This window comes from Panthera leo, chromosome A3, assembly GCF_018350215.1.
Source record: "Panthera leo isolate Ple1 chromosome A3, P.leo_Ple1_pat1.1, whole genome shotgun sequence".
In the NCBI taxonomy this organism is placed as follows: Eukaryota; Metazoa; Chordata; class Mammalia; order Carnivora; family Felidae; genus Panthera; species Panthera leo.
The window spans coordinates 88,201,223-89,172,702 of record NC_056681.1 but is presented as its reverse complement, the minus strand read 5'-3'; the positions used below and the strand labels follow the sequence as shown (position 1 = coordinate 89,172,702).

Here is a 971,480-nt window from a genome sequence, read left to right as displayed (position 1 = left end):
ACAGCACCCCCAGCACAGGCCAGGCAGTGTTTATCCAACAGAGCCCTCACTCTTGTGGAGTACTTGGTCTAACAACATCCCCAGCCATTTCTCTTTTACCTTTCATTCTCCTCCCTCCTCTTTAGCTTAGTTTGCCTTTGGGTCTCCCTGTCCCACAAAAAGCCTTCCGTCCTCTAGTTTCTGCTAACTTTTCTTCACCACCAAACTTTTTGAGTAAGTTTTAGTCTCTCTGCATCTGCCTCAGTTCCCTTCGACTCAATAAGCCTTTGCAACCTGGCTTCCACCCCCATCCCATTAGGGAAATGGCTTGCAAAGCTCCCAAACTTTTACCACGGTGTTGTGACAATAGCAACATATGCTTACGGAGGCAATAAGAATCCTAACAACCTTAAGGAGTTTTTGTGATGTTGAACGAGTTATAATCCCCACCCAATGGGCTTACATCAGTGTTCCTAGCACATAGTAAGCACTTGATAAACGTTAGCTGTTAATTTTATACAGCTTTGCTGTCTAATACGGAAGCCATGTGGCCGTCGGGTGCTTAAAATGTGGATGGTCCAAATTGAAATATTCTGTAAATGTAAAATACATACCAGGTTTGGAAGGCTGAGTGTTTTGAAAAATCTAAGATATCATTAATATTTTCTGTGTTGGTTTCATGTTATAATGATAACACTGACACACTGGGGTTAAAGAAAATATATTATTATTTTATCTGTTTCTTTTTACTTTTTAAATGTAGTTACTAGGATGTTTAAAATTACATTTGTGGCTCCCATTATATTTCTATTGGACAGAGTTGTTATAGTAGATATAGGTAATCCAAAGGAGGGAGGGAGGGTAAATGGGTGTGCAGAAAGGGAAAACAGAGATCTTATAATTATCATATCCTACCACCTAGAAAAAACCATCATGAAATTCTTGCAGTATATTCTTCCATATTTCTCTATATATTGCCTTCCTTTAAAAGGTGGGGAATGGGGGTGGGAGAAACATACGCAGTTTTGTAACTTGCTTCTTTATAACCAACTACAATCCTCTTTGTACCCATTAAATATTCCCCCATTGTTTGTGCTGTTGACAAATTTTCAGGATTTTAAACAAAATAGTGACCAACAGCCTCATAGCTCTATCTTATTGCATCTCTAGGAGTATTCCTTTTCTATATAAATTTCTAGAAGTATAATTTCCAGATATGCGGTATTAACTCTTCTGATCCATATTGCCAATTTAGCCTCTGGTAATGTACCCATTTGTTCCCCCATGTGCAGAGTTTAAGGGTTTCCCTTCATTCTCTGAAATGATCATCAGGGTTCCTTATTTCCAAATTCCTGTCTTTTTTAGTTGTAATTGGCTGTGGGCTTTTCAGCATTTGACTTTTGGAAACTCTCTCATCTCTTCATTTTCCTAACAAGGTACGTGTCTGGATCTGCTGTCTCTGATCTGTTCGTCCATGGGCTCCCCTTTCTTTTCCTAACTGTGGGTGTTCACTAGGCACCATTGTCTCTTCCTTCCTTCCTTCCTTCCTTCCTTCCTTCCTTCCTTCCTTCCTTCATCTATCTATCTATCTATCTATCTATCTATCTATCTATCTAATCATCCATCATCTATCTTTATTCTACCTTTACTCCCACTGTTGCAACCAATACCTTGGTGCAATCCCTTTACGGATTTGTAACACCAACTCTTTATTTTTTCCCAGATCAAATTGCTAATTTTCAGTGCTTGTGAGGTAACCTTCCTGGGGGTCCTTAGACATTCACTGTACCCCAAAACTGAGCTCAACATCCTCCACACCAAATCTGTCTCTCCCTGGCTCAGCCTCTTCTAATAACAGACCTCCAGAACACCTAATCTCAGTAGCTAGGAGGCATCTGTGAAATCTTCTTCTCTGCCACCACCCTGTACATCCACTCAGTATTTGCATCCATTCCTTTCTTCCCATTCCCCCTGCTACCGTTCTACTTCAGGCTTTTGGTACCTTTCTCTGGTGATTCTCTTACAATAACTATTTGTGGTCTCTCCTCTCTGCAATTCATCTGACTCAAGGCTGCCAGATTTCTAGGACACAACTCCATGTAAAAATGTTTTCACACAACTGTGGGACCCACGGAAGTCTCTTTATCTCTGTGACTCAGTTTTTCATCTGTAATCTGGAGATAATAATAGTACCTGGAGAGTTGTTGAGAGAACTAAAATGAGGCAGTTCGTGTATACCGCTTAGCGCATAGGCTAAGAACCCAATAAGCACTAACTGTTAGTGTCACCATTTCTAATAAAGTTCAAGCTTTTATCTTGGCATTCAAGGCCCTCCATGAGCACATGCCTACCATTCTAACCTCCTGGCCTCTGCTCACCCATGGGTAGCCCCAACTGTAGCAATATTGCCACCGCTGTGCATCCAGGGACTCCTCGCTCTCTGTGCCTCTTGTGCATGCCCTACACATTTCCCCCTCCAAACCTTGCTCAAAAACATTACAGCATGTGTCAGTCCAACCTCTGAGAGTTAGGAAATTGGCAAAAGTGCCTGAAGTAAGGGGCGCCTGGGTGGCTCAGTCGCTTAAGCGCCTGACTCTTGATTTCGGCTCGGGTCATGACCTCACAGTTCGTGGGTTTGAAGCCCATGTTGGGCTCTGCACTGACAGTACGGAGTCTGCTTGGGAGTCTCTCTCTCCCTCTCTGTCTGCCTGTCCCCCACTCATGTTCTCTCTCTCTCTTAAATAAATAAACATTAAAAAAGTACATGAAGTCAACTATATAGGGTGCTAACTTTGTGAGAATTTCATTTATTTTCTTTGCTGCTGTGTTCCCAACACCAGCACATTTGCCTGGCGATAGGTGCTCATCAAAGATTTGTTGACTGACATATGAATTCGAAAAACATAATTTAAGATTAAATTTATTCTGCAACAGTACAATGATGTAAAATTTCATCACAACAGAGCACAAAAAAGAACCAGTTCATGCCCTGTGAGGTTTTGCCATGAAAGGGGAGTTAGATCTAGGCCTCACCTTGGAAGATTTCTCCTGCAGAGCCTCTGATTAATGGGAAAGGAAACCCAGACACTTTGAAGTTGAAAGCTGTCCAGTAATTGGCTAACGTCTTGAGTGGGGAGAACTATAAATGAAAACCTTCCACTGTCTCTCTATATGGTAAGATGTGTGAACTGGAGCAAATATCTCTTTCCTCTGGATCAATGGATGCCTTGTTCTTGCAAAGATGAACCAAAGACTTAATTCTTAAATGGAGCAATTAAGGAGCCCATGGCTCAGTGTCTTGGTGTTTTGCATAACAATATAAATATCTTCTCTATAATGAGATGTTATCTTTGCAGATTACTATTAATTCAAGGAAATGTTTCTTTTCAACATATGGGTCTAGGCTGCTCTGTCCCTGAAAATTCAGGCTCTTTCTTGACAGTGTGGATGTGTTCTTATTCAAATAGTTCTCCATAGAAGTGGAAAACGAAGTGGGGGGGGGGCCTCTATCCTCACTTCCCACTGGTCAAAGGGTCTTGACCAGAATTGCCAAAGCCACCCTGAGCTATTTATTCTGCTGAATGCCCACTTACTCCTGTCAGATGGTTATGTAGTAGCGGATTGTCCTAGTGGGGCTCCAGGCAAGGCCTGGAAGTTCTGGAATGGACATGATGACTCAACAGGCATCTTGCAAGGCAGCAAAAGGGGCTAGACTGGAGGCACTTAGAGAGCAGGTGAGAGTTGGGCTGGAGCTGGGAGACAGTCCCCCTTCCCCCAAACCAGGGAGGCTGGACTCTGAGAGGAGGAAGCTAGATCCTGCTATTACACGGATGGGGCTACCAACCAGCAAATAACTGAGTCATGCAATGAAAACTAAGCTCAATGACAGAACACTTTGGCAGGCCCATCCCGACTTGACTTGGTGTTCTGCCAGTATGCTCACCTTCCCACTTCCCTAATTGTCCATTCACACAAGTTTGTTCATATCTGGATCTGCACAGCTTTGCAATGTTGTACATACATTTCTTCCTTTTCTTCGGTTGTTCAATCATGTGGCCGGGTCATTGGTGGATTCTTTCTTTGTAAGTTCAATCATTCAATATGATGTCATATTTGTTTCTAATAATATGGTAGACTAGATGTCCAGAGACCCAGTACAGAATGCCTAAGAATCCTTTTATCATACTTTGATTTTGTATTATAAACATTTCCAAGCATACTTAAAAGCACACAAAATAGTATGATGAACACCCATATGCCCTGTAACCCAGATTTTATAATTATTAACATTTTTCCATTTTGCTTTATCTCTTTCCTTCAGAAGTTGTTTTTTTGTTTTTGTTTTGTGGTTTGTTTTTTGTTTTTTATTTTATTTTATTTTTTTAAGAGAGAGTGTGAGGGAGTGGGGCAGAGGGGGGAAGAGAGAGAGAATCCCAAGCAGGCTCCATGCTCAGTGTAGAGCCCGATGCAGGATTTAGTCCTACAACCCTGGGATCATAACCTGAGCTGAAATCAAGAGTCAGACGCTCAGCTGACTGAGCCACCCAGACACCCTGTCCTTCTAAAGCATTTTAAAGTAAACTACAGCCATCCTAATATTTTACCTCTAAATATCTCACTATGAATCTCTATGGAGAATTCCTTTTTAAAAAAAGGACTTTTTACTATGTGAAGTTTCAAACATGCTTTGTAGAGAATGGTATAATGAATCTCCACATGTTTATCACTCAACTTCAATTATCAATCTTTTGCCAGTCTGAAAAACATCTGTTTGAATGATGGCAGAGCTGGCACAAAAATAAGGAAAAATCCTCAAATGCCCAGAAATTATAGAAAGCTTGAATTGAGCCAAGGAAGTGGATTCTGAAGCTGGAGTCTGTGTTGGAACAAACCCCGATTCAGTGGTGGCACAGGGCTTGGGTTCTAAAGGGCCACAAGTGAGAGGGCCAGGGCACAAAGTTTGAGACAGGAAGTCAGATCAGAGACCCCTGAAAAGTGACATCTTTACTGAGTGAATGAGAAAAAACTCCACCCCCACAAAGGGAGGTGGTGGACACACATGCCTGGCTTAGCTTTGGCTCTGTGTGGAAAGGAAAAAAAAGAAAACATATTTTCTTAAGAGTTCCTAACCATAGCCTCACTTTACTTGGATTTAGGGCCAGAAATTTTAGGAGGCCCTAAAAGATTCCAAGCTGAGAATTTAGTATCCACTGGCAGAGGCAAATAAGTATATTTATCCTCCTTTTTTAGAGGAATGTACTTGAAAGCCAAACTTCAAATACTCCCCCAGACGAAGTTCCAAGGAAGATGAACTCACAATCAAAAATCACAAAATACACGGGGATATAAACTACCGTGAGAATTAGAAGAAACTACAAACTGCAGAATCAGACCTGCAGAGACAGCATATATTAGGATTATCAGGCGTAGACTATGAAATACTTATGTTTAGTGTGTTTTAAAACTAAAAAACAGTATTAAAAAGAAACTAAAAAGTACCTAGCATGGGTGTGGAAAATGGTACAACTTTGGAAAATTATTTGGCACTTTTAAATAAAGTTAAAATATACCCATGCAGCCATTCTACTCCTGGGTATACACCTAAGAGAAATGAGCGCGTATGTTCACACAAAGACTGTATTCATAATCACCAAACCTTGAAAGCCACCCAGGTGCCCCTAAAAAAGAATGGAATTTTGCAATATGTTACAAAATGGATGGACCTTGAGGACATTGTGCTAAACAAACCAATCCCCAAAAGACAAATGCTGTATGATTCCACTTATGTGATGTCCTTAGAATAGTCAAAATCCTAAAGACAGAAAACAGAATGGTGGTTGCCAGGGGCTGTGGGGAAGGAGGGAATGGGGACTTACTGGTTAGTGGATATAGAGTTTTAGCTTTGCAAAAAGAAAAGAATTCTAGAGACGGATGGATAATGGTGATGGTTGCTTGACAATACAAATGTACTTAATCCCACTGAAATGTACATTTGAAACCCATCAAAAGGCATCTGGGTGGCTCAGTCAGTTAAGCCTCTAACTCTTGATTTTGGCTTAGGTCATGATTTCACAGTTGGTGAGATCAAGCCCAGTGACTGGCTCTGCACTGATAGTGCAGGGCCTGCTTGGGATTCTCTTTCTCCCTCTGTCTCTCTCTCTGTCCCTCCAACCCACCCCATCTTTCTCTCTCTCAAAAATAAGTAAAGGGGCACCTGGGTGGCTCAGTCGGTTAAGCATCCGACTTCGGCTCAGGTCATGATCTCATGGCCTGTGAGTTCAAGCCCCATGTCAGGCTCTCTGTGCTGACAGCTCAGAGCCTGGAGGCTGCTTTGGATTCTGTGTCTCCCTCTCTCTCTGCCCCTCCCCGCCCATGCTCTGGCGCGCGCCCGCGCGCTCACGCTCGCGTTCTCTCTCTCTCTCTCTCAAAAATAAATAAACATTAAAAGGAGCTTATATTAAAACCTAAAAAAAAAAAGTACACAAATACTTAAAAAATCATTAAGATGGTAAATTTTCTGTTACGTGTATTTTACCACAATAAAAAATAAGTTGAAAAGCAAAGACATATATACATAAATAAATAAACAAAACACTGACGAAAGCAAGTAGTGTGTGTCTCTTAAAATCTATTTGGCAAAATAAAAACAGCAACACCTCCTCTCCCAAATATAAACGTTGACTGTTTATAAAAACACTAAATAAAACACCAAATAAAACACTAAGCTTCCTGTATAATTTGTAGGACTAAATATTGAACAATAGTAGCACATAGATAGGGCAGACTGGTGACCAAGTTAAAGCACATTTGGATTACATAATTTTCTGAAGGAAGGCAAAGATAGTGATTCACTTTAGAGTTTGGAAATTAAGTAGGCCTGGTAAGATGTCTAGGGTCACCACCAAAGGAATAGAAACAGAGTATCACTTCAAAGTTAGTAAAAGAGGAAAAAATAGAATTTTTAAAAATCTAGGATGAAAGGTGATTGAGTAACAATAAAACAGTTTCTTAATAAAAACTGTGGTCAGTGGACAGGTTTTCAGCCCGTGGTATGTAGGCTCTAACGGCAGTGCATCACTAGGCAGAAAGAGCCCTGCTTCGGGACATTAATCTGGTTAGAAAGTAGCTGAGAAAACATGGAAAGTGTCATAACAAGAAGTGTTAGAGAATCTGTCATTGGCATTCTCCTCCTGGAGATGGAACACAATCACTGAGCAATTCTAAATAAATACTTAAGCCACAGGAATTTAAAAACTGATGTCAAAACAAAAGTTTGAGTTTCTGTTTTTCGCAAAAATTTCTGAGAGTGTCCATCAATTATGATGCCAATAGTATTGTGAGGAGTAATCAAGTATTTCACCATCAAGAGTTAATCAGGGTTGATAGGTTGATACAGAGAGTAACACATTTCAAAGCCAAGATTCGGTACATGGTTTGAAATTTATGAAGGAAAGCAATAGGCCTTGTTGATCCAAAACTATCCTCAAAGTACGAAAACTTCAAGGGAATTAAAATATTCTTTTAAAATCTTTACAATCGGATTGTTGATGGATGGAACAGAGCATGATAAAAGATATTCTGTTGCCCATTCTGCTTGTTCCACTAACAAAAAATTCAGGAATGAAAGATCAATTAAAATGTGGAAAAAAAATTACTGGAAAATTTCAGAAAACCAGAAAAAGTGGGAAATGCATTTGTATTGGTGTAGTTTTGTCATAAATATCTACTTTTCAGTGTCATTGTCTTTTGTAAACTATTGCCTGATTACCCGAATCCTGAGGAGGAAGGTAGAATTATCCGAAGTTGAAAACGTTTTATTTCTGGAAAAACTGTGTCTACCAAGGGTATAGGGAATCTCATTTGTGAGTGAGGGTAAATATTTTGAGTTGGAAATCAAAGAGAAATACAAAGAGAACTTACAACTAACTTAAATTGGTTTCTACAAATAATGCAAACTTTCCGTGAACGTTGGGCAAGTTCCTCAACTTTCGGTGCCAGTTTCCTTTTCTGAAAAATGGGACTAAATCATAGAACCTGCCGTCTAGTCAGTTGAGAGGACTCAACGAGTATATGAACGTAAAGCGCTTTGAATTGTGCCTGGAACATAGTAATCATTTAGAATTATTAATAAAATAATAAAGATGGACATTGTTCTCATAAACTACTCATGAGGTACAATAAGGCAACTTATGGTGTGAGGATGCCAACTTCTTAGTCTGTACGAGGTTCCTGCAGAAAATGTCCCAAACCGTCTTCATTAAGCAGACATTCATGGGCACCGTGGGTATAGTTAAGATCACTGGGAAGCTCCTACACTGAATTATTATGAAAGCTGTTTTGAATAAAATTGCATTGCTATGTCTACACAGGAGCTTGACGTAAGTGAAAGATGTAATGTTGTTGCTACAACGTTTACAGAGGATGAGCCAAGAGCTTTATACACACATTGTCATGCACGTCTTGGGGATTTAATGGTGTTGGGATTGTCGGGATATGAAAGAGTTCTGCAGTGATCTTAGTCTGTCAATTCTTTGTATGACACTATTCATGCATCTCTGGAAAGCTGGCAAATTTTCAAAACATTTGTAAACGGAGTGAAGTCATAACCTACAGGAAGCTCCAAGGTTGTTGGAAACACATTGGCTTGTTTGTTGTGATCGAGAGACTTCTGCAGATTGTTCAAACGTGAGGAGTTGTTTCAAGCTATTCTTGAAATGTGCCGGTGGCTGGTCCAGTGAGGTCTTGGCTGACTTTGGTTTCCAAATTTGAATTCACCTTTTGTTTACAGATTTTAATAAATTTTAATTTTTTTAGTGTTTATTTTTGAGAGAGAGAGAGAGAGACAGAGAGACAGAGCGTGGCAGGGTGGGGGAGGGGGACAGAGAGAGAGGGAGATGCAGAATCTGGAGCAGCCTCAGGCTCCGAGCCGTCAGCACAGATCCTGACACGGGGCTCGAACTCAAACCTGCGATATTGTGACCTGAGCTGAAGTCAGACGCTTAACCTACTAAGCCACCCAGTCGCCCCAAGTTTACAAATTTTGGCTAATTTTAAACAATGGGCCAAGCATTTTTTTTCCCCTAAAGAGCTTCTAATTGAAGCTACAGATGTTTTTCTCTTTGCCATCAAAGTTAGAAGCAAAATTTCATGGCTTATCATCTGAGAGAACCGGTAAGTATTTCAAAGCCATTTGGGACAGAACAGAGAAATGATGCCAAAAAGTAAACCCCAAAGGTTTCAAAGTAGAAAAAAAATTGTTTGGAGGGGGAAAAAAAGTTCATGGTAACTCAGATAGTATATTTCCCCTACTACGTCAGATAAACAATTTATAATAAATGTTTCTCTCCAATAAATTGCAGCCATATTACTAAATTTGTGTTTTCAAAAGCCAATAATAGCAGAATGAAACAAGTTTCAGAAACACTGTTTTGCGGAACAGTACATTCAATGAAGAAACAGCTAAACATGTACAGGAACTTTCGGTGCACTTGCCTGCTGGGCCTGCGTGGCCATCCTACTGACCATAGCTGATAGGACTGAGGTGGTCACCATGAGTTTGCTGATGACCTTGATTTGGGCTGGGCTCAAACAATGAGATTCTCTCTCAGGCATTTGAACTAAGTGACCCAGAGAGAAACGACACTTGGCAGTGGACAGAGGGGCAGAGAGCATAGCAAAGCAGGGAGGTGGCAACAATGCCTGGAACCCCGAGCCATCCTGGCGTCCACCCAAAGGTCTATCGTACTTAGAGTGAGGAGCACAGCCGGTATCATGTCTGTCTCCCCCTGAGCAGCTCTTAAGTCCTTGAGAGCAGTCATTATGTTCCTTGTTTCACGTTTCCCAACAGGGCATGGTCACCGAGTTCCTTGCGAAATGGGTTAATTAGGATAAAAGGACAGTTAGGAAATCCGGCCAGATGAAGGATGTAATGAGTGTGGAAGGTAGTGCAAGAGAAGACCGTCAGCCTCTTACCGGACCCTCAGAAGGTGGCCAGAGTGTAGTTGGTATCAGCTGCTGGGGAGAGGCCTGGAGGAAGACCATGAGAAAGCCCTGAGAAGTCTCGGGAGCTTGATGTTGAGGACAGGGCCTGATAATGTAGACACCCATCCTCAGGAGGGCAGCTCATGTGAGCCCCAAATCCACAGCCAGAGCGCCTCAAAGACATCTGTCATCTGGCCTCATTCAGTCCTCTCTAATATACCCAGTTAGTTTGTGTCCCCGTCCCACACACCGTGCCCATTCTCCCCCTGGTGTTCTTGCTTACGAGACTTGCGCCACCTAGCATGACTTCTTCCTCCCCACCAGTGCCAACCCTGCACAACCTTCAAGGCTTGTTCCGGTCTCCCTTCTTCCAGGCAGTCCTCCCCATCTTCCTTCCCCTAAAGATGGCCCTTTGGAGTCTTTGGACCACCACTTGCATTCATGCATTGCATTCTTGCATTCATGCACCACTTGCAGAACCCTTGCATTCATGTAACTCGGGAAAGGCATGGAGCAGGAGCCTAGGACTCTCTGGGACTACGGCACGAAAAGAACAAGGCAGCCACTGCCCTGGGTTCCCGCACCAGAAATTCAGGCCCCCCTCACTTCCTTTTTGCCTCATTCCATGGCCCCAAAGAGAAAGGAGAGTCAGAAGGGGTTCCCTTCACCCACTCCTTGTCTGGTTTCCCAGTACTCCTCTGACGCTCAGGGAGCCTCTGGTTTCAGCTGTCCTCTCTCCCGCCTCCGCAAAGGCACAGAGACGCTTCTCCCACAAAGCCGCGCACCCACTCACCCCCACCTCATCGAGGGAGACCCCCGTCTCTGCCCCTCGCTGCAGCAGCATCCTGGCCCACCAGCCCAGCACCTGGTAGCCAACTCTCCTTTAATGAGCACATTAGTGCTCAGGGGTAGTGAGCCCAGGATTCTCCGTAAGCCCCTCGTTATCCTAATGAGCCGCCTGGCAGCGCTTCTGGAGATCCTCTTCTTTCTCCAGAGATCAGACTTTGTCCCCTCCGTCGCACCAGTGGATTTGCTTTGCCCTTCCCACCCTGATGTCACCTGCAGCTCAGGCCTCAGTCTTGCTGCTCCCATTCCCTGTTTCCTGGGAGCCTGGCTCCAGGCCCTGACCTGATGTCCTCAGTGCCCACACTGTGATTGGCAGTTCAGACGTGAATAACAAAAAAGGCCGGAGCCTCATGCTAAGCCAGGCTTTCTCTTGCTGCGCTGGAAGCCCCATCTCACTTCCTTCAGTGCAATTTGCTTTACTTCCAGAAGGCTTCCCTGACTACTCTAAATCTAAATCACCTGGCTCTGCCAATTCTCTCCAGAGAAGTCTGAAGCTGACAAATGATTCTATAACATGTGTTCACCTTTTGAATCTCTAGAAGACCTTTATAAATATACAGAATGGCGTGATTATACGGCGTATTTTCCAATATTCAACAGATATTTACCGAGCACTTACTAGGCGTCAAGAATCGTACTTGGTGCTGAGGACAAAGCAGTGAGCGAGACAAACATGGTTGCCCCTGTCATGGAGCTTAGCATGGGGCATATTGGGTGGAGCAGGACAAGCAAGCAGACATCGATGCTATAGTGTGAACGGTGTTGTGTGGGTGGCAGGAGGTGTTTTGGGAGCCCATGGCAGGAGCACAGTATCAAAGATGCCAACCTTCTCTTGTTCTACGCAAACCCCCATCTTAGGAAACTCTGGCCCAAACAGACATATTTTGTACTGTGTGAACCTTCTGCCCAGTGCCCCACCACTCCACGGTTTATCAGATCAAGGATGGAAATGCAATGCACGGGGGCCAGTCCACGTCCTGGCCGGTGACCTAGAAAGGGGCTCACCCTCAGAAATGTAAATAAGAGAGGCAGAGGGAAGTTGCAATTAAACGTGGGCCTAGGCCCTGGGCACAGGGTGCGTGCACGCTGAAGTCACAAGGGTACAAAGAAGTGTGCCGGGAGACAGAGGAAGGGAGCTGACCAGCAGAGACATGTGGTGGGCCCTTGAGGGGAAGGCTGGGGGCTCCCTTTCCCACTCACCAGGTACCTCGACAGTGACCCAAACAAAGGAGACCCAATGAGGCCCTGGAGCCAGGCTTGAGCAAGGAATGGGACAGGCCGAGAGAGGCTGCCAGGGATGTGAGGATAAGGAAGATTTAGCTACCCAGGAAAGGAGAAGGAGGTGTTTCCTGCAGGTAAGGACATTTGTCATGGTGTGAGATCTCCAGGGGACATAGGCCATATAACTGCACTCACTACAGCATGAGTAAGACAGTAGAAATTTAATAGGAATTTTAAATTTAATTTTATTTTTAACTTTTTTCATTTTATTTATTTTAGAGAGAGAGAGAAAGTGCACAAGCAGGGGAGAGGGGCAGAGGGAGAGACAATCCCAAGCAGGCTCCGCTCTCAGCGAGGAGCCCCATGCAGAGCTTGATTCCATGACTCTGGGATCATGACCTGAGCCGAACGAAATCAAGAGTGGGACACTCGGGGCGCCTGGGTGGCTCAGTCGGTTAAGCGTCCGACTTCAGCTCAGGTCACGATCTCGCGGTCCGTGAGTTCGAGCCCCGCGTCAGGCTCTGGGCTGATGGCTCAGAGCCTGGAGCCTGCTTCCGATTCTGTGTCTCCCTCTCTCTCTGCCCCTCCCCCGTTCATGCTCTGTCTCTCTCTGTCTCAAAAATAAATAAAACGTTAAAAAAATTAAAAAAAAAAAAAAAAAAAAGAGTGGGACACTCAACCGACTGACTACCCAGGTACCCCCAAATTTAATAGAAATTTAAAAGAGTAGAACGACATTTGCTTGGAGCAGACTAAATACATCTATCCTTCCTTCCTTGCTTCCTTCCTTCCTTCCTTCCATCCTTCCTTCCTTCTCTGTCTTTCTTATTACCAAGGTAATGTGCATTTACTAGGGAACAATTTCAAAAGACAGAAAGGGAAAAAGAGCAAAAAAAAAAAAAAACCCTTCTCAAAATCATACTACTCAGATATCATTGTTTAAAAATCATACTGTTATTAATAATAGCTAATATTTGTTGAGCTCTTTCTAGTCACAACACACTGTTCTAAGACTTTCCGTGCATAATTTGATCCTCTCGACCCTGTGAGATGGGTACTCTTTTTTACTTGACCTAGCAGATGAGGAAACTGAGACACAGTTTAAGCAGGTGGCAGAATTGCAACTTGAATCCAGGTAGGTGATAACTCAAGCAATAACCAGTGTCAAAATTTATGTGTATAATATTTATGGTCTTTTTAAGAAGATCATAAAGTAACATGGACTCCTTTTTTCTTCTTTCTACAAATAGATTTTGGGAAAATTTCAAGTAACACATAGTCATAGTTTATACACTTAAAATTGTTCAAGTAATACATTTGTACTAGAGAAAGTAAAAAGTACAAATGATTTTAAAGAGAAACACAAAAATCATTTGTAATCCTACCACCCAAAAGACCAGTGTTTACATTTAGGAGTCTATCCTCCATTCCTGGAGTGAATTTAGGATTAGGAACATAGCTACAGCTCTTAAATCGGGCAACATCATCCAGGGAGTGTTTTAATGAGCTGGGAAACCATACGAGCATTCGGCAGTTGGGTGCACACTGGAGGATGTGAGTTACGTTTGAAACCTTGAAGAACGCTTCTGTCTGATGAGAGCAAGTATGTTCCAGATGGTTGCGTTTAACGTTGCACAGAGTCTTTATAAACACCCTGGTTGCAGCGGAATGAGAATGGGGCCAGGGGTCAACAGAGCTGGCCTGTCCTCCTGAGTTGCATGGGTTGGGGGTCATTTCCTGTCTAGCCTCAGTTTCCTCATCTGTACAATGAGCTGCTACAATTCTAGGAAAGAGTGATTGCCAGCCGAGCCTCTCTTCTGGGTCATGTGCTGCATTTTAGACGATTCCTGACATAGTTCCCACCCAGCTCTGGCACGAAAGACGGGAGGGCTGGTATTATGAAAGGGGCTGGGGTCAGGGAACACCAAAGGCTTAGGGACGCCCCGACAAGGGTGTGAGCTCTATTTTCCTGGAGGGCTGGGCCAGCCAAGCCGATTAGGGGCCCGGAGCAGCTGTGGGCCGAGGGAGGCCGGGAGGCCGCTGGGAGTGAGGGGATTCAAACAGCTCTTTCCCACCCTCTCCCCCAGCAGCCTGCTCTGTGTAAAACTCCCAGACTCCAATCAAACCCCTTCTCTTTTCTCCTTTCATTCACCTGCCCATCTTCTCTCCTCTTCTCTCCTTTTCTATCCAAACTCATAATTAATCGCTCAAGGCAAAAGTAATGAATGTTAATTGGCCATCTGTAGGAAGACTAATTAAAATCTACCACGCTGGGGTTTCAAACATACCTATAGCAACGGAGTGAATCGGGAATGAGGCGAGGAGGGACTGAGGTAACAGCTGAAAGACTGCAAAACACCACTGGGCTTAGGTGTGAGGGAGCGAAGCCAGCGCAGGGGAGGGGCGCGAAGCCAGCGAGGGAGGGAGAGGGAGAGAGACTTGCAGATTCACCCCTACCACTTGGGGACCTGGCCTCTTGTGGCTCTTCTGTTTTGTATTTAACAAGCACATTTACACATTTTCTTCTCACTGGACGTGGCTTAAGGGGTGGCTGGAGTTTGTCAACACACAATTGTTGTCCCTCAGCCACAGGCCCGAACACACCCTTTTATCCAGGACCGCCTACACCATGTCAGAATCACCCCCAGATACGCGCACGCATCCCTGTGCCAGTGAAATCTCGCTCTCGAGAGGTAAGGTAACGCCCTTACCACTCGCGTGTGTACCCATGCGCACCCACGGATAAACTGAGAGCAACCCAGGGACACAATGTGTGGTTACCCACAACCAGACATAATCACATGTATGCGCACCATGGTGCGCATACATGCTTTCGACATACAAACCCACCGTTTATTCAGCTATAAATGGGGACGTGCGCTCACGGTAGTTTACAGGTACATTCACATTCATCCCATTCATCACATTCGTCATAGGTATGTGCATTCAGTCACACACACAAACCCACATTGGCATGTACACACTGTTATCTGGCAATTTTTACATCAAAACACTTACATAAAGGTACACACACAATTATGCAAACCCCCCTCCATGCATAAGCAAAGCCAAATGCTCCAGCACCTGTATGACTAATATTAACACCAAGGTGACAAACAGTCACACGCACACGTGGCTGGGGCCCAGAGCAGGCCCATGTGTGGTTCATATACATCCATATATGTGCACACAGACTCTGGCCCCAGGAGAGAACACACTCCCCATAATGGCCTCTTGCCTTCCTGAAAAAACAGGGTTGGAGCCACACATACAAGAGTTTAGACCTCATCTCTTCTCTCAGAACCCCCTGCTTGAGCGACATGAACACCCACAGCCTACCTAGAACTTCTGTCCAACCTTTGGGCAGAAAGGATGGTGGATCTGAGGAAAGAGGGGACTATGGGCCCGGGGGTCAGGGTGGGCTTAGATGGGGCAGGTCAACCGTACGTCTGCTAGTCTGTGGGATGAGTGGCAGGGCTGTGTACTCTCTATATATTCAAAGTGTCAGTTCTGTGTGGCTGAGAAGGCCCCCCTGACTGGGCATGGCACTGTGGTAGGCCCAGGGGCTACGCCCTCCGGCCATGGGCCCTGTTTTCTCAGACTCAGAGTAAAAAGGCTGCCCTCCCTTCTGGATCGTTTCTGGGGCCTCTTCCTCAGTGCTGTAAAATGCCTTTGTGATAAGCTTGGATTAAAGCAGGGCAGAGTGCAAATACAAAAAAGAACTTCCTGGCTCATAAGGAGTGGGGGACAAAAACCTGGAAAGTGTCCCCAGAGAGAAAGAGCACATGGTTCTACCCAAAGATCATCACAAGAAACGGTTAAGTATCCCTGTGTCCCTGGGCTTTGTGCCAACACTCTCTGCTCCTGGAGGCTCCGGGTCAGAGGTTCTCAGGCCGGAGTCAGTGCTCAAGGCGCATCCTTGGGTCTGGCACGGAAAGCAGCTGGGAAAAGAGCAGGCCAGAGGAGGGCAATGTCCTCGGTGTCCCCAGAGGAACCCGTGTGCTGGGTATATCCCTGGAAGTCAGGAATCAGCCAACAGAAGGAATTCCTGGTTAAAACAAGCAGGCTGAAAAGAATCCCTGAAGTCCCAGGAGTGACTGGTGCACATGAAGCCAGGCGCTCATCTCTGCCCCTCTAGGATCCAGAGGGCTCGGCTACTTGACATGCCCACTTGACAAATGAGGAGACCCAGCTTCTTCGATGTCCCAGGACCTCATGGCTGGGAGTGGCCAAGGCCGGCCACAGAAGCCAAGTCCAGTGGGCTATCTCCTAAAGCTGGGCAGCCCCTGGGCCTCTGCCTGTGCAGGATGGGAAGGAAGCACAGCCTGCTTCCTAGGGTATGGACCTTCTGGAGAGCCTCTTGGGGATCTCCCTCTGCCAGGCTAAGGGCTTAGAATTCTGTGGGAGAAACAGGCACGCACATGCTCGCTCTCTCTCTCTCTCTCTCTCTCCCGCTCTCTCTCTCTCTCTCTCTCTCTCACACACACACACACACACACATGCACACACACCCCTGTGACAGCTTCTACATTTGGAGCTGACAGATGTGCAAGGTAACAGCTCGGCACTGCCTGTGCAGCTGAGGCCCCAGCGTTGAATGTGGGATTATTTCCAGTAAGGCTCAGGGTGGCTTCGTGAGCACACGCCCGAGCGTGTGTGAGTGCGTGTATGCGTGTGTGTGAGTGTGTGACTTCTCTCAAACTCTCTCCCTCCATCTGAATCTGCCTTTACTATATTTTCAAATCTTTCTGTCTGTCTTCCTCCCTGTGTTGTTCCCTCTTGCTCTTGCTGTCCTGCTCACCCTACCTCAGTCTCGCTGTGCCTTGTGTCTGTTTTTGTGTCTTGGCCTGGATGCTCCAGTGAGGAGAGGAGACTTGCCTCCTCTCAACGTCTTCACTTTGCTTCCTGTCCTACCCAGGCTGGCCACAAGGATGGACTCTTAAAGCCCATTTTGTCCCAGATGATGTCCCTGCATTGTGCACAGGGCTCCTGCCCAGGGGAACGGGGTGGGCAGATCTGGGGCTATCCTGGGCCCAAGAAAACGGCCTCTCAACTTTGGTCTTCAGGCATGGCCTTCTTTTCCTCATGAGCCAGCTCATCCTGACACTCATCATTTATATGCAAATTAATATTTTAACCACTAATAGTGCAGACCCCTTTTGCCTCCCAAAATACTGCAAAATTTTCTCCCTTTCTGTATTCCCACCCCCCATCACAGACTGAACCTAGCCATGGCTCTGTGCTAACCCTAAATCTGGACTCACAGTGACCCTGACCCTGGCCATATCCTTAATTCTGACTTCAGACTAGCCCCCACCCTAACCCTGACTCTGTCCCCTAAACTTCCCTTTTCTGAGCAGCTGCCTTCTTTGATCTCTGCCAAATACCACCTGGGTTTGCAAGGTTTACAGCTCGCTTTTTAAATTAATGAATCAATTATTTTTCACAGCTCACTCTCCAATGTTTTAGTGCATGTGGGGACGCACCTAGATCCAGTGAATTGGAATCTGGGGTGAAGGAAGGGTAATGGGAAAGTGATTTTTTTAATATATTTTTTTAAGTTTATTTATCTTGAGAGAGAGCGTGCACATGCCAACGGGAGGGGGCAGAAAGACAGGGAGAGAGAGAATCCCAAGCAGGGTCTGTGCTGTCAGACTCAAACTCATGAACTGTGAGATCATGACCTGAGAGCCAAAATCAAGAGTCAGATGCTTAACTGACTGAGCCACCCAGGCACCCAGAAAGTGATTTTTTTTTTTTAACTGCCCAGGTGATTCTGACACAGGCCAGTCCCACCCACTTCCATAATATACACTTTGGGCTTTCCTTTAGGGGTTCCAGGGAGGAATTCAAGGTGGGTTTGAACCCCCATGTAGGGATACCTGGGCTGACGGGAGTTTGTCTGCAGAGACCTAACTCCCAGGCACCATCATCACACCTGAGCTACTTCAAATGCTTCACTATACACCTGGCAGCGAGCCACTCCAGCATTCACTGGCTCACTTGCTCGCTCTCTTTACTCATTCGTTCATTCATTCATTCATTCCTCTCTCAACAGGGCTTCAGTGGGTTAGGTCTGAGTAAGGTCTGTGGAATATATACAGCCTTTTGAGCCTTGGGCCTTGGATCCCTGGGGTCAAGCTGGGGTTTAGAAGGGCAGGGTGGGGACAGGAAAGCCTCTGAAGAAATGGGACCAAGACCTGAACCAGAGTATGGGCCAGATAGACTCCTGCAGCTCCAAGAGGAGGCACCAGGTCTGGGAATGGGAGCCAGGGTCCTCTCTTCCCTTGCCCCTGGGTGGGGGATGGGGGACATGGGCCAGTGGGCTAAGAGACCACTAGGCAGCTTCCAGGTTAATTAGCTGAGGACTTGCGCTGAGCCTCTGGGGTCACCTGGGGGGTGGGCCTGAGAAGTGGATCCCCTCAAAGAAAAAAAGGAACTTCTTTCTCCCTCCCTTTCTCCCCCCTCCTTTCCCCCAACCTCTGCCTGAAAATAAAAGTCCAGAACTCTCCCAGTTCACAGTAAGTGCCCTTAGGGCTGAGGGAGAGTACATGATGGATGAAATGGGAGACAAAAGGCAAGGTAAGGGAGTCTTGCTGGGAAGTAACAAAAATTCCAGGGTGAGAGTGAGGAGGTGGGCTATACATTAGAAGTCTGAGGGAACATCCAGCCCTCAAGCCTGCCTCTCAGCCTGTAGGCAGAAAAGCTCAGGGCTAGGGTAGAGGAGCAAGGATGACTCCTGGGCCACCCTTGAACCCTCCCCCAGGCGGCCCCAGAGGCTCAGAGTGCACCCTCAGCTACCTTCCTTGCCCACTGCCTAGTGGCCGCTCCTTTAAACACCAGAGGAGAGACGCTGTGGGAGCTGGAGAGGTGTCACCCCGTGACGTGTCCACTCCAGGGGCTGGAAGTGCTCTTCACCCACCTCTCTGTCACCACACAGGACCTCGATGGTGACAGAGCAAGCTGGGCACCCCGGGACACAGGGCCATGTACACGAGTGAGAATTACTGCAAACGCATGTTGGCATAAGAGGCCACGTTCGTGGGGAGATACTGTGGGTGAAGGAGGCCATACGCAGTATCCCAGGGCCATCTCCCTGAAGTGAGACGTGGGCAGATGTTAGGATGGAGCATGTCCCCAGGGAGTAGTTCTGAGTGGGGAGGGAGGGAGCAGCCAGGTCCTTCCAGGCTTGGCTGACAATGGACTCAGGCACCCGTTTGCACTGTATTCAGGGGATGAAGAACATGAATTGGGGGCTGGGGAGGATGCTCCTGAACAGCCTAGTCCCAGCTGGTCACATTCATGGACAGAGGTGCTGGATGTCCTTTGGGTGGGCCTGGAATATTCCCCTCCCCTGCCCCTCACAGGCCAGCTGCTGGCCTCCAGCTCAGGGTATTAAACACAAAACCAAAATCTGCCCAGCTCGTTCACACCAGAGACAAAGGGAAATCTTGTTTGGTTTTTGGCTAATCTGAGGCCCTGCTCAACCCTGCAGCTGGACTCTGGGCATGTGCAGACATGTATTGTGTGTGTGCTTGCATGTGCTCGTGCGTGTGGTGGCCAACGCCAGGCCATGCACTCTGGGAACACAGATGGCTGCCCCCTCCCTCCGAGGCTGGTAAGACAGTCTCCCTCCCCCAGCAGTGGGAGAACTGGGGAGGCTGAGTCCGGGTCAAGGAGCAAGGTCTGGGAAATCCCTGTAGTCAGAGCCCGTGAGGACTCAAGGAGGACTTAGGCCTGCCAGGGAGAGTGACCCCAGCTCCCTGGGGAGCCCTGAGAGTTCTCAATCCTAGAGTGCAGGGAGAAAGAGAGATGGGGGTTGTTTCCAAGGCTCTTAAATCCCTGGGCTCAAAGAGGACAAGTATCAGGCATGGGAGAGCCTCGCCACCTCGTGGGGACATGTGGTACTCCTCACTAAGTCCTGGCCAACCAGCCTGGTGGGAAGAGAGGGAAACAATCCCGATGGGGCAACTACACTAGGGTTGTGCTGGCGCTGACGGGTCTCACAGCCCCACAGGGGCAAGGGGCCAGGTGAGGAGATCACCCAACCCTCACCAGACAGAAGGGGCAGCTCAGGCTGGCCTGGCCCCACCTGCAGGAAGGAATCTTAGAGCTCATCTGTTCTAAGGAAAGAGAAGCTCAGAGGGAGGAGGGCCCTGTGCAGGACCCCACATCTCTGTTACAGTGGGAAGTGAGACCAAGGGTTCCTGACTTCAAGTGTCATGCATTTTCCCATAGGTCTGGTGAGTCCAGAACAAGTGGTCCAGACTGAAGTCCAGCCCCAGTGAGGTCCAAAACAGTGAGTTCTTGCTGTAGGTCAGCAAGGGGGACGGCATGTGGGCTCCAAGTGGGGCTCCAGATTGATCCGGACCTTGAGATTAAAAGGCAATACATACTATCCAAATCTATGGGTACCTACTGTGATGCTAGCACTGTGATGACCATTTACAAACATTAGGTCATTCAGTGCTCACAATGACCCTTTGAGGGAGGTACCATTTTTCAGATTAGGAAACCAAAACACCAGGGAAACAATTTGTCCTGGATTACCAGCTGGTAAAAGGCAAAACAGGGATATGAATGCAGTGCTTTTGACTCCAGTGAAGGCAAATGTTCTGCTGGGCAGAGAAAGAGCATGAGTCACTAGATCCCTCCTAGGGAAACTAGCAGGGCATTGTCAGCTCCAGCCCAGAGCCTGGGCTCCGGAGATGAGCTACTCAGGGTTCTCTTGGAGGAACTGCCTCAGTGCGCCCTCTGCTGTGCATGAAAAGGAACAAAGAGAGCTCCCTCCTACACCATCAAGTCGCAGGGCTGAGTCCTGGAGTTGGCTGGCAGGGACCATGGGCTCTCCTCCTAAATATGGGCCAGGGGCGAGGGGCTGGTTGGCTGGCTCTAGACTGCCACCACTGTGGAGCTCCCAGCTGCACATCCTATATCCACCGACTGGCAGAAGGATGGGTTTGGTCACACACCTAATTTCTTAGGGCTTCCCTCTCTTCAAATATTGCCCACCTCCTCCAAAGGCATGTTGGTCCCAAGCCCACCCCACTGAAGATTGGGACCATGGGCCAGATGGACTCTACCAGGAGGAGCCATGACAGCACCCTGAGGAGATGGGATCCATTCAGAAAACTGTCATGTAGGCAAAGGGTAGAATTGGGAATCCAAGAGGGCCAGGGAAGCTGGGAGTCAGGCCCTGAACCCTAAATACTCTTTGAATAGGTCCAAGATGAGGAAAGGGTAGTAAAGACTGGGTCGATATAGGTAAAAGCATGATGGAGGAACAGGCATCTGGGCATGTCCATCTCTGAACCGAGCTTGCCATTGGGTAGTGCTCAGTGACAAGAGGCAGACACTCCCAAGACAATGCCCCTGGATATAAGGGCAACTCCCCAAGTTTGGGTTAATTGCTCTAGGGAACACCCCTGAGCCCAGCAAACCAGGAGTCAGTCATGGGCCCTGTGTCAGAGAAGGCAGGCATTAATAAAGGACAATCCACATTTTATCTGTATCTGCTTTTTACACATACATAAACTCTCAGAAGCCTCTTCCCTCCATCTGGGGGACAGATGGCAGGTTCTGGAGGGAGGAGGCATGAGAATGAAGACATGAAGTTCAACACAAGGTCCTGCTACCATGAGCACAGAGCATCCTTGTGTGCCAAACTTGCACCGTCCTCCCTCCCCTGCAGGCTGGGAATCTAACATGGACCCTCCTATTTGACATTAGCTCAGCCATGGACTGGCCATGAGACCCAACTCTTTCTCTTCAAGGCTTCGGCTTCTTGTGCTGCTTTTCCCACCCCTAAAATTCTATTCCTGGGGAGAGAGAACACCAGTAACCCTAACTTCTCTCCCCCAAGCTTCCCCTAACTCAGGGCAGTCAACACACTCCTGAGAACTAGGACTCAGGCCACCCAAGGCCCTCATGCTGGCTGGTTCTGGGGGCAGGACAGTAGACATGAGTGCTTATCTGGGTAAGGCAGGATTGGCAGTACCACTGTGGCAGGGTGTGGGGGAGGCATAGGGCTCCTGGGTGTGCCTGAAAGAGGGGGAAGAAAGCCCCAGGGAGCCAAGGGCATTGGCTTATTTATCGTAGAAGTCAACGTGGGCTCCAGACTTGAATGTGTCCTTTTGCAGCAAGCTTAGCAGTTTCTGGGCTGACACCGTACAATCCACAAGCTCCCCTTTTGTCTTCAGCTCCTGCAGCCTTTTTCGCAAGTCTGGGTCCATCGAGGTCTCCCGGGCCAACTGCTGCATGTCTGTGTCCAGCGGACCTAGGGCATGAAGTGCAGGAGCTGAGGTGACATGGCTGAGGCAGGGGCCCCTGCTGTGTGTATGGAGAGTGGTGGAGTCAGGTCTGGCCACAGGCAATACCTCATCCTGGCTGACAAGGGTGGTTAGTGTCACCAAAGGGGGTCACCAAAAGGGTCAGGGTCATTCTGTCACTATTGAGTTCCAGACTCACAAATTCCAATGCCCAGTGAACATGGTATCTCCAGACCACTATGTCTACCAGCAAGCTTATCACCTCCTGTCCAACCAGCACCTCCTCCTGCCTTTTTCATTTCTATTAATGAAGTACTCTTCTCTCAAGCTCAAAACCTCCATCCCTGTCTCCTCCCTCCCCACTCTGTTCCCACAGCCAACAAGTCAGCAAACAGGACCGATCTGCCCCTATATACGCTGATAATCAGGCCCTTTATACTCCCCTGGTTCTCTCCCTGTTCCAACTCCTCTGTAGCCCTCTGCTAAATGCCCTGTGAGACAGGTAGCATCTTCCCTGTTTCACATAAGGAAATGTGGTACAGGCCTGAAATTCAAACCCTAATTGTTCTCAAACTCTAGTCTCTCAGACTTTCTGCCCACCCCCCCTGCCCCCTCCACCCAGTCCAGGCGACTCCCAACTCCCAACTCTACTCCCTATTCTGGCTAGCTCTCACCTCTCACTTGCTGGGAGTCTGTATTTCCCTTAAGGAGTGATGGTTAATGATTCAGGGACAATATACTCTGTGGATTCTTTCTTGGAGGGGATGGACTAGGCCCTTTGCCCACCCCTGAGGGGAACCACCCAGCCAGTTCTGGGTGACAGGGATGGTGGTAATGCCCCTCCTACCTGGGGCATAGCTCAGCACCCTTACACTAGGCTCCTCTGTGGCTAGGACCTGGAACATCATGTCTCGGGCTGCCTTCCCGGCACAGTATAGTCCCCAGCCCTTAAAGGGCTGCAGAGCACAGATGGACGAGATGTTAACCACAGTCCTGATGAGGCCAGGACTGTCTGGAAAGGCCTTCAAGATGCTGGAAGTCAGGCAGAGCATGGAGGTCAAGTTCAGAGCCCAGTAGTTGTTCACTTCAGCTGGGTCGGCCAGGTCCACAAGGCCTTTGGACACGTCCCCGAGAGTGCCTGAAAACCAGACCATAGGAATCACTCTGTGCAGATGGGTCTTTCTCTTTCCTCAGCCTTCTCCAAGTTCCTCCAGACACCCCCCTCCCATCCAAACCTAGAGGAATCTCCCTAGTGCTTCTGAAGACTTCTCCCTCTTTCCGGCTCTGCAGACACACCTGGGGTTGTTCACTCATCCCAAGCTGGAAACTGAAAGGGTGCATGCCCGGCTCTGGGCCTGGAGGTAGAACTCAGGCGGCCATTTGGAAAAACTGGTAATTTACTTCTGCTGGAAGACCTCATGCCCTGACTCAGGCCTCCGCCAGAGGGCGCGGAACAAGGAAAAGATCAGGAATGTTCTACAGGCATTTTGGAAAATTTGCCCTGAAACGGGAAGGGGTGGGGAGGGTAAGCCTGAACCGCACCGATGGTACCGAGTCTTCCTCCATACCTTGCTGAAACAACCAGGATTTTTAGACATCTTATCTGATTCCTAACAGTCACCTTTAAAGTTCCCTGCGGTTCGGGAAAGTGAGAAGGAGCGAGAAGAGGCAGGGGCATTAAGCACTATTGCTAGGGCTCCCCTGGGGAGCCCGCCCCTGCCGGCGGGCGTCTTACCCGCATTGTTGATGAGCAGCACCCGTTGCAACCCCTCGGGCCTGGGAAGCTCGCGCACGGCGCCGAGCAGCTGCTGCAAACTGTCTCTGACGCCCAGGTCGGCGGACACCCGCACCACGCGCAGGCCCGGCCGCTCGGCAGCCAGCTCGGCCTCCAGCTGCCGCAGGGCCTCGTCGTTGCGGGCGCTCAGGACCATCAGAGAGCCGGGCGACAACAGCCGGGCCAGGAGCGGGGCCAAGGCGCGGCCGAAGCCACGGGAGGCCCCGGTCACCACGCACACGGCTCGTCCCAGGCCGCCCTCCTTGCCACCGACACCCTCCATGACTCCGAACTGCGACAGCTCTCGCCAGACCCGAGACTGGCGGGGGGCGGGGCGGGGCGGGGCGGCCGCGGTAGGAGTAGGCGGAGGTCCGGCCGCAGGGGGGCGGGAACCGAAGGCTTCGGCTGCGATTGCTGGGCAACACTTTCCTTGGCCGCCTGCGCGGTCCCAGGGTGTGGGAAGAGGTCAAAACGAAAGGGCCGGGAAGCCCGGCCCCCGCGGGGAATCCTAGTCCAGTTCTGGGCGTGGCATCATTCTCCCACCACCACCTAGTTCCCACCCCCTCACTGCCTCGCGTTCATTTCCCCTCAGGGACGCATCCGCCTTCCAAGTTCACGTCGCGCCTTTTTGCGCAAGGGACTTCCTCCAGGCCAGGCCATCCTGCTCTGGGCCAGCAGAAGCCGAGTGAAGTGCATGCCAGTTTGGACTCTGGGAACTCACCGCTCTCGGGTTAACGGAACCTACCTCTGGGGGCACCACAGTGCTTCTCGGAGTATTGTAAAAACCTCTTCTCCCTTCCTAGACTCAACAACTCTGTGCACCAGCCAGTTTCCCGTCCTCTGAGATGTCTGACTCCTCCTGGTCTTACAGGTCTGTTACACCGATTTCTGCACCCACTCATGTTTCACTTTTCCTAATAGTCAATTGCACCTACTCCCAGCTTCGGAGAGAGGACAGCACTTACCTCCATTTTGACTTCAAACTTTCTAACTGATTAAATTTTTTTCTAGCTTATCTTTTAACTCAGACAAAAGACCTAAAACCTATTCCCCTCAGGCAATAGGGACTGCCCAGCTGCCAGCCACACCCCATGTGATTGACCTCAAGACAATGATTGGTTTGAAGGTCACAGCCTATCTGCATGCACCCACAGACCTTTGTCCCACGTTTTCCTTATATAAGTCTTGAAGTATTTTTGGTACTTTGGAGACAGTCCTCGAGGGGTTAGTCTGCTGTCTTCCCAAGTGTTGGCCTCACTGAAATAAATTTATTTCTGGTTTGACCACCACCCGTTTCTCTGCCTTTGGATTTTGTCAGCAGCAAATGGCCAAACCTGGTTTGGGACCCCTGCAGCCAGGTGCTCTTGCACCCCTGTGCCTCAGCTACACTTCAAGTTTACACAATCACCTAAATGTGTACTTCGAGACCCATACTTCAGAATACCCGCTTTCTGATTTTTTTCAAGGAGAGAGGGAAGATGAGAAGGTTGGGAGACAGCTACAAATCTCCTTAACAAGACTTGAGAGTTTGGCAAGAGTGGTAAGCAACCTCTGATAATTCAGCCCAAGCCTTCACAGGGCTGTTCTCTCTCTGATGATAGACAGCAAGGCTCCTGGAAAAACAAATTTTGCTTCCTTGTGTTGTGTGGGCTATATCATGCCAACACTAAAACAATTTGGGGGGAAGGTTTCTACTGGTCACCATGGGTGCCTTTACGACAACCTTTTTGTAAAACATGCAGTTCAGGGGCACCTGGGTGGCTCAGTCCATTAAGTGTCTGACTCTTGATTTCAGCTCCTGATCTCATGGCTCCTGAGATCCAGCCCTGAGTTGGGCTCTGTGCTGGCAGCTCGGGGATTCTCTCTCTCTCTCCCTCACTCTCTGTCCCAACCCCATCCCTCAAAATGAGTAAATAGACCTGAAAAAATTTTTTTAAAAATGTGCAGTTCAGGGGCTCCTGGGTGGCTCAATCGGTTGAGCGTCTGACTTCAGCTCAAGTCATGATCTCATGGTTTGTGGGTTCAAGCTCCAGGTCAGGCTCTATGCTGACAGCTCAGAGCATGGAGCCTGCCTTGGATTCTGTGTCTCCCTCTTTCTCTGCCCTTCCCCACGCTCGTGCTCTGTCTCTCAAAAATAAATAAAACATTTAAAAAAAGTGCAGTTCAAACTGTATGTCACTATGGAACATACTCTAACAACAAATGAAACTTCAAAGAAACCTTAAACATCATTTAGTATATTTCTTGTTAAAATGCACAGTATTATTTTGAAACTGATGTAAATTAGGACCAAAAAAAGTAACTATGCTAATGTTGTTAGGAGCCAAGATTTCCAGTGTTAAAGAGACCAGGTATAAATTGAAGGAAGTTAAGGGAAAATCTGTAAACTTCAATTTGAATTAGAATCCAGAAAATTGTAGAATCTATTGCAATTACTTTTACTCTTATACAATAACACTAAAACCATGTTTTTCTCTTCTGGGTATGTTGGTTCTCCAGTACCTATGATTAACCTTTTTAAGAGTTCTTCCTGCAGTAATGGCAGAGATTAGAGTATGCTCTGTGAAAAGTAATAAAAGGAAATCTCCTTTAGAGTGCAGTTGGGAAGCCCTCAAGGTGAGCTCTCCTGCCCTATGACTTGTCAATTACAGACCCAGGGGAAGAGGAGGACCTTGCACATGGCCACGCCTATCCCAGCAAGAAGGAAGGCCTTTCTCCTCCCCTGGCAACAGCCCAGCCAATGAGAGACTGCAACAATGCAGCCAATGAAAAGCCACTATACTTTGAACTCCCAGTTTTCACCAATGGACTTTCTGTTTATAACAGCCGAGCTTCCCCTTTCCTCTATAAAGGAACGTTCCTCGTTGAAGGGAGTTACCTATAGTTTCTTGGGAGAGTGTGTGCTGTGGCTTGCGATTCTCTGCTATCCCCCAATAAATCCATTTTTGCTGTTAAAATAGCTGGTAGTTTTGTTTTGTAAGGTTAACTTACTTGGTGATCAGAAGTGGGATGCGAAGAAGACCCCCAGCAACTCGGAGGCTGGTGAACAAACCCGACAGCACGCACAGAGCCAATTGGGCTCACTGCTTTCTCGCTGACCCTGGAGTTTGCGGTAAGTTTCCTCCTGGATTTGGGGCTCTGCGCTTTGTTTTTGCACTCTCCAGGCTTTATTAGGATCTGTTTTATGCCCTTGTTGTTTGTTTTGTTTTTACTTTGAAAGTGCTCCTTTGGCCTTTGGTCGGACTTCTTTTGGGGACTGGATTGTTCCTATTGGAACTGTGACGGTCTTTACTCTGATTCCTTCTGGAACCAAGCTGCTACTGATGAAACTGTGCTGTTTAGGAGTTTTTCCCTTTGCACCAGAGAAAAACCTAGTAATGGGATTGCAGTCATCAAAATGCTCTGAGAGTGCTGCTCCCTTCCTTGCCCTTAGTGGGACTCTGACTGGTTTTGTGTTTAAAAACTATGGTCCTTCTGCATGCACATTTATAAACTAAGTGGATTGACTTAACCAAAAGTAATTTAGAGCACCGGTGCCTGGGTGGCTCAGTCGGTTAAGCGCTGAGCCTGCTTGGGATTCTCTGTCCCTCTCTCTATGCCCCTCCCCTGCTTTCTCTCAAAGATAAATAAACTAAAAAAGAAAAAAAAAAAAAAACAAACAAAACACCACCAATGGCCATTATGGGGAACTTTTGATCTCTCCGAACTTAATTTACTCAAAGTTTTAGAAAGCTATGGGTACTTAATAGAAAAAAACAAAAACAAAACAAAACTGGGATGCCTGTTTTAAATGGTACTGATAGACAGTTTGTTAGACATGTATTGGAGGCAAGGATGGTGATAAATAGGGTACACATTAGAAGCCTGGGGACACAACATCCTGACTTTGTGGCTCCCAAGACCCTTCAACATCCTGGCCTTGTGGCCACCAAGACACCAAATAACAGATCAAGAGCCACAGGTGCAGAACATGCCCTCTCCTCTTCAGCCTCTGCCCCAGAGTAACCTATAGTGTCATTGTCATGTATTTACATTGTGATTTTAACCCTGCCCCTGTGGGAGGAGATGGACAGGACAGTTCCAGCAAGAACCTTGTAGGGCCCAAAACTCGTCCTCCTAATTGGCAGGAGGAGTCCCTTAGATGGTTGGAAACGACCTCAGTTAGAGACTGACCTAGCTATGACCCATAACCTATGCAAACATAAAAAGAAAAGACACCCCTAATCCTGGTGCAGTTGCTACCTCTGGGTCTGTTCACTGCCCCTTCTTGACAGTGTTCTGTCCTTAGTAAACTACTTTGTGCTTGCTACCTTCCTTCAGGCTGTCGCTGAGTGTGGATCCTCAAATAAATCTTTCGTGGGGAATACAAGCATTGAGGCCTCCATTCACACAATGCAGACTCTCCCATGGGTAATAATACCTTGAGACTTCCAGATATTTTCAGACCTAGCCTCTTCTAAACCTAGCTGCTTCCAGAAGGACCTGTTTGGTAACAGTCCACAGGGACGGAGTGGTTTACCTGGACTGGGAGAGAGCCTGGAAAATTCTTTTCTCAGGAAGATGATTATCTGCCTCCTCCCACTCCCCACCCCCCCTGCTCCGCCAATCTTATTTCAAGCAATATTTCAGCAGTTTGTGAATAATATTTAAATGGGCAATACCACCCATAGAATTCCTTTAGTAATAGCACAGTGGTCCTGGGTGGCTCAGTCAGTTAAGTCTCTGACTTCGTCTCAGGTCGTGATCTCACAGTTTGTGAGTTCAAGCCCCATAATGGGCTCTGTGCTGACAGCTTAGAGCCTGGAACCTGCTTCAGATTCTGTGTATCCCTCTCTCTCTACCCCTCCTGCACTAGCATTCTGTCTCTGTCTCTCTCTCTCGAAAATAAAAACATTAAAAAAATTTTTTTTTTAAATAGTGCAACGGTTCCCAAATTTGTTTGCACATTGGTCACCAGGGAACTACAAAAACACTGATGCCTGTGTCTCATAGGCCTGGACTTAGGAATTTTTTAATAAAATTTTTGTTCAGTTTACTTAAACTAAAAAAAAAAAAAAAAAAAAAAAAAAAAAGAAAACAATTCACCCATTTCTCCCACCCTCCGTCTCTTATAATCACCATCTGTTCTCTGTATCTACACGTTTGTTTTTGTTTCTAGTTTTTGTTTTTGTTTTTTTAGATTTCACATGTAAGAGAGATCATACTGTATTTATTTTCTGTCTGACTTACTTCACTTAGCATAATGTCCTTGAGGTCCATCCATGTTGTTTCACATGGCAAGATTTCATTCTTTTTTAATGGTTGAATATTTATCCATTCATTCATCTGTGGATGTTTAGGTTGTTACCATATCTTGGCTATTGTAAATAATGTTGCAGTGAACAGGGGGGTACATGTATCTTTTCAAGTTAGTGTTTTTGTTTTCTTTAGATAAATACCCAGAAATCGAATTGTTGGACCATATGGTGGTTCTATTTTTAATTTTTTTAGGAACCCCTGTACTGTTTTCCATAGTGCCTACACCAGTTTACATTCCCATTAACAGTGCACAGGGTTTTCTTTTTTCCACATCCTCTTCTTATTAACACTTGTTATTTCTTGTCTTTTGAGTTTAGCAATTCTAACGGGTGTGAGATGATAACTCATTGTGGTTTTGATTTGCATTTCCCTGATGATTAATGATACAGAGCATCTTTTCTTGTACCTGTTGGCCATCTATATGTCTTCTTTAGAAAAATGTCTATTCAGATTCCCTGCCCATTTTTTAATCAGATTGTTTTGTTGTTGTTTTGTTTTTTGGGTGTTTTTTGCTGTTGGGTTATGAGTGCTTCAGATATTTTGGATATTCACCACTTATCAGATAAATGATTTGCAACTATTTTCTCTCATTCAGTAGGTTGAGTTTTCATTTTGTGGATGATATCCTTTGCTGTGTAGAAACTTTCAGTTTGATGTAGTCCTATCTATTTTATTTTTTGTTTTTCATTTGCTTTTTAAAGTTTTTATTTTAATTCTAGTTAGTTAACATACAGTGTCATATTAGTTTCGGTGTACAATATAGTGATTCAACACTTTCATACATCACCAGGTGCTCGTCACAAGTGCACTCCATGATCCCCATCACCTATTTCAGCCAGCCCCCCACTCCCCTCCTCTCTGGTAACCATCAGTTTGTCTTCTATAATTTATTTATTTATTTATTTATTTATTTATTTATTTATTTATTTTAATAGGCAAGGTCTAATTTCTTTTTTTTTTTTTTAATGTTTATTTATTTTTGAGACAGAGAGAGACATAGTATGAACGGGGGGGGGGGGGGGGAGGCAGAGAGAGGGAGACACAGAATCCGAAGCAGGCTGCAGGCTCTGAGCTGTCAGCACAGAGCCCGATGCGGGGCTTGAACTCAGGACTGCGAGATCATGACCTGAGCAGAAGTCGGCCGCTCAACTGACTGAGCCACCCAGGCGCCCCTTGTCTTCTATAATTTAGAGTCTGTTTCTTGATTTGTCTCTCTCTCTCTCTTTTCTTCTCTTTGCTCATTTGTTTTGTTTCTTAAATTTCACATATGAGTGAAATCATATGTTATTTGTCTTTCTCTGACTTATTTGGCTTAGCATGATACTCTCTAGCTCCATCCATGTTCTTGCAAATGGAAAGATTCATTCCGTTGTGTATATATACCACATCTTCTTTATCCATTCATCAATCAATGGACATTTGGGCTGCTTTCATATTTTGGCTATTGTGATAATGCTGTTATAAACGTAGGGGTGCATATATCCCTTTGAATTAGTGTTTTTGTATCCTTTGGGTAAATACCCAGTAGTGAGATTCCTGGATCACCGGGTAATTCAATTTTTTACTTTTTGAGGAACTTCTGTGCCATTTTCCACAGTGGCTGCACGAGTTTGCATCCCTATGAACAGTGAACGGCATCCTTTTTCTTCACATCCTCAACAACACCTGTTGTTTCTTGTGTTGTTGAATTTAGCCATTCTTACTGGTGTGAGCTGATAGCTCATTGTGGTTTTGATTTGCATCTCCCTCATGATGAATGATGTTGAGCATCTTTTCATGTGTCTGTTGGCCATCTATATGTCCTCTTTAGAGAAATATCTGTTCACGTCTTCTGTCCAGTTTTTAATTGGATTATTTGTTTTTTGGGTGTTGAGTTTTAGAAGTTCTTTGTAGATTTTGGACGCTAATCCTTTATCAGATATGTCATTTGCAAGTATCTTCTCCCATTCTGTAGGCTGCCTTTTAGTTTTGTTGATTGTTTCCTTTGCTGTGTAGAAGCTTTTTAGTTTGATGTAATCCTAGTAGTTTATTTTTGCTTTTGTTTTCCCCTTGCCTCAGGAGACATCTAGAAAAAAGTTGCTATGGCCTTTGTCAAAGAGGTTACTACCTGTGTTCTCTTCTAGGATTTTTATGGTTCCAAGTCTCATATTAGGTCTTTCACCCATTCTGAATTTTTTCGCTGTATGGTGTAAGAAAGTGGTCCACTTTTATTCTTTTGCACATTGCTGTCCAGTTTTCCTAACATCATTTGTTGAAGAGACTGTCTTTTTCACATTGGATATTCTTTCCTGCTTTGTTGAAGATTAATTGACCATATAGTTGTGGGTATAATCCTACTTGGATTGGTTGGTTTGTTTGTTTGTTTTTGCTTTTGAAAGAGGGACCTGGTTAAATACACTGTGGTACATCTAAATCAATGTATAATATGCAGCCATAAAAGTGAATGAAAATGTCTGTGCACACTGATGTGAAAAATTGAATGAAAAAGGCAAGGTGAAGAACAGGAAAAGAGTATATACTGTGTTACTTTTTTCACAGTAAAAAGGGGGAATAAAATATATGTACTTAGGTTATACATATTAAGTACTGTAATCCCTGATTAATTATAAAACTAGTTAACTACAGAGGATGGTGAGGGGAAGATAATCTACACATAGTGTACCTTTTGGTAGCATTTTACATTTTTAAAGCCATGTCAATGTATTATCTATTAAAAAATAAATAAAATAGGCTCTTAAAGGAATACGTAAATGTACCAGGACAAATAGAGAAAGATTATATCAGAATTTTAATCTTTATCGACTTGCTTGGCATTTTAACCTTCATAACATTAAACGAACTAATATTTAAGAATTATATTTAATTTTTGCTATTTAATTTTATTTATATTTGAGTCTTTCAGCAAAAAGTCCCCTTTGGGAATTCTTCACATCTTGCAAGGATGACATGCAAGGAGAACATCAAGTTCGCCACCCTAAAATTTCACAAACGAAATCTCTAAATTTACGTAAAGAACATCCATGCTGAAACAACTTTGACCCCTATGTAACAAAGAGTATAGACTATGAATAAAACAAGAAAGTTTCAGAGAAATATGAGACCTCCTAAACTCATTCTGTTGTTACTAATCAAATTGCAAAACAACAGTCTTTATAAAAATATTTCAAGAATATAGTTCCTTCTACTTTTGAGACAAAAAATTTAAAGAGAAAGCTTGACAAAATTACTGCTATAGACTGCCAACTATTTTTAGTGGTAGAAGATGAGGGATTTTTTGACATTTGATGAAGATATAAATTTCCTTCTATAAAATATGTTACTAGAAACAGTTTTTATAATTAAAGTCTGCTGTGTATATAAAGGTTAATGATATTATTAAATGTGCTACTTCTGTATGCTGTACCTCAGACACTTGAATATGCACAAGCAAGCATATTTGTTTTAAAAATAAGAGCATCGTGCATTAAAAAAAGGGGGAGGGTTGCCTGGGTGGCTCAATTGATTAAGCGTCTGACTTCGGCTCAGGTCATTATGATTTCACAATCTGTGAGTTCAAGCCCTGCATCAGTCTCGGTGCTAACAGCTCAGAGGCTGGAGCCTACTTTAGATTCTGTGTCTCCCTCTCTCTGCTCCTCCACCACTCATTCTCTCTTTCTCTGTCTCTCTCTCTCTCTCTTTCTCTCTCTCTCTTTCAATCTCAAAAATAAATAAACATTAAAAAATAAGCAATCTCTATCAAAATAACACAAGCATTCTTCACGGAGCTAGAACAAACAATCCTAAAATTTGTATGGAACCAGAAAAGACCCTGAATAGCCAAAGCTATCTTGAAAAAGAAAACCAAAGCTGGAGGCATCACAATCCCAGACTTCAAGCAGTATTATGAAGCTGTAATCATCAAGACAGTATGGTACTGGCACAAAAACAGACACTCAGATCAATGGAACAGAATAGAGAACCCAGAAATGGACCCACGAACGTATGGCCAACTAATCTTTGACAAAGCAGGAAAGAATATCCAATGGAATAAAGACAGTCTCTTCAGCAAATGGTGCTGGGAAAACTGGACAGCGACATGCAGCAAAATGAACCTGGACCACTTTCTTATACCATACACGAAAACAAACTCAAAATGCATGAAAGTCCTAAATGTAAATGCCATCAAAATCCTCGAGGAGAAAGCAGGCAAAAACCTCTTTGACCTCGGCTGCAGCAACTTCTTACTCAACGTGTCTCTGGAGGCAAGAGAAACAAAAGCAAAAATGAACTATTGGGGGGTGCCTGGGTGGCTTAGTAGGTTAAGCGTCCCATTTTGGCTCAGGTCAAGATCTCACGGTTTGTGGGTTCGAGCCCCATGTCGGGCTCTGTGCTGACACTTAGAGCCTTGAACCTGCTTCAGATTCTGTGTCTTCCTCTCTCTCTACCCCTGCCCTGCTTGCACTCTGTCTCTCTCTCAAAAATAAATAAACATTAAAAAAAAAGAACTATTGGGACCTCATCAAAATAAAAAGCTTCTGCACGGCAAAGGAAACAATCAGCAAAGCTAAAAGGCAACTGACAAAATGGGAGAAGATATTTGCAAATGACATATCAGATAAAGGGTTAGTATCCAAAACCCATAAAGAACTTATCAAATTCAACACCCAAAACACAAATAATCCAGTGAAGACATGGGCAAAATACATGAATAGACACTTCTCCAAAGAAGACATCCAGATGGCCAACCGACACATGAAAAAATGCTCAACATCACTCATCATCAGGGAAATACAAATCAAAACCACAATGAGACAACCACCTCAGCTCTGTCAGAATGGCTAACATTAACAACTCGGGCAACTATAGATGTTGGTGAGGATGCAGAGAGAGGATCTCTTTTGCACTGCTGGTGGGAATGCAAACTGGTGCAGCCACTCTGGAAAGCAGTACAGAGGTTCCTCAAAAAATTAAAAATAGAACTACCCTTCAACTCAGCAACTACACTACTAGGTATCTCTCCAAGGGATACAGGTGTACTGTTTCAAAGGGACACATGCACCCCAATGTTTATAGCAGCACTACTGACAATAGCCAAGTATGGAAGGAACCCAAATGTCCATCGACAGATGAATGGATGAAGAAGAAGTGGTATATATATATATATATACAATGGAGTATTACTCGACAATCAAAAAGAATGAAATCTTGCCATTTGCAATTAAGTGGATGGAACTAGAGGGTATTATGCTAAGCAAAATTAGTCAGAGAAAGACAAATATCATATGACTTCACTCGTATGAGGAATTTAAGATACAAAACAGATGAATATAAGGAAAGGGAAGCAAAAATAATATAAAAACAGGGAGGGGGACAAAATGTAAGAAACAAGTATACAGAACAGAGGATTGCTGGAGGGGTTGTGGGAGGGAGGGATGGGCTATAAATGGGTAAGGGGCATTAAGGAGTCTAATCCTGAAATCATTGTCGCACTATAGGCTAACTAACTTGAATGTAAATTAAAAAATAATTAAAAACAAATAATTAAAATATGAAAAAATAAATATTGAAAAAATTAAAAAAAAAAAAGAGCATCGAGGATAGTTGGCAATAAACAGAGTAGACCTTTTGCATATTCCAACCAAAGTAAACTATGTGATATACAAGATACTTTGGAATTGCTTTATCCTGTACTTCCACAAGATGTTCAAACAAGGTAAAATAGCAGATTTTAACATTAAGGAAGCTGTTCGACCAAAAGAAAGCCTTGACATTTTACTTTTTAGATAACAATAGCAGCAAAGCAGGACTTTCTAACAACTCATAGTAGTTTGAAGATAAAGGAGTTTATTTGCTGGAAACTTCTCAAGAGGAGTGCCTGACTGGCTCAGTTGGTAGAGCATACAACTCTTGATCTTGGGGTTGTGAGTTCAAGCCCCATGTTGCTTAAAAATAAAATATTAAAAAAAAAAATAAAAGAGACTGCTGAATTAGTAATCAACTGAGTCGTCATGTCCATAGGTGATACTTGCTGTTGGAGTGCAAATTTATAGATAAAAAAGTGCAGGGAGGAGGCTAGAATAATAAACGATGTGATGATGGATTAACATTGCAGTCATCAGTATGAACTCATTTAGCTAAATATAGATCCAATGGGATAAAGAGACAAATGTGTATATATATATATATATATATATATATATATATATATTTTTTTTTTTTTTTTTTTTTTTTTTTTTTTTAGTTTAAAGAGTGAGCCTGTGGGGGAGGGGGGCAGAGGGAGGGAGAGAGAGAATCTTTTTTTTTTTTTTAATTCAAGTTATTTAACCCAGTGATTCATTACTGCATAGTGCTCATCCCAACAAGTACCTTCCTTAATGACCATCACACATTAGCACATCTCCCACCCACCTCCCCTCCAGCAACCCTCTGTCTGTTCTCTGTATTTAAGAGTCTCTTATGGTTTGCCTCTCTTTCTGTTTTTGTCTTATTTTTCCTTCCCTTACCCTATGTTCATCTGTTTTGTTTCTTAAATTCCACATATGAGTGAAATCATATGATGTTTGTCTTTCTCTGACTCACTTATTTTGCTTAGCATAATACACTCTAGTTACATCCATGTTGTTGCAAATGGCAAGATTTCATTCTTTTTGACCACTGAGTAATATTCATTCCATTGTGTATACATACGACGTCATCTTTATCCATTCATCAGTCGGTGGACATTTGGGCTCTTTCCATAATTTGGCTATTGTTGATAGTGCTGCTATAAGTATTGGGGTGCATGTGCCCCTTTGAATCAGCATTTTTGTATCCTTTGGATGAAAACCTAGTAGTGCAATTGCTGAGTTGAAGGGTAGTTCTATTTTTACTTTTTTGAGGAACCTCCGTACTGTTTTCCAGAATAGCTGTACCAGTTTGCGTTCCCACCGACAATGTGAAAGTGTTCCCTTTTTTTCTGCATCCTTGCCATCATCTGTTGTTTCCTGAGTTGTTCATTTTAGCCATTCTGACAGGTGTGAGGTGGTATCTTGTGGTTTTGATTTGAATTTCTCTGGTTGATGAGTGATGTTGTGCATCTTTTCATGTCTGTTAGCCATCTGGATGTCTTCGGAAAAGTGTCTATTCATGTTTTCTGCTCATTTCTTCACTGGATTATTTTTTGGGTGTTGAGTTTGGTAAGTTCTTTATAGATTTTGAATACTAACCCTTTATCCAGTTGTCATTTGCAAATATCTTCTGCCATCCCATCGGTTGCCTTTTAGTTTTGTTGATTGTTTCTTTTGCTATATAGAAGCTTTTTTATCTTGATGAGATCCCAACAGTTCATTTTTGCTTTTTTGTTTCCCTTGCCTCCAGAAACATGTCTAGTAAGAAGTTGCTGCAGCTGAGGTCAAAGAGGTTGCTTCCTGTGTTCTCCTCTAGGAATTTGATGGTTTCCTGCTTCACATTTAGGTCTTTCATCCATTTTGAATTTACTTTTGTGTGTGGTGTAAGAAAGTGGTCCAGTTTCATTCTTCTACATGTCGCTGTCCAGTTTTCCCAGCACCATTTGCTGAAGTGATGGTCTTTTTTCCACTGGATCTTCTTTCCTGTTTTGTCGAAGATAGGTGGCCATACATTTGTGCATCCATCTCTGGGTTCTCTATTCTGTTCCATCAATTTATGTGTCTGTCTGTTTTTGTGCCATTATCCTATTGTCTTGATGATTACAGCTATGTACTACAGCTTGAAGTCTGGGATTGTGATGCCTCCAGCTTTGGTTTTCTTTTTCAACATTACTTTGGCTATTTGGGGTCTTTTGTGGTTCCATACATTTTTTAGAATTGTTTGTTCTAGGTCTGTAAAGAATGCTGGTGTTATTTTGATAGGGATTGCATTGAATGTGTAGATTTCTTTGGATATTATAGACATTTTAACAATATTTGTTCTTCCAGTCCGTGCTTTTCCATTTCTTTGTGTCTTTAATTTCTTTCATAAGCTTTCTTTAGTTTTCAGCAAACAATCCTTTACCTCTTTGATTAGGTTTATTCCTAGGTATCTTATGGTTTTTGGTGCAATTGTAAATGGGATCAATTCCTTGATTTCTCTTTCTGCTGCTTATTATTGGTGTATAGAAATGCAGCTGTTTTCTGTATGTTGATTTTATATCCTCTGACTTTGCTAAATTCATGTATCAGTTCTAGAAGTTTTTTGGTGGAGTCATTCATGTTTTCCAGCAGAGCATCATGTCGTCTGTTAAGAGTGAAAGTTTGACTTCTTCCTTGCCAATTTGGATGTCTTTTATTTCTTTGTTGTTTGATTGTGGAGGCTAGGACTTCTAGCACTATGTTGAACAGCAATGGTAAGAGTGGACATCCCTGTTTTATATGTGACCTTAGGGGGAAAGCTCTCAGTTTTTCCCTATTGAGGATGATATTAGCTGTGGGTCTTTCATATATGGCCTTTATGATGTTGAGGTGTGTTGCAGACTTTGAGTCTGGAGTTCTCTCTTGTCCAGCAAGAGAGTGGATGCGGAATTGAATACAAGAGAGGCTAATGTCTAGGAGGAGACAAGACCCCTGAACAGGGGTTTTGTCTCCGTATTTATTGAGCTCTCAAGGTTTAAAAAAATTTTTTTTTGCTTATTTATTTTTGAGAGAGAGAGAGAGAGAGAATGAGCAGAGGAGGGGCAGAGAAAGAGGGAGACACAGAATCTGACGCAGGTTCCAGGCTCTGAGCTGTCAGCACAGAGCCCGATGTGGGGCTCGAACTCACAGACTGCAAGATCATGACCTGAACCGAAGTCGGACACTTAACTGCCTGAGCCACCCAGGTGCCCCTCTCAAGGTTTTACATATGTGGTGAACGTGCAGAAGACAACAATAAGATAGTGACCATTAATTTGTGTAAGAAGCAAAGGGTTTGGTGGGCAAGTGGCATTAGAAGTTGAGATTAAAGAACAATGATATATTGGAGCCAGATGTGGGAAGGACAGTGTTTCTCTGTGGGTGATACAGCCAAGTAGCTGTTATCTCCAAAGTTTAAGATTGCTGGAGCATGCTGCCTTAAAGTTAACAAGGCACTTTTCATTAACTAACCTTGGGCACTTTCGCCCCATAGTGGCTTTCCACCTCCAACTGTCCTGGGACACTTTCATCCTGTGGAGGCATCTTCCCACCCTAAGCCTTGTTTTACTTAGTGACTAACTAACCTTGGGCGCTTTCACCTGATGGTGGCTTTCCGCCTCTATGTTTTGTCTTACTTAATGACTGGCCTTGAGAGCTTTCATCCTGTGGCAGCTTTCCGCCCTAAGCCTTGTTAACCCATTGGTGTAAGCATACAGAATTCTTAAACTTATTTCCCACAGAGGTGTGTTCCTTTTATACCTACTTTCTTGAGGGTTTTTATCAAGAAATGTTGCTGCATTTTGTCAAATGCTTTTTCTGCATCTATTGAGGGGATCATGTGGTTCTTATCCTTTTACTGATGTGGTGTATCACATTGATTGATTTGCAAATATTGAACCAGCCCTGCAGCCCAGGAATAAATCCCAGTTGATCATAGTGAATAATTATTTTAATATATTGTGAATTCAGTTTGCTAGTATCTTGTTGAGAATTTTTGCATCCAGCTTCATCAGGGATATTGGCCTGTAATTCTCCTCCTTAGTGGGGTTTTTGGTTTTGGAATGAAGGTAATGCCGGCTTCATAGAATGAGTTTGGAAGCTTTCCTCCCATTTCTATTTTTTGGAACAGTTTGAGAAGAATAAGTATTAACTCTTCCTTAAATGTCTGATAGAATTCCCCTGGGAAGCTCTCTGGCCCAGGACTCTTGTTTTTGGGGAGATTTTGATAACTGATTCAATTTCTTTGCTGGTTTTGGGTCTGTTCAGATTTTCTGTTTCTTCCTGTTTCAATTTTGGTTGTGCATGAGTTTCTAGGAATTTGTCAACTTCTTCCAGATTGCCCAGTTTGTTGGCATATAATTTTTCATGGTATTCTATTTTAATTGTATTTCTATGGTGTTGGTTGTGATCACTCACTCTTCCTTCATTTGTGATTTTACCTATTTGGGTCTTCTCTCTTTTCTTTTTGATAAGTCTGGCTAGGGGGTTATCAATTTTGTTTATTCTTCCAAAGAGCCAGCATTTTTGTTTTAATCTGTTCTACTGTGGGTTTTTTGTTTGTTTGTATATTTCTTTCTTCTGCTCTTATCTTTATTATTTCCCTTCTTCTGCTGGCTTGAGGCTTTATTTGCTGGTTCTATTCTAGCTCCTTTAGGTGTAGGGTTAGGTTGTGTATTTGGGACCTTTCTTGATTCTTGAGATAGGCCTGCATTACAGTGTATTTTCCTCTTAGGACTGTCTTTGCTGCATCCCAAAGGGTTTGGACTGTTGTGTTTTTATTTTCATTTGCTTCCATGTGTTTTTTTTATTTCTTCTTTAATTTCATGGTTAACCCATTCATTCCTTACTAGGATGTTCTTTAGCCTCCATGTATTTGAGGGCTTTCCAAAGTTTTTCTTGTGGTTGATTTCAAGTTTCATAGTGTTGTAATCTGAAAATATGCATGGTATGAGCTTGATCTTTTTGTATCCGTTGAAGGCTGATTTGTGACCCAATATGTGATCTATTCTGGAGAATGGTCCATGTGTACTTGAGAAGAATGTGTATTCTGCTGCTTTAGGACATAATGTTCTGAATATATCTGTTAAGTCCTTCTGGTCCAGTGTGTCATTCAAAGCCATTGTTTCCATGGGGTGTCTGGGTGGCTCAGTCAGTTAGGCATCAGACTGCAGCTCAGGTCGTGATCTCATGGCTCGTGGGTTTGAGCCCCACATTGGGCTCTATGCTGACAGCTTAGAGCTTGGAGCCTGCTTCCGATTCTGTGTCTCCCTCTCTCTCTGTCCCTCCCCTGCTCACACTCTGTCTCTCTAAAAAATGAATAAACATTAAAAAATTAAAAACAACGACAGCAACAAAAACCCAAAGCCATCATTTCCTTGTTGATTTTCTGCTTAGATGATCTGTCCATTGTTGTAAGTAGGGTATTAAAGTCCCCTACTATTATGGTATTATTATCAATTAGTTTCTTTATGTTTATTATTAATTGGTTTATATATTTGGGTACTTCTAAATTGGGGGCATAAATATTTATATCGTTAGATCTTGATGGATAGACCCCTTAATTGTGAGATGATGCTTTTCTTCATCCCATGTTAGTCTTTATTTATTTATTTTTTTAATGTTTATTTATTTAGAGAGAGAGAGCATGTGTGTGAGTGGGGGTGGGGCAGAGAGAGCGAGAATCCCAAGCAGGCTCCATGCCATCAGCACAGAGCCTGACGCAGGGCTTGAACTCACGAACTGTGAGATCATGACCTGAGACAAAACTAAGAGTTGGACGCTTAACTGACTGAGCCACCTAGGAGTCCTAGGCTTTGTTTTCAAATCCAGTTTGTCTGATATAAGCGTGGCTATTCCGGCTTTATTTGCCAATGGCAACCCATTGGCATGATAGATGGTTCTCCATCCCCTCACTTTCAATCTGCAGGTGTCTTTAGGTCTAAAATGAATCTCTTGTAGGCAGCATATAGATGGATCTTATTTTTTTATCCATTCTGATACCTTGTGTCTTTTTCAGAGTGATTTTTGAAAGATATGAATTTAGTGCCATTGTGTTACCTGTAGAGTTGGTGTTTCTGGTGATGTTCTCTGGTCCTTTCTAGTCTGTTGCTTTGGTCTTTTTTTTTTTTTTTTCCTCCACTCAGTGTCCCCCTTAAAATTTCTTTCAGGGCGAGTTTAGTGATCACTAACTCCTTTCGTTCTTGTTTGTCTGGGAAACTCTTTATCTCTCCTATTCTGAATGACAGCCCTGCTGGATAAAGATTGCTTGGCTGCATATTTTGCCCATTCAGCACAGTGAATATTTCCTGCCACTCCTTTCTGGCCTGCTAGGTTTCAGTGGACAGGTCTGCTGCTAACCTTATGTGTCTACCCTTGTAGGTTATGGATCTTTTGTCCCTAGCTCCTTTCAGAATTCTCTCTTTATCTTTGTATTTTCCAAGCTTCCCTATGATATGTCATGGTGTTGACCTGTTTTTTCATTTCTCGGGAGTTCTCTGTGCCTCTTGGGCTTGAATGCCTGTTTCCTGCCCCAGATTAAGGAAGTTCTCAGCTATAATTTGTTCAAATAAATCTTCTGCCCCTTTTTCCAGCTCTTCTTTTGGGACTCCTATGTTATGGATATTGTTTTGCTTTATGGAATCACTAAGTTCTCTAATTTCCCCCTTGTGATCTAATAATTTCCTTTTCCTCTTTTTTTCGGTTCCATTATTTTCCATAATTTTATCTTCTGTATCACCTAGTCTCTCCTCTGCTTCTTCAATCCTTATTGTGACTGTGTCCACTCAGTTTTGCCTCTCAGTTACAGTATTTTTTATTTCAGTCTGATTAGTTTTTAGGTCTTTGATCTCTGCAGTAAGGGTTTCTCTGGTGTCCTCTATGCTTTTTTCAAGCCCGGGTAGTAGTCTTATGACTGTTATTCTAAATTCTTGTTCAGATATGTTGCTTATGTCTGTTTTGAGCAAGTCCCTGGCTGTGATTTCCTCTTGACCTTTCTTTTAGGGACAGTTCCTTCATCTTGTCATTTTGGCTAAGTTTCTGTCTTTTGTGTGTTTAAAAAATTTTTTTTTACGTTTATGAATTTTTGAGAGACAGAAAGAAACAGAGTGTGAGTGGGATAGGGGCAGAGAGAGAGGGAGACACAGAACCTAAAGCAGGCTCCAGGCTCTGAGCTGTGAGCACAGAGCCCCATGCAGGTCTTGAACTCCCGAGCCATGAGATCGTGACCTGAGCCGAAGTCAGATGCTTAACTGACTGAGCCACCCAGGCATCCTCCTTTTGTGTGTTTTAAATGCTTGTTATGTTTCCTGAACCTGAGATTAGTGCTGTATTTAAAAGGGGTCATACACTGTCCAGGGCCTGGCACTTCAGAAAGTGTTTTTGGTGTATGCTGTGTGCACTCTGCTGTTGCATCTTGGCTGCTCTTTGTTGCTAGTTAGTCCTCTGCAGAGCTCCTCCTTGCTTCCAGTGGGGAGTGTTTGGACCTTTAACTAGGTGTGCTTTGATTTGTTTGTTGAAATAAGCCTGGAAAAAATGGGCAGTGGGGGAAAGCCTGATCCCCCAAAAAAGAGGAAAAGGAACAACAACAAAAAACAGAGAATCAAAAAATTGTAAGTCTGATTCCAAAGAAAAAGAAAGGGAAAAAAAAAAAAGAAGAAAGGAAAAGGATAAAAAAAATCTGATCCAAAAAAAAAGAGAAAAGGAAATTAAAAAAAAAAAAAGAAACTATGAGCCTGATTCCAAAAGAAAAAAAAAGAAGAAAGAAAAAAAGAAAAAAAAAGCAGGTCTGCCCCTATTTTCACCAGAACTGCAGGTGACGTTTTGAAGCACTTGATTTTCAGTACACTTGGTGCATGTGGGGTGCTGTCTGTCCTGGAGGAGAGGCTCCCTGTGTTGGCTCAGAGTCAGTCTTACCCCAGTAAATAAGCATTTTCCAGGTACACAGGGGTGGGGTTTGGTGTAAGCGGGTCCTGCCTCCATTGGGGCCGCTGTGTTGCTCTCTGAAGTCCCCCTGTGTTGGTGTCGGCGGGGCGGGGGGGGAATGGCACCACTCCAATCTCCCAACTCTGGACTGGGGATCTCACACCCTTTGCTGTTCAGGAAGCCCTCACAGAATATCGAGGGTAGTCAGTCCACAGTGTACCACAACTCTCACGCGTTTTTTTCTTTGGCACGTGGCTGGTATTCAAAACCCAAAGTCTTAAAGGACCGGGCAGGGAAAGAGAGAGAATCTTAAGCAGGCTCCACATTCAGCACAAAGCCCAATGCGGGGCTCGATCCTATGACCCTGGGATCATGACCTGAGCTGAAATCAAGAGTCAGACACTCAACCAACTGAGCCACACAGGAGCCCCAAGAGGCAAATAATCATACACAGTGTGTACATACAGATATATTTCCAAGCTCTGCCCTCTGAGAGGGTCAAGAAGCAAACACCCCAGTAGCAATGAGCATACGCAGTGCCCAGATCTTGGTTTCTCATACCATTCTCTAATAAAAGAGCCAGGGCTTCTTGGAAAAATGGCTGATTCTAAAATCAGGTGTGAGAAATAGCCTGGAGCGTCCTGTAGTGCCTGAAAGTTAAAAAAAAAAAAAGTACTTAAAAAATGAAAATACCTAAAATGATAGGAATATGTCAGAAAGACATGGGAGGCAACTGAAGGTGATCCCAGCAGCCAAAGCAGGACAAATTGAGCAATAAAACCAAATAGTATTGGATTATAACCTATAGTATAAAGTCATTATCCATGAGTCCACATGCTATAAATAAATAAAAGAATAAATGGAGAATAGACAAATCTCCCACACAGATTCCAGATAATTTATGTAGATACCTGAAAGGAGTGTTTATGCTCCATTGTATGCTTTACCTCAAGTTGGGGGAGCATAACTCCCCACTGCTTATGTGTGGACTGTGCATAGCGAATTCTTTCAAATTGTATCATATGTAAAGGCGTAAGAAAGTGGAGAAACATGACAAAAACTACCTCAGCCTGGAAATCAAGATCAACATCAACAGTGATGAATCATGTTGATATCATGTACCCTTGATGTGATGTGATAGGAATGTCAGTTTACTCTGTGGTCTTCCTCTCCAAAACCCATAATCCCATTATAATCATGAGAAATCACAATGGAATACTCCTCAGCAATGAAAATCAGGAACACAGTGCTAATCCATGCTACAGCATAGGTGAACTTCATGAAAGTAGCCAGACACAAATAACTATGTTTTGTATGATTTTGTTTGTATAAAATTTCTAGAAAGACCAAAATAATAGAGCAAATCAATTAGGCATAGGCATGAGGGAACTATTTAGGGGTGATAGAAGTGTTCTAAAATGATCATCGTGTTTATGCTCTTAAATTTAAGTTTCTGATCTATTTTAAATTAATTTGTGTATGGTATGAGGTAACAGTCCAACTTGTTTTGTTTTTGCCTGTGGATATCCTATTTTCTTAAAAATACTTTGCTGAGCAAATTGGCCTTTTCCTTATTGTCAAAAATTTATTGACCAGGGATGTGAAGATTTATTTCTGGGCTTTTGATTTTATTTCATTGGTCTATATGTCTATCCTAATGCCAGTACTACACTGTTTTAGTGACTGTAGCTTTGTAGTAAGTTTTTGAAATTGGGAATTGTGAGTCCTTTAACTTTGTTCTTTTTTTCTCCAAGATTGTTTTGACTATTCAGGGCCCTTTGAAATTTCATGTGAATTTTAGGATGAGCTTTAACATTTTTGGAAAAAAAAAAAAAGACCAAAAAATTGCCATTGGGATTTTGATAGGGATTGCATTGAATTTGTATATTTCCAATCCATGAACATGGGATATTTTTACATTTACTTAGGTCTTCTTGAATTTCTTTTAGCAATGTTTTATAGTTTTTAGTATATTAGCCTTGTGACTCCTTAGATGACTTTATTCCTGAACATTTTTTCCTTTTTGATGATATTTTATTTTATTATTTTAAAGTTTATTTATTTTTGAGAGAGACAGAGACAACATGCGTGGGAGAGGGGCAGAGAGAGAGGGAGACACAGAATCCCAAGCAGGCTCTGCACTGCCATCACAGAGCCCAATGTGGGGCCCAAACTCATGAATCTTGAGATCATGACCTGAGCAGAAACCAAAAGCCCCAGGCACACCATTTTTGATGATATTTTAAATGGAACTGTTTTCTTAATTTTCTTTTTGGACTGTTCATTGCTAGTAAATTGAAATGCAACTGGTTTTTATGTGTTGATTTTGTATCCTGCAACTTTGCTGAAGTCAGTTATTAGTTATAACATTTGTGGGTGACTGTGTGTGTGTGTGTGTGTGTGTGTGTGTGTGTGGAGAGAGAGAGAAAGGATGTTTCGTATCCACAAATAGACAATACCTATTTTTTAATGACCTAAAGAACACTTATAAAAATTCATCATGCACATAATGATCTGTATAAATCTCCAAAATTCTCTTAACATAATGTAACAAAATGAAACATAAAGCAATAAAATAATTTTCTAAAAAACCACAGGAAATTCTTAAACCACATTTTTATTTTTTTTATTTTTTTATTTTTTTTATTTTTTTTATTTTTTTTATTTTTTAATATATGAAATTTACTGTCAAATTGGTTTCCATACAACACCCAGTGCTCATCCCAAAAGGTGCCCTCCTCAATACCCATCACCCACCCTGCCCTCCCTCCCACCCCCCATCAACCCTCAGTTTGTTCTCAGTTTTTAACAGTCTCTTACGCTTTGGCTCTCTCCCACTCTAACCTCTTTTTTTTTTTTTTTTTTCCTTCCCCTCCCCCATGGGTTTCTGTTATGTTTCTCAGGATCCACATAAGAGTGAAACCATATGGTATCTGTCTTTCTCTGTATGGCTTATTTCACTTAGCATCACACTCTCCAGTTCCATCCATGTTGCTACAAAAGGCCATATTTCATTTTTTCTCATTGCCACGTAGTATTCCATTGTGTATATAAACCACAATTTCTTTATCCATTCATCAGTTGATGGACATTTAGGCTCTTTCCATAATTTGGCTATTGTTGAGAGTGCCGCTATAAACATTGGGGTACAGGTGCCCCTATGCATCAGTACTCCTGTATCCCTTGGATAAATTCCTAGCAGTGCTATTGCTGGGTCATAGGGTAGGTCTATTTTTAATTTTCTGAGGAACCTCCACACTGCTTTCCAGAGCGGCTGCACCAATTTGCATTCCCACCAACAGTGCAAGAGGGTTCCTGTTTCTCCACATCCTCTCCAGCATCTATAGTCTCCTGATTTCTTCATTTTGGCCACTCTGACTGGCGTGAGGTGGTTTAAACCACATTTTTAAATAGCTCAGTTCAAAGAAGAAATATAAATGCATGCATGAAATAATACCAGTGAGAACATGACTTTAGACACCAATTGAACTCTGCTCAGGAGAAAATTTATATCACTAAATGTTTTTTATAGAAAGCAAAAAAGACAAAAATGAACCAAGTGTTCACCTTATATATGTTAGGGATCTTTGCAAAAACCAGAAATTAATTCAGACAAAATAAAACAGAAAAAAAAATTTTTTTTATTCAATTCACAGCCCTGATAGAGAAATCTGAAAAACTGGTCCAAAGAGGATAGAAGCCCCAGGTGGCTCTCGGGTTGCTTTCCGAACCAGGTAACAGAAAGAAATGAGTCAGCTACAGGATGAATCAGCTACAGCTGTTTTGAGTCTTATCATTTTGCTTAAGATTTAGTTGCCATGGAGAGAGTATAAAATTAGCCTAGGTCAGGTTTCGTGTCTGTTTTTTAATCTAGAAAAGTGTAGAACCACCATATTCACTGATGGCTTCACCAAACCCATAGCCCATAAGGAAGGGTTAGTTCCACAGGAAAAACTGGGGTAGTTTATCAGAAGGGATGATGGATACAGAGTGGTGAAAACAAGCTGTCCATTACATACCTTTAGAAGCTAGATTTTTGCGAGGCTGTTGACCATAGCATTTATCTATAGTACCAAAAATTATGAGTGCTCAATATTAACTGAATGGTTAAATAAAACATAGCACATTTAAGATGGCCTATGATGCAGCCATTACAAATTTGTTTTGGATCAATATTTAAAGATTGAGAAATTTGCTACAGAAATACTGAATATAAACTGTGTAGAGCCTGTGACTTAAATTTATTTTTTTTTTTATTAAAAAAATTTTTTTAATGTTTATTTATTTTTGAGACAGGGAGAGACAGAGCATGAACAGGGGAGGGTCAGAGAGAGGGAGATACAGAATCTGAAGCAGGCTCCAGGCTTTGAGCTGTCAGCACAGAGTCCGGTGCGGGGCTAGAACTCACAGACCGCGAGATCATGACCTGAGCCGAAGTCGGCCGCTTAACCGACTGAGCTACCCAGGTGCCCCTAAATTTAGTTTAAAAAGTTTTATTTGGGGGGCCTGGGTGGCTCAGTCGGTTAAGCGTCCGACTTCAGCTCAGGTCACGATCTCGCGGTCCGTGAGTTCGAGCCCCGCGTCGGGCTCTGGGCTGATGGCTCAGAGCCTGGAGCCTGCTTCTGATTCTGTGTCTCCCTCTCTCTCTGCCCCTCCCCCGTTCATGCTCTGTCTCTCTCTGTCTCAAAAATAAATAAAACATTAAAAAAATTTTTTTTTAAAATAAAAAGTTTTATTTATGCATATAACCAACACCTGAAAAGAATGCGTAAAGATGTGATGTGTATGTATGTATACCTACATCCTAGTATCTGAATTTGTAATATGACCTTATTTGGAAAGGAGATTTTTGTGGATGTAAAAGTAATTAAATTAATGATCTTGTGATGAGATCATCCTGGATTATCCTCATAGGTCCTACATCCAACAACCGGTGTCCTTATAAGAGGCAGAAGAGAAGATGCAAACTATAGAGAAGGCCGTGGCCATGTGAAAACAGAGATAAAAGAAGCCACAAGCCAAGGAATGTCTAAAGCCATCAGAAGCTGCAAGGGGTAAGAAATGAATCTCTCCTAGAGCCTTTGAAGGGAATATAGCCCTCCCGACACCTTAATTTCAGACTTTTTCTCACCATAACTACGAGGAAATAAATCTCTTGTTTTAAGCCATCCAGTTTGTGGTAATTTGTTACAGCGGCCCTAGGAAACTAGTAATCTCTGTACGCTTAGATAGATGGAAAGATAGAAAGAATATATAAAATTTATTTTCCCAAAATGTCTATATTTTTCCACAACAAAGAGTATTGTTTTAAAATGTGACTGTAGAGGTACCTGGGTGGCTCAGTCGGTTAAGCTTCCGACTCTGATTCAGGTCACGATCTCATAGTCAGTGGGTTCCAGCCCCGTATCAGGCTCTGTGCTGACATAAAAAAAGAAAGAAAGAAAAAAAAAAGCATTGGAATGTGAACATAAAGAAGGCTAGTACATTTAATGTCAGACAAAACAAAATTTAAGCAAAAAAGTTAAATGTGCCTATATTCTCACCGGCAATTCTGCAGGAGAATGCTGGTCACCGTGATTCAGGGAACCCCCTCCAGCTGTGTCTCCTGTTGGCTACTCTGAATGCCTGGCTCACGTGGGGTCTTTCCACTTCCTTCAGGCACAGGTGTCCCCTTCTCCTCCAATCTGAAAGTTTGCTTTATTTCACTTTTATAAAAGACCCACATCAGCACCGACTTTTGCTAGTGGAAGGAAATCTGAAGCGGATTTTCGCCTTTAGGAACTGGTCATTGTTGTTTTGCTTTATGCCATTTCCGTTTAGGAAAGGGATTATAGGAGCATTCTACTTTCAGAAAACAGGGAATCTATTCCCGTCTCCCACCTCCTTCCCTTTGCTTTGGTGTCCTGGTTCAGAAGGTGTCAGGAGGGTGGTTTGGGATTGGGTCTCTCTCCCTCCTCTGCCCTGTCTGACCACAGCATTCAGCGTGCTGGGTCCCCCACGTGTCAGGGAAGGGGGCATGAGACATTTACAGAGAGGGGTTATTACCGCCTTTCAAGTGCTCATAACCCATGTGGAGGGATAATGAGTAAAACCTGACAGAAACCCACCTGCACCATCCTGTGAATTTCACTGTCTTCCTGGTGACTATTTTCTATTCTCTAAGGGCTGAGGTGGGAATTAAAGTTATTATTTCTTGTTGGTAGGGTGGGGATAGAGGGACGGCAGGGCAGTGAAAACACAGCCTAACTTGTTTTTGGAAACCGCAGAGCAGAAGCTGTTGTCTTGGTGTTCTAGTTGCCCAGTATCCCCAGATTACCCAACAAAGCAGGCGCCATCTAACCAGGCGGATTCTGGAAAGAGTAGCTCATTGGGGAGTTACCACAGCGTGGAGGATCACCAGCAACAGCACCAGGACCCTAGGCAGGGGTAACGCCCGGGCTGTCCAACCACCACCAGGTGGCACCAAAGCGCAGCCGAGACCTGGAGATTCGCGTCCTGCCGCCTCAGATAGGAGAAGTTGGGGATGCCGGAGAATCAGATGCTGCGTGGGTGTCTTGAGAAGGGCCACGGTCCTTTGTCCCCTCCCTTGCCCCCAGGGTCAGAGCTCCCCTGAAAGGATATCCCTCCCCTAGTTAGGGATGTGAGGTCCCAAAGTGGAGATTCTCTGGGAGGACAGGCAGGCACCTGGGGAGGTGTCAAGATAGTATCGGGACCAGAGGACCTGAGGACCTGAGTATGGGAGGTTTCACAAACGTGGCTGGGAGGGGACCGGCAGAGTGGAAGTGGCCATGAGGTCTCGGCCAGTAGGGCGTGTGCCCAAACCGGGAAGTGAGGGAGACAGGCCACAAATCTATGTTCTGCATAGCCGTGGCAGGTGACAGGCCTGGGAGGAGAAGACCATCTATCTCAAGGGATGTCACAGCGGGCAGGAAATGGCCTCAAAACATTCGGATGACCTTCCTGGAAGGCAACAAGGGTTCCCCTTACTTAGATGTGGGAAGGAGAAATCCCTAATTGATGGAAAATCCTGAAAAAACAGGAATGCCAGAGTTTGCCTGGAAGTGGCTAATATTTGTGGGTGGTTGGTGGGTTTTATTTTTTTAATGGCCGTTAGGAATAATAGGCCTCAAAAAAGAGGACAAGTTTTGTAACAGAAAAATAAAGTTACATTTTGTTTTACCAAAGCTAGATCATGGCTTGTGAAATGCACATCAGCTACAAATATTCATAGAAATTGCACATAAGAAACCTTAATAAATTCCATAAAGCAGAAATTATACTTAACTATATTCTGTAGCCACATTGTAACCAATAAATATTTAACACACACACACACACACACACACACACACACACACACAGAAAACCCAGCCACTTGGAAATCATAAGAGGGGGAAAAATGATTCTAAACAGCACTAGAGTCATACAGAAATGAAAATTACAATACCAGAATCTTTAGAAAAAGAATAAGCAAGAAAACACAACATATCAACACTAAGGTATATGGACAAAGCTTTGTTTTCAGATATAAACTCATAGCTTTAAATGCTTCTGTTAGCCAAGACAAAGAGAATTTAATCAACTGAATACGTCACTTAGAATTTTAGAAAAGCAACAGATTCTTAAGAAAGGAGTAAAGAAATAACTGTGGAGGTAAATTAATTAGAAAAAAGAAGAGAAAAAAAGTTCTTTTTTAAAAACTAATAGACAAATGCAAAATGTACATCTTTTACTTACTTGTTCTTCGGAAAGTACTTAGCCATCTGTCGGAGCAGAGGGCCCTTCCCTCCTTCCAGTTTGACCACTGTGCCCCTCTAAGGAGAGTCACAATACACCATCCCTCATAGGTCAGAGCCCACTCCCATAAGATCTGACACAACCTTCAAAATCTTGAAGTTCCTACACCTGCATAACTGGGACAAGATTGGGATGTTCTTGAGGATGACAGCAGGTTGGTATGAGTCATTGACCAGTTGGAAAGGGCTTACACTTATGTGTGTTTGTGTGTGTGTGTGTGTGTGCAAGTGTAAGGGTGTACATGGTGTGTGGGTGTGTACAAGTATGATGTACAAGTGTGGGTGTGTGCGCACAAGTGTGGTATGTACATGTGTGGGGTATGGGTATACAGGTGCAGGAGCATGTTTTCTTTTATTTAAGAAAAAAATTTTTTTTTAATTTAAAAAAAATTTTTTTTAAATGTTTTTATTTATTTTTGAGACAGGGAGAGACAGAGCATGAACAGGGGAGGGTCAGAGAGAGGGAGACACAGAATCGGAAGCAGGCTCCAGGCTCTGAGCTGTCAGCACAGAGCCCGACGCGGGGCTCGAACTCACGGACCGTGAGATCATGACCTGAGCCAGAGTCGGACGTTTAACCAACTGAGCCACCCAGGTGCCCCAAGAAAATTTTTTTAAATGTTTACTTAATTTTGAGAGAGACAGAGTGTGAGCAGGGGAGGGGCAGAAAGAGAGGGAGAATCTGAAGCAAGCTCGAGGCTCTGAGCTGTCAGCACAGAGCCCGATGTGGGGCCTGAAGTCACGAACGGCGAGATCAAGACCTGGGCGAAAGTTGGATGTTTAACTGACTGAGCGACCCAGGCACCCCGGTTGCTTTCTCTCAATCCTAGAATTATTCTGAATTGTTGAAACCAGATGGTCTCCAAGCATCCAATCCCAACACAGAAGTCCATTTTTTATGTGTTCTACAACCACTGGTGGGCATGTATTATGAAACAAGGATTTCAGTGGGTTCAAATTATGTACCCAAAACCAAAAAAGGAACTACCGGAAAGGAACTATTTTGATTTTCTTGTCCACCTATATCAATCATCTGTAATAACAGCACCATATACCAGGGACTCAGTGCCAAACAATCATTATCTCAGTTAACATTTCATTGTGTAGGAAGTGCTATTATTATTCCCAACAGATAGGGCTCACACAGGGTTAAAGTGATTTGCCCTGCATCACACAGCTATTCTAATGCTGATCCTCAGTGAGGTTTGGATGGCTCCCAAGATGCTACTTTTATCATTATTCTATAAAAAGTATTGTAAGTATTTTTATCAGTATTTTGAAAGTATTTTAAGGTTTTTTTTTCTCTGATGCTTTGAAAATTATTTTTTCTCCATTCTTGTTGTATGCATTTAAAAAATAATATGTATGTCTGCCTTGGTCTTTTTCAGCCCTAGATATGACCCCAACCAGGATTCCCAGTGTAACCAGAGCATGGGACACCATGTTGTGGTATGACCTCTGTGAGATGGCCACAGAATCTGAAGGTTTTTCACTTGCATAAAGTCCAGACCCCTTCTTGCCCTGTAAGAATCTGCCCAGGTGGGAAGACCTCCTTGTTCTCATAACCCTTTGGTCTCTAGTCTGGCTTCAGAATCTACTCTTCATCATTCTGCTGTCCTGCTTCTCACAAATGAGCAAATATGGCACCGACTTGCATTAAAACACCGCTGTTGCTGGTACATAGTGAATTTTCTGTACTTGAGTCCTATTCAAGATACAACACATAAAACAACTACCTTATGGTGTTAAAGAAATTTAGTTATTTTGAGGGGGCACCTGGATGACTCAGTTGGTTAAGCATCCAACTCTTGAGTTAGGCTCAGGTCATGATCTCCTGGTTGTGAGATCAAGCCCCATATTGGGCTTCTCACAGGGCATGGAGCCTGCTTAAGCTTCTCTCTCTCTCTCTCTCTCTCTCTCTCTCTTTCTCTTTCTCTGTGTGTGTATGTTTCTCTCTCCCTCTCCTGTTGTCCCTCCCCTGCTCTCTCTCTCTCAAGAAAGAAGGAAAGAAAGAAAGAAAGAAAGAATGAAAGAAAGAAATTTGGTTATTTTTTCACAAAGTGGTTTTTTTGGGGGAGGGCACAAGAGAGCAACGGGCAGAGAGAGGAGAGGGGGAGGGAGAGAAGTGGGGCTCACCCAAAGCAGGACTTGAACTCAGGAACTATGAGATCATGACCTGAGCCAAAGCCAGATGCTTAACCAACTGAGTCATCCAGGCACCCAGTGTTTGTTTTAATTTGTTAATACTGTAAGGTGTTCCTGATTTGCCACTTCATCAGTTTTCCCCCCAAATTTTGTCATCTAATCGTGTTTTTTTTAAGGTAGTCTTTTTCTTTTTTAATGTTTGTTTAATTTTGAGAGAGAGAGCACAAGCAGGGGAGGGACGGGGTGGGGGGGCAGGATTTGAAGCGGGCTCCATGCTGACAGCAGCGAGCCAGATATGGGGCTTGAACTCATGAACCATGAGATCGTGACCTGAGTGGAAGTTAGACGCTTAACTGACTGAGCCACCCAGGTGCCCCTTGGCATCTAATCTTAAGTGAAATCCGTGGCCTCCCTACACCTTACAAAATCTGAGCATTGGGAAAGCATCCCAAGCGGGCGAAGACTAAAATTCCTAAAACTGCCTTGGCGTCACTAAGGTTTGGTAGACCTGGCTCTATCTGCCTGCAATTATCATTGGTTTCTCTGAGCTCTGGCATAAGTTTGCAGTGGTTTTTGCCTTTCCTCTTTGTTCTGTGTTTTATGGGTGCTTTCCTGGGAAGTTGAGAGAAGCTGTGTTGAGGACGGTTAGCCAGAACAGCCTTTGAAAACACCGTTGGGCTGAATCTCTGACAGTCCCGTGGAACAGCCAGATGCTGAATTTGAAGGTTCCTGGAGTGGCGCTGGGGCCAGTGGAAACCTCGCTTCTCCTTCCGTCCCTCGCCTCCAGGCTCCCTTCTCCCTTCTTCGGGAAGGCAAGTGAAGCCTGGCTAGATACAAGTGTCTGTGGCCCTGGAAAAGACTCTCCTGATGGCCCCAGGAGGATAAAAGCCAGAAGGATTATCTAGACTCAGTCAAAAAAAATTCTGCCCTCTTCTCTGAGTTCAGTCATGGCTGAGGGTGAGTCTCCTTGTGGCTCTTCCTCCTCCATGATGCTCTTATTGACCAGGGCTCCTCGGGGTCTGTGCTCCTGACCATGGTGTGTCACCACAGCTGGGTGAAGCCCCCACCTCACAAATGTCTTTGTTGTCACTGCAGCTACTCTCTCATGAGGTCTCAGACAGACATTTGGGAGCATTGGCCCTTGCAGTGTGAGTGAGGCAGAGAGGGTGTGACCTGCCTCAGCACCCGGAGACCCCACTCTGAAGGCTGGGGGCCACCACTGTGGCAGCTTCTCCCACCACCATCATCTCCCCATTGCCAGGTGTCCCAGCCCCTGACAAGCCTTTAGGGTTTTCTTCCTCTGTATTTCGCAGTTGAGGGAAATGACACCAAAGAGTTGCATTCATTTAACAGACCCCTTATGTCTGAAGGAGGAAGAGGAATAGGAATGAAGAGATGGGGATTTGGAGGGAGGAGGACGCAGGCCAAGGAGCTAGGGTGAAGGGCAGCATAGGTGGCTGCAGTTTGGGTAGTGATGGGGCAGTGGCACAAGGTAAGGGAAGGAGTTGAGGGTCTTTATCATGATGGCAATGTAGAGCCATTCAAGGGTTTGAAAGATTAGTGACATAATGTGATTTGTATTCTAAAAAAAATCTGTACAATGACTTGGAACAGGACAAGCACATCAGGAGGATATGGCTCTGATCTGAGTGAGGCAATGGTAGCATGGGTGTGGAGAGAAGATCTATTGAGAATCTGGGAGCAAGGAATGAAAGATGAGTTTACGACTCAAGGGTAAGGTCACACTCACCCTTCCATGCCCATGCGTGCCTACATTCACACTTGTACTTCACCTTCCCCTGTCACTTGGTGCTTTGCAGAATGCATGGATACCAGCAGATGCCCACATCCCTGCAGTTCTTTCTCTGTCAGTATCCTTGGAGGGGAAGTTTTCTCTGTCAGTCATCTTAGAAGGAGAACTTGGACACGGTGGCTTTGGATTAGGAGGTAAACATCGGACAGGAGATCTGAGAAGAGTGAAATCCCAAGGCGCAGGTCATAGGAGCTCAACAAATCTGTGACTTCATCTCACCAGGCCCTCCCTGAGAAACTCTGGAGAAAGGGTAGCCAGCCACTCCTCTGTAGACCTAACTCCCTGGGTCCTGGTCCCTGGAGAAGCTGCACCAGAGTGCCATGGTGACAGCGGTCACATGAGAGATGTAGGCCCCCACCTCTGCACCCCGAGGACTCCCTGTACCACAGGTGGAAGGAGGTTTGGGAGCAGGACCCCTGGGCTTTCATGCAGGGCCTCTTAATTGTCTTGGGGACAGACACAGCTGAGGGATGGTGTTTCTGATTTCAGCCCTCCACAAAGGGCTCGTCTAGCCCAGCCTAGGGGGGGAATCTTAGGGGGAGCGGGTACAAGACCAAAGGGGAGGAAACACCAGAAGCCACAGAGGAAGGAGCAGGTGCTGAGAGAGAGAAATGCTGCTGGCCTCCAGGCAACAATCAAAATTAAGGAAATGCTCAAATAAATGACAGGATGGGGGCATCTGGAAAGAACACAGGAACCAACCTGGGGGAGCCCTCAGTGGCCAAAGCTGGAACAATCTGAGCAATACAATAAATAATGTAGTGTTGGGTTGTTACCCAAAACATAAAAATTGATGTTTGAATAAGTAAGTAAATGGGGAGAGGGGATCCTCCTTTCCCAAAAATTTCATTTATCTTATGTAGATATTCCTCCTGGGGGGTGGAGCTTCTTTGTTCCCTTTCCACACATGAGAATGAACTTAACTTAGTGACTGAACTCCAAAGAACAGAGTTTGGAAAGGCAAAAATAGTAATACTAGGGACACCTGGGTGGCTCAGTCGGCTAAGTGTCTGACTTGGGCTCAGGTCATGATCTCACAGCTCTCTGCTTTCAGTGTGGAACCTGCTTCAGTTCCGTTTATCTCCCTCTCTTTCCGTCCTTCCCCAGCTCATGCTTTCTCTCTGTCTCAAAAACAAAAAATACAAAAAATAGTAATATTACCATGGAGAAACTGTGTACCTTAGCCATGTGATCAAGGTAAACATCACCAGTGATGTGTAGATTTACGTGCCACCTGCTATGACACAAAGAGAAGCCACTTCACCTCTGTGGTATTCTTTCCAGAGGCTCAGAGCTCTAGTCTAGTCATGAGAAAAATGTCAGTCAAACTGAAATTGAGTGGTATCCTATGAAATACCTGACCAGTATTGCTCAAGGTATTCACATAAGGAAAGCCTGAAAAACTGTCACAGACTGGGGAAGACTCAGGGACAGGATGACTAAATGCAGTGTGATTCCCTGGATTGGATCCTGGAGGAGAAAGAGGACATTAACAGAAAAATCCAGTGAAATCCAGAGTTTATTTAGCAGAAATGTCCCAATATTTGTCTCTCAGTTTTGACAATGTATCATATATTGACCTACATAAAAAGGTAAACTGAGGTGAGCTCAAATTACGAGAAACTGGGTTTATTCGGAACGAGTGGAGGAATTGCCTTTCAGGAAATGCATGCTATAGCAAGCTACAGGTGTGTCTTCTGAGAGTTTGGGCAGACTGACTTATGGGTGAGGGGTGCAAAGAGAAGGCAGTCCAGCCAGAGTCCAAGCAGTAAGTTCGTTGGCTTGAGGATGGGGAGATGATCTTTGTGGATGTTCATTGGTCAGGACATAAGTCTCAGTCTTCTGTAAATTGGGCATTTACGGGAAAACAGTCTTTCAGTTCCTAAGTTCCATTCTTCTTCTTTTTTTTTTTAAATTTTTAAGGTTTATTCATTTTTCAGAGACAGAGAGACAGAGCATGAGTGGGGGAGGGGCAGAGAGAGAAGGAGACACAGAATCTGAAACAGGCTCCTGGCTCTGAGCTGTCAGCACAGAGCCTGATGGAGGGCCCGAACTCACAGAAGGCTTGATCATGACCTGAGTGGAAGTTGGACGCTCAACCGACTGAGCCACCCATGCGCCCCCCAAGTTCCATTCTTCTGAGGGTGCACACATGAGATTCGCCAATTCATATCCTCCAGTTCCATTTTAGATTGGAACCCTTTCACACATGTAATGTAACATGATAACATCAGGGGAGACCGAGACTGGGTGAGGGGTGTACAGGAGCTCTCTATACTATTTTCACAATTTTTCTCAAAATCTAAAATTATTCCAAATAACAAGCTTATTAAAAATATGTATCTAGGAGATTATTGATTCAATACCAGGCAAACTTTCTCATTCGTTCTTATGGCAGCATCGTGTTTCACTGTATGGATTTATCACTTAGGTGTATCTCATTTTACTGCACTTCCCTTTCTTGTGCTTCACAGATACTGTTTTTCTACAAATTAAAGGTTTGTGGCAACCCTCTGTTGAGCAAGTATATCGACACCATTTTTCCAACAGTAATTGTCCACTTCATGTCTCTATGTCACATTTTGGTAATTCTCATGATAGTTCAAACTTTTTCATTGTTACATTTGTTATATGGTATGCGGTCAGAGATTACAACTCACTGAAAGCTCAGATAATGGTTTGCATTTTTTAGCCAATAAAGTATTTTTAAAATTTTTGTTTATTTTTTTAGAGAGAGAGAGAGAGAGACAAAGTGTGAGTGGGGGAGGAGCAGAGAGAGAGGGTGACACAGAGTCTGAAGTAGACTCCAGGCTCCTAGCTGACAGCCCAGAGCTGGATGCAGGGCTCAAAATCACAAACCACGAGACCATGACCTGAGCTGAAGTCAGACGTTCAACCGACTGAGCCACCCAGGCACCCCAGCAATAAAGTATTTTTATTTATTTATTTATTTATTTATTTATTTATTTATTTATTTATTTAATATGAAATTTATTGTCAAATTGGTTTCCATACAACACCCACTGCTCATTCCAACAGGTGCCCTCCTCAATACCCATCACCCACCCTCCCCTCCCTCCCACCCCCCATCAACCCTCAGTTCTCAGTTTTTAAGAGTCTCTTATGCTTTGGCTCTCTCCCACTCTAACCTCTTTTTTTTTTTTTTTCCTTCCCCTCCCCCATGGTCTTCTGTTAGGTTTCTCAGGATCCACATAAGAGTGAAAACATATGGTATTTGTCTTTCTCTGTATGACTTATTTCACTTACATAACACTCTCCAGTTCCATCCACATTGCTACAAAAGGCCATATTTCATTCTTTCTCATTGCCACATAGTATTCCGTTGTGTATATAAACCACAATTTCTTTATCCATTCATCAGTTGATGGACATTTAGGCTCTTTCCATAATTTGGCTATTGTTGAAAGCACTGCTATAAACATTGGGTACAAGTGCCCCTATGCATCAGCACTCCTGTATCCCTTGGGTAAATTCCCAGTAGTGCTCTTGCTGGGTCATAGAGTAGATCTATTTTTAATTTTTTGAGGGACCTCCACACTGTTTTCCAGAGCGGCTGCACCACTTTGCATTCCTACCAAGAGTGCAAGAGGGTTCCCGTTTCTCCACATCCTCTCCAGGATCTATAGTCTCCTGATTTGTTCATTTTAGCCACTCTGACTGGTGTGAGGTGATATCTCAGTGTGGTTTTGATTTGTATTTCCCTGATGAGGAGCAATGTTGAGCATCTTTTCATGTACCTGTTGGCCATCTGGATGTCTTCTTTAGAGAAGTGTCTATTCATGTTTTCTGCCCATTTCTTCACTGGATTATTTGTTCTTTTGGTGTGGAGTTTGATGAGTTCTTTATAGATTTTGGATACTAGCCCTTTGTCCAATATGCCATTTGCAAATATCTTTTCCCATTCTGTTGGTTGCCCTTTAGTTTTGTTGATTGTTTCCTTTGCAGTGCAGAAGCTTTTTATCTTGATGAGGTCCCAATCATTCATTTTTGCTTTTAATTCCCTTGCCTTTGGAGATGTGTCAAGTAAGAAATTGCTGCGGCTGAGGTCAGAGAGGTTTTTTCCTGCTTTCTCCTCTAGGGTTTTGATGGTTTCCTGTCATGAATGGTATAAGACAGTGGTAGCAATAAAGTATTTTTAAATTAAGATATAAACCTTGTTCTTTTTGACACGATTCTGTTGCACACTAATAGACTACAGTGTAAGTGAGACAACTTTTATGTGTACTGGGAAACAAAAAAAAATTCATTTGACTTGCTTTATTGCAATATTTGCTTTATTGCGGTGGTCTGGAACTGAACCTACAATATCTCCAAGGTATGCCTTTAATTTATTAACCATTTCTCTACTGATGGACATTTCCAGTCTTTTTGCTATTACAAACAGTGGTACATGGATGGTACCATTTACACATATGTGGGAATATCTGTAGAATAAACTTCTACTAGTGCATCTGTTGGATTACAAAATACTGGCACTTATTTTGATCAATAGTGCCAAATTGCCTTCCCTAGAGGTTGAACTAATTTATACTTATACCAGCGATGTAGGAAATGACTCTTTCCCCATTACCCTTCCAATTTTGGTTCTAATCAAACCAGTTATAGAGCCAATGCACCCCTCCTTGGGTTTGATTAAATTGTCAGCTCGCAGAACTAAGGAAACCAGTTTGCTTCTTAGGTTACCAGTTTATACAAAGGGTATCAAAGGTGCAAATGAACAGCCAGATAAAGAGGTATATCAGGGTTTGTCCAGGAGGGATCTGAACCCAGGAGCTTACATCCCTGTGTGTTTCAGGGTGCACCACCCTCCTGGCACAGGTTGCATTCTGGTTCACTAACCTGGAAGCTCTCCAGACCCCAAAGTTCAGGGATTTTTTTGGAGCCTCATTATGTAGGTGTGGCTGATTAAATCATTGACCGATGGTAATTGAACTCAATCTCTAGCCCCTCTTCTCTCCCTAAAGGTTGAGGGTGGAGTTTAAATTTACAAAGCAGTTTGGTTTCCCTGGCAACCAGCTTCCTTCCTTAGGTTGCCTAAGGGCTTTTCAATAGTAACCTTATTAACATAAACTGTGTGGTTGAAAGAGCTTGTTATGAATAACAAGACACCCATTTCACCTTTCCCACTCAGGTACTGAGGACAAAAGACCAAATATTATAACAAAAGATGATCCCATTGCTCTAATCCCTTAGGAAATTCCAAGGGTTTTGGGAGCTCTGAGCCAGGAACCATGGGTGAAGACAAAAATATATACTTATTATAAATTACAATATCATAGGTTTATAATAGTATGTGGTAGGCAGAATAGTGGCCCCCAAGGAATTCTGTGTTCTGATTCCTAGAATCTATGAACGTGTTACCTTACATGACAAAAGGGACTTTACAGATGTTAAGGATCTTGCATTGGCAGTTTGTCCAGAATGTTCTGGTGGGCCAGATGTGGCCCAATGTGAGGTGACTTACAAGGGCCTTGATAAGTGAAAGAGGGATGCAGGAAAGTCTGGGTCAGAGAAGGAGTTGTAATGACAAAAGCAGAGGTCAGAGTGACAGGATTGGTGGTTTTGAAAGGAATGCAATTAGCAGATAGAAGCTGTGAAAGGGGAGGAAATGGATTCTCCCCTAGATCCTTGAGAAGGAACACAGTCCAGCTGACGCGTTGATTTTATCCCAGTGAGACCCATTTCAGACTTCTAACCTACAGAACTATAAGAGGGATACATTTGTGTTGTTTCAGGGCACTGTGTTTGCGGAAATTTGTGACAGGAGCAATAGGGAACCAATACATGGTAGTGGTGGTGTAATTTTTATATTTTAGAAAGATGGCTCCATCACCTCTCCACCGCTTCAGAACACTTTCGTCTCTACCCTACTTCCTGTTGCAATGGGTGAATATCCCAGCCTCTGTCAACAGCCAGTGGTAACTCCCCAAAAGACCATCAGTTAAGTTCGTTTATCTCGTTAAGCTTGGTTTGTTAGACTCACTGCAATAAGGGAGAATTCCACTTGCTGGAATCTTGGTGGTGTCTCCAAATAGAGACACGAGGACAGGATATATATAGTTTTAGGGCCAGGGCTGGGTGATTTTAAGGTGGGTCTTGAAAGGAGGAGAGCTGGTTAGGATCGAGCACGTGTATAACCATTTTGGAATGGTGGGCATGAGGTGAAGTCATTAGGTGAAGGTCTGAAGGAGTCTTGATGAACAAGTCATTTTAGTGGGGTCACAGCCTCATCTCCCAGGAACGGATATCTCCCGGAGCCACCAGCTAAGTTATTGTTACTGGATTTCAGTATTGTTTAATACAAGGACAGGACAGTATGCCCTGTCCCTGTATTGTTAAATACACGAACTGGGACTTAGGCCGGCATCAACTCTCACCAGAAACTCCACTAGTGGTCTGGACCTCATTCCTTCTCTTTACTCAAGGACTTTGTCCTACAACTTTGTCTCTCTCTTTAGCATGGTCATTTCTCTCTCTGCTAGATCATTCCATCTTGAGAACTAAACTAAACTAAAAATCTCCCCCCAGGCCCCTTTGACATCTGTCCCATCTGTTTCCCCTTATAGAAAAACTTCTTGAGAGAGTTGTCCGTGGTCATTGTGATCACCTCTTTACCTTCTGTTCCAGCCACTCTCTCTCCTCTGCCCCATACAACCCCACCACATTAGCCTTCCTTAGGCTCCTAGAACATTTCAAACATGTTTCTGGGGTGCCCGGGTGGCTCAGTCAGTTAAGCATCCAACTCTTGATTTTGGCTCGGGTTATGATCTCACGATTTCGTGAAACTGAGTCCGTGTTGGGCTCTGCACTGACAGCTGACAGGGTGGAGCCTGCTTGGGATTCATTCTCATTCTCTCTCTCTCTCTCTCTCTCTCTCTGCCCCTCTCCTGCTTGCACTGGCCTCCCTCTCAAAATAAATAAATAAACTTTAAAATAATCACCACCACCACAACAAACTGTGTTTCTGCCTGAGGGCTTTGCACTATCTGTACCCTTTGTCTGACCGGCTTCCCCCTCACCCACCATCTTCACCTGGCTGGCTGCTTGTCAGTCAGAGCTCGGGTTAAATGTCATTTCCTCAGAGACACCTTCTCTGACCATCAATCTACACATTATGTGTGCAGGCGCTATTAGGCCACTCTGCTTTAAAAAAAAATTTTATGTATTTTTATGGTGGCAAGATATATACATAACAACATTTACCATCTCAATAATCTTAAGTGTATAATTCAGTGGCATTAAGTACGTTCACATGGTTGGATAACCATCGCCACCAACCATCTCCAGAACTTCTTCATCTTCCCAAATTTAGACTGCATATCCATGAAACAACAACTCTCACCCCCCTCTGCACCTCCAGCCCCTGCCAACCATGATTTAATTTTGGACTCTATGAATTGGCCTCTTTTAGGTACCTCATGAAAGTGGAATCACACGATATTTGTCATTTTGTATCTAGCTTATTTTAGTTAGCATGACGTCTTCAAGGTTCAACCATGTTGTGGCAGGTGTCAGCATTCCATTCCTGGGGCCCCTGGCTGGCTCAGTCGGTGGAGCATGTGACTCTTGATCTTGGGGTTGTAGATTCGAGCCCCCTGTTGGGGATAGAGATTACTTAAAAATAAAATCTTAAAAAAATTCCATTCCTTTTTAAGGTTGACTCATATTCATGTGTATATATATATATATATATGTATATATATATATACATACATATATATATAACATATTATATGTATACATACACAGAAAAGAATGGACACTTGGGTAGTGTCCATCGTTTGGCTATTGTGAATAATGCTATTGTGAATATTAGGGTACAAGCATCTATTCGAGTCCCTGGTTCCAGTTCTTTTGGATATATACCCAGAAGTGGAATTGCCAGATCATATGGTAATTCTGTGCTTAACTATTTGAGGAACTGCCATGCTTGTTTCTACAGTAGTGACACCATTTTATATTCACACCAATACTCATAAATGTTCCAATTTCTCCACATCCACACCAACCTTCGTTATTTCCTCTTTTTTTTTTTAAATAAATAATCTTCCTAATGGGTGTGAAGTGGTATATCACTCCATTTTAATTCGATAAATAGCCCCTGTAAGTAGCTGAGATTTTACACACGCATGTGACACACACACACACACACACACACACACACACACACACATATTTTATTCTTCCCCACCTATGCTGTAAGCTCTGTAAGAACAAGTATTTTTGTCTCTCTCGTTTACCACTGTGTCTCTAGCATCTGAGAGTACTTCGCAAGCAATAACAACAGTAATGACAAGAGCCACAACAAATGCCAGAGCCAACATTGACGCAGCACTTACTATGTGCCAGGCACTGTTTTATGACAATATAATCATGCTGTAAGAGAGGTGTTCTTATCATCCTGATTTACAGGGAGTTGAGGCACAGGGTATTTTCCCCAGGTTACACAGTTAGGGTCACTGTAGTTGCTCAAAAAAAGATTTTGGGATGGAAGTGCAAAGGGAATGAATGATGGGGAAGGAGGATTTTAGGGAAATGAGTTGGTGAACTATTGCAGGAGTCCTGGCAGAAGATGTTAAACCTTGCCTTCTGATGGTAGCGGTGGTACTAGACAAAGGGTGGGGGAATCCAAGTCACCGCGGATGTAGAACCATTGATAAGACTGTGGTGTAAATGTGTATTCAGGAACGTCTCTAGTGTGCACAGGATGAGCTTGTCTAAGACGGGCACATGGGTTGTGAGAGGGAGGTTAAGACAGACTTGTGGAGATGAAGGAAAAACTAACCCCAGACACCCCTGATCACACCATACACATTTGGACTTGGTTTTTTTCAGCGTAGCACTTGATTGTATTCTGTCTTTGTGAAGTTGCCTGTTTGCTGTAGAGAATAAGGTCTTGAGCTTTTACACGGGCTCTTACTCTGCTGATTTCCTTCTCTCATTCCAAGGAGGCAGTTTGGCTTTGGATACCATGGTCTCAGAGCCATCTACATGGCAAGACACAAATGAAAGTAGTCAGAGGAAAGTCTGAGTTCCTCAGTGGCTTCATCCTAGGCTATCGGGAGAGGGAGCATGCTAGTGTCTGATGGGAGAAGGCTAAAGTGGAGAGGGTAGAAGGGAGGGCAGAGTTTTTCAAGATTAGCGAAGTGACTTAGGGGTTCCCAAGCATGTGGCCTGTCCCCTTGGGGTGCCCCGTGGGGGTAGTGAGACAGGACAAAAGGATGGCCATCTAGTGTACCCCAGACACCAGGGTTACTAACCCCACAAGGCTTACTTAGGGGAAGGGTGGTTTGGAGACTGTAGAGCAACTTCATAGGACCCCCGGGGCGGGGACAATGAACATGTCAGTTGAGGAGCCCCTCTGAATGTTCTGTTCCAGACAATACCCTGGGCCTCTGTACAAGCCTGAATTGAGACTGAATTTCCGCCAACCAGAGAGTTGAGGCAGATTCAGTTTGATTGAAGGGGATTATAGTAATGCACCAATTCTTGCGTGCCCAGTTTATAAAGCAAAATTTCGACCTGCTTTGTGTGTAATAGTTGGCTTCTCTAGATGAGACGAGACACTCTCCAAATGCAGGGATCACTTTTTATCATTCATTTGGTCAATAAAGATTTGTTAAGGACCTACTGTATGCCAGGCACTGATCTAGATACTAGGTATACATTAAGCAGATCAGACATGGTCCTGCAGCCTTGGATTTACAGCAGGGGAGGAATGAATGAATGAATGAATGAATGAATAAACAAATAAATAAAAACAAGTATATAATTAGAAGTGGGGATGAGTGCTATGAAGCAAAGGAATGGGGTCTTCATCTTGGCAGCCGAGATTCTAACTTGGGAGCTAGCCCCTAAGCCAGTGCTGTTACCGCAGAGGAACTCAGTGCACTAACTCAGCCCCCACCCGCAGCTCCGCTACAGAAGCAACACCTTGACCAAGCCCCGAGGTCCCTGGCTTGATTGCTGCTTCTTTAGTGGCCAGACCTGTCAGATCTTTTCAATGTGGACTTTCAATACTTCAAACACCATGCTCAAGTTGTCAGGCTCATCAGTGCCATTGTTTGTTACTGGCTCTGAGGAGGTGACTAACCTAAGACCTACTAACTCCCCACTCATCCTGCGGATGGCAACAGATATGTAAATTGTGAAGCCTGAATGGTCCAGATTTGGGTGTGTTTGAGGGGCCTGAGATGGCTGGTGCAGCTGGAGGGCGCAAACACAGGAAGAGCGGTGCAGGATGGAGCTGGGTGGCGGGGGTGGGGAGTCAGGAGGAAGGTGCACAGGACCATGGGTTAAGTTTGGGTTTTGTTCTAAGTGCAGTGGGAACGGTGTGAGGATTTGAAGCTGAGGAATAGCTGTCTCATTTGTGTTTTCTTTTTTTTTATTCTTCTTTATTTTTTATTTTTTTTAATATGAATTTATTGTCAACTTGGTTTCCATACACCACCTCATTTGTGTTTTCAACCATATCCCATCATGCCAGGTATTTGGGTTAATGACTATTTGGTTGGTTGATGATTACTTGCCAAAATGAATTAAACTAGGGGTTGGTGGGTGGAGGGGAGAAGCCCTCTGTGGAGATGGCTTCCTTATGGCTAACAAAGACTGACAAGTTAAAAACCCAAAAGTTCAGGGTTGGAAGGCCTTACAAGTTTCCAACTACTTAAAAAAATTTTTTTTAATGTTTCTTTTTGAGAGAGAGACAGAGAGAGCATGAGCGGGGAGGGGCAGAGAGAGAGGGAGACACAGAATCCGAAGCAGGCTCCAGGCTCTGTGCTGTCAGCACAGAGCTGGATGCGGGGCCTGAACTCATGAACTGTGAGATCATGACCTGAGCCAAAGCTGGACGCTTAACCCACTGAGCCACCCAGGCGCCCCTCCAACTGCTTTAAAGTAGAGCAGCCCCGTGACAGTCGGGTCCTGGAAAAGTTGACAAGTTGTCCTAATTTACTCTTGCTTTGCTTCTCCCTTCTCCAGTCTGACAAGATCATTGGGGAAGTTTTTTTTTTTTTTTTTTTTTTTAATTCCCTGTGTTTCCTGTGTTATGTTGGTGTGTCAGAGATTCCAGGCAGTGTATGTGTAGAGCAAAGTAGTGAGTGAAGCTTACCATTTTCAGGGACAGGCAGATTAGGGTGAGAGGAAGAAAAGCTGCTCACACATGAAATGAGACCTTTGGGCAAAGGAAAAGACCCCCCAAAATCATGATGACAGAAGTTGTCTCAGGCAGGAGCATGTGGACGAGGTCGCAGTTCCTTACTAAGCCCTATGGAAACATGGGTGATGTCAGTATGATTGTGACCTCAAGGGTCTGGCAGAGCAGGAGGGTGACATCACTGCCCAGGGGACCCAGTGAGCTCAGACTCCAGGGAGGCCTCCTCACAGCCCCTAAAGAGGCGGGAGCAGCAAACATGATGATGAAGAGAGCCCTAGGGGCTGAGCTGCTTTCATCGGCTGTTCAATTATTGTTCTTTTCCTTCACCCTCCTGCCGGCATAGAATTGTACCTCAGGACTGTGCAGAGAGACAGAAAGAAGGAGCACTGAGGCTCTGTACCCAAGACATGGTAGGTCGTGTGGGGTGAGCTATCAGCTGGGGCAAGCCCCTGTCCCCAAGGAGCTCATGGTACAGGTGGACAGACAGACTTGAAAACCAGTAAAACAGGGGCGCCTGGGTGACTCAGTCGGTTGGGCGTCCAACTTCGGCTCAGGTCATGATCTCTCGGTCTGTGAGTTCGAGCCCTGCGTCGGGCTCTGTGCTGACAGCTCAGAGCCTGGAGCCTGTTTCAGATTCTGTGTCTCCCTCTCTCACTGACCTTCCCCTGTTCATGCTCTGTCTCTCTCTGTCTCAAAAATGAATAAACGTTAAAAAAAAAAAAAATAAAAAAAATAAACCAGTAAAAACAGTAGAAAAAGTGTATGAGCTTTGAGGTTAGGCCTGACTCCTAACCTCAGTCTGTCACTTAGTTATTTACCATCTGACCTGGGTACGTTATTTAACCACACTGGGCCTCCGTTTCTCATCATTAAAATGGAGATGGCAGGGGCGCCTGGGTGACTCAGTCGGTTGGGCGTCCAACTTCGGCTCAGGTCATGATCTCACGGTTCGTGAGTTTGAGCCCCGTCTCGGGCTCTGTGCTGACAGCATAGAGCTTGGGCCTACTTCGAATTCTGTGTCTCCCTCTGTCTCTGCTCCTGCCCCGCTCATGCTCTGTCTCTCTTTCTCCTTCAAAAAGAAATAAAAAAACATTAAAATGGAGACGGCAATTTTTGTCTCATAGCAGGATGACTGTGAGGAGTGAATGAGAGAAATCATATCATGTTCCTAGAACCTAGCAAGTGTTTTTTTTTTTTTTTAAAGTTTATTTAGTTATTTTGAGAGAGAGAGGCAGAGAGAGGGAGACAGAATTCCAAGCAGGCTCTGTGCTGTCAGCTCAGAGCCCAGTGTGGGGCTCGAACCCACAACCTGTGAGATCATGACCTGAGCTGAGATCAAGAGCCAGATGCTTAACCAACTGAGCCACCCAGGCCCCCCCCCGGAATCTGGCAGGTATTTAATAAATGGTAGCTGTTAGTATTGCCACTGCTTCAGATCACACAGTATGACAGAAACAATGTGGGGTCATGTATTCATACAGTTGACTCGGGAACAACATGAGTTTGAACTGTGCAGGTCCACTTATATGCGGATGTTTTTCAGTACATTTATTAGAAACGGTTTGCTGATTTGTGACAATCTGAAAAAAAACTCTCAGACAAACCGTGTAACGGTTGATTTGCATTTCCCTGAAGGTAGCTCTGTGAAGAGGTCTTCAAGGTGATTTGGAGGGGGGCTGAGAAATTATACGATTCATTATACTGATGTGGATGCAGATGCAGAGAGACTTTGAGTGATTTGAGTAAGGTCACTCATAAACTCGTGGCAGTGGAGGGTATGGGTGAGATGGCATGGCCAAGTGGTCAGGAAATGGGTCTTGGAATCAGGTGCACTTAAGTATGAATACCAGTTTCAGCATTTACTAGCTGTGAGACTTGAGGTATTACCTAATCTCTCAGCTTTCTCATCTGTAAATTGGGATACATGATATCTACTGCAAAGGATTACTGTAAGAATTTAATGATGTATGTGAAGTGATTACTTTGTGTGTTGAGACTGGTGCACAGAAAGTGCTGAATACATTTTTAACTACCAGTGCTGGAACTGAATTAAAGGCCCCCCGAGTCTTAGTTGAGTGCTTTTCTGGTCATTCCATGCTGACCTGACATTCTCTCTATTTAGCAGGCATTCAGATTAGGCAGCCTGTCTTCACTGGAGCTTTTGTACACCCCTCACTCCAGACACCCTTGCTGGTAACAGATCTCTGGATTCAGTGGGGCCTCAAAAAAGCTGCTGACAGTAGCAGAAGCTAGTTTAATCACTACTATACCTATCCGGTCTGCATACCAGTCTTCTTCCTGTGATGGACAAAAAGTTTTTTGCTGAGCGAGATGCTAAAATGCTGAAGGGACCGTCTGTCATGTATTTTAAGGGATCTTTAGAAATATGAAAGGCTCCATACTTTCCCTGCCCCTCCTACATCTGTCTGGGGTTGTTTAAGCATGAGTAATTAAATAAAATGAGGACAGCCAGAGATTATCTAGAAACAGACAGGTTTGGCAACTTGCTCATTTCTTGGCAAACACCAGGACTTGTAACTCATTCTCCTCACTATTTGTTTATTTTTAAAATGTGTTTTCAGTTAATAACTACCATTTTTACTGAAAAAAAGCAATATATGCACAAAGGAAAGAATTCCAAGAGTGCATACATAATTAAAAATGATCTTTCTCTTACTTCAGCCCCCTTCCTTCCGATCCCTCTCCTGGCTACCACTACTGTTAACAGTTTCTTGGGTATCTTTTCAGGGATATTCTATGTCATATTTCATGTATATATGTAAGCATATATATAAATATTTATTCTTCTCAAAAAATAGAAAACATATTCTCTATACTGTTTCATGCTTTGCTTTTTCCCGACATGCTTTGCTCAACCCGACAATTTGGAGATAGTTTCGTATCTATACAGAATACAGAGTGTTTTCTTTTTCTCTCTAATGATTGCATCATAAATAATTCATGGCATATGGCTGGAGCAGAAATGATTTATTTTTATTTATTTATTATTTTTATTTATTTTTTATGTCATATAATAGTTAAGTTTTCTTTATGTTTTAATAAGTTATTTAAATTCAACTTAGTTAACATGCAGTGTAGTATTGGTTTCAGTAGAAATGATTCATGACCTGCATATAACACCCAGTGCTCATCCCAACAAGTGGCTTCCATAATGCCCATCACCAATTTAACCCATCCCCTCAACCACCTCCCCTCCAGCAACCCTCAGTTTGTTCTCTGTATTTAAGAGGCTCTTATGGTTTACTTCCCTCTCTGTTTTATCTTATTTTACCTTCCCTTCCCCTATGTTCATGTGTTTTGTTTCTTAAATTCCACATAGGAGTGAAATCATATGATACTTGTCCTTCTCTAATACACTTAGCTTAGCATAATGCACTCTAGCTCCATCCACATCGTTGCAAATGGCAAGACTTCATTCTTTTTGATTGCCAAGTAATATTCCATTGTGTGTATGTGTGTGTATCTTCTTTATCCTTCATCAGTCAATGGACATTTGAGCTCTTTCCATAATTTGGCTATTGTTGAAAGCACTGCTATAAACATTGGGTGCATGTGTGGAGCAGAAATGATTTGGCCTCAACTTCCAGTTTGGTTCTTGCATGCCTTTTTTTTGTTGCTGATGGCAAACAATTCTCCCAGTCACTTTGCTCCGAACTGTGGAGTGATACCCAAGGTCCTCCATCCCCATATCTAGTAAATCATGACAGTTCTACTTTTTTCCATTTATTCTCTTTCATTCTCATTGCCACCTCCCTGGATTAGGCCTTAAAATTCTTACAGCATTCAGCTATCTCCAAATTTTCTTTTCTTTTTTTAAATTTTATTTTTTATTTTTTAAAATTTATATCCAAATTTGTTAGCATATAGTGCAACAATGATTTCAGGAGTAGATTCCTTAGTGGCCCTTACCCGTTTAGCCCATCCCCCCTCCCACAACCCTTCCAGCAATCCTGTGTTTGTTCTCCATATATGAGTCTTTTCTGTTTTGTCCCCCTCCCTGTTTTTATATTATTTTTGTTTCCCTTCCCTTGTGTTCATCTGTTTTGTTTCTTAAAGTCCTCATATGAGTGAAGTCATATGATTTTTGTCTTTCTCTGACTAATTTCACTTAGCATAATACCCTCCAGTTCTATCCACGTAGTTGCACATGGCAAGATTTCATTTTTTTTTTGATTGCAGAGTAATACTCCATTGTATATATGTGCCACATCATCTTTATCCATTCATCTATCGGTGGACATTTGGGCTCTTTCCATATTTTGGCTGTTGTTAATAGTGCTGCTATAAACATTGGGGTGCAAGTGTCCCTTCGAAACAGCACACCTGTATCCCTTGGATAAATGCCTAGTAGTGTAATTGCTGGGTCGTAGGGTAGTTCTATTTTTATTTTTTTGAGGAACCTCCATACTGTTTTCCAGAGGGGCTGCACCAGCTTGCATTCCCATTTTTTTTAATTTTATTTTTTATTTTTTAAAATTTATCTTTTTTTAAGTTTATTTGATTTGAGAGAGCAAGAAAGAGAAAGAGAGAGAAGGGGAGGGGGAGAGAATCCCAAGCAGGCTCTGTGCTGTCAGCTCAGAGCCTAACACCAGGCTGGATCCCACCAGCCATGAGATCATGACCTGAGCCCAAATCAGGAGTCCGGCACTTAACTGACTGAGTCGCCCAGGTGCCCCTCCAAGTTTTGTCTCTGCTCATGTTGCACAATTGCTCTTGATCACATTTCCTAACGTCAAGGTTCTGATCGTGTCACTCTTCTTTAAAACCTTGGGTGGATTCTCATTCATTGTCTTACATAAAAACTGAAGCAGTGATCAATAAATATGATTTTAAAATTCTAACCTGGGTGATTTATTGAATGCAAATCCCTGGATCAGGATGTTCAGAGGGTTTACACCTTTAGTCTGTATTAAAAAAAAAAAAAAAGTTTACAAGTGTTCCAGATGCAATTGGTTGTTTGACCAAGTGTAACCATCAGAGTAAGGTACACAATTTCTCAGCCCAGTATTTCTCTTCAGGGTGCATTTGCAACCCCATCTTTTACTACTGCTTCTCTACACGCCAGTGCATATGAAGTTTTTCTTGGCTTTCTGGGCACTCCTAACACCTTCTAGTCACAACTTTTAAACTACCAGACCCAACCTTTCTATGAATCCTTCATAGCCAGAAGTAGCCCTGAACTCGATTTACACGAGTAAGCTTAACTGGCTTACAGCCACATTCTATCTTATCTTAGTTTGGGGATTCTCCAACCCCCCTCCCACCCCCTTTTAAAGCTTGTAAGATCGCTGCCTGCGGAAACCCATTTTGTCTTTTATTATTTGAGTGTCTAGAGCCTTGTGCACTTTGTAGCAAGGGCCTTAAAGAAGAAGCTGTAGAATCAGTGTCATTTCCTAACTTGATCACCATTGCACATGCGGTATCTTTAACTGTTCCTGGCTTATAGTGGAGCTTTCAACACGTATTTGTGGATTCAAAGAATAAATGAGCGGGGCTCAGGCGATCGTTGCCTAGTGAACTACAAGTCCCAGCGGGCATTGCGTGGGACGTCGGCGGACGCGGTGATGCAAGGGGGCGTGCCGAGCCCGAGGGAGGGGTCGTCCTGCGGGTAGCCGGAGGCCGGGGAGGTTCTGGAGCCTAGGGTGAGAGAGGGAACGAAAGGTGAGCGGGGCTGAAGGAGGGGACGCACTGCCTGGCGCCCCCAATCTATGGAGAGGGGTAAGATGGCGGAGGCGGAGAGCCTGGAGACAGCGGCAGAGCACGAGCGGATCCTGCGAGAGATCGAGAGCACCGACACGGCCTGCATCGGGCCCACCCTCAGGTACCCCCCGGGGACCGGGGCCACCGACGGGCGGGTTCGGGCTGGACGGGGGCCAGGCTCCTTCGGGGCTGTGTGCCTGGCCGGCCGCCCGCAGGGCCAGCGCCAGCCTCCCGTTTCGGGGATCCCGGCGAGCGACCTCCACCCTGGGCAAGGCGGGTCTCCCTCCACAGCCCGGACATGGGGTCCCTACTCGACCGCCGACGCCCACAGCCCAGTTACTCCGGAGGCTCCTCTTGCCTTCCTCCAGGCTGGGGCAGCCTTGGTTCTGCCTCCGAGGCCGGCCCTGAGCTGGGCGACTAGAGCGCGCCCGGCAGATGGTGGCTTTTAGCAGATCTTCCCCCTGGGGACATCACCCTTCCTCTCCGACTCAGACCCCATCCTGTCCTAGACCTAAGTCCTGCTCTACGGACAAAACAAATTCAGTCACAGTCTGATGATGGGAAATTACACTCTTGGCTCCATAAAATCACAACCACTTCTCAGAAATGAGTTTCTGAAAATCTTAGGCCTGGAAGGAAGTTTCCCTCAACCCGCGCCCCTCTCTGGGTAGCGGGTACTTGTTGAACCCTGTTAGTAAGACGACCTGTTCCAAAGGTGCAGCCTCAAGGTAGTCTCATCGCTGAGAAAAAGTTGTCACCCCTTCTGCCCACCCCCCCCATACCATTACTTTGCCCTCTCACCCCCATTCTATTTGTAAATGTCAAAACAAACTCCACCTACCTCAGCTTAGTGTATTTAACAAAACTTGGGTACCACTTACTATGTACAGTGCAAGAAATTGTATTCAGCAATTTACAAGTGAAACTTTTTCAAACTGCAGAACAATCCTATTAGGTACTGTTATTATCCTCATTTTACAGGTGAGGCACAGAAAGGTTAAGTGACTTGCTCATGGTCACAGAGAAAATAAAGTAGGGGAGTAGTGATTCCTACTCAGGCTCTCTGGATCCAGGGTCTGCATTCTTAACCTTTTTTGTTATGTCTCAATTGGTGATTATTGTATACTATACTTCCTGTTAATTATTCACCAGATCCAATTTCCAACCACTTTTCCCTTTCCCCTCAGTTTACTAGTGCCCTGGAACTTACTCATTTTCATCCTTCCTGTTGTACCTCCTGATCTTCATGCAGTCAGTAGACAGATAATTCTACCCACCTTGCACAGTCTTGGGGCACTACTTCTCCCTTCAAAGGAGTTATTACTCACTGCTTGTTGTTTTTTTGTTTTGTTTTGTTTTGTTTTCATAGGGAGAGTTGTCTCATGAAAGAGTGTTTGAAGGAGGGGCAGGCTGGAGAGTCTACTCCTTATCTCCACCTGCACATCTTTCTTCTCCAGGGCACAATGGTAGCCTACTTCTCTCTGTGCCATCTCTGGTCATGACCATCTTTAGTAGTTTGCCTTTGTCCTTCATTGCATTGGGATCATGACCATCATACTGCTTTCTTTTCCCATTTTCTTGAGCTCTTAAGGGTGAATGATCCTTATTTCATTATCTTTACTTTTATAAAAACTGCAGACTGCTTATCAGTATTCTAAGTGTGTTACTATCGATTATTAATATTTGGTTTTTATAACACAAAATGTTACTGGAGTTACTGAGGATGCTGTTTCAGTATTTAACTAAGATATTTGGCTACTGAGCCAAGCAAAGTTCCCACTGGAGCATCTGGGATTGCTAGAGTTTTAAAGAAGGGTTCTTTATCAGAACACCATTAATATTGTCTTGAGTTGGTTGTGGTTTTCAATTGCTGTCCTTGGTTTATATGATAAGTGACTTTAATTTAGTGTTGTCAGTATAGTTTGTTGTGATTTATTGTGTTAATTCTCCACTGAATCATATGCATATTTGTTCAGCCAAATTTTGGCCTGTAACTTTCTAGTGTATTGATTCAGGATATATGCATTAGGATTAAAATACATTACCTTTTCTCCCTAAAATTCACTTTATTATTATTACTGAATTATTTTTCCACTGGAAAGTGGGGTTTTGTGGGGGTAGGTGGATGAAGGGATCTTTTGCCCAAAGGGGACATGGTTTAAAAAAAAAAAAGGGTTTGAGGGGCTCCTGGATGGCTCAGTTGGTTGGGCATCCGACTCCGGCTTAAGTCATGATCTCGTGGTTGGTGGGTTCGAGCCCCGGATCAGGCTCTGTACTGATGGCTCAGAGCCTAGAGACTGCTTCAGAGTCTGTGTCTCCTTCTTTCTCTGCTCCCCCCCTGCTCACGCTCTTTCTCTCTTTCTCTCAAAAATAAATAAAACATTAAAAAAAAAAGGGGGGGGGTTTGAGAGTTAAGGCACTAGCCTACCAGTTTTAGTTGCTTTTCCGGACTCCCTGGATCATTAGTAGGGGCTCTTCATTTTTGGCCTCATCCTGTCTTTGGCAGATAACCCTAAATCTTACTATCATCCGCAAACATTCAATCACTTGACATTCTGTAAATCAAGTACTAATACCCACTGTCTTTGTCTTTAGTCTACATTGTTCCTGTCCATATTCATAGAGGATGATCTCATTTTTTCCCCTTATCCCATTTACAGGCAGCAGCATGCACAGACTTGATGTTTCAGAGCCCATGCCTTACCCTGGATGCACCTCCATCATTATTACCTCCTTTCCTTTTCCATCGCAGTCATTAAATATATTTAAGGCAGTAGGCTCTCTTCCTGAACTCTACCCTCAACTGTTAATCTCATATGCCTCTTCCCCTCATCGTAGTCCTTTCTATTTCTTACATCTTTTGAAGTAGTATTTCTAAAGCACCAGATTCTTAGCTGTTCCTGAATTAGGTTTTGTAACTGAAGAGGAACTAAGGAACAGACAATAACAGTGAATTGGTAGCAGATATAAGATAATAAGGTATAAGATTATAGCCATCCCTACAGTTCCTGCTCTTCACAAAAATCCATTTAGCTACATTGCTTAACCAGACTCTTTCCTTTGCCAACTATTACTTGTGCATCATGACTTACTTTCTTTCCCTTCTGTGATACCAAATTATTCTTCCAATCCTACTCCTTTTGGTTTGCGAAGCCAGAGTAGCTTGACTTTTTCATTTTATATTTATCCTTATTTTAATCTTGAACAGTGAATGCAATGGTAGTCAGTTTCCATATACCATAAGGGAGAGTGCCTCTCCTTTTTCATTGTATTCTGAAAGGCCCAAGCATATCTGCACATATAGAGGCTGTTGCCCAGCAAATTCTTTTGGGAAAGCAGCCATCTCTTTCTTCTCTGTCTTTATCTTAAAAATTATTTCGTTAGCTGCAAGTCCTAATTTGCAGATGAGGAAAGAGGCCCATAAGATATTAGGGCCTGTCTTGCTTTTAAAATGATATTGATTCCTGCTCTGTACTGCTAATACTAAAATATTGATCAGAAATCACTCAAGAACAGTAGCTCCACATTTTCATATTTCAAATCCCATCTCTATATTTCTAGTCTTCTTTCATATCACTTCATATAATATCACTTTCATATAACATTCAGGAGAAGTCATTTTCTAATTTTGCTCTTTGGATACCAGCAATTAACATTCAGTCTTTTTTTTTTTTTTTTTTTTAAAGTAGGCTTCATGGCCAGCGACCCTGAGATCAAGACTAGAGCTCAGATCAAGTTGATGCTTAACTGACTGAGCCACTCAGGGCCCCAACATTCAGTCTTAACTGCTATTTAAGATTTTGTTTTTAAGCTTTTAAATTTAGCAGTGAAATATACTGCCTGTAAAAATACAGCTCTATGGAGATATAATTAATATTCCAAACAGTTCACCCATTTAAAATATACATTTCACTGGTTTTAGCATATTCACAGAACTGTATAAACATTACCACAATTTAGTTTTAGAACATTTTCATCACTTTTTTTCTTTCTTTTTCTTTTTTTTTTTTTTTTTTTGGTGACATAGCAAGTTTTCAGGGCACATCCATGTGGTAGCTTGTATTGGTACTTCATTTCTGTTTATTGCTGAGTAGTATTCAGCAATACTGAATTGTATTATATGGATATACCACATTTTATTTATTCAGTTGATTGTCATTTAGGTTTCCTTTGGGGGCTGTTAGAACAATGCTTCTATGAAGCGTACTAATTTTTGTGTGGACATATGTTTTTATTTCTCTTGGGCATATACCTAGGAGTAGAATTTCTGGGTCATATGATGCTCCATGTTTAACATTTTGAGGAACTGCCAAGCTGTTTTCCAAAATGACAGCACCATTTTACATTCCCACCAGCAATTCATGAGGGTTCCAGTTTCTCCACATTCTTGTCGGCACTTGTTATGATTTTTTTTTTTTTTTTTTTTTTTTAATGCTAGGATCCTAGTGGGTTTGAAGCTGCAATTCACTGTAGTTTTGATTTGCATTTCCCTAATGGCTAATCTTTTCATGTGCTTATTAGTCATTTGTTTGTATCTTCTTTGGAGAAAAGTCTATTCAGATCCTTTACTCATACTCAGTTTTTAATTGGTTTGTCTTTCTATTGTTGAATTGTAGGAGTTCTTTTATATTCTAGATATAAATAAATCTCTTACCAGATACATGATTTGCAAATATTTTCTTACATTCTGTGAGTTGTCTTTTCATTTTCTTGATGGTATCATTTGCTGCACAGAAGTTAAATTTTTATGTAGTCCAGGGGCGCATGGGTAGCTTAGTTGGTTAAGCATCTGACTCTTGATTTTGGCTCAGGTCATGATCTCACGGTTTGGGGTTTGAGCCCTGCGTCAGACTCCATGCTGATAGTGTGGTGCCTGCTTGAGATTCTTTCTCTTTCCCTCTTTTTCTGCCCCTCTCTCCCTCACGCTCTCTCTCTGAAAATAAATAAATAAGCTTAAAAAATTACTTTGTAGTCCAGTGTATCTATTTTTTATTTTTTTCTTGTGCTTTCCTTCTAGACTGTTGCTTTATATACTTTGTTAGAAATCTATACTATTGGTCTAGGAACAATTTTTTTTTTTTTTTTAATCTTGCTTATTTAACTAAGTTGTAAATTCGGTTCTTACAGGAAACAAATTGGGTGATGTTTTCAAAAACTGTTTCGCTTAAAGTCATTTGATAATTAAATATGGGGACCTGTTTTCCTCATTTGCTACCTCTGTGCCTTTGGCCACATGGCTTTGTTTTCCATTGTCTGCCCTCCCCCATTATCTAAGTTGTACAAAAGCCAGCTAATCATAATCTTTGGTTCACGATGTGTTATCATTATTGGCACATGCGTGGACCTCTGTAAGCAGTTAATTATTTTTATAAGCAACTGACCACCCAAGTGGGCACATTTTTCTCTTCTGTTAAAATGGAGATGATACCATGTACATTGCAGGGACAGTATTAAAAAAAAATGAGATAAAGCATTTTTCACGGTACCTGCCATGTAGTAGTCACTCACATAATATGAGTCATCTTCTGCCTGTTACCTTTGAGTTTGCTTTGTGGCCTTAAGTCTATTTTGGGAGTTATGTTAGTTTAGTGGCTGCTGGTCTTTTTTTTTTTTTTTTTGCTTGCACTCACCTATTTGAGGGATATAATATTCATCAATAATCAATCAGACCTATCAAAATAATTATTTTGGGATGGAGTGGAGAATGGAGGAAAAGACAGGAAACAAAGTTATAGGAGCCCCTCAGGTGATTCTGATATACTCCCTCCTTGACAATGAGGAGAAAGAAATTATCTCTCATTGCTGATTGCTTATTTTTTAATAATAGCTCCCTTTTAAAAGTAATATTTTTATATTTCAATTATAAATGTAATGTGATTTTTATTTCTTATTTTTTAAAAATGTAATATGATTTTTTTTTTCCAAAGTTTATTTTTGACAGGGAGAGAGAGACAGAGCATGAGTGGGGGAGGGCAGAGAGAGGGAGACAGAATCCGAGGCGGGCTCCAGGCTCTGAGCTGTCAGCACAGAGCCCCATGCGGGTCTTGAACCCACAGACCGCGAGATCACGGCCTGAGCCGAAGTCAGACGCTCAACCGACTGAGCCACCCAGGCGCCCCAAAATGTAATATGATTTTTAAAAATAAGAAACAGACAGTAAAAACTTACTCCTACCACCCTGTCTAAACTCTTAGATTTGCATATTTCTTTTTGGCTTTTTCCATATATATTTTATTACATTAGGTATTAGAAGAGTACCATCATGTTTTATCTTGGTTTTCCAGTTAATAGGTTATATACAGTTTTGTGCATGGTTATACATTATATAGCTATATTGTTTTAGTGGCTTTATTCATGAATTTACTCATTCAACAAATATTAATTGAGCAACATTTAAGCACTGGATGTTCTTACCACCTCTGGGGTACAGCAGAGAACAAATCCAATGAGTTCCTGCCCTTATGGACCTTACATTCTAGTGGAGCACTCACAAGAATAAACAAACAAACAGATGCATAAAGTAATGCTATTTAGTGATTAGTGTTTCACATGATGGGGTATTGTTTTCAATTAGGTGTTTAGAAAAGGTTACTGTGGCAAAGCTTTGAACAGAATGAAGGAGCAAGCCATGTGGCTCTCCAGGAGAAGTCTTTTCCAGATGGAGGGCACAGTTGCGTGAAAGCTCTCAGGAGAAGCGTAATGGGGGGAGGTGATGGTAGGAGGTTAGTCAGGGTCCAGATCATGTAGACTAAGAGGTATAGGAGAGTTTTGAGCGGCAGAGTGACATGCTCTGAATTAGGTTAAACAAGGAACATTCTGGATGCTGTGTGGAGATGGAGTAAGAGAGGAAACAGAAATCAGTCAAGGGGTATTTGCAGTAATAACAGGCAGGAGGTGGCTGTGGCATGCAATAAGGTGTTGGGGAGAAGGTGATGAAAAGTAGGTGGATTTAAAATATATCTTGAAAGTAGAGCCAAAATGTTGGATTAATTTTGGGTGTTAAAGAAGAGAAGAATTAAGGATGATTCCAAGGCTCTTGCTTAAGTAACTGGGTGAATGGTGGTTGCCATTTATTGATACAGGGACTAGAAGGAGAGGAACTTTATTTTTCTTCATAGCACTTAAACTACTGCCTGACACATAGGCTTCTCCACTAGAATTTGTTTTCCAGGAGGGGAGAGATTTTCTTTCTTTTGTTTGCTGCTGTATCCTGGGAATCTAAAAGGGTGCCTGGCATATAGTTGGTGCTCAATAAATATTTATTGAAAGAATAGGATACAAGAATTGTACCACAAACTGTTAATTATCTGGGGCTGATGAACTGGTTTGTGGATTAACTGTCTTAAAAAACGTGTCTAGCCTTTTGAGAGAAAACAAAACTGCTGAAAATCTGGAAAACTTCAATTTATGAGATGTATTTATTTTTTGGAAGTACATATAATTAAAATTTTTAAAAATGTTACTTATTTTTGAGAGAGAGAGATTAGGATTAGAATTATACATATGGGAGAAAGGGGATGGGTGGCATTAAATAAATTTCATTACCATACGGAATAGGAGAATGAGTTTTTGTGGTTTCATAAAGAGAAGTTAGGTTTTATTTTAATAATGTCATTGAATCGTTAAGCAAATTAGAAAAATGAAAAACTAAAAAAGCCCTCTTGTAGCTGATAAGACAATAGTGATTTGGTTCAGTTAGCAATGGACTCTGTGTCTGATTTTATTTGGGCTAAATAAACAAAAATTTTCATTGAAGTTCTTCCAGGGGAAGGTTATTCTGATGTGTTATCTGATTAATTAGATTCAAACTACACAACAGTAATCAGAGAGAGAATATAAATGGGAGGATAGTCTTTGTCAGCCATTCCTTTGTTGAATACCAAGAGTTTATTAGTTGTCAGATCTCATATATAATGCTGATGGAACTGATCTCCTGGAGATACAACTTTGGAGATAAAATACAAATAGATGAATTATCCTTATTTGTCCGGGCTTGAAATATTTTATTCAAAAAATGGAAAGAAAAGGATAAGAATCATGGACCTAATAAATATATCTTTTCTCCCATTCCCTCTGTTTCCTTATTTTACTAGTTTGTTGTTTATCCTTTTCATGTTTGTTTTTTTTTGAGAGAGAGAGAGAGAGAGAGAGAGAGAGAGAGACAGTGAGACTGTATCTGAAGCAGGCTCTAGGCTCTGAGCCTAAGTCAAACGTCAAGCGACTGAGCCACCTAGGCGCCCCACTTTCATTGTGTTTTTAATGCAAAACTAAGCATTTATAATTTTATTTTTCCCCCTTTTATGCAATAAGTAGTGTGCTATATATACAGTTCTGCAGCTTGTTTTTTTACTCTTCAGATGGTGTATCCATACCCATATGCAGAGATTTTCCTGATTTTTTTTTGTTACAGCTACATAGTATTCCATCATGTGAATATACTGTGGTTTATTCAGCCAGTCTCCTATTTCTGTTTAGTTGGGTTATTTCTAGTCTTTTGCTAGGCAAAATAATGCAGCAATCATTAACCTTGAACATTGGTCATTTCTTACTGTACTTTTCATACTTTATCTGTAGGGTAAATTCCCAGAAGAATGATCGTTGGGTAGACTGATGAGTATGTATGTAATTTGGTAGGTATTATACCTTTTAGAGGTTGGATCATTTTGTTCTCCCTCTAGCATTCTATGATATTACTCATTTCTCCATAGTTTTTTCAACAAAGTGTGCATTCGACTTGATTTTTCGCCAGTGTAATAAATGATAAATGGTATTTCTGTGTAGTTATCATTTGTAGTTTATTGTGAGGCTGAACATCTCTTCATATGTTTAAAAGGCTTTTTGTATATCTTTGTGTGTGTGTGTGTGTGTGTGTGTATGTGTGTATTGTCTGTCTCCTTTGCTTATTTTTCTATAAAGTTGGCATTTTTCTTTGACTTAAGAGCATCAGTAAAGAACCTTTCATTGTTATGCTTTGCTTAAATACAGCAGGAGTATACAAAATGCAATGAGTTTTGGTTACTAAAAGAAACCATTGTTTTTTAAGGAGTGAAAGCTTCAAACTTGCCTTTTCATTATTTTAAGTCATAAAGGTATATGAATAAGCAGACATTTTGAAAGAGTAAAAAAAATCTTCTATCAGGAGACTGATAATTTGAAATCAGAAGATTTTGGGGGAAATGCAGTAACATTATTAGATAAGGCCGCTTTATATACAAATAAAATTCTTAGCAAATCAGAAGTTGTCAATGTTTTAATAAATTATTTACCTTAAAGTATGATGCATCTCTTCACATGTTTACATAATTTCCAGCATCAACACAACTAGTGTATGAATTTATTGCAAAAAGTAATTGATAAGGGCAATTATTTAGTATGGTTTTGGAAGCAGTTTAGAAATTTAGATGACATCTATGACATAGTTTTAATTTGGAACATAATATATATGAATATTAATTAGGTCATTGAAGGAAGCAAAGATTTTCTGATTCTTTATGTCATTGAAGTTGGTAATTTGTAGCATTTGCCAATGATACAGCAATTGTTTTAATCATGTGCCTTAGCGAAGCTTTCTGATGAAGGCAACTTGAATAAATAAAATCAGTGACTGGCTGATCTATGAAATGTGTGAATCGGGATTGAGATGCTGAGCAATGATGACAATGTAAATTTGCTTGGAGGAAATAGCAGAAAAGGCAGGGGTGGGATGGAAAGACTTAGTAAAAATAAAAACTGAGTTCATGCAGAGCTGAGCTTAAACACTTGAGACCTGAGGTGATTAATAGGTTATTTCTTAGAGATTCGTGCTATGGCTGTGGGAAAGAAGAGTAAAGGCATTTTTGTGATGCAGTAGTATTTGCTGAAATATTTGGAAAACAAATATGACAGTTTGCTTGAAGTCTGACCATATTGCATGGACTTTGTTCCAGTCTTCAAGTGAAGGAGAATTCAGTGACAACATTAATGAAATATTTTAATACTTTGACTATTAAAAAAAAAAGATTTGTGGTGTGTATCTATAAATTTATATTATATTTTACATTTCTAGATGTCTGCAGAATGGTAAATGCTTTCCCTTAAATTGTAGGTAACTTAATACTATTTCTGTCACATCTGACTAGTCATCTTTTATTCTGGTTAATTGACAATCGACTATTCTTTATCTCTCCTTTTTTCTGATTCTCTCCTTGTTCTAGAAAGGAATTAGACAGTTTCTAAAAATGTACGTGATTTACAAAGTACATATAATAGATGTGGTGAGGAAATTGGGGTAAGACAAAAACAAGGTAGGAAGAAGATTATGAAGTCAAGAGTGAGAGCAATTAAAAGATTCCTATTTGGGGGCGCCTGGGTGGCTCAGTCGGTTAAGCATCCGACTTTGGCTCAGGACATGATCTCATAGTCCATGAGTTTGAGCCCCGCATCAGGCTCTGTGCTGACAGCTCAGAGCCTGGAGCCTGCTTCAGATTCTGTGTCTCCCTCTGTCTCTGCCCCTCCCCTGCTCATGCTGTCTCTTTCTGTCTCTGAAAAATAAATAAACATTAAAAAAAAAAAAAAGATTCCTATTTGAAGGCCTATACATTTTGTAAAGGAGGTAGGCCATCAGTTTGGCTCTGGGCTTTCCAGCAACTAGTGCAAAAAAGAGACATGCACTGTTATTTGAGTTATGGTGTTGTAAAATTAAAAAGTAGTTACTTAAGGAGAAGCACAGCTATTCTTGGTTCTGAGTAAGACCAGAGAACTGTTTCTCCCATATGTCCTCACAAAGAAGGCCCTGTATAATGTAACTTTAATATCCATATAGTAAATGCAGCAATATGTGACAGGCTGTTTCTTATATTGTCCTTTAGTGAAAGCATATGGCATAACCAAAATACAATTTAGTAAAGGCAGATCTGCAGGGAGCCAAAAGAATTCAGTTCTCTGCTGGTCTTGGCTTAATAAAGGCACAGAGTTTTAATACCTATAGTGGAAGTTGAAAGTACATTATCCAGCCCCCCACTTTTATTTTTTGATCATTGATCACTTTCAGAAAGTTATGAGCTCTATCTCCCTTTCCTTAGTAAGATGCATATGTATCCAGTCTCCATGATTTCTGATATGGAAGAGTATATGCATTGCATGTATGTTGGTTAATTCTTCATAAATACTATTTTTAATAGTCAAGTTTTTTGATAATTAAAGAGTATCAGTAAGTACAAAGTTATATATTTTTTTTTGCCCATTTTTCTGAATAATCACTTGCCTATATTAAGTACAGAGCTATATATGCTTTAGAAGTAAATGAACAAGGGGTGCCTGGGTGGCTCAGTCGGTTAAGGATCTGACTCTTGATCTCAGCTCAGGTCTTGAACTCAGGGTTGTGAGTTCAAGCCCTACATTGGGCTCCGTGCTGGGCATGAGGCCTACTTAAAACAAACAAACAAACAAACAAACAAACAAACCAACCAACAAATAAATAAATGTAAATAAAGCAGCTGGAGGTTGGATCAGTACCTTTTTATAAAAGTTGAAGAGGCTGACGTAAGCCCCCTTATTCCTACAGAAGAAATAGAGTGAGAGTATCCTATGATAGGGCTAAGATTCTTCCTTAGAAATAATTTAGGATGTTTTCTAGCACTGAAATAAATGGTGTTAAATCCACAATGATTTTTTAAATGCTACTTTTAAAAAAATTAATGATTTTAATTAAAAAAATTTTTTTAATGTTTATTTATTTTTGAGAGACAGAGTGTGAGTGGGTGAGGGGCATAGAGAGAGGAAGACACAGAATTTGAAGCAGGCTCCAGGCTCTGAGCTGTCAGCACATAGCCTGACATGGGGCTTGAATTCACGAGCCTTGAGTTCATGACCTGAGCTGAAGTCAGACAGTTAACTGACTGAGCCACCCAGATGCCCCTTAAGTTTATTTATTTTGAGAGAGAGAGAGGGAGAGCGTGCGCATGCACGCACAGATGAGAGCGGAGGAAGGGCAGAGAGAGAGGGAGAGAGAGACAATCCCAAGCAGCCTCTGCACTGTCAGTGTGGAGCCTGATGCAGGGCGCAATCCCACGACTCTGGGATCATGACTAAGCTGAAATCGAGAGTCGGACACTTAACTGACTGAGCCACCCAGGCGCCCTAAGTCCATGATGATTTTATTTAGAACAATCTTAAATTTGATGTTAAAAAATAACCAACCTGCCTTGGCTATTTAAAAAATTACCAGTGAATAAAGTAACCATAGATGTTTGCCTTAAGCTATATAATTTGGAATATACTGTCTGGAAAATGTATGCATTATTAAGGAGGCTATTTACCTAGAATGTATGGAACCTACCATTCTAGATTTATAAATTAAAAAAAATTGAGACATGTAACTCCAAGAGCACAATGATTGATAAAAAAGACATTTAAGCATGTAGTATGTATTTGTATAACTGTAATTTAGAACTTTAAAACATGCATTACCCAGCGAAATATCCAAGTTAATAAGAATTCTCACAGTGCAACCAGCTAGATTACCTTAATGTGATTTTTGATGATACATGTGGCTTCAAACTCTGTTAAAATACCTGCCTGCTGTTCACAGTCTTGAAGATAATCACGTTAACATATACCTTGCACTGTAGTGAAATTACCTTCAGTCACTACTGTGGTTTGATAATCAGATTGATCCATAGATAAAAACAAAAGTAAAGTAAAAACAATGACAATAATGAAAAATTTTTTTAGAGCAGTTCTATCATTTTTTGAGTATTTAGATGCTTCCAGTGTTTAGTATGCTAGATAAACGTTCTGTTGTATGTTAGATAAATGATCAAGACCATTTGCCAAAAATGATGATTTGGATTAAACTACAGGCTCTTTTGCTATATTTGTTTTTGATTAAAAAGCTGCGGAGTAGCACAGGCTTTTAATGTGATTGTGCTTTTATATACTGGAACATGACAAACTCTGTGATGAAAGCACATCTTTTGGCACCATGATGTTGTCTAGTGGGGCACTGACATCTTGTGTGCGCAAGCCAGGTGTCTTTGCTTCCATTGTTCTCAATCTCTGTTTTCGAAACTTGCTTCCTTATGTTTTTCTCTTTGCTAATTGTACTTTTGTTTCTTTCCTCATATTTGTGCTTGCTTTTTTGTTTTTGTACCGCCCTTCTATTTCCTGTAATTTAGAACTTTGAAAACACACATTATTCAGCGCAACATCTAAGCAGGCAAGAATCGTCACAGTGCAACTAACTTTCATTTACTGGAATAGCTCTAGTGCCAATAAACAATAGAACTCTAAAGGGATTGATATGAAATGTGATCTTATCAAGCAAAATGAATAAATAAAAACAGCAGATACTGAGCTTGACTGAATCTATGTTATGAAACACTTTTAGTATGGAGTTTGATTTTGGGAAGGACATAACATATTAAAACAAAAAAAAAAAAAAGGAAAGAAAGAAATAGGGAGCTAGCTAAGCAATTTGTTTTTGATGAGGTAAAAGAATTTCTTGACATGTGAAAGGAAGAAGGGTACAATGAAGGTCTTTTGGCATTAGAGTAGCAAAAGTAAGAGGAAAATGAAATGAGAAGAACTCTTGAAATCTAAAGAAAAATAGGTTATTAGAAGCATTTTATTTTATTTATTTTTAGTGTTTATTTATATTTGAGAGAGAGAGAGAGAGCCAGAGCCAGAGTGTGAGTGGGGGTGGGTCAGAGAGAGACAGGGAGACACAGAATCCCAAGCAGGCTCCAGACTGTGAGTGCAGAGCCCAACATGGGGCTTGAACTGAAGAACTACAAGATAATGACCTGAGCCAAAGTCGGATGCTTAACTGACTGAGCCACCCAGGTGCCCCTATTAGAAGCATTTTAAATGGTAGATGTGGATGTGACTATATACATTATTAGCTTTTTAAAAAATTAAACTTTTTATTTTGAGATAATGTAGATTCACATGTAGTCATTAGAAATAATACACAGATCCCTTGTACCTTTACCCAGTTTCCTGCAGTGGTAACATCTGGCAAAACTGTAGTACACTAACTATATCATGACCAAGATGTTGATATTGTGTCTTCAAGGTCAAGTTTTAGAATACTTCCATCACTATAGAGCCCTCATATTGCCTTTTTTACAGACACAACCACTTTCTGTCTCCATCCCCTCTTTAGCCCCGGACAATCACTAATCTGTCCTCCATTTTTATAATTTTGTCATTTCAAGAATGCTATATAAATGAAATCATATAGTATATAACTTTTTGGAACTGGTGCTTCTCACTCAGCATTAATTCCCTGGAGATTCATCCAAGCTGGTGTATCTGTAGTGTGTTCTTTTTTATTGCTGAGGGGTATTCCATAGTATAGCTGTCCCACAGTTTGTTTAGTCATTCACCCAGTGAAGAAGATCTGGGTGGTTTCTAGTTTTTGACTATTAAAAGTAAAGCTGTTACAAACAATTGTGTAAAGGTTTTTTGTGTGCACATAGGTTTTCATTTCTCTTGGGTATATACCTAGCTCTGGAATTGCTGGAGCATGTGGTCACTCTATGTTTAACTTTTTGAAGAACTGTGAAACTTGATTTTCCAAAGTGCCTGCACCATTTTACATTCCCACTAGCAGTGTGTGAGGATTTGAGTGTCTTTAGATCCTAGCTTGCATTTGGTATTGTCACTGCTTTATTTTAGCTATTCTGATAATGTGTATAGTAATATCTCATTGTGCTTTTAATTTGCATTTCCCTAATTGCTAATTATGTTGAACACCTTTTCATATGCCTGTTTGCCATGTGTATATCCACTTTGTTGAACTGCCTCTTCATTTCTTTCGCCCGTCTTTGAATTAGGTATTTTTTTTAATTTTTAATTTTTTTATTATTTACAAAACTTTTAAGTGTTTATTCATTGTTGAGAGACAGAGGGAGACAGCGTGAGTGGGGGAGGGGCAGAGAGACAGGGAGACACAGAATCTGAAGCAGACTCCAGGTTCTGAGCTGTCAGCACAGAGCCTGACGGGGGGCCCGAACTCACAGAAGGCTTGATCATGACCTGAACCGAAAGTTGGACGTTTAACCGCCTGAGCCACCCAGGCGCCCCTAGGTATTTGTTTTAATGTTGAGTTTTGAGAATTCTTGAGATACTAGTCTTTTGTTGGATATGTGGTTTGTAGGCAGTTTATTCCACTCTGTAGCTTGTCTTATCACCCTCTTAATAGGGTCTGTTGCAGATCAGAAGTTTTTAATTTTGATGAAGTCTAATTTATACATTTTTCCTTGTATGGATCATGCTTTTGGTGTCAATTATAACCACTCTTTGCATAGCCCTAGATCTGTTTGTTTTTTTCCCCTAAAAGTTTAATAGTTTTACTAAAATGTACAGTCTGTGATCCATTTTGAGTTAATTTTTGTAATTTTGTAATTTTTTGTATAAGGAGTGAGATTTACCTCAAAGATTTTGTTTTTATTTTTGCCTATGGATGTCCAGTTGCTCTAGTATCATTTATTGAAAGGGTAGAACTATTTGTTGAAAAGGCTGTTTTTTCCCCTACCAGGCTGCTTTTGCACCTTTGTCAAAAATTTCTCAGGTATATTGGTATGGGTCTTTTTCTAGGTTCTCTTTTTTTGTGTTGATCTTTGTGTCCGTCCCTCTGCCAATATCACAGTCTTGATTACTGTCTTGATATTGGATAGACTGATTCCTCCCACCTTAATCTTCTTGATTTTCAAAAGTTTTAGCTAATTTAGTTCCTTTGTTTTTCCCTGTGAAATTTAGAGTAATCTTGTCTATATCTACAAAAATATCTTGCTGAGATTTTGATAGGAATTGCATTAAACTTGTATGTCCCTTTATAGAGAATTGACATCTTTACATCACGAGTCTTCCACAAGCATGGAAATGTCTCTCAATGTATTTAGCTTTCTTTTGACTTCTTCACATCAGCTTTATGTAGTGATTAACATTCAAAATGAATATATGTTTTGTTAGATTTACACCTAAGTATTTTTTTTAAGTGATTGTAAATGGTATTATCTTTAAAATGTTGGTCGGTGTGTTCATTGCTAGTATATAGACATCGAATTATTTTTTATATGTTTATCTTGTATCTTTGTGACTTTGCTAAACTCACTTACTAGTGTAGGAGTTTTTTTGTAGATTCCTGGAGTTTTCTATGTAGATAGTAGTGTCATCTGCAAATAGGGACAGTTTTAGTTGTTCTTTTTTCAATCTGTGTATACCTTCTCTTTCATTTTCTTTCACTGGCTAGAACTTCTAGAACTGTGCTGTATCAGATTGGCGAAAGTGGACATCTTTGCCTTTTTCCTGATGTTAGAGAGAAAGCATTCAAGTTTTCCCTCACTGACTATAACATTTTAAGGTTTTTGCCGATGCTTTTTTATCAAGCTGAGAAAGTTCCCTTCTATTCCTATTTTCTGAGAATTTTATCATGAGTGTTCAATTTTGTCCAGTGCTTTCACTGCATTCATTATATGTTCATGTGATTTTTATTCTTTACCTTAGTGGATTATATTGACTAATTTTTGAATATTGAATGAGCCTGCCTCCCTGAAATAAACTTAGTCATTGTGTATATTTCTTTTTATATACTGCTGAATTCTGTTTGTTGGTACAGATCTTCCTTTACTTATGATGGGGTTAAATCCTGATAAACCCATCATAATTTGAAAATATCTTAAGTTGAAAATGCATTTAATACACCTGACCTACCTAACATCATAGCTTCGGCTAGCCTACCTTAAACATGCTCAGAAAACTTTAGCCTACAGTTGGGCAATATCAGTTAACACACAATTTGTTTTATAATAAAGTGTTGAATATCTCATGTAGCTTTTTGAATATTGTACTGAATATGAGAAACAATGGTTGTGTGGGTGCAGAGTGGTTGTAAGTGTATTGGTTTTTTATCAGTGTGACTGGATGGCTGACCGAGAACTGTAGCTCACTGCTTCTGCCTGGCATCCGTGGATGAGTACCGTACTGCACATCACTGGCCTGGGAAAAGATCAAAATTCAAAATCTAAAGTATGGTTTCTACTGAATGCGTATTGTTTGGCACCATTGTAAATTTGAAAAATTGTAATTCAAACCATAGTAAATTGGGAACTGTCTGTATTTCTTCGGGATTTTTGTGTTTATGAAGGCTATCGGTTTGTCGGTCTATCTGTCTATCTATCTATCTCTTCTGGTTTTGATGATAGGGTAATACTAGCTTCATAAAATTAATTGGGAAGTGTTTCTCCCTCCTCTTCTATTTTCTGGGAGAGACTTTAGAATTGGTGTTAATTCTGCTTTAAACATTTTGTAGAATTCTCCAGTGAAACCATCGAGGCCTGGAGACTTCTATTTCGGGATATTTTTAATTAAAAATTCATTTTTCTTCATAGTTCTAGGGCTGTATAAATTACTATTTTGTATTGAGTGAATTGTGATAGTGTGTCATTTTCTAGGAATTGTTTATTTTGTCTGAGTTGTTAAATTTATGTTAAAAGAGTTCTCTCTATTATTATTTATTTCTAACATTTTAATTTTATTTTTTGAGAGACAGAGACAGAACGCTAGTTGGGGAGGGGCAGAGAGAGAGGGATGCACAGAATCTGAAGCAGGCTCTAGACTCTGAGCTGTCAGCACAGAACCTGATGTGGGGCTTGAACCCATGAACTGTGGATCATTACCTGAGCTGAAGTCAGATGCTTAACTGACTGAGCCACCCAGGCACTCCAAAAGGGTTCTCTTTTATTATCCTTTTGATGCTGTAAGGCCTGTAGCAATGTCTCTGGTTTCTTTCCTCATACTGGTAATTTGTATCTCTTTTTTCTTCTTTGTTACATATTTGTCAATTTTATTTATCTTTTCAAAGAACCAGATTTTTTTCATTGATTTTTTTTTCTATTTTTCTGTTTTTAACTTTATTGATATCTACCTTTGTTTTTATTATTTCTTTCCTGGTGCTTGTCTTTTTTTTTTTTTTTTTTAATGTTTATGTGTTTATTTTTGAAAGGGAGAGAACACGAAGGGAGAGGGACACAGAATCCAAAGCAGGCTCCATGCTGTCAGCACAGAGCCCGATGCGGGGCTTGAACTCACCAACCCTGATGTCATGATTCTAGCTGAAATCAAGAGTCAGATGCTTAATTGACTGAGCCATGCAGGCGCCCATCCTTCCTGCTGCTTGTCTTATATTTATTTTTGTTCTTTAGGTTCTTGAGGCATAGGAGCTGTGAATTTCCCTCTCAGCATTACCTGTGTCCTGTAAATTTTGATATATTGTATTTTCATTTTCATTCAGGTTAGCATATTTTTCTTTTTTTTTTTAAGTTTATTTTTTGAGAGAGTGGGCGAGGGGCAGAGAAAGAGGAGAGAGTGAATCCCAGGCAGGCTCTACACTATCAGCATGTAGCCCGATGTGGGTCTCGAACACATGAACCCTGAGATCATGACATGAGATGAAGTTGGACACTAAACCAACTGAGCTACGCAGGTGCCCCAGTTTAGTGTGTTTTTCAATTACTCTTTAGACTTCCTGTTTGACCTATGAATTATTTAGAAGCGTGTTGTTTTCTTTCTAAGGGTTTGAACATTTCTTGTTATCTCATTATTGATTTCTAGGTTGATTCCATTTTGGATGGAGAACATGCTATGTTTGATTTCAGTTCTTTTGAATTTGTTGAGTTTGTTTTATGGCCCACAGTATGGTTTTTCTTGGTATATATTCTGTGTATACTTTAAGAGAATGTGCATTCTGCTGCTGTTAGAGTGTTTTACAAATGTTGATTAGATCCCATTGGTTGGTGGTGTTGTTATGTTGTATATCTTTGGTGATCATCTGTTTCTGTCAGTTGTTGAGAGTGATGTTGAAGTCTCTAAGTATAATTGTGGAATTGTCTATTTCTCCTTTGAAATATGTCATTTTTTCCCTCACATATTTAGCAGTTCTGTTGTATGGCACATACACATTTAGGATTGCTATATCTTCTTAGTGGATTGAGCATTTCATTATATAATGGTCTTCCCTTCCCTGATAATTTTCTTTGCTATGAAGTCTACTTTATCTAATGATAATTTAGTTAAAATTAATGTTTGTTTTTATTTAAATCAGAGTCTTTTTAAAGAAAAATTTTTTAAGTTTTTATTTATTTTCGAGAGAGAGAGAGAGCGCGTGCGCGCATGCTCATGCGCGGCAAGGGGGGGGGGCAGGGGGGGAGAGAGAGAGAGAGAGAGAGAGAGAGAGACACACAGAAACTGAAGCAGGCTCTAGGCTCTGAGCTGTCAGCACAGAGCCTGACGTGGTGCTTGAATCCATGAACCGTGAGATCATGACCTGAGCTGAAAATAGATGCTTAACTTGACTGAGCCACCCAGGTGCCCCAATATTTGGATGATATATTATTTTCCGTCCTTTAACTTTTAACCTGCTTCTATCATTATATTTGAAGTGAATTTCTTATTGATAGTGTATAGTTGTGTTATGTTTTTTAATTCACTCTATCAGTCTCTGTCTGGCATATTTGGAACATTTACATTTTATGTATTACTGATATGGTAAGGCTTTAATGTTTTGTTGTTTTCTGTTTATTCTCTCCTTTTTTGTTTCTGTTTTTCATGTCTTCCTTTGAGTTACTTGAATATTTTTATAGAATTCCATTTTGATTTATCAGTAGTGTTTTTGAGTGTACCTTTTTGTAGTTTTGTAGTTTTTTTTTGGTGGCTTCTCTAGGTGATGACATTATTGATTCGTAACTTATCACAATTTACTAGTGACATTGTGTTACTAGTTTAAGTGAAGTATAGAAATCTTACCTCCCTTTTATGTCCCTTTGTCTTTCTTTATTTATACTTCTCTTAAACATTTCCTCTGTAAACATTTAGACCCATCAGTTTTTAAATTTGCTTCAAGCAGGAAACCTAATTTAGAAAACTTAACAGAAGTAAAGCCTATTGTTTTTACTCATATTTTTGTTTACTGTTTCATATTTTCTTTACTGATGTTCCAAGATTTTTTTTTTTTTTTTTAAATCATTTCCTTTCTGTTTAGAGCATTTCCTATAGACATTCTTTTGCAGTAGGCCTGCTGGCAACAAATTCTCTTTACATGAGAATGGCTTAGCTTTCCTTCACAAGAGAATGTCTTGATTTCCCCTTTAGAATATCCTGAAGGATATATCTGCTGGGTGTAGGTTACTAGTTTGACAGTTCTTTTATTTCAGCAAGTGTTGTGTGTTTTTTCTGGCCTCCATGGTTTCTGATGAGAATGTGCTATCATTTAAGTTGTGTTTTCTCTATAGGAAAGGTATCATTTTTCTATGGCTAATTACAATATTTTTTCTTGATCTTCAGTTTTCAGGAGTTTAATTATGATGTGTTTAAACTGGCATGGGTTTCTTTGGGTTTATTCTGTTTGGGATTCACTGACCTTCTTGAGTCTGTTGGTTTATGTCCCTTGCCAATTTGGACTGTTCAGTCATTATTTCTTCAAGTACTTTATTGCCCCACTTTCTTTCTATTCTCCTTCTGGGACTCTGGTGACACAGATGTTAGATCTTTTGTTACAGTCCAACAGCCCCTGAGGTTCTGTTCATTTCTTTCAGTCCCCCCCCCCCCCCCCCCCCCCCCCCCGCATGTTGTTCAGATAATATAATTTCTACTGTTCTGTGTTTTGGTTCACTGATTCTTTCCTCTGTTCCATCCACTCTGCTCTTGAGCCCATCCACTGAGTTGGTTTTTTCTTTTTCTTTTTTATTTATGTTGTATTTTTCAGTTCTAAACTCCCCATTTGGTATTATTATTATTATTATTATTATTTTTTTTTTTTTGCTGAGGCTCTCAATCTTTGTGTTTTAAGTGTGTTCCTAATTGTTTTTTGAAACATTTTTATCATGACTGCTTTAAAATTTTTGTCAGATAATTATAACATCACTGTCAGCTCGGTTGGCATCTACTGACTGCCCTTTTTCATTAGTTTGACAACTTCCTGGTTCTTGGTATAAAGAATGATTTTTCATTGAAACCTGTACATTTTCATATTATGTTATGAGATTCAGGCTCTCATTTAAAAAATTTTTTTTTTAATGTTTATTTATTTTTGAGACAGAGAGAGATAGAGCATGAACGGGGGAGGGTCAGAGACAGAGGGAGACACAGAATCAGAAGCAGGCTCCAGGCTCTGAGCCATCAGCCCAGAGCCCGACGCGGGGCTTGAACTCACGGACCGTGAGATCGTGACCTGAGCTGAAGTTGGACGCCTAACCAACTGAGCCACCCAGGCTCTCCTTCAGGCTCTCATTTAAACCTACTCTTTCATCTGGCTTTCTTTGATACTACCCTGGCATGAGAATGTGTGGGTTACTGCTTCACTACTGCTAGGTGGGGGTGGATGTCCATGTTTCCCACTTGGCCTCTGTTGACACCTGAGAGGTGCTGCTAATAACTTGCAGATGGGAGTTCTGGCTCCATACATGGTCTGTGCTGACACCATGGTGTGGGAGAGAGGGTTGTAAACATTTGGTGGTGAAGAAAGCCCCAGCTCCTTTCTTGGCCTTCTCTGACACCCTGACTGGAGTGTTGAGTGCTTTCTTAATCACCTTGCAAAGGTGCAAGCCTAGACTGCCTCTCTGCCTGTGTTGGTGTGAGTGTGGCCATAGTTCTTTTCTGTGGTGTTTGTCTGGAATAGAGCAGTGACTGTGAACATTTTCTGTCTTTGTAGGCTACCCCTTTTGGCTAGAGAGAGCAGGCTTTAGTTGAGACTTTTTTGTTTGTTTGTTTGCACTTGTTTGTGTTTCTGGATTGCTGCTCTCTTTAGTTTGAAGTCTGGGTTATGAGGCCAAAAAGAAAACGTAGGAAATTTACCCTTGTGTTGTTCCTTTGGTCCTGAAGTTCCAAGCCAATCTGCCTTTTTCTTTCCATCTCTCAGATTTTTTAAAAAATGCATTATTTGTTCTTTTCTTTTCTTTTCTTTTCTTTTCTCTTATTTCATTTTATTTTAGAGAGAGCGTGTGAGCAGGGGAGAGGGGCAGAGGGAGAGAGAGAGAATCTTAGGTAGACTCCACATTTAGCGTGGATCGATGTGGAGCTTGATCCCATGACCCTGGGATCATGACCTGAGTCCAAATCAAGAGTTGGAGGCTCAACTGAGTAAACCACCCTGGCACCCCCATCTTTCAAATTAAAAAAAAATTTTTTTAATGTTTATTTTTTTTTAATTTTTTTTTAAATTTATTTTTTTTAACGTTTATTTATTTTGAGACAGAGAGAGACAGAGCATGAACGGGGGAGGGGCAGAGAGAGAGGGAGACACAGAATCGGAAGCAGGCTCCAGGCTCTGAGCCATCAGCCCAGAGCCTGACGCGGGGCTCGAACTCACGGACTCACAGACCGTGAGATCGTGACCTGAGCTGAAGTCGGACGCTTAACCGACTGAGCCACCCAGGCGCCCTAATGTTTATTTTTGAGAGAGAGAGAGAGAGAGAGAGAGAGAGCAAGCTGGAGAGGGGCAGAGAGAGAGGGAGACAGAGAATCTGAAGCAGGCTCCAGGCTCTGAGCTGTCAGCACAGAGCCTGATGCAGGGCTCTAACTCACGAACTGTGAGATCACCACCTGAGCCAAAGTTGGATGCTTAACCGACTGAGCCACCCAGGCGCCCCTTAAATGTTTGTTTTATATATAATATTTGGAGTTTTTACTTATGCTTAGTAGGAGGAGTAGGAAAAACTACATTTGCTCCATCTTCTAGGAAGTGGAATTCCATTGTGTGTTTATAAATTTTATTTTATTTTTTAATTTTTAAAGTTTATTTATTTATTTTGAGAGAGAAAGAAAATGCCTGAGAATGTGCAGGAGGGGCGGGGGGGGGGGGGGTGGACAGAGAATCCCAAGTAGGCCTTGCAGTGCCAACACAGAGCCTGATGAGGGGCTCGAACTACAACCTTGAGATCATGACCTGAGCTGAAATCAAGAGTAGGACACTTAACCAACGGAGCCACCCATGTGCCCCTTGTCTTTTTAAATTTTCAAATTACTTTTCTTTTTATAAGTATCGTGTATATTTATTAGTAAAAATAAAGTCAAGCAGTGTAGAAGAGTGAAGATGTAAAGATGACATAAATACACCAGGAAAAAAATCTGTTTCTGGGAAATAACCATCATTAACTTTAGGTGATCATCATTCCAGATCAACATCATTTCACACAAACATACAAACAGGAGGGGGAATATAAGAAAATAATTTTCATAAAAAGTGGTTATATTATGTTATTTCTAATAAAAAGTATTAAATGTAATCTTAATTGAAGAAGAAACTTATGCAGTTACTGAATTTCAGGTAAATGCTTTTTTTTTCATCACAAATGATGTTCATTTTTAAACATCTTTTCAATGTAAGGTAAAAAGGCAGTTTCTGTATTTGTAATGAAAAAACTCACATTCTAGGGGCACATATCGGCTCAGGTTGTGATCTCGCAGTTTGTGGGATTGAGCCCCGTGTGGGGCTCTGTGCTGACAGTGTGGAGCCTGCTTGGGATTCTCTCTCCCCTTCTCTCTCTGCCCCTCCCCTGCTCGTGCATGCTCTTTCTCTCTCTCTCTCTCAAATAAATAAATAGACGTTTCATAAAAACCCTCACCTTTGGGGCGCCTGGGTGGCTCACCTGGTTAAGCATTTGATTTTGGCTCAGGTCACGATCCTGGGGTGGTGGGATTGAGGCTCATGTCCAGCTCCACGATGAACATGAAGCCTTCTTGAGATTCTTTCTCTCCTTCTGCCCCTCTCTCCTGCTTGTGTGTTCTCTCTCTAAAATTAAACCAAACAAAACAAAGTAACACAACTCATGTTCAATTTTAGGCAATGTAAATTGATTTCCCACTGTGGAAGCAAAGGAAAATTAGATATAATTCACATACCATATAATCCACCCACTTAAAGTGTACAATTCTATGGCTTTTAGTATATTCTCAGGCTACATCATTTCTCCAGAGCAAGTTCCTCTGTTACCTTGCCTAGGGTTAAGTATTTGGCTGCTGGAATGAATATCCATTCGTGGGTGCATGTGTAAGGGTTTGACTATTATGTATTTAATCTTCAACTAATCTGTTTTCAGTGCTTCCATTATTCTTGGCATTCTGAATCCTAACCTTCTCCGTGGTTATGGCTGGTCCTTGGACTCCTTTTGGATTTCATTCCTTTGGCAAATACTCTAGGCACTTTTCTGTACTACTCTATTTCATCCTTACTGCTGTTATCAGCTTTCATCTTCCAGAAATTTGTTCCTATTTCTTGTTAGCTGTAGGCTCTTTTATGTTCTTCTTGGAGTAATGCAGTTTATTATGCCTTTTCCTTTTATGGGGTCTCAAGAGGGAGGAAGATAAATGTACATGGTTGTCTCATTACATTGTAATGGAAGTCTGGAAGCCAGACTGCCTTGTTTACACTGTAGGGTGAAGCCAGTATACATGAAATAGTTGATATTCAATAGATTTTTTTTTAAGTGAAGGAAAAGTAAAGATTTTTCCGTAGCTACTAACTGCACTGTCCCATCTCCCACGCCCCATTTTTTCAATACTATTCATACAGTGGGAAGTCTTATGTGACTCTAACTTTCTCCTCATTTTCTTCTCACATATTTTTTTCTTGGTCTCTCTCCCCTCTGCTTTTTTTTTTACCCGGCCAGTCATTTCTCACCTGGACTGCCGCAGTTTTCTCTATCCATGACCCTTCTTAGCAGCAGTCTTGTAGACTTATTCATATATGTGTCCCAGTTTGCATTTTTTTCTTTCATATTTTGTAAAAAGTATGTTGATTTACATGATTTGTCTTTAAACTTTATTATTTTCTATTTTATGTGAAATTATTTTATGTCATACTTGTTAATCTGTGACAATCCCTAACAGATTCATTTAGCATTTCCTTTTGTTAAGTAAGTAATCTTTATGTACCAGGTACTTTATTTTTAAACTGTAATGGCTTTTAAATATTTCACAGTTTTTTTTTGTTTATTGTAAAAAAAAAAACAAACAATTTCAAAGTATATGAGTAAAATTCCCTCTCTTCCCTGTTTCAAATTTACCTCTTCAAAGCATTATTAGTAGTTTGTTGTGTAATTTTCTAGGCTTTTTTCCTGTGCTTATATAAGTATGTTTATATATGTACTCACATACAGTTTTATGGTTTTCTTTTTAAATGGGTATTACCGTATACATATATATACACACATAAATATATATAAACAGTCTTATATATATAATACATATACACAGTCTTATAGTTTTCTTCTTAAATATATTACATGGGTATTACAGTATATATTTTGATACGCATGTGTTTTTTTCCTACTTAACAATATATAAGTAGTCATATCTTTATAAGTGGAAACTTCTAGCTCTACTTCATTCTTTGTAATGACTGCAGAGTATTCTGTTATATGGAATTACATGCTCCTCTGTTGACAGACATTTAGATGGTCTCCTTTTCCCTACCAACACTGTTCTTACAAACAATTCTGTATTCTGATAAATATTTTTTTACATAATGATTGATACTGGTATTTCTGTAGGGTAGATACTTAAATGTGGGATTCCTGAGAATCTTTGTAAATTTAACATTTCGATAAGTAGAGGGCCGCCAGGGTGTTTCAGTCGGTTGAATGTCCGACTCCTTGTTTAGACTCAGGTCATGATCTCATGGTTTGTGAGTTCGAGCCCAGCGTTGGGCTCTGTGCTGACAGTGTGGAGCTTGCTTGGGATTCTCTGTCTCCCTCTCTCTCTGTCCATCCCCTACTCATCCTCTCTTTCTCTTTCTCACAATAAATAAACATTAAAAAACCAAACAAACTTGGTGGGGGGAACCAATTAATTCCCATCCCATTCTTTTTTCTCTCCAAGTTAGTTTCCTGTGGAAAATTTAAAGCACGAAAGTGGAGAAAATAGCATAATAAACCCCTATGTTCCCATCTTACAGTCTCTTTTTTTTTTTTTTTGAGAGAGAGAGCACAAAAGGGGGAGGAGCAGAAAGAGGTGGGGAGAGAGAGAATCCCAAGCAGGCTCCCCACTGTCAGTGCAGAGCGCAACGTGGGGCTTGAACTCACGAACTGTGAAATCATGACCTGAGCCGAAATCAAGAGTTGGATGCTTAACCAACTGAGCCACCTGGGCGCCCCCCTTCTTACAGTCTTAGCGGTTATCAACACATAACAAATCTTATTTCATCTAATTCTCTTACTGCCTACCCATTTCTCCCCTTGCCTACCTTGGCTAATTTTGAAGGAAGTACTAAATATCATATCATTTCATCCATAAACACTTCAGTATTACCCATATTACTTCTGGAAAATTTTGCTTTGACTTATGGATTTTTGCTTCATACATAGGCTCCCAGGAACTTAGTGAGTGAATCAAGCACTGTCTGTAGTTGGTTTGGAATTATTCATTTTGGCAATAATTAGGTAGTAAGAACAGTTTTCTAAGGTCACACCTAAAACCGTGTAATCAGCACATAGGTTATATAGCTTCTCTTTCCATTCTGTGTGGGGATGGTGGGAGGGAGGGAAAGAGGAGGGGAAGAAGGGCATACATTCACTCAACCAAAATAGTTATCAAATCCTCAGAGTGTAAGGGTGAAAGAACAACAACAAAAATTCTTGTTTGTCTCACTGAAAATGATCATCTGATTTTTCGGAAGACTGCCTACAGTTCCCAACTGCTATGCCAAATTTAAAGAATAGGCTATAAGTATCAGGAAAGGGCTTTTTTTTTCTTTCTTTTTTTTAGGTTATAAAATGTTTACCCAGAGTCTTAAGCTGAATAATGGTCAATAAAAGCCTCATGCAATTGATACTTTTTCTAATGATTTATTATTTTTTTTAATGTTTATTTTTGAGAGAGAGAGAGAGAGAGAGAGAGAGGGAGGGGATTAGGGGAGGGAGACACAGAACCTGAAGCAGGCTTCAGACTCTGAGCTGTCAGCACAGAGCCTGATGTGGGGTTTGAACTCAGGAACTGTGAGATCATGACCTGAGCTGAAGTCGGATCCTTAACCGACTGAGTCACCCAGGCGCCCCTCTAATGATTTCTTATGATCAATGTTAAAATAGCTATGCCTTAAGTTTGCCAGGTCCTTATATAATGCTGACTGGAGAAGCCCAAGACAGCATTTATTGAGGATGCTGACCTATAATTGTAATGGATTATTTAATAAGGTACTAAGTTTTTTATTGAGGACGAGCAAAATGTTGTCCTTTAAGATAATGACTCAGGCTCTTCTCCAATCAGAAAACACCATTCATGTGGAGTATGTAAATTGGCAAAGTGGTTTTTGAATAGCTCTGGAGGAAAAAATCTTTCTAAGGGCTTTATTAACTTGAACTTTTAAGTCAGTTGTATAGTATGGAAACCTGTGACCAGAACTTAGAAAGTGACCTCTTTTCAATATACAAAGTTCTGGGAGTATATAAAGCTGGGAAAACAGTCTCCCAAAGGTATACCAGCTTTAAACTGTCATTGTCTCAATTATCAACTTTGGACAGCATGGCCCAGAATTTGCCCTTGTTAACCAGACTTACTAAAAAAAAGTCAGAAGCTTATAATAAATTAATTCTAAACACACACACACACACACACACACACACACACACACACACAGACACACCCAAAAACTCAGGTGTCCTTTTTGGGTTTTATTTCCCATGTCACTAAACAAAGTTGGTCATGAGTTTTATTTTTGGATCCCGGCAGTCTTTGACAAACTAGGAGGACAAACAAGTCCCATGTAACTTAGAATCAGTTCTAAATTACAATAGTTCATTGATAGGAGAAGCAGAGAGAAATTTCTCAAGTTACTTGAAGCAGAGTTGTAAAGGTTTCATTTCACAACAAGAAGTTACTAGAAAGACTTTGAAATTCCTCGATCCTCCTACTTGTTTCCCTGTTTACTAGTGTACTAGAGCCAATCATACGTGGAGATTGCCTCTAGAATAGCTCTTTTCTTCTTCGTCATCATCGTCATCGTCTTCATCTTCGCCTTCATTTTCTTCTTTTTAGAACAGCTCTTTTAGGAGGTAAATGAAGGAGAAATGATTATCTGTTCCAGAAGCGAAGAGGGGCTGCAAATCTAGGTTGCTGTATACCTGAGCAGATTTATTTCTGGTGCTCCCATTTTGCACCATTAGGTTCTGTTCATCAAAAACAAATTAAAAAAAAAATTTTTTTTTAACATTTATTCATTTTTGAAAGGCAGAGGGACACAGAGCGTGAACGGGGGAGGGGCAGAAAGAGAGGGAGACACAGAAATAGAAGCAGGCTCCAGGCTCTGAGCTATCAGCACAGAGGCTGACGCGGGGCTTGAACTCACCGACCGTGAGATCATGATCTGAGCTGAAGTTGGCCACTTAACTGACTGAGCCACCCAGGTGCCCCTCAAATACAAATTTTTAAAGAATTTTTCATTCAGATCAGTATGTTGTCAGTAAAATGATTATTTGCTAGTAATCAAACCACTCATTTCTCCATGGCTCTAGGATGGGCTGCACCAGACCCCTGTGTAGTGTTCTTGTCCATAGAGGTACAACACACAAAATAGACAGCCAAACCTTTTGAAAACAAGTAAATAAAGATTAAACTGACTTGGAAGCAAATGAAGAGAATGAGTCCAGCAAAATTCTCAAACTAGTTTTGGAGGCAAATGAAGAGAATGAGTCCAGAAAAATTCTCAAACTAGTTTTGTTTTCCTATATACTAGAATTGGTAGTCAAAGCAGCTTCATCCTGTTGATGGAAAGCCAGGGGTCAGAGAACAACCTGCTATTCTTTATCTACTTGAAGTTGGAACCCCAGAGCTAGATAGAGCTTTATCATTAACTACTCGGAAAGAGTAGGTTATAAGTTATGTACGTAGCTGGGAGGTTCCGGTCAGCCTAACCTCTATGAATTTGTATAGTCTGATGTCTTTTTAAAGACTTCTAATTCACTATGGAGGTTCAGGTATGGTCTAAATTAGGTTTTAATTCTTAAGAATGGTTGCTTTGTACAGTTGTGCCGGTTGTATAGTGCATAGCTGGGCTACATTTAAGGTGGTGCCAGTTACAGCATAGATAGGGTAGATTTACATATTTATTAGGGACGGTTTTCCAGTAGATGGCAGGTAGGTATCTTATAGAAGGGACAGATGCAATATGGACAAGTGTAGACCCTACAAGACTGTAAATAAGAACTCTTTTTAAAGTTGTATGTATAGATGCAATGATTTTAAGTCCACTATCCATATATTTACCCCATTTCCTCTATGTATTATTTCTCTCACATTTTCCTTACTTTAATAGTGACAGGTTTTTTTCTTTTTATCGAGAAATGAGCTCTTGAGTGGATTTGCTTTGAAAGTGTTTTAGATTTTTATTTTTGGTGTGTTAGTTCACAATTTAGCAACTCTGAGGCCTTAGTATGGATGTTCCTACCAAGTTGAGATGACCTAATACTTGGACCCAGTTAATAGCTCCATTGTATGTTGAATAAACCTCACATCTTTGCCAGAGTTTTGGGTATTACTCAGTTGTGATTCTATCAGTATGTGGTCAGCTGGGATTCCAAGTTCGTTTGTTATTTCTCAGAGTTTCCAGAAGGTTGCCCTGAGTAGCACCGGGCTTTTGATAGTATTCACCATGTGGTGCTTTTGTTTCTAAAGTTGGGTTTGGGAGTCTTGTTATTTGTTCTTTTTGCATCAAGATTAGTCACAGTTGCTGTTTTACTTCTGACATTTCAAATAGTTTTTGAGGTCTGTATCCTCAAAGATTATCAGCAAGCAAACTCTCCTGGTAGGGACATCACCTACATTTGTTTGGATTTATGTGGCACACAATACCAAAAAGAGTTGAAATTAGCCTGTGAGGTCACTAGGTTTTAAGTTCATCTAAAACAGTGGTTCTCAACCTGGAACGTGGATCAGAGTCACCTGGATGACTTAATACAGACTCGGGTAGGTCTAAGTTTCTGATTCAGTAGGTCTGGAGTGGGGCCTGAGAATTTGCATTTCTAACTAATTTCAGTTGACATTGATACTGCTGGTTTGGGTACCACACTTTGAGAACCACTGCCCTAAGATAAACTTGCCTTACTCTTCTCTAAATTTATAGGTTCAGGTCTTTGAGAAAACTGTCAGAGTCTTAGAATTCTTTTTTTCCTAAGATGAGAAGGTATTATTTTTCCTGACTTTGAAAATAATATATGTATAGGGTAAAAAATTCAAAACATAAAGCAAAGCTTAAAGATAAAAGTAAACGTTACTTAAAATCCCATTGTCAATACGGTAAGCCAGTTTTGGTGAACTTCATTCCAGATGTTTTGATAATGCATTTACATAAATTTATAATCTCATCCCAAACGATTTCGTTTATACTTGATATTTTGTAATTATACTTGTAATTTTGTAATAATTTGTACTTCTAAAATTCAACAATATACAACAGACATATATATCAAATTAGTATTCTGTTATATTGCACAATTTATTCAGCCAATGATAATGGTAAATATTTAGATGGTTTCCAATTTTCTAGCAGTCACAAGCTCTTATACTATATCTTTTGTACATATGTCTAATCATTTTATTGTGAATTCCAAGAAATGGTATTGCTAGGTCAAAGGAGACGTACATTTAAAATTTTGATAAATAGGGGCGCCTGGGTGGCTCAGTCGGTTAAGCGTCTGACTTTGGCTCAAGTCATGATCTCGCGGTTCGTGAGTTCAAGCCCTGCGTCAGGCTCTGTGCTGATGGCTCACAGCCTGGAGCCTGTTTCAGATTCTGTGTCTCCCTCTCTCTCTGACCCTCCCCCGTTCATACTCTGTCTCTCTCTGTCTCAAAAATAAATAAACGTTAAAAAAAAATAAAAAATAAATAAAATTTTGATAAATATTGCCAGATTGCCTCCAGAAAGGGAATGTTAAGTAACACTTCCACTAACAGTGCCAAAACTTTGTCTGTAAACTGAAGTGATTTTTAAGATAGCAAATTTCTTTTGTCTTCTTATGTTAGAAATGTTAGAAAATGTTTTATCTAAGATGGACACATCAAAATTCTGTTAGTTCTGGGATAGAAACTTGTTAGCTCTATCTCCTCAAATTTCATCATGGTTCTGATAAGATTGTTTAGATTGGTAAGCCTCAAAACACTTTCTCAGACACATCTTTATATTCATGATGCCGAAAGGACTTCAAAAGACAACTCTGTCATTTGTCTTTCATTTAAGCTTTGTGGAAAGTGTCTGAAAAGGGCCTATCACAGGATAGAAACAGTCAACATGGTGCTTTAGGATTTAGGAATCATCTGGTGACCAGTGAAGCAACTACAAATATCCTGAAACTTTAGGGTGTAAAAGGAAACCTTTAAAATAAGAGTCAAACAATCTTTTCAGTCATGTAAATTTTTTGTTTGTTTTTTGCTAGTTGTCTGTTTTTTTTTTGACAATGTATTTATATCAGTAAACAGAACACTCATCCTCTTAAAGTGTATTTATTTATAAATTATAAATGCAAGTACTAAAATATTATATTATCAAACACACACAGGAAAATAGAAATTTAAAAGGGTAAGAGTAGGATATTGATAGTAAAGATGCTAATTTTCTTTCTGTACCTCAGAAACTGCCATTCTTGCAAGGTTTCTTTCTTTTTTTTTTTTAATATTTTTTTAACGTTTATTTATTATTGAGAGACAGAGAGACAGAGCATGAGCAGGGGAGGGGCAGAGAGAGGAGGCACAGAATTTGAACAGACTTCAGGCTCCGAGCTGTTAGTACAGAGCCCGACGCAGAGCTCGAACTCAGAAACCACGAGATCATGACTGAGCCGAAGTTGGACGCTCTACCGACTGAGCCACCCAGGCAACCCTCAAGTTTTATTTCTTAAGCATCATCTTCTATAGAGGCATATACCTGAACTGAACTTTTATACTGTGTGTAGTGTAGACGCAGTATATCCCAAACACCGTTTTGATAGTTTGTTCCTGAGCCTTATAATGTACGTTATGTGTATCAGCTTTGGAAAAACTAAAGTTCGTTGTAATCACCATAGTGGAGAATAAGAAGGAAGAAGGTATTATTCGTTCCTTTAGGTGGTTGGTAAAATTGTACATAATGTCATTGATAGAGCATGTGTTACTTTGACTTTAGATTCAGTTCTGTTTGGAACCATACTGCAGGGGCACCTGCAAAGCTTAAAGATAAAAGTAAACAGTACTTAAAATCCCATTGTCAATACAGTAAACCAGTTTTGGTGAACTTCATTTCAGATGTTTTTATATGCATTTATATAAATTTATAATCTCATCCAAAATGGTTTCATTTATACCTGATATTTTGTAACCTACTTCTAAAATTCAGCAATATACAATAGACACAGATATATATCAAATTAGTATTCCATTATATAGATTGCGGTTAAGTGTCTGACTTTGGCTTGGGTCATGATCTCATGGTTCATGAGTTTGAGCCCCGTATTGGGCTTTCTGTTGTCAGTACACAGCCTGCTTCAGATCCTCCTCTCTCTCTGCCCCTCTCTCTCTGCTCCCACCCTCTCTCTCAAAAATAAATAAACATTAAAAAAAAAAAAGGTATAGTGGAAATCATTTTGTCTCATTTGTCTTTATTACCTAAATTTTAGTAGTGGTTAAGAGCCCAATCCCAGACTCTGGGGTTAGACTACTTGGTTTCAGTTTCTGGCTCTGTTACCTATTCACTGTGTGATCTTTGGTGAGTTACTTTCCCTTTCTGTGCCTTACTTGCCTCATCTGCAGAATGGGGCTCATAAGAGCATCCATCTTATGGGGTTCTTGTGAGAAATGATCTATGTTGTAGTCAATGCTTTTACTAAATGTTTGCTATTATTAGTACTGTTCATTATTATGAAGTTAATGTCAAAGTAATATAAAAAGGAAATTTTAATTAAATTAGAACTTAACAAGTGTAAAATTCTCTTATACATCTACCAACAGATACTTTGATATTTTATGACAAGCAGAATGGCATATCTTTCTGGAGTCCTACTGCTTGGGTTTGAATACTGGCTTTATAGTCACCTTGGTCAAGTCAACTTAGATTTGCCTTGGGTTACTCATCATTTAAATGAGTGATAATAACAGTACATATCCCATTAAATTGTTATGAAAATTAAATGGATTATTACATGTATAGTGCTTAGAAAAATGCCTGGGTGTTATGAGTGATCAATAAAAACTGTTTATTCTTTACTGATACTCAAAAATAAAATTCTAAATTTTACTTTTCAAATACATTTCATAAATTTTTTTCATGTTCTTATTTGGCTATATTAATAATTTTTTAAATTTAAGTTTATTTATTTATTTATTTTAAATCTTTATTTATTTTTGAGAGAGAGACACACACAGAGTGTGACTGGGGGAGGAACAGAGAGAGGGAGACACAGAATCCAAAGCAGGCTTCAGGCTCTTAGCTGTCAACACAGAGCCCAATGCGGGGCTCGAACTCACAAACCATGAGATCATGACCTAAGCCAAAGTCGGACGCTTAACCGACTGAGCCACCCAGGTGCCCCTAATGCCCTAAGTTTATTTATTTTTGACACAGAGTGTGAGCATGAGCTGGGGAGGTGCAGAGAGAGGGAGACACAGAATCTGAAGCAGGCTCCAGGCTCCAAGCTGTCAGCACAGAGCCTGATGCGGGGCTCGAACTCACAAACCGTGAGATCATGACGTTGTCCGAAGTCGGACGCTTAACCGACTGAGCCACCCAGGCGTCCCAATATATTAATAATTTTTTAACGTCTATGTAATGTTCTATTGTGTTGAGATACTGTAAACCCTAAATTATAATTATCTCACTTCTCTGTTAGAAATAAGATGTTTTAGGGGCACCTGGGTGGCTCAGTGGGTTAAGCGTCCGACTTCAGCCCAGGTCATGATCTCATGGTTTGTGAGTTCAAGCCCGCATCAGGCTCTGTGCTGACAGCTCGGAGCCTGGAGCCTGCTTCAGATTTTGTGTCTCCCTCTCTCTCTGCTCCTCCTTGCTCATGCTCTGTCTCTCTCTCCTTCAAAAATAAATAAAAACATTAAAAAAAAAAGATGTTTTGTTTGTCCTTTTTTTTTTGTCCCATTTCTTCAAAAAGAAAAGTTTATTCTTTTTGTAAACATTTCAAAAATGCAATTTCTTTTGCATACATTTTGAAATTAAAATACAATTTTAAACTTTAATTTAGAGCACATTTTAAACAATATTTAACTTTAGGCCAAATGACCACATAAATTATACCTGGCAATAAATCTATCGCTATTATTATCTCATACAGCTGTCAGCTTTTTCTTTTTCTTGTTTACCCAGTTGCTTTTGTGTTACTGTGCTGTTCGTGAACTTTGTAAGTACACGTACATGCTATAGACTCGTCATCTACATGTTTTCATGAGGATCATCATGAATCCTTATGATCATGTTGCTTTGGCCTGTGTTCTCTATTTTTTGTGGCCCAGCATTTGAAACTTAAAAATATATGTGATGGGAACTATTTTATTTGGTTACTATTTGCTGAAATACTGGGATTTGTTGTGGTTTATGGGAACCCTTGAGACCAAATATGTTAAAATGGCAAAGTGAGAAAATCTAAACTCTGCGATCATTGTATATATACTTCTTTAAATGTTAGAACCTGTTTTGGTAGATCATAAATGTGTAGTATTTAGCAGATTGGGGCTCCAGGTAGTGCATTTTGATTAGTGGTTATAAATATCTAGTATGTCACTATTTTAAGTCAACATGTTACAGGTCTTTAAAAAAAATGTATTCAATTTTTTATAATTTTTCAATTTGAATTTGGGTAAGGTTAATATAAGTTTGTGATAAAGCTGAAGAATTGTAAAAATCAGATGTAATTATTTTTCTTTCCTCCATAGAGTTACAAAAAATAGATTTTCACCTTTTGTGTTTATCTCATAACAAGTAAATGTTTGAGATAGAAAATGGCTAAATTTACTTTTACTGTCTCTAGAGATGTTCTTTTTCATTTAATTGTTTGGTTTATAAACATTTCTTAAATATCTACTCTGTGAATTACTGTATTAGTCCCAAGGGAATATAAAGGTAAAATTGGGAGAATATAGTTCATTGAGAATTTCTTTGGCAATATACTCAGATGCTTAAATTGAAAAACCATGCCTGTTTGACTAATTTCTCCATAATATCAGATGTTTTATGGGAAGTGAAATTAGTTGTATCATTCTTTTTTGTGAGTAGTTTTTTTCTCTTAGGGGTGGGGGTAGGGATGAAACAAAATTCTCCATATACTGATATAATTAAACAATTTTTTTTTTTAATGTTTATTTTTGAGAGAGAGAGAGAGAGAGAGGAGGGGCAGAGAGGGAGAGAGGTACGGAATCTGAGGCAGTCTCCAAGCTCTGAGCTGTCCACATAGAGCCTGACGCAAGGCTTGAACTCATGAACGGTGAGATCATGACCTGAGCCAAAGTCGGACGCTCACCGACTGAGCCACCCAGGCACCCTTCCATATACTGATATAATTATTGAAGCTGTATGATAGGTACACAGTAGGAGATTCAGTTTCTCTAGAACTTAAATGAAATACTATTTTGGCAGATATTTTGATCCAGTTTAGTATTTCTAGAAAACATACAGGTCTAATTTGTGGTAATTTCTTTCTTTTTGATTTAGCATTTGATTCAGTTTGTGTTTCAATAAAATTAATATTTAGTCTAGATTCACTGCATACCAAAGTGGGAAAATCAATTACTAAGAACCAATGTAGAAATAATGTATTACTTATAATTAAGCATGTTTTCCTTAAAAAATTTTTTTTTTCAATGTTTATTTATTTTTGAGAGAAAGAGACAGAGTGTGAGTGGCAAAGGGGCAGAGAGAGAGGGAGACACAGAATCCAAAGTAGGCTCCAGGCTCCGAGCTGGCAGCACAGAGCCTGACATGGGGCTCGAACTCACGAGCCATGAGATCATGACCTGAGCTGAAGTCAGGAATTTGACTGAGCTACCAAGGCGCCCCACATGTTTTCTTTTTAAGACACAGAATATATTAAGATTTTTCTGCTGTTTTCTAGGTAACCAGTTTTCCATTGTGGAAAATTTTAAACATGCACAAAAGTAGAGAGACTAGTATAATAAATCCCCACCAAGTCTTTACCATCTATTTAGCTAATAAAAGAAGGGTGAAGAGGGTCTGGCTTAATTTTGCTAGACTGCAAATGTTCAGGGAGGATTTAATGCAGGCCATCAACTTGATGACCTTATTGATTCATACATAAGTGGTAGGAGGACTGTCTAGAGACATTTTAAAACTTAATAAAGGCAAAGGTGGACTGTAGTATCCTTGAAGCTCATTTCAAACTCTGCATTTCATATAAGAGTGTAAATGGAGGCCCAGAGAGGTGAAGTGAATTGCTTGAGATTATAAAATTTAATGGGAGAGTTTGGATTTAAGCTAGATTCTCTAACCCAAATGTGGTGGCTTTTCTCCTTTGTTGGTAAAGTATATTGTTTTGGCTGTACTTTGTATGGCTTTGAGTTTATGATAATTTTTCCTATGATGCTGTATTGGACTGATTCCCTGAGAGAGTCCTTAAATTGTTGTTTTTTTTACTTAGTCTCTTCCCTCTGATCCACCTTCAGCTTAGTTGCTCCTCCTCTTAGAAAAGATCCAGATACTAGGGGCACCTGGGGGTGGCTCATTTAGTTGAGTGTCCGACTCTTGATTTTGGCTCAGGTCATGATCCCAGGGTCCTGGGATTGAGCCCTGCATTGGGCTCCGTGCTGAGCATGGAACCTACTTACCAGTCTCTCTCTCCCTCTGCCCCTCTCCCCCACTTGCATTCTCTGTCTCTCTCTTTAAAAAAAAAAAAAAAAAAAAAAAAAAAGCAAGAAACAAAGAAAGAGAAAAAAAAAATCCAAATTCTAGGCCATTTCATCCTTATCCTGCTTTTGTATTCTTCTATATAGAGGCTTCTTAGCTTTTTGTTAGCTTCCCGCCCCCCCCCCCCCCCCCCCCCAATATTGGACTGAAAAGTAGAAATTCTTCTTTATGTCTAGCTAGAGTATCTTCCATTTCTGAGGAGTCACTGAAAAAAGGGACATTTTTTGTCAGGACCAGGCAGAGGTATAACAAGAAACAGAGACGTAATTTATAAATAGCTCTTCCCTTGTCCCTTCAGAACACCACCCTTGCTGAGTAAGAGTACCGGACTAATGCTCCTTGGGTAGTGTCAGAAAGGATGATCCAAAAAAAAAGATGGAGAGGTCAGTGGTGCCATTGGCCTCAGGCATCATGATCCCAGTTTTGGGATTTCTGGGGGGAGCTATTCCTTTGACTCTCACTTCACTCCTCCTGTTCCTTCTATCTAAAGTCTCCTCGGGGCGCCTGGGTAGCTTGGTTGGTTAAGCGTCCGACTTCAGCTCAGGTCATGATCTCACAGTCCGTGAGTTCGAGCCCCGCGTCGGGCTCTGTGCTGACAGCTCAGAGCCTGGAGCCTGTTTCGGATTCTGTGTCTTCCTCTCTCTCTGCCCCTCCCCTGTTCATGCTCTGTCTCTCTCTGTCTCAAAAATAAATAAAAACGTTAAAAAAAAAATTAAAAAAAATAAAGATAAAAAATAATAAAAAAAAAATAAAAAAAAATAAAGTCTCTTCCCTCCATTAGAAGTCTTCCCAGAAATTTAATTTATCTACTCTGTACCTCCCCTCTTGAGAAGTATGGTAGCCTGAGGTGTATTTGCATAGAATTAATTATACTCTTTGGTAAGTTTACTTTGCAAAATAACCTTATTCCCTCTTGGCAAATTATTTCCTCTTTTATGGGTGCTCTCCTCTTGTGGTCTAAGTGAAATTGCTTCTGGTTGCAAATTGAGTTAGTTGTCTCCTGTGTCAGTAGAGACCAGTGAGGATGCCTGGGAGATCGCTTCCTTCAAATCTTTTTTTTTTTTTTTTTTTTAATTTATTTATTTGGAGAACCTGGGTGGCTCAGTTGGTTGAGTGTCTGACTTTGGCTCAGGTCATGATCTCACGGTTCAGGAGTTCGAGCCCCACATGGGCTCGCTGCTGTCAGTGCAGAACCTGCTTTGGATCCTCTGTCCCCCTCTCTCTGTTCCTCCCCTGCTCATGCGCTCTCTCTCTCAAAAATAAACAAAAAACATAAAAAAAAAAAGACTTAAAGTTTATTTATTTTCAGAGAGAGAGAGAGAGAGAGAGAGAGAGACAGCCTGTGCAAGTGAGGGCAGAGAGAGAGGGAGACAGAGAATCCCAAACAGGCTCTGCACTGTCAGCACAGAGCCCGATGTGGAGCTCAAGCTCATGAACTCTGAGATCATGACCTGAGCCGAAATCAAGAGTCTGATGCTTAACCGACTGAGGGATGCATGAACCTCTGTCCTTTCCCACTTTCAAAACTCTTGTGATTGCATTGGGTCCATCTAGATAATCCAGATTAATCACCCTATCTCACAGCTGAGTAGCAACTTTAATTCCACCTTTAATTAAAGTACAGCTTTAATTGCACTTTGCCATATAACCTGATATATTAATAAATTCTGGGGATTAGCACATGGGCATCTTTGGTCGGGTCATTGTTCTGCCTACCACAGGAAAGGGTAGTTTTTATGCCATTCCACTGTTTAAAAACTTGGTTAGCTTATTGCTTACAAAAAGGGATTCTTATTTTTGGGGGTAGGGGAGTGGGACCAGAATCCAAATGCAATGAAATGTATGATTTCTTTCACCACAATAAAGGTCACACAGAAATTCTGTAGTAGTTTTGGGAGGGCCTCTTCTTCTCCTTCTCCTTCTCTTTTTTCTTTTCCTCCTTCTTCTTCTTCCTCCTTTTTTTTTTTTTTTTTTTTTAAATTTTATTTAAGTAGTGTCTATACCCAGTATGGGGCTCGAACACACAACCCTGAGATCAAGAGTCTTCTGCTTCCCCAACTGAGCCAGCCAGGTGCCCCTTGGCAGGGCTTCTTAAGGCCTATCTTTTAAGGCCTTTCAGTCTAGGCCTAGCTTAGCCTCTAGCTCTCCTCTTTCCCTGGCCCCGTCTCCCAACCCCAGTAATCTGGTTTTCTAGCTGAATGTTTCTCCAATCTGGCTTTACCTCAGAAACATCTGTGAGATGGTATAAAATTATGTAATTAAGACTGCCCCTTTCCAACCAGGATTGAGAACCTCTGATGTAGCCACACTGAACTGTTACTCCTAGAGATTTTCATCTCTCTCCTCCTCCCCTCACCTCCACTGTGTAAATTTCTTCAAGGTCCATGTGAGATGGCATCTCTTCTGTGATGTTTTCCTGACTCAATTCCTATTAGAACTTCTTTGTTACTTCTTTTCTACTTATATCTCACACTGTTTATGTTTCTTTTATAGCAATTAGTTTATAATATTTAGTTGTCCACATTTGTTTCCTGAACAGGTTATGAATTCCTTATTTCTAGCACCTACTGCAGTAAATGAGTCATGGTAGGTACTCAGTGTTCCTTTTGGTCATTTATCAAATAGCAGTTACTGAAGTTATTCATATACTTATGATTAGACCATAAACTGTCAGCACTTTCTCTAGGGAGTAAACAAAGGAAGTAGAAATTTATAAAGTGGTAGGAATGCATTAAAGTGTTTTTGATTATTAGTGGAGTTTATATGAATAAACTTTCTTTTCTGGTTTGTTGCTCCACATCTCCCTAAAATGTCTGGGTGATAGTCATCAAATTTCAAGATTATCTTTATGATTATATTTAGGACATTGACTTTGGAGAGCTCTGGAGGGACGGTCACTTCCAAACTAGTTAGTTATCTATCATTCCAGAGCAGTTGATACTGAGTTAGGTTAGGTGGTCCATGTGACTGCAAGTTTGGAGAGTCATGTCATATATAAGATGCCATAGACAGAGCAACAGTGGTTTCAAATATGGGCTCCAAATCAAAAGTCAAATGGCAGGTTATCTGTGTTTGATCAAGATTGAGCTGCTTCTAACAAGGACAGCTCTCTGTAGCATGTGATTTGATATGGCTACTGAGTTTACTGAGGAACAACATGGCAGTGGTTTGTGGGAGGACAGTTAGTTGCTCATGATTTGAGTTCACCTCTCATCCCTAATACCGAGGAAGTCTTTACCAGTGGACACCTCCCTTTTGGAATGGGGTTTCAGGCAGCTCTTGCTGGCTCCAGTGGAGGGATCGAGCCCGAGTTTTAGTTTCCCCAGCACCTTCTTCACTTCTATTTTATCAATATGTCTTATGTACTGTCTATATAAGTAGACAATATGCCCATGTGATGTTTGTAATTATAGGTACAGATTATTCTGGCATCTTCTTATATACCTTATTCTTTCTAGTTCAAAGTTTAGCTTCTCAGTGCTAAAAGAAGCTCATCTTCCAGTTGAATTATCTTCTTTTAATAGTTTTTTTTCTTAAGCTCTACCTAGCAGCTTCTTCTTATATCTCATTTTCCTGTTTGCAAAGATTGTCTTTTCAACCATTTTCCACCTGACAGCCATACCCACTCTCTAAGGCTTATGTCATTTGTCATCTCTTTTTTCTTGACTCCTACAGGTGGCTAAGTAATTCATTTTCTTCACTTCTGAAGAACATTGTTCATACCTCTATTATAGAACTTATCACATTGTTCTTACTTGTCAATTTTCCTTCCCCTCAAGACTAAACATTTTGCCTTCCTGTGAGTTTTGTATTTAGAACCAGTGCTTTGTAGTAATAATTTGGGATGGGCAAAGGTCGGTCTTTATTTGCAAAAAATTACTGTATTATAAATGCAACCTGTTTTTAGGCAGATTGGTTTTAGGAAAGAGTCTATATCGAGGTCACGGGGCTGAATTCTTTAGATACTATATGCCTCTTAACCATTTGGAAAGTTTTTGTGTACCTTTTGTGTAGGTCTGTGTCTGTCTGACCTAGATCACTGCCCTAAAGAAATTCTTGTGCATTTACATTAGGTTACATATAAAGGAAATGGTCACAGTAACTGATATTCATAATAGCTAAAACATGGACACAATTCAGATGTCCAAAAATAATAGAATTGATAAATAAATCATTGTATGTTCATATGGTAGAATATTATACAATAATGAAAATGGATGTTAACTATACTGGAATTAAAAAACTGAATAAAAAAATGTATTAACCATAGGTAAGATAGAACAACATGGATTCATCTTTTGTTCATATACTATTGAAAGAAACAGGGCAGGTAAGAATACAGTTCTATATTTCCTTTGTATAATATTCAAGAATAGTGAAAACTAAGCAGTATTGTTTATAGATGCATACATACATTGTAAAATATAAAGAAGAGCAAGGAAATGTTATCATAAACTCAGGTTCATGGTGACCTCTGGGGGAAGGAATGAGGTAGTGATTGGGGAGGGATGCTATGTAGGGCAAAAGTAATAATGATTGTGGTAACCAAGTGATTTGGGGCCAATTATCTAACCTCTTACCTTCACTGTCTTTGGCTATCAACTCAAATAATCACCTTATAAAAGTGGTAAGGATTAAATGAAATAAACTATATAAAGCAGTTAGCTCAGTGTAGCTCAGTGTTTGGCTAATAGTAGACAGTAAAAACTAAATGATAATGTTTTCTTATTATATTGTGTCTCTCACTGATTTGAAGTAGATGCTGTTGGCTTTTGGCAGGGAGGATAAAATTCAAAAGAACTGGATAAAATTCAAATAAGAAAATATAGAAATAATGATAAAGACAAGGAAGCTGTATTTGGATGCTATCACTACTTTGTGTATATACCTTGCTAATTGGGCATACTAGTTTGTTTAATCTTCAAAATGACCCTGAGACCAGATTCAATTATAAAAGAGTTAACCCATGTGTCATCATTACCATCTTACAATAGGTCAGTTAATTTTTTTCAGTGTTCTATAGCTAATAAATGGTAGAGCTGAGATTTGAATCAAGATTTTTTTTCATTGTGCTGTTACTAATGACTAAATATGACTTGAAAGTTACCATAAAATAGCATTGCACATGTAAATACTCTTAGAAGTATTTAGTCAAGTTACACCCTGGGAAAGTTCTACTGAAGACCATTAGCTTATATTCATTTCCAGGGAGGGACTCCCATTTTCCATGGCTATGCAATGGAAGCTAATTGGTTAAACTAATTTAGTTTATTCCAGGCCCCAGGATTTAAAAAAAAATATTTTTTTAACGTTTTATTTATTTTTGAGGGGGGGGGGAAGGGGCAGAGAGAGAGAGAGAGAGAGAGAGAGAGAGAGTGGGGGAGGGGCAGAGAGAGAGGGAGACACAGAATCTGAAGCAGGCTCCAGGCTCTGAGCTGTCAGCACAGAGCCTGACATGGGGCTTGAACCCACAAACAGTGAGATCATGACCTGAGCCAAAGTCAGGCGCTTAAGACTGAGCCACCCAGGCACCCCTAGGCCTCCCAGATTAATTCTAATTTTATAGGGTCTAATCTGAAAGGCTGAAGCTGGGATTTGGGAAATCATTTGGAATCTAAATTTCAGTGAATTTAAGATTGCAAGCAAAAATTTACAGGGTTGTTTGTTGTAATACATTGCATGTTGATTTATTGTGTGCTTACTGCCTTTGACGTTTACTGTGAAGCTTGGTTAGATTTACAGTATACTCCATACTCCAAGGCTTAAAAAGGTGACTTCATGAAGGATTGCTTATCCACTAGGTGTTGAAGATATATATATATATATATATATATCCTTTGGGTATTGGCTCCTTCCCAGCTGTATTTGGTCTCTCATCATTATTATTTAATAAACATTTATGTAGCCCTTGGTTTTAAGTTTATTTTTAATAGGCCTATTTTCGGTTCAGAAAGTACGGTTAGTGCTGCTTTCAGTTTAAGCATAAGATAAAATTAAATGGCTTTTAAATATCACCCAGAGAGGTTGTAGTGGTATCGAGATGTATATTCTCAGCTCCAGATTGCTTGTTAGTGCTAATAGTAATCCTCTAGTCTAATTTGCTAGACGCTTATTTTTTCTACTGAGCAATTTTGGATTAAAATGGACTGCTTTTGTCTTGCCTCCTACATCACTTAAGAAAGGAGCTATGAACAGTTTGTTCACTATATTTAGCTTTAAAATTTTAGGAAGCCAGAGTAAGCTGAAAGCGTAGCTTTTTGTGGGACTGCTTTAGGTCCCAGAAACTATGTGAGTGACCTTTTAATAAGCTAATCACTGAGCCTTTGAAAAGGCCCCGTTTTTACATTATTATTATTTTTAAAATTTACTTTATATTATTATATATATTTTAAATGTCCACTTATTTATTTTGAGAGAGAGTGAGCACACATGAACAGGGGAAGGACAGAGAGAGAGGGAGAGAGAATCCCAAGTACGCTCTGTGCTGTCATCACAGAGCCTGACACGGAGCTCAGTCTCACAAACTGTGAGATCATGACCTAAGCCAGAATCAAGAGTTGGATGCTTAACTGATTGAACCAATCAGGTACCCCATATTATTTTATTTTATTTTATTTTATTTTATTTTATTTTATTTTATTTGTTCTCAGTATTTAATTTTGAGAGAGAGAGAGAGAGAGAGGGAGAGTGACTGACCGTGAATGGGGGAGGGACAGAGACAGAGGGAGACACAGATTCAGAGGCAGGCTCCAGGGTCTGAGTTGTCAGCACAGAGCCTGGCACGGGGCTCGAACTCATGAACCACGAGATCATGACGTGAGCTGAAGTTGGACGTTTAACCAAGTGAGCCACCCAGGCACCCCTATTTTATATCCTATATAATTATTTTCATTTTTTATTTTATTTTATACTATTATGTTTATTATTATATATTATGCTTATAAATTATAAGTATTTATTTTATATTACATTTTTACATTATTGTTACATTATTACATATTAAAGAGCATATTGTACGTTAGGCCCCCCTACAGTTGAAGTACTGATGGGATACTAAATATACAGTTCTTTTCTTATTTCTATTTCGGTAGGGAAAAAAAACCCTCTTTTTTGCTACTTAGATTGTAGGAACTTGTTGCCTAAACTCCTTTAACTCCATTTTGTTTTTCTTAGATTTATTTGATTGTGCTCAATATTTGCCTTCTTGGGTTTAAAATTTAAAAAAACTATCTCAGTAAAGGTTTCTAATGCTCCCTTGGAATGGAGCTGTTATTCATTGAGAATACACTCATCGGGAATACACTCAACAGACCAATCCATTTCAGTTGACCATGTTAGACAGCAAGGAGATTATGGCTATAATTTATGGCTAATGCCTTTTCCAAATTAGCCCGGTGCCATTCCTCTGAGCGTGGCAGCCCTAAGGGAGTCTGTGAACATCTAGGTAGTTTGGTGTAAGACCTGGTAAAATTTATAAAGAGAGGACAAAATCAGACTTTGCTTTCTATTAATTAGGTGGTGTAAACAGTAATTATTTTTACTGGCCTCTAGGAATGTTAGTATGTGAGTGTGTCAAGTTCTGTCACCCAATCCTTTGCTGACCCAACTTTTTATTAAGCAAAATTCCGGATTTACAGAAAAAGGGAAAGAAGAACCACCTAGGGTCAATAATTAATTATATACATTTGCCATATTTACTTTATATACATTTTCCCATTTAAGTATCAAATTGGCTTTTTAATATTTTTTTAAAATTTATTTTTGAGACAGAGAGAGACAGAGCATGAGCAGGGGAGGGGCAGAGAGAGAGGGAGACACAGAATCCGAAGCAGGCTCCAGGCTCTGAGCTGTCAGCACAGCTCAGAACTCACAGACTGTGAGGTCATGACCTGAGCTGAAGTCGGATGGTTAACCGACTGAGCCACCCAGGCACCCCACAAATTGGCTTTTTATTATATAGTTGAAAGAAAATTAGGTTTGGTGTCATCAGTTAGTACTGATTTTCACATTTTGACTTCTGAGTCATAAAATGAAGCTGTTTGCTTTCTGATATTAATGTTAGTTAATCATACAAACATTAAACATGCAGTCACACCCACCTTTTAGGAACTTGGGAGGCATAGCTAAAATGAAGAATTAGGACACTGATATTAATTCCTATTTAGCTCAGAAGACGCTGAGTTGTTGTCAAGAACCGCAGTGGCTCCAAGTTGTTCCCCAACAAGCTAATCACACACCCATGCTAGTCTCTCTTCTAAACTTTTCCATCCTATATTATCTGGCAGTGGGGATGATGTAGGAAGAAAAAGGTTGGAAAGAAACTAGCGTTTATTAAATTTTCTTTTAACATTTATTTTTGAGAGAGACACAGCGCAAGCAGGGGAGGGGAAGAGAGAGAGTCAGCCCAGAGCCTGATGCTGGGCTTGAACTCACAAAGTGTGATATCATGACCTGAGCTGAAATTGGACACTTAACCGACTGAGCCACCCAGGCGCCCCAAGAAACTAGCATTTATTGATGGGAACTAGATGAATTACATGTTATATACTACTACTACTAATAATGTTATAGGGGCGCCAGAGTGGCTCAGTTGGTTAAGCATGCGACTCTTGATTTCAACTCAGGTCATGATCTCATGGTTCATGGGATCGAGCCCCTCATCAGGCTCTGTGCTGACAGGTGAAGCCTGCTTTGGATCTTCTGTCCACCTTTCTGCCCCTTCCCCCCCACCCCTCTTTTTCTCTCTCAAAAATAAATAAATGTTAAAAAAATTCTAAAAAACCCAAGTCTGTTATTTTCAGGTCACTGTGAGGACAGTACATTGGGTGCATTTGAATTAGAGATCTCAGGTGAAAAATGGTTCTTTTAACAATTTATGGTTGGGTAAACTAAGTCTCACATGATTGGCAATCTGGGTGCGACTTGTCAATACTGCTTCTTAGAGGAGAGTTGATAAAGCACTTAGTTCCTTTGGAATTTCAGGGGGCTTGATAGTGCTAAGTGATAGTTAGGTTTTGTGCTTTTGCTCATCCTGGTAAAGAAACAGTGGAAAATTACAAGGTAAACCAGTCTAAACACAGCTGAATTTCACCACATCAGCATTCTCAGGAGGGATTGGTGCCAAACATGGCACCACACCCAGAATCAGTCAGGCACAGGCCATAAAAGAGCCTAAATAAGGAATTCAGTGGAGAGGTTGTGACTCATCTCAGGATCCTGGAGAAAAAGCTGATACGAAGATCTAAGGAGGAAACTAAGCAATGAATGGGGTCATCATTTCCTCAGGATTCTGCCAGTAGTAACACTGGGAATATGGGGGATTTTTTTATATTCTTGAAGGATACATGCTGTTAAGAATCTTCTAGAACATTCCCAGTTGAAATGTTGACGCATGGTAGTTTGCTAGGCACATGCACTGGTTAAATGACTAGAATTCACTTTCAACCCAGTACCTATATTTGTACCAGGTATTATTTTTGATAATATGAGCAGTTAAGATTTACTGAATACCTACTTTGTGCCAGGCCCTATTCTAAGGAGTTTTATGCATATTAACTCATTTTATATTCACAGCAACCTTATGAGGTAGATGAGGAAACAAGCACAGAGAGGTTGAATAATGCTGAGGTCATGGTTAGGCAAAGGAACTAGAACTTGAAACTAGGGAGTCTGAATCTAGTGTCTCCACTCTTGACTGCTATGTTGTATCAAAACCATTATGCTATATTAGGAAAATACTGTAAGGTTGGTATTATCTGATCCCTTTTATAATTTTTTTTTTTTTTTTTTTTTTTAAGTAGGCTTCACACCCAGTGTAGAGCCCATTGTGGGGCTTGAATTTACGACCCTGAGATTGAGACCTGAGCTGAGATTAAAGAGTTGGATGCTTGGGATGCCTTTGTGGCTCAGTCAGTTAAGTGTCCAGCTTTTGATCTCAGCTCAGGTCTTGATCTCAGGTGGTGAGTTTAAGCCCCACATGTGCTTCACGCTGGGCCTGAAGCCTACTTAAAGAAAAAAGAAAAATAGAGTCCGACACTTAACTGATTGAGCCACCCAGGCACCCCTATAAACTATTTTTTTAACATCGTGCTTCAACATGAAACAGGTGAATATCAAGTATCAGAAAACTCTTTTAGTTACGTCTCCTTTCTCTAGCTCAGATGACTTGATGGGTCTTCTTTTTATTTTTATTTATTTTTATTTATTTTTTTCCCAATGGAATAAGATCTTTATTTATTTTATTATTTTTTTTCTGCTAGAAATAAAGGTGGTGTTTTATTTTATTTTATTTTTTTTTAATATATGAAATTTATTGTCAAATTGGTTTCCATACAACACCCATTGCTCATCCCAAAAGGTGCCCTCCTCAATACCTGATGGGTCTTCTTTTTAGTCTTTTGAATTTGTAGTGCCGTGTGACAGAAATTAGACCGGTACTGTCTTTCTGGGTCTTAACTAGAACCTTTTTGAAGTTTGTGTTAGAATTAAAAGTAAATTATAATCTCTAACTTTCCTTAAAACTATCTCTTACAGAGAATGTGAAAAAAGAGAAACCTGAAGATTGAGGCATATAGGCTTTTTAAAGATCTTCTGAGATGAATTCACACTGGTTGAAAGTCTCACTTTCTAATAATATGCAATATATTTTAGGTTGTCAGATAGTTTTGATTTAGAGGTCTTTGTGAGGTTTCTTTCTGGACCAAATTCCTTCTCTAGTCTCTATAGCTGTTTTCTCTAGCATTTTAATAAAGACTTAACTCAGTGTTGGTGTTGTCCTTACTTCCACCTGTCATTGGCCTAATTCAGGCCCTTATGTTTTGCTTGGACGATAGTTTCCTTAATGGTGTCTCCATTTCATTCTTTTCGATTTTTTCAACAACTCTATATTCAACAAGGTCTACTGTGTGTGAGATGCTGTGCTCTGCACTAAGGGTGTCAACAGTAAACAAGACAGACATGGTGTTGCCCTAGCAAAGTGTATAGTCAGCATGTCTGTCCATTTCCCACACCACTGCCATAAACTTTTTATGAAATCCACATCACGTCTTTGCCTGCTGTAGACTCTTCATAGTCAAGTTATAGCATACCTTACCCATTCAAGGGAAGCCATCTTCGATTTCCAATGAAGCCATCTTCGATTTCTTCTTAGCAGCAGAAGCAATTTTTTTAATACTGGTTTCCCTAATACTTTATAAAATCTTCATCAGAGTATTCATTATATTGTATTATAGTTGATTGTATTAGTCTCCTCTGATTGTGAGTTTCTTGAAATTAGGGATAATATTTTATTCATGATTATTTTATCTTCAGTCTAATACAGGGTCTGGGATGTAAGTGCTCCATAAATGATTGAATTATGGTATAATCTTAGTACTTGCTGTCATATCATGTATGTATATTTTGTTTCCCCAACTACCAGGTCTTATAATTTCCTTTGTATTCCTTCTGACATGCAGGCTGGTGCAAAGGAGATAATATATCTTTATTTTATTTTTTAGTTTATTATATTTAATGTTTATTTATTTTTGAAAGAGAGAGATAGTCAGAACAAGAGCAGGGGAGGGGTAGAGAGAGAGGGAGACGAATCCGAAGCAGGCTCCAGGCTCTGAGCTGTCAGCACGGAGCCTGACACGGGGCTCAAACTCACGAACTGTAAGATCATGACCTGAGCTGAAGTCAGATGCTCAACTGACTGAGCCATCCAGGCACCCCCCATAATATATCTTTAGATAAATATTTACTGATTATTATTGTTTTTTCAGTATCTTCTGCATGCTAGCTCTTTTGTTTAGAAAAGCATTTCTTGGTCTCTGGTTTTGCAAAATGTCTGTATTTAAAAAAACCAGTATTTTCTTTAAAGGGCCTTATTTAATTTCATGCCTATCCTAAGCAATTATTTATCTTATTGATATGGTGATTGATAAGATGGATCTTGCTTCTGTTTGGCTGCTAGAATACTTAGAGCCAAATTTGTGGCTTACCTTCAAAAAAGGTGATTTCTTGATATGCAGCTTATGTAGCCTCTTCACTTTGTAGTGATTGCTCTTCTATACTTATTTAATGTTTCATCATTTGTATCTTTATATGCCGCTCTGTTAAAATTTTTTTAAATGTTTTTATTTATTTTTGAGAGAGAGTCGTGGGGGGGAGGGACAGAGAGAGAGGGAAACACAGAATCTGAAGCAGTCTCCAGGCTCTGAGCTGTCAGCACAGAGCCCAGTGCAGGGCTTGAACTTGGGAACCACCAGATCATGATCTGAGCTGAAGTCGGACACTTAACCAACTGAACCACCCAGGCTCCCCTTTATATGCTACTTTAAATCCTTAAACTAACAAATGACTGAGAAACCAGCAGTACTTTCACTGAACACCTTCTTAAGGCACAGTACTAAGTTCTGTGGGATACACAGAGATAAATAATACAAAATATCTGTCCCAAGATGATTGAATTTGTAGTGTAGAAAACACTAACTTAGACAAGAGGGCTTTGGGAGCTGATGAGAGACATGGGCTTTGGAGACTCAGAGAACACTTCTGTAGAAGGTGACTTTATCTATACCTACCTACCTACCTCTCTAGAGAACATGGGAGAGGGGTAGAGAGAGAGAATCCTTAATAGGCTCTGCATTGTCAGCCCAGAGCCCGATGCGGAGCTCTAACTCATGGATCATGAGATCATGATCTGAGCTGAAATCGAGAGTATCTCAGGCGCCCCTGAGGAAGGTGACATTTGAACTGAATCTTGAGAGACAGCTAGGATGTGGATTTGTAGAGAAAGGAAGGATTGGGCATTCTAGTAGTTGGAAACAGTAAATGACCAACAAAATATACTTTGTGATATTCATTAGGATTACCCATTCAATATTTCTCTCTCTCCTCCCAGGCACTTGTCATGATTACTTGTCCTTGCCCCTTTGAAGTTAGGTATGTCCATGTGAATTGCTTTGACCAATGATATGTGAGCTAAAGAGGCATGAGTCATTTCAAAGTAGAAGTTTTAAAGAGTCCATGCATTCACTATACTTTTTTTCCTCTGCCACAGTGACCTGCGGTGATCTGATTGGCATGTGGGCCAAAGATGATCTGTTGCCTGTATTTGTAAATAAAGTTTTATTGGAACATAGCCTAGTCATTTCTTTCTTTTTTGGAAAGATTTTATTTTATTTTTATTAAAGACATATTTTTCTAATGTTTATTTATTAGTGAGAGACAGAGAGACAGAGCATGAGCACGGGAGGGGCAGAGACAGGAGGAGATACAGAATCCGAAGCAGGCTCCAGGCTCTGAGCTGTCAGCACAGAGCCTGATGTAGGGCTCGAACTCACAGACTGCAAGATCATAACCTGAGCCGAAGTCGGACGCCCAACCGACTGAGCCACCCAGGCACCCCTGAAAGATTTTATTTTTTAAAGTAATCTCTTTACCCAGCGTGGGGCTTGAACTCACAACCCCAAGTTCAAGAGTCACATGCTCTTCCAACTGAGCCAGCCAAGTGCCCCTGCCATAGTCATTTCTTTATGTATTGTTTGTTGCTGCTCTCGCACTATAACGGTTAAGTTGAATAGTCGTGACAGAAACCATATGTCCCACAAAGCTGAGAATATTTTCTATCTGGCCATTTACAAAAAACTCTTGCCGACAAGTGCTCCAGATGTTGGCTGCTTCTTAGCATCAGGACATTGTAGAGTACAGCCTCCTTTCGACCCACAGTAGATATACACCGTCAGCAAGAAATAAAATTTTGTTGTTGTAAGCCACTATATTTTGGGGTTGTTTGTTACGGTAGCATAATCCTGTCCATCCTGACAGTCAGGCTGTTTATAGGAAAAGAAGTTTTTTCTTGGAGAGGAAGAAACCTGTTGAAGAGGAGTGGTTTGAAGAAAATATGGATAGGAATGGTCATGTAATATTGTGAAAGTAGTAGACTGTTAGGCTCAGGTGTTTAGATTTTATTTAGAATTCTCAGTATAGAATCAGGATTTGGGATTTTTTTCCAAGGGACAGAAGAAGAGTATGGCAGGAACTTAATGATAAAAAGATTAACCTGCTGAATAGTTATAGAGGGATCGGGAGCAGTGGTTGAGTCAGGAATTTGATCTCTATAAAATAAAGCAAAAGTCCCTGAAAATCTGACAGGAATTTCACTTGAGGTTTTGTGTGTTCTTTTTAAAGTTTTTAAATGTTTTTATTTATTTTTGAGACAGAGAGAGACAGAGCATGAGCAGGGGAGGGGCAGAGAGACAGGGAGACACAGAATTCAAAGCAGGCTTCAGGCTCTGAGCTGTCAGCACAGAGCCTGATGCGGGGCTCGAACTCAGGGACTGTGAAATCATGACCTGAGCTGAAGTCGGACGCTCAACCGACTGAGCCACCCAGGCGCCCCGTGTTTTTTTTTTTTTTTTTTTTTTTTAATTGAAAAAGTTGCAGTGACTTAGATTCTTATCCTGTTTAAAGCTTAGTAGCAACCTCAGATTTTTGGCAATTTGAGCAGTTACACAGGTGAGGAAAATCATTGTCAAGGGAGTTGTGATAGCTGAGGGCCAGTTTCTTCCTTCTTTCCTTCTTTCTTTGATTTCCTCTTTAAAAAAAGTTTTTTTTTTTATTTTAAAGTTTATATATTTATTTTAAGAGAGACAGAGACAGCACAAGTTGGGGAGGGGCAGAGAGAGAGGGAGACACAAAAATCTGAAGCAGGCTCCAGGCTCCCAGCTGTTAGCAAAGAGCCTGATGCGGGGCTCGAACCCACGAACCATGAGATTGTGACCTCAGCTGAAACCAAGAGTTGGACGCTTAAAGACTGAGCCACCTAGGTACTCCTCATTTCCTCTTTTTTAAATGAAGCAAATAACGTCAATTATTCAGTGAAATTTGGTGTCAGATGGCTTAAGGTAGTTTAAAGCGAAAAACAGTCAGAATTAGGCTTAACTCCATCCCATTGCTTAATCTGGTATATATATGTGGAAGGAAAGTTTTGTCAGTTTGCCAACTAAGAGTATACAGCTGCTCCTTAAGGTTAAAATATAGTATTTTAGCATACGGAATCCTTCAGTTTTCCTAAAGCAGCTTCATCATACATATGCTGTACTGAAGATATACAGAAGGAAAAAACATAGAATAACAACAACAAAAAATGCTACAGAAAATCCCTGTATAATCAGGTTATTTTGTAATGTGGTGGAAGAACTATGTTCTTTCAATCCTGCTTTGCTCTAGTGAAATAAATGATTTTTTTACTTGTTTTGATTATACTGGAGTAGGGGCATTTGGGAATTTAGGAAATTCAGTATATTGCCGGCATGTTTTTGTTGTTTATTAAGCTATTATTCTTTTTCTCTTAGAGTTTATATTCTAATAATACAACATGTTACATATAGACCACTTAAAAATAAATAGTTTAAAAATATTTTCTGCTTTTCTTCTGATTATGAAAATAATACGTGTTTACATTGATTGGGACTCTGGTTGTAAGTGACAGAAACTCAGCGTGAATTAACTTCGGCAAAACCATGAGCAAGCATTTGAAGACAAGGTGAAGCTGGGGTCAGGTTTAAGACTGTGACACGGGGCTCTTGTGCTGACCTGTTGGCAACGTGTTTTACATTATTAACAGCTTTTTTTCTAGGTAGTTGAAATACACACACATGTATATGTAAATATGCAATAAGATTTTTTGTGTATATGTAACATGTATATTTATAACATTATATAATGTTACGTATATTTTATGTAGGGACAGCAAACTATAATATGTACATTATATATTTGTGTATATACACACATACATGCACACATTTTTTATGGGGAGAAAGAAATAGATGAGTGTGGGATTCTGTGTCAGTGTACTTACACCTTTAATTACAGCTCTGTGACTTGGCAAACATCTGTGGCTTAGTTTCTTTGTATGTAAAATGAAGGTAATACTGTTACACTGTATCATGGGATGGTTTCAGGTTAATTAAGGTAATACATAAAAAGTGTTTAGGATAATGTAATAAACATCATTATTTTTATTTTAAAGATCTTATTTTTTTTTAAGTAATCTCTACACCCAACATGGGGCTCCAATTTACAATCCTGAGATCAAGAGTTACGTGCTGTACTGGCTGAGCCAGCCAGGCACCCCTGAATATTTTTATTATAAATACTGTATTATACTATTTATGGACATATATACTGTATGTATTTATATTTCATTAATATCTGTACAGGTGTCATGGATTTTGTATCCTGCTTTTTTCACTAACTTGTTTTTTGTAATGTTTTGAACTTCAACAGTTTCTAGAAACCTCACAAACTTAAACTTTGGAGTTTTTTGGTGATCTTCACTTTCTTCTGAAACATGGCATTTTGGGAAAAACATTGAGTATGATAGCTGTTAACTCAAAGGTGTGATGTGTTCTGAAGGAACATGAGATGACTAAAGGCAAATCTTAGTCATGGTTTACAGTTCTTGGCCTGAATGTTTTGGTTAGTACACTTAGTATATCCCTTTCCTGAACTGAAAAGATGACTAGCATAAACAGGCTAAAGATTAACCAGAGACTCACTATCAATATAAAAAAATGATAGTTTTTTCATTTTTAGTATGTTGATTCCTATTAAGGCACTAAAAGGTTGATTCTGTTTCTACCGTAGACAGTACATTATTGTAGAAAGAATGTCTGCAGACTAGTGTTTGGATACTAGTTTTCTGAACCTGTAAAATAGAGACGACAATGCTACCACTATTATGCTGTTTATCTAAAAATTATCACATCATCTTGATGGATTGGCCATTTTACCATTATGTAATGTCTTCTTTCTTTTGCAACTGTTTTTATCTTCGGGTTTATTTTGTCTAAATTTAACTCTTTTGGTTTGTCCTGTGAATCTTTTGGTTACTCTTTGCGTGGAATATCTTTTTCTATCCATTAGTTTTCAACCTATTTGTGTCTTTGGATCTAAGATGAGTCTCTTTCTTTTTAAAAAAATGTTTACTTATTTATTTTAAGAAAGAGAGAGTATGTGTGCAAGTGGGGGAGGGGCAGAGAGAGAGAGAGGGAGAGAGAGAGAGAGAGAGAGAGAGAGAGAGAGAGAGAGAATCCAAAGCAGGCTCTGCTATTAGCACAGAACCTGATGCAGGGCTCGATCCCACCAACTGTGTAATCAGAGCCTGAGCTGAAATCAAGAGTCGGATGATTAACCAACTGAGACACCCTGGTGTCCCTAAAATGAGTCTCTTAAAGACAGTATATACTTGGATCATGTTTATTCTGTTTTGTTTGTTTTTGTTTCATTTTAAATCCATTTCATCAATCTCTGCCATTTAATTTAAAAGACAAATCTGTTTTCATTTATTGTAATTATTGATATGGAAGGATTTACTTTTGCCATTTTCCTGTTTGTTTTATATATCTTATATTTTTTCTGTTCCTAAATTTCTCCATTATGTATTTTTTATATTTATATCTATTTAAATAAATAAATGTATATTAATATTATATTATCATATTTATATTTTATATATTTATATTATTATATTGTATTTATATAAATATTTCTATAAAATAAATATTTATTATATTAGGTATTTTCTAGTTTTAATACTTTGGTTTCATTCTCTTTTCTTTTACTATATATTTTACGCTTATTTTCTTAGTGGTTGTCCTTGGGGATTACAATTAACATCTTAATTTATGGCATTCTACCAATTTGAATTCAACAGTATACAAAAACTTTGCTCCTACAGAATTCCCTCTTGTCTTTCTGTTGTCATAAATTATATCTTTATACATTGTGTGCCCACCAGAACAGATTAGAGTTATTGTTTTGTACAGTTGTTTAAAAAAGTGTTTATTTATTTATTCTGAGGGGGTGAGGGGCAGAAAGAGAAGGAGAGAGAAAATCCCAAGCAGGCTCCGTGCTGTCAGTGCAAAGCCCGAACTGTGAGATTATGACCTCAGCCAAAATCAAGAGTTGGACACTCAACTGACTGAGCCATCCTGGTGCCCCTGTACAGTTGTTTTTAAATCAGATAGGAAAAATGAGGAGTTATAGGCCAAGAGTACATTAATACTGACTATTATATTTACCTGTGTAGTTAACCTTTATTGATGTTATTTCCTCATGTGGATTTGAGTTACTGTGTTTTCATTTCAGCCTGAAGAATTCTCTTTAGTTTTCTTATAAGGCAATTTATTAATGATGGACTCTTTCCAGTTTTTATTTAGGCAAGAATGTCTTAATTTCTCCTCAATTTTGAAGGATAGTTTTGCCAGATAATTAATTCTTGGTTAACAGTTTTGTCTCTTAGCGCTTTAATATGTCATCTCATTACCTTCTGGACTCCATGGTTTCTGATGAAAAATCAGCTGCTAATCTTACTGAGACTTCTCGGTACATGACAAATCATTTTTCTTGCTACTTTCAAGATTCTGTCTTTTAAAGTTTTATTATAATGTGCGTTAGTATGGATCTCTTTTAAGTTTTCCATACTTGGAGTTTGTTGATCTTCTTAGATGCGTATATTCATGTCTTTCATCAAGTTTTGGAAATTTGTGTCCATTATTTCTTTCAAATATTTTTTCCGTTCCTTTTTCTCTCTCTGCCTAGGACTTTCATAATGTGTATGTTGGTACACGTTTTTCATTTTTCTTTTTTCTTTCTGCTCCTCAGAATGTTTTTGCTTTCTGTTCCTCAGACTGGATAATTTCAATTGATCTGTCACCAAGTTAGTTGATTATTTCTTTGTTTACTTAAATCTCCTAGTAAACCCATCTCATAAATTTTTTATTTCAGTTATTGCATCTTTCAACTCCAGAATTCCCATTTTATTTTATTTTTTGTAATTTTTATCTCTTTATTGACATTCTTTATTTGGTGAGACATTATTCTCATAGTTTCCTTTAAGTCTTGTCTTTCCTTTAAGTCTTTTTACTGTTTCCTTTTTTTTTTCCCATGTATGGTCCATACTTTATTATTTCCTTGCATGCCTCATAATTTTTTTGTTGAAAACCAGACATTTTGAATATCATAACCCTTTCCAGGGTTTGTTGTTGCTGCTTGTTGTAGTTGTTTGTTTGTTTAGTGAATTTTCTGAACTAATTTTGTTGTCTGTATTATTTGTTGGGTGTGGCCATGGAAGCATATGTTCCTTTAACTTAGTGGTAAGCTAATCATTTGATGGAGATTTTTTCAAACCCTGGGATTCAGCTGTTTTTTTCTTGATTAATCATTCCCTTGGTTTCAGCAAGCTTTTGATTAGTATCAAGAGTTCTGAGAGAATTGATTTTGACCATTCTTGCCAATTTATTCATTATTTTTATGGACTTTTGGATGGACTTTTGGTTTCCCACCCTGACATTTTTGCCTCTGACTTTTGAGGAATCACATTAATTTCTTCACTCAGTAAATATTTATTGAGTCCCTGCTATGTTCCAGACACTGCTGGACATACTTACATGCAGCATTCAGAATACTGAGCTTCCTGGGAAGGCCTGAAGGCAAGAGGGGTTGGAAGCTAACATTCACTGGTGCTGGTGAACACTATTGTATAGTATTTGATTTTTGTTTTTATTCACAATTCCTAATGATCAGAGGAGTTGAGCATCTTTTATGTATATTGACCAGTTTTACTTTTTCTGCTATCAGTTGGAAACTCATAAACTTTGTCCATTTTATTTTCTGTTGGGTTGTTTGCTTTTATTTACTGATATTGTAGGACTCTTTATATATCATGTATGTTAAGCTTTTGTTACATGTTTTATAAATACATTTTCTCATTTTGTTTTTTGACCTAATTTATGTTGCAAGTGTTTTTTTAATTTTTTGTTTTTAATTCATTTTTTTATTAAAAAATGTTTTTAAATGTTTATTTATTTTTGAGAGACAGAGAGAAACAGAGTGTGAGTGGGAGAGGAGCAGAGAGGGAGACCCAGAATCTGAAGCAGGCTCCAAGCTCAGAGCTGTCAGCATAGAACCTGACGTGGGGCTTGAACTCACAGACTGCAAGATCATGACCTGAGCTGAAGTCGGACACGTGACTTTTTTTTTTTTTTTTAAGTAATCTCACACCCAATGTGGGGCTTGAACTCACAACCCTGAGATAAAGAGTTGTATGCTCCTCTGATTGAGCCAGCTAGGTGCCCCTATATTGCAAGTTTTTATAGAGAACTTTAACATATTATTGTAGTAAAATCTACCAGTCTTTTCCTTTGTGGCTTCTGAGTTTTATGTTAAATTATAAAAACAATATTCAGATTTTCTTTAGGTATACTGATTTTTTAATTGATATTTCTGTTGAGATCATTGTAGGTTCACATACAGTTGTAAGACATAACAGAGATATCCTAGGTACTCTTTATCCAATTTCCTGCCAGTAGTAACATTCTGTAAAATAGTAGTACAACATTAAAATTAAGATACTGATGTGATACAGTCTGCCAGTGTTAGTCATATTTCTATGTCTAACTTGTAGTCATCTATGTATGTGTATTTAGTTTTGTACAATTTTATTTCATGTAAGTTGGTGTATTTCCCAACACAATCAATATACTGAACAGTTTCATCACCATAAGGATCCCTTGCATTACCCTTTTATTATCATTTTCACCTCCCTGCTGCCCCACCTCATAACTACTAACTACTGATCTCTCTCCATTTTTGAAATTTTGTAATTTCAAAATTGTTGTATAAATGGGATCATACAGTATGTATTAGTTACCTTTTGGGATTAGACTTTTCTTTTCACTCAGGGTAATTCTCTGGAGATTCATCCAAGTAGTTCTGTGTATTAATAACTTAATCTTTTGTGTTGCTGAATAGTATTCCATGATACGAATGTAGCACAATTTAACCACTTGTTGGAAGTCATCTAGCCTGTTTCCAGTTTCTTAGCTGTGGTATAATATGAAATCTATATTAGGTCTTTTTCTCTGGTTCCTGGCTCACAGCTCCTAAAACTCTTGGCATTGCTTGAGTGATAGGAGCATCTTTTGTTATTCCTAACATATATCCCTTTCAGCCATACCTCAGCTTATGCTAACGAAGTGACTCTTGGGGGACGCTTAGGTGGCTTTAGAATGGGGTCTAGTCAGCAGAAAGACCTCTTTGATTAGAGGGTTAGAACTTTTAGCCCCGTACCCCAGCCTCTGGGGAGGAGAAAGAGGCTGGAGATGGAATCCAGTCACCGATGACCACTGATTTAATCAATCATAAAATTCCCTAAAGAATGGGATTTGGAAAGATTCTAAGGTGATGAACACATCAAAGAGCTTGGGAAGGTGATGTGCCTGGAGAGAGCATGGAAGCTACCCATACCCCTTTTTCCCATGTCAGCTTTATAGATCTCTTCCATTGGCTCTTCCTGATTTGTATCCTTTATAATAAACCAGTAGTGGTAAGTGCTTTCCTGAGTTCTGTGAGTTGTTCTTGTGACTTATTGAACCTGACCTGGAAGAGGGGCATAGGAACCCCTGAATTTGTAGTTGATCAAACATAATCTGAGTGGCTTGGGTACCCTGTTTGTGGCTGGTGTCTGAAGTGGGGGCATTCTTCTGGAACTAAGCCCTTAACTTGTGGGGTCTGACATTAACTCCAGTAGTAAGTGTCAGAATTGGTGTCAGAGAATCAGACAATTGGTGTTGGTAAAGACGGCACATATTTGATATCAAGAAGAGAAAGAACCTTTCACTTATTATTATGGATAAAGCTGCTATGAACGTTTGCATACAAATTTTTGTATTTTTTGGTCAACATAGGTGGTCATTTTTCTGGAATAAACACCCAGGAGTGCGGTTGTTGAATTTTATGATAAGCGTATGTTTAGTTTTTTAAGAAACTGCCAAACTATTTTTCTGAATGGCTGTACTGTTCTGTGCCTTCCCACCAATAATGCATGAGAGATCCAGTTTCTCTGCATCCTCACCAGCATTTTGGTGTTGTCGCCTCTTTTTATTTCAGCAATTCTGATGTACAGTGGTACTGTAATATTGTTTACTGTGATTAAAGTCCATTTTTTAGTTTACTTATTTTTAAGTTTATTTATTTTTGAGAGAGAGAGAGAGAGAGAGTACGTGTGAATGGGGGACAGGCAGATAGAGAGGAAGAGAGCGAGAATCAGAGAGCCCAATGCAGGACTTGATCTCACAAACCCAATCTCATGAACCCATGAGATCATAACCTGAGGCAAAATCAAGAATCGGGTGCTTAACTGACTGAGCCTCCCAGGTGCCCCAAGTCCATCTTTATTGCTGTGTTGTATAGAATGACCGATTTATTATTTGCACTATTTGTGTGGGATTTACTATTGTTCCAAGTTTATGTTTTCGTAGATGTGGCCTGTTGCCCTTCTAAAGGTTGACAGTACTTAGAAACTTATGAGACTGGATGGTGATACTGATTAGCGTGAGTTTTTGAGGGTGTATAATGAAATATGTCAACATTTGAAAGACTTAACAAAACCAAGTGAACCAGTATTTTCAGATGACCAACGCCCTATGATACAAAATCATATGGGTACAAGATTCATTCATTCAAAGTGTAAGACAAATGGATTTTATTCTGAAACTCATAAAGTTTTGAGGTTGTAACATAAATTTGTATATATGTATATATATAAAAATACATGGAAAAGCTTTAAAAATACATTGTCGTTTTTTCCAACTGCATGTGTATGAGGGTTTTCCTCCTATCCTTCAGACAAAACTCTGCACTGCAGTAGATTGAATGTAGGAGTGGTTATGGAATCCAGATGTATTCTGTTAAGCCAGCCATTAAAGAGATTTGCATGACTGTAAAACAAGCTGTTCTATTTTTTGTTTTAGAATGTATAACTATTTTTCATAAAATATATTCTTTAACATTTTTTAAAAAATGTATTTCTGAGAGACAGAGACAAAGCATGAGCAGTGGATGGGCAGATAGAGGGAGACACAGAATCTGAAGCAGGCTTCAGGCTCTGAGCTGTCAGACACAGAGCCCGATGAGGGGCTTGAACCCACGAACCATGAGATCTGACGTTTAACCAACTGAGCCACCCAGGCGCCCCAACATAAAATATATTCTTTAACATGTTTAATGGGTTGTTAATTTTAAATGAATTAATTTTTTACTTTCTCAGTTTTAATTTCTAATGATAATATGTATGTATATTCATATGTTCATATGAATTCATATGAAAAGTTCTTTAGAGTCCTCAATTGTTAATAATGTAAAGGGCTTCTGTATCTAAAAAGTCTGAGAACTGCTAGTTTAGATGAAAGGAGATTGAAGAGGCACGACAACTGAAGGGAATAGATGATCCTGGATGGGATACCCTCCAGAAAGAAATGAAAATGCTCTAACGAATATTATTGGGACGGTTGACAAAATTGGGATGTGGACTATGACTTAGCTTATAATTGTATCAATGTAAATTTCTTGAATTTGCTAACTGTGCTGTCATTAGGTAAGAGAAGAAATACACACTGCGGTTTTAAGGGCTCAGTGTATGAACATATGCTCAAATGGTTTAGGAAAATAAAAATGTATATATACATACAAGGAATGATAAAACAAATGTGGCAAACTTACACATTGGTGAATTCTGCGTAAAGGCTATTACAGGAGTTCTCAGTATTACTCATGCAGTGTGAAATTATTTAAAAATTAAAACTAAAAAATAATGAAGGAATATAATGAAGTTTTAGAAGCAGATTTTACAGGTTAATCGGTAAGTCTTTTATTGTGTTAGTGAATGAAATGTTTCCAGCAGTTGGTACTCTAGCTATGTAAGTACTTTGCCAGTTTCACCACTTTTCCGGGGACACTCCTTGTGCTCTGCTGCCCCCTAGTGACTTTTATGTTCATCAGCAATTTACTCTGCAAGTACCACCACTTGGAAATTTAGAGCACTGTAGTCCTTCAACAATAACTTAGTATTAAGTAAAAGAGGTGTTTTGGGGGGGGGGGCATGGAGGAAGTTACTACTGTAAGCCATATCTCATAGTGTCTTTTTTCTTTGAATTAAAAAAAAATTGTATTTTTGATCTTGTGGTTCCTTTGTATTGAATTTGTAGTTCAAAAATCCAAAGGCCCTGAAAACATTTGTTGTCCAAGCTTGTCTAAATTCATCCGGCAACAAAACCTGACAAGCATTGACCTGAAGTAGTGATAGCCTTTTTTTTTTTTTTTGAAAATTTTTTTTAACGTTTATTTATTATCGAAAGACAGAGAGTCAGAGCGTGAGCAGGGGAGGGGCAGAGGGAGAGGGAGACACAGAATCTGAAGCAGGCTCCAGGCTCTGAGCTGTCAGCACAGAGCCTGATGTGGGCTCGAACTCGCAAACCGTGAGATCATGACCTGAGCTGAAGTTGGACGCTTAATTAACTGACTGAGCCACCCAGGCGCCCCAGTGATAGTCTTTATATTTACTGTTGTATAAATATTCCTACATTTTGCTGCAGAAATACTAATGTGATAGATGAGGGGAATGCTTCTTAAGACCTCACTGGGGATGTTATGAAATGTACGAAATATGCACCCTACTTTTTAAAATCTGGAAAATTCTGAATTCTGAAACATTTCTGTTTCAGGGATTTTTAGGTTAGGGATTGGAGATGTGTACCTGATTTGCTTAGCTTTGACTCCCAGTTATTAGGTATGAAGCAGTCTACTAGCTTATGCTGCTTTCTATTTTTTCTTTTCTCTTTTTAGTTGTGTAATTTTTACATACTATATTTATATACTATGTTTTGTGACTTTTAACCTGATCTTGTTTTTTGTCTTAGAGTTGCAGTTAAATATGCTCTGCCCTGTTATGGAAAGACTAGAGCCCTGCCAGTCTTCCTGGTTGAAGTTTCTCCTGTCGTTTAGTTTGGTTGGAGTTCTTCCTCTAGTAGTTGCTTTAAGAAGGACTTAGGTGAACACATTTTTCAGTTAACTGTATATTCAGAATGGCTGCTGTGTAGACTTTATACCGAAAAGAGAGCTTCTTTGAACTTAAAAATCTTGGATTTTCTTTTCATGATAGTTGACTTTTTCTTTTCCTGTTCATTGGCTCTTCTTTTAATCTTTAGGAATTACTCTAAGGATTACAATATGCATCTTTGACTCATAGATGGTAGTATAAATTATTACTTGTGTCACTTCCATGACAGTGCTAGGATCATTGAACACTTGATTTTCATTTATCCTCTCCTACCTCTTAAGCTATTGCTGTCATGAATTTTAATTTTGCATGTCATTTAGTGCCCATAAGACATTATCCTTATTATTTTTTAGAGTCAGCATTCATTACTGTTTACCCTTTTGGGTTAATTTTCATTTCCTCCACCATTCTGTGCTTCTTTCTGAGATTGTTTTTGCATGACGAACTCTCTGCAGCATTTGTTTGTTTGTTTGTTTATTATTTATTCATTTATTTAAATGTTTATTCATTAAAATTTTTTTAATGTTTATCTTTTTTTGAGAGAGAGAGAGAGAGAGAGAGAGAGAGCGCGCGCACAAGCAGGGGAGGGGTAGAGAAAGAGGGAGTCAGATTCGAAGCAGGCTCCAGGCTCTGAGCTGTCAGCGCAGAGCCCGATGCGGGGCTCGAATTCATGAAACACAAAATCATGACCTGAACCAAAGTTGGATGCCCAACCAACTGACCATTCCTGTTTATTCATTTTTGAGAGAGAGAGAGAGAGAGAGAGAGAGCGAGCATGAGCACGGGAGGGCAGAGAGAGAGGGGGCAGAGGATGACAGCAGCGAACCTGCTGCGGGGAACTGTGAGATTATGACCTGAGCTGAAGTTGGACGCCCAGCCAGCTGAGTCACCCAGGCGCCCCTGCAGCATTTCTTTTATTTTTATTTTTTTATTTTATTTTTATTTTTTCAACTTTTTTAAATTTATTTTTGGGACAGAGAGAGACAGAGCATGAACGGGGGAGGGGCAGAGAGAGAGAGGGAGACACAGAATCAGAAACAGCTTCCAGGCTCCGAGCCATCAGCCCAGAGCCTGACGCGGGGCTCGAACTCACGGACCGCGAGATCGTGACCTGGCTGAAGTCGGACGCTTAACCGACTGCGCCACCCAGGCGCCCCATTTTTAATGCAAGTCTACTACTGACCTGTTCTCTTAACCATTTGCAACTATACAGATTATTGGCATTAAGTATATTCACATTGTTGTACAGCCATGGCCATCATCCATCTCCAGAACCTTCTTAATGTTCCCAAACTGTACCTATTAAACAGTGACTCCCCATTCTCCCCTTTCCCCTGCCCCTGGCAGCTACCATTCTACTTTCTGTGTCTCTGAATCTGACTATTCTAGGTACTTTCATGTAAGTGGAATCATACAGTATTTGTTCTTTTATGACTGGTGTCTTTCACTTACTGTAACGTCTTCAGGGTTCATTCATGTTGTAATATGTGCCAGAATTTCCTTCCTTTTTAAGGCTGAATAATATTTTATCTTAGGTGTACCTCCTTTTGTTTATCCATTCATCTGTCAGCGAACACTTGGGTTGCTTCTTCCTTTTGGCTTTTGTGAATAATGCTACTATGAACATAGATGTAGAAATATTTCTTTGAGTCCCTGCTTTCAGTTGTTTTGGGTGTATACCTACAGGTGGAATTGCTGGATCACATGGTAACTTTATTTTTAATTTTTTGAGGAACTGCCAAGGTATCATTCAGTTGTTGTTTGACATATCTTTTCTGTTTAATGTTACTGTTGTTCCTTTAATATTTTCTCCTTTCTTTTCGGTTTTCTGTAGTTTTACTCTGATGTATTTAGGTATAGTTTTCTTTGTATTCACCCTGCTTGGGGTTTGCTGGGCTTGAAACTGTGGATTGATGTCTTTTATTAGTTTTGGCTAAGAAATAGTTGACCATGGTGTCTTTAGACGTTTCTGCCCTGTTATGGAAAGACTAAACCCCTTTCATGGGAGTCACAAATTCAAGATGATTTTCGTAATACCACTAACTTCTTCTACTCACATTTCTGCAGGAGAATATATAGTATAGTATCCTAGAGACTACGTGATATATGAAAACATCACTGTTTCAAAGGCTAATGTGATACATGCTTATGTTTTCTTATGCTTAAATTCTTTTGTTAGTTTAATTTTTAATGTGACAAATGTTGATAAATATAACCATATATACAGAAGCACTTGGGGACCTTAGTATTTTTTAAAAGCATGAAGATATCTTAAGGTGAAAAAGTTTGAGAACTGCTGGGGTGGGCCTTTGGACTGTGTGCCGTATGCTTCGTATTTCGAATAGTCTTCTATATTTTACATCTTTTTGTTTTCCTTTTCATGCTTCAGTCTAGACATTTTCTATTGATTTATCATCACTAATCCTCTCTTGCTGATAAACCATCTATGCAGTTCTTAACTTTAAAAATCATATTTTTTGCTTCTGATTTTTTCCCCTCCATTTTAAAATAATATAGATTTAAAAAATTTTTTAAAAAATATTTATTTATTTTTGAGACAGAGAAAGACAGAGCATGAACGGGGGAGGGTCAGAGAGAGGGAGACACAGAGTCTGAAGCAGGCTCCAGGCTCCGAGCTGTCAGCACAGAGCCCGACGCAGGGCTCAAACTCACGGACTGTGAGATCATGACCTGAGCCGAAGTCGGATGCTTAACCAACTGAGCCACCCAGGCTCAGCCCAGCCACCCAGCCCCTAAAATAATATAGATTTTAAGGCTCTGGTGAAATTTTCTGTCTCTCATCAATATTGTTAATCTTTCCTCCCTTTTTTTCTTGTCTTACTAATCATAACCGTTTTAAAGTCCTTTCATGATAATGTCAACGTCTGGATCATCTATGGATCTTGACCTTCAGTCATGTGATCCTCTCCTTTAGCCTGCCTGGTAATTTTGGCCTAATGGGGATAAAAATTGTGGAGGTTCTGGATGACCTATCTTCTCTAAGAAGAGGTTAACCCCTCCACCCTCTTTTTTGTAAGGCAGATAGAGTGGCAGTGATCTTTGTCCCGTCAGAGCTTGCTAGATTCAGGGTTCAGCGCTGGCGAGGCTGTGGCTGTCGGTGGTGCACTACTGCCTTATGGTATCCTATCACAAAGATGTGTAGCCTTGGAGTGATGATTAGGGCCCCTTCTTTCAGGTGGACACTGAATTCTAATCTTTATTTCCTCTATATCTCAAAACTTCTTAACACCCTGTTCTGCATCTCAGAGGCGTTTTGCTTGTCTTCTTAGCCTCTTGTCCATTGTAGCTTAAGAATCCAGCAAGTTGTGTTGAGGGAAGGAGAGAGCAGTATTCTGTTTCCTTCCCATTTTTCCTCTCCAGGATCTTTACTTCTTAAGTCTCTAATTTATGTCACTTCAGCTCCACAAAACTGTCAAAAACTGATTTCTCTTCCTCTTAGTCATGGCCTTCTGCTCAGTTTCTTTACTGGAAACTTAGCTTTACTTGTGCACAGATTTAGCAAATGCCTCGAGGGGAAAAAGTGACTAAAGAATGTTGGCTCAGCTCTTCTCATTTTTCCCCTGGCCTCCAGCATCTTGTTCCTTTAATTTCTGATTGCCTTAGTGGTACAAGTATATGGAGAAGAGAGGGAGAGAAGTGATATGGAATGAGGTAAGTCTGATCTAATTATAGCAGGACATAGATGATATATGAAACTGATAAAAAGAAAGCAGCAATATTATCATATTTCTTACAGATATGGGCTTACCTCCAGAAATTAAAACCAGAAACATTTAAAAACAGTTTAAAGTGATTTTTTTTTTCTGGAAAATTAGAATAGAAATCCAAGAAGCTTAAAGATCTTCAAGCAGGATAAACGTAAGCAACAAAATTACACCAAGGCACTTCACAAAGGAATGACAACAATAGCTCAAAAGATGGGAAGGAGGAAAATGGAGGTATACTCAATTAGTTAAAAAGAAAGCAGGGAAAGGAAACCATTCACATTAATATCATTACATATTTGATTAAATTTGAACCTATTATCTTGCTATTTAGTTTTCATTTGCCCCATTTTTTGGGTCCCTTTTTCCTTACTTTCTTTAACTGAGTGAGATTAACTTAATATTTAGCATTCTGGTGTATTCCATTGTAGGCTTTTTAGATATACCTTTTTTTTAAGTTATTGCTGTAAGGATTGTGATATGCATCTTTAAATTATCACAGTTGCTGTGGCCTCAATGTTTTGTGTCCCTTCAAAACTTGTATGTTAATATCGTAACCCCCAAAGTGAGCCTTTGGAAGGTAGTTAGGACAGGAAGGTGGAGCCCTCATGAATGGGATTTGTACCCTTATAAGAAGAAACATGAGAGCTTGTTCTTTCTCTCTGCTGTTTGCAGTGTGAGGATACAATGAGAAGATGGCTGTCTGGTAAACCAGGAAGCGAGCCCTTACTCAACACTGGATTTGCCAGTGTTTTGATCTTGGGCTTCTTAGTTTGCTGAACTGTGAGAAATAAATGTTTGTTGTTTAAGCCATCCAGTCTATGATAATTTATTATAGTAGCCTAAACTGATTAAGACAGCAGTCTATCTTCAAATGATATCATCCCTATTCTTGTGTAACATAAGAGCCTGGGTGGTTCAGTCGGTTAAGTGTCTGACTCTTGATTTCACCTCAGGTCATGATCTTGCAGTTTGTGAGTTCGAGCCCCACATCGGGGTTCTGTGCTGATGGCATGGAGCCTGCTTGGGATTCTCTCTTTCCTTTCTCTCTCTGCACCTACCATGCTCACACTCTCTCTCAAAACTTAAAAAAAAAAAAAAAAAAAAAAGATCCTTTCAACAGTATATTTTCATTTCCCCCAATGACCTTAAGTTATTGCTAACATATTTTTATGTCTATATATGTTACAAATTCTACAATTTGTAGCTAATTATTTTTGGTTTAACATTGTTATAGTTTAAGGAAGTTTAAATAATAAAAACTTTTATGTTTACTATTTCCTGTGCTCTTTATTCCTTTGTGTAGATCCCTATTTTGACCTGATTTCACTTCCTTTCTGCCTAAATAACTTCCTCTAATGTTTCTTGTAGTGCAGGTTTGATGGTAACAAATTCTCTAAGATTTTGTTTGAAAAAAAAAATCTTTATTTGTCCTTAGCTTTTGAAGAATGTGTTTGCTGCATAGAGAATTCAAGGTCTACAATTTGTCCTTTGGTACTTTAAGGATATCTTTCCATTGTCTTCTTGCTTATATAATTTGGATGACAAGTCTGTAGTCATTTTATTTTATTTCTTTGCATCTATTGTGTCCTGTTTTCCTCCTCTGCTTTTAAAGCTCCCCTAGCCCCCTTATTCCTGGTCTTCTGCAAATTCAAGAAACTTTTTCTAACTAATCCAATTCCACACCAAACAGTATTTTACATTACTATAATGCAAAGTATACAGAGTTAAAGTATACAGATTTAAGTGTATAGATTTAAACATTATATTAATTTCTGTACAGGTTTATAATTGCCTTTCATTGTCTTCCATTCTGTCTTTCCTTACTAATTACAGTATTAGCTCCCTCAAAGGTAAACATTCTTGTCTTTTTCCTTTTAGTAAATGCTCAGTAAATATTTGTTAAATGAGCCCATGCCGGAAAAATGTCTAACCCACCTAGAATGGCAAGTTTTCTTAAATTTCTGAGAAAACAGTTTCTATTTAGCCTGCTGTGGTCATTTTATTTTATTATTTAATTTCATTTAATAGTCAGATTTCTCCTGCCTTTTAAGACTTTATTTTTTGTAGTTTAGTGTATTGTGAACATTTTAAATAATTGCCCCCATTTTTCCTCATGAAGTAAATAATCAAGTTACTCTGTAGACTGGAGAACTGGGATGTGATATGAATAGTGATATTCATAGCTTTGGGAGAGTGACCTAAACACAACTCTTTGTTAGTAAGTAGCCTTTGTTTATTTAGTGATGTTTGGATCATTATTTTGTTGACTTCAGAGTTAACTTGTGTAGGGTAGCAGATTTTTAAAGAAATTATAGGACGCAGACCAGATTGATTGACAATAGATGATACATAACCGATAATAGATGCATGGTGAAAATATGCACTAGACCTCAGGGAGATGTCTAACAAATTTTAATTATAGGGTCATTTCTGATAGGAAGGCAGTTTACTTTCCCCACAGTTCCACATTATAATTCCTAATTCCTTGTATTGAACCAATCATGTAGTTTTAATATTCTCTCTTTTCAGAAACCTGTCTCTTAACATGTTAAGCTAGTCTTTATTTTATCATTTGAGTTGTGGTATCATTCGTTCTGTTAAATTTTATTTTTAGGGCCATTTTTCCAAATAAATCTATACAGATCAAGGTTGTTTTAGATTTTGTTTTTTTTTTTCTTTTGGAGTATTAAAAACAAAATCATTTAAGTATCATTTATGATAGTTGAACATATATTTGATTTCATGGTCTAGGTGTAAAGTAAAATCATTGACCAGAGCGGACAGGACACTAAGATGACTCAGTGTAGAGTTAATGACAGGTGAGATCTTAATCAAAGACCATGACCATCACTCAACTAACACTGTTTTGGAAAACAAAGGGCCATATGGCAAGGCTACTTGTGATATGCCAGGGCATTGTTTTGAGAGTATGAACCAGATCATTGATTCTGGATGCTAACATTTGAAAATGATTTCTTGGTGGAGAATATGTAACTTTGGAATTAAGTATTCTCTTAGAATTTCTTTTCAAGGGAAGACACATATGAGAGAAAGGGTAAACAAAATATTTTGTTTATAATTTGCTGTAAAGATGATTTATTACAGTTTAATATTAAACAGCTCAGAAGGCCTAAAATTTATCTCACTTGGTGTTCTAGTTGGTGTTTCTCTCTGACACATGGTGTGAATCAACTGTCCTTCCAACTTGAAAGAGCAGAGAGCTCTCTGACGCAACTCCTTTGTTCTGGGGAATTGTTTCCACTGTGCCTTCAAAAGGGAGGGACATTAAAAGCTTTGGCTCATGACAGTTCTCTCCAAGTTGGACACAGTGGGGGGCTGAATGTTAGTTAAAGGAAGTGGGGTTGGAGACTTCTTCTATAACCTGGACTTATTATTTTTTTTTTTTAAAGACTGAACATTAACTTTTTCAAGCTTTCTATTTGACTTTATGAGATTGATGGTCTCTTCTTTCCCCTTAAAATGGAACCAGAAAATCACACAGTTTTATATGTTGGTGTTTTCCAGGGTTCTCTTGTCTTAGATTGTAGCGTTGCTTAGGTTTTTGCCTTCTCCATAGTAGAGTTTTCTTTTGTGAAAATACTCATGTGCCTACATGACAAAGGGAAACATGGAAATGGAAAGTTGAATGACAAAATTACTGTCTCAAAAGATCTCAGTAGACTGGAAAAATAGATTGTAATTGTGATAGGTAGTAAGTTAGAGATTGGGATATCAACTGAGTGAGTATAGCAGTATATAAAAGCAAATTAAAAGATTTTATGTGAGTTTAAGCTCAATATATGGCATGATATGACGGCCAAAACTGTTAAAGCATTATTGTAAGACTGTTTTAATAGAAGCTGAGTAAAAAAGTTAAAGGAGATGTGTCTTTTTTTCCCCTCTAGCTTGACCATGCTTGATTTTAAAATTGCTAATATTTATAGCATGCGTTCTGTGTGTCAGTCATTGTTTTGATGGTTTACGGATATTATGCCGTTTAATCTTCACACAATAACTGTATGAATTGGTTGCTATTATTATCTGCATATTACAGATGTGGAAACTTAAGTATAGGGAAGTTTAATAATTTGCCCAAGGTCACATAGTTAATAAGTAGCAGAACCAAACTTGAATCCAGGAAGCCTGGCTTTGAAGTCTGTGCTCTTGACCACTGTCCTATACTGCCTGTTTTATTATACTTTAAGAAGAATGTTGACTACTGGAACGTGTCCAGAGGGTAAAAACCTGAATTGAAAGGCTGTTTATATGTGGAATAGTTGAATAATTTGAGATTGTTTAGTCTGGAGAAAGGAAGCGGGGGAGCAAGGACTTGTTCTCAGTGGTCCTTTGAGGGCAAAAATAAGATAGATGGTGAAAATTATAGGAAGGCATATTTTATTTTTGTATAAGAACTTTGCAACAGCCATTGAAATGGGATCAGTTGCTTCATAATGAGCTTTCTTTTACTACAGATGTTTCCACAAAAGCTGGACAAGTATGTGATAGAGATACCTAGAAAAAATTGAACTAGTGTCCGTGAGTTTGGGTCGGATCATGTCTGAAGTTCCTTTTTTCTGTACATTTTTTTATATTAAAGAAAAATCTTTAAAATGAGTTAGGCTGTAATATTCTTAAACAAATGCTTCTTTGAAACACACACACACACACACACACACACACACACACACACACACACGCAGTATTGATTCCTAATGGAAGCATGGCACTTATGGTGGAGAGGAAGGGTGTGTCCTGATGTATTTTTGTCTAAAACATGAAGGTTTTTTTGTAAATAGCGTGGTGATATTAGTAGGGAGTTCTTTGTATGTCCTGTTAGTGGAATAGGAAACAACAGAAGATGGCCTACTTTTCCAATTTACAAACCAAATTACTTAGTAGTAGAACAAGGTTCCATAATAACCATTGAGGTTCCTCTGTTCCCCTCCCATTTGAAAGCCCATGAAAGAACATTAATTGGTGCACTTCATAGTTGCAATGAAAGGGCCCTAGGAAACTGTCAACATCAGTTTTCAAATTGAGAATTTCAGGGTATCATATATATTTATGTTTTAAATACATTTTGAGATTATGATCAATAAGAAGAGAAGGTTCGAATGTAGAAAAGATAGTGAATTAAAAAAATTCTTACCAGTGGGTGATTCCTTCTTGGGTTTGTAGGAGATAGATTGTGAGAAGAAATTCTCATTCTATTTTTTACATTTATTCGATTTTTAGATAATTAATAAACATTAGACTCCAAGTAACCCTGACGTGGTTGTTTTTGTGTGGTTTTTATTTCAGTTAACATTTTATTGAGCATTTATCTATTGTGAACCAGCTACTATTTTAGACTTTTAAAAATGCATTTCCTTTTTTTAATGATAGAAACAATACATGTTTACTTAAAGAAAATGTAAAGTTACAGAAAAGTAGCAAGAAAAAAGTCACAATTGCATTATCCAAACATTTGTATTATTTTGGTGTATTTTTCCACTACCTCCCTCTTGCCCTCATCCTATGTCTCATCTCCTCTTTGTACCCCTTCATCCTTTTCCTTTCATCTTACCCTTTATGTCATTGTAGCAACCTGGGAAAGGTAAATGTTTCTGTGTACTGACAGTGTCAGAAAGGTCGCTTCATGTGTGAAATGATAGTGATTACTCCAGTAGGATTATTTTTGAGCAATAAGTAAGGTAGTGTATATAAAATGTTCAACAGAGACCTTGGTATATATATTTTTTTATTTATTTCTTTTTAGTTCGTTTTTTAAGGTTATTTATTTTCAGAGAGAGAGAGGGAGGGAGAGAATCCCAAGCAGGCTCCATGCTGTCAGCGTAGAGCCTGACGTAGGTCTCGATCCCACAAATCATGAGATCATGACCCGAGCCAAAATCAAGAGTTGGATGCTTAACTGACGAGCCACCCAGGCACCCTGGTATATATATATTTTTAAAAAGCTTACTTTTACTATTATAATTTTGAGCTGGATTTACTCTTTAATGTTGTGGGTGATATTGGCATAGTAAAATTTTCTAGATTCAATTGCTGGGTGGTCAAATGACTGGCCTGTAATTTTCTGTGCTTTTCTTAGGAGTTGGTACTGTAGGTAACTTCCCCCTTCTGTTCTTGAGCCATCATTACAAACTCAGATGTGTACCTCAGACATTTTTCAGAACCACGATCAGGTGTAAATCGACTTAGCTGTCCCCCATGATGCGTGGTGGGATTTATCTGCATACTCGTATGATAATTGTTTAATAGAACACTTAATCCAGGTTGAAATGATGAAAAATTGCTAAATAACAGGACATTTAACATCGCTCTTTGTTCAGCTCTTCATGACTGTACATTACAGTGTCTAGTCTTTGTATGAGACTGATGGTTATCATTATGATACAGAGTTCTTGACTACTTTTATGTTCTCCCAAATACAAATCTTTAACAGACTGTACCCCCCTCTCCCCCTTATAAAAAAGGACTTTGCCAACAAATTTTTTTCTCTCCTTTGAGAGTTAACTTGGTAATTTCGAGCATATAACCATGATGTTTGGGAGTTATCTAACTGTTTCCATTGTTGTAGCCTGATTGTCCATGGTTTAATCATCAGTAGTTAAGAAGGAAAGCAAAAAATGGCTCCAGGCTGCACAGTACCATAAAAAATTTCCACCTGGAAGCAATTTTTTCTAAAAGCCCTTAGGGACTGCTGTCACCCTCCCCCCCTTCTGTTGGCAAAAAAAGGGCCAGAAACACCAGTTCCCTTCAGAGTCAGGTCTTGTTGCTGTTTAATCATCTTTCTCCTAGCTTCCAGAGAAGGTTAGAGGAGAGCTGGGGAAATAACAAATTATTCCCAGACACTTCTCTTCTACAATAGATTTCCTTGAACTTTCTAAGTTCCTTTTTTCTTCCCCCGATTCCTTCTTTTTCTATTTTGCATTTTAGCTGAAGTACAAACTATTTGTGCCGCTAGAACTTGAACTTACTTTTTTTTTAAGTAAAAATGTTTATTATTAACTCTAGGCTTGTCTTTGGAGAAAGTTTAAATGTTGAAACATATTTCAGGCACTGCTTTAGACCCTTTGTCACTCTATAATGCCTTCTCTGTGGGATACAGGCGTTGTTCCAGGAGTAAACCCTCAAGGAACGCAAGGTCCTATAGGGAAGATAGACATATAAATAAACCATCATGGTGTAGAGTGCTCAGTGTAGTACTCTCTCAAAAATATGAACAAATAAACATTTCGGAACAGAAAAGTATTGATTCAGCTTTCCATCAGTAAATGTTATTAGTGGCGGTGCCCATTCATTTCTAGAATAATACTAAGCATTTGTTGAAGAACTTTAAGGCAAAGCAAGATGATAGTACTTCTCAAACCACACATGGTTTCATAGGTTCAAGGCCAGTTTAAATTTACAGTGTCAAAATAAGGGCGTAAATGGGGTGTTAAATGAGGATGCTGTGGCTATTAAGGAGTACTTCTTATCCTGTATCAATTGATTATCAATGATAGGGCTAGGTGCTTCAACAGATTTTGTTTCTTCATTAAAAAAACAAAACAAAACATTTTTTAATGTTTGTTTATTTTTGGGAGGGGGAGGGGCAGAGAGAGAGAGGTAGACACAGAGGCTCCAGGCTCTGAGCTGTCAGCACAGAGCCCGAAACGGGGCTCGAACTCACGGGCTGTGAGATCATGATCTGAGTCAAAGTCAGATGCTTAACCGACTGAGCCACCCAGGTGCCCCATTTCTTCATTTTTATAAATATTTATTTATTTATTTATTTATTTATTTATTTATTATTTATTTGATTTATTTTTACAATTTATATCCAAGTTAGTGAGCATATAGTGCAATAATGATTTCAGGAGTAGATTCCTCAATGCCCCTTACCCATTTAACCCATCCCCCCTCCCACAACCCCTCCAGCAACCCTCTGTTGGTTCTCCATATTTAAGAATCTCTTATGTTTTGTCCTCCTCCCTGTTTTTATATTAGTTTTTGCTTTCCTTCCCTTCTGGTCATCTGTTTTGTATCTTAAAGTCCTCATATGATGAAGACAATATAAATAGATTTTTAAATGTATTCCTTAATAAACTGGATTATTACATCCTGCAATGGATTTTTATTATAGAAGAAGTTGACTTCTTGTGGGAAAAGATGCCTAATGTCGGCATATCAGTAAGTAGGAGAAAAGTAAAACCTTCAGTATGAATCTTCAAAGAATGAACTCACAATTCTGTTTGGTGTAAATGCCTCCTGACGGTGCAGGCTTAAATTTTCTCTGGTTTTATGAAAAGTTAGTTAGGTTCTACCTCGTTGGGAAGGAGGGAATCTTCTATGCCAGGTTATGGTAGTTGTAGTAAGGAAGGAGGTTTTATAGAAGTGAGTTTTGAGCTGAAGCTTGAAGGATGAGTAGGAGTTTGCCAGGTAAAGTGATGATAAGATTCTGGGCAGAGCGACTGCCGAGTACACTCAAGGAACTTCGAGTGGAGTTGTAGAGAGAATGTGGAGAGTGTTCAGAGATAAGTCTCCACCTGGAGAGGGCTTATATATTATGTTACAGACTTGGACTTGATTTTGAGGCAGGTCTTAATTCTAAAAGGGAGTGAGTGTGTTTCATGATCACATGTCATTTAAAGAAGATTACTGCGAAAGAAGTATCAAAGATTGTTAGGGAAACAAGGAGGGAGGTCAAACGGTTGTTAAGAGAGATAATGAGGACATGAGCCGGGGCAGTAGCAGTGGGGGATAGGGAGGAAGAAAAGCATGGAAGTGATATTATGGAATCAGAATTAGTCTTGGTGATTGAGTAGTTGGAAGGAGGCGTGAGGTGGGGTGAGGAGTCCAGGTGAACTTACGGATTTCTAGTTTGGGTGGGTGGTGGTATCTTCAATTAGAGATGGTGACTGTAGGAGGGAATTGGAGGTTTGGGTGCAAGCTAATGATTTCAACTTTTGACGCGTGCAGTTTAAGATGTTTTTGAGGATGAATGGTGGTTGGATATTCGGGTTTACAGGATTTGACAGAGGTATGCCCTGGTGTTATTGCTTTGGGAGTCAAAGGTGTTTAATAGTGAAAACTGAAGTATTTATGATATCTCTGAGTGAGTTTGTGTGAGAGTGAGAGGAGATGAAGCCCAAGCAGGTGTTGAGGTCCAGAAGGAAGAAGAATTAGTGGAGACTGAAAAGGGAAATGTCATGGAAGCCCTGAGAGTAGATCTTTAAGAGAGAGGGAGGGGCATGTGGTGGCCCAGTCAGTAGAGCATGTGACTGTTGATCTCAGGATTGTAGGTTTGAGCCCTTTGTTGGGTGTAGAGATTACTTAAAAATAAAATCTTCAAAAAAAAAAAAAAATAAGGGAGAGGGAATGGTTAGCGGTGGCACATACAAAAGAGGAGTCAAGTAAATGATGAACTGAAGAATGAATATTTTATTTGACAGGCTTTTTTTTTTTTTGATTTTAGCAAGAATCGGTTCATTAGGGTGATGTGGGTAAGAAAGAAGTTACACTGGGTCGAAGAGCAAGTCCAGTTTGAGGAAATGGAGGCAGTGGGTATAGATTGCTCTTTTAAGAATCTTAGCTATGAGAGGAGAAAGAGTAAGAGAAAGGATGCCAGAAGGCAAATTATCAGAACAGAAATTTTAATTTAACAGTATTTGTTTAAAAAAGAGTAAAAAGGGGGCTATGTTGTTGTTGTTGTTTTTAAGTAGGCTCCATGCCCAGCGCAGAGCCCAGTGTGGGGCTTGAACTCATGGCCTTGAAATCAAGATCTGAACTGAGACTGAAAGTCCAATGCCTAACCAGCTGAGCCACTCAGGTGCCATGGGGCTATGTTGGTTTAAGAGGGGGGAATGTTTTAGAGAAAGAAGTCCATAGGGATGAAACATTTGAAAGTACAGAAATAAAAAGAAGTATTGATGGGGCATTCCTGGAGTGGAGGAGAAATGAGAGTTTTTAGAACAGAATTAGTCTTAGATTGAGGTGTGATATCTATTCCATTGAGATAGGAAGGTACACGTTTAAGGGTAGATAGAGATATAGATTATCCTTAACAGTGTGGCTGTCACGGTAGCAGTTACGGCGGTCTCTGTTTCCTTGCTTTCATTAGTTTATTTTCCAATAGGCTGTTGTTGATTTGACAGATGTTTTGTGACAATTTCCCCTTCTCCACTTTGCCGTGCTATTTAACCAATACCAGGTTTTTAGTAAGCTCTTTAGCTAGGTGCTAGTTAACATTTCTCCACCCTGTTTTTATCTCTCTGAAAATACCATCAAAAAAGCCATCATGTGTGGGGTCCCCTTTCTGCCTTGAAGGAGATCTCCATCACAACATTCTTTTGGTGGCATAGACTATTTTGGTGAAGCCAGTTGTATACCTTGGTATCTGTAGGGTAGAAGAAGATTTAAATGTGTTTGATCTCCTGTGGCAGTGCAAGGACATTTGGGTATAGTCTTCAGTTTAGACTTCCTTAACTAGTATGTGCTTCCCCTGTCCTTGATGATAATATACAGTGATCTACTTTCACCTTTATATACTCTGAGCATCCACATTACCATAGTAAAGGTCTGAATTAAAGTGATAGATGAACTGAAGAAGAGGAAGGAACTTTAAACTCCACTTGACCTTCTGCAGTTTCTCTTTCAACATCATGCTCAAATCTGTTTTTCCACTTTATTTTTAACTTTTGGAATAAACAAAAATACTAATGATGCTTTTATGGAGCTTAATGAGAAGAAAATGTTTCAAGACTAAAAACCATGACACAAGTTAAAAAAAAATATATGAAAAAGAAAAGACCAGAATAAATTCTGGATTTTTTTCTTGGATTAATCAAAACAAAAAGAAAAATGTTCAGTCTTTGTGTCTTGAAGTTCTCCTTGGTTCTGAAAACATTTCAACAGCTAAACTTTGTTTGATGTGATATTATTCAACTGTCTTTGAGATAATCAGAAACCCACATCTTACAGTCAACTAATCTTTGGCAAAGCAGGAAACGATATCCAATGGAAAAAAGATGGTCTCTTCAACAAATGGTATTGGGAAGACTGGACAGCAATATGCAGAAGAATGAAACTGGGCCACTTTCTTACACCATACACAAAAATAAGTTCAAAATGGATGAAAGACCTAAATGTGAGACAGGAAACAATCAAAATCCTGGGAGAACACAGGCAGCAACTTCTTTGACCTCAGCCATAGCAACTTCTTACTAGACACATCTCCAGAAGCAAGGGGAACAAAGCAAAAATGAACTATTGAGACTTCATCAGGATAAAAACCTTCTGCATAGTGAAGGAAATAACAAAGCTAGAAGACAACCTTCGAAATGGGAGAAGATATTTGCAAATGGCATATCTGTTGAAGGGTTAGTTAGTATCCAAAATCTATAAAGAACTTATCAAACTCAACACTCCAAAATAAACAATTCAGTTTAGAAATGGGCAGAAGACATGAACAGACATTTCTCCAAAGAAGATATCCAGATGGCTAATAGACACATGAAAAGATGCTCAACATTGCTCATCATCAGGGAAATACAAATCAAAACCATGATGAGACACCACCTTACTCACCTGTCAAAATGGCTAAAATTAAAAACATAGGAAAAAACACATGTTGGTGAGGATGTGGAGAAAGGGGAACCCTCCTACATTTTTGATGGGAGTGCAAATTGGTGTAGCCACTGTGGGAGACAGTATGGAGGTTCCTCAAGAAGTTAAAAATAGAACTAGCCTATGACCCAGCAATTGCACTTCTAGGTATTTATCCAAAGGATACAAAAATACTGATTCAGAGGGGCACATGCACCTGATGTGTATTGCAGGATTCTCAACAATAGCCAAATTATGGGAAGAGCCCAAATGTCCATTGACTGATAAATGGATAAAGAAGATGTGGTGTGTACACACACACACACACACACTCTGAAATATTACTCAGCCATCAAAAAGAATGAAATCTTACCATTTGCAATAACATGGATGGAGCTAGAGTGTATTATGCCAAGCAAAGTAAGTTAATGAGGGAAAGACAAATACCATATGATTTCATTCATATGTGGAATTTAAGAAACAACAGATGAACATAGGGGAACGGGGAAAAAAAGAGAGAGAAGCAAACCATAGGAAACTTTATTTTTATTTATATTTTTCAAGGTTTATTTATTTATTTTTGATGGGGGCAGAGAGAGAGATTGAAAGAGAAAGAGAGAGAGAGAGAGAGAGAGAGAGAGAGAGAGAGAGAGAGAGAGAGAGAGAATCCCAAGCAGGCTCTCCACTGTCAGTGCGAAGCCTGGGGGGGCCCTGAACCCACAAACTGCGAGATCATGCCCTGAGCCGAAATCAAGAGTCGGACGCTTAAGTGAGCCACCCAGGTGCCCCCAAACTTTTTTTTTAGAGAGAACATGAGCAGGGGAGGGGGAGAAAGGGAAAGAGAGAATCTTAAGCAGGCTCCATGCTCAGTGTGGAGCCCAACACAGGTCTCAATTCCATGACCCTGGGATCGTGACCTGAGCTGAAATCAAGAGTCAGATGCTCAATCGACTGAGCCACCAAGGCACCCCAAGAGACTCTTAAATATATAGACCAAACTGAGGGGTGATGGAGGGAGGTGGGCTGGGGAATGGCTAAATGGGTGGTGGGTACTAAGGAGGGCACTTGTAATGAGTACTGGATGTTATGTGTAGGTGATGAATCATTCTGCACGTGAAACCAATTTTACCATTTATGTTAACTAACTAGAATTTAAATAAAAACTTGAAATAATAATAAAAAAAGAAACCTACATCTTAGTCTCCTACCATTCCTTCCATTTCTCCATCTTTAGCATACATGGAGGCTCTCCTCCGGGCCAGGCTTGGTGCTAGAAGCTGGAGATAAAATGGGCAAGACACAATCTCTGCCCACAGGAAATTAATGTTCTAGTAAGAACTAGTAAGAGAAATTGACAAGTGAATGGGCAGTCAGAATATAGTTTAATAAATTCTGTGATGGCATTCATAACAAAGGAGGAACACAGAGTCTCTGGAACTAGAGAAAGTTTCCTAGAAAAATTAAGGTGCAAGCTGAGATTTGAGGAGTGAATGGGAGTTAACTCTTAACTGGAAGAAAATGGGGAAAGCAGTCTAGCAGTCCTGGGAACCGGATTCCTTAGCATTGTGTAGACTTTGATTCACTGTTGGCTTTTTCTTTGATTTACCTACTACCTTTTGAAGACTGAACAATGTTGTGCATTTAGGATACTTTCCTTTGCAAGTAATAGAATATTGAGGGAAAGTGGAAATAAGCAATTTCCTAAAAATTGGAAATTGCCCTTAAAATAGGAAATTTATTAACTCATGTACTCTGAAGTTGGGAAATAGGACTGTTTCAGCATTGGTTCATCATCAAGGACCCAGGTGTTTTTCATGCTTTCCCCCTTGCCATCCTCAGATTGTTGGGGCTGTCTCCTCTCACCTTGGGATGTTTGCTGCATCCCCACACATTGTATTGGACAGTGTCTGAAGTAGGAAAAGCAGTTTCTTTTCCTGTATCCTTCAGGAAAGAAAACGTCTTCTTGGATCTTCACTTTGAGACTTTTCTTTATTTCTCATTGGTGCGAGTTGTGTCACCTATTAACTGGTCGCTGACATGGGGAATGGAATAACCATGATTGGTTGACGGATTAGTTTGTACTTACCTCTTGGAGTAGGATGGGAAGGTGAAACACCAGAACAAATTGGGGCTCTTCCAACAGGAAGAAGAATGGAATAGCTTTTGTGTAGGCACAACTAATAGGCAACGGACTCATCCTGAAGTAGAAGTGTAAGAGAGAGAGAGAGAGAGAGAGAGAGAGCGCGTGCGCATGCATGTGTGTCTTTTTTTTTTTTTTTAATGTTGATCCATTTTTGAGAGGGAGAGACAGTGCAAGCGGAGGAGGGGCAGCAGAAGGGGGAGACACAGAATCCGAAGCAGGCTCTGGGCTCTGAGCTGTCAGCACAGAGCCTGTCGCCGGGTTTGAACCCACTAACCGCTAGATCATGACCTGAGCTGAAGTCGGTCGCTTAACTGGCCAAACCACCCACGCGCCCTGTGTCTTTGTTTTTAAACCCCTGAAGCATTGTGTCCAGCATGAGCTTTTCCTAATTGTGTTTTCTTTGGGAGTCAGTTCCAGATGTATCAGTAACAAGCAATGCAATTTTCATTATGGCATTTTTACTTTCCTTAGCCTCAGTTTCCTCCATTGTACAATAATAGCTTTGTATTCCGTCTCTAAGACCTCTTTCAACTCTGAAATTTTAGGGGTTCATGGAACCATTTTACTTTCTTTGCTGGACAGACCAATGTACTACAGAGGACACTTCCTAGCTGTGTGAATTTGGCAAGTTGCTTCATCTCCTTGGGTTCAGGTTCTTCATTTATAAAATGGGAATTATGTCTAATTTATAAGGAGCAAAGGATTTAAATGAGATAACATATGCTCATAACATTATTTTCCTCTTTGGACAAACAGATTAGAGCTGATACAGGCTGTAGCAAATGATATAATCCTGTAATGATTTGCTACAGAGGAATGATAAGTATTTGTTGAATAGAATTCCTGAAGTGCCATTTTAGCAGTTAAAATCTGTCTCTTAAAATGCCCATGAAATCTAGGTGGGATGTTTGAAAGTATGCATCAGATATAGCCACTAGGATAAAACATGTTACTCTTTGCAAAAACCTATGTGTGTGTGCACGTGTGTTTGTGTGTATGTGTTTATGTGGTTGTTTTTTGTGTATTGGGTACTTTTTTTGGTGAAATTAGACTCTACAAGGCAGCATTTATGTGGTTGACTCAAAATTTAGGCTATAAAAACTTGTCAATTCCTAAGCATTTCTTGTTTCTCTTTTACTAGGTACTAGAATATTCTTTGGCTTATGACAAATAATGCAGTGGTGCAGTTTGTTTATTTCATAGTCTTATTTAACTGTGGCACACCTGTGGCACCGATACGTTAAAAGCATATAGCTTTCCTGTAAATCCTGCTTTATATTAGAAATGGAAATTTAAATATTACAGTGCTTTATATAAAGCATCATTTAATAACTAGTTATAAGTCATTGGCCAGGAGGTATTATAGAATACAGGTTTTAGATTTTTAAGCAGTCTCTCTTACTTGGACACAACAAGTCAAAAGTTTCAAGGAATATTAGAAATGGGTCATCACTAGATGGCAGTCTTTCTCTAGTTTAAGTCATTTATTTGGGGTTGGGGGGGTGGGGAAGCTACTCTTTGTTCAAGTGCACTGTTGACTGCAAATATTAGGTTAACTTTCGTAGGTCTATAATCTTTCTAGAATATAAGACTTGTTTATTTTTGCTTTTAACATTTTATATCTGATAGATAATGTTGGTTAGTACTGAGTAAGGCTCAGATACACTTGAAATGCTGGTAGAAATTGAACTGTTAAGTAGTGATCTATAATTGCCTTTTCCTGTGCTGGGCAATTTGAAGCAAAACCTTTAAATCAGTGATTTTTAACCTCTTTGTTAACCAGATGGAAGCTATGGATCAATTTCCCCCCAAATTACATATATGTGCTTCTCCCTATACACACATAAAATCTGGAAAATGTGGATTTCTTGAAACATACCCATTGAACACAAGTTTATTAAATATAGTTCAACACCCCTGTTTTAAATATGTGGGTTTTATGTTTATTCTAACTTTTTAAACTCTCAAGATACTCAAGGGATCCACTGTAAACCTTTGATGTTATTCAACATTATTATAATTAAAGAGAATAGTAGAATCATAAAGGCTGTAAAATAGGAGAAATAGGTAGGGGCTAAGTGATAAGGATGTAGAAAATTCATTGAATTGTTTTGAACCTGTTAACACTATTCTGGAAAATGTATGATCTTTACATTTTATTGACTTAACTTGAAAGTGGAAGTTAATTGTAGAAAGTAGGCTGATACTTCAGAGAATTTGTAATTGATTGCCTTCTATTTCCTAAATGAGAAAGCTGAGGGTCAGAGAAATTAACTGAGTTGGCTGCTTAGTTGCATTGCTAAAACCAAGACTACACAGTCAGGCAACGAAAATCTACCTTTCTTTCTTTGATTTATATTATTTTATAGGAAGTTCAGGGAACTAGGGAGGCATTATTGACATGTTATGAATTTCTTAATTTGGGGATTTTCTTCTCCTTGAGTTGTCTTTTGTGATATTAATATAGATACTGGAAAGGAAAAAAAGAAGAGATTGTACATAGTAGAAGGAAGTAGATGTGCTACTTAACAGTATTACTAGGTCAAGCTATAACTGAATTTGAAACCAAAGAGTTGTCTAATATTGAATACTTTCTGCTCATGTCATTTAGACTGATACATTTTTACTGGTTATTGCTTTTCTATGAGTGGCAAGGAATATTAGTATCTTCACATGGTAACCTTTCTTTTCTTTCCCTTTGGAAGGAGAAATTTATGTTTATTTGAAGTTAGTTGAAATGTCAATGGTAGATTATGTCTTGTGTTCATATTTCAAATAGCTCCTTCAGGCAAGTGGTTATTCTATATTGTGTCTTTTTTTTAATGTTTATTTATTTTTGAAGGAGAGAGAGACAGAGTGTGAGTGGGGGAGGGGCAGAGAGAGAGGGAGACACAGAATCCAAAACAGGCTGTCAGCACCGAGCCTGATACGGGGCTCGAACTCACAGACTGCGAGATCATGAACTGAGCCAAAGTTGGACGCTCAGCCAACTGAGCCACCCAGGTGCCCCTCTATATTGTGTCTTAATTGTCAGCATGGGGATTGTTTATAATTTATTTGAAGATCTCTCCTCTTTATTTCAAAAGAAGGAGAATGAATATAGATTGCTCTGGGTTTTCTGCAGTAAGTGTTTAGAATTTTTAGTGGAAGCCAAACTTGTATATGTATTATCTGTAGTTACTGCTGAGTTTTGGGCAATGGAACTGATCTGCTGAGGAGAGTATGCAAGATGAGGGTCATGATCTGGCACCCACAAATGATTCTAGAATGTGAAAATGTTGGTAATGAACACATGTGTATTTGTTAAACAAATGTCAGATGTTGAAGAGGTTTTAGAGATAGTATTACTCATTCATTTAGTCAACAATGAATGAATGTTTACTCATTGCCTACCACCTATTTGGCACTGTTTGTAGAGGTACAGTGGTGAATATGGCAGACAAAGTTCTTGCCCTGGAGCTTATAATCTAATTGGGATGGGTTTGGGGGGAGAGATAGACAACAAACCATGGATGATGAGAATGAGAGAGTTGTTTGAAGATTCAGAGAATGAGCATTACTAACATGAGAACAGCAAAAACAAAATTCTTCAGGGAAGAAAAGCCTTAAAAACAACAAAAAAGGCCATTGTAGCTAGAACATAGGGGATGGAGGGAAGCTAGGGGTGGGAACTAGAGAGGAATGAGGTTGGAGAGATAATCAGAGTCTAGATTGTGTAGGATCTTACAGGTTGTGGTAAGGATTTAAGATTTTTATTCCTTTGGTAAAGAGAAGCCATTTTCTTTTTTCTTTTCTACAATTAACTTCCACTTTCAAGTTAAATCAATAAAATGTAAAGATCATACATTTTCCAGACTAGTGTTAACAGGTTCAAAACAATTTAATGAATTTTCCAAATTTTTATTTCTTTGGTAAAGCAGAAGGATAACATATGAATTACTGCTTTATAAAGATCATTTTAACTGCTGTGTGGAGGGTGTCTGAATACAAGCAGGCAGATGGGGAGATGGGGAGATGGAGACTTTTGGGAGGCTATTAGTAGTGTGCCAATGATATAGATTTGGACTAGAATTTTAGTGGAAATAATGGGATGCAGTCCACTATTAAGATGTTTTGGAGGTTGGATTGTTAGGACTTCTTGATCAATTGGATAGGGTGCGTGATAGAAAGAGGTGGATTGGGAGTAATTCCTGCGTTTGGATTTTGGATTTGGGTAACTGGAGAGTGCTATTAGTTGTGGTGAGGTGGGTGAATGGTGGGAAGATTTGGGGGAGGAACAGGTTGGAGAGTGGAGATAGTTTGGTGATGGATGATTTTTAAATTTGAGATGGTTTTTAAAAGTCCAGTTGTGATTGTTAAATGGTAGCCGGGTATTTGAGTCTAGTGCTCAGTGCAGTGGTCTGAATTACAGGTGTGGATTAGGAAGTCATTATTATGTACAGGGTATTTTAAAGCCATGGCATGGGATGACATTGCTTGGTAAAAGAGCATAGGTAGAAAAGATAAGTTGTTTTAGAATATTTAGAAAAAGAATAGAGAGGAGGAGTCCATAAAGGAGATTGAGAAGGCATGTTAGTGAAAGGATAAAAAAACCACACTATTGTGGTATCATGGAATTCTAGAGAAAAGATTGTTTCAAGAAGGGTGAGTGTATCACGTTACAGCAAATGCTGCTATTAAGTGGAGCATGATGAATGCTGACTATTGGGAGGTGAGGAAGGGGAAAGGAGTTTTACTGGAAGGGGAGCAGAGAAATAAAAGATGGAGAGAAGTGTATAGGTAAGGACAGTTTCTTAAGGTCCTGTTTATATACCCATGAGAATGGTTTAGTAGAGTGGGGAAATGTATGGTGTAAGGGATGGATAAAAGGAAATAATTAAAGGTATAAAGTTCTTGATCAACAAAGATTGACAGATAAGAGCTGGAAACAGTTTTTCCTTTGTCACGGGAAAGTGGACAGAGTAAGAGGTAAGAAGGTTCGTTCATTTTAGTGGGAAAAAGAGAAATATTTCTCTCTTTTTCCTGTGAAGTGTGTGGTCAAGTCAGCAGCTGAGAGTGAGGGGGTGGACATTTGAAGAGAGGGGAAAGTAAGTTTCTTAAACATAGTTATTTTGGAGAATACAAAGTGATGTTGTGGTGGTGATGGTGGTAGGGGGGAATAGTTTTAGGAGTATTATCTGGCAGCATGTATTGAGTGCCCGGTTTAGATTTGGGATTATATTGCTAACCTGAGTACCCAGCTCAGCTGTGTTTTTCTCCGGCGGCATCAGCTTCTTGGGTATAGTCGTGGAGTAATTGAATATTTGGCTTTACTCAAAATTGAGTTTTTCTAGGTAAGTTTCAGAAAGAAAGGTGCAAAGGAATTGCAATTCAGTTCTTTCACTTTATGATGATAATTCTGTGATGAATACTGTCACATTTAAATATTTTTCAATGAATAGGAAGCAGAATTTCTATTTTCCTTAAAAAACTGCTCATCTAGAATTGGGTCAATATTAATATAATTGGATTACTCTGTGGTTAATGTACCTTCAGTATGAAATTTCCACATAAATTTGCTTCTGGGTTTATAATTCTCTTTCTGTTTCTTAGAAGTAAATCTGGTGTAATCTTCATACAATTTTTTTTTTTAAAGGTCTGTCTATGATGGTGAAGAACATGGACGATTCATGGAGAAGCTTGAAACTCGCATCCGTAATCATGACCGAGAAATTGAGAAAATGTGCAACTTTCATTACCAGGGCTTTGTGGACTCTATAACTGAACTGTTGAAAGTGAGAGGAGAAGCCCAGAAACTCAAAGTAAGGAGACTCTAAGAGAGACTAACTTTCTGTCCTGTGCTGGGGTTTTGATTAGCGCTAAAGGAGTAGGGAGTACATTACAGGGTCCATGTTTGTAGTCAAGATACCAAGAAAAGGAATTTGTACTGAAATGTAGATAATTGGGACTATTTTAGCTAATAAGAATACAGTTAATACAGAATAATAATACAGAATAAAGTTAAACTTTATTTTGGATAACCATATGTGGGTGAGAACCAGCAACAGAATCAGTAACTGTTTCTTTCAAATAGAAACCCAGTTGACTCTTCGTGTTATCCATCTACTTCCTTGCTAGGTAAAAGCATCACTGTAGGATGAGAGGCTTGTAGAGCGTGGCTGCAGAAGTCTTTGCAGCATGGCAACCAAGGTCACAGGGAAAAAAAAGTCAGTGGTAGCTGTGGTGTATCTTTTACCAAAGTGTGGGAGTTCATTCTTGATATGACAGATTCAAATATAGGAAGGAGATCAGCCATATTGGTCAGGTCCCTTATCTTGGATAAATGATTTTGCTTATTGATCTTAAATCTAACCACTTCACTAAACTCTTCCATTATTTCTAATAATCTGTGTGTGGATTTCTTTTGAATTTTCTGTGTAACACTCATATGCTCTGTAAGTAATAACAGCTTTATTTCATTCTTTCCAGTCCTTATGTTTCTAATTTCCCTTCCTCCTTCCTTCCTTCCTTCCTTCCTTCCTCTCTTTTCTTTCTCTTTTTCTTTTTTCTCTTTTCTTTTTTCTTTTCTTTCTTTCTTTTCCTTCCTCCCTTTTCTTTCTTTCTTTCTTTCTTTCTTTCTTTCTTTCTTTCTTTCTTTCTTTCTTTCTCTTTCTTTCTTTCTTTCTTTCTTTCTTTCTTTCTTTCTTTTTCTTTCTCTTCTTTCCTCCCCTCCCCTCCCCTCTCAACTCCTCCCTTCTCTTTCCTTCCTTCTTTCCTCTTGCCTTCTTCCTTTCCTTCCTTCCTTCCCTTCCCCTTCCCTTTCCCTCTCCTTTTCTTCCCCTCCCCTCTCCTTTTTCTCTTCTCCCCTGTTCTTCCTCTCCCCTCCCCTTCCTTCCCTCATTCCCTTCTTCTTTTTCTTCTTCTTCTTCTCCTCTTCCTCCTCCTCTTTCCCTTATTGGAATTTGGATTAAGATCCCAAAAAGATGAACTTGATAGTGAGTGTGAAATTCCTATAAAGCAATACATTGGTAAGAAAAGCAAAGAAGCAACTTTATTGAGGGGAAAAATGGGCTATTTAAAGCTACAGTGATTTATCAGCTAATTTGACTGTAAAACCTAACCTGCTTGAAGCTGTCAAACTTTTAAATGTTTCATTTAATGTAAAATTTTGTATTTTTCTGCAGGATTATTAATGTGTTTGATGGTGGGATCTTGTCCTACTACCCATTGGGTAGAGGTTTTATGTAATGTACAATATGTACCATATTATCTTTATAAAAATCTCCAAATTTCTGGAGTCCAAAACACAGTGGGTCCCAAAGTTTCAAGTAAGAGCTTATGGAGCTGTACAACAGCTATCCAACCTTCTTAAGAAGTGTATTATTTCCAACACAATTAAATCTCTTTTGTATCCTTCTCAGTTGCTCTCTTTACTCTCCCCTCCAAAAGTAACAGCTCTTCTGTTTTGTTTTTTGTTGTTGTTGTTACTGTGCTTAATGCGTAACTATTTTAGTTCAAATTAAGTTTGATCTGTTTTTCATTCAATATATCAACATTAATTTCAGATGAACAAAACAGTTAAATAGAAAAGACAAAACCATGAAGAAACTAGTAGAAAGTACAGATGAATATTTATGTGATTTGGGGACTGAGGAGTACATTTCTAAACAAAATTCGTAGAGCCAGAAAGAAAATATTTGATAGAAATGGCAACATTAAAGTGAAAGAATCTTTTCTACAAATAAGTTAAAAATATAAATAATAAATAAAAGCTATTTAAAAATACATTTGCCAAAAAAAGAAAAAAATACATTTGCTAAGTGATTAATATCCTTAACATAGAAAAAGTCTTTATAAGTTAAAAGGAAAAATATGAACAGTCTAATAAACTGAGAAATAGACATTAATATATGGTTCATATAAGAAATATAAAGGAACTCTACAATTTAGAAAATTAAAGGAATGCTGACTTAAACAATAAAATGTCACCTAATTAAATGAAAAGATGAAAAAAAGTGCTATTTAAGAGTAGAGATATGATACCAGTCAAACAGGGAATGCCTGGTTGGAGTATAGATTGTTACGCTCTTCAAGGAGAGCAATTTTATTTATGAATACTTAAAACTCCACGTAGTTTTTTTTTGTTTGTTTTGTTTTTGTTTTTGTTTTTTTTAAGATAGAGAGTGTGAGTGGGAGAGGGGCAGAGAGGGAGAGAGAAAGAGAGAGAGAGAATATCCCAAGCAGGCTTGTACCATCAGCACAGAGCCTGATGCAGGGCTAGAACTCAGTAACTGTGAGATCATGACCTGAGCCTAAATCAAGAGTCAGACACTTAACTGACTGAGCTACCCAGGAACCCCAAACTCCACATAGTTTTAAAGACTTATTCTAAGGCTATAGGTGTATGTATAAGGATGTTCATATGATTTCTTTTTCATGTGTAAAACTTAATTTAATTTAATGTTTTTAATGTTTATTTTTGAGAGAGGGAGACAGAGTGTGAAAGGGGAGGGCTGGGGAGCAGATAAAGAGGGAGACACAGCATCCAAAGGAGGCTCCAGGCTCTGAGCTGTCAGCACAGAGCCTGTCGCGGTGTTTGAATCCATGAATCACAGGATCATGACCTGAGCCGGAGTTGGACTCTTAACCGACTGAGCCACCTACACCCCCTAAATTTAATTTAACTTAATTATTTTTCCCCTGCCCTGCCCTCTAATGTGTAAAACTTAAAGTCATTAAATGTCCTTAAAGTCATTTAGTAGAAGATTAGTAAAATAAATCTTGGTACGTTCATTTAAAAGAATAATAAACTACAGTGTATTTTAGAAAAATATCGTACATAAGAAGGTATTACAAACGTTTACTTAATGTAGTAAGCAATTAAAAAGTATGAACAATTTGACTATATTTGTCTTTTTTAAAGAATTTTTTTAAGTTTATTTATTTATTTTGAGAGAAAGAGAACGAAAATGCACTGGGGAGGGGCAGAGACAAAGGGAGACAGAGAATCCCAAGTAGGCTCCATGCTGTCAGCTCAGAGCCTGATGTGGGGACTCAAACTCACAAACCACGAGATCATGACCTTAGGAAGTTGGACATTTAACCAACTGAGCCACCTTGGCGCCCCAATTTGATTACATTTAAAATAAAAAGTTACAATGAAGTTTTGAAAACTGAAATGGACAATCGAGGCTTCAGATGAACAGAAATATCTGCAATGTCTAAAAACAAAGATATGAGGCTCTTGCCAGGAGCCGTGTGTGCTATTTGTCCTCACTCAGCCATCCCAACTTTCCATTCTCACCTCAGGCTGTTCTTTTCTGTGTTTCTTGTATGTGTATATTCCAAACTTCTCCTCTGCTCTCCGGGCCCCTTGTCTGTGAGGGACAGCATAAAGCTCTGCCTCTGGTCACTGAAGTAGCTATGGGGCAGAATACTTTCCTTGGCAGGACCACTGAATATTGCCCATAATGTTCACCAATTGCTGGTGTCACTGGCCACTTGGTACTCATCTTCCCTTCCTCTTTCTTCCTCCAAATTGTTCCAGGTTGCAAATTCCTTCAGATTACTCAAGATGCCCCTGAGAGAAAGCATGACTGCCAGCTCAGGGTGTTTGACTGCTTCAGGCTCCACTCATTTCCTCTGAAACCTGAGGCTATTAAAGTCTAGCGGCACACCCGGGAGGTTTTGCTCTCGGAGGGATCCATTCAACCTGGCTTAAGAACCTATGAAAATTTGAGATTCTTGAACTCTAGAAAAAATGTTTAGAAAATGGACAAGGTTAAATGTTAACTATTGTCAGTATTATTTTAACATAACAATGAAGAGAAACTACACTTTCTAGAATACCCACTATTTCTTTTGATTCATAGTATATATATTATCTCTCTCTATGTTTATGTTTTCTACATGGAGTAGCATCCTGGATCATCGGGATACTTTCTTCTCTCTCTCTCTCTTTTTTTTTAAATAGACTCCATGCCCAGCATGGAGCCCAACGCAGGGCTCAAACTCAAGACCCTGAGATCAAGAGTTGGACGCCTAACTGACTGAGCCACCCAGGCACCCCGTTTCCTTTCATTTTTATGTTATAATAGTATTGAAATAGTAATTATTTTATTAGAAGCGTTGGTTAGGCTCCTCTGAATGTGTTTAAAATTTTTTTTCTAATGCTTTTATTTTATTTTTGAGAGAGAGACAGAGTGTGAGTTGGGGGAGAGGCAGAGAGAGAAGGAGATACAGAATCTGAAGCAGGCTCCAGGCTCTGAGCTGTCAGCAGAGAGCCTGATGTGGGGGCTGAAACTCATGGAGTATGAGATCATGCCCTGAGCTGAAGTCGGACACCCAACCGACTGAGCCACCCAGGCACCCCACCTCTGAATGTGTTTTAGAACTATCATTTGCATGAGATCAGTTTAGGGTGCCATAATCAGTATTGTTAATAAAAATTGAAATGAAATAGAACAGAACAGAATAGAAAATAATAGCATGTATTACATGGAATTTTGCTTCAGGCATGCATGTGTGCGTGCGTGCGTGTGTGTGTGTGTGTGTGTGCGTGTTTGCGTGTATTCCTTAAACTTGTGTACGGGTTGCAGTGTAAAATGTTCTTGCAAAGAGTTTGAGGTTAAAAAAAGTTTTAGAAGTTGTGTCTTTATAAGGTAAATAGAGACCATGATTTTGAATTTAGGAGATTCATGGAAGGTGGAATTTCATGAGATATCTAGGATTAAAAAACAAATTACTCTTGAATAACTACTGTGAAGGGGGGTGGATAGCAGTACAATTCAAGGCATCCCACCCCATTTTTATTCACATAGCTTGAAAGCTTTTTCTTATATTAAGCTGATATTGTTCCTATGTTCTAGTAACATCCATTTATTAGTTTGAGTAATAAGCACTATTTTTAGGGCAGCATCTTTCTTCTGATCGCCCTTCAGATACTTTAGCACCTTTATTGTGATAGCTTTTCAGATATTTGTTGGATAGCTGTTATTTAGGTATAGTGTATAGTGTCCAGGTATAGTATATAGTATCTCTCAATGAATATTTTACCCATTTTTGGGCTAAAATACCCTTTATTTTTCATGTGTGTAGCTTTGAGTTCTTCTCCAAACATACTCCCAATCTAACCGTGTTTCAGTTGTCAGTGGCCTTGCTAAAACATGGCATCTTAATGTAATTCTTATCATGTGGTCTTAGAGTCTTACCATCTTACTGATTCCAGACGAAGGATCAGCAAACTGTGTCTTGCAGGCCAAATCCAGCTTGTCTCCTATTTTTGTAAATAAAGTTTTATTGGAATGTAGCGATGCCCATTCATCTACGTTTTGTTTATGGCTGCATTTTTGCTATAGTGGCTGAGAGGAATAGTTACAACAGAGATTATCTACCTAGCCCTTTGCAAAAATAGCTTCTTGACCCCCGTAATTTAGACAATTTAGAAGCATTTAGAAGCATTTTAGAAGCATTTAGACAATGCTTCTATTAGTGTTGTCTTAGCTCTGCATTTGGGACAGCTACATTCTTAATTCTTAATTCATGTTGAGCTAATAGTCCAGTAAAACCAAGTGTTTCACATGTGGTACTATTAAATAGTAAAGAGGGAGTTTGAGGGTTTCTTCTTTTTCTGTTACTTCATAAAGACTTTCTGGAGAAGGTTGGGTTTTATTTTGTCTGTGAAAAAAGGAGGTGCTTGTGGTAATCTGCTCTGAGAATGATACTCCAGGTGTAGTATATAGTGTAGGGAAAAGTTTTCACATGTGTGTTCCTGAAAAACTAATTTCTTAAGATGATCCTCTGTAAAAGGGTGTTATGTTAAATAAATGTGGAAAACATTCTGTATGATATCCCCCTTATTGGGCATTCATGGTACATGCAGAATATTAAAGGTTTCAAGAAGTCCTAAATAAAGTAACCTGTTTAGTGGAATTTCCCACTGAATTTTAGTGGGATATTTGGTGTGTGTGTATGTATAGGTGTGTGTGTATCTATCTGTGCACTGTGTGCACCTCTGGGTGCATGTGAAGAGTGCCTATTAACATTTCTTGGTGTTCTAAGGGACATAATAGGAAACACTCAGCTAAGGGAATGTCTTAAAAGTGTAAGGAGTGGCCGTTATTGGTGGAAGGGGGGTAGAAAGCCTCCATTAAAGAAAGCTTTAGAAGTTAATATTGCTCATGTTTGTTGTTGTTGCTTAGAGAGAGAGAGAGAGAGAGAGAAGGGCAGAGGGAGAGGGAGAGAGAGAATCTCAAGCAGGCTCCATGCTGGGCATGGAGCTTGATCTCATGACCATGAGATCATGACCTGAGCCAAAATCAAGAATTGGCTGCTCAACTGACTGAGCCACCCAGGTGCCCCTGCTCATGTTTTGATAATATCCGACATGGTGAGGAAGTTACTATTCTGTATACTTAATTTTTTTTATATCAGTCGAATCTCCAAAAGTGGATGTCAAAAAACGTGGTGCCGGTTCCTTTAAATTATGAACTCTAGATAAATTTTAAGGTCTGTTTACATAGTTTTGACTATCTGATGGATTGATTAATTTTGAAAAAAATGGGAATACGGAGGTGTTAGGAACTATTTTGAATTAATGATCCAAAAGAAGCCTCTGGGTGGCTCAGTCGGTTAAGTGTTCAACTTCAGATCTGCCCATGGTCTTGCAGTTCACGAGTTCAAGCCCCACGTCAGGCTTTGTGCTGACAGCACAGAGCCTAGAGCCTGCTTCAGAGTCTGTGTCTCCTTCTCTTTCTGCCTCTCCCCCAGTCGTGTTCTGTCTCTCTCTCTCTCTGTCAAAAATAACAGCACAGTTAAAAAATTTTCAAAAAGAATTAAGATAAAATGTTTTCTAAAATTAGGATAATAGGGGCATCTGGGTGGCTCAGTTGGTTAAGCGTTCAATTCGTGATTTCGGCTCAGGTCATGAGCTTATGGTTTGTGAGACTGAGCCCCGTGTTGGGCTCTGCACTGACAGCACAGAGCCTGCTTGAGATTTTCTCTCTCCCTCTCTCTCTCTGCCCCTCCCCTGCTTGTGCTCTCTCTCTTTCTCAAAATAAATGAACTTAAAAGAAAAAAAAGAATAAAAAAAATAAAATTAGGATAATAAACGGAAAATTTGACCTGAGTTAAAAGTTCAGTTTACACCCAAGTTTTCCAGGAATACATTGGTGAAGTGAGGAATATCTATGGGAAAATTTGTTCTTTGTACATATAGTAGAGATGCTAAGGTTCTCTGGGTAATTTTTTCTATTTTCTGTTTTCTCTCTTTTCTTTCCAAAACTCAGGTGTGATCTTTGGTTGTTATAGTGTCTTAGTTTGGAATATTCTAAGCTGAACATGTCAGCCAGTAAATTTGTTTTCTTTGATTTTTAAAAATACCATGCAGTAGAAAACATTGAGTAGAAAAGTTGATAGAATTTAGACCCAAGAGAATGCCATCAAACCAAAACGTGTTGGGATCCTGAAAGTATCTGAATAACTGTTTTTAGTCTTTTCATTTAAAATGTTGATCTTGGGGTGCCTGGGTGGCTCAGTCGGTTGAGCGTCCGACTTCGGCTCAAGTCATGACCTCATGGTCCGTGAGTTCGAGCCCCATGTCGGGCTCTGTGCTGTCAGCTCAGAGCCTGGAGCCTGCTTCAGATTCTGTGTCTCCCTCTCTCTCTGCCCCTCCCCCACTCATACTCTGTCTATCAAAAAATGAGTAAACATTAAAAAATTTAAAAAAAAATGTTGATCTTACCCAACAATTGTCTAAATGCTTGTTTTTTTATGAGTTTAAATTGTCTTCTCTCCACAGAATCAAGTGACGGATACTAATAGAAAACTGCAACATGAGGGAAAGGAAGTAAGGCCGGTTTACCTTTTGAACAAATCTTTGTTTCCTGTCATTCTCTTGTGATGACTGCATTCTTGATGGCTTAGAAGACCAAGAGCAGTGTGTTGGAGGAACTTGGACGTTATCATTGCTTCTCCTAATGTTTTTCTGAATTAAATGAATATAGCCGCTAGAAAGTGTAATGAGAAAGGATGTAGCTTTTCTAGTATATGTGCTGCCAAAGTGAGCACAAGGATGTAGCTTTTCGTAGCTGTGGTTTTAAATCACTTGAGTGGCCACTGCTGTTCTCTCTGTCTGGAATGCTTTTTCCCCAATATTCTACTTCAGACTTTGCTCAGATGTTCCCTTCTTAATGATGCCTTTTATTTGAAATTGCAGACTCGCTCTCACTCCTGCATTCTTTTTAGTTTTACTTTTCGTGCTTTATTTTTCTCCACTGCACCTATCGTGCTCTACTATTACATATTTTTAGTGGTATGTTTGTTTTCTGTCTGTCTCCTTCCATTAGAAATTAAGCTCCGTGAAGTCGGGAATTTTTGTTTGTTTTATTCATTGCCATATTCCCTCTGCCTGCCTAAACAGTGACTGGCACAAGGTGGGTGCTCCATAAATACTTGTTAAAAAGTGAATCAGTGATTCCATTAATTGATATAATGCCATTTAAGCCATCACAGTTTACAAGATTATTTTACATCCTTTTTCTCACTTGATTCCCATGACAGGCCTATGATAAATCAGGACAGGTATTATCGCCATTTTATTGGTGAGGAAACTAAAACAGATGATTTGCTAAAATTTGCATAGCAATTATTTTCTGACTTGCAGACCATCACTGTTCTTTGTGTCATGTACTTTTATTACTGACTAGTACTTACTTAGTTTTAATAATTTTTAAGACTAGCTTTTGATTGTTTTATCAATGACTTAATCAGGGCTGTTCTCTCTCTCTCTCTCTCTCTCTCTCTCTCTCTCTCTCTCTCTCTTTTTTTGTATGGTATTACCTAAGCAGATAATGTTTTTTAGGTGTAGGTTCGGGATGAGTACCACAAAAAGCCATGTAGATTACTGTTTTTTGAAAGTTTGTCTCACATATTTAAAATTACACAGAGAATGCAGTTTCTTCTAGTTGTAGTGTGGTATGACTTCAAATGGGAAGGAAAAGTGAGTTACTCTTCCCTAAACTGGAACTCTTGGAAAAGCCATAACCTCTAAGCATGTGGTTTATTTGTTAAAATAGAGATTTAGTTGAAGATTATGTTTAAAACCCAACTGAAGCAATATAGGGAGGACTGTTTCCCTCAAGGAGCCTCGCACTGATGAGAGAAACATAGGATCTTCTCAGAAGATTTGATGAAACCAAGCATAATGAAGGGTCTGAGTAAGGCTTGGAGAAAATCTGCAAGTTTTTTCTTTTCTTCTGGATAGCCCCTGGATTTTAGGATTCCACTTTAGCTGGCCTTTTCCAGTATAGTATGTATCTTGGGGAGAAAATGGGAAACCACGCAGGAATGTTTTACTAGTTGAGAAAGGCAGTTTCTTAGTTCACTTGGCAGGTCTTTCTATGAAACTGTCTGGGATTTTCTGATGAATTGAACACAGGGTGGAAAAATGTGACTGAAAGCTTTTTATTTACAGCTACTGGCATAATTCAGTTTTTTTTCCTCTTGCCAAGCTGGTAATAGCAATGGAAGAGCTGAAGCAGTGTCGACTACAACAGAGAAATATTTCAGCCACTGTTGATAAATTAATGCTGTGTCTTCCAGGTGAGGAGCTGGAAATGGACTAGGATTCTTGATGTAATTCCTTTAGCTTTAATAAGTTTTTCACTTGCTCTGAATAATACTTATATGCTCTTTTCCCCCTTTTCTTTCAAGTCCTAGAGATGTATAGCAAACTGAGGGACCAGATGAAAACTAAAAGGTAAGATTTTTTTATTGAATATTTTTTATTATCTAAAATTTCTGTTAATTAGGATAGTTTTAAGGTCCATATTTAGCCTAACCTTTCAAGAAATAATTAAGTCCGTATAACATCCTCTCTAGCCTTTTGTATATCTGTTGATTCATCCTGAGACTTACTTACATACACTGCTGGTATGCTGATGTATTTTGCCATATATCATGTTTAATAAGAAAAACACTACTCATAGTTTGGTTTTTAGAAGACCTGGTCTTTCAGGGGTAAAACGTAACTTTTAGTGGTAGTTTATTGGAGAAACATGCTTTGGTTTAGTATTGTAGTAGAAAAATGATTACTGGTTCTGGTGCAGGGGTGACTTAGGGTTCTTCACTGAAACAGAATCAGTAGAGAGAGAGAGAGAGAAAGAGGGAGGAAGTCTATGTGTAGAGTGAGGGAGGGAGGGAGGTATTGACTGATTGATTTTAGGGAGCTGGTTCACATGATTATGGAGGCTGTTGTTTTCTTCTGGTTTTACTCCAAAGGAATGTCTATAGTGACTCTTCCACTCTTCTTCCCAAGCTAGAGTAAGCATCCCCACCCTCCCTACTGTGGAGTGTGCTGCAGTATGAGGGGGTCTGTGAAGCTGTCTGATAAACAGGACACATCTTTCTGGAATGTTGATTTTTACCTAGGTTTCAAGGGAAAAAGTATAGAATTAAAATGTGATATTGAAATAACAATAGAAATATTGTTAATAAAACCATTAAATCCTCAAGAATTTTAAAGCCTAAAAAGCATGAAGCATCAAAGTGTTTTGAATTTCTTAGACACCCATCTTTTTCTCAGGAGGATGTGTTCACATATGAGAATGTAGGTAAGATAATAGGAGAAGTTCTGTTCAGTGAGATATGAAAGTAGTGTTATTTTTCTGATAACCTCTTAGTAACGTTCTAAAATTACAGAAGATTACAGAGAATAAAAAAAAAAAAACACTGTGTGCCAGCTTCTCTGAATTAACAGATATTAATAATTTTCCAGTTTTGATTTATATATATATAAATACACATAGACGAATATAGACATATCTGGACAGAGAGAGGTAAAGATAGACATTTTTTACAATTACAGATAAGATTTATGTCCCTTTCCTTAACCCTATTCCTTTCACTACTCCCCTGAGGAAACCAGTATCATAAATTTGGTGTCTTTCTAGTCCATGTTTTTAACGTCTACAAATCATATATTGTATTATTTTGTGTTTTTAAAAACATGTACATGAATGGTTCTCAGTCAGTTTTTTTTGAGATTCATTCATTCATTCATTCATTCATTCAACAAAAATGAATGGAGTACTTACTATATGCTAGGCATTGTTCTTGGGGATACAGCTCTGAAGAAAACAGACAAAAATATCTGCTGTTATGGGGCTTCCACACTAATGGAGAATTTATTTATGTATATAGATCTAGTTCACTTACTTTAATCCTTCATAATAGTCCATTATGTAAATAATTCACATTTCCCCTCTCATTTCCAGTAGTTGTTATAAGTGCTGTGCACCAATACTTCCAGCTCAGTCTTCTTCTGGCGCCATAGTAGGATTATGTTTCCTGGGCTCCATTGGGCTGTGTGACTGATAAGATGTGAGCAGAAGTGGTGAATGTTACTTTTGGGCTTAGCAGTTACTTTCTAGCACAAGGCCCTTCCAGAGGTCTGTTTTCCTTTGGGTGTGACCAATGGTAACTTTCAAGATGTTGGTTGAATCCCTTAGTAACTGCAGTGAACAGAACTTCTCTGCCAACCTGGCATGGGTGTATAGTATGAGTAAGTTATAAATCTTTGCTTTAAGACACTGAGATTTTTGGGATTGTTGTTGCTACAAGATAGCTGTCCTCACATACTGTGAAGGACATTTGATGTGTCTCCAGTTGTTTGCTATGCAGACGGTGGTTCAATAAATATTCTTGTTTGTGTCTCTTTGTTCACACATTCAGGGTTTCTTGAGAACTATGTTCTTCACATGTTGCTATATATACAAATCACATGGGGATTTGTTAAATGTAGATTCTTAATTCAGTAGGTCTGAGGCCATTCTGGAGATTAGGCATCTTCTACCAAGCTCCCAGGTAGTACCAGTTCTGCTGGTATATGGTTTATACCTAGAAAGAGATCGGCTGGATCAAAAAAAGGATTTTCATGTATTTGTTCTTACTAGGTATTATTCTCCAAAGTGATTTATCAATTTAGACTCCCACTGTCATTTTTTTGGGGAGGTCTGTTACTCCACCTTTAGGTAACATCTGTATTGTGAGACTTTGTGGTTTTTGCCAGTCTGATGATTATGAAATGATAGACCATTATTCTGCGTTTTCATTTTTTTGATTACTAGTGAGATTGGTTTTTGGACATTTGGATTTTCTTTCATTATTTTGCCCATTTTTCTCTCAGGTTTGTTCTTGTTGTTTTTTCATTTATTAGAATTCATTAATATGCTTTGGATACCTTTTCCTCTTATTAGGAATATCCTGCAAATATTTTCTTTCAATGCATGGCTTGTCTAATAACTTTGTAAAGTTAGTGCTTTTTGTTGTTATAGTAGTTGTAAATTTTGTTATTATCATTTATTTTGTGGTCTTTAAAAAATTTTATTTTTAAACATTCTCAAGTACAGTATAAATTAACTGTGTTTTTTCTTGAATCAGTTTTAAGTTGCTAATGTGACACCCTCCCCAAATACTTTAGTGTGATTTCCGAGCAATAAAGACACTCTTCTGTGCAGCCACAGTGCAACAGAGAATAGAAATTAACATTGATATTTTAGTAGCATCTAATCCTCATACCCAATTCAGATTTTGGTAATTATCTCAGTCATGTTCTTTACAGCAAAAGAATCCAGTTTAAAACGTGTGTTGCATTTAATGGTCATGTCTCTTTATTCTTCAGCCTGGAACTGTCCTCAGTCTTTCCTTGACTTCCATGACTTTGCCACTTTTGAATATTACAGGCCAATTTTTATGTAGAATGCTCCTCAGTTTGGAGTTGTCTGATGCTTTCTCATGGTTAGATTCACGTTTTATGTCTTTGGCTGGAATATCACAAAGTGGGTGCTGCGTTCTCATTGCATCTTACAGGTGGCACATAAATTTTATTTGTCCTATCAGTGATGATGTCCACTTTGATTACTTGATTAAGATGGTGTCTTTCAGACATTTGCATTGTAAAGTTGCTCTTTTTTACATTTGCAATTAAAAATTTTGTGGGGAGGTATTTTATAGTTATATAAATTAATCATTTGTCATCAGATTTTCACTTTAATTTTTTTTATGTCAGTATGGACTCACAGTTTCTTATTTTATTTGATGAGTCATGATTTATTAGTATGATTTGTTTTGTTCAAATTATCCTGAATGGCACCAGTGGTGCTTCTGTGTCTGGCTTCTATGTCCTTTTAATATGTCCTCTTAATTTTTTGAGGACTTTGTTACGAAGGAGGTATTTTTCAGGTTCGTCTTATGCCTGTTGCAGCCCTGGAGTCAGTCAACTCTCCGAGTAACTATGGTTCTTTTGGTAGAGAATGTTATGTAGAAGCCAGGATATATGTGCTTGGTGTACTCATTAGTGAGTAACCTGGTTTTCATTGCTCTTAATACATTTACTTACTGAATCATTTCCTTGTATGAAACTAATCACGTATCATCGCTGTCACTGCAACTCTTTACCTTCTCAACACTGCACACTGAGTTGCCCTCCTCTGTGGTATCCTCTGTACTCCACTTGGGCTGTAATACTGTAAGTCCTGGCTGAATGCCCTTGTCATCTCTCCTGGGCTCTGACACTCCATGCCAGGCTGCCTTCGTATATGGACATCCTCCGCACTCCACTAGGTCCCTTGCACACCATGCTGGTCCATCTCAAAATTGTTCAGGATATTCCCTTATAATTTTAACATGTGTGGGCTCTGTAGTAATGCTTTCTCTTTCGTTACTTAGTTGATAATTTGTGTCTTTTCTCTCTCGGTCTCTTTGATTCTTCTAGCTACAAGTTTATCTGTTGCACTAATGTTTTTTCTGAAAAGCATCTTTAGGTTTTACTGTTATTTACTGATTTCTGCTATTATTTTTAGTATTTTCTTTCTCCTACTTACTTGAGGTTTAATTCCCTCTTTTCTAGCTTTATAAGGTAGATTTTGGTTATTTTCTAATGTAGCCATTTAAAGCTGTACATTTTTCTCTTAGCAGTGCATTAACTGCTCTTACCTGTTTTATGATGATGTGTTTTTTTCCCCCTTTTATCTCAAATGTTTTAATTCCTTTGTGATTTTAGAAATTTAATCTCATTATTTAGAAATGAATTGGTTAATTTCCAAGTAGTAGATTTTTCAGGTTTAAAAAAATTGATTTGTAATTTTAGTTCACTGTGTTCATGAATGTAAGATGTATGATTTCAACTTTTTAAATGTTTGGTGAAACTTGTTTTAATGGCCCAGCATATGGTCTGTTTTGGTGAAAATTTCATGTATACCTCAAAATTACGTATATTCTGTTGTTGAATAGGGCATTCTTTAACCGTTATTTAGATACCCTTGATTAACAGTGTTGTTCAGGTTTTCTACATCCTAGTGATTTTGTATTTGTCAATTGCTGACAGTAATGTTGAGATTGTCTGTTATGATTGTGGATTTGCAAATTTCTTTTTTCTGTTCTTTCAGTTCTTGCTGTTGTATTTTGAAGCTTTCTTGTTGGGTGCATATACATTTAGCATTGTTATATCTTCGTTATATCTTCTTGATGAGATGACCAGTTTATTATTATGAAGGTTCCTCTTTATCCCTGGTAATATTCTTTTTTTTTTTTTTTTTTTTTTAAATATATGTTGGGGTGCCTGGGTGGCTCTGTCAGGTGAGCGGGCAACTCTTGATTTTGGCTCAGGTCATGATCCCAGAGTTGTGGGATTGAGCCGTGCAGCGGGGCCTGTGCTGAGTGTGGAGCCTGCTTGAGATTCTTTCTCTCTCCGACTCATGCTCGCTCTCTCTCTCTCTCTCTCTCTCTCAAATAAATAAAACAAAACAAAAAAAAAAATGTTGTTTCGTATTAACATAGCCACTACTGCTTTTTGTTTAGTCTTTACATGGTCTATTTTTTAATATCCTTTTTATTTAAAATATTTTAACAGCTTTTTTTGAGATATAGTTTCTACATTATTAATTCATCCATTTAAAATGTATAATTCAGTGGTTTTTATTGTATTCACAGAGTTGTGCAGCTATCACTACAATCAATTTTAGAATGCTTTTATTCTTTTCAAAAGAAACTCTGAGTCCCTTAGTTGTTACTACCCTCCCCCCAACCCCGAACACACACACAAAACTTGCCAGCTACTGGGAACTACTAATTTACTTTCTGTCTCTATAGATTTGCCTATTCTGGACATTTACTATAAATGGAATTCTACAATATGTGGTTCTTTGTGATTGGCTTCTTTCGTTTAACATAATATTGTCAAAACTCATCCATGTTATGCCATATTTCAGTATTTCGTTTCTTCTTATTGCTGAATAATATTCCATTGTATAGATATACCACATTTTATTTATCCATTCATCAGTTGATGAACATTTGGGTTGTTTCTACTTTTTGGCTTTTATGAATAATACTGCTATGAATTTTTGTTTCAAGTTTTTGTGTGGACATATGTTTTCATTTCTCTTGGCTGTATACCTAGGAATGGCTTTGCTGGATCCTGTGGTAACTGTATGTTTAACCATTTGAGGAACTGTCAGACTGTTTTCCAAATCAGTTATGCCATTTTGCCTTCCACTAGCAGCATATGAAGATTTCAATTTCTGCAAATTCAGTATATTGCTATTTATTATTGTCTGTCTTTTTGATTATGGCCATCTTGGTGAGTGTGACATAATATCTTATTGTTACCCTTTGTTTTTGAAAAATTTTTTTGAAGGGCATAGAATTCTAGGTGTAAAGATTCATTAGTTAAGATGGCATTTCTTTGTCTTCTTGTTTATGTGGTTTCTGAAGGAAAGGTATGTGAGCAGTCTTATCTTTGTCACTCTGTACTTAATGTGTCTTTCCTTAAGCTGTTTTAAAACTTTTATCTGTGTCATTTTTTTCTTAGCAATTTGATTTTGATTCACTTTGGTGTCCATATGTGTGTATGCATGCATTTATGTGAATTTATCCTCCTTGTGGTTTGTCTAGCTTTTTGGATTGTAGGTTTATAATTTTCTTAAAATCTGGAAAATGTTCAGATACTGTTTTTCCAAACATTTTTTTCTGTCCTTTTCCCATCCTCATTCTAGGACTTCAGTTACATCTATGTTAGACAACTTTGAATAATCCCGTAGATGACTTGAAGATCTATCTTTTCCCCAGTCTTTTTTCTCTCTTTGCCTCATATGCGACAGATTTTATTGCTGTGTTCAAGTGCACTGATCTCTCTCTTTTGTATTGTCTAATCTTCTTTTAATCCTATCCAGTGATATTTTCATTTCAGATAATATGTGTTTCATCTTTAGGAGTTCCATTTTTTTTTTTTTTTATGTTTAATTTCTCATTTTTGTGTCTTTCATTAATTACATGTATATGGCTCTGATATCTCTTTTCATGTACTTCTTTGCTAGTTCTGTCACTTCTGGCATTTTGGATCTCTTTCTGCAGACTGATTTTGTTTTTCCTAGTTGTAGATCAATTTGTTGGTTCTTACCATATCTAATAATTTTTGATTGGATAACGAACATTATATTATGTTGCTGAGTGTCTGGAGTTTTGAGAGCCTTTTTTTCCCTTAGAGAGTGTTGCTCTTTGTTTTGGCAAATAGTTGAGTTGTTTGCAGATCTATTTGATCTCCTCAAACCCATTTTTAAAGTTTATTTTTTTATTTTTGAGAGCGAAAGAGAAAGAGTGCGTGAGCGTGCACATGGACAGGGGAGGGGCAGGGAGAGAGGGAGGGAGAGAATCCCAAGCAGACTCTGCGCCAGGAGTGTGGAACCTGATGCGGGGCTTGAACCCATGAACTGTGAGATCATGACCTGAGAGGAAACCAAGAGTCTGATGCTTAAGCCACTGAGCCACCCAGGCATGCCCCCTCTGTCCCCTCTTTTTAATCTTTGGAGCTGCACCTTCGTTTCACGGGTAGTTCAGAGCAGTATTCATGTACTCTGAATAACTCAGGAATTCCTAGGGATTCTACACCAAGGTTCCCCAGCATTGTCTGAGCTCTTTGAAGTGTTTATCATACATCTTCCTGGTGTCTTTCTGTCTCTCCCTCCCTCCCTCCCTCCCCTCTTTCCCTTCCCTGCCTACCTTTCCTTCCTTCCCTTGTTTTTGCCTGTCTGTGTGGAATCCCACTTTTTCTATGACTGACTTAGTACTCGGCAAAGACTTAAGGGAACCCCTGTGTTGATTCTGTAGATTCTGCAGTCTTTTTTTTCTGCATTGCTCCCTCTCCCTCTTTTTGTTTGGATTTCTGCTGTACAACCTAAAGTTGTGTCAGCTTTTCTGAACTTCTGTCTCTGACTCTAACTCTGCTAAGCTGCTGGGCTCTGTTTAGGTTTTCTTTGTGTCCATGATGTAGAAATCACATTCAGGTAGATAATCTGCATAATTATTAAACTTACCTTTTTTGTCTCCCTTTTATCAGACGCCACTGAATGTCCACTATCTGAAAACAGATTTTATATGTTAGCCAGTATTCTGCTTTTTAAGACTGGGAGTTCGTGACTGTTCCTTGTTACTCCTTCATGGCTGGAAGCCTAGTTGTTGTTTTTGTTTTTGTTTTTGTTTTAAGCTGTAAATACTGATAATACTTCTAGGTTTTATGCTTCCTAAGGAAAGATATCTGACCATCTTTCTACTTGTTAATACGGTGAAAGGATTAAATATTTGTTAATGGTGCTTTTTGATTAGGAAAGGCACTAATATTTCCTGTGGTGAGAGCTTTCATTTCATATTCTTATCATACTCTGAATTTATAAAAATTTCTCATGGATAGTTGTGATCTGCTTTAAAAGATCACTTATTAGAATTTTAAAAATCATTATTGTGAAAGAGTTCTGTACCATGGCAAGAAAGGACCAAAATTTAATTTGCCTAGAATTAACATTCCTCTTCTCACAATAGCATTCAACTATGTCTAAATTATTCTGACCTTAGTTATCCAATTTACCGGATTATTTAAATGTCTTTCCCTTCCTTCTTCTTTTATATTACCTGCTTCTGTTTCATTTACTTTCTTTCTGCTCACATTTCTGTTAGGGAGCCTAATGAGGGGGAGACAGGGAAAACTAGCACACATGCAAATGAAACTTAGGAATTTGACTTTTGATTCCTTTTTAATAATGTTTAGAGGTTGTCAAAAGTAATGTCAAAATCTGGTTTTAGATTTCCATGGCAGCTGGCAATAGAAATTTTTTCTTTTGGTGTCTGCTATACAGGTGTTTAATTGGCTATCATTCTTTAACCTGTCACAGATATTGAAATACACTAGAAATTTGAATAATTTATTGGACTGTTATATTTGGAGCATGAATATGCTAGGGAAAGGACGATGGGGAAATAAGGTGACATTCTTTGTTGCCAGGAATCACTGGGTTTTGTACTAATTAGCCTTGAAAAACGTGGAGTTATTTGACAGACCAGATGTTTTCAGCACGCAGCCATGTGTCTCATCAGTGAATGTGCCTGTGTCCGCAGGCAACACTGTTAGATTTTTCTCATTCTATAAACAATGTTCCAAAATATAACTAAACCCCAAAGTGTGTTTATCTTTTTGGCTTAATTTCTGGCTTTCTATCCTTTCTAAGGTTTCTCTCTAGAGGAATTGCATTTTATTGCACATAGCTCTTCATACCTAATTGTAGTATAAACACCATTCTGTTTACGCTAAGCCATGTGAATTTTACTGTTTTTGAGTCTGTAAAATTGTAATAAATAAAAGCAACCATTTCACATTAACTCTATTTGTACTTTTATTTCTAAATGTAGGGGAAATAAATCTTTCTACCCTCTATTTATTTGTACTAAGATTTTGATTTTTGGAACATATGAGGGAAAAACAATAAAAAAATCAGTAAAACCAGTCTCTAGTCCTTAGTGTTTATGGTACTAAGTACATTGGAGTGAGAAGAACTTAAGTATCTACCATGAAATTCATTCTTAAAATCTGAAACAGAGCTATCAGTTCTTTTATTTATAAGATCAGAACTGAGTTTTTCCTATACTAAATATATCATGGGAAGTATGGAAATTAGGAAATGAAAAACATGAGGAAAATTGTCACCCATAATGTTGCTATCCAAAGGAAAAAAAATCATGGCTTAACATTTTCGTGTATATCTTTCTAGACATTTTCTGTGTACTTATGTATGTGTGTATGAGTGTAGTTAGTGATACATAGCTCATACATGCACATATATTCATAATTATACATGTATACATGTTTATAATTTTGTAAACATTATGATTATACCTGTAAGTTTTATTTTTGACATAACTTTTACTCAACAATACTGTAAACATTTTGCTTTTAGTCTTTGACTACATTGATATATAATGATGTGTTTAACCAACTCATTGTTATTAGACACCTAGATTAGCTTTTTATTGGCTAATATAAATGGCTACAATTCAAGAGGCTTATATATTTTTGTAAACCTAATATTTCTTTTTGGAAATGCAACTGGTTAGAATGCTTGTCATGGTAAAATTCTTCCCTGAAAACTTGTTTCATTAATACAAATTTGTTTACCAGCAGGTAGTAAATTCTCATTTATTGAAACCTCTGATAATAATACCCATATCTTTTGAGAAATCTTTGGGAGTTTGAATGACAAAACTATGTTTTTGATTTGTATTTTTTTACATATCTGTTCAATTCTACACCCCCCCCCCCCCCCCCCCCCGCCAATATATTGGCCTTTTCAATGTTTGTGACTTTTCTTTGCTCATTGCTTTTTGTTCATTGCTTTTAAAAAAAACCTTAAGTTTTTCTGTTGTCAATAATCTTTACCAAGTTTTTGTTTCTTCGTTATTCTTATTTTTTTTAATGTATGACTTATTTTGATTTTACTTTGTCAACCTTATTAATTTTAGTTTTATTTGTTCTCTTATGCTTATGGAAGCTTTCCTACCTATCAGATAAATATTACTTTCTTTACTATTGCATTACCAGCAATATTTACTTCTACCTAACCAGCAATATTTCTTTTCTTAAAATCTATTGTATCTGATATAAATATAGCCACTACAGCACTTTTATGATTACTTTTCCCATGGTATATTTTATTCCATCTTTTACTTTAATAACCTACTTTTATCTCTGAATCTAAACTGTGTTTCTTGTAGAGGACATATAGTTGGATCATTCTTTTTAAATCCTGTCTGACAATTTGCCTTTTTTTTTTTAAGTTTATTTATTTATTACTTAAGAGAGACAGAGATAGCATGAGTTGGGAAGGGGCAGAGAGAGAAAGGGAGAGAGAGGGAATCCCAAGCAAGCTCCACTCTGCCAGCACGGAGAGCTCCGACACGGAGCTCAAATCCATGAAACCCCAAGATCATGACCTGAGCCGAAACCGAGTTGGATGCTCAGCTGACTGAGCCACCCAGGCGCCTCCTGTCTGACAATGTACCTTTTGACTGAAGTGTTTATTAGTCCATTTAGATTTAATGTAGTTATTGATGCGGTTGAGTTTTACTTTTTGTTTTCAGTTTTTCGTGTCTTTTTGTTCTTACCCTTTTCTCTCTTTTTCTTGTATGAAATATTTTATAGTATACTATTTTAATTCCTCTGTTGATTTTTTAATGATACATTTTTTGCGTTATTTTCTTAGAGGTTGCTCTGTGGATTATAATCTGTATCTTCATGTATCATAGCCTACTTTGACTTTAGGTCAATGCTGATGTAGTTTTGGTAGAATATATAGTAGTGGTTTCGCTTCAACTTAGCTCCATTTCTTTCCTCTTTTTGTGTGCTATTATTGTCATATATATATTACATCTCTATATTTTATAAACCCAATGATACAGTATTATAATCATTGCTTTTAAATTTTTTCTCTTAATGAAATTAAAATGAGAAAAGAAAAAATATTTAGTCTTTTGTATTTCACATATATTTACTATTTCCTATGCTCTTCATTTATTTCTGTGAATTAAAGTTAATTTCTGTTGCCATTTCTTTTATGGCTTCCATTAGTATTTTTTCTAAGGCAGATCAAGGAATTCTCTGTCTTTATTTTGGAATGTATTTCATTTTTATTGTTAAAAGATAGTCATCAACTAAGGATTAGTCCAAGGTTTTCACTCAAACAAACTTACGCCAATAAGGTTTTTACCCTTTGTCAGTGGATTTGTGTGTAAGCAACAGAATACATCAAAATTTCAGGCAGTTTTCAAATCAGCCTGAGCTTTTAGTTTTTGCCAGGCTTTCTACGTGTGTGCCTGCTGCCTCCTTGTCAGCCAGGGTTGTGTGGAGTGCTTAGGCTCTTTTGGGTGTCTTTCTGCATGTGTGCACAGCCTCAATCAGCTAGGATATACTAAGAGCTATCAGGCCCTTTCATGGGTCTCTTATTTACATACGTATGTTAAATTTCTGGTTAGTCCTCCAATCTGCCCTTTATCCCAACCCAGACCAACTTCAGGCCAGGAGAGCTGGATCCATCCTTCCTTCCTTCCTTCCTTCCTTCCTTCCTTCCTTCCTTCCTTCCTCCCTCCTTCCTTCCTCCCTTCCTCCCTTCCTCCCTTCCTCCCTTCCTCCCTCCCTCCCTCCTTCCTTCCTTCCTTCCTTCCTTCCTTCCTTCCTTCTTTCCTTCCTTCCTTCTTTCCTTCCTTCCATTTATCCATCCATCCATCTGGAGTTTGCTACTTTTCCTAATAATGCCACTCCTTATAAAGGCAGGGAAGCTGCTGGTTTTTATGACAAACCAATATAACCAATGGGAGGGAGGGGGAATGGGGAGTGGGTGGAGTTGGAGGGTTGATGGAGGAAGCCCCAGGAGAGAGCACCACCAAGTTCCATTGTTCAACAGTTTTCATGAAAAAACACTTTTCAGTTTGTTCTTCTTTGGTCGATTTCCAGAGCCCTGAAAAGATTTGATGATATTTGTTTTTTTGGGTAGAAGATTTTCTGAGTTCTTCCCTGTGCCATAGTTGGAAGTTTAAACTTAAGTACTTTATTTTATAGGATGATTGTTTTGGCATTGATATGATCATCTTGTGTTTTCATTTATTTTTTGTATAATTTCATTGGTAGATTTTCTAAGTTTTCTATTTTCTTGGGGTAAAATCTTTTTTGATTGGAATTTACTGAGTCCTTTAGTGCATATATTAATTTTTAATAATTTGACACTTTCCCATTGATGTTTTTATTGAAACTTAATACTGTATTTGTCTTAATGTGCAGTCAAAACTAATTGAGGCCAGAAATTTTACCTGAGGAATATATCTGTGGCCCTAAAGAAGACTGAGTTGAGCTAAAGGTGATACAATTCCTTTTATAGGCATTATCCTGCACTGAAAACTCTGGAACATCTAGAGCATACCTATCTGCCTCAAGTAAGCCACTATCGATTCTGCAAGGTGATGGTGGACAACATCCCCAAGCTTCGAGAAGAAATTAAGGATGTTTCTATGTCTGATCTCAAAGACTTTTTGGAGAGTATCCGCAAACATTCAGACAAAATCGGAGAGACTGCCATGAAGCAAGTAGGTCTTGCGTTTATGATAGGTTGGCCAATGACTTTGCTAGTGTTCAGTTAAATACAGGTTTCTCTTTGTAAGTGTCTTAACTATTTCTTGTCATTTTAGGGAAGTCCTTCCTCTTTATGGGGACATATGATTAAAAATGTGTTTTATTTTTTTAACAGAGCAGTGAATTATTTGCTAGTTTATTGTTTTGCTCTGTGGATGTTCAGTAAATATGGATTGATTGTGATGGTTTATATTGGGACTTTGAAGAGGTCTTTCTGTTTTTTGAATATTTTCCTTCACTTTGGATATGATTTGAAGCCCTAAGATTTTTAAAAGGTCTCTTTCTCGGTAATGAGCTAAATTGTGCTGCAGGTATCTTTGGTTGATTACTTACTATGTAAACAAGGTATTATGTTGTTTATAAATATTTCTGTAATTGTTATTTCTGATATCAGTGGGTATCAATGAAACAAGGCCTTTTGGGAAATGCTGTGAATTATGATCACAGAAAGAGATTTCTTTATAGCTTATAAATTCACAAACATATTAGAATTTTCAGGTTTTTTCTTTCTTTTTTTATTTTTTTTTATTGCAGTATCTTCATCTCCAAGTCATGAAAGGCACCAAGAAACATCTTTTCTTTTGTCATTTCTCTTTTCTTTTCTTTTCTTTTGTCATTGTGAATAAAAGAGCAGTGATGATTTTCAGTGTTACTTGCTCTTCTGAAATTTAAATCACATGGATTTTATTGAAATATCTCAGTATACCTTATGACATAGCTTACAACGATAAACAGAAGATTCGATTGTTTATGGAAAGTGTTGTTTGGTTCTACAAACAACTATGTTCTTGAATAAGTCATATAGAGTTCTTATCATTCTGGGAGGAAAGAGGGAGCAGGTTATATTTTTGATCTCAACAAGTCTTGGTAATTTTTCAGATGTCTGATTTTGCAAAAGAGGTTTGCCTGTTGGAAATTCCTTTCCTAAGGCAACGCTGATATTCTTTACCCTTTCTTTTAATTTTTTCAATGCTACACTTTCTAATGTGAAAAGTTTAAAACTAGTTGATGATGATAAGCCTGATGGGAATAATACATCATGTCATTTTTTTAGTGGTGAAGAAACAAAATTAAGCATTGAAAATATATCTGTGTTGCTGGGTGTATTTTTTGAGTACGGGAATGAAGGTATTCTGCAAGACAAGTCTCTGTTGTGTTTGACAGATTTTTTTCTAAACTTTCAAAATATAGGAGAGTATAGTACAAAGTCTCTGTGGAAGCATTCTTTAAAAAAATATTTTTTTAGGGGCGCCTGGGTGGCTCAGTCGGTTGAGGGTCCGACTTCAGCTCAGGCCACGATCTCATGGTCCCTGAGTTCGAGCCCCGCGTCGGGCTCTGGGCTGATGGCTCAGAGCCTGGAGCCTGCTTCCGATTCTGTGTCTCCCTCTCTCTCTGCCCCTCCCCCATTCATGCTCTCTCTCTGTCTCAAAAATAAATAAACATTAAAAAAAAAATATTTTTTTAATGCTTATTTATTTTTGAGACAGAGACACACAGAGTGCGAGCAGCGGAGGGGCTGAGAGAGAGGGAGACACAGAATCTGAAGCAGGCTCCGGGCTCTGAGCTGTCAGCATAGAACCTGATGTAGGGCTCAAACTCATGAACTGTGAGATCATGACCTGAGCTGAAGTCAGACACTTAACTGACTGAGCCACCCAGGCACCCCAGAAGCATTCTTTTTTAAACTTGCCTTTTCTTTTAGCCCTCTGCTTGAGAAATTAATTAACTTCAATTCCTTTTTGGTGAAAGACACAATGTTATTATTTCATTTAATATAGATTATCTTGTCTCACCTCTTAATTATCTAAAGAAATTAAGGCCCAGGGCAGGGAAGTGTCTTGCTAAAGTTCAGACAGCTTGTAAAGGTCAGATCCTGTAGTAGAATTTAGGTTACACTGAGGCAAAATTTGTCTACTGTGGCACTCAGTCTGTGTAAACTATTAGCTATTTGGTATATCTGTGCCATATAAAGAAATGGTGAAGAAAACTGTTGTAGATTCAGGACTTTTAATTAACTGATGACCCTTCATACTTCCTATAAAATTTATATCAAATATAGCTCTTACTGCATGCATGGCTATCCTATGCTATGTTAGTTAAGATCTTTGAATAAAAATATCTTAACACATTTTAAAATCTGTAGTACCTAAAAAGTAAGGAAAGTAGGAAAGAGAGAAATTACCACATACTTTGTACATAGTAGTTGTTCAATAAATATTTATTTGAATTTGTGGATGTTGGAAAAGAGGGAAAGGATGTGGTTTATTTTTCATTTATGTCAAGCCCAAAATGGTGTTTCTGACTTGTGATGGTTTTCTTCGCATTGGTTATTTGGGGCATCTTTTCATCATGTGGCTCTGCTATTTTTAATGTGGCTTTGAAGATTGGTACAGAAGGGCCAGGGAATTTTGCACGTAGGATAATTTTTAAGGGCTAGTCATGGATGCAACATATTATTACTTCTACTCACATGTCATTGGCCAGAACCTAATTACTTGGCTTTACCGACCTGCAAAGGAGGCTGAGAAAATATACTCTCACTCTATCATTAAGAGGAGAAAGATACGTGTTTGGTGAATAATAGCTAGTTTCTGACACAGGGTCATCAAATAACTCTTCAGTCTTCCTCTTGTCCATAGAATACACTTAACCCTTCCCAAGGAGGGTATTCTAGTATCCCATCTAGTTAGTACATCCATTTCAAAGTCTAGTATATTTCAGGGATGCTCACAACTCTTCATCAGATCCAGATATGTCTCCAGATCCAGATGGGCTGCTGACCAGGAAATCAGATGACAAGCTGTCTACACCTGTGTTCTCTCCCACCTCCAATGAAGAGGCTAGAATAGAATAACTACAACAAAAACTTACATATAGAAAAGGGAATAATGGGAGACACACAGTATTCCCTGCTTCTTACGCAAATCATGTAATCTTTTTGGGCCATCATTGGGAAATCTTTCTCGCTTGGTAATAGTGGATCTTTTTTGCTTAGACATTAACACTCTGAGAGGAATTCCTTTGCCTGTTCTTCTGGGCTCCTAGTTGCACTCTGTTTTTTCTTTGTTTTTTTCTTTTTCAAAAAGAAGCAAGTGCTGTGGAATATACCTTTCTTAGACCATCTCTCTGTCTCATTCTCTCTTCTTTCTCTCTCTATTTCTAGATATATCCACATTAATATCTGTGGATATATTTATGCATATACCCCCTATATAGTTATAGGTATAAGTGTGTGTGTGTGTGTGTGTGTGTGTGTGTGTGTTTATCTTTGACTGCCTGCTTTCTGCTTCTTCAGGTGTAGGGGCCCAAAGGGTTGTTTTAAGGCTCTAAACAGTTAAAAGTTTATTTAGTCCAGATTTGTGGACATTATAGTTACCTCAAAACTTAGTAAGCCTCTGATCTGTTTCTTTCCTATAGGTTCTCTGTGGACACCAGACCCGGTGCTCTTTTCTAACTATAATTTTGAGGAATGATTTTTTTCTTTGCCCCTATTGGGAAGGTAGTGGAGTTGGGGGAGCATAGGCTTTGCCTTATGCCTTTCTTGCTTTAATGTCCCTACTTTGAGGCTATATGAAATAATGAGTAAGAGAACCATACCTGAATCTGATTTTGCTTTGGAATTGGGTCACTTTGTTCAACTCGAAGTATTCTTTGGATGTTATTACTCAGCCCTTTACCATTCTTTTTCTGTTGGGATTCTATATGTGTTCAGCTTTCTAACTCTCTGAGGCCCAAGTGTCTGGACTTCTTCTGTTTCCTATAATTTTATTTGCAAACCAGCAGACTCTTTTTGTGCTCATCTCTTTTATGTAATACCTTGCTAAAAGCAGAAAGTAAATGCCGATGTATGTTATAACTCTGACTCTCCGTTGACTTATCAGGCTGCAGGCCTAATAGGCATGTGGTGTGCCTTCTCATTTATTTTAGGTTCCAGTTTTACTGGTTGTTTTGCCACAGTATTACAGGGTTCTCCAGTCTTTCAACTTGTTAAAGAGATATTTTTGCTGCCTGTTGCCTGACCTCTAAATCAATGCCATTTATTTTAGTTTTGTTGTTGTTGTCGTTGTTAAGGCAAAACCATTCTTTCAATACTAGTTTCTGTTTTCCTTAAAAAATTCTGCTTGTTGTAATAGCTAAGCTCTGAAATCTCACCGTAGAAGTTTCATTTTTTGCTCACTGGAAGTCTGAAGTGGATCCTCCTCGTAGCGTAGCTCTTCTTCAGGTGACCATCAAGGGATCCAGGACTTTTCTTAACTTGTGGCTCTATCACTTCAACACATGTCTTCTAACATTGTTTCAGAAGGAAAAAGAGTAAATAAGGCCTGGGGGATTTTTATGGACCAGGCTTATAAGTGATACAAATCGCGCTGCCAATATTACATTGGCTATAGCTTGCACGCTGCACGTGAGGCTTGGAAATCTAGTCTGTCTGTGTGACCAGGCGGAACAAGAAATAGGTTTGGTGAATAGCTAGCTAGCCTCTGATACAATCTGCTACCATATAGGTTTGAAAAAAAACCGTATCTTCCATTCTCTTGCCTTTTTTCTTTGCTATTTCATCTCTTTGACCTTCCCCCTGCTTTGCATATGTTTGCCTTCCGATTTACTAATTCAGTTTTTAGTAAATTCATTTTCATCATTGTCAATGATGCTATTTAGGACTTTGTCATCATTATTATTTTCAGTTTAGCAACCACAGGTTTGGCTATAGAAATTTGTTCTTTTCCTTTAAAAATTTTTTTTCTAAGTAGGTTTCTTTGGAACCATATGACAAAATAGGTTTGAAAGTCTTACTTAATACTGGTTACTGGTTTGAGCTCTTCTAGAAATTAGGCAGATGATTGTGCTTTTTCATGGTCGACATCTCCCTTTGCCTTCTACCCACCATATCCTGAGTTGCTGCATTGATCTCTGGGTGGACTCTGTCCTTGGTACTGTGAAATGATGGAGGCAGCTGGTAGATTGGTTTCTTTTCGGGATATACCAGCAAAAGCAAAGTACCTGAAGGCTCCACCCTGATTAAACTTTAATGACCAAATTAGGCTCCAAACTTTTATCTGTTATTATAATCTCAAACTGTTGTCCAATTTTATCAAAAGATACGTTGCAAAAAATACTTTTTGAGGCTGATCTGAAGGATATGTGGTTTATCCATTCCTCTGTATTCAAAGTGTTATATTGTCTCTAGATAAAGCTTTATCATTAGGAAGCTTTTGCTTTGATTGCATGTGGTAGGCAGAATTCCAAGATGGCCCCTAGATTCCTGCTCCCTTGGTACATGCGTCCTGTAAAATCCTCCTCCTTGATTATGTGGCCTGATCTAACCAGGCAAACTCCTTTAAAAGAGGGAGTGGAGATCAGATATAGAAGTTAGAGAGATTTAAAGCTGCAGCAGATGTGCTACTGTTGGTCTTGAAGAAGTAAATTGCTGTGTTTTGGAGGGGCCAGGTGGCATGGAACTGTAGGCAGCTTGAGGTGCTGAGAGCTATTGCTAACAGCTGGCAAGGAAATGGGGTCCAGAATCCTACAACCACACGGAACTGAATTCTGCCTATAATATAAATCAGTTTAGAAGAGGACCCTGAGTTCCAGATGAGACCATAGCTCTGACTGACGCCATGATTTCAGCCTGGTGAGATCCTGAGCAGAAGACCCAGCAAATGCTGAACTTCTAACCCATGGAGACTGAGATAACTGTGTGGTTTTAAGCTGCTAAGTTTATAGGAATTTATTACAGGAGTCGAAAATTAATATACTCCATTATTTTGGTCTTGAGTAGAATTACTTTTTTACTAACCTGTACATTTTTATTTTGCTTTGGAGCTAGGAAAGAGTGGTATAATCTAGTTTAAAATGGTGTCTAGCTAAAAGTCTCTGAGTTTTTCATCTGTCTTCCCACGTACCTAAAAAGCTGCAGAAAAGTAAGAAAATGTGAAAGTATGACAATTAGAAGTTCAACAATTTAGTAGAATCTGAGGAGGAATTTAAAAATTGTCCATTCTGCTATTTATTACCTTGTTGAATTTTAAGTTAAGTAGTCATGTTTTATTTTCAAAAAATCTTCAATATTCATTCATTTCCTATATATATATATATATATATATATATATATATACACATTTCATATATATATATATGTATATACACATTTCATATATATATATATATATACACATTTCATATATATATATATATATATATATATATATATATATATATATTTAACATGGTATTGGATTGATAGCATTTAGTGGACCCACCTGTGGCTTCTGCCATGGGAAATAGAGCCATCTGTAAAGTATGTAGAAAAACCCTACCTTTTATCCTGTCTTATTTTTTAAGTTGATTTTCTTCCTGTACGCTTCCAAAATACTCTACATATCTTATTTTAGAACTTCATTTTGGCTTGAAGTGATTTTATAAAAAATGTCTAAAGGCTTCTTTTTTGTTAATTGTCTGCTGTTTTCTAGTTTTCCTCTTGAAATTGATTTCTGTAATTCACTTGTTATGGAACTGATTTGTACAGGAGGGAAGTTCTGTATTTCTTATTTTGATTAGTTTGCCTTAGGCCTTGTGAGGCGAAGTAACATTTGTAATATAAACATTCTTGGCTAGGTTGATTTCTATGTGAAGCTGTTTAACAAAGGGAGGGATTTATTTACTTTTAAAATTCTAACTTGGCTTTGCCAAATTATATGGGTTGTATAACTGCTGCTTAGAAGAGGAACTGGTTGCCCATAAAAGAAATTGAAGGCTCCTAAGCAGTCTTCCTTTAGTAACTGGTTTTAAAGAAACTGCTCCTTGGGTGAGGTTAGTTGTCTCCATGGTTCTTTCAACCCTTGACTTTCTTTGGTTAAGTCTCGACTAGAGCAAAATGTGCTCTTTTATTTATTGTGTAGAACATCCTTTGACTTAGATCTGGCTCCATACTATGAACTGAGCTAACACAGGCCGTGTGATGACTGCCAAGGAAAAGCAGTAGTGCCCTTGAAACCTATTTTGTGCTGGATTCTATGCAAAACTCCAACAGCATGTGACTTTTAGAGTCAGAGAATCTGGTGCTCAGTTGGTCTGGTATTCTTGGATTCACTTCATATTCTCTTTTCTTCTTGATTTCAGTATTTATATATTTGTACTGGTTTTTACTCCTTGGTCTTCAATGGTGTGGATGGCCTGGGGGTGGGGTAGGGGAATATGAGAGCTGTTTTATAGGGATTATTGAAATAAGCAGCAATCCGAATGGCAACCAGAGTATGGTAGATAGTCTGATAGCAGGGATTGAGTTTACTATTAGGTAATATGATAGTTAACGGAATAGACTTTGGAGTTTGGGTTAGACTCCTAGACTTGCCATTTGGTAGCTATATTACAATGAGTAGGTTGCTAAGCATCCCTGTCAGTCTGCACAATTCTATAAAGTTGGAATTTTTAATTCTCTTTTAAAGATGTGAAAAATTTTGGGAAATCAGGTATCTTAGCTCAGTCCCAGGGATATAATAAATGCTAAATTAAAAAAAAAAAAAAAGAGAACTATTCTAGGTGAATAGTGACTACGAATAGACTCTTAACAGTTTGGAGGTGAAGATAATTAGAGGTTAAACTTGATGTGTTGAAATACTTTTTTTTCCTTCCTAAAATTAAATTTCCAGTGGCAGTTTTTGGCCTTGAATTAGATCTTGTTTTTAGACAGCTTTTTTCTCCTTGCCTTAAAAAAATTTATTTGTTATATATACTTCTGAAACATTTTGAACCTGATTTCAGTTAAAAATCATGTATATATTAGACGACTATGACGTATAGAAGATCAATATCCTTGTACTGGTGTTGAGTTGGGATGAGAGAGGAAAGATTATTTTTTAAATCTGATTTGAAGACAGTATCACAGTTTGGTTTTGAACTTTCTGTTTTAACAGAAAAAGGGAAACTATGGCATATATATATGTGTGCATCTATAATAAACATAATATTTATTTGCTTTGACCAAGCAAAGCATATCAGCTTATTAGGAGAAATTTTTCTTTTATTAAACTTAAGAGAAAATTACCATATGGATTCTCAGTACAGGTTATGGTTTTGTGGTGTGCTCATCCTAAAATAAAACAGTGCTTAGAGAATCTAGAGGAGGAACAGTTATTATGATACTTATATCATTGCTCACAAATATATATACCTATAGATTGTGTGTGTGTGTGTGTGTGTGTGTGTGTGTATACGCACACACACACATTTCACTAATTTTAAGATTAATTTTTTTTTGAGAATATTTCTTTTACTGAACCTTGGCTTTTGAGCAATAATAAAACATAGTATCATAAAAATAAACTAACAAGTAGAACGGAATACAAGTATAGAAATTGACCCAAATATAAGAATTTCATGAGTGACAAAGGTGGTCTCATGCAAGAAGCATAAACACACACCAATGAGCATCACACTATACAGGTGTAAAGTAAGTATTCCCTCAGTAAACCTTATAGGCAGAAAAGTCAGCACAGTGCGTGGGAACATCATTCTACTGTCATTTTCTGGAGGGGGCTGATGGGTTCAGCTTTGCTGTACAAACAGCAGGATGTGCCTCAGGAGAGGGACCCTGCCCTAGATCAGTTATAGGGAAGCTGGGAGGAAGCAGAAGACAGTCAATACATATTAGGTGGATCCTTGCTGGTCAGAGAAATGTCTTGGTAAGGAGAATTGTCATATCAATGCCACTTATATCAGTTAAAGAGACCTAGTATTCTTCAGAAGAGCTAAGTCAGTTTTACTGAACTAGCTTGTTGCTAAGCTAGGAGAATGGTGAAGGTGGAGAGCCACAAGGGCCCTCCAAGGTGACATCTCATAGCAGTGGGGAACTCCATTAATGTGATTGCTGCTTTACTTATCTGTCTTCCCAACGAGTCTGTGGTCTGTATAAGGACAGAGGTACGGTTTTATTTTTATAGCCCCAGTACCTTACTAGCATAGTACTTAGAGATTGTAGATAGTTAATAAATAGTTAATCAATTAATGTCTATTGTGTTATTTAATTAAATTTAATATACCTACACCTTAACATTTTTCAGGAAAAGACATATTTAAAAACAATGTTCTAAGGTATATGTTCTTAGTCTCCAATTACATTCTTAAGTACGTGAAAATATCTGTAATTGCTTTTTGAATGGGTTTTGACCTTTTCTGTAAGTACTATGGAGGTACTAAGAGGTTATCAAATTGACTTCTTGTTAAAAATGGTGAATTCAACATATACACTTATATTTTCTACCTCTTCAAACTTGTAAAAACAATAGCCAAGGTTTTTTTTTTTGTTTTTGTTTTGTTTTGTTTTTACAGCATGAGCTCTCAAACGTAAAGAATATAGGAGGGTTAGATGATAGCAACATAATTTGGAAGCTGGAATGTAGGAAAGTGTGTTGTGTGTGATAATTGTCCTAGCATATCCAAGAAAATTCAGTCCTAAGCCAGTAGTAGAAAAAGCTTGGGACAATCCAATTTTTAGCGTTTTGCAGAACCCCCATGTCTAAGAAATTGCTAGCATTAGGTTCCTTTGGGAAAAGAGGGGTAAACTGATGTTCAGACAGAGGGATTGGTTGACTATTTCAAAAGCAGTTAGACAACCTGATTCCTTCCCCAGCTTTTTCCACCAGGTGACTGCCCTATCCCAGCTCTAGCAGAAGACCAGAGGACATAGACACAAGCTGGGGGTATAAAAATAGTGAAAGTTTGTATACTGAGTATTGAGATTCAACTTGCATTTTATAGCCCTCTTCTCTGATTTGGTCTCTAGGGCTCTAATAGCCAGGTTTATACCCTTCAGGTATGAGATTGGAAAGTACTGTGAATAATATGATTAGTGCCAAAGAACTGTCCTAAAGGTATGTCCACTCGGTAGTCCCCATCCAAATCATTTTGAAATCCACAGTTGACTAGACTCATGCACATGCATAGACGTTAGCTTTTAGTTTCCCAACTTGAAATATGAGCAGATCACTAAGGATCAGCAGACATTTGAGAAAATCCTCTAACATAACAGTTAGAGGTCAGAACAAGCACATATAAAGAAGCAACTTGGAGAAGATACTATGCAAGAACAGGAAAACGTAAAAGGCAAAACAATCAATAGAGCTAGAAGGATAAGAGAAAAAATTTTATATGTAAAAGCAAGATCAGAAAGCTACACAAAAGGAGAAATTCAGAGAACAAAAAGAATGTTCAATTAAAAATATGATAGCAAAAAAAAAAAAAAAACGAAAGGAGGGTTGTGAAAATAAAGTGGAAGAAATCCCCCAAAGAGAAGAGTAAAGGGAAAAAGAGATGGAACATGGGAAATAGAAAAGATCTAAGAATATTAGGGGGTCAGTCTAGGATATCTGGCATTTGAGTACTAGGTGTTCTAGAAAAAGAAAGCAGAGAAAATGAAGGGAAGGAATTCATGGAAATAATAATGGGAAAATTTCCCAAAATTCTAAGACATGAACTTCAGATTAAAAGACCAATCAAATGCCTAACAAAAGGGATCAAAATAGTCTTAGATCCAGGCATGTTGTGTGATATCAGAGGTCAGAGGTCAAATAGAAAATCCTAAATGTTTCTAGAGATAAAAAACAAGATTCAGTGTCAGAATGATTTTGGTTTATAGCAATACTGGAACGTAGACTGAAACAGAGCAATATCTTTAAAGTTCTAAGGGAAAATGATTACCCATCCATATTTCCCTATCTAGCTACAATATCAAGCAAGTGTAAGGATAGGATAAAGATGTTTGCAGTAATGAAAGTCCTCAAAAATTTGCTTCCTATGACCACTCCTCCCCGCCCCCCCAAAAAAGGAAAGATATGGATGTTGAGGGCATAGATAACCCAAGAGAGGAGAGGGACAAATGGAGTTTCTAAGATGATGATTAAAAGGGAGGGAGTTGGGGAGTGGGGAAGCAGGCAGAAAGTACAACCAGCACAGTCTGGAGTGTTTTAGAAAGTTTAAAAGAGGTATTCTGAGAAGGTGAAAGTGGCAGAATATTGGATGTATTTGTACACACCGAGAGGAAATTCAGATAGTTGGGGAGAATTTGGGAATAAAGTAATGCTAAGTACTTAAAGAACTTAAGCAAACTTAAAAATAAGAAAACTTAACTCCAGAAAACCAAAATTGTGTAAGAAAGGAAAAGTGATCATAGTATCTGACATGGCTTGGCCGTGGATTGCATTTATATAATTTATCTAATGAATCTATTAGATTCATTAGATAAATTATAATTTATCTAATCTAATAGATTCATTAGATATATTGAATCTAATATAATCTAATAGATTCATTAGATAAATTAACTTTTAGCACTTATAACTATATAAATATAGTGATCTATATCTATAGTTATCTATATCTATAAATTATATAAATTAGAGGATTTGTCCTCTGTTTTGGAGGAGTAGGTGAATGGACACTGCAGGCAGATATGTGGTGGTGGTGTGTTATGTATGTGAAAGAGACCTAAATCCTCATCTTCCATGATGGAATGTCAATAGATAATGCTTAAAACTAACTAACACATAGCGAAAGGTAGAAGCAGCTGAAGGGTTCATTGACAGATGAATGGATAAACAAAATGTGGTACATACATATAATGGAACATTATTCAGTCTTAAAAAACAAGAGAATTTTGACACATGCTACAACATGGATGAACCTTGAAGACATTATGCTAAGTGAAATAAGCCAGGCTCAAAAGGACAAATAACGTGTGGTTCCACTTTTTTTTTTTTTAAGTAGGCTTCCCGTGCAGTGTGGAGCCCAATGTAGGGCTTGCACTCATGACCCTGAGATCAAGACCTGAGCTGAGATCAAGAGTTGGACGCTTAATGGACTGAACCACTCAGGGGCCCCTGTATGATTCCACTTTTATGAGGTTCCTGAAGTAGTCAAATTTATAAAGACAAATAATAGAATGATGGTTTCCAGGGGCTGAGGTAGAGGAGATGATGGATTAGTGTTGAATGGCTACACAGTTTCAGTTGGGGAAGATGAAGAAGTTCTGAAGATGGATGGTGGTGATGGTTGTACACTAGGAAGGTACCTAATGTCACAGGACTTTACACTTAAAAATGGTTAACATATGAACTGCAAGCTGTATTACAAAGCTGTGATCATCAAGACAATATGGTACTGGCACCAAAACAGACACTCAGATCAATGGAACAGAATAGAGAACCCAGAAATGAACCCACAAACATATGGCCAACTAATCTTTGACAAAGCAGGAAATATCCAATGGAATAAAGACAGTCTTTTCAGCAAATGGTGCTGGGAAAACTGGACAGTGATATGCAGCAAAATGAACCTGGACCATTTTCTGACACCTTACACAAAAATAAACTCAAAACGGATGAAAGACAGGAAGCCATCAAAATCCTCAAGGAGAAAGCAGGCAAAAACCTCTTTGACCTTGGCCACAGCAACTTCTTACTCAACACGTCTCCAGAGGCAAGGGAAATAAAAGCAAAAATGAACTATTGGGACCTCATCAAAATAAAAAGCTTCTACACAGTGAAGGAAACAGTCAGCAAAACTAAAAGGCAACTGATGGAATGGGAGAAGATATTTGCAAATGACATATCAGATAAAGGGTTAGTATCCAAAATCTATAAAGAACTTCTCAAACTCAACCCCCAAAAAACAAATAATCCAGTGAAGAAAATGGGCAAAAGACATGAATAGACACTTCTTCAAAGAAGACATCCAGATGGCCAACCGACACATGAAAAAATGCTCAACATCAGTCATCATCAGGGAAATACAAATCAAAACCACGATGAGACAACCACCTCACCCCTGTCAGAATGGCTAACATTAACAACTCAGGCAATGACAGATGTTGGTGAAGATGCAGAGAAAGAGGATCTCTTTTGCACTTCTGGTAGGAATGCAAACTGGTGCGGCCAGTTTGGAAAACTGGAAAACTGTATGGGGGTTCCTCAAAAAATTAAAAATAGAACTACCCTACGACCTAGAAATTGCACTACTAGGTATTTATCCAAGGAATACAGGTATGTTGTTTCGAAGGGACATATGCACCCCAATGTTTATAGCAGCACTATCAACAATAGCCAACGTATGGAAAGAGCCCAAATGTCCATCGATGGATGAATGGATAAAGAAGATGTGGTATATATATACAATGGAGTATTACTCGACGATCAGAAAGAACGAAATCTTGCCATTTGCAACTATGTGGATAGAACTAGAGGGTATTATGTAAGCAAAATTAGTCAGAGAAAGACAAATATCATATGATTTCACTCATATGAGGACTTTAAGGTACAAAACAGATGAACATAAGGGAAGGGAAACAAAAATAATATAAAAACAGGGAGGGTGACAAAACATAAGAGACTCTTAAATATGAAGAACAAACAGAGGGTTGCTGGAGGGGTTATGGGAGGGGGGATGGGCCAAATGGGTAAGGGGCACTAAGGAATCTACTCCTGAAATAATTGTGTCACTATATGCTAACTAACTTGGATGTAAATTAAAAAACTAAACTAAAAAAAAAAAAAAGTGACAGGTGGGAGATCAAATAAAAATAAAAATGGTTAATATGGAAAATTGTATGTTATGTAAATTTTACCACAATTTAAACAATCAGAAAAAAAACAGGCTGTAGCACACACAAGCATGCTATATAAAGGTAAAGAGGGTAAAGTAAATAAACATCAAAAGAGTCGTTGAGTCTGGGGAGCAGATTTAGGGGGAAAGAGGAAAGGAGGAAACTTGCTTTTCATAACAAACCCTATAGAATGATTTGACTGTGTACAACTTAATTATGTATAGCCTTGTGTGTATAACTTAGATATTGAACAAAAAAAAGAAATATGAATCATCAGATTTGGAATACATGTAGACAGGATTTGTTGGTGGACTGGATATGAGGTGGGAAAGTTTCAACTTTCAGGGTAGAGAGAAAGAGTTCCCCTTATTTAAGGGATTACTTATCTTTATGATTATTGATTTTCTTTTCTGCTTTATGTGGGGTAATTGAGGAGTCTTTGTTTTTCAGGTTTCTTGTTAGCTGTGGCAAGATGGGATCATAATTATGTGTTAGATGTAAGTTAAATTAAGGTCCATTTGGTTCTGTTATATTGTGTGCCTTACTAAAGAAGAGAGCAGATTAAATAATATAATGGGCAACAAAGCAAATTTTTTTTAAATTTTTTTTTTTAATGTTTATTTATTTTTGAGACAGAGAGAGACAGAGCATGAACAGGGGAGGGTCAGAGAGAGACGGAGACACAGAATCTGAAGCAGGCTCCAGGCTCTGAGCTTTCAGCGCAGAGCCCGACGTGGGGCTCGAACTCATGGACGTGAGATCATGACCTGAGCCGAAGTCAGACGCTTAACCGACTGAGCCACCCAGGCGCCCCGCAAATGTTTTTTTATAAATATAAAAATCTTGAAGGTGATGATAAAGGTTGAAAATTTGTGATAATCAGAATGATCTCTTTCCCTTGCCTTGAATTCTTAAGATAAATATTTATCCCTGTTGAGAAGAGAATGTGTGTTCTTCAACACTTTCTTTTGGTTGAAAAATATCACACTCCCCGCCCCTGCCACTACTGCAGGCCCACAAACTCATTTCGTTTGTCCTTGGGCATGTGTTCTGATGAGTGAGTGGTGCCTGTGTAGCCTCAGGAGAAGATGAGGAAGAGTGAATTAGAAGAACAGTGAAGGAAAATAGTGCTGATAGGCTGGCCTTCATATAATTAATTGGCTTGGCCTCAGAATCTTGTGGGAGAGAGCCACTGGCCTCATTATTACTTCATTGGGAAACTAAACTTTCTGTTGAATTTAAAATAAAGGAACATGACCCACACTGTGAAGTTTTTCTTGGGTGGTTTGTACAATAACTGAACTTCATCCTATTGTAACACTCCTGGGATTTCCTACTCCCCCAAATATCATGAATAAATGTACCACACTAATGTGGAAGTGCAGTTCAGTTCATTGAACTAACTTTTGGCTTGAACCTGAGATCAGTACTGTAGATCTGTGTTATGGGGTAGAAATGAATTGAAATTATTAACAAGTAAGATGCTATCTGGTTATGTTTTATAATGTAATTTACCTTCTGACATATGCGAGAATATAAAAGAGGTTATTTACAATGTAAATACAATATATAAATATACAGCCTAATTGCTATTCGACATTACTACAGAGGAGCCTGAGACCAACCACCTTATTATCAGATAAAGTTTAGATTTGGTCAGGGACAGCCTCTGTTTGCCTTTCTAAGAGATGACTGGAAGCAAGATGTATTTCTCTTCTCATCATTGGAATGGACTATTAAAGCTTATGTTTAAAGGTAGTGATCTCACATTACAGGTCTGAATGAGCTAGTATTCTTGTGCTATATCTGTTTATGAAGTTACTATCTTACTTTGCTTGTGTATGAATGGTGTTTTTTCAAGTCAGATATAAAAACACCATGATTGAAATCTAGAATAATGGGGTGCCTGCGTGGCTCAGTCGGTTAAGTGTCTCTTAGTGTCAACTCAGATTGTGATCTCATGGTTTGTGATATAGTTCTTGGGTTCAAGCTCCATATTGGGCTCTTCTCTGACAGCGTGGCTGGAGCCTGCTTTGGATTCTCTCTCCCTCTCTCTGTGCCCCTCCCTTGCTCTCTCTTGCATGCACTCTCTTGCTCTCAGAATAAATAAACTTAAAAAAAAAAAGAAATACAGAATAAATACTTAAAATATAGAATAAATATTTAACCTTACCTGGTTAGGTGCCCTGTCTCCTTTTTTTCTGTTCTTTTCTCCCTTCTCCTTCCTCACTTCCCTTTCTTTTTCCTCTCTAGTTCTAGAAATCCTGCTTGCAGGACCTGACTATTTAGGTTCTTCCTGTGCAGGCCTACATGCTGACAACCCCAACAGAGAATCTTTTATGTTTTAAAAATCATCCATGATATAAGATTTAAAATCATACACACACACACACACACACATATATATTTAGCTGTGTAGATGATGTTTCTAGGTCTAAAGAAGAATTCCAAGTATAATGTTTTTAGAGTGTTTAAATTCAAGGATAAGGACTAATTAGTTCTGGTTATTCCCAGATCGCAGATTTTCCTGATATTCTGCTATATCTTCACTACTAATTCTGATTAGATTAGATACATTCTAATATCTGATGCCAATACAGTGAAAAGTATACAAAGCAAACAAGGACAGCAAAGATATGTTTTAAAATGGTTGTAGGGCACCTGGGTGGCTCAGTCGGTTGAGTGTCCGACTTCGGCTCAGGTCACGATCTCATGGTCGGTGAGTTCGAGCCCCGCGTCGGGCTCTGGGCTGATGGCTCAGAGCCTGGAGCCTGCTTCCGATTCTGTGTCTCCCTCTCTCTCTGCTTTGTCTCCCCTGTTCATGCTTTGTCTCTCTCTGTCTCAAAAATAAATAAACGTTAAAAAAAAATAAATAAATAAAATGGTTGTAAATCTTGGGACGCCTGGGTGGCCCAGTTGGTTGAGCATCTGACTTCGATTCAGGTCATGATTTCACGGCTTGTGGGTGAAAGCCCCTGTGTTGGGCTCTGCACTGACAGCTCAGAGCCTGGAGCCTGCTTTGGATTCTACGTCTCCCTCTCTCTCTGCACCTCCCCCACTCGCCCTCTGTGTGTCTCTCTCTCAAAAATAAATAAACGTTAAAAAATTTTTTCAAAAAATGGTTGTAAATCTTGGCCATTTTTTACTTAAATGTGAATAAATTCTTGGACCCTGCTGGCAGATAGTAATTTATTCTATCTTAATTCCATGTTAAACTTGGTGAGTACTTTCTCACATTTAGTTTTTCTCCACCCTATGTTTAGATCTGTTTAATATAATTCTATAAAATAGATTTCATAGAGCATGATAGATATATTTTGTCATTTCATTTATCTTTCCTTAATACTTTCATTGGACTAGCAGGGATCATTATACCTAAGAAAATAGGTTTCTTATGTAAGTGACTATAGAAATCACTGTAACATTATATAAATAGAAGAATTATGCATTATAAAATATAATGCAGGGAATTAACACCAACCAAAGCTACTCTTACTTTAAAAAGATTGCATTTGAGGGGTGCCTGGGTGGCTCAGTTGGTTAAGCAGCCGACTTCAGCTCAGGTCATGATCTCACTCTTTTGTGGGTTCAAGCCCTGCATCAGGCTCTGTGCTGACAGCTCAGAGCCTGGAGCCTGCTTGGGATTCTGTGTCTCCCTCTCTCTCTCTGCCATTCCCCTGCTCATGCTCTCTCTCTCTCTCTCTCTCAAAAATAAATGAAACATTAAAAAAATGTAAAAAAATATTGTGTTTGGTTACAGTGGTTATAAAAACACTTTGAGATAGTGGTCTGAGAATGTAGACCCTTTAGTAGATTTAGGTTTAGGAGAAAGGAGACGGCTTCCATTGCTGACACTCTCAAGGACAATAGGCATTTACTTTTATGAATTTGACTAGCACTATTGAAGACCAGGAGAGGTGATGCCCTTATCTTCGTCATGCAGTTTTACCGATAATACGGCCTACAGAATATCAATCAACCATCTTTATAATAGTTTTTAGAGAAAGTAAGCTCATATCTATTCCTGATCAAGTCTTTCTTGTAGAAAAACTTTTGTAGTATCTTCAGTATTAAAGGCATAGGTTGGAGTTGGAAAAGCTGGGTTAAAACTTGGATCTGTCACTTGCAACATGACTGAGCAAAAAGTCTTAGATTCTTCTTTTATTAATAAGGGTCAAGTAAGATGATGTATATAAAGTACTTAGCACTGTTTCCAACACCTAGCACGTTCTTAATAAACATGGCATTTTGGGATATTTGTGTTTTGAGAGCTATGTAATTTTATCAGATAATTGAAGTCTTCACTTGGGTGTAGCTTGGGTATTGATAGCCTGATACCAACTGGGTCTCCACCTCTCCATCTTCTCATTCAATGATTGCAACACCTTTTTTTCTATGTGTGTTTTTACTTTTTTATTTTATTCTTATTTTTAAAAAAATGTTTATTTATTTTGAGACAGAAAGAAAGAAAGAGAAAGAGAGAATCCCAAGCAGGCTCCATGCTATCAGTGCAGAGCCCAAAGCAGGGGGGCTGGTTTCCATGAACTGTGAGATCATGATGTGAGCTGAAATCAAGAGTTGGACGCTTTACTGATTGAGCCACCCACTCATTGCGCTTCCATGAGTGTCTTTAAACAAACTGATCTGGGAGAGCATGAGCCACTACTTTTGGAGGGGAAATTTTCTTTTAACCTTAAGAGGTTTTCCTTATTATTTTCAGGCTTCAGTATTAATAAATGCAGGGTTTTATTTGCTTTTGTTTTTTACTATATTTGTAATGATCACTTTAATGTCATTGAGAAACCAAATGCTACTCTGTTTAAATAAGCGATTCAGGCCACTAAAATTAGTGAGGCTTAAATGGATCTTTATTTTGTTGTTGGCAGTTGTCTTAGATTTTCTACAGTCTCCTCAAATAACTTCACTATGCATCTGATGATTATATTTCTTAGTTACGAGATTGACCTGTACACTGAGCTCAAAATATTTTATCTCCTTCTGTGTTGATATTCTTGGTATGAATAGGTCAGTTTACTGGTGCACTATACTTTCTTTTCAGTATCCCTAGATACTGTGCAGAGCACTGTGCAGAGTGCAGTGGAGCCAAGTCTGAGGTTTGGATCTAGAGCCTTTCCTAAATCCCCATGGTGTGCCCTTTGACCTGGCCCTGGAGAAACCCAGTTGAGAATTCCTGGGATTGTTGTGTTCTCAGCAAATGCTTTATTCTTGTCCTCTGCCAGATGTTTTCTTTACTGAGCACAAAAACTCCATCAAAATAATGCTAAGGGAACTGATATGTGAGGGAAAAAAAAGAAAGGAAGAAAAAGAAATATTCAAACAGCCAGTCCAGATGAATAGACCTAAGGATGTTCTAGAACAAGAGGAATCTAGCTTAGTTATATAATCTTACATCCTTCTAGATCTCCCTAAAACTCCAAAAAGTTTTAGCAGGTATGCTAAAGTAGTTCAAAAAGTTTTAAAATGTATATACAGTAATTTTTTGTGTGTACATGAATTTTTAAAACATGCATAGATTCATGTAACTCCATCACAGACAGGGTACAGAACATTTCTATCACCTCCAGATTCTCCTGGGCTGCCCCTTTGTAGTTAAACCTTCTCTACCTGTAACCTCTGGCCATTGATCATGAAATGTATCAAAAGTGTAAGATAGGAAGCACATTGAACAAGTAATGAGGACTATCAGAAACTATAATTAATTATTGCTGTGCTCCTCACTGACCGGAAATGTGGCATTTCACTTATTGCCTTTTGTTTCAGATCTCAGTAGCGTAATAAACCTCAAACCAAAACAGAGAAAAGTTAATTTTCTCAATTAAATAGTGACAGATGTTCACCTAAGTTATTGCTTTTTCTAGGCAAGTGTAATTGTAAGCATTAGAGGCTCTGTGACCTTCGAACCTGATTTTATAGGGATGGCTTCTTTCTGTCTTCATTGGAAGGTGAATAGATAAACAACAGCACCAAGATGGCCAGGGAAAGTAACACCTGGATGGACTAGGAAGTATGAGAAGTGGTCAGATCATTAGAGTTGAATTTTTCACTCCTAGACTCTTTGTTCTTTGTGAGACACTAGTGAACAACACAATGAGCAAGAGTTTAACCCTGTGAGTTGAAAATTTTCCATTGGCTACCTTTTGTTTTGAAAGCTTGCAAAAAAAAAAAAAAAAAAAAAAAAGTTGTTGACAAATCCAGGCTACTTTACCTTCCTGACATACTTTTCTAATTGCACATCTATAGCAAATTTAGAACAGCTTTCAATTATTAGTTGCGTGTGTGCATGTGGAGGAGAAAATTCTCTGCAGATTAGGACATTTGTCTGGCAGGGTGGCGGGGGAAAGAAAAGACTTTGCCAGGTTGTGGTGCCTCCTTGCACGTGTGTGTGTTTGCTTAAAACTCAGAAGTCAGCCAACATTTGAGGCCTCTGAGTGTGGTTAGCCATTAAAAGAGAACAGTGATAATGGATGTTTATATAAATTTGTAAGTATTTAGAAATTTCTAAAAATTGAAAAAATATTGTTTTAGAAATCAGAGTAGCCTTCCAGGGGAGATGATTTGCACTGTTTACCAATGAGATGTTAATGAGATTGGGAGAGAAGCAGGGAATTTAAGAGCCTTTCTTTCTACAGCCTTGCACTGCCAGTGCCGAAGGCGTGTTCTGTCCTGAGCACACCACCTTGGGGAGAGTGGGCTGTAAACCACAGGGGGCCACCTGCAGAATACTAGGCAATAAAAGGGATCTGAGGCCGGTGTTTGGAGGAGGGGGGACCTGGACCTATGGCAGAGTTCCGGAAGTGGAACTAAGAGGAGAGTCATTTACTGGCATTTTTCGAGGGCGTATGTCTGATCTGGTTTCATCTTTTTGTCCCCAAAGAACCTAGCACACTGCTTTGTACGTACCAGGCATTAGGCAAATTCTTCTTATATCATACCTACATATACTTTTCTTTCCCGTTGGCAGAGCACTTTTGCAATTAAGGACAGGGAATTTACATGGATATTATAATAAAAGTTTTAATATTTTCCTGCTCTTCTTAGGCTATTACTTTCGTGACAACACCTATGAGTATTCTATTCAGCATTGATATCTCAAGGTACAATTTCTCTTTGAAATCCTAGGTGAAGTGTTTTTGCTTAGATACCATTTTATCTGGACTCTCCTCCAGTGAGTCTTTTTCTCTTCTATATACCAGTGAAATTTTTTTTATTGTAGTAAAATATGCTTAACATAAAATTTACCTTTTTCATCATTTTAAAATGTACAGTTTAAATACTAAATACATCACACTGTCGTGCAATTGTCACCACCATCCATCTCCAGAACTTTTTCATCTTTCAAAAATGAAACCCTGTAACCAGTGAATTTTAAGCTTGTAATTTGTGCTCCAGTACTGATTGAGCAAATACAGTCTTTAAAAAAAATTTGTTTGAAATGTTTATTTATTTATTTTGAGAGAAAGAGATCGGGGAAGGGGCAGAGAGAGGGAGGGAGAGAGAGAATCCCAGGCAGGCTCCACACTCAGTGTGGAGCCCGATGCAAGACTCGACCTCATGGCCATGAATGAGATCATGACCTGAGCCGAAATCAAGAGTCTGATGCTTAAACCTACTGAGCCATCCAGGCGCCCTGCAAATACTCTTTCGTATATATGTTGAGGAACTCATGATTGCTTTATAGAGAAGAAAAAAAGGCAAAGAACAAAACTGGAAATCACACAACAGCCTTTTAAAAAGGTTGTAATTCTCAAATTTTATAGATAGGTTTTTCTGTTCTTCAGTTTCCTTAAAGAATTTGTTCAGAAGCAACAATTGGGAGTAGCCCTTTCTCTCTTAAAGTCTTTCCAGTCTGCGCGTGTGTATATTTCCATGGTCTTTGAATCTCACAAGATAAATAAAAATATATCTACCTTAAGTTTTATGCTTAGTGCCGTTACTGGATAGCTTGAACCATGGTGGTCTTAATCTACTTTTGAGGGCTATACTGTCCTTGAATATGGTAATTTTATCCTGGTGTCAGACAATTTAAGGATAAGGAAAGGAGCTGCTTCTTCTTTTTTTTTTTTTTCAGTACTATCATCTTATTTTTTTATTTAGGTTGAAGTCTGTTATTAATTTGTACCTTTCTTTTATTTCTAAACAAACCATTTAAGAAAACAAGCAAATGCCAAAAAATAGTATAGCCTACTTCTCAACAGAATTACTTTAGCTCATCTTAGTCAGCTAAACATGTGGTCTTCCTGCTGCCCTGATGAAGAGGCCATGGCCTAACTGGGCGTGTGTTCTATTTGCCTTTTTTGGGAGGTCTTTAAGCAGAGTTGGTCTTTTAACATTGGAGAAGAGAGATATCAATAGTGATAGTTCATACATATTTTAGGGACATAAACTGTTTGAGAAACTAATGAAAGTCATGAATGCTGTTTTTAGAAAAATTGTCATGCGAATACGAATTTTTAAATAAAATTTCAAGGGATTTAGGCACTCTCTGACATGTATTCAATTATATATCCCTTGTGGGAGCCATCTGTATTATTAAGGTACAGTATCAGTGTCAGATTCAGTAATACATTCAACAATGCTTCTTTTCTAGTTTAATTATGATTTGTGAAGATTACATAGTGTAAAGGGTTGACTAGAGTTTTGGCTGTCCCAGAATTTAATTTTATATCATTAGTAAAAATGGATGCCATATTCACTAACACATTGACAAGTAGGTTCAAGGTATTGGTAAACTTTTCTGAGTAGCCCGGTTTACATAAGATAGCTGTCAGAGAATAAGTTGACCTATATTGTATCTTGCAGCGTAAGATGGATAAGATTTTATTTCCAGATTGTGGTTTGGCTATGACTTCTCATGTGCTTTTGTCTCTCTCTCTGTACTCTCTCTTTTTTTCCCCCATCCTTATTTCTCTTGTGCAGGTAGTACAGAAGAAATAGAGAAGGGCAAAATAACAATGAAAAAATGTTCTAGTTTTGACTTGAAATAGCTAGAGACAGCATAAGATAGTAAACTTAAAATTGGTATTCATTTATTTTTTATTATTTATTTTTTTTATTTGAGAGAGAGAGAGCGTGCCTGTGTACGCCGGAGGGTCAGAGGGAGAGAGAGAATCTTAAGTAGACTCCACACTGAATGCTCAGTCCAGTGTGGGACTCGATCCCATGACACTGGGATCATGACCTGAGCTGAAATTAAGAGTCAGACACTCACATGACTGAGCCACCCAGGTGCCCCGAAATTGGTATTCATCTAAATATTTGGTATGACACAAAAAGGTGAAGACTTCATCTTTTTCTTCACAGAGTCGATAACTCTTTTCTTTGTGGGTGACCTTGCCTTTTAACCAACATCACAGAGAAACTGAAGACTGTCAGGCAAAAACTCCCTTGGCTTTCAGCACTCTTTTTCCTGAACTATCTGTGTGTCCATCATTCTTTATTGCTTCAGCTCCAGTCTCAGAAAACAGGCTGTGCCTCTTGTTTAAGGCTATTTCTTCCATTTCTACTCAGTCTCCTTTCTTTGTTTTGTCTTTGTTCTGTCTTTTGTTCTGTTATTCCCTCTTCTCCTCTTGTTTTCAGGCTTTCGTTTTCAGTGACTGTTTCCACTTTGCACTTGACGTGCTCAAGTCTCCCTTTCATTGGCCATATCACCATAGATCCTCTTCCCATCACCAAACCATCCAGTGCTTTTCATCCACATTTCCTCTGTCATTGAATGATGTCACTGTGCATCCAAGATAGAAATCTGCCATGCTAGGAAACTTGGAACTTGTGTTGTGATCTCAATGTAGTGAATAGTATAACAAATAAAATATTGTGGGATGGGGAGGAGTGTAGGTACTGTAAGGTATAGGCATTGTATTAGTAAAAACAAAATATTAGAAGTATGGAGATCCTTACTTCCTGGGATATTTGGAATTTGTAATGTCTGGAAATAGAGGTGGACTAGGTAGTCTGATGAGGCTGTTAATGTCAACTTTACTAAATGAACTAGTGTACTGCAGCTCACTAGAGATTGTCAAAAAATTTTGGCACCTTTGCTTCAAAAGAAACTGAACTTGGGGTGCCTGGGTGGCTCAGTGGGTTAAGCATCCAACTTCAGCTCAGGTCATGATCTCGTGGCTGGTGGGTTCATGTCCTGTGTGTCGGGCTCTGTGCTGACAACTCAGAGCCTGGAGCCTGCTTCGGATTCTGTGTCTTCCTCTCTCTCGACCCCTCCCCCGCTTGCGTTCTCTCTCTCTCTCTCTCTCTCTCTCTCTCTCTTTCTCTCTAAGATAAATAAACATTAAAAAAATTAAAATAAAAATGAAAATGAACTTTTATACCTATATCTGTCTATTTGTATTTATAAATTATGTATGTGTATTTTTTTCGTTAACTCAGTGGTTCTAAACTTTTGGGATTATGGACTGCATTTAGAAAGCCATTTTTGTGTATAAATCTTCCAATATGTTTATATTATTTATTTAAAATGATAGACATATGTACTACTCTCACTAGCTACTATCTTAGAGCAGGAGATATATTTGGGGAAAGGTCCATTGTTAATAATGCATTTATATCTTATTTTCGAACAGTCTTCTAGATAATTTCAATTTGGGGGGGCTTTTTTTCTTTCAGATATACTTTGATCATCCTTATATTTACCACACGATGTATTTGACACAGGGCTTTTAACAGGCATATCAATTATCTATTGCAGTTTAACAAACCACCCAAAACTTAATGGCATTAAAACAATGCTGCCATGATTTCTTATGTTTCCATGGGTCAGCATTTGAGGCTAGGCATAGCTAGAGAGTTTGTCTGCTGGCCTCACCTGGCATCACTCATGTGGCTGGCAGTTGGTGCCAGCTGTTGTCTCAGTTCTCTGCATGGACTCTTATCCTCTAGTAGGCTGAACTGTGCTTCCTTATAGCATGGTGGTCTTAGGGTTTACACAGAGAGAGAGCTGAAGCTGCTAGGCCTCTTAGGACCCAGACTCCAGAGTTTGACAATGTTTGTCGCATTCTTTTACCAGAGAAAGTCACAGAGCCAGTCCAGATTCAAGAAGGTGGAAATGGTCTCCATCTCTTGATAGGAGAAGCAACAGGGCCATATTGCTAAGGGGCATGCTCACAAGGAGGCATGATTCATTGGAGACCAATACTGTAATGGTCTTACCATAGTAGGATGAAGACACGTATTAATTAACCCTGCTATTTTCTTGTCATTTGCATGTACGGCATTATTTTTTTTTTTAAGTTTATTTATTTATTTTGAGAGAGAAAGAGCATGCATACAGGAAGGGCAGGGAGAGAGAGAGAAACTCTCCTTAACTGCCAGCATGGAGACCCATGCTGGGCTGGGACTCATAAACCATGGGATTGTGACCTGGGCTGAAATCAAGAGTTGGACACTTAACTGTCTCAGCCATCTAGGCACCACTGTACTAGCATTATTATTATTGTTATTATTATTATTATTATTATTATTTTAAAACTACAGTTTCTTTCCAGGAATATGTTAAGACCATTTGTCCATTTTCTACAAGTTTAACAAAAACTAGAGATAGAATCTAATTTTAATTAAGCACATGTAATCCACAACATATCACAAAAAACTGAAAGAGAATCAACAAATGAGAGCATTACTATCAACCACTCTGCATTGTCTTTCTTCACTGCAGTGTGTTCTGAATTCCATATATGATATGTGACCGTCTGACGTATAGAGAGTGAGGATGTCGGTGTCATTTCTTAAATCAAATGCTAGTGAAGCTTAGTTATTTTCCTGTTTGTTTGTTTGTTTGTTTTTAAAGATGAAAAGAAGTGTAAGTACTGATGGATTGTGATGCATAGCCTTGGGGGTAGACCTCCTCTACTTTGGAGACCATTGTGTGGAACAGTTATGCGCCACACATCTGTGGCACTGGTAGGCCCATTAGTGTCAACGCTGACAGAAGTCAGTGATTCAGCGTGGCGCTCTTATCCCTATACTAGCTAAGCCTTAGAGTCCTTCTCAAGTGACCTCGGCCAGCCTTCACAAATAGATCATAGATGGCACAGGAGATAAAATGTGTTTGTTATTCTGGTTTTAAGACATTAAGTGTACTTGTGGAAGAGGTAGAAGGTTCATATATTTCACAGTTGGCATTTTTGGAAAGATCTCATCAGTGGTGTGTGTGTGGGTATTTAGGGTTTGTATGAGGGAGCTGTAGGGAGTTGGGGAGATTATGGCCTTCCATCTCGGCTTTAGTAGTTTTTTTAAATCATCAATGACAACTTTCTTTTGGTTTACATATTCAAAGGAAAACTTAATATTTTCATATGGTTTTAACTTGTTTTTAGGTGGGAGATGAAAACAAGTGTTTTTTTTTTATTTTAATTTTTTTAGAGAGAGAGGGCACAAGTTGAGCGAGGGGCAGAGAGAGGGAGAGAGAGAGACAGACAGACAGAAGCGGGGCTCACCTGAAGTGGGACACAAGCTCACCCGATGTGGGACTCGAACTTACAAACCATGAAATCATGACCTGAGCTGAAGTCACATGCTTAATGACTGAGCCACTCAGGTGCCCGGAAAACAGGTGTTTCTTTGCAGTGTATAAGGTTTGTTGTAATCCTCTTGTCTACAAAAGTCAGTTCATGATTGCAGTTTCCTGATGTATATGTGTTTACTTATATGAGCCCTTTCTTTAGTTTTTGATATATGCTTGTCTTGTTGTACTGTTGGAACATTGGGCTTTTACTAAGGGGTTTACTACTTGAAAAGCCTTGGTAAAATTCTGGTGTGCTCACTACTACTACTCCTCTGATAGCTGTGTTCTTCTGTGCCCTGAAGAATGCTTCTTCCATGCAGCCAGCAGGATTAGCACATAGCCGAGCCGAACCCCAAAGCATTCAGCCTTTTTTCCTGCTCTGACCCTATAACCTCTCCTTTGGTTGGCAGTGTGCTGGTGTTGACAGTTCTCCTGGTTCAGCCAAAGGTGAAAGATAATTGCTTGTGGAGTAGCGGCTGGGATTGTATGTGTTTTTGTAGCGAGCACCCCCACCCCCATCCTCAGGCAAAGCTTTGGATCTGGTGCACATTTCAAAGCATGTGTTAAACTTTATGTGATGCTGATTAAAATGGAGGGCTCCGGGGTGAATTGGCAGAGCCCCACAACTGCATCTGCCAAATGACATACAGAGAAATGTCTTGCTACAAATGGAAGGGCTGAATTCTATCTCAGCAATATGCAAGCCTGCAAAAGGAAAGGTGACTCTGGGCATCTGTACGTACACAGCCTGTGGAGCATCCAGGATTCTTTAGCAACTCCTTTGTTCCTCTGGCATTTTAACGGGAAAGAAAGCCTGTTCATTTTCCTTTTTCTTTAAACAACAACAACAGCAAAACCCATATGGAAATAATAGTTTGCATCCCACTGTCCTTCAGTGTGCCATTCCCGCTGAACATTTATTAAAAACCTAACTTGGACTGAAGACACAGAGGTGGAAGACTTATCTACCTTCTGAAGCTAGATTTATGGGTCATTGGGATGAGATCTGTGAAGCTCATTCTTGATGGAAATGTGCTTTTACAAAGCGGATACGTTTGTATCCTGAGCTTTTTAGGTTCAAGGTTTCTTGATTTCTAGATTTCTCTCTAAAAAGATGTATTTTTATCATAAGCATAGATCACCTCTTCCTCAAAGACAGCATAGACCACATTAGTATCTCAGGTCACATTTCCTTAGACATCTTGCCCTGCTTTTACGATAGGGTTAGGATAGATCATCCGTCAGTTCTCTAAAGGAATTTAGACATTTTTAAAGGCAATGTAAGGACTGTAGAGAAGTAGGAAGTATAAGCGGTTCGCATGTTATGGCAGGGGGAAGCAGGAGAAAGGTTGAAGAAGTTGGTGGAAAGAGGAGGGTGAGTAGAGAAAGATGAGCTAGCTTTTTAATCATGGGTAAACCAGAGGGAACAGATAAAAGTAATTACAAAATGTACAGTGGATATGAAATATTAATAAAAAGCGGCCACTATTATATTGATTTATGGATTTAAATAACCTCACCATACATTGATGTATTTCATCACGCTCATTCCATGTTGAAGAGAATGAAGAATTGTTTGATCTTTTACAGTATTCTTTTGTTTTTCAAAATGGCCCAAAGGGCGGCTTTGGGGACTCACTACAGGACTTTGTTATTACCTAGATTATACTTCCCCACTTGAGGTGGGGAAGGCATAGAAACTTCACAGGCAAAGAAAAGCACGATGTACAGCAGATCCTGGATTGGGAAAAACAAATACATTTTACTGTTCAGAACTTGCTTTTATTAACTCTATGTTTAAAAAAAAAAAAAAAAAAAAGCAAACTTTAGACATATGGATATATTCAGTTTTCCAGGTGAGACCATCAGATCTGTTCTGCTTTCAAGTGTTCTCTATGACTTTATCATATTTCTTTGTTAAGTCAGATTTCTTCCTCTCCTCCCCCTACTTCTCCATCTTTACCCTTTTGAAATGAGGGTGGAGAATGTGCAGGGAACAGAAAGAGAAAATGCTGCCTGTTTGCCTACCATTTGGGAGTTTTTATTAAATTTCGCGGAGTTCCTTCCTTGCCCTCTGGTATTAAAGCTCCAGTGTTCCAGTCATGAAGATTCTTATTTCTAAAGAGTATTTTTGACTATAAATTTCTGTTAAGAGTGGTTTGGGATGAGAGGTTGATCATCTGTTTTTCTTTCTTCTAGAGTCCTGGTTGGGTCAAAATAGGATTTGCCCTGAGGATATTAGTATTGACTTCATGCAAAAGAAGTTTGAAACCTAAGATTCCACTTAGTTTCCTCTCCTGGGCTTTTGTAGAATAGATTGCACAGAGAGGAAAATGCAAATGGAAGGTTGTCAGCCCCTGAATCTTAGTGAATGCCACTTACTTCCCAGGACCATCTTAGAGTTTCAAATGGGTCATTTACTGAATGGAAGCTTCACCTTATGCAAAGCAATCTTAATTGGTAAAGAATACTGTGACAAAAGAAGAGGATGATTCTCCCCCCTTCTTTGTGTAGTGAAAGTTGTAAAAGAGAGGGAAGAATAATAGAAAAGGACTTTGGAAGTGGGCAGTGATCATGTCGCATTCTCCCTATATAACACTTCGCCTTACTAATTTATTTAGTGTGTGAAAGATTATCCTTGTTGAGTAATATCTCAACATTTGAATACAGGTGTTTAAAAATGTCAAGATTAATGTCTTGATGTTTTATACTTCATTTATTATTTCAGTCAGCAAATGCCTGTTGAGTGTATTAAACCTAAGTCAGTATAGTATATGTCAGTGCTATTTGCTATGGAGAGAAATCAAGCAAGGGGTGGGGAGTTTTAGGTGTTTATTTGAGGTTGGGTAAGGTGTCTAATCCTTGGGTGTTCTATGGCTAGATACTTACAAATTAATTATATTTTCAAGGTTTGTTGTCTTCTCACATCAGCTGAGTCTCATCATTTTGTTAGACCTTAGGGTATCTTTGGGTGGCAGCGCTTCATGCTTCTGCCTCCTCAGTAGCCCAGATTCTGACTATAAACAACTATTTATTAGGTAAATGGGCATAGAATTTTGTATCTGTCCCTGTTTTTTTTTTTAAAGGTTTTGTTTATTTTTGAGAGAGAGAGAGAGAGAGAGAGAGAGCGAGCAAGCACAAGCTGGAGAGGGGCAGAGAGAGAAGGGGACAGAGGATCCGAGGCAGGCTCTGCGCTGACAGCCTGACGTGGGGTGCGAACTCACAAACTGTGAGATCGTGACCTGAGCCGAAGTCAGATGCTTAAACCTCTGAGCCACCCAGGCGCCCCTTGTCCCCATTTTTTATAGTAGTTCTAGTGCAGAGCCAAGTACAATAGCAGATCCCCAGATAATAGTGTCTGATTTTTTCTTTTAAAGAAACATTTGAAACTTCAAGATTAAAGAAGGTTTTATGCATTATAAATTTATATATTAAATCAAAAACAGATTTGGATGCTTTTCCTGTTTTTGTTGCAGTCGACAGCTTTGATGAGCTAACTTTAGCCAACCTGTCAGCCAGGTTGGTAGCACATTTGTGTTCTACTATTTCAGGGCTGGAAGGGTTCAGATTCTTCAGTCTTTTAGTTGACACTTGTAATTTTACTTATTTTACTCTATAATAGGGTTTTTGAGATGGATTTGTTGAACCCCTTGAAGTGTTTTCACATTTTGTCCCTGTGTATATGTGTGTGCACTTTGTCTTGGCTCACGGCTTTCATGGCCTCTCATGGTAGTTTCTGTGTCAGTCTGGGTTCAGTCAGGGGAGCAGAACCCCTAGCAGAGTGCTTACCCACTTCCCATAGTAGCGTTTGGCCACTCTCTTCAGCAGGGCTGTCGTCTTGGTGTCTGATGCTGGAGTTTGAAGTTGAATCGGAAGGTAGTCAGGAAGGGAAAGTGGATCTAGAATCAGGGAGAGCAAAGATGAGCCGGAACCCAGGAGGATGGACTGAAGCTTTTGGTACTTGCTGCCTCTGATGGTGATGATGTGAGTAAGCTGCAGGAGAAACTGGCACCCTGCATCTTGGAGCTGAATACACGCCTGGCCCAGGAGCAGCTGAAGGAGGTTCCAGGGGAAACTGGAATAACTGCAGGGCCGGCCACCGCCCCATGCCAACAAGCTTCACTAGAAGATACGTGCCACAAGTGTGAGCTGCAAAACAGCTGATGCTTCCTTGCCACTCTCTAAATCTTGCACGGGAATGTCTTTTCTGCCTCCCCTAACTGTGCGGGGATGATGGGATGGTGGGAAATGTAGTTTGACCTAGGCAAGCTGACACATTACAACTATGTGTCTATGATTCCAGGATGATTAAGAACCATTACTCCATAGCAGGGGTTGGAACTGTAACCTGTGGGTAGACCACCTGTTTTTGTAAGTAATGTTTAACTGGAACACAGCCATACTAGTTTGTTTTCCTTTTGTCTACTTCTGTGCTGCGAAGGCAAAGTTCACTAGTTGTAATAGGCACTCTATGGCCTACAAAGCCTGAACGATTTACTGTTTGGCCCTTTTAGAGCAAGTTTACTGACCCTTAATCTGCAGGAGCTAAGAGAGTCTTTGGATCCCCAAAGATTCCTATCTAGAAACACTTTTCAGAAGCTCTAGAACATTGTGTTTATCCTTAGGAAGCCTTGCTAGTTTATGTTTTCTTCAAGCATTCCTGTTAAATTTTTGTTTTTCTTTTCCTATGTATTTTATTAAAAAGTTTTTTGTAATGTTTATTTTTGAGAGAGAAAGAGAGAGTGCGTGCACGCGCATGAGTTGGGAAGGGCAGAGTGAAAGAGAGACACAGAATCCGAAGCAGGATCCAGGGTCTGAGCTGTTAGCATATAGCCTGACATGGGGCTCGAACCCATGAACTGTGAGATTGTGAGCCATCCAGGCTTTTCCTATATATTTTAAAGTTTTCTGAAATATTAACCTAAAATAGAGTAAAAGTTATTTATAATATGTTATAGATTGACCTTTTTAGAACTCCATAAATTTCATTGCCCATTTAGCTTGGCTTTTCCTATAAGCTTTATAGCTAAGTATGTTGTGGGTTAATTTTTTTCTTTTAAATTTGGTTCCTCAGTTTATTGTTTTGTTTTTTTTTAAAGTTTATTTATTTATTTTGAGAGAGGGAGGGACAGAGCGAGAGAGGGAAAGAATCCCAAGCAGGTTCCGCACTGTCAGTACAGAGCCCGATGCTGGGCTCTAACCCACGAACTGTGAGATTATGACCTGAGCCGAAATCAAGGGTCAGATGCTCAAACGACTGAGCCACCCAGGCACCCCCCCTCAGTTTATTGTTAAACTTTAAAGTGGATGTATTAGTTTCCTAGGGCTGCTGTACATAGTACCACAAATAAGGTAGCTTAAAAAAACAACGGACATTCATTCTTTTGTGGTCCTGGAGGCTAGAAGTCTGAAATCAAGGTGTAGGCAGGATTGATAGCTTCTGGGGGCCCAGAGAGAATCTATTTCACGCCTTTCTCCTAGCTTCTGGTAGTTGCCAACAGTCCTTGGTGTTCCTGGCCTGTGGCAGCATAACTCCAATTTCTGCCTCCTTCATCACATGATATTCTCCCTGTGTATCTGTGTCCCCTCTCCTTTTCTTATAAGGACACCAGTCATATTGGATTAAAGCTCACACTGGTGATCTCATCCTAAGTTGATAATGTCTGCAAAGACACGATTTCCAAATAAGATTACATTTACAGTTCTGGAAGTCAGAACTTTCAGGTATCTTTTTCTGATTATGGGGGGGACACAATTTAACTCACTACAGTAGAATTTAAATTTAAGTTGACTGAGTGCCTGGCATGCCCTTCTTATCAACTTTCTCTACATTGTCATACCACAAGGAAAATGAGAAATGAGCTCTAAATGCCCCAGAAATCTTTAACATAAAAAAAATCTGTACTTTATAAAAAACGAATTAAAACTAAGTAGGTAAAATAGTCTCTATATTCAGAAACTCAGACTAATACTGTATGCACAGAGTTGCCAGCCTGATTAGGAAGACTGATCTGTGGCTGGTTATTAGTGTTTGTCAACAGGTTGTGCCTAACTGCAGTCAACAAGTCAATAGTAGTGACATTTTTTTTTTTTTAATGTGACCATTAAGTACAAGGAATTATATTAGATACTGCTAAAGGATTCAAAAGAAAAAATTCCTTGAGAACATTTTCAGGAAAGGTGAATTGACATGTTGTCATCTGATACTATAACTATTGAAGCAACTTGGGGATAAAGGAATAATTAGGTTAGTTTAATTTAGAAAATAAGACTGTCCTCTTTATTTCTTGTTCCATGGAAATGAGATAATTGGAATATGCCTACCCATGGGGATATGAAGAAAACCATCAGTCACTTGTTAATTATAATGTTGCTCTCCTTGGTTATCCTGTACTCAGGTGGTGCTTAAATGATGAAATGATGACTGATTACATGAAGCATCTGTTTAGAGGTTTTGGAGTTATTGTTGACATTTTTTGTGAAGTAGGTCAGTGTTTTTTCCTCTCTACCTTATAGGCTAGAAAAGTAAGTGCTGTGAGAAAAAACAACTTCTTTGGGCAGGCTGGGCATGGAAACTTGATGATAAACTTGTTGAAACTGAAGGTTTAATTCCGGGACTTACTACCTCTGCTCTTCTGCTGTGAAGAATTCAAACTCATGTAGCAGAATGTCTTGGTAGAGTCAAGGCTGGAATGAAGTTCAGTAGTACTCCAGTGGATGTGTCTTACAGATGTTTTGGGCAGTCTCCTTAATTGTCCCAGGAATCTCAGGGACACTTAAGCAGCACCTAGCCGTGTCCTTCATTTGTCTGCTACATCATGGACACAGGGGAAAGAAGGTAAACCCTGTGCACATTTATAAATACCTAAAAGCTGAGGTGAGGCGATCTGATTGCAAGGGCAGGCAGTGGAACCTCTAGGGGAAATTAACATGCAAGTGAGGATCCTTTGCTACAGGACCAGAGTACTAGGAAGGAACATTGATCCATCCATTCTCACCTGGTCTTTTCCTCTAACCTCACTCGAGTGCCAAGCAATTGAATGCTTTAGGATAGGAAACTTTAACATGGTATTAAGATCATTAGGAATTCCAATCCTTCTACTGTGGAGTACCCACCTTTAAACAGAGTAGGTATTAAAAAAGCAGGCATTTCTCTAAAGAAGAGAAAAACTCATACAAAATGGACTGTAAGTGAGACTACGATGAATGGAAAATGAAGTCCAGTCATTTTGATAAATGAAGTTTTTGCGCCAATGTGTTTGGAGACATTGACTAGCCTAACTGGGTATTCAGACTGATGGGCCTAGGGGACATTCAGGATGCATTTACCTTTCAGAGATTGAATGTCACAGCCAGGTATAACTTTTAGTTTTGGTAACTTAATCATGAAATAAAGCAATGCACCTTTCTGGCCAGCTGCTCTGGACTAAAATTCTTAGAGCTGGGAATTGGCATAATTAATATGAATGTGAATGTGAGCAGGCAGTGTATTTTGAAAGATGAAAATGGGAACCATGAGTTTAGCTTTTTTTTTTTTTTTTTACCTCAATTTATGTTTGGACCTAATGCATCACTTCAATGCTTTGGAGTCATTTTCTCATTGGTGAAATAGGGGGTGGTTAGAGTTTATCTCCAATAGAGAGTGATGAGGTTAGTGCCATTAACCAAAATGATGTACAGCTTTGGCTAGTAAAAGATAGGAAAGCAAAGGATTCAAGAGTGAACCTATGAAACTGTTTTCTTACATTGGGTAGGATAGTGATAAATGAGCTCAGTTATCATGATGGACATTAGTAGATGCTGTTGGTACTCTGTTTATATCCCTTCAGCTCTTATCATTTCAGTGTATGCTGACCAAACCTCCAGTTGCCAGCATCTGCATTTTTTTGCCTAAGGGCTTTCTTTGGATGCCAGGAATGGGGAATTAATGCCGCTTTCTGCCCATCCTCCTGTCCTAGTGGCTCTCAATCAATAACTGATGGAAGCAGGTTAGTAAATATCAGCTCCTTTGCCCATCAGGTGGGTGGGTGGTGGAGAATACTTCTGAGGTAAGCGTTCTATACTATTTCCGAGATCCCGCATGGAATTTTTAGTTGGCCTAACTTACTTGATAACTTGCTTGATGCTCCTTAATGACTTCATTCTTTTTATTGTTTCACTTCCTCATGTCCCTACAAGTCCTTCTTGGGGTCCTCTCCCACATAAATTCCTTAGACTCACATCCTTTTCTCAGGTTCTCCTTCTAGGGGAACTGAAAATAAGAAAGTAGTCAATAGCAATGAAAAGTCTGGGTGGCTCAGTTGGTTGAACATCTCTGACTCTTGATTTCGGCTCAGGTCATGATCCCAGTGTCATGGGATTGAGCTCCACGTGGGCATGGAGGCTGTTTAAGATTCTTCCTCCTTCTCTCTCTTTCTTTCTCTCTCTCTCTCTCCCTCCCCCTCCCTCACTCCCTCTGCCCCTCTCCTCTGCTTATGCTGTCTCTAAGATGAAAGAAAGAAAAAAAGAAAGAGAAAGAAAAGTCTGGACTCTATTTCTATACATACTCAGCAATAAATGTGAGTTTTTAGTGGATCCAAGATGAAGCACACATACATAGCCACTTAACTCCAGCTTCTGTTAAACTTATTCCCCATCCCCTTCTCTCACCTGTAGGATGATTTGGATGGATGATTTCCTTGGGGAGAAATGTCCTTTGTCAGTATCTTTTGGTGATTTTTTTTTTTTTTTCTGGGATGATCAAATTACTTACTCCAAGTAGGAACTTCTGGAATCCTTCTTGCCTGTCCTCATTTTAAGGAGTCTAAGTGGGAAAAAGAGATTGGTGATCTCATTGGTACACTCTCATTACTTAATTCCTCATTTTCAGGATGATTCTTATCTTCTCACTAGTGACACTTCTCCTCAAGTTGAGACCTTCTGTTTTATGTTTTCTGTAAAATAAATTCATAGCCTTTTGCTGTGGTGAGGGAAGGATAGTGCTTATTAGAAAGGAGAATCCGAGGTCTGATTGTTTTGTAAGCAGACTCTCAGCTAAGCCCTTCAGTCTGCGTTTTCTACCTTCCCTTCCAGTTGCCTCGTTCTGCCAGTGTGATGCAGGTGAGGCTGCTACTTGGCTTTTCCTACTCCTTGCTTTGTCTGGTTACCAACTGGGCCCTCTGCTTTCCCGTTTCCATCATTTTGTTGCTATTGGTTCTTTTGTAGTCTTTAATTTTGTGGGTTTATGCCTTTTTTAAAAAGGCCGTTTGGTTTTTATTTAAGTGGAGCTTTAAGGAGGGAGTTCAGCTCAGTGCACATGCTCAGTCTGCCATCTTTAACTTGAAATCATGTGAGTTAGTTTTCACCAAAGAAAACATAATAATAAAAGAAGCTTGGCTATCGTGTTCTGACTTCCCATCTCTCTTCCCTGGTCTAACTGGCATTTAACCTAATTTTCCCGCCTTCCCGTTTCCACCTGGCATTTGTCTACTCACATTGTTCCGTGGCGCAGCATTATCATCAGAACAGAATCTAAATGTCCCAGTTGGTCATTTGAATCTTGCTAGTTTGGCTCAAACCTACTTTTCCAGTGTCATCTCCAAAGCAGTCTTCTCCAAGACCCTTGTCAGATTAGTCTACCCAGTCATCCAGACACACCCTGTATGGTCTTTTTTTTCACATAAAAAAAAAAAAAAAAAAAAAAAATGGCGGCTGTACAGCCAGAGGTATTGAATAAAATGGTAGGTTGTGCATAGTGTCCTAATAAGTTAACAATTTATGTATTTTTGAGCATCTGCAAAAAAACATTTCAAACAATTATTTCTTTTCAGAGTATTCATAAAATACTGTTGAGTAAGAGAAACATAAAAGTGAAAGTTGAACTTAATAGTCAAAGAAGATCTTAACGATTTTAGTGTGCATGGGTATGTATTCTCAATTTGTGTCAGATATTTGTGCTGAATGTCATCATGTGGGAGTATAAGTACTATTTATGTGTCTTGTGCAGGACCTCTTCTTTTATATTGTGAAGAAATAAGAACATAGCTTATTTATTATTGCTTATTTGAGAAGTTCGAAGTCTTTGAACATAAATAATTAAGGAAGTTTGGTTAATTTTATTGATGGGTAAATAAAGAATTCACATTCTTGCCTATGGTGACACCAAAGTTTCAAAGCAGAACACTAATCCTTCATTTCTGAAGCCTGGACTTTTCCAGATACTACTCCTTGACAAAAAAATCTGTGTCTTCTATATAACTTGTTTTGCTTTAAGGAAATATGTATTGAAAATAGTAATTTTTCTCTAAGAGATTATCTTTCACCTACCACCCACAGCATTGACTGGTTTATTCTATCTTAAACTGTATTAACTCAGTGAATTTTGTGTATGGCATCTTTGTTAAATTACAGAATTCTGTGGGTGGTTTTCTATCATGACTCTTTTGCCTCTTAAACTTAGAAGGAGTGCACCTACCTACGGAAATGCACTTTCCAAAACCCCAGACTTCATGTGTGATGGAACTTAAAAGAAAAACCCTTGGCTGAGCTTGAATGCTGAGAACCAGCTAAGTGGTTTTCTCTGTCTGGAGAAAATTGGAAAAAGGGAATTATTAAGCCCAGCAAATGTAGTTGTTGATGGAAATGCTGACAGACTGGTTCTGCTTGGTGCCACTGTTGTGAAAAGTCAATCAATATTAAATATATTATAAGAGCTGCTGCTTATGTACAAGTTGTGTCTGGTAGACCTTGTCACAGATAAATAAACCCCTTCAAAAAATGTTAAGTGATTTCCATAAAAAACATTTATTTTGTTCTCCTTCTTAAGCCAAATTCTTGTTGTTTATGGCTTCCTGTGCCCAACAGTTCCTGATTTTCTGAAAAAGCAAAACATGTCCTGTGTGGATTAAGCTGCTGAAATGCCTTTCAGGCATTGTTTATGAGTCTGCGCTCTTTATTTTCAGAGAGAAAGCGAATACTTTAATGTCTTCCATATTCCATAAATCTGTCCCATGCTACGATTCAAAGCTGTGTGTGTTTTTGTTAGAAGGTACTTCTGGTTGTACTTAGGGAAGAAAAGCTGCCTAAGAATGTTAGTGAGTATTTGGGTGGTGGTGGCAGACTCCCCTAAAGGGGATTTGTCCTGGTTGAAAATGCTGTTGGTGTTTTAGCTCAAGAAAGTAGTCACCAAAGGTGCTGTTTGTTATAGTTAGGAGTAGTCTAGTTGCTCTTTCGATCGCTTTGTACCAGTGAGTTTCCTGTTTGGCTCATCCTTTGGGACCAGTTTTCCCTCCAGGCAAGCTTGTTGATTTACCACTTCTGACTCCCCTGCTAAGTAGCACACCGAGTGTGCCTGCCTAGTGGTCTCAGTAGAGGGAGATTGGACTTTGCTTGACACAAAATGAGGTTGTCTATCTCTGGAGACTGAGCAAAAAATAACTTCAGTTGGAGATCAGAGATTACTTTTTTTCTATTTGATGTTTTATTTTGAAAAATTGCACACATTACAGAAAAGTTAACACCAGTGTTTACCCACCACCTAGATTCTACAGTTAACATTCTATGATACTCGCTTTATTGTATTTCTCTCCATCTGTCATCCATCAACCCATCACATCCTTTTTATGCTTTTCAAAGTAAGTTTGAAACATCAGTACACTTCATCTCTAAATACTTTAGCATGCATGACATTAGTTAGAGTTTAATATTGGATTATTTTTTCTTTTGAGGTAAAGTTCAAATATGATGATATGTACAAATCCAAGTGAGTTTTTATCAAATGTATACACCTGTTTGACTTAAACACATGTCAAGATGTAGAACACTACCGTCACCGCAGAAATTCTGTCTTGCTCCTTTCCACTCAGTCTGGTACCTTCCCTCCCCAGAGGCAACCATTTTTTTCTACTGTAAATTAGTTTTGCCTGTTATAGAACTTCATATAAATTGAATCATATGGTAAGGCTTCTTTTACTCAGCACAGTGATTTTGGGATGCATCTATGTTGTTACATGTTTCAGTAGCTCATTCCTTTTCATTGCTGAATTTTGTTCTCTTACATGAATTGAACAGAGTTTGTTTATTCATTCTTCTATTGATGGACACTTGAGACATTTCACTTTTCATCTACTATGAGTAAAACCACTGTAAACATCCTTGTATAAGTCTTTTTATGGACGTCTGTTTCATTTCTCTTAGGTAAATATACCTGGAGTAGAATTCAGGGTCAGAATTTTTTGAAATACTGCCCAACCTTTTTGTAAAGTGGTCATACCATTTGATATTCCTGCTATTAATATATGAAAGTTGCAATTGCTCTACCTCCTTGCCAACATTAGTTGTTCTCAGTCTTTTTAATTTTAGTCATTTTGGTGGGTATGTAATGGTGTCTCATTATGGTCAACGTTAATTTTTGGCTTAGTGTGGGAAATGAAGAGTAAGAGATGGAAGGGACATCAAAACAAGTACTAGTAGCCCAGATAGTGAATTTTCTGTCTTGTTGGATGTAGATGAAGTGAGTGAAGAAAACACAAAGAAAAATAAGACAGAGAGGTGGAGTGAGAAGACAAGTGATGAGGGGGCTATGCCCTGAGGGATTTCAGGGCTGAAGTCACATCAGATATTTGGCAAGGAGAAGAATAGTAGTTGGCATAGAGAGTTAAATTTAGTTGACTTTTTTCCAGCATGAAAACATTTTTATTATTGTGGTATCTATGGGAGGCATTAATAGTCATTATTTAAACATTTCATGTACTATATAAAGGTGTATATAAATAGGCATGTGAGCATTATTTAAAGATCCCAAAGCTCACAGATAATCTTTTGATGAAAAGATTTTAGATTTTTATCTGTGGATAAATGAAAGTCATTTGTGTATATATGCATGTGAGCATTACATATTTGCAAAAATGGTCTTGAGCCATACATATAAACCATAGCCTTTTCGTTCATATCAAAGACATAGTTAATGTCCCAGAGTATAAATATACCAAATCATTTTTAGTAGTGTATTATATAAATAACATATTTTAGCCATTCCTCTATCTCTGGATATTAGGTTGTTTGTAATATTTTTTGAGTCCTTTTTGTGTGTAAAGCTCTATGCTAGGCACTGGGGTCATTCAAAGATGAAAAAGATGGAGTTCTGCCTTGTAGGAACTCATAATCCAGTGAAACTGAATCAGATGCTGAAAGCTTTCAAAGTTAAGTATTTTTCTTTGCAGAATGTGCAGACCGTGTGGTGGTTTGTGCAAAAACTGTCGGACTTCTAGGACTCTTTTGCTGGTCCCTCCTTTGTCAGTATACCCGGGCAGAGAGATTTGCCAAATTTTGATAGAGTTTGGTATTCTAAGAAGTATGGTAAACTAGTTGCACTTGGGAATAGAAACCTGTTCCTGCGGTTTTCAGATTCCACAGAACCCTAGAACTGCATGAGAACCTTATGGGGGCTTCATTGGAAGAATCATTTTCATAGGGCTATGTCTCTTCCAGTGTTTACAATGGGATTCGAAGATCTACTTTATAAAACAATGCCATGGAATAGATTCATAGTCTTTCTATTTCATATGCAATCAAGATAGAATTCTTCCTTATAGTTTCCCCCTTAGTTACATTTAGAAAATCAGAGGCAAATCATTTCATATATTAATAGATGGTTACTTTTTCACCAATGACTTGAATCTTTTTAGATTATCAAATGAGTGAATGGTTGGTGTTCTCCTGTGCTTTCTCCTCATCTCTTATGGTTACCCAGTGGTTTGTTTGCATTCTAGCTCCTCGTCTCTCCGTTTCAGAGTTACTGTAGAACATCCTCTAGAATTACTTCCAAGAAGCTTCTTAATGAGTTTTCTTACTTACCGACAGGATAGTAAATGAGGTGGAGAATATAATATAAAGAGGAACACAATAAAATATGTCTGGGAGTTTGTACACTTTTTATCTTACTACTGTCTGAATTTTATCTGACTTAAATTGTGATCTTCAACCCTGGGGATCTTGTTTCTTGGATGGAATAAATAATAAGTCAGTCTATCCATTTGTGGAAAGAGCTGAAGGTTGGAGCCATTGTGTTTCTTACCCAGCTGGGAAGGATACTGTTTTCAAGTGTTATTTCCATTGTGTTTAATACGGCTCAGGGGCCTGTTTCCAGCACCTTTTTTATTTGGCCATGTGTTTTGCCCAGCTCATGGTGTGAAAGGGAACTCTGGTCAGGACTTTAGCTACAGGAATTAACCAGGCACTGTGACTAGCAAGATTAAAAGCCTTCTCAGACAGATTGCATTAGTTCTTTTTTTCAGCTGCTCTGGTTAGAAATAACTTTATGAACTGAAATTAGGCCGTTCTATTTCATGGGTAGTGGAGAAAAGGACTAGAAGAGTTTTTATTTTATATGGAATGTATGGCTGCTCTGGCAGCGAACATATTTTCAGTTATTAATATTGTGTTTAACAACTTAATGCCACAATATTGTCGTGACTGGTGTCTGTTAGGAAATCCATGAACATGTGTTCAGGGGAATCCCCTTTCTTACCAAACTGTAGTGCCATCTATTTTTTCTAAACTCTGGAGGCATGGAGCTAGTTTTTCATGATTGAAACTTGCATGGCAGACATCTTACACACTTAGTTAGATCTATAGATTTGACTTATGCATAACCCCTCTGCCTTTGACAAATGCTTTTATTTGCTACTGAATAGATTATTCTATGTGTACACATGTATTGGAACTTCTTGTCAAGAGATTCTTGTTGAGATTCATTCACTCAACAGTACTTGAAAGCCTATGTTACGTCAGGTTTTGTCCTTGGAATTCAAAGAATTATAAGATCTAGTACTTGCCTTTAAGAGGCTCAGAACCTAATAAGCACTATAGCCTAATCAGTAATTACAGTATGATCCTGTGGTAGAAGGGTGCATATAGGGTTTTATGTGCTCAAAGAGGCATCTACATCATACTAAAATAAGTTTTGAGGGTGAATATGAGTTGGCTAGATGAATGAGGGTGAAACCCTGTTCTAGGCAGAGAGAATATTCTGTTTTGGGGGTTGAAGGTTTGTATTCAGAGAACTACTGTAGTTCATTGAGGCCTGAGTGAAGGAATATTTCTAGAAATGCATTGACAGATGAGAACAAAGAGGAATGCTAAAAGCAAATCATGATGGATTTTATATAGTAAATTAAAGGAATTGGAATTTTAATTCTTATAGCTAATATTAAGGTGTTAAGGAAGGCATTGACTTTTCAGAGTTGTATATGTAAAAAACCCCCTTGATCGGGGCACCTAGTTGGTTCAGTAGGTAGAGCATGTGACTCTTGATCTAGGAATTGTGAGTTCAAGTCCACGTTGGGCATGGAGACTACTAAAAAAATGAAATAAAAAATAACCCCCCACTGACAGCAAACAGACTATGTTAAAGGATGACCAGCCTGGAAACAGGGTGCTGACACAGCAAATCGATAAACTCAAAGCTAAAGATGAAAAACCATGGCTTTTTTCACTGTTCATTTCTCTCCTTTTTTCTCTGTAATGGCTTGGTCTAAGACTGTTGGGATGAAAGGGAGAGGGAATAGGGATGGTATTTGGAAAGGATCAACAGTAATGACTAAGATTTGAGTGCTTATTTGTCAGCTACTGGTCTAATAAACTCTTTACATGAATTATCATTTTTTTTTCTTTATAACATCTTGTACTGTATTATTCCTATTTCACAAATGAGGAGACAGAGGCAGAGAGACATCACAGAACTTACTTGCCCAAGGCCAAATGGCTAATTAGTGCCAGAGCCAGGGTTTGAACCTAGGCAGCCATGCTGCAGAGCACATGATCAAAAAAATTTTTTGAAGTCATTTCAGATTTAAGAAAAAGCTGCAGAAGTGGTACAAACCAGTCCATATACATACACTTTATCCAGATTGCCCAGGTGTTAACATTGTACCATATTGGCTTCATCCTTCTCTCTGTACATCTAATTGCTTATACCTATTAATTTTTTCAATTGATTTTAGGGTTAGCTGCAGATATAATGCCCCCTTTAAAAAAATGCATTCTCTTATATAATCACATTATCAAACTCAGGAAATTAATGTTCATATTATCCAATTTATAAACCTTGTTCATATTTTCTAAAAAAAAAAAAAAAAAATTGTTCTGGTCCAGGATCCAATCCCAGATCACTGTTTGGATTTTGTGCTCTTAATTTCCATTCTGTGCAGGCTTCCTGTGGGCTGGTCCTATGGCAGGCTACCAGAATCATTGTCTTCACCTAAACATTGGTTATATTTTATTTTATTTTTTTGAAATCTGTTGCTATGTCTGTCAGTTTCAATGATTTAATAATTTCAAAGTTTCTTTTTTCTCTCTTTTTCAGGAATTTTTATCCAATTATAAATGTACACTTTTTTCTGTTACTTCCTCCCAATTCATTTTATAATACCATCAGTGGAGTCCCAGAAAATCACCAGTTTTTAATATTAGAAAAGTGTTACCCTTTCTCCCAAACTTCTTTCTTCTCTCATTGAAAATACACTTCCAAAAACATAATCTGGTCAGATTTCAACTAAGAGACCCACATTTCCTTTGTTTACCTTAAAGGAATTTTTTAAAATGTTTATTTATTTTTGAGAGAGAAAGAGAGAGGCAGAGAGAAAGGGAGACACAGAATCTGAAGCAGGCTCCAGGTTCTGAGCTGTCAGCATAGAGCCCGATGGACAAGGGGCTTGAACTCAGGAAACTGGAGATCATGACCTGCGGCGAAGTTGGATGCTTAACTGACTGAGCTACCCAGGGGCCCCAAGGAATTTTTTTTTTAAACTGGAGTTCTTAATTGTGGCCCATGATCTCTATATAGGTCCAAGAGGTCCATTAACCCTCTGAAATTAAATGCAATATGATGTGTATTTACATACATTTCTGGAGGGAGAGTCCATACCTTTCGTTAGGGTTTCAAGATTGATAGCACAGAATAATTTTAGGAATTACGCTGTTAGTTTGTTAACTTCTAGAGGAGAGAGAATGTATCTTGAAACATTTTTTTGTGTGCCTTCGGAAATCCTGGTAGGCAATAAAACAGTAAGTCCAAGCAAATTTTAATCAAATGCACTTATTGAAAATTTCCATTGCACACCAATCTGTTGTAGGCACATGTTAAGTATACCCATGTTCCTAATTTAAATAGACTCCTATCGTGTATGTTTTAGCTATTAGTCTGCTTCAGTTCCTTAATAAGTACCCCTTTCTCCTCCCCACTGCCATCTCCTTCAGGGAACCAATGCCAGTCCAACCACGCTGTTTCACTACTGGGCAGTGAAATCAGATCATACCCAGTGGTAGCAGCACATATAGCCATTGAAACAGAAATTGGTAGTCATGTTACAAATGTTCAGCAAGCCACACATTTCATGACCAGCTTTGCAAAAAAAGTTGAAAGTGTGAACAGCTGTTGGTGCATTGCATTTGCATTTCTGAAATTTCAAGTGAAGATAAAACATTAGCAGCTGTGATAGATTCCTGCATTTGACCTAGTGCCTTAGGGTATGCAATACATTGATGTTGTCAGGCTGTCAGGGTCCTGGTGAGAACTGTCGGGAGTGGAAGAATCTGAGATGAAAATAAGTTTGTTATTCTTGTAGGTTTTGTTCTTTTTTTTTTTTTTTTTTTTTTAAATCTAGATAGTTTCTACTGGAATCCATTAATTCCCGTAGTCACTAGAAGAGCTTTTGATATAGGAATTCCAGTGGTTGATTGTGCTCAGACTATGCATGCTTTAAAAAATATTAAAGTGGTTATCTCTGTCATGGATTGCCCATCTTTTTATTTTGTCTATTCTGAATTGTATGCCTTTATGAGATTTTAATTCTGCCTTTGAATGTGTTTGGGTTTCCTCCTCTGTCTTCACTTAAGGCACTGTTGAACTCTTTTATGAAATCCAAATGCTTGAGGGCAGAATTAAACTTTGTTGATGAAATTATTTTAAGCCCACTTCTCATAATGTTTATTAATAAATTATATTTTCTCTCTCCTCTAGGAGTTAAGAAGTAAACTGTCAAGGAATATCTCTGTTTGACTTTTGGGCCCACTGAAGCTCAGCTATAATGCTTTGGAGAGGGTCCAGATAAAAGTATTAAATAGGATTAAAAGTGTGAAATGTAGACTTGGAGGTGTTGAGTGCCTGAAGCTGTAGAAGAAAGCACTGGGGAGGGGCTGGAAAGGATCAGACTGTGGCATTTTGAGCAACTATTTCTTTTAAGTTTGAAGGTACTTAGTTATTCTTTATTACTGTGCACTCACTTCCCCCACACTATCCAACCGCAGGAAGGAAGGTGTAGGATTTATGTCTGACAGCTGAGAATCAGGATAGAGATTAGGGTTTGAATAGATTCTGAAACACTGAAAAATATTCCAAGAGTTAGCTGATAGATTTTTGATCTGCTGATCTTAATAAGAAAGGTAAATTAATGTTTTGTCTGGAATGCTTTTATTTTGGAAGACCCTTGAAGACCTTTTAGTCCAAGGTTCTATATATTTCAACATTCTGGTATTAAGCCTTAGTGGAACTTATTATAAGAGTAATAAGTCATTTGAGCTTTTTTGTTCACGGCTTAGTGAGGTGCGGAGTATCACTGTGCTGTGTCATAAGGTGGGTTAACCCAGAACTTCTTGTTTTTGGGGTTGTTTTTGTTTTTTGTATCACTTCCTTCCTTGTTTGAGAACCAAAATAGTTATGAGTCAGTTGTGGTATCTTCTTTAATTGCCCAGGGGGCAAGAAGATATTGTGGTCTGAGTCATTTCTCAAGAATACAATTGACATCTGATTAGATAGGCACTAATTTTTCTTGCCTTCTTTTAGTTACGGGTATTGCCTCAATTTTGGAAATAGCGTTTGGTGGTTCCCCCTCCACTCTCAACTGCTAGACCCGTTAATCTTATTGAAGACTTTGGATTTTATATGCAGTCTGTGCAGGTAGCCAGATGCCATATGCTGTTAATTTCTGATTCCATGAAGGCCAGATCATACAGCTGGAAATGATTGAAAGGAAAAGCATGTTCTTTTGTTTAACAAGACAAAGCCTATTGTGTACTCTGCTTCTGATGCTTAAAAGATGTATTTTTTTTTCTTACTGCATAGTATGTAGGGCTAAAAGTTTTGAACTCTTCACTTCAGAAATTACTTTTCCAGACAAAAGAGCAAAACAATGTTTGTTTAAATTGTTCTCTGGAACATGACTGATAGTGTTTACAACATTTCTATGACATTTTGATCCAGTGGGGAGTACTTGGAGAGGTATTTAAAGTGCTTTTCACTAAATCAGATGCTCTGTAGTGTTTGAACCTTTTAAAAAAATCATTTGAAAGGTTGAGTTGAGAGACAGAAAATGGCCAGGGCATTCTCTAAAGACTAAGAATGACTTATCGTAAGTGAACCTGACTTTTTTCTCCCTCAAAAATTGAAAAACTACTTTCTAACCAAAATAAGATGCATACACATTGGTTCAGAGCTTTGTCTATTCATGTCAGCTCTTTCATAAGGGCTGTTCTCCAGAGTCTACCTTCTATTCAATGAAGGTAGTCATTGAGGGGCTGTGTATGTGTATTTTATTTGTGCATGTTCTTTTTTTTTTTTTAAATTCTGTGGAGGAAGCTATGGCTTGATTTGGGTACAGTGGACACATTAATAGAGCATAGAGGAAAACACCATATAATAGAGTAATCATCGAAGAATTTGTGTTTTGTGTATTGTTTTTCTAATCCTGATGTTAGGCATGTGAATTTAAGGCATTTAGCTGCATGAAACTGCCTGAGGGAATCTTATGAGCCATAAAGATTCCTCAATATAAGTATTCAAGTAATTGGTCCAGTTTGCAGGGTCAGTTACTTGCAGAGAATCCCATCTTTTAATGGTAGATTTTTAAAGGAGATTCTGTTTAATGACATCAGACTAATAGAATATTTTAAATGTTATCTTTAAACTGAGAGATCTTGTTCACCTTTTATGTCTGTTTTGAAAATAAGCTATGGAAAAGTTGCATTATAGAATTCCAGATATGAAAGTCAGTACAAAGTTAAAAGAACCAGTTAGTGATATGCCCTGATCACGTAGCATGTATCAATGCCTCTCCTCTCCTCTAGATTGTACTCTGTTGGGTGCAGAGCTTTATAATGGTGGAGCAAGATAATTTTAGTTGTGCTTGTGTTGAGTGGTATGTAAAATACATGTCATCCTGATTTTGTAGAATGGATATGCAACTGAGGTTGATGTTAACCTAAAGATAGGAAAACAGTATATTTAAGAAGCATTCACGCATCATTATTAAACAAATTTATGTTGTGCGCTGAGCAACTTAACACTATTAATTGATACGCTCTCTTCTCTAGGCCTTTGTAAGCTAAAATAGCTAAACATTGTTTATTGTTTTCCAGTCAGTTGCTCCACCTTTTAAAAGTATATGAATTGGGGCACCTGATTAGCTCAATCAGTTGAACATATGACTCTTGATTTTGGCTCAGATCATGCTCCCAGGGTCATGGGATTGAGCTTCAGGCTCCGCACTGAGTATGGAGCCTGGTTAAGATTCTCTCTCTCTGTCCCTTTGCCCCTCTCCGCACCTTGCGTGATCTCTTTTTCTCTAAAGTAAAAAAAAAAGTAAAATAAAAAAATAAAGGGTATATGAATCATTATATTGGATAGATATAAGTAGTTGAAATAGATGTATCTTGTATTATGTGTACAAAAGTGTGAAAAGTAAGTGAAGAATATTGAAAGTTGAGATAGCACTGGTTCCAAGACCATTAATTAAAAAAATACTTGGTATGAGAGATGGAACTCTGGATTTGAAAGAATACTGAAAACTAGGGAGCTTGGTCATCTGTAAAAGATGGGACTTTCTTTAAAAATTTTTTTAAAATGTTTGTTTATTTTTGACAGAGAGAGAGAGAGAGAGACAGAGCATGAGTGGGGGAGGGGCAGGGAGAAAGGGAGACACAGAATCCAATACAGGCTCCAGGCTCTGAGCTGCCAGCACAGAGCCCAACGCGGAGCTCGAACTCACAGACTGTGAGATCATGACCTGAGCTGGAGTTGGACGCTCAACCAACTGAGCCACCCAGGCACCCCGAGATGGGACTTTCTTAATCATACAGTGAGACCTGAAAGAAATCTCAGAAGGGTGATGTCATTGAAGGGAGGTTGAGAGTATGGTTGATTGGCAGGGGCAAAAAGGATCAAACTGAGGACATAGGGAAGTGGGATATCTAGGGCTTCCCAGTATATGTCACCAAAATAAAGAAATCATAGATTCATACAATTAAAATGTTAAAGGAAATATTTAAAGTCATATAATCTAACCTTTCTGCCAATGCAAAATCCTTCTTCAGTAGTACCTGTAACTGAAGGGAGGTTTTAAATGTTAAAAAAACCCTTTTGGTCTCAGTCAGTAAATATTTATTGAGTTCCTACTATGCATCAGACAGTGTACTATTAACGCTGTGGATACAGGTGTGAAGGAAATAGTCTTTCTGCTCATGGGTTTTACTGTCTAGTTGGGGGTTGATGGTAGAGAAAGAATAATCTTAAGAGATTTAAAAACTAAATACATACTTACAGTTGTGGTAAGAATTCTTTTCTTTCCAGTGACAGAAACCCAAGTCTAATTACCTTCTCCAAAAAAGGAGGGAATTTACTGGTGCTCATAAATGAAAGTTCCAAGAATGGATTCACAGACGCATCTAATGTGCTAATTATTCTGCTTTTCTTTGTGATGATTTCAGTCTTTTTTTTTAAATGTTTATTTATTTTTGAGAGAGAGGGAGAGAGAGAGAGAGAGAGAGAGAGAGAGAGAGAGAGAGAGAGAGGCAGAGAGAGAGGGAGACACAGAATCTGAAGCAGGCTCCAGGCTCCAAGCTGTCAGACGTGATGCGGGGCTCAAACCCATGAACTGTGAGATCATGACCTGAATCAAAGCCGGATGCTTAACTGACTGAGCCACCCAGGCGCCCCTGTGATGATTTCATTCTAAAGGAGACTTTTTCTACAGGGTGGCAAAAATGGCCACTAGCGACTCTAGGCTTACATAATATTAAACATTAACCATATATTTCTCCAGATAACATCAACAAAAGCTCAGGAAATGATTCAATTTGGGTCATAGGCTCAACCCTGAACTAAGACCAGAAGAATGAGATACTTTGGCTAACCCGGCTTGTATGGTCATTCCCAAGGCAGAGCATGTTATTGACAGTCACTGTCATTCATTCCGTAGATACCAATACCCTGCACTCCAGACCAGTTGAATGTGAATCACTGAGGATGAGGCTCGAGTATTGGTATATTTTAAAAGCTTCCCAAGTGATTCCAGTATATATCCAGACTTGATGAATATTGATGTAGGCCTTGGGAGTTAGTGTAGAGACTTATTTTTGAGTGAAAGGGAAGCCATTGGAGCATTTTGAATAGATCAAAAGAGTAGATCACTTTTTTGACCCTATGGATACATTACTTCTTATTGTTGTGTGAAATATGGACCAGAAGGGTGAAAGTGGAGTAAGAAGATCAGGTAGGAGGCAATTTTAGTGATAGAGGTATGAGAGGACTGAGTATAGCTTAGACCAGACTGTAGTGGTGGTGATGTTGACAAGGATTATACACTGAAGTTCATAAATGTTGAGTATAGAACCAATAGGTGGATTAGTCAGTTGTAGGATAGGAGAGATCAAGAATGTCTCTGAAGGCTTTTGGTTCAAATAGCTCAAAGAATTGAATTGCTTTTCACCAAGATGGAGAAGAATGTGGGTGGAGTAGGTTTTGGTGAGGGAGAAGGGGCTACGAGAGGGAATCAAGCCAAGAAACAGACTTTTAACTATAGAGAACAAACTGATGGTTGCCAGAGGGGAGGTGGGTGGGGATGGGTTAAATAAGTGATGGAGATTAAGGTGGTCACTTGTGATGAGCACAGGCTGTTGTATGTAAGTGAAGAATCCCCAAGTTCTACACCTGAAACTAGTATTACATCGTATGTTAGCTAATTGAAATTTAAATACAAACTTGAAAAAAATAAACATATATGTAGAAGCATAAAAAAAGAAATACATAATTATTTTATATATGGAATTTTTGTGTTTATTCACGGAGAGATCTATAAACAACATGTTATACAAATCTTGAGCAGTTCTTTTACAAACATGCCCAAGATTCATAATATTTTACAAAAACAAAATACAACAGACATAAACATATTAAGAATAGCATTCAGTAACCAAGTAGGGGAAACAGAAGAGAGAGGTGTTCTCAGTTCTTCCATAGAGAGGAAAGTTTTCAGTATGACCAGAAAATAAAGATTGTTGGGCAAGTAGTAGGATCTTATTACAGAGGGCCTTGAGTGCCATTTTCCTGTCAACTCTAATAAATGCTTATGGACAGCAGAAGGGCAAGACCAGGTTTGTGTTTTAGAAAGGCTTACCGGTAAGCAGTGTGATGACCAGATTAAACCAAAAGAGATCTGACTGAGAGACTATTGCAGAATTTCAGGGGAAAGATGAAATACTTTAATGTAGTGGTGCAACCCAGTCTGACCCAACACTGCCATTTTATAAGGAATGTTTTGTAATGCCCCCCTTATAGTCCTGAAATAAAATTCATGGATAATATAATCTATGTATATATAAAATTCAGAAGCTAATATAATACCCTAATTGTAGTAACAAGGAGAAGTAAAATAAATTTATAATAAAATATTATCATGACATAAAACTTATAAGATGTTGACTTCTATAGTATTGTTATTACAACCCATTCAGGTGTGCATGAGTGAATCAGAAGCAGACACTGTTTAAGACCAGTGCTGTATAACATAATGCCTGTAAATGTGGGCCCAGAAAATAGAACTGAGCCTATATCTTTTTAAAAAGTTTGTTAAGCAGCTTTCCCCAGTGGGGGTTCTACCAGACATCTCCTGATTTGGTCTCTTCTGACACTCCAACCTTGAGGAAACAATGAGTAATTGGGAACTGAGTATACAGTGGGGGGTAGAAGGTATTATTGTGGTAGATACTGGCCATTCCTCTGTGAGGAAGTCTTTGCTTCAGGGTTAGGAGTCTTATTTTATCCCTGCAATCTGAAGCTGCTTCTTTTTCTTGGGTCTGTAGATGCACATATGCCCCCCCTACCGCCCACCTCCCCTTCAGCAGCCCTTAGTTTGTTCTCTATTAAAAGTCTGTTTCTTGGTTTGCCTCTCCCCCCCAACCCCCGCCATGTTCATTTGTTTTGTTTCTTAAATTCCACATACGAGTGAAATCATATGATATTTGTCCTTCTCTGACTGACTTATTTCACTTAGCATAATACCCTCCAGTTCTATTCAGGTCATTGCAAATGGCAAGATTTCCTTCTTTTTTTTATGGCTGAATAATATTCCATTGTGTGATATATATACATATATCACATCTTTATCCATTCATCAGTTGATGGGCAAAATAGAAATCACAACTACAATGAGATATCACCTCATACCAGTAAGAATGGCTAAAATTAACAACATGGGAACAACAGGAGTTGGGGAGAGACAGGAACCCTCTTACACTGTTGGTGGGAATGCAAACTGGTACAGCCACTCTGGAAAACAGTATAGAGGTTCCTCAAAAAGTTAAAAATAGCAGTACCCTACCATTCAGCAATTGCACTACTAGATATTTACCCAAAGGATACAAAAATGCTGACTTGAAGGGATACATTCACCATGATGTTTATAGCAAAATTATCAATAATAGCCAAATAGTTATGTATTCTATTTAAAAATACTTGAAGACATAATGGAATATATCAAAGGTATAATGAAAGAGTCAGGAATTTGTTAACTTTCTATATTAGAGATGTAATACAGACTCATACCAGCATGTTGTATTTGCAATTTAAATACCATAAGCAGCATTACCATTGGTGCTTGATTTTCTGAGTTAGAGAACAGCTCTTTGTAAAGTTCTGAACAAACCGCAGAATGCAATTTCCCCTCAATTAACATAGTCATTGCATTTCTGAAAGTTCAGTGTATATTAACGCTGTGCAGACAGAAGCTTTAAGTTATGGGTTCAGAGGTTTTTGGATTACGTGAATGTGCACTGGCGTATCAGATGGTTGAGAGTGATGTGGGACATTTCTTCCTTTTGTAGGACTATCCCACACATGGCAGGATTTCTAATATCCCTAGCATTGCCCACTAACTGCCTGTAGTGCCTCACTACCTACCAGTTAATGTGATAACCAGACCTCCACAATTTCTTAATTATCTCCTTTCTGACACAGAGTACAGATCCCTAGTTTAAGGCATAATAGCACATTGATCTCTTTGTTTTTGGTGCTTCTTCTTTTAAAGAATTTTGAGGAGAAACCTATGGTGGATTATAGTGTCATGTTGGAACTTTTTATGAATCATCAGGAAATGATACTGTTTGGTGTCTCTGTAATTGGATAGGTGTACATTCAAACAGTTTGTGGTCCTAGCCATAGTATCTTTATCTTTGTGTTAATTTCATATATATATATATATATATATATATATATATATATACACACACACACACACACATATACACATATATATATATACACACATATATATATATATATATTTTTTGCTCTGAAGCATATAAATGCAATTTGATGAAAATAGTACCCGCTTCCTTATAAATCAGACTCACTTCTTTGACTTTGTTTTTCCCTTCTATTTTATAAAAAATTTATAAAAAGGCTACTGGTCTTTATTAGCTTAGATCACAGTTATGTTTTGGGTGAGGGAAGCTTGTAGTGAACCTCTCACTTGTTTCTTGGGAATTGTGAAAATTTCTTGGTCGCTTGTAGTGGCTGCTGCATTGTTCCTGGTGACTAATGTTCCCAAGATTTATAGCTACTTTTCCAGATTTGAATAATGAGTGTTTTATTTGTCTTTTTAAAAAAATTAACAGATTTTTTAAAGAGCAGTTTCAAGTTTACTAAATTGAGAGGAAACTACAGAGAATTTCCATATACCACTTCATTCTATCTTTACATTAGTGTGGTTCATTTTTTATAATTGATGAGCCAAAATTGATATCTTATTATTAATATTACTAATAGTTTACATTACATAGGCTCACTCTTTGTGTTATATATTCTATGGATTTTATAAGAATATAAATAGCAAATATATATGATAATAAATATGTAGTGACATGTGTCTATTATTCAGTATCATACAGAATAGTTCACTGCTCTAACAATCTCTTGTGCTCCACATGTCCATTCCTCCTCCACTCCCTTGTCTGCTCCCTGGCAACCACTGGTCTTTTTACTATCTCCATAATTTTGCTTTTTCCATTATGTCAGATACTTGGAATCATGTTGCTTTAAATTTCCCTGTACACACTGCTTTTTCTTCATCACATAATTTTTGATAAGTTGTACTTTCATTTAGTACCAAATATCCTTAGGGCTCCAGGGTGGCTCAGTGGTATGAGCATTGCACTCTTGATCTCGGCTCAGGTCATGATCTCTCGGTGGTGGGGTTGACCTCCGCATAGGAATTCTCTCTCTTCCTCTCTCTCTAGCCCCCCCCCGGGCTCATACACATGCCTGCATGCTCATCTGTACACTTTCTCTCTCTCTCTCAAAATAAGTAAATAAACATTAAACCCCCTCCCAACCAAAATATCTTTACGTTTCTCTTGAGTCTTCTTTGATCCATGTGTTACTTAGGGGTGTGTGTGTGTGTGTGTGTGTGTGTGTGTGTTATTCTCAAAGCATTTTGGGATTAGTAGCTATATTTATGCTATTCATTTCTAAAATTCCCTTGTGCTCTTCCCTTATAGTCCTGTCCTTATCCCTAACCCCTGACAACCACTGATATATTCTCCATCACTATAGTTTTATCTCTTTGAGAATGTCACATAGATGGTATAAATGGTGTACATATGTACACTTTTGAGACTGGTGTATTTCATTCAGCATAATGTCTTTGATATTCATCCAAATCATTGTATTAGTAATTCATTCCTATTTTTTGTTGAGTATTAGTCTGTTGTATGGATGTATCACAAGTTGTTTATCCAACCAACTGTCAAAGGAACTTGGGTTGTTTCAGTTTTTAATAGAGCTACTATAAACAGTTGTGTACAGGATTTTGTGTGAACCTAAGTTTTCTTTTATGTAGGATAAATATAATGGAGTGAGATTGCTGGATTATAAGGTAGGTATATGTTTAACATTTAAGGAAGTGACTAGACTGTTCTCAGCATGCTCCACTAGCCGTGTTTGCGAGTTCCAGTTGCTCTATATCCTTACCAGCACTTGGTAGTTTTTTCCCTCTGGGTCTTTGATGTGTAGTGATGTTATCATGGTTTGAATTGATCTGTCTACACTGACTAATGATCTTGAGCATCTTTTTGTGCCATCCAGGTGTTCTTATTGGTGAAGTGTCTGCTCGAATATTTTGCCCATTTTTAAATTGGGCTTTTTGTTTTCTTATTTTGAATTTTGGGAGTTTTTTATATAGTCTGGATACAAGTTGTCTATCAGATATGTGATTTGCAGATACCTTTTCCTAGTCTGTAGCTTGTTAAAATTTTTTTATATGGTATCTTTTACACAGCAAAAGCATTTAATATGGATGAAGCGCAGTATATCAGATTATTAAAAAATGGATCATGGTTTTGGTGTCATGTCTGAGGACTTCATTGTCATGTCTAAGAATTCTTTGTTTCTCGGACATGTGGATGTCTAGTTGTTTGAACACCATATGATGAAAAGACTGTCTTTTCTCATTGAATAATTTTTGTACCTTTGTCAAAGGTCAAATGGCCATGTTTGTGTTGAGTCTGTTTCTGTTATTTCTGTTCTTTTGGTGTATGTGTCTATCCTTTCACCAATCGTATACTGTTTTGGTTACTGTCGCATTAAAGTAAGTCTTAAAAGTATGTAGTATGTTTCTTCCCACTTTATTCTTCTTTTTCCAAATTAAAAAAAAATATTCTTGTTCCATTGCTTTTCCATATAAATTTTAGAACCAGCTTGTCTATATCTACAAAAAATTGTGCTGGGATTTTACTTATAATTTCATTGAATCTATGATTCAATTTGGGGAGAATTGACATCTTTATTAGGCTTAGTCTTCTAATCCACAGATACGGTATGTCTCTCCATTCATTTAGGTGTCCTTTGATATCTTTCATTAGCATTTTGTAATTTTCATCCTATATGTCCTGTGTATGTATGTTAGATTTCTACCAATTATTTCATATTTCGTTTGCTATTGTAAATGATACTAAATTTTTTTAGTTTTCAATTGTTATTGATAGTTTATAGAAGTACAGTTGATATTTGTATGTTGACTTTATATCTTGCAAGCTTGCCAAACTCAACTTCTCTACCGTAGGAGGATTTTTTTATAAAAAAGATTCTTTGGTATTTTTTTAGGTAGATAATCACATTGTGGGTGAATAGTGACAATTTTATTTTTTTTTCTTTCTAATCTGTATGCCTTTACTTTTTCATTCTTGTCTTATTGCATTGACCAGGTACTTTTCAGTTCCCTAGCTTTTTTTTTTTTTTTTTTTTTTTCCAAATCTTCTGACTAGAAAACTGGGGCATTTGTTACTTTGCTTTGCTTTAGACTTCTCTATCTGCCCCCTGGTCCTGAGCCACAGAGTGAGTGAAAAGATAGAAAGAAAAAAGCATGCTGTTTGGCCCCACCCTGTTCGGACCACAGCTCCACTATATGGAGGGAAAGGTTCCTGCTTTCCCTTAGAGTTTTAGCTCCTGTGGACTCCCATTAGTGACCAGTGCCACTATTGCTTAGAGATTGCTTATAGGCTGTGGTGGGATGGAGAAGAAAAAGAGAAGAAACTTGGGATATTCCTGTTCTCACTGAGCATTAGGTAGTACCTTTTCTGTTCCTTGGGCTAAAACTGAGGGATGGTCCTGAAGCTTCAAGGCCCACTTCCGGGTTTCTGGTACATTGAGTCCAAGCTTGGAGATAACAGAAGTTTAAAAAAAAAAAAAAAAAGAAAAAAGATAATTGGTTAATTTACTGTTAGCTTGGTGGTACTTCAAATCCTGGTCTTCTTCCCTAGTCAGCCTGCGACTATTTACTTTTCAAAGTCCTTAAAATAGCTGCTCTCTGCCTTCTGCCCAGATTTTATAGCTATATTCAGTGGGAGTCATAGGTTTGAGTATGCTTACTCAGTTTTACTTGAAACTGGACTCCATCAATGGAATTTTATGGAGATTGAGCTGAACCATCTCTCTTATGCATAGTCTAAGTAATCAAGAGTGAATGAGCTCATGATGTTGCCATATTTATAATTGAAAATATTTTGTGATACAGCACTTAACAGGCAAGTGCGCTAATGAAGACAAAGTTGTTGTTAGGGGGCACTGAATCAAGATAGTGTTTGTGCACTACTCCTGAAGGAAATTCCAAGGTACCATAGGTTAGTTCTTTGTGCCATTAGAAAGAGCTTCATGTCTATAATATAAGGTCATTACAGTTGACCTTGAAAACAGGGGTTTGGACTCATGAGTCCACTTATAAATGGATTTTTTGATAGATACAGTGCAGTAAGTATATATATTTTTTTGTATTTTCTTTAACTTATGATTTTCTTAATAACGTTTTCTTTTCTCTAGTTTCCTTTCTTGGAAGAATACAGTGTATAATACGTAAAACATACAAAATGTGTTAACTGTTTATGTTATTGGTAAGGCTTCTGGCCAACAGTAGGCTATTGTAGTTAAGTTTTGGGGGATTCAAGTTATATGTGGAGTTTTGACTATAGGGGATCGGCTCCCCCTCATCCTTGCATATTTAAAGGCTCAACTGTAACTTATTATAGGCTTTATTTCTTTCAACTTTTTGGTTAGGTGAATCATAGTTTTAAGACTTAGGGTAGAGCTGCCTATCTGCAAATGGAGTTTTAATAGCCAACTCTTCACTCCTCACTAATAAAAGTTTACTAAAGCAGAGAGTGAGATAGAGTAGTAAAGGAGAATATTGTATCACTTTATGATTTGATTCCTTATTTTGGGTTTTGTCCAGATTGATCTATATGGGATAGATCTTTTGCTGTTTTCAGATTGCTTGACTCTTTTGTTAGCTAAGGCCTTTAAGAGCTTAACATTACAAATACCTTGGGTTCATTGGCATATGCAGAACAAATGTGAATCAAACACAAAATGATTCTTTCAAGAATTTTATTTATTGATGTGGTAGCGAAATACTACACTGTTTACAATAGAGACCTAAGTGGGATTTGGGGTATGCTGAGAAGTTGACAGTTTGTGGGTCCTGAAGAAAATGCCGTCTTTTGTGGGATAAAAGAAGAAAAGATGTGTTCTTGAAATGATTATTTATAAATTATTTTAAATCTTGTTCTGCTTCCAGCTCAGGAGGCATTTGCCAGCATTGTGGTCACTGCAATAGTAAAATTTTGGATGAAAACAAAACAAAACAAAACAAAACAAAACAAAACAAAACAAAAACCTCACAGGAGTCTGTTAGCATTTGACTAACAAGATAAAGAACACTTAAGTAGGCTTGAGGAAATAAAATATGGATGTGCAGACAATTCTGTCACTTTCTTTCTCAGGACTAAATAAGAAGAATTGTAGGAATTCCGTGTAACATGAAGCACGGGTAGGTGGGAAGGATTTTGCTTGTTATAATACAGTTGGTAAAAGATCAGCAGTCACTTGAAGGATAGAGATCCTGTGGAGAGATTTGCTTTTGTGTGATTTTTATCTTCTTCAGTTGAGAGGATAATATCTCATTTTAGATCGTTTTTAGGAATTTGGGCTGTGGCCAAAAGATTGCATTATTTTCATATTGTATATATTCCAATTTGTGTATTAATTTATTATATGCTTCTACCTACTTCCTAAGATAATTTGAGGTACTCCTGGGAAAAGAGAGAGACCTACAAATAGTGGAGTTAAATGAGCAGTAATATCATAATGAAAATGATAGTGGATAGGATGCATAACTAAAAGGAAGAGGAAATAATTATACCAGGAAATTGATCTACTGAAAGTTACTACATTTCTGTTTGTAACCTTACCCTGAATTTTCTATCACCCAAGGTTAAAAAAAGACAACATGGGTAATTTTCATCTTTGTGTGATTAAAAGAAGTGTGATTTACCCCCCCTGGCAGTTTCCAAGAGAATGTAGAGTTTTGTTTTGTTTGTTAAATTAAAGATAACTCCTGATTTTTGGGGTGGGGTGGTACAACAGTAACCACGGCTAAAAACAAAGTATATTTGCAAAAGAAGAAAAAAAAAAAAGAAAATTACTATCTCTATAAAGATATATACACTTATTAGAACATGTTTTTGCATTTCTCAGTCTGTTTTTCTCTCTTTCTTGTCAGTCAGACTTGTAACAATCAAATGGCCAGTCACTTAGGAAAAGCAAGCAAAAGCCCTTTGTTGGCTCCAGTACCACAATGTCAGGAATATGAAAGGGGCAGAATTCCATGATGGGGAAAAGGCAGTGGAGGGAGGGAGCATTGCTGTTGAAACTTCATGCTCTTCCCCAGTCCATTATAATATTTGAAAAAAAAAATGGGGTTCAGCCATGAAACTAACAATAATTACAAATTATTTTAACAGACAGATATCTGTGGTTCACTTGTTGCCATTAAGTGGTATTTGGCCTAAATTATTGAACTTTTATTGGTTTTAGATTTTTAAGTTAATTCTGTATTTTTTAAAAAAATACTTATTTTGAGAAAGAGCGAGAGAGCTTGAGAGAGCGCATGTGTGCTAGCAGGGCAGGGGCAAAGAGAGAGAAGGAGAGAAAGAGAGGGAGAGAGGAAGAGAGAGCATTCCAAGCAGACTTCACTCTCAGCATTGAGCCCGATGCAGGTCTTGATCTCAGGAACTGTGAGGTCATGGCCTGAGCCGAAATTGAGTCAGATGTTTAATTGACTGAGCCACTCAGGTGCCCTGATTTTGTCTTTTTTTTAAACTAGTTTTTTCCCCCACTATTTTATAAATTACTTTTGATTTCTTCCATCTCTGTTGTTTCTCTTTGACTGTCTCAGAATACATTGATCCTTTAAAGGACCAATGTCTATATTGGTTCCTTGAGGATGTTTTTGTGTGACCTTCAGTATAGTTATAGAGAAAGTTAGAACTGAAGAGCAGGACTGGATAGTTAACCTATTCTTTGGACTTTATTTTCCAATGTCTATTGCCTTATTTCAATTATCCATATAATTTTTCAAATTTCAAAAGTAGTGTTTGCTTAGTGCAGGACATCTGGGAAATAAATAACATGAAAATTGTGTTTTATAATTAGTGCTTAGAGGTGACCACTGATAATATTTTGGTGAATGTTCTTATGATTCTAGTTTTTAAAATCTAGTACTGTAGTGAATTGTGAACAATTTTTATGTGGGAATATATTCTTCAATAATGATAATAGCTAATATTAAACGGGTACTTTATTTTTCTTTTATGTAAAAACCTAAGGTAGCCTCTCCAAGACTGATTCACTGACTATTCCACAAAATCATGAGAGACCCAGACTTTTTCTAACTTGTTGCTTTGCCATCTGTCAGTACTACCCAGGTCCAAGATGACTGAGTTCTATTTGTCCTATCCATATTTCAGCCAGGAGAATTTGGAGACAGAAAAAAAGAAGACCTAATATTGAAGAGTCATGGTTAAATAGTTAATAAAATAGATATTGATGATGTATTGTTAATTAAAAAAACCAAGTAACAGGTTATAAGATAACATGTATATATGTTTGTATATGTATATATGCAAATATGTTTGTACATATATACATATACCCACATACACGTTAAAAATGTCCGGAAGGACATATAACAAAATGGTAGTAGTCATCTCTGGACAGTTTTATGGGTTTTTTTAAATTGTTTGAAAATAGTTCTGTGATAAACATCCTGAAACAAAGATTTTTAGTTTCACCAGTACTGAATGAGTTTGGCTTTTTATTTATAGCTGGCAGATTGATTGATTGATTGATTATTTTGATAGAGATATAGAGAGCAAGCAGGAGGGGCAGAAAGAGAGGGATATCGAATACCAAGTAGGCTCTGCACTGTCAATGCAGAGCTTGATGTGGGTCTTGAACTTAAGAACTGTGAGATTATGACCTGAGCCGAAATCAAGAGTTGATCGCTTAACTGACTGAGCCATGCAGGCACCCCCTTGTTTTTTTAAAAATAAACATTTTCTAGTATAAAAAGCAAAAATTGATATCTTGCTGTTTTGATTTGCAATTAAAAAATTTTATTTCTTCTTTGGTGAATTGCCCTTTTTTTGGTCCTTTGCATTTATGTGTAGGAATTTTAGTTTTATGTATTCATATCTAATGAGGTTTTCCTTTGTTTTCTGTTATGAAGTGTTTGTCCATTTCAAGAGTAAGTAGTTTTTAAAAAAACTTTTTAAATGTATATTTATTTTTGAGAGAGAGAGAGAGCGAGAGAGAGGGAGAGAGAGAGAATGAGTAGGGGAGGGATAGAGAGGGAGACACAGAATCTGAAGCAGGCTCCAGGCTCTGAGCTGTCAGCACAGTGCCCGGTGCAGGGCTCTAACCCATGAACTGTGAGATCCTGACCTGAGCTGAAGTTGGACGCTTAACCGACAGCTACCCAGGCGCCCCTCCTTTATTTTCTTATAGTATAGTTGTTTAGTATGAGATAGAAACCTGGCGTTTCATATTTTCACCAAAGGTTATTTATTTATCCCATTTGTTAAATAATTAATCTTCTCCTCACCAATTTGAAATGCTACCTTTACAAACTTAAGCGGTTTTTGGATTTTTCCATTCTATTCATTTTCTTCTATTGCATACTACTATTTCAGCTATCATCACTTTATATTATACTCTGATCTTTAGCTTCTCTTTCACTATTCTTTAGCTGAAAATGATTTGAGATGTTTTCATTTATTTATTCCATCATTTCTAACATTTCCTTTGAAAATATAGTTATATTTCATAAGAATTTGTTAAATTTTGGAAAAAAAATTACATTATATTTCTAACTTTTGGATGAATAGACATATTTATAATAGAGGCATCACGGCTATGAGCATGGTGTGTATATTCATTTATTCTGGTCTTCTTTATGTCTACTAAGTTTCATAGACCAAGATATGCTCAGAAAATATGTACGTTTAAACTGGGAGCCTTTCCAAAATCTCTCATCTCAGGGAAGGTTAACTAGTTTAATATTGCCAAATTAGAAAGGCACTTTCTACACATAAATGGAATTTTAAATTTTGGTCATCTTGCTTTCAACAATTATTTGAATCTGTTGTTTTGTTAAATATCTCAGTGCTCATTTCTAGGCACTGGACACTGGAGTTTCTCCATGTTTTGGTTTTTCTTTGATTCATTTTGTGTTTGACGTGCATCTTTGAATACTTTTTTCGCTAAGTTTACATGCATTGGAATTTACATGGATGAAAATCTTGTGGAACTATCGTATAACTAAATAATTTTCTCCCCTCATTTTTTCTCCCACAAATAACCATTTTTTGGAATATAGAATTCTTGTGTCATGTGCTTTCCCCCTCAGAATTATTTTCCTCCATTGTCTTCTGACATTTATGGTAGAAGTCTGATGTCTGCTTGATTTTTCTGTTTAGTTTATCTTTAAAAAAATCTACAAGTTTGGGGAATTAAAAAATATTGATCATTTTGAATAAGTTAGTATACAGTTATTTATAATGCATGCTTGTAGTTTTTTTTAATTGACCTTCATATTCCCCAGCTATTGAGGTGAGTGATCATAGTTACAATTGTTTCTACATAAACTTCGCTGCTCCTAACAGACATTTGTGTGGAGTGGTTACTCAGATCTTTTACTTAATTGTTTGAATCATTCAGTAATTCTGGACACTGAGTATGTGGCCCATGTTAGTAAGAAAATCATATTTGTTCTCCTAAGGAAAATTGTTGGCAGAAGTATGGTTAACAATTGTAGAGTAGGATTTAGATTTAGACTTGGTTCTACATGGGCTAACAATTTTGAAAAGACAAGTATATGTGAATGAAAAGAATGAATTAATTCTATATTACTATTTATATATGGCATTATTTGTTTTCACTCAGTATCCTTGTGTCTTTCTTGGAACGTATTTAAGACAGTTCGTGTAGAGTAAAACCCAAGAAAACATGTTCAGCCTCTTTTCTGCTTAATTAACCTATAAAATCATACAGCCTGCTAACTTGCTGAGATATTTTTGTAGCTGGAGCATTTGTGGCAGTCTTGATGTGTGGGTGATAACAGCTGTTGGGCATTATATTTGGGGGCTTTGAATTTAAGATAACTCGGCTAGAAAGTTGTGTGGTCAAGAAATGCAAAAAAAAAAAAAAAAAAAAAAGAAGAAGAAGAAGAAGAGAGAACGAGAGAAAAAGAAATTACTTACCTGCAATGTCCAGTATGTAAGCAATTCATATATTCAGAAAATATGAAAAGGCACTTTGTTTAATTTACATCTCTAGAGAAGCCAAAAATAACAAGACAAAACCAGAGTTAAACTCTATATGTCAGTTTTAAAATCTAGTGTCCCCCTCAACCCAAGTGACTGTTATTAATTTCCTTCGAGTTTTTCTTAGTTAACCCAGGTAATCATAAATGCGAAAGAAATAGGAGACTTACCTCAGGATTCAATATATACACCTTTTGGGGATAAGATAAGACTTCCTAGAAGACAGTTGTTAAAGACTTCTATGTAGGTTGAAAGCTGGAAGAAAATCTAATGTCTAAAAGTATGTTTTTAAAAAATTAAATGCAGGATGTTACGCAATGGTATGTTATCAAAGATTTATTGTAAACCAGTGTACTTTCACTAGCCCTATAGCCCTTTGATATTATTAATACTTAGTATCTTTAGATACTTTAGATTTAGATTCTTTTCTAGCTATGCTACAGTCATTACTTGTGGAAGCTTGGTATATCCCATTGAGGCATATATATGGGAATGTTTATATTCGATAAAGCCTCTGCTAAATGTTACTCGTAAATGTTAGGTATTAAATCTATAACTTTGTCCAGTCAGTTGATATTATTCCTTCTTTAGAGTATATTTCTGTATTCAGGGTTAGTGGTAAAACTAGATGATTTTTTGTTTGTTTTTTATCTTTTTGGTGAGCTAATTTTTTTTTTTTTTAAGTTTTAATTTTAACTACAGTTAGCATACAGTGTTATATTACTTTCGGGTATACAGTGTAGTGGTTCATTACTTCTGTACATCAGCTGGTCCTTATCACGATAAAAAAGCTAGATGATTTTTCAAAGTCTCTTTCAACTCAGTATCAATTGAAAGATATTGCTCTAATATATTGCTTTCTAGAAAAAGGCATAATGATTATAAAAGTATTTTTTTCTTTTTTCTGTGCAATTATAGATATGAAATATTTTATAATTATATATGAGGTATGCATAATATATGTGCATGTGTATACATATGTATATATATATAAATTTATATCTATTATATAGATAAGGTGTGTGTGTGTGTGTGTGTGTGTGTGTGTGTGTGTGTGTGTATGGGGGGGGTGTGTATGGCTTATTTTCATGGAATTTTATTTTGCTCCAACAGGTAAGCAATAGACACTGTAATTAGATCATTTTTAGCAACAAAGAAGAAAATCTCTGTCATTTGGTCATTGCTGATAGTTGCAAAGTTTCACTTGATTAATCACAAAAAATGATAGGAAGAATATTTTTTCTTTAGAATCGTTTACTCTGTTATTGGCTAAGAAAAGCAACATTATTTTGGTGAGTGATACGAATTATTTTTGAAGTCACTATGACATATTTTTAAGTTTATTTATATTTTGAAAGAGAGAGAAAGAGAAAGAGGGAGTGTATAGGGGAGGGGCAGAGAGAGAGTGAGAGAGAGAGAGAATTCCAAGGAAGCTCTGAACTTTTAGCACAGAGGCCAACATGGGCTCATTCCCATGAACCATAAGATCATGAACTGAGTCAAAATTAAGAGTTAGACGCTTAACTGACTGAGCCACCCAGGAGCCCCACTATGACAGATTTTTGATGTGGTTTGTACTATGGCAGTAAAATCTGTTGAAAAGTAGTGTTTCTGTGTCTTCTCAGCTCAAAAGTTAATCAGCTTTTCCTATTCATAAAGTGGTTATCACATTTAATTTCCCTTTATTTTCTGACTTTAATATTTTGCAGAACAGGCTTTACCAAAGAGTTGGTAATAGTTCTGTGGTTGTTGGGTAGTTTTGTTACTGACCTGAATAAATGTAAAGAAGATATCACATTGAAGAAGTCAGGAGATCATCACAGGATGATAGGATTTGGATTTAATATAAAGTCAGAGGAAACTAGAAAGACATGTAGATGCAAACTTAGTAAGAGTAGAGAGAAAGAATGTGTTAAGCTAGGTATAAGCTATAAGGGAGATGGAGATTCAGTGGTTTATTAAAATATGATTTCATTATAACTAGGGCTTATGGAATACAAATTTTTAATATTATGAAATAAGACAGTGTACTCTACCATTATCACTGTTCAACATTTTGTTGTTAAAGTTTTTTTTGAGAGACATGTGCATATGTACACATGTGAGTGGGGGAGGGAGGGAGAGAGAGAGAGAGAGAGAGAGAGAGAGCGAGCGTGAATCCCAAGCAGGCTCCCACTTTCATGGTGGAACCCAACTCAGGGCTTGATCCCATGACCTGTCAGATCATGACCTGAGCTGAAATTAAGAGCTGGCCATTTGACTGACTGAGCCACCCAGGTGCCCCACTGTTCAATACTTGATAGAACTTCAATCATTGCAATGAAAGAAGAATATGAAATGAATTGTGCAAAAAATAAAGAGGAGAAGAATTATTTATTTTAACTTGCAATACAATGCCATTTATTGGATAAACCCAAGAAAATCACTTGGAAAATGATTTGAACTAATGAGAGATTAGCAACTAGTCAATATATATAAAAGTCAGTGCTTTACCATATGTAAGAAATTATAAGTAGAAAAAATGGGAAAAAAAACATACTATATACAAAAGCATTGACAACAACTACACATACTCAAATATATGTATACTTCCTAGGAAAAAATAAGACAATTAAAGAACTTAATGAAACTAACAAGGAAGATGTAGGATCTGTGTGAAAAAACGAGCAATCAACATTATTAAGGGACATGAAGTAAGACTTTAATAAATGAAGAGACTATATTGATGAATGGGAAATCATAAATTTAACATAGTTCTAATGAAGGTCACAATGAAATGAAATTCTTTTGGGTAAAATGAAAAAGTGATTCCAGAATTCACTTGGTGGAGTAGCTATAATCATAGTACCATGAATAATGGTGTGTGGCTTTTGTGGTATGTATTATTGATTTGCTGCTAACATATGAAAATATATAAAGTTACAGCATACAGTAATGATAGAACAATAGACTGGAATAGAAAGTACATAAACAAACCCTAGTACACTTAAGAAACTGATATATGATAGAGGCAGCATTTTAAATTACTAGTAAGAAGACTAAAGGGTTCACTGTGGCACATAAACAGTACAGGTGGATTAAAGAATTAATGTGAGAAATCATCAAAGTACTGGACAATATGATTGACTATTATTCTTGAAGTGAAGGAGGATTTCTAAACATGATTATTGGAAGAAGTATAATGGTGTCTGGAAAAAATTTGGCAGATTTCATTACAAATTTAAAAACCTATGTCTTATTATCAAAAGTGAAAGGTCAGTTGCAGACTGGGAGAGAATATTTCATCTGATAAAGGACCTGTATCCACAATATACAAAGAATTTTTATAGCTCAACAATAAGTTAAACAGCCCAATTATTAAAAATAGATCTACCTTATGACCCAGCAATAGCACTGCTAGGAATTTACCCAAGGGATACAGGAGTACTGATGCATAGGGGCACTTGTACCCCAATGTTTATAGCAACACTTTCAACAATAGGCAAATTATGGAAAGAGCCTAAATGTCCATCAACTGATGAATGGATAAAGAAATTGTGGTTTATATACACAACGGAATACTATGTGGCAATGAGAAAGAATGAAATATGGCCTTTTGTAGCAACTTGTATGGAACTGGAGAGTGTATGCTAAGTGAAATAAGTCAGGCAGAGAAAGACAGATACCATATGTTTTCACTCTTATGTGGATCCTGAGAAACTTACCAGAAGACCATGGGGGAGGGGAAGCAAAAAAAAAGGTTAGAGAGGGAGTGAGCCAAAACATAAGAGACTCTTAAAAACTGAGAACAAACTGAGGGTTGATGGGGGGGTGGGAGGGAAGGGAGGGTGGGTGATGGGTATTGAGGAGGGCACCTGTTGGGATGACACTGGGTGTTGTATGGAAACCAATTTGACAATAAGTTTCATATTTAAAAAAATAAAAAATTGGCAAAAGCGCTGAACACTTTGTCAGAGAAGATACTAACATTTGAAAATTAGCATATGAAAAGATGGCTGTGTGTCATATGTCAGTTGGGAATTGCAAAAGACAATGAGATACCACACTACACACCTGGTAGAATGGCTAAAAATTTAAAAAAAAAAATTTTTTTTAAACATTTATTTATTTCTGAGACAGAGACAGAGCATGAATGCGGGAGGGTCAGAGAGAGAGAGGGAGACACAGAATCTGAAACAGGCTCCAGGCTCTGCACTGTCAGCACAGAGCCCGACGCGGGGCTCGAACTCACGGACGTGAGATCATGACCTGAGCCGAAATCGGACGCTTAACCGACTGAGCCACCCAGGTGCCCCAGAATGGCTAAAATTTAAAACACTGACAGTACCAAATGCCATTGATGATATGAAGCAACAGGAACTTTCATTCATTGCTGGTGGGAATACAAAATGGTCCAGCCACTTTGGAAGCCAGTTTGGCAGTTTCTTAAAAAGCTAAATACACTCTTACCGTATGGTCCAACAGTCATGCTTCGAGGTTTTTACCCAAAATATGGGTTTGCACACAAAAACCCGCACCTGAATGTTTATAGCAACTTTATTCATCATTGACAAAATTTGGAAACAACCAAGATGTCCTTCAGTAGGTGAATGTATAAACTGTGTTTTTTCCCCCCAGACAACGGGATACTGTTCAGCACCAAAAAAAAAAAAAAAAATTGGTAAGCCATGAAAAGACATGGAAGAACCTTAAATACATATTGCTAAGGGAATGAAGCCAGTCTGAAAAGACTACATACATGTGGTATGATTCCAACTATATGACATTCTGGAAAAGGCAAAACTATGGAAGAACAGTAAAAAGATCAGTGCTAGTGTGGGGGGTGATAAGTAGGTAGAGCATAGGGGATTTTTAGAAGAATGAACTATTCTGTATGATACTATGATATATGACATTATACATTTGTCAAAACCCACAGAACTGTAGTATTAACTGTATTAGTTAAAAATAATTTGTCATTATTGGTTCATCAGTTGTAACACATGTACCACACCAATGCAAAATGTTAGTTTAAAAAAATCATGTCTGAAAAAATCCAGACAGGCAAAACAACTTGAAAGCATTTGTATTCTGGAACATAAATAAATAGTTAACATGTTTAGTTTTAGAGAACTGTAAAGACAAGAGCCCCATAAAAAATGGGCAAAAAGTATGAACAGATTGCTTACAAAAGAAGGCAACTTCCATAAAATATACTTTAAAACTCTAATATGATGTCATTTGTCACCTATGAAACTGGCAGGGATTTTCAAAAAGTGGTAATATACTGTGACCAAGAATGTAGAGAGACAGCGATTCTCACATACTTCTGATTGGAGCAAGTATTAGTCAGTGAGAGAAAATTTGAGAACACACATTAAAAGCTTTTACCTAGAATTTCAAGGTTGAGGAATTAGCCCACTTAAAATCAAGGATGTGTCCAATGATCTAGATATAAGGATATATACTGCACTATGTCAGTAAAAATTGGAAACTACCTAAATGTGCACCATTAAATAAATTATTTCATGTTTAAACAGTGGGAGAATGTGCTGAATGGTGTTCTAGAACTGAGGCACATTCAGGTTTGAATGTTACTAGGTTGAAGGTTACTTGGTTACTAGGACCCTATTTTCAGAAATTCTGATTTGCCAGGTCTGAGGTGCCATGAAGTTGCTCTTGATCAGCACCTGGTGATGTTGACGTTGCTCGTCTGGGGACTGACCATATTTTGAGAACCACTTTTTTAGATAAATATTTAGGGAAAGAATGAAGATTATAAAACTGTTTATAATATGATTCTACTTTATAAGTGAGATGAATAAAATGGATTTGAAAAAAAAAGTCGAAATAGTATTACACCAACATGTTTACTGTGGTTATTTTGTATAATGGAAATGTGGGTGATTTAAATGCTTTTTGTTAATCTGTGTTTTTAAAAACTTTCCATAATGAAAAGAATTTTAAATGAAGGAACAAATTGAAACAACTTAAAAAACCAAATGATAAGGTAGAGAAGTCTTAATTCTTTTCAGGTTTGGTTGTGAGAACTAAAAATCTCAAGTATACATGATTCCTTTCTAGAACCCCTATTACCTTTCACATGCAATCAGTTATAAAGATCAATTTTACTTTCTAAATATTTCTTTATCTTTCCTCAGCTTGCCATTCCTTCTGCCATTCCTTCAACCTAGTCTGTTATAATTTCATTGTTGAGTTCCTGGAATAGACTCTTTGTCTTGTTCCCTTACCTCCAGTCTTGTTCCTTTCCAATCCATCCTTTACACAGCAGCCAGAGTAATCTTTGTAAAAATCAAATTTGAAGCATTAAGCACTTAATGTGTCTTTAGCTGTCAGGATAAAATCCAGACTCTTTCCTCTCTTGCTTGCCTTTTATAATTCGCCCCTTCTACTTTACAGAGATTCTAAGCTCCTTTTGTCTTAGTTCTTGTAAAATACATTTTAGTTTCCCCATTCAGGTCTGAACACTTTTTCCCCCCACTGTTGGTGGGACTTACCCTGCTATTTCACCCCTGGCCTGGCTAACTCCTGGTGACTTCCACATAATATTGTTTCCTCTGGGGAAGTTTTTCCAAGATTCTTCTTCCCTCTACTACTCTAATTCTGTGTTAAGTACCCTTCCTGTGTATTTCCATGGCATTCTTTACTTTTCTTAACATCGGACCTTCCACATTGCTTTTTATTTGCCTCTTTCCTTGTCTATATTAACCCATTTGACTACATCCTCATAGGGATCAGTACCTAGTATAGCGTGGGAGCTTCAGAAATAATTGTTGATGACTGAGTGAATGAATGGATGAAAAATGAAACATGAAGATGAGATGTAGAGATGTACTGATGGATGGGTCCTAAGTATAATTCATGTAATGTGTTCTGATTAGACGGGAATTCTCTTTACTCTCTGTTCTACCAGAAGACAAACTTAGAAAAGATTTGGAAGAGAATTACCCTGATGATTAAAGAGCTAGAAAATAGAACCAGTGAGGCAAAATTAAAGGAATTGAGAGGATTATAAGTAGCCTGAAAATTAGGATGATCTAATAACTATCTTTAAGTATATGCATGCACAGTTAATTTTCTAAGAATATCAATCAGCTGTCCACCATTTAAAGAGGAAAAATAATTTGGTTGATTCTATAGCAGAATTTAAATTCAATATCTGGGGGGAAATTTTAACAACTGCCAAGAAATTCTGGAATTACTTATTGTATGAAACCATGGGAAGGGCCAATTTTTTTTTGTTTTAATTTGCAAAAAAATCTTATAAGTAAGAAATATTGTAAAGAAATGATGTTAATTTTGTTAGTGGATAAAATACAGGTAATTGTAGTGCCTCAGATACTAAGGGGATTTGAAACTAAATTTTCTCTTCTGAAAGCGCTGTTTAGAATTGAATATTGTTGATAAGTGAATAGTTTTCTGACTAATCTCTAGGTAGCCTCACCAGTTTCCTCTCAAGATTTAAGAAACTGTAGCCTTAATTTATGGAGAAAATACTGTCAAAATCTGAGATGTTAATAATCAATATACAGAGAGCTATTTTGGGGGTAACATGAGCCTAGTAATGTTGACTTGAATGAATGATGTGTATCCTATATAATCAGCAGAATGTAAGGTTTAGCTTTCTCTGCAGCTGCAGGAGACATATTTAATTAATACTGAAGCAATTATCTTGACAAGTAAATCAAACTCAATTAGATCTCAATTAGAACACTAACATTTTCTCAAATATTGTATGGTTGCCAGATGGTTACACTTTTTTTTTTAACTCACTGTCTTGCACACCCCCGTACCCCCTCCCCCCGCTTGTTTTTTTAAAGATTGACTTTCCAACTGCTGTGTTTATTAGGTATAATCACTCAGTTTTGTTTTCTTATTTTGGGGAGGAAATTTGAAATTTAATATGATGTATATCAGAATTCTGTTACCTGGCAATGTATGGTTTTGTTTTATAGAAATTTGGAAAAGTAACATATGGTGACTCATTTATAAAATGCATAAATTACAAAGTAGAAATTGTGGATCATTTAGAAGAGACTTTTAGAAGTTATTTAATTCATATCCTTGCCAGAGGCAGACCATATTATACCTGGATCTATATATTATTGTGTCATACTTATATTTTGTTTTCAAGTAGAATGAAAGCATTGATTTTTTTTTTTAGGCTTAATAAGTGTAGGTATTCCAATTATAAACTTTAATGCTCACTAAATAAATTGTTGTAACATCTTCTAATCAGTTAGTTATACTTAGAATAATTGTGTCTTCAGAGGTTTTCCTTTCAAGTGCCTTTTCAAAGGTCAATTAAATTTATATCCGTTTAGGTCCAGCTACTTCATTTTGGTATTAAATTTAATTTCCTACATCTTATTTGGTTGTTCACTCACAGATGAAGGTAGAGGATAGTGTAATAATGCCAGTGTTGCATCATGGATTAGGATTGAAGGTGGGGTGCCTGGGTGGCTCAGTGGGTTATGTATTTGGCTTTTAATTTCAGCTCAGTTCATGATCCCAGGGTTGTGAGATTGAGCCCTGTATGGTGGGGTTCAGTGTAGAGCCTGCTTAGGATTCTCTCTCTCTCTCTCTCTCTCTCTCTCTCTCTCTCTCAGCCCCTCTCCTCCTCCTCCTCTCTCTCTCAAATTAAAAAGACAAAGAACTGAAGGCTTTGTGGGTCAGACTACTTGAATTTTGAATTCCTGTTCTACACTTTCTAATAGGCTTTGGGTGAGGAATTTAACTTTTGTAATTTACAGTTTAAGGTAATAAACCTAACTCAAATGGTAGTTGAAGGTTTAAAGCAGATTAAGTATTAGATAGCCCTTAGTCTAATTCCTCGTACACAGTAGCATTCAGTAAAAATTGGCAGTTGTTTTTGTCGTTATTCATTTGCTTAGTCATTCACTGATTTTATTCAATTCACTTTTTCAGTGAATACTTGGATAATACTTATCTTTAGATGACCATTATTCTTAAAGTTAAGGATTCAGAATTTTATTGCTTAGCATATGTATAGCATTTTCAGGAGAGATGAAATAGTCTCCTAGATTATTTTCTTGTTCCCATTTTTTTGTCAGTTTTCTCTCCAGTCCCAAATACTCTGCATCCGGTGCTGGCAAACATTTTGTATAAAGGTCAAGAGAGTAAATACAGAGAGTAGATATTTTAGGCATTGGGGCTACATACAGTGTCTGTCATATGTTCTTTTTACAAAATGTTTTATTTTGAAATAATTATAGATTCACATTAAGTTGCAAAGATAATAGAGAGGTCTGATATACCCTTTATACACTTTCCCGAGTGGTTACGACTTACATAATTATAGTACAATATTAAGACCAGGAAATTGAAGTGTGTGTGTTTGTGTGTTTCTATGTTATTTTATCACATATGTAGATTTCTGTAACTACCACCTCAATCTGCAGTCAAGGTACGCAACTATTCCATTAAGTACAAAGAATTCCTTCATGCTACCCATTCATAGTCACACCCACCTCCTCCTCTCACTCATCTTACCCATCCCCAGCCCCTGGAAACCATTAATCTGTTTCTGTTTATTTATTTATTTTGAGAATGTTATGTGAATAGAATCATCCAGTGTATGACTTTTTGGGATTAGTTTTTTTTCAGTCCTTGAGATACATTGCTTCATGTTATGAATGTGCTACAGTTTGATTTTTGTGTGTAGTTTTCAAGGAGTCGATCCATTTCATCTATGTTGTCAAATTTATATGAAACTTATATGTGTGGAGTTATTTGTAATGTTCCCTTATTAGTCTTTTCATGTTAGCACAGTTTGTGGTGATATCCCCTGGTTCATTCCTGACTTAATGTCTTTTTTTTTTTTTTTTTTCATTTTATTCTTAGAAGTCTGTTGATTGATATTTTCATCAAAGAAGCACCTTTTTATTTCATTGTTTTTTTTTTTCTCTGTTATTTTCCTGTTCTCAAGTTAATTGATTTTCGCTTTTATCCTTATTATTTCCTTTCTTCTGCTTTTTTGGGTTTATTTTGTTCTTCTTTTTGTTTCTTGAGGTGGGATTTTAGATTATCGATCTGAGATTTTTTCCCTCTTTCCTGATGTGTACAGTTAGTGCTATGAATTTCTCTACTGCTTTAGCTGTGTCCCACACATTTTGATGTACTTTATTTACATTTTCATTCAGGTCAGTGTATTTTTAAATTCCTTTGATACTTTCTCTTGATTCATGTGTTGTTTAGAAGTGTTTTGCTTAGTTTCTAAGTATGCGGGAGATACATTGTTTTCAGAGCTCACACTATATAATTTCAGTTCTTTTAAATTTGTTGACATGTGTTTTATAGCTCAGAATATGGTCTGTCTTAGTTCTGTGGATACTTGAAAGGAATGGATATTTTGCTGTTAATGAGGAATGTTCTGTAAATGTGCTCTTGTTGGTTGATGGCATGGTTGAGCTCTTCTATATCCTTGCTGATTTCCTGTTCACTTGTTCTACCAGTTGTTGAGATAAGGGTGTGGAATCTCCAGCTATAACTGTGAATTTGTCTGTCTCTTTTCCATTCTATCACATGGACATCATGCAGAGGTTCCCCGTTACGGCCTGATAGGCATTAAAGGTCTGGCTCCCTACTCTCCCTTTTCTGACAGCATCTCTTAAAGCGGGGAGGAATTAGAGCACATCATTGTAATCTGGAGGGGGTATAAATATCGACTCCTCATTAGGCCTTTGATGAGGTGGTGGTGGATGGGGCTGCAGTCTTTTTCTGTGGTGTGTGGCTGGAGCAGAGTCAAAGCTTTCTGACTTGGTAGACTGCCCCTTTCCTGGTCCTTTGGCTAGATACAGGGAAATTTTTGGTCCTTTTTTGGTCCGTTTTCGTTGACTTTTCCATGTTGCTGGCTTCCCTAGTATCCAGTGTGGTATATATGAGTCAAATAAATCTCAGGGAACTCACCTTATGTTGTTTGTTGGGTCCCAAGGTCCCTAGATGATTTGCTGCCTTTTCTCCTACTCTCAGAATGTTTATGTAATGTCTAGGGTTCTTAGCTGTATTTAGGAAGAGTAGGAAAAAAATACATCTATTTTTCTGGACGTTAAAGTTTGCTTTTTGTTTTGTTTTTTTATTGGTTTATTTTTCTAAAACTTTTTTTTAGAGCTGTTTTAGTTTACAGCAAAATTGAGAGCAAAGTACATCCCCCACACATACATAGCCACCCCCATTATCAGCATTCCCCATGAGAGTGGTACCTTTGGTACAACTGATGAATGTATATTAACACATCATAATCACCTAACGTCCATAGTTTACAGTGTGGTTCATTCTTGGTGGTGTATAGTTTGTGGGTTTGGGCAAATGTATAATGACATGTATCTACCGTTACAATGTATCATACAGAGTATTTTCGTTGTCCTAGAAATCCTCTGTTCTCTGTTTATTTACCCTCACCCCCACAACCCTTGGCAACCACTGATCTTTTTATTATCTCCATAGTTTACCTTTTCCAGAATGTCCTGAGGCTGTAGTCGTAGTAAAGTATGTAGTCTTTTCCGATTAGCTGCTTTAACTTAGTAATGTGCATTTAAGGTTCCTTCATGTTTTTTCATGGCTCAATAGCTCATTTCTTTTTAGTGCTGAATAATATTCCATTATCTAGAAGTACCACAGTTTACCTACTGAAGGACATCCTGGTTGCTTTCAAATCTTGGCAAATGACGAATAAAGCTGCTGTAAACACTTATATGCAGGTTTTTGTGCGGACATAAATTTTCAGCTCCATTGAGTAGATACCAAGGAGCACAGTTCTGGATTGTATGGTAAAATTATGTTTCGTTTATAAGAAAAGGCCAAACTGTCTTGCAAAGTGGCTGTGCCATCTTGTATTCCCATTGGTAATGAATGAATGTTCCTGTTGCTTTACATCCTTGTAAGTATTTGGTGTTGTCAGTGTTTGGGATTTTGGCCGTCCTGATAGGTGTGTAGTGGTATCTTGTTTTGTAGCGGGGTTTTTTTTTTTTGTTTGTTTTGTTTTTGTTTTTGTACAGTCCTTACAAATGTTAAAAACCATTCTTAGCTCAGGGACTGTGCCAAAACAGGCTGTGGAGTAGATATGGGTATATCTATAGTAGATATATCCTGTATATTTATAGTAGATATATACTATCTATAGTATAGTCTACTATAGTAGACTGTAGTTTTCCAATGTGATAGCTGCCTTCATCTTTTTAATCTCATCTTGAGTCCCTTGGTTGCTCAGTGTGCTACAGCCACTGGCTTTTTTTTTTTTTTTTTAAAACCATCCAACTCTTTTCTGTCTTTGGAACTTCACACATGCACTTTCTTTCATCTGTATCATTCTTCTCTCTATTGTCTCCCTAGATATGCTGTTTATCCTTCAGGTTTCAGCTTATGTATTATATCTTTTCAAAGGGAACCTCCTTGGCCCTTAGCAGTCTAAGTGAGATTCTCAATGCTGCTTCATAGCACTGTCAACTTTCCTTTAATCATACTTTTAACAATGTTATTCTAAATTGATAAGTGTGATATTGGTTTAAAGTTTATTTTTATTCTCACAAAAATGACAAGTTCTTTAATGGAACAAATTCTGTTTTATTTACTAGCTTCCAAAGCCCTAGAACAACATTTCAGTGTTTAACACAGTAGTTGACATTTTGGCAGTTTTATTAAGGGGAAGTTGAAACTTTAATTTGAATGAGTTCCAAGAGATTGTCTTAGGAGTTTTAACTATGTTTGCTAATTAAATATTAACATAAATCTTTAAGATGGATATTGTTCCTCCTTTTTATAGGTGAGGATGCTGAAGGTCTAAGGGCTAAAGTAATTTGTTTAAGGTTGGAGGGATAGAAAGGACCAGACTCAGGTGACAGTCTGAATCTAAACTCACTTTGTTTTAATTATACCAGTGGTTCTCACTGAGGCCCCAGAATCTTGTTGACAGTAGGGGATTGGGAAGTGATATTAAAGTAACAACAACAACCACAACATCAACACAAACACAAACACTATATGATCCTGCCTAGTTCCTTCCCCAGTTCAGGGGCGTGAAGATGAAGACCGGCAGACAGGAATATGCTCCTATGTTTAGAATCCCTGCACCTCCACCTGCTGGCAGATAGAGTACTTTTTGTTAAGGGCCTTAATATTTGGTGTAAGAGGCAAATTTTGTGTTTGGCCATTTGCTATTGAGCTAATAAACTACTAAGGCAAGCTAAATACATGGTGTAATATAAAATACAAAGAAGATATATCAATGGATATACTCAGGAGGGTACAGTTTATTCCAGCTGGACAGTTCAAAGAAGTTAGCTCATATCTCATTCTCATCATTGTGAAACCAATGTGTAAATTAAGAAGTTGGTATATGGGACTTAATTCTTGGGGGACAGTTATTGTAGTTTCTTATCAGATGTAATATTGGGTACTTAGAAGTTGAGGGTAAACTAAGTAGAATGTATGAGATTACCATTATTTAATTTTTGCTTATTTTTCTATAGAATTTTTCTCTTCATGGTGATACCTTGAAAAACATTCTTAATTGTTCTGTCTGTGCAATTGTGTATCTTATTTTATACATTTACTTATAAATATTTTCATGTTATATATTCTGTGTAAATTTCTCTTTTTAATTAATCTGTTCTTCTAGAGAGTCATTATTCTATGTTAATCAATTATTTTTACTAAATAATGGATATTTAGATTATTTCCAGGTTTAAAAAAATATTAAAACACCAACTATGTCCTCATAGTCTTGTCCATATTAAGACAATTTAAGATAGAGTCTCTGAGAAAAGGAATTATTGAGTTAAAGGGTATAAATATGTTTAAGGCTCTTGCTACATATTAAAAAATTGTTTTTCAAATTAATTTTTCACATTTTCCTGATACTTTCGGAGAATTTCTGTTTCATTGTACTCTTGCCAGTAGATCCTATTATTATTTTCTTCAGTCTCTTAAAATTTAATAGGCACTGTTTTACTTTACATTTCTCTAATCACTGGTGATACTAAAAACTTTTAACATGTGTTTATCCACTATTTACATTTTTCTTCTGTGAATTGTGTGCTCATTTCCCTTGTTCATTCTTGTATTCTATTGGGAGGTAATGCCTAGCTTTTTTCTTTCTTGCTTTCTTGCTGTCTTGCTTTCTTGCTTTCTTATTATCAATTTGTATCCACTCCCATAAAGTATATCTTCTGATCTTTTTTGTTTGTGATTTATTGTTGTGTTTTGTTTGGATATTTATATTTGATCTCGGTTTTTTGTTTGTTTTTATTCTTATTTTTGTTTTTAATGGCTTGAGTGTTTTTTCCCCCATAATTTAACTCTTTAATCAATCTGGAATTCATTTTGGCCTATGGTGTGTTATAAAAATCTATATTGCTTTCCAAGTTGGCATCAACATGTATTGGCCTATCTGTGTATTCTGTTATGAATTTGACTCCTGTACATACTCTTGTGCTTGTACGTTATCTTTTACAGATTTGATGTCGTACTTAAACATTATGATTGGATGTAGTGATGGAATAGAATAGTCGGGGTCCTATATAGTAGTGATGTGGGATTATGGATAATTTATCTTTGACTCATTTAAGTTACATTGTTTTACACACACACACACACACACACACACGTATATACATTTATAAATACACACAAGTACAATTCTTTGCTCTAGAACTATGAAGAAGTATTAACTATGCCATGTTGCCTGTTCACACTATGATATGTTTTCCTTTGTAAGTAAAAGTTAATTTTTGCAGGATGTTCTGATTAGTGATGGTAATGCAAAGTCATGATGAATGTGCTATTATGTAGTTTGCTATGTTAGAACATCACTTTGGGATTATTTAGTTTGGTGATTTGATACAGTGCCAGTGATTCTCCATTAGGGTTGACTACTGTAATGTTATTATTCATATTGCTACTTCCTCCTGAGATTTGCACTGGAGCATTAGAATTTTTTTTTCCAGGGCAAAATGCAGTTAATATTCTTCAGGATTGCTATTTCTCCTGTTGTAATTATTTAATTAGCTAGCTTGGGAGTTCTTTTCTCTTATTTAGCTTGAAAAATAATCCTATATTTCCTAACTTCTGGTAGCATTATTGCTTTCAAAAATATTAAAAGGTTTTTTTTTTTCTGTTTGGAAAAATCTATACACATTTATTGTACAATATAGAAAGGTATGTAGAAGTTTGATCTCAGAATCAGATTCCAGAGGTCACAGTGGAAGGATTGGTGGAAGAGGTCATGAATATGGATAGGACTAGGTTACATTTGGACAGATGTTGCCTATTCAGTTAACTCCAGGAATTAAGGTGGTATGTAAATGAGCATAGTAAAGACTATGCAGGTCTAAGGGGATTAGCTACTATTCAACTTTAGCTGATTATTTTTATATTTTTCATTATTTCCATTATTATCACACCTTAATTTTTTCCCTTAAGAGGTGTTGGCAACCTGGATTTTGGTATGAATTCTCCTAATTTCTTAATATTGGCAGGTCACACATTTGTGATTGCTTACTTAGGAGATCTAAAGAGTATGTGGGGATGAGTCTGGAAGGTGATGGATGATTAAAGAACGTTAGGCCCCAATCACTGATGGGAGGTATGATAGAATTAGTCCCTGAAGCTTATGAAAGGATGGTGAGTAAACAGATCTCTTGCTCTGGTTCTTGATATTTCTTTTCTGCATTTATTGTCTATTTGAGGCTTGGCGTGATGTAACGATGACCATGACTAATGATGTCTCCAAAGGCTTGCAACCTTTTGAGTATTAAAGAGAAGTAAAGAAGAAAGTATAATAAAGTACAGTGAATGTTATAATAGAGGAAGTACAGGGTTATTTTGAATCCTAGGAGAAGGTTATCTAACTCAGATTTGGGTGATTAAGGGAGGCGTCCCGTAAAAGTGGTATATCAGCTGAGTTTGAAGATGGGGTGGTAGTTGGGTTGTGTTGTGGGTAGAGAACAAAGTTTGCAAAGGTCTGAAGGCTAGAGAGTATGGTACATTTAGGAATTGGAAAATAATTTACTTCTTATAACTGTTTCTTATTTTTAACACTGTTTTATATCATTGACATCTTAGTCAGTTTATATGTGGTGAAGGATGATGAATTGAGTAAAAAAGATGAATAAATAGATAACTGATCGAACATAAAGTGCAGTGATAAATGAATCTGTGAGAAGAGACGATTGCTGCCCTTGTGGTCTTGTGTAGTAGGGTCCTTTGTGTTGAGTCTTGGCTTTTTTATCAGAATAAAGATTTTAAGGGCATATGCCTATTATTTCTGATTACTAGCTGGTGAATAGAATGAATGAATCAAGATTCCGAAGGGTCTCTACAGGGTAATGAATTGGCTTTATCCAATACAATTTTATCTTGAGTATATTGCACTGCTCTTAAATCTAAAATAATTGCTAGGTACAAAATGGGAAAAGTTTATAAACAGTGGTGTGTGTGTGTGTGTGTGTGTGTGTGTGTGTGTGTGTGTAGAAAGGCACTGCAATGTGGTCACTCTGAAAAACCAAGGATGTATGAATTTAGTTTAGTACTGGATGAAGGAGTTGATCATTCCATTCCTGTTTGGAACACACCTGGAATGCTATTTTCAGCTTTTGGAGCCACGGTTTAATAGGCTATAAGTGAAGCAGAACATCTTCAGTGGAAAGGAAATAGAGTAGCTGTCCAACAAAACATGACTGCTATGACGAGAGTTGAAGGACTAAAATATGTTTTTAATCTGGAAAACAGAGAACTTCTGGGGCTGTTGATATGGTTTTATATTTTAAGAGGGTTAACATGGAAAATTGGTTAGAATTGTAATGTTTTAGCCCGAGAGTAGCATTTTATCAGGTGGGTAGAAGAAGCTTTGGGATTGGGTAAAGATTAGGGTGCAGGAAGAAGAAAACAAAGGGATGGGGAGCAACATTCCATATTCTACATGTGACTTCATATGTATTACATCATATAATCCTATAGCATCTAATACAGTAAATATTATTTTAATAATAATTTAATTTTCTATAAAAACATGATTTTAAAAGTAGTAATATCTAAAAAAATTTGCTAATTCCATGTTTGCTTGAAACCACATTTAAAAGCTAATCCAAGGGGTGCCTGGGTGGCTCAGTTGGCTAAGTGCCTGACTTTGGCTGAGGTCATGATCGCATGGTGAGTTTGAGTCCTGCCTTGGACTCTGTGCTGACAGCTAGGAGTCTGGAGCCTGCTTTGGATTCTGTGTCTCCCTCTTTCTCTGCCACTCCCCCGCTCATGCTCTGTCTCTCTCAAAAATAAATAAGCATCAAAAAGAAATTAAAAAAAATTTTTTTTAACGTTTATTTATTTTTGAGACAGAGAGAGACAGAGCATGAACGGGGGAGGGGCAGAGAGAGAGGGAGACACAGAATCGGAAGCAGGCTCCAGGCTCCGAGCCATCAGCCCAGAGCCCGACGCGGGGCTCGAACTCACGGACCGCGAGATTGTGACCTGAGTTGAAGTCGGACGCTTAACCGACTGAGCCACCCAGGTGCCCCCCGAAAAAAATTTTTTTAAGCTAATCTGATTATCTACTTTAAATGGCTCTGCATCCTGCATGTACAAAACTAGCAAAGACTAACAAATGCATCTGCAAGAATTCATATATCATAAAAATATCACAACAAAAAATGAGAAAAAAGGAACCTCAACCTTCTATATACTACTTTGTGTTTCTTGTAAGTGGATTTTCCAACCATGTTGATTTCTGAATACAGGACCTAAAACATCAAGGATATACTATATCATCTTCTCTCCAGAGAGAGAGTGAGAGGGAAAGAGAAAGAGAGATTGCATGAGAAAGACAGGCTTATGCCAGGTCTCTGCAGAGTACTTGCTTCTAAGGTAGCCAAATTATGGATGACAGTTGGTTAACATAAGCAAAACCAATACTTCATTAATTCATGTAAGAGCTTTTATTAGTAATTTTGATTATTTTCCTTGAATATAAAAATATGTTATTTTCTACTTGAAGCTAACTCCAAAAAACTTTTCTGCTCAGGAACGATTTCTGTGGAGGGAACGCTGGTTGCATGAGAAAGAGTGTACAGCATAGTTTGTTGAATTACAAAGGTTCTGCTCTGTGAGCAGCAAGTTATTATACAATTGGGCAGGAATCTCTGATGTGGCACCAGTAAAGGGAGCACTGCTGAAATGGAGAGTGTTTTTAATATGTACATTTGCAGGGTCTTAGACTCAATTAGAGAAGGAATTTGGTTTGCAGTTTGCCCTGACTTTCAGTAACCTGAGAAGCAGAGATGAAGAAAGGAACAATTTGCATGTAGAACAGCATTCAGACAGCTAAAGAAAAACAGTAAGACACTGATTTTCCATTTTGCTTACTAAAAGCCTGTGCGTGAATTCTGCTTTCATTCCCTGTCTTCATGATAGCTCAGAGGGCAGTCTTTCCTGACTTAACTTACTCAGATATTCATTTGAACCTGCTCTCCTTAAATCTTCAACTAGTCTGCCCTCTGCAAAGGAATTCTCAGTCAGTCTTAGGAAATAGAAATTAAAGTTGCTTCTGAATACTAATATCTATCCAATATGACATAGATCAGATTAATCTTTTTTTTTTTTTTTTTAATTTTAGAGAGAGGGCGCACACATGCACATAGCATGAGGGGGATAAGAGGGGAGGGAGAGGAGCAGAGAGAGAGAGAGAGAAAGAGAGAGAGTAAATCCCAGGCAGTCTCCACGCCCAGCATGGAGCCCAATGCTGGGCAAGATCCCATGACCCTGGGATCATGACCCAAGCCGAATTCAAGAGTCGAACACTCAACCGACTGAGCCATCCATGTGCCCTGATTAGAGTAATCTTAATTAAGATCATGCCCAGTAGGGATCAAACTTTAGCCCACAGCATAAGATTAGTACACCTTAGATTACTAATAAGCATATTTAAAAATAATATAAAAACCAAAAGGGATTTTCTCTCCCTTATGTAGATTATGGGATACTGGGGAGGGAAAATGCTTCCCTCCCTCATACTCAACAATATTTAGTAGTATATATAAAGTATTGTGCCAGTTAGTTGCCAAAAATTTATCTAAAAAGTCATGATGTTGTCTTTAATATTGTTATAATCTACATGAGAAGACAAAACTATTATACATAGAAACTACAGTGGTTATATAAACAGCAAATATTATAGGCATTGTATAGTAAAGGTTATCAGAACAGGGAGAGATCATTGTTGGTAGGATGGTCAAGGCCAGCTAAATAAGAGAATTCAGAGTCTCGCAGTTTGAAAGGATCTCGAAATCATCTTGTCATAACCCATTTAGGGATTGACTAGTCGACAGTCAGTTACCTCTAAAAATTGCACATTTAACATTTTTGGATGAGACTAAATCATAAAATATTTATTAATTTAGACTTGGGAGCTTTTTTTGCTAGCTATTTATTGCCTTAAGAGGAACTCTAAATACTATTAGGAATCCTTGGTATTCTTCTTTTGATAACCATTTAGTGTGTATTCTCTTCTTGATAGCTCCAGCTGGATGAATGCTGAAGGAACCATTCATTTTTATTGTTGAATGTGAGTTGTCTACAAGAATAAATATAGGATAGTTTTTTATTTCATCATTTCTTATTCAAGTAAAAAAAATGTGTGTTTTGGAGTTTTTTTATTATTTTTTCTGGATTCAATGAGGTATTCTGGGAGATGGGAAAGTGTAACTTTAAATTCCTTTGATTTATGCAGTTGTCCTGAAAAAGGAAAGGAAAAGCTACTGTTAAATTCTGACGGAGGGTGAATTCAGAAGGGAGGGACAGATGAGTAGAAATTTTGAAGGATAGCCAGAACATATAAGTTTAGTCTCTTTGAAACCACGGAAAAGTTATAGTTTTGTAAAAGCCACAGTAAATTCAGTTGAAAACCATTGTTTAGTGTAAATGATGACCAAATGTGAATTGGAGGGAAGTTCCTGAAGTTAGATTTGTAACGGACCTACTGTGGTGGCCTTGTAGCAGTGGAAGGAGAATAGAAATATCCTCAGATATTTATACAATTCTGTAAAAGACCAACAATCCCCTGAGAATGCATGACATTTGGGATCTTGAAGAATAGTGCAGGAATTTGGAGGTAATTGGTATGGCCTGGAGCCTTTCTTGGCGTATGCTAGCAAATTTTGGAAAAAAAGTTCTCTTTCCAGATGTGTTACATGGGAGAATTTCTCATGAGTTGCTGGAATGAGGACAATAAGGAAAACTAGAAACTGATGTATCCTTACCATCATTATGGACAGGCAAGAGGGCCAGTTCTTCAGAGACTGGCAGTAAATTGTGTGAGAGAGAACTGAAAGCAGGGATCCTAGCAGAGCTGTCTTGAGGGCTCTAGATGTGTGTTTGACTATATAATTACAGACAAATATGAAAAGACTGTTTCAGTCGCACTTGGAATTTTATAATTGAACAAATATTACGCAGTATCAAAAGTCTTTTTTATGTCTCTTTAAAAAAATTTTTTTTTAACGTTGATTTACTTTTTTTTTTTTTTTTTTTTTTTTAAATTTTTTTTTTTTTTTTTTTTTTCAACGTTTATTTTTATTTTTGGGACAGAGAGAGACAGAGCATGAACGGGGGAGGGACAGAGAGAGAGGGAGACACAGAATCGGAAACAGGCTCCAGGCTCTGAGCCATCAGCCCAGAGCCTGACGCGGGGCTCGAACTCACGGACCGTGAGATCGTGACCTGGCTGAAGTCGGACGCTTAACCGACTGCGCCACCCAGGCGCCCCAACGTTGATTTACTTTTGAGAGAGAGAGAGAGAGAGAGAGAGAGAGAGACAGAGTGTGAGCGGGCAAGGGGCAGAGAGAGAGGGAGACACAGAATCAGAAGCAGGCTCCAGGCTCTGAGCTGTCAACGGGGCTCAAACTCGTGAACCACGAGATCACGACCTGAGCCAAAATCAAATGCCAAACCAACTGAGCCACCCAGGTGCCCCTATGTCTCTTTTTATATAAAATAAAAAAAATGTATGTTCTTGAGCATGGAAAAAGGTATGGAAAGACAGACCACCAGGCTGTTACCATTGATTAGTAGAGGACGGGTATAGACTGGTTCATTCCGTGTGGACTCTGCAGCCAGACAGTCTGTTTCACTTACAATATGTGTGACTTTGGGGAGCTCCCTAACCTCTTTGTGTCCATTGTTTCTTTCATAGAGTTGATAGGAAAATTAAATGAGGTAGTATGTGTAAAGTACATAGAAGGGTGCCTGGCAAATGGCAGGTACTATATAAATGCCTTTTAGAATAAAATACAGTAAAATAAGATCCTCTAATCTTGAACTAGTGGAGAAAATTTAGGGAGTTACTCTTTAAATCTTCCTTCTTCATTTCTACTGAGGGCTAAAAACAGCATATAGATTAAACTTCTCTATTAGCATTATACTTGGTTATTGACTATAGAAGTGTAACTGGAAAGTAGTTCCTTATATATTCGGAAATAGAACAATGAAATCTGAGCAATATTCCAATCAAAAATTACAATCATTCACAGTTCATTTAGTCCTGTGTAGTTAGTTAATTCTTGTTCTGCTTCATCTTGGGTTACTGGTCTCATGAACTCATCTGCTTTCAACTGGTATTCTAGAAATCCTCACTTTACTAGTTTTGCCTCAAAGTGATGTATCAGAATCCTATGCCCAAAAGGACCTGCCGAAGTCCTTATCCAAAGTTGGGTTCCAAGATTTGTTTTTGTAGATGAAGCATTCTAGCCTGTAGCTGATTGCACGTACTTTCAGGGAAACATCAGAAAAATATATGTAAATGACAAAAGATTTAAATTTGCTGTGTTTGATTTACTTTAAAAGTGGAAGATCTGGGGCGCCTGGTTGGCTCAGTCGGTTAAGCATCCAACTTTGGCTCAGGTCATGATCTCACGGTTCATGGGTTTGAGCCCCACATCAGGCTCTCTGTGCTGTCAGCTGGAGCCTGGAGCCTGCTTCAGATTCTGTGTCTCCCTCTCTCTTTGTCCCTCTCCTGCTTGTGCTCTGTCTCTCTCCCTCTCCAAAATAAACATTAAAAACAATTTTAAAAGTGGAAGATCTAAGGAGAGTTTATTATAATAATATAAGTGAAATTTGGTTGTTTCTGTGGCATGGAAAATATAAAATTCAATTAAAATTTTTTAAATAAATATTAAATAAATAAATAAATATTTAGTCTAAAAACATAGATTAACCTTATTTCCAAAGAAGAGTAGATATTACTTCTAATTCATAAAAATGGACACCATCTTTACTGATAAAAATATCATCAGCTATAACACAATAATCCTGGCATATCACAAAATATATCAAGTATATCAAGTAAAGAGATTCTATATGTCTGGAGTAGGTTCTAAACATCTGTATATGAATAAAACTTAGTGGATAAGTGATGTGGATCCCTAGTTGAAAACCACTGTTCTGGAAGATTTAACTTAAGTAAAGTTGTGGTTAACACTTTAAACACTAACAAATTATGATGACACTCTACTATTATCTAATATCAGGCAAAGCAGCACCAAGACTCTGGTGTCCATATCATTGACAGTGAGGATATTACAGTTTTCTAGGATCTTCTCATGCAGCAAACGATTTCTGAAACACCACATTTTACAAATTTAATCTAGGGAAGGCTAAGCATCTCTTCCGATTTGCTAACTCAGTAATAGTAACCTATCAACTAAACTTAAATATTTCTAGCACTTCTCTTTTTACACGGTGAAAGAACAAGTCCTTTGTGATTGTCCAGGGTCTCTCTCAGAAATCTCAAGGACAGTTTGATGTGCAAAAGATATCATTTAGGATTCAATTTTAGGAAGGCAAAATATTGAAGATTGTTAAGAGATTTGAATATGTGGTTGAGATGGGTTCATGGTTATAGGGAAATAATACTTGGTTATCTTTTTTTTTTAATGTTTATTTTGTTTATTTTTGATATGTAGAGAGAAGGTAGGAGAGGCAGAGAGAGGGAGACAGAGAGTCTGAAGCAGGCTCCCACCCTATCAGCACAGAGCCCAATGCGAGGCTTGAACTCCTGAACCATGAGGTCATGACCCGAGCTGAAGTCGGATGCTTAACCGACTGAGCCACCCAGGCACCCAATACTTGGTTATCTATTTAACCAAAGCAACAATAAGGATTTTAAATGCAAATATGGGGGACAACATGATTCTAAAGAAACCTCTTTCCTAGTGAGAGATTTTTTTTTTTAATAATCAAGGAGATAATAAAGTCAACATAAATCATGGAAGGTTTTTTGATTAAGACACAGAATCCTTACTATCTGGGAAGATAAGAGGGTACAAGAGGGTAAAGAATAATATTTTACAACCTCTTATTAAAAGCAGGCCAATATCCCCCCCAAATTTGCCATTAAAAAAAGTTTTAATGCTTATTTATTTTTGAGACATAGAGTGTGAGCAGGGGAGGGGCAGAGAGAGAGAGACACACAGAATCTGAAGCAGGCTCCAGGCTCTGAGCTGTCAGCACAAAGCCTGATGTGGGGCTTAAACCCACGAACCATGAGATCATGACCTGAGCTGAAGTCGGACGCTGAACTGACTAAGCCACCTGGGTGACCCGAAAAATTTGCAATTTTTAACAGAGAATATAAATTATACTTTTGTATCAATATAATATCTGTTACTAAAGTTCTTTATGAAAATCTTATAAATAAGCCCGTCAAACCTTAGTTAGCTTTGACCACGACAAATACAATTTTTTTTCAAAACTTTGCCTAACATTTTTTATCCATACATATTTCAAAGTGGCAAAACTGAATTCATTCATTAACAGATTTAAGTGTATGTAGCTTCTCTGTAGCATATTAAAATAAGCAAAAAGTGTACAAATTTAAGTTATGTTTAGTAATTAGTTATTTCCGTATACCATCTTACTTAGAAATGGTCCAGGTATCTAATGACTGCCCACTAACTAACTAAATTTAGTATTGGTGCAAGATTTTAAGTTACCTAAAGATGTTGGAAACTGTCTTTAAACATTTTTTTTTTAATGTTTATGTATTTTTGAGAGACAGAGCATGCATGAGACGGGAAATGGCAGAGAGAGAGAGAGAGATAGAGATAGAGAGAGAGAGAGAGACAGGGGATTCAAAATGGGCTTCATTCTGCAGAAAGCCCGATGTAGGGCTCAAACTCCCGGAATTGAGAGATCATGACCTGAGTGGAAATCGGACGCTTAACTGACTGAGCCACCCAAGCACCCCTGGAAGTTGTCTTGAAGCTGACATAATTATTGTTGAAATAAAATGTGTCAGAATAAGTTTTCAATTTGGATAAATACAGATTTACATTTTTCACAATTTTAAACATTAAGTAGATACAGCACTAGTTTATTTGATCAGTAAGGTAAAAGTTTAGGAAGAACATAGTAGAATTAAAAAATCTCTGCATATGTTATACTTAATAATGGTATTAGAGAATAAATAGCTGTTTTTAATAAACCAAAATAAATAGTCTTATTTGCCAAAGATTTACTAATATTGTGTGAACTTGAATTTATGGAATATTTTGGAGTTCCCATAAGAATACCTTTTTTTTTTTTTCACACTGAAAGCATTAGATATTTAATTTCCTTAATTGCTAGGAGTTCAAGGACTGTTCTCTTTGTAGAAGTGCTTGTTTATCTCTGAGCCAATCAGAATAGAGCTACTTTAAGAGATTTATAATCTAATTTGGTTTTACCATCTGGAGATAGGCAAATATACAGTCACACAATGAGAAGTACATTTCTATATTACAGACATGTAAACACAGACACTTAAAGAGAGGAGGCTGGTTTAATGATGTACCTGAACAACTTATATTCAGAAGTTTTGAAGAGTTGGATGGCAAGCCTAGAATTTTATGATAACAGCATTTGAACTGGAGTTGGTGTCCTGTGATGCTTTGTTACCATTCTTTCTACCCTACCCTACCTGGAAGGAATTCTGTTCAGTGAGTTCTGGAACAGGACTTAAGTCAGTGGTTTCCAAATCTTTTGATAGTACATCCCTGATAGTAAAAAATATATAAATTTATTGATTTAGGTATTAACATATATAATATAGTAATATGTTAATATATAATTATATATTTACTATACTATAATGTAAATATTATAATATAATAAATATTTATTTAGAAATGAGTGCTACTATACTAATACTGTGACATTATAAAACATGCACACAAAGTAGAAGTTAAAAAATTATCGGGGCGTCTGGGTGGCTCAGTCGGTTAAGCGTCCGACTTCAGCTCAGGTCACGATCTCGCGGTCCATGAGTTCGAGCCCCGCGTCGGGCTCTGGGCTGATTGCTCAGAGTCTGGAGCCTGCTTCCGATTCTGTGTCTCCCTCTCTCTCTGCCCCTCCCCTGTTCATGCTCTGTCTCTCTGTCTCAAAAATAAATAAACTTAAAAAAAAAATTATCATATAATGAAATGAATTTTTAAAATAATTTTCATTTACTAACTGGAAAGAATTTCTTATAATTCTCATTAAGTCACTTTTTATTAGTATTTTTAAGGGAAAGCAATGGTAGAGAAAGGTGAACATTCTTTACTTTGGAAAATCTTGGTTTAACATTTTGTAATATAGCAAAGATCATTTAATAGGTTTTCCTTCTGATACTTGGTTTTTATGATTTTCATAGCTGAAAAAGATAACCTCACAAATATATGCAGATGCAAATGGGAAAAGTGTGTGACTGGTTGTGCTTTTAAAATAATGACTTCCATTTTTCCACCTACCAGTTATGCAGATTGTTGTTGTTTTATTCATCCTGTATCTTTTGTGCCTAGGTAAGTGCCCTGGCACACAGAATAATATTTGTTGAATGATTGTTGTTTTTTCAAACCTAGTAAAATCCTAATTCTTAGGTTGGCTCTGTCCTCCTGCCTTCTCCCCCCCTTCCCTATTTGGAAAGAGCTTCCTGTGGATTCATTTTTTGCATAATCAGGTATGCTTTTAAGTACTAATATGGATTGCTTACATTTTTTTATTGTAAGGAGAATACATGCTCATTTTAGAAAATATAGAAAATAACATGTAATTTCATCACATGGAATTTTGCAACCCACAGATAGCTTTGGCAATGTATATGTTTTCAATATTTATTTATCTTGAGAGGGCGAGAGAGTGTGTGTGCAGAGGAGAGACAGAGAGAGGGAGAGAGAATCCCAAGCAGGCTCCTTGCTGTCAGTGCAGAGCCTGATTGTGGGGCTTGAACTCATGAATTGTGAGATCATGACCCAAACAAAATCAGGAGTCGGATGCTTAACTGACCGAGCCACCCAGGTGCCCCCAATATTGTTTTTTTTTAACAATAATTTTTAAATAAATATGGGTCGTACAATGTGTATACTGTTTTGTATGTAGGTTTTTATCTTTAAAATATGTTAGAAGTATTTCTTCACTTGACTAAATATTTTTTTGAAACCATTTTTAAGTGACTGTGTCATCATTATCTATGTGCCACAGTTTATTGAGCCATTTCTCTACTACTGGATATTTAAATTATCACCAATGCAAATATTAGGGCCAAATGGCAGCTCTTTCAAAGATCTTGTATATATTGCCTTGTTGTAAAAAACAGAATCTTAATCTCACTCTAAAGCTATGATTTTGATTTAAAATATCTCTGATGGCTCTAATTAAGATGGACTAAATAAAATCACTTTTTAAACCTTGAGACTATCTGCTTTTACCTTATTTTTATTAAAGTTTTTAAAGTTTATTTTTGAGAGAGAGAGAGAGAGAGAGAGAGAGAGCGAGCATTGAGTTGGGGAGGGGCAGAGAGAGGGGGACAGAAGATCCTAAGTGGGCTCCATGCTGACAGCAACGAGAATGATGTGGGACTCGAACTCACAAACTGTGAGATCATGACCTGAGCCAAAGTCTGACCCTTAACCAACTGAACCACCCATGGGTCCTTGATTTTACTTTATTATATTCTATTGAATTTATTCATAACCCAGAAATAAATCATGGGTTTTGAGAGAGCCAGTGAATTACAAACTTTGAAAAAATGGCAGTTACCTCCTGTTGAAATTTTATTTACCTTTTTCTGATTCGAACACTAATAAAGAAGATATATATGAAAATGTAGTGTTGTGCCTCCTTTCTGGACTGTATCCAAATATTTAAGCAGGTCATATTTAAATAGCAAATTATCGGGCACCTGAGTGGCTCAGCTAAGGTAAGTGTCTGACTCTTGATTTCAGCTCAGTTCAAGATCCCAGGGTTTCAGTTTGTGGGATTAAAGCCCTGCAGAGGGCTCTGTGCTGACACAGTCGGCTCAGGATTCTCTCTTTCCTTCTCTCTCTCCCCCCTACTTGTGCTCTCTCTCTCTTTCTCAAAATAAATAAACATTTAAATAGCAAATTATTATCACTATTTACATTCCTATAATATGAGATAATAAGGTTAGAGCTTTTTCTAAAATTTTTGTTTTTCACTTATGAGCTAAAGGCAAATGAAAGGTAATTTAGCACATTAAACTCAACTCAAAGAACCTTGGTTACCCTGAATAATGCTTGCTTTTTTATATTAATAAACATTTATTAAATATTGACAGATAATGTAGTCTTTAATGATCTCTAACTTAGACCTCCTTGGACTTTTGGCTTTTTAGAAAATTTTAAAATCACTCTGATTTTCTTTGGTTAACAAAGGGCTTTCACACTTGCTTTATTTCTTTTATCCCTTAAAAAATTTATGTGGTTAATATTTATGTGATATGTGATCTAATATTTATTAGTTTTTTAAACAACTAAGATATAATATATGCAGATGAAAACTATTACAAGCCACTATTTAGTTCCTTTAACTGCTCTATACACAATCTCATTTAACTTTTACAGTAACCTTGTGAGGTTGGTATCAACTCATTTTTGTAAAGGTAAAAACTGATGCAGTGAAAGTTAAATTACTTAATCTAAGTCACATACCTAGTAAGTGGTACAGCTAGAATTCAGACCCATGTTTAACTGATTTCCTGTACTTCTTTTATTATGTACTAAGTTCTCCAAATATCTAGTATTTATTACTATTTAAAAACCTGTATTGTTTGCTGATATTTCTTCTCTGTGATTCTTGTTATTTGGACACTTATGGAGACATAAGGAGAAGACACATAAGGAAAAGATTGAGGCTACCTGCTTTCCAGGGATATTACTGCTTTAATAGTTAAACAGGCACTGCTTTATCCGATTATGAGTGTTTCTTATGTTTTCTCAGTGTGGAGTCTCTGCTTCTGTCAATCTTTAGTGCTTTTGGAGTGTGCCTAAAATATGTGATGTTTTGTTTTCTAGCCACATTAGTTATATTTCTTAAATTTAGGGTTATTTTGCTTTACTAAATCTAAGTCTTTATACTGTTAATGAAACTTTACTCATTCAAGTTTGGACTTATTTCTGAGATTTCCATTGACTGCAGAATAGTTACAAGTTACAGAGACCTGCCATCAAGGCTTTCCCCAGCCTACTGCAGCCTATCATCTCATTTTTATAAAGGTAAAATGAGCCTATCACTCTAATCTCGCCCTCTGCTCCTTTACTCAAATATTCTCTTCCTACCAAGGTTGTCCTGTGAGCATATCAGGACCTTAGTTTACCTATATTTTTCCTTGTACTTACAACCCAGCACTACATTTAAATCCCAGATCAACTGCCACCTTCTTTGTATAGGTTTTTGGTATCTTCAGTTAGCTTTCTTTACAAGCTTTATTTTGAGGGGTGCCTGGGTGGCTCAGTTGGTTAAGCATCCGACTTTGGCTCAGGTCATGATCTCACAGTTTGCGGGTTTGAGCCCCACATTGGTTTCTGTGCTGACAGTTCTGAAGCCTGGAGCCTGCTTCGGATTCTGTGTCTCCCTCTCTCCACCCCTCCCCTGCTCATGTTCTGTCTCTCTCAAAAATAAATATTGAAAAAAATTTTTTAAGCTTTATTTTGAAATAATTATAGAATTAACAGAAAATTGTAAAGATAGTTTAAAGAGTCCTGTGCACCCTTCATCCCAGTTTTCCCCAGCGGCCATATCTTACACAATTATGGTAAAATATCAAAACAAGGAAATTGACATTGATACAGTGTATTTGTGTGTGTATGTGTTATTTTAGTATTTGTGTAGTAGATTTCTATTAAGTATTGTTACAGTCAATATATAGAATTATTCCATCACTGCAAAGATCTGTTGGTATCACAGTTTACCAATTAAAGTGTAGAAATCTTACCTCTGTTGTCTCTTTACCCTCTTCTGTTGATAATATAATTGTCTTAATTTTTCCTATGTATATTGAAATCTATGCCACACAATATTATACTTTTGCTTTAATCATATAATTTAGAAACCTCAGGAGGAGTAAGAAAGCCTATTGTATTGGCTCATACTTTTTTTCCTCTTTTTATTATTTCTTATTCCTTGCTGATGTTCTAAGATTCATTCATTTGTCATTTCCTTTCTATTTGGAGAGCGTCTTTTAGCCATTCTTTAGGGTAGGTCTGTGGGTGACAAATTCTTTTAGTTTTCCTTCATCTTGGATGTCTTGAGACATTCTAATGAGGATATCTAAGATATGTTTTATTTCCCCTTTAGTCCTGAAGGATAATTTTGTTGGATATAAAATTTGGGGTTGACAGTTCTTTTCTTCTAACACTTGAAAGATATTGTATCATTTCCTTTGGTTTTCCATTGTCTCTGATGAAATAGCTACTATCACTTGAATTTATTCCCCCCTATAAGTAAGATACCATTTTCCTCTGGGTGCTTTGAACACTGTTTTCATTGTCTTTAGTTTTCAGAAGTTTAATTATGATGTGTTTTGGTGTAGATTTCTTTGGGTTTATCTTGTTTGGAGTTGACTCAGCTTTTTGAATCTGACTTCCTATTGGGCCTTCTCTGACACTCCCGTGGTCTCACTGCTACTTTATGGGGGTTGGAAGCCAGGATCCCCACATGATCTCCACTGACACCCTATTGAGGGGCCTTATTAGCTGCCTGATGAGGGTGGAAATCTGGGCTTCCCACCCAGCCTTTTCTGATGGGGTAGGGGTGGGGTTTACATTTTTTCCATATGATGTTTGGCTGGAGTGGGATGGTTACTATCTAAAAGTTTGCTGTACTGCTAGGTTGCCCCTTTCCAGTCTTTTGGCTGGAGAGAAGGTGCTTTTCTTTGACCTTGTCTGCTTTTGTTGGCTGTACCTGGGGGTTAGTCTTATACCTACTCTGGGATATAAAAAACCAAAAAGGAAAAACAAAACAAAACAAAACAAAACAAAACAACCCATCAGGCAACTCATCACCTGATGTTCCTTGGTTTCTGAGGTCCCTCTCCTCCCTTAGTGGGCTAGTGTGGTGCCCTGTCCATATCTCCATCACTGCACTTAGTCTGCAGTGCAGTGATTTGTTTTTGTTGGTCTTGCCCACCCAGTTGGGATCTTTGAGGGTAGAAACCATGTGACATTGATATTTATATAGAGCATTAATAAAATGCCTGACACACAGTGGATGTTTGTAGGATTGAGCTAATTGTTATATATTCATCTTTTTATTTCTAATATTAACCAATGTATGTAATATACTTGTTGCTGTCTAAATACATGTTAAATGAATTCATTTGTTAGTATGAAGCTGTGCAGTGTTTTTCATTGCATAATGAACAAAAGGACGTGGGAAAGTTCATTGCTAAACAGCCTATCTTTGAAATATTTTATTTATTCATCTAAATATCTGGAATCAGTAATTAGAAGGTAAGTAAAATGCTTTTTATAAAGCATTTCACTGGAAGCATGGTATGTTGGATGTGATGGTTCACATCTTGCTTCTGCTTTGCTGAGTGATACTGGACCAGTAAGTTGTATACACATACACATAACTTTGAATTTTGGTTTTCTCACCTGAAAATACTGGCAGTTAATGCTGATAGTCTCTATGGGCCATTGTGAATACATTGGAAATCACTGGGCTATCATCAGTACTTTTATAAATGTTTACCTTTTGTCCTGATCCATTCTTGATATATTTTCCCAAACTCTGCTTTTTCTTATTTTTATTAAAAAATTTTTTTGTAATCTTTATTCATTTTTGAGAGACAGAGAGAGACAGAGCACAAGCAGGGGTGGGGCAGAGAGAGAGGGAGACACAGAATCCAAAGCAGGCTCCAGGCTCTGACCTGTCAGCACAGAGCCTGACACGGAGCTTGAACTCATGAACTGTGAGATCATGACCTGAACTGAAATTGAACGCCCAACTGACTGAGCCACCCAAGTACCCCTAAACTGCTTTTCTTCTTCTTTTTTTTAATATGAAATTTATTGTTCAGTTGGTTTCCATACAACACCCAGTGCTCATCCCAATAGGTGCCCTCCTCAATACCCCTCACCCACCCTCCCCTCCCTCCCACCCCCCATCAACCCTCAGTTTGTTCTCAATTTTTAAGAGTCTCATGTTTTGTCTCCCTCCCTTTCTAACCTTTTTTCCCCCCTTCCCCTCCCCCATGGTCTTCTGTTAAGTTTCTCAGGATCCACATAGGAGCTGCTTTTTCTTATGGTGACTGGTTCATGTTACTGGGTTTATTTACGGTCTCTCGGGAATCACTTAGCCTAGGTTTTTTGGTGATTCTTTCTGTTTTGTAAGTAGGCTAATTCTTGCCTCTGACCTTGTATTGGTTTTTGGTTTTTGGATTTGAGGGGTGTGTGTGTGTGTGACTTTTCTCCCTCTGGCTTTGATGATGTCAGGACTTCTTATTCTTGTAGTCTTAATAGCACCCTTGCCATCATAATAGTCCTGCCAGATTGTGCTTTCTCACTCTTTAAATCTGGTAAAAAATGTGTACTTCGTTGTTGCATCCCCTGTATTTTTGAATGCTTGGTGTGTAAAACCCTGAAAAAAAATCCTTACACATTTGTTACACAGCTGTAATCTACTAGTGTTATAAGTGCTTTGCACTGACTGTTTAATCTCTGTCACATCTTTATGATTTCCATTGGGTAGGATGAAAAAATGAGAGGATTAGCTTTGCACTCCCCAAATTTCTCAGTAAGAAGGAAGAAAATGTGCTTAACTTTCCATTCTGTGCTTACTTTGTATTCTTTGCAAGTGACATTATCTAAGAGTGAATTTTTTACCATAGTAGTTCTAACTGTTTTTGTTGACTGTCATTTCCATTTTTATTTATACTAAAATACATATGAATCAGTTTATAATAGAGATTATGGGTAGATTCAAGCAGCTTGTTCTAGCTCTAGCACATGAAGAAGAATGTTGTGGCTGTATTTGGTTCTAGTTTTGCTCCCAACTGGTCTATGACTTTAGTGAAGTCATTTAAACTTCGTGAATGTATTTTTCCAACCATCATCTGAGATGGTTACCTCCTAGAATAAATGGAAATTAGGAGAATGACTAGCAGGATCCACAATTCTGTGAATACTTGCTAAATACTTGGTAAGAAGTTAACTGACTTTTTAGATCTTTGATGGTAGATTCTAGTTATAAACCTTTAGGCTCAGTCTTCTCCTACAGTTGACTTTGTATTCTATTTGCATTTTAACCTTATTCTTTACACTTACCTGCTTTTCCTTTAGCTTCATCTCAGCCCCACTCTTCTTCTCATGACACCAAAATGATTGCTTCTGTGATTTTATCCCCTTCCACAATTGTGAGAGTATAAAAATCCAAGGGATAGAGAGAAAGAAGACAGGATAGCAACCTCTGCCTCACCTTTTATCTTTTGAGAATACTTTAGCTGACTTAAGCCTACCTGTTTGTTGACCTTTGTGGGTCTTGCATGGACATGATCAGTCTGTAGGCAGCTAATTATCAATTCACACAATATGATTTTTGGGATCATATGTTTTTTTGTTTATCATAAACAGAAGTAAAAGTTGAGAACATAGTTTTCTAAGTCCAATTTCAGTTGTCGGTGTTTGGAATAGTTTGTTACCCACATCTTTGCTTTTGATGGTGCTCTTAGCCTGAGAACACTGTGACCATTTCAGTATTCCACTGTTTTTTAAAGTTTCCCAAAGGCTACATTATTGGGGACTTTCCTTATGTGAAACATAAAAGTGTTGTTGTTGTTGTTTAAATTGCGACCACATTTTTTTATTAAAATCTGTTGCAATTCCAGTGAACACTAAGGCAGAGATTTTTCCGAACATTTGCCTTGAGCTGTTGTTTCTATTTTTAATTTTATGGAAACTAACTTTTTTTCTGATTATAAAAATAATATATGTTCATTCTAGAGAACTTAGAAAATGCTAAGAGGTACAATGAAGAAATATATATCATTAGTGATGTATCATCTAGGAAGAAGTTGTTAACATTTTAATACATATTATTTTTTAAGGATATACAAGCACATATATTTATTTATTAACAACATTGGCATCATATTTATAAATGGATTATTGGACATAGTTTAGTATTTATATTTTTCATTTGTTATTAAATACTTAATGCAGTCAAATATATAATGTATGTAAATTATAAAGCATGAAAATAAGATAAACATCTTTGTACTGCTTTCCAGGTTAAGGTAGATGTCATCAACAACTTTGAAACCCTTTGAGTTGCTCTGCTTCATTATATTCCTATTTCCTCCTTCATCAGAGATAACCAGTAATGCTACATTTTGTATACATCATTTACTTCTGTTTTTTGTAGTTCTGTGTGTAACCACAGATAATATATTACTTAGTTTTCCTTGTTATTTGGTTTTGATAAAAAAGGTAATAGGGGCTCCTGGGTGGCTCAGTCGGTTAAGCGTCTGACTTCGGCTCAGGTCATGATCTCGCAGTTCGTGAGTTCTAGCCCCGCGTCGGGCTCTGTGCTGATGGCTCAGAGCCTGGAGCCTGTTTCAGATTCTGTGTCTCCCTCTCTCTCTGACCCTCCCCCGTTCATGCTCTCTCTCTGTCTCAAAAATAAATAAACATTAAAAAAAAATTAAAAAAAAAAAAGGTAACAGATCTTGGGTTTGCATTTTACACTGAACACTATGTTACTACAAATCATCCATTTCTTGGCGGCTCTTTTATTTTCATTGCTCTAGAAAAGTAGTAGGATGTACTTCACCATTCAACTAAAGGTGGGTACTGGAAGATGGCAAGTTTGGTGACCTTGAAAGTAGTATAGTATGGTTTGGTATGTAAGATTATATATATAATGGTTATGCATGTGCATATTATATTGTACATATTATCACTGTTTTACTTAAATTGAAGCTGTGTTATATTAGGTGTTTGATTCTAATTATAAGATTGTTTTTATCTCTAGTAATGCTTTTGCTTGATATTTCGTGTAATATTTAAAAAAATTATACTGGCTTTTCTTGTTGTCAGTAGTATTTTCATGGTGCAATATTTATTTTTACTTTTTTTGAAAATAAGTTTTTAGATTTGTCTCTTTAAATAGCATATCCTTTATCAGCATTTACTAATGGGCATTCAATCTACATTTCATCTGCTACTGATGGTATTTGAAATTTCATCTATCTTCTGAACTTGAGTTTTTAAAAATTATTCCACCCCCTATCTCTCAAACTCCCTTTCCTCTTTTGAGAGTTAAATACACTTTCTGTTCTTTGTGTAGTTAGCCTAGAAACACCCTTAACTTAGACAAGTCTGAAGTTAATCAAAAACCTTTTCTCTCCACCTGGATAGGGACCTTACATTATCTAAATTCCATTCATCTCCCACCTGATCTGTGATATCATTATTTTATACTTCATTAAAAAAATTTTTTTTTAAATGTTTATTCAGTTGAGAGAGACAGAGCACTAGCGGGGGAGGGGCAGAGAGAGGGTGACACAGAATCCAAAGCAGGCTACAGGCTCTGAGCTGCCAGCACAGACCCAACTTGGGGCTTGAACCCACCAACCATGAGATCATGACCTGAGCCACAGTCAGCCTCTCAACTGACTGAGCTACCCAGACACCCCAATACTTCATTCTCTTTTTAGTTGTACCAGACATTATTATTATATACAATCAATGCTAGTTTATATTTGCCACATTTTAGCTCTTTATTCTTTCTTTCCCTTGATCTCAGACCTTCCATTTGAGATTACTTCCCTTCTGCCTGAAGTATGTCCTTTATAATTTCCATTGATAGAAGTCTGTCTTTAACATTTTCAGTTTTTCCCCTTATTTAGTTTGAAAATTTTTTTTATTTCACCCTTATTCTTAAAAGTAGGTATGTAATTCTGGGGTTGCAGTTCTTTTCTTCAGTACATTACATATTATTTCACTGTCTTCTAGCTTCTATTTTTGATGCTTTTAAGTTAGCTGTCAGTCTGGGTGCCATTTTGAATTTAATTTATCCCTTCTCCCACCATGTGATTTTAAAATTTTCTCCAAGTCTTTAGTTTTCAGCAGCTTCATTGCGATTATATTTGTAAGTAGATTTTTTTTTTACAAATTTATACTATTGGTTTGTTGTATATCTTAAATCTATGGATTGGTGTCTTTAATCAATTCCAGAAAATTCTCAGTTATTCGTTCTTTAAATATTGCCTTTGCCTCAATCTCTCTGCATTCTCTTTATGGAACTTTAAACATATATTAGATTCATTTCATACTAAACTGCTTGTTATTTTCTGCTCTATATTTTTCACCCATTTCTCTCTGGCTTCATTCTGTATAATTTCTGATCTATTTTCCACTTAACATTCTTATTTCTGCTGTGTTCCATCTATCAATGGTATTCATAAAATTTTGAGTTTCAGTTTTTTTCTTTTCTAGTTTCCATTGTTTCCCTAAATCTGGAATCTCTACTCTCTCTCTCTCTCTCTCTCTCTCTCTCTCTCTCTCTCCCTCTCCCTCTCTGTCCATCTCTGGCTCTCTCTGTCACTTGTTTCTTATTTCTGGGAGGTATTTTCAATAATTTTATTTTTTCAAACAGTGTAAGAAGAGTTGTAATATCTGTGCTTGTTCATTATAAGACCTGAGGTCTTTATGGGTGTTTTCCTTTTTGTCCACACTCATGGATCTTGATTTTCTTTTGTGCCTGCCTTTCTTTGACTCTGACTTGGCTAGTGTCCCTTGAGGCCTGGGATGAAAGTTCCTTTCTCCCAAGATATTTTGTTTATTTCTGTCAGGTACCTTAGAACACTGCTAATAAGGGACTGTCTTAAACCAAACTCATGTGGTCCATCCAGGCCTGGGTTCCAAAGTCTTGTGAGCCTGAGACTTAACTTCTGCCCTCCTCACTCTTTCAGGTTTCCAAAATGAACCCAAGTTTGAAGTTTCTGGAATTGTAACTGGCAAATGCCCTCAGTTCACCTTTAGCTTTGGTGCTGTAAGTGTTCTTACTTCTTTGGGTGTAGGTTTTCTCCAGGAATTTGTCTCCATGGTTTCACAGTAGCTTATTAGCATTTCAGTGCTTTTGACTTGACTTGATGTTTTTAATATTTTATCTAACATTTTTGTTTGTTTTAAGCAGAAATGTTGGTTTGAGTAACCTAGCTCTCCATTATTAGAATTTCTGTTGTGATTTGATGTTGTTAGTGCTGACTCAGTTTCTTTGGAACTTTATTTATGGGTTCTGTAGTCTTTCTGAGAAAAGTTGTAGTGGCTTCAGTCAGGTAGTTGTAGGGTGGGGGACACTGATCACGAGTCCAGTTTTAACTAAATTTTCAACTTGGTATTTTTTGAGTCCCAGACCCATATGCAGGCTGTTCAGTGGCCACAAATGCTCAGGGTAACTCGCCTTCTTACCCCTGTCCCCTGCCCTGCTCCCCTCTTTATGAAGAGTCATTGTGGAAGCAGGCTTGTGTCTATGCCATGTGATTTTGTGGGATATGTATTTCTCTAGTTCAGTTTTTATTATGTGTCTAGCCCTTTGTTGTTACTGCTTTTTTACTGCGTCTCTACTTTGATTCCTTGCCCTGCATGAGCCAGAGGCTTTATTTCTTGTCCCCCTTGTGTATTCATTAAAAATTAAGTTGTAGGCCAAGTATTGGCAAACCTTTTCTGTAAAGGGCCAGATAGAAAATGTTTTAGATTTTGCAGGTCATACAGTGTTCTTTGCAACTACTCAGCTCTGCTGTTGTGATATGAAAGCAGTTGTAGATAGTTCTTAAATGACGAGCATGGCTGTTCAAAAAAACTTTATTGACACTACAATTTGAATTTCACATAATTCCATTTGTTAAGGTTTTTCTTTTTTCTTTTCAAGCACTAAAATTTTAAAAAATGTTCTTGCTTATGACTATAAGCTGGATTTGGCTTGTGGACCAAGTTTTTCCGACTCATGTTTTAGGTTATTAAGATATCTTTCCTCCTTGCTGCTGTCATTCTTGGCCCTTTTAGAATTTTTCTCACTTCCATGCAAGCTTAAGCTTAATATTCATTTTAATACAAGATTGAAAGAATATTTTTTGTTTTATCTAGGATTTTTAGGTGTTTTGCAATGTTAGGATTTCAGAATATAATATATATATATCTCCAGACTCATATTTACTTCATCATTTCATATTAAGTAATATATAGTAAAATATGAAAGAAATGACAGAACATTTCCTTTTTCAGATTTTATGATCCTTCCTGATCCATATTATATTCTTTGTTTTTACATAACTGTAAGAGTTTATGCATGCTGTTTTGTTCTATATTCTTATTTAACGTTCCTTGGATTTTTATGCATCCCTGCAATCTCCCTATTTATTACTTAATAAATAAGTAATATTCTTTGTTTTACTATTATAATTCTAGGTTACTTTAGTTTTTTCTTCAGCACTTAAACATGTCATTCCATTGTTTTCTGCTTCCATTGTTTCTGATAAGAGAGATCCATTGTATTCTAATTGTTCTTTGTCTGAATGTCATGCATATCATTTTTCTAGCTGTTCTCAATATTTTTCTTTACTGTTGAGTTGTACAGTTTACAGGTGAGGGTTTGTGGGGTACTTGTATATCAGTTTTTAGCCTTGGAGTTTACTGAGCTTCTTGGTCTCTGGTTTGAAATCTTTCATTAGTTTGGGGGAATTCTGATTCATATCTCTTAAATTTTTCCGCCCTATATTGTGTCTCTTTTCCTTCTAAGAATCCAGTTATACATCTGTCGTACTGTGAGAAATGGACTCATTAATCTCTGATCCTTTTTCTGTACTTTCATAGTTTGATTTCATTAATGGTTTCCTCTGGTTTATTCAGTCTGCTTCTAAGAACATCGAATAAATCCTCATTTCAGATACTGTATTTTTCAGTACTAGAATTTCTGATTATTTTTTGAATTTTTATTTCTCTGCTGAAATTGTCTACATGTTCTCTCTCATTTCTTCCAGTTTTATAAATTCTTTACATATTTATAGTAAGTATTTTAAAATTTTTGTCTGCTAATTTGGACAACTAGGTCATCTATGGGTCTACTTCTATTGCTGTTAAGTTCTCCTGATTCTGAGTTACATTGTTCTGCTTCTTTCCATGTCTCAATTTTTGATTCCTTTGCTCTTCCAACAGAGTTTTGAGAACTAAGCACTTAAGGCTGTAGATTTCCCTTTGTTTTCCAATACCCTTTCTGTCTTCCCATGTGTTGCTTAGTTGGTTATGGACCTGTGAGCAGAGGTGGACTATGAGGGGGTGATCAGAAAGTAGGAATAACTAGGTTTGTGTTTGGACATCTCTAGATTTCAGTCTCCCATACCAGCCCAAGGGTTGGTATTAAATATTTGACTGGTTTCTCCTTGTTCCAGCATTTTTTTTTTTAAATCTATGGTAGGATTATTCCTTTCTCACCTGTGACCCAGACTTGACAGCTGTCTCCAGTGAAGATAATGGATGTCATTTTCTGTTAACATCGAGAAGGGCTTGTTTCCTTCTGGTACTTTGTTCATTTAGATTTTTGTTCCATTCATACCTCATGTATAATAAGAAATATATTTACTTTTTGATATATATTTTCATTGTTGTTATTGGTGTGGTGAGAGCAATGGTCTACTGTGATTTTCTACAGCATAATTAGAACCAGGTATCCTTTTTCTTTGAATTTAGGGTTTTTAAAATTTAAAGTTTAGTTTTTAAAAATTTCTTTCAGCTTTTACATTCATTGCTGAAATATTAGCGTGGAGGGAAAGTAGGTTGAAATCTCATGGCTACTGTGTGTGTATGGGTAGGCAATAAAAGAAATGATAAAGAATCTTTGTTTCAGTAATGCTTGTGTGCATATATGACTATTTTGGAGCAGAGGGATGGGGTTGGATATAGGAAGAATACTTAGGCTACTGATGACCATTAACATTAAGACATACATAGGTCTTTTAGTTAGTTTAATAAACTACTCACTGATTTCTAAGATCAGGGATTTTTCACCCCTCACAAGAAAGACTTTCTGGAATTTAATTATCTTTAGTATCTGGAAGTCTTGCTAAACTTTATTGTTTGTCCCTTAATCTCTCCTTTTTATACCTACATCCTTTTAATATCTTCTTTGTGATGGTACTGAGTACCTTATTAAGTTCTCAAGGGGTTTTAAAGTTCCTTAAAGCTTTGAATCTTTATGTACTGAATATTAATACTCCATTCTGAGACTCGTAAAGCTAAGAGTTCAGGGTAGAATTGTTAGAATCTTGTATGTTGTTTTCTGTTTTCATTTATTTAGCACTGTGCATTCTGGTCTAAACAGCATTGTTTAGTTCATTTAAACTTATTTTTGAAGATGACCTTTCATATTTGCTGAATTTATATGGAATGACCATTCCTTCAAACATTCCATTCATTGTGACTCATTTCCTTAATGTCTTTTTTTTTTTCCACTTTAAATTGGGATCATGTGCTGGCTTTTTGTTTTTTTTAACATATGTATCCCTCTTTTCTTTACAATGGGCACTTTTTCAGCCTTACTGAGGTATAATTGATAAATAAAACTATAAACCATTTAAGTGTACAGTGTGATGATTTGATATACGTATACTTTGCGAAATGATTTCCCCCATCGAGTTAATGAACACATCTGTCACTTCACAGATTTACCCTTTTTTTTGTTGTTGGGAACATTTAAATTCTGTTTTTTGCTTAAAAGCAAATATCAATTATACAATACACTGTATATAATCACCCTGTTATACATTAGATCCTCAAACTTTATCTTATAAATGAAAGTTTGTACCTTTTTAACAACCTCTCCCTATTTCCCTCATCCCTACCCAGCATCCTCTGGCAGCTACTTTTCTACTCTGTTTCTTGAGTTTGACTTTCTTTGTTTTTAGATTATGCATATAAGTAATACTAACACGTGGGCATTTAACTGACTTAATGTGTTTCCCAACATCTTAGAAAAGTTATTTATATAAAAAGTTTTCTGAACTTAGAAGAAGATTTATCATGTTGTTAATTGTCCAGTTACCATGTAAACCTCATTAAAAAGGGGGACTGATTTTTCCTATTTATAGATCAGGAAGTGTCTAACTGTCTGGATGCTAGAGTGTAACATATTTTTCCAAACATTGACCCAAAGATTTGGGTTGAGCATTTATACAGTATTTGTAAAAATGTTACTTCTTGAGAAGGAGAGAGTTTGTGAAACTTAGCTGTTTTTAAAAAATTGGGTACATACAGTTATATCTTCAATAAGTTATGAGAGGCAAGATTGTCCTAATTATTTGGGGAAAGAGCTTGAGATTTAGAGTTAGGTTTAGTTCAAATCTAACCATATCTGGGAAATAGCTTTTTAAAAAAATATTACAGTCTCTGTTCACTGTCTTTCCTTAATGCTGTTTTAAGAATGGCAATATTTTTTAAATGCCCATGAAAAAATGATTTCACTGAAATAAATTTCTTGTTTGTTGTGTTATATGCATTAGCCATGAGGGTGTTTTTGTTAAGTTTGATACTTAGAATATGTGTTAGATTAAATATTGGTAACATTAGGTTAGAAAGATTGTGAATGGACTGTATTTTATATTTCTGGGAAGTACTTAATCTTCTAAAACTTCTATTATAGAATCCTCATTAATATATGGTTTCTTATGGAAAGGGGATGGATAGAAAGTTTTGCTAATATGGAATAGTTTTTTAATGTTTACTTCACAGGCCTGTCCAGTAGTGTGTGTGTTTATTTATTTATGGCATATGTATATAGTAGTAGATAAATAGATCCTTTTATCTTTATAGGAAATTGAATTTAAATAAGCTTGATAAATGATCTCATTGGACCTGAGAAAGATTTTGCTTAAAGAGTTGGAAGCATGTAGAATATTTTGTCTGAAGTTTATTTGGTTGAAAATGAAAGCAATTTCTATTGACCTATCTAGAAAATAAAATTTTATTAGTGCATATTAACAATCTTTTGGAGAACTCTTTCTTTAGTTCTCTTTCTGATTCATTCCACTGATGGCCTGCAGAGGGCATTACATGTATGGTAAATACAGATAGCTTTGTGTTTTCAGTTTTCATCTAAAGTCCTTGTACGTGGTGAATAGGTTCTGAGTTATTATTCACATGATATATCATAAATATGAGGATTATTATCTTTAGTGATATTGGGTTGAGGGAAAAGATAGTTACAAAACTATAAAATTAATTCAATTATAGTGAATTTTTTGTTACAATAATATTTTATTTTACTGTGGTTTCATTTTTTCTGAGGACTAAATGAAGGAACTAGGCTTAAAGGGATTTTGAAGACATATAAATAAAGCTTCCTAAGAATTGTTTGCCTGGGATGCATTAGTTTATGAATCAGGCTTTAATGTATGTGTGCTAGTCTGATCTTACATGAAATGCCATGGAAGTGATCCTTGCCATTGAACAACAACAACAAAAAGAATAAAGGTTTCTTCTTAACTGCAGGCATTTGGGGACCTTAAAATGCAAAGAAAGCAGCTTAGTTCTTTTTATCTTTGAGACAAGTTAACATGATATAGTGAGAACTGTAGTAAAAACTTACAAAAGGCTTTTCCTTTGGGCTAAGAGGACAGTTATATAATCAAGACAAGAATGGGAAAAACTGGACTGGGCCTTGCGAAACCCTCAGTGATGTCTCTTTACAGTATAAACTGATGGACATGCCTTTTCATGCAGGGTTTTAGTGTTCCTGTCCCTAAGTTAGAGATTCTTAATTGTCACCTTTATAGGCACTGTTTTACCTTCAGATTTTATGAGCTGCTTAAGTGAATGAGAGGTGCTTGTATTTTTGTGCACACACCATTGAATTCAAGTACATCGGGCTTTCACTGTTTTTTGGGGGGTTGTTTAGTTGTGAGTAGTCAGGAAATTGAGTAAATGAATGAGAAATAACTCTGAAGAATTAATTTGTATAAAATTTGAAAACTGTATTGATGAGAAAGCCTTTTTTTGTTTTGTTTTTTTGGCCAGGAATGTTTTATTTTAGTTTAGTTTAGTTTTTTTAAAGTTTATCTATTTATTTTGAGAGAGAGAAAGAGAGAGAGCGCCAGAGCACCAGCAGGTGAGGGGCAGAGAGGAGAGACAGAATCCCAAGCAGGTTCCATCCCATCAGCTCATAGCCTGATGCAGGGCTTGAACTCATGAACTGTGAGATCATTACCGAGCCAAGATCAAGAGTTGGACGCTTAACCCATTGAGCCACCCAGGCACCCCTGGCCAGGAATGTTTTAATGCTGTCTCCCCCTTTTTTGGTATCATATAGACCAGACTTGGAAGTAAATAATTCAAATATAATCGGTGGTATGATATGATCAGTAAGAGAGTGTAATTATCATGCACATGAGAATATACTTGCAGTGATTGAGGGTATCACCACTGTTGTTATTTTGGCCTTCACATCTTGGTTCTACCGCTCTCTGAGGTTTGTGACCTGTGGTCACTTAAAGCCACCCCTCTAAACTTTAGGTGCCTCTTGCCTAGAGTGGGAATAACAAAAGTAACTACTTTATAGTTGTTTGTGATTTAAATAAAATAATTCAGATTATGTGCTTAGGATGGTGCTTGGTGCATAAAGAGCACACAAAAACATTTTTATTGTTATTACAGGATTCCTTTTTGTAATTGTTTTTTAGACTCAAAAAATTATATGGTTTTCCTCATTTGAAGGGTAAAGGAAAAATTTTAAAAATATTTTTGAAGGACCTGAAACCAGATTTTGTTCCAAACACATTTTTTTTTTTTTTCCTATTTGGTTTAAGACTGTGAATAACACTAACTCTCAGGAGGAAATCTCCATGCATCTGTGAGATTTATTTCAATAACACTTACTTTGGGTTTGTATTCTTCTTCCTTAGGTGGTTAGAGCCACTAAATCATTTGGGGACGCCAGAAGATCAGTGTGACAGAAACTTCCATCAGCATCAAGTGACCAGGGACTAATAAATCTAAGATTTTTTGTTCCCCCTGGCATAGTTCATGATTATTCAGAAACTACTTTGCTGGAACATATAAATGAAAAAACATTCTAACAGTTCGAGATCTAGTCTTGATATTAAGAAAACAACAACAACAACAACAACAACAAAAACAAACTCCAGGACCATAAAGGAAGAATGTGGTGGGTGGGGGAAGTCCTTGAAAAGTTGTTAACTTGGGTAAGGGAAATACCAGTATCTCTGTGGTCTTTCAGGAACAAAAAACATTTTTTTTTGCAGAGGGCTAGTGTTTGAGCCGAGATACAAAGTGACCTTCATGGCTGGCTGGCTCAACCTCAAGTTTTCCTAGGGAGAGTCCGTCAGCATTGCTCCAGGGCTTGACAGTGGGGAGCAAGGAAATGATGGTTGAAGCAAGGAATGACTGTGATTTCTCACCAGCAGATAGGTACACATTACTTGCTGAAATGATTCAGCAGTTTAAAGTAGAGAGCCGTGAGACTCGGCGAGTTACACATAGGGAACAGAAGACCCAGGAGGGGCAGCTAGCTCCCTTGGAATACTTCTGGGATTGCTCTGTTCCCTTCTGCTTTGAATCACAGGCTGAGGTGTGCTTGCGCTTGTAGGCTTTTTTCTTCTTTTTCTCCTCACTCCTAACCCTGCCCCCAAGGTTCCTTGATTGTTTATAATAGAGTGTTCTAGACAGCAGCAGGTAAAAATTTTCAGGGGGTGGGGGTGGTGGGCCAGGGAAGGATAGGAGGGGAAGGAAGGTGTTTCATCTATCTCATCAGTGTTTGAGGTACTACCATTTTTTTAAAAAATGACATTATTCTGTTCCACCCTCACTCCCTGGAAAAAAACAGGCCTCTTGTCTGGATCTTTTCGTTTTAATGATTTCCATGAAAAGGCTTTTACCCAGGCTCTGACATGACTGTCAGAACACACATTTAAATGCGAGACTGCTTAAAAGGCTATTGATATTCCCTGGTGGAAAAGAAAGTGCTTTAAAAAAATCCATCTGTCTGTACACAAGTTAACCCTGACTATTTTCTTTCTTCCTCCTTCTCTTCCTCCTCCTCTTCTTTTTTTTTTCCTGGTGGAAGACTCAGGTTAAAGCCAGATCTTTGGTCTCACAAAAATTTGTGTGTCACCATCTTCCAGAAGCTGTCATTTTCATACAGTGATGGCTCTGATTAATTTAATCCAGATCCAAGGATATTGAGTGAGGAGGAAGAATGCTTAATTTTGATGTGAGGCTGCTGTTCAGTCTCAGACTGCTTCTTTTGAATCTGGGGCTCATTTCTGTTTGTATGTCTTGGATATGTTAGCAAAAGTCAATGGTCTGTGTAGGAATTACGTATGGTATTTATAATCGAAGACACATTTGGCATGAAGTTACTAAGTGTTAGGAATTAAAGTTTGTATCAGTTGCTGTACTATAGAAGCAGTCTGTTACGGCAAATGGGTTCTGAAATAACAACCAGGTATTTGATAAGATTTTAATTAATTGTAGGGCATGTGAGTTGTCAGCATGGTTGGTCTGCTCTCATGTTGCTGAGAGAATATTCTCTTAACTGTTAGCCACTATATTCGTTGTTGTTCTCATTCTCACATGAAGTGTGATGGTTTTACTGAACAAGCAAGAGATAGAGGCAGTAAAATCCATTAACAGGAAAAAAAAAATTGCTGCTATTGAGAATTCATTCCTGGGAAAAGTAATATGATTATCCACATTTTATCCATTGTAATCATGCTACCTGAACTCACCTAAGCATTCAGGGCTACCTAATTATCTCATAAGTCCTGGTTTCTATTCTCAACTCTTCTCATGTTGCTCAATCCCACAACTTTACTTCTATTCTACATTTGAGCAGATGATTTTTTACCTAGAAAAGAAGGTCATTAGGTAGAAATCTAGGCCATTAGGATAATTTTCTCAAATTTCTTTTTTTCTATTTCAAATTTCCCCTAGGTCATCATCCTCCTTTGCCTATTTCAGAGAAAAAAAAAGGACCTGGCGCCCTTAATATAAGCTTTTTTTGATGCTGTTTCTTCCTAATTTCTTTAAAATGTTTCAAGTAATCTCTTCTTTTACTTACACGTTCAGTCCCTTGTTTGGTTTTCTTCTGCCCACAAACTTGGTCTTGTACTTTATAATAATAAATAATACTAATACTAATACTAATAGACTAAAAAAGAAAAAAGTATTCTTTTAGTCATACTCCCCTCTCGAATGGAACTTTAGCTTTATAGTTCTTTTTAATGCTGTAGCAGTCATACTTTTGAAGTTTTTCAGTTCAGTTCAGTATTTACTGAGGCCTTCTATGTGCCCAGCACAAAAATCAACCAGTTCACAGCCTCTGTCTTCTAAGAGTTTATGTGTATTTCAGTCTAGTAAAGAAGATTAGATCTAGTTATAATATTAAATGATAAATGCTCTTTTTTTTAGAGTTTATTTATTTTGAGAGAGAGAGGGAGAGAGAACAAATAGAGGAGGGTCAGAGAGAGAAGGGGAGAGAGGATATGAAGTGGGCTCTGTGCTGACAGCAGAGAGCTTGATGCAGGGCTTGAACCCATGAACCGTGAGATCATGACCTGAGCCAAAGTTGGACGCTTAACCGACTGAGCCACCCAGGTACCTCATGATAGATGCTCCAATAGAGATATGTACTCAGTGCTGTGGGAGTTACCCTGACATTCACAGTATGCCTTCAATTTGTCTTTTGATTCTTCATCTCTTTTTGAATGTCTGATGAGTCTCCTAATGGAGGATAAAGAAATTCATGCTTTTATATTCCTTTTCTTTTCATCTCTTTTATTTTTATCTTTTGTTGGGAGGGGTGAGATCTAGTTATAATTATAAATGAGTTCTTTTTGTATAAAATGAAGGTTTTTATATGTCATAATTTTTATGTAATATCAGGCTTCTGCTAATTATAGAAGGTTCATGTTGTCTTATCAATATGTGGTAAGTTATTTAGCGCTAATTAAACTTTAAAATAATTGGTGTTCTTCCATTCATTGCCAACTTTCCCAATCATGGATAATTTATTTTGAATCAAGCTTAGCTGCATTTCTAACTCCCGAGTTTTCAAGAAGGTTCATAAGATGCAGTTTTATTTAGGGATTTTTTAAATATATGAATATGTCTCCCTAATATTTGTTATTTATTTATTTATTTATTTATTTATTTATTTATTTTAACGTTTATTTATTTTTGAGACAAGGAGAGACAGAGCATGAACTGGGGAGGGTCAGAGAGAGGGAGACACAGAATCTGAAACAGGCTCCAGGCTCTGAGCTGTCAGCACAGAGCCTGACGTGGGGCTTGAACTCACGAACTGCGAGATCATGACCTGAGCCGAAGTCTGCCGCCCAACCGACTGAGCCACCCAGGTGCCCCGTATTATTTGTTACTTTAGAAGTTCTTCTTGGCTTTTTCCTAAATTAATAGGCTGGTTTTTTTTTTTTTTAAGGAAAGTTTTAGGTTAAAGAAAAATTGAGCAGACAGTTCCCATATGCCTTTTTTCTTCCTAGCAATTTTCCTTATATTATCTTGCATTAGTGGATTATATTTGTTAGAACTGATGAACCAATACTGATATTAGTTTTAAAAATTGAGATATAATAGGGGCTCCTGGGTGGCTCAGTCGGTTGAGCGTCCAACTTCGCCTCAGGTCACGATCTCACAGTTGACGAGTTCAAGCCCCGTGTCGAGCTCTGTGCTGACTGCCCAGAGCCTGGAGCCTGCTTCCGATTCTGTGTCTCCCTCTCTCTCTGCCTCTCCCCCGCTCATGCTCTGTCTCTCTCTCAAAAGTAAAGATAAACATTATAAAAATTTTAAAAAATTGAGATATAATTGCCATATAACATCGTATAAATTTGTGCTGTACATTTAAGCTGTGTTGATTGATATACTTACATGTAGCAGTATGATTACCACCATAACATCTGTATCATGTTACGTAATTATCATTTCTTTTTTATGGTGAGAACATTTAAGATGTAGTCTCCCAGCAGCTGTGAAGTTTATAATACAGTATTTGGGGCCCTAATCACTATGCTGTGCTCGAGCACTTCTTTCTCGACTGGTGGCAAATTTGTGCTCTTAAACAACATCTCCACAATTATTCCACTGCCCAGCCCCTGCTAACCACCATTCTACCCTCTGTTTTTATGAATTTGGGTTTTTTTAGATTCCACATATGGCATATCATACTGTATTTGTCTTTCTCTGCCCAACTTAACTTGCTTAGCATAATGCCCTCAAAGTCCATCCATGTTGTCACAAGTGGGAGGATTTATGAAAGGAAATGAAAACAGGATATCAAAAAGATATTTGCACTGTTATGGTTATTGCAGCATTATTTACAGTAGCCAAGATAGGAAAACAACCTAAGTGTCTGTCAGTGAATGACTACATAAAGAAGATATGGGAGTTGTGTGTGTGTATTAGTAGCTTTATATCTGTATGTGTAGAATGAAATATTATTCAGCTATGAGAAAGAAGGAAACCCTGCTATTTGTGACAACATATTATTATTCTTGTCATTTTGTGACAACATAATATATCGTTAACCAAAGTTAATAATTTACACTAGGGTTTATTCTTTATGTTGTAAAGTTCTGTAACTTTTGAGAAATGCATGATGTCATGTATTCATCATTGAAGTATCATGCAGAATAATCTCACCAGGCTGAAAATCCCCTGTTCTTCACAACTGTTTACGCCTTCCCCCACCCTCAAATCTCTGACAGCCAGTGATCTTTTTATTTCCTCATTAGTCTTGCTTTTTTCAAAATGTCATGTGGTTAGAATCATACAGTGTGTAGCCTTTCAGATTGGGGTTTTTTCACTTAGCAGTGTGTATTTAAGGTTCCTCTCTTTTTTATGGCATGGTAGCTCATTTTTCTTAATTTTAGAACAATATTCCATTGTATGTGTGTATGTAACACAGTATGTTCTCCATTCTGCTATCTCGGTTGCTTCCAGCTTTTGGGAATTCAGAATATAACTGCTATAATACATTTGTGTGCACATAGATTTTAAACTCATTTGGGTAAATACCTAGGAATGCACATGATGGTTCATGTGGTAAGGCTATATTTAGTTTTGTAGGAAACCACCAAACTGTCTTCCCAAGTAGCTGTGCCATTTTGCATTCCCACCATCAATAAATGAGAGTTCCTGTTGCTCCACATCCTCACCAGCATTTGGGATTGGCAGTTGTTTTATTTGTTTTTAATTTTAGCCATAATAGATCTATACTGGTATTTAGTTGTTGTTTTAATTAGCAGCTCTCTAATAAGAGATGGTGTTGAGCATCTTTTCATATGCTCATTTGCCACCTGTACATCTCCTTTGGGGAGGTGTCTATTCAGAATTTTTGCTAATTTTTAAATTGGGTTTTGTTTTTTATGTTTGTTATTTTCTCAAGTATATTTTGGATACCAATTCTTTTATCAGATAGGTGTTCTGCAAAGATTTTACCACAGTCTGTGGGCTGTCTTTTTATTTTCCTAATAGTGTCTTTCACAGAACAGATGTTTTTTAATTTCAGTGAATGAACTTCAACTTAAAAATTTTTCTTTCATGGATCATACATTTGGTATGGTTGCCTAAGTGTCTTCACCAAACCCAGAGTCACCTAGGTGTTCTCTAATGTTCTCCTCTGGTAGTTTACATTTTTGCATTCTACATTTAGGTCTATGATCCATTTTTAATTACTTTTTTTTTTTGTGAGTGGTATTAACATCTATGTCTAGCTTTATTTATTGTATGTGATGTCCAGTTCTAGCACCATTCATTGAAATGACTATCTTTTTTCCACCGAACTGCATTTGTTTTATTGTCAAAGATCGGCTGACTATATTGGTGTGAGTCTGTTTATGTACTCTGTGTTCTGTTCCCATTGATCTATTTGTTCTTTTGACAATACCACACTGTCTTAATGACTGTAGCTTTATACTAAGTCATGAAGTTGGATGCTATTAGTTCTCTGATACTTTTTGCCATCAGTATTATGTTGACTATTCTGTGTCTTTTGTTTTTCCATATAAACTTTAGAATTAGCTTATCAGTATCTACAAAGTAACTTGCTGGGATTTTATTGGTATTGTGTTGAATCTATAGATCAAATTGGGAAGAACTGATACCTTAATATTGAGTCTTGTTATCAATCAACATGAGATTTTTCTCCATTTATTTAGATCTTCTTTGATTTTCATTGTAAGTTTGCAGTTATCTTCCTATAGATTTTGTACATATTTTGATAGATTTATACTTATGTATTTTATTTTACTTTTTAATTTTAATTTATTATTTATTTAGAGAGCCCACAAGTGGGGGAGGGGCACTTGGGGGGGGCAGGAGGAGAGAGAGAGCAAGAGATAATCTTAAGCAGGCTCCATGCTGAGCTCCATGGAGCATGGAGCCTGACTTGCGGCTCAATCTCATGACCATGAGATCTTGACCTGAGCTGAAGTCAAGAGTGGGATGCTTAACTGACTGAGCCACCTGGGCACCCCCCTAAGTATTTCTTTTGGGTGCTAATGCAATTAGTGTTATGTTATACGTTTCTAATTCTGATTGTTCATTGCAGGAGTTTAGTGAAATATTTGACTTTTGTGTATTCACCTCCATCCTGTAATCTTTTCTGTAATCACTTACTAGTTCTAGGAGCTTTTTTTGTTGATTCTTTGGAAATTTCTATATAGATAATCATGTCGTCTTTAAACAAAGACAGTTTTATTTCTTCATTCCCAATGTATACATGTAATTTCCTCTTTTTTTGCCATATTCCTTTAGCTAGGGCTTCTGATGTGATGTTGAATTGCAGTGGTGGAGCGCACATGTTACCCTCTTCCTGATCTTAGGAGGAAAGCATGTAGTTTCGCACCATTAAGGATGATTTGCTTAAGATTTTTTTATAGGTGTTCTTCATCAAGTTTAGGAAATACATAATTAAGTAACACCCTTTTTTATTCCTGATAATTTTCTTTGTTCTGAAGTCTGCTTTGTGTGAAAAGGATGTATAGTTAAGTTCGTCTTTCTTTGGATTAGTGTTAGCATGGGGTAGCTTTCTTCATCCCTTTACTTTTTCAAATCTATCTGTGACTTCATATTTGAAATAGGTTTCTTGTGGGGAACAGATAATTGGGTCTTTTTTTTTTTTTTTTTATCAACTTTCAGTTGCTTCTAATTGTTGTATTTAGACCATTCACATTTAAAGTGATTATTGCTATAGATGGATTAATGTATATCATAATTGTAATTTTCTTATTCATTGCATTTATTTGTGTTTTATCTTCTCTTTTTCTGCCTTGTCTGGTTTCAATTGAGTGTTTTATGATTTCATTTTCTTTCCTCTCAACAACTGATTATGCTTTATTAAAGTTTTCTTATACTGGTTGCTTTAGCATTTGCAATATACTTTTATAATTAATCTAAGTCCACTTTTAAATAATGCTGTACCACCTCACAGGTAGAATAGATATAACAGAGAATTCCCAGTTCCTCCTTCTGGTCCCTTATGTCATTACTGTTATATATTTCCCTTATCCATGAACTGTTAAAACTGAATGCATTTAGTTTATTATTATTAAAATTTGTAAATTTTTTTTATTGAACTGAAATTCAGGTAACATAAAATTGACTATTTTAAAGTGAACATTTTAGTGGCATTTAGTACGTTTTTGTTGTTGATTTAAAAAAAATGTTTGAAGATAATTTGGTAATTACATAAGAGTTGTAAAAATAGTGTAGAGATTTCCCATATACCTTTACCAGTCTTCCTCTTAGTATCTTTCATAACTGTAGAACACTAACATTTACTAAAATTAAGAAATTAACTTGATACAGATCTATTAACTACTGTACTGAACTTATTTGAATTTCACCAGTTTTGCCACTAATATCCTTTCTTTGTTCCAGGATCCAATCTAGGATCCCTTGTTGCATTAAGTTTCTCTGTCTCATTATTATTATTTAATCTGTGACTGTTCCTCAGTCTTTTCTTTCTTTTATGACCTTCACATTGATCGGTTATGTCGTAGACTACCCCTCAGTTTGGGTTTGTCTGATTTTTTTTTTTTTTTTAAGATTAGATTGATGTTGTGCATTATTAGGATGAATACCAAAGAGGTAATATGTCTTCAGTGCATCATTTTGGGAGTTACATGATACTGATATTTATTACTAACTTTGATTGGTTTGTTAATAGGATGTTTGCCAAGGTTCTCCACTGTAAAGTTACTTATTTTCCCTTTGTAATTACTAAGTGTGAGTTGGCCATAAATGTCTATTCTGTTGTATTTATCTACATGTCTATCTTTATACCAATATATACCATTCTGTCTTACCATTGTAGTTTTATAAGACATTCTGAAATCAGGTTGTGTAGACTATGTACACTTATTTTTCTTCTGCAAAATTATTTTGGCTATTTTATATCCTTTGCATCTCTATAAATTTTCAAATCAGCCTGTCAGTGATTGGGAGTTTATTGCATTTATAGATCAACTTGGGGAGAAGTAACATCTTAACGATAATAAGTCTTCTCCAGGGGAATGATGTACCTCTCCATTTATTTTAGTCTTTGTTGGTTTCTCTCAGCAATACTTGCCATTTTTTACTGTACAGGTATTATACACTATTGGTTGTTCAGTTGTTTACCATTAAGTCTGATGTTATACACTTAATCCAAGTAGAAATCCTTTAATTTGAGGAGGTTTCCTTCTATTTGTAGGTTGCTGAAAGTTTTCGCTTGAAAGGGTATTACAAGTTTTCACTTTTTTTTTAAATGTTTATTTTTGAGAGAGAGAGAGACACACACAGAGTGTGAGTAGGGGAGGGGCAGAGAGAGAGAGAGAGAGAGAGAGAGAAGGAAGAGAGGGGCAGAGAGAGGGGAAGACACTGAATCTGAAATGGTCTCTAGGCTCTGAGCTGTCAGCACAGAACCTGACATGGGCTCGAACTCTGGAACGGTGAGATCATGACCTAGGCCGAAGTTGGACACTTAACCGACTAAGCCACCCAGGCGCCCCAGGTATTACAAGTTTTCAGTTGTTCTTTTGTGCATCTCTTGAGATGATCATTGGTTTTTCATTTTATATATTTTATTTATGTATAGTGAATTACATGGTTAATTTTTTATTTTTTAAGTTTATTTATTTTTGAGAGAGAGAGAGAGGGAGACAGAGGATCTGAAGCCAACTCTGCTCTGACAGCAGAGAGCCCGATGCAGGGCTTGAACCCATGAACTCTGAGATCATGACCTGAGCCAAAGTCGGATGTTTAACTGACTGAGCTACTCAGGTACCCATTTGTGGTTGGTATTTTAATGTGAACCTGTGTTGTATTGCAGTATAATAAAATGTACATATTTGATCTTCATCCTTGGTTCCTGGCAAAGACCTGCTAAAATCCTTGGAATTTTTTGAGTTATAGGAGTGAGAGGAGCATCTTTTGTTATTCATAACTAACTTCTTTCAATCATAACTGAGTTTATGCTAATGAGATTACTCTATGTGGGTCCTTGTTTAGCTCCTAGATGGATGCTGGTCACCAGGGGAGCCAACCTTGTGATTAAAGGGCTGCAACTTTTTTTCTTTTTTCTTTACATTTTTTTTTTAACATTTATTCATTTTTGAGAGACAGAGACAAGACTGTGGGTGGAGGAGGGTCAGAGAGAGAGTGAGACACAGAATCCAAAGCAAGCTCCAGGCTCCATGCTGTCAGCACAGAGCCCAATGCAGGGCTCAAACTCGCGAACCATGAGATCCTGACCTGAGCCAAAGTTGAATGCTTAACCGATTGAGCACCCAGGCCCCCCAGGAGCCCCAAGAGTTGCAACTTTCAACCCTACTCCTTTACTTTTGGGAAGGGGAAAGGAGGGAGGGACTAGATCACGTAAATCATCAGTGTCCAATGATTTAATCAACTGCGCCTATAAAAGTCTGTGAGCCATGGGATTTGGAAAGCTTCCAAGTTGGTGAACACATCAAGGTGCTGGGAAGGTGCTGTACCAGGACAAGGCATGGAATCTCTGGACACCATTTCTCCTTCTGACTCCACTCCCTTATTTTACCTTATACATCTCTTTCATTTGGCTGTTCCTGAGTTTTATCCTTTATTATAAACTGGTATTAGTAAGTAAAGCACCTTCTTGAGTTCTATGAGCCACTCTAGCAAAATTTTGAACTTCTGAAAAGGGCATAGGAACTTTTCTAATTTATAGCCACATTGGACAGAGGGGTGGGTAACTTGGCACCCAATATTTGTGGCTGGTATCTGAAGTGATGGCAAAATTTTGGGGCTGAGACCATACACCTGTGGAGTCTAACACTAACTCTGGGTAATGTCAGAATTGAATTGAATGGTAGGACACCCAGTTGGTTTGGGTGGAAAAAACCTGCACATTTGTGCATACAACAGATGTGTTGTATGTAAAAAAGATCTTAGCCCCAGATTGCATTCCTAATATGAACCCCATCTTGTCATGAAGTATTAGCAACACACATACCCACACATACATTTCTACAGTTTGGTTAGTTTAGTTTTTAGTTTGCTAAAAGTATTACATATGTTTATGTGTCTATTTTTACAAGGGATATAGGTAGTTTCCTTGTATAGTTTTTTTTTTTTTTTAAATATCAGAGTGATCCTGGTCTCTTTTTTAAAAATTATTAATTATTTTAAAATTTACATCCAAGTTAGTTAGCATATAGTGCAACAATGATTTCAGGAGTAGATTCCTTAATGCCCCTTACCCATTTAGCCCATCCCCCCCCCCCCCACACACAACCCCTCCAGCAACCCTCTGTTTGTTCTCTATATTTAAGAGTATCTTGTGTTTTGTCCCACTCCCTGTTTTTATATTATTTTTGCCTCCCTTCCCTTATGTTCCTCTGTTTTATATCTTAAAGTCCTCATATGAGTGAAGTCATATGATATTTATCTTTCTCTGACTAATGTCACTTAGCATAATACCCTCTAGCTCCATCCACGTAGTTGAAAATGGCAAGATTTCATTCTTTTTGATTGCCGAGCAATACTCCATTGTGTATTTATATACCACATCTTCTTTATCTACTCATCTGTTGGTGGACATTTGGGCTCTTTCCATACTTTGGCTATTGTTGATAGCATTGCTATAAACATTGGGGTGCACATACCCCTTTGAAACAGCACAGCTGTATCCCTTGGATAGATACCTAGTAGTACAATTGCTGGGTCATAGGGTAGTTCTATTTTTAACTTTTTGAGGAATCTCCATACTGTTTTCCACAGTGGCTGCACCAGTTTGGATACTGACCTCTTAAAATGAGTTTGGATATGTTCTTTTCTCTTCTATTTTCTGGAAGCATTGTGTGGAATAATTTTTATATATTTTAAAAATATGTATTTATTCCTTAAGTGTTTGATTGAATTTGCTAGTGAATCATCTATGCTATTCAGATTATCTATTTATTCTTGACCTTTAGTAGTTTATGTATTTCAAGGAATTTGTCTCTTTCACCTAAATTGTTGAATATGCAGATATACAGTTGTTAACAATATTCCCTAATCTTTTGAATGTATGTTGGGTCTGTAGTGATGTCCTAATTTTGAATCTTTAAAGTCCATATCTAATAATTATGAATTTTAGATCTCTGATGTATTTCCTTCACCTCCTCTTTCCCCCACTGGTTTCTGTGCATGTTGTCTTATCTCCTTTTGTGTTTGTTTACTTTGGTTGTTGCTGGGTACTGTAATTTCAAAATTGTAGAAACAGTTTAAGTCTAGAATGATGGTATTCTTCCTTGGAAAAGAATTGTGCTTGCTGTTATGAGGTACTAGTAGACAGGATTATTCTAGGGGACTTTGGGATCACTTTGATCCAATTTAATGCATACTATGAATCTCTATAAGGGCCTGTATGATTCCTGGTTTACATGTGTCACAGGGTGCAACTATTCAGAGTTCCAACCCACAACCAATGGTTCACCAAAGTCTTTCCTTCCCGATGGAACTCAACTCTTATTCTGTTTTCTAATCCTTTGGCATTGAAAAAGGTGCTATTTGGTCAGTCTGTTACCCTTTTAGTATTGGCAAATGCCCTCAAAGGAAGAATAGCTTCAAATGTTGCTATTTCTTACCCATGTCACTTCCCTTTCCTGCATTCTGGCCTAATAAGTTTCTACAATCTTGTTAGCTCTCTTGAAGCCTTTGAGCAGATGGCTTTTATATTTTATTCTGCTTTTCTTGTCTAAATTATTTAGTTCAATGTTGCCTGAAGAGAATATTCCTTTATAGTTATTTATATCCACATCTGTTTATAAAATTTTGATCAAATTGTATATGTAAATTATATCTGAACTTTTTTAACTTAACATAATATTAATAGCTACTTCTTAGTGTAAATAAATATTCTTGAAAGTCACCGTTATTAATAAATTGAATAATATTTCTTCACATTATGTTGTATAATTTTCTATTCTTTTTTCTGGTTTAATTCCATATTACTAGACATTTACATTTCTTCTTTGTATTTCCTACATAATGATATTTCTAGACTCAAAATTATTTGCAGACCCTCTACTTTACACATTTTATAAATGTAAACTTGATCATTTTTACTGAACTAGATGCCTGCTGTGATAACAAAATTGAATTTTATTATGAGGATGCATAGAAACCTTTAATATCTTGAGAAACACCTGGCTTTTAAGTTAAAACTGGAAACAGAAGCTTGTGTTAGTGTATAGTTTTACACCTAGCAATAAGAGAACACATGTCCATCTGATCTTAGGAAGATTTTATAAGTTTCAAATGGGTCTTTGGCCCTGAGCCATTTTTGCTGTCATTTTTTATTAACTTTGTTCTCTTTTTCTTCTTATAGAAAGCCTGCTTTTTATAATATTGTTTAAAAAAATATGATTCCATTCAAAAGGATATTGTAAAATGGTGTCTTAAAATCGTGTGTCTCAGTCCATTAAATAGACTCATAAAACATCATAACACAAAATATGCAGTAACTAGTCTGAACCACAGAGTTAGCCTTAACTCACTTTTAGTTCTGTTTCATAGTAAATCAGCTTGTAATGATCATCACAAGACAACAAATGAATTTTTCTTTTTGAAACGATCATCCCTAGCTTCTTTTGTGGATAAGAGTGAGGCATTTAAAATCACATTTGTAAATAGATATTCCTGATTGGAACTGAGATTAAATCTTATAGCTTAGTACTCAGTTTTTGTGTAACATTTATTATAGCCTTTTTATTTGTTTTTGTACACTAGTTCATATTTGTAATGATGGTCTTTCATAGATTGGTTAAATTGTAATTATTGGTTTATTTTTTCCTGTGGCATTTTTGAAGGAAGTAAAGACATGCTCTTTCTATTCTATAACACTCTTCTGTCTACTATGGTTCATCAAAGGTCAGTTTTGTGGGAATTTGGTTCAGTTTTTTATTATGAACTGGATAGTGGTTGTTATATTGTCTTTTATAGGTTGATTAAACTGCAATTATGTTGTTCCTATGGCACTTCTTTTTTCTTTTTCTTTTCTTTCTTTTTTTTTTTAAGTTTATTTATTTTTTTTGAGAGAGAGAGGAGGAGCAGAGGGAGAGAGAGAATCCCAAGTAGGCTCTGTATTGCCAGTGCAGAGCCCGAAGTAGGGCTCGAACTCACAAACCCTGAGATCATGACCTGAGCTGAAATCGAGTCAGATGCTTAACCAGTTGAGCCACCCAGGCACCCTCCTATGGCACTTCTCATAGGAGTGGGTAGTTAGAGATATGCTTTCCCTGTTCTGATACTCTTCTTATCCCTCTGGTGTGTTTCATGAAAAACATATCTTCTGTGTTGATAGGAAGCTAATGATAAAGCAAGAAAACATTAGATTATGGAAGGAAAAAAGAAACTGTCATTTTTCAAAAATTTATTCTGGGCCAATTATAGTGCTAGGCACTCTCACATAAAAGAGGGGAATGATTTGCTTAGAACTTTAATGCTTCTCAAGGTGAAAATTTCTCAAGGTGGTTGAAGTTAAAGCTTTGGAAATCTTAAATATTTTAATTTTTTCTTTGTTATTTTTGCTATTTCCAGAGGATGTGAATCAAGCACAACATAGTAACACATGCTTTTTATGTAAATACTCGTATTTTTAATAGATTGGGTGTTCTGATAGCTTTTCTTCAGGCGCTCTGTGTTAGAATGTGGACATAAGCTTAGTGTTTTCATAACTTTTACATTTATATTTATAAACAACAATGTTATCCATATTATCTTTCCAGATATGCTTTGTTGTCAATAGTTTATACGTTGTATGAATTTTACTAGGACCATAACCAAGTTTTTCCTTGTATGGAGATTTTCTTTGTGGGAAATTGTCTTCTATACATTTGGATTCCCCATTCTTGGTCTCATTAGCACTCTCCATAGTCAATGACTTACATCCAGTAACTTTGCTGCAGTCCTAAGATCATGCCCCAAAGTCAAGGTAATTTACAGGATAGGAAAAGCATACCCTGGCTTTCCTAGTTAAACCACACTAAAGGTACTGGTTTCTCCTGCTAAAAATTGGCTTCCTTCATCAGTCTCCCCTCTTTAGAGGGCAGTTTGGAGTATTGCCCTTCACTTTGATGTGGTCTTTAAATTTCTTCTCTCTTCATTGGACTTCTTACAGAAGCCTTTATTTGAAACAGAATGTTTAAATTCAGCTGTGGGTTTCTAACACATCATTTTTTTTTTTTCATTCACTACCATGTCAAGTAAGTTATGTTGGATCTGTTATATTATTTTTTCGGTACAAAAACATGAGGAAAAGATAGTAAGATAGACATGGGGGAGTAATTGTAGTGACTCAGTGTACATGTAGTAACTTGTTTTTAGATTTCTCTTGATTCTGCTAGGGGAAAATCAAATTTTAGGCAGTTAATATGTCTCAGTGATCACTTGGATACAAAGAAATTACACATATACATTTGATATCCTGCTCCTTTGAAAAATTTAAAACTTATTCTATTGACAAAAAATTACTTTTCTTTTTCTGGACCATATGCTTAGTGTTTTTTCAACATTCAATATACTACTGAATATTTTCCATTTTGATAACATTTAAGAAACTCAGAGCACTTTGTAACACTTTATTGAAGAAGATGGAAGAAGGAAAAGCAATTTGTTGTTTACATAGCACTAAAGTTATTATTTCCAGTCAAATTGTATGGATTTTAATTATTATAGGAATTGTAACTTTGTATCATCTGTCTAGTCAGAGTTATGGTACTTAAAAAATCAATTTTTTTTTAAATTTTCAACATCTGATGAAAATTTATTCTGTATTTTAAAACTGAGTTTATGTTGTTTCATGTGTTTAAATAATACATGCATAAATTTTAATGCTCGAATTGTCTTTAGCAATTCAAAATATTTGTTTTCAGCAAACAAACTAAAATTATACAAGGTTGTACAACTTACTAGTAGCAATTAGAACTACAAGTTTCATCTCATGATTCAGTGTCCAGTGTTTTTTCTTCTTAGCTCACACTGCTTTGTTGTTTTGTCACAGCCATTGCTTTAATTTTAACTTCCTTGGGAAGAAGTCTGTCAGGAAAAAAGTCTTTCTGACAGACAGTTCCAAACTGAGCCCAATTGGATTCTTTTTCTTATGGTAGGTATTACAGAGAGAAAGCCTAACAGTACATTTGAGAAGAATTATACTGGATTGAAATCTTCAATACAATGTTGTTATTTTCGGAAGCATTTGCCCTTTGGGATCTATTAGTAGTGATACCTGGTTGTCATCTTCCTTGTCATCGTCTTCTCCTCCCCTTTCCTCTCCGCCTCCTCCTCTGTCCCCTTGTTCTCTTCTTTTCCTCCTTCTCCTTCTCCCCCCTCCTCCTCCTCCTCCCCGTCCTCTCAAACCAATATAATCATCAGAGTTTGGAACGAATGAGGAAATACATTAATAATGTAATAATATTTGCCTTGGGTAAAGTAACTTGTTTCTGAGAGTTTGGAAAGACGGGAATCTCCTCTGCATCTGAGATTCTTGAGACCCTGGCTTTTATTAGGAATGCACTACAGAATTTAAAGGTCTGGGCAAAAGGCAAGCCTTACCTGGTTTCCTAGAAGGAAGATAATGGATAAATAAAGATCGATATATTAGAATTTTTATTTTGCTGAAAGGGTGAAATCAATAATTTATGTGATTATGGAATAATTCTTGTTGTTCAGAAATAGACCCCAAGATGCTATTGATTTTACTTTCTATTACTCCAGTTCTTTGTTGTGGCTTTCTGGTTTTGTTGTTGTTGTTGCTGTTATTTGTTTTGTTTTGTTTTGTTTTTCTCAACTGCTTTTGATTGTAAATCTTATAAATGGAATAGAAAAAAGAAGTTGTTTCTCTTTGAGTTTGTTTTGTAAAGCAGAAATGGAAGGGACCCAAAGAATAATAGCTCATTATCTAGTTTGGTGATTGATACACTATGACTGTGCTGTCCAGTAATACTTTTATTATAGATTTACTTTTGAGGTGCCATTTGGGTTCTGTTGACTGAGGGAAATGACTTAAAACCTTTGTGAATTGTTCTGCTGACCACAGAGTGTGTGTAGTTGGTGGATATATGCATACTCTCTTTCTTCCCCCTAATTTTATCAGTTGTCTTCTGAAAAAGAATATGGCTTGGATAGTAGTTTAGTAAGATGTTCTGATGTTCTTTATGTAATTTTATTGTTCATTACAATGAAAACTTAGCTAAATTAGGATATTAAATTGGGATCTTTGTTGATACTGTAGTTATAGTTGAAACTATTGGTTTGAGTGAAATATTGACTGAACTGTTTTAATTATAACTTTTTCTGGCTCTTTTTGGGTGGGATTGGGTGGTCCTTGAGTGAAGCCTTGCTTATATAGGCCTTATCTTTTCTGGGAGAGTAGGTTAAAACATAAAATATCAATAACCCTTGATTATTTTTCCTCCCAGTTTTACCTTTCCTTTGGGTATTTTGGGGTCATTTTCACCACCACCTAAAGATGACAATGATAAAAGATGTAAAACTCAAACTAATCTGTGGTAAAAAATTGTAGACAAGAGTTGATGCTATTGTCAGAAATAATAAAGATTATATTGAAATTTAGTTCATTCATGAACCAGCCCATCTTAGAACCATGCATAAATGATTCTATGCATGAATGATCTATTAATGTATTAGACATTAAGCATAAGCTACCATAATGCTCCTGTCTTTAGTAGTTGGCATTCATTTTGTATTTTAAAAGTTCTTGAAATGTGATCAACATGGCTGACATTGTCCTTCTAGATATTAGAATGTAATGTTTATAATAGTTTAAATTCTGTGAGAGCTCAGGATTAAAGGGTTGACCCTATGTAGTTGTGTGTCTTTTCTTAGCCTGTACCAACACTAAATAAATAAGCTGTAAGGTCTGAAACACAAATAATACTTATAAAGGAGACTCTTCTTGATTACTCTGTATTTAAAAAGCAACCTTTCTTCCCTTCTTTTATATTTGCTCAAAAATTGGCCATTTCTGATGCCATTCATTAATTAATTCATTCATTCCTGAGGATTTGAGTTTCCATCTGGAATCATTTCCCTTCAGCTAAAGAACTTCCTTTAGCATTTTTTATAGTGCAGATGTGCTGGTCTTAAATTCCCTTAGTTTTCTTTTATCTGAAATGTTTTTCTTTTACTTTCATTCCTGTATTAGTTTCCTAGCACTGCCATAACAAAGTACCACAAATTGAGTGGCTTAAAATAAATTTACCATGTCACAGTCCTGGAGGCTAGAAGTTCAAAATCCAAGTGTCATCTAGGCCATGCTTCCTCTGATACCACTAGGGGAGAATCCTCCTTTGCCTTTTCCTGCTGATTTGCCAGCACTCTTGGCTTTCCTTAACACTTGCAGTTGTAGCACTTCAATCTCTGGCTTCCTCATCACCTGATATTGTTTTCTATGTCTTCTGTCTCTGTCTTGTCCTCTTCTTAGGAGGACACTAGTCATATTGCCTTAAAGGCCCACCTTGATGCAGTATGACTTCATCTTCAATACATCTGCATTGACCCTATTTCAAATAAGGTCACATTATGAGATGCCAGGGTTTCGGACTTCAATATATCTGTCTAGAAGGTGCAATTCATCACGTAATTCCTGAAGGATATTTGTTACATGTAGAATTTGGGTTGATTATATTTTTTCATTTCATTTTCTTTTCTTTGACTTCCTGGCCTCTGTAGTTCTCATGAGAGATAATAGTCATTTATCATGTATTGTTTCTCTACCATATATAATGTAGAGTTTTTGCTTAAGGCTTTCAGATTTTTCTTTTGATCTCTGATTTTCAGTGTTTTGACTCTGATGTGCATAGGCATGATTTCTTTGCATTTATCTATGTTAGGATTCACTGAATTTCTTAACTCTGTTACTTTATGTTTATCAAATGTAGGACATTTTCATCTATTATTTTTTCCAATATTTTTTACAAAATATTTTATTTCTCCTCTTTTTCAGAACTCTAGTTCTACTTACATTAGACCTTTTGCAGTATTATTCCCCATGTTCCTCTGGCTCTGGTTTGGTGTTTGTTTAATTTTTCATTTCTTTCCTTTATTTTCTGCTTGGATAATTTTTTTTGATCTGTCTTCAAGTTCACTGACTTTTTCTTTTGTTATCTCTATTTGGTTTATAAGCCCATTAAATGATAAATTATTTCAGACATTGTATTTTTTAGTTCTAGAATTTCCCTTTGGCTCTTTTACATAGTTTCTATTTCTTGGCTGAGATTTACTATATTTTCTTTTTTTTTTTTAAATATTTGTTTTGATATATAGAGAGAGAGTGTGAGTGTGCATGTGTGAGCAAGTGGGGGAGGGAAAGACAGAGAGAAAGAGAGAGAATCCCAAGCAGGCTCAGTGCTGTCAGCACAGAGTCTGACAGGGGGCTCGATCCCACCAACTGTGAGATCATGACCTGAGCCAAAATCAAGAGTTGGTGGCTTAACCAACTGAGCCACCCAGGTGCCCCAAGATTCACTGTATTTTATTCATTGTGAGCATATTTTTCTTTATCTCCTTAAGTGTAGTTATAATAACTGTTTAAAAATTCATCCAGTGAATGAATTGAATGAAAATGATTAAAAGGGTATAATACATCTTTGGAACAATGAAAGTAAGGAGGTATACCCAACATTGGAGTACCTAAATATATTAAGCAAATACTAACAGATCTGAAGGGAGAAATAGACAACAGTACAATAATAGTAGGGGGACTATTTTCAACAATAGAGGGGTAACTCATTTTCAACAACAGATAGGGCAGTGGGACAGAAAATCAATAAGGAAGCATTGTACTTACACTATATCTTAGACCAAATAAATTTAACAAACATATACAAATTATTCCAACCAACAGCAGCAGAATACACATTCTTCTCAAGCATACATGGAACATTCTCCAGGATAGATTATATATTAGGTCACAAAACAAGCCTTAGCAAATGTAAGAAGATCGAAGTCATACCAAGTATGTTTTCCAACCACAAAGGTAAAAAACTAGAAGTCAATAATAGGATGAAAACTAGAATATTAATAAATGTGTGGAAATTAACAAACAGACTCCTGAACAACCAGTGGGTCAAAGAAGAAATCAAAAGGGAAATCAAAAAATATCTTTAAAGAAACAAAAATGGGAATACAACATACCAAAACTCGTGGGATGTACCAAAAGCAGTTCTTTGAGGTAAGTTTATGGCAGTTAATATAAAGATGACAAACAGCCTGACTTTACACCTTAAAGAACTAGGGGGAAAAAAGGCCAAACTAAACCTAAAGTTAAGAGAAGGAAAGAAATAACAAATATCAAAGCAGAAATAAATGAAAGACCAGAAAATCAATATAAAATATCAATGAAACTAAGACAGCTTTTTTTTTTTTTTTTTTTTTTTTAAGATGAACAAAATTGATACACCTTAAGCTAGACTCTAAGAAAACAATACAGGAGTCAACATCAGAAATGAAGGAGGGGACATTACAACTGACACCACAGAAATACTAAGGATCATAAGAAATCAGTAATTGCAAACAAATTGGATAACCTAGAAGAAACAGATAAATTTATAGGAACATACAACTTACCATGGCTGAATCGGGAAGAAATAAAAAATTTGAATAGTAATAAATGAGATTGAAGTAGTAATCAAAAACCTCCCAACAAAGAAAAGTCTAAGACCAGATGGTTTCACTGGTGAATTCCACCAAACATCTAAAGAAGAATTAATGCTAATCCTTCTTAAAGTCTTCCAAAAATTTGAAGAGGAGGGAACACTCCCAAACTCATTTTATGGGGCCAGCATTACCCAGGTAAGGGCACTAGAAGAAAAGGGAACTACAGATGAATATACATATAGATGCAAAAACTGTCAAGAAAATACTAGCAAACAAATTCATCAGCACATTAAAGGGATCATACCATGATCAAGTATGATTTGTCCCTAAGATGCATGGATGGTTCAACATATTCAAATCAATAAGGGCGATACATCACATTAATAGAATGAAAGGTAAAAATCATATGATCATCTAAATAGATGCAGAAAAAAAGCACTTGACAAAATGAAACATCATTTCATCATAAAACTCTCCACAAATCGGATATAGAAGAAATGTACCTCAGTATAATAAAGGCCACATATGACAAACCCATAGCTAACAGCATACTCAACAGTGAAGGTTGAAAACTTTCTTGCTAAGATCAAGAAGAAGACAAGGGTGCTCACTCTCAATACTTCTGTTCAATATAGTACTGGAAATCCTAGCCAGAGAAGTTAGTCAAGAAAAATAAATAACAGTCGTCCAAATTAAAAAGCAGTAAAATTGTCTCTGTTTACAGGTGATATGATCTTATATGTAGAAAATCTTTATATGTTCCACCAAAAAACTGTCAAAACTAATAAATTCAGTACAGTTTTAGGATACAATATCAATACTCCAAAATCAGTTTCATTTCTGTACACTAACCATAAACTATCTTTGAAAGAAATAAAGCAATTTTATTTATGGCAGCATCAAGCATCATAAAATACTTAGGAATGAATGTAACTATGGAGATGAAAGAGGTGAAATACCTATACTGGAAATTACAAGACATTGATGAAAGAAATTGAAGAAGACACAAATAAAGACACATCCCATGTTTACTGATTGGAGGAATTAATATTGTTAAAAAGACTTTAGTACCCAAAGTGATCTACAGATTCAGTGCAGTTCCTATCAAAAGTCCAATGACATTTTCCAAAGAAATAGTTAAAAAAAATAAAAAAAACAGTCCTAAAATTTGTATGGAACTACAAAAGACCTTGAATAGCCAAAGCTATCCTGAGAAATAACAAAGCTGGAGACATTATTCATAATAGCCCAAACATGGAAACAACCTAAGTGTCTATCAGTGGATGAATGGATAAAGAAAATGTGGTGTATATATGGTGTATATATTCTAGAGAGTATTGTTCAGCCATAAAAAGAAGGAAATCCTGTCTCTTGTGACAACATGGAATGACTTTGAGGACATTATTCTAATTTAGAAGTCAGATAGGGAAAGACCAGAACTGTATGGTGTCACTTATATGTGAAATGTAAAAAGCCAAATTTATAAAAATAGAGGATAAAATGGTGGTTTTCAGGGCCCGGGAGGTGAGTGGAATAAGAAGCTATTGGTCAAAGGGCACAAATTTCCACCCGTAAGATGAGTATGTTCTGGGGATCTAATGTACAGCATGATCACTATAATTAACAATATTATATACTTGAAAGTTGTTAGGAGAGCAGGTCATATATGTTATTGCCATGCACAAAAACGATAATTATGTGAGTGGATGGAGATGTTAGGTAACCTGTTTTAATCATTTTGCAATATATATGCGTATCAAAACAGCACATTTTCCACCTTGAACTTATGTAAATTATATATCAATAATATCTCAGGAAAGCTGGAAGAAAAAAAAGAAAGCACTAGGAAGAGTGATAACTAATATAGCAGGGTGTATGAATCCACAAGTGAAAGTATAAACAGAGGTACGCGTGGAATGGAGAAGACAGTTCAGGACATATTGGTGCCTCCAGTGAAGCTGAGACTTTGGAGGTATGAGTTAATAATAGATGATGGGGTAAGATGAGGGACTTAAAAATAGTGTGATTTGTTGAACGTTAGTGTGCAAAACAGTGAATTCCTTTTCTTTCTTCTGCCTCATGCATGGAATATTTGCACTTAGATTCTTAGATGGAAGACTAGAAGATTCTTTTCTAGAGAAATTCATAAAAGACTGCCATGAAGTGCCATTTGGATTTCACCAGTAAAGAGGTTATCTCCCTCCTAGAACTCCCTAAAGTGAAGCCTGCTGGTTGACAAGTCTTTTCATCCTTACAGATCTTTCTGTCAACTCTTGAGTGACTTATTGTTAAATATAAATGGCCCCCAAGGATTAACAGACATTTCAGGGAAAAAATATCCAACTGGGAAGAGAGAGACCCAAATTTACCAATATGAGAAAACAAGTAATAACAATAAAAATTATCAGGAGGGAGCGGATAATGCAGAAACAGAGTAATATGTTAAAAAATTAATTTGTATTCTCAAAAATTAAAACAATTTTTTCAATATAAAAGTGGTACAAAGATCATCAGGAGGTTTTATAGGAGAACTCACTGTCCATTAGGAATTCCAGGCAAAGGAAGAAAATGATCAGGGCAGTAATATGAGAAAATCCCCTTTATTCTGTGGGACTCAAATATCCAGGTTCATGGATAAATTACTTACCTAGCATAATGAACAAATGACACAATGACTAACACCAAGGTATGCCATTGTGAAATTTACAACAGATAGGGTAAAGAGGTTTGAAAAGCTTCTAGAGAGGAAATGTAATGTCTTATACAAAAGAATGAAGATCAAAATGACATTGTCTTTCTGGTTAGCAATAATGGGTACTAGAAGACAATGGAACAATGCTTTCAATAATCTGAGGAACCTTGAATTCTATACTCAGTTAGATGTTTTATCAGTTTATGTGAAGATGAGTCATTTTTTGATTGCAAGGACTCAGGAAATTTAACTCTCATATTTCATTTCTTAGGAATTACTTGAAGGTGTGCTCCAACAAAATGTGGGACTAAATTAATTGCAAGGTAGATATAGAGTTTATGAAACTATGTCTCTAACCCCAGTGAGACGTGAAAGTAAGTCCCCTCTAGAATGATATTTATGAAGCAGGGCCTATAGAACAATCAGCTCAGGTTACTTAAACCTGTAGGAAAAATAGGGTCTGGATAGGGTGCCTATTATGATAAGCTTTTTGAAGAAATAAAGATTATTATAGTTAGAATATTAGAGAATTTTAAATAGAGAATTTGAAACTCAACAACAAAAGCTATAATCAAAACAAAAACGTATAATCAAATATATATACTCATCGTATAGATACATCCTGTGAGACAGGATGCTTACGTGACATAATTATTAACACTGATTATTGCTTTAACTTAAAATACTATGCTGGGAAGATAATTGATGAAGCAGAAAGGTAAAAAGGTAAGGAGTCTAGATTTTTTAAAAATTAATTCATTTTGAGAGAGAGAGAGAGAGAGTGAGAGAGAGTGAGAGAGAGCGAGCTTGCGAGCAGGGGAAGGGCAGAGAGAGAGAGATTAAGAGAGAGAGAGAGAGAGGAAAGAGAGAGAGAGAGATTGGGGGAGAGAGAGAGAGAGAGAGAGAGAGAGAGAGAGAGAGAGAGAGAGGAGAGAATTCCAAGCAGGCTCTCAGCCCAGAGCCCGAGGTGGGGCATGAACTCACTAACTGTGAGATCACAACCTGAGCTGAAACCAAGAGCTGGATGCTTAACCAACTGTCACCCAGGCACCCCTAAGTGAGCTAAGTTTTTACTCTAAAGTATAAGGGTATTATTTAGAAATGTGGGTATAAAATATTAACTCTACAGAACAGAATTGGGGTGTAGGAAAAAGCATAAGGAGGTTCTACTTATTATCATAAAATAATATTAGTATTATTGGATTTTTTAAAAAAACAACTTATATTCATTTGGCAGACATTTAAAGTGAAATAAATTAATTGGGAAAAGATGAAGTTTTTTAAAAAATGGAGTTGGTGCAAAATAACCATTTGAATGAGTGGTTTTCTGTCTCTATGTAACATTCAAGGTAAGTTGTAGGAGGATTAAGCATATTAATGTAAAATAAATGATAAAAGTACTAGAGGAAAATAAATACTGATAAAATTGTAGAGTGGACATTAAATTTTTTTACATAGCCAAATCTAATTTATTTATTTTCAACATTTATCTTTTCATCTAGATTTTCTACTTCTAGAAATTCCCCTAATAAAATAATTAACTATACACACACACTTTTAGCTCTGGAGATAGTCTGTGCAGCATTATTAAACAGCAAAATATTGGAAGCAATATAAATCTCTTATAGTAGGTTATGTTTAAATAAATGTGTTCTTTTAGTCATTCATTCATTCATTAAAATTTATTTATTTTGAGAGAGAGAGAGAGCAGAAGAGCGAGGGTGGAGCAGAGAGAGACAAGGAGAGAGAATCCCAAGCAGGCTCTGCACTGTCAGTGCAAAGCCCGACATGGGGCTTGAACTCATGAACCGTGAGATATAGTGACCTGAGCCCAAATCAAAGTGGACGCTTAACCAACTGAGCCACCCAGGCACCCCTAAATAAATGTGTTCTTTTAAATGCAATACAATGCAAATATTGTAATAGATGGTTTTATTTGTAGAGAAGTAGATTTGTGATATATTTTTGAGCAAAAAGAAATTTAAAAGAACTTTATTTAGTATGGTTCTTTTTTTGGCCTACCAGTATACATGGTAATTGCTCATAAATAGAAAATGCAGATAAGCAAGAAGAACAGTCTTTTACATGCACAGAAATCTTTATATGTGGGGTTGTCATTCATCAAAATAACTGATATTACTGAGTGGAGACTTTGATAGATTTTTTTCCCTTTACTTTTTTGTAATTTATTTTATAATTAATTATAATTAACATATGTTTGTGTGTTGACAAAGGAAAATGATAGTGTTTAAAAAGAGCAGAGAATTCTAATTTACAAGAGAATTCTGTAATTTTACTATTGTGTCATACGAAACGTAACACCCTACATGTAGTACATCTTATTGCAGTGAATTTTGTTAATGCAAAAACATCCCCCTTGCCATTGAAATATAAAATATAGGTTTAAAAATTGTTTTTTAATGTTTATTTATTATTGAGAGTCAGAGAGAGACAGAGAGTGAGCAGGGGAGGAGCAGAGAGAGAGGGAGACACAGAATCTGAAGCAGGTTCCAGGCTCTGAGCTGTCAGTGTAGAGCCCAATGCAAGGTTTGAACTCATGAACCATGAGATCATGACCTGAGCTGAAGTTGGAGGCTTAACTGACTGAGCCACCCAGGCGCCCCATATAAAATATAGATTTAGGGGCGCCTGGGTGGCTCAGTCGGTTGGGCGGCCGACTTCGGCTCAGGTCATGATCTCGCGGTATGTGGGTTCGAGCCCCGCGTCGGGCTCTGTGCTGACTGCTCAGAGCCTGGAGCCTGTTTCAGATTCTGTGTCTCCCTCTCTCTCTGACCCTCCCCCGTTCGTGCTCTGTCTCTCTCTGTCTCAAAAATAAATAAACGTTAAAAAAAAAATTTAAAAAAATATAGATTTAAATATGAACTGGAGACTTTCAAAGGGCTAAGGATCCCAGTTATCATTTAATTAGAGAGAGTAAGAGACAGAGGAAGGGAAGAGAGAGAGAGCGGGAGCAAGACAGAGAGAGAGAGAGAGAGAGAGAGAGAGAGAGAGAGAGAGAGAGAATCTTAAGCAAGCTCCATTCCCAGCATGGAGCTTGATGCAGGGCTTGATCTCACAACTGTGAGATCATGACCTAAACTGAAATCAAGAGTAGGGTGCTTAACCGACTAAGCCACCCAGGCACCCCAGGATCCCGGTTATAATTTCAAAGGGAATGTAGTGAACACCTTCCTCAATTACAAAACAAAAAGTTCCAATGGTACCATAATCCTAGATTTCTCATCTTACTGATGGAAATTTTTGGGGATCTGATTAAGTTACATGCAAAACTGTTTATCCCTCATTTATTTATGTATTTATTTATAAAAATTTTTGGAGGGCTCCTGGGTGGCTCAGTCGGTTAAGCGTCTGACCTCTGCTGCGGTCATGATCTTGTGGTACGTGGGTTCGAGCCCCACGTGGGGCTCTGTGCTGGCAGTTCAGAGCATGGATCCCGCTTTGGATTCTGTGTCTCCCTCTCTCTGTACCTCCCCCACTCCCTCTCTGTCTCTCTGTCTCTCTCTCAACAATAAATAAAGAATAAAAAATTTTTTTAAAAAAAGAGTAAAAAATTTTTTTTAATGTTTATTTATTGTTGAGAGAGAGAGAGAAAAAGAACATGAGCAGGGGAGGGGCAGACAGCAAAGGAGACACAGAATCTGAAGCAGGCTCCTGGCTCTGAGCTGTCAGCACAGAGCTGGATTTGGGACTCGAACCGCCAGATCACAACCTGAGCCGAACTCGGACCCTTAACAGACTGAGGCACCCAGGTGCTGGTTTATCCCTCGTTAAAAGTATTATACAAAGTACACATACATGTATACATATATACACTCCTATGGACACTAATATGCAACAATAACTTTTTAAATATGATCTTTCATATGTTGCTTTTCCTTAATTTTGAATCACTATCTTGTTTTGTTTTCTGTTTGTTTCTTTGAATTGGATATTGGAGCTGGTTGCCAGAGCTAGTGCTGGTAAATGTGCAGAAACTCTGTTCTGATATTGCAGCTTTTTTGTACTTCTCTTGTTTGGTGAGATTCAAAGAGGCAACTTTAGATTTTTTATATCTTGATCTTGACAGTTATTTTCATGGTTATTATTTGGGCCTCAGACATAAAACAGAGGTCATAGTCCTACTTCACTTTATTATCGTATGGGATATTATTTTAGCTTTGGTTTCTCTGAGGGAAGCTGGGAGGTTGTATTTGAGTGGTTTATTCAAGCACATGATCTATTAGAGTAGGGGTCAGGAGGAGTGAGAAGAGAAGTTGGTGGAGTCCGTACAATGTTACATTTGTAGGGCAGTCTGGTTCTTTAATCCATGGGGCCTTCTGAGAAGCCATATGGAACTGATGGCAGTGGGAGAGACAGAATGGGGAAGCATTTATCTGTCAGCTCTTTGGTCAAGGCTGTCTCCCTTCTGGGTTAAGACTCACGGATGCTAAGTAGTTCTGATGGTGCTCAAAGCCCCAGGGCAGGAAGGAAGCTAGAGGTATGGTATAAGTGTGAGAGCTGGTTTCAGTTTCCACTGTGAGACACTGTCCAAGGCTGCCCACAACAGGTTGCTGATGCTCTACCTGGAATAAGCTGAGGCTGAGAGGATCTGAAGTGGAGCACAAGAGGTGTTTGGTACAGATATCTAGGCCTTAAAATGTAGTACGGATGCAAAATTGAGTGGCAGTGTGTAGCAATATTAGATGCCATTAATGATAATGCATCTAAATATTGCTAGCTCAGGTGCTTCCATAGCAGATGGTAAAACAAGGCTCCTATCTCATTTTCAGAAGGATGACAGGTGGAACCTAAAATTCTCAGTGTTGTTTTTGTTTTTGTTTTTGTTCTTTGTAGATAGGGATGTTACACAGAGAAGGAAAGAACTTACTCAAAGTTATAGAATTACTGAGTTTAAGAGCTTAGATTTAAAGATGTGGCTTGCTCCAAGAAGCCTATACATATACAGATACACACATACACACACACACACACACACACACACACACACACACACACACACACACCCTATAATTGAAGTTTATATAATTATGTCAGGTCTCCAAGCCTGTAAGCCTAGACCTCTCTTCTGATTCTAAAGGTCATTTGTATGTGTTTCTTTAGTCCACTAGAGGTCAGCATTGGGTTGATAAAGACTGGAGACTGCTTTATTCACAGAATTTTAACTGAGTCTTACTGCTAGGTACCATTGGAAGTGGTATTTCACAGTAAAACTTAACTTCTTAGGATAGGTGGGGTACCTCACAGACACGTTTTGACAGTTTTAAAAGTGTCAAAAGATACATTTTTAGGTTAATAGTCCAGATTAAGTAATTTGTATAGGTGTTCCCTCCCTCCACCCTTCTCTTTTTTGTTCCCTCTTTCATAGGTAGGAAAACATCCAAATCATGTCTTTTATTGAACTAGATTTCATTCTTACATATATTTCTTTTGTTGTCTATTACCTTTATATAGTAAACATTTATATAAATTTACTCCGTATATATCACTGTGTCTGGGTTTGGAGGATTCTAAGAATGGTAAGATGTGTTTCCTATCCTCAAAGAGAGAAGAGTTACATGCTCAAGGGCTGTACTGGCCTGTTTGTTTGTTTTTTTTAACCTGTCTACCTGGCACGTTTGCCAAGCTCATCTTCTCTGTCTTCTTTCAACTTATTATTTTCGTGGTTTTTATGATTTGCCACCATCTAGTCATCAAGACCAGGATCCTGGAGTTATTCTTATTTCCTTTACCTCTTCCATGTACTTCCATGTACAACGGAAATCAGTAAGTTCTGTTCCTTCTACTAGTTATCTGTCTGCTGCCTACCTTTAATTCAAGTCCTCATCATTGTTGTTTGGACTGTTACAGTGATCTATATTAGTTTTTCTGTTTCTAGTCTTTACCTTCTCCCAGTTGACCACTCTTCTGCTCCTGGAGAATTTGCCTGAATTAGAAAGCTGATGTTGTTCTTCCCTGCTTATGTTCTTTCATTGTTTCTCCATACCTACTAGTGAACCTTGAAACTGCTTTGTATGGTTTCTTTATCTCTTGGTAGTTCATTATCACTTACGCTTTTATACAAAATTACTTATTCCTTGGGTGAATAATGTTATTTCACATGCGGTGATCTTTTCTCATGCTGTTTCCTTCCTTCTGGAATGCTTATCCTTTTTACCTATCTCCCTTTGTAAAAATCATATTTATCTTTTAAAACCACAGTTTGCTACCCCTTCCTCTGTGGAGTCCATTTTTAATCCCCTCCACACATATATGACTACTTTCTCCTATGTCCAATTATTGTACCTGTGTATCTGTTTTTCTGCTTATTACACTGAATTTCAGTCACTTATTTGCCTATCTATGCTTCCTGTAACAGTATGACATGGGGTTTGTGAGTCAGGGACTCCATCTTATTCTTTGTAGACCCAGTATGTAGCACAATGCCTGGTACCAATAGATATTCAGGACCTGTTTGACTGAAAGTAGGGATGCGGAGAGGATGCTCTGGGAATTAGCACAGTGAGAGGAGGCTTCCTAAAGGAAGAAGAATTCTAGTTGGGATTCAGAGTACAGGTTGGATTCAGGTGGGGAGAGGTCATCCGCTAGAGAAATGGCATAATATTCATAGTATATTAAGTGGTAGAGTTTGATCCAAGTGGATCCAAGACTCATGTTGGAGAGTACTGGGTAAGTACATTGGAAAATTAGGTTCAGCTTCCATTATGGTGGAGTCGAAGGGAAGTTGGGATCGAATTGGGATTTGTACTTTTTGAAATTTTTCCTCCCACTTCCCCTCACACTCAATTTGTGTGATGAATAATGTGGTTTAAGAAGAGCCTGGCTGTAGTATGCAGGGGAATTCTAATGAGAAGGTGATGGGTTCCATTTTAGGCATGTTGGAAGTGAGGTGGAGAAACTCACAAGCAATATAGGCAATGTGCTACTGGAGATGTGCTGCTGGGTCATGGGAGACTGGTAAGAGAAGAGGGCTTGAGGGAGAAATCTTGTTTAATTTCTCTATATTAGGAAATCAGAGAAGAATATACATGAGGGAATCTTGAGGAAGAGGTAATTAATGTGTAAAAATTGGTCATGAAGAGAATGAACAATTAAGAAAAAGAAAATACCTCAATACTTTCTAATGTCTGCTTGTCTGCTTGGCACCTTCTCTCCCAACTCTAACATAGGAGGCAGAAATTGGTCAGCTGCTTCTTTGGCTCATGGTTATAAGGGTTGTCTTTGGAGGGACAGAATAAATGGTCCTGGTGAGATAGTTTAGCATGGTAGAAAAGAGCTCTGAAGGGCTTTTGTTGTTGTTGTTTTTTCATGGACTTAGGATCCCATTTTAATTTTAGCATATATTACATGTATTTATATACTTACATCTTTATTTACTCTTTCCCACTTCATTCCAATCCCGTAACGTATGGTTTGGATAGGTGGTAATTTTCATTTGCATTCATAATGAGTAATATCTTAGTATTTCATTGTTCTACCTGCGATTCTTTGTTTCTGACTTGGCCACTTCTGCTTAGCAGATCTGCTCTGACTGCTCTTTTATGGATTGAAGCCTTGATAATTTTGACAGGACCCCAAGTTCTGTTAAAGCCTTAGAATACAACTTGCAGTGCTTTGATTTCTAACAGAGGGTTTGCTGTCTTAATTTGCCTATTTGGCCGAAACTGCATTCCTTCAAATTGATGGGAACACCAGACACCACCTGAAAAGAACAAATCATAGAAGACCTAAAATTACTTCGATAGGATACTTTCAGATTTGTATCATTTCAAGTTTCATTTCATTTCATGACAGTACTGAAGTGTGGCTTCTCTTGATTGCTTTTGATATGCTGATAGTATTTTATTGATTATGAAGAAAAATAAATGACTTGGGATTGAATGGAATAAGACCACTTTATGAAAGCTTTTGGTTTTGTTATACTGAAGAAGATAGGCTTAAAGGACAAGTGATCACTGTAGTCCAGGGCTTGCTTTTTTAAATATGAAAACTCTAGGAAGTTCTTCCTTCCTTTGTGCCTTCCCAGAGACCTGGATCCCTTTTTGTGTGGTTTGCTTGAAAGTAGAAAAGAACTTATTACTTTTGAGAGAGATAGAAAGACTATGCTATCTAATTTAGGGGTCAAATGCTTGGACAACAGGTATGTTTTATGTACATATGTAAATTAAATGTTTTTGGATACCCTCTCTATCTCAGTTTGTTACTGAAGCCATGTATATTTTATGTAAGTCAAATAAAAATATCAGTGAGTATTATGCATAGAAACAAGCTTGTCCATTGATTCAAATCTCTGGAATGTAGATTCTTTTCATTTTCTTGGCAGAAACTAGCTCACATAGTTCAAGTTTTTCTCTGTCCTATTATAATTGCCTCATTTAACCAGTGCCTGGACTAACATCTTATACTTAATATTTATCTTGAATTTTTAAAAAGTATTTATTTATTTAGAGAGAAAACAAGCAGGGGAGAGGCAGAGAGAGAGAGAGAGAGAGAGAGAGAGAGGAGGACAGAGGATCTGAAGTGGGCTCCGCACTGATAGCAGAGAGCCCGATGTGGGGCTTGAACCCATGAAATATGAGTTCATGACCTGAGCTGAAGTCGGGCACTTAACTGACTGAGACACCCCAATGCCCCTTATCTTGAATTTCTTAATGTCATTCGGAATATTTGGAGACTTTTATTTTCTCCAGAACTAATTTCTGCCTGTCACTGTGGAAAAATGTCATATATTGATTCAGAAATGTATATTTTGAGAGGCCCTTCTTCTTCTTCTTCTTCTTCTTCTTCTTCTTCTTCTTCTTCTTCTTCTTCTTTTTGGCATTGGAATGTGAAATTTCTTTATTTTTAAAAAATTTTTTAATGTTTATTTATTTATTTATTTTTTTCCAGTTTTATTGAGGTATAAGTGACCTATAAGTTCTTAAGCTTTGTATCTTGGGATGATACCAACTATTATGAAAAAAAACTGGAAGTTCCATTATTAACTTTTGGAACATGCTCAGTTAAACCAAATTAAAGAAGTTTCCTTAAAAAGGATTTCTCTTACTTTTTATTCTGTTAATGTGCATTGTGGCTCCAAGAAGGCTCCAAGACAGCAGTGTTTCCCATTTATTTGACAACAGAACCTTTTGTGGGGGAAATATTTTGTCATGCTTTGAGGGACTGTGGGTAGAGTAGGAAGATCTCTGACCCGGAATTTGGGAAATCACACGTTGAACTTCTGATTTACCACCAACTAGCCTTGTGACCTCAAACGGATCCTTTGCCTTCTAGACTCAGTTTCCTAAGTAGTGACTAAGGTCATACAGCTCTGATACTGTGTGGATTACTACTTATGTTGTTGACTGTATCGTGACACTTTCCACCTCTTTGTATGTATTAAAACCACACCATCTGAATCTATTTTGTAAAGTTGAGTGGATTACGTTTCCTTTTTATGAAAGTTCAGAAGAAGAAACCCTTTAAAACTTTGTTTTCCACAGATAAAGGCCATGCAATCCTGAAGGATTAGTTAGTTCAAATTATTAAGATGGTTCATTCCCCTGATTACATTCTATTGGTCTCTTAATACCACAGAGATTATAACCACTGTTCTTAAAGAGTCTGCTAAGCTAAAAAGTTCTTGTCTTTCTTCCCTCAACCACAATGATTCCAGTATGGCATTTATCTCATAAGAGATACATATTTAGTCATTTGCACTAATCTCTTGGCTACTTAGGTGAAAAAGGGTAGATTGTATTTTTGTGATTATTTACTGGGTATATTTGGAAAGTCTAATGATAATATTGATTATCTTTTTTCTTTCTGGGGAAAATGAATCAAGATGGGTAACATCAGGGTTAAAAATGTATACATTGAGGGACACCTGAGTGGCTCAGTTGGTTAAGTGTCTCTTTGTTTCGACTCAGGTCATGATCTCACGGTTCATCAGTTCAAGCCCTTCATTGGGCTTTGCACTGCCAGCATGGGGTCTGCTTGGGATTCTCTCTCTCTGTCTCTCTCTGTCCCTACCCCATTTGCACTCCCTCTCTTTCTCTCTCAAAATAAATAAACTTAAAAAAAATTTTTTTTTGATGTTTTTATTTATTTTTGAGACACAGAGAGACAGAGCATGAGCAGGGGAGGGGCAGAGAGAGAGGGAAACAGAGAATCTGAAGCAGGCTCCAGGCTCTGAATTGTTGGCACAGAGCCCGACGCGGGGCTTGAACTCACGAGCTGTGAGATTGTGACCCGAGCTGAAGTCGGATGCCCAACCGACTGAGCCACCCAGGTGCCCCAATAAATAAACTTCTTAAAAAACATTTTTAAAAATATATGTTAATATGTTTGATTTTATTTCTGGGACTAAAACTATGAATTAAGACATTTTGTTGTATTTTTCTTTAAGATACCAGTTTGTTCAATATTAGAATTTCTTTGAATGCTTAATCAAATTTTGTTTCTTTTCTCTCTTTCTTTCTTTTTGTAATGTGTGCATATGTGTTTCTATCCTAGGCTCAGCAACAGAGAAACCTGGATAACATCGTCTTGCAACAACCCAGAATAGGTAGCAAGAGAAAATCTAAGAAAGATGCATACACAATTTTTGATACAGAGATAGAAAGCACTAGCCCCAAGTCTGAACAGGACTCAGGAATTCTGGATGTTGAAGATGAGGAAGATGATGAAGAGGTAACCAACATTTGAACTGGGGAAAGGGGACTAATTACTAGGTTTAAATGTAGTATATTTGAGATGTGATGAAGAATTTATCTATGTAATATAGCTTGTGTGATCTTCTGCATCACAATTATCCACAATTAAATTTAACCCACAATCAAATTATCATTTTAAATCCAGATGAGCCTCAACTTAAGGAAACTGAAGATGCACCACGATATCTTAGAATCTAATTTTTTAGATTTTGAATACAGTCATCCACCTTTTTTTTTTTTTTTTTTTTTAAGTTTCAAGGTTTTTGATTGTATACTGACTGGGCACTACATTAAGGAAAGAGTAGAGTTTATCTGACGTAGAGAAAGATCTAGATGACCTCCACTAAAACTGGAACATAGCTACTTGAGATAAAAGATATTATTTTATTTATTTATTTTTTTAATAGTTTCTTTAATTTTGAGAGAGAAAGCATAAGCACGGGAGGGGAAGGGAGAGAGGGGGACAGATGATCCAAAGCAGACTGACAGCAGAGAGCCTGATGTGGAAGCTTGAACCCACAAACCATGAGATCATGACCTGAGCCAAAGTCGGATGCTCAACTGAGTCACCCAGTGCCCCAAAAGATAGTATTTTAAACAGTGTGTGCAAATAAAGGGATCTTAGACTGAAAATATAAAGAGGCTTGAGAAAGTTGACAATACATTTCTGGAGGAAATAAATAGGAGTGCTTATAGAGAATTTGGGAATTTTGTGACTTATGTGTAACCTCTTAAATTAGTTGTGTGTCACTTTCAGGTAAAGAATAAGATTGAGTGGCTTCAGTAGTACATATATTTATGTCCTGATTTGTTGTTAGAAGTACATTCAGTGGGTTTTTAAAAATAAAACTACTGTGACGCTTGAGAAATCTTGTTAACCTGTTTTTCTAGATACCATTTGCATAAACTGGATCAGTTTCTTTTCCAACGTTTTTTTTTAATTTATTTTTGGGACAGAGAGAGACAGAGCATGAACGGGGGAGGGGCAGAGAGAGAGGGAGACACAGAATCGGAAACAGGCTCTAGGCTCCGAGCCATCAGCCCAGAGCCTGACGCGGGGCTCGAACTCACGGACCGCGAGATCGTGACCTGGCTGAAGTCGGACGCTTAACCGACTGCGCCACCCAGGCGCCCCTTTTTAACATTTTTTTTCAAAGTTTTTTTAAAAATTTATTTTTGGGACAGAAACTGGATCAGTTTCTTTGTGAATGTAGTGGTTAGGAGCATGAACTTTGGAGTCATACAGATTTTATTCAGATTCTGGATAATTTAATTCAATTTTATTTTTTAAAATTCTCATTAAAACTCATATCATTTACTTTTTAAATGTCCACTGACATGTGTGAGGACCATTTATGCCTGCACTCTGTAACCTGTTTGCCTTCAAGTGCTTGTCTGCTTTTCATTGTTTCATGTCTCCTGATGAAATTGGGTTCACTGTCTTCCCCGCCCATGTTCTTTGTTCTGTCCTCCTGCCCTTCTTATTCTTTATTTTCCTCTCCTCCCCAAAACTATACCCCCAAACTTGTCACTGTCTAATTTTGTAATCTTAGATAATTGTTTAACCTGTTGGAACTTTAGTCTTCATCTATCAAGTAAAGACAGTAGTCTCTGCCCCGTAGAATTGCACAAGTGTCTGCTCCATAAAAGGTAGTCAGCAAATGTTAGTTCCTGTCCTGTTGTTACTCTTCTTTGCCGACTTCTGTTATGTTTCACTACCTCCATATTCTTCATCGGGATATGTTTATTATGTAAATGAGGGACATTAGTAGGTAATAATGCGTGAAAGTTCCATCAAAATCCCTATTGTACGTGGATAAGAAACAGAGCGAAGAAAAGAATCAGGCGTTTGCCTATACCTGTAGAAATAAAACTGGGCAGAGAAACTTGATCCCCTGAGTGGTGGGCATTGTCTCTTCTTGCCTGGAATGACTGATAGGGTAGGATATGGGTCCATCCTGGAGAGCAGATTGTCAGGTATTAGGCCCATCACTGATGACAAGTTATAGTAGTACTACAATCAAGCATCAGAAGCAAGAAAGACCAGCTAATACCTCTTATTTACATTTTGGGTGCCTGTTAAGGAAATTATATTCTATCAGGCACTATGACCTAAGGAAATTCAAGTTAGACATAGTCTGTGCCTCTGCATAATACACGCCTCAAAGAGATGACTAGATGATAATATGAAAGAATAAAATATATGCATAGTGCTGACATATAGTGAGAACCTTATGGATGTAAGCCATTCTTTATTATAAACTCACTGAAGATCCTGGGCAAATCCTTTTTAATTTTTGTGCTCTATTTCTTTGTTTTGTCTTCTGAGGTCCAGAGAAGATAAAGAAAGTGGGACTAGTGAAATGTGTTGAGGGTTCCTCATAAATGAAATATTATAAGAATGTACTTGGAAGTTAACATTTTAAAATGGTCATGTATCCCAAATCAAACAGAATCCTGTTAGACTTGCTGATTGAGCTCTTACAACAAGAATTCAGCACTTCGCTGTCGTCTAATGGCATCCTATCTTAAAAAAAATCCTACCTTCTATTTATTTACTTCTCAGTTTGAATCTTCTTCAAGTGCACATTCTTAATCTCAAACCTCATGTAGAGAATTATTTATTTAGATGTCTCCAAACTGGTTTCTTGGCATAGTTCTTGCATGGTGTGAATAAATTCTTCAGATAAGGTCTTTCGTGACCCACTGTGACGTTCTGACCTTCATTCTTGTCATTCTTCAACAGACCTCATTGAGAGCAGCGTAAATAGTTTTTGAAATATTTTGACTTCTAAACTGTGGCATACAATCCTGTAGGGCAGTGATTCTTAATCTATTTGGGGTCATATATTCCTTTGAGAGATTGATAAAAAAGTATATGGAGTATTTTCCCAGTGAAATATGCATATATTCACTCATGAAAGGTTCTGCATGAAATTTCAGGGGATTCGTGAAACTCATGTTGCTCTTCAGGACCCCTGTTAGAATCCGTGTTATAGGTTGAGTGCTTCTTAAATTTTAATGTGCGTAGGAATCACTTTGGAGTCATATTAAAATGCAGATTTAGATTCTGCAGGTTGGGGGTGAAATCTGAGAATCTGCATTTTTCACAAGCTCCCAGGTAAGGATGATGCTTCTCTCTGCAGAGCACATTTTGAGTTGCAAAGCTATAGAGGACACTGAGGAAGCATTTTTAGTGCCTAAAGAAAACACAACCCTTGAATGTTTAGATGTCTTACTGAGTTTTCATTAAAATGTCTTAAATTTTTTCTAACAATGAATACAGTACTTAAGAGAAAGTTATATTTTGCTTTCTAAAATCTGTTGCTTACAGATTACCAGCATTATTTTTCGTGAAATTTTATGATTCTGATTTAATGTATTTAAGTCTAGGTATTATTCTCTGAAAGTCTAGGTATTTTTCTCCTTCTTGTGCTTTGAACAAAAGTGTATTTAGTGCACTTTTTTTTTTTCAACGTTTTTTATTTATTTTTGGGACAGAGAGAGACAGAGCATGAACGGAGGAGGGGCAGAGAGAGAGGGAGACACAGAATCGGAAACAGGCTCCAGGCTCCGAGCCATCAGCCAAGAGCCTGACGCGGGGCTCGAACTCACAGACCGCGAGATCGTGACCTGGCTGAAGTCGGACGCTTAACCGACTGCGCCACCCAGGCGCCCCTTAGTGCACTTTTAGTATTCTTTGAGTCAAGTGACATTTGTAGGCTATTAACTATGTCTTTAGTGTGATGATACTTAATGGGAGACCACAGAATGAGATGGGTAGAAAAACCCGAACACCTAGAAAGTGCTTTGAACTTAGGAAACAGATATTTAATTTATTGTTGAACTGAAGTATTAAGTTTGTGCCAGAGGTAGAAAAACTGAATAGCCTGGGAAATGAAGATGAAGTCACAGCAGTAAATTGTCATATTGGATGAAAGACCAGCTCACATGGAGAACCAACTGACAGAGTCAGTCTCTCTCTCTTTTTTTTTAATCAATTGTTTTAAACATTTATTTTATTTATTTTTGATAGAGCTTGAGCTGGGAGGGGCAGAGAGAGAGGGAGACAGAGAATCAGGCTCCATGCTGTCAGCACAGAGCCTGATGTGGGGCTCAAACCCACGAAGTGTGAGATCATGACGTGAGCTGAAATCCAGTTGGATGCTTAACTGACTGAGCCACCAGTGCGCCCTGAGCTGTCAGCAAAGAGCCTGATGTGGGGCTCAAACCCATGAACTGCGACATCATGACCTGAAGTCAGACGCTTAACCGACTGAGCCACCCAGGCGCCCCAGAGCTTCTGCATTCTTAAAGCATTCCCTGGTACCATACTTCTGGCACATCTCATATTCTAGTTTGTATCTCTCTTAGTTATTTTTGTTGTTAGAGAACAGTAGTCATTACTTTATCCATACAACTGTTCATGGAGTATGGGTCAGATAAATGTTTGTTGACCAAATCCATGTCAGGTTTTCTCTCTCAAGATTTTGGTGTCTGTTTTGAAATGTGAAGTTAACAGAATGGGATTGCTAATTTAAATACAAGTATCATGTAAAATATAAATAATCTCTGCTGAGATGTCTTTATGATTGTGGTACTGTACTAATTTTGAGGTAACAAGATTATTTGTTTGCTAGGGATGCCATAACAAAATACTGTAGATTGCCTGGCTTAAACAACAGAGATTTATTTTCTCACAGTTCTGGAGGCTGGAAGTCCTCAGGTCAAGGTACCATCAGGGTTGATTTCTCCTTAGGATTCTTTCCTTTGCTTGCAGACAATTACCTTCTTGCTGTGTCTTTACATGGCTTTTTCTCTGTGATTGTATGCCCCTGATGTGTCTTCCTCTTCTTATAAGGACATCAGTCCTGTTAGAGTCCCTACTTTATGACTTTACTTTACCTTAATTACCTCCTTAAGGGCCCTATTTCCAAATACAGTCACATTGGGGTTCAGGGGTTCAACATATGAACTTTGGGGTAGACACAATTCACAGAGGGATTGGAAAGAATGCAAGATTTGTATTTAAAAAATACAAGTTTTGTCAGCCTTGTGTTACTGGAGCAAATCATGTAATTTCTTGAGCATCTCTTTGTCACCTATAAAATAGTGACAGTGATTACTTAATGCTGAATTGCTTGTGAAAAAGGGTTGTTATTATGATATTTTCCCAAATTTCAAAGTGCTTATTGCAATACTTTCTATTGATAGGAAGGTAACAAAATGAGTTGTTACTTACTTATTTCTCAGTAAGTTAAATAAAGGATGCCATTAGAACTTTGGAGTTAAAATCAGAGGTCGCATATTGGCAGTCCATGGGCCAGAAATAGATTGCAAAATGGCTATTGGCTTGCACGGCACTTAAAGGTTTTTAAGTTATTTGCCAACTTTTAAGTAGCGAATTCATGTAGTAGGCTCTTTCCAAGTATAGTAGTAGTAGAATCACCGTGAGCAGCAAGATTGTCACCAGGGATATATTATTTTCACTAATCTACAATCCCTGTTGTGTCTGCACATTGGATATTGCCATTTATTATCACATTTGTGCTGTTATCAAGGGAAATACATTATTACTTATACCATGTCTGTATTTACAAATGGCAAACTGGAAGGTACACTGACGGGGCCACATGTTTGGGAAAAAAAATGATGAGAACAGAGTTCTTTGTAAAAATGAGTGATAGTTTTAGATATTTCACATACAAAGTATGCCTGTTAAAAGGATACAATATGAAAAGCTGGCCTGATTCACTTATTCCCAGTAGCTACCCACCACTGTAGACTTTGTTTTTCACTTCTGTTCTTAATGACAACTGGTCTATTAAGAATATAAGCAGTCAGATGAAGAATGAATACCCATACTTAAAATCAAATAGCAATAAAAGCAATTTAGAAAGTTGAATGAAAACTAAACATGCATCAAATATTCTGTTTTGGTTTTCTTATTCGTTTGTCTTTTAGGTCTGTCTGTTCATAAAGATATATTATGGTTCATGTTGATTTAAGATCTTTAAAATCTTTTCATTGTACTGATAGTATAAAGGTCTTGTCATTTGGGAATTATTTACCTCAATTATAAACATCTACCTGCCTTTTCAGGGCTTTTAGAATTTTTCCTTTATATGCTCATTGCTTATTCAGTCACTCCCTTCACTCTGTACTAAATTGCTCATAACTCTAATTAGGGAATATACTCCTTTTCCCCTCATCCTTGTCTAAAATACTAACTTCTACTTTTCCCTGAGGACTGGCTCAATGTGACCTCTTCTGAACACCCATCATCCATCTGTCCATCTGTCTATCTATCTATCTATCTATCTATCTATCTATCTATCATCTTTCTATTTACCTATCTATTCATACATCTATTCTTTATTTCATTTATTTTTTATTTCTAATTTTTAAAATGTTTATTTATTTTTGAGAGAGAGAGAGAAAGAGTGAGCAAGAGCCTGTGCACGCAAGTGAGGAGGGGCAGACAGAGAGGGAGACAGAGGATCTGAAACAGACTCTGCCCTGAGAGTGGAGAGCCCCAATGTGGGGCTTGAACTGATGAGCTGAGAGATCATGACCTGAGCCGAAGTCAATGCTTAACCGACTGAGCCACCCAGGTGTCCCATCATTCTTTATTTTAAATTGAGGTATAATTGATATATAACATTATATTAATTTCAGGAGTACAGCATAATGATTCAATATTTGTATGTATTGCAAAATGGTCACCACAATAGTCTAGTTAACATCCATCAGAAAACATAGTTACAGGATTTTGTTTTCTTGTGATGAGAACTTTTAGATCTCTTAGAAACTTCCAAATATACAATGCAGTATTACTAACTGTAGTTACCATGCTGTACATTACATCTCCATGACTTATTTATTTTATTACTGGAGATTTGTACCTTTTAACCCCTTTCACCTATCTCACCAACCCCCCAAACTCCACCTTTGGAGTAGCACCTTCTTTATAAAAATTTATTAGTTTTTTGAAAAATTTTAAATCTTCAGAAAAGTTACAAGAGTAGTAAAATGAACATCCATGTACCTTCACTTAAGTACTCTGCTTGTTAAAATTTGGCACTTTCTTTCTTAAAAATTTGACTTTGAAAGAATCTGTTTCATCAATCCTCCCCTTCCCCTGCCAAAGCTGAGCCATTTAATGCTTTTTCATTTATTTCAATTATTTCATGCATTGTATTTGAAATCCCGATACCACAATCTGTGGTTTCCCAGGAATGACATTCTTCTACATAACTACAATGCAATGATCACACTCAGGAATTTTAACACTGATACAACACTACCACTTAACATACAACCAATGTGTGAATTTCCCCAGGTGTCTTAATAATGTCCTTTATAGCAAATTCTTTTATCATTTTTCCTGCAGCCACATCTAGTCAAGTATCACACGTCGCATTTAATTTTTGTGTCTCTTTATTCTCTTTTAATATCTCTCTGTTTAGGTATATCTGATAATCCTCATGATTAAGTTCAGATTAATCATTTTTGACAGGAAAATCACAAAAGTAATACTAGGTCCTTTTTAGTGCATCATATCAGGAGGTACACAAGTAGTGAAGGTGGAGTCTACCAGATTTCTGTGCTGTAAAGGTACCCTTCTTCTTTTGTAATTAATAAGTGATCTGTGGAATGATACTTTAGATCCTGGGACTATCCTGTTCCCTGACAGTTTTTCTGATTTAGTGATTTAGAATTCATTGATGTTTTGTTCCTGAATCATGCAATTTATGGTGATTATAAAAGAGTGATTTTTCTATTTTTATCATTTCTTTCACATTGATTAGCTGGCATTCTTCTATAAAGAAGAACTTCCTTTTTGTCCCATTCCCTTTTTTTTTTAGTGTCAGTATTGGCACATGAATTCTTACTTCATATACAATGGGTTATATTCTGTTCCTGTCTTTCATTTGGATTCTCTAATTGTTCCAAATTTGGCCAGTGGGAGTCTTACCCATTATCTTTTGACATGTTTCCATCAATTTTTGAGCACTTCCTTTTTTTCTGGCACAGGATGTTCTTGGTTCACTCCAAGTTCTGCCCTATCCCCAGAATCAGCTAGTTTGTCAAAGAGCTTTCCCTTTTACTGGAGAATGATATATAGAACTGAGATATGGGCATTAGGTATGCTTCTTCTGTGGAGAGAGCTAAGAAATACACACACTACACAAACACATAGACAGTTTTATAAATCCTGAGTTAAAGGTGATGCTTCTAATTTCACGTGAATATCATAGGTCTTCCTCTTCTCCTATTCTATATTTGTATCTCTAAGAATTCTGGTTCCCAGAATATGAATATATTTACTCATCTGTCTACTCATATAACACAAAAAAGTTTCAGAGTTGCTATGCACATGTCACTAAAAGGAGTAAACTTAACTAGGTTCAAGATTCTTTTTGCAATTCTTTTTATCCTACAATATATCCCACTGGGGCTATAGTTCAGACAATTTTGTTCTTTTTTTTTTTTTTTTTTTGCTTTTTCTTCTATGTGGTTGTTACCAAGTTGATATATAATTAGGTTCATTTGTTTCTTTTTGTATATTTTTTAGGGTTATTCATGCTTATTACTTTAATTTTTTTGAATATGTAAAATGTAAACATGTTTCAAAAAGCAAAATTAGGGGCACTTGGGTCGCTCAGTCGGTTAAGCAACCAACTTCAGCGCAGGTCATGATCTTGCAGTTTGTGAGTTCGAGCCCCACATCAGGCTCTGCGCTGACAGCTCAGAGCCTGGGGCCTGTTTCGGATTCTGTGTCTCCTTCTCTATCTGCCCCTCCCCTGCTCATGCTCTGTCTCTCTTTCCTTCAAAAATAAATAAATGTTAAAAAAAATTTAAAAAAGAAAGCAAAATTATATAAGAAGATTTTTTTCAGTGATATCCCATTCTCCTCTTTATCCCTTCCACCCTGGTCCTATGCACTCTTCCTAAGTAATCAGTATCATGAGTATGTGTGTATGTGTGTGTTTTCACATACCCTTCTCCATACCTTATACGACATGGCTGTTAATAACGTAATACATATATATTTTTGTACCTTATTCTTCCACATGAAAATATGTACTATAAATTATTCCATATAAATTCATAGAAATGTTTCTCATTCTATTTTTACTGCTAACTAGTTCTCCATTATTTGAATGTATCAGTTTATTCAGCCAATATCCTATATGTAGGCATTTAATGATTTCCAAAATTTTCTTATTAAAATATAGTGTTTCAGCTACACAGCTATTATAATTAGTGTTAAAAAAAACCTGACCATACCAAGTACTGGCAGGGTGCCTAGCAACTGTATATATTGCTCTTAGATATTGCTGCAAAAATGCAAAATAGTTTAGTCACCTTGGAAAACACTTTGGTGTAGTAGTGTATTATACAGTTGAACACACACCATCTGACTCAGCAATTTCACTCATAGGTATTTCCCCATCTGTTCACACAGAGACTTGCACCCGAATGTTTATAGCAACTTTATTCAGACATTGCCAGAAAGTAGAAACAACCCAACTGTCCTTCAGGGGAAGGGGTAAATGACTGTGGTATATCCATAATTGGAGTTTCATTCTGAAATAAAAAGAAATGAACTACAGATACATGAAACAATACAGATGAACCGCAAATGTAGTATGCTAAATGAAAGAAGTCAGACTCAAAGGCTGCATACCGTTGGGGCTGAATAAATAATACTCCTGAAAAGGCAAAATTAGGGGCATAAACTGGGTCAGTGTTTGCCAAAGGCTGGGTGTCAGGGAATAATGGACTCCAGGGAGGCATGAGGGAATTTTGGGGGTGGTAAAACTGTTGTGTATCTAGATTGTGATAATGATTACAGGCTTATATGGTTTTGTCCAAACTTAATGGATTGTTCACTGGAAGGGTGAATTTTACCTTATATAAAAAATCTTAAAATTTAAAAAACAGTTTAAAAATCAACCCCGAAACCTGAGAGTTATTCTTCTTATAGTCAGATATATATCTTCAGGGTAAGTTCCTAGAAGGATTGTTGATTCAAGGAGTAAATTAATGCATGTGTAGTTTTGCTAGATAATATCAAATTCTGCTTCATTGAAGTCGTACCATTTTCTATACATCCCCCCTCTAGGTGTGTGTGATGTGTCTATTTCCTTACAGTTTCTTTAAGAGAGTGTTTTGTTAAGCTTTTGAATATTTACAAGTTGCATAGATGAGAAATGGTCTCTCTGTATAGTTTTAATTTGTATTCCTATGGCTACGGGTGAAATGTAGTATCTTATAAGTTTGAGAGCTGTTTGTATATTTTTTAAAAGTAAACTGCTCGTGTCCCTATTTTTCTAACGATTTTGGTTTTTTTCCCCCCTTCAGTCTTAGTGAGTTGTTTCTGTATTAGGAAAATTAATTCTTCATCTATAACATTTTTTTCTACCTACTTTGATCAGCTTAATTTTTCTTCCTCTCAAAACCTTTATATTTAATACCATATTTACGGCTAAAGGTCATTTTTTGTGTAACAGTTTAGCATTTCTTAGCCTATAGTAGACCATTGTTAAATAAAGACCAGTTGAATTTTTACTGCCTTAGTGTTCAGCTTTAAGCAGAGAATTCTTGAGAGTAGCTTTTGATTTTGGCCACAAAGTTTTTTTTGCGGCGTCTCAGTATAGGGAGAATGGTGATTTTTCTTGATTTTCTTCTGCTTAGTGAAAACACTTGAGTAAATTATGTAGTAATTTGTTTAGGGATTTCTCAGGAAGAATCCTAGTCATTCGTGAGAAGCTCTTAGTAATATGCAGTTTTTAGGCTAGGGCTCTGTTCAGGGTATTCTTACAGGTTCAAAGGTTTAGAAAATTCTTTATCCTTTTGCTAATTCGAGTCACTTAGAGTCCTAGGCCTTCGAGTTTGTTGGTGCCTCCATGGTGTTCAGTCCAGCTCTGTGGAAGATTATGTCCAAATGAATTCTACCTTTCTTTTCTCTGAAGATTTGGAAGCAGAGTAGTATAGAAAAGCACATTGGTGAAGAATGTTTGCCAGGTATTTCCTGGCTTCCAGACATAATATGGGCCGTCGAAATTGATCCTTTGAGTGCAAAGGTAGTGCTCTTTTCAGCTAATCATTTCTTGTTTTCTCCCTTCAGAAAGATGCCTGGTACATTTTAATGACTTGAGATCCAACTAATGCTCAGAAATGGGCACCAAGTCCCTGCATTCATTTACTAATCCCAACGAACTGTTTTGTGAAAAGTGGTAATCAAAAGTATTTTCAAGAAGGAGAATGACTCAGATGTTAGTGAGAAGAAACATCTCTAAATTCTTTGCAAATTTTTATCATACCCTTTTAGATGTTTTACCGACTTTGAAAGGTTTCATAAGAGAAAAATAAGTGGCCTGTGTGGTATAGTGTATGTGTGTGTGTGTATCTGCTGGGACAGCTGTGAACAACAAGGCTAGAACACTAATGCATTTCTTTTTTTCAGGTACTATCTTTATCAGCAGCATAGGTAAATATTCTTGAATGGAAGGAGGCAAGCAGTTGTGTACTCTATTCCCTTTTCTTAATGATATGCTTACCCGTTAGTAAAGCAGGTAGATCTATGATATTGTTACCTGCAGATGTTTTTCTTTCCTGCTTCCCTTCACTAGAAGTAGCTACTAACTTCCAACTCCCTTGTTGGGGGGAAAAGGTGGTATAAAAATGTTAAATAAATGTATCTGTTAAAGCTTGATGTCACTTATTTTAAAATAAAATCTCCTTTTTCTTTAAGAAATACAATCACTTTTCCTTATTCTTTAGGGAAAGAACTTAACCAGTAACCTTTCAATTTTCAATTGTCAGATCAAAGATGTATTAGAGAAGAAAAACATCATAAAAGTCAGATCCTGCTGTTTTGCAAGAACTTTTATAATCAGAAATGTTTATTCTTCTTTTCTTTATGACCATCTAATATGTCCATTTCTACTCTGAATCTTTACATCATCTTCTCCAATACATGGTCTGCAGAGTCTCATAAGACTTTTTTTCAGGGTGCCTTTCATTGATTCTAAGTCAGGGTGCCTTTCATTGATCCTATTCATGAATTTACTTTTCTTATTTTACTTTTCTTATTTTACATCCTCTGCCTCCAGACTCTTTTTTGTCACCTATATAGTGGCACTGTGTGATAGCTAATATATCGATAGGATATGATGCTATTTAACAAAATCTACAGACAATAAGTAACAAAAACTACAGCTTTGATGGAAGCTATTAATATGTATCCTACAAATGTAAGAAGCATACTGAAACAGACTAGCCATGTATATTGGTATCTGGTGATACATGACCTCTAATGGGTGTGTGAATGCATAATTGTAGCGTATAACAGTTGTCTTCATGATATCTACCCCTGAATGTTCTAGTCCAGTCACTTCTAAATTCTCTTGATAGCTTATTTATTTATGTTATTTTAATATCTTAACTTATATAATATTATAACACGTCCTGAGGCACAAATTTCTTAGTTACAGAATCTAAAATCTAACCTAGTATTTGCTTCTCTGATAATGAAGAGGTTTGAGTTGACAGAAGGCACTAATGCCCTCCATTCAGGAACTATATAGGGAATGAGGCAGCTGCTGTCCTTGGTGATGAAATTATTTCATGTGAATTCATAAGGAAAACAACTAGTTAAAAAGGCAGGATAATCTTGAGTATACTGTTTGTGGCTGCTGTTGGTATCTTCATAGATCTATTTGAACTAGAAAAATACAGACTCCAGTATCTTAATGTCTTGAGTTCCTGACTGCCAGGCAGAGGAAATGTTTAACTATTTTAATCATGTTTCTGTATCTCAGAAAGAAAGCCCTTATGAGAGGAAATGACAACGTCCTACCACAAAGTTATCTCTTATCAGTTATAGTCCCAGTCGATAATGATTTGTCAAACTTGGACATGTGTAAAATGCAAGGGCTGTGTTATTTACTTTGGAAAGGAAAAATTAGATGAAGCTGATAAAGACGGAGTCATGGCTTTTGTTAGGAGACAGAAACCATTAGGGACAGTCATTGTTAGCTTAGGAAAGTGTCCTTGGACTCCTCCCTCTGCCCCAGCTGAAATCTAAACCTGCTTGAATCATTCTTTGCACTTGAGGGGAGAGAAGGGCAAACAGGAGGGGAAGAAGAATGAAGACAACCTTGACAGAGATTTTGCATTTTAAATCGGGAGCAAAATGTGGACCTTAAAACAGACCCGTTTATGTGAGTCAGGAGAAACTGCCTTTTGTTCTCTTTCCCACTCCCATTTATTTAGTTTTGAAAGTTCATTTCTTATCCTTCCAAACGTATGGCATTCCTTCACGTACAGTGTATGTTGCCCTCTTCCTTTTGCCTTTCAGTAGATGTGATTCTTTTTCATTAGTGGAAGCAGAGAAAACACATCTAGCTCAAAGCAACATGAGTCAGTGCATGCTTTACATACCTTTCTCCTCACAGCACTCTTCTTGGTTCCTTGCAGTGTTCCTAGTGTTCTTCACAGAAGGGAGCATGGAGGAAAAATGATTTCTAAATAGTAGGCTATTTTGGGGGTGGAGGTAAAGTTTGTGAACCGAAGCCCCATTTTGCTCCTTTTCTTGTCTAGATTTGTGTACCGCTTTCAAAGCAGGCAGTCCTTGGCTGGGGAGGACTTAACCTGGATTATGGTTGCAGAGGCTAAGAAATAGCAAAGCCAATACTTCCGGGTCAGGTCACTTCAAACTGTTTGAAGCTGAGGATGATGATGTCAAGACAGCCTCACAGAAGATAGGTTTGGTTGTAAATATTTGCTGGAGCTGACAGGAAAATCTTTCTGTCCTCTCTAAATATATGTATTTTTTGGTTGGCCCAGATAAACCATTCTTTTTATCCCATTAGAAAGGGGCACCATTAGCTTACTCATCACAGATTTTTAGGGGAAACTGTCCCCTAATGTGGATGTTCATTCTATAAGGATGGGTCTGACATGTGAAGGGGCCAGGCCTCTGTCTGAGGAATGGCTTGGGAGCAGTTTCCTTTTGAATGAAACTAATGGTCCTGAGTCAAAGCAAAACAAAATAAATAAACTATGTAAAGATGAACATATGAACAAAGTTGTGATTGAAATTTATTTAAATTTCCTTAAGCTTTTTGTAAGTATATAATTTATTGTAAATAATTTTATAATCATTCATTCTAAATAAAAGTTCATTTCTTATACAGATCAAAATTATTTTACATGTGTTCTTATCCCTTTTCATATGTATGTGTAATTTTTATGTAGTTTAAATATTATTAATATAATTTTATTTTTCATCTTTTGAGCTTGTGTTTTGCTTAGTTGTAGTTTTCATTAGTAGGCTCTGTTTTTCTGGCAAGATAAATTTCCTTCACATCTTTACTTTGCAATTCAAGAGAGGAGACTATAAAGATATTTTGATGTTGTGGCCATTTAAAATAAGACTGCCTAAAATGATCATCTGTTGCCTCTTTTTGTTTTATTAAGATGAAAACGAGTGTCCTTAATTTTTACATGCTTTTTAATCTTTTTGTTTTTTTTTAAATTTTTAAATTTTTATTTATTTATTTATTTATTTAAATTTTTTTTTTTAACGTTTATTTATTTTTGAGACAGAGAGAGACAGAGCATGAACGGGGGAGGGTCAGAGAGAGGGAGACACAGAATCTGAAACAGGCTCCAGGCTCTGAGCTGTCAGCACAGAACCCGACGCGGGGCTCGAACTCACGGACCGCGAGATCATGACCTGAGCTGAAGTCGGCGGCTTAACCGACTGAGCCACCCAGGCGCCCCAATCTTTTTGTTTTTAAATACATGGTGCTTATCTGTCCATAAAATGTTTTTCTCAGTGATTTTTTAATGCTGACTTTTCTAATTGCTTTTTTTTTTTTTTTTTAATAAATCTATGCTTGGACCATGACGTAGATCTTATGATCAAACTTAGGATTCACAAGAGATTGTTTTGAGTGATTTCAGAGTATATAGCCCTGAGAGATTCTTAAACATAGAGATTTAGTGTGCTATCATGGGTGCAAAGCAAATGAACAAAATAGTCAATAAATTTGAACCAATAAATGTAGAGAGATGATGATTTTGGAGAGACAAGAAAGTATTGGGCTGCTGAGTTGTAGAATGAGTAGATTTCTTTGGAAAAGCATCTTGGTGAAGAAAGCTATGCCACCAAAGAAGAAATGATCCTGCTTGATGAAATGAGGAAACAGACTTTGTAATCACAAGTCCGCTCAACCCAATTTAGTGCCTGCTGCTTATATTCTGATGAATCCTACAATTAGCAGTGTTACAGTAAAACCTGCAGCTAGGTCTTTATTTTGATTATTTTTAATGCACTTTTGTCTGTTTTGTTTTTGCTTTATTTTGTTTTGTTCAGTATTTACTTTGTGTCCTTTTATTCTTATTTAATTCCTATAGGTCAACAATACAGGCAATAGTTTCCTTTTTCAGTTGAGAAATTGAGGCCAAAGTAAATTGTGAGTTACTCATTGTCAGGTCACATAACCAAACAGTTTTAGCACTGTGACTATCTCCAGTTCTTACCTAATGTTGTTTGTTTTACTTTGCCTTTTGATGTCTAGATTTAATCTGTCTACATTGTTCGTACTATAATTTTCTGGTATTTTGATTGCATGCTGACGTAAATATTCACTAATTCTTATGTCCTTCAGAAGTTGGCTGGCAGGCCGTTTAATTCATCCTGTGCAGCAAGTTTTGGTTTTGACCACTGAAACTTAGTCTTTTTCTTTTTTTTTTCTTTTTCTTTTTTTAATGTTTGTTTATTTTGGGGAGAGAGAGAAAGAGAGAGAGAGATTGAGGGAGAGCATGTGTGCGTGGGTAAGGGTATGGGCGGGAAAGGGGCAGAGAGAGATGGAGAGAGAATCCCAAGCAGGATCTGTGCCATCAGCACAAAGCCCGACGCGGGTCTCTAACTCACCAACCATGAGATCATGACCTGAGCCAAAATCGAGAGTCAGACGTGTAACTGACTGAGCCACTCAGGCACTCCTGAAACTTAGTCTTTTATGTAGCCTACCATGTGTCCAAGAAGATACAGTCAAGTTGTCAAAGTCATGTTACCATCTTCTCATCCCCTTTGGAGGCCCATAGCCTGAAATATATCTCTAAAAGCAGATGCAGGGCCAGTGACATCTTCTGTTACTCTTGTTTTCATCCTTCTGTTCTGTGTCTCAGCCTTGCTGCTATCTTCGGTTATTAATCTCATGGTTAAAATACCCAAACTGGGTTTATAAGAGCATGGTTTGTTTGTTTGTTTGTTTGTTTGTTTGCTTTGTGTTTTTCTCCTAGAAACTAGAGCTGACTTTTATTTTTTTTACACTTGAGTAATAAAAAAATAAATGCAGTTTAATATTCCTAATAGCTTTGTTTGAATATTTTGTGACAATTTTGTTTGTTTTGCAGGTACCTGGAGCCCAAGATTTGGTGGATTTCTCTCCTGTTTATCGATGTCTACACATATATTCTGTCCTGGTGAGTCTTTATCTAGCTCTGCCTAATAAAGAGGTATATTGAGTTCAAAACTCTTCTTTCTCATTTTTTATAGTTTTTCTGTTTATTATTAAGAGTAAGAAAAAAGAAACTATTATTTAAGGAGTATTAATTACAAAAAAGAATCCTTTCTTCTTGAATCTTTTGTTTGCCATATAATTGAGCTAAGCAAATAACATTAATTTTTATCAGTCATCAACAAATAATAAGATTATACCTAGAAATAGTCACACACTCAGATTTCTATTCTTAATTTAATGATGTAGTTATTTAAATAACAATAACCTATCTTTATATATTAAAATAATATTTGTAAAAACTGTTTATCTTTTTATTCCTGATGACACTTACTCCTATGCAAAGAGAAACCTCTCTGGGGGTGGGGAAATTATTATGGGTGTTAATGGTATTATAAGAAATAGCCCTTTCTCTATCTTGGTAGTCACCTACGTGCAGATACACAGATATAAAGGCAATCAAAAAATTAAACTAGGAAGCCAAAGTATCATTAAAGACCAATTGATGAGAGAGGTCCATTATTGGTATTTTTTAATAACAAAGTTCTATAAAGATTCTATCAGGTTGTTTTATAATATGATGGAGTAATCTTACTTAAGTCTGTTACACATTTTCTTTCTTCATATATCTAATATAGTGTCACTTAGTTGTTACTCCAGACAGTTTGGGACACTGGTCTATGGACTTCATGGCTGGAGTATTTTGGGGTGATTTCCATTAGTTTGGGAAGACTTGGTAATTTTTTCTCCTCTCCTTCATCCCCCCACTTCTTGCTAATTTCCTTTTCCCCTTCTCCCTTCTTTTCCCTCTCCACCCCTTGTCTCCACCTGTCATTCCTTGTTCTATAAAGATGGAGGACGTCATAGATTGAGTTGTCTCAAGGCACCTAAAATAAGTAATTTTTTTTTCAATCTCATGTACCAATAATTAAATAAATCATATTCATCTTAGTTTGTGACACAACACGCTATTATCGTTATTTCCTATCAGTACCCCTCTTGTATTTTTTTATCTTGTTTGTTTCCATTCATCCCCTATCCACAAGCCCACAACTCTTATCTCCAAATATACAAACTCTAATATGTTTAATGTCTGGTAATGGTTGTGTTTGTATCCTTGAAAAATATAGAGTAATTTTGTATATGTAGGTGTTTTTAGTTTACTCAAATGGTGTTATCTTATGGATCTAGTTTTTTCTTGTATTTTTTTATTCAGCCTATTTTTAATATCTAACCTTGTTATAGTCTATATATCTTACTCATTGCCTCCCACTTCCACATGATTATTAACAAATGGTTTGCATTTGCTGTGTTTTGTCTATTACTTCAGTGATCAACTCTTAAATTGCTTCTAACATTCTGCTGTAATAAGTAGGACCCCTGTATGGACTTGGGTGTAAGTTTCCAAGATTTCTATACCTAGGTTGGAATTGCTGGGTCAGAAGGTATATATATAATTTTAATTTTAATTTTTGATAACCTGATGGATATCAAATGATGTCTCTTTGTTTTAATTTGCATCTCTTTGATTACTGATAACATTGTGCTTTTTATAGACTCCCCAATCATTTAAGATCTTTTTTCTCTGAAATGCCTATTTTTGACCTTTGTTCAGTTTTGTTTTGCCTTCCTTGTTTTGTTTTTTTCTCTTTTCTAGAAAGAGAAATTTCAGAAATTCCTTTTATGTTGTACATATTGACAATGGAGGATGTTGCAAATGTCTTTTTTCCAGTTTGCCCGTAGACTTTACACTATGGCCATATTATCTTTCATTAACAGGAGTCCTTGATTTTGATATAATCAAGTCCATCAATTTAAACCTTGTAGTTTGTACTTTTTAAGTCTTTTTTAAAAAAGAAAAGCCCCTCTCTATTCCAACGTCATAGGGCATTCCCTTTATGTTAACTTTAACTTTTACCCATTACATTTTGATATTGATTCATCTTGGGTTCACTGTACTTATAGTATGAGGTGTAGGAATCCAACTTAATTTTTTTTTATTTGATGAACTCAGTTTTACCAGTCCTATCTACTACATAATCTGTATATGGCCCACTGATTCCTGGAATACCTTGGGCATATACTAAGTATCTCTCTATATATTTTGGGAAGAATTGACAACTTTCTACTGCTAATTCTTGGTATTCATGGAAGAAAAAAGTCTGCTTTTAAATTATTTAGTTAAGCTTTGTTTCTATGTTAATGGTCTTGGGCATTTTTTAAGTAGTAGCAAAATATAGTGTTTTTTTTTTTTTTTTTTTTTTTTTACAATTTTCTACCTTACTTTTTAATTAGTAATTGCTGATATTGAGGAATGCTCTCGATTTTTGTAAGTTAACTTATATCTGGCAACCTTGTTCAACTCTTTTATTAGTTATTATGGTTTGTTTTTTGGTTTTCAGATTTTCTGTGTGGTTGTTCATAATGTCTACAGATACTGACTTGCTTCTTTTCTTCCTATCCATATATCACATTGTTTTTTTTTATTGTCGTTGTATTGACCAGGATCATCATTACTTACTTTGTTGTTCAGGAAGGTGATAATAGGCATCCTTGTCTCATTTTTGATCTCTAACAGCATGTATCTAATGTTTCTCAATTAACTGATGTTTGCAATAAGTTTTTGGTAAATATTCTTTATCTAGTTATTCCTAGGCTCCTGTAAATTTTTTATAATATAAATAAATGTTGAATATTATTGGATTTTTTTCAAATATATTGATACAGTTCTGTGGTTTTTATACTTTAGCTCATGAATGTACTAATTAAGTTTCATTGATAGATTTTTGTGATCTTAAATGATTCCTGTATTCTTTAGATAAATCCAACTTAATGAGGATATATTACTGCTTTTTAAAAAAATACTCTGTGAAATTTAACTCCTTTTTTTTTTTATTTTAAATCTGTCTTGTATTTATATATGGTTTTTGTTAAGTCTCAGAATTGCAATGTCAAGTGTACTTTTCCTCTCAAATAGTGTAAAAGTATGAAAATCAATTTGTTTAGTTTAATTTTATATCTTCAGTACCAACAACAGTACTTGGCATATAGTAGGCACTCAATAAATATTAGTGGAATGAATTAAGTAAGTGGTAGCTAAAAGAATGCAGTACACTTGTTTGAGCATATGCTAGCTCAAACTTTATTACTCATTTATTCACTAAACACTTACTGAATTTTTGTCCTGCATGAAATGGATATGGAGAGCAACGATGTATAAATAAATCAAGGACTCATGCTTTTAAAAAAATTACGATCTACCAGGAGAGAAGTTATAATCTTTGAATGATTAGAATATAACAGCACTGTATCTCATCACTGTGTATCTGTTAGTTTTTTAAACTTTGTTAAGATTTTATGGTAAAGAAAATGTGACAAGTTTTCTTCAAATGAGAACTCTACTAGTGGTTAATAAGAGTACTGAAGTAATTTATTTGCACACTCACTGGCTGTGTGGTGTTAGGCAAGTTACCTAAACCATAGCTTTCTCATATATGAGCTGTGGTAATAATGATCTGCTTAGTGCACTTAAAGGTATGTTCCAATGGTGCCTCGCTCCGTCTTTGGTACATGATTGGAATTTAATACATGGCTGTTAATCTGGCAGGAGTTATGTGTCTCTGATGCTGATTATTAGGCACATTATTGGTATTTTTTAAAGTATATGATGTAAAGTATATACATGTAGATAGAGGCTCTAGTCTCTGCCATCAACAGAGTTTATCAATTATTCTAAATGTACACGTTCTTAAATATACAAAGTCGATGTCATCCTAAACTATGAGTTTAAAAATTTTTAAATAAATTCCACATGCTAATATTCTGTAGTGTTGCAATATTTGGTATTCATAAAGGTTTTATAATAATTTGATAAGACATTGTTTATATGGCAGAAACAGGCTTCTTCCCTCTTTCATAGTGTTTCCTAATTTTGAAAAAGTACAACCAGTGGTAAGAGCTCAGCTCTGTTTCTGGAATACATGTTTATTTTTTGGACATTGCTGTTCCAGAGCTAGATGGACTTTAAGCACTAAAATGTCTCTTTCGTTAAAGGAAGGGCCAGACACATATGACTTCTAGAGTTGACCCTTTTCATAGCTTTTGGGGGGCCGTAATTTGTTACTTCTCTATATTTGTTTCTCATTCTCACATCACTAATATGTATTACTATATAGTGAAGGACATCTCTTCATAATAATAATGACAAAGATATTTAAAAATGAATTGCTTAATATAAAGATTTGTAACATAAATATTTTTTTCAGATTTCCGGATGTAGTTAATATTAACATTTTGGCATATTCCACAGGCAGCACAAACTCTGTATGTTTCAAAATGAACTCATTATCTCACCCCTTCCCTAAAATCTACTGTTTTGGATTTACCATGATCTCAGGCAATAACAGCATTCTATCAGTTCCCCAGGCAGAAACCCAAACCTTTTCGTTTTTCTCAGTACCATATGTAAATCGCCATGCCTTGCAAATGTTACCTCCTAAATACAGTTTACTCTCTTTCTCATCCTCCCCTATCATAAAATGATTGTCCTAGACATCAGGATTATTGAAAACATTCTCCTAGCTGCTCTCCCTTCCTTATAGTATAAATCCCTGACTCCCTTCTCACTGTGACGATAGTGATCTGTGCATCATGCAAATCTGGGATATATGTTATCTGCTTAAGATTCTCTAATTGGTCATCTATTGAGTAAAATATAGAAGTATAGAAGAAAATATGGCATATCAAAAGACAGAAGGTTTTCCATGTCCTGTCTGCCATATTGTCTGCTGCTTACCACTTTGCTTTAATGAAACTGAAATGCTTCTAGTTCTTTGAATGTACCATGCTATTTCCTGCTTCTCATTCTTTCCTCATTCTGGTCCTTCTGCCTGAATGAGTATTCATTCCCACTTCTTTTTATTTTACGGACTCCTACTTATTTCATACTTGTGTCCTCCAGCAAATTTTCCTAATGTTTCACGTTGAGCTCAGTGGACCCCCTTCCCCTTTGCATTGTTATAGAACCCAGTACCTGTTTCTGTTAGTGCTGACTGTATTCTGTTATCTCATCCTAAATATGTGTTCTTTTTCCTCAATAGACTGTAAGCTCTTTTAGGGCAGGTACCATGTTTTATTCATCTTTTTTAGCCTTAGCACTTAGCACTTAGTATTAACAGTATATAATACTCAATAAATGTTTGTTTTTGATTTTGAGAGATAACTGCCCTCCTTTTGACCTGCAAATGAATCCAGTTTTCTAGCCTCAGGCAGTGTTATACAATATCAGGGCTGGGACTTATACGAGGGAAAACAGTTCTATTGGTGTCCAACGGAAGGATCATAACAGAAGTAACAAAAAGTTCTAATATTTTGTCATTTACAATAGTGTTTATCTGAACTTTTGGCCTGGAGGATAACAAGGCACACTTTGAATAAACATGGCAATATTTATTATTTTTAGTGAAACCGACCTTCCATTCACCCCCCTTTTATGGCTGTGCTGCTTATAAATTCCCAAAGGATTATTTGAAAAATCCTACTTATATCTGCCAGCCTTATCAGTAGGGCAGGAGTTCACGTATTGTAACAGGAGGTCAGATTTCGGTCATGGTCTTATAGATGGGGCCAAGCACCTGTAAATTCTTCCTTTGGTGACTAAAGTGAAGTACAATATCAAACAGGCAGTGAGACTTTTCTAGGAAGTGCTGAACTTTGGCAGGAAGGGCAAACTTTGGCAGGAGGAGGGGAGGGAAGAAAGTGAACAAGGGTCAGATAGTGGTTAATTGAGACTTGGTTCTTGGTATAGTAATGCAGTGGAAGTGTGCAGGGCAAATGTAGGTGTATTTTATAGAATTGCTTTAAACAATTTATATTGTTTAAATCTTCATACACAGTTTAGAGATGGGCAGGCAAGGGACAGGTATAAAACATCATTTTATAGTCATCAAGGCTGATGTTTTTGGAAGGGAGAAAGTAAACAAACTAAAAATTTTACCGGAAGAGAAATGAATAATAATTTGAGATTTTTGTACATAGTGTAGTAGTAGTTAAAAAGATGCATGGACTGTCTGTCTAATGAGGACAGAAGCCAGGCTGTCTTACAGAGTTTTTGAAAGCTCTACCAACCCAGCGATGTCTGCCATGTTTATGGACCCCAAGCCTTGAACCCAACTCAGTTTGGACAAAGATTTATATATACTGTTAGCTCCTCTGTGCCCTGGAACGTCTTTCTGACTCTTCTCCAAATTTTCTGCTCGCTCATCCTTCTATCACGGAAGGACTGTATATATGTCCCATATCAAGGAACTTGGATGTCATTAAGAGACTGGGGGGAGCAAACCTGTAAATACAACCATACTCCTGGTGTGTGGGTCTCGTTTATGATCTTATCTTCCTGTGGTTTCTTGTTTTCCAGTGATCTGCATCATCTGCTAATTAACAATTTAAAAAAAATCCTAGGTGAAAGAATGTTGCCCAGTGTATACCTTTAATTTATGTACCTTTTCGCATTTGTGTTATACTATAGTAAAAGTGCCCTTTCTAAAGATTTCTGACATCTTGGATCCAGGGATAGCGTATATAGCAATATGTGGATTTTTTAAGTAAGCAGCAACCTCTCAGTATTACATGAATCATAAGAACCTCATTTTTATTTCATTCTCTTTCAATTACTAAAGGAGACTATAAAACAGCCTGAGGTATAAGGGAATGCAGAATGTCGTTGGGCGGTGAATTCATATTACAAAGGCTCTAGCAAGTGCAGTATTTCTTTTAAACTTCCTTGGGCAAGGGGCCTCTGAGAATTTGATGAAAGCTGTGAGCCCTTTCCCCAGACAAAATGCACATATGTACAGGCGTGTGGTATTTTGCTTAGAATTTCAGAGGCTTCTTCAACTCCTGAATCTTATTAGACCTAGAAAGAATCCTTCGTGTCAAGGGAACTAGAGGCTGAGTTAGGCTTCAGACATCTACTGATTACAGACCTATGCCCCAGAATGGCTTACCCCAATTCCACTTGAGTATCCCCTTTTATAAGCCTCCTAAGGATTCTCTACCACTTGTCTTTCTCTTAGAGTTGGAAGCCTTGCCAAAATCTCAATTTAAAAGCATATTTCAAAGTGAACTTACTTCTGTGCCATAAATCTTCATTCCCTGGGCAGTCATTAGGCACGGCAAGCTGGTGACCTGTTTTTCTATTAAGAAGTTAGCCTCAGCACCTAAACTAATAGCTTTGTCCCTTGAATTCTTTTACTAAGAAGATTCAAACAGAAGTTTAAAAGTAATTATGAGGACTATAGGTAATAATTTATCTCCCTGAACATAAGTAATTTTGTTAAGTTTCAGGATATTTTACCTCTTGCTTGCTTTAATAATATTCCTTTTTGGCTATAATTCGGAGAGATAGTCAATAGCAGGGCGAGAATTTACCCACAATCTCTTTACAGTTCTTTGTGATCATTGCTAGTGCCAGGAATGGCATGGGGTAGGATGGGGTAAGCAGGAATCTTACTGGAATGTATCTCTCCCTTTCTAATCTGAGGATATCTACTTGTATGGTCTGCACTGGCACTGGAGGAAACTCCAAAATCCACGGTCCTGTGACTACTGATAACAGCAAGGAAAGTATTTGGAGAGTGGAAAAAGGAATGGATATGAGCAGTTTTAAGGGACATATTTTTTGAGATGTTAAAGGAATTAATGAAATTACTTAACGAACTGTGGTAGCAACTGGCTGTTCCATTAAAGCACTTGGGAAATACATAACATGAAGAACCTAAGACATTACTGAGATTTTCAACTAAAAAAAAAAATGATTCGTTTTGGCATTCTAAGGTTAGACTTCAAGATACTTTCAAATAGTGATAGTGGAAAGGTTGTTGTTTATATGTGTATTTATGATAGTATTGTCTTGGTTTTTATATAACACGTTGTGCAACAGTCTCATAGTACTTCACAAATTTGACTACATTAAATAAGTGACTTATTCACATGGCGAATATGAGAACACCTCACTTGGTAGAGACTGGCTTCACTCTGAATCATGCCATTAAATAGTTCTTTTGTTGGCACCTGAGGTAAGATATTATAGTTCTTACTCCTGTACCTTTATCAGAAGGCACTATTGCTACTTAATAATCAAGTAAATTTAACAGCAAGAATTGGAACACAGACTTAAGGCAGATCTGTCTGCAGGATCGGGTGTATTTTTAATGGCCAGATTCTTTTAATTGTTATTGACTTAAAAAAATAAGACTGCCTTAAAAAAATAGAAAAACTTTTCTGTTACATTTAGGTATCAGGACAGTTGATTGGCAAATAAAAAGCGGATATTCAGACATCAACCTCATGTAGTTTTCCTAGTGTTTCTCGTAGACCATTTACCTAACAGCAAATGCTGACTGGTTTTTTAATTTTCATTAAAATTGATTGTACTTTGCTATAGGCGATTTTTTGAAGACCTATCCTGATTCTACTTTAAACATTGAAACTATTGACTTGTATTTATTTTATGTAAGTGTGATAAAAATCCATTATTTAAACTCTTCCAATTTTTTACAGAGACACTTGAATGAACATTTAAATTTTTGGTTCGGGTGGAAGCAGAAGCAAGGTCATTTACAACTCCTGTGGTAGAAATGAAGACAAGTGAGAAAGGCCTATATGTAAAATTCTAGGGGCTTAGAGTTTGTAAGTTTTTATTCTCATTTGACATTTCCAAAGATGGTGTTACAGGGAGAGGGAAATATCACATTATTTCACTAGTCACATGAAACTGGAAATTGTGGATGTAGAATTCCAGCATTGCCAGAGACACATAGCTTAATGATCTAGATTCTTCTAACGTTTCTGGAGCTATATTTCTAGGGAACACCAGGCTCATCAGATGATCTGTTAAAAGGAGGAGGAGGAGGAGGGCTCCTGTTTCAGATGTCGTCAGAACTTTGTATACTGTATTTCTCTGTCTTGGGTTTTTTACAGATCACAGTAGTATATTCAAATATGTTCTAAGAAGATCTACCAAAAAAAAAAATAAATAAACATGTTAAATTTTATTTAAGCCAGTATTTCTTAATAGAGTGAAAGAGGTAAGGAGGACCAGGATACTTTCTGCTCTTGGAAGTTCATAATTTAATGGGTCTAGGGAAAAGCCACTTTGTAGGAGACTCTGAAGATACCTATTTTTGTTTGTTTTTTAATCCATCATATTTATTCGGAATATATACATTGTCTTTGGGAAATAAGAAAAGAGTATTGAACTTTTAGTAGAAAAGCCTTCCTGAGAAGAGTAATATGAAATGAGTGGGCACCATTTTCAAATCTTTGGGATAGCAATGATATTAGCAAGGAATTCTGATGTTTCTGTACTTGACATTTATTTTTTAAGAACTTGAAGTGGCCAGCATTTCAGGCTCTGGTTTTTAGACATTATTCCTCGTGACCCTTTTGGTAAGTGTTGTTTTATTTTCACTTTAAATGGACTCTCTTTCCCATCTCAGAACTATTCATTTGCTTCCCCCCTCCTAAGACAAATGCAAGTTGTACTGTTTGAGGGGCCAACTTAACACTGTTAGAACAGAGCTGGGAGCTTTCTGGTTTGCTTCCATGGTGATCTTGAGTACTTCCAAGCAATAAGAGCACAGTTGGAGTATTTTCTTTAGAGATATTTTTTTAATGTGGAAAGTTTTGCCCTGAAATATGTGGTGACTCCTAGTCCATCTCTGACACTTCGCAGATGGTCTCGTCACTCTCCTGCCATATCTCCCCGCCCCGTAGTTGCACTGACCCACCAGTGCCTGGGGAGGTTAGATAGGCATAAACACTGCATAGATCATAGAGAAAAGCTGAGGGTGAGATTCTTTGTGTGCTGCATTGATAAGGACACAGGAAAAGCCATTTATAGCGATAACTTTCCTGTAGTATGGGCTAATGGGCCCTGGTTTGTAGTCGCTGTAATCTAACTGTTTATAATTGTCATATTGCTCTTTTAACCTGGTGACCTTATTACCCCCGAGCATATCATTTGGCTTTGAATAAAAACAAGAGGCAAAAAAAGTGATTAAAAAAATTTTTTTTCTACATATGCTCACATTTATATTTTATAATGTTTGTGTTGGGAAAGATTAAACTCAAGGTGCTTTTTTTTTTTTTTTTTTAACACTAATGTCTCACTTACACAGCTTTTGATACCACAATAACATAATTATTTTTTAAGCTTTGACAAAATGAACAAGAAATAAATCATTCTCCATATCACACCCAGTAACACCCCTTCAAAACAGTTTCAATCATATAAAAACTGTGTTTCAAACGCTTTAGTTTCTCATTGTTCTCAGAATGAAGTAAACTTCTTAACTTGGTCTAAATAGTCTTCCATGTTCTATCCTGGGCTTGACTGTCTTACCTCCTTTCTGGTCACTCTCTTTCTCCTGCTCACAATCTATGCTCCAGATGTACTGACCCCATGTTCTCTCATAATGATGCCTTCGGACAGGCAGTTCTCTTTCCTGAAATAGAGTCCATATTTCCTGTCTTCCTTTTGATATTTTTTTCTATTCCATTATGCCAAATTTCTCCCATTTCTGAGATCTCTGGATTTGGCATTTATAATCTTCTCTCCCTCGTCTCATATATCCAGCCAGATCTCTTACATCTTTTTCTTCCTTTTCCTGTTTTGGTTGTGACTGCCAGGTTTTTGTTTGTTTATTTTCAGTTTTTAAATTTAAAAATTTTGGGTTCTTTTGCTTCCCTGAAATGCCTTCTTTACTGGATGCTTAGTTTAATATTTTGTCCCAATAGTTTCGGATATTATGAGGTGTGTGTGGGGGGGGGCATGAATAATTGTGGCCAGAACCTCATGATTTGAACAAGAGGACATGGAGGGGAAGGGTTTCCTTTTGTTTTATAGAGGAAATTTGGTCATTCAGACAGTTATGTAAGTTGCATATACCAAAATGATCTAACCAGAAGCAAATGCCATAATTGGAGCTATGTTTTAAATATGGCTGGTTGTAGCAGGTGTAATGAAGAGTTTGTTTTTAACCTATGAATAGAACTGATTTATTTTAAATTGTGAGAGATTTGGAAAAGCCGAGGTTGGGGCTATAGTGGATTCTCTACTTTTTCAGATTTTTATAACTCAAACCACAATCTACAGGGGAAGTAATTTAGGACCTCAACACTGGAGTAGAAACTCAGACACTTTACCTGTAGCACTCGAGATTTCCTCAGGGAATGTTGGCAGAATTCTTCTTATTTCCTTAACTGAATGTCTTTAACTAGAGCTTCTGGAAATCTCAGACTACTGTGTTTCTCTCATGACACAGAAGGAACTTAACAAACAATTGTGAAACGAATGAATGAATGTTCAGAATCCCTCCAGAAAGTACAATGTGAAATATCGATGGAGACCTATAAAAGGGCTATTATGGGGGCACCCGGGTGGCTCAGTCGGTTAAGCGTCTGACTTCGTCTCAGGTCATGATCTCACGGTCTGTGAGTTCGAGCCCCGCGTCAGGCTCTGTGCTGACAGCTCAGAGCCTGGAGCCTGTTTCAGATTCTGTGTCTCCCTCTCTCTCTGCCCCTCCCCTGTTCATGCTCTGTCTCGCTCTGTCTCAAAAATAAATAAACGTTAAAAAAAAAAAAAAAAGGGCTATTATGCCATAGTCAAAGAAGATTTTGTTGTTTTAGCTGAGGTCAATAAAGTTCATCGATCTATTATATGGGATATTGGTTTAGGTTTGGGATTTCCTTTTGCCCTGAAACAAAGCATAAGATTTATTAACATATTTTTTAGATATGAAAATGAGGTCATTTATTATATTTAATGATGATATCTGTAGCAGTGTAGGTTGTGTTTGAGTACATGTAACTCAGACCCAACTTTGACAGTTTAAACAAATACAGGGTTTGGGGGCACCTGGGTGGCTCAGTTGGCTAAGTGTCTGACTGTTGATTTCGGCTCAGGTCATGATCTCACGGGTCATGAGATAGAGCCCCACGTCGGGCTGGAGCCTGCTTGGAATTTCTCTCTCTATTTCTCTTTCTCTCTCTCTGTCCCTCTCCCACTTGTGCGCTGTCTCTCTCTCTCTCTCTCTCTCTCTCTCTCAAAATAAATAAACATTAAAAAATAAAACAAAAACAAATACAGAGTGTATTTTTTTTTTTTTTATAATATGACAAGTAGTCCAGGTGTCGGCACTTCAGTGTGGTATGGTGGCGCTACACTGTCCCCAGACACCTATGTTTTTTTTAGCGGTTCCAGTTGTCCATCTTTAGTATGTAGTTTTTGCCTTTGTACTTGCGACATGGATGCCAGAACTTTAGGCATCTTTCTTGTATCTCAGAAAGAAAGCAGGTGGGAAGGCCACAGTGCAAGGGCTGCATTCCATCTGAGTCTGTTTCTGTTGATCAGGAAAGCAGTAGCTTCAAAGAATACAATATTTTGTAAAAATGCTGAATCCTGTTGTAATTTTAAAAACAATTAAGATTAGAAACCAAGTGATTTCTAGTCAACGTGGTGTTTAAAAAAAAAATTACGGACAAACCAGATAAGCTTGAATCTATTCTAAGTCTTAAGACATGTTACTTAATATCTCACAGCCTCAATTTTTTCCATTTAAAAAATTCTCACAGTGTTTCTGTGAGAATGGAATGAAAGAATGGATGTAAAAGCACCTGGCATGTTACCTTTAAATCTTAAAGAAATATTTCGCTTTCTAGCTTGTACATAATCCTGCTCACTCCTACCCCATCCTTAAATGTTTATATTGTAAAAAGGACTCTTTAAGAATGCAGCGAGGAAGGAATAAGGGACTAGACTAATGCATGTGTAGATATAAATGCGCAGATACAGAAATACTACAATAACACCTGTGCCCTTCCTCCTACAACCCTCCGCCATTTAAGGTTACTTTTATAAAATAACGAATCTAGAAATTAAGAACTGTGAAATATCCGAGCAAGAAGGACTTTTGCCTACCCTTTCTTTTATTTATCTCTTTTCACAGAAGGGGAAACCTTGGCCTCAAGCAGTTAAATTACTCACCTAAAGTCATATAATCGGTAGGTAACCAAATTAGAACTAAAAGCTAGATATAGGGGCACCTGGGTGGCTCAGTCAGTTAAACGTCCATCTCTTGGTTTCAGCTCAGGTCATGATCTCATGGTTCATGAATTCCAGCCCTGCATCCGGCTCTGTGCTGTCAGTGCAGAGCCTGCTGGGGTAGCAGAAGAGAGAGAGAGAATCCCAAGTCTCCAACCCCCCCCCCCCCCCCCCGGCCGCTTGCTCTTGCTCTCTCTCTCTCTCTCAAAATAAATAAATAAACGTAAAAGAAAAAGAGCTACATATAAATTCTCTGCCTTGTGTTCTTTCCTCCGTCAGTTGTCATCATCATTAAAGTGGCTTATTTATTGTGCTATGTGTGGAGAGCTATTCTAAGCACGTTTATAAGCATTAAATTATTCATTATATTGTATTGCACCCTCATATGATACATAATCGGTACATTCACTTTGTACACCTTATCAGCACATGGTTTTCTTTGTTCTACTATCAGTAAGAGACTGGACCTGGTTTCTTGTCCATAATGATTGGAAGTAGGGATGGAGGTGGGAAGGCCATCTACATCTTTTTAGTCTACCTTTTCAAAACATCTTTTCTCCTTCAGCTTTGCCTTTGGTACATACTTTAACAATTCTGTGACCACGTGAGTGTAACAATTTTATGTGACTGTGTTTATCGAAAAAGTTTTGGTCTGGTTTTCTAGAACTGCCTTATAGGGAGGCCTGATTTATCATAGTCATACTTGGGAAAAGAATAGGATTTTCCTTTCTTAAACAGTAAGGTCAGTTACTTTCTATGAAAATGGTCTGTCTGCCTATTCTTTTTTTTTTCTTGTAACATAAAAAGATGCCATTGAAACTAGTATCATTGAGATAGTGAATAGTCCAGTCCAGGCCACACTTGGCTTACAACTAGTTGTGGGCTTAAATGGTCAACAGTGACTATTTGTTAAGTTTGTTTAAGCTGTTATTCAATTTTTTGGGAGGGCCTTTAGGACACTTTCTCTAGGTTTTATTTGCAATTGACTTGTTGTCTTTCTAAATTTTCCCACATTATTCAGAAATTCAGAAGAATAATTTCTTCCTCTAGATTTTTCTCCATTATTCAGAAATTCAGATGTGTAATTCCTTCCACCAAATAATGTAATAAAAGGCGGCTAGGCTTTAAAATCTTAATGGAAAACACAAAAGTGGGAAAATTTCTGAGTAAGGGTATTTTCATTGGGGAAAAAATAGGAAACCGTAAGTTGATATTAACAATAAACAGATAGGGGTTCTTGGGTGGCTCAGTTGGTTAAGTGTCCAACTTCAGTTCAGGTCATCCGATCTCACAGTTCGTGGGTTTGAGCCCCATGTCGGGCTCTGTGCTGACAGCTCAGAGCCTGGAGCCTGTTTTGGATTCAGTGTCTCCCTCTCTCTCTGCTTCTCCCCTGCTCGTGCTGTCTCTCTTTCTCTCTCTCTCTCTCTCTCTCAAAAATAAATAATAAACATTAAAAAAATTTTAAAAAGAAAAAACAATACACAGATATATGAATGAATGAATGAATGAATGAATGAACATGTAAAAATCTAAATACATCCCTATGTTAATAGGAAAGAAGGCTGTGGTCTTATTTCTTATAGTAGAATGTTGAGTGTTGACACTTATGGGTCTCTTGCATCCCTGTACGTCTTGTGAGCAGAGGCATTGTCTGTGTTTGTTCCAGATTATCTTTTCAGGGATGTTTGTGCAGCCAACAGTTTTGTAAGGTAGGGATAATGTCTCCTGCCAGAGAAAGAAGCAGGCATGTTTCCAGCTTTGGAAGATCAAGATTGTGTTTTTCTATGGAAAAAGATACTTGGGTCCCTATGCTCAGGGTTCCTTTCCTTTAAAGCAAACCGCTATATGTGCAGGTGTCTCCTGGACTTCTTCACATTGTCCTGTAGACATTGGGATTCTGGGAACTGATGCAAGCATAAGTGCTGATACCCGAGCTGCTGCTATTGATACTAGTAATAAAGTCCTTTGTCTCTGATCCAGTTTCATACCTGCCGCTAGCATTCATGAAAATGTGGCACACGCTGATTTGTTGGTGTGCAAGGTGATAAAATCTCAGACTCTTCGTGGGTTTTCATTTTGTAGTCATTACACTAAAGATTTATTCGGGCACAAATCATTCATACTTACTAACTCTAGTGAGGAAATTTTGGTAAGTGGTAGTATATTTGTGTGGTCTTAAAGTGTCTCCCTAGGATTACTTATTAATAATGAGGCAAAAATATAATTGGGCACCCTCATCATTAGGTGATCAAAATTTACACCAAAACTTGCATAAACATTGTGTGCCTCTGAGTGAGATTCCCTGAGAGTGATACCACATTACTTTATGTAGTATTCTGACCTGGAGTATATAACTTGAATCTAATTCATGAGGAAAAATTACAGACTCCAGATGAGAAGCGTTCTGTTTGAAAGGAAGGAAGGAAACAAATATATACAAATATACATATTTACAAATACATATTTTATACAAATATAAAAATATCAATCATAAAAAATAAAGAAAAGCTGAGGAACTGTTTCGAATTAAAGGAAGCTAACGAAGCATGACGGCTAAGTGCAATGCATTGTCTTAGGCCAGGATTGGCAAACATTTTCTCTGAAGGGCCTGACAGTTGTATTTTAGGCTTTGTGGACCAAAAGGTCTCTGTTACAACCACTCAAGTTTACGGATGGTTATACCTCAGCAGCATCCAGACACCATATGTAAATGAATGAATGTGGTTGTATTCCAATAAAACTTTATTTACATAATAAGCAACAGGATGGATTTGACCCCGGGGGCTGTGGTTTGCTGATCCCTGTCCTAGATTGAATCTTGAGCTTGCAAGAAAATATGCTCTAAAGCACATTTTTTGGATTCATTGACAAAACTGGAATATGGACGGTAGATTAGGAAAATGTTAAATTTTCTGAAATTGGAAACTATTCTCTTGTTAAAGAAATTATTCTTATTTTCAGAAAATGCACAATGAGCTATTTAGGAGTAAAGAGATCTGATGTATGTAACAAAGTTTCAAATGGCTAAGGAAAAAATAAATATTTAGGAAGAGAGCAAATGGTAAAGGATATGGGGCAAAGTATGGATAGTAGGTGAATCTGAGTAAATAATACGTGGGTGTTTCCTCATACTATTCGTATAGTTTTTCTGTAAATTAGAATTCTCTTGAAATAAAAGCTTAAAAGCATATATATGTCGATATATGTGAATTTATACGTATGTACCTAGCCCATAGGGAAAAATATAAAAAATTTTGTAGATCTTCTCTCTGCACTCTCTTGATAGATACCTACAAAAAAAGAGAGATTAACCAAAACGTGAATTGGAAATGAAAATCTGTGATTGATGTAACAAGGGAAGCCAGCAGACATCATCCTTGGCCTAATCTGAATGCACTTAGTTACCACGCGGCTGTAGTCCAGGGGCCAGAGGTTTTAGCGCGGTCTGAAAATGACGGTGGGAGCCACATTTTCCAGACTGCGAAACACAGGGTACCTTGTTTAGTCAGCAGAGTTTAGGTCAAATGTGGTTATGAAAAACAGATGAATTCTGGTGATCAAGTTGTACTTTGACAAATATTCCATTGTTTGAACATGCAGTAATTTCTGAAAAATGTGAAGCAGCCTGGACTGCAGAGATTGAGTTCTCTCTTCTCAACTCCCTTGCCTACTCACAAAGGTCTCGTCGTCGTGGGGAGTAGAAATAACAGGGCAGAAGAAGTATGTTAGGTCCTCCCCTCCCCCTTCTTCATCCTCTTTTTTCCCCCCTTTGCTCTACTGACAAATCAAGCCGTTCTGGGCAGGCTGTTTTGTCAGCTGGAGGTCTTGCACTACTCTGGGCTTTAGGGAGAGTTTTTGTGTTTCAGTGTTGTGGATAGTGGTGTGTTCCAGTGAATTAGATTCTTTGAGTTTATCCTGGTAATAGAAAAATGGTACTTGAGGTTTAGTGAGACATTGTTATATTCCACTGACTCCTCTGGCTGTGACCTGGGAGTCACAGTGTCTACTCCCACCGCAAGAGGCTCATCCATAGAACTCTCTTCCTAGAATTTAAGAACTATAGTAATGGCACGGCATGCCAGAGATGCTTGATACCAGGACTCCATAAAGAGTCAAATCCTCTCTAATGACTTATTTTTCCATTTATATACTTGTGTTGTCCTTTGTGGTTGTTGCTTTAGGGTTTTGTCTCACTTTGTTCATTCATCCTTTCAATAAATATTTATTGCATGCTTGTATGCAGAGGACACGGTCCATCCTTCTGCCTTTGGGTAGAATTTCTGTTCTGGATGATATAGGCGTGTGCCATTCAGTGTGATCAACAGTAGCTACATGTGGCTTTTGAGCACTGGAAACATGGAGAGTCCTAAATGAGATACGCTGTAGGTATAAAATACACACCAGATTTCAAAGGCTTCGTACAAAAAAAGGAATGTAAGATATTTTACATCACCTCCTTCTTTACTTTTCTACTGTGGTTTCTGGAAAATGTTTAAATTGGGTATGTGACTCACATTTGTGGCTTGCATTATATTTCTGTAGAACATTGCCTCTTATCAAAATATGAAATAATATGTACAAACCCTGAGTATTTTCTGTCTCTTATCATGAAGCGATTGTGGTAATTTCTAGTATTACTATGTTTAATATTTTTCTGTGAATATCAGCCATGATTATTACACTTTTTTTTTTTCCAGTTTTGATGGCGGTCAGTACATCTCAAAAATACCAATTCTTGTCCAATTGTTAAATTCTTGGTATACCATTGCTGAATAAATTTGGAACCTTGGTGAATGTCTCTGGGCAACCAGATTCATTTACAAGATGACATTTGTAAAAGTGATTAGTGTGACCCATCTTGATGGTAGTATTTTCATGGTTTTGGTACAACTTTTATATAAGCTGCCAAAATGTTAAGGACAGGCTCTCTTGCTGCTTCTGCTTCTCCTTCTTCTTCCTCTTCCTATTCTTCCTCTTCCTCTTCCTCTTCCTCTTCGTCTTCCTCTTTGTCTTCCTCTTTGTCTTCCTCTTTGTCTTCCTCTTCCTCTTCTTCCTCTTCTTAACTATTATAGCTACAAGGAGGTAAGGTCATGGTAATTGCATGCTATAATGGGTTATTAAATATGAAGGAAAAAATTCACCTCTAATCTTAAACATTTAGTCATTTATAAAATTATAGATCAGTGATGATAATATCAGTGATGACAAAATGATATAAAAACTGTTTAATACTTATTTGTGAAGGTTCCCCTTTGTTGCTGCAGTCTACAGTGCACTCTGCTCTGAGGAGATTGGACTGTGAAAAAAGTTTTGATGGCTGCCTGGCTGTGTCTTTTGGAAATGTTGGTTCTTTCATGCCCCGGGAAGGCTGCCAAGACATAAGTATTGCAGTGCCCCTACAGATGGCTTTATTTTTTAGAAGCTTGAAGCTAAATCTTCATTGTATACATTACAATGTGTATACACTCTGCAAATGATTGTGGCAGTCTTAACATCTTTTGTATCATAGTTGCATGGTTTTGATTTAGTTTGTCTTTCATTAGGTAGGTCATATTTGGTATTAGTGGCATGTATGAATTTGGGACAGTTTTTAATCTAAGTCTCAACCATGATATAGATAATTTTCAGGGCTATAGGAGCTTCTGTGACTTGAGGCCCCAGCAGGGAGCAGTGCTGATGAGGAACAAAGCTGTAGGCCACCTTCAGGGAAGGGAACAACAGACTTCCTGCTTGTAGGGCTGCTTAAGCAGGAGGTAGAAGCATGGTTTTTAGCCAAGAAGAATCTTAGGCATGTAGACAAGCCCAGCTCCATAATGGGAAATATCATCCTGTTGTCTTTCTCTTTCTTCTTTACCTCCTCCTCCTCTTCCTCCTCCTCCTCCTTTTGTTACGTAGTGTTGACTCCTTCTTCTTCTGTCGTTACTTAATGTTGACATATTTGCGTTGGGCTTGTTAGAGTAAAGACCAGTCAGTCTGAGAGTATTGTTTCTACTGTGTCTTATATATGGAGGAGAGACAAAGAAGTATGAGACCTACTATTATATTCAAGAAAAATTGATATACCTATGAGATAACTACCAATATATATGGAAGTTTCATAATTTGGCAAAGGGCATCTATGAAAAGTCCCTAGCAAAGTTCATACATCATGAGTAAACTTTAGAAAGATTCCTAACAAATTAGGAAGAACTCAAAGACAAATACTCAAAGATGTCTACCACCACCCATTGTGTTCATTATTCCTAAGGTCCTAGGCCAAGGGAAAAAAAATGAAAAGGAGGGAAGATAGAATTTCAGAATTGTACAATAAAGCCTCTATTGTAAAAATTTCGAAATTCTATTAAAAAACATTTAGGAAGTAGTAGATAAATGAAGAGAGAGACACTCTTTGAATAGGATGTCTACACATTGTAAAAGTGTCACTTTCTCCCTGACTTAATTTGTAAAATGAATGAAATTAAAATAAATCCAATAGGAAGTTTGTGGTAACCCTTTTCCGAATTTGTTCAAAAGTGCTGTAATGTAGAGGCTAGTGGCTTGCTCTGAAGACTTGAAGCCATGTTGTGATGGTGCATGCCCCACAAGAAGCTCCACTGTATTTCCACAAGAATACATGTATGAGGGTGTTAATTTTGACATTGTTTCTTGTCGAAAATAGTGGAAGCAATCTAGGTATTCATCACTGGGGGACTGATAAGTAACATTGGTGTTTACGTATGATTGATTGTAATATGTGCAACATGTGCCAAGCTATTTAAAAATTTTTTTTAACATTTATTTATTTTTGAGAGAGAGAGAGGGAGAGAGAGAGAATGAGCAGGTGGGGCAGAGAGAGAGGGAGACAGAATCTGAAGCAGGCTCCAGGCTCTGAGCTGTCAGCACAGAGTCCGACGCCAGGCTCAAACTCACAAACTCCAAGATTGTGACCTGAGCCGAAGTCGGATGCTCAACCTACTGAGCCACCCAGGCGCCCCTATGCCAACCTATTTTAAATGATGAACAACCGTTATATGTAACAATATATAAAGGTTTCAGAAATATAGTGCTGGGGGATCAAAGTAAGGAACAATACAATTGATAGCTCAATATCATTTATATAAATTAACCCATAAAATAATACTATACATACTTATTTCAAAGGCACACTTATATATATGTGCATATGTATATATGTATGTATATAAAGAAAGAAAGAAAGAAATTTCATTTGAATGACATGTCTTTTTCTATATACTAGAGTGGGTGCCTGTGTTGATAAGGGGAATGGGACTGGGAATGGGGCATAAAAGAAAAAAATAAAAATGCATAATATTACATACTTCAACAGTGTTTCTTGAACTAGGGTAGTATTATGAAATCAAGTCTTTGCAAGTGATGCCTTAATAAAATGCTCTGAACTGTTGCTACTTGAATGTCATGGTATCAGAGAAATCCCATTAGCATTTGTCAAAGAGGCTTCTGGGAATTTTCTTTAGTACCACCTCTACCCTTAAAATGTAGGTAGAATAGTCACAAAACACAGGTGGAAGGTTTTATGTATTTCTTCTTTTTCTTCTGTGCTACTTGAAAACCTGTATTTCTTTTTAAGATCATTGATATACATGGTCGGGCCACCAGCTAGTTTTCTTTATCTATTTTGGGGAACCAAAATAGAAAAGAATTTGATGTTTATGGCAAAGAGTATGTACACATCTAATATTCATAAAGTGAATTTTAGTCACCATACATTCTTTAAAATTCACTCTTTCAAAGAAAAACAGCTGTATCAAGCAACTAAATAATACTCTATTCACTTAACAAGTATTTATTGCAGATATGTTTTATCTATATGGGTAGGTGTCAAACCAATTAGCATTCTAGACTCTGAAGAGGTGCATCAGGGATTCCTTGCTTGAAAAAAAAAAAAAGAGTTCCTTACTGCAAGTCTCAGCACCTTTGTAAACATGAAAGAAAGACATTGAGATGGTTCTTGGTGTTAAAGAGGGAAAGAAATGTAAATGATATGATTAGCAAGTGTTCTGTTTTCATTTTAAGCTTTTCATCTGTGGTCAATGAGTGAAACACATTTCCTCATTAAAGCAATTTGAATCTAAGTTTCCTGAAACCACATTAGGCTGTCCACCTCCCCTGAAGTTTAGTATGACTTAGTCTTGATTTGAGGAGAGATTCAGAAGGAAACCTTCACCCGTTCTTGGAGAGGGGAGGGGGGGAAAGCTACTTTTGTCAGGTTGCTGGAAGGAGGCTCTTTGGAACTAGGCAGAAAAACCTGCCTAGGAAAAGGAGCGTGTAATAAAAATAACATGAGCTGGTATCAGACACAAATTTCTTGCTTTCAGTAAACTTGGTAACTTTGGCTTTCAGTTTGCTTACAGGGATAGGAAAATGTATTTTAAAAAGTCGTTGAGAAGAATACGTGAGATAATGAGTGTTTTTATAAAGCAGATAATTAAAATATATTATTTTATAAAGCAGATAATTAAAAATATTTGTTTCCTTGTGGCTTCTGTGAAATATTCTCTATGAAAATGGCAAGCACAGAGGACCTTGTTTAATGTCTGGTGCTATATTTATCTCCTCTTCAACAGGTCTTCAAAGTATGAAAATAGAAAAGGATCAAACTATAATCCTCATTAGAAGGAAGGAGAGTTTTGTCTTTTTTCTCCACTCAGTAGTAGGTGTAGCCTGAAGCTGTGCTGTAGTCATCATACCACATTGCTGAGTCCTTTCAAGTTTGGGGGTTTTGTGTTTCTTCCATGGCATTTTCACACACACTTCATCTTACTTGAGCCTCGAGATACCAGTCTGACATAGGCAGGTTTTGTAGTGAACATCTTATACGGACCTGGTGGTTGAGGGAATTTGAGGTTCAGTGAGATTAATTGATCTGCCTGACGGATCATAGAGCTAGTGATTGGCCAGACTAGGAGCCAAGTCTGATTTTATGAGTTGTATTTGAAAACCTCTTTTTACTTTCCTGTATTAATGTTTCTGTTGCGGAGGCAAGTGCTATAAAGTAAGTAAAGGGACTTTTTCCATGACGATACATTCTGAAAGTATCACTAAAAAGTAAACACGTTGGCATTGTTTTGCCTTAATATCTGGTCTTTGAAGTTTGAGAAGGAAGAACTGTTTATAAAATTTTTAATTAAGAAAGCAATGCTCTTGGTGGTTTCTGGAAAAAAAAGAAAGTATTTAAAAATAAGAGTCATGCCCTACCTTCTAATACTGGCAAAGACTTGGAAATCAGATATAAGGACCTGGAGAAAGACAGTCGCATAAACCACATTGGTTTTGGCTTAGAAAAATGACTGCAGTGGAGAGAGAAGATGGGCAAACTGTATTTCATAGTTTGCTCCTTAGATTGGGAATGTTGCCTTCTGGGGAACTCTAATAATGTGTTAGTGTCGTCACACCAGGTCTCTTTGGTCCTGTCAGCGTTCTGTGACTGCTATGTAAAATTTCAGCCTTGCTGAGATAGCTCTCTATAGTTCATGCTAAAGATTTATTTTTAATTAAAACTTAGCCTGCGCTCCCTCCCTGCTCTTCATTCTAGACCTGGCTTGGGAAAATCAGGAGGGGAGGGGTAGGTGCTAATAGTGCTGTTTTAAAAGGATCGCTGCCAGTGCTAAGTTAGGCAGAGCCAAACTTATTCTGGACTCGTCTTCGGGTAGATCATCCTTCCTTGGCTTGCCAAATAGCCCTTCGTAATGCCAGGTTATTGTGCAGTTTGTTCCAGCATCAGGCTTCATTTGGGCCCTCCCATTCAGAAAAGAGCAAAACTTTCCCCTCTTTCCAGGCATAGCATTATTACTCTCTTAAGGGAGACTTTCAGATACTGTCTGTTCCAAAGACCTTCTGTTAAAACTTTTCTGCTGTGCAGGGTGTCTTCTGTTGCCTGAAATCATCTCATACAATTATTGTAGAGTTGCATACTTGGCATTCAGAGGGAGGAGTCCTCAGACAGCCAGCTAGCTACCTTGTCTGTGGTCAGAAGTGGTAGATGACAGGGTCACCAAAGTAGTAGTTTTATGGTCATCTTACTGCTACCAGGTTGGTGAGTCCCCTTCCAGGGGTCAGCACTGTTACTTCTAGCCACTTCTATTCTCCCCTGTCCACTTCAGAGAGAGCACTTTTTTTCCCCCCCTTTCCTTGTGTCCTTTATTTTGGCGTCTGGTAGTTTCTATACTAATTCCACCATTTTCTGCTCTAGGCTCTTTCTGCAACTGAGCTGGTAAGATCAGTTAATGGACACTGTAATGCCTTTGATAAAAGGGAACCAAGGAAATATCGTAATTTTTTTTTCTAAATGTCATTATTCCCTATTTTAAAAAAATAGAAAAATATGAAGAAACCAAATTACAGTTCCACCATAGTTTTGGTCTGCTTCTTTGTAACATATTTGATATACTTTAATCAAAATTTAATTGTACTATGTGCATTTCTTTATGATTTAGATTTGCTCCTCTCCCCATTACATATACCATATCACAAATATCTGTTCATGTCAAATGTAGACCCAACATTATTCTTTTTATTTCCCTTGTATACATTTACTTAATCCAGTATACTTGGAATTAATCGTGTAATGACGATGATGATGGCAACTATTTATTGAGTACTCACTACATACATACTAGGCATCATATTGTATGATTTACGTACGTTGTTTTATTTAAGTCTCATAGCAACCCTGACAAGTATATATATTAATATCCTTATTTTGCAGGCAAGGCAATTGAGACTTAGAGTGTGTAAGTTGCTTAAGATCACAAAGTTAGAGGTAAGCCAGGGTTCTAACCCATGCTATTCAAATCTGAATACAAGTTCTTACATCGGTGCATATTTTAGACATTTTTTTCATCACTTATCTGATTATCACTTTAGGTAAAATTGTTAAAGTGAATTAAAGGGCATACGCATTTTAAGCTTCCTGATACCTAAACTTTGACAAAAGTCATGCCAATTTGCATTTCTTAACAGTATAGAAGTGCAATTTTACCATATTTTCAGCAATATTGGGTGCTGTCTTTTTTCTTTTGCTAATTTTGTAGGTGAAAAAACGGTACATTGTGAATTACATTTGCATTTTAAAAATCACTCTTGATTGTGGACATTTTTCTAATGTTTAGAAGCCACTCATTCCTTTTTGTGTGTGCACGGAATGTTTATATTTTATTTATTCAGATAAGTAGTTTTTTTTTCTGATGTGTATTTCTGATATTTTCTTAGTATGCTATTTGCTTTTTAATTGTTTCTTTTATTTTGATTTGTAGAAAAAAAATTTTTTAATGTTTATTTAAGTTTAGGAGAGAGAGAGCAGGGGTCTGAGAAGCAGAGGGAGGGGGAGACCAAGGATCTGAAGTGAGCTCTCTGATGACAGAAGAGAGCACAATGTGGGGCTCGAACTCACAAACTGTGAGATCATGCCTTGAGCTAAAGTTGGTCGCTTAACTGACTGAGCCACCCAGGCGCCCTTGATTTGTAGAAATTTTAAAATTTGTGAATCAATCTGTCACTGTTCCCTACGTGTGTATGTGTTTTTATAAGTTTATTTATTTCTTTTGAGAGAGAGAGAGAGAGAGAGAGAGCGCGCATGAGAAAGGGGTAGGGGCAGAGAAACAGAGGGTAAGAAAGTCCCAAGCAGGCTCCATACTGTCAGTGCAGAGCCTGATGCAGGGCTCTAACTCATGAACTGCAAGATCATGACTTGAGCTGAAACCAAGAGTCGGATGCTCAACCGACTGAGCCACCCAGACGCCCCATTCCCTTTGTGTTTTTTAAAGTATAAGTTGCGTACGTTAAAATGTGTGCAAATTTTGAGTGTGTAACTTAATGGATTTTAACACATGTATACACTTTTGTGTCACCCAGATCTGGAAATAGAACATTTCCACCTCTCAAGGAAGTTTCCTCTTACCTCTTTTTAGTTTTGGCTGCTCTTGAACTTCATACATAGGTAATCATATAACATATGCTCTTTTGTGTCTAGCTTCTTTTCCTCAACATAATGTTATTGAGATTCATGCATGTTGTTGCATGTATTGGTAGTTTATTCATTTTTATTGTGAGGTAGTTTTTCATTTTATGGATAGTGATGGACACTTGGGTTGTTTCTAGTTTGGGGCTTATAATGAATCAAGCTGCTGTGACATTCTTATACAAGTATTTTTTTAATGGACCTAGATGCTCTTTTCTCTTGAGAAATACCTAGAACTGGAATATTATAGTTATCTTTTTGTTATCAACTTCTACTTTTCCATTGGTGTTAGGTAATATATGCTGTAGGCTTCAGCACTTTGAAATTTATGGAGATTTTCCTTATGGCCCAGTATATAGTGTAATTTGGTAAATGTTCAAAGTGCACTTGAAAAGGATGTTTATTCTGCACTTGTTAGAGTATCTTTAAATGATAATTTGATTTGCCAATACTTGCTGACTTTGTTCTAACAGTATATAGAGAAAATATTCAAAATATTACAGGGGTGCCTGGGTTGCTCAGTCGGTTAAGTGTTCGACTTCGGCTCGGGTCATGATCTCACAGTTCGTGAGTTTGAGTCCCACCTCAGGTTCTGTGCTGACAGCTCAGAGCCTGGAGCCTGCTTTGGATTCTGTATCTCCCTCGCTCTCTGCCCCTCCCTCACTCATGATCTGTTTCTCTATCTCTCAAAAATAAATAAACATGAAAAAAATTAAAAAAAATAACTATATTATAAATGGAGAAGGGTAAAGACATAAAGGGAAATATGGTTTCTGTAGTTCCCTGGGACTGGTAAAATGACAATGTCAGTAGCCAATGATAAGTTATGAATATGTAATGTAATTCTTGGAGTAACCATTAAAAATGTCATACAAAGGGGGTGGCACCTAGATGGCTCAGTCGGTTGGGCATCCTGACTTCGGCTTGGTCATGATGTCATATGTGTATGTCTGTGTGTGTGTGTATATATATATATATGTATGTATACATATATATATATATGTATGTATACATACATATATATATACACACACATATACATACATATATATGTATATATACATACATATATACATATACATACATATACACACATATATGTATATATACATACATATATACATATACATATACATATACATATACATATATATACACACACAGACATACACATATATGTGTATATATATATGTGTGTGTATACACATATACACATATATGTGTCATATATATATATGACACAAAAATGAGAGACATAGGCCCTAACATATAAATAATTACATTGAATGTAAATTATCCAAATATACCAACAAAAGGCAGATATTGGCATAGTAGATTAAGAAACATGACCCAACTATCTGCTGTCTATAAGAAAATCACTTCAAATATAATGATATAGGCAAGATGAAAGTAAAAAGGATGAGCAAAAAAGGACATCATGGAAGCATTGATCAAAGAACGGTGGAATTGGCAATATTAATATTAATGAAGTAGGGGCTCCTGAGTAGCTCAGTCAGTTAAGCATCCGACTTCAGCTCAGGTCATGATCTCGCAGTTCATGAGTTTGAGCCCCATGTTGGGCTCTGTGCTAACAGCTCGGAGCCTGGAGCCTGCTTCGGATTCTGCGTTTCCCTCTCTCTGCTCCTCCCCAGCTAGCACTCCACACTCTGTCTGTCTGTCTGTCTGTCCATCTCTCTCTCTCTCTCAAAAAATAAAATAAACATTAAAAAAAAATCAATGAAGTAGACATTAGAACAAAAGAAATTACCAGAGACAAAGGTACTTTATATGATAAAAGGATTGATCCATCAAGAAGACCTATAATTCTAGATGAGTATATCCTAAACAACAGAGCCATTAAATTGTGAAGCATAAACTACTAGAACTGAGAGGAGAAACTGACAGATTCACAATGGAAGTTGGGGACTTCTAACCCCTTTCACAACTATTGAGAGAACAACTAGACTGAGAATCATCAAAGATAATAGAACTCAGCAACACCATCAACCAATAAAATGATAAATGGACATTCATAGAACACAACAGTGGCAGAATACACATTCTTTTCAAGTGTCCACAAAACATGTATTAAGTTAGACTGTATCCTGGGCCATAAAAAAAACCTCAACAAAATTTGGAATCATATACAGACTTCAGTGATATCAGACTAGAAGTCACTAACAAAAATATAACAGGAAAATCTCCAAACACTTTGAAACTAAACAATATACTTCTATATAATGCTGGGTCAAAGAAGAAGTCTCAAAGTAAATAAACATGTATATTGAGCTGAATGAAAATGAAAATTTGTGGATGCAGCTATAGCAGTGTTGAGAGGGAAATTTATAGCACTAATTTGCATACATTAGAAAAGAGGAAAAGTCTCAAACTGATAGTATAAGCTTTCTACCTTAAAAACCTAGAAAAAAACAAAGACAAAATAAACCCAAAGCAAGCAGAATAAAGGAAATAATAATAATAATAATAATAATAATAATAATAATAATAGTAATAATAGTAGTAATGAAACCTTGAAAAGAAAAAAACAATTGAGAAAATCAATGATAGTGCTGGCATTTTTTTAAAGGACTGATAAAATGGAAAAATCTCTAACAAGACTGATAAAGAAAAAAAGAAAGAAACAGATTACCAGTATCAGGAATAAAACAGGGGATATCAAGAATATATTGTTATTGATACTACAGATATTGAAAGGATAATTGAGCAACTCTACACACATAAATTTGAGAACTTATAAAACTGACCAGTTTTTTGAAAAATGCGAACTGCCACAGTTCACATAAAATGAAATCTATAATTGGAATAGCCCTGTGACTATGAAGGAAACTGAATTTGTAATTTTAAAACTTCAGTGTTAAATCTCTAGGCTCAGGCAATTTCATTGGAGAATTCATACAAATAGTTATAGAAGGATTAATACCAAGTCAACATAGTGTCTTCATTATATGGAAATAGAAGGAGCACTTTACAGTTCATTTTATGAAGCTAGTAGTACTCTGATGCCAAAACAAGACAAAGATAACACAAAAACTGGGCTGCCTGGGTGGCTCAGTCAGTTGAGCATCTGACTTTGGCTCAGGTCATGATCTCTCAGCTCATGGGTTTGAGTTCCACGCCAATGCAGAGCCTGCTTCTGACTCTCTGTCTCCTTCTTTCTCTGCCCCTCCCCAGCTTACGCACGCTCTCTCTCTCAAAAATATTTAAAAAATGGTATTAAAAAGATAATACAAAAACTAAAAATATAGACTGATGTCCCTCATAAATATAGGCATAAAATTTATTAGCAAAGTATTATTAAGCAGAATTTAGTAATATATGGGGAGAATATGTGGCCAAGTAAGATTTATTTCAGGGTATGTAAGGCTGATTTAATATTTAAAAATCAGTCAATGTAATTTACCACATTAACAGTCCAAAGAAGATCACAGAATCGTATCAATTGATGCAGAAGGAACATTTGACAAAATTCAAGCCCATTCATGCTTTATTTAAAAAAAAAAAAACAAAAAATCAGAAAAACAAAACCTTTATCAAATGGATACAAAACATATGCAAAAGCCTATAGCTAAGGCTTGGGATGCCTGGGAGGCTCAGTCAGTTGAGCATCCAATTTTCGGCTCAGGTCTGATCTCACCGTTCATGAGTTTGAGCCCCGCATTGGGCTCTGTGCTGATAGCTTAGAGCCTGGAGCCTGCTTCAGATTCTATGTCTCCCTCTCTCTCTATCCCTCTCCCATTCACACTCTGTGTCTCTCTCAAAAATAAACATTAAAGAAAAATTTTTTTTAAAAAGGCTAAACTAAAGCTTATAGCTAAATACTTAAGGGTGAAAGACTGTTTTCCCCTTAAGATCAGGAACAAAGCAAGGATGTCTGCTCTCACCATTTATATTCAACATAGAGTTAAATGTTGAGTAGACATTCTAGTCAGTGCAGTAAGACTGGGAAAGGCAATAAAGGGCATACAGATTGGAAAAGAAGAAATGTAGCTGACCCTTTTTGTAAGTAACATGATTGTTTCTGATGAAAACCCCAGAAAATCAAGGTAAAACCACATAGTACCAATAACTGAATATAGCAAGGTGGCAGGATACAAGATCTACAAAAAACAATTGCATTCCTATACATTAGAAATGAATATATAGATACCAAAATTAAAAATACAGTACTATTTATGATCATTTAAGAAAAGATATACTTACATGTAAATTTTTTTAAAGTGTGCAGGACTTGTGTGCTGAAAACTACAAAATGCTGATGGATAAAATCAACAAAGATGTAACAAATGGAAAGACATAGTATGTATATGGATTAGAAGACTCAACACCATAAAAATATCAATTTTTTTCCCCAAGTTGATACATAGATTTGGTGAAATTCCTTTCAAAATCCCAATAAGATTTTTGTTGCTATGGACAAGATTATTCTAAAATTTGGATGGAAAGACAAAGGAACTAGAACAACTAAAACAATTTTGAAAAAAATAATAAAGCAGGAGGAACCAATATACTCCCGTTTTAAGACTTATTATATGGTTACAGTAATCAAGCCTGTGCGGTATTGGCAGAAGCATAGACAGATTAGATCAGTGGGATAGAGTAGAGAATCCAGAGATAGACCCACAAAAGTATTTGAAAAAATTGCAAAAGCAATTCAACAAATGGTGCTGGAACAATTGGACATCCATAGGAAAAAAAAAGTGAGCCTTGAACTATTTCTTACATTTTATACAAAAACTAACTCAAAATGGATCATGAGTTAAAGGTGAAGTGCAAAACTAAAACTTTTAGGAAAAAAACAGGAGAAAAAGCCTTAGAATCTAGGAGTGGGCAGAGAGTTCTTAAACTATACTCCAAAAGTGCTCCCCATAGAAGAAAAAAGGTTGATAAAATTGGGCCATATGTAAATAGAGCACTTTTGCCCTGCAAAATACCCTGTTTGGAGGATGAAAAGACAAGGGACAGAGTGGGAGAAAATATCTGTAAACCACATATCCAACAAAGGAGTAGTATCTAGAAGATACAAAGGCTTTTTAAAAACTCAACAGTTTAAAACCAAACAAGCCAGTTAGAATATGGGCAAAAGACATGAAGACACAGTTCACCAAGGCAGATATACAGATGGCAAATAAACACGCGAAAAGGTGTTCAACATCAGTAGTCACTAGAGGAATTCAAATTAAAGCCACAGTGAGCGATTGCTGTATTCCTATCAGAATAGTGATGATACCAAATGGCAGTGAGGATGCTGGTGGGAATGTAAAATAGTGCAGTCCCTCTGGAAAACAGTTTGGCAGTTTCTTAAAAAATTAAACCTGTAATTATCATGTGACCCAGCAATTGCACTCCTGGGCATTTATCCCAGAGAAATGCAAATTTAGTTCAGGTATTTGCTGTACATGAATGTCAGTAGCTTTATTCGTAGCAGCCCCAAACTGGAAGCAGCCCTGATGTCCTTCAGGAGGTGAATGGTTAAACAAATGTGGTACATTTATACCTTCCCATGGAATATTACTCAGTAATATAAAGGAAAGAATTACTGGGGCGCCTGGGTGGCTCAGTCGGTTAAGCGGCCGACTTCGGCTCAGGTCATGATCTCGCGGTCCGTGAGTTCGAGCCCCGCGTCAGGCTCTGTGCTGACCGCTCAGAGCCTGGAGCCTGTTTCCGATTCTGTGTCTCCCTCTCTCTGACCCTCCCCTGTTCATGCTCTGTCTCTCCCTGTCTCAAAAATAAATTAAAAAAAAAAATAAAAAATAAATAAATTAATTAAAAAAAAAAAAAAAGGAAAGAATTACTGATAGAGGCAACAAGCTGCAGGACTCTCTATATAGAGATTTATACTGAATGCAATAAGCTGATCTCAAAAGGTTACATACTATAAAATTCCATTTATGTAACATTCTTAAAGTGACAAAATTAAAGAAATGGAGACTAGTGTTTACGAAAAGTTAAGTAGAGGGTAGGGATGGAGACAGGTGGAGAAAGGAAGCTTTGAGGTATCTTTGTAGTTTTGGAAATGTGTACCTTGACTGTGTCAATGTCACTATCCTGGTCGTGATAGAGTACTATACTTTCCTAAGATGTTTACCATTGGAGAAATTGGGTAAAAGCACATGGGATCTGTCTCTATTATTTCTTGTAACTGTGTATGAATCTATAATTCTCTAATAATAAAAAGTGTAATTTGAAAAAATGGTATTGAAGCATATTTTATTCAACTCTTAGGTTCCTTTTTTCTCTTAACCTGTTTTCTTCTTGTTATTCTTTCTTTCTTTCTTTCTTTCTTTCTTTCTTTCTTTCTTTCTTTCTTTCTCTTTTTACCAGGTATCAGCTTAATATTTGCCCACTTTGTTTATAGATATTCTGCCTGTTTTTCTGAACATCTGAAGTTCAATATGATAGATTTCTGTATTCTTAGATTTTAAATTTGTCTGTTTCTTTACAGCATCTGTTAATGGGGAGGAAAGCATAGATTTATTTATACAAAATTTCCCCAGTCTTCACTTAACTATATAAAGGGCTGTTTTTTTCTGGGTGTGTGGCAAATTTGATTTTGAAATGCAGAGAGCAGCCATGTGTCTTTAATAAAACAGCCATTACATACATTTATATATCATAAAAATAATGTGTATAGCTCTTTCAATTTATAAAGTACTTCAGCTGAGCCTCAGAATTTTTTGCTTTTCCTGGTGTTGGCTTCCTTTATGTACATGAGAAGTCACTTCAAAGCTGTACGCCTAGTTCTTTTTATGTAAAATCTTACACCATACCTTCTTTTAGGCCAGTACTTCCATCATGAGGACAATTAACAGTGTCTCATGCGTAACCACTGTGACACAATGGTACGATTTTCATTTACGGTTTTAGACACCACATTTTCTTATTAGCACTTTAGTAATCGTTCATGTGGCAGCATGACACAGATTAAGAGATTTGTCTGGAAGTTTTAAACTTCCAAATTTTGGAGTACCTTAGCAGTTTAAAAGATTGACAGGTGTGAGTTAGAAAAGACTTTCGTTAAAAATTGGCAAATGTGAAATTGGGCAGTTGAACAGTATGTTTGGAACACTACCAACTCTGGGGATTGTTCTTGGGAGAAAATGCAGACAACCTCATTACTTCACTCTAATTAAAGGAATGGCTCTCCTTGCTAGTCGTGTGTAGGTAACCAATTCTCCAAGAATTTTTCGTGTCTCATTGTTGAGTAGTTAATTTGGTTTATGTCTTTGCTCACATATTCTTAATGGCTCCTGGTATGAAGGTACTACTCAATAAAATGATGGAACTTGGGGGGATATAGTTTAAATTACAGTGTTTTGTTACAAAAAATAGTAAAATAAGTTGCATTTCAATTATTTTATATTAGAAGCTATGTCATGTATTAAAATTTACTTGCTAATTGCCTACAATTGATTAAATCATATTATAATCTACAATAAGCACATTATGGTACAGAGTGATAGCAGGTAATTTTAGTTTGGGTTTCCCTAACAAAAAGGACACTTATCTTAAAAGTGAAATCCAAATCTTTTCCTGATCAATTACCTTAATCATGGAGGAAGTCTGGGTTTTTGTTCTAACCAGGTAGGTAGGTTGTAATTTTAAGCAGTTTGGTTTGCGAAGCATGATTAAGACACCGTTCCCTTTGAGGTTTACCCTTTCGCTTCTGAGGTACAACTGTTTATCATCTTGGGTCAAAGGTTATAAAAAGTAGTCATCAATTAAAGCTTTATTGGTTGTAATTGGTAATGCTATGAAAGGAGCCAGCCAAACTGAATCTGATAATAAAAGACTCTTTGTTAAAATATTTAATAAATTAACACTCTCTCTTGGAAGGGGGAAGCTAATTACAAAGCCCAAGATTGTTAATCATAATGTTTACTTTCTTCAAAAGCACAGACTCAACTACTCCATAATCATTAGACATCAGATTTCTTTCTTTTGCTTTTTTTAAATCCAGCAGACTCTGTCATTCCCGGAGGGGATGTTCTTTTCTATGGCCCAGGCTTGGGATATGGCAGAAGGAGGAAATGCCAAGACAAACATAAGTTATAAGGGCCATCTTAAAAATAAACAGGACTCTGTTAGAACGTCAGACTGCCTTTGCTCTCTTCAAAAAGGGTCAAAAGTTTATGTAGATTTATTTTGTAGGCTAATGAATGATATCAAGAATTGGGGCATTTGGAAAGTAATGTTTTTGTTTTGTTTTGTGTAATAATAAATTATCTACCAGAGCTATTATCCTATCTCTGTACATGTGTTGTTGGTGTTTTTTTTTTTTTTTTTTTGAGGTGTTTTGACAGTTTTGTGGCTTTTGAATTTTAGACATTTCCAAAGCCCTAACGTAGGTAAATGGAACTGTGACACATACCACCTCTCCGACTCTTGAATGACCTTGCCGTGGGAACTCTCTGAATGGGCCTTTACATCTGGGAATCGAATGTTTCTAGATTTAAGCAATAGGGGGCATCTTGGGTTTGTTCTTTACACATGTTGCTGTAGTCTGATCTTTAGGGCAGTTCTAATGAAAGAAAATCCTGCTTTGGGCCTGCTGTGCAAATTAGCCATATGGCGAAGTGTAATATCCCGCTGAACGTCATTATGGGGCCCTATGAAAAGTGCTCCCCTTTTCACATGGAAGCAAATTAAAATGGCCCTTTCAGGTTTTTGGTTTTTTTTAAACTCTGAATAAACCTGTCTTCACTTGGATGCCGGGACAGTTGAAAGGGAGTTCTCCAGCTGCAGTCAGGGTGGTGAAATTACAGGCTTTGCCCAAGACCAAATGGAAATATTGCTTCCTGTAGGCAAAGCCGGAAGAACAATGGTGTGTGCTTCCATCCTTCCATTTCCCTCCCTTGTTCTTTGTGTACTTGCCCTTAGCTGCTTCTCAATCCAAGAGTGAGTTTTCTGTTATTGTGATGGATGAGAAGGGCTCAGCCCACTCTCCAGTAGACCCTGTATCAGTCTCTACGAGGAAAGGCCCACAGATGAAGAGCTGTTTACCCAAATAATGGCACAGTAAATATTTAATGAAGAAGATGGGCCTGTCCCATGTTGTCTGTTGTTTGGACATACTGCCCATATGAAATAATATCGTCCCAGCATAAGTTTTTATTTTTTTTCTGCAACACTAGACATGTAGGTCCCACTAATGTTTGGAGGCATGGGGTTCAGTAACTATATGAAATGTTCAGGGTGTCTGTGTGCGTGGTATACGTTGGCACCTTTTACGAAGAAAAAGAAATCCACGGAAAGGTCTTTCATCCCGTCTTCCCTTTCCCCCTGCTCGAGGGAAAGGATCATACAGTCGTGACTTAGTTGATTACTAGTGTACATTTGTAAACTGACAGCAGCTAAAGTTTGACTTTGAGCTTTGTTAGCAATAAATTTCACCACTCTTACAGACAAAAACAAAAAAACCTCCCTCATTTGCCCACACAGAGTGGTAGTGCTGTGTGTCTCCTATGTTTATATCCAGGCAAGTGCCTAGACACATGGGGAATTCAAAGTTATCATTTGTGTATCTATTTTTGTTTTTAAGCATTTATTGAAAGCTCATGTTAGTTCCAGCATTTGTATGATGACAATTTACAGCATGTGTTTGAAGAAAGAAAGTTGGCACAATGTTGTGCAATAAGAGTATATCATACTAAATTACGATGTTTGAGAAAAGATTTTTGCAGGCAAAATGAAAGGAATGAAAAGGGTATGTACCATATTGTCCTGTTTGTGTGTGTATGTGTACATATGTGAGTATGTGAAATACCTGTTAAGAATAGAGGAATGTTGGTAAGGGAGTACACCAAAAAGTAAACAGTAGTTATCTCCAGGTGATGGGATTATGAATGACTTTTATTTTCTCTCTTTGCCTTATCTGTATTGTCTGATTTTTCTAAAAGTCACAAGTTGTACTTTTGTAGTTAGTAATTGCAAAGAGACAATATTAAGAACACAGCTAAAAGCAAAAGATTGAAACAAAAGAAAACGAAACCAACCAAACAACCTTTTTCAGCATAGCCTGAAGAGAAGTGGGTTATTTCCTGGTTAATTCTGGTGCTAGGATTAATGATTAGACTTGAGAAATTGACAATGGCTTTGGGGACATTTGACCATTAGCACCCTTCTCCACTTTTATCATAGGATGTGATGTAATATTTAAATTAAATATGAATTTAGAAGATAAAGCACCTAGTGAATTGAAGAGGTTAATAGAACCTGGAGGATATTTCTTTGTTTTAGCATTAAGTAAAAATAGAGTATGTTCTGTGATCCTTTAGCTCTTATGTAGTTGCCCTATAAGTGAATGATGAGAAATTTATTGTGAGGAATACTTTATAATAGTATAAGCTCCTGTCTTTAGGTTAAATTTCAGATGGAATATATATACTTAACAGAAAAAATTAAGCAAAGTCTTGTTTGGCTTCTAAGCCTCTCTTAACTTCCACTAAAATTCTTTAAATGCATAAGCGTCTGAAAATTTGTAACACCATTGTTAAAGAAGACTTATAATTAACATTACATTGCCTGAATTTGAATAACATTTTCTCCAACTTTAAGGCTGATTGAATGGATTGAGAAATCTAGTTGTTGAGTGATGTGTGTTTTATTGCCATAAACAGAACAAACCTTAAAAGTCAGAAGGTACTTTATGCCTTTTCTACTCTGTGCCATCTGGCTTGAGAATACAGTACTGAATTGATGAATATATTGGTTTTCTATCCCCATTCTGTTTAGATTCTCGTTTATAAGACTGTCAGCATGTGGGGTGGGTGGGGGGGACAGTGGGACTTCTGGTGGCAGCACAGTTTATCTTGTGCTGGAGAGTACTTAATAGTGCTGTACAAGAACAGAAATAGGAAGACCCTGTATTATGGTTTTCATTCACTTAAGAAGTTCAGGGAGTTAAACACTGGGAACTGTATGGTAGGAAAATGTTTGACTGTATTTATGTGAACTTGGTAGGCCAGTTGTTTGCTAGACACTGGAATCAGTTTGTGGATTTACTTTGAAACAACTTTGGACCTGGGCACATCAACCTGCTGTGAATTGCAGCTTCCCTAAAGATATTAGATCTATAGCCAGATGATGGTGAGTGGGCCAAGGCAAACCACAAAACAAGCCTAGAAGCAAGCACTTGTCCAGAAAGAGCTCCTATTGTTCAAAACAGAGCAATTGGGAAAGTGAAACAATACAAAACAAAATATGAGATCTGCAAAAACAGCCTGAATAAAATGGGACAAGGAACACCATCGTAAAAATTCAGAGGAAACATGATTCTAAGAATGATTTTCTGCAGGAACCAAAGGAAATTTTAGAAAATTGTTTGGCATGAAGAAGGCATAACTTCTATGAAACAGAAACAAAAATCTTCAAAAGAATAAATGGAGATAGAAAAACAGCAGGATGAGATAAGTAGGAATAATTACAAAGAAATGATTACTGCAATAGCAGATAAAGCGTAACTAGAAAATGGAGCCTTGAAAGAAAATATTGATTAATATTCTATTTATACTTTTAATCATTTATTCAAGCCAATGTATATTGAGTGCCATTTATACTAGGCATTGTTCTAGGGGCTGGGAACATGACAGTAAATAAGACAAACAAGAACTTGTTCTTGTGGAGCTTGCATTTCTAATGAGAAGAGCCAGACGATAAACAAACAGCGTAATATCAGATGGAGATATGTGCTATGCAAAGAATTAAAAGCAGGTTATGTATTTGGCAAAACTTTCCATTTTAAATTGAGTAATAGAAAAGTCTTTTCTTAGTAGGTGACATTTAAATTTATATTTTAATTATTAGAAACAGCCAGATATTTCCTAATTTTTGGTATCAAAAATTAGGTGCTAGGTCCTTTTGTACTTTCATTCTACAGATATTCCTTACATTATCTTATTTTCTCCTAGGTTTAGATTACCATCTCTCTGCCAGTGATTCTTGATTCTGAAAACTATTGTCTTTAGCTTAGCCCTTTCTCCTGAGCTGCAGGCCCAAATACATCTGCTCCTGAACACTTAGCACTTGGAAGTCACTAATTGAACATGTTTGGTACAGAGGTCATTATCATCAGTTTCCTCAAATACAAACAATTCTAGTTACTCATGGTAGTTATATTTTATAAAGTCACTGTAAATACTGAGTTCATGAATACTGAACCATTGCTCCTAGAGGAAATACAGGGTTAGGTTCCTGTGAGCTTCTGGTCACAACATTTCATCAGTCAGTTCACAGCCATGTTTTTATGTGTGTTTCTCTTTAAAGATGTCTTATTTAATGTATTTTGTTGGCTTATTAACATTGAATTCATGGGCAACAGCATTATAACTCATGCCCAAACAAAGCTTATCTAAATGTGTTTTCTCTCAAAGGCACATTTTGTCTTCTTGAGCTTAGGTATACTAGACAGCACTTTGGCACTGTGTTTGGGGGTCTTTTTATTTATTTTATTTTTTTTTTAAATTTTTTTTAACGTTTATTTATTTTTGAGACAGAGAGAGACAGAGCATGAACGGGGGAGGGTCAGAGAGAGGGAGACACAGAATCGGAAACAGGCTCCAGGCTCTGAGCTGTCAGCACAGAGCCCGACGCGGGGCTCGAACTCACGGACCGTGAGATCATGACCTGAGCCCAAGTCGGCCGCTTAACCAACTGAGCCACCCAGGTGCCCCAGGGGGTCTTTTTAAATAGCAAAATCACCAGGGGCACCTGGGTGGCTCAGTCAGTTAAACATCTGACTGTTGATTTCAGCTCGGGTCGTGATCTCATGGTTTGTGAGATTGAGACTCTTCACTGACAGTGTGGAACCCTCCTGGGATCCTCTCACTCTCTCACTCTGCCCCTCTCCCACTTGTGTGCGCTCTCTCTCTCTCTCTCTCTCAAAATAAATAAATAATAAGCTTTAAATGGCAAAAATCACCAACACGAAGCACAAAAATGCAAGACATACAGATGGCCAACAGATACGTGAAAAGGTGCTCAACATCAATGATCATCAAGGAACTGCAAATCAAAACCACAATGAGGTATCACCTACATCTGTCAGAATGACTATTATCAAAAAGACAAGAAATAACAAGGGTTGGTGAGGATGTTGAGAAAGTAGAACCCTTGTTACTTGTTGGTGGGAATGTAAATTGATGTAGCCACTATGGAAAACAGTGTGGAGGTTTCTCAAAAAATTAAAAAAAGAACTACTGTATGTTCCAGCAATTTCATTTCTGGGTTTTTATCTGAAGGAAATGAAAACACTAGCTGAAAAAGATATGTGCACCCCTATGTTCATTGCAGCATAATTTACAATAGCCAAGACATGGAAACAACCTAAGTGTTCATTGGTGGATGAAGAATAAAGAAGATGTAGAATCTATATATACAAAAGAGTATTATTCAGCTATAAAAAAGAATGAAATCTTGCCATTTGCGACAACATTGTTGGACCTTGAGGGAACTGCTAAGTGAAATAGATACAGAAAGACAAATAATGTATGATCTCACTTATATGTGGCATTTAAACAGACAAAAAACCCAACTGAATGCATTGATTTGTGGTTGCCAAAAGTGGGGGATGGGGAAATTGGGTGAAGGTGGTGAAAAGGAATAAACTTTCAGTTATAAAGTAAGTAAGTCCTGGGGCGCTTGGGTGGCTCAGTCGGTTAAGCATTTGACTTCGGCTCAGTGAACTTGTGGTTTGTGAGTTTGAGTCCCATGTTGGGCTCTGTGCTGACAGATCAGAGCATGGAGCCTCTTTCAGATTCTGTGTCTCCCTTTCTCTGTCTTCCTCCCTCGCTCGGACTGTCTGTCTCTCTCTCTCAAAGATAAATAAAGATGAAAAAGAATTTAAAATAAGTAATTCCTGGGGATGTAATATACAGCGTGGTGACTGTAGCAAATAATACTTTATTGGATAATTGACATTTTCTGAGAGAGTAGAGCTTAAAAGTTCTCCTCACAAAGAAAAAACAATGCATGTGGTGATAGGTCTTAACTGGACTTGTGGTGGTGGTCATTTTGCAATATATATCAATATTGAGCCATTATGTTGTACACCTGAACATAAATATGTTTTATGTCAATTATATCTCAATTTAAAAAAATCGCAAAAATGCAAAAAATGGGGCACTGGTTGACTGTGAAGAGCATAATTGTTTGTAGTATGAGAACTGAAATAAGGAAGTAGAGTTTTGCCTTGTTTGACCTCAGCCGGGAACATGTGCGTTGGGTGCAGCTCAAATTTTTCAACACTCTGTGCTCATCTGTGAATGACTATGAAAGCAGCATGAGTATTGATTTTGAGGCTACAAGTAAATTTTGGCAAGTAGGCACATTTGCAAATACGGAATTCATGAATAAGAATTGACTATATATCCCTGCTCTTATGTTTCCTCTCTCATTAAATGACACCACCATCAGACCAGTTACCCAGGTTAGAAACCTCATGTTAGCTTTCTTTCTTTTCTATCCTTTACCACCAACAACCAATCAACCATCGGCTTGTACCTCCTAAATATAAGTCAGGTTCAGACTGATCTTTTTGTATCTGACTTTCTCTGTTTTCATTCTATTTAGTACATGACAACGTACAAATATCTGAAGTTCTTACTGTCTCTAGAGTTGAAGTGCAAATATCTTAACATAATTTACAAAGCCCTCTAACCTTATTTCTTGTCATCCCTCTCTCTTACACTGTGAGGGTACTGCCATGAAGAACTTTTTTCATTTCATGGGATGTGTAATGCCATTTTTTTCCCTTGAACCTCTGTGTCTCTATGAGGAATATTTTTTCCTTTATATTTACCTGTCTTATTCTCACTCATTTGTCAATTATGAATATAAATGGCATTTTTTTTTTCTGGGAAGCTTTCTCTGACATTCCTCCCATCCACACCACACACACACACACACACACACACAGACACACACACACACACACATCAATCTAACCCAGAGGATTCTATGGTGTTTTTTTGTTTTTTTAATTGCTAGTTTTCCACCATAGACTATAAATTCAGTGATGATGGGGACCATTCTTTATTGCATGTCAAGGACTTTATATACATTAAGTGACTTGATTTTCTGTGATGTTATATGTATTAATTAATTAATTATTACAAAGCCTTTGGGCCACTGTAATACTAATGACATAAAATGAAAACAAACTAAAGCAACTTTTTACTTGGGTACTATTTTATATCTATTTGCTCTATACCTTCACTAGCTTTTGAGTTTTTTTTTTTAATAAATATTAATGATTAGATGAGTTTGAAGCTGAAGTGGCTAACTTGATCTATTTGTGGAAAGACAGGCAGTCAGCTGGACTGGTCAGACATCTACTTCTGAAATTCCACCTGTAAGCATTGAGTTGACAAAATTGGCAGAGGAAATAGAATAATCAGAGGTGAATTTATTTAGCTGCCACCAGGGAAAATCTAATTTTTGTAAAGGGAGAAGCCAGAATTATTAGATAAATTGGTCTTTCCTTATGTTTTTATTTTATTGAATGAATATTTGAAAGGCAAAACTGTATCTAGTTAAGCATTAAGTATAGGTCTACGATAGGTTTTCATCTTGCTTATTTTCTATCATTTACAACAAATAATTAAATTATTATACAATGGTCTAATTTGAGAGAAGACTTTCCCTAAATTCTCAGCTAAGTGTACCTTGGCTCCAAAGCATGTTGAATGTGTAACGTCACGCAAGAATAATAAAGGGCCTTTAGGGCTGTTAACTTTAAAATGAAAAGCCCTTCAGTGTGTACAGAATGTAATTGACATTTAATAATACCACTATGCTGTGAAATGGTGGCAAGTGGGGAATAACTTTAACAAACCAATGCGCAGTTTCCACTTCTTCTTAAATAGAATCATTTGCTACCTCATTAACTTATGGATTTAGAAATAAGAAAGCCTTGAAATAGCTGCCTTAGTGTTTGATTTCATTTTATGGCAGGAAAAACGCAGGTGTGTATGGTTATAATCACTTTAGCATTTAAAAACTTTTGTTTTTAAGCTACACCAGGGGTCAACAAACTGTGGGCCAGATCCACCCTGCTGCTTGTTTCTTTGTGACCTGTGACTGAAAAACAGCTTTTACACTTTTAGATGGTTGGTAAAAAGTAAAAAGAATATTTCATGGCAGATGAAAATTTTATGAAATTCTTATTTCTGTTTCCACAAATAACGTTTTATTGGAATTTGGCCACACGCATTTATGTACCGTCTATGGCTGCTTTTGCATTTCAAACAGCATTTCAACTAGTCTCTTGACTAGTCGCAAGAGAGACTGTATGTCTCATCAAGCCTAAAATGTTTACTATCCTGCCCTTTAGAGGACATGTTTGCCAACCCCTGAGCTTACACTATTGAATTAGTATGATTTAACACCTTAAATCAACTTCTCCTGTTTAGGGACCTAGCAAAGAAGTCATGTCCAATCAAATTCTTCAGACTTTTGGGAAGGTAAAGGAAACTGAACTTAGGGATTGCATAGAGTTTATACTTTCTCCCATGGGCAAGGCTTTCGTCTTCATCATTGATTTCATTGTTCTTTTTCAAAACATAAGCACTAGCATAGTGGTGATTATTTATCAGATGCTGTTCTAAAAGCTTTCTGATTCATCTGGATCCTCATGACTATGATGAGGGTGACCTCTCTACAAGTGAGAACACCATAGCACATCTATGAGTGAAAGTTAAATAGCTAAATGGTGGAAGTTAAATTAGTGAAAGTTCTGCAGCTGGTTGTACAGCTAGAAAGGGGCAGACTCATGATTTGAAAGAAGTCATCTGGTTCTCAGATCAGTGCTCTTAACCACTGTGCGTGCCGTCTCTCCATTTCTACTCTTATTTATTTAGAAAAGTCTTGGATTAAGAGTAGAATTTAGTAATGGGGGGGGGGGCATGATGCTTTAAAAGCTTTGAGTTGTATTGGTTTCCTAGGCTGCTGTAACAAAGTACCACACATTGGGTAGCCTACACAATAGAAATTTATTCCGACCCAGTTTTGGAGACTAGAAGTCCAAAATCAAGTGTCAGAAGGCCGTCCTCCCTCTGAGACAGTGAGTGGGAGACTTGTCTCTCCCTAGCTTCTGCTGGTGGCCATCCATCCATCCATCCATCCATCCTTGGCTTGCAGCTGCATTGCTCCAATCTCTACCTGTGTCACCACATGATGTTCTCCCTGTGTGTCTGTGTCTTTTCTGCCCACCCCCCCCCTTTTTTTTCGTTTGTTTATTTTGAGAGAGAGAGAGCACACATGAACCAGGGAGGGGCAGGGAGAGAGAGAGAGAGAGAGACAATCCCAAGCAGGTTCTGTGCTGTAAACACTGTGACATGGGGTTTGACCTACTGTGATACCATGACCTGAGCCAAAACTAACAGTTGGATGCTTAACCCATTGAGCTACCCAGGAGCCCTTTTCTTTTAAGGACACCAGTTATATCAGATTAAGGGTCACCCTACCCTAGTACAACTGCATCTCAATTAAAAAAATTTTTTTTGATGTTTATTCATTTTTGAGAGAGAGAGAGAGAGAGAGAGAGAGACTGAATGTGAGTGGAGGAGGGGCAGAGAGAGAGGGAGACACAGAATCTGAAGCAGGATCCAGGCTCTGAGCTGTCAGCACAGAGACCGACGTGGGGCTTGAACCCATAAGCTGTGAGATCATGAACTGAGCCGAAGTCGGACACTCACCGACTCAACCGACTGAGCCACCCAGGCTTCCCTAAATGCATCTTAATTTAAATACATCTGCGGTGACCCTATTTCTAAATAAAGGCCTATTGTGACATCCCAGGAAGGACATGAATGTTGAAAGGATGCTGTTCAACCCAGTTATGGAGCTCATGAACCAGCTCTTGCTCTCTAGAGCACCTTTCATTTTAAGAAACTGTGTATCAAGAATTTCTAGGGGTTTGTTTCTTCTTTTTTGCTGTTAATCCTGTACTTGATTCTATTCTAGCTGGGAAGACTGATTTACTATTCTTTGCTCCTGCCTTTTTCCTGCCTTGCTCTGGCCCTTTGCTCATGATTCATTTGAGACTGGTTTTCATTCTGAACATTTTTCTTCTGGAATGTTCTGTGAGGTTTTTAAGGCCCATTTTCTCAACTGCTTTTAGGAGAATGTTGGTTTGTCTTCATGCTTGTGAATTTATGGTAGTTGATTCAGCAACCAGCTTTGGTGTGTTGGTGGTTGAGTTCTGGTAGTGTCCTCTTAAGAATCTTTTGTATCCATTCTTATGGGATTTGTAAATAAGGTTCAATAAATGGTAATCGTTCTTTTTATTTTTTCTATGATTATTATCACTGTTAAAATAGCAGATTTTGAGAAATGTGGGGTTGCCTCAGTTCCAAACCTGAGAGTTTCTCTTTTCCCACGAAATACTAGAATAATTGGTCAAATCGTGTCAACCCATTTCCTTTTGTTTATTTTACAGGGTGCCCGTGAAACATTTGAGAACTACTACCGAAAACAGAGGCGAAAACAGGCCCGTTTGGTGCTCCAGCCTCCATCTAACATGGTAAGATCTCCAACTTAACTTTTCTCTCTTTTTCACTTTTCTTCTCTGGCATCTTGTCATTATTTTGCATATATGCTGGGTTTTTTTGTTTTTTGTTTTTGTTTTTTTTTAAACTGTCACTCTGAGATCATTTTTTGGTGGATGTGACTTACAGTAAGAAAATAGCAACTAACATCTATTGATTGCTATGTGTCAGGCATCGTTTTAAGTACTGGATATCAATTATCTAATTTCAACCTCCTTATAACTCTATAATGTAGGGAGGGTACTATTGTTATATTTACCTTAGAGTCTTGGGAACTGAGCCCTAAGAAAAGAAGTAACTGATTTTAACTTTGTCGTAAGGTATCAAAACAGAAACAATAACTTTTTTCTTCTTTGCTTTGTTGCAGCATGAAACTTTAGATGGCTACAGGAAGTATTTTAATCAAATTGTAGGGTAGGTATATGTATGTGTGTGTATTTAAATGTATACACTTTCAATACCTAGACTCGTGAGACTTGGAAAGATAATTTTTCCTTGGGAAATTATTTTTCTTTTTTTCTTTAAAATTTTTGAGATTTATTTTTGACTTTCTGATAATTTCAAAGGAATGTCTAATTGGTTTCAGCATTATATTGTTGAAGAGTAGTTTTTAAGGATGAAGGAAGAAAACTTTTGAATTGTAATTTTATTATATTTGATGTTTTGTTTCTCCATTCTCCGTACGAGGGAACCAAATAATCAGCAAAAGTTGGCAGACTTTTTCTAAAAGGGCCAGATAGTAAAGTATTCTAGGCTTCGCAGGCCATACGGTTTCCGTCACAACTATTCAGCTCTGTTGTTGCAGTGGGAAAGTAGCTATAGACAGTATATAAATGAGTGAGCGTGGCTGTGTTCCAATAAAACAATATTTATAAAAATAGGCAGTGGGCCAGATTCGTCCCACGGGCTATATAGTTTGCCACCATCATCTAGAGTATACATACTAGGATGGAATTGCGTTTCCCAAATAAACACCATATAGACAGCTTATTCTAATTATGAAAGAATGACTTTGCAGTTAAAAGAAAGGGAAATGACTTGAATTGTTCTATGAAATTTCTTTTTATTTCAAATTGAGATTTCTTTAAATGTAATTGATAGTTTTGATTAAAATATATCATAAAAATTCCTTATTTAAAGAATTATTTTATTTAGTAGGAACATTTAGCCAAGGTAACTGAACATACATTTTAAATGTATAACTATAAAGCTACAGCAGAGTGTTAAAAAATAAGTTTGCTTTTTTTTTTTTTTTTTACCTTAAGGAGGAAGTCCACATAAAGGGAATTATTTTGGTATTTTGTATGTTGAGCTCTTAAAAAATGTGTATTGCAGCTTTCGCTGTCTGTTTCAAATTGGTTAGCTTTTTAAAAATGTCTTAATGGCCTGGTATTTTTAATATAGTGAAATTAGCTTCCCTTACCTGTAAACATTTTCTTCCCTTTTACATGGCTGACTAATATGGTTAACATTTAATAGAAATGTACCTCCGATTTCTATAAAGTGGCTGGACAAAATTCCATGTCCAAGAAATATGATTTTGTTCATGACACCAGGTAGCTTTCTTTAAGAAAAAAATGACTATTAACTTCAGATTTGATGGCAGCTCTTGTTTGCCAGACCCTGGAGATAGTCAAACTGTAATTTCTGACAGTTGTACTTTCTTTTTTCCTCGATCTTAGCTTTTTTGTGGTTGAAGATCACATTTTACATACAACCCAGGGCTTAGTAAACCGAGCCTACATTGATGAACTCTGGGAAATGGCACTTTCAAAAACCATCGCGGCACTCCGTACCCACTCGGTATGTAAGAAGCCCGTGAGAAGTTCTCACTTATTGCTGATTATCTGTATACTAGTCAATGTTGTACTGCTTTAAAATCATTTACGTATTGCGTGGAATCACCTACCCGGAGCTATCTCTTTCAAAGACATGTGGAAGTAGCCACTTCAAATTGCCACATTCTCTAACACGGAGCCCACTTTTGTGGATGCTCTATGCAGGAAGAAAAAACAAAAAACAGCTGACGTGTATTGGAATCCTTTCTCTGTGTCAGGCTTTGTTATATGTACTTTATATGTAGTTCATAAGGTAGTTATCATTATTATGTTTACCTTATAGTCTGGGAACTGACCCTCAGAGAGGTTAAGTAACCAGCCTAGTGTTATGCAGTAAGTGGTAGAGCTTGGATTCAAATCCAGACAAGTGACTATATTCTCAGCCACTACTCAGTGTTGCCTGCGATAAGGCCATTAATATTGATGTGGCGTTCACAGTTTTATTCTTATTTTTTGAAAAAAATGTTTACAACATATCAATGTTAGTAAGTACGAGTTCCCACGATTTTGATATATTTTATCAAAGCATGAATTTTTAAATATTTTTTTTAAGTTTATTTATTTATTTTGAGAAAGAGAGAACATGAGCAGGGGAAGAGCAGAGAGAGAGGGAGACAGAGGATCTGAAGTGGGCTTTGTACTGACAGCAGAGAGCCTGATGCAGGGCTCAAACCCACGAACTGTGAGATCATAACCTGAGCTGAAGTCAGATGCTTAACCAACAGAGCCACCCAGGTGCCCCTCAGAAAGTTATATTTTAATTGGGGGGGGTCCCAATAAATAAATAAGAATATCAGACCGTCATAATACAGTTAAATTACAGTTAAATACAATTGAGTACAATTGAAACAGTGATAGATTAGGACAACACGGTGCCTGCTTTTGGTTAGTTGATCAGAAGTGGCATTCTTTATGCAAAGGAGTCACTATTTATGCAAAGATCAATTAAAGAGAATTCTAGGTATAAGGAATGGTAGTACAAGGGCTTTGGGTGTACTTTTCTATCTGAACTGTTCGAGGAATGATAGTGAGGACTTAATAATAGAAGATAATTTAGCATGTAGAATATTTCAGTAAGTGGCTTTGATATCCATGTAGTGCCAGCTAGAAGCAAGATATCCGCGACCCGCCAGCTTTCTTATCTCTTCATCAGCAAGTGTTCCAGAGTAAATACCATGTGTAAAATCTGTCATTGAAGGGACTGTAGCTGTTTTTGGGAACGGAAAAATGTTCAGAGTGGGTAGAACATAGAATGTAGAAAGTTAGGCAAGTGTGGCATGAGGTATAAAGAAAGAAGTAGATAGGTGTCATATTATCTAAGACCTATCTGATGCTTAAAGCACTGGGTTGAATGGAGTGTGTGTGTTCATTGTGGGGGTAGGATAAATTGGAATGAGAAGGTCAGTTTGGCTAAATTATGGACGAAGGATGAGAATAACGTGGGAGAACAATTAGTAGGCTAGTCTAGTATTCAGGCAAGAGGTGATGATAGCTGGAACAAGGGGTAAGAGTATATATGGAGAGATGTGAATTAGTTGGAGAGATTTTTAGGAGGTAAGATTAACTGTATTTTTTGGTGGATTAGATATAAAAGGTAAGTTAAAAGCATATCAAGGTAATGCTTAGGTTTATGGTTTCTTTCCCTATGATGGTTTGAACATTTGGATATGATTACTTTGCCTTTGTGGCATCCAAGTAATAAGGTATAGGGGTTTGTTTAGTATATGTTTAGTATAGGAGTTTAGAATTTGAGGGGCATCTGGGTGGCTCAGTTGGTTAAGCGCCCCACTCTTTGATTTCAGCTCAGGTCATCATCTCATGGTTTGTGAGCCTGAGCCCCGCGTTAGGCTCTGTGCTGGCAGCCTGGAGCCTCCTTGGGATTCTCTCTGTCACTCTGTCTCTGACACCCCCCTGCTTGCTCTCTCTCTCTCTCTCTCTCTCTCTCAAAATAAATAAATAAATATGAATTTGAAATCAAAGAAGGTTATGTCATTGAATGCATTGTAAAGATTTTCTCCTTTTATTTACGGTTTCTTTTTTGGTATTTAGAAATGTTAAATGTTTGCCTGTTTATATATCTATTTTATTTTAAAATTTCCCTCATCGTTCATAAGTGGCATAGGACTTCATCTGACATTTTTACCATTTTATCTTTTTGTCATTATAAAGTTTGGCAAATTTAAAAATACTTTTTAAAAGTTTCTGCCTTTTCTGAGACTAAAAAAAAGTCTCATAACTATGTTATGGCTTGAGTTTTACACATTTTTGTATATACTACCACTTGTTATTTATTTTTATTTAAATAATGGTTATGGATTTCATTTTATTGTTTTGCAACAGTGTATCTGTTGTCCTAAGATCATTTTTTTAATGTCTTATCTTCTCCCTTAGCATGGTGTGTCGTTATATGTAAATGTTAACTTACAAAGTAATGTTTATTCTAAGAAAATATGAATATATGATTATCGATAGTAACAAATTTTGGTCATGATCCTTGGCATGATTATTATTAGCTTTCTAATATGTAAATTTAAAGATTCTTTTTCTGGGTGCTTGAGTGGCTTAGTCAGTTAAGCATCTGCTCAGGTCATGATCTCACGGTTTGTGGATTTGAGCCCTACATTGGACTCTGCACTGATAATGTGGAGCCTGCTTGGGATTCTCTGTCTCCCTCTCTCTTCCCTCTCCTCTCTCTCCCTCTCTCTCTCTCTCTCTAAAAAATAAATAAATAAGTAAATAAATAAACATTAAAAAATGAATATCTTAAAAAATATTCTTGTGTATGAAAATATAATATACAATATATATTTTAAACAAAAACAAGCTGTGTTTTTCACTTAATGTCTCATCAATCTATATTAATTTTAACATATACTTGCATAATATTCCATTGTAGGTATGTATCTTTTTTAGCTCTTATAAACATTACAGTGAATATTTTTATAAAAATATTGATTTTTTTTTATGTTTATGTATGTATTTTGAGAGACAGAGAGATAGAGAGCAAGCAGGGGAGGGGCAGAGAGAGAGGGAGACACAGAATCCCAAGCAGGCTCTGCACTGTCAGTGCAAAGCCTGATGCGGGGCTGAGACCCACAAACCATGAGATCATGACCTGAGCTGAAACTGAGTTGGACACTTAACCAACTTCTATAAAAATATTTTTATATTTCTTATATTTTTATATTTCTTATATTATATAATATATAAAATATATTATAATATATTAAAAATATAAAATATAGAATATATTTTCTTATATTTATATTTTAATAAATTCTTAGATGTGAAATTAGTGAGTTAAAGGATCTGTACATTTCTTAGCCTCTGGATACATATTGCTAATTTGCTTTGCTAAAATATTGTACCATTTAGCACCACTCTGAGTATCATCTTTTAGAATGCCAACTTTCCTATTCTGTTTACTTCACAGAAAGTTATATTTAAAAACAAAAAATCATTCCTAATCTGTCAGAAATTATATCTTAATTTAACATGTTTTTCTTTGATTAATACCGGTATTGAAAATTTTTTCAGAGATTTTCTCTCTCAAAAATAATAAACATTAAAAAAAAAAGCGGGGGGCGCCTGGGTGGCTCACTAGGTTGAATCAGTTGAGTGTCCAACTTCGGCTCAGGTCATGATCTCATAGCTCTTGGGTTTGAGCCTTGCATTAGGCTCTGTGCTGGCAACTCTGAGCCTGAAGCCTGCTTTGGATTCTGTGTCTCCCTCTCACTCTGACCCTCCCCTGCTTGCTCTCTGTCTCTCTGTCAAAAATAATAAACATTAAAAAAAATTTTTAAAACTCTCTTCAGATGTTTTTAGTTATTTATATATCTTCTTAAAAATTTCCTGTTCATATGCATTGCATTTATATTTTAATAGCTTTATAATATTTTATTATGTATTATTTCTTTAAAATATGGATGCTAACCTTTAATCTGAATGTTAATCTCTAGTCTGATATATAGGTCGCAAATTTTTTTTTTTTTTTTTAGTTTTATGTGTCTCTAACTTTGCTTTTCTTTTCCAAGGCATTATAGAAATTTAAATTTTTATGTCAATATATTGATTTTTAACTTTATAATTTGTCTTCCTTATTCGAAAGAATATTTAATTATTTGTTTACATTTGATCTTGGTATTTCTGTGGTTATTTTAAATATACGTATCACAAACAAATAAAAGTTTATTTTAATATAGAGTGTGAAGTTGGATTTTATCTTTAATTATTTTTTAAAACTACACATCACTTCCAGTAACATTACAATAACATTATCATGTTAATCTTTTACTTTATTCAGCACAGATTGCCATAATCAAATGCCATAGGCTGGTACCTTACACAACAGACATGTATTTTTTCACAGTTCTGGAGGCTGGAAGTCTGAGATCAGGATGCCAGCATGCTTCTGGTTGGGTTCTGGTGAGAACTCTTGCTGATTTGCAGATGGCTGTGTTCTCATCACGTCCTCACATGGCCTTTCCTCACATGGCATCCTACTGTCGCCCACTTCTTTTCTAAGGACACTGATCCCATCAGATCAGGACCTTTCCTCATTTAACCTTAATTATCTAAGTTTTATTTCCAGATATAGCTACACTGGGGGTTACGGCCTTAACATATGAATGTTGTGGGGACATAATTGTTCCTTAATATCCTTCTTTTCCCAACATATTTCGGAGGCTACTTTTATCATATAATAATATATTTTACAGGGGTGCCTGGGTGGCTCAGTCAGTTAAGCATTCAACTCTTGATTTCAGCTCAGGTCATGATCTCATGGTTCAGGAGATTGAATCCCGAGTCAGGCTCTGTGCTCACAGCAGGGAACCTGCTTGGGATTGTCTTCCTCTCTCTCTCTGCCCCTCCCCTGCTCCTGTTCTCTCCCTGCTCCCCCAACCCATGTCAAAATAAATAAATAAACTTAAAAAATAATAGATTTTATAAATACTAAGATCTTTTGCTAGGCTCTATGATTCCCCACCCCCCTTTCCTCTCTGTCTTGAGCGAATGTAACATTTTTTTGATTATTATATTTGACATAGTATGGTTTAATTTCGTATAGGACATGTACATTCTCTAAAATCCTCTTTTTAGGACATGCTAACTATTTATGTTCTCATTCTTCCAGATTAATTTGATAATCACTTTGTCACATCCCTTTTACCACTTACAATATCCTCCCTCCCCCAAATTGAACTATAGTGTTGTTATGCAGTGAATCTGTAAATTAAAATGGAATTATTTTTTTTCAGTATTTGGTGTTTTTCACCAGGAATATATATATTTTTCTTAATTATTTGCCTTCATGTATTTTGGAGAGGTATTTTATATGCTTTCCATAAGTCCTGTTTTTGGTGTTTTATGTTTTTTTTCAAGGTAATGTTTTTAGGAAAGTTTTTTGCCCCCAATCATATTTATTAACTAATATTACTGTATTCTAGGGAGAAGAGTCCTTGATTTTGTTTGTTTATTTTATATTTGTCCATGTCAATGATTTTACCAATTCGGTTATTTTCCTGGGAAAAGCTTTTTCTTTTAGAAAACTTAGATTCCTTGCAAGCAATTTCTTTTTTGTAAAGCAGGGGTTCTTAACTTTTTCTCTTGTGACTGATACATTTGAGATGTGACGGATCTACACCACTCAGCAGGGAACTGCCCTCTCTTCTTCATGCAGTTGTATTTGGTATCATTAAGAGGAGGACACTTTCCAAGCATACTGTTTGAAATGTGTATCTCTGGAGAACATTAATCTTAATGGAGTCTTTCTTTGTAGATATGCTGTATATTCTTTTGAATGGAAGAACAAATAGCAAAATACCTTTTTTCTTTCCAGTAGATCGGCATCAATCTGTAGAGGCAGAAAGTAGATTAGTGGTTGCTTTGGGCTGGGAGTAGCTAGGAGGATAATTTAAATGACATAGCTTTTCTTTTTGAGATGAAAAAATGTTTTAAAATTGACTGTGATTATGATTGCACATGTCTGTGAATATACAAAAACTAAAAACCATTAAAGTATATACTTCAAATAGGTGAGTTGTATGGTATAGGGATTAGATCTCAACAAGGCTATTAAAACATAGCATCTGATTAAAACATTGATTAAAACATAGCACCTCTGCATCACATACATTTACAATCATTTAATTTATTATGAGACAGAGTAGTTGATGCCACAGATGTTAATTCTATTTATAGTATTATATTACCCAGCAAAGCAAACTAGAATAAGAACAACCGAAACATCAAAACAAATCTCAAAAAGAAACACTGTATCTAACTGATTATGCTACTTGTTTATCAAAAATCTATATATCTTTCTAACTTTCTGTGTCATATTTCAAACTACTCTTTTTCTGATTCAATTATTAGTCAATACATAAATTGGAAACGTTTTGAAAGATACGATATTTCAGGTATTAATATGTGTAGTATTCTCAATGCTGATTTCAAAACATGATAGAGATCTGACCCGATCCATCTCACTTGGAATTCAAATTTAGCAATATATTAGAAAATTATATGCTAATACAACGGAGAGTTTGTATCGGGAATGGTTCCACATCAGATGATCTGCTAATATAGTTGTTCATAATATAAACAGATCATCTGATAATACCGAAAAGGTATTTTTTAAGATTCAAAATTATGGAACAATGTAATTAATTCCATGTGGCAAAAACCTCATGTTTCATAGATATTATATATAGTGAACATTTCAGTTTGTTATGGTAGGTGGACAAAGGTTGTACTGGGATAGTGTTTTTGTGTTTTTTAGTTTATTCATTTTGAGAGAGTGAGAGTGAGAGACAGAGAATCCCAACCAGTCTCCATGCTGTCAGCCCAGAGCCTGATTTTTAAAAAGTGTAGTAAGGAGGAAAAGGAAGCACACAAGCCAAAGATAAACGTTGCTTTCTTAGGAATCTCTGATTATCTGAATACAGAAATTTAATTCATAGATTAAACAGGTAAAACTATCATTTTGTGATCAAGAAGACAAAGTCAAATGTATATCCCCAAATATGGAGCAAATAAAGAGACGGAAGATATGAAAGGAAAGTTAAGAAACATGATGGATAGCTGATGCTCATTTTTTATCGTATCTAACTGAGATTTAGAAAGGAAGGATAGACACAAAGGAGAGGACTTTGATAATTAAATAATTAAAAGAAGGAAATTTCCAGATTCCCATAGTTGAAAGGCTGTATTGAGTATCAAGCAGGGTAAATGAAGGCAGACACTTCTTTCACATCAGAAATGCTGTATTTTAGTTTGAGGCCAAACGAAAGGCATTTTCAAACATGAGGATTCAGAGTTTATGCTTTACCTCTCCTGTTTTATTGGTATTGTACAAAAAATGAAAAATCCAAAATACAAGATGGGATAGGATTAAAATAAAATGTGTGCAAAAAAATGAGTAAAACTCATAGATAAATCTAAATAGCTATTTGATTATTTGTAAAGTTTAATGCTATTAAGAATCCATATGGGAGGAGAGAGACTTGATGTTTAAAAAGTTTTTTAATGGAAACTCTAGATTATTTCATATAAACAGCAGGAAGAAAGTATATAACTTATTAATAACCACTGTAAGAAAATTAAAAAGAACTAGGATCCAATGAAAAACATGAAATAAAAAAGAAGCAATCATTGTAAATGGGAAACTTAAGATGGAATAGGTTTATGGGGAACCTGGGTGGCTCAGTCAGTTAAGCGTCCGACTTAGGCTTAGGTTGTGATCTTGCGGTTCATGAGTTCAAGCCCCGCGTCGGGCTCTGTGCTGACAGGTGAGCCTGGAGCCTGCTTCGGATTTTGTGTCTCCCTCTGTCTCTATTCCTTGTCCGCTCCACTCTATTTGTCTCTCTCAAAAATAAATAAACATTAAAAATTTTTTTAAAAAAAGATGGAGTATGTTCAGATACGTCAGGAATCACAGGAAGTGTCAAAGAATTAGGAAGTTTTATAGTCTGGTTACTGAGACATACTCATACATTATGGTGAGTATGAAAAAAGTGAAAATAAGGTAAGAGGAGCAGAAATGGCAATATTCTCGAAGGCAAATAGAATTGAATTTGAAGACCATTAAATGGGAAAGAAAGGAATATTTTGTACTATTCTAGTTTTAACCCACCAAAAAGAGAATAGCCTTTTTATAGAGGACAAGCAAGCATCAATATGTATAGAACAAAAACTGTTAGTAATAAGAGAAATTGATGAACTGTACCGTTATGGGTGAATTCAGTATGCCTCTTTCAGGAATTGAGAGTTCAGACAGGAAGTAACCAAATTGTAATTAAGAGAATTTGAATATCAAAATTACTGAACTTTCACATAGTGACATATATACATCTTTGAATCGTGCCCACATAACCTACCTTCCATGTCATTTCAGTTTTCAGTTTTACTGATAAGAGATTATGTATGGACTTTATTTGTAACTTTTATTTTCCTCTTTATTTAGGTTTGTTTTCTCTTTGTATTCCTTGTGTTGTTGCTTAATTTCATTTTTTTCCTGTTTAATCAGACTTAACTAAGATTTGTCTGTTTTATTGATATTTTTAACGAGCTTTTGTTTTCATGGATCAAATTTTTCATGTCTCTATGTTATTTCTGCTTTTAATTTGATTTTTATCTCTCTTGTACTTATGATTTATTTTGGCTTTTTGAGTTAGCTTTGTGGATTGAGTGCTTAGTTTATTTTCAGTCTTGTGTATTTTCTGCTTGCATTTAAAAATATAAATTTTATTTTGAAATTGCTTTAGCCACATCGCATAGGCTTTGATATCAAGTATTACATTTTGTTCATTTAAAAATAATATGCAGTATCAATTTTGATTTCTGTTTTGACTGAAGAATTATTTAGAAGTATGTTTTCAAATTTCCAGCTGTTAAAAATATAGATCATGGCTTACTGGAGTCTCTACTCAGCTCTTTCCTGCCTAAATCTGGTGTTACGTTGAGCCAGGAAAGGGTTAGACCCTTTCTGGAGAGCCTTTACCAGGCGAATCATCAAACAATTAAATAAATTAAAAATTTAGTTTTATTTTTAATAATTACAGTGTTTTTCCTCATTGTCTTTTGTTTCCTTTAGTCTTACTGCTCTGATCCAAACCTTGTGTTAGATTTGAAGAACCTCATTGTGCTTTTTGCTGACACACTTCAGGTTTGTGATTTCTGTTTACATAAACTTTTCTAGATTAGTATTCATCAGGTGTAAATCTTTTCACTGTCTACCTAAGCTTAATAAATGCCTTTCAGTTTTTAGTTGTGTTTCTTCTTTTCCTAGAGCTAGATCTTTTAATCTTTTTATAGTATTTCATTGTTATCACTTTGACCAATTTATATTCTCATAAATAGTTCCAATCCCCCCTTTTTTTTTGCTCAGAGCAAGTCAATTAATTGAACCACTCACTACCTTAGTTTTTTTTTTAAAATATCCTTAATTCAGATATAGTGCCTGAGTGATTTTGGAGTTTTTTTGGTGTTTTTGTTTTTTTTTTTTAAGTTTATTTATTTATTTTTGTGTGAGAGAGAGGCAGTGGGAGCAGGGGACGGGCAGAGAGAGAGGGAGACACAGAATCCCAAGCAGGCTCTGCGCTGTCAGCACAGAGCCAGATGTGGGGAGATCTATCACATTTCCCTCCCTACTCCTGAAATTTGCTAAGGGTACAGGATGAGTTGCAGGGAGGACTTAGCTGACATTGTACCAGTATATATTGATTTTAATTATCATTTGTTTATTTTTTTCTGACTAGCTTAAATATTTTGGTATGTATCTTTTGATTCTTGAGATAAACACTAGACATTAAGTGGGAATGAAACATACTTGCTGTCATGCTTTCATTTAAATCTTTGACCAGAATATGATAATATCTTTCAGTGCCTGATCTCTTTCATGTTGAAAAAAAAAAATCACCTTATAAAATGAAGCTGTTTTCTTATTTTGTTTCAGGTGTATGGTTTTCCTGTGAATCAGCTTTTTGACATGCTGTTAGAAATCAGAGATCAGTATAGTGAAACTCTGCTAAAGAAGTGGGCAGGTATTTTCAGGTGAGAAATTATCTTTGTCGTGTGTGTGCACGTGCGTGTGCTAGTGTATGTACACACATGTTTATACATAAGGCTTCTCAATATTATAAGCAACAAGTATGTGTGGCTTATTTTATTATAGCTGTGATCCAGGTTATGATTCAGAATTCAAGCAAATTGAAGAGATGTCCCAAATAAAGTTCCCAAGATAACTGATCTCAGTGCATCATGTCTATTATGTGGAGACTCCCCAGATCCCATTTTGGCTTTTTTTTTTCCCCCTTGAATACCATCCAGATCATCTTGAGTCTTCTTAATATATTTGTTGGTTTCCTCTTTGAGGATCATGCCTACTATATAGCTCACTTGTAGGGTGGTAGCTATTGAACCCCTTTGAGTAATGTAGGCTTTTTTGGAACCTTTTTTGAAGACTTACTTATATGGTTCCTCAAATTCTTCCTTCTCTACATATAGAGATGAGGTGTATTACAATCCAGTGTTTGAAACATGTTATTTAAATAGTTATTATATCATGTATACACTAATAAGACAGTTATTGCCCTGTTACACCTTGCATTCACAAATATCTCCTTAGACTATTTTCTTGGCACACAACTCATGTCATATCACTTGAGTTTCTTCTTCTTTTGAACTTTTAGTCCCTTATTTAATGTGATCTTCCAGCTTATTGCAATAGCCTGTCCCCAGATAAGCTTACCCTGTTTTTAAATTTTTTTAGCTATCAGATACTACATTTTTCCTTTAATATTACTAATGGTACAATTGTATTTTAGGGGAGGATTATGTCTCTACGAACCTTGAAAATTCATAACATGATATATCCATGGTCTTAAAAGTGTCTGATCTGATCCCTTCAGTAAATTTGGTTTTGATTTTCGTAGTTTGGTCTCTGCTTTTAGAGAACCTCCAGTCTAGTTAAGGAGTCAGTTCCTCTGGATGAAGTTCATCCTTAATACAGAATAGGAGATGAAGTAAATGAACATAATTTGGGTTTATCATAGAAGTTACTTTTCTTCATCTGCCAGTTTTGAAAGTTAGAACAGAACTAATACAGGATTAAATAACATAATTAAATGTGTTTTCTTTAAAAAAAACAAAACAAATGAAACCTCTGTGCTTTTTTCTGGAGCACACACATCCTTTTGTTTTTACTACCCATTTGCCTTACAGCTTCTACATGTTGCTGTAAAATTTTGTCTCCTCTGTAAATCTCAAATACTGTGAGATCATGTTCATAATTGTGTTCCCTCTGTTTCAGAGTAGTTTTCTTTTTGTCTTCTGTCAAAGGTGTTTTTACCTGCAATGAATAGTTTCATTGTAGAGGAATAGAATAGGAACTAGAAAACATTTGTTTTGGTGGTTTGTATACACAACTGTTTGAGTTTACCTGAAAATTACTTGTAATCACTACAGTGATTAACCAGCCCACCCTTCCTTCATTTTATTTCTAGAAACATACTTGATTCTGACAACTACAGCCCTATACCAGTAACAAGTGAAGAGATGTATAAAAAGGTGGTAGGACAATTCCCATTCCAAGACATAGAGCTGGAAAAGGTGAGGAATAAAATAAAATTCTCTGTTTGATTTGGCATACTCTCAAAGCTTTCATTTTATCAGTTTCATTGAAGGCATTACCTCCAACTCAGTGCATTAGAGCTCTAGAACACCCCCAGAGAACGATTTTGGGGCTTAAAAGAACAGAAGTTCCTTTTTGAAAATCAGTATATGATTTCGGGGTCGAAGTGTTAAGGGTATTGCTGGGCATGTTCCAATTTGGTTTATACTTTGAAATACTTACTGTTATCATACTCTTAGGACATTTTCTCCCCCACACATACAGTAAAAATTACCCTGTGCTATATAATATATAATTCTATTGGTATATAATTCAACAGTGCATTGAGTCATATATGTACTGCCATAATAATGATACCAAAATAGTTCCATCATCCCCCCAAATTCCCTCATGCTGCTCCTTTTAATTTTTTTATTAGATGTTTTTTCTTAATGTTTATTTTTTGAGAGAGAGAGAGAGAGAAAGAGAAAGAGAAAGAGAAAGAAAGAGAAAGAGAAAGAGAGACTGAATGCCAGCTGGGTAGAAGCAGAAAGAGGGGAGACACAGAATCTGAAGCAGGCTCTGGGCTCTGAGTTGTCAGCACAGAGGCCCATGCAGGGCTCAAACCCATGAATCGTGAGATCATGACCTGAGCCAAAGTCAGACGCTTAACCCACTGAGCTTACCCAGTGTCTCATGCTGGTCCTTTTTAAATCAGTTTCTCCCAACCCTAACCCCCAGACTTTGGCAACCAATCTGGTTGCTGTCCATCTACTTTTGCCTTTTCCAGATTGTCATGTAAATGGAATCATACAGTAGGTAACCTTTTGAGGCTGGCTTCTTTCACTCAGCATGATGCTTTTGAGATGTGTCTAAGTTGGTATACGTAGCAATAATTCATTCCTTTTTATTGTTGGGTATTTACCAGTTTTTTTTTTATCCCTTCATGTGTGGAAAGACATTTGAATTATTATTTAGTTAAATTTATAGCTTATTTTTTTCGTGTCAGGAAACTTTTGGAAACACTTTCTTAAATTTGAGGTTGTTAAGTAGACACTTTGCAATGTGGAAGAAAATTCCTTTTGCATTTTAATTAATTTCTAAGTATCTTCAGCATATGTTAGTTTGTGACTTACTTTCACTAATTCTTTGCATTTACAGCAGCCATTTCCAAAAAAGTTTCCTTTCTCTGAATTTGTGCCAAAAGTTTACAACCAAATTAAGGAATTTATCTATGCCTGCCTGAAGTTTTCAGAAGATCTTCACCTAAGGTATGTCTGAAACAGTGGAAATGCTGCAGATACTGAGACTGGGAGTCTTATGTGCAGAAATATCCCGAAAACCTTTGGATACTCTTTTCAGCTGATTACGAAAGTCGTAATATTAGCCCTTCACAGCATAGTACTGCTATATTGATAAAATCATGGTAAAAGTGAAAGTTGGAAACTTGTGAATAATGTTTTGTTTATATTACTTAGCTTATTTTCTATTTTCATTATAAATTTGCATTTCAACATTTTTTATTAGTAAGAATTCACTGGAAAATAGTATATTAATTTTTACATTCTACTTGATGAAATTTTAAGGCCACTAGGGGAGTAGCAAATAAAATCCTTTGGAAATATCCTTCTTTCCAAATATCCTCTGGACTTGTTAAAGGTATCCGTATCTCCTTTAAATTGTTTGACTAACATGTTCTGAGCCTATTTATGTAGCAGATACATCCTGTTTACTGAGACTGCAGAAGTAAAAGACACAGTTCTTTGCCCCCAGATATTGTCAGTATCTACTGAGGATATTAGGCATGGAAATATACGATGGCGAGTGTTGAAATATGTTTAATTTACTTGCAGAACACCTAGAAGACTACTTAATTCATCTTAAAGAATTTGAGGGAGAATAATCATCATGATTGGCTTTCAAAGGAGTCTTCTCCCTTCAGTGAATGATACCACCATTCACCCAAGCCAGAAATCTAAGAATCATTCCAACTCCTTATTTTCTATTAATAACTTTTTATTAAAAACAAAGTTTTAAGCATTGGTCTAATTTTTGTAAACACTTTACAAATGTATTAAAAATGTCTGTAAAATTCAAAATAGTACTAATCTATGAGGTCCTAGAAAGTGTAATCCATTTTTCAGAGGAAGAAAGTGAGGCCGAGAGAGGTTAAATAACTTTATCAAGGTCACACAAGATTAAGTGTTTAAGCCAGGATTCAAATCTGATCAGCATCAGCCTCAACAAAACAATTACTGCAGTTTTTAGAATTCTTACACTTTGGCCTCACTGTGTTAGTATTTTACATGCATAATCTCAGATAATTGTCATAATGTTTCTTGCAGGTAAGTGTTAATTATTCCCATTTTAACAAATGGCTCATTTGTAAATGAGCCTCTGGAAATCCAGTTGGTGACAAAATTATATTGATTGGTGTTTGTTTGTTTTCAGTTCTTTTTTCTTTAAAGTTCTCTCTTCCCAGTGTGGCTGCTTTCATTCACATTGTAGTTATAATTGACTTGGGCCATTTTAATAGTCTCCTAATTGTTCTTATTTGTCTGACTTTGCTTTCCCAACCATCTCCTCATTCTCCTCATCTCCTCATTGCTTTCCCTTTCTCCTCATTCTATTCTGTATGTTCCCTAGAGTAATTTTTCTACAATCAAATCTTATCATTTAACTTTACATGCTCACCTTTCCAAGGATTCCTCATGGCCTACAGCATAAAGTTCAAACTCTAACCTGATGTACTTCTCTATCTGCCTGCTCCCTCACCCCTTGACCTAGTCTCCCTTGTAGCCTTCCTGGCTCATATCCCATGCTAATTTCCGTGTCAGTCCGTGCTTCAGTCCTAACAACCTATTTGGTATTTTCTGATCATAAGATGCTATTTTGGACTTGACTTTTCTCCTGACTCTATCTCTACTTAAAATCACTTTTTCCGTGTTTTTGCTCCTCTCTTCTACCATCCTTCAAGGCTCATTATAAGCCTTTAATGAATGGAGGCTTTCTGACCACCTCCATCCCTAATGGAGTTGATCTACTGACTCCTTTGTGCTCTTTCTGTACCTTATGAATACTGTTGATCAGAGCTGCTCATAGATTTGATTGCTCTCCTTGTATCTGTGGTGTTTCTGTAGGCTCCTTTTATCTATGCGTTAGCCTGTAGGCTCCTTTGTTTATTTGCTGGTTTATTCACCTCATGTTATAGGTAATCTGTCATTTGTCAGATTGTACTTGGTAGTGAGGACATTAAGATGCTGAAAATACAGTCCCTGTCTTCAAGGAGTGTGTAATCTGAGGAACTGAACAATTGGTGATAAGCGCTATCATGGAGAGACAGAGCATCAACATAGGAACCAAATGTTGAGACAAATTAAGGATGTTAGAAAAGGCCTCTTGAAGGGTAGAAACATTTAATGTTTTGTTCAGCACAACATCTCCTGCACCAGCTCAGTCAATTAAGAAACAACAACAACAAAAAAGAATGAGTGGATGGAGTGTATGGCATGCCAGGGAATTCTGAAAGTAAATATAACTGGAAAATAGTTTGAGTAACTTGTTTGATAATCATTCTTACTAATTAAAAAATGAAGCATGGTTTGTAGAGTTCATTTGTTCTTTTCTCTGAAAATGAGGTTGATTTCATGGAAATGAGATTATCTTTGGAAGTTATAAACCAAAAGTTGTTTACCCCTTAGGGCCCACCCTCTCTACCACTACTGCCGAATGACTTAATAACTGAGAGTGATCTCTAGGGTACTGATACGTATGTTACCATATAAAAAATATTACAAGTTCATTGCATCATGACTCTTTCTATCCTGTTTTGGAGGAAGGGCAATATGATAAAGGGATAATGTTGAGTAAATTGTTCAAAGTCTTTTTTCTTGCTTGAATATATCAAGTTTTTGCCTGAAAACTCCCTTTGTTATGTTTAACATTGACAATTAAAAATAAATATTCAGGGGTGCCTGGGTGGTGCGGTCAGTTGAGCATTCCACTCTTGATTTTGGCTCAGGTCATGATCCCTGGGTCATGGGATTGAACCCCATGTCAGGCTCAATGCTGAGCATGGAGCCTGTTTGGGATTCTCTCTTTCTCTCCCTCTGCCCCTCTACCCCACTTGCTTTCTCTCTACCTCTAAAATAATTTAAAAAAAAATTTGATTTGGGAAGATTTTACAGGTGCCTTTATTCTTTGGTTTACATTTACCTTATTTTCTAGGCTATATTTACCTTCTAACTTGGAGTGACAGAGACCACTTTGACAATCATAGCTGTCTAATATGGGATATAAGATAACATATAGGGGCACCTGGGTGGCACAGTTGGTTAAGCATCTGACTCTTGATTTCGGCTTAGGTCATGATCTCACGGTTCATGGGATTGAGCCCTGTGTTAGGCTCTGTGCTGACAGTGCAGAGCTACTTGGGATTCTCTCTCTCTTTCTCTGGCCCTCCCCCACTCATGCATGTGCATGCATGCTCTCTCTTTCTTTCTCTCTAAAAATAAATAAATAAACATTAAAAAAATAATATGTATAAAAACAATTAGTTCTCTTAAACACAAGACTCTTAAAATAAGAAAAACTGCTGTACTGACATTTTTATGAAGGCTTAAGGATAATTATTCTTTTAAGTCAAACTCTTTTTCTTATAAGAATTTTCCCTTTTACATTGGACAGAGGATGCTGAATAACACGAGAAATATTGAATTATATGAATTCTGAGGACGCAAAACTCTGAAAGAAAATTCTTTTAAAAGTAAGCAAATAAATGGCATTTCTTTGGTAAAATAATGTTCTAGCACTTGCGCTGGACTTAAAAAGTAGAATACACACACACACACACACACACACACACAGATTCTTTTAAGTTACAAAATTAGATCTACGTAAAGAATTTAGGAGATAGAGAATAGTCCAAAGAAGAAAAAATTTGAAAGACTCAAAATTTTAACACATAGTGATAACCACTCTTTATATATGGGAAATCTTTTTCTTTTAGTCGTTCTTGCATGTGAATACATGCACATGCATAGGACTTTTTTTTTTTTTTAAAGCAAATTGTGAGATACTTCTGTTTACAATATAGAAAGCTGAAAAGAGTATTGCTTCCTCCTTAACAATGAACAAAACAAACAAAACAATTAAACTACACAATGAAAACTTTTTTTGGAACCCATCAGACAGCTGAAGTTACAGGGTGACCAACTGCCCTGAAATCTAAGATGAGGCTAACCCCTCTAAGGAGAGTAGCATGATGCACAGATTCCCGTACCTGTGGCAGATCAAGAAAGAAAGTTGTAGATACTATACAAGTGAGAAGGAGGAAATCAATCAAAGCCTTAGGATTGCTAAAACCTTAGTTGGAACTGGCATGTCAGTAAGGAACCTCTAGTTGTGAGTCCGAGATCCAGAACATTCCCTCATATGTTCTTTTCCATGGACCTCTACTGGGTGCCCTTGAGAAAGATTGGGGGTTGAAGAAGAGAGCAGAAAGAACCCTCCATGATATTGCAGGTGTGTAGAAAGGGGATCAGCCACTGCTGTGAGAAAGGCATGAAGCCCCACCCCCATGGTTTGGACCCTTCACTTACACAGATCAAGAACTGCATCACTGGAGTAAGGACAGCAAACTCTGTCTCTCTGCAGGGTACAGGAAAAGACCCATTCTTTGTACAGGAAGCACTGAAGGAAAAACATCCTTTTACCCCTGGAACAAAGGCAGAAAACAGTCCTGTGCCTAGGATCATACCGATACTATTAAAGGTCTTCTAACATTGGGGGAGGGCAGAAAACTGTGGTAGACCCACTGGAGATATAAAGCAGAGTTGGCTGCCACTAAAAGGATGGCAGGGATGTTGAGCAAGCTCTGCTTCTGAGAACTGGGCACACAGGGCCTACCCAAGACTGAAGCTGGCCAGGACAACAGAGAAAGTCCATTGGTCTCCATTAATAGTTTCGCAGCAACTAAATAACAAGTGGCTGCAATCTAGCACTGATTGATGGGCAAGAATGTAGAGGAAGATCCATTCTATATCATAGGCATACAGGTATAACTGAGAGCTGTGGGTGGTACAGAAACTTTATGAAAAACCCTCTGGGGTTCCAGCACCCACACCAGTCCCATGCAATTATTAGGAGAATTTGAAATCTGTGACGCACTGAAGATAACCATGTGAACAACAAAACCCAAACCCAGCTCAACTCCTGCTTATGCAAATGGCCCAACAGGAGGAGAACGTGGTCATTTCCAAGTATAAATACTGTTACCTCAGATTCTAATGTCTTACATATGAAATCCAATCTTCAATAAAAAATGTGAGACATGCAAACAAGCAATTAAAAACAACTCTATTGTCAAGGGACAATGAAGTCAACAAACCAGACTGTGATGACCCAGATGACAGAACTTTTAAAGTTAGAGACTTTAAAATACCACATACATGACTAGATAGGGACTTTTGGTAGAGAAACAGACATTTTTAGAAAGAGTCAAATGAAAATGCTTGAAATAAGAAACTGTTTTTAAGAGATGAAGACTTCCTTTGAGAGGCTCATCAGTAGACTTGCCACAGCTGAAGTAAGAAGTCAGGGAACTTGAAGATAGGTCAATGAAAGTTTCCCAGACTGACACACAAAGAGAAAAAGAGGTGAAAGAAATAAAGTGCCCAAGATCTGTGGGGCAGTTACAAACAGTATGATTGAGGGGCCAAGAAGAAGATAAAGAGAACAGGGGGACAATATTTTAAGAGATAATAGCTAAGAGTATTCCAAAAATAATAAAAGACATCAAACCAGAGACTCCAGATTTTGAGAACCTCATTAAGATAAACAGCAAAGCAATAGCAACAAAGCAAGCAAAGAAAAATACTTAAACACATCATTTTCAAATAAGCGAACATAAAAATTAACATAATGCCTTAAAGACATTTAGAAAAAAAAAAAGATGCTATATGTAGGTGTAATGAAAAGCATTACGGGAGACTTGTCCAAAACTATGCAAGCCAGAGACAGTGGAGCCACATGCTTGAAGTAATCAGACAAGCAAATCAAGCAAGACTTCTATAGACAACAGAATACCTTTCAGAAATAAAGTGAATTTTTTTTAGCCAAACAAAAGCTGAGATAATTAATTGCCAACAGACGTGTGTAGTCTTTCTGCAGACATAAAATAAAAGGAAATTCTTTACATAGAAGGAGTATACAGGGTAGAAACTTATACACATGAAGAGATAAATGATGAAATAAAGGGCTTTGGGAATGGTTAAAACTAATTTTTTTTCCTTTGTTTTTAATAGCTCGGTTTTTTGTTTTTTTTTTTAGGTTGTACAACATGATTTTTTTAAGGCAAAGAAGTGTGGTGATTTAATATACACATACATTAAGAAACAATACAATTACTTTTAATTAACATATTTACCACTTTACGTAGTTACCATTTTTTGTGTGTTTGCTTTGTTACTCCTTCTCTCCCCCATCTGTCTCTCTCTTTCTCCCTCCTTCCCTCCCTAGTTGTTTCTCTCTATATATGTATCTGTGTGTGTGTGTGTGTGTGTGTATAATATTATAAGTCCTATGGTTTATATTAATTTTGATTACTTGGTTAACATATTGTCTGTTCTCCCTCTATAATTATCATTATCATTTTCTTTTTATAATAAGTTATGTTTGTATTTTTGTTGAAATACTTTGAGACTATGTATTCTGTTAGTTGTCAGATGTTCTTCACCTTTCTCCCTCTTACAGTCTCCATTCTTGCCTGGAGGCGCGCCTGGGTGGCTCAGTCAGCTGGGCATCTGACTTCAGCTTAGGTCACGATCTCACTGCTCCTGAGTGCAAGCCCCGCATCTGGCTCTGTGCTGACAGCTCAGTCTGGAGCCTGCTTCCAATTCTGTGTCTCCCTCTCTCTCTGCCCCTCTGCTACTCCCACTCTGTCTCTTTCTCTCAAAAATCAATGCTAAAAAATTTTTGTTTTAATAAAAAAAATGATTCCTGTCTGAATCAGTTTTTACTCTGATAATTACTGGTTTATGATTTTTAATTAATTTTTATTTTTTAATTCCTTGTATAAATATTACTTGGCATTCTATTTTAAGGGGTTCTTCCTTGCTATCTATCTTCTATCTGTCTGTTTGTCTGTCTACCTGTTTATCTATCATCTATCATCAGCTAAAACACACGGATTCTTAATTCAATTGGTTCATTCCTTTACTATCTTCGTTCCTTTTGATGCCAGACTGTCCCAGATGTAGGGAGTGTTAACCTTTCAGACTAGCTCCTATGCCTTGTTGGTGCATTCCTGTCACATTTTGGGACATTTCCTTACTTAACCATGGTATCATTGATTTCTCCAAGGGGCCCACTTCCCTTTAGTGTTGAGTGGTATCTTGAAAATAAGATCTGGGCATGTGTCTTTATTTTAAAATGTGTCATTTTGAGTCAACAAATAGGTGCTTCTTGGCTCTTGATACAATCTGTGTAATTGGAGCGTACCTTAATGAATTTAGTGATGTGGTTGAATTTAAGCCTGCATGCTGGCTATTGTTTTTCTGTTTGTCTCATTCATTTTTTGCTCATCTTTTCATGTTTTCCTTCCTTCTTCTTGACCGAATTTTTTTAGTATTGTGATTTATTTTCCTATTGGCTTTACTTCAGTATAGCTTTTTTCCCCCCAATTGTTTGTTTGTGTGGTTGCTGTGGGGACTACAGTGTACATTGTTAATTTATCACAGTTTACCCTGAATAATATATCATTTTGTATGTAATTTAAGAATCTTACCACAGCGTAAAATAGTTTATCTTCTCTTTTTTTTTTTTGATGTTGTTGCCACATATTTCACTTATACACCTGTTTTAACCCTAAAATAGTTTATTGTGTGTTTGAACATTTAATAATATTTTAAAGTTCAAGAAAAAAAAATGTATTATTTTTACCCACTACATAGTTACCATTTTCAGGCCTTCTCATTCTTTTCTACATATCAAGGTTACCCTTTGGCATCATCTTCCTTCAGCATGAAAAATTTTCTTTCAGCATTTCCTTTGGGTATATCTGCTGGTGTGGCATTTTCTTGGCTTTTAAAAATATTTCTAAAATACTTTAAAATAATTTTAAAATTATTCTAAAAGTATTTTTATCACCTGTGTTTTCAAAATATATTTTCTAAGACATGGACTTCTAGGTTGATAGTCTAAAGATGTCATACCACTGTCTGCCTCCATTGTTTTCTGAAGAGAAATAAGCCATTATTATTCTTGTTCCTCTGAACGTATTGTCTTCTTTCCATGGTTGTTTTTAAGATTTTCTTTTTATCTTTGGACTTTACAATTTGATCTAATATTCTTTTTTTTAAACCTTATTCATTATTATTTCTGAGAGAGAGAGAGACAGAGTTTAAGCAGGGGAGGGACAGAGAGAGAGGGAGACACAGAATCTGAAGCAGACTTTAGGCTCTGAGCTGTCAGCACAGAGCCCGATGCGGGGGCCGAACTCACCAACTGTGAGAGCATGACCTGAGCCAAAGTTGGACGCTTAACTGATTCAATCACCCAGGCACCCCATGACTCTGATGTTGTTAAATGACTCTGATGTTGTTAAATGTGTGTGTTAATTTTGTGTGGGAGGTACTAAAGCTCTTGGATATGTGGGTTGAAATATTTTGTCATGTTTGGAGATGATTTTGCCAGTATGTCTTTAAATATGCCTCCTTTCTCATTCTTTTTCTTCTTCTGCAACTCCTGGCTACTTGATAGATCATTCAGATTTCTTGAGTGAACTGAATGTGAGTCTCAGTTTTAATTAGTTTCAAATTACTTCTGATTTCAAATGATACTGCAGAATCTCTTTGTCCAGAAGACCAACTCTAAAATTCCAGAGCTTTTATCCAGGAGCTTATCTCTGATCTTAACAGGATTTGAGCTGGGCTGGTTTCATCATTAGTTAGTTTCTTCTCCTTTTTGGATTGAGTTTCTGTAGCCCTGGAAACAAAACCCCTTGCAGAATTTGCAAGATCTGTCTCTGTTTTCTAGCATTGTCTTCACCGTTTCTTTCTTTCTTTCTTTCCTTTTTTTTTTTTTTTTTTATAACTGCTTATTTATTTTTGGGGGGAGGGGGTGGAGATTGAGTGCAGGAGGGGCGGAGACAGAGAAGGAGAGAGAGAATCCCAAGCAGGATCCATGCTCAGTGTGAAGCCGATAGGGGCCTGGATCTCACAATTATGAGATAATGACCTGAGCCCAAATCAAGAGTGGGATGCTTAACTGACTAAGCTGCCCAGTTGCCCTGCCCTCACCTTTTTGTGTGTGTGTTTGTGTGTTTTCATTTATTTTGAGACAGAGACAGAGAGAGAGAGCACACATGTGCACAAGCAGGGGAGGGGCAGAGAGAAGTGGGGGAGAGAGAGAATCCCAAGCAGGCCCCTCACCATCAGTGCGGAGCCTTACATGGGGACCAAACCCATGAACTGTGAGACCATTACCTGAGCTGAAATCAAGAGTCAGAAGCGCAACTGACCAAGCCACTCAGGCACCCCCCTCACCATTTCTTATGGAGCAGAATTCTTTAATTTTTTTTTTTTTTAACGTTTATTTATTTTTGAGACAGAGAGAGACAGAGCATGAACGGGGGAGAGTCACAGAGAGAGGGAGACACAGAATCTGAAACAGGCTCCAGGCTCTGAGCTGTCGGCACAGAGCCTGACGTGGGGCTCGAACTCACGGACCGTGAGATCGTGACCTGAGCCGAAGTTGGACGCTTAACCGACCAAGCCACCCAGGCGCCCCTGGAGCAGAATTCTTGTAGGGGAGAATTATTGCATCAGTTCATTTATTTTTGTTTCGGGGGCTCTCCAGGATTCCAAACTGTCATAGCAGCTCATATTGTTAATGGTTTGGCTAATTTCTCTTCATCTCACCAAAGCCTTTCAGCCTCTGACTGTTTCAGTCTTGTATCCATCTGTACCCAGAGTAGCAAATGGCCTCAGGTATGAAAGTGACTGCTACCCTTTGGTCACCTTTCAAAGGCTTGTCATGGTGCGCAATCCAGGTATACATTTATGTATGTGTGCTAATTATACTTTGTGGACATTGAAGGAAAATATAGCTTTTAGATTAGACTTGACTTTTTTGTTGTGATGAAGATAGTGGTGGTCTTTCTTAATCTTCTATATCACATCCGAATGTGGAACTTATGCTAGATGTTTTTTTTTTTTTTGTAATGTTTATTTATCAGAGAGAAAGAGAGAGAGAGAGAGAGAGAACACAAGTGGGGGAGGGGTAGAGAGAGGAAGATACAGAATCTGAAGCATGCTTCAGGCTCTAACCTGTCAGTGCAGAGTCCAACGCAAGGCTTGAACTCACTAACTATGAGATCATGACCTGAGCGGAAGTCAGGTGCTGATCTGACTGAGCCACCCAGGCGCCCCAGTCTTCTTAAACCATAATAGAGATATGTAATAAGTACAGGATATCATGAGAGTGATTAATATCAGGGGCACCAGATTCTTTAGATACCTGTGTTAATAATTTTTATAGCAACGTATACTTATTTGTAGCTCATATTACAATTGACCTGGTATAATTATTAGTTTAATATATGAAAGCAGGAACCATGACTATTTTGTTCATTCACCATTTTGATCTCATTATTCTACCCACATAATGCCCAGCACCTCATATATTTGTGGAGTGAAGTATTTCAGTTCAGTAATAATTTTGGAAAGGTTAGCAGTGGGCCAGAGGGTATTGGTCAATTAAACGTATCCTTACATGGACGTTGTGAAAATATTTTGATGTATCATTCCTTCCCGATTATGTCCTTGAATTCTGTAGTCATATTTAGTTTTTATATTTTTCTGTTTTCCACATAGCCTGATAATATACCTTGCCTATATATTTAAAATTGTAAGATTTTTAATCTGACTATACTAAGCCTCTGATTTTCTTCTCTAGAAAGAGAAATGGATGAGATTAAATTTGTGACCATCATCCACAAGCAATAAATTTACAAAGAACTCACAAATCTCTATTTACAGTTATTTCTTGATGTTTATAAACTAGACTTTCTATAACATTAACCTTATCATTGAAGAAATATTTGTCTTAAAAGCATATCTTTTATAGAAAGCCATCTTGGGTTATACTTTCAGGGGCTCATGGAGGATGTATAGGTCTAGAATTTAGTTTATTGGTTACAGGGCTGTTTTTCTTTTTCAAACTTTGCATATAAATATAGATAGCTATTGAATCATTTTCTTTATGTTTAGTTTCCTTTACTGTATAGAAAATGCCATTATTGGGGTGCCTGGTGGCTCAATTGTTAGAGCATGCAACTCTTGATTTCGGGGTTGTGAGTTTACCTGAAAAAAAAAAAAAACCATTACACAATAAGGGTTTAATAATGTTCACTGGATTAAAAATGAGGGAATAAATTCAAAAAAGGAAAATGTCTTTATTCGTCATTTTTGGGATAGTAAGGATTACAAGACATTTATGCATTATTAAACTACCAGCCTAAAACACTTATTTTGGAATCAGAGCTAAACAGACATTCTATGAAAGAAGACAATACAGAGGTAACTTTTCTTAGGGGTCGTCATCAGCAGTTAGCTGTACACAATTAGCGGTAGGAAGCCAACGGAGAGACCAGGTTGGAAAATTATTAATATTAACAATCTGTGAAGGAACTTGGAAGTATGGGAGAAATAATGATTTTAGGATGAGGAATCATGCTGGGTAGCTGTTTATGTGGTCTGAGAGACAGTTTATCATAGTGTTTAAATGCTATGGGCTTTAGCGCTGGATGGCCTTGTTCAAAGCCTTTTTTTGCTGTTTACTTACTGTATGACCTTGAAGAAGTTACTTAACTTCTCTGCGCCTTCATTTCCTCATCTGTAAAGTAGAAATAATAATAAAAGTACTTTGTATCATTGGTGTGAAGTTTAAATGAATTTTATTTATTTTATATGTTTATTTATTTATTTTTGAGAGAGAGAGGGAGAGAACATGAATGGGGGAGCGGCAGAGAGAGAGAATCTCAAGCAGACTCCATGCTGTCAACACAAAGCCCGATGAGGAGCTCAGTCTCATGAACTGTGAGATCATGACCCGAGCTGAAATCAAGGGTCGGATGCTTAACCGACTGCGCCACCCAGGACCATTAAATGAATTTTAGTATATTAAAGTACTTAGAATAATTTCTGGCACAAAATAAATGTTATTCGCTGCTGCCATTATCATTAACATCATCAGAAGTACCACTGGTGGTGCCTTGTTTGTTTCAAGAGTAATCCTGCTCCCTGGTATGACTCACTCTTGATAATTCTTTTTCAGCTCAACCGAAGTCGATGACATGATTCGTAAATCTACAAACCTGTTGCTAACCAGGACTCTGAGCAACTCTCTGCAGAATGTCATTAAAAGGAAGAATATTGGACTTACTGAGGTAAAGCTGCTCTTAATGGAGACAGCCAAGGCAATATGTGAACAGATGCCCTAAGCTCTGGGGCCTGTTTGTAAGTTAATTATAACTTTCTATACGGTCCGTCATGTTCTTACTGATGGATTCCTAATGGTGAAAGTGCAAAACAAATCATTTGTTTTTTTCTTTTGTCCTCTTGGAGACATTTATTACATTTTGAAAAGTCACTTTCTTTCTCTCTCTCTCTCTCTCTCTCTCTCTCTCTCTCATTATTTTCAGTACCTAACCGGTTTTCCTTTCTGAGGTTGTTGGGATACATTTGTATTATTTGCCATCAATTATATAAAAACAAAATTGTTGGTTGGAGAATATAGTCAACATCAGGTTCCTATCCAAACGAATGACAGTTCAAATACAACATACAACATGAAACCACATGTGTGTGCATAAATCATGGATGCCAAGGATATTGGCACTTGTAGTCCTTGGTTTGTGTTAGACTCAGCTTTTGGTTTTGAGATACCTCTTGTATGTGAATGGTGAATTACTCTTTATCAGCATGTGAGTCTGGGGATCTGGGATTGAGGAAATGTGGGAGAAAGGCGATCGTCACATTTCTGTGGAAGCTTACAGAATCTCACAAAGCAAGAAGGGATATTACACACGTGTTGCGAACAGTATCTTGGCAAACTGAAGATTTGGCACGTTGGCGTGGAGTCCTAAAATTTAGAAAGATGTGAAGTTTCCTTTCTCTTGGAAACCCAGGATTGCATGGGAGAGTCGACCTGCCATTTTATGGAAATTATATTGCCAAAAGTGAGAGCTTGGAGGAATTTTTTTTCACAGGGAAAGGGAAAGGCTGTTGGCCATATGTTTTACTTGTAGAGGTGGTGTAGTTTGGAAGTCCGTTGCTCTAGGAAAAATTGACGTTTTCAGATATACACTGTCAGAGATCATGGTGAAATTCAGCAAATGGTTAATGAATCTGACTCATAGGTAAAGACAGCTGGAAGCCAGGTGAACATCTCCTTCTGATTTTGGAGTGCTAGCTTCTTTCCCTGGGTGAAGATTTTAAACTATTATAATGTGGAACTTTGGCAGTGTTTGAGTTCCGTGTATAACAAACTTTTTTTATGATTGAAAGTTACATTTGACATTATTTAGGACAGTTCCCTCATTTTGCAGAGCTTCCTTTCTGTGGCTGGGTATAGAGATATTAGGTATTATTTTTATGTCTGAGAATAGGTTAACTTCTTTTCATCGTCAGGAAGGCTGAGCAAAAGGAAAGTGGAATGAAGTGGAGTGAAAAGTAGGAAGTCCTCTTCCTTCTCTTACAGTGCACTGTTCTCCTTATGTGGATCCCAGGTAGGACAGGAAGTCTGTTATTTAGTTTTTGAACTATCTCTGTATTATAACTTTTAATACAGGTTTTCTTATGCCATCTAACAGTCTCTTAAAACATTTTAAACAGGTAACTTAGAAGGAAGATGGTGTGATAGAAACAGCTTTGGCCTCAGAAGTCTCTTGAGTTTAGTTGTGACTGTGCATGCCATTGATTTACTGTGACATCTTAAGAGAAAGACCTAACTTCTCAGTTCTTCAGTTTTCCTGACACCATTGTCCTTTGCAAGGGCCCTGCACATGTCAGGTCAGGACAGGAGAAGCAGTAGAAGCTTATCAAAAGAACTATATTTTAGTTCTTGGCACCTTTTCAGTGGATGCTAAATATTATTCCTAAGTCATTGGATCTTTCTAGGTAATAATGTACTTTCAGTATCAATATCCTTGCATATGAATGAAGGAACATCTACACACATTTATTTATTTTGGCTTTTATGGTGGTTTGTACACATACAGACAAATACATACCCAGTGATTTTTATCGCCAATAGAATAATTATATTGCTCACCTTTGGAAAGACATTATATCCTCCTTTACAGGTAGGTAACTAGCGTGAGTTCACATCTGCACGCATCATCATACTAGGTAACATTTGTCGAACAGTTTGTATTCTTCATAGTCTATTCACAAATACCATCTCGTTTAGTACAATGACATTTGAAGCTGGCTACGCATGTGTTATTATTCCTATTTTATAGAAAGCGTAATTAAAGTTCAGCGAGATTGCCTGAGGTCATATAGTTAACAAAATGATAGAAACGAGACCTAAGTCTGGGTTGTTTTTTTCCCAAACTTAATTCACTTTTACTATAATGTACTGATTTCCATACTGATTTAATTATTTCATCATAACAAAGGGGCTTTTACAAGAAGTCCATAGTACTGTGGAAATTGTTTAGGTAGAGATGATTTTGTGTCAGCGAGCACATATCCATTCAAGCAGTACAAGTATTATAAAACCACAAAACTAACTGAACCCTATTTCAGGTTGTCAGACAGTTCCTTCAGGTCTTAAGAGTTCCTGTAAGCTAATGTCTGTCTGCCTGTCTTGTTCGAATTTATGTTACTGCATTTCTTCTTTTTTCTGTCTATATGCTCTATCCTTTTATCTTTTCCTCTCCATACACTGGTTTTCTTGCTTTTGTCCTTGCTTCTTGGCTTCCCCACGTTGACTCAGGTCGACATTACCTTTTAGTTCTCGCTTACTGTAACTTGAATGCTTCGCACTCTCAGACCTTACATGACTGTCCCTGTTCAGTCAGCAGGTCTAGCTGGTTTCCTCAGGTTGCTTCTTCCAGGTCTGTGGGAAGAAAGTCAGCAGAGCAGTGGTTAAGAGTGTGCGTCCTTAAGCACACTGCCTGGGTTCCAATTCTGCCTAGGTTCTCTTCCCTTAATAAATGTGTTCTTGGGAGCGTGTAGTTCATAGGGTTGTTGTGGGGATTGAATGAACATAGGAAGCACTTAGAACAGTACCCAGTATGTAGTAAATACTCCATGTATGTTACCTGGTGTTGTTGAAAAAGAGGTCTGGGTAGGTAAACAGTGACTGTCAAGTTTAGTACGGGGTGAAGTTTTTTCAACCAAGAAAAGTTAGAAGATTACAACAAATGTCCTGTTAAGATAAATAGCTTGCTTGTTGACTTTATAATATTTATTGCATACCTACTGTGTTTAACAGGCACTGATCTAAGCTGTTTGGATAAATAAGTGAACAACAACAAGAATAACAACAACAGAGATCCTTGCCTACATTCTAGTGGCAGAAAACGTGATAAATAACAGCAAAATAAATAGTAAATCCTCTAGTATGATAGAAGGAAGTGAATTTGATGAAGACAAAGGAAGGAACCCATGTTAAGGAAATCAGGAGTCTGGTGGAGGTTCGAAGTTGGTCTTATTAAAAAGAGTAGCATCTTCTCAACATCGCTCCTCATCAGGGAAATACAAATCAAAACCACACTCAGATATCACCTCACGCCAGTCAGAGTGGCCAAAATGAACAAATCAGGAGACTATAGATGCTGGCAAGGATGTGGAGAAACAGGAACCCTCTTGCACTATTGGTGGGAATGCAAACTGGTGCAGCCGCTCTGGAAAGCAGTGTGGAGGTTCCTCAAAAAATTAAAAATAGACCTACCCTATGACCCAGCTAGGAATTTACCCAAGGGATACAGGAGTACTGATGCATAGGGGCACTTGTACCCCAATGTTTATGGCAGCACTCTCAACAATAGCCAAATTATGGAAAGAGCCTAAATGTCCATCAACTGATGAATGGATAAAGAAATTGTGGTTTATATACACAATGGAGTACTACGTGGCAATAAGAAAGAATGCAATATGGCCCTTTGTAGCAACGTGGATGGAACTGGAGAGTGTGATGCTAAGTGAAATAAGCCATACAGAGAAAGACAGATACCATATGTTTTCACTCTTATGTGGATCCTGAGAAACTTGACAGAAACCCATGGGGGAGGGGAAGGAAAAAAAAAAAGAGGTTAGAGTGGGAGAGAGCCAAAGCATAAGAGACTCTTAAAAACTGAGAACAAACTGAGGGTTGATGGGGGGTGGGAGGGAGGGGAGGGCAGGTGATGGGCATTGAAGAGAGCATCTTTTGGGATGAGCAGTGGGTGTTGTATGGCAACCAATTTGACAATAAATTTCATATATTAAAAAAAAGAGTACCATCTTGATGTTGAGTTATTGTTTTAAGGGCAAAGAGCATTTCTTGGCAGAGGTTAGAGCAAAGGTCTAAAGATATTTAAGTTCCTGGTTAGTTCAGGGAACAATAAGGAAGCTAGGAAGGCTAGAGTGGAGTGAGAAAGGGGAAGAAGAGAAGCAGGAGATCAGATTACAAAAGTGCTAGGGGGTTGTGGTAGGGCCACTGTAAAGTGTTTGGTTTTTATTTTGAGTGAAGAGGGAAGTCATCATTGCAGGAATTTGATTAGTGGTACAATGTGCCATATTTCAAAGGAATCACATTGTTGTATTGGGTATCCCCAATACTGCAGGGTGTAAACAGGGAGACTGGTTAGGAAGCTAGGACAGTAATGCAGCGAGATTTGATGGCCACATGGGTGGTAGCCATGGAGGTAGTAACAGGTGACCAGATTTGGAGTTTAGAGTCAGCATGCTTTCCTGATGATTGGATCTGAAGGAAGAGAGAAAACAAGGAAGGAGTTGAAGATAACTCCATGATGTTTTGATTTGAGCAGATAGAAGGTTGTATATACCATGCACTATGATGGCAAAAACTTTAGGTAGAGCTGGTGTTGGGGTAGAGGATATTGGGAATTTGGTTTTGGAGAAATTTAATATGTAGTGTTTATTACATATACAGTTTGTGATATTGAATAAGCGGTTGTATATATGAGTTTGGCATTTGAAAAAGAGGTTTGACCTGGAGATGAAAAATTGGGAGAATATAGATAATGTTTATAACCACTTGATTGGATAATATTACTAAAGGAATTTGTAAAGATGGAGAAGAGAAGATGAAGGACTGAACCCTTGGGCACTCCATTATTAAGGAGTCAGGAGAAAGAGAAAGTGACAGAGGAGATTGAGGAGTCACTAGAGAATTAGAGGGAAAACAAAACAAAACAAGAACAGTAACAGGAGTATGGTGTCTTGGAAGCCGAATGAAAAAAGTGTATCAAGAAGGAGGGAGTGGTCAGTTATGACAAATACTGATAATAGATCAGGGTAGATGAAAATTAAGAATTACTATGGGACTTAGCAACTTGGAGTATGTCGGTGACCTCAATAAGATAACTTTTAATAGAATGATGATAGAAGGCTCCTGATGGAGCAGGTTGAAAAGAGAATGGGTCCTGTGCAGAAGAGTTTCAAATAATGTATATAGATATTACCCCTTCGAGAAGGTGAGACTTAGCTCCCACCCCTTGCATGTAGGTTGTACTTATGACTTCATGTAAAAAGTAGGGTATGGAAGGAGGGAAAACGTTACTTTACAGTGAAGGAACCTGGCAGATACTACCTCAGTCAGGTGATCAAGGTTAAAATCATCATTGATAAGTGATATTGATAGCATGTACCTTTGATAGGATGTGATGAGAAGGCACCTGTGATCTTTCTTCCAAAACCCATGACCCCAGTCTAACTGTGAAAAAAAGATTAAACAAACCCAAACTGAAGGACATTCTACAAAATACCTGACCAGTACGTCTCAAAACTTGTAGGGTCATCAAAAACAAGTCTTAAGAAACTGTCACAGACCAGAAGAAGCTAAGGAGATATGACAGCTAAATGTAATGTGGTAACTTAGACGAGATCCTGAAAAAGATAAAACATTAGGGAGAAACTAGTGAAATCTGAATAAAGCATGTTGCTCAGTTAACAGTAATATACCAATGTTGGTTGCTTAGTTGTGGCATATATACCATAGTAATGGAAGATGTTAGCAATAGGAAGAACTGGGTGTGGCACACTTGGGAACTTTTTGAAGCTATTTTGTAAATATAAAACCATTTTAAAATAAGGTGTTGACTTGAATTACACAATTTAATGTATGAGAAGAATGAGAATGACAAGAGTGATTTTGGAGACAGCAAGGAGAAGACAACTCTTTCAGGGAATTTTATTAGAAAGGTAAGCCAATGAGGTGGTAATTGGCAGGGGAAGTGAATTAAGCAAAAGGTTTTTTTTTTAATGTTTATTTTTGAGACAGAGAGAGCACGAGTGGGCGAAGGGCAGAGAGAGAGGGAGACACAGAATCGAAAGCAGACTCCAGGCTCCAAGCTCTCAGCACAGACCCCGATGCAGGGCTTGAACCCACAAACTGTGAGGTCATGACCTAAGCTGGAGTCGGACGCTTAACTGACTGAGCCACCCAGGCGCCCCTTGTTTCATTTTTTAACAGGAGATGTAATAGCCTGTTATTTCTGATGAGAATGTTGCAATGGAAAGCAGAAAGTTGAGGATGTAGGAGAAAGGGGGAATCTTTGGAGTAATGCCCTCAAGTAGGAGAGAGGATGTAGACTGCAATGCACAAACAGAGGGATTGGCTTTAGATGGTGTAAAGTTCATCTCTGGTAACAGATGAGACTCAGTGTATGTGGACGCAGATGGTGGTGGCTGGGCATATTTTGTGGTGGAATACTCCAAATGCTCTGTTTTCTCAGTGAAAGATAGATCTTCAGCTGAAAGTAGAGATCCAGAGCAAATGTTGGGGTTGAAGCAGAGAGAAAGTACATCTGGGGGTATGGAAAAGAGATTGGTTGGTGCTGGATAATGTGGTTATTTTGTAGCATTAAGTGCCCACTCTGGCCAATGGATAGGAATTAAAGTGAGACTAGTCAGAATGGTTGTAGATTTTCTTAAGCCATATTTAACGGGAGATATGTTAAGTAAGTCCATATCAATAATAGCTTTCACGAATTTTGTATATATTACATTCAGTACTTTATCATTTATATAATATTTATATGTGATAATTTGTAATATATTGATTATTTCTTTGGTATGACATTGATGCTATTATCTCAGTTTTAAGATGATGAGAGATCTTAACTTTGCCTAAGGCCACACAACCAGTAAGTAGTTTGGAAACAAGATTTAAGACAAGTTTTGAAATACAAAATTTTCTTTTAAAAATAAGATTTGAAATAACGTTTAAAATAAGATTTCCTTTGTTCTGAACCTTGACTCTTGCACTACATTAATTTAAAAACATCAGTACCATGGAGAGGAAGGAAATAAACCACCAGTTAATATTAATCTCAGAATATCAGAGAATTAGTTACGTTTGAAAGAAAATTTTGAGATGAATCAAAACACATCTTACTTCTTCATGAAGAATGAGTTGATAGAAAGGTTTAATGTATAAATTGGATTAAATTGTATTTATTATAGATAATAGAAATAATATAACTTCACTTTATCTAAGTCTCCACTCAGATGTCATTTCCTTAAGGAGCCCTTCCTCGACCACCTATCTGAGCCCTACCATCAGTGTGCTTATTACTACTTGATATTATGCTGTATGTTTATATGAGTTTGTGGTTACTCTAATCTCCACAAGGCCAGGGGCCTTGTCTGTCGTGTGTGTAATTATGTACAGCTGTATTCTCATTCCTTGGCACAGAGGAGTTCTTAAATGATGAAGAGAAGAAAGAAAAAAGAAAGATAGGTAGGTGGGTTCCTATGGTTAAGTTAAAGAAATTAAGATTTCCTATTGGTGATACCACATTGAATATTTATATATATATTTATTTATATTATATTTATATTTATATAATATATTTATATATATTTATATAAATATATTATATAAATATATTTATATATTATATATATTATTATATATTATATACATATTATATACATAATATATATTATATATAATATAATTATATTTATATAATATAATAATATATATATTATATTATATATATAAATATATATACTTATATATATATTTATATATATTTATAATAGTGCCCCAGGAGACCCAAATAAATGACCAATGCTTTGCATTCCACCTTTTATTTATTTATTTGTTTACTTTTTTAACATTTATTTATTATTGAGAGACAGAGAGAGACAGAGCATGAGCATGGGAGGGGCAGAGAGGTGGAGACACAGAACTGGAAGCAGGATCCAAGCTCTGAGCTGTCAGCAGAGAGCCCGACATGTGGCTCGAACTCCCAAACCGCGAGATTATGACCTGAGCCGAAGTCCGACGCTTAACCGACTGAGCCACCCAGGCGCCCCTCCACCTTTCTTTTTAATATCGTTTAAATTGATGACCATGTGGCTCTATCCTGTTGTATATCTCCCACATATCACTGTTTGCCATCGCCTGTTGTTAACAGCACTGATATCGCTAATATCACTTATTTTGTAAGTAAGTCTTGTCAAATATAAGCTTTGTACTAGATTTTGAATTTGGAACCACTAGCTCCAAGTACTTCAGTATTTTAGGTATTTGCTTTGGAGATGGTAAAAAATTGGTAGTCGAACCAGCTTTTTTTATCTTTGCTGGGTGAAATGGAGAAAAAAATCCTTGAAATCTTAGGTCGAGTTTATGTTTGCGAATGAGAACCAAGGCCGCTATTTAGTTATTCATCTTCTTGCCAATCCAACAGTTGAGAAGCACTGGCAGTGTGGAGGGTGGGGTGACTTCTCATTTTCTTGCTTTGGGTCAGTCCTTGTGGAGCTTCAGTGTCCTGAATTCTCTGCTTTGGGAAACAGAGGATGTGAGAAGGTAACAGGTGACTTCCACAGTCTGCTCTGTGCTTTTCTCATCATTGTCTCTGCTACGGGAATGAGAGACAGAAATATTTTCTGCTTCTTAATGGTTTTTAACCTAAGTGACTCATGTCATTCATGTGTAAGAGGTGGTTGTTTGCTTTATAGTGTTTTCTTTCTTTTTTTCCCAGGCAATCCTCAGAGAACTCTGCTTTATATAAGCTATAACCAATACTTCATCTATTGCTAATACCATGTCCTTGAAACAATATTAAGGACAGTTTGGATTGCTACAGTGATATATTTATGGAAGAGAGTGGGAAGTGGGGGTTAAAAATATCAAAGGAGCTCAAACTCTGATGGAAGTTGATATCTGAAATTGCTTCATTTCATCCTTAAGTTCAGAATTACCCCTAAAGTATCTGGCTTCACATTTGTAAATGCCCTTGTAAAGATTTTGGTTAGCTGTCATTCAGAAGTAGAGATCATTTAGGCCTCATGAACAGACAATATTCCTTTTGAAAATGACATGGTATCTAATGTAATCGTAGAGTGTTTTAATAGTCTATTCTGTGCTAGGCAATGAAACATTTCAAAAGTGACTGACAGCCAGTTGATGTAATTCATGGTGATCTTTTGTGTTGACAGATCTTTAAAAAGTCAAGGGAAATTACTACTGTACCCAGTGAAGCCGCCTCCTTTTTTTTTTTTTTAACTGCCAATATCCTGCAAAACAGGACAATTTTCTCTTTGACTGCCACTATTTTTTATTTCGATAACATGACATGATTCCTCCTTATTATTAGGATTTCTTTTGATAGATGGAATATGTTCCCTCTAGGTAATGCTGACTTTAAAATAGAAATTCTTCAGTTCTCCAAATTAGCTCTCTTACTTTCTAACTTATACACCAAGACAACCTTGCCGGTAGCCACCCTCCCACTCAGGAAGAAGAGTGATTTAATTTAGACAATTAAAAATTTTTAAACGATTTTAGCCTTTCTCTGAGGGAGAAACGTGTTGAAAGGAAGAGGGTGATGAACTGCTTATTTTGGTAGGTTTTCTTTCCTAGAGCACTCTACGCTTAAAAGTCTAATGTTTTTGGTAATTTTGTAGGAGATCATATCTGTGTCCAAGGCTCAGAGTCTCCAAATTCAAACTGTAGAATGAAGGGAAGGGTGATGAATATGAACTTGTCTGATAGGCTGTGGGGAATAATACAGAGATTGAGTCCCAATGTTGCCCTAGCATTTCATTTGTTTGGAATTGCATCTCTGGGTCTCTGCCCTTTGTGTTCATGTTTCAAAAGTAGATATTTCCCTCCCATGTTCCAGCTGATCCTTGGGGAATAGATCCTTGAGTACCTTTTTCCTTAGTCCAATCCATTACGAAAGCATTGTCATTATGATTTGACATGGATTCTTTGAGAATGAACTGTGCTTTAGCCCTGTGCTGGTTGCTGTTGGGGAGATAAGAGTGTACTTTCTGATTATAATCCTATTAATATTTTTGTGTCATATTCCACAGTATAATACAATGGCTTCTACTGAGGTGTCATTCAACTTTTAAACATTGTTTTGAAGTACCATTTGATTGTAAAATGTATGTTACCCCCCCACCTTCATCTTCAGTTCTGATTTCCCTTTGTGTCATCTGCCCACTCTGCCCTGGCTCACTCTCTCACTGGACTAAAAGGTACACCTAAGTCCATCCGTAACCTTATACACCCAAACTTCCCCTACCGTCCACAGCCCTGCCGCCACACACAGCCTTTTTGTTAAACAAAAAGTTAAACATGTAGAAAAGAGAGACAAAAAAAGATTCTATTCCATTTTCTTTTCAAATTTCTTTTAGACTGCGAAATGTCAATACTTTTCATAGTTAGAATAAGTAATAGGTACCTCTCCTTGTTTCAGTTTAAACTTATTTTTTACAAGAGTGGAATCAAAGCATTTCGAGGTCTAGTTGGTGACAGACCCAGAAACTATTATTTTAGCCTAATGTATGGTAAATGTGCACCTCCCCCCGCCCAGGACTGCCATCTTATGCTTATGCTAAAAGGCAACATCAGAAGTCATTTCGATGAGTCCATAATTTGAAGGTAGAGGACTTGGATTTGAGTCCTAATTCCATTTAGGTTATGTGAGCTGGAGAAAATCATTTCATTCTGTTTCTGTTTAGTAAAATAGAAGCAATAATTATGCCCACTCAACTTACTTTTCCAGGTCGCTGGGAATACAGTATAAGAAAATGAATTGTGAAGTAACTTTACAAACTTTAATTCTATACAGACAGTAAGAGTCATTCTTTCTCATCCTCCTCTCAAAGTTATTTATAAATGACTTTTTATCTTACCAATACTGTCGTTCTTAAGGATCTCTCCTGTTAGAAAAGGAAAATAGTATTAACAAAAGGATACTTAATCCTCAAAGTAACTATGTGAGTTAGAAATTATTTTTGGCAGTTTACAGATAAAAAAGCAGCCATTAGAGAAGTTAAAAAACTTTCTCCAGATTATTAATTTGAAAGAAGTTAATCCACTTATTTCTCTGACTGTAACGTCCATGTTATTTCTTCTAGAAACTAATGTAGTTTGTTAATAATACTGCAGTCTATTCCAACATCTCTGTGTTCATTATGATTCATTTTGAAACTTCTTGCCATTTCAGTTATTCTTGTTCTTTCAGTGGGAGTTCATTTATTTAATTCATTTAGCAGTCATTTATTGCCAGACACTGTGCTAAACACTAGCAGTTTTTGTTCTTAGTCTAATCTCTTAAGCAGAAGATATACATTTAAAATAGAATGACAAGTGCTTTTATAGTAGGGGAAATACAAGCTGCTTTGGGAAGTCAAGGAAGGCTTCATAGAGGAAGTACAACCTAAGACCATGCTCTTACAAGCCCTTTGTAGAATATAGATGGCCGCTGCCATTATGACTTTTGTTTTTCTTCTATCACTAGATTCCTATTGAGTATTCGTTGTGGGGTGAATAGTCAAATGACTCTTACATGTGCTTGTTATTTTCTAGCTTGTCCAGATTATTATCAATACGACACACTTGGAGAAGTCCTGTAAGTACTTGGAAGAATTCATTACCAACATCACTAATGTGCTTCCAGAGACAGTCCACACCACCAAGCTCTATGGCACCACAACTTTTAAGGTGAGAAGGCTCTATAGTACGGTAAAACTGCCTCCGAGATACAGAGTCTGGACCATTCTACCCAAGATGGCTTTGTTTCTCCCAGGATGCCTAGTAACATGATTCATAATATGGTTTTGAGAATAAGTACTTATAATTTCCTTAGAAAAACAAATACCAATGCTAATTTCTGGATTTTTCGACTTAAAAATGTCTACATCTCTGTCCACTAAATCTTCCTTGTATTTTGTACTTGAAAATGACTGTTTCCTCAGTTGGCCCTTGTCTTAGTCAAGAATTCTTAAGGATGGTCTAGCTAATAGTGGTTGTGACTAAAATCAACATCAATTAATTTTATTTTAATAAGCTGTCCTTGCTTCTTTGTGTTCTGTGTCCAGATTTTTTTCACTTTTTTAGTGAGGAATTTCTGCCCCTTACTATTGTAGTTAACAATTTTATAATCATTTCACAAGGCCACAGCACTAGCTTTGATCCTGAGTTTGATCAAATGAGAAGAATGACACTCTTGTAGAGCAGAAAATAGATTGATGGAGAATTTCTGGAGAGTGAATGACTTAATTTAAAAAGGCCTTAAGAAATTCCTTTATATTGCCTTGTGACCTTTAAATAAATATTAAGCAGAAAAAATAGTCTAACACCTTAAACCCTACAATGGTAGACTCTGACATAAAAGCCAACCTGTTGTTTTGGGTTTTTGTTATTATTGTTATTATTTGATTATTTTAGTTTGGAATCAAATCTGTTTCATCCTTTTGAGGTTGGTATTAATTAGATACAAAGTTGTAGATTGAAATCATGATATATGTCCACTGGTGTCAACTTTTTCCTATCCTTTTATTCTCTTTCCCTATTTATTGGCACCTTCCCTTGAGAATAGATTTAAGACAAAAGAATCAAATTTGATTCATAACTGCTTATTATATTTTATGAGATGAAATTGTTAGTAAGATCTCTTTTTATGTTATAAGAAAAGGAATGAGAAAGAACCTGAATAGCCAAAGCAATCTTGAGAAAGAAGAACAAAGCTGGAAGCATCACATGTCCTGATTTTAAATAATATTACAAAGTTTTCGTAATCAAAATAGTATGGTATTAGCATAAACACATATGCGTAGATCAATGGAACAGAACAGACAGGCCAGAAATAAACTCATGTATATATATGGTCAAATAATTTACAACAAAGGTGTAAACACGGGAACACACAGTGAGGAAAGAATAGTCTCTTCAATAAATGGACAGCCACATGCAAAAGAGTGAAACTGGACCCCCATGTTTACACTGTATACAAAAATCAACTCAAACTAAGGATTTGAATGTAAGATCTGAAATTATAAAACTTCTAGAAGAAAACAATGGGTTAGCTTGACACTGGTCTTAGCACTGATTTTTTAAATTTAATACCAAAGCAAAGGCGACAAAAGCAAAAATAAATAAGTGGGACTACATTAATCTAAAAGGCTTCTGAGCAGCAAAGGACAGAACACAAAGGCAAAACACAAAAACACCTGATGGATTGAGAGAAGATACTTCCACATCATATAGCTGATAAGGCATTAAATATCCAAAATATGTAAATTACTCATATACCCCAATAGCAAAACCCCAAATAATCCAATTAAAAGGGGGCAGAGGAACTGAATAGACATTTTTCTAAAGAAGATATACAAATGGCTAATATGTACATGAAAAGATTACTGTTGGTGAGATACTACCTCATGCCTGTTAGTATAGCTAGCATCAAAAAGACAAGAGAGAACAAATGCCTGCAAGGAGGTAGAGAGAAGGGAACCCTTGTGTGCTGTAGTCAGGCATGTAAACCAGTATATCCCCAATGGATAAAAGTAAGGAGATTACTCAAGAAATTAAAAATAGAACTACCATGTGATTTGGCAGTCCCACTTCTGAGTATATATCCAAAGAAATAAAAATGATTATCTTGAAGAGATGTCTATACCTCCTTGTTTATTGCAGCATTCTTCACAATAGTCAAGCTATGCAAACAACCAAAGTGTTTATCATTGGATGAATGAATAGGTAAAGGAAATGTGGTACATATGTATGATAGAACATTATTCAACCAAGAAAAATAAGGAAATTCTGCCATCCATCCAACATGGATGGACCTTACGGGCATTATGCTAAATAGAATAAACCAGACAGAGAAGGACAAATGCTGCATGCTATCACTTATGTGGAATCTTAAAAACAAACAAACAAAGAAGCAAGTCAAACTCACAGAAACAGAGAGGAGAAAAGTGGTTGTCAGGGCATGGGGAGGCGGGTAGAGGAAATAGAAATTGGTAAAGAGGTATAAATTTTTAGCTGTAAGATGAAAAAGATTTGAGGATCTAATGTAAAACATGGTAACTATAGTTGATAATACTGTATTGTATAATTGAAATTTTCTAAGAGAATATAGCTTAAGTGTTCTCACCAAAAATAAATAAATAAATATTTAAGATAATGAATGTGTTAATAACTAAATGATGGGAATCCTTTCACAGTATATACACATATTAAATCATCATAATGAACATGTTAAATATAATTTTATTTTCTGAGGCACCTGGGTTGCTCAGTTGGTTAAGCATCTAACTTTGGTCATGATCTCATGGTTCACGAATTCAAGCCCTGTGTCAGGCTGTGTGCTGACAGCCAGAGCATAGAGCCTTCTTCAGATTCTGTGTCTCCCTCTGTCTCTGCCCCTCCCCCGTTCATACTCTTGTCTCTGTCTCTCTCAAAAAACATTTTTTTTTTAAATTTTCAATTATACTCCAGTAAATCTGAAAAAAAAATGAGATGTTCACAAAATATTCTTTATGTATGTATGTGACCATGGGTCATTCATTTCAAATTACCTAAAAAAAAATTCTGTTATACATTGTCTTATATTGGTATCATTACTTGCAAACTTTCAATAATGTTTCATTATATTAATGTTGAAACTCTTATAGTGAAGAAAAGATTTATCTGATAAAGAGGACCCAAAAATGAGTATGGTAAGAGCTTTAAGAACTTTAGAATCACCTTAGACAGTGTAATAAAAATTATGATTACTGTTAAATATTAGCATTATTAAGGAGGATGGGCAATACTTTCATCAAAAATATTTCCACTTAATTTACTGTGGAAGCCAAGACTTCTTGGGAAAGAAAATGTGGGAGGGACTGTAATTGAATGTTCACCAGAGAAGAGGGAGTTAGGGAGTTAGAGTGTGAGGTTCATTTATACTCGTCTCTCATATGGGGAATATGTAGAATGTACTGCTATTCTTCCCTTAATCCACCTCAATTTTCTTATTTCAAGGGCTTTTCAAATTATGGTCAGAAATCCTCCCAAAGGATGGCTTGTGTAGTTTGTTGTTGTTCCAGCATTAAAATTGCTGAGGGAAAATTAAGGGCAGACAGGAAGCCATAGGAGTTGAGTAGCCAGTTAAATACTTAGTAAAGGAGAAGTTCTGGAGACCACTAAAGGTCATGTTGACAAGTGCTTATTGGAAACACTGATTGCTTAAAACACATTGAAAGTTTATTTTTACCAGGACTGTTTCAGACCAACTAACCCAGAACTCAGTATAAACACAGCAATTATAGCAGCTACATGTTGTGTATTTTCCTAAGCTACTGTTTCCAGAAAACTTTCCCTTGCAGATGGAAACCTTTATGCTGAAAAAGGGGCAAAAATAATCAGAAGGTCTTCAAGGTATTTTCCTGCAGAATTGCCCCTTGTTCCTGCCATGTGTGGCATAATTAAGCTGGCATTCTTAGCTTTCCTTGTTCATAAGAATTTCCTTACTCTCTTACAAAATAGAATGAGGCTATTTATTAATTTACCCCACCACAAATATTGTTCGTGTACCTATTATGTGACAATCTGGTATGTTCTTGGGTAGAAAGAGAAATAATACTTAATCCTTGGATTTAGAGTTTGTAATCTACAGGGAGCACAGACACTGTAACTTCTGTAAAGAACTGTGTGAGAACTACCAGAATAATACAATAAATATATTGTCTCTTGTCAATTCTACAAGTTTTTATGAAGCATCTACTACATACCAGGCAATTTACGGGTATAAACATAATCAACAGGTCTCCTGACTTTAGAGAGTTTATATTGTGGTGGGGATGATAATGATAAACAAACAAACAAAAATCTCATTTGATCTCAGTTGATGACAAGAACTAAGAAGAAAAATAAATGACTTGATTGAAATGAGAAATGGAATCCTTTAGATTTCTGATAGATAAATATTGCACTCAGAGGGAACAGTACAGTACTAGATATTCAAGCAGGTGTGTTCAAGGAATAACAAGGAATTCAGTCTGGCAGTGATATATCTATCATTAGAGGTAGAGGTGGTAAGAAATGAGATGGTCGGGAGTTAGATGTTTTCTGGCCTTGTGGTAAGTACCTTGGGTTTTATTCTGAAATGAAATGTGAGGCCATTAGAAAGTGGGAGTGGTGGTGATAATCTGATTTATATATTAATGGGTAACACTGGTTGCCATGTGGAAAATAAATGTGTTGTAGGTTAGGAAGAGTGGAAGAAGAAAATTCAATTTGGAAGTCCTTGCAGTGGTCTAAGTAAGAGATAATGGTGTTTTTTTGGACAATAGTGGTAGGGTGAAAGTGGTAAGAAATATTTTTAAAGGTTGAGATGGCAAGTTTTACTGCTAGACTAGGGTATGGGGTTATAAGAGAGAGTGGAGTCCGGATAATTCCAAGATTTTTGAATGAAGCAAACTGTATGAATAGTGGTCGTATTCACTGAGATGGGGAACAGTGAAGAATAACAGACCAGGGGAGCGGCAGTAGAATCAAGACTTCCATTTTTGACACATTAAGCTTCAGATATCTAGTAGTCATCTGCCTAGAGATATTAAATTGACAGGGCAAAGTCAGAGCTGGGCATAAAAATTCAGAATCCTTCTGTATAAAGATGGTATTTAATGCTGTGGGGCTGGCTTTCTTCTGGGAATTGAATATAGATAGAGAAAAGGTGAGAGGATTGGGCTTCAAGGGAAATTAATACTTACAGGTCTAGAAGAATAGGATGAGGATACTTATCTTAGGTTTGAGACCTTCAAGGAAGACTTCCCAGAAAGGGCACAAGATGGAATGGGTCTTGGGACCAGCAGGAGGTATCCAGATGGACAAAAGATGAGGAGGGAATAAGGGACATTTTTAGGAGAGGGAACTTCATGTACAAAGATGAAAGAATAAATAAAATCAGACATGTTCAGTGTAGAGTAAGCACTGAGATAGAGATAGAGATAGAGATAGAGACTGAGATAGAGAAGTAGTTAAATGCCAACTTGTGAAGCACTTTGTTTTGTATTGATACATCATCTGGATTTTATCTTACTGAGGTCTTTGAGACACTTCAAGCAAGGATATGTTGCACTTTGAAAATAATCATTTTACCTTGCCTAATTAAAAAGAAGGATGGATGGATTGAAAGGAGGTGGGAGGAAGGAAGGGAAGGAGAAAAGAAAGAAGGAAGGAAGGAATAAATAAATCACAATTACTTGAAATTCACAATCAGAGGAAATTAAATACCTAGAATATTTTGTGTAACTGTGCTAATAAATTTGGGGATCTATAGGAAAACATAGAATAAAAAGTGATTCAAGGTAATAACTATGAAAGAAGTGAAAAAGTTATTAAAGACTTCTTAAATTTGGGCAAGATCCATATGATTTTGTCTGTGAATTCATTTGGGTCTTCATGAAACAGATAATTTCTATATAATTTAAACTATTCCAGATTAGTAGAGAAAAAAAGGGAAACTATCTCAATTCATTTTCACAAAGTCACCATAATAATGATTCAAAAACCAGAGAGGGGCACCTGGGTGGCTCAGTCAGTTAAGTGTCCGACTTCAACTCAGGTCATGATCTCACAGTCCGTGAGTTTGAGCCCTACGTCCGGCTCTGTGCTGACAGCTCAGAGCCTGGAGCCCGCTTCCGATTCTGTGTCTCCCTCGCTCTCTGCCCCTCCCCTGTTCATGCTCTGTCTCTCTGTGTCTCAAAAATAAATAAAAACATTTAAAAAAAATAAAATCTTAAAAAAACAAAAACAAAACCCAGAGAAACCCCAAAAATAATCTGAACAATTGAATTTCAATTTTGATGTAAAAATCATAAATAATAGACTATCAAATATCATCTAGGACATAGAAAGTAGAAATAAAAGTAACATTAAGAGTCCAAGAATGATTAGTATTAGAAAATTGTTTAAAATTATCCACTTCTTTAATAGATCAAATGAGAAAAAAATACATAAGTATTTAAAAGATACTGAAAAGGTATTTTATATAAGTCATTATCTCTTCATGCTTACATGTCCTAGTAAACCTATCTATCAGCAATTGACAAATCCAGGGGCCAGAAATTGATAGCTTGAGGAGGAGAATATCCAAATATAGTCTAACAGAATGGTACTGTCAATCAACTGGATTAAATTGACAATTGTAGAATAGTTCATCCAACAGCAGTAGAATACACATACTTCTCAAACTCATAAGAGTATTCACCAAAACAGACCATGTTCTGGCTGGTAAACACATCTTAGCAAATTTTAAAGAACAGAGATCATACAAAACTTGCTCTCAGGCCATATAGAATTCATCTATGGAAATAAGTTAATAGAAAGATAGCTTAAAAATCCCCAAATATTTGCAGATTAACCAGCAAACTTCAAAATAATACATGGGTCAAAGAAAGAGTCTCATGAGAAATTAAAAAGTAGTTCAAACGAAATGAAAATAAAATACACCTTTTCAAAATTTGTGCCATCTAAGCAGAGCTTAGAAGGAAATTTATAGTATTAAATTGTATGTGTTAGAAAATAAGAAATTTCTTAAAATAAATAATCTAAGCTTCTATCTTAAGCTAGAAAAAGAACAGCAAATTAAATCCAAAGTAATCAGAAGAAGAGAATTAAAATTAGAGCAGAAATGAATGGTTTTGATGTAGAAAATCAAAAGAGAAAAATCAATGAAACCAAAGGCTGGTTCTTAGAAAGATCAATAAAATTATAAACTTTGAGCCAGGCTAACCAAGACCAAAAGAGGGAACACTCAAATTGTTAATATCATAAATGAAAAAGGGTTAATTGCTGGAGGGATGGCAGTGGGGGGATGGGCTCAATGGGTGATGGGCCTTAAGGAGCGCATTTGTTGGAATGAGCACTGGGTGTTATATGTAAGTGATGAATCAGTAAATTCTACTCCTGAAACCAATACTACACTGTATGTTAACTAACTTGAATTTAAGTTTAAAAAAAAAAATGAAAGAGGGATTATCACTACTGATTCCATGGACATTAAAAAAATAATAGAGGAATATTATGAACAACTCTGTACCCAGAGTTTGATAACCTACTTGAAATGGATCAATTCTTTGAAAGACATAGTTTACCAAAACTCAAACAAGGAGAAATAGATCACCTGAATAACTTTATATCTATTGAAGAAATTGAATCAGTAATTAATAGCCTTCTAAAACAGGGACAGATTTGGTGTGAGCTCTAGGAATTGGTGAAATCACCCAGTGAAATTGAGAGGATTAGAGACCAGAAAAGTAAAAATAAAACCAGGAGAAAACCATTCATGAAAGCCAAAGGAGAACAGAGTTCTAGAAGAGAATGTTTGACAGAGCAAGTAAGGTCAGGCTGAAAAATGAGTATTGCATGTTGTGGGATGGAGGTCTTGGGTTACCGTGGACCAATCCATGTTGATGGATTGTTAGCATTGGAATCCTGATTGCTCTAATGCAAGTACATCCTTTTGTCCTGAAAATATTTTTCTTGGAACATTAGTCCCATATACTTCTTAGAGCCTTTTATATGCTAGTGTACATCATGAGTCTCTTAAACATGGTTTCTCAAACTTATTTGATCTAGGAGCTCTTCTGCTGTTGTGTTAGCATTTTTCAGATCTGTCGTTCCTTAGAACACATTTCAAGAAACATTGGCGTATACCAATCTTTGAAGGAGCCTGATGACAAAGACACCAGAGAGGTAGGGTAGTAGCTACTGGGAATTTTTATAGCATGAAGCTGAAACTTATAATAAGCAATGTGAGGAGACTAGGAGATCTAGAGAGGTTGGTATTACAGGAAAGGAGGTTCTTGGAGCCCTAGAAGAGATGAATGGGAATAAGACCTGAGAGTGAGTATAGTTTTGAAGAAATGTAAGAAAGTAAAAAAAGGACGCAGATAGTTGAGGGAAGTAAAGACAGATTCTCTATCTGGTGACGCAAAACAATAGCTTGTCTTGCAGACACAGAATGAAGAGACTCTACTATACTTTTGAAAAGGAAAAATTAATGGAGACTGGGATAGTCTTGATATTCCCAATTCCATTACTTAGTGGATATAAGTATGAGATGTCTCCAAGTAGAAATTTCTGATTATACTGGAAGTCTGAATGAGTTTTAAAATTCCATATTTCACAGGATGCCAGACATGCAGCTGAAGAAGAAATTTATACCAATTTAAACCAGAAGATTGACCAGTTTCTACAGCTGGCTGACTATGACTGGATGACTGGAGATTTGGGCAACAAAGCTAGTGATTACCTAGTAGACCTCATTGCCTTTCTACGAAGCACTTTTGCTGTATTCACACACCTTCCTGTAAGTGACAATTGCTCTTACTTTGCTCATCATATAGAAGAAAATTTTCTTAAAATCTGTCTTGGTGAAAGATGTCTGTTTCTGTTTTAACTAGCCAGGAGGCTCTTCAGGATATAAAAACTCACACTATAATTATTGCCCCTTGATGAGATTTAGAGATCTCTTCCATCATTTTCTCACTGAGTTTTGCAGTTTTTTTTATTTTGTTGAAAATGGTCCCTAATATCATGTGTATTTCTGTTCCTCCTAACTTCACCTGAAGTAATTAGTGCAAACACATAGTGAATGCTATGGTAGAAATAGAAGAAAAACTTAGGAGTTAGAATTTCAGGCATGTATCTTTAATCCTAGAATATCCACTTGATTTTTTTTTTTATAACCTTAAATATCTGGTGAAATTCTCCATCTTTTAATCTAATTTATCTATCATTTCTCTATTTTCTTTAGCATATTAATTAGTAATTTTAAAGTTATTTTTTATGTTTATTAATGGTAATATGTAGTTTATCTACATATGGGTAGAATTATTTTTTATCCTTTTTTTGGTTCTTGGTCATATGGTCCTGTCTCTTTCTGTTAATTTTTGGTTGATGTTAGACATTGCATTTATTTAAAACATGTAGAGGTTCCAGGTGAGGACATTTCCCACTAAAATCGGTTTATCCCTTTTTTTACTAAGTAGGTAGTATGGGCAGGTGGGTTATGGTTTGAGCCTCATCACCTACTCCCTTCATGGGCAGATCTGGGTCAAGCTTGGATTGTAGATGCAGCATACCTTTCGTTTGCCCCCGTTATTAGTATGTGGTTCTTTAGAGCTTTTAATGAGAGCCCGACACATCACTGTCTCTTCAGGACCAAGAGGACTATGGATATTTCCATTTTTCAGAGGAACCTTATCTCTTTCAGCCTCTTGCCTTTTTTAATTTTAGAATTTGGCAAATGTCTTAAGAAGGAGGATTACCCAGATCAACAATTGCCAACAGGAAAAAAGTGGTTGGAGATTGTCAGTGTCAGTTTACCACTCCCTCAAGATTTTTCAGCTCCCAACTGAAATTCTCATGAATCCTCCCACTAGTGAATCTTTTTCTGTGAAACACTGTAAGACTGGGGGAAGATCTTACTTTGCTTTTCAAAAGTTTTGCCTTAGACCGTTATTTTCCTCTGCTGTGTAGCTTTAGAATTCAGAAAATGTCTGAGGAGAAAGCTGGCCCTCAAATCTCCAATTTTGGCACTTCAGCCCCATGGAAACAACAAAAATTCAGTGATTTGTTTTCACCCCAGTAGTTACTCCCTGCCTGCACCTAACCCAAATTCTTGGTCTGTTCCTATGCCTACGTTTGGCAGATGCCTCCAGAGATGGCTGCAGAGCCTCAGCTCACCTTTAAAAGGTCTGCCCTCTTTGCAGCGTTATTCCCTTTAGTCCTCATTGCTTCATAGTCTTCTCGTGTGTCCGTTTTTTACTGCCTTTTATACTGCTCGGTGGGAGCACTGGCCTGCAGAAAACTAGGTCATTTCATCTAGCTTCATCTTGATACTGAAGCCAGGCATAAGTAGCACAAAGGAGAACACGATGAACCAATCTCACAATTATGAGTAAGAAAATAGACTGAATCAAATTTTAGCAAAGCAGTTCCAAGGTGTTTGAAGAAAGTAATTTCCCACTGCTATGTAGGACTTATTCTGGAAATGCAAGGATGGTTTGATATTTAAAAATCTGTGAATATAATTTATCACATTACTAGGTAAAAGAGACAAAGATTCATAATTGTGTATTCTAAAAAGGCATTGTACAACATCCATCCTGCACTCCTGATTACAAAATATACTTACTAAAATTCAACCAATATAATATTTCAGTGACATGCATGATAGGGAGCACCTATGTGAAATTCAGCAACCACCATGGATTTAACAGTGGAACACTAAAAACATTTATTTGCATTTATATCAGAAGTATAGTGGGGCTTCTGGGTAGCTCAGTTGGTTAAGCAACTGACTTCAGCTCAGGTCATGATCTCACAGTTCATGAGTTCCAGCCCCTCATTGGGCTTACTACTGCTTTTATTCTATCAAATACGGTTTAAAAAAAAAAGAAATAAATAATACATATTCTCATTGTTCATAGATTATTACTGTGTGGTTGGATAACCACCCCCCCCCCCCCACTGCCCCGCAAATAAATTAAAAAAATAATTAGGACCAGTAAGACTTTAGTTGGTTAGATGGTCCACTTAGAAAACAAATAAAAAAAAATGCTGTATTCATTATTGGATTACAAGATCCCTGTAAATATACTTAACAAGTTATATGTAGGACCAATGTGAAGAACATTTCACAGAGTAATTTAAGAGAGACTTTATTATGTACAAATATATGCAGTATTTTAGATGGGAATATTTCATATTGCAGAGAATTTTTCCAAAATTAATCTAATTGCAGTGATATGAATTCGGTGGTAGGGGGTCATCTTAACAAAATGATTCTAGAATTTATTTGGAGACAAAAATGGACAGTATTTGCCGGAAGATATGAACAAGTAAATTGAGTGTGGTCTTTTCCTAGAAATGTTCATTATACACTGAAAATTGAATTAAATACCCTTCTCCCATTGGAATAAACTGATAGATTAAAGAAAGAGAACATAAAATCTGTATGTAGTTCAAAGTACATGTAAGAATTTAGTATATGGGGAAGGTGGCGTTCATTAATTGCTGTTGCCACTACTGTCTGCTAATGTGGATAAAAAGATGTTAAGTCCAAACTTCACTTATCAAAATAAGTTCTAGATCCAATGCCTGTTTACATTTTTAAAAAGAAAGAAATTAGGGGAGAATCAATAAAAATATTAGCAAGTATTTATTTGTCTAAAATATTAGCAAATATTTCTGTAATCTGTGAGTCACCATCCTAAGGGTGACACCAGGGGCACCTGGGTCTGTTACGGGCTTAGTCTGTTACGCTTCCAACTCTTGATTTCGGGTCAGGTCATGATCTTACAGTTTGTGAGATGGAGCCTCGTGTCTGGCTCTGTGCTGAGCATGGAGCCTGCTTAGGATTCTCTCCCCCTGCCCCATCTGTCTCTTTCTGTCTCTCTCTCTCTCTCTGACCCTCCCCCTCCACTTGCATGTACATACTCTCTCTCTCAATAAATAAATAAAATAAAATAAAATAAGGATGACACCAAAGAGTGAAATCATTAAGGAAAAGGTTAATAATTTGGCTGCATAGAATGTTTTGTAAGAAAACAGATGAACATAAGGGAAGAGAAACAAAAATAATACAAAACAGGGAGGGAGATGAAACATAAGAGACTCTTAAATATAGAGAAAAACTGAGGGTTCCTGGAGGGGTTCCGGGTGGAGCAGATGAGCTAAATGGGCAAGGGGCATGAAGGAGGACACTTGTTGGGATGAGCACTGGTTGTTACATGTAGGGGATGAATCACTGGATTCTATTCCTAAAATCGTTAGTGGTCTATTTGATAACTAACTTGGATGTAAATGAAAAATAAAAATAAAAATAACTGTTTTGTAAGATACCTAAAAAGAATTAATAAAGAAAATAGAATGTAAACATATCAAAAAAAGTACTTAACAAGTATTCCAAAAGGTTAAAATCTGTACTATATAACAATATAACAACATTGTTTCAAATTTAGTAAGAAAATAACACACAACTTGGGAAAATTTGTAAATGTTGTATTTTAGGCAGTCAGAAAAGAAGAAAAATATAAGATAACATGAACAAAATATGCAACTCTGGTAATAAGACAAACGTATTAATGTTGTAGGATATTTTTGCCTATAAACTTGCCAAAAGTAAATAAGAAAATGATGATGTTCAATATTTATGAGAAACATTTCCAAAAATCGGTATTCTGATACATTGCTGGAAGGTGTGTAAATTGGTATATCCTTCTTGGTGGTCAGTTTTTCAATATGCCTCAAAAAACTCATAAAATTTGCTTACCTTTGACCCTGCAATCCAATCCCACTTTTAGCATTCTAACTTAATGAAATAATCGTGGGTATATTATACAATTCAGATGTGAATATGTTCAACATAGTATTTATTGTCTTTTGCATAGTGGAGTAGAGAATAAGTTAAAAGCCAGTAATAGATGTGTTAGCTCAATAAATTATTATATATTCACATAATGTGATGTCAGTCAGTCATTAAATTAATGGAGATAGATATTTATTGGTTTAAGATATGTTAATTATTTCTTGATTAGAAAAGTGGATTGCAAAATCATTTTATATAATATGATCTCACTTTTATTAATACAGATATAGACACATTAATCATTTATACTATATACAATAAAAAATCTAGAATTATGCACTCCCTGGTTTAACTATACTAATCTCTATATAGCTTTTAATTTTTTTCTTTTTGTTTATCTGTGTTTAAAAATATTTTTTCTGTCATGAAACATTTGCTACTTTTATAATTGTGGAGTGGGGGGAGGCGATTTTAGAATTATTCTCTGTTTCAAGATTATTCTCTTTGATAATTAATTTATATTAAAAAACACTTTTATTGAAGAAAGATGTTTACAAATGTGTTTCATTTTTTGAAAGGAAAATGGCTAATAGTATTTTGGCCATAATGTCTCCTCCAGCATTGTACAGGTGCTTGAATGAGAAAGATTTTGGAATGTGATGAAAAATAAAATGTAGTAGTTCAAAGTCAAAGCCATTCTAAATAGGTGTTCCCTATATTCGTCTTCCTTGCTTTTTTTCTGTTCTTAAAAAAATAAAATGACACCCTCATGAGCATGACTGTTTTACATGTCATATAACACAGTTCCTATGTATTCAGTAGTTATCATAGGTCAGCTCCATACTTACTTGAATGTCCAGGCCATTTAGAAATAGCACTGTTAATCAGACTCATGTTTGTCTAACACAAAGTACATGCTTTTTCTATCAGTAGAGTTGTGACCTTTCTTGCAGGTCTATACTGTAAATAATTCGTTGAGGAGTTTTCCTTTTATTTTGTTTATTCTGAGCTGTCATTGCTATCTAAATACTATAACCTCTCAGTGTGGATCAGGATGATCGTGCTGTTTAGAATCAAAGTGGGTGGTGACTCAGCCCTAAATCCTCATTATTACTTCTGCAAATACCATGTTTCTGTGTAGTCTAGTATAGAGATCTTCTTTCTGAAGCCACTGTTAAAAAAAAGTATTTGCATTCACCAACCATTGTATTCTCTAGAATCAAATTAGTATGGGTTCTAAAACGATCCCTTCTTCTGGGTTTACACAGAGCAGAATAGACCACCCAGCACTTGTGTTTATGTTCGCCAACGTGCTGGATAACTTCTGCATGGAACCTTGTATTTATAAACTGTATTAGCCAAACAGAACTGTGTCTGAGATTTGCTCTTGTGCACTAATAGTGGAAGATGAGAGAGGAAAGAGCTATTTCTGAGGAAAAAACAAAAACAAAATCATTTGTCTTTTAATTAATATGAATATTTCTTTTCATATTTTCAACCCCCTAACAAGAGTGGCTCTCTTCTCAAAGAGTGACTGAATAATAGGAAATATGTATATGGAAAGAACTGTAAAGAAAAAGCCAAAGACTGTATTGTTCTATTACATTTTGAAATCTCCAGGTTTCTTAGTTCTCAGGGATGTTTTGTCACTACATAAGCAACATAACCCAGAGTATAGGGCGGTGTGCAGGTTTGTGTGTGTGAGAGAAAGACAGGGAGGGAGGCAGAATGGAGAGGGAAAGAGAGTGTTTGGGTGGAAGTAGATGTCTTAGAATTTACTTCATCGAACACTGAATGGTTGGGGGCGGGTAATTGTTGAGATTTGCAACTATTTCCCTCTTGAAGTTTTGATGCCCAAGGTGGCCTACCTATTTTCATGAGGCACCCAGAAATGATTGTAATAATAACGTTTTCCACAGTTAGAATTCAAAATTGTTGCCACGTCCTTAAAGAGATGAGGTAAGTACACAAGCATGTTGGCAGGCTCCAGTTGTGTGATTTAGAATTTCAGGCACAGCTACCCAGTTTGCGTGCTCAGCATAAGAGCATACTTTTGAGAATTTGTCCTGGTTATCCTAATAATTATCTCTCAGAAATGCATGAGAGAAAGGAAATGCTGTCTCAAGTAACGGACCCAGAGGAGGGAATCCTGACTTTGTTTTCTCTGTCTGCTCTTAATGTTAATTTATATGACCCGGGTCAAGATCTCTCTTAACCCATTTTGGTTTGCCTTAGTTTCTTGGTTTCTTAGTTTTCACAGTGTTACCTCTTCTTGGCCTTTCTTCCTGGGCAGTTATTTGATGGGCCATCTTTAAGGGAAGGTCATTTTCTATATAAAGGTTCCTGACATTTTTCCTGCCTAAAGCCCTTTTAAAATGACATTTCTCTTAGTACTGCATTTAATTCTGTGAACTGCTGCCATCTCAGGACCAACCAAATGATACTGCGAGTTAGGAAACTGTCAGTGCCTCCCATTAAGTATAAAATCTCTGTGACCATCAAGACGTCCATAATATGACCTCCAAACTACCATTTTGTTCTTGTCTCTCCATTTTCTATTTGCCCAAGATACTCCTTCCAAACTGAAGTAATGCTCTTTGTCAAACACATCAAACTATTTTCCACCCTTGTTGTTGTTCATACCTTTTTGTGTACTTTAACCGTGTGTATTGAAACTGAAATCTTTCCCATACTTCAAGGCTCCTTTCAAATCCCACAGCTTCCATGAAGCCTTCTCCTGTTCTCCCAACCAGGTATGACATCTTTCTTTTTCGTTTGGAACTTATTATATGGCACTAACCTAATTCTGTCCTGGGTGGGATGTGTGTCATTGACCTATGTGCTTATTTCAGGAAAGGGGAGTGTGGTAAGTTAGAAGTACCTACTATCTTCCAGATGCTTTACGTGTGTTACATGTCATCCCAATTAATGAAGATGCAAAATGCCTTAGGCAGATGAGTATGATCCCAGTTTCAATGATGACAGTGTGAACTCAGGAAAGTTGCATACTTTGTAAGAGATACCAGAAATAGGCCGCAGTGTCAGGATTTAAACAGATGTATTTGACTTTATAACTTTTCCTCTGTACCATTGTGCCTATTAAATTGATTGCCAGCCATAGGACTGTAAACTGTGGCCACACAGAGACCTTGTTTGATTCATGTCTGTCTGTGTGTACTGTGCAGTTCCTTGCATGAAGTGGTGCACAGTAAGTTTTTGTGGAGTTTTCTTATTTTGTGTAATAAATTAAGTGAATTCCTACCTAAGGATCGAAAGCCATTTTGGGATCATGTGTATCATTAAAAGTACTCATTTAATTATTAAAAAGAAAAGTCACAAAGTGTTATTCTGAGACAAGGACCAGAAGTTTGGGTTAGAATTCTTTGTTTTTAAATTTTATTTTATAGAGGGAGAGAGAGCGTGTGCTGCAGTGGGCAGAGAAGCAGAGGTGGAGGAGGGGGGAAGAGGGAGAGAGAATGAGAATCTCAAGCAGGCTCTATGCTCAGCCCTGAGGCTGACAAAGGGCTCCATCCCATAACCCTGCGATCATGACCAGAGCTGAAATCAAGAGTTGGATGCTGAAGGGACTGAGCCACCCAGGCACCCCTCTTTGGCTTAAAATTCTAAATTGGTCTTTCTCCTTCCATATCCCCTTAAATGTACCCAAATAAAAAAAGATCATTGTGTTTCAAGTGACAGAGTCATAATTTAAACATAACTTGCATTTATGTTTCACTTTATGATATTCAAACTTCTTTTTTTTTCTTTTATATATTCTCATTATTTCATTTGGATTTTTAAACAAACTTTATGATATATAAACAGTTATTATTTTCCCCATTTGACAAATGTAAAAACTGAGGCCTAAAGTGGTCTTGCTCAGGGTCAGAAAATGAATCAATAGTGGGGCAGATCCTAGGTGTTTTTTTTTTTGTTTTTGTTTTTTTTTTCCTCTGGGTCATGCTTTCTCCACTGTATAAAACCATCTCTTCATATTTAATAATACTGTGTTTGGCTCTTTTTCTTTCTCTGCCTATCTCTGTCTCTGTCTCTGTTTCTGTGTGTGTGTGTGTGTGTGTGTGTGTGTGTGTGTGTGAGTGAATTTTGTTGCAAGGAATAAATGAGAATATATATGTGTTAAAATTATATTCTCATATATATGTTCTCATTTATTCCTTGCAAGAAATTGGCAAAAAGGTGTTATTATCTCATTTTACAGATAAGAAAAGTAAATCATGGAGAGGCTTATGTATCAAAAATTAATGATCTAAGAGCAGTGGAGCTGGGCTGTGAACTGCCTCCAAAGCCCATGTTCTCTTCTCTCTTGGCTCTGCTATTTCTAAACTCTGCAGGGGGTACACGAGGCTTCGTTTCATGGAGACATCATTTAAATGTCTATCCTCTGTGAGATTCTTATTCAGTATTTTTGTTAGTGTATAAAATTGTATTCATTATGAACAGAACAGTTCCCAGCAGGGGAGGTAAATTGTGATAATATGTACAGAAAGTGGAAACTCTGGTAATGGGAAGGATACTAGTTAAGTGGGTTGCCTGTTTCTAACCTAACCTAGTTCCCTTAGCTGACATCTCATGTGGAAGTTCTCCTGTCTAATGGTAATAATGATTCTCTAAATCAGCTCAGTCTCTGTGGTTTTCACTTGAACAAAACGTAGGCGTGGCTTGGAGATATTGTGGGTTTGGTTCCAGACCACAGCAATAAATTGAATTTTGCAATAAAGCAAGTCAAGTGAATGTTCTTGGTTTTTCCGTTCATGTAAATTATGTTTACACTATACTGTAGTCTATTAAGTATTCAGTAGCATTATGTTTAACAATCCAATATATATACCTTAGTTGAAAAATGCTTTATTGCTAAAAAATGCTAACCATCATCTCTGAGCTTTTAATGTGTTGTAGTTTTTTTTTTTTTTGTGATGGAGGGTCTTTCCTTGATGTTGATGGCTGCTGACTGATCAGGGTGATGGTCACTGAAGGTTGGGGTGGCCGTGGCAATTTTCTTGAAAATAAGACAGTGAAGGGGCACCTGGGTGGCTCAGTTGGTTAAGTATCTGACTGTGGCTCAGGTCATGATCTTACAGCTCATGAGTTCGAGCCCTGCGTTGGGCTCTGTGCTGACAGCTCAGAGCCTGGAGTCTGCTTCAGATTCTGTCTCCCTCTCTCTCAGCCCCTCCCCCACTTTCACTCTGCCTCTGTCTCTCTGTGTCTTTCTCTCAAATATAAATAAACTTTTAAAATATTACAAAAAAAAAAAAAAGACAGCAAAGTTTGTTCTATCGATCAACTTTTCTTTCCAGGAATGATTTCTCTGTAGCATGTGATGCCTTTCGATCACATTTTACTGGCAACAAAGCTTCTTTCAAGATTGGAATCAATCCTCTCCAGCCGTGCCACTGTTTGTCAACTGAGTTTATGTGGTGTTCTACTAAGTCACTTGGTATCATTCCAACCGTCCTCACAGCATCTTCACCAAGAGTAGATGCCATCTCAAGAAACCCCTTTCTTTATGCATCCATAAGAAACGATTCCTCATTGGTTCAAATTGTATCCCGAGATTGCAGCAATTCAGTCTTATCTTCAGCCTCTGCTTCTACTTCTAGTTCTCTTGCTCTTTCCACTACATCTGCAGTTATTCCCTCCACTGCCTTGAGCCTTCTATTTATAAAAAACAAAATATCTACGAAGCGAAATAGAGTGAAGTGCAATAAAATGAGGTATGCTTGTAAGGAAGTTCCAGGTGTTCTTAAGGAACCAGAGGAATCAAAGCCTTCAGGATATCTATCAAATTCTTGTTCAGATTAATTATATAGGTAGAGACAGTGTCCAAGGAATTTTTTTCTTTTTTTGTGTTTTTCCCCCCTGTGATACAACAAATGACAGATTTGCTGATAATTTCTCTGTCTACTGAGAAATCAGTATTCCCTGATTATATGCTGTTAAGATTTTGATTATTTGAGTTACATAGAGTACATAGAAATCAACCGGTTAGCTCCTTATTAGTGTGGTACTGAGGTTGTGAGTTTAGTTTGGGACTTACATCCTTCAGGAGTTTTGTATTTCTTAAGAGACATCTTTGTGTGTTGAGCTATTACTTGGCACTTTTCCTCCAGAAAACTGTTACCAACGGCCATGGCCATTCTTTGGTAGTTATCAGCTGGTAGTCCTTTGCCTCTTTAATGATATTGGTCTTTACATTGTCTCCTGCTCTTATAATTGTTAAATAAAAGATTAAGAAAGTTTAAATGCTAAGAAACATTTACTTCTAATCTTGTTTTTGGTGCTGAGATAAGGTAGAAAGTAAGGAGAATCTAGTGCTTAAAGGAGCAGAAAATGCTACAACTCTCCATATCTAATACACTGTTTAGAGTCAGACATACCAGTGAGAACATCTTGGACACTACTCTGTCTGGTCACTTTAAAAGCTCACATACCTTTATAAAATGGGAAGGAGGCAGCTCTGAGTCTTTCTCATTGTTGCTGAGGTAGTGAGAAACTTGAAATTCTCTGAGGACAAAACAATTATTTCAACATTGCTTATGAGGAGATCAAAGAATTAAAAACATCCCTAACTGTGTAATAATAGGTAAATGGCTGTATAAACGATAATACTATTGATCAAGGAACTATTATGCGTTTGTTAAAACTAATATTATGAATATCAAATAATAACATTGCACTGCAAAGTGTTTATAATGTAATATTAAATGAAAAAAGCAGAGTGAAAATTTTACAAACATGATTACAAGTATGTGAAAACTGTAAAAGCGTGTTAGTGGGAAAAATGTTCAGTGAGGAAATATGTGAATTATAAGTAATTGTGTTTGTGGTGTGGCTTCGTAATCTTATTCAAAATTGCCACTTTATAATTTCTTTGTTATTGGCATTTTTAAAATATAATTTATTGTCAAATTGGTTTCCATACAACACCCAGTGCTCATCCCAACAGGTGCTCTCCTCAGTGCCCATCACCCACTTTCCGCTCTCCCCACCCCCATCAACTCTCAGTTTGTTCTCAGTATTTAAGAGTCTCTTGTGGTTTGCCTCCTCCATTTCTGTAACTTTTTTTCCCCCTTTCCCTCCCCCATGGTCTTCTGTTAAGTTTCTCAAGATCCACATAAGAGTGAAAACATATGGTATCTGTCTTTCTCTGCCTGACTTATTTCACTTAGCATAATACTCTTCAGTTCCATCCACGTTGCTACAAATGGCCAGATTTCATTCTTTCTCATTGCCACATAGTATTCCATTGTATATATAAACCACAACTTCTTTATCCATTCGTCAGTTAATGGACATTTAGGCTCTTTCCATAATTTGGCTATTGTTGAAAGTGCTGCTGTAAACACTGGGGTACAAGTGCCCCTATGCATCAGCATTCCTGTATCCCTTGGGTATTGGCATTTTAAAACTATTTAAGCAGGGGTGCCTGGTGGCTCAGTTGGTTAAGCATCCAACTTCTGTTCTGGTCATGATCTTGTGGTTTGTGAGTTCAAGCCCCCCTCGGGCTCTCTGCTATCAGCACAGAGCCTGTTTTGGATCCTCTGTCCCCCGCTCTCTGCCCCACCCCTCCTCTTGCTCTCTCTCTCTCTCTCAAAAATAATAAGTAAACATTAAAAAAAAACCTGAAAGTATTTAAGCATTTGCTTTATTAAAACATTTTTAGATCTTTGTGGCTTTTTCCAAGTCAGACTTGCCTTTGCTCATAAATTACAATAGTGAAAGATTTCAGTCTTCTTCATTTAGCTCATTCCATTCTTCAGAGTAACATGTTTTACAGATTAAATTTAGGCAAAGGTAGGTAAATTATTGTCCAAGATCATACAAGTCAGTATATGGTAGAATAGAGATTTAGATTGAGGCCTCCCATGCTGAAGCCCAAGATCTTTTTGCTATAGTAAACAAGTTGCTTTTTTCCCTAAAATTTTGAAGACTAAAGGAGTAAGTTTGGTTTGGAATTTGTGGAGGTTCTTTCGAATTGAGGTGTCCTAGCAAAGTTCTAGGGAAGGGGACTGAGAAACATCATCAGGATTAGATCAGGAATAATAGATCACCATTGAGGGCAACTAAGGGCGTGTGATCATTATAGGAAGACCATAATGCACTTTATCTTTATGCCACTTTATTTTCAGATGTGTATTTCAAAAACACCTGTGTGTCTGTCATGCCCTCTGCTTAGAAATTTTTAATGATTTGTGCTTTTTCTAGTATAACTCTTAGTCACATTACCTATATTCCCTGTAATTCCTCTACATAAACCCTTGACTTCAGCCAAGTAGATCTGTTCACTGTTATCAAACATACTATGCTTATTTCTGGTTGTAAACTTTTGTTCATGGTTTTCTTTCTCCTTGGAAGGACTTATCATCTCACTTTCAAATCTTTCCTTCCTTTAAAATACAACTCAAAGCCTGTTTTCCCAGTGAAGTCTTTCTGGACTGTGCACCCCACCCCCCGCCCCCCAGCTGAAGTCATATCCCAAGGGCTTGACTTTCTTATAAACTTATACAGATCTTAATGGTTTCATTCTCTATTTAAAACGTAAGGTATGTTATCTTAAATTACTGCTTTTTTAAAAAAATATAGTCCCTTTATCATCTCTCAGGTTACAAGTTCTTTGAAGGAAAATGTCTTATACTTTTTAATATATCCTCCAACGCTAAGTAGGTATCCAGTGAATGTCATGATGAGATTGGATGAGTCTGATAGCAACATGGAGCAGTGACTTCCAACTCACATGACTGTTTGCTATCACATGACATCTTTTCTATTACAACTCTCTAATATAAACTTATTTTGCTTTACAATTCCATCTCTTCGAGAATGAAGTTGGGAAAACACTGCAAAGGTAATTTATCCAAGTTCCCAAGAAAGAAAATAATTGCTGCTTGGGAATATTGCAGTCAGGTCATTCTAAAGTACGTTTTTACTTCTTTGACACGATGGCAAATTTGAGCCTGCCATTGGTGCCAAGATACTGTAGCACGTTTAGTGCACATGTTGTGGGGTGAGGAGTTCACAGTTAAATGAACAGGAATCTGGTACATGCCACTGTTCTGCAATACTTTCATGGTGGTTTATAGCCACAGTTTTAATATGGCTTAGTAAGTGCTTGAACTTCTCTAAACAAATAACACACATTACTGGGAATCAGACACAGTGCATACTTGCCCCTGGGGACTCCTCCTACTTTGAATTAGCAACTACAGGCTTGTTGCTCTTGAGCTCCCTGGCTGTAGATGAGGTCCAGACCCTGATTAAGGAAAAACTACTTTCTTAAAAAGTGATTAGAGTCTCTCTCTCTCTCTCTCACAGACACACACACGCAGCCAAAAAAATGAATTTTCTACCTTGAAATGCTTCCCTGATATTTTTAAAAAGAGTTTGTGTTTACCACATACACTTGTTATTTTTATTTCATTTAGGGTAATTGGCCTTTACAGTGTTCCTGCAAATGAATGATTTACTCTCTTTAACTGTTCCAGGATGGAGACTTTCGTCAGTACTTACAGTGATTGTCACACTAAAGAAGCAAAGCCGCTTTAAGTTCTGTGTTTGTATATGTGTGTTTTGTTCTGTTTGGGTAGATTGCTATTTTTTGTTTTTATTGGAAGTTTCCTTTAATCATTGTGTATCGTGGTAATTCCTTTGGGAGATAGTGTTAGGATCAAGAAAGAGGTGACAAGGACCTGAAAATGGGAGGCCGTCTTTCAGTAGACAAATGGGTCCTAACTCTGCAGTTTCAAGAAGTCTGACATGAACCCCTTGAGTTTTCTTTAGAACTCTACTTTTGGTGCTATGTTGACCATATCTGTATTTCTGCTGTTGTAAAACAGATATGGTGACCCCTATGGCTCCTTGTTTTAGTTAAGAGTCCCCTGGAAAAATGTGTTTTTTAAAAAATAGCCCATCTTTTAGAGAAGGGAATAACTTCATTTGCTATTTGTTTTTTAAACTGAAGAATAACGAACCTAGAAGAGTGAACAAATCATATAGTTTGAAGAATGTTCACCAAGTAGGTCGTCCTGTGTTTTCAGCATGAAGATCAGGAAACAGAACATTATCAACTTCCCCATCAAATCTCTACCTTTCTTCCTGAGGGTAATCACTATCCATACGTTCAGTACCTGTAGCTTGGTTTTGCTTGGTTGGTAGAACGATGCAGCATGTACTCTTTTGTGTCATTTCTTAGGCTCAGCATTACAATCATGAGGTATATCCATTGCATGTAGAAGTAATATAGGTTACTCAATGTCATCTCAAGGGTCCTTATAAAAGGGAGGTAGGAGTGTCACAGAAAAGGAGATATAATGATGGAAACAAAGGTCAGATTGATGTAGACAGGAGCCAAGGAAGGTGGGAAGCCTCTAGAAGCTGAAAAAAAGCAAGGAACAGATTTTCACCTTAAGCTTTTATAAGGAATGTTGCCTTAGTTTTATAAGACCTATTTTGAACTCCTAACCACCAGAACTGTAAGATAATAAATCTGCGTTGTTTCAAGTCACTAAATTTAGGGCAATTTGTTACAGGAGCAATAGGAAGCTCATATAACTGTACTATAACATGTTGGTCTTCAGACTCTTTACACTATTAAAAGTTATTAAGGAATTCAAAGATCTTTTGTTTATGCTATTTATAGCTGTTAATATTTAACATATTTGAAGTTGAGACTGAGAAATTTAAAAATATTTCTTATTTTTTAATTTTTTCATGTTTAGTTTTGAGAGAGAGACAGCGTGAATGGGGTAGGGCAGAGACAGAGGGAAACACAGAATCTGAAGCAGACTCCAGGCTCTGAGCTGTCTGCACAGAGCCTGACGTAGGGCTCAAACCCACGAACTGTGAGATCATGACCTGAGCCAAAGGTGGACACTTAACCGACTGAGCCACCCAGGCGCCCCATAAAAATATTTACTTATTTTAAATAATAACAATAATATACTTTTATTTGTTAACCTGAATAATATATTTTTCAAGAAAAATGACCATATTTTCCAAAACAAAAGAAATGTAGTGAAAAGAATGGCATTATTTTATGGTTTATACAGCTTTAATGCCTGGCTTAATAGAAGAAAGTCAGATATCTCAAATCTGCTTTTGTAACAGTCTGTTGTAATCAATTGTTTTGTTTAAAGTATATGATAAAATCTGGTCTCACAGGTATGTTGCATAAAGGAGGAGTTCTTTAATGGTCTGTTCAGATTATTGTTGATATTCTTTGACATTACAGCAAAACTTGACGTGATAGTTTCATAAAGGTTAGTTGTAATGTGGAATCTGAAATCTTATCAGTGAATGTTTCATATTCTGTTACCTTAATGTTCATTGGTCTGTTTTGTGTTTTGAATAGATCTTTTACCCATGTGTGATTTTGTAGCATTATGCATATATCATTTAGAAAATGTTGGTTTACTCAGTTATGCAGATCTTCACAATGTTGGCATATTTTATTATATAATACCAGAAAAACACAATCCACATTCAGTCATATTACCACCAGTCTCATTCAAAAAGTCTTTTAAGAGGGGGCCTGGTGGTTCAGTTGGGTAAATGTCCAACTCTTGATTTCAGCTCAGGTTATGATCTCACAGTTGTGGGACTGAGCCCCACATCTGGCTCCGCACTGAGCATGAGCCTGCTTGGGATTCTCTCTCCCTCTCTCGCTGCCCCTCTCCCCCTCAAGCATTCTTTCTCTCTCTATCAAAATAAATAAATAGACATTAAAAAAAATAAAGTCTCTTAAGTATTGGGAAACTATATCATGGTGGCAGATACTAGTTTTCCAAAATTCATATTTTTGCTTCTAGGCTTGACTTGTGTCATTGGCAACTAATACTGCCAGATGTTTTCTTTAAAGTGGCGGGATCATTTCAATCATTTTTAAGAAAATGCCTACCGAAACCCCAAGTCTGAATAACCATAATTTGTCTGTCAGCTGTTCTTTCAGGTGAAAAGGGTGTTCCATGAAAAAGAGGCTAGTTCAGCTTGCACCCAAACAATTACACAAATGTTTTCCTTTAGACGGTTATCATCCTTTGCTATGCAACGTAAATGTTTTATGCATATGTCCCGATTTGTCACATAGAGCCGACCCAGGGCTTGAATCCATGGACTGCGAGATCATGACCTGAGCTGAAGTTGGACACTTGACCAACTGAGCCACCCAGGCGCCCCTGCAACATAAATGTTTTATGCATACTTCCCAATTTGTGACACAGAACATAAAAAAGTCAAACTGAAGAGTTGGGATTTAATAAAATGAATAATTTTTACTGCTTCAACAAAGACATTCTTAAATGAAACTGGCATTTTGTTTTATTGTGACTGCATGGTGTTGAAGAATACAAAGGTTACTAGTACAGTTGGGTACCATAGGGTTAATTCATGCTAAGGTACCAGTGGTTTTGCCAGTCATTGCTTTTGCAAATATCAGCACAAGTGAAATGTCATCAGTGTGAATGTCAACACAGTGAAAAAAGACAACATCTTAGTGTTGTTATGAAAGTTGTTTTGACTTTGTGGACACCTTGAGGGGTGTCCAGAATACTCTTTGGCATCTGCAGACTACACTTTGAGAACTAATCTGCTGATTATGAGTTCATTATAGGATATATGTATCACGAACAATTGTTCCCTAGAAAATGGCTTGCCTTTTCACTCTCTTAATGGTGTCTTTGGTGCGTATTGCCCTTTGAGAAGTATAAATTTATTTTGTGGTACAATTTTTCAAAATTAAACCTTTTTCCCCCCCTAAGGAATTGACATATTGGTCATGACAAGTTGGTCACATTACCATTTTTCTATTCTACTTCTCTGTGCCGCACTTCTGATTTCCAGTCCTTCTATTTTCTTCCTTAGTAGGTTGGAATTGTCCATTCTCTAGTGTTGGTGTATGTGATCTCTGCTCCTTACAAGCCTGCATTCTTTACATTCTTTAATTACATAGCTTCAATATACTTTGTTTTATGGTTCAAACATTGCAGGTAACTTGAAGCATTCATGATATTAACTGGAGGTTGGAGAGGAAAAGGGAAAGATTATAAAAGTGAATCTCAATTACACGAAGGTAGAATTTTCTAGATCACAGATATTTTTTCATGAACAGTTTTAAGTCTAGAAGATTTTTATTTCAGGACGTGAGTTATTCAATATTATCTTAAAATCATGAACCTTTAAATGTAGTAAATAACAATATAGTCTATCATGTAGTAAGCATTTAATAAATATCAGCTACAAAATTTATAGCAGATAATATTAAATCTTACATTATAGGTATTGTTATTATTAAAACTTGAAAATCCTTCTGTAATATATACAAGAGACATCAGTTATTTCATTATTAAAGGAAAAGTATTGATTTGCTGCCTTGTAGGTGGTAAAGGAAATATGAGATGTCAGTTCCCGAGGGGACATTTAATTGTTCTCTTTCTTTAGGGTTTCCCTTTCCTTTAACAGTGGCCCATAGGGATCCTTCCAGTGTTTTTTGTTTATCTCTTTACCTTCCTGGTGGAACCTGGCTCCCAAGTGTAGGGCAGGGACTGAGTCTAATGAGCATGAGCTTTATAGCATGTTGAGTTTCAATAATAATGCTTAAAACTTCAGTCCTAGTTCAGCTCTGAAGTTAGTGCAAGGCACCAGACTACTGCAAATAATATGGCTATGATTAGACCTGATGATACCTATTTTATGGTATTGAGAGAAGCTTGCTTGCTAGACCTGGCACAATTGTATTACTGATGCTAACTGTAGAAAATCATGAGGACTGCCTGGGGACAGTTGTCTGATTCAATGAATTCCTCTAATTATGTTATATAGCATTTGATCTGCTTTTGATGAACAGCTACTACTACCCAAGACTACCAAACTGTAATGTCTTTATGGATAACTTGTCTGTGACTCACCTTGATCCTGTTTTGCCATGAGTTAACAAGTAACCTCTTCCATTGTTTAAATCTTCTGCTATTTTTAATCATGTGGAAATCATGTGATTAATTTTTAATGGACCTATAACCTCTGCAATATATGGCCTTTGCCTTTCAGGGCCCTCTGGTAAATTTGCTAGTCTGTCTCTGGTGTCTCTTTGGAGATTGAGCAGATATTTGGCTTATTAAGTGCTTCTAGTCCAAAAACCTGGAAGACACTCTGAGAATGTGATCTTATCCAAATACCAGAGTTTAGCTTTTTTTTCCTCTTTCCTTCTTATCTTGTCTACATTAATAGGAATGCTGAGCACCCTGGCACAGTTTTCTGGAGACCTCATTTTTGTCTGTTTATTTATTATTTTTCTAAAGGATAGACATCCCATCATGGAAAGGAAGCAATTTATAGCTGGCTGCTGTGAGCATTGTTACTGGCTCTTACCATTAATTTGCTACCTTTTATTTAGAGTAAAATCTGGATACCCAATAGCCCTCTGTCTCTTCTTCTAGAAATGGGAAAGCCAAATGCTGGAAAACTTGGTTGCATAGAATATGGATTTGATCTGTTTTGAATGGATCTAACAAGTAGAAGTTAGAGAGAGGAAAATTAAATAGAGCATGAACTAGTTAATTTATGGTCAACATTAGAACAGAGAATAGATGATTTTTAATGGAATGTTATAAAGGTAATACACACATAGGTTAGACTGTTACAAAGGTAATACATACATAATGTTAGACCAGCACTGTGTCTCCAACCCTGACATTCCTGTGCTTCTTCCTCTGTGTGCTGGAATCACATATGAAGAATAACTTGGTGTCTAATTTGATATGATTTGATACAGTATGTGTGTAATGTTTATAGGTCATCCAGCACAGTAACTATGAAAACATATTAAAAATTATACTAATAGTTAAGATAATTTTAAATCAAGGCCTTAATTTGAGGTAATTTTCACCTTATATTTCTTAATTTGCTCTTATGTAGTTATTAAATACTTGTGTTTGACCCAATATAGTTAGTTGTAGAACTTAATTGGGAGGGACCTGTTCTAAAAGTTTATCACTCTGTCTCCAATAACTGCAGTGGGGGGAAAAAAAGATAATGCTGTAAAACAGCTTAGAAAGTGGAATTAGGAACATAAATAGCAAAGGTAAAGGATTTATTTCATTTTATTTTTTATTTTAATTTCAATATAGTTAAATCCAGTATTGTATTGGTTTCAGGTGTACAATACAGTGATGTAATGATTCTACACATTACTCAGTGCTTATGGTGATAAGTGTCCTCTTTAATCCCCTTCACCTATTTCACCCATCCCCCCACCCACCTTTCCTCTGGTATCTGCCAGTTTGTTCCCTATAGTTAAGAATCTGTGTTTTGGTTTGTCTCCTTTTTTCTTTGTTCGTTTGTTTTGTTTCTTAAATCCCACGTATGAGTGAAATCTTATGGTATTTGCCTTTCTCTGACTGACTGGCTTCATTTAGCATTAAACTCTCTAGATCCATCCACTTTGTTGCAGATGGCAAGATTTCATTCTTTTTTATGGCTGAGTAATATTACAGTGTGTGTGTGTGTGTGTGTGTGTGTGTGTGTGTGTGTACACGCCACATTTATCCATTCATCTATGGATGGACACTTGGGTTGCTTCCATAATTTGGCTGTTGTAAATAATACTGCAGTAAACAAAGGGGTGCATATATCTTTTTGAATTAGTGCTTTTTGTATTCTTTGGGTAGTACTGCAATACCCAGTAGCACAATTACTGGATTATATGGTAATTCTATTTTTAATTTTTTGAGGAACCTCCATTCTGTTTTCTGCAGTAGCTGCACCAGTTTGCATTTCTACCAATAGTGCAGGAGGGTTCCTTTTTCTCCACATCCTCGCCAACCTTCATTGTTTCTTGTATTTTTTATTTTAGCCATTCTGACAGGTGTGAGGTAGTGTCTCATTGTGGTTTTGATTTGCGTTTCCCTGATGATGAGTGATGTCGAACACCTTTTTGTGTATCTGTTGGCCATCTCTATGTCTTCTTCGGAGAAATGTCTGTTCATGTCTTCTGCCCATTTTTTAATTGGATTATTTGTTTTTTGGGGTGTTGAATTTATCTGTTCTTTACAGAGTTTGGAAACTAGCCCTTTATCAAATATGTCATTTAGAAATATCTTCTTCCATTCAGTAGGTGCCTTTTAGTTTTCTTGGTTTCCTTTGCTGTACAGAAGCTTTTTATTTTGATATAGTCTCAATAGTTTATTTTTGCTGTTGTTTCCCTTGCCTCAGCAGACATACCTAGGAAAATGTTGCTGTGGCCGATGTCAGAGAAGTTACTGCCTGTGCTCTCTTCTAGGATTTTTATAGTTTCAGGTTTCACATTTAGGTCTTTAATCCGTTTTGAGTTTATTTTTGTGTATGGCCTGAGAAAGTGGTCCAGTTTAATTCTTTTGCATGTAGCTGTCCAGTTTGCTCAACAATCACTTGTTGAAGAGACTATCTTTTTCCTATTGCATATTCTTTCCTGCTGTGTCAAAGATTAATTGATCATATAAGCATGGGTTTATTTCTGGGCTCTCTATTCTGTCCCATTCATCTTTAGTCTGTTTTTGTGCCAGTACCATACTGTTTTGGTTACTACAGCTTTGTAGTATGTCTTGAAATCAGGGATTGTGATACCTCCAATTTTGTTCTTTTTTTTTTTTTTTTTTTTTTTTTTTAAGTTTGCTTTGGGTATTCTGGATCTTTTGTGGTTCCATACAAATTTTAGGATTATTTGTTCTAGTTCTATGAAATATGCTATTGGTATTTTGAGAAGGATTGCATTAAATCTGTAGGTTCCTTTGGTAGTATGGACATTTAGTAATATTTGTTCTTCCAATCCATGAAATGGAATATCTTTCTATATGTTTGTGTTGTCTTCAATTTCTTTCATCATTGTTTTATAGTTTTCAGAGTACAGGTCTTTCACCTTGCAAAGGTAAAGGATTAGAACATAATTTCTAGCTTAGTGCTCTGGCGTAAGACTTCCAAAGTCTACATAATATGAGCTGTGGATTATTTTCCTTATAGGCTTAAATGTAAGTGAAACAATAGATTGGCAATTATGTACTTTTATTTTGCTTTCTGACACTATGGAATCTCATATGACTGTTTTTAATTTGTGAATATATAAAAGAATGCTAGTGACACTGTATCTCTCCTCAGAGTCCTTAGGCATCTTCCCAGATGGAAACTGTGACAATTATAGTGTCCTCTCCATGACTGGACAGAGTTTCTATTGAAGTGACCTGATCCATGGCGAATCTCCTGTCCAGATGTTCTAAGACAACATTGTACTCCCTATTTATAAAGAACTCTGGCTTGAAATTTGAATATATTATTGATTTAAGCAGATGCTCCAAACCAAGGGAGTTTTTTTTTAATAGCACAACATATGGTCATTTTTGCTAATTTTTATAGTTTACTTTCATGTTCTATACAGCCACTATTTTAGTTGTCTAGGTGGTATGTTTGGTTTATCATTTAGTTCATCTATTCAATGTTCCCATGATAAAATCGTTTTGTTAATTGAGAGACAATGATAATGGATATCTGGACTTTCCTCCCACCTTAGATTATTATTTCAGGTACACCTTAGGTGAGAATGCATGAAGAAAAATATCAAAAGAACCTTATTTTCCTCTATGTAAGCTGTTAGATTATCGTTAAGTTGATTTTGTAAACAGTTGCCTAATCACGTATATCAGTCACTTAAATTAATAGAGGATGGAGTGTATTCTTTTGAGATAGACTCCTATCTAGAGTTAGATAACATAACTGTTTTTCAAAAAGATGAGAATTCAAAAAATTATATAACAGTTTGGTATACTACATAATCTGGTAGAAGAGAAAAGAAAAGACAACTTTAGTTTTATGCTGAGCATGGAGAATGCAGCAAACCAGTAATGTTTTCTGCTAATAAGGCAGCCTGTGTCTTTTCATATTACCATATAGTGTCTACCCTGATGCCTAATATACTTCAGCCCACACAGGTTAGGGAAATGAATTTCAGAGGCCTTTAGTGACTTATCTAAGCTTATTACAACTACTTAATAGAAAAACAAAATAAAATAAAATAAAACCCAGATCCCTCGATTCCTTGTCCAACACTCTTTTCAGATACCATAGTACTTTCCAGATTCTTTTCTGCTGTACTATGTGTATGTATGTTTGTGTGTGTGTGTATACATACAGATAATATATATGTAGTATATGTATATATGTATATGTATGTATATATGCATATATACACATGCATGATAGATTGATTGATTGATTGACAGGTAGATAGTCTAGGTGAAAGAAAAATACAGTATGGTATATGGTAATTCCCCCTGCCAGGAAACTCAGTGTGATCTTGGAGTGGTAGCTTCAAAACCTTTTATCTCCATTTCCTCATACAAAAATAGTTTTTATGTTCAGCAGTCATTCAAATGAGTTCATTGAACCCATACTATGTGAAAAGCACTAGACAGGTATTTGAATGATGACCGGTCAGTGTAAAATATGGTCAGTGCTCTGAGAGTGATACAGATAAAGCACAGTGGATGTTCAAGCAGGAGTTCTGAGAGAGAGGAAGTTTGGAATGATTTTATGAAGAAAGTAAGAAAGAAAGGAATGATTTTATGAAGAAAGTAAGAAAGTTACTTTGAAGAATTTTTAGGAAAGATCTTTTAAGACAGAAGTAACCGTATTTAAAAAAAAAAAGGCAGTAAAGCTCGAAAGCTTGGTGGGGCAGGGGTGGGGTGTGGGAAATACTGAGTAGTGTGATATTTCCTGAGCTTAAGATATTTAAAGAAAAATAGCAGGGCAAAGTAAATCGGAAAAGGCAATAGTTGGGGCCAGACTGTGGGAATCCCAACTAGCAAGTTAAGGGAAAATGGAGAATCACTGATAGATTTTGAACAAGGAAGTGTGAATGAAAATCATAGCTTTCTTTCTGGAAAATTAATTTGATTGCAGGAGATTGGATCGGGGATGGAACAAATTATAGATAGGAAAACAAATTAGCAACCGCGGAATTTCTTCTAGTACATCTAGTTCAGATTAAAAAATGTTAGAATTGACAGAATAGAGATAAAGAGAGAATTACTAAGAGAGATATTATGGAGGTAGAATCAATATAAGCGGATAATGAATGGATGTTTGGAGCAAGGGGAGAGTTACAGATGACTGACAGCTTTGAGCCAGGAGTTGAGAGGGCGAAAATATCAACAAGATAGATAGCCTGTAAAGAAGAGATGTTTTAGGAAGGCATGATGAATTTAAATTTGAACATGACTTTGGGGTCATTTAATGTGTGCTTATTCTTAGGATTGGAGTGTTATGCATAGGACATTGTATAAAATATTTGGTATAAATGGACCTCAATGGTTCCTTTTATTGATGTGATTCTGTCTTTCGACTTTGTCCTTTCATAGAAATTTTAATGGAGAAGTTATTGTCCTGTATTTAATGAAAGCATATTTCTGATATTGAAATTTCTTAAATGTGTTAACTCAGTGCATGTAGCTTCTATATTGTATATATTGTTAGTGGTCAGTTATATAGCAAGAAATATTACTCTGTTATTATGATTCTGGGGATTTATTCTTTTTCACTACAAGAGATAGAATAGGATGTTAGCTCAGAATAACACTCAAGTCTTCATTTTTACTTTAGAAAAAAAGAAATGTCTTAAAAAATTTTTATGTTTATTTAATTTTGAGAGAGAGAGAGAGAGAGGGAGAGGGAGAACCGCAGGAGAGGGGCAGAGAGAGAGGGAGATAGAATCTGAAGCAGGCGCCAGGCTCCGAGTTGTCAGCACAGAGCCTGACACAGGGCTTGAACCCATGAACTGTGAGATCATGACCTGAGCTGAAGTCGGACGCTTAACCTACTGAGCCAACCCAGGCACTCTGAAAAAAGAAATGTCTTAAATATGGCCAAATGTAAAAACGTAAAGAATTATGTTTAAATGTTTTAATTTATGGCTTTTACAATAATCTTTATATTTCTGTATCTGCAAAATAAGCCTGCTGAAGTTGTTTCTACCAAAATAGATCTTATTTGTTTAACAAAAACTATACACTATTAGTATACACAAACTGTTCTAAGTTACTTTACAAATATTAATTATTTAAGAATCCTGTGAGATTGGTAGTATTTTGCTCATTTAACAGGTGAGGAAACTCAAGGACCGAGAACTTAATTAAGTTGCCCAGGATCACACAGCTCATAAGTGGCAGAGGTAGGGATTTTATTGTCTCTAGATCCTGAGTAAAAGCAACATCAGCCTTTTACAGAATCAGTGTGGTGGTTTTTTGACACCTGATGTTTCTCTGGACAGCATGCCGGAAAGTAAATTAAATTAGGCTTTAGGAAAAGTTTCAAAAGGAAATTCTGGTCCAGTGCCTCAGCACGTGAGTATCTTGCTTTAGACATCCATGTAGCAAGACTCTAAACTGGGTTCTGAAGTGTTAATGAAAAGAGAATGCATTAAATGTGAGTTGAAGATGATTTCTGAAAGGGTTGGGAAAAACTGTATGCACTGGGCTGTAAAAGTGCTTCTTTATAAGATTGAGAATTATAGGCCCAAGTTTCAGAATCACGGATTTTCTCTGTGATGTGTTCCTGATCAAGTGTCAACGTAACTTCATAGTCTAATGCCTTAGATAAATTGGTGGCGATGCACTTGTAATTCAATGACATTTCCTTCTCATTGTTCAATTTATTTTATTTTTATTTCCGTAACTTTAGAATAACTTGAGCTCCTAGAATTTGAGGTTCACTGCTTTCAATTTAATTAAGACTTATTTATTGAGTACCTACTATGTGCTCAATGATGCATTGTGCTGCTTGGTAAGGTTATAAGGATGAAATATCCTCTCCATGAAAGAATATAGTTTAATGATTTAGAGTATTGCTGATTTAACTGCGTGGGATGTGTTTGGAATCCAGCTGTCCTGAAGATGCCTTTTAAGAATAATTCATCACTGGAATAATAGATAGAGATTTACTCCAGATTTAATTCTTCATTCTCACTAAAGATCTAGATAAGAGCACAACCTGATCCTTCTGTTCTTAATTCAGGGTCCAGTATTGGTGGAGGCAATGTGCAGTAAAATTTAAATAAATAAACTCATCAAAATAATTGTTTAAAATTCATTATGAAGTTGTTGGTGAATTTTATTTGGAGCTATGATACCAATTCTGAAAAAGTATGTGTAGAGTGAGGTTTTCTATACTATGTAAGTATTTTCTATACTAGATATTCTATACTGCAGTACTTAAAAATGATTCTGTGGTCTTTTTAATGCTTTTAAGAAATTAAATCAGGTAGGCTGAATTATCTGATCTTTTTTGGTCTCTATAAATAAATTATAATAATTTATGATACTAATAGCATACCTTTGAGAAGATAAATTTTAGTATCCACATTTTACAATGGAGGAACTCAGGATCCTTATGGTTAAGCATCTTGTCTGTGTTCCCATAGCCATGAATTTTTTGGCCCCCAAATCTATGTCAAAGGTCCAGCTCCAAAGTTTGTTCTTTTTAATGTACAGAGTGTTACAGTTCTCACTGGCAGGATTGACAGTTCGGTTTCTTTGAATAGTTTCACCAAAATAGAGAAATTCAGGATTTTTTTTTCTGCCTTTTTATTTCCCTTTAATTAATTTTATCTGCTACTTTCAATGGAACTTGGTTGTGAAATGATATATTGAGTTATAAAGTTAAAATTTCCGTCTGGTATAACTTTTCAAGCTACTAGAGTTTTTATAGGTTCTGTTTTCCTTTATATCTTTTTTTCCTCAGACTATCATGATGAGTTTTTAAGACTTATAGGGAGAAACATGTATTCCATCCATATTCTTGGAAGCAAAGACCAATTTTAGAAATGAGCAGAAGATGCTGGCTACATCAGTAGTTTGTTTTTGCTTTCTTAGGAAACTCTGCGGGTAATAAGATGAGGAAATGTAACTTTCTCAGTTATGTTAGGTCTTTAGTTGTATGAGTGTGTGTGTGGTTTTTAAAACAGTCCTAACACATTTCTAGATAAATTTGTCCTTTGATATAGTCTTGTTGGAAAGCAATACAGTTTTCCCCAAAGCGATGTATTTTGAGCCATTTTATGGATCTTAATTGTTTTATAATTATTATTTATTATCCCAAAGAGTGTCATTCAACTTAATTATTTCTTCATCCAAGAAATATTTGTTAAATGCTTATAGAATGCAAGAAACCATACTTAAGCAATCTACCCTTTTATTCCTTAGTCTTGGCTATTAAGCAAGGATTCGCGGTCATGGCACTATCGACATTTGGGGCTGGATCATTCTTTGTTGTGGGGGCTGTGTACTGTAGGATGTTTAGCAACATCCCTGGCCTGTACCCGTTAAATGTCAGGGAACCACTCTGCCTTCTCCCTGAATTGTGAAAACCAAAATGCTTCCAGACATTGTCAAATGTCCCCTGGAAAACAAAATCATCACTGCTCCAATGTCTGAATTAAAAATCTAAAAAAATATTACTCAGGTGATGAGTAATTGCTTCCACTGAAAACGATATAGTAATGGTCATGAAAGCTGTTCTAAAAGAGAAGTTTCAAAAATATTCAGAGCGTGATTAGCACTACTGTATAGCCTCCCGTGGTTATCTAAGTTAGGAAATAACTGTTTAAAAAGTTAAACCACTCTATGCTTATATATCTTATATCATTACTTGCCCTTGGTACTTTATTCATTTCTCCTAATATGGTCTGTTTGCTTTTAATTAGACTTTTTTAATCATATCAAATAATCTTCAATTTAAAAAATGTTTCCATTAGGGGCACCTGGGTGACTCAGTCGGTTAAACCTCCATCTTCAGCTCGGGTCATGATCTCATGGTTCGTGAGTTGAAGCCCTGCATCTGGTCTCTGCTGTCAGCACAGAGCCTGCTTGAGATACTCTGTCCCCCCTTTTTCTGCCCCTCCCCCACTCATGCACGCCCTCTCTCTGAAAAATAAATTTAAAAAATTGTTTCCATTATCTTCTAACATCTTCATCTTTTTATCTGCCTTTTCCATTTTGGGAAAGTGCAAGAATAGTCTTTTGGAAACAGTTGGCTGCTCATTTGACAGACAGTGCCAGAATATTCGTAGAGGTCAAATGCAAATATCAAGATATATGACTCCCACAGTGGTTTTCAGAAAAGTTATTGGAATAGTGACCGTGTCATTGGAACCAGACAAAAGCTAACAGTAACTTTTTATTTTGTCCACTTATCTCTTAAAGGGACTAAATTAGTGAAAGTATCTTAGAATACTAAGTTCAAGGTAAAAATCAAATATAATTATTGTTAATTACAAAGGCCTATTATTTGATATCCCTAAATTTAATTTCATCAACTCTTATGTGAAATTATCTGAAATTTATGTGAAATTTTCTGGGAAAGGCGGCTAATTGAGCAGATTGCCTACCTGAAATACTTTCCAAAAATGGACAAAATGAAGCAAAAATAGAGTTGTAAGCTTCAGCCCTAAGTAAAACCATAGGAGTGACCCTAGCCCCATTCCAGTTATCAAAGACCATTTTCTTGATATTAATAACATTTGAACCAAATCAAAGTTGAGTGTCAAAGGCTGATACATAGGTCCCCAATTTCAAACAGGTTCTAGGTTCTGCAAAGTAAGTGAGAAAGTTCGGAAATATCTTATTGATAACGCTTAACTTAAAAGCACGGGGGATACAAATGGCAAATACCAAATTGGGGCTAATTTTCAGACTACAGAATAGAGGATGACAGAGGAGGTAGGGTTGAGAGAGTGGTGGCTTATACTCTTTATTTTTCTCAACCTGATTTCCTATTGTGGAAAAATCTTTCCAGTTGTGTTGTTGGTTCTGAAGTGGATAATTGCTAAAATCTAAAAGAATTACCCTCATGAATCTTAACATTAACTCAGGACACGAGAATCCTCCAGTTTGATAGAAGTGTTTGCAGACAACGTATTTGAGTTTAGGTCATCTCTGCTACATTCACTATTCTCTTTCATCCTCTCCCCACTTCCCAAAGCATCTGAAATAATGAACAGATGTTATATCCAGCCAATTTCTACACTTCCAGCTTAGATTATAAAGTGTGTTTTTAAAGCATACTTTGGTTAGAGGTAACCAAATTGTCCTTCTTAGCTAAATGATGGAGAAAGAACCTGTATATGAGGGCTACTAAAAAATAAGTGAAATAAATAGGAGCATAAAAGGCAATGGATGAATATATTTTGAAAGAAGAATTACTTCAGGAAACTGAAGAACACTTTAAGAAAAAATAATTCTCAACACTCTCATGGAGATAAAAGTGACCACAGACTGTATGATAAGAGATCAAAGACGAGTTTAAGAGATTAAGATATAGAGAAAAGAACTATAGTACTTTTATAGAACTAAAGTACAATTAAAAAAGAGTTGGCAGGGGTGGGGGGGGGCGCATGAGTAAAACTATTAAAATAATTAAAACCACATTAGATACAGGGAGATGTGGAGTGAATGATGCCACAGATTGACTTAGGCGCAATTCTTGAGAAAAATCACATAAAATGCAGTTAAGAGAGATGAAAAACTGTTAGTGGAAATTTGTTGCTACAGAAGGAAAAAACTCATCCCTGGAATAAAAGACTTTAATCTACAGATTGAAAAGAGTTTACTAAATACTAGGAAAAAGTAATGAAGACTTAGAATTCTGGTAACTTTTAAGATTAAAAAATTTCCATAAGTATTACTAGAGTAAGAAAAAAGTCACCTACAAAGTTAAACAAAATTAAGTTGGCCCCATATTTTTTTCTCAGACCCCAGATGACACTGTAATAATGTCTATAGAATGTTGAAGGAAAACAAAATAGGTTACTTAGGTTAAAAAGTATAAAATTATTTTAAAAACAAAAATTAAAAAATATTTTTTAAAAGTAAGAAATTATAGCCTCTATGAACCCTGTGTAAAAATTTGCTTAGAAAGAAGAGGAGTCAAAAGAAATCCATAAATGGTAAAATTACCATGTGGAAAGATTGGTGATGAGCAGATTAAACACAGAATAAAGCAGACTAGGGAAAAAGTATGTAATCAAATTTTCAAATAGAAAATATATCATTTAGAAATAGTAATTTGATGCTAGTTAGCTAGGATAAAAAGTTAAAGAGCCAGCAAAATGTAGTGTTCTGGCGGGGGTGGGGGGGGTGCGTGGGAGGGAATATCATATTAACATGCTAATTGCTTCATCCTTCTTAAAGGAGTTTATTTTTGAAGTATATAAATGGAAAAATAATGGCTTCAGCATACTAGTGTATTTCATCAGTTTCTTTTCACATTTTAACATCTCTGGACTTGGAATTTGTCTTGTAATCAACTGTGGCTTACTGATATAATTGGCACCATGTCTTCTTTCCTGATCATTTAAAAATAACAACGCATCTTATAATTATTGGCATTTTAAAGTGCATTAAATATAGATTTTAAACATATAAGGTCATAAAATACAAGCCATAAAGCAAAAGATTGAAAACAAAAGAAATGCTGAGAGAGGAGGCAATAGGAACTAGCAGTTGAGAGCTCAGACTGTGGCGTCAGACTGACTTGGGTTCACATGGCAATGCCAGCAAATGTGGAAGCACAGTCAACTTATTTGTGTAACAGTAACACTGACAATTAGAAAATTTTCTATTGAACAATTCTGTGATCATAGAAGTAAACACTCTAACTTCCGGAAAATTTTAGAATAATGGTAATAAAAGCAAAACATGTCATAACCTATAAGGTACAATTAAGAAGGATACCTAAGGAAAATTCATAACTTGGATGTTTCTAGTTTAAATCTATCAAGAATGAGAAAACAATTATATGCATTTTAAAAAAAAATCAGCAACTAAAGGATAGCAACAGGAACTAAATAATAATGGCAAAGCCATTAATCAATGAATTCAGTATCAGTTGAACTGATAGATTTAAGAGCTTTTTCTTTGATAATGTAAAAGTCATTAGTCTTAAGTTGGGGAAAGGAAGAAAGCCAGAAATATCCAAAATTAAAGATTTTGGAATATTAAAGGTTAAAGAATTGGGAGATGATTTAAGATACAGACAAAATTGAATGCTACAGCTTTGCACAAATCTATACTATACATTTGAAATTTTAGATGAAATATATAGTTTTCTAGGAAATTTTAAGCAGATTTTAAAGGGGTTAGAAAAATCAAAAGTTAGAATAATAGAAGAATAAAACTGTTACAAAGAGCTTATCTATCCTTACCTCTTAATTAAAATGCCTTCTAGATGGCTTCATGGATGAATTCTGCTTAACTGTTAAGGAACAAGTAATATTAATGCCATTAAAAAGGTTCTTGACATTGGAGATAGAAGGCATAATTAACAATTACATTCATGAGACAACAAAATATTGGTATGAAACCTGACATCAAAAAGTAAAAGGGGCACCTAGGTGGCTCAGTTGGTTTAGTGTCCGACTCTTGATTTCAGCTCATGTCATGATCCCAGGATCCAGCCCCCAAGTCGGGTTCTGCACTGAACATGGAACCTGCTTAAGATTCTCTCTCTCTCTCTCTCTCTCTCTCTCGCTCTCGCTCTCGCTCTCGCTCTCTTCCTCTCTCTTCCCCCTCCCTTCCCCCCCTCCCTCTGCCCCTCTCCCTCACTTGTGCACTCTCTCTCCCTCTCTCAAAATGAAATAACTCTTTAAAAAAAAGTTGAAAAAAATCAACAAGTCAATCTTGCACAATATTGATGAAAATCATCTTTAAAAATTCAGCAAACACAATAGACCAATGTATTAAAAGAACATAAACCATTGTCAAATGAAATTCATCTATGAACGCAGGGTTAGTTCAATGTAATTCTGAGATTATACTGAAATACAAAAGATTAAATTTTGAATATCTAAAAACATTTGGTGTATAATTGAACATTCCTATAGAAAATCTTTATAAACATTAATGTATAAACATTTTCTTAAAATAAACGTGTGTGTGTGTGTGTGTCTGTGTGTATGTGTTTAAAGGGTTTTCTAGCATCATTACTTAATGATTTTTCTCTGGAGGTGCTTGCTAAGGCAATTATGGAAGAGCAACAAATAATAAATACAAACAAATAAAAGGGCAACAAATAAATACATAAATAAGGTAAAATTATTACTACTTGTCAATTATATGGTCTAACATCTGGAATACCATCAAACCTAACTAAGGAACAATTGATTAGAAACAAAAAATATGTAATTTAATAATTACATTAATTTGTAGTTTTCCCATGTATAAACCAAAACCTAAAAAATGTAATGGATATAAAAATCCCACTCATAATAGCTACAAAAACATTAGAACATTTAGGAATAAACATGAAATATGTGAATACTGTATTGGGAAATTTATAAAACTCTACCAAGTATCATAAAATGACCTGTTCATATGGTAAAATGTTTGTCGATTATCCATTAATACAAAGCAGCACAATAAAAATCCCAGTGGGATTTGCATTGGATTTATTACAATTATGTACAGTTTATCTAGAAGAAAGAATGTGAGAAAAGGAATGATCAGTAAAATTCTAAAGAAAATTCTAAAGAAAATTAGGGAGAACTTTTTTTTTTTTTTAACCTAGTTTGGAAGGTTACACTCCATGGAGTAGCCAAGACTATTTGGGAATTTAATATATAGTAAGTATATATCAGATCACTGGGAACCAGGATGGATTATGGGATAAATGTAACAACAGAGTTAAGATGGGGAAAAAATAGATTCCTTTCACTGTCCTTACACAAAGATTTAAATATGTGTGTTTAAAAAGTCACAAAGGTATTAGAAGAAAATGTGGTGGAGGTTTTCTTATCATGGTACAAAACACAGGGGCCATAAAGGAATAGTCTTAAATTTGATTGTGAAAGCTCTTTATTTTTTTTATTATTAAAACTCTTAATACTTCCCTGTCAAAATCACTGTAAAGGGTCCAAAGTCTAGTAAGAACAGACAGGGCTAATTTCATAATAAATATTAAAAGCATATAGCATGCTCTTAGATATTGAGTTAAAATACTACCAATTAAAAATGTACATGGTCAAGGTAGACGAGGTACACATGTTCAAATATTCTTTAACTCTCCAATCCCATAAAATAATAGTGCAGATATATCTTTTAAGTGGAAATAACTTACTAGCAGTGAAAGGAAAGAGAGTGTAACTGGTGCCCTCTCTGTCTTCTCTGCACGGGGAGCCACTCTCAGCCACAGCCCCTCATCCTTTGAAGCGTTATGCCTGTGCAAAGTTCCTTCCATCCCCTGCTTGATGAGGAGCACCTGTCAGCTGTTGAGCCAATCATTGTCTGCAGTGGTGCCAAAACAGTAGCTGCCCCATGTACCCTGACCTCACTTATTCCTAGCTGCAGCTTCCAAACTGGTGCCATTTAAAGTGACATCCACACAGCAGCCAAGTTCTTAGGTCTGGGGTAGCCGTCATAGGGGTGGCCAGCTCTGGGGCTGGAATTGGGACTGTGTTTGGGAATTTCATCATTGGTTATGCCAGGAACCCTTCTCTGAAGCAACAGCTCTCCTCCTATGCCATTTTGGGCTATGTACTTTTGGAGACCATGGGTCTCTTTCTCCTGATGGTGGCCCTTCTTCTTCACCATGGGAAGGAGCCGTCTTCACCTCCTTTGTCTTGTCTGCCCTGTATGGTCCTTTTCTTATACCTCCCCAGACAGGCTGGGGAAAATGGTTGGCTCAGGGGGTTGACAAAGAGAAGACAAATAAATACTGTATTAATAAGGAAAAGAAAAAGAATGCCATTGGCATACAAAATAAGGGAACTTTGAAATATAAACACACGTGCGCGCGCACGCACGTCTGTGTGTGTGTGTGTGTGTGATTATTTGGGGAAAAATACCGGAGTAAACCATTCTCTAAAGGTCAAGTATGAAATCACTCTTGTTCAAGTGTACCAAGCTGAGAGCCAGCATATTGGCTCCTCATTCTTTTATTTCCCTGCTGACTCGCTTAATTCTAGGATGATTAGGATAAGAGTACTGAGCAAAATGTAAGCAGAAGGGCTCTTGGATTTCTCCAGACTCTAGCCTACATATATTGTACCCCAGGAGAGAAAGTCCATGATTCCTTCTCTGCAGTGAGGTCAGTGAATAGAATTGGCAAGATAACACGGTATGTAACTCCACGGTAGCACTTCCCAGAAGCTATCTTGAGTTATCAGCATAAGCTTAACTCTTTCACAGATAAGTTATATTCTTCATGCCTTATTTTTTTCAGTGGCATAACTCCCTCTCAAACTCTTCACCAATACCCAAGGTGTAGTTAACAAGAGTATATTTGGCCCAGTTTTTACTTATTATTCATTTCAGGTTTTTTTCTTATGGTCATGGTGTAGGGTCCTATTACCAAGGCAACCGAGAGTGGATTATGTGCTATGCATCTTTTACTAACACTTTTAACTCCTTTTTGTATGATTATTTCTGTTTCTTTAGCTACCCTCATGCATAATAAAAAGGTTTCAAATCATTCTAAGGTTCTGACTGTCTTTACTAGTAGCTATACTCTTGTCTTTTTCCAGGTCTGACTTTTTTCCTACAATGTTTGTCTTACCTCTATAGAGTTCTTCCAAATTTAGCGATGTTTTCTTAATGTCTTTCCCTTTTCCTATAATAAATATCTGTTCTGGTAATTCTTATTCAACACTACTGACACTAATAGAGAATTGACTCTGGGACAATTGTCAGTGTGACTTTTTTTTGGAAAGAAGTTCACCCATTGGCTCTCTAACCCTCTCCTACTTCTTTTCAGTGGACAACTGAGAAGTGGCTCATGTGTCTAACAAAGTGTTTGGATATCACAGCTGACTTGATAAGGCAATCTCTATGTAGATAATGCCCTTTTAAGGAGAGGTGGGAGTCACTCACAGTCTGAATATAAACTGTCAGTCCACTCTCCCCAGAAACATGTCCCATCCTGTACCACAGTCACTGGGGACATACTACTGTAGATATAACCAGCATTAATAGAAAGATAAATGGATTCCTAAATACAAAGATGAATAGACAAATCAAGCCAGTAATTGAGGAAACCAACAACATGAAGGGTAGGCACTCAATGACAAAGAGAAGAACTAACATCTGACTTAAAAGAACTTCCAAAAGTAAGTTTAATTAATATCCTTAGAGAAATTCAAAAGAATGGAAATGTAAAAATTAAAAATATGCTAAATGAATTTTTTAAAACTCAATATATTAGCTAAATAGAATAGAAACAGCTGAAGGATGCTCTAGTAAGCTTGGATAAATGAGTATTAGCAACATTGGATACTAGAAGAAAATGAGTATTGTTAAGTTTCTGAAGGGAAATCATTTTGGAATTAGACTTCTATTATGCCTGAACTGGTATTTAAAGTGGCATAGCAAAAGAAAGACATTGTAGGATGTAGAACTCAGAAACTTTCAATCATTCTGTGAAATCACTAAGGAATGTATGTTGGCAAAGTTTAACGTAAATCCAGGCAAGAACAATGAGCATAGAAACTAGTAAATTCATAGTTAAAACTAAATGATATTCATGTATATTGTAAATGACAAATCTCAGATAATGTCAACATGCAGTAGATACTAGTTTGGAGAAAAGTAAGAGAAAACATCCAAGATTTTTGTCTTATCCCACTGGAGACTCTCAGTGTTGATTATCTTTAGATAATAACTGAAATACACCTTTTAAATGTTTTAAAATTTCAGGGTAGCGACTAAAAATATTAAAACAGGGGCGCGTGGGTGGCTCAGTCATTTGAGTGACTGACCTTGGCTCAGGTCAGGATTGTGCGGTTCCTGGGTTCGAGCCCCGCATCAGGCTCTGTGCTGACAGCTGGGAGCCTGGAGCCTGCTTCGGATTCTGTGTCTCCCTGTCTTTCTGCCCCTCCTCTGCTTGCACTCTGTCTCTCTCAAAAGTGAGTAAACATTAAACAAAATTAAAATATTAAAGCAAAAACGTATAGCAGCAGAGGGAGAAACATAAACAGGAAAATTTAACTGATCCAGATTAGGAGAAGTTAAAAACAAAGTGTGATTAGAGAGAAAATATGAAATAAGATGATGGTAGTAAGTCCAAATGTGTCAAAAACGACATTAATGTAAAAATAGTAAAATTGTCTTTTAAACATAGAGACTATGAGATTTGCCTTAAATAAAAATTTGACTTTGTGTTGTTTACAAGAAATACCACTCAAATAAAACAGGATAGAAGGATATAAAAGAAATGTGTGAGCAAATATTCCAGCCAGATTTAAGAAAAAGAAAGCAATATTAACATTATGTAAAACAGAACTTAAGGCAAACAACCTCAAAATTAGATAATAAAGGTATATATCACATTGTTAAAAAAAATACACAATACACAGGAAGATTAAAAGGGAAAAACTGTATGATCATCTCTGAAATATTGAAAACAATTTAATACTTTAACATGAAATCAACAGTTTAACATTTGATGTACTTTAACAGACATTCCTAATAGAAACTGAACAAGCTAATAATGAACAGAAACTTCATTGGTTTGATAGATGCTGTTTACCAGGGATATGGAACAAACATCATGTTTAATGGTGAAACATTAGAAACATCCTATTATGCCAGAGGTAGAACAAACAAGCCCGTTGTCACCACGGTCATTCAGTATTTTTCAGGAGGTCTGAGCCAGTGCAGTAAGACAGGAAAAATAATAAGCAGTGGGACTGTTGGAAAGGATGTGAGAAAGTTGTTTGTAGACCACGTGATTGTCCATTTGAAACAAGCCAAGACAACCAATTGCAAACATATTAGAATTAGTGAGAGTTTAGTAATAGTCCCCAATACAATGTTACATATCATGTTCTTCAGCTTTGTCTTTACCTTATACTATATAACAAAATGTGATGAAAATGGATTGCATTCACAACTGTAAGAAAAATGATAAAATACGTAGAAATATATATGACAAGAAGTATGTACAACATATAAGAGGAAACACTGATATTTTATGAGGGACCTAGAAGAAAACCAAATTATTAGCAGGAAGAAAAAACAATAATCCTGGATAGAAAGATTCAGGGTGTGAAATAATCAGTTTAAAACAATAACATCTAAAATAGTGAAGTGTGGCAATAGAAAAAGATAACAATGATGTAAAATAGACCAAAATTACATTTTTAAAGTGCTTGACCACATAAAAGTTGAAATTCATATATGATGCAAGATACTCCAATTGAGAATTAAAGATAACTCTAGATAATTAAAGACAAACCAAGAGAATATTTATACATAACAAAGATTAAGATCTAGATCTTGTAAATTATTAAGAAGAAGCTCAATAGAAAAATGGGGAAAGAATATACGTGAATGTTTTACAAAAGAAGAACTAGAAATGACTGGTAAGTAAATGAAAAGATTTTCAGCCCTCATTAGTAATCAGAGAAATGAAGTTTAAAATCACAATAATATTTTTCTATCCTATGAGCATAAATGATAAAGACTGTTAAAAGACAGGAAAATCAGTTCTCTCCTACATTTTCATGATAAAAAGCCCTTTTGGAACACACCCTACCAGTATCTAGTAAAACTTAAAAGTGCACGTTCATATAGTCCACAGTTTCATCTTGTACCTATTGAAAATCAATATACATAAATATTAATTGCAACATTGTTACATAAAAAATTGAAAACAATTCAGATGCCCATGAATAGGGGGCTTATAAGGTAAATTATAGTATATAGCATAGTAAGTACTTGGAATAGTATTTAACCGTTTAAAAGAACACAGTGAGGTGGTAAGTTCCTATTTGATAAGATTGAGTTATACAACAGGAGATTTATTATGATTTCATGTTTTAAGAAGAAATATATGCACTTGCGCATGTATGAAAATGCATACAAGCCAGACTGGAAGAATGTGTTCCGTGCTGATAGGTAACCTCTGGAAGGGAGTTTGTCTGGTGAGTAAATGTGAAGAATTTTCACACTTTGCTCTATTAAATTCTTCATTATTTTGAATCTTTTATAATGACAGTGTAATTAAAAATTAGAAGAAAAATGTGCATATCGCAAAAAGAAATGCAAAGGCCAATAAGTAAGTATCCTTGTGCTCATGATTATAGAAATGCAAATGAAAGTATCAGTGAGATTTTTCATATGTCATATGAGTAATAATCGAAAATACCCAGTCTTCACAACGTTGTGACCGAAGAAAGCACTGTTTGTTAGAATATGAATTTTTGTTAGGCAGTTGACTTCATTTATTAAAATTCTGTATCTCCACCCTTTTACTTAAAATTTCATTCTCATATATTATTTTCAAGGCATCATCACAAATAGGCAACAATAGATCTGTAAGGATGTTAAGATAGCATTTTTTAAAGTGGTGATATTGAAGCAGTCAGCACTTAAATAAATATTGATACATCCAAGTAATGAAATATATAGATCAGTACAAATGCACATTAAAATTTATTTAAGATACACATTAAATTTTTCTAAAGTATGTTACAAGTAAGTTTATCTAGTGTGATCTCATTTTTCCAGAATCATTGTGTGTATGTATGTTTGTGTATCTGCAGGGTATATTGGTTAGAAAAAAAATTCCAGAGGTAAATGCAAGGTTTGAAATCCATTATCTCTTCAATGTAGGATTATTAGGGACTTTGTTTTTCTTTGTTCAGTATTTCTATAATGTTTGAGGAGGTTTTTTTTTACCACAGTGATGCATTGCTTTTGTCATCAGTGAGCCACTAATATAACAGTTGATTTATACATTCCTTAGGAATTTTCCTCTTGTTAAAATAAAAAAATTGTTCTTTTATGATTTAAGGGTTGAATATTGTATTTATGAAAGAATCTTCTCTTATTTTCGTTGACTTTTCATCCCTTTAGTTGTTATCATTAGTAACAATAATATTTAATATTTAGTAAATGTGTACTCTGTGCCAGGCCCTGTGATTTTCAAACTGCATCTATTAAAAATTTTTTTTTAGTGTTTGTTTATATTTGAGAGAGAGAGAGTGCACAAGCAGGGAGGGGCAGAGAGACAGGGAGACACAGAATCTGAAGCAGGCTCCAGGCTCTGAGCTGTCATCACAGAGCCCAACGCAGGTCTCCAACTCATGAGTTGTGAGACCATGACCTGAGCTGAAGTTGGACGCTTAACTGACTGAGCCATCCAGGTGCCCCATCAAACTGCATCTATTTTAATCCAACCAGTCCTTGGATTATTACTGTTGTTTGTCCTACAGAGCAGCAGTTCTTAAACTTTTTGGTTTGGGGAACTATTCATACTCCCCCATGTTACTGAGGACACCAAAGGACTTTTGTTTATTTGCATTACATCTATCGATATATGCTATATTAGGAATTGTCTTAGAAGTCTTTTAAGTATTTATTATTTTATTTTAAAGAGCAATAATAAATCCAATATGATAATGCGAGAAACATTTTAATGAAAAATGGCTATTTTCTAAACAAAGTACTTTTTCAGAGCAGCATTGTTTTACATTTTTGCCAATCTCTTTCTTGTCTGGTTTAATAGAAGACAGCTGAATTCTTAAATGTGCTTCCTCATTCAATCTGTTATGATAAATTATTTTAGTAGATTGTATCATTCACAGTTATTCAGTTCCCTGCCCTGTGTTAGGTTCGGCCATATGACTTGCTCTGGCTAGTGAAATGGAAGTTTTTCATATGCTACGTCTAAGAGGAAGCTTTAAGAGCCATTCTGTGCTTCTTCCAGCATTACCCTCTGCCATGTGCACTGAATGTCCCCAACGGTAGCTGCCCCATTTCCAACTTGGCTCTAGAATAAAAATGACAGTAAGCAGAGCAGCTGATCCCTAGCCAACAATAATTTGGGTGAGGAATAAGCCTTGCTTGTAAATCACTGAGATTTAGGGGTTGTTAATGTATCGTAACAGAGTGTAAGCTGACTGACACAGAAGTTGATAAGTAAATGGGATACTGCTGTAATAAACAGACGTAGAAAAACACCTAAAATAAATGACATTGACTGTGGAGCTAGGCAGAAGGTGGCTTCCATGATAGAACTTTTGGTGAAATTGTCACCTGAGGTAACTGGAAATCAGATAATATACCAGATTTAATATGTGGTATTAGGCATTAGGAGACTTTGGGAGAAAAAATGGACCAATGTTCCTTGGTTGCCACTGGCTTCATTTGTTTACAAATAGAGATAAACTCAGGAAAGAATTGGCCTGTTTATAAGCAGGGTATAAAGGGAATAGGGAGAATCTAGAAATTCCAGGAATTGAAGAGTCAACATATTTAACTCTTCCTCATTTTCAACTGATAAAATATATAACTGAAAATTATTTGGATCCACAGAAGCCCATTATATTTCAGGTGTCTACTAAAGACCACATCAGAGCTAACACTCGCACAGTTTTGTTAAAACTTCAGATTCAATGAAAGTGAGTAGGCAGTGAGGATCAAGAAAAACGAATGACTTCCCAGAGGGCAGAGTCAGCAGCCTCAGAGTACAGTGAGTGAGGAAGCAGCTACAGGAAAGCAGATTAAGAAATGATTAAGGAATGTTCTCCACCCTGGGGGCAAGCGGCTCTTACGTCTTCGGCCCAGCAGAGTTTCAGAATTCACACGGATAAGAGACGGCTGTATGTTTCCTGTCTTCCCCTTTCTGAATTGAAGGTTTATTCCAGTTGTAGTATTCCCATTCTACAATTATATGCTGGATGTTTGAGGGGCAGCTAACTTGTCATTTTAGTTTGTTGGTCTCCAGAGTAAAAGGTGCCAGATCTGGACTTTAAATAGAGTCTGTTACAGGATTATGGACTTTTTTGTGACTCTTTTGGCATGATTGGATAGGATTTTCAGGTTATCACCTCTGGGGAGTAGGGTGTGAGAAATCTAATTCTCCACCCAGTGATCTCAAGCTTGGCCGTGTGACTTGCTGTGTCCAATGAAATGTGAACAGAGGGATGGCTATCACCTCCAAGCAGAATCCCTAACAAACATTACATTGTTCTGTCGTGGCTGTCTTCCCTCTGCCAGGAAGCATGTGCTGCTTCCTCAGCCTGCCCTGGCTGACATGTAACGTGAAATAAATCTTTGTAGTTGTAAGCCACGAAGATTTGGGAATTATTTGTTACTGCAGCATAACCTAGTGTAAGTTGTCTGATAAATCAATATTGCTCAGAGTTTTTGATTTCACCTCTAGAATCCTGAAAACGCTAAGACTCCAAAATCTCCTGGGAAAAAAAAAATCGCTTTTTCTCTGCACTTTGCTAATGAAAGATACAGAGTCAAAACGATTGTTGCTGTTTGGCAGTATTGCGTATGTACCATATATAGTGTTACTGTTTTTCACATTCCGGGATCCTAATTGCTTTGTTGTAAGGTCAGCGCCAGTAGTCAGAATTTCACTTTATGCTACCTAGTGCTCCTCATTAGTGTAGTGAAGCGTGTTCTGCAACAGTTTTATTCAATTGGTTTTTACCTTGGCATGGTTAATTCTAGAAGCTGGGATCTAAACTCGTTGGTCACACTTTGGACAGTGAGCTGTACCATCTGTCTGTGATTGAATACAGTCAAAAAATACATGGAAAGTCTTCCAGACATTTCAAACTATAGTGTCAGTACATTTTCAAGAGTTTTCAAGACACTTCAGACATAGTTTTTTGTTTTAACCTGAGAAAACTTTGCTTCTTTCCCCTACTGCCTTTTTTGTTGTTGGTGGTGGTGTTTTTTTTTTTTTTTTTTTTGTTTTTTTTTTTCAACAAGCGCAGTGATTTGGGCTTTGATCACTGTATTCTTTGCAGGACCCCAGGCCCAGCATCTTTTCCTTTGTTTGTTCTTTGATTTGTAAACTTTCAGAACTCCATAGCTAAATTTAGAAGATTGGGCAAAAGCGATAGTCTGAAGACTTGTCTTCTTTAATTGAATAGAGAGCCTTAGGGCCCATTATCTTTCCTGACTTGATAATATGAGGGAGTACCGGAAACTTAAGGATCCCTCAGGGTTGCTATAGCAGTTTACTATGTTTCATAAAAGAAAGATACATAAAAACACAGCATGTTCATATCAATTCCAAAAAGATTTTCACCAGTTCAGTGACAGGAGAGTACTTATTACCAGGTTAATTCAGTCAAGGCAGTGGACATAGAGTCTTACATTAGGGGAAAAAAGAATTATCCTAAAAGTTATATTGTAATCTATTAATTGTCTTGACTGTTGATCCTCTGCGAAGCAAAGCATCTTGAATTGTGGTAAATGTGAGCAGAGCTGGGCAATTTCAGCAAACTGGTAAATTTTTATAGACTTGGAGATTGTATTCTTAGGATTTGTCTTAGGTCCGTCTAACTGACTTGAATTGAACTGTGGTACTGAAGAAGTTGGCACAAAAAATAACTAAGCAAAGCTAGTGAAGGTCATTAATTTCTAAAGTTTAACCGATTGACACTGAGCGCATCTGTTCTCTGATAGGCTGTTCTCTCAGCATATTAATATATCCCTGCACAGAGGGCCTCTGTCCATGTCATGTGGAAATGGCAGGGTTCTTTGTCTTCTTGTCTCATTAGCTAACTGGAGTCAAGCACTCAAACTTGAAAGTGATTTTTTTTTTTTTCAGTTTCAGATGAGTATTTATAAAACTTTTTTTGGACAACTAGTAGTTGGACAGTTAGATAAACTATTCATATAGTTGAGGAGCCAACAGTTATTTTTCAAAAGTTTTTGGAAAGCATTATGTAGTTGATTCATTGTGTTTTTGTTTTTTGTTTTGTTTTTTTACATTCTTTGCAATTCTGTTGTTATGGAATTAAAAAAAATAATTTGAAGAATACTCTGTGCGGACAGAGTCTTTGAGTTCTCTTAATGTCAGAGAAAGGACACCAAGAGATCTCAGAAACTGGCTCACTTATAAATTAGAGAAGACCGCGGTCTGGAACTCTCTTTAGTTTGATGAGCTGAAGCTAAAATACGAAGAATAATATGCTGTCTTTCATAGATGAATATGTTATTAATGATCTACCATGTAGAACATGCTTTTTGTTGATGTTTTCAATACAGATAGAAAACAAGGAGTGGGAGTGTTTAGTAAGTTATTCAAATCAACAGTGCCTATAAAGACTTGAGAATTTGAGTGGACTGTGAGTTCAGGTTAAATAAGTAAGACGATAGGTCTACCAAAAAGCTCAATTGGTCTAAGGTATTGTAGAAGAATATTTCTTAACAGTTTTCAAAATGTGGTCCCTGGAACACTGGTGTCAACATCATCATAGAACTTGTTGAAAAAATCCAAAATCTTGGGCCCCATCCCAGACATTACTGAATCAGAAACTCAAGCTTTTGCCCTAGCAATCTGTTTTAATAAGTCCTCCAGGGAATTCTGATGTATGCTGAAATTTAAGAATGTTACTGATCTAGAACTATATCCTCCTCTACTCAACTCTGGTCGGAGCAATCCTAGATCAATTCTTTTGCTTTTGTGTACTTTAAATTTTTAAAAAATAATTTTATTTTAAAAATACTTATTAATAATAAAAAAATAATTTATTATTTTGCTTCTGGTTATTACCTTGATCACTGTTCTCAGACTTAAGTGATGGATGAGCCCCTCTTATCTGAAAGTGTTCTTATTCTACCTCAGTTCATCTCTAGCTAGGGTTAGAACTCTGATTTAAACCTGATTTTCCTTCTGCTTTTTTTTTTTTTTTTTTTTAATGTCTATTTATTTTGAAAGAGAGAGAGAAGGTGGGGGAAGAGCAGAGAGAGGGAAAGAGAGAGAATCCCAGACAGGTTGCACGCTGTCAGCACAAAGTCTGATGTGGGGCTCAAACTCACAAACCATAAGATCATGGACTGAGCCGAAATCGAGAATCGGATGCTTAACTGACAGCCACACAGATGAGCCTTCCTTCTGCCTTTTGAAGATATTATTCCGTTATCTTCTAGCTTCTTCTTGTTGCTGTCAGCCTTATTTATTGTTCCTTTATAGGAAACTTGTCTTTTCTTTCTTACAACTTTGAAGATTTTTGTCTTTTTATATCTCTGTCTTATATTTTAGGTAATTCATCATATCTGTCTTGTAGTCAAATCTGTTGTTTATATAATACATTGAATTTTAAATTTCAGTGTGTATTTTTCTAGAGGTCCTATTTGGTTTTTTTTCCATATCTGTCTGTTCATAGTGTTCTATTATTTTGTGATTATTTAAGTTCCTTTTCTCTTGTCATTTTAAATATATCTTTTATTTTAACTTTGAAGAAGTTCTTTTATCTCAGGTCTCTGCCTATGCTTTTTCCTCATTTTGTTGATCTTTAGACTCTACCTCATGAAAAATCATTTTTTTATGTAGTTTTAAATTTTTGATTATGAGTTTATTTTTGACAAGAATTGTTTTTCCATGGGAATGTATATTTCCTATATTAATAAAAATGCCCCTGTAGAGCTCTTTTACATTTGTTTTTCCTGATGGTCTCAGGAGTTTCACTGATCCAGGATCAGTTTTTGTTCATATTTCAGCTTAGGGATTCTTTGTAGTGTGAGGATTATAAATTCTGCAGCCCACCAATATTTGGATTTTAACTTCTTGTGGAAGAATATTTTTTCCCCAACACCAAGTGGATAACTTTATATGCACTTAAAACAAAGCTTCCATGTCACTTTAATATGATTTCTTCTCCCTGAAAGGGTAGCCTTTTGAGGTCTCAGGAGTAGGCAGGTGTTACGGACTTAATATTTGTGTCCCCCTAAAATTCATATATTGAAATCTAAATCTTAGTGCCTTTATAAGAAGAGGCTAGAGAGCTAGCTTGTTTTCTTCCCACCATGGGAGGATACGGTGTGAAGTTGTCAGTCTGCAACTCAGAAGAGTTTGCAACTCAGCAAAACCCGGTCGTGCTGGCATCCTGATCTTGGGTTTCTAGTCTCCAGAACTATGAGAAATAAATTTCTAATATTTATAAGCCACCCAGCCTATTGTACTTCGTTGTAACAGCCTGAGCTAAGACAGTGGGACACTGTCTAGTTTATATCTCCATTCTTCTGTGGAAGCTGAGGTCTATCCCCATATTGATATTAAAGCCCAATATGTAGCTGCTAGGTAATTCTGGCCTCATGTCCTCCTGAGATCTGAGCAAAATTTAGTTAGGTTTTGGGTTTGTTGTTGTTGTTTTTCCTAGTACATGGATATTTCCTTTTCTTTCAAACTCGGTTTTTTAACTAAAACATGCTATGATATGGAATCCATAATTTCTATGTTTCGTGTCAGTTCAGTCTGCCATATTGCCAGAGTTAAAATTTCTTGGTCTCTTAAATTCTTCCCATTTTTTGGATAGTGCTACCTGTATGTATGTAAACAGAAAGTAGATATAAATACCTTATCCATACAATCCTTATATAATTATCACCTAAAACAGATTTACAACTTAAATATAAAAATTTATGATGAATAAAATTAAAATGAACAATATTACCTTAATAACGTCAATTTTATGGTTTTGCTAAAGCTAAGTCGCTATATACACCATGAATAGTAGTAAGTGTCAATGCAGGATTTTCAGAGTCACGTGCAATGTATGACTTTTCAGTTTTCTGCCAATTTTGTCTGGTTAACCTATTGTGAAACTTTTTTGTACTGTGTGATAACCTAGTTTGACTTTCACTTGATACAGTTGCATAAAGGTCCGTGTCTGCCCTTTGGCTCATGGCAAAAATGACCCGTTACTTGATACCAAGGTAATTGTAAATACAAATGCAAGGCCAAACACTGAAATCATATAATGGTTCTCAGTTATAAAAACAAGCATTCAGATAAAACAAACCACAATTAACTTATGTTTTTAGACAGTCACAAAAGTGTGGAAAATGTCCCATCAAGAACCATGGAACCTGTCTCTGTAAACCAGTTTGGGGAACTCTCATCTGTGACATACAGTTGTGACATGGCTGCTTGAATTAAGAAGAGTCACCTCTGGGAGGGATATCAGGAAAATGGTGGAGTGGGCAGCTCCAAACTCTCATCCCACCACAAAAACATTGACCACATGAATGCTGAGTTAAGAAAAAGGCAGTCTGATAACAGGAAATCTGTGTGGTGTTTTTACTTGCCCTTTCCCCGCTTTCCCACCAAGCAAGTTGGTTGTCTTGAAGCAGCTGCAGCCCATTTCCCGAACGTGGGTCCCTGTTTACTGACTGCAGAGGGGTCAAAGCACATCTCCTACACAAAGTATTGTGTATGTTTCTTCTAACCTGTCTAAGGGCTACCTCATGCTCAAATTATCCCAGTTTTCTCAGCAGAAACTTTGGAGAACAGAAGGCAGTAGGTTTATATATTCAAAGAGCTGAAAGAAAAGAAAGAAAACCTTATTAACCAAGAATTCTGTATTTGACAAACTGTCCTTCAAAAATGAAGTTGAAAACATATCTAGATAAACTGACATATCTAGATAAAAGCTGAAGGAGTTCATCCCCTTTAAGAACAAGAAATGCTAAAGGGGTTCCTTTAGGTTTAAATGAAAGGGCACTAGCCAGTAACTTGAAGCTGTATAAAGAAGTGAAGATTTCCAGTAAAGGTAAATACATATAAGAGTCAGTATTATTGTATTTTTGCTTTGTACCTCTACTTTGTATTACTACTTGATTTAAAATACAAATGCATAACAAGAATTACAAATCTATCTTACTGGGTGCATAGTATGTATAAGTGTGTAAAAAATGTAATTTATGACAACATAAAGGTAACCTAGATGAAAAGAGCAAAATTATAGAAACACACTTTATGTAAACCGGTTCCAGAAGAAAGAAAATTATAATAGACCTATAATAAGTAAAGAGATTGAATTAGTAATCAAAAACCTCCCAAAAAAGTCCAGGACCAGGTGGTTTCACTGGTGAATTCTACCAAACATTTAAAACGAATTAATACCAATTCTTCTTAAACTCTTCCAAAAAATATAAGAGCAGGGAACACTTCCTAACTCATTCTAGGACAGCAGCATTACCCTGATACCAAAGCCAAATAAAGACATCACTAGAAAAGAAAATTACAGGCCAGTATTCTACATCAATATATAACCACAAACCCTCAACAAATTACTAGTGAAGTGAATCCAACAATATTGAAAGTATTATGCACCCTGACCAACTGGGATCTTACCTAGGAATATAATACTCGCCCACTATCACAGAAGCAGTCAGGTAATACACTACATTAATGAGTGAAGGAAGAATACCACGTTATTGTTACAATTTTGCAGATAAATGATTAAAAAAAAAATCCAACACTCTTGTGGCAAAAACACTCAGACAACTAGGAATAGAAAGGAATGTTTTCTTTTTTCCTTTAATTTTCTTTATTTGTGTTAAAATGTTTCTAGATGTGGGACTCTTCTTGTTTATTTTATTTGACGTTCATAGAGCTTCTTGGATTTGGGGCTTAATGTCCTTCATTTGTTTTGAAAAATTCCCAGCCAGTATCTCATCAACTATTTCTTCTGTCCAGTTCTCTCTTCTTTTACTTTCTTCCTAGGACTTCAGTTACACTTTATTAGCTCTTTTACTTTGTTTCATATGTTTCTTAAAACACTTTGTTTTATACATCTAGTTTTCTTTCTTTGCCGGAGTCTGAATATTTTGTTGGACCTATCTTCTAGTGTATAAATCCTTTCTTCTGCCATGTCTTATATGTCATTAAAAACATATTTTGGGTTCTCAGCTTCAGAAATTGTGTTTTTCAGTTTAGAATTCTTATCAATTTTCTATTGATAGATCTCAGATCTCTAGTAAAATTCTCTTATTACCAATTTTATAAACATTATTTCATACGATAATTACAATATCTGAATTATCCAAGGGTTTGTTTTTGTTTTCTATTTTTTATCTTGTTTTGCCCCACCCCCTCTCATGATATATTTCTGTCTTTCGATACTTCTGATATTTTTTTTTTTTTAAGTTCTGGACCATGTATTCTCACTGCAAACTAGGCTATCCTTAAGGCTTTGTAAAGATTAGTCTGTTTCTGGTTTGCATGTAATCATAAGGTATGGTCCTGTTGGAATTTCAACCTGGATCTTGGCCTGTTTGCCAGTGCCCTTATTCCTTGGTGGATCTTGATCTCCAAACCTCTGCCTAGCCCCCACGAGACTGCTTAAATTCTACTTAGCTTTCTCACCTCTTAGCTGATTCTTCCTGATTGTTTGTGTTTCATGCCCCCTTACAGTTTAGGATCAAGTAAAGGAAACAATAGAAGGAATGTCAATCTCTGCAGTACACTTTCCTCCAACATCATCTTATTCCCTAATTTTGACTGTCTTTGTGTCTGAGGACCTGAAATAAGAGTGCTAAATCCATTATTATTTGACTCCACATCATTGAGCAGCTCCGCTTTCCTTCTCAGCCTCCGAATTCTGTGTTGGGAATAAGCAAATGCCCCAAAGGGAAGAAACATGAGAGAAATTCCACCGTTTAACTTTTCTCTTTTGTTTCCTTAAATCTTTGCATCCTTTGTTGCTCTTTGATGCCTTCAAACAGCTGTTTTTATTTTGTTTTGTTTGTGTTATTTTATCAAGTTTTACAGTGGGTCTTGGTGGGAAGATTTGTTTTACATCAGCTGCGTTGTAATTGGAAGGCTCCTAAGTCTCTTTTTATCTGTACACTACATTTTTTTAATTCTTTGCCCATTATTTGTTAAAGAAAACCACCTACTTATTTTGCAGGATGTCCCATGGTACATCCCTATGATGTCACTTAACATGGTCCTCTGAGCTCCGTATTTTCTTTAAACCGGTGGTTAAATATAGATGTAACTTTGTCAAAAATACTTTATAAATACATACGTATATTCCTAATTGTGTTAAGTTGGGAAGCTCATAGTGTCTAATTTTCTCTATTTTTTTGATGTTAAGAATTAATCCATGTGTTCAGTTTTATTTTAATTTGTAATTGGTGTCAAATGGTAAATAAATGTATGGTTTTAACGTTGTTAAGAAACTGCCAAGTGGTCTTTGATGGTAACCAGACCATTTTACGTTTCTAAAACCATAGTATGAGAGTTATGGTTACTCTAAATTCTTGTCAACATTTGGTATTGTCACTGGCATTTTTTGGTCTTTTATTTATCATTTCCCCATTACCTACCACTAGTGAGCCCCTTGAATTTGAATTTATCTGTTATTAATATATTACTGCCTCTTCATTTACATTTGCTTTTTCCTTATGTATATTTACCCATTATTTTTTTCAAATTGTTATTTAAATTCTAGTTAGTTAACATATAGTGTAATACCAGTTTCAAGAGTAGATTTAGTGATTCATCACTTACATATAATGCCCAGTGCTCATTATAGCAAGTGCGCTCCTTAATACCCATCACCCATTTAACCCACTTCCCTCCATCAACCCTCAGTTTGTTCTCTATCATTAAGAGTCTCTTATGGTTTGCTGGGGTGCCTGGGTGGCTCAGTCGGTTAAGTGTCCAACTTTGGCTCAGGTCATGATCTTGCAGTTCGTGGGTTTGAGCCCCATGTCAGGCTCTGTGCTGACATCTCAGAGCCTGGAGCCTGCTTCAGATTCTGTGTCTCCCCCTCTCTCTGCCCCTTTCCTGCTAGCACTCTGTCTCTCTTTCTCTCAAAAATAAATAAACATAAAAAAAGATTTAAAAAAAAAAGAGTCTCTTATGAGACTTATGCTTCCCTCTCTCTCTTTACCCATTATTTTATCTGTCAGTTTCATCAATTTTTTGGTCTTGCCTTTGTCTTTTAATAAGATAATTTAAACAATGTACAATTATTGTGCTATTTATTTGGTTATGAGTGTGTTGTTTTGTTCTTTCTTTCTCTTTCTAAATTTTCTTTTGTTTGTTTTGGTACATATGCCATATTTTATAGCTTTTGCACATCCCCAGAGCTTTGAAAAACATAAGTCCTTTCATTTTTTCCAAAATACACTTAAATTTGTAATTCTCCAAGTGTTAGAATTAGTGTGAAAATTTTCATATGTGACATAATATAAGCGGTTTATCACACCTTTGCGTTATCTCCCTCTTCCTCTGCTATAGTTTTAATATGTTGCAGTGTTTTAGATCAAGATTAGTATTATTATTCCAGCATTTAAAAATGTTTATTTATTTATTTTGACAGAGAGAGGGGGAGAGAGAACACACGTGCATGAATGCACAAATGGGGGAGGAGCAGAGAGAGAGGAAGAGAGAATATCCCAACCAGGCTCCACACTGTCAACATGGAGCCAGACACAGGGCTCACTCCTACAAACTGCAAGATTGTGACCTGAGCCAAAATCAAGAGTCTGGTGCTTAACTGACTGAGCCACCCTGGTGCCCCTTGATTATTCTTGATGTTTCATTTTTTTTTCTTGGCTCCCCGTTACAAACATCAGTTGACCTGAAGTTAACTTTATCTTCTGTGTTCAAACTGATCATCTTCTCTCTTATAATTTTTAGCTTTATACCAGTTGTCCAAGTTCTGGGAGAGAAGGTCTCATGTTTGTTTTCCGTATAACTTGGTTAATTTCCCTTAGTGCAAATCCTGCACTTATTCCCTCTCGTATGGAATTTAATTTAGTTACTGTGCTTTTGGTGTCCTTTTATCTTATCCATCTCTCTTTGTAATTCCTGCTGACTCTTGGATTTATCGTGTTATTTCACCTCACACTATTTTCTCCTTATTGTTTTATGCTCCTCTTTTATTGAAAATGATTTATTCCACCTTTTAGATGATGATCTCAAAGAGTTTCTTGAAAGTTTTCTTTGTATCCTCTAATACATACTTTTCTGAGGTTTGAGAATTCTAGAAGTCTTTTGGAGCCTGTATTAGTCAGGATTCTCCAGAGAAACAGAACCAATATTGTGTGTGTGTGTGTGTGTGTGTGTGTGTGTGTGTGTGTATGAAAGGTTTATTGTAGGAATTGGCCCACATGATTATGGAGTCTGAGGAGTCCTGAGATCTGCAGTTGTTAAGCTGGAGACTCAGGAAGTTTGTGTAAATTCTGGATTGAAAGCCTGCAGGCTCAAGACCCAGTAAGAGCTGTTTTTTAGTTCAAGTCTGAAGTCTGGAAAAGACTGATGTCCCAGTTCAAGGCAGTTAGGCAGGAGTTCCTTCTTCCTCACAGGAGGATATGCCTTTTTGTTCTATTCAGGCCTTCTACTGATTGGATGAGGCCCATCCACATTAGGGAGGGGATTTGCTTTACTCAGTCTATTGACTTAAATGTTAATCTCATCTGAAAATACTGTCACAAATGCACCCAGTGTAATGTTTGACCATATATCTGAGCACCCCGTGGCCCAGTCAAGTTGACACATGAAATATAATTAACACATAAAATAACCACAGATGCTATGCCCTTTTTTTTTTTTCTCGTCATTTTGTGGCATTCTTACTTGGGCCATGTGCTAGTATTTTATTCTCCTACTTGACCCCAGATGTAGTTCTTTACACATTGAATCCTTGTCAGAAAACAAGGGTAGTAGACAGCCTTTCATCCTTTTCTCTTCCCCATTTAATGGCAGTCTCATCCCTTCCCTAAACTATTTATGTATGTAATGATATGCACATCTCTCCTCTGATTTCCTGGTTCTCCTGGCTTTTAAGTTACCAGTTATTATAGCTAATCAACTTCAATGGCTTTCATACCTAAGATTGTATTTCCTTACATAATAACAGTTCCAGAAATTATAATCACACAGAGGCTCAGGAATGTCAGGGCTAAGGTATTTGTCATTTCTTAACCTTTTTCTCAAAGTTCTAAGGCAGAATTTTAGCCATCACATATTTAGATAGCAGAAAAAAGGAAGGATCGGGCAAATGGGCTTCTGAAGACATTTCTGCTTTCAAATCATTTGCCTTCTGTATCTGACAAGAGGCTGAGAAACGTCATATTCTGTTTGTGTTGCCAAGGATTATTTTGTTAATGAAGAAGGGAGCAGGGATGATGAACAGGCAACTGACATAGTCTGCACATATATTCTGTTTTGAGTGGAGGCGGTGTCTTACTGTCACCATTGTTTGCATCTCTAAAAAGTTTCTAAACTTGTGGGATACAGTGCAAATGGTCAGTTTCTAGCATGTCCTGTCACAGAGATTCTTCGGTTCTTGTTCTTCCTTCACTCAAGGGCTACGCCTCTGAGATGACATTATATTTCAACAGTTTGCCTTCAACTATAAGTTTAGGTCATCTCTTCAAGATGCACAGCTTCTACTTCGATTTAAGAAAGAAGCTAGGTGGCAGGAAGTAGTTGAGGGATGTACTAGGAATAGGGGAAGCCACATTCTAACGTAATGGCTCAGAGTAACAAGTATAGAGAGGAACAGCTGCCTAGTTCTGTATTATGTAATTCTCAGTGTCTCTGAGATCAAGGGATAGATTGTAGAAGACTTTTACAGAGTGTTTGATGTATTCTGAATGTAGAAAATGTAGGAACATTTTTCTTAATTCAGCTTCTGCCTTCTACTTTAGGATAACTTCATCTCTGTTTTTTCAGTCTTGGTTGTAGCATTATTGTGGCTTTTCATCTTTTTCTGGCTCTTTACTATTGAGAGTGTTTGTGAAAAACTATACTGAAGGGCTGTTAGCCAGGCAATCTTTATTCAGTGGGTATTTATTTTAATAGCCATTTGGTTTCATTACCTTTTAATGAGTTCTTTGATAGCGAGTTCCTTAATTAACAAGGCAGTCTTTCAGGTTTCCTCTTTTCTAATTGTTAACATATTTTGTTGCTTTCACACAGATACGCTGTGATGAAAAGTTTCCTCTTTACGGCTCCTGTAGGACCATTCAGAAGGGGAAAGATGGGGATGGGGAGAATATGCAGCATGTTTCCTTAGACATAAATGGTTTAAGAGTATTTGCTCTCCCAAACTGAGACTGAGTGAAATATTCCTATTTCATGCTCAATTTCCTACAACATGATTAACTCAGAGTGGATTTCTACGTGTATGAAAGTTGATTGAATCCAGCTCACGTTAGAGTTTGCATGTTACAGAATTTTTCTATAACCACTTTTCAGGAAATGTGGAATATTTAATTCGACCTGGGACCCAAACAAGTTTTCATTTAAAAGTTTCCTCGATCCATATGCAGTACTCCTCGCAAAGATAAGAATATTTTATAATACACTTTCTGCCACTCATTGAGGCCCTAATATGTGCCAGATACTGTATAGGTCTCTACAGTCTGTTATCCCATTTATTGCATAAATTTCTGCAAGGTCAGTGTCATTATCTTCATTATACTGATGAACAAGCTAAGTCTAACTAAGATTAGACAACTTTCCTTAAAGGACACAGAAGTGACAGGGCCAGGATTTGAACCTAATTTAGTATGAACCAAAGTCCTTGTTCTTTCTCTGTGTATCACATCCTCTCTAGTCCTGTCTTGCTTTCACTACGACTTGCCATAAAATGGACATGGTGGCTCATGCACTGTTCTCCCATAGTAAGATTAAGTACAGAGCTAATTAAATTGTTGTAAAGAAGATCTTAAATGATTTCCCTCAGAGAAAACCTAAGGGTTTAAATATTCTGAAATGAAGTATTTGTATTGGCAGAAAATAATGAACCAAAGCACCTACAGGATACGTTAGCTCAAAAAAGCAAAAAAGAAACTCAGGCTAATGAGGTGTTTGGGAGGAGAAATGCTCTTATTTAGGGTATTGACCAGTTAGGAACTGAGTAATAAGTTGTATGTGGAAGTTAAAAGCAACTGGCTGGCAGACAGTCAGGCGTCTGTACCATTGTGTTTTGTAAACTTTCTCCTATGGCTGTGGTGTGTTTTTTCCAAGCCCACTTAATTTTTTATGAGGTTTGTAAAGGTCTTGAATAAACAATTGAGATTATAGAGGTTTTCCTGGAAGCTTTGGTTAATATTTTAATACACTCTGCTTTGTCACATTATTAAATAGCTTATTGGAAAGTTTGAAAGAGAGTGTTTCTTTTTTCTTCTTCCTATTTTTCTTCCTTTTTTTTTGCGGGGGGGGGGGGTTCTGGTAGTTAAATATCAAAATTGAGTATAGTTTTTAGTTGATTCTCTCTCTTCTTTTTATTTTAACTCGATACCTCTATAGATCACCCTTGGATTAGAAATCAGCATCTGGGAGGCCTCCACTTAAAATGCACTTCAAGTGAAATTACAGTTTAGAGGGTATATCTTGAAATGAAGCCAGTGATTGTAAATGTATGTAGTAAGCGAGGACTGGAGAAGGAGAGGGGGATCGGACAGGGTCAGAAAACAGGAACTAATAGAACTTTGGAGATTACCTCATCGTGACCTTTCCCTCATTAATATTTGAATCTGATTCTTTGGCATCTTGGTTGCAGTCTGGTGAAATGTCAAGCATGGCAAGGACTGAATCCCTTCAAAGACATTTCTGTGTTAATGAGATGACTTGATGAAGTTGACCTTTAACCTGAACAGGAATTGAGGAAAGAGAAAGGAAGAGTTTTTATTTCTCATTTGAGGACTTCTTATTCTATGGAGGTTTGTGTAGTAATAATTGTTATTTGTAGAGTCCTTTATATGACCTCATTTCAAATTGGAAGCCACTTGAAAACATTTCCATGTTGTTGTTATTGGGATGTAACGAAGGTCACCCCGTAAGCCTTACCACTTTTGTGAAGCTTTCTCTGACTATTTTGGCCTCATAACCGTTTCTTCTAAAATCATATAGCACTTAGAGTTTATTCTGCTCAATTTAGCACTTAATTGCATGTTCTCCTTGATTTGCTTCAGAACGGGAAGTACACTTTCCACTTTTTGCGTGAACAGAATTTTTTGGTTAAAAAGAGGAAAATCATCTGACTCTATAAAAGGCGTAAATGGTTAGTAAAATATTATGAGCTCAAAAAATACTTACATTTTAAGCAGATATACCCAGTGTCTTTTCAGCTGTCTTCCATGCTCGGGATGAGAGGAATAAATATTATAATAATCAGAAGACATTTACTGAGTACTTACCAGTACCAGGTAGTGTGGTAAATACTCATAGGAATTGTTTCTATTTAACCATCATAACAATCCTACTTTACAGATGACAAAATTGAGGCAGAGGTTAAATTCAGTGTTCCATGGCACTGTATTTAATGTTTGTTTTCATTAAATCACATATTTAATATTTAATATTTACACTGGCAATTTTATATTTAACCCTGTTGTCGTCTATGTCAGTAGAACATACAAGTCAATGTGTATTTGCTGGTATTTTTGTTGTTTTGTAATGGGAATGTACTGACTAACTGGCTATATATACTCTTAATCCTTTATTGTGAATTTGAGTTTATATGAATATCTGAATGCATTTTCATTATAAAGCAAAACCGTTTGCCAAACTGATAATGGAAATCAAGACAAGGGCACATAAAATTATTGGCCGGGGCAAAATTCTTTAAATGGCTATTATAGTTTTTTTTCTGGTTGGTATATATTGGTAAATTAAAAAGGTTCTTTGGGTCCTGGGTATGATCTCATAGCTCAAATGAGGGAGTGAGACTTATTCTTTAGTCATAAATATTTTTATATTTATATTTTTATATCTGTATACTTATATACAAAATATAGAAACAGAGAATTGTCCAAAAAAGGAAGGGATCAATTCTTGGGATGTAAATTACAACAGGTTTTAGAGGAACAGGGTACCAAAGAAAAAAGAAACACAGAGAAAGAGCCTCCCCCCCCCAATGTCTTTATAAAATTCTCCTTCAGTCCCTGACTAATTTCTAAGTTTCATAAATTAGGGCCTACTCTGGAGCTGTAGAAGACATCAGCTGCTGGAATATTGATAGCTGAGCAAATATTCTAAAAGTGCACGGCAGAGACATTGAGGATTGGACCCACACAGAGACCTGATGAACACATGGCCTTTGTGTTTAAACATTTGCATTTCTGTTTAAACATTCAGTAAGGCCATTTGCAGGGATTAGGGAAAAGGTCCTAAGATAAAGGATGAAATTAAAATAAACCCACTGTAACTTTAAAAACAAGCATGACAGAATGAGAGAGGATACACTACCTGCCTGAACAAAACTCAAAATCTGCTGAGGAAGATAACATAATCTAACCCCTCTGTAGCATCTTATCTGCAATGTGTGGTATGTGAAACAAAGTTTCTTAACATGGTAATAAGCAGAAAAACTGACCTGCAATCAAAAGTTAAAACAGTCAATAGAAGCAGATCTTTAGATAATCCAGATGTGCTAGTAGAGATTTCAAAATAACTGATACATATGTTAAAGAAAACAGAGGAAATAATGGACAAAACACACACAAAAAGATTATTTGAACAGATATTAGGAATCAAATGTGTGGTTTTTTTAAAATTTTTTTTTTACATTTATTTATTTTTGAGAGACAGAGAGAGACAGAGCATGAGCAGGGGAGGGGCAGAGAGAGAGGGAGACACAGATTCCAAAGCAGGCTCCAGGCTCTGAGCTGTCAGCACAGAGCCTGACGTGGGGCTCAAACCCACGAACCATGAGATCATGACCTGAGCCGAAGTTGGATGCTTAACCGACTGAACCACCCAGGTGCCACTCAAATGTGTGTTTTAGAATAGCAAAATATAGGATTTGTAATGAAGAGCTCATTATGTGAGCTCTTAAAAATGGATTAAATGTGTTCAATAAGAGATTCAATGAAGCAGAAGTCAAGATAATTTAACTCAATGGTCTATAGACACCACCAAAATGTAAATGCATAGAAAAAAGAAAAAAAAATGTACTTTTAATTTAAAAAAATGAAATAAGGCATAAAAGAGAGATGGAACACAGTGGAAAGGCGTAACACATGGGGTGCCTGGGTGGCTCAGTCGGTTGAGTGTCCAACTCTGATTTCAGCTCAGGTCATGATCTCGCAGTTTTATGAGTTCCAACCCCACATCTGGCTCTGGTGGGCAACGCAGAGACTAGTTGAGATTCTCTCTCTTCTCTCTGTGCCCCTTCCCCACTCATGCTGTCTCTGTCTCTCTCAAAATAAATACATACATACACACATACATACATAAATGTATAACACTTATGTTCTTGGAGACCCGGAAGGAAAGGAGAGAATAAGGATGGAACAGAACCTTTAAGGTGTCTGCGCTCAGTAACAGATCTTCAAACTGCATGAATAAAAACTGACAGAACTGGAAGGATAAATAGATTCACAGGTACAGCTGATTATTTTAACACTCCTTCCATAACCAATAAAACAAGTAGACACAATGTCAGTAAGGGTATAGAAGACTTGAACCACAGTAAAACAACTTGACTTAATTGGCCTTCTACCACGACCAGCTGTTTTTTAGCATACATGGAACATTCACTAAGCTAGAGCATATTCTGGACCGTAAAACGTGTCTCAATAAATTTAAAAGGAGTAAAATCTAACCGACTATGTTTGCCATCTGCCACAGAAATAAATTAGAAATCATAAGACATGTTTATGTAATTACCCACTTAGACATAATATATCATTGATTTGCTAACGTGTTGAAATTGTGTATGTGTGTTTATGCAGGATGTTGGTATATAGTTTTCTGTTCTTGTATTGTCTTTGCCTTTGATTTTGCCACCAGGGTAATGTTGGTCTCATAAAATGAATTTAGAAATGTTTTCTCCCATCTCTCTTTTGCAATAGATTTTGTCTAGAATTGGCTTAATGTCTTCGATAATACTTGATAGAATTCACTGGCAAAATAATCCGAGTTTGGAGTCTCTTCATTGGAAGTTTATAAAATATAAATTTAATGTCTTTATTAGAAATAAGCTTATTTGGGGCACCTGGGTGGCTCAGTCAGTTAAACGTCTGACTCTTAATTTCAACTGAGGTCATGATCTCGTGGTTCATGAGCTTGAGCTCTGTGCTGGGCTCTGCACGCTGACAGCATGGAGCCTACTTTGAATTCTCTCACCTTGTGTCTCTGCCCCTCCCCTGCTCATGCTCACTCTCTCTCTTAAAAAAAAAAAAAGAAATTTAGTGTGTGTGTGTGTGTGTGTGTGTGTGTGTGTGTGAGTGAGAGAGAGAGAAAGAGAGAATCTCAGGAGATGTAGAGAAAGCATTTGGCAAAAATGGACACCCTGTCAAAAAAAAAACAAAACTTCTTAGCAGACCAATCTAGTCTTATTTAATCTAATAAAAGGGTATCTATGAAAACCTACAGCTAACATTTTACTTAATGGTAAAAGACTGAATGTTTGACCTCTAAGATCAGGAACAAGACAGGTATGTCTTCTCTCACCATTCCAATTCAACACGCTATTGGAGCTAGTTAATGCAAAGTGACAGGTAAAAGAAAGAAAAAGAGTGCTAATTGAAAGGGGGAGAGAATGAAACGTTTTTCTTTTTAAAAAGATAACACAATTGCTGATACAGAAAATCCTAAAGGATTTTTTATTTTATTTTTTTTTTACTTTCTTCAGCACCGTATTTTCTTTTTTAATTTAAATTCAAGTTAGTTAACATATGGTTTAGTATTGATTTCAGTAGTAGAATTTAGTGATTCATCACTTACATACAACACCCAGTGCTAATGCCAATAAGTGTCCTCCTTAATGCCCTTAATGCCCATTTAGCCCATACCCACCAACTTCCCCTCCAGCAACCCTGTTTGTTCTCTGTATTTAAGAATCTCTTATAGTTTGCCTCCTTCTCTGTTTTTCTTTCCTTTCCCTATGTTCATCTATTTTGTTTCTTAAATTACACATATGAGTGAAATCAAATGATACTTGACTTACTCTGACTGACTTATTTGTCTTAGTGTAATACACACTAGTTCCATCCACATTGTTGCAAATGGCAAGATTTGATTCTTTTTGGTCACCGAGTAATATTCCATTGTATATATAAACCACATCTTCTTTATCCCTTCATCAGTCGATGGACATTTGGGCTCTTTCCATACTTTGGCTATTGTTGATAGTGCTGCTATAAACATTGGGGTGCATGTGCCCCTTCAAATCAGCATTTTTGTATCCTTTGGATAAATACCTAGTAGTGCAATTGCTGGGTGGTAGGGTAGTTCTATTTTTAACTTTTTGAGGAACTTCTGTACTGTTTTCCAGAGTGGCTGCACCAGCTTTTTATCTTGATGAAGCTCCAATAGTTCATTTTTGCTTTTGTTTCCCTTGCCTCCTATGAGATCTTTAAAAAATGGTAGTGGAACTAAGTTTGCCATATCACAAGATACAAGGTCACTATGCAAAAAATAGGTCTGTTTCCTTGTGCTAATAAAGAGGAATTAGAATCTGAAATGAAAAATCAGTGTAGTGTACAACATCAAAAAGCAGGAAATACTCTGTAACAAACAAAATATGTGCTAAAGTTGTGCACTCAAAACATTACCAAACAAAATTAAAGAAGATCTAGTTAAATAGAAAAGTTTACTGTATTTATGGACTCAGTATTATTAAAATGTCAATTCTCCCAAAGTTACTCTTTAGCAGCTCTTCTCTACCAGACTTCTGGGTGAGAATTAAACCTCAGTGCCCTAAGGCCTCCATGATATATAATGAATTAACATTTCTTCTATGTATGTGGAATTGTAGTAGTCATACCAATCTTGAAGGAAATGAGTATCGATGTTAATAAGCTATTTTAAAAATTTATATAAAAATTCAAAAACCTAAAATAAAACTATTTTGAAAAAGAAGAATGTTAGAGAACTTTATACTGCCTAATTTCTATATTTACTATAAGGCTTTATTTAGTAAGGAAGAGAGTGAAGTATTGGCATAAAGTTTGACTGAAAGATCAATGGAACAGAATAGAGAGTCCCAAAATAGACTCCCACACATGTGGTCCCTTGGTTTTCAGCAAAGGTGCCTGTCCTGAATCACTATATTGTATACGTGTAACTAATATTACACCGTATGTTAGCTAACTGGAATTTAAATAAAAACTTTTTAAAAAAATAAATAAAAATCTATTAGCTATTCCCCACCTCCATCCACTACCAACATGGACAATAAACTTGAACAGGTACTTTTTAGAAGAGGGTATCCATTTGACCAGTACACCTATGAAAATATGTTTTAATAGAATTACTCATGAAAGAATACAAATTGAAATTACAATGGTTACCTCTATAGACTGGCACAATAGTATGAATTAAAAAGACTTACAGTACCAAGTATTGGAGAGGCTGTGGAACAACTCCCATACATTGCTCCTGAGAGTGTGAAATGGCACAATCATTCTGAAAAACTGGCAGGTTTTTTGGGGGGGGATTTGTTTTGTTTTTTTTGAGAGAGAGAGAGAGAGAGAGAGCAAACAAGTAGGGGAGAGGGGCAGAGGGAAAAAGCGAATCTTAAGCAGGCTCCACGCTCAGTTCAGAGCCCCTGAGGAGGCTTGATACCATGACCCCGGGATCATGACCTGAGCTGAAATCAAGAGTCAGACAATCAACCGATTGAGCCACCCAGGCGCCCCAAAAGTTTGGCAGTTTCTAATAAAATTAAACATACAGCTACTCTGTAATCTAACAATCTCACTCCTGAATATCTTTCCAAGGAAAATGAATTTCCACTGAAAGACTTCATTCAGAATAGCTCCCAAATAGAAACAACCCCAAATATATACTAGTAGAAAAAATTAATAAACAACTTGTGATTTATTCATACTCCTCAGCAATAAAAAAGAACAAACTATAGTTACATGCAGTCACATGGATGAATCTCAAAAACATGCTGAATTTAAAAAGCTAGGCACAAAAGAAGGCTATAGGGTTCTTTTTATATGAAGTTCAAGAACAGGCAAAACTGATCTATTGGCTATAATCTATGTGGGTTTGCTGATTTGAAAGGGCCATGAGGAGCTTTCCGGTGTATGGAAGCGTTCTCTTATCTTGATCTTGATGGCAGCTTTATTGGTTTTTATATACGTAAAGATCATCAAGCTATGTTCTTAAGATTTGCACATGTACTGTTTGTAATTATACCTCAATAAAAGCATGCATAGCAAACAGTGTTGTTGTTCTTTTTAAAGGGTTCCTATGTTTCTTGAAAGGTGACTGAGGATAAGAAAGTGAAGCGAGTGGCTAGGTCTCAGAACCAATAAATCTCTCCTCTCCTTCCATCCACATCCTGAGTAGTATATACTCCAAGTTCTGTTTGGACTATGCTTTTTTCTTTGGACTTCTTAATTGTTTCATGACAAGTAAGGTAGAGATTGTTTACCCTTATTTTTTTTTTTTTTATGTTTTTCTTATTTTTGATTACTAGGGGCTCACCATCTCATTGTAGGCTCTACTGATGGCTCAAATGACACTATATATGTTGTCCAGGATACTTTGACTACCGTCCTTGGGCTTCACTTCTTTTCTTTGTTTGTTTGTTTGTTTGTTTGTTTGTTTGTTTTAGCTGTTAGGAAATTTTTGTTTGTCTAGAATGGAGATTTGTGCATGATTTTAGTGAGTGGATATTTATACAGATTTTCTGACTTGAAGAATGTTCTTTGGGCAGGATTGTAAAGACATGAATTCAGTTGTGGGAAAATCTACTTGGAGAGGATGTGTGATTTTTTTTAAGTCTGTTTATTTATTTTGAGAGAGAGAGAGAAAGCATGAGTCGGGGGATCAGCAGAGAGAGAGAGAGAGAGAAAGAGAGAGAGAATCCCAAGCAGGCTCCACGCTGTCAGTGCAGAGCCTGACGGGGAGCTTGAGTTCAGGAACCGTGAGATCATGACCTGAGCCAAAACCAAGAGTCAGTTGCCTGACTAACTGGGCCACCCAGACACCCAGATGTGTGATTTTTTTAGATGGTTTAAGTATAATGGTGAAGTAAAAATTTGTTCATGGAATTTCTGCAGCACATGGGAAACCAAGTTCCAGGCATGGGTCCCAGATGACAAAAACTTATGCGAAGACCCAGAGTTCTATTCCTTCAAATATAACTTAATGAATGTCCACCCTAAATAAATAGGAGACCCAGTGCTCTGGAATGAATTGGTTTTATCCATAGCTATGGGCTATTGAGGAAAAAGGAACAAGGTAGCTTCCTTATTCAATAAAGGAAAGCAAGTTAGCAATCAAAAATCAAGTTCCCTGGGACAGGCAGAAATAAGACAAGGGTCCATATTAAAGGGAATGCCTACAGTAAAGGTCAGAATAGAAGGTTAAGGGAGCAGAGGCACCAGGTAAACAGAAAGGGAGCGCTTTATAGCGTGGCTTTACATTCTCTCTGCAGAGCTCTTACTTGCCTTGCTAGATCAGTTTCTGCATCTGAACTTTTCTCTGTTTCACAGTGAAATAACTCATTACATGACTTGAGAAAGAAAAATTTGACAAAACCAAAATGTAAGCAAGAGAGTGTTATTCAGGAAGCAAAAGCAAAAGAGAAAGTTGGTGTGAAAAAGACAGCTCTCTTTCACAGAACAGTTCCTGGCACTTTGCATTTGTCTTACTTTGAAACTTGCTAAGATTATCCAGAGAAAGAGAAATTTGGCTTTGGCCATTTGCAGTGACTAAGCCAAGATCCTTGGTGATCTTGGAGTCAGGGTCTGATCCCAGTAAGCTGACAGAGAGCTGTGGTTGGAGTCCATTCTCAGTACCTACTGTGAACTGAGCTTTCTTTTGATGCTTCCTTAATGGAGAAGGGAGAAAAAACCTCTCGCTCAGTATCCTGGCCTTTTAGACTTGTGTGATTTTTCTTGTCCTCTCCATTCCCTTATCAAAGTCACGGAGCAACAGAAACACATGGCAATTACCAAAGTCCCTTTACTCGGAAGCAGAATCAAATGATTATTAAGTCTTTGGTGTCTGACAGGGCTGGGTTCACATCCCAGCTTCACCACTTGCAAGATACACTCTATAGTTTAACTCCTCTGTACTCACATGTATAAATCAAGGGTTAAATACTTCATGGGGTTCTTGCAAGAATTATTTGAGAACACGTTCAAAACATTTGGACATAGTCAATGCTTAATAAATGAAGGCAGCCAGTCTGGCGATCGTAGAGATAGTGGTGGGATTGATGATGGCGATGCTTTCTCTAAGCTCCTCACCTTTATTCATTTGTGTTCTCTGACATAGAACTTAGTATCATGTAATTGAAGTACATGGTAATTGAAAGTAATGAATACTGGGGTGCCTGGGTGGCTCAGTTGGTTAAGCGTCTGACTTCAGCTCACGTCATGATCTCACCCTTCGTGGGTTCGAGCCCCACGATGGGCCCTATGCTGACAGCTCAGAGCCTGGAACCTGCTTCAAATTCTGTGTCTCCCTCTCTCTCTGCCCCTCCTCCACTCACACTGTCTCTCTCTGAAAAATAAATAAACATTAAAATTAAAAAAAGAGAAAGCAATGAATATTACACTTTCTGTATGTCTTTTAAGGAGTCTGTAAGATTTCTAAACATTAGTCTTAATTGTGTTTGTGTCTCTGTGTAAGAAACAATGGATATCTCCCTTTTTGTAAAGAGAATTAGATACCTCCAAGACATAAAGTTACGTATCAGTGTGTACCTGCTTTGCAGTTTTGATGCCATAGTTTCTTTCCTTTCAGACCATATGCTTTTCAAGAAAATGTACATGCATTATATGACAGTGCAGTATATCACTCTGTGTAAAGTATTGTGATACAAGGAAGAAAGACAGTAAGTAGAGGCGGAGGTAGAGAGGATAATTTGAATTACAGAATATGAATCTGAGTATATATTTTTTTAATTTTTTTTAATGTTTATGTATTTTTGAGACAGAGAGAGACAGAGCATGAACGGGGGAGGGTCAGAGAGAGGGAGACACAGAATCTGAAACAGGCTCCAGGCTCTGAGCTGTCAGCACAGAGCCTGACGTGGGGCTCGAACTCACGGACCGCGAGATCATGACCCCAGCCGAAGTCGGACGCTTAACCGACTGAGCCACCCAGGCGCCCCAAGTCTGAGTATATTTTTGCAGTAAGTGAGTGAGTTGATTTGGTTATCAAAGAGCTACATGGTGAAAACCAAAAAAGTATTTTCGTGGGTCTTGACTCACACCCATTGGTGGTGGTTCTCTCTACGGCCATAAGCCTGATTTTGAATTAACATTATGAACTTGTCACCAGTTTACTCCTCTCCCCTTCTTAAAACTTAAAAAAAAAAAAAATTGTAACTAGATTGAAAAATACTATGAACTAAAATGCTTTGGTAGTGGGTGGTAGTGGACTTTTAATTCATTTTGGTGATGCTTGTTGACTGTCTTGGAGTATGTAAATATTGTAGATGCATCGAGAGGCAGCATGATGTTGCCTATTGAACTAGTTCTGAGACCCTGTGACTCAAACTGCCCTGCACCCCATGTTTCCTGTGTGTTCAAAATATGGCAATTCTTAGCTCATTTTTCATCTTGTCTGGCATTCTACGTTTATTCTTGCAGGTTCTCCATACACGGACACTATGACAGCTTCATGAGATACAGCCTAGGTGTCATTAGGCTGATTTGAAAGTCTTCCTAGAGGTATCCAAAAGGCATTTTTATGGGCCATTTCATCAGTTGAGGTTTTCCTAAGTCCCAAATTCTTTCATGTTACCAGTCTAGTTATGCTTCTCCCTGGCAATCTGTTTTGGCCACTGAACGAAGCCTTTCCAATGCTATCTTCTTCAGCCTCTGGCTTAATGGGGCTTGTAACTGTTTGATTTTCACCACATCTCCATGTTCAGCTTGTCGGGTCCTTTAAATATCTTGGCCTTGATAATCATGTTGGGCTACAAGTCAAAAAGTGTGTCCCTGCTGCTACTCAGTATTTGAAGAGTTGGCTCCTGAGCTACCACTGTCTTACCTGTTTGGGCCTAGTCTATGCCTTGGATAACCCATTAACCTTGTTAACATCTGGACCAGTTTTTGCTCAGTATTTCGGTGTAAGACAGTGTAAGATTTACTACTGCTTTTTAGGTGATGGTTTAGTGGAAAGATACAGATTTAGGACTGGGTGGAAATACCAATAACTCTATGAATTTGTCTACATTTCTGAACTTCACAGAGAGCCTTAGTTTATTTATCTAAAAGAAAAAAATAATCCCAACTTCTTGCGGTAATTCTGAGAATTAAGTGAAATAGCACAAGATGCCAACTGTTTAGGCTGTAGCAAATCTTGGGCATAAAGTAATGGGCATAGAGTAATGCCCAAGAGATGACAGTTTCTTACCCTTTTTTTCTGGCTTCTGATCTGCACTGCTGTCTCTGGGCATCTGCTGTAGTCTCATCTTCCTTCCTTCCTTCACTCCATTCCCGCTCTCAATGTTGAAAACCCACAGGGCTCCTCACAGCATTGATCCGCCCCCTCTGATTGTTCACCCAGGGCCTGTAAGTGTGTTGAACTCCATGGCTCTCCTTGGTGTGGTGTCTGTTCCAGGTCTCCAGTGGGTTTAACTGAAAGCAAGCCTCTTATTGGGGATTTCATTCACAATATAACTCTTCTCTTTAGGATTCTGTGTACTGCCATTGCCTCATTCTCACTCGGTCTGTGCAGTACTCCCTAACTTAGGTATTTCCATTTGTTGTCTTAAGTCATCCAGAGTGTGGATCTTCAGAACATACAAGCAGAAGCATATAGATGAGGAACACTTCTAGTATGTATACAAAATAGGGCATTGCTTATCACCCTGTTATTTTTATGCCATAAAATAATATTGTGGTCAAATAAATAAAAATTTGGAAAACATTCAATCTCACAGAGTAATCAAAAGACATAGAATCATAAAATATCTCCTATTTAATTAGGAGAGAAAAATTTATATAGTACTCAGTGCTAGTGACTATGCAATTAGTGATACTCTCATAAATATGTGGGGACATTATAAATCAGCACATACCTTAAGCAAAGCAGTTTATAGTGAGATATTTAGGGATCTAGTTTCCACCTATGTTTTTCCTCTCATACATGCATATGCATTATGAATCACAGTACTGATACCCTAATATGGTCCAAGGAAATAATCTTAAAGGAATTATCCAAAGTATATAAAAAGGTACACAAATTTCAAAATTCATTGTGGTATTGTTTATTATATTTTATTTATTTATTTATTTATTTTTTATTTTTTTTATTTTTTATTTTTTAATATATGAAATTTACTGTCAAATTGGTTTCCATACAACACCCAGTGCTCATCCCAAAAGGTGCCCTCCTCAATACCCATCACCCACCCTGCCCTCCCTCCCCCCCTGCCCTCCCTCCCACCCCCCATCAACCCTCAGTTTGTTCTCAGTTTTTAACAGTCTCTAATGCTTTGGCTCTCTCCCACTCTAACCTCTTTTTTTTTTTTTTTTTTTTCCTTCCCCTCCCCCATGGGTTTCTGTTATGTTTCTCAGGATCCACATAAGAGTGAAACCATATGGTATCTGTCTTTCTCTGTATGGCTTATTTCACTTAGCATCACACTCTCCAGTTCCATCCATGTTGCTACAAAAGGCCATATTTCATTTTTTCTCATTGCCACGTAGTATTCCATTGTGTATATAAACCACAATTTCTTTATCCATTCATCAGTTGATGGACATTTAGGCTCTTTCCATAATTTGGCTATTGTTGAGAGTGCCGCTATAAACATTGGGGTACAGGTGCCCCTATGCATCAGTACTCCTGTATCCCTTGGATATATTCCTAGCAGTGCTATTGCTGGGTCATAAGGTAGGTCTATTTTTAATTTTCTGAGGAACCTCCACACTGCTTTCCAGAGCGGCTGCACCAATTTGCATTCCCACCAACAGTGCAAGAGGGTTCCTGTTTCTCCACATCCTCTCCAGCATCTATAGTCTCCTGATTTCTTCATTTTGGCCACTCTGACTGGCGTGAGGTGGTATCTGAGTGTGGTTTTGATTTGTATTTCCCTGATAAGGAGCGACGTTGAACATCTTTTCATGTGCCTGTTGGCCATCCGGATGTCTTCTTTAGAGAAGTGTCTATTCATGTTTTCAGCCCATTTCTTCACTGGGTTATTTGTTTTTCGGGTGTGGAGTTTGATGAGCTCTTTATAGATTTTGGATACTAGCCCTTTGTCCGATGTGTCATTTGCAAATATCTTTTCCCATTCCGTTGGTTGCCTTTTAGTTTTGTTGGTTGTTTCCTTTGCTGTGCAGAAGCTTTTTATCTTCATAAGGTCCCAGTAATTCACTTTTGCTTTTAATTCCCTTGCCTTTGGGGATGTGCCGAGTAAGAGATTGCTACGGCTGAGGTCAGAGAGGTCTTTTCCTGCTTTCTCCTCTAAGGTTTTGATGGTTTCCTGTCTCACATTCAGGTCCTTTATCCATTTTGAGTTTATTTTTGTGAATGGTGTGAGAAAGTGGTCTAGTTTCAACCTTCTGCATGTTGCTGTCCAGTTCTCCCAGCACCATTTGTTAAAGAGACTGTCTTTTTTTCCATTGGATGTTCTTTCCTGCTTTGTCAAAGATGAGTTGGCCATACGTTTGTGGGTCTAGTTCTGGGGTTTCTATTCTATTCCATTGGTCTATGTGTCTGTTTTTATGCCAATACCATGCTGTCTTGATGATGACAGCTTTGTAGTAGAGGCTAAAGTCTGGGATTGTGATGCCTCCTGCTTTGGTCTTCTTCTTCAAAATTACTTTGGCTATTCGGGGCCTTTTGTGGTTCCATATGAATTTTAGGATTGCTTGTTCTAGTTTCGAGAAGAATGCTGGTGCAATTTTGATTGGGATTGCATTGAATGTGTAGATAGCTTTGGGTAGTATTGACATTTTGACAATATTTATTCTTCCAATCCATGAGCAGGGAATGTCTTTCCATTTCTTTATATCTTCTTCAATTACCTGCATAAGCTTTCTATAGTTTTCAGCATACAGATCTTTTACATCTTTGGTTAGATTTATTCCTAGGTATTTTATGCTTCTTGGTGCAATTGTGAATGGGATCAGTTTCTTCATTTGTCTTTCTGTTGCTTCATTGTTAGTGTATAAGAATGCAACTGATTTCTGCACATTGATTTTGTATCCTGCAACTTTGCTGAATTCATGTATCAGTTCTAGCAGACTTTTGGTGGAGTCTATCGGATTTTCCATGTATAATATCATGTCATCTGCAAAAAGCGAAAGCTTGACTTCATCTTTGCCAATTTTGATGCCTTTGATTTCCTTTTGTTGTCTGATTGCTGATGCTAGAACTTCCAGCACTATATTAAACAGCAGCGGTGACAGTGGGCATCCCTGTCGTGTTCCCGATCTCAGGGAAAAAGCTCTCAGTTTTTCCCCGTTGAGGATGATGTTAGCTGTGGGCTTTTCATAAATGGCCTTTATGATCTTTAAGTATGTTCCTTCTATCCCGACTTTCTCAAGGGTTTTTATTAAGAAAGGGTGCTGGATTTTGTCAAAGGCCTTTTCTGCATCGATTGACAGGATCATATGGTTCTTCTCTTTTTTTTTGTTAATGTGATGTATCACGTTGATCGATTTGCGAATGTTGAACCAGCCCTGCATCCCAGGAATGAATCCCACTTGATCATGGTGAATAATTCTTTTTATATGCTGTTGAATTCGATTTGCTAGTATCTTATTAAGAATTTTTGCATCCATATTCATCAGGGATATTGGCCTGTAGTTCTCTTTTTTTACTGGGTCTCTGTCTGGTTTAGGAATCAAAGTAATACTGGCTTCATAGAATGAGTCTGGAAGTTTTCCTTCCCTTTCTATTTCTTGGAATAGCTTGAGAAGGATAGGTATTATCTCTGCTTTAAATGTCTGGTAGAACTCCCCTGGGAAGCCATCTGGTCCTGGACTCTTATTTGTTGGGAGATTTTTGATAACCGATTCAATTTCTTCGCTGGTTATGGGTCTGTTCAAGCTTTCTATTTCCTCCTGATTGAGTTTTGGAAGAGTGTGGGTGTTTAGAAATTTGTCCATTTCTTCCAGGTTGTCCAATTTGCTGGCATATAATTTTTCATAGTATTCCCTGATAATTGTTTGTATCTCTGAGGGATTGGTTGTAATCATTCCATTTTCATTCATGATTTTATCTATTTGGGTCATCTCCCTTTTCTTTTTGAGAAGCCTGGCTAGAGGTTTGTCAATTTTGTTTATTTTTTCAAAAAACCAACTCTTGGTTTCGTTGATCTGCTCTACAGTTTTTTTAGATTCTATATTGTTTATTTCTGCTCTGATCTTTATTATTTCTCTTCTTCTGCTGGGTTTAGGCTGCCTTTGCTGTTCTGCTTCTATTTCCTTTAGGTGTGCTGTTAGATTTTGTATTTGGGATTTTTCTTGTTTCTTGAGATAGGCCTGGATTGCAATGTATTTTCCTCTCAGGACTGCCTTCGCTGCATCCCAAAGCGTTTGGATTGTTGTATTTTCATTTTCGTTTGTTTCCATATATGTTTTAATTTCTTCTCTAATTGCCTGGTTGACCCACTCATTCGTTAGTAGGGTGTTCTTTAACCTCCATGCTTGTGGAGGTTTTCCAGACTTTTTCCTGTGGTTGATTTCAAGCTTCATAGCATTGTGGTCTGAAAGTATGCATGGTATAATTTCAATTCTTGTAAACTTATGAAGGGCTGTTTTGTGACCCAGTATATGATCTATCTTGGAGAATGTTCCATGTGCACTCGAGAAGAAAGTATATTCTGTTGCTTTGGGATGCAGAGTTCTAAATATATCTGTCAAGTCCATCTGATCCAATGTATCATTCAGGGCCCATGTGTCTTTATTGACTGTGTGTCTAGATGATCTATCCATTTCTGTAAGTGGGGTGTTAAAGTCCCCTGCAATGACCACATTCTTATCAATAAGGTTGCTTATGTTTATGAGTAATTGTTTTATATATCTGGGGGCTCGGGTATTTGGCGCATAGACATTTATAATAGTTAGCTCTTCCTGGTGGATAGACCCTGTGATTATTATATAATGCCCTTCTTCATCTCTTGTTACAGCCTTTAATTTAAAGTCTAGTTTGTCTGATATAAGTATGGCTACTCCAGCTTTCTTTTGGCTTCCAGGAGCATGATAAATAGTTCTCCATCCCCTCACTCTCAATCTAAAGGTGTCCTCAGATCTAAAATGAGTCTCTTGTAGACAGCAAATAGATGGGTCTTGTTTTTTTATCCATTCTGATACCCTATGTCTTTTAGTTGGCGCATTTAATCCATTTACATTCAGTGTTATTATAGAAAGATACGGGTTTAGAGTCATTGTGATGTCTGTATGTTTTATGCTTGTAGTGATGTCTCTGGTACTTTGTCTCACAGGATCCCCCTTAGGATCTCTTGTAGGGCTGGTTTAGTGGTGACAAATTCCTTCAGTTTTTGTTTGTTTGGGAAGACCTTTATCTCTCCTTCTATTCTAAATGACAGACTTGCTGGATAAAGGATTCTCGGCTGCATATTTTTCCTGTTTAGCACACTGTAGATATCGTGCCAAGCCTTTCTGGCCTGCCAAGTTTCAAAGGAGAGATCAGTCACGAGTCTTATAGGTCTCCCTTTATATGTGAGGGCACGTTTATCCCTTGCTGCTTTCAGAATTTTCTCTTTATCCTTGTATTTTGCCAGTTTCACTATGATATGTCGTGCAGAAGATCGATTCAAGTTACATCTGAAGGGAGTTCTCTGTGCCTCTTGGATTTCAATGCCTTTTTCCTTCCCCAGTTCAGGGAAGTTCTCAGCTATAATTTGTTCAAGTACCCCTTCAGCACCCTTCCCTCTCTCTTCCTCCTCTGGGATACCAATTATGCGTATATTATTTTTTTTTAGTGTATCACTTAGTTCTCTAATTTTCCCCTCATACTCCTGGATTTTTTTCTCTCTCTTTCTTTCAGCTTCCTCTTTCTCCATAACTTTATCTTCTAGTTCACCTATTCTCTCCTCTGCCTCTTCAAGCCGAGCCATCGTGGATTCCATTTTGTTTTGCAATTCGTTTAAAGCGTTTTTCAACTCCTCGTGACTGTTCCTTAGTCCCTCGATCTTTGTGGCAAGAGATTCTCTGCTGTCCTGTATACTGTTTTCAAGCCCAGCGATTAATTTTATGACTATTATTCTAAATTCACTTTCTGTTATATTATTTAAATCCTTTTTGATCAGTTCATTAGCTGTTGTTATTTCCTGGAGATTCTTCTGAGGGGAATTCTTCCGTTTGGTCATTTTGGAGAGTCCCTGGCGTGGTGAGGACCTGCAGTGCACTTCCCCTGTGCTGTGGTGTATAACTGGAGTTAGTGGGCGGGGCCGCAGTCCGACCCGATGTCTGCCCCCAGCCCACTGCTGGGGCCACAGTCAGACTGGTGTGTGCCTTCTCTTCCCCTCTCCTAGGGGCAGGATTCACTGTGGGGTGGCGTGTCCCGTCTGGGCTACTTGCACACTGCCAGGCTTGTGTTGCTGGGGATCTGGCGTATTAGCTGGGGTGGGTAGGCAAGGTGCACGGGGGCTGGAGGGGCAGGCTTAGCTCGCTTCTCCTTAGGTGATCCACTTCAGGAGGAGCCCTGTGGCAGCGGGAGGGAGTCAGATCCGCTGCCGGAGGTTTGGCTCCGCAGAAGCACAGAGTTGGGTGTTTGCACGGAGCGAGCAAGTTCTCTGGCAGGAACTGGTTCCCTTTGGGATTTTGGCTGGGGGATGGGCGGGGGAGATGGCGCTGGCGCCTTTGTTCCCCGCCAAGCTGAGCTCTGCCGTCCGGGGGCTCAGCAGCTCTCCCTCCCTTTGTCCTCCAGCCTTCCCGCTTTCCGAGCAGAGCTGTTAACTTATGACCTCCCAGACGCTAAGTCGCGCTTGCTGTCGGAACACAGTCTGTCCGGCCCCTCCGCTTTTGCCAGCCAGACTCGGGGGCTCTGCTTGGCCGGCGAGCCGCCCCTCCGCCCCGGCTCCCTCCCGCCAGTCCGTGGAGCGCGCACCGCCTCGCCGCCCTTCCTACCCTCTTCCGTGGGCCTCTCGTCTGCGCTTGACTCCGGAGACTCCCTTCTGCTAATCCTCTGGCGGTTTTCTGGGTTCTTTAGGCAGGTGTAGGTGGAATCTAAGTGATCGGCAGGACGCGCTGTGAGCCCCGCGTCCTCCTACGCCGCCATCTTCCGCCAAAATCCCTATTTTTTTCATTTAAAGCTTGCTACTTTTGAGGAAGGCCCTGGCCCAGTGAAACATATGAGAAAAACGTTAAAGACACTGTAGTCAGAATCTGGCATTTTTATGACTTCTTACTAGACTTACATTACTCCATGACCTACTGCATTTATAATAGAATATACATATATACGTATATATAGGTATACATATATATCTATATATATACACATATATATCACGTTAGCAGATAGGCATATATATATATATATATATATATATATATATGTATATGTATATGTATATGTATATGTATATGTAAACATCCTAGATCTCCAACAACAGAAGAGTAGACATAGGCAAGTAAATTGTGGTATACTCCTAAAATGAAATACCGTGGGATAATTAAAAGAATAAACTGCAGCCACATGTATTACATTTAAAAAATTTCACATTTATAATATTGAACCGAAAAAGCAAGTTGCAGAGAGACATATTGTATGATATGATAGAAAGTTTCAAAATACATAAAATTTTTTTATTATATACTTATACGTAACTTTATAATAGTATTTTAAAAAATTTAGCTGGTGTACCTAGCAACAATAATGGTTGCCTCTAGGGAGAGGAAAGAAAGTGATTAAGGAGGTCATACAAGGGCTGAAACTATATTTATAATGTTTAATAGATACATAAGTATTCATCATATAATTCTGTATACCTTTCTGTATGATTGAAATATTTCATAATTTCACAATAGAAGGATCCATTGACTAACTTGAGATCTCAGACTTTTTGAAACATTATCATCCTGTTTTTCAGAATAGCTGATAAATAACAAATAAAATGGATAAGTATCTGGAAAAAAGTGGATTTCTCTTCTCTGGTTTATAGCTTAGATCTGGGAGTATGATGCAAAGTGTTTGAATCCTTTAAAGAAGATAGTAAATATTAATTTTAATATCAATATTTTTAAAATTAGCTTAGGGACTCCTGGATGGCTCAGTGGGTTAAGCATCCGACTTCAGCTCAGGTCATGATCTCATGGCTCATGGGTTCGAGCCCCACATTGGCCTCTGTGCTGACAGTTCAGAGCCTAGAGCCTGCTTCAGATTCTGTGTCTCCCTCTCTCTCTGCCTTTTCCTTGCTTGCTCTGTTTCTGTCTCTCTCTCTCTCAAAAATAAATAAACATTAAAAAATTAAAATAAAATAAAATTAGCTTACAGTTTATGTTTATAAACCTCAGTGTTCACTTTTTTTTAAAGATTTTATTTTATTTTTTTGAGTAATCTCAAAACCCAACATGGGCCTTGAACTTACAGCCCCAAGATCAAAAGTCACATGCTCCACCCAACTGAGCCAGCCAGGCACCCTTTCGTGTTCATTTTTTAAGAAAACAAAATTCATCCTTTTCATTTTTTTTTTCAAGAAACCTTAATTGTTCTTTTCCTTTTTGTGTGTGTTAAATCATAAAACAGTAAACACTTTGGTTTCTAGATAAATTAGGGCATGTTGTTTACATTTGTCTTTTAAGAATTATAGTAATTTTGAATTTTTTTTTTTAACGTTTATTTACTTTTGAGACAGAGAGAGACAGAGCATGAACGGGGGAGGGGCAGAGAGAGAGGGAGACACAGAATCTGAAACAGGCTCCAGGCTCTGAGCCGTCAGCACAGAGCCCGACGCAGGGCTCGAACTCACGGACCGTGAGCTCGTGACCTGAGCCGAAGTCAGACGCTTAGCCGACTGAGCCACCCAGGCGCCCCAAGAATTACAGTAATTTTGGAAGGGGCTTTTTAAAATTTATTTCTGTGGAAAAAATCCTTCTCTGTTTAATTAAAATTTTGAATATTGTTTATCTGTTGTTTAGGTAAAAGTGCTTGGATGTTAAACATCTGGGCTTTGTGAATTTTAGTTTAATGTTACAGCTGTATAACTCAGGGTGACGAAGCTAATATTTAAGATGTTGCCACCAGGTGCTATTAATCCAAGATTATTGAATGCCGAGGCTATCACGATGGAGAAAACCTTAAAGAAATCTCTAACTGAAAAATAAGTTGTCATTTTTGTTGGAATTTCATTGTAATCCATTAACATGATTTACGCTCTTGTATTTCAGGGAAAAGTGGCCCAGACAGCATGTATGTCAGCTTGCAAGCATTTGGCCACATCCTTGATGCAGCTGTTGCTGGAAGCCGAAGTAAGACAGCTCACCTTGGGAGCATTGCAGCAGTTCAACTTGGATGTCAGAGAATGTGAACGTAAGATAGTGAACCACCCTTCACTTGTTTGTTTCACCTGTGTACTCACGTCTGTGAAAACCAAGAAGTTTAAGTCTGTGGGGTCTTTGTTCCCGATGGAGTCGACAAATACGGGAGACAACTTGAAGGATGTGTAGAAATGGCCTATCATCAAGCTGATTTGAGCACCCAGAGTGCCTAGGCCCACATGTAGGACAGAGATCTCTGGCCACAAACGAATTTGCAATCTAGAGTGGGGGATAAGGCAGACGTGCGTTTTATAGGCACCAAAGAAAACCTGATTAGTCTGAAGACTTCGGAAGAATGCAGTTCCCAGTCACTTTTTTTTATGTTATATTTTAAGGCTATTTTTACATCTTACCTGCAAACTCTTCTTACTCTAAAGAACAAATGCGTGTGCATTTGGGAATCAGAAATGCTTTCTATTGCAGGTAAAAATAGAAAATGTTAGAGTGGTTTAAAAACATAGGTTTTATTTTTCTCGAGGCAGTGAGTTGCTGTGTTGATTTAGTTGCTCAGTGATGTCATCAAGGACTCAAGTTTTATTTATTTATTTATCTATTTATCTATTTATTTATTTATTTATTTTTGAGTATAGTTGACACACAATGTTATATTCGCTTTAGGTGTATCACATAGTGATTCAGCTTCTATATACCTTATGCTGTTTTCACCACAAGTGCAGCTGCCATCTGTCTCCATACAAGGCTATTACAATATTATTGACTGTGTTCCCTATGCTGTGCCTTTTATTCCCATGACTTATTCATTCCTTAACTGGAAGCCTGCATTTCTCACTCTCCTTTACCCATTTTGCCCATCCCTCCATCCCTCCTCCCTCTGGCAACCAGCCGTTTGTTCTCTGTGTTTATAGGTCTGATTCTACTGTTTGTGTGTTTATTCATTTGTTTTGGTTTTTAGATTCCACATGTGAGTGAAATCATGTGGTATTTAGGGGACCCAGGCTCTTTTGTTCCCTCTCCTCTGCCACACTTAGAGTGTGGAATTTTCCTCCTCATGCATATTATTCCTTCTCATATATGTATTGTATTATAGTCAGGAGAGATTCACATCCCCTCAAAAAACCCCCAAAATGCCATATGACCCAGTGAGTCCACTTCTGAGTATTTACCCAAAGAAAACAAAAACACTAATTTGAAAAGATACACACAGCCCTATGTTTATTGCAGCATTATTTACAATAGTCAAAATATGGAAGCACCCTAAGTATCCATAGATAGATGTATGGATAAAGAAGATGTGGTATATATCTACAATGGAATTGTACTGAATTCAGCCATAAAAAAGAATGAAATCTTTCCATGTATGACAACACAGATAGACATAGAGAGTATTATGCTAAGAGAAAAAGACAGATACCGTATGTTCACTTAAATGTGGAATCTGAACAATAAAACAAATTAAAAAAAAAAGAAATAGACTCATAAATACAGAAAACAAACTGGTGGTTGCCAGAGGGAGGGTGGGGGATGGATAAATAGGTGATAGGGATTAAGAGGTACAAAATTCTAGTTATGAAATAGGGAAAGTCACAGAGGTGAAAATTAGAGCTTAGGGAGGATAGTCAATAATATTGTAATACCTTTGTATGGTGGCATGGTAACTACACTTGTGGTGAGCATTTTGCATTGCATGTAACTGTCAAACCACTATGTCGTGCCATCGAGACTAATATAATATTGTATGTCAGCTATAGTTCAATAAAAAAAAGAAGAGGAGATTCACGTTCAAAGACAGGAAAAAGAGCCCAGTGTCACTTATTCCTTTTATTAAGATAATTGAAACCTTTTCAGGAGACTCCTAACAGACTACTTTGTTGTATCTCATTGGTCATCATACAGTTGTACGGTCACCTCCGGCTCTAAGGGAGGCCAGAGACTGAGTATCTGGAAAAGTGATAGAGGACCATTGTAATTGGGACAGTTGGTTCATCATGAATCATCCCCTTGGAGTTGAACACGAAATTAGTTCTGGTTAGGAAGAAGAAGGAAGAAATAAAGAGCGTTCTGGTGTTCATTGTGCTGTCAGCAAGAAATGAAAATGAACAAAAATGATATGATGACTTGAAATTTTTTTTGATTCTAAGAAAATTAAAATAATGGAAAATACTAAAAATCTGCTAATACTTCTTCCCCATCTTTTTATTTTTACTGCCTGTTGGTTTCCCTCACTTGACTCTTTGTGGCTAAAAATTAAGGTTTTATTGGCTATGCTGTTTTTAATTAATTACTTATTAGAGGCTTCCAGTTTCAGTCACCACAGAGTAACAGGTTTCAAAGCTACCTTTCTGCTATCAATAACTGTAAAACTGGATAAACTGTATAAAGCAGTTTATTTCACGCATTGGATAGCAGACAGCACAAAGCTGTGATCTTTCAGAAAGGGGAAATGCACAAGGTAAACTTGACATTCACTCTTGTTTTCTATCAGAGGGTACTATCCAAACAGCAGCACAGGAAAGTAGAGCCAAAATAAAAAGCAGTGTTTTACATCGAAAAAAACAAAACAAAACAAAATAAAAAACAGAGATCGGCATATAGGGCTGGCGAGGCAGCTGGGATTTGTGGGGGCAAGATACAAGAGAGCAAGGAGTTGTTTAGAGAAGTAACTCTAGAAGTCTGCATCGGAGAGCCCTTGAGCCCTTGGTCAAAACTAAATTGCCATGTGCAGGTTAAAATTCTGTGATTGGCAGAGAACAGCCTCTGAGGATCTGTGGGCTTAATAGGAATGCTAGAGGTCCCACAGTGCTATGAGACATTGGAATTCTGATCAGTCAGAGTTGAGAGACCAGCTAATTATCTTGTACATTCAGTAAGACCCCCAAAAGTTAGACCTTAAGAGTGCTCAAGTTCTAGAGTAAGAGCCAATCTTGATCCACCCTAACAAAGCCTAATTAAAAGAGGCCTGACAAGATAAAGGTAATCTACCAATAAAATAATTGCCTGCCAAAACACAACTCATCTGTCTTTGAAGGAGGAGGAACACACAAAAAAATTCAGACTCTTAACCATATAGCATTGACAATTGCACAGCAAAAAGCTAAGATTGGACATGTAAAGAAACAGGAAAAAATGTGACCCATAAGAAGAAAAGACAGGCAATAGAAATAGACCCACTGATAACAGAAATGTTGAAAATAGCAGACAGAGCCTTTAAAAAACTGAATATAAACATATTCAATATTTTAATTTACAAAATTTTATATTTTGCAGAAAGAAAAACTTCTTTTTGCGGAATTTTTTTGGGGAAAAAGAAAAGTAGAGAAAGAAAATAAAAGTCACCATGATCTCATCATTCAGATATAAGTACAATTCCAGGGATTATATTCAGAAATGATAATATCCAGCAGCCACAGAACTTTTTCTAGAAATAGTCCACCAGATTCCATGCATCTACTTAGCCAAAATTGTTTTACATGCCTCTGTTTTAACTAATTAGTTACTTGGAGGATGAAAACATAATGATTGGCTAGACGAATCAAGATTGGTTTTTGCTATTTAGTATGAAGTCATCCATTTCTGAGTTTTGGGAAAAGAGTAGAACTTCACTCTCTATACATAGAGTAGGAGTAGACAACCAGCCAATGTCATTGGTTCAGCAACTAAGTCTGATGAATGACTGGGAAGGACTACATGACTGCATTTTGTCAGAACTAAAAGATAAAGAGGAATGGAGGTGATAAAACTAAAATATAGGAGCCTTGAGGAAGAGGAGTGATGGTCTAGGAGAAGCACAGGGGAGGAAGGAAGATGCCTATGTTATGGCCTGATTCTGAAGTACATTGTATGTCAAAGAAGGAGCACCTTCTACCTGAGGGAAGTAGAGGCAAATTGGTTTCCTTAGCAGAGAGCTAGTTTTCCATTAAGACTAAGAGGTGGAGAGATCACTTTATATACAGTATAATATTGTATTTATGAATGAAAGGGTGGAAACAGAGTTTGTTATCCATGCAAAAGCGGTTCCAGAGAGCCAGTACGGTATCTGAATAGCCATTTGATATATTGGTAATAGCCTTTCACACTTAGGAATCAGCTTGAAGCCAGCATTTCTAGGGCATGACAGTACCTCCAATAACCATATTACCACTGAAATTTTTTTTGTCCATATATTGTGGAACCACTAAGTTTCATTGATTTAAGAAGTTTTAATGTTTCATTTCTGATTGTCAGTAATTTGTCTGTCAAGAAACTTTCCACGGACATTTATTTTACTTTAAAAGAAAGAATTCTATTCTATGTCTTTTGCTATACCATCCCCCTAATTCTTTTTTTCTTTAGATGCTCAGTGGTCTATAAAAAATCTTAAAGAAATGATACATAAAATTCAAGTAACTATACAGAGGCGTATAAAAGCAGCCCCAAATGACAAGATAATTAACACTTACATCTTTCTACCCAGTGGCGTGTGCATGCGGTATTTTCTCTATTGTCTGTGAGTCCTTGGAAGAACTGTATAGGTCCTGAAAGAAATCAAACTCTGGACAAGGCAGAAAGTGAATGTACCTTGAGTGTTTGACTCTGAGGCCTGGGCTGCCATTTTCTTAGGTCCCAAGTAAAAAGAGGAATTGTATGCATTGCATGAGCCTGAGATATTCAGCTAGTGTCGTGTAGTCATTAAGAACATAGATTTCAGAGTCAGCTCAACCAAATGCATTCAAGACACCACTTATATTTAGTGTGACCGTGTGTAAACTATTTAACCTCTCACAGCCCCATTTATGAAATAGGAGTAATAATAGTAACTAATATTACAGGAATGGGGTCAGATTTAAATAAGAGAATGCATGAAAGGGTTTATTTATTTCATGGCTGGCAAAACACTGTGCATTAAGTAGTGGCTTCTCCTGTTATCATTAGCAGTAGCAGCAGCCGCAGCCGCAGCAGTTAATAAATATCCAAACTCTCAGAAGGACTTTTGCAGGTCACTCAAATCTTTGTCTATAGTGTATGAATTAGGTAGGTTTGAAGATGCCATTTTATTTGGGTTAAGAAATTCATTTTTGTTTTTGGTAGTTGTCTGTGAAACTTCTGTGGTTGTCCTGAAATGTCTGATCCAGAACCGATCATTTTCTGATTCTCAGGATGATGCTCCTGTGAGATATCAGTCAGTCAGCTCGGCTGTTTACTAGAAATAGTAACTATGCTTAGGGCACCATTATCTAATAGGAATGTTGTTACATAATTCTTCCTGACAGGCACTAAACCAAATACGTTTATTTTAATTTATTTTTTAATGTTTTATTTATTCTTGAGAGGGAGAGGGAGACAGAGCATGAGCAAGGGAGGGGCAGAGAGAGAGTGGGACAGAGAATCTGAAGCAGGCTCCAGGCTGTGAGCTGTCAGCACAGAGCCTGACGCGGGGCTCGAACTCCCAAGCGGTGAGATCATGACCTGAGCTGAAGTCGGATGCCCAACCGACTGAGCCACCCAGGCGCCCCTAAACCAAATACGTTTAAAGTGGAGGCTATTAGGAATTCAGGAGGTATGAAAAAAATATTCCTTTCCCTTTCAAAACTGGCAGTGGATATTTCTACTTTGTCTGGATTTCATCTTATACCTCCATATGTTTGTATGTCTTCTATTTGGTTTTAGATGTTGGAGCACTGGATCCTGGCAGAGAAACTGGATTTGAAATACTAGCAAGTCTTAAGAGCCTACTACTTTACCTCCTTAACCAAACTTGGGCTCTATATCATACATGCACTTCTTAGTCAGTCTGGGTCTGGATTTGGAATTTCCTAAGCTTTCTCTTTGTGCCTTCTAAATAAAGAGGTCTAGGTTCATGGCCAAGCTCAACTACTTATTTACAGCATTAATTTAGTAATGTGTTCACTTATTCAACAAATACATATGGAGCCCCTTCTTTGTGCAGAGTACCATGCTGGAGGCTGGAGATAAAATGGGAAACAGTGGATTTTAAATAGGAGAGTGACTGATTAGATTTGTATTTGTATTATTTTTTACTTTACTTTACTTTACTTTACTTTATTTCATTTTATTTTATTCTATTTTATTTTACTTTACTTCTATTCTTTTCTTTTCTTTTCTTTTCTTTTCTTTTCTTTTCTTTTCTTTTCTTTTCTTTTCTTTTCTATTCTTTTGGTTAGATTTATGTTTTTAAAAGGGACCCTGCAGTTTATCAGGAGCCTTCAAGACCAGTAATAGGTCTACGTCAGGATAAAGATGAGTCGAGAGCCTCAGCCTATTTCTGCACAATAATTCAAGCTATGGAAATGAATGGATCAACTCATTTAACCTCCCTGAGTCCATCAATAAACTAGAAATACTAATCCCTGCCCTATTTGTCTCACAGTATTGTTAGGAAGTGAAATGAGATAATATATATAAAATCATTTACAAACATCCATGGAAATTTTACATATTACGTAATCATTTCTTTACCCCTATACTTTTATGTGTGTTTTTTCCTTTTCTTTCTCACTTCCACTGTTATATGGTTTATGGTGTTAAATATTTTCAGTTTTTAGTTATCTACTCAGGTCCCTAAATTATTCAAAAGACTGGTATATTAAAAGTATGATATAATTAACCTAAATCTGGGGCACATTTGTTTGCAAAGAGATACAGCAGGAATTGAATCTTTTAAAATTTAGAAGAGTCCATTTCCCAGGATCCATCAGTCTTTTGCACAGAATAAACTGGGCCTTAGAACAAGAAGGTAAGAGAGGATGCACCTTGTCGTACTCTCAGTTCTTTGGTGGTTGAGTAAATCTGGCCTTGGTTTACTGTTTGGGGAAGGGCTCCAAAGTCTTCCACTTTGCCATTCTTACCATAATAACCCTCACCACTTTACAAGTCAGGAATCCAATGTGGATCTGCCTAAACTTGTGATTTTGGAAAACAACTTCAGAATAAATTCATGACCTCACTGAGCCTACTGTGATAGAACATAATGGCAGAACACCATTTGTCACTTACCCTCCATAAGTCCCTGCTCTAACTGAAAGATCAGATAGCTTTCTGCATCTCTCTTTGCCCGTCCTGCCACCCCCTCTCTCAGAAATAAATAAACATTAAAAAGAATTAATTTTAGTAGTTCCTAAAAAGTTTTAACATTTTAGTATCTTTGCATATATTCACTAAAATAAATGGCTTCGAGTCCCCTTGTGGTATATAGACTCAGGTGTGTTTTAGCTAAAGGTAATCAGGCAAACCTTTATAGACTTGCTTAGGATTTTGCCACTGGGGCTTCAGAACTAAAGAATCTTCATAAAGTGGTCTCTGTGAACCTTAAATGCAAGGCCCAAACAACTGCCAGTTGGGATAAATGTACTCACTTGTTTTGATTCTCTGTACTATGTGAGTCCACCTATCCTTGACTTCCAATTCCATATAGTTCATTATCTACCTTCGGTCACTCACATATGAGTCTCTCTTAGGGCATTAGGCATTCCTTTACCTATCCCTTCTCGATGTGAGGGAGAGAGAACAGAGTCCTCAGGACCCTGGTGAGAAACATAAGGAAAGCATATGTGACAGATCCACACTGTATCATTCTTCCTTTGCGGCCTTTGAAGTTTATATTATGCGAACGCAGTCCTGGCCCTTAAATAACATCTAAGCCAGTGTTAAACCCAAATCTGCATCAGCCGACCAACCAAACTGTTAAAATAACTGCTAGCTAGTACATTCAAGCAAGCCTCTCCAGCGAGATGCCCTATAGTAATTAATTTGTCAGTCAAGATTATGTTTAGTTGTCCTTGAGTAAGTAATGCAAAATGCATATCCATACAGTTTTCCCTGTTTTTGCAGAGATTCCCTAGAACACTCTTACATTTCCGTCTGGATATAATTTTTTTCTTCTTTACCTTTATTTTGCATATCACCCTTTGAGCCCGTGTTTATTTAGATCTGAGTCACAGGACAAGATTCAATAAGGAGTGGGACATAGAGCAGGCTGCTATCTTCTCTGGCAAAGAGGATGCAATGGAAAGCCTTCTGGAGAAGGGGAGGGATCAAGGTTCCCCAATTTCTTGCAGTACTCTTGCATTTACCAAAGAAATATGGTGAGATTATGAAGACAGCTGGAATATCAGTACATAACTTGAAAGATCAATTTATGCACTTCATTTTCAACTCACTCAGCTATTCAGCTGCAGATAGAGGGGTACTGCAATAGAGCCTCACGATGGCTGTTTTCTTGGATGTTTGAGCTCCACGTTCTATCAGGGATCAGAGTTTGCCCCATTTTCTTGTTTGCCCAGTGTCGTTAAAAGATTTCACATGACTCATATTATTCAATTTCTTTAACTTGATCGGTTACAGCACAGCTTTGTCCTCCAAAGCTTCACCCGCAGTGAGAACTTGTTCCCTGATGACTTAAGATAATACCTTAATTATGAACTTGGCTGCCACATTCCTCAGACTGTTGACTTCCTGGGAAACCATGGGAGGTCTCAGTGCCCTTTTCCCTGCCATAACCTGCTAACCAATTTCAAACAGTCTACTTTTTCTCCAAAGTCTTTGTTTGCCAGCTCGATCCCTAATAATCTGTCTTAATTAAGAATATGTTTATTTGCAAGAAACAGAAATCTCTTCAAACCAGTTCAAGAATAAAGGAAAGCTTATTTTAAATATATGCATTTCATAGAATCCAAGAAAAAGGTAAACAGTAAATCAGTTAAGTTAGGGATCCTATTTGCCCTGATTGTTCCTGTCTCCTTAGCACCTAGCACAGTGCCTGACATATGGTACTTGCTTAATATTTATTGAATGAATAAAAATGATTCAGTTATCAACTGCTTCCATTTCTGGAGCTCTTCGTCAGCTCTGAGGATGGGAGGGAGTATAAGTAGGAAGTCGCTCGGATGGATGGCATAGCAAGACAGCCTGGGATATAGTTGGAATCCTAAGGAATATTCTTTTAGGAGGATGTACAACTGGCAAGGCAATGATTAGCAACTTTAGTGCACATATCCTACCACCAATTTCTATGGATTATAAAGCCATCCATCCATTGTTGTTGCCATCAACAATCAATTATCAATATATAAGCTGCGTAATACATAGTGATTAAAATTGTAGGTGATAGATTGGTCTTTGAAACCTGGATCTTCATTTTAGTGGTCTGGGTATGCTTAACTCCCTTAGTTTCTTTATTTGTAAAATGAAATTACAGTTGGTGTAAATCATAGACTTGTTTTGATGATTAAGTTATTACTCATAGTAAATACTCAATAACTGTCCTCATTGTCACTGTTATCATTATCATTAGAAAGACTAGTAGGCTGGAAGTCAGGAAACTTGTATTATAACCTCACTGCTGCCACCAACTAGTTGTACGGTCTTGAAAATTCTTTAAACCTGTTTGGGCTTGAGGCTTCTCATTTATAAAATGAGAACGTTGGGCTACATGATTTCTAAATTTCTGTTTAGTTTAAAGATAACATTATTTATTGTGGGAGGAAAGATCGTGTGGATATTTTTATGTCCGTAGAGAGTTGTTGTAAGGATTAAATGAGATAATGCACATGAAATGATTTACAGATCCTATATACATGACTGTTTGTAAGCATTAGTAAGTATTACATGTTTATTAGAGCTTTCATTATTAGTTATGTACAATGCCATGGTCCCCAGGGGACTTATACTCAGAGTATATGGAAGCAGAAAGCAGGCTTTGAGTGATTTCTGTCAGGGGCTCTTATAAATTCATTGACCCTTGGAATAGATCAATAATTGTTTCCTCAAAGACACTTTCTATATAATTCTTTAAGGCAGGATTGCTTCAGAGTCTGTTTTTTACTATTTACCTTTGGATAACATTGGCTTAGGAAGAAGTCAAGCTGTATAGTCCAGACCTGAAGCACTACAGTAACCTGTGAAGATGTTAGTGTGGTGGGTCAAATCGGAATTGCAACAATGAAACATATTAGTTAAGCAGTCCTGAATTTCAGAAGACACTAAAGAGTATGAACACATCTCTTGGAGACTCGGTTATCGGGACATGAATACTGGTAGAAATAGATTTAAAGAAGCGAAGTTGGCTCTCTACAACATTAAATGAATCTTGGAAATGTTAAATCATTGTAACAAATGGCACCATTTCATAAAGGATTCTTGTGAAAAGTTTAGAATTTTCTTCCTTTCCAATTCAAATATATTTTTTATACTTTATCGAAAGGACACTTTTCAGATTGTATCTTAAGCATTTGGTACCTCTTCAAATCTTAAAAAGAGAGCCATCCTAAGAATATAAGGTTTGAGGAGTGACAAAAGGAGGAAATTTGAGCTTAGTTAAGTTTTAAATCTGATCTCTCTGGGTTATATTAAAATAACAGATGCTTCTTTTCATATGGCCTGTATAGTGCTTGAAGATGCAAATGTCCTATGGGTAGGCTATTGAAGGACATTTTGTGTGTTTCAGTATCATTAATTTCAGATCCCTTAGCTTCTATCTTGAGCCTCATCTTTATGAATTATAATTTTAAAACAAGCTTTTGCTTTCTGCTCTCTTTCATCTGAGAAACATTAAGGTAAGAAGATTAATGATAGACTTTGGGTTCATATGCAGAAAAATAAACTTGTTTTTTTATAATTTGCAGTGCTGTGCACATGTGAAAATCTAAGGGTAATTAGTCATTAATGCTTTTAATATGATGGAGACAATAACTCATTCCATGAAGCAAACTCCGTGGCTAATGAATTTTGTCTTTTGGTTGATTGACTGGTTAATGGAATCAGAAAAATATTTTCTATCGCTTCTTTACAGTAATGCTTTCATTCTCTACTGGAAGTATATAGGAATTTGAGTAGCCAGTCTTAACAGAGTGTATTTTTGTTTATTCATTTTATCATTTGTTTTCCCCTTTTCTCAGTTTCATTTTCTATTCCTATTTCTAATTCTCATTTTGATTCAGTATCTTTAGTGAAACTTACAGATTTGCAGGGGAAGATTCATTAAGTTGGCAATCGTGTATATATACATATACACACACACGCGTGCGCACACACACACACACACACACACACACAGTAATCAAGAGTTCATTCTCTACATTCTTTGTTTTCTCTGCAAGACCTAGAACACTGTAGATATTTTATACAAGGAGTCAGATTTAAAACTCAAGTATTTGGGTTGAAAATAGAGGCCATAGTCTGGAATCATTTTCTCAGGTACACAGCTCCCAATCAACGTATTGTGCAAAAGTTTCTTTGGGAACTTACGGATTATATGGCTTTGTCCCTCCCCCACTCCCAGATCCCTACCAGTTCTTCTTAATGCAGGATTGAGCTTGGGTTTTCAGATCTAAAATAATGTGGGAAGAGCACACACTGCAAATATCTTCCTTCTATCCAAAATAGGCAGTACAAAAGCCATGCTTTGTTTGCTGTTGTTTTCCCATGACTATAATGCTTGTCATGCTAGGTGCTATGCTATTATGATGTGCCTTTCTGCTATGGAGTACCCAAACAGAAGTCTTCCCTGCCATTAAAATGGCAATATCACTTCTCTTTGACTGTGGATGATGGGCCCTGTACCTTCTGAGAGGACTCTTGTCAGACATGGGTCAGTGAGTAGTGCCCACTCAGCAGTTATTCTGGCTTATGGGCTGAAGTTCCTTGAATTCCAGAAGAGAAGGAAGTCATTGTCTCTCTGAGCCCATTGCCAGACACCTGGTCATTTGATAGTAGGTGCTGCCAACCTGAGCAGCAAGGGCAGGCGACCTGCTCTTCCTCACCATGGCCTCAGATACCATACTTGTCAAGCAAATGGAGATGGATCCTTCTGCTCTAACCTTGTTATACATCACTGTCAAGCTCTGCTGTTGGCTTCCAGAGATTGGCCAACACAGACAAAGTACTTTTTCTGGTAGCAAATGTTACCTTGGGTTGTTTGTGGGGCATAACAGTGATGAGGGAATACAAAAGACCTGCCGCATGAGGGATCATAATTTTGAATTAAGGTTCTCTTTCTGTGGCAAACTCTCCCATACCCTAGGTTCTGTCTGACTGTTTGGAAAATGTGGTACTTATCCCATCTCTAAATAAGGACGGTGACTGATTCCTCTTTGAAATTGGTTTGAGTTTTCTTCCTGATTTTATTTCAAGGGATATTTTGGGGGGTGTGGGGATGGTGGCCAAGAGATTTACCTTGAACAGCTGGTAGTTTCCAAAAGGCTCTTTTCCTGCTGCATGGCTTTGGAAAGGAGAATACCAGATTTTTTTGTTGAAGTGATATTCCAAACTTAGTGCTCCGTCCCTCTTTCTCTACATTTTCCATTTTAGCTGTTTCAGATTTTAGTCCTTATTTTTTTCTCAACTTTAAGACCTTAAACTTTGGAAGTTTCAGGGACCAGAAAGATTAAGAAATGCCATTTCAAAGAAGGAAAATAATAAAATTATATTGTGGTTATTACTCTTTTCCTGTCACTTGACCCTGGTTCTGGACTTGGTAAAACAGGTTTTCTTACAGTAAAACGAGTATATCATAGCAATTTCTTACTCTCCAAAGCCTTTTTACTGTTTCTTCATTAGAAAGTTAGACAATTATTTAAAATGTTCATGAATCCCCGTGATTTGCTTCAAAACACCCAGAAGCATTTCTAGGCAGAAATGAGCCAGTAGAAATAGTAGCTCATCTTAATTATTGCAAACCCAAGACCTCACCATTAGCCCCAGACCAGCGTATGGCCATCTCTTTCTGTTCTATCAGCTAGCTCCAAAGAGCACCTCAGCTAAAAGCTATTTTATTTCTTTAGCATTGCTGCCTCCTTCCCTTAAGCCGTTTGTGCATCCCTTTTACTCACATGGGCCCAAATCTTAATGCTTGCGGTAAGCCAGAATCTGTCGAGAATATCTGATGCATTCACTGCTCCTGCTTGTCACCAAGTGTTTACACTGGGGCATTTTATACATTACATATTTTCTTTGGCCCTCACTTCATGTCTTTGGGGCTGAGGCCAGTAAACTGTTGGTTTTAATTGGGCCGTTTTATAGGGTGTAAACCAGGAAGGCATATTAAATGCCATGTTTATTTAAAAATTATTTTAATTGTTGAAAGTTGACAGACTTCTACTCAGGTGTACAAGGAGTTCCCATAACATTCTAACCCATCTACTGTCTTTAGGTGGAACACACCTTATACATCTCAAAAAATTGATGGAAGTTCTAGATTTTATAAGACATTTTAAAAGAAAAAATCCCATGTCTTTTCAATCATTACATACTCTATCTAGCATTTCAGCATTTAACAAATTCTGGTTTGAGTTAATCTATCTAGTCTACTTTTAGCATTACAAATTGTAAAAATTTACCTTCTTTCTCTCTTCCTTTAGTTTATCTATTTGTTGGGGGGATGTTTGTGTGTGTGTGTGTGTGTGTGTGTGTGTGTGTGTGAATGAGAGAGAAAGGGGGAAAGAGAGAAGTTGAGGAGACCTACTACAATTTCTCCAAAAGATCACCTTAGCATTTCCAATTTTTATATTTCTAAGATTGGAATTTAGAAAATAGGAGGAAAATATCACTGCCAACACTTTCATTTAGAAAAGCGAAAAGTTTCCGGTGAGTCAATGTACAGAATTCGTAAGTTTTGCCTATAAATTTCTGTTGATCTATATTTTACTTCTATTTTCCACCCCTTTCCTGGGAAGAGAAGCTTGTATGGTAGGGTCACTGGTGGGATAACACACACCTGAATGGGTGAATCGAGACCTGTGTCTTTGTGTTTGATCACTAAGTATCTGTGAATAATACACTAACGTCTTTTAAAATCTTTTTACCCATTTGTTATATGGGAATTGTTTGGACTAGGATATCCAATTGAACTACATGGGTAGGAGTTAGCCACTCAAGTGGGATGAGGTAGGTTTGGAAGGATATTCTAACTAGTAAGGCAGGTGTTCGTATAAATTCCGGGAGGAAATTTAAAAAGTGTGGCATATTAGAGAACTAAAACTAGTTCATTATGACTGGAGGATAAGGTGAAATGAAGTGGGGTAACCAAGAGGCAATGGTGAAAATATAATCCTTGTTAGGTGCTGGAAGACTTATTGAGAAGTATATACTTGATTATAGGTACGTAGGGAGCTCGTCATATGTTTTATGTATGAGAATGACATGGTCATTTTCTGCTTTAGGAAAATCACTGTGGCAAAACTGTGGAAAATGCAAGCCTAAATACAGAAACTTCAGTTAGGAGTAGGGTTGCCAGATAAAAAACAGGATGCTCAGTTAAATGTGAATTTCAGATAAACAATGAATAATTTTATATATATAATACTGCATGGTACATGCAAATGTCAGGTAAGAGAAGGCCTGAATAAGTGTTGCTTTAATAAGAAGGAATCCAAAGTAAATTTTAGAGAAAGTACTTTTAGGGGAAGTAGGGGTGGTAGAAACCAGATTGCAGAGAATTCAGGAATGAGTGGAAGATAAAGAAGTTGAATCCGTGCTTGTAAATAGCTCTTTCAGAAATGGAGTTTGAAAGAGAAGAAAGCAGAAGTTTATTTTATTGCATCTGAGAACTTCAGTGGAGTGGTTATTTTTATGTTGCCACTGTTCAGCCTAATGATTTGGGACGGTTTAATAGCAAGTGACACCGAACATTTTCTATAATGTAACCAACAATAAAAGAAAAATAACTCTTCCTTTATTTTCTTCGTAGGTATCAGTAAAATTTGCCTCGTCATCTTTCTCTTCTTTTTGTCATTCTGAATGAGGTACCTTTCTTCTGAATGATATGCCTTGCTGGAGAAATACCAAGGCTCCTCCATTTTTCACCAAGTCCCAGCAGTCAGCCTGTTTAAGGCCTGCCCTTCCCCTCTGAGTCACTGGAATCTTTTTGTCAGCTGTCTGCCTGTCAGTGGATGGAAACAAGGTGTAGCCTAAGCCCCTGCCCAGACAGTTAACCAGGGAAAAGAGTGAGGTTCTCTATTCTTCCCTAGAAAAGCATTTCTGAGGGCTTTTCAGCAAGGATCATTTTAAAGACAGGAGTGCTTTTAATACTTGAAATGTTCATTTATCTCCTATACCTTCTAGCACTTAAGATATTCCTTTAAAAGCACCAGTTTATCATGGAAAGAAGTGGCTCATGTGCCTTAAGAAACAACGATTTTCATTTCCTTTTCTTCCAGCCAACCTAAATTCTTTTTAAACACTAATCTCCCTCTCAGCAGTACCTAGGAGTTAAAATCCTTAATGCTTCCTCTAGAGCTCCTGAGTTGTGTCCGGAGTCCTTTCCTTGACCCTTTACCCAGTAAGTATCAGCCAAAGGGCTAGCGTGGCACTAACAAAGATTCTCTTCTCCTTTTATCTTTGTTTGTTTGTTTGCTTTAGGGGAAAAGGAGAAAAGGGAAAACACATCCTAAACTGAGTTCTCAGTGGCACAGTTTATATTCTCTAAGTAAGAGAGATCCTAAGTTTAGGTCTTGACTTCTTAGGTCTAGCCTGTGTAACCAGAATGGGAGAATGGTATTTATGTTGATATTCATTTAATGCAAACATTTAACATGGCTGTTGGATCATTGTTTTACAATAAAACATAATTTATTTATAAAATAATTTATTTTACAATAAATTTCCATTTTAGGGGAAAAAGTTCCCAGCTGATAACTAGAACAATTTCATGAAACAAAGAATCAAAGCTAGTAAATATAGAAAATGTTCATTTTCTCTGGGCAAGATATACAGAACTTTTACTTTGTCATGTCAAAAATGATCTCTAATATCAAAGACTTACTTTAATTCAATATTTTTAATTTTTTGATTCATTGAAGAAGTGGCCATGTCAAGGGGAAAAGCATATTATCTTATATCCAAATCCAGTAATGTTCCCATTAATTATGCTGGGACATGTATGGCTCTAGCCTAGATATTAAAATGGACCCAATATCCCGTTTTATGGCACTTGATCTATATTGGACTTTGTGTTCCAACAACAGTTCTCTGACATCAGTTGGGTGTCCTACAGTTCAATCCAATTCTGCAACTAAGTTATTAGTCGTAGACTAATTGCAGACTCCACAAGTTAAGGGGTCAGTCCTGTAAGACTTCCCCTCTTCAGACATCAGCTGCAAGTCTGAGGTGTCCAAGCCACTCACTCCTTTTGCTAGCTGACTACAGATTCAGAACTCCCCAAACTCCCTTGCATGAAAGAATTCACTAGGAAACTCATAGAAATCACTGAAAGTTCTATACTTCTTTTTTTTTTTTTTTTTTAAATTTTTTTTCCACGTTTTTTATTTATTTTTGGGACAGAGAGAGACAGAGCATGAACGGGGGAGTGGCAGAGAGAGAGGGAGACACAGAATCGGAAACAGGCTCCAGGCTCCGAGCCATCAGCCCAGAGCCTGACGCGGGGCTCGAACTCACGGACCGCGAGATCGTGACCTGGCTGAAGTCGGACGCTTAACCGACTGCGCCACCCAGGCGCCCGCTATACTTCTGATTACAGTTTTATTATAAAGGCTGTAACAGGAAGAGCCAGATGGAAGATATGTATAGGTTAAGGTCCTGGGGAAGAGGGGGACAAGCACAGTTTTCATCTTGTCTCTTGGTTGGAGTCTAAGCATGTCACCCTCCCAGCACATCATGAAACTAATCTGATACTGAGTTTCAGTATCCAGAGGTTTTTATATGGGCTTTCATTACATGGGCATGATTGAGTAAATAATTGGCCACACGAGTGAAATCAGCCTCCAGCCCCTTTACCCTCCCTGTAGACTGGGGGTGTGACTGAAAATCATGAGCTTGGTCTTTCTGGCTTATCCAGCTCCTCCCTTAAAACTCTCTAAGGTCCCACTGGAGCAACCTTGTTAGCATAAACCTAGGTATGGTCAAAAGAAGCTCATTGTGAATAGCAATTCCTATTGCTCAGGAACTTTCAAGGGTATTTGAAACTCTATTCTAGGAGCGGGGGCAAAGACCAGACATGTTCTTTATTGTATCATAGACATCAAGAATATATTTGATTTATTCCTGTAGCTTTAATTAAGTGAAATATTATTACCTTCATTTCACAGCAGAGACATTTAGTACTAAGAACTTATCTGATTGGCCAAAGGTCACATAAGTAAATTCTAGAAAGAACTAGAATCTCAGTTACCTTATCTAATGAGATATCTATCTTTGTGGACATCAGCTTACATTATGAGACTTAGTTTTCCTAGAAAATTGTAAGAACATCATGAAATATATATGCCAAAGAAATATTAACTACTCTCAGTTTGAAAAGAATGATATTGGTGCACTTTGCTGGCTCAGTTCGTAGAGCATTTGACTCTTGATCTCGGGGTCATGAGCTTAAGCCCCACATTGGGCATGAAGCCTACTTTTATTTTTTTATTTTTTTTTTAATATATTTTTTTTAACGTTTATTTTTTATTTTTATTTTTGAGACAGAGAGAGACAGAGCATGAACGGGGGAGGGTCAGAGAGAGAGGGAGACACAGAATCTGAAACAGGCTCCAGGCTCTAAGCGGTCAGCACAGAGCCCGACGCGGGGCTTGAACTCACAGACCGCGAGATCATGACCTGAGCCGAAGTCGGCCGCTTAACCAACTGAGCCACCCAGGCGCTCCTGTGAAGCCTACTTTTAAAAAGTTGTAAAAAAAAAAAAAAAAGAAAGAAAGAAAAGAATTATACTGATTTTTCTTAAAAAGTCTGTCTCCTTTAACTTAGGAAACTTCCCATGTGGAACGTACCTTAGTCATTTCTCTGACTTTCAGCATTTTTCATAGTGTGGTACGATATGCCTCCACCCTGTTCCAGAGTCTTGATACTTTTCCCTTTAATGAGTCAGTATTTATTTTATGTTGCACCTTAAAAAACATTTTGCAGTTATAGATCAGGATGGTTATTGTCATCACTGGCTAGGGAAACTGAGGCATAGCTCACTATGTCCCCAAATTTATATACTTATCAGCTATCATCATTTAAAAACAATTATACCCTACTGCTTTTTCCAAAAATGATTTGAGGCCACTTTCAACAGGATAAATTGAAAAAATAAATAAGTTAGGTACCAAAGCCTCCAATTTTCTGCAGTTTCACTATCTGTGGTTCCAGTTACCCAAGATCAACTGTGATCGGGAAGCAGGTGATGCTCCTTCTGATGTATCGTCAGTAGAAGACTAACACTTCATCACAATGCCTATGTAACAGGTCTCCTTTATCTTAGCACGCAGGTGTTTTATCTTCTCTCATCATCACAAGAAGGATGAGTACAGTCCAATAAATTATTTGAGAGAGAGAGACCACATTGACATTAACTTTCATTACAGTATATTGTTATAATTGTTCTATTTTATTCTTAGTTGTTGATTTCTTAGTGTGCCTAATTTATAAATTAACATAGATATGCATGTATAGGAAAAACCATGGTATGTTTGGGGTTCAGTACCCTCTGTGGCTTTAGGCATCCACTGGTGTCTTGGTACATATCTCCCTGCAGATAGATAACAGGGGACACCTGCATAAGAAAGAGAAAAATGGGTTGAAGAGAAGAAAGGTAAGCATACAAATATAAGGATTAATTGAGAGGTAGTATAAAAATGTATTGACGGGCATGATGAAAAATATACAAAGTATATATATAGCTCTCTGAAGGCAACATACATTTCTAATACAAGCTGAATCAAAGCCATTGTGTAGTATCATGGACATTTGCTTCAATCCTAATTTCATAGCCGATGTAAAAATAGAATTCATAATGCTGTGAATTTTAGGAATGCTCTTTATTGGTCATTTCAAAATCTAAGATCATTCTTGGCACATTTAATTTTAACTTAAGTTCATTACAGTCAACATCATGTAAAGCTGTGCTGTCCAACGCTATAGCTATCAGCCTCAAGTGGCCATTTGAGCATTTGAGATATAGCTAGTCAGAAATGAGAAGTGCTGTAAGTGTAAAATATATACTAAATTTTGGAAAAAAAGGCATGAATCATTTTTTTAAAAGTAGACTCCATGCCCAACGTGGGGCTGGAACTCACGACCCTGAGGTCAAGAGTCACATGCTCCTGACACCTGGGTGGCTCAGTCAGTTGAGTGTCTGACTCTTGATGTTGGCTCAGGTCATGATCCCAGGGTTGTGGGATTGAGCCCCACGTTGGGCTCCATGCTGGGCATGGAACCTGCTTAAAATATTCTCTCTGTCTCTCTCTCTCTCTCCCCCTCTTTAGACCCTCCTTTCCCACCCTCTACTCCTCCACTCCTCTCCCCACTCACGCTTGCTCTCTCTCTGTCTCTCAAAAAAAAAAAAAAAATACACACACACACACACACACACACACACACACACATATATATATTTTAATTTAAAAAGCCACATGTTTTACTGATGAGTCACCCATGTGCCCCCCAAATGAATAATTTTTAAAATATTAGTTTCATGTTGAAATTGAAATATTTTATGTATATTGAGTCAAACAAGATATGTTATTAATTTCAATATTAATTATTTTGTCTGTTTTCAGTGTGTCTACTAGAAATTCTAAAATTACACATGGGGCTCGCATTTCTATTTGGACAGTGCTTTTCTAGAAAATTGATTTTCACTGTTATGTTAAATGACCTACAGAATCCTTCTCAAAATCCTTCTGTAAAATGTCAGATAGCCGCAACTGTGTGTATATGTTCATACGGCAGGATAATCAGTGCTGAACAAACACATGGACAAAATTAAGTCCTTAAAAGCACAGTGAAAATTTCAAGGATATAAAGTCACTGCTTCTGAGCACTAGTTTTTCTCATCTCTCAGGAAGCCCACCCCTCTCATGGTGGACCCTCAGCTTTCCTAGAGATTGTACACAGAAGTACTGATTGGGAATACTGATTGGGAGAAGCTTCTTTTCACCATGATTTTAAAAGATATATTATGAAACTGGCACTTTGCAAAATTGTGAAGCATTTGGGAACTTCCGAGGAAAATTATGACTTTGCACAGATCTGTGTATTTTTAGGATTTTATGATTCCTAACTAAATGTAAAGGAATACTTAATATGCCTATAAAGGAACATGCAAAGTGAATATTTGTTTTTAGACATTTGAGGTGGGGGGGTGCCTGTTGAAATATTAGAAGGACAGACTTAGAGGGATCAGATTCTAACTAGGTCACTGACTTCACCTTTTGGGCCTTAATTTGCTCATCGGTAGAAGTCCTCAGTAGTTCCAAATGCTCCTTTCAGCTTTAGCGGCGTAAGTTATAGACTCAAGTCCGAGGTCATCTTTTGCTCTGTTTTTGCCTGTTATTTTTCTGTGGAATATTAAGGTAAAGTCCGCTGCCGTGCGGCATGACGTTGTTCTGCCACTCGTTATAGTCTTGACTTCCTCAGCCCTTCTTCCTCTGCAAAGAATCACACAATGCAAAAGTCACTCTCTTTAGTTTAGTGAATACGGCTAAGTATTCTTACCCATCATTTAAAATAGTATTTCTTCAGACAAAGATGAGCACTTTATTTCTATAAAGGCACCCAGTGCCCCTTGGACTCCATGAAATGGTGGGAACTTATATTATCTGTCTTCTAAACTTAAACAGAATTGTTTCTCTAGTTTGCTTTGCTAGATTCCGCTGAGTAATTTCATTAAGCTATTTACTGATTCTTCTTATATGTTAAATAAGATGTAGAAATCGACCTCTCTGATCTGCTAGGTTTATTCCTCATAAAACAGCTTTTCTGTCCGGGAGAATGTGTGCTGTCACTGACACCAGCCACTGAATGTGCCAGGACCCTCCTTTCCTCCCGGTGGTACAGTTAGAGGGGCAGCCAGGTGGAGATAGATTGTCTTGTTTACTGAGCAGCAGCATGGAACTTCCTTCATGCTGGTGTCCATTTTCTCACTTATGGGAGATTAATTCCTTATTAATTAAAATGCCATGTCTGTCTGTCCTAGCTCTCAATGGTCTTTCAGAGCAAAAGGAGCTTGGAGAATTGAACTTAGAAAATCAAACTTTAAAAGCACTTTGCAAATCTGTGTGTAGTCCTGGCTTGGCATTTGCAATCAGATTTCAGTGTCATCAGTTTCCATCAGATTTCTCTCACAGAACTTTGAGAATGTGTTTGAGTGAGCCTGTGCTTCCCTCTGCCCTTTTTGGGATGGGAAATGTAGTGAGTTACATATTTAAGGTATGTAAAAACAGAGCGTGATGTGCGACACGGAGTCATACCCTGGCTAAGTAAAGGTGCCTGTTTTTTATGATCACATGTCCATGCAAGCACACTTACACAAGTATGGTCAGTTTCATCTCCAAGGTGGTTTTTTTCTCCCCCCCACGCCCCACCGTTTTCCTGTCTCCTTGGTATCTGTCTCCTTTGCTTACTTCTTTATGTTCTGGCCAACCTTTCTCTGACCAGCAGAGCCCCAAGTGGATTCCCTGTGGAGTCCATCAACTCCTGTCTGTAATGAGCTTAGTGCAGCCACTGTGAAGTGATGCAAGAAGAGGCTAGCTTCCCCAGAGCCACACTTGGTAGTCTGGCACACTCCTTGTCTGTTGCTCCAGGGAGCTAGATACCAGGAAACCATTATGTTAATACAGCAACAGCAGCTCTTATTTTTTCAATCCCACAAGCACCACATGTGACCTGACATGATCTTAAGATGTAAACAAGAAGCCAACATACTTTGGGCCCCCCGGGTACTGTGTTTTCTTTCTCACCTGGCACTTTCGCCCTAGCCAAACCTCTGGTCCCTTCAGTGAGGGCTGGTGATGCTATCTTATCCATTTTCTGACCTGGAAGTTCAGTGAGAGCAGTAGTGAATGGCGGTATCTAGGGACCTCTGGTCAAAATTTTATCCACTGTCTTTTCAACTTCCTCTTATTTAACCAAATTATGGTTTTCTCCGACAATTGCTATCTTACCTATTTTCCAGAGAGGGTACTAGTTTTGCTTTTCTGAAATAAATTTTATCTTGTTGCTCATCTGCTTTTGAAAATTATTCTTGTTCCATGAACAATTTGCATAAAATAGATCTGTAATTTTGTGACTCGGTATACCCTTACAAACATGATTGTTCTCCTAGAGTCATTTCAGAAGAACTAGTTTTATTTTCTGTTTCTCACAACTTGCTTTTGATAAACTCTCAGATGTCCTATCCAGATACACAGATTATAGACTAAGACAGTCATTTTGATTTCTCAAAGCCCTTTCTAATCTGACTCTACCGTTTTATTCTAATTAGCATTCTATGGTGTTTATAAAAATGTTTTTTTTCTTCAGCCAAATGTGAATGTACCTGATAATTTTAAAGTTTATTTAAAATTTTTTTTTTCCTTCCCCCTCTAAGTGATAGTGTTAGTTAATTATAAGATCAGCCTTCAAGAAGTGTAGAAAGCATTTTGAAATTAGTGGAATCCCTTCTTTTTCTCTTTTGGTAATTTTATGTCATTATAAATAAACCTACAGGATATTTTTGAGAAATTAATATTGTTTTTAGAAATGATTGCCCAACCACATAGATTTAAATGTGTAGGAGAATATGAAAGAACGTTGAATATTTGGTAAGTAAAATACTTTTTTTGTGTGATTTTACTTCCCCGTTTATACCTTCACTTAATAATATGCCTTGTTTTCTGTAACTTTTATACCTCCTTTTTATTTTCTTAAATGAAAATATTTCCTTTGTAAACTTTGATGAGTTGGCAGTTTCCTCATTAAAAGATTTTTCACATTTGCAAATTGGGTCTTGGAGTGAAGCCCTGATACCAGCTTCAACTCTGAAGTCCCTACCATGATGGTACAAGGGCAGGAAAGAGCTGCTGGGGAGAGCCAGAGCTCTCTGGAAAATGCATCACTGGTAGGCTCTACTAATCTGAACAAATTTTTGAAGAGGAAGCTTTCCTGCCAGCCTCACTGGACCCTTGACTCAGACCCTAAGTAACACATGCTGGTCAAATGTTGGGTTTGGGTCTTTGTGAAATAGAGCAAGCACCTTATATGGTCTTGCGATGCCGTCTACACTACAGAACCCAGGCTTTGGAAACACTTGGTGTTGGAAACACTTAGAGACTGAAAACCTACAACAGATCTTGGACTCAGAGACAAGTCCAGAAAGGGTCTTGTCCATTGTGCCCCATATGTACATTGGTTCCACTCAGTCATAATTACATACTTTTACCTCTTTTGATGATTTCCAAAGAAGGAAGGTTTCCATTTGTGATGTTACAGAGACGCTTCTTGTGTGTACATCTAATGAATTTGTGTATGCATCGGCCTGTTACACAGACTGGAGCTTTTTGTAGTTTTCTTCTTCTCTTTCTGTCAAGCAACATCTGGGAATTTGGGTGTGCAGACCAATCCCGGCTGCCTGTAATGCTAAATCTTGAATAAGTCCTATCCCTTGTCACTAGAGAAAGTATTACTAAATCAGCACCACTAGGTAATTTTGGTGCACATGTGCACATGTGTTCTATTTCCTATTTTTTATTATGAAAGTGGTCTCTACTCATTTTAAAAGTTTATAAAATATAAAAAAGAAGAAAATCCTTTTGTAATCTTTCCGTCTGCAACAGCCTCAGTTAACATTATGAAATGAGTGTTTACTATGCATATTATATTTTATAGAGTTGAAATCAGACTGCTTACAAATGTTCATTTATTTAAAATATTCACACTTTCTTATGCTGTTAACATTTTTTGTATATCTGAACAATTGACTCTAAGAGAACAACCGTGTTTTTAAGCGTATATTGAATCCAAACATTGCAAGAGATCTGTTTTATGCATTTTTTGAAATTCATAAATAACACCAATAAAAATTGCTGTGGCTAACATTCTGTTAATTAGTCATCTCAGTTTCATTTAAGTGAAAGACTTAAATATTTGCCTGTAAACAAATTTGCAATGCCAGCTCACTAACTCATCACTGAATGGTAGCTGAATAAATTCTCCTGTTTTGTCCTGGGTATGTAACAGTGTTTCTTAACTTTTGTTTGGTCACCAGCCCTCTGAAAGTTCAGTGAAAGCTAGGAAGCTTCTTCCCAGAGAACTGTATATTCACACAGAAAACTAATTGTAATGATAATCAATTATGATATGCCAGGCCTTCTGCCAACTGCTCTATGTGTGTTATTTCATTTAATCCTCATGGTAGCACTATAAAGAATGCACTGTTTTCTTCATTTTTGAGAAAAAGACATTGAGGCTTTAAGGAGATTAAGTAATTTGCCTATGCCCGTAGGCCTAGTATCCGAGCTCAAATTCTGATATTTATGACCTCAAAACCCATCTCTTCAATCATTGTGCACCAAAGTTTAGGGAGCTCATACATTCCTAAAACCTGCTTATTGGTACTCATATTAATAAGGCCACGTTACCTATTGCAATCTAAAGATTTTCATTGGCAGTGAAGAGGATGTATGATTAATGAATCTCGCTGTTTTTGTAACTTATTTAATTAATATACGAGTATTTGTTGAATATCTAGTATTTTAAATACTTGTTAGGTTCAGTGATAGGGTCCTTATCCCTAAGGGGTTTACTATCTACACGAGAAGACAAGGATTATATATGTAAAACAATGAGGAAAAAATACAAACATGAAGTTGAATATACAGTAATGAGACATTTCCATAAACTATATGTGAAAACGAATCTCTTTACTCTGTCATAGTTTGAAGCAATTATCACTCTTTGATTCCCTGATTTATAAAAGGAAAAGCAAATCTAAAAGGCCACCATGTCCTCTGGGAACCTGGAAGATTCAGTGTGTCATAAAAATGAGGTCTATAAAGTGAGACTCTCGGTTTCCTGAGTGGTTTTGTCTGTGTCATCTGTCAGCCCCAGGGAGCATGCTCAACAGGGAGAGGTGAGAATATGTAGGCAGCTCTCAAGCATTTCAGCCTTGTGTCACAGGGTAATTCTATTGAGTTGGACATGTGTAGGTAAGCAGAACACCTTGACAGTTGCTATATTTTGACTCAAGAAAGGTTCCTACTGACAGAGAGGACTTCAGTATGTCAAGTGATGAAACATAGCCTTGAGTCATGCAGGAGCAGTGGGGGGAAACTAGCAACTTTGGATGAAACCATCAGGCATGGGAAGCTTATTGAAGCCGACCACTGACAATCAAGGCAGTCAAAAAGAGTGGTTGTGGCTATAATTCAAAGAACTGCTTTCTGTGGGAGCACAGTATGGGCGAGTTGTACATCTGACTTGAGCAGCTGCTGTATATACAAGGTTAGCACAGATAATGGCTGTTGTAAGATATGAAGGATGGAGTATGTCAGGCTTTCCATTAACATGGCCCTCTTCAAGTATTTGTACAGTTGTAGGATTCTATTCTTTTGAAACTTGAATCATTTGGGCTATAATATGATGGAATTAATTTGCAAATAGCATTTGAGTTTTCTTTTCCTCGCAAATAGAAACCCAGTGCTGCTAATCATCCTATCTATAGTTTATCTCCTTTCACTTACAGTAGTTATTTTTTTTGAAATATCTAAAATAATATTTTGTGTACAGTTGTAGAATATACGTGTGCTATATTTTGTTTAACGAATTTTGTTAAATTTCATTTCATGTGATGTTTCCATAATCCCTTTCAATTTTGTTTAGCATTATTTTTTTAAGTGGGGCAAGGATGTTATGAAAACCTATTCTAAGAAGCCCCAGATGGAAAATATTTTTTAAAAACAGGGATTCCCATAGTTGTTCACAAATCATCATTTAAATCTGTCCAGCTACTGGATGTTGGAAGTAATTTTCCAGGCATTTATGCAGGTATCTTGATGGATTTTATTTAATTTCAAAAAAAAGTATGATACTAAGTCTGTATAATTTCTTAAATTCGTTCCTGGAATAAAACGTAATTGAAAACATTCCTTTTCATATTTGCTTTGAGCCAATACTGGAGTTGTTTTTGAGGTAAATGGTAGATTGATGTTAAATGTCCATCACACTTTGGCTTTATAGAGAGAATTCAAGACATAGTAACTGTCCAACTCTTGAATTTTCTCATTCTCTGTGTGTGGTGTGTGTGGTGTGGGTGTGTGTGTAGGGAGCTTAAACAAGACCTTTTGATTTCATAATAAGCAGGGCTTAGGGACGATAAAACTTGACATTCTTAACTGTTACTAGTGTCTGTCCCTATAGCCCGTGCAGTTATCTTCTTGTTAACGATGTAGAAGCCAGAGTCATAAACTGAGCATGGACCCAAGGCGCTACTGTAAATTGCAAATAGCATTCATGTGGTGTCTTTGACCTAAGACTAAATTGGGGTAGAGGGAAGAGAAAAAAAAGAGTTTTTGAGAGTGGAATAGAAGTAGAAGTCAAGGACAAAGAGTACACTAGTAGGATGGATATGTGCAAATATTCCGTAAGCTTTCGCCATGAGATTTGTTTAGGTAGGCTTTTCATATCTGCAAGTACTCCTTTGCTCAGGAGCCAAGCAGTGGGTTGGGACAGCTTCTGCTTGTGTGTGTGTGTGTGTGTGTGTGTGTGTGTGTGTGTGTGTGTGTGTTGGCAATAATGCAGTCATGAGATAATACAAATAATCAGTGAGGGAATAATTAATGATGTGGCAGGGAATATTTTTTGATAAATGCTTGGGGAATGAGGTGACAGGCGTGAAATTAGAAAATTCCTTCAGCGATCTAAAATATAAATAGCTTTCGGAACTGAAAAGAGTTTCACAGCTGAAGATTTTATTGTGTTGAGAGGAAAAACTTTTTTCTCTCCCCCACTCCCTCCTCCTTTGCAAGTTGTTTGTCCATTCACAAAACAAATACTCTGAAGCCCAGCGCGGCTCATGGGAATAAATTTCAGGTCGAATTAGTACAGTTTCCTTGCTGTCAGGATGCTGGAATTAATGGTGTTTTGATGACACGAATTTTGAAGGGCAAACAAAGAAGCTGAAGGGAGAGAGACATGACTCCTTAGAAGCTTGGTCCTCCTCTCCCCCAGCCTCTCTTGTCTTCCCTGTCATCCGTCTGCCAATCTCCCTGTCCATGGTTAGTTAAAGGCGCTTTTTATCCTCTTTTCTTTCCCACAGAGTTTGCCAGATCCGGCCCGGTGCCTGGGTTCCAGGAGGACACGCTGCAGTTGGCCTTCATCGACTTGAGACAAGTAAGTCTTTGTGTTTTTGTTTTTTGTTTTTCTTTTAAGATGTGTGACTGAAGACCATCAGGTCTTAAGGAAAAGGGGAGGGGAGGGGGATTGGCGTTGGCGATTCACACTGGAGACCTAAGGGTTTTTCCCTGTGTTTGAGGCCACCTCTTTTATTTAGCTATCTGGGATCCTTAGCTATGGTGGAGTTAAAGGTTTTGTGGGTAGAAGGGAAGGCAGGAGGTGGGAGGAGGGACCCAGAGCGTAGAGGGACTCAAGTGACCCTCAAGTGATGTGACCCATTGTGCTATAGTTGGCTTCTGCAGACACAGCAGAAAGATAACTCCGCAGACCAATGCTAAGCAGGTGCACTGATGCAGAGACAGCCTGCCTGGGGACTTTTGTTTGTAGATAATGAGGGCAGCAGCATTTAAGAAAAATGAAATATTTTACATTCTGGATGGTTGGTTTGGCTTGTTGACTTTTTTCCTGCTGCCTTCAGCCTTCCCATCCCCTCCTTTGTAGAATGTGGTCAGCCAAGAGTGACTAAGTGGTGGTTTTAGAAGATGATTAGCAAAGGCCCTGACCAGTCATGCTAACCTGACAGGCAACCCTGTTAAAGTAGTGTTGATGAAAGCCAGTCGTCAGGCATACCTGAGCTTTGTGAGCCCATCAGTTAGAAAGAGTCATTCTCTAGGGCTGTTGCTTGCAGATCAAAATGGGCAGGTTGGTAGGCCTCGGTGGTTTGGGTAGAGAGGAACAGGATGGGCGGGGGCCGAAAGAGGGAGAGAGTTAACCGGGCTCTGTCATCTCTTCACTCTGAAGATGGATGGCGTTGGATAGAAAGTGTGAATGAAGTAAGAATCAATGACTGATGCTTCTCTCCTATTAAAACAATCTTTTTTTTTTTTGTCTGTTTTAAAAAGGGGGCTGGCTTTGTTTCTCCTGCCATAATGATGCAGTGCCTCTTGTTTTCAGAGCTGACATAGTTTGCATTCTGAAAACTTTTAGATGCCCAGAGTATTTCTTAAAGCTATAGGACCCCTTGTATTGGTAGTCTCCTTACCACTGTGTCTCGATTCATGCTGGAACAGCTTTTAACCCATAATGGATGGCCTGAGCTACCCCTGAATCCTTGTGGATGGGTGGTGTAATCTGTCATCTGATGACAATTCTGGAAAGCCCTGTTAAGCAGAAAACAGAAAATTGTGTCTCTATAGACCCGCCAAAGTTTGAGGATTCAAGCCGCGTCCCAGAAACGTGTGTCAACTTAATATTTGGGGGCCGAGGTGGGGGTTCTCGTACACATAAAGGCTTTCCCAGCATGGTCACAAATGGAGCTGAGTATCTCTTTCCACACTTATGACCTTCCACCTGTGGATTCAGCAACTCAACTGAGACATTCAGGTTTTAACCCCTTGGCTGATGTGAGACTGGGAGATTGGGATTTTGCCTTAGGGTTTTGTGGAGTGCTATCTGTTGGAATTTTCTCCCTTGTTTCTTCTTAGAAACTTCTGAGCCAATTGGCTTTTCTTGGAAAGCAGAAACTGAATTTCATTGGAGAGCCACATCCAAGGAAAAAATTTTTCCTTTCTCACTATTCATGAGAAGGAAGTGTGGTCATTCTCTCTAGTTTGTGGTTTTTGGTCCCTATGGAAAGCAACTGGTGTTCACAGAAAATGTTAACTAAGGGAGTAAGTTAGAAAACACAGCCAAAATAAGGTGGATCTGAGCCGGGGATGAATGCTCAAGTATTTGTGGGCTCTCAGTGAGCACTGGTGTTTATGCTTAAGTTCCTACTTGCTGTTACATTTCTGTTCTCAGACTTCCTTTTATGATATTTTAGCAGGAAAAACCAAAACTCCTAAATTTTACAAAGAAGAAGAGTATGTCTCTTCCTATTGAATCAATCACCTAATTTCTAGTTGTGTCTTTCTCTGTTAAAACAATAACTTTCCTAACCTAGACCATTTGAAAAACTTCCCCAGCTCTCAGGCTGTAGCTCTTCATTAGCAGCCCCCAGGTAGGTGGAATCATTGTGAGAAAAATTATCCCTCCCTGTTCTCTTCTGAAAATATTGATCTCTTTGCAGTCCATCTTCATTGTTCTCACAACTTGTTTAAAATGAGCATCTTTTTAAAAGGGGACTTCTGAACTATGGAGATGTTCAAACTATCAGGAGAAAACCTGGGAGTATGTTTCCAAAGGAGATATCTGGACCTCAAATGAAGCATGATTAAGTGCCTTTGAGTATGTTGTCCTTCTGCACGTTTCCTTCGGAATCCCATAATAGAATTATGGAATTTGGGGGTTGGGGCTCATTTGAAAAATCATGCAGGATAACCTTTGACTTGATACTTGAAACCATGTGTAGCACCCAGACTGTGCCTGTGTATCCTCCTTGAAGAAAACTCACCACCCCAAGACAGCAAGGACCTCCTTATGACAACCTGATTATTAGAAAGATATTTCTTTTCTTTTTTTATTTTTTTAAATTTTTTTTTTTAACGTTTTATTTATTTTTGAGACAGAGCATGAACAGGGGAGGGTCAGAGAGAGGGAGACACAGAATCTGAAACAGGCTCCAGGCTCTGAGCTGTCAGCACAGAGCCCGATGCGGGGCTCGAACTCACGGACCGAGAGATCATGACCCGAGCCGAAGTCGGCCGCTCAACCGACTGAGCCACCCAGGCACCCCTAGAAAGATATTTCTTAAGTTGGCTAAAATCTGTCTCGCTGAACTCTGACCCTCTGGTTCTTTATGTTTTTATTAATGCATCACAATTTCGGGGACAGGCTTCCTCTCCTGATTTATTGAGCATCCTCTCTGCTAGCAATTGAGTCTTTACCACATGTATAGCATTGAGACCCACTCCTCAAGGAGTCCTCACACATTCGATTTTACGGAACAGATTGGAGACTCTACTCTCTTCGGTCTATGTGTTTCTTTCACATTGTTAACAACACAGATTTTTATCATTCTAACCAGTCTAAACCTCATTAGATCCTGATTCAGTTTTCTAGCTTAGTGACTGACTTAATCATCATGTTCTTTCTGAGTCTGACGTAACAATATTAAGCAGGCATGGCAGAAGTTAAAGGAAGAAGTTAAAGTTAGGGCAAGTTCTGGGGTGTGCATCCATGCAAAGCACTACAGTTACAGTGCAGCAAGGGTGTTCTTTTACTGTCATTGACTGTATCTGTCTCACTGCTTTATGAGCATGTTCATTCTGATCGTACTTTTGTGTTGCCTTGCTTTAGAGTGTTTCAGACACTGTCAAGTGAATAATTTTAAAATAATCAAAACACAGAATATTTGATGAGATCATCTCTGCATAGAGTGTAATAGCACAGTGTCACTTAAAAGCTATAGAAATTCAATTAGGACGCAATTTAGATACGGATAGCAAAACGATTCATCGTTTCCCACCTGTCCTGTCTATTCTCAGTCTCCTACTTCTTAAGGAAAAGGGTGAAATGACATCTTGACTACACAAGCTTTCATGATATTTTATATGCGTGCAGCACTTCATAGTTAATGTACATTTACGTGCAGATCTCATTTGTCAGACTGCTAGGCTTAGAAAACCTGCTGTTAATGATAATGTGAATTAGACAGTGCAAATCAAAATCTTTGCCACTAAATGTCCCAAGTCCATAAAAGGAAGATTGCAGTATGACTTCACATTCATGTGTTCGAATATGTGTGTGAATCGCTATCAAAATCCAACTTCGGGTTAATGTTAGATCTTGGCAAGGACAACTTAAAGGGCCCACTTATTAGCTATCCTGAAGTGGCATATGCACTCCAAGTACTAGTAGCTGCCAGCCTTTAATGTTCCATCATTGGGAATTACCATACAAGGTCCATAGCAGATTCTCAGTAGTGACTGGATTCTCTACCAGTACTCTGGTTTGTGTTTTTCTTCTTTTGTTAAGCATTCAGTAGATAATACTAATGTATATTAGAATTTGAACTTCCGTTGATTTTCATTTCAGCTTATTTTGTCAAACTCTGAGTGCCTACCGTGAACAGAGCACAACCCCGGTGCTGTGGGAATACAGAAGTGAATATCATACAGTCTCTGACCTCCAGGAGCAAAGAAGTGATCAGCAAATACTTAATTTTAATATAAGTCAGTCTGTAGTGAGCATTACGTTGGAAGGATGAAGCTATTACATATGTTTCAATTATTTCGTTGTGTTTTGCTGCATAACAAAGCACCCAAAATGCCTTGTCTTAAAAGAAGAATCATTTATTTAACTCAGGTTTCTACAGATTAGCAATTAGGATAGGTTCTGGGGGCTCACTCACACCTTGAGGTCAGGTACTAGATTCACTAGGAACTGCCTGGTCTAGGGCGTCTTAGCTAGACTGACTCTTCTCTGCTCCGTGTGGTCTCTCATCCACCAGCAGCCTAACCCAGGCGTAATCACGTGGCGTATTGGTAGGTTTCAAGAGAGCGAGGGGAAATATGCAAACCCCTTAAGGTCTACACTTGGAACTGGCAAGCCATCGTTCCCACCACATCTTATGGGCTAGAGCTGGTCACAGGGCCAGCCCAAAATCAAAGAGCGGGGAAATCAACTTCAGTTTATCCTCCGGTTGGGATATAAGACCTTTATACAAACTATGCATCTATAATTGCAGAAAGAGGCCATGGAGTGGAGAGGTCTTCGGGAGCCTAAGTAGTTATAAAAAACTGCATTAAAATCGTGGAAAGTTCAACTGATAGAAACCAGGCATTGGTGAGGGAGGAAAGTGTTTTAAGCATAGAGAATAGCCAGTTTTAAGTTTTGTTTAAAAACATATATGGAGTTGTTTTAACTAGGATCTAGACTATCTTTCCTTTTTTTTAAGTCTTAGACTAATCTTTTTAAAACCCCATTTCTTACTTTCTCTTCTTCGTTTCTTACTTTTACTATTCAGCTTCCTCATGGACCTGTTTTTTTGTTTGTTTGTTTGGTTTTGTTTATGCCTTCTCCTTCTCAGCAAACACTGCTTATTGTAGGCTACCCTGAAACATTTCACATTTCTGTTACATTCACTGTGAGGGAATCGTAACTTCCCTAGATAATTAATTATTTATATTACTCATTTAATTTCTGGCTGTTCACCGTACATATTTGACCAACAGGAAAAGGTTTGAGTGGATTCTTTTCTTTAGTAGCATCACATTATTTTCTGTTCCTTGGCCCCAACTGTTGCTTACTTCCGATATACTAAGTTTTTATAGAGCTGAATGAACTAGGTTGTGACATTGCATCAGATCTCCTGAATGGAGCTTGTTGGCAACGACTCTCAAACAGCAAAGCCATCCCAAGATATCTGCGGCTTTTTTTAGATGGAGCTGGTGACATTCCCTCTAGGCCAGTTATTCCCCAATTTCTAAACCTTCTGACTAAAGTAAACACGGTGCATTTCCATTGCAGGCACTTAACTTGCCTTAACAACAACTCTAGGACCTAAGAGAAATAGTTGTATATTTCTTTGGAGACGTTGAAAGAATTCTGATGTTCGTGTTAGAGGCGTAAAAGTGAAATCAGGACCGTCCGCTCCGTCAGGTATGAAACCTGGGAACAGCTCAGAAACTAACTATGCAGAACTGCCCTTCCTGTTTCCCAGCCTGTCTTCATTCTGTTCAGTAAAGTTTTGGTTTTTGAATCAAATTGCCTACTTTTCTACTTTTTTCTGCCCCCAAGTCTAATAAACAACCACTCCCACTAAGAGGAACATCCCCCCTTTGCTCTACTGATCTAGGCTCAAGTGGAAAAATCTTAACTTTGCTTAATAACCACTTACGTGTTAGCCTCAGTAGAATACCAATTGATAGAAAAACTGAATTTGTCTGATACCGCACATAACAAGATGATATATAGTCAATAGAATTTCTTTTTTTAATGTTTCTCCCTAGCCAGTCTAAACAACCCCTAACTTTTAGGAAACTACAGAGGAGGGCTGCATCAGGGTAAGGCAGGCCCACATCTTAAAAAGGCCTCAGGTGGCAATCTTCTACATTTCATCACAACGGTTAAGCCCTATTTAACAGGAAGAAAGTCATTTCCCACATGTACTTCTTAATACTGGTTTTTAACTTGCTGGGATGTAACCTGGAGGTTTTGGTGGGGGGCGGGGGATGGCCTATAGTTTTCCTAAATGTTTACTGAGCAGTTGCCAAGGAGTCATGGTGGAGAAAATGAGAGGTGTGGGGAGAGTTGGTAGGGGGATGTTTTTGTGAAAGGATGTTCTAGGTGGAGGAAAATAGAGTGGTATGTAAATCCTCAGATCCTCTGGTAGTGAAGTATATGGGCCAGTAACGCTGGAGGTAGAACTACTCTCCCAAGTGCTCACCTGAAATATTCTGTTGACCTTCAGATTGTGTATGATCTTGAATAAATAGTGGCCTGTAAAACTGGGAGTCATCTGCACCAGGGTTCAGAAATCAAAGAGCTTGATAACTCATGGAATTGGAAGATGCCATTACTATGATTAATGTGGATGGAGGGGTCAGAAGGAATGGTTTAAGCCATTAAGCACATTATCTTAGAAAAGATCATCTGCACTACTGGTGTGGTAGCATGTATATGTGGTTAAATGTCATTTCAGAAATGAAATCCAGAGTCATCCTATCCCAAAGGCATTGGTGGTTGGAAGAAGATAAAGTAATAATATCAGACTGTCTGCACAAATCTCTTTGCTGAGACAGAGGTACTAAAAGTTCCTACAGACCCTAGTCCATGTTTTAACATAGATAAAGCAAGCAAACTTTATAGACCTCCCTAAATCAGAAGTATTCATTCATTCATTGGACACTGTCCCTAGCACTATTACAGTGACTCTACTGGTATAGTTGGGAATAAAAACTGCATCCAAGGGGTTGCCAGTTGGTCTTGATTTTGATGTTTTTTTATATTGATGCTGTATCGGTCAGTTTTAGGGACAGCCGCAGAGCTTTCTGCAAATCCCCAGGGCCAGCCCAAGTCTATTGTACACCGATACACAGGCTTTCAGAAAAGAACCTGTAGCTGTGATTTGGCAGCCCGGCATACATAAGATGGCCATCTTGAAACGCTTCAGAGGGTGGTCCTTTGGTTTTTGAAAGTAGGGTTTTCTGGTTGTTTTGACAAAATTGTTGTGCCCATGTTATTTTGACAGGCACCAGGGCGATACCTTTAACCTCAAAGGAATCTCTGACTGCAAACGATTCCCGTTCCCGAGCTGGGGAAAGCTTATGCCTTTGGTCTGGTTCTGTAAAAAACAGAGATAGGAACGTTTCTGAGAATAGACTCCACCCAGCTAGACTTATGACCTCATGTAAGCCAAGGCTAGATCAGCACACACAGGATGGGGCACAGGTAGATAAGGTCTTCAGCCACCGAGATAGATGCTGCTGCTGCCACTGAAAATCAGGTATCTTTCCTTATGTAACTGGGCTGCCATGGAAAATTTATAGAAGGAATTGCCAGTAATATGTAACACATTCTGGGATTTACCCAATGTCCTTGGTTGATTGGAGGAAAGTCTATTCTAGAACTGCTGAAACTTTGTCTCACTTCATACTAACCTCTCAACTAGGGAAGGAGATGCACTCAGAAATTCTGTCTCAGGGTTTTTTGTTTGTATGTTTGTTTGTTTGTTTTGATTTAACATAGAATCCATTTTTTTTTCCAGACCAGGATCTCATGAAATAATATCTGAGCAGGTGCAACTCTTTGGTATAGAAAATCATGTAAGATGTTATTTAAATGCTAGGGAAAAAAAAAAAAACAGACATTTTAACGGTCCAAATGACATCATAGCATGTGGGGATGGCCATTTTCTATTCATTTTAGCAATTCAGAAGTCTAATTTCTTAAAGTCTCATGGAGTTGTTTCAAGAGGTTGGGAATCAGAGAAAAGGGAGCATGTATTAGTAGTGGATGCCAGCCACATTGAGATCATGATAGTTTATAAGAGGTAGATTCCTCATTGATTTTTCACAGTGGAGAATAGTTGGGGTCCATGAAAGGAAGGTGAAAGGTCTGATGAACACCGCTTTGTATTTTTCAGGGGCTTTGCTTTTCCTCAGAGAGGAAGCTTAGCCATTTAGCACGAATGTAGGTGGGAGACACTCGGTTCTTTGCCCATTTGTACTTGGTAAAGTGGTAGCTTCTGAGCCTCTTTGAAGTCCCTCCCTCTTATAGACAGTTTGTTTGTCTGGAAATGCTGACTCGTGAATGACAGGTGCTGTGGGCCCTGTCAGGGTCCTTAAGCTGTATTAATAGCAGTTATGTGGAAAGAAGTTATGTGGAAGGAACTTTAGCTAGCTAGGAGCAGTTGTGGATAATCTTTTGGGTAGTAGGAGACAAAACACCAGACGTTGGATGTGTTTTCCCATGAACAATACATTGCGTTTGGCCTTTGACTCATGGATTGCCCCAACCCCAGGTTAACATTATCCATTGTTGCCATCAACCCATATTGGCACAGTCTCGGGTTAGATAGGAAGTCTAATCTAAAGCTCGCTCAACAGAGTTGTCTAGCACTTCCTACTTGGCAAAGCTGGGCCACTTAGGGGTTCCACCAGAGCATACAACAGCCTTTCCAGTGTATGCTAGGCATACTTTCTCCAGAAGTGTGCGTCTAGTCTGCAACTATCTTCTACCCCTTTGCTCCAATAGCATGATGGCCGCTTTTAAAGTGGGCGCCGTGCCAGTGTCACTCTGGATAGCTTTATAGCCAAGTCTGTCAGTTCAGAGGCTAGAGTTTTGTTCCATTTCAAGCTCTTGTGGGAGGAGCTAATAAGCATAGCGTAGTGAAAGCCACCTGGTAGTTTCTCCCTTTGCTCACGGACAGCGTTGGTGATCCTCTGACCGAGGTAACCTGTGAGGCATGCTGCCTGGGCTAGCGTGAAGTTCTGCACCGCTGTCTGCATCTCCCAACACGCCAAGCCTCAGGAACTTGGGAGGCTTCTCCCATATCTCAACACACAGGCTGAATATGCAAACCCACACACGTGGAATTTGTGGATTTTCTGAGATAATCACATCTTCGGGAGAAAGGTCAAGTGAGTCATTACCAATGAATTTCCCTGGAAGTAGCAGTGGTATCAAAGTCTGTCGCAGGAGTACTGGCAGCATTAAATAAAACCTGATGGATTCTGAACACACATCTCATCTTCATTAACTGCACTGCCTTAGTGTCCTACTAGAGAACACTTACGAGCCTGGAAAGGGCAAAGAGCCAGGCCTCAATCTAAGTAACTACTGCATCTATTGACAGCCGCTGGAGGGCAGCAGAGAGTGACAACAAAGGTCCAGATTTAGGGAATTGAGGCATATTTCAATTTGCCAAGGAAGAAGCCCCCTTAACTGTAAGAGAACTCACTACCTAGGAGCCACAGTTGCAAGCCTGGGCTCCTGGAGAACAAGGACCAAAAAGAGCATCTACAACCCTGATCTGAAAATTAAAACCTTCCTTCTAGGCAGGTTCCTAGGAATGCATAAAGAAATGAGATAAGACTGACTGGGAAAGGGCAACCAGACAACATCAGTAAAGTAGGAGACCAAAAGGATAGTCTAAAATGTTAAGTCTCAAGGGGGAAGCAAAGATGGAATAGGAACCAAATGAAAGAAAGCTACAGTGGAAGGCAATCCAGACTGAGCAAGTCGCAGAGGCAAAGACAGAGTCAGGAAAGACTGACTCCCTGAGATAGGTATACCTAGGAAGGAGCCTTGTGTAGGGCACATATCATGAGGCAGGGAGCTGCAAAGGGACCAATTTCAGACACAACTAAACAGCCAGATCTGTGAGATTCTCATTTTTAAAGTAGCTCCTTCTTGATTAACCAGGATCATTTCTTTCTTAGTCTTTCTTGATTTCAAGAGCAAAATGACTCATTGAGAATATGGCCAGAGAGAAGGATGATATGACTAAGGGATTCTTATGCGTGAAATGAAGTTGAACTTGGTCATGAAGCCCTTCTGGTAGCACTGGTGTGAAAGGACAGTTCACTTTCCTTGATTAGCTTCTGGTGTTCCCTTCTCACATTTTATTCTATAACATTTGCTAAGAATATCCAGTGGAAAGGAAAAACTGGCTCTGGCAAACTAGTTACATAGGCAAGATCCTAGTCAATCCGGGGACTTAAGATCTGTTCCCAGTAGGTTAGCAGAGAGCTGGTTAATCTCTTCTAAATGCTGAACACTTAGCAATTTTCCAAATCCTGTAAGTGTGGAGAGACAAAACTCTCGGTTGGCCTCTTAAACTTCTGGTGTCTCCCTTCTATGTCTCAACCCCTTAAACATTGGGAAAAGTAGGACTCTCCCATATCCACAAATTCCAGGAACCCTGTATTGGGCATTAGGACAGCGTGAAGTTTGGAATTGGACAGACCTGGGTTATTAGCTGTGACATATGGCAAATTATTTGACCTAAGATGTAGTTTCCCGCTATCTTTGATTATATGCTTACTAAATAGTAAGTAACATGATTATGTTATCTTATTTAATGCTTACTCCAGCATTTTAAGCCTTATAAATTATTATAAAGTCTTCTTTTTTTATAGCCCGGGGTCTGTTTTCAGTACGTTAGTTCATAAATATAATGAATGACTAAATAAATTATAATATACCTAAGTATCACTCATCAATAAAAAGGAACTATTTGATAATCCAATTCTAAAATTTATATAACATTCTAGAAAATGCAAACTAATCTATAGGGACAGAGAGTAGATCAGTGCTTGGGAACAAGGGGACAGGACTGATGAGAAAGAAAGACAAGGGAGCTTCTTGGGATGATAGAAATGTTCTTGGTGGTGGTGGTAGTTACATAGATGTATATATTTATCAAAACCCATGGAACTGCATGCTTAAAATAGGTTTGTTTTTATTGTATATAAATTATATCTTAATAAAATTGATTTTAAAAAGTAAGTCTAAAAAAATGTAAAATAACATTGTATCTATAAAATTCTAGAATTTATATTCTTATTTTCATTCAGTGTAGTATTTTGAGCTTCCTCCATGGTATTGAATGTATCAGTAGCTCATTTTTTAATTGATGAGTGAGATTTCTCTATATGGATTTATAATAATTTAGTTAGTCATTCACCTGTTGTATTTATTAATATTTTGTTGTTTCTAGTCTTGGAATACTATGAACACGGCTGCTATGAGCATTCATGTACAAGTGCTTATGTGGATAAATGTTTTTATTTCTCTTGGGTAGTACATGCAGTGGAATTGCTGAGTCCGTGGTAAGTGTATGTTTAACTTTATTTTTAAAAATGTCAGACTCTTCCAAAGTGATTGTGCCATATTCCACACCTACCAGCAGTGACCGAGAGCTCAGGTGTTTACATATTCTTCAACGCTTGGTGTGACGGTCTTTTGTCTGTTGGTTTATTGAGGCATAATTTACGTATAGTAAAATTAATCCTTCTTAGATATACAGCTCTGTAAATTTTTACAAACTTATGCAATTATATAACCGCCACAAAAACCAAGAATATTTCCATCCTCAGAAAATTCTTTACGCCTCTGCAATGAGTCTCCTCTTCCAATTCCCAGCTCCTGGCAATGACTGCCCTGATCTCTGACACTATAGTTTTGTCTTATAAATGGAATCATACTTTTAATTTTGGCCTCTCACACTTAGCATAATGCTTTTGAGATTCATCCATATTGTTGCATTTATTAGTAGTCCATTCATTTTTATTGCAGAATGGTATTCCATTTTAGGGATTGTTTACTCATTCATCAGTTGATGAATATTTGAATTGTTCCCAGTTGGAGCTTTCATGAATAAAGCCATTTGTGTAAAGGTTTTTGTGTGGACATATGTTTTTATTTTTCTAGAGTAAATACTTAGGAGCGAGATAATTGGTTCATAGAGAAAGTATATGTTTAACTTACAAGAAGCTATCAAGCTCTTTTCCAAAGTGCCTTTACCATTTTCCGTTTCCATCAGGAATATATGAGAGTTGCAGTTGCTCTTTACCCTGACTAGTATTTGATATTGTCGATTTTTTTTATTTGCACCATCCTATTAGGTATGTAGTAGGATCTTGGGGTGGTTTTAATGCATATTCCCATAGTGGCTATTGATGTTGAATTTCATTTTGTATACTTATTTGGCATCCATCTCTCTCCTTTTGTGAAGTGTTTGTTTGAGTCTTTTGTCCAGTTTTTAAAATAATTCTTATTATTGGGGTGCCTGGATGGCTCAGTCAGTGGAGCGTCCAACTTCGGCTCAGGTCATGATCTCATGGTTCGTGAATTTGGGCCCCGCATCAGGCTCTGTGCTGACGGCTCAGAGCCTGGAGCCTGCTTCCGATTCTGTGTCTCCCCTGTCTCTGCTCCTCCCCCACATGCACTCTGTCTCTCTCTGCCTCTCAAAAATAAAGAAAACTAATTAAAAAAAATTTTTTTAATTCTTATTATTGAGCTGTAAAAGAATTTTCTATATTCTGGTTAATGGTCCATTATCAGTTATGTGTTTGGCAGCTTTTTTCTCCCAGTCTGGCTTTTTGTTTTCTTAACAGTATCTTCTGAAAAGTTTGCATTTTTTATTTTAATAATACATAGTTAATAATGATATCATTTTTTTTTCATTGCTTATAGTCTATGTGTCCTATCTTAAGAAATGTTTACTTAACCCAAAGTTACAAAGATATCTCCTATGTTTTCTCCAAAGATTATAGTGTTAAGTTTTACATTTAGGTCTCTGATGATAATATTTTGAATTAATTTTTCAGTATAATATAAGATATGGTTATGTTTTGAATTTTTATGTAGAACCTATGGTTGTTCCAGCCCTGCTCATTCCAAAAGACTATGCTTTCACTGGTGATTTGCCCTGACACATTTAATAAAAAGTCAATTGACCATGTATGTATTGTGCTATTTCTGGACTTTATGTTCTGTGCCATTGATCTGTGTCTGTCCTTTTACTGTGTCATGATCTTACTTTTCTATTAATCTTGAAATCAGATAGTATGTTATGAACTCCATCTTTTTTTTCAAAATTCTTCTGTTTATCCTAAGTCCTTTATGTAGATATTTTAGAATCGACTTGTCAATTCCTACAAAAAGCTTGCTGGAATTTTGACTAGGATTTTGCTGGATTCTTAGATCAGTTTGAGAATGGACATTCTGGCACTATTGAATCTTCTAATCCACATATATAGTCAATCTCTCCATTTACTCATGTCTTTGGTTTCTCTCATAGGTGCTTTGTATTTTTCAGCGAACTTTGCGTGTGTTTTGTAAGATTTATCTCAAAGTATTTCATGTTCATTGTAAATGGTGTTGTTCTTTTAATGCCAGTTTTTAATTGTTCATTGCTAGTGTATTGAAACAATTGGGATTGGGATTTGTATGTTGACCTTGAATTTCAAACTTGTTAAACTCACTTATTAGATCTAGTGGTATTTTATACATTTGGGGGCATTCTCTAGGTAGACATTTATGACATCTTTGAATACAGTTTTACTTCTCCCTGTCCAAACTAGATGCCTTTTATTTCTTGCCTGATTGCACTGGGACCCCCACCACAATGTCAAATAGAAGTACTGAGAACAGATATCCTTGCCTTGTTCCTGATCTTACTGGGGAAGTATTCAGTTTTCACCATTAAATATAATGATAAGTGTAAGTTTTTAATGTCCTTCATCAGTTGAGCAAGTGTCTTTGAATTCTTAATCTGTTTAGAGTCTTTCTTATGAAGGGGTCATCAGTTTTATATTCTATCATTAGCCATTATTATTTTTGAACTTAGAAGTTATGTCTAATGTTTTGTTTTTACACTGAAGTCGTAAGATATATACTCATACTTTGAGGATTTTTTTTTATCTGAATTACTTCTAAAAGTAATTTATTTATACAAGAGTTATAAAAACATTTGTATGGCTTTTCAGTGTATTGCTGGTTCCTACAACAAAGGGTTATACCAACTTACAGAACCCTAGCAGTGTGTTCGTGCACTAGTTTGACATTAGCCTCACCAACAGTGAGTCTATAAAATGTAAATTTTAAGTGTTTTGGTTAACTTAATAGGTACTAGAGGGTACCTTATTCTTTTCTTCCACACTGTTTTCTTTTTTTGTACACATGAAAAATACTGAGTGGCTCATGAACTTCAGTGAGGGTATGACTTTACCAGCGTCCAATTTTCAGTTCTCACTGCCATGTCCTGTGGTATGTTTTTTGCAATCCAATTTGATGTATCCATCATTTAAATTTAGCTTATTACAATCTAATAAGAAAGGTGAGACTGATACTTCTAAAAAGTTAACTATCCGGAAGAAGCAGCATATGATTTAAGTGCCAAATTCAATAGCATGTAAGCATGCTATTGCATGACTTCGGAGGAGGGAGGTATGGCTGTGCCATTAGAGGTGATGATTCTTGCCTTTTCGGTTATTGTTGTTATAATAAGTCAGTAGGAGCTGATTTTCTTTCTTTTGTTTGGGGTATTTATTTTTTCTAAAAGCATTCTATGACAAAACATTTGAGATTTGCTATGCATGGTGTCTGTGAAAATTGTGGTCATCTGGAGAAATTTAATCCCATGCTAAGAATAAAAAGTATTCAAATTATTATTTCATCTCAGTGTTAACTACAGAAAAAAGAGCAAATTAGCCTTCTATTGGCTGGCAAAGTAAAGGTATAACTTCTCTATTTTCTGGACAGTGCTAAAAAATACACTCTAGAGACTTAATCTGTAGAATGAGATGTTCATCTAAGCCAAACATCAATCATAGAGAGGCCTCCCAAATTCTCCCCAGAGCTCTATGCTTTGGGCCTGGTCGAGGTGAGCAGCAGGTTTTCTATGCAATGGTATGACCTCTTTATGAGCTACTACTTGTATAGTCTGTGCTATTCAGTGATGTCAGATCACAGGAGACTTGGAGAGACTGTGAGGACAAAGTGGTTCTCGGAAGCTACTGGTACACCAAGACTATATTAAAAAGAGCTACCTCAGACCATAGTAAGTTGATGATGTCATTAAAAGTGAATACGTGTTATGATATGTATATTATGTATACATAATATGTATACGTAATATGGGATATGTAATTATTGACTTCAGGGCATATACTGCTTATCATTTGTCACCACAGCATTTGTGCATGTGGTGCAGTGTGGTGGTGGTCATGCCGGTGTGTGTGTCTGTGTGTGTGTATTTGTCCATGCGTGCTTGTCTGCTCTAAATCCAAGTATGGTTAGAGTTCCATATGATGCTGTTAATTTTACCTTCCCTTCTCACGTCTGATAGAACTCATTAAAAGAGAGAAGGTGGTTTTCCATGTGATTTCTCTGGGATACCAACGTCCCATATCTATCTTTCTATCTTTGTGGAGAAGCACTGCCCCCTTGATGAAGTGATAGTGAAAGGAGACAGTTAATTTCATTGGTGGGAGGTAGTGATAGGTTTGGGGGAAGCAGCACAGGAGTGGATATGTTCATGGTTCTTTCTGTTAAGTATGAAACTCTATTTTATTCTTCCTCCGTCTCTTGCTCTGTTTTATGTCTCTGCCATGGAGGATCTTTTATTTCTTTTCTTCGTTCTGCCACCTGCTATTTCTTTAAAACACAATTATGATCCTGTCATTTGCCTGCTTACAAAGCCTGAAAGCTCCCTGTTGCCTGAAGAACAAAGGACAGACCCTTAGCAAAGCAATTCTGATGCCTGCTTGTCTTTCTGGTCTCCTTTTCCTGTCACTCTTCCCCATGTGGAAACTCTTCCCCAGTTTCCACACCTCCCTGGTTCCAAAACTGGGTAAGCTTTAGGCCCCTTCTGCCTATCATACAGTGTGCTCTCTTGGTAGAGTGACAAACTCCTTCCCTTCCCTCACAGCTTGGCTCAAATGTCATCTCCTTTATAAATTCTTCCCAACCTCCTCAGACAGATTTAATTGTTCCCCCTTTGGGTCTCTGACATTTTGTATGTCCCTTCATTACTAATTCTCTTATAATTACTTGTTTAATCATCTCCCTTCTCCATTAGATTCTGTGTTCACCAAGGGCAGGAACCCTGTTTTATTTATCCTTGATTTCCCCCTCCCCCAGGGGGTAACATAGTCCTATTACATATAATGCTTTCGTAACTGCTTGCTGAATGCGTTGACCTAATATTGTTTGTGGCATTTCTGAAGTAAATGGAATTAGATGGAGTTTCTGAATAATATTTATCCTCAAACTCCCTTAAATAAATAGTACTCATCATTTTTCTCCCACCATGTGCTCTTAATTTTCACTTTAATCTCATTAAATGAAGTGCAGGAGTCACAGCCCTGGGGAAGGCAGGACTCGATAGGGGAAAGGATAGGCTCACTGGTAGTCTCCCGTACCTAGTGCGTGAGGTCTTCTCTAGTGAGAACCGTGAGGAAAGGCTACCTAGGAAGAGCATTGTGCAGCTAGATGCTTCGTGCCAGGAAGGAAAATAGCTCCTCACCTGATAAATTATTCTTACTGCTTCAACAGGAGATGACTTCTCAGATGAAACACTTGATCATATTCTTCCAACGCTGGTGAGCACCCGTGTCAGGTGTCAGGTGTTGCCTTTCTATTTCTATTCCCAAATGGGGGCCATTTTCTCAATGAAAATCCATCCTTGGAGTTCATCCAGAATTTCAGCCTTGTTGTATCCCTCTGAGACATATGTGGCCTACTAGTGGAGCTCCAAAATTAGGCCAGAATGTCAATTCAAACTCTGAAACCATTTCAAGATATTGAAATCTTTCTAGGATTGACATCCAGAGCAGTTTACAAGTAACTCCTGGTGAGAAAGTGAGGAAGGTTGAATGAAAGTGATTAAAGTGTTCAACATGTAACATGGCCTCATTCTTCATGCCAGAAATATGCTTATCTTCATCATGGATGATAATAAAAAACTCTTAATGTGTTGTATTTTATTATAGCTTAAAATGTTCTAATTTCAAATTTATTACAATGCTATGCTAATAAAAACAGGATTGCACTGGTATAAAAACAGGCACATAGATCAATGGAACAGAATAGAGAGCCCAGAAGTAAGCCCCTGCATATATGGCCAATTAATTTACAACAAAGGAGCCAAGAATATACAATGGGGAAAGTATCTTTAATTAATAATGTTGGGAAAGCTGGACAGCTACATGCACAAGGGTAAAACTGGACCACTGTCTTACACCATACACAAATATTAACTCAAAATGGACTAAAGACTTGAACATAAGACCTGAAACCGTAAAACACCTAGAAGAAAACATAGTTGAGTGAACTTTGACATCAGTTTTTGCAATGATTTTTTTAATTCATCACCAAAAGCAAAGGCAATTAAAACAAAAATAAACAAGTAGGAATACCTCAAGCTACAAAGCTTCTGCACAGCAGAGGAAACCTTCAACAAAGTGATAAGGCAACCTACGGAATGGGAGAAAATATTTGCAAATTATATACCCAGTAAGGGGTTAATATCCAAAATTTATAAAGAATTTATACAACTCTATAGCAATAAAATCCCCAAACCAATTTAAAAATGGGCAGAGGAAGGGTGCCTACGTGGCTCAGTTGGTTGAGTGTCCAACTCTTGATTTTGGCTCAGGTCATGATCCCAGGGTCATGGGATCAAAGCCTGCATCGGGCTCTGCACTGAGTGTGGAGCCTGCTTAAGATTCTATCTCTCTCTCTCCTTCTGCCACTCGTGCACTCTCTCTCTCTCTCTCTCTCTCTCTTTCTCTAAAATAGAAAAATAAAAAAAAATAAAAGAAAAAGTTTTTAAAAAATGGGCAAAGGATCTGGATGGACATTTTTCCAAAGAAGACATACAGATGGCCAACGGATACACAAAAAGATACTCAACATCACTAATCAGGGAAATGGAAATCAAAACCACAGTGAGATATCACCTCATACCTTTTAGAATGGCTGTTATCAAAAAGACAAGAAATACCAAGTGTTGTCAAGGATGTAGAAAAAAGGGAACCCTCATTTCCTGTTGGAATATAAATTGGTGCAGCCAGTATGGAAAGCAGTATGGAAGTTCCTCAAAAAAAAATTAAAACATAACTACCATAGGATTCAGCAATTCTACTTCTGGGTGTTTGTCCAAAGAAAACAAAAGCACTAACTCAAAAAGATATCTGCACCCCCGTGTTCACTGCAGCATTATTTACAATAACCAAGATATGGAAACAATCTAAATATCTACTGACGGATGGAATGAGTAAAGAAGAACATTTTTCAGCCATTAGAAAGAATGAAATCTTACTATTTGTAACAACATGGGTGGACCTTGAAAGCATTATGCTATGTAAAATAAGTCAGACAAAGACAAACACTGTATGATCTCCCTTATATGTGGAATCTAAAACAAGCAAATGACAATAAACCACAAGCTCATAGAAAGAGAGAACAGATTGGTGATTGCCAGAGGCTGAGGGTGGAGGGAGTGGGTGAAATGCAGGAAGAGGAGTCAAAAGGTACAAAATTCCAGTTATAAAATAAATAAATCATAGGGATGTAGTGTACGTAATAAGAAAAAAATTCTGTAACTATGTTTGGTGGTGATGTTACCTAGACTTATTGTGGTGATCATTTTGTAATATATACAAATATTTTATCATTATGTTGTACACCTGAAACTAATATAATGTACATCAATGATACCTTAATTTAAGCCTTCTAAAACTAAGTCCCTGATGTCCTCATCCCCCTCCCCTCCATGAACATCTGTTCTTTCTTCAGTCCTCCATATCTCAATGAAGAGCAATTCTGATCTTCTAGAAATAGAAACCTGGGAGTCATCCTTTACTCCTTTCTTTCTCTCATATCCCACACCCAGTCTCAGCAAGCTGTGTTTTCTCTCCCTTCAAAATATATCCAGAAACCAACCATTTATAACTATCATTTCACCCTTCTGGACTCAAGTAACAGCTATTTCTCACTGTCTTCTGGCAATAGTTTCTTCATTGTTCTCCACGATTGTGCCTTTGCTCCTCTACAGACCATTCTCAATATGGCAGCAGCATGAAACAGTTAAAGCAAAAGTCAGATCATGTCACTTCTCTGTCTAAAACCTCACAGTGGTTTCCCATTTCATTCTAAGTAAAAGCCAAAGTGCTTTCAGTGACCTACAAGGTCCTATAGAATCTTTGCTCACACATATCCCTTAACTCTCTAACCTCCTCTCGTACTGCTTTTCTTCTCACTCTGCTAGCATCTATATTCTTTCTCAAACGTGGTACACTCCCATATCAAGGCCTGTGTACCTGATATTGTCTCTTCCTAGAAGGCTCTTTTGCAGATATTTATATTGCTTACTCCTTTATCTTTCTCAGGTCTTTATTCAAGTCATCTCAAGTTCACCTTCTCATGGAGACCTTTGCTATTTAAGATTGTTGCTTTTCTCTCCCACTGCCTCTGCAACCCCACCACCCAGTCAAAAACCAGAGTAAAACTCTCTATTCCCTGCCTTATTTTTCTCTAACAAATTTATCATCTGGTATATTTTATACCTTACATATCTTGTTTAATCTGTTTTCTGTCCACTAGAAAATGATTCACGCAATCGTGGATTTTGCCTGTTTTGTGAGTGGTTTTTTGTTTAATTTTTTAAAACTTATTTATTTATTTATTTAGAGAGAGACAGAGAGAGTGAGCAGGGGGAGGGGCAGAGAGAGGGAGAGAGAATCCCAAGAAGCCTCCACACTGTCAGTGAAGAGCCTGATGTGTGGCTCGAACTCACGAACCACGAGATCATGACACAAGCCAAAACCAAGAGTCGTACCTTAACCGACTGAGTCACCCAGGCATCCCTGTTTTGTGAATGGTTTTATTTTTAGTGTTAGAGCAATTCCTAGCACATGGTAGCCTTTCATTAAAGGGAAAAAGTTTAATCTGTATATGTTTGCCTTAGTTTTAAGTACCCAGAGGTTAATAGCCTTTTAGATATGAATTGTTCTGCAGAGTAACTGATGTACCATTAAAAGTAGAGATTTCAGAGAGTTTTTGATCCGTGGCTTAAAAATTGTGTTGTACATATTGGATATAAAGTGTATACCTTTCAACAAGATAGAGAAAGGATATTTCCTAAAAATATTCTTGGGTGTAGGTATCCTTCTAACATAGATTGATGGAGACTTGCTGATAAATGTCCCTTCCTAAAAACATGTCATCCAGGATGATGATGTTGATGGTAGTGATGTTGATGGGATTAAGTATGGAGACGAAAACTGTGAGCCAGTTGGGAAAGTCTGATCACAAGTTGCAGTAAAACTTAAGGCAACCCAACTTACCAAGAAATGCAGAAGTCACTTGAAAATGGTCAAAGTAACCCAACAGCAGTTGGGGAGGAATGTTTTGGTAAACTGAAAATTGACTCCTGATTGGAAAAGTGTGTTGTGACTTTTACAGAAGATTTTTAATGTTATATATGAATGGACTCACCTCTTTTCTTCCAGGAGAGTCAGTAGGGTATGATGATATACGGAAAGTTGGGGAAATCAAGGGATACCAGGTGATATGATAATGTGATAACCTGGGATGCTGAGTTCAGTAAACAAGAAGAGAGAGGCAGGAGAAGTCTTCCCTGCAACTGTGAGAGTTTAAGTACGGTATCTTGGATTAAAAAAACAAAGATACTAAAACTGTATAATCTAAAATTAGAGTCTACAAATTCAGTAGCCCATCCTGAGAAGTGGCGGAGAAATCTGAACTAAGATATCCAGGGCTAATTAGGCACCTTTTGTTGCTTTCCTTATGCCCTTCTCCTTCATCCCCTTTCTTGGTGTGGGCATCAGGCCCACAGAAACCCAGAGAACGGAGAATGATCTGTGGAGTATAGAGCCTGCTGAAATCTCCCTCTGCTTTTACAGAGGGCAGCTGGCAACTGTGCACTATCCTTAAGTAGCAAATTGTCTGGAGAGGGATCATAGGACTTAATCTCTAAATCTGCAACTGGCTAATTGCATAGATGCTAGGGTTGGAAGGCTTAGATGGGCCAAACTGACTCCTTGAAATGTGGATTTTTTTTTTCTTTTTTAACTTCCCAGTCTGGAACAGCATAAGCTAGTTGTGGTTTTACGTTAGTCGTATCCTGTAATGTGCTGAGCGGCATAGGCTTCAGAGATTTCTTTATTGTGGCTCCTGCTTTTTATGAGTTTATGGTAATAGAACTAAAAACGTCTTGGCAAAAAGTCAGATGTGGCAGAGGTGAAGCCATTAACCTTTTTTTCCTACTTCATCTTTCCCATTTCCCCCCCCAGAATCCAGTAGTAATTATAAATATGCACATACTTCTAAAATCTCTTATGCACATACTGCATTTTGAGTTGTGTACTGTCTTAACCATCTTTTAGGTGCACGGACCTTTGGGAGAGAAGTAGAGCTCATTGCTTTTCAGGAGCCAACCCCTATTACTATTGAAGAGATCTTCTTAGGGCTCAGAGATGATAGAACAGAGTTTCCGGTAGAGCTGAGCCTAAAATTGCTTACAGTGGCAAAGATTGGCATTGTTTCACCCACATTTTTGTCCTCCTCTTGAGGCCCCAGAATAGAGTGCCTGACAGATTAGAATCCAATTTGGGGACTAATAGTAGAGCCACCTCCTGTTCACTACCCCAAGATGGAGAACGTTGAGGGGAAGTCAGAATATATGTGATGATGCCAGAAACTAGGTTATCCTGGGAAAGTCTCTTCCTTATATTTTAATTTCTCCCGTGTAAAATGAAAAAATTAGGTTAGATAATATTCATGTTCCCTTTGATGTCTTATGTTCTGTGATTGTGGATCATCTTTACTGGCTTTAGACTGGCCCTTTTTCAAGATGGTTTCTTCCTTAATTTCTTATAGGTACTTGCTTAGAATCCCTTTATTTCAGTTTTAGAAGATAACATTTATTTAATAGGAAGAGTTTTAGCTTTCCTATCACTGATGATCCTCAGTTTATAACACAGGATCTACCCAATTCCTTTAGTTAAATTAATATTTATCAATCCACATGTCTATGTCTCATAGAATTTATTTGACTCTGTTGGAAAAAAACAATATTGATGTCAGGACTCTCCCTGCTTGCTTTCTTTTCTTGAAAACCTGAGGTAAGGATCTTGCTTATCCCCGTGGAACTGCCATCTAGCTATTACAGCTTTCCACAGCTACCTTGCTTTAGGGAGTTCTAGCAATGATCTATTATTCTATTGCCTAGAGCAAGATGTTCCTGGAAAAGAAGTCTCTGAATGTTCAGCCAATTTAGCAATTCATTGGCTGAGTGTTCTGAGGTATTTCAGGATATTATGTGCAAAATTGACATTTGTGTGGTCACTGCCCAAGTAGAAGCACCATGAAAGATGACTGGATTAGGAGGATGTAAAAGACTAGGCAAAAGAGTTTTGAGAAAATTATTTCCAGGTTAAAAAGAGGAAATCAGTAAGTCATGAACAGGCAAAACTTCACATAAGCATCTTCAAGATCAGTGTCCCTTTGGAACTACCTCTTTGATTGCTTCTTCTCAGGCTCTTTTTTTCCGGGGGAAGATGGGGAGGTGAGGAGAGGTTCTTTTTTTCTATCCATTTCTTAATATCATACTTCAAGGTTCCCTCAGTTCTGTGAGTCCTCTGTTCTTCCTACTCTCCATATTCTGCCCAGCTCAGGAAAGAAAAATGTGTGTGTGTGTGTGTGAGAGAGAGAGAGAGAATAATGCCCTGCTCTCCCAGAGATGGCCACGTCTTAATCCCTGGCACCTGTGACTAATGCTACCTGTAGGACAAAAGAGACTTCACAAATAGGATGTTGAGGACTTTGAGAGGAGGAGATAATCCTGGATTATCTGGGTAAATGCAGTCTAATCTCATGAGTCCTTAAAAGCAGAAGAGGGAGGCAGAAGAGTGGATCAGAGAGATGAGATGGAAGAAAAAGTGTGAGATGAGAGATGAGATTCAAAGTGTGAGAGGGGTTTGACCTACCTCGCTGGTTTTGAAGCTAGAAGGAGGCCATGAGCCAAAGAGTATGGGTGGCCTCTAGAGGCTAGGAATGACCCTCAGCTGACAGCCAGCAAACAAATGGGGATCTCAGTCCTGTGCCCGCAAGAAACTGAATTGTCAACAACCTACATGAACACAGAAACGAATCCTCCCCTAGAGCCTCCAGAAAGGAATGCAACCCTCCCAACACCTTGATTTTAGCCGGGTGGGGGGAGACCATGGTGTACTTCTGCTTTACAGAACTGTGAGACGATAAATGTGTGTTGCTTAAGTCACTAAATTTGTGGTGATTTGTAATGGACGCAATAGAAAACTAACACAACGTACATTACGTGTTTTGTTGCCAAAGCCAAAAACTTTGCATATGCTATTCAATAATACATTGCAGTAGAGGGAAAAAAAGAGTGTGATCTGTATGTTTAGACAAAGCTGAGTTTGAATCTTGCCTCTATCATATCCTACTGAATGACTTTGAGAAAATAATCTTCTTGAACTTTTTTTTCTTCTAGAAAATAGCTATAATACCGGCTAGCTTGGAGTAGGGGGCAGAATGAGATGGCACATGTAAAGTGCCTGGCTTACTATACAATTCAATATATGATAGTGATTACTATTGTAAAAATTAAAGCCAACACTGATATATTTTAGCTGTCAAAAGAAGCACCATACTTAGCTACAACATCAAAGAAACTAGCAACAACAGAAAAAAATAGATAAATTGGACTTCCATCACAATTAAGACTTTTTTGTTTCTAAAGACACTATCACGAAAGTGAAAGACAGCGGATCCAATAGGAGGTATTACCTTGGACATAATACAAGGGACTAGTATTCAGAAGAATACTATAAATTTATGTCTCAAAAATAAAAAGACAAATTACCCAGTTTAAAAGTGGGCAACGGATTTAAATAGACATTTCCCCCAAAAGTGTATACAACATCTTCAGAAATGTGAATTAAAACCATAGCGCAATACCACTCTGCATCCACTAGGATGGCTGTAATCAATAAAATGAAAAGAGAACAAACGTTGGTGCAGATGTAGAAAAATTAAAACCTTGCACCTTGCTGGCGGAAATGTAAAGTGGTGCTGCCTCTGTGGAAAACAGTTTGGTGATTCTTCAAAAAGTTAAACAGACTATCATATGACCCAGCAATCCCGTTTCTGGTACGTACTCAAACGAATTGAAAATAGGGATTCAAACAAAAACCTGTACTTGAATAGTCAAAGAATAACACTATTTACCATAGTCAAAAGGGGAAACAACCCAGATTCCATCAACTAATGAATGGATACACAAAAGGTGCTGTATACGTACAATGGAATATTGTTTGGCCCTAAAAAGGAATGAAGTAATAATACCGGGTACAACATGGATGAACTTTGAAACGAAAGTATTCCGATGCAGTAGGCCACAGAGTCTGTAATTCCATGTATCTGAAATATCCAAAGTAAGTGAATTTATAGAGACAGAAAGCAGATTAGTGGTTGTCAGGGACAGGGGAATGAGGAGGGACTGCTTAATGGATGTGGGTTTTCCTTTGAGGTGATGAAAAAGTTCTATTACTAGATAGTAGTAGTTATTGTACAACATTGTGGAGGTACTTGGTACCATTAAATTGTACACTTTAAAATAGTTGAAATGGTAAATTAAGTTTCGCTTTTGATGATCCAGAAATGCTAAGGAGTGGTCAGTGCGTGTGTGTGCGTGGAGGAGGCGGGGTGCACACACACCTACATGTGCACATGCGGGTGCAGAACTAGGATCAAGGAGTGGAAGAATTTTGGAAGTCTTAGAATAAGTGATATTGTTAAAGATATTGGAATATACATGGGTGCAGATTTTATAGCATGTAGGGAAATGCTCCAAGAATGGGATTTAACTTGGGTACTATCATGACATAGCATCTAGCTGCTTTTATTTAGAAGGTCGGATTAGGGAGTAAACTAGGCAGGAACCAAAAATATTTGTTAGGATGTGTGTTTAGACTAATTTTCCGTAAGTCCGTTTTAGTGAGGAGTATGTAAACAGAGATTAACTGGAAGACAAAGTGTCAGAAGAAATGAGAAGTATTTATCGTTAACTTGGCACCAAATGGTGGGAACCAAATGAATCCCCGGTAGTAGCCGGATCATTCTCTCCTCCATCCAAGTTCCCTTTCCTATCTGTTTCTTCTGTGTCTCTTTCCTCCTATAGAAAATTTTGTTGTGTGGCCGTTTGCATCAGTCACAGAAATAGAGAAAAATGAAAGCAGGAAAGCTTCAGGGCAGTTTTGTGTGGCTGTAGAATGTAAACATCACCCCTTGGTCAGAGGGAGTCTTAGTCTGTTAGGGCTGCTATCAAAAAAATACCACAGACTGGATGGCTTAACCAACAAACATTTATTTCTCACAGTTCTGAAGGCTGGGAAGTTCAAGATCAAGGCACTGGAAGATTTGGTGTCTAGTGAGGGCCCACTTCCTGGCTCATTGATGGTCATCTTGCTGTGTCCTCACTTAGCGAAAGGTGTGAGAGAGCTCTCCCGAGTCTGCTTTATAAGGCCATTAATCCCATTCATTAGAGCTCCACCCTCATGACCCAATCACTCCCAACGGCTCCGCTTCCTAATACTATCACATTGAGGATCAGGATTTCAACATGTGAATCTGGGAGGGACGCAATTATTCAGTTCAGAGCATAAGGCTTTCCTTTAATTTTTCATAATTCTGCTTGAGAAGACTTATTTCCTAAGGTTTTTAATTACTCTCTTTTCCATCAGATTTACCATCTTTTAATGTTAGTAGAAGTTATTTTTTGCTTATGATAATAAAAAATTGTTTTCAGTAATTTCCTAATGCATTTATAGCCATCATCTTCATTTATAGAAAACACCTTTCTTTTCCCGCTAATAAAAAGAAGAACTAGATATAAAAATCTATCTGAAGTAGTTTAGATATTGTGAAGAACTGCCTGCCTATTACAATAGAGGAAAGTAATAATGTTGGGATATTAGGAACCTCCCTAGAAATGTACATATATGGAAACTGTCATCAACCGTGAATAAACGAGGTCTCCTCTTGGCCCAGAATACCGACCGATTGTTTTCATTTACTTAAACCCTTAAGTTCCAGCAGCCTAATGAGAGATAGGAAAAAGAAAGCAATAACAGTTACATGCCCTAAGAGCTTTATGTGAATTAACTCACTTAATCCTTCCAACACCTCTGTGAGGTAGACACTACTTTTATTCTCTTTTATAGATGTCCTCTTAGAAGCAGACTCCGTTAGCAAGGTCATTGTACTTTAACGTGTTCCTTGTTACTTACTGCTTCTGCCGCCACTCCATCACTTATTTATTGCATAGTTGTCCCTCTTCCACCTTTCTTAGGACTCTTGGCTTAGGCTCTCAGTATATCTACAGTAAACGAGTGTTGATTTTGGAAATTACTAATGCCATAAAACATGAGAAGCCAAGCCTGAGATGGTTCCAGAAGTGATCCACTATTGTAGAAAGGAGGTAGTGTTTAGGGTTGCTAGTTCTGGTTGGGCATATACAGGAGACACATGCGCATTTCCTTGAGGAAGTAAAAGGTAAAAGCAGAAGATATTTAGGTGTTGTGGTGTTTGTTGAATTTCCCTTCTTTGAGGTCTCTTCACAGGAGACTTTTTCACTTCAGAGTATTTTAAGGACTTTATGCATTCCGGTGTATAAAGCTCTCAAATGAGTCGACTATTTTAACTCAGCAGTTGTGATGAATTTCAACAATGGACTCTGGGAGTCAGGATGACTATGTCTTTATGGTGGAAGATTTTCTCCTGTAGTTTATATTCTATTTTGTAAGCATATATGTTATGTTTTATATAATGTTTTATGTTAAAACATTAAGGAGTATCTGCCAGACACAAACTTTATTGTTATTAACTTTGTATTACTCCTCTAGAGTACATGTTGATATAAATACATTGAACTTAAAAAACAAATTTTTTTTAATGTTTGTTTATTTTTGAGAGAGAGAGACAGAGAGAGAGAGAGAGAGAGAGAGAGACAAAGCATGAGCAGGGTGGGGGATTTCAGAGAGAGAGGAAGACACAGTATCTGAAGAAGGCTCCAGGCTCTGAGCTGTCAGCACAGAGCCCGACGCGGGGCTTGAACTCATGAACTGTGAGATCATGTCCTGAGCTGAAGTTGGACACTTAACTGAGCCACCCAGGCACCCCTAAATCCACTGAACTTTTAATTAAGCCCAAGGCACTGTGCCAAACTTTGGGTGGAAACATATAAAAGAACTGATCCTTATCCTTGGCATGTATTCTAATAGGAGAACAGTATATACAGCATCAGGCTCTTGAATTCCTAAGGTAAAGAATGCCTACTTACTTCTGGCCTGAAGAAAAAAACGGGAGTTGGGGGTTGCTCTTGCAGAGTTTTCTACACTTTACCAGAGAGATCAGACATTGAATGAGTAATTTTGAATAAAGTGAGCTGGGTAATGAGGGAGCTTTAACCTAGATGTTAGTGACATTTAAGAGTAGCTCAGTAAAATTTAGCTGGGGGAGGGAGTGGAAGTCCCATGGTGAATGCATGATGACTCCAAAGCAGAAGAGGGTGAGGCATGCATGGCCAGATGTTCCAGAACCATATAGACCAAGTTAGGGTTTTAGACTATATCGTAAAAGTAATGGGAAGCCATTAAAGATTTTAAGAAAAGGATATGATGAGACTTGAGTTTTTAAAAGGTCATTCTAATTGTAATGTGGAGGGATTGAAGGAGGGCTATCACAGACTTGGGAACATAAACTAAGAGGCTCCTTTGTTTATTATGAGAGATAACTTCAATATGGTCCTGATCCTAAAATGTGCACTAAAGTGAGCACCTAAAACATGAAGTGATAATAATCTCATTTATAAACACAGATGCAAATATCTTAAATAGAATTCAACTTTAATAGAATTATATTGAAATTCCTAGCTAGTAATTAGGAAATGTTAACATGTTTTCCCAGAATTGTAGAGATTGAGAGCAAATGGCAACTCACTACCAATTATAAGAGACAGAATTTTTGAACATGCAGGCTTAGATGTAACTGAACAAATTGCCAGTCTTTCTGGAGAAGAGTTTAGCAGTATACAACAAAGATCATAAAGCTAACCACTAAGTTTTTATCTAAAAATACTTTTTTATATTTATAAAATTACCCAAAGGGGCTAAAGGGGAGAAGAGGGGTTAAAACTTAAAGTATTTGTAGCTACTACTTTTGATTAAAAACAAAAACAAAACAAAAAACAGTACAAATATCTAACAGTTGAGAAGAGTTAAACTGTTTGTTGGATGTTAATCATAATGTTCTAATTAAAATCACGTATTTGTGGACCACGTTCATGCATGTAAGGAGCACAATACATACAAAAAGTACAGCAAAGTAGTGGTAAAAAATAGAAGATCAGAGGAACTCCTGGTGGGCTCCGTCAGTAGAGCGTGTGACTCTTGATCTCAGGGTCATTAGTTCAAGCCCCACGTTGGTCATGGAGCCTACTTAAAAAAAATAGAAGAGCAGAAAAATGGCTTATCCATAATGACATCATTATATACAAATGTATTCTTGAGGGTTTTTTTTTAATCTTTATTTATTTTTGAGAGAGAAACAGAGTGTGAACAGCGGAGGGGAAAGGAGAGAGGGAGACACAGAATCTGAAGCAGGCTCCAGGCTCTGAGCTGTAAGCACAGAGCCTGATGCGGAACTCGAACTCATGAACCACGAGAACGTGACCTGAGCCGAAGTCAGACACCCAACCGGCTGAGCCACCCAGACGCCCCTATAAATGTATTTTTGTAATGGCGAAGATAACAATGCAGATGTTATGAAGCACGTGTAGAGTTTGGGGAGTTATTTCAGGTGAAGTCACGTATGACTCAGTTTTATCAACTGTGTAATGAGGATATTGGATTATAAAGGTATATATTTTCATGATACATGAATTAGTTTAAATGGGTAATATATATGAATATATCTTGGGAGCTGCCTTAATCTGGATCAGCCTATTAAGGGTGAAAAGGGTTCCTCCTTTCTTTCATCTCTCCCCAGGGAGAAAAATGTGTTCAGGAGTTTTAGGACTCTGGGACCATGCTGCTTGCTCCCCCTTTTGGAACAGGAGAACAAGACAGGACGGAGGCCCTAGTCATGTGCTATCTAAACTAGAACAGAAGTTCCGAGCCCTGGAATTCTGATCCTTTTATTTCACTGGCTTCTTGGGATAGTTTGAATCAGCTAGTGTTCAGCTATTGAAAAGGCACCTATTTAATTTGGTCTATGGAAATAGTGGCACAGCTGTCCAAGGGCGTATGTACCATGGACTTTGTTACAGTGTTGTTTATAATGACCAGACTTTGGAGCAATTTGCTTAAATTTTTAATTAAATCAAAACTGAATTTGATATGTTTAATCTGATTAAGTAAATCATGATACACGCATGCCATATGGTATGCTGTGGTATGCACCCCAGATGTAATGAGGATTAAGTGAACTGGTATTTATAAAGCACCTAGAATAGTGCCTAGTACATAGTAATCACTGTGCTTTTAAAAAATGATGTATTCAAACCACAGACTATGATGAACTTGTTAAAAAATGACGATGCACATCTGCGTTTATTTACAGTTCAGTTGGTCACAACGTATTGTTGACAGAAAGTAGGTCATAACACATCATCTGTGATATTACTAAAAGAAAGGTCAGGAAGGATATATTAAAAATTATTTTTTAATTAAATTTTCTTAAGAACACAGAGCCAGAAATACAGCCTAATTTTTCTAACATCTGACTTCCCTGACAGTAAGTCAGAATTGGGTTGTGTATGACCTTGAGAGATTTCTTTAATGCTAAGGATTTTCAAGGATTTGCTCAGAGCAACTCTTGGTCCACGTGGCTGTGAAAGTCAAAGTAGATTCTTATGGGCCTTGTTTTTATTTTGATTGAGTAAGAGTGAGGTTTTCGGGCTCAAACTGATTTGGTCCCGCTTACTTGGAAATGAAGGAGCTTTGGGGTTAAAGGACAAGTGGCACTCTGCTGAACTTGCCGTGGGTGGGGGTGTTTAGATATAACTAACAGATCACAAAGTTCCTTTGAGGGAAAACTGTCAGAATCTCTTTCCAACCAGAGTCTTATCTGGGGAGATTAATTCCAGTTATCCCTTAGGAGGTTGTGAGGATTAAATAAATCAACGTATGTGTGTATATATATGATATATGATATATATATATATATATATATATATATATATAATTTATTGTCAAATTGGTTTCCATACAACACCCAGTGCTCATCCTAACAGATGCCCTCTTCAATGCCCATCACCGACTTTCCCCTCTCCCCCACCCCCCATCAACCCTCTGTCTGTTCTCAGTATTTAAGAGTCTCTTATGGTTGCCTCCCTCCCTCTCTGTAACTTTTTTTTCCCCCTTCCCCTCCCCCATGGTCTTCTGTTAAGTTTCTCAGGATCCACATATGAGTGAAAACATATGAATAAGTCAATATATTTAAAGCACTTAGAAGAGTACGTAGCTGAGGTGCCTGGGTGGCTCAATCCAGGTTAAGTGTCTGACTCTTGGTTTCAGCTCAGCTCATGATCTCCACAGTGTGGAGCCTGCTTGGGATTCTCTTCCATCCCTCTCTCTCTCTGCCCCTCCCCAACACACATTCTCTCTCTCCCTTTCTCTCTCTCTCTCTCTCTCTCTCTCTCTCTCCCCCTTTCTCTAAACAAACAAACAAACATAAAAAAAAGAACACCTAGCATATAGTAAGCACTATGTATGTTTCTTATTGTTGTTTTTGTGTTTTTGTCTGAGCCATGCAGTATTAAATGGAGCAGAATTCTAGTGAAATATCCATCACCCTGTGACTATTGCCACTCAACCAAAAGACAGGGAGAAATGACATTTTTTCCTCAGTGTTTTTGACTAATACCAAAAAATATTGGAAAGGAAGAAACACAGCTGTCTTTATTAACAGATTGTATCATCCTCAGCCTAAAAACTTCAAGTAAATTGTCAGAAAAACAATATAGGCATACATTGGAGATACTGCAAGGTCAGTTCCGGACCTCCACATAAAAGTAAATTTCTCAATAAAGCGAGTCAAATGAATTTTTTTGTTTCCCAGAACATATAAAAGTTATGTTCAGACTGTATCATAGTCTATTAAGTATGCAATAGCCTTGTCTAAAAAAAAGTATGTTAAAAGTATTTGTTAACCTTATTTAAAAAATACTTAATTGCTAAAAAAAAGTGCTAACCATCATCTGAGCATTCAATCAGTCATAACCACTGATTACAGATCACCATAACAAATATAATAATGATGAAAAAGTTTGAAATAGTGCGAGAACTACCAAGATGAGACCTAGAGACATACAGTGAGTAAATGCTTTGGAAAATGGTGCCTATAGACTTGCTTGACATCAGGGTTGCCAAAAACTTTCAATTTGTAGGAAACACAAAGTCTCTGACGTGCAAGAAAGTGAAGCACAATAAAACAAGATATGCCTATGTACTGATAAAATATGGTCAGCAAGATGGCCAGACATAAAATTAATGTACTAAAACACATAGCTTTCCTACATAACAGCAAATATCAATAGAGGAAAAAATCTCATTTATAATAAGAACAAAATCAATAGAATTCCTGGGAATAAACCTAACTAGAAATGTACAGCATCTATAGGAAAAAAGTATGAAACTTTGTGAAAGGATATAAAAGAAGTATAAATGGAGAGCTACACCATGTTCCTGGATTGGAAGATGAAGGAATTTTGGCAATATTTTCTCCTCGAAACTAATCCATGCAGTCAGTGGGATACCAGTCAAAGACCCTGTGGAACTGTTTTTATGAAAATTAATAGGCTGATTCTCAAACTTCTGTGGAAGATATAATATGTGAGAATAAAGAAGAAGATTTTTAAGAATAGCTATCGTATTAGAATCCTTACTATGTGTCGGGTAGTGGTTTAAGTACCTTACGTGTGTTTACTCATCTAATACTCCAAATAGTAAAATGTAGGAATGGGTAGTATCATCATTTTTCAGATCATGTCTACTAGAACAATACAGAGCGATTAAGTAACCTGCTCAAGGTTAGTAAATAACAAGGTTAGTAACACCCAAACTAGTAAATAACGCAGCTGGGATCTTACCATAGTCTGATTTCAGCCCCTGTTCTTAACCACTGCAGTCCTGCCTGTATACCAAGGGGATATTTTCACCACTCAATATCAAACATCATATAAAGCTATAAATTAAAAATTATGATTTTGGGGCAAGAATAAAGTAGCACACTAGGAAAAAATAGACCCATGGGAATTTTGCTTATTTATGATAAAGGGGCAATTTCAAATCAGTCAGGAAAATATTAGTAAGTTGTGCAGAGACAATTTACTATCTCTTTGGGGAAAAACTTAAATTATATCCCTGCTTTATACCATGCCCATAAATAAATTTCAAATGTATTAAAAACCTAAACATTAAAAGTATTAAAAGAAAAATAGGAGAATATTTTTATGCTCTTATAGTAGGAAAAGACTTACTAACTAAAATATAAAATCTAAGGCCATAAAATAAGATTGACAAGATTTAAGACTTTAATATGATAGAAGACAGCATAAACAAAGTTAAATCACAGTCCGAGAGAATAATGGCAGTATCTGTAATGGAATAATGATTAATATCCAGAATATATAAAAAACTCTAAGGACTCAATAAGAAAAAAAACTAACAACCAGCAGAAAAATGATCAAAGCATATCATATCAACAGATAGTTGGGAAAATAAAAACTAAAATTGCCCTTCCCCGAATAAAAAGATACTTACCTTCACTATTAAGGGAAATTAAAATAATAATGAGGTATCATTTTTCAACTATCAAATTAATAAAAAAATTTTGAATGTATAATATCTACTGTTGAAAAAAGAAGAGAAGAATCTGATACTATTTGAAGCTATCAAATGGGGTACAAATTGGTGCAGTGTGTTTGAGGACAGTTTGGCAATAACTATCATTATTTTAAATTACACCTTCCATTTTATCTCTAATAATTTTACCTCTCACATGTGTACAAGAATACAAATATAAAATATTCATTATAGGAGTGCCTGGGTGGCTCAGTTGGTTAAGTGACCGACTTCAGCTCAGGTCATGATCTCACGGTTTGTGGGTTTGGGCCCTGCGTTGGGCTCTGTGCTGACAGCTCAGAGCCTGGAGCCTGCCTCAGATTCTGTGTCTCCCTCTCTCTGCCCTTCCCCTGCTTGTGCGCTCACTCTCTCCCTCCCTCTCTATCTCTCAAAAACAAATAAACATTGGGGTGGCTGGGTGGCTCAGTCAGTTAAGCGTCCAACTTTGGCTCACATCATGATATCACGGTTTGTGAGTTAGAGCCCCATGTCAGGCTCTGTGCTGACAGCTCAGAACCTGGAGCCTGCTTTGAATACTGTGTCTCCCTCTCTCTCTGCCCCTCCCAACCTGTTCTCTCTCTCTCTCTCTCTCTCTCTCTCTCTCTCTCTCTCACAAATAGACATCAAAACAAATTTTAAAAAATTCATTATACTACTATGTGTAACAGGGAGAAAGTAGAACAAACCTAAATATCCATTGGTAGGAGAATGACTAAATTATGGGCCATTCACACTTGGTATATTACACATCCCTTAAAAAGGGGGAGGGAGGGGTGCCTGGGTGGCTCAGTCAATTAAGTGTCTGACTCTTGATTTTTGGCTCAGGTCTTGATCTCGCAGTTTGTGGGTTCGAGCCCCATGTTGAGCTCTGCACTCACAGTGTGGAGCCTGCTTGGGATCCTTTCTCTCTGTCCTCTCTCACTTGTGCTGTCTCTCTCTCAAAATAAATAAATAAACTTAAAAAAAGAAAAAAGGTGGAGACAGTATATATATACCAGCATGTAAAGATCTCCAAGACATAGGAAGTTTAAAAAGATAAGTCACCAAACAATACTTAAAGTAAAACTTCCTATCTATATGCAGATATCTATCGATATTGTGCATGTTAACAATGAGATCACCCCTCCATCTTGAAGAAGAAAGAGTTTTCAGAAGGGAGAAACTTTTATTTGATTGCCTTCTTTCACTGAGAATGTGTTTTCGTATTACTTGCATACTTCTTCAAACTACAGTTAATTTTAGAGGATAAATTTAGAGGTAAAAAATCTCTCTTAGATAATTTTGTTCATGTCTTGTCTTTGTTTCTGCAGGTTTATCCTCTGTAGAATAGCACAAAAAGAACATTCTCTTCACCTGACTGCAAACATTCTTCCTGGGGGAATTTAGTTCACAAGTAGAAACTTAGGAAAAATCAGAAAAACATTCTGTTTATAGTGAATTTTCCTTTGCTTAATTTCATCCCTTTACACCTAGTTTAAGTCTCTTGAGATGTTTACCTTTCTCTCCTCCTGCAAGTCACGTTCTTTAAATATCTAGAGAATAGTCATACGATTGTATTGTGTCTTTTCTATTTCCATATAGAAAACATTATTATAAACATATCCTCTATCATGAAACCCCCAAAACACTTTTCGGGAGCAGGCAAAATAGAGAGGAAATGAATCTAATGAATGATGATATATCTATCTGCTTCTCTTTTCTATACTATTGAAATGTATGTTATACCTATAAGAGGCCCTTAATAGATACTGCATGAATTATCTTCATCTAAATATTTAGGGGCTTCTTTAGAATTCCCTTTTTCCCCCCTCTGTGTGTGCTGTGAAAAGAACAGTGGCATTGTCATTAGAAAAGCCAGGGAAATTTGACCCTCTGGATTTTGGCAACTCAGAAAACTTTTCCACTTGAAGAATCTGAAAGACTCGTGTTTTCTTCTCTCCCAAGCATGTCAGGGTATCATTTCAGCTGGCTCAAACTTTATTACATTGGAAACTTCCTGTTTTATATTAGAAACTGCCAGGGTGGATATAATCTTATATTCAGCACTTCAGGATTACATACTAATTTCTTCAGAAGCCAATCTATTGTTTTTAATATATTATTATTTAATATCATGTAAAATTGAGACATACATGTTCAGGATTCTGTTCAAATTCTCTGTGCACCCTTAGACAAATCCATAACCACTCTTAACCTTCAGTTCTTCATCTTTAAGGGGATGTCTTCATATTTATTTTACAGACAATTACAAAGTATGATTATTATTTGAAAGCCTCCTTCTAAATATTTAACTTTCACCTCTTTTGTACAGTCTCTTTCACTATATTCTGAAAAAAACAAATATAAAAGTTTTCTTTCTCTCTTCTTAACTTATTCTATGTGCAATCATCTAACCTGTTTAAAATAAATACATTAGAAGAGATTTCAAAATGTCATCTGGTCCAATAATCAGCCTCAGGGGAGCAGAAGCTTCAAGAACTTAGGAGAGAATCAGCTTTTCTCTTCTTGAAAAATCTAGGAAAATACAAACTTCACATCTTCCTTTTTTAGTCATTCAGCATGAGACCCCTGATTTTCAGGCAGTAGTGTTCCAGCTCTTACTGTTTTATTAAACACCAACTGTGGTGATCCTTGAGCACAGAGAACAGTATCTACTCGTATGAACACTCCTAAGACTTAATGAAGAATTTTCACTTACCCATTAATCATTTGTGTTAGTTATCTGCTATTGCATAACAAATTACTTCAAAACTTGGTATAAAATGACACATATTTATGATCTTACAGTCTCTGTGGGTCAAGAATGAGTGTGGCTTAGCTGTGTTCTCTGGCTCTGGGTCTCCCACAAAGCTGCTGTCACTTCAAGAAGGATTCATTTCCTTACTTCCTCAGTGATTGTTGGAGGACCCAGTTCTTTACAGGTTGTACCCCAAGGCCTCCCTCAATTGTTCAAGAGCTACTGGCCACAGACAGACCTGTAGTTCCTTGCCTTCTGTGCCCCTCCATGGAGCGTCGCACAGCATGGTACCTTGTTTCATCAGAGCAAGCGAGTGGGAAACAGAGTATGATAGTAAGATGGAAGTCACAGTCTTCTGGAACTTCATCACGGAAGTGACATACCATCACTTTTGTCATGTTCTATTCTTTCCTTCTAGTCTGGGCTTAAGGAAGTGCTAATACTTTCCCTGCTGACATGTTCAGACACATGCTAGCAAATATCTAATTGTTTTTTATCAAAATAAATTTCTCCTACAGGCAGCTGTAGAGAGTGAGGATCTACACCAATTTGTGGTCAGCAGAATTTACACCAGGACCAGGATTCAAACTAGGGATTGATTCAGCAAATCACTGAATCAGAATCTTGAAACCAAATATTCTCCATGTGATGAACTTCTCTCTGAATGCCTCTAAGGTTGGAATAAAAGATAACTTGAGGCATATGTGTCTGAGAAGTTCTGGCTTATATGGATGATGAAACATCTTCACTGTAAACTACATGTATACATATTTGAAGCTAGACTAACTTCTTTCCTGCAGAAGTTACGGCCTATAATGATGAATAAGGCAGTGACCATTGGAACACTACTTCCACTGGAAGATGTGCATATGAAACAAGGCAGTGATCAGTTCTGGTAAGGAAGGGGCTTTGTGAAGTAACGAAGCAAGGGAATCTCTTTCTCTCTAGGTCGTACTGAAGCTTACCCACCTTAGGAAATTAGGGTGGCAGTTTGTTAGGTGGGCGAATGGTCGTCACCGTCTTTGAGGAAAGAGGCTCTATCGTCTCCTGATAACCTCCTTCCAAAGTTTTCAACCCTTTAAACCTGTTGTTTGAAGTTATCCTGGCCTTGGTTAAACCCACAAACCATTCAAAACCATTACTGCATTAATTTTCGATCACAATAGGAAAAGGACACATACCACACTGGATGTAGGCAAATAGGTATGTACAGTAAGAAAATTTCCTTCTCATCCTTTCTTCTCAAAGTTCAAATCTCCCCAGTTTTGTTAACCTCTTCCAGAGCCTGTATTCCATCTCTTAAACCTTGTGGCTTATGGCATTCTTTGAAATTTTAGTAGATTTCTTTCTATCTCCATAGTTCTAATAACATTACTTTCAAATGGTTTTTTTTATTTTTTTATTTCATTTTATTTTCTTTTTTAATTTTTATGAAATTTATTGTATTGGTTTCCATACAACACCCAGTGCTCATCCCAACAGGTGCCCTCCTCAGTGCCCATCACCCACTTTCCCTTCCCTCCCACCCCCCATCAACCCTCAGTTTATTCTCAGTTTTTAAGAGTCTCTTATGGTTTGCCTCCTTCCCTCTCTGTAACTTTTTTTCCCCCTTCTCCTCCCCCATGGTCTTCTGTTAAGTTTCTCAGGATCCACACGAGAGTGAAAACATATGGTATCTGTCTTTCTCTGTATGACTGACTTCACTTAGCATAACACTCTCCAGTTCCATCCACGTTGCTGCAAATGGCATGATTTCATTCTTTCTCATTGCCAAGTAGTATTCCATTGTATATATAAACCACATCTTCTTTATCCATTTGTCAGTTGATGGACATTTAGGCTCTTTCCATAATTTGGCTATTGTTGAAAGTGCTGCTATAAACATTGGGGTACAAGTGCCCCTATGCATCAGCACTCCTGTATCCTTTGGGTAAATTCCTAGCAGTGCTATTGCTGGGTCATAGGGTAGATCTATTTTTAATTTTTTGAGGAAACTCCACGCTGGTTTCCAGAGCGGCTGCACCAGTTTGCATTCCCACCAACAGTGCAAGAGGGTTCCCATTTCTCCACATCCTCTCCAGCATCTATAGTCTCCTGATTTGTTCATTTTAGCCACTCTGACTGGCATGAGGTGATATCTCAGTGTGGTTTTGATTTGTATTTCCCTGATGAGGAGCGACGTTGAGCATCTTTTGATGTGTCTGTTGGCCATCCAGATGTCTTCTTTAGAGAAGTGTCTATTCATGTCTTCTGCCCATTTCTTCACTGGATTATTTGTTTTTCAGGTGTGGAGTTTGGTTAGTTCTTTATAGATTTTGGATACTAGCCCTTTGTCCGATATGTCATTTGTACATATCTTTTCCCATTCCGTCGGTTGCCTTTTTTAAATGATAAATTGGAGCTCAGAGGTTTGTGAATTTGTTTTGGCTGTGCCTATAGTCGCAGTGAACACTGGTCCCACTAGATTACGCTGCATCTTTGTCTGGATTTATTAGAAGTCCCCTAGCTCTACTTTGCTGGTAACTGACTCTTTCTCTCTCCGCCTTTCTGCTTCTACCACCTGGAAGACACACATCTGCCAGTACATCTCTTACAATTGGTAAAAATGAGAGCCCTGCCCATTAGAATCATTGAAGGCTCCATCCAAATCATTATACTATGAGATGCTCACACATCTTTCAATAGTCTTCCCCAGCCAAGTTCAAGAAGTAGACAAGATTGAAGTTATTACTCTTCAATCTGTATACCAGTCTGGATTTGTCGTACTTACAAAGAGTCACAGAACCTTTAGGGTTAACGCTAAAGTGAGGTTCTGTTGATGCATTTATCAAAGCTCCATGGGACATGGAGCTTGCTTTTATATTACAGAAAAATTAGCTTTTTACTTGATAGAATGAGCGTGTCAAAAGAAATTAAGTGGATTCTCAGATTATGCTTCTTAACGAGTGTATATTTGGGTCATTCTGGTTTTCAAGTACTCATCAAAGCTCTAGTTTTACTTTTTAAAAAAACAAATTTTTTTAATGTTTATTTATTTTTGAGAGAGTCAGAGACAGAATGTGAGTGGATTAGGGGTGGAGAGAGAGGGAGACACAGAGTCCCAAACAGGCTCCAGGCTCTGAGCTGTCAGCACAGAGCCCAATGCGGGGCTCAAACTCCCGAGCTGTGAGATCATGACCTGAGCCGAAGTCGGACGCTCAACCGACTGAGCCACCCAGGCACCCCTCTAGTTTTACTTTTAAAAAATCATAATAAATAATGATTGACTATCTATTAGATTTATGCCCCAATCTCTTGTAAGAGGAATATAGATAAGAGAATAGAGGGCTGTGCTTCTCATTTCATATAGTATCATCTAATATTAGAGAAGGATTTAACTCAGTTAGGCTAGCCCCAGACCTTTTTTTCACAGCAAAAGTCTGCAAACTAAGGCCTACTGTGTATGTTTATACATAAAGTTTTACAGGGACATAACCATGCCTACTCATTTGCCTGTTGTCTATGGCTGTGTTTGCACCAAAATGTCCAACCTTAGTATTTGATACGGAGAATAAATACATGGCCTACAAAGCCTAAACATTTACTACCTGCCCCTTTAGAGAAAAAGTTTGCCACCCCCTTCTCTATAGTATTAAATGCAAGAAAGTGAAAACACTTACATACTTTGAAGAATAAAAAGTCTCTAATGTAATCCAAATGTCCATATTTTTAATCAATAGAAATGTGGGGATTTTTTTCATAAAAGGATGTGTTTGTACAAAAGGACTGGCAGATAACATTAACATTTTAAAAAACATTTTGAAGTCTGTATAGGTTTTGAGAGACATGTTTAAATACTTAAAATATTTTATTAAGATAATATTAAGATATATGAATACTTAAAAATGAAGAACTAGGGACACCTGGGTAGCTCAGTTGGTTGAGCTTCTGACTCTTGAGCTGGGCTCAGGTCATGATCTTATGGTTTGTCAGTTTAGGTCCTGTGCATGGGACTCTGGGCTGACAACATGGAGCCTGCTTGGGATTCTCTCTCTCCCTCTCTCTCTCTCTCTCTGCTCCTCCCCAACTCATGTGCAAGCATGCACACGCTCTCTGTCTCTCTCTTGCTCTCTCTCTCAAAATAATTAAATAAACATTTTGTTTAAAAATGAAGAATGAGACTAGACCACGTTCTTATACCATACACAAAAATAAACTCAAAATGGATGAAAGACCTAAATGTGAGACCGGAAACCATCAAAACCCTAGAAGAGAAAGCAGGCAATAACCTCTTTGACCTCAGCCGCAGCAATTTCTTGCTTGGCACGTCTCCAAAGGCAAGGGAATTAAAAACAAAAATGAACTATTGGGACCTCATCAAGATAAAAAGCCTCTGCCTTTCAAAGGAAATAATCAACAAAGCTAAAAGGCAAATGACGGAATGGGAAAAGATATGTGCAAATGACATATCAGATAAAGGGTTAGTATCCAAAATCTATACAGAACTTACCAAACTCAACACCCAAAAAACAAATAATCCAGTGAAGAAATGGGCAGAAGACGTGAATAGACACTTTTCCAGGGAAGACATGCAGATGGCCAACAGACACATCAAAAGATGCTCAACATCACTCCTCATCAGGGAAATACAGATCAAAACCACAATGAGATACCACCTTACACCAGTCAGAGTAGCTAAAATGAACAAGCCAGGAGACTATAGATGCTGGCGAGGATGTGGAGAAACAGGAACCCTCTTGCACTGTTGGTGGGAATGCGAACTGGTGCAGCCGCTCTGGAAACCAGTGTGGAGGTTCCTCAAAAAATTAAAAATAGAACTACCCTACGACCCAGCAATAGCACTACTAGGAATTAATCCAAAGGATATAGGAGTGCTGATTCATACAGGCATATATCCCCCAATGCTTATAGCAGCACTTTCAACAATAGTCAAATTATGGAAAGAGCCTAAATGGCCATCAATTGATGAATGGATAAAGAAGATGTGGTTTATACATAACAATGGAATACTACTTGGCAATGAGAAAGAATGAAATCATGCCATTTGCAGCAATGTGGATGGAACTGGAAGGTATTATGTAAGTGAAATAAGTCAGTCAGAGAAAGACAGATATCATATGTTTTCACTCATAGTTGGAATTTGAGAAACTTAACAGAAGACCATGGGAGAAGGGAAGGGGGAAAAATAGTTACAAACAGAGAGGGAGGGAGGCAAACCATAAGAGATTGTTAAATACAGAGAACAAACTGAGTGTTGGTGGGGGAAGGGGGGAGGGGAAAATGGGTGCTGGGCATTGAGGAGGGCACTTGTTGGGATGAGCACTGGGTGTTGTATGTAAGTAATGAATCACGGGAATCTACCCCAAAAACCAAGAGCACATCTTACACACTGTATGTTAGCCAATTTGACAATAAATTATATTTTAAAAAAATGAAAAATTGGGTATGAAATCCCTAATGTCAATCACATCAGGGGATTAAAAAATGTATAGAATACATTGATGTTCTTTTATTCTTGCCACTGGTAATTATAGAAGTCCGTATTTTAAAAATTGAATCAAGACCGTATACATTGTAAATCATTAGCAAAAACAAAACCGAAGAAAATTCCTGCATAGTTGGGGAAACAACAAAGAAAACAAAGCAGAATTACAATAATAAATGTAAATAGATTTCGTTCCTACCAAAAAGCTCAGATTGGCTTTAAAAAAAAAAATCCAGACATCAAAAAGGACTCTAGAGTGTTAAAAGATACATAAAAGACAAATGTGCAAGCAAATACAATTTAAGGGAAAGTAGAGGATATAGTATTAAAATCGGTGAGCATGGTAGGAGTTAATATACCAAATTTTAGTTGAAAAAAATTGAAGTACAACTGCATTTAATTTCACTGAACATTACTGGTAGTTGGTTAATGAGAAGCAAGATCACTCAGGCCTGTCGTTACAGAAAACATGTAAATACGTGTTCTAGCCTTAGCCTGGAGGTCCTAGCCTTTAGATGCGTGCATACATGTGTGAAAGAAGAAAATCTGGTGAAGAACAACTGAAAAAGCCCAAGTGTCTGAGGAAAGAAAGACAGACAGAAGTGATGGTTGCCTGTCTTCAACACATGCCTTCCTGATTCTGGATGCTTTGAATTAGAACCATGTTGGTCAGAATTCTAGAGCTTGAGTGATTGTATCAGCTCGTCAATGCTTTGTTTCTGTTGTAAAGAGTCAAACTGAGGAAAGGAGAGTAGAATGACTGTAATAAACGTTAACTTTGGAGAGTGAATAATAATTGTTGATTCAATTCCTAGGTTTTGTCTCCCCATACAAATCATCTTCTTTTTCTATTTGTTTTTTGTTTTAGATGTTTTTAATGTTTTATTTTGTTTTTTTTTGGGGGGGGGGAGCGGCAGAGAGAGAGGGAGACACAGAATCTGAAGCAGGCTTCACACTCTGAGCTGTCAGCACAGAGACCGATGCTGGGCGGGAACCCACGAGCCTGAGCCAAAGTTGGACGTTTAACCGACTGAGCCACCTGGGCGCCCCTCTATTTATCTGTTTGGTTTTCACCTCTGCACTCTTATCAAAGTCTGGCTCGTCCTTTATATCTATTATTTAATTTCCTGGCATCATGATCATTACTACCTTTAACACATTTGTTGGAATTCTGTTGTGCTATAGGGTTTCTTTTTGCATTGTTTATGCTGTCTCCCTTATCATGACTATTCTGCTTTCTTGTAGCATACTGGAAAGGCAAATCAGTTTTTAGTTTTTAATTTCCTTCTGGTTTCTCTATTAAATCTTTTCCAAAAATATGTTTTCCTCTTGAACCTTAAGGATGATGGTCCCTTGCAATGGTCTTAGAATATTTTACCATAGCTTTTTTCCCCCCAGTTACATATCCTAGAAGGAATATTTAGATGCATTAGGTATCTAAATATTAGACAGGAACTGTGGTGCACTTTGGTCCCATTTGCCTGGGTCTGCTGTATAGTGTCCCCAGAAACATCAAAACAGAAAGCTCATGCTCTTGCATCCGTGTTAGGAGTCAGCACAGCAGCATGTGTTATACACCCAGAGCAAGAATGTTGGTTCATAGGCTACATCACAGTATATATTTATTTCTAGGCCACAAGTTTAAATACCAGACTTTCAGTTTTAAAAAACAGACACCTGTTAACCCTGTTAGCCCCATCCCAGATCAATAGCCGGGGAGCACATTGATATGCACAATTCCTGACTGAGTATCCCACCTTCAACAATTATTCATCCAATGCAACATTAATGGTTTCCTGTTTATCACGAGCCTGTCCCCACTGTCTCTCTCTCTGACATTAACCGGTAGAATGAATGGATATTCTATTGCCCTGACATGTTCTCTTCCTGGGATCTTCTAATCTGTGCCCGCATTGTGACTCCATAATGCTTTGCATCACTCAAGCCCTCTTGCCTTCAGCCATATCATAAAAGTGTAAGTACTAGGTAGAGGCTGAGAAAAAAGGATACCCAGCTTTGTGCACCTCAGAAAGCAGCAACTGACAAACCACCTGCTGGTAAGAATGAATTTCTTGTGTATATTTTGGTGGGATTATAAAATGATACTATCACTGGAAAACAGCTTAACAGTTTCTTATGAAATTAAATATATACCTACCATGTAAACTAACAGTTACACTCCTGGGCATTTATCCTAGAGAAATGAAGACTTAGGTTTACACAAAATCCTCTACATGAACATTCATAGCAGCTTTATTTGTAGTAACCGAAATTGGAAATGCACTTCCGGTGTGCAATCCAAAGGTACTGCAAAGAATGAATGGGTATGTGTTTTGAAGATACATGCAATCTGTGACAGATCTATACGGTAGAATACTAACTACTTGATAATAAAAAGGATTCAGCTATTGATAATATACAAAAATGTGCATGGGGCGCCTGGGTGGCTCAGTCAGTTAAGCGTCCGACTTGGGCTCAGGTCATGATCTTGCGGTTTGTGATTTTGAGCCCCACTTCGGGCTCTATGCTGACAGCTCGGAGCCTGGAGCCTGCTTCGGATTCTGTGTCTCTCCATCTCTTGGCCCCTCCCCTGCTTATGCTCTGTGTCTCTCTGTCTCTCAATAATAAACGTTAAAAAAAAAAAATGTGAATGGCTCTCAAGGGCATTCTGCTGAGTGAGAAATAAAAGCCAATCTCAGATGGTTACATATTGTATGATTCCATTTATATAACATTCTCTAAGTGACAAATTATAGTGATAAAGAACAAATCAGTGGTTCCCAGAGGTTAGGGTTGGGGCTGGGGAAGGTGTGATTAGTATAAAGTAAAACAAAGGAGTTCCTTATGGTGGTGGAACAGTTCTGCATTCTGATTGCAGAGATGATTACACAGATCTACATGTGATAAAATTTTGTACATTTTATACAACACACGCGAGTACATATAAAACACATATAAACAAGAATGCATGTAAAAACTGGTAAAAATCCAAATAAGGTCTACACCTGAATTCGTAGTATTGTTACCAATGTCAGTTTCCTGGTTTTGACTGTGTACTCTGGTTACAAAAAGTATTATTGTGGGAATCTGGCTGAATGGTTTATGGAAACTCTTTGTACAATTTTTGCAACTTCTTAGGAGTCCGTTTCAAACTACTAAGTTCCAAAAAAAAAAGCAGCAACTGTGCAACTGAGGAACGGCCACCCAGTTTTTCTGACTGATAGAGGCCAGTAGTTTTCAAACCTGGGAGATCATCAGAGTAACTTAATGAGCTTTATAAAAAAACAAAAACAAAAACCATAATCACTTCTCGACAGCACCTCCCACCTCCACCTCGGCCCGTTGAACCAGGATCTCTGGAAATGAATCCAAGGAGTCTGTATTTGCAGAAAACTGTCCAATGTTGGGAAACATTGTCATAGAGCCTGGATTTTGAGCCAGGGGTGGGAGTAGGGAAGACTGTTGTGTGCGTTCTGCATGAGCCCTGGATTGTGATTCGCAATCCTTCTGCGTTCTGGCAGAAGCTTAAATGTCCGTTTTAGATTTTAGCATTGTTGAGAGTTTTTACTTTTTTTAGAGACCGTATAGCTGTTTCCATGGGGAGTTTCTTGAGGCTGTGTCATTAGCTACTAATCAGGTGGCCACTTAAACCAGAGGCAGAGCAGTAGTACTTTTATAGATGGACCGTGTCTTTGCCTTATCCTCATGTGAATGGTGACTTGCCTCCAGCTTTCCCCAGCGAGGCTTCCGAGTTCTACTTTAGTTGATCCAATTTTCACATTGATGTGGCGTCAACATAAATCACGTTTCCCCCAAGATTGGCTAGTGAGTGGAAGACAGCCAAGGCACGCCACAGTGAAGACATCAGTTAGGAAAATTACATTCAAAACCTGAAAGCAGCTGTCACTGAAGTTTTTGTTTATGAAAATTGGAAAAGTTCTCCCCTCTCAGCCCACTGACATCCCTGATTTATTGTTTCTCTGCTGAAAATTATCCAAAGATGTTTTCAGGCATCAGTTGGTGAAAGCCAAATTTATTGAAGATGGAAGAGAATGTAAAGAGCCATTATATTTGCGAATTTCTCAGTACGACATGGCCGCCTTTTCATAGCTAGAGTTGACCAGATTCTTTCTGTGTTTGTAAAAAAATCAGTTGAGGAACTAGTATGTGCCATCGTGCTAGAAGGGGCAGATGGTTTGTTATGCTGTGCTACAGAAAACTCTAGGCAATAATCAGGACACTTGAGTGTTTCCCCTCGCTCTGCTAACCGAAAATGTGTCATTGGTCAAATTGTGTAACTGCTCAGAGTCTTATTTTCCTTCTCCATAAAAGTTGGAGGTAGACCTTAGAGTAAATGAGCATTTTCAAACATTCATGAGTTGTAGAATTTAGACATGATCTAAATTTAGATCGCCTAAATTTAGATCTAGATCGCCTCCCTTTTGGAACTTAAAAGAAAAATAATATTGTCATTTGTTTCATGGCATGTGATAAAGAAGCAAATTAAAAATTCATATTTTGCATATTATTATAGACTCTAAGGTTAATTTAAATGTAATATCTGGAAATATTAATTAAATACCTGTCACCATTTCCCTTATAAAAATTATGCACAGTATTTAATTAAACCAATTATGTAAGAGAAAGCAGAATTTATTGAGTAATCCAATTATAATATTTTATTGAATTGTTTAGAGATAAAATGTAAGAAGCTCCAGTTATTAAAATACAGATCCAAAGAGCCAAATCTATTTATAAGACTTATTGTTTGATATTTTTAATTTTGAACAGTAAAGACTAATTTGTATATATAATTTTCAAGTTGTGTTTCTAAATAAAATAAGAAAAGGTATTTTATGCTAGAAAGTGCAACTATTTATCAAAAAATAAGTGTAATCCTAAATCCTAATGAATACAAAGTCAAATTGAATACAAATATATTTCCTCTTTTCATTTATTTTTTTTAAATGTTTATTTTTTTATTTTTGAGAGAGAGAGAGAGAGAGAGACAAATAGAGTGAGCAGGCAAGGGACTGAGAGGGAGGGAGACAGAATCCCCAGTAAGCTCCATGGCGTCAGCACAGAGTCCAATGTGGGGCTCAAACTCACGAACTGTGAGATCATGACCTGAGCCAAAATCAAGAGTCAGATGCTTAACTGAGTGAGTCACCACCCAGATGCCCCGCCTCTTTTTAAATATAAGTTTTTATGGAGTCTGATCAATGAATGTAATTACCAGTTTGTTTAAGGTCATCTTTGAACATATTTGCAAAATTATAATCATTTTTATGATCTTCATTTCTCTTATTTTCATTAACATTCAACATTATTTTCCATTTTTGGATTTTCTAGCTATCTATTGCTATTGATATCTAGTTTGATTTTACTGTGATCAGAGAATATATAATAAAATTATTTCTAGTCCTTTGAAATTTGTTGAGACCTGTCATCTGTCTCAGCATGTGGTCAATTTTGGTAAATATTCAAATGCCTTTAAAAAAGTGTTTTTTCTGCACTTACTGCCTGCAGTGTGCTGTAGACACTAGTCAGATCAAGTTTGTTCGTCACAATGGGTAAATCTATATCTCTACTAACTGTTTGGTTGTTATCCTAATTGTTATATCAGTAATTAGGAGGCATGTAACTGTCCAGTTATGATTGTAGATTTGCTATTTCTCTTTTTATTCCTGTATATTTTTTTTCTCTACTTATATTGAAGCATAAATTACTAGGTGTATTTAAATTTAGGAATGTTGCATCTTCTTGGTAGATTGACTCTTTGAACATTATAATAGATCCCCTTGTATCTCTAATAATGCTTCTTCCCTTAAAGTCTACTTTGTCCAGTATTATTAGTATAGCCACATCAGCTTTCTTTTTGACCAGTATTTGCATGGTACATATTTTTTCATTTTATTTTCAAGTTTTTAAGATTGTTATATTTAAGGTATTTTATCAGGACATGTAGGGTGTTTGTTAGTCTTTGTTCTAACAAATTCTGCCTTTTTTTTTTTTTTAATGTTTATTTATTTTTGAGACAGAGACAGAGCATGAACGGGGGAGGAGCAGAGAGAGAGGGAGACACAGAATCTGAAACAGGCTCCAGGCTCTGAGCTGTCAGCACAGAGCCCGACACGGGGCTCGAACTCACAGACTGTGAGATTGTGACCCGAGCTGAAGTCGGACGCTTAAACGGCTGAGCCACCCAGGCGCCCCTAACAAATTCTGCTTTTTAATGGGGGGGGGGGGGGAGTATTTAGTTAATTGGAACTTAAATTAATTACTGATATGTTGGGATTTATACATATATCATTATACTTCTTCTTTTGTATTTTTGCCCTGTCTTTGGTTTTGGGGTTTTTTTCTTTTTTTTTTTGGATTTTTTTCCTTTTTTCTTCCCTCTTAAAAATTAATTGTTTTAATTTTAACTTTTTAATATTTAACTTTTTAATCTATTAGTTTGTTTTTTAGACTGTATAACAAACATATCTTTTATTGGCTAGTATATCTTTTAGTGGTTGCCCTAAACACTGCAAGAAGTTAGGCATCCTTAACTTATTAGAGTGTAGTATAACTTAACAAGTTCCATAAAAATTCTAGAACCTTATTATTATTGCCATTGTGCATTTTAACTTCACAAATATTCTGAATCCAAAGGAACACTACGATGATTATGATGATGATATTTATTTATATGTATCTACATATTTACCCTTTTGTTTCTTTCCACATTCTTTGTAATATTTCTTTTGGTGTAGGTCTGCTGATAACAAATTACTGAGCTTTTGTTTGTTTTAAACTGTCTTTTTATTTTTTGCCTTCATTCCGGAAGGACATTTTCACTGAGTATTGAATTCTAAGTTTCAGTTACTTTTGTTTAGCATGTCAGTGTTTCAGTTCTATTGTTTTCTGATTTTCATCATTTTTCTTGGTGAAGTCAGGCGTCAGTCTTATTGCTGGTCCTTTGAAGGTTTGTCTTTGGTTTTGGCAGTTTTCTTCTACTGTGCCTTGTTGTGGGTTTTTCCTGCATGGAATTTAAAATTCCTTTTGAATCTGTGACTTGATATCATTCATTAGTTTTAAAAAATTGCAGCTATTATATCTTTCCTTTTCATTTCCTTCATTCTCTAGCTCTTCCTTTTTGGGACATGAACCCTAAATATTTGGCTCTTTTCACTATATCCCATATGTTTTATCTTTTTGTTCAGTCTAGATTATTTGCCTCAGTCTAGATATTTTGTACTTACCAGTGTTCCAATTTACTAATGCTCTCTTCAGCAGTGAGCCCACCCACTGTATTCCTTTTTTTTTTTTTAGGTTATTTTTGAGAGGTGGTGGTGGGGCATGCATGAGCAGGAAGGGGGCAGAGAGAGAAACAGAGAGGGAGAGAATCCCAAGCAGGCTCCTCATTAGGGCACAGGGCCCAACACGGGGCTCAAACTCACAAACCAAGAGACTGTGACCTGAGCCAAAACCAAGAGTTGGACACTTAATCAACTGGGCCACCCAGGTGCCCCTATGTTCTTAAGTTTAGCTATTGTATTTTACATTGCTGGAATTTGCTGGGTTTTTCCTTTTTTTTCATTTTTCAGTTGTGTGGTGAAATTCTTCATTGTGTCCTCTGTTTTATTATACACGAGTCACAGTTATTTTAAAGTTTAGTTCTGATTTTGTTCAACTGTTGGACTGTTTTCTGTTGTCTGTTTTTTTACTCCTATTCTAAGCAAGCTTGTATTTTTATTGAATCCCAGCCATTGTGCATGAAAATTTTAGCGGCCCTAGGTAATGTTCTCCCCCAGAGATTCATCTTGTCTTTTAGGTGGTATTTAGAGGGAGGCATCCTTTGAGGAATTGTGCAGACTTGTGCATGAGCTGCAGTTTGTATAAGTTTCCGTGTATGCTTTGTTTGTATCCACTGTTACCAGTATTCCTCGGTGTGTCCCAAGCAGGGGCCCAGGGTTTGTTAGTAAGCCCCCATGCTGGGAGTTGAACTCTTAATTTTTGTTTTCTCAGCACCAAGAGTCTATAGGAAACTCTGCTCTACTTCTTAGGCCCCTGCCTGTTCTGGTTTAGCATCAGCACATGCCAGTAAGCTTGCATTTCTGTCCCTTCTTTCTCCATGCAACCTTGATTATTTAAATTCTTTGTCCCTTGGTAACACCAAAGCCCGATATTTTCTCTCCAGCCCTGTGAGTTTGCCAGAAGTTCTCCTGGCTTCCTTGCCTCTCTCCTAACACCAAGAATCCGGTATGCAGAATTTTGGGTTTATCCCAAAGAACTTCTCTTTTCTCCAAGATCTTGTCTTCTCCAATCCTGGATGTCTCAGCAGCTCTCTGATGCCTTCAGGCAGCTTTTTTTTTTTTTTTTTTTTTTTTTTTAATTTTGTTTCTGGCTTTTCTAATTGTTCTTGGCAGAAGTGTTGGTCTGCTTCAAGTTACTCATCCTACCCAAAACCTGTTTATTGATTTAAAATAGAAATTCTCACTGAGGCCATCACCACCTTTAACACTTTGAAGCCTCATAGGCTCCCAACCATGTCTGGATGAGTGATCTCTAAAGATACGTTTAATTTTTAATTTCCAATGATTCTTTCAGGTTAATATCATGGGCTTTTATACTCATATGGGTGCATGGGAAATGGTCATTTGTTTTTGCTTAATTCTAACATCTGTTTTATCTCAGGACACTTCACTAGAAACAGGGTTATGAGCACGAGGAATGTGAAAAGGAGAAAAGAGTAGTGAGTTACCATAGTTGAAACATCTCTGAATTAATTTGTGAAGTAGTCAGAGGTGATACAGGCAAAGGAGAGAATCCCCAAAAAGATTATGAGGATGAAACAGGGAAAGAAAAGTACAGAAAGGAATGTATCCATCTCATAAATAAAATGCTTTGTTATAGTGCCATTTATTTAAAGTACAAAAAGGAAAAAATGGCAAAATAGAACCAGAATGATAGGAAGAGATTAATAAAGGCCAGAGGTGGTAATGACTAAGACCCTACATAGATTAAGTACTAGTACATGCTTGCTGTAAGACAGATGAAAGATGTTGGGGCGCCTGGGTGGCTTGGTCGGCTAAGCGTCCGACTTTGGCTCAGGTCATGATCTCACGGTCCGTGGGTTCGAGCCCCGCGTCGGGCTCTGTGCTGACAGCTCAGAGCCTGGAGCCTGTTTCGGATTCTGTGTCTCCCTCTCTCTCTGCTCCTCCCCTGTTCATGCTCTGTCTCTCTCTGTCTCAAAAAAATAAATAAACGTTAAAAATTTAAAAAAAAAAGACAGATGAAAGATGTATTTTTAGGAAGCATTACTTGATTCCATTAAGCAAGTTATTGTTGATGATAATGTTAGTCAGTCATCTGTTTCTAAATGACCCAATAGCTTTAGGAAAATTATCTGTACTTATTTTGCTAGTTCACCAATGTAGATCCAAAAGGGAGGAGCAAATTTAGCAGAAGTTCCTCTGTCATCATAATTTACCACATACAAAAAGCAATTCTTTAACATTTGGACCTTGATACAATTTTTGTGTGGACCAAGGTCCAAATTTTCTAAGCCACCTGATCCCTTACCGGACGTATTTTGATTCTAATCATAAAGATTGGTCAGATTATCCCTGAGGGGAATCTAAAATGTAACTATGTAAAGTTTGGCAGAGGAATAATTACCTTAAGGAACAGATCTTAACACCGGTAAATAGGTTTGTGACCGTAGGAGTCTACACTTCTGAGAATATCCAGTCTCTGTTCTAGTTCCAGTTCAACCCTGATTCAGGTATAAAAGAGGGAAAGAGAAAGAAAGTGATGGTAAAGATGTGGTGATTGAAATGAAAATCCTTTTCATGTCACAGAGCAACCATTAGTATGATTGTTCTACAAACGGAATGTGGCTCTGGTTCTGCCTTTAATCTTAGTAGGGTTCTGAATCTAGGTCAATTTGATATATCCTGAGGCTTACTTAGGAACAAACCCAGAGCCCTGAGTTCCTCCCTTACCATCCCACAACTTTAATCCCACATAGCTAAGCTGGTACCCCAGAGCCCTATGAACATTAAAATACAAACTGCCTGGGTATTCACCTTATGGCAATTGATTTACAAAGTCACAGTACATTTCTTTGGTATCTCACCTTTAACCCTCTGTGTCCTTGGGATCTCACACAGGATCCTGAATCAAATATCCACCAGAAACACTAGATAGTTTCATAATTATCTTTTTTATCTTACAAATAATCTTGTAAGATAAAGATTATTCCACTTATAGTAATGAAGAAACAGATACTCAGGGTGCTCTTGAGCAATATCTTACTGCCGTGCAGTAGCAATTGTACATTTGGGCTCCCGTGTTCTGACTTCAAGTTCATTGCTCTCTTTGGACCCCAGAGGATGTCAATGAATACTTGGTTGCTTGTTGACTGAGAAGGAACGATCCCCCTAAAATGAAAAACAGACTTCAAATGACTTCTTTGCCTCGGTTTAACACTCACCACCTCCTTTGGAATGCCAGACAAGGGAAATGATCAGTTCAATTGTTGCCGTTTATAAGTGGGGAAGTTGAGACCAAAGACGCTTTATTCAAGGCCTCAACTTCCAATTGCCATTCAACATTTCTCACTAAGGAAGTTGAGATGAATATATGTTGTCATCTTGTTTGAAGGTCAGGTGGAATGTTTCTATGATGACTCTATTCATCATGGAGTCTGATGTGATGACTGGTCTCTCACAATCCCTGTGATGACTAGGGATTTCTGGATGAATGCAGGGTAAGGGAGGAGGGCGATATCTTCCCTGCCCCCTTTAACATGACATGTTTTGCACAGAAAGTAATTTTTTCTTTCAATCTGAGGCAAGTGTAATATAACACTTACTGAACATTTAGGATGAGCTGGGTATTGTGGAAAGTGTATAATATGAACAAACCGAAGCTCCTACCTCCAAGAGATGATAATTTAATGGGGGGAAAAAGGTGTTCTAACATGTTCATATAGTTCTGAGTTAATTAAGTTTAGGGAAATGATTTGCCACTTACTAATACCTACTTTCTAATTACTACCAACATCCATGTTTTAGTAGCTTTTAAGCTGTGTTGCATGGCCGCCAGTGATTCCATTGAGCTCCCGTGGGTGTGATTCTATGCTGTGGTGGTAGAAGCTGGTCGAATGGGGGAGGCAGAAGGGCTGAGCTGATAGGTCCCTGAGTGATTTATCCCAAATCTGCCTGAACAGCTTTGATTTTCTATGTTTTATAAATTCGACTCCTTCATAAGATTATGTGGGGGGAGAAAGCCGGCTCTGCAACTAAGAAATTTAAATCACTGGATGATGCAACAATAATGAAACATTCAGTCTTTATGGTGGGCACTCGACTAAATGCTCTGTGGTCCTGCAGTAACCAGAAATTACCTCCCTCATTTGAAAATCAATATTGCAATGGACCGCGGTCACATTTTGAGAGGGAAATGGTTGTTACGCCACCCGGTTGTTTGCCAAGACAACGAACCTCTCTCTGTACAGGGAATGAGTGAACATTATAGAAATTGTCATTTCATTTTATCATTCCAAGAGTCTCAACAAGGCAGGTCAGGCTGTAAGAAAGTAGATGCAGCCCAAGCCAGGTGGTGATCCCAATTTTAGGGAAGAGTTCTCTTAAGCAACTTGAGGCAAAGTCCCATGCAACTCATGATTGTGTCAAGGGGAATAAATTGCCAAGAATGAAATACGTTAGTGAGACTTCTTTTTGGTCCCTTCAAGTTGCTTGCAACATGAACAATACAATGAGCGGTTGAGTCATGTACATAGTTTGGAAAGACTAAAAGAATTAAAACAAACAAACAAAAAACAGCTAAGCTCTGTGATGGAAAATGAGATTTTCATACAGGATGAGTGACAAGTTATGCAGAAAGCCTTCCTGAGCAAAAACTTTGGGGCCACTTGTTTGGGTTTGGTTTTTAAGTGGGAAAATGGGTCAGTTGGTCCTACAGAACATTCCCACAAAACTTGTCATTCTGGCATGTGATACAACATGGGCAACAGGGGATTAAAAAAAAAAATCACATCTGAATTGACTCCTCTCTTTGATATTACCTGGGCTCTTCCAGCCTAATTGATAAGAGAAGGAACCCTTTGCAGAAAGCATTTACCCCTCTGAGAACTTCTTTTCTGTTCCCGCTCACTGAGAAAGCAGAAGGAGATCAGCATTTTCCCCGTTGCCTTCAATGCAGCCTCAAGCTTCACCTATTATCATCACTTCAGAATGGAACACAAGACTGCTCTTGAACTAGTTTTGCTTCTGACAGTGATGCAGTCATTAAGTAAGTATCTAGAAACTCCTATAAGGCTCCACCCCAGAAGTGCAAGGCCTTCCCCCAGGAGCCAGAGTCAGCTCACTGAGATCGCCGTTGGCAGTAATCCTCTCAAAACTCCAGAAGTCAGGAGCCAGGGCTCTCCTTCCCTTTCCTATCCTCTCCCATCCCCATCCCCCATGCCCCATTTTCTTCACAGCTACTAAGTGCTCTCTCTGGAATGTTTGAAGGTGAGGATTTAGGTCTGGGCAACCTGTTAAAAATATGAATTGTTACCATGAACTCTGAGTGGCCTTTCAGCTTTGCTGACAGAAATTTACTCCATGTAGACCTCCCCCCCCAAAAAAAAAAATTAAGCAGGTAAGGTCATTTGGAGTTGAAACAAGCATGCAGTCGGTGTGTTTGAAAATGAAATTATAATTAACCTGCTGATGGCTGTGAGGTGTTACCTTGAACTCTGTGTGGCCTCTTGGCACAGCGGCTGAACTTGCTTTATTGAATACCCAGAGACCTGAACAGGTGAAATCAGGATGTGTCCGGGGCCAAGTGTACTTGTAGAAAGAAGATTATGTCTCTTTTAGTGCCGATTGTAAGAGAGTTGAGGATTAATTGAGCAGCACTAATCAGAAAATAAAAATGAGTTTTGACCATCCATGTCTACGTGAAGCATAAAATTTGTTAAAACTGCTGAGGAAAGTGACTTGCCCACTTTGTGAATCGATTCCTGAAGTGCTGAGAGGTCACCAGGCCTAATAGTGACCCAGGAAGATTATTGTAATTTGGAAATCATATATCATCTACATATTTAGGAAAACATTGTAATTACCAGCTGAGAGCTATGGAGTGTTGCTTGAACTCCAAGTGGTCTGTTGACACATGGGCTGGACAACTTTCTGGAACTATTCAGAATGAGGTAGGTAAAATCATACAGCAGTAACTTAGCATTGTTAATGACAAGGAGGGGTGATGGGGTCATTTATAGTGTAGAGTGAATGGGTCCGAGATAAAATTTAACTCTTTGTTGTCTAGGAAATATTATCTCAAAGGTAGCGTGTGGCTTACTGCCTTAGATCATCAACTGAATCAAATAATGTTGCTGCAGTTATTAAGTGTGTGCTATGTTAAGGGAATACCATAAACGATTGATTTATTGCCAGAATCAGTCATGAGCTACACCTCGTCACACTCGGTGCTTTAAATTGGCAAGAAATCCATTTCATCTCTTGTCACACTGAATAAAAAGAAGTGCATCGTTCTGTTGCCGCCATCTTTTTGTCCCCTCCCTGTAATTATGAAATATCATTCCACGGTAAAGTCACATTTTATTTTGGGATCCTCCTTATTTGGCAGAGAGCATCCATCGTTAGACTAAACAAACCATTTAGTTCACTTTGTGCCTTTGACAGGCTGGCTAGAATGAGTGCTCTTGTTGGTTTAATAAACAAAGAATAATAATCCAAAATGGGTTTATTACTGGGTGGAAATATTCCATTCATGGGATTGGAATGATCTAATTGTTCACATCTCTGTTTACTGTAAGTGTTAAATGTGTAAGTAACATTGAGGTCTTCCTATTTCAAAAGAGGTTTCAGCTAAGACCCAAATACACTCTTGGCCTTCTCAACTCCTCTTGTAGTGGCAGCCTGCATTATACACTCTTGCAATTCTTGTACCACACTTAAATGAAGAGGGAACTTCACAAGGCATGTTTATGTTAATTTAATGTCATTTCACTTGGCTGGTGATTTAAGTCCAACATCGCTAATAGACTAGAGGAATCCATGTCTCTTTGAAAGAGAATGCCTTGTATTTGTCCAGTGTGCTCATCTCAGTCAAATGCACAAACTTAGAAATTAACTAAACCCTACTACATGCATGATCATGGCGGCTCATTGTACACAGAAATTGCCTCCTGTCACTTTGGGACACCATTTAGATTTTGGTGGACTTTTATGTAACTTGGTCTATCTGCCTTAATGTGTAGGGCCTCAGATAATTTTGTCTTTTGTTTCCCCGTCAGTCTGGTAGGTGTCGTCCATTTCTTGGATGCATCATGTTTCTAGCCTGCGGCCAGAAGCATCACACTTCATTTGTGCTATATCTGCAATCTGAGATGCTCCCTCTATCTTAGCCTTGGTTTCTTAGTTCCTTCCTGCTTTCTCCATGATGCCTCCCTCACCATTACATTCCAGTCTCTGAACTCTTACGGATTTTCTACAACACTCATAATGGTGGTGGCAGCTATATGAAACAAAACTTATACAAGTACCCACATTAATGTCAGCACTTATCATAAACTTTGTCATAGTTATTTTGCACATTGTCTCAATATCTCTTCTGTTTCTGCATGGTAAGCCCCTTTCCCCCTGCAATTGCTGCCAAACTTTTTAAGCTAAAAATTTGATCATTCTTCTGCAAAAACAAAACAAAACAAAAACAAAAAAACCCAACTTTTCAGGATCTGTCCATCATCTCCAGAGAAGGAAGAAGAAAAAAACAAAAACAAAAGCCCTTGTGTATAAAGTGCCTTCTCAGGCTAGCCCATACCTGCCTTCCCAGCTGCCTCTTCTACCATCCCCTAGGTATACCCATACAAACTTTGTTGCTATTCAACAAACATGGCATAGCAAAGTTTCCTCCTTTTAGCTAGGCACTCACTCCCCTGGCAAACATTTACTCAACTTTTAAGACTCAGGTCAGACGTTTCCTCATCTGGGAAACTTTCTCTGACTTTCTCAGGCAGGAACTGGCCAGCCCTGTGTCCTTAACACCTTACACAAAACTCTATTATAGTATATCATACCGTACTATATTTATTTTCCTATATGTCTCCTCTACTAGCTGTGAACTGTTTAAGATAGAGACTGTTGTCTCACTTATTTTTATATCCTTATCTCAGTTCCTGGCACACAGCCCCTGTTCAAAAATGTTTGTTGAATGAATGAGTGAACAAATAAACTTTTTTTAAAATGGAATTAAAAGAAAGCCAAAGGATTTCCACTGAGAAGTTAGTTCATGTCTATAGATGTCCTGCTTTCATGTTGATAAATGAGCTACTTGACTAAGGGGGCTTGAGTGCATACCTTCTTTTTATGTCAGCAGAGAATCCAGTCCCTTGAAATATGTCTTGACCACGGGTACCTTGATTTGGGAACGTCTTCTAGTTTGAGTGGAAGTGATTTTGCTATTGTTGTTGACCACACCTGGATTCCAAAGTAGGTCAGATGGGTTTAAGTACAATTTGTAATTAGAAAAGTAGAGTCTTTGGTCTCATCTTTTACCTTCTTTTTAGAGCAATATCCGTTTCAGAAAATGAACACCTTTTCTTGGCATTTTGCAGTATTTTCAGCCAGGATTTTAATCAGAAGAAATTAGTATTCCCACCTGCTTTGTAATTATTCTTTAGTAGGACCCACGCAATGGCCAATTCTATCCAAAATTAGCATAAAAGAACAGTGCCACTAACATTCTATTAAGGACCAGCCATAGGGCCCCCCTGTCAGCCCCAAAGTCCTGGAGCACAAACTCTTGAAATTTGATCCTGTGTTTCTTTTTCTGTCACTGCGACTTAGTTGTTCTACTCTCTGGGGCTCTCTAAACAGGTCATAGAAGTAGCTTAGACATAAATAGTGAGGACCACCATTTTATTGGAGAGTAAAACAAGGCACACCAAGGTTACGTGGTTTGTGAAATGACATGGGGTAGGTTCAGGTACAGGTCAATGCAGTGGTGAGGAAAGCACCCAGGGATCCTTGACAGTCCCCTGGCTAAACACCCAACTCCTCCACCCTGGGCAGTTTAACTTGTACCAGTGATCCCGAGAATTTTCTGAATGAATTACCATAATTGGACTTAATTCAGGAAAGGGATGTTTCCTGTACATGCCAAACAAGCTGCATACTGGATTCTTTTGCCTAGATGACAGGGAGGAAGAAACCAAACAGGAAATACATCTTTGCAAATTAGAAAAGTTGATGAGCTAAGTTCTGCAAACATTGGGCGCCGATCCAAAGTGAACTCCTAGTGACCCCCTGGCACCTTGGCTTACCTCCCTGCACTTCACAGCCAGAAGCATACCAGGTGGATTCACTTTCTTACCTCCCTGATAAGGCAACAGGACCTTGCCACACCCAGACTCACATCCAATCTCCTTTCCTGCTTCCCCTGACCCCAGGTCTGATAAAAATCCAGGGTGATAATGCTATTGAGGTACAGGCTATAAACCGTATCAGTATGTACGTAAGTAGAGGGAGGGGAAGGGGGGAGGAAAAGACCAAAAAAAAAAAAAAGGCCGAATGGAGAGTTCAGCCTCACCTCTAGGTGACCTTGGCAGCATGTGGAGTGGAAGGGAAATTGCCAGGAACTTGCAGCCTTTTTTTGAGCATTGTTTTGACTTGGCTTTGCTACAGAGCAACTTTGGGGGACTGGGGCAAAAAATAGGTCATTGTGAACTGCAGGTGCAGTTTTGATCTTGAACTGTAATCAGTTGTGGTATATGTGCAAACCCAGAAGTATTTATCAAGATGAAAATTGAAACTTTTCCTCATAGGTACACACCCCTTTACATCGTATTAGCACCAACATCACAAGGGTTTTTTCTCCCCCCAAAAATGGAAGGATAGAGTGGAGTTCTTAACCACTCTCCCCTGCAATCCCCTTCCTCCTTCTATTCTTCCCTCCCTTCGTATCTTCCCACCTCCCTTCCTCCCTTAATCCCTCCTCTCCCGTTCTCCCATCTCTCTCTCTCTCTCCCCTCCCACACCTCCCACACACTCTCTCCTTCCTTCACCCCCTCCTTCAGTAGACCTCTCTGTTGTGAAAAACCTCATTTGACTAACCCTGACTCTCCAGGCACCCCCTCAAGAGATACCGATTAAGGAAGGCAGACTCACTTGAGGATTCAATGACAGACAAGCTATCCAAGAGGCTGGGATTTTAACTCTTACTCCCAAGCAGACGGAGCATTCACCATGATCTTCACCTACCTAATTTAAACGTGGAGAGAATGCAGACCAGAATGCAGAAAGAATATCTCCCAACAAATGAAGCGGGAGGGCTTTTAAACCCTTATTCTTGGCCTCAATCATGTCACTTAATGCCTCCCACCATCTGTTTCCTCATTTTCTGAACGTAATAAGAAACACATCAAAGCACCTGGCTGCTAAAATGATAGGCACTGTCTCTGGACCGAGAGGAAAATCAGGAGCAGTTTTGTACTTGGGGCCTGCTAGAGAACCTTGTTCAAGTTGCTGATTCCTTCCTTCCAAACTATTCCATGCACATAGAGAAGATTAAGACAGCAGAGGTTTAAATTTCAGCAAGAAACATTTAAATGAGGCTAGAACTGCCCTGCCGCCTATTTTTCTAGGGAAGGAACCATTTAGGTGAGGCTTAATACAAAGGCAAGTTAGTTTTATTCATTTTCTGATTATTGTGATTTTTGAAGATTAATAACTATAGGAAAATAGGTATCTGCGACTGATACTTTTTTGGATGAAGTTGGCTTAGTTGACTGAAACTCTTGTTGGGAAACATAAATAGTTAAGAAAAGCATTTGTATGTTTTCAGCAGCAACTTAGGATGCGTTCAGGATAGTGTGGGAAAGAAGGTGGGGAAGGGAGGGTGGGAGGGCAGGAGGCCTCCACTTGAGGGTTCTTTAGAATTTGTGATTTAATAGGTCTGAAGAGTTCTTTTTTTTTTTTTAGTCTTTTATTTTGTACCTTACTGTTTTTTGGAACAAAGATACGTATAGCATTGTCTCTCTTTTGGAGGGAAGTGAGACTTGGGGCAGACAGATATCTTAGGACAACCTGTTGGCCTTCATTTGGGATTCCTGGAGCCTCTTATTCAGGGTGGGGTCCCTGAGACCACTTCCAGGCTGCTTAGACGAAGCAGCAGCCCTCCACGGCTTCTGGTGCCCCAGAAGTTTGTCTAACCAGGGGTTTTAGCTGCCACCAGCAGGAAGCCTCACATCTCTGTGATCTCAGTATCCCAGGTTCCCAGAGGGAGCAGTGATCCAGAGTTGCTACCAGCCACACCTCTGCAATTCTAGGACCCTAAAATACCCAGGCCTCTGTTGGTCCTGCTAAGCTAGAACAGCCATTCTCAGTGATGATGGAGGTGGTTTGGGGTACATCTAGAAGGCTTCTTGTTCCCCGTCATCACCTCACATCCTGTACTTGTTCACCTCTTCATGTCCGCCCCATCTCCTATAATGAGGAGAACGTCCCATCCTCATCACATATATAGAATTAACAAAAGAATGGTCAACTTTTAAAAGCCCTCAATAAATGCTTCCTCATCCCTTTCATTTTCCTTGCCCATCTGAGTATCTCCTATGTGCTAGGCAAAAACTAAGCAGCATACTCCTACATTATCTCAAGTAATTTTCCAAAGACTATGGGAGATAAGAATTATTTCTGTTTTATAGATGAGGAAACTGGTACTCAAAGAGGGTAAGCACTTAGCCAAAGTCTCACTAAGAGGCTGAATCAGGAATTGAACTCAGGTCTGTCTGATGCCAAAGCCAGTCAATGGTGATGCTCTTCCCCCCCCCTCTCCGTTGACCTCGTCTAGAACCAGCATAGCGGAGCAGCAGACGTTCACCCAGATAGCCATGAATTCCCCACCTTAAGTTTTAGAGGAAACACTAAACAATGCGAAGTCTTTACTTATTTTAGAATTCCGAATTTCCAATAGATATATCTTTCCATACCTCAAGGTAAATATAGTCCAGAGATTGGCCCCTTTGAGACCTAATGTTTTTTGAGAAATTTAAACATAACAAACATTATATTTCTGCTATCCAGACTTGAAAATTCAACATTTTTGTCTGTTTCATCTTTTATTTTAAAATCTATAAATTGGCAAGAAGAAATATGAGAAGAAAGGAAAAAGAATTAAATGGGAATAAAAAATGCAAAACATTTGAGTATGTTTTATCCCCAGGCCTAGGCAGTCCCATTCTTTTCCTTAAAAAGAAAAAAAAAAAAAACTTTTATTGTTTTTTATTTTAATTCCAGGACAGTTAACATACAGCGTTATATTAGTTTTAGGTGTACAATATAATGATTCAGCACTTCCATACCTCACCCGGTGCTTGATCCCCTTCACCTGTTTAACCCACCCCCCTTCCACCTCCCCTCTGGTATCTATCAGTTTGTTCTCAATAGTTATGAGTCTGTTTCTTGGTTTGCCTCTCTTCATCTCTTTTTTTCCTTTGCTCATTGTTCCTTAAATTCCACATTTGAGTAAAATCATATGGTATTTGTCTTTCTCTGGCTTATTTCACTTAGCATTATACTGTCTAGCTTCATCCGTGTTGCCGCAAGTGGCAAGATGTCATTCTTTTCTATGGCTGAATAATATTTCATTTTATATATATAAATACACACTGCTTCTTCTTTATCCATTCTTCTATCAATGGGCACTTGGGCTGCTTTCCATAATTTGTCTATTGTAAATAGTGCTTCAATAAACATAGGGCTGCATCTATCCCTTTGAATTAGTGTTTTCGTATTTTGGGGGTAAATACCCAGTAGTGTGATTATTGGATTTAGGGTAGTTTTATTTTTAACTTTTTGAGTAATCTCCATACTGTTTTCCACAGTGGCTCTAGGCAGGCCTATTCTCTTTTTTTTTTTTTTTTCTTTTTTTTAATTTACATCCAAGTTAGTTAGCATATAATGCAACAATGATTTCAGGAGTAGATTCCTCAATTAGATTCCTAATTACCCATGTAGCCCATCCCCCCTCCCACAACCCCTCCAGCAACCCTCTGTTTGTTCTCCATATTTAAGAGTCTCTTAAGTTTTTGTCCCCCTCTAGGCAGGCCTATTCTTGACATGAATTTGGTTACGTATCCTTTCAAGTTTATTTTGTTTATGCTTTTAAGCCATATATGAGTACCTGTGAACAATATGGAATGTTACCTTGTGTGTCTTCTAACTTTATGTATGTAGATCATGCTATTCGTTGTTCATTTTTCTCATCCAATAGTATTTTTAAGAATTCTCTGTGCCAATAACGAGGTCTAATTTGTTCCCTTTATCTGTTGTATAGTATTCTATTAATATGTCACATTTTATAATCCTTTATCCTACTGAAGAACATTTAAATTGTTTCCATTTTTTGTTGTTATTGTACATTCTTATGCTTCTTTCATTGTGCATGCATATGACTGTTTCTTGAGACTTTTTACCTAAAAGTATACCTAAATGTAAAATGACTGGCTCATTGAGTCTTGTCTTGATGCACATAAGATTAAAAAAAAATTTTTTTTTTAATTTATTTATGTGTGAGAGAGAGAGAGAAACAGAGTGCAGGTGGGAGAGGGACAGAGAGAGAGGGAGACAGAATCCGAAGCAGGCTCCAGGCTCTGAGCTGTCAGCACAGAGCCCCACGCAGGGCTCAAACTCACGGACCGTGAGATCATGACCTGAGCCGAAGTCGGATGCTTAACTGACTGAGCCACCCAGGCGCCCCTCATGAGATTTTTATTTGTTGAGCTGATCCCAAGTGAACCCATAGGTGTATGTTTACAGTGAGAGAAGGAAAGTGTCAATATACAATATAGAAATGAGAGACTCTGGGTCCCCTGACTGTCTGTCTATAACATTGTTCCCATTCAACAGACAGAATGGCAGTCTTCAGCTCTATACTTGGGAGAGATTAACATGGTTTAGTTGATTATATACAGCATCTCCTCTTTAGTGGTACATTATCCTTTTTTATTTTTATACTGAGAGATAGGCCCATTAATTCAGTAAAAGGAAATAAAAGATCTTATGCCCAGAATTCAAACATCAGCCAGCTCTGTGGTGTTCTAAGCAAACTGCTTTCATGATCTTCCTAACATTCTGACTGTCTGTCAGAATGCTTTCTTATGATTCCTGCAGCAGAGCCTAAAAGGGAGAAATTTTGCTTTGCAGGCGTGGCTGAGAACAGCGAGACTATGCATTGTTTGGGCATTCTGCTGTATGTATAAAGTATTTATTTACTTTATTTAGTGGCTATGGCTGTGACTTTATCTTCTTCTAGCTCATTTTCCAGCGTAACAGGATAAGACCACTCCTGCCATTATGATTTACCATGCAGTAAACAATGAGGGCTTTTGGATTGCATTTTATAGAACTGCTTTATTCAGCCTTTCCTTCCAACTCCTTTGGGAAGGGATTGACAATTGATATTTCTCTTTTGGATTTCTCAGTGAATTCAGCATTCCTAGATTTGGTTTCTGTTTGTTATTTGGCTTGTAAAATCCATTGCTTTGGGGATGAGAATGGCTTGTGTCCAGCATAATAGTTTTTTGCTTACTAGTGTACCCAGTGACAGGAGGGGAAGGACAACGTGGCTTACCAGGACCTTATCTCAGTTCTTTTTATATTCCACTCTGAACATAGCAGTGCTCCCCCACTCCCAAACAAACGATTGAGTATCATTTCTGACCATGGAGCAGTCTCTTCCCAGCAGCCCATCTTCAGTCATGGAAAGTTCAGATATATCGGAATCAATGTACTGCACAGAGATGTGCAGGCCAAGTGTGGCGCCGGCGGCCATCCTGCTGTTAACCTGTTCTGGCGGTTACACAGACCTGCTCGTTCGAGGGGCCAGTTAATTTCATAGGGCAAGTTTTATTCCATCAGCAGAAGGAGAGTTTCTGGGTCTTTTATATGGGACTTTCATTCTGGAATTTCTGTGAGGATTTCACGGAATTTTCAATCTGATGTCAAAAGTAAATTAGTCCCAATTCTAAATTTTCCCCCAACTTTGGAATTTACTTTCAGAGGAAAAGCTTCAGTCTAGGTATGTTTATATTGTGTGCATCCATTTTCTCTCATATCGGCATCTCTTGTCTGCATGTTTGTCTTCTTAACGTTAGTTGCTGAGCAACTTTAAGGCAAGCCTTGTTCTTTTTGTGTGCGAATTTCACTTTTCAGTGCCTTTTTGTCTTGTTGATTTGCAGTAAGTATATATTGAATTAATTCCATATGTATTTTGAGGGCTGAATTCAGAACTTGAGGGAGGTGGGAAAGCTACAAAGAAAGCACGTAAGCCAAATCACCAACCACTATGCACCAGGATGCTATTTTACCCAATGCTCTGAAACGATTTTAACCACTGCTCCAGAGGTAATATACATCACTTCATTTTACACCTTTGCTACATGTATTGTGATTTCAAAATTCTGATTAATGGGGGTGCCTCCGTGGCTCAGTCAGTTGAGAGTCCAACTTTTGATTTCAGCTCAGATCATGATCTCGTGGTTTGTGAGACCGAGCCCCGTGTCAGGCTCTGCACTGACAGTGCTGAGTCTGCTTGGGATTCTTTCTCTCCCTCTCTCTCCTCCCCTTCCCCTGTTCTCTCTCTCTCTCTGTCTCAAAGTAAGTGAATAAACATTTTTTAAAAGTTTTTTTTTTAAAAAAGGCGAGGATAGCTTCTATGTCCCTACCTTCCCCACCCCACTGCCACCACCCAGGCCAATATTTAATAGTTTTGACTTTCTTTTTGATTTATTTGTAATCTGCCTTTAATATCAGGGGAGACTTATTGCCTAAACAAGTAAGTGTTGGGATTTGAGTTGGAAAGGGAACCTGTCTGGACCTCTTAAACAGAGACCAGAGGTTACAGGTATGCTTTGATCCTCTGATACTAGATACATTTACCCAAAAGGCTGCCTAAGAGTACATCTCATTTTTCTTTGCGGACAGTAGTGGAGATCCCAGTAAGGGAATTAACCTGGCCAAGGAGAAGGAAGTTCTTAATCCTAAGACTCGCTGTTTTCCATTCATTCCCTTTATTAGCACAAAAACTCTGTTATCTACGTTGAAGGAGCATATTTTTCCTATCCAACAGGTTATTTTCAGTGTGATACAGGGAAAGAACACTGACCTGAGAATCAGGAGATTTATTTTCTATTTCTGTCTCTACTGCTACCTGCTTGAGTAAATGTGAGCAAATAATCTAACGTTTCCTATCAACTGTAATTGGAGGCGGTGTGCAATAAAGATAAGCCCATACCTGAAGCATAGCATTTGATCTAGAGCATGGTTTAAGCAAGACACTGATAAAGTGCATTTAGAAGACAAAGTTAAGCAGGTTATCAAGAGATCACTGTTTAAAGAACTGTGAATATTTCAGCCTGGAAAAGAGAAGACTTAGGAGATTCACAATATCCAGCTTCACATTTATGAAGACCTAACTTATAGAGAACCATGAATAGATTTACTTCTCTTTTGCTAACTAGGACCCATTATTAGAAGTTAAAGGGAAGCAGATTGCCTCAGTATAAGAGAAAAACTTGTCAACAACTGGAGTTCCCCCAAGTTGGAGCTGGCTACATTTCCTATAACTAGGGGAATGCAAGCAGAAAACAGATTCCCATTTATACGGGATGTTTCTTATTGGGTAGCAAATTATACTAAATGATTCCCAAGGTCCCTTCCAAAGCTACAGGTCTATCATTTTGTACATAGACAAACCCAAACTCCTCCCAGCCTTCAGTTCTATGACCCTACAAGATCTTTAAGTTTTAATAAGCTTTTCTTAAAATCACAAGTATGAGAATAGATAAGGCATGTTGTTTTATTGCTTTCCAATCTGGCAGAGCTTCTCGGGCTCTGATATGATCACCAGTTCCCTGGAGGGGGTGCTCCAAGCATGTTCTTCCTCTGCTTGTTTTCCCTCCCTCCAAGCACATCTGCCACTTTTTTTCTCCTTCTTCTTAGTGATTTTTGTATTTCTTTGAATCTTTACAGGTGGTAGCAATTTTGGTTCATCTGACTTGATGGTATGAAATTCTAAATAGTTGGGGGTCATTTGGAGTGATTACTTTTTTCTTTGTGTTCTGGGAGCCTGGGGGAGTGTGTTTGGAGCTGCTTAGTTCATAGTCCTTGTCAACATAAACTCTTTATTCATCTTCCCATCTCTCTGAAGAACAGACAGAGGAGGTTCGGGATATCACAGATGTCACGCAGACACATACAGACTCAAACAGAATTATAGGAGTCTCTAAACTGGATAAATTTAGTAACTTTTATATTTCCAAGTCTGGTTTGGGGAAAAGAAATTCCGTAGATTATCACCAGATAGAAAATAAGACCAATTTTGGTGGACAGTGTCTCTAATTGGAAATCTGTTGAAATATGCTCTTGCATGTGGGAATATCTTCACCTTACCATCCCCCCAAGGATTAAGTTACCAAGAATTGCAGCTATTACGAGGAAATTGCCAAGATCTTCTCTGTTCTCTTATCAAATTATCTAGATGGCTGGGGGTTTTTGGTTTTGTTTTTGGGTTTTCTGTTTTTTGTTTTTTTACTTCCCCCGCTCCCCTTTCTGAAATCTGCTGGAGCCCATATTTTATATGAGATTCTTTTCTATTACACTTTCAAGGTATTTGAAATCCTGTCTAGATCACTGGCCATGGGGCAGGGAAAGGGAATCTTTGAAATTGATCTGTGTGGTGACATATTTTAAAACCATGTCTTCCAACTTCACAGAAGTTGTGCTAGTGACCCCCTGTTCATAATTGTTGCCTCGCATAATCAAAACTGGATATGACTTCTGTTATCCTATAAGCTAGTTCCTAAGCTTGAATTTTCAGAAGTAAATTGCCATTCTTTCTTAATGTTCCAATCAGCCTCATCTCAATCAGGCTCACCTTACCTGATGATATTGATGAAAGCCCAACAGTCTCCATGGGCCACAGCATTCCCCTTAGATATATACACAGAGTTTAGTTTCCCTTCATATATCTATATTTCTAGAATGTGTAATCTAAAATACTGTTTTATCATTATATATAAACTTTATTATACATAAACTTGAAGAGAGAGTTCAACTACTGACACTCTTTCAAGGCAAAGGAACCCAGAATGACATGCTGGGGGTGACAGTAGCCGGAACTAAATTACTCAGTCAAAAATGGGCTTCTTAGAGCAACCAGAACTCTCATACATTGTTGATGACAGTGTAAAATGGTACAACCACTTTGGAAAATGGCTTGGTGGTTTCTTTTTTTTTTTTTTTTTTTATATTTTTAAATGTTTTTAATTTATTTTTGAGACAGAGAGAGACAGAGCATGAGCAGGGGAGGGGCAGAGAGAGAGGGAGACACAGAATCCGAAGCAGGCTCCAGGTTCTGAGCTGCCAGCACAGAGCCTGATGCAGGGCTCGAACTCACGAGCTGTGAGATCATGACCTGAGCTGAAGTCAGACGCTTAACCGACTGAGCCACCCAGGCACACCATGGTGGTTTCTTGTGAAAGTAAACAAGTTACTAACCTTATAACCCAGCACTTTCACTCCTAGGTATTTATCCCAGATGAAAATATGTCCACAAAAAGACTTTTAAAAGAATGTTCATGGCAACTGTATTCATAATTGTAAAAAAACTGAAATTTCCAAGTGCCCATCAGTGAGAGAATGGATAAACTGTTGTATACCTATAGAATGGAATATTATTCTTTAATGCAAAGGAAACCTGCTAACACATAGAACAACATGGACGCATCTCCAAGACATCATACTGACTGAAAGAAATCTTATGCAAAAGAGAACAGATTTTATGCTGTTGTTTATGTAAAATTTAAGAATAGGTGACTATCTACTGTACAAGATTCATGGACCAAGCAAAACTAATATAAGGTAGAAAAAAATCAAAACAGTGTTTGCCTCCGAGGGTTGGGGACTGAATGATGGAAGTAATTTCTCTAATTGGGTTTAGGTTACATGAGTTTATACATTTGTCAAAACTCATCTAAAATGTATACTTCAGATTTGTGCATTTCATTATATGTAGATATTACCTCAAAAGAAAAAGTTGATCTGTAAACATATCAAATGCTAATTAATGACACACATGATGAAATGGTTTACTACTTACTTTGAAATGCATCAAAGAAAGAGTAATTGATGAATATATGTGTGATAAACAAATATAGTAAAATGTAAATTGTAAAATAAAATTTAAGAGGTGGTTATATGGGTGTTTACTGTTAAATTTTTTTAGCTTTCCTGTGTGTCTGAAATTTTTCATAAAATGTTGATGGGGAGTAGTTGGGAGGCAGTAACAGCTGCAGTGACAAGAAAGCCAAGCTTAAAATTTTCAGTGGGATAATTATTGTCTCAGTCTATATATATTAGGGCCTTCTAGTACTATTTTATTATTATTATTATTATTATTATTATTACTATTATTAAACTCATTCATTTATTCAGCAAGCATTTCTAGAGTACCTATTCTGCATCAAGCCCTAGTCTAATTGCTGGGTTGCCAGGATGAAAGAAACAAACCCTGCCCTGGAGGAGCTCACAGTCTAATGGGGTAGATAAGAGATGCTTCCATGCTGTTCACGCTCGACATTCCATAAAGAAAGACAGCGCTGTTTCCTTGTGGTCTGTGTCTTACTAGTCTGAGAATTTGAAAAGAAACAATTAAGAGAATGCTAGGCCATTTCGGTTTAAAGAACATTAAGAATCTAACCACATGGGCTTTTCGCTTTAAACTACTTAAAGACTCCAAATGTGAAATTTAGTGAGTGAGCCAACCACCTCCTGAAAATCTCAGGAAGGAAGTTCCCAGAGGGTGTCCCTTTTACAGGGCCTAACGCAGAACCGTGGGAAGAGACTCAGCTGTGTGATTGAGATATTTCTGTGCCCATTTAACTTCAACTCTTCAAAGAGTCTTCAGAGGAACTGGAGTTATAGGAATCAGAATACTGTCTGGGACCATGTGATCCCTCCCTATCAGCCTCATATCATCCTTTGACTGCATAGGTTGTGGTGACTAGCCCAGCCCTGAGAAATGGGGTGGTTTGGAGGGAACAGCAGAAATAACTCCTGCTTTGATCTTCCTCAAGATAAAGAGGCATCAGTGTTTCACTGATCTTTTTAGGTCTTCCTAATTCTGCAGAATTCACAAATCCCGTCTTCATAAGGATCTTCTGGCAACTGACAGACATGTAATTCAGGCTCCATGTGTTAACAGGCCTTGTTAACACTCTGTATTCTACTAATGGTAAACATCAGAATAATGCATTTCCTTCAGTATTGACTTCATGACCAAAGATTGATCGTGATTTTTCATTCTGCTAACATTTGGTTTACTCAGGATCAACTAATTTTAATGATCAAATTTAGACTATAATACAAACGTGATTTTTCCAACCCTGATACTACAATTAGAGATTAAATTCAGGAGGAAAGAAAAAAACAAAACAAAACTAGAGAGCCAGGAAGATAACCCCAGTTGGCTTTAAAAACAAACAAACAAAAACCACATTTAGTCAAACTGGGCCTGGTCTAAGAAGGAAGATATGTTTTATTTTATTTCTTTAAAGCTCTGTGACTTCTGAAAGATGGAAAAGATTTTGTGAATATTATTCTCAGATGTGATGGATCCATGTTGGCAAGACTGGCTCATATGCAGACACTTTGAACAATACCTGTTTAAGTTGGCCTGTGTCGTGTCACATATGTGCTTTCCCTTTGTGGGGAAAAAACACTTACACAGTCATTTCTGTTCCCAGAACATGATGAGATGGGACAGGAGGGAGTCAGCCTAGGGACAGTGACTGGTTATACAGAACAAAGAATATTAAGGGTGACTTTAGGCCCAAATTCCATGCCCCTGGAACCTGGAATAAATAGGTTCCAGATACTTGATTTTACATTCAGCCTCTCCATGTTCACAAATACACACAGTCAAGGCTATAACAAATACTTAAGTGCTGAAACTATGGGAATGGGCCTCTAATACAATATAAATTTTGGCACTAGAAGGGATTTATTTAAGAATCCTCTAACCCTTTGATTCCCAAACTTGGTTGATCCTAAATTAGCTGGGAACTCAGTGATTCTAAGTTAGCATATGGGACTGGGGTGGTGTGGTGAGGGCTGGAAATCTGTAGTTTTAAGTAAGCTTTTCATGTGATTCAACTGGTCAGCTAGTTTTGCACTATCTTCACCAGTACTTATCATCCCCACTCTCAGTCTTACAAGTGAGGCAACTCAATGCCCAGAGAAGTTGTGACTTGCCCAGAGTCACACAGCTAAAGCCAGAGCTAGAACTCCAGTCTCCCAATTTTCATTCCAGTGCCTTTTCATTTTACCTTGAAACAACAGTTGCAAAGACCATCTGTTTCATACTTTTCCTCTGAACAGAAATCACATAAATTCTTTAAACTTTAGTTACCTTAACTGCAAAAGGGTTTGGTAATATCTCAGTCACTGTATTTATTATTTTCCTATGGCTGTCATAACAAACTGCCACTAACTTGGTGGCTTAAAACAACAATTATTTCCTAACATTTTTGGAGCCCAGAATTCCAAAATCAAAATATCAGAAGGGCTGTGCTCCCTCCGAAGCCTAAAGGAGAGAATCCTTCCTTGCATCTTCTAGCTTCTGGAAGCTCCAGGGATTCCTTAGCTTGTGGCTGCATAGCTCCAATCTTTGCCTGTATATTAACATGGACTTCTTCTCTCTTCATGCTTTTGGATTTAAGGCTCACCTGTTTTATCTCAGAATGGTCTCATCGTAAGATCCTTAACTAAGTTACCGCTCCAAAGATTGTTTTGTTTTGTTTTGTTTTAAATACAGTTACATTAACAGATACTAGAGGTTAAGACCTGGACATATCTTTTTGGTGATCATCATTCAACCCACTATATTTCACCTTTTGGCCCTCAAAAATTCACATCTTTTACCTGTGCAAAACACACAGACCTTGTCCCAACATTTTCAGATATTCAGTCCATTACAGCATTTACTCTAAGTTGAAAGACTTCTCTAAGTACCATGAGCCCATAAGTCCCAAATTTAATCATCTAAATCATTTATATCAAATATGGGTAAGACTCTGGGTATGATGCATCCTAGGATAGAATTGCTCTCTTATCTATGAATCTATGAACCAAGAAAACAAGTTATCTGTTTCTAAAATACTATGGTGAGACAGGCATGGGATAGACAGTCCAAAAAGGATAAATTGAGGGAATAAAGGTGTTACCAATCCTAAGCAACTCTGAAATCCAGCAAGACAAATTCCATTAGGTTTCAAGGCCTCGGCCCAATCTATGGCTCTCCAGGCCCATGGCTCTGCTCTCCAGGGCTGTGGCATCTCTAACAGCCTCTGCTTTCTGCACCAGAGTCTATGTCTTAGAAGTCATTCTTTCTTCCCCTTCAATGGTAGCACATTTGCAACTGGGTAGCTCTGTCTGCACATTTCCTGCTTGTAGAATTATGGTCCAACAGCCTTCCTTCACTCCATCCTGTCTCCATCCCCTTCAGTTTGGCTGGCAGTGTCTCTCCTGATACAACATCCCTAAAAGAGTACACAGCGGCCCCTGTGTATATCACAGGGATCCATACCATTAAATAGGAGAGCCCTCCATAGAGCTTCCCTGGATAACCTCTGTTTCTGGCTCCTGCTGAGATGGTTCAGTAGATCAGTGAGTCTCACACTGAATCTCTTTCGCAAAAGGTTGTCCAGGCACACCCTTGGCTTTCTCTCCAAAGCACACTTTCCAAACAGTAAATTTCCTAATTTTGATATCCTTTGCAATCTGATTTGGACAAGAACCTTCCAAATCATCAGGTACTGGTTCCTTTATAGTTAACAGTTATTTGTTCCTTTTAATTTTTAATAATTTTTCTTTTTTTATTCATTGTATTTATTTATTTTTCATCATGGTAAGTGGACTCTTTAATCCCCATCACCTATTTCCCCCATTCCCACCTCCCTCTGGTAACCATCTACAGTTAAGAATCTGTTTCTTGGTTTATCTGTACATTTTAATACTTTTTCTTTATCTCTTTTCTCTTACCTTTTACCATAAACAGCAAGGAGAAATCAGGCTACACCTTCAACACTTTGTAAATCTCCTCAGCCAGATACCCAAATTCATGACTTGTAAATGAGTTCTACTTTCCACCCAACCGTAGAAGACAATTCAAACAAGTTTTCTCCCACTGTATATAACAAGGATCATCTTTGCTCCAGTTTTCAAAAACATGTTCCTTATTTTCTTCTGAAACCTCACCAAAAGCACCTGTAACGTTTGTGTTTCTACCACACACTCTTTTCATGACAATATATACATCCTCTAACACAGTAGCTTTCTATGCCATGTTCCTCCCTTCTTTCTGAGCCCTCTCCAGAATCCTCTTTAATATTAATATTTCTACCACTAGTTTCTTCAAGGCAATCTTAGCTTTTTCTATTGTTTCCCTCAAAATCTTTCCAGCCCCTGCCCATTACCCGGTTCCAGAGTCACTTCTACATTTTTAGATATTTTTTACAATGACACTTCTAGGTACAAAAATCTGTACGGGATTCCTAGGACTATTGTAACAAAATAACCATAAATTTGGTGGCTTAAATTCTCTCACTACTCTGGAGTCCAGAAATCTGAGAACAAGGTGTTAGCATTGCTGTGCTCCCACTGAAGGTTCTATGGAAGAATTCTTCTTTGCCTCTTCCAACTTCTAGCGGATCCAGACATTCTTGGCTTGTGGCTTGTATAACTCTAGTCTCTGCTTCTGTCTTTTCCTCTTCCATCTTATAGGGATATTTATCATAGGTTTTAGGGTTTAGCCAGTTAATTTTGGATGACCTCATCTTGAGGTCCTTAACTTAATAACATCTACAAAGACTCTTTTTCCAAATAAGGTCATATTCATAGGTACTGGAGGATAGGACCCTCTTTTTAAGGGTCACCATCCAACCCACTACAGTTGCCAAATGTTAGGGGAACATATTGTTTCTAAAGCTCCCTTCTAGAACAATGATCTGTGATTTTTAAGTATTTTCATTAATGAGACTATTAATAGTATTTTTAATTGCATCAGTATGCTTTATGTGTATTATTTAATTCTCACAATAACTTATAAAGCAAGTAATATTATTGCCATTGTACAGTTAGGAAACTTAGGCTCAGAGGTGTGAACTGATGGGGCACCTGGGTGGCTCAGTTGGTTAAGCGTCACACTCCTGGTTTTTGACTCAGGTCATGATCTCATGGTTTGTGGGTTCAAGCCCCACATCAGGCTCTGTGCAGACACTGCAGAGCCTACTTAGGATTCTCTCTCCATCTCTCTGCCCCTCCCCCACTCATGCACGTGCATGTGCTCTCTCTCAAAATGAATAAATACACTTAAAAAATGTGATTTTGCTTACAAAAACTTAAAAAAAAAAAAGAAGTGTGAGCTGACTTGGGCAGGGTTCCAAAGTATATCACAGAACCTAGATTTGAATCTAAATCTGTCAGATGACAAAGCTGAAGTTTTTACTCTTTATATTGCCTCCCAGTATTTTTTTCAGAATATAGCTAAGGAGCAGTATATCACTCATATGATGATTGAAGGCAGTATATATATATATATATATATATATATATATATATATATATATTCCATCAACCCTCCAACCAGCCAACACACATACACACACACACACAAAGCAAGAAGAAAGAATGTCTACATACAGGAATAATAGCAGGTGTTTTGCCCTTATTTATATAAATTGGATTAAAACTGTATACTTTCCAAAAATAGCTATAACCCTTTCTGTAGCTCCAATGCCCTTCTTCCTTTTCCTATTCCCTAATATCAGTCAGAAGTTATCAGATTGGGAAATAATACAACATATTTATGGGGTAATGGGATCAATAAAGAGAGAAAAGTTGATTCTAGAGAAAAGAGGGTTAATTACAGAAACAGAGCCCTAGAGTAGACAAAAAGGAGTAGGATTAGAGTCTAAGTGAAGGATAGTTCATTCACTGTAACAGAAGAAGTAGAAGTTATGGGTACAGATGCAAGGGTGCAGATAGATTTCATGGTGATAAAGTAGTGTAAACAAGAATAGTTATCTAATGTTGGTGTTGATCAGGTATGAAGTTATTTAAACTTTACATTTGCTAAATGTTCAATGAAAAGTCTCTTAAATTTTATTTCAGCTACGTCTATGCTATACATGATTATGCTTAGTGGATTAAGTTACAAAAGAGTAGAACTGAGGAAATGCTAAATCAAATGTTGTTACACCCCGTGACCAATGTATTTGTGCATTTCTCTGTAGGAAGTATCACAATATGAGTAAGTGCATATTTGCATGAGACATAGTTGTCTCAAGTACTGTTGAAGTTAGGGTTTCAAACCTCATCCATGTCATTTTTCCTATTTAAAAAAATGAAAATTAAAATGTTATCCTCAAACTTACACATGTATTTCATTAACTAATTTCCTTTTAACCATCTTGCGAATGCATACCTTTAGTTTTCTTTTTTTTTAAATATAATTTATTGTCAAATTGGCTAACATACAATGTGTAAAGTGTGCTGTTGGTTTGGGGGTAGATTCCTGTGATTCATCACTTACATGCAACACCCAGTGCTCATCCCAACAAGTGCCCTCCTCATTGCCCAGCACCCATTTTCCCCCTCTCACCCACTCCCTTATCAACTCTCAGTTTGTTCTCTGTATTTAAGAGTCTCTTATGATTTGCCTCCCTCCTTCTCTGTTTGTAACTATTTTTTCCCCTTCCCTTCCCCCATGGCCTTCTGTTAAGTTTCTCAAGTTCCACATATGAGTGAAAACGTATGATATCTATCTTTCTCTGACTGACTTATTTCACTCAGCATAATACCCTCCAGTTCCATCCATGTTGCTGCAAATGGCATGATTTCATTCTTTCCCATTGCCAAGTAGTATTCCATTGTTATGTATAAATCACATCTTCTTTATCCATTTGTCAGTTGATGGACATTTAGGCTCTTTCCATAATTTGGCTATTGTTGAAAGCTCTACTATAAACATTGGGGTACATGTGCCCCTATGAATCAGCACCTCTGTATCCTTTGGATAAATTCCTAGTAGTGCTATTGCTGGGTTGTAGGGTAGTTCTGTTTTTAATTTTTTGAGGAACCTCCATGCTGTTTTCCAGAGTGGCTGCACCAGTTTGCATTCCACCAACAGTGCAAGAGGGTTCCCATTTCTCCACATCCTCGCCAGCATCTATAGTCTCCTGATTTATTCATTGTAGCTACTCTGACGGGCATGAGGTGGCATCTCAGTGTGGTTTTGATTTGTATTTCCCTGATGATGAGTGACATTGAGCATCTTTTGATGTGTCTGTTGGTCATCTGGATGTCTTCTCTGGAAAAGTATCTATTCATGTCTTCTGCCCATTTCTTCACTGGATTATTTGTTTTTTGGGTGTTGAGTTTGGTAAGTTCTTTATAGATGTTGGATACTAACCCTTTATTTGATATTTGCAAATATCTTCTCCCATTCCATTGGTTGCCTTTTAGTTTTGTTGAGTATTTCCTTTGCAGTGCAAAAGCTCTTTATCTTGATGAGGTCCCAACAGTTCATTTTTGCTTTTAATTTCCTTGCCTTTGGAGACATGTCAAACAAGAAATTGCTGCAGCTGAGGTCAAAGGGGTTGCTGCTGGTTTTCTCCTCTAAGGTTTTGATGGTTTCCTGTCTCACATTTAGGTCTTTCATCCATTTTGAGTTTATTTTTGTGTATGGTGTAAAAAAGTGGTCTAGTTTCATTCTTCTGCATGTTGCTGTCCAGTTCTCCCAGCACCATTTGCTAAAGAGACTGTTGTTTCCACCACCACCCCCCCGCCCCACCCCACTGGATACTCTTTCTTGTTTTGTCAAAGATGAGTTGGCCATACATTTGTGGATCCAATTCTGGGTTCTCTATTCTATTTCATTGGTCTATGTGTCTGTTTTTGTGCCAATACCATACTGTCTTGATGATTACAGCTTTGTAGTAGAGGCTAAAGTCTGCAATTGTGATGCCTCCTGCTTTGGTTTTCTTTTTCAACATTACTTTGGCTATTTGGGGTCTTTTGTGGTTCTATACAAATTTTAGGATTGTATGTTCTAGCTTTGAGAAGAATGGCAGTACAATTTTGATTGGGATTGCATTTGAATATGTAGATTGCTTTGGGTAGTATTGACATTTTTAACAATATTTATTCTTCCAATCCATGAGCATGGAATGTTTTTCCATTTCTTTGTGCCTTCTTAAATTTCCTTTATAAGTTTTCTATGGTTTTCAGCCTACAGATCTTTTACATTTTTGCATACTTTTAGTTTCAAATGAATAACAATAGGACTGGATTTGGTTCATATCTATTCCTATTCCTACACGGGAGAAATAATCCAGTTGACATTTGACAGCAGGTGTGTTGTTATTATACCCATTTTCTCCATATAAGCCATTTAAATGAATTAATTCTTTAGATTAGTAGACTCTGATAAAAAATGAATTGTTACATAAATGTAAATTCCTGTGTACAATTTGAGCCATTTTATGTGCCTAGAGAACCTATTCTAAGAGATTAGTTTATAATCTTGGAATCCAAATAGGAAAAGTTCACCAAAGAATAAGATCAGGAACACGCATGCTAAGGAATAAAGTAGACGGCAGGGGAAAAGCAACTATGGAGACACTGCCAATATCAAATAGAAAGTAAGCAAATGAAGTAATGAAGACCCATGCCTCTTTCATTAGCCTACAAAAATCTGACTTTTGCAGAGTATGCTAGTGTCGACACAGTGTTATCAGGATCAGAAAGATACTGATCAGTTTGGTTCAACAGAATAGAAACCATATAGGAAGAACACATTGTGACTTTGATTGCCATGCTTATATAAGAATTTGAATATTGTTTTTATCCCCAACATTATATAAAATGATTGACACCTGATCATGGATCTGCCTGCTATGTCACTCAGGCTTCATGTTACTTTCTAGATGAAGGAGTTTCTTGAAATAGCTCAAGAAGTAAAACATCCATTAATTCAACAAAGCATTATTGAACACCCATGTGCCAGACATTAAAGATTCAGCAGTAAATAAGGCCAAATCACTATTTTCAGGAAGTTTACATTTTAATGGACAGTTCTAAACAATATAAATCAAAATTGATTTACCTACCCTTAATATTAAACCTAAATAACTTGATAAACCTATCATATTAGGTTGAACCATATAAAACTACCAATACTCAATAAAAACAGCAATTTCATGCCGTTCAACCAGCTGTTAATTGGATGAATGACTACCTACCATACCAAAGAAGAGATACATTTTTTTCTATGTCATTGACATAGCTTTATTTATTTAAACTTATTTAACTTTATTAATTTTTTTAAAAATAGTTTTATTTCTATAAATCAGAAATAGTTATTAGAAACAAGCCTGTTGAAATTGTACAGGCTAGGTCCCCAGTCTAGTTACAAGCTGATGGAGACAGACAATAAACAAATGACCACACAAATAAATAATAATGATAAGTTTTAAGGTGAAAATAAACCATATACATTTGACTATGTGGCTGTTCATGTAAGAAATATTCATTTAGGGGGCGCCTGGGTGGCGCAGTCGGTTGAGCAGCCGACTTCAGCCAGGTCACGATCTCACGGTCCGTGAGTTCGAGCCCCGCGTCGGGCTCTGGGCTGATGGCTCAGAGCCTGGAGCCTGTTTCCGATTCTGTGTCTCCCTCTTTCTCTGTCCCTCCCCCGTTCATGCTCTGTCTCTCTCTGTCCCAAAAATAAATTAAAAAAAAAAAAAAAAAAAAAAAAGAAATATTCATTTGGAAGAAATTTTATAAATCTTTTATAAAATTAAAAATAAAAGCCCTCTCAGAGCACCTGGGTGGCTCAGTCAGTTAAGTGTCTGACTTCAGCTCAGGTCATGATCTCACAGTTCATGGGTTCCAGCCCCACATTGGGCTCTGTGCTGACAGCTTCAGAGCCTGGAGCCTGCTTCAGATTCTGTGTCTCCCTCTTTCTCTGGTCCTCCTCCATTCTCTCTCTCTCTCTCTCTCTCTCTCAAAAATAAATAAACATTAAAAAAATTATAAAATAAAATAAAATAAAAGCCCTCTATATATTTTTGTTCACCATCCAATTGTATAAGGATTCATGCAAAAAAAAAAAAAAAATCTCTCCTAGAATTCAGTGCCAAGAAAATGTTTGCCTTTTCAAATGAACTCTATTGAAACTAGAAATTTAGTGTGTTTCTCTTTTCGTTTGGTGGCCAGGAAGCCAAGAACTGTTTAGTGCTCTATTACAGTGATAAATTTGTCCAGATTCCAAGTTCATCTTTCTTTCTTTCTCTCCTATTTGGCTGGGGAGGGGGGGGGGGTGGTGTTAATCTAATCTAATATTTTTCTATTTACCTTATATCTATTTTAAATTTTACTATGTTTTTCTATTTATATATTTTCTATATGTTTCTATTATTCTATTCTAATACATTTATTACATTAATATATATTTATAATATCTTTATCATTTCTATTTTTCTTACATATTGTTTGTTTTCTTCTATTTTTTCTAATCTATTTTTTCACCTAACTTTCTTTCTAATTACCTTATTTTGTCTATGTTTTAATATTACAGGCAATTTTATGTCCTTTTTGGTAGTAGATAGGGTATAAGTAATAATTAAGTTAATAATTTAATAACACTGTTTCATTTGTTCTGCAAATATTTGTTGAAGATTTACTATGCTGGGCATAGAGAGATAGCAGTGAACGAGATAGACAGGGTCCATAGAAGGAAATTACACGTGAAAATGGACTTTTGATGTACCCAAAGAAATGAACAGTTAGAGCTGGATGTTTTGATGGAAGGCTATGGACATTTGGGAAACTGAGTCACCATTAACTTTGAATGAACCTACACTGCATATAGCACATGGTGAAATGGTGAAAATTGAGCCAAATTTAAGCTAAAATGCCTCTCCGTACAAAGAGTTTAGAGCTGAACAAATCTCGATATAATTATTATTTCTTAAGTGTCTCTAAGTGCTATTTATGATAATATGATGATTTATCAAACCTAGTTCCTGCCTCCAAAGACTATCAGTCTGGTTGCTAAAGAAGAATAGAAATCTGGGGGTGCCTGGATGGCTCAATGGTTAAGAGTCCAACTCTTGATTTTGGCTCAAGTAAATGATCTCAGAGTCATGAGATGGAGCCCTGTACTGGGCTCCACACTGAGCATGGAGCCTGCTTAAAATTATCTCTCTTCCTTCCTCTCTGCCCCCCCCTTTTAAAAAAACAATTAAGAGCAGAAGAACAGAAATCCAAGATTAAAGGAAAGAAAATATAGTACCCATACCTGGCATGGGACATGAAATTATAATAATGCAAGACTTCTAACCCATTTTTCGTTGTTATCATTGTTTTTGTGTTATCTGAGTAGTTCAGATTCTGGGAGAGGGAGTTCGGTAATGTGGAGAATTGCTTCCAAGAGGACTCGAGAATAGTCGAATAGTCCAGGACCCCTGGCAAGCATAGTCATCAACAGAATCAGATGATTAGAGAATCTTTGGTGAGAGGCTTTTCAGGGACAGCTAGTTTATCTCCCATTCTCCAGACATCTCCAGACATCTTCTACCTACACCATAAAAAGATAGATGACAGCCTTTCTCACTCCCCAAGATTCTCAAGGAAGAGATCCAGGTTCAGATTCAGAGCATCTTAATATGCCTCCCAAACTTACTCATAAGATGAATCAAAACAAATCATTAAATGACCAAAAGTATCAACTTCGAAAAAAACTACCAACTATCCTTCCTCTCTCCCCCCAGAAAGAATCTCATCTATGAGCCAATCATCATGTTCTGATAAATTTGCAAATTTCCCATGTTTGCCTTCCAAGGCAGCTGTGGAGAAGTTGCTGGGAGTTTACATGAGTAGTTACAGTCACAAACTTCAGCCTGCCAAAAAGTGTCTTAATTCCATAGCAGATCTAAGAGGGAGGACTTCTGACATCTGGTTGGAGCTGGAAAGTTCAGAGGTACACCATCAGGTCAGCATAGTAGATTATCCTTGGGAAACCCTGGAAGATGAGCTAGAGGAAGATTAGAAGCTTTTAAAAGGCACTAAAGCAAACAACAGCATCTGTGTGATAATGACAGCATCCCCAAGTGTCCTTTTTCTCTCAGGCAGTAGAGTCTGCTGGATTTTTTCCCCTACCATTTTCGGCATCCTATTGCTGTACCTTCAAAGACTTCTGGCTTCTCATAGGAGGGGTCGTAATTCCTTGTCTTGTACACCAAGCAGCATCAGCAGTCTAATTCTTGATTCTGTCTGTGTCTTGCCTTTCCGTGTCTTCTTTTCTGAGGCAGGCATAAGATTTGACCAAATAACCACCCCACACAACAGAACCTGCATGTCATTAAATAAAAAAACATTTCTCAGAACAATTCTCTTCACCTTCTTGATGATATCTTCTTCTTGTTTGCCTTACAGCAGAGTCCTACCTTCTGCATTTCTAAGTAGCAGATTTTATTACCCTCTTCGAGAAATGTGTGTTTGGTGCCACATGGGCCACTTTCCTCTGTAGGCAAATAACTGTTGTTAAATTTGGATCACACCACAGGGGACTTTACTGTGGAAACTCAAAAACCTCAACAAAACAGGTTCTTAGAAAGGTCATCTCTTTCAGCGTCCTGCCTTTATAGATTTACAACAGAAAATGATCTCAGAGAAACGTCATCAAACCTCTTAATCAGTATTCTGGATCTATTTAGCTCTGTTTCCAGGAATAGGGTAACAACTGCTTCCTAAGTTAACCTATTCCAGAATGTCAATCAGTCAGCCAGTCAGTCAACTAATTTTGAGTGCCTTCCATATGCCAGGCGCTGCAGATACAACAATGAAAGCTATAGGCGCTCCCTTCACAGAGCTTACATCCTAGAAAACAAAGCAGGCAGTATGTGATAAAGATGACACACACTGTGAAAAGCTAGTATAAAATATGGAAGCCTGATTGAGAGGGACTGAGCCAAATCTGGAGGAGTTAGGGATGGCCTTTGTGAAAAAGTGACATCTAAACTGAGACTTGATGATGAAGGGTGGCAAAGACTGGTGCATTTGAAACATGAGAGAGTGCAGTATCTTTAGAGCTTAGCGAGGTGGATAGATGATGGGGTTGTAGACAGGCTAGGCCATAGCTCTGTAGACCATATTACATTTTTAATATTGAAAATATTTTATTCAAAAAATAAGCCATTCATCAGTTTTAGGCAAGGCATTAATATAACCAGGTTTTGGGTTTGTTTGTTTTTTTAATCACTCTGACTACAGATTGGGGAAGTCGAGAATCAATGGAAGAGACCAATCTGGAGGTTTCTGCAATAGTTGAGGTGTTTTAAAAAAAAAAAAAAGGAGGAAGGAGGATACCTTGAACTGCTTATCAGAGCAAAAGAGGAAGAAAAGTGGGTGGATTAGAAAGAAGTAGAATTGCCAATACTTGACCAAAGATTGAGATGCAAGGAAGAAAGAATCGACAATATATAGTGTGTAAACCATGAGTTCTGAGAAGGCTCTGTTTTGTTAAGATGTGTTTAGTTTTTGTTGTATCCTTAGTATATAGCATATATGAGCTATTAAAATAAGTTTTTAATGAATCAATGAATACGTGATCATACATCCACATTTCTAGCTTGAGCAATTGGATTAAGAGTGGTGCTGTTTACTTAGATATGGAACAGAAAAGGAGGAAAATATTTAAGAGGAATTGGAGTTTGGTTCCTTGATTATTCATGTCTAATTATTAAAAGAGCTATGGTAGATCTAAAGCATACATACGTCACCTTTTAAAAAATTAAAATTATTTTTTAAGAGAAGTTTTAGGTTTATAGAAAAATCCATCAGAAAATGTGGAGAGTTCCCACATACCTCCTTCTCTCCCCTCCCTGCCATCACTTCCCCTATTACTTACATCTTGTGTTAGTATGGTACATTTGTGAAATTAAACAAATAATGATACATCATTATTAATTAAAGTTCATAGTTTAGAGTAGTGTTCTCTCTGTATTGTACATTTTATGGGTTTTGACAATATATAATGACATGTATGCATCATTATGTATCATACAGAATAGTTTCACTTCCTTAAAAATCCCATTTTTCCTTTCCTCCCTCCACCCAAACCCCTGGCAATCACTGATCTATTAACTGTCTCCATAGTTTTGCTTTTTCTAGAATGTCAACTAGTTGGATTCATACAGCATGTGGACTTTTCAGATTGGCTTTCTTCACTAAGCAATATGCTTTCAAGGGTGCTTCATGCCTTTTTGTAGGTTGATGGTTCACTTATGTTTATCACTGAATAGTATTCCACTGTATTGATATACCACCTTCTGTTTTCCATTCACCTACTGAAGGACCTCTAGGTTGCATCCAAGTTTTGGCAATTATGAATAAAGTTGTTACAAACATTCATGTGCAGGTTTTTGTGTGACTATAAGTTTTCATGTTATTTGAGTAAAGCCTAAGTAGCATATTTTTGGAATATGTTGAGAACATGTTTAGTTTTATAAGTGACAGTCTTCTTTTCTTTTCTTAAATTTTTATTTAAATCCTAGTTAGTTAACATACAGTGCAATATTGGTTTCAGGAGTAGAATTCAGTGATTCATCACTTACATACAATACCCAGTGCTCAGCATAACAAGTGCCCTCCTTAGTACCCATCACCCATCTAGCCCATCCCCCACCCACTTCCCTCCATCAACCCTGTTTGTTCTTTATCATTTAGAGTTTATTATGGTTTGTTTTCTTCTCTCTTTTCACCCCCCTTCCCCATGTGTTCATCTGTTTTGTTTTTTAAACTCCACATATGAATGAAGTCATATGGTATTTGTCTTTCTCTGACTGACTGATTCGCTTAGCATAATACACTCTAGCTCCACCTACGTCACTGCAAATGGCAAAATTTTATTCTTTTTGATGGCCGAGTAAGATTCCACTGTATATATGTACCACATCTTCTTTATCCATTCACCAGTTGATAGACATTTGGGCTCTTTCCATAGTTTGGCTATTGTTGATAATGCTTCTGTAAACATTGAGGTGCATGTGCCCTTTGAATCTGTATTTGTATCCTTTGGGTGAATACCTAGTAGTGTGATTGCTGGATCATAGGGTAGTTCTATATTTAACTTTTTGAGAAACCTCCACACTATTTTCCAGAGTTGCTGCACCAATTTACATTCCCACCAACAGTGCAAGAGGGTTCCCCTTTCTCTGCATCCTCATGAACACCTGTTGTTTCTTATGTCATTAATTTTAGCCATTCTGACAGGTGTGACGTGGTATCTCATTGTGGTTTTGATTTGTATTTCCCTGATGAGGAGTAATGTTGCACATCTTTTCATGTGTCTGTTAGCCATCTGCATGTCTTCTTTGGAAAAGTGTCTATTCATGTCTTCTGCCCATTCCTCACTGGGTTATTTGTTTTTTGGATGTTGAATTTGATAAGAAGATATTTGCAAATATCTTCTCTCATTCCACAGGCTGCCTTTTAGTTTTGTTGATTATTTCCTTTGCTGTGCAGAAGCTTTTTATCTTGATGAAGTCTCAGTAGTTCATTTTTGCCTTTGTTTCCCTTGCCTCCAGTGACATGTCTAGTAAGAAGTTGCTACAGCTGAGGTCAAAGAGGTTGCTGCCTGTGTTCTCCTCAAGGATTTTGATGGTTTCCTGTCTCACATTTAGGTCTTTCATCCATTTTGAGTTTATTTTTGTGGATGATGTAAGAAAGTGGTGCAGCTTTATTCTTCTGCATGTTGCTATCGAGTTTTCCCAACACCGTTTGTTGAAAAGACTGTCTTTTTTCCATTGGGTATTCTTTCTTGCTTTGTCAAAGATTAGTTGACCATGTAATTGTGGGTCCATTTCTGGGCTTTTCTATTCTTCTCCATTGATCTATGTGTCTTTTTGTTCCAGTACAATACTGTCTTGATAACTACAGCTTTGTAATATACCTTGAAGTCCTAAATTGTGATGCCTCCTCTTTGTTTTCTTTTTCAAGATTGCTTTGGCTATTCGGGGTCTTTTGTGGTTCCATACAAATTTTAGGATTGTTTGGTCTAACTCTGTGAAAAATGCTGGTGGCATTTTGATAGGGATTACATTAAATGTGTAGATTGCTTTGGGTAAACATTTTTTTTTTTTAATTTTTTTATTTATTTTTGGGACAGAGAGAGACAGAGCATGAACGGGGGAGGGACAGAGAAAGAGGGAGACACAGAATCGGAAACAGGCTCCAGGCTCTGAGCCATCAGCCCAGAGCCCGACGCGGGGCTCGAACTCACGGACTGTGAGATCGTGACCTGGCTGAAGTCGGCCGCTCAACCGACTGCGCCACCCAGGCGCCCCGCTTTGGGTAAACATTTTAACAATGTTCTTCCAGTCCATGAGCATGGAATGTTTTTTCCATTTCTTTGTGTCCTCTTCACTTTTTTTCATAAGTGTTCTATAGTTTTCAGAGTACAGTTTTTTTTAGATTTTTGGTTAGGTTTATTCCTAGGTATCTAATGGGTTTTGGTGTAATTGTAAATGGGATCGATTCCTTGATTTCTTTTCCTGCTGCTTCATTATTGATGTATAGAGATGCACCAGATTTTTGCATGTTGATTTTTTATCCTACAACTTTACTGAACTCATCTATTAATTCTAGAAATTTTTTGTTGGAGCCTTTTGGGTTTTCTACATAGTGTGTCATCTGCAAATAGTGAAAGTTTGACTTCTCCTTGCTGATTTGGATGCCTTTTATTTCTTTTTGTTGCCTGATTATTGGGGCTTCCAGTACTGTTAAGTAGTAATGGTGAGAGTGGACATCCTTGTCTTATTCCTGACCGTAGAGGAAACGCTCTGTTTCTCCCCCCAACTGATGATGGTTTTAGCTGTGGGTCTTTCTTCTATGACCTTTATGATGTTGCGGTATATTCCATCTATACCTACTTTGCTGAGTGTTTTTTTTGTCAAGAATGGATGCTGTATTTGAAACTGACAGTCTTCTAAAGTGTCTGTATGATTACATTCCCACTAACCAGGAATGAGAGTTTTTGTTGCTGCATATCCTTGCCAGCATTTGATGTTGTCAGAGTTTTGGATTTAGTAATTGCAATAGGTGTATATTGATATCTCATTCTAGTTTTAATTTGCAATTCTCTGATAATAGCACCTTTGTAAGCAAATGTGATACACAGCATTTTTTTATATGTTAATTTGCTATTTATCTTCTTTGGTCAGGTGTCTGTTCATATCTTTTGCCCATTTTTAATTAGGTTGGTTATTTTCTTATTGATGAGTTTTAATTCTTCATATATTTTCAATACAAGTCCTTTTTCAGATAAGTGTTTTGTAAATATTTTCTCACAGTCTGTGGTTTATCTTTTCATTCTCTTCACAGTGTCTTTTGCGGAGCTGAAACTTTTAATTTTAATGAGGTGCAACTTACCAATCATGTTTTTGATATTGTATCTAAAAACCCATTACAAAATCCAAGGTCACTTAGATTGTCTCCTATGTTATCTTCTAGGAGTTTTTTAATTTTTTGTTTTCCACTTAGGTCGATGATCTATTCAAATTAATTTTTATACAGGGTATATAATTTTATAGAGGGTCTGGATTAATTTCTTTGCATGTGGATGTTCACTTGTTCTGGAAACATTTGTTAAAAAGGCTATCCTTTCAGAGCACCCAGATGGCTCAGTCAGGTAAGCATCTGACTCTTGATTTCACCTCAGGTCATGATCTCACAGTTTGTGACTTTGAGCCTCACGATGGGTTCCAGGCTGACAGTGCCGAGCCTGCTTGGGATTCTCTCTCTCTCTCTCTCTCTCTCTCTCTCTCTCCCTTTCTCTCTTCCCCTCCCCTGCTCTTGCTCTCTCAAAATAAATAAAGAAACTTAAAAAAAAAAAAAAGATCTACTCTTTAAGTATAAAATACAATATTAGGCAGTGAGCTATACAGTAGATCCCAGAAGACATTCACATTATAACTGGAAACTTGTATCCATGACCAATTCTTCCCATTTCCCTCACTCCCCAGCATCTGGAAACCACAAATTTATTCTGTTTCTATGCGTTAGGCTTTTTAAGATTCTACATATGAGTAAGATCATACATTACTTGTCTTTCTTTGTCTTTCTCATTTCACTTAGCATAATGCCCTCGGGGTTCACCCATATTGTCACAAATGGTAAGATTTTCTTCTTTTTTATGGCTGAGTAATAATCTATTATATGTCTGAGAGATTAAAAATATTTTTCTTTTTGGGGCGCCTGGGGCGTTGGCTGAGCGTCCAACTTTGGCTCAGGTCATGATCTCACAGTTCGTGAATTCGAGTCCCGCGTCAGGCTCTGTGCTTACAGCTCAGAGCCTGGAGCCTACTTCGGATTCTGTGTCTCCCTCTCTCTCTGCCCCTCCCCTGCTCATGCTCTGTCTCTCCCTCTCTCTCAAAAATAGATAAAAATTAAAAAATTAAAAAAATATATTTTTCTTCTTTGTCCTTTCATCCACCAACAGACACTTGTTATTTCTGTGTCTTGGCTATAGCAAATAATGCTGCAGTGAACCGTGGAGTGCACATATCTCTTCAAGACAGTGATTTCATTTCCTTCAGATATATACCCAAAATGAAATTACTAGATTGTATGGTAGTTATATTTTTAATTTTCTAAGAAACCTCCATACTGTTTTCCCTAAAGGCTGTACCAATTTCCATGTCTATTAGCAGTATCCACCCATTTCTCCACATCTTTGCCAGCAAAGGATTATCTCTTTTGTTATCTCTTTTTGATAATAGCCATTGTAACAGGTGTGAGATGATACCTTATTGTGGTCTTGATTTACATTTCTTTGATGATTAATGATGTTGAGCATCTTTTTATATACCTGTTGGCCATTTGTACGTCGTCTGCTTTTTTTTATATATGAAATTTATTGTCAAATTGGTTTCCATACAACACCCAGTGCTCATCACAAAAGGTGCCCTCCTCAATACCCATCACCCACCTTCCCCTCCCTCCCACCCCCCATCAACCCTCAGTTTGTTCTCAGTTTTTAAGAGTCTCTTATGCTTTGGCTCCTTCCCGCTCTAACCTCTTTTTTTTTTTCTTCCCCTCCCCCATGGACTTCTGTTAAGTTTCTCAGGATCCACAGAAGAGTGAAAACATATGGTATCTGTCTTTCTCTGTATGACTTATTTTACTTAGCATAACACTCTCCACTTCCATCCACGTTGCTACAAAAGGCCATATTTCATTCTTTCTCATTGCCACGTAGTATTCCATTGTGTAGAAAGAAGATCTATTCAGGTCTCTTGCCCATTTTTTAATGATATTGTTTGTTTTTTAGCTATTGAGTTGTATAAGTGTGTTGTATATTTTGAATATTAACCCCCGTCAGATAGATGGTATGCAGATATTTTCTCCTGTTCCATAGATTGCCTTTTCATTTTATTGATTGTTTCTTGTGCTACAGTTAGATGTTGTCTCACTTGTTTATTTAGCTTTTATTGCTTGTTGGGTTTGGTCATATCCAAAACATCATTGTCAAGATCCATTTCAAGGAACTTTTTCCCTAGGTCCTTACTAGGAGTTTTAATGTTTCAGGTCTTACATTTAGTTCTAATCAATCACAAGTTATTTTTTGTATGAAATATAAAATAGGAGTCCAATTTCATTCTTCTGCATGTGAGTATCTAGTTTACCTAGTACCATTTATTGAAGAGATTTTTCCTTCCCTCATTGAGTATTCTTGGCTCACTTTGTCAAATATTAATTGACCATATGAGTATGGGATTATTTCTAAGCTCTTAATTTTGTTCCATTAGGCTATGTATCCGTTTTAATGTCAATACCTTCCTGTTTTGATTACCATAACTTTGCAGTATAGTCTGAAATCAGGAAGTAAGAAATGCCTCCAGCTTTATTCTTCTTGCTCAAGATTGCTTTGACCATTCTGGCCTTTTATGGTTTCCAACAAATTTTAGGATTTTTCCTTTTTCTGTGAATTGGAATTGGAATTTTGATAGGAATTTCATTGAATCTATAGATGGCTTTGGGTAGTATGGATGTTTTTGCAATTCTTTCAATCCAGAAATACAGGGTATCTTTCCATTTATTTATATCTTCTTCAGTTTCTTTCATCAATGTTTCATAGTTTTTAGTGTATAGGTCTTTCACTTCATTGCTTATATTTATATCTAACTATGTTATTCTTTTGGATGCTATTGTAAATAGGGTTGTTTTCTTTCTTTCTTTTTCGGATACTTTGTTGGTGGTGTATGGAAACACTATTGATTTTTTATGTTGATTTTGTATCCTGCAATTTTACTGAAGTTATTTAATTGTTCTCACAATTTTTTGGTGGACTGTAGGATTTTCTTTTTTTTTTAACAATTTTTCTTAATGTTTATTTATCTTTGAGAGAGAAAGAAAGAGAAAGAAAAAGAGAAAGAGAAAGAGAAAGAGAAAGAGAAAGAGAAAGAGAAAGAGAAAGAGAAAGAGAAAGAGAAAGAGAAAGAGAAAGAGAAAGAGAGAAAGAGAATGAACAGGGGAGGGGCAGAGAGACAGGGAGACACAGAATCTGAAGCAGGCTCCAGGCTCTGAGCTGTCAGCACAGAGCCCAACGCGGGCCTCAAACTCATGAACCTTGAGATCAACTGACTGAGCCACCCAGGCACCCCATGGACTGTAGGATTTTCTATATTTAATATCACATCAACTGAAAACTGATAATTTTACTTCTTCCTTTCCAATTTGGATTGCTTTTATTTCTTTTTCCTTCCTAACTGGTCTGGCCAAGACTTCCAGTTTTATGTTGAGTGGGAGTGATGTGAGTGGGCACCTTTGATTTGTTCCTGATCTAAGCAGGAAAATTTCATCCTTTCACTGTTGATGCAATGTGAGCCATAGGTTTGTCACATATGGCCTTTATTCTGTTGAGCTATTTTCTTTCTAGGGCAAATTTATTAAGAGTTTTTATCATGAAAAGGTGTTAAATTTTGTCATGTTTTTCTGAATCTAATGAGATGATCATAAGATTTTTATCTTTCAGTCTATTAATGTGGTTTCTCACTCATATTGATTTACCTGTGTTGAACTATCCTTGCAATCCAGGGATAAATCCTACTTGATCTTGATGTATGATGCTTTTACTATATTGCTGAATTCAATTTGCTAGTATTTTGTTTAGATTTTTTATATTTATAATCATCAAAGATGTTGGCCTGGAGTTTTCTTTCTTTTTTTTTTTTTTTTTTTTTTTTTGTAGTGTCCTTATTTGGTTTTGGTACCAGGGTAATGCTGGCCTCATCAAATGAATTTAGGAGTATACCCTCTTCTTTAATTTTTTTTGCAAGCATATGAGAAAGATTAGCATTAATTCTTCTTAAATGTTTGGTAGAATTCACCAGTGAAACCATCTGATCTTAGGCTTTCCCTTTCTAGGAGCTTTTTTTTTTTTTAATTTTTTTTTAATGTTTATGTTCTTTTTTAACAGAGAGAGAGAGACAGGATGAGAGAAGAGGAGGGGCAGAGAGAGAAAGAGGGAGACACAGAATCCAAAGCTGGCTCCAGGCTCTGAGCTGTTAGCACAGAGCCCGACATGGGGCTCGAACTCAGGAACTGTGAGGTCATGACCTGAGCCGAAGTCAGATGCTTAACTGACTGAGCTACCCAGGTGCCCCTCTAGGAGCTTTTGATTACTGATTCAGTCTTTTTAGTTGTCACTGGTCTGTTCAGATTTTTATTTCTTCATGATTCAGTCTTTTTAAAGTTTATTTATTTATTTTGAAAGGGAGAGAGCAAGCAAGCACACGTGTGCTAGCAGGGGAGGGTCAGAGAGAGAGGTAGAATGAATCCCAAGCAGGCTCCTCTCAGCATGGGAACCCAGCACAGGGCTCAATCTCACGACCACGAGATCATGACCTGAGCCAGTGTTAAGAGTCGGATCCTTAACTGACTGGAGCACCCCCTTGTATGTGACAAGTCACTCTTCTCTTGCTACTTTCAGAACTCTTTGTCCTATAGCATATGTTATGCTTTGAGTGTAGCATAACATATGAAGTTGTTGAATCACTATCAGGTACACTTGAAATTAACGTAACATTGTGTGTTAACTGTATTTCAACTAAAAAAACCAAACTCTTTGTTTTGAGTTTTGACAGTTTAATTATGTCTTATTGAAACCTTTTTCTGGTTTAACCTATTTGAGGACCTTTGGGCCTCATACATCTAGGTGTCCATTTCTTTCCCTAAGTTTGGGAGAGTTATAGCCATTGTTTCTTTAAATAGACTCTCTCTCTCTTTTTTTCTCCCCATGCTCCACTCCTGGGATTCCCATAATGCATATATTGTTTCTGTCAATGGTATTGTACAAGTCTGGTATAGCTTCGTCACTCTTTCTTATTCTTTTTTTTTTCCGCTGACTATACAATTTCAAGTGATCTGGCTTCAAATTCACTGATTCATTCTTTTGCTTGTTCTAGTAGTCTAATGATTGAATTCTTCAGTTATTGTATTCTTCAGTTCTAAGATTTCCATTTTGTTTCTTTTTATTCTTTGTATTCTTTTTATTGTTTTATTTATATTTTATTGTTTTGATTTCTTTGTTGAACTTCTTATTTTGTTTTTGTGTTATTTTTCTAATTTTGTTTGTCTATCTGCATGTTCCTACGGTTAACTGAATTTCTTTAAGATTATTCTGGATTTTTTACTAGACAGGTCATAAATTTATTTAGGGTCTATTATTGGAGCTTTATTTAATTTTTCTTTGGTGGTGTCACATGTACCTTATTCTTGGTGGTCCTTGTATCCTTGTGTTGATATCTGCACATTTGAGAAAGCAGTCTCCTCTTCTAGACTTTACTGGTTTGCTTTTGCATGGAAAGACATTTTAACCAGTCAACTCAGCATAGTATTCTGGACAGATCAATGTATAGCACCCACAAGCAGACTAGTTGTTGGGGTCTCTAACTGGGTGAGGCTCCTGCCCAGATTCTCTGATTTCAGGGAAGGGGAGCCACTGGCTGGGCTCTACAATTGAGTGGACCTGCTAGCTGTGTTCCATGTTCAGTTAGAGCCCCTATTTATGCTCGCTGTCATGTGAAGCTGTGCTCTCTGGTCAGATAGGACCAGTAGCCAGAGTCTGCAGTTACCTGTGTTTGGACAGTGAAGCATGCTGTGCTTCCTGGCAGGGCAGCACTACTAGCTGGACTCTGTGATTGGGCAGGGCTGCAGGCTGTGCTCTTCAGTCACTCCTGGTCAGGGGTCTCAGGCTGTGCCCCATATCCAAATAGTGCCACTGGCTAGATTCTATTCAGGCAGGGCCACAGGCCGGGCTTCACATTAAAGTGCTTCAGGCTATGCTCCATGTTCAGATGGAGCTGCAGGCTGGATTCCACCATTGGATAGGCCATTGGCTGTGCTCTACTGCTGGATGAGGTTGCAGGCCTCTGTCAGGCAGGGCCTCCAGCTGTACTATGGCAGCTGGGGGTGGGGGCGGGGGATGGACAATGTTCTCTACAATTAGGTGGTGTCACTGTCCAGACTCTATGGTCAGGTAGGACCTGTCGCAGGTTATTCACAGTTGGGTGGGGTCACTGGCTAGTCTCCCTGCCTGGGTATGGCTGCAGGCTGTGGTCATCAATTAGGTGTGTCTGTAAACTAGTCTTTAAGACTTCCCAGGGTCAGTGTTCTGGCTACCTGGTCAAGCAGGGCTTGAAGGTTTACTCAGCAGTTGGGCAGAGCTGCTGGCTTGGCTCTTTCCTCAAGAGGGGCTATAGGATTTGCTCTGTGACTTCCTGGGGTCTCTGGCCACGCTTCCTGGTCATGCAAGGCTAAGACTATGCTCAGAAGTTGATCAGGCTATTGACTTGCTTCCCCGTCTGGGTAGTGCTGTCAAAAGTGCTCCATAGCTGGTATGATCCATTTACTGGGGAACCAAATCAGGCAGAACTGTTGATAGAGATCCCTGGCCAGACAGGCCCACCAGAGCAGCTAGGCAAATGTGCAGTGCTACTAGGTAGAATCTGTTGAGTGCTGCCACTGCCATCAGGAACAGTTTTCCAAGATCCATCCACTAGTTGCTTAAACTCTGCCCCTTGCTTTGTCTCTAATCCCCCATGGTCCACACCCCACTTATCCTCCAAGTGATTCCTATGAGGCAAGACCCAGGTGGGCCTCCTGGGAATCATCCATCAATGTTTGGGAAAGTAGATGCCCAACTCGGACTCTCTTTTTTCCACTGAAGAAGTTGAAACCAAATGCCCAGGTGGGCCTTCTCAGTGTGGCACTGTGCTGGCCTGGGGGAGGGGCAGTACAATCAAAGTGAAACTGCTCCTCTTACTCTTCTAACACAATCCTTCCTGGTCTCTGTGTCCAAGGAGGTGCTTCAGCCTTACCTCAGATTCCATAATTTCCACAAAGGTATCTTGTCTATGGACTTGACACTTGGTTGTCTTGACTTGACTTGGTTGGACTTGACATGGGTTGCCACTTGGTCTTTATGTGATGGTGGGTGAAGTCAGGAACCACCTATTCTGCCATTTTCCTGATCTTTTATTATTCTTTTAATTTCAATGGTATCAATGATGATAGTCCTGCTTTCCTTTCTAATGTCTCCAGTCTTTTCTCCTAGCTTGGCTAGAGGTTTATCAATTTTACTGATCTTCATAAAGAACCAAATTTTCATTGATTTCCTCTGTTGACTTCCTGTCTTCAATATTATTGGGTTTTTTTCTAATTTTTATTATATATTTTTCTGCTTGTTTAGATTTAATCCGCTTATATTTTTCAAGATTTCTTTGCTGGAAGTTTTGGTTATTGATCTTGGATCTTTTTTCCCCCCTAATATATTCATTCAGTGCTATAAATTTCCCTCTGAGAACTGCTTTTACTGTATCCCATAAATTTTTAGAAGTTGTATTTTACTTTAGTTCAAAATACTTTTTCTCTCTTGAGACTTACTTGACTTGTGTGTTATTTACAAGTGTTTTGTTTAATCTTCATGTATTTGAGGAGTTTTTAAGCCATCTTTCTGTTTTTAGTGTCTAGTTTTTCATATCTAATGTGGTCTTAGAGCACTCCTTGTATGATTTCTATTCTTTTAAATTTGTTAAGATATGTTTTATGGCTCAGAATATGGTCAATATTAGTGAATATTCTGTATATACGATCTCAAGAAGATGTGTATTCTGCTCTTCTTGGATGAATTTTTCTATAAATGTCAATTAGATCCACTTAATGGTGCTATCCAGTTCAACTGTTTCCTTAGTGATTTTCTGGCTACTGGATCTGTCAATTACTGATAGTGTTGTGTTGAAGTCTCTGACTATAATAGTGAGTTTGTCTATTTCTCCTTGTGGTTTTAACAGTTTTTGCCAAACGTATTTTTATGCTATGTTGTTAGATGCATAGGTGTTAAAGAATTGTTACGTCTTTTTGAGAATTGACCCTTTTGTCATTGTATAATTACCTTCTTTATTCCTGTTAATTTTCCTTGCTCTGAAATCTGCTTTGTCTGAAATTAACGTATTTACTCTAGCTTTCTTTTGGCTAGTGTTAGCATATTATATCTTTCTCCATCCCTTTACTTTTAATTTATCTTTCTTTATATTTGAAGTGACTTTCTTGTAGACAACATATAATTGAGTCTTTTTAATTGATCCACATTGATAGTCTCTGTTGTTTTTATTGGTATTTAGGCCATTTATGTTTGAAGTAATTATTGATATAGTTGGATTAATATCTAGCACATTTATTGGTGTTTTCTAGTCATTATTTGTTTTGTAGAGTTTTTTTTGTCTTCCACTCTCTTCTGTTTATAGTTTTAATTGAACTTTTTAAAGATTCTATTTTTAGCATATCAATTATATCAATTATAGTACTTTTTCTTAGTAGTTGCCCTAGAGTTTGGAATGTAAGCTTACAAGAAATCTAAGTCCATTTTCAAATAACACTGTACTATTTCATGGGTAGTACAAGTACATCATAACATCTCAATTCTTTCCACCTGTCCTTTATAACATTGTCGTCATTCAATTCACTTACCCATAAGCTATATATACTTGCCAAATACATTCTTGCTTTGAACAAACTGATCTATTAGTTCAATTAAGAATAAGAAAATACAGGGGTGCCTGGGTGGCTCATCAGTTGAGCGTCCGACTTTGGCTCAGGTCATGACCTCACAGCTCGTGAGTTCGAGGCCTGTGTCAGGCTCTGTGCTGACAGCTCAGAGCCTGGAGCCTGCTTCGGATTCTGTGTCTCCCTCTCTCTGTGCCCCTAACCCACTCGCATTCTGTCTCTGTCTCTCTCAAAAATAAATAAACATTAAAAAAAATTTTTTTTAATTTATTCCTTTTCTAACACTTATTCTTTATTTAGAACTGATTTTTTAATGTATACATTTTCTTCCTTTCTGAAGAACTTCTTTTAAAATTTCTTGCAAAGCAGGTTTATTAGCAACAAACATCCTCACTTTTTATCTTTCTGGAAAAGTATTTTGTCTTCACTTTGGGAGGTTAATTGAACTGGGTGTAAGATTCTATGTTGGTGGGGTTTTTTTTCTTTCAACACTAAATATTTCATTCCACTCTCTTCTTGCTTGCATGATTTTTAAAGAGAAGTCTGAAATAGTTCTTCTACGTATTTATAGGTAAGTTGTTTTTTCTCCTCTGTCTTCTTTCAAGATTTTCTCTTACCTTTGATTTCATAAAATTTGAATATGATATGTGTAGGTGTAACTTTTTTGGTAATTACCCTGCTGGTGTTGTCTGTGCTTCCTGAATCCATGGTTTGATGTCTGTATTTAATTTTGGAAAATTCTCAGCCACTATTACTTCAAATATTTTCCTTTATTTCTCCTCCTTCTGATATTCCCAGTTACAGATATATTATACCTTTTGTAATTGTCTCACAGTTCTTGGATATTCAGTTCTGCCTTTTTCAATTTTTTTCTCATTGAATTTCAGTTTTGGAAGTTTCTATTGACATTTCTTCAAGCTTACTGATTCTTTCCTTAGCCATCTCCAGTCTAATGATGAGCCCATCCAAGGCATTTATGATTTCTGGTACAGTGTGTTTTTTTATTTCTACCATTTCCTTTTGATTCTTTCTTAGAGTTTTTGTATCTCTGCTTACTTTACCCATCTAGTCTTACATGTTGTCCACTTTTTCCATTAGAGCCCTTAAGGATACTAACCACAGTAGTTTTATTACTATTCTAATCATTCCAACATCCCTGTCATATATGAGTCTGGTTCTGATGCTTGTTTTGTCACTTAAAACTTTGTGTTTTGCCTGTCAGTATGCCTTGTAATTTTTTCTTGAAAGCCAGATGTAATGTATTGGGTAAAAGATACTGAGATAAATATATCTTTACTGTGAGGTTTTATGATTATCTTGATAGGAGTTAGGTTGTGTTTACCATTTGCCTTAGGTGTGTCAGAGGCTAAAATTTCCTCTGGTATCTTTGTTTTTGTGTCCCTTATTATCTTTGGATTTCCCTAAACAGTTAAGAAAAAAAAAAGGCCTGAGATATGCTGTTCGTTCAGTTGTATTCCCTTGTATCATGCAGGGGCTCTGTTGATATGTCAAAAGGTATGGGGAGAGGGCAAGTGTTGTATAGTTTTATTCTTTTGTCCTTTAGTGAGCTTTTGTCCCTGGGATATTACCTTCACAAGTACATCTCAGTCCCCACCCACTTTATTGAGATAGGAAGACTGGAGAGGGCTGGAGTCCAGTATTTTCCTTCCCCCACATGGAAGTCTGGAGCTGAGTATTTCCCTTTCCCTAGTTTGTTAGGTTCTGTTAAAACCCCAGGTAGGCTCTTGTAAAATAGTTTTTGTTGAGAGCAAGTCTTGCTAAGAATAGAATATTTTGGGGGGCGCCTGGGTGACTCAGTCGGTTGGGCGTCTGACTTCGGTTCAGGTCATGATCACTCAGTTTGTGGGTTTGAGCCCCGCGTTGGGCTCTGTGCTGACAGCTCAGAGCCTGGAGCCTGCTTCGGATTCTGTGTCTCCCTCTCTCTCTCTGCCCCTCCCCTGCTCTGTCTCTGTCTCTCTCTCCCAAAAATAAATAAACTTTTAAAAAATTTAAAAAAAAAATAAAAGAACAGAATGCTCTGGGAGTATTTCAAGATGACTGCCAAAAATAGGTACAGGATTTCTTTATAAAGTGATGAAAATGTTGTAAAAGTGATTATGGTGCTGGTTGCACAATTCTGTGAACATCCTAAAGACCATTAAGTTGTACACTTTACGTGGGTGAATTATATGGTATGTGAATTGTATCTTAGCTAAAACGTTAAGAGAAAAAAATACCAAGTTCTTCCCCGAGTCCAAAAGTGAGAGAAATTTTTGTTTCCTTCCTTCTTTGGCCTTGGCTCTCCCCTGCCTCCTCTCCACCCACACTTCAAGTCAGTAGCCTCCAAGGAGCACTCAGTTTACAGCCCCTGCTGCCACAATGTCAAATTCTGTAGAAATATGTTATACAGAGCAGAAATCAAAAAGTCATAGTATGTGAAGTTCCACACAAACTGGCAATTACACAGAGATTGAGAGGTCAGGCAGAGGGCGAGGGTAAGAAGAAGGACAAAGTTGACTCTGGAACATGTTTAAATTCTCTTTGCCATGTAGCTTGCTTTATATTGTCAGCTAGAAGCTTTACTTCATTTATAGTCAGTTTTCCAGTTTTCTGTGTGTTTTGTTCATAATCTTTGTGCTGAGTTTTTTTTCATGTTTTTATTAGGCACATCTCTTGATTCTTTGTTCTCTAGTAGTCCTTGCCCTTTTTTTCTACAAAAATATATCTGATTTGAAATTTGCCTGTGCACATTTTCAACTTCCTGATTATATTCTAAGAGAGAATAGCCTTTTTGGCCAGTGATAAAAATCATTGATCAGAAGTAAAGGAGATATTATCCCGATTACCAGGTAACCTGTCATACGGCACACATAACTTTCCTAGCTTAATCACATACCCACTTAGTGATATATTAAACTTGAAGAGTTTAACCGTTTACATTCCTACTGCCTAACATACTGTCTGACCCCTCATCTGTGCTCCATAAGTATTTATGAATGAATGAATCAACGAATGGACTACCTCAATAACTTCTGCCTAGCACTGGCAGGTGCTCTTCAATTCTCCGTGGACCACTATGCCGTTTTCTTTTCCAAGTCTACCTTCCTGTCTTGAAGTCTCAGGAAGTATTGACTCTGAGTTTACAGCCATGTCATCTTTCTCTCCAGCAAGTAGAAGAAAAGAAAAGCATTACTACTACCCTTCTATGTGTAAATACAGGACTAGTAATGTGTTGATAGTGACCAGAGGCAGCATTAACATTGCCAAAGAGCAGTGGAATCCCTGGAAATTGTGTAGGAGAAATTGATACTGCCCATAGTCCCCCTGAATTCTGAAGTTCCTCTTTGTTGGCAATTCCACTAATTATCTGTTTGCACTAGATCTAGCTAAATGACAATTAAGTCAAAAGTTGCCAAGAAAATAACCACATCTTTCAAGACTCTTCTGCTGAGTCACAGAAATCCCAGCCACTTTGCCTGTGGAATAGCATTGCTAATTGATTGAGTCATTATGGGCCAAACATGTCAAAACAATTCAGACACCAGGACAGTGCTGGCATGAAGTTTCCAGGGAATTCTGCAGAACTTATGAATATTTTAATTTATTGGTACCTATCTTGCAGGAAGACATGTTGAAAGTTACGTTATATTTGATAACTAAATATTGAGTGATTTTGAAAGTCTGAATTCAAGGCAGTACTAACAAGTCAGTGCCAAGATGTGATTAACTTCCTTTTGCCCTTAGAATAGTGTACCCGGAAGGTTATTTTCCGAGCTCAAAGTAAACCAAGATTCTAAATATTTCAAACCATTTAATCTCTTGTGTATGCAGTGGCCTAATATTACAGCCCTATTCTCCAACTGCCATGGGCCTATAAGCACAAATCAATGCCAACTATGCTGGTAAGCCAGCCGTGTTACTGAGGGGATTATGTACTTTGATTTGCCAAGAAGCTGTCTGGTCTGGTCAGGAGAAGAACATTCTCAGTCCATTTTGGTTCAACTCAAGAATCTAAGGGAAGTAAATTAACTCTTCTAGATGTCAGTTTCCATAAGATGGGGGTAGGAATCCTTTTTTCTCAGGGATGGTCAGAATGATTAACACAGCATTTGTTAGATGCTTTAAGCTCTTTTATCAACTGACATCCCTTAAACACTTTTGTACAGCTGGGTTAGCCTTGAAGAGGAGGCAAAATATACCTACAAAAAGATAAGCCACAATACAAGATGTTGTATGATAAATGCCAAATAAATGGTACCGTAGTGGGAAGAAAAGGTGATGGCAGACGTATGGAAAGGCAGCTGAAGAGACCAAGAGCCTTCACCATGCAGCAAGGAGGAGGGCAGGACTGTACCCAGAAGGAGCACAGCATATCCAAAGAGCATGCTGGGAAAGAGGGCTAGAGTAAAGGCAGTTATAAACTGAAAGCCCTGTACACCTGCTAAGTGGGATTATTCTTGTATTTCACTCAATTTCTAGCCAGCACCATTTAGAAGCTATATTTATCAATTCTGCCTGAATGTCCTCATTCATGTTGCTTTAATAAAGAAAATATGGGGTTCCACAGTCATGTGATCTTTTGAAATTCCTTGTCCCGTTGTCACTTTTTAAAGGATATCATATGTAGTAGAGTTTCTTTCCCTGATTATAAAAATAACATATGTACAGTATAGAAAACTTTAAAAATATAGAAAATTATAAATTTTAAATAATATTGATATTTACATAGATTTGTGTCTTACAGTTTTCACTTAATAGTATCTTATAAGCATCTTCTCATGTTGTTAAAAACTACATGAACATCGTTTTTCATATTCCACCATAGAGAATAGAATTTTTAACTTTTTTTCCTGTGGTTAGACATTTAGATTGTTTATGGTTTTAGCCTAGTATAGATAACACTATGATGAACATCCTGTACATATATCTTTGGTGTTTTTATTTAGTTCCTTAGGATCAATTCCCAGAAGTAGAATTACGAGCTTAAACGTTGTGAATGTTATGGCTCCTGATTTATATTAACAAATTGCCTTCTAGAGTAGTTTTACCAGTTTACTCCCATGTATATTACATAAGGGAGCCATTTTTAATCTCACTATGACCTGTCAGTTTTGAAAAACCTTTGCTTATTTGATAAGCAAAAAGTGTCTCATTGTTTTCATTTGTATTTCTTTGATTGCTCTTAAGGCTAAATATTCTTTACTGTTTAATACCCATTTATGGTTCTTTAGAACATTACATGTTTTGTAAGAGCATTACATTCTTTTTTTTTTAAGAGCATTACATTCTTATCAATTATAGGTCTTCATAGTAGAGTTATTACTTCTTTATCATGTTTACTGAACATATTTTTCCTGGTTTATTTGCCTTTTATTATTGTCATGTTTATTAGCTACTGAAGCTTTAAATTTGTATGTAGTCAAATCTGTAACTTTCCTTTGTAATTTCTCTGTTATTATTCTTCAGAAGTCCTTCCACAATCAGAAAGAAGGTTAATACCTTCATTTCTTCTTTATTATTCCATTTTTAAAATTAGATTAAAATGCATCTAGGATTTATTTTGGATAAAGATCTGAAATGAGGATTTAGTTTATTTTTGTTTCATGCAGATCATTTTCCCAGCAGTGTTGTCCATTCATTTCCCCAGGTTTGGCAACCAGATCTTACAAATTTACAGTGCCTTTAGTATTTAAAGAATCTGTGTGTGTGTGTGTGTGTGTGTGCGTGTGTGTGCGTGTGTGTGCATGTGTGTGCGCGCACGCGCGCGCGCGCGCATGGTGTGTGGTATGTTTTCATGGGAAATAGGAAGTTGGGAAAATCCTCCACCATGTTAAACCTGAACTAGATTCTATTTTCAGTGGGAACTTTTAAATCAAACATTCTCAGTGAGTTTGATTTTACCAAATCAATGTTAGCTACTTTATCTTTATCTCCAGCTATACTCAAGGATGGGAAAAGCACTTTAACCGTTTCTTTATTGACTCTTTTTTTTTTTTTTTAAACTGCTATTTTCTGACACATGCCTCTAAGGCCTGTTTCTTCACTCTTAGGAATATGTCACTTTTATTCTTGCTTTCATCTACACTGTGGGCGAAATAAATGCCCTTTTTCTAGCCATCTTTCAGCAGTACTTCAAGACCCAGATCAAATCCCAATTCTTCCAGCCAGCCTTGTTTAGTCCTCTACATTCCAGTAGGACTGATAATCTATACATAACAATTGAACACTTAAATTCATTTTATCCCATGTGTAAATCCTATTTCACCAGATACTGTAAGCTTCTTGCAGAGACTGGTTCTTCTCTTCCTTGGTACCTAGCACTAAGAATTTTTAAAATCTCATGTAAGTATGCAGGTCAGGTCATTAGCTACAATGTTAGAATGCTAAGATCCAGTGTTAGGTATTTACCACCCTCTGTGCCAGCATCTCAAGCAACTAGTATCAGGGTCTCTGTAAGACAAAGGTGAAATAAATTATTCCCATTTGACACAAGAAGGAATTGTAATACAAAAAGATAAAACGATGTGCTTTCAGTTACTGAAAGACATCAATCAGAAGTTGGATCTCCCAAACTCAGTCTTTTTGTCTTTCTACTAGTTCTTCCCTTTTTAATTTATTTATTAATTTATATTTCTCAAAGTGTGTTCAACAGAACCGTAGTGCCATACCGTATTAATAAGTATCTTGCAGTGAAAAGAGTTCCATAGTTAAAAAAAAAAAAATGGGGACATGCTGAGTTAAATGAATTCCAATGGGTTTCTTTACAATAGAACTTCTCAGAACCCTGACTACAGTACTTACCGTTAGTGAATCAAACTTACTGCCTGGAGAACTCCTTTCCCCCACGGATAATCTGTATATATACTTTGTTTATTTCTTAATGTTTATTTATTTATGAGAGAGAGCGCAAGTGGGAAAGGGGCAGAGAGAGAGGAAGGGAGACAGAGAATCCAAAGCAGGCTCTGTCAGCGCAAAGCCCGGACGTGGGGCTCAAACCCACGAACTGCGAGATCATGACTTGAGCCGAAGTCGGATGCTCAACCAACTGAGCCACCCAGGAGCCCCCTGTGCATATACTTTAGGAAATAGTCCTGTTCTATTCCTTTCCTTCTGCACTCATCCCTTTCTTTCCTGCTTTTATATTCTGTTTTTGGTTTTCTGTCTAGGGTACATTGTACAGGAAGGTGATCCTGCCTTTGTAAGATGCTCTGTCCTCCTCTCCTACCCGCTTTTCTTTCTTTTCCATTCCTATTCCCCATTAATAGCATCGCTACCCAATCAGGCACTGCAACTAAGAAATCTTCGACTTATTCTTGATTTCTCTCACTTGCTCATTCTCCTGGATTTCAGGTAAATTATCAAGTGATGTCAGCTCTGTGCCTTTCCCAAATCTCAAACCACTTTGTCACTCTGTATCTCCATTGCTTCCACCCTAGTTGAAGCTCCTCCAGTTGATCACTGTGTGCAGTGTTTCTTCAGTGCAGCATGTCCTCCGCATTTATCAACTTGGCACTTAGACACCTTTGATCATTTCCCTTTGCCTAAATGATAAATTCCAAATGTTCTTCTCATGTTCTTCTCCTGAATGCAATACATTGCAGATTTGCTGACTCCAGTCGACCAAAGCAGCCTTTATTTTCTTTTCTTTATTAAGCTTTTCATTTTAACTCCAGTAGAGTCAATATACACTGTTACATTAGTTTCACGTGTGCAATGTAGTGATTCAGCAGTTCCATACATCACCCGGTGCCCATCACAAGCGCCCCCCTTAGTACTCATCACCTATTTCACCCATCGCCCCTACCCACCTCCCCTCTGGTAACCATCAGTTTGTTTTCTGTAGTTAAAGAGTCTTTTCTTGGTTTGTCTCTCTCCCTCACTTTTTTCCTTTGCCCTTTTGTTTTGTTTCTTAAATTCCACATGTGAGTGAGATCATATGGTATTTGTCTTTCTCTGACTGATTTATTTCACTTAGCATTATACTGTCTAGCTCCATCCATGTTGTTGCAAATGGCAAGATTCCATTCTTTTTTATGGCTGAATAATATTCCTGTGTGTGTGTGTGTGTGTGTGTGTGCGCGCGCGCGCACATGTGTGTGTATCACATCTTTATCCATTCATCTATCTGGGGTGCTTCCATAATTTGGCTGTTGTAAATAATGCTACAATAAACATAGGGGTACATGCATCCCTTTGAAGTAGATTTTATATTTTGACGTGTAAACACTCAGTAATACAATTACTGGATCTTAGGGTAGTTCTATTTTTAACTTTTTGAGGAACCTCCATAGCGTTTTCTACATGGCTGCACCACTTTGCATTTCTGCCAACAGTGCACAAGTGTTCCTTTTTCTCCACATTCTCTCCAACACTTGTTGTTTCTTGTGTTTATTTTAGCCATTCTGACAGGTGTGAAGTGATATTGTGGTTTTGATTTGCATGTTCCTGGTGATGAGTGATTTGAGCATCTTTTTATTTGTCTATTGACCATCTGTATGTCTTCGTCAGATAAATATTTGTTCATCTCTTTTGCCCATTTTGATTGGATTACTTGTTTGGGGGTAGTAAGTTGTATCAGTTCTTCATATATTTTGGAAACTAACCCTTATTGGATATGTCATTGCAAATATCTTCTCTAATTCAGTAGCTTGTCTTTTAGTTTTGTTGATTGTTTCCTTTGCTGTGCAGAACCTTTTTATTTTGATGTAGTCCCAATACTTTTCTTTTGCTTTCGTTTCCCTTGCCTCAGGAGACATATATAGAAAAATGTTGCTACAGCCGATGTCAGAAAAAGTAACTGCCCGTGCTCTCTTCTAGGGTTTTTATGGTTTCAGGCCTCACATATAGGTTTTTAATCCATTTTGAGTTTATTTTTGTGTATGGTATAAGAAAATGGTCCAGTTTCATTCTTTTGTATGTAACTGTCCAGTTTTCCCAACAGTTTATTGAAGAAACTGTCATTTTCCCATTGGATATTCTTTCCTTCTTTGTTGAAGATTAATTGACCATACATTTGTGGGTTTCTTTCTGGTATTTCTATTCTGTTCCATTGATCTATATGTCTATTTTGATGCCAGTACCATACTGTTTTGATTACTACAGCTTTGTAATATGACTTGAAGTCTGGAATTGTGATACCCCAGTTCTGTTTTCTTTTTCAAGATTGCTTTGGCTAGTCAAGGTCTTTTGTGGTTCCATATAAATTTTAAGATTGTGCTAGTTCTGTGAAAAACACCATTGGTATTTTGATAGGGATCACATTAAATGTGTAGATTGCTTTGGGTAGTATAGACATTTTAACAATATCTGTTCTCCCAATCCATTAGCATGAAATGTCTTAATATTTGTTGTGTTGTCTTCAATTTCTTTCATCAGTGTTTTATAGTTTTCAGAATATAGGTCTTTCACTTCATTAGTTAAGTTTATTCCTAGATATTTTATTATTCTTGGTGCAGTTGTAAATGGGATTATTTTCTTAATTTCACTTTCTGCTGCTTCATTATTAGTGTATAAGAATGCAACAGATTTCTGTACATTGATTTTGTATCCTGTGACTTTACTGAATTAATTTTTCAGTTCAGGGAGTTTTTTGGAAGAATCTTTAGGGTTTTCTATATAGAGTACCATGTTATCTGTGAATAGTGAGAGTTTGACTTCTTCCTTACCTGTTTAGATGCCTTTTCTTTCTTTTTGTTGTGTAATCATTGTGGCAGGACTTCCAGGACTATGTTGAGTAAAAGTGGTGAGAGTGGACGTCCTTGTCTTGTTCCTGACCTTAGGGGGAAAGATCTCAATTTTCCCCCATTGACAATGTCTTTTCTGCTTTTCCTTTTCATCCAACACTTGAATTGTACTTTCCTCCTGAAGGTCTTACTCTTTTCACACCTTTTTACCCTTACAAATACTATTCCTCTACCAGCAATCCTCCTCTTGTCCTGATGAATAATAGGAGTGAGCAACAGTAGTTATGTAAGGCTGAAATGAAGGTATCTCCTCCTTAGCTTTTTGCCCCACCAAGTTGCTTTTTCTAAGTTGAGTAAAATTATAAGCTTCCTGGTGAAAGACTGTCTAGTTAGAAGAAGAAGAAGAAGAAGAAGAAGAAGAAGAAGAAGAAGAAGACGACACACAGATTAACTTATTTATAACTTTATTGCATTGATTCAAAGAATATGGTATTTTTCAGGTTTGCTATATAGCATATTTTTTTATCAGTTTTGTGTATTTTCTAGTAAATGAATGCAATATGACATATCCAGCGAATCAAACTTAATATTGGTGCTATTTAAATCTTCTGCATTTCCTAAGGTTTTATTTTAATCTGCTTTATTAATCACTGAAAGAAGAGTGATAAAATCTCCCTCTACTATTGTGGTGTATTAATTTATCCTTATAACTGTCAGTTTTTGCTTTGTATAGTTTTGTGTCTTGAGACTATGCTATTGGGTATATAGCATTTCTATATATAGAAATTTTATGGCTTGGTGAATTATCCTTTTACCAGTATATAGTGCCTTCTATTCCTAATGTTGTTTTGTCTTGGAGTCTATACTGCATCTACTTTCTTTATCCTTTTGTGTGTGTGTGTGTGTGTGTGTGTGTGTGTTTGCTCAGTTTGTCTTTTTCCATTGCTTCACTTTAAACTTTCTGTGTTCTCAAAGTTATATTTTCAATTTATCACTCATATCTCTCTTACAGTTGGATTTGCTTATTAATAAAATTCCAGAACCTTAGTCTTTTAACTAATTAGTTTAGACCATTGCTATCATATTTTTATTTCTAACATCTTATTTGTGCTATTTACCTGCCTTTGTTTCTTTTTGTTTCTAACTTTCCCCACCTTTTATTTTTTTATTTTGGCTTTAAAATATTAGTGTTACAGATATGAAAGTAAAGGATGCAGATATTTTCTAAAAGTATTTAATACGTTAAATTACTTTTTTAAAATTTTTTTAACGTTTATTTATCATTGAGAGACAGAGACAGAGCATGAGCAAAGGAGGGACAGAGAGAGGGGGAAACACAGAATCCAAAGCAGGCTCCAGGCTCTGAGTTGTCAGCACAGAACCCGACACAGGGTTCGAACTCACAAATCGCGAGATCATGACCTGAGCCGAAGCCAGACACCCAACCAACTAAGCCACCCAGGTGCCCCAACCTTAAATTACTTTTAGTCTTTGACACACATACCAAGGATTATATCTTTTTTTTGGTTTTGGTTTTGGTTTTATAGTGGTTGTCAATTCCCCTCCTTCCTATTTACCTGACCAATATATAGACAATTTGCTGTTAAAGGGGCGCGTGGGAGAGGAAAATTGGGAACAGTGTATTTCATTTGTTATGACAAATCGATTGCCTTATTCCTGCTATACCGGAAGATAGATTTGTTTTTGGTTTGTCCTTTCACTGAAGTTCAGCCCACAAAGAGTCTTGCCTTTACGCAGCAACTTCCAATTCTAACCCTGCTCCATAGACAGGTCCAAGTCATTGTCTCCAGTCCCCACGTGGGCTTGAAAATCCAAGCTTCAAACACCTCCCTGCCCTTTGGGACAACTAAGGAATTTTTCCTTTACTACCTGGTTCTGATAATGATTTTGTACCTGCCACTCTACCACCTAGGGATATGAAAATTAAAGAAAGAATAATGTAAGAACTTACCTCAATAGCTGACACATAAAGTACTCAATAAATATTAACTATTGTTGTTGTTAGGTTGCTTTTCCTAATTTTCTGCTTGTTAGACTTGCTATTGAAATTTATCAGACTTTCTTTACTTATACCTCTTTTTAATGAACATAAAGACAACATATCCTGTTTAATATTTAAAATTATAAGATAAAGCAACTTTGTGTCTAAAAGAAAATGAAAACAATGGTAATTCTCAGTTTGCTTTTATTTTATTTTTTTAAATAAATGTTTATTTGCTTTTGAGAGAGAGAACGTGAGCAGGGAAGGACAGAGAGAAAGGGGGATGGAGGACCCAAAGCAGGCTCTGCACTGACAGCAGTGATCCTGATGTGGAGCTCAAACTCATGAACTGTGAGATCATGAAGTCAGATGCTCAACCAACTGAGCCACCCAGACGCCCCCTTGGTATGCTTTTAAAACTACACATACATTCGTTTCTTTCCTCTTTTCCTCTGGGGAGATTCTGCAATACCTCCCTCCCCTACAAAACAGTGTTTGCATCCTAGTTAAGAGCCATTCATTTAGCTGGTTTATAATTTTATGTATGTTGTCTTTCCCCCTACCCCCCTGAAAACTCTGTAATATACATCTTCATATATATAACATTTTTAGTTTAGTAAGTTATTCCCTTCAGGTCAATTTCTAGGAGTGGAATCATTGTGCCAGAGGGTAGGAATAGTTTTGTGATTCTCAAAACATAAGGTAATATATCTTTCTAAACAATTTGCTGTGTTATGGTGCTATTTACAGCTCATGATTATACTGATTTTACCAAAACCTGGCAAACATCAGGAGTTCTTATTTTTAATAGATGTGCTACTTCTTAGGTATAAAATGGCAACTTCTTATTGCTTTCATGTCCCTGTCCTTGATTACTAGTGAATGTAAACTAGATGTTTATGCAGCATACGTTTCAGGAGCTTTTATTATTTTAATGCATATCGCCAGGTATTAATCTCAAAAATCCTTATTTAAGCTTTTGCACTCTGAAAAGATTTAGGAGCTTCAGCAAACTGAAAAAGGAGAGAAATTAAACCAGAAAGTGGCTGTGTTTATAAACAAGCAGTCTTGAAACATAAGACCATTGTGGTAATTGGAATGGTCTGTATCCCAGAATGTCCTGCTTAATAGATGCCAAGCTCACCAACTAGCTGGGAAAAGGCAGAGCAGTGTGTTTACCCCCAAGGTGATCAGAGGAGGCAAATCTGAATTCCTAAGCTCCACAGTCACTCTCTGCCCCAAATCCTATCATGACCCACACCATCTGAGCGCTTATGCTAAGGATTGTATTTTCCTGAAGTGTTATAAGATTGTTTAAAAAAAAAAAACAAACAGCATCTACTAGGTTTGAGAACATTTTCTCTCTTTATAAATGTATTTAATAATAAAACAGAAACACATGTTCTTTTTCCAAATACCATGTTAATTCAAAAAAGGCCTTTTCATTAGATGATATATACACAAGGGGCTAAAGATTACAAAGGCAAAAAATTAAATTGTAAAGTATACAAGGATGCTTAGGACAAAACCTTAACGGGGGTCGTAATCAGAGATGCTTCCCTTCTGCTTGCCCTGTTTGCAACCTAACATTCACGGGGAACACTGCCTAGGGAGAGCCCAAAGTGGTTTCATAACCTGTAACCACAAAGGGATGACTGAGATCTTTATCTTTTGTAAACTGCGCTCATAACTTGGTGCCTTATTCACTTTCCCAAAGTCTAAATGTGTTTGTTCCAATGATTTAAAACACGTTGAAGGAGTCTGTGTGTGTGTGTGTGTGTGTGTGTGTGTGTGTGTGTTTCCCCACTCCATTTTCTGAATAGTGGTCTATCAATGGCTATTAGCTAATGAAATCAGTTAACCCTTATAACTTTATCTGCATTTGGGGATCCTTCTACCTTCTTGCCAAATAGAGGGGGCTTGGTGACCAAGGAAAAGACAGCAATATTCTTTGGGTGGGATTGAGGGTAGGTTCAGGGCAGAACAGATGGACCTCAGACATACTATACACAGGTGCTGTCACTGCCACACGTTTTCAGTGCTGGTAACTCACATATAAAGTTTTAGTCTCTGAAGAGAAAATGAGTGCACTGTAAGCCCTCACATGAAAGCAAGTGTCTCCTCTCTTTCTCTTGGTGTCTTAGCCATCAGCCTCCCCTGACTGGTTCAGTTACTGAGGAATGTTAAATACATGAGGGGACCCCTAGTGTGAACATTTCCTCTGCCCAGTTAGAGTTCAGCATAGTCTGTGATGAGTTACTTGGAGGGTTGGGGATATGTTAAGTGAGAAACATAGCTCATTGTGCAATAATAATATTTTCCGGGAGAATTACTCATGTAGGCCAGCCAGCCGCGTTACCTGTCTTCAGTATAAGCCAGGATGAATATTAGATATTTCTTGAGAAAGATACCAGTGTCCACATAAGGACCCAACTCTGAAACACTGTCTCATGAGAAGAAAGACTATGCGCTCTCCCCGCTGATAAACAGCTTAGTCTCTAGTCCAGGGCTGTTTGTTTGTTTGTTTGTTTGTTTTTGAGATTCCATAACTAGGCTCAGTGACATTCAAATATACAGTAAAATTTTCTTATAAAAAATGATTCTGGAAATAATAAAAGTTAGAGTGAATTGGGGCGCCTGGGTGGCTCAGTTAGTAAAGAGTCTGACTCTTGATTTCAGCTCAAGTCCTGATCTCACAGTTCGTGAGATTGAGCCCTACGTCGGGCTCTGCACTGACAACATGGAGCCTGCTGGGGATTCTCTCTCTCCCTCTCTCTCTGCCCCTCCTGTGCACACATGCACACACACTCTCTCTCAAAGTAAATAAACCTAAAAAAAATAATAAGTTAAACTGAATTATGGTAAAACAAAATTATGTTTCTTGTTGCGAAAAAATGATTAAGAAGCTTCTTGAATGAATTGTCCAATGCCTTCAGCTCTACCTATAAAAATATAACTATTACATACTTGTTCTTATGACTACATAAAAATATTTCCTTTCGTACTTCAAGGTCTACTTTTCCTATAGAAAGTTTTCTGTGATAAATTCTGGACACATAGGTGGCCTTGTGAACCTTCCTCATACACAGCATTTCCCTGCTACAGTGAGTCGGTGTTCATCATGTGGTGTGTCACCGGCTTCTTTTTTTTAGATCTGATTTGGTTTTTCAGTGGCAATCATAGTATTTGCTGTATCTTACAGGGTTCATTATTCCAGTGCCTAGAATAGGCCAAGTAGTGGGGTCCAGCCAACAGAAGGATGGAGGTTGTAAATGTTTTTAAAAGTCCCCGTCTTCTCTGGCTGTTCAATTAGTGAATCTCCCAGGTTCTGTGAAGCTCTTAATGACTTATCACTGTGAGTATTCTGGATCTCTGCTCAGTCTTTCCTTCGTATCCCTTGATTTTACCCAGCTTCACCTCCCTTGCTTGACCCTCTTACCTGGCTGGTTAATCATTAGGGTTTCCCCAAACCAAGGAGAAAACAGATAAAAGAAGGCAGTGACAAAGTATTGATGGTTTTCAGGTACATCCAGTCAACTGGAATGTGTTTAAAAAAAATTTTTTTTTTAACGTTTATTTATTTGTGAGACAGAGAGAGACAGAGCATGAACGGGGGAGGGCCAGAGAGAGGGAGACACAGAATCCGAAACAGGCTCCAGGCTGTCAGCACAGAGCCCGACGCGGGGCTCGAACTCACGGACCGCGAGATCGTGACCTGAGCTGAAGTCGGACGCTTAGCCGACTGAGCCACCCAGGCACCCCTGGAATGTGTTTTTAAATATCTTCTGGGCCCAAACCCTCAGTTGTGTATAGTAACTGTTCAAAACAAAGTTCACCTCTTACCTTCAGTTATTTAAAAGTAAATTATTCTTAGAGGGTCATTCATTCATTTAATAAATATTTGCCGAGCCTCTGCTATGTACCAAGCACTTGATACACATTATTTAGGGTGGAGGAGTGAGAAAATAGATAAATAATAAGAATAATCAATAAGCTATACGGTTGTAGGTAGGTACCAAGTACTGTGGAAAGAATAAGGGAGTAAAACAAGGAAAGAGGGATGAGAGTGTGGGCACGGGCAGGGGGACAGGTTGCAGTATTAAATGAGTCAGGGAAGGCCTCACTGAGGTGAGATTGGAACAATGCCTTGAGGGAAATGACATAGTTATTCAAGCAGACATCTGAGAGAAGAGCAGCCTTCAGGTGATGGAGGGCCACGATTTATCATTTAAAATTTGTGGGGTAGATTGTTGTATCCTTCCTTTTCAAATGAAGAAACTGGATATACCAGCTGGATATCTGTTCTGGCTTAAAGAGACTTTCAGTTGAGGCAGCTTTTAGGCAGAGGCCATTGTCTTTGTTTTAACAGATTGGGACAAGTAAGACCCAGAGAGGGAAGGGGAGCTAACTTCAGTAGAGCCATGAAACTTAGCAACGTGGGGCAGGCAGGCCACAGTTTTTCAGCCGAGCTCTGTGATAGCACATCATCACACAGCCCATCTTCTTTGGGCCTTGGAGGTTTCTTGTCTTGTAAGTTGACTTCAGATATTTTCTTTGATATGATGTTAAGTTGTCACTAGTTTGCCCATGCAACATAACAAAGTTGTTATAATGCCCGTTAAACGGGTTTCAGTGAAGAGAGGGAGACCATAGCATGAAGACCCTAGATATGTCCGTGTCATTTCTTAGTGGCCATGGCTACACTATACATGCTTTGAATGCCCTGGAAATTGTTTGGGATGTTTTCTCGGAGGTCAGAGTGCCCATCTGGAAGGACTGTAGGGAGTCTGCTTGTGATTATCTCGCCTGCCCCAGGGGGCATGGGGAGGGAGCCCTCCTCCAATGTTTTCTCATTGCCTTGGCCAGATAGAGAGCAACCATCTGCTTGGGTTCAAGTAGAGGAGGGCAGGCAGAGACAGGACTTGCAAGTAGCAGGGCCAGCACCTAGGAGCAGTTTAGAAAGAGCTGGGCACATTCTCTAAACCAGCTTAATCTAGTTTATATACTTTGCAGACCCTGGAAAATAGAATAAATTCACCTCATTTCCACCCATGGGTACCTAATGCAGCCTTCACATTAAAAGCTTATTAAAACATTTATGTAACATTTGGAATCTCCAAATCCCTTGACAGTTGTTTAATTGGCTAATTAATCTCTGCAGTTTCCCTGGGAAGCAAGTTGGTACTTTCATCCCCATATTAGAGATTAGACACAAATGGGGTAAGTGCCTCACCTGACGCTGTGCCATGAGTCAGGTCCCGAGTAACTTCACAGTACGTGAACCAGTATTCAACCGTGGCTCCACCTGTAGAAATCCCTGAACTTCGCTGAGCCTTAATTTTTTTGTATATGTGTGAAACACTAGTGATCTTTGTCCTACCGATCCCAAAGAATGATTGTGACAATAAAGTGAGACAAACTGGATGTGCAATAATACTAGTTGTAACTACGCAGTAGATCGAGGCAGAAGGATTCAGCAACCTATTGAATATTTAGGGAGTGGTACTTGTTTTGGGGCCCGAGCGGAAAACGTGAGGAGAAACACCTTTGGCTGACCCTCTAGCAAAAACTAAGTCCTCTCCCTCGTTTGACTCAACTTAGAGTAGGGAAGAGAAGGAACACAAAAGTAGTAAACTAACAGTTAAAAGACTGAGTAATGCTAGGAGGAGAAAAATGAAAGAGGTAAAATTGTATATAACAATGCCATAAACTGCTGATCTTGGCATGAGAATCATTGTCTGAACTCCAGCAATATGGCGGCAGGCACAGAGAAACTGAAGATGCGAGGGCAGAGGATGCTTCCATAGCTGGATTCTGCCGTCCAAACCATTGGTGTGTGTTTCAGCTCTGGTAATGACCTTTGAAGATCATGTCCTATACTCTTCCCTCCACGCCACCACCCACTCCCTCCTGCCACTGCTACACCATGCTTTGGAAAATGAGACCAGTGAATTGGTTGTTAGGATAATGGTCACCATTATCACTGGTGAATGCCAGTGTCTCTTGTTGCCTACAGAAAGCAAGCCCCCCCACATACAAGCAACTGTAGGTGCAATTAAAATTGTTGTTAAAACATTGGTTCCTTTATTTTCATTCTCTTCGGTGTTTTTCTTCATTCTCTTTTTTTTTTTTTTTTAATTGGATATGTAAGAGTAGAATGGAAATCTAAAAACTGGAGTAAGGAGTGAGGGATAAATGCAAAAGAAGAGGTCCTGAGAATAAATAAAAACTCAGGAAGGTGAGGAACAGTGCTGGAAGACAGTGGACAAATAAATCATTACTAATCAGGTTAATTTGGTTAATTAACCTGCTTAGTAATTATTCTAGGTATGAACACATATGAGCACATACATGTAGATACACACATGGGCACACACTTATACACACATACCGTGTTCTAAGACCTTTGCTGGGTGGCCTCCTTATTCTTGGTTGAGTCCCTAGAAATTAAGGCAGGATGAAAGAATTCATGCATATACATAAATGCTAAACTGTAAAATGCCTTTATGCTTAGGATTAAAGCTCTGTAGCTATTAGAGCAGGAAGCAACCTGAAAAATTCACATTGCTGATGTGCTGAACAGTAGGTAGCCATCACAGGCCTTGCTGTACACATTTATGAGGTATTCTCTTGGTCGACAGAAGGCAAGTGATATTTGTCCTCTGACACATTGACTTGTAAACTGGCAAAATTTCCTTTTTTTTCATTGTTCCTAATACCAAACATTTTCTTTTCCCAAAGAGTCCATCAGTGATTTAGAACAAGTTGCTTAACCTCTCTAGCCTCATTCTCTTCATCTGTAAAGTGGGCTTATTATATAGTAAACCCTGCCTCATAGGGTTATTTTGAGGTAATTAAAATGATATAAAAAAGTGCTCAGCACCACATCTGGCAGACAGTACCCATATTAGCACTTACTGAATGCCTATTGTGTGCTAAGTCCTATTCAAGCCAGTTGAGGCACAAAGAAAATAAAGCATAATCAAGAAGACTTCAAGGTACTCATCTCTTCAATTCCTGGAAATTTCCAACTAAAAATGCCAGATACCAGTCCCTTAAAGCAGACCCATATGTGCCTAGGCATTCAGGCAGCCATATTCTGTCATTGTTTTATATCTTTTTTCCTGACCTGCACTCTTCTGCGTGACCCCTTGAAGGCAAGGTCCCTCTCTCCTACTTTGAACAAGGACTGCCCCCATAGTAAAAGACTGTGTCTTGCCCACTAGACCTGAAGCTTCCCCATTGGGAGACTTTTACTTCCTCTGCTGGCAGGTATTTGGTGCATGAGTTTTATGCAGTGAGTACTCTGAATGCACCAGCTCCTTTTTGTAGCTAAGGGACCATATGTAGCAGAGGTGGTCAGTGCCCTCATTCTGTACCACTGAGTCTAAGTCCAACTTGAGTGTCCATGCTGTGTCAACTTAGGAAATCCTACTGCTTGACCCTCCTCTGTGTTTGCTGTGTGTTCTTTCCTTACCTTAATTTGAGTAAAAGGGAAAGAAGAGGGAAGGATAGCAAGGTTCAAGTGCCAGAAATGCATAATGGTTTTTAATCCTCAACTTCTTCTGACCTGCAAATATTGTTATTATCCAGGGCGGGTCTCGAATGGGAAAATAAGGCATAATAGTGGGAGTCCATGGCAAGCACACAGTGTAAACCTTTAATCCACAAAACTGGCCTCTGCTGAGAGACACCTTAGCTCAGGCCACCTGTTTATCTTACCTTGATTACTACAGCGTTTTGTAATTGGTCTCCCTGCTGCCAGTCTCATTGTCTGCTGAATTATTCTCCATGTTGCTGTGAGATGGAAGTCATCTCTCCCCTCTCGAAGAAGCCATAACCATTGCTGTCCTTTATGGCAGGTACTGCTTTCTACCTTATATCTGGAATCACGCAAGCATGTTCTCTCTTGCCAGATTGGAAGAATACAAGGTTGCTGTCCTGCAGTACCTTCACCCTTCTGATTAGTAGACTTCATTCTTTTAGTCCAGTCAGTACTAGTCTATTAAATCAGTTGCCTATATTCAAATCCTGGCTCTGCTGCTTGCTGACTGACTCTTGTGGTTGTACTGTGCTCATACGAGGGCATCGGACTGGCAATATACTCTCAAAGGGCTTAAGAAAAAAATGTTTAAGTTCTTTGTACCGCACTTGCAACTGTTCTGTAAGTTTGTGATTATTTCAAAATCGACAATTTGTAATTAAATCAAAAAGGGAAACAGTAAAGCAGAACCAGTAATCTCATGAAAACAAATAAATTAACCTAATTATATATTAAATTGATGACATCACCGTGAAGAACAAATAATAATATCAAGTTATTTTTGAAAACAGTTATGTTTTCTTTCCACAAAATAATTGCAAAAAAATTTTAAATTTTACTTGCAGGTTTATTATAGGTTGGTAATATTGATGCTACACTTTGAATCAATCTTATGTATATTATAGGTAAGCAACTGTATATACTAATATCATTAGGAATAAAGATTTTTACTAAAAGAGAGAAACTAAAATAAAAGAGGATTGAGGGCTGAACAGTGCTCTGGGGAGTGTTTTTTTCCCCCACATATTTAGTGAATAATTCTATTTAATTTGTTTCTGTACTCCTATTCACATTCTATCAGAACTTAAGGAAAGATAGAGAACATTTTCCTAGTTCACTTTATAAAATTAGCCTAATTCTGAAAGTTGCATTTCCGAAAACACAAAAAAGCAAACTATACATCATTTTGAATTAGGACATAGAGTTTTAAATCTCAAACAAAATACTAGTTGAATGAATTCAACAGCATATTAAAAAAACAATCTCTTTTGACCAAACAGGACTCATCTGAGAAACACCAGGCTATCTTACATTATCAGCAGATGAAAATAGAAAAAAATCACTAAAGTAAGAAAATTAAATAAGAATACCACTGTCATCAGTATTATGATCCTATATATTCTGGTTAATGAATAAGACAAGCAGAAATAAGAAGTAAGGAAAAGAAGAAAAGTTGTTACTGATTACAAATAATTGTCTGCTAAGAAAACATATAAGAATAAATTGAACACTTACTGATATTTGATGAGAATTTATTAAACACAGGTAATTTATTAAGCACAGTTGAAATAGAAGTGAGAGACTAGAAGAAAATATGTTCAATATCTATAACTGACAGAAGATTAATATCTGGAATATATATAACCTCACACTAATCAATAATCAATAGGAAAAAGCCCATAGAAAAGTGAATGACAGATGTGAACAGGAAATTCACAAAATAAACACAAAAAGACAATAAATATATGGATTCCTTCATAGCCGAGAAAACGAAAATAATATTTCTATCAAATTAACAAAATTTTTTAAAGACAAATAATATGCAGTACTGGAACAAGTACAGAGATTGGCTTTCACATACCCTGCTACTTGGAACTTTTGTTGTTGATGTTGGTTTGTTGTTGCTAGTGGTTTATTATTGAGATATAATTTAAGTATTTACATACATCAAAATTTACTCTTTCTATTGTACAGTTCTAACAAGTACATGCAGTCATATAGCCATCATCATAACCAAGATATAGAACAGTTCCAGCATGCTGAGGAATTCCTTCATCCCTTTGTAGTCAAACCTTTCTTCACCCCCAGCCTCTGAAAGTCACTGTTCCCATAGTGCACCGTTTCCAGAATGTTATTTATATAAATGGAATCATACAATATGGAGCTTTTTCAGTTTGGCTTCTTCCACTTTGCATTTGAGATTCATCCATGTTGTAAGCATGATTTTGCTTTTGATTACTGTGTAGTATTCCCCTGTATGGATGATGCACTCTTTGTTTACTTAGCAGTTAAAAGACATCTGGGTTGTTTACAGTTTTTTGCAATTATGAATAAAGCCATTGTAAGCATTTATGTGTATAGGTTTTGCTGTGAACATGAGTTTTCATTTAGTGTTTGTAAATACCTAAGAGTGGAGTTGCTGAGTTCTATGTTAAGCCTTAATGAGAAACAGCCAAACTGTTTTCCGAAATGGATGTGCAATTCTGTTTTTAAATTTGAGCAATTCTTTGACCGCTCAGAGCCTGGAGCCTACTTCGGATTCTGTGTCTCCCTCTCTCTCTGCCCCTCCCCACTCATGCTCTGTCTCTCTCTGTCTCAGAAATGAATAAACATTAAAAAAATTTAAATTTGAGCAATTCTGATAGGTGTGTAGTGATCATAAGATCCCTGGCTTTGATTTGTATTTCCCAAATGACTGATGATCCTGAGCTTCTTTTTATGTGCCTGTTTATCGTCTATGTATCTTCTTAGGTGAAGTGTCTGTCTAAATCTCTTTGCCATTTGTAAAGTGCGGTTCTTTTTCATATTCCTGAGTTATAAAAGCTCTTTTTATATTCTGGGTTCAAGTTCGTTATCATATACATGGTTTGAAAATACTTCCTCACAGTCAGTGACGGTTTTTCATTCTCTTTTAAAGAGCAGAAGTTCTTAATTTCAATGAGGTCTAATTTTATCAATTTTTTTAATTTTATGGATTGTGCACTTTGTGATATAGCTAAAAAATCTTTGCCTAAGCCAAGATCACAAAAATTTTCTTCCATGCTTTCCTCTAGAAATTTTATAGTTTCAGGTTTCACATTTAGGTATATGATCTACTTTGAGTTAATTTTTATATATGGTGTAATGTGTAGTTTGGAATTCTTTTTTTTTTTTTTTTTTTTGTATGTGGCTGTAGTGGGCCGAGGGGTGCCCCCCCACAAAGATATGTCCATGCCCTAATCTGCAGAACCTATACATATTACTTTATGAGGCAAAAAATGTGATTAAGAATCTTGAGATGAAGCATGTACTGTATTATTCAGGTGGGCCCTAAATGCAATCCCATGTTTCCTTATAAGAAAGAGGTGGAGGGATTTTTTAAACACACTGAAGAAGAGACAATGTGACCACAGCAGCAGAGACTGGAGTGATGTGCCCACAAGCCAGTGAATACCTGGTGCCATGAGAAGCTTGAAGAGGCAAGGAATAGTTTCTCCCCTAGAGCCTTCAGAGGGAATCCAGCCCTGCAATCACCTTTATTTTTATCTTCTGGTCTATAGAACCGAGAGAGAATATATTTCCATTGTTTTAAGCCAGCCAGTTTATGTTACTTTGTTACGGTAGTCACAAGACACTAATATAATGGCTATCCAGTTATCCTAGCACCCATTTGTTGAGAAAGCTGTCTTTTCTCTATTGAATTTCTCTCTCACCTTCGTCAAAAAACCATGATCATACATGTGTGTTATGTCTATTTCTGGACTCTCTTTCTGATTCATTGATCTATATGACTGTAATTTCACTAACACTACTTTGTCATGATTATTGTAGCTTTTGACATAAGTTTTGAAAATAAGTAGTGTGAATTCTTCAACTTTGCTCCTCTTTTAAAATTTTTTAGTTTTTCTGGTTTCCTTGATTTTCCATATAAACTTTAGAATCAGATCTTCAATTTATACTGAAAATATTCTGCTAGTGCTTTAATTGGGATTGTGTTTAATCTATAAATCAGTTTGGGAAACTTTGACATCTTATCAACTTAGAGTTCTCCAATCCATGAACATAGTATATCTTTCCATTTGTTCAGGTTGTTTTTTATTTCTTTCATCATTTTGTAGTTTTCATCATACAAATCTGGCACCTATGTATTTCACGAGTTTTGGTGGTGCTGTAGGTGGTGCATTTTTTTTTTTATCTACTTCAATTTCCAATTGTTTATTGCTAGTATATAGCATTAGCATAGGTTGTTTTTCATATACTGGCCCTGTATCCTATAATCTTTCTAAAATCACTTATTAGTACTAGTGGCTTTTTTGGACATTTGAGGTAGACCTTCTATATAGGCAATTTTACCATATGTGAATAGTGCTGTTTCTCTCTTTCCAATCTGTGAGCATTTTTTTTTTTTCTGGCCTTATTGCACTGCCTGAAATCTTCACTACAATATTGAAGAGCATAAGAGTAATAATCTTCCTTGTTTTAGGTATTCATTTGGTGCTTCATGTCAGAGTGTCCCTCCTCCAGAAGTTTACTGTTGACACTGGTTATTTGTTGTTTGCTAGCTTGGTGATGAGAAGTGGAGATATTCACATTTTCTACTCTCAGTGATCCTGTCCCTCCCTCAGCAGTAAGGGATCTTTAATGATATGGACCCAATCATTTTTCTGTTTCTCCCTCATAGATACACTGTTGGGTTGTTTTTTTTTTTTTTTTTCTGTACCCTTTCCCCAGCTTCACTAGATTTTCCCCTGTGCCCTGAGTGCTGCGCTTTTTTTGTGTGTGTAATGGAGAAAGGGTAAAAACATCTGGGGCAGGGCTTTGTTCGTTTTCTAAAGTAGCAACTATACATCTCCTCAGTCCTCCACCATGAAGGAAGCCTTTTCTCATCTCTTGTTCTTCTCCCAGTCTCTCTTGAACAGTGAAGTCTGTGAGAAAGAGTCTCCTAATGGGTACAAATTCTTCTTTTGTGTATTGCTCCCAAAAGTTCAATATTCTCATGCTGGTCCACACTCAGCCTTTAGCAATTTGTTAACATTTTAACTGACCGCTTGCCTGGTACCCAGCATCTGCCCCAGGTAAGCAAGCACTCATGTCTCATGTGTGCTTGAAAATATTTGTCTGTCTTTGAGTTTTAGGCTAGTTGGTTTTGCAACCTCAGCTGTCTGATAAGTTCATGAGCTGTTCCTTCCTGCAAAGCTTTTAGGCTGCTTTGATTTCCTTGGTGTGTGTGTGTGTGTGTAGGATAATGGTTTCTTTCCTGGAAGTTAAGTTTAGGTAATAAGCATTGTGTTAGGTAGGAGAGTGAGACATGTTGGAGAGGTCATGTGAGGCAGATGCTTCTGCTTTGGCCTTCCTTCTTGGTTACCAGGTGACAGTAGGGTGGTAAATCAAAGAGACATGTTGGAACTTGTGCCTAGCCCAGGGCAGTCCTGGAATGAAGTCAGATTTTTTTCTCCCTAACATCTTACCTCCGAGGACACACGTAAAACAATAAGACTTATTAATTTAAATGTCCATCCCTTTTTTCTGTGGCTAGCCTGCTCAGAGAGGTGTTCTTTAGTAGCAAGTAGGAAGAAGATGAGATTACTTGGCCCTCTCTTACTATTCAGCAAGAAGAGCCATATGATGGCCTTATGAGTAGCTCTTGCTCCCCATGGGCAGTGTAAGCCAGAGTTTTATGATTAATGAGATGGGGCATTCACTAGTGCTTTTGAAAGATGGATCATCGTGAAAAGGCCCAACCCTGTTTGCTGCATTTCCTCCCTAAAAGCAGTCTTGACAGAAGCTATGCGAGTCACCCTGTCTCCCATTAACAATGACCTCAACTGTTTGCTTTAAAGAGTTCACAACCCCAAAGCAAAAGTTTCCCATACAAAAGCATAGCATCAACTAAACCTTTTGAGGGAGCTTCTCCTGAGCCCTCAGCCTGTACTTCTGTTTGTTAAATCAAACTACCTACCTTTATGGCATCCCATCAATGGCATTGGTATGGTCTTAAAGGAAGAAGCCTGCAAGTGGCCACCTCTCCACAAACCTGATGCGTTCTAACTGCAGATCACCAAAGAGGGGAAAGTATGACTAGCAGGAAGGAAATAGAAGACATGATTCCATGGAAGTGGGGTTGAATGGCTAGGGAACCATAGCCAGAATCAGACGCTGAAAAGGGGCTTGAGTGACCACAGCAGTGTGTGGTAACAGTCAGCAGGGAGGATACTTTTCAGCACATCCTGTGCCCCAGACACCAGTGATAAATCTTAGCAATACCAAATGATGATTTGAACAGAAATGACTTTCGTTGTCCACAGAAGTAAGGGACTCTAGGGAGGTAGTGGGCAAAAGAGCATCACTGAAGCCCCTTCTTGAGCGCAAATGAAGACTGTCTTGTTACCAGCCTACAGAGAAACACCAGTTTCCTCTTGAAGGCTTCCTATTGCCAAGTCCCATCCAGAAGTGCTAACAAGACTCACTATAGAGACTCTAAGAGAATTCATTCCTCCTCTTCCCCGTGTTCAGTGGATTGTTAAAACCAGAAAGGTGGGTTTAAGGCCTCAAACTGTCTTTGCCTGAGTTCTCAAAACAAGTGACTGTCTAACCTGTTCCCAGAATGGAGATTTCCACCTGTTTTGATGATCTTTTGCTATATTAACAAGCTACCCCCAAGTTCAGTGCCTTTCATCAAGACCCATTTTATTTGTTCACAATTCTGTAGGTCAGGAATTTGACCAGGGCTCAGCTGGGCAGTTCTTCTGCTTTACATGCTCTCAGCTGGCATCTTTCATGAGGTTGAGATTGGACGGCGGCTGGGGTGGGGGGGTGGGGGGTGGGGGGTGGGGGCAGAGTACCAGCATGGCTTCACTTACACATGTGGTACCTTGGCAGGGTTGGCTAAGAGGCTTGGACCTGTCTGCTTCTCCATTTGGCTTCTTTACATGGCAGCTGGATTCCAGGAATGAGTATTCCCAGTGGTGAAGCAGAAGCTGTGATCTCTTAAGGCCCAGCCTCGGAAAGTGCACACCACCACTTGTCATACTGTTTTGATGAAAACTAGTCCTGGAGCTAACGAAGATTTGAAGGGAGGGGGAAGAGACCCCACCTCTTGATGGGACAGTAGAAAGGTTCTTCACAAATGAGCACAAAGGATGGGAGATACTGTTGCAGCCATCTTTTGAAACACAATCTCCTCCACCACCTAGGGCTCCCCTTCCAGTGCCTCACATCCTGCTCCACTATGAGCTGTGTTATATTTAGCCCAAGCATTATGCACTGCAGTTAGCACTCGTGCTTTTTTTTGTTGTTCATTTTATTGTGGAGATGGAGAATATGGGAGTTCTGACCCCCAATACCTCCCTGAAAGGCTGATTGTCCAATGGGCTTGAACTTTGCCTCTCTTAAGTAAGACAGAATTTGTGAGGAAAAACCTGGAAGGAGACAAGATGCAAATTCTTGGTTCATCTCCCCCATTATTATCTAAGTCAAATGTGTTTTTATTATTATTAAGTTGAAGATGCTTTATTATCCTCACGGGGATTTTCATTTCCACTAATATGCTTGATACTTGACATTTAATTTTTTTTTATTACTCTGCTTTTTTATCCCGTCTCAGTTTCAGCCACTCCAAGTCTTCTTTTATAGGGCTATTATTTTCTAGGGCTGTTCTATTCCTGTGTGTGTTGGAAACTTGGGTTTATCTCTATGATATGTTAGTAATTAAAGCAAATCTCTACAGCAAGCCATAAAACAGCTTGCCCTGCCCCAAGAAACTGGGACTGTCTAGAGGACTGAGAGCTGAACCAGGCAGATACAAAAAGCTGTGTTGGTGGCTGAAAGCCACTATTACACCCTTGGAAGCACTGTTTTTGCTCCCCACCTCTAGATATGCTTCAGGTCCCCTGAGGACAAAGATGTCACCCTTCTACAAAGAGAGGCACCATCCTAAGCCAGACAGCCACCTTTGGGACAGCACTCCTTTTGACACAGCATTCTTGAGCCAAAGGGAGAAGTGCCCTCAGCATATTCCATATTCCAAAGCAGTGGAGCCTCTTTTTTTTTTTTTTTTTTTTTCCACCTCAACACACCTAAGGGATTCCACACACTCCTATCAGTGTAGAGGCTCATTAGGGCAGTGAAGGCTCTGTGGTTTGGGAAAAGTCCACCACTGAGAATCACTCGGATAAAACTTTAAACAGCTTAAGGTGACACAGGGTGGCAGAGAAAGCCAAATCAAAGGAACAAGTAAACCAGACCGATATATAACGTCCTGAATCCCTTACACAGCCTCTGGGGTTAACAAAACAAAACATACTTTTATCCAAAATCACGCCGGCTTCATAATAAGCCCAGACAATGCTGACCACATACTAAATTCACAGTGAGCAGTAGGGAGTTGTGTGATTAAAAATCATTCATAAGTCTGCCCATCGCCTTCTAGTAACCTCACCATTCATGGTGCCTCATTAAAGTCTCCAATAAACCTAGCCTGTGGTGGGTGTGGTGTAATGTTCCATCTTAAGCAGGGACAAAGCTTTTGTTTCTGTTATGGCTTTGCACTCTTTGGGGCACGTGGTAGGCATTCATTGTAGGCTTTCATTAATGAGCAGGTGAGAATGCATGTGGGAAAATAACTGTGCCAGCCTCAGTCCTAACCTTGCACCAGACTTCTCTGAAAGCTGGCCTTTCCTTGATAGTACAGCTCCAACAGAAGAGGAGGTCTCCTTTGTCCACCCCAGCTTCTCACGGGAGAACAAGGCCCATTTAAAAATTAAATTTTGAGCTAGAAAAGAGCCCTGAGAAATTAATTAGCCCCCAAACTTCCATTTTATAGATGGGGAAATTGAGTCCAGAAGTATGACTTTTTCCAGCATCACCTGTCAGTGCATCTGTAACTGAATCTCTGCCAGTGGGGCAAGTAAACTGGTCCACTGAGGCATGAGTCTTAGAGGTTGCAGGTGCCCAGGTATTGGGAGGACTAAAGGCATTGCAGGTGGAGAGAGGAGCATAAAACTGCTAACCCTTTCCTGCATGGCCCTAGCAGGAGAAAGCTTTGCCGCCCTGAGAGGGTGAGAGGTGGCAGGGGTTGCCTTCTACCATTTGGCTCAGCTTATGGTTCTCTGTCCTAATCGGCACCCTCAAATCAGTGCTAAGTGGATGCTTTGAGGAGACGCATTTGTAAATAAGTGTTGCTCTCTTGGATCCCGCGCGTAATATTTCAAGGCCAAATGCCCTTTCCCAGCCACAGGGGATGTGTGCACGTTATGTTGAGGAAACAGGCCTCACTGCTGCAGACCTGTAGCAGCACCTTGCTGCTCCCCACCAACCACCAAAACCCCCCAGTCTCATTAGAAGTACAAACCAAGCTCCCATGGGCACTGTCCCCAGGGAAGGAGCACACACCGATTTGTTAGATGAGGCATGACCCCCTCTGGGATGGCTGCCAGAAAACTGCACAACTTTATGGAAATTGTAACGACTCAGGGGCCCTTTGGGGAAGGTACACGTCCTGGAAAACACCTAGTCCCTTAGCTTTAAAATAGATGGCAGGTCAGGAGAGGAGAGAATTCATTCTATAAATATTTATTGGGTGTTGTGTCCGTGTCAGGCACTATTCTAGGAAATGGGTCTACAGTGTGAACAAAATATTATCCAGTGCTCACTCTTGTAAACCTCCTGTAGCAATCCATACCTTACTGCATATCGATATGCTCATTTTATTTAGCATTGATGGAAAGATAACATGTCATCAGTAAAAATGACAGCAGATCTATTGACTTAAATACATTAGCCTGGATCCCCAACTAAATTGTAGACTCCTTGAAGGTAGAGGTAGTATCTGTTCCTTTCTTTGTAGTCCTGATAGTGTTTCACATGATGGCAAATGCAGAGAAAATACTCAATAAAGGGTGTTTAATTAGATGCCTAAAAAATAAAATCTGGAGACAAAGTAGAGAGAATTAAGGAAGAGACAGATAGCAAGCAAAGATTTAGGACCTAAAACAACAGCACACCCTAGAGATGGCAGCTACAGATACTCATCAAAAGAAAGCCTTACAATTTACAGTAGGTTTTTTTTTCAATTTATGCCTGCGTAATCTGTGCACAGCAGCCTCGTTAGTTGTATCGTAACTGAATACAAAGAGCAACAATATAAAAATGTCATCACTGAAGACCAAAATTAAACTCCATGTATTTTAAGGAAGAGGGACTGCCTTGATTACAGGCATTGGTAATTAGGTAAGAGCATTATTCTAATGCCCACAATTGTATTTTCAGTGCATCCTTCTTGATTTTAACATTCAAGGCAAAGGTTATAGAGACACTCTCTAATGGAGACGTAGCCCTTACTTCAGCAAATGCTGCAATGATCAGAAATGGAACTAGAGCCTAGTTTTTTAAACAAGCCACTAGTTCTTTTCTGCCGTGAACATGTGTCTGCATAGGGTCTTTGGCTGAAACACATTTAACTTCCAGTAGAGTGCAATAGTCACACTTTCTATTAGGAGGGGAGGGTGCTAAAATGGAGAATTTGGGGAAAGTTCTGAACACACCAGGCCCAGCTTTGATTTCTTTAAGAAAGAAGGTTTTTTAGGGGATTGGGGAACAGCAGGAGAGAAACAGCCAAGGAACTTGTACTTGTAAATTTCTAGTTGGTGCTCACCATTGAAGTGAGAAACAAGGGGTCAACTAAAATAGTTCAAGATACTTCAGGTAACAAGATTGTATCTTTAACTCCTTGCCTATGGTTCATTTGACACAAAAGTTACCAGAGAGTAAAGAGAAATAGCTGTGGTTGCAAGGTTAAAATCCAGAGAGAAGAAGCTTGTGAATGAATGCTTGGATAGTGACAATGGAAGAGAAGAGAAGAGAAAGTATGAACTTTCCATCTGGGGGTGGTGAAGTGAAGGCTGCAGGCTCCCTGGGCTTATTTCGTTCTGAGGTGCAGGGTCTTAGGATCTAGAAAGGGGTTAAGGTGGGAACTGGTATCCCTTTGGTTATTTTGTAACCTAATCATTAGTCAATTGTTCCAGTTGGAAAATACAAGATTTCATAGCCAGTAAGTTAGGTGGTATTTGTACCACAAAATGAGAATATATTTGAAAACATTTTGTAAATTGTAAAGCGCCATCTAAATACAAGTTATCACTCTCCTTCCAAAGGGTTCCAGGTATTTTCAACATGTTCCCCTGATTTTTATTACATTTATATGATTTAAGAAGAGAGCAAGAAACATGGCATTTTATGGTGGAAAGGGATCATCGAGATCATAAACGTAAAGATTTTTGCTCAGTGAGATAGCCCCACTAGTATTTCTGGAAAATGTTCATCTCTGCTCTGTTCAGGTATTTCCATTCAAAAACAGTCCGATACCTGCTAATGGGAGAATAAATTGATATTCATTTCTGGAGAGCAGTTTACCAATGAATGGTGAAAGCTGTGACCTGGAATTCTGCCTCCAGGAATTTCCCTTCAGCCATCATCAGCATCATCATGGCTAACATTTGTCGTGCATTTACTGTGTGAAAGGCACTGTTCTATGGGCTTTGAATGAATTAACTCATTCAATCCACACAGCAACCCTATGTACTATTATTATCCCCATTATATAGATAATGAAACAAAATAGTAGAGAAGTTAGAAAACTTGCCCTAGGTCACAAAGTTAGTAAGTGGAAGAGCTAGGAATGTAACTTCATCTGTCTAGATCCAGAGTCAACACTTTGAGCCACTGTACTATATTGCATTGTTTCCCAAGGAAACAAGTGAAGAAATGCCCAAAGAGCATTTCGTCAAGGCATCTGGTAATATTGGAAAGTATTGGGAGTGACAGGAGCCAAAATATCTACCCGTAAGGGATTCGTTCATCTTAGTATGATGGCATATAGCCACTAAAAGTAGACACTGTTGAGTCTTTTAAAATGATTGGGTTTATCTATAGGTGTTTACATGTAAAAGATGTCTGGGCTGTATTAGTGGAGAAGAACCAGTTTTTGCAAAGATGTCCAATATGCTGTATTTTTGGTGAAAAGAAAAAAGTCTCGAAGGCTAGATACCAAATCATTGACAATTATTATCTCTAGGAGATGAGATTATAGATGATAGTTTGCCCATTATGCTTTTTTGAGTTAAGGAAGTTTTTCCTGATTTTTTTTTCCAAAAACATATATAGTTTTTATGAAGAAATTACACAATAATGCTGCATCATTTTGAAAAAACAGTATACACAAAAGAAGTAGAGGTCATTCTACTCTCACACAGATATTCCTTACACCCTTTACTCCAGCACATTCCTCAGCTCTCTTCTTTAGAAAATGTTTCCTCGTTTTGTACACTGAGAGCTTGTGTCGGCTTCTGGGGGCTTAGTCACAAGGGTGTTGCAATCCTACTGTGTGTGCCTCTCAATGGATTAAGCATTGTGAATTTCATACCTCAAAGAATTGAACTTTCCATTCGGGGATATATAAACATAAAACACTTAGGTTGCTCTCTATGTCAACATCTGGCTTACTGACATAGTCAGCTATTCAGTTGTGAGGGACAAACAGTTGCAAGAATAGAAAAACATGTGCTACAGTGCTTCCTGTGCACCATAAACAGTGAGTACAAATGGAATTCGGAGAAAGGGTAAATCTCAGAAGCCCATAGTGGTATTCAGGGTCTCCTAGAGAGGATGAGGGCTAATGCAAGACCTTGAAGGATGGTAGGAAAAGGAGGAGGATGTTCCATTCATCCTGACCCACATGAGCTTTTATAGATTTCCTTAATTCTGTGGTTCTAATATTCTACTCTCATATTTGAAGATCACTGAATCAGGTAGGCCTAGATTCAAATTCTGACTTCCTGCTTGTTAGAAGTGTGCTTCTGAACAGTTGGCTTGGCTGCTGTGTGCCTCAGTTTCCTTACCTGTAAAGTGGGCACAATAGTATGTTCCTTTTAGAACATTAAATGAGACGATGCCAATAAAGCATTTAATATTGTGTCTGGCTGACTTTCAGCTCTCAACAGATGTAACTTATTATGCTCCTCCCCACCACCTCTGCCCTAAATTTCCACCCCACAGTCTAATCTCATATTTTCTAGCTTTTGGCACAGATTTGCCTTTCTTCCTCTTGTGTATGCCTTCCTGGTTCCTAGCCGCCCTGTTGAGTCTGTCTCACTGCTCGTGGCTGCTACCTATGTGTTAGGTGGTTATTTGCCTGCCTTCGGACTGTCAGCTTCAGTACGGCCCCTGTTTGCTCTCAGCTTTCCCCCTGAATGTCACATCCCAGCCCCATATGTTCAGCCTCCTGGACTCACTACCAAACACAGAATGTGCTCTGGGAGGCAGGAGCCCATTCTCTCTCTTCTCTAAGTCCTGATCAGAGTTTTGAACACAGGTTCAAAACTGGGACCAGAGGCTGACTTCAGAACTCCCTTGTCAGACTTAAATATCCCCAATACTGTCCTGGCTCCCTGGCCTTTTCACTTCCCGGCTCAGTTCTGTGTGTCAGAGGCAATGCCTGAGTAGTCCCAAAGGCCGTTTTCTGATTCCTGGCTGATTCTTACAAGCAGCGAGAGATCTTGCCGAGAGCAGAAGCGGAGCTAAGCCATCAGCTGCTTTCCTCGTTTGATGGACCCTGCCTGCACTTGGCTGCTTTTATGGACAAGGCCTTGCCAACTGTAGAAACAATGAGCCTCTTTAGGACCCCTGTCACTGCCATAGGGTAACCAGAGACAGAACGAGTCCTTTCCAAAGGTGACTTTGCTGGCCAGGGCCTATCACCTCAGTCTGGGCTTCCTGACCACTTTTTACAAATCTTTTGGATCAAACAGAGCACTCCGTGGCCTTTTCTGGTCATAGAGGTCTCATTGTTTAAGGGTCAGCACAGGGCTTTTGCAGGCGTATCTTGGCTTTGGGATCCTAGAGGGTTTAGCAAACGTTACTTCAGCGGAACATCCATTTTTTTCTCATACTTTTGGCATAAAACAGTGAATCATAGAAAGAAATATTCTTAGGTCATCTGGTCAGTCTCCTGGGTACAGCTACAGGGTGTTTCCTTAGAATATGGGCTAGTCTCTGTCCAGTCTCCATTTCAATATCCCAGATGTTAGGGTGTCCTCATCTCTCAGAGCAGCTCAGAGAACAAAACGAACTGTTTTCCTGCAGCCTTCCCCTGCCTGCCGCCCTATCAGCCTGCCGCACACCGTGGAGCCACCCCAGGGGAGGGCACCTCTCTCACACAGGCAGAAGTATCACTTCAAGGATACCCTTCCAAGACAAGCCAGGAACGAGGGCAGAACAGGTTCGTGCTTCGCCTGCAAACTTCGAAATTGCCTGGAGATGGGCCCGGGAGCATCTCAGCCGCTCTGTTGAGTTTGGGGCTTTCGAGGTCTTCTGGAGCCTTAATTTCTCTCCCATGGCCAAATCTCTTTGCCCTTCTTTCTGGGACACCTATGCAATGTTTTCTTTTTTGTTCAGAGCTGTGAAAAGGAACTGTTTGTTTGACTACGAGTTTCCCCTTTTTGAGCTCCCCCCACCCTAAACTCATTGCTCTCTTCCTCTCCCAAAGAAGAAAGAGGAAAGCAAGCCACAATAATACTTCTGTAAATTTATGGCCACTCTGTAATGTTTAATCACAGCTACGTGACTGGGGGCTTCAGAGCAGGCGTACAAGTTCAACGCAAGGTGAATCTTGTCTGAGATAATCTGAAAGTTCATTCAGAGGTGAGGGCAGCAGCCTCTTGCAGACGAGTGAGGTTAACAGGAGGTCACCTGCTTTTTTTTTTTTTTTTTTCCCTTCTGGTCTTCTCCCCTTTAATGTGTAAACAAAGGGAAAATGTAACTTCCAATGAACTTGGCATATGTTGTACTCACGCTAATCTTGGCCTGGCCAACTGTAAACAGTCCAATATCCTGTGGCTGAGCCTTTCCACCCATTCTCTGCCTTTTGGAGAGCATGAAGAAACACCAACAGAAAGCAGAGACCAGTACCTTGTGGAGGCAGCCCTGGCACCCAGGGAGCTGCAGGGAACCCAGGGGAGGCCCGAAGGAAGACCTCAGGCAAAGGCGCTTGCTCCGATGCACTCGGGGCCCCAGGATACGGCCTCCTGTGACACTTTCTCACGAGCATCAGTCAGCCCACATTTACTGATGAGCTTCTGTTGTGCTCCACCCACAGTGCTAAACACTAAGGGAGGAAACACGGACGAGCCCTTAAGGTGCTCACGGGCTGAAAGGTGGGAATACCTTTGATCTGGCCATGGAGGTAAGAGGACGAAGGAGAGGGACTCTGTTGGCATCCAGAGAAAGCTAAAGACCGCTTTGGGACGGAACTCTGTCACAAGTTCCCCTCAGTTGTAGGGCTGTGCTTTGGTGCACACCCCATTTACAGAGATGCTTCCAGGCCACAGAATCCCAGAAACTTACAGAGGCAGCGTGTATGGGCAGTACCGGGAACCATAGCCTGAAGATCAACAGGTTATAGATGAGCAGTGGCCACGTGATGATTTTGACCAACTCTGACTTGCCATAAACCCACTTCCTTGGCAGTCCATAGCCTCTGGGCCAGTACAGATTCTGTCTCTAGTTCCTCTGGGAACATAACCTGTGCTGTACCTCAGCATCCCTCTTGGGAATGTGGGATATACTTAGCATTCCAGTATCCAGAGCAAGAATGATTGCTTAGTGAATTTTCTGTGGCAAGTGTTGAATCTCAAACCAGCTGCTAGCACCCCTTACTCATTTGAGGAGTATTTAGAGAAAGTGGGCTTTACCCCTGTCAACCCAACACAGGTCCATTTTAGTAGTGTGGGGTGGTAAAGAAAGTCTGGGGGTATTGGCAGCCAGGAAGACACAGCCTTCAGCTGTGAAATTGCCTTTATGCTGTGCTTGGTACCACTCTGGGACCAGGAAATGGAAGCCTCTGTAACTGTACTCAATACTAAGCATCTCATAGTTAACATTGGACCAGACCTGTGCTAGGTAGAAGCAGAGAAAACGATAGATCCTGCCCTGAAGGAGCTTACAATCTCCCTGAGGAGGCAAGACAAAAGGAACGGTTAGGGGCTTAAGATAAGCTATGATGCCACCAAATGAGAGACTGTGCCTGGCATGATCTGAGAAGGCTTCTTCTTAAGGGTCTCTTTAGAAAGGGAAGGGTCTGGATGGGACAAAGAGAAAAGGGGAGGTATTCCAAATCAGAGAACAGCATGAGTGCAGTTGTGAAGGCAGAAATAAGTGAGTTGGTTTGTCACTTCCTCTTCCTCCTCCTCCTCCTCCTCCTCCTCCTCCTCTTCCTCATCGCTGTCATCATCATCATCATCATCATCATCGTCATCACCACCACTAATGGTTCCTGAGCATTTACTTCATGCCAGGCACTATGCTGAGCACTTTCCCAGGGTAGGTATTATTATTTCCACTTTGAAGAGAAGTTGGTATCCTGCCCAGTGGCACAGAAGTAAGACAATAGAAATCCTGAACTCACTACAGCTCCCGGGCAAAACAGCTTGGAGCTGCCTCAATACCACCTATTTCTGTAACTGAAGATTTCCTAACTCACCTTCTACCCCAAGCCCAGTGTTGTTCAATGTTTGCCTTTGAGATCCACAGAGGGGACAGGGGAATGTATTGGGAATATTTAGCTGTCAAAGATAAAGCCTTCAAGTCAGGAATGGGGCTGGTCACCAGATGGAGAGGACTAGTCAAAGGGTGAGAAGACGATGGTGATTTGCCAGTACACCGTGATATCTACTTTGGGGCGATTTTCTTGTAGACATGGGAGAGACCTCAGGTAAAAGAATAAATTGTTTTTCCCACAGCTCGGCCATGGTATTTAAACTGTGGGTGGTCCCCCGCAAAAAAAAAACCACAGCTGATAATCTGGCCCTTGTTAAGGTCCTTGAAGGAACTCTGCTCCGGGGAACAAGCCACATGGACAAATGCTAAGCTGGAGTATGTCCATGTGTCCCGGCTCACAGAGAATATGGACACGATAGCTCTGGGGTCAGGACATGGGAGCTGTAGCTTGGAGGAGAGCCAGAGGCTCCAGTCGACAACATTGAAGCAAAAGGCAGACAAGTTTTATTGCTTTAAAGTTCATGAAGGGTAATGTTTAGTTGCTTTTTAAAAATCTCTTTGAATAATAATGATACCCTGTGGTAATAGTGTTATTAACTATAATAACAATGTGAAATTTTCAAGTGCTTTCACTTACTATATCTTTTTTCGTACTCTTATATAATAAATTGGAGCAGATTTTTAGCAAATTCACCTGAGAAACTGAGTCAGAAAACTACACCGATTTGAGATCTCATGACAAGCCTTACTCTAACCCAGAGATAATAAAAACAAGGGCCTAGTGTGGGTTAAAGGCTCCCATGCCACCGCAGACGAAAGACCTTATTGCTGTGGCCAGATGAGAAATCAGAAGACTCAGCTTGTCTGTGCTGAATAAGAAGAAAAATCTTTCCATCCCAGGACCCCTGAGAAATGATACCAAGCTCCCAAAAGGAGGCTCCTTTCTTCTCATTTCTCCTTCCCACCCAACTCAAACACTAGCTAACAGGCACTTAGATGCTTCTTGTAAAATTTCAGAGGCCGTCTCTTCAAGTTCAAGGAAATAGGGGACATAGCTATGGAAGCGGAGCTGGCACTTCTCTGCCACCCCAGGTCAGCCCCAAATACCCTGGGAAATCCTGCAGAGACTCCCTGACCCATTCCCAAAGGCTCGGAAATGGGGATAGAACTTTCTGACCTTCCTATTCAGACAAGAAATATTTTGTGTTTATCTTAATTCTGGTCAGAGTGGGCTTAATGACCTCAGCTTTACTGTGGTTCTTTCTTTATTCCTGTACGTGTTCTTTCCCAAGAAGGGATAGATTTCCTTTGCTTATCTTGTTGAGAATCTTGGCCTGGACTGGTCATCTGAGTTCTCTCTGTACCGCTTGCTGTGGTATCAAATTCAGGGGTAATTTAAGTGGGCCCAGGAAGTGGCCTGACATTTTTACATCATTTCAGATACGTATGGTGGTAAAGATTGAGTGATACCCTTTCCCACTGTGCTTGCCCAGTGCGCTGCAAGCAAACTGCCCCAAAGACTCCCTTGTCTTTGGACAAGGACATACAACCGTACAAATTCCCATCAGCGACTGAGTTGACAAAATACATGGTAGTATATCTAAGAATGCTGTTTGGCAGTTAAAGCCAACGAACTAGGCTTCCATGGATCAACACCGACAGATCTTGAAAACGTAATACTGAATGAAAAAAAGCAACTTGCAAACATTGTGTACAATATTGTATATGTAAACTAAAAGACAAAACCTTTCCATATGTTGTTTCTCCACCAACAGCATAGGGGAACCTGGGTGGCTCAGTCAGTTGAGCATCTGTCTCTTGATTTCAGCTCAGGTCATAATCTCACAGTTCATGGGTTCAAGCCCCATATTGGACTCTGCACTGACTGTGCTTGGGATTCTCTCTTTTCCTCTCTCTCTGCCCCTCCCTTGCTGGTACATGCTCTTGATCTCTCTCTCTCTCTCTCTCTCAAAATAAATAAATAAACATTAAAAAAAAAACCACGTAGGGGATACATAACAAAATCAGGCAGGCAAAAGGAAGGGAGGAAGGGAAGGGGGCTTTCACCTCATTTTATTCCTTTAAAACAAAAGGAGGATTGAAAGTAAATTAGACAAATCAGTAACGTCTGTTCACCAGAGGTAAAATAACTTTTATATGCTTTTTTACTTTTTTTTTTTTTAATAAAAAAATCTCTTTTTCCTTCTCCTTTGTCTCTTTTTGCATCTGACCTGTATTCTGGTCTCAGGAACTTTGGTTCGCCCCCAGCTAATTAAATCACTGCCTGTAGTAGAAAGAGAAGTGAACCACAAGTCACAAGCTTCTGTTCTAACCCCAGCCCCATTCATGGTAGCCTCACACATTACCATGAATCTTTCTGGACCTCAGTTTCCTCCTCTGTAAGATGAAGGAATGGTGGTGCTATTTACTTCCTAATAAAGAATTCTCTAGGTTGAGAATCTTAGAACCGGAAGGGATATTAATGTCACAGGTCGTCGGCAAAAGTTATTCTGAGAGGAGCCCTACTCGGTAAGACTGGCTGCTGGTGACAGACCCAGGGCTACAATGCTGTCTTCTGTCTTCTGTTCTGGAAATCTGAAAACCCCTCAGAAGCCAAAGGAGTACATTTAAAGCTAGCAAAGGAAAGCAGAATGAAGAAAGGTATGTTTACCAACCCAAAGACACATACATAAATATATGGGGTCCAGAGTGTTTTTAAAGATGCCAGGCAGAATTCAAGCAAAACTGTTCCTCCCTCAAACAAGAATTCTGAGAAGTAATATGGTGACAGTTTCTGACATGAGGACAATTTTAGAAGGAGATTCTGATAAAGGCAGGGTATTTGTGGTGATGGAGGTGAGGGGAATGGAGGTGAGGAGAGAGGCCCCAAGGAGTTAGATAATGTTAAGGTTTCACTCTTTCTGTGAGCCTTAACTGACTTTGGTCACATTGAACCTGCCACGGGCCCCTGGCCAGCCTTCCTCTCTGTCTACAAAATTCACAGTGAGCAAAGACAAAGGAAAAAGCAGGACACATCTCTTCACCTCCTCCAGAGCTTAAGCAAAAGGCGGGTGTGAGAACCCAGAGACATACTGATCCATGCTTTTCTGGGGAACGAGAACAGTCATGGGGAGCCCCTGCCCAATTCATTCATTTGTATTGCTTGCCTGATCCCTGGAGGAAACGGATTTTGAAAACTCTGCCCTGCAATCACTGCTCAGTCTTCCCTGTCCCTCTGCAACACTCAGTCAACCTCCTGTCCTTCAGTTGGACCTTAGTCCACGTCCTCATTACCTCAGATCTTCCTACCTGAAAATTTTCTCCTCAAGTCTGTTGATCTAATAAATTGTGACCGAAATGTTACCACTCTCCGTGGTATATAAATTTTTTTTTAAGTCCTTAGACTGGCAGTCAGTACTCTCTGTAGTCCAGCTCCATTACTACCTCTTCAGTCTTCCCACTGCTGCTCTTTATACGGCACCTCTGCTCGTCCACGTTGTATACCAATGGGCCATCGAGAGGGGCCCAGAAGGGAGTAAAGGGAAGAGCCCAGTCTTAGGAATCACACTAAGATTCCTGGGTCCAAGTCCTGACTCTATCACGTTCTGAATACGTTCCTTTCCATCCATTCTTTTAACCTTTGGTGGGGGTGAGGGGGGAGGAGCCTTCATTTCTTCGTCTGTGAAACGAGATACTACCTCATAGGCTGTTGATTTGCCTGAGGATTCAATGAAATAGGTGAGTAAGATGCCTAGCCCAGTGTATGTCACATAGTAAGTGTTCAAGAAATATCCAATTTCTTCTTCCTTTAAACATGTCTTAGCTACTCCTATTTGTGCACCTTGGCGTCCACTGGTGTCTTTGTTCGAAATTCCCTTTTCTCTTTTCTCTGTTTAAATCATGCCCATCTTTCCTTGCTGTGAACATGTAACATTTACTTAATACAGTCTTCTGGAGGCAGAAGAACCCTTTTGAAATTTGGAGTTTCTAGAGAGGAAACAAACAGAAAGGATCCCTTGGTGGCTGAGAGTCACTTATCTAATACTTCTTTCATTGATCTATTAATTGATCTAGTTGTGTAATTTGGCAATGGAACCTGAGTAGTAATTTTATTCAGTCTCCTGTCCCTCCAACCCAGAGCAAAATAGATTTTAAAGGCATATGTGGCTGAGCTAAGGTCTTCAGCAGTTAGCTCTCTAGGCTGAGCCTTATGTCCAAACCCAAGCACCTTTCCCAGGCCATTGAGATTCTTGCTTATTCTAAATTTATCCAGGGTCTAAAGACATTCCCTGTTAGATGTATTTTTTATGCCCACCATAAAGTTCCTAAGTGGTCATTTGTAATGACTCCTATAAGGCAAGAAGTAATTTTTTACAACTAGTGTTTCTTAATTTATCCATTTATAAACGAGAACCCAGACCATTTTCATTATGAATTTTGGATAGTCGATAATCTTTCCTGCAGGTGATCTAACCAGCATTTGCAAACTTTTTTGATTGGCCACCACTGTTGTCACTCCTTATATTTTTTGTATATAACAGTTTATTAACAAATTGTGATTGGATGCTGAATAGCTACAAAAGGATAGTCCCACACATATTCCGCACCCCCCCGCAACCGCACTACAGTTTAAGAGATAGCACATTATCATTACCTTTAAAAGTTGGCTTGTGTCTTTGCCCATGTGAGTCTACACACACATTGCTGTCATTAATATTTCAAGGCACAATATGTGCTTAAGCTGAGTAAAGTTCATTGTTCACAATAGTGGATACAAATCATATTCTAGATAGCCTTTTTAATCATTTCAAATTTGGACAGCTGCTTTATGAAACCTGACTAGCTCATCATTGTGTTTACTTTATCACATGGATGAGAAAGGGCTTGCACATGATACAGAGACTTGTGAGCTTTGTCATTTCCTGGATGTTTGCTTATACTTACATTGTTAATACTATCTTAAATCCATAGTATCCTTGCAAGGGGCGGGGGTTTAAACCACTTACTCATTTTGGCCAGAGGGGAAGCATATTTACTTAAAAACCCAACAGTATGGTCCCTAATCCACTTACCTAAGAACCTTGAATGAATCACGGTGTGCTGAAGGAGAATGAACACTGGCCCATGGCTCCTACCTCCTTCTCTCACATCTGCGGCACTAACCTCCATCCAAAACCCACACCTGCCTGCCTTCCCCATACCAACAAGGGGTCACCCTTGGGTGACACCCACGGATGTCAGCCCACGGAAGAGGCTTTCCATCCTCCCCTTGAACATGTACGTACAGTATGGCTATTCTCACCCAGCAGGAAAATAGGTTTTCCCTCTGCCCCTGCAGCAGGATAGATGCTGTCATCAATGAGAAATAGCCTCACAGTCTCTGACAAAGGAATACTTGGTGTTGGCATTTTTGTTTGGGAGTCTCCCCGCCCCAGGCACCAGCTGATGACAATGGGAAAGCCTGAAGCCTCCCTGTCTTTCTTTTTCTCTTTACCAAGGTAGTCTCAGAGGTGAAAAGTTTAGATAGCAAACCTATAAACCCACATTTATGAGGCAAATAAATATTTCTCAGAGTGACGTTCTGTTTCAGGGGAAGCTGCTGACGTGCAGTTGGTCTCTGATAAAGAGCTTAATGAAGCCTCCATCCGCCTGGCGGCTGGGCCGGAGGCAGGGCAGGGAGCTGCGCGGCCACCACTTGCCCCTTCTCCTGCCTGCACTCAACCAGGGAAAAAAGAGCAGGAGGTCAGCCCTTCCTTTCTGGAAAACCCAGGAGCCAGCCTATTGAGTGGCCGTTGCTGCAAAAGTCAAGTATAAACCAGGTTCCTGTAACCTCTAGAGATCCAGAGAAACTTGCCACCTCTGTCCACCCCAGTTCCACAGCCTGTGGAAAATCCCATGGCCTTCCTCAGATTCCTGTGAATCCCTAGACAGATACCTCCAGTCTTCTTTCCCAGGCTCCCATTTCCACAGTGCCGATGTACAGCTTTCTAGGTGCGAAATTCAGCCTCTTTGAGTTCACCAAAAAATAAATAACTAATTCACCCAAGCAATTGAGAGCAGAGTAGATTTGTCTAAAGATTAGAATTGAGCCGCATGGATTGTTAGGGGAGATTTATACCCCACAGTACACAGCAAACAGCTTTAGAATAGTCACTTATCAGACATCCCAGCTCATCAGAGACCTTTGGGGCCATTATACCAATAGGGATTTCCTTCTTAACCCTTGACACACATAATAGTTAAGTCTCCTCTCTTTAGATTAGCTCACTGCCTCTCAAGAACCAAAGTAACAGATTTCTTCCCTCTTCTCTACCACATGTCTTGGCACCTTGGAGATCTTACAAAGCAAGATACAGACATGTTTCTCTGCCCTAAAAGAATTCTGATGCCAGATGTTAAGATAATGAAGTTTTTGCCACCTTTTTACAATCAGAAGGATCTCCATGATCCTTCTGTCTTTAATTTAGTAGATATTACACATCTCACATCTGAGAGAATTTCAGAGCACACTGCCCTCCCTGGCCTGGATGGATCTAAAGGCTACTTTTTCTGTAAAAGACCGGATAGAGAATATTTTAAGTTTTTCAGGCCATGTGGTCTGTCACAACTATTTAACTCAGCTATTAAAGCACTAAGCAGTCATAGATGTTAGCTAGTGCACAAGGCTGTGTTCCAATAAAACTTTATTTACATAAACAAATGGTGACTGTAGTTTTCCATCCCTTGATCTAGAAGAAAGCATATAGCAGCTTTGATGAAAACGAGGAGAGAAGCCTCTAGGCTAAACTTCAATCTCCTTAGTTTAGCATATGAGGTCATTTATCACTTGCTCATTTGTCCTACTTGTCCTAAGGTGATCCCCACCTACCTGGCTCAGGCATAGATGCTCTTCTTCTGAACTTTCTTTGCACTCTGTTAGAGTAGCTGTGAGCATGCTCACATCATTCTGTATCTATTACTTACCGGAGTGAGTTCCTTGAGACTCGAGATAACTTCTTCACCCTTTCAGAAGAATGCCTAATACATTGTTGATACTCAGTTTATGTTTGTTAAAATAATTCCTGCTTTCTACTGCATTTGCTCAGATTTTAGTGTCATGAAGTGCTCCTGAGGATACATGGAAGGCAGGCAGACACTCTCTGAATGAGTGTGGCCCAGCCCCAGGAATAGGGAGTTGTGGGAGATCTTGGGCAGTGAACACAAACGGGTCAGTAGTCAATTCCGTGCTCTTTAGTGGACGTTTCACAGTCATTCTCTTGATCTGCCCTCAGCTGTTGACAGCAGGTGTTATGATTCCGTATTGGAAGGAGAAAACAGATTTATTGGTTTAACTGGGGTCACATCGTCAGTCAGGGAACCCTCCCCCACCCCACCTGAGGCTCTTTTGTGCTGTGCTAACCTTCCTCCTAAAAGGCACCTGTGCATCAGTGATTACGAAAAATACTTTATAATGATGCAACTGGTTTCATCCTGTCCAAGGCAGGGAGTAGACAAAAGAAACTTGGCCTGGTTTAGTGTCCTGTATGTTACAATTCTCTTGACTAAGCGTACTGTACTTTATGTAGCAGCCATGTTCTGAAGAGGTAGCATATTTAGAATTTTGTCAGTTAGATTATATGTTAAATTTCCCAGAGGAGCATGTTATTTGGAGTCATTTGGTAGTCTCTCCTCTCATGAAGAATTCTTCCGGAATATATGTAAAGTGCAAATTCAGGGTTTTGTACATCGAGTTTACTTCAAGGACACACCTGCTTTGGGAGCACAGCTCTCTAGAAGCCTCAGTGCGCCTGTTTGAGAGAAAACATGTAGAGTAAAGCACCCCCAGGGGAAAGAGGTGTGGCTCTTGTCAGTGTGTCTTTGTATCTGTGTCTGTGTGTACCTTAGCTCCTATGATCCTTTACTCCCATGGAATCTTTGTAGATATTCTAGGAAGAGGAGGCTCTCTCTAATGTGAGGTAGAGCCCATGCCGCCCACTAGGAGGGACCCAGATGTCACCTTGGAGCCAAACATCTACTGAGTTCCCATTCAGTACTCACAGGTATCTTCCTCTGGAACCTTAGAACCACATACCCGCAGCTGGGTTCCCACTCACCTGTCATAGGCATCATCTCTCCTGTTTGATATTTCCTTCTTCCTCACTCAACCGCCCTTCCAAGTGCTGGTCAGGAGAACCTTAGGGTTGGTCCATTTGGAATGTTGGTTGTGAAAAACACACATCATAAGTCTGTTCCACCATCTAGCCAATATCGTTCCCATAAAATGTTAATTCACCTGTTTTAATTCCATGTAACATGTCTTTGCTGACCATCTGCTGTTGATCTAACCATATGCTCGTCCACACTGTGGAGTACTGAGAAGGAGAAAACATGATCACCATCCTTAGCAAGCTCCCCATCTACATGGGAGATGAGGCTCAGATCACAGAATTAGCAACAAAGGCAAAAGTATATAAAACACTTTTCTTCAAGAGTAGGCATGATATGAATTGGTTTGGTTGACAAGCACCAGTCCAGTAGTGAGAACAAGTAGGGCATTCTTCACCAGCCTCTTCTTTCTTTACATTCTGAGTTCTTTGGGTAATCCTTTCTGCCTATGAGAACACATAGGCACCATCAGAATTGTTTGCTTAAATATTAATCTATAATTCTTACTTGAAGATTTCCTTTTACCCCTTTACCACGTACAACTCATCCATTCGAATTACTTGTACATTCTCTGCTGGAGAACCATGTATGCTCGTATGTGCTAACCAAGAAAGTACTACTCTCTCTTAATCTCATTCCAAAAGTCTTTTGTGGAAGTTAGCATTTGTTCTGCTATTATAATGCTATCTGTTCTCTGTTGAGTTAACTTACTCTGTGGCCTTAGACTAGTTTTCACTTTGAATCATTTGGATTGTTCTAGACTTTCTCAGCTACCAGTGCAAAAAAGAAAGTGTTCAGAAGTTTGACGTAGCCTCGGGCAAGTACCCAACCCAGAGCCTGGATCAAAGAGGATTTTAAAAAATAAACAGCTGTGGCATCTTGGGGAGTATAAGCCATCAAGGCATCTCTACCACTTGTCTACTTCATGATTTTCAGCAACTTGCCTCTCCTTTCTGGGTCCCTGAGTCCTATTAAACATGAGAGTGTTCTGAAATAACTAAGAAATACAGTAGAGACAGCTTTAGAACTGCTAAAGCCTTAGTTAAAAGTCACATTGAGGGACACCTGGATGGCTCAGTCGGTTAAGCGTCCGACTTTGGCTCAGGTCATGATCTCACAGTTTGTGGGTTCGAGCCTCACATCGGGCTCTGTGCTGACAGCTCAGAGCCTGGAGCCTGCTTCGGATCCTGTGTTTCCCTCTCTCTCTGCCCCTCCCCGGCTCGCACTCTCTCTCTCTCTCAAAAATAAATAAACATTAAAAAAAAAAATTTTTTTTTTTAAAGTCACATTGAAAAAAATAATAGAAGCCATACAGGAAGCAAAAAAAAAAAAAGAGTATACCATGATTCAAATATCTTTCCTTGTCCTGTCCTTTCCCACTTATGTATAATTTGTGTATAATAACCAGTAATGATATAATTTACAATTTTTGTTCATCTATGTAGCTTATAAAATGTCACATCAACTACTACACTACTTTAGTTGTTCTCTTCTGATAAATACCATGAACAAATAACTGTGTTTGCAGTCAAAGCATCATTAACGATTGGTCGAGTTTGCTTTTGATCTAAGTAGCCCTAACATTTATTGGTATGTCCTACTCTGTAAATATCAAACGCTCTCCTGTGCCACCAGTTTAATGATAAAGTAGCCCCAAAACATAATGTCTGGCCTGTCCCTTGAAAAATGACTTACCTGGTTTACAAAAACAGCATTTGTGTGACTAAATCAAGAATATGATCATTAATGAGGAATTATCATCTAGGGAAGGAGTTCTAGGACATAACATTAAGTGAAAAAAGGAGAGCACAAAAGAGTATCCATGGTATGTTACCCTTCAAGTGAGAAAGAAAAGGCTATAAGAAAATGCTTATGTATATTCTCATTTGTACAAAAGTAATACAAGAAGGATAAACCAGAAACGAAATTGGTTGCATGCAATGCGTAGATAGGAAAGATGCAGAAAGAAGTGGAGAGACTAGAACAGACTAGAACAGGTTAGTTGGGATGAGGAGGGAGCGATACTTCTGAGGATAATTTTTATATAGCTCTGACTCATTCCCCCAAATAAATAAATAATAAAAATCAACCAGAATGTGGGAGGAATCCAAAGTGGAACACAATGGTGAAAAATAAGTCTAACTGAGTTATGAAAGAGTAATATAACCACACTGAAGTTGGGGGTGGGAAGAAAAGAACTAAGCCAAGTAATTTAAAAGCCAGTATTTTGAATGGAAATTATAAGCCTGAAGACAAAAAGAACTATATACAAATACTACACTCTAGTTAGTAAATTTGTTTCTCACAGGGGTATGGGTCAGCAATTCTGAAATACTTTATACTAGAATTGAACAAATAAATAAAATGTAGATAACTAGAACCAGGCTTCTCACTGTCAGAGAAAGAAGTGATAAGGAAAGAGGGAAGGCTAGCACCAACCCCATGGTGTTGAACTGCAACCAGAGACATCAGATAGGAACTCGTGATTTTAGTATATATACATAAATAGATACAGAAATATAGATATGTTTGTATGTGCAAGTTAGTAAACACATATATTTCTTAGCTCTGTCCATTGTGATGACCGAGAAGCAGTAACACCCCATAGAAATGAGCAGGCTAATTGCCCAGATTGTGGTTTCTAAACACCATTCTCCAGTAAAAGGAACCGTAGCTTCTTGGAAAAGTGACATTTCAGAGCAGGGGCAGGGAAGGTACAAGATGAGCTTGGAACAAACATCTTAGTGCCAGAAAGTAAGCAAGTGTTCAAAAAAGAGTAGGGCTGGTTGAAAATACACTGGAGAGCCATTCTGAAGGAGTTCCTAATGACCAAAGCTGGAATAATTTGAACAACAAAGTAAATAATGATCATATTTGATTATAACCCATGAAATAAAATAAATATTCATGAAGTAGTACTAATATAAATAATTGGACAAATAAATAAATGGAGGAGAAGGGACAGTACTTTTCCTCACAGAAGAATTCCAATTAATAACTTACATAAGGAGTGAGAGAAATAGCCAACCACCACAGTAAATATTGTTGCAGGCAAGATCCATCAATGGATATTAAAGTTGGTGGACAAAAGTTTGAGGGAAAACAGGATATTGCATAGTCTTTGTATTAATTACAAAGGTAAAAATAGTAACTTTACGGTGGAGAAAGTCATCAGCCATCGCCTTAACTAAGTGATCGAGCAAGGTTAATATCGCAAATAATGAGATGTGGCCATCATGTACACCTGATATTGATGCAATGAAAAGGGTACATTATCACTTCTGTTGTATTTATGCAAAACAAAAAAAAATGCATAATCTTGACCCAGAGTGTCTTAACCTCAACACTAATGACATTTTGCGTTGTGTAATTCTTTATTGTGGGGGCTGTCCTGAGCATAGTAGGTTTTTTAACAGCATCCCTGGCTTCTATCCTCTAGAAGCAGCATCACCACCACCACCACCCCCCACCCCACCAACACCACCCCCAGATTACACCCCCTTATTACAACCAAAAATGTCGCCAAACATTACCAGATGTCCCCTGGGAGGTAAGATTCCCCTCTGGCTGAGAACTATTGCCTTAGTCTAACCATAAGAAAATATTGGGCAGACCCAAATTGAGGGATGTTCTATAAAACAAATGACCAAAGAAACTATTCGTAAGTATCAAGATCTTTAAAGATAAGAATGAGGAACTGTAACAGATTGGAAGAGAGAAAGGAGACATGGAAAGTAAATTCAGTGTGGGATTCTGGAGTGGATCATAAAGAGGACATTAGTGGAAAATCTGCTTAAAGTAGAATAAAGTCATAGTTTAGTTAATAGTATTGTACGAATGCTAATTTCTTGTTCTGATCATTATATTATGGCAATGTAATTAATATGTGAACATTGGAGAAGGTGGGTGAATGGTACAGAGGAACTGTCTATACTGTTTTTGCAACTTTTACATAAGCCTAACATTATCTAAAAATAATTTTTTTAATATGCCACTGATGTTAGTAAAATGCAGACAGATTTCCACATTGAACTCTATGACATGGATATAAGCGTAACTGGTATTTAATATTGCTGAGATGATTCCCATCACCTCTAAGGCATTGTGTGTGTGTGCGTGTGTGTGTGTGTGCGTGGTTTGCACCACAATTTATATTTGCTATTTAAATTTTGTTATAAGTGAAAATTTTGTAAAATGTTCAGTTGTTAGTTCAAAAAGGAGGAATAGTCAGTATGTCATTTTATAGCATTTCACTCATTTGGCTTGGATTACAGTTATTCATGCTTTTCTTTTATTCTCCTACATGAGGGTAAACCATTTATTTTAATGACACTTGAAAGGCCCAGCCCTGTTCTTTGCACATAGAGGATGCTTTAAAAACATTTGCTGAATCCAGGGGGTTTACCTCTTCATTAAGAAAATCTGAGATAAGCTCATATGTTCTATTATTATTGTTTCAAATCTTATGAGTAACTATTAGAACAGGTTACTTCATTTGAACTTTTTAAACTTTAGAAGGTTAATAAGTTTTATACAACATTTAAGAAACATAGAGGCTCCTGGCTAGCTCGGTCGGTAGAGCATGCAACTCTTGATCCCGGGTTTGTACATTTAAGCCCAATGCTGGATGTAGAGATTACTTAAAAATAAAATCTTTAAAACATAAGAGTGCCTGGGTGGCTCAGTTGGTTAAGCATCCAACTTTGGCTCAGGTCATGATCTCACAATTCATGAGTTCAAACCCTGCGTCAAGCCCTATGCTGACAGCTCAGAGCCTGAGCCTTCTTCAGATTCTGTGTCTCCCTCTCTATCTGCCCCTCCCCTTCCCCCACTCACATTCTCTCTCTCTTTCTCTCAAAAGTAAATAAAACTTAAAAAAATTCCTTCTAAAAAATCTTTTAAAAATAGAAATTAAGAAAAAAGAAAAAAAAAAAAACAAGTCTTAAGAAACATAAATAGAATGAACACAGTGCAGGCCCAAATTGTGGTTGTATAAATTCTATCAGAAGTCATCCCATACAGAATCAGGAATTTTAACAATGTTCTGATGCAGAAGTAAGAACTCATCAAAAGCCAACTACAGGAAAACCCACTAACTAAGGAAGATACCTGGTTATGAGAAAAATGAACTATCCTTGTGGTTGTGTTAGCAAGTTTTCCAGCCCATCCAGGTTTGCTAGGCCTCCCCAGCCAAAGCAGACCCTTGGCTATGGACCCTCTTGACCAGCCCCAGACACAGAAGCCATGCATAAAAAAACACCGGTCTTGAGGTGCCTGAGTGACTCAGTCGGTTGAGCACCAACTTTAGCTCAAGTCATGATCTCACTGTTTGTGAGTTCGAGCCCTGCGTCGGGCTCTGTGCTGACAGCTCGGAGCCTAGAGCCTGCTTCGGATTCTGTGTCTCCCTCTCTTTCTGCTCCTTCCCCACTCGTGCTCTGTCTCTCTCTGTCTCTCAAAAATAAAACATTTAAAAAAAATTTTTTAAAAAGAAAACACTGATCTTCCTTCATAATAAGACTGATACCTGACTGAAACTTTTGTTATAAGTACTTCCTTGTACACATAGACCACTTCATTCTGTTCCAGGCACACAGGCATCACTGAACTCTTGGCTGAAGTCACAAACTAAACCCTAGTATGGATAAAATGCTGGAGGTACAGAAGACATCACAGTACTCAAGATACAGGTTTAGGTAGTACCCAGATGCACCATTAAACACTAAATCATGTTGTAAGGAAACACTAAATCATGTCCCCTTTTAGTTTTTGTGATGACAAACAGAACATCTCATTGTGACACTAATATTTGAGTCATCTTCTCTTTATGGCAAGAATGGTTTCCCATTTATGATAGTGATGTAAAATGTTCTTTTACATTTTTCTTATGATAAAACAGGAATCAATACAAAGAAAAAATGGTAAGTAAATAATAACATGTAGCATGCGGCTATGATAAGAATTGCAAGGTAATGTTCAAACTATAAAGACTGTGGAACACTGATCTTCAGTTCAGTCTTCCACCTCTGACCCTCCTCTTTCTTCTTCTCCATCCACCATCTACTTACAAATATCAAGAAATAAGAGTTCTTAGAATGCATTTTTAATATGCTACTTCCTGTGAAAGAGAGAAGGAAAAATTAGAAAGCGTCCGTGCCTCTGCCTATCTTTACAAATAGAGGCGTAGGGAGGACAGGCCCAAAAACAATGGAGTTGGTTACCAGTGAGGCATGGGAAAAATTGGGGTAAAAGAAATACAGCAAGGGAAGGAACAATACTTCTCCGAGTTAGCTTTTTTGTAGTTTTGACTTTTGGAAGCATGTTAATGTCCTACATATTTAAAAATTAAATTAACAAGGATGGGAGAAAGGAGCCTAGAACTAAAAGCAAGTGGAAACAAAAGAACCCGGTTGCATTTAGATGAATACCATAACTAGACCCAAGGGAAAATGAAGAACTAACCCAAGTGGCTTAGGAACACAGTGTTTGTTTGATTGTACACCCAGTCTTGAGTTGGGATGGCAAATTGCAATTTTTTTGGTAGTGGTATGTACAAATAATTCTGAACCTATTTTAGATATACGATAGGATGGAGCAAATTCACAAAAGAGATGATGTTCTTGAGAGCCAAGATTCTTATTGTGGAAGAAAGCATGCACAAGTACGGAATAGAGGAAGGCGAGAAAGGACTCTGAGAGAATGATTTGAATTGGAGGTATTAGTGTAAACTCGTGATTTCTACAGTATATATGTGTACATGCTTATAGAAGCACACATGTATATGTGTGTGCACACATATGTATGTATATGTATATTTACGTGCAAGTATTTCCCAGCTCTGCTGAAAGGGTTTAACTGCCCACAGATTGCCCCCCAGCAGCAATGAACAAAGCTGCTACAGTAGCAGTAGGCATACTTAGCACTCAAATCTTGGTCTCTATAACATTCCCACTAAAAGAAACCAGGGCCTCTCAGAGAAATGGCTGATGGCTGGGGCACAGTAGATATAAGACAAGCCTGCAACAAACACCTTATTATGCCAGAAGGTAAGGAAGTATCACAGGGACACAGGCGCTAGCTCAAAGTGCTCCCACTTGCCAAATCTGGGACAGTTTGAGCACTGAAATAATTAATTAGGTATAGTGATGAATATAAGCCATTGAAAAAATGGGAACTCATGAATCCATGCCATAAATAAATGCGTAAGTTAGTGAGGGAGAAATGCTGAGTGACAACTGATAAATGTGGAGGGAAGCGTGGAGTTGGAATGCCATCGTTTTGCAACCATCATAGTAAAGCTGAATCAGACAAGAATCTTCAATGGATGCTAAATCTGAGGGGAAATTTTAATCAGGAGCTGTATATCTGCATGATCTTAGATTGTCTCCTCCATTGCTGACTAGTTGGCAAAGGAAAACATAATACCTAGGCAGGGAGAAATCAGACAGCATCTTGATAGGGTGATCAAAATTGATATCACCAATGAGAGACAGATGAACAGTGTATACCTCAAGGTGTGATCCCCTGAGGAGTAGTACACAGCATCACTTCGGTTGTATTCTGGCCAAAAATTCATGTCTTAAATCTTATTATAAGAAAGCACCAGAAAAAACCAAGTAGGGATTTGTTTTTGAGAGAGAAAGAGAGACAGAGAGAGAGACAGACAGAGCGCACATGCACGTGCCAGTGGGGGAGGGGTAGACACAGAATCCGAAGAAGGCTCCAGGCTCTGAGATGTCAGCACAGAGCCCAACGCTGAGCTCAAACCCATGAACCGCGAGATCGTGACCTGAGCCAAAGTCAGATGCTTAACCGACTGAGCCACCCAGGTGCCCCTCTTGATCTCTTATTCTAACACTTCATGGGATCCAGCCAAACTGTGCCCCATGCAGCTAACTTGGTTAAGTACTCCCCACACTCCCCAGTCTCCAGCTCTCCCAGAGGAGGCCATAAGACTGGGCACCAGCCCCCTGAAGGACTGTGGAAAGCAACACAGACCCAGAGTGTGATCAACAGCTCATACTGGTTGACCTTAATAGAGTTGTGTAGCTTTCATGCCCAGAGTGGGATAAATTAAGTAGCTTGTCATCCCAGAGCTTTTAGGCTCAGTACTGGCATTGAAAGACTTTGGCAGTAGGATACAAATAGAAAACTGTAGAGCTAAATCATGAACCACCCTCCCCACCCCATTGGTGATTTGCCCAGGCATCATCAGCCAGAAAGACATGGCATTCTGTGCCATAAATCAGAAAATACTGATAGCGTTAATTCCATCACAGAAATTAAGAATTCATTAATAGAGAAGGTAGTTTTGTTAAATGCACATATGTATACACATCTGAAAATACCAAAAATACTTTTAAGAAATCAGGTTTTCAAATGTTTCCAGTTCAACTTGTTATTCATTCACTTTTTTTTATTAGTTTATTGTATTAGTTCCCTAGGGTGCAAACAATAACAGGCTCCCCAAGGTCTTTTACATTTTTCCGAGAAGAAATTTTAATTAAGAGAATGCTGTCTTTTTTCATAATTTTTTTTCCTGGTATTTAGGGGAAAAACACAATTATATTTGTAAAACACAGTACTGGGAGGACTAGAACGAGTGTCTATTGCACTCCTAGGAGCAGGTAAAGAGGAACTATCTTGCATGGTGTTTGGGTACTATAGGACAGAAATACCACAGTTAGAGTAGGAAGTCAGGGAAAATTCTCTTCTAAAGCAGAGCTCTGTGAGGCCTTGGGGCAGTGAAAGGAAGTGGTAGAAGCCCTTTTACTTGCCAACTAAAATAGGCCTGACCTGAAAGAGGTCTGAGAGGGCCCTTTGGGGACAGGCCAGCCTAGAGTGACTGACTTGTCTGCTCATCTCTGTCCCCGTCTCCTCTCCTCTTTAGTATCCCTTTCTTGGCTAAGGGTGTAGGGGCTTTCCTCGGTTTTAGGCTTGGGACTTCAGCCAATTCCTGTTCTGCCTAAGGAAGTTTATAACAACTATTCTAAAAGAATGGACGGGAGAGGAGGCCTGGCCAAGCAGGGCAAGGCCCACAAGTGCCTGTTTGCCCAGTTGCACAGTGAAGACAGACAGGGGAGGAAGGTGTGCCTAGAGCCCAGGCCCTGGCATTGGATTTGACTCTAGGCCTCTCTTGTCTTTGTTCTGCACAGAGAGACAGCCATCCACTTGTCTCCATCGTCAGTTACCTCTCAGAAAGGGAGACCCAGGAACATGTCTTGAGTTCAAAGGCCTTTACATGAATCCCATTGCTAGAGACTGCTTAGAAGGCCCTCCTGCTGTGCAGCAGTGTGAGAACAGGACTTTGCCCCCTCTAGAAGCTTAGAGAGGGGAGGCAACAGTTTCCCTTTCATCACTCCTACCTTAGAAATGCAATGATTTCTTTTTTGGCTTTACCCAGTTACAGCTTTTAAATATTTGTTAGGGTGATAACCTGAGGCTAAATCTGGCTGGGAAGGAAAGCCTTTGACAAAATTCATTTAAGTTTCTCTAAGTCAGAATCTCTCCCAGACTCAGAACTCCATTTACCCTCAGAGTGCTTTCATTATCTTCTTCTAGGCATCCAGTTGTTGGCACTCATGACTCTTGGTGCTCCGCTTGAACCCTCCTGATCCCAGTGCCAGATTCTGTGCCCTCAATCTTGGGCTAAGCCCACTTTTCAGTCGTGACCTATCATGGCTCTGGGTTCCATCTATTCGGTCAGTATCCACGTAGGTGCGACATGGATTGCTCCCATAATGCTACAGGATCCATTTATACCTTGGTCCAGTGTTTCCGTGTTGTCTCTGTGCCCTGTTTACACACTATAGGTATGTGTATATGTCTGTGTCTGTAAAGGAAAAACTCAGTGTTTTGCTCCCTATGTAGGGAAAAACTCAGTTTTTTCCTACTGTGTTTCTCCTCTGAGTCTCCTTTACCACTTACACAAAACACTTCATTTCTGACACTTCTGGTCACCAAATGCTTGGACGTTTTTCTCCACGTCAAGCAAGTCCCTGCAACACCAGCTGGGTGCCCTACAATTTTACTCAATTCTGACACTGTCTACCCACAGACAGCATCAGATCCCACAAGTTAAAGGCTCAGTTCCCCCAAGACCCTCCCCGCAATTCAGACAGCAACCACCTGGTCGTCAACCTGGGCTTCTGACTGACTGTTGTAGACGGCAGCTTCCCTTGACCCCCTCCTTAGGTTGAATTTGCTGGAGTGGCTCCCAGAACTTACTAGATCACAGGTATCTTAGAAAAGGCTATAACTTAGGAACATTCAGGTGGAAGAGGTGTGCTATGCTATAGTGTAGGTATAGGGAAAAGGGTGTGAAGGAACTTCCATGGTCTCTCCAGGCGTACCACTCTCTCCAAATCTCCACATGTTCACCACCTGGAAGCTCTCCAAACCCTGTACTTTTGGGATTTTATGGAAACCTCATCACATAGACATGATAGCTCATTAACTCTGTTTTCAGCCTTTCTCCCTTCTCAAGAGAATGAGTGGTGGGGCTGAAAATTCCAAGCTTCTAATCATTGTTTGATCTTTCCAGTAGTGACCAGCCCTTATTCAGGAAGCCCCCCAGGGTCACCTCATTAGAACAAAAGACACTCCTATCACCTAGGACATTACATGGGTTTCAAGAGATCTGTGTTAAGAACAGAGGTCAAAGGCCAATATCAGGACAAGAGATGCCCGTAGTGTTCTTATCATTTAGGAAATTACAAGGGTTTTAGGAGCTCTATACCAGTAACCAGGGCCAGAGACCAATATGTATTTTCTGTTATCTCACAGTATCAGCTGAGTAAGTTGGGCAAAGTCAGTTCAGGAAGTCATGCAACTGGTTCTTGAACTCATACCTTTTTAACCTCAAAGCTTATACAGTTACATATGTGGCCCTCTAAGCAGTCTCTCTAGCAGTAAGATTCATGTGGAATGCCACTTGACACATGGAAAGCATTTGTTAAGTATTTATTAAATTAATGAACGGTTATTATGATAGTCTTGTGGTGGTGTGTGTTTGTTTGTTTGTTTGTTTTGCTAAGTTTATTTATTTCGAAAGAGAGAGAGGAGAGGGAGTACCCGAGTGGGTGAGGGGCACAGAGAGAGGGAGAGAGAGAATCCCAAGCAGATTCCACACTGTCAGCAGAAATCCCATTGCAGGGCTCAGTTTCACAAACCATGAGATCATGACCTGAGCTGAAATCGAGAGCCAGATGCTTAACCGACTGAGCCACCCGGGCGCCCCTACAGTCTTGTGTTTTGATTCAGTCTCAGCCTGCCTCTGAGAGCTAAGTGCTGGCATGTAGTCTTAGCAACATTACAGCACTTATAGTAGAGGTGACTCTGCCTTCCAATGATTACTCATTTATTTTCCTAGTTGCATTACAGTCTTTAGCCATGCTTTCTCTTATTACATTTTTATTTTTATTTTCCAGATCTACTGTTAGCTGGTAGTGAAGGATAGTAGGGGTTTCTGAGATCCTGGTTGGTCTTTTCTGATTAATCCCTGGGGTGGGTTTGAATATTTTACAGCTTTTGGATCTCTTCATCCAGTGGGATTGGTCAACCTACCTTGCTGACTATGGTCAGCCCAACTGCAAGTACCTCCGGGTAAACCCAGTGACAGCACTGACCCTGCTTGAGAAGTGAGTACCTAGTCCAGCGGTCTCTGCTGGGAAGTGGGGGTTGGTATCGGGGATAATTTTCTCTTTGCCAGTACCTTCAAAAGACAGCAGAGAGGTCCTGTTCTTGAAGTTGCCATAAGTGCTACCAGCAGTCTCCATCATTGGATTTGGCAGGCTGGCCTTCTTGTAGCCTCTTAATTCCTGAACCCCCAATAAGCTAGGCCAAGTATGGGTCACGTGGACTCTGGCAGTACTTTGGAGCTTAAAGGGGCAACATCTCTTTAACTAGAGATGGAAAGAGAAGAAAGAACCATGCCTTAAGCTTGGTCAGAGGCCACCTGGTGAATAGAATGAGACCGGCCCCAATCGTCTGGGGATGATGGGCAGAACAGCCCCATCGAAGAAACCCGATCCGGTTTCTAGCAGAGAAGTTCTTGGAATTACTGAAACCTTCACCAGCAACCCCTCCCACTCCCTGCCAGAGTCGAGCCTTACTGTGCTGACTGTCTCAAGAAAGCTGTGTTGGAGAAGGTGTCTCCTTCTTGCTCTGGGCAGTCACTGGCCAACAGAGGCGCTACCACTGAGATTGGGTCAGCCGTCTCCAGAACATCCCATGGCTAACCAGTGTATCAACCAGATGCCGGGATCTGCTGTGCAGCCTAGTTCTGGCTTTTGCTAACCTAGTTGAGAGCTGGCAGGCCAGAGACCAAGATCCAAGGAAAGGGGAAGCTTTTTCCTGTCATCACAGTTGTTAACTCCTAGCTTCCTCGAAGCTTCTTGGAAGAGTACCCTGCATCTAAGTAGTACAGCAAGTACCTATGTGGCCGTATGTGAACTTGGATACATGGACCAGCATCTAGGCGGTCAGAATGGAGCCTTAAGCAGAAGAAAAGGTTAAGGTGTATTCTCCCTACTACGCAGTGTGGTGGGAGAGAAGGGGAGGAGTTGGAAAGTAAGCAAGAGCAGGATGTAGAGGGATGTGTTTGCAGCCAAGAAACTAAGAGCCCAGAGTGCAGCTTTCTCCAGGCCAAGATAGACTGATGTTTCCATTTTAACTTTGTTTCCCATGATTCTCTCTCCCAATGACCTTCCTCCCTAGGATATCTAGAGAGTAAGTATATTATTCACTTGGGCCTTTTCCATCACTTTGAGGCAAGTCCTTCTGGTTTCCTCATTGACACTAATGACTACACTAAAATCCCTACCCTGTGAGTTGTCCCCACCCTGACACACTAATCTACTAAACTAGCCTGGTGCCAATTGGCTGGCTGCCTCCTCGATCCTTGGTCCTCAGAGTGACCCTTGGCATACCAATTCTTATGGGGCTGGAGGTCACAGCAGGGATTTTCCCCCACTGGCGCCAGGTAAAGGGCTGTTCCCACTCAGCTTCCTGGCCCACTCAATACTCTTGCTAGTGCAGGGCTTGAAACTCAGCCCTGACAGAAGCGAGCTCCTCGGCAGTCTTCCCCGCCTCCTGGTGGTTGAAGCCCATGGCGTTAAGATCTGGAGCCTATGCCTCCCGTGGAAAATTTTTTATTAGAGGCAAGGCCTAATCCCAGCTGAATTGGGGACATGTTGGCTTTTCAGTTGGCGTTTAGATGTCATATTCACTATGTGTCCAAATGGCTGTGGGATTCCCTTCCAGTTCCTTCTCTCAGTAGTCCTTTACTTGTCTGCTCCTGAGAATTCCTAGATCTAAGAGGTATTGCCTCATCCACTTTCTGTGGATCAATTATAGGCTAAAATCATCAGCCTGTCTGTAGCATTCTGGAGGCCTAACAGGAACAAAGCCTCGTGCTTAGCCCTAGGAGTCAGCAGGGTTTAAAAGCTTCCTTCCAAACCCAGTAGGGCCATAGGCCACGCCGATCACTAAAATCCCTATTTCCCAGCCTCATAGGAACCAGTCCCTTTCCCTGACCCTTTCCTGCTTTCTGCACAGCCAGATATACCACCAGAGCTTGACAGTCTCCGCTTTTTAACCTGGCGCTTCTTGGCAGGGTGAGATATGAAAAGAACCAAAGACCTGCTGAGGACATTCAGGAAAGAGAAGAGGCTCCTGTGTCATTGAGAGGTGGCCATAGCCAAAGTAGATCAGGATCCCGAGGAGGGTTCCCCTTTGGCTTTGGAGCATTCCAGGGCACAAACCAGCATGCCACCATCAGCCTTCAGGGCACCTGAGTTTATCTTTTGAGTAATCCCAACTCCAGGCCTTAAGGGCCAAGAACTCCAAGACTCTGAGGCTCAGGGGTCTTCTTCCTCCCTTCCTCCTACCTTATTGCAAGAGCTTCCTATGGGAGCTGAAAGCCAACTCTGGTTCCCCATCTCTGGGCGGCTTGGAGGAGTCCTGAAATTAATGATCACATAGGATGTTAAATATCCCATACATATAGGGAGCGTTTTTTTCTTCCTCCTTTTTTTCTTTTTTGTTTTGTGTTGTTTTTACTTAGATTTATAGCATATTCCCTGGGATATATAATCTAAAGCCAGGTCAGTTCCATAAATGTAATGGTATAATTAATGTGTAAGGGACCAAATACAGTAATCATCATAGCCTTGAGACCCGCGTGCTTTCTTTTCAACCAACCTCCATCACCTCTGCTTCTTCCTCACCTCCAAGCACAGACCTGCCCATGTGGGTGGGTGTATCTTATACTCAGTGTTCTGAGTTCGCTTGAGTAGTTCCAGCCTTAAGGCCCTTAAGCTTAGATCTGTGAGAGAAGTCTCCATTCATTTGTGGCCGTCGGTGTCAGCCAGAACCACACAGCTTTGGTGCTCGTCACGACCTCCTGACCTCATTTATATGCCCTTGTGGGATCTCTGGCCTTTTAACTCACTGGCCCCAAAGCTGCCCCTCTGCACAAGAGCCACCCCACAGGAAAAGATGGGCCAGGATTGGCGATGGGCCAAAGGCCCTTGGACGTATACCTGGGGGTTGATTACTAGGGTTGCCAAGGTTCCTTCCCCCCACTTCTTCTGACCTGTGTCCCTGCAGCCCAGGGAGCTGTGAAGTCAGAGAGCTGCTGTATCTCCGGGGGGGTGGTCATGAAGACCCAGGAGAAATTGGTCTGGGCAGTGTTCTTAATTCTCTAACACCAGAACTAGGGGTGGGCTGGAGGCCCAGTGTGCAGAGACTGAGGCCAGAGTTAACAGTCAGATGTCAGAGGTTGTGGACTCTCTGCAGGGAATAGCAGATTCCCACATTCTATCACAATGGCTTATTCAGACCTGGGCATTTCTGTGAAACCACAGCTTGGCCTTGACTTTATCCATGCTTTCCTGTTAGGTCTCTCCGTCTGACCACAACTGTTGCCCAGAGCTGCCCATGGTTTGTACTCTAAGACTATGCCACCTCTGGAGCTTTAACAGGACCCAGGAATAGAAAGCCCTGCAAAGACCAAAGGTCTGAGGATATAGACAGACATTGAGTCCTCAGGGGCTTCTCTTCCCTAAAGTTCCGGTTCATCAAGTGAAAGGATGGCCCACCTGCTCTCCTCAGCACCACACACTCAGCCACCTCACTGCCTCTGGGTCCTTAGTCTGAGACAAAAGAAAAAAGATCATTGAAGCCCTTAGTGTTGTTAGGGATGGGATAGAGTAAACAGCCTGTGAAGTTTAGAAACACATGGTGGCTTTTCGTTATTCATATCCTCTTGGAATTACTAGTTGAGAGTATGTTTTTGCCCTATCTTTCAAATACCAGCTTTAAGGTCCCAGCAAGATTTCATAAGCTCATGAGATGGTAAGTGGATCCTAGATATCCTGTAAGAGCCTGTTGAGCACCAGGGCTTTAGCATGCCCCAGAGACCTGTAACAGGTGCGCAGCTGGAGATGGAAGGGAAGGAAATAGGTAGCGCGGGTATGGATGATCAGGGGGTTGGCTCTCCCATAGCTGGCTTTTGACTTTTGATTCCAAAGGTGACCGAAGTTGGGAGGGCTATGGACAGCTTCCTGAATAAGTAGGTAAGTATGGGCCTGACAGTGAAAACATTCTACACTCTCTCAACTCTGGGTGGAGGGTAAGATACACTGTGCGATCCTGCCTCCTGCCAGTTCTTTCTACCATTGTCTCCTCAAACACTTTGCTCTCTTTCTTTCCTTCTGTGTTTAGGATGAAGGACACTAGCCGCAAGAACAACATGTTTGCACAGTTTCGGAAAAATGAGCGAGACAAGCAGAAATTGATTGACACTGTGGCCAAGCAGCTCCGGGGACTCATCAGCAGCCACCATTCGTGAAGGCTGGCCTCAGGCCCACAGAGGCTGCTCACTATAGCCCCATAGCCTGGGACCCAGCCCTGGCTGGCCCTGCATTTGTGCATTCTTCTTCAAAGAGAGCAAATGTATTTTTTTAATAACCTATGTACAGTATTCGCATAACCTTTCCCTATAGAAAAAGAGGCACAAGATAAAGCAAGTATGTGAGATGTTGCTAGGCTGGGGCTCAGGAGAAGTTACACTATACTGTCTGTATCATCCTAGAGATGGTGATATCACTAATCCCAGTATGATGAACCACCTTTCATCCATGGCTCTCGAGCCTAGGTCTGGGGCTCAGGAACGACACTAACAAAATGGGTACTTGGCACTGGGAGGTAAGGTGAGTAGGCGAAAAGGTAATAAAGTATATCCTGTTTACTCCCGGGTGCCCCATTCACCACATAGGTGAGGTTGATTCTTCATGATGCAAGGAGAGGACCAGGAAGACGTTACTGTTTAGTGTATGGAAACCAGCACACTGTGTTGGAGGTTCGTATCTCCTCCGTCCACCAACTTTCCCTGGCTGGGAAACAAGCATGGCATGTGGCCAGATGACAGCTTCACTCCAGTTCCCCAAGGATGGCAGTGTCTTTAGCCCATATCTGACCCAGTCTTTTATTGCTGATTTCTCTAGGGCAAGACAGAGTTGAGTATACAGTGGTACTAATTGGACCCCATGACTAACTGCAGGTTACTCCACACCAAAAGGAGTTGTATTGGCTCTTGAAAACCAGTGTGAATGGAATCAGAGCCTCGGTCCTTTCCCCATTCTTCTCATTTTCTTCTTTCAGGGTCAGGGAACTTGGTTCAGAACATAGATCAACAAGATCTATGTTTGAGACCTATGTTTGAAGGTCTCAAACATAGATCTTCACAGAGACTTGGCCTCCTTCAGTAGTCGGATAAGTAGACTTATCCATTGAGATAAGTCGGATTCCAGAAGCCTGAAAATGGCCCTTACTCTACCCTTAGGTAAAACCTGAAGATTACCTGGGAGTGTTCCTTGTGTTGTAAAACCAGCTCCCTGGCCACCATCTTTCAAAGAAATATTATCAGCTCTGCACACTGGGGGCAGCCGTAGCTGGACAGGATGCCTCTAGGGATGGAGACGTCACCATGAAGTAGACAGGGCCAAGTATGGCTAGTAGTTTGTTACCTCTGGCCCAGATGTTCCTTACTAAGTCATATCCTAGATCTGAAGCTCTTCTTACTCAAGCCTAAGCCTTCCATCCTCTCCTGAGATCCCCCGAACCATCTTTTGGCCTCATCTGAGAAAGATTGTCTGTAATCCTACCCCACAAATTCTGGAGTTTGCAAAGCGAGCCTGGACTAGCTAGCTTGGAAGCTGTGTCCGCTGTCCCAGACGGGCTTCTGACACAAGGGCTTTGCTGTGAGGTCAGTCAGAGGAACCTGGACTTGAAGACTCTTCAGGAAGATGCTACTGTGGCTACTGGCAAGAATATAATTATGCATCACCAGACAATGACAAATAAGCCACACAGGCCTTTCCAGCTTGGATTAGTGGGTGGAGAGACGCATCAAGCAAAATTCTTCACTACCTTTGTCAGCTACTGAGTTGCTTCTGGGGAGGGCAGTGCTTCCTTTTTCATTCCCCACCCCAGCCCCCCAGCCCCCCATATCCCATCACAACTTGAAAACCAAGGGGAAGAGATTATGCCCACAGACATGCAGGCTTCCTCAAAGCTGGAGAGACGAGTCTGCGTGTAAGCTCTGGAGAATCTTTCTGAAGCTCACCTTGAGACCTAGGTGGTTAGCCTAGGGTCTTAGGATGAGGGTCCAGGTGAATGCTGCCACCCAGAACTTCAAAAGGCAAGGGATGGCAGGGGGCCATGGGAATGAGACCCAAGATGCCATCTCCCAAGCCCTGGACTTGACTGAAAAGGAGCAAGAAATGATTACACGAATCTAAAGTCCTGTTGCTTAAGAAGGGCTCCAAATATACGCCTTTTATTAGTCCCCAGTTTGCAGCAAGATTCCTTCAGCTTTGTGCACTGAGACTTGGATGTGGAATGGAGAGAACCTTAAGCAGGTCATACTTTTTGTCTTTTTTGAGTCATCATTGCTGGTCCGGTCTCAAACATGTACCCTGGAAAGACTGCTGTAGAGGAAAGGCGAACAAGGTGGAGGAATGGGGGTTCCTCTGCACCTTGTACACAGAAGTCCCTTTAAAGAAAACACTTACTCAAGCTCAAGACTTATTAGGGAGGACCCTTTGGTAGATCTCATCTTCCCTCTCAGTCTGCCTTTAGTCTTCTCTAACGAAACCAACATGCCGCTACTGAGTTGTCTGTAGAGATACCCTCTTGGGGGGGCAAGAGAAGGTCAAAAAACAGGGACCCGCAGCGTCCAAGTTGTTTGAATTGGTGAAGTAGGAATTTTCAGTTTTGCCTATAGGCCTCTAGCTGGACCAGCCCTTGAGAGGACTCACGCATATGTGCCCATGCCCATCAGATTCCTAAGATCTGGCCTCAAGTGCCCAGAGATAGATAGGTAGGTGCCCCAGTGGGCCTCAGTAAGGGCGGCAAGAACACAGGTGGCTAGAAGCCTCCCGGCCTTCTAGTTAATATGACTCTTGACCAAGTTCTTGGAAAAACCTGGTCCATGCTTCTAGAGGGATGTTCTTGTTTGGGACCCTAGTAGGTTTCAGAAGTAGTACAGGTGGCTTGTATAGTTTCAACATTCATAGGAAATCTCTTTGAGTGAACTGTAAATGAAGCTGTTGGCGGGGGAAGGGGGAGAACAGGACCCAGAGATTGGAACCAGCAGAGTCCCTGTTGACAGAAGAAATGTCCAACGGCCAGGGAGTGCTCCCCAGTGTTTCCATTGCATACCAGGCCTAACAGCCTCTCAGGCCTCAAAGCCAGCCTAGCTTCACTGCACACTTGTCAAGCGCTTGCTCAGCAAGCCCCAGACCCAGAGCCCTTTATCCCCAAGATTGGCAGTGGCCATGACCTTCCTCATAAAGCCTCTCGACACTCCCTGGGGCCTGCTAACAGAAATCCCCCCCTACCTTGGCCTCCTTTCTCCCAGGACTCTCCTGGCTGCTTCAACTGCCTCTTTTTTTCTCTTCGCCTGCATCCGCAATTACTTTTCACCAATGTGTTGGAAATGGCCTTTTTATTTTGCACAAATAGTTGTACATTTATGGAGGAAATTTAGGAGAGTCCATTTTTAACTCTAAAGGGAATTTTTTTCTTTAAAACTCACTAGTAAAGCTACTGATGCAGATGGGCCTCGTGGTTAGTGGGAACCTCCCGTGTGGAAAGAGCATGTTTATTCCTCCTGTACATTTTCCTCTCTTAACTGCTATTAAACAAGAGAGCCTATGTACCTGTTTCAAAAGCCACGGTGTTGTCTCATGGTTTTTTTTGTTCTTCCGCCCCTTTCGCACAGTGCAGCTATGGTTGGTGATCTGGATGACAGCCAATGCACCCCCTCAACTGGACTGAGGACCAGAGCAGGCAATAGCCTGCTGGGGGGAGAAAGCCTGCCTGCCAGACAAGGGCAAGGAGCCTTTGAAACATCCCGAACTACTGAGTTAGATCTTCCTGTCTATGTAGTTAACGCTGGCATCATCACCATCAAGACGAGTAACTTTTGAAATGCCTGATTTACGTGGAGCACCAGGCTAGGCAACTTGAGGCCTGATGGGTTGAACACCAGCCCGGCAACAGAAAGGCTCCCAGTCAGAACGGGAAGATGGAGGACTATCCAGAACAAAGCCAGGCTGGGAGAAGGGGTGAAATGAGCCGATTTTAGAGCTCAGTGTGGGAGAGGGGCAGGCACCACGGCCTGCTATAGGAATGGGTCTGGTCAGGGAAGAGAGCAGAGAGAAAGCAGCACGTTAAGTAGCTGGGCCTTGAAGGACTCAAATTCAAATTGTATTAAGCTGTAGGAGTATCTTAGGCACAGACCACATTAGAGTAAAAAGTTGGCCTGAGCCTATGCATATGCTGGGAGGTTCCTCACGGAAGCATGGGGAATAAGGCCAGAAATGGTGTAACAGCACCGGTCTGCCTGCCCCCTCAGAAGCCATGAGAATAGGATGGGAAAAATTCCTTCAGTAACAAGTCTGACTACTGTAGCCAGGTTTCAGTCCCTGCTGTGCCACTTACTAGCCAGCTGGCCTTGACCAGTTACCTCCCTCAATCTCATAATCCTCATCAGTGAAACAGAAAAGTAGTCCTAATTTACAGTGTGGTTGTCAAGTGTGAAGGAGTCATGGATGGTCAGGATGCTTCGCCAGTTCCTAGCCATAGCACGTGCACTGTTTAAGGCCTTCCCCTCCTTCCTCTCCAATTCCACAACATTCCTCATGGCTGAGCACTGGACAGAAGTGTCCAGAGCTTCTCTGCCTCCTGGCTTCTCCTCTCCAAGCCCAGCGCAGGGTGGATGGTAATGAGGCCTCCGGAGCTCCTGTACACAAAATGGGTGCAAGCCCTTCAAATCAGCCAACTGTGACTCAGGGTACAGCCAGTTCTTCAGCTAGAATCTGCCCCCTCACCACCACTTAGAACATTCTCCGCTCTCTCTTTGGTGCCAGAGTTTACACTTGGTACTAGAATTCAGGAGTTCTTAACCAGGGGTTCGTGAACCCGTGGAATATGTGTATGTGTGTGAGTGTACACGTATGTGCACATGTGTGGGTACCAGCTTGCGTTCACCCATTTTTTTCTGGATAGAAAGTGCGTGGCTCTCATCACTGTCAAAGAAAGATTCGGGACTAAAATACTGAATGATAACCAAATCTCCTGAGGGAAAGCCAGACGCCCTGAGCCTCCTCTCCCTGCCTCATAGAATTCTGGAAGATTTTTCAAGACCTTCAGTTCTGCCTCCTACCTTTTCCAGGAGCCCCCATGTGAACCTCAGGTCATACCTAAAAACCGGTACAGCCACTCCTGGCTTTTTCTACACAGCCAGGTTATGGTAACTGAGGCTGGCCTGAGGACCTTGCACTTCTGAGAATACGGAGCCTCCCAGCTGGTTGGGGAGAGTCCAGTGTAGATACATGGACCCTCAAAGCCAAACTGAACCTGACTCACCTCAGAACGTTTCCTATAGCTTCCGAGCACTGACTGATGCATGGTTCCACCGCCCCAGGCCTTATCCAGAGAGGGAGTAGCCCTGGTGGGGTGTCCAGGGTGGGGTGCGAGGTGGGGACCCTGGGACAGATGTGAAGCAGGCACCAGCATGCCCCTTTTCTCACAGCTAGGCTTATCTGCGGACCAGGCAGGTGAGGATGGGGAACAGCTAGCGGGAGATAAGGGGAGGGAGAGAAAGTGCCAGACCCTTTCCCCAGAGGCCTCAGTTTTGAATTTAATGGGCAGTGTGTGCCGGGAATGAGAGAGCCTCACAGCCCAGGGGACCAGAAGACAAAAGCTCTTGAGGAAGTGCAAGGAGGAGGAGGAGAGGAGTGGGGGCCTGGGCATTGTGTGGGAGAGCCACCCCTCTATCTGTTTCAATCACTGCTGGGGTTAGGGTTACCCTGCACTTGGGGCCCCAGCTGCTTTGTGGGGTCTGTGACATCAGCCGTTGTGATGGTAATGGAGGGGCCTCTCTCACGGGGGGGCTCCCCTTCACCAGCCAGCCCACATCAACTCCCAGAGAGGATTGAAGCTCCTGTTCCCTCAGGGTGGGGGCAGGATGTGGGCCCAGAACTAGACCCAAGAGAACAGGCCCCCTCCCAGTCTGAACCCACTGCTTAGTGTTATCTTCCAGGCCCAAGCTATGACCTTCCTCTCTCCAAAGCTCCAGAAAAGGAATGGAATCTGAACATTGAGACGCTTTTCTGGCCCTAAACAATCCTTCCATTCTCTAGGCTCAATGATGGGTCTATTTCCTCCTGTAAATGGGTCTCGTAATCTTCAACTTTTACCTTTGCTTCTAAGGGTAATTAATTAGATCTCCCTCTTGTTCTCCCTACACACTCCCCTCTCTGTTACAAGGCTCAGGTTAAGCCGGGTGGATGGCTTTTCTTTCTTTCTATTCCATGGAGTGCTCATTTTTAAAGCTGATGGAGTAAGTCCTTGCCCTCTCCAGTGAACCTCTTCTCCAGAGAAGGCTGCTAGGAAACACCACTTCCTCGGGCCCAGGAAAGCGGCCTCTGCCCAGCTCAAGGCTTTTCAGGTAGCCAGTTCCGAGCAACCATTTCACTCTTTCTTCCCAGATATGTCTCCAAGGTTTTAGGGAAGGGGCTTTCGGGCTGTCAATCTCAGGAGCAAAGTGAAGGATTAAGTGATGATCTGGACCTTGGAGGTGAAGGGAGGCAAAGATGGGCACGGGAGAAGGAAGATCAAAAATTCAGATTCCTTTTTTTCCGATGTCTGAGGGGAAACAGGCCTCAGGTGCAGGGCAGCATGAAGGCATCAGGTGGGGAGGAGTGAGCATAGACCCCCATTTGAGCAGCAGGAGGAGAGGCTGCTATGGGGAGGCAGGTCATGGGGGCAGGAAGTTGAGCCCTAGGGACACCGATGATTTCTAGGAACCGGGAGCTTGTCTGATGCTCCTCGACAATGAGCTCTTCGGAGGCAGAAATGACTTGGCATGCCTGTCTGAATCCTCTGTGGCACCTTGCCCAGCAAATGGCACCTGGGCACTCCTGACCAAATGAGTCACACCCGCAGTGGGGACAGTTACTACCGAGGGGGGTGCGGCTGGGAAAGCAGCACTCCCTGCTGGGAGGAATATCTTGTGGCCCACACTGGTTTGGAAGGGGATTGAGAATAAAAAGCAAAGTAGCTTTTGGTCAGTTTTGTTATGGTTTTAAAATTCTCTACAGCCATGTACTACCCCACTCTTGGTATGCTGTGGAGTAAGGAACAGGTTGAAAACAGACCGCGTCAGGTGAGAAACCAAAATGGCAGTTTAATTCCTGACAGGCAGGGTGTGCTCCTGGTGGTGGTGGTGGTGGTGGTGGTGAAGGAGTGTGTCCGTGCATGTGTGGATGTGGATGTGGGTGTCTAAATACTGAGCCCTAATTCCATTTCCCACATAGAATCACTGTTAACAGTATGGTGATGTTCTTTCAGATCATCTGAATATGTAGATACTTTTTTCACCAAAAAAATTGAATCCTGGTATTTTATATTGCGGGCTTCTTTCCCACTTAACGTATCTTAAACATCTTTCATGGCAATATAATGGGATTTCTTCCTTTCTGAAGCCCATGAATACTTCCATTGCATGGATGTACCTGGGGTTTATTTAATTCTGAGTTGGTGAATATCTGGCATGTTTCCAGTGTTTCACTATTGTGAGTAATATCGCAAGACTCTTGTATACATCCTTGCCTTCTTGCATAGTATAAAATTTCAGGAGTGGAATTGATTGGTTAAAGGTCGTTAGTATTACAAATCTTAATAGAAATTGTGTGTTACTCTTGAAAATCCCCAATTTACACTCCCTCCAATAGGAGAATGTGGCAGTGACCCAGCTTTCCTCCCCCCACCCCCCCCAACCCCCCACACCAAATGGCTGACTGGCTGACCAGTTGTCCCACAGAATCTCTGATTAATTTGTCAATATCATCTTTATCATATATTAAATTCCCATTTATTCTTGGGCCTATTTCTGGACTTTATTTACTGTTCCATGATCATTTCTATTTCTGAGCCATTACCATATTGTTTTAATTACCATATCTTTTTAGTCTGTTTTAATACCTACTAATCCCTTCCTACGTCATGCTTTTCTCTTTCAGATTGTTCCAGAATATTTGGATAATTATTCTTCCAGGGTAATTTTATAATTCTCTTTTTCAAGTTTTAAAAGTTCTATTGTGATTTTGATTGGAATTGCATTGAATTTATAGAATAATTTGCAGGTAAATAGCATCTGTATAACATTGTCGATGCATTTGTGAAAAATATCTGTCCGTTTACTCATCACATCTAGATTTCTCTAACAGTTTTAACATTTTCTGCGTTTGGAATCTTCACATTTCTTATTTAGTACAACCACGGATGTTTAGTGTTTTCATTACTGTCGTAAGTGAGATCTCTCCTTCCATATTCTACATTTTCTGGTTTGTTTTACTTAAAGAAGTAAGGTGTAAACATCTATCAGATTGGCAAAGTCCTGCAGTCTGATATTAACCAATGTTGATGAGGAGAGGGAGAAATGGTGGTGGAAAGAGATATTCTTAATACAACTACTTTCTAAAGCAGTTTTGTGCTGCAGATTCAAATCCCTTATCTGCAATTCAGAAATCAAAAAACAAAACAAAACAAAAAACCCCTGAAAACTGGAAGTTCTTTCTTAACATATTTGGTGGTAAAACCTAACTTGATGGGAGGCTATTTATGGTCTTTATCACACTTAATGTGGATATTTTTACTTTTCAGCACAGAAAAAGTAATATATTTGCTTATGGAATACTTCTCCCAAGCCCTGCTAGGGTCTGATACATGGCACATGTACCATACTGCCCTTCTAAGATCCAAACAGTTCTTATTATGAACCACATTTGGCTCCAACAGTTTTGAACAAGGTATTATGGGTGTGTGTCTGGTAAAGCTAAAGATGTGCATATCCTAAGACTCAGAAACTCTGCTTCTGAGAACATTCCCTAGAGAAACCTAGCCATCAGAAGACATGTTTAAGACTGTACCTTCTAGTATTGTTTATAATGATGAAAGATTAGAAATAACCGAAATGTGGGATGCCTGGGTGGCTCAGTTGATTGAGCATCTGACTTCAGCTCAGGTCATGATCTCGCGGTTTGTGAGTTTGAGCCCTATTTCCGGTTCTGCTGTCAGCACAGAGCCTGCTTAGGATCCTTTGTCCCCCTTCTCTCTGCCCCTCTCCGCTTGCTTCCTGTCTCTCAAAATACATAAACATAAAAAAAGAAATAAATAAGTAAAAGAAATAACCTAGATATCCACCAATGGGAGAATAGATCCATTGTGATATATTCATCTAATAGAGACCGTATAGCAATTAAAATGAACTACAACTACATTCGCCAACACTAACAAACTTTTTTAATTTTCTTTTTTTTTTTAATTTTTTTTTAACATTTATTTATTTTTGAGACAAAGAGAGACAGAGCATGAACAGGGGAGGGGCAGAGAGAGAGGGAGACACAGAATCAGAAACAGGCTGCAGGTTCTGAGCGGTCAGCACAGAGCCCGATGCGGGGCTCAAACTCACGGACCATGAGATCATGACCTGAGCTGAAGTCGGACGCTTAACCGACCAAGCCACCCAAGCGCCCCTAATTTTCTTGAATAAAAATGCAAGTGGCAGAATGGTAACAGCATGATAGAACTTCAAGTTTGAAAACATGCATGAGAATGACAGACACCAAATTCAGTGTGGTAGCCATCTCTGCAGAGGGGGGGGGGGGGGGGGGGGGAGATGAGGTTCCCCCAGGATACACAGTAGCCTTTTGATTCATCTATAAAGTCTAATCTCTTTTTTTTAATGTTTATTTATCTGTGAGAGAACACAGCGGGGGAGGGGCAGTGAGAGGGGGACAGAAGATCCTAAGCGGGCTCTGCTCTGACAGCAGCAAGCCGGATGTGGGTCTCGAACTCACTAACTGCGAGATCATGACCTGAGCTAAAGTCAGACACTCAACCGAGCCACCCAGGTGCGCCAAAGTCTAATCTCTTTTTCTCAATCTGAAATGAATATCTCAAAATGTTGAGATGTTTTTACAAATACATAGATTTGTACTCTACATAATATTCCCAATCCTAAGAATTCTGGATGGTGAAGCATAAGCATACAGGACTAGAGCAGCCGAAGAGCAGAGACCCAGGCATTTTTTGTCTTTCTATTCTGTCGTGCTTAGCATGCTGAGCATTTCACAGGCACAGGACAGCTGCGTCACCTGCAGGCATTACATCCACCTTCAGGCGGGAGGAAAGGAACAGGAGGAAGAAGGAAAGGCAAAGAGATAAAGGCCTGTGTGGGCCAAATCTGTTCTGTTCCTTCCTTAGGAGACCATGATTTCTTTCCACCTTTCTGTAGATTTGGAGTTGCTTCCCTAAAATTATGTAAAATGTTCTCAAAATTATTTGAACTTGAATTACTATTTTAAATGATCTCCTTACATTACAACCTCTTACATCTTATTGGGCAGAACTGAACCATATGACCACCCCCAAAAACTATCACAGCCAAAGGGAGGAAAATGATCACATTTGGTTTAGATCAACTATGGTTTATTCCCTGTAAGCTCCATGAAAACAGTGTTTTGTTCACAGTTTTATCCTAAGAGAGTTTCTCTTGCATAAAATATGCTTATTAAATTGTATGGAAAGAACCAACGGTACGTATGAATGAGAAGATAAATGGAGCTGGGTTAGGGGCAGGAGACAAGGGATCTGAGCCAATCCGAGTCCTGTCAGCTGTGAATCAGAGGGAAATGAATGTTGTCAGGGTAGTGGGTCTGTCACAATATCCTTGACCCACTGAGCCACGCGATGCAAACTATGTATTTGTTTGTTACAGATGAACAAATATTTTCTCCTAGTCTTTCCCTTAATTTTTTAAATAAGCTTTTTATTTTGAAATAATGTTAGGTTTATGGAGAAGTTGCAAATTGATCCAGAGTTCTACAGCCCTCACCCAGTTTCCTCTGCTGTTAACATCTTATATCACCACATACATTTGTGAAAATGTTAAAAACCAACACTGGTACATTAGTATGAACTAAACTCAGATTTCAGTGGGATATCACCAGCTTTTCTGTTCTGGGATTCAATCTAGGATACCATGGTGCACTTAGTTGCTACAGCTCCTTAGTTTCCTTTGGTCTTTGACAGTTTTTCTGTCTTTCTTTACTTTTCATGACCTTAACAGTTTTGAGAAGTCTTGGTTAGGCATTTTACGGAATGTCCTCCAATTTGCGTTTATCTGATATTTTTCTCTTGAATAGACAGGGATTCTAGGTTTTTTGAAAGAATGCCACAGAGGTGAAACATCCTCATTATATATCAGAAGTTACATGACATCACTAGTGACGTGAACTTTGAATACTTGGGTGTAACAGCATCTGCCAGGTTTCTCCACTGTAAAGTGACTCTTTATCCCTTTCCCTACTCTAGTAGAAGCAAGTCACTGGGGCGCCCGGGTGGCTCTGTCAGTTAAGCGTCAGACTCTGGATTAGGTCATGATCTCATGGTTCGAGTTCGAGCCCCGCGTCAGGCTCTGTGCTGACAGCTCAGAGCCTGGAGCCTGCTTCGGATTCTGTGTCTCCCTCTCTCTCTGCCCTTCCACTGCTCGCGCTCTGTCTGCCTCTCAAAAATGAATAAAACCATTTAAAAAAAAAGAAGCAAGTCACTAATTGCAGCCCACTGAGATGTGACAGGGAGGGGCGGGGGTTAAGATTTACTTCCTAGAAAATGTATCTACATAAATTATTTGGAATTCTTGTATAGGAAAGCTTTGGCTCCTCAATTTACTTAAATCATTTATTTATCTCGGTATGGACTCATGCACATGTTTTTGCACCTATTTTAAGCTATTTTCTCATTTTTTAAATGCTTTTCTTTCTTTCTTTCTTTCTTTCTTTCTTTCTTTCTTTCTTTTTTTTTCTTTCTTTCCTTCCTTCTTTCTTTCCTTCTTTCTTTCTTTCTTTCTTCTTTCTTTCTTTCTTTCTTTCTTTCTTTCTTTCTTTCTTCTATCTCTCTTTCTTTCTTTCTTTTTGAGAGAGAGAGCATGCAAGCAGAGGAGGTAGACAGAGAGGGAGACAGAGGATCTGGAGTGGGCTCTGTGCTGGCTCAGCACAGACAGAACTCAGGAACATGAGGTCATGACCTGAGCCGAAGTCTGACGCTTAACTGACTGAGCCACCCAGGTGCCTCTGAACTCTTAGTTTTTTATCCCACTCTCAAATCTGTATGTCTATCCTTGGGACTTCTGTATTTATTTTTACTTTGGGTTATAATTCAACACCATGTTATCTATTTCTTTGCTCAGTTTTGGCCATTGTAATGCTCTTTCAGGTTGGTTCCTGTCTACCTTTGAAAAACCTCCATCGTCTCATTTGAACATTTCCTTGATTTATGAAACTACAAGATGCTCCAGGCTTATCTTGTACTTTTCCTGTTCCAGTTCTAGAATTAACTAATTCTTCATGGAGCTCTAGCTCCTTTTATGGTAAAATGATATTTAGAAACCAAGATCTGGGTGCTTAGTGTGCTCATTGCTACTAGGGTGTTGTTTATGGGCTCTCAGCAGACAGAGCTAGATACTTTATTATATAATAACCCGTGTACACACACATATCTATATTTGTTTCTGTATCTATACATCTCTCTGTGTGTGTATGGTGTGTGTGTTTGTGTGTATAATATATGATGTATGTACTATATATATATATATATATATATATATATATATATACATATACATATATAAGTTTATACAGATGTTTCAAACTCTAATCCAGTACCACAGGGACAATTCTAACCTTTCCTTCTCTCCAATGATAAGAACCTGGCTCCCACCATCTACCAGCCATTTACATATTCATTCAGGCCCACTATACAGTTTCAGAATTGCTAACCCATAACTTCCCATTCACCTATTGTTAATTGGTTGTACTAGCTTTGATCGTACAGAATTTTGAAATGTAATGCAGTTGAATTGTCAGTCCTTTCCTTTAAGCATCTGAGTTTTGTTTCTTGGTTAGAAAGGCTTTCCCAGCCATCATCAACCCCCAGATTATAAAAATATTTTAGTTTTGTTTTACATTTAGGTATTTAATCTATCTGGATTTTATTTGAGGATTATATGAGATGCAGCTTTAAACTTTTTTTCTCTCAAATGGCCATCTGAATGTCCTAAACACCTATTATTAGTAGTCAGTCCTTTCCTCACTGATTTGCAATGCATGAGTCTCTTTCTAGACTCCATATCCTACTTGTGTATTTGTCTGTTTCTGTGCTAATAGGAGACTATTTTAATTTTTGATATCTTAAAATATGTTCTGATATCTAGTATGGAAAGTCTCCCATCGTTGATCGTTTTCAAAAATGTCTTGGCTATTCTTGTATGTTTATTATCACAGATGAGCTTTAGAATTAATTTGTGAAATTTCATTTATAAAATCCCATGGGATTTTGATTGTGATTACATTGAGTTTATCCAATTTTGGAGAAACTGACATCCCAACATGGTAAGTCTCTATTTAGGTCTTCTTTTATTTCTTTCATAAAGTTTTATGCTTTCTTCCCAGAAATCTTACATTATTCATGAATTCACAGTATTCACATTATTCATGTAAATTCACATGAATATTCACATTATTCATTATATATTTTAAATTATATTTTCAAATTTATAAATGCTAACATATAAGAAAGCTGTTGATTATATATATGTTTGTCATGTATCTGAGCAAGTTATTACATGCTTTTTATAGATCTAATAGGTTTTTAGTTGATTCCCTGAGATATTGTATTGTAGGCAGTCCTAATAGCTGTAATAATGACAATGTCCTATTCCTTTCTAAATCAAAAAGCTATTTATTGGCGGGGGGATGAAATAGGTAAATCACTAAGCAAACCTAATCAAGGAAAAAGAATGTAAGAAATTATAAATACTTTCCTGATTCCTGGACAAAATTAAGAATCAGAAAATGGAAATAACCACAGACTTGAGGGAATTTTAAAAGCAGTTTTAAAAAATAACTGAAATATAAGTAAATTATATGGAAATAAATCCATAAACTTAAGGATGGCTGATGGTTCCAGAAAAGTATATATTGCTAAAGTTGACCCAGAAAGGAAGAGAAAGCCCCAAAATTTTAATTATTGTGAAAGAAATCAAGGAAGTTGTTCAAGAGCTATCTCATATTTATATTTATATTTATATTTATATTTATATTTATATATTTATATTTATATTTATATTTATATTTATATTTATACTATTACTGGTTTATTTTTTGATTCAAGTAACACAGTGTTACATTAGTTTCAGGTGTACAATATAGTGATTCAACACTTCTATACATGTCTCCATGCTCTTCACAATAAGGGTACTCTTAATCTCCTTTATCTGTTTTACCCATCCTTCCCATATCCCTTCTGTCAGCCACCAGTTCGTTCTCTGTATTTGTCTTTTTGTCTCTTTTTTCTTTGTTTGTTCATTGGTTTTGCTTAGATTCATACTTTTGATTTTTCCCTTGCATTTCTGACTTTTTAAAAAAATTTAATTAGCTAAGACAGTCACACAGTGTGGAATAACAGAGGTCATGGTTAGGATTGGTCCCTTTCCTTGCTTGAATTGAAATGCTTCTATGTTTAGTTGTGAACCATGAGGTTAAAGTTTCTTCTATTCTTAGCTTATTGCAAGCTTTTATAAGAAATTAGTGTTGAATTTTATTAAATGCTTTTGTTCCAGCATAGACTAAAGTGATCAGTCTTTCCTTTATCTATTAATATAGCAAGTTCTAATGTTGAAATATCTTTTGATTCATTGAGTCCAACCCCACCTGGTTATGATGTCTTATTATTTTGATGAACTTCTGAATTTTATTTAGTAGCATTTGATTAGGATTTTTGTATAAATATAAGTAAGACTTGTCTGTGCCAACACTACTTTTGTACTGCCTTCAAAAGGTTCTGTGTTGGTACACAGAAAGAATTTTTTTGAGAAATCTTATCTTTATTCTCTGCTCTGGTGTATCAAGGGTTATCTGTTCTTTGACATAACTTATAAAATTATCTTCATCTGGGGCAGGGGTAGGTACCTAGATTGCTCGTCATTGATAGTTTGCGGTTCCTATAAGTCATCAGGTGAGTGTAGGTGAGAGAGAAACAGTAAGGGTGGGAAGTAACTTGAGAAAATAAGTTATAACCACAGATCATCTCTAAACAAACTCTTCCCATCCTGAAGATTTCCCTACTCTGAGGAAGATGGCAGTGGGGATGGAGATGAGGGGTGGATTCAAGAATCAACACGGAAGGTAAATCAATTGACTTTTGGTTAACTAACATCCAGGGACATGGGAGATGTCAAGCTAATGACATCTAGTTTACTAGAAAAACTGACAGAGTTGCCAGAAATACAGTTGCTAGTTTCCAGGGGAGGGTAGGTTTGAAAGAAGGCGAAGAATTCTGTTTTAGACACTTGAAGAAGGTATCTTTTAGAAGCTTGATGAAGGAAAGAGATTAGGCACAGTGTGCCGCCAAATGGTAAATGTAACCTCACAACTGGCCCATCTCCAGTCTACAGATCAGTGACTAGAGGCCCAGAAAGTCTGAGTTCTTCAGTCTTTTGATTCTAACAGTCATGTTTATTTATTTATGTATTTATGTATTTAGAGCACGGGAGGGGCAGAGGAAGAGGAAGAGAGAGAATCCCAAGCAAGCTTCATGCCCAGTGTGGAGTCCGACCGTGGGCTTGACATGGGGCTTGATCTTACAACTGTGAGATCATGACCTGAGCCGTAATCAAAAGTCAGGCACTTAACTGACTGAGCCACCCAGGCGCCCCAGTCATGCTCTTTAATTGCATCCTTTATGAGGTGTCAGCCTAGAGTTCAGTGGCATTAAGGGAAAGGCTTTTCAAGCTAAGAGAGATATTGGTTTGGTTCTGGGCGGAAGGGAAGAAACATTTAGAAATGGCCAGAATAAAGTTGCTTGCGATGGAAGGGAGTGAGGTCTTGGAATACATGAGGGGATTCATTCAGAAAAACACTTACTGCGAATGTAGATACGGGGGCTATGAAGAGGAAGAATGCCCAGTTTCTGTACCTGATGTCATTTTAATCCATCAATAAAATTCCTGATGTCCCAGTTCACACCAATACAACCCACCTCACTCTTTGTCTCTCCTCCTACCTCCTCCTCCCCCACAGTTCCAAGAGGTAGGGACCATATCTGCCTTAATAAGAAAGAGAGGAAGGATTACAAGGATACAATCAGTGCTCAGATGGGATGTACAGAATGTTCTGGAGCACCAGGGAAGGGTTGACAAACTAGAAAACTCCACAAAGAATATGATATTTGAATTGGGTTTTAAAAGATAAGTGGGAGTTTACCAGCCAATGAAAGGAAAATATGTGAAGCAGAAGGACATTGAAGGGAATATAGAAAAGGAAGGATATTCAAAGTAGTGGTAACTGGCATATGTAAAGACTTAGATCACTTCGCATCTATTAGACTGGCAGAGTTAGGAAGTGGAGTAAGGCCAGGGCTGTTGACGATGAGGGCAACCAGGCGTCTTTGCGAACTGCCAACGAGCGTGGACTAGTGCAGTCTCTCTCGAGTCCCACAGCGCAACTTAGCGCGAGCATGCACACCCTCCAGGACCTCGCAAGCTCATTCTTGGTCAAACACCCAGACGAAATGGCATCCAGTGAACAACGTTTGTGGTAATAAAGCTTTGGAGGAAGTCTAGGTGTCTGTTACTAGAGTAAAATGCAGTAAATATGGTAAATACGTATTTTACACATGCATTGCCACAGTCAGAAGTCACAAGATAGAAATAACGCAACATAAATCGACCTCAAAAGTCGCATTCACTTTTTTAAAAATCCCAAACCAGACTTATAGTGCAAGATCGTTTACGTCAGTTAAAATTACATACTTACACAAGATAGCATTATTTTCAAAGATAACGGATACTTCGCCAAGGGTATATACCAACACAGGGGAGTGTGAGTCTGGGGGTGAAATGGGGGATCCAAAGTAGGGCTGGGGGGAGGAAATAGGAGTGAAGCCTGTACTGACGGAAAAACCCAAGAACTGAAGCGTACGACTTGTTTCCTGCCCGTGAGGTCCAAATAAAGGACCTGGAAGCATGAATGCCTATGGAATGGCAGGGGCTGGCTGAGTGGAGGGAGCCCAGGGCTGAGGCTGGGAGGAGGCTGGAGTCAGAGAGGCAGCCTGGGCCCCATCATGAGGGCAACAGGGAGCTGCTGACAGCTTTCAAGCAAGGAGAAACATTCTGTTTCAAAGGTTCCCTTCTGGTGACCTAGAAGGTAAGGAAGGACTGGAGATGGTGTAGTGTTCAGGAGACTACTTTAAAATGACAGGAGAAAGACCCAGATCACAGGTTATGTGTGTAGGTGGTGGTCTGGAGTAAGGGCTGTATCTAGGGCCATTGGAGGATGCCACAATAGACCACCTCTTGTTTTCACGGGGGCAGTCATGGGCTTTGCTCATTTCAGTACCTCTCTGGAAGTGTGTGAAGGTTGCCAGCCGCATAGAGGCCGGTGACGGGTCTCTCCTCTCCCAGTCGCGTTCCCGCGTCCATCCCTGCCTCCCTGGGCACAGAGAATAGGAGACTCAAGTGCCAATTCCAGCTCTTCCCTCAGGTTCCAGAAGTGACCTTGGACAGGTCACACTTCCTCTCTGGGCCTCACTTCCTCTCTCTTCCCTTTCCAGCTTGCACTTTCTTTGGCTTCATCTCATTCCTCTAGCAATAGCCCTCAACAGGGAAATCTTGCCCCCGCCCAAAATCCCCCCCCCCATGTCTCTAAAGTCCTGACATCCTCCTTAATCTTCCAGCTCCACTGCCCCACCCTGGTGAGGAGGAGCAACAAATTGGTATCGTAATGGCCCTGCTGATTGCATTATGGGTGTCTAATGCAATATGCCCTCATGAGGACCATCCATCAGAGCGGGGCCCCTCCCCAAGTCCCTGCCACCCCAGTCACATTAGTCAGGCAGCCCATTCATCACTACCACACACCTCCATGGACACTGGCCTAGACGGATGAGGGGCCAAATCAGATTTATGGGGAGGAATCGTGGAAAAAATCAGCCCCATCCATCTCCCAGACACTGAGGAGGGAGCCCTGTGTCCCCATTCCCTCCAAGGCTCCTTAGGGAAACGGGTGCTAATGGAGAAGCCAGCCAAGTTGCTTTTGTTTTCCTGAAGGTCCATTCCTGAGCCCCTGTGTTGCCTAGCACAGCCCTACAACTAGCTTCTCTAGGGGTTCATAATTTTTGGAGCAAAGCCCCTGCCAGACTGGGACACAGTGCCCAGAGTCGGCTACCACTTCTGAGAACGCAGGGAATTCATTTGACCAGATCCCTGGGTCGGGCCCGCTGCTGTGAGTGGAGCATGGGAAGGAGCAGGCACCAAGCCCAGTTCAGCAGTGGGACCTAGGGCAGCCTGCTTGGGAAAGGTGATTTCACCCCCGCCTTCCATCTGGATGACACTTTGCCCAGGGCTCATTTTAGCTCTGTTGGCCAGACGGGGCAAGTCTCCTCCTGTGCATGGAATATACTTGGAGAAGATTGAGAATGAGATGGAATGAGAAGGGGAAAAGCTACCTTTCAGGTCCTTTCAGGATGTATGAGAACTGAAGCCTGTATGATCTGGGGGACCCTCTTTAAGAAAATAATGCAAAAGAATGAATTGCTGGGGCCATTCTTAGGTTTTCAGAAGGAGCCTGTACAAGTGAGAGACCCCAAAGCTCCAGCTTCCCCAGCCTTACCTTGAATCTTCCCCTGCTATGAGCCCACCACTGTGTCAAATATTTACACGGATTACTTTTTTTTATAAGCCTCACAACTGCCAACTTCCCAGGAAGGCAAGAACTTATTCTCCCCATTTGTATAAAAAAAATTGAGGCTCAGTGAAGCGACTTGGCCAAGACTTTACAGCTATGGATGGTAGAACCGACCCCCTGGCTTGCTCTCGGCCCACCGCCTCTTGGCCTGAGTTGTGTCGGCTGGTCGTGTGGTGGGCACAGAGGGGCCCCTGACTCAAACGTCTGCTTTCCAGACAACTCTCTGTGGATGCAGTGTCCTCTCCTCTAGCTGTTGCTCTGTACCCAAGTGCTGCAGCTGCTTTAGGGGCTCTGGGAGGGACCAGTCAGCCACAGGACGAGGAGGGTGGAAGTTCTTGCAGCACGGAGCTCTGGATCAGTGATGGGTCCCCTGTCTTACAGTAGTTAATCTTGCTTCCCCCAAACTGACCATGGCCCCATCTGAGCTGGGTCCTGGGGGGGGAGAGAGCTCAGCAGCTGAGCAGAGCTGGGAGCCCATATCTGCTTAGGCAGAGGGCCATGCAAGATCCTTTTTTGTTTTTTCCTCAACTGTTTATTTTTGAGAGAAGGGGAGAGAGCAAGTAGGGGAGGGGCAGAGAGAGAGTGGGACAGAGGATCTGAAGCAGGCTCTGTGCTGACAGCAGAGAGCCTGATGCCGGGCTTGAACTCACAGACCGTGAGATTGTGACCTGAGCCAAAGCCAGATGCTCTACCGGCTGAGCCCCCCAGGCGCCCCCACGCAGGATCCTTTTAATGTGACTGCAGCCGCCTGTGAGAAGCCTGCCCACCCCTACTCCCACCCTCATCCCCAGCAGGCCTTCCTCACTCTGCCCAGGCTCTTGTGAGGCGTCTCTCACACTGCAGGCCAAGCCAGTCACTGCTCATCCGGGCACAAAGCTGCTGAGAATAGCGGGCGGTTGTCCTCCTGCCAGGCCTGAGGCTGCGAGGCCATACCGTTCAGCCCCCGTCCCGGCGTGCGGAGAATGGGAAGCAGGTGGGGCACGTGTGGTGTGAAGGAAAGACACACGAATGTCCTTGAGCGTGTGTGAGTGCAATAAGAGCATCTTATTGAGAATCAGAATGTGAGCATCCCACCCGGTAGAGGAAGCATTAGACACCCTTCCCTGTTCACTTGCTTCTCCATGGGATGGCTGGGTCTGGTCTCTTCCCCACCGTTGCCTCTTGCCCCTGATGGCAGCGCCCCCTCCCCTCGGAGGGCATGCCCCCTCCCCCACCCCTTCCCTCACCTGTCTTCCACCCTTCTCTTCTGCCTTCCACCAGGCCCTGGCCCCTCCGGGCCAAGTCGCCACCCCTGCTTGCTCCTCTGGCACCTGAGCTCTCCTGCAGTGGAGAAGAGAGTGTGCGGAGCGATCGCACCCCTCTCTGTTATTGGTCTGCTGCTCTTCCCATGCTTTCCCCACCCCCCACTCCCACACGGGGTTTGTGTAGAAGCACTACCTATTGGGTGTAGTCCTTCTTCTGAGCTCACTGGGTGCTGTCATCCCCACTCCTCCAGAGGTCCCCTTCCTGTCTCAACCCCGAGCACACGGCAGATGGCTATGAAGTCTGGTTGTGTTCTCCAGGAAGCCATGGCCTGGGGACAGCATAGTGCAATGGGGGGTCTCTACCTGACGAAAGACAAGCAGCTTGCACGGAGTCTCAGCCTGGGGACAGACAAGACCATACTCACTTAGGAGGTGCCCCTAAAATGGTTATGTCACTATGTAATGTGGCAAAATGCCTCAGTGAAATAGATGGTTCTATATACAATTATAAGTTACAAAAATTAACTCCTAAAAAGGCAGCTGGATAAAAAGTCCTACTAATGGGTGTCCCTAGGTCAGGAAGCTCTGTGCGCATGTGCATGCGTGTGTGCAGGTGTGCGCGGGTGTGGATGTGTGTCCCTAGATTGAGTAGGGCTGAAATTGCTAAGGGGCGTTTCTCGATAACCCTGAGATTTCAGGTGCTGAAGGGAAACAAGGTTATCAGTCTCAAGTGAAGTTAACGAGGACGTGCGTCATGAGCACAGAAAAGAAGTCCCTCGTTCCCAGATTCCTTTTCCTCCACTTGTACCTGGTGTTCCCTGGGACTCTCTCCTAGGCCTGCTCCCCTTTCTTTGTAGCCTTCTCTATCCCCACGTCTTCCAGTGGCATCTGAATATAGACGATGTTCAAATCTCTCTCCAGTCCAGATCTCTCCTCTGTGCCCCAGAATTCCATATCCAACAGCCCACCAGACAGCGCCATTTGAATAATGCTTCATCACCTGGAAACTTCCAGGGCAAAACCAAACTCATCTTGTGCCCCAAGCTTCACCCTTCTTCGGAGATCCTTAGCTTAGTAGAGAAGATCACCATCACCTGAAATCCTAAGCCCCTCTCCCTCATCCCTCCACCCCTGGTCACTTGCCAGATCTGTCCACTTTTTGATTGAAACTCTAAATATTTCTAAAGTCTGCCCACGTTTCTCTATCCTCGCTACTAGTGAGGTTTAGTCCTCAGTGTGCTGGCTAACAGCTCAGACTAATCCAAATTCCCAGGGTTTGAATTCCAGGAGTGATTAAGTCTAACTCCCCAAAATACAGCAACGTTCACTTGGGCAAGTTTTTGAACTGCTTGGTACCTCAGATTCCTCCTCTGTAAAGTGGGGGATAATACTATCCACTTCCTGGGGTCACTGTGAGGATTCAATGAAGTAATATATCCGAAGCACTTAAAAAAGTGCCAGGCACATAGGAAATGTTTAACCAAGTGTTACCTATTACTACCGTGCTATTGTTATCACAATCGTTAGAACTATTACTATGCCCTGAGTTATCCCCAGCCTCCTGATAGGTCTCCCTGGCCCCGCTCTCATTCCCTTCTAACCCAGTCGCCCCCCTGGAGAAGCGCCGAGGCTCACACGGGGCAAGTAGAGTGCTCTGTGAATAAGCGGCAGAGCAGATTTGGTGCCTGTAGGTCTAATGGACTCCAGAACCCTTGTTTTTAGCTACTAAGCCCCTCTGCCTATTCGCCAGCACAAAGAACGAATGGATCTGGAAAGCAGGATTGCGAGGAAGGAATGAAACCAGTGGGGGGGAAACTAAGGCAGAGATTTTCCATATGGGCGGCCATCTAGTTTCAGGAGGCTGGACGCCAGGGCCTGGTGCTGAGGCTTGACTGGAAGAGGAAGCAGAGAGTTTTGGGGGGGACGCTGATGGACAGAGTGTGTCAGAGGGCCAAAGTCCTCCCAGGAACTTCCTGGTACCTCCCGAGTGGTCAGGCCCGGGCACGGGGACGAAGTGAGAGCCTGGAGGGACCGCAGGCATGGGCTAGAACAGCCTTGGCCATCAGAACAGTTAGACCAGGGCCATCTCTTCTCTTCGGCCACCATATCAGCGTCTGGGGAGGAAACTAAGGAAAGCTGCAGCACCCGAGACCCCAGTTACCACGGAGCTGGGGTGGGATGGCGCGGGTATAAGCATGAGGAGAGAGTGGGGGGTGCTCAGTGGGACAAACCACACAGCCTCCCCACTCTGCCTCTCCGTCTCCTTCTGGCAGAGAGTCAGCAGGAGCCATGGCTCGTGCAAGAGGACGTGCTTTGGGGTGGAGGGCTCTGCCAGCGAGGTTCTCGGATTAGCTCTCTCTCTCTGAGCTCTCCGGACAAGGTGGCTGGTCAGTCAGCCTCCCTGCCTGCTGTCTGACTCCTGAACAAAAGCCAGCCGGGAATGGGAAGGCAGGGTAGGGGGTGGGCTCGTTTCGGGCACTGTCCCCAAGCTCTGGATGAGGGCGTATTTTCTGTCAGGCGTGTTGTTCTGCGTCCAAGGCTGGTGCCTTGGGTTGCTGCCCTTTGCCCCCAAAGAATGGAAACAAGTGTTCCAGTGCCCCCGTGTGCCCTGCTTTGGGCCTGAGGCTGCCTCCACAGTCCATCCTCCATCGAGCCATCCTCAGTGTTCAGGTGCAGGACAGCACTTTGGCGAGGAAAAGCGCGTCCGTCCCTCTCCTAACCAGACCCCTAAAGAGAAGCTGGCTGCACAGGCTGAGCCGGGGGTGGGGTGGGGTGGGGTGGGCTACAAAGGGCACTGCCCCTCTCTGAGCAGCGAAGGTTTCCCTGGCAGGGGGGCTGGGAGGAGAGTCCTGGAGGGAGGAAGCTGCGCTCCAGCTTGTCTGACTCAGCCCATGTGAAAATGAACAGTGTTCCTTTTAAAAATCAACAATCTTGCAATTTCTGGGATCCGTGGGATTTGTGCAGCTGAGGTTGAGGGTGGGGGGGAGCAGTTTTTAACACCAAACCACATGAAGGCAAATTCACTGAGAGCCACCCAACCACATCCCCTGCCTTTCATATCGGTGTTCTACCTTCCACAAAAGCTCTGGGTTCTCTGTCATGCTTTCTTTTCTCTTCCTGGATCCCAATTGTCAAGCCTTCAAGAAAATGCACTTCAGTCCTTTGTCACTGAGTGTAATTTGATAAACTGAGCAGAAACACACTGCTCTCCCCATCCTTTCAAAAACTGTTACTGCCAGAGAAAGAGGCTGAGGGAAAGAGATCTGAGGTCTTTGAATGGACGTTTAAGCACGAGCGCACGCACACACACACACACACACACACACACACACAGTCTCATACACATACCAGGACATAGAGTTGCCTGGGATGGGAGGGGAGGTTGAATCCCAGAGACTGTGCGTGGGGGCCTGGCCCTGGGGTCCTGGGGCGGATGCCCTCCCAGCTCCCAGCGACTCCCCTAGTTGCAGGCCTGGTTGCAACCGCCCAGTGGGCGGTGCCAGGGCAGGTCCCAGGCTATAAAGGGCTCTTGGCTCCCAGGGCCAGAGGGAACGCCATCGCTGCGGCAGTGTCCCTGCCAGCCACAGCCAGCTTGGGGCACTGCCGGTGTCCCATCGCCACCAGGCAGGCTACACTTTTCCAGGCAGTGCCGATTTGGACACAGCTATCAGCTGCGTTCCTCGTACCTACCCCGTTCTCTCCATCGGCAAGTCCCTTTTTGGGTTGCTTTCTTCTGGGTTGGGTGTGGGGCGGAAGGAAAAGGACTGGGTATGGGGGCTCTAACAGGGGAGGATGGGGGTATTTCCATTTCTTTTTAAAATTCCTTCTGGGGCACGTCTCTGAAGCTGAGATTTCTGGGATGAGGCTCGTTCCTTATTCAGGGAAAGGAGAAAGCAGCAAACTTCTTTCCCAAGGGCTTCCCCTTCCCAGGGCGGCAAGAGGGTGGGTGAGGGGCGCTCTCCTAGCCGGTGGTCTCTGGGAGGTTGGGAGTAAGGAGCCAGGCTGTGCCTGCATCGGACACTGGCAGGTAGAGACCCGTGGACGGGGGTCGTTATCTGTAAAACAAATCTAAAATTAAAAAATAAAATAAAAAATCTAGACAGCCAATGACGACGGGATACCTGGGGGTGGGATGGGAGCAATCACACTAAAGGACAAAGAAGAAGAGAGAAACCCTTAAGAAATAAGTAACTGGAGTCCAGAATCAGCTCGGCTCCCACAGCATCACGAATAGCAGGATGGCGCCTCCAAAGAGGTGGCTGGGCCGGGTGGGACTCCGGCAGGTGGTGGTGGTTTGGAAGGGGTCTGTTAGTGTTCTAAACAACAGCCTCAGAGCCTCTGAAACCGAGAGGAAGGGGGACGGACGAGGATTCTCTTCCCCGGGGTCTCTAGAAAGGCAGCATTCATGGCACCGAGGTGATTTTCAAGCAGAGCTGGGTTGACTCCCCACCCCTAACCAGCCTGGACAGGAGGGTTCTCCGCTCCCGCCCCCCTTCAAAATAGCCGGGCCACAGTCTGGGAGAGTCCTCTAAACTGTCCTTGAGGACTGGGCACTGGAGGGGCACTGCCGGCCTTGCCGGAAGGAGGGCGTAGAGTGGGAGAAGGTGGACAAACAGGCCTCGGGGATGAGTATCTGGGGCCGCAAGTTGGGATCCAGGGCCAAAAGGGCACCGCTGGAGTAGCTGTTTCTGCTGCAATTCTGGAGAGGCAGTGGAGGAACATATCTGAGCTGGAGCCGGTGTCCCAGGGGTGGGACCTCTCCTACGCAGAAAACAGAAGGTTGCTGCCCCGCTGGACTTGAGGTTTCTCAGGAAAGGGGCCTTGCCACAGGCAGCCATGTACTAAGAGGTCTTAGGATGAAATGAGGACCAGCCTGAGGCCCGGAGAGGGGGATGGGAGTGGAAAGCTGATTTCCCAGGACTCCTGGATGCCAGTAAGACAGGATGGGGCAAAGAGCAGACAGAACTCCCTGAGGTGAAATTCTGAGCTTTATCCCTCCGGCTATACTACCGTGGTCCGAGTGGGAGACCTAGAAGACTTTGCATAAACTCTGTAGACCCCTGAATACCAGCTCTGCTTCCTGTCCATCGCCCCCTGGTCTCTGCTCTCTGGTCACTGTTAGCTTTTGGCTCTGGTTGGAGGAAGCAGAGGTAGTTTTAGGGAAAAGAAGGTAATTAAGTGTAAGTTTCTAAAAATTCAGGCCCAAACTATGCAAAATTGAATGTAAAATTGACAACTCCCTCTTTTGTCAGCTTGAACGGTCAGAATGGACATTAAAACAAAGGGGCAGCTGCCCTGAGGACAGGATCTCAAGTCTCACGGGGCTGTGTGCTTCCTTGGGGGAGGACTGAGTAGGAAAGCACAATGGGGATTGCGGTGGGGGGGGAGGCACTCTGGGCCTCAGTTTTCTTATCGGTACGAAAAGTAATATGTATATCTAATATCTAAAATCAGCTTTATCTCATGGGGCTATATGGAGGTGAAATAAAAGAGCAGAAGAGATTTGTGGACTCTTATGGACTGCACACATATAAAAGGGATTTGAAAGGTACAATGCCTCCATTCCTTTGGGCACAGAAAGTCCTGGACATTCCTGGGGAGCTCTGTGCTCTGATGAGGAGCAGGCCTTGGGGCAGACTTTCCCCTGTGAATGGGTGGTTTCTGAGCCCAGGAAGAAGGTGTAGAGGTTGCGTCTTGCCCATTGTCTGCATATTCCAAGAGTGCCTGCAGCCTGCCCTCCATATTCTCCCTGCCCCTTCTGCCAAGCATTGCAAAGTTCATCCATGCAGAACTCTATCTGAACCAGCATCGCCATGACTGATCCCCAGTCTTTTCTGACTGATTTCCAGGTGCCTGAAGGCCTACGGGGATATGAGACACAAGCTGTGAGCCAAAGTTTCAGAGCACTGCAGGCAATAGCTGGAGCCCTGGATGTGCCCTGGGGAGAGGATTGTAGATGGGGGTCAGGGAGAGAGTCTGCAGGAGTTCTTGCGAACTCCTCCAACCAGCTTGGAGGGAGAAGGATGCTTTTGGGGAAAGGGCAGATCATATGCAGGCCAGAATGAGAAAAATATTCTGTCTGATAGCCCACTTTTGCTCCCTGAGCCTCATGGGTTGAGCTGTGACCCACCTTTGGGGCAGTCCACAAGGGGCCAGCCACATTCCTTTGGCCAAAGGAGGGGTTGGGTGATGTTTGAGAGGACAGGGGTTCAGTCTGGGGCCAGGGGCAGGGTGAATCTGTGACCAGGATTAAGGGTCAATTTGGAATTAGGCTCAGGGGCTTGTTTTAGGTCAGGATGATGGGTCAGACTGAGGTCTGGGGCCAGGGTCAGAAGTCCATCCGAGGTGGATGAAGGAATGTCCTCTGATGGAATCTGACTGCCAAAGATGGTGGCTGACCCTTCTCTGTCCTGGCCACTCCCAGCAAGCCTACTGCACAGACCTAGCATTCCTACTTCTCCAGCATCTCTGGCACGCCTTAGAAAATCACACCACCGTGGCTTTTCTTCTCTTTTGTCCTAAGTGCTTGTTGGGATTGCAGCAAGGATGGTTCCAATTAGGAAATCCAGCAACTATTGTTGTGGGGCCGTGCTGTCCCTGTGGACATTCCCCTCGACCCCACTTGGTGCCTGAGCAGAAAGGACTCGGAATGACTTCCCCAGGCCCCCTCCTGACTCCCGCTCTGCTGCTGAATGGGAGGAGAGGATGAAAATGCACAAAAGCCATCTCCAGGAGTATGGGCAGGGAAGGGGAAGACAATGGCTTCTGGGGCTGTGATCCCAGCAAAGCCGACACCTTTGTGGACTCTTGAAGTTGGTGGCTGGGAGGTGGGTGTTGTGTGAATTTGTCGACGATGATTCTCTGAGTGTGTGTGCCTTCCTACATATGTGTGTGCGCTCACCATTTGCTTGTGCATCTCTTTGTATCTCGGTAAGACTATGTGTCCACCGTTTCACAGATGTGTATGTGTGTGTGTGTGTGTGTGTGTGTGTGTCCATCTTTCAGAGACAGATGCCTCTGCGGGTGGGTTCCCCAAGGTCATCTTGCCCATTTTACCACCTTGAGTCCAGTGCTGTGTCTGGGGGTCAGGCTACATTGTTAGCGGTGTCCAAAATAGTGGGGTCTCAACAATTCCCCAAGCCCCATTCTCGCTGAACTTCAGCCCCACATGGGGAGTTAGGTGGGGCTGGCCTCACCACTCCTGGGTGCCCAGTCCAGTTGACTGTCCTGTGAAATCTTCCTATCGCGAGGGCGTGCCCCAGCTCTGTATTTCTGGGGCTACAGTGGTCCCGACAGGAGCTTTGTGAATATCTGGGCCCCAAGACGTCTGAGGTGGAAGCCTGAGGGCACTAGGGTGGGAGAGGAGCCCTCTGGGAGCCTACACGCAGGCTCTTCAAGGCTGATCTTTCACTAGGAAGGGAGATTGAGGGCCAGAGGAACAGGAATTGCTTCCCCTTGAATCTGTAGTACCATAACTGTCCACCAGGTGGGGTTCCAAGGCAGAGAGTGAGAATCGAGATGCCAGAGCTCTAGAAGCCAGAGATTAGCTTTCAAATCTCCGCCGCCACTTCAACCTCCGAAGCGCTCTTACAGGGAGGGACAGCACATATGCTCGCACCTTAGACGCTCACACACATTTTCTTCAAGTGAACTCTAAAATAGAACACGTATTGGGTGCAGGGGAGGTGTTAAGAGGGGAGTCTAGTTTCGTTTACACACACGCCACCCTAAACTGAAGGTGGGATATCAAGACTTCTGCTCTGGGAGTGCGAGAGTGAACGGCAGAGACGAGGGGGCTGTGGGGGGAAAGGACCTACGGGAGAGGGCGAGCCAGGCACTAGCTAGATGATGCCGGGCTTGGCACGCGTAGCTCCATGTATCACAGACACGCAGGAGGAGAGGCCAGATGACAGACGGATGCACAGACACACATATAGCTCCACAGAGAACACACGAACCCGCAGACACACCACCCAGCTCCACAGATGTCGAGCCGACCCAAGGACACACAGGCGCACACACAGGTGCGGCCCCGGGCCACACGCACACCTCGCGCAGGCACGCGCGCCGGGCCCTCTGCGGCCGGCTCTGAGAAGGTGGCCGCGCTCACCCAGCTTGTTTATTTACTCATTTGTATCAATGAACGTTTGTACCCGACTCCTCCCGCCTCCGGTGCCGGGTGCCGGGGCTGCCGCATTTGTCCTCGGCTCGGGACACTCACCCGGATCGGCACCCGGGGGGTTCCTCCGACGCTGCGGGGGGCGGAGGGCACTATAAAGTTAGGGGGTCCGAGAGGAAGGGCTGCGTCGTGAGCAGCCCAGGACGCGGTCGGGGAAAGGGGAACATTGGCGTCTTGTGGGATGAGAGACATATGCGGGTGGTGGTGCGGGCGGGGGGGGGGTGTGTGGGGAGAGACCTCTGCATCGGAGGTTTGGGATGCCCGGATGGGAGATGGGGGACCCCGGCTAAGGAGAATTGGGAGGAGAAATGTTGGCGGGGGCATTGAAGGGTCCCGGGAGATAGGAGCCGGCGGGATTCCGCGGGATTGGAGCTTGGGACCCCGATCACAGGTTCAGGGGTTTTCAGCGGCCCTCCATCGAGGGGCAGTCCGGCAGAGACCTCAGCCACTGGGGCGACAGCCCACACGGGACTGCCCGGGGCGGGAGGAGGGGGCCAGGGACCGGGAGGGAGGAAAAGAGGGAGGGAAGTAGCTTAGCAGCCAAGCGGGCACGAAGCGAGCGCGCACCGTGTGTGTGTGTGTGTGTGTGTGTGTGTGTGTGTGTGTGTGTCTCCTCTCGTCCGTCTGTAGGTGCCGGGCTCAGCGAGACGCCGGCGAGAAGGAAGAGGAGGCGAGAGGTGAACTGAGTTTGATCCTGCGGCGGCTACAAGTGGGTCCCGGGCGGGCGGCGGGCGGCGGGCGGCCGGGGCGGGGCGGGAGGCCGGCGGGCGCTCACACGCTCCGGCCGCCGGCCTTTCACCACGCCTCCGGCTTTGTGAGCGCAGGGGGGGGGGGAGTGTGGGGGGTGGAGTGGGGTGGGGGTAGGGTGGGGGTGGGGTGGGGGGGCGGGCTGGCGGAGCGCCCACGGCGCAGCCTCCCGCCTCTATATAAACACACGCATCGCCTCGCTTTGGACTCAAATTCACATTGAGAGAAGCTTTTAAAACCACCAGCCCTGAAATCCTGCCTCCTGCTTTTCCCCCTCTTTCATTCCTTTTGCCTTCCTTTCTTTTTTCCCCCTTTCTTCCCCCAGCAGCAACTCCAGAGCCGAGAGACTGCGTCCCGGGACGGATTGCCTTTTCTTAATTGATACAATAGCCCAGCTCGGGTTTTCACCTCCTCCCCCAACCCCACCCCGCCTCACCCCGCCCGCCGCCGCCGCCGCCGCCGCCGCCGCCCCAGCGCCCGCCCGGGGCTCTGTCGTCGGCCGCGTCCCGTCCCGGCCGCGGCCCGCCGGCTCAGCACCCGCGCTCCGGCTGCCGCGCCCGCCGCGCCGCCTCGCCAGCCGCGCCCGCCTCGGGGGTGCGCGGCGGCGGCTCTGCGGCTCGGGCGCGCCGCCGGGGGCAGCCCGCGGACGCTGGGCTCGGGCCTCTCGACTCGCCTCAGCCGGGGAGTCTTCCCCTTCGCCCCCAAAGTTTCTGGGTTCGTTGGAATTTTTGGATTCAGAGTTTTTTCCCTTTTTTTTTTTTCCACCTAGGAATTTGAGGGGAAAACTTTTGACAAATCGATCGCACTTTCTCTCCGCTAGCTCTTACGAGAGAGGCTCCCGCTGGACAAAGTTTTCCAAAGTTTTCCGAGTGTGATGGTTGCGGGGAGAGCTAATCCACCAGCTTGATTCACGGCTTCATCTCACCACCCTCGAGCAGTCCCCAAGCCCGCTATAAGGGAACAAACAAACAAACAAACAAACAAAGTTACACTCTGAGTCTCCTCGAGTCTCCTCTCTCTCTTCTTGTAGGCAATTTTTTTCCTCCCTCTCTCCGCTCCCCTCGCAGCCTCCACTCCCCTTCCCGCGGCCCCTTCCTCCTTCTCTGTTTCGGCTGGAGGTACCAGGACCCCCGGCCGCAGCCTCCCCTCCCCCGCCGTTCGTGTCCCTTCTCATCCGGCCTTCCCCTCCCCCGCCGCGGCCGGCACAGCCAATCCCCCGAGCGGCCGCCAACATGCTCTTTGAGGGCTTGGAGCTGGTGTCGGCGCTGGCCACCCTCGCCGCGTGCCTGGTGTCGGTGACGCTGCTGCTGGCCGTGTCGCAGCAGCTGTGGCAGCTGCGCTGGGCTGCCACCCGCGACAAGAGCTGCAAGCTGCCCATCCCCAAGGGCTCCATGGGCTTCCCGCTCATCGGAGAGACCGGCCACTGGCTGCTACAGGTAAGGGCGCACTCGCTCGGATGCTCTCCGGGGTCCGCTAGCGGCGAGCGCCGGGAGGAGGGAGCCTCGGGCTGGCCAGGGGGCGCCCGGAGCTTGAAGGCACGGGTCCCCGCCCCGCCCCTTCCCTCCTCTTTGCGGGTGCCGTCCGGGCTTCTCCTGCCCGCCTGCGGCGTGGTTTGGAGCCCACCGGCGCCCGGTGCGCAAATTCTGGGAGTTGACACGAGAGGTCCCAGGACCCCAGAGGGCTCCCAAGATTGACTTTCCCCCGTCGCTGGCGACCCAGCAGGGGTCTAGTGGGCTCCCCGCGCGGTGCGGGCCAGAGGGGGCGTCAGGTCGTGAGCCGCTTTCGTCTCCCCTTCGCGTTCCAGGCCCCGGTTGCCGTCGGCTTCCGGGGCTTTGGCGGTGTCCTTCGGACCCGAAAACTGAGCCGGGGAGACGAAGGAGCCAATGGCACCCAGAAGTGCCCCTTTAAGACCCCCGGCTGTGTTCCCGCCGCGTCGTCGGCTGCGCTAGGTACAACTGCCTTGGTCCAAGGTCGGAGAGAGCGTGTGTATTTTGTGGTGGGGAGGGAAGGAGGTACCCCAAAGAAGATGAAAAGCCTGAGACTCGAGGGTTCTTGGCTTTTAAGGAAAAGGGTCTATTTGCTTATTGGGTGGGGACACTGTAGCAAGGGAGAGAAACCTGGGATTGGTGTGTGAGATCCATAGAGTGTGTGCATGTTTGTTGCCAGACGCCTCACGACCGCACGCTGCTGGTGATAATGGGGGTGGGCGCGTCGGGAACCAGACTCAGGTAAGGTAATGGGGAGATTAACCTGGAATTAACCTCGTCAAGTGCTGGACAAATGCGTTTGCAAGTGGATACACACAGAATTTTTTCTTTTGGGGGTGGGGGACGCCTCTGGTTAACCGCGGGAAGTGTGTCGTGTTCGCGTGTGCACCGGTGTTTGTCCGGAGGATGCTGATGGCGGTTAAGAGAAGGACGAATGTCCTGAAGACAACCCGGGCAAGGGAGAGGTGGGGCGGGAGGCGAACGCAGAGACCTGTGGGTTTAGAAGTGCGAAAGCAAGGCTTGAAACTAACAGACGCGTGCAATCCGCGCGCGCACCACACTTACACCCTGCCGGCCCCGCCCCGCGCCAAGTGACAGCGGAGCGGGGGCGAGGAGGGTGACGCGCGTTTCCTCTGCGGTGTGGTCTTCCCAACTCCCAGAATCGGCCCATCTCTTTTGGGGTTGTTCAGGCAGTGGGGAGGGGTTCGCTTTCACCAATAGGGCTACCCTCCGCAGAGAAATCCCCAGAGCCTCTCCCTTGCCGCCACACTTAAAGAGTTAACTGCGGCGGTGGTCTAGGCTTTTGGCCGAGAATTTAGGAAATAAAATACCTCATACGGGCATCAGCTCCTGTCTTGTTAGAGCCAATCTGCGGAATGCATGGTCTGTCCCCACCTCCTTTTCCTGACCTTTCTCTGCCATCCAATGTCCCCCTGACCTTTTCTCTGAATCCCACAAGGGCCCCTTGGGGCTCCGTGTCCAACCCGCACAGAAGATGGGAAAAGGGAAGCAGGCCTACACCTCCCCTTCCATCAGCCTGTAGGGCCCTAGACTCCGCCGTGGGAGCGACATGGGGGATGCCTGTAGGAGACCGCTGAAGGGGTTAATGGGAGCCCTCTGAATCCCAGCTTTATTTTTTTGGAGTCATTTATCAGATTTTACGGGGAGACCTCCAAGGGCTCTCCGTTTCCACCGTGCGCCATCTAAACAGAGCCTAGGGCTAAAAATACAACATTTTTGTATAAATTGGACTCGCGGCCCGAGCGGCCGCCCCTATGAAAGTCCTCTTTGTGAAGACCGTGGAAACGGCGGACAAATAACTCTTTATTAATGCCACAAAAAACGCACTTTAATTATAGTTAGGCAGATCAGAGGCGGGAGGGGGGCGGCGGGAGAGAGGCGGCGGCGACCTCGGAAAATTCACAACCCAACTTTTGTGTCGAAAGAAAAGAAAAACAGAGGAAAAGAAGGAGAGGAGAGACGGAGAGTCAGACGGAGCGAGCGAGACGGGTATAGCAGACGGAGGGAGGGAATCCCGCTCCTCAACCCCCCTTGGTCGCACCTCCATCCTCGCCTAGAATTCTCTTAAAGGGATAGACGCCGTCTAGAACCGCGGCAGGGTCGGAGAGCTCTCTCCTCCCCCACAACCTGGGAGTGGGGTGGCGTCCCCCCGCGACCCAGCCCCCCTCCTGGAGGCGCGGGCGCTCTGGGCTCTCTCCCTGTCGCGCGCCCGGGCCGGGGCCGGAGGCGCATGTGGAAAAGTGATTAGGGATCCGGGTTCTGCAGAGTCACTTTTCGGCTGTGCTGGGGTGTGTACACATCTAGTTGGAGAATACTTTTCCGTAGAAGAAAGGAAAGTGAGGAGAGAGACCAACCTAGGAAAAGGGGACCGCCGAGGTGTCCCTTCGGGGGTGCGTGACTCGGTAGGTCTGGAGTCCGCATCCGCACTTCGTTGGCGGCCGAGAGCTACGGCCGGACAGGTGGCGCCCCTCCCCTTCCCACCCGGTGCCGCCCCGGCGGGATAAGGGTTAACGTAGGGTGGGGTGGCGAGTGCCTACGTCAAAGGTGAGCGGGACGCCCCTGCCCCCGCCCCTCGGAGGTCCCCTCGGTTTCCGGTACCCGCGCGGGGGCCCGCTCAGCCAGCTCCTGTGAGAGCCCGGCCGGGGCCGGGGCTGGGGCCTAGGCGTCCTGGGCTCGCGCCGCCGCAGCCGCCGCCGGGGATCCGGTTACCTGCGACAGCCGCCCCGCCCTGCCCCGCCCCGCGGGGAGCGCCTTCCTCGGAGCTCGCGTTCCAAACTCCTGGGCGGCGACGAAAATCCTTCTCAGTTATTCCCAGGGCACATTGCATTAGGAAAATCGCGGCTCTCGGCCCGTGACCCTACCTTGCAGATCCCTCAGAGGGCCGCCGGGTCCCTTCGCGGCCCACCCCTGAGAACGGAGGAAACCCCAACCCCCTTCTGTAGTGACTGCCTCCGGGCACCGACCGCTCACCGCTATAAATAATCTTTGGCCTGCGGCCACCCCGCGGGGTCTCGCCAGCCCGTGGCCGAGAGCCTGGAAATATTTATTCCGAGAGGCTCCGGAGCGTGGGGCGGGGGAGCGAGGGGGAGGGGGGCGAAGGCTCTAGCTTTGGGTCCCGCGGTCCGGGATACCTTTTTCCTCCCGCAAGTCATTACTAAACACCCTCCCGAGGGGTGCCCCGGGCCTCCCGCCTCCTTGCATTATTTATTATCCTCTAGGCCCTACTTCCCAGTTCTTGTGCATGCTATGAAAAATAAAACCTTCGTGCGTGTTTGTGTGTGTGTGGGGGGGGGGGGGGGGGGAGCAGGGGACTGGTGGCCTGAACGGGGTCCTCCGCCCCTCCCCCGCGAGCCCTTCAGGCTGGGCCTCCGGGACATCTCATCTGGAGATGTACGCTCTGAGAGAGGTTTTTTTTCCGTGGCTCCCGCAGGGTTCCGGCTTCCAGTCCTCAAGGAGGGAGAAGTATGGCAACGTGTTCAAGACGCACTTGCTGGGGCGGCCGCTGATCCGTGTGACGGGCGCAGAAAACGTGCGCAAGATCCTCATGGGCGAGCACCACCTCGTGAGCACTGAGTGGCCACGCAGCACGCGCATGCTGCTGGGCCCAAACACAGTGGCCAACTCCATCGGCGACATCCACCGCAACAAGCGCAAGGTAAGCGCTCTGGGTTAAGAACCCCGCAACCCTGCTCCGAGCCTCTTCTCTGTACCAGCCTCGGGTGTAAGGAGTTCGCAGAGCCCGGGAGACGCCCCCACTCGAATCTGAGACCCCATTTGTACACCATGCCAGAGGACCCCGCAGTTCCGTGCCTCGAAGTCTGCGGTCTAGGTTCCAGAGCTGGCAGGCCTCCTCTGGGTCTGCCCGTTTGTTGGCTAGCTGTGCCCTTCCCACTACCAGGCCCAGCGGGGGGCTGGCTGTTCGGGGTGAGGGAAGTGGTTTAGAGGGAGCTTGAACGTGCAGGGACTAGGGCGTCCAACGCCTGTCCTCGCGGTGCCCCACAAAATTGAAAAGAGAAAAGGGCAGATGGTGGCCCATGCTCCCAAGGCCTGGAAACGGATCTTTGTAAAACCAAACCTAGCCTTTCTGCCACCGGTTGCTGGATTAAGGTAGACGCGGCAGGCGCTGGGAGCCGAGCACCCTGTGCGAGACGGTCGCGGAGCCTCGCCCGGGAGGGGTGAGATGAAATCTGGGCCACTGCTGCGAGAACCAGTCTGGATGGCGGAGGAAGGGCGAGGGGTGGGCGAGGGGTGGGAGAGCGGCGGCGGCGCTGCAGGGGATCAAAGTGCACCTACCCCCTCCCATAAAGAGGAAGAGAAAGTGGGTGTTTATCCTGTGGATTTCCCGAGCGCCTGCAAGAGGCGCGGAGGAGGCGAGCCAGCGCGCACGGAGCGAGCCTCCCCGCCCCCTCACAGGGCTGCGCCGCCGCCGCCGCGGCTCAGAGCGCGGGCGGCACGTGCTGTTTGAACTGCAGTAACCCGAAAGCTGAGCCGCCGGCGGGCGGGGCGGCGGCCCGCGGGCTTAAAGCCGCCAGTGAGGGGGCGCTGCACGACCTCCCCTCCCTCGGTGTTTTCCATTAGGTCAGAGGACTCATCCAGGTTTGAAACCTGAAGGGAAGAGAGGCAGCCTCTGATCTTCCCGGAGGAGTGGCAGAGTCTGGGAGGGGGGCGGGTAACGGTGAGCAGCCCTCTCGGCCAGAAGTCCATGTGAAGTGGTCTTTGTGAACGTAGGAATTAATCTTGTAGTATTTGGTGTCTTCTGCACTGCTTGCGACGAGTAGTTCTCCATAGCAGACAAGCAGACAAAAGGCGGCAAAATCTGATGGAAGAGACAACTCCCCCCACCCCCCCACCCCACCCCCGCCCCGCCATAAAGCACGTACTGGAAGGGGCTCCTGAAGTAGTCTTCCCCATCTGCCTCACTAGAGCAGGAAGCAGCTAACAATTCCAGGGGGCAGATGAGGAGTGGTTGGGAGGGGGCTATAGGCTCAGGCATGGGGGGCTTATAAAATGTGCTGGCCATTATTTTTTTCCTAGTCTTTATGACTCCACCCAAAGCCTGTTCCAAAGAGTGAGGAGACAGCCTGAGATTCAGAAACCCAGCTCCGGGGAATACGTCTGCTTCCTCATTTTATTTTTATAGAGGCTTTGACAAGAAAAGTTATCATCCCCTTCTCACAGAAGGGGACACAGAGGCTTGGAGAGTTTGAGGGACTTGAACCAGGTCAGGAAGCAAAGAAAGGGCAGGACAGGGCATGCAACACAGGCATCCGTGAGATGAGTTGTTTCTGGGCCACCAAGCAGAGCCCTACTTAGTCCTGCCCACCTGGGCTTGCCAGAAACTGGTGGTTGGGGGTGGGGAAGAAGGAGAAGGCTGGATCAGGACCAGAGTGTGAGACCCTGGGGGTGCAGAGGGCTTGCTGTTGCCTTGTGGTTCCACCCACCCGGTGCCCAACTTGGCTGTGGGCCTCCAGGTAGGGAGGGCCCCCCTGGAAAGCCCCCAGGTTTGGCCCACATTGTCCATTTGGGAGGAGGGAAGGAGAAGGCATAATGAATGCTGCCAGAGGAATGCACAGGGAAGGAAGGGGGAGGGAAGGATAGGGATGGAGCAGGGGTGGGGCCTGACACTGAGAGCCACATGGATGGTCTCCCTCTTTGGGGTACCCTATTCTCTAGTTCCTTGGGGATAGGAGGTGGCCAGAAAGCAGCTCATCCTGACAGAGGCTTGAGAACCCAGGGCAGGGCGCTCCCAGTGTGTGTACTACTTGATGCTTGCTATGTGGCATTTATATGGGTCCTATGGTAAATGGGTGGGCGAAAGGGTCTCTCCCCCCCCCCCCAATCTCTCTAATTCAATTTTCCATAAACTTAGGTTTGCTCAACCAAATTGAAGGCTTTGGACTAGGTAGACACAGAAGTAGGAATCTCGGTCTTTGCCTCAAGAAGTAGAATCTAGCTGGAGGGACGAGAAGAGAATGAATATTCAGGGGCATATTGTTGGTCCTGGAGAAAATGGCTAGTCTGCAGGACCCCAGTGCCCAGTGGACCCAGCCTGGGCAAGGTCGGGGGTGTGCCACGCACGATGACTTATCCAGTCCACTCTGTAGTCAGGGACCTGGCTGGTGAGCAGGCCGCTGGGCCGGGCCCAGGCCTGGTTAGGATGTCCTCACAGGAAGTACAGCCCAGGTGTGCTGGGGCCCCGGCTGGCTGGCGGGGAACTAGGAGCGTCACTGTTTCCATTGGGGCTGGTGGCCCACCCCTTCTCTGGGAGGTCCGACCAGATGTGCTGGGAAGGGGCTCCTTATAGCCATCGCTGCACTCCAGGTGTTTGCCCTGCTGTCCTGGTGGTCTAGGGCCAAGATGGGCGGGGTTGTTAGGGAGAAAGTCCGGAAAGTCTTGCCCAGTCTAACAAAATCCTCTCTTGGAGAGCCAGGCCTGTGTCCCTATAGCCACTACCTCAGACTCTGTCCCTTCTCTTTTGTAACTTCCCTTCCCCCAGGGATCTGGGGTGTCTCTGATAATGGGGGAGGGATGTCATCCTTCTTTGTGTGCAGAGGCTGGGGTAATTACCCTGGAAGGGTGGATGGAGTGTGGTAGGGGAGATTGGGGGAAGAATTGTCAGACACACAGAGGGGGAGTTGGGGGTGATTACAGAAGCTCCAGTGCACAGCCCCACACACCAGAATCAGGCATTTCCTCTTTTCCTTTGGAGATAGGGCTGAGCCTTTCGGCACCAGAGGGCCAGCAGTTTCAGGGCGCCTCAGACAGTAGTAGCCCTCCCCAAACTTGGAGAGGATCCCAGAGAATGCACTTAATCCTGGATTTCTGGGTCCTGGAGATGGCAGGCATGGCTTTCCCTTCATCTCAGACTCCTGGCTACGGGGACTTCCGTACCCAAGGCTGAGGTGGGGGAGCAGCTCCCCAGGCTTTGGAGGTAAGGATTAAGAAGCCCTGCCTCCCCGCACACCATCCCTCAATGACCTGACCTTTGGGCCCTGTCTTGGGTAGGAGTGGAGGTCAGGCTCAGGATCACTGCACCCCTCTCAGAGACCCGGTGCACCCTGCAGTCTGTGTTGGGGTAGAGAGTCCAGGAAGTGCTTCAGCAGGAGGGCAGAGCCAGGAGGGTTTGGGGGTCTTTGGGGAAGCCAGCCCAGACCTGCTCTAGATGGCCTTTGGACCAGTGCACAGCCTCTGGCCGCAAAGTCTCCCCAGGCTCAGCTCTGGGCAGAAGTTCCCACCTGTACTGGATAGGAGGGTGGGTGGCGCGGCCAGGCAGCCCCGCTACTGAGAGCTCTGCCCCAGCCCCTTGGCAGAGGCACACAGCCTTTGTTCTGCCAGCCCCAGAAGTCCTTCACTCAAAAGTTACTGTAGCAGTAACCGGTGGGTGCAGGGGCTGCCGAGGGTGAGGGCGCGGGTGGCAGGAGCGGATCTCTCTGAAGGTCAACGGGGGAGGGAGCCCGTGGCCAGCCAGCCGCCAGGGTGCCTGGGAGTGGGTGCCTCCCTCCAATTGCCCTGTGCCAGGCAGTGGGCGGGTGGGCTGGCTGGGTGTAGGGTTCACCCTCTCCCCTTTCCCTCCTTTCTCTGTCCTCCCAGGGCAGGGAGGGGTCCAAGGCTATGATGCTGGGGTGTCTGCTCACTTTCCAGCCTTGGGAGACAATTCTGGCCTTGACAGGGAGGGGAGGCTTGGCTGGGGTCTGCTCTGGCCCTGAGCCCCCTGTGCCAGCCATTGTCTCTGTTCAGGATGGCCCAGGCTGAAAGACTGGGGTTAAGAGCGTGCCTCCAGGGGAAGAGAAATGCTGAGAGCAGGAATATAGTAACCAGAACAGCTGGCCTTTTCCTTAGAATAAACTTGGCCATAAAGAAGCGGCCCCTTAGGGCTCCTTAGATAAATTCAGAGCTCCCAGGATTGGTAAGGGGGTGGCTCATGGGGTTTGGAGTGGTGGGAGATGGGGTTCCCTGCCGTTGGTGAGTGTGGCCAGTCATGGTCTGGACTGTGACATTGGGAGAACCCTTCCCTCCTTGGGCCTCAGCTTTCTGAGGGGGTTTTGCTATGGCTGGAAGAAGGATGAGTGTCTCGGCAAACCTAAACCTTCAGATTCTGTGGCTTAGGTATCTGCCAAGGGCTGCTCTCCCTCCCCCACCATGTGCTTTTGTCCTGGGGACAGAATCAGAGCTAGAGTCAACTGGGGGACAGACCCTCTGTTCCCATAGGTGCTGGGAACCCAGAAGCATGCCCAGGCTGGGGGGTCTGGGCTGGCCCCTCCCAACCAGAGGGGCTGAGATGGGATTGGCTCAGGAGGCCGCCAAGGTGAAGTCCAGGCCCAGTGGAAATGCCAGGCATCTGGGAAGATGACGTCCTCTCTTGTCCTCCCCCTTACTTGAGTTTAAAGTACACACCTTGGCGTCACCCCTGTGCTGTGCGGACAGCTGCCTCGGAGGCTGCCTGCCCTCTGTTATTCTTTCCACTCCGCAGGCTGTGGCTCCGGTGGCTTGGCTTGGCGGGGTGGCCTGCCCAGGCCCCCACCCTCCTGGGCAGCCGCTTCCATTCCTCCCAGTCTGAGTCACTGGCCCAAGGAGTAGGTTCGCTCTCTGACTCTTCCCGCTCCTGAGGCTGCCTGTCCAGAGGCTGTCTGTCCGTCTGTGCATTCATGGCCACCAGCTGAGAAGGGGGAGGCTATCTGGCTGAGCGGGTCAGCAAGCAGGGCTCTGGGGCTCCAGTGTGCCACTCCTCTCCCAGGGGCTCTGTGTGAGAGGCAGGAGGGGGAAGCATGTATAGAAACAATTATGGAGGATTTGAACCTTGACAAGCCCCCTGGTGTCCCACCCCCACCCCCTCCCGTTCAGGGGAGAGAGCGAGAACAAGGATGTAGACCCTTGAGCCAGTTGCTTTGCTGGAGAAACTGATGGGGGTGATGGAGGGTTTCCAGGCACGCCCTCCAAGGCGAGAGCCCATCCTGCGCCGCGTCTGTGCCGGGGAGTTCTCAGGTCTCCCGTGACACTCTGCTTTCTCTGTCCCGGCACCAACCCTGGTGGGAAGTCCATACCTGCTGCTCCCTCTGCAGGGCTTTGCCTGGGCCACAGCTGGTTCCCGATGACCTTTGTCCAACATTCTTGGCTCACTTTTGGGAATTCCTAGGGAAGCCCCAGAGGGAAACAAAGCAGCTGTGGCTCCTGTTACAACTGTGGTCAGGGCAGTCGGTTCTGGGGGCTGGGAACCCTTCCTCTCTTCACACCGCGCAGCTCCGCTGGGCGCCTTCCCGTGTGCCCGAGTCCTGACCCCGCCCGCCCGACGTGGCCCAGGCCTCCCTGTGCCCTGGCCAGCACCTCCGCCTCCTCCTGGCCTTTGTGGTGGGTGGTGGTTTCTGGGCTGCCTCGGCTGTGGGAAGTGCCCTCGTTGTTAATCCTGGGCACCAACCCAGAGATGAGGCCCGGGAGGTTTCCTGGTGCCTGGGAGGCCCTGATGTCTGTGGAGCTGGAGCCGCTGGGCTGGAAGCAGGGGCATGGACTGGATGACCTCTGAGCAAAGTCCTTTGGGCTCAGAACGCCTGCAATCTCCCTTTGCTTCGCTTCTCGGTTGGCCATTTTCTCCGCCTCGGGGGGCTCTGAGAGGAATCATGGGTGAGATGGCTAGGTGGAAAGGGACCCAAGAACATCCAGTTAAACTCCTCATGAAACCAGTGGGGAAACTAAGCCCTAGAGAGGACAGTGAGCTGTTGGCTCTCACTGATGAGTCAGGGTCAAGAAAAGAACCCTGGACCTGGCTGTAATTCCCTTTTCAGAAGCCCCAGCCCAGAGGCTTGCAGGTGCAGGGTGGCAGAGGGTATCCTGGGGATCATTCCCAGCTCCCCATAAGGACCCCTGTCTTCCTAGAGGTGACGTGTGGACCTCTTACCCTTGGAGTCCATCTGCTTAGTCCCAAATCCCCCTTGGTCCTCCTGCCCTCTTTGGACCCCAAGGTTTGAGAAGGAGCAGTTCATCTGGCCATCACTAGAGGGCGCAGGGAATGTAACCTTTGGGGCAGGGCAGGGCAGGGCAGGGTTCCTCAATGGGTCACATCTGGCCACTCCTTAAAGTGCAGTGGGGGTCCTCAGAGCGCCTCCTTTGGTAACCCTGGGATGGCCCCTCCTGGGCCACTGTAGCCTGCTTGGAGTGCGTGCATGGGGGCCTGGTAGGCCCTTACCAGGTGACTCATGCAGTGCCAGATTCTGGACTCTTTCAAGGGGACGACATCTACTTTGGGACACATAGATACTGGCATTTATGTGCTCTGTACATGGAAAGGAACCACAGAGCTCACGTCTTTCAACCTCACCATTTTATAGATGAGGAAACTGAGGCTGGGGGGCGTGATTAGGCCATGGTCACACAGTAAGTTGGTAAGTTAAAACTCAGGTCTCTGGATGCCCAGTCTGCCTTTGCAGAGTCACCACCCCACTGCAAATTAGAGCGTAGCTGGCTTTGACACTGACCAGTCTAGGTCTGCATGGCCTCTGTCCTGTTACCCACCGCCACATGCCCACCTTTGGGCTCAGGTCTCCTGGTGCTGGGAGCCTGGCCAGCCCTTGCCCCGATCCCCTCCATGACAGTACTCAGTTCGCCCTGGACTGGCTGGTCCTAGGCCAGGTGTGGCCTCCCTCTCCCTGCCTGCCCCCACCTCCAGTCTCCTCACTGAGGCCTGGTAGCCACAGAGTATCTTTCTGCCTCCCTGATGGGCATTTTGCTGTTTTGTAAGGGCCCTTAGTTGGCCAGCACTGGGCTTTGGGGACTGGGCCCCATTCCCACCCCATAAGAGCCAAACTTGGAATCCTAAGGACACGGGGTGTGTGTGTGTTGGGGGGGGGGTACTGAGGCAGAAAGCACACTGCCTTTATCCATAGCCCTCTGAAGAGAGTAGCAGCTGAAGTCTCCCTTGTATATTCCTGGGACCCCCACAACTGAGCAAGGTGTGAGTGACCCATTCAGGCCTGGGCTGCCCTTGGCCACTTCCCATCATCCTTTTACATTTCAGCTGTCCCTTAATAGCAAGAGCAGCCCCGAACAGTGCTGGCTTCTCTGCCCCTCACTGGCCTCCTTCCCTCCCTCCGTCTGCCCACCGGGAATTTCGGAATGAAAGTGCTATTGTGAATGCCTGGCTGGGCCACTGAAGGGCCAGCACTGTTATTTCTGCAAACCAGCCCTCCCATTAGCCATGCAGGGCTGAGGCCAGGAAAATGTTACCTTTTCCTCCTCGAGCTGACTGCAGGGGAAATTCTCACATTTACAGTTTGTGCGGTGGTTGTGTTTGGGGGACAGGAGGGGAGGGTGAGCGCGTGTGTGTGGTTTGCGTGGGTCAGGGTAGGGGGGCTAGAGGAATATTTGTCTCCTTCTCCTGTGCCGTCCCTCCCCTCTCTGCCTTCCCCAGTGACCTTTCCCTCGCTGTTGGTGGGGGTACCCCCTTCTGCTCTGGACTCTTGGAGGGGGTAGAGGATGTTGGTTATGAGTGGGACACACAAGGGATCAGTAAATAAACTAACGTTGTCCCCTCTCCTGTACACCGTGGTCACCAGTGTGAAAACTGTGCTGGGGCATTTGGGTAAGGAGAGGGCAGAGGGTGTTACTGAGGAAGCAGGAGGATGGAAAGCAGAGAAGGTGGAAATAGGGACTCACTGGCTACTTAAAATGGACCAGGAAGATGCAGGGCATTAAAAGAGCTTCTGTTTGGCTTTGTGATCTTTTGGGTTGGAAAATCTTGCCCCCATTCCCCTGCCTCCAGGCCTGGCCACATTGAAGACATTTTTGTGGCACAGCTATTAACAGATGGCCTGGGATCTGCACCCAGTAGGTGTTTCCCAGGGAATAAGAGCAATTTGGTCTCAGGAAGTCCTGCCTGTGGTCTAACCTCAGACTCTCTTGTCCTCCCATCAGTGGAGAAGAAGAGCCACCTAGTGCTTTCCATCTCTTCCTCGGCCAGTCCTCGCACCTGTGTCCCACTCCTCCTGGGCGCTTCTGCCCCTGTGGCCTGGGAGTTTGGGAATGGGTTCCTGTCGCGGAGGGGCCAGCTCCTCTGCAGCCCTGCCCAGCACCCCGTTGCGTGCTCCCCAAAGCTGATACAGCCACATCGCCTGCAGACCTGCTGGCGGCTGGACTGCCCAGTCCGCCGGGCTTTGCCACTGTTTGGAGCGCATGCTTTTCTGGGCGTCAGGAAAGGAGAGGACAGCTCACATCTCCATGTGATGACATGGAAGGTCCTGACTTTGAATAAAAGTGCCCACGAATGGTGTTTTAAGCCTGTCCTTCCCCTGGTTCTGCCTCAAGGCACAGGCAGCAGGAGGGGCTTTGGAGGTAGGCGAGCCAGCAGGTGTTTGTGTCTAGAGCTGGAAAGCGGAGCTTGATTGGAGTGGGGACCCAGAGTCTCTGTGGCCACTGTCCTGGCTGCATGCTTCAGTGGGGCCCCCTGGGAGCCGAGAGGGCCGGCACGAGCACCTCTTGCCACTGTCTCCTGCCCTCCAGGTCTTCTCCAAGATCTTCAGTCATGAGGCCCTGCAGAACTACCTGCCTAAGATCCGGCTGGTGATCCAGGACACGCTTCGCGCCTGGAGCAGCTGTCCTGAGGCCATCAACGTGTACCAGGAGGCGCAGAAGCTCACCTTCCGCATGGCCATCCGTGTGCTGCTGGGCTTCAGCATCCCCGAAGAGGACCTTGGCCACCTCTTTGAAGTCTACCAGCAGTTTGTTGAGAACGTCTTCTCCCTGCCAGTCGACTTGCCTTTTAGCGGCTACCGACGGGTGAGCACCCAGGGCCTGGGAGGAGAGGAGATGGGGCATCCATGAGCCCACTTGGAGTGAGATGGTGGCCGACCACTAAGACGCTCACCGGTCACACAGACAGAGGGGAGGTGTCAGCAGAAGGGTGAGGGTTGGAGCCTTCACCTGCTGGTCTCTGCAGCTTAGGTGGGAAGTTCTCAGAGGAGTCCTTTCCCCGTGGCCCTCCCGGCCGTGGGAAGGGGCCTTTCCTCTTTGGTGACCAGGTGGCCTCCTTCTCCCCTCAGGGCATTCAGGCACGGCAGATCCTGCAGAAGGGCCTAGAAAAGGCGATCCGGGAGAAGCTGCAGTGCACCCAGGGCAAGGACTACTCGGACGCACTGGACATCCTCATTGAAAGCAGCAAGGAGCATGGGAAGGAGATGACCATGCAGGAGCTGAAGGTGGGGGCGGCCTCCCCAGTGGTCAGCGCGAGCACCCCATGCTCTGTTTCTACCCCTTCTGCTCCCGGCCCACAGGGACTGTCCCTGACCAGCTGTGGTGGCCATCACTACATGGGGCTGGGGCATTTGACCAGAAAAGAGACCGTGTCCCCGTCTGCTTAGTGTGCACGGTCTGATGGGGATAGACGAGAAGCGTCCGCAGTGGGTGGTACCACCCCCCACCACAGCTTCTGTGCACCCACACTCTCCATCCCACCCACAATGCCATCCACCATTTAGGAAAAGGTACTGAAAATTGGCCCCTAGAAACCCCGCGCACATTTGGTGTCGGTGGCTTCGTTGACCCCCTCGACCCCTTGACCCCCTCTACCTCCCAGTATTCACCATTTCAGTGCATCATGGTCCCCAGAAGGGAAGCCACTTGCGTGAGGGCAGCCTCAGTCCTTGGGGAGGAACAGGGAGATTTGGACCTGACTTGGGTCTCCTCCCATCCTACCAGCCTTTTCAAACTGGTGGCACTCAATACCGTCTCCCAGCCTGTCTGGTACTCGCTAAGCCCAGTCAGGCTGCCAACACCAAGACTGTCCACACTGGCCTCCAAGAAGGGCTTCCTGCCCGCCCCTTTTTATGGTGGGTGTACCACGTGAGGAGGGATTCATCAACTCATCCTGGTCTCGACTCTGCCACCCGCATGCCTGCCAGGTGCCCACAGAGACTTCCTGCAGACTCCGCCTTCCGCCATCCCCACTGTCTGTGCTCACCCTTAGTCTGGCTCCTGCTTTCCCCCTGGCGAGCCATTAGGAGCTCCAGTGACCTTCCCGTTTGACAAGAAGTGTTGTGCCTTGTAGGTGGTGCCACGGCGAGTCAGAAACCCAGGTCCCTTCCCTCTCCTCTCTAGGCCTTCACTTGTAAAATACAGGGTTCAGGATGAGGTGACCCGCTGAGACCTTTCCCTGGGGTACCCAGTGCCCAGGTGTCTTGCTCCCCTGAGAACTCTGGTGGGGTCTGAGGCTTCTGGGGGCCACCTCCGCTCAGCCCAGCACACGTCCCCGTGGGTGTGGTCCCAGGTCACCTCCCCAACCCCGTCAGAACTCCTGACCTCCTACTAGATGTCCTGGGGATGGAGGAAGGGGCTGCGGCTGCCAGCTGGAAAGCCACAGTGTAGACCCACCCTGCTCACCACGCCGGGCCTGGCTCCTTGAGATTTGTCCTTTTTCTTCTGTGAGCTCACTGCGCTGATTAGGCCTGCTGGGGCTGGCTCTGGAATCCAGCAGTGAGGGAGAAGCAGCCCTGCCCCAAGGGACTTCCAGGCTCGTGCCTCTGCCCTGGACTGTAGCAGCTAATTCTCCTGCCCAGCCGGGGGACTGGCCCTGTGACCTGTGTCTGTTGTGGCCCGGATGCCGCAGCAACGTGAGGCTCAGAGGCAGGCCCAGCTAGACGAGCCTGGGGCACGGGGGATGCCGGTGGAGCGGGGCTGCCCCCGCGCTGGATCATCGACGATGCCTCTCTCCTTGCCGCTGCAGGACGGGACCCTGGAGCTGATCTTCGCAGCCTACGCCACCACTGCCAGTGCCAGCACCTCGCTCATCATGCAGCTGCTGAAGCACCCAGCCGTGCTGGAGAAGCTGCGAGAGGAGCTGCGGGCCCAGGGCATCCTGCACAGTGGCGGCTGCCCTTGTGAGGGCACACTGCGCCTCGACACCCTCAGCGGGCTACACTATCTGGACTGTGTCATCAAGGAGGTTATGCGCCTTTTCACACCCATTTCTGGTGGCTACCGTACCGTGCTGCAGACCTTCGAGCTTGATGTGAGGCTGGGCCCTGCGGGGCTGGGGCTTTGGGCATCCTTGGGAACATTGCCTTGGGGGTGGGGGCTGGCTGCTGGGAAAGAACAGCCTTTTTGTCAGGGTACTTCAGTACCCAGATGCTGGGTCAGATGAAGCTAACCCGGGTATCATAATGGAAGTTGCATGTGGACATCTGTAAACAAGAGACAGGACTAACATGCTGAGGGGGGAGCTGTGGGGGGAGAGGGTGCCACAGTGGGGGGCCTCTAGAAACATCTGGACCTGTGAGGCTGGCAGGCAGAAAGTCATCTGCCCTCTCTCAGACCTCCTCCGGCTTTCACCACCATACCTCACCCCTCCCCCCGTCTTGCCTCCAGGGTTTTCAGATTCCCAAAGGCTGGAGTGTCATGTACAGCATCCGGGATACCCACGACACGGCACCTGTGTTCAAAGACGTGAACGTATTCGATCCAGACCGCTTTGGTCAGGCACGGAGTGAAGACAAGGATGGCCGCTTCCATTACCTCCCGTTCGGCGGCGGTGTCCGCACCTGCCTGGGCAAGCATCTGGCCAAGCTGTTCCTGAAGGTGCTGGCGGTGGAGCTGGCTAGCACGAGCCGCTTTGAGCTGGCCACCCGGACCTTCCCCCGCATCACCTTGGTCCCTGTCCTGCACCCCGTGGATGGCCTCAGTGTCAAGTTTTTTGGCCTGGACTCTAACCAGAACAAGATCTTGCCAGAGACGGAGGCCATGCTGAGCGCCACAGTCTAAACGCGCCTGGCCCATACCCCCACCTCAGCCCAGCCAGGCGGGGTGGGGTGGGGTGGTGGTGGTGGTGGGAGGCACCAGAAGGGTCGAAACCTGTGTGTGGGAGGGGGCGGGAACGTGGGGAAGGGGGAGCGGCCCCCCATACCTTACCCTCCCCTGTTTCCTCTCCCTGGCAAACCCTACCCAAAGCCAGAAGGGCCCCGTCCTTCCAGGGGAAAGGCTCTTCTCCTGGCTCCTACTTCTCTCCAGTCCCTCCAGTTCCCACCAGCTTAGCTTCTGGGAAGGGGCATGGCGGGGCACTCTGCATGCCCATTACAGTGTTAAAAGTCAGTGGCTTGGCTGTCGCATTTGCTTGTCATGTTCTGAACTGGTCCCACCTCTCCCATTTCTTTTGGGCCCCTTTAGTCTGAGGACGGGTGGTTGAGGGGGAGGGAGGAAAAGAGGTGCCCCGTTTGGGGCTCTCTTCAGCGCCCCCTCCCTTCCTGCTTTGACTCAGACTGGTAGAGTGCCCCTCCTGGTGTGGCTGCCCCGGAATAGCATACTGGGTAAGAGAACACGAGTCACCCTTGGTAGAGTGGGGGGCTGCAAGCAGCCTGCAGGAGCCCCACCCTGTTGCCAGTTTGGACATTTGAAATTACCTATTGCTGCTACTTTTTCTCTCTCTGACCTTGGGGCAAAGGAGCCCCAGGCCCTGTCCTCCCAGCACCCTCCCTGGTGGCCCTGGGCATGCGCACTGACATCCTCACCTTCCTGCCAGGCAGCCTTGAGCCCATCCTACTTCCCTGTTACACACATGCCCAAGGCCTTTGGCTCATGGGCTGCCCGCTGCCCCTCACCCCGGACCCTCCCCACTCCCCCCATATTTATTCACTTATACAACCGAATCTTGGCGTTCCTGGGGACTGGAACAAGCATCTCTTCTGTCCCCAGCCACCTTCGCAGCTGTCCAGGGCAGGGCTTCTGCGAATGATGCGGTCCTCCCACCCACGGGCTCCAGACCTTCTGTGGGTTCAACCTCAGAGCCTCACTCTCCGGGTGAAGTCCAGTGCCTCCGCCTTTGCCCCCTGGCGGTGGTGGGGAAATGGCCCTCTGCCTCCCTCCCTGCTCTGTCAAAAACCCTGTTCACATGGGGATTTGGAGGCTGCCACAAGCTCTTGCTTGGCCACTGTTCACCCCGGTGCCCCCCACTCCTCCTAGTGAGCATGGGGAAGTATACGGGTTCTTTCTTCTGACAGGGAGCGAGGGCCCCTGTTGTCCGTCCCTTGACCCTCACCCTTGGCCCTTTGCCCTTGGAAAGATGTCCTTGAAGTCCCACCCACCTCTATGCCACTGTCTACTTAGCCCAGCTCAGAGGTGTGGGGACAAGACGAAAGCAAGGGGAGGTGAGCGAAGAAGGCGGCCCGTTCGCTGTGCTGACTCAGGTCCTCTGCTGTGGTCTGGAGGCAGCTGCAGGGGGGGGGGTGCTGCAGAGCTGAGGAGGAGGGTACGTGAGATTTGTCAGAAGTGATTTGGCTGAAAACTGGCCAGTCAGGGGATGACTGGGGGACAGAGGAGTGGTTCCTGCCACTGGCATTTTGAGTGTTGGAAATTTGGGATGCCTCCTGGGATGGTTTTGGGGGTCTCTGGTGAGTCTCTAAGTGATTTTGTCTGTTTTCAGATTTTTCTTGGCTTTCTGTGTTTCTCTATTGGATTTTGATGTTATATAAAATCGACGAATCATCTTTACAAGAAAATCAAAAACACACAGAAGAGACAGAAGAGTGCAGGATACCATTCCCTCCAGTTCCCTCTCTGTAGCAGTGGCTACTGTGGCCGCTGAGTGGCCCCCTCATGGTGCTTGCAGACCCCCACCCGCCCCGACTCACATCCCTGTGTGGTAGGCTTTAGGGCAACGGGTTCATGCCTGGTGGACCGCTCTATAACCCCTGTTCTCAAGTGTTTCATTTGGTTCCTACATTTTCGCTACTAAAAAACAGTGCAGAACAGGGGCATCATTGGCAAAGAGACATTTTTAAAATATTAGCAAAATCTCTCAATCCACCCCCCCCCCCCCACACACACATTCTGAAAAACAGGCAAACATGTGTCAAGACTCATCAACGCTTGCAAAATACCTGCATGGTGCACCAGAATTTCATACCCATAAAAAAGCCCAGTGTCTGCAAGGTTCCTGGTCCATTAAGCTGACCCAGCTTGTCCTGAACCAGTCGCTTTTGACTGAACATCTAGGAAGGCAGTAAGTGCTACTTCAGACAGGAAGCCCACCAGGCCTGGCCCTGGTAAGGGGGTGGGGGGTCTGGAGGGCTCTGGGAGGCATCAGTGGCCTTCTTTTGGGGTGACCAGCCTGGGAGGGGCAGAGGGGAAGTCGGAGGGGGTCCCCGTGAGGAGGAAGGAAGGATTATTTACCCCGCTGGGTCTCAAAGGCAACAAGAAGGGAACCGAAAGAAGCTCTTGACTGGCTGACAGGAGGGTCCCAGTGTCGAAATTGAGCCGTCTCTCCTCTCTCTGTCCATCCGTGTCCGTGTGTTTCTTGTATAGGCTCTATAGAGGTAGCGCTAGATGGGTGATGTTTCCTCACTCACCATTCCTAACTATTGTAACTTGACATTAAAAAGACAAAACCCCACAACCCTCTTCCTGCCACGGGCTTGCAGATTGAAGCACTTTCGATGTTGGGCGCTGGCGTTTGTGTTCTGGGTACCATCCTGACCCTGCCCGGATCACTATAATATTATTTTATACACAAAACTTTTTTTTTCATAAATGTTATAATTTTGTGTCTGTCTTTATAAACTATTATAAGTACTATTTTTGTTATAATTCAAAATAGATATTTAGTATAAAGTTTTTGCTGTTAAATATTTGTTATTTAGTAAAATATGAATTTTTTTCTCTATTGTAAACATGGTTCAAAATATTAATATGTTTTTATCACAGTTGTTTTAATATTGAAAAAGCACTTGTGTGTTTTGTTTTGATATGAAACTGGTGCCGTGTGAGTGTTTTTGCTGTCATGTGGTTTTAATCTGTATATAATATTCCATGTTGCATATTAAAAAAAAATGAATGTTGTGCATTTTGTGATTTTGGAAATACTCAACCTGGCTCTTTTATAGGCTTCCATAATAAACCGTGGGGACTCACCCTTGTTTGGCTGTCTGGTCTCTGCATTCTCAGCATTGCTGTAAGGGTCCTCCCGGCCACCCACATGCCCTTCCCCTATGCCCACCTGCCAGGCAGGAAATTCTTCCCCACAACCAAGCTCACCATTCCTTGTGCATAGGCGCAGAGAGGTCCGTGCCAGTGCCCTGGGAGTAGTGGGTTCCCCTGGGTGGGGAGACGTGTAAATGTACGGCCACTGGTCCCCATACATTGGGGGATGGGGCAGCTGGGAGTTGTCTCCGCTGGCCGACTGTGGCCATGACCAGCTCGGCCGGGAGTCTCATTGCTGGACGAGGCAACCCAGAGCCGAGGCCCCATCCTCAGCGTCCGTCTTGAACAAGGACACTGATGTCCATGGCCACACGGCAAATCGGGGAGCAGAGTTCAGTTCTCCTGACTTCCAACCTCGTGCCCTAGAGCACTTCTCAAAGCCTATTTCATGGGTGTTGTAGGAGCAAACGGGTTCCCTGATTAAATACGTTTGGGGCAAGGGCCAAAAAGGGTTGGGCAGATTCCTCCCTGCAGGACCTCCCGGGCCCTTGAACCTGAGGGCGGGCGTGCTAAGCGACTGCGTGGGTCACAGGGCTCCCCAAGCCCGTTTGACGACGGAAACCGTGTCCCCTTTCACGTTCCTCACACTCAGATAAAAGGCGCTCTGCAACCTGACTTGCAGAGGGCAAAGGTGAGGCCAGCAAAGGGCGAGACGTCCAGTGCTGGGACAAGGAACTCTGAGGGTGGTTTTCAGGACTGAGGGGCTGGGGTGGGGAGAGAGGGCCTGGTACTGTCACAGGCAGGGCCTCATAGTACCCAGGCCGGTCCCATCCTCTGCCTTGCCCAGTCCCCTCCCCACAGCCTGGGGAGGGAATTCCCGCCCCCCGCCCCCCCACACCCCCAAAAAGCTAGCCTGAAAAAGGCGCGCTTTTTTTGTGGCTGCAGCGTTTTTTCTTTGTTTGTTTTGACACCGTTAGGTCCAACCTCAGTTCAGAGTCCCCAGATCCAGAGAGGGCTGCAGGGCCTCTCCCCACCTGGCCACCTGGACCCAGAGCCTGGCCACCCAGAAGAGAACCACCAACATCTTCTGAACAATGCCACCAGGGCAGGACACTCAGCCAGCCTTGTCCACCGCATCCTCGGCCCTGTGCCATCTTTCTGCTTCACCGGCCCCTCCCCACCGCCCTTAGGTCTGCTCTCCCTGAGCCCTAACCTCCACCTGGGGAGGGGGACAGCAAGGGGGACTCTCTTGTTTTCCATAAGATAAACCAGAGTCTTAGAGTGGCGGGGACTTTCTTATGGCTACACAGAAGCAAAGGATGGTCCTTGAACCAGAACTGGGCCACCTGCCCCACCCAGCATGTGCCCCTGTGGGACTCCCTCACCCGGAGGCCTCCAGGGTCAGTGAGAAGCAGCAGTGAACACCCCCCAGCTTCCACCAGGAACCATGCCAGCAGAAGGTAGTAGTTTTTCAAAGTGTGAATTCCAGTCTCCTGGCGGAATGTCCCGTGTGGCAGCAGAGGTGAAGGCAGCATGGTCCCTGGGCTGCCCTCAGTCTGACCGCCCTGCCACGGGGTGGGAAGGCCCAGCCAGGCGGCAGCCTGGCCTGTCATCACCCAGTCTGTCTGTGCCTCTCCAACGTGGGCCCAGCGGGTCACCAATGTCTCCCACACGGCCGCCTGCCCCGGGAATCTCCTGGCCTGGAAGGAGAACAAGGCTGTTGTGGACAGGCAAACATGGCCACTGTTTGTTCAGGGATTGGGGCGCCAGTTTGGAGGGAACTCACAGACCGCACATTCTGCCACCTCCCAGCATTTTTCCAAAACAGCCTGGTCTTGGCTGGGCCCCGCTGACCAGGGTGGCCGGGGACTGGGAGCCAGGAACAGGGCAGCGAGAGCAGAGCCTTGGGGCCAGCCGGGTGAGGTAAGCAGGTGAGGGCAGAGACCGCGCTCCGTCAGAGCCAGCCTGTGCAGCTTTGACGTGCCTTGGAGGAGAAGAGAGAGAGAGGGAGAATGACTCTGTGTGTCCGTGGTGGGGCCTAAAGGAGAAACAAAGCTGACTTGTCTGAGTCTTCGGGCCGAGCCAGCCAGGCTCTGCTCCTCGTAGACACTCCGGAGCACTGAGCAAGGCATAGCAGCTCTGATGACGAAACAGCAGACTGGAACTTGGGTTCAGCTCCTCATCTCTTACCTGACTTCCCTTTCTCCAGAAGCGATTGGTCTGCCCCCTGTTGCCCCCTAGGGACCCTGGCCTCCCTGAAGATACTTACTCTAGCCCTTTTGGCCTTTGCCCCTCTGGGTAATGAGAATGCCTCCCCTCTACCCAGCAAGCTCTGGTGCTCTGACTCCAGCTCCCTTCAACTGAACCTCCTTCTGCACAGCAGACCAATGATGGGTGAGCCCACAAAGACTTGCATGGGACTGTGGTGCTGCGACACCCCTGCAGGGAGCTGGGTCCATCTTGGAGATCGTCTGAGGTACAGAGAGGGTTTCTTGGCTGGTAGTAGCCTCGTGGCCGGGCTCCTGGCTCACCTGAGGGGATCAGTCTCCCTGGGAGAGTATATAGGTAGTTTGGGAGACAGATGTGCCTGGGCGGTGCCCATCTGCTTGGCTATAGGCCGCTTTCTTCCTGCCTCATCTGCACCACAGAGGCCCTTCTTGCCTTGCCTGGTGTAGACTTGACCTTTTGGTAAGGGCTTCTTTTCCACGGCTTCTTCTTCTGGGGCTCAGGCTTCGATCTCTCTGAGCGAAATGTTGTCGAGCATATTGTGATCAGTGCCCACTGAAGGTGTGCAGCAAGAAAACCTCACCCTGAGCCTGTAACTGCAGTGGTCAGTCACATAGCAGCCCTCAGCAAGGACTCTGGCCCAATTTTTGACTTGTGCTCATTCCTTGGGAAGGAGGGTGGTCATTTCTGACGGGTTGCCCTGGGATGGGGGTGGGGAAGATGGCGCCCAACCCAATCCATCACCACCGCCAATCCCAACTACACTTCAAGACCACCAGGTCCTACCCAAAGGCACATACATCCCAAGCAAAACTCTATGAGGCCGAATTCCAGTTCCATAATAAAAATTGGGATATCCTCTGGAGTTGGTAGCCAACAAGAAAATCATTCTCAAGTCTTAACCTGCCTACGCTGTTTCCCCCCTGTGTGGAGGTGGGAAGACCCATCAACCCTCTCTGTGAGGGGCGTCACCTGGTGACACCTCCCAAGGTGTTCACATCGACAGATGCTGAACTTGCAGTGTAGACCCAAGACACAACCTATACACTTTCGCCTGTCATGAGCCAGATGCCTCTTCTTTATTAAGTTCATAATGCAAGTCTTGATTAAGTTCCACAACTTATGAATAACTCCATATGCCAGTTAGGGTAGGGGTTAGTTTTAAAATGCACATGGGGTGCCTGGGTGGCTCAGTCGGTTAAGCGTCCGGCTTCGGCTCAGGTCATGATCTCGCGGTCCGTGAGTTCAAGCCCCGTGTCGGGCTCTGTGCTGACAGCTCAGAGCCTGGAGCCTGCTTTGGATTCTGTGTCTCCTTCTCTCTCTGACCCTCCCCTGTTCATGCTCTGTCTCTCTCTGTCTCAAAAAAAAAAAACATTAACATTTTTTAAATGCACTGAAAATTTCTAAGGACAAATACAGACTCCATGCTGCACTTGACTATCACCCACCTCTTCCTCTGATCTCCCCCGCACCATGTCCCTTTCATTTCCCTAACGCAACTCCCACTGTGAGCTATCTCCTCTGGGGGAGGTGGGTGTAGGGAGGCCCGCTGTGATTCTCAGAGTTGACACTGTGCACATTAGCCTGTGCATGGGGAGTGTGGGCCTGAGGTCTGGTCCATTCTCTATCCTCTGCCTGTGACAGATGCAGGTCCATCAACTTCCCCTCTTGGGGCTTCTGTTCTCCCACCTGTAAATGAAGAACTGGAAGCTGGGATTCCTTCCAGCTCTCATGTTAGATGAGTTCAGGTTCTTTCTATTGCAAATAGCTTCGGCACAAAGAGGGATTTATTGAGAAAACACCGGATTGGGTCATGGACTCCAAGGAAGACCTGAACCCCAAGTCATCGGAAGAGCAAAGCATGACCGTCCAGGAGATGCCAGCAATGGGGAGTTGTGGAATTGCCCTCTTGTTTCAGTTTCTTAGAAGACAGAGTCTAATTGGTCCAGCTTGTATCCCCGCTCTGGGCCAACGATCTATGTTCAGGGAGCCAGGGTCACGCAGCACAGGCGAGGCAGCTGAGAAGTGGGGTGGGCCAGAGAGGCAGATAATGCCTCAAGAGTTCACTCCAGATATCATTGTATTTCTAAAACTCAATCTAAATGGTTTTGTAATGAACAGAGTGCTAAGGGAAGGTTTAACCAGAGAAGGCAAAGCAGAAAAATTGATGCAGGATGGAGTAACTCAGGGAAGGCTTCCTAGAGGAAGAAGTTCCATTTTTCCATGCGGTAGATGGACTGTCTGGAAGGGCACCAGCCCTGGTGCTCAAGTACTCAAGTGCCAGGTCAGGGCCTGATATCTAACCAGGAGGCCCCTCATTCTCTTGTTGCAGACATGGCCTTGGTGTCTGATGAGACCTCAAGCCCAGTTCTCCTACTGAGCAAAGAACTGAGTGTATCTCTGCCTTAGTTTTTTAATCCACAAAGCAGCAGGATCGTATTAGTATTGCACATGGGCTTAGGTGAGACGCCAAGCAGACCCTCATCGGAGAGGCGCTAACTCCAGATGGAGGTCTCAAGGAGCTGGCAGAGTGTTGGCCCTTCCCTCCTGGGGTCCACCTGGTCACTGTGCCTGGGTCTACAGTCTGCCCCTGGCCCTCGGTGAGAAGAGCGTGGGAACGCACGAGAGCTGGTGAGACAGTGAAGCAACAGGAATTCTCACACACGGTGAGGGGAGCATAAATTGGTGAACCGCTCTGGAAAATGGGTTGGCAGGAGTTCCTCGAGCTGACTGGCTACTTCATCCTGGGATTACTCTCGAGCTTCTCTGAACGTGGGCCTTGAAGACAGATGTCAGAGTCTGACAGTTTCCATGGGTCAGGAGCCTAGGCATCACTTAGCTGAGTTCTGTACCCAGGCTCTCAGGAGGCTGCATTTTCATCTGGAGCTTGGGTCTCTCTCCCCAGCTCACTGTTGGCAGAATTCAGATCCTCAAAGCTGTAGAACTGAGGCCCTCAGATCCTAAAAGCCACCTGCTTTTCTTGCCACATGACCCTCTGACCACATGGCAGCTTGCTTGTTCAAGGCCAACAGGGCGGCATCTCTGGCTTCTGTCCCTGACCTCTAGACCTCTGATTAGGTCAGGCCCACCCAGGATCATCTTTTGATTAATTGAAGGTCAGTGGATCCGGAGAACCTTAATTACATTTGCAAAAATCCTTTCACCTTTGCATGTAACATAGCCTAACCGCCAGGGTGAAACAGCATTGCGTTCACACAGGGAAGGGACCACGCGCAGTGGATATAGCAGGGGCAGGAAGCTTGGAGTCATTTTGGAGCTCTGCCTGTACAATCACGAAGCAACACAGATCAACAAACTGCAGCGCACAAACGGGATGGACCCGTCTCCCAAATAAAAAGTTGATCGAGCGAAGTCAGACATCAAACTAGAGGTACATCTATATCTGTATGTTTCAAAATGGCAAATCAAGGCTATTGCTAGGGATGCATATGTACATGCAAAACTATAATGACGAGCAAGACGGTGATTACAAGGACCAGTCGGTCCCCTCCAGGCCAGAGTATTCTCTTTCGACCTCAATGACACAGGTAGTAGTTATGCTAGTATCTGGTTTACAAAACATTTTCGGTACTACACATCGATGTATTTGTATGCACTACTTCCGTAGACCCCTTGTATTTCATGCGTGCAAAACTTAAACACAAAAGTGAACGTGAGATTTGTCTTAAGCAAGAGATGCAAGGGGGTGAGGAGCCTCGCATGGGACCACGTCCTTCTGAGGACATCTACACCGCCAGGAGGTGCCAGATGCTGCGGGGGGGGGGGGGGGGGGGGGGGGGGGGGGGGGGGGGGAGGAAGGCAGCGTGTGGGAAACCCCAGCTGTAGGGGGGCGTGTGGGGGAGCTGTGCACCCCACAGGCCTCCCCTGACTCTGCCAGGAGAGCTGTCTCCCTCTCCAGGCCCTGGCGAGGCTAGAGACTGAAGCCACATGAGAACTCCTTCTGCCTTGCACAAACTGACGGCACTGCTCCCGAATGGACAGTGACGCTTGAGCCCCGAGCCCCGAGCCTGACACCAGACTGCATTTGTGCAACAGGTTTCCAACCTGAGATCCGTAGAAGGCTGTGGGGGTCTTGATACCCCCTAGTGTTGTATTTACAATGTTTGTGTGGTATGCCTTCTTGGAGGTGAGGGTTCACAGCTTCCAGAGCTTTCCAAAGGGGTCCAGGGATGTACAGAGAGATTGGGAATCGGTGCTGTGCATTTGGGTCAGCAATAGAACAAGAAGGACTAGTCTTTATGCATCTTTGTCTGGGTCCCAGGCCCCACTTACCCCTTTTTACAGATGAGGAAACTGAAGCCCAGAGTGCTAAGTAACGTATCCAGGTTCTCACAGCTAGAAGTTGGAATCCTCAAACAGATGCTGTTTCTTGGGGTTTTCTCCTGGCAAGAGGAGGGGCGGGGAGGGCCCCTGTGTGCAGCTTGCAGTAATCCTGCGTCTCTCCGGGCTCAGCACACAGACAGCGGAGAGACGCCTGCCCGGTGAGCCTGGGGCACTGGTGCCCAGTCTGTCAGGCGTGGCCTCCTCCATTCCCTGCTGTCAGGTGGCAGAGAAGGAGCTGAACAAAAGGACAAGCAGTCCCTTCCTGGGGCTCTGACATAGCCAGAGGAGGAACAACTCCATGCAGCCCCTTCTCTGGCTTTTGGGTGGCCCTGAGGCTGGGGGTGACCCTGGGGGGCTCCCTGGCAGTGGCAGGCTGGCATCTGCACCTGGGAGGCTGGGTGGAGGGACGTGAACCTAAGAAGAGTCAGGGCATGTGTGGGCTCAAACTAGAGAAGTGAGCATAAGGTGTGTCCTGAGGGGCTAAACCAGCAGCATTAATACAGGGTGGGGGAAGCCGATGAGGCACGCATGCTTAAGAAAACGACCTGGGGGTCAGGGCTGGCCCCACACTGGTGGTGAGCAGCACCTAGGGAACTGGTTGTGGGGTGGGGCCCATGACAGGGTGTGGAAGGGTTGAGGGCCCGGAAGTTATCTTTGCTCAGCCCTCAGCATCAACCCTCCCCTCCCCGGAGTGGCCTGTCCTTTGAAGGCCAGACTGATGTCTTCCCTGGAGTTGGGGGACCACTGGGAAGGGGGTCCCTTTCCCTGTCCATCAGCCTTCACCCATATGTTTGGCCTCTCAGGCTGAGGAGGGAAGTGAGGGGTAGGAGCAAGATGAAGCTGGACGGGGAGCACCCCACAGGGCTGGGCCTAGCGGGGCGCCTAACACAGGCTTTCTGGGGAAGCTGGGAGCATAGTCTGCCCTCGGTGCCGCCCTTTCCCGGCACTTTCACTGTCTCCTGTCTGTCAGTCCCCTGTCTGTCAGTCAGCAGGCTGAGTCAGAGATGCCCCGGGGTTGGGGGCCGCCTGCCAAAGGCCTGACTCACTAAGAATGGCTGACTGGTTTCCCCAGTCTCCGTCCCTCCCTGTCACAACACGCTGAGGTGCTGAGGGGGTGGGGGCTGGGGAAGCACACGGGCATCTCTCTCCTGAGCGGCCCCTCCCATAGCAAGGGGCACAGGGGCTTCTGTCCGGGACAGGCTGATCCCTGGGACTGGGGCCCCAAACTGCCTGGAAGCCTCTCTGATGTGGGCCTCTTTCTGCTCCCGAGCCTCACACGAATCATGCATGTGCTCAGGACCCACGCGGTGTCTGGATGAGTGAATTCCATCCTCATTGCTGGCTGAAAATGACACTCTAGCTCTCCCCAGCCCACACAGGACCATGTAGACCCCTGGCTTCCTCAGTTCCGCGAGACTGGAAATGCTGTGCTACTTTTTGGGCCATGGTTCAAAAACATTTAGTCCCATCGTTAGTTCCGATTTCACATTTTCTTTTATTCTATATTTTGTATTTTATTTTTAAAGTTTATTTCTGTTGAGAGAGTGCATGAGCAGGGGAAGGGAAGAGAGAGGGGGAGAGAGAGAGAGAGAGAATCCCAAGCAGGCCCTGCTCGGTCAGCGCTGTCAGCCAGGAGCCCAGTGCAGGGCTTGATCCCACCAACCATGAGATCACCGCCTGAGCTGAAGTCAAGAGTCAGATGCTTAACCGACTGAGCCACCCAGGCACCCCATTTCACATTTTATTTGAATGAGAACTAATTCACACACTTTCAAGCTAAGGAGTGAGCTTTTGAGTCAACGTGCTATGGAGGAACTGTTCAGAGAAATCTGCATTCCCAAGATGGTCTCGGGGCCCGCCGAGTCCCTGGAGCCGAGCTCGAGCGCCATCCAGCCCAGGGCGTGGGAGACACCGCAGCCTGGGTCTGTGCCTCTGCTTCTGGGCTACAAAGTGGCTGGTCTAGGGCCTCAGGCCTCAGGACGTCGGAGCCATAGGTGAGGCATGGTGGACTGCCGTGGGGGAGGCACGGAGGTCCTGTTGGCACATGGTATCACGGTAAGATGTTTGCTTACAGGCAACAGGAAGCACGACCCACTGGCTCTCGGAGCTGCCCAAATCAGAAGGGGCTCTGGCTTTAGGTCCCTTTGTTCCCGGGGTTCCCCCAGGTGCTCTCTCCAACTTTATCTCTTGGTCCCTCGTTGTCTGTGTCTGGCTCCATTCTGAGTGAGTCAGAGGCAGGTTGGCCAAGGGCCGTCCCAGTCCCTGCAATCCTAGGGGAAAGAGAACTCTCCCTCGCGGTTCATACGACAATCCCAAGGAAGTCTCTGGCTGTGGGCAGGGACCTGAGTGCATGATGGCCAGTGAGGTCATATGCCTGCCCCCGCGGGGTGACGGTGGGTTGTGTGACAGTAGACTCTACCGAGAGCACCTGGAGTGAGACAGGAGCTTCCCCAAATGACCAGGAAGTGGGTGAGAATGTGTACCTCCTCCAGCCCCCACCTGGAATGCGTAGCCTGCTGTATTTGTGGGTATTTGCAGCTCTGACCCTTTCCGGCTGTTGTAAGGCTAATGGCTCAGGGAGATAACAGACCTGCGGGAACTTAGGTGGGAAGCTGTCTCAATAACAGAGAGGATTTCAATCCAATCTGGGGCAGCGAACTCCCACGGGGGAAGCGTCTTTTCCCCTTGTGTCCAGCAAACAAAGACACTGACCAGGTCACCCACACTTGCCGGGCCTTCTGGGGCAGTTGAATATGGGGAACTTCCAGACATGGGGCCAGCAGGGGTGTCTGGGTCCTTGAAGCCCACCTCATCTGGGGGCTGCACTCAGGGATCCGTCAGGGCCAGGCATGGCATCTGGGAGAAGGACCAAGGGCTGTGGGGCTCCTTGGTTAGGTCAGGATAGCCCCTGTCCATCCCCACTGGATGGTGTAGCTCTTCACCCCCTCCCTTCCTACCAGAACTGGTAACCCTGAGCACTGGGCTGAGGCTAGTTTTAGGGGGCCCTGCAGGAGGCCAACTCCCTCTCTGGGAGGCCAGGCAGCAGGGAATCTGTTTTGAACAAGTTAACTCTTTTTTTTTTTTTTTTTAAATTTATTTTTGAGAGACAGACAGAGAAAGAGAACGCGCACAAGCAGGGGAGGGGCAGAGAGAGAGAGAGGGAGACACAGAATCTGAAGGAAGCTCCAGGCCCTGAGTTGTCAGCACAGAGCCCCATGTGGGGCTCAAACTCATGAACTGTGAGACGATGACCTGAGCCGAAGTCAGAGGCTTAACTGACTGAGCCACGCAGGCCCCCCTGAACAAGTTAACTCTTACCTCCCTTGGCTCAGCCACAAACCACCAGCTCCTGTGTCTTCTAAATACCAGTTGATATGGGTCAGGGGGCACAGAGCTGCGGGTGTGTACCCCAGCTGGGTCCAACCCAGCACAGCCGCTGGAGGCCTGTTGTGAGGACATCCCTAAGCTTCTCTACAGACTGAACATTTGGCACTGGAGAGGGTCTGATGGTGACCCTTACTCCTGCATCCAGCAAGAGAGCTTCACGCCTGAGGAGTGGGCACAGCACACGTTACAGACAGCTGACCTGCTTCACAAACTCCTCTCTCCTGCAGCTCCACACATTGCCCCATCCCCTGCTGGAGACGGCACGCAGCCTGCCCATGTTCTTCCCCATCTGAACTCCCGAGTCTTGCCTCTCCCCAGCTCGTCCTTGGTTCTAGGTGAGACTTCTAGGCCTGTGCCCAAAACAGACCGGGAGAACCTTCTCAGCCTTCTCTGAATCCACAAGACATTTGGCTCCAGGGGACATTCTCTTCTCCTACCCCCTCGGTGGGTGACTTCTCTCAGTGCCTGTGTATAGCGACCTCTGTGCAGAGGAACTTGGCCTCCCCTAGTACTGCCTTCTGGTGCCATGTGGCCCCGTTTTCTCAAGGAGAGTACAGTCTCTTTAGTGACCCTTGTCACTAAAGTTACCTTGTCACTCATCAGTGACCCTCACACTCTGTACATGTTTCACAAGTAGGAATCTAGGGACCATGACATTAAAATGGATGTGAGCTGCATTTGATCCAAACTTTTCACTTAACAGGTGAAGGAAGCATCTGAGGTCCAGGAAGGAAAACCAACTGGGCTGTAACCGGCCGGCTTGGTAAGGCTCGAAGCATTTGGAGACCTGGCTGTTTGGCTCTCGGGCCAGCATCTGCCCAGCTGCCCATGCTGCCCTAAATACTGAGTGAGTGAATGAGTCCCCTACTCAGAAACCAGCCCCTCGAAGGATCTAGAAAAAATTCTCAGACCTTCTTATACATGTCAGAACAGATCTTGTACCTTTTAAGAAATGATCAGTTAACAAGCTCACTGTATCATTCAGGAGTCTTTCAGTTGCAAGTGACAGAATTCCCACTCAAACTAGCTCGTGCCCAAGAAGGAATTTATTGCCCCGTGTTTAAGGCAGTCCAGGTTGGAGCTGAGCATGGGTCCACGAGTTGTCGATCTGGGGCCGGTCTGGCCAACAGAGGGGTTTCTTGACACTGAGGATCCTGGGGAAGAGGTGAGTCTCCAGGTAGGGGTTGGGGCCACTGCCTTTGAGGCTGTAAGGGAGTGGAGGAGGGGAGCGCATATCTAGGCTAGAAGGACCCTCCATTGGAAAGACCTGAGTCATGAAGTAGAACTAGAATCTTTTCTTTCTGGTTTGTCACATTGTAAAGTATTTCTTACATATCGGAGAGCATGTAAGTATGTGCACAGGTTTAAAGGATAATAATAAAGCAAATACCCTGGAACCACCCCTGAGGATGAGAAAACAAAGTCAGCCAGATCTGGCACCAACCCAGTGACACTTGCCTCAATTGCACCTTCCTTTCTTCCCATCCTCCTCCATTTTGACTATTCTGGTTCCCGCCTTGAAATGTAGCCCTTAGAAAAATAATATTTCACGTTGCCTGCCATTTTGTAAATGGAATCATTCTTCTTTCGCCTGCTACACATTATGAATTTTGAGATTCCACAAAATTATGTTGATGTGTGGAGTTGTGGTTCGTTCTCTCACTACTATATAATATCTCATTATATGTAATAAACATACCTTGATTTATCTATCTCTCCTGCAGCGAACGAATGTGTGATTGTTTCCAGGTTTTTTTCTACCATAAGCGGGGCTGCTATGAATGTTCTTTCGTCGTGATGAATCCATTTCAGAGCTCTTTAGAAGTCAGTCATAGGATACATGAGTGTGAAGGTTCAACTTCATCACACGATGCCAGACTGTTTCCCAAAGGTTGCTCTTCCTGTGTGGCTCTTCATTCCTTATCTTGCCCTAATGTTTCAGTTGAGAATGCAGCCCAACTCTGTGGTCTGGAGAGCTAATGTGACGGAAATGGTTGGTTTTCATGGCAGAAAAGGGGGCATTTGGTTCTTGAATGCCCTGTAGTGTGAAGTCACCAAGTCAGCAGTCACTGGGAGACTCGATGTAGGAGCTGGGGAGACTTTTCTACAAGAAGATCAACACTGTGGCCTCATGGCTGGCAGAGATGGAGAAAAGGAAGACTGGTGAGCTTGCTGGCTGTAATCATTGGGAGCGGAGAGAAGTCCCTGCTACCACTAGCATTCAGATACACCCATACAGAAAACCCTTGCACACGGGGAGGAAACACTTGGAATCAGACGTACCAAGCCGTAGAAAACTCTGTGCTCATCATGAACGAATAGACCTCTGCACAGGGAGAGTAAAGTTATAGCACAGGTCAGCCTTTCTCTCGTTCCGCCCCTAGGGATGAAAGAGTTGAACAGAGACCCACATGCTCTCTGGAAGAACCTGTCTTGAATCTCAATACAGTAAAGCCTTGGTTTGTGAGCATAATTCATCTCGGAAACATGCTTGTGACCCAAAGCACTTGTGTGTCAAAGCAAATTTCCCATAAGAAATAATAGAAACTCAGATGATTTGTTCCACAACCCCAAAATATTCATATAAAATGATTACAAAGCTGTAATACAATACAAAATAGTAACATACAAAATATAAAGAAAAATAAACAAATTAACCTGCACTTAACCTTTGAAAACCTTCGTGGCTGGTGTGAGGGAGACGAAAGAGAGGAGGGTTATTGTGTAGGATGACTTTCACTATCACTAATGGAATCGCTGATGTCTATGGGCTCAATGGAATCTTTTTCTGCCTGGGGGCCAATGTATATGCTCACACGGATGTTGACTACAGTACAGTATTAATAAATTCTTGTCATATACTGTATTTAATGTAACTGGCAATAAAGCCGCTGAGGAAAGGTCTATATCTGCAGGCAGACTGACCTAGAATGAAGCGAAGCATTCCTAAGCTTACTCTTGTATGGAAAAGCAAAGGACTGTCCCTAGGTGCTTTGAAGTGACAAAAAATACACTAGTGCCAGCTGTGGGCCCCTCCCAACGTTCTGAAAAATCACTGATTCCTGCCAAACACCACGGCCTGAGACTGAGCATGTGAGCATGGGAGACGATCACTCACAACCCCACAGTGAGAGAGAGAGAGAGAGAGAGAGAGAGAGAACTACTGGCTCAGTTGTGATCATGTGACGTCTGGCGTCATGTACCACTCATATTGCAAGACATCGCTCGTTTATCAAGTTAAAATTTATTAGAAATGTTTGTTCGTCTTGTGGAACACTCACAGAACAACTTATCCACCATCCCAGGTTTTACTGTACTAGGTAAACAGAGGGAAAAGTAACATTTATTGGAATGGGCAAATAGTTCAAAAGAAAGGGACTGTACCAGTTTTCTCTTGCCGCCTAGCAAGTTGCCCCAAAACTTCGTGGCCTAAGACAATAATAAGCACTTACAATCGCTCACAATTTGTGTGGCTCGGGAATTTAGTAGGAGATGAATGGTAGGGTGAGACTCTCACAAGGCTGCTGTCATCTGAAAGCTTGATAGGTTGGGACCATCTGTTTCCAAGGTGGTTCACTCACGCAGCTGGAAAGTTGGCACTGGCTGTTGGCAGGACCCCTTATTTCTTCCCCAGGTGGACCCTTCCATACAGCTGCTTGAACATCCTTGGGACATAATGCTGGACTTCCCCAGAGTGAGAGATCCCAGAGCACAAGGAGAAAGCCATGGTGCCTTTTATAATCTAGCCTCAAAAGTCATATGCCATCACGTCTGCACAGTTGTGCAGTTGTGAGGCTGCATTGGTCTCACAGGTTGTCTCTGGCTCACTGTGGGAGAACCCAGAAGGGCAGGGGTAGCAAGAGGTGGGGTTTCTGGGGGGACATTTTGGAGGCTAGCTACCCAAGGACAGCTACCCCAAGGAAACTGAACAGATGCTCCACTGTGGAACAGAGTTACTGCGAGAAACAGCCCAATGTGGGGTTTGAACTCACGACCCTGAGATCAAGAGTCATATAATCTACCAACTGAGACAGCCAGGTGCCCTCAGAGTTACTGCAAGAAACAAGAGAAAATAAAACAAAAGAAAATGAAATACTGTATCTTTCTTTGTAGTTTCTACAAGTTTAATTGCATCTACAAGAAAAGATTCATCTCAGTTACAAAAATTCCTTTAAATGAAAAATCACGATTACGAAATTTAAAAAGTATAAACCATGAATAGCATGAAACCAAACAGTATTAGAAAACCAGCTTGAAAATTTCTACTAGATATGTACTAGAAAAACACTAAAGAGAAGAGAGCAAACGTAAGGGACATAGAGAATCCAGGTGACACAACCTTTGTTTACGAGGAGGATGAAGACAACCAAAATGGAGAAAAAAAAGATGCATTTATATGGGGCGCCTGGATGGCTCAGTCAGTTAAGCGTCCAACTTTGGCTCAGGTCACGATCTCTTGGTTTGTGAGTTTGAGCCCTGTGTCAGGCTCTGTGCTGACAGCTCAGAGCCTGGAGCCTCCTTCAGATTCTGTGTCTCCCCCTCTCTCTGCTCCTCCCCTGCTAATGTTCTGTCTCTCTCTGTCTCTCAATAATAAATAGACGTTAGAATTTTTTTTAAAAAAATGCATTTATTAATTCATTTGTTATTCATTCAATATATATTTATTGAGCCTATTACGAGCCAACCACTAGTGGGGATTTTATATAATCACTTAAAGTTTCTAGTTAAGACAGAGAAATGCTGCATGATCTCACTTATAGGTAGAATCTTAAGAACAAACTCATAGAAAAAGAGGTCAGATTTATGGTTACCAGAGGTGGGGGTGGGAGAGGGGGGATTGGATGAAGGCAGTAAAAAAGTATAAGCATCCAGTTATAAATAAGTGCTGGGGACGTAACGTGCAACATGGTGATTATAGTTAGCACTGCTGTATGTTATACTGAAAAGTTGCAAAGAGAGTAGATCTTAAAAGTTCTCATCACAAGGAAAACAACCTTTTTTCTCTCTCTCTTTCTATCTGTTCTTGTAACGATAGGAGGTGACGGGTGTTAACGAAACTTACTGTGGTAACCATTTCACACAATATCCAGATCAAGTCATTACGCTGCACACTTTAAACTTAAACAGTGCTGCATGTCAATTACATTTCGATCGAACGAAACAAAAAAAATTCAAAAGGAAAATTTCTAGTTAAAGATTTTGTTAGTTATTTTCTGTAATCTACTACTTCTATAATCAAAGAAATAATAGAAGTAAAATTTCTCTGATGCTAAGAAAGATGTGAGCCTTCAGGTTTAAGGGGCAAAATTAAAATAAAGGGACCCATGCATACCTTTATCTTTATAAAATCTCAAGTTCCAAGGATAAAATAAAAATACTTTCAGTATATAGGTAGGGTAGAAACACAAAGAGAAAAAAACGGACTTGTCCCAAACTTTACTCATGTTTATGTAACTCTAAATTCTAGAAGAGAGCAAAACAATTTCTGTAGAATTTTCAGCAGCAGTGTTTGCAAAGAATTCTGTACTTAGCTAAGATGTCATTCACATATGGGTCAAAAGAAAGGTATTCTTAGACATGTAAGGACTCACGTAATCTGCCTGAAAAACAATGCCCCAAAAGGTCCAGCAATCAACTGAGAAATGAGTCAAAATAAAGAACCCCAAAATGGAAGGAGTGGCATAAAAGAAACAACCATGAGTAATTAAGCCAGTAAAGAATAATGTCTACATCATTGTTTGGAACATGGTTATGTTCCATGGTTATGTTTTGGAACATGGTTAATTCTTTAAGGAGAAAAGAAATGTAAGTTCTGAATATGTAACTATTCCTAACAAAAATTTAAGATGAGGGGAAGGCCAAGAAGGAAATGAAAGTGCCCTAAATTTCTCATGTAACTAGAGTGAAGTATATACCAATTATGGAAATTGGTAGTCTTTTTGCTTTAAATATTTTGTTTTATTCTATAGGTACATAACTTTCAAATTATCACAGAAAAGGAAGTCAAGAAAAATTGATCAACTAAACAAAATTCAGAAAGAGAAAACAGCAAGGAAACACGAAACAAAGCAGAAAATATTATAAGAACAATGCCAAACATACAAGTTTCATTCAAATATGAGCGTATGAAATTCTACTGTTAATAGATGAAAACTTTTACATTGTATAAGCATAATCAAAGTATATTTTGTTTATCAGAAACATACTGTGTTAGAGAAGAGTGAAAAATAAATGAATGGGAAATTCTTTTTTTAAAATGTCTATTTATTTTGGGAGAGAGAGCACGCACGCACGTGCACGTGTGAGTTGGGGCGGGGGGGGCGGTGGGTGGTGGAGAAAAGAGTGAGGCAGAGAGAATCCCAAGCACAGAGCCTGATGCAGAGCTCAGTCTCATAAACCGTGCAATCATAACCTGAGCTGAAATCAAGAGTCAGACGCTTAACCAACCGAGCCACCCAGGGGCCCTGTGAATGGGAAATTATAATCCTCAGGAAATGCAAACAGAAAGGAAGCAGAAGGAGCAGTATCAGAAGTATACGAAGTGGAATTTAAGGGAAAATGCAATTAAGAGTGTTATTTTATATTGATCAAGATGCCGATCCACAATAAAGATACATCATAAACTTTTATGAACCAAATAACATCTCATTAAAAAACAGAAAACAACAACTATTCGAGACAAAAGAAGAAATTCACAAATCCATGGTATTAGTGAAGATTTCAAACATATGAATCTCTCTCTTGGACAAATCAAGGATTCTTAAAAAAGTTATAGAGAAGTGGAGACTCCTGAGGTTTCACCTGAACAGGGCAGAACCACCTGCTGAGACCCTGTTCCCTTCGAAGTCTGCTGGGGAAGAAAGGAGCACGAACACGTCATCCTCAGCCCAGCCTAAGATTTTGTTTTGGGATTAAATCACACTCTCACCTCCAGGCCTTTGCACCAACTTTTTCCTTAGCCTGGAACAATCTGGCTTCTGCCCTCACCCATATTTACTTGACCCATCCTCACTGCATTTTCTGGAAAGCTCAAAAGTCACCTCCTCAAAGAGGCCTTCCTTGCCTCTTCCTGAGGAGATTTTCCCTGCTAGCTGGTCTCCCTCCCCCTGCCTCATCTGGGCCATCAGTATTCCCTCATCCTGCTTTATTCATTTTTTAAATTTATTTGTTTGCATATCATTCTCACTACTTGATGTTACTATATAAGCATTCAGTTTGTTCATCTTTGTATCCTCACTACTAACACTCTGTTTGGCACACAATAGTATTGGCTCAAGAGTATGTATAATGGGAGGCGCCTGCGTGGCTCAGTCGGTTAAGCGTCCAACTTCTGCTCAGATCATGATCTCTTGGTCCATGGGTTCAAGCCCCACGTTGGGCTCCATGCCGACAGCACGGAGCCTGGAGCCTGCTTCAGATTCTGTGTCTCCCTCTTTCTCTTTGTCCCTCTCCTGCTCGTGCTCTGTCTCTCTCTCTCTTCAGAACAAACATTAAAAAAAAAAAAAAAGAAGAAGAAAAAGTATAATGCATACATGAATGAAATTTTAAATATAAGCGTTTTTAAATTTTTTTTTTAACGTTTATTCATTTTTGAGACAGAGAGAGACAGAGCATGAACGGGGGAGGGTCAGAGAGAGGGAGACACAGAATCTGAAACAGGCTCCAGGCTCTGAGCTGTCAGCACAGAGCCCGACGCGGGGCTCGAACTCACGGACCGCGAGCTCATGACCTGAGCTGAAGTCGGCCGCTTAACCGACTGAGCCACCCAGGCGGCCCAATATAAGCGTTTTTAAACTTCAGCAAGTTCTTTGTGTTGTTGTAAATCTGTGGTTCTGGATTGGGAGTGGTTTGGGCCCCGTGGGAAAGTCTGATAATGTCTAGACACATTTTTGGTTGTCACAACCTGGTGGAGGGTTCACTGCTGGCAGCTGGCGGGTAGAAGAAGCTGGCGTGGTGTCAAATATCCTGCAGCGTGCAAGACAGTCCCCACAGCAGAGACGACCTGTCCCCAAGTAATAGTGCTGAGGAAACTCTGCCGAAGAGCCATTGCTGCCTTCTTTGTTTAGGAAGATGCTTTCTTAGGGTTTTAAAACAAGAAATATACAAGAAGATGTTAGAAGTCAGTTTTCAGTGGTTGTGAGGTGACCCTCGGGTAGGGAGGGAGGGGTCGGTGGAGCATAGAGGAGTGACAGAGCAGTGAAGTTACTCTGTGGCTCCTGTAGCGGTGGATATGTGTGGTTCTATGTTTGTCAGTGCCCGTAGAGCAAACACCACCCAGAGGGAACCCTGAGGTAAACTTGAACAGATGGTGGGGAACACTGATAACGGGGGAGGCTGTGCATGTGTGGGGGCAGGGGACAGAGGAGGAATCTTTGTACCTTCCGCCCAACTTTATGGTGAACCCCAAATTCTCTGCAAAATAAAGTCTACTAAAAAAACCCAAAAAGCAGAGTTTCACCAAGTCACGTAGATGTTCTAGCTCTTTGACGCTCAAAACGGTCCTTGGTTCAGATGCATCGGCATTACTTATGAGTTTGTTAGAAACGTGGACTCTCAGGGCTCCTGGGTGGCTCAGTCGGTTAAGCGTCCAACTCTTGATTTCGGCTCAGGTCATGATCTCGCAGCTGGAGAGATAAAGCCCTCACATCAGCACAGAGCCTGCTTGAGATTCTCTCTCTCCCTCTCTCTTTCTGTCCCTTCCTGCACTCTCTCTTTCTCTCTCAAAATAAATAAACGTCAAAAAAAAAAAAAAAAAAAAAAAAAAAGAGAGAGAGAGAAATATAGACTCTTGACCCCGTGCCAGGCCTGGTGAGTGGGAAAATGCAGCTTTATGATACCACAGGCAGTTCATAATCACATTTAAGTTTGAGAAGTCCTGGGCTACGACACGGGTTCTCAGCGTTGGTTGCTCACTAGAATCATCCAGAAATGTTTAAAAATCCCAATGCCCATGCCACACCCCAGGCCAATAAATGAGAACCTGGGGACTGGGGCCCACTTATTACCCTTTTTAAAACACCTCAAGTGACTTCAGTGTGCGCCCAGGTTGTGAACCACTGTTTGAGGCCATGTGTGGAAGTCGCAAAAGGCTTAGTAAACTAGTTCTGTGACTCTTGGGCCCTTTATCCAGATCAAGGGCATAAACCACTGTGAGAGGGCCAGGCTGTGGGCAGAGAGAGGACTTGAGAGGGAGGGTCCCTTTGGAGAATGTATGCGTGAGCCTTGGTCTCCCCTTTACCTCATGGCCACTGAGCAGGCCCCTGAGCAAACTTGGTCTGCGTGGCCCGCACTGAGGGATGTGGTGGACTGGGGTCCCATGCCTGCCTGAGAAGAGGCTGTGGTTGCCAGGTGAGGTAGCAGGGCAGAGGGAGACTGGTTGCTTTTTTCTACCAAAAAAGGCCTGGCCTCGGGGCACCTGTTTCTCATGGGCCAGAGAATGAGAATTCATCAACTGGCCTAGAGCTGTGAAAAAATTTTGCTCAACCTATTGGGATGAGCATTGGTGTTGTATGGAAACCAATTTGACAATAAATTATATTTAATATAAAAAAATAAAATAAAACCCAAATACCCAGACACTCAGGTCTGTCAATTTTTTTTTTTTTTTTTTTTTTTTTCTCAAGAGGATCCTGCCAGAGACCGGGAAATTGGGAAGGGGCCATGGCAGAAAATACGTCACTCCATTTACAGCAAGGACAGCCACATGTTCCCTGTGTGGCTTCTGAAGGTTCCATGAAAATGCACCCTAAGACAGTCATCTTTAAATCACGGAGCATAAAGCCATCTTATCGCAGTACCTGTCAGCTGAGAACCCACCTTGTACTTACTTCTTTTCTCTCTCCCTAGAGGGGCAGATGCCACAGCTATTGACTGGTGGAGGTAGAGAAGTGCCAGGCAATGACAGAAAAAGACTCATGCCGGGTGCCCCCCACCTACTCCTCCCTATAGACCCCCCCTCCTCAGGGTAGGTGGCTGCCCATGTCTAGGTAGGAGAGAAAATCAAAATCAGGTTTGAGGATTTTATTACCACACAGGCTTGAATGCTTTCTTTCTTTCTTTCTTTTTTTTATACCATTTTTTTTTAACGTTTATTTATTTTTGAGACAGAGACAGAGCATGAACGGGGAAGGGGCAGAGAGAGAGGGAGACACAGAATCGGAAGCAGGCTCCAGGCTCCGAGCCGTCAGCCCAGAGCCTGATGCGGGGCTCCAACTCATGGACCGTGAGATCGTGACCTGAACTGAAGTCGGACGCTTAACCGACTGAGCCACCCAGGTGCCCCTCTTTCTTTTTTTTTTTTTAAGTTTATTTATTTTGAGAGAGAGAGAGAGAGAGAGAGCGCATGGGAGGGGCAGAGAGAGAGAAAGAGAGAGAGAATCCCAAGCAAGTTCTGTGCTGTCAGCAAGGAGCCTGACTCAGGGCTCGATCCCATGAACTGTGAGATCATGATCTGAAAATGAGAGAGAGAAAAAACACTGTTCCAATTTCAGCCTAAGGGTTGGGGACTGAATAATGTCTCTCGCTGAACAAAGTTTGAAGGGACAACAAGGGAGACAGAGGTAAAGAGCCTCTGAGGCCATCCTGTGAGCCAGCGCCAGCATGCGGCTGCAGAAGGAAGGCCCAGAGCTCAGTCTGGAAAGGGATCTTCAGCAAAGGGACTAGACCTTTCTGTGTAACCTAGTCCTGGAGAAGACAGAGGAGGGGCCATGGAGGAGGGACAGAAAGAGAGAGAGGTGGGGAGGGGACTTGGAGTGCTGGGAAAGGGCAAGTGGCTGGCCCCAGAAAGGCGTGGATGAGGGGACGACTGGGGGCGCGTGGGCCACAGTTTGGAACAGGCTGGGATGTGCGGCTCTGAGACTGATGAGAGTTCCTCCATACTGGCCACACACGCGCACGTTTTGATTTCTGGAACTGTTTTCCTGCACTTTGTCTTTTTCAAAGCAAACGGAGCCAACAATAACTAGGTTTTCTTCTCTCTGAGTTTGTGTCAGGACCAAATGACTCCCCCCTCCTCTCCCAGCTCTAATGCCACACCTGGGAGAGGAGGGCCAGTGAAGAGCAGAACAGCAGTTCTGGCTGGTTCAGATGCCACCGTGAGGCGCTACTTGGCCCCTTTGCCTTTTCCTGTTTAATAAGCAGGGAAACAACGCTCCTGAGGGGTCCCCGTGCCCCCTTCCACTGCCTGCCACAGGTGTCCCAAGGGAGAACTTCCATGCCACCCTCGGGTCCTGCCTCAGGATGGACAGGAGGATGGGATGGGGTGGTCTTTCCACTCCCTTCTCTGCCTTTGCCATCTGTGGGCCCCAACCTCAGTCTCTTTTCCTCCCTCTGGTGTTGAGAAAGCTGGATTTGACCGGCCATGGGGACAGTTTAAAGTCAGGCTGCCTTCCATCCTTCCAGCTTGCTCAAGGGTCACCTCAGAGAATTCTAGAGAGGATAGAAATGCGTTTCAATCACTGCTGAGAATCGTTTTAAAAATTATTCTTATGCCAGGTCACAAAGACATTATCAATAGCCTCTAAATGTACAAACTGTACAGGTCACATTCTCTGACCAGAATTCAAGAAAACTAGAAATTAAAAACCAAAGGATAAGCAAAGAATAACAACACGGAGCCACTGGGGAAATTAAAAATCACTTTTCGAAGTCATTCTTGGGTCTGAGAAGGACTGCAAACTTCAATAACAGGCTGCACGGAACAGAATGCTAATGATAACAACACAGAAAAATAAATGAGCCAGGCATTTATTTTCGGATGCCAGAAACAAACCACCATCATCACCACCAACATAACCCAAGGAAACAAGGAGAAGCTAATAATGAAAAACCCCAGAAATTAATGGATTAGAAAATAGGAAATGTAAATTGATAAATACAGCCAGAGTCTGGCTCTTTAAACAGACTAATGACTTCAAGAAACCATTGGCAAGCTTAATCAACAACAACAACAAAAAAAAAAAAAAAAAAAAAAGGAAATATGAGGGTACAGAAATGAGAAATGATAGGGAGTTAACGAAAAATATAAAGAAATAGGCTTTATAACTTGATGCTAAGAAACTTGAATATCTCAATGAAGCAGGTAGTTTTCTGGGAAAATACACACAACCAAATTTGACTCAAGAAGCAGTAGAAAACCTGAATTCGATTAATAATCCCAGATGAAGCTGAAAAAAAACTGTCGAAAAAAGTATTAAGCCTAGACTGTTTCAGAGGCAAATTCTTCCAGGCCTTCAGGGAACGAATCATCTCTGTGCTGTGTAAATAGGGTCAGTGCACGGAGATAGATGGGCTGCTTCCCAAGTCATTGTACTGAGCCAGCGCTGCCCCAATGACACGGAAGCCGATGAGACAGCCATGCAGAAGAGGAACTGAAACCCAATTCACCAATACATACACAAAATATTAGAAGATTGAATGCAGCCATATGTGTGAAATAACAATAGGCGATACATAGCAGGGCTGATGCCAGCAATGCAAATGTTGTTCAATATCAGGAAATCGCTTAGTGCGATTAATGACATTAATAGATCGAGGTGAAAAACCGCATTATCACTGTTTTAAGAGCTTAGGTTTGGAAGGCAGAAAGCCCGAGTACAAATCCTACCCTTTTCACATCTTTACTGTGGACTTTTAAGCATTTTCTCTACCGCCACATTGGGAAAATAATGTCTCAAGTCAAGGTCATGTGTGGACATACAAAACTCTTGGTACAGAGCTTGGCACATTGTCAAAACTCAATAGGTGAGAATTTTAGAAAAATTCCAAGATATTAGCATTCATCCCAGGTGATGTTTTTGTAAATAAAGCAAGAATTGAAGAACACTCCTTTAATATTACAAAGGTTATCTCTCTCAAACCAAAACAACATCATAATTAACTGTGAAAACATTAGTGACATCCCAATTAAGTTCAGGAACAAGATAAGGATGCCTCTATCTATCCACTATTACTTACAATGTTCCAGAAGTTCTAGCAATGAAATTAAACAAAAAGATAAAATAAGGGTCATAAATATTCCCAAGGAGGAAATATTATCATCATCGTTTTCAGGGGATATGGTTTGGTTTTTTTGTTGTTGTTGTTGTTGGTTTTGTTTTTTGTTTTTTGTTTTGTAATTTGAACATGGCAAAAAATCAATTGAAAAAGTCATGGAGCTAACAAATGAGTTTAGTAGGGTAGCAGTCACAAACTACAGAGACATAGATATAAAAACCAATATGTTTCCTACAATAATGAGCAGGTCATTAGAACACATCATGGAAATATATTCACAACAGCAACAAAATTCTTGGGAATTAACAAGAAATGGGAAAGGTTTACATATAGAAAACCTAAAGTCTTTACAGAGGAAATCAAGATGGGACAAACAAAAGGAGAGACAAACAGTCTTCTAAGAAGAATCAAAATACAAGTTTTCAGTTGTTCCAAATAATCCATACATGAACAAATTCCAATCAAAATTTCAATGAGATTTGTTTTCTTTAGGAAACCTTGACAAAATTATTGCAAATTTCTCTGGAAGACTAGAAGTGTGTAAGGGAAAATTATGAAGAAAAACAGGTGGATGAACTTGCCCTACTAGATATTAAACATAATTAAAGACTCCAACAATTAAAACAGATTCACTGGTACATAAAAACAGATGGATTCACAAGACAGACTAGGAAGGCAGGAAGGGATCCAAGTGTATGTGGGAATTTATTCTTGATTATGGAGGTATTTCATAGAGCAGTCAATAAGTAATGGCTAAGTTAGATTCCTTCCTCAAAATGCACAGAAAAGCAAATCTCAGTTTCTAATTACATACATATTTTTATTTTTGACTTTTTGTTATGAAAAGATTTCAAATTTTCAGAAAAGTTGTATGAATAATACAATAAATTTCATCATATCCTTTGTAATGATTCACCAATAACTAACATTGTACAATGGCTTATTATAGACATGTGTGTATTATCTATCTATCTTTCTATCTATCTATCTACCTACCTACCTGTCTATTGTATATGCATTCAAATCTGGCTTTTTCTGCTTTCCTAACTGTAGAAACTATAGTTTTGTTTTGTTTTGTTTCTCCTGTAACAATCGAGAGTGAGTTTCAAGCAACATGTACCCTTTTATCCTTAAACACTTGAGTGAGATTCTCTAAAGAACAAGGCCATTCTCTTCTGTAATCACAATACAATGTTCCAATTAAAATATTTAACATTGATATAATACTCTTAATCTAATGCTTAGCCCATCTTCAAATTTTGCCAGGTTTCTCACTAAATAACCTTTATAGACATTCCCCTTGGATTCAATCCATCTAGGATTCAGTGTAGGTTCATTCACCGCATTTAATTGTTATGTCTTTAGTTCCCTTTAATCTGGCATAATCCCTTAGTGTCTCTTTGTTTTTCATGTTACTGGTATTTTTTTAAATATACAGGCCAGTAGTTTCGAAGACTCTCCCTGCATTTGTGTATATCTGGTACTTCATAATTAGAATCAGGTTACGCATTTTGTAGGACACGTTGTGTCCTCAGTGCATCACTTTGGGAGGTACAGGGTGTAGGTTTTTTCCATCTTGGATGATGTCAACTTTGAGCCACCTCTTGGTTAAGTAGTGTTTAACAGATTTCTCCACTGTGAAGTTGCTCTGTGTGTGTGTACGATTAATACAAAATTTGTAGGGGGTTGGATACTTCAAGGCTATGTAAATATCTGTCACTTATTTTTACCTAAATTAATTATTACTAGGGTTGCTGTAAGATGGTAATTTTCTAACTCTACCATTCTTTCTGTGTTTATTATCTGGCAAGAGCTTTCTCCCCCTCTCTTCCTCCCTCCCCTCTTCTCTCTGCCTTCTTCCCTCTTTCTCCTTCTTTCCTGTCAGTGTGGACTCATGGATTTTATGTTATTCACTGGGCCATCATCCATTACTGTCATTATTCATTTTGATGCTCAGGTTGTTCCCATTTGGCCAGTGGGTCCTGTGCCCTTTGACCTGTTCCTATCAGTTTTTGAGTACTTCTTTGCTTTCTGGCACAATAAGATGTCCCAGGATCATTTTGTATTTTCTCTGTTGCAGACTTGGAATCAGCCATTTCTCTAAGGAATTCTGGTTTCTTTGATTGGGAGATGTGGAGGAAGAAAGATTTGGGCATAATTAAATATAAAAAAATTAAATCATGAAAGAACCATAGATGAATAGCTATATAATCTTTGGGTGAGAAAGAACTTTTAAATATAACATCAAAGACAAACCCCATAGATTTTAACTGTATACAAATTTAGGACCTTCTCTAGGAAATCATCATAAATAAAATGTTGAGAGGTCTCAAGGCTCATTCCTTGGATTTCTTCTCTCTATCCACAGTTCTTTTCTTTGTTACCTCATTCACTATTATGGCGTTAAGGACCATCTGTGTTCTGATGATTAGCAAAATTACGTACCCAGCCTGAACTTCTCTTCTGGATCCCAGACTAGTGTACTCAACTGCCCGTTCAACATCTTCACTTAGATACCCACTATGAATCCCAAACGTCTCTCTCCCTCCACAGCTTAGTCAGATCACACCATTTCTCCATCAGGATCACCCCTACCCCATCCCATTCTTTCATATATCTTGGAAAAGAAGCCCATGTCCTTACAACAGCTTCCATAGCTCAACATCATTGGTTCTTCACTCTGGCTTCACATTAGAATCATTTGGAAACTTTAAAAGAAGTAGAGATGCCTGGAACTGGGCCAATTAAATGGCAATCTCTGGGAGTGGAGGAAGGCTCCCGGGGGTCCTAAGTCATGGACAGAGTGGAGAACTCCTGCCCTACATGATCCGCCCCATTACCTCTCTGTCCTCATCTACAATCTTCTCCTTCCTTCCTTGTTTACTCCATTCCAAGTGAGCTGGCCTTTTCGCTATTCTCGAACACATCAGGCATGCTTTTGCCTCAGGGCCTTTGCACATGCTGCTTCCTCCTGACCAGAACCTCTTTCCTAAGACATCTGAATGGTTTGGCTCCCTCACTTCCTTCAAGTCTTGCTATGATGGCCCTTTCTCAGTGAGGTTTTTCTTGTTTAGAGTTACAATTCTTATCTAGCTACCAGCATTCTTTGTCTCTGTTTCTTGTTTTATATATATATATATATATTTTTTTTTTCCTGTAGCACCTCAATAATCTGACATTTTATATATGTATGTATGTATGCATGCATGCATGTATGTATGTATTGTATGTGTTACTCTTCTAGAGCAGGGGTAGGCAAACTGCAGCACGTGGGTCAAATCCAGCCCACAGCCTGTGTGTATACTAGTTAGTGCAATAAACTATAGAGGTCTGGCTGGAACACTCCCCTGCACCTCTGTTTTCTCCTCAGCTCTCAGTGTCTGCTTCCTCTGTCCCACCTCCCAGCCTCCCAGGACCCACCGGCTGTCACCTACATGCTTTTGGCAACTGCTCAGCACCCAGCGGTGGAATCTCCATCGGGGAGACAGTGACTAGGCAGGTGGCCACCCCACTAACCAGCTGCTCTAGCCTAGATGGCCAGGGTGTCCTAGAAGAACAAAGTCAGTTTTCATCAGGTGTGGCTGTCACTGGGGCAGAGAGTGAAGCTGACCATTGCCACTGCTCCCCCTCCTGCCTGCCACCCCCACCCCTTCCTGGGGATGATTGCTCCTGTTCCCAAGAATGTCTACAGTGGACAACCACCAGCACAAATTGTGCTCAGTGCTCAGAAACTGGAGTAGGGTGGAGAGGAACAAGTTTTGTCTCTTTTACATAAGTATCTACATTGAATTGGCCTGTGGTGGAAAGTATTTAGTATCCGGTCCTTTTATAGGAAAAGCTCATGGACTCCTGCTTAGGAGTATAAGCTCCATGAGGGCCTTTTTTTTTTTTTTTTTAATGCTCATTTATTTTGAGAGAGAAGATGAGAGAGAGCAGGAGCAAGCAAGCAGGGGAGGGGCAGAGAGAGAGGGAGAGAGAGAATCCCAAAAAGGTTCTCTACTATCAACATAGAACCCGATGTGAGACTCCATCTCATGAACCATGAGATCATAACTTGAGCCAAAATAAAAAGTTGGATGCTTAACTGACTGAGCCACTGAGGGCATGGTTTTTAAATCTTATTTTGTTCACTGATGATTCTTTTGTATCTTACAAGGTGTCTGGTACTCACATTATTTAGTAGATAATTATAAAGCAAACGATAAACTAGGTAAATATTTGTATCACATATAACAAAATCCTTACAATACAAAGAGCCTGCAAAGATTACTAAGAAAAACATGGACATTTTAAGAGAAAATCAGAGAAAGACAAGAAGATAAAAATTCACAAAGTAGAAATGCAATGACTGATAAACATATGAAAACTTTAATACCAATCAAACAAATCCCAAATAGAAAAAGATAAGGTTCACTTATCAGACTGGCAAAGACTAACACAATAAAAATTGTTTTTGAGGGGGACTATCTGAAATGAAGCCTTGTAAACCCCTGGTTTGTGTATTAAATTCTGGATAGTGAGATCATGGGTGATTTTCTTTTCTTTTTGTCCTGTATGAATTTTTGAATTTTCTACACTGAGAACATGTTACTTAAGTACAATTCATTTTGAAAATTCTTTCTAGAAAATGGAAAAACAGTAGGAAGGACATTCAAAGAAGAGCAAACCGCCAAAAGATTTCTTGCGCATCTTAAAGTGGGATGAGGAAACCTGAGGGTGACGGGAAATAGGGATATTGTGACCCTAGACAGAGAATATGGTGCTTTTGGTGAGGATGTGGTCTTAGAGTCATGCCTAAATTCTAGCCGTCAGCTGTCCTGGAGCAGTCTTCCATATCTTCACAGCACAATTCTCAAGAAAAACGCTGGCTGGCGTAAAACTTTCCCCAAAGATGAGTAATAAACAGAAAGGAACCATTAAGAACCCTGTTACAATAGAGAAAGGAGAAAAGAAATATAACAACTAAGGAGCTGATGAAGAACTCATACCAGAAAAGCAATTACTTCAGGAAACAGAGGAACATTTTGGAAAAATACTCTGTCCATGATCACAGAGATTAATGAGAATATGAACTCTCTAAGGGACAATGGAAGAGCTCGGCGGAGGGAGAAAAGGTTGAAGAAGAAACATTAAGACAATGTAGAGAGATAAAAAGTGAACTGATAAAGATAAAAAAAATAGAAATAGAGGGTAATCATACATGTGTTGGGAAGACAGAAACCTTATTGGTAATCAGAAAAATAGAGCAGGTTTTTTTAAGCACAGTGAGATGCGTAATAGATAAGTATGAGAAAAATCTTATAAAACATATTGGAGAGCAGATAGAAAAGAGAGGTGGTGTTCAAGACAGATTAAAGCACTCCAGCATCTATGTAATTGTTGTTTCAATAGAAGGAGACCAAATAGATGGAGTAAAAAAAAAGAAAAAAGAAAAGAAAGCTGCCCAATAAAGGGAGACCTGAATGTAAAGTTCCAAAGGACACATTATGTTCTGGAAAGAACACATCCCAGTCAAGTAATTATGAAAGCTAAGGAAAGAATCATATGGGCATCCATGCAGAAAAAGCATCGCTCGCAAGGGAGAAAACAGTATCAACTGGCCTGAGGCTCATCCCTAGTAATATTCAGTAGCCAAAGTTAGTGGAGTATTGTCTACCGAGTTCTGAGAGACGTGGAATGTAGCAAGCTCTCACTCAGGCAAAGTGTCACTCAAGTCTAAAGCCAATAGTCATTCCCAAAGATAAAAATATGCCAAGACTTGACACCCCTAAGTGTTTCTTGAGAAACTATCCAGTCATGGAATCCAATTGATCAAGAGATGAATCTGAATAAAGAACTGTGGAATGGAGAAACCGTCATATTAAAGGGTGGGTTATGAATCTTGAATAAATTTACATATGGAACCATCATGTTTATTTTACAGATACAATATTGAAAATATGAAAATTCTTGTTGTTGCAAGCCACTGAGATTTGCATAGTCCTGCAGCCTAAACTAGCACAAGCTAATTGATATACCAATATTGGCCTAATAAACCAAAGTGTATTTCAGTGAGAGACTCAGAGACCTTCTGGGAAGGAATGTGCTCTAAGATTAGAAAGCTTCTGGTTGGCCTTGGAGAGCCTAAGGGAGTCTAATATAGGGTGTTATCTATTACTTAAATATGCCCTTGGCCATGTCCCATGAACTCATCTCTTGTCCTTGGGAGAGAGCTGCAATACAAATAAAAGCAAAATATCTATTTTATTAAAACTGAGCAATTTTGTGGATAGAGCAATGAGCTTTGAGATCCTCTCCCAGAACATAACACAAAGGGGAGAGAGAGATTCTATCTCTGTCTGCTCTGGACTTGCTGATGGCTTTGCATCTTGGGGGTTCAGTGCCTACTGGGAGTACTGCATACAGGAGCCACGCTCAGGGTGAGATCAGAGCCCAGTGGGAAATGGCAAGTGGTTGTGCAGAGCCTTGTGTTAGACCGTGGATCTGGCCTGAGCAAACAATGTAGCAATGATGGTTTCAGTTGCAAGTATGGAATTATGAAATATCTAGCAATGCAGTGAGCTTCAGGTAGCTTAATCTAGGGGCCCAAGGATGTCACTCAGGACTTGATTTCTCTTCATCTCTTTTTTATTTCCGTGAGATAGGCTTCATCCTACAGCTGGCTCCCTTCGGGTTTATAAGATGGCTGCCTCCAATCCTAAACTACACCAAGCAGGTGAGCAAACAAAAGCACTGAGCACAGAACACAGTTCCTCAACTTCATTCTAATTGGGCCAGTTTGGGTCATATATCCAAACCCGTAACTGTGGAAGAGAATGACATTATGTAATTCGCTTAGACCAGCCGTTCTCAACCGGGGACAGTTTTGCCTCACGGGGGACGTCTGGCAATGTCTGAAGACATTTTATCACGGTAGGTGAGTGTGTGTGACTGGCACGTAGTGAATAAAGGCTAGAGATGCTGCTAAATATTCCACAATACACAGGACAGCTCCATTCCCCACTCCCAACAAAGAATTATCCAGCCCCAAAAGTCCATAGTGCTGAGGCTGAGAAACCCTGGCTTGAACCAGTCAGGAGCCCCCCTTACAACTGAGATGAGTCGGGACAATTCAAACTGTTTGACTAGTACACATGCAGGAAGGGTGAAGTGGATGCTAAGAAGGCAACATGATCTTCTCCACAAGTGCCCAGCAGACCACTAGGTGGCAACTGGACTTGTGTGTGAGCATAGGTGAGACACTCCTGGGGACTACCAGAAGTTCTTGCAGTGGAGATGTAAGATGTCAAATTCTTGCATGACACGGACCACAGAAGTCAGGGGTATTATCAAGAGGGGTCTCTCCTTTGTTCCTAGAAGTCAGTGAGGCTTTGGCCAGCCCAGGGTACACAGTTGTAGGATTTTGGAATAAGACCTGGAGGCTTGGGTATCATTACCTGCCTGAGTTGGGGAGGATGGTCTAGGCTGGGCAGGAGCTGGAGAGGGGGGCAGCTATCATCAAAACATAAGGGCTTCAGGCTGGGCCAGGGATGGCTATCTGCTCCCAAAGGTGATATGGATCCTTTGATCCAGCAGGGGACTGATAACATCAGATTTGCATTTCATAAAAATCACTCCTGTGTGGAGGATGGGTTGGAGCGGGGCTGGGGACAGGGTGGGGGGGAGGCAGCGGTGGGACGGCCAGTAGGAAGACCAGGTAGGAGGCTACAATGGGGCCCTGGGTGACGACTAAGAAGGGAGTGGAGAAGAGGGCGTGGGTTAGAGAGCTCCTAAGGAGGAGGCACTCAGATGATTCAGAGATGGTTTGAATGAGGAAGGTAAAGGAAAGGAAGGAATGCGAATACTTCCCACATTTCTAACCCTAACTGCTGATTGGTGGAACCACCCAAAGAGATGAACCTCAAAGGGAGGGGGTGCTGGGGCAGTGGCCTGGGGAGGAAACAATAAGGTGGGGTTTCAATCTGGACCTTAGGAGGGTCATCATCTGATTAATGGAATTGAATCAGTGAAAGGTCTACATGGAAAGGGAAAAGAAAGTTGAGGAATGCCAACATCTGGGGACATCTGGGTGTGGCGGCAGAGGGGTGGGCAGTGGCCAAGAGGAGAATCCAAGAGACAGCAACTCAGGGGAAGTAGGGCTTTCTGTATATGGGATAGTAGGAAGAAATCGAATAAGACGACGGGGAGGGGGAGGGGAGGGAAGCAGCTATTGAATTCAGCACTGGGAGGTCATGGCGACCTTGGGGAACACTTCTTGCACTGACGTCCCAGAGGTGAGATTGCCAAGCACAGGGACACAGTGGGAGATGGGGAGAGGGAAGAAGCCAGTCCAGACCCTCTGGGGAGAAGCTCGGAAGGGAATGGAGCAAAACAAGACGGTGGCAGCCTGGAGGGAAAATTGGACAGACAGGATTCAGGCATATCTGAAAGCTACTTCTATTACATTTTAAAACCAATTAATCAGGAGTTAGATGGTTACATTAACACAGGGCTTCCCCCGAGGGAAAAGAAAGTGAGTGTTAATGGAGACTTGTAAAAACTTAGTGCTTTTGGGGTGCCTGGGTGGCTCAGTTGGTTGAGCGTCCGACTCTTGATTTTGGCCCAGACGTGACATCGATCCCCACGTTGGGCTCTGAGCTGGGCCTGGAGTCTTCTTGGGATTCTCTCTCTCTCTCTCTCTCTCTCTCTGCCCCTTCTCTGCTCTCACGCTGTCTCTCTCAAAATGAATAAACTTAAAAAAAAAAAAAGAAGAAAGTTATACGAAAAAATTCAGTGCTTTTAAACCAATGTTTTTAGCTTTTGTATAGTAATCTGGCATTTTTTATGTAAAAGCAGTACATATTACTTAAAACTCAAGCCTTAATTTTGACAGCAGGACAAAATGATGATGTTTTATGTTAAATATAGTTTATAAATGTATTTTTAATTTTTTTTAATGTTTATTTATTTTTGAGAGAGAGAGAGAGAGACAGAGCGTGAGTGGGGGAGGGGCAGAGAGAGAGGGAGACACAGAATCCGACTCAGGCTCCAGGGTCCAAGCTGTCAGCACAGAGCCCGACTCGGGGCTCGAACTCACCAACCATGAGATCATGACCTGAGAGGAAGTCAGACGCTTAACCAACCGAGCCACCCAGGCGCCCCATAATTTATAGATGTATTAAATGCACATAAATTTAGTATATATTAAATTATTTTAAAATTTATTTCACTGTTTCTCTGTTGGTGAAATTATTTTATTGTGTTTATTAAGATGGTCAGAACTTTCATGCCAAGGGAAAGAGCGCCGGGGAGAAGAGGAGGGTCCAGGAGAGAATGAGATGCTCTGCTCCAAGTTCACAGTCCTCCCGGGACCGTGGAGCCCCCTCTTCAAGCCCAGGGACCCTTCTAATTTCCCGCACATTTGGAGGAAGAGGTGCCTAAGGCCAAAAGATGAGCAAGTCCTTCCAGCTGAAGCCAGTCATCTCCAAGCCCAGGGCCTCCCTCTCATGCTTCACGTGAGATCATTTTTGGGAATCTTATCACTAACTGTTTCATATTCATGTTTCAAAATGTGCAGTGGCAATACATTAAGAATTCTTGGCCTATAGTAGAGTCGTTTCCTCATATGAGGCTGAGGAGTTTGGACTTGATCTTAAAAAATGAGTGAGAAATTGGCTGCCGCGCTAACAGTGCAAGCAGGCCTCCTCCTGCTGTTCTTGGGCCGAATCTTCCCTTCCCTCGGGTGAATGATCCAGAACCAGTGCAGATGTTCAATTCCACCATTGCCCTTTTGAACTTGATTACTCAGACAATACCCAACAACTGCCCCGGGGTAATCAATGATGTGCTGATATCCTGTTGGGAGGTTGCCGTCGTGAACTGCAGGCCTGGAGACAACTGTGCATTGCACAATGCCGGCTCATCATGGAAGCTGGGAGAGGATCAGGAAACTGGGGCAAATGTCACTCTGAACTTCAAAACCGGAGAGAAGATGGATCATGGCAGAAGGTATCATGCCCAAGGAGGCTCCTTGATTGGATGGGTAAAAACGCAGTTTGCAAATCTGTAGAAAGAAGAGTGGTCACTTCTGGGAAGACTTGTGAGATTCCTTCATGTTCATTTTTGATGGTTTATGAAGTAGGAGGTGTGGGAGGGGATGTGTCCATTGCACTCAAAGTCTTTCAAGTCACCCTGGTGGTGCCAGGTGGAGACCTGGGGGCTGGGATGACCTGGCCCTTCTCTGACCCTGTTTCTTTCCGCTCCTTACAGTTGAGACCAGGTGGATGTCTAGCTACCTGGAAGGTTGATTCAGGAGTCAATCCCAACCAGGGTTTTGGAAAATGTAAGGAGTCTGGTTGGTTTGTAATTGGATAAGGCAGCACGGTTATCTCTCGTTTTTTGGCTTACCTAAAGCCCCAGATCTAGAGATTAGGGCTTGCCTTGAACCCAGTCTAACCTAAGGTCCCTCTTGTCTCTGAGCCCTTTCAGGAACTCCATTCCATCCAAGTGTTGGGCCTGTGTCTTGTCTTTACCAGTAAGCTGCCTCCCTTTTCCCAGTGAGCCCCATGCTGTGCAGTCTGGCCTGCCAGGATTGTCACAGACATCTGTGGCTTAGTCCTCTTTGGCCGCTCCCCTGGGCCTCTCCAAGGCTGGCCCGCCTGGGCAGTCTCTGCCGCCTGTCTTGCCCTCTTTACTGGCCCAACTGTACTTCCTGCCTCTGATGACCGCCGGTTTCTCCCTAGCAAATGGCTGCCCCAGAGTCATCTCTAGTTCCAGATCCCAGACCTTCCATAGCCTATAAGCCTCTAGCCCCTGTTGTCACAGGTTGGGGCCAGAGGGCTAGTCTGTGGAACTCTATGTGCCTGCCATCCCCGTCCCCTCTTCTGAGGAAAGCAGCCTTGGGCAGTTCCTTGCAAGTGAATTCTGGGCATTATGGTCTGGGACCCAGCTCCTCTCTGTCCACAAAAGGCTGGCCCAGGAATCAGTACTTGCGTCCATAGAGGCCATCTATTGGCTGGATGCAGGGGAGATGAGCTGCCCATGAACTACCCTGGTGGTAAGATTTTGCCCACAAGGGTGTTGCATATTGGATAGTGATGAGCTGGTCCAATCAGATCTTCTCTATTGGGAATTTCAAAAGTGAGGTAACTCATAAAAGTCAGGCAGTGAAAAGGAGAAACAAAGGCAGAGGAAGGAGCAGGTGGGATGCCTGGCTCCAGAGATGGGGGAGACACAACTCTGCAGCCATGTTGAGTCTTCTGGGGATCAGTCTGGTGCCTCCTCCCCCATCCCCCCACCCCCACCCCAGGCTTAGCCGAGGCAGGTTTTTCTCACTTCCACATCTCCCAAGGTTACCTTGAGCCAGGCTTTTTTCCTACTCAGCCTCTCCAGGGGTGAATGGCCACACCCAAAGGGTGCTGATTTAGGAAAAATTGAGGTCAGATGGAGGGAGGTTTCAACAGAATGTCTCGGCCTGTTTAATGATTTAGTAGCTAAGGAGATGAAGACATAGATGACAGGCTTATCACATGAGGGTGTGACCAGGATTGAGAGGGATAAAAAAAATGGGTATCAAGGTCAAAGGTCAAAGAGACCTAGTGTCAGGCTGGAGAAATGGGCCAAATCCAGTGTGATGACACTCAAAAGACAAATGGGAAATGCTCCCTCCAACCATACTGCAGCACTACTGCTCTTAAAAAATACTTGGCGTGTCTCATTGAGCACAGGAAAATAGCCCACAGGGTGAGGAAGTTGTCCCAAAGGGAAAAAGCCAAAATGTTTGAATCTTACAAGAATAAGAATATGGCCTCTAGTTCAACCTCCACCAATGGCCTGGGACAAAATGGCATGGCCCAGGAGGCTTCACGGAGCTGCTCTAGTAGTGGGTACTTATGGGACAGCTAAGGGGCCAATGGTGCCCAGGGTGTCATCCTAATTCTTCCCTCTCTCCTAATCTTTCCTTCCTTCCTAATCCATCCATCCATCCTTCCTCCCTTCCTTCCTAATCCTTCCTTCTTCCCTCCCTTCCTTCCTCCCTAACTCTCTTCCTTCTTTCCTTCCTTCCTTCCTAATCCATCCTTTCTCCCTCCCTCTTTCCCTTCCTCCCTTCCTTCTTTCCTCCTTTCCTCCCTCCATTCCTTCCCTAACTCTCTTCCTTCCTTCCTTCTTTCCTTCCTAATCCTTCCTTCCTTCCTTCCTTCCTTCCTAATCCTTCCTTCCTTCCTTCCTCCCTCACTCCCTCCCTCCTTCCCTTCCTCCCTTCCTTCCTCCCTGACTCTTTTCCTTCTTTCCTCCCTTTCTTCCTAATCCTTCCTTTCTCCCTCCCTCTTTCCCTTCTTCCCTTCTTTCCTTCCTTCCTCCTTTCCTCCCTCCATTCCTTCCCTAACTCCCTTCCTTCCTTCTTTCCTTCCTAATCCTCCCTCCCTCCCTCCCTCCCACCCTCCCTTCCTTCCTTCCTCCCCTTATCAAACACTGATTGAGAGCACCTGCAGTCTGGCACCATGGTAGGTAAGTGGCCTCACAAGGGAACAAGGAGGCCAAAGAAGTTTCACAGAGAAGTTTGTGTCCAGAGGAATGAGTAGGAGTTTAGTTTTGTGAGGCAGATTTAGGAGAGTGGGAGGTGTGGGAAGGGCATCTTTGTTTGAGAGAAGTTTGAACCGGCTGGAAGCAAGAAGAAAAGCCGTGATCACACAGTGGGAGACAGACCAAGGACTCTGGCCTTTCTCCTGAGGTCAATTACTAAAACTTTTTAAGCAGGGGCAACACAACCACGTCTGAGATTAGATAGATGACTCTGGAGGCAGGATGGCAAGTGGACTGGAGAGGAAAAAGATTAAGGGCAGGTAACCAGAATGGCAGCCTTCCTTCTTGCTGGCAGAAGCCATCCTCTGGGTAAAGGGCTGGAAATATTGGACACCTGCTTTCCCAGCCTCCTTTGCAACTAGATATGGGCATGTGACCTTAACTGGACAATGGAACTCAAGAGAATCCCCCTGGGGAAGGGGTTTCCAGGAAAATAATCCTTCCTGATAAAAAGAGAAAATTGAGGTAAATATCTTATTTGCCTTTAGACTTTGCCTTGTAGAATGTGTCGTTGGGGTCCATGGCAGTTGTCTGTTACACTTCAGGGGAGAGCCGCAAGAATGGAGGCAAGGCTGACCCTGAGCCCTAACATCACTGCTTAGCTAGTACTGGGTTTGCACGTCTCCTGGCTGCCCATCATGGAGTAGTGGCGGCTAACATTTACTGAGAGCTATGCCAAGATCTTTGCGTGTATTGAGTCTTCTTATATTAACTTCATAAGGAAATCAAAGGCCTAACACACGTGTTATTACTCTACATGCAATACATGTAGGTATTTCCTCATTTGTATGATGCACAGAGAATCAAAGTGACTTTGGCACAGAGAATGCCCAAGTCCACACACAGGTAAAGAACCAATATTCCACATCTCACTTGGTTAAGCCTCTGTTGGCTGGGCATCCTGTATCTGACAGCCGGAGGCATCCTGACTGGTGGAGGCAGCTACTGCTGTGGTCTAGGAAAGAGAGGGTCAGGCCATGAGCTGGGGCGTTGGCCCTGGAATGGGAGAGGAGAAGGGTTAGAGACACATGGGGGGCGCACTTGGTGCCCTGCTGGCTGGGAGTGCTGAGGGAGAAGAAGGGGTACAGGAAGAATTCCTGAGCATGGTGAAGCTGTGGGAGTGAGATGGAAGGAGGCTGTGGCTGCTGCCCACCCAGGGAGGCAGGAAGCAGATGCGGGTGCGTGCGTGTGCATGTGCACGCGTGTGTGTGTGTGTGTGTGTGGCCCTATGTTCTGCTTCTCTTTGCATTCGGCAAGGTCAGCTTCTGGGTAAAGAGCTGGGGGAGAGTGAGGTCATGGTCAGGGAGGGGACTGCAGAATTGAAGGTTTGGAGGTGGTGCTGTTCCTCGGGGTACTCTGTCTTCTCACCTCCTCCCTAGCTAAGCACCTTCTCTCTCTCTTCTCTCTGCCCCCTCAGTGTGGACTGCGGGGGCTTGAGGGAGCCAGCCAGCCCATGGCGCTACTGGGAGCTAGAGGCCTCTGAGAGTGCAGCTCCTGGGGATACGCAGACACTCAAAGGGCGGTTTTCTCCAGGCAGCCCTCCCAGACTGGTGGGGAGCTGGTGGGTTCCCACGGAGCTTATAGCTTACCCAGGAGCCTCGCTTCCTGGTACTTGACCCGGCTGCTACATGTCATCACTTTTCTGATCCTTGCTCTGACCTTGGCATTTCTGGGACAGGTGCATATCTGGACGTGAAGATGGCTTCCTCCCCTAAGACTATGCCCTCTTTTCAGAGGCAAGTTCTAGGTAGGCTTGGGGGACAGCGGCTGGGGAGCCCCCCAGAGGTTTGCCAGAGCCTCAGGGCAGAGACCACGTGAGGACCACGTGAAGAGGGGACAGCAGGCAGGTGAGGAGTCCTTCCAGGGCTGTGGGGGCCCTGCGTCCCACCTTCTGCTTTCACAGCCTGAGTCTTGGCTGAGCCCCATGTGCCTGCAGCTGGCCTGGCTTGGGGGATGCAAGATGAGGCCTCCCCTGAGCCCTTGTGGCTCTAGCCTCAGGCACCTCACGAGCCTCAGGCAGCCGGGGTAAGCCGCCTCCTGGGAGGGGCGTGACAGGTCACACTCCTGCCTCGCAGTCCATATCATCTCTCAAGGGGGGACACGGCCATTGGGACCACATCCCTGGTGAGCAGCAGGACCGTGGGCAGAATGAATACTACTGATGATCCAAGGTAGGCCCTGGAGCCAGACTGCTTGGGTTTCTGGGTTCAAATCCTAGCTCTGCGTGTGCCAGCAGAACAACTTATGGGTGTGTTTTTTTAACCTCTTGGAACTTCCATTTCCATCGGTAAAATGGGGCTAATAATCGGAGCTACTGTAGGACATTGCTGTACGTAGTTAAATGAGGTGATCCATGAACCCGGTGCATTGAAGTCTCCTTAATGGTCGGTGGTATTTTATCCCTGGATGTTCCTGTCGGGGGCAGCCTCTGTCTCCCGCCTGCTCGGGGCACCCTCCATCCCAGGGTGCCGGCAGCAGACAGACAGGAGACAGCGCGATCCGAGGGCGGGATGTGCGTGTGTTCTCGGGGAGCTGATCCGTGAAGCAGACCCTGGAATTCACTACACTCATCTGCCGAATCCCAAATGGAAACAAATACAAATGCTCTTTATAAACAAAGACAGCGTCTTAAAAAGAGAACAAACCAATGAGCCGGTCTGAACTGGAACCGGAGCTCTGGGTTTTGTGACTATTTTCTATCTAAACAGAAACTCCCCAGGCCCCGGACCTGACTTCCCTCCAGGCCTGGATGCCGGTGGCTGCCTGCACCTCCCTCTCCCGCAGCCCAGCCACGTGCCGGGGCCTCTCCAGCTGTGGGAAATTCTTCCAGCTTCCAGTGGCTTCTCTCACAGCGCCAACGGCCATAAGGGGAGACAATGTGGCCTGTGCCCCTTGGGGGAACTGAGGTTAGGAGCCACGTTCCCTCCAGACCTGGGACACGTGTGCAGCTTAACAGTGAGGCTGAGGGTTCCCACGCTCCAGCCCCGCTTGACCACACCATCTCAGGGCAGAGGCCATCGTGGAAGAGTAATGTTACCATGTCCTTCAGCCTCAGCTCGGGATCCTGATCTCCCTGTCTGATCTCTGCTCCATCTCCCCACCCCCCAGCCCCCACCTGCTGGCAGCACAGGGTCTCCTGGGCCCACCCCTAGCCCCTCCCCCCACTGGAAGGCCTCAAGGCCAGCCTCATACCTAGGAGGCCTGGACCACACCACCTTGGTCCCACCCTGCCTTCCTCACTGGCTGCCTCCTCACATCAGGAGGCTGCAGGAGCCTTCTCAGCAGTGATTTACTGGCCCCACAAACATTTATTGGCTGCTACTAAGGCCTAGGCACCAAGAATCGCCTGGGAAAGCCAGGGTCCCCTCTCCCGGCCTCCCCACCAGGCCGTCTCCACCCTCTGACAATGACAACCCCCTCCCGAACAGCTCTGACTGTGTGCCTGTCTCCACACCGTCCCCATTACCAAGAGGTGGAGATCAGGTTCCTTGGCAGGCCTTCAAGGCTCCTCGCAGCCTTTCTAATTTTAACTTCTCTTTCCGGCTTGCGTATATTCTGCCACCTTCCAAGTTCAGCAGGCATCCTCCTCTGACCATCGGATTTCCCTAGCACCCTCAGGGGCTAGTGGGCCTGTGCATTCACTGCTCTGGAATCGGGCCGTGGGTACTCGGGCCTCAGCTCGCACTTCTCAAATTGTGGTCTTCTCCCCCCAACTCCCGGCGTTGGACTCTCCTGGGACACTGGCTAGGAAGGCAGACTGCTGGCTCCCCAGGCCCCTTCAGCAGACCCCCTGGCAATGGGGAGTTGGTTCTTCAGCCAGCTGCCCTGGGGGTGGCTTTGGCTTTGGCCTGACTTTTGAGGAGTCCTGTGGGACTTCGGGGGTGACTGAAAGGTGGTTGGGTTATTGTCTCTCTTGTCTTCATCCCTCCCGCAAAGCCCAGTGCAAATGGAGCTCTAGGAAAACCGTGTTCCATGTGAGGCCTGACCCGCCACGGGATGGGCCTGCCTGCAGATGGCCACACTCACTTCGGCAGTGACCGTGTGGGGCCACACACAGGAGGGAACCTCAGAACACCAGTTTCCTTACTTAAAGGGAGGCAAGAAGATGGATGAGAGGTTTCTGGGACAAGGCTCCATGCTGGGGGTCCCCATTCTTACGACGTCCCCGGCCAGGTGGGTAAAGGATCTTTACCCAAACTTCATCCTGGGAGTGAAAATTGTGGACACACCTATGAATCTTTTTTTTTTTTTTTTTTCTGAGAAGGTGACAAATGTGTGGCCTTAGCAGGGAGAGGCCAGCTGCACGGCGATTCTTGGGGTATCATGGTCACGGCCGACACATCCTCCAAGCCGACCGTTAATCTGTGTGAACAGGTAAAATTGCACACCCACATCACACGCTGCATGGAGGTGCTGAAGGGGGGCTAGGCCGACAGGTGCGAGCCTAGGAGGGCAGAAGGTGGGCTGGCGTATGCCTCCTTGTCCTGCGTCCGTGCGGGCTGACACAAGTGCAACGTTGGCCTTCTGTCCTCCGGCCGGCTTCGGACGTCCAGTAGCCACAGCTCCACGGGGCCACCCCCACCGCCCGCAGCCCCTCTTCCCCATGGCCTGGCTTGCTCTAATCCTGTTGTCAGCACTCTGTCGGGGCCAGAAAGCCGTGGTTACCAGCAGCACTCAGAGCGGCAGAAAAAGAACAATGCGTGACTCAGTTCCACGCTTCTGTTGTGGGTTCTAATTTTAGGCCATTGTTCCATTCCTCTCTTTGCCTTTCCCAGAATTCTAACGGGTGGGGGCAGGCCAGCTTGCCAAGATGGAGACCAAGAAGGGGTGGGGTGCAGGCAGGGCGAGAGGTGGGACTGAGGCGCTTGCTCGGAGGACCAGGCTGGGAGTGGTGGCTTGGTCAGGCCTGGGGCTCTAAAGAAAGAGGACCCTTCTGGCAGGGGTCTCCACCGCCCTCCAGAATGGCCCGAGGGTCGGAAACCCGTGGCTCTGACCCTCGCAACCCCTCTGATTACTCAGCTATGCCATCTGAGCTTCAGGGAGGGGGATCTGGAAACCCCAGAGCTCTGAGTCACTAGGGTTCGCAGGCGAGTAAGAAGCCCCACAGACCTCAGAGAGACACAAAGCTCACGGGCTGGTGTGTGAGCACTCGTGTGCCTGCGGTTCACGGGCCCAGTGGCTGCAGCGCGGGGTGGAGAAGGGTTCCGCTGCCCCTGGCTTATCGTCACCCCATCCTGGAGGGGTTTGCAACTGCCTTACTCCACAAGTGGTCCCAGCACGAGGGTGGACACCGGGGTTGGAGCATCACTGCCAGGAATCCCTCCAGGCACTGCTTGCTTCCTGGGCTCCCGGGCACGAGCGCCGCTTACGAAGGATGGGCGCAGAGCTGTGTTTGGAGTCCAGCTGCCTAGGTCTTGGTGCTCCCATTCTTTAGAGCCTGAGTTACCCCGGAGCAGAACGTGGTGTGTGACTCATAGCTCCTTGCGGTCTGATATGTGTGCGCGTGTGTACTGTGTGTGCGAACGCATGTGCATACTAGAGCAGTAAATCCCTCTCCAAATTGTGAATAACCATGGTTCTTTCTGGAAACCAGCTTTGGGCTGGGAGGTGAACCGCCTCACCTCAACTCACCCTTTCTCCCCCTCGCTTCCTCTGAGGTGCAATCTGGTGGAAAGAGCGGTGGAAACCCGACGGCCCAGGCATCCAGCCCCACCCTTGGACTAGTTCTGTGGCCCTGGGCAGTTTCTTGTTCTCTCTGGGCCTTGGTTTTCCTGGAAGCAGGAGGCTTGTCTGTCCTTCGTTCTCTTCCTCCCTCCCTCCCTTCCTGCCTTCCTTCCTTCCTTCCCACCTTGTTTCCTTTCATCCCTCCCTCCTTCCCTCCTTTCTTCCCTCTCTTCCTCCCTCCTTCCTTCCTTGCCTCCTTCCTTCCCTCCCTCCCTCCTTCCCTGCTTCCTTCCTTCCTTCCCTGCTTCCTTCCTTCCTTCCTTCCTTCTTTCCTTCCTTCCCTCTCTCCCTCCCTCCTTCCCTCCTTCTTTCCTTCCTTCCCTCCCTCCCTCCCTCCTACATTCCTTCCTTTCTTCTTTCCTTCCCTACCTCCCTCCCTCATTCCCTCCTTCCCTCCTTCCTTGCTTCCCTCCTCCCTTCCTTTTTTCCTTCTTTCCTTCCTTCCTTCTTTCCTTCCTTCCTTCCGTCCTTCCTTCCTTCCTTCTTCTTTCCTTCCTTCCCTCCCTCCCTCATTCCCTCCTTCCCTTCTTCCTTCCTTCCTCCCTTCCTTCCCTCCTCCTTCCTTCCTTCCTTCTTCTTTCCTTCCTTCCCTTCCTCCCTCATTCCCTCCTTTCCTCCTTCCTTCCTTCCTTCCTTCCTTCCTTCCTTCCTTCCTTCTTTCCTTCCTCAGAGACCTTGGTAGGGCACTAGAGCTCTGTATGTGGCTGTCGGCCCTGGGGAGATTTCTTTGGCAAATGGAGGTGGCACCTCTCCTCCCTGGCTGACTCAGGCAAAGGGGCACAGCAGGCTGGGTGCCCACAGCCCCATGAGGGCTTGTGAGGGCTGGTGCCCCCTCCCACTTCCCTCCTGCTCTCCTTCCCAGGGGGCTCTCTTCCTCCGAGCCTCCGGCCCCTTCACCCCTCAGTCAGTGATGCTCTCTTGGCTCCCATGCTCTCCAGACTCCACCAACGGTGTGTCCTCATCCCTTTTCACTAACTTTAGTGTTCATTTTCACCCAATTCAGTGCCTCTTTTCCCTTACCTCATTCTTTCTCAAGATCAGAAACACTTACTCTGTCTCCTCCCACGCAAATTCCGTGTCCCCCTAATGTCAACACAAGCCATGTCTCCATTTGCTCCAATGCATGAAGTCTTTTTGCACTTCTCCTGGCCCTAAGTGGACTGTCCCATTTATTCATTGCTATGTACAACCTGACCCCAACTTCAGAGGTTTAAAACAGCCGCCATGTTATTACATATCACAATTTTGTGGGCATTCTGGGTGGCAGCCCGGCTTAGCCAGCCTGCATTCAGGAGGTGGGAATTAGATTTCGCTCCCAATGGGGGCACTCACAGAGACTTTCGAGCCTTCTTTCATCTACCACACCATCTCTCGAGGTCTTGAGTAGAGGCCTCTCGGATTTTGCCCTTGTCGATGTACTGATACTTTGTAACTCTCCCAGGTCCCTGACAGTCTTGGTTTTCTAAGCTAGGCTGTGCACTCTCCCCTGGGAGGGAGGGGAGGGAAGTCTTGGCCAGATGCTGCAGGCAGAAGCTATACTCAGCAGATGTTGTCCAAAAAGAGCAGGAGAGGTCCCCACTAGCTGGAACGGGGTTGCACAGAAGTCAACAATCATGCTGATGATACATATCATCCAAACACCAGGTACAAGCACGGGACCATGAAATTGCAGCTCAGAGGCCTTGTTCTAGGGAGTGGTGAAGTGGGGCTCCAAGCAGGTGAGATAACAACCACGTGTTCAGAACGGGCAGGGCACTTGCTGTCTCCAAGATGGCAGCTCTCACCCATGGACCCCTGGCTGCTGCTGGTTTAGAGTGGCACGCTGGAGTGGGACTGAAGCTTCTGATGGCATGGTGACCCTGGGGTCACCGTGCCTACATTCAGAACCCTGATCTGCCACTTGCTATTATGCAACCTGGACAAAGTTGCTGCATCACCCTGAACTTCAGGTTCCTTCTCTTTAAGACAGAACAGGAAGTGGGCACCTATCTGAGCATGGTGTTGCAAGGATTTAATAAGATAATGAAGGTTAGCAGCTGTCATTATTGCCAATATTGGCCTTAATCATTAGGTTCCGACTAGGAGGAGAGGGAAAGAAGAGGAAAAAGAAAAACTGCAGGAAAACTAATAATTGCAGAGATAAACTCCATTAATTAAAACATGAAGAGAGAATAATTTACGAGCTGTAGCACAAGTCAATTTACAATTGTCTTTGCAAATTTCAGCACCCCACTTACACATGTATTTTATTTTGACAAAGTTAAATATGTACATGACTAAAAAAGTCTAGAAGTTCTACTCCTCCCTAGTTCCGAGTCCCGCTTCCTAGAGATAGCCACTTTTAGCTTGTTCAGTGACATTAGTCTACATATTTTAAGATTTTATGCTTATGTAGCTTTTTCTGGTAGATTTAGGTATTATGTATTGGTTTCCTGCTACAAAATGTGAGATTTGGGCTACCACCCTCCCTCAAAACACGGACATACTTGCTCTCCTTCCAGGCTTGCACTAGAATTCTATCTTATTTTCTAATATCTTTTAAAAAAGGTGTTTATTCATTTTTGAGAGAGAAAGTGTGAGCAGGGGAGGGGCAGAGAGGGGGACAGAGGATGTGAAGCAGACTCTGCACTGACAGCAGTGAGCCCGATGTGGGGCTTGAACTCATGAACCATGACATCATGACCTGAGTTGACGTCAGACGCTCCACCGACTGAGCCACCCGGGCACTCCTCTGATATCTTTTTGATTGGACTAATACTGAATCTTGACATTATGGCCATAAAATCCACTCTTCATGGCTGAATCATGTAGTGTACTATGATCACATTTTCTTGTGTAACTTTTTGTTTTCCCTGAGGTTAATAACTGTCCCTTTTTGGTTGCTTAGTTTTCATACCTACCAATTATTAATCCCCTAACTCTCCAAAGGAAGTGAAAAATCCTCTCGACATGTCTAGACACATTGTCATTAACACTGATAGGCAATCAACCCCATTTTATTCTTGTCAACATCCTTCATCACATGTTGACAATCCTTGGCTGTTTGCTCATATTTAGGAATGGGGCACTATAAAATCTCCTTGGAAACTGGGTGGATGAAGCTTGTTGACTGTATGTGACAGTCTAGCACAATCTGTGTGGGCTGATTTGTTGGGGGTACCACTGACTGTCAGTGTGTGTATGCTTTTCCTCCTGGGCTAATTGGTTTAATCAGTGAGGGATCCACAGTCTTCTGCCCAGGTGGGAGTGTTACGTAAATCCTGTTGCAGAAATGTGGGAGCTAAGCTGGGGGAATGGACTGCACACCCCCCTCCCCCGAGTTCCCTATTTATAGCTATCTGTGTGCTCCCAGTGTTTCTGAATTCAGAACTTCTCTGTTTCAATATCCTTAGAGAGGGAGAACTCTCTTCTTGGGCCAGGATGGGAAAGGGCACTGGAGGTCTAATTACCCCTCAAAAGGCTTTCAACCAAACCTCTTATTTTCAGCCTCACCCACACCCTCTTTTTCGGGGTAACCGGTACTTCAAATTGTCAGATTTTCAGGGGCTGAGGCCCATATAACCTCCCTTTGGTGGTCCCCAACACTTTCTTTGGGTTTCAGCTTTCCCCAGGGTATGGCCAGTTACTGTTTTGTTATCCGCTTTCTGCCTTCCAATATTTGGTGACTGTTTATTCCTCTTCTACTCCATCTGTCTCTGCTGGTTTGTACATGAATAATTTATTTCACTTTTGTTTTCGTGGGACTTCTGAGAGAGTGGTTCAGTCTTCCATGTTTGATTGGAAGTCCTGGGGGTATCATTTAGTCACTTCATAGGAAACCTGAAGTCACAAAGGATGTGAGCCGTTCAAGGACACATAAGCAGTGAAGGGACCTGAACCCAGATCTGGCTCTAAACCTTGTGCTGTTTCTACTCTGCCACACTTGCTTGGCCCACCTTTTTGTTATCCTTCCAATGATCATTTATCAGAAGACAGTTTTGTTCAGTAGGATTTACTGAAGCTTCAAGAGAGTAATGGAGGGAGGGCTACATCACAGAGTATAACTCAATGCGGAGTACTAGGTGTTTTCATACTCAGTTATTTCCACCACTGAGAATTTATCACTGACTACGCCTTCTCCTTTGGCCCCCATGCTACTCCCCAGTCTGGTCTTCTCTCCACTCTCTTGTCCTCTCCACGTTTTGGGTTACCTCATTCTCCTTTTCTCAAGCGGCCTATGAAAACTCAAAATTTCTCTCCCAGTTTTCTGTGGAACTATAGAGATATTTCTTCTATATTCTTTTCATACCATGGAAATGACAGGAGGATGGAGGTGGGAAGGACTTGATTTTGCCTCAAAGAATCCCACTGTGTTAGGGTAAGGTGGTACATTTCTGGAAAAAAGACTCCTCAAGTATATGACTCCTCCTCCTCTCATTTAAGGGGAGTGTGTGGAAGTCTATGCTCCTTCTAATCGTTTGGGGAACGAGGCTAACAGCAGCTCTGTCAACTTGAGCACTGGCCTCCCAGTGCGTTCTAGTCCTTGGCGTCTTCGTCAGCTGGAGGAATGTGGAGACGTGAGTGAACAGGGACTGTGGGTCAGGCCTGGCAATGCTACATATCCTAGCTGCTCACTTCTCTTGTGAGACTGGACATGTGGCCTTGCCTTGGGAGGCAGAGGGCACCAGGGAGTGTGACATCAGCCTGGGCAGCTGCTTCCCAGAAAGAACTAATACTGTAGAGGAACAGGAGAAGCTATTTTGGTGGTAGCTGATCGTTTTCGTTACACCTATCCAGGTATTATAGCTTCATATAACAATGCAAATTATGGGAAAAATGGAAATTATCTTCCTAAATGGAATGCCGCCCTCTGACAGGCAAAGGATCTCAAACCATAGTTGAATTTTTGAAATGCCATTTGTTTTCTTTGTGGGATTTCTATCCATTTATCCACCTATCCACCCAACCTCCTTTATATATCCGGAATTAGGTCTTAAAACAAAGGAAAGAAGCCATCAGTCAGCCAGGAACTTACTGGAGAAGTCGGATGCTCTGTTTCTCAACGTCTCTACCCCTACACAGTTTCTCACCCTAGCCTCTGTGTATCTCCAGTTCCGAAGATTTTCTTAAGTTTTGCCTTCAGTTTGATATGAGTTTAAGAATACTGACTGTTCTTTTTCCCACTGCATATGCCCCTCAGCCCCGCACTCTTCTCCCCACCTGTATTTTGTTGGGCTCCTATAGGAGGTGTGCCTCTGGGGTTTGAGAACCACTGGGATTGAGGAAGGCGTAGCAAGTTTGTGTCTTGCATGGGAAGTAAGGGTACAGGTTACCTAGGAGACCTACAGAAAGCACAAGCTTAGAGCAGATAAGTACAAAACCAAGGACTAGCTATGAAACAACTGGGGTGACTGTGGAGTAGAATGGCAGGAGATGGAGAGGAGGCAAGAATTTCAATCCCATGAATGGTTTTGGAGGATGTGGTAGGTACCAGTGTGGAGAGAGATTGGCCAAGCCTGAGGCTACAGCTTGCATTTGGTGGGGACATCTTTGATGCCATTGTTTCAGGTGGACAAGAGAGACAGTGACCTAGCCAACTCTGAGGTGCCACAAAAATGGAAACGGAATAAGAATGGGAATAGGGGTAGGAATAGAATAGGAACAGAAGTCTCTGTATGGGTCACTTAGTCTTCACCTACTCCATCCATCCTCTTGGGCAACTGAAAGCCACCTTCAATGTAAATCTAGTAGAATAAAAGCACAAGAAAGATCAATTTTATCCAGGACTAAATAATTTTAATAGGAGCCAATATATAAACTATTGTTGACAGACCATATTATAAATCCTAATCCTGGAAAAATATATACACACTCTGTATAGGCAAACAAAATCATCAGACACACAAATAAATTAAGCAGCTCTAAACAAGGGATCCACTCAGAGAAATAGGAAAATATATATGAAAACATAAAACAAATCTATTCCATTAAATTCAGATTAAAAAAGAAATGCTCTACTTTCATATTAGCAATGAGATGAAGGAGGAATCTGAAATCAGGGCCCAGCAGTAATTGAATCTATCTCCGGGGTGTTTTGTTGTTAATCGATAATTTTTTTTTTCTCTTCTGACAAGATCCAGGTGCTTAAGACTCTGTCTCCTGTCATCCCTCACCTCTGCAATTACTTTTGGTTGGCTTCTTCCTTAGGTAGGGTGTCTATGTAGTTGTCCAATTGACAATTTACAGCCTTGGGACTTTGCTTTTGTGAAAGTTCCAGCAAAAGTCACTCTCATTGGCCTGACCTCAGTCATTGCTGTCTCAGGCATATGGCCAGGGGATTGCCATGTTTTCATTGTCCTATGTCTGTTCACCCCTGGGATCTGGGATAGAGTCGTCTCCACCCAGCCCACATGAATGGAGGATGAAGGAGAGGTGGTTCCTAAAAAAGGAAGAGATGGGTATTGGGCCAGCAAAAACAATCGTTCACTTACCCAACCTAATTATTATTTATGCAGAAGGCAACACAGAGGCATTCTTAGATCTGCCAGGATTCAGAAAGTAAGTTGCTCATTACTCCTTCTGAGAAATTGCTTGAAGAAATGTAACTGAGAAATGAATCAAAATAAGAACTCCAATATGGAAGCCGCACTATAAAAGAGATGGTGGCAAGCAATAAAACTGTAAAACTTAAGTTAATGTAGAAGTTATTGCTAGTAACATGGCTAGAAACGAATGAAATGAGGAAAACATTCTTTAGAGAGTTAACCAAAGTGAAAAGAGGTTTGTAGCGATAACCTACACCAGAAACCTCTGGTTATTCCAATGAAAATCCTTGGATCAGGTTAAGGCAGAAGGGAAATGCGTGTGAAGTAGGAACAGTAAGAGCAAACTGGAGTCCACCGGGACAAACAAGGACGGCGTGTGTCTCTCGCCGCTCTGAATAGCTCGCACCAATGGGACATGCGGGAGGACCAAACTCCTGAGAAGGAGGAGGTGATCCGGCTGAGCCGAGGGCCACTGTCCACACCAAGATCATCCGGGAGACACGCAGCATCGGTGAACTGCAATGGTGTTTGGCCCAGCACTGCGTTCCAAATCCCACGCGGACCTCTCCTGGGGCCGGCTCACCTCCCAGCTACCTAAGGAAGGGGATCCTGTGAAATGCCGTGCTTCCAGCTTAGCTAAGTGATTTCGGTAAAAACCCGTCACAAGAATTAAATAAGAGAGAGAGAGACAGCAAATGCATGCAGTAGTTAATGAGGTAATTAAGAGAAGAGTAGTAATACAAACCTAATGAAAGGAAAAGGAAGAAGTTAATGCAAAAGCAAAACTTAATAAATTAGGAAAAGATTCAATGGACTTATTAAACAAACCAAAGTGTTCGTTTGTGTAAAGACTTGTAAAATAAGACAATCTTTTTAACACTGCCAATGAAACAAAAAAGAACACATAAAATGTGATGAATGAGAAACAGCACAAAACCCTAGAAAAAGTGATTTCGAAAAAGAAGATAGCAATAAACAATTGGAGATTCAAATTAAAAAGGCTAGTTGTAAGAGCATCAAAGCATTAAAATAATCAAGGATAAATATAACAAATTATGTGAGACACATGTACACTGAAAATTATAAAGCTTTGCTGAGAAGTTGAATAGAGCTGCAATTAAAAGACAGATATGTCATGTTTGTGAACTGGAGGGCTCAATATTATTAAAATTTCAGTTGTTTCCCAGATTATCTATAAATGTAAAACAATCCAAACTAAAACCCCAGGAGGCTTTGTGGGGGGCGGTGAGGAGGGGTAGAAATGGACAAACTAATTCTAAAATTTGTATGGAAATGCAAACGATCTGGAAGAACCAAAACAATTTTGTTAAAAAGGACACAGTTAGAGGACTTAATTAAACTTTGATTTTATGACTGTAAAACTCCAGTAATCAAGACAGTGTGGTATAGTTGTGAAGATACATGTACAGATCAATGGGACATATATGGTCAGGTGATTTTCTACAAAGGTGCCAAGGTAATTAAATGGGGATTTATTTATTTTGAGAGGGCATATGGGCAAGTGGGGGAGGGGCAGACAGAAAGAAGGAGAGAGACAATCCCAAGTGGGCTCTGTCTCAAAGCCCCACACAGAGCTTGATCTCACGTTAGCCACAGCAAGATCCTGACCTGAGCCTATCATGTTAGGGGTCGAATGCTTAAACCAGCTGAGCCAGCCAGGTGCCCCAAATGGGAATTTTTAAAAAATAAAACACAGAAGTAGAACAATTACATATCCATATATAAAAAAGTGAGCCTTAATTCTTACCTCCATGCAACATAAAGAAATGAACATGAAATAGATCATAGACCTAAGTGTAAGAGCTTAAACTATAAAGTTTCTAAAAGAAAATGTGGAAGAAAATCCTTGTGATGTTGGGTGAGGCATATTTCTTAGGACACAAAAAACCCACAAAGCATTAAAGAAAAAAATATTAAATTGGACGTCATCAAAATAAAATCTTACTATTTGAAAGACACTTAAGAAATTGAAAATACATGCTACAGATTGGGATAAAGTATCTGCAACTATATTTGTCATATAAAGAACTCTTAAGGGCACCTGGGTGGCTCAGTCGGTTAAGCGTCCGACTTTGGCTCAGGTCACGATCTCACTGTCCGTGGGTTCGAGCCCCGTGTCGGGCTCTGTGCTGACTGCTCAGAGCCTGGAGCCTGTTTCAGATTCTGTGTCTCCCTCTCTCTCTGACCCTCCCCCGTTCATGCTCTGTCTCTCTCTGTCTCAAAAATAAATAAATATTAAAAAAAAAATAAAAAAAAAAATAAAGAACTCTTATATGTTAATAATGAGAAGGCAGTTGTGTAAAATGTGGACAAAACATTTGAATAAATACTTCACCAAAGAAGATATGTGAATAAACAAAAAGGCACATGAACAAATACTCAACATCCTGAGTCAACAGGGATATAGAAATTAAAATCACAATAAGATAGCACCATGCACATGTTAAAATTAAAAAGACTGATCAGATTCTGTGTCTCCCTCTCTCTCTGCCCTTCCCATGCTCATGCTCATGCTCTGTCTCTCAATAATAAATAAATGTTAAAAAAAATTAAAAAAAAAAAAAAAGAAGGGACACCTGGGTTGCTCAGTCAGTTAAGTGTCTGACTTTAGCTCAGGTCATAATCTTGCGGTTTGTAAGTTCAAGCCCTGTGTCAGGCTCTGTGCTGACAGCTCAGAGCCCGGAGCCTGCTTCGGATTCTGTGTCTCCCTCTCTCTCTGCCCCTCCCCTGTTCATGTTCTGTCTCTGTCTCTCAATAATAAACATTAAACATTTTTTTAAAAATAAAATTAAGTAAAAATAAAATAAAAAAGACTGACCACATCAAGTGTTGGCAAAGATATGGAACAGTGGCACTCTCACACATTTCTGATGGGAATGCAGAATGGTACAGCCACCTTGGACAGTCAATTTCTTATAAATTTAAACATATATTCCAACAATCTTATTCCTGTTTATCCAAGAGAAATGAACGATGTGTCCACACATAGACTTGTACACAGAGGTTTGTGTGGCAACTTTATTTGTAATAGCCCCTGAGTTAGCTCTCTGAAGCAGCTGTGAGAAGTTACCAGAAACACGGTGGCTTACAACAGCACAACTTTGCTCTCTCACAGTTCTGGAGTCCAGATGTCCAGTTTCGCCGGGATGAAATCAAAGTGTGGGCGTGGCCCTGCTTCTTCTGGAGCCTCTAGGGGAGAACCCATTTCTTGCCTCCCCCAGCTTCAGGTGGCTGCTAGCTTCCTCTGCTGGTGGCTACATCAGTGTGGCACCTTGAAACTTCTGCCTGCTCAGCCTTCACACCTCCTCTGCTGTGTGTATCAAATCTTTCTCTGCCTCCTTTTTTTTTTTAAGTTTATTTATTTTTTGAGAGAGACAGAGACAGCGTGAGTGGGGGAGGGGCAGAGAGAGAGGGAAAGAGAGAATCCCAAGCAGATTCTGCACCGTCAGCATAGAGCCCGATGTGGGGCTCGAACCCACAAAACCATGAGCCCATGACCTGAGCCAAAACCAAAAGTAGGACACTTAACCAACGGAGCCACCCAGGTGCCCCTCCTCTGCCTCCTCCTTATGAGAATACATGTGATTGCATTCAGGGCCCACCCGATAATCCAGGATAATGATTCCATTTTACAATCCTTAATTCAATCATATCTGCAAAGATGCTTCTCCCATGTGAAGTAGCATTTATAGATTCCAGGGGATTAGTCTGTGAATATCTTTTGAGGGGCCATTTTCTCAGCCTACCATAGCCTCAAACTGGAAATAATCTAAATTTGCATCAACTGATGAATGGATAAATAAATTTTAGTATATCCATATAATAGCATACTAATCAGTAACAAAAAGGGATGAGTTCCTGATACATGCATGCATGAGTCTCAGAAATATTATGCTGTGCAAAAGAAGTCAGATGGAAAACACAAATTCTTTCTGATTCTATTCCTACAAAATTCTAGGAAAGGCACAGCTACAGTGAGAAAAAGCAGAGCAGTGGTTGCCTGGGGCAGAGGTGAGGAGAGAGTGGTATTGACTATAAGGGGGCATGAGGGAACTTTCTGGCACCATGGAAATGCTCTATATTTTGGGTAGACGTTACAAGAATGCATTAATTTGTTAAAACCCATCGAGCTCAACATTTAAAATGGGAGAATTTTTTAACCGTAAATTACACTTCAGTAAAGCTTATGCTAAAAAGGAAAAGAAATATGAAAATCTAGAGGAATTCGTTGAGTTTTAGGAAAAACACAGCTAAAGTAGAGTCAAGAAGAAAAAGAAAGTCTGACAAGAGCAATAAACATGGAATGAATTGAGCAGTGTGTCAGGAACTTTGTTCCCAATCCCCATTTCCTACAAACTGTACCACAGGGACAGAAGGGACTTGCAGGCGATTTATTTCAAACCTAAGAGAATTTCTACGCAACTCAAACTGCTCCAGCAAATAGATAAAGAAGGAAAAGTTTTCAATTTACTCAGTGAGATTCACTTAATCCTAGTACAAAAGCTTTAGGAAACAACACAAAACAGAAAGCTATTGAATAATGAGCTCATGAATAAAACATCAATAACACATCAGCAAATGGGGGCACCTGGCTGGGTGGCTCAGTCCATCAAGTGTCTGACTTCAGCTCAGGTCATGATCTTGCGGTTCACGAGTTTGAGCCCCGAGTGGAGCTCTGTGCTGACATCTCAGAGCCTAGAACCTGCTTCGGATTCTCTCTGCCCCTCTCCCCGCCCCTCCTCTTCTCACACTCTGTCTTTCTCTCCAAAAATAAACATTAAAAAAAAAAAAAAAGCAAATGAAGTGCATCCCTATGTAAAAAAGGACACCCTCTGCTAGAAGTCCAGGAAGGGTAAAAATGCTACAGGAAAAGAAATGGAATCATATGTATACTACATGACTCAGATTTGGGGACATTATAATTTAACAGAACATGGAGACTGGGGGGAAGTATGTTTGTGGCAGAGAAGTGATCCTTTTCCACAGTAGAAACTGAATATTTATTTATTTATTTATTTACTTATTATTTATTTATTTATTTATTTAGAGACCGAGGGGGAGAGAGGGAGAGAGAGCACTCACAAGCAGAGAGGAGCAGAGAGAGAGAGAGAGAGAGAGAGGGAGAGAGAGAGAATCCCCAGGAGGTTCCACGCTGTCAGCTCAGAGCCTCACATGGGCCTCGATCTCACGAACAGGGAGATCATGACCTGAACTGAAATCAAGAGTTGAACGCTTGAGTGACTGAGCCCCACAGGTGCCCCAAAAGTGAATAGAGTTTTAATCTATTAATAGTTTAAACTTGGTAAATTAAGAAGGCTGAATAGAAACAAACGATTTAGGTGTACGCAGTTAAAAGTCCAGAAAAACCACCAAAGGAACAGCAAATGTCTCAGGCGGGAGGGGGGTGGTGAGGCAGGGCCTTGCTAGTTTTCATCATGAGCTTTTTTGACTTTTAAAACTGTGTTCAGGGCATTCCTCTGGTGGAAGAGATGTTTTTCTGGTATACAAGTTCGTAAAAGACGTATAGTAAGTGTGTCCATCTCAGCATTGATTACGATAGTGAAATATCACTGACTACTTGGGTAGATAATTTGAGGGTATGTCTTAGAGGGCCTTCTGGCTGGGATTGGTTTGGGGAAGGAAATGGAAAGCTTTGCCCAGTAAACTGGGCCACAGGGGGCCCAGGGGCAGGGGCTTAGCAAGGGCCCTAAGCGGGGCAGGAGGCCAGGGTCCGGGGGGGAGCAGGTACACTGGCTTGGCAGGCCAGAGCCAGGGGCAGTGTGGGATGGGGGAGGAAGGGAGATCCAGCTGAAAGAGGAAGGCGATGCTGGAGAGCAAGGGCTTTGAAGGACGATGTTCTGGTTTCTGAGGTGCAGCCCAATGTCATTCCCTCCTAGCCCTACCTACAGCTGTGTGTTTTGTGGGGTTTCTCCAGAAACATCTATGCTCTTTTCCTGTACCTTTGAGATCGAAACACAGTTCTGAGGTGGCCAGAAGCCAAGATTAGGCTCAGTGAAGCTGGGGGAGTTGGATTAAAGTAAGTCTGGGGACAGGTTTAGCGGTGAGTCTGCGGCCAGGGGTAAAGTTCAGTCTGAGGCCAGGTTTAGGGTTCAGTGTGTGATCAGGGTTAGGGTTTGTCTGCTGATGCAGGCTTGTGATTGGATCCCATTTTTTCCGTGTCAGTAAATGTGGCTTAAGTGCACGGAAGAACTAAAAATTTTGGCTGGCTATGCTCAAAGCCCTTCAGCTTTTGCCTTTCTTGGTTCCTTCTCTCGGCTTCCTGTCTCCCTCTCACCACACACACATATAGGCATCTCTCCCCGTCCTCCCTAGGCCCAGCCTCCGTAAGTCCCAATCCATTGCTAAGCCCTGTGCTCACTAGCTGGGGTTGGAGCCTTAAGCAGTTGGGGTGTCTGGCCTGCGTTGTGAGGAGAGGGCTGCATGATGGGAGGGGAGGGCTCTCCATCCCCTTGCCCACCTCTCTCCAACCGGCAGCAGGTGCTGAGATGGCTGCCTTACTCAGTGGCCAGGAATCCTGGCCCACGCGATGCCTGGGTGCTTTCGAGGCAGGTTACTGAAACTTTAATCCTGGCTTTCCTTTCATTCCTGACCCCCACAACCACCATGGTCTCTGTTCAGCCACTCCCTTTCCCTATCCCCAGAAGCCACCTGAGTCAGGCCTGGGAGAAGGACTCCCCATCCAGCCTGCAGCCTGCTGGGTGTGGGAGCTGTCCCTCGGCTAGGTCAGGGTGGGGTGGAGGTGTGACGATGGGGGCCACGGGTCAGGGCACCGTCTCCCTGTCCCACTGCCGCCCTCCTGGGTGCACGCCTCCCCGGCAGCTGGTCCTCGGCTGCCTTCCAGTTTGGCCGCCTTCCTCCTGGCCTTTCATGCTCCAACATGCAGGAGTTTCAGGAGAGGCTCTGGGGGTGCAGAGCCCAGCCTGGCACCGAGGCAGCCAGGGAGGGAGGGGCTGAGCTCCCGCTGCCCTTCTGCCTCTCTCAGCTCTTGGGGCCTCCCTCTCCCTCTCTGTCTTCTTTGCTCTCTCTGGGTCCCAGCCTCACCAGCCCCTGGCTTCTTCCTGTCTCCGCCTGAGCCTCTCCTCCTCTTGCCCTGACCCTTGTTTCTATGCATCCCTGTGGCTGTCTTGCTCCCGAGCCTTATCTCCACCTCCATCCCTGCCCCGTCTCCATGTCGTCCTGTTGCTTCTCCCTTTCTCTGTCTGCATCTGCTGCTTGCAGCTTCCATCCCCATCATCACAGATTGGAGGAACAGGTCGCATCGCCTGGCAATAGAGCCACGCAACAAATACCTGTGGCTGCTGCTGATGATAATTTGAGCGAGGGACCCTTCCCTCAACCTCCCCCCACCCAATCACTCCTGTTTAGGAAACCTCATCACTGAGTCACTTCTTGGAGCAGAGGCAATTCAAAGCCACATTCTCTGAGCTCCCAGCAGGCAGGTGCCAGCACTGTGCTGGGGGCCGGAATGTGTGAATAAGACCGGTGTCCATCCTCCAAGAGTTTACGATAGAGTGTGTCGGGGTGGGGTGGGGGAGGACGTGTGTGGTGAGAACACAAATGCTGAAAAGAGGAACAACCATGTAATATGAAAGCAACCATTCAAGGCAATAACTGGAGGCCGTAGCAGAACGTGCAGCCAAATATCCCCTGCTGTTCTGAGGACTAAGGGGTACTGGTGGGCTGAGAGAGCTTGCAAATCCCCCTGGAGTCTGTAAGGGGAGAAGCAGCTGCTGAGAGCTGGGTGGGATTTGTGGGTGATGTGAGTGCACGCGGGCAGAGGGGTGGCCGGTCCAGCTGGGGCAAGGTGAGCAGTGGTGCACAGGTGGGGGCACGCTCCGAGCCAGGGTCTCGGGAGGGTAGCCGGCTTGGATGTGGGTGTTGGTGTTTGTGCATAAATAGGAAAAGGCTGAGAGGCTGCTTGAGCCCAGATAGTGGCCTTGGACTTGACCCGCTGGGCAGTAGGGAGCGAAGGTAGCTTCTTGAGCAGGGACATGATGGGCCTCAAACTATGTGTCCGGAAGCAACCCCAGTCTGCCGTGCATACTGCTTCTTTCTGTAATACCAAGCACTAGAGGGCTTTCGCTAGGGACATTGTCCATGTCCATGAAGGCAACTGTGTCCCCATTGAGGACCGAACTCCAGGCCACAGCACCTGTCTGCAGTGGGAGGCCTGTAGTTGTGCAGGCCATCGGGCATATGCCCTGGCAGGTCAGGGAAAGGACTCGCGATGGCTGCATCACCCTCTGCTTAAACCCTCCGAGCTTCCCCTGTACCCGGGATAAGCTTAAAGCTACATGAGGTCTGCAGGCTCTGCGTGGCCCAGAGCCTGCCCCCTGCCCCCGGTGTCTCTCCACAGTGGGGTCTTTGCGGCATGCTTCAACCATCTCCCCATGCACTTTCTCTAAGCCTACTCTTCCCCATTTGGGGCTTCCCCAGGGAGGCCTGTGCTGCCCACTGCAGATTAGGTCTGGTGCTGCCCTGGGTCACATGCAGGGAGCCCCGGCTCCTCAAGAGGCACCTTGGGGTGGGGCGCTTTGCTGCTAATTGTCTCCTGTAAAACACTTGGACGCATAAAAGATGACACCGGTGAGGAATGCAGCTGCTAATCCCAGTGTCTCTTGAGTCAGAGAAGGAACTGGGGAGGGATCAGCCCCGAGAAGCTCCCGGACGGCCCCCTTCCCATCTCTGGGAGATCTGCCCCTTCAGGGTCTGCGCCCACTGGGAGGGCCCCGGGAGACTCCCTTTCCAGGAAGCAACCCTTGAGCTGTGCCCCGGTCCCAGTTCCTCCTGTTCCTCGGGACAAGATAAAGAGAGGAGCCAGTGGAGGGTCAGGAGATCAGGCGTCCAATTTCCAGAATGGCTGTGAGGTCTGGAAAAAGTCACTTCTTGTATCTGAACCAGCAGCAAGTAACTGAAGACCCACCGCAAAGCGGCTTAAACAAGAGGGTTGGTTTGCCTTCACACATAGCAAGGAGTCCCAACGTAGGGTGATCCAGGGCCGGTTGACCTGGCAGGCCAACAATCCCCTCAACCCTCAAGGAGCCTGGAGACCTCCCATCTCTCCTCTGCCTGACATAGCACTTGACATTGTCTTCCTTCGGGTGCTTAATGTTTCAGGCTAGGAAGGTGAGACCCTGTCATCAGCCTGCACGGCTGGCTCTCAGCAGACAGCCATGGGCACGCTGTGGTTGTCCTGGTCCTGTGACGTTTGGAGGTGGGCAACTGCACATGTCCGGCAATACGTGGGTGGTTTGCATCTTCCACGACCTTTGAATGTCACACCAGCCTTTCATGGGGGTGAAAAACCTGCTTTTTATTATCCAAGCCTGGGACCTAATTGCATTTTATTGAAGCGTTCTTGCCTGAGACTTACCCGGAAATTGAGGGACAATTCTCGTGGTTTAGAGCCACCCACCACTCCTGGGCAGTGTGGCTTCCTTCACAGGATCTGAGCAACCGGATCACTCTGCATTGTCACGGTGCATTTTCTGGGATGGTCCTTCTTGACCGTGTAACATACCGAAACACAATTATCTTATTAGAAATTGCTTTTCTTGTATTCCTCCTTTATGTTAGGCATGGTATTGTGTTGATTGTTTTTTCTTTGGAACTGTTATCTATGGATTTCACTTCAGGATAGAAAAGAGGGTAGGTTAAAAGATTTGCAATAAAAAAGAGGTTATTGGGTATGAAAGGGTCGTGAGCCACTGGCTTAGGCTAATAGAGTTCATCTTTGGGGTTGAAAGGGAGCATCCTCCTTGAGCAGCTGGGATGATGAACTTCAGGACAGAATTGGAGGTTCCCAGCAACAGGGGAGGAGGTAGAGTGGAGTGTCAGCTGGGAAGCCACCAATACAGCTGCTACCACATCCCATGGGGGACCTCTATTTGCTCATCTGTGAAATAGGGTTGGTTGTCTCAGCCTTGTCCCATGTGAGACAAACTCAGGGAGCTGTGAAAGCCCCCCACACCCAAAAGGTGGAGGGCGCTGCTGTGCCCTGGGGTCCTGCATGCCTTAGTTATCTTTATTGATCCCTGTTCCAACTCTCACAAGTCCCTGTCCTCACAATTTTTTAAACCCAGATTCACTAAGACCATTAATATCAAGTAGAAATGTAGTTACCAATGCATCCGCAACTCCGCTGAAGTGTGGTGTTTCTTAGCATGCTATCGGGCTGCCCCTTCCGGATACGTTGCCTGCTGACCGATCAGTGTTCAATAGAAAGAAATAGAGGAACATTCCAGGTATCCAGAAGGTGGTGATGGTGCAAATGCTCCCTGAGGTTCACCCTGCTCCAAGGACCTGTCTCCTTCCCCCGGAATTCTGCTCCTAGAACTTCAGATGCTCGCTTTAAGCTTCTTCCAGGAAGGTGTGGGTGCAGGGGCATTCCGGAGGGCTTTGGCAATGCCCTTGAGTCGGGCGGGAGTGGGGCTAGTCTTGCTCTTGCGCTTCGATCATACAGTGGTTAAGAGTGAGGCTGACTGCCTGGGTTTAAAACAGTCCCTGAGTTTAAATGCCAGAGCCACATGTTTAACCACTTTGCCTCAGTTTCCTCATTTATCAACCGGGTAATAACACAGCATTGGATTAAAACAAACAAAGTCTACAAAACCTTAGAATTGTGGCTGGCACAGTACGATTTAGCCATTAGCTGACTCTTAGTCGCTGATGCATGAGGTTTTGGGGCTAGGAGCAGCATGCTGATGGGGTACCCCCATCCTTTGCTGGGCCCAGAAGCTGTAGTCCTAGGAATCGTGACTCACAGTACTGTGGGGGAGCCGCCTCGGAACCTCTGCTTCCCTCCCAGGCCTGGGGTGGCTGGGCCCATGAAATGACCTCAGCCAGGAGGAATGAGGGGCGCGGAGTCTATAGGGCTGGGTTTCGGCCCCTGCCTACCCCTGGGGCCCTCCCAGCCCTGCTTCGTACCTGCTCGCCAGCAAGTGACCAACAGGCAGCAGGACTCCAGGGGTCACCTCAGTTACTCACTGTGACCTCTTGATCCAGACCCAGCACACGGGACCCCTCAGCAACTCACCTCTGCTGATCACCGCTTACAGGCTGATCTCCAGCCTCGGATGCGCCATTGACCCTGACCTTAGCTAAGACCTCACGCTGGCTTCTGACCGATATGTGGCTCTGAACTTTGACTAAATCCTGGGCTCAGACAGTCCCAGTTCTGGTATCTGGCTAAGCTCTGGCCCTGACTACAGACAAACTCATCTTTTAGACATGGAAGGCACTCAAGGGCTTCTGGGATGAAGTCCCTTTCTTTGTACCACTTGTCCTCCCTTCTGATCCCTGGGCTCCTAAAGGGGGTCCCTTGCCTGGCTCCCCTTGCTGGGAGTAGTCACATGGAGAAGGGGGCCTCAGCCTGGGAGGAGAAGATGCTGGCTTTGTCTCTTTAGTCGACTTCTTAATCATGGCCACTAACGAGCATCTTTCCTCCTGCCCCCTCTGACTGCAGCTCCCAGGTGGAAGGACCAATCCCCCCATTAACCCAGAGCCTCCCTAAGAGCAGTGACAGAGCTCCCCAGTTGGATCAGGTTTTTAAAGGACAGGACTGTGTTTCTTCCATCAGATTAGGGGATCCCCAAGAGTCAGAGTTGTGTCCTAGTCACCTGAGAAGTCCTCCAAGGAGGGGATAGGAGTAGCTGGGATACTGGAGTTGTACAGACTCGCATTCAAATCTGGGCTCCGTCATTCTTCAGCTGTGTGTCCTTGGGCTCAGCTTCCTCAGCTGTGAAGTGGGGCAGTGGTGTCACTTACCTGGTAGGGCTGTGAGGATTACATGAGATGCACGACAAGAAGCACTGGGTGTAGTACCTGGAGCCCATGACTGCTCTGTAGAGGTCAGAGGTCACGGATATTGTAACACCACCATGTCAGTGTTCTGCTAAGGCAGGGAGATGTGGTGAGGCTGAGACCCCCACCCCCCCCCAACCCCCCCCCACATCAGGTCTTTCTCATTGGGTAAGGATCAAATGGCAGTATCTAAGCTGGCCTCCCTGCCACCCTCACTTCTTATGGCTCCTCAGGGGCTCTGGGCCTTCAGGACCTGGTCCAGCCTCTCCACAGAGCTCCTTTCTGCTCTTCCCCCAAGAAAGAACCTCCTTTATGGCCTCGTTTCCCTACATCTACCATCCTTCCTGGGTTGCCTGACCCAGCCCACCCCCTCCAGGAAGCCTCCTGGGTTGACATCTGCCAGGGCCTGGCTCTCTAAGGCTAAGTCACAAAAGCCAGGGCTGGTCCTCCATGCTGATGGTCTTGCCATGATCCCTGGCTGCCTGGTTCTCTGGACACAGTGAGGATCCAGGGCACAGCTGCCCCCTCCCACCATGGATCCTAAGGCAGAGCTGGGGTAGGGATAGGGTGAGTCCCCTGAATCAGAGCCACTGTGCTGAGGACATCTCCATAGCACGTGTGACCCAAACAAGCACCCAAACTGCCCTCAGGAGGGTTTGGCTTCTTTTTATCTCTTTTCAACTAAGTCAATTAAGTCATTTTGAATGACTCCAGTTGGCCACTTGGGGCTTTCTCTTTAGTGAGGCCTGATTCATTAAGACAACAGGACAGGTGCCAAGGTCAGCTCTGACTTCATGAGCCAGGGACACACTTCCTGTAGGCGGGCTGGGGGTCCTGCCCACAGACCATTTCTCAGGGGAGAGAGAAGAGTAAGGCAGGCATCCTCATGTATGCCCCAGACTAACCTCTGGGGGAGAGACCAAGAAAACAAGGATATGATGCCTCATTCAGCCAAAGCAAGGTGTGAACCCAGGCTGCCCCAGAGATTGGAGCATTTACTATTTTTTTTGTTTTTTATTTTTTAATGTTTATTTTTGAGAGAGAGAGAGAGACAGAGTGTGAACTGGGGAGGGGCAGAGAGAGAGGGAGACACAAAACCGAAGCAGGCTCCAAGCTCTGAGCTGTCAGCGCAGAGCCCGACGCAGGGTTTGAACTCAAGAACCGCGAGATCATGACCTGAACGGAAGTCGGACACTTAACCAACTGAGCCACCTAGGTGCCCCTGGGGCATTTACTTTTTAATCAGCCATAAGCATTCTTCAAGGGTCTCCTAGATCCTTTGGGGAAGGATGAACATTATCTGCCTGTGTTTTATTGTAAGCTACCTCTTGTCCTCTCTGGAAGTAAGTAGAGTATACATTAAAAAGCAAGTAGTTGGGTCCACAGATGCTCAAAGACCATTAAGGGGGACTCCTGGGAACATCCTGTATCTTGCCCCTTGGTTAGGGGAAATCTCAAGCTACAGGATGTGGAAAAAGTGAATTTTCTGGGGTTCGAAGACCTGGAAACAATTTACAGCTATAGCTTCTGGTTGGGGTAAGGAGCTGTAGGACTTTGGCCCAAACTGTGGCTCTTTGTGGAAGGAAAGGGGTCTGGGTTTAGGGCTGCAAGCCTGACTTTGGCCCTAACTCCATTTTCTCTGATAGTGGGACCTGGGACAGATCCTTTTGCGCCATTAGGCCTCTGGGCATGGTGAGGGATATGATGAATATGATGTGGGGTTCAACCTTGGCTTTCACTGGGTTCCCCCAAGGCTCCCCTGAGCCAGATTTTAATGATTTCTCAGATCAAGGCTGGTTTGCACATCTGCTCCTGCTGCTCAAAGGAAACTAGGAGGGTTTGCCTAGACTCCAGGCCCAGAGAGGCGCCCTCCTCCCAGCTCCTAGAGGAGGAATCCATGTGTTCGAGGAATAGCTTCTTTCTGGCCCCAGGGAGACCCACTCAACACCTGAGGCCTGGTTCCCTCACATCCTTGCTCCTGTGTCCTCCACTGGTCCTGGTCCCTCCATGTCACAGACCCAGTATCTCAGGGTGACCCAGTGCTTACATCAGAGATGCCTGACTCCCTTGGAGCAGGTGTCTGCTTCTCAGCATGGGGAGCCTTCCTTAGGCTCTGAGCAAGAGCATCTTGCTGAGTGAGCTGAGAGGAACTTCTAGGAGCATCTCCTGACCTGGAAACAGGCTCAGTGGGCCCTGAGTCACCTGTCTCTCAATGATGCTGTGCAGATGGCATCATGGGCACAATTAACACTTACTGAGCACATGTCATGTACCTCCACCTCACTGAGGTGAACACTTATTTAATCCACACAACAGCCCCCAGAGTCAGGTACCATTATTAGCTTTAGTTTTATAAATAGGGAAACTGAGGCACATTTAGGAAATGGTGGGTTAACCAAAGTTCTCTTAACTATTATAATCTACAGACTCACTCATTAATCCATCGTCTGTCCATCCATTCATTCATTCTGGAAGTTTTTATTGAGTATGTACCGTGTGTCAGATGTTAAGGATCCATGAGTGAATGAAACAGACGAGAAGTCCTGCCCATCTGGAACCACCATTCCAGAAGGAAGAGAAAGACAATAAACAGGACACACAGTAGACACGTAAAATATATAGCACGTTAAGAGGTAATAAGTCTTACAGGGAAAGATAAGAGTAAAGTGGACTGTGGTGCTGGGGGGGTGGTGCTGCGTTGAAGTGAGATGGCCAGGGAAACCCTCATTTCAGCCAAGACCTGAAGGGGGCGAGGAGAGGGGCAGTGAGAAACTGTGTGATTCTGGATCTATTTTAAAGGTGGAGTCAAAGGTTTTGCCACTGGGTCAGACGTGGGGTGGTGGAGAACTGGAGGAGTCCAAATTTGTGGCCTGAACAACTGGAAGGATGAGTTCCCATTTACTGAACTACAGGGTGGAGAAGGTTCTTTTCTGGTTTTGGGGGATGATCAGAGTACAGTCTTGGGCGTGTTCAGTGCATCCCAGGCAGAGCTGTTGAGCCAGCAGGGTCTAGCATGCAGGGAGAGGTCCAGGCTGAGGACTCGGCTCTGGGCTCCGATCGTCCCACCGTCAGGGCAGAACAGGGGCATGGGGATTGCCGAGGAAACAGGTCCCACCACGCGGCGGGTGAGTGGCAGGCCTGGGACTCACGCCTGTGCTATTCCCCAGGACAGGGGCTCCTGCGCCCTGCATCCACAGCCTCCCAGCGACAGCCAGGGCAGGAAAGGGCTAGGGCTGGCTGGCTCCACCTTGCCCTCTAACAGAGAGGGAGCTGAGGCCCACGTGACTTGCCTGGGCTGGCAAGGACAAGAGGCAGAGCTAGAACCCAGGCCTTCCTGATGCGAGGTTCAGAGATTTGTGCATGACAAGATAGTACTGGTGGAAGCGCCCTGACAGGTCTGGAATGTGGGAGTGAGTGCAGTGGTGATTATTACTATGCCCCATTGGCTGGCCAGGGGCGCATTTCGGCAGGATTGGCAGGATCGCCCTCTCACCCAGTCAGCTCTGAGGACCGGCTCATGCTCTTCCTGCTGGGAGAGGCCCGGGCCCTGGGTGGGGGCTCCACACTCAGTCCCTGCCTCCCTGATTCATTCCAGCTCTCCTGGCGGCCTGAGTCACTTTCTTTCCAGGCGAGAGCTGCCTGTTTGGCAAATCCCTGGATCGGGGGGGGGGGGGGGGGGGGAATGGGAACTCGAGCCCAGGGTTGGTCCTGGGCATAGGTGAGGCAGGCAGCCACCCACTCCTGCCCCAGATCCCTGCCCCAGCCTGGAATTTGCTCACTTGTCTACCTGTTCAGCCAGCAATTTCTGAGTAACCATCGTCATTCAGGTGCTCAGTATTGTGCAGGATACAAACCGCTTTCAAATAGTCCTGTTTTGCAGATGAGAAGACTGAGGCTCAGAGAAAGGAAAAGATTTCAGAGTGCCAAGCTAGTTCGTTAGCAGGAGAGCCGGCATACAGATGCAGCCTGTCCGACCCCAGGAGCTCTTCCATTTATTGTCACTACTGGCCGTAAGTGTGGCTGCCATTGTCCAACTCTTGGCCCCGATTTTCTGCTCTAGGGAAGCAAGATGTGACCTTGGGGGAAATGATTCAATTCATCTTATACTTTAGGCAATGGGAGAAGGAGGAGGCAGTGGCCATGAAGGAACAACCTCACGGATGACTGTGCAGCAGGGGCAGGGCAATAGCTGTGGGAGAGGTCTCGGTGGTTGGGTGCTTAGCAGCAGCTCCATGCAAGTAATCAGAAGAAGCTTATCAGAGAAGAAGCAAGCTTGGTAGAAGGCATTCTGGGCAAGGACATAGCCAGAGGAATGGAATGAATTTGTATTCAAGGGCCAGATCATAGGGTGTGTGTATGGGGTAGGGGAGGGTCAGATTGCAGAAGTTTCTGAATGCCTGCGGAATGTTCTGGGCAGTACTGGTGAGGGGCTGAGGTGCCTCTTCCCCCAGGAAGCCTTCCTGTGCTAATTCCTCTCATTCCTCAGCCCCAGCCGGCCCTCCTTCCTCCCCGGGCATAGCCTGTACTTCAGAAGAAAAGCATGAGACTTCCTGGGTCATGCCCTCTCTCCCAGGGAGCAAGGGCATGGGGAAGCTCACAGGATGTCTACACTACATCCAATAGAGACTGGAGATGGCAGAAAGCCAGAGACTGTCCCAAGAAGGCTCCAGCTCAGAAGGAGGTTTGACCCCCAGACAGGTAGACTGTGTTTTACTGGAGGTGTATCCAGAAGTCTTCTCTCCAAATAGCTCCAGCCAAATGTTATGCTGCCCGGAATTTGAGCAGTGGAAACTCACACTTTTGGACTAAGGCACATCCCCTAATCATAGGCAGATTTCCTCGGGAGGCATATCACAGTTCCCATCACCATGAACGCCATGAGCCAACACTCTCTTCCTTGGGTGGGTGAAGCGGGTGGGATGGGGGAGCAGAGAAGAGGAGGGCAGCCTGAGAACCCCATGAGAAGGTCAGGTACCAGAGGCACCTCAGGCCACTTCACACCTGTGCTGAGGGAGGATGAGATCCATTTGGAGGCTCCACAATAACTCCACATTTCACCAACGCCCCAACGGTTAGGTCCACGCTTGTTCTCTATCAATGAAACTCTTGGTGGGTCTCGGGCTTCTTTGAATAGGGGGTGTAGGAGCTGATTTAGGAGGACTGTGAAGGGAGTGTCTGGAGGCCAGTTCCCCTCAGCAGGCAGAGCCTAATTCAGGGGAAACAAACCTGGGTACCAGTCAGGTAGCCAGTCTGTAGAGGGCCTAAAGGATTCAAGCTGGAAAATGGTGCCATCTAACTTAGGTTTCTACGTGTGACTCCATCTATAACTGACCAAATGTCAATTAGCTCCATTACCACTGAAATAGGCAGTGCCCTTGAGTAAAATTAAGAAAATTTTATGCCAACCTATCTTGTCTGTGTATTTCTGAAATAAGCATGTAGGCGTTGTACGATGCAGTTACATGATATGCCTCTCACCTGGGACCCATTCAAAGTTGCAATGAGCTGAAATCCTGCAACCAAATAATGCACGGTGCATAAAGCACTTTTATTGGGAAGGAGGGGTTTCTTTTATTACATAAGGTTTAAAGGCTTTGACATGACCCCCAAAACAGGTCCAGTTTTGAAAAAGGAGGACTGAGACCTTGAGGAATGTGGCCAGCGGATGACCAGGAACCACAATAAAAATAATGTTTAAATGTGAATTTAGGCTTAGCAACAATATGTATATAAGTTAGAGGGTGTGGCTAATAGTGGCCACTTATAAATAAGGGGAGGATTCTGAAATAAACAATTCCAAGTAAATTAAAATATATGACATTGACTGCAAGTAATTGATTTCTTATTCTGAACACAAAGAAAGAAGTATGTAATTTATATTAACTGAAAATCTGTTTCTCCATTTCCACTAAATAAAAGCTGAACACAAAACAATTTTAATGGGTTATGGGGACACTAATTATTAGCTTTCTTGGGTCGACTGGGTGCTTTTATCTTTGTTGATGAGGTTGGCTGGAGGCATATAGGCTGCTTGTGGGAAAGCCAGCAGCTGGGAATGACACAGGTCCAAATTCGTGATATAATAATACATGTGCTTCTTATTAGTGCTTTAAACAACAAGACATAGCAGAAGGTCTAATAATTATTGCAATTCCAATGTAGTGGTGAGCACCGATGATACTTCAAGGTGTCTTCCCTAACTGTAACGTGATACGAGAATATCCGATTCCTATTGGTGACAAAGTCACCGGTACTTTGGTATTCCTCTGTGGTTTGTGGTCTACATGCATGATTGAAAGAGAATTCAGTGGGGGATTAGGGAAAATAAAGGTGTATTTGTTTTTCTTCACCCAGTTCTCAAACCTTTGCATCCTATCCACAGACTCCCACGGGGTCCAGGGACCCCAGGATAAGGATCTTGGCCTCTGAAGCTGCACCTCAACCCAAGCACATGGGGCAAATGCCTGGAGAGTGACACTCTGGGGCTGACTTCCCCTCTGCCTCCTCCTTAGGGCTGGCATCTTGTCTACAGCTGTGTCCTGTCTCCCTCCAGGCTCCCCGGGTGACCATTCCTCATGGCTCCCTGCTCTGCCCCCATCTGCCTGCCCCCCATGCCCGCTCTGAGTTGGGGCCTCTGGCTGGCCTGCTGCCAGAGCCTCCTGACTGGCCCCCTGCTCCTCTCTGCTGGCCTCATGTTGGTTTTCCACATGGCAGCCAAGGGGACAGCAAGATGCAATGTTCCTCATGTCACCATCTGCTTAAAATCCTTCGGTTGCTTCCAAGCATGCTTAGGATAAGAATAAGAGGCAGACCTCGGCCCCGGGGCCCAGCTCGTGGCCCACCAAACTCATCTCCCACTGGCCCTCTGTACACACACTTGCTGCCTTTCACTTCCTGGCCCATCCATGCCCTCCACCCGGCCTCACCACTAGCTGTTCCTTCTGCTGGGGTGCCCCCGCTCAGCTACGCACCTTGAGAAGCCCTCAGCTCTTTCTCCAATGTGACTTTCTCCAGGAACCTTTCCTGCTCTCCCTGGCGCCGCCCCCCCCCCCCACACCGGCTGCTCCTCTCAGTGCTGGTTTATTATAGTGTACATTTCACCTCTCACATGGGGGACGGGTGGACGTCTTTTGATGCTACTGAGGGGGCACTGTGAACATCCTGCAACCTGGGAGGACCACGCAGCACTGAGACTACTCTGGCTTGTGCTCACTTTAGGAGACCACGGAGTGCTGGGAATGCAGGGGCCATTGGCCTGGGGTGCAGGGCAGAGGCCGGCCACCCTCCCTGTGAGCCGTAAACCATGCTCTTTTGGGCTCTCCCAGCACCATGAAACTTTGGTCTAAAGCCCCTGATGCAGTTGCAGTTTTACTCTTCTTTGATCTTGCCATCTAGACTGTAAGCTCTGAGGAGGCAATGATGTCACCAGTGCCCAGCACCTCCCGTGCACCTGGGACTCAGTGGGAATGACAGAATGTGCAAGCTCTGCCCGGAAGAGCCCTGTGTTCCCCATCCTTGTCCCTCCCGGCCTCTCCAGAGTCTACGCACTCTCAGCTGGGCTTTAGTGGATATTTCCCCACTCGCTGGCTAAGTCATCGCTTCCTCGTTTTGCAGGAGCGTTGCCAGTGACTCAGACTCGGTGTGGCTGGCCCTGCCTCGGAGGGAGCTCCCCAGAGACCGAGTAGGTGCTGGCAGACGTGTGCCGAGTTGAGTGTCAGCCAGGCTCGGAGGCGGAGGGGTGGACAAGATGACCTGATTGGAGGAGGGTGGGCCCTCAGAGGCCAGGTACCTGAGGTCAGGGTTCAGTTCAGGGTTAGGCAGCAGGGCAGAGGCTCAAGGGAAGGTGCTGGGGAGTCGGAGGAGTTCCACACCCTGTGATCTGGGCTGGGTGCTCCAGATAGGATCCTGTCACACCCCCGGCCGTCTGCTCTGCCTGCTCCTGGGGCCGGAGCAGCAGGTGGGGCTCACTTATCGCCAATGAGGCCAACGGGTGGAGCTGGCCTGGCTCTGTGGAGATGACAATCACATAGGAACTTCTCAGTGGAAAATCACCTCATCGCATAGCCCCTTCCTGGGAATGGGAGCAGAAAGGACCTGAGAGGTATTGGGCCAGAGGACCCACCAAATATTGGGGTCTTTGGAAGGCACTTGGGTTCTTCTCAACATGGAGGTGGTGGACCTCCTCTCTGCAGGACCCTCAATGGACAGTATTCAGACTGGGTCAGGGCGACTTGAAGGTTAGTCCGGAGCTGTGTAGATCTTGGCCTTTTGGACCCTTAGGAAGTAACTGCAGCCTCCTTCTAGGCCTTTGGGGTCTTCAAAATCACCTCTAATCAGACCAACTCTGTCCTGGACCAACTCTAGACATGGTCCCCTGAGGTCTTGTACCTCCAGCTTGGCTGTGAAGGTACCTTAGGCTAGGGTCAACTTGGGGGCTGAGTGCTCTGGACACCTTTTTTTTAACTTTTTTTTTTAAATTTATTTTTGAGACAGAGAGAGACAGAGCATGAACGGGGGAGGGGCAGAGAGAGAGGGGGGACACAGAATCGAAAGCAGGCTCCAGGCTCTGAGCCATCAGCCTAGAGCCCGACACGGGGCTTGAACTCACGGACCACGAGATCGTGACCTGAGCTGAAGTCGGACACTTAACCGATTGAGCCACCCAGGCGCCCCTCTGGACACCTTTTTTAATGGGGACATTGGCTACTGGCCCCTTCTGGTCAGGGCATACAGGCTGAGGAATGTCCGTATCACTTGCCAATTAATTTGTTTAACATGAAGCTCTAAGACATATGTGTCCAAACCCAGAATATACCCTGGCATGAGCTTTCCCACCCATGTCCACAAATGAAGACCTTCTCTCACATGACCACAGACCTAATTAGGCTCCCATCCATCAGTGCACAGGACCTCCATGCAGGGTAGGTGGACGTACCTCAGACATGGAACAGTCCCCACCTGCAGGCTCAGTTCCCCAGTCTTGTCTGGGCAGGCAGGCAGTCATGCAGATTTCCTTCCAACCTCTTCTAGGTGCTAAAAACCATACTTTCAGTTGAACTGTTTGTACAACTTTGTATCCCATGTCATGAAGAGTTTTTTGTAAACGTCATTTTAAATCATTACATAATCTACTGTCATATGGGCAGATCTTAATTTCTTAAACCAACCCCCTATTATTGAACATGTAAGTTATTTTCAGTTTTTCACACGACTGTATGTAAATCTTTACCCACCCAGCAGATGACTTCCTTGGGCCGAATTCCCTGGAGTCACAATACTGTCACAGGGTAAAACTCCCCTCCCTTTCCTCCCCCATTTTTTGTTGAGATAAATTAACATATAAAAAGGTAAGTCTTATTTAAAGGCCTTTGATTCATAATGCCAAATTTACTGAGATGATTGATTTATCAGCAGTTCCTTCACCAAGCCTAGATACTCTTATTTTAAAAATTATTTATGAATGTAATGTGCAAAATTATTTTTTGTCATTCTTTTGATTTGCATTTGCAGATAATTAATAACTGCAAACATTTTAAATGTCTGTCAGCAATTTATATTTTCACCTTTTTTTTCTATTTGAGTTCTCTTACCAGTTATCTATTTTGTCCTCAGCTTTTTTTTTTCCATATTGATTTCTAAGAACTCTTTCTATAGTCAGGACATTAACTCTCTCTTTGCTGGCCATATTTGTTTCAAATATTGTTTCTATGTTTCCTACTTGACTTTACATTCTGCTTTATTTATTTATTTTTTTTTTTGTCATACGGAAAACTTACATTCTAAGCAATCAAATTTGAAATTCTTTCCTTCAGAACTGCTCCATACACTTTTAAGCGAAGAATGCTCCTACCTGCTCTAGACGTTGAATATCACTGCTGTGTGTGTGTGTGTGTGTGTGTGTGTGTGTGTGTGTGTGGCTTCATTTTACAATTCAGCTCTGTAATCATCTGGGAAATAAGGAAGAGAAGACATTATCCCTGCCCTCAAGGAGCTTGCAAGAAACAGAGCAGAAGGAGTGTGGTGCCTATGTTATCACTGCTCTTATGTGTGCCAGAGATAAAATATGCAGATAGGGATTCAGTGAAAGGAAGAGGGAGCTGCATGGAGGAGATGGAAATTTAATGGAGTGCTCAAGGTTGCGCTGGGCTGGGAGAGGCTTTATTTATTTATCAAACATGTACACAGCCTCATTATGTGCCAGGCATTGTTTTAGAGCTTCATAAATATTAACTGATTCAATCCTCATAATAACTTACTGAATTATTAGCATACTATTATTACCCCATTTTATAGTTGAGGAAACCGAGGCCCAGAGAGTACAAGCAACTTACCCAAGATGGTACAAGGAAGGGCCGGGATTTGAACTCAGGAAGCCTGGTTGGGTTGCGAGGAAGCAGGGGTGCTTATGGCTAAGGGACTTGAATGTACAGAGAAAGGATTTAGTTAGACCAGCAGTTGGCAAACTTTTCCCGCGAAGGTCTAATAGTAAATATTTTAGACTTTTCTGGCCAAGAGGAAAAACTGAGGAAATCATAGACACTTAAATGACAAAAGAAAAAACAACATTTTTTATTAATGAAATTTAAAATGTAATAATGAGTACAATTAAAAAATAATACAGGTCTATAATGTAAAAAATGGAAACTTTTTGAGGGATATAATATTTTGCTTACTTGGGGTTTAAAGTTAGTGGTCCCTATCATCTAATAGCAAATGTTCACCTGCGAAAACCACTCTTGGGCACCTGGGTGGCTCAGTCGGGTAAGTGTCTGACTTTGGCTCAGGTCACGATCTCACCATTCATGAGTTCGAGCCCCACGTCGGGCTCTGCGCTGACAGCTCAGAGCCTGGAGCCTGCTTCGGATTCTGTGTCTCCCTCTCTCTCTGCTCCTCCCCTGCTCAAGCTCTGTCTCTGTCTCTCTCAAAAATAAGTAAACTAATTAATTTTAAAAAACACTACCAGTTTGTGGGGCCTTAGGGGACACAAATGATGGGTTGGATTTGGCCTGTGGTTGAATGTAGTCTGCCAGCCCCAGTTTCGACCCGGAGTGGCTGGCAGAGCTGTGCTGAGGAATGTCCACTGACCGGAGAAGAAGAGGTAGAAAGCTACTGCCGAGTTCCAGGGAGAGATGAGGCAGTCCACCTCAGGGCCAGGGCAGTGTGGGTTGAGAGGCAGGGCTGATTTGCTAGCCTTTTCCGAGGTGGGCTCCCGGGGCTAGTGATTAGGTGTGCGGAGAGGGAGAGGGTGCTGCAGACAGTGTGGGCGGCCGGCGTGAGCCGGCACCAGGAGGCCCGGTGCCACCCACCCGGTCGGCAGTGTCCTCAGCCCCGGCCTTGCCCCACCAGCTCAGGGGGAGCGCACCGGGAAGACTTGAGTAGAGGCCGTGACACTGAAGAAGGAAAGGACGTTGCTCCTGCCACAGTTTGGTGGGACCTTACTGCTGCAGGGCACCAGGAAGTCTCTGTGGCCGGAGAGAGTCCCCACGTTTCTGGTCACAGGGGCAGCAATCCCACCAGCAGATGGTTGGTTCTCTTTTGGGCTTACACACTGCCCCTTTCACAAGGTGGCAGGGCACCCAGGCCTTCCCTTTCAGGGGGAATTAAGGGACAGACTGTATGGTGGCTGGGGAGAACATTGCTGCAGTGGGGAAGGACCACACACAGGGAACGAGAGGCAGTCTGAGAAAAGGTCACCAACATGGCCAAGTCTGTACCCAGGCTGATCACGCTATTGGGAAAGGCCCTTTGATTTCTCTCCCTGATACCTCCTAGTGGAGCACGAACCTGCCCCCTCCCCTGTCCCATGTGGGGGCGGAAGGTGGCCACTTACTGTGGCCGGGCTCTGTAATTAAGTCTGTAGCAATGGGTGGGGGATCGGACAGATCTTGTCCCAAAGCTGTTCTTGCTGTCAATGGGCTTAAACGGAGGCAGGTGGCTTACGAAATGCTCCTGAGAAATCGTCCTGGGTGAGTCCAAGGTGCGACATATGCAAATGGGCCTGAGGGACTAATGCGAGACACCTCTACCGTGGGTGTGGTAGCCCTCCTGTCCACAGGTCCAGAGGGGCTGGGGAGAGCAGGGTTAGAAGGCTGAGGGCCAGGCCAGGCAGGGGTGATCTCCACTCACAGCAGTCAGCACGGGGCTGAGGGGTGTCACTCCCAACTCACAGACCTGTCCCTTAACCTGACCGCAGGGTGACCCTGTTCTAGCCTCAGACTAACCTCAATCCTGACCTCAGACACAGCTTTAACCCTGTCCCCCCAGGCTCACCTTTGAACCCTATCCATCTTACAAAGCAAGCATTCTTCATTCCAAGAGAGATCGGGCATAGCAGTGTGGGTAGTTTCATGTGGGTTCCGAGGAATCCAGCTCATCGCCTGAGTCTTAATTCCTGGAGGGTGGGCAGGGGACGGTCCTTGGAAGGCCACTGGAGTGAGAATCAGGACCAGCCTTTCACCTTGGCTCCCACTCAGCGGAATGGCTCCGGGAAACTCTCTTGACCAAAGTAAGGTTTGAGTCCTCAGAGAGATTTACTCATCTGTCCGACGGACATGTCTCCCCATACCTGCCCTTGCCATCTCTGGAGGTAGATGGGAGCGTTCGATGTGGGGGAGTGCAAGTGATTTGGAAACCAAATTGCATTGTGCTACAAACCTATAGAATTAAAATGAGAAGTGTTGCTTGCACGAACTGCCCGCCATCAATCAGCCTGTGCCCTGTGCTAACTTGTTTCTACTTCCTATTCCTTAGCATTTCCTGTGCCCTCCATTCTTTTGTCTTGTCCTATTCATTGAGAAAAGTTTCAAACATATTCACAAGTAGGGAGAATAGTTTAATGAGCCATTAATGTGGTAGCCAGGAGAACATGCTTGGAGGACCTCCTAACTGACCTGGGGACCCCGCTGCAGGGCTTGGAACCCTCGCTCTGTTGGAGGAGAGGCTGCAACGCCCTCGGGTTGGACCCCACCGGTGCTGTAGGGATACTCCCGTCCTGGGAGATGTGGGTCCTCTGCCAGTGACTTCTGCTCAAGGACCCCCCACAGCTTTGTGCAAGTGTCCTCAGACCCCATGATGACACTGAAGTCTCAGATGCCCTTACCCAACCTTCTCCTCCTTCCCCCTTCACTCAGGGTCAGACTTGCATCTGGCTCTTTCTCTATTTCCTTTCTCACAGGCATTTCCTCTAATAAAATGAAACCTTTCATCTCATTTTGCTGTCTGCCTCTTAGAGGACCTGGAGCCCCAGACCCATCTTCCACAGCTGGTCAGTTATCAATATTTCACCACATTCACATCATCTATCTTTTCTTCACCCTTTTTTTGCCCCCCTGCTGGAGTAATTTAAAGCAAATCCCGGACACCATGTGATTTCACTCTTAGGACCGTTGTTCCTCATTATTCACGGATTCTGCATTTGCAAATTCGTCGACTGCAGAAATTTACTTATAATGCCCCAATCGACCTTGGCGGCACTTTCAGGATCATTCACGGACACGCAGAGTGGTGAGAAATTTCAGCCACCAGCTCTTCTCAGCTGAGGTCAAAGAGGCCAGTGTCCCGCCTTTTTGGTTTTTTTTTGTTTTGTTTTGCTTTGTTTTCATTTTGTTGTTGTTGTCGTTGTTTCTTTCCCCCAGCTTTACTGAGATATAATAGACATATAACATTGTGTAAGTTTAAGGTGTACGAGGTGTTGATTTGATACATTTATATATTGCAAAATGATTACCGCTGTGGCGTTAGCTTAGCTAACACCTCTATCACGTGACGTAATTACTACTTCTTTTTTGTGGGGAGAACATTTGAGATCTACTCTCTTAACGAGTCTGTTCTGCCTCTTTGTTTCAGCTCTCATACCAGAGCAAGCGTCCTTTACGTGGCCTGTCTTGTGCCACTTTTGCTGCATTTCTGTGCTTTTTGTTGGTGGTTTTTCTGTTTAAAACGGGCCCCAAGGGTAATGCTAGAGTGCTGTGCAGTTCTCTTGGATTCCAGAAGGCTGTGATGTGCCTTCTGGAGGAAATACGTGTGTTAGATAAGCTTCATTCAGACCTGTATGAGTTTTTCAGTTTCATGAATCACAGCGCTATTGGCCAAATTCAAGTTAATGAATAAACAATATGTATGAAATAAGGTGTCTTTAAACAGAAACAAACATGAAACAAGGCTACGTATTGATTGGTTGATGAAAATATGACCAGTAGTTCGTAGGGACCTATCCTGTATTTCCCCTGGGAGTGATGGCTCAGTATCCAATAATTCAGTGTTATGGTGACTTTATACAAAATAACTTCCAAAAACAATGATAATCAACTGTACTTCAGTGTAGTGACTGTTCCCTTACAGGACCACAGTGTCATAATCACACCTGACAAGATTAACACTGATTTCCTTGGTATCATCTAACACAACACATTATCAAACTATTTTGACGAACTCAAAAATGTCTCTTTGTGGTTGATTTATCCAACTGGGCAGGATGCAAGCAAGAGTCAGCGTTTCATGTTTGGTTGTTATGATTCATAAGTTTCTGAATCTAGAGCATTTCTCCCCTGCCCTCTTAATTTTTTTCATGCCATTGGCGTGTTGCAGATGCCAGGTCAGTTGCTCTGTAAAATGTCCCACATTCTGTATTTTGTCTCTCTGCCTCCTCCTGGTATCATTTACTTTGTTCCTTTATACCCTATATTTTGCGGCAGTGGAATTATCTCTAGAAGATTCTATAACTGGTGAGGTCAGGATATAAAGGGTGAACAGGGAGGTGAGCATGAGGTGTGGTGTTAGCGTAACACTGGGAAGGCTGATGTTAAGGTTGAGTTGGGTCCAGGTCTGAACTCAGAGCTTCAGGGTGGTCTAGTGGTTAAGAGCAAAGACTTGGGATCCAGGATTTTTGGGTTCAGATTGTGGCTCTACCATTTATTAGCTATTGACCTTAAACAGGTTGCATAACCTCACTTGTAAAATGAGGATAACAAGAACCCTTGCCTCACAGGGTTCTTACAGGGTTTAAATGAGTTAATGTATGTAAAACACTTGGACTGGTGCCTGGCACATGGTGGCTATTTTATTATTATTGGGGTTAGAGTTGGGGTTGGATCTGGGTTAGTTTCGGGTTAAGGGTGACCCTAGATCATGATGACTGGACATTCTACCTCATGGTCAGAGGGGAACTGGGGGTGGGGAGCACCAGCATTGCCCCTCCTTTGGGATGCCCTTCCCTTGCTGCATCTCCGGAGACCAGATTGGGACTGAATGGGGTCGGGTGGGGCTGTCTTACTTTCTCTTGGAAGCCTTTTCATTCCTCAACAGTTCTGGCTCTAACCCTTCTTCCCTGCCCATATGCCAACAGGGCTGTGGAAGTTCTTTGATACAACCACAATCCTGAGTGGGTTTTAGAAGAGTGTGAAGAAATAGTCCTTGGCTTCTAAATGAGAAGGAAATTTTGCAAAGTGCAGACACCTGCCTATGTGGACGTTTGGATCAGTTGCATGGAGCTAGAATGGAAAGGGGTTGATATGACTCCAACGCGAGAGCAAGGCAAAGCATACTGTGACCACTAGGGGTGCTGGTGGATGTGGGTTTAGTATTCACGTATTCATCCGTATGCCAACCATCCATCCATCCATTCATGTGTCTAAATACTATCCATCCATCCACCCATCCAACCCGTCTGCCATCCATCCAACTGCTTAATTCATCTATTCACCCATCCATCACTGCAACAAATACTGGGAACCCACTCTGAGTCAGGCACACCATCTCTCCCCTTAAGCAGCTTGCTGTGTAGTGAAAGAGGTGCGTATTTAATTACCACACACTGTGCTGGTACAGGAATGTACAGTATGTGAAGAGAGTTCTGGAGAGGGTGGAACCATTTATGGCTGGGGCCAGGGGCTAGAAAGGGGACCTCTTCTTTCCCTCCTTGGGCTGACTCTTCTGCTCCAATGGCAACCCCTGTCTTCAGGCTGGGTCCAGTGGCAGGCTCATTTTTCAGTTTCCCGATGCTAAATCACTGGGTTCAACTTGAGAAGGGACTTGTTCGTTCCGGGAAGGAATTCTTAAGTTACTTAAATCAGTCCACCACACCTGTGCAGGCACCCTGAGGTCATAGCCATGTTCTCTGGAGATAGTCTGTCTTCTTCATAAGGACTCTCTTGGGGAAATATGGACACACGTCCATCCACTGGAGGGGCAAGACCATGGGTCCTGTACTGCTCTACTCAGTTTGGAGTTATCTCCACTCCCTCTTACTTATGGCAGTGCACATTGACCCAGAAGCCCCTCTTGTACCCCTCTACTCTGCTGCCTTCCAGCCCTACCTATCCCTTGGCCCTTAGTTAGGTCTCTTGGTCATGAATCTTAGTCCTAATGGGGAACACTTTGCCTCTAACTAATTGCAGGGTCCAAGGGTCAGAGTGCAGGAAATGTGATTCCCCAACTAAGACAAGATTCTCCAAAGTTGCTGCATGGTGGCAGCTGTCCTTGCCACCGGCCTAGGGCTCAGATGGCGCAGGCTGTGTCTGCTCCATCAGCCTAGGGCAGGGGCTGGGGCCTTGCCCTTCCCCTCTCCCCAGCTCCTGAGCAGGAACAAGCCCATGGAGCCTTGTGGGCTGGCCCATTTGTGGGGAGAACCTAGCCAGGGCCTCAGGTGGTTTCAGCACACTCTCCCTCCCTCTGTCTGTCTGACTAATGTTCCCATCTGCAAGCTCCAGGTGAGAGGCAGCAGCAGCGGCGTCTCCCGCTGCTGCTCCAACGAGCTGTTTGCGGTGTAACTGCCTGATGGTATCTCGGAGGGTGGTTTGGGTGAGCTGTCTCTTGGGAGTGTCTGCCTGTTGTTTGCCTCAGCCCCCACCCGGCCCTCACCCCAGCCCCTGCCTGAGCTCATTACATTATTCATAGAACGACAGGACTAGCACCTCTGCCCCCAGCACTGTAAGAGACACCTGCCTGGCTGATACTGATGGTGTGTGTGTGTGTGTGTGTGTGTGTGTGTGTGTGTGTGTGTGTTTCAGGAGAGAGGATCCTCTCTGTACCTCCTCTTGAACTAGAACCTAGGATTTCTCCTCTGGTAAGTTCCAAAGGAGTAGCCATGGGAATATCATTGCTGCCAGGGTGTCTCTAGAGATGGGAAGCCCCATTTCTATTTCCTGGCTCTCAAAGAATCCCAGCATCAAGCCTGGGCATCCAGCTCCCATTCCTGAATGGCCTCTAAATATCCTCCTCTGCACCAATGGGTTCCTATCTCCTTCTTCTGGGAGATTTCCTCTCTGCTCCCTCCCCTTCCTGGCCCCAAGTCTCTCCTGAGGTCGAAGAAGACTAAGAACAATGCCACCCGCAGAGCTCATTGCCCAGCCTGGCTTGACCTCCACCACCAGCTGTGTGAACCACTGCCACCAGCCTACCCCTCCCACGGCACCGTCGTTTCCTAAGCTGTAAAATGGGAATAAGAGTAGGAAGAGTCCCTTTGGGGTTAAATGAGATCACGTATGCAAAAGCTCTGGGATGCAGGTGCCCCATGTCTTAAAATCTTTCATCTTTCTGACTCTGTCCCCTCAATCCTGTACTCCCCGGGGACTGTCTCCTGGGCAGCAACCGTGTACAGAGTGCACCACAGGAAAAACAAAAACACAAGAAATAAGGGAGGGAGAAGAGCCCTGCCCTTTGTGATCCTCTGAGCTGATGGGAGAGATAGAGTCTCTGCCTCGGGAGCTCCCTGTGTGTATGCATGTGCGTGTGCGTGTGCGTGTGCATGTGTGTGTGTGTGTGTGTGTAGGGGAGAAGGAGTTGCCCCCACAGAGGAGGGGACCCCAGGTATGTGTGTGCAAGCTAGACTGAAGACTACTGGAATGTCTTTTTAGCAGGCAAGAGCAATCAACAAATTCATTAAGTTCCTGTTTACGCATCTATTGTCAAAGCTAATAATTTGATTTAACTAAGCTGATTACCTTCATTAAAAACCATTAGTTCCCATAAGCAAATGTTCCTGTGTTTGCATTTTCATAATTATGTTGACATTTCACAACTTGCATTTCAAGGGAGGCCTGTGCTCAGACTCAGCTCCGTCTACCCCAGCCCACAGGGCTTCCTTTCCCCGGCCTGGGCACGGTGCTAGGTGTTGGGGGGTAGTGTGGTGCTAGGTGTTGGGGGGCCGAGGGGAAGAAGACAGGCCTGGTCCTCCTCTGTCTGCAGCCTAGGCTTTGCTGTCTCCAGTGTCCCAGATGCCTCACTAAGTGTCTTATGCACAGAACAGCCCTCAGCACAGCCTCTCCAGGATTGACACACCCACCATTATCTGGGCAAAAGGAGGCTCCAAGCGACCCATTTCAGGGAAGGGGAAGGAACCAGTATTTGTTGAGTGCCCACAGCTGCAAGGTGCCGGCACTGTGGTTCCCTCTTTAACACATTCAGGAGTGTATGGGGATCTCCATGTTAGAGATGGTGGGACTGCTACTCAGGGAAGTTAAGTCACTCCCCCAAGTTCGCCTGGTCAGGGAGAAGGTCAGTACCGGGTTTGCACCCCAAACCTGTGCTATTTCCAACATACCATCCCTTCTTTCCCAAGAGAAGGGTAAACAGGGCCCTGAGCCAGTTGGTCCACGTGCTGGCTCTGCCTGTGTCCATCAGGGAGGAGCAGGACTGGAGTGCATCGCATGCTGACAAGGGTGGGTCTTGAGGTCACTGGCCTTCCTCGAACGGCCTGTAATTTTCCCTTGTGCTGCGGGTCCTGGCCTGGCCCTGGGAGACACCTGGGTCCTTAAGAGGCCTGTGATGTGTGCATTTGGAGGCCTGGGCAGAAGAGCGTACCATCCTCCCTCTCCTCTGTGGCCTGTGTTTCCAGAACCCCTTGAGACCCCACAGGCAGGCTATGCTTAGGGTAGCAAGAGCCCTCCTGCCTCTCTGGCTGGTGCCCCGGAGGGTTTCCCTGGACACCCATTCCCCTGAAGTAAGAGCCAGGGGTTAGATGGGGAAGCGAGGAGAGGAGACGGCAGACTCTGGGATGGCTCCAACCAAGACAGAGGAGTCTGGGCTTTGTGATAGCAAGAACCATACTTGACATTGAGCACTGGCTGTATGCCTGGGCCCTGTCCTTAGCACTTTGTCACTGACAAGCAGAAAGATGTACCTCTTGGAGCCTCAGTCTCCCCACGAATAGAATGGATAAAGGAATGCTCAAATGGGGAATTGTGCCCTGTGGTGCCACAGGGAGGTGCCTCTCCGAAGGCGTTGTGCTCAGATTTCTTGACACCATGGATGCACCCTCTCTTTCTCCTGGACTGTGATGGAAAGAAGGGATGTGTCTACCAGGGCCCTCTGGGCTGGCCACGGGGGTTGGGGGAAAGCTGAGCCTGGAAGAAGGAAGGGCCCATCACGAAGATGGCACAAGTGGCCCATAAGAGCCATGGAAGCCAACTGAGACATGGCCCATCACGGCCCACTTGCCCCTTCTTCCCTTCCCTCCCTACCCCTGCTTCCTTCTCTTCCCGGGTCTGGCTTCCTGTGGGGGCTCTCTCCCTACCTCTGTCTCTCCTCACCCATGTGGGACTTGCTTTTCTCAGGCCTCACTCCGGGGCAGCCCAGCTGTGGGTACTGCTCCCGAGGGCAACCCTGACAGCCCCAGGGTACAGGAAACCAGTCCCACCCCTGCCAGCTTTGCACAGCAGCATCCCTTCCTGGGACCCCGTGGCCCTCCTCATCCACGTTCTTTCCCTTGCCTCCCTGCGTTTTGCTGTGTCTCCTCCCCCTCCTGCATACCTACCCCCATAGACTGCCTTCCTGATTGTGAATACCTCCCACCCCTGTTCTGTACCCCCCTCTGACCCTTCACTGTCCTGAACCCCCACTGCACCTCTGTCCCTGAGGTGGGAGCAGCCTCTACACTTGTAGGAGACAGAAGCTTCTAGATTGCACATGGGAGGAAGCTGAGGGCCTGGACTGAGTAGTCAGCAGCTGCTGGTCTTGGCCATTCAGAGGAGCCAGGTGAGCCCAGCAGAGGGCACAAATGTTGCTTAGAAGTCCAAGAGACCTGTGGTACTTTCTTTGGCATGTGTTTCGAAGGTAAATCTCCCACTCCTCTTTAAGGACAGAAGTGATCTTTAAAAAAAAAAAAAAAAGTTCAAAGCTATTGTGACCCAGAAGGTGAGTTAGATGAGTTAGAGGACAATTTGGGGTAGGAAACTTGTAATGGAGATAAATGAAGATGATGTCTTCGTGTCCCTTGTCACTTTGCTCTGTGAGCATCACGATGCACAAAAGGCCTCGACAGGGGGCATCTGGGTGGTTCAGTCAGTTAAGCGTCTGACTCTTGGTTTCAGCTCAGGTCATGATCTCACGATTTGAAAGTTTGAGCCCTACAGGGGCTCTGTGCTGAAGGCATGGAGCTTGCTTGGGATTTTTCTCTTCCTCCCTCTCTTCCCTCCCCAGCTTGTTCCCTCTCTCTCTCTCTCTCTCTCTCTCTATATATATATATATATATGAATAAATAAACATAAAAACAAAACAAAAGGCCTTGACAGGCTCTGGGAAGGTAAAGGACCACAGCCTGCCCTGCTCATCCTCTAGAGCTCTGTCCAGTGGACCAGATGCCTGAAGGCTATGAAGAGTGCTCCTGGATAGGTAGGAGAAAAAATAATTCGGTTCCTCCTAGGGGAAAGAGGGATTGAGATATGGGGAACCTTCTTGAAAGATTTACCTCTGGAGCATAAATTGGGAGCCATAGGGCCAAGATGCAAGGGAGCAGGACTGGGGACCCCTGGGTTTGAGTTCCAGTTCCATCACTTCCCAACTGTGTAGCCCCGAACCTGTGACTCCACAGAGCTTGGTTTTCTCATCTTTAAAATGGGAATAATTTTCATACCAATCTCATGGTGTTTGTGAGGCTTAAGGACTAAATCTCAAAGGGCCCAATACATTTTGGCTTTAAAGAAAGCACATTTCTAAACAGTGTCCCATTTCAAAAAAACTTTTTTTCAATGTTTTATTTATGTTTTGAAACAGAGAGAGCAAGCAGGAAAGGGGCAGAGAGAGAGGGAGACACAGAATCTGAAGCAGGCTCTGGCTCTGAGCTGTCAGCACAGAACCCGACGCGGGGTGCAAACCCACAAACCGCGAGATCATGACCTGAGCCGAAGTCAGATGCTTAACTGACTGAGCCACCCAGGTGCCCCCCCAAAATATTTCTGAGTGAAGTGTGAACTGCATCCTAAGCAATTACCCAAGACTCCAACTGCCCTTTGGCGTCAGAATGTAAATGTTGGAATTCCACTTTGTCTCTGTCACTTGCCTGCTGCGTGCCCGTCTGTACGATGAGGAGGCTGTAATAGATGTTTCTAAAGTTCCTGTGGGTTTGGCATCATTGCCTCACAAATCCAGTGTCATTGCCCTTTGTCACTGGCCCGTGACAATGGGGACAGTTAAATGAGGGTTAAGGGAATGGGGAGAAGGCCTCCTCCTCCCAAGAGCCTGAATCCTGGAAAAAGATCCAGATAGGAGAATTCTAGTCCTGAGCCAGCTTCTAGAAGGAAATAGGGTCTGTGCGTGCACTGAAGCCCCAAACCCAAGTATCCAGAGGCTTCTGCAGCTCAGGTGCCATAGGGGTGAGTCACCCAGCTGGGAGTGGGGTAGGGAGGTGGGACTTGGGAAAACGTTCCCTTTGTCCTCCTTCCTTCCCCCACCTTGTGCTCCTGAGAGCAGGGCAGGGAGGCTGAGCAGGATCAAAGCTATGCACACCTCCCGAGACACGACGTTGGCATGTTTAGTCACCTGGGCCGAGCTCTGGGAGGCCGTCATGAGTGTAACAAGGACAGCATGCACACTCTCCCCCCCTCCACCTTGCGGTGGCTTTAACGAGCCCTTGGGAAGCTATGGCCCTTGAAACAGATCACGTCCGTCCACGTCGAAAAGAGAGCATTATTAATAAGTTGCCCTGGGCACCCGGTAATGATTGTGAGCGGCTGTGAGCCAGGGTACACGAGGGCACTGCAACTTGAAAGGGAACATTTCCCAAAGGGAGGCGATAGGTCTTGATAATTGTTATAATAACAGCTCAGCGGGCCTGGGTTGGTTCCTTTCATCCTGTGAGGTCATAAATGGCTTTCTCCACCGGAGAAAGGACAGGGCCTCCACCCACCACAAACACCCTCTCGCCCGCACTCACCCAGCTGGGGATTTGCCCAGCTGTTATTTCTGAGCTGGGGAAACTTCGCGATTGTTAAAACAAGGTGAGCTAATCGTGCCTGTGTGCGCCATTCTCCCAGGATGGGAGTGGAAATTCCACTTGTCAAGTAGGCTCTCGAGTCCTCTGCCAGGAAGCCTGTTCCATTATATTGGCCCAGTTTCCCCCGGTCTCTCACACAGACTCGCGGTGTGCAGTGTAGTTAACATTTGGTTTGCTGCGGGAGAGGCCCCAGATGCGTGGCTGATTCCCTTTCCTCTTCTCCTGTTCACACTGAAAAAGGTGACAGTTGGGTCATGAGGAGGGAAGAGATAACACAACTTTGACCTTCCTCTTTGTGGGGCTCAGGGGCCTCTCCTCAGGACTTTAACAGGGCCAGCAGCCAAAGGGTGGGCTGGCACCCAGAGTGCCGGCGACAGGCCTTGTGCATGTGGTCCGGAGGATGCGTTGATGAAGGCTCTTTGTCTGCTACCTGTCTGCTTTCTTTTACATTGGTCCGAGATGGCGAGATCACGAGAGCGTGGGCCAGCGTGTGCAGGTCTGGGACGGCAGTACCGTGGCACTCCCCCTCCCCCGTGAATTCTCCCACAGCGGAGGAAGCCACCTCCGGGGTCACCTGGTTTGGAAGACAGCAGGGTTCATCTCTACTTGGCTCCTGCCTCTACTGGGATTCAAAGCTGCCTCCCTACATCTAGCATTTTCCCAACCCTTGGGTCTGGCCAGGCCCCCTCCTCAGCCCTCACTGGCCTTGCTGAGCAGCCACGGCCTCCCCTATAAGCCTAGTGGAAAACACACACCCCTGGCTTCCCTGTACATTTCAGTCTCTCCAGAAGCCAAGAAGCAGACCCGTGTTCCTGCCCTTGGGGAACTCAGGGCTCTCCCCTGCAACAAGGCTGTGATGGAACCCCAGCCACACCTGCTGCTGGAGGGAAAGGAAGAGTCATTTGGACCCTGCTCATGAGATGCTTATAGGACTGAGTTAAAGGCTGGGACAGGAGAGGACAGGCTGGCCTCTCTCAGTGTTGGATTTGGAAGTCAAGTGCCAAGAGAGAGCTATTTGGGAAAGCCAGTGTTTCAGTAACGACTACTCTTCAGCTAACGTGCCCCACCCTACCTCCCTGATTCTCTTTGGATCTTTCTTTGTCCCTGCTTCTTTCTCTTGGTCTCTGTACCACTGTCTCTTTGCTTTCTGTTCAAGGGAGGCTCACAAAGGTGCCTGGATTGACAATTCTCCCACAACAACTGGATGAGTACATAGACTCAGCCTTGGCACAAAGAACATTCTTCTACCCTCTGTGGCCAGACCCCCATCTAAGACCGTATCAGCACAACGCCAGGGCAAAAGAATGGTCAGCTGACTCCCGGAGATCCATTTTCCAGACTGACACCAGCAAACCCCTATCAGCGTCGGCCGTGACCTGACCTGGAAATGCCAACTTGCCGCCATTCCCCCACATTCTGGACTATGCTGAAATGAAGCACCCTTGGCCCAGAGGTTATTATTATTATTATTATTCATCTGGGATTATCTACAATCACAAAAAAAGACAGAAAATAATTGCCTCCCAGAAGAGGGAAATCAGGGACTCCAAGACAGGAAACAACTGTGACCCAGGGTCAGTCTCAGAGGTGGCTGAGCCCAGCCAGGGGTGTCCTCTGACCTCTGCCTCTCCCACCAGGACTCTGTCTTGGCAAGTCGCGCAGGGAACAAAGGAACCAGCTTGGGTGATGGGGCAAGGGGGTGGGATAACAGGCAGAAAGGGTTATCCCAACCACTTATTCTTCTCCTAGGAACCCCCCCAGGGTCTCAGCCCCAAGTAACCCAAAGGTCAAAGGTCAGGAGAGGCTCCGGCCAGGATGAGACCCCACAGCAGAGGGAGGACTCTTTTCCCAGATGCAAGCATCCTGTCTCTGCTTCCTGGCTGGACACACCTTGCTTCTTCTCTTGCTGGGGATTGTCCTCCTGCCTGAGGAGTTTTCGCACACAATGGTTGGCAGACTTTGGCATTTATTTTCATCACCATTTTAAGGCGAATGGCATTTGTCGCATTCCTTCCTGGCTGGCTTTGATGTGGGGCGATTTCCCACTCCCTAATGACAGGTGAGGAGCCGGCCAGCTAACACCCAGCACCTCTGGGCTGCCCGGCTATCCCTGCCAGATCTGGTTCCCACAGCTGCTGCTTGTTTTCAGTATCTATTTCGGGGACCTTAATTAAGATCCTCTTTAATGATGGAGAGGAACCTCTCTGGTGATTACCTCCTCACTTTTACAGTTCTCTCAGGCTCTTTCCCTTCCCTCCTCCTCTCGGCTCCCACAGTCTCCATGCCTCACCCAGCAGACATAGACAAGGACACGGCTTTTCCGCAGGGCTTTGGGGGTTCGGGCCGCCCCCTCCCCAGACATTCCAGCGACGCTCAGGTGCCATAACAATAACATGCAAGATCGTTTTAAAGCCTGTGCCCTAAACAAGATGCAAAACTACAGTGTAGCGTGGCACCTGGCACTCAGAAGGAATGTAGTAAATGTTGGTTTTGATGAGCGAAATGAGTAAAAAGATCAGTGTTAAGGGTGAGTTTAGTACTGAACAAAATATTGATATTTGGGGTGGGACACTTCTGATATCCTGACTGGAAGCAGTGCTAGATTCTGGGCTTCTCTTCCCGAGCTAAGCATCTTCATCAGTCCAGAGATATGGAGATCTGGTCACAAGCTGGGCTGTGTTGAGGCCAAGGGTCACATGGCAGGGAGAGTACTGGTCCAGGCTGTGGAATCCCTGCTTTGTCTGCCAAAGTTCTGTCCCAGGTCTTCCCTGGCTTCACTTTTTTGTCTGCAGATTGAGGCCATCAATCCCAACCGCACAGGTAGACCATAAAGTGATGGCAAGATTCTGCGTGTAAGAACGTCTGGCAAGAGCCCTTCCGGGTTGATCCAAGTTAAAGGTAAGACTTGGCTTTTCCTTCTGGAGGAAGAGGGGACTGGAAATCCCGGGAGTCCAGGGGCTTGGGCTGCAGCATCATGGAGCCCCAGATGGGCCTCCACCTGCTCTCGGTCCTCTCCCTGGCCCGAGGTCCTGCTTGTCTTCCTCCTCGGGTCTTGCCTCATCCCGCCTCCTTCCAGGCAGCCCTCCTGCCCCCACGTTCCACTGCAACCCAACACTTAGCCCTGTCCATTCTGACCTTCTGTGGTGTCCACCTCACGTGGCCACATTGTATCCCTCCAAGGAGGTTACTACTTTCTTTTTTTCTTTTTTATTTTTTTTAACGTTTATTTATTTTTGAGACAGAGAGAGACAGAGCCTGAGCGGGGGTGGGTCAGAGAAAGAGAGGGAGACACAGAATCCGAAGCAGGCTCCAGGCTCTGAGCTGTCAGCACAGAGCCCAACGCGGGGCTCGAACTCACGGACCGCGAGATCATAACCTGAGCCGAAGTCAGAGGCTTAACCGACTGAGCCACCCAGGCTTCCCGGAGGTTGCTACTTTCTTAAAAGGAATCCTGGAATCCCAGAATGAACATTGAGGCCAGAGAGACCCAGGACTCATTCAGATCAACTCCTTTGTGGGAAATGCTGAGAACAGGCTCCCAAAGGTTGAAGGACAGGTTCAAGGCCACTCAGAGTTTCAGCAGCCAACTGGAGCTGCTGATGCCCAATTTGGTATTCTTTCCAGAAGACTTTGTGGCCAAGACTCGTACAGGGCAGCTTCGATGTATGGGAGGTGACGGGGAGATGTTGGTGTGGGCATGTGGGGGTGAGTGAGAGTCTAACACCCCAGCCCTTAGCAAGGGGTGCTTAATCATCCCCCACTCCTGAGTCCTCCAGTTTGACCCGCTCTGATCACAGAGTGGGCACTCTGCACAGAAGCTGTGAGCTTGGATCCCCATCCCTCTGAGCCTCAGTTTCCCCGTCTGTGAACTGAAGGGTTGTAGTGGGGAAACTCTTGGGTTCCCTCCAGCCGGGTCATTCCCTGGTACCATGAAGTGAAGCAAGAGATGTGGAGATCTCCACCCCCTTGCTTCACACCATCCTCACGAGTACCTGTCCACCGTGTGCACTGGCTGTCCTCCGGCAAGGCTGACCTGTCCTGACAAGATGGCTGGCTTTGGAGATGGGGTGGGTGTGGTGACTTATGGGCTAAGAGCCTGGAGATTTGAGTTCTGTTCCCTTGGTAGATATTCGCTTGTGACCTGGCTGTGGGAAAACCGTGGAATGATTCTGAGCTTGTTTCTTTTTTGTGTGTGAAATTGAGATAACAATTAGCCTCCAAACCACCCACCTCCGTGCGGTTTGGGTCAGGTGGACATTGGTTGTTCAATGTGCTCCACTTTTGTGGATTTGCAAGGGTGTTTTAATCTGTGTCAAGAAAAATTTAGGGAAGATACCCAGGAGGACCACCAACGCATTTCTTGGACCTGGTTACGGTGCCGAGAACCTAGTTCTCAGGAGCTGGGGCTCTGAGGGGCGTGGAGGGGCTGGCAGGTCTGGAGCCTGTCTTGCAATTCAGGTCTTCCTGGTGCTCTATGCCCAGGCCTTGGTTTTTATTTGCCTAGCACCTTTCTTCCCAGGAACTAAGAGGAGGCACACTTCGTTATCTCAGAGCCTTTCAACACCCAGGGGAGTCAGGGAGGTAACTGGGATCCTTATCAGGGGTGGGGCACAGGGCTGGGAAGGGGCCCCTGCATCTCTGCTCTGCCTCCCATCAGTGGTCTAGAGTTTCTGAGGCAGCTGGATTTTAGCATTTGGGCCCAGGAGACACTGGCCTGCTATCTAATTATTGCCAGAAAGAAAGACTTCAGATCAAATACTCTATCAGCAGAGTCATTATTTTAGGTAGCTGTCATTATTTTTGGTGCCAGTGAATCATCCCACACAGGTCTTCTCACAGCTACCTTGGGTCGCATTTCACAAACGGTTTATCTTGGAAGGTATAGCAGGAAGGAAACTGCTCAAAGCCAGGCACCTATGGAGACTTTATTGACACTTAAAAAAAAGTGGGGTGATGTGTGGCTGGCTCTGCTTTAAAATGTTCCCAGGCTCAAGTCACAGGCCATATATTTCATTGGGCCCACCATTATTATCTGGGAAGAATCTTGGTCCTGGTTAGACCTCTTTGATTTTCACGAGAGGATGTCCAGCTTTTCACCAGCTGGACATTTGGTGGGTCATCGGGTCTCATGGAAAACTTCATCACTTAGAAGGGGCTTTGAGCAAGGCACCAGTCATGAGAACCTAGAGTTTCCCAGAATTTGTCTGAACCTGGCCTAGAGACACTCTCCTTTGACAGCATGACTTCAGAGATCTGCAGACGACACTCTCCACCATGTGCTCTAACATCTACTGATGGACCACATTAGGCCATCAGGACTCACATAGCTGCACTGAACGTCACGTGCCTGGCCCTCAGTTAACTGCACTTCACATCAGGCAGACTCCCGTATACCTCTCTGGCAAATGTAAGAGACAGCTCGCGGTCTGCTACAAAGTCATCTCTGAGCGGGGGGGCTCACGGTCTTATCTTCTGTCCTCTTTGGGAGGGGTTAAGGAGACATTTCTTTGCTTTCTCCGGGACATCAGGAATGCTGGTGCTTCTCATAGGCAAGTGGTTTGCTTTAATCTTGAGGGTCCTGGGAGCTGTGCAGCTGATCAGGTTTCGTTTTGGCACTGACTGTTAGAAGTTTCTGAGCCAAATTTGTGGCCCACCCCCAGCAAATGGATCAAAGTTTATGGTATGTTTATTTTGTATTAGTCCCATCCTTGGCTCCATTTTATGGCTTTACCCATGCTTTTACATTTTTTCTTTCTCACCTGCTTCTAATTTATGTCATCTTGCTGAATTTGATACATCTTTATATGCTGCCTTAAATCCTTTTGTGAAACAAAGAGGTATACAAACAGACAAACAAATGCATATTCTGTCTCGTCACTGGACAACATATGACAATTTTTGGCATGGGAAATAGGGTCTGTACAGCTCCTGCTTGTCCCCAGGGCCATCATTCTTCTACAAGACCAGCCAGATAAACTGAGCAAAGCCAAGTTTCTACTCTCCAAGGGGTGGGGAGTCAAAAGCAAATAAATAACTACACAGAAAGTCAGGAGATTTCAAGAGCTGTGAGGAAGATAAAGCAGGGTAGGGGGAAGAGGGCACAGAGAGCCCAGCCAGGGACCATCTTACCGAGAGGGGTTTTTGAGCAGAGCCCAGGGAAGAGGGGGAAGTATCGGGGCATCCACGGTGAAAGAGAATTCCAAGCAGAGAGACTGGTCAGTGCAAAGCTGAGAATGTTGGAGGAGTTCATGGAGGCCAGCACGGTAGGGGAGGACTGCGTGTGGAGGAGAGCGGGAGCAGACAGGGAGCAGGGACTCCATCCCCCAGGACCTCCCCAGCCACAGTAAATACTTGATGTTCTGCTGAGATGAGAAGACTCTGTGGGTCTGGGCATGGTCACCGTGGCCATAAAGGGCAAGAACGAAGCAGGCAGATGTGGAGGGAGGCTATTGCAGTGATCCGGATGAGAACTGATGGGGGTTTGCACTACAGTAATGGCAGCAGAAGGGGTAAGAAGTGGTCAGACTCTGAATCTTTCTCCATACCCTCTCACCAAACTAGAGGTCTGTTTTGTTTGTTCTTTTTGTCTAGGTTCCGACCTTTTCTACATCGAACAGTGCAACCTGGCTGCTGTCCCCATCCTTCGCAGCTTGTCAGCTCTCCTCTGCGTGACATGGTGCTCCTGCAACCCTCATGCCTTTCGTTTCCACGACCCATCTCTTCTCCGTGTCCTCTCACCTGGCACAGAGCTCTGTCACAATCGGACCAGGCTTCTCTCACACCACCCACCCTTTTCAGCTTAGTGCTTCAGAGCACTTTGTTTTTGTCCTTCTTATTCTCAAACATTGCTACACAATTTGCAGGGCCCAGTGCAAATAAAAATGGGGGTGCCAGTTTAAAAGTTACTAAGAGATTCAAGATGGCGACAGGAGAGCATTAAACCCAAACCGCGGGGCCCTCCTGAGCACAGGGCCCTGTGTGGTCACACACCCACGAAGCTGGCCTTGCCCGTTCTGCATGCTCCCAGGACAATCTCATGCACGCTGGCAGTAACCACCACACACGCTAATGACTCTCACATGCATCTTCTTTCTTGAGCCCCAGAGCCAATTGTTGGGCCAACCTATTGACATCAACACTTTGTCACTTTGCAGGCAACTTAGAAGCAGTACGTTCAAGACCGAACTCATTATCTTTCCCCCCGAAACCTGCTTCTCCTCCTGTATTCTCTATCTTGATAAATAGCAACATAATCCTCTGAGGTGCCCAAACCAGAAAGCTCTGAGTCATCTCTGACTCTACTGCTGCCTTACCCCCATATCCAATAGGTCTCTAGGTTTGAGTGATTATAGTTGCCTATTATCTCTGCTATCCATCGGCTCCTCAGCGCTCCAGGCCCCTGCCCTAGTTCCGGTGTTCACAGCTCCTGCTCCCTCTGCTTCAGGTGTCTCCTTATGCCCGCCCCCTTGTTTCCTAGCACCATCCATCTTTCTCTACTGTGTCACCACAGTGAGGTTTCTAAAACACAAAAATCAATTGCTTCACTCCCATTTCTACAACTTCCAGAGTCTGCAGAACAAAGTTTAAACTCTGGCATTGCATGCCGGCTCTTCGTAATGTATTCTCTGCCTACTACCTGCATCTCCCAGCCCTGACCCTGGCCAATACCCTCCACACTGCAAACGGTGCCAGGGATCCAGCTATCCTTGTCCACCCCCCAACAGGCCAAGCACCTTCACACTACTTACCTGTGCACATCCTGTTCTCCCCGCCGGGTGCCAACCCTGTGGCTCCCTCTGACCACCATGCTCCTTCTGGACCTTTATGATGCAGCTCTAGGATGTCAGGTTGAGTCTTCCACCTCCCAAAGATGCACTAAAAAGACCCAATAAGGCTAAGAGTTAGAAAAAGTCCAGAGCAGAACCGACTGAGGAGGCTGTCGTGAAAATGGAAGGCATTTATAGGAATTTCTGGAAGAAATGAAGTGATAAGATCATATTAAAGGGACAGCTGATTAGTACACAGGTGAGCAGACAATACAGGTGAAGAGGATACTCCCTTGAAGTTAAAGGTGAGGGTATTCCCGACAGCACTTCAAAGGACTTGATGCTCGCAGCAACAGGGATAGCTAATGGATATGTGGTGGGATAGTCTCACTTGGCAAATTGAAAAGACATGAACTGCAAACTGGATCACTTCCCCCCAGTGAGAGTGGCAAGCTCATGTTGTGTGTGTTCCTTACCAAGTCTCAGTGTGGACTGAAGAATGAAAAGGTGTGGCAGGGCCCCAGCGAACTCTGAGCCGTACCACAAATATGGAGAACTGAAAGGAGTCTGAAGGATGGTGAAATTCCCTAAGGCCCTCAGCACCCACAGAGACAACTCCTTTCCATCTTCCTGTTGACACTGTCCTGTTGACATCAATGGCTTTGCTAGAAGACAGGAAGCCAGCAGCAGGGAGCGACGTGATGGTCTTCAGGGCTTACCCGAGCTCCTCACCCCAGCTGTTGGCCAATGCTCTCCAGACCGTGAAGTTACTACTAGGAGCAGAATGCATAGCACCTGAGCATGAGGATGGGCGCCCTCATAGCCCTGAGCCTTTTAACTGAGAACTCTGGCCTGTTGCTCTGTTCCCAGCCCACCTCTCCTGAAAGGAAGCCACCATCAGTGTGGTGGCTCAGTTCCCACCCCAGGCAAGCCCCACCCCTGGAGCCTAGCAGCTATCACAAACCTACCTTTTCTAGGGGAAATGAGGGTGATCTGGAAATCTATACCTGCCCAACTGATGTTCTCATGTGAGAGACAGAGAAAGGCATTATTTGGACCTAGAAGTCAAAATATCTGTATGCCCCTTCTGGAAGGGTAGGGTGGAGGGGCTGGAGAGAAACAAGATGAAAATGAATCAGAGAAAAATAAATCCAGGCAAAGGGAAGATTCAGGATATAAGAAATAGTTTAATCCAAATAAATGTGTTAGTAATGGGATTTAGAAATTTAATGCAAGTATCATGGAAGGATTATAAAAAGAAAAACATACCTGTAAAAATCTAGGGAATAGGAAGACATGGGAAGAAGACAATAAAAAAAAGCATATTAAAATTTTCATTTTGTTTTTTGAGATAGTGGTTATTTATTGATGTGGATATTTTATTCAGATTTATTTGTTAAAATTTAAAGATAACCAATGGTAGGATAGATATAGGATGTAGGACTTTGAAACTACTGGAGAATAAAAGGTACCAAAAACTTGTCCAGTAAAACGTAGAAAAGGGAAACCAGGAAATATCAATAAACAGAAACCAGAAGACAAAATGTAAAGGCATGAGATCAAACATAAAAGTAACAACAGTAAGCATAACTAAGTTAAACTCTCTATTAAAAAAGCATCTCAGGGGCTCCTGGGTGCCCCAGTTGGTTAAGTGTCTGACTCTTGATTTTGGCTCAGGTCATGATCTCACAGTTCATGGGATCGAGCCCCCTATTGGGCTCTGCGCTAACAGCGAATTGCCTGCCTGGGATTCTCTCTCTCCCTTTCTCTGCCCCTCTGTTGCTTGCACTCATGCGTGCACTCTCTCTCTCTCTCTCTCTCTCTCTCAAAATAAATAAACTTAAAAAAAAATCTCAGATTGGCTCTAAAAGCCAAATCCAGTATTGTGCTGTCTATAAGAGAAACACATAAACAAAATGGATACAGAATGTGAAAAATAATGATATGAACAAAGATAAATTGGGAATTGCACGTGTGTGTGAGAGAGATGGGGATGCAGGGATGAAAGAGGATTAGGAAAACAGAAGCAGGATGGCAATATTGATATGAGAATAAGTAGAATTCAAGGAAAAATTAGATTGGAAAAATGAAATAATTTATATTCATAAAAGTTATAGCCAGTGAATATATACAATATTAATGAAACTTGATGCATTGAAACCTAATTATAAAAAAGTATAAAATGCTAGAAATGCACAAACTTAAAGGAGCCCCAATCATATTGGGAGGTTCTAGCACATTTTTGTCAAAATTGGACAGACACTCAAAAGGATTCAGGTAACACAATTATAAAGTTTGATTTAATGACAGCAATATAACTTTATACCCGATATATAGAAAAACGTTTTCTTTTCAAATACATGTGAGTCATTTACAAAAATTGACCACGTAGAAATACCTAAACAAATTCTCAATAAATTTCCAAAATTGGTCGTGGTGCAATAAAAACTAGGAATAATAAATCAAACCAAAAATTTTCCTAAAAATGGAATCACTAGAAATACTTTTTAAAAATTATTTTCTACCAAAAAATTAATGGCAAAGGAAACAGAATACATCAAAATGTATGAGGTGAAGCCAAAGCTACACTCAGAGTAGAATTCATTGTTTTAATTATTTTGTTAAAAATAAATGATTGAAAGGGACCGACCGATATTGAATTCTTAAGACGTTCCCTCCATATACATATTATATCCACTTTCATATTTATAAAATTATTCATTTATATTCTTTTTCACTCTTCTTTTTTTCTTGCCAGTCTTGAAAGAGGTTTGTCTCTTTTAATAAATCTTTTCAAAGAAACTCCCCAAGAACAGTGATCATGTCTACTGTGCTCATCTTAGGATTCCCCACCTGTTATGTGCAGTACGTGGCACATGCTTGGCACACACTAAGTATTTACTGACTGGGTAGCCAACAGAGCCTTGTTTTGACTTTCTGTATCAACGCTTCTTTTTCTTTCTTATGCGTCAATTTCTTCCCCCTACTTTCTCTTGATCTGATTGTTTCTTTTCCAATTTCTGCAACACATGTCAGTCTCTGTGCTGACAGCCTGGAGCCTGCTTCAGATTCTGTGTTGCCCTCTCTCTGTCCTCCCTCCCTTGCTTGCTCTCTCTCTCTCTCTCAAAAATAAATAAACATTAAAACAATTTTAAAATTTATTTCAGAAATTCAAACCTAGTTCAATATCAGACAATTCATTAACTGATAGATTAAAGGAAAAAAATATGATCATCTCAATAGAGGCCAGAATGTCATTTGACAAAATTTAACTTCTGTCCTTCATAAAAACTCCAAGTAAGCCGGGAAAATTAGGCAAGTTTATTGACTTGATAAAAATTAGTCACTGTAAAACCACTGCAGCCATTATCCTTAATGGTGAAACACTAGCAACACCATTATCGTCAAGAACAAGACCAACATGCTAACCCTCACTGCTATTATTTATCATTGTGTTGAAGGTTCTAGCTAAAACAGTGAGATCAGAAAACCAAATAAAGAATTACATATAGTAAATAGAAAGGGACGACTTGTCATTGTTATGGCTGATGTGAGCAATTGAAATAGTGTCAGCCATCAAGTATTTGACAAGAAACAAGTTCTGGGAGGCAGCCAGATTAAATCTATATAAAAAACCAAATATCTATAGGCTCCCTAAATACCAGGAACAATCCGTTAATAAATAAAATGCAAAAACAAAGATCATTCAAAGAGCATGCTTAGCTACAAAATAGCTAGTAGCAAATTTAAGAAGTAATGTATAAGATGTATGTGAAGACATTTTATTAAAAAAAGTTTTTTTAACATTTATTTATTTTTGAAAGCTAGAGAGAGATAGAGCGGCAGCAGGGGAGGGACAGAGAAAGAGGGAGACACAGAATCCAAAGCAGGCTCCAGGCTCTGAGCCGTCAGCACAGAGCCTGACACGGGGCTTGAACCCACCAACTGTGAGATCATGACCTGAGCTGAAGTCAGATGCTCAATCGACTGAGCCACCCAGTTGCCCCCCAAATTTTTTTAAATACAGAGCAATGTTTGAATTAATGAATGGAGAGACACAACAAGTTCTTGGATAGGTAGATTTAATTGTATAAAAATATCAATTCTTCCCAAATTACTCTGTTAATTGAATGTAATTCCAATAAAAAGCCCAATGGGATTTTAACATTTGAACATTGCAAGTCAATTATAATTTTGCAAAATAAGAGTAATAAAAAGGAATTTGTTTTATGAACTATAAAAAAGGACTATATCCTGAAGATAAAAGTATGGCATACAGAATATAGTCAATAATACTGTAGTAACATTGCCTGGTGACGGATGGTAACTACACTTACGGTAGGCGTTGCATAATGTATAGAATTGTCAAATTACTCTATCGTGCACCTGAAATTAATATAACATTGCGTGTCAATTACACAAAAAAGTACTACAAAGTTACAGTAATGAAAATTATACGACAGAGGTACAAAAAGAAAAAAGAAAACTTGATTAATGGAAGAGAATAGAGAGTGTAAAAATAGATGAATATACATACATAAAAATAACTAACCTGTAGAGTACACAAAAAGGTTACGATCGTATTAACATGGGAAGGATTTTTTTAATAACTGGAATCAGAATATGTAGATATCCATTTGAAAAAAATATGGTGCCTCTAGCTCCTTAACAACACATGCAGAAATAGATTTCAGACTAATTAAGTAATTAAATGTAAAACCAATGCCATAAAAGCATTGGAGAATACCTGCATAATCTTTCCATATGAAAACACCTTTCTAATTATAACTTAAAACCTAAAAGTTATAAAGCATGGATTGTTTATAGTTATAAAAGTTGTATTGTAGTTATATTTATAAAGTTTTAAAAGTTAGATTGTATCAAATCTGATTTTATCAATGATTTCTGTCAAGTGGAAGACCTAAAAAGCCTTAAAAAGATCAATGTAAAACTGGAAATAATATCTACAATACACAAAAAATTCTATAGAATGTTGATAACTCAGAAAAATAGGCAAAGATTATGAAAAATAACTCATAGAATTCAATAAGCATAAGAAAAGATGCCCAACCTTACTAATAGTCAAAGAAATTAAAATTAAAATTTAAGTTTATCAGTTTGATGGATAGGATTTAATATAATTGTCCAGTATTTGTGTGGCTGCAAGTATAAATTGAAGCAAATCATTAAGGAGGACCAATTTTGCAGTGTCTGTCCCTTTTACTCAGTGATTTCATTCCTGGGAACTTAACCTATAAAAAATATTTACATAAGTGCCCAAAAGTTATATATAAAGATGTTTATTGCAGTAAAGTTTGCAATCATGAAAAATTGGAAGCAACCTGAAGGTTTATCAGTTAGGGACTGATTAAATTAATTACAGTAAATTCACACACCAAATTGTGCCAATGTGTACAAAGAGAGTGAGGAACTGGGAGGAAAAAACCGGCAGCCACATAGTTAATCCTATGTTTGCACATCACACTCCTAATTTTGTAGCCCCAAGGCCACGCTCCACTGGAATACCAGGAAAGAGTTTGGAGATCTAGTTTGAACGTTTTCATTTTATAGCTGAGAAACCTGATTGCTGGCAAATGCTGGCCCACCTTCTACTGGAAGCCCTAGAGTGGAAACCCTGGTTGTAAAACCTTCCTTATGTAAAGCAGGTTTGACTCTCTGAAACTATTTGTCATCAGAGAGCAGCTGAGGAGACCAGGGTAATAGATAAGAATCAAAGGAGACAGAATTCAATGTAACGAAAAAACCTTTAGGATTGACTGAAGGTGCTCTGGCTGCTGGGAAGCAGGTGTAGAAGGAATGCCATTGCTTGTGGGGTTGATTAACTGACCATCAAGGTCACTTTCAGCCTTGAGATCTCATTATTCTCTGTTTCCACTCATTGGACTCAGTTTTACCTTATGGAGAAACACAGCTTTGGACTGATCTCCCTTCCCTTAACACCCTTCAGATAATTGTAGAGGACTCTCCAGTTCACTACTAGTGTTTTCTTCCTCAAACTCAACATCTCCATCTCCACTTCCTTTGTTTTGTTTTTTTGTTTGTTTGTTTTTGTTTTTTTTTTTTTTCAAATCACTTCTCATTTATTATGACTTCTTGACTCTTCCTCCTCTGGTCCAACTTCATTTGGTCGCTTTTGTATCTTGAACTATGGAACCAAAAATTTAACTATGATTTCTAGCTGTGATCTGACTAATATAGAATATTTTTTACTTTCTTTATGTGGGACATACAGTTCTGTCTATAAAGTCCTGAGCTACTTCTTTGACTGGCATTGCACATAGCTGGATCATATTAGACTCACAGAAGAGATGCTTTAAATTATTGTGATTTATGAACTGCACAACTCTAGGGGGCTCTATTTACAACGTATTATAGATTTATATGTTTCTTATGATAATTTTCCAGAAGATGGCAGTAGAGTGTCTGAGGAAGGGGGTGCCTTTTCTAATTTATACAAAGACCTTCTATGAGCTAGCAATGACCCTGGCTCATAGTCATCAAAAACAATAGATATTTTTAATATGGGTGCATTGTCTTTATGGTGGACTCTCCAATATTCACTTCTTCCCTCCTTCCTTCCTAACAAACTCCAGTTTTGTTCAGTTCTCCACCCCTTCTCCATGTGACTCTGAGGAAGGCAATCCATTGACACTTCTACCCCCAGGGGTAAATTTGGATTACTCTAAACCAGGGTTTCTTAGCACTAATGACATAATTCTTTGTTGTGAAGGTTTGGTATACGTTGTAGGATGCTTAGCAACATTCCTGGCCTCTCTCTAATCACTAGGTACCAGTAGCATACCCCGTCTCCTCAGCTGTGATAACTAAAAACGTCTTTAGACATTGCCAAACGTCCCTTGGGAGCAAATCTGTCCCCTACCCTTCCACCACGGGTGGAACCACTAGCCTAGAATGCCTCAGAGAAGTAAAGCTTTCACACCTGAAGCTACTTTTCCTTGGTTTCTTTGTTATAGGAGATGATAAATTGCCTTAGCCATCTGGAATCAGGTATTTTTGTTACTTGCAGCCAAAAGCATTCCCCTCTAATACAGGAATTACTGCTAATTTATGTCAACACTTCCTATATTTGTATTACTGGGGTTTTATTTGTATTTTTTGTTTTTTTGTTTTTTTTTTTTTTTTTTTTTTTTTTTTTTTTTTTTTTTGTATCTAAATGAAAACCTTTACACTACCTCCATTCACTTTGTTATTGCTAGCTTTAGCCCAAGTCCTGGTCTCTCAAGAGCCTTTGGAATCCAAATTTTGTCATCCAAACTATTAGTTACCCTCTCTCAGTTTCGCATTGTTTGCAAATCTGATAAGCTTGTCATAAATACTCTTGCCTGAGTTGTTGATTTAAAATATTTTATCAACATCCTTTAGGTACAGTTGTTCAACTAGTTACAAATTCATCTTATTTGTCATCAGCCAAGTCACATTTCTTCATCTTATTTATTAAGATTTCCATAGAGGCTTTGAGAAATTGTTCACAATGGCTGACCCATAGTGGTCCCGGATCCACATTAGTCAAAGAACCAATTAGAAATAGAGTAGGTTATTTGGTGTAAGCTATTTATTGAGAACCCATGTTAGTGCATAGTGATTTGGTGTGCAGAAAGTGAATGCTTTTCAGTCCATTCTGGTGTTTTGCTGGTAAAAAGTGTCATGTTCATCAGTCTGCAATACCCACCCACCTTCCATCTTGTCGACATTGAAAAATACTCAACACTTATCAGTCTCTTTGGTGACTTGTCTCTAGCTCTCTATAAACTCTCAAACATAAGCAACAATGGTTCAGCAATCACATTTGCAATGGTATTTGGTGGTCTGAGACTTCATTCATCCAAGACATGAAATACACTTAAAGTCACCCCTTGTGTAAAAGAATTTAAATAAAGTAGCCTGTGCACTTACTCAACCAAATACCACAGATGCAAAGGAGTGTCTATTAAACTCTGATTAAGAAACCCCATAAAGAGTTATCAGGCTCCACCTGTGCATCCAAAACAAATAGCTGGGATGTTTGGCAAACTTAGGGGGAAAGAACCCTTGGAGAACACAAAGGGCATGAGAAGGACTCTGCCAAGAAAGAAAAATAGAGGAGTGACTTACACTGGTGACTTTCCCTGAGTCAGATTGAGTTCCAGTCTCCTCTTACCCCCCACCTCCCTACCCCCTTTCCCCAACTGACCCCTACAGTCTCCCATCAGAGAGACCTTGTTGATGAGGAACCACGGTGACTGCAGGGGCCAGTGAGCTGCGGGAGGGAGCATCTGCAGTAAGTACCAGCCCAGGAGAATGACTTAGCACTAGAGGAAATAACAATTTCGAGAAGAGAACCAAAGGGACCACACTCAGTGTTAAGAGAATGTCATGGTATCCATGTTCTGCTGTGGAAGGGGAAGTGTCTTCCGTGGCTCTCCTCCCTAGGTGGGGCTCTCATTCCCCTCCTGTAAGTCACAGCTCAGAGAGCTGGAGCCAGACTGATTGGGTTCAAATGGTGGCTCTCCCAGTTTTTAGTTATGGGACCTTGGGCAAACCATTTAACCTTTCTGAGTTCACTCTCCTTGTTTAAAAATGAGAAAGGGTGCTCAGTGCAGTGGTGCATGGCCAAACAGCACATAGGGTTATTAGCTACTATCACTCTTAGACCATCTGCTTTGGAAACTTCCTCCCTGCAGAGGCTGTTGAGAGAAGAGAAAGCCAAGACATTATGAGTATGAGCCTCAAACCAAAACTTCATCCTGGGGTTTATATAGTCCAGATAAGGAGGGTCAAAGCTGGAACAGAACTGTGATTTCAAAGGTTCAAGTGATTTTCTTTGTTGCTAGAGGGGGGTTCTTGGGTTCATTCTTGGGCAACAGCCCTTCTGATTAAGCAAAGCAAATGCAGTGGATTTCCAAAGAGCTAAGTTTCTCTGCATAATAATGTTAACAGTTTTCCTTGAATGATAGTGATGGAGGTAGGGAGGGGTGGACAGATTGTACCTCCTCAGAAACATACTTCCTTTAAAGAAATACCTCTTTCACAATTACTGGATTAGGCAGTCTTTCATGATATAATATTGCTTGTTCTTGGGAGATGTTTCTGTGACTCTTCAAACATTGGGTCACAGATTTTGGAGGAGACCCTGAGGGTGACAGAAAGCCTACGCAGGTCTGATCAACACTGTTGCTGGAGGAAAGAGGAAAAAGGAATTGTTTTGGCATGGCTGGGACTGTTGATAGCTCACAGATGGTATTTTTCATGACTAAGTAAGCTAGAGGTTGGGAAATGTCTTGATTGTAACTTTGGGTTTGGATGTATTTTAAGGGTGAAAGGGCAAGATTGTATGCCTGTGGGTAGGGTTGGGGTTTTCTTGAAGGAAGCTGATTTCTCATTGTCACTCATGTTTGTAAGAGGTTAGCCATAGGACTGGAAAATAAGAATTTGGAAGGTGGGCCTTAGAATTAAGTAAGAGAAAACTGGCTCCTGTCTGTGGGCCTCAGGATACGATTCAGTTGGATTTTAGATTGGGCTGTTATGCTTAAGGACACTTCTTTTGGAGTAGACCTAGGAACGGGTAGATTGGGGAAGGCAGGGAGGCCAGCCTGTACCCCAGTGAGATGGGCAAGAGTCAAGGGGAAAAGGAGTGCAGTACGGAGTCCCTGTGAAGGGGCCTGGGCCTTGGACTCAGGGAAGCCATCGCTAATGTGCAGTATAACCTTTTGTGCAGTAATCCCGTCTGCATAGCCTACCTTTGGCCAGCTTGTGTTAAGTTCCAATCAGCAGAGGAATGGCAGGAGGGTGCTATTCCCACACTTGGGGAAGAGTTGCTTCAAGGAGAGCAGGAACGTGTCTGGGGAAACTGATCCTAAGCCTACAAAGGCAACATTCAGAAGAGCAAGCAGTGTTTCAGAGCCAGAGGATGTCCCGAGGTGGGAAGAACATAGGAGGCATTTGGTGAACACACCAATATTCCCCAGGAAATCCAGACACAGCTGGAAAGGGATAGGGGCTCAGACTTGTGTGAATCAGGGATCGGGGGAAGCACGGCTTCCTAAATTGGTAGAGGCTGGGATGTCAAGGTGTGTACCTGTGTCACCTTGTGGCTGCATGGCTTTGTGCAAGTTACTCACCATTCCAGGTCTGTTTCTCCATCTGGGAAATGGGGATAATAATAGTGACTACCTCACAGGATCCTTGTGAAAATTAAATGGGCCATGGTAATAATCCAATTCATAGTAACTGTTGATGTTATCATTACTAACCCTAAGGGTGCTGGGAAAGGGGAATTAGTACATCAAGCAAAAAACATTACAACTAATTGCCAGGGGAATTCACATCAGGTGCATAGATAGAATTGCTGCTTCGAGAAGAGGAATTCCTAGCTCATCACCGACTCGGGGAGGAGAAAATAATCCTGATGTGGCAATCTGGTGAACCAATGGGCTCCCTGGAAACTCTCAGGCTGCTTCTTGCGCTGCAAACCATGCAGAACTGGAGAACTGGGTCCTACAGCAGCATCTTAAAGTCTCGAATCTCACCTTCCCTAAGCAGAGTCACGGTATCAGACATCCACTTGCAGAGGCCCAGAGAGGATCCTAAGGAGAATGTTAACCCCAAAATTCTGCCGGAAAAGGGCATTGAGAATTTAGTCCCAAGTTGCCTCGACCCGTTCCTCTCAAGCCCAACTCTGGTAGAGGCGACAGGACGAAATTTATACTGTGATTCTATTTGGGTCCCTCAGTTGAGAGTCATGACTATATCAAGAGGACTTGACACTGAGTTTCATACCAACCAGAAGCCTTTCCAGCCGTTGCCTGCCCCATCTCGCCGCTCTCAGCCAGGCTTCCTGTGGGATTCCCCTGGGCACTCTGGCTTCTGCCATATGGCCTTGCTTACTGCCCTAGAGCTTTGGTGCCTTCCCTCATGGGATTACTGCTTTCTGGAAGCTTCCCTACACTTGCGCCCCCAAATGGGCTGAATTAGGAGTGAAGCTCTCGGCACTCCATTAGTACATCACGCTTACCTCTGTCATAGCATTCATAGCACGTATAGTCACCGACTTCCTGGCCTTTTCTCCCACCGGAACGCATGTTGTTTGGGAGGAATGGGTCATGTTGTCTTCCATTGTTTGCTCCTATTTTGAGCACTGCAAGTGTGCTTTAAACATGCGCTAAATGAATTCATGGGTAGGTGAAGCGCACTCAAGTAGAGGTAAGTCAAAACAGAAAGGGTATTCATTCAGAAATCCAATCAAGCATTAATTGGGCACCTACTGTCTGTCAGACACCCCTCCAGGCACTGACTGGTGACACAGTGGCAGACGCTAGAGCCAGGCCCTGCCTCGGCGCATGTGCGTTCCAGTGTGGAGGACGGGAGGCAAAATGAACAGATGGTATGCTGTCAGTTGGCACTGTGTGTTACATAAAAAAAAAAAAAAAAAGCAAGGAAAGGTAGGGTGAGCCATAACTATTCCGCTGAGCATTTTTAAGACAAAGATTTTAAGTAAAAATATTGTAAATGTTAAATAAAATTACAAAAGGAAGAAAGACAGCTCAATTATATTTTAGAAGCAAATAATGGGGTTCATAACCACGGGTTAAATTTTTTGCATGTCTGAAATGACTTGAAAGATGGAAGATGCAAAAGAACTAATTGATTTACTCTGTTCTAAAATGACTACAACGTAATTATTTGGTCTTTTTAAAAAAACATTTTTTAATGTTTATTTTTGAAAAAGAGAGAGAATGAGCACGAGTGAGGGAAGGGCAGAGAGAGAGGGAGACAGAATCTGAAGCAGGCTCCAGGCTCTGAGCTGGAGCAGAGCCCAACGCAGGGCTCGAACCCACGAACTTATGAACTGGGAGATCATGACCTGGGCTGAAGTTGGACGCTTATCCAACTGAGCCACCCAGGCACCTCTTGGTCTTTGTCTTTTAAAGTTATTTAGTTTCTTTATGCACATACACAGGTAATTTCACATAAAGGCATGGATGTGTTGCTTTGGTTCCCCCTTTTTCTTTTCAGAATCTTTCCCCCCCTCTCATCTCCCATCCCTCTATAAAACAGCATTCCAACCCATGTTAGTGAACCGGTATGGAACATTCTATATTTTTCTCTATGCTAATGTGATAATTTCATATGTGTGCATACACACTCATACACACGAGAGTTTTTGTTTCTCTGTCATTTTTTATCAAAATATAAAGACGAGATATTATTTACCCTCTCTACATCTTGCTTCATAAGACCTCATCTAAATCCCTCTCGGGCAAAAAGTTATATTTCCCATTTTTGTAAAACAGCTGCATAATATTCCATGATATGGCCAGGCCATTTTTTCTCAGCCATTCCACTATTTATAGGCATTAATTTTATTTCCAGCTTTTTTTTGCCACGAAAACAATGCAGCAATAAATGTCCTTGAATATATGTCCTCATATATCCTAGTTCTATGAATATATATATATATGTATGTATATATATGTATATATATATATATACATACATGTAGGTGTATGGGTATATAGAGAGAGTTTAATTTTATAGGTGTTTGCAGGTTGCTTTTCAAAACAGCTATAACATTTCATATTGCCATCAACAATACATTGCAGTTTCTTTTCCTCTGCACATCCTCTAGGAATAGATGTTGTTGAATGAAGCGACATCTCATTATTATTTTAATCCGTATTTCTCTGTCTACTGGTGATTTCGCTTTTGTATTTGGGTTTTAGTGATTCAATGAATCTCATTTTAAAGTAAATTTTTTATCGAAGCATGGCATGCACACAGCAAAGTGCGCGAACTGTTAAGTGTATAACTCAATGAACAAATTCCTATAACCGACATCCAGATGGGGAAATGGAACATTACCACTTCCCCAGAAATCCCTACCAGTCACTGGCCCCTCTGCACCCGGGGGAAATCGCAATTCTACCACCACGGATTAGTTTTTCCTGCTTTTGAAATTTATACGAGAGAATCACACCTTCTGTCCTCTGGCCCAGTATTATTTTGTGAGAGTCATCAATGTTGTTGCATGAAGCAGTGTCTTTTCCTCTCTTCACTATCTAGTGAAGATTTACATTAGGTGGATATACCACCATTTATTTATTCAGTCGTTCGTGGGCATTTGGGTCATTTCGAGTTTTGACCATTAATGAACGGTGCCACCAAGAGGACCTAGGTACATGTCACTCCTGCTGAGTGTACATGCAGCAGTGGAGTTGCTGGACCACAGGGTACCTGTGTGTTCACTTTCAGTAAATACAGGCAAAGATCTACTACAGTCAAAGACCACTGCCAAAAATGATATTTACCAATTTGCACTACCCACAGCAGTGATTGAGAGTTCTAGCTGTTCTATATCCTTGCAGGTATTTTTGTCTTTAGCATTTTCGCCTCTTGGGTGTGTTTTTAATTTGCATTTCCCAGATGTTTACTGATAGAGTGCACCTTTTCATCTGTTTACTAGCATTTACATAGTCTCTCTTGTGACATACTTATTCAAGTCTTTTGCCCATTTCTTTAGTGGTTTATGAGTCTCTCACAATTTATGAGAGTTCTAGGTACATGTTTTTCCATCTTTGTAAGATATGTGTATTTTATTTTATTCTTTTAAAATTTATTTATTTATTTTGAGAGAGAGAGAGAGAGAGAGAGAGCAAGCAGGGGGAGGGGCGGAGAGACACAGAGAGAGAGAATTCCAAGCAGGCTCCATGCTGTCAGTGCAGAGCCCAGCTCTGGGCTCGAACTCATGAACCCCATGAGATCATGACCTGAGCGGAAACCAAGAGTCAGAAGTTTAACCCATTGAGCCACCCAGGCGCCCCAGATATGTGTATTTTAAATGTTCTCCCTGGGGCTCCCGGGTGGCTCAGTCAGTTGAGCGACTGACTTTGGCTCAGATCATGATCTCACAGGCTCATGAGTTTCAACCCAGCATTCAGCTCTCAACTGCTGTCAGTGCGGAGCCTGCCTCAGATCCTCTGTGTCTCCCTCTTTTTCTGCCCCTCCCTGCCCCACTCACGCTCTCTCAAAAATAAATAAGTATTAAAAATAATAAATAAATGTCTCCTCCTACTTTGTTGCTTGTCTTTTCTTTCTCCTAATGGTGTTTTTTGATGAATAGAAGCTATTTGTGTGAGTGCAGTCTACTTAAGTTTTGTCTGATTATGCTTAGTACTTTTTGTGGACTGCTTAGGAAGTCTGTCCACCTTAAGATATTGAAGACATTCTCCTGTGCTATCAACTAGAACAAGACTTCTCAACCTTTTGCATTATCACCTGTGATGGACAGATGGGTCCCATCATCCCCTGCTCCTGGTATTTATGCCCTTGTGTAATCTCCTCCCCTTCAGTGCAGAAGGGACCTGCGACTTGCTTCTCATTAATAGAACACAGCAGAGGTGACGAGCTGTCACTTCTGCCATTATGTTACCTAAGATTGTAACAGCTGTCTTGCTAGGGGGCACTCTCCTTTGTTGGTTTTGAAGAAACAAGGTTCCGTATCGTGAGCTTCCCAAAGAGGACAGCCATGTAGCAAGGAACTGAGGGTAATTCTGGATGACAGCCAGGAAGAAACTGTAGTCCCCAGCCCCAAAGCCTGCAAGAAACGGAGTGTTACCAATAACCATGTGAGCCTGGAAGTGGATCCTTCCTCAGGCAAATTTTCAGATGACCCAGCCTTAGTTGATGCTTTGATCGTAGTCTTCTTAGGGACCCAGCTAAGTTGTGCCCAGACTCCTGGACCACAAAAACTGTGATGTGATCGATGTGTTACTTTATACCACTCAGTTTGTAGTAATATTGTTTTGCATCAATTGATAACTAAAAATCATACCCCCAAAGGATATTTCCTTAATATTTTTTTCCTAATCACTACCACCTCCACTATAAAACTGTATACACTGTTTATGTCATGTGTGTATATCTCTGTTTTACACATAAAAATAACAAGATGTTTTCACCCCTCCCCCAAAAATGAATTTTCACTCCCCGGGGGCAATATTGCCTCCTTTGAGCATGCACAAAATAGCATTGGCAAATTAAAGCCTACCACCTATTTTTGCAAATAAAAATTTTATTGGGACACAACCATGCTTGTTTGTTAATAACTGTTTATGGCTGCTTTTGTGCTACACAGCAGAGTTGAGTAGTTGCCACAGAGACCATACAGCACACAAAGCATTAAATATTTACTACCTGCCCCTTTACACAAAAGTTTGCCAACCACTGCTTTAAAAGTCTTATAGTTTTACTTTTCACATTTAGATCCACAATCCACCTAGGATTTAATTTTTGCCTGTGATGTTAGGTAAAGATCAAGACTCTTTTTACTTCCGTGTGGATTTTCAACTTACCCAGCATTATTTACTGAAAAGGTTAGCTTTTCCCCATTGCACTGTGGCATCATCTTCGTCTAGATCAATGACTGTGTATGTGTGGGTCTCTCTGTGTGAGACATAGTTTGGAGACAGCAGATGTCTTTAGAATACTGAGCTTTCTAATTCTTGATGTGATACATACTTCCATTTATTTAAATATTTCAAAATTCTCTCAATGATACTTGTATTTTTCTTGTAGAGCTCTTATACATATGTTATTAGATTAAGCCCTAGGTATTTGATTTTTTGATAGCCCATAAGTAGTATCATATAATCATTTCTATTCTTTAATTGTATGCTGCTAGTATATAGAGGTACAACTGATTTGCTTATATTAATTTTATTCCCAGTGACTTTGTTAAATCCATTATTAATTATAATAATTTACCTGAACGTTGTTCTGGATTTTCTCCGAGCACAATTATGTCATCTGTGAATAATAACATTTTTATTTCTTTATTTATAGTTTTTGTACCTTTTTATTAATTTTTATTTTCTTGCCTTAACACATTGACTAAAATCTTTGATAAACATTGCATAGAAGTATAGTAGATACCTTTGTCTCATTCCTGAACTCAAAGGGAAAGGTTTCAGTATTTCGTCATTAAGTACAATGTTCGCTATAAGGATTTTGTGGATAGAATTTATCAGATTAAGCAAGTTCCTTTTACTCCTAGTTGCTAAAAGCTTTTATTTATTTATTTATTTATTTATTTAATCTATCTATTGAGAGAAAATTTATAAATTTTTTCTACATCTACGGAGATAATTCTTTGATTTTTCTTCTCAATAATAATTAATACAGTGAATTATATTGCTTGGGTTTTTGAATATTAAACTAACTTTTCACCATGCATTCTTGGAATAAACCCAACTTGGTTTTTTAAACACATCACTGGATTTACCTTGCTCACAATTCATTTATTTATTTATTTTTTTTTTTGCATCTATCTTCATAAAATAAATTGGGAATGCTTACTCTTTTTTCATTCTTTGGAACAGTTGTAGAACGCAGGCATTATTTCTTCCTTACGTGTTTGGTAAAAACGTCTGGGCTAGAACTTTCTTTGTGGGAAGGTTTCAAATTACAGATCCAACATTCAAAATATATGTCGTAGTATAGGATGGTGGTATAAGAAGATCCTGAACTCACCTCTTTCCACAGACAAACCAAATCTTCAGCTACATGTGGGTCAGTTCCCTATGAAAAACTAGTGGAACATCTCCTCCAAAACAAAGGATAAAAGGGCCACATCAAGACCAGTAAGAGAGGCAGGGCTACTGAAACTCAATAGCAAAAAAAAAAAAAAAAAAAAAAAAAAAATCTGATTTTTAAAAAACGGGCAGGGGATCTAAACAGACATTTTCCCAAAGAAGACATACAGGTGACCAGCAAGGACATGAAAAGATGCTCAACGTCACTAATGATCAGGGATATGCAAATCAAAACCACAATGAGATATCGCTTCACAACTGTTAGAATGATTGTTATCAAAAAGACAAGAAACAAGTGTTAGAGAGGATGTGGGGAGAGGGAACCCTCGTGCACTGTTGGTGGGAATGTAAATTGGTGCAGCCACTGTGGGAAACGGTATGGAGGTTCCTTAGAAAATTAAAAATAAAACTACCCCATGATCCAGCTATTCCACTTATGGACATTTATCTGAAGAAAATAAAAACACTAATTGAAAAAGATATATGCACCCCTATGTTCACTGCAGTATTATTTACAATAGGAGAGATATGGAAGCAACTCAAATATCCATCGATGGATGAATGGAAGATAGGGTGTGTGTGTGTGGGGGTATATATATATATATATACACCCACACACACACACACACACATATATATATACACATATATACACACACACATGTATATACACGCACAACAGAATATTACTCAGCAAAAAAAAGAAAAAAGAAAAGAAATCTTGTCTTGAAGGTATTATATTAAGTGAAATGAGTCAGGGAGAGAAAGACAAATACCATATTATTTCACTTATACGTGGAATCTAAATACAAACAAACAAAAGAAAATAAAGCTCACCCCAAAAGGAAACAGTGCCGCCTTTAAGCAATCACACCCCATTCCTCTCTATCCGTAGCCCCTGGCAAGCACTAATCTGGTTTTTGTCTCAAAAGATTTCTCTATTCTGGATGTTTTATATAAAAGGAATCATGCAATAAATAAATGGCTTTTTGCGTCTGGTTTTATTTACTTAGCGTAATGTTTTCTAGGTTTATCCATGTTATAGCATGTATCGATACTTCATTCCTTTTATGCCTAAATAATATAGCATTGTATGGATATACCCCATTTTGTTTATCTTTTCATCAGCTGATGATTTGGGTTATTTCTACCTTTCAGCTATTGTGAGTAGTGTGGCTATGACTCTTTGTGTAGAAGTTCTGTCTGAACACCTGTTTTCAATTCTTTTGGGTATTCACCTAGAAATGGAATCAATGGGTCATAGGATAATTCTATGTTTAACTTATCAAGGAACTGCCCAACTGTTGCACCATTTCCCTTTCCCACCAGCAACGTATGAGGATTTCAGTTTCTTCACATCCTCACCGACACTTGCCATTTTCCTTGTTTTGTTTTATTATGGCCATCCTAGTGAGTATGAAGTGGTATTCCATTGTGGTTTGATTTGCCTTTCCCTAATGATTGGTGATGTTGAGCATCTTTTCTTGTGCTTATTGGTAATTTGTGTATCTTCTTTGGAGAAATGTGTATTCATGTCTTTTGCTTTTTAAGTTGCTGTCTTTTTGTTGTTAAGTTGTAAGCGTTTTTATATATGTATATATATTCTGGATACCAGACTCTTACCAGATAGATGATTTGCAAATATTTTCTCCCATTCTGTGGATTGTCTTTTCACTTTTTTGATAGTGGACTTCGATGTACAAAAGTTTTAAATTTTGTTGCAGTCCAGTTTATCTATTTTTTTTTTGTTCCATTGTTCATGTTTTTGTTGTCGTATCTACAAAGCACAGATCATGGATGTTCATACCCATCTTCTTCTAAGAATTCTATAGTTTTAGTTCTTGCATATTTATATTTGTCCATTGCGTTAATTTTTTATATGGTATGAGGTTGATAAGTTGATTTTTTACAAAGGTGCAAAAGCACTTCAATAAATAAAGGATAGTCTTTTTCAAAAATGGTCTCGTAACAACTGGACATTCATATGCAAAAAATGAACCTCAATCTATAGCTAAGAAGAGAGAAATCCTCAAGTTAGTTTATTTTTTTTAATGTTTTTAAATTTTATTTTTGAGAGAGAGAGAGACAGAGTGTGAGTGGAGGAGGGGCAGAGAGAGAGGGAGACACGGAATCCTAAACAGGCTCCAGGCTCTGAGCTGTCAGCACAGAGCCCGATGTGGTGCTCGAACCCACGAACCATGAGATCATGAATTGAGCCGAAGTCAGACGCTTAACCGACTGAGCCACCCAGACGTTCCCCACAAGTTAGTTTAAAGAGAAACTTGGAGAGAACACCAGCATCCAGAGTGTTTGTGGTCAAATGATACAGATATGGAGAAGGGGTCATTCCCTTCATTTGTACATAGAACCCACGCAAGTTTTGTTACCCCAAGGCCTGGAAGATTAGGATACACGTCTTGGTATGGATAAGGGGAGCTGATGTTATATTACAGCAGTAACAACTTGGCTAATTTTAGGGATGAGCTAACTTCACAGTACACCCCACAAAGTTCTGGTCCAAAGCAGCTCTCTGAAAGAGAGCCCAGGAAAGTACAAATGTGGAGTCTTCGTTAAGTTATGATATCAACTCAGTAATGCCTGAGGAGTGGACACATTTCCTATTCATTTTCTTACTATCCTTGAGAAGTATAAAAATGATCCAAAGCTTCCATCATCCTTTTCTCCTGTTGCCCACCATTGGTATGTAAATAAGATAAATGGGACTCTCACTGGGGAAAGTTATTTTTTCGGAATCAAGAGAGTTCTTAGGATGATGTTGGCAATGGCGTGTGAGTCACGAATGCTGGACTTTGTGCAGTATGTACCTCAGTCTTCCAGGGCCTCTCTCTTTGACAGCAGAAGGCTGGCGTTCTTGCATTTCCTGTTACTCATAAATCCCCGGAGCTGAGGGCTCCTGGCCATTCTTCAGAGCTGAAGAATGAATTCCAGTTGTGAACAACAGTTGCTATGATGACAAGGTGTTATGGTTTATCTATAAAGCACACAAGAGGATATGAGGCAATTAAAGCCTATACATGAGCTCGCTCTTGGCCCGGTTGGGAATCCCTTTTTTGTTCACCCGTCTGCAGGAGATTGACATGAAAGGAGCCAGGGCTTTGGAGTCAGATAGACACGCCTTGGTTGGAACTCGTACCTAGTCAGGGTATTAGCTGTGTGACTGTGGGCAAGTTTCTTAAGCAAACTGAATTTCAGTCTCCTCAGGAGGGAAAATGGTGATAATGGCAGGATTATTGAGAGGATTAAGTCTGGTAACATAGGTGAAAGCACACAGTGGGTGCTTAGAAAATGTCAATCTCCATTCTCTTTCCCCATTTAAATGGGTGGCTGAAATTCTGCTCCTCAGTATCTGTAGAAGTTAGGAATCAGGCTTGGCTTAGTGTAATACACAAAACAACAGCAACTTAGATGAGAAGTTTGTGTCTTTCTCATCCAGTTTCTGGAGATAAGCAATCCAGGTGGTTCGAGGATCCTATGCTCCAATATCCCTATGGTCCTGGTGCCTCTCCACCACATCTATGCTCCAAGCAGCAGGGCGGAGGAAGGAGGAAAAGGCTCACACGCCATCCTTCAGGGAAATGACCAGGATTGCCTGCGTCAATTTTCTGCAGCTTCTACTGGCCGGCTCTTAGTCCCATGGTCACCCTAGGTATAAGAAAGCCTGGGAAATGTAGTCTTTATTGTGAGCAGCCATGTGCCCAGATGATAACTGAGAATTTTAGTACTATTGAGGAGAGGGAAATGGATATTAGAGGACCACCTGCGGCCTCTGCCCAGGGTCTGTATACTTTTCCCTTTCTCTTAGCTCAGTTGCAAATTTCAAATCTAGGGGCAGACTATATAGATAATAAATCAAATCAAATTAATCTTACACCACTATAAAACGCATAAGTTAAGTTATATTAGAAAAACATGTAAACAAGACGTCAGAAAAAGCAGAATTAAGACAAAAAGTATCACAAAAGGTCAGTTTCTATTGGCAAGAGTTAAAAGTCATAAGGATTGTTTAACAGTGAGAAGTCTTTGTGCTGGACACCTTCCATATTCCCTTCCAGATCCACTCTTCCTTCATGACCTCGGCGCTGTGGGCCCCAGGAGGGAACTGCAGGGGCCACATTGCTCCCTTGGTTTCTGCTTCCACTTGGGTTTGGCCAATGGAGAACACCAGCATAAGATGGAGGGGAGGTGGAATGGTGGGGTGGGGGGGTGCTTAGTTCCCTAGCAGCCTTCCTACAAGAGTGTCACAGATTGGCTCCATTCCTCCCCTGAGGTCATAGTTCTCAGAGGAGCCCTTTCCACATGACCCTCCCTGTTTTCAGGTTCCCATACCTGCTGTCACCCTTGCTCCTTCCATCCTAAGGAAGCCGATGGTTCCCTGCTATTCTAGCCCTACCTAAACTACCACTGTGGTTTCACTGCACCAGAACCACACCTTTTCACTTAGTCTCTTTGTTAAACTCTCCTCAAATTACCCACTTATACTGGGCCATCTGTTTCCTTTCAGAACCCTATGGATGCTTAATGCTCCAACACTATAGCATCAAAAGGCACAAAGCAAAACCTATTAGTATTGTAGAAAGAGATTTATAAAAGCAAAATTTCTTGAGACATTTTTAACCAACCACTACCCATCTAAACACTTTGAGCAGTAATGTAAAATTTGCATCCTGGCAAAAAAGAATTTGTACTATTTTGAAACGACCATCAACAACTTAGAACATTGAATAATACTTCAAATGTCTCCAGCAAATATGGCAGAAAGATAATGGTCTTAAAATGCAAAGAGCTCAGAAACAAAATTATGAAAGGTTAATAAACCCATATAAAAATTTTTAACATGGCTGGTAATCAAAATATGCAAATTAAAGCAAAAAGATGTCTATTTTTAGCCTATCAAATTAACAAACATTGAAAAAACAGTGCTTGCAAGAGTGTGATATAATACTGTTATTCACAGCTGGTGGGAGTGTGAACTGATAAAAATTTTCTAGAAAGAAATTTGTCCTCTATGTATTAAGAGCCTTAAAAGATTTATACTCTTTCAGCCAATAATTCTACTTCTAGGAATTTATTATAAAGAAATAATAAATAATGCAGATGTGTTTAAGGATGCATAGCACATATTATTTATAAGAGCAAAATGGGAATAGTCTAGATAACCAACAATAGTTGGTGGTTACATTATGATATATCTGTGGAAAAATACACAGACATTAAAACAGGGCTTCCAAAAGAATTAAACATGGCAATAATCCTCAAATAATATTAACTTATCATAGCAGGATATACAAGTGTAGAAATAGTTAGATTCTTAATTAGGTTAAAAATATACATAGAAAGATATTAACAGTGTTCACATAAGTGGTGAATTACAGATGATTTTTATCTTTCTCTGCTTTTCTGTATGTTCCAGATGTTCTACATTGAGTGTGTATTACTTTTATAACACTGTGTATTTTTAAAAGAACAGCAAACTTGTGAAAGTCTTAATCTGGTTAATAAGGAAGCCATTTTCACAAAGCTGTATAGTGCTTCAGGAGACCAAGAGACCTGATTAGGACCTCACTCAGCCACCTACCCAGTACACCATCTGAGGAAGGAGAACTCTTCTCACCCTGGAAGCTATTCTGAACTATCTTGGCATAGTTTGGATTGAGCACATTAGATGCCAGGGTTAATCCTCAGGGAAGAGTCCTCGGGTAAAGGGAAGACCGGAAAGAAGAGAGGAGAACCCTCCGGAACTACCGGTGTCACTGGCGGTGTGGCTCAAAGCAGTAAGGGCAGTTTAAGCAGTGTGGCCTGGTGGGGCCATCCGGGGGCAGTGCAAGGTGATGGAGGCAATCAGCAGTGTCTTTTAGAGCAACCAAGCCCAGCAGTGACCAGCAGCTGAACAGATTCATGGGAACATATTCAATACCACTGGTGGTGGGGAGGAGGTGTCTCTTAGGAACGCCTGAGAGGTGGGCCTGGGGCTTTTACACTAAAGGTGTTGTTCTTTTACTACTTTTATTTAAGCAGTCACTTTCTAAATTCTTTTTTATATTTGAATATCTTTTTTGTGTGCCTGTGCCATTAACACAAGTTTTAATTATTTCAGCTTTAAAATACACAAGTTTTAATTATTTTAGCTTTAAAATACATTATATTATTTTTTAATGTTTATTTAATTTGAGAGAGAGACAGAGGGCATGAGCAGGGGAGGGGCAGAGAGAGAGAGAGAGAGAGAATCCCGAGCAGGCTTCGCACCAGGAACACAGAGCCCGGTGCGGGGCTTGATCTCACCCACAGTGAGATCATGATCTGAGCTGAAATTAAGAGTTAGACCCTTAACCAACTGAGCCACCCAGGTGCCCCTTAAAATACACATTCATGCATGGTAGCACAAGTTCATTCCATATAGCAAAGTTATTCAGAGGCAAATTTGTACTCCCAAATGTTTTCATTGTTAAATAAGTAAAATCAATTAAAAATTTTGAAAGCTATTCATTCAGGAAGTTAAAAAATTAACCGTGATATCAAGTTTTCCTATGAAGTAACAGTAAGTAAGCCAGTGCCATAGTAGCACAATGGTAGACATATAGATCCATGGAACACAATACGGAGATCAGCCAACAGACCCAAACCTATATGACCAATTGATTTCCAACAAATAGGACAAGGTAATTCAATGAGTCAAAGGATTCTGTTTTCAACAAATGATGCTAGATCAAATGGAGAACTATGTGGAAAACCAGAACCCCAGCCCTTACCTCACCTCATACTAAACGTTTCTCAAGATGGATCAGGTACCTAAACGTAAAAGCTAGAACTGTAAACACTCTAGAAGAAATCATAGGAGATAATCTTTACTGGCTGGGTGAGTATTTCTGTGTTCGGACACAAAAAACACGAACCATAGAAAAAACTGAGATATTAAACGTGATTAAATGAAACGCTTCTGCTATTTAAAAAAATCCATTAAAAAAATAATAAATAAATAAATAAATCCATTAAGAAAATAAGAAGATAAGCCACAGACTGGAAAAAACATTTGTAAGACACATATCTGACAAAGTACTTTTATGTCAAGAACACATAAAGAACTCTTAGAATCTGCTGATCAGAAGAAAACCCAATAAAACCTACAAAATATTGTCTTTTTCCTTAATCTCTCATCTAGCTTCCAAATATTTGAACAGGGACCCTTATAATATATTCTCAATACAGAAAAATGTATTATTCTTACCAGTAATAGCTGGAAAGGAATAGTACTAGCAAAAGAAGAAAATTAAAGTAGTGTTTACCATCAACGAGATTGAGAGAAAGTGGTGCCATCTTTCTAAAGGGCAGTTTTGGTTTTTATAGTATACATACACTTTTTTGAAGAAATTATGTTTCCAGGATTTTTTTCCAGGTTCCAAGTGAAAGGTCATGTACATAAAGGTTTAGCCATAGAAAATTATAAAAAATTGGTTGTTGCCGGGGTGCCTGGTTGGCTCAGTCAGAGGAGAAGGTGACTCTTGCTCTCAGGGCTGTGAGTTCGGGCCCCGTGTAGGGTGTAGAGGTGACGTAAATAAATAAAACTTAAAAAAAAAAAAAGAAACTGGATATTGCCTAAGTAGCCCTACTAGGAATGAGTTAAATAAATGATGATATATGTGTACATTAGGATTATGTGAGGTCAATAAAAACATTGTAGAAACATATATGTTAATACTAAAAGATGTTTGCATCATGTTAAGTGAAAAGAGAAGTTACAAAAGGGTATGAGCAGTAGGATTTAATTTTTATAAAAAAGAAAAGCATTTATATACAGCAATGTATGAAATTAAAAAAATAATGTATGAAACGCAATAGTGTTACCTCTAGGAATTGTGGTTCTGGCTTATTTTTTTTTTCTTTATGTTTTCTTCATGCTTCTAATCTACTGGCCTGGTGACCGTATCAAAGAGTGGTCCATGTTTTTATAGATCAAAATTGCTAATCCTTATTTCCTGGAGAACGTAATCTAGGGGACCTGTCTTCTGGCTCCTCTCCCTGGCTCATCTAGCCTTCCTGACTGCCCAGCTAGCAAGAGGGAAATACATGTTTCCCTCTGTGTGTCCTCCTGTCCTTGAGGAAAGAGCCTTTTTTGGCTCTTCTCTAGAAAGAGATCTCCTGGATTTAGTGTGACCTCAATTCCAAGTGGTGCTTGACACACTAATTGTTTTCTCTACTTCTCTATCCTGCTTTGCTCACCTAATCTTTTCCTATTTTCCCTCCTTTGTACCTCATCCCTTGAACACAGGTATCTCCTTTGGTTCCCAGACCCTCAGCCTATAAATTACCAGATTTGGGCCCTGAGCCTTCCCTCTTTCATCTCTCTCATGTGGCTTATCCCTTGATGCTCAGGCTTTCTGGTCTGCGTCTGAAACTTTTACTGAGTACATTAGAGGGGCTGCTGATTCCCTCTTCCCAGCATTCCTCCCCACTTCCTCTCTTCCAGTTAGAAACAATTTTCTATTCATAGTCATGTGATGTCTTGTGGATCATAGCGTTTTGGTCAGATATTGGCATGTGATGTAAACGCTGGGTAGTGAAAGCTCCTCCCTGGGAAAGCCCTCTTCCCTCTCTGGCCAAATGCTGTAAGAAGAGTCTAGAGTAAGCCAGTGGCCATGTCCCCCATTGTGAGTGAAAGCCAGTCCGAGAGAATCAAGCTCATACACAGAGGAGAGAGATGCATGAAAGAAACAGTACAGATGGTATTTGGTCCCTTGACCCAGCTATCCTTGAAGGCATTCTTATCCTCATTATGAGTCGGGACAATGAGTTTCTGTCATTTCCAACCACGCATGTGTTCTAACGTAACCATTTCAGGCATTTCTGAGTCACTGTGACTTAACACTGCAATAGCCCTTTGCAGTTCTCTCTCAGAAAGCTGTCTTATCCATCTAAACATTCTCGAAAGTTCTGGGCTGGGAACGAAGAGACTAGGGTTCTACTTCTGGCTCTGCTAGCAAACACTGTGTGAGACTGAGTAGAGCCTTTAATTTGCCTCCGTTTCCTCATCTATAAAAGGAAGCATCAGATTAGACGGAGTCTAAAATTCCTTCTGGCACTAACATCTTATGATTTTATGATTTCGAATTCTGCACCTCCAGGCTGACCCCACCCGAGCTCTGGTCCTAAATCTGCCTGGTTAACATTTCCACTTGCGTGTCCCACCATTATCTCAAACTCAGCAGCTCAGATGCCAGTCATCAGTTCCTCCCATAGCCTAGTCCTTTTTGTTTCTGTGCGTGGGAACACTGTTCTTCTAGACACCAGGACTCAAATGTTTGGGACAATTTTTCACTGCTTACATGCTTTTATCACATATGCTCAAGTGGTCACCAATTACCATTATTTCTTTCTTGAAAAATTCTTGGAGTCATCCTGGTTTGGACTCTTATTGCCATGTGTTAAGATGTATCTACATCTACCTCAAGCTCTGTGTTTCTCACATATATCTACCTTATATCTGTTTCTGTACTTGTATCTACATCTACAACTGTTATCTATACCATATTCATACCCCCAATCCCAATCACAAGCTCCAGGCTCATATCTTCAAATACATATTGAAAATATCTGCCTGGATATCTCTCAGGCATCTCAAACTTATTATCCTCTCCTCAAAAGGCTTGCTTCTCCATCAGTGTTACACGCCTGGAGTACAACATTTACCATGTAACCTTGGACATAACCTTCACTCCACCTCTAATCCCATCAGCTCCTGGAATGGCTCTCAGACCTTCCCCTCCTCCCTCGGGCCCACCTCCTCAGACTGCCATAGCTCTGGCCTTTATTAGCTCTTCCTGAACCACTGCAACCTTCCCATTCTTTACACTGATGTTAGAGAGTTCTTTTCAGGCCACTAAACCCACCGAGCCCATCAACTGCTTGGCAACTTTCAAGGCCAGTCCTCTTCCTACCACATCAACTCCACAAACATTTTAACGTGGCCTGAAATGACGAAATTGACAAAAAGGTGTCCCAAGGAAGAATTATTCCAGAGGGTTGCATATAAAGCTCCCAAGAGACTTCTCCATGAACACAGATGCAAGACATGAGAGCAAAGATGGAGAGTGGTGGATCTAAAGAAAACCGGATTTCAGAACGCAAGTGGCAACTTAAGTATTGGTCTCAAGTTGGACCAGGTTCCTATGTGATTTTCTCCTCCCTTGTCCCTCCTGTAATGAAGATGCTTAGAGTCGAAGATTGGTCCACAGTGCTACGGTGTGATCTGCTTTCTCTCCTGGACTTAATAGTTACTTACACTGGGCTGGTGGTGTTCCCACCACTAGGTGGGCCTCCCAGATCACTGCTGCTCTGGGTTCAAGGGCCAGCATAGTCTCCATTGTGCACTTTTCTACTCCGCTGAGCAGGAGTGCTCAGGATTGCCCTTCCTTACATGACGACAGCTCTGGGATCTGAGGCTGGGCTTGCCTGGAGAAGAGAAGGTCACCCAGCAAAGTCAAGGGAGACCTGCCTCAGGGGCATGGGGCAAAGCCTCCATGGGGAACAAAGGGCTCCTTGACCTTACTTTGTCTTCTGTGCTCATATTTCCTTTATGGAATCTGGCCCCCACACCTGGGCCATTTATGTCTCTATAAATATCCACCAGCATGCCACTCTGGTACAACTCTAAACCCTCATAATTACTTTTTGTCACACAAAGCAAGAAGAATAAGGAAGAGATGGGAACACTTTTTCTGGCAGATGGTATCTGAGAACAGATGACAGAGACAAGACAGGTCAGTCAACTCCTACTGAAAGGAAAAATTTGGCTTTCTCTGCCCAAGACAGCAATCTTCATTCTTGGAAGTATAGAACAAATGTGGTTAAGAAGGAATGTGAATATAAAAATAGAAGTAAGTGGTAAGAGAGCAATTTATTGCTTTTGAAAAATATTTAATGGTAGTTTTTTTTTTTTTTTACTTTACAGAACCGTTTGAAACTGAAATGTGAAAAGTCATCCACAGTCTCACCAGCCTTTATCAATAACTGTATCTTATTCCTTCCACTCCCCCTTTATTTAACTGTGCATACATTTCCCTTCTATTTATTTTATAAATCATAATCTTAATATACACAAAAGTTTGTGTTCTGCTTTTTATAAGAACATTACAGAATAAATTATATTTATGTCTTATTGCACAGCTTTTGTAAACCTTTGTTCATTCAGCAAATTATCGAACACCTTCAGTGCCCAGGCAGGGGATGGTCATGGCAAGGAGCCTTTCCTCCCAGTGTTCACGGTGGGCTGAACATGAGAACAAGCAAGCCTGCAGGTACCTGAGCAGGAGACAAGGGCAAAGAGAGGGAAATGTAGGATCTGGAGGAGCCCGTGGGAAGGGCCCAGATGTCTGTGGGGTGGGTATCATGGAAGCTTCCTGGAGGAGGAGGTGTGTAAGCTAAGTCCTGCGGGGTAAGAGTTGGCAAGAAAAGAATGTGAGGGAAGAAAGAATGTTCTCAAGTCTGGAAGAGAGTGAGGGCACAAGGACGTGCAGAAAGTTTTATCTGGTGAGGATTTGGAGAGCTGGGCTGAGCCTGGAGGGGGGCAGGCTCCAAAAGTGGGAAGCACGTGAGGGAAGGCCTGTGTGGTGGGCAGGGTCAGCCTGCCAAAGAATCTGAATGGGATCTGGAAGGCAATGGGGAGCAGGAGATGTTTTAAGAAAGGCAGTGACAGGTTAGGACTGTATTTTGATTTTTTTTTAATGTTTATTTATTTTTGAGAGAGACAAAGAGTACAAGCAGGGGAGGGGCGGAGAGAGCTGGAGACACAGTATCTGGCCCAGAATCCGAAGCAGGCTCCAGGCTCCGAGCTGTCGGCACAGAGCCTGACGCAGGGCTCCAACACACAAGCCCTGAGATCATGACCTGAGCCGAAGTCGGGCACTTAACTGACTGAGCCCCCCAGGTGCCCCGGGACCACATTTTTAGAAAAGCTGCTTAAGCCGCGCTGTGAAGGACACGTTGAAAGGAATCAAGAGCAGCATCGGGGAGTCCCATTAGGAAACAGGGCAGTAATCCAGGTGACAGTGGATGGCTCTCTGAACAAGTCTTCCCTATTTCCAGCCCTGCTCACCTCTAGGTGTAGAGGAAACAGCCTTCCCCTGACTTGCCTCAGGGCCCACTCTGGTTGGGCTCACCTGGCCCGGTGCACTGGTTTCTCACCCTCTTCTGATCTTCCAACTCCCCCTTTAGGCCTCTGTTCTCCTTCCCTACTTTCCTCCACGACTTTGTAAAGTCTTATTCCTATAATATGTCCTGCATACTGCGTCTCTGCTTCCTGACGTAACCTTGATGGATGCAGTCCCCACGGACCCCGTCACACTGGCCTGTTGCCCTGTGAGCACTTATCCTGCCTGGAGTGACCTTGTTCCCTTGCATAGTGTTTGTACTGCATTGTTAAGCCCCCAAGAGTAGGGGCTTGTTCTGTTTTGTTACTGAGAACAGTGGCTGGCATGTGACAGTTGCTCGATCTGTTGAGTGAGTGAGGGCATGAATGAATGAATGAACATTTGGTCCAAAGCTCAGAAGCGAGTTCTGGGCTGAAGATAAAGATTCTAGCGTCACCGAAGCCATGGAAGTAGACAAGATCACCCGGCAAGCGTGGAGAGAAGAAAAAACAAGGAACGTCAGAAACAGAATTCTGAAGAGTGCCCATCACGTGCAGCTGGAGGACAGGAGCCAAGGCAGGTGCGCTGTGCTGAGAAGGGCAAGGAAAAGGAATATTTCAAGATGGAGAGATACATGCTGCTTAACAAGAGAGCGGCCTTCGGGGTACTTGGACAGAGCAGTTTTAGGAAAGTGGTGAGGACTGAAGCCACGCTACTATGGATTGAGGAGAAGGTACGGGTGAGGGGGCAAAGACACCAAGTGCGGGCACCTCCAAGATAGTTGGCTGTGAATGGCAGAAGGAGCCGGGGCAGCGGCCGGACCTGTGCAGTTTTAACATGGCAGACTCTTGAGCACCCTAAATGCCGGTGGGAGGGGCGGACAGAGAAGGAGAGATTAAATCGTAGGGGGACGGGCGTGCTTACTGCATGGGGGCGTCCCCGAGAAGGCAGGAGGAGATGCTTGTGACTCTCACTGGGGTTGGAGCTCAGAGCAGGTGGAGGCTTGGAGCAGAGAGCCTTCCCCATGTTCACGGAGGGGAGGGACCAAGATCAGCCTGGTCTGGGTGCAGGGAGCCCTTTACAACTGGGGACAGGAGATCCAAAGACCTCCATCACTGGGAGGTGGGGAATGAAGCCACTTGCTCAGAGGGCTGGGGAGTGGAGGGATAATGTTTTTGGCTTGGCCGATCTTAGTCCCTTTAGTACGCGGGATTCCTACAAACGAGAGCTCCACCTGAGGCCAGGTCGCTGCTGGTCCCTCAACTAGGCCCTGAAAGCGTTAATTCCCTTCTGGAGTCTTTGGCCAGGAGGAGTTTCCCTCTTTTCAGGAAAAGACCATTTCTTAAGCTCTTCTGAACCTCCTCCCCGCTCTTCCTCTGGGAACAGCTGAGGGGCCTGGAGCCTGCCCTTCCCTGCGCGGCTCAATCCCTGAAGAGGGCAGTATTTTCACAGGTGGGCCTTGCTCTAAGGAGCCCTATTTATAAGAAGATGCTGGCTTTTTAAACTGGGGCCAATAGAGGAATTTGCCAAGAGGGTCTTTGAAGTAATGACCTCCCCAGTTAGTGCCCTGAAACATATTTTTATATCTTGGAGGAGAGATTATGATCTGGTTGGGGGGGGGGGGGGGCGGTGCTAAGAGCTGTGGGAGGCAAGAGACCTAGAGGGTGGCAGGATCCTGGCTTGTATCCAGGAGCCCGCCAGGGGAGCAGGGGCTGCTGCTCTGGGAGGGGCCTGGGGTCTGGGGAAATCAGATTCATAGGGTTCTACGTGTCTAAGCCCAGTTCCTGGGCAAAGTAAGGCCCTTCTGGATTAGAACTGTTTATTCTCCACAAGCCCAGGCCCAGCCAGACTGTGTGAGGTCTGAGCCAACAGAAGCCATGCGGAGTGGCCCCTTCCCCTGTCTGGTAAGGATGAGCAGGGCAAAGGCAGGAGTGTAGAGGTGACTGGGGGGAGATGGGCCCAGAGGGTGGCACCCATGTGGTTCTGAGGACCTTCTGCATGATTCTCACTCTCTCTCTCACTCACTCACTCATTCATTGCTCAAATCTTTATTGAGCACCTACCACATGTCAGGCTTCTTGCTGAGATTCCATGGTGGGTTAGACAGGCCTGGTCCTGGCCCTAAGGAGCTTACATTCTGGCAGGGCACCAGACATTAAAAATAATCAGTGTGCTTTCACAGTGTAGTTACGAACTGTGAAAGAGCTAGGGAGAGAGAAAGGCAATGTGGTGGTTAGGGTCCTGGGGAAGCCACCTTAGAGCTGGGATCTGAAGCCTGGGCTGACACTGAGCAGGGTGGTGTAGGATTTGAGGTTGAAGGGGACAGCATTGGCAGAGCCCTCAGGGGCAAGTGGAAGACCTCGGGGGTGTGTGTGTGGGGGTGGGGTGGAACAGAGAGGGAGAGGGTGTGGGCGAATATGAGGCTAGGAAGGCTGGCAGGGGCCAGATCACACATGGCCTTGCTAATGGCATCGAAGGGTTCAGGTTTTATTTGGGGTGTAAATAGGAAGCTCTTGGCTACTGTGGCAGAGGTTTGGGTGCAGGGGCCCCAAGGTGACACTTCTAGTCAGAAAGTGGGAACAGAAGTCCATGCCTCTTGCCCTCAGATCCCCTTTCCATTTGACCTCCCTCTACACATGCTTTGCAGGGAATAGCTGGAGACAGGGGAAGCCTTGTTAGGGCTTGAGGGGTCTCACAGAATAAGGGGCAGAGGCAGCAGTGAGGGGATCTGTTTGGTACAGTGGCATTTGTGCAAAGGGAACATTCAAATCATGCCGAATGTGCATGGGGGTCAGCAAGTGGAAGGTCTTGAATGCCAGGCTGAGGAGGTTCAATTTCTTTGATCCTTGAAGGCTTTCGAGCAGAGGCACGACTCAGGTAAATACTGGAAATCTTGTTTGATGCTGGAATGCACAATGAGTTGGAGGGAGCGGAGATATAGGAGGTAGGGCCAGCAGTGCTGCAGCTGCCGTGGTCTAGGAGAACAGTCCCAGATGGGATTATGGGGGAGGCAGGGATGTTGGGGCAGGAGTCAAGGCTGGGGTACGGCTGGCAGAGGCCCCAGCAGAACCTGTTGAGAGATGTGCTATGCGCGTATGCCCACGTGTGCATGTGCGTGCGTGTGCATGTGAGTGCGCGTGGGTGGCGGTGGTGGTGGTGGTGACGTGATTCCAAAACCATGGCCATGAGCTTGGATCACCGTGGCCATTTGGTGCCGGGTTGGGTGTGTGGTGCAGGTAGGCCACTGTGGCCAGGCTGAGGTGGAGGTGCTGAGTGGACCCTCAGCTGGGGAAGCCAAGCGGAGTGTTGGAAAGGCAAGCCTGGAACTCAGCAGGGAGGAGGAGCTCTGGAGTTAGCTAACTTCTGGTGCGAATTAATCACCAATTAACTGATTATTCCATAAACAAAATGCCGCCTCTGTGAATTCCCAGACTTTCCAGTCAAACCCTGCAACCTCAGCTATGGAATTCTAGCCTGTCATTCCTGAGGTCAACCCCACCCTTGACTATCAGTAATGACAACATCAGTTCATCCACACTCTCCCCTCTACGCTTGGCCATGGCTGGGTTGAAACCCTCAAAGAGACTCACCTCCCAATTCCCACTTGACTTGTCTCCTGAGCTCCTCAAAGGCTTCCTTGCAAACCCAAGGAAAATTGCATGGCCCAAGGCTTTGGTGTCCTTACCAACGTTTTCACTCCTGCGGCTGGCCATCCTGGTGCTCTTGCTGGAACGCCTGCCCGTCTTTTTGCTTATCTCCGCTTTCCCGTGTGGGCAGCCAAAAGTTCTTGTAGATGGATGACTGCAAGCCTCTGCAAATCCTGCCCGTTCTCTAAGGCCCATCCCTGGTCTCAACTCCCAGAAGTTGTCCCACGATGACACCTCAGCCAGCTCCTCCTGCAAGGCTGGCAAAGTGTAGACTGTACTACAGACGCTCTGGACTGCATGTGGCCTTTGCCCGGCAAGCTGGAACTTGGTCCTTTTCCGCCTGTTTTTGCCGCTCCCTGTTCATTTCATGTGGGTAGGTTGTTCTGGTTGGGGGAGGCCGGGCTCTGCGGGAGCAATAGCTCCACTCTGAGACTTCGGTGGCTTCGCATGGTGCAAGTTGATTTTCTGATGGTGTTGCATGCCCGTCGAGGGTTGGTGGGAGGCCCTGCTCCTTTCTTGCTTGAGGACCTAGGCTGATGGAGACCTGGCATCTCGAAGCTTCACCATCTGGAATGGTGCTGTCCGATACAATTTTTGGCAATGACGGACCGTCTTGTATGTGCTGTGCGATGCAACTTCTGCTAGCCACATGTGGCTATCAAGGGTCTGAAATATGCTAGTGTGACTAAGGAACAGAATCTTGAATTTTATTTGGTTCTGACAAACTCAAATTGCCATATGCGGCTATTGCTACCACATTCGGCAGGGGAGATCTGCAACAGGAGGTCTCCATATTCACCCCCCAGGTATCAGCAGAAGAGAGTGTGTGGAGGAACTTGCCTGCCTTTCTGTGCTCAGCCAAGAAGTAATCACTGCTCAGAGCTGGTCACCAGACCCCACCTAACTGCAAGGCAGTTGGAAAGTGTGGGACAGCCACGAATACTCAGAGAGCAAGAAATCGCTTTGCCGCAGAGCTCTTCTCAAACCTTCCTGGGGCTAAGGTGCATGGGGTTTGGGGGCACAGATTCAGATTGTCTGCTTGGAGAGTGAGGGCAGGGATGGGCTGAGAGATGGTAGCTTCGAGATGCAGAGACAGGCCCAGGGAGGGCAAAGAATGTATTTACCACCTCACAGACTGGCTGGGCCTAGGGTCCTGAGGTGCCGGCTCAGAGAAGACAGAATGGGGAAGGCAGGATGGTCTAGCTCCCCTCAGAGGAACAACAGCCCTGGATGAGACACATCTAGCCTTTCATTCTGGGTCCCTGGGAAGAGAAGAGCTGAAGAGCTGCCAGAGGCCTGTTCTCAGAGCCCTTGGAAGGGAAGGGCCCCACAGGGCTTTCAGTTTTCAAATGGCTTTGGCTCATCCCACCCCCCCACCCCCCCTTGCTGAGGTGAGTCACTGAGCTGCCTGCCGAAGGATGAACTGCAGGGCAAGAACCCAGCATGAGGTCATCTGGGCCACACTTCCCGCCTGACCCCAGCCCTGAGGCCAAGTTCAGGGAGTTTCCCAAGGCCAGTGAAGAAGGGGGTCATGCCCGGACCGCTGCAGCGCTGTAGCCACTGAGAAGGGGTGGAAGCAGATGGGGTGCGGTGCCTGTAGGGTCAGGGCCCAGGGGCTGCAGAAAGGACCTCAGAAGTGACTCAGCCGAGGAAGGAAACTGAGGCACAGAGAGAGGCCCCAAGCCCACTCAGGGAGTTAGCAGCTGAACCGTGAGCAGGGCCTGGGCTCCTGCACAGGGCCCTTTACGCTCCTACAAGAAGGGGTCCCGGAGGCCAGCGCCGTCCGGACATCATCCTCACAGTCTCCAGGTTGGTGCACGCTCCAGCTGTTTTTATTTTTCCTAGAGACCCACATAACTCAGGCTCCGTCCACTTCTGATTTAAATCCTTGCTGCTGTTGGAACCCGTTTCTTTTCCTCTCACCCCCCAGGACAGATGACAAAGCTCCAGATGGCAAAGCGAGACCAGTGTGAACAAAGGAAAGGTTTTATTTGAGTCTGGAGCCTGGGAAGGGAGTCTCTGCTTCCTCCAACCAGGTCACCACAAATCTGTATCTTAAAAAGAAAAACCTAGAGGGGGAGAAATTCTTAGCTTTACAAACTTGTCTTCATTTTAGAGAAAATTTTACCATAGGATTCCATTAAGGCAAGGCGTTCCCTGGTGTATTTCCTATGGAATTTGATTCACAAAACTTCTAATTTCAACAAAATGTTATTAACAGTTACCATCTGTAAGGCACCAAAGGTTTTTAAAATATGGCATACCATCAAAGTTAGGCTCGCCTGTAGGTTCCTCAAACGCCAGGGAACCCAAAATCGGTTTGGACCATGCCAGCCTCCAGTCTGCCCAGGCCAGGAGAAGTGAACCCCAGTTTATAAAGGAAAAATTGATGTAACAGTAAAGAATGAGAGCCGAGACTTGGAAACTGTCTGCCCTCTCTACCCCACAGGGGAGGGTGTGTTTGGAACCTGGTCTGTTGGGGAGCTCCTTCAACCTCGAAGCCTCCCACCTCCCCCCACGGTGTCCAGCAGGCTTGGGGCTGTCCAGCTAGGTGATTAGCTCCCACTGTGTCAGAGGCCAGTGTATATTCCAGAAGCACACTCTCTTCCCCTCTTTCTAATGCTGTTTAGAGATGGACTCCTTACCACAGCGCAAGTTGACCTGCCCTCTGCTGGTATCTGTGGCAGATGGTATTTTCCAGAGACTTCCAAGTATCTGTAATCCACGTGTTCTAGCAAGCCACTCCTCCGTGGAGGAGGGGAGGGAAGCCTAATTTCTCTTCCCTTGTTTCTTGGTGGGCACAGATTGCTTGAACAATAGAGCACAGTAGAAGGGATGCTGTGTGACTTCTGAGGCCGGGTCGTAGAAGGTGATGCGGTTTTTGCCTTTTTCCCATAACAGGTGTGCTTATGTAAGAAATCCAGATACCTTGAGGCCGCCGTGAGGAAGCCAACTTCATGGACAGGCCACATGTAGGTGTTCTGGCCATCAGTCTTGGCCCAGGTGCCAGATGTGTGGGTAAGGAGCCTTCAGATGGTTCCAGTTTCCAGCTATCAACCCATGCCCAGCCTTCAGGTCTCCCCAGCTGAAGGGGAGCTCAGACAGCACAGAGCAGAGATAAGCCATCCCTCCCATGCCCTTTCCAGTTCCTGACTCACAATTTCTGTGAACATGGCAAATGGCTGTTTCCTGTTGTGACTTCGTGGGATCATTTGCTACGTGGCTGTAGTAACCAGAATGATGCCCTGAGGTCTTGGGCACCCGGCATTCTCCTCCATAGAGCTCACTGCAATGGTAATTAATGAACTAATTATTCAGGAAGTGCTTTCATTAATGACTGTTTTTCCCATTCAACTCTAAGTTCCAGGAAGGCAAAGGATGCAGTCGGGCCGTCACTATATTCCTGGGGAGTCAACCAGGGAGATGTTCAGTGAATATTTAATGAATGACTGATCCTAACACTGTCCTCAGATTGACCCCTAAACTTGACCTCAGAATGATCCTGGCCTTGGATTCAGACTGACTCTAGCCCTGGCCACAGACCAACCCCTAATTCTGGCATCAAAGGCCTAACCCTGGCCACAGACCGAGCATAGCTTCTAGTGCTTGTGCCTGAGCACTAAGCCCTGTTTCATACTGACCCCTAAACTTGACCTCAGAATGACCTCTGACCCTGACCTCAGGCTGAATCCTGGCCTCACCATGGCCTAGATGACCTGGACCCTGTCTACCTCTCCTGGATCATCTTTTGCGCCCCATAACCCACCCCCACGTTCCCACCACGTTGCCCGTCTTTCAGTTGCTTGAAGGAGTAAAGATCTTTTGGGCATTAGCACGTCCACCTCCTGGCTCCAGGTCAGGCATGCACTTGCCCCTGGCCAGGAATGCTCTTTGTCTACTAACTCCTACTATTTCTTTCAATCTGGCTTAAATGCTACTTCTTTAAGGAGCCGTTCCTTTCAATGAGACCTCTTTATAATTGCTGTCAGCATTTTTCCACTTTATAACTATATATATGCATATACATATATATATGTGCTTGCTGTTATCTGATGTCTTGCTCTTTCTAGAGGCCAGAAGCTCCTTCTGGGAGTAGTGACACCACGTTTGCTGTATTCACCACTCTCTACACAGTATATACAGTGCGGAGCCTGGAACCTACAAGGGGGCTAATAAATAATTGCAGAATGATCGAGTGAGCCAATGACCAGGTTTTGTGTCTTCCAGGAAGCCTTCTCTGTACCTCTCAACTGCCAGGTGGAGCTCAGGGTCTCTGGCTGGGCCCTGTGAACAGCCGGGTGGGCAGGCTCAGCCACGAACCAGGTTATTTGCGTGCCTCCGTGCTTCTGCCATCCATCAGTGTGTGGCTTCCTCCAGCCCTGAGCCCGGCCTCTCCCCTCTGCAGCCCCAGCACGCACAGGCCCGGGCAGCTCAGTAAATGCGGTTGAACTGTTGAACTGAACCAGTTCCTTCTCTCTAGCCTCCTCTCTGGCCTCAGCTCGCGGCTGATTCATGTGAGGGGCCATCAGGAGCAGTGCTTCAAACAGAGAAGAAACAAATGAAGAAGTCGAGAAGTCGGCAGTAGGAGACAGGCGGAGACATCCATCTCCTCATGCCCTCTGTCCTCATCACCATCCCCCTGAGGGTTGCAGGCAGTCAAAAGTTCAGGCTCCACGTTTTCTGGAAGAGGGAGGGAAATCTGTGTGTGGGGGATAAAAAAGTCCCCAAACTCAAATCACGCACACAGAACAACAAGCCATAAAACTGAACACCATTGGGAGAAGATGGGGTCACATGGTGGGAATCTGGATTGCAGAGGGGGGGGCAGCACTTGAGAAAACGCAGCCTCCTCAATGGGAACCAGATGGGCTACGTGCTCTTAAATAGAATCCCAGACTTGCAGCGCTGGGCGGGAGCCGGCCTGGAGTGCTCTCCCCCTGGCCCCTTCATGGGCAAGGGGACACAGAGGCAGAGGGAGGTGGTGGCAGGCCCTGGGGCTGCGACAGAGCGGCTTCTAGACCCCAGTCTCCTGGCTCCGGGTCAGTGCTCCGCTCAGCCTGCCACGCTGTCTCCCAGCCCTTTGCCAGAATCTCCAAATTAGAAGCATATCGAGAAGCAGTCCTGTCATTCCCCCTTTTTCCATTCTTTCTTCTGATTCTTTCTTTTTTGCAGTATAATTTTATAGGTGCCAGCAAGTACTCCTTGTTTCAAACCTCTCTCCCCATCCCCATCGACATCCCCGCCCCCTGCCCCATGGAGAGAACACACGGCCCACTTGTGACAGGCACAGTGCGAGGTGCTTTATTTTGCTCACATAAATGTCGCAAAGCCCTGGGGGGTAGGTGTTGGTCTATCAGCTTGGTATCCCATAGGATGGGATGTAGGACTGGAGGTGAGGCTGGGGAGATGGGGATATGATACTGTATTTTGCTTCTATTGACCATGCAGGATTTACTATCTTAGCCAGAGACCCTCATAGCCACAAAAGCATGAAATAAAGTGGACCGGTAGGGGATCAGGGGGACCTCTTGAGATACTGAAATCCAAGCAGCCTCCACTCCTCCCAGCAGTGCCCATCACCCACCCTGCAGAAACCACTGTGTGAAAACATGCAGGGGGCCATGCATTCTCTTTTCTCACTGACCTCTCCTCCCAGAAAAAAAAAAAGGCATCACTCACTGGTCTCTTTCCCGGCTCCCTTGGGAAACAGATTCTCGTGATTACTTCCCAGGGGTGCTACATGTGGCCTTGCAGACTGAGCACTGAACAGCTCTGGGAGCACCACTCACAGGAACAATGATGTGAATGACAGCCCTGGCCTTCCCCCTGAGCTTTCCTGATGGTGGGGCCTCTGGCCTTCTCGGGGCACAGTGAGGAGTTCCTGCTTGTCTGGGCCTCAGAGGTATCTGTCTCCTACCAGGAGTTGGGAGGAAATTGGGCATGCACTCACTTTGAAACCTCTCCTCTCCTGGGGGTGGTGTTTTCTAGCTGGGGTAGCATTGTCTCCAATAGCCAGTCACATACTCATCCCACCAAGGGTGGCCAGCACCTTGCAGCAGGTGTCTGAATTGTAGGTGGACAAGTTCTAAGTGAGAGTCCTGGGGAGGGTGTCCCCACAGGAAAAGCCAGTGCAGAAAGGTCAGAGGCAGAAGTGCCTGGAGTGCACGGGGGCTGATGTGGCCACAGTGAGGAGTGAGGAGTGAAGGCAGCAGGAGATTCAAGAGGAGTGAGGGTGGGAACGGGGATCAGCTTGGGAGTAGTCTGGAAGGCCATGTGCAGGAGTCAGGATTTTATTCCAAGAGTGGTAGTGATGCTCAAAGGGTCTAAGCAGAGAAGCCATGAGACTAAGTGACATTTTTTGCACTATCACTGGCTGGGGTGGATTTGAGGAAACAGAAGTGGAGCAGAGCATCACAAGATGAGACTACTTCAGGGTTCAGGTGAGTGAAGAAAGACATGGGCCGGGCAACAGCAGTTAGATGGAGAGAAGTGGATGAATCGGAGCCCATGTTGGAGAGGGACTTGCCCCGAGTGCCTGCGCGATTGGATGTGGGGGTGAGGGGCCGGGAGTGTCCTAGATTTGGGGTCTGGATAAGCAGGGTAGCTGGAAGGGCCACTCACTGGGACAGGAAGGTCGGCCTCCTTCCCTAACCTCCATCCCTGACTGCCTCAACCCGTGACTTCAGCAAGTGAGTAACATGTGCTGTGGCCTCTCCCTGCTCCCTTCCTTGCAAAGCAGATGGTGAGACAAGGAAGAAGGCCAAGCCTCCGCGGCTGTGAGTGTACTTTCCACTTTTAGCTCAGCAGTTGGGAGCCCATGGCCTTGCCATTCCTTGCCTCCCACTCCTGGTTGTCTTCGCTCTGCTCCAAACCAAATCCAGCCCCGTACTCTTCACTGAGCACCTGCTGTGACCCAGCCACGTGAAGGCCACCATGGGAGAAACAGGAGGAGCACGTGTGGTCCCACCTTTGTGACCTGAGGAGAGCTGGGGCACCAGGAAGGGTCGAAGCGGCAGGAGCATGGCAGAGAGAGTCCTAGAAGGCCGTGGGCACTTTTATGAGGTCAAACCATGGCAGTTGGAGGCAGAGTCGGTGGCTCTGATGAACTCCTGAGGCAGGGAAAAGCCAGCTCTACCTCCCACCCCACCCCCCTCACACACATGTGCGCACAAGCATGTACCCTTCCTGGAGGCCCCACCTCACGCCGCTCGTGATCTCCAACTTCAGCCTTCGATGCTCCCTCTTCCCTCATGGGGTGGAAAGGAGAAGACCGAGCGGTCACTTGTCCACTGCCCTGCTTCACCATCCCAGACTGCCCGCAGATAAGAGGCTTTCGAAGACAGCCATTGCTGACCCTCTGTTCTGAACTTCCCCACAGAGCAGGTCAACTCGTCCCTGTCTCTAGAAAGCTCCAGGGGTTCTCTAGGCGTGGACCCCAAAACAGCAGCATCATCTGAGAACTTGATGGAAATGCACACGTTTAAGCCCCACCCCAGACCTGCTGCATCAGAAGCTCTGAGGGTGGGGCCTCAGAATCTGTGTTTTCATGAGCAACTTCCCACCCCCACCCCCACCCCTGCCCTGGGGGATTCGGATGCACACTCAAGAGCCTTGGCTATCCTCGGACAAAACCTCCCCAGAAAGGGGAGATGTTTCTCTTCCGCTGCTCTCCCTAAGAGGAAACCCCAGTGGCCCCTCTACGACCAGACCCTGCCTCCCCCAAGAAGTCTCTCCCATCCATATGGACTCTAGCTCTTCAAGTTTATTGCCGCTCCCATCACCTCTGGGGCTGTGGGAGTGAAGACCAGGTGGCCGCATCTGCTGCCACGTCACCCGCCCTCCCCACTCCCAGCTTGGCTTGCCACATCCACATGGTGTCCTCAGAGGAGCCAAAGTTATCCATGGAGGACATTCTGGGCAGCAGAAGAAATGGGTTGGCTTGTGACAAGGGATGAGGGATACCCCAATTCAGTTCACTGGGTTCCCATTTCTGCCCCAAACCCTGTCCCTAGCAGTGGGGAGAAGCAACACCAAGCCATTGACATTGCAGTTGGCTCCTTTAGGTGAGAGATGAGAGGCTGGGGTGCACAGACAAAAATCTGTTGTCTGCTGGCTGCCTCCTGGGAGGGCACAGCTTTGCTGCCCCTGGGGAGCTCATACGACAATGGTCTGTTTAATCAGGGGCCCCTGTTTTCTCTAAAACTCCAGGTAATAACCATCCACTGAACAGCTCCTCCTTCAGGGAGTTCCTGCTTCACAGGGCCTTTGGCAGAGCCTGTGGGAGGAACCGAGTGGGGTGCAGAGTTACTTCCTGCCAATTAGGCCCCTCCTCACTTGTGAGCAATTGGCCAAATATCAAATTTTTTCACGTCAGTGTTTTCGTTGCCTTTTATCATTTTCTGATTTTAGTCTCCAATGAGTTGTAGAGCTACGTGTGCTTAAACGGTACACACTGGGTGGGGGTGGGGGATTTGGTGCTAGACTGGGCAGGGCCAGAAGAAGAGGGGCACGGTCCAGCCCCCTCAGATGAGCAGACAGGGGAGGCTGCGGATGTGAGCGTGCACAGGTCTAGCTGCCCACTGTCGGCAAGACCAGAGAACTGGGAGCTCCAGCCCAAGCTCCATCACCAATAGACTGTGTGGCTCTGAGGGTGTGAGTTAGCCTCTGTGGGCCTCAGCTTACTTGTCTGACGAATGGGAACAATACTAGCTCTGCCCCTCCCACCCCCTCAGGAGCATTGCAGATATCCAAGTGAGCTAGTATCTGAAAAATATGGGTGGCTTCACAAAGAAAGGCAACGTAGTCACAACAGGGTCATCTCCTCTGCCTTGAAGGTGGGGACTGTGCTTTCCCATGTTTTGTATTCCCCAAAGCACCTGGTACAAACCATGACAGGTGGTCAATCAGTACTTGTTGAATGAAGGAAATAGAAGACATGGTCCCTGTCTCCACGGGATTGCAGGTCTAGCTGGGGGCTGGTGGTGGCAGTGAGGAACACACAATGGAAGAAACGTAAGAAGAGTAGAGAGAGGCCCTTGTTAGCTCAGACACCTCTAATTTAGAATTTGTGATGCTTTCACAAGACCGGGGAGGAATTAGACCCTGCTGATGGAAACACGTGCCGAACAAACTCCTCATGGGAACAAGATAATAATTGTAGGAGCTCCCGGCCTCCAAGTGCAGGTTGTGTTCCAGATGGCAGAGGGAGTACTGGACCCTTTGGCCATACCCACTTGCATGGGAGCAGTTAGCGTGCCAATCACAAGTGAACTCTGACCTCATCTCTGAAGTAGCCAGTACCTTTCCTTGACCATGCTTTGTTAATGGCCGTTCAGGGTGACTTCATGTATTTAAGGAACATAAAATTTTATTTTGGTAAGTCTAGGCCATTACTGGCCTCCCTCTACCTCCTCCCAAACAGCCCATTTCTATTCAATTTTCAAATAGATGTAGTGACAAAGAGCATGTAACCAACCCCATGTTATGAGCTCCCTTGACAGGAGTCAGGGGGTCCTTGGGCCTGGCAGAGAACCATTGGCTGTTGAGGACCCGGGTCAGCCACTGGCCTTCCCTGGGCCACTGCTGCTTCAACAAAATGAGCAGGTGGGCCCAATTGAAGCTCAAGGTAGGTATCTCCTGCATTGGACTCTCCTGGTCCTTGACTGAAAAATGCCTCAGCCTAGAGCAATGTAAGAACAAGATGGCCCCAGCCTCTTCCTGCCTGGTGCTCTGGTCAGGGGGACACATGGCTCCACAGGCTAGAGACAGAGGTGGTCCAGGTTGTTTTGTCCATCCTTCTTGGCCTCAGATACTTGGGCTAGGCTCCTAGTGGGGACCGGCCTCAGATGGAAGAGGTATCCAGGTAAGCCCTGCCAGCTGAGATGGGAGAGAGCCCTGCAGGCATAGGAAACACATGAGCATTCGTGTGGCAGTGGGTGAGAACCCAGGTCCCTGCTGGAGAGAATGGGCAGTGGGCAGTGTGGAGATGTGGTGGAGGAACAGGGTATGAAAGTTTTTGGTCCAGGAAGAGGAGCCCAACCTTAATTGGTAAGAGTGATTGCAGGCTGTGAGTAAGGGGGGCCGTGATGGAGGCCCCGTGCACTGACCTGCGGCCACTCAAGTGAGACGGGCTGGAGCCGGCAAGGTCTTTGGGGAGGCCTGGGATAGCCTGGGAGAGAGTGGTTCTGCCCCAGGGCCACAGGGAAGAGGATAGGTAGAAGGCCGGAGCCGAAATCCCTCTAAAGGCCAGAATGCCGACTAGGGGCAGCAAGAGGGGCTCTGGGGAGACCCCTCTGCCCAGAAATACCCTAGATAGTTGAGATTCAGCAGTTCCCCTCCCTGGCTTCCTACAAAGCCCAGGGGACGATGTGAAACATGCCATCTAGTTTGAATCCTCATAGCCCTGCAACACTGGTGGTATCATCCTTATCTCCCGAGCGAGGAGACCAGGAGCAGAACTAGCAATGTCGCTGGAGGCCACATGCTGGGAAGGCTCCGAGGCACCTGTCTGACTCCAGAGGCCCTGCTCTTGCTATTGCCACCCCTGCCCCATGCCTGAAATGGCCCTCATCTCCAGGCTCAGGGCCGACATGGGGATTGGGCTCCGGGGGTGCCAAGGGTCTCGGTACAGACCCCAGCCCTAGAGGGCAGCTGGGCCTTGTTGGGGGAGGGGGCGGGTTTGGTTTCTGAGCTTCAGGGTCTGGGAGGCTGGAGAGGGCCCAGTGGCTCTCTGCCCTAAACGCAGCCACGCTTTGGTCCTCTTCACGTCCTTCCTCAGACTCGTGCCAGTGCTGCCACTCTCTGGCTGAGCTACTGGGGAATCTCCTTCACACCTCAGTCTCCGCATCCGTGAATTGGAACTGATAACAACGTGGCGTGGTTGGAGCCATTCAGTGAGATCACATATGCTAAGTGCCTTCATAAGTGGAGGCCTTAGTTCCAGGAGCACCATTATCAGCAGAGTTCTCGCCACGTCCCCTTGTCCACCGTTACACGTTGCATTCATCTTTTAAAGCCTGGTGTAAATGCCTTCTCATCCCTCTTGGCAGAATTTTCCCTGATTTCTATCCTGCTAAGAAGCTTGATAACAGCTTTATTGTGTGATTTATCATGGTCTGGCTGTAATCAGTAGAGGATATGTCTGTCCTTCCAGATAGTGAGTCCCCGAGGGCAGAAGCTGGATCATCTCATTTGTGTGCTCTTTCTTGGCTCAGGAAGGGACAGCTGGGAAAATTCTCAGGCGGTCCCCAGACCTGTGCTCCCTGGCTCTGCCCATCCTGGCTCCCTCCTCTTGACGGAGAGGCCTGTGGTCTCAACGCTCCACTTCAAGGCCTCCTCACCCCCGTCCCCAAGACATGCTTCCTCACCTCTGAGGTGGGCCACCAGTGACCCCAATTATTAGTCCTTTATTTTGCTGGCTCTGTCTCTTTGTCTGCCTGATCATGCAAGCCACTCCTTTTTTTCTAGAAATGAATTTTACCCTTTGTGTGTGTGTGTCGGTATTTTCTCAAGTTTTATCCCTGCTCTGGCCACTCTCTTTCTCTCTTCTTCATAGCAAAGTTGGGGATCTCTAATACTTCAAGGTGATTCCAATTCACCAAAGTTCTGAGAAAGGTCCCCCCAACATGGATCTGAGCTCCTTCTCCCCAGCGTTCTACACGGCCATCCTTACACCTTGTCCGCATGTACTTATGCTTTGCCGCCACCAAATAAACCTATCTAGATGGCCCGAAAGCAAGCACAATCTTATGAGCCATCAACACAAACTGAAACACAAAGTCAACACATGTTTATATCTATAGAATAGCAGAGATGATGGTGTGTTCTCCAAAATCTTTCTCTGCATCCTGGGCCTGGCATTTCCCACTAAGTTCTGGCCAATCAGATATGAGCAGAAGTGATGGAGAGCACTCCACGCCTACCCCTGAGAACAACCCCCCCACCCCACCCCCAACACACACACACAATCTCCTATTCTGGCTGGATGTGGAGAGTCCAGCAGAGAGTTCTGGAACCATGGAGTTTACAGATTTCAGGTCCCTGAATCACACTAGGAGGAGAGTCACTCCATCAGCAATGCTTGCATTGGATTGCTATAATATAGAAAAATAAACTTTTATTCTGTTAAGCTATTTCAATTTGGGGATTGTTTATTATCATAGTTACTCGACCCTGACTACTATAACCTCAAGAGTATGTAATGTGCCTAGCTTACAGATGATAGACAGATAGATAGATAGATATAGATAGATAGATAGATAGATATAGATATAAGAATATAGATATAGATAGCTAAGTAAATCAAGATGGTGGCAAATAGATTAGGGACATAGGATGAAGTCAGGGGTAAAAAGAAATCTACAAGTCTTGCAAATATTACAGAAGTCAGTAAGAGGAAGAATAATATTTCAATAGAGAAAAAGAAATAAAGGCTCTCAACAGGCAGCTTAAAATGAATTAACCTCAAGACTAATAAATATATGAAAAGATGCTCTGAAGAACTAGGAGAATGCAATTTAAAAGACAACCATGTCAAACTCCTTGGCTTGGCAAAAATTAAACATCATGATTATTATATCCAGTGTTGATCTGGAGAGGGAGAGAAAGGAACTCTGGGTTACTTGATGATAATCTCCTTGGACAATAATTTGATAATATCTAGTAAAGTTGAAGATAACCATTCCTTCACCCAGCTGTGCTATAGAAAGTCTCACACATATGCACAAATGATATAGATGAGATGTTAATTTGGCTCTGAGCTTCCTAGCTGCCAAAGCAAAGAGGGGCAGATGATTAATGCCCATATAATTCGATTCTCAATGCCCATATAATAAAAAAGGAGACCTGTGTCTCTGGCTTTCTGGCCATGAGGTCAAAGAAAATGTTTTCCTGTGGATTCCTCCTGGTAACAATGTGTATTTTAATAGGCAAGGTCTTAGGCAACATCCCCATTATAAAGAGTAAATTGTGTACAACTTAGTAAGTTTCAAAGCACTTATCCCTTTACATGAAACTTATTCTTGATTCTAGGGACGAAATGCACACTGGGGACCAAAAGGATATTTAGTAACAGTAATTACAGGAGTGTTCAAAGTTGTGTAGCCCAAGAATGACCTCTCTGGTGACAGAATAGCCTGGCTTGATTCAGGAATGAGATTTTTATTATCACTAGGAACCCTCCCCACCCACACCACGATGACAATTTCTCCAAACCAAGCTTTTGAATAGAGTTGAGTAGCAGAGAGTTCAGGTTACAATTTCAGGCAAGCAACCAGCCTGAAATTATCCTCTGCTGTTCACTTAAGACATGATCAAGAGCTTTGCTGATGGCAAAGAAAATTGCTATCCTTTCATGAAAGTTAAGGAGTCTTTACCAGAAATAGTGTCTAGGTTAATAGTTCCCCTATACTTTCTATAAAGGAAGTACAGATAAATAAAGGAAATTTATATTAAAAAATACACATAAATGCAAGCTATGGCTCGTTCCTAATCACAAAATTTTGAGAGCTTTCTTGTAGCCAAAAGGAAAATGGACAATGACCACCTCCAATATTGGAGTTCTTTGTGGAGCTTGCTGATTTTAGCTCCGAAATGTCCAGATCATGATCCAAGTATACAGCTTTGGTGGTTCATGAATAAAGCTTCCAGCCCCAGAGGAGTGAATCTTGCCTTGTCCCTTAACACATTCTTTCTGGTAGTCCTGACAAAAGCTGTATGCCTGAACCAAATGCTTCCTGTCCCAGAGAGTAAGGACCAGTCTTGAAACCAGTCCTTCATCCCATTTCAGAAAAGGACTCTGTCAAGTAGTTACTCCAACGATTCCCAGAGTGGTATGGTGGCCATCAGAGTTCTCAGGACACATCTGAGCCATACTAAAACCACACAATTGACCCCCAAATCATTCCTGCTGGGAGTCAGAGGCCAGGACAGTGGGACCCATACTGGGAAGAGGGTGGATAGTTTTCAGTTGCTGCCTCTGTTGGGTGGAATGGTGTGACACAGATCAATGCAGGGAATCACTGTCATCTCGAAGTTGAAGCTTACCAAAGAGGAAGGATGCTTTTGGGCTCTACCCGGGTGGCCTTTACCAGTTCTGTGTACCCATCCCCTGGCTTTTGTGAGGAGTTTGCACCTTTAAAATTTTTTTTTTAATTTATTTATTTTTGAGACAGAGAGAGACAGAGCATGAATGGGGGAGGGCCAGAGAGAGAGGGAGACACAGAATCTGAAATAGGCTCCAGGCTCTGAGCTGTCAGCACAGAGCTGGACGCGGGGCTCAAACTCACGGAAGGCGAGATCATGACCTGAGCCGAAGTCGGACACTCAACCAACTGAGCCACCCAGGCGCCCCAAGAGTTTGCACCTTTAAAGGCTACTCTTGGGGGTCACTGTAGGCACTTCACCCAGACTCCTGGAGATCTGGAAATGCTGAGTTTCTCTCCCCCTGGGGCAGACTGAGCCATTGCCTCGTTGGTGGAGGAATGTGGCCGTTTCCTTGCCTCCAGGGGGATAAGATCTGTGGTGTGATTTATTCTCCAGAGCTCTCTGCAGGATCAGGCAGACTGTCACACTGTGACTTAGCTTCTCCCTGTCCCTATGCTACTTGTCCCACTTCCCCCACTGGGTTCTCCTGGGAGCACTTTTTTGATGAATCACTCGCACATGAATCCCCTTCTCAGGGTCTGCTCCTGGAAGACAGTGGGTCCACTGAGGGGGCTTTCCGGGGCCTCATGAACAATGGAGGAGGAGTCTTAGGCTTGCACTGATGCCTCCCCCACTCCCTGTTCCTCTCACCGTGCTTGGGTCCAGGACAGCAGGACCCTGGGATCTTTGTTCATAGTCAGTCCTTCCTGATAGAGCCAGAGACCTCCTCCGAGATCTGTGACAAGTGGCTGGATATTTGGACTTTTGAGAAATAAGTAGCTCCTAGAGCAACTGAGATGCAATGCATCCTGGCAATAGGGCTTCCTTTGCTGCATTCCTCCGGGGCGGCCTGGTAGGCTTGCCAGGGGAGTTTTGGCTTCCCAGAGAACCTCATAAAACAAGAATTTTATAGGCAGAGTCTTTGCTGCCCAGGTCAGGGAAGTCACACAGAAATCAAGCGGCTCCCACTGGAGGTGTGTGGCTGCAAGGCAAGCACCCCTGGAGGTGACGATCTGTCACCCCGCAGGCCATAGGCTGGTCCGGACCCCTTCTGGTGTCTTCACAGCCACCTGACCAGAGTTTCCCAGCTTGCCCAGAGTTGACCTGAAGCTGCCTATGGGCAGAGGGAGGTTGAGGGTGGAAGGGCTCCCTTTCTGAACCTTCTAGAATGCCCATTTCACAGATACAGCAGTTGTTGCATCATCGAAGACACCAGCCCTTTGGCTGAACTGCAAGCCCATTTCCCGTCAACATATGCCATGGGCTGCTGTTGAGCAATAATGTGTCAGTTGGATCGGATGGCCCCCTTCAGTCACGATGACTTTCCCAGAGGTGTGGCCCATGGGGAAGCAGTCTTTGAAGGCAGCTTGCCCATGGAGGGGGCCCAGCCTGGGCCTTTTTGAGAAAGGCATCAACATTCCCAGCATCTAGGTCACTTCCATTTAGTACAGCCATCAGGGATGTGCTGGAGAGGGAAGCCCAAAAGGCTCTCTCGCTGGGACCCTGCACCCCAGGAGCATCTCCTCAGCAGAAACAAAGGACGGTAGACTGACACGGGTCTTATGGGCTTCCATCAGGTACCTGACGTTCTCCAGGGGCAGGGCGGCCAGCCTCCCGCAGGCCATCCGGTCAGCCAGTGGCCAGCAAAAGCTGAAAATACGGGGCACTTAGAAAGAGCGATGGCTTGGTAGGGATTGGGCCTGGGGCTCCACACGCGGGGCCCACCCTACATTCTAACTGGGCCCTTCCCTGCCCATCCCGAGCTGGGCCTGGTCTTCCATCTCATGTCCAGGGCCACCTTCCCTCCCACCCTGGAGAGAAAGGTGCCCGGCCTGCTCTCCAAGGGTGCAGTGCACCCAGGCTCTGAGAAGCAACCCCCAGTGCCTTCCCTGAGACCCTCCCTCGGCACTTGTTTTGTGATGTCATGTCAGTCACTCTTCAGCCTGTAAGGCTAATCCTATCCACAGAGCAACACACACAGGCAGGGGCTCCCTGCCTCCGCCTGCTGAGGTCTGGCCTCTGCTCTGTCCCCTGTCACTGAGGTCCTCAGTGTTCTCTGCTACCAGTGGTGGGGGCATCCCGGCCTTTAGGGCATAGTCCTTTCTCAGCCTTGGACACTGTGGGGGGTGTCCTTGGCCTCAGCCCGCTCTAACTCCTCACACTCTCCCTGGACAAGTGCGGCTTCCTGGTGGGGGACCATCTGTGTGCCAGAGGCTCCCATGCTCACTCCTGAACACCTGACCATCTCCACCAGACATCTCTCTGGTGAAGGCAAAGTCCCGGTCAACTCACTTGCCCTAAAGGGAACCCATCTTATCCCTGCTTTCCTCCCAAATCTGCTCTTCTCTAGCTAAACTCATCACCTTTTGTCCCCACCTGGTTCCTTCTCCCCCAGCCCTCGTCGTCATAGCAAATGGCCTCACTGGCTGGTCACACAGGAGCTCCTGCCAGAAACCTGGGAACTGCCCCCACTCCTTTGCCCTGCACGAAGTCCTGCTGATTTTTCCTACCCATTACTTGTCGGGTCTGTCTTCTCTCTCTGTGGCCAGTGCCTGGGCTCTGCTCAGACCTCAATCTCACCTTCCAGCACCCTCCCAAGTGCTTTTGCCTGATCGCCCGGAGCAGGATGGCCTGTTTCTTGAGAGAAAAAGGCAGGGCTGGGGCTGGGGCTGGGCCATGATGGGCCTAGCTCCTCACTGGGGGAGCACCTTAAGTAAGTCTAGACCTAGGTTAAGTTCCCACAGTCTCTCTGGAACAACATGAACCTTCTTCACTTGTTGGCTGTGTGTGCCCAGAAGGCTTTCAGCCACAAAGCATTAGTCCTAGGGGCATCTCGACTCTTGTGGCTGCACAAAGCTACATTCTTAGGGACTTGTCTGGTGGGTGGGGGAGGGGAACGAGGTTTCCCAACTGTAAACCTCATATGGATATGCCCTCCACACACAGAGCTCCAAGCAGCCCCTGTACTTCCCCATGGGGCGGGAAGCTCTGCTCTGCATCCCAACTCGTGGACTTCCCCCTCAGGAAGACACCCCCCACCAGATCATTGTCCTCGACCCAGCCACTTTGGATTGTCCAAATTGATGGCTTAAGAATCCTGAACTGCTCTGGGGCCCCTGGGTGGCTCAGTCAGTTAAGCGTCCGACTCTCAGTTTCAGCTCAAGTCATGATCTCACGATTCATGACTTCGAGCCCCTCATCGGGCCCTGTGCTGACACTGGAGAGCCAGCTTGGGATTCTCTCTCCCTCTCCCTCTCTGCCCCTCCCCCCTCTCACTCTCTCTGTTCTCACTCTCAAACAAATAAACTTTAAAAAAATAAATAAAAATCCTGAGCCACCCTGGCCCAAATACCAAATGTCCCACCTCCTGGGGCAAGGGCACCCCATCTCCTACACCTCCCTCCTGAAAGAAGGAAGCTGGGGCCCTGGGAGTGAAGACAGATTCTCCCTGGGCCTGGAGAGGGGCTTTCTGTGGGCTTTCCTTCAGGGAAACTGCCTTACTCCAGGAAGAGCCTCTGACTTGGTGTGGAGGCACAGGCCCTCCCTGTAAGCCTTCATTTCTCTGAGGCAAATGCCCCTACAGGCTAAAAAGTCCCTTAGTCCCATAACTGTCCTGACTGTGGAGTGAAGGGACAGTGGCCCGAGTGGTGTGTATGTGTCAAGGGGAGGGACGGACAGGCAGGGTGAGCATCCCTGGGGACCCACAGGCAGAGGGGAGCACCCTGTAGACACGTTGGTCCCCGTGGGAAGTGGGGGTGCTAGAGAGAACCCCTGTGGCCTGGCGGGCTTCAGGAACCAGGAACCGAGCATGGTGGCCTGGGGGAGGGGCGGGAGGCCGGTGGGAGAGAGGCTTTCAGACTTTCAGGGAACGTAAATTTTACCCCCGGCTACTTTCTCTGGGATTTATTTCTCGGTGAACTTGAGACTTTGCCTAATTACGTTTGGGTCTCTTTCAAAGCACATAAATTGCATCCAGTTCTGCTGCCTTCTTCTTAGGAATAAATTGTCCCTGTGCAAGGAGGGATCTGGGGGAGAGAGTGAGACTTTATTAATTCGACACAGAACTCTGTTCCCCTGCCCTCCCCTATGCCCCTCGTTGAATAATAAAATAATGAAGATTTGACTTGGACCAGGATGTGTGGATAAATATATTGGTGACATGAATGGAAATGGATTTATTACATAAACAGGAGACTTCATCAATTTAAACCTGGCCTCCTTTCAATAGGCATAAATTACATTTTCTTTTCCTACCAGTTGCTGTGTTGTTTTTTTTTTTTGTTTTTTTTGTTTTTTTTAAGAAACTGGATTTATCGGAATTGAGATTTCACTAATTTATTTCATGGAGCCTCGTGCTTCCTCTTTCTGCCCAACTCATTAAAGACTGGTCCTTCTTGAGTCTCCCCCACCTCAGTCCCACTCAGAGCTCTGTGGCCTGCCAGGAGGGAGGTTGGGGTGAGGGGTGGCTGGAGTGTGGCTTGTCTTGGGCCAGAGAGACAGATGCTCATTGCCTCTACTCCCTCTAGAACTATCTACTTCACCTTAACAAAGGCACCTCAACAGGGTGTCCAGCCCCAGAAGCACAAGAAGATCCCTTTCCAGGCCCCCAGGAGGGCCAAGGGATGGTCCAGAGCAGGGTCCGACCTCAGCGGGTCCCGGGATTTGTCAGCAGACCAATGGCAGAGAGAATCTGTGAGCTGGACTGCAGGAAGGGGTACAGGGGTGCTTGGCCACAAGTCCCAGCGGGGTGGCAGTGGGAGGGGTCCAGTGAGTGCTGGAATGTCCCATCACAGACCAATTATCATGGTACAAGAATTGCTATCCTACGAGTTCGGGGCCCAATTTATATACTCCTCTTCCTCCTCCTCCCTCCCTGTCTGCGGCTTTCTCTTAGCCAAATGGGGATTTGGGTCAGCACCTGCCGAAGTGTTTGGTTGGAGCAGGGAGGTGGCTGGAAGCTGCCTTAGCAGTGGAAGACATGGCCTTTGGACTCTGACTTTGCTTTTTCTGTATTTTTACTGGCATGGCAAGGTTACTTCCAGCCTGGGAATTCCTCTTAGGGAAACTTCGATCTGCCTCTCTTCTATCTCCGCTTAAACTTGGACAGTACTGAAAGTCTTGAATATTCTCATTCATTTAAAGTGATGTTAACACTCAGTGTGTTAACACCTCTGGGGGTGTATGTATGACAGAAATGTGGCTGCCATCTTATTTGGAGAAGCTGGAGAGGGCAACGACTCCAAGATCTGAGAGGTGACTCATGGGGGGCAATCTGGGGCACCACAAGAACCAGCCGATGAGAGATTCCTGTTCCCAGAGCCTTCCTGACACCCCTTCATGCCGCAGTGGCAAGGACACTGTCTCAGCATAACCAGCCCTCTGGGGGATTAGGGAGGAGGGGAAAGGGAGGGAAGAAACTTCCCCCCGCCAAACCCTCACTCCCATCTCCCATCCCACCCGGTTCACCAGCCCCAGGATTGGCAAGGGGGCCGGTGGCGGTTCTGCAAGCTGTCATTCACCAAGCCCGTTGTCTGGCGCAGGTGTTTCCAATAAGGAATCCTTCAGGCTTGCTTCATCCAGGAGGATGTTTACAAGAAGGTCTGATGAGAAATTGTCTCCAAATGCTGTCTTGTAAGCAAGACGTTAAGAAGGGGGGTGGGGGTTAGTGCCTTAGGCTGTAAGCAAGCAAGGCTTCTGGAATGGGGCCTGGCCAGTGCTCCCTCCACCCCCAGTCCTCTTGGCCAGGACTGGCAGGCTGGGGCCTGGGCAGGTCTGGGCCCACTGCCAAGGGTGGTGAGTGCCATGGGGGTTGGCTTCAATAAACAAAAGCAATAATGTTGGAAGAAACTCCACAATAAACAGAGATACTGGGACATCCCAATTTTGCTACCCAAACCCTAAGGCCTTTTCTCTGACCCTGTGATCTTTCTTTGGCCCCTCTTCCACCGGTTGGGGGGCACAGAACTCTGTGGTTTTATTATCATCATGGATTTTATTATCATCATGGTGAGCAATCCACACATCATTAAGGAGCATCTTCCTGGAGAAGCCCAGAGAAGGAAGGGAGATATCTTGTATCCAAGCCTTCACACACAGAATTTTCCAGTGTGATTAAACCCTCTAGGAGGAAGGTAGGGGATGCACAGCAGAGCTGGCAAACTTTTTCCATAAGGGCCAAATAGTAAATCTTTTCAACTTTGAGCTCCATACAATTTCTGCCACAACTATTCATGTCTGCCGTTGTTTTGGGAAGGCAACGACAGATGATAGGAAAATGAGAGGGCATGGCCAGATTCAATCTGCTCACAGTAGTTGGCTGACCCCTGACATATGCGATCAAATGAGTCCCAGAGAGGTGAGGAGACGAGTTGAGATCACATAGCCTGTGGGCAAGTGAGCAGGACAATCATCCAGTCTCCTGACCCTGCTGCCCAGTAGGCTGCACAGATTTGTGTGACCCAACTTAGTGTAGCTGACCAAGATCCTGGATGGTTCCCTGGAGACCTGAACTTGGCATAAGGGAATTGTACCGCATGGAAGAGGTCAGTATGCTCAAAGCTGGAGAGGAATTTGAGACTAGATGTCTAAATAATAGGAGGAATGTAGCTGGCTGTCCCAGTGTCACTAGGCAAGAGCTTCCGGTGCCTTCCCTGAGTCATGGAGATAGGACTCAAAGGACAGTGTCAAGTACCCAGGTCCAAGGGCCACTGCCTATCGGAGTCTGGAGATGATCCTTCTTTGAATACCATCCCGATGGGTCCTAGCTTGTGTGGGTTACAAGGTCTGTGGGGGTGAGGTTGTGTTAGAGAATAAGGGTGCAGTTCAGCCTGGGTGATCTCTGTGAGGTGTGGCTCAGGTGTGGGGGAGGTGGAAGGGGACAGAGTGAGGCTGGGTTGGGACTGTTTTGTGGTGGGTTGGTATGTACACAGGATTTGAAGGCCTAGAGTAGCCACAGGTTCAATGTGGCCGGGGGGAATCAGTGAACTGGGGGTTGGGACTTCCAACGGAGTGCCGTCTCTCTCTGTGGAGGAGCAGTGAAGTTCAGCAGAGGGTACACAGCTTGCAGTCAGGTTGGGATGTTTGGCTTTGGGGTCAGTATGACTTTGGATTAAAGGTAAGTGCACAGATGGGGCTTAAATGTCAGGTTTGAGGGTCAGTGTGTGTTTAGGGATCAGTTAGTCATATTGACCTTCAGTTGGAGAGGGTAGGGCATGGATGAGGTTGGGGAAGGGGATGAACAAGTGGTTTCCCAGGAAAGCCTCCCAGAGGAAGGGAGCCTCATAAGCACAGACTCCAAGGCTGAATTGGGGTCAGCTGGGGACTCGAGCCCAGAGTGGTGGGGTTCAGCAGTCAACAGGCCGGTATGCAACTCTGGGGGTGAGAAAGGGTCAGGGGAGTTGGTAGGAAGGGTGGGTATGGGGAGTTGGTGCCTTGTTTAGAGTGGAGAGTTCTGGATGTGGACTTCTCCAACCTGGCTTCTTAGAGAATGCAGGGACCAGGGGAGATTTAGGAGTCAAATTTACTTGAATATTTGAGCAAAACACTATAGCAAATGCAAAGGTTGCTCTGCCCACACCCCCTGGGTAGGTAGGCTCTGTTCCTTAAATGCCCATACGTTTTGGCTACTGCACCTGCAACTCTGCGGGAGGAAGCACCCCTGACTGTGGGTGTAGGTTGCATCTTCACCAGGAAACCCAGAAAGGCCTGGAGTCACTGCGCTCCCTCAGTGATAGCCTAACACTAAGGACAGGCAGGAAATGGTGGATAAATACCCCTGCTGCAGCTTCTCAGCAGGACCGAGTCCCTTTCCTACAGTAGTCCCTTGTTCATTAATATACCCTGTGTGGGCTTCCTTTCCTTCCCCACCTCACATTCCCGCTCCCCTGTGGCGCTTCCTGGGATCACGGCCCAAACAAATGACTCGCCCTCATATCCCGGTCTCGGATTTGCTTCTGGGGAAACTGACCTAAGAGAAACATTTTTATAATAAAGCTAACAAAGATATATTATGGGAACATGAATTCCACATGACTTCTCAAGATAAAGCAAAACCACGATGGAGAGTGCATGGCTCTGGCCACAGGGGTCTCCCCCTTACTTCACTAATAGGGGCTCCACATTTGGGAACTGGGCTAGAAACCAGAGGACAAGTCCCTAGAGGTGAGTCTCCTAGGCACAGACAGGGTGGAGCATGAATCTGGGATGGGGTCGGGGAACAAATAGAAGGTACTGGGCACTGTGCACTTGAGTTTGGCAGCTCAGCATGTGGTTGGGGTACAGTAAGTGTGCATTGGGGTTTGGGGTCCTCAGGGCTGTTCTTCCAATGGAAGAATAGGGTCCATGAGGGATTGAGGTGGCTTGCTTAGGGTTAAGTTGCACTGGGGTGGGCCCTGTCCTGGTGACTCCAGAGTGGCCCAGTTTTCGTCATTACATGGTGAGTGAGACACCTGAAGCGTGCTAAGGCTTGGGAGGGGTTGGCATGTAACTGAAGTCGGGAGTCAACAACTGATAGTCTACGCCTCCCAGGATTTCTCTGATAGGAGGGCTATGTAATTGCTTTGGGGGTACAGTGAGTCATTGGATTTGGGGATCAATATTTGAAATAATCAGGATGGGGATCGGGGGCTATGAGCACTGCTGCCATTCCAGTGGCCTTTTTTAAATGCTCTGCTCTGATGGACACATTCCTGCCCCAGGGGAAGGCACGGTGAATGGAGTGCAGGCTGGATTTCAGCCCTCGCCTGGCCCTTGTCCGGGTGCCTTTGGGCAGTGACCAGCCTGCACAGCTCCACGTAGCAGCCCTGGAGGTGGTTGGGGGTCTCTGAGCAGGGAGTTCCCGCCCACCCAGCCTCAGGAGTAGCTGCCACATCCTCCAGCCTCCTCCCCAGCCATCTCCTCCAGCTGTCCTTTTCTTCTGAGAGGAGGTGAGGCAGGTTTCTGTAGTGTGAGCCCCCGCACCCTGTGAGGCTTGGGAGCTGGCTTCCTGGAGTGAGGGTCAGGGTCAGGGTTCGAGTCCTGGCCACGTCGTATATGTGTCAGAATGAGCAATGCCTTTTTAGGTCACATATACTTTGGACTTCAACACTGCTTTATGTAGGCCGTAAAATTAATAGGTGGGAACGAGATTTATGGGCCCCACTGGGCTGTTCTTTGCTTGTTAGGTTAAACACACTGATTTCCTGGTACAAAAGTGCTTGTTAAAATAATCTCCCCCAGCATGTTCAGAGGGGACATATCTGTCTTGTTTGGGGGGTGGGGAGAAGGCTGTGGCGCCCCATCCCCAGCTCTGGGGCTGGCCCACCTGTCATGACCTCCCCCAGCCCCAGCTGTGTGTATGATGGAATGAATGATGAGGTTTCTGGGTGGGGGGTGTTCCAGGGAAGGAATGTGCCTCTGTGCAGATAAGGCCAGAGCCAGACCTGTACTCCCATCACCCCCACAAAGAGCCCGGAAGACCTGCTAGCCTTTGTTCCCGCAATATCTTGAGAAGGGAGGCTAGAAGCTTGGTGGGGCTGTGTCGGGGGAGGCATGGTGTTGTTGGGGCAGAGCGAGAGGTTGCGGATGCCTGAGCATTTTCAGGTGGCACTGTGCTTGCAGGTCACTGGGGCCCGACTCTGCGTGCCTGCCCCCAATCCTTCATCTACCACACTGTCCTGGGACATGTGCCCTCCCTGAATGACTCAACCACTCCTGGAATGGAGGTTGTCATGCCTTCTCCTGCCCTGCCGGGGTTCTCCTCTTCCCCTGAGGGTGTGTCTGGAAGGGTCACAGGTGGAGTGGGTTATACAGAGCACACAGGGAACTTCTGGAACCAGGGTGCTCACAAACCCGCTGGGCAGAACTGGGCAGTGGGTTTGGGTGGGGCTTGATTCAGTCAACGGCAGGACACATGTACAGCACAGGAGGAAAGGCCCAGGCTAAGCCAATTCAGGACTGGTGCTCGGCCCTTAGCAGGCCCATGAGACGCCTGCTGAATGACAGCGTGCAGACCCAGGCACTCCGAATCCTCTACTTCCCTGTTTAAATCGAGCTCACTTTGAGACCCTCTGAAGATCGGATTTCTCAGTCTTCTAACATTCCCCAGGGGCTGGTTCCAAGGATGGGGAGATGCTCACGGAGCTTCCCCAGCCCAAGTCCTCCTGCTTCCTCAGGCTCACCCTCCTGTCAGCCTGCTGCTCAGTCTCAGAAGCCCACTTTGATAGCCCTCTCCTGGGCTCCTGGTGCCTTTTGCGTTTGATATTTGTGGTCATTTCAGTAAAGCATACTACCCACACCATTGCCTGATTCTTGTCCCATTCAACCCTCATGAGGTCGAGGTTATACCCGCTTACCGACAGATAAGCAAAACCGAGGCCCAGAAGGCCACCCAGCAGTGAGCGGAGTAGCTGGACCTGAGTTAGGTCTGAGGACCTGGTCAGTGGGGGCCCCTTTCCCTGCTGTCTGCGAGGACCTCCCTCCATCATTCCGGGACATTAGAGCCATCAGTGGAGCAGCCGGAGCAGAGGTGCTGTCTAGACCACTTCTAGGTCTGTAGTGCCCAGCTCAGTGGGGCACCCGTGGTGGAAATTCAGCCTAGCTTGCGGACTGAGGTGTGACAGCTGTGCTGTGTGGGTCTGAATCTGGAGTTAGGCTCCTGGGTAAGAATCTTGGTTTCAGTACCTCCTGGCTCTGTAGCCTCGAACGAGCCTTCTCTTGTGTCAGACAAGGCTAATAATAATACTTACCTCATTGAGTTGTTGTGAAGGTTCAATGAGATGCTCTGTATAAAATATTCATGACAATAACTGGCACATAGTAAGAGCTCAGTAACTGGTAACGCAAGGTCCTAACCTCCTTCCATCACCTTCTTGTTCTGAAATACTGCCACCTGCTGGTAGGTTCCAGCATGGTGGTGCAGCCACCATGTGCCATTAGTGCCCGGTGCAGCTGAGCGCCCCAACTGGCACCCACCTTGATTCCTCCATTTGGACCATCCTCCTCCCCTCTACAATAAACCACTCGCCTCCTCTCTTTCCAGACTCTGCACAACAGCACCTCCTTCTGGGAGTTTCCTTGATTGTCAGCCCTGCACATCAAGGAGCACAGAGCCACATCTAGTAGCTTTTCCCCTCTGTCCTCTCATCCCCTATGTCTTTGGTTTTGTGGATTTTAGAGCCAGGCAGATGTAGATTTGAACCCTGATGCCAACATTTAGTGGCTGTGTGACATGGGGCAAATTACTGAACCTCTCTGAGCTTCATGATTGAAGAATCCCCCCAGTAAACAGTCACTACTGTCATTATTCATCTTCTGCCCTCTTGTCTCAGTCAGCTCCTGCTGTCTCCCCCCCACGTTGGCTCTCAAGAGGGCACTGCTTGCCTTCTGGTCCCCAACTGCACATATCTTCATGGCAGCTTCTGAAGAATTTTCCCTGCTAGTAATCACAGGGAAAAGAGAACAACACGCCCGTGGGGAAGGGGGTTATCTAACGGTTAAAACGCATTGTGATGGTGACACAAGAGGACCCAGGTCCCCACTGTCTTGGTTCTGTTCTTGCTTCCCATGTGTTTCATTGTAAGCCTCGCTTGGAGGGGGCCCAGCCTTCCTTGTCTCTTCTGACCACACCCCATGTTATCCCAAAGCAGCAAGCTGGAGGAGCTTGGCTTACTCCAAAGCCTCCTGGAGAGGATCTCGTGAGGATTGATCTGTAAACGTGGGGGTTGGACCATAAAGTTCTCTAAGGTCTTTTCTAGCTCGGGCGTGCTTTGCGTCTGAGTCAACCATTTTTTGATTTAATGACTTCCAAATGTCTGCTTAGGAGGGCTTGCTTTTGCACCAATGGTTGACACTGAGCACTGCCCCACGCTGACCCAAGGACACCTGCTGGACCCCGACAACGGGACTCAGTGCCCTGCTCTTGCTGGAAGGCCGGCTCTTCATTCGAATCCAATCCAAGAAGGTCCGAGGCTGAGAGACAATGCAGGTTCAGACTCTGGTGGGAGAGGCAGGCCTGGGCAACAAGGTGCACTGCGTGGTCTTCTCCTCACTCCCCTTGGAGGTGAGCACTGCACCCACTGCAACGGAGGGCCCCGCGCAGCCCCTTTGACCTGAAATACACTCTCCCACCCTGAGATCTATTCATGTCCTCCCTTTGTGTTCTCTTCTACAAGTTCATCTCAAACCCAGCCTTGCCCAGGAAGGGCAGCACGCTTTGTGCCTCTGCCCCGGGGGCTGGGTGAGTTTGCCAGGCCCTCAAAGGCAGCCTGAGAACTCGCAAAGAGGCAGAAAGCATTGGGGAAGGGCTCCAAGGGAGCCTAGGCTGGGGAGCAGACATTCAGACAGCCCGTACCGTGGTGCACAGCCTGCCCACAAGCCCGGTGGATTAGAAGGGGTATTTGGTGAGTCCACAACCAGCCCGCAGAGGCGGGGAACTTTGCTCAGACTTTGTAGACCATCCAATGGCCTCTTTCAAAACAGGATTTTGATGAGTTAAGTGTAAATGAATCAGAAACACATGGGTTGAATTTCCCTCCAAATGCAATGGGGTTTGAATACAGCTCAGGGAGGGAAGGGGGGTTCTGGGGAGGAGAGACGTGGCTTAATCAAACAGGTCTTTTCTTCTTTTAATGTTTGCCACCACTGCCTCCAGGCTCCCTGCCTTCTACTATCTCATCCATCCCACCCCCAGTGGGGGAGACCTGGGGCTTTGCTGCCCGGGCTCAACTGAGGACCCTGGGCCAGCCCTGCCGGCGTCAGACTCAGGGGGAGCTGGACGCACCCCTCCTCCCTCCGGCTGCCGTCCAGGATGCCTGGCAGAAGCGGCTGGAAGGCTTTTCTCTGGAGACAGTGATTCCCTGCTCATCCTAGACTCCTGAAGTAGTCGGTGATGTGGAGGAAGCGGGAGCCAGAGAGAGTGCAGGATGGCACCCTTGAATTTACAGGGACTAGACCCCAGTCTTAGAATGTAGTGTCTCACGAGGAGGCAACTTTTTAGACAAGATGAAGTCTTCATCTATTTAAATCACATGTATTATTTTCTTTTATTATAAACATCATACTCTTTTTCAGGAGAGCAAATTTTAAAAGCACAAAGAAGCAAAATAACAATATAAAAGCTACCTACAACTCCCACCCGGGGGTGACTTGTTAACATTTTGGTTCAGCTGCTTCCAGGCCCCTGTGTGCTTTTTAAACATTACAGATTTACAGTCATGCAGGATAGAGGCACTAAAGTGGACTAGTTGGAATTCTGAGTCTTGAATAGACTGCCTGGGCTCCAATCCCAGTCCCATCACTTGCTGCATGTTACAACACGTTTGCCAAACTTTAGAACCCACAATTGACAACAGCAAAACACAACAACAATAATAACATGGTATCTGCCAGGATTGAATGGAATAATATTCATAAAGCACTTAGAGGAGTGCCCAGTGCATAAGAGCCACTCAACAGTTGTTAGCTAGTAGTGTTTCTATTTTGTGTCCTGTCTTTCTTCGTATATATATGCCATCGAATTCCTAGGTCCTTAGTATTCTCTATCAGGATTGAATGGCCGCTTTCTTGTCATAGGTTATTCACCCAACGTTTCCTTTAAATGTATGTTACAGATAACACTGTGATAGACATTTTTCTGCATTTTAAGGGGGTTCAAGTTTGAGTTTGAGCTTTTTGGCTTAAGTTTCCTCTTGCATAAGTTGTTTTGCATGGGAGAAAATTAAACTGGAGAATATTTATGTCTATGAACTTGTGGAGATCTAGATTTCTGTTCCTATAGTTTTGCCTTTTACAGAATATAAAATGAATGGGATCATGTAGTATGTAGTGTTTTGTGTCTGGCTTCTTTCACTTTGCATAATGCATTTGAGATTCATTCGTATCATTGCATGTATCAATACTGCATTCTTTTTTATTGTTGTGCGGTATTCCATTATGTGGATATAAAAATTTTCTTAGCCATTTGTTAGTTGACAAACCTTTGGATTATTTCCAGTTTGGGCCTATGATGATTAAAGTCCTTAAAGTTTACACACCAGTCATTGGTGGACATATGTTTTCATTTTTCTTGGGTAAATTCCTAGGAATAGAATTACTGAGTCGTGGATAGATAGTAACTGTATGTTTAACTTTATAAAAAACTGTCACACTATTTTCCTAAGGGACTGACTGGACTAGTTTGCATCTCTCCACAAGCAATGTTTGAGAGTTCTGATCAATAACATTCCTCGGCGGCACTTGGTAATGTCAGTTTTTAAAATTTTAACCATTCCATGGGGATGTAGTGGTATCACATTGTGGTCTTAATTTACTTTTTCCTAATGATTAATGATTTTGAGCCTCTTCTCATGTGCTTATTTGCCACCAATATATTTTCTTGGGCTAAGTGTTTAAGTCATTTGTACATTTTTAATTGAGTTAATTGTCCTATTATTAAGTTGTAAGATTTCTTTCTTTTTTTTTTAATGTTTATTTATTTTTGAGACAGAGAGAGACAGAGCATGAACGGGGGAGGGTCAGAGAGAGGGAGACACAGAATCCGAAACAGGCTCCAGGCTCTGAGCGGTCAGCACAGAGCCCGACACGGGGCTCGAACTCACGGACCGCGAGATCATGACCTGAGCTGAAGTCGGCCGCTTAACCGACTGAGCCACCCAGGCGCCCCAAGTTGTAAGATTTCTTTACATATTTTGGATAAAAATTATTTATTCTATATATGTTTTGTAAATATTTTCTTCCAACCTGTGTCTTGTCTTTTAATTTTCTTAAATGTCTTTTGAAGAGCAGAATTTTTTATTTGATGAAATCCAAAATTTATCATTTTTTTCTTTTATGGATTGTGTTTTTAAACTCATAGTTTAACAGTTTAGTGCAACCTAAAGTCACAAAGATTTTCCCCAGAGTTTTTTTCCTAGAATTTTTATAATTCTAGAATTTACATTTAGATCTATGACAGGGTTTTGAGTAAATTGTTATATGGAATGAGATACGGATTGAAGTTAGTTTTTGTTGTTGTTTTTTGTGGTGGTTTTTGTTTGTTTGTTTGTTTAGGTTTTGTTTTGTTTTGTTTTGTTTTGCATGTGGATGTCCAACTGTTTCAGTACCATTTGTTAAAAGACTATCTTTTTTTTCTAATGAATTATCTTGGATCCTTTGTCCAAATCAGCCAACCGTATTTGTGAGGTCTATTCTGTTCCATTAATCTAAATGTCTATCTTTTTTACCAATACCACCATCTTGGTTAATGTAGCTTTATATTAAGTCTTGAAATCAGATTGTATGAGTCTTTCAACTCTTTTTTCCAAAATTCTATTCTAGTTCCTTTGTTTTTTCATATAGTTTAGGGGTGGCTTGTCAATTTCTACCAAAAATCCCACTGGGATTTTTACTGGAATCTCATTGAAACCATAAACCAATATAGGGGGTATTTTTGGGTTTTGGCAGTTTGACTAAAGTACGTTTAGATTTTGTTTCTTTTTAATATTTTTGTTCCCTGAATTTCTTGGATCTGTGATTTTTTGTCCTTTGGTAATTTTGGAAAAGTTCACAGCCACTTCAAATATTTTTTCCTCCACATTTTTTCTCTATTCTTTTAGAATGCCAATTTTGGGTCTTCTTGATTTTTAATATTATTTTTCTCTTTGTGTTTCAGTTTGGAAAATGTCTATTAGCTACCTTTAAGCTCAATGATTCTTTTCTTTTCTGGACCTGCCAAAGAGATTCTTCTCTATCTCTGATATCACATCCCCTACCTGTAGTATTTCTATTTGGCTTTTTTATAGTTTTAATATCAGTGTTGAAGCTCCCCACCTGTTTAAGCATTTGTCCACTTTTCCCAATAGATCCTTTAAAATATTAATCACAATTATTTTAAGGTTCTTATTTGCTCATTCCAATATCTGGGTCATCTCTGGGTCTAGTTCTATTGACTGCCTTATCTCTTGACAATTTTTTTGTGGCTTTTTTTTTTTTTGTGTGTGTGTTTCTTGTAATTTTTTGCTGAATGTTGCACATGGTGTGTAGAAAAATAGCAGAGATTGAGATAAATGGTACTTTTGCCCTGGGATGGGCATGATACCTTTCCTGTGAGAACAATAATTTGTGTGGGTATGTGGGTATGTGGTTGTTGAGTTGCTCTAGTCAATGTTTAAACTGGGTTTGATATTGTTGTTGCTATAGGTACCTTCACACTATGGTATCTTGCAAATTCCTCTAGTAGGTGGGCTACTACTACCTACTACAACCCTTTCTTTTGTGTTCTGCCAAAGTAAAATAGTTTGTGCGTTCCACCTCTCCTCAAATGAGCCATTCATTCACTCTTTGAAATCTAGTTCATCTGGTAGTTTTGTGACAACAGCTTTCTGATGGGTTCAGGAAAACTAATAATTTTGTAGATCATCTGACTTAAAAACAAACAAACAAACAAACATGGTTATGTGGGGGGAAGCAATGTTCCCTTGTGATTTTCTACATCCTAAGAGAAAGTAGATTTTTCTTGTCCCTTCACACCTGTCTAGATGATCATAGGGTTTTCTTCTTAGATCTAAAGATGTAGTGAATTATTTTAATGGCTTTTCTATTAAACCATGTTTACATTATTTTTTAATTTTTGTTCAATGTTTATTTGTTTTTGAGAGAGAGAGAAAAAGACAGAGTGCAAGCAGAGGAGGGACAGAGAGAGGGAGACACAGAATCTGTAGCAGGCTCCAGGCTCCAAGCTATCAGCACAGAGCCCAACATGGGGCTCACACCCATGAACCATGAGATCGTGATCTGAGCCAAAGTTGGACCCTCAACCAACTGAGCCACCCAGGCACCCCTGCTTACATTATGTTAATAATGCCATTGCCTCATGTTGTATTATTCTCTTATTGAGGGGCTAGATTTGATTTTCTAGCTCAATAGGCAGTTTTGTTTCATTACTATATTTCTCATATTTTTGTATCATGATTAATATAGATTTATAAAATCAACTGGATCTTTCATGTCTTTCTAGTCTCTGTAAAAGTTTACGTATCATGGAAATCCTCAATTCCACGAACATTTAAGTGATAAAACAGAGCCTTGCACCATTTGTTTGCAGTAGTTCTGTATCAACCTTTTGAATTTGTTCCTTAATTATTGGTCTTTTAAGGCATCATGTGTCATGAATTCCTTGTGGCGATTTGCATTTTCCCAGGACATTATTTATTTTATTGAGTTCCTTAAAGTTTGGACTTGACTGGATTTATAATCCTTGGTGTAACACGAAAAAGAAGAGGAACCTTAGGTAGAGCCTTTGGGAGCACCGATATTCAAGAGGAGGAAGAAGTGGTACCAAAGAGTGTGAGAAAGAGAGTCCCGAGAAATGGGGAGAACTAGGAGGCTGTGAGAGTCTGGAACTAAAGGAAGAGAGACTTTTCAAGCTTGAAAGTAATCAAGCTGGACTCATTTCTTTGCCACATTAGGTAACTGAAGAAACTATGAATTTACCAAGAATTTTGAAGGAAAAAATTGAGATTCAGGCAATAGGAAACATTTTTTACTTATATACATATTCAGAAAAAAATACCACACACCCATCTTCTATGGATAAAAAGCTTACTTAATAATCTAATCCAGTTGACAAGGAGGTAAAGCAAAAAAGTTAACAAATAGAGGAGTTGTGGTTTAAAAGAAACTGGTAAATATCGAGGTAATGTGGACACAGAACTAAGTAAATTGTTGTCATTATTGTTTTGAAGCTGAATGCTTTCTTAGTTACATTTAAAATTATAAAAATAATAATGATTTGACTATGATAAACCTGAGGTAAAAATATCAAGTCATTTTGGCAAAAAATTGAGAGGAAGAATTTAGGAGAAGAATGATGTAAACGTATACCAGTTCTTTATAGTTCATAAGGATATCTGAATAATACTCTTTTTAAAGATACATTTTATTGGGGTATAATTTACAATAAAATACACACATTTTAAGTGTATGGGCCAATGAGTTTTGACAAATGTATACAACCTCATAACCACCACTACAGTCAATATAGAGAACCTTTTAGTTACCCTAGAGGAGTCACTTGTGGCCCTGTCCAGTTAATTTCTGACCTCCACCCCAGCCCCCGATCTCAGAAAGCCATTAATTTTTTTTTCCTGTCTCATTAGTTTTCCTACAGTTTCATATAAACAGAATCATGTAATATATACTCTTTCATACCTGGCTTCTTTTCTTTAGGATAATATAATAAGCCTTGAAATCAAGTATTGTAAGTCCTTCAACTTTGTTCTTCTGTCAAAATCATTTTGCTATCCTAGTTCCTTTGCTTTTCCATGTAAATCTTAGAATTAACTTGTCAACTACTAAAAAGTTTACTGGAATTTTGATTTATCTTGCAGCTGTATCTATAGATTGATTTGGGCAGAATTTATATCTTAATGATCCCAAGTCTCCCAATACACGAATATGATCTTTCCCTTCATTTACTTAAATTAATTTTTTTTCTCAGCAGTGTTTATATAGTTTAATTTTTATCTCTAAATGAACCATATATTTTTCAATTTTTTAAACGCTTATTTATTTATTTTTTAATTTTTTTTTAATGTTTATTTATTTTTGAGACAGAGAGAGACAGAGCATGAATGGGGGAGGATCAGAGAGAGGGAGACACAGAATCCGAAACAGGCTTCAGGCTCTGAGCTGTCAGCACAGAGCCCGACGCGGGGCTCGAACTCACAGACCGCGAGATCATGACCTGAGCCGAAGTCGGACGCTTAACCGACTGAGCCACCCAGGTGCCCCTAAATGCTTATTTATTTTTGAAAGAGAGAGAGAGAGAGAGACAGAGAGTGAGTGGGGGAGGGGCAGAGAGGGGGACACAGAATCTGAAGCAGGCTCCAGGCTGTGAGCTGTCAGCACAGAGCCCAACATGGGGCTCGAAATCACAAACCGTGAGATCATGGCCTGAGCTGGTAGGATGTTTGACAGACTGAGACACCCAAACACGTCTACTGAGAGCATTTATCATGAATGGGTATTGGGTTTTGTCAAATGATTTTACTGCATCTAGTGATATGATCATGTGATTTTTCTTTTTCAGCCTGTTAAGATGGATTATGTTAATTGTTTTTGAATGTTGAACCAATCTTGCATACTTGGGTAAATTCCACTTGGTCATGGTGTATAATTCTTTTTATACATCGTTGGATTTGAGTTGCTAACATTTTGTTGAAGATTTTGCATCTATGTTCATGATATTGGTTTGTATTTTTCTTTCTTTTTTTAAATGTCTTTGTTCAGTTTGAGTATTAGGGTAATGCAAGCCTCATAGAATTATTTCTGAATTATTTCTCCTGCTTCTATCCTCTAAAAGAGATTGTAGAGAATTGATATCTTTGGATGTTTGATGGAATTGACCAGTGAACCCATCTGGGCCTGGGGTGCTTTCTGTTTTGAAAGATTATTCATTATCAATTCAATTTTATTAGTAGATACAGGTCTATTCAGATTGTCTACTTCTTCTCATGCAAATTTTGGCAAGCTGTGTCTGTCAAGGAATTGGTGCATTTCATCTAGGTTATCAAATTTTGGGGCATAGGGTTGTTTGCAGTATTTCTTTTCTTTCTTTCTTTCTTTCTTTTTTTTTTTAGTGTTTATTTATTTTTGAGACAGAGAGAGACAGAGCATGAGTGGGGGAGTGGCAGAGAGAGAGGGAGACACAGAATCTGAAGCAGGATCCAGGCTCTGAGCTGTCTGCACAGAACCCAACATGGGGCTGGAACTCACAAACCACAAGATTATGACCTGAGCTGAAGTGGAACGCTTAACTGAGCCACCCAAGCACCCTTCTAGAGATTTCTAATTAAACAACATTCTTTTTAAAGAGCCAATTTTTGTTTTCATTGATTTTCTCTTGTGTGTTTGTTTCCTATATCATTTATTACTGCATTTGCCTTTACTATTTTCTCTACTGACTTTAGGCTTATTTTTCTCTTCTTTTATAACTTCTTAGGTTGGTTAATTGTATTATTAATTTTGGGTCTTTCTTCTTTTCTAACATAAACAGTTAGTGATGTGAATTTACTTCTAAGTACTACTGTAGCTATATTACACAACTTTGATAAACTGTTTTCATTTTCATTTACCTCAACATACTTTCTAATTTTATGTGTTATTTCTTCTTTGATCTTTGATCTATTTATTTGATTTATTTCTTCTTTGATATTTGATCGAATATCTAATTGTTATTTAGAAATGTCTTCTTTAATTTCAGAACACTTGGCAGCTACCCAAATGTCCTTCTTTTATTGATTTTTAGTTTAACTCTTTCCAGATAACATGCTCTGTAAGATTTCAATATTTTTCCAATTCATGGAGATTTGAAAAAAAAATGGCTCAACATACAATCTGCCTGGTAATTTCCCTATACACTCTTGAAAAGAATATATATTCTGCTGTTGATGTGTGTATGTTCTCATTATAAATTTCAGTTAAGTCATGTTGCTTGATAGTGTCATTTGACTTTTCTATATACTTACTGATTTTCTGTCTACCTGTTATTTCTTTTAATTAAAGAATAATTGGGTATAATTGGCAAGTATAACTGTATGCATTTAAAATGTATAATGTGATGATTTGATATACATATACATTGTGAAATGATTACCAAGATTGAGATAATTTACACATCAATCAGCTCAAAGAGGTAACTATTTGTATATGTTGTAAGAATGCTTAAGATCTACTCTCAGCAACTTTCAAGTATACAATACCACATTATTAAATATAGTCACCACGTTGTACATTAAATCCTCAGAACTTCTCTTCTTATAACTGGAAATTCATACCCTTTGACCCATATCACCTCATTTCCCCCTTCCCCAGCCCTCAGAAACTACCATTCTATTCTATTCCTAGAAAATTCGCTTTTTTTTTTTTTTTACATTCCAATTTAAGTGATACTATACACTATTTGTCTTTCTCTGTCTGACATACTTTACTTCATATACTGGCCTTCAAGTTCATATATGTTGTCACAAATAGTAGGATTTCTCTTCTTTTTTAATGGCTGACTAATACTCCATCATGTAAGATATATATATCTACATACATACATACATATACATATCTCTCTCTATATAAAGGTTATATATAGATATATGTAACATTTCATTATCCATTCATTCATTAAAGCACATTTAGATTGTTTCAGTATCTTGGCTATTGTGAATAATGCTGCAGTGAACATGAGTGTGAAAATATCTCTTTGAGATGCTGGTATCAATTTCTCAGATAAATACCCAGAAATGGGGTTGCTGGATCAAAATGGTAGTTCTATTTTTAATTTTTTGAGGAATCATCATACCATCTTCCATAATGGCTGTACAAATTTATATTTCTACCAACAGTGGGTAAGGATTCCCTTTTCTCCACATACTCACTAATATTTGTTATCTCTTGTCTTTTTTGTAATAGCCATGCTAATTTGCATGAGGTGACATCTTATTTTGGTTCTGATTTGCATTTCCCTGATGATTAGTGACCTTGAGCACCTTTTCACCTACCTGTTGGCCATTTGTATGTCTACCATCTTCCTATTTACTTTCTATTTGTTCCATTTATTCATTTTTTTCCTCCCTTGATTCATTTTTTTGGTTGTTTTGCCTCCACTATTGATTTATTAGCTTCTTTGTTTTATTTTTAGAGATTGTTCTAGGGTTTAATCTGTCTAATCTCAGTCTACCTTCAAATGGCATTATACTGTTTTATGGATTATGTAAGTTTTCTTTAAATTATTGAACATATTCATAACAGCTACTTAATAAATAATTAAGTATTATGGTGATCATTCTTTCACCTATATCATCTGGGTCTCTTTCTATTGAGTGATTTTTTTCTTTATTGTGAGTCACATTTTTCTGCTTCTAGTCATCTCTAGAAATTTTAGATTGGATGTTGGAAAGCGTAAGTAATATATTCTTGAAAATCAGGATTTTGTTGTCTTTTTTAAAGAGCACTGCACTTTGTTGTGGTAGGCAGCAAAGTTACTAGTGATTTAGTTTGATCCATTCAAGGCCTTTTTTAAAGCACTTTCCTGGTGGGCTTTTAATCTATGATTTAGTTTTTCTATTCATGTATGGTTCTTCTTAGGATCTCAGTACACTGAATGTACTACATGTTCAATAAGAACTCTTCCAGCCCTGTTTGAGATCTTAGAATTCTTCACCTTCTGACTCACTGACACCTTCTTCTTTTCCATACTCATGGAAATTTACACACCGTCATTTTATTATTCATCAGAGAACCGAAAGGATTTCTATGAAGATTTCTCAAGTTCTTTTTCTGGATAGCTTACTCCACCTGGGGATTCTTTCCCTAAACATTTTAGCTGCCTCAGAACTCCTGAACTCTGATCTGTTTTCTCAACTCATTGAGACTACCCAGCTTGTGATTCCCTCACTGTTCTGTGGTCCAGAAGGTGCCTCTGTGCAAAAAGTCAATTCAATCATGGGGGGGTTCCTTATTTGTTTGTTTGCCTTTCCTGAGCTACGTATTGTCCAATATCTGGAAGCAGTTATTTTATGTTTTTATCTAATTTCTAGTTGTTTAAGGTAGAAAAGTAAGCCCCATCACTGTTAATCCGTCATCACTGGAAGTAGAAGGGTAAGTACTCTTTTACTTCTTGACTTGGATTATTATAGAAATATAGACTTAAATAAGTGGCAGAAATTTGTTTGGTTGATTTTCCTGATGTTTACTGCAAATATTACCAAAATACAGAAGTTATGACAAAGAAAATAATCACTGTTAATATGTTGTCATTTGTCTTTGCAACTTTGGTCTATACTTGGTGACACTAATAGATATGGGTTCATAACTCTACCTTTGTAGTGGGTGGTGAAGCCTTGGTAATTAGACAAACAAACAAAAATAAGTAGTATAAATCTCAGAATGGAATTATAGTAACAGAGTTATTACTAACTCTCCTGAGAGTTATTAATGTTATTATTATTTACAGATAATATGATTACCTACATAGAAGGCCTAAGAAGATAAACTAAAATGACAAGAAATAGAATATTTTTCAAACAGAAAATTTTTATTTGACAATATTAACTACAGTTGATTCTTGAATAACATAGGGTTTAGGGGCATCAACCCACCATGCAGTAGAAAATCCACATATAACTTTTGGTTTCCCCAAAACTTAACTACTAGTAGTCTACTATTGACCAGAAGCCTTTAATGATAACATAATCAGTCAATTAACACATATTTTGTATTTATATGTATTATATACCATATTCTTACAATAAAGTAAGCTAGAGAAAAGAAAATGTTATTAAGAATATCGTAAGGAAGAGAAAATATATTAATAGTACTGCATCCAAAAAATCCACATATAAGTGGACTAGTGCAGTTCAAACCTGTGTTATTCAAGGATCAACTGTAATTAGAAAGTATACTGGGAAAAAGATCTTTATTACAATATCAACAAACATATGCAATGTCACATACATATGTAATTAGGTTTATGAAAAATGTATGAAAAATTGCATGAAGAAAATTACAAAGCTCACTTGAAATCTTTAAATAACTAGTAAGAATATTGTGTTCTTATTTGGGAATATTTAATATTGGAAAGTTGTCCATTTCCCACATATTTAACTATAAATTACTTGTAATCTTCATCAAAATCCATATGGAATTTTTTAGAGCTAGACAGAATGATTCTAAAAATCGTTGAAAGAATAAAGTTTGATAAGATCCAGGGAATTTTTGAAAAACTCTAGTAATGAAATGGGAGTTTCCCTACCAGATATTAAAATTTATAATAAAGTTATAGTAATCACAATCGTATGGAACTAGTGCAGGAATAGACAAAACAGATCAGTGAAGCAAAAAGACAAAGCCCAGAACAAGTCCAAAAGTATTCAAGAATGTATTGCAAAATAAGAGTGGCATTTTAAGTCAGTGAGGAATGGATGGATTTCTTCAATAAATAAATTTGCATTTACTATCTAATATATTTGGGAGGCAGGGGATATATCAGGAGTTAAAGCATTATTTGTGTAGAAAAGGCTTAAATGTAAAATATGAAGCTTATTAAAAGGGTGGGAAACAGACACTCTCATATATTTTTGGTGCACAATTTGTCAGTATCTATTAAAATTAAGAGACTTCCATATACTTTGGCCACACAATGCCTTTTCTATTAATTCACCTGATAATTTGTGTAGATATACTGGTCCATGTATACAAATAAATGTCCTTGGACAAGAATAGTAATGTCAGAATTATTTATGATATTAGAACAGAACTCTTCTTGGCTCAGGATACCAAAGAGAATTGACACCTTCCTTTCTGTAGATTGATAAAGGAATTTGGTCAAAAATCTGTTCAATGATTCTTGAACTGCTCAGCCACATCAAGGATGAAAGTAAGGTCTGAGACTACAAGAGTGAGGTTTTGGGGAGAAGATTCTATAGAGAGAGCTGTTGTCTTTCTGGGTCTTCATCTCAACTTTGGGGGACCAGTGGAGAAGACTATTGTCAAGACTAGGAAGGGGAATTTCAAAAGGCTTTTCCAGAAGTGGGAGAAAGAGAAGACCGGTGTCTCCCCCAGGTGTGGGGTTGCTGAAGTGGCCTGGAGTCAGGGGCTGACTCTCCTGAGAAATCCAGAAGTCAGAAAAGGTCTGCCTTACAGCTTTGGTGTCAGAACTCTGCAGTTGAACCTATGTTGGGATCAGAGATTGTTAGGACAAGGGATATATGAGTGTTTCCAAAGTCAGATATGGGCCATGTGCCAAAGACCAGCATAAGGTGTCCCTGGGTCTGGTTCAGTAGAGCTGCCCTAAGGGCCAAAGAGAAGTTGGTAGAACAAGGCTGGTCATGACAAGAAAGGAATCATAAACAATCAGGAACAAGTCAGGAGAACTGCCTGGAAAAGCAGCTTTCTAGGGAACCTCCAACAACCACACAAAGATCCCTAAGAGAAAGAGGCAGCACGAGCCATCAGCCAGGGGCAGAGAACTCAAAATCACCCAACCAGTGATAACCACCACCTCATCCCTTTACCTTTCCTCATGAATATACCCCTTCCCCCTGCCATCTTCACTCTCATGGGAAGTGAAATCACAAGTAGCAGGGGAATGATGTAAGGAAAGAGGCAGACAGAGGTTCCTTCCCCACTCTAGTCTTCCTACAGGTAGCTGGCCGAGTTGGGGGAAAGGAGAAGAGAGGGAGAAGACCTATGTCAAGTTCAGGGATTTGGTCTATTACATGGAAATAAAGATGATAATTTTTAATTGAGGCTGTGTTTTTGACTGAAAACAAAAGCCCATGAAAATAATTAGTGATGTCAAACAAAGGTAAGAAGTGTTATTCTAAAGAAAGACTTATAAATGGATAATGGATGAAAAAAATTTTTTGATGATATCATTAGGCATCTTGTTCAACATACCAATTACAGCAGAACAACACTGCAAAAACATAAAGGCCCACCAAAAAAAAAAAAAAACCAAAACAAAAAACTAGACAAATACACTGATGCATTCGTATAGTACAATATTATACTGGCATTAAAGTAACCAGGAAGATTTTTATGCATGGATAAGGAATGATCTCCAAATAATATGCTCAGTAGGGATAGAAGCAAGGAATAGCCCACTTTATGTAGTATGCTACTCTATATGGGGATAAAAGAGCGGAGGGGTGTGTAAAGTACACACGTGGTTTATGCTTGAGTATCTCCAGATTCCTAAGAAACTGGACACACAATTTACCTCTGAAAAAGACAAGTTGGAGACTGGGGAAAGGTATGGAGGGGACATCTACTTTCTACGTGCATTTGTTACTAAAATAAATAGTAAACTTATGAAAGTACTAGGCAAAAACCAAGCTATTATTAACTTATTGAAATAAAATGTAGGGGGGGGGGGGCGCCTGGTGGCTCAGTCAGTTAAGCGTCCGACTTTGGCTCAGGTCATGATCTCACGGTTGGTGAGTTCCAGCCCTGCACCGGACTCTGTGCTGACAGCAGCCTGGAGCCTGCTCAGATTCTGTGTCTCCCTCTCTTTCTCTCTGTCCTTACCACTCATCATGCTCTCTGTCTCTTTTTCTCTTTCTCTCTCTCTCTCTCTCTCTCTCAAAAATAAATAAACATTGAAAAAATTAAAAAAAATAAAATGTAGGTAGTTTTAGTTCACACTTCCCATGGAATTACCGTTAAACAGAACTTACACAGAAAAATAGAATTTAAAGGGATTTAAATCTTTATTCTCTTGAGTAAACACCAATGGGCTATAGTAATGTGTGTGTGTGACAGAAATACATTTTAATGAACCATAAAACATTAAAAAAATTCTCTCACTTCTCCGCCATTCTCTATGTCCTCTACATGTGCCACAGCTGATAGCTACAAAAAACTCTTAAGTTCCCAATCAAAATTCATTCAGAAACTGAGAATGCATGGTTCAACTTCCACACTCCGTCTCTTCTGTGGCTATATGTTTTGTATATGTAATATACATATGTCCCCCTTTTCTTAAACCTTCTGATTTTGCAGCTTTTTGTACCAAGTTTTTAAAAATATAACAAAAAATCATGGATCTAAGCAAATAGACACAGAATATTCTTTGGAATGGAGGAGGGTGGGGAAGCTATCAAACATTTATACGTTATCACTCTGACATTTATATAATCTTGGGTGGGGCACACCTCTCTAACATAAAACTAAATATGAAGGGAAAATGACATATTTAACTACATTAAAAAACAACTTTTGGAAAAAAGCCTGGCACAGGAAAGTTTTGGTCATGTATCAAAACATTTCAAAGGTATAATTATTATAATGTGTTGTTGGTGGAGGGACTAACAAGGAGACCAATGGAACAGAACAGAGGACATAGAAACAGACTCACTCATACACAGAAAGTTGATGACAGAAAAGGCAATAATGAACTAGAGGCAAAAGGTTGAACTATTTAATAAATGAGCTGGGATAGCAGGTTATCCATATGGAAAAGAATTTAGATCTTTACCTCACACCATATACAAAATAAACTCCATGTAGATTAAAGAAGTAAATATAAAAAGCAAAAGTTTTTAACTTTTAGAAGAAAATATAGGAGACTATCTTTATGGTCTTTGTATAGGGAAAGACAGATTTAAAACTCTCTCTCTCTCTCTCTCTCTCTCTCTCTCTCTCTCACACACACACACACAGTCCAAACCTGAAAACAAAAAAAAAGATTGATAAGTGAGACTACATTAAAGTTTAAGGTATTTCTCAACTAAAACAGCACACAAGTTACTAAAGCAACCATAGACTGAGAAACAGCCTATGTTTCATATGCATGGCAACATGTATAATGCTAAAGGACTGCTACAGGTAGTTTAGAAAAATAAACAAAAGAATAGGCAAAATATATAAAGATTTATGGCATTTATGGAAGAGGGAACCCCAGAGGCCAATAAATGTGTGAAAAGACAAGCTGACTTGGACTAGGAAACTATAAAACTATAAAACAGTGAGATTTTTTTTTACCCATAATATTGACAAAAATGAAAAGTTTGGTAACACCATGAGTTGGAGCAGAGAAACAATACCCAGGAGAGAGTATAATGGTACCACTGCTTGAGAGAGCTATTTGGCACCATCTAGAGAATCTGAAATTGTGCACACCAGTGATGCAGACAATCCTCATCTTGCCACGTGCCTGGAGAGACTCTGGGACATGTACAGAGTCATGTACAATAGTATTAAATGGTCTTTATAATGAAGATTTAGAAGAATAAAAACCCTAAGTGCCCAGCAACAGGAAAATGGATAAATTGCAGCGTATTTATAAATAGAATACTATGCCTTCATTAAAATGAATGAATTATAGCTGTATATTTCAATATGAATATATTTCCAAACATGATATTGAGCTAAAGCCAATTATAGAACACCTATGATGTGATTCAATTCATGTAAATTTACAAAACATAATGTACAAAACAATATCATACATACACATACACATAGTATTGTGGACATACACATAGTATTGTTATTAAAGCATGCATGGAATTAATGATATCCCCCCAAAACTGGGATAGTGATTAGATTTGGTGAGAGAGGAAGTAGAATGCAATTATGGAGAGAAACACAAAGTACATGAGCTGTAATGTAATGTTTTGTTGCTTTAAAAAATCTGAGGCAAATTGACAAGTTGATATTTCATAAGGTCACGTGAGCAAATTATATGGATATTATATTTCCCCATGTCATAAAGTAAACTGTAAAGAATATTTGCAAAAAAATACATGATAAAAGGGGGTTAAGATTGTTTTTATCTATGGAATACTTGTAATTCAATAACAAAATTACACAATCACCCCTCTCAAAATCCAAATCTAGGTAAACTATGTAGGTAGGCAGCCTCAAAAGAAGGATGTAACCTCCTTACTAATTAAAGAAACTCATATTGAAATGTGATGCCTCTTTTTTCTTTTTCTTTTCAGATTGGTAAGGATGAAACAGGTGATCAAATCAACATTGGAGACAGGGAAGACAAGGCATGCTCCAATGAAGTGAAAAGAATTAAAATCCCTCTGTAACTATTGTTAGAACAATCCTGCATAAATCAAAGATATTTTAAGAACATGTGTCATTCGACTCACCAATATTCCATTTCCAGGAGTTTATTCTAGGTGCAGCAGGGACAGGAATCAGACTATTCTAAACAGGATTTATTGCAAATAATTTAGAATATCAAAAACTGGAGACAACTTAAATGTCCTAAATTAGAAGCTTGAGTGAATACGGGGTGCCAGCTCTTGATTTCTGCTCGGATCATGATCTCATGGTTCGTGAGATCAAGCAGCATGTCGGGCTCTGCACTGACAGCGTGGAGCCTGCTTGGGAGTCTCTTCTCTCTCTCTGCCCCTCCCCTGCTCTCTCTCTCTCTCTCTCTCTCTCAAAATAAATAAATAAGCATTTTTAAAAAAGAAGCTTGAGTGAATATATTATAATATGAAGACATAAAGCAATATAAAATTATGACATATATTTACTTTCCTGAAAATGCTTTCATTTTATAGAATGGTTAAGGTTCACATTACAAATAGTGTTTATTTTTTTTTTTAATTTTTTTTTAACGTTTATTTATTTTTGAGACAGAGAGAGACAGAGCATGAACAGGGGAGGGTCAGAGAGAGGGAGACACAGAATCTGAAACAGGCTCCAGGCTCTGAGCTGTCAGCACAGAGCCCGACGCGGGGCTCGAACTCACGGACTGCGAGATCGTGACCTGAGCGAAGTCGGCCGCTTAACCGACTGAGCCACCCAGGCGCCCCCAAGTAGTGTTTATTTTTATATTTGTAAATTCATATATGTTTTTATATATACACACATATGTGCACACATGCATATATGTTTCCACCGAAAACAGTCTAAAAAGAGAATGCATGGCACAGTAAGTCTGTCTGTTAAGTCACAGACAGTTGTATTATTTCAGAGGTGTGATTTAAAAAAATTTTTTTTCTAACATTTGGACTATGCTTATATATTACTTGTGTGTGAAAAGGAAACAAAACTAGCACAATGCAGGAAATGTGCTCTTCCTCTGAATCTTGAGGGTCAAGATTGGAGAGGAAAAGAAAATTATCATTATTTGAAGATATTACTGTTTGCCTAAGAAAACCAAAGCAAATCAATTATAAAAGTATTAGAAATCATAAGAGTGAACAGTGGCTTATTAAAAGATAGTTACCCAGGCACACCTGGGTGGCTTAGTCGGTTAAGCATCTGACTTTGGTTCAGGTCACGATCTCACGGTTTGTGAGTTTGAGTCCCGCAGAAGCCTGCTCCAGATTCTGTGTCTCCCTCTCTCGCTGCCCCTCCCCCACTTGTGCTCTGTTTCTCAAAAATAAATAAATGTAAAAAAAATTTTTTTTAAAGATAGTTACCCAGATTTCATTGGCTTTCGTAAATAACCAGCTAGGAAACATAATAAAAGATATCCTCAATAGCAACAAAAACCATAACATATGTAGGAATAAGCTTACCAAACACAGTGGTGTGTGTGAAAGCACACACACAGATGCACGCACACACACACACACACACACCCCATATTCATACGTATACATACACGTACTTCTCCACATATGTCCTCTACACATATAGCCATACCCTACACATATAGGAAGAACTTTAAATGGGATGTTAATAGATAGATAGACATATTATGTTCTTTAATGGGAAGTTTTAATATTGTAAAGATGTTTTAGAAGAACTGACATCAAAACACCTAGCACATCCCAATCAAAATCTCAGCGTGATTTTGGAAAGTGGGAAAATGATCAAATTTACCATAAAAGTATCATTAAAGAATAAGCTCATGACTATATCAAAAAGGAAGAAAAAAGAAAAGTGACCTACAGTCTCAGATGTTAGAATATACTTCCGAAATATAATAATAAAAAAGAGTGTGGCTAGCGTTCAGAACAGAATAGAAAGGTCAGAAACCAACCCAGTTAAATATCAGAATTCAGCATATATGTAACAGTTTCATTTCAACTCAGTAGGAAAATGATTCTTTTTTTTAAATTCGTTAGGGCAATTGATGAAATACCAGAGAAAAGTCCCTATCTCACAATGTATATTAAAATAAATCTCAATTATGGGGTGCTTGGGTGGCTCAACCGGTTGAGCGTTCGATTTCGGCTCAGGTCATGATCTTGTGGTTTGTGGGTTTGAGCCCTGTGTTGGGCTCTCTCTGTGCTGACAGCTCAGAGCCTGGAGCCTGATTCACAGTCTATGTCTCCCTCTCTCTCTGTCCCTTCCCTGCTCACCTTCTGTCTCTCTTTCTCGCTCAAAAATAAATAAAAACATTTAAAAATTTTAAAATAAACCCCAATTATACTACTTCATTAAGAGTAAAGTTTGAAATCACTGATAACCTGGAACAAGATCTAGGTAATATCTCGTCTCGGGATTAGAAGGCCTTTGTAAAAACACTCACAAGAGCAGAATCCACAAAAAAAGAAATAGGCATAACACTCAGGAAACCTTTAGCACAGTAACAGAACACACTATTTTCACAAGCTGGTTCCCTGGGAAGACAGCTCTGAGGTGGAGAGTGCAGGAGGTTTATCAGTAGTGTTCTTGGGAATGTCACATGTGCAGGCAGGATCGGCCAGGGGAAAGCTGAGCTGTGTTGCATCTCAGTGAAGGTTGGGTGGACCCCACAAGGAGCTCTGAAGCTGAGAGGGTCCTTCAGAGTTGTCCCAAGGTGGGGGCCTTTTCATCCTTGGATATGGGCTCCTCCAGGAGTGGGGCATTTTAGTGGCTTAAAAATACGTCCATGAATTGTCTAATATCCATCCCTCCAGGAGATGGAGCCTACTTCTCCTCCTTTTGAATGGAGCCTGGACTTAGTTGCTTCTAACAAAGAGAGCACGGCAGTCATGATGGCAAGACTAGGTCACAAAAGCCATCATGGCTTCTTTTAGGGCTTCCCTCTTGAAGGAAGGAAAGCTGCCGTGTTGTGAGAACACTCAAGCAGGCCTATGGAGGGGCCCACGTGGTGAGAAACCAAGGCCTCCCACCCCCAGCCATTCTAGTGAGACACCTTTAAAAGCCAGTCCCCCGGCCCCAGTCAGGGGACTGGGTCCAATGACTGCAGTCCTGGTCGACAGTTCGACTGCAACCTCATCAGAAACCCTAAAGTGGCTTTCAAATTCCTAATTCACAGAAACTTCAAGATAATAATTGTTGTTTTAAGCTCCCATGTTTTGGGGCAATTTATTACAGAGCATGAGTTACTGTTATACCTGTAATGTTGGGCAAGGTAGCTCTGACAGCCGACCGTTGGAGGCTCCCTGCTGCAGCATTTCCCTGCGACGGAGGATGGAGTCCTACAGTCCTAAAGAAGACACACCACAATGTCCATTCCAACCATAAAGAAAACACACCGCCAAATAACAAACCAGGTTTAAAAAGACGTGTGCAATCCAGATACCAACTCCTGGTGTTCCTAGGCATCTTGACGGTTTGGGTTTGCCAGTTTGGGGAGCAAAGGGGTAAGTGGCTTCATGGTCTGAGACAGCGATTTCATGTCAACTGGGATGCAGATTCAGACCGGGGAACCACATTCGAACCAAACATTACCCCACCGGACTTCTCAGGAGGTCTGGGGGCCATATTCTGGAATCCACTCACACCTTTCCACACCCCTCTTCTCTCACTCCCTTCTCCCCTTTTCTCCCTACATCCCAGAACTTCTCCAACTCCAAATATTTCTCCCTCTGTCATGCAGAGCACTTCAGCTCTTCTTGCCCTGCCTTATCTCATGAGCGGAAGTACCCCAATCGTTCCAGAAGCTCGGCAAAACTGAGAGCCTGCCACCAACCAGGATCCTCCAGTCTTAGAGGGCCATTGATTCCTGTTACATGTCTGACAAATGGCAGCCAAAGGGTCAATATCTTTAATACTCATATAATAGCTCCTGCTTAGACATTCATTTATTTGTTTATTTTGATTTAAGATCATTTATTGAGGCATGCAGGAAATGGAAAGGCTGAGACACAAAGTGAGGAAATAATGAGAAAACTTATTGTGTGTTATACTTACTCTTTTTAGATTTGAAAAATCTGGATGTGGGAATCAGTTACATGTGGAATCTAAAATCTAGTCTGAGTGCATTTAAACTGTAGATACAACAATAAATATTTACAAATCATTAAATTCAATCTAACCCAAGTCCTTGGAAAGTGCCAAATCCTCTCTAGAGCCAGTTACTGAGCTTGTCTTTTCTACATATTCACATATAAAATTTCTGGCTTGAACATTTATTTTGTGCCAGACATTATTCTAAACACTTTACATTGATTTTAAGCGGAGTCTGCCAAGGGCCCCTGTGGAACAAGGGTAGTCCTCGAGGTGAGGGCCAGATCCCAGGTGTCCCTCCCCCGCAGTAAGAGACCATGCACACTTATCTTCCCTTGCAGACACCCACAGAGGATGGGGCACTGAGGGCCGAGGCCTGGGGTTGGGAGCGTCAGGCCCATACCTGCCCTGTGAGGTCCTGGTCAAAAGAGTAGCCTGCTCTCCTTGAACCCTTGCTCTGCCACTTACCAGCTGCGTGACCTTGGGCAAGTCACTTCCCTCTCTGTGCCCCAGTTTCTACATTGTAAGGTGGGCTAATATCTATCTCATAGAGCTATTGTGAGGACTCACCAGGCTAATTCACTTGAAGCATTTAAAACAGTTACTGGCACCTACAGTTACATAGCATCCACCAATTGATAATTAATGTTTGAAATTCTATTGTATGCCTCACTCATTTAAAAGCTCTTTCTGAAAAAGGCACAAAGCATCATTCCTGTCCCCAGCAGTGCTTCTCCCAGGGCTCAGCGGTCAGTTGAGAAGCTGAACCATGTTTAGCACCCCCGGGCCTCTCTCTTCTGTCGTTTCCTTTTCACAAAGAAGACTCCGGTTTAATCTGAAACACCCCAGCTGTGCTTTAGCCAGAGACTGACTGGTTTCGCCTGGGGGGTTAATGGAACCTCTGTTTTGGGGGCTCCACGTCCCCTTCCAAATCCGTAGGGCCTGCTCCATGGCCGGGAGTGTGAAGAGGCTGGCTCCCTGGGCGCGGGGGTGGACACAAGTTAGGCTCAGAGGCAGCTCCCAGCGGAACTCCTGGAGCCAGCGGCCAGGCTGGACGGACTCTGAGGCAGCCTCCTCCGCCAGCAGAGTAAGGCTTTCCACACAAAACAGTTTTCCCAATGGCCTCCGGATGTCTGCGTTCCGCCTGGATCAGCGCAGGGTGACTCCCAGCTCCATCCCAGGAGCCGTTTGACCTTGGGCACGTGCACTCTGAGATGGTTTCCTCACAGCTGAGATGAGGGTAACACCTACATGCCCAAACATGACACATTATCAGTCAAAACTTGCTACACAGTGCCTGCTATCAGGTTTTGGTAAACACTGTCGGTGTCTCTTCATGGCTGCCTGGGCCGTGGCCTCCACCTCAGAGATAAAACTCCCTCCTTCTGTGCATAGTCCAAGCAGATTTCCCCCCGGTGCCGCCGACCTCACAATGTCTGGTCTTAGTTTAATATCTCTTTAATGTTCTCCTTGTAGGGCTTCCCCCCGGAGATAGCATCCAGGAACAGGACAAGCTCTTTCAACCCCTTCATGTTATAGGAAAAAGATCTGAAGCCCAGAGAGGAAAATGGCCAGCCCAAGACCACACCCAACAGAGCTGGGACCAGAGCCTAGGCGTGGGGTCTCCTAGGCCAGGGCTCCCTCTCCTGGGGGTCTTGGGCACATTCCTCATGGTCTCTCCCTCCATTCTTTATTCCTTGTTGACACTGGCTTTCAATTTACGCTGAGCTTGCACAGGAGAGGAGATTCTTGAGCATGGCCAACATGCATAAGCACAGTGAGCATGAAAAGGGCTGGGGGGCCAGTGGGGATCATTCATGAGGAGGCCAAGGCCAGCCCCTAAGCCAGGTGCCAGGGCAGGGAAATGGGCAGCAGGTGGTCTCAGATCATCACAGCAAGTCTGCAAGATGCTTTTGTGGTTAGGGGCCAGCCATCCTAGCTAGGAAAGGCTGATGCTTGGCGGGAGGGTGGGGGGAGTGTTTTGGTAAGGGTGGTCTGGGGTTGTGGAACACTTACCCGGGCCCAGGTCCACACACAGCACTGATCCCCATCCCAGGTCTGGCTTCACCTGCACTCTTGCCCTGACTAGGGACTAAAGGAGAGAAATGACATCAGAACTTGGAATTCAGGGCTTACCTAGATATTCAAAACCTTTAGTTCCAACCTTTCTGGGAGTCCATTCTTTCTTCTTCTCTACATCCTCCTTCTCCATTTCCTCTCCTTTTGCCAATCCCTCCAAGAGGTTATCCAGGCAAAGCATGTAAATGGTCCCTTCATTAGCCCACCACGGCATCCCACTCTTGTACTTCCTTCCCTCGGAGCCATTATTCCTCCAGTCGGTGCCTGGATGTGTCTTTCCTCCTCTCTACGGATTCAAATTCCACCAGGCCCTCAGATCCAGCCCAAGTCCTGCCTCCTCAAAGAAGCCAGCTTCAAATGCTGCCCTGATCCTGCCTACTTCTGAGAGTGCATTAAACCCATTGCTCCACATGGCACCAAGGCAGCAGGTGAACTTCCTGGGGGTACCAACCTCATCCCGCTCTGTTCCCTCACAAGGCTCAGAGATAAGAGGCACGTGACCTGGGGTGCTCATTAAAAATTCAGAATCCCAGGCCCCATTCTGGCTCTATGAAATAGAATCACTGGGCGGGGGGCCAGGGAATCTGCTTTGGCAAGGCCCTTGAGTAATGGCCATGCCCACTTAGGTTTTAGAGCCTGTGAGGGGGTCCCAGTGTATCCCACTTCTCACCTCATGAACCATATACATCAGACAGTTTGATGAAACACTTATTTCCTGACATCATAGGTGACACGAGGAGGAGAGAACAGAGAGGGTCACAGGGGGAGCAAAGAGAGAAAAGGGTGAAGGTAGACATGGGCTCCTCATAAGCTCAAGGTTGCCTGCAAGGTCTCCAGAGGAAACGGGGATGCCCCGTGAGACTACCAGAAGCCCGGTAAGGAGGGGGTGTGGCTGCCTCCCCACTTTATGGACAACCCTTCACTTCGCCCCTGGGAGGAGGGAAAGGCCTTCAGGTGCCAGTGGTAGCCCTAGTCAACCAGGGCTGGCCTCAGACAAGGGGGAAGGTGGCCAAAGACAAGAGGGTCTAGGAAGGGAGAGTGAATAAAAGGGGATAGGTCAGGGACAGCGAGGTGAGGAGGGACCACCCCTCTGGAGAATGGGACCTGAGGACAAGAGTCAAATAAAAGAGAACCTTGTCTGGATGTTCAGCAGATAAAGGATGAAGAAAGAGCTTGGCTGGCTTCAAAAGAGATGGGCTAGCTCTCACTGATCCTGAATGAATTAGAGTTTTGCTGTCATGAGGCAGAGAGCAGAGCAGGGACCTTCTCTAAGCCCCCTTCTCCCCAGAGCACAAGAACTAGAGGGTCCTTGTTCAGGCGAGCAGAGGAAAGATGAGCTGCAGACTCGAATGGGCTTGCAGGCCGGCCTAAGTCCCTTCCCCTCTCCCTGGGTTCCGATGCTCACAAGTGGTTCTAGGTGTGTGACCCCAGCTGGTCTAGGAGGCCAGCTGCCTTTTGTTCTTCCCTGGAGCATACTGTGGGTGAGATAAGAGACAGTGGGGAGGTCTGGCACAGCCACAGGAGCCATCAGAGAGCAACATTTGTGCAGAGGGGCATCTGCTCCCAGGCCCCACACCCGCCTCAGCCGGACCACCAGCCTGGTCAAACGCACTTATTTATGGGGGTGGTTTAGAATAGCTGCAGAAAGAACTGAGAAAGGGAAGGGATTGTGGGCTGGGATAGTCAGGGAAGGCTTCCGGGAGGAAGGGAGTGAACTGGGCTTTGAAGTACGAGCCAAGTTTGAAGGATGGATGGAAGTACTCTTCCCCCCCGCCCCCCCCCCCCCCCGATTTCTATAAAGCAAACCTTAGAAAAGCCACTCCTCATTGTGTGACAGTGTCCTTGTTTCCCATGGGCCTTTCTGCATCTCCCAAAAGTCCCAGCCGTGCCTGGGTGGAAAGGAGAACATTGGAGGAGGCTGTGCTTCTGATTAGGCCCCAGTCTCGTGTTTACAACCATGGAGATGGGGGCCCGGGATAGGGATGCTGGGTCTCTGGGGAAACCACTGCACAGAGCAGAGCCAAGGGGACAGGGAGGCAAGTCGACATTTCCAGAACAGAAGGTGGCTTTCTTCCTTCCTATTCACCCTGGGAAGGCTTTCATCCTGGCAGGCAGGCACAGGGCACTGGGCTTGGGGTGGTGCCCTGTTGTCTTTGGCGTCTGAACCCAGGCAGGGAGGGTGACAATAGGTATAGTGTTTCCCACACGCTGTGTGCCAGGGCCTGGCCTTGACAATGCTCAGTGTTGATGGCTGTGCGGAGCTGGGCGAGAAGATCGTCTGTAGGGGAGAAGCATGGAGGAGGCCTGGCTGTGAGGAACAAGACCACCCTTTCCCTGCATCTCTGAGGCAACCCTGAGGCAGGCTTCCCTCAGAACCTGCTCCTTTCTTGGGATTCAGAGGCGCTTTGGTGGCTTAATGAGAACGTGCTGAGGGTGTTTCAGGAGTCCCCATGTGCAGCTATATCTTGACTCTGAATTCAGACTGACCCTAGGTGACCTCAGGTTGCCCCTGACTCTGTCTTCAGGCTAGTGCCGGAGGCAGGGAGAGGTGGGGCGTGTGGCTTGGCATCACAAGTGCTAATGCCTTCCTGCGTGCTGGGCGCTATTCTGGGCACTTCCTATGGATTCCTGTATTTAAATCCGCACAGCAACTCAGCAAGGCAAGCGTTGCCATCACGGAGGTGGAGGCCCAGCGAAGTGAAAGAATGTGTGTCACATTCCACAGCGAGCAGGCAGCAGAGGTGGGGCTGGAGCTCAGGTGGTCTGGCACCGAAAGCTGGTGGTCGCCTGCCATGGTGGGCCCCGCCCCTGCCGCTGGGGAGGGAGGGAAGGAGAGAAGGGCAGCACTTAGGCTCCCCTGGCAGGGGCCGCATCTTCCTTCCTTCCAGATGACAACACACTCATCGCCCAAGAGATGGCAGACGAGGGGCGGAGCAAAACTGGAAATGATCTAGCTTTCCATCCTCATCTCTGGGCCTCACGTGACCCCGTGCTGTCCCTGGAGCTTTGGAGACCACAGCTTATCCTTGCCGCTTGCATATCTGTCTCAACTTCCTGCTTCCCCAAGCCTTGCCCTTGTCCAACCATCCATCCACTCATTCAGCATTACCATGTGCCCAGTGGGGGCAGCACAGTGATGGGTGAGGCTCCCTCGTGCCTCAATCTGATGGAGCAACAATTAAACCTATCATCTATCTATGTATCTATCTATCTATCTATCTATCATCTATCATCTATTATCTATCTATTGATCTATTCATCTATTATCTATCTATTATCTATCTCTCTATCTATTTATCTGACACAGTGAACAGAGCAGAGCATCTGGGAAGGGAGAGTAGTTGGGGAAAGCTTCCTGGGAGAGGGGGTACCTTAGTTCAGTCTTGAAGGAGACAGGGGAGCTAGCCAGGTGCATGCTCGGGGCCACAGGCAGTGCATGGACAGGGGACAGGGCTGAGGCCGCAGGGCAGGGGCCACTTGGGAGTTGCCATTTGGAGAGCAGGGTGTGAGGGAAGTGGAAGGAGGGAAACTGCAGTTAAGTGCGGCTAGCCTCTAGTGGGGGACCTCGGAGGACATTCTGGAACGTGCTTCCCCAGGCTGAGACAACTCAGTGTTGCTTGAGAGGGTGCCAGGAGGGCTTTCCGGGGGTGTCCTTGGAGTCCTTCTCCTCACCCAGGAGCTCCCTTCTGCAAATGGCCATCCCTGCTGAGGGGCCTGTGGGCCACCCCCCTACTCCATGAGTCACTCAGGTGCTTCAAGGTGGTTTTCCCAGGAGATGGGAAAGCTACCTGTGAGCCCCGAGGGTCTGTGCATTTTGGCAAGAAGGGGCCAGGCTGCTGGGTGGCCCACTTGTCTCGTTGAAAAAGCAATAGAGGAACTTATACCTAAGGAATTCTAGACACAGGGTGAAATCAGACAGATATGTATATGGATAACTCAATATATAGTCAAATAAAAATATGCCAAATCTAAAAAAAAAAAGGAAAAAGGAAAAGGACCTTTTAGCTAAGGCACAGACTGCAGCATTTATTTGCTGCCGGCTGAACCTCTAGGCTTATCACAGAATCCATGCACCACAATGGCAACCCATCGCCCAGCCAGCCAGAGTGAGGGGGCCAGTCGTGCACGGAGGAGCTGGGGGCAGGGTGTTTTCAGTTCCTTTGCTGTAAGGAAGTGTCCCTTTCAGCAGAGTATTTTGTCCTTAGGAATAGCTAAGGGACCAGAGAGAAGCAAAAATAACAATCCTTTTGTGTAACATTTACCACTCCCAGGGAGAAGCCTCAGAATGCTAAGAGTCAGTGCCTTTATAAAAATTAATATTTTTAGCAGGAGATTCTGTTGATGCTTCCTGGAAACCACAGAGAAGGAGGCGTTGGAGAAGAGAGAAAAGGAAGTGAGGGAGGGAAAGGAAAGGAGGGGCGGAGGAGGGAGGCAGGACTCCTTGGGTCCTAGACAGTCTTATTTTTGTAGGTTCTACCCCAGAGTATATAAAAGAATTAAAATGCACCCACATCCCACATTAAATGGAATTATTTTGCTATAAAATACTTGGAAAGAATTTTTATAATTTTGCTTTTGAAATTATTTGGCTGAAGTTTACTCATTTAGTTTACAATTGGCTCCAACTTCCCAGCCATCATCACATACACGCAGGAATCCGTACAGGGCGAGAAAATAAAAGGTACAAATTGTTTTCAAATGGAGGAAAATTTTCATGAGTATCAAATGGAACAATTAATGACGTTTGAATGTATTCATTAAAATTTTATTGTTTCCAATTTTGCTCTTTTCTATTTTGGAGCAGCTTCATTTTTCCCAGGTTGCAATGTTTGATGAGCAGAGCTCATGGGTCGCAAATACTTCACTTTATAGGGTTTACTTTCCTGTGAAAGGTTTACAGTAAAGCAGTCCTGGAAGGGGTGAGGGGGACCGAGCTCTTACGCAGGAGGCTTGTCTCACCTGTAGGCTGGGCCACTTTCTTCTAGATGGTTCTTCCTCTAGCTGCCCTGCCCGTTAAGCCAGAGCCCACTCACTGGACCAGGCAAGGGCGAAGGGTGGGAGGGAAGAGACCCCTGCCCAGGAGTCTGGGATAGGTACCTCTGAAAACCCGGGTCAACCTGTCACACCCAATTGTGGCCCTGGGTTATGAGAAACTCATCCCAGGCAGGGCGACTTCTGAGGCCACCTGGGGCCCCAGGCGGCCGCAGGGGCGCCTGCACTTTGTAACTTGGATTCCTTGTAACTAGCCCTGGGGGCACAGAGGAGGAGAACAGAAAGCCACTTGATGGACTCCTGCTTTCAGTCACTACAGAGGTTTTATGATCTGAGAGGTGAACTGGGGAGCAGCCCCAGACTATTTCATCTTGATACTAACATACTGAACGAAAATGCAGACAAACCATTTGGGTTTGGATTTTTTTTTTTATTTATTTTTTCAAACAAAAAAGAAATAAAACTCAGAGCTCACTTCAGGTAGTGGCGCTGGATTTTGCAGCCTTCCAGGCGGAGCTGGAGTGGTCCCTGACCGTTCCCCCCAACCCCCCCCCCCCCCCCCCACACACACACACACAGCTTCCTGGAGGAAATCTTGCAGCTCAGCCATGGTGACCCCAGCACAGACAGAAGCCCCCGGGTCCGATCCCTGGGGCCTGGAACTGGGGGTCTGGAAGCCCTGCTGTGGGTCTGTAGGGTCCAGACTGCTGTCCCCGACTTTACCCACCCACCGCGGGACGTTTGGGGCTCCCTCCCTGGCGGAGCGCCGCTGAAGGAAGTCACATTAGCAAATGAGGTGTTGTGATTGATGGGGTCTCTTCTGGATGTCAGGATGATGAATGGGCTGCAGGAGTGGGCCTGACCACAGGATGGGGGGCCGTGCCGAGACCACACCCAGCAGAGCCCCGTCACGCAGGGACTCTGTGCTAACATGTGGGAGAGACACACTGCATGTTGAATGAATGGTCTGTTGATGAAAACTTCAGTATAAAGTCAGCCCTGTGTGGGGGAGGCCAGGGGAGGCTGGATGCTGTCAACTGTTTTCGGAGGCACTAGAACACGGTGAGTGAGACCCTGATTTTGTAGTCCCTTGAATTTCTCTGAAGCATTCTCCCATTTTTCCAAGTTCCCTCCACAGATGCCACTGACTATGGGTTTAGCCAGGGTAATGCTAGGGTTAAGTTAACCCCTAAACATCAGTGTCTACACTCAACTGTGGCTTGCTGCAGTCCAATGTGGGTTAGCCCGTGACTTTCCTCCAGGTGGGGATTCAGGGACCCCAGCTTCTTCCATTTGTGGTTCCATCATCCCACATGCCCCCCAGACCTTTCCAACTGTCCAGGGGACAGGCAGGTATGGGGAAGACATGTTTCCTTTTGAAACCCCTTAGCTGGAAAGTGATGATTCCCATATACCGTTGGTGAGAATTAGTCACAAAGCACATCATACACCTGGAAGAAAGGGGGGCCAGGGGCGCTGTCTCATCAGACAGATGATTCTCAGAAAAACAAAAATCTCCGTTTACTGGGAGGGACAGTAGAAGATGAGCCATCTTCCTATCTACTCTTCAGAAGCATCCATCCTTTGCCATCGTCCTCCATTATCCAAAGCTAACACACACGAACACACACGAACACACACATACACACTGTGCTATGTTCCAGCCATGGCTCTCCCTGCTTTACATCTTTTAAATCATGTAATTCTCACAACACCCTACAAATAGATAACCTATTTCATCGGTTCCAAGATGCATTTTTTTTTCCCACACTTAGCCTCTCTGAAATCAGACTATAAGCAATGACATCTTTCATTCACTGTCAGGCAATAGTCATCATGGCTATGTGTGGAAAACCTTCCTCTGACACTTTCTGGAAAGATCAAGAGAGTTCCAGCATCTACAGTATTTGGAAACCGATACCCAGAGAAGTTTAGCAACTTGCCCAAAGTCACACAGCCAGTGGGTGATGGAGCTGAGGTTTGAAGCTTGGCGTCTCCCTCCCCTCTGCTTCCAATGGATTGCAAGACTTGCTCCCAAGAAACCAGCCATGTTTATGAGCTCCCTTCTCTGAGACCCCCTCCTTGGAGGCTGAGAGGATTCCCGACCTTCTGTGGAGAGTGAAGAGGGGTATTTCTCCACATCCAAGATCAGGGTCCCCAAATCGGCAGAAGCCAGGTCTTGGCTGGAGTGATGGGGCTCCAGTTACAAGGACATCCGCTGAAGCCAGGATGCCTGCTGCATTCTTGCTTGGCTGATAATTTAATCTCTGAAAAAGCAACACGCAGAACTGGCAGGATACACCGAATTCTGATCAACCAAGAGACGTGCGGTGGTACATGAAAGGATGTGGACCTAGGAAAGAGGGGACTTTATCATCCCGGCATTCACAATGTCACAGGAAGGGAGTGGCTGTGGTGGGTGGACCTTGAGAAAGCAGAGAGTTTCCAAATAAAGAAATATAGTGGTCTGGAGAAGGGCACTCAAATGATCAATGTGGCCCCATGAAAAACTCAAAACAAAGAAGAAAAACAAAACTATCATCAACAACAAACAGGGAATAAGGTGGTGGGAAAACAATCCCCCTCCCACAAAAAAAAAGTGTCCTCAGGTCAGATGATACAAAGTGTGTCGGGGCCACTCCAGAATATGTCAGAGCTTAAAAAGGGACTTTGATGAGAGAGATGGCCGAACACTCGCCTCCTAGAAACACTCCCATCTTCCTGGGAAGGCAAGCCTCCCTAGGAACTGTGTGTTCTCCTGACCATCAGGATAGAATTTGGATGCCAGAGATGGTGAGGCCAATGTCCAGCAAGAGAGGGGATAGAACAGCTTCTCTAGTTACAAACCATCAGCAGAGCTGGACCCATCCCGTGCGGCACATCAGTTTCTGTAACCCACCCTCCCCCACCATCCCTGGCCCGTGCCATCCACCCTGTAGATCCCTGCCCCTGGACACACTCACCGTGGGTACCACTGCATGGCATCATGCCCACTCTCCAGCAGGAGCTCCCCAGGAACCTTCTAGGCGCCCTCACATGCAAAACCAGGAGTGCAGGAGAGCTGGCACCGCAGGCGATGAAGCTGGAGCTGATGAGGGCTCCCAGTTTCCCTCAGTGACCAGCAGCCCCGAGGTCCTGTGGGACCCAGTGACCCTCTGTACTAAAGGCCAGCTCTCTCCCTTCCTCCCCACATCGCTGTCCCTCCTTTCTGCTCCCTGGACACATTCCTCAGTAAAATGCCTTCACTCAATCTTTGTCTCAGAAGCTGCTTTCTATAGGGTTACTGAAAGTTTGGAAAATAGAATAAATTGCCCTTAGTCCTGTCTCCTTAACCCAGTTTCTACAATATTTGGATGCCCCTAGGCATGCACATGATTTAACATATTTACCCTCACGGGGTAAACATCATTTTGTGGCTTGCTTTTTTGAGTTCACATTACATCTAAGTTCTCCCAGCCCCCTTTTTAAAAATAATTATTGTTTTAATAATACACATCAAGTTCCACGGAGAGTTTGTACCACCATTGACTTTGCCATTTCCCTGCATCTGGACTTTTAGATCACAGCAGGTAACACCGTGGTGGGGTTACCAGGTCTAAACATCTTCATGGTTCTTGATACATGAAGGAATGTCTTTGACAGCCTATAGGAGAAAGCAAAGGTGCCGGGAGCCAGGGCCGCTTTGCGAAAGCGAATAGTACCCTGCTGACCCCATTCTCCCTTTTGACCCGGGTACCAGAGACTGGGGGCAATCTGTATGCTTCGCTGCTCCAGCCTGAAACTGTCTCTGGTCATATTTTGTGACAAAATGGTGAGACTATAGATACCATCCGAGATGGTTAAGTTACAATTCCCCAGTTACACTGATTACAAAGTTGCTAACCACACATAGGGAGGTCTCTGGTGGCCTGCCTCATTCAGCACTTTTGCCATGAACACGCACGAAGATGCAGATTGCCTCTGCGTCACAATCATGGATGAAGCAACTCTAAGAGGGATGAATAATACATCGAGTTAAGACTTAAGACTTGAAAAGATCTTGAGAAGCTAGGAGGATGGACACTAACTCAGCAGGATGAAATGTTACAAAAAGCATTTAGTTCAAAAAAATCAACTGCATATGGACAGGATGGGGAAGCCCTGCCTTACTTAATAGTTGTTCATGTGAAACAGACCCAGAGACTATAGTTGACCTCAAGCTCAATGTGAATCATCTGTGTGGTGTGGCTGCCAAGGAGACTAATATAATCTTGGGCCACGTTAAGAGAAGTATAATATTAAGACCAGGGGAGGGGGCGTTCCCACCAGGCTCTGATTAATCAGACCACACTGGGAACATCGAGTCAAGTTCTCTAAGTCAGTTTCTCAGTGGAACACTAACAAATCCATTCCTTCATAAAGCATTTATTGAATGTCCAACACGGTGCTAGTTGCAAAGGGTACATGGGTGAATGAGATGTGGCTCTCTGGACATACAGACCTCACAGTCTCATGCTATCTGTTGGTGTTCGGTATTTCACATACTATTTAATACCTTACTTATAAAGCAAAAAGATATTCTCTCAGCTGTGCTGAGGATCTTTTAAAGGAGTCACACGCACACCATACACTATAGTAGTCTTCATCTGAGGTAGAAAGTTAATACGAGCTCCATCTGCCATCCCAAGCCCATCTCACGTAATTTTGTGCCTCCGTTCCCTTCACCCCATCCCATCCCAAATATCAGGCTGCAAATTCTTCTCGCCTGGCTTTGGGCTGAAGTAATTCCAAGATGCGTTTGCTCTGATGGGTATGCTGAATTGGCCTCAGGGTCAATCCTTTGAGAATGCCTTCCTGTATCGTAGAGTCCGGAAAGCTAAACACTACACTTCCCAGACTCCCCTAAAGCTATGATTCTGGATATAAATTAGATCTTGCCAACTGGACATGGAATTTGGAGAGTGGAATTGCAGCGAGGAGCCATCTTCCCACCACGTCAGCTCTTGCTTTGGTCAAACATGATCAGGACCAGCAATGTTCCAGTGTTCAGTGATATCAATCGGGATGGCCTCCACTGTGCCCACTATCAAATAATCCCCAAGTCACGTGGCTGGGGCTACTAACCCCTGCTTCTCCCACTTGGGGACTCAGATGCAAAGCAACCATTATGGTTTCCCACTATGAGGGACCTATAAAGTTGATGGGGCAGGTATCATCAGCTCCTTGTTTACTGAGGAAAGAAGTGAAGCCTATGGAATTCAAATGACTTATCCCAAGTCGCAGAATCGGACTGTGGCAGAGGTGGGTTACAAACCCAGTTTTCCTAACAGTGCATAATCTGCCCATTAAACCACATGTCTACACCACATTCAGAGAAGCACATCACAAGGAGAGGACCAAGGAGTTCTCCACATAAGGTCTCACAAGGAAGACTAAAGACTGTTTGGAGAGAATGGTAGACAAGAGTTGACTAAAATACTTAAAGGGGTCCTGAAGCAAATTGCATTTTCTAAAAATGCACACAGCAATGGTCACAACAATATTTCTGGTCCCACATGCTCTTCCAGAAGCTTGTCACTTCCCCAACAGGAAGCAGAGCCCATTCCCCCACCCTTGAACCTGGGCAGGACTTTGTGCCTGTCTTGCTGGATAGAATGTGGTGATAGTGATGCCATGTGACTGTTAAGGCAGAGCCACAGGAGTCGACACCGCTCCTGCCTGGCTCTCTTAAAATGCTCACTCTTAGAACCTAGCTGCCATGTTGTGGGGAAGCCCAGCAGATCAGAGACCATGTACAAGTTCCTAGCTGACAACCTCAGCTAAAGTCTTAGCCAACAGCCAGCACCAAACCTCAGATAATATGAACAAATGGACCTTGGGATGATTCTAGCTTCCAGCTTTTGGCCCAACCCAACCAATGCCACTTGGAGAAAAGATGAGCTCTTTCCCCTGAGTCTTGTCTTGTCCAAATTTCAGATTTGTAAGCAAAATAAATGCTATTTTTGTTTTAAGCCACTAAATTTTGTTACATTAGCAATAGATAGCCAGGACAGGTGCCCACATTCAAGAGGAAGTCCATTTATTCTACATAGTTGTTCATTCACTGGGTTAAGAATCTCTAAGCCACTGCTGCCTTCCATGGTTGGGTCCTGAAAGTTCATAGGTAACTAGGATACCATCTCTCACCTTGAGCTGCCTGCAGTTTTGTAGGGGAGATATATAGGCAATGAGGTTCATTACAATCTGCTGACTACTAAAACCAGAGCTCTGGGTAGAATACAAAAGCAAGTTCAACTAACTCTCATTGGGCAAGTTAATAAAAGGTTCACGGAGAAAATAACACCTTGTGCAGGTCTAGGCTTCACAGGGGTTCTGTGAGAAGGAAGTGAGGAGAGCATCCAGCAGAGGGGACAGCGAGTGCAAGAGCATGGAGGTGTGACTGGCGTGACATGACTGGGGAAGAGAGGCACTCAGCACACTGCACAGAATGGACTGGAGGGAAGAAATCAGAGTCGGGGGAGCCAGAAGGAGATGGTCATCATCATCCTGGCAGGGGCAAGCAACCTAAGAGACTTCAGAAAAAGAGTCAAGGTGTTTGGTGACAGCCTGGATGAGAGAAACGGGGGAGAAAGAAGCAGCGATTACTAGTATTTCTGGCAAAGGAAACTCATTGGTTGAAGTGGGGAACTTTGAAGGAAGAGGAATTTGGGAAGGAATTGATGAGTTTGTTTATGGATTTGTTGATTATGAGATGTGTGTCAGTTAGAATGACTTCAGCCAAAGGTAACAGAACACCTAACTGAAAGTGGCAAGAAGTTCGGTGGTCCCAGGGTTACTTCATTGGTTCAAGCACGTCATCAGCAATGTGAGATTCATCTGTACTTTCGGTCAGCCAACCTCAGCACACTGGTCTGGCTTCTCGTGGTCACAAAGTGGCAGCTGGAGGTCTAGGCACTGCCTCTAGATGCTAACTTCTAGCCAGAGAAGAGCAGAGTTTCCATTCATGAACCTAGTTTAGTAGAGAGGAAAACGGTCCCCCAAGCCCTCAGGTCCACTGATCAAAATGAAGTCACAGGTCATTGCAGCAGCAAGGGAGGTTGAGGAACAACCATGTGGCCTTTACAGCCCCTATGAGGGAGGCGGGCTCTGACAGAGGAAAAGGGCAGTGAGGGAAGAACGGCTGTGGGGGATGCCCCAGCCAGGTCTGCTGTGGGGCACAGCGCTCAGGGAAAGACGGCAAGCATTCACGTATGCAGAGAGCATCCCACATCAGAGATTTTAAAGGTAATGTTGCTATGTATGTTTTTTAACTATTTCTTTGAATGCTGTGCTAGGCACTTCACATAATTCTTCATTAAATTTCCAAATACCCTAGAGGGACTTGAATCGCAGGCAACTGGAGGCTCTTTGAAACCACATGGTTTGGTTTTGTTCCTGTATGGATCGTACAGAAAAGGTCTTTGAGGCTCCCAGCACTCCTGTGGGGTCTCTCCCCCATCTTCCCTGAATGGATGAGTAGAAACAGCCTCTCTTGTGCCAGTGCCCTCAGGGGAGAGCAGAGCCTGGTTTAGTAGAATTCTGGAGGCAGGGAAAGGGAAGCCTCTGAATGCGGACAAGGTGCTTGGGGGCCCAGTTCAGCCCTAGACACGTGGGGAGACCCGGAGCCAGGAAGCAAAGAACTGTGCCTCTCCAGGGATCTGGAGATCAGAGAAATGCCAATGGTGCTGAGCCGAGAGAGAAAGCAGACTGAACCAGGAGCCTGACGGTGAGTCTGTCAGGGGACAGGCTAAGCTGAGGCAAGGGGCTGGATTTGTCATTCCCCTCAGGTCTCTCTCTGTATTGTACGTGCCATGATATGGGGAGCCTGCTGCCCACGCCATTGCAGGGAAGGGACTGGAGGACACAGTGAAGGGGAAAAGCTTTTGAAGCGATCCCAGTGGGTGGGGCCACAGAACGTTACCTAGAATAGTAGCCCCTGAGGAAGTACGAACGGACCTGGATGTGTTTGAATAATATCACCAACTTCTTCCCACTCACCTGAGTCTGAGGCCTAAGCTCACACCAGCTGAGGGAGCTCAGCCTGTGTAGGGTCCAGGGACCCTGCAGGGGACTATGGACCCAGGCTAGCATCATGAATGGCCGTGGAAAGACAGTGGTGCCAGCCAACATTCCACCTGCCTGCAACGGGCCCCTCCTACCTTGGGTGGGAGGGGAGGAGGACCATGGGGCTAGTTCTGACCAATGCATTCATCAACTGTTCCATTACCTGCCCTCTGAAGAGATGACAGAGTCCCAGAATAAAGGGGCCTGAAACAAGAGTGGAAGATGATTGCCCTGAAGAGTCTTAACTGCAGACTTTGAGAGAAAAACAAGCCTTTGTTGTATTAAAATGTGGGGGCTATTTGTTACAGCAACATAACTTATTCCCAATACACAGTATGTACCCAATACCCATCCATTTGAATTAAAGCTACTGACTGGTTATATGAACTTGGGCCAGTCCCTTCCTCCCTGAGCCTCAGTTTCTTCATCTGAAAAGTGGGAGTGGTTACACTTGCTTTATAGGATTGTCACAAGGACTGAATGTGACACTGTGTGGCTCATTATGGGACACACACACACTTCTTGTTCATTTCACTCCTTTTGCCGTGAATGAGACGCAAACAAGTAGGAGGGCAAAGACCCTGACCTGAAGAAGGTCCCAGTCTCATTCAGGGCACAAAGTGAGATGGGATGTGTGACGTCCTTCTGGATGGGAAATGATATTCCCTGAGAATCAGCTGCACATGGGGCTGGAGCCTCCTTTCCAGTTTTTCAACTGGTGGGTTTTAAAAGTGGAGATGCCCTGCTTTGAAAGGGTTCCTCAAGCCTCTTCTTCTCCATCTCACAAATGGGTCTAACTCAAGAGGTCTTTCTAAGTGGTATCCACTTTGCTCTGCTGCCTCTGCCCCCCCATCTCTCCAGGTCTCCTTCGGGAGAGAAGTTGGTGTCTGTGGCTACCACAGCTGTCCAAGTCATTCTGGAAACCCACTTCAAGAGGTGAGGGAGTGGTCCAGGAGAAGTCCTGAACTCCAGAAATCTTCACTCAGAAGCTGCAGCTGTTTCCGTGTGTCCGGCCGTGGGCACAGAGACTTAGGAGAGGCAGATGACAGGAAGGGTTCCCTGATCAGACCTGGGAGGGAGAGGGGTGCCTGTGGGGACTGCCAGCCTCTTGGGAGTGGGTTGTGAGCTGGGTGGAGGTGAGGGGTCCTGGGGCCAGGCTAAGGAAGAGAGGCCATCCCACAGGGCCAAGGGCAGGCCCACAGTGTCCCCCTTCACGTGCCCAGGGGCATCTGAGTAATTCCGGAAATAAGACAGACGCGGGCTCAAGTTCCTTCCACAGCCCTGACTTTTCGTGCGGCCCTGGACAAATTGCTTATGACTTCTCCGTTTTCCCCTCTGGAAAGTGGAGAACACACCCATCTCACATAGTCATCAGATGAAAGGAACGCACAATGCCTGGCATATGGCGGGGTGCAGTATACATGCAACAGCAGATAAAACCTGCAGTCTGGTGGGCTGTCCCAATGGGAAGGGCAGCCCCAAGCTGGGGACTGGGGGTGGGAATGGCTGACAACGAGCTCTGCTCTGGGCGACGACAGCAGGGCTGGATTCCAAGGCTGCAGGGAAGGTGGGGGGCACGAGACAGGGACCGCTGGCTGCTTTGGCACTGGGCATCCCTTCCTCACGTCCCACTTGGCCTTGGAAAGCAGCAGAGCTGGCCTCCCTCCCCAGCTGTTCCTCGTGCTCCAGATAAATTGTTTCCGCCTGAGCTGCCTCCTCCTCCCCCAGCCCTCTTCCTGTTGCAACACCTCGCCCAGCAGTAAACAGGGGCCCTATCTGTCTCCACCACGTCCCTGGCTCCCTGCCGGCCACAGGCTCACCCTCCTCCAGCCCAGCCCCAGCCAGATGTGCCTGTGGCTTTCACAGCTGTTCCCTTGACCCTGGAGTCAAAGCACTCTATGTCAAGGGATTGCCCCTGGCCCTCCCCACTCCCTCCGTAGCAGCCTCTGTAGACCCCAGCATTTAGCAACAAGACAAAGGATGTTCGTCAAGTCTTCATCGTGCTCCCTGCTCCCCAGATTTGCAGGCACCCAGGCCCTCCAAATGTTCTAGAATCCTCCTCACTAGGAGAAGTCAGTCTGATACTCCCACACACATGAAATGCTCCAGACTCAGCACCTCGCCCCTCGCAGGCACCGTGTTCCTTTTAGGGCACCCACATGGCCACATCTTCCCAAGAGGGGTCACCTCCATTCCTCCTGCCCTGGCCCTGGCCACACCCAGGCTCCCTGCAATCATTCCCCCAGAGAAAAGAGAGCTTCTGTTCTTTCTTGTCCTCCACGACAGCTGGAGGGCAGGTCCTGGTGTTGGGTAGGAAAGTAGGCCCTTTCTGGCCTGGGTAGGAGACTAGAGATGCAGGTCCAGCCCTTCTGGACTTCCATGTCCTCCCCTTAGCATCAGGTCACAGCCACATGGCTGCCCCAGCTTCCCTGGTAGACAGCAAGGATACCTGTCAGTTCAGATCACAGATGCAACCTCTCTTGTTCTCTCCCTCTCTCCTTTCTGTCTCTCTCTGAGTCTCTCTCTGTGTCTGTCTGTCTGTCTATCTGTCTGTCTCTCTCTCTCACACACACACACACACCCCAGCATGCTAGAGAAAGGGAGCAGAAGAGTCATACACACCTTTTCTAATAGCAGCATTTTTAACACACATTTGACACAACTGTGGTTAAGACCATGGTGAAAAGACCACCAGGGGAAACCGCGCAAAAAGAAAGATCCTCCTGATGGAATTCAGTGGGAAATTGAGTATCAGCTTGAGTGCGAGGAGAAGGCTTCCTCCCAGACACCAGAGGCTCGCCCAGGACCCCTGACCCTGAGGTTCAGAACCCGGCTAGGCTTCAGCTCCCACAGCCAGCTCCCCACAGCCCCCCCTTATGTTTAACTGCAATCCCCCTGTTGCATCTCAAAACCCCTTCTCCGCAGCCCTGGGGACCTCTCCACAGCTCATCACTTTTCACTCCCCGCAAGTCCCATTGACAGACTCATTGTACAAGCTATGGTTGCTGATTAGAGACGGAGGCTCAGAAATCATCCTCCGCGCCCTCTCTCTTTATAAAGGAATGTAGCTGAAGCTCAGAAGTAGTAGTTGCTAATGACAGTAGCGAGGGTTTACTGAATGTTTTCTATGTGACAGACTGGGGCTGAGCATCTCACAAGCAGTATCTCACATAACCCGCACAAGAATCCCCCAAGGAAAGTCCTGTTACTGGCCCCATTTTATAGGCAAGAGAATGGAGACCTGGCAAGGTTGAATGACTTACCCCAGCTACTAAGCATTACAACAAAGATTGCAACCCAAGTTAGTCTGACTTCAAAATCCAATGCCTTAAACCACTAGCTGTACGGTCCCCAGGGTAGAAAAGGGATTTGGGAAGCAATTTTGTCCAAAATCACACAACAAATTTAGGGTGCACCTGGCCCCAGAACCCAGGCGGCATCATTTGGTGTCCATCCTTAGGAGTCACGTCCTTGGTGAGCAATTGCTGTGACAGGGGCGGGTCTGGGCCTGGCCCGAAGGCCCCCTGCTGGCCTGGCCATGGTCCCTTCCTGACTGGCCTCAGCTCAGCCCTGGTCTGGCAGACTCTCTGAGCTGGGCGGACCTGGGAGCTCATCTTGCTGGACTGCTGGCTGTGGCTTGCTCAAGGTCACAGGTGAGTGGGGAGCAGGCCTAATGCCAGACCAGCCCCTCTCCACCCTGGCTCCACACTCTGGTCCTGCTTTGATGGGCCAGGCCTTTCCAGGGTGATGTCAGCTCCAAGAGTAGTTTGGTGGTCAGGACATGGTGGCAAGTCCCAACAAGTCTTCCCCAAGGGGCTAAGATTAGCACAGGGACCTCAGCTCTGACTCACAGAGGTGACCAGGGTCAGGCCAGCCTGGCCCCCATTACCGCTCTCCTCTGATTCACCAGTGGAAAAAAATTGGTCCAAGACCTTTCTCTGGCTGCCAGCTTTCTCTCTGTGCGTCTAGCTGCCTGTGCTCTGCAGAGTGGGACAGGGCCTTGCACTCTTCAGCCTCTGTGCCTGGGCTCCCAAAGCTAACCCAGAAGCTGGCCATGGGTTTGGCAAGTCTCTTTTTTTAGACCCACTCTGATGTTCCCCCAATCTCTCATTTTATCCATCCTCCCTGGTCTCCCCAACAGCCAGTCAAAGGGCTTAAGCCTACCTGCTCTGCTTCAGAGGGAAAACCCCAGGTCAGGAGGTGGTCTGTGCAGCCAGCTCTGCCCACACCTGCTGTGACTTGGCAGAGATTTCGCTGAACCTCTTAGGGTGTGGATGTAAGGGATGCATCATTTATGTGCTTCAAATCACTTGTACAATCTTAAAGCTGTAGACGGGTCAGCACCCTGTAAATTAACTGTGTCTGTATGTGCATGCGTGTATGTGTATGCATGTGTGTGTGTGTGTGTGTGTGTGCATGCACACGTCCGTGTGTGTATAGTGACAGCACAGGGAAGGGACTGAAGTGCCACCTGAATATCCCCTGGGGATGCTAGGGCCCTGCCTTCAGAAGTCCCAGATCAGGGCCGGCCGAACTCAAGTTCCTCATCTATAAGGTGGACACGTGGACTTGGCCTGTTAATGTCTCAACCTGTACACCCGCTTTTCCAGAGCCAGCTACTTTTCTATTGTATTGCGTCCTGAACCCCACTTGCTCTTTTCAGACATAGCTTTGACTTGAATCTGAAACAGACATTTATTCTTTTCCTAAGCTCTCTTCCCGATCTGTATCCTGGAGGCATCTGGGAAGGGGCAGCAAAAACCACCAGGCCTCCTTGATCGACACTGACATCTCCAGAGGGCAAGAGAGAAGAAGCGGGAGGGAGGGAGGGATTGATTTCTGCTGAAACCATGTGATTTCTGCCAACAGCCATCAGAGGTGTTCCCTGGCCGCCCCTGCTGCTGCTGACCTGGATTCACGCTGTGCTTTCCCCAAAGGTTTCAAAGTCCCTGGAATAGAGGATGTGGTGGTAACCATGACATTCCCCCTTCCTTCTCTCCTTTTCTTCTTTAAGAACATGGTGGAAACAAGGCCCCTATAGAGCTGTGATTCATGAATGAAAGGGAGCCTTGGAATCTACTATTTTGTGGACATTGGTGGAGCCACCATGCAAAAGGAATTACACGGCCCCTCCCCAGGACTGGAGAAGTGACCAAGGCCATGGGAGAGTAGGGGCCTCCAGGGAGACAGGGGAGCAAGGGTAAGCTGAGGATAGGCCTCGGGAGGGAGGATGGGCACCAGCTCCTGCCCTTGCCTGGCATTAGGTAAAGCTGGAGGGAGACCAGGGAGAGCTGAGAGCTATCCCTGCAGCTGCAGCATCTCTGGGACAGCTTGCCCTGGAGCCCAATGGTTAATCAGAACAGTCAGCCCTGGAGAACGAGAGGGGCAGTATCCCTTTATAATGCTCCAACCCCAACGGGCACAGCAGAGGACAGTTGGGAAAATCAACAAAGGTTGTGAACAGATACTCCAGCTGGGCCAGGGTCTCAATCACGCAAGGCAGGGCTGGAGGCCATTGCTTGGGCTTGAGCTGGGAGGAGACAAGGGGCTGTGCCACTCCACTGGAGCAGGAAGCAGGGTGGGCAGACAAGGGCTTTAGATGGTGTCAGGGGTTAGGGAGGAGAGTTGTGTAGAACGAATAACGGCACGGGAGCCATGATCCAGGGGGAAGGGCATGGTACTACATAGTGTCAGGACAAAGCCACTCCACTGGGGTCTCACCACCCACGAGCAAGTGGTCTCCATAGTCCCCGGTCACTCAGTTCGGAGAAAATCGATCCTCAGGATGGGTGACAGGGTCCTACCTTGGTGGGTGGCTGCACCCTACAAAGGCTGAGCCGGGGCACAAGGCACGCCATGTGCTGGGGAAGCTACGGCCACACGCATAGGGTGGGCTCGAGCCAGGGCGGGAGGTTGCCTCTCTGGCTCACCCTGGTCCTGCAGGGCAGGTCTGGCTGTGCCGCCCAAGGCCACCCTGTGTGTGGGGAGCACAGCTGGCCTGCCTGGAAGAGCCCAGCACAATCTGCATCCTTCTCACTTCATTCCTGTTGCCCCCCCCCCGCCGCCCCAGGGACCTGCAGGGCCAGCCCCCCTCGTTCCAGCTAACAGCCCTCAGCAAGGGTTGCCCCCACCCCCACCGGCCCAGCCTTATTTACACCACCGCCTTCACTCCAGACCTGAACTCAGCAGAATTTAGCAGTGCCTGGGAGGAAACCTGCTCCTCAGCTAGAGTCACAGAGTCTCTCCTCACGGAAGGGGGGAGTCTGTGACTCTCTCCTCAGGGGAGGGGACAGCAGGCAGAGATTGGGAGTATCTCTACAAACCCATGCACCTTCTTGTCCTTGCTTCTGATGGGCTGGTATCAGGGTGGGCATATTGGTACTGGACCAGGTGGACAACTGGGATGGCAGAGGCCTCTCTCACATTTGAAGAAAACTGGGACACGACTGTCGCGTTCCAGGGTCAATCTCAGAACCCACTCTACCGTAGGAGCTCCCTGTGGCTCCATAGACACAACAAACTCATCCATCCACCCACCCATCCGTCCATCCATTCATCCGTCTGACATCCCTTTTCTCCCTTTCCCTACTGTGGCTCCCACCACACGGAATGTCCATAATGCCTTTTGTTCTGTGAAGCTTCCAGACCTTGACACAAGCTGTTTCCTATACTTGGGGCACTCCTACCACACCCAAGCCCCCTTTGCCTGGCAAGCCCGTACTTGCCCATCCAGTCCCATTTCAGACCTGACTTCTTTCAGGAAGCCTTCATGAGCTGTCTGATGGTGACTCTCCTCCATGCTCCCACATCCCCTGGGTTTCTCATACTGTAGCATTTATCATATGCTGGACTGTCATCACTGAGATAAACAAATAGACTATTTCGTGCCTGCTGCATTTCGAGCCTTACGCAGGGTGCTGGGGACAGAGGTGAAGAAGGCCCTGTCCCACCCATCCCGTGGCTTCTGGGGACAGACAAGGGCCTAAATCACTTGAACACAGTGGCCTTGTTCACACTGCGGTTGACCTGTCAGCAACTTTTGCTTCAGCTTTATCACCATCATCTTGATCACCACCCCCAGCATATTTTCAAACAGTTTTATTGAGGAATCAGTGATCTATAATAAACAGATCTGTTTAAAGCGCACAGTTGGATCTTTTTGGACATACACATACACCCGTGGGAAGCCATCACCACAAGCAAATAATGAACATTTCTATCATCTCCAAAGGCTTCCCCCTTCCTCTGTAATCCCTCCTCCTTTTCTACCAGCCACTCCCTGTCTCCAGGCAGCCCGTACTCTGCTTTCTGTCAGTATAGATTAGTTTGCATTTTCTAGAGTTTTCTATAAACAGAACCATACACCATGTACTCTTTTTTGGCCTGGATCCTTTCACTCAGCACAATTATCTTGAAGTTCATCCAAGTGGTTCCCAGCATGTACCCAGTAGTTCATTCCTTTTTGTTGCTGACTAATGTTCCATCGGATGGATGTGCCGGAATTTGTTTATCCATGCACCTGTTGATGAGTGTTTGGGTTGTCTCCAGTTTGGGGTTACTCCGGATAAGGCCGCCTGGCATCTGTGCATGAGGCTTTGCACGACCTCTGTGTGGATGTATGCTTCCATGTCTTACTTAATACCTCCATGCACAGCTTCCTCCAGTGCAGGGGTGGGGGGTGCTGGTTAGAGAGAGAGCGTGCAAGCAGGGGAAAGGGACAGAGGGAGAGGAAGAGAAAATCTTAGGCAGGTTCCATGCTCAGCATGGAGCCCAACATGGGGCTCAATCCCACGACCCTAGGATCATGACCTGAGCCAAAATCAAGATTCGGATGCTGAACTGACTGAGCCACCCAGGTGTCCCTTGTGCTCTGCTTAGAATGGAGAAGTTGCTACCAGTACATTCTATTCCCAGGGGGAAGGGACGGGAAATCTCCCCTCCTTACAGTTGACACCATTCTTTCCTAAGTGCTCACACACACCCACACACACACACACACACACACTCCGCTACAGCTCTTGGGGAAGCAAAGACACTAGGGGCTATGGAGCTGAGGGCCTAGAAAGTAAAAGATCCCTTAGACCCCCAAGTGGGCTTCCTGGTGGGGAAATGGAACTCATGCCCACACCTCCTCACCTGGGGGCAGCCGCTCTGACCTGGCCTCAGGTGCCTGTGGGGCCACTGAAGGGGCAGCTGAGATATTGAGGAGTTTGAAAAGCCCCTTTGGTGTGTGAGCCGCCTTTAATCCTGCAGCGCCACCCCCTTGCCCTGGACCTCAGCCAGGCAGCCAATCTTAAAGCTCCCACTGCATCCTCCCTGCACTCTCTGGCGCCCTTGCCCCCTGCCTGACCCTGGGTAGGGTCACCACATGGACAAACCACCTTTCAAACCCCTCCCTCCAGTCACTCTGCCACAGGCCACCCCCTTCTTTCATCTCAGGGCCTCTCTGTCTTCAAAGCAAGTCATTTCTATCCTTGGGCCTTACTCCCAAGGTCTTTCTCACTTTCTCCTTCAAGAAGATTCCACTGATTAGCTCAAGTCACTCCCTCAACCTGATTTGCGAATCTTAGTCCTTTTTCATAAGGCCTATGTCCTGAAGTGACTCCCTTGCAGAACACCAATGAGAGAGAACAGGATTGTTAGCATCTCTGAAGCTGCCTCAGTTTCCCCTTCTCTGCCTGCAGTCTGAACTGTGCTGGGCCCCAGGTAGGGGGATTCATCCTTCTGTTGCTGGCAGGCTCAGGCTGTCATGTTAGAACAAGGGACACAGAATGCCCAGGGCTTGGTGAAAGGAGAGGACACATGGGAAGAATGTATTCTCATGTCTTTCCTGTTGGAGTGGGACCCCAGAGGCTGGGAAAGGGGCAGACTAGGGCTGGAACCCAAGGGCTCTGACTTCCACTGGGTGCTCAGCCCACCCTCAAATCAAGTCCACACATTTTAATAAATGCTCTTCCATGCTCTCCCAACGCTGGGGGCATTGATGGCTGAGGGCCAGAGAAAAACAAATCAGTTGTGGGGGAAAAGAGGAAAAGGAAGGTAGCTGTGAGAGAAAAAAAAAAAAAAAAAAAAAATCCCTCCAAAAAAAACATCTCACAAAGGGTAAAATATAAGACCTGGGTGTGTCAATCCCAAAGACAAAGAACACAGTCTGAGAGCCTAACAAAGGAAGAGGGTCCTGCAGTCTCTGGGGCCTGGTAGGACTTCGTGGACCAGGCAGGCAGGAGCTGTCCTGGAAGCAGGACAAGGCTGACCGGACAGGAAGTGTGGAAGGCACTGCAAGCAAACAGCACAGCTCCCTCAGAGGGATGGAGGTCTGGACCCAGGTACCCAGGTCCAACTCCTTCTCCTGCAGCACCTCCTCAGCCTCAGCCTTCTCTTCCTTCAGCTTTGCTCCTCTGAGGGCTCCCCACGTCCTCCTCCCAAGCTCCCACACCACCCGCTCATGACCCTCAGGTCTGTAGGAAGTCTGGGGGCTGGGTATGGAGTCATGTCTGGCACCAACACTTCCTGTCCCTCTTTGAGGCCAGTATCAGCTCTTTATTGGGAAATGACCATCACAGGCCCCCGCTGCAGCCCTGCCCTCCACCTCCAGTCACTTGGAGCCTTCAAGACCCTCTGGATGGGGCAGGTGGAGATGCAATGATATGAAATGTCATTGCCTTTGGCTATAAATACCCCCAGGCCCAGTGGCAGAGGTGAGAGTTGCTGAATATAGTATCTGGTCAAGTATCTTGAGTGTGTGTGTGTGTGTGTGTGTGTGTGTATGTGTGTGTGTGTGTGTGTGTGTGTTTGTATCATCATCACCTTGGGAGCTTATTAAAAATACATATGCTCAGGACCCACCCCGAAAACTGAGTCAGAATGCCCAGGACATGTTGCAAGGAGGTATGTTTATATTTTTAACAGTCACCAGTTGATTTTGACATCCTTCCCACAGCCCTGCCTCCCCCACCCCCTGTCCCCCGAATTGAAAACAAAGAGGTTGAGGGATCAGAGAAGTCCACAGACCTGGTCATTAGTCCTCTCCCTTCCAAGAAGCCCTGGAAACTCCAGCTTCCTCTGGACCATCCAGAGGCATGGAGGCCTCTGGGTTTTACCTTCCATACCCACTGTGGCTAGGAGCTCCATCAGAGTGGGCCTTCTCCTGTCTCAAGTTCACAGTCTTGGTCCTGTGGGCTTTCTCACTCATATCTCTCAGTGTTTGTAAAACCCATAGCTTTGGACTCTATAATTAGCATCCCTGTTTCAGATCTAACTTGAACCACTTTTGAACACAGCTTCTGTTGCCCTTTTGAGTTATGGTTGAGATTCTCCTTCCAGCTATTCTAGATCTTTTCTCCCCATTCTGTGCTCCCACTGCCCTGGGACCCTTTCCTCTTAGGACAGTGGTGACAAGTTTGAGGCCTCCACCATGTCCATCACAAATGCCCCCAGTCACTGTGATCACCACAACTGTAGCCTCCCTAGCTTTCACTGTCCCCACCACCTCTGCTGCTTCTGCCATTACTAGTACTGCTAACGTCAACAACACCATGGGTAGGTCCACCACCAGTGAGATTCTCAGCACCATCACTGCCACCACCAGGTATCACTGTCCCTTTAATCACCAGCACCACAAGCCATCATTATGTCTGCTATCATTTTCTTTACAAAATCTGCATGGACATGGACTGACCTTCACTCAAGCCTGACTTGGGTTCCTGGTTGGTGCTTCCACCTGGCTGGGGCTGCTCTTAAACAGGGACTCACAGTGATTGCCCAGTCTGCTGAGAGTGATGGCATCCCCCCAAGGACCTAGACTCCTGGAGGAGATATATTCTCACGGGCTCCACACTGGAGAGGGTCCTTCATTGATTAACCACAATGATGAATCCCCTAGACTTATGGGAGAAGAGTCTCCAGACTGATGGTGGAGGAATTTCCTCAGGGATTCCTTGATTGCTAAGGAAGGTGTTTCCTCAGGAAGTCTCTTCCTCATATTGATGAAAGAGCCTTTTCAGAGTGCCATGTTCTAACTAAGGTGGACTCTCTGTAAGGAAGACTTTGACTAATAGGTGAAGGCCATCCCCTCATGGAGGTCAAAGACTGCTGACAGGCTCAAGAGTCCCCTGAGGAAGGGAGCAGGGAGAGAAGAGAAATGCTTCACAGAGGCTATCATTTGAGAAAACAGCTAAGACACATGCCAACAATCATATGAAAAAGTGCCGGGTAACACAGTGGAACATTGCACCTGTTGCAGCTGCTAAATTGGGGTAGTCATGATGGTAAGGCCTCCTGGAGAAGGTTGCTCTGGGTTGAGTGAGCCCCTTGCTGTTCCTGTCCCAAGGCTTTGGCTTCCCCAGGGATGACCCAGCCCATATCCAGCTTGGGAGTGGCTGGTGGTGTGTGCCAGACTCACATTGTTTCCACGGCCGCTCCCTGTTTCCAGGTTGTGTCTATCCCGCCTGGCGCCAGCCCCTGCCCTGGCAACCCCAAGTGCAGACACAGAGCCCAGGGGCACTCAGAGCCAGGAATGTGTGGAGAAGTGCCCTTGGCCAAAGCCAGTGGAGAGTCCTCTTCCCCACAGGGAAAGGGAGGATGACCTGGGAGTTCAGGTGTCTGGTGATGAACTGGACCCCGATCAAGACACACCACCATTTGGGGACTTCCACTAACATTACATTCACTTGTGTTCAGCCATTCTTCCTAGTCTCTCAAGGATTCACTTTGTCTTCCCAGGTTTCTTCTTCAAAGTCTCACCAGAAGTTTATTCCCTCCAGGAAATCATCCCTGGGTTTTTCCCTCAGAGAGCAGAGCTCAAAATGTCATGAGTTCATTTCTTAGGTAAGCTCTAGCCATTCTACTTCTCAGCTACAGAATAACTCCCTACTCTGACCTTAATCAGAGACTTGATCCTGACCTCGTATTGATCCTAAAACTGACTGTGGGCTGAATCTAACCCTAACCAAAGGTAGATCCTAATGCTACTCTCAAACTCAACCCCAAACTCTTGTCTGCTGGCCTTCAGAGAAAAACCATTGGCTGCTAAAGAAAACCAGGAAAGAAATGATGGTGGCCAGCCTCAGCCCTTCTGCAGAGGTTACAATTTTCACACACAATAACTGCTTCTATGAAGAAGTACGCGAGTGTGTGTGTTTCCTTTATTCTATTTAGAATCCCTTTCATCACAATTCCATCCCTTCTTCTCCAGGGAACAGAGGAAATAGGAAATGGATCTCCAGTTACATGGGGAGGAATTCTCTGCTAAGCTTAGAGTTCAAAGGAGGCCCACGGCCGCCTAGTGGGACCCGGATGTCACTGCATCAGTTGCGTCTCCCTCCTCCAGAGCTCAGGGATAAGCTGGGAATTTGAATGGGAATGTGTGTGGGAAGCAGCCACTAGGACATGTCAGACCTTTGGAGCTTTGTTTGTCACCTCTGACAGTGACCAGAGGAGTGAAACCCTCCTCAATGGACCCCCTGTCCAGTCCAGCCCCTCATTTCCACAACCACCTGCCCTGTGGTCAGACCTCTGCCTGTTTCCTTCCATCCCACATCTCACACATTCTCCATCCCTCTGCCTCTTGTTTTCCTTCTCTCTCTCCCTCTCTCTTTCTCTCCCTCTCCTTCTCCCTCTCTCATATTTTCTTATTTTCAGTCTCTCTCTAGTTTTTTCGCATCATCTCTCTTTCTTTCCCATCTAGTTTCTCTGTGTTCATCTTCTGGTCCTTTCCCCCTTTCTTTTCTCAGCAAAATATTAAACATCTTGTACTTGTTTGCAAGGTTTAGTTTCACCTGCAATGATAAGGCTTCTTAAACTGATGCAAGTAGGAGTCTTGCCTCTTAAACCACTAATCTGAGCTGTACTTTCTCTTGTCTCTTCTTCAGCAGAGTTTGGCTCACTGAAAAATCAAAAAATATCACAGAGAAGAATGTCCTGGAATTTCAATGCTCTCATGTAACAAAGGAGGAAAGTTGGGACCCCATGAAAGGAAGCATAATTCCTGGGCTACCCAACCTATTAATGATGAAGCTAGAAACCTGACCAGTACCCAAGCCCCATCAAGACTGTGCGTTTTCCTCTTTAAGGAAATGTCTCTGGTCCATCCATACCTACTGGTTTCAATGGACTTTTACTTAGTTCTTCTAGGCTGGCCAGTGACATAGGAATATAATATCAGATAACCCTCAGACACATGAAAACATGTCTAGAACAAAGAGGTCAGGTTCCCAATACGGGAAAGGGAGGATGAGACCAAGCGAGCTGAGTCAGAAGGAAATAGCAAGATGATGAGACTTATTCCAAATTTAACTGCTGTATAGTTAACTAGATAGATGGACAGATGGACAGACAAGCTGAGACCTGAGTAACATAATGGTGTAAGCACAGGTGTTCCATCCTCCTTACCACCCACTCACATTACCCAAAATTCTCATTAAAATGTCCAAAATATTTGATATACAGAAATGGGGAATATGCAGAATCCCTGCCAATATGGAAGAGTACCATTCACACCCAAAAAATCCAGGGGACTCGGAACAAGTAAAGATTGAAGGACAGTAGCAAAGCCAATCTGCTGAGGAGCAGCACCCTGATAGGAAAGCGGGGAGAAGAGAGCCTACAGACCCTACTGCTACTCTACCACATCCCTCATTGGAGGGATGAGGCAGAACTGAGAACAGATGAGGAACACAGCACAGGAACAACCTCCATACCACAGAGCAGCCACCTTGTAAGAGGCACTGGGAAGTCCAGGTCTGGAGTAGCAGCAACCTCCTGTAGCAAGCCTGCAGGGAAATGGAGTTGCCCCTGGTGGATGGGCAATGATCCATGGAAGGGGGCTGGGTCCAGCTGTGGTTTATACCCAGTATGAAGGCCAGACCTAACAGGAAAACAGAAGTAGAAAATAACTTCTCCAAACACTGAGCCAAAATCCCAAACACACAGTCCCCTGGTAGGACTGTTCACAGCTCTGCCTTCCTTTCACTTTGAATTGATTGTGTCAATTATTATATTATAGCTTAAGATCTGGCAGCAGGATTTGTACAGCAACTAAAAAAACATGATAGGAACTAAGAACAATCCACTCAATGGTTGTGCTGGCCAGGCAAACTCCAGGTCTTATTGATTTGACCTCGAGAGGAAGCCAAAGAACCCAGCATGGACCAAAGATATTCTGCAAAATAAAGCATCACAATCAATATACAGATGACAAATATGCTTTTGTCAAATATTTAGTACAGGAAATAAGAAGAAATGTTAGGAAATAGCTGCTTTGTGTTCTCAAATAGTTCAATAAAATGTGAACTCTGTGAAAAAAGAGGTAACAGATAAGATGATGAAATGTTAGACTGAAATGGAAAGGGATAAGACTCAGAGTTTAAGAGAAAAGGGAGCCTGATGATGGGAAAACAGTAAGGAAACTGGAAATGCCACTGAAGAATTGAAATCTTCATTATAATGGAAAGAGGGATTTGAGACTGAAGAAAATAGAATCAATGATGTGAAGAATATTTGAGAATTTTTCCCAGAATGCCAAGGAAAAGAATAACAAGATAGAATGATTTAAAAAGATCATGGATCTGCAGAGGTAGGACGACTCAGTATTGTCAAGATGCCAGTTCTTTCCAAGTTAATCTATAGGTTCATGACAATCCCAATCAAAATCCAAGCAGGCCATTTTGTGGATATTGACAAACTGATTCTAAAGTATACATGGAGGGTCAAAAGGCCCAGGACATCCAACACAATGTTTGAAGGAGAAGAACAAAGTTGGAAGACAAGCACTACCTGATGTCAAGACTTACAATAAAGCTACAGTAATCAAGATGGTGTGGTATTGGTGAAATAATAGACATATTGATCCCTCAAACAGAACAGAGAGCTCAGAAATAGACCTCCATCAAGAGAGTCAATTAATCTTTGATAAAGGAGCAAAGGCAATGCAATAGAGCAAAGATAGTCTTTTCAACAATGGGGCTGAACAACTGGACAGCCACACAGACAAAAAAAAAAATGAATCTAGATACAGATTTTTAACCTTCACAAATATGAGTTCAAAATGGATCATGGACGTAAATGTAAAATGCACAACTAGAAAACTCCTGGAAGGTAATACAGGAGTAAACTTGGATGACTTCAGTTTGGCAATGACCTTTTAGATAGAACACCAAGGCACAACCCATGAGAAAAAAAATTGACAAGCTGGGTTTCATTGAAATGAAAGTTTCTGCTCTGTGAAAAGCATTGTAAGAGAATTAAAAGACAAGCCACAGAGTGGAAGAAAACATTTGCAAAAAACATATTTGATGTAGGACTGTTATTCAAAATATATAAAGAAATCTTAAAATGAAATTAAAAAAAGAAAATGAGCAACTTAATTTAAAAAAATGGGCAAAAGACCTGAACAGACACTCCACCAAAGAAGATATATGAGTGGCAAATAAGCATATGAAAAGGTGCTCCACACCATATGCCATCAGAGAAATATAAATTAAATAAAAAATGAGACACCATTAGACACTTATTAGAATGGCCAAAATCCAGAACACTGACAACACCAAATGCAACAAGAACTGTCATTTGTTGCCAGTGGGAATATAAAATGGTGCAGTCACTTTGGAAAACAGCTTAGCAGTTTCCTCCAAAATAAAACATACTCTCATCGTGTGACCCAGAAATTACATTCCTTGGTATTTACCCAAATGAGTTGAAAACATATGTCCACACAAAAACCTGCATATGAATGTTTAGAACAGCTTTATTCACAACTGCCAAGACTTGGAAGCAACCAAGATGTCCTTCAGTAGGTGAGTGGATAAACAAACCACGGTACATCTAGACCACAGAATATGATTTAGTGCTCCAAAGTAATGATCCATCAAGTCATAAAGAGACATAATGGAACTCAAATGCATATTACCAAGTGAAAGAAGCCAGTCTGGCTACACTCCATACTGTATTGATTCTGACCATACGACATTCTAGAAAAGGCAAAACTATGGAGACAGTAGAAAGATCGGCGGTTGCTGAGGTTGTGCTGCAAAGAGGAAGGAATAGGCAGAACACAGGGGATTTTTAGGGCAGTGAAACAGTTCTCTGATATATAATAGAATCATTCTACAGTGGTGGATACATGTCATCATCCATTATTCAAAACCCATAAAATGTGCAACACCAAGAGTGAACCCTGATGAAAACTATGCGTTTTGGGTAGTAATGAAGTGTGTCAGTGTGGGTTCATCTACTGACATAACAACAGAAACAAAAGTTTCCTGAGTTGAACAAAGGCCTGAACAGGAATCAACACATTGGATATACCCCCAATGAAATATCCCAAGTTCAAAGATGAAGAATATCATGATGAAAAAGAAAATAGATTACTTACAAAAGAAGGTATAGGAGTAAGGTCTTATGAAGGAGCTTTGAGAAAGTCTGTGATTAAAAACACAAATCAACGAAGTTGCCATCTACGTGCAAAGGCCATTGTCAGATAGGAAAAGGCTCAGAGTATTGCATCCACGTACTCTTCCTTGAAGAAATAGATATATTTATAACATTTGTATGTTATGTATTTGTTTCAAGTACATATAAGACATAATCCACTTGAAGACATAATCCAGTCAATAAAGAACTCAAGAAAGGTGAGAGTATAGCGTCAGACTGAAGTGAGCACTACTAGATATAGACTTTGTGGTTAATAGAGTTTAAAGAAAAATGACTGCCCCCACCCAAAACTGGAGAGGAGAAACCCGGGACCTAACCGGACTTTCTGTGTATAACCCCTCTTCTAGATGTGTTACTTCTTTGACCATGAAGAATTCCCTAGCCCATTAGTGCACTACCTTAATGTAAGGGATGTTCACATAGGTGAACAAAATGAAAAACTCTCCCCAAATCCACTTATATCAAAAGCATTGGAACCCCCACCACTGAGAAGAAATGTCATTAAATGGTTGCCCTGTAGCTGTCTCCATGACATCTTCGGGCACGTTAGAAAGTACCTTCTACTTTCTCAAAATCCTTTCCTTTCATCTATTAAAAATCGTGGCAATAAATATACATAGCTTTTATGAGTATTATTACATGATAATAGTTTTGGCTCTGGTACACTTGTGCAGTACGCAACCTGCTCAAACTCTGGTTTGGCCTCAGCTGCACTGCCTGCCTCAATCCCTTCCTCTACAGCCTCTGCCTCCACCTACTTAGAGTGGGAGCCAATCTCAGTAGGCCACATACTGTGTGCTACTGGGCTGTTTCCTTCCCTCGTTGGCAGAACTCATCAACACTGGCCCATTCCTTATTTCCAAATTTCATTTCTAGGGTAAAATGGTAGATTTCTCTGCCCAAAAGAAGTTTGTCACAAGCTCGGCATAAGATGCCTTGCTAAAATTGCCAGAATATGAACGAATGACCTGAGGCTCTTAGAACTGCTCAAAAATCCCTTGTCTTTTCCTCTCATAGACCAGGAGGGGGTGAGCTGAGAGCTCATCACTCTGTCCTGTTTGTGGCTGGACCCTCCAACATAGGAGACAAACTATTGAGCATAGTCTTCTGAATGCCCCAGGTTTCCTTGGGAAGCCTGCTGACTCAGTCTCCCAGACTCTCCAGGTCTGCCCTGGTGCCACCTGCCCCCCCCCCCACCACCTTACTGTTTAGTCTGTCCCCCACTTTCTCTTTCTCTTTCTGAATTAATGATACTGACTACAAGAATCTGAGGGCACCTTTCTTCTCATCAGTTTATAGTGCTCATGTCCCTTAACAGGTCTAACACCCCATAATTCTTATTGTAGAATTAAATAACTAATTTCTTTCGCAGAACAAATAGGATTAACGAAATCTAATAGCCTTCTATTGTAAAGAGGTCAGTGGCACGAGAAATTTTGTGCGTCTTTCCCTAAAGGTGAATTTCGCAAGTTGTAGCAAATAAGACATACAAGACTGACAAAATTCTTGTGAGAAACGACTCTTCCCCAAATCAGGCCAGTTTGTTAGATGTTGCTACTATAGGACACAGGGAGACTCCCCATTTTCCTCAAATGAGATAATAGGTTTATGATTGAGGCTCACAATGGTCAATAATTTAACCCCAAGAGAAGTAAGTTATAAAAAGTTCGGAACACCTCCCTGCTTTGAAGCAAATGGCTAGTTATGTGCCAAATAATCTGCATGCCTCTGATCTCACAGAAAGTGTAGGGTCAGAAAAATCTGCTTAGACTTTATGTGAAAGTGGGACAGGAAGGAATGGAGGAAAACTTGCCAGCGGGTGGCCGTGGTAATATCTAAGCGTTAAGGAACATTCAGGGTAACCCATGACCCTTGATGTCCTAAAATGTACTCCTTATAATCTATCTAAAAACAGTGGTTTTTTACTGGGGATGAGTTTGCCCCCAGGAACACTTGGCAAGGTCTGGAGATACTTTGCATTGTCACAACTTAGGAGGGGAGTTGCTACTGGAATCTAGCAAGTTGAGGCTGGGGATGCTGCTTTAATATCCCACAATGCATAGGGTGGCCCTCTCTCCCTGGGAATTATCCCACCCAATATGCGCTTAGTGTTGAGGTTGAGAGACTGTTTTAAAAGAACCATGATTATTGGGGGCACCTGGGTGGCTCAGTCGGTTGAGCGTCCGACATAGGCTCAGGTCAGTATCATGAGTTCTCATGGTTCATGAGTTTGACCCCTGCATCAGGCTCACTGCTGTCAGTGCAGAGCCTGCTTTGGATCCTCTGTCTCCCTCTCTCTCTGCCCCTCTCCCACTTGTGTGCGTGCGCTCGTTCATGCTCTCTCTCTCTTTCTCTCAAAAATAAATAAATGTTTAAAAATACATAATGAAGCCTCACTTAAAGAATGGGATCTCCTCTAATGAAAACCAGCATCAAGGCTTCCCCTGGGCCCCCTCTGGCAGCAGCTTGCCCTGGGAGGGCTTGAATTACGGAGTATTTCCCCCTCAGCATGTGACTGTGGCTCCAAACAAAACCTCTCAGCTCCCAGCGTAGGAGTGGAGGCCTTTTCTCCTTCTTGTTGGTTGTGGTCAGAAATCTTAAGGGCATTCCAGCACCTTTCCACATCACCACATGCCCATTCAAGGTAGGCAGGCTTTGTGCCTGCCACAGATGGAGAGACATTTGTGACTTTGAGACAATCTATGCTCCTACTATCTGACTGACCTATCATCTTCCTCTCAGTCTGAGCTCTCTGGCTCTGACGCAGACACCCCAAAGTTCTGACCACAGTCTGAAGCTCTTGCCCTCGCCCCTCTGGATTAGCCAGTCCCTACACGTGGTCCTGGTTTCTGCAAGGCCCATTTATCCATTAGGCATAGGGGCTACAGTGCCAAGGGCTCCCAATAATTTTAGGGGCTCATGAAAATCCTTTCATTTTATCTTTTAAAATCAGAAGAAAAAAATAATATAAAAATAGTGACCTATAATAACAGAATAAATCTTTATATTAGCACTGTTGTAAAATGTAATTTTACGTGTGTGTGTGCGTGTGTGTGTGTACATACACACGTTTTATGGAGGAGGAGGCCCACAAAGGCAACAATGCTTAGAGCCCATGAAAGTCACAATGGGACCCTAGATTTCTGGAAGCACACACCCTTTGAAACAGCCCCAGGGTCAGAGAAGCATGTCAGCAGGTGAATCAGGGTCGTGGAAGCTAAAGGGAATCTGGCAGGAATCTCCCTTCCCCTTCCAGGAAAGACTCTAATTTTTAAAGAAATTGTTTATGTATCAAGGCCTGCTGTTTTCACCAGGGACTCAGTTAGACTTACTTTACTGAGTTGACATAACCCTGAACGACCTCAGTTCTCTGTCTGAGGCATCCAGTATTGGAGGGAGCTGCCCCCACAGGTTGTAAATCAAGTTCAGAGAGCTTCCCGGCTTCCCTCCAACTTTGAGGTGGATTCTAGGGCCTCCCAGCAGCTCACACGGGCTAGAGTTTGGCTTTTGTAGTAAGGACATGCTCCTGGATGACAATGTAATATATGTCACGTCTGGGTACTGCCCTGACAATAAAAACTCTGGGCAAGCCCCCAAAGTGTGCCCCAGATATGAGCTGTCACCCCCAGATGGCCTCTCATCTCTCTCCACCCCGACTTGATGCCAACTGGGGGGAAAAGCCAGGAAATATAGTGCCTATAGCAAATGAAAGCTATAAAGGATGTGAAACAGGGCCCCAAATGGAACTGTAAACAACATGAATGAAGTATGATTACCTATGATAACAAAAGTATGATAATATTATTATATGCCAATCACAAAAGACACACCTGTACGAAAGAGGCACAGATGATTCAGAAGCAAAAGGATGCCTAACACATGAGGAAAAAGAGGAAGATAGCAGAAGGCACAAGGATACCAAACAATGTGCCTGGACACACGGTCACCTGATAAATGCTAGAGGGTATGTCCGCTTCAGTACTCATAAAGATTTATGTGCCTATTAACATACCGATGAACTTTAAATACGCAAGGAGAAATTGATAGGAGTGTGGCATTATGGGAGATTGAACATGCCCATGTCACCTTTTAATTCATAAAATAACTACAAAAGCAAGGAGCATCTGGATGACATCGCTAATAAAGCAGGATTAATATGTTTATGAGACTCACATCCTACCAATAGGATCTGCCTCTCCTTCAAGACCAGATATAATGCTACACACAAAAGTACTTCTCCCTCTACCATGCTCCCCTGCACCCAGGCCCTGGTTTTCTCTGAGTGAATCTGGGGAGCCATCAATGATTCCTGAGAGACTGCCAGCTCAGTCGTTTTGGGACTCTACAAAGTAAAAGAGGAAGCGATGTAGCCCTTAATTTGCTTCCATTCTAGCTGGGAAGATAAGGTTTGCAACCTGGAGAACACAGCAACTGGTCCGTCTGGAGGGGAACATAAATTATATGGGCTGGAGAATGAAAACCTCTGCCCAGACATTTATTGGGCACCACTGCTATGTACTGGCACTGGACATGCCACAGGCGGACCTCAGGGATACACCGAGCAAGAGACCGTCTGCTCTCTGAGGGCTCTTAGGCGCTGGCACAGCTTCCCAGCAACTTACTAAAAGCCAGGACATAGTGTGGCAGGAGCCACGGGGAACGTCAGAGGGCTGCAGACAAGAGCTGGCCTCAGAAGGGTGGGTTGGTACACGGCAGGGACGGTGCTCCAGCCAAAGAAGGGACACAGGCAAAGATTGGGAACTGGGATGAGCACAATGCTGTCGTTCACAACTCCAAGTAGAGCTGAAGTTGCCTGCTTTCAACTCACTGGGAAGGTCAGACATTTGGATTCTCTTGTTTCTGGCTACAGCCATGCTCTCGCCACCATGGGGATCCCAGTTCACCTCCTGCTCACCTGCTCAAAGATGACTGTGCAGAACAGGGTGTCTTTAACATCCCCACTTTCTGCTCTTCTTCCAAGAATCTTCACCACCCTTCATGTCAGTCACATAGTGCTTTAGATGTTCGTGCTCCAGGCACACTTTCAAAACATGAAATTTTTGGTGACACACTCAATGGGATGAAAAGATTCAGAACATCTGTGACCATGCTGGTGGCTGAGAGTGGAGTTGTGTGGGTGCCTCTGGCCCTGAGCCCAGCTCCTTAGGGCCACTGTTTAGCCAGAACCTCAGGCCTCAGAGAGGAGCCTCCTTTGCCCCTTATATCTTCTTGGCTGCTTTTGAGGGAGCAAGAGGGGCCCCTGTGTTCCCCATCAGGTGGCGGTGCCTCAAGGGCAAGGACCGTGATGCCATTGTCTGGGCCCCCCCCCTCGAGGGGCCATCTGGCCTGTATTCTCCCACACTCTCTGGCACGGTTTCATCCAGAGCTCCCTGACATTTTGGCGAAAATGACCTAGCATTGCAGCTTGCCGACCAGGAAGGCTGGAACATTAGCTTTATGGAATGTTAGAGATCCTCTGGCCCAGCGTTTTTCAACCACCAGTCTGTGAACAGGCCCAGGGCCAGAGCAGTTTCTACCAGTCTGCAGAGCCAACTGCATCCCAATTTCTTCCCTCTTAAACATTCCAGCCTCCACAGACATAGCAGGGAGTCTGGCTGGGACTTCCGTGGGGTTGGGCACTTGGGTGGCATTGTAGTCTCAGTGTTGAGTCCAAAGCCTGTCCTCTTCCTCCAGCATGTTGAGGAGCCTGTGGAAGCCATCCATCCTCCTGTCTGGCCTACAGCTCCAGTGCAAGTCAAGGTCTATCTCACTGGTAGGTTTACAAAGGCTGCTCCCTCTTACCTGCTACACTCTCTCCCCTTGTCTGCCGGGCAAACTCCTACTCACCCAGCGTCACCTCCTGTTGGAATCTTCTCTTGACCAGCCTTCCTTCTCTGAAGCTCAGTTGGGTGACCCTGTTCCATGAACCCCCGTACGCTACCCACCCTTCTCACGGCACACGCTCACACACATACACCTACACACACTCAGTCTCTGTGACTGTGTAGATCTAGCAGCTTCTCTGTCTTATCCAGCAGATTGCGACCTCCCTGAGGGTGGCAGGTTGCACTCCTTGCCACTGGCTTCTCAGGGCCTGGCACAATGCCTGGAATCTAGTAGGTGCCCGGTAAATGCTCACTGAGCAAATGAGCTGGTGGATAGAGGGATGGTTGAAAAGGGGTCTGGACCTTGTGATTTATGCTTTAATGGAATGGGGGTGAGGGCAAGAGTTTCTGGCTAAGATCCACTCAGGATGGTGTGTCCACCGTTTTTGCTCTACCCTGTGCTAGGCAAGAAATGTATCCTACATCGACATTAAAAGATTTGAGGACCATCTGTTTGTTATTTCTTCCACTTTGTCCTCCTTGTGATGGCATGATGGCAGCAAGAGGGCCAAGGGGAGAACTCAGGTTCCACTCCACTCCTTAGTGTCTTGGGCCCGGAAGTGGCTGCAGCTCTCTTGATGACTATGGTCTCAGTATCCAGAGCAGTGCAGTGTGTGTGTGTGTGTGTGTGTGTGTGTGTGTGTGTGTATGTGCATGCAGATGGCAAGGTGTGTGGAGCATGGAGAGGACCTCAGGTGGTTCTATTCTTCCAAGATGGCTACAGGCTGCTGTCAGCCTTTAAGCACCCTCCCTGCTGTCCAGTCCACGGACAGTTGTTTCATCCACTGAACCACCTCTCGCCCCTGGCAGAGAGCCGCTGATGGAGGCTCAGGGTGCAGATCACAGACAATGAACACACACATGGGTATTTACACACTCGTTCACAGGCATACCCAGGCACATACCCTTACACTCACTCATATGCTCACATGCAAATGTGCACACTCACATACATACATACTTTCTGTTTCTAATCATTTGAAATCAAATAGGGATCAAAGCACAGGGTCAGAATCCCAGTGATTTTTGAGTGTAGTATTCCCTGGTGTAGTTGGATCAGGAACAGAGCAGAACATTCTACCTCTTGCTTGCAGTGACCTGACCCCTGGCTGAGGGGCTCAGGGGACACCAGGCTCTCATCACAGTACCCCCTCACCTGCTGCGCATGCCTCCACAGTGCTGGCAGAAATGACCCCATGGAGGACATAGATTAAGGAGCATTATCATTTTGGTTTCTTTATAGCTGTATTGAGGTATAATTTACACACCATTATAGTCACTGGCAATGTTGTCAATGATTTCTGCAAGCTCATAGCGTCTGCAGTCATCACCACAGCCAGTTTTAGAAGACTCCCATCACTCCATCAAGTGTCCCAGGCTGAGCACATTTCTCTCTCTTCTTATTTTATTGAGCATTTTCCTCACTAATGGGAGCACCCAGTTGGGGGACAGCAATGAAATTCTTAGCCATTTATACTTTAGTGTGGGTGAATCTAATGTATGCCTTTATAAATCTATTTAATTCTTTAAGCAACTACTTAGTACTGTTTCTACCATCAGCAAGGTTGGTGATAGACCAATCTCCCCTGGGCCCCTCAGCCAGGAATTGGGCTATTCTCTGGTGACTCTTCCTTGACCCAGGTGAGAGGTAGGACATCCTTCTCTGTTCCTGGATACAGCTATTCCAGGGAATCCCACACTTGGGAACAGAGATAGGTACTAAGAACCCATTCCCAAAGAGCTTTGTAGAGACAATACAGTAGTCACACAATCACCATGATGCATTTTGGAAGGCAGTTAGTGGGTTGATAAAGGTGCAAAATGACAGGGTGCTGTGAAGTCTAGAGGGTGGGATGCTCTTTTCAGGGCAGGGAGAAGGCAGTGGAGTGTGAGAGGCCCTGGGTGGGTGCTGGGAATCAGGGTCAAAAAGTGAGGAAGGGGGGCCAGGAACAGTGATAGGGATGCCAAACCCACTGGGACATTGTGGGGAGGGCTGCTGTCCCAGAGCTCCTGCTATGGGGCCAGCCAGCCCAGACACTTCTCCCACTTCCTCAGGGGTCTTAGATGTCCCCTGGCTACTCTGGTGGACAGCAATGCCTATTCAAGAAAAGGCAGGGCAGAAGACTTACCAAAACCAGGCCAAGACAAGATTCATCTCTAGCCATTGTCACAGGGGAGTGTGGACCAGGCTTCCTTTGAGTATGACCTGACAAGACCCACTGCCATGGCCCCAGGGTAGCCCCAGCCACACAAGCCAATTCCCGCCTTTCTTCCTTCAGTTCTCTCTCCTTCCAGGACTTGGTTCCATCTCATTTTATTTTTTCTGCTATCCATTGCCCCCACCCCTGCTCTCATTTCCTCTTTCCACAGTGCAAGGGAATTTCGGCTGGAACAGCCCATAGCGTGTGGTGGGCCTGGGGGGGCATCCAGAGGTCGCTGGAGCTGGGAGGGCCCCAGACGGGGACTGAGCAATGTGTCACTGCCAGGGCTTGGCAGGGGCTGCAGCCCTGGGGGGTTGGGAGCAAGGGAGGCCTGGGAGGTGGGAGGTAGAGGGCAATCGGGAGGCCTGAAGTCTGCCAGAAAAGAGGACCTGAGGTGGGGTGAGAAGGCCATTTGAGCTTGGAAGGGAGATCCTTGTTGGCCATTTCCTGTCCAAGCTACAGGGTCTTTGGTGGGGTCTCCTGGCTTGAGAGGTACCACCCTAGCCAAGAATTCTTCTTTCTTTTTTTTTTTCTTTCACTAAATTAAATAATAGAGGGACTGTGTCTATCTCTATTTCCATATAGCCAAGTCTGAGCCTCGGCTGATCCTGGAAGCCAACCAGGTATGTGGAAAGAGGAAAAAGAAACAGCCAAAGAAAATGAAGCGATGCCTTGAAGGCCAGATGGAGGCTGTGGGCAGGGATCTGCAGGAGGCCCTGGACCAGGGGGCCAAGGAACGGGGGGGGGGGGGTCTGTCTAGCCTCTGATCAGAGGGTGAAGGAAAGTTGGGGGTGGGTCTCCCTACAGTGGGCTGCTGGGGGATCGTCTGCAGGAGGTTAGAGCCAGAACAAGGGCAGCCAATGCATGAATGATCCTTCCTGTATGGAGATCTCTAAGGCTCCTTAAGTGGCTTACAGGCAACGAGACATCTCCAGGTTTGGCGGAGAGCAAGAGGAAGAAGGTGGTGGACCCACCCGGTGGGAAGACAGGGTCATTCAGTGTTTGAACCTGCTCCCATCTTGTGTCCCTGCTCATTATAGACTAGAGTTCACTTTTGGCCCACAGCTCCTTTCTCTTACCTCCCCTCACTCCTGCCTCCACATGCTGGCTGAGTCTTCCCTTGAGGAACACTAGGCCTGGTCTAAAGAAGGAAAAATGGTGGTGCCATTTGACCTGCCCTATTGACCTTTCTTGAAGGGGAGAAAACACACATACATAGCTTCTTTGCTTTACTCGTTGCTCCCATCTGTCCCTTTCTCTCTATGCCTGCTGCCTCTGGCTGGGGTGGGAGTCCTGATGTATGCACTCCAGGCCCCCTCAGAGACATGCTCCAGATCACAGCCAAGTTATCTACCTCTCCTCAGATACCAACCCCTGCCTTGCATTAAAATCCATCAGTGTTTTTCCTCAGCTCTCATAATAGAGGTCAAGGTCGCAAGTGTGTCCCCAAATGTCCTACCTGACCGGACACTCTCCTATCACTCTAGCATCATGTCCCGACACTCCCACTTTACGTACATTCTTGTACCCACTTTGTACCATTTGTAATTCCATGAGTGTTCTGCACTCTCCCTGTGTCCACACTGGCTGTCCCCTCTGCCAGGACAATACCCTCTGCCATGCACCTGCTTAATGCCTCTTGTCCCAGCACCAAGGACAGCGCCTGGCACCAAACAGGTGCCAATAAATAATGATGAACAAATGAGTATTTCAGACTCTGCCCTCCCTCCTTTCCCTCAAGCCGGGTAGACACCTCTATTTGGGTTAGGCTTCCCTAGCTTTTATCATGTTATAGTGAAATAGCCTGACTATTTATGCAAATGCTAGGATTTTAAGATCTTTATTGTTGCACTTTTTCATTTCAGTATTTTCATCCCATGACTTTCTCCCATTCTACTTGTATTATAAAGCATGCATGCTTCCCGAAAAGGCTGTTTCAGTAGAACAGCAGAAATAGACTTTTGGTAGTTTCAAGCATAGACCCTGAGAGGAGGGAATAAATGATGAGTCTAGATAGGATCCCCCAGATTCAGGCAAAAGGAGAGAAAGGAAGACATGAAGAGATGGGTGGGGCTGTACAGGAAAGAAGGCATTATACTCAGAGATACCATGTATCCAGGGCTGGTATCAGCATCTGGAAATCCCTGGCCTCTCTTTGGTAGGTATCTTTCATTACCAATAGCAGACAGCCATGTGGAAGCCAAGTTGGTACAACCCCAAACTCCTGATCTCCACTTGAAAGAGTCCCCTAGGGTGTCCTCCCTAAGATCCCAACAGCACTTGCTATGGGCAGCAGCCAGAATGTTGCTTATTGACTATCCAGAGAAAAATAAGCTCTTCTCAATGCCTTGTGTCCACTCAATCCCCATCCAGCTCCTCCAGAGTGGAACCCCACCAGCACTGCAATATTCCAGGGATATAGTGATCTGAAGGGGAAGGTAGGGATGGGATGCTGAGGAGGGAAGCACTCCCCATGCCTGTTTCCCACTTGACAGTACAGAGCCCACTCAAGATTTTCCTCAATACAGGACAGTAGAGAAAAATGCACCTCCCTGTTATGCCCACATCTTTTCCACACCCCTAGGCCAGCCGCCTCTCCAGCTCTCAGCACACTCCCTGGCACATTGTAGGTTCTCAATAAATCTGAAGCAGATATTGTCCTCCCTCCCTTACTAACAGAATCTCAAATCTGTTCAGGGAAGTGATGGAACTCACTAAAATTATTCAGCTTCCTAGAATCCCTTGTGGGTAGGGTGGCATTAAGACAGTGTTCTGGATAATAAAATATAAGTGAGACAATAAGATATAATATATAAAATATATAGTGGGTAGGGCTTCTGGGAAAGCTTGTTGAAGGGGCAGACTCAGCCGATACACTCCTTTTCAGCTTTTGTCCTTCATCCTTCACCTTTTATCTCTCTCCTGGCCTGGAACATTGACATGACATTCAGAGGTGCAGGAATCAGTATGCAGCAATGAGGAAAAATTTCATACACCGAGGATAGCAAAGCAGAATGGTAGAAAAAGCATGGGTCTCTCTAATGGCAGAGTAGAAGGTGGATTACCTGTCTTTCGACTTCGTGGTAGTGAGTGTGTCAGTTAGCAACCATGCTGCATAATAAATCATCCCAAAAGTCCATGGTTTAAAACAACAATGATTCATTCTTAATCTTGCACCCGAAGATCAGCTGGTCTTGGCTTCAAGCTCTAGATTGGGTCGGCTCCATGTGTTTTTCATCCTCCCAGGTCTAGCACCTGCCCAGAGCATGTCCTTCCAATAGTGACAGCAGAATGCCAAGAGGGTAAGATCAACTGTGCAAGCACATTTCAAGTCTCTGTCTGCATCACATCTGCAAAAATCCTACTAGCCAAAGCAAGTGACACAGAGAAGCCCACAAAGTTGAGGGCTGGCAAAGTATACTCTACCTCTAATGGGAGGGACCACAAATTCACATGGCAAAGGGCATAAAGAGGAGCCAGTAGTTAGAAAATACTTACTAGGTAAATTAATGTTGGGTGCCTCTTATGGATCAGGCACCATGTTAGGTGCTTTGTGTTCATTAATCTTCTCATTTAACCTTTGCAACAACTCTTATCAAGCAAGTCTCACTAAATTTACTTTGCACATTTAAAAAACCTACTGCTCAAAGAGGTTAAGTAATATATCACTTGTGAAAGGGAAGGGCAGGATCTCAACACTGACTCTGGCTGCTCCAAAGCTTATTTTCGCCCATTACATCATGGGTCCTTACTTTTTTCCTAGAGTCTTCTGGGAAAGAGTAGGTATTTGACTTGGGAAACCACACTGGAAAGAATATCATCTTGGTATCTTGTCACACTGTATCTGACTGCAGGCCAAGAAGGCTCCAAGGTATGGGTGGAAAATTAGCAGAGAAAGGCCCTGAGAATCCAGACTCTCAGTTGCAAGAAACAGAAACTTAATCTGGCTGGTTAAGCAGAGAAAGGCTGTTCAGTATTTCCCAGAATTACCCAGAGGATGAAAAGACAGGCTCAGAAGACATGTGGGTTCAGGGAAGGCTGAAAAGCCAGAGCGCACCCCAAAGCATGGGGTCCTAACACCTGATGGTCCTGCTGCAGCCACCACCAGAAAAACCCTTCCCTTCCCTGGGTTTAAAGTCCAGGTAGGTGCCTCCAACTGGCCCAGGCTGGATCAAACACCCATGTCCCAACTACACAGAAAGTATCTGGTTCCCATAACTGTGGTGAGAGATGAGATCTGCCTTCTCTAGGACTCATTCAGTTAGGGATTCCTCCAAGCACAGTGAAAAGGTTCAGAGGCTAGGAAGCAAAAACACAACAAAACAACCAGGCTCAGCCAGCAATCAGCAGCAAGTGTGGTCAGTGAGTGTGTGAAGAAAAGAAGAAAAGGAGAAAAGGGAGCCTGCCAGCCCACCCCCGCCCCCGGCTTCCCACCCATGTTAATACCCTCTGGGGCAGGGGTGGGCAGTGGTAAGGCAGTGGGGCACAGAGCTAGAGCCTGAGCATCCTGGTTTCTGGTCCTCACCCCTGCTGCAGGGGTCCACTGATGCTCACCAGGAGGCTGATGATCTTTCTGCCCTCAATGGCTTCCTGGCCTGGAACATCTGGAGAACGGGGAACTAGTGGAAGACGGCATAAGGCAAGTGATGGGTCTCAGACTTCAAGAGTTATTAAGACCATGGAGAAGGGATGGGAATGTCAGGGAGGGCTTAGCACTGAGCTGGGTCTTGGAAGAAGGTAGATGTTTCAGAATAAGAGTATGAGGGAGGGCATTTTGCTGTGAGGAGGGCTGTGGGCAAGAGGAGCTCCCTGTCCTGCTGAGATGAGCCATTGCATCCCCTGGTTGACCAGCTTCCTCCAGGGCCAGGGTGCAGGGAGCATGAGGTGGGCTGTGTTCAGACCTGAGCCCTGCTAACCATGAAGCCATAGTTAGAAGCTCTCTGGGTATGAGAAAGAGCATGGACTTCAGATCTGGTCCTGCCTCTTCTCACTTAGAGCAAGTTACTTCACATCTCTGAGCCTCAATGGCCCCATCTTTTTTTTTTTTTTTTTTTACTTTTTTAATGTTTATTTTTGAGAGTAAGAGAGAGACAGAGTGTACATGGCGGGGGGGGGGGGCAGAGAGAGAGGGAGAGACAGAATTCAAAGCAGGCTCCAGGCTTCAAGCTGTCAGCACAGAACCTGACACGGGGCTCAAGCTCACAAACCATGAGATCATGACCTGAGCCAAAGTTGGACACTTAACCGACTAAGCCACCCAGGTGCCCTTCAATGGCCCCATCTTTAAGGTAAGCATCAGCGTAGAGCCTCTGTCTTAGGTCTGCTGGGAGGACCGCAATGAGGTACCCCATGTTAAATGCTGAGAACAATGTTTGCACAGAAAAGCACAATCGAAGGGTTTGTCGTGCTGCTGCTGCTAGTGATGACGGCAACAATGACGGTGGCAAGGTACATGGCAGGGGCCCTAAAAACCTGTTCCTTCCCTCTTTCCCTGATGTCAGTGCCCTCGCTCCCTCCCCAGGTGCACATTGTCCTCAGGGCTGCCCCTCACCAGGAGAGGGACTTGCTCAGGTCCCGGCCATCCATCAGATCTCTCAGATACGATGAAGTGCATGTGGAGAGACTAGAAAAAGGATGTGTACCCTTTTCCTCGCCTGCCATATGTTCTACAAAGCCCAGTAGAGGCCCAGCTCACTGGTCTCCCCTGGAACCGGGCCCAGTGCTCTATATTCAGGGCTGAGGTCTAATCCCTCTTTGTGAGTCTACTCTTGATAGACTGGAAGCTCCCCAGAGAAGGGCGACATGCCTATTACCTGGCTGGGCCTGGGGCCAGGGGTGGAGATTGGTCCTCAAACAGTGATGGGCCCTGACTCAGCTTACCGAGTATGGTCTTACTTCCCCACTTGCTTCCTCTCTTCCTCCATGAACCCCCATGGGAGAAAGTGTCAGGGAACTTGGGGTAGGAAGGGACATACTGGGTCTCATCCTTCCACAGAGGCCTACAGGGGTTTCGGGAGCCCTTGGCCTCCAAAAGTGCCAGAGCTGGGTTGGCTCGACAACCCGAGCCAGCCTCTGGGAAGACGTCCCTGCTCTGACACCCTCTAGGCAGGCACAGCTCATACCCTGAGTTCCTGGGGTCAGGCTCTGGCCACTTAGCACCCTCCACCCCTGCAGATCCAGGCCCTGGGCCGCTCCATCTCCTCTCTCAGCCCTACGACTAAGCAGCCTGGGATAGCCCCAGCCACCCTCCCCGCCTCCCCATCCCTAGCACAGAAGCCCTGTCAGGGATCATTGCAAAGCACCACGTGGAGATCTAATCTGGGGCGGGGGCGCAGAGCCGAGGCGGGGTGGAGGGGTCGACGAGAGGAGGAAATTAATGATTAAATAATGGGTTCCAAATGTAGCGGCTCCAAGTGAAATCCCCAGCCGCAAGCCGGCGGGCTGCACGCTCTCGGCCCTGCTCCAGGAGCCCTGAGGAGGCCCGCGCAAGTAGTAGAGATGCTGGTGGCGGTCTGCGTCCCACCCCCCAGGCCCAGTCAAACGGTTCTGGCCCGGATGCAGGGTCAGCAGGGTGCCTGTGGGGCCCAGGTGATTCCTGATGATAGGCGGGAGCCCTGCCACTTGGGGCTCCCCTGCTGGAGGCGGGGGCTTGCAGCGGGCATTGCAGAGGAGGCCGGGGCAGATAGGAGGAAGTCTTGAGGGGCAGCCTGGGCAGGGCTGCAACCTTTCTTGTTCTCTATGCCTGGTCCCCCTCCCACACACCCCCCATTTCATCCCAGCCCATCATTGTCCTGGCTACCCTGAGCGTTAGCTCTTCCTAGAGGAAGCCCTTGCAAGGAACGCACGGAGAGGGGAAGGCACCCCCCAGACTGCCACTCCCACCCTAAACCTTCCCCATGATTGTACCTCTCTTTCTATGTCCGACTAGGGTGCTCCCCGCTTATGTGGGGCAGACAGTCACCATGCCGAAACTCTGGTCGTATCTAGAGCAAATTTCATCACATTGTGCCTCAGTTTCCCTTTGAAGACTAGGGCTAAGATTCCCCTTTAACACTCTCCTGGGAACTAGGACCCTCTTGTATGTTTTTCTCTCTGACCAGTACAAACCCCTCATGGTCAAGGAAGGTGCGTGAGCCAGCACCTTGCCCTGGATCTCTGGCTTTCTGCCGCCCCGTGCCCTCACCACACCTTCTGCCTGCTTGGGGAGGGCCCAGGCCTAGGAAGCCCGGGACAAGCATCTCGGCCCCCGGGCTCCTTTCCCCCTCCTCTGGAAGCCTGCTTGGAGCCTGAAATTTTCCACACTGAGCCTTTGGCTGCAGACGCTGGAACTTTTGCAATTTCCTGACTTGAAGACTGCTCCCCCACTCCTACGCCCTCCACCACATCCCCACAGGTCTTGTGGGGTGGTCACCTCAGCAGGGGCTTGGAGCCCAGACTGTTGGGAGCACAAGCTGAGGTCTTCAACCGTGACACTGAAAAGTGCACTCTTTGGCTGGAGCACCTATGCCATTGTCTGCCATCATCTGCCTGTCTCACCGAGGGCCTCTGGGAGAATGACAGGCTTCAGGGCCCAGTAGAATGGAGACCAGTGGGGCAAGAAGGAAAATCAATCTCCAGGTAAATGGGCTAGAATGATGGGAACTGTTTCTGTGCATAACTCCAACTAGAGAGAGCAGGTCTTACTCTGGAGTCTGGAGCCAATGCCACCCTCCAGGACCAGCTGGGGGAATGCTGAAAAGTGTCCGGGCCTGGTAAGGTGGCACATGTAGCCTTGAAGAGCACCAGGTTGAGAGCCTGCACACAGGCCACACCTGAGGCAAACTGGAAGCCAGGAGGAGCCCAACTCGGCCCCAGCAGGCTCATACTGCCCACATGGTCACAAGCAGCCCCTGCCTGCTTCAAATTGCCACTTGTGGCCGGGAGAAAGCTGCCAAGCTGCCCGGCACCCTGCAGGGGCCGGCAGGTAAGAGCCAAGAGGGAACACTTACACGCTTTGCCCCACAGTTCAGGACCTGTCTTTTGTCCACCCCCGCGGCTCTCCAGAGCGTTTTCTGTATCATCTAGGGGCTGAGGCCTGCCATGGACTTTGTGTCACACTCCGCCACACTCTGGGGCACCGATCGTGGGTCACTTTTATGGACTCCCATTCTCTACTACTCTGGAAAGGCAGGCCAAATAAACACCAAGCCGAATAAGCCTGAGGCCTTCCTCTCCCCGGGTCCCCCACACCACCTCATCCAAGATCCACACACCGTCCGGGATTGCGCGTGCAGAAGAATTTTAATAAAAACAAGCAATTCAGAAGGTCTGGCGGGGCAGGCAGGCTGGCCGTGTAGACTCAGTGCTATTCCTGGCCTGGGAGGCCAGGAGGCTCTCCTAGGAACAGGAGCTCCCAAGACAAATACAGAGCAACAAGCAGGCTTTGTCTTCTCCCTTTGAAGATGGAGTGTCCAGGCTGGGCCTTGGCCACACAGGAGAAGAGGGGAGGGCTTAGAAGAGAGGGGGCCAATGTGGGGGTAGTCAGTCTGACAGTCGTGGGCTTTGGGGGCTCCAATCCTTTGGGAAGCTCCCCAAGGATGGGCATTTAAGAGTAGGTATACGTAAGCTTAAGAGGAAGACATTTTTCTTGGCTTTGCTGTCTGTCTGGTCTCACATTGTCACCTCACTGAACACCCCCGGATACACACTACTCATTCAGGTGCCTGCTGTCCCCAACATGAAAGTCAGTCACTGAAGGCCCCAAGCCATGGCACAGATGGGGTGAAAACAAAAATTAAAAACAAAACTGAAAACTTTTAATCCCTCGGTTCTGTGGAGATGGATTTTTTCCAAAAGGAATTTAATTAAAGACAGAAAAAGACCAATAGAAACCAAAAAATCACACACACATGTGAAAAGTGCCATGATGGCCCTGGAGTCCTGGCCTAAGAGGTGGGAAGTCTGGGCACAGAGTTCTGGGGCCCCCAGAAGCTGAGCCTGTGGGAACCAACCTCGTCTGCAGCAGGTTCAGAAGGCCCCAGGGACACCCAACCCTTCACAGAGTGTGAGCAGGGCAGTCCAAGGGCCCCAGACACAGAAACTCAGATCTTGGCGGCTGCCCTCAAAGCAGCCAGACTCAGTAGTCAGAACCCAGAGCTCACACCTTGGGACACAGCTGCTCGCTGCCCATTTCGGGGCAATGAGGGTTGACGCTCCTTGGTACTGAACAAAGCCCATTCCGGAGAAGTAGCTAACCTTTCTCTTAGGCGTATCTTTCTCTTTTTAGCAAAAATGGGTCCATTTTTGTGATTTTTAAACTTACTAAAATTTTCTTTGTCCAAATCAGTCCAGCACATCGTGACCAGTAACTCCCCCTACCCCTTTAATGCAACCAGCACATCAAGGCTTTGGACATGGTTCGGGCTTCTCCCTGAAAACCCACAAGCCACCTTTACTCCCTTTCTGACCCGATCCCAGTCTTTGGATTTTGACATGTGGTTTGTCTCCTTCCAAAGCCCTCACCTCACCCCTCAAGATGTTGTTCACTCAGGCTGGTGGCTTCTTCTTGTAACCAGGATGCATGGTTCCTGCCGCCCCTGCCCTGGGGAGATGCCTGCCCTTATTTAGCCTGCCCCTGGGCTCTTGCATCTGGGCACGGCTTCTTCCAGGCAGTCCTCTTCCAGGTTTATGAGGGCCAAAAAAGGGAGATTTAATGAATGAATAAATACCTGAATGGTGAATGGTAAACTCCTATTCTGTCTTCACACTTCAGGGCCTTTCCCAAATGCCTAGGCAGATTCCCTCACTCCATATTAACCCCTCCTTCATCACTCTTGTCACATCAGTGTTTCATACTGCATTATCGGTTAGACCAATACTGCATGCCCGTCGTCTCCAGGCCTTGCTTACCTTTGCATCCTCCTAACACTTGGGACAACACCTAGCACGTGCAGATGCTCAGTTAACATCAGCGGAATTGGGGACTGTGTTGTAACTGGGTTTTCTCAGTCTGAGCAGTGATCCTCGTTTCCACCTTCCGCATCCACCCGTCTGTGCCCCTCACATTGAAGCTCAAGCTCTTTCTCTTCCCTTTTGTCATCACAATCATACAAGATTCTCCCGGCAGCAAAACTCTCAGGAGTCCAGGCCGTCAAGACCTCTGATCTCTATGGGATTTTCAAGAGCAGTGGCCTTCCATTTTTGTCCCGGTGTCTCTGTCACAGGATCATGCCTGGCACTCGGTAAATAACTGTGGGGCAAACAGATGGAGAAGGACTGACTGAACAAATACTTTCTTCAGAGCTTCTGGAAACTTCCCTGGCTATATCACAGTGCCAATTCATCAGGGTTCCTCTGTCTCTCACTTTCTTAATTTCTTCTTGCTGATCAGAATTAAACCCGAAAGATTATTCTGTCCCTCTCCCCAACCTGCCCCATTGCTTTATCGACCTTCTGGAAGACGACTCTTGTGTCCTCTATCCACTTCCCATATTCCCCACACAGAAGGCACCTTGGGCTCAGCTCGGTATCCGTCAGGCCAGGGCATGATACAGTGACAAATGACCCTCTAGTGGCAGTGACTTGAGTCTGGGTGACTCTCCAGGGCAGGAAGGCTCTTCCTTCTGCGTAATGTCTTAATGTTGCTTCTCAGCACCACCAGGTGCTGCCATAGCCGTCACACTGGGAGAGAGGTGCAGAGGTGAGCACGGCCAGTTTAATCTTTCCACCACAAAGGGGTGCACACCGGTCCCGTGCTCACAGTGCACTGGCCAAAGCAAGTCACATGACCAGTCAATTTCTAGGGAATGGGGAACTACAACTCCCCATGTCCCTAGAAGGCAGGAGACCAGATATTGGGAAACTATGGTGATCCCACCCACAGCAGAGTTGGGGTCAAACCCTCCCCAGCTGGGGCTGGGAGAGGTTCCATCTGTGGCCAAGGAGAGATGAGAAACAGAACAATGGCAATCACCCCACCCTAGATCTGAACTCGGTCACTCTAATTACCATACCAGTCACTTCCTGTGATTTCTGCCAGGGTTCGCCAGGAGCCCTGAGTAACCACAGCTTCACAGTCAGCACCAGGGGAAACTTTGTCAAACTTCTCTCAGGCCAGTGGTTTTCAACTGAGGTCTGTGGGATTGGGGTCTGGGACCTGAGGCCCGAGCTCCTTCCCTTGGGACCTCTCCTCCAAACCTTGCCCCAGCTTGAGGGGCTGCTGGCAGAAAACCACTGCAAGACGGCAGTTAGCTGGGCTGGGTCACCTACCACAGCTCTGCCCTTGCCTCAGCCCTTCCCAACCTCTGCCTCCCCTCCCTCCACTCCCATGCCCACTACCCCTTCATCTATGAATGCCTCTTCCCTTCTGGTTTTCTTGGCCAGACCCTGTAGCCCAAGTTCCTGAGGTGCAGTCTAGTGTCAGGGCCAGAGAGAGCAGGCTTGATCTCTGGTTTCAAAATAAGGAGGAGGAGGAGGAGGAGGGGGAGGCTATGGAGGAGGAGAATAAGGAAATAAATAATATCATTTCTAGGGATGATAAGAGGTCATAGTGGTGTTGAGGAGGACTTGATTCAGGGCTCCTGTAAAGTGTTGGAATCAGTGCAGAGACCTAAGGGATGGTAGGGAAGCAGAGTAGCCAGGGTAAGGAACATGGAAGGAAAGACCAGTCTTTACCAAGGAGAAGGGCCTTTTCTGCCTCTCACCCCAGGGATTTGAGGGTTGGGGGGGGGGCCAACATTCCCTTATTAAACTGATTTTCAATAATGTCCTTTCTTGGTGCTTAGCCTGAATTCACGTACTTCCTACTAGTTTAAATCTCTGGGTTCAGTGGACAGAGTTGCCAGGGACAATTCTTCAAAAGCCTGACAACCCTCTTTTTTCCATGCTGCTCCCTGTCTTCCTCCCACAGTGCTTATCATTATAGAGTTTGAACCTTTCTGCAGAATTTCCACTTGCTTCCCTGGACAGGCTGGGTGAGAGCTGCCGGAAGTCCTGTCTCTGGGGCAGATAGGAAGGGATCTCAGCCAAATGCTGGCCTCAAGACATGACTTTCTGGGGCTTTCTGGTCTTGCTCCCATCTCCTTGATTAATTCTGACACATCTAAAACCTACTCCAGGGCCAGAACCTCAGTTCTAGCTTAGCTGCGTGCAGATGGGGTGTTTATTGGAAGAAGTGTGCTGTTCGTACAATCCCAGCCTGCAGAAGGGGGAGGGCAGCAATGAAGGCTTGAAACACCCTCTACTCAGAACAATTCCCAGCCTCACTGGGCTCCCAGGCCTGTGCTGGAGGGACAGGGAGGAAAGAACCAGAGTGAGTCAGGGACAACTCAGAGGTAAAGACTGGGGTATTAGCAGAACAGATATTTGGGAAGTGCCTGACATAAGGGTCAGGACACTCAGGAGGCTAGGCCCTGCTATCTAGTCCCTAGGCTCCCAGAAGGGGCACTGGTGCCCACCCAGGGCATGGGGCTCTGGGTGCTACTGGCCTGAAGAAACCCCATGAGGTTGCAATAGTTAAAGTGAGGCCTACATGGGATGGAAGGTAGAATTGACATGCCCAGGCGGTGGCAGTATCCTTCAAGGTTCACTCTTTGTTTTTTGTTTTTTGTTTTCTTAAGAGTAAATCTTTCCCTTTTTCTCAAACGATGACCCGCAGCTTCACCTGTCTCAGCTTGGCTTTTTGAACCATTTTCTTGTCACTGACATCCATCAGTATTTTTCCAGGCTGGCCTCCACACCACTAAGGACTCTACTTCCCCCTGTCATTCATTTCTGGATGTTGTCTTCTTCATATGACTTTAGTAGTCGCCCCCCTTCCCCTCAGCCCATGATGAGAGTCCAACATCCTTCTTCTGACAAGACATACCATGAGCAGGCCATAGCTTACTTCTCCCTAATCTCCAAAGCCTCTTCATTAATCTACCATTTCCTCATTCTTGATGGGCAGAGGCTCAACCAGAGCTATGGACAGAGATAAAGGCCAGCCTGGCCCTCCAGGAGCTGAGTGTGCTAGGAGAGACACAGACCACACACTTTCTAATTAGAGTCTCCCAGAAGCAGACCCTGAAACAAGGATTTGAGTCAAGTAGTTTATTTGAGAGGTGCTTCCAGGAAATACCAGTACTGGAACAGGAACATGGAACAGGGAATAGAGGGTGGCCAATGAATGCCCTAACAAGACATCTATCACTATGGGCAACTAGGATTTAATTCTACTGGGGATTCTCTCGGGGCCAACATAAGACACTCACTCAGTTATTTTACCAAAGAGTGAGGGAGCTAAGTATGTATTGGTTGAGAGCTGTTTTCAGGGAGTGTTAATACCCCCATATTTCTTGCCTGCTACACAGAGAACAAAGCAACTGGTAACCAGATAAACCCTGGAAGAAAATAAGTGTGAGTGCTGTTGGTTTGCAGTTGAACCAGAATGCACCAAAATGGAAAGAGCAAGAAGGTAAGGGAAACAACAGAATCAATGGCACAGTACAATGTACTATAAAGTTTGTTTAAAGGAATCAGAGGTCAGGAATGGCTCTTGTAGGAGTTAAATTGAAGTGGATTTTGAAGATTGGGTAAGGTTTGAAAACCAGAAACAAGGAGAGGCATTCAAGGAAAGGGGAACAGCAAGAGTAAGTTTGTGGAAATGAAGCCATAGGAACAGTGGAATCTTAGAAGAGCCATGGGCTGAGAAAATTTGTTAGGTGATGTACAAACTATGGAAGTTATGGGAAAGCCAGAGAATACATGAATGGAAATTGATGTGGTGCTGTCTATGATAGGACCAAGGCAGGGTTTAGGAGAAATATGATGAGTAGAGGTATGGGTATGTTGAATTTGGGTTCTCTATGAGTCATCCAAGTGGAAATGTCTGGTTGGTGGTTGCACATATGGGCCTGAGCTGGAGTGAGGAGCCTGACCTAGAATTGGAAATTCAAGAATCACCTGCTTACAAATGGAAGTCAAAGCCATGGGATTGGGGAGACTATCATAAAAAGAAGGGAATAAAAGAAGGGTCAAACAGAATAAATATGAGGAAATTTGGGAAAATACATATACTTTGGAAATGTAAAAAAGGAAGAGACGTAAAGCAGAGAAAAATGAAGAATCGGCAGAACTTAAGCTAATGGGGGAAGTACTTTAACAAGAAGTCGAGGAATAATAAAATGTTCTGCCAAAGACAAGGTGGACAAGGGCTATAGATGCAGCATTGGAGACCGAAGCAGAAGTGTTCTTGGGGTACAATAGGAGGGGAAGCCTGATAGTAAAGAGTCCTGAATAGGGTCATGGTCCACCAATCTTCCAAAACCCTCTGTTTTGTGATTAAGTTGAGAATTTGGGCATTAACTGAAGGGAAGCACAGATAATGGAAGGCATTTTTTTTAAATATGGAAGGAGGTAGCATTTTATTATATATTAAATAGTATAAGAAACATTTTAGCATTTATTATAATATCAATATAAATACTATTCTAATATATAATAATAAATTTTAATATTTTATATATAATATCATATATATATATATATATATATATATATATATATATATAATGAAAGAAAGCCTGGACTGTGGCATCTATTAAATTTAGGATTATGGCCTGTCTGTAAAACTTACTAGCTATGTGACTTTGAAAAAATTACTTAACTTCTCTGAGGCTTTAATTTCTTATACATAAAAATGAGGATAATACTCATCTTAAAGATTGCTCTGGGAATTAAATGAGATAATGCTTATACAGTGTTCAGCAGAAAGCCTAAATTATCTTCAAAAACATTGTTTCTCTCTTTTTGTTTCTTTTTCCACTATGTGAAAGACATTGGTTGGGTTGCCACCAAGATAAGAGGTTATATTTTGGATGGTTTCATACACATAGAGGTTTCTAAAACTCAGAAACTGAGAAGCTTACCCAAGCTTCTTTAATGCACAACTGGAAACAAGAGAGCAAACATAGCCCCTGAAAGTTAGGAAGTTGGAATTTATCAACCTTCATGATGCCAGGACCTTGGGATATATCCTTAGTGCAAAAATAGAATAGAATAATATTCAACTACCTGCTTTCTGTCTATGATCTAGATGTGGAAAAAAATTAAGCTCTGAGAACGTTTATTCAACTGCTCTCGTGCAAGTTTGGGCTTCATGTTTGCATTCTTTGTAAGACCTTCATAAAAAGAAGGCATCCCTGGCATATCCCTAGGATGTCTGGCAGAAGCAAATACAAAAATTTTGAAGAACAAATACTCAGATTGCACTAGATGCCTATAAAGAAACCTTCTGAAGATAAAACTCAGAAGGAAAAAATCTGTCATGAGCAAGAGTTAATAAGCAAAACAAGTAGTTGGATTATACTCCTAAGAATTCAGATAATAGAATTATCAGATATGTAGTGTGAAATAAACTGTTTAATTTCAAAGACAAAAATTAAATATACCAGAAAAGAACAAAATGCTTCCTAAAAAAGATGAGATGAATTTGAAAAATAACTAAGTAGAACTTCTAAAAATGAAAATATAATCATCAAAATGAAAAACTCAGTGGATGGGCATATGAAACACAGCTGAAAGGAGGATCAGTAAACTGGAAGACATTTCTGAATTGCAGTACCCAAAAATTGCAGGACATAAAGAAACACAGATAGGAAATATAAATGAGAGTTTAAGAAATATGGAAGATAGAATAAGAAAATATAACATGTTTCTAATCAAAGTTTCTGAGTGGGAGAACAGAGAGTGAAAAAGAGGCTATATTTGAAGATAATGGCTAAGAACTTTCCAAGTTCTTGATAAAAGAACTCATATTCAAGAAATAACCACTTCAGGGGCACCTGGGTGGCTCAGTCGGTTAAGCTTTCAACTTCGGCTCAAGTCATGATCTCACGGCTTGTGAGTTCAAGCCCCATATTGGGCTCTGTGTTGACATCTAAGAGCCTGGAGCCTGCTTCGGATTCTGTGTCTCCCTCTCTCTCTCTCTGACCCTCCCCCACTCATGCTCTGTCTATCTCAAAAATAAATAAACATTAAAAAAAAGTTTTTTTTAAATAACCACTTCAAACAGGAGACATAAAAATAAATCCATTATCTAGACACAGTACAGTGAAATTGCAGAACCCAAAAGATAATAAGGAGATATTAAAAGTAGCCAGAGAAAAAAGACAGATTACTCACAAAGCATCAACATTTAAATAGTCAGCAGACTTTCATCAGGAACACCAGAAGTCATTTGATAAGTGGAGCATCTTCAAAGTAATAAAAACCCTACAATTCATTCAGTGTCATCTACAATTCCACACCGAGTTATGATATAATTTAAAAATGAAAATTAAATATTTTCATAAATGAAGAGGGAGTATACTATAGGAGAGTGCATTTTAAGAGGAAAGAAATTGTACCTAGAGGTTAGCAATGGGATGGGAGAAACTATAATGAGCGAAGCAACTGATCAACATGTAGGTAAATCTAAACAAGGATTGAATCTACAAAACAATAATTATTATGATGGTTAACTTTGGGGTATTACATAAGTGGGAATGAAATATTGGAAAATAACATGTTAATAAGAGTTAGGGAGTGTTTGGTCTTTGTACTGTGTAGAAAAGAGTTGGGGCACCTGGGTGACCCAGTTAAACATCCGACTCTTGATTTTGGCTCAGGTCATGATCTCCTGGTTCATGAGTTTGAGCCCCACATCGGGCTCTGCACTGACAGTGCGGAGCCTGCTTGGGATTCTCTCTGTCCCTCCACTGTTCCCTGTGTCTATCTCTCTCAAAATAAATACATAAACTTAAAAAAACAGAAAAGAGTATATAGGTGGAGTAACTTTAGACATTGTCACATAGTAATGTAAAGAAAATGTGAGTCCTGTAAAACAGAAATAAATATGTGTCTTCCAAATAAGATAAACGTGTATCTACCAAATTTTGGCTGTCAACCTTTAGGCTTCTCTCATAGAGGAAAGTAAACAGTCTTTTTGTTTAAGGCATTTAAGGTGGATTTCTAGTAAGGACTATCAAATCTAATATTAACTGAAATAATTATTCAATAATATTTCTTCACCAGCATACCATAAGATCCAATCTGGAAGGAACAATTTCTATTTGTCCCCTCCTATACTTCACAACTTGGTGCAGTGCTCGTACAAATTGGATTCGTGTAAAGAAGAGAGGGAAGTTAGAAGAAAAAGAAGGAAAAAGAAGATAGGGAGGGGAAGAGGTGGTGGATCACCATATCTGGATCGCCATAATCAAAGAATGTTTATTAATGAAATCAGTGTCAGCCTGAAGAAGGATTTTAGTGTTCAAAATCCTGTCTTCCTCAATATTTTTATCAATAATTTGGATTAATAATGACTGGATGCTAATTTGACAGGTGCTGTAACTACTAACAGGATTAACTAATGCATTAGGCGGTAGAATCAGGACCAAAATTCTTGACTGACTGTGCTGGGAAGAACAAAGCTCCTCTAACCAAAAAATGTCAGATGTTATTCCCTGGAACCCATGAATATGTCACCTTACATGGCAAAAGGGATGTTGCAGGTGTCATTACATTAAATACCTAGAGAAGGAGAGACTGCTCTGGATTATCTGGGTGGGCCCGATGTAATCACAGGAATCCTTTGAAGAATCGGAGAAGGGGATGTGATGACAGAGGTAGAGTCAGAGAGAGGTTTGAAGATGGTATGTTGCTGGCTTTAAAGATGGGGGAAAGGATCATGAGCCAAGGAATGTGGGAAACCTCTAGAAGCTGGAAAAGACACCAAACATTATTTTCTCCTAGAGCCTCTGGTGTAATGCAGTCCTCCTACACTTTGATTCGAGTCCAGTGAAACCCATTTTAGACTTCTGACCCCCAGAATTATAAGATAATAAATTGTTCTAAGCCACGAAGATTGGGATAATTTGTTATAGCAGGAATAGAAAACTAATCAATTAGCTAAAATTATAAGATAGTTTAACAAAATATTTAAAAATATAGACTTAATACAAAATTTTATATTGAGGTCAAAGAAAACAACCAAATTCAGATTGCCACGATATAGGAGACTACTTTATAATGTGTAAAGGGCTGGGGCACCCGTGTGGCTCAGTTGGTTGAGGGTCTGACTCTCGATTTCGACTCAGGTCATGATTTCACGGGTTTGTGAGTTTCAGGTCAGGCTCCACACTGACAGTGCGGAGCCTGTTTAGGATTCTCTCTCTCTCTCTCTCTCTCTCTCTCTCTCTCTTTGCCACTCCCCCACTCTTTCTCTCTAAAAATAAATAAATAAACTTAAAAAACATTTATTAAGTAAAAAATTTTAAGGTAACACCTACAATAATAATAAATACTATTATATAAAAAGAGAATATACAGAAAAGTCAGAAAATGAATGTTTCTCCATGTGTGTTAGATGTGCCATTGGTTGGCCATCCATATGCTTTAATGGAAGAAGCAAAGGCATTGCTAAGTTTTACCTGGTGATTTGTAATTGGACTACATAATACAATGGGCAAAGCCTAAAAAGTTATTAGCAGGATGAACATTACTCATGACTTAAGCAAACTGCAATAACCTCACACACTTCATTGTTTATGACATTAATACGCATCACCTAATATCATTGGCAAAATTACTCTTCCAAATTCTGTTTAAACAGATTTTGTTAAACCTGTGTGCAAAGAGATTGGTTTACAAGCTATGCTTCTAAACAAGGTTTATGTAGTGAAATTCAAAATAAAATGTCCTTAACTCTTAAAAAAATACATATATACATAAATAAACTTAAAAAATAATCATTACAATGCGTAAAAGGCCTACAAATTTTAATTGACTACAACCTCAGGAGGAAAGTTGAAAAAACACACAAAAAAATGTGCAGTTTGGAATGGAAGTGCCATGTCATCATTGAGAATGGTCCTGCTGGCTCCACATCATCATTGATGCACAGTGATCAGTGGTGGGCTCATCACTTTAAAAAATAATGATGACAAACAGAAAGAACTACTGGATGGGGAGGATCTAGAGAACGTGTTTTAAAAGACAAAAAAAAAACAAAACTAGGTATGAAAATTTTATCAAAATAAGAGAAAAATCTAAGTTATATAATTTTCGTACAGTGTGATATTTATTCTCTGTAGTCCCTAAGGGTAGGATTCAAACCACAGAGCTTCGAGAGGATCTTTTCTAATTCCAAACAAAAAAGAAATCTTTCACCCTCCAAGTGATCCTGAGATAGGATAGATTTCTTTCAGAGTATTCTGTGATTTCCGCTCCTGGATGTATCTGAACATAGCCTGGACATGTGGTTAAGGTAGCTTCCAGCCCTCGAAGATTGTGCCCCTTCAATGGGAAGTGAGTTGGGTAGGAGTCATGGAAAGAACAAAGAGGACTCTACTTTCTCACCCAGCCCTTTCACCTCTATCCAAGCCACAGCTGCAGAAAGAAGCCTGTATAGTTAGAATTTTGCCTCCATCTTGGAAAACCCAAAATCCTACTGATGAAGAATCTGAGTCCTCTCCAGGCAATTCATCCCCACTCCGCACTCAAAGTTCCCCTCACCAAATAACAACACAACCAAATAAAATATTCAATTATGTCAACAGGGTTTCTGACAATCAATAAAGCTTTCAAATTGAGAAAACATAGTATTTTCCAGGCTCTTTTGCTAGTTCTCAGGAAAAAAAAAAAAATGAAGCACCAAAATGATAAGTTCATTCATCATACAGCCTAGCTCTTCCTGATCATTTAGAAGGAAGTTTCCCATGTCCCTATCCCTTGAGCACTCTGCATCCATTCCCTAGGGAACCCCAGGACTGTGGGGTAGGACTGGGGGAAAACGCCTTTCCCAAGTGCCCTTAAGGATGGCTCAGAGCTCTGCCTTCCTCTTGCCAAGTCTCAGCTTTAACATCTGCATGAAGAGGGATCAGATTAGGGGCACAGACTGATTAAAGGGCGGACAGCTCAAGCAGGATTAGGATCTATTTCAGGTTCCAGGGAGCAGGGGGGTTCAGGAGGGAGTGGGGGATAGAGCAGAAAACATATCCTTACTGGAATGGACTTAGAGCCACAGATTAGTAGTTTCAGTGCTACACATGGCATCCCCCACTACTGCCAACTTTAAGGGAATTTCCATCTCCCCTTTGCCCCTCGGTTCACCCTCCACCCCTGCCCAGTCCCCAGGATGGGTGGGAAGGGAACTATGGAAATTCCCTTTTCAGGAACATGGGGGTGACCTAGAGAGCAAGGGTTGGTGGAAACAAAGGGAATATTAAAAACTGAGAAGGACCCCTTGGCTTCCTGCCCCCCACTTTCATCCTTAGCCAGGAAATCATCTGAGAAGAGAAGGGACTCACCAGACTCATCTGCAGGTGCTGAATTTTCCCAAGGCCTCCAGCCCACCCTCCTCCAATCCCCCAGCCAGCCCATCCCACTGGGGACAAAGAAGGCCCAGCCGACAGCTGGGTTGTGCAATCAGCAGCCCAGATGTGGCTGGGACTCTGGCTTGCAGCAGCTGCCTCTGTCATCACCCAGGGCCTATGGCCTTCATTTCACCCTCGAGCTGTATTCTAGCAACATTCCTGTCCCCATCCCAGACAGGCCACACCCCAGCCACCATCCTCCTCCGGCAGAGAAGACTTGGCGGCCGAGAGTCACAGGCTCAGCTCAGCCATACTGTGCCGTGCTACCAGTGGGAGGCCTTGCCTTCCCTGGGCCTCAATAGATATTGTTGGTTTAAGCCCTAAGTCCTCTGCTGAATTTCCTCCTCATTCCTGAACACTTTGAGTTTAGTGATGCATTTATTGGCTCCCTGCAGGAACTGGATAAAATATAAAACCGTTTTTATTGCCCTTGGGTATTCTAACCAGGGCAAGGTCACATCCCATTCTGCAGCTACCATGACCACTGTTCTCATGAAACTTTGGGTGTGGTCAATCATCAGGCAATGCCATTGATTCTTGGTTTCAGAATTGGCAGTCAATCAGACTTAAAACAATTTCAGCCTACTTTTTGCTTCACCCAGGACTGCCTGGCTCAGAGAAGATGCACCATAGTTATTTGCTACAGGGAAAGATAAAACAAAGATTCACAGGGAGAATTGCCCGTGGTCCTACAGCAAACCAGTGACAAACACAGGGGTAAAGCCCAGGTGTTAAGCCTTGTAATCGGAATCTTTCCCCCATTCCATACTCTCTGGCTTCATCATGGTGATGACAGTAACAGTGGTAGTGATGATGAAGGTGGTGGTGGCGATGATGGTGGTGACGATGGCAGTCAAAATGATGATGTGGTGCTAATGACAATGATGATGGCTAAGGTGGTTACAGCAGCGACGGTGGTGATGCTGGTGGAAGTGTGGTGATGATGACCGCAATGATGGTAACAATGCCTTGATGTGATCACGAAGACAGAGCCCCCTTCTCTCAAAGAATTCTCTTTAGGAATGCATGGCTTATTCCAATAATTTCGGCTCTACTCCTTAACTTTGGAATGATTCAGTATCTGAGACCTGACCCTAATATTTCTTCAGCAGCAGAAATCAAACCTCGAGAGGCAGCCATGAACATGTACTGCTCAGAACTCCTGTTTTGATGAGCATATGAAAAGACGGCTCCAGCTGTTACCCTGCTGGATCTACCACAGTGTTTGTGCTGAGGCCATGCTTCCCAGGGGCTGCTGCAGCCAATGATGGAGCCCAGCAGGGGCACTAATGCTGGTCCATTCCTGGAGATGCAGGACTTTTCGTCCAGCTGACTATCGTAAGGGACTCCCCATGAGACCCCTTGTTCTGACTGAGACTTTATTGTACCTGCACTGCAGTCCCAGGCCCTTCCTCCCGTGCTCCTACCTTCCTTCCATCCTTCACAGGGGGGAGATTTGCGCTGCCATATGAAGGCTCATCTCACCTTCTCTAATCGCTTTCTTTTATTATTCACAGGCACCGCCCCAATAAATCTCTTTCATGCCCACTCCTGTCTTCCAAGCTTCACAGAAGACCCAAACTCCTAAACCTGAATGATCAAACTGGGTAATACTATTGTGGTACAGATAAAATAATAGATAAAGTACTTTTAAAATGAGATTCGTTTTCTTCTCTGACTTACAAACTGTCTCTAAGGACGATTCCGGGCTGGAATGTATTGTATGCTTTGAGTCAGGAATTAAAGTTCCCCTTTGGAAGATTAAATCCTTGCTAGGGACTTGAAATGGAGCAGAGAGATGGGAGGAAGGCAGGGGGGAAACCCAGGACAAAGACCTTGAGACCAGATGAGCTTGCTATGTTCTTGGGATGGGGAGTTGCCCTCAGTGAGTGGAGTGGAGGAGAAGAGAAGCTAAAGCTGAACACGAGAAGGGGGAGAGGTGGGGACCAGGAAGCCAAGGAGAGGACCTGAGATTTGATGAGACAAGAAAAGAGGTGACACAGAAGACTCTCGATGGGGCAGGAAGTGGTGTTGTAGAGCAGCAGGGTAAGAGGCCACCTGAGGCTGCTGGGCTCACCGACCAAGCACCGACGAGAGCAGAGATTGAAGTGGTAGGTGTAGCATCAGTGCAAAAGACACATTGCGAAAGAACGAATCTGTCATGTCATCTCACTGGATTGGGGCGTTAGAGAGGAAGTGAGGGGTCCAAGGGGCTTCCAGTCTGGAGAGCAGAGACAGGTACCTCTAACAGGAACAAGCTGTTTGAACAGAGCGAGTATCATGAGTTGGTTTTGGTCCTGTTTTTTCCAGTCGTCATGTCTACCAGGGACTTGACAACGCGGGTCTGGAAGGCAAAGAAGCAAACGAGCTCTCCTCCAAGGGTGACGGAGGGTGTGCTACAGAGGCTGCAACAGAGCAAGTGGTTCTCGGGAAGCAGCCACGGTGGCGGCTGCGGGCAAGGCTGCAGCTGAGCCAGCGACAGAGGGCGAGTGAGCAGGGAGGCAGGAAGCTACAAAGGGCAGAGTCGTCTATAACCAGGGGAGTCCTGAAAGCTGGATCTGATACCCCATGTCCCTCCTTAGCCTCCCAGCCTGACGGCTGCCCATGCTGGCCCTGAGGGGAAGTGGGCACAGGCGTCTGGGGGTTCCTCACAACCACAGAGGGGCATGCCAGAACAGAGGGGTGACATTCTGGCGGAGCTTGGAACTGCGGAGCCTGCCACGGGGGCGGCCTCCCACAGGCTGCTCCTGTGGTCCAGTGGACACGTCGCTCTCCTGGGGTCAGCGCCGGGGCGGCAGCAGCCTCATGTGAGGTGGTGTTGCTGGCATCTGCTCCCCTGGAACAGGGACTAGGAAAACAGATGACCTCAGGCTGAAAGCTCTCAGGATCGTTGCTCAGAAGAGGGCGGAAAAGACGAGGCTAAAAATACATACAGACCCAAATTCTCTACCTCTCCGGAAAAATTCCAGGCAGAGTGTCCTACAAATGTGTCTGATGCAGGCCCCTGCCATCGGCTGTTCCCACACCAGCCTTTTCCTCACACTCTTCTCTGGCTTGCGCACCTGCCCTCCACCCAGGCCTGGCTTCTGTCCATCCCTGTGCAGGCTGGGCTTATTCCTACCTCACGCCTCTGCCTCTGTCCTCCTCTCCACCTGGGGCACCACTCTCCTCTGCCCACCCTTGGAAGAGAGCTTACACCCAAATTGTCTGGGACTCATTTCCCAGATCCCCTGGAACCTTCTCCAGGGAGCCTCCCAGGCCACTTCCCACTTCCTAGTTCCTGGACCAAGAACCTGAACCACACAACTCACTATAAGATGGCCTGCCTTTCCCTCCACTTCTGAAGATTAGACTGACCTCTTTATAGCCATAATAAAATCTTCGTAATAGAGGCAGGGAGAGGAGGGCTTCTGCATCTTTTCCTTCCACATCCAAAAGCACCCAGTCTAAAATTAAGCACATAGCAGGTGCTTAATAAATGTTTGTAATCAATCGAATAAGTAGAAAGGCTTTGTCCATTTGAATATACTTAGCTTCTTAGTGATAGGAATGACAGGCTGAGGAGGAAACTTGGAGGGTATATAGAATAGGGGAGGGATGGGAGCTTTATCCCACTGTGTGTGTGTGTGTGTGTGTGTGTGTGTGTGTGTGTGCACGTTGCACGCGTGTGCACACGAGCATGCACCAGCCCTTGTGTATGACATGCATAGGAGACTCTGTACTAAACTAAAGGAAAGAGCTAGAATGTTTGAGATTACTGAGTAACTTCTGGGGTTCTCAAAACAGCCCTGGACATCCTGAAGAGCCAGTGCCCCTATGTTTTATGCTAAACAACCTAATTTCTGCCCTGAGCTTCCTCACTTTGGCTGGAGACCCAGGAGCTCTGCTGGCAGGACTTGAGAGCAGAGGCTTTGGTTCATTTGCTGCTATGGTGACACTGCTTTTTTTCTTCGGTGCTGGGGGTGAGGATACATGGAGTCTGTGTCTAATGGCTGGTCCATGTTTTACAACTGCCTTTCTCCTAGTACCCTCTCCTTCCTACTGCCTCTGTCCAACTGCCTCCTCCTAATCCGGGTATCTTTGAACCACAGAAGCCCTGAGCCTAGTATAAAATCTGACCCTCAGTAAGTACCCCCAAAGATGCAGGTGGATGGAAGAGAGGAAGGGAGAGAAGGAGGGAGGACGGGAGAAGAAAATTCGTTTTCAGATCTAAAACTTCTGGCAGAAGGATAGTAAAGTTAAAAAAAAAAAAGGAATAAAATATGTCTACTTTCTGTAGCACAGCTACACAATCCGCACAGTGCCTCAAAAGGACATTGACTGATGGCAGTTTTAACAAAGTGACTGTAGATTACAGTCAAAACAGTAAGCATTATGATATGCATAGGAAGACCCAAGATTCAGACCCCCACAGTTCAGGTTGACACACAGAGTGGGGATGCCCGCTCCAGCCTCTCTCCAACCTAGAGAATGTCAGGGGGAGCAATCTGGGACCTTGATCTCATCTCCCTTTTATCTGCTCCTTTCTAGAAGAGCTGCCCATCTGGTCAGGGCTGGACACTCCCCTCTGGCCAGGTTTCACAAAGGGTGGCCTTACTCAGGTACCACTCTCTTCTCTCCATCACGTCCTAGGACTGTTTTCCTAGGCAGGCCCGGCCAGCCTCCTGCCTACTCTCATTTCCTATGCTATAACCTGGCTCCTGGGGGCAAAGGCAGTCATGTCCTTCACAGCTTGCCTGTGGCTGGGTACACAAGGCATTCCCAGCTTATAGAGGGCCAGGGGAGTGGACACAAAGTCTGCCACACAGGGCCAACACACCGAGACACAGACTTGGGAACAGGAAGTTCCTGCTGGGCTTCCAGGCGAGGCTCCTTCCCAGCCTAGCATATCAGAGCAGCCCCGCCTGAGGAGACACTGGGCACTCGTGCAGTGATTAGGAAGCCACTACTTTGTTTGCCTTTTGGATCTTATCCTTATGTTGAAGACTCCCTTGGCAGGAAGGAAGGGAGGTGAGCTGTAGAATCCAGGCTCCAAACCTCCCTGGAACCCCTAGCTAGGAGCCAGCACAAGAGCAACTCAGCAAAGACACTAAAGATATCATTCTCAAGGTCACACTTGCACCATGTTCTGGCCCCACAAAGTTCTGCCCACAGGCAGTGTGATAATGTGAAGAAAACAGGCTGGGAGAAAGGAGACTTGAGACTTCATCCTGGCTCAGCCACCAGGGGAATCCCTCCTCCTCCACAGCCTTGGTCTCCTCGAAGGAGGAATGAGAAGATGGGTCTAGAAGACCCCAGAGGCCCTCACAGCCTCTCATGTTAAGCATCTTCATGGGCGGAATTTGGTTTGATGCCTGTAGCCTTGTGTGCAGGAACTTAATGGCAGAGTGCTGAGGTTAGGAGAGAAAACTCACATGTGGGAACCAACTAGAGACAAATGCTAGGCAGTTTGATTGAATGCCTGGGTGAGTGGATCAGACCGGCAGTGCCTGGCTTGCGGGCTGGAACTCTTGCAAAGGAGCTGTACATCCATATGCCCGACAAGCATCGACCGAAGCCTGAATAAATAATACAACTTGCACGTGTATGTGTGACTATTTTTCAAATCATCAATGCTGCTGTCATGAATGAAACACAGATTCACTAGAAAGTGGCCCTGCACGCAGACTGCCTTTCAGTTACTATTCCTCTTCTCAAACAGCAGACCTTATAACGGCAACTACTATTTACAGTGAAATAAAACCATAGCTGGGCTCTCCTTTAAAATACTCAAAGGAAAAAAGGTGGGGGCGGGGGAGGGGACAAAACCAGGGTGAATGTTAATAATTATTGAAACTGGATGAAGAGTACATGGGGAGCTATTACACTGTTGTCTCTACTTTTGTATGTTTGAAGTTTTCCATAATAATTTGTTTAAAAAAAAAAGTGTAAGGGTGCCTGGGTGGCTCAGTCGGTTTAGCGTCCAACTTCGGCTCCTCAGGTCATGATCTCGCGGTTCGTGAGTTCGAGCCCCGCATCAGGCTCTGTGCTGAGGGCTTGTAGCCTGGAGCCTGCTTCGGATTCTGTGTCTCCTTCTCTCTCTTCCCATCCCCCGCTTGTGCTCTGTCTCTCTCTGTCTCTCAAAAATAAATAAATAAATGTAAAAAATTTTTTTCAAATAAAAAAAGTCTAAATGCTCTTATGTGGTCATTCATGGAATCTTTTGACATTAAAGAAGGGGTTCTTTGTGGACAGCTGTTACATTGTTAAGGTGGAAAAAGCAGTTATGAAATCATATGTAGGTATGACTTTTCTTTAAAAAGTGTGTGTGTGTGTGTGTGTGTGTGTGTGTGTGTGTGTCTGTGTTTTTTGAAAGCCTTCCTCTCAGACCCCATGAAGATGTGATTGGCGGTTACCTCTCGGTTAAAGGAATGGAGTGATTTTTATTTATTTTTATTTTTTTATTTGCGTTTCCAGTGAACCTGCTCTCCTTTTGTTATCAGCCCAAAACTCCATAGCAAGTGCCTTTAGATTCGAAAAGGCTGGGAGGCGCCGGTTTAGACACTCGCGTGCCGGAAGAGCCAGGGTTTCAGGGGCGCGGGCCTCGGGAAGCGGTCGTGGCGGACCGCCTTGCCCTGGGTCCTAAGGATGGGCAGGATTTAGAAATCCTGAGGCGGGTGGGAGGGCGTTCCAGGCAACACAAAAATAAGTACTTCCTGTCTTGAAACAGTGGCCTTCCCAGAGTAGGGGTGAGACCGGAGGCCGGAGGCCAGGGGCCTGAGGGGGGCGTGGAGCAGGGATGGAGGGGATGGGTGGGGCATGGCCTTGAACGGCCATGGGGTTCTGGGAAAAGAGGAGCCTGAATGCCTAGCTAAAAATTGTCCTGGGTATGTGTGTGAGTGTGCACGCGCGTATTAACTGTGGCATTCGGAACAAGGCATAATTGGAAAAACATGACCGATGCTGAGCCACACGCATTTGGGGACATGTGGCTCCGGTTCTGGGATTATTTGTCATTCCTCATTTCAGGAAAGCAGGAAGACAAACGATGAAGCGTCGAACACAACGAAGACTCAGATATCACGGAGGAGTCAACGTGGGGCCAGGACCACAGTCTATCAGCAACCACCTCTTGGGGCTGCTACCGCCCCAAGACCAGCCCCCACCCCGGGGCTGTCCATGTGCTCAGTGCCAGCTGCCAGTCAGGACCCGGGGCCCTCAGCGATCCAAGCTTTCGCACGCTGGGAGAGGGAACACTGGCACCTTCCCAAGGGTTTGCCGGAAGGGAGCTGGAGGGGCAGCGGGATGGAGAGAAAGAGGCTGCATTTCAGGCAAACTGGAGACAATCCGGGAAACTCCCAGAAACCCCGGCACAAACTGCAGAGATTGCCTGGGTGATCCACAGAGGCCTACATGACCTCACGAAGGCCCAGAGGCCACTGGCTTCCAAAAGCAGGGGATGTTGATGGCAGGCATCTCTGCACCCCCATGTCCTTACTGGCAATGACGCTGCGGCATTGGGGTGAGGGCAGGGGCTCAGGTCAGACCTCTAGGGGACCTGGAGACAGCGGAAGAAGACCTTAGAGCATTGAAGGGCTAGGCTGGACAGGTAGACTTGTGCTGGTCTGGCTTGCAAGAACCCCACCATTCACACCCCCCTTGAGCAAGGGGACTTGCTAACTAGCTAACTTGCTAACCAGCTAACTAGCACACCGGACTTGCTAACTGCTTCTCTGAGTTAACCTTCGCTCACTCAGGCCTAGGAAACCTAACGGGTAGAACTCTGGCATTTTAGGACTGGATGCAACGCTACCCAACCTTGCTCTGACCTTTGTGAGAACAATGAACATGATGCCTTGCTCTGAGTAGGGGCTCAATGACTGGTCCATTTACTGTTCCCATCCCAACCCTTCACCTCAGGAGGTGGGCCCAGGTGGCCCTCTTCACCAAGAATGCAACAGCTTCCTCCTTGCTCTTACAGCCGAGTCCCTTTCCCCCTTCACTCCACCAAAATAAGGTTGGGCTTTTTCAAAATGTTTACTAGGAAACCAAGAAACAAACAAAGCAAAACTGAAGGCAAGTGATGGAGGTTGAGGAACTATTACAGAATTCCAGAATTCATCAACAATCTTAGGTCAAAGAACCCAACCCAAATCCCCCAAGATTTTTTTTTTCTGGAGAAGTGCTTCTTATTTCTTATTCTTATTCTATTATTCTAATCCTCATTCTTATTATATATTTTGCTAATGTTTTGGAACACATGCCATGTGCCAAGCACTTTCTGATGTGATCATGTATCATTTTATCAGGCATAGAGAGGTTCAGTAATGCCATGGCCATTGCTCCTCTGTGGCAGGGGTGGGAGCTGAAACCAGGCCATCTGACCTCAGAATTTGTGTGCTGATCACTCTCTACCTTGCCTCTCTTTGGCCACATGTTCACATCCTAACTTTTAACCCAAGGCATCTAACATGAGGGAGCCAAGCCAAGGGGCGCACGTGAACCTTAGAGCCTGTTTCTGGCCAGGGGCTCCTCACACTGGCCATGAAAGTTTGCAACCTCTCAAGGAGACAAATGAATGGGACCGCCAGGCATTTCCTTAAGTTTGTTTCCTTATGGACTTCAGGTGCACAAAGTTATAGTGATACCAATTCTAGTTCATGGCACATTAGCATCATGGTTCCTACGTGGCCCTCCTTTATTTGTTATTTATATCTTTGTTAATTTGTAAGAAACTGAACATCCACGGACCACCATCCACAACATTACAGATAACTTACAACTACCTATATTCCTCTATATTCCTGTCCCCCAACCCTATTTTCTCAGAGTAACTCTGCTGAATGTTTACCATTCTCTTACTTTTTTAAAAAATGTAGTTTTATGTAGTTTTATCAGATGTATATGTATGTTTAAATACTTTCAGTGTTTTCAAACTTGGGGGATAATGGCTTAGCACTAGCAATTTTCTGAGATATCTTTTTTTTCACTCAAAATTATGCTACTGATTCATCCATGTTATGCAGGTCCTTTCTTTGTTTGCCTTTGATCCTGTCAATAAAAACAAATAGATTTACCAAGATTTTTTTATTACCTTTGCTTCTAATATATCTTGCAGCATTGCTTGAATTAGTTCTTGTTTTAAAAGATACTTCAAAAAGTCTTTAATGTGGGCCTTTTGTGGCCGGTGACTCGAGGCCTTGTATCATGAAGAATATTATTATGCATTCACGTGACAATTAGGTTAGATATAAAAGTCTTTGTTCCAAGTTGTTCCTTCAAGATTTGAAACATATTCTTCAGTTGTCTTTTTGTATCTGGTGTTTCTGTTCAGTAATCTGATGTTGGTATGACTCTTATTCCTTTGTAATTGGCCGCTTCTTTCTCTATAGAGACGTTTAAAATGTTCTTTTTGTCTGTGATAATCTTAAAATTTGCACAGTATATCTAGGGGTGAGGTTCTTCTTCTATTATCAATCCTTTTTATCTGAGTTATTTTTAACCCATGGAAATATATCTCTATTATTCATCAAATATATTCTTCTTCCTACATGTCTTTAACTTCTGTTGGGTCTCCTATTATCTGCATGTAAGCACTTGCACGACCATCCTCTGTATTCCCTAAATAGATTTTCTATCTCTTTATCCTTTCCCACAACTTTCTGGGAGACTTCCTCAATCTGATCTTCCAATTCACTGAGTTGTTCTTTAGCTGTATTCATCCCACTATTCAATCTGTCCTGTTCTTCATCTCAACTATTCTGTTTTTCTTATCTAACGTTTCCAGTTGCTGCTCTCTAAGATTTTTCTGTTCTTGTTTCATAGTACCTATTTTGTGCCTTATTTCCTTAAATGCTTTTAGTTTAAGTTTTTAATCTATTTTTCTAAAAATTCTGCTTCAGAGCAAATGTGTTATCCAATTGTGGTTTTCGTAGTGAGGTGGTAGCACTCCCTCGGGAATTTAGTTATTTTGACGCATATGCTGTTGGGGCCTCAGCTACTCTCTGAGAATATGGTGAAAAGTGAAGGCCACACCCTAGTCATAAGGCAGATAGCCCCAGGCACCTGTTTGTCATCATACTACAAAGCAACTCCTCAGATCAGAAGGAGATGGTCTCTCTAGAGGTCATCCTCCAGCCTGAGGTGGGAGAGGGAAGACTGGAATGCAGATCTGAGTCAATCCCAACTTGTTTTCCCCAACTGCCCCCTGAAGAGGGGTCTGTGCACCTCCCTGACACTATCCCCATGGTCACTTACCCACATTCCTGGGCCATTACCTCCAAAATCTGTAACAAGAGGCACACATTGTTTGTCCAAATGTGATATAGGGGAAAGACAAAGACTAAATCTTTGTCATCATCAGCCACCCTCCATCTTGGCCTTTGTCACACCCAACACACCAGTTCAAAGCAGCCTTCAGATTTCCTAGATAATTCTAGCTTTGGGGTTTTTTTTATGTGTGTGTGTGTGTGTGTGTGTGTGCAGTGTTGGGTATGGTTGGGGTTTTATTTACTAGATTCTGTATTTCTTTCTATAGATTTTCTAGGGCTGGTTCTTGGGAAGGGGGCCATAGTGTCCATGAATATTTGCACCTTAGTAGGAACAAGAAACACTAATTTTTGCCTATTTTTTGTGTAGACTCTCATCATTTTCTATTTGCACATCCTTGAAAAGCAGATTATCTCTGGTTTGTTAGTTTTCATATATATTTATATTATATAATTGTGGTAAGAACATATAACGTGAGTTCTACTTAATTTTTTAAGTATACACTATAGTATTGCTAACTATAAGCACTACATTATACAGAAAATCTCTAGAACTTATTCATCTTGCATAACAGAAATAGGCAAGTGGGACTACATCAAACTTAAAAGCACAAAGCAAAAGCCAACTGCAATCTTACTATCCTGAGATTTGTCCTGTTAACAGTTCAATGTGGATAGATCCTGCCATGACTTCCAAGAAGGTTGTAAGGATTGTATATGCCAGCTAGGTGTTTGAGATTCCTATTTCCTGAGATCTACTACTAATTCTGGATAATATTGATCTTTAAAAAGTTTGCCAAACTAATGGTGAAAAAAAAATGTGAGTCCTTGTTTATTTAATTTGTAGTCCCAGATCTGCAGAATGGTTGGGCACCATTTCATATGTTAATTAGCTGTTGGCCCTTCTGTAAAATGTTCATTCTTACCATTTGCCCAGTCTGCTTTTAGTTGCTTTTTTTCTTATTGATTTGTAGACTTTCTTTTTTTTTTTTTTTAAGTTTATTTATTTTGAGAGAGAGAGTGTGTGAGCATGAGTCAGGGAGGGGCAGAGAGAGAGGCAGAGAGAGAGAATTCCAAGAGCCTAACACAAGGCTCAAACCCACGAACCATGAGATCATGACCTGAGCCAAAATGAAGAGCCAGGTGCTCAACTCCTTGAGCCACCCAGGCGCCCCAAGAATTTCTTTGTATATTATTAATATTAATCCTATATTATTAATATTAATACACACACTTTAAATATTTTCTCCTGTAAAGCAGCGGGAAGGTGATTTTCATTTAACTGTGTTTGTCTTTGAAAATACAGATATTTAAAATTTTTATGTAGTTGGATCTTTCAATATTAAGACTTCTGAGTTTTGTGTATTGCCTAGGAAGATCTTTCCCATTCCACAATTAGAAGATGAAAAAATAAAAACTCCAAAGGATCTAAATAAACATTTCTCCAGAGTAGATATGCAAACTGGACAATAAACACATGAAAAGATGCTCAATATCATTAACCATGAGGGAAATGCAAATCAAAACCACAATGAGATTTCACATCATATCCACTAAAATGGCTATAATCAAAAAGACAAACAATAACAAGTAGAGAAATTTGAACCTTAATACAACTGCTGGTGGGAATACAAAATGTAACCACTTTGGAAAACAGTCTGGCAGTTCCTCAAAATATTAAACATAGAATGACCAGATGATCCAGCAATTCCACTCCTAGGTAAATATATACCTAAGAGAAATGAAAACACACGTCCATTCAAAAACTTGTACAAAATGTTCATAATAGTGTTATTCTTAATAACCAAAAAGTGGAAACTACCAAATGTCCATCAACTAAAGAATGAATGAATGAATGAATGAATAAAATATGGTATACCCATACAATGAAATATTATTTTGCAATATAAAGGAATAGAGTACTGACACATTTTACAACATTGGTGAGTTTGCAAAACAAGCTAAGTAAAAGAAGCCACTACCAAAAGATTATAAAATACATGATTCCATTTGTATAAAATGACCAGAATAGGCATATCCATAGAGACAGAAAGTATACAAGTGGTTGCCTAGGGCTGGAGAGGTGTTGTGATGGTTGTACGACTCTGAGAATATACTAAAAACCATTGAATTGTATGTACACTTTAAATGGGTGAATTGCATGATATGTGAATTATATCTCAATAAAGCTGTTATTTTTTTTTCATCTGCCTTAAGTGAATAGGAAATGTATTTGCTCTGACAATGTAAAGTCTAGGACAAAGACTAACATCAGGAGGACATGGTTTTTCTCCATTTTTATCCTTGATCTTCTGATGTATAAAATTCAATCTCAGGCTTTTTTGTGGTCAGTACGTGGCCATCACCAAATAGCCCAGGAGAATGGAGTGTTTTGACTGCTGGCTGCACTAGGGTTACATGCTTGACTACTGTTACTAAGGAAAGAGCTCCAACCAGATCACACAGACTAAAAGTGGATGAATAAGTAGATCCTCACATGAAGCTTATAAGCTTTTTCAATGAGAAGAAAAGGCAACAGATACTGGAGAGGTGATAGATTTTCAGTATAGAGACAATCTAACCATCTGAAAATAATGATTTTTTTCCTCTTCATTTCCAATATTTATGCTACTCAATTTTTCTTTTCTTATTGCATAATCTAGGTTGTCCAAAACTATGTTAAAAAAATTATAGCAATAGTATTACCTGACTTTAATGGGAATGCCTCTAGTATTTTAACATTCTGAACAAAATGATTTGGATAAAGTTTGACACTCTTTACCAAGAAAGAAAAATACCCTTCATTTAATTAAAAATGAATGTTGAATTGTATTAAATGTCTATGGCTATGATTATGCATTTTTTCTTTTACTTGTGTAATGAATTACATGAATAAATTTCTTAACATTAGATAGTTTCTGTATGTCTCTGAGTTGCTTTTATAACTGGAAGGGTCGATAAACAGAGAGATATCTTATAAAAAGTAAGAAGTAAGTTGTGGTATTTTTCTATGTCAGGGGACCTCCTAGTTAAGGGAGAAATTTTTACTGAGTCACTGTGGAGGGCATATATGAGCCATGATTCAAGGATATAGAAAAACAATCTGGTAGCCTGCTCTGTTTTCAGGCCATTTTTAGGCTTTTGCCCTTCCTGGACCCAAAGCACTGACAGTGGTAGAACCATGGAAGAGACAGGCACTCAGAATAGCCCAATCCACCAACTACTCCTTCCACATGGGCCCTGTTAGGGATGGTCATGGGGGTAAACAGGGTGGGTAAACAGGATCAAGATCTGATAGACAGGAAGAGGTATTCAGAAGACAGATGAAGACACTGATGCAGAGAGCCAGTGACTTGCCTACTGTTACACAGATTTTGAGCTCAAGCAGTCTACCTCGCATATCTGAGCTCTTAGCCTCACCACTATATTTCCCTGGAGGCTGATCTCTACTGCTCATAACCGGGCTATAAATGTGTTGGAATTGAAAGTTCAGGAAAATAAAGCACCTATTTCCTTGTTCCTGGATCTGCATCTGAGACCTCTTCTGGATCACAGAGCCCTTTTCCCCAGGGTTAGCTGCCTGGTCCCCTCTAGTACTGCTGCCCAAAAGGTTCTCAAAGAATATTTGGTTTTCCCACACCACCCACATTTTTCTAAACAGGGAGAGTTTTTAGGAAAAGGAAAAATTTATGGAAATCCCAGCCAGACTCAGGCTGAGAAAGAATTGACCCCATCACAACGCTCATGCAACTAACAGTGCTTATGTTTAGAAACACTAGAATGGATATCAAAATGAATAGAATCCTCAGAGACCCTCAGGGCTTTGGTAATTCCTGAAAAGTCTGACTTATCTTAGATATGGTGAAGGGAAAGCAGATAAATGTAGGACAAAATTCAGGAATAGCTAAAGACAATGTTGGGGCTAGCCAGTTCTTCCTAACAGGGAAGAGTGTTGATTTCATAGGTCCACATAAGGAAAAATGCCATTCATTCATGTTTTTGATGAATAATTCCCTAGCTCCTTCTGTGTGCAAGGCAGCTGACCAGCTGCTGGTGAACACAGTAGACATAGCCTGCTTCGATACAGCTTAGAGTCTAATGAAAAAGAAAGTCAACGAGAAAATAAATTTCAAATTCTACTACAAGGGAAAGGAAGAGTGTGCTATGGAAGAGGAGTAGAATGGGTACACACACAGAAGTGTCATGGGTGAGAAGAAGCCATCTTAGTGAAGAAGAAAGGAGGCCACCACATGGATGAAGTCTTGGCAGTAGGAAAGGGCTTGACTTGTTCAAGGACCTAGAAGACAAATGCAGTAGGAGCATCATGTTCTGGGGTAGACTCACGTGAGATGACATTGAACAAGTATCAGGGCCAAATCATGCAGATCCTCTTTGATCATGTTAAGGATGTTATATTACGGGTTGTATTCCAAGTAAGATGTGAAATGCATTAGGCAGGTCAATACAGAATTCGATTAAATTGTTTTAAATTGCTCTAACTTCTGTGTAAAATGGGTAGGAAAGGGCAGCAAAGGAAATAGAGAAACTAGTTAAAGGGAAATTTCCAGATGACAAATCACAGAAACTTGGGCCATACTGGTGTCAGTGGAAATGGAGAGAAGCAAGTGGACTAGAGATATATGTTGGAGGGAGAATCAAGAGAACTTAATGATAAAGATGATGTAGGAAATAAAGAAGCATGGAGAAGCCATAAATACTCCCTGGTCTCTAGACAGAGCAACTTGCTGGATAGTGATGCCATCTTAAGATAGGAAAGCCTGGGGGAGGGGTGAGTTTTGAAAAGGTAAATCAAGAACTCTAATTCAGAGCACATAGAATTTAAACATCTACATTTCAAACTCTCTTTTCTTTTGGACCACGCACTGGGCCTTACCCCTGGCAAACCCTAGTCTGATGGAAGTGGTGTGGGTGCTAGCAGCCAACCACCAAGGACTCTAACATAGGAGCACCCTGAAAGATCTCATCACCAACTCTTTGCCCAGCCCCACAA

At 40.9% G+C, this 971,480-nt stretch overlaps 4 protein-coding genes and 3 long non-coding RNA genes across 28 annotated transcripts; 4 read left to right on the top strand and 3 right to left on the bottom strand.

Annotated features, from left to right (window-relative positions):
• Positions 1-21,511: 21,511 nt before the first annotated feature.
• SPR (sepiapterin reductase) lies at positions 21,512-24,383 on the bottom strand. The gene is made up of 3 exons (XM_042932676.1): positions 24,031-24,383; positions 23,143-23,433; positions 21,512-22,303 (listed from the first exon to the last, which is right to left on the bottom strand). Exons 1-3 carry the CDS (start codon positions 24,350-24,352, stop codon positions 22,113-22,115), a joined length of 804 nt encoding a protein of 267 aa, XP_042788610.1. The 5' UTR covers positions 24,353-24,383; the 3' UTR covers positions 21,512-22,112.
• A 41,661-nt stretch (positions 24,384-66,044) lies between these two features.
• On the top strand, positions 66,045-678,506 carry EXOC6B (exocyst complex component 6B). 16 transcript variants are annotated; one of them, XM_042932662.1, is made up of 25 exons: positions 66,045-66,212; positions 80,098-80,153; positions 156,364-156,529; positions 164,506-164,553; positions 166,217-166,307; positions 166,419-166,464; positions 178,958-179,162; positions 317,460-317,636; positions 334,100-334,168; positions 377,737-377,820; positions 378,213-378,259; positions 379,528-379,648; positions 388,778-388,849; positions 389,639-389,736; positions 391,188-391,293; positions 392,456-392,565; positions 404,630-404,741; positions 416,363-416,497; positions 424,406-424,522; positions 424,959-425,138; positions 498,170-498,311; positions 525,282-525,355; positions 674,055-674,167; positions 675,246-675,257; positions 678,255-678,506. In XM_042932662.1, exons 2-25 carry the CDS (start codon positions 80,134-80,136, stop codon positions 678,379-678,381), a joined length of 2,472 nt encoding a protein of 823 aa, XP_042788596.1. In that variant the 5' UTR covers positions 66,045-66,212; positions 80,098-80,133; the 3' UTR covers positions 678,382-678,506. The 16 variants fall into 16 exon arrangements, 14 of the variants coding, with proteins under 14 accessions (XP_042788596.1, XP_042788602.1, XP_042788593.1 ...); XM_042932668.1 differs by lacking the exon at positions 80,098-80,153; XR_006200773.1 differs by lacking the exons at positions 66,045-66,212; positions 80,098-80,153; positions 674,055-674,167; positions 675,246-675,257; positions 678,255-678,506 and adding exons at positions 71,426-71,644; positions 530,768-530,899; positions 531,942-532,043; positions 536,463-536,966.
• On the bottom strand, positions 128,648-129,509 carry LOC122216192. Its single transcript, XR_006200779.1, has 3 exons — positions 129,390-129,509; positions 129,084-129,256; positions 128,648-128,749 (listed from the first exon to the last, which is right to left on the bottom strand). It is a non-coding gene; the product is annotated as an uncharacterized LOC122216192 (long non-coding RNA).
• On the bottom strand, positions 661,169-683,913 carry LOC122216190. Of its 4 annotated transcripts, none has more exons than XR_006200775.1 (4): positions 683,466-683,854; positions 676,418-676,490; positions 662,480-662,977; positions 661,169-661,657 (listed from the first exon to the last, which is right to left on the bottom strand). XR_006200775.1 is itself a non-coding variant. In XM_042932675.1 (2 exons), exons 1-2 carry the CDS (start codon positions 683,850-683,852, stop codon positions 682,609-682,611), a joined length of 618 nt encoding a protein of 205 aa, XP_042788609.1. In that variant the 5' UTR covers positions 683,853-683,913; the 3' UTR covers positions 681,648-682,608. The 4 variants fall into 4 exon arrangements, 1 of the variants encoding a protein (XP_042788609.1); XR_006200776.1 differs by lacking the exon at positions 683,466-683,854 and adding an exon at positions 677,630-677,683; XR_006200774.1 differs by lacking the exons at positions 661,169-661,657; positions 662,480-662,977; positions 676,418-676,490 and adding exons at positions 680,335-680,521; positions 681,755-682,839 and having other exon boundaries at positions 683,466-683,913.
• A 120-nt stretch (positions 683,914-684,033) lies between these two features.
• LOC122216191 lies at positions 684,034-690,566 on the top strand. 2 transcript variants are annotated; one of them, XR_006200777.1, is made up of 4 exons: positions 684,034-684,549; positions 685,202-685,266; positions 686,123-686,158; positions 690,378-690,566. It is a non-coding gene; the product is annotated as an uncharacterized LOC122216191 (long non-coding RNA). The 2 variants fall into 2 exon arrangements; XR_006200778.1 differs by lacking the exon at positions 685,202-685,266.
• A 16,372-nt stretch (positions 690,567-706,938) lies between these two features.
• Positions 706,939-727,460, top strand: LOC122216187 (cytochrome P450 26B1). 3 transcript variants are annotated; one of them, XM_042932655.1, is made up of 7 exons: positions 706,939-707,036; positions 707,844-708,510; positions 712,013-712,237; positions 721,069-721,344; positions 721,608-721,763; positions 723,287-723,571; positions 723,928-727,460. In XM_042932655.1, the coding sequence occupies exons 2-7, from the start codon at positions 708,307-708,309 to the stop codon at positions 724,318-724,320; spliced, it is 1,539 nt and encodes a 512-aa protein (XP_042788589.1). In that variant the 5' UTR covers positions 706,939-707,036; positions 707,844-708,306; the 3' UTR covers positions 724,321-727,460. The 3 variants fall into 3 exon arrangements, with proteins under 3 accessions (XP_042788589.1, XP_042788591.1, XP_042788590.1); XM_042932657.1 differs by having other exon boundaries at positions 706,990-707,004; positions 708,283-708,510; XM_042932656.1 differs by lacking the exon at positions 706,939-707,036 and adding an exon at positions 707,713-707,788 and having other exon boundaries at positions 707,895-708,510.
• Positions 727,461-809,072: 81,612 nt separating this feature from the next.
• On the top strand, positions 809,073-817,230 carry LOC122215060. Its single transcript, XR_006200220.1, has 3 exons — positions 809,073-809,284; positions 812,073-812,178; positions 815,872-817,230. It is a non-coding gene; the product is annotated as an uncharacterized LOC122215060 (long non-coding RNA).
• Positions 817,231-971,480: the final 154,250 nt, after the last annotated feature.

Coding starts and splice junctions, on each gene's coding strand:
- SPR (XM_042932676.1), bottom strand. CDS start 24,352: ATGGAGGGTGTCGGTGGCAAGGAGGGCGGCCTGGGACGAGCCGTGTGC. Junction 23,434..24,030: donor GCTGCTCATCAACAATGCGG/GTAAGACGCCCG, acceptor TCTGGTTTTCAG/GCACTCTCGGGGACGTGTCC. Junction 22,304..23,142: donor GGTGCTGAGCTATGCCCCAG/GTAGGAGGGGCA, acceptor TTCATGCCCTAG/GTCCGCTGGACACAGACATG.
- EXOC6B (XM_042932659.1), top strand. CDS start 71,532: ATGGAGAGGGGTAAGATGGCGGAGGCGGAGAGCCTGGAGACAGCGGCA. Junction 389,737..391,187: donor AAGTGGGCAGGTATTTTCAG/GTGAGAAATTAT, acceptor TTTTATTTCTAG/AAACATACTTGATTCTGACA. Junction 525,356..674,054: donor CCTTCATCGACTTGAGACAA/GTAAGTCTTTGT, acceptor AATATTTTACAG/CTTTTGGATCTCTTCATCCA.
- LOC122216190 (XM_042932675.1), bottom strand. CDS start 683,852: ATGCCCAGGCCCCCACTCCTCTCCTCCTCCTCCTTGCACTTCCTCAAG. Junction 682,840..683,465: donor GCTATAGGAAACGTTCTGAG/GTGAGTCAGGTT, acceptor TTTTGTGTACAG/GAGCTCCGGAGGCCTCATTA.
- LOC122216187 (XM_042932655.1), top strand. CDS start 708,307: ATGCTCTTTGAGGGCTTGGAGCTGGTGTCGGCGCTGGCCACCCTCGCC. Junction 712,238..721,068: donor TCCACCGCAACAAGCGCAAG/GTAAGCGCTCTG, acceptor CCTGCCCTCCAG/GTCTTCTCCAAGATCTTCAG. Junction 721,345..721,607: donor CTTTTAGCGGCTACCGACGG/GTGAGCACCCAG, acceptor TTCTCCCCTCAG/GGCATTCAGGCACGGCAGAT.